This window comes from Acinonyx jubatus, chromosome C2, assembly GCF_027475565.1.
Source record: "Acinonyx jubatus isolate Ajub_Pintada_27869175 chromosome C2, VMU_Ajub_asm_v1.0, whole genome shotgun sequence".
Classification (NCBI taxonomy): Eukaryota; Metazoa; Chordata; class Mammalia; order Carnivora; family Felidae; genus Acinonyx; species Acinonyx jubatus.
In genome coordinates, this window is record NC_069384.1 from 117754130 (window position 1) to 118907562 (window position 1153433).

Below are 1153433 nucleotides of genomic sequence, written 5' to 3' on the forward strand. Positions count from 1 at the left end.
TGTGTGTGTTGTAAAAATAGAAACATATTCCAATTAGCCTTCGAGAAGAAAGGCTTGAATACTACTTATGATTTTCAAGCTACAGAAACCTAACTCAATCTGACTCAGGTAAAATGGAGAATTCACTTAACTCACGAGTCCAGTGGCAAAGGGTGAGGAATCTGGAAAATTTAGGCATGACTGGATCCAGGAGCTCAAATTATGCTATCAGTTATCTACCTTTTTCTATCCCTGTCCTTCTTTTACTATGTTGGTGTCTTTTCAGACCCTGCAAGATTATTTGAGAGGCAACTGTATGAGGAGTAGGATTATAGGATTGTCTGCCATGTCCATTGTAAAAACCTCTCCTATTCTGGCAGATTCCACCCTTGAGTCTGTGTCTCCTTGTAGCTATCACAGTATCCCTTGCCACACTTTTTGGAAGCTGCATCTATATTCATTTTCCTTCTTCCTCACCTCAAAACCACCCCTTGGTTCTCTGCAATCTGGATTCTGCTGCCATGGCTCCATGGAAACTGCTTTTACAAAAGTGACCAATGTTACATCCTTATTGAGAAAGCTGTGAAGACTTTCACTTCTTATCATACTGGTCCTCTATGCAGCATTTGACTCTGCTGGCCACTTGCTTCTTTTCTTACTTTATATTCTCCCTCTAGCAGATCCTGAGATAGGAATTGAGTTCAAGTAGTTTATCCAAAAGATGATGTCAAGGAGCACAAGTGGGGAAGTAGAAAAAACTGAGACAGAGAAGAGAAAAAGGGCAATAAAAAGGCATTAATAAAAAAGGCCTTCATCAGTTTTCTTCTGAACTGTGACAACAATCTCCTAATCGGTCACCTGGCCTGGGTTTTGCCTGTCTAAATCTATCCCTCAAAATGCATTCAGGGAAATTTACACAAATATGACACCCCTCTCCCTGCTCCAAGTCTCTTCCTCTTTCCAGCCCCCACCAAATAAATCCAGACTACTTGGCATTCAGCACAAAGCCTCCCACCACTTAACCCTTATTTGCCTTTGTTGTTAATTCTTGCTCTGGTCTCCACCTGTAGTTTTGGATACCAGTACTCAAGGACTGTAGGACACCTGACAGGACATGCTCTTTCATACTCTCTTATATCTGCCAAGGTTACGTCCCTCTGCCTAGAGTGCTCTTCCTACTCTCCATGCCTAAAACGTCTTTACACAACCTTCATGACTGACCAGGCAGCCTTCCTCCAGGTCTCATTGCATCTTGAGCAAACATGTACATTGGCACCAATAATGTTATTGTATCAATGTAGTCTGTTCCCTTTTTCCATCTCCCCTACTAGACCATAAGAATCTCAAGGATTAAGGTCATTTATTATTCAGTAGGCTCTTAATAAATAATGAGCTGAACTGTAAAATTACTAATAGTACCATTACTGACATCTCTCAATTCAAGCATATAAAATTGATTGGAATTTCTTTTTGGACAGTTACAAGAGCTATTTCCTGAGGGAGTGAGAGAGTGAAAAGCAAGGAGGTCTGTTTCACTCTGCATACTGGTGTGTTGGAACTAGCCAAACGCCTATGGAGGAAGTTGATGGAACTGGTGAAGGGGAGAGGCTAATAATCCCACTCTGTCCTCCTTCACGCTCTCTGGTGAATTTGCTAGGGTTTCCAAGATCTGAAATTGACTTCAGCCCCTAGGCTGAAGATTTGTTTTTATAGATAGGTACCAAGAATTTAAGCTGCCATTCATCTTACCTACTTTAACTGGATGTAAACCTCTAGCATAAAAATGGGTGATTTGATTGTATTTGTTGAGATTCCCAGAAGAGTTTGTTAGTAGAGAAGTTTTTAGTCAACTTTCATCATTCATCCATTCAACTAATATTTTGTTTTATTTTGTTTTAATTCACTTTTTGAAAAATAAATATAAATAGTAAATGGTAAACAAAAGGATATAAGGCAGTGCTATCCAAAACATTATTCTGCGGTGATGGAAATATTCTTTATCTGTGCTGCCCAGTATTGTAGCCACTATACATATGTGCCTTTCAAGAAACATGGCTACTACAACTGAGAAACTGAATTTTTTAATTGTAGTTAATTTTAGTTGAGTTAAATTTAAACAGCCACATGGGACTAGTGGCCAATACAGCAGTGCAAAATAGATAGTAAAACCTCTTTTCCTTTGTTTCTGTTCAACCATCAAGTTCTTCTCAGAGGCATCCATTATTATCATATTCTTTAGCATATTTCCCGGGATACTCTGTATATCTGTAAAATATGTGTGTGCACAAATAGCCGCATACAAGTTACACAAACCACTTTGAATTCTGGTTTTTCCCTGAAAACCCTGGGTCATAATTTCCATTTCAGAATAGAAGATTGCCTCACACAGAAGTACTGCAGAGCATTCCTTAGTGTGTGTGTGTGTGTGTGTGTGTGCCACAACTAGTCCTCTATCCAAGCACATTTTGCTTGCCTTAATATTTTTCTGTGAAGAAAATTCATAATGAGTGTTTCACAGATTCCCAAGACCATTCATATATTTCATGTATTTCATTAGAAGAAGTTTCAGTTTTCAGAATATAGCTGTGCTCACTGCTAAGGTTTATTACAGTAAAAGGCTATGCAAGAGGGTCAGCAAGCGGAAGAGACACAAGTAGAGCCTGAAGAAATCCAAACATAGGCTTCCTATGTTCTTTCCCTCCAGTGAGAGGATGCAGCCTGTGTACTTTCCTTCAGCAGCAAAACATGCAGTAACATGTGTTCGATATTTCTGCCCAGGGAAACCCATTAGAGACATACTGCTAAGGTTTTCCTTGGGGACTGGTCACATAGATACCCCCTGCTTAGCAACTATCAAAGCCCCAAATTTCCATTATAAAAGTAGTTGTTTAGTGCTCCAATTGGGTAAAACAGCCTTATCACTTTGGCAACATTTCAGATCAGTACAGGGAACTGTTTACCAGCCAAGTTATCAGAAGCCAACCAAGAGCCAATCATGTAAGCAAGCCCTTCTAAGACAGCAGCCCCAGACTTGCTATGTTAACCCTTTTCTGCATAATGAATATCTTAGCACGTACCTGTTTGCACATACATATGCAAGTATACCTGTAGGGTAAATACTTAGACACAGAAATGCATCAAAAAAATATGAGCATTTCCAATATTAGTAGATATTGCTGGACTGTAGCAATTTACACTTGTACTTGCATAGCATCAGAGTATTCTCCTAAATCCCCACAAACACAGTGAAATAAATGTTTAAAAATATTTACTATGTACAAGGCAACATTCTAGGTACTGGGAATACAGCATTAAAGAAGGCAGAGGTTCTGGCTTACATTTCACAGGAAAAAGGCAGAAATAAACAAGTAAATGAGTAAGTGAATAGAATAATTTCAAATAATAGTAAATCATATGAAAAAGTAGAGTTAGATCACATAATATATTTGGACAAAAGGAAGTGCTTTGGATTCAGTAGTCTAGGAAATTCTCTCTGATAAAATGATCCTTGAGATAAGATCTCAATTCCATAAAAAGAAACAAAAAAGAGAGAGAGAGATAATTATTCCAAAACTGGAGGCAGAGATCTACCAGACAAGCCTGGGGGGGAACTGTCCATATGCCACAAGGTGGGAACAGAAGAAAGGTCCCTAAGACCACAACACAGTCCGGACCAAAGGAGAGAATATTTCAAGTTAAAGTCAGAGAGGACAGCAGAGGCTTTCTGTCAATGTCAGAACCTTTGGCTTCACTCTGAGTGCTGCTGGGGAAAGTAATTTCATTCATGCAGTCTTTTGATCCCCTTTTGGCTACACAAAAATGGGTCTTGGGCCTTCCGTACCAAAAGCTAAAGAGCACTCACAGCCTCACAGTCTGTGCTGGACTTATCACCTTGTGTGGGTTTATCTTTCCCTGTTTCAGACTCAGTGTGTACTCTCTCGGTCGGCTTAAGTGTGTGGGCCATATGGCAGCTGGTCAACCCCACTACTATATCTGTCCCATGCAGTGAGGGGACAAGAAGCACAAGAAGGGCACATGTAGGCCAACTGCCCTGCATCAGCTGTGATGGAGGGACCCATTGTCCATGGGGGACTGACACCTACCACTGAAGCTCATCTTACCGGTTTCTTCCCTGTGTGAGTAAAAGCATTGCTCCATTCAGTGCTTGACTGCATTGTGCTTTCCTTGGCAACTCTGATACTAAGAGGCACTGGGCAGAAGTGTTTAGACTTGACTTCTGCTGGTAGTTAACAGATGCCACTTGCTCGGCAAGTACAATGTAAAACTTTTGAAAGATTTTAAGCAGGGGACAAAAGTGTTCAGTTAGCAACTGTGTAGAGAATGGATTTTAGAACAATAAAAAGAAAAGCAGAAGGAATTTGAAATTTGTTGAGGCATTCCAGGTGAGAAATGATGATGTTTAAGCTGCAGTCTTAGCAGGAGGGTTGAAGGAAATGAAGCCAGCAAGAGTTGCTGAGAGTTTGAATGTGTATATACTGGGGACTAAAACCAACATGATCTCTGTCCCTGACTTGGGACTGTGCATATTTTCTTTTCTCTATGTTAAACACTAATGAGCACAAGCATAAAATAGCTAATTGCTTGAGAAAACACTTGCTCCTCAAACACAAGATTGTAGAACCAGCTAAATAGCTTACCCAACAAGACTAACAGCATAAAGCACTGCCTTGATGTATCTACCTATCCAAAGCTATTATGTCATAAACTCTATCAAATCTCAACCAGTTTCTTGCTTTGTAAGACTCACTGTAAAAATCACCCAGCCCAGGCCCTAGAACCATGAAGTGTTCCTCCCTGAAGGTCCAGAATGTGTTGGGAGAAAAGGAGAAAGAAGTAAAGAGAATCTTCTGGAAGGTTATTATCATACCTCTATTATTGTAGTTTCAGAATCTTAGTATGAGATCCTGGTAGAATGAGTCCTTGGTTAACATTCAAAATGCTTGGTCTATGGCTGACCCATTGACTTAAAACATCTCAATCCCCCAAGCTCTTCTACATAATGTAAAGATACAAAGTTAAACCCTGGTCCACCTTCAAAAAATGTGAAATAATATATGTAAAACAGGGAGTAGTTTGAGGGGAAAATTGAACTTTATGAAATAAAGAAACTGTGCTATTTTCTGATTGAGTGTAACTTTTAACTCACATTCAACCATCTTCTATCTCTTTGAAGTACAAAATGAGATTTTCTGATTCCTTAGGAAGTGCCTTAAAGCCAACCTAATTATGTTTTATATGAATATAGATTCTATCAAAATAGGTGACAAAACTAGCATCTGGGTGTGAATTTTCCTTCATGTACTAGGAAATAGGTAATAATCCCAGGGCCAGCAGGGCCTTAAAAACAGACATAATCCTAAATTACACAGAATAATGATCTATAAAACAAGGAATACAAATATTGGCAGGTAAACCATACAAGGCTTTATTCAGGTTATGCGAAGTTCAATTTGAAAATATTACTTTTCTCGTGATGCCTGGGTGGCTCAGTCAGCTAAGTGTCCGACTTCAGCGTGGGTCAGAATCTCACTGTTCATGGGTTTGAGGCCTGCATTGGGCTCTGTGCTGGCAGCTCAGAGCCTGGAGCCTGCTTGGGATTCCTTGCCTCCCTCCCTCTCTGACCATACCCTGCTCATGCTCGCTCTCTCTCTCTCTCTCTCTCAAAAACAAACATTTTCTAAAAATTAAAATACTACTTTTTTTAAAGAACTATGCTTATTATTGTAAATATATTAAAGTTTTGGGCTACTTTGAAATGCTTAGAAATCTGTGTTCAAAAGGAGAGAAAATAAGTACACTTCTCTGGGGTTCAAAAAAATTTTTTTTTCAGCGAGCATTTCTCGTCAACTATGCGTGCCTTCCTTATACATTGCATGGGCCAGATGCTACAAGAAAGCAGTGTACATCTTTTCAATGAAAACACAATAGTTACTCAGAAAGATGAAGGCCTCCAAACAGTGTGTTGCGGTATACCATCTTGCAAAATCTAAATATAGTGCTGGGTCAACTCCTTTAGGTCACTAAACAGAACTGCTGGCAATTCCAGACAATGACTTTTTGTATTTTTTTTTTTCCCTGAACATTTTCACCACCTGTCTTCATGTCTGACCTCTCCAGTCATTTCACGCAGTTCACAAAAGGAAGAAGGAAAAAAAAAAAAAAAAACCTGGCAAGCCCATATGCCAAACTAAATCATATCCAGGAGACCAAATGCCTGCTGCATGCGAGAAATGGTTATTTATAGACCTGTAATTAGTGATTAAAACCCCAGGGAGTATTTTGTTTTCCTTTTAACCTTAAACTCCTCTCAGCTTCTATGTATTCTCATACTAAATGTGATGCTGTACAGCTCAGCCATTTATTAGAAAACAACCTAGTAATTATTGTGGGAAATGTGCTCTTCACAGTAGGTCTAGTTTGCCTCATGTTTTTAGTGGCCAATTATTTTTCAAAATAAGATCAGAGCCTAATCTGCCCCGGTTGGCCATCAGAAAACTCAGCAATGTTTCACCATGTAGAAATTAGTAGCTATATTAAAAATAAAAAGCAACTTTTAATTAGTAGTGATATTTCAATAGATTTAAGCTGAAATAGTGTTATTTAAGAAACAGGTATTCAAATAGGAAAAACAGAACAAGGCTCACTATGTTATCACAGATTTAATAACTGAGACATGAGTAATGTGGGACTGAGAGTATGCCTATCTATTATCAATTCTGAATATTTAGCAAGTCCAAGAGCATATATTTGCCCAATATAAACAGGCATTTCATTTCCACCAATGTGAAATGGATATCAGAAAGCAAAACCAAAAAAATGATTAAAGATCCCATGCAAAGAATTTCAAATAATTCATGTAGATACTCTGACTTTAAGGAGGGAGAAACTAATACCTGCTTAAATATGGGCTGAGCATAGGAACTCTCTTCCAAAGAAACAGCACAGAAGTGGGGGGACAAGAAAGTAACTTTGCAGTGGAGAAACCCTACCACCACCTCAGTCAGGTGATCAAGGTCAATACCAACAGTGATAACTCATAATGACAGTATGAACTTCTAATATGTGATGAGAATGACACCTCACCTGTGGATATTACCCCCAAAAAAGTCATAACTCCATTCTAAACATGAGAAAAACACCAATTCCATTAGAGGGGCACCCTACAAAACACCTGACCAGTGTTCCTCAAAACATTTAAGGTCATCAAAAACAATGACAGTCTGAGAAACTGTCATAGTCAAGAGGAGCCTAAGGACACATGACGACTAAAGGTAATATAGTATCCTAGATATAATTCTGGGACAGAAAGAGGACATTAAGAAAGTTTGGACTTTACTTAATAACGAATCAATATTGGGGTACCTGGGTGGCTCAGTCAGTTAAGAGTCTGACTTCAGCTCAGGTCATGATCTCACACTCCATGGGTTTGAGCCCCAGGTGGGGCTCTGTGCTGACAGCATGGAGCCTGGAGCCTGATTCGGATTCTGTGTCTCCCTCTCTCTCTCTGCCCCCTCCCCTGCTCACATTCTGTCTCTGTCTCTCAAAAATAAGTAAGCATTAAAAAAATTCTTTTAAATAATAATGTATCAATATTGGTTCATTAACTGTAATAAACATACCATAGTAATACAATACATTAACAATAGAGGAAACGAGTATATGGGTACTTTTTGAACTACCTTTCCAATTTTTTTTCTGTAAATCTAAAACTCGTGTAAGAAATAAAATGTATTTAAAGGGATAGTAATACATGTGAGTACATCTAGCACCCAGATCTTGGTTTCTAAAAACAAAGGCTCCTTGGAGAAATGGCTGATTCTTGGACTAGGGCAAGAAATAAAACCTGGAGCATCTTGTAACATCAGAAAGAAAGAAAGTGGTCACACACACACACACACACACACACACACCAACTAATAGTGCTCCTAACAGCTGAAGCTGAAAAAATGAATCATTTAGCTTTTACCACTGATATAAGGAGGAAAAAAATGAATATTGATTGCAAGCTGTTTGTGAACCAGGCACTGTGTCAATGCTGAGCATTCATGCTGCATTTAATCCGAGGATGACTCTGTGAGGTAGACGTGATTACCTCAACTTTATAAATGAGGAAGCTGAAGGTCAACACGTTTAGTTAACTTGCCCAAGATCACACAGGTCTCAAGGAAGAAACCAGGTTTTAAATTATAGGATTGCCTAGCTCCTACATCCACACTTTTTTCACTCTTATGTGCTGCCTCTAATTCAAATTCAATCTTCTTCTGGTCATGAAAGTTAGTCTTAAATCACCTAAAGTTTTTTGCTAAATTTCCATTAAAGAGTTTTAAAAAATGGAGGGGGGAGGGGAACCTTACTTTAGAAGTTATTATTATTATTATTATTATTATTCTATTAGTGATCATGATGGACAAATTATAAACAAACAAGCTGCAGAGTGGAGGAAATGATAAAGCCATCCACCCCAATCAAGGTACCCACGACTTAACTGTTCTTGGAACTGTAATTTACATCCCAGCAGTGACATCTAATACTTAGTCTGTCCCTTAAAAAGCAGAATGTTTCTGCTTCATTTCTGTTTATATGGCCTCCAGGAGAACCCGTTTGCATTACAAATTCATGAGCGAACAGCTAGTAGAACCTTGGTGTGACCTCATCAGAAGAAAGAACCCAACGTATCTCGTCAGGCTGCTCCCATCAAGCCGTCACCCTAGAAAGGCTAAAAGGGATCGAGTTAAATAGAGCATCGCCAGGGAGTGGCATGAGGCACAGTAAAAACACAACCCAGCATAGCATATACACTGCCCGTGTTGGGATTACATTACCCACTACACGTTGCCACCCCACCTCTCCTGCCTGTCCCCAGCCACATCATGTGTTTCTGGGTTACTGTGTCACCCACAGGTCTTAGCATCTGGGCACTGACCCAGTGACTTGCCACCTTTGTGTTTCATCAATATTCTTCCACATCACTTTTGTTGAAGCTGTTTCTTCTTTATAGATAAGTAATTCACATTTTTTATAGTTTTTGAACTATAGGAGTTGTATTTAAATATTTTCTTCTTTTGGCCTCTATACCTAAAGGCCCATTCTAACTACATTTTCAAGTTCTAACCTAAACATTGTGTTGGAAATTGTGTGGACTGGAAAGTTTAAGCCCTAGAGGGTGGTCAGGTCTGTGATGTATCCCATAACATATTTTTCTCACTTTGGGAGTGCATCCTTTCAGACCTCCTTTTTTGCTTCCAAATCACATTCATTATTATTACTTAGTCAGTTTTATATGTAGACAATTTCCATTATGTCTTTGTACACAAGCACTTCATAGCATATGAAACAACTTTTTAAATCTTCTTAGAGCTGGACCATGTTATTTCCTTATTTTCTTGGAATATAGAAACTCTAATCATAGAAGAATAGGGTAAGAGATTGAAAAATATTGGGCACCAATATAGGCAGATACAACCTTACTACACTGGGAAGGCATCTGAGGCCTTCCAAACTGGGCTTACAGATACCAGGAAACTTTTATGAGGCCACAGCTCAAGTCCAAAAGGCTTAATGTACAATAAGCCAATTCAAGTTTCTATGTCAAAGAAAAAGACTTGTCATTCAGGATGATTTCTTGGGGGTGGGAGAGAGCATTAACTAATAAAGATTACTAATCATTCTGCAAACAAATTATGGAACAATTTTAAACAATTCATTTTTCTTTCTTTAAAAAATGTGACTAACTTCCAAATAAAATGCATATTTTTCTCATCTTACAAAAATTAGCAAAAATATAGGTGACAAAATTTTATAACAGAGTTTGAAAAATATTATTTTTAATATTTTCCCACAGTAACAGTCTGGGGAATATTTGTTCTTATGAGATAACCAGGAAGGCTAACTCTGTATAATGTTCTGGCAACCTGACTCTCTGGACAAGGGTGGGAAAAGCAAGTATTCAAACTCTGGGAAAAGCCATCTCCAAGGTAACCCCCATGTTTACCCTTCTTTGGGGAAATTATGTGAGTGCAAGACTCTCTGTGTCTAGGCAGATGACTGGCGGAAAGAGCTTTCAGAGAGGGGGTCAACAAAGCCCCTTCCCAGCAAATGCCTCAGGCAGTCATTAGCTTATTAGACTTCTTTGGTAATTAAATATCTGTGTAACAGCCCAAAGTCACATGCTAACACACACACACAAAAAAATGAAGCTATGGGAATTTAGCCTCTGCATTTAATGGAGGACAGAGAAATGGCCAGAAAGAGACATGGGGTTGAGGCAAGGTTGGAACTAGTTGCAGAACAAATGGGACAGAGCTTCTCTCTCTCTCTCTCTCTCTCTCTCTCTCTCTCTCTCTCTCTCTCTTTCTCTCTCTCTTTTTCTCTCTCTCACCCCTCCCCACCACCATACACACAAGCATCCAGTGTTTCTAATTAAATTTGGATTATTTGAGAGTCATTCCCTTTCCTGTCACAGACTGTTTTAGAAAGGATTAAACACAAAGCTAAAGAAGAGATTTGGGGTTCACAAACCCCTGAACAAACAGAACCCTTTTAATATAATAGGTCAAATACAAGCCTGGCTCCCAGTATGGAAAAATGTGGGAAATGTACATACTGGGTCTTGCTATAGTTCATATTAGATTTTATACAACAAGGGTAGAAGAAATAGCCAAAACATACCATAGATATAATTGTATGCTACTTGAATCCCACTTAAGAGATCTGCTAAATTAGAAAAACAATTTAAAAGGATTTTTCAAAAGATTAAAATTCTGTCCTTTTTCATCAAGGAGTATTGTATCTGGCAGAGTGATAAAGAAAGCATATTCTATAATCAGAGCAGTAATGGGGGCTCAGGGAAGGATAGAACCCATATGTTTAAAGGAGGGGTAGGATCTTTATGGATGAAGCATATAGGAAATACGCTACAAAGGGAAGGAACATTAAATCTTGATGGGTGGAGGTAGGAGAAAAAGTATTGACAGAAAGGGGCAATGGCTAAAAATTAATAATAGTAATAATAATAATATCATTATTGTTGTTGTTGTTGTTGTTGTTATTTTAGGTACACAGAATTGACAATTTGTTTAGAGCAGTGGTTATCAAAGTATGGTTCCTGGCGATACCAGCATCATATGGAAACATGTGAGAAATGTAAATTCTTCTAAAGAAGACGTTAAAATGGCCAGCAGGTACATTAAAAGGAGCTCAACATCAATAATCATTAGGGAAATACAAAGCAAAACCACAATGAGATATCATCTCACATCTGTTAAACTGGCAATCATCAAAAAGACAGGAGATAACAAGTGTTAGCAAGGATGTAGAGAAATGGGAAGCCATGTACACTGTTAGCAGAATTGTAAATCGGTACAGCCATGAGGGGAAACAGTATGGGAGCTCCTCAAAAAATTAAAAATAGGACTACCATATGATCCAGCAATTCCACTTCTGAGTATGTATTTAAAGAAAAAAAAAACAATCTCAAAGAGATAGCTGCACCATTATATTCATTGCAGCATTATTTACCATAGGCAAGACATGAAAACAACCTTTGTCCATTGACAGATGAATGGATTAATATTGTATATATAATGAAATGTTATTCAGCCATAAAAGGGAAGGAAATCTCGCCATTTGTGACAAAGTGGATGGATCTTGAAGGCATTATACTAAGTGAAAGGAGACCGAGAAAGACAAATACTGCATGATCTAACATATATGTGGAATCTAAAAAAACTGAATGATAGAAGCAAAGAATAGATTTGTAGTTGCCAGAGGCTCAGGGCAGGGATGGAAAGAGGGGAATGATACATTTATTCTCCTCTTGTAATGATTTCTATTCCTACATTCTTATTAACTCTTATTAACTCTCTTATTTCATATGTTATAGGGACACTGTATTTCTTTTTTGAGGTGGCTAGAATTAAGCATGTAAATAAATATCGTAAATATTTCTAAGTCTGGGAAACGAGATGAAAAGCTGATTATTTCATAGCAAACTGCGTCATAATTAAGGGATGTTAGTACTCAGAGAATAACTTTTAGTTGTTTTTAAAATAATTTAATGTATATAAATGAAGAACAAGCAAGAATAAACATTGACATGAGCCAAAAATTTGATACTCTGATATACTGATATTCAGTGTCTAGGTACAGTAATCTACCCAGGTGTTCTGGGATGGAAGTCAATAAAAGCTCTCAGTGGTGAGAAACCTCCCTTAGCTAACAAATGGATAGTAGAAGAGTACATCACCTTTGTAGAGAATTTGTTACACTTGGAAAGAAGAGGGCACTATGAAGTAGGTGGTAAGAGTTTTTGGCTTTGAGCTTGAAGGGGTTCCCGCTGATCTCTCCTGGGATAGTTTGAGTCTCTAAATAAATAATAAAAGGAATGGATAATAGTCAATTAAATAAAATAGGAATCCATGAGTCTAAACTTACATAAATGAACGAGTAAATGAATAAACGAATGAATGAAGACTTTGATAAGAGACAGTTACCACAAATCACCTTTGCAAAAACTGCTTACTAATCACAAGAGAGAAAGAGTGATTTCATGGTAGAGAAACCTCTCAGGCACCACCTTAATCAAGTGATCAAAATGAATATCATCAGATATGGAAAATATCGCAATCAGGTGCCACTTGATGGGATTGCAATGAGGAGAGTGCCCATCACTTCTGAGACAGGACTGACAAAGATGCCTGAATCTTATCATTTAAAAAAACAAACAAACAAAACAAAAACAAAAACAAACCCATATGAGAGGCATTTTACAAAATAACTGGCGTGTAATCTTCAAACAGTAGTCATGAAACTCAAGGAAAGACTGAGAAACTGTGACAGACATGACAATTAAATGCAACACGTGATTCTGGACTGGATACTTTGCTATAGCTATATTACTAAAAAAATAAAAACAAAAAACAAAACTAAATTAAAAAAAACCTAAGGAAACTTGAATGGGATCTCAGAATTAAATGTTAACAATGTGCCGACGTTAACTTCTTGATTTTTATGGTTGTATTACGACTCTCTCTGAGAATGTTCTTGCCTCTAGGAATTATACACTAACATATGCAAAGGTAACAGAACATCATGTTAGCAATTTACCCTAAAGTAGTTCCATAAAAACAAGTTTCTTTTACTGTACTTGCACCTTTTTGGAAAGTTTGAGAATGTTTCAAAATAAAAACCACTAATAAAAAATTAAAAAGTTTGGCCTTGGAAAGGACTGTACTCATTGCCAGTGCTGGAAATCCAACATAAGATCACAAAGCCAGTGAATATCCCAGACTTCTGGTGATGCTAGGGAGCTGGGAGAGAGGTTCCAGTAGTGGGGGTGGGACAGAGCCCCAAGAAGCTAATCTGAGTCATTAAACAAGGCCAAGTGCCTGGAGGGCTAGTAGTCAGTCCCAGGGCAAGTCAGGCAAGAATGAAAACTCTATTCCTGTGTGGAGTTCAGCAAAGACTCCATGGAGCTGAAGGAAAACTCAGGCACAGAAACAACACAGAAGCCCAGGTAGCCAACAAGAAAAAGACCAGCACACAAAAGTCATGCTCAAAAGAGAAGCAGAAAGAGTGAGAATCTGAGTTCCACAGCATTCCTTAATCTCTTCCCCTCTATTCATTGCGAGATTCTTTTTTAATAGCAAAAAACTGGGGGAAAACACTTAAAGGTCTATCAATAGGTGACTGGTTAAATAAATTGTGATAACAGCCATAAAATGTAACACACTTCACAACTATTTAAAAGATGTGGCTTACCTATATTCTGACTGTAAATCCAAGGAGCAAGCAATTTGTCTACACCATCATGCCCTGCTCTATCCCTGGTGCCTAAAAAGAGCATGGCATGTAGTTGTTGTTCAATAGATATTTGTTGAGTATATGAAGGATAAATATTATATTTTTTAAAAAAGGGTGCAAAATAGTATGAATAGTCCAATCTCATCTAAATTTTACCTAGCTATTCCAAGTTTTCCAGTTTTTATCCTTTCCTTTAAGTATTCAAGGAATCACTTTTAACTTTTTTTGTACAGGGGCACATTTCTAGGGAGGAAGCTTACCCTCTCTTAGACGCTGCCCCTGTCAACTCTCATTCCAATTTCCTGGTCAGCCCTTGGCCAGCCGTCCCTCCAGCATATTCTGTCCTATTCCCCACCACAGGGCACAAGGAGGGACTATATATCCCCTTTTTCATTCCCTCTATACCCAGTAAGAAAAGGCTGTTTTGTGTAGTGCACTTCCACTGAAGATCTGTGAATAATGGAAGGTCATTGCAACTTAGTACAGAGAACAACTTGAAAAACAGCGCTGGGCGTCACTCACTAAAAGCACAGGGAGGGCTTTCTGGTACTTGCAGTCTTCCTAATTCCCAGCATCCCCGTGAAACTCCCTCACCAGCTTTTTACTGATGGGCCTGAGCTCCCATCTCCCATTTTCCCATATCCGTGGCTCTCTTTATCACATATACCCCACGCTCATGCTCATGTAGCTCTAACAAGAAAACAACACCTACTTCATAACACACAACAATTCTGGTTTCTTCTGGGTCTTAAGTGCTCTCATTCAACTAATCCCTGAATCTTTACTTTTCATGGCCATTAAACCAACCCACTGTTGTCTTCTTCCACTAATATGCAGGTATCTCCCTAAAACAGTTTCTGCCCTCCTAGATTAATCTACTCAAAGTGAAGGCTATTTTGGAAATAGTAAATGTCCTCACCTCATTTTACAGAGATATAATCAGAAAGAATATCTACCAAACTATTAACAGTAGTTGTGTCAGGCAAATGAAGCATCAGGGTTCAAAATCATAAATACCTACAGGGCGAGGCAGGCAACAAAACCAAGTGAATCAGGCTGATGTAAGAAATTTCTTTGAGAGAAGCAACAAAGTTTGCAGGAGCATTGCTTTGCCAGACATGTGCCTAATTTACTTTAAAAAGCTATGAATATTAGTATAATGCATTCAGATTGCCTCAATTCACATAAGCTTCCCTAAAATTAATGTATAGATATTTGCTTCAAATTTTCATAGTTAAAGAATACTCTACCCACATCCTTAATTACAGCCCAGAAGAACCAGATCTGGAAATTTTTATCACAGACATCTGAGATTCAGGTATGTATATAAACTCTTCTGGCCTTGAAGTGATAGCTCATTTTTCAAAAAATACTGAAATGACAAATCAACCAATTTTAAAAATGGCCAGATAATCTAAACAAACATTTCTCCAAAAAGACATACAGATGGCCTTGAACAACATGAAGAGATATCATTAACCATCAGGGAAAAATGAATTAAAACCACAAATTGATAGAAGACACTGCTTTACACTCACTAGAATAACTAAAATCAAAAAGTCAAGTGATAAGTGTTGGGGAGGATGTGGAGAAATTGGGACCCTCACACACTGCAACTGCTTTGGAAAATAGTCTGGAAGTTTCTAAAGTGGTTAAACATTTAGAGTTACCAGATGATCCAGCAATTCTACTCCTAGGTATATGCCTAAGAGATAAGAAAACCAACATCCTCAAAAAATATTATATATATAAATATACTTGCAATAGTCAAAAAAGTAGAAAATTCCCAAATGTCCATCAACTGATTAGTGAAAAAACAAAATGGGGTATACGCATACAATGGAATATTATTTGGCAATAAAACAGAATGAAGTACTGTTACACACAACAACATGGATGAACCTTGAAAACGTTATACTAAATGAAAGAAGTCAGTCTCAAAAGACCACATATTATATGATTCTACTTTAATTAAATCCCCAGAATAGGCCTATAGAGACAGAAAGAAGATTAGTGGTTGCCAGGGGTTGGAGGGGAGGGGGGAATGAGGAGAAAGGTGAGGTAACTACTAACGGGTTCACAGTTTCTTTCTGACATAATGAAAATGTTCTACAATTGATTGTGATGATGGATGTACAACATTGTGAATATACTAAAAGCCACTGAATTGCTCATTATAAATGGATGAATTGTATGGTATGTAAATTATATCTCAACAAAACTGTTTAAAAAATACCAAGTGAGCCAAACAAAATACATCTTCAGGTCTAATGTTACCTCTAGACCCTTAAGTCTGTGATCTTAACTTTATACTTTCTTATTTGTTGCATGTGTTATAGTGAGCATTTGTATTAGTAAGCTCTTGCTGCCATAACAAAAACCATAGAGTTGGTGCCTTAACAGAAATTTATTTCTTATCTTTCTGGAGGTTGGAAAGTCCAGATAAAAGTGTTGGAAAGATTTCTTTCTGAAGCCTCTTCTTTTGGCTTGTAGTGGCCAACATTCTCTGTGTGCTCATATGACCTCTGTGCATGTAAGGGGAGGGAGAGGGAACAAGCTCTTGAGTGGGGTGGGGGGGGTGTTCTCCTCTTATAAGGATACTAATCCCATCATGGAGTCCCCACCCTCATGACCTCATCTAACCCTGATTTGCCAAAAGCACCATCTTATCTCTAAATACTATCTCACTGGCCACGAGAACTTCAATTTGGGAGGACACAAACATTCAGTCTATAACAAGCATGAATTACTCTATAATTTTAAAACCATACTTAAAAGTTTTTTTTTAATAAAAATAATGAAATCTCTACTTTCTACAGTCTGATTTTATCTTAAATATTGGAATGTAAACTTCATGAGGATGGGGATTTAGTCATTGGTGAATCCTGGCTATCTGATATGGAGTTGGTACTCAGAAATATTTGGGAAGAAAGAAAGGGAAGGAGGGAGGAAGGGAGGGAGGGAGGGAGGGAGGGAGGGAGAGAGGAAAGAAGGACATACTAACATGCATGGGCCTAGGGCTGAACTTGCAGGTGGGGATTAAGAACACAAAACTATAGGGGCACCTGGGTGGCTCAGTCATTTAACCATCTGACTTCAGCTCAGGTCTCATAGTTCATGAGTTTGAGCCCCGCATTGGGCTCTCTGCTGTCAGCACAGAGCATGCTTCAGATCCTCTGTACCCCCCTCTCTCTCTGCCCCTCCCCCACTTGCACTCCCTCTCTCAAAAACAAACATTAAAAAAAAAAGCACACAAAGTTATAGAACGTACAGGCCTGCAGAGGCTAGGAGTCAGACACTCTGGGACCTTCATCCCTTAAATTTCACCTTCTTCCTTCAAGTGCCAATGTTTGCCTAAGCCTAACCTCAATTTTAATTATAGGCAGTGAACTGAGGTATAAGTAATTCACCACAAACAAGGACATAGTTGTGCCCTGCTTTAAACAATTTCAAATGACACAGAGGTAGCAAGGCCACCTACACATCGACATGGATCAGCACATTGAATTAGAAGTGGCAGAGAACCAGAACAAGCCTCTTTGTGAAATGAGATGACAGGGTCCCATACATGTGTGGGGCACTCTCCTGGTGGCCCCTGACAGCTTGTGCAAACACAGGCAGTGATGTCAAGGGTGGCATGTACCACTGAAAGCAGCGTGGGATTTTGTCTGCAACTGGGTAGTGCCTGTAACTTGTATCACTCAGCTACCAGAAAACTCAAGAGTTTCACAGCAGTTTTATGACAGGAGCATTCATGTACACCAGGCAGTTGGCCACATCTCAGTTTGCTCCTTCAATAACTTCCCCCTCACCATGGCTCCCTTCATAGTCTCACTTCCTTTCTTTCCCTCACACTCTGCCTTGTTCCTTGAATTAACTTTTAGAAGTATGGTCTGACATCTTTTACTTAACAACAGTGTCTGAAGTAATAGCCAACATGATTCTGCTTTCAAATCACATAAGCAAAGAACTCATCAATTTGGGAGAAATTTCCAAGAAAAAGCAAAGAAATCAATACTATGTTTAAAGGTGGCCCTTTGAAAGAACTAATGCCTTGTATTTGTGTAGTTCTTTATACAGAGCAAAGCACTTTTGCATATTTACCTCATCTAATCTTTTGAATCCTACAGGTTTTATCATCTGGGATCTGAAGCTCAGAGAAAGGAGATAATGCAGAAATATTTAAGACTAAATTGAGTATTTACACTGTACTGGCACTGCTCTTGGTGTTGAGATGTGTGAACCCACTTAATGTTCACAAGAACCCTGGCAGGAAGGTAGTTATGATCCAATGAGGGAAGAGGGCTCTCAGAGTTTAGTCAAGATCTCACAAGCAGACACAAGAGGCAGTAGAAAAGCAGGAATGCAAATTAAGCCCAGTCAGCTCCTGAGCACATGTCCTTGTCCTCCGCACTCACCTGTGTGTGTGGCAGAAGCAAAAGTTAAAAAACCATCCCCTCAATTCCAGGACTTTCCTACCATCCATTAGTCCAGGTCATTACTGCTGGACGTGATAGTGCTGAAGTGGTGAGAGTATTCGATATGAGTTTTAATAAAGGTAGATGATTTATGATCTTATCTTTCTGGACTTACGTATCCTAAGACTAAGTGTATGTATGCATGCATGCACACCCCACCCACACATTTTACTCGTATGGACTCATGATAGAGTTGTCTTCTTATTTTGGTAACTGAAATAAGAGGCATTCTAATTACTCTTTGGAGAAAAGGGCACCGTGTGTCTTCCCAACTCCCCTTCCTGAAGAAGAGGAAGGAGATGGAGTCTGAACACGGTGGCTGTGCAGGTGTATGGTGAAGGGGTGGGATGGCTGGAAAAATACATGCAACAAGACATGCTTATTTTGCTTCTAGTGGTATGTGTCAAATTCTGGCAGCTCTAAAGATGTTCTTTTTGAGGACTGGCCCTTAAGAACTTTGCCTTGTCATGGAGACAAGCCTTACGGATATAAAATAATTAGAGAACACCACTAACACAAGTACTAAAGTGTGTGGTGTAGACAAATGAGTTTCATCCTGAGCATGAGGATCTAGGGCCACGTACAGTTTATTGTGTACAAGCTATACAGTTGTACGTGACAGCCCTGTGAGGATCCTTGTGTGTGTGTGTGTGTGTGTGTGTGTGTGTGTGTGTGTGTGTGTGTATGTGTGTGTAGGGCAAGGGAACGTATATGACTGTATGACTGTGATTATACTTTCCACCTCTACTGGTTGTGCAAATATTTGTAAGTGTAGATGGATTCTAGAACACCTTGGAATAATAAAGCAGCTCCCCCTGAATGTAGGACCTACATGCTTTAAATTAAAAAAGCAAAATGAGTCAGAAAAGATAAGAGATTGTGGGAATTAGGATAGACAAAGAAGAACTAGTAAAATGTGGATTGAAAAAGGAGCCTGAAATCATCCAAAGCAGAGGGAAAATGAAGCTACAACTCAGATGTAGGCATGAATTTTGAACTTGGGGGTCTTGCACAGAGTAATGCCATTTTTCACCTCTATTATTATGGATTTCTCTTGTCATAATCTAATACAGTCATGCAAGGACCTACGTGGAATGAAATGGTTCCTCATAATTTCTTGGACAAAGGTACCATAGAAGTTACTTGTGTTGCCATTTGTTCCATCACAACGTTTCAAGGCCACTTAGGTAATTCACAGTGGAGAGGTATGGACCAGGCTAGGTCATCTTTAACACATTGTTTTACTCTTACTAGTTAGGAAATTCTGAAGTGAAAACTATAAAATGCCACATACTGATTTCGATAGCTACTCAAAGATAAAAATGTATGTATAGCTAAGATTCTTTTTAGCAAGATCTAGCTAAATGGATCCTGCCACATCTGAAGTATTTGGCCCTCTGGAGGGGAAAGGCAGCACTCCGTTTTACCACTAAGCAATCCGCCTATTCATTGTACAATTGTCCTGAGATGTACCAGTGATTATTTCTGATTTTCCAAAGAACATGAAACAATTGTGGAAGGAATGATTAAATTCTTCTCAGAGCACAGGGCAAACTTTTTAGCTTTATAGCCTGACAGCTGAGATTACACACAGACAACACTCAGTTTCCTATAACCTCAGGCTCACACTATTTTATATCCAAAAAAAGACTGTGTTGTTTCCCAGCTTCAACACAGAGTTCCAAAAGAGAAAAAGAGACATTAGACTTTTGTGCCCCAATGATCCAGAGAAATGGAGGCAGAGCCAGGGGTGCAGGAATTGTGTTGTTTCACAAGAGAAAGTAGAATGGAGAAAGAAGGATGATGTATCAGTCAGCTCCTGCCATAATAATGCAGCATAAGAAAATATCCCCAAACTCGGGGGACTACAACATAAGCATCAATCTTTCTTGGACATGCCATTTAGCTTGGCAAGCATGACAGCTCCAGACTGCAAGTTGGCTCCAGAATGCACTTTGGGACCAGATCCACCCCAGATGTCTTTCATCTTCCTTGGAAAACGACTACCTAGAGCAAGTTCTTCCTGACACTCAGCAGTTAATTATATAAGACTAAGAATCAAATGTGAGAAAAAGCTGGAACCTAAGATTCTCTGGAGACATAAGAAGAAGAAAAAAAAAGATACCATTCATGACTGGGGAAGCATGGTTCTCTCCAAACAGGGTTCCTGACCTCACACACTTGCTCCCATCTTCCACATTTACTTTTATGATGGGCTTCTGAATTTTCTCCACTCCTTAAAATCTAGTGATACTTGACCAAATTCATAGGCCCTAAAATGTTTGTTTGATATTTAAAAACAAACAAACAAACAAAGAGAAAGGCCACACTTTGACAATACATAGCAGAGCCCTCTTTGTAAGTTACTCATTTTCTGTGAGCCTCGGTCTCGGCAAAATGGGATTTTTTAGTGTAGACAATATTGGCACCCTAAAAGCTGTAAAGCAACTCAGAAGGGAATGGAATTCCAAAGTCTTGAGCATCTTGCTGAGAGAAATGCTAGAATTATATAAATTTAGCAACACCTTTTCCATAAATAAAAATCACAACTAAGAGTTTCTAAAGGCCTACTCTGAACCCAAAATAAATATGTTAAGAGATACTTACTGGGACAATTGCCCTAAGAAAGAGGCTTCGCTCTGCAGCTGAATTTATGTTCTCCGAGGGCGGGTGTCAGGGTTGGCAGAGATCTCAGGGACAGGAATGAGGAAGGCCAAGAATGATATATAGGATGCATGATTTTTCCCCTTGATGTAGGCACAGGGGCTGCTAGAAGTCGATCCCCATCCCCCTCGAGCTCAGTCTCTTCCCCACCCTCCATGGGTTGAGGCTCCATGCAGATGAGTGAAGATGGGGATCAGAGGGAGTGAACCAGCAAAGCCCACTCAGAGGGTGCTGGGTGCACTGGTCTACTTGGGCTATGCTGCATTTAGCTCTCTACAGAACGATTTCACTTGCTGAACAAACAAGCTGCCGTGAGCTTCTTCCTACAACCGCTTACCTCAGGTGATGAACAGCAGAGCACGGTGGTGAAACCACCCAGGCCTTGTCACTTCTGCTTGTGCTGTTGAGTTCTGGAGGTGTTGTGATTGCCCTTAGCCTCCAGGCTCAGGGCAAATGCCTGAACCTACAGGAACAGCACATTCTTGCATTAACCACCTGAGTCTTGTCAGCTGCTAGAGGAAGAGGAGGCTCCTAGGACTGGAAGATCAACGTAGCAGCAGGCCCAGCTCTCTGAGATCAGGACAAACTGAGTGAGGAAGGAGCGGCCTCACGTGATGGAGGGAAGCAAGGTGCCAGCTGAAGCTGGAAAACTGGCTCCCTGATAAGGTGAGCAAAGCTACGTCCCAGTCCTTTGGGACCACCTTCCAGGATGGGGACAGACCTCTAGCCCGGAGAGGAACCAGGCAAGAATAGGATCATCAAACTGCCAGCTGGATGATTTCTACGCTCTGGGTGTTTTCTTGGTTTACTTTCCTCAAGTTCTCCCTCAGCAGTGACTAAAGTAATTGTGTCTTTTCATGCCAGTCTATCTCAGTGGTGAAACTTTCCGGAGGAAACAGGGCTCCACCAACCCAGAGCCGCACGTAGGGGCGGGGTCACTGCATGGGTGCCTCGGAGGTGATGGACTTGGAGCTGCTCTACGGGGCGGTTTCCCCCAGTGGGACTCTGCCAACTTTTCATTTTAAGAGAAGGGTTCCCGTCTCACAAGGGATAACATGTTATTAGTTGTATTCATGGCCAAGAATGTGGTCTCTGGAATCAGACCTATTACTCAATTTGGTCCCATCACTTACAGCTGTGTGATCTTGGATAAGCTTCTTAATCAGCTAAACCAGTTTCGCCGTCCATAAAATGGAGGTAATTATTGTAACTTACAAGGTTGTTGTAAGAATTAAATAAAGTAATGCATGTAAAGTCCTTGGCACAAGGCCTGGAAGAACTGAACACATATTTATCATCATTACTATTATTATCATTTGTCCTTACGCTTTCTGGAAATTCAGAAAACAGAGATGATTTTCTCAGAGCGATGTAGGCTGAAAGGAATTGCTAATTGTTCCATCTCCCTCTCCTACTTCTTTCTCCCCATCATAAGTGAACTGCTGATTCCAAATAATTTTAATAAAGGTCACACTTTCCAGGGTGGGAGACAACGGTCACTAAAAGTTAGTGAAGCTCTTTTCCTAAGACCAGCCAGCCCCTGAGATGAGCGAGCAGGAAAGAAAACAGGTGTTCCTTGTGTCTCCTGGTGCAGAACGAGGGCCTTAATATTAATCAAATTCTCAGGAAAAACAAAAAGGAAAAAAAAACGACTCTTTCACTAACATTAAAATTTTACTAAAATTCCGTTATTAGGCATACAGTTTATAAGTCCATGACTCACAGCACATAAAGGAAAACTTAAATTGGAACTGAAACCTCTCCTCTCCCATATGCAAAACAGCGAAGTTCACTAAATAAGAAAAGGGAGAAATGATGCAAGAGGCCAGATCTTTTACTCTGAGGAAGGTATTTTTAGACAATGAGAAGAGGACAGGGGTGGCTGGGGCATGGGAGTGGAGAATCTGAGTCAGGTCAGAAGCAAAAGGAAGTGTCACCAGAGACACCCCCCAATATGTTGGATACAGTACCTCAGACTTCATCGGGCTTGCCCTGTGAGAACCAGCAGAAAAGCAAACATAATGGCGCTAGTCTTCCAGTAAAGAAATTACTTATGTTGGCAGAGTATAGGATGCCAGTTGTGGTAAGACTGATGATACCGGGTGGAAAAGAGGAAGGAAGGGGGTCTGCTTGCTCCTATCTCTTCAAGCACAGCAGGGAGGCAGCAGCAAACTATCAAGTGAATTCCATCGTGAAATTCTAGGTGATCAGTGGTACAGGTTCATGAAGTCAGCAAATATAGGGAAGGCAGGAAGACTCAATGGGTCAGAGAAACACTGGAGGTGAGGAGTGGGAGAAGGTAGATATTAAAAACAGGAGGAGGGGCGCCTGGGTGGCTCAGTCGGTTAAGTACCCGACTTCAGTTCAGGTCATGATCTCACAGTTTGTGGCTTTGAGCCTCGCGTCAGGCTCTGTGCTGACAGCTCAGAGCCTGGAGCCTGCTTCGGATTCTGTGCCTCCCTCTCTCTGCCCCTCCCCCACTTGTGCTCTGTCTCTCTCAAAAATAAATCAACATTTTAAAAAATGAGGGAAACTGAAAACAATAGCCAATGCAGAAACAATAGTGAGCCAAAGTTTGCTCAACCAAAAGAAATCAGGCTAAGAAAATTATGTAGGCAGTTTTACAAAAACTTCAAGTAACTGATATTAATCTTACAGAAACTGTTTCAGTGATCAGAAAATGTAAGAAGTCTACTTACCTCATTTCAGAATGCCAATATAACCGCAATACCACCACAGAATAGTAACAGTATAATAAAAGAAAACTTATATCTGTCTCATGAACATAGATTCAAAAATACTAAGTAAATAATGGCACATCAAATTCAGTATGTTTTTTTTTTCGGCACAGTTTTTAAAAAATTAATGAGAAGCGTTAATTCAGTCTTAAAGTTTCAGGTTTTTGCCAAAGGAAACAACTCTAAATTTTCAAAAATCAGGGAACTTCCCGTTTTTGCCAACTTGACCACAAACTCCATTCCATAGTAAGATCCAGGGAATATATTAAGTGCACGTAAACAGGTCCTTAAACCACTTGCCTAATGCTTCAGTCACCAGGTTCTTATACCACCAACGGGAAGGGCAAGAGGAGCATGACCCCTCCTTTAAGTACACTTCCTCAACACCTCACAGAACATGTTCACTTGCATACCATTAGTGAAACAGCCACCCCCAACTTCAAATGTAGCTGAGAAATGTGGTCTTTGTTTCAGGCAACCCTATTACCAGTTAAGTCAGCAGATCCCCTACTTAGATAGATAGATAGATAGATAGATAGATAGATAGATAGATATAGGCAGAAAATGGATAGAAACACGATAGTAAAACTGTAATTAAAAAAAGTTTCCACTGATAATAAATAAATACAAAAATACAAAATAAATACAAAAATCAGCCACAAAAAGTCTTTGGGCAAAGATAGAGATTATCAAGAAATAAAATAGAAAGTTTGAATAAGTAGAGAGATATACCATAGCCATGGATAAAATGACTCAGTAACACAATTTATTCTCACCATATTAATCAATAAATTTGAAGCAACTTCAAGAAAATTTGAGCTGGTTTTTAAAGAAATCGTCAAGCGAGTCATAAAAGAAGTATCCAGATATTAAATAATAATTAAGTTGAAAAGAAGTAGAAAAATAGACAATATAGTGGCAGAAAAAGATCTGAGCATACACAGAAACTTGGTATCTGGCAGTGAGGAAATAACATAGCATACAAATCAGTGACTGTGTTAGGTTTCTCCAGAGAAACAGAAGCAATAGGATCCATGTGCACACATATGTCTGTAGATCTATACACCTATATATCTACATGTGCATTTCTATTGAGAAAGAGAGAGATTGACTTTGAGGAATTAGCTCACATGGTTGTGGAGGCAGGCAAGTCCAAACCTTAGTAAGTAGGTAGGCCAGTGGGCTGGAGACCCATGGAAGAGTTGATGCTGCAGTTTAAGTCTGATGGCAATCTGCTAACAAAATTCCCTCCTCTTCTGGGGAAGTCAGTCTTTTTCTGTTAAGGCCTTCAACTGATTTGATGAGGCCCACCCACCTGCATTATGGAAGGTAATCAACTTTACTCAAATTCTACTGATTTAAATACTAATTTCAGATTTAAAAAGTACCTTCTCAGAAACATCTAGAATACTGTTTGGCCAAATTTCTGGGTACTTTAGCCAAGTTGACATATAAAATTAACCATCACAGTGGAATAAGAGCTATTGTGAATGTGATATTGGAAAAAATAATTATCTATATGAAAAAAAATTAGATCCCCACTTACTTCACTCCAAGAAATAATACTAGATGAATTAAACAGTTAAATGTAAAGCAGTAAAAATTTCAAACATTGAGAAAAAATATAAAATATTTTTGTTGCCCCAGAGTAGAAAAGAGTAGAAAAACACTAATTTGTGAAAATTTGAAACAACCTCTTACCTATCAAGGGGAATGGACTCTGAGCATGTCATATATTCAGTATTCATTTAATAGTTTATTACATAACAGCTATAATGAATGACCTCTAGAGCATGTATTACATAACAAGTACCAAAATAGATAAACCTCAGAAATAATGTGTAGTCTGATCCTATTTACACAAACTTTGAAAACATGCAACACAGTGTTATATACTACTCATGAGTTGTGTGGATATATGTATATGTAAGTGGAGTTAAGAATAAAAATGTGGATGACAATGGTAAACACCAATTTCATGACAGAGGTCATCCTTAATACATGAGGGAACGGAATGGGATCTGGGAGTGTGACAAGAAGTGCTTCACCTATATCTGTGATACTTTAAGAAACAATATGAGGGGCACCTGGGTGGTCCAGTGGGTTAAGTGTCTGACTTCAGCTCAGGTCATGATCTCACAGTTCATGAGTTTGAACCCCACATTGGGCTCTGTGCTGATAGCTCAGAGCCTGGAGCCTGCTTTAGATTCTGTGTCTCTGTCTTTCTCTGCCCCTTCCCCACTCACAATCCCTCTCTCTTTCTCTCTCTCTCTCTCTCTCTCTCTCTCTCTCTCTCTCAAAAATAAGTAAACATTTTTTTTTGTTTTTAAAAAAGAAACAGTGTGAAGCAAGGGGGGGCATAACAATATAAGGGGGACACAGGTGTTCTTTTGGCTATTCACTGCACTTGTTTGTTACACTTTGAATTTTCAAAATAAAAAATTAAGAATTTGCTAGTAATCTAATAATGCTGTCACAAAAAGGCCAATATCTGTTCCTAAAACATATTTTGGGCATCTTATACATGTAAAGTGGTTTCCTGACTTGGTAAAATGACTTCCATTTAGCTCACTCTGAATATCTTTAATTTCCGTTAAGTACAAATTCTAACACCACACACTTGTAGGTTCTTTTTTTTTTTTAAGAACATGATAGTTGTCTTTTTTCTTTTAATGTTTATTTATTTTTGAAAGCATGAGAAAGAGAGCACAAGCAGGGGAGGGGCAGAGAGAGAGAAGACACAGAATCTGAAACAGCTCCAGGCTCTAAGCTGTCAGCACCGAGCCTGATGTAGGGCTCAAACCCAGGAACAGCAAGATCATGACCTGAGCCGAAGTCAGACGCTTAACCAACTGAGCCACCCAGGCACTCCTGTAGACTCTTAAGAAATGCTTTTGTTGATATGAATTTAGAAACCTGTCGGTGAACAAAAATATAGGAAAGTGGTAAGGAAGAGATAAATAGCCATAATGTTTAGCCAACTGGAAGAAAAAAATATAGCTAGTGCTTTTCACAAAAATTTGTAGTATGTATTCATTTCATTTGTGCACACATGAACTGCTATAATTGGCATGTAATAAAATCTTGCTAATATTCTCCAGTTAAATTGTATGTGCTATGAATTAAAGCGATTGCCATTTTCACCTTTCAAATATTTGAATTAATACAGTGATATAATAAAAGAAAATTCAGCAAAACTTAGTTTCCTCCTATCTTCTTGCACAGACCTTGAGATTAACTTGTGCATATAATTGTTTGTGTGAAAACTATCAAGCGAGGCATCCTAGCAAGTAGAAAACCAACAGGCTGAGAAGTGAGAGACTCTTGGGTTCCATTCCAAGCCCTGCCACTTTCTCAATGTGTGACCTCACTTGGGAGATCTCCCCTATTGAGCTTCAACTTCCTTGTCTATAAAACGTAGATAATCACACCTTCCTTACAAGGTGAAGGATCAATATGTACACTCATGTGTGAAGTGTAAACACAGTCACAGCATGACATGACAGCAAGTTGGAGCAGTTACCACTAGCTTTAACATATGGCTGTGTATATTTCCACCCATATTTAAATTTAGCCATAGCTTTAATCCAAGGCAAATTAAGCACTGTCCAAGTGAAAAACATGATTTAGTCATTCAGAGTCCATGATTTCTAAGCAAACTTTAAAGGCACTTGGAAATATTGGAAAAAATGCAGCCACAGCTTATGCTAATTCTCCAATTTTGAGTAATAACTTTCACAGAAAGACTTGCTCATCTACAAATGGGCCATAGTGTGTGCATTGTTAGAAGCACTGAAGAAAACTAAATACTTTCAATTTATACACTCGTTTTCTTAAAGTTCTGCTCTCTACCAGTCTATATGTTTTATCACGTTCAGTGTGGCACTAAACATGGAGGAAGTCCCTGAGCTTTTCCTTCAAGGGAGAATTTGCTGCAAAACGTGCCAGTAGCTGAAAGCACCCAAGTGTGCCACCCTGTCCGTCAACTACAGTTTTCAATTCCAGCTGACGACGGAGCATGGAGGATGTGAGGGCCCAACTATTTCTGCCCAACGTGGTCCTTCTCTGTGGTCCGTCATTGCACCAGAGCTCTCTGTTGGTCTGGCCAAGACTTTCTTGGGGCTGCACCAGTGTGAGGCTCTGACCATACCTCCCTCCATCCTACTCCCAAGTCACAGGACTCACTGTGTGAGTACTATACTCCCATCCAAAGGCTTTCCCTGCCTACATCTGCTCTCTCTCACCTTTATCTTTCACCCCAGTAAGTCTCCTGTACTTCTTACTGTTTTAGTTTCTGCTTCCTGGAGGACCTGCACTGACATAAAGAGAAAATATTGTCCCCCCATAAGGAATTTATAATCTAGAATATAACACAAATTAGAAGATAATATAAATCTATATTATATATACATAATCTGTAATATAAATTATATTACTATGGAAACATGTAAAATTTAAAAGCACATTATGATCAGTCCACTGCAAAACAATTATAGCTCAATACCCACCGCCGAAAAAGCTAATAAAGTTTAATGACTTAATAGATACATTTCTTAGAGTCTTTCTGTCCTGCTTTCTGTTCTATATGTTCTAGGGACAATGGGAGAAGGTGGGGCAGTAATTCAGAGAAAAAATCCAACCTTTAATTATTAGATCCTACCATGGCTAGCAAGAACTGTAGCTATGGTTACTCTGACCAACAGTACCTGACACTATCCAGATCCTTTCCTTTTTGAAGAATTATAGGGTGTAATTGACTCTTCAATGCCAAGAGACCATTCTTGAGATTTATTGATGGCTAGTTGAATTGATACAAGTACACATAAGCAAGCTATAAAAGTAGTATTTGAGAAAAATATGGCAAGATATCCAACATATTTATTTATTTTACAAATATTTGCTGCACCTTGTAGGCAAGGCTCAGTGTTAGTGCTATGCTATTGGAGAGTTATAAAAATGAAGCAAATATGTATTTCCTCAAGGAGCTTAGGCTCCAGCTGGGTTATTCAAAATTATTTAGAGATTTCCTTTTTAAAGTCATACTTGCAAATTTGGAAATATTCAAAAAGCAAGGAAAAGTAGCCAGAAGAAAAATACAGAAAAAAAAAAATAAAGATAAATACAAGGCATTAATTTATTTAAAAAGGCAAAGATAAAATGCTCTGGGAATTCAGAATCAAAGGCAATATTTCCACCAGGGTTGAGAGCAGAGAAAGGGAGTATCATAGAAAATTTCACAGGGAAGGTGGGATTGAAGATGGGAGGGACAGGATTTGGACATCCAGCATAGACATAAAGCCATGCCCTGAAAAGAGAGGGAAACAACAATGTGAGGTAAACACAGCAGCAAGGACATGAGGAGCTCACTGGGGAGGTGGAGGGGGTACGGGGGGGGGGTGAGGAGGACATTAATTCAGGTTTTCTGGCACAAAGGATAAATTAAGACATATGGTGAAAAGTTGGGTTGGAGAGATAAGCTGAAGATGGAATTGGAAGGCCTTGAGTGATACACAGAGGCTCTTATTTTATATTTTACACCCCACTGTCAAGAAACAGAATGCTAAAACAAATGCACAAGTGTGATCTTTTACAGTAAGAATCAGCTCTGACTTTAGTGTCACAAAGAAACAAAACTTTCCACCCGTTTGGAAAAATAATTGCAATAAAGAACAAGTGACTTCGCCTGACTGAAGAGAAATAATGGTAAAGACCTATGCATTTCATTTAGTTAGGTTTGTAAATATGTATTCTACACCTGCTTTTATCCTAGAAAAAAAGTGTTTCAATATATTTCTCCATAAAAATTATAAAATTTTCATATCTGATGTCTGTGTGCACAAAACATAACATACTCGAAACTTCACTTAGCTTGGAGTAGGAGATTTAGGTTCTGTATTGTATCAGTTAGAAAACTTTGAGCTCCCAGTGAAGAAAGAAAGAAAGAAAGAAAGAAAGAAAAGGAAAGGGAGAAGAGGGGAGGGGAGGGGAGGGGAGGGAGGGGAGGGAAGGGAAGGGAAGGGAAGGAAGGGAAGGAAAGAGAAGGAAAGGGAAGGAAAGGGAGGAAAGAGGGAGGGAAGAAGGAAGGAAAGAGGGAGGAAAGAGGAAGGAAGGAAGGAAGGAAGGAAGGAAGGAAGGAAGGAAGGAAGGAAGGAAGGAAAAAGAGAACACAACTCAATTAGCTTAAGCAATTAAGATTACTGTTTTGTTTAACTAGGAATCCACGGCAGAAAGTTTCTGAAACCAGTTAATTCTGCAGCTCAACAACATCATCCATCACCCACTCTCACATGCACGTGCACATGCACTAGATTTCCATTCTTCTTTGCCATCTTCAGCATGCAGTTCCCTTTTAGGCTAGTGCCCTTCATGGTGACAAAATGGCTGCCTCAGTTCTAGGCATCAAATATCATTCAGCAATGTGTAGCTAAAGAAAGGAAGGTATGTGTTTACTTGCATGAGCCAGAGAAAAATTTTTTTAATGTTTATTTACTTTGAGAGTGAGAGAGAGAGAGAGAGCATGAGCTGGGGATGGGCAGAGAGAGAGAGGGAGAGAGAGAATCCCAAGCAGGCTCCTTGCTAACAGCACCCTGCCGTGGGTCTGGGTCCCACAAACCATGAGATCATGACCTGGGCCAAAATCCAGAGGCAGCACTTAACCAACTGAGCCACCCAGATGCCCTGAGCCAAAGAAGTTATACTGGAAGCCCTTCAACAATTCTTTGGCCAGTTACCAGTATGAGTTGACAAGACCCCTCTTAAGGCTGAGACCAATCAGGATTAGCTCTGGGGCAGTGACACAATGGTGGACACTTGAAAAATCAGAATCAGCTACCAAGAATGAAAGGTCTTAGGTTGGTGGCACCTGGGTAGCTCAGTAGCATCTGACTTTGGCTCAGGTCATGATCTCGTGGTTCGTGAGTTCAAGCCCCATATTAGGCCTTGTGCTGACAGCCCAGAGCCTAGAGCCTACTTCAGATTCTTTGTCTTCCTCTCTCTCTCTCTGCCCCAACGCCACTCAGGCTCTGTCTCTCTCTGCCTCTCAAAACTAAATAAACATCAAAAAAAATTTTTTTAGTAAATAAATAAATCTTTTTTAAGAAAAGAAAGGTCTTAGGTTGACAACCAACAATGCTTACTGTATAGTCTACCATTATGTTACTATATGACTGTGTATGGCAGTTAACATCTCTGAGCCACAATATCTTCATTTGAAAAGAAGGAATTTTGTAAGTTCCACATGTTACTTTTTTTCCTTTTTAATTTTTTTTGTTACTCTAGTTGACACACTATGTTATGTTAGTTTTAGGTGTACAACATAGAGATTTGAAAACCCTATACACACTACTAGGAATTTACCCAAGGGATACAGGAGTACTGATGCATAGGGGCACTTGTACCCCAATGTTTATAGCAGCACTCTCAACAATAGCCAAATTATGGAAGGAGCCTAAATGTCTATCAACCGATGAATGGATAAAGAAATTGTGGTTTATATACACAATGGAGTACTACGTGGCAATGAGAAAGAATGAAATATGGCCCTTTGTAGCGACGTGGATGGAACTGGAGAGTGTTATGCTAAGTGAAATAAGCCATACAGAGAAAGACAGATACCATATGGTTTCACTCTTATGTGGATCCTGAGAAACTTAACAGAAACTCGTGGGGGAGGGGAAGGAAAAAAAAAAAAAGGAGGTTAGAGTGGAAGAGAGCTAAAGCATAAGAGACTCTTAAAAACTGAGAATAAACTGAGGGTTGACGGGGGGGTGGGAGGGAGGGGAGAGTGGGTGATGGGTATTGAGGAGGGCACCTACTGGGATGAGCACTGGGTGTTGTATGGAAACCAATTTGACCATAAACTTCATATATTGAAAAAAAAACCCTATACATTATTCTCTGCTCACCATAAGTGTAACTACAATCTGTTACCATACAACGCTACTACATTCCCTATGCTCACCTTTCATCCCTGTGACTTATTCATTCCATGACTGGAAAGCTGGACCTCCTACTCTCCTCCACCTATTCTGTTTACCAACCCCCCCCCCCCCCACTCATCTCCTATCTGGAAACCACCAGTTTGTTCTTTGTGTTTTATGGATCTGTTTCTGCTTTTGTTTGTTTCTTCAGCTAAGTGGAATTAGCCACATGTTACTTTGAAATTTACTGTTAATTATCCCACATTAAAATTTATTTTTCTCTTCAAAACTTTTCTGTTTAGTTGTATTTCTTGTTTTTATTCTGACTGAAATTCAGTAAATTAGTGATTTAATGTTGCAAAGGATTTCAGAGAAAATTGTGATGAACAGCAAACAAACTAGTAAAAAAAAAAAAAGCATTTGCAATCCACACACAGAGAAGGGGCTGATTTCATATATATGTGCAAAAAATAGAAAAAGAACTCCTTCAAATGGAAAGAAAAAAAAGTTTAAAAATGGGCAAATTAGAGTGCCTAGGTAGCTCAGTTGGTTAAGCAACAAACTCTTGATTTTGGCTCAGGCCATGATCCCAAGGTCATGAGATTAAGCCCCGTGTCTGGCTCTGCACCAAGAGTGGAGCTTGCTTGGGATTCTCTCTCTTCCTGTTTGCCCCTCCCCCCGCCTCATGCTCGCTCTCTCTCTCTCTCTAAATAAATAAATAAATAAACATTCTTTAAAAATGTGCAATGTTCATGAAAAGACAGATCCTAAAAGAAGAAATACAAATGATTCTTTTTTAAAAAATTTATTTATTTATCTATTTATTTATTGAAAGAGAGAGAGAGAGAGGAAGGGGGTGAGAGAAAGGGAGGGAGAGAATCCCAAGCAGGCTCCACACTTCAAGCCCAGAGCCTGATAGGGGGTTTGATCTCACAACCATGAGATCATGACCTGAGCTGAAATTAAGAGTCACAGTCAGATGCTTAACCAACTGAGCTACCCAGTAGTACAAATGATTTTTAAGTACAAGAAAATGATGCACCCTTAGTCACAATGAGAGCAATGGTCATTAGAGCTACATTGTGATGCCATTTTTTACCCATTGGATTGGCAATGTTCCAAAAGTTTGGTAATGCCTTCTATGGGCAAAACTTCAAACACCAGGAACCACATGTATTGCTAACAGGACTGGAGACTGGGTTGACTCCTAGTGAGGATAAGTTGCCTGTAGCTTTCCAAATCACAAATGAACATGCCCTGACCCAGAAAGGCCAATTTTAGGGAATTATCCTGCAGATGTACCTTTGGTAATAAGATCATTCATCACAAATTTATGTTTTTTAAATATTGAAAAATCTAAGTGTTCATCAATAGGGGATTGGTTAAAAAAATATAAACTTGGCTGCATATGTACAGAAATGGTATAAATCTGAGGAAACCCAAAGAAAAAAGAAAGACTGAGGTGATGATACATACACTAAGGTGAAAATATCTCCAAGAAGCACAGGAAAAGAATGCCTGTAGTGTACTATTTCCTCAAGAAAGGGAGAAATAGCTTAGAAACAAGTTACACTGATTACCAATGTGGAAAGGAACTTGACAACTGGGGGCCAGAGTTGGGAGAAAGGTCTTTCTCACTGTAAATTATTTTCTATTTTTTGAGTATTTATATGTATGTACTGCCTATTCAAAGGTAAATAAAACACTTTTAATTTGTTATGATAGATGCTTTATAAATCTTAAAAGGTTGCTTCATACCTATCTTACCAAATGTTCCCAGTATTCATTAAGTTAAAAAAAGTAACCCAGAATATACATTTCTATCCAGGAAAGATACATTTTTTTTGCATTTAAAAAGTATAAAAATATGGGTCACCTAGTTGGTTCAGTCAGTTGAGCGTCCAACTCTTGATTTTGGCTCAGGTCATGATGTCACAGTTTGTGAGGCTCTGAGCTGGCAGTGTGGATTCTGCTTGGGATTTTCTCTCTCTCTCTCTCTCTCTCTCTCTGCACCTTTCCCTCTCTCTTTCTCTAAATAAATAAATAAACTTTAAATATATATATATAAATAAACCTCTGACTTAAAAAACAGTCTTTTGCTCACAAATTATTGATTGTTCCTAGGAACAATACATATGGGGTAGTTGATATTGGTTCATAAAACTATACATCTGGAAATCGATAATGTGTAGACATCCAAACTTCAGTATCCTGCAGTCAGCTGCTGTGGCAGCCATGTAGTCCACTCACAAAGAGAACCTTCAGGTCAGGAAAGTTGCCAATACATTTCCCTATCCACTAGTTCATCTACCAAAAGCCAGAAAAATATGACTTGACCCTCAATAAAGATCAACCCTAAGCTTCACTTGTATCACTAAGGAGACTGGAACTTTCTTAGACATGGGAATCAAGACTACAATGTAGGTGAGCATGAATAACATTTATTTTGAATACTAGGCAAAGAGAAACTCCCCTGACTTTCGTTATAGCAAGCTATTTGGAGAAACTCTAAAGCAGTGGGTGGCTTGTCCAGAACAGTCTTGTCAGCCACTGCCAGAAATGGAACTCTCATTCATACATTTCTGGTTGCACGCCAGCAGTGTAAGTTTTTTACTTCATATCCTTCATATCCTCCTATTTACAAATGAATTCATTTGTAAATTATCTGCATGTATTTCTTTAGTTATCAATTATATACATTATAAAACTTGCACAAGAAATAGCAATTTTTAAAAGATAAAGAGAAAAGTTCTAATATTTTCATCTCATACTCCAATATCATGCACCCCCTTTGGTGTGAACACTCTAACATAGGACATCAAAAATTAAGTAATTTGGCTATTTTGTCAAAATTTTCATACTATTAGACATCTTCTTTGTGAGTATAATTATAATTAATACCTGTACCTAAACAGATAAGATGACTTATTTGTCTAAAAATATTTCATGATCCTGAACTGCACAAAGAGCTGCATTCTACATGCTTTGAGTGAAATAAAGATTAAGAATTCCTTTTCCCTGCGCTTAACAAGCATAGAATTTGTAGGAATGTCGAAATCTACACTTTTATGTAAAATCCGTATTACTATGAAGTGATAACAACAGTCCATTCAAATGCTTTAAAGTTTAGAGGGCAGACAGAAGATCATCTCAACAGGTATCTACAAGAAAGACTCGACTAAATAGACTAAGTTACCTCTTGGCTCTGAATCATAAGAAGCTTTTCTTTTTTTTTTTTTTCTTTTTTTTTTTTTAAGTTTATTTGTTTTAAGAGACAGAGAGAGCATGTGAGCCTGAGTGGAGGAGGGGAAGAAAGACAGGGAGAGAGGGGGAATCCCAATCAGGGTCTGTACTGTCAGCTTGGAGCCCAACTTGGGGTCCACGCAGGGCTCAAACTCATGAACCATGAGATCATGACCTGAGCCAAAATCAACAGTCTGATGCTTAACCGACTGAGCCACCCAGGCACCTCCATAAGAATATTTTCAACTGATAAAGGATGGAGGCACAGAGGTTATTACACAGAGGATGGCAGGAGCAAAAGGGTATAATGTTGGGAAGTCTCCAAAGAACAAGGAGAGGTAAGGTGGAAGTGTGAACTGGGAGTCAGTTTGTAGAGGACCTCGAATCATTGACTAAGGATTTTTGGTGTTTGCAGGACACACATTAAGAAAGCTCTAGAAAGGATGTGAGGGAATTGAAGAATTCTAGAGTAAGAATTAGGACACCTGGTTCTAGTGCCACTTATATTTATTTAACATCAAGGACATTTCTCAATTTCTCCAAACATCATTTCCCTTCCTAGATGAAAGCTTCCTTCATCCCTGATATTCTATAATTCCTCAAGGACTTTTGAGCCTGCTTTGGCTTAGGCTGCTCTCCGGTTAAAAGTGTATCATAATAATCCAGAGGAAGGTCACCACTAATCCAGAGGTGGCCTACACTACAGAGGTGGCAATAGAAGAAGACAGTGGTGTCCACAGTAAGGGGGCACACACTTCTGTGCTACAGGCTTTACTCACAGAATTGTTCAAATGGGATTAGGAAGGAAGGAAGAATATGAATGATGTTGCCAAGATGTCAGTGGGTCATACTGAGTGATTGGAAACAGGGGGATGGGAGAGAGAAAAATGCAAGAGGATTAAAAGATTGTTATCTTATATTACCAATAGAATTTTAGCACCATTCACTAAGAGACTGGGAAATATATATATATATATTTTTGAAGGATATATATATATATATATATAATATATTAACTATATATATATTAACTATATATATTAACTATATATATTAACTATATATATATATATAAACTATATATATTAACTATATATATTAACTATATATATATATATATTTTGAAAGAGGAAGTGAGGACAGTTTGGGGCTTATTGAGTTTTTTTCTTAAGTTAATTTTTATTTATTTGGAGAGAGAAAGAGAGAGATCATGAGCAAGGGAGGGACAGAGAGAGAGAGAGAGGGAGAGAGAGATTCCCAAGCAGGCTCCACACTCAGCACAGAGCCCAGGGCTCAATCTCAGGGCTGTGAGATCATGACCTGAGCTGATACCAAGAGTCAGATGCTTAACAGACTGAACCACCCAGGCACCCCAGGGCTTATTGTGTTGAAGTGGGAGGAAGTTTGTCCAGGTCAAAATGTCCAGCAAGGAGTTTCCCCTAAGAAGGGAAAATTGAAAATAAAAAAATAATAAATAAATGTTTTCAAAGACATAGGAAAATTCTCAGAAAATGTTTTTAAGTAATATATATATATGTATATGTGTATATGTGTATATATACATATATAATATATATTTATAATATACATTTATATTTATTATACATATATATTTGGTGGCAATGAATGTTAATATGTGTTCACAGAAAAGTTATAAAACAGTCAAATTATTATCAGTTATTCAGTCCATATTATTACTATATGAGCAATTTTTATTCTTTATACCATTTTGGTATTCTTCCAGGTTTCCATGATAAACATATATTACTCTTAAAAACAGAAAGGGGAAATAGCTAAAAATTCAAAAATAAAATGATGATAAAGCCACTATTAAATCTAGATAAGACATTTTAAACATAAAGGCACCTGGGTGGCTCAGTCAGTTAAGCATCCAACTCTTGATTTCAGTTCAGATCATGATCTCACAGTTGTGGGATCAAGCCCTGCATCAGGCTCCATGCTGAGCATGGAGGCTGCTTGGGAGTCTCTCTCTCTCTCTCTCTCTCTCTCTCTGCCCCTCCCCTGCCCACACTTTCTCTCTCAAAATGAATAAACAAACACTTTAAAAAAAGACATTTAAACATAAATGTCTTTGAAAAAGCAGGTGTGTTTCATAAGTACTCATACTGACTAAAAATCACACTCAAAAAAAGTCCAATGGGGCATAATGTAAGAATCAATTATCTCAAGTCTTCAGAGTTCCAGTTACAAAGAATGAGCTATTTATTCTTACATTCCTGGTACAATCAAGCATATTCTGTCTTCTTCCATAACAGGTTTCTGTATACTTACAGGAGATAGAGAAACATATCCAGACATGGAGAAGACCTCTGAGGGAGAAAAGGTAACACTAAGTTTCAAGATAGAAAACCTGTGTTTAAAAATTACCGCCCCATTAAATTAACTCTATTATCAAGCATTAAAACTGAAACTTCAGGAGCACCTGGGTGGCTCAGTTGGTCAAGAGTCTGACTTTGGCTCAGGTCATGATCTCATGGCTGGTGGGTTTGAGTCCCATGTCCGGCTCTGTGCTGGCAGCTCAGAGTCTGGAGCCTGCTTCGGATTCTGTGTCTCCCTCTCTTTCTGCCCTTCCCCTGCACATGCTCACTCGCTCTCTTTCTCTCTCTCAAAAATGAATAAACAGTAAAAAAAATTTTAACTGAAATTCAATTTTAATTTTATGGTTAAAATATGTTAGAAACATCTTGTCCCATAACTCCTGACAAAAAAAAAAAAAAAAAGCTGTAACAAGTATAGGTGAAGTCTTAAGCTCTGAAGGAGACTCTTACTAAATTTAGAATTAAGCAATCTAATTTGTTAGGTCAAATGTAACGAAAGTATATAAAAAACAAATAAGTAAACTGGTTTTGTCTATTTAGACTCACATTGATGCTGACATTAACTATAATTAGGCTAGAGTAGAATTCAATAGATAGTCAACAAGACACAAAATTCTTGGATTCCTCTGAAATTGGTTAGTATTTTCCCTTCCTAGCTATTTGAAAGGAAGCCATGTGGGTTACAACAACTTGTCTGTGACATTCGTTTCTCCTAATGACAACTCTCCCACAGCCACTTGTATATAGGTAAAGACATAAATGACCCATGTGATATAATGAATAAAGAAAATAGTGACAGAAACAGTAGTCATTCCTTGTGTAATATTCAGGTAGGAAGTAGCTCAAGAGCTAGGTGCTCATCTAGAATTTCTTAGCCCAATGGAAGTGATCACTGGGTCAGCCTAGACTACTGGTTCTATATCTGGAGCACCAGAGTGATGTCCAGCTTGATAGTGAACCTAGCCTAAAATAATTTCTCAAAAAGAACCACTGCACCATAGTTGACTTTCTAATATCCTCTGCTTGTTATCCCTTTTGAGTTTTTCAAAACAACCATAGCACATTACAAGGAACATCAGTTTTGGAACTAAAGAGACCTGGATTTAAATCTCAGTGCTATCATATGTAATCACCTTACCGTATGATACTATACTAGTCATTTAATCACTTGGAACCTGAGTTTTTTCATCTATGAAAGAGGGGGTGAAATTCTACCACAGGGGATAATCATGAGAATTAAGTAAGATAGCAACTTACAAATGTTATAAATGTATCAACTTAATGCTAATGAAGCAAATGGTCATATATATATATATATATATACACACACACACATATATATATTCTTATACATACACACACATGTGCACACATACATATATACATATAAATATATATACAATATATTGTATTTTTTTAATATTTCAAATTGAATGCAACTTTTTCTTTTCAATACAAATCTAGAAAAGCCACAATTCCTCTCAAAGAGAGAGGTTTATTATAAGGAATTAGCTTACATGATAATGGAAGCTGAGAAGTCCCAAGATCTGAAGTGAACAAGTTGGAGACCCAGAAGTGCGGATCATGTAAGTCCCACTCCAAAAGCTGACAGACTCCAGACCCTAGGAGAGCTGATGTTTCAGTTGAGTTGGAGGCAAGAAGAGACTGATGTTCTAGCTCAAGCAGTCAGGGAGGAAGAGATTCCTCTTACTCACTGGAGGGGTAGCCTTTGTGTTTGATTCAGGCCTTCAACTGATTGCATGAACCCCACCCACATTAGAAAGGGCAATTTCTTTCACTCAGTCTTTGGATTCAAATGTTTGCCTCATCCAAAAACACCCTCACAGACACCCGGAATAATGGGCACCTTGTGACCCAGTCAAGTTGACACATGAAGTTACCCATCACTACAAAGTTCTAATGATTTACCAGGAACATTCATTCTCCTTAGACCACTGGCTCTCCCAGATATCATCTCCAGCAATGGCAGAAACACATGAGAACGTCCATTGCATGCAAAAGCACATTTGAGCATCTGTTCGTATCATGTCTGCTGACATTTGATTAACTAAAACAAGCCTCGTGGAAAGCTCAATGTTAATGGGCCATGGAAATATATCTACCTCTGGTAGGGGAAAAGTGCAAAGTCATGGAGCAAAGGGCTTAGATACAGACAATGGCAAAAATTGAGGAAAATAATGCAATTTACTATGGCACCCCAGTTCCTGGTACCTATTGGATATTCAACAAATGTTATTTGTGTGCTTTTCCTTTCCCTCCACTCCAGTTCTACTTGCTGTTTTCCAAGAATCTTCCCATTCCTTTTTGCAATGTTCTACATTGAATACAAATACACTTGACCTTGAACAATGCAGGGATTAGGGGTGCTGACTGCTCCCACCTCCACATAGTCAAAGATTTACATATGACTTTTGACTCCCCCAAAACTTAAGTACTAATAGCCTACTGGATACCAGAAGCCTACCATAAACAGTTGATTAACATGTTTTGTGTGTTTCATGTATTATATACTGTATTCTTACAGTAAAATAAACTACAGAAAGATAACGTTATTAAGAAAATCAAAAGGAAGAGCAAATACATTTATAACATTGTACTGTATTTATTGCAAAAAAATTCGCATGTATGTGGAGCCACACAGTTCAAACCCATGTTGTTTAAGGGTCAACTGTATAATATTTTTGAGAACTAAGATAAGGCCATTAATAAGAAAATGCTCTTTCACCCTATGATACGTTTCAGGTGCCAGGCAAGTTGCTTCTTTAACCCACAATGCCTGTTGATTCTTTTCCACAGGTGTTTCACAATCAGTTAGGAATGTACACTGTGTGTAGGTAATTTACATCCTATTCTTCAGCGTGCCCTACTTCACATTTGCTTATGTTGAATTTCACCTGCTCTTATTTTGCTCAATTAACTATGTTTGTTCCACAATTATCTAATCTATTTAGTATGTTCTGGAAGTCTTTAAAGCTCCTTTCTCATCTTTTCTTTGACTAAATAATTTATCTTCTGTTAACTGTCTTAACCATTCAGCCCTGCTTGTCAGAGAGGTCTTTGAAAATATGAACATTTCAAGTCCCAGTGTAGGAAGGCGAGGAGTTGTACAATTAATTTCTTTTCATGCTGTGACTTGCCTTTTTCACTTCCTTGTTTTACTAATCTCTCAACTTGTTTTTAAATCCATAATAGAATTTTAAGTCTCACTACAATTCTGCCAGTTGCTTCGTGTACTTCTTTATGGAACAAATATGAAGATCTTATCAAGATGTCAACAGTCACAGTTAATAACTCGAGACAATGTGAAAATCACTTATAAACAACTGAAGGGTTCATATGGAATGCTAACCTTTAGAAGCTAATGTTTAACATTAATGTGTATTTAACCCTTAAGATCTCTTATTTCAAAGGAAGAGCATTAATATCTATTGCTTTGTCTAACATCTATCAGGCACTGTATGGACATGGCCAGATACTTTATTTCAATTTAATTATCACCGCAATCTTACCAAATTGTTACTATTATATTCACTTTACCAATGAAGAAACCGAGTTAGTCTCAGTTTAAAGGATTTGACCAGGGTTGCCAGCAAAGGTGTGAATGTCCTAATGATTGATTCCAATGTCCACATTTTTTCTTCTAAACTTCCCTTAAAATCTCTTTCTCGGGGTGCCTGCGTGGCTCTGTAGGTCAAGCATCCGACTTTGGCTCAGGTCATGATCTCAAGGTTTTGAATTCAAGCCCCACATCAGGTTCTGCGCTGACAGCTCAGAGCCTGGAGCCTGCTTCAGATTCTGCGTCTCCCTCTCTTTATGCCCTTCCCCTGCTCGTACTCTGTTTCTCTCTCAAAAATAAACAAACATTAAAAAAATTAATAGTTCTATCTCATTCTTTCTTGTTCTATGACTCTTCATGATAAACAAAAATTCTCACTGTCCCATAGCAAAATTGAAAATTAAGTATTTCATTCCAAAAATAAATTGAAGCTATAGGACAATGCATCACTTTTTTCAAACTATGCTCTTCCTTTTAAAAATTATGATATGTATTACTGGGGGATATCCCCCCTTTCCATTTGAGAATCAATCCTTCATAATATAAAAACCAGTTATAAAAACTACTTCCCCCACACCTATCTGCAAATTCACTAGGCTTACCTATTGCTCTCCTTATACAGAATCTGCAAACATTGTGGTCATACATCCCTATTAGCAAAAAATTTAGCATATTCATCTCCAACATAAGTATATTGATTTATAAATCAGTAGCATGGGCTACTTTGATCTGTATGCTATATTTTTCAAAAGGTTTTTCTTATTTTTTAGAAACATTTTAATATCTCTTCCTCCACCTCAATGTGGGAGGAAGATAGTTAGGGCCCAGTGTTGAATTATAAGCTCCTCAAGGTCCTCAACAATATCTCATTTGCCTTTACCTGACTCTTCAAGAGCTGAACCATATTAGGCGTGGAATTGAAGCTTTTAAGATGAACAATGAATGACAGAGCTGACTTTTTTACATAAGATCAGAGCCAAGTCTTTATTGTGCTTCTCTAACTCCAAAATAATATCTTTAACCAAGGACACATCAGACCTTACACTCTTTCCCTAAATAATATGATTTTTTCCCCATGAAATGAGTCTGCCTTGACACCATGGCACTCGAATCTCCACTCAAGACGGAATGGCTCATAGGAAAAAGCACTGAAGCGAGACTTTCAGATTTGAGTTTCAGCTCTGTCACTGACTAACTTCATGCCTTTGTACACGTCACTCCAGCCCTTTGAGCTCCCGCCCTTTTTTTATTAGAAAAGCTTAAAATAATCATTATGAGTAACTCTGCAGCTGTACCAATTTAAATAGGAGAATGCTTGTGACTTTTGTCTAAGAGAAAAGTTATATTGTATATGCTTGAATATTTCTATGACTCCTTGAAAGGTTACTTGAACTAGTGTAATAATGAAAAGACAAATCCAAAAGCTATTCTTCCTTCTTCATAATCCTCGGTAAATAAGCAAATGATGTCTAGAGGTGAGTAAGGATGTGACTTGGTTTGATGTTCTGCTAGATCTAAACATACTAAGTGTTGCAAAAGATACCATCCTTCAGTGACTCCCACATAAACCCAATGTCTATAAATTCCATACTGTCCCCCTATGAAGCCTATCCATTTGGTGGACTCTAAGGAGAGATAAACACAATCAAATTAAAACTAATGAGTGATGCAATAAGAACCAAGTCATAAATTTATTTGTGCTGGTCTGTTCCTTTCTGGTCAAGGAATGGATGCAACTTGATTAAATTACAGAAATGCTATTATAGGGAAAGACAAATAAAAGAGAGTGGGGGTCAGGGAAGGAGAGAGTCTTAGAATAGCTGAAAATTTCCATTTCAGAAGAAATAACATTTATTTATATAATTAAATATATCATATATAAATCATTCTACTGGACACACATCTTATCTAGAAATTGCCTCTTGGAATTTTATCAGACTGATGTTTCAAAAACCACACTAATATGAAAGACTGAAATAAGTTACACTGTATAAATGGAAAATGCTTCCATCAAATGGCAATTTTCTGTCAGAGATCTGCCCTTTATCTCTTGAATTAGATCTAGTTGCCTTTCAAGCATTCTTATCAGAGACTGAAGCAATCACAATACAAAAGAGAAAGTTTAAATACTCTAGAGTTTCACAAAGCAGGCCTCTGACTTCCCCATGTTTATTACTTTGACAGAACGTAAAGTCACATGCAGAATATAGGTAAAATAAAAGAGGGTAAATATTAATGTGTATTCACAGGCACAACAATAGAATCCTTAATTTTTTCTCTTACTCAAGGAACTCCACAATCAAATGTTCTCTGTGAGAAAGGCTGCTCACTGCACAAACTCTTGGAAAAGCAGATGGGGAAAGTCTTTTCCTAAATTCTTGCATTTTTCACAGAAATAGTTCAATTGCTTTTCTTCTATTCTGTTAAAGTGCCTCCTACCGCAGATGTAAGAGTACCACTGCCCAAAGCCAACATTCGGTACCTACTAACAGCCAAGAACTTTCAGTACATCACTTGAGCATGGATAAGTCAGTATTGTTCTCTTTCTACAGCTGAGTAAGTTGAGGCTCAGAGGAATTCAATAACTTGACCAAACCCAAACAGCCAGCAAATGTCCAAGGTCTGTTTATCCCAAAGCTCACTCTATCATGCTAGTATGTGGACAGCCTGCTGATATTCTGGATGCTCCAGTTTTGTTTTCACCTAAGCAATGGTGGAATAAAACAGAAATTCTTCCAAGTATCCCTGTTGTCTCATACAAGATTAATCCTTATTCTCGATTTGACTCTATGTTGTGGATATTTTTTAACATTTCAAATTGAACACAACTTTTTTCTTCTAAAAACAAATCTAACCAAGCCACAATCCCATAATTAATCATGGACATACATAAAGTTTAAAACCAGAAAAAAATGTATTACCCAGATGTTTAACGAAGACTATTGTGAATAGTAACACTTCTTACTATAGTAATAACTTTCTCCTTAGGAACTTACAGTGTATCCATATCTATCATCGCACTGCTTACAACATCTTTCTACAAAATCTACTTACCACATCTCACGGTTAGTCATAGTTTCCAAAGACTGCTTTATCTAAGCTACTTCATTCAAAGATGCAGGAGGAAAGAAAGACTTATCTCATTATCTTAGCCTTAGAAAGGGATTTTCCTAAGTAAAAACAGAACTGAAGGATGAACAGTGTATGCTCTAGTTGAATATAACTCTAACCATCCCTATAGCCCTGTGGCTTTTCACTAAGGAGTGCTTCTTTCCTTTCTGATTCTGCTGCCTCCTCACCCTTTTCCTTAAAGAAAATTAGGGCTGAATGCAGAATCACAATCAAATGAGCTTCTCCATCTTTCTCACAGCATGCAACATACTACACACAGGTGCATACACACGCACATGCTCACTCATTTTATTTTCTTATTTGTGTATTAGAAAAGCTGCAATATGTCTTTCCTTACTAAAACTGGGTGAAGATGCAAGCCCAGGCAAATAGAGCTTATCATTTTCTCTGGGATTCCTTAAGTTTTGAATTTCTCACAATTTTATTTTTTTTTTAAACTAGTGAGTAAAGCAACACTTACAATTATACAGAAAAAAAGCAGGGTAGAGGGGTGGGTGGCAGTGCTTATATCTATGCCTTTAAACAGAATCAAACTAGTCATCAGACGCTGAACTTGATAATGAAATTCGCCTCAGGAAGTTTCATATGTACTCATTCAACATGCCCTTAGCCAGCTTAAACGTAAATTTCCATGGCATATAATAGATATTCGCTGCAAAAAGGGTTAGAATAAGATATCTTCAGTCTCAAACATAAGTAAAATAACACTAAGATCTACTCCAAATGCACAGTGTGGCCCAACTGTTATGGTTCAGAGTTACCTGGCTAAGAGGCTGTGTTGCTCTCCCCAAGCTGGTTAACAGGTTCCCACATGAATTAATGCTGGATTTTCACCACTCATTATGTTATTATCATGCAGAATAACACTGATGCAAATTACCTACCCTGATACCAACTCATCAAGGAATGTTTGCTCTTAGGAAGAAACATGTAATTCATCCATGTGCTAAAAAGCTGTCCCTGTGCTTGAAAAAGATTCTTACAGAAAGGAATGCAATCCATTCCAAAACTGGAAATAAGACTCATAACTCGGTCTCCAATTTTTCTCTGGAGAAAGATATGAGTTTAGAAGTATCTTTATTACTTCTCTTCCAGATACGTATCAAACAGGATTATCAGAAAGAAGGTGGCATACAGGCCTCATAAGAGGGCTGCAGAATTTCCCTGATTTGTATTTGTCATTGTCATTATTGCAGATGAGTTCACTGACAATACACAACTCCTCTCTACAAGATACAAATGACGCTGGGCAGAGCCACGCCCATTTCCCCAAGACTTGTGTTAGTAGGCTAGGACCGCATGACGAAGTACTACAGACTGGGTGGCTTAAACACCAAAGATGTATTTTGTCACACTTACAGAGGCTAGAAATCCAAAACTCAAGGTGTCATCAGGCTCTGTTCCTTCCGAGGACTGTGAGGGAAGGGTCTGTTCCAGGCCTCTCTCCCTGGCTTATCGATGGCTGACTCTCCCTGTCTCTCTTCACCTTGTCGTACCTCTGTGTGCATCTCTGTGTCCAAATTTTCCTTTTTTATTGGGACACTAGTCATATTGGCTTAGGGCCCACCCTAATGACCTCATTTTAATTTGATTACTTCTGTAAAGATTTGATCTTCAAATAAGGTTGCATTCTGAGATACTGGAGTTAGGACTTCAACATATGAATTTGGAGTGGATGCAATTCCACCAGTAACAAGACATTACCACCTAAATGTTGTGCACATTTTAAGAGGACCAGTGCACATTTTATGCAGTAAGTTACTGATCTTGATTATCACCAAATATTAAGAAGAGGCTGATGTAGATGCAAAAGATTCAAATAGCATGAGGGCCCAAAGTCTGCCCTCAAAAACTAACCAATCTAATTTAGGAACTGGATATACACACAAGATAAGTAATAATACAATATGCTTGTGATGAACACTAAAATTTTACAAACTGAATGGCATTCTTGCATTTCCTTTTGATTTTAATCATGCATTTACCAGTACAACCAAATGTGACTTGTTTGAGCAACCATGGCAGCAGCTGCAGCCATGACTTAATCAGAGTGAGTAGAAGCCAAATACAACCAGAAAAAGCACCTGGAAATTGCTTATAGGTGTAATAGGCTAGTATCAGAGCTCAGTGTACCATAATTTAGCAGCAGAACCCTATTACTTGTTTAACTGTTCTGGATGCTAGTTGCTATACATCAGCTAACAGATAATGCCACCTGTTACCTAGGTCATTTTAGTTAATTTCCCAACACTGAGAGATGTATTATAAATTTACAAATGAGGACACCGAAATGTAGGATCTCTTAGCTGACCCAGCCAAGGTTGTACCAAAACTTGGCAGTAAGGGTAAGTCTAGATCTTGGGTTCTTTCTGCTTCTTCACACTGGTCTGCTCCACATTAAGTGAAGGTAGAGGATGCAAACTTTATTGGATCAGTTTATTTTGTGCAGGTTTTCAGCTCATCTGTACCTGATCCGGGCAGCTGTCTCATACATGTGTTTTGTGGGCCACAAGGCCTATCAGTGAAAGGCTGTGGGTGAGTGAATAAAAACAACTCAAAATTAATGCTCTTCCATTTGGGGTCTATCTTCTCACATGAAAAATGTATTTACAAATTATATTATAGATAGCCAACTCAAAAACTGTCATTCTTTAGGACTCCTTCTGTTCCCACAGCCTCGATACAGAGTTTACAAATCTGTTGCTATAGTTTCATGCATTCACACAAGAGATACCTACTTTTCTGTGTCTTATTCCTCCTGACTGTAAGGAATAAATGTAGGATCAGAGTATTTGCAGAGTAGAAGAAAGAGAACAATACAATAGAGCAGTCATTGAAGTAGTTGAGTTTACATACACGTGATTCTCGAACTAGAGGAGTCATGTTCCTGGGGAGACCTCAGAATCACCTGGTGTGATAGACTATGTCCCAAAATGATGGCACGATCCCTCACATCCCCCATGACCTTTCACAAATGTGATTGTACCCTCCTCTTATCAAAATGTGTTGTCTATTTTCCCTCCACTTGAAGTTTGGACTGGCCTGTGACTTACTTTGACTTTGGTGCTTTGTGAGTTTTGGACCTATGTCTTAACAGAACTTACAACTTCTGTTTTAACATTCTTGGAACCAGTACACTATGTAAAGAAGCTAGGGCTAGACTACTGACTGACAAATGGCCGTAAGAATATTCTCAGCCTTGGGGGGTCTGGTGGCTCAGTCGGTTAAGCATCTGACTTTGGCTCCGGTCATGATGTCGCAGTTTGTGAGTTCGAGCCCTGCGTGGGGCTCTGTGTTGACAGCTCAGAACCTGGAGCCTGCTTCCAATTCTGTGTCTCCCCTTCTCTCTGCCCCTCCCCTGCTCGTGCTCTCTCTCTGTTTCTCAATAATAAATAAACATTAAAAAAAATCTTCTCAGCCTTCTAGACATCCTTCCTCATCAAGGCCCCCAAACTGATAGTGTGGGTGAGGCCATCTTGGACCTTCCCATCCAGCCCAGATGCCAGTTGAACGCAGTGACCTGAGAGGCCCAGAGAAGACTAGTAGAAGAACCACTATACAAACCCACAAAATCATAAGAAATATAAGAAATTAAATAGTTCACTTTTTTTAAAACCACTCAGCTGTGGGGTAGTTTGTTATACAGAAATAGAAACCTGAAAAACTTGAGAGTTTTCCTGAAATATCCATGCACCCTAACTCACTCTCTTGGACTTGATTCACTACCCAATTTCATAGGAACTTAAGACTTATCAGGTGAGAATCAATAACATTTCTTGTCCTCCAGCTGTTCAAGTGAAGATAATTAGTCATAGTACAAACCAGCTTGTGCTAAGTGCCATAATTAAGGAACATAAGAATTTTGTACTTTATTAGAAGTGCACCTCACTCTGATTATCAAAATAAAAATTGAGAATGTCTGTTTTAAAGAACCATTAAAAATGATTCTCATTCAACAATAAAAAAGCAAACAACCTGATTTTTTAAAAATAATAAGCATTTGGTGATAATGTGGAGGAAGAGGAACTCACATGCACTGTTGGTGGGAATGCAAGCTGGTGCAGCAACTGTGGAGAACAGAATGGATGTTCCTCAGAAAATTAAAATGCAACTACCATACGATCCAGTAATTCCACTACTGGGTTTTACCTAAAGAAAACAAAAACTCTAGGGGCACCTGGGTGGCTCAGTCTGTTAAGTGTCTGACTTCAGCACAGGTCATGATCTCACAGTTCCTGAGTTGCAGCCCCGCGTTGGGCTCTGTACTGACAGCTCAGAGCCTGGAGGCAGCTTCGGATTCTGTGTCTCCCTCTCTCTCTGCCCCTTCCCCACTCACTCTCTGTCTCTCTCTCTCTCTCTCAAAAATTAACAAGTGTCTTTTAAAATTTTTAAAAAGAAAGAAAAGAAAAAGAAAAACTCTAATTTGAGAAGATATATGCACCCTATATTTTATTGCAGCATTATTTACAGTAGCTAAGATATAGAAACAACCTAAGTGTTCATGGATAGATGAATGGATAAGGAAGATGTGTTTTATATATCTACAATGAAATTTTACTCATCCATAAAAAAGAATGATATCTTGCTATTTGCAACCATACAAATGGACCTACTGGGTATTATGCTAAGTGAAATAAGTCAGAGAGAGAAAGATAAATACCATATGATTTCACCTATATGTAGAATCCAAAAAGCAAACCAAATGAACAAACAAAAACACACAAAGCAGATTCTTAAATACACAGAACAAACTGGTGGTTGCCAGAGGAGAGGTGTGCAGGAGGATAGGTGAAATAGATAAAGGGGATTAAGGAGTACAAACTTCCAGTTATAAAATAAACCATGGAGATTAAAAGTACAGCATAGGGGATATAGTCAATAATATTGTAATAACATTATTGGTGATAGATGGTGACTACACCTATCAAAAAAAAAAAAAAAGACAAAGAACGTGAATAAACATTTCTCCAAAGAAGATATACAAATTTCCAACAAGCACATGGCAAGATGCTTAACATCACTAATTATAAGGGAAATGCATGGCTTTCACCCATTAATATGGCTATTATCCAAGAAAACCAGAAAATAACAAGTGTTTACAAGGATGTGAAAAAATTGGAACCCTTGTGCACTACTGGTGGGAATGTAAAATGGTACAGTCACTATGTAAATCAGTATGGTGGTTTCTCAAAAAATTGAAAAACTACTATATGATCCAGAAATTTCACTCTTAGGTATATAACCAAAATAACTGAAAGCAGGGACTCAAAATGGATTTTGTATACCCATGTTCATAGCAGCATGTTCACAACAGCTAAAAGGTAGAAACAATCCAAATGTCCATTAACAGATGAACGGTTGTGGTATATACATGCAATGGAATATTATTCAGCCTTAAAAATGAAGTAAATTTTATACATTATATGACATGAGTGAACCTTGAAGACATTGTGCTAAGTGAATTGTTGAGAATTGCTACATTAAAATACTGGAAATATCACCATTATAATATGGAGAGGATCACTGTAATTACAAAATCATATTTTCATTCCTAAAGACCTTTTCAAGTTACTAATGTAATCATTTCATTGAAGCTATATACAGATGCTGTTGAAAACTAAAGCCTACCTATTCATTTATTCATTCTGGGGTTGGTATAATTTTAGGAATAAAGTCTAGGGGCACCTAGGTGGCTCAGCTGGTTAAGCGTCTGACTTTAGCTCAGATCACGATCTCACAGTTTGTGAGTTCAAACCCCACGTTGGGCTCTGTGCTGACAGCTAGCTCAGAGCCTGGAGCCTGCTTCACAGTCTGTGTCTCCCTCAATTCTCTGTCCCTCTCTGCTTGCACTGTCTCTCTCTCTCTCTCTCAAAAATAAATTGAAAAAAATTTTTAAGTCTTACATAAATTGGGTACCATCACACAGTCTTTTATATCATGTATAATTAATGTCACCCTTACATTCTTTCCTACAGTCAGTTCCCAGTTCTGAATTGGTTTCTGTCTCCCATGAGCTTTGTCCAAACTGGATCCAGCAGAACTGCCTAAATATACTAGACTCTGGAAAAAGAGGGGTTGATATCATGTCCACTCCTGAGCCATTCATTTGGCCTTTGTCTTTCCTCATCAAGATCTTATCTCTATCACTCTCCAATCTGATCCATAGTTTGCTGGTGACCTTTAGAGTACCTGGGTACTAATCCCCCTCAAAGACAAGCACAGTCTCTGTGTGGGTATCCATGGTGAGCTGAACCAGGTACAGGCCATATTTCCCAATATTTTCATGTACCTCATCGTTCTCCACCATGTAGGGCTGAATAGGCATATCATAAATAACTGAGAATTGGGGAAGCTAAATGAAATAACATTGCAGCACTGAAAACAACCAGAAAGAGGATGATAGACATTCCTAGTCTCAAAAACCTCCAATGATGTGGAGTAATTAGAACTCTAGTAGGAGAGCAAAATGATACAGCTACTTTTGAAAAACATTTGGTAGCTTCATATAAGATTAAGCAAACATTTCCAACGAAACCCCTAAATTCACTCTTACATATTTACCCAAGAGAAATGAAAGCCTATCTTGAAACAAAACTCTATTCACAGCTATTCATAATTTCCAAAAACTCTAATGCCCTTCACTTGTAAATGGATGAACAAACTATAGTATATCCTTAGCATGGAACACTACTCAGCAATTAAAAGGATCAATCTGTTGATACATACAATAACATGGATGAATCTCAAAAGTATTATGCTAGGCAAAAGAGGTCAGGCTAAAAAGTCTACACATTCTAATTCCATTTACATGACACTTTGAAAAAGGCAAACTCTAGAGACAGATCAATAGTTTTCAGGGGCTGGGGATGGAGGAGAAATAGACTATAGGGAGGTACTAGGAAATGTTAGGGTGGGGTGATAGAATTGCTCTGTATCTTGATTGTAGTGTTGATTACATGACTGTTGCACTTAAAAAATTCTTTTAACTATCCATTAAAATGAATGAACTTTATCTTATATAAATTATACCTGAATACTTAAAAAAAATAAAAACTTTCCAGACATGGCAGTGACAATGGGCTTTATATCCCCAATATGTATCACCATGACTAAAATACAGCCAGTATTCAAATAAAATAAACATCTTCTGGCAATACACCAGGATTTCTTACTGACTACCCATTTCAGCTGGCTCAAGCTGCCTGTCATGTCTGCTCTCTTCTCTCTGCTTTCTCTTCTTGCACTCTTCTTTTTCCCTACTTCCCCAAATTCCTATTTTTTTCTTATATTCAAGTGTTTACCTATTTCATTTTTAAGATTTAATTATTATCCCCATTACCCTGAATAGTGCCTTAGAGCAAGAGGTCAATAAATATTTTTGAGAAAGGGAGGGAGGAATGAAGGGAGGGCAGAGAGAAGAAGGAGAAAAGGAAGAAAAGAAGGAAGGAAGAGGAGGGGAAGAGGTCTTCCAACCTTCACCCTCAGGACCTTAGTTTCTATCTTCAATAAGCTTATAGAGAGTTTTTTTTTTCCCTCCAAACAAATTTCCATTCCAAAGAACATTTGTGCAACTGTTAAAATAACCTTTCCACTCTTACAAACACAAAGATGCACACACACATACATTTGAATTTTACTTTATTTTTTAATTGAACATTCATTTGTAACTTTTATTTTATTTTGATTTTTTAATGTTTATTTATTTTATTTTTAATTTTTTTAACGTTTTATTTATTTTTGAGACAGAGAGAGACAGAGCATGAACGGGGCAGGGGCAGAGAGAGAGGGAGACACAGAATCGGAAGCAGGCTCCAGGCTCTGAGCCATCAGCCCAGAGCCCGACGCGGGGCTCGAACTCATGGACCGCGAGATCATGACCTGAGCTGAAGTCCGACGCTTAACCGACTGAGCCACCCAGGCTCCCCTTTAATGTTTATTTTTGAGACATACAGAGAGACAGAGAGACAGAGCACGAGCAAGGGAGAGGCAGAGAGAGAGAGAGAGAAACAGAACTTGAAGCAGGCTCCAGACTCTGAGCTGTCAGCACAGAGCCCGACGCGGGGCTCGAACTCACAAACTGCGAGATCATGACCTGAGCTGAAGTTGGATGCTTAACTAACTGAGCCACCCAGGTGCCCCTGAATTCTTACTTTAAACATGTATGTTTGTGAATATAATTTTGATATATCATGTATTCATTAAAGAGCCTATAGGAGAGACCAGAAGTAATAAGTTTTTACCTTCAAAAGTTAGAAAGATGGGATATAGGATCTTGAAAGATAGTAGCAGAATGGCCAACAAGGTATTTCATCAATATATACACATCTAAGAGGACCTCTTTTGTTTTCTAGAAGTACTAAATATAATAATTTTATTGGATGAATAATAGATTAAGATAATGTGGTAAGAGAATAAAGAAGTAATTCTGGTAAACTGCCTCAATTTCCCACATGCAGATGGAGTCATACAAGGAGAATAGTTCTGAGAAGACTCAGATAGAAGCACATAGAAGATATTAACTTTGTGCAGAATGCCTTTCTAACATATATCCCATCACACACCATGACTAGGGAACTTCCTGGCAGAAATGAAAAGGACACATCTATGCCATAAAGATAATGGGTAATATAAAGGATATATTCTTATATAGTTTGTTATCAGTCTATTCTTAATCACAGTGGAGAAATGAGATCTAGGTTGAAATGAAAAATGAACAAATGACCAATCTCTGTCCTTGGAGCTGAAAGTTTAGGAAGGAATTGCACAACAACAAATAGTGACTGTCCAATATACTTGGGGTAATAGTGACATGTATGGAGAACCACGAGAATATAAGAAACGGGGGTGATCCAGGCAATCAAAGAAGGCCTAAGAGCAAAGATATCTGGGGTGGGGGGAGGGCACACCTGGCTTATCATTTAAGCATTCAACTCTTGATTTTGGTTCAAGTCATGATCTCACAATAGTGAGATCAAACCCCATGTTGAGGTCTGTGCTGGGCATGGAGCCTCCTGGGGATTCTCTCTCCCTCTCCCTCTGACCCTCCCCTACTCACTTTCTGTCTGTGTGTCTCTCTCTGTTTCTCAAAAAAGAAAAAAAAATAGGAGAAGAGATATTCAGGTTTTTTATTTGGTTGGTTGGTTTATCTTGTATGTGATAATAACTTTTAAAATTTGCTCTCAGTAACTTTCAAATATGCAATACAATATTATAAAGAGTTTTATTTTTAACAAAAATCTTAGGCCATAAAGCAAATGTAACTTGAAGACATGTGATACCACTTCACACCCACTAGGATGACTAGAATAAAAAACACATATTATAACAAGTGTTGATGAGGATGTGGAGAAATTGAAATCGTCATACACTGCTGGTGGGAATTTAAAATTTTAAATGTTTTTGAAAACAGTTTGGCAGTTCTTCAGAAAGTTAAACATGAAGTTACCATATGACCCAGTGATTTCACTTAACAGTATATAAAGAGAAATGAAAACATATGTCCACACAAAAACTCATACACAAATATTAATAAAAGCCAAAAAATGAGAACAATCCAAATGGTCATCAATTGATGACTGGATAAATAAAATATGGTATGTCCATGCAAAGGAATATTATTTGGCAATAAAATGAGGTTTTCATAAAATATGGATGAACCTTTAAAATATTATGCAGAATGAAAGAAGCCAGGAGCTGCTGGAAGGGAGGAATGGAGAATAACTGCTAATGAGCATAGGATTTCTTCTGGAGTGACAAAAATATCCTAAAATTAATTAAGAATGTAAATAAAAAACCATTGAATACTTTAATGAGTGTATTTTGTGTTATGTGAATTATATCTCAATAAAGCTACAAAAATTTCTGAAGAAAATAAGACAAAATCAACGTTTCTTAATCCTTGGTGGGGAAAGGGGAGGTGGTGAGAGGAGAGCAAGGTATCAATTTAAGTTCATCAAAGGAAAACATAGGAAGGGAACTCCAGGATAGAGAAGAGCGTGATCCAAGGCATGGGAGCATTAAAAAGCATGTTGTACTGAGGGATTCGCAAGAAATCCGGTATGGTTCTAGATGAGTATACAAAGTGTGGAGTGATAAGGGCTAAGGCTGGGAAGGGCTTTGTCTATTTGGTAAATGAATTCCAAATTTGTCTTGAAGGTAGCTGAGAACAACGCAAATGAAGTGTTTGTAAGCAAGAGAGCAAGTCATGTTTTAGGAATAGTTTTCTGGCATGTGAAGTACACTGTTGAGGCAGTGACTAGAGGCACAGAAACCAGTGGAGGGCAGCTATAATAACCTGCATGACAATTGTCAACAACTTGACACTGTGATAGTGGTTGAACGGAACAAGGAGGGAAGTTTGTGAAAGTTGGTAATGAAAAAGTCAAAAAGACTTGAAAAGTCACTTATGATGCTTAGACTTCTAGGTTGACAGAATAGGTAGATGCTGATATCAGTTTTAACCTTTATAGTAAAAACCAATAAAAAACGAATTTAGGATGTAGTGTCCATGAAAGTGCAGTAGGGAGATCTCCTGCTTCAGGGAGAGGAATGACTGAGGACTCCAGGGGCTCTGAATCCCCCACTGCGTGAGCACCAAGGCTGTGCTTTCCCCCAGACTCAGCCAATAACTGATGTGGTAGGAATACTAAGGCAGGCCCCTCCTTGCAATATGTGAAACTCCTCTGACAGGCAAATTTGACTTAAGAACTTCTTGCTGCAGCTTTCTTAGAAGTGTGCTGCAACCTGAGGTTCAGCCTGTCCAGTCCTTTTCCTGCCATCTCTCCTTCACAGAGGTTAGACCTGCATTGGGCTGGTAGCTCTTTCAGCCTCTTCTAGCCTCTTCCAGCTCTCTCCCAGCTCTCCCTCACTGGTTGCTAATGACTGAATGTTTATGTCCACCCCACCCCCCAAATTCACATGTTGAAATTGGAACCCCTAATGTGATGGTGTTAGGAGGTAGGGCCTTTAGAGGGTGATTACATCAGAAGGTGGAGCCTCATGAATGAAATTAGTGCCTGTATGAAAACCCCCCCGAGACCTCCCCCACCCCTTCTTCCATATGACAATACAATGAAAGGTGGACATCTGCAACCCAGAAGAAGCCCCTTACCAGAAGCCAACCTGCTGACAACCTGATCTCAGACTTCCAGCCACCAGAATTATAAGAAATAAGTCTCTGTTGTTCGTAAGCCACCCCACCTATGGTATTCTGTTACAGCAGTCCATGCTAAGAAAGAAGTCAGTACTGAGAACTGGAGATGCTGCTGTAACAAATACCCAAATGTGGAGGTGGATTTGGAACTGGGTAACAGGTAGAGCCTGGAAGAGCTTGCAGGTGCATGCTAGAAAAAGTCTACATTGCTATGAATAGACTGTTAAAGGTGATTGTGGTGACAGCTCCCAAAGAAAAGAGGACAGCTGGACAGACAACATCCACTCTCTTAGGGAATATCTAACTAATCATGAACAGAATGTTGGCAGAAATGGGGACAGTAAAGGCCATTCTGATGAGGTCTCAGACAGAAATAAGGAACATATGGATGGATAAAAGGGAATCCTTTTTTATTTTTCTTTTAAAATTTTTATTTCAATTCTAGTTAGTTAATGGGGGATCTGGGTGACCCAGTTGGTTAAGTGTCCAACTTCAGCTCTGGTCATAATATCACGGTTCGTGAGTTCAAGCCCCATATCAAGCTATGAGCTGACAGCATGGAGCCTGCCAGGAATTCTCTCTCTCTCTCTCTCTCTCTCTCTCTCAATAAATAAACAAACTTAAAAAATATTCTAGTTAACATACAGTGCAATATTGGTTTCAGGTATAGAATTTAGTGATTTATCACTTATATATAACACCCATTGCTCATCACAACAAGTGCCCTCCTTAATCCCCATCATCCATCTAGCCCATCCTCCACCCATCTCCCTCCATCAACCCTCCATTTGTTCTCTCTCTTAAATAAAAGGTAATCATTGTCATAAAGTGGTAAAGACCTTGGCTGAATTGTGTTCGTGTTCCAGTATTTGGGGGAAGGTAGAATTTGTGAGCAATGAAATTGGATATTTAGCTGTAGCAATTTCTTAAGCAAAGTGTTGAAGGTACAGCTTGGCTCCCCCTGACTGCTTATAGTAAAATGTGAGAAAGGAGAAATGACTTAAAAATGGAATTGGTAACCAAAAAGGAACTAAAACTTAAAGATTTGGAAAATTCTCAGCCAATGGATATTGCAAACACTTGCGATAGCATGACAGAAAGAGAAAACTAAGGGTGTGGCCAAGTAACCACTTTTGATAAGTATGAACCACAGATCTAGTCCCCTATCTCAACAGAAGCCAAGTGCTATTCTACAAATGGAAAAATGATTCCAAAGGCAATTCAGAGAGCATCAGAGTTTCCAAAGCCACCATGGTCCCAGAGTGTAAGAGTGGGGATGAGAGGTGGGGGGACAGGAGGAGCTGAGTAATTTCAAAATCAAAAGACTGATGCCTGTGGGACCTCAATGTGCATGAGTTGCCCAGTGCTGCCTCACATCACAGCCTCCACTCTCTGCATTCCAATGGCACAGATCTGGAGGCCCTGGTGCAGCACAGGCTACTTTGGCCACCTCCATAGAGGGTGTAGGCAGCACACTCTGGCAACCTCCATGTAAGCCTGGGAAGCAGGCCTTCACCTGGATTTCAAGGGACAAGGCTTTCCAACAGAGCTTCTGGCTTAGGACCCCAACCCAGGAGAGCCCCAGGCCCAGGCAGGAAGCTGCTTCAGGGCTGTCCCATTGAGCCCTAGGAGTGACATTGCCTTCTCAATTGGGCCTGAAGAGGAGAATCAAAGAGGATTGTTTACAAGGCTTTAAGCTTTCATAGAGTTTGCATGTATTTGAACTTGCTTGGGATCTGTTAATTCCTTTCTTCTTCCCTATTTCTCCCTTTTGGAATGGAAATGTCTATTCTATGCCTATTCTACCATTGTATCTTGGAAGCACATAATTTGTTTGGTTTCACAGGCTCACAGCTGGAGAAGAGTTTGCCTCAGGATGAGTTGTACTTTGAGTCTCACCCATATCTAATTTAGATGGTATTTAGATGAGACTTTGAACTTTATACTTTTGAGTTGATGCTGGACTGTCGGGGCTGCTGAGATGGAATGAATGTATTTTGCATGTAATATGGATATGAACTAGAGGGAGGACAATGGTGGAAAGCTATTGATGGAATGTTTATATCTCCCCAAAATTTATATGTTGAAATCTTAATTGCCAGTATGATGTATCAGGAGGCAGATACTTTGGAAGATGATTAGGTCATGAAGATGGAACGTTCATGAATGGGATTAGGCCCCAGAGAGCTCCCTTGTCCCTTTAGCCCTGTTAGGACACAGCAAGAAGACAGCTATCTATGAACCAAAAAGCAGGTTCTCACCAGACATGGTATCTGTAGCACCTTGATCTAAGACTTCCCAGCCCCAGGACTTTGAGAATTAAATTTTCATTGTTTATAAAGCTTCTTATCTATGATGCTCTGTTTTAACCCAAATGGACTAAAACACAGGTGTTTTCTCCAATCAATTTCGTGCAGTCTAATCTCATCTTGGTGTCTGCTTTTCCAAGAACTGAAAATAATAAATAGGGAAAAAGAGGTAAAAATAATGCTCCTTTTTCCTTTAGCTTATTTTCATTGAAATTCAACATCCATTCAACTAATTCAACTAATGTATGTTTTGAGCACCTATACATACAAAGATCCATAGAAAAACTGAAAGAATACTACAAAGAATTTCTTGGTTATAGTTGTTTTCCAAGGTTCTGTGGCTTTATATTACATATTGATGACTTGGTCTTGGTCCAGTACACTTTTTATATTGTAGAGGAATATTTGTTATTATATAAAAGAAACACTGTATAGTACAAACAGAAAGAAAACAAAGTTAAAATTTTCAGGTTGCTCCAAATATTTTAAATGGTTTTTTGTTGGTTTGTTTATTTGTTTATTTTTTACAAAGAAGACCAAAAGAAAACAACAACAAAAAAGAATGTTGATTTCTGAGTGGTAGAATTTTGGGTTACTTTCTATGTTTACTCTCTTCATTACATTTTTGTAAATTATCCAATTTATGCAATAAACATTTTGGTAATGAGCAAGATTTCTATTTTTTTAATTTATATTTATTTATTTTTTATATAATTTATTGTCAAGTTAGCCAACCTAAAGTGTATACAGTGTGCTCTTGGCATCATGAGTAGATTCCTGTGGTTCATCACTTACATACAACATCCAGTGCTCATCCTAACAAATGCCCTCCTCAATGCCCATCACCCATTTTCCCTGCCCCCACCCCTGCTCCCCACCCCCCTCAAGATTTCTATTTTTTGAAGTTAGGTAACAGATAGATAGAAAGAGATAAACTCTTAGAAGCAGATAAGAAAAGATTATTTTCTAGTTTCAGAGACCTTGGCTAGACTCTTTTAGTGTGTTGCCATGGGAATGAAAATAAAAATAAGAATCACTATTTTTTTTAAAAAATCAAGAAAGATCCATATATAGTGTTGAATCTCCTAGATTATCTGAATCATCCTTCTACAGTTCTATGTAAATGTTTTCATAAGTCTCCTTATTAAAACCAGGTTTGAAAACTTACCCCTACAAATTGTGCTATGAACTATGAGAAACTACCCTTTTAAATAAAAGAATAAATACACTTCCAATGCTCATTAATGCTGGAGGGATGTTTAAGTTCAATCCAACTCAATTGAATATTTAAATTCAATTCAAAAGAGAAAGTTTAGGGGCAGTGATATCTGTGCCCCAGGTGTATTTCAGTTCCCTTTCTACCATACCCCTACTTTCTTTTTTCCTTTTGATCTTTTTCATGAGAACCTGCCCCCTCACCCTGGCTCCATTTTGCCCACAGCAAGAAAGTAAGATATGGCACAAGCCTGTACCTAAAAGATAAAAAGTAAAGGACATTACACTTTTATCCTTGGGAGATTTCATTTTGCTTGCTTCATTATGTCCACAGCAAGCTAGTCTTTCAACATTTGTGCCATTCGATTTCTCAACCAGAATCCAGTCAAGAATAAAATATAAATGCTTTATAACTCTTGCCAACACCCTGAACAACCATTCAAATAGAACTCCAGTTTAAAAGATTCACTAGATACAGAAAAATGAAGGTTACCATTCAAGAACTTTGGAGCAAAAATGCCATTAAAGTGTAAGAAATAATAGCATTATTAGAAATATAAAATCATTTTCCTTTCTTTGAGAAGACTAATTTATTTGTTTGAAAGACTACATTCAGTTTGAAGTACAGATTTCTGGGCCAAAATCTCAAGCTTTAACCTCTTGCTAGACTTTGAGCCAAGATCAGCGGGTCCAGGTAGCTCTTGGTGAATGGTGAGAGCCATCTGATTTTGTTATAATGCTAAGGGAAATAAATTTGGAAAATATTGAGTCTATTCTGGAGGAACCAGAGTCATTTTTACACATTGCTACAAATTTAACTAGTGCTCTCAATCTCAAATTAGCATCATTTTTTAAAAGTAAATGTTTCAATTATGCAAGATTAACAGGACTTGAAATGTAAGCAATTTCATTTCACAATACACAGCAACAACAACAGCAAAAATAAAGCAGGTTGTTATTACAAGGTTCTATCTTAATCACAAGTAATATAATAATATTGGACTGAGAATTAAAGAAAGCCAAATTCTAATCTGAGACACACCCTCTACTAGTCATGCTAATTAAAGTAAAATGAACTCTCGTATCTCTTCATCTACAAAATGGGTTTAATAATACCTGTTCTGTCAACCTCAAGGACTTATTTGAGATTTTAATAAGAAAATGGCATAAAAGTGTTTTGACCATTATGAAGCATTACCCAAAATAAAGATTATTACCTCCAGCTACAGTAAATTTTTAATATACAGCAAATAGGAAGAGTGGAAATGTGAATTCATACTCCATAAACAAGGTCAAATCAATGGTAAAGGACTTAGGACAGAAAGAATTAGAATGCTCTCTCTCTCTTACACACATGCGCACACACTCACACACACACACACACACACACACACACACACACCCCATCCCTAATCAATCAACATTAGCTATGAACATATATTGGGTGATAAAAGAAAAAGTAACACTTTAGAGCAAATTAAAGACCTTTAGGGACAGCTGGGTGGCTCAGTTGATTAACGACAGACTCTTGATTTTGGCTCCAGTCATGATCCCAGAGTTGTGGGACCGAGCCTCACATTGGGCTTAAGATTCTGTCTCTTTCTCTATCTCCCTCTGGAAATGGACTTGAGATCTATTTTGGACATAGAATTCAACTTGTTCTTGTCAAGAACAAGTCCCTAGCATGAGCAAGGGACCAAGAGGCACCTGGGTAGACAGTGGCTCAGTCATTAATAGGGGCAAACCTCAGAGATGGAACAGGCTGGGAAGGGGAGAAGGAGATGGGGTCTGAAGATGCTAGATGCACCATGCCTATGAGACACTGAAAGTGAAGACGGGTCAGGAAAAAGACCTAATGGGAAATAGAGATTAGTGAATTGTCAACACGCAGTTTACATTTAAAGCCATGGGAGTAGACAAAATAGGCTAAGAAAAGAGTAGAGGGAGAAAAGGATGTTGCTAATGAAATTGCTGAATTATGGATGAAAAAAAAAAGTGTTGCAGGTACACTTCTGAGAAGTCAGAATAATACAAAGAAAAAAGTGTCCTTGAGATTTTGAAACCTGGAGGTCATTGGTGTTTTAGTGAAACAGTTTCAATCACTCTACTTCTAGAAAGTTATTCAAAGGAAATAATTAAAGGACCACAGAAAGCATTTAAGTAAAAAGATGTCACAGAATCATTTATATGAAATTATTGGAAATGATGTAAATGAGTGAAAATAAGTACTTAATTAAATTAGGTTCCTTCTATAAATAGAATACTATTCAGCTATTCAAAATATTTTTGGGGGGTGCCTGGGTGGCTCACTTGGTTAAATGTCAATTCTTGATTTCATCTCAGGTCATGATTTCACAGTTCCTGAGTTCAAGCCCCAAGTTGGGTCCTGGCAGAGTGTGGAGCCTGCTTGGGATTCTCTCTCTGTCCCTCTCTCTCTATCCCTCCCCCTCCCTTAAAATAAATGTATAAACTTTAAAAAACAAAGAAAACAAAATGATTTTGAAGAATGTAAAAGTATACAGGGAAATTTTCATGATAAAATGTTATTTTTTTTAATTAAAAAAAATTTTTTTTAACATTTATTCATTTTTGAGCAGAAGAGAGAGACAGCTCAAGAAGGGGAGGGTCAGAGAGACAGGGAGACACAGAATCCAAAGTAGGTTCCAGGCTCCAAACTCTCAACACAGAGCCCAACCTGGGGCTGGAATTCATTAAGAGATCATGACCTGAGCCAAAGTCAGACGCTTAACTGACTGAGCCACCCAGGTGCCCCAAAAATGTTAATTTTTAAAAATCAGAATACAAAAATACATAGCATGACTTTAAATTTTGTAACAAAAAATGCAAATGTAAAATAACACATAAAATATATTTGAAGCAAATAGATCAGATTCTTCTCCGTGTAAAGTTATGGATGATTTCTATTTCCTTAATGTTTTTTAAAGTTTTCTCCAATATCTCTATTGTGACTTTGTGTTACTTTAATAGGGAAGAAACTATAAGTTACATACATATTTTAATAAGAGGCTGCCCATATACTTCTGAGCTCCCTAGAGTTGTTAGTGATATCAGAGCCAATTTTCACAATTCAAACATAAGCTTCAAATGATGTGTCTGAAAAATTCAGTTCTTTTTATAACAAATGTGGAAAATATTGATACAAAATTTTTTTGTGTGTGTAGTAAATCCAGAAATAGCAAAGTTAAAACCACCAAGTCAATAAATAATATTTAGAAAGAGTTTATTGCACATGTAAGAACAGTTCATGAACTGTGAGCTTTCAAATTCAAAGACTGGTATGAGACTCAGGGACATGAAGTTACAGGATGCCTTATACAGGGAAAATGAGGAAGCTGTTAACCCTTTACAATGATCAGTCATTGCAACTCAAGGTTTTGGAAGGCAGGGGATTGGTTAAAAGTGATCATCTCATACTATTTTTAGGAAGGTGACATAAATTTTATGATTGTCAGAGGCATTTACAACTTAAGGTTAGCTTGTGTCATGGAATAAGCTACTTTGTTTTGCTTATGTGGCTTAAATGGTTTTGTCTGCTTCAGGGAATTAATTCTCAAGTCTGGTCTCCATTTCGTATTTAATTTTAACACTTAAAATAAACCTATGCTTTAGGAAAGATAGGGGAGACAATGAATGACCCAGGGGACAAAGACAAATTGTAATATTAAATAACAAAAATGCAACTGAGTAAATTTAAAGATCAAATTGGCTTTCTTCAACAATTCATGAATCAGGCAACACCCCATCTAGCAACATAAAGGAACTCTACCAAGGTGTGGAAAAAGAAAGCTGTTTAAAGGTGGAAAGGGTACATGAAAAGGATATTACAGGTTGTTTCAGACTCAGTCCCCTTTCTAAGGGGAATGGAAGTGGCCTATGGAATAAAGTATCTCACTAGTGCTGACCAAGCAATTCCATGTTGATTGATTTAAGGTTATATTCCTTCGGTTTTGAAACTGCACTTAGGTTAGGTATTAAGTCTTGGTTTAGTGACCTGGGGTTTAGCACTATCTCTCCTTTTAACATAACAAAAGAAATGATCTCCTAGGTTTCTTACAAGTACCAAACCCTAAGCTCAGGAAGGCCAGCCCCTTGTACATCTCCGAATGCCTTGGGAAAAATTATAGAGATGCAGAGTGAATAAGCAATCCTCATGTCTCAAATACAGGACCCCTGTATTTCTATTTCTTTAGCTGATTCTGCTGCCCAAACTGTTAACTGAATGAAAAAGAAATCAGAAACTCCCAATCAAGAGTTAAATTTCTATATCTCTTTCTAACAGTATAAATTAAACTAATAAACAACTACAGAAAGAAAAGGACAATAATTGATCTAGGCTTCTGGCTTCAAAACCCAATGTTCAAATCCATTGCCTATCAAAATGACATTTTGGGGAGGAGGCTTAGACATTTAGATAATAGCTTCCAGCTAAAAAACAAAAGAGCAATAGAGAAGGTTTTGAACGGGTCATTGAGTTTCCGGCCTAGAGCAAAGTCACTCCGCTTTTCAAAAAAAAAGTCCATTTCTCACAAGGTTGATGTGTTTCAAAATCAGAATTGGAAGTTTGTAATAAAGGCAATACCTACTCACAAAACAAACAAACACACAACAATGACAAAACCCTCAAAACCTGTATAATAAAACAATTATAGAAAATAGGCAAAAATCTTCATTGCATCCTCCCACACACAACCACACATACACCCCTCAAAGAGATATATATGCCTGCCTCTTCATTCCTCAACTGAAGAAACATTGAAAACCTGTGGCAAAATCTACTGCAAGTATATAAAAACAAACTTTGAGATGAGAAAACCCAATTATTTTGCTTCTGCGATTCAGAAGGATTTACACACACCACACTTTCTGAGCACCTGCATAAGCACTTTTCTCTTCCACCCCACCATATGCACTCAAAAGTTCTCCAGCACTACTTAGTAAGCTAGAAAATCCTTGGTTCTACTTCAATCTACTTTAAACTAAGGTTATCTTTTATTATCTGCTTTACTTGCTTCAAAAGAACTTCTGCACTGAAGCAAAGAACTTAAAATTCAGTTATAAGTTCACCTGTTTTGTAATAACTTCAATCATAAAGGCTAATAAGCAAAATCATTTTTTAAATGGAAAGCATACATTAGCACAGCTAAGTTGGTAATGTGTTAGAATATCTTGCTTAGTAATTTTATTGCCTTTCCTAGTAAAAGCCTATCATTTTTTAGTTATACTTAACTTTCTGCCTTAATTCTTAAGAGAAATTAAATATCCACCTTTCATTTTGACAGACTTTCAACTTTTAGGTTTTCCAAAGTTTTCATCAAAGTAGACTATTAGCAGAAGCTTTGTTGAGATTTACTCGGCGTCTCCTTTTCCTCTTATTACTATGGGCTCAGTTACCAATAGGCCCCTAAAATATATCGGCAAAGTACGTAATCCTCTCAATAGACAAAATTGTTTATTTTCTGCATAATGCTTAATTTTGACCGTAGTAATACAAGAACTTACCTGTGATTTTAAAAGATTTAGCCAACTTACTAAATCTAAAAGAATTTTTTTCTGAGGTGCCTGGGTGGCTCAGTTAAGCGTCCGACTTCTGCTCAGGTCACGATCTCGCGGTTCATAGGTTTGAACTCTGCATGGGCTCTGTGCTGGCAGCTCAGAGCCTGGAGGCTGCTTCAGATTCTGTGTCTCCCTCTCTCCCTGCCCCTCTCCCCTGATTGTGCTCTCTCTCCCTCAAAAATAAATAAGCATTAAAAAAATGTTTTTAGGGGTGCCTGTGTGGCTCAGTCGGTTGAGCCTCCGACTTCGGCTCAGGTCGTGATCTCACGGCTTGTGAGTTCGAGCCGCATCGGGCTCTGGGCTGACAGCTCAGATCCTGGAGCCTGCTTCATATTCTGGGTCTCCCTCACTCTCTCTGCCCCTCCCCCACTCACACTCTGTCTCTGTCTCTCTCTCCCTCTCAAAAATAAAAAAAGGAAGGAAGAAAGAAAGAAAGAAAGAAATCTCAAAAATAAATAAGCATTAAAAAAATTTTTTTTAATGTTTTTAAAAAGAATTTTTTTTTTATTATTCAAGAGCTGGTTGATATTTAAACTTCAGTTTGATGTCAAAGCAGAATATTTAATTTATTAGTTAGTCTTACTTGCTCCCTAAATCTAAGGACAGGCACATACACAGACCAACTGGACCAGGATTTCCAAACACAAATTCCAGGCAGGGTCAAGAAGGTAAAGAATATGAGAAAAGTAGAACTGTACTTCTCAGTAAGAGGGCAGGACCCACTCACAGGAGGCAGCTGCCACTCAGCACCAGCTAACTTTTGCCAGGACAGAATATGGACCAGGTGGAACCACAACTTCAGATTCACCAAGAGAAGCTAGAAATTCACATTTATATATATTCGCTACTAATGGTTAAAAAAATACCCCAAGACACTGAAGGCTAAACCAACCAAACAAACAAACAAAAAAATGTTTGTGGCCCCTATCCAACCACCATTTTGCTTCTTCTGGTGAATAAAAAAGAAAAAAAAAAGAAACCCACACATGAAGTAACTTGCTGAAAGCTTTTCTCAAGCAGTATCTGAATTCCCACTGTACTTCCTCCTTTAGGATATAAATGATATAAAAGGCATACATGATAGTTAAATGTAATAATCCTATCTGAAAGAAAAAAGATTAATAATCGCAGTTATCATACTACCTTAGCTTATAAAGTCAGAAAAAAATTAGTCTGAAACTGACAGAAATGAAACACAAAACAGCTAGGCTTTGATGATGGAGATGAGAACAAGAGCCTGGTTAAGAAGGCTGCTGTGGATTGTAGCATAAGAAAGTCTAGATGTACATGAAGCAAGGGTCAGGGATTCTTCATAAAAATGGAGTACCTGAGCTTAGGGGGCTTTGCGGATCTAGAGGCTCTGCATGAGTCCCAAGGAATAGGGATGAGGCTATAAAGTTTCACTGATTTCTAAAAGTTGTCACAGGTCAGCTCTGCTCTCAAACAACTATTTCTATTGGCAACTTAGAGTAGTGAACCCCAAAACAATTAATCAACTAAGTACAGTATAGAGGGAGAGTTGCTCATTTTTATTTTCATCGATCATGTTAAAATTAAACATTATGCAAAGCATTCCAACATTTAAGAATCGTATTATTAAACCACCACTAAGTCTTGGCAACTAACACACAACAAGGAATCAAAGCAAAAGAGGAATTTTGATAGTACAGCAGCTGGTGTTTTTTGCAAGCCAGTTTGTTTATAGGTATTGGGTAGCTAACTAGAAAGTTCTTGTAGCGCTCGAAAAGGGGTCAAATACTGAGATAAATCTACATTACATATCCCAAGTACCATGAGGCCAACCCCTCCAACCCCCACTTCAATTACTTCTACTCTGCTTTCACTCCTTTGTTTCTTCTGATAAAGCACAAAATTTTCATTATCTTCCATTATAGCACTTACCATAAGCCGGCTTGTGGTAACAGGTATTGACTCTTCCTCCTGGCAGCTCAAAGACACCTTCATCCATAGCAACAGATACGTTTTAATTTCTTTTCTCTCTGCTAAACTAGCTGCTAAGAGAAATGACATTGCTGAAAAGTGAATCCAATTCTTCACTTGGCCGGTGAATCCATGTGCTTGAAAGGGCATCCTGAAGGTCTGCCAGTGACCTCAGAGGAACACAGAACCCCATTTTGCTTGAACAGACCCTTGACAAAAGAAGCATGCAGACAAGTACTTCCCAAACTTTAGTGTACTTATGACTTACTTGGGGATCTGGTTAAATACCCATTCTGAGTCAGCAGATCTGGGTCTTGCATTTCTAATTTGCACCTGGGTGCTTCTGTTGCTGCTGGCCCACACACATTACACTTCAAGCACCAAGAGTACAGACAGTGTGCCTTTTGAACTCTTCCCCTGATGCTTTTTCCATATTTCTTTTCTCCAAAGCACCAACACTGCACCCACTACTGCAGTAACCTGCCCAAGCTGCCTGCCATCAACTGCCCCACTCCAGCCCCTTCTTGCTCTTTACCCATCCTTTGTATTGTTGTTATAGGCACCTGTCCTTAGTATGTTGCAACATGGCAAGAGAAAGCTAGTCAACTGACTCACGTAAAATGTTAATAGTTGTTTTTTGACCTATGCTTTATTTTAGAAATATCTGATCCAGGGGCAATGAGAGACAGATTCTAGAGCTAGGATATGGGGCTTTTTCTGGACTCCTTAAACACCAACCCATTGAAACTACCTAAATTCACCTGTGTCAGCTGATTCACTTTTGCTCTTCTGTGACATTAAACTGGAAATTTCCATTATTTGGCACCTCTCAAGTTCACCCGGCTGGACTGACTATGATTCTCCTTATTTTCTCCTAACCTCTGGGTTGAGATGCCATGACAGCTTACTCAGGAACTGAGACTGTTAGAAAGGTTGAAGAGCTTCTGAAATCCTATCAGACTTGGCAATATTACAGGGATAAATCAGACACAGAAGAATGTTCAACTTTTGGCTGAAATGAGAATGTCTTTATCTAAATTCCATTAAGCCTGGCACCTTTCAGAGAGTTCTCCGACAGGAACAAAACTCAAACACAGTGTCTGCAAGCCTGCCAATTTCCCCTTATCTGAATAACCTTCAATTTAGGGCTGGTCTATATCATTGACTTTAGAAAATTACCTGTCATTCCATTTTTGCTTCTTGTGTAATTTAGGTTTTGTTATTGTCAAGTTCAAGTATCATTTACAGCATAACATTAAAATTCCTTTATGGTCATTATTTTAACCTCCATAAACATACGTGTCCATGAACGAGACAAAGAAGAGATTTTAAAATTGAAAAATTCAAAGACTGCGAGATTAACTGTTTATGTACAACACAGAAGAAGCCCCAATTTTGGATATATTTGTTCCTGAGTAATGTTTTGAAGCAGAGTTGAAAGTTGAGTCCTCCGTGAACTAGATGAAGGTGCCCTGTCTTTTTCATAGGTTAGCCATTAGTAGACACAAAGGACTGATCAAGTTGACAATAAGCGAGCCATATCATTAGGCAATGAAAAGTAAAAGGATTACCAGAATGCGAATCAGAGAAAGGAGAATATTTGTCTCAGGTTTCCCCCCTTCACCCACTAGCATGATTCCGATTACAGCTCCTGTATTTGCTTCTTTAAACAAAGATTATCTTAATTATCCTAATGATTTTTTCAACAATTACTTAGAAAAGCATTGCCTCAATTCCCAATTAGGCCAACAAAAATAGGATCTGATTTTACAGAAATCAGGCAGGATGAACTCAGCTACGTCCCAGGGGCAGCAGAACAGAGCATTGACAGGCACAGATCAAAATATCCTCTTGTGAACTTCTAAAGGCACATGAGGTGTCTCCTGCACTTCCAGTTTGGGGACTCCCCAGTTCCTTCTCCCTGAGGACAGAGAAGTTGAAACTACAAGTGTCTGTCTAAAATGGCATACACTGGGCAAGGGAGAGCAATGTGAGGATCCTCCTGTACCTCTGAGTATGTCTGAAGACAAACAGCCTTAAAAAGCTGGCATGCTCAAATCTCACAAAATCCATCACCTATGTGATTGAATTATCAAGAAAACTCCCAGCTAACTTCAGGGCTCTGGCTTGGAAGGAATAAGCAAGAAATCATTAGTTGTGGAGCACATGCAGCAAGCATGTGCTGGGACGTTATATAAATCCAACCAACTCTGTAAATCTCAGATTTTAGAGCTAGCATCTGAGATGGCCTCTTAGCTTCCCAACAGCAGCCTCTGTGGGGTATGAAAAAAACAGTGAATCTAACAGAAGTTAGAAATCCATTGTGATGGATTCCTTGGTGACCTCAGAGGGTAGAGAGATAGTGCCGTGGTGGAGAGCCCTGGAAGCCTGCAGCCACCGTGATTGCCTAGCAGCTGGGAAACACAATCCCAGAGTCAGGAGCAGCCTCTCAGGAGCAAGAGGTGCTGGCAGGTGCCCTTTGTCATCCTTAATAAATGCACGTTAGGTGTCTATCAGGGTCAGGGGTCCGGTCAGACAGAAAGACGAGTACATCAAGGTCCTTTCCCTGTTATCCTCTTGTTTACTTTATAAACACCACTCAACCCCCATGGCCCCCAGGAAACCCTTGTTGAGCATCTGTTGAAAGGCACATAGCCCAGAATTGAGAATGGGAACATTTCAATAGATCGAAAGACAAGAGCCAATGGATCCACTTATAAATTAAAAAAAAAAAATAAAAAAAAAAAAATTGGAAGAAAGAATTACAGGCAGAAGTTGGCTAAGTGGGTTTGGAAATTAATCAAGGTACCATCAGTATTATCTGGATTTCAAAGACATGGTATTTTCAGAAATTGCCTTCTCTTAATTATGGAATGCCTAAAGTTTTTTGCTTTCTGAAAATTACCAACTCATGGAATAAAAAATGTTCTCTATGCAATATAGGAAAACGTGTTTCCTCTATTCTTGTACTAACATGAAGTTTGGTCTCTTCTGTTTGAAAACACACTTACCAAAATGCAGTTTTACAAATATTACCAAAACTTTATTATTTTATATCACTTCATCAGGAAGTAGGCCAAGAATAAAATGACAGAAATATTCTTTACTCCTCACTCAGCAAAGGCCATTATATGCCTCAGGCAAGCAATTATTTGCCAGACTGAACTATTAAAATATTTTATGACTCAGAACCAATTGTCAACAGTATAACGCAAATATTTTAGAAAGCTTGATTACATAGGACTAGCTCATGAATGAGAAGTTCAAAGTATATTTATTTAATAAATATAATAAATATGTATGTTGATCAATAAAATATTAGAGGTAGATTAGGTTTTTTTAAAGTATTTCCATTGCAAAACAGAAAAACAGCTGTTGCTGTTATAGGGCATTTTCCTGTTCAATGTCCTCTATGTTAGTAAAGTAGTAACATTACTCAAATATATGGGAAGCCATACCCTAGAACAGGTAAAGCCCAGGGCCGACAAATTTTTTTCTGTTAGAAGCAAGACAGTAAATATTTTAGGTTTCACATGCCACATAGTCTCTGATGCAACTACCCAGCTCTGCAGTTGTAGCAAAAAAGCAGCCAAACACAATACAAAGAAAAATGAATGTGGCTGTGAGCCAATAAAACTTTATTAACTAAACAAGTGACAGGCCAGCTCTGACTCCTAGACCATAGTATGCTAACCCCTGAGTAAAGCCAAACCCCAGTGTAAAAATCAAATCCAACAATGCTATCAAGATTTACCTAATGATTTTAGCATTTGGAATTTATTCCAACTGCATTTTCTAATTATACTAAACCCATATTTTCACAAATAGGTAAGGAATAAAAAATTCTTATTAAGTATATAATCAGGTTAACAGTTTTTCAATGAATAAGTGTCCATTAAACAAGAATGTGTCACATAATATTGTGCTATTAGGTTATATAGAAAATTGCATTAGAAGCAAATAATATTCTGCCAAAGCATCATAATCATAACACATTTCAGGATCTTAAAGTAGTGCTGATAATTTAATGAGAAAACTGGTAAGATGCCAAAACTGGTCCAAAGAGCATTTGAAAAGGTGTAGGTAGACAATTTAATGAGAAAATGTTAGGATAAGATTACCAGGTTAGATTTAAACCTGGTTACTGATCAACAACAGAGGTTATCTGTTCCACTGTACAGAAATTATTTGCATATCTACTTGACAAAAATCTACAAGTTAACCTCTGTCCTACAGAGTTGTAAATGGCTTAGTCAGTAGAAGCCCAGCACCACATGGAAAGAATATTCAATAATCCTTTTTTTTTTACCTATTTCAATGTTTCAAATAATTTTCCTGACAATATTGGAGATTAGCCTATATCTTCTCTGCATCTTTGAAATATCTTGAAATGTATTACATACATTCTACCATATGGTCTTATATTTTTTCCCCATTAAGAGAATAGAATTAGGAAATAGGTGACCTTCTCTGCATCATGGCATTATAAAGACTCAAAAAATTAATGACAACAAACAGTCTTCTCCCAAGTTGCTCTGCACACCCATGTCCTTGGGATTTACTATTCTGAGAGTCTACTTACACAGCCAACAGTGGACAGCTGAATGGATGATGGTATATTAGCACCATGGAATAACTGCAGCTGTTGCCATCATGTTGTGGAAACATTTATTGGCATGAAAATATGTTCACAATATATTCACAGGTGAAAAAAGTAAGCTACTGAAGGATGCATATGGGCATTTGTTTTCTGCATTACTCTTATAGTTTTAAAAGTGTAAGATTCTCTCCCCACTCCTTAAATGTAGGTTGTGCTTAATAACTTCCTTGCAAACAGTCAAAATGAAAAGGGGGAAAAAGGGTAAGTTTGCAGTAGAGAAACATGACAAATAGGACCTCAGACCAGTGAATAAGGTCGGTACCGACAGTGATAACCCATGTTGGTTGCAGTTACCCTTGTCATGATATGATGAAATGGCACTTTATCTCTGTGGTCTTCCTCCCCAAAACCCACAGTCCCAGTCTCGTAATGAGAAGAATTTCAGACTAATCCAAATTGAAGGATAGTCTACAAAATACCTGAATTGTGCTACTCAGAACTGTCACTGTCACCAAAAACAATAAAAGTCTTAGAAATTGTTACATCCTAAAGGAGACATGATGGCTAAATGTAATGTAGTATCCTAGAGCAGACAAAAGGACATTAGGTTAAAAACTATGGAAATCTGAATACAGTATGGGCTTTAATTAATAATAAAGTATCAAAACTGGTTCATTATTCATAACAAATGTACCATACTAATGTAAGATGTTAATAATAGGGGAAATTGGGTGTGGGATACATTGGAACTCTCTCTACTGTCTTCACATTTTTTCCATAAATCTAAAACTGTTTTAAAATTTAAGTTTATTAATTTTTTTTAGGTTTAAGAATCTCTATTTTTTGCATCATTATTTTTTCACTTGAATTTCTTAAAAATTTTTTATTTATGTTTAACCTTTAAAGTATTTTAAAACAAGGGAGGCATTTTCTGTGAATTTATACTTCTGTATTTTCAAAGCTGCCTTCTCAAGTCTCAAAGTCCCTTTTCTGAAAAAAAGAATATTTCTATATGTGTCACACCACAACTTCCTTTAATCTTCACTTAATCATTCCATTTAAGAGAATTTTCCACACAAATATGAAAAATTGTAATTTTGTTATAATGAGATTTAGATTTCTTCATAAGGCTCACATGGTTGATTTCCTATCACACAAACTATCTTCTGTCATAATATTTTACTTTATGAATATTACCCTGATACCTAAGTTGAATCAATGCAGCTTTATTGGTAAGATGAAAAATGGTAAAAATATTAAATGCAGGTTTTGCTTTATAAACATTCCTGTACAGTCATATGTGACAGAGGAATCTAAAAAGTAAAAGGTCAGAGTTGATTTGTGTCTTAAAACTTAAACTTCACTCCATACTTACTGAGAGGTCAAATTATCTGTGTGGTAATTTACTTTAAGTATAAACAGTATGATATATGTATAACTTAATTTTGTATCCCCACAGTGGCTTGTTAGTGGTTGGAAGACCCCCATTCAGAAATCTACATGACAGAGGAGTCCACTTCAAATGCCATTGTCGAAATCTATATCAGAATATTTTTAGTTAAGATAGTATGTCTAGAAAATAATTTTTATGGGTGAACTAGAAGATGTTCAATGGTGTTTAACCTGACCATACCTGATTGTACCTGATTTTACCTGATCGTACCACCAGTGATGAAGTACGTATAAAAAGCCAGGAAACTCAACACTCTAAGCCAATTGCTCCATTGGGTTCTGGGTCTTCCCCACTTCCCAGATGACCTTGTAGCCTGACCACATCAGAGCACTCGTTGGTCCCCTAGACTGGCAGATCATCATTTGTATCTATGTCAGAGTGCATCTTCAAAACAGTAAAAGCTAACATTTGTTGATCACATACTGTGTGTCAGACACTGCTCTAAACCTTATACATGTAGAAACTCATTCAATCTGTCTACACTTTCTAAGATATGCAGTGCTATATATCACAAATAAAGAAACAGAGGCACAGAGAGTTTACACAACTTTCTGAAGGTCTCACTGCCAGTAAGTAATGTGAATGAAAGAAGCTCTCCTAACCCATAGAACTTTATTATGTCCTGTATAAAGTTAGAAACTCTAATAATAAAAATATCTTTAAAAGGCTGACTGCCTTGAATATATTACATGACATGACATGACCCCTTCAAGGTCATACTGTTCTCTGTTCTTCTGAAGCAATATTTGAATCCCTTTTATTTCAAATGTTTGTTTACTGTCATGCTCCTTCTTATTAAAATGTTGTCCGAATATCTTTTTCAAATGTGTATTTGACATTTTTACCTGGATCTCTGAAGTTGGCAAAATGAATACTCTAATTGTTTTTAAAGTGCTGGTTTAAAAACAATTGTGTGATAATCAATTGACTCTGGACAAAATGATTGACCATTTCATCCTCCAAAGTGACAAATACCATTCTTGGTCTTTCCACACCACACTTTGGTGTAGTCTTGACCCGGCCTGGCAGAACAGATCCTAACAAAGAAGTGGTTGGCTACAGGAAAAATCTCATGAAAAAATCTCACTGAAAAATCTCATGAAAAAATACCACTTCCAAATACTGCTTCCTTGAGCAGTTTTCAGTTCAAAAGACTTTTATCATTTCAAGTAGGGCTCATAATGAGCCCTTCCTCTGTGTTTGCTTGTTCTGTCTCTCCTCTGTTATTGCTTCCCACCACTTAACACATTTTTGTAGATTTCATAAATCATTTTTTCTAGTTAGCCTATTTTCATGTGTAGGCAAGACCCACTTTTTATGGGCACTCTTCTCTCTAAGAGTCAGAAAACTGAAACCCCACCCTTGCTCAGTTATTTTCAACCAAATGGACTCTATTCTGCATAATTTGGTATGCAAAGATGCAGAGATATCAGAGATGACCCAAAGTATTCCCTTGATGACTTCCGAACCATCATGACATGAATCACCTAAGAGAAAACAAAATTGTTTTTCTAATAGAAAAATTTCATCCTGGCCAGATCAAGTCTGGTATCTATGGGACAAAGAAGCATACAAAAGAAAACTAAAATTTAGTTGACTCTTCATACATCCAGGAAAGTCTGGAAACTTTACTGAGTACAGAGAGAGAAATGCAGAGAGACAGAGAGGGACAGAGGCAGAGAGGAATTTGGGGACAAGCTTTGTAAAACTATCTGCTGAAAGGCCCCAGGAGCAAAAGTCCTGTTCTCTATTTCTTAAAAGGGGTACGGGCCCAGGTTCCTCTACCAGACTATGTTAAGGAATATGGATCCCTGTGAAACACCTGGTATTGATGAAAGAGTACCTGATAACCCCAATAACCTTTATACTTTGTTCCTAGACTTACAACAACCCATGCAGTGGGCCCCTACCAGCTTCCAGATTTCCTTCTTCAGAGATGCCAGAAAAGTTTCTATACAGTTATTTCAACATAAGATTAAATATTCAAAACATTATTATTGAAGTTGCTTAGCCCTGAGGAGGTCACACCTTAGAAATAATGGCCAGCGGTGGCCACTCTGCTTCACGGTGAATGGAACAAAGACTGATCCCCAGAAAAAGTCTATTTTTTAGAAACTAATTCTTTTGCTGTCTACTCCTTAACTTTTAAATAATAGGAAGTAGATCAAAATAACCATTCTCCTCAAGTAAGCCTGAATTACAAAGGACTGTGAAATAGAAAATTATTAGTCTAGCAGCAAACAGTGCATAGACGTTGACATCCAAACAGCTATATCTGCAAGTAACTCTGCTTTATATTGTAATGTAATCTCTCTTTTATAGATGAAAGAATATGTTACCCTGAAAATAATTAATTAATTTATTAAGAATTTTTTTTTTAAGAATCTTAAGAACTGTTTGGGAAGGAGTGCTCCAAATACATTACCATATAAAATTTCTATTTTTAAATATATATGGTTAAAAAGTATAAAATATGTTGATATATATTAGGTTATTTTGATTGAACATCACAGTTGATTTTTTAACCAGAAAGTCAGGATGTCACATAAAGTGAGTGTATAAAAAAATAAATTATCTTAAGCTCCAAAATAAAAAGTTATCTTTGGCCTGGTAAAGACCAGCAACAAGGGGCACTTGGGTGGCTCAGTCCATTAAGCACTCAAATCCTGATTTTGGCTCAGGTCAAGATCTCACAGTTAATGAGAATGCGTATCTCACTGGGCTCTGCACTGACAGTGCTTAAGATTCTGTCTTTTTCTGTCCCTTCCCCTTTCTTTCTCTCTCTCTCTCAAAATAATATATAAACTTAAAAGAAAAAAAAAAAAAAAGACCAGCAACATTCCAGTAATTGATAATAGGCTTGTGCCTGAGGTTAGCCTCTGAAAGTAAATAAAAAGAGAGGGAGAGGTACCTGGGTAGCTCAGTCATTTAAGCCTCTGACTCTAGGTTTCAGCTCAGGTCATGATCTCTGGGCGGTTTCATGAGTTCAAGCCCCACGTCGGGCTCTGTGCTGATAGTGTGGAGCCTGCTGGGATTCTCTCTCTCCTTCTCCCTCTCTCTCTGTCCCTTCCCTGCTCACACTGTCTCTGTCTCTTTCAAAAATAAATAAAGAGACTAAAAAAAAAAAAAAAAAGAGAGAGAGAGAGAGAAAGAGAGAGAGGAAAAGGGAGAAAAGATATCAGTTTACAATCTGCAAACAGGGAACACTTGTTCTAGAAAACTGGGGAAGGGGTTGACCTAATTACCTCTCTTTTCTTTAATAAAATATTCATATTTTATCTCACTTTTATTTCTAAAACATTCATTACAAGTTTGAGGATGTTTTTGTTGTTGCTGGTGTTTTAAATACCTCTGGTTAGGAAAAATTTATCCAATATATGGAAATAAGGCAAAAGGATGGCTGTGTCCTTTCACTGACATACTGGGGCATTGGCTAATAAGTCAGCTGCCTAGGGGATTATATTTTTAACTTACTATTTACCATTGATTAAAGTTCAGACTCATGAAGTTAGGTTTTAACTTGTAGAAAATTGATAAGTTGCAAATGATTTTGGTCTGGTAGAGATGTAAATAATTTCTATCCTGTAGAAAATACAACCCCAGAGATTAAAGCTTTATTGTCCTATTTTGCACCTAATTTAGTACTCTTACTTCAGCATTCTGTTTTTAATTCTCCTTTGATCCAACTTTACCATCCTGCTCGGTCCCTCTTTAATGAGTTAAACATATATTTGGCTCACTTTAAGTCTAAAATTCTAATTTTAGGGGTGCCTGGGTGGCTCAGTCTATTGAGCATCTGACTCTTGATTTCGGCTCAGGTCATGATCTCACATTTCATGGAGCCTACCTAAAATTCTCTCTCTTCTTTTCCCTCTGCCCTTCCCCTGCTCATGTGCACTTGCATGCTCTCTATCTTTCCCTCAAAAAATAAAATAAAATAAAATAATAATAATAATAATATAACTAAACTAATATAACTAAATAAAATATAACTAAACTAAATATAACTAAATAAAATAATAATATAACTAAAATAAAATTCTAACTTTAAAAAATATTGCATAATAAAAATGAAATTTCTATTGGTTTACATAAAGTTTTAAGAAATACAATTTTACATTGTATACTATAGCTACAAGTGCAATTACCATAAGATATGAAATTGGAAATCTTGGGCACAGCATATTTGTTTCTATTTAAGAATTTGAATTTCTGCACTACAACTAAAGAGCTAACATTTTATGTAAAACATGATATTTCTTTCATTTGAAATGAAGTGCAACTGAAATGTGTTGTAGTTGTAAACCTGCACGTTCTTTACAAATACAATTCTAACGGGACCCGGATGATCTGAAAATTATATGAAACCATAGAAAAGTTTCGACGTGAGCATAAAATCTTCCACATTTTCCACTTATTTTTTAAATTGACTGCATTTTATTTTGATACACTCTTGATATTTTTATAGCATTCTTAGTTGGATTTTAGAATTCTGAATTTTTAGGTCTTAAGAAAATATCTATTTGTACTTATCTAGAGACTTCTGAAAAATAACTGTGTTTATTAGACCTGTTTTTAAACCAAGGACACCAATAATATGTACAAAGTGTTTTTGACCCATTACTTTGACTCGTTGTGACCCATATGTAAAAGCCCATGTATCCATGCTTTGTTCTCTGATAATCACAAGAGTTGTAAATATGAGTTTTTGCCTTGATATTCCTGAAGCAAAATTAAAGACTTTGACTGTACTAGGTTAATATGATCCTAATTGGAAGATTTAGATTGATACACTTTAAACTTGGTATAACAATGTAAGTCATGAGATGCTGGGTTTTTAAAGGGATGTTACAGATTATAAAATAAAAAAGAATTTGTAGCTCAGAAAAAGAAGCAAAATAAATTTAAAAACTTGAAAGATCAGAAGATGATTTAGTAAAGTTTAAAATATATATAACCAGGGGAGGGTCAATTAAGTGTCCGATTCTTGATCTCTGCTCAGGTCACGATCTCAAGGGTTCACGGGTTTAAGCCCCACATTGAGACCCATGTTGGGCTCTGCATTGACAGCATGGGGCTTGCTGGGATTCTCTCTCTCCTTCACTCTCTGCCCCATCCTCTACTCACACTCTGTCACTCAAAATAAATAAATAAATTTTTAAAAATAATTTAAAAATAATAAAATAAAAAATATGTAAGTACATAAAATATATAGATTCTGATATTCTAGAAATTCAATATAGTTTAACAATATGTTTTTATTAGGGATGATGGTGTTACAGATGATGTACAGAATTTCAAAGATTGAGCTATTTGCGTTTCACTTAATCTCAAGTAGAACAGACTCTTCTCTCTCCTCATTGAGAGTAGCCACCAAGAAAAAACTAGCAGCTAAAAGTTTCCACTGTTTTAAGCATTTGGATTTTCAGCTGATAATATGCCAAAGCCTTCAAAAGGAAAGCTAATGGAAACAATTGAACCAAACTATCAATCACTTAGTAATTATATAGCCACCCAAAAACTACATAATTTCTAGAACAAAGCAATTACCTGCAAATCCTTAGAGTAATGCAGTTTAAAATTTAAAGGAAATACATAGAAATGTTTAGACTTTAGTCTAGTCTTTTTATGGTTTGTATTAATGTTGTATTTTTACCGTGGAACTCTAATATTGTTAGTAAATAACTAATTATGTTGATTGTGCTGGGAATCTAGAATTCAATAAGATATATATAAAAGTGTAGTATATATTGTATAGTGTAAAAGAAAGAATGTAATATTTTAAAATCAAGAATTAAGGTAGGAACACCCTACTGACAGAATGGGATTGAAAATTTCCCATGGGAAATGAGGCAAAATTATCTTATATCTTTACACAATTTAAAAAACAAAACAAATGAAACCCCCCCACAACTTTCTTCCCTAGTTCTATAATGTCACTTCTAAAATGTTACTTTCAAAACCAGCACAAGGTTTTATGGCCTCCAATGCTATTTTTTTCCAGGTTTCCTAGAAAAATGACATGCCATGTCTGGGGCAGGAAGGTACAAGGCAAATGAAGATCTTCCTATTGGCCAACAAGCAAGAAAGCTTTCAAAGTTTATGGAGTCATGTCAAAATTACACCAGAGGCAATCAAATTGGGAGTCCCACTGGCCAAAGTTATGATAATCTGAGCATCAAACAGAAAAAGTTGGCTCAAGTTGACTGTCATACTTTAAATCTGAAAAGCCATAAATCCACAATGATACATGGAAAAGAAAAGGCTAACAAAAAATAATCAAACAAGCAAAGTTTCTATTCAGTTTTGTATTCAATCAAGCAGATCTTACTGAATCATTTATTATATCCATGAAGAATATAGTAACATATAAATATAAATACATCATGAAAAGACATTTTCTGATTCATGGAAAATATTAGTTGAAAGACTCCATAAGGCATGACCTGGAATCAGACAAAACCACATAAAATATATACTTTTAACTAAAATAATATTAGGTATTTTTAAGAATTGTATGTTCTGAAGAATATAAAAGAATGCAACGTTCCATCAGATCCCAAGACTCTATTTTCCAGGGTACCAGAGCGAGAAGGAGATTGACCTGGGAGGGAGCTACAGAATTCTATGGCTACAAAGAAGAATTAGGCAATCAGAATAAATGGAATTCAGAGGAGTGGGCTATTGGATCACCACTCTCTTGAAGTTGTAAGAAAAATTGAAATAGCAATCATAAATGGGGCTCAGTATATCCCTGGAAAGACCACATATACTTGTGACAGTTTTATGTGTCAACTTGACTGAGCCACAGAGTACCTAGATATCTGGTAAACATTATTTCTAGATGTGTATGTGAGGGCATTTCCAAGAGAAAGTAAAGCAGATGGCCCTCTTCAATGTAGGTGGGCATCATCCAATTGGTTGAGGACCTGAATACAACAAAAAGATAGAGGAGGGAAGAATTTCTTCTCCCTGCCTGAATGTTTGAGCTGAAACCAGTCTTCCCCTGCCCTTAGACTTGGACTTACACTCTGGGCACTCCAGTCCTCAACCTTCAGACTGGCTCCTACACCACTGGTCCTTCTGGTTTCAGGCCTTTGTACTCAGACCACACTGCTGGTTTTCCTGGGTCTCCAGCTTGCAGATGACAAACTGTGGGACTTCTCAGCCTCCATAATTGTGTGAGTCAATTCCATATAATTGGCAATACAACACTACAACAAGGAAGTCTGGAAGTAAGTGCATGGAGACACAGGACAAATAGCCACAACAGTACTATGAATTTGAAAAGCCATTCTCTAATAGTGGCTATAAGGATTCATTCTGCCTTTACCTCCTTTACAGTTGTAGTTCGCTGCTGCCTACCAAGAGGTTCCTTCTAACCCACTTCTTACACTTCTTCACCTTCCTCAAGTGTTTCTTACAGTGAACAATATGAGTGATTAAAAAGGCAGAGTTGAGGCTAAAACATATATAGGTATAAATGTGTGGACTTTTATGTCCAAAAGGGAGAGAATATGATGACAAAAACAGTCCCTATATAATCAACAGAAATATATATTAAATGTTCTAGAATTTATAATCTCAATTTATTTTAAAAAACCCTTAAATTTTACTCTCTGGAACCAATTTCATGGGCCCTTCGATGTCATACTGCTTTTTCTTCTTCCAAAATAATACCATGACTCTCATTCTTGTCAATGTATATCTGAATTTCTTTTCAAATCTATATGTACTTTATTTACTGTGTCTCCCTTGTATATTTTAATTTCCTAATTCAATTTTGATCTAATTTACTGTTATTATTCCAATTTTTGAAATATAAACTTGAGTCATTTTTAATGCCCTGAGGATTGAAGTGTCTGATTTCTAACTAAAAGATGCTCTCTTGTTTCTTCCTGCAAGTAAATCTTACACCAATAACAAAAGCTTTCTTTTCAAAAGCTTGAGTCTATAATTACTTTTCCTATATCCATGGTAGAACCTGAGAATAAAACCTAATATCTCATTGATTAATTGTCTGATGACAGGGGGTAGGGTGTTGAAGGTTCATGAATAGGTTATATGGTACCTCTTTACTGATAAGTAATGGTTTCCTTGATAGAATTTGCCTAAGACTTACTCTGATTCTAATATATCCCTGGTACCTGGTGGTGGGATCTTGAATCACCAGAAATTCCTAATACTTATTGAAAGAACCTAACAATTGCTGAACAGCTCTGGTCATAAACACAGGCTATTTTACTATATTAAATATTGACATTTTTATTGACAATATCAAAATAAATCAATAATCAGGATTCAGAATTTTGTACGATAATGTTGGACAAAGTGATTTTTCAATTATCTTTATAAACATTTAAAAAATAAACAGGCTAAAGTTTGTCATTTTGTCAATAAAAAAATTTTAAACATAATGTATATTGATTTCTAATCAGTCCAATTTTGTAAAAATGCATATGCCCCTAGAAAGCCAAGAGATTCTACTTGCACCTCTCTTCCTGCCATTGATTCTCTGGATTACCTAGGGCAAGCCATTCAGATGTTAATACCTTATGTATCATTCCTTTTTCCCAGGGTATTGTGGTAAAGATCAAATAAGATAATACATGGGACAGTGCTTCAAAAGTTAAAAACAAATAAGTAAAGCTATAGTTCTCAATCTTTTTTTTCCTACCAAAGTGCACAACTTAACAGACAACACTAACATACATTATTAACTCTTAGGAGAATATTTATATATTTTCAAACACTATATTGCCCTTGCTATATTCTAGACATCATTCTAAGCAATGTGTAAGCAACATTTTGTTTAATCCACAACTCCCAAAGAAGTAGATAGCTTTATAATTTCTATTTTACAGATGAGGAAACTTAGGCACAGAGAGGCCATGTAACTTACCCAAGATCACACAGGTAGTTGAAACACAGCATTAAAATATAAACTTAGCACCATAACTCCTTAACAACCACAGGAAGCTATTTCTCATGAAAAAAAGTTAATCATGGTGTAGTTTCTGTTTGTTGTTTTCTTTTGAGTTTTTAGTAGTTATACAAGAAAAGTCACATGATAAAGTCAGCTATTTGAAGACCAAATTTTAATTTTACATGAAAAAATAAAATAAAAGGCCAATTTTTTCAAAAAGTAAACCTTTTTTAAATGCCAGTTTTTTGGGGCGCCTGGGTGGCTCAGTCGGTTAAGCATCCGACTTCGGCTCGGGTCATGATCTCACGGTCCATGAGTTCGAGCGCTGCATCGGGCTCTGTGCTGACAGCTCAGAGCCTGGAGCCTGCTTCAGATTCTGTGTCTCCCTCTCTCTCTGACCCTCCCCCATTCATGCTCTGTCTCTCTCTGTTTCAAAAATAAATAAACATTAAAAAAAATTTTTTTTAAATAAAATGCCAATTTTTAAAATCAACTCCCCTCTTCCCACCTCAGGGTAATCATGAGACAATCACGTGAGGGGCATATGGCATGGGCGTAGAAAAGAAAGGCTCTGGAAGTAGACTTCAGAATAACTTAGCATCGGAATGCTTGAAAGATCTGGTCATTGTGGGACATGAGTATTTTAGGTCAAAGAATAATTCTTTTGATTCTCCTCATTCAAGACCTGCTGCTGAATCATTTCCCACAGATTCAGGACCCCCAGGGACTCTCTTTTATCTGTTCTACATGAGAGCAAAAGATATGGACAGAAAGCAGAATGATGCTTTTCAGACAATAATATAACATTCCTATGCACTTTCTAATCAGAAAGATAACTTTTACTCATAAAAAAACAAAACAAAACAAAAAGTGATCTTTCTTCCCAAGCAGAAGTTCTAGTGATAGCTGCTGGTAAGGTAATTAGTGAAGTTTAGTAACAATAGATTTCCTTTTTAGCTAGAGTTGTCACTAGCAGCAACTTCATTTTGCGCATATTTCAGGAAGATAATGTTTCACAAATGATGCCTTAACAATTTTGTGTCCTTAATATAAACAAAGAGCTGTAAACACTAGAGCAAGAAGAATAATTTCATGGCTATTATTATACAATAACCACTTTTGCTAGTCAATGCCTACTGTGTGTCAGGTCTTGCACTCATCAGGGGTCAGCAGGATAAATCATAGAACATGTCCTAAAAGAGTCCCCACAGCAATGGTAGAAATAGTCGTGGGAGTAAATAACCACAGGATGATGTGATTCGTGTTCTGACACAAGCATATAAAATATTGCGGAAACACCGCAGGTGAATAGCTCCATCATCCTGGGGAATCATTGATGAAATGACCTTTAGTTTTGCCTTGAAGGGCAGTAGAATTTTAATAGGCGCAGAAGGGAGGCAGAAGGTGTCGATATTTCAAGGAGGAGGAATAGCACGAGAAAGGGCATAGAGGAATAATAAGCAATAATTTGTTTGTGGTACTGATGATAATTCTTAGTGGCTGGAGAACAGTGCCCATGGGAGGATGCTGGTGGGAAATGAAGCTGGAGAGGAGTATGGGGATGACTGGTGAAGAACCTTGTAGGGCATTTTAGGAAGTTTATATTTTATGCCATAGACAATAAGGCATTTTTTTTAAGTTTAAAAGCAAGTCAAATACCACTTTTGAAAAATTGTAGTTTTCAAAGATCACTCTGGTGATAATGTGGAGGTTAGAGCAAAGGAAGAAATTAGAGATGGGAAGACCCACCAGAGTGCTATAATAATCCTAATGGAAGATAATAAGGGAGTAGCCAAGGAGATCAAGATCATCTGGGAGCACTTCATGATGTAGAATCAGTGGTAGCTGGTGACCATTTGGCTAGTGAAGATGAGATAAAGGAAGACTCCCAGGTTCATGGTTTGGATCATTGATTCCACTAACTAAGCTAGGGAGTATACAAAAAGATAAATATAACCAGACAGTAAAAACTAAAAACATACCTGGTACTCGTGCTCTGCAAGAAAAGGACAATGGGGAGGAACTGACTCAGAGTCTCCCAAAGTAGTGTGTAAATGCAAAACACAGACAAATAGGAGGGAGTAGTAGAATCAGAGGTGGAGAGACACCCAGAATGAATGAAGGAAGAAGAAGGTATTAACCTATCTGCAAAAGTTATGAGGTGGTAAAAGCCATAGAGCATCAAAAAAAAAAAACCCATGCCTCTGAGAGAAGGAAAATGGAGACAAGTCAATAGAGGCAAGAGGAATAGAAGCAGAGATGATGCCCTGTGGGTCATTGTCATATGGAGCCCTTCCAGAGTTAGGTTACTGGCTTTGAAGAGAATAGCTTTTAGAGCTTCCACTGGGTCTCACGGAGTGCTGCAGGCCAACTGAAGGACCGCTGCTGTGCCCAGTGATTTCTGACCAGATGGCAGCTCCAGGTCTTCCACTCTTTCCCAAGCATCCTGACAACAAATGCGTCTCACCTGAGTCAGCTTGAGTGTGTCTTTGTTTCTTGAAAAACAAACAAACAAAAGACCAAGAATACAATGTCCAAGACCTTTGAGAGTTTGACAATTACATTTTTCTAATACTTTCAATTATACTTTCAAAATACTTATGTTCTTTTTAGTGTTTTTTTATACTGCTTTGTTTTGTCTTAATACAATGTTACCACACACAAAAAGACAATAAACTATGTTTATTATTGACTTTAAACTCATGGCATTAGATTTTCTTAGCAAGCACCTCTAAGGGTTTTGATACAGTAGTATATGGAATGCTATGCAAGGACTAGACACTTTTTAGAAATTAATTTCTGAAAAAGCTCATGCTTTTGAGTTTGAAATTTCATGATCATATGGATATGATTTTAATGCCAATGAAACGTCAGGACACAAAAGCTATCCTTCAGACACCATACATGGCTTGCTAATTATATCTTCTGGTAAATTCTAATTCCTTTCCCTCTCATGGTAGACCAAGGGTAGCTATAAACTCTGAGGTTTTATTTGAATAAAAATTAATAGAGAAATTGTTGTAGGAAGGTACAGGCTAAATGATGTGGTTGCTTCACCAAATAAATCACAAGGGAAAAAAGAGAGAAAAGGTATGAAACGCATAGACTGAGAGGCTTAAAATCATGTTAATCATATGTGGGCCTGATTTTAAATAATTTAAATAAATTCAGGTAAAAATGCAAATAAAGACAGAAACTATGACATTTTGGAGACATTTGGAAATTTGAATGCTAACTGGATTTTGACGGTAAGAAGGAACATTGTTAGTTATATTTGTGATAATGCTTTGTGGTTATGCTTTAAAAAAAAAAGAATCCTTATCTTTTAGAAACACATACTAGTATCTGGGATTTCTTCCAAAATAATACAGGAGGCAGAAAAATGTGTGAGGGCATAGATGCAACAAGATCGGTTATGAGATAATTACTGAGGCTGAGGATGGAGATTTATACAATTTTATGAATACTTTTATGTATATTTTTACATTTTTCATAATAAAAAAACTTTTAAAAAATCAATAATGACCTTGAGCATCTGCCCTTTCTGAGCCTTGATATTAAATAAGTGAGAGTTTTTCCTCCCTCCAAATGTGTGTTTATGTGTGTTGTGTGTGTGTGTTATATATGTGTATGTAAAAATATGATTGGAAATAAAATGCCAAAATATTAATAGTGACTATATGTCAATGCTACATTCTTTAGACTGAATGTATTCCCCCCTCCCCCTCCAAATTCATATGCTGAAACCTAATCCCCAATGTGATGGTATTTGGAAGTAGGGCCTTTGGAAGTGACCAGGTCATGAGGGTGGAGCACTCATGAATGGGATTAGTGCCCTTATAAAAAAGGACCCCAGAGAGCTCCCCTGCTCCTTCAGCCATGTGAGGACACAGTGAGAAGATGGAGATATATATATATATATATATATATATATATATATATATATATGTGTGTGTGTGTGTGTGTGTGTATACACACACACACATATATATGCACTTGTGAGAATTAAGACAGAAACACAAGCAACTATAAATATAAGGCAAATATAGTGGGGGAGAGATTACTTCTGATGAGATGATGTTGGAATCTTCATGGAGTCGGTGACATTTGAGCTGGGTCTTCAAATGTGGGTGGCATGTAAAGAGCAGAAGTGCATAGAAGGATATTTCTCCATTGTCCAGGAAAAGCACTTCTGTGTTTCCCTTTACGCATACACTTAATACTTCTGATGCCAGATATGTGGGTTTTTCTACACATCAAGCAATTCTCTACAATACCAGATGGTTGCTCTGTAACTCAATTCAATTCTGAAACTATCTATTTGAAGTTAGCATCACATCCCATAAGTTTTCAGTCCCACAAGACTGCCTCCATTTTAGACACCAATTGCAGTCACCTGTCCTTTGACCTATTTATCATCTAAAATTTGGAGTTCCCACAACCCCATCTTTGGGCTCAATAATTTGTTAGAATTTGCTAGAAGTCAGGAAAACAATTACATTTACTGGTATGATAGTTAAAGATAGGATTCAGTGGGTAGAGAGAGAAAGATTAGGACCTGAGGTACCTGGGTGGGCAAAAACACATATTCTGGAACAATGCTGGGAGTATCTGATCACAGAAAACCCCCTCAGGCGTAAGGTTCCTCAAGAATGTAACAGACGCCACCTATTCCCCCTCAGGTTTTCCTCAGGAATTTGACAACAGACCTAACTAAAAATAACTGGTAGACCATAAAACATATGCCCCCCAAGGAATGGTATGGCCATAGACCACCCTTCATACAATGGAACAGAGCCAATCAGAAATGGACAACCCAGTATCTAGAGCTATCAAGCCAAGAAGGGTAGGACCTGAGAAGGAACAAAGGGGAAGGAAGGGATGAGGTGACCAGACCCTTATAAAACAAAGACCCTTGCCTATTGTCATGGGCTTTCACTTTCAAGTGTCCCCTCTCTGTAAAGAGAACTTTCCTAGTATTCTTACCTTCTGATCATATACTCTAATAAACTTTTGCCTGCTGCTTGTTTTGTGTCCGCCTCTTCATTCTTCGAAGCAGTAAGACAATGAACCCTGAGTATTGAGGTAAAAAATCCTGTAACACTGGTTTATTATAAAGGATACTATAGAGGGTATGAATGATCAGTCAAATGAAAAGACATATGGAATGAGGTCTGGAAGGGTCCCAAGTACAGGAGTTTCTCTCCCTGTGGAGGTGGGATTTGCCACCCTCCAGGCATGTAGATCCAAAATGTCTTCAAACCCAAAATTATTGAGATTTTTTATGAAGGCTTCATCATGTAGGCATGATTGATCATTAACTCAGTCTCCAGCTCCTCTTCCCTTTCCAGAGGATGGGCGGGAGAGGTGGGGGGCGGGGGGAGCAATGTCACTGGAGACAGTGCTGAAAGTTCCAAACTTCTTAATCACAGCTTGGTCTTTCCAGTGACCAGCCCCCATTCAGCTAATCAAAGGTCACCTCATTAGAACAAAAGACACTCCTATCACCCAGGAAATTCCAAGGGATTTAGGAACCTTGTGTCAAGAACAAGGGTCAAAGACAAAATATTAGAACAAAAGATGCTCCTACTGCTCTTATCACTTAGGAAATTACAAAGGTTTTGGGAGTTCCAATAACCAGCGACAGAGACCAATAAATATTTTCTATTATTTCATACTCTTTCATCAAGGGAAAGGACTAGAAGCAGCAGTTCAATGTCACACAGCATTCAAATATCACAAGAGACAAGTCTGAAAAGATGAACTACAGTCACATCATAGGCATTTCTTCAACTACACTGAGGTGTCTATAGTCACTGAGCACAGAAGTCCTAGCTTGACTCTGAACATGCCACATTGAGACCTCTCTGCAGTTTTAAAAAATGCAACTTAAAAATTAAATTTTACTCAAATGCAATTCTATTGGTGTCATAATGATCCTCAAATATAATTGTCTAGTTAATGACCATAACCAATACTGTTGAAAATTTTACTCAAATGGGTCCCTCAGAACTCTTGGACCCAATGCCTTGACTGGACCAACTTAGTTTTCCACTGACCGGCACACTCTTGGGAATGTCTACTTATCTAGGAAGTCAGTAAAATGGGAGGGAAAAGCAGACTGATTAAAGAAATATCCCTCAAACTTCCTTTGAGATTTTTGATTAAAGCTCATGCTATTCCTCTCTTCCCTGTCACATGTCCTTTCTCTCTGGTGTCTCACACATGCTTTTCCCTGATCTCCCAGTTCATATTCCTTCAACTACACTGAGGTCTCTATAGCCACTGAGCACAGAAGTCCTAGCTTGACTCTGAACATGCTATATTCTGTCATGCTTCGATAACTAAGCCTTTGTATCTAAGCTCATATGAGAAAGGAATATTCTCTGTCTAAGGATATTATTTTAATACTACCAGTGCCCCTGACAAATATTTTATTACTAAAATCCCACCACCACACATCCCAGGTAGATAGAATAGAAAGCATTGTACATGATCCCTTCTTGAGTAGACTTGCAGGAATGTACTCAGGCTGGTCTGTCTACATTTATTGAGCACACTCAACTTAGGGCAGAACAGAAAAGCCCAAAATTAGGTTTTTATGATCAACAGGTTTCTAAAACAAGCAATTTTACAAAGCAGCCTTAGGCGGCAGTGTTTACAACTGTATGTGAAAACAATGGGCAGTATTAAAGTAAAACCCAAATGTCAGGCATAAAAATGCATTTCCTTACCTTATTCTGAAAGAATGCACCAGGGAGAAATTCAGCAAATAAAACCTGTTGAAAATATGAGCACTCCTGCAGGCTTATTTCCAGTGGGACATTAACATAGGCTTGCAGTAATACCTCTATTAATGAAGAGAATGTGTTCCAATGACACACTTATTCATCAGATATTTCATAAGCAAGACAGAAAATAAAAATACCAAAGATCGAGGTGTTAGCTTCAGAACTCCATACAGGAGGGTAAAAGTATGATATACACAAATATGACAAAATACTAAAGAAAATAGCATCAATTCTGCTGGAAAACACGAAATAGGCCTCCTATGATTTAGGATAGAAGTAAATGAGGAGAAATCATGCTACTGGATTTTAGTAAATAAACCCAATAGTAACCCCGTTGTCAAGACAGGTGGAAGGTTTGGGGAAAGGTTGATTGGAAAAGGTGCGCGGAGTGACCTGCTGAAGGGCAGGGCAGTGTAGGTTTCAGCAGGTCACGGTGATGAAGGACACAATTTCATCTAGATGCAGCCATCTCTGTAACTGCCACTGGTGACCCAGGGCGGGTAGAAAGAAAGGGAGAGACTGGAAGAAAGGGGTATTCTAAGGAAAACAAAACAAAAAAAAAACCAAGTATCTGATAGGAATAACTCAACTTTACTTTCATGACCTAGACACCTCATGACTTGAGTCTCACATACTTGCTCCCCAAGGTCAGACAGTCTTAAGATAGTCTTTCCCTTGATAATTTGAATGACTAGGTATAAAACTTACATTCATAAAACATAAGTGCTGGTTAGGATAAAACTGTCGTTAAATACAAGAGTCAAAACAAACGCCCACAAGGGACAGCAAGTGAAGCAGTTGAGGTGGGGGGAGGGGATACTAAAAGCAGAAGACACGCCCTGTCAACAGTGAACAGTTGTCATCCAGCTTCAACTGAAGGTGGCCAAGGGAAAGCCTGGGTGGTTACAAATATTTCAAGAGCTTCTTATATTTCAAGAGAGATGCTGATCCCTATATTTCTGTAAAACTGTTTGTATCTTCAAACATTGGTAACTAACTCATAAAAGCCAACAAAACAAAACACTGTGGACGGGGGGGGGGGGGGGGGGGGGGGGGGGAGCAGTTGTGCCTGACAAACTCAGGACACAGATTGCCATTTTACAAGTGCTCATCAAAAAGTATTTAGTCAACTAGGCAAGCTGGTAGAAGTGAAAGTTATAAATGCTTCCTCTTTGGGCAAAGCTCAGAGTAAAGACAGCAGGAAGCCAGTGGTTTAAGGGGGTAGAGTAAAAAGGAGGCGAAACATATTTTGAAAGCCTCACAATTTTGCTCATTGTAGCCCTGTCTGCCTGTATTTAGATGGAACAATTGGAAACTGTGCAGTGTCATTTGTCAAGCCTTACCACATACAAAGCTTCACTTCCCACAGTTTTAATACTGCCAATTTCATTATAAAGGAGATCAGTTCCCAGAGTTTTCACTAATCAAGGTATCACACTATACATTTTTTGGCACACAGCATATTTATGAATAACATTAAGTTCCATCTACAAGGATGGTTTTTCCAAGATGCCACAGGCTGAGTGTGGTTTTAGATTCTGCAGCCCAAACAAGGATCTGAGAATATAGGCTTTTTTTTTTTTTTTAAGGAATTAAATTGTAATCTGCAATGCAGCAATAATTTACTACAGAGCTTTGGGCAAAAAGCCTGCTGCAAATCGTCTGTCTGAAATGTTATTAACACATCAGCTATCAAGGTCAGCAAAAGACACTATAGAAGTTTCTTTTACTGTTCTTAGATGGTGAAATATATAAATCACTTAACTGGGGCACAGAACTTGCTTTAAGCAAATAAATTCAACATTTGCTATCAATCGATTTCAAGGAGCAGCAAGCTGATGAATAGCTCTTGGGATAGAAGAATCCTAAAGCTTAAATTAGAGAGTAAGAATCCCCCACAATGACACCTCAAGGTACACATATACCTTTGAGTAAAAGGAAAGTATATATGTTTATAGGTATGTCCATGAGGTATCTGTAGTATATGTGTGAGGAAAGTGTTTTCCTGGAGAAACTAGAAACATCCATATGGTTTTACTATAAATTTCTTAAAGCTGGTACTGCTTACTTACATGCTTTTTTGCACTCTATTATAAATTTATTTTCTATATAAATAAATATTATCTTATTACCAACTATCTCCATTAGAATCCAGCAGACCATGAAATAGGCTTTGCAAGATCAAGCAATGCACTTAGGCCCCCCAAAACATTGTTTTGGCTTCTAGCTTAAGAACTCATGGAGAAATAAAATTTTACATAACAGTTTGGAGAACATACAATATATAATCCCTCCCAGTCAAAGGCATTTCTAAAAAGGAAAGCAGATTATTGATAACTGTGAAAAATAAATGTTTCTATTTCTACCTACTTCTTCTTTGTCTACCTTTCTAGTATTTCTAACTTTTACATTGTTTCCAACAACCCATATTTAAACAGGTATATTTTTGCTAATGCAAAAACAACCTAAGGACAAAGCATCGTAAGATTTAAATCTGCTAAGTTAAACACTAAGTTAAGTGATCAATCCCTACTCATTTTAAGCACATGGCTTCCAAGGAAAATGCTACTAAGAATAATATAAAATTGAAGAGCAAGTTAGGTGCCGCATTCTAGATGCCATTCTGAAATGTTGCTAAAATATCAACAAATCTAGTCCATATTCCATTAATTAAGAAAATGATGTCTTAGGGACCATCACAACAAATATACACAGTTGATCATGGTTATAGGCATTCATTTATTTTTTTAAATTTTTTTCAATGTTTATTTATTTTTAAGAAAGAGACAGAGCATGAGCGGGATAGGGACAGAGAGAGAGCTAGATGCAGAATCCAAAGCAAGCTCCAGGCTCTGAGCTGTCAGCACATATCCCCATGTGGGTCTCAAACCCATGAACTGAGAGGTCATGACCTGAGCCGAAGTTGGACCCTTAAAGGTGTGCCCTTATAGGTGTTCATTTAAATCTTTATTTAAATTGCATAAATTTTAGCACCTTTCATATAGTGCATGTGCCCAGAGTTCAAAGTTAAAAAGGAAGATTTAAGTACCCTCCCAAAGAAAAAGAGTTTATTTTTGCCCAGAATTTAAAGTGAGTAGGAAATGTAGAAACACAAATTTTTGCAGCATAAGTTCTATTGCCAGGTTTAGGAACTGGCAAAAACCCAGGAACCATGCAAAAGGCTGGCACAGAGGGAACGGTCAGTTTTGATTGGCAGACGGCAAGCCACAAAGCACACAAAAGCACATTTGTGTTCTGTGTTCTGAGAGCACCAGAAAAGAAGCAATGTTAGGGCCCCTGGATACTTATACAGCAAAAACCATAAGTTCTGCCATATGAATGAAACATATCAAAATTTTTATTTAGTATAACACACAGGAAAGTTTTAAAGGAATTGAGCTTATAGCTGAAGAAAAATTACATCATTTGGTCTAATACAATGGTTTTATTGCTCACTATAGGACATTGCTTTTGTGTGGTCATATTTCAAAGTCAAAAACAGTTTTCATATAATCCAAGGGCTTTCTAAAATTAAGTATATTTAAGTATGAACTTATATGGAGGACTCTATTTTTTTAAAAAAGTAATCAATCTTAAAATCCAGCTACGTGGTAGTAAGCATCAATGTAGGTTGGATGGGAGAAATATGGCTTTGTGGAAAGGAATCTACCTGGGGCCTCTTTGACTCAGAGATCAGTCTTGGCATGATGATGGAGGGGCAACCATATATCATGCATTTCCTAATGGGATGTGTTAGGAACTAGGTGGCTTCGCTCATAAAATATTTGTGCCTAAAATGTTCAACCTGAATGTCATCACTCCTAAAGATTGAACCTCTAGTTTATAGTAAAACAGGAGCTGGAAGAACAAGCTAACACAGCACCACCACAAAGCAATTAAACACATTTAAAAAGCAGGTTGTTCTACAAGACAACTGGCCCAGTCTCATCAACAAGTTAATATCATGGAGAGGAAGGAAGTAAAGGAGGGAATGAGGAAAAAGCAGGTGTTGTAGATAAAAACAGTCAAAATACATCACAAATCAATGTACTATGTGTCCCTCCATTAGGATCCTGGTTTCAATAACTGGCTATAAAAGATATGTTGGGGACAGGACAGAATATTTAAAATTTAAATATGGGCTCAGTACTAGATAGTGTAAGGTAATTATGTTATATTTTTAGTTGTGATAACAGATTTGTAGTTATGTGGGAAACTGCTTTCATTTTCTAAGAAATCCATGAAGTATTTAGGAATAAAATGTCATGATGTCGATATTTTATCTTAAAAGACTTTATAAAAAATAGATGAAGCAAATACAGAAAAAGTTTTAACAATTTTAAAATCCAAGTAGTAGATATATGGATTATTTTATATATAGTATTCTCTCTACTTTTGGGTATGTTTAAAATTTTTTATAATAATAAATATAAATAAACAAAACAAAACAAAGCTATTTATTTTTTAAGTTGCTTCTGTTACATCCTTTCTTACTGTAAATATTCAAAACAATATTGCATTTAACTATCTTCCTGTCCCATAAGTTCTAACAAATAATATTTGACCTCCTATTTATTCATATTTTTTAATGCTTTTAAAAAAAAAAGCAACAAGTTTCTAGGCCTTAATTTGTTAACTTTTACAGAACACTTAGGAGTAGACCTTATTCCACTATTCTACAACACAAATTAAAATACATTCATCTTTTAAAAAATAGCAAGTCACTCAATGCTATCATCTCCAAATGACCACTGTTAATATTAATATTCCAGTATTTTTTAGAATAGAAATATTTTGATATACTCAAGATGTTATGTACAAGTTTTTATTCTGCCTTTTTCTGTATTGTGATAGAGCCCAGGGATTACAGTCTTTTTCTAAATATTTTAAATTGTTTTAATGGATTCTCTAACCACAGGGTAGATTTTACAACCACAGTGCACTTAAGCATAAGAAAGAATTTTGCCTAGCCACAGCAATCAGACAACAAAAAGAAGCAAAAGGCATCTAAATTGGAAAGGAAGAGGTAAAACTTTCACCCTTTGCAGATGACATGATAGTATATATAGAAAACTTGAAAGACTCTACCAGAAAACTACTAGAACTGATAAACAAATTCAGTAAAGTCACAAGATACAAAATGAATATAAAGAACTCTGTTGCATTTCGATACATCAATAATGAGGTAGCAGAAAGAGAGATTAAGAAAATAATCCCATATATAATTGGGATTAATATATAATTATATATATATATTACATAATTAGGTATATATTAGGTATATTAGGTATAATTAGGTATATATATATAATATATATAATTAGGTATAATAAGATAGCTAAAAATAAACCTAACCAAAGAGGTAAAAGACCTGTACTATGAAAACTACAAAACATTGATTAAAGAAATCGAAGAAGACACAAAGAAATAGAAAGATGTTCCATGCTCATCGATTGGAAGAACAAACGTTGTTAAAATGTCTATACTACCCAAAGCAATCTCCACATTTAATGCAATCACTATCAGTATATCAACATTTTTCACAGAACTAGAGCAAAGAATCCTAAAATTTGTATGAAACCACAAAAGACCCTGAATAGCCAAAGCAATTTTGAAAATAAAAAGCAAAGGTGGAGATATCACAGGTCTAAACTTCAAATTATAGTACAAAGCTGTAGTAATCAAAACATTATGGTACTTGCATAAACATAGACACATAGAACAAAGAACAGAATAGAAAACCCAAAGGTAAACCCACAATTACATGGTCATTCATCTTTAACAAAGCAGGCAAGAATATCCAATGTGAAAAAGACAGTCAGTGTCTTCAACAAATGGTACTGGGAAAACTAGACAGCAACATGCAAAAAAATGAAATTGGACCACTTTCTTTCACCATTCACAAAAATAAATTCAAAATGGATTAAATACTGGAGCACCTGGGTGGCTCAGTCTGTTAAGTCACTCTTGATTAAGTCACTCTTTATTTCAGCTCAGATCATGATGTCAGTGTTCTTGGGATCCAGCCCTGTGTTGGGCTCTGCCCTAACAGCGTGGGGCCTGCTTGGGATTCTCTCTCTCCCTGTCTCTCTTCCCCTCCCCCACTCATGCATGTGTATGCTCTCTCAAAATAAAGAAATAAAAATTTTAAAAAATGGATTAAAGTCCTAAATGTGAGATATGAAACCATAAAAATCCTAGAAAAGAGCATAAGCAGTAATTTCTCCTACATAGTCTGTGGCAATTTTTTTCTAGACAGGTCCCCTGAAGCAGGGGGGAACAAAAGCAAACAAACAAACAAAACAAAATAAAATAAAATTATTGGGACTACATCAAAATAAAAAGCTTCTGCACAGTGAAGGAAACAATGAACTAAACTAAAAGGCAATGTAGGGAATGGGGAAAATATGAAATATTCAGTAAAAATGAATGGGGAAAAATGACATATTCAATAAAAGGTTAGTATCCAAAATACACAAAGAACTGATAAAACTCAACACCCAATAAAAACAAATAATCCAATTTAAAATGGGCCGAAGACATGAACAGACATTTCTCCAAAGGAGACAAACAGATGGCCAACAGACACATGAAAAGATGCTCACCATCACCTATCTTCAGGGAAATGCAAATCAAAACTACAATGAGTTATCACCTCACACCTGTCAGAATGACTAAAATCAGCAACACAAGAAACAACAGGTGTTGGTAAGGATGTGGAAAAAAAAAGAACTCATATACCCTTGGTGGGAGTGCAAACTGTTGCAGCCACTCTAGAAAACAGTATAGAGTTTCCTCAAAAAGTTAAAAATAGAACTATTATCCAGTAATGGCCCTACTGGTCATATACCCAAGAATACAAAAACACTAATTCAAAGGGATACATCCATCCCTGTGTTTATAGCAGCATGATTTACAATAGCGAAATTACGGAAGCAACCTAAGTGTCCATTAATATATGAATTGATAAATAAGATGTGATATGGAACATTATTCAGCCATAAAAAGAACGAAATCTCACCATTTGCAATGACATGGATGGAGCTAGAGAGTATAATGCTAAGTGAAATAAGTCAGAGAAAGGAAAATTGCCATATGATTTCACTCATATATGGAATCTAAGAAAGGAAACAAAAGAGCAAAGGGGAAAAAAAGAGAGAGAGAGAGGCAAAGCGAGAAACAGATTGTTAACTATAGAGAACAGATTGTTACCAGAGAGGAGGTGGGTGGGGGGATGGGTGAAATAGGTGATGAGACTTAAGGAGTGCACTTGTGATGAGCAAAGGGTGATTAAAATGTAAATTAAAAAGAAAAATGCCATTGTGAAAAAAAAGAAATAATTCCTTTTTTTTTAATGTTTATTTATTTTTGAGAGAGAGAGAAAGAGAGAAACAGAGACAGAGCACAAACTGGGTAGGGGCAGAGAAAGAGGGAGACACAGAATCTGAAGCAGGCTCCAGGCTCTGAGCTGTCAGCACAGAGACTGACGTGGGGCTTGAACTCAGGAGCTGTGGGATTATGACCTGAGCCGAAGTCAGAAGCCCAACCAACTCAGCCACCTAGGAGCCCCAAGAAAGAATTTTTTTTTAAGTAAGGATTTAATTGTCATTTTCCATTACAGAGATTTGTAATAGGGAAGCCATGATGAGGAAGACCACGGTTAGCAGATAAACACCAGGCTACATTATGACTAGTATCATAATCCTAGTGCTCTTGTTTGGGTCCAGCCAGAGATGGGATCAAAGGCTCATTCCCTTCAAAGCTGCATAATACAGACATCCAGTTGCGTAACTTTACACAACTTAAAGCAATTTACCCTGGGGGGATGCTCCTTCAGAAAGGAATAACTGTGAACTGAGATAGTGAAAAATATTTACATAGATAAGACTTAGCTGAACAGGAAGAAAACCTGGCATGGATACTTGCATTGAGAGTCAAGGTGAAAGTAAGAAAGCAAGGGAAAGGATTGAGTTGGAGAAGGATTTGAAAATGGGCACGTCTGGCGGAGACAAAACAAGCAAAGGCAAGGCTTTGGGAAATGCACCTAGTACATGCCAGAAACCAATTTATAGCAAAGAGTATAGTGTGAGGAGATTTAAAAGACAATTTTGTAAGTAATCTTAGACCAATGATAAAAGACCTGGAATGACAGTCAAGTTCAACTGGATTTCAAACTTCAAGCAATATACAGTTACTGTGAGCTCTCAAGCCAAAGAAAGCCACAATAAAAGCAATGTTTTAGATAGATTAATCTGGCAGAAGTGTGTGGTGTGATTTGAATTGGGGGTAAATAAAACCTGGGAAAGTAGTGACATGTCTATAACAACAATGAGTCAGTTGAGGTTTTGTAACCATTGGATTAAGAAACCAGAGACACTTTAAAGAAGAGTAAACAAGACTCCAGGGCTAATTCAGTAAGAGAGATAATGGAGAGGAAGAAAATGAATAGTGACTTGATGCATCCCTTAGTAACTGGGAGAAAGGTGTGCCCCCAAATACAGGGAAAGTGGGAGGATGGGGAAAAGCTCCAGATGAGACAGAAGCTTGATTTGGGATATCCAAATTTGAGCTGATAGTGGGACATACATGTGAAAGTATTCTATAGGCATCTGGAAAGATGAATCTGGACCCAGAGTGTACAGTGAAACCAACAGTTAAGTAAGGTGAAGAGTTTCATGAGTGGTTTGTGGAATTCATCATCTTAACAGTATAGAACTCCTTATATAGGCCAGTAGTTTAAGTGGTCATTGAAATAAATTGCTTCCTCCCTCCCTTCCTCCCTTCCTCCCTTCTTTCCTTTCTTCCACAAATAAACATTTTCTTTCATCATGAATGACCTGTTACATTTACTCTGAATCAATGACATTCTAATCCCATCCCGATTAAGAAGGTTGACAAGTGAGAGTCACTTCAGAATATCTAGGGAATGTGTGCTCTCCTCTTCTATGTTAGAAATTATATGTCGAAAAGTCAAGGGATTTTTCATATCATGGGAAATATCAGTGTGAGTCTATCTCCACAGTTTGATTGCACATTCCAACCTTTTGAAAATACCTGTTATCAAACCTAGTCTTAAAATGCTATTGCATCTAGATTCAATGTTGCATTAAACCCCCTTATAAAAAATTCCCTGCCATCATCTTTGTTATAACTGTCAATATTACTCAGCTTCCATTATCCATGATATGATTAAGTTCCATTGAGTCTATTCCAACTCTCTTACATAGTTATTCATGGTGTTTCTGCTAAGTGTCAAACTCAGATAAGTATGAGACCACGTAACAATTCAAAACGCTGTCAAAAAAAAGTGAATCGAAAAGACATTAACGTAATGTCTTAATCGTTCAAAAATGAGTGGTGGTAGCTTCAGATAGGCAAGTCAACTGCCTTTTTAGTATTCTTTCCCACAGTATCAAATAACTCATTTTCTTTATCCTGTGCCATGATCTAAAGATCTTACCATAGCTTTGTTAACTTTGTTTGTGCCTGTGTAATAAAATAACTATTTTTTATACCTCATTAGTTGGCTGATATTAGCTAGAATGCTTTCAGCTGCAAATAAACATCTAATTAAGCTAGTTCAGATAAAGATATGTATTGGTCCATATACCTGGAATTCCAGGGGAAGGCATAGTATAGTTTTAGAACAAGCCAATAACTCCGGTCCTTTTTCTCCATAATTCCCTCCACCGAGTCCTCCACTGTGAATTAATTTCATCCTAAGATTACCTTCTGCATGACCAAAAAGGAGCTGTGTCAATTCTGAGCTTTTTATCTGCATCACCCTGATGACCAGAGAAAGACACACTATCTTTTTTGATTGGCTCTTTTTTAACCGCAAGGAAATTTCTTTCCCCGAAACCCTCAGCAAACCTGTCTTCACATCTCACCAGCACAAACTGTCACATCACATTCCCATTTCTAAAGCCATCACTGGCCAAAGAAGAGGGATTATCTTAGGTCAATGACACCAATCCCTAGAGCTGGGAAAAAATGTCTTTTTACCTGAAGCCCATTGGTTGGAAGGGGCAAAGAGATATAGCAACAAAAAAAATGAGGGGAACTGTTAGAAAGGAAAAAGGAAGAAATGAGTGCTTTGGTAGAGTTTGTTGGTTTGCCACTAGACACTACTTTGGTTTTTTAAGTGAGGGTTTTTGGGATGGGGTAAAGGAGAAAATGGAAAAGAGCCCATTTGACAGTTCTTGTGGTTATCCACTCTTCCCAATTGCCTTAATTTTTCTCTTTTCATATTTCTCAAGATACTTTGCCTGTCATTGCTCTCCATTTATGTGCTTAATTACAAGTTTAATTTCTCAATGAGATTAGTGACTAGGATCCATTATACGGGGACTACTTCTTCCTAGTAATTTTTTCATGTAGGTATTTTTCTTTCTTCAGAAAGAATAATATTTGGAAATATTTTTGGAAATATTAGTCAAATTCCTAATATTTGGAGGGAAAATTAATCAAGACATGAAAGCTTTTTGAGTATCATTTCTAATTCTTTTTCAGGGATGGGAGTATGTGTGGTATTTTAAAAATAGCATCAGTTTATCTAAGGAGATCTCACATTATCACAGCAAGAGTAAAAGGAAAAACTTAAAAACACAATATACTTGAGACTGGTTGGATTTACTCTTTCCTCTGTCTCCCGTATATTGCTCCTGAAAAGGGTGTAGTTTCATCTATTGCCTTCTAAGGGCCTCCAGGCCCTGGGAACATGACACCAATGGGCATTCCTCCTTATTCTGCCGCTGGTGGGAAGAATAAATCCCTTGGCCCCAGTAGGAAGGTACGGCAATTACTCCCCATATCAATCCTGCAAAATAAATATTATTCATTTAACTTATTCCCAAGAAAACCAAGGCCCTGAGAAGTTAAATCTCACCAAGTTACCACAAAATGATTGGTAGAGTCAAATTCAAATAGTGTTTTCTGATTCCAGGACTATGTTACTTCCAATGTGTCAAATGACTTCTCAATTCTAAATGCCATCCAACATTCTTTTTAAATTAATAAACTTCATTTTTTACAATTTTAGATTCATAGCAAAGCTGAGCAGAAGCTGAATGAAAAGTACAGAGTTCCCATATGCACCCTACATGCATAGCCTTCCTCACTATCAGTACCCCCAATCAGAGTGCTATACTTGTTGCAAGCGATTCACTCTTGGTGTTGTACATTCTAGGAGTTTAGACACTGATGTAATATAAGTACCCACCCTTGTAGTATCATACAGAATAGTTTCATTACTCTAAAAATCCCCTGTGCCCTACCTATTCATCCTTACTGCCCCCCTACCCCGGCAATCACTGATTGTTTTGTTGTCTCCATAATTTTGCCTTTTCCAGAATGTCAGATAGCTGGAATAGTACCATATGTAGCCTTTTCAAATTGTCTTCTTTCACTTAGCAATATGCTTTTTTAGGTTCCTTGGTGGCTTTTCATTGCTTTATAGCTCATTTCTTTTTAGTACTAGATGATATTCCATTGCCTGGATGTACCACAGTTTATGTATTCATTCACCTACTGAAAGACATCTTGGTCGCTTCCAAGTTTTGGCAAATGTGAATAAAGTTACTATAAACATCCATGTGCAGGCTTTTATGTGGATGTAAATTTTCGATCCAACCTCACCACACAAATCCCGTAGAAGTACAATTGTCACAAAGATTTACTGCAGCCTTGTCCTCTGAGTGGAGTTTCCCAGGGACATTAAGAATTCTCTAAATAAAACAATTTTTTTTTAGAAATTTAGCAGTTAGTATTTTATGAGAATTTATATATCCTGGTATTGTAAAAATTCCATTTGAAGAATGTTAGATTAATTTCAATTAATTTCTATCAATCTTCAATTGATAGAATGAAAGTCTCAATGCCAAATAAAAATGACAAAGAGGAATTATTTACTGGGAAGTACATATTTGTATACCAACCATGCTTGGTGTATATTTTAGAGTAAACATATAGAAAAAGGAGAAGGCTGTATAAGCAAACACAGAACCTTATCCTCAGAGGCCTCAGATCCTGTGCTTTCATGCAGCAAGTGAAGGGTGTGATGTCTGTAGCACTAGAGAGCAAAATAATTAATTCCATATCATAAATTACACTGAGGGCTTAATGCCCAGTAGGGGCTGCGACAATCATGTTAAAACAGGGACACATAGAATAAATTCCATTTTCAGTACAATTTTAGGATTTCAAATCAATTTGAATTTGATGAATTATGTTTAATGCAAATTTTTATTTATAGAGTTCATGCTATTTTAGATCATTCTTTTTATTATAACTGTTAAAGATAGAGAGAAGAATGGTTTACAGGAAAAGAAGTAATTAATCAAGTCCTTACAACCAATAATTTCAAAGTCGTCGTGGAGACTGTGTAGCTTTGCAAGCCAACCGAGAGGGATCCAGTGTGAAAGTTGAGTCTGGGGGAAAAGCAAGTAGGGGGGGAAGAGAATTGCCTCTACTTTAATGTGAAACACAAACTTGACAATGACAGAAGTAACCTCACTTAGAACAGAGATCAATCAGGTAACTCATGTTCCTGCAAGGACCAGGAAGGTAACAGGTAGGGACTGAAGAAAACCAGAAAACCAGTGCCCAATCTAAGGTAGCAACTACTACTCAGCTCCAGACGATTGTTGCCATGTACGAATCAGGAGCCAGTGTGGTTACATTTTATTACTTGGTGAATTGTCTTTTCAACTCCTTTGCCCATTTTTAAATTCAGAGGCTTGTTTTCTTATGAACTATTGAGAACTTTATATATATGTTCTGGGTGTCAGTACTTTATCAGATGTGTGCTGTGCAGATATTTCCTCCAAGCTTATGGCTTGTCTTTTCACTTTCTTGACATGACTTTTGAAGACAAAAATTTTTGCATTTGATGAAGTGCAGTTTATCAGTCTGCTCTTTCAGGGACCATACTCCTATGTTATATAGGAGTTCTCCCTTATCCACAGGGGCTATGTTCCAAGACCCCCATGAGATGCCTGAAACGGGGATTGCATCAAACCCTATATATATACCCATGTTTTTTCCTATGTATACATACATACCTAGGATAAAGTTTAATAAGTAAATTAGGCACAGTAAGAGATTAACAACAATAATAAAATAGAACAATTATAACAATTTATTTTTAACCTACGTTATGTGAATCTGGTCTACCTCTCTAAATATCTTAATGTGCTATATTCACTCTTCTTCTTGTGATGATGTGAGATGATAAAATGCCTAACTGATGAGACAAAGTGGGGTGAATGATGCAGGTATTGTGACCTACTATTGACTTTCTGATGATGTATCAGAAAGAGGAGTATCTGCTTCTGGACCATGGTTGACAGTGGGTAACTGAAATCTCAGAAAGCAAAACCACAGATGGGGTGGGGGGCACTACTGTATCTAGAAGCCCTTTCCCTAACCTAAGATGAGAAAGATTTTTTTTATGCATTCTTCTAGAAGTTTTAGAGTTTTAAAGTTTATTCTTAAAACTCTATTTAAGGTTAATTTTATTATATTGTATGGTTATGAATCAAGTCTTTTTTTCTGCGTGTAGTTTCTAACTATTCCAGTAACATTTGTTGAAAAGACTATTTTTTTCTCCACTGAATCACCTTGGCAATTTGTGAGCAATCAGTTGTCCAGACTTTTGCTACCAAGAAAATAGCTAATGTACTTTTCCTATTTCTCCCATGAAGTACAACTAAAATTTCTGAACATTATATATAAAATAAACATAAGAAGATTCTGAAAGATGGAGAGAAAAAGGCAGACTGGCTGGGGAATTTGGGACCTGAAGGATGGCCAAGTATTGGGTTCTGTGGGTTTTATTTTTGTCTCAGATATCCCAGACTTGGAGCTGAAGAAGCCAATGATCCATAAATGCCAATGGATGCAGACAATAAAAAGGCCCAACAAAAGTCTGCTCCCTCTAGCCAAAGGACCAGGAAAAGAAGAACTTCGAAAACAGGACCCTTTAGACAATTATTATACTCTCGCCAAACATCACAGAAAAAAGCAAGGCCCTATCCACATCCATGCCAGCCAAGGATGAGTGGGAAGCCTAGAAGTCTAGCCTTGTGAGGATATAATGAGGTGTTCCAACTCTCTCTGGCCATAGTGTCAAAGAAGGCAAAGTAGGAAGCAAAAACCTCCATACTAGAACAAATATCCATGTCTTGCATTGTTTCTAGCAAATCTGCTGTCAACCTTATCTTTATTCATCTATAGTGTGTTTTTGTATTTTTTTTTCTTTTCTCCATCTGCTTTTAAGATTATCCTTTTGTCATTCTTTCTAGGTAATTTAATTATAATGTACCTTTGTATAGTTTTCTTCATGTTTCTTGTGCATGGAGTCCATTGCTTCTTGAATCTGTGGAGTTTAAAATTTCAACAAGTCTGAAATTTTTTCAGCCATTATTTATTCAAGTATTTTTTCTACCTGCCTTCATTCATAGACTCCAATTACAAACATTCTAGGATGCTTGAAGTTTTCCCAGACCTCAATGATGCTCTTTTCTATTCCTTTCTCCCATGATGGTTCATTTTGGATAAATTGTACTTGTGTCTTCAAGTGTACTCATCTTTTTTTTTTTTCCCCCTTCAGTGTCTTATCTTCTGTTTAACCTATTCAGTATATTTTAAGGTCTCAGTCATTCTGGCTCTCAACTTCAAAAGTTTAATTTGGGTCTCTTAAAATTATTCTTTTTAGATTTTTGAACATATGGAATGTAGTTTAATAACTGTATTAATGTACTTATCTTAACCCAATTCTGAGTCAGCTTTCTTTGATTTTTTCTTCATCATTATGAGTCCTATATTCCAGCCTCTTTGAATGCCTGGTAATCCTTTTATATCAGACATTGTTGATTTTATATTATTGAGGGCTGCATATTTTTGTATAAATATTCTTAAGCTTTCCTTTTCAATACAGCTAAGTTACTTGGGAAAAATTTAATCTTTTTGAATTTTTTTTTAAGATTTGCTATATAGAACTAGAGTAGCATTTAGTTTAGAGCTAATTAACTATTGTCCACTACCATGACCCTTTTGAGCCCTCTACTCAACGCCCTGTGAATTGTGAGATTCTTCCAGTGTGGTTGATGCAATCAGGCCTTGTTGGCACTGTATGAATGTTCTATTACCTCTAATCATTTTTTGGATAGTTCTTTCCTTGAACTCATACATAGTTTCCTCACATGCATGGATTTATTAAGACTCTCTTGAATCCTAGAAGGGGACCCTCTGCAGATTTCCGAGGTTTTCTCATTGTGTAGGTCTCTCTTTTCAGCACTCATCCTTGTGAACCCTACTTGTTATCATAATCTCTTTGGACACCTGGAAGCATCTCCTTCACTCAGGGAGCCCATTGTCCTCTGCCTTAGTTTCTCTTCCCAGCACTACAGCCTGGAGACTCTATCAGGCACTAAAACAGGCAATAATAGGGCTAACTTCATGTGTTCTCTGTTTTCCCATCTTTTAAGTATCACTATCTTTCATTGCCTGATGTCCAGGGCCTTAAAGATTATTTTATCATATATTTTGTCTTGTTTCCTTGTTCGTTTCCTGAAAAAGAATAAATTCAATATCTGTTATTCTCTCATGGCCAAAAGAAGAAGTCTGGTGAGAACCTGAAGAAAACTAGATTTGGAAATTATACAGTCAGAAGAGAAAGGAATTTTTCTGTGGGATTTGGCCTTCCATTAGACACCACTAAGTTTCCTGGTCTCCCTAACACCTACCTTCACTGACTCCCAGAATGCCTCAGCCTTAGGGAAATGTACCATTAGGGAAAAAGTGATAGATAATGGACCTGGATCCTATGCTTCTGTATAAGAACTGAGTTTTTCTGAAAAGTCAGTGGAGATTCAACCAGCACAGTTTCAAGAGAAGCTTGGAACTAAGGATAGAGACTTGAGATTATAACCTGACATTGCTCTCTGAAGATTTGAGTTTTTTTTTTTAATTTTTTAATGTTTATTCATTTTGAGAGAGACAGCAAGCAGGAGAGGGGCAGAGAGAGAGAGAGGGAGACAGAGAGTCTCAAGCAGGACTGCACTGTCAGTGCAGAGCCAGATGTAGGACTCGAACTCACAAACCATGAGAACATGACCTGAGACAGTATCAAAAGTCAGATGTTTAACCAGATATGCCACCCAGGCATCCCAAGACCTGGGTTTTTTAATGTATTTTCACACCAGATCTGAGAAGTGCATGTGATCTGAAGGTGCAAATTCTTCTAAGGGGAGAACTCAAGAGGAACATATGCCCAAGTCTCCCCTTTCCTTACATATTGTAGAATAAGCACTCTTAATTGCATTATTTAATTCCCTCCAGAATAGGGTATACATACTAAATTCATAAATATCAGGAGAAAAAACTGTAGTGAAAGCCACAAGTTACCAAAGTTAGACTTATTTGTTTAGTCTGAGATTGCTGAAACTTGACCTTTAGAGTGCAATGTTTTCTGGCTGGGCAAAAGCAAGTTTGCTCTTAGAGCAAAACAATTCAAGAAATGACCATTGCAGAAAAAATGATTTTCAGGGTATAATATAGGCCAACTTACAGCACATTTTTAATGCTGTGTTACCAAAACCTGACATTCAAGTTGAAGTTCTAGTGCAAAAGTTAATGTTCGTGATGGACCAGTTTCTCTGCCTTCTTCCAAACATTACCCCAGCTTCTCTTTCAGAGAAACTCCTCCTGTTTAAGTGAACAAATATCTTATATCTTCATGAAGTTCATTCCTCAGGAAGACAGCCAAAAATGAAGAGAAAAGAAGGAAAACTGTATACTTACATTACCTTGACTCCCATGATGTGAAAGACAGCAGTAAACTTCATTAGAAAACCATGATGTCCTGGGACCCCTGGATGGCTCAGTCGGTTAAGCGTCCGACTTTGGCTTGGGTCATGATCTTGCTGTTTGTGAGCTTGAGCCCCACGTCAGACTCTGTGCTGACAGCTCAGAGCCTGGAGCCTACTTCAGATTCTGTGTCTCCCTCTCTTTATGCCCCTCCCCCACTCTGTCTCTGTCTCTGTCTCTGTCTCCATCTCTCTCTGTCTCAAGAATAAATAAACATTAAAAAAAAAAATAAGGAAAAGAAAACAATGAGGTCCTAACACTAATATTCAGGCTTAACTGCAGATATCTTATTTTTTCATATAATGTACTTTAAGTCTTTCAAATGTATAGAGACGATTTAAAATAATTCTTCCTTCATTAACCAAAAAAAAAAAAATCTCTGTTAGAAATCTGGTGTAATAAATAGCTGCAAGTCACTTCTTTCCTTCTCAAAAACTCTATTCATCTCCCTTTAAATCTGGGAGATTGGCAACAGCTGTGAAACAATTATCTGTAACAGATGGCTGAACACTTTCTCAGAGAGCATAAAGGTGTCTGACATGCCCCAGGACCCTTTACGTTTTGAGCACATAATCCCCTGTCCCGTACTAATATTGGACCCCAAACTAGATGATAAGTCTTGATTTCCTAACCTCACTGAAACATAGATATAATAAGTAAGTACTTTAAGCCCCCACTTACAAGGGGTGGGTAGATCCTGCTTCTGATAGGACTAGAAAGACCTTCAGTCTGCTCCAGAACAAGGCACCGTATATAATCTCCTCGCTTCTAGAACCACATACTGCTCTTAGCTCCAATTCTACAGTTGCAGTCTATGCTCCTAGTCATTTATCCAACAGATATTTATTGTGCATCTGCTATGTGCTAGGCATTGTGTTAGATGACAGAGACACAAAGGAGAAGGAGTCAGAAAAGGTCTGTGAAGGGAGTGAATCCAGGGACTGGAAAACAGAAACAGCAGAAGGTACGAACAAACAAATAGGTAAGTATAGAAATAAGATAATTTCGGAAAAATAAGCCCTTCAAAGGAGACAAAACAGTTATAAAAGAGTGATCTGAGTGTCGTGTGGAGGTTTCTTTAAGTAGAGTGGTAAGGGAAAGCCTCTGTGTGGTGACATTTGGGCTGAGATAGAATGCAAGCCATACAAGGAGCCCAGGTAAGACCACTCTCCCTATTAAAAGAGCAGGAAGGGCAAAGTAAGGCCCTAGAAGACCCAAGCCAAGCCCTGAATCCTTTTCTGGATCTTTGTCTCCTGGACGTCAAGTCTTATGAACACTGACTTTCTGACCTGCCCTACTATGACACACCTGTTCTACCCCCAAACTCCTCCCATGGCAATGCAAGCCCTGAGGAGTCCCAGCTCTAACAGAAAAGTCACCATCCCAGGCCAACCTTCTGCTACTGACCAACACTTTATCAAACACATTAGCTTTATCTTACAAGTCTATGTAGAAAAGATCTTTGTATGTCTTCCCAGCCAGGAGTTAGACCTGTACTCAAAGCACACTTACAGGAAGAAGAGACAAAAAATGGGGAAAAACTGATGTTTTCCAGTCCCTGGATTCACTCCCTTCCTAAAGCCTGGCCACATTCATGTTGTTGGACTATGAGACACTAATATATCATATCATATCATATCATATCATATCATATCATATCATAATAAAATAGAATATGATATAACATAAATCTATTTTTACATAAGGTAGCTTGAGTTACTCTGTTACTTATAGTCAAAGAATACTAACCATAACACTCTCTCCACTTTCCCTCTATCCTGCAAGTGTTTCTCTTTAATGCCAGCTACGACCTATGTACCCAGTGATTTAATATAATGGTAAGTGACCACATTTGGTCAGCTTTCCCATGCACTTTCTTCCTGATGGTAGAGAAGTTTCAATAGACACTCTGTTATTTCTTAAATGCTAGTGGTTTGTACTGTTTTCAAGTATCTAACCTTCAAATTGCCCAGCTGGTGTTTATATCATATTTTTCACCTGATGGCTGTACCCTTTGATAATATAATGTGTTCATTTTCCTAGTCCTGTCATGTTTTCATGTTTTTCTTAATATTCACTTTGACATTAGAGTCTTATTTTTCCCCCTATAAATATTTTAACAAGCATTCTTATAATATTTGCCTTCATATCATTGAAAGTTTCTAAGTGAGTTCTATTGGAGCAAAATACCCATGCTATATTCTTTGATCAGTAATAATATGTAAAAGAAATGTCACAGCTTCCTTCCCACTTGTTAATTTAAGTTCAGTATATTTGGTAGGTATTATAGCCTATGTCAATTTTAATCTCATGTGTAAATATAGTGAAAACAAAATTAGGAATAGATGATAAAACTGCAGGAAAAGAGATACTAGAAACTATTAAAAAAAAAAAACTTAGAATCTGTTTCTGGTAAGGCCAAGGTCTGTTAAGGACACAGATTCTCTTTTTATGTTAGCCATTATCATTCCTCCTCATAATGAACAATTTCAACAGAAGAAGAAGTTGTTGGAAACAAACAATTGTTAGAAAGATTCAGATTTTTAAGTCACTTCCAATCTTAGTATAAACGAATGATTCTTACCCTTTCTAAGATGATTTTAGTAATCCATCTACAATCACTTAATTATGCCAATACATATTCTTAATTAAAAAAATTAACCTTATTTAAACAAGTGATATCTAATGGAAACTCCAATGTCAAGTGTATAAAGAAAGACATTGAAGATGTGATGTGTTTATATTTTAGGGTTTGGAGCTCATAATAGGTGTGTAATGGAATAATCTAGTAATCTAATATATATATCTAAGTGGGATTGTGTAGACCAGCTCATTAGTCATTTATTTTATTCTCTTTCAAATGTCCCTCAACAGACTGAGCTGAGATCTTGGCAGTCATTTATGCAAGTGGGAATGAAAAAATGAATGACTGAAATGTATAGTACCTAGATGATAAAAAGCGCCAGGGAGAAAAATAAACCAAGGAAAGGGCATAGTCATATTCTATGAATCATTTCCACAGGGAAACATTAATGCTGTATTTCAAATGTGAATATAATTTTATTTTACAAATATTTGAGATAAATTTGATGAGAACCTTAGTGAGTTTAGGATCTAATAGAATAAACAGCTATTTAGAGACTTAGAATAATGTGCAAAGGAAACACTATTTTATAATGCTTTAAAAACACTTCCTATAAATAAAAAAGACTTACAAATTCTGGAGAATTGAACTTATTTAGCAACAAGATCATCCTCCGCATCATCTGCATCATCACCACGTTCCCCCTCAACAAAGAACACATCACACATATACACAAATGTGTATGAAAGCAAATACTTTTCACTTAGGCACTAAAATCAATCACAGGAAAGTATGGAAAAATATGTCTAAGAAGAACTTTATCCCTTGGTCTTACTTTCTGCACCAACATGCTTCTCACACAAAGTTTGCTTTGACCCACCACAGTTTACAGAATACATCTATCCTCCAGCAAGCTTTTAATACAAGTCACCTTGCTTCACACTATAGTTATAAAGGTTCACTTCCTGAAATTTAAAAAAACAAAACAGATGAACATAGGGGAAGGGAAGGAAAAATAAGATAAAAACAGAGAGGGAGGCAAACCATAAAATATTCTCTTTTTTTTTAATTTATTTTTGAGAGAGAGAGCATGAGCTGGGGGGTGGGGGTAGGTGCAAGGAAAGAGAGGAAGAGAGAGAGAATCCCAAACAGCCTCTATGTGAGAGTAGAGCTCATGTGGGGCTTGAACTCATGAACTGTAAGATCATGACCTAAGCTGAAACCAAGAGTCAGATGCTTCACTGAGCCACTCAGGCATTCCCATAAGAGACTCTCAAGGCAGAGAACAAACAAGGTGGCTGGAGGGGTGTTGGGTGGGGGGATGGGCTAAATGAGTGATGGGTATAAGGGGGCCACTTGTTGGGATAAGCACTGGGTGTTATAGGTAAGTGATGAATCACTAAATTCTACTCTTAAAACTGGTATTACACTATATGTTAACTAACTTGGATTAAAAAAAAAATTCACTTCTCATTGTCCTGACAGACCTACAGTTCCTTAAAGGCTTAGATATCTATTAAAAGAATACTTTAAAATATTTAACAACTCTTTAGTAACTTGTTAAATATGACTTACCCAATGATATAGTATTTATTATTTTAGAATATAGTTATTATGTTAGAATATCAATTTTTGAGAATTCTTAAAATAGGGTGTTTAAGTGTATTCTAAAGACCACAATAAATTTGTATGAACTTGAAACTATAGGAAACTGCAGCTGAAAATGTCATTAGGAATAATTTAATCCTACTTCCTTTTAAAAAGAGAAAGTTGACAACCAAAGAAACAAAGTGATTTTCCCAAGATTATTCAGCTCACTGGTGGTAAAGACAATCATGAATATCCTGGCATCTAAATTATGTCTCCTTTCTCTAAAACTTAGTAAATTCTCTCGATCTTAAATTTTAATACTCTGAATTATTTAGCAAACTGAATCTTTTTAAAGAATTGTATAAAATATCCTTAAAATGCTTAAATATACTGAGAATGCATGTCCTTAAATTTATCCATAGGCACCACTAGTTTTATCATAACAAAATAGCAGCATTTAAATCTCTGCCAAATCATGTTTAACAGAAGTAAACATAGCCTCTGCCTTGAGGTTGCAGCTATCCTCACCTTGCCGCACCATTGTCTAAGATGAAAATGTTTAGGTAGACATTGTAATAGCTCTCAGCAAAGAACATCTATTCTGAAATCCAAAGAGCTAATTCAACCTTAAGGATGAGGTGCTTTCTCATGTTATCCTTCAGGCTTGACCCAGCCTCAAAGACGAAGAGAGATTATTCATGGTGACTCAGCTCTGGGGTGGCAGCAAAGGAGCTAAAAGGTGGGTATAGATGGAATTTAAATCTGGAACATTATAAGACAGAAGACTAGAGAGAGTTCTTTTAAGACCTTGGAGTCCATATGGAAATCACATTGGACAATGTCATCAAGGACTGCCTCCTTGTATCTTGCAGAGTAAAGCATACAACTGGAATTTTTTGTTTCTGAGTAGAGATCAAAGAAATGTCCTAAATGTTCTCTTTCCTTCAGCCAAACCTTCTACTGACCAGGCAAGCACATTTATTTACAAGGCAGTTGCTCAGAGGAATAAGGGGGGAAACCCAGAATTTCCCGAAACTTTTAACATACAGTATACTAATGGCCTAATGATTAAATGTGATAAGACAGCCCAAAGTGATATAATTTTAACTCATTTAAAGTATAAAAATAAACTTGCTCAGGGCTTTTGAGTGGCTCAGTTGGTTGAGCATCCGACTCTTCATTTTGGCTCCGTTCATGATCCCAGGGTCATGGGATTGAGTGCTGCATCAGACTCTGCACTAAGCATGGAGCCTGCTTAAGATGATTCTCTCTCTCTCTCTCTCTCTCTCTCTCTCTCTCTCTCTCTCTCTCAAAAACCTAAAAGTAAAAATGAAATTGCTTTCCTAAAGGCTTCAAATCAAAATTGACAGAAAAAAATTAATGAATGTGTCTCACTTTTTTAGATTAGGCCTTTCCCTCCTTTAAGAATGATTTTTCAATAGTCTCTTGTTTGGAAACAGTTGAAAACTGTTAGAGCATTTCTTGTTAGTCTTGCTGGAGATAGGAGGCAAATGGATGAAGGATAAGTTCCTGTGGCCACAACTCTTCTTCTTTTTCTAGTATCTCATTTTTGTAACTCCAAGTACATTCATCCACAAATAGAAATGCCCTCCAAAGAAAGGACTACCTCTCAAAATGTGGCAACACGTATGAGCATATATTTTGTTCAGCTCAAGGCCTGGTACAAACTAACTTTTTAGTGTCAAAAAATAAAATGGTGCAAGGGAAGTATTGAAGATCACATCACAAACATATATTTTTAAAAGCATCAAGTTGTCAGAAACTTGCCAAAAGGAAACAAATATCACACACAGTGAAAAATCTTGCCAAAACCTTGAACAAAGTTGAAAGATCTGCAGACCCATAAAATTTTTTGCCAGTAGCACTAAATATAACTTGAGGTGGCATGTAACTTAAAAGCTAATCTCATCTGATGGGTCATTTCCTAACATGTACTTAAGAGTATCTTAAAAAGAAACACAAAACAGATATGAAAATTACTTTTAGCAGCTGTCAATACTCAGATTTAGAAATTTTATTGAAACCATACATGAAGGGTAAATAAAAACCTGATGGCATGAATTAATTCATGGTTTTTAAAATCACTCTTTTTATCCCTATAGAATGCACAAGAAAGGCAGTAAGTAAATGCTTCTTAATTAAAATAGCTAATGCTAGTTTAGTAAAAACTCTTATGGAGTAAGAATTTCACATGGGATCCAAACTATTGAATTGTTTATTTTTAAAGGTTTCTTCATGCAAACTTATGACATAAATAAATACTTCTTCAAGTTCCAAATTACCTAGATATGTTTCTGACAGGCTGGAAAACATGTCAGAATAACAAAAGTGTTGCTAAAGATCTGAAGTACTTAACATTTTTCACCCCATTTGCCAAGATTCATCTAGATTTTTAAGATGGTAACAGCATACTTATAATTCAGAATTTAGTTAACTCAGTTAAGAGTGAACAAATCATTTTCTCAGAATCAAAACTGAAAAATCTGTACTTGAGAAAAGTATGCATCACAAGAAGAAATTTGAAATCAAATGAGAAATTACAAGATGCTTCTTAGAGATCAGAAACTACCAGGGCCTGAAAAAAGGGGAAATGGAGACTTACTACTTAATGGATAGAGTTTTGTTTGAGGTGATGAAACATTTTGGAAATGATAGTGGTGATATTTGCACAACATTGTGCATGTAATTAATACTACTGAGTTGTACATGTAAAAATAGTGAAATGATAAATTTTGTTGTATATGATTTACCACATAACATGAAAAGGAAAAAAAAAAAACAATCAATGGTGTCTTACATTTGCTGTCTTTCAGGCAGTAGTTGTGAGGTGGAGCCATTGCCCACACAGGTTCAAATTTGGTTGGTTATTCAGATTATTATTAGAAAAGCACAAACCCTGAACACTTCACCCAACACAGTATTCAAGAACCGTTTCAGGAGGAAAATATGAATCCTAGGTTTTTTTTTTTTCTTTTTGTCTTGTTTTTGTAAGTTCAAGAAAATGCCAGCATCAAGAAAGTGCCAGCCACAGAATTGGTGGCTATGGCTTGAAAAAAAATTCTAAAGACAGTAATGAAGAAATAATGGCTCTGAGAAATATGGCTGCACCAATGCATTTGATGACATAGAGGATGATATATAGTGTGGAAAACCATGTTACAGCAAGGGCTCTGAATAGAAAACTGAGTTAAGAGGGTGGGTGAACTCTGAATATAAAACGTTCTGTGAATACCTTAGTCAATCTATCTTGCTTATATTTTCTCTTTTAGTATACACACATACAAAAAAAGTCTAAGCAAGCTGTTTTAATTAATACAAAAATTCTGAGTGAGAAGACTCACTGTGAGACAGCTTACTTAACTGTTTTTTTTTAACCTCCCCTCCCCCTTAGAAGTACATAAAATAAAAGTGTCTTCTAAGCAACGGCATCTTAGATTTCAATAAATACAGTAATTTCAACGAATAACCGAAGACTAATATCTTTAATAAGAACGGAGTACTCCTACAAAGCTATAGAGAAATGTGAAAAAGTCAGGGTTTAAAAATGGGCAAGGAATAAGAATAAGCAGTTCACAAAAAACTAAATAGCCATCAAATTCATTGGAAAGATGGTCAGCCTAAGGCTGGAGTGTTGGGGGAAAACATTGACTTCCTATTCATTTTTCCTGATGGAAGGACTGCCTAAAAGTGGCACTCCTGATCTGTCTTTGTCCCTTTCCCAGTGACTCTTCTAACTGGTAAGTTTGGGAAAGGGAACTTGTCATGTGCAGTTCAGCCACTTTCTCTCTTTCCTTCTAGGATATGACTATCCTATGAATCACAAATTCTGTTTCTTCATGTATTTTTTTCCAAGGAGAGACTGCTAATGGCAGAAGGTCTGTTGTTTTCTTATTCTTCCTGTGATAAAAGTGGGGAAGATTAATTCTAGGATATTGTATTTGGAAAACTATAGTTATCACAGATATAGGCCAAGCTGTCCAACAGCTTTATCAATAGCATAGGTGATAGTCTATATCTTGACTCCTACATATGCCTCTTAATTTATTCTAAATCATGCAGGAAGGTAAAGGGGTGTTACTGGTTCTCTCAAGCTTCATCAAATTATTAAGCAGTTGCAAATAAAAACAAGGAAATAGTATTTTGCACATAATATTGGTAAAAATTTTAAAAATAATAGTGTTGGGAGGCAGTAAGAAGCCCATTCTTATATAGTTTTCGGAAGTATAAGCTAGTAAAGGCCTTTGGAGAATTTAGAAGCTTTATTTATACTTAAATACACACATCTTTGACCTGTGAATTTCACTTCCTACAAAGTACTCACACATGTACAGGATTATTTGTATAAGGATATTCATAACGGTAATGTTTCATAGTGAAAAACTGAATATGGTTAACTAGAGAACCTATGTTTTTTTAAATATTTATTTAATTATTTTGAGAGGGAGAGAGAGAGCATGAGTTGGGAGGGTCAGAGAGAAAGGGACAAATGGAATACCAAGCAGGCTCAGCTCTCTGCTCTGTCAGCGCAGAGCCTTACATGGGGGCTCTAACTCACAAACCCTGAGATCATGACCTGAGCCAAGATCAAGAGTCGGAAGCTTAATCGACTGAGCCATCCAGGGGCCCCAAAGTATGACTATTTTTATGCAGAAATACGATGTAATAATTTAGGATGGGTTGGTAAACTGAAACTATGAGCCAAACTTGTCTTGTTTTTACAAATAAAGCTTTATTGAAACAACCATGCTTATGAATTTATGTACTGTCTGTGGCTGCTTTTGTGGTATACAATGGTAGAATTTAGTAACTGCAACAAAGACTACATAGCCTGTAAAGTCTAAAATATTTACTATCTGATATTTATTTTTTTTAATTTTTTTAACGTTTTATTTATTTTTGAGATAGTGAGAGACAGAGCATGAACAGGGGAGGATCAGAGAGAGGGAGACACAGAATCTGAAACAGGCTCCAGGCTCTGAGCTGTCAGCACAGAGCCCAACGCGGGGCTCGAACTCACAGACCGAGAGATCATGACCTGAGCTGAAGTCGGACACTTAACCACCCAGGCGCCCCTACTATCTGATATTTAAAGAAAATGTTTGCCACCCTGGTTTAGAAGAATGAAATAAATTTAGACTGATCGAGGCTGATCATGAAAAAAAATTAGAACAAAAACAGCTGAAGACTCACATGATCCCTATTATACAGTATGATCTCCACTATATAAATTATATGTATGTAATGCAATCTAACACAAACAGCATTAAGCAGTTACTTATTGAGGAAAAGAAGGGCTAAGGTACAGGAACAGGGTGGGTGTGGGGAGGCGGCAAAGAAAGTATGTTTCTATCCAGGAATGTCTCTTGCCTCCTCGCACTCCCTGTCCCTTCACTAAATCCTTGCCTAAGACTCCTGTTCTGCCAAGCCGAGAGGAAAACTCTTCATTTGATCCTACCATTTTTACTGGTACTGCAACCTTCCAATGAAGAAGGTTGAGATGAGGTAGTTTATTATCAGTGGTAAGCTTGCATATTTTGCCATGTCTTTTTCCACTGTGTTTCCTCTTTTGAGAATTTTAAGACTTAAGTTATAGAAACTGGTTCCTTTTAAATTTGATCAGATAAACTAAAGAAAATTCTAAATGAAACCATGAGCTGAAGACAAGTAGACATACCTAAAGTATCATGGTAACTGACATTTTTTTCTTACTTTTGATATTTCAACAGAAGATGAAAAAAATGAAGCTTCAAGAATGAGAACAACCCTCCTTCCCCAAAAGATTGTGAATTTTTTTTTCTTGATTATAAATTATTATCCCATTAAGCACAAGAAACTGGAACCCCTTAAAATTATCATGCTGAATCACATCTTTGGCAATTTCAGCTAAACCACGAGAAGTTTTCTGAAAATATCTGCTGCCTGTCCCACTGCTAAAACTATTTAATCTTAGTTATAAAGAGGTAAAAGCCATGGTGGCTGTTCACTGATAGCTAGCAAAAAGCCAATTATTTAGTTCTTGAATGAAGCTCCTTCTTTCTCTGGGCAAGCAATCTATATTTATTACAATATACTTGTAATAGCACTTTGCAGCTATAAAGTGTTTTCCTATACATTACCCCATCTGTCCAGTAAACTTGTCAGAGTCAAACAGGAAATTCTGAGTTTCTTTAATGTGAATACTATCTCAGAGATGTTAAATAATTTGTCTAGGCTAAAAACTGGCAACTGTCAAAGGACAGATTCAGAGTGCCTCTCAGAAACATCTAAGTATACACTTTTAACAGTTCAAAGATGACTGTATTTCCTCTTTTTAATGGCCTTTTCTCAAATGACTTAAGAGAAACATTATTTTTCCATGGGAGACAAGTGTTAAGTGTTAGAGATTCCTATTTATGTCTTTAACAACAGCAAGAGACTTTTTAAAGAATACAGGTAGAGGAAGATAGGGAAGAACAATCCTCAAAACTTCATCATATCTAAGAGTGCACCAAATATCATTAACTAGTTTCATTAAGACCAAAATCTGCCTAGGATTCAATTCTTACCTTATCCTACTTTCCTAAACATTTGAAAATTGTCTGAAAATCATTACATAAAAGGACCACAAAAGATTAGTGTCCGAATAAAAGTGAGTAAATCAAAGAAACCCAACCCATGATGGTATTACTATAAAAATATAGGCATTGATTAAAAAACAAATCCAAAAGGTTGACTTTTAGAATTGTTGATAAGACAGTTAAAAAAACACACATTTTAAAGCAAATCTCAGAAAATAATTTGGGCTGGTGTATTTTCCTCACCACTCCCTTCCCACGAACCCAATATTACTGATTATTCAAAAAATGGAAAGATAACCTCCATAAAAGTCCTTAGGAGACTGCAAGTATAATGAAGTAATTTAGGTAGCTAAAAAAATGGATGAAAACATTACAGGAAACTAAAATCAGTAACAAGATCTTTAACTACAAAAAGGAAAAAAGAAAATTAAAGAGACTATTTAATGGCATTGGAGGGCCATTGACTTTGTTTCAGGATTAAAATGAAATGCTGAAAGATCATTGCTTTCACCAGCTCTACCTTCATCTAACAGCCTATAAGAGATTTCTTTCAGTATTTAATCACCTAAACATAGGACATATACATAGGAAAAATAAAATAGCAAAAAAACCATGCTTGACTGAACTCAACCTGCTGAATTTTAAATGGTCTGTCACCTCACAAGGTAGACTATCTTACAAGGCCATATTCTTAGAACTTAGGGTACAAGACATAGCATACAGTTAAACAGTATCTGTAGGATACAGAAGGTGAAAGTAAAAAAAAAAAAAAAAAAAAAGGCTAGTAGACCCCTAGAGATAGTATACTAGTAAATTCATGATGGGAATAGCAATCTAAGTCAATATCGATATAGGAGAAGCCTTAAGATTTTACCCTTTTGAGATTTTCTTTCTCGTTTTCAAACCCTTTTCCTCATCTCTCTTAACCCTGACTTCCTCTTCTTTTTTACCTCATCTGTATCTCACTCAGGATCTACCTCTCCTTGCCCTCACAAATCTTCCCCTCTCCTAATTTATAATAATTGAGGAAATGCATATGTTTTTTACATTTACATAATCTTTCCTTCAACTATATATATGCTTCTGGTTCTCAAGAGTTGCAATATGGTATAGTAGGAAGAATGTTGGAAGTCAATCAGAAAATCATTGTTGAGTTCCAGTTCTGCCACTATCTATTTTTGAGATCACGGGCAAATAATTTTTCAAAAGAAAAAGCAAAATATTCTTATCCAAGATTTAGACAACTTAGTATAGACTGAGTTATAGTCTATACTATAACTCAGTCTAAAATAAGGACTTTTATGGTTTTTCCACATATTAGAGCAAGTGCAAAATTAAAGTAGGTAAGGTTACCCAAGACCTTATGGTTCAGTTGTCTAAATTTGTTTCCAGTTTTAAAGTTGTTTTGTTCAAGTCAGGATTCAAAGGTGGCATTTGCATTTACTCTATGTGTTAAGATTCTTTAACGTAAAGGGTCCCTCTCTTTTTCCTTGCAATTTGTTAAACAAAACCAAGTCAGTTACCCTGTAGAATTGCCCGTTATAGATTTTGTTGACTGCTTGCCCATGGTAGCTTTTAACATGTTTCCTTGTGTCATGTACTTCCTATTAATAGAACTAGGGGCTTGATCAGTTTTTTTTTTTTTTCTTTTGAGTCATAGTATAAGGGATATTAAAATAGACCAGTGAGTTCAAGTCTTGTCATCTTGATGTACCCACACAAAGTTCCTCCTCAGCTTTTCAATTAATGGCTTCATGAGTGATTGATGGCCATTGCCTAACTCTGATTAGGAGTTGTGAAATGGTGATATTCTAACACTCCTGCATTTATTAACTGGAATAATTCTACATATTTTATAAATTCTTCCACTCAATTATTTGATTACCCTAGGATAAGGCAGGATGAATGCTTCTTTGTCTCCAAGTAATCAGTTTCCAGAATAACTCCTTAATACTCCTCCAAAGGTGACTGAATTGGTTTATCTTTGTTTGCTATTAACATTTGGAATGCATAATTTACATATTTAAATTGTTCTGGTCCATTGTAGTTATTATCCATAATCTCTTATCCATACAGAGATTATCAAATTACTTTTGAGAAAAGATGGTGGTATTTGAGAGCTTTCCTGCTTTGGTGAGAACTGATAGGTATTACTGTTAATTTTTAGATGTCAAATGGTACCATGATTTTGTTGGAAGAGAAATGTGTTATGTCAAATCAAATAACATCTCTCAGATTTGCTCAAAATAACCTGGGGGCAAGTAGGTTGGGATAGAGATAAAATAAGTTTGGCCATAGGTTGCTAACTTTTGAAGTTAGTATAAAACTATAGTCAACTACTGTTCATTATGTTATTCTGTTGTATACAGTTGAAAAAATCCATAATGAAGTTTTAAAACTCCCATTTCAAGAGTAAAAGTTACCTATTATTAAAAAAGTTTATAACAGAAAACCAGGAGAAAACACACAAACTTACGTTCAGCTCATATCCAACCAGATAGTTTCTGAAAATGATATCATGCAAGAGGAAAAAATATACATGCAAGAGGAAAAAAACTGATTTATTACACAACCTCACTTTCCATTAAAAAAATTTTGGATATTTGAAGTTAAGAGATAGTATGAAAAGTGTGATTCTTAAAGTATTCTTTATTAAGATCATTAAAAGTTGTAGAAACAACTTTATTATTATAAAGGCACAGGGAGACAGTTCTGATAAAATATTCAAATTAAACAGTAACTTACAGTACAAAAGACAATTTTAATGCACATACAAACCCCAAATGTCTGATTCAAAAATATTTTACTGTGTCTATTAATGGGCAATGATTAAAAATATAAATTGCTGCTGTATAATAAATATCTGATAGTGAACATCTTGATAGCAAAGTGAACAAAATATTTATTGCTTTTCACATACATATTTTTCCCTGTAATTTAAAATTCCTAATTCTTTTACTATCTTCTCAATCTTTCCACATAATCTCATGGGGGAAATGGTAGTTGTAACAACTACCTCCAGTAACAATCACTGCTGGCAGTGTTTTCTCACTTCCTGTTTTGCAATCACAATCACTTTTCCAAAGTAACATGAATGTTTGCTAAGCCACATGAAGACAACCCTCTGTGACTGGCATTCTAAAGTTTGTAATGAACACTTATCAAATATAAAAGGTGCTGTTTTGAAAATGTGTACTTTATTTGAAGTTCTAAGTGGAGAATGACAAATCATTTTACCGACTCCCCTCAAAAGTTTCCTGAAGTTGTAAAAAGTCAGCTTAGTAAAATTTCTAGCACTTAAATGTTTCTTTGAGGGCCAGTTGATACCTGTAATATATGGATGTATAAAAATTAACATAATGCAATCTATTTTATAATGGAGAGACCTTACCCTTCTCCCAGTTTTTATACTGAGATTAACATTATTGATTTCATCATGCTTTTTTGTAGCAACCCAGTTATAGATGGTACAAGCAGAATTTCTATCACAACAGTAAAATAACATGAATGCACCATCTTATCTCAATGCTATTTCAACTTAAATATCTACATTAAAGTATTTGATAATCATTGTAAAGTTACTTAACCGTATGTCATGTTCAGACAGTGTGTAGCAGCTAGTAATGTGCCTGGCACAGAGTTGATGGTCAATAAATAGTTGCCGAATGAATGAAAAAGAAAAGAAAAACTTGGCTTTGGTTGTGCACATTTTAATCACTTTCTGATTTAGAATAAGGTCAGTCTAGAACTAAATACTACTGCACACTACACCAAACTTTGCTGTAAGCTAAAGCAATAATTCTAAACAAATAAACAAAAAAAGGATCACCTAGGTCAGTGATAGTCAATTTACATATTGTAACTTTTTAGATTAGCCCACAAATTTCACACATTCATTTTTTATCCACATACTTAAATTTGATTAACAATGGGGTAATGGAGACCAAGTTGGGCAGACTGGCTAAACTATGCTTTTCAATAAAAATTACTAGTCCATCAGTAAATAATGTTATAATGCCCAATTAAACTAAGATGATGACTACCATGTTAATGTCTGCGAAACTACCAATGAATATAAGGTAGGATATCTTTTAAGTCACATATGCTTGGAAGCAGTAGCTTAACTTCTGAACATAAAAGAATAACCAGGGAGATCTGAATGTAACAGTGACAGAGTTCTATTATTGAAAGTGTGATAAGAAGTAGTAGTAGGTGACCAATTTTAAAATCTAACCATGATACTAGATCTAACATTTCTTTGGCATATGCATTACTATCTTGGACTAGTTAGCATTTAAAAAATACTGTGTTGTTTTTTCCCTCAATCAAAATTAATGTTAAGGTGAAGATTGCTAGCATACTCTTCTTAAAGCCTTTTAAAGGACAAGATGACATTTTGCAACATATGCCAAACTTCATGTTTAGTGTACACTTATAGGCATAGAGGGATGTAACTGTTAAATAATCTTAAATGATTTCATGCAATGGTGAAACCACAGAATGTGGAGAGAAAAGTATTTACACAATAAAATATTCAGCTCTGAAAAAACAGTAAACTTGGGAATCTTGCCCTAACAGTAAATGTGTACCGCATAGCACTGAACAAAAACTAGTTCAAATTTAAATAAACTAGAGTAACCTGAATGTGTAAAATTTAATAAAAGACATAAAAATGGGGGTGGGGAACACCTACACATCAGAAGGAAAAAGCGGCCTATAAAACAGGCCAATCTAACTTGACATTCAAAGTAAATGCAAGAGATTCACAAAATCATGATAGTAATGCAAACTAAGTCAAATACCAAGTACCCTTTGATACACAAGCCAAAGTAACTATCAGACTCATTTCCAATAGCTTCACGATATTCATTAATCCACTCAGGCATTCAGGGGAGCGAAGCAGTCAATGATAGCTCAAGTCTCCAAAGTGTAAGAACAAACTTATTTGCAGAAGCGTCATGTAATTTTTGAAGTAATGTCTTATTTTGATGTTAACATAAGATCAGTGCAACTTTATCATCTTCTGAATGTATTACTTCCAAATTTCATTTTGCCATATAGTTTTTGGTGGTTTAGTTTCAGCCAGTGCTATTTAAATGGAAAAAAGGAAAGTTCAGCATAGACTACCTCACATTGTTACTTAATTGTGCTAGATATTCACGCAGCTCTTTTGCAGCTTGGAATCTGCCATAGCGTTTCTTTGGGTTGGCACACTCATCCAGCAAGGCCTCTAGTCGGCCATCTTTGGCAATTTCACTTGGTGGATCATGAAGGAGTCCTCCAGAAGTGCCACGCCAGGTGGCATGTCTGGATAAGAGGTTCTGACAAACAGCATAATAATTGTGGTCCACAGTCGCACGAGCACAAAGAATTTCTTTCGAAAATGATAAGCAAGCCTCCTTATCACAGTCATCAAATTTGCTTTCATACCATACATCCCAATTTTCAGGTTTATCTGTGAAAGGGGGAAAAGCAGAAAGAGAAAAATACATTTTAAAAATGTTTTCATTGCTTCCCAAAATACACTTCACTAATTACCACAGTAGTATTTCTTGCTCCAATTGTATTATAATTTTAAACATTTAAATATATTAACTTATATAGAAACATTTATCAGGAGTTAGCCAACGTCAGGCCGAAAGATCAGATAAGGCCCCTACTACTTAAAGATTTTAGTCTGGATAGAAACTTTCCACCATACAGAGGAAGTACCACACAGAGAAGTAGGACACAATGCTACAACAGTACACAGGAAGCAGTACTCCTGCCTGGGGCTACAGAAGGCTGCAGGGAGAGTATCTGATTTAGGTCTTAAAACAAAAGGCTAAGTCTGAAAAGAAATGAAGGAAAACAGTAGTGTAGGCTCAGTATAGTGTGTGCAAAGGCAAGGACTTAAGGGATTGTTCCAGCTGATTCAGGAGATAAGTAGTTCACTGAGGCTAGAATGTGAGACAGCTCCTGGAGAGAAAGTATAGAAGAGCCTAGAGAAATAGGTTGAAACTTGGGTGGTCATGAACATGATTTCTTTTACAGGAAGGTAACTCTGCGGGCTCGCGAGTGGCTCAGTGGGTTCAGCATCGGACTCTTGATTTCTGCTTAGGTCATGATCTCACAATTCGTGAGTTTGAGCCTGGCATCGGGCTCTGCACTGACAGTATGGAGACTGTTTCAGATTCTCTCTCTCTCTCTCAAAATAAATACACTTAAAAGAAAAAGAAAAGGTGACTCTAGAATGAAGACGGGAGGGATTAAGATGATGAGAGCAACTAATAGTCCAGATAAAAAAGCCACATTGTAGAAACGTAGGAGACAAAAATTAACAGTTAAGTTTAAGTTGAAGGTTCTAAATGGATGACAAGGTCAACAGTATTTACATAACAGGGTTAACATTTCATATGGAGAGAATAAATATAAAGTACCTATGAGGTATTCAGGTAGGCATATCATATGTGCAATTAGAAATTGACTTGAAACTTAGTACTTTAACTTTTTAATGTTTATTTATTTTTGAGAGAGAGAGAGAGAGAGAGAGAGCGTGAGCCGGGGAGGGGCAGAAAAGAGGGAGACACAGAATCTGAACCAGGTTCCAGGCTCTGAGCTGTCAGCACAGAGGCCGACTCAGGGCCCGACCTCACAAACCATGAGATCTGAGCCGAAGTCAGACACTCAGCCGACTGAGCCACCTAGGTGCCCCGAAACTTAGTACTTTGAAGTCAGAGGTACAGTACACATATTTAGAATGCATCAACATAAGAATGCTTGATGGAGCCAAGAGAAGAACTGAATTATATTGGAAAGTGTGTTGAAAGCAAAGAAAGAAACAAAGGGCAGAACCTTTGGGACTTAAGGGGTTGGTAGAGGAGAAATTAGTGAAAAAAATTCATTCAGCAAATCATTATTTGAGTGCCTATTCTATGGCAGGCAAGGGTATATACTGGCAAACAAAATAATAGATGGTTCCTGCCTTCACTGGCTTACAATCAAGTATGTGAAATGGTCATTAAATAAACATTATCATAAACAGTGGAAAATGCTATGAAGGAAACAAACATTTTTAACAGTAGAAAGGTTTAAGAAAGAAACAACCCTCCCTACCATTAGATACGGTGGTCAAGTATAACATTTAAGCTAAGCTTCAAAGGACAAGTAGCTACCTATTTATGGGAAAGAGGTGAGGTTAGGCATTTTAGGCAGAGGTCACTGCATTATGGGAAAGCCCAGAAGTAAAAGGTTCATTCAAGAAACCAAAAGGCCACTGTAGCTGAAGCATCAAAGGCAGTAGACAGAGGGATATTAAAAGTGATGCAGATTGTGCCCCGGTAAGAAGTTTGATTTTATTTTTTCTTTAGGTCTGTTTAACATTTCTTTTGTACACAGAGAACATAACTCAATCTTTCACTTGAAACGTTTACAAATATGTTACAAAATTTAAATAAAACATTGGTTCACCTTAAGCGCTTACATTATTTTGTAAATTGAAGTATAATTAATATACATTGTTTTATTAGTTTCAGGTACAAAACATATTGACTCTTCTATATATTATCCAAAGCTCACTATGGTATGTGGTCACCAACTGTCACCATGTTATTACAATATTATTGACTATATTCCTTATGCTATACTTTTCATCCTTGTGACTTATAACTGGAAGTTTGTATTTCTTAATCCTCTTTATCAATTCTGCCCCATCCCCTCTGACAACCATCAGTTTGTTCCCTGTATTTAAGAGTCTGGTTTTATTTTGTTTTTTACATTCCACATGTGAAATCATGGTATTTGTCTCTTTCTTCCCGAATTATTTCATTTAGCATAATGCCTTCTAAGTCCATCTTGCAAATGATAAGATCTCATCCTTTTTTATGGTTAATATTCCCTTATATACACACACACACACACAACACTTCCTCTTTATCCATTCACCTTAAGTTGCTTCCATATCTTGGCTATTGTAAATAATGCTACCATAAACATAGGGGTGCATACATCTTTTCAAATTGATGTTTTTGTTTTCTTTGGAAAATACCCAGTAGTGAAATTACTGGATCATATGGTGTTTCTATTTTTAACTTTCTAAGGAACCTCCATATTGTCTTCCACAATGGTTGCACTAATTTACATTTCCACCAGTAGTCCATGATGGTTTCCTTTTCTCCACATCCTCACCAACACTTGTTACTTCTTCTCTTTTTGTTACTAGGTATTCTGACTGGTGTGAGGTGATATCTCATTGTAGTTCTGATTTGCAATTCCCTTATGATCAGTGATGTTGAGCATCTTTTCAGATGTCTGTTGGCCATCTGTATGTCTTCTCTGGAAAAATGTCTATTCAGGTTTTCTGCTTATTTTTTAATAGGATTGTTTTTTGGTGTTGATATTTAAGTAGGAGTTTGAATTTTACCTAAAGAACAATGGGAAGTCATTAAAAATATTGAACAAGGGAGTGATAAGATCAGCTTTATGTTTTAAGAAAGAAACTATGTGAGTAGAAGGAAACCAAAGGACGGAAGAATTGCAGGAAGTTGTTACTTATCAGTCACTTCACGAATTTGGCAATTAGGTGGTTGCTAATGGTAATACAGGATTTTAAGTCAGGTTCTAATGGGTGGAGGCATGAATGGAGGCTGAGGGAGTAGAAACAGGAAGAGTAAACAATGTATTTAAAAATAGGTGAAAAACGCAGGGCCTTGGAAAAGTCTTAGACATATTTGTTTATGGGGAGGGAAGAGAAATTGGATTTTAAGGAAGGAGTGGGAAGCTGAAGATAAATAACGCAACAAGTTCTCAGAGAAGGATCTACTCTGAAATAGAGAAATTAATGTGTATGGTTTTTACTAGTTTAGATAATAAAGGAAAGGACACTGCGGGAGTTGCCACAGAGAAACCTCAGTGTCCTTGTGAAAGAAAAAATAAAGATCATTTCCCAGAAAGAGGTCAGAAAAGAAGGTAAATAAATAAATATGAAATTTTGTAAAGTAGATATTTAAACAGCTTTCCTGGGTGGCTCAGTCAGTTAAGTATCCAATTTCAGTTCAGGTCATGATATTAGGGTTCGTGAGTTCAACCCCTGCGTTGGGCTCTGTGCTGACAGCTCAGAGCCTGGAGCCTGCTTCGGATTCTGTGTCTCCCTCTCTCTGACCCTCCCCTGCTCGTGCTCTCTCTCTCTCAACAATAAACGTTAAAAAAAAAAAAATTAAACAGCCCTTCAATGAGACATTTCAAAAGTGGCCAGAGCTAAAGTAGCACTGGAGCAATGCTCACTATATGAATACACTTGTGTAGTTGTATTTATCCAAGCTTAGGAATTAGTTGGTATAAAACTGTGACACGTATTCCAAGAATGTCTGGATAAAAAAATAACAAGAAATTATTTTTACAAACACTGAAATGAAAATTTTGAAAGTTGAGGTAAGTTGCACAACTTTGTGAATATACTAAAAGCCACAGAACCGTACACTTTATTTTTCAATTTAATGTTTATTTTTGAGAGAGAGATGGAGTGTGAGCCAGGGAGGGGCAGAGGGAAGAAGACACAGAATCTGAAGCAGGCTCCAGGCTCTGAGCTTGAACTCAAACCAGAGATCGTGACCTGAGCCAAAGTCAGATGCTTAACCGACTGAGCCACCCAGGCACCCCTGAACTATACATTTAAAAAAGAAAAGCATGATGGAATCCGATGCGACACTCACAAATGCAGGAAGAAGTAAGTGGGGAATAAAGCACTCTAGCAGGCTGTCTATTCCCTGTGGGAGGATCTACATAGCAAGTCAAGAAATAATCAGAAAACAGTTTGGTGAGTATAGAATCAGAACAAGGTACTGGGAAAAACCAAGTATTTAACAGGATCAAGAGAAGATCGTGCAAAACCTAAGAGTCAAACTAATAAATTTTTGTTAATTTCCTGCATTTCCCAGATGCCATACATTTTTGGTCTGAGTTCATCAAAAAATCTTCCTAAGACAGGAGAAGAGGGGATTAAAAATATAAGACATTCACCATAGAGCAACAATCTTTCAATTTCTTTTACTAAGTAGATTAATTGCAGAGTTACAGGCTTTGTCTCTGACACTTTAAAATTCCTGTGGCATTTAATTTTCAAAACACTTCAGACAGTCTGCCCACCTATCCTATGAAAAGCTCACAAATAAATGGAGAGGAAAGTTTTGGGTAAGATGTAATAATGTCAAACCGAAGTTAGGGATCTGCAGTGCTAGAAATCATCTAACGGTTAAACAAAAAAAAAAAAAAAATCACCGTTGGAACCCCACAGAACAATGGAACACAGAACATCACTGTAAGAGATCCCACAGGAAAATAAGACCTCCATGTTTACTCTGGTAGTCTGTCACTATATAAAAACTTAATTCTGCATTACACTCCTAAACCACAAACTGTAGCAGACTACATGAAAAATACACACACACACACACACACACACACACACACACACACACACACACAGTATACCTGGACATTTGAACTCAAAGGATATTTTACTAAATATGGAGAAACTCTGACTAAAAGTACAAGTATAATAAACTAGTATGTGTTTACTGACACTGGTCAAAAAAAACAAAGAGGCAAGGCTGCCATCTAAGAAGGAAACTAAAGGTTTTTTTCATATAAATGTAAACTTTATTTTATCATAGAAAAAATCTGTACAAAAAGCAAATCTAAAATTTATATACTTACTTTGTCTAATTAACCTTTTGTCGGCAACCAAAACATTTTCAGCATCCACAATGATTACCTTCCCATCTCTAGGACCAACTGCAAAATTGTCAAAGCTGACGTCCAGGAGGTAGAGTGCAAATTCAAAGTCATTGTTTGTAAGCTGCTCAGCTATTTCCATCAATTGCCAAGCGAGGTCAACTCGTTTCTCCCATGGTGCATTAAAGTAACTCCACAGTTCTTCTCCAACGTAATTTACAGCCACCATTCTTCCACAAGCTCCAAGATATTTTGCAAATGGCCAACCTTCATCAGATGGAAAACTCTACAAAAGAATTATCTTCATATTACAAAAGATCCTGATGAAGATATCCTAGGTCTACCCCACCTCCCCCGATCCTCTTAGCAGAGACTGTTACTAGGCATGCACTTGATATTTCTTATTATATTCAGGAGTTGAAGAGAAATAAAGTTGATTTCTTTTCTAATTCATAACATTACTATGGACCTAAAATCTTTAAAAAAAATTTTTTTTTCAACGTTTATTTATTTTTTGGGGGGACAGAGAGAGACAAAGCATGAACGGGGGAGGGGCAGAGAGAGAGGGAGACACAGAATTGGAAACAGGTTCCAGGCTCTGAGCCATCAGCCCAGAGGCTGATGCGGGGCTCGAACTCACGGATCGAGAGATCGTGACCTGGCTGAAGTCGGACGCTTAACCGACTGCGCCACCCAGGCGCCCCTGGACCTAAAATCTTTTTAAATAGGTAACTTTGCATTATAAAGCTAAAACAGAGTAAGTCTTGCTTATCAAAATTTCAGAACCACACTGATCAACAAAACATAAGCCACCTTCCTTATTACCAAATCTAGAAGTATTTACATTTTCCTTTATCTTTCTAATTTGTTTAAGTACATTCAACCATCCTTTCCTTTGAATGAACAGCACTACAGGCCTATTAGCCAGCAAGTATTTACCAGGCAGCACACACTGTGCTGTACTGGCAAGAAGAGTGAATGAACTAAACAGAATCTTTAAAAATAAAAATTTTAGAGGAGAAGACAGATAGCAAGCAAGTAATTTTGAGTATAACAAATGTCAGTTATTAAGAAGTAGTGTAGGTCCTAAGGGAGCATTTAATAGAGGCTATACCTAGTCCACAAGCGGGCAGGGGTAGAATTTAGCAGGGGATTCACAGAAGTGTCTCTTACCCCAAGATTGGTAAAAAGCAGTCTGATATCCTATTGATGCAACCTGCACTCCAGGTACCTTTGGTCCCAAGTCAGTTGTCTCCCTTCCTACTCCCACTGTATTTTCTGTTCACCTTTAGCTCAACTTCAAAATTACTTATTATCTTAATCTTCGCAAGGTTTTCTAGGTTTTGTAATCACTGGGAAAATTAACTGGCTAAAACAAAAGTCTTCCATATTGATGAACAAGTCACTGTCAACTCAAATGTCAGGCTTTATCTAAGATACTTCCCAGTGCTAAAATGCCCAACTACAAAAATGAGCATTGTAGTGCAAAAGGATGGGAAGTAATGTTTTAAACAACTCCTTGGAAGATAACATGACTAGAGGAAGTTATGTTATGTGCCATTCCTTCAGCCTAGCATCTTTCCTTGAATTGGGGGAAAAATTGTAAGATGGTATTTACACAAACACTGCAGGGGAAACAAAGGAAAACACTGCAGAATATAAATACAGCTTACTTCTATTGCTAAAAATTGAACAATCTATGTACATTTAGAGAGCTGGAGATGAGGCCTTTCTTGTTGGACCCCTTATAAAAATAATATTAACTTAACTCTGAACTTTCATAAGTGAAAAAATTCAATAATATCCTTAACATTAAAATGTTTGTCAACTTAAAAGCAAAAGGTTCTTAGAACTAAACTTCATCCATAATTACCTGTTTTCATTTGTGATTTCTTTCAACTGTAACTATTAATGAACAGTAACTGTACTTGTTCTTTGTGTATGTAACTTTAAGTTTTAGTATCTGCAGTTTTGTGATAAAACACTAATTATGTAAATTAAAGATATGATAGTATGAATCTTTACATATAGTAAATGAATTGATTCAATTTTAATTCAGATCCAACATCTACTCTGATTCTTTAGCAATTAGAGGGAAGCACCCTTCTCCTCTTGTATCTGAGAATTTTTTATTACTTATGGATACTGGGAAAAGTGACAGACTGCTCATGTCCAAAGTGAACTGCTAAATCCGGTTTGCTAACCATGTGTTTGTTATTTTCAACTTTTTCTTCTCAATTTCAAAATACCTCCATGACTCTGAAAATTTACACAAATGATTACAAAAGATTTAACTGTTTCCCAGAAGTATTCATGTACAAAGTACCTGACATTAACAAAAAAAAGGAAAGCACTAAAAATTGGTAAATGGGAGATTATATACTTTTGTCCTGCAAAAAGTAAAACAAAAAAATTCCCTCATACACTATTGGTATATTATTCACATGCCATACTGTAAAACAGATACAAACATATCTTTGTGAAAATAAAATGGTCTTTGACAACAGGAGAAAAGGGAACCCTGCCAACATCTGCACATGTACAAATGCCTCCTTGTTTTTGGAGACTTTCCAACTGGCAAACGACAGTTAAATATACACTTCATTACCCAAGGCCCTCATAGAAGAGGATAAAATATATGAACAAATGTCACAGTGAGCAATTTTATATTCATACAATGATTTTTGACAATGTTAACTAAAATCCTGTTATGCCTCATTTTAAGAAGTGCACTGCAATTCTTTCACATAGCTTGCTATCTAATCTTTTGGAAGAACTTTAATAAATGAATTCACGCTACTAGTTCAGATGACATTTTTTCATTGTATAATCAAAATAGTCAGATTTCATTAATGAGAAAAGAATTCTATTGAACACACTACAGTACAAAGAAAATGCTCAAAGGAAGCCGAAATATAATTTTTATTTAAAACAATTCTGGCTTAGCATCAAGTTTCCATGGTCAGAGTTTGAGAGACAAAATTTTAAGATGTTACAGAGTGGACTTGGACTTGTTAAATATTTCAAGCAATGAGAAACACAAGTTCTTACTCTCTGATTCCCAAACTCCCACAGGGCAAAAACAAACACACACACACACACACACACACACACACACACACACACACACAGAGCAGCTAGAATAAGAAGTTTATTGCTGAGGTCTACAGGTTTTATTTTAAAACAAACCTTAAAATCAGATTTTCAAATTGCCTAGAACAACAGACACATAGTTTAAAGTAACCTGACATAAAGTGTGTGTATTTTAATAAGTTATTTACAATTAAAAAAATATGTACAAATACTTTTCATTTGAAGGAAGGAGTCTTTAAACTTGGAATGATTTAAATTCTAACTGGACTGGAGGCACTCCAATTAATTGTTTATGGTTTTTTATCAGGTCTTAACCTACATCAAAGTGTAATATGTAAAGTCTTTAAAACTAAATATTAGTTCAAAAGTGTACAAAGTTACAAAATAGTTATAAAACTATGTATTTCCATTACTGTATTTTTTTTAAATTAAGTTGGTGAGAACCCAAGAAAACTTCTAGGAGTATTATTAGCAATGTAGAAATTAAAAATGGATATTCAAGTATTAAGATACACATGACTGATAAGATTTAAATAAATATTAAATGCCATCACTGTTAATTTATAAAATATAAAGTATTTTGAGTATGAAACCTAAGATAAATCTCTCTCTCTCTCTCTCTCTCTCTGGTAACAGAAAACTACAAGTTACCTCTTGGATACCTGATAAAACCCAAATACTACTAATAACAATATTACATGCATCGACAGTAGCTTAAAGCCAAAGTTACAGAAATAAGTAAACAAAACCACTGGTGACATTATATGTACATATTTGATATTAAAGATCAGAAAATGTAGATATCTTATGCTCTTTATGGTATATAACATTTTATAAAACTTGTATACTTAAAAGACAATATAATATACAAGTAGAAAAATGGAATTGAAATCATAAGAGTAGCTTTAAGGTCCACCTTCACTCTGCATCTCACTAAGAGTGACTGTGGCAAAGCCAAAACTTCTTAGAGCTTTAGCCTATTCCTCTGTAAAACTGGAATAATATTTGTACTACCACATATATTCATCAAGGCAACCCAAGGACCAAAAGAAAAATAGTATAAAATATACTTTGCAGATTTAATATTACTTTATGAAGAAATGCTTACCAAAACATTTTATTTTTCCTATTTATTTTATACTTCCTAAATAAATCTGCTAAATAAGAAGTCCAGATATTCATCAAGAGTTACCCTTATTTTCATATCACTTACTGAAAGGCATCTAGGAATAATGAACATCTTCCAAATACAGTCAAGAACTACCAAACTAGAAAAGCATTGTTACTGTCCTCTAGTAGTTTCTAATTTACAATGAAATATATTAATTAGTCACCAAACTTTAAGTAATGAAAAATGTGTAGGGCATCTAAAAAAACACCAAAAATACAAAAAAAATTAAAACTTGGTAACATATATACACATAAACTCAACCCTGTAATTCACTTTTCATTTACAATAGTTAAGTACCACATAATAAATTCTAAGTGCTGAAGTAATCCATCACCTATTTATTGATCAAAATCAACCATCATGATGGTTTATATGATTTATATAGAAGACGTGAAATCTAAGAATTCTAGAGTTGGAATGTATGTGAGTTGTAAATCCAGTTTAATCTTATTAGCACAGTTTAAATGATTTGCCCAAAGTCACACAGATAAAAGGCTGATACAACCCCTCAATCCAATATCCTCCTGTTTCAGAAGTTTCCAAATTTTGGAAAGGTTGCATATATTACATACACCTATTATGCAGAGTCTGGGACATATTATGCTGAGAAAATAACGTAAGCTTATACATTCTAAGTGGGATAAATTACATAAATTATCTCATGTGCTTTCATATATATGTTTTTAATTTGACAAAACCTTTGTCAAGTTTTTAAACTGGAATTGCAGGTAAGGGACTGTAGGTTAACTCACATTCCACTGACTACTCAAGCAGCTGGAGTAAAAGAGAGTTAGGAGATTCAGTGTGGAATGAAGAGAATATAAATTTTGTATTAAAAAATTCTAGATCTAGCCTAACACCATCATGAAATGCTAAGTAAACAGCTGTAAATAAAACATAATCCCTATTCGCAGGAAGCTTTTTCAGCCAGAGTTGGGAGGATGGTTGTTAAATACACATAAATTATAAACTACACAATTTGTTACAAATTACAAAGTAAGAGTAGCTGAGAAAGAGTAGAGACCTATTTCAGACTGTGTGGTAAAGAAAGGGCAGCCTCTCTAAGGAAGTGCTACTTACGCTGAAATCTAAGAATGAAAATAGTATTAGATAGACTGGGGAGGGGGCAGTCAGAAAGTTCGAGGCACACAGTACAGACAGAAACCATCTTCTCAGAACTGAAAAAAAGGCCAAATCACCTTCAGAAAAATAAATGAGGAGGAAATGGCTTCAGGTAATAGTCTGGAGAGGAAGGAAGGGATCAAATTATGTTGGGACTTACACAATAAAACACAAACTCCTCAACATGGTCTATATGCTTTGGAAAACAACAACAACAACAACAAACAAAAAAAGGCTTAACATTCAGAAACATTGTACATACTGGAATTAAATATCCTGTGACATGTTATTCTTAACAACAACAAAAAGTTTTTACAATTAAACAAAAAAACACAAGTTTTTACAATTATCACAATACCCTTTAACAACCACTGTCCTACCAGATTACTAAGGTCATTTTATAATGTCAGAACAGTTATTTTAAAAACACATACAACATACAAATAAAACAGATTAAAATAAAGTTAACTCTAGCACTTGTGATCTATAATCTTTTTCTTTCTCCTTACATGACCAAAAGTAGGGTTTGCATACTAAATTTAAAAGACTATACTTCCTTTAATACAGGAAATAAATTATTTTAATGACATTTACTAACTCACAACATTCCATTAAAAGAAATGTAACTTTGAAGTTTACCTAAAGAGGAGATGTATTACAAGATTCACTTTGTAAAGAAGAGAATCCCTAGTACAAAGAAACTGACTTGAAAACAAATCTATTATCAAAACATACAATCTAAAATCTATAGGTTTTCTACAGGACTGGCATTTCGGCACACACACAAATTTAAACTTGGGAATGCTTATAGAAAATGAATGTTACCAAAAGAATAGATTCAATTTGTTTCGAATTATTTTTAAAAGCCCAAATCTGAACAAAATCCCACTGTAGTAATGCATGTTATAACAGCTGTTCACAGAGATTAGTCAACTGTACTGGTGACAGACTAATGTGTTCACAGTTTTGTGAACTGTCTGGAGGGGGAACATAGTAAAATTACTGGGATAATTTAATGGTTACCTAATTTTTGCTAAAACTTCTCTGAGACTTTAGCTTCTTAATTTTATACTGCCAAATAGTGGCCTAACTCCATTGTAAATAGTATAGAATCTTAATAATCTCAAGATTTTCAAGTTAAGAATATGTTCTATTTACTTCATTAAGTAACTTTTCCTTAAGTTTTTATTTACTAATTTTGAGAGAGAGAGAAAGAGAGCATGTGGCGGGGAGAGGGGCAGAGTGAGAGGGTGAGAGAGGACCCTAAGCAGGCTCCACGATCTCAGCACAGAGTCTAATGCAGGGATCAAACCCATGAACCATGAGATCATTAACTACCTGAGTCAAAATCAACAGTCGGACCCTTTACTGACTGAACCACCCAAGCACCCCTAAATAATTTTCTGAATGCCATCTTCTACCCACCTCGAATTCCAACAATATTAAGCAATGCCTTTAAAATACCAAAGTTATGTTATTTCACTGAATATCATGTCAACAGCTATTTCCAAAATTGGAAACTAATGTCAAAATGCATCAACAAAAAATTTGTGTAAGTTTAATAGAAATTAATAGTCTAAGATGAATAAATACACTCTCTGTACCAAAACAAAAAAAAACAAACCCACTTGGCCACATATTTTAAATACGCGTAAATTTACTAGTTTCAACTGATGTTTTCTTAATTACTGTCACAATCAGAAAGTGTGATTCACATTTCTAAGTTGAAATACGTATCTATAAACACCATACTCAAACACTGACTTCTAATAAGACAAAATTTCCAAGAAAGAAAAAATATAATAAGCTTCTTTTGGACCCACTAACCTAAGAATGCTACCTTGCTTTCTTCAGTCAAGACTGGATTTCTTTAAAGAGTCTGCCAAGTAGAACAGTAAGTAGTAACTTACTTCCCTGGTTCCTTAAAAATGTAAGCAGAATTAACATCACCCTTCCAAAAAAGCCTCAAATATCCTCTGGTTGCAAAGTATCTGTTAGACCTAATGCCTGATTTTAGATTTGTGTTTCTGTTGTTGCTTTAAACTCAATAAAGAAAACAAAACTCTTGGTTCCCCTACCCCAAAGCCTGGGGTTCCTCATCATCATAAAGAATTACTCTCTAGTTAGTTGCTCAGACCAAAATCCCAGGAGATAGACTTTATTTTTCTGTTCCATCACACCTTACCCATCAGGAAGTCATTTGAGCTACTTCTCCAAAATATATCGGTTCTGTCATTTTTATAACCTTCATCGCAACCATCTTAATCCAAACCACCATGCTCTCCCCCAAACTTGTGCAAAAGCTTTTCAGATTTCTCTTACCCCATACACCCCATTCTCCACAAACCAAGCCCTACTCAAAACACTTCTATTGTTTCACATTGCTCTGAAATAAAATCCTAAACTCATTTAGCAAGGTTACAAGGCTGTATAGGATATGATCCTTGTCTCCCTCTATGATCTTCTATTCTACCATGCTTTCCTACTCCCATGCTCTTTACTCCTCTGGATTTGCAATATCTCTTGTTCAAAAACACAGCACTCAGATCTTTGCACCACTGACTTTTTCTCCCATTATTCACACCTCAGCTAACCTGTCATTTTTCCTGACCACCCAATTTAGAATATTCTATCCCCAATCCAATTCTCCATCACAAGAGTCTGCTTTATTTTTGTAGTATGTAAAATCTGAAATTACCTTGTTTTTTGTTTGCTGTCTATACCTAGTGCCCCAGAACACAAAGGCTGCACAAACTGTGACCTGGCCTGCCATCTTCACTGTACCCTAAGTGTATATAGATCAGTTCCTGGAACTACTGAGCAATGCCACAGAATTCCTGCCAGATCTTTTCACCTCATAGTTAAAACTCCAAGTGTGCATGAGAAAGGCAAAATATGGAGACCCTGAGGCAACATACCTACCTCAAATAATAGATCTTTTTTTTTTTTTTAAATCTGTTTTAATGTTTATTTTTGAGAGAGACAGAGCACAAGCTGGGGAGGAGCAGGCAAAGAGGGAGACACAATACAAAGCAGGCTGCAGGCTCTGAGCTGTCAGCACAGAGCCCTACACAGGGCTCTAACTCATGAACCCGAAGATCATGACCTGAGCCAAAGTCAGAAGCTTAACTGACTGAGCCACCCAGGCACCCCCATGATGATAGATGGATCTTTTAAGATTCTGTCTCAGAGTCTAAGAAATTAGACCAGACCTAACCTTTATTTCTAAAATTATCATTTAGTTTCTGTACTATTTAGAATTATTAACCTGTAATAACTTACAGAGAACAAGTGAACTTTTGCTTTATATTACTGAATCTTTATCTAAACCCTATTTCTTACAACAGTCTTTCTGTTTCATGGGGGACAAATCCCTAACCCTCCTTTTAATTACTACTCAAAAAAAACCTATACCCTAAAGCTGCTACAGAGGTATTTAAGATGTGTATATATGCAAATAAGGTAACATTTTGAAGGTTTGTCAAAGGAAGAGTAAAATGTGTATTTCTAAGATATCAACATAACGTACTAAAGAACTTTTCAACTACTACACCTATCTAAAAATGAAACGAGTTGATTTGCAAAGTAGTAACATATTGTAAAAAACTTTACAGTTAAAGACATTTTGTGTATTTTGCTGAATAGTTGCATCTCCTTTAATCTTTAAAACAATCTTGTTAGATAACTGTTATAATTCCTATTTTTTTGATTAAAAAACCGAGGCTCTAAAACTTTAAGTGACCATTCAATAGCTTTGAGGTAGTAGAGAATGCTATCACAATACTGCCCCTACCGCTCCTCTCATCCCCCCTGACCCCACACAGGCTAAATCCCATTTATCCTTTAAAACTCAATTCCTCTGTGAAATTTTTCCTGGTATCCACTCCTATAAAGATACGTTAAGATGTCCCTCCCTAAACGAGTCATTTGACAGAGTGCAGGCACCTTTTTTTTTTTTTTTTTTTGGTAGGGCTTATAATGCTATAGCGATTGTAATATTCATTTATATACGTACCTCCTACATAGTAAGTTACCTGCTGCCTAGACAGATCCTTTGAATCCAGGTATCTTATAACTGACTATTTACCAAATGAACAAATAAAATCCAGCTCTACAAGTCCAAAGAGCTTCCAGGCATTTCATAGATAACTCCCTATCAAGAATCAATTTTAGTAAGGACATACAAATTGGATAAGAGATTTGATTACATAATTTCAAACCTTTCAGGGTCTATGACTGGGATGTGTAACCATCCACATCTTACAGTAGTAATTTACAATTATTTACTAACGTTCATTATAAGTGCAGGGAAAATGCAGGGCTTATATTCTAAGGTAGTAGTAGTTTTATACATAATGAATGGAAAGTTAAGAAAGAAAAAATGTCAGCATTCTGTGAAGTTAGCAGTAATGACTGCAACACAGGAAGTAGGCCAGAGACCATAAACCAGAAAAACAAAATAAAAACCAGTCTGATGATCCGCTAAGAAACTAACTACCCATGCCTAGAAAGCAGACCCCAAAAAGTAAGCTTATCTATTCCCTAACATGTGAGGAGTATGTGCTGATCCATGTGGTGGAAATATGAAGGGAAGTAGTTGGAAGATCAGACAAAAGAACAGAAAGGACCTCAGAATTAATAATGGTGAGAAGATATGAATAAATTCAGAAAATAGGCCAGTGGAGCAAAATTATTTTGCTCCACTGATCTGGAAGTGGTGCTTTCCTAAGAGTGACTTGCCTGTTTCTATGGGCTTTCCAAAATAAAAGTCTCTTTTTGGATAAGAGGTAGACAGAATTATTTTATTATTTCAGTTTTTTCATCAAGTGTTGATGCAACCTCTGAGAAAAAAAAAGCAGAAAAACAATAAAACCTCTAGATTTAAGGTTATGAATTAGATAAAAAAGTGCTCTATTTAGAACTACCTAGTCAGAAACATCTCTGAACACTAAATCTGGGAATGCAGTTACCACAATTGTATCTAGTGGGAGAGAAGTAGGTGGCTCCCTAAGCTATTACTTGGCAAAGAAACTCCCGAGACAGTCTGGAACATCCTTTCAAAACTTTGCTACTGCCCCACAAGACACTAGGCTACATTTAGCTCCGTATTTTTTCCCTTTAAAGGCAATCTTTGTTTTTGTTCATTTTGTTTGAAACTGATTGTGGCTATGTAAAAATTGGGGAGGAAGGCAAGCTTGAAACAGGGTTCTCCAACCTGGTCTTCTCATACCCTCTTACCAGGAAGGGACCAAGCACCAAAACCCCCAATCCTCTTTTAGAAGTTTAAAATTACCAGTTAAAGTCAAGCTTAGAAAAGAAGTAGAAAAAGAATAATTTTTCAAGTCAAGAGTGTGACACTCACAGTTATTGAGGCTAAAAAGGAAAAGGACCTACTCCAATAGCCTCATTTTGTAGGTAAGCGAGTCCCATAAAGAAGTTTATCAATTTGTCCAAAGTAAGACAGTTGGTTAAATGACCATAATCTTTTGTTTACTTCAAAAACTGTATATTAGGCAGTACACATTAAAAATATTTTTCCTTTAAGAAGGATTTGTTAAGGACAAAATAACATTCACTCAAAGTTTTCTGTAAAAATTCATCCTGTAATATAGGAATGGACTAAATTAATATAAATAAGTAATGGCTTATAGTCTAATAACTACCTTTAAAGTGATCCATATTCCAACCAAACTTCAAACCAACTGGTCAAATACACTAGATACAGTTACTTTTACCTTATTTAATGTCTAATATTTATTGAGTGCTTACTAGGCATGTGGCACTATATAATGTGTTTCACATGTATTATGTCATGTACAAGAATTGAAATAAAAGTTAAAAACCCACACTGTAAGTGACAGTTACATACTGTAAAAATTAAGGAACTCCTATTAAACCCATGATGCAGGAAATTTAGGAAAAAGTTCTACAAATGCAGTGAAACAAATTTCCATTTCCTTCATACTACACAAACATGAGCTTTCTTTATTTCTGTAAGTAAGACTATCATCACTATCTCTAGGTCAAGTCAGATATACAGTTTGGGCTTCAGGAAATCCAGACAGCATTTTTCTTTAACAAACACACAGCTTCTATAAACTCAAGAATAGGGAACTACAAATATTGGTAGAAAATTTACCAAGAAAATAACAGAAAACATCTTGCCATCTTGCCAAACACTTTTAACATCTTGATTTTCCAATATTCCAAGAATGCTATTAACAATATAGAATAAACTGGGGCGCCTGGGTGGCCGACTTCAGCTCAGGTCATGATCTCACAGCTTGAAGGCTCGTGGGTTCCAGCCCTGCGTCAGGCTCTGTGCTGACAGCTCAGACCCTAGAGCCTGGAGCCTGCTTCTGATTCTGTGTCTCCCTCTCTCTCTGCCCCTCCCCTGCTCATGCTCTGTCTCTTTCTCTCTCAAAAATAAATAAACATTAAAAAAAATTAATAAAAAAATATAGAATAAATAATTCCCTTTCTCCATTTTTTTTCCACTCTCCATTTTTCCTCTCTCCATTCTTTTCTGTGAAAAGAAAAAGTATCAGAGTAGAAGATAAAGGTTCTAGCATTTTGTTACTTGATGTTCACAAAATTTTTTTAGAAGATGATAATCCTATGGCTGAAAACCTTCCTTTGAACTAGATAAGCTGCTGTAAGGGCTAGTAAAGCTATCCAACAATAAGAAGGGAGTTGTACTTTCATACTATTTCATACTGGGAAGGCTGTGTTACAAATCTATATAGCCTTACATACATAAGGTATGAGTGTAATAAGTCTTACAGACTTTTAATACCTTTCATGTCTTCTTTCAAGGCATAATAGAAAATTCAATTTGTTGTTTCTTAACATCAGAAGAGGCGATTTTTAATGGGCTAAATTTACATACATGTTTTGGTTCAAATATTTATTTTGGAAGCATGTTTACCACACTGGAACTTTTCTTAAGAGCAGTTTGATGAAGTCAGTTCAAAATACTTGTTTTTCTCCAAAGTAGTTTTTGGACAATATAAGAAAAATCTGATTTGTGACCAACTGTCCAAAAATTCAATAAGTAGCTCCCTCTCCTGGAAAAAAAAAAAAAAATGTGAGCTCCTCTTCATGCTGTAAAATACATGCTTGGATCTTTAAAAATATTTTTTAAAATACATGAACCAAAAAGTACATCTATACAGCCAAATTTTCTATCATTATTAATACCACATACTATCATAAATGGCTATTAAGTTTTATAGAAACTATATAAATACTAAAATTGTACTTGTTTGTCTAGTTAACAGAAAGTAATTAAACATCATTGACTTAGTGTGTAACAATCTTTGTACCTAATCACAGAATTTAAAGACTCCTTTCACTGTAGTGGTTTTATACCATTATCAAACCTTAATTACATTGTTCATACTTCTTAACTCACTATTTTTTTCCAAAAGAGGAAAGGGTTCTATAAAGAAAGCAGCTCTAGGAAAATTTCTTATTTAAAAATAAATCTTATTCAACTTGCTTGTCATCGTGTTAAAAAAAAAATATGAATGACTGGTATTAAGGACCTCAAATTTATATTTCTCATATCACTCAATAGTTAGAGAGCTAGGTTGCCTGAATTTAAAATGCAAATACAAAAGTCAAAATTAACAATGTTGATAAGTACATGTCCTCACATACTAAAACCAAACTCTTATCCCATAACCTATCTCTCACCCACCCACCAGATCAGAGCAATTGTGTCACTAAGTTTAAATTACAAGAACACAACTGATTTTTTTAAAGTTGTTTATCGCTAAAGATGAAAACAGAGAAAGAGTTAAGTCTGAGGGAAGAGTTAATCAGAAAACAAGATACAAGCACACTTGGCTATCTCAACTATAAAGTAAACTGAAAATGTCAAGACAACTTCAAAATTCAAAAAATATAAAAGCTTCTCATATAAAGCAGACTTACCGTAGCGCAAAATGAATGCCAAGATATTTTTATAAAGCAGTGGATAATGTTATTAAAACATTAGTCCTAGTATTTGTTGATTCTAATACATCAATACTCATAATTACCTGATAAAAATCTTTCAACAGGCACCCTCTATTACAAGTGAGAAAATGTGTACTAAGATAGCTCCTTACTAAATCTTGACAGACTATCTGCAAATACACTGCTGAAGCTTTCTACAAGGACCAACATTCCTAATATAAACATCTCCTTCCTAATATAAACATCTATTTCTCAAAGAAAAAAGATAAATGAAAAAAAAGTTTCAAATCAAATGTATATAAATGAGGACTTAAGCTTCACAGGCTAACTGCTTTTATTGAAATTATTTGGTAAAATAATTTCTTGTAGGGAAATTTACCCTCTAAATTTTATATACCATTCATTGTTAAAGAGAGCAGTGTTTAATATACAATCTGTACTTTCTATGTGATTCGTTACATACATCCTATGACAGCTTAAAATTTACGAACACTCACACTAAAGTCTTGAGGCAAAGTATTTACTTCGTGTTAAAATTACTTGGCTGAACTAATTAAACGAAGCTGGTTTCTCTTAGCTAAGTTGGGTGATGGAGAACTTGAGAAAAGAAATATAAATGAATACCATATATTCCTATTCACGCGCTTCAGATTAAAAAAACAAAAGAAAACCAAGAATCCTGTACAACCACACCCCCCACTAGTGACATTCTCAGCAGAACAGAAAGAGAATGAAGCATACCAGTTACTTGTGATTAATTTTAAGTTATCCTCCCCACCCTGTATTAAACAGCAAAACAGGCATGGAAAAGGAGCAAGGTAACTTTCCTGCAATTACAGGAGGGATCACAATCCCACATTAGTCACCACTATCCAAGGACACCGCACTGAAGCTGGGTGGGAATGTGTAGAAACTCAGGAACTACTCCAATGGTCAACAGTTTTTCGGGTTTTGTTTTCTCTTTTTGCGGTCACCAGTAAGAAGATGCCAACCTACTCGCCCCTAAAATGTACGTTTGTTTTCAAAATAAAGTCGCGTGAGAGCCAATAACTCAACTGGACCAGAGGTGAGAATCTCCTTCCCCTGTTTCTCACCCTGGCCTAACATGTCATCTTCTTCCTGCAGTCAAATTACTACATGAATACGGCAGGTCACAGAATCAGGATGAAAATGTCGGTCTTGGCCTCAAACCCTCCCAGTCCAAGTCCAAAAATGCCTTACTTTCTCCCCTTCCTAGTCCCACTCAAAGCACGATTTATGGATTAACCTCATCCCTGACCGCAGTCTCCATTCCCCAGCTTTTCCTCAAATTAGCTGCCACATAAATGAGTTAAAGAATAAAACAAAGACTTTGGGGGCGAAGTTAGACCAGCCACAAAGAGTACTGAAGGGGAGAGCAAACGCGGTACAGAAACACTTGAGAAGAACTAAGAAAGATCCAAGGGCTCATGAACAGACTGCGCCGTGGAAGCGCAAACCCCGGCTGATAAAAGCAGAAAGGCTGGGAGAAGAGCCCAAGGAAACTCACAAGAGAGACATTTTGGGAACGTACAAGACGCGCTCCCTCTGGTGTTTAAAGGATCCGCAGTCAAATCCAAGATGCGCTCGAGTCTAGGTGCCAAGAACAGACTCTCCACCAGCCAGGTCGCCCTCCGCAATCCGACACAGTGCCCAAGGGTCCCCCAGGGCCGCCCCCTTCCCACGCCCGCAGGCTGGCCCAGCCGGGCCGGGTCCAAACTGGGCAACGAGCGCGGGTGTAGCCACTTCTCCGACTCCAGTTCGCCCGCGCGGCCCTTCCCGGCAGGACGCCCCCCACCCGGGCTCCGCGCCTACCTGTAGCACCAGCGGCTCGGGGTTGAAGGCCAGGGTCAGCAGCAGTTGCATACGCTCCGAGTCCTTGAGGTTGCGCAGCAGGAAGCTGCCCGAGTCCTTGGTCTCCGCGTAGCGGCGCACCAGGCGATCGAGCAGGCGCTGCGAGGGGCAGTGCACCAGGTCGGACCAGCCCTCCACCGCCTCCGGCGTGAGCAGCCGCACGTCGCCGTTGAGGCGCGCGAACTCGGTGCGGGGCATGGCCTGGAGCAGGTCGCAGCGGGGTCGGCCGGTGGCCCGTTTGCAGATGCTCTGGTCGAGCTGCGCCAGCTCGCGCTGCGAGCCGAGGCGCTTGAGCACCACTCGGCGGCGGCCGCCCTCGCGGGGCTCGCCGTACTGCGCGAAGTAGACGTTCTTCACGTTGAGGAAGTCCAGCAGGCGCAAGCGGCCCCACGCCTCGAACACCACCTGTCCGTTGAGGAAGCGGCGGCACCAGCTCGTGCCGAAGCACGCCGGGCACTTATTGAGCTGCAGGAAGCGCCGGTCGGCCAGCTCGTTGCGCTGCCAGGAGGCGAGCAGCGACGGCGAGTGCAGCACCATCAGCACCAACAGGCTGCCCAGCGCCGCCAGCTTCAGCGAGCGGGACAGGCGGCCCAGCTTCGGGGGCACCAGGCGCCACATCCCGCCCGCCGCCCGTCCACACGCACCCGGAGGGCGAGGGCACCCCGTGGGCGCCCCCGCCGCGCCGAAACCCGAGGAGCGACCGGCTGGGGCCCCCGGGCGAGAGAAGGAGCGAGGTCGCGGGCTGGGGCAGGAGGCGGAGTAGGTGTGTAAGAGAGAAAGAAGGGGAGCGGGAAGGAGCCGACCAAAGCAGGCTGCGACTTCTTCCCGTCACTAGACTCCACAACTCTCGAGCTCCCTCCTCCGAGCTCCCCGCCCTCCGACTCCGGCGGCGCCTCCTTCACGCCAACCAAGTTATAGAGGAGCGGGAGGGGGAGGGAGCGCGGGGACCCGACGGCCGCGCGTCCGCGCGCGCGCACGCGCACTGTTCGCTCGGGGGCGCGAGAGCTGCGGCGGCGGCCGCCTGTGGGGCGAGCGGGGTCTCTGAGGAGAGGGAAGAAGGGACTCACGGAAGGGGATGAGAAGCTGGAATGTCTCACAGCGAAAAGTAGCAACAGTGTAGGAAGGTGGGAAGGATGAGGTGCCCGCGCGTCCCTGACGCCTCACGCCCCGATTCGTACGCGCCGGCTCTCCAGAGAGGGAGAGGGGGCCAGGGGGCGGGGCTGGTGGGGCGGAGCGAGCGCGTCGCGCGCCGCCCGGAAAGCGTAAGCGCGAGCCCGCGGGGGTGGCTTTGGGGGCCGGCTCCTTGGGGGCGGAGCTCGAGCTTTTGGAGGAGGGATAGCTGGTGAGATCTGGTAAAATGACTTTTAGTTAACGGTTAACCTCTTGTGATTGTTGAGTTTTATTGGGGCCTCTCTTTTGCCATCATGGAAACGGTCCTATAAGAGGGGCCAAAAGACAAAACGAATTGCAGAATTGCCACCCCCTCACTCACCGGACTGCTCACGCCCGGCGGAGGCAGAGGGGGCGGGGCAACGTGCTCCTCGCCTCTGACAAGGGTGGGTAGCGCGCCTGGGGGCGGGGCGAGACAAGGCACGCCTGGCGGGAGATCGCGTCTCTTAAGGCCAGCGCGCTCTAGGTCGGGGGCGGGCCTGCGGTGAAAACGTGGGAAAGGTATGAGTTGTTGGCTGACGGTTTGGGGACCGCATCTTTGGCGTCTGTTATTATCTGCGGAGGCATCTTAAATTTCCTAAGCGGGTACGGAAAAAACGAAGTTAAACAAAGTGTGATGGAGGGGGAACCGACGCGGCCTGGTGTCGCCGGGAGTTCTGCCCTAACTACTGCGAAGAATCGGGAGTGAGCAGTTGGCATGTTTGCCTTGCTGCCTGCCTGTTTTCACAGCCCGGCCCTAAAGCCGTTTTTTCCGTCTCAGAAGTGAATTTCCCGGCGCCGTCCGTGAGGAGCGGGCTGGTGCTTCAGGCCCACCCATCCCCCCCGGCTCCGCCCCGCCGCGTCCCCGGGCCCAGGCCTGCCCCGCGGTCTACGACGCGTTGCTGTGGCGGTAGCCATGGGGACTCGGGGCTGTCTGGCGCTCCATACAGGCGCTTTGGCTCAGATTCACGCCACGACTGCAAAACTAACTCGGAAATGCTGAACTATAGCGCCTTGTTTTGGTATAAGTTTTAGGGGACCCGGGCTCTTTAGCAGTAGCTGAAAATACAGAACCCTTTTTAGCTTAAGCGCTCGAATAGTTAACATGGGGAGTAGTTCTGAGAAAAAGGTGGCTCCTGATACGGTATTAACAATCTGAGGCTTTACTGAATTCACTTCAGGGATTGAACAATGATTTTTAGAAGACACTGGTAACTGGCATGTATAGATAAACTCTACAAGGGCTTAATAAAAAACCTCTGTTCTGGATTATCAAATTTACTTCACTGTATCGTCCTCAACAGTTACTTGATTGCAAAAAAAGAAGCCATCCTCTTGCAAAGTACTGTTGAGTTTAGTGTATTGTCCTTCCTGATATAAGAATTCAATATTCAACATAGAAGGGATTTTTAAATGATACTACATTGAATACAGACAACTTGGAAGATTTAGTCTTCAGAGCCTTGTATAAAATGACTAAGAAATTTGGCTTCTACAGCTAAGGACTTTCTGCCACCTCTGGCAGTAATTTTATTTAATTTGCCTTCAAGCATCCCAGAACTCCATACAATGTGAAGTTATGAGCAAAATCTCAAATGAGGATTTCCTAAGAAAAGCATTTGGTGTCATTAGTCTGGAGATGTCAACTCTGCTGCTGCTACTGCCACTGCTGAATTGTAAACTAGGCAAGTCATTTACTAAACTAAAAATTTCCTATCCCTAATATCTTTCTTACCTGTCCTGGAGATGTGTTTGATTAATACCAGATAATTTATGTGAAAATTCTTTAAAACAAAAACACTCCATACATTTTTATGTTTATAGCTAGAATGAATCCGTTAGCATCCTTGACAGTAAACTGATTAAGCTGAGAGAATTGGACCATACTTAGAGACTAGTTAGGTGACTAGTAACAGGATTTAAGAATTGCTTCTGTGTGTGGACAAGATCTTGGGAGTTCTTAAACTATTCTCAGCCTCCAAATCCTTGGATTTCTCTAGGCATCATTTGAAGAGTGGAAATACAAAAGATTACCAGTCTACACAAATTGAATGTAAAAATACTTGCTTTGTCTCTAAATATTTTACATTTGTGTAAAAGCCTTGATACCTTCAGTTAAGTTTTCTAGACATTTATCAAGATAGATAGTGTTCAAAAATTTAATACATTTCTCAAGGTAAAAAACAAAAAGGCTTAGAGCTATAAGAGAGAAACTCAAGAGTGTTCTAAGTACTATATTAGGGTTTGAAGAAAGATCAGTAAGTGAGTGATACAGTACATTACCCACCTATCCTATAAATTACAGGATGCTTTTGACTAATGGAATATAAGCTAACATCCAAAGCTCTTCCCCATAAGTTTAAATAATGGCCAATAATGTAATTTCCAGTGCATTGTAAAATGGCATTTTACGGTAGCAGTCACTCCTTTAACTATATGCAATGGAATTAAATATAGTATTTTGATACTCATCATCCATTTTTAAAAAGTGAACTAACACTTTGCTTGAATAAGTATTACATTGTATTGCTGTTCTGTCCTTTACATTCACAGCAATAGTTCTCAGGGACTATTGCCTCCCTCCCATGGTATATTTGGCAATATCTGGAGACATTTTTGGTATCATAACTAGGGAGTGGGGGCTACTGGGTATCTAGTGGGAGGAGGCCAGGGATATTGTGAAACATTCTGCATTACACAAAGCAACTCTCAACAAAGAATTAACTAGCCCAAAATGTCAGTAGTGGTATGCTACTAAGAAACCCAGACCTACAGAATTCTATTCTTATATAGAATGGTTTTAGGCATAAAAGTCTTACTGGTTATCATTGCTGCAGCAAAAAAAAAATGTGTATATTAATATTTATTCCATATCTTGTGGTCCTAATGTTCTAAAAGTAAGTCAATCCAGGAAAATTTTTTTAATCATTGTGACTGTTACTAATATACAGATGATCAACATATAAATATCATAATTTTGAATAATTATAGAAAGTAATACTTTATCGAAATGTATTTCTTAGTGAGATTGGGATTTTTATCATTTAGTTTAAGTTTTCATGGGTGAATATTATTTATTTATTGCTAGAATCTTACCTAGCCATTAATTTTCTCAATATTGACTTTTAGGTGCCCTGGCAGTTATGTCCTGGAACAACGCACTGTAGTGAGATTCAGGATAGGTAAGAAGTTTATTTCTTTTGTAAAGGCCAAAAGGGCCATTCTCTGTGTACTGAAGTACCTCAAACATTATTTTTTTAAGAAGTTGTTTACTAGTAGTTACTGGATAGGTGGATGGGTGATAGCAAGGACACTGGTGGGAACACTCTGGATATATTCTGAATACAGACCTAACATAATTTACTCAAGATTTGGATGTGAAAGAAGGGGAAGCAACAGCTCTCACTGTGTGAGATAAATAACCCACTAGATTTATTATTTGCTGAGATGGGGATACTGAGAAGAAAAGAATGAGGCAGATACAAATACAATTCCCTCTGTCCATTTTCTTTAGTGCCACATTTGTGTTTCTAAGTTTAAGTTAGCTGTTGAATCTTACAGTTATCTTATAGTTATCTATCAAAATGTAAATAATATATTACTCTCAGTGTAGTTAAAAGACTTACACAGTCATTTTCCCACAAATGACAGGATCTTTTCCTTGGTTTCTAACTCCATTGCCTACAGTTCAAACACTTGACAGAGTTAGTTGTAACTCTTTACCAAGTAATGTTAATAATCTAATTGGTATATATTTGATTACTTTAAGGACAGGTTGTGTACAGTGTTTTAATGGTATTTTAAACACATTTTATTGTATTTGAAATCAAAAACTAGATGTAGGTAATTTTTAGGACAGGTTCACTATCATCAAACAGTTGACTCCATTGGATGTATAAAACTCATAAACACCAGAGGACTTTGCTTGTTATAATTGAATTATAGTAGTTTTCTGACTTGTGCAAAACAATGCAATTTAGCTCAAATGCAACTGGAACCTTTAATTCATGATTTATATTAATTCAAATTAATGTTCATTGTTATTGGCTAGGCTGATCCGGAGAGGCATGTTTTTCTCGTAGTAAATTTTGAATACTTCTGTTTTTTTCCCACATGGTTTCAGCAAAGGAAATAATATGTGAAAATACAGAAAGATTAACACCATTTCAATGAGAGGTTACTTTCATACCCAGTTATTAAGATCTTTTGAAAAGTTAACCCAAAACGTGTACACCTTTGTAAGTTAACATTATTATTACCTATTTTATGGATTGGCATACATACGGAAAGTTCCTTTATTCAGGTCCACCCCAAGTTCAAGAATCTGAGGGTATGGGTTCTCCAAGTCCAGTGGATGAGACAGAGATATATACCAGCTTTATTATATATCTGTGATATATAGCGAGGTCTAAGCAATATTGAAGGAGCATAAACAAGTTAGAAATTCCTGAAGTTACCAACATTATATTTGCATTGAACTCCTTTTGGGAGAGTAAGTTGTGTGCACTAAAATAATTTTGCTTCTTTCTCCTTTAACAGCCTGTTTTCTTAAGCCTTACATCCTATGTCTCTTACCTCTCTGCATCTACTGGCTTGTAGATGGTGAATGAATCTACTGGCCACCGCTGGTGAATGAAAGCAGCTATAGCCCACTGCTGTGGCTAAGCAAGTCTGCCAGAAAGCTTGAAGAGGAGCCTCAGCTGCCCTTTACAGAGCAAAAGCATCCTCTGAGTAGCTAAAGCTTGGACTTCTAAGTAAGGTATCTTTACCGGATCCCTTAATGGAAATCACATGTATAGGTAAAAGACCTGCCATGCCATAGTCTTTAGCTTAATGGCTGTGCCAGTTGTAAAGATGATCCACAGCTGAAGAAGGCTATTTATGTTTTGTACTTGGGTATCAAACATAATATGTATTTAGTATTCAAAATTATATAGTTGAGATATGTTTTTTTGTTTTTCCTTACAAAAGGGCTTATAAACCCTGTAGGTAATTAATTAAGAATTCCCATTTGGAACACTAAAGATTGTGGCCACCAATTCTAACATATGGGATATGTGTGTGTGTGTATGTGTGTGTGTTGGGGGGGTTCCCCATATCAACAAGCAATTCTCCCAACACCAAGTGGGTGTCCTACAATTTAACTCAATTCTGACACTGTCTACCTGGTAGACCAGGTAGTTACCTGTGCTTCTGAATGACCAGCTATAAATCAGAGATTCCCATGACCCCTTCTTTGCATCACAGGTTAAGAGTTCAGTCCTACAAGACTGTCTGTGCTTCTGCTTCAGATGCCAGTAGCAAGTCCAGGTTATCACCTATCTTCTCTCACATACCCTCTCCTTGGTTTTGATTAATTTGCTAGAGTGGCTCACAAAACTCAGAGTAACATTTTATTCATTAGATTACTGATGAATTACAAAAAGATGTAACTCGGGGCACCTGGGTAGCTCAGTTGGTTAAGCGTTCAACTTTGGCTCAGGTCATAATCTCACGGTTCATGGGTTCAAGCCTTGCGTAGGGCTCTGTGCTGATAGCTCAGAGCCTGAAGCCTGCTTTGTATTGTGTCTCCCTCTCTCCCTGCTCCTCCCCCACTTGTGCTTTGTCTCTCTCTAAAATAAATAAACATTAGAAAAAAATTTTTTTTAAAAAGATGTAACTCAGGAACAGTCAGATGGAAGAGATGCATACAGCAAGGTATGGGAAAAGGACTAGGAGCTTCCATGACGTTCCCAAGTGTGCCACTTTCCCTGACCATGTGTTCACCAACTTGGAAGTTCTCAAAACATCAATTTGGGGTTTTATAGAGGCTTTATTACATAGGTATGATTGATTAAATCACCATCCGCTAGTGACTGATCAGCCTCTAGCTCCTCCCTTCCCTCTTCTCTGTTCTTATCAAGGGGTGAGACTAAAAGTTCTAACCCTCTATTCCTGGTTAGTTCACCTGGCAACCAGCCCCCATCCTTCAGTGCTCTTCAAAAGTGACCCATTAACGTAAACCTAGTTGTGGTGGAAAGAGGCATGTTATGAATAACAAGACACTCATTTTACCTTTATGGCTCTGAAGTTCTTTCAGGAACTGAAGACAGAAAAAATATAACAATCGATGTTTCCATTGCTCTTATGCTCAGGAAATTCCAAGGTTGTCATAAATCATATTATCACAGGAACTAACTGTAGAGATGTCATATCATCCAATGTAATCTAATTCCAGAGTGTGGCCCATTGAACTATTAGTCCACAACAGATTTACCTTCTTTGAAATGTAACTGATTCACTGATCTTTCTGATTTGACAGACCATCTTCTACTTTCTGTCCTTGTGCTACCTTGTACTTACTAAAGAAAGTGGATTGATATGCAGGACTTTTTCCTCTTTTTTTCCCCCTTAGGAAATAGTAGAGTTCTAGTTATTTTTTTGAGAAGCCAGGAATTAATCACAAAATAGTACATATTTATTTATTATAATTAAGCTTCCTTGAAGATTAGCCTGATACTTAGAACTTAAATAATTATATATAAATATATGGTGTGCTGATCTAATCACAAGGTAACAAGACCATTATTAGAACTTGTTGACAAATTAAAAATAGCAACTTAGTAGATTAAACTGGAATGTCATAATTAATTTGTCTTTTTATAGATAATATATCATTCTAAAATAAAATAGAATCTAATTGCAGTTATAAGTTTGCCGACTTAGTGGTAAATACAGTAATCGAAGTCCTAGGATTTGTTTAAAAGCAAGCTTTAAACTCTAAATAAGAGCAGATTTTAGTTTTTGTTACTAAGTTTTGATTTGTAAGTCTTTAAGATACTACTCAATTTTTGAACTGTATGTAATGAAAGACATTGAAGCAAAGTAATGTAATCAGCATAAAAAAAGAAAAAGTTCAGTGTTTGTCTCAAATACCAAAGAGATAACCAACAGTAAATAGTAAAAAACTTTCCTATAAAAATCATTAAATTATAATATGAATGTTTATTCATTTATTGGAATATATGTTTTTACCAAGATGACTACCAATGACTTACATTTCTTACATTGTTTTTTCTCTTAAAACTGGAAATAATTGCAAAGGAAATTTCAGGGACAGTATTTTAAAAGTTCTATTTTAAAAATTACTCTCTTGGGGCACCTGGGTGGCTCAGTCAGTTAAGCGTCCCACTTTGACTCAGTCGTGATTTCACAGTTCGTGAGTTTGAGCCCCTCATTGGGCTCTGTGCTGACAGCTCAGAGCCTGGAGCCTGCTTTGGATTCTGTGTCTCCCTGTCTCTGCCTCTCCCCTGCTCATGCTCTCTCTCTATCTCTCTCAAAGAATGAATAAACATTAAAAAATTTAAAAATAAAATAAAAATTATTCTCAAATTCCTCTTAAGTTTGTAAAAGCCATAAAGAGAAATATTTTTCTCTAATAAAACATTAGCCTATCTTTTTTATATTTTGTTTTCTATTTGTTGCTTATATGTAGAACTAAAGTATTTTTATTATAATATTTTATTATATCATAACAACAATAATTCTACATTTCTTTCTTTTTTGGGGGGGAAGAGAGAGAGAGGGAGAGAGCACACATGTGAGAGGGGCACAGAGAGAGAGAATCCTAAGCAGGCTCCACACTCAGTGCCTAGTGTGACACTGGGATCATGACCTGAGCTGAAACCAAGAGTCTGACACGCTCAACTAAGTCACCCAGAAGGCCCTATATTTCTCGTTAATTCTTATAGTTTGTAGATTCTCTGGGTTTTTTATACATACCAAATATATAAGTTACAGCATCATTTAAAATATTATGTTTTTTAGGAATAAATCTAAAGATAGGAATAATGCTAAAGAAAGAAAGATGGACACCAACTCTACACTGGAAATTACAAATCATTGAAAGACAAAGGTCTAAATAAATGGAGACAGTGATATACCATGTTGAAGGATTAGTAGATTTAATATTATAAAGATGTTAATTTATAATTCAGCATAACCCCCATCAAAATCCCAAGTTGTGTGTGTTTTTTTTTTTTTTTTTTATTAAATTGACAAGCTGAAAACTCAGACATACCTACAAAGAATGAGGAATGACCGAGTTATTCTTAAAGAACAAAACACTGGAGTACTTAGTAAATACAAACAGTAAAAACACACAGGTGGTCAGCTGACTTACAACAAAAGTGATTAAACAGTGTAGTTCCCAAGGTGGTCTTTATAATAAATGATACAAGATCAAGTGAATATTATGAAAAAACATGTACATCTTGATCTGTCTTCACATGCCAAATACCAGAATCAATTTTCTTTAGGAATTACAAACTAAATGTGAATGATAAAATACTAAAGCTTTTCAAAGGTAACAGGAGAACTTCTGTCTGACTTATAATAGGTTGTGACTCAGGAAATACCTAAGATCACCCCCAGGGAAGAACAGAGCTCAGCAAAGCTGGTATACTCATGGTTGCAGTTTATACCATGGTAAATGCAGATTAAAATCAGCAACAGGAAAAGGTACATAGGGCAGGGTACAGGAGAGACCTGGTATAGAGAGCTTCTAGTTGTTTGCTCCCAGTGGCATTGTGTGAACAGTGCTTGCTTCTCCCAACAGTGATATGTGGTGATGCAGACAGAGTGTTGTCAACCAGGGAAGCTCAACCAAACCTTGGTGCCCAGTGTTTTTTGGGGGGTAAGTTACATAGTCATGGCTCTCTTCCCATATTGCTGATCTTAGTCTTCTGCTCCTCCAGAGGTCAGTGTGATACCACATGGGACAAGGTCCTCACCATAAATCACATTGTTAGTATAGACTACTTGGCATGGTTTAAAGCCCCCAGGTAAACAAAGACACTCCTTTGAGGCAGGACATTCCAAGGGCTTACAGTTACCTCCCAGTAACTAAGTTACTGGGATGAGGGCCATACCTTTCTTTGGACAAGATTAATCTTGTTACACATCAGTAAAGAGTTCTTAATAAATACCAAAAGCTCTAAACATAAAGGTAAAATGATAAATCCGTCTGTATTAAGAACTTGTATTCATTAAGAGAATGATTAACTCAGAGTAGGAGAAAGTATTTTCAATACACATATTTGACAAAGACTGGTATCTAGATTATGTGAAGAACTCCTAGAAATCAATCAGAAAAAAACCCAATGATGGTTGGTGGGGGAGGGAGACAACAAGCAGAAGACTTAAGAAGGCATTTAAAAACAATAAATCTCACCTTTAATACTAGACTTGGCAAAAATGTGGAGAAATCCTACCTCTTATACAATACTGGTTGGAATGTCAATTGGTACTTTGGAGAACTGTTTGGCTGTGTCTACTAAAGGTGAACATATGCATACCCTGTGACCTAACAGTTTTGTTTCTAAGATTATACCCAAGAGAAAACTCATGGATTCATTCACCAACAGACATATTTATTGCCATACTGAAATAGCAGAAAACTGAAGAATATTCCAATGTCCATTAACAAAGAATAAATTATGGTATATTCACACCATGGAATATGATATAGCAATATATATGATAAAACCATTTACAACTGTGTTAAACAACATGGACAAATTTCACAAAATGAGGAAAAACCAGACAAGATGGTACATTCTGTATTATTCCATTTATATAAAGTACAAAATAATTAGGCATCACATTAGCAGTTATTCTTAGGCAATAAATACAAAAGCCATGTAGTGACTGGAAGGTGCAAAAGAAAGGTTCCAACAAGTTCAAGGAAAAACAGCAACAATAATACATACGGCAATCCAAATCCAAAGAGAAAAAAACACTTCTTTCAAGGAAGCCAAAAATGCTGCAGAAACCAAACACCTAGATACATTCAGTTTACAAAACAAAATGCTTAGCTTCTCTGAGATACTTACATTGAAGATACCTGAAGTTTTCCCAGGAGTAAGAGTAAATTGATTTGCATTCACTTTACAGGCCATTCTTGAAGAGAAAGTCTGCTTTAAGGGTAAATTTAATCTCTTAAAAGGTAGACCTACAGCTTTTAAATGACTTTTTTATGGTCTGTATTCATCAAGGGTTTAAAAGCAGTGTGTCACCTTTTTGCACAAATACGCTATAATAAAATATTTTTCTTTGTCCCTGGTTCCTGACACAAAGCTCCTAAAACCTTTGGAATTTCCTCAGTGATAAGACAGGCCTCTAGTAGCTTCAGGATGGGGGCTGCTCACCAGAAAGACCAATCCATGATTAAAAGCTTGGAACTTTCAGTCTCACCCCAAACTTCCAGGGAGGGGAGAGGGGCTGGAGATTGAGTTAATCACCAATGAGAAACAATTTAATCACTCATGCCTATGTAATAATATCTTTATAAAAACCCCTAATTGATGGGATTCAGAGAATTTCCCAGTTGAACTCATTAAGGTGCAAGGTAGGTAGTGCACTTCTTCCATTTGGCTGTTCCTGAGTTGTGTCTTTAATATTATACTGGTAATCACAAGGAAAATGCTTTCCTGAGTTCTGTGACTTGTTCTAGTGAGTTATCAAACCTAGGGAGGCAGTCACAGGAACTCAAGAATGTTTAGTTTGCTGAGCAGAACTGTAAGTATCCTTGGCACCCTATTTGCATAGCTTCTGAAGTGGGTGCAATCTTGAGGGACTAAATTCTTAAACTGGTAGAGCTTGATGCTAAGAATTGAGCTGAATTGTTACACATCAGTTGGTATGAGAATTATTTAATGTGTATTGTCAACAAATAATCTCTTCTTACAATGACAGTTGTTATGATTGATTTGTAACCCCCGCCCCCCCGCCCCACACACACATTCATATGTTGAAATCCTAACCCCCAGCACCTCAGAATGTAACCATATTTGGAGGCAAGTTCTTTAGAGAACTTGATTAAGTTAGATGAGGCCATTAGGATGGGTCCTAATCCAATCTGACTGATGTCTTCATAAAAAGAGGAAATTTTGGGGCGCCTGGGTGGTGCAGTCGGTTAAGCGTCCGACTTCAGCCAGGTCACGATCTCGCAGTCCTTGAGTTCGAGCCCCGCGTCAGGCTCTGCGCTGATGGCTCAGAGCCTGGAGCCTGTTTCTGATTCTGTGTCTCCCCTCTCTCTGCCCCTCCCCCATTCATGCTCTGTCTCTCTCTGTCCCCAAAATAGATAAACGTTGGAAAAAAAAAAAAAGAGGAAATTTGGATACATAAACACTTACCAGAGGTGTATACACACAGGGAAAAGACCATGTGAACAGGCAGCAAATGTACAGCCATCTACAAGCCAAGGAAAGAGACTTCAGAGGAAATCAACACTGCTGGCACATTAATCTTAGATTTTCAGCCTCTAGAACTTTAAGAAAATAAACTTCTGCTGTTTAAGCCACCCAGTCTGTGGTATTTTGTTATGGCAGCCCTAGCAAACTAACAGAATTTATTATTTGATTTTACATGCTTATTTCAGACCAGATTCATTTCCACTGATGTTATATGCTTATTTGAGACCAGAGTTTTTAGCCTGGAAATTTTAGGGAACAGTAAGTAGTATCCACATCTCATGCTATCCCAACCCAAGGATTTGAATCATGATTTTCATACTTGAAAACTAGCACATGAATCACACATCAGGAACATGAAAGATCAAGTGGAAGAATATCTCAAAGCACAGAACAAAATTATAAACAGACAGGAAGTACGAAAGAAAAGATCAGAGAACTGAAGGACGCATACAGAAGACCCAATAGTGAATAATACAGGAGTTCCAAAAGGTGGAAGAATAACGATAAGTAGCATCAATAATTAAGTATTTTATAGTAAAAAAATGTCTTGAACTTGAGAAAGCTCTTTGTCCACAGAATAAAAGAGCTCACACTGGCAGGATTGATGAAGAAAAACACTACTTTGGAAAAGAAGACCATAGGCTCAAAACTTAAAAAAAGACTTAGTTATTTACTAAAAACGACATTGCAGAAAAGGAAGAGTTCCTATCAGCTATTGCAGAGCAATCATAACCGATTTCTTTTTCTTTTCTTTTAAAGATTTTTTTAATGTTTATTTATTTTACAGAAAGAGTGTGAGCAGAGGAGGAGCAGAGAGGGAGACAGAATCCGAAGCAGGCTGCAGGCTCTGAGCTGTCAGCAGAGTCAAACAAGGGGCACGGACTCACAAGCCGTGAGATCATGACCTGAGCCGAAGTCCGACATTTAACCTTCTGAGCCACCCAGGCACCCCAAAAACTGATTTCTTAATACAACAAAATTATCATAGTATATTTGTACACAATGGTGCAATCAAACCCCAATTCCAAGATTTGCATTATAGTCTCTAGACAAATAGGACCTCAGTAACAGTTAATGAAAAAGGAAATACCAGTAGTCACAAATTAGCAAACAAAATGGTTACCCAAAGGAGATGCTAATATCATACAATTAGAAATGGTCATGGAATCTATCATTAATATCTCAAGGAGCTGTCATTTTGTTGAGATTTCATTTTTTTCCACACACTGACCTAATGCGATCTTGTTATAGACATGTTAGAAATAATCTAGTTAAATTTCTGAGTCCCAAGGATAAAGAAAAAATAGTCTAATTAGCTAATGGAGGAAGAATAATTATGAAAGAAAAGAATCAGATGAACCAACACTTTATTTACAATATTAGAAGCTAGTAAATTTAGTATAATTTATATCTAGGGAAAGGACTATATGATCCATTGATTCTAATACAATCAAGGTATCATTTAATTGTCAATTTCAAAGAAAGTTGTTTATAAACATGTGAAGATTGATAGAATATATCACTCAGCAGCACAACTGAGGAAGTAGTAAAGGAAAGGACTATAATCAAACAACAAAGAAAATACAGATCTACAGACATGGGAAAATAGAGTAAATGAAAGAATGAGGAGCTCTGACACAATTGTTACCTTAAAGAGATATCTAAACAGATGCAGAGTGAATGAGTGTGTGTAATATAAATACTAACTGATGCTTCTTGAAATAAAAGTGGCATACTGCAAAGGCACCCTGATAATAGACTCTAAAGGCAATTAAAATATATCAACAAATCGTAGGAGTTTGGGGCCAGGGAGAGGGGAAATAAAAGTGTTCCAAAGGGCTCATCCAGTGAAGGAACAGAGCACCTAGTAAACGAATAGTTGGTATCTCATTTCCATTTAACCCTTACTTTCATATGGATTTAATTTTGAATGTTTGAAAATATAATCACTAGTTGCATGAAAAAGTGCAATAGAATTTCATAATTAAAACAAGGAAAAGAGACTAGTAATGATCAAACAGGAAAACTAAGAGAAATAGTTAAAGGAAAATAAGGAAATATTTTTTAAAATGCAAACAAAGTAGGATGAAAGGAAGAAAACATGAATGATTAACTTCTCCAGTGTATAAAACAGCTTCTCAGATTGGGTTGAAAAAAAACAAAACAAAACCGAAACCTATCAATATATTCTTTTAAAAAAAGTGTTTAAACAGAGCAGTGAATAAATGTTGAAAATAAAACAATGGCCTAAAAGAAAAGCAATTGCATATACAAAATCAGATAAAATGTATTAAGATGAAAAGTTCTAAATAAAATAAAGACTATACAATGACAAAAGGCACAGTTTACAAAGAGCATATAACAGAAGCCAGTTTTTAAGGTATTATCTCTCAGCTTCAAATTTATTGTTTTATCTCTCAGCTTCAAATTTACTGTTCTATATTTTGCTTTGTAATGCTGGAATTAGAACTCTGAAAATTGAATTTCTCAGTGGTCAGTTTACTCCCTTTTAAGTTCTGGCAATAGGGGGCAATAAAGGATTGTCACAAGACAAAGAAGAAAGAAACTGTTCTTTTTGTTACCATTTGTATCTTATTTCTATTAGCATCACCCTAATAAAGTTTTACTATGGCAGCTTCAGAATACATGAAAGTAGGGAGAAGCCATTGTATCTTGTCAGTGTCTATTCAGGGAAAAGCAGAGAGAGGTAATGGAGTATCTGAATGACCTGAGAACTGAAGAACCCCACATAAAGTAAAAGTTATTCACTGGAAATCATAGCAATTTAATTGGAGAATAGTAGCTAAAACTGGAAGAGGTTTAACATTTTCCAATAACCAGTAAGTTGGCTAGTTCCTATAAGTTTTCATAACTGACCCACAGGGCTTCCTCCATGTACAAGGCTTCATACTGAACAGAAACTGCTGGGATGAAACAAAATTGTTTAGATTAGGAACAACTGAAATGAAGGAAAAAGGTGGTCCAGATAAAAGGGAAAAGGAAGCAGCTAGAATCTGCCCCAAGCAAGCCATTGTAGTTTTACTAATATATGAAAATAATATAAAAAGAATCTAAGCAGAGAAGCTATCTGAACTAAATCTTCTAAGAAGTTATGAAAACTAAATCAACATAGAAATGAACATTAGAAAACTATTGAAATAAAATACCAGACAAATAACTATAAGAAAACATGACAATAATAGAATAAACCTATAGGCAAAGAAAACATGCTAGAAAGATATATTTCAACATATATGCAAATTGAAACATACCACTTCAAAATGAGATAAAAAATTAGGAAAAGATACAAGATATGAAAAAACAGTCAGAACTAGGAAAACTCAGAAATTAGTTGATACAGCTCAAAAAATAATTGAAAACTATACCAGATCTGATAAATAAACTAGAGAAAATATACACCCCAAACTCAAGTAATCTCTTGTTAGAAATAGTAGATCAAAAGAAGAGAATTAAAACAAAAATCAAACAAAATGAAGAGATAAAAGGGATATGAGAGAAAATGACAAATACTGAAGATACAAAAAGAAAATTCAACATATGAAATAACAGTGCCTTAAAAAAAATACTAAAAACTTGCTGAAAGTATTATTATAAAGTATATGTTAATAGAGCACTCTATTACCTGATAATATCAACCAAAAAAAATCAAGACCAAGACATATTCTAATAAAATGACTGGACTTTAAAGAAACAAAAAAATCCTCTGGGAATCTAGGGAAAAGAGCACATGTTTAATAAAGGCATCAAAGTGATATTATCACGGGATTTTTTTTAACATCAATGCTTTATGCCAAAAAATAGAATAACACATTTAAAATATTTAAATGCGACAAGGCATAAATGGGACAAAACAAATGACTAATTATATATTCTAAATCTATTTGTGTGACCTTGAGAAGCAGATTATCAGTATGGAAGAAAAGAGTGAAAAAACTGAAAAGGCTGTATAAAAACCCTGAATTTGTAAAATCCTAGAAAAAACAAATTACCAACCAGAAGCAAATAGTGGCCCTGGTTTCCAGATTATCATTTTGACATTTCCCCCTGCCTCCCACTGCCTTTTTTAAGGAAACCATGGCTGCTTCAAGAAATGACTGACTCCAGGTTTATGCAAAAAAAAACGTGCTAGAACATCTTGAAATACTGCATATCAGAGAAATAATCAAAAGAATTCAGAAGTCAGATTGAGGCCCTCATTGGCCATAGATTATATAAAGATCACAATGGATTTAAACTAATCAAATACGTTAAAATTTGTGATTTCATAACAATATTAAACAGTTTTTGAAGACTTCATTGGTCACTGTGACAGGCCTCTAAAGATGCTCAGTTGTTAGAAATTTTACTATATGTGGAAAAAGGATCTTCATAGATGTGATTAAGTTACAGATATTGAGATAGGGACTCTCTCTCTCTTTCTCTCTCTCACCCTCTGACTTTTAAATATAATAACAAGTACTATTATAAGGGAGGCAGTGGGAGATTTGACTACAGACAAAAAAGAATGTCATGTGATAGAAATAGAGGAAGAAGATGGAGGAAGGGAGGAAAGGAATGCAAGGGCATACAGCACTGGTCTCTGGAAAGTATTCTCCCCTAGAATGTTTGTAGTGATTGTGGTCCTGCTGAAACCTTGATTTTAGCTGCAAAAGATTTATTTCAGGCTTATGGCCTTTAGAACTATCAAAGAATAAATAGATGTTGTTTTAAGGCACCAAGTTTGTGGTGGTTACAGCAACTGAAAAAAACTAATACAGTCAGAAATCATTATCTTAAAAAAAAAAAAACAATAAAAAGAGAAGGAAGCATTCATTTCTCTTTCCTAAATGAACTATACCACTTGGTAAGTATCAAATGAGGAATTGTCTTCTTATTAACTTATTCTAGCTAATCAATAAAAATATTAGCATATCATAGGTACTTTATAAATACCAATGAACTGGAATTTAGACATTGAGCACAAATGGCTGCTGCATCAAAATTGAGAGAAAACAAATTATGTGTACCTTCAGATGAAAGATTGTAGTCTTACCAAGGGGATAAAAATGTAATTTTATCAAACTTCTAGATCCTGAAGACAGTTTGCAGGAAATAGAATAAAATAGAACATGTTGAATCACATCACAAGTATGTAATAAAAAAAATCCAGACTATGAGAAACCAGACTGGACAAACATCTCATTTCTTCAACAAATAAATAGTAAGGAAAAGAAGGGATACCAGGAACACCTGTATGTAAAAGGAGTCTTAAAAGACAATTCAAGTTAAGAAAAATGAGTAAGACTAAACTATAATGTCTAAGGATGTCCACTTGGATCATTAAAAGCCATAAAAACAACAAGGAAATGAGTGTCATAAAAGTTGCAATAGTGTATATGGGTGGGAGGGGGCTATCTGTGCAAAAGGGCACACAGGGAGGCTTCTGGGATGGTTAACCAATTTCTGTTTCTTGACCAGGATGGTGGTTATAAGGGTATTCTCTTAGACCATTCGTGTAGTTATAACAAAATACCACAGACTGGGTAGCTTATAAACAACATAAATTTATTTCTCACAGTACTGAAGACTGGAAGTCTAAGATCATAGCACTGGCACGCTTGGGTAGGGCCCTCTTCTTAGTCACAGACTTCTTGTATTATCAGTAGGCAGAAAGGGCCAGGGAGTTCTCTGGAACCTCTTATAAGAGAACTAACCCAAAGTCTCCACCTACTAATACCATCACCTTTGGGGATTAGGGTTCCAATTTAAGAATTTTGAAGGAGGGGGATACAAACATTTAAAACAAAGCAGGTATTTACCCTTATAGTAATTCACTAAGCTACATTTTCTTTTGTGTGTTTTTCTGTGATTTTATCTTATAATAAAAAGACAATAAATAAAACAAGTAAAAAATACTACACTAGTGCTTCCACCATAAACAACTAAAAAATTGGACAAAATGTGGGGAAGAACTGTGTTCAGATTTTGAAAAACAGGCAGTAGAAGAGTGTGATCCTAAAGAGAAGGGAAACAAATGAAGTAAGTTATTCAATCCTTCCACTTTCTTTTTTTTTTTAATGTTTATTTCTGAGACAGAGAGAGACAGAGCATGAGTGGGGGAGGGGCAGAGAGAGAGGGAGACACAGAGTCAGAAGCAGGCTCCAGGCTCTGAGCTGTCAGTACAGAGCCCCACGTGGGGCTCAAACTCACAAACTGTGGGATCATGACCTGAGCCGAAGTCGGTTGCCCAACCAACTGAACCACCTAGGCGCCTCTCAATCATTCCACTTTCTAACTGGAGGCAGTTTACAGACTGCAGAGCAGGAAAGCAGAGCATGAACACACCTGGGAAATATTTGAATTTAGAGCAGCCAGACTGGAGAAACATTGTTGAGCAATCAAGGCATTCGTAGAGATCCCAAAATGGTCCCGTTTTAGTAATAGGGCTAAATTTGGCCATATTAAGAATATTCTGTCATCACCTGAAGAAACCTTTTTAAAAAACCTTGAATGGATGAAATAACAATGCCACAGCAAAACTCAGCATTTTTTTTCATTTTTTATTTTTATTTTATTTTTTTAATGTTTATTCTTTTTTTTTAATGGGAAATTTATTGTCAAATTGATTTCCACACAACACCCAGTGCTCATCCCAGTAGGTGCCCTCCTCAATGCCCATCACCACTTTCCCCTCTCTCCCATGCCCCACCAACCCTCAGTTTATTCTCAGTTTTTAAGGGTCTCTTATGGTTTGGTTCCCTCCCTCTCTAACTTTTTTTTTTCCTTCCCCTCCCCCATGGTCTTCTGTTAAGTTTCTCAGGATCCACATAAGAGTGAAAACATATGGTATCTGTCTTTCTTTGTATGACTTATTTCGTTTAGCATAACACTCTCCACTTCCATCCATGTTGCTACAAAAGGCCATATTTCATTCTTTCTCATTGCCAAGTAATATTCCATTGTGTATGTAAACCACAATTTCTTTATCCATTCATCAGTTGATGGACATTAGGCTCTTTCCATAATTTGGCTATTGTTGAAAGTGCTGCTATAAACATTGGGGTACAAGTTCCCCTATGCATCAGCACTCCTGTATCCCTTGGGTAAATTCCTAGCAATGCTATTGCTGGGTCATAGGGTAGGTCTATTTTTAATTTTCTGAGGAACCTCCACACTGTTTTCCAGAATGGCTGCACCAGTTTGCATTCCCACCAACAGTGCAAGAGGGTTCCTGTTTCTCCACATCCTCTCCAGCATCTATAGTCTCCTGATTTGTTCATTTTGGCCACTCTGACTGGCATGAGTTGATATCTGAGTGTGGTTTTGATTTGTATTTCCCTGATGAAGAGCGACATTGAGAATCTTTTCATGTGCCTGTTGGCCATCTGAATGTCTCCTTTGGAGAAGTGTCTATTCATGTTTTCTGCCCATTTCTTCACTGGATTATTTGTTTTTTGGGTGTGGAGTTTGGTGAGTTCTTTATAGATTTTGGATACTAGCCCTTTGTCTGATTGTCATTTGCAAATATCTTTTCCCGTTCCGTTGGTTGCCTTTTAGTTTTGTTCATTGTTTCCTTTGCTATGCAGAAGCTTTTTATCTTCATGAGGTCCTAATAGTTCAAAAAACTCAGCATTCTTTAAAGAAAGACTAAAATCCAGACTCTGCAACATAAAACTCATATTCAGTATTCAATAAAAAATTACTATACATGCAGGAAAAAGCAACTAATAACTAGGAATGCAATTAATTAATAGAAATAAATATAATAGATGATGAAATTAGCAGACACATTCTTTAAAATACTAATTATAAATATTTTGAAAGAGAGGAAACATGAAAGTGAGACAAATGAAAGATATGAAAAAAGAACTAAAATGAAACATTTAGATGTAAAAAATGTATCCAAAATGAAGAAAAACAAAACCCAAAAACAATAGTGAGCTTAATAGCTGACTGTACACTAAAATAAAAGATTAATGAACTGGGACACCTTAGTGGCTCAGTTTGTTAAGTGTCCGACTCTTGATCTCAGCTCAGGTCATGATCTCACAGTTCATGAGTTTGAGCCCTGCACTGGGCTCTGCACTGACAGTGTGGAGCCTGCTTAGGATTCTCTCTCTCTCTCTGCTCCTCCCCTGCTCTCTCTCTCTCTCTCAAAATAAATAAATAAACTTAAAAAGATAACTGAAGATGTAGCAAACAACCACAAACTGTTTACAGAACAAAGAACAAAAGGGCCAAAAGTAAATGAACACATTGACTCTGTGAGTGTGGACAATATCGAGTGATCTAACATAAGTACAGATAGTGTCCCAGAAGGAAGGGGGAATGGAAAATTTTTTGATGATACAGCAGTCAAATATTTTTCAAATTTGAAGAAAATCATATATTCCCAACAGCCTGAAGTCTAGTTAGTTCCCAACAGAGTAAACACCAGGAAAATCATACCAACAGACTTAAATTGTTGAAAATTAATGACAAAAAAATTTTTTAAATGTACCCAAGACAAAAAAAAGCATTTTACTTGTAGTGCAATTAATAAGATAAGAATTAATATTGACTTTTCATTAGAAACAATATAAGCTGGAGGGTGATGGAAAAAACATCTGACAGAGTACTGACAAAAGTACTGACAGAAAGAAAAAAAAATCTATAATCAGATTCTATATCTAGTTAAAATATCCTTCAAAAATGAAGGCAAAGTAGGGGCGCCTGGGTGGCGCAGTCGGTTAAGCGTCTGACTTCAGCCAGGTCATGATCTCACGGTCCGTGAGTTCGAGCCCCGCGTCAGGCTCTGGGCTGATGTAAAAAAAAAAAAAAATGAAGGCAAAGTAAAGACATTTTCAGACAAAGCTAAGAAAATGTATCACAATCCAGCACTATCAGAAATGATTAAGGAAGTTATTTTAGACTGAATAAAAATAATGCCAGATAGAAATTTGGTTCTACACAACTGTTCTAATAATCCAATTAAAGACAGATTTTCAGGCTAGATGAAAAAGCAAAGCAAACTTGATGGTGTGCATATAATCACTTTGAATATAAAGACAATGAATATAAAGACAAAAAGTCTTTAGTTGTAAAAAAGCTAAAGTGGTTGTATTAATATCAGACAAAATAAATTTAAAGTGAAATGATATTACCAAAGAATGTCATCTTATAATAATTAAAGGATCAATTCATTGAGAGGGCATAAAAATCCTAAACCTGTATTCACCTAATAACTGAGTTTCAAAATGCGTGAAACCAAAACTAAGAGAACTGAAAGGAAAATTAAATTAATCTGTAATTGTGGTTGAAGATTTCAACACAATTCAGTAACTGATAAAGGAAATTTACAGAAAATCACTAAGTTTATAGAAGACATGAACAACAATATCATCATGTTTGACCTAAATTGAAATATAGAAAACCACATTTAACAAAAAATACATACTTGTTTTGAGTGCATGGGAAATAGTCATCAAATAGATTTTACGTTGAGCCACAAAAAATTCTAATAAACGTAAAATAACCAAAATCATACAGCATTATTCTCTGACCATAATAAAATAAAATTTAAAAAAAAAATAAAATTTATCTGTAAATAAATACCTAAATGTTTGAAAATTAAACTATACAGTTTTAAATAACCCAGATTCAATGAATAAATAACATAGTGAATTAGAAAACAAATATTGAAATGAAATGAAATGAAATGAAATTATTTTTGAATTAAAGTGAGAGTAACACATTAAAATTTGTAGGGGCAGCTAAAGTGATGCCTACATGGAAATTTATAGCTTTTAAGTGCAAATATTTTTTAAATGATATTAATATCTATTATTATTGATATTTTTAAAAAATAATTTAAAAAATCAATGATCTAAGCTTCTATTTATTTTTTTTTATTTAAAAAAATTTTTTTAACGTTTATTTATTTTTGAGACAGAGAGAGACAGAGCATGAACAGGGGAGGAGCAGAGAGAGAGTGAGACACAGAACCTGAAACAGGCTCCAGGCTCTGAGCTGTCAGCACAGAGCCCGACGCGGGGCTCAAACTCAGGGACCGTGAGATCATGACCTGAGCCGAAGTCGGACGCTTAACCGACCAAGCCACCAAGGCGCCCCTAAGTTTCTATTTAAAAAGGTAAAAAAAATTAAGCCCAACATAAGTAGAAGGAATGAAATAAGGAATAGAATAATGAATCAAAATAATAAGTTAAAAAAATCAGTTGAACAAAGATCAGTAAAATCGATAAACCCCTTGCTAGGCTGATCAGAAAAAAATGAAGACAAAAATTGCCGAAGAAAGGAATGTAAAAGGAGAAAACTCTATAGAGCTTATATACATTAAAAGAATAAACGGACATATTTCATGGGAAAATGGATTACTTAAAATTGATAAAATTGAAAATGTCTAAGAGATCAGTTGAACAAAATTGACACAGGGAAAAAAAATATATGAAAAATTCTCCTATTAAAAAAATGAAATTTATTATTTAAAAACTCCCCACCTCTAAAACAAAAAAAAAAAATCACTCCCACGTGGAAGGACTAGTAAATTTAAGAAAATATTAAAAGAAAAATGACATTAATGTTATATAGTTTTGAGGAACCAGTGGGAATGAAATACTTCCGACTCATTTTAGGAGGCCAACATTGTCCTAATACCTAAAAACCAGACAGAGACATTGCAAGGAAACAAAACTACAGATCAATATCCCTCATGAACATAGATGAAAAAATTTTTATCAAAATATTATAAATCTAACCCAGCAAAACATAAAAATAATATATCATTACCAAGTAGTACTTATTCTAGAAATGTAAAATTGATTTAAGTTTCAAAAAAAATACAGATATTTAACTTGAAATGGATCAGAGATCTGAACATAAAGGCAAAAACTTTGTGACACTTCTAGAAGAAAACCAAGGCAAAATTATTACAGAACTGGGATAGAGAAAGATTTTTGAGATAACATGCCAAAAGCTCCCATCATAAATGCAAAAAATGTTAAATTTACTTATCAAAAACTCTTTAATTTTTAAAATGTTTTTTGTAAATTTTATAGTTTAATAAGTTATTTAATAAAATAAGGAAATAAAGTGACTGGGGCACTGGTTATAAAGTTATTGAGAGAGGGGCGCCTGGGTGGCTCAGTCAGTTGAGCATCTGATTTTTGATTTCGGCTCTGGTCATGATCCCATGGTTCTGAGATCAAACCTCGAGTCAGGCCATGTGCTGAGCATGAAACCTGTTTGTGATTCTCTCTCTCCCTCTGCCCCTCTCCCTTACTCATGCTTGCTCTCTAAAATTAAAAAAAAAAGTTAAGATTATTGAGTGAACATGTGGGATTTGAGATATAATTGTTTGAATACATAAATTTCAGGCATCGATGTGGAGATCATCCTGATTCTGTTGACATCCTGAAGTGATGCTCAATGCCAGGAAATCTCTTCAGTCTTTAAATTTATCTGTCAAGGTAAGGCCACACTTCATCCCAAGGTAGGATGCGAAAAACAGCTATATGTCTTAGGACTAACGTAAAATCTCATATTCTTTTGTAAAAATCCTTTACTGATTCTGACTTTCCTACTCCTTTTCTCCTTTTCAGTTTCTTCTTAATTATCAGCTGTTGTTGGTTTACAGTGCTCATCCAGCTTATCCTTACTGAATTGTTGTTTTTCATTGCTTGATGCTATAGAGGTGCTGAAAGATCCCATAGTGATAACTGCCTTTCTTCTTTTCTTCCATGTTTCCCACTCAGGATTGTTTTATTATCCATTCCCTATGTGTAAATCTGTATTATAGAGTTTTTGTTCTGACACAGGTACAGTCTTAGTTCCTTTTGGAGTGGATTTAATAAATGTTATTGTTATCACTTTAGGTTTTAAAACAGTATCTTTGTTTTATTTTTCCCAAGTATTGAGATATAATTGACATACAATATTGTATAAATTTAAGGTGTACAGCATGGTTTGACTTACATATTTGTGAAGAGATTACCACAATGAGTTTAATGTTTATCACCTCATATAGATACAAAAAAAATGAAAAAGAAAATGTCTTATTCTGTGTGATGAGAACTCCTAGAATTTATTCTCTTAACAACTTCCAAACATACCATACAGCAGTGTTAACTATAGTCATCATGTACATTGCATCTGTAGTACTATTTATCTTATAATTGAAAGTTTGTAACTTTTGATCACCTTCATCAGATTCCACCCTCCTCCACCGACTGCCTCTGGTAACCACACATCTGATCTTTTTTTTTTTTTTTTTTATGAGTTTGGAGGGTTTTTTTGTTTGTTTGTTTGTTTTGGTTTTGGTTTTTTAATTTTTTTTTTTTAACGTGTATTTATTTTTGAGACGGAGAGAGACAGAGCATGAGCCGGGGAGGGGCAGAGAGAGAGGGAGACACAGAATCGGAAGCAGCCTCCAGGCTCTGAGCCATCAGCCCAGAGCCCGACGCGGGGCTCGAACTCAGGGACCGTGAGATCATGACGTGAGCTGAAGTCGGACACTTAACCGACTGAGCCACCCAGGCGCCCCTAATTTTTTTTCAATGTTTATTTTTGAGAGAGAGAGAGAGGGTGTGTGTGTGTGTGTGTGTGTGTGTGTGTGTGTGTGTGTGTGAGCAGGGGAAGGGCAGAGAGAGAGAGTGAGACACAGAATCTGAAGCAGGCTCGAACTCATGAACCACAAGATCATGACATGAGCCGAAGTCAGACACTTAACTGACTGAATCACTCAGGCACCCTATTTGTTTTGTTTTTTGTTTCTTTGGATTCCACATATAAGTGAGATCATACAGTATTTGTCTTTATTTCACTTAACATAATGTCCTCAAGGTCGATTGGTGTTTTCCCAAATGGCAAGATTTTGTTCTTTTTTATTTTGAATAATATTCCATTGTATATGTGTGTGTGTATGTGTTTATATGTATGCATGTATGTATGTATATACTACAACTTTTTTAAAAAAACTTTATTCTTTATTTTTTTTTAATTTACATCCAAATTCGCATATAGTGCAACAATGATTTCAGGAGTAGATTCCTTAGTGCCCCTTACCCATTTAGCCCATCCCCTCTCCCACAACCCTTCCAGTAACCCTCAGTTTGTTCTCCATATTTATGAGTCTCTTCTGTTTTGTCCCCCTTCCTGTTTTTATATTATTTTTGTTTCTCTTCCCTTATGTTCATCTGTTTTGTCTCTTAAAGTCCTCATATGAGTGAAGTCATATGATTTTTGTCTTTCTCTAACTTCACTTAGCATAATACCCTCCAGTTCCATCCATGTAGTTGCAATATATCACAACTTTTGTATCTATTCATCCATGTATGGAGACTTAGGTTGTTTCCATGTCTTAGCTATTGTAAATAATGTTATCATTAATTAGCATAGGGGTGCAGATTATCTTTTTCACATAGTGTTTTCATTTCCTTCAGATATATGGTAGTTCTAATTTTAAGTTTTGGAGGAACCTCCTTACTGTTTTCCATAGTAGCTGTACCAATTTACCATCCTACCAACCATGCACAAGTGTTTCCTTTTCTCCACATCCTTATGAGCATTTGTTATCTCTTATCTCTTTTATTATGGCCATTCTAATAGATGTGAGGTGATATTGTGGTTTTAATTTGCATTTCCCTGATGATTAGTGATGTTGAACACCTTTTCATGTACTTGTTGGTCATTTGTATATCTTCTTTGGAAAAAGTCTATTCAGATCCTTTGCCCATTTTTTTAATTGTATTATTTGGGGGGCTCTGCTATTGAGTTGTATGAATTGTTTTTTTATATTTTTGGATATTAGCTCCTTATCAGATATATAGTTTACAAGTATTTTTTTCCTATTTTGAAGTTTGCAAGTATTTTCCCCCATTTTAACTTTAGTCAATTTTTTTGTTGTTTTTGTTTTCTGTGTAGAGCTTGTTAGTATGATGTAGACTCACTTCTTTATTCTCGACTTTGTTAATTGTGCTTTAGGTAGGTGTCATATTAAAAAAATTGCCAAGACCATTTCAAACTTTGTTTCTGTGTTTTCTTCTAGGAGTTATTTGACTTCCAACCTTAATACTTAAGTCTTTAATCCATTTTGAGTTCATTTTCGTGAGAGGTATAAAACAGGTGTTTAGTTTAATTATTTTATATGGGAATATCTACAATTTTTCCAGCACCATTTATTGAATAGAGTGTCTTTTGTCCATTGACTATTCTTGGCCCTCTTGTCAAATATTTGTTGGCTATATAAGCATGGGTTTGTTTCTGGTTCTTGATTCTGCTCCATTGGTCAATATGTTTTAATGCCAGTATCATATTATTTTGATTACCATACTTTTATAATATAGCTTGAAATCAGGAAGGGTGTGATGCCTCCTACTTTGTTCTTTTCTCAAGATAACTTCTCTTTTAAATATCCCATTGAGAAAATGAAAAAGCAACCCATAGATTGGGAAAAAAATTATGTACATATATCTATTAAATTATATATGTATATAATTATATAATTTACGTAATATATAATATATTTATATTGTAATTATATTTTATAAAAATCATATGTAAATAACATGTAAGTGGTAAATAAATACTGAAAAAATGTTCATTATCAATACCCATCAGAAAAATGCAAACTGAAAGTCAAAAGAACAAATGACTGTATACCCTTAATATGGCCAAGATGAAAAGGATTAGAAATACCAAGTATGGATAAGGATGTGAAACAACAGAAACTCAAACAATGCTGGTGGGATTGAAAAATTGTATAACACTTTAGAAAATGAATTAGCAGTTTCACAACATCTTATTTTAGAAGGAATTTACACAAATAAGTCAATGTCAAGAAATAACACAACAATTTACCTTTTTCCAAAAATGAAGAGAAAAATATATAGAAATTCATCCCAGAAACAATCAGTGCTAGAAGGCTATGAAACAGTATTTACATTTCCTCAGGAAAAGTAAGAACATCCTAAGAATTTGATACTAAACCAATTATTGCACAAGTTTAAGCTAACAGATGTTTCAAACCTATAAAAATTAGAGGATATATTATATTGCTTTTAGAAAGGAAACCACTTAAATTATTATAAAGAAAATAAAGAATCCTAAAATTAAACCAAAGAAAAACCAAAAACTTGTAGTAAACATTTAAAAAGTAAAAGAAGAAAACATAAAATAATTTGACAGAACTAAGTCAAATATATCTCTCAGATCAATAAATTTATATGGAATAAACTTACCTAGTAAAGAAAACTCTTAGATTGAATCACAGTGCAAAACCCAAGTATAAATTGTAGATTAATGAGATCCAATCTAATCCAGAAAGGTTAAAAATTAATAGTTGGGTATAGACATAGCTGCAAGTGCCCACAAAATGAAAATAGGGGATATTTGTGCATGTTTCCCCCCCCCCAGTTGTATTAAGAAATAATTGACATATATCACTGCATAAGTTTAAGGTGTACAGCATGATGGTTTGATTTACATGTTATAAAATTATTGCCATAGTAGTTAACATCCACCATCTCATATATATACAAGAAAAAGAAAAAGAAAAAAACAATGTCTCCTTGTGATGAGAACTCCTAGGCTCTACTCTCTTAACAACTTTCCTACATACCATACAGCAGTGTTAACTATAGTCATTATGCTGTATATTACATCCATATTATTACTTTATATGGTAAAGATAAATATAAGATATAAGGTAAATATAAGATAACTAGAAGTTTGTACCTTTTTGATCACCTTCTTCCAATTCCCCTCTCCTCACCCCTGTCTCTGGTATCCACCATTATGATCTCTTCTATGAATTTGGTGTTCTTTGTTTTTAGATTCCACATATAAGTGAGATAATACAGTATTTGTCTTTGTCTGACTTACCTCTCTTAATATAGTGCATTTAGGTCCATTTATGTTGTTGCAGATGGCACGATTTCCTCTTTTTTATGGCTGAATAATATTCCATTGTATATATACACCACAACTTCTTTATCCATTCATCTATCAATGGACACTTAGGTTTGTTTCTATGTCTTGGCTGTTGTCACTAATGCTGCTTTGAATAAGGGGAAATAGATGTTTTTTCAACTTATGTGTATGTTTATAAGGGGAAATAGATGTTTTTTCAACTTATGTGTATGTTTATATGTATCAGTTTTTTCACACTAATTCCTAGATGCTTATCAATTCCATTTCCTCTTCCACATGGGGTCACTATCTTTCCCAGCCCAGACTGCAATATGGATATGGTCTTGTGACAGGATTCTAGCCAAAGTAACTTGATGGACAAGATACACCCACTTCCAGGCCTGATAATAAAATGTTTCATGCAGTCTTATCACTTTTTCTTAAGTCGAAAGACTTAACATAAAATCTGAGGGGGCTATAGAAGATGGCCTGAACTAAGTTGCTCTTTTCAAAATATCAATATATAGTTGATAGATTATACTTATTCCTCTAGAGAGTATGGCCCTGCACAGCAGAAGGTGACATCTTGAGTGGTGATTTCCTCATTCCAGGGCCCATATCTACTTAAATACCAACTACCAGACATCCTGAAGCTTCAGGTGAGAGGTAATGTTGAAATATTCCTGGGTAAGGCAATAATAAAATCCATTTTCATTAACCTACTTTATTTCATGTAGAGGTTATGAATCATCAAAGCCTTGTACAACTATTAATATTTTCAGGTCAGTCCAACCATTTAATGAGAATGATCTCATTCCTATCACATCCTTTTGTCTAGATAATTTCTTTTTCTGTACTGTGTACTAACTCTTGACATAAGATTATGATTTGGGGTCCTTCTGGAAGCTGATCTTTTAACTATAAACTAGTTGCCAACTTTTAGTTACCACTTTCATCAGTAAATATATCTTGTTACTATCTCCTGGAACCACTTTTGAAATCTCCCCTTTAACCCATCTGCAATTCCATGATTTTCTTGCACACAAAGTGGAATTTTCTGGTTGTTCTCTTCAAGATCTAAATAATTTCTGGCTATGACATAGATATTTTTTGCAGATTATCTGGTGATTATAACTAGTGATAAAGTGTTGAATTGTATCAATGTATTAAAATGTATTTGAGCAGTAAAATAACACATTTTAGATTTCAAAGTCCTGTTGAACTTCTAAAATCTCAGCCTTACCCAATCACTGTTGACAAAATGATGGATGTTATACTCCTTTAAATGTTTCCTTATGAGATAATTTAAATTCCCCCTGCTTCCCCTCCCCTATCTGTCTGTAGTGTTGTACTTCCTTGGCTGAAATCAAATATTACTTTAGAAGTTTGGGCAACATAATGGCCTCCCTTGTCTTTTAGACCCTTGATTCTGGTGAAGTTTAAAAGTACATCAATGAATGTTAATTCATCCTCTGTTACACTTATAAAACTGGCTCATATTCTCCAAGTCTACTTGCCAATGTTATTCCCATGTCTAAAATACCCTATTGTTCTCCGAAAGTGAAAATAAAAAGGTGCTTTATTATGAAGAGCATAAACATTTTTTTCACTTAAAGATTGTGCTACATCTTGACAATTATCCTTCTTGTTTCTCCTTAACTGCTTCTGAAAAACAGGAGACACAGTCCATTAGCTAATAGTTCCTAGAAAATAGTAAATCCCTAAACAAATACTGGGCCTTGTTAAATGCAGAGGATTTATTAAAATAGTAGTTGTATTACTTTTCTCAAGCTTAGGTGGCTTAAAAAAAGGACGCTAAAATCTATTGTCTCAAGTTCTGGAGGCTAAAAGTCTAAAATCAGGTGTCTACAGGCCTATGCTCCTCTGAGGCCTGTAGGGCAATACTCCCTATTACATCATTCTAGCTTTTGGTAGTTTGCCAACAAATTTTGGCATTCTTTGGCTTGTAGATGCATTACTCTGTCTTCACGTGGTATTCTCCCTGTGTCTCCTAGAAGCATTCTTCCTTTTGAAACTCAAACATCTGGACCAACAGAGTGTAAGGTTGTGGGTACAGAAAGGAAAAAAAAATATTGTTGGTGGACACTAAGAGTAACAATGAGTGATGTCACTCCCATATCATCCAGGAGGCTATTTATGTTTACATTAGCATCCAGTATATAGTGTTGGTTCTCCCATAACCAAGATTCACAGGTCCAGGAATCAAGGGTAGAACTAGGGAAATGGTAGTGAATCCTATTACTATTTAATACAACTCTTTTCTGTACTCCAAAGGCTGACTGATAATGGCGTTTTACTGGTTGGTTAAAATTCACTCTCTAAAAGAAGAAAAAAAACTTTCAGCAGTAAATAATTACTAATATAAGTGCATAATTATATATTGATTACCCTGTAATTTTTTTAATTTTTAAATTTTATTTAAATCCAAGTTAGTTAACATACAGTGTAATAAAGATTTCAGGAGTAGAATTCAGTGATTCATCACTTACATATAACACCCAGGGCTCATCCCAACAAGTGCCCTCCTTAATCACTCATTTAGTCCATCCACCTCCACCCAACATCGCTCCAGCAACCCTCAGTTTGTTCTATGTATTTAAGAGTCTCTTATGGTTTGCCTCCCTCTCTGTATTTTTTTTAAATTTTTTTAAATGTTTGTTTATCTTTGAGAGAGAGAGAGACAGAGCGCAAGTGTGGAAGGGGCAGAGAGAGAGGGAGACACAGAATCTGAAGCAGGCCCCAGGCTCCGAGCTGTCAGCACAGAGCCCTACCAGGGCCAAACTCAAAAACTGGGAGATCATGCCCTAAGCCAAAGTCGGATGCTTAATTGACTGAGCCACAGAGGCGCCCCTGCCTCCATCTCTGTTTTTGTCTTATTTTTACTTTCCTTCCCTGTGCTCATCTGTTTTGTTTCTAAAATTCCACATATGAGGGAAATCATATGATATTTGTTTCTCTGACTGACTTATTTCACTTAGCAGAATGTACTCTAGTTCCATCCATGTTGTCGCAAATGGCAAGATTTCATTCTTTTTGATTGCCAAGTAATAATTCCATTGTGTGTGTGTGTGTGTGTGTGTGTGTGTGTGTGTGTGTGTATACCATGTCTTTATCCATTTGTCAGTTGTTGGACATTTGGCCTCCTTCCATAATTTGGCTATTGTTGACACTACTGTATACTGTAAATTTTAGAGGAGAGTTGAGTTGCTGTTTATTTGTGCTTTATCTGAATGCTTTATAGTTCTCTTTTTTTTCCATCTGTCAGTGGTTACTCCTTATTCTTACCATGTCACATATCTCATTTATCTTCATCTAAGACAGAGAGAAAAGGATAAACCCAATCACCTTAATAGCTCAAGAAAAAATAAACAAATATCACCAGAGAAACAAGTCAAAAAAATAATAAAGAGACAAGAATTTTGACTCTATGTTCTTGAGGTTGAAATACTTTTTCACTAGTTTATTGTAGTGAGGTTAACATCATTGCCATTTGCTTTGAATTCTTGAGTACAGGATATATATTTACCAATAGAAGAGTATGTGGACACTATGCCATGACTTATTTACCTCTTATTGGTGTGTAATTTTATTTATGAAATACTTTTACATATATTATTTATACAAAAGACCTTTGAAGTAGATTTAAAGCTTTTTTACCAATAAGAAAACTAAGGTTCAAGGCAGTTAAACAGTTTATGTTCAACCATATAACTGGTTTAGTGGCAATATGAAGCTCCAAATCTTTTTTTTTTCCTAGTACAACTCAGGTTTGAAAAAACTTTACAAATGGAATACTCTAGCAAATATTGAAATAGAGATTATTTAATGTATTAAAATTCTCCTTTTAACCTTTTGAAACTAATGCTACTTGTATTAACCTCATTCTAAAAAATACAGTAGATTAAAAATCTACTTTTCATTCATCATTTACCTTCATTCTTTTTACATTGGTTTTCTTATTTTTGAGAGAGAGAGAGAGAAAGGGGCAGAGAGAGTGGGACAGAGATTCCCAAGCAGGCTTTGTTGTACAGAACCTGATCAGGATTCAAACTCATGAACCATGAGGTCATGACCTGAGCTGAAATCAAGAGTCGGTCACTGAACTGAATGAGTCACCCAGGTGCCCCTCATTCATCATTTACCTTTAAAAAATACTTCTGGATTGTTTTAATATTAAATTATATGATAGAACAATTTTAAAAAATCTTTTAATTTTATCTAAATCCAAATTAGTTAACATATAGTGCAATAATGGGTTCAGGAATGGACTTTAACAATTCATCACTTACATATAACCCACAGTGCTCATCCCAACATTAAGGAATGCTCATCTCCCATTCAACCATCCCCCCACCAAACACCCCTCCAGCAACCCTGTTTGTTCTCTGTATTTAAGAGTCTCTTATGGTTCGCCTCCCTCTGTTTTTATCTTATTCTTCCTTCCCTTCCTTCCCTTATGTCCATCTGTTTTGTTTCTAAAATTCCACATATGAGTGAAATCACATGATATTTGTCTTTTCTCTGACTTATTTCACTTAGCATAATATACTCTAGTTCCATCCACATTGTTGGAAATGGCAAGATTTCATTCTTTTTGATTGCTGAGAAGTATTCCATTATATATATACACCACATCTTCTTTTTCCATTCATCAGTCGATGGACATTTGGGCTCTTTCCATAATTTGCCTATTGTTGGTAGTGCTACTATAAACATTGGGGTTCATGTGCCCCTTTGAATCCATTTTTGTATCCTTTGGATAAATACCTAGGTATGATTTCTGCGTCATAGGGTAGTGCTATTTTTAATTTTTTGAGGAACCTCCATACTACTTTCCAGGGTGGCTATACCATTTTGCATTCCCACCAACGGTGCAAAAGTGTTCCCCTTTCTCTGCATCCTTGCCGACATATGATTAAACAATTTTAAGAATAAAAGTTATAGCTGAAAATTATCATTTCTTTTTTTAAATGTTTATTTATTTAATTTGAGAGAAAGTTTGTGCACACAAGTGAGTGGGAGAGGGCAGAGAGAGACAGACAGAATCCCAAGCAGGCTCCACACTCAGCATGGAGCTGAACACAGGGCTTGATTTCATGATTGTGAGATTGTGACCTGAGCCAAAATCAAGAGTTGGACACTTAACTGACTGATCCCCCAGGAGCCCTGAAAATTATTTCTTGATCATGAGAAGTTCTTTTTAGCCATAGCCTAAAAAGACATCATGCATCATCAAAATAATTTTCATAATTATTTCGTGTATCAATCCTAAGGACATTTAAAAAGTTGTAGGGGCAATATTTCCTTTTATATATGTTTTCTGTAGTAAAGGATTATAATTCATCAGTGCCAGTGTTTAGGTCATAGGTAGAACTCCCAAAGGAAGTAATTCATTTTGAAAGGAAATGACTGCCCCACTTTGTTTAAACCAGTCCAATGTATTAAACTTAATAGAGGAAAAAAGTACATCTTTACATATAGATGATAATCTAAATTTATATCTGCAGCTCTGAGATCCAGATATACATATCTACCATAATGACCCTATCCACTGGGATAATGATTATGCACCTCAAACTTAACCTGGTCCTTCCAGAACTCTTGTGTCAGTCCTTTATCTCCGTCTTAGTAGAAGCTGAATTCCAAGATATTCTTATTTCCTCTTTCCTTCACACCCTATATCCAACCTATCTGAAACAACTGTTGGATTTACTTTCAAATTATATCCCAACCACTTCTTAAAAACTCTACTGCTACTGCCCTAGTCCAAGTCACCATCATCTCTCACCCTAACTACTACAGTAATCTGCCTCTTTTATGGCACCATCACCCTACCAGCAAGTCTCCATAAGGAAGCCAGGGTGATATTTTTAACAATGTAAATTAAACCATATCTCTTACTCTGCAGCCCAGAATATGGTCCCATGTCCTTATATTGGTTTAAGGAGCTACCTATACTTCTGTATGGCCTCATCTTGTATCACTGTCCTCCTACCACTGCTGTAGTCACACTGTCTTTTCAGCTCTTCCTGTGAACACACCAAACTTGTTCAGACCTCCTTGGTATTTCTTTTACCTTTCACTGGAGATATTTGCATAATTTCTGTCCTCACATCATTCAGGTGTCTGGTCAGATGTTCCTTGAGAAAATTTTCCTGATTGCTCTAAAATGCACCCCTCCCCACTACTTAATTCCTTTGACTCCTTGATTCATTTTCTTCATAGGAAGTGTTTAATTTTTGCTTTCACACTAATTGTCCCTCTTGCATGAATAGGAGTTTTACCTTTTTCATGGCTCCATCTCTAGTGCCTGGTTCAGTGCCCAGTGCTTGGACAGAAATTTAGGTATTTTTGAATGAATCGATGAATGCATTCATTTAAATATTCATAGTTCTAAAATTGAAGCAAAATGGTTTAATTTAATAATGTATAATGCTAGCTTAATAGTTACATTGCTTTAGAAAAATCTCAGTTAAAATTATTTGCAATTTGCTTCTCTGAAGAGTTGATCTGCTGAGTGACTCAACCATTAATAGGCATGCCTTATGGCAGATGCAGGGATTGCAAAAAAAAAATGGCTAAGAATATATAATTTGTCTCCATCTACAGCAGTGGTTCTCAACCTTGGTCATATATTCGAATCATCTGGGGAGGTTGTAAAAGTCTGATAACCAGGCCAGATCCCAGAACAAGTAATTCAGAATCTTTGAGGGTTGTATCTAGGACTCCATTAATTAAAAAAAAAAAATCTACCCAGCTGATCATAATGGACAACCAAGATTGAGGACCACTGATCCATGAGGCAGGGGGTTTTGCAAAACTATTCCTGATACTGACAACAGTAAAGGAGGTATTCCAATACTTGTTAAATTAATTAATGAGTGAGTTAGTGAATGAATGGGTGAATGTAAAGGATGTTGATAGCCAACTGAACTCCTGATCACTGCTTGAAAACCATTCAGAGGGTTGGGCCTACCAATAAAGTTGCTAGATTTAGCAAATAAACATATAGGATCCCTAGTTACACTTGAAATTTAGATGAAGAAGGATCTTTTTTTAAAGCAATGTATGTCCCAAATATTTCAGGGAATATATACATACGAAAAAATGGATTCATTACTTGCCTGAAATTTAAATTTAAGTGGGCATCCTATATTTTAGGTGGCAACTCTACTTGTTACTAATGAAAGAACAGTTAAGGTTGTTCTCTTGTAAAATTCAGCATGTTATTAAAATATTTAAAATAATTCACTGTTGAAGTGGTAATTTAATCCTCTATCTTCAGCTGTACAAAGGTACCATAAAACAGTCTATTATCCTTAGGAATGAATTTAATTTTGTCTTTTTAAGCTATTAATAGAGCAGTCATAAAAATGAGGTGAGTTCTTATGCATTATAGATTTTCCAAATGAGCTTAGAATTTAGATTCTTCAGTATCTGTTTTTGAACTATCAAATCTTATACCTAGAGTAAAAAAATAAAATTGTAAGTGTTTTTAGGACCTGTGAAGTACACTTTCAGCATAACCTCTGAATCAGGGACTATATTTTGCATTCTCTTTCTACTCCTATGAAGTGTGAGAAAGACAGGTATTCTTCAGGCCATAGACCTTTATTTCTTCCTAGCTATATAATACTGACCAGCTAAAACTAAGATTAAATGGTGATAGTGAATAAAACTTGACCTTAATGATGGAAAAACAGCATAATTGAAACAAATCAGTTGAATAATTGGTCATTCAAGCAGAAGTCTCAAAGATACTACCATTTTCTTAAAGGATCCATAGAAGTTCTCACCTTTTGCAAATGTAGATTAATACCCTTCCACCAGTGGGTGGCATACTCATGTGTTCAGAAATTCTCCATTGGGTGGGTGACCCAAAGAAGTATTAATTATGGTATTAGAATGAATTCCATTCATTATAAGTATGGAAAGAATAGAATGGTGAAAAGGCAAAACAGGAAAAGCTATTCGCATTTCTAACATTTTCATTCTCCTTTGGGGTTACACAGTATGGACTAATTCTATGCTTCCTGCAGAATTTGCTGGAAGTGACTTGCTGAGAATTAGATGGTCAAAAAAAAATTGATTTTCTGTGAACAATGTCTTTTATTGTTTTAAGACCTCTTCTTCAAAACTTGCCCAAATGTTGTAACAAAAATCATACTTTTGCAGCAATTTTTCTGGTTATATACCATTTCTTTCTAGACATTTAAGCAACCATCCCTAAATCTAATGATGGACAAAAAAAAAAAAAAAACCCAAAAGCTCAGAAGAGAAAAAGGTCTATTCAAGTATAAATTCTAATTCATCTATCCCATAATTCTGAGACTATTATAATAAGGGTACCATCAGGCAAGCTATATATTTTCTGCATATTGCTCTGGCTGACAATCTGCAGTGAGGGTACAAGAGCATTATAACTCAAATAGATTTTTCTGACATGGGGTATATCTGGCACCCTGCTCTTTCATAAACGTTACTGCCTGTTTTTCAGAGCTTGAGATGACATAATTGTAGGTTTTGTAAATTTTCAGCAAGGCACACTATTTAAGATATCTGATGTAGGCATTACATAACTTTGAAATACAAAATTTCAAATTTTGTTTTTAGAAAGACTGTCTTGGGGCAGTGAATCCAGGTGGGAAGTACTTAGCTTTATTTTGACTTTCAGTAATCCTCATATTTATTTTGCAATTCAGTACAAAGGTGAATACTCTCAATTTGAGAAATTATACATAGAGCTATTTGATTCCCTCTGTTTGTCAAGTTTCATACATATATATGCATACATGTGTTTTTTTAGTGTACTGATTTTATGGTTTAAAAAAAATTTTTTTTAACATTTACTTATGTTTTGAGAGACAGAGACAGAGCATGAGCAGGGGAAGTGCAGAGGGAGACACAGAATCGGAAGCAGGCTCCATGTTCTGAGCTGTCAGCACAGAGCCCAACGCGGGGCTTGAACTCACGAACTGTGAGATCATGACCTGGGCTGAACTCATCACCTAACCGACTGAGCCACCCAGACACCCCTATGGGTTTTTTTTAAACAGGATACCTATGGTGGTGGTAATAATAATAATAATAATAATAACAACAACAACAACAACAATAATAATAGCTATTTGCTGAGGTAGTATAGTTAAGGTTAAAGGCACAGGCCTTGGGAGTTTTTCTTCCTGTGTTCTGACCCCAGCTCTGCCTAATAGCTATGTAGCTATGGCAAAACTAACCTCTCTAAACCTTAATTTCCTCATTTGAAAATGAGATAATGAAAACAGCTACCTGTTAGCACTGTGTACTAATTGAGAAAATATATGTGAAGTCTCGGGCATGTAGTTGGCACTAGATGATTGGTAGCTGCTCTTCTAAGGGTAGAATTTGTAAACTGGAAGTAAACACTTTAGTGAACTCATCTCTGAATTAGAGCTAATAACAGTTGACTACCTTTAAGGCTTTTGTGAAGATTAAGTGATGTAAGGTGTATATGATACACTGAGCTTAGTGGCTGGCACACAGTAAGCATGTCAATCAATGGGAGCCATTGTTTTATTATTATTTTTTTCAAGTACCATATATACTGCATTTCCAATAAAAATATCATCCTCATTATATTGAGAAGAAACTTGGGCCAAAATAGGCTAGAAGGTAATTGGGCCAACAGTCGAACCCTAGTCTGGCTCCAATGCCCCACATCCTTTCATGACAATCTACTTAGCTCTAACCAAAGGTCATTCCAACATTAAGAGAGAGGACACTGAGAGACCAAGAAACATGTTTTATTTCAATTCAATTGCTCAGAGATGGGACATGCTTCCTACTATTTTGCTGATTCTCTACCATAGAGTAACTGAAAAATACATTGTTTACTCTAAGTTTTGAGGCCTTTTAAAAAAATCATAATGATGCTATTTTTTATCATTCAGACAATGAGAATAGAGATTGCATAACCAAATAAAGAATGAAAGAAAGCAGTATCATGTTCTTTAAATTCTCCAAAATGTCTGATAAAATTACAGACTTTGTTGTACTTTTTGGTGCATTTTAAATGAGCAATAAAGCTGATATTTAAAATTAGAAGTATTTTGAACAAAGATGTTACATGAAATTATTATTTTTACTTCTAATGTTTAGTTTTTACCTCAAGTGTTTACAAAATGCACGTGGCTAAATATAAATAAGTCAATCAGTTGGTGTTCCAGATGTCTTGGGAAATATCCAGATGTTTGTGATCTTAAAAAGGGATATTTTCAAAACAACCATTTTATTTCCCTACTTTTCAGCTGCATGTGCTAGCTTAGCTATTATACTGACTTAGCTATAATTTGCTCTTAGTGTAAAATAACCTGAGTCTTTTCATAGGGAAAATCTGATTCCAAAAATATAAACTTTAAGTCACTTTGAAAATATTTTAGAAAATTAGAATGGAAAGGAAAAGAAGGACTGTTTAAATCAGGGGTTGACAAAGCTTTTCTGTCAAAAACCAGGTTGTAAATATTTTAGGCTTTGTCAGTCACGTGGTCACTCTTGAAAGTACACAACTCTACCTTTGCTAGACTTGATAGGCATGGCTGGATTTCAGTAAAATTTTATTTACAAAGCAAGCAGTAGTGGGCTGCATTTGATTGGCCTGGGTGTAACCATGCTGAAGATACCAGATATATTCTATTTTGCATAATAAGTAAAAATTTGCCAACATAAGTTAGGGAGAAGAAATTTTTAAATAGTAGCATCTATCACTATCCAGTTGCTCTTGGAGATGTAATGGTTATACTTCATTTGCTCCCACCTTCTTACTCCCCCTTCTCTGACCTCCTTTGTCTCATAGGAGGTTGACCTTAACAGACTGAATCACCCTCAGACTTTTGAGTGACATATGCTAAAAGAGAAAAATTCTTATAACTCTGGAGTGACTCACTCAGACATAGATATTTCACTGCCTTCCCAACCTGAACTGCCGGGTCCTAAGGGAAATCCACACTGGGCACAAATCTTTCCTCTCTCTCAAACTAAAGTGTATTGCTTCTCTGTTCTCTCAGGGTAAGCTTCCTGCTGATTCTCACTTAGAAAATACCTGATCAATCTGCTGAGTATAAACTAACCCTCAGGGAGGGACTTCTCTTTATTAGAGGATTTCAAGATATGCCTTAAAAAGTAAATAAGGAATTTATGAAGATGGGGCTGACAGCTACCCTGGGGAACACGGTGAGGCTAAAAAGCCATTCTGGTAACTGCTACCTTAGAGAAAATTCATTATCCATAAGGTCAACCTTGATACTAGTAACAAACCAAGATTTGGGGACCCAGGTATTTTTGAATCACCTCACCAAATACCCATTAGGTCTTTTAAAACAAGTGGTGTAATGTTTATTCATCTTTGATACCACTTTAATATTCTGTATATATTTTTTAATTAGTCTAAATTGTCAGGTGTTATGCTACCATGATATAATTGAGAGATGATGAAATAGAACTCAAGTGGTAATTTTTTTTATGTTATCTTAATGACAATTAGAAATGTTACTGGTTTGACTAGGTATGTGTATGCAAAGAATCTGCTGTTGAAAAAAAAATCACTTTAAAACTCCGTTAATGAACCATTTGTTCATTAACAAATGTATTTCCTGAAATGCACTTCTTGGAGCACTAATCTTATGAGTCTCTGTAAAGAAGTGTTCAAAGGCTAACTATAGCCTGCTCTTAAAGGATGGCAATGCACAGGAGCAGATTAAAGGCTCTGGGAGGTATTACAGTAACTAACCTGTTTAAGTTTCTTCACAAAATATTTCCCCAGCCTACTTAACCATGAAACCTTTTTTGAATGTGATTTATTAACACTTTATAGACTTTATTTTGAGAAATGCTGGTAAAAGTATTAAAATATCTGGTTTTAGTCACTAGGAAAACTGCCACTATTTCATTCAATTATTTTTGGCATCTATTAGTTGATTTGAGCATTTGTTATTTAAAATTATCATCTTTGAAAAGATTTAAAAAGAAAATATAATAAGATATTTCCTTAAATGTCTGGTAAACACAGCTTTTGCCTGCCTCCAAGTATTAGGATTTGTAATTGTATGTGGTGGGATTAATGTCCTAAACAGGCTTTGTGTTTTGAGCAGTGGGCAAAGTAGGGTGGTCATGGGAGTGTCTAAAAGGAATGAAAAATATAAGGAAATATTTTGAGTTGGGGTGCCATGTTGGCTCAATCGGTTAAGCATTCTGACTCTTGATTTTTGGCTCTGGTCATTATCTCACTCTTGGGGAGTTCAAAACCCACATCAGGTTCTGGGCTGAGTACGGAGCCTGCCTGGGATTCCCTCTCTCTCCTTCTCTCTGTCCCTTCCCCACTTGTACTAACTCACTCTCTCTCTCTCTCTCTCTCTCTCTCTCTCTCTCAAAATAAATAAACTTGAAGAAAAAGAAAAAGAAAAAATATTTTGAGTTGATCCTAACCCTGAATTTTGTGTTTAGAGCTTTGGCTATACCATATATTATTTTTTCTTTCCAATTTTATATTTATTCTCAAATTTTAAATATAGTGAAAGTTATATTGAAACCAGTGATATAATCATAGCCACAAATTATAATTTCAGGGGTATAGGATTTTGTGGTGGTTGGACTACAGACAAAGACATACTTACACTGCCACAAAACTACAGCAAAATTAGCTGGAGTAGCAGAATTTCATTAATTTCCCATTTAAAAAATTTGTCTTAAAAGGCCATTAATTTCCAGAGATATTATCGAACTTCATGAATAATTTATTATGTAGAATGTGATGAGAATTTCAATACAAGTTTTTGACCACCCATGAAGAAAATACTGCCTGCACATGTGGTACTTATCATTTATGTTCATGTTGTTATAAATGAAATAATTCTTTGAAGACAAAGGCATCTAAATCTAGAATTTTACCTAAGCAAAATGCATATTTTGAAAATATTTTAAATAAAGATATATTTTACATATAGTAATATACACAGATGTTAAGAGTAAAGTTGGATGAATTTTTATATACATATAAAATCTCTATAACCATCAACAGATCAAGATCAACCTTGCCAGAAAGTTCTCTTCTACTCCTTCCCCATTGATACCCATCCATCCCATAGCATTATTTTGCCTTCTACCACCATAAATTAATTTTGCCTGTAAAATACATATTTTTAACAATGTGTTTTTATTGTTAACAAATGTATAAAAAGGAAAAATTACTGCTTGCGTACTAGTTTGGGGCAAATGAATATAAAAAAGAGAATAGTGGTTATATATTTAATAACAATAATGATTAGGTTGTACTTACAGGCACCCAGGCATACTTTATCAAAGTGATCTAAAATATTTGCCAAGACTTTAGGAGTTGTCAGTAGCTACCGATTTTATGTATGCTTTGCCTGCAGTTCAGTTAAACTCATGACTGTTTCTGTATGAATAAATTTTTTATGTTCTTTGAGTCCATTATTAGAGGACTAAGAGTACAGGTGAGACAAATGTACTTCTGTCAAGAATTTTATAATCTAATATCTGTAGATCTTACATGCCTTTCATCATTCACCCTTATTTGTTTTATTAGGCTTTCTCTCCTAACTGGTATGTTTAAAGCCAGTCTAGGATTGGAATCTGGTTCTCCACAACTCTTACCCTATGGTTACATCAGCCTAGTAAAAAGAAAAATAAAAGATCTTTCCTTTGGCGATGGACCACAGAGATGTGGCCACAAAGCCAGATGCTCTTGCTCAAATGGAACTTTGCAGGCCCTGAACACATGGTTTCTGGGAAAAACCTAAAGGGCGTGATTTTCCACAATGTGTCTGCATAGACAAGATGGACTTCAGAGGCTGGAATGATAATAATTATACTTTGTATGGTCTTGAGTTTTCCTGCTTCCCAAGTTGGTTTTGAGAAGGAGCACAATGTGAATGAAATAAGCTCCTCAAGACAGAATTCTTTGGGTGCTGCTTTTCTGGCCTGCTGCCCAACTCTGAACACTAGAATTCTGTCTATAATTATCAGCTGGGGTTCAGGCTAAAGATCGAGTAGACCCTCTATAGTTTTAATCTCTTCATGCAATATTCTGTGCTGGTTGCTGCTATTTCTGGTCAATATCCCAACCCCACCTTACTCCTCTATTTCCCTGATTGAGTGTAACAAAAGCCTTATAAAAGAAATGATAATGATTTCTGTATCTTCCCTTTAATTTTTTAAATTATTACTCCATCTAAAAAAATTCTGTTTTTTTCAAAGATATTTGATTCAATCTAGTTCCCTCAATATCCCAAACTTAAAATTCAAGTTAAAAATGTACACCTAGAATTTTGCTTAGATATGATTTTTTTCTCTTAAGTATTCTTTTTAAACTTAATTTAAATGAATTCACTTAAAAAAATTTCTTTTGGCTTCTGTTATATGCTTGACACATATCCTAAGTCCTGGGGAAGCAACAACAAATAAGATCACAGTTTGTAAGGCAGACGTTCTCAGAGGAGCTGACGTCAGAGAGAAGGGGTAGATCTGGGAACATTTTTTCCTTTCTTTAAAAAATTTTTTTAATGTTTATTCATTTTTTTGAGAGAGAGACAGAGAGACAGAGAGAGAGAGAGAGACAGAGTGCTAGTGGGGGAGGGGCAGAGAGTGAGGGAGACACTGAATCCGATGCAGGCTGCAGGCTCTGAGCTGTCAGCACAGAGCTCGATGTGGGGCTCCAGCTCACAAACCGTGAGATCATGACCTTAGCCAAAGTCAGACCTTAACCAACTTAGCCACTCAGGTGCCCCTTCTTTTCTTTAAAAAAAAAAAATCCCACTGTACTAGGAATGTTGAGAAACACATGTAAATATTGTGGTGTGGCTGTTTCCCCAGCATCTATTTGTCTCTTCTTAGAAACCTTCCTGAACTTTCATTTTGGTAGCCACAACTACTTTATGCACCTCTGGCTCTAGGGTAGGGGAGGAAGCTTAGGTCTAAGATAGAAAACATATTATCATGTTCTGATCTCAATGATTGGTTAATGGCTGCACCACCATAATAAGTAAGCCAGGTTAATACATAGAGGACAAGAGACCTGGAAAGGAATGAGTCTTTGATCAAACCAATCATGAAGCCCACTGAAGACCTAGACTTTCCAGTTACATTAGTCAATAAATCTCTTTTGTTTTTAAATTTGTTTTATTTTACAGTAGATGTTAAGCTGCTTAACAAAGAAACAACATAAACTGATTGCTAAAATAAGATGATAGTTTATTTCTGGCGTAATAGTTTGACTTCACTATCTAAGCCTAAAGGAGCAGCTTTGTTAAATGAAGTAATCCAGGGAGTTAGAGTCATCCATATTATTACTCTGCTGCCACTAGGATGATCTCCTTTTGGGGATGGTTGAAGCTGGGTCACTGCCTTGTCTATAGCCCACCCTATAGGAAAAGAAGAAAGAGGGGTTAGGGAATTGTATCCCCAATATTTTAAGGCCAAAGCCTAGAAATGGGAAACATTACTTCTATTCACATATCATTGGTTCTAAGTTTCATTACCTGGCCATACCAAACTACAAAGCTGACAGGGAAATGGAGTCTCTACCTGCATGCCTTTCTAAAACTTGATTACTCAGTAAGAAGGGGAAAATAGACTTAGGAGATAGCTTTAGCAACCTGTCACACAGCTTAAGTTTTTTCTGTTCCTTATAACATCAAAAGTTCTGAGACATAAGAGGAGACATTCATGTTAACATTTGTATATAATGAGATAAGTACTATAGAAACCAAAAAAATGAAGCATTTCCCCCCCATATCTTTCCTTAAGGGTAAAAATTGCAATTAAAAGGAACTGTTTCTTCCAACATTATTAGTAAGGCAGATTTAAATCATTAGAAGTTTCCTGGGGAAGTTCAGTAATTTTCCTTTGACCTGTTGTCTCACAATTGTCTCTATCCTGATCTATTAATTGCTTTTCATTCAATCCCCTGCTTTACTTCAAAGTATAGTCTCCAGAATGGGAATCATTGTCTTTCTGAGCACATGCAAAACTAAAAATGTTTTCCAATTAATCATTACTTTTACCTGTTTAAATGAGCCTACAGAAATAGTCAATGGCATTTATATAAAAGTACTTCAACCAACCAAAACTTGGTCAATATTTATTATACTCATTGGGCCATCTATGTGTAAATGGCTCATTTTAGTCATATAATTTCCCTGTAAAATTGCATAATGGAATGTGTTAGTTAAAAACCTAAAGAAATGATGTTACAATTTTATTTGAAAAAATATTTACTTATTAAAAATAGCAGCATACCAGAGCATATAGGCTTTTTAATATACTTTTTTTCTTAAAATTTTTTAATGTTTATTTATTTTTGAGAGAGACAGAGACAGAGCGTGAGTGGGGGAGGGGCAGAGAGAGAGGGAGACAGAGAATCTGAAACAGGCTCCAGGCTCTGAGCTGTCAGCACAGAGCCTGACACGGGGCTCGAATTCACAGACTGTGAGATCATGACCTGAGCAGAAGTCGGACACCCAACTGACTGAACCACCCATGCACCCCAAATAGACTGTTTTTTAAAGCAGTATTAGATTCACAGCAAAATTGAGAGGAAAGTACAGAGAGTTCTTCTATGCTTCCTTGCTCCCACACATGCTCAGCCACTTTCATTATCAACATTCCCATCAGAGTGGTACACTTGTTACAATTGATGAACCTGCATTGACACATCATAATCACCCAGACTCCATATTTATATTAGGGTTCACTCTTGGTGTTGTACATCCTATGGGTTTTGACAAATGTGTAATGACACGTATTCACCAATATTATACAGTACTGTATGATCCACAGTATCATACAGAATAGTTTCACTGCCCTAAAATCATCCTATTCCTGGCAACCATTGATCTTTTCACTCTCTACATAGCTTTGCCTTTTCCAGAATGTCATATAGCTGGAATCATACAGTGTATAACTTTTCAGGTAAGCTTGTTTCACTTAGTAATATCTATTTAAGTTTCCTTGAGATCAAGATATCTCAAATATAGCCATCCCCTTTTTTATAATAGTCCAGCTGATAATTTTCACTTAAAGTCTTTTTTTTTCCATTTAAAATATTCTGATTCCACATTAGATCTAAATTGAGGCTTTTAAAACTTTGGAAATCATTACTGAAGTTTCCCAAGAAGCTATTTTCTCCCCTTTTGACCACCAATATTTTATTTTCATCCTTAATCTCAAAAGTTTGCTCTCCTATGAAGGGAATTTTCATTATAGTATTACTTCTTTTCAGACCCTATGGTTTATAGATAGACACACACACACAAGCTCATTTATTTATAAATATGTATATGTTTTTAAATTTTAAGATTTTAGTATCTTTAAAAATGACAGACCCTAGAAACCAGGTCTGTCAATGGCTGTTGCCTTTTTCATTCATCTTCCAAAGAGCTCTCTTAAAGAATTGTTTGTATAGTAATAAGATGAATTATAATAATAAACAGTACCTTCATTATTCATTAAAGAAAAATTCACTAAAGAATGATAACTATTAATCAATGTTTTATCAATTACATAATAGACCCTATGTAATGACTATCTTGTATATTGACATGGCATTAAATTTAATTCATATTGATTAGTGCAAAGATAAAGAAATAGAACTGTAAAATGAAATATTTATAGTCTCTGTCAGAATTTCAAGCTTGAGTATTTATTTCATGTCATATATTGTGTAAGTTACCAATCTAAGATCATAACATAATTTGGTGTCTGGGAAATTGCATAAGTTTAACAAAAAAATATACATATTCTTAAGTTGTTTTCCTACACTGACATGTAATTCTTGAATTCACATTACATTTTTAAAGAGGTGTATTCATCTGTGAAATAGTTCAATGAATACACTTGCACTTTACAAATTCACTATTTAAATATCAACGACAGATGCATTAAACATTGGACAACAGATTCAGTGGTCTTCAAAGTGAGACACGCACACACATTAGTTGCTATGCAAATTGAACCAGGGGGTATGTGGCAAGAAAACATTAGAACACATATTTCTTGTTAACTTTTGAAAATCTCATCTATTTAAAAGTTTTTTTTAATGAATTTCCATAATCTATAAAATATCAGTAATGGGAACACATACATGTGATTTATAAATAATTTTTTTTAATGAGTGTAGTGCCTTTTTTTTTAAGAGCATGGATCAAAATAAAAAGGTTGTAGACACTGACTCTAGATATAAAGCTCATTGTTCTCTGTTGTATGGCTCATACCTAATATAGTCCTTGACACAAAGTAGTTATGCTCAATAAATATTTGTGAATGAATAATTAATCAGAATGGGTAGGGAAGGGCTCCATGCATTATTTAAATCTTGGAATGCCATGGAAATAGGCCCAATATATAAATAGGCCAAGTAACATTTTCCAGACCTGTTTTTATTTTTTTTTTTTAGGACACTTAGACTTTTAGTGGTTGCTATGATACTAGATGGTCCCAGAAAGCACAAAGCCCTCTGAAATGCATTCCAGAATTGTTGTTGTTTTTGTTGTTGTTGCTTTAGCTTTACTGAAGAACACAAAATTAAAAACAAACAAGTAAACCACATAAGTAGTTGATATACTAGAATTCCATTTCGACTTAATGATGAAGAGGCAATTAGGTAAGAATTTGCTATTGAATCTAAACATGTTGAAAGGGAGCAAAATGAGGTGCTGACAAGGATACTTAACAAGACACATCTTCTAATATTCAAAATCTAAACCTTTAAAAAATCCTTGCAAGACTTTATACCTTTAAGTTTCTACAGGTTTCTTAGAGTCTTTAGAATTAAGTAAAAAAGGAGAAATAGATATTTAGAGAACAATTCTTTTTAAAAAGGAATGAGTGACAGTATGGTTTCTTATACAGAAATGATAGCCCTGTTATTTTGGAGAGAATGGTAGTATTTTCTCAGAAACCTGCAGTGTGGGCTTCAGCAAGAAATGAAAAAAATAAGATTTCTTATTGACAGTTAAACTTGAAGGTCAAAACAGAGAAGATAATTGCATAGGTATGCAAAGTCACTGGAAAGACAGTCTGAGCTGTCCCCAGATTGAATGAGTCATTATGTCGAAAGAAAGACTGTTGTTAATAAGGTGAGGGCTACTCAGTCAAGCAGCACAGTTTTCCTAGCTGCTAAGACTTCAGAGTATTTGACCTCAGATGAGTTCTAGTGTAGTTATGGATCCAGGGGGTATTCCCAATGGACTTTTGAGAGTGTTTGTTTTATTTTGTTTTGTTTTCAAATAAGACTTTCCTCATTCTGAGTTTCAGTGTAGTGTTTTTGCTTGCTCTGATTTCATCCCACCAAAGGGCCTTCTGAGCACGGGGCCTTCTCCTGATTTGGTTGCTCAGTTGTGTTCACCTACAAGAAGAAAAATATACTGATTATATGAATTTGGGTCCTTTGTAATTCCCGAGGTACCGAGGTAGTGGTTTCTTACAGTGAACTAATTAGATGGTTTCTGATGATGTTTGGAGTTCAAGCTGAGGAGGTGACCATGGTAAAGATGTAGGCACTCCAATCTATGAGACAGAGTTTTTGTTATGCATGAACTGATGTCTTCTTTCAGTTTGGATTCATTTTAGGAACCATGAAAATTGCTCAGGTCTTATGTTTCCTGAATGAGGACAAAAGCAAAGTATTTGGCATAGAAATGTTAAAAGGTTGGTCTGAATGCAGAATTTAGCAGTCCCGGGTCCTGGGCTCCACTCAGCCTCTGTTTAAAGAATTTAGCTTGGCTACCTCTTCTTTGTGCTCTCTCGTTTACCCCGAAAGGGATTTGTACACAAAGCACAAAGTACTTTTGTGTCTATATGAAAGAGCAAAGAAACTTGGACTTTGCTATGTTTTTTATAGGGGTGGCACAGCCATTTCACATTGTACATTGTACAGCAAAGCTCCCGTAGATCTAGCAGCAGCTCTCCTCAATGTTTTCATCCTTGGAGTAGCTGTTTAAAAATCAACCTGTCTCCCCACCCCCTTTTCTTTGCAGTGGTGCTCTTTCTTACACACACACACCCTAAATTTCACAGTCCTCAGCCCAAACCCTACCCCTTTCAAAGTCCTGCCTACCATCAGGCCTGTTCTCCCCTGAGAAGAGCAGTCTTATCTCTGAATGCCCTCCTCCTGTTGAATTGTCCCCGAGATTCTTAAGAAAAAAAAAATCCATTACATCAGTATAGCAATGAGAACAAAAACTTCCTTGGAAAGACTGAAATAATGTGTCATTTTAGTTTTAAAAATAAACAAGTATCAGTTGGATGATTTCTTATTTAACATAGTCACAAATTCTTTAAAAAATGTGAAAATTAAAGCAAAAGAAAATAATTATTTAAACCTTTGAATTCGGTAATAAATGATCCAATTACAGGTAAAACCAGAAAGGCCTTGAAAAGAATTCCAAGGGATGTTTTAAAATATCAGGCAATGAAAGAATACATAAAGAATTATATTTATTTTTTAGATTACAAAGTCAATTGCTGGAAAAGCATTCCTCTTCATCACAGACCATTATCCAGGTTATTGCATTATTATTTTTTTAATCATTAATTTGGTGGTCTTTCATTTTTCTATTATTATTACAACAGTACTATGAGGTCATTATACACATTTTCTCCCCCAGCTTTAATGAGATGTAATTGACATACAACATCATGTATGTTAAAGTGTACAATATGTTGATTTTATGCACTTATATATTGCAAAATGATCATCCCAGAACATTAGCTACCACTGCCATCACTTCACATAATTAGTTTCTTTTTTGTGGTGATAGCATTTAAGATTTACTGTCTTAGCAACTTTGAAAGGTTATTATGTTTTGTTTTTATTTTATTCTAAGGAAAACCACTTGACTAGTCTTCACCCACTGTTAAGTGATCTGACACTAGGCAAGTCATTATGTTTCTTTGAACTTCAGTTTCTTCATCTGTAACATAGGATTAATATTTGCCCTGTTACAAATATTAAATGATATAGTTAGTGTATGGATAATAAGGAAAATTTTAACAATTGGCCCCACAGTCCTTTTAGGGAAGAAGTTAAGGGACAGTTGCCTATGTGCTAGGTTATAAGGTGAGAGTTTGCAGTTTTTTCCCCCTCAAAATTATCCCTCCAAAAAAGAGAGCAACCTTAAATTCAAGTCTCATACATCATTCTTTCAATAGTTGGGCAACAAATAACTAGGGAGTATATGTCCGAAACAGCTTCAATCAGTGTTAATTTCAGTTATTTATAAAGGTCACCTGAGATTCTTGGTTATTTAAAAAAAAAAAAAAAGGCAAAGAAATTTAACCCCGCTACTATAATCATTATTCCCTAGGGTGACCTCTGAATTGTAAGTGTTGAATGTCATTGTAAATAAGGCTTAAGTGTCACTTTAAAAAGCAATAAATTAAATGGTTACATTATGGAGGACATAAACAACAAGTTGATTCTTACGACTTGGGATACAATTTCAGTTTAAGCAGTCTGGCAGGATTAAAAATGCTGTACTTCCAACTAGTTAGAAAGAAACGAACTTGATGTGTTTGGAGGAACTGTATCAGATGACTTAACAGTGGCTCTATTGATGGCAAAGACACTCATGTCAGTTGTGAAGAATTTTCATGAACTGTGAGAATGAGGATAAAATCCCAGTATTTTATAAAGCAGTATAGGTTCATGTGTGTTTTTAAATATGATTGTGTGATTCAGTTGATAAACTCAATACCGTAAGAAGACATTTGACTATTTCTCCTATGTCAATCATTTAATGTTGGCCAGAAATTTTTTAAAGGGGATCTTCTCTTTTGGAAAATACATTCTTGGATCTCTTATATTCAGGCACAGATGGTATCCTGATGGGTATTTTGTTGGAGAATTTGTGGCTCTAGACGAAAAGAGGAGTTTGTTTGCTCCTAAGAGTAGGGGGCAAGAAGTGAGGGAGGCAGGGAGGCTATAGTCACCCATAAGTATAGGGAGATGGGCAGGTGTACATTCCCAGTGTTGAAGAAACTGAACCACAGGAAAAGAATAGAGATGAATCTGTTCATCTGAGATTACCTATGTGCTGCAATATAAACCCCTTCCAAGTCTCTCATGACATCCTAGATCTTCAGAAATTCTGCATACTTTCACAAGCTTTGTGAGAGTAGAATTTTTGTGGAACTCAAGAAAGGGGATGTCTTGCATCTGAGTTAACACTGGAATTGGGCAGAAATAGCCTGGAAGCCAAAATGACCTTAAGAGTATGGAATATTCTCTGTTCTCTCACCTTGTACCTGTGGGAAATTTGAGGAAAGCTCAGAGCTTTCTTTCACCAAGCAGAGGTCAGGTCAGTCTCCCCCAGACCAAGCAGGAAGGGGGCACCAATGACATGTGTGAATTGGGAGCACTAACGCACTTAACAAAGTTAAGATATTATTATTACTTTCTGTCCAATAACTTGTATCAAAAAGTTAACTACTTCTGATACAAACCCAATGGAGTATTTTAAGTGTCCAATTCTATGACTTTAAGAAAATGTATTGTTTGAGGCCTTTGTGTATTTTTAGAACTCAGGTTTATTTTCTCTTGCCTCATTTGAGCCCTATTTTCAAAGAAAGAGTATTTGAGTAATTGATTATTAATTTGAAAATAAGTACTTTGTGAAATAAGAAGAGTGTCTCATTTTTCTGAAATCAAACCTGTCACTAAGTGGGTTTAGATCTTCTTCCTTAGTTTTTACATGAAATTTAAGTGCTTTTGCTAGGGCTTCACACTTTCTCAATTTTTCTGTGTACCAATTTTATAATTTACTTTTATTTTACAAAAAGAGAGGAAGTTTGACTTCATTATTTATGTTACCAGTGAGCTTTTCTCAGGAACATAAATACTAGGAGTAGAGAACATCTAGGTCATAGAACCCAAGTTGTGGAAGGCTCCAATAAAACCTTTAGGAGTATTACTTTTCAAAATTAATGGAAAAAGCTTTATCTTCAAGAATCAGAAGTTATTCTTAAAAAATCAACAAGATGGAATTAAAACAGGTTCTAATTTTTTTCTAAGATCTTCTTTATATATCTCTAGTTTCCATAATAAAAACAGCTTTTATCAGTTTTGGTCAATGAAAGTGGCATTTGATAATATTTGGTAAGAAAAGTAGTTATATGAAGTTGCTTCTGTTATTAAGTATTGATAAATTAGTCTTATTTGAGCCATTTTATTTCTTAAATAATTTTAAGCATGTATCTGTTTTGAAAGCATGCATCTAGCTTATGCAGGACTGAATAATTAGGGGGAAAATAAGCTGGACATGCTTTGTAGTTTACTGTCATATACAGTAAGGATTTATTTCTGAAAATATTTAAGATTTGAAGAATGGGGAGAGGCAAGATGCCACTTTTTTAGTCTCAAAGGGCTTTTACTGTGATCTTTATGTTTCTTGTTATCTTGAATCTATTTCTGTAAAAGTTGTAGTAGCTATTTTCCAAAAGAATTTGAGGCACAACTGCTGATATATAATTACAGCCATATTATTATGTCTCTTGGTATAATCCACTATAATCAAAGTTGTTTACTCCCTGATTATATATCCAATTGTTCTACCAACCATGAAACAGTTGCTATGAATGTTCTTGAGAACCAATTTTTTCCTCCTTCTCAGTCCTTCATGAAATCTGCTTCTGTGTTTATTGTAAAATCTTGAAGAACTTGTCTCTTAGACACTAGTTATCTCCTACATAAAATTTCATGTAAGAAATTTATTTTGAAATTTAGTTTCAAGGCCCCAACTTCCGATTCTGACAGAGAAGAATGAAAATTGAGGGAGAAGCAATCAGGGAGACGTAACTCAAAAAATAATTCTAAGAAAAAAAATTATCCTAGTAATGGCTTTCTCTCTGGCTCATAGACAGCTCTCTTCTCACTGTACCTTCACAGGGGAGAGAGTGAAAGCTCTGGTATGTTTCTTACAAGTACACTAATCCTATTGGATTAGTACCCTACCCTAATGACCTAATTTAACCTTAATTATTTCTATAAAAGCCCTATTCCCAAATATAATCACATTAGGGGATAGGGCTTTAATATATCAATTTTGTGGGGACACAAACATTCAGTTGATTACATCTGTATATCTTGAACTCTTGACCCAAGAAGGGCTGACAGTCACATCAGCAAATCTGAACCTAGACACAGGGAAGCCATATCTATTTTTACTATGCCAGGGAAATCCAGGAGGGCCAACTTGATAAGTGTAGTTCTTATAATACTATTCTGAGCCAAGTAATACCAAGAAACTGGAGTTCTGTTAAGGGCTCAAAAGAAAGAAGTCAGATCCACCTTTGGATTTTGGCTGAGAATTCCTGGGGATCAGGCACTACTTGCTCACCTTTTCACAAGGTCCTTCTAAGGAATCACATAGTGAAAGGCTACAGGCCTAGAGAGACCCATGCCAAGGATAATGAAGCCCTAGGATATAGCAGTCATCATGAGATCCTATGCAAGGGGTAGGTATGCTGTTATCTGCTCATTATCTAGACAGAACTGAAGTTAAACAGACCACTCACCCCTAACAGGCAAGAGAAGCAGGTTAGTCCATTAGATCCAAAGAGCTGGAAATTTTCCCTTCCTTCCTCTTCCCTACGCCTCCCTTTCCTTGTTTCCTTCTTCCTCATCTCTCCCTAGTTCTTACTTTTCTTCTAGAATACTTTAGGTGAATATTTGGCTAAAAGTAGGGAAGTCTCCCTTATATCTGTCAGGCCTCAAATAAATTAATAAACTCTTTTATACATCACTGAATAAAAGGTTCAAAATGCCAAGAGTTAAACATTAGTCAAGTTTTGAAATAAAGTTACTTCATTGTCTACTCAAGAAAAGGTGAAGTAAAGATGGATCTGCAGAGTCCTATTCTGGCTGACTCTGACCATAGTAGGACCAAACAGGAGCATTAGAGCTTTCATCTTGCCAGTGGGGGGACAGTGAGAGGTAGAGTGGAGTACAGTTTCAGTTTCAGTATTTAGCAAGCCTTGGGGCCCTGTATATTAAAAACTCAGGAGTTCCATGCTGATAAGTACCTGCCCCAAGAGATTGATGAAAGCCAGTACTGTTTCTGCCTCAATTTTCTGTTCAGCACTCCAGTTCTCTAGGGAACTATAAAGCCTAGTACAGCCCTTAAGTCTGGGAAGAAACGGCTGTTGCCCAAGCCTTGGGTTTTGGGCAGCTTGCATATCACAGATATCAAATTTCAAAGACTTGAGAATATTTTTTTGGGAAGTTTGGTAACTGATAGAAAAAATGAGATTTGTAAGAGAGGGATTTATGAGCTGAACTGGGTATCCATCAAGGCCAGAAGATGCAGGGCTGAGAACCCTCACCTGTGATAGTGGTAGGAGAGTGGGGAAGAGTAGGTGGAGAAAATCACAGACTCTGCCCCGGGAAACCAGAAAGAGGGAGTAGTTGTTTTATTTGAAGCTGGCTCCTATTCATTTAAAGTGACATCTAAGCAAACTGGATTCCATAGATAATTGTGCTCCCTTTCTCTCCTTTGGGAGGAAATTCTGAGAAGGAAAAATTCATCATGAGGAGGAGAATTGGCCCCCTTCAGCATTCTGGGGAGCTTGTCTGGGTCACCAGGCATGGGCCCAGTTTCTGCTCTGCTCTCCCTTACCCCAGCAGATCCATGTTGGACCAGAAGAGGGGCCTAATAACTTAGTCATCAAGGCTTCAGTGCAATATATGGAAAATTGGTGGGAGAGAGGGTGACTTGGGGACCCTTACTACACTTTTTCCAATTCCCCGTGCTGGGTTACATGACAGGGCCTGGATCCTGCATCTGAGATTCTGGTCATCGTCTGAGGTCTGATTTAATAAACTGATTACCTGAAGGAAAAATGCTATTTCTAGCTCTTCTGGGCTTGAGTTATTACTGCCCTTCCTCCCTAGAACTCCCAACATCACCACATTTACCACCACAACCCCCACATTGGGCCATCTTGGGTAATTTGGTTACCTTGAGCTAAACCCTAGTTTGCCTTGGCACATTGAATATTAAGTAAAATTAATTCTCCCTTAACCCCATTTTCTCCCAGACCTGATTCTCTGGTGAAAAATGATGATTTCAGGAAAATTGCAAATCAGATGGAAATTCTGGGTTGGCTGCTATAGGACTGTCATTACAAGGTAACATACACTGGGTGGCTTAAACAATAGAAATTAATTTTCTCATAATTCTGGAGGCTAGAAGTCCAAGATTGAGGAGTTGGCTAGGTCAGTTTCTCCTCAGGCCTCTCTGCTTGGCTTGTAGATGATTGCTTTCTCAGTGTCCTCACATGGTCTTTCCACTACGGATGCATATTTCTAATGTCTCTCTCTTCTTATAAGGACCACAATCATATTGAATTAGGGTCCATACTAATGACTTCATTTTAACCTAATTATTTCTTAAATACCATATCTCCAAATACATTCTCAGGTACTGAAGGGTAGGACTTCAACATATGAATTTTGTAAGGGACACAATTCAGCCCATACATGTCACTTATACACTGTGTGACCTTGGGAAAGTTATTTAACCCTTCTGAGTCTCAATTTCTACATTGTAAAGTGGGGAGAGGAATATCCACCCTATGAGGTTCTTATGAGAATTATATATATACTATATGTAAACAATCAAAATGATCTTTGGCACAGAGTAGACCCAGAGACCCTGGGATGCCAACTTGACTATTATGGAGTAGATGAATGTGTGATCAATAGCTTGTCTTATACAAATTGCTCATACTACAGTCTCTGTGTGCGTATGTGAATGTGGGTAGAAAACACATAATTTCCAGATAACTACTCATGCTTTTTAGTGTCTGATAAGAGTATGTATAATTTAGTTTGAGGAAATAGCCCTGTACAATTTCAAATTTCAGAACTGAAAGTTATAATCAAATTCAAGTGTTAAAAAATGAAGGGAGACCTGTTTTTATTTCACTGTAGTTTCTTTTTTTAACTCTCAACACTTTAACTTTGGAATGAAGCAGTTCAAATTATATTCTCTAATAGTCTTTGGTGTGCATTTTACAAATGGGAGAAACAGAGCAAAACAGAAGAAAGGAATGTACTATTGGTATAATGGAGTTCATTTTTCTTCTTTCTTTTTCAATATATTGTTTTTGAAGTGGTTTCCCACAGGAATAGAATTTCCTTCATGAAAGTTGAAATGAAACTGAAGAGCTCTTCACACAGAGAACACCATGTGATTCCAAATGTGCTTCCTATCCCTTTCCATGTTGAGACTGGATTTTCTGTGACATCATTCTGAGGAATGTGTGCACCATGGCTGGGGTTATCGTATGGGGCAAGGTCCATCTCAGGGAACAACAGCAACAAAGAGAAGATAAGCTAAAGAGAATTTGCTTTTCCTTAGTGTCCCTTGCCATGTACATCTGGTAATTTCCAGAGGCTCTGGTCAAGGGCTCATCTGGGGACAGGGCTGAGCTGAGCCCATTCTAATTTAGGTCATCAGAGAGGTTCAGGAGAAGTGCTCAGGCCTATAGTTACTCCTGTAGTTTGATTCAGGGGGCAAGGTGCTTTGGCCTGAAAAAGGGCATTCTACTCCATGGGCATGAGCACATCAAGGAGGAAAGGAAGGGAGGCCTTGCACTGATAGTTTGATGTCTTCTTCTGAACACTCTGGGGGCATTTTCAGGACTTTGCACTCATTTTTGGTAGTCTTTTCCCATCCTGTCTAATGAGATAGTTCTTTCGCCCTGGCAGCTAGTTTAAGTGCAGATAACTTTCCCTTATGCCTTCCATCTACTTCTCCCATCTCCCTGAAAGCCCCAGACCCAGGCCTCATCTCTGGGCAGTGGTTATGTCTTCTCACTGGTTTCTCCAGCCTTTCTCAAACCCATGTTCCACACTGGAACCAAAGTGTCCTACTGATAAAGCTCCAAATCGTTTTTAGATCCCATAGCAATGCCAGATACAATACAAGACACCCAGTAAATTTAATTTAGATAAACAATATTTTTTAGTATAACTATGCCCAATTCATACTTATTTTAAAAAGTTATTTGTTGTTTATCTGAAATTAAAGTTTAACTGGGCATCGTGATTTTTATCTGCTGAATATGGCAAATCAGGGCCTTACATACTCTAGCCCAACCTCGCTTTTACCATTTTGCATATCACAAGTTCTCTCTGTTGCTTAACTGCTTGCAATTACCCCAAACAGGCTGTTCAGTCTGAATTCCCCAGAACAGACCCTATGACAAGGCCTGGTGTGCAAAGCACTTTATTTGGGAAGCTCAGAACATACTGGTGGGGAGTTGGGGCAGTGACACAGGAAAAGGAACCCAGTGCCCACAGTTGGACTGGCGCCAAATCCCTGGGGAAATTCTGGGAAACACTGTGAAACATATTTAGAATTATCCCATCCAAGGGGAGAATAAATGGGGGAATTTACGTATCAGCTACACCACTCTGTCATTGGTTGAGGACAACCCTTGGGGATGTTATATTCCTTCCAGGTTTTTTACCAGCATTTCCCAAAAAAGGGAAGAATGCCCCTCTGCTTCCTGAGGGAAATCTCAGGTTTAGATGCAGATACAGGCAAGGTGAATGTGCGCTGGAGAACAGGACATTTTCAAGCCCAATGTACATGGGCAGGGTAGCCACCTGCTACACAGATAATACTTTTTCCCTTCTAGGTCTTTTTCTTAGCTACTGTCTCAGACTCCTCCCATCTCTCTACTGCCCTTTGTTCTACTCATTTTGTAGTATTCAATTTAGATGTCACTTCTGAATGAATGCCTTCCTCCTCCACCCCCACCCACTCATACATCCAAAATTCAAGTGCTCCCCACATCCTTGTGATAACTTCTATTACAACTCTGACTAATTTTCTATTACAATGTTAAATAAAGCTTTTCAGGCAATTTAGTTATGAGCATGTGTCGAGGTTTATTAGAACTTTGCTGCAAGGAAAAGACCTGTAAGAGTGTATATTAGCCAACTGAAAGATGATTTCTTGTAAGAAATTTTGTAGTTAGAAGAATGATTACATAATTGTTGTTGAATCAGATATAAAAAAGAAGAAAGAATGTTTGGTTAAAGATCACCAGATTCTAGGGGTAACTGAGTGGTTCAGTCGGTTAAGTGTCCAACTCTTAGGTCTTGGCTCAGGTCGTGATCTCATGGTTCATGGGATTAAGCCCCATGTCAGGCTCCATGCCAAGTGTGGAGCTTACTTGGGATTCTTTCTCTGCCCCTCTCTCTGCCCCTTCCCCACATCCAACCCCTACCCCCTGCTCATGCATGCAATCTCTCAAAATAATTAAATAAGCTTAGAAAATTTTTTAAAAAAAGATCATCAGATTCTTGATTGGCAGTCATCAGGGTAACCAGTCACTTGATTCCCCAGAGCAAATTTTCATCTATTAAAATCTGTAGGGAAATTGTTTAAAAATTAATTAGGAGTAACGCTTTCTCCCAAAAGAACATAATAAATTATATCACTCAAAACATGTTGTTGTTTTTTTTTTCTCAGACTGGGATAGCTTTTTCTTTTCTAAAAATGTGATTACATGTTTCCTTCTCTTTTGCCTCCCCCTAACTCCTTGAGGTTGATAACTATAACTAGTTATTATTATACATGCCCTGTAACTAGTACAGTTGCAGAGCCCTCAGTACACACTTTAATGGGGACTAAGTAAAAGTCAATCAATTTCTTATATACCAGCATTTAATAAGTAAATTTAAAATTAAACACATATTACCATTTACATTAGTACCCCCCAAATTTAAATATGTAGGTGTAAATTTAACAAAATATGCACAAGATCTATGTAAAGAGAACTACAAATCTCTGATGAAAGATATCAAATACATGCATACATACATACACATTCCATGTTCATGGATAGAAAGTCTCAATATTGTCAAGATATTAGTTCTTCCCACTTTATCTATAGAGAATCAATGCAATCCCAATCAAAATCTTGGCAACTTACCTTGTGGATATCAACAAATTGATTCTAAAGTTTACATGGAGACGCAAAAGACCCAGAATAGTTAACTCAATATTGAGGGACAAGAACAAATTCAGAGAACTATACTACCCAGCTTCAAAACTTACTATAAAGCTACAGTATTCAAAAAACTGTGGTATTGCTGAAAGAATAGAAAAGTAGTTCATTGGAATAGAATAGAGAATTCAGAAATAGACCAGCATAAGTAAAGTCAACTTATCTTTAACACAAGAGCAAAGACAATAAAATGAAGCAAAGATAGTCTTTTGAGGAAATGGTGCTGGAAAAAATGGATACCACATGCAAAAATATAAATCTAGACATAGACCATTCCTTACAAAAGTTAATTCAAAATGAATCAGAGTTCCAAATACAAAACAAAAGGCTATAAAACTCATAGGAAGTAACAGGAGAAATCTGGGTGCTCTTGGATATGATGACTACTTTTAGATACAACAACAAAGGTATTGTTCATGAAAGAGGCAGTTGATAAGCTGGACTTCATTAAAACTAGACTTCACCAAGATGGTAACGTAGATCATTCCTGACTTTGCTCCCCATCACAAAGAAGGAGAGCTAGCAACTATTCAAGATGAGAACTTCACTGAAAGAATTCTAGAACATGAGGGTGAGTCTAAATCACCCCCTACACCACAGAGACAAGACAGATTGCATTAGAAGGGTAAGAGAAGTGACTACCTAATGACTTTTTTTCACTTCCCTCAGGCCAGTGCAACACTATATGGAGGGGTTTTCCTTGAGCTATTAGGTCCTCCAGTAAGACAGAAAGAGAACCCAGGGGAAGACAACCAGTCTTCCCCACTGACCATTGGGGTTGCTTTGTGGGAACCTCTACTCTCATCTCACTCCATGGGGATTTCAGGGGAACCTTGGGGGCTTGACCACTGGGAATCTGACTTATGATGGAGAAGCAGGGAGGATCTTATAACAACAAGCACATGGATCTTGGCAGATCAAGTTTATACCTGCAATGATAAAGTAGTAATCCCAACCAATGGTTTTGCTCATCTGAAGAAACATATTGGTAATGCAGTCTGACTAGGGAACTCATTGGGGTGCAGATCTGCCTGATTTGAATTTTTAAATGAAGGGTATTGCTAGCCCTAGAGCCTTGTTTGCCCGTGCTCAGGCAAGGAGCTGAATAATGGCCCTGCCCACTATGGTGAGTATCTCCTGGTCACATCTACTGGACAGAGGAACACCTACAAGCTGTGTAGAACAGTAGTGCTCAAACTGAGAGGTGGGTAGGTAGAGCTTATCACCTCCAGAGCAAAGCCAGTACCAGGCACAGGAAAGTTTCTGTGCTATACATAGGCAGAAGGATTAATTCATAGCCAAAGCTGAGGGTAGCTCCCAACCCCTCCCAGCTAGATAGTCTGGGAAATTGAGAGTTGCCTGGAGTGACCCTTCCCCTTTCCTTGTTCCAGACAAGGGAGCTGGAACATAGGCCTACCTGCTGTGGCTCCCTGTCCCACCTGACTGGAAGAGCTGGCAAGGATGCCTGGCAGCTGTGTGCTGCAGTAGTGCTTAAGCTGAGACACAGGTAGGCAGAACCAATAGTTTTCAGAGCAAAGCCAGTGGCCCTTTCCAGCCAGGGAATTTGGGGCACAGGTTGGCTTGAGTTAAGACAACAAAGAGCTTTGTCAGTTTTACACCTGCTTCTCCCACTATGCCCATATAGAGAAACTAAATTGTAGCCTCACTTATCGCTGCATATAGCCTCAAGCCTGCCTAACCAAGGAACCCAACCAGAGCACATGGTAAGCTGTAGAGTCTATCCAATAGCCCTGCTTACAGTGACACTTGAACAGAGAGCCATCTGTGACTTTCCCTGTCTGCAAAGAAGAATTGGTGGCCTCAGCTGACAAGCAAATTTAGTGCACACTTTTGCCCGATTTGGGTCCCCAAACAATGAGCTGTACAAGCCCTAAGTCCCATACTGCTGACCAGTCAGGGAAGGAAAGATAATTCATAGCCTCATCTATTAATGAATATAGTACCCAAACCTAACCATCTAGTAAGTGTGAACAGAGAATCTAGACAGTCATGGAACCCATCCTACAGCCTCACTTGGGTAGTGAACCAAAAAAGCAGCCCTATTCAACTGTTCTCACCCAGTGGCACCACCATCTCCATCCCTGGCCTCAGAACTTGCACAGTTGCCTCACCCCAAAATAAACCATAATCGCAGGCCCTGTCTACCCAAGAACATTACCAGTATACATGTCCAGAAACTCAAACTGTTGACTGTTTGAATTTGACTGTTTGGAGACCTGTCTCTGCCAAAACAAACCTGTAAAGTCTGGAAGAGGAACCTGATTACTTAAATACACAGATAGCAACATAAGGAATCAAGGATCACAAAAAGTAGGTAAATATGACACCAACAAAAGAAACTAATAAAGCTCTAATAGATGATTTTAAAGAAATGGAGATATATGGACTATAAGACAAAGAATTCCGAATACTTTTCTTAAAGAAGTCTAGTGAATTCCAAGAACACACAGACAACTAAACAAAATTAGGAAAACAAAGCATGAACAAAATGAAAAGTTTGACTAAGCAATAGAATTGAAAGAAAGAAGGAAAGCAAGAAAAAAGAAAGAAAGAAAGAAAGAAAGAAAGAAAGAAAGAAAGAAAGAAAGAAAAAACATTCTAGAGCTGAAAAATATAATACTGGTGCATGGGAAGATGGCTGAGCAGGTATCCAAGTCTATGCTCTTTGTGTCTGGGTAACATGTCAGTCACCCATTGCAGAATAAGTTTTCAGAAAACTTGTAACTGATCAAAAGCTTTCAAATAATTGGAGGATAGAAAATGTAGTGACATCTACATATGAAATAGCAAACCCTCCCAATTATGGAGGGCACAATTAAATAAAAAAGCATATTATTCCCATCAGTCTGTGGGGTTAACATTGCCTGGCAGGTTACCAAAGAAGACTTTGCTACATCTGATTATATACTACATATGGATGAAAGCAATCTGAGATACTTGAATAGGAAAAGAAATGCAAATCTAAAATTGAACTACTTGAGAGTTATCCACAAAAACAATTTATTATTGAAACAATTTATTATTTATTATGGGAATGAGTCTGACTTTGAGACTATCTACTAGCAGTGTGTGAGGTGCTGCAGAGCCTTCTTGGAGAAAGCCTGCTAATGTCATTACCATTTCTCCCTACAGCCTCATGGTGAGCGCCATAGTCTTCACAGTTAGGCCACAGTTGTTTCTTCAGTTGACTCACTGTTTCTTTTCTTAAAAAAATAATTATAGATAGAAATCAGCTTTTGTGTTTGGCAGACAAATAAATAAAAATGTTTGATCCAGAACAACAACAACAAAAAAATTTTAAAGCATCAATAGAAAGGAGAAGTATCTACAAGGGAATCCCCATAAAGCTATTAGTAAATTTTTCTACGGAAATATTTGAGGCCAGGAGAGAATGGGATGACATATTCAAAATGTTAAAAGAAAAAAAAAACCCTGTCAACCAAGAATACTATACCCAGTGAAGCTATTCTACAGAAATGAAGGAGGGATAAAGACTTTCCCAGAAAACCAAAAGCTGACGGAGTTCATTACCACTAGACCTGCCATACAAGAAATGCTAAAGGGAGTTCTTTGAATGGAAATAAAAAGAGCCTAGCTAACATCATAAAAACGTAAAAAATTAGTGTAAAGGTCACTGGTTATGGAATATATAGTCAAGGGTAGATTCTGTAATTTGTAATTGTGGTATGTAATTTACTTACAACAATGGTTTAAAGTTAAAATAAATATAATAAAAATGTCCATAACTGGAATAATCCCTTGTTAATTATACACTACGAAAATATGTAAGTTGTAACAGCAATAGCCTAAAATGTGAGAGGGAGAAGTAAAAGTATAAAGTATGCAATGAAGTATTATAATTTTAAGATATTTTATGTAAGCCTCATGGTCATCACAAGGGAAAAACCTATAACAATGATAGATTTTTAAAAAGAAGGAAGAAAAAGATGGAGAAAGAGAAGGAGAAGAAATCAAAGCATATGGATACCAAAGGACATCAAAACATGAACAAAGATAGCAGGATAAGGAACATTGAACAATGGATGTACAAAACAACCAGAAAACAATTAACAAAATGGCAGTAGTAGTCCTTACCTATCAATAATTATTTTAAATGTAAATAGATTAAATTCTCTAATCAAAAGACGTAGAATGGGTGAATGGACAAAAAACAAGACCCAATGAAATACTACTTACAAGAGATTCACTTTATTTTCATTATTATTTTTTAATATATTTTTTTTTACTTTTAAGTGATTCTAGGTTTACAGAGAAGTTGCAGAGATGGTGCAGAGGGCTCCTGTACTCCTTGTTCAGTTCCTGCTGAAGCCAGCATCTCAGGTTTCCACAGTACTTTTGTCCAAACCATGGAAGTAGCATTGGTCTATTGCCTGATGCAAGGCTTTATCTCCCAGGCATCCTTCTCAGGTCTGGTCCAACCAGTCCTACCTTACATGTCGCAGTTCTGAACCTGCTCAGGGCTGTCAGATTTTGTCAGTGAGCCTCATTCAAGGTCTATTTGATGTAAGATAAGGTTCTGGGCTTTCAGGTAGAAGACCACAGGGATGACTGCTCTCATCAAATCATAGTGGGAGCATGCAATGTCTTGTCTAGAATTCTGGCCTGTGGCACGTTTGCAGCCATAGTGGATCCATTATTTCTCCAAAAGGTGTGAGCTTTCTTGAGAGAGTGGTGATCTTGTGTCTCCTGTATTTTTCTCTTTGGAAGGAAATGAGGGCCCTGCAGGTGAGGTGGTTGGTATTGTTTGCAGTTGGAGGGAAGGTTGGTATGTGACAGCTTTCAGTGGTGCCAGCTGTCATTGCATCCTGTTCTTATTCTTGGGACCCTGGGTGTTGCTTCACTTTAGCCTTAAATACAGACATAGACTGAGAGTGAAGGAATGAGAAAAGTTGTTCAAGCAAATGGTAACCAAAAAAAAAAAAAAAGGCAGGGGTAGTTACATCAGATAAAATAGATTTTAAACTAAAAATAGTAAAGAGAGCCAAGATCATTACATGATAATAAAGTGGTCAGTTCATCAAGAGGATATAACAATTGTAAATATATATGTGCCCAAAACCTGAACACCTAAGTATATAAAGCAAAACTAACCAAAAAGAGAAATGATAATAGTAGAGTACTTTAATTCTTCACACTATACAATGGATAGACCATCCAGACAGAATCAATGAAGAAAGAGCAGATTTGAACAAATTATTGACCAAGTGGATTTAACAGACATACATAATATTCTACCTAACAGCAGCGGAATATGCCTTCTTCTCAAGTGTACATGGAAAAATTTCTAAGATAACCATATATTAGACCAGAAGACATGTCTTAGAAAATTCAAGAAGATTGAAATCATACCAAATATCCTCTCTGACCATAATAGCATAAAACTATAAATTGGTAACAGGAAGAAAACCGGACAATTCATAAATACATGGGAATTAAACACTCCCCTTAAAAACCAATGGATCAAAGAAATTAAAGAGGGATAAACAAGTTTCTAGAAACAAATGAAAATGGAAACATAATATACCAGAACTCATGGGATGCACCAAAGGTATTTTAAGGAGAGAAGGTCATAACAATAAACATCTATATTAAGAAGCAATAAAAATTTCAAATAAGCAACCTAGCTCTATGCCTTAAGGAACTAAAAAAAGAAGAAAAGGCTGAACCTGAAGTTAGTAGGAGAAAGGAAATAGTAAAGATTAGCACAGAAATAAGTGAAGTCAAGAACAGAAAATCAATAGAAAAGATTAACCAAACTAAGAGTTGTTTTTTGAAAAGGTGAACAAAACTGACAAATCCTTACCTAGACTAATGAAAAAACAGGATCCAAATCAACAAAATTATAAATGAAAAAGGAGACATTACAAGCCGATACCCCAGAAATACAAAGAATCATAAAAATGCACTATGAACAACTGTATACCAACATATTAGACACCTAGGAGAAATGAAAAATTCTTATAAATATATAACTTACCAAGACTGAACTGGGAAAAAGTAGAAAATCTGAATAGATCAGTTAGTAGTAAGGTTATCAAATTGCTAATCAAAAATTTCCCAACAAAGAAAAGGCCAGGAATTCAAAGCTTCACTGGTGAATTTTACCAAACAATTAAAGAAGAATTAACACCAGTCTTTGTCAAAATCTTCAGAAAAAAAGAAATCAAAAAGGAGGGAACATTCCCAAATTTATTTTAAGAGGCCAGTGTTATCCAAAGCCAGAAAAGGTATCCCTGATGAATATAGATGAAAAAACTCCCAATAAAATACTAGCAAACCAAATTCAGAAGCACTTCAAAAAAGGTTCATTCACCATAATCAAATAGGATTATTTCCTGGGATGTAAGGATGGTTCAACATACACAAATCAATTCATGTGATACATCACATTAATTGAAGAAAAAAAAAAAAAACCCTAAGTATGATCATCTCAATGGATTCAGAAAAAGCATTTTTAGAAAATTTAACATACATTCATGATAAAAACTCTTAACAAATTACACATAGAAGGAACATATCTCAGCATAAAGTCCATATATGACAAGCCCACAACTAACATCATATTCAATGGTGAAAGTTTAAAAGCTTTTCCTCTGAGATCAGGAACAAGACAAGGATGCTCACTGTCACCATTTCTAGTCAAAATAGTACTGGCATTCCTAGCTAGAGCAATCAGGCAAGAAAAATAAATAAAACAATCATAATGGGAAATGAAGAAGTAAAATTATCTTTATTTGCAGATGACATACTGCGTATAGAAAATCCTAAAGCCTCAACCGTTAGATTTAATCAATGAATTCAGTAAAGTTGCAAGATAAAAAATAACATACAAAAATCTGAAAAAGAATTAAATTGATCCTCTTTACAGTAGCCATCAAAACAGTTAAAAAATCAGGAAAAAAAATAATCAAGGAGGTGACAGTTCTCTACTCTGAAAACTATAAGACACTTATGAAAGAAATCAAAGAACACAAATAAATGGAAAGGTATCTCATGTTCATGGATTGGAAGAATTGATATTAATTAATTAATATTGTTAAAATGTTAATACTGACCAAAGCCATTTGTAGATTCAATGAAATCTCTGTTAGGATTCCAATGGCATTTTTTACAGAGTAGAGGAAATTCACACTAAAATTTTTATGGAACTTATAGATCCCAAATAGCCAAAGAAATCCTGAGAAAGAACAATGCAGGAGGCATAACACTTTTTATTTCAAGCTATACTATAAAGCTATAATATAACAACAACAACAACAACAATAACAAAACAATTATACTGGCATATAAACAGACACATAGACCAGTGGAATAGAATAAAAAACCCAGAAATAAACCAGAGCATATATAGTCAACTAATATTTGACATGGGAACCAAGAATACTCAATGGAGAAAAGACAGTCTCTTCAATAAATAGTGTAGGGATAATTGGATATTCAAAAGAATGAAACTGGACCCCAATCTTACGCTACTCACAAAAGTTATCTTGAAATGGATTAAGAACTTAAATATAATACCTGAAACTATGAAAGTCCTAGAAGAAAACATAGGAATAAAACTTCTTGACCTGGATCTTGGTAATGATATTTTGTTTTTGAATTTAATTTAATTTAAAATTCCAGTATAGTTAAAATACAGTGTTATATTATTTTCAGGTGCATAAATAGCAATTCACCAGTCCCATACATCACCCAGTGCTCATCACAGCAAGTGCACTTCTTAATCCCCATCACCTATTTCACCCATCCCCTTTACCCCCCCTCTGGTAACTATGAGTTTGTTCTTTATAGTTAAGAGTCTGTTTATTGGTTTCTCTCTCTCTTTTTTTTCTTTGCTCATTTGTTTTGTTTCTCAAATTCCACATATAAGTGAAATCATATGGTGTTGTCTTTCTCTGACTTATTTCACTTAGCATTATACTCTCACTCCATTGATGTCATTGCAAATGGTGTATTTCATTCTTTTTTATGGCTAAATAATATCCCATTGTGCATATGTGTATATGTGGGTATATAATGTGGGTGGGCATATATATATATATGTGTGTGTGTATATGTATATATATGCATACGTATATATGTATATATATATGCATAGGTATATATGCATATATATATACCACATCTTTTTTATTCATTCATCTACCGATGGACACTTAGATTCCTTCCATAATTTGGCTATTACAAGTCATGCTGCTATAAAGATAGGAGTGCATGTATCCCTTTGAATCAGTGTTTTTGTATACTTGGGTAAATACCAGTAGGGAGATTACTGGATCATAAGGTAGTTCTATTTTTAACTTTTTGAAGAACCTCTATACTGTTTTCCAGAGTGGCTGCACCAGTTTGCATTCCCACCAACACTGCATGAGAGTTCCTTTTTCTCCACATCCTTACCAATACATGTTGTTTCTTATATTGTTGATTTTACCCATTCTGACAGGTGTGAGGTGATATCTCAGTGTAGTTTTGATTTACATTTCCCTGATGGATATGACGCCTAAATCACAATCAACTAAATAAAAAAATAATAATAATAAATGAGTGGGACTACATCAAACTAAAAAAGCTTCAGTACAGCAAAATAAACCATCAACAAAGTGAAAAGACAACATATGGAATAAGAAAAAAATATTTGCAAAATCCTGTATCTAATAGGGGGTTATTATTCAAAGTATATAAAGAACTCCTACAACTCAATGGCAAAAACAAAAACAAAAACAAAAAATCCCCTCAAATAGCTTACTTTAAAAATAGGTACAGGGGGCGCCTGGGTGGCTCAGTCGGTTAAGCGTCCGACTTCAGCTCAGGTCATGATCTCACCTTCCGTGAGTTCGAGCCCCGCATCGGACTCTGGGCTGATGGCTCAGAGCCTGAAGCCTGCTTCTGGTTCTGTGTCTCCCTCTCTCTCTGCCCCTCCCCCATTCATGCTCTGTCTCTCTCTGTCTCAAAAATAAATAAACGTTTCAAAAAGAAAAAAAAATAAAATAAAAATAGGTACAGGACCTGAATAGACATTTTTTCAAAGAAGATATATGAAAGGCCAAGAAGTACATCAAACATGCTCAACATTACTAGTCATTATGGAAATTCAGATTGCAACCACAATGAGATATCACTTCATACCTGTTAGAATGACCATTATCAAAAAGTCAAGCAATAATAAATGTTGATGTGGATGTGGAGAAAAGGGAAATTTTGTGTACTCATGGTGGGATTGTAAATTGGTGTAGCCACTATAGAAAACAATATAGAGAAGCCTCAAGAAATTAAAAATAAAACTACCATATGATTCAGCAATCCCACCTCTGGGAAATGAGAAGGAAATGAAAGCACTAAATTGAAAAGGTGTCTGCACCCTCAGGTTCCTAGCAGTATTATGTACAATGGCCAAGATATGGAAACAACCTAAGTGTCTATTGATGTATCCATCAAAATGGATACAAAAATGATGATACACACACACACACACACACACACACACACACACACACACATTGGAGTATTATTCAGCCATAAAAAATGAGGAAATCCTACCATTTGCAGCAACATGGATGGATCCTGAAGTCCACTTAGCATTATGCTAAGTGAAATAAATCAAACAAAAACTGTATGCTCTCACTTATATGTGGAATCTAAAAGAAAAAAGAACCGTATAGAGAGATTAGATTACCAGAAGTGGAGGATGGGGGAAGGGGAAATTGGAGGAAGGTGGTCAAAAGTTATAAACTTCCAGTTATAAGCTAAAGAAAACGTAGGCATGTAATATACAACATGATGACCATAGTTAGTACTGCTGTTCGATATATAGGAAAGTTAAGAGAGTAGCTAAGAGTTCTCATCAGATGACAAGCAACAATTTTTTCTCTTTTTTTTTTTTACTTTTTTCTTTTTTTGTGTTTATATGAGATGATGAATGATAGCTGAACCTATTGTAGTAATCCTTTCATGATATATGTAAGGCCAACCATTTTCCTGTATGCCTTAAACTTACACAGTGATTATATCAATTATTTCTCAATCAAACTGGAAAAAAAAAGTAAAGTACAGAGGAGAAGAAAAAAACCCAAGACTTCTGACCTGTGAAAGACAATGTCTAGAAAATAAGACAAATCAGGACTGGGTTAAAAAAATATTTGCAAAAGACACATCTTTTTTTTCTTTTTTCTAAAAACACGTCTGATACAGGATTATTATCCAAAATATACAAAGAACTCCTAAATATTCAGCGATAAACAAACAAACCAATTAAAAACGGGCAGAAGATTTGAACAGATACCTCACCAAAGAAAATATACAGATGGCAAATAAGCATATGAAAATATCTCATTAGGGAATTGCACATTAAAACAACAATAATGTATCACTACATACCTATTATAATGGCCAAAATCCAAAACCCTGACAACACAAAATACTGGTGAGGATATGAAGCAACAGCGCTCTCATTCATTGCTGGTAGGAATGCAAAATGAAACAGCCACTTTGGAAGACAGGTTGGCAGTTTATTTTAAAACTAAATACACTCTTACCATATGATCTAGCAATTACACTCCTTGGTATTTATTCAAAGGAGTTGAAAACTTATGTCCATACAAAAATCTGCATATGGATGCTTATAACAGTTTTATTCATAATTGCCAAAACTTAGAAGACACCAAGATGTTCTTCAGTAGGCGAATTGATAAATATACTGGTATATCCAGACAATGGAATATTATTCAGTGCTAAAAAAGAAATGATCAAGCCATGAAAAGACATGGAAGAACCTTAAATGCATATCATTAAATGAAAGAAGTCACTCTAAAAAAGCTACATACAGTATGATTCCAACTATGTAACTCTCTGAAAATGACAAAACTATGGGAACAGTAAAATGATCTGTAATTTTTAGGAGTTGGGGATGAGGGGTGGGGAATTTATTGGTAGAACACAGAGGATTTTTAGGATAGTGTAACCATTCTGTAAGATACTACATTGGTGGATACACGTCATTATACATTTGTCAAATCCATAGAATGTACAACAGCAGGAGTGAACCTTAATGTAAACTGTAGACTTTGATTGCTACATATGTCAGTGTAGGTTTATGGGTTGTAACAAATGTACCACTCTGGTGGGGGATATTTATAATTAGGGAGATTATATGTGTAGGGGGACAGGAAGTACATGGGAGCTCTCTGAACTTTCCATTCACTTTTGCTGTGAACTTAAAACTGCTCTAAAAAATGAGGTTTATTAATTTTAAAAAATCAGTTTTTAAAAAGGTTTTATTTCCCTCCCTGTGCCTTCCTCATCCTCCTCGGACCTAGTCACTTCCTGAGGTGAGGATGATAAAGCTGGTTGAAAGGCCTACCAAAAAAGATCTTAAACAGGTAGTGTGATTACCTTGCATATACCTCCTAATATAACATTAGAAGCTCTTCCCATCCCTCACCTTGTCTAGCTTAGAAATAATCTAGCACAAAAGGCTGAACCAGAGGAAGAAGAGAGTGGACTCTAAAATACAGTGAAGACAAAATTATATGATTGCATTTATATGTAGTGTCCGGAACAGGCAAATCTATAGAGACCAGAAAATAAATTAATGGTAGCCAGAGACTGGGAGGAAGGGCCACAGGTAATGACAACTGAGGAGTAAGGGTTTTTCTTTGGAGTGTCTTAAGTTGATTGTGGTTATGGTCATACTGGTCTGTGAATATACTAAAAACTATAGAAGTATGTTCTTTGAACTTGCTGGTTTGTAAATGTATCTCAGTAAAGTTGTTTCTAAAAAAAAATAGGGTGAGGCAAACCAAGAATTAAAATGATGGAGGGGTGGAAGGAGGAGAGGAGGCAGAGAAGATTGAAAGGGGAGGAGTTTCCTGGCCATCCTCCAACCTCCAACCTCAGAGGAAAATTCACATAGGGGTACCTTCATAGTTTAAGCTTCAAGTTTCTAAGGAACTATAGACAAATGAAAGTCAAGAAGCCAATCCTGAATCTCAGTCTTCCTGTGAATTATGTAGGAATTGGAATAATCATTTTGAATAAAAGGAAGAGACAATTTTGCACATGCTTCTGGACTTTCTCCATTATGCTTTTCTAACAGACAGTGAGGTTGTTTGGGACCAGCTTCCATTCACTTTAAAGGGAAACACAATAGGGAGTTACCTATTTTTAATCCCTCTTGATGTTTAAAATTTTAACATTGTATATCAGACATAGATTTTGGAGAGAGCTATGTACCCAGACTATATTTTTTGGTCCTCATAAAATTACTTTTATTTAATTGTGCTTTGTCATTATGCCACCTGCCTCTATTGAAGAATGTATTGAGAAAACAGTACTTGAAACTCACCATTATCCTCATTGCAGGGGTGGATCTTTAAAGCATGTTTGTAGACCTGACTAGATCAAAAGCACTTGAAGCTCTTGTCAAATGCATAGATGCAAAGATAATCATAAATCTGAGACTGAGTCCCAGGGATATGATTCTATATGTTAACATATAATTGCATATGTTAATAAAGGTCCTCTTCTGTTGCATATCCCAGCTGAAAATCACTATAGTACATCACATATTCTTCCTTTATAAGGAACCATGAAAAACATCTCTCTTACTTCAGTTCTAGGAACAACTGTTCTGAGCAAATCACCCCATTTCTATCTACCCTCCAACTACCAGCAACATAGGACTTAAAAGACAGTGAATTTTAGAAATGACCATATTTTTCTCTTTAATTCGCCTATCAGAATAGTCAAAAACAAATTGTCCAAATTTTCTGTTTCTATGTGATGTGCTTGTATTAGACTAAACTTGTTTTTCTTTTACTCCAACTTTACCTCATCAGTTTATTTTATTCTGCTTGTCATGTATCTTTATAGGTCACCTCGAATACTTTTTGTAACAAGGGGGATAAATTTGTCAATATTGCAGGATCTTAGCCCAAAGCACCAGAGGCTTATTTCATCTAGTCCTCTACCTTTCCTCCCTTGAATGTGTTATGGCATCATTGTTCCCAGGGAACAATTGTACATCATTCTTGTCTGAAGAGCTGAAATGCATACAGGTTATTCCTCAGTTTATTAGCTATAGTATTAATTATGGAGATACCATAATACCCCTAAATTTTTAGAAGAAACTGAGGCCAGAAATAATAACTGGCCCAAAGTTACTCAGGGAGTGAGAAGGCTAAGATAAAAAGGCAAAACTCTTAATTACTTTCTTACTGCACTTACCAATTTGCTAATTTCTAGGGATTAATCAAGGAGGACCCTTACTTCTCATTACAAGTTATTTATATTCTAAATACTTCTAAACCTGGAGGATGTGTTCAGGATGACCCAAGACTTAAAAACTAATAATACCCTACTCTTTGGGGTTAGCACAGGAAAGGGAGTTGAGAGCTCAGAGACTAGAGAGATCAGAAGTCCAGAAGTCCACAGGCCTTTGCTTCACTGCCCACAGTGTTGGTCTGTCCTCCTCCAGGCTATCCTTTTAATTCCAGTCTCTCTTCTCCTTTCAGTGGGAACATCTCTCAGAAATAAAATCCTCATATTTTTGTCGAGCAGCTCAGTATAATATGAACATTTTCAAAAAGAAGACAGTTCTTTGAAGACATTTTATTGATGGGATTCTTTCCCCCTTAAGAAACCAGAAAGGTTTGGACTGAGCATCTGGATATTAGATGGAATCATTCATACTTTGGGGTTTCCAGGGACTAAAGTGTGTGCAAAACTACAACACTCTGAAGGGTAATTTATTTATATTGTATGTCAATTAGTAATATATAGGTGTCCTAAAATTGGTTGTGGTTACATATTGCAACAATTTCTAATCTATTGCTCTTAAAGTGACCAATGAAATTACAAAATATAGTGACAGATGTGATTCCTTTTGAGTCAGTCCACTCCCATTCTGGCTCACACGTTCACTGTTTCTCTACACACACACACACACACACACACACACACACACACACACACACACACAGAACCACTCAATCACTGAAAGCTGGAGCAATTTGGAGATCAAATTCTACATTTCCAGGTTTGAAGGTCTCTTGAATAATTAAACCCATTCTGAAGCCACTTAAGTTTTCATAAATCTCATTTGCTTTTTTCAAGCTATATTCCACTGGTTCATCAAGGCAGAGTGGTGAGGAAAAGCAATTGGAGTTAATGTCTAGAGAGTTCAATAAATAAACCAGGTGGCATTAAAGGTAATATACATGTATAGCGATTATCCAGCCAATTTGATGCAGTTGTGATTCCAGAATTTATGCAACTGAATATAGGGCTAACCTTGGGGTTCCTGGTATGGTCCTTTGACTGATCATGTTTTGGCCTGTGGTGTTAGTTTAAATTCTTGAACCTTAAGGGAAATATTGGAACCGTGACCAAGTTAGATAAGTTATCTTACTTCCCACTACCTGTTTTTCCATGTATTAGTTTCTCACCTTTCAAGTTTGTAATGAAAAGTAGAAATAATGGATGTGAATCACTTAGAATAGTGCCTGGCACATAATAGGAAGTTACTGTTATTCTTTTAAATTTTTTTTAATGTTGATTTATTTTTGAGAGAGACAGAGACAAAGACAGAGTGGGAGCCAAGAAGGGGCAGAGAGAGAGGGAAACACAGACTCCAAAGCAGGCTCCAGGCTCTGAGCTGTCAGCACAGAGCTGGATGTGGGGCTCGAATCCAGGAACGCGAGATCATGACCTTAGCTGAAGTCAGATGCTTAACCAACTGAGCCACCCAGACGCCCTTTTATTTATTCTTATTACTGATAATAGCGCAGAGGATCTTATTCTACCATAATAAGAAAAATCAGGTAGTTTTATAATACAATTAGAACAATTATACAGATCTTCCTCAATTTTTGGAGTTATAGGGTTGTGTCCCAATAACACCATCATAGGTTGAAAATATTTTAAGTACAAATTGCTTTTAATACTCCTTACCTACTAGACACTATAGCTTAGCCTAACCTACCTTAAATGTGCTTAGAACACTTAGCCTACAGTTGGGCAAAATTATCACAAAGCCTATTTTATAATAAAGTGTTGACTTTCTCATGTTATTTGTTGAATATTGTAGCAAAAGTGGAAAACAGAATGGTTGTGTAGGCAGAGAATTGTTTTAAGTGTTATCGTTTGTTTATCTTCATGATCACGTGGCCGACTAGAAGCTGCAGCTTGATGCTGCTGCCCAGAATCATGGAAGAGTATGGTACTGCATAGCACTAGCCCAGGAAAAGATCAAAATTCAGAATTTGAAGTACAGTTTCTCCTGAATGCCTATCACTTTCACACCACTGTAAAGTTGAAAAATTGTAAGTTAAACCATCATAAGTTGGGGACTGTCTGTGTAACTGGAAACTACTTTCAGTATAATTGTATAAGGATAACCTTCATTTTCCTTAAAATTCCCTAGGAATTCTCAAACGATTTCAGTGTGTTTACACTTCAAAATTATCTGTAAACTTATGCACTGAAAATACAGCATATTGACACTTTTTTTCAACATGATGAAGTCTTACATCTACTCAGATAAATTAATGTCATGTTGATTAACATCTTTGGTAGAAGTAAATGTAGGAGCCATTGAATAAGCCAATTCATAATATCTTCTCTAGCAAAACTCTGTATTCTGATGTTCCTTACTTTAACACTCTTTGAGATGTACCAAGTTTTTCTTCTTCCTTTCTGGTTGTGCATGGTTGCTTTTAACTTTCTTCTGACATTTTGTAATACTAGAACTGTGTCACTAGACAGATACTTTAAAAAAAATTGACTTTATTTAAATTTTTTTATGTTTATTTATTTTTGAGAGAGAGAGAGAGACAGACAGACAGACAGACCGTGAGTGTGGGAGGGGCAGAGAGAGAGGGAAACACAGAATCTGAAGCAGGCTCCAGGTTCTGCGCTGTCAGCCCAGAGCCCAATGCAGGGCTCCAACTCATGGACTGTGAGATCCTGACCTGAGCTGAAGTTAGATGCTTAATCAACTGAGCCACCCAGGTGCCCCTAGTCTTTATTTTTTAAAAGCAGTTTTAGGTCTTCTGACATCAGTCCTAAGCAAGATTTGATCATCTAGCTGCTCCCTTCCTCCATGTGAGTTGGCACAAAGGAGACCAGTACCAGCGGTTGCAAACTGCTTAGATTTACATCCTAGGGAGGTGACACAATTGCAACAAACTAAAAGTTTTGTCTATCTTTTGATGAGTGAGTTCTAGTAACTATAAAGATGAAGATAATTACACATTTCTTTATATTTTCTTGAGAATAAGACAGCTGTAACAAGAACACAAAGGACACAAAAATATCAATGAATGTTTTCATCTTTTTCTCTTAGTTCATCTAGTACTCAATGATGAAATATTGATAATGAACATTGCAATATTTTATAATTACCTTATTTGGGTACATTTCCAGAAATTGATATTTTGAAAATCAAAAGCACTTAACAAAATCCAGCAATATTAATATTAAGGTATTGTATTAGCTCAAGCTTCCATAAGCTTGATAATATGCATAATATAATAATATGGATAATTCCATAAGCTTGCATGACTTAAACAATAGAAATTTATTTTCCCACGGTTCTGGAGACTGGGAAGTCCAAGGTCAAGGTGCAGATAGATTCAGTTCCTGTTAAGGGCTCTCTTCCTGAATTGTAGATGCCTATCTTGCTGTGTTCTCATATGGTTGAGAGAGACAAGGTATCTCTACCTCTCTTCCTTTTTTCCTGGGGCTACCAATCCGATCAGATTTGGGCCCAACCCTTATAACCTCATTTAAACTTAGTTACCTCCCAAAAGCCCTGTATCGAAATACAGTCATACTGAAGGTTAGAATTCAATATATGAATTTTGGAGGGACACAATTCAGTCTACATCAGGTATGTTTTTAATATAAAAATAAATAAAATAGGAAGGGAGTCAAACAAAGACAGGGAAGGGAGAATTTTCTAGGGTATAAAGAGGTAAAATAATGGTGTTTCAGTTTTTTAGTTATTGAAGTATGGGCTGCCCTTAAGTTAATGGACTCAAGTTTTACTGGTACAAACAATCATTAACTAAGAAGCATTTTCTGGCAGACTGTCCCACAAAAAGGTGTGAACTAGCATCCTTCTCACAAGTTTCCACAGAATTTTCAGCTAACTGGCATTGTTATAGCAACTGGAGTGCCAGAGGAAGCAGTCATGGTCTTTATCATCGTCATGTGTCACTATGGCAACAGGCGCCTCTGGAAAGTAAAAGAAAAAATCTTAAACTGTCAACTAGAATCAAAGACGTTTGTGAAGGGAAAAAAGGTGGAGGCTGAAATGAACATGAGGCTGGAGCAAAGGCCAGAGCAAAGAGAAATGATTGTACAGAGCTGAACAAACAAGAGAGAAAGGAAACAATAAGCAAAACAGAGGGCAGAGACGTGGCTTGCATAGGAAAGAGGAAGGCAGGAAGAAACATGTAAACATAAAATAGTGAAAAAATGTTTCCAGTGAGAAGGATTTGTAATATTTATTGATTTGAATAGCTCTGAGATCCAGAGATAAATGAGCATAGGATGTTAAGGTCTATGCTGTTGGAACAATCCAGTATGCTATTATTAATATTAAAGAAATATTGAGAATGAGGCAACAGGATAGTAAAAAGGAGTAAACCAATCTGTGGAGTGCTTTTGGCATAGCATCCTGCTGACTAAGAATTCTTGTAATATTTGGTGTTCAGAGGCACCACATTTAAATGTGGATCTTCCTTTATTGGGCAGTATGATTGCTTTAGACAAAGGCATGTTGCCATTTGGTCCATTATAAATATATATTTCCTTCATTAAAGGATCTTAATGGATTTTTCTTTCCAAGAGAGAATTAAGATGATTATTCTCTAATACTATTAAAAAGTAGGTGGCAATGTCATTTGGAATAAAACACTTTCACTTAATATTTTCTGTTGTATTAGTGGTCAGATGGGTCAAAAGTTTTTATGGCCCAATATTAATTTTTGTGAAGAGAAATGTGTACTTTATTAAAAGGTGTTACTAAAATGTTGATACTTTTTTTAAGAAATTATTTTCAGAAATGAGAGATTGCAGGGGCACCTAGGTGGCTCAGTCGGTTAAGCATCCGACTTCAGCTCAGGTCGTGATCTCGCAGTTCATGAGTTCTAACCCCGCATTGGGCTCTGTGCTGACAGCTCTGGAGCCTGCTTTGGATTCTGTGTCTCCCTCTCTCTCTGCCCCTCCCCTGTTCACACTCTGTCTCTCTCTCTCTCTCTCAAATATAAATAAATGTTAAAAAAATTTAAAAAAAAAGAAATGAGAGATTGCAGAGGGAATAGAAAGAGAGGCAAAGAAAGAAGTGATAGTTGTAGTCTTAACTAAAGCAAAATAAAAAGAATGAAGCTTGAGATTAAACCGCAAAAATAAAACCAACAGTCTGGGTGGTTTGTAGAAATTTGGTCCCAAGGATTTTAACAGGATTTAATTTCTTACCCTAGTTTAAAAATTTTTAATGCAAGCATTTCTCTCAAGCACTGTATTTTAGGTGTCATTTACTAACTTGCAAAGGGGTGGTTTGTGGCCATTTCTGTTCTGTTCAGGATAAGTCAACTGGTTGACAGTAAGGATGAACAAACCTCTTTAAGAAGGCCCAAATTTTCAGTGTCCAGAGGCCCTTTGCTGACCTGCTCCCCCCAGAAGTAAAAGCTCCAGAGATATCACAGCACAAATATCCATCTTCTCTTTGGATCCATCCCCAAGACTTGGATACCAATAATGATACCTCCTTCTGAAAGTTCATGGTTTGGAAACCATGCAAAGCTTTGTAGTGTATAATCCTCACAAACAAGTTTCATTTTTCTTTTGAATATTGCAGTTATGTTTTAATTTTTTCCTTTTTTTCTGCCAACACACACAAAAATGTCATTATTTATAAAATATGTATAAAACTGAATGCAATATGTAAATAAAATTGTCAATTCCTGATGTTCTAGTTACTTGAAACATGAAACAAAGAAGTGAGGAAACATGCAAACAGACGTCAAATTGAGGATTATACTTTCAAAAAAGTAAACTTGTTTTGAAGTATAATATATAAACAAAAAAGTGACTAAAGATTATAAATGTGTTGCTTGACGCATTATGTTGTAGTGAACACACTAGTTTAATCATCACCCAAACCATGATATGAAACATTATATTATAGCTTTCCCATGGTTTTCTAATAGTGTAAGAAAAGAGCCTGACATATTTTACAGCCACATCCATTTACATTGTAAGATGGATAAGCAAAACAAAAATGTTCCATTGCAACTTCTAAGAATTTTTTGTACCATGTGCAAAGAGAGACCCCTGCTGGAACATTTTTTTTTTAAGAGAACCTCTAAACCAACCCATAGAAACTACAGAGAAAAAGTAATAGCTATGACTCTTACTGGCTTTAAGATGAAATTTCTGAATGCATTTTATTCCAAGAAATAGAAAATGTTTAACCTCTACTAAGGTAAAGGAGGCTTTGGGGTTTTCCTTGATATATACTTCTCTGATTTTCTTTAGATTTCCAAGATTGGGTAAAAATAGGGTCTAACTTTTTCTGCATGTCTCGAGATCCCTATTTCTTTGCTCTCTGCTGGGCTGATCGCCCCATACAACCAGGGTGCTCCTGGAGACCTGCACGCAGTGGGGTGCATGGCCACTCCTGATGCTCTCTTTGGCATGATCACCTACTATTTAAGATGTGCTGTCTGTGGAGGTAGCAATTGATTCTAGAGCATAAACCGTAGTTTCATAGTCAGATGGATACATATCACACCTTACTAACTAATTTAATTTATTCCAAGTTAGGTACTGTGTACTTGCTCTTTATTGGGTGTCTGCTGGTGGTATATCTGGAGTCTCTGATTGCACATCATGAGACAGAATGTCCAGTGAGTGCCCTGATGAGGAGTACCAGCTGAGATGGGAAGCCAAGAGAATCCAGACTTGACGTGATAAATGCATTAGCATGTTGCTCATCCTGAAGTAGGAAAGTGAAGGCTGGAGCAATTCCCTGCTCCAACTGCCTGCACTTGGGAAGATTTGATCGAGTTCCTTAGGCAGAGAATAGGGCATATCCAGAGGGATTCAGGTGCACAAAATATGGGCATGATGATAATTTTAGAACCTGCACTGCTTTAATTTTATTTAAATTTCCCTTCCCCCTGAAGTCCATACTTACCTCCTTCTTTGTTTTGTGCCTCAGCAAAATACTATAAAACACCTTCTTCCTCACCCCAAAATGCAGTATGCCAACAGACTCATCTCTTTCTCACCTTTACCTGGACAACTCTTAAAAAATTACAAAGTTCAACTGAATTCCAATTCCTGACACGTTCCATATCCATTCATTTCAGCTGCTGGAATGCTCTGGGGTTGCCAGGTGATGGTCATCATGATCGTTCACCTGGACCACCATGACACTAACAATTGGTGTCTCCAACTAATCAATTCCCCAAATGGCTGCACTAAAATCATAGCTCTCTAATCATTAAAACATTTATAATGTATACAAATATTGAATCACAATGATGTACACCTGAAACTAATAGGATATTACATGTAAATTATACCTCATTTAAAAAAGAGAAAAAAATAGAAAACCTATTCTACCTCAGTCTTAGGTGTTTTTGAGGTCAAAATTTCCTAGTACGGCATAAAGGGCCCTCCATCATCTACATGCTTTTTGGATTTTTAGTTCTGTCTCTTGGTAGGGATTTCCTCATATCCCTACACTCTGACATTCTTACTTGCTTCAGGTTTTCTAAAAACATCTTTGCATATGCTACCCTAATAGGAACGTCTTTTTCATCCCTTATTTACCATGCCCACAGTTTGTGACTATCTCCTTTTTGAAACTTTTGTAATCCTTCCCCTCCCACTTCAGTTGAAAAGAGCCATTTCCTCTTTCATGCTGCTGTTTGAACCTGAACATTTTTTTATGGTCACTCCTTTGCCAATTTCTTGAACCTATTTATTTACCTGCCAATTTCTCCAAGCTGGAATATAACCACACCTGATTGATATTCTTACTGCTTAGTCCAGGGTCTGGCTTCTAAAAAAGAGCTCCTTAAATATTTCATTGTGTAGTAAGATGCTTCAGTGCTGAACCCTAAGGATTCTGAAGGAGTGATTGCAGGAAATGTAGGTAATTTGTTATTTTAGCTAAGGGGCATATGGAATTTATTTTAAGAAAATCTATTAATGGGTAGGGGCCCCCGGGTGGCTCAGTCGGTTAAGCGTCCAACTTCAGCTCAGGTCACTATCTGAGTGGTATGAGCCCCGCGTCAGGCTCTGTGCTGACTGCTCAGAGCCTGGAGCCTGCTTCAGAGCCTCTGTCTCCCTCTCTCTGCCCCTCTCCTGCTCACACTCTGTCTCTCTCTCTCTCTCAAAGTTAACATTCAAAAATTTAAAAAAAATAGATTTTCTTTTTTTAATTTTTATTTTATTTTTGAAAGAGAGAGAGAGCGAGCGAACGAGCATGGCAGGGGCAGAGAGAGGGGGAGACACAGAATCCAAAGCAGGCTCCAGGGTCCTAACTGTTAGAACAGAACCCAACACAGGGCTCAAACCATGAACCGTGAGATCATGACCCGAGCAGAAGTTGGACACTAAATCGACTGAGCCATCCAGCCATCCCAAGAAAGAAAATCTATTAATGGGCCTTTTGTTATGTAAAGGTAAAGAAAAATTCAGTTCCCGAATGTCCCAGGCAGGACATAGAGAAAGTAAAATGAGCTGCATTAGCACACACAGTAGATTGTCTTCACTTTGGTCAGAGTGGGGGTTTTTTTGTTTGTTTGTTTGGTTGGTTGTTTTTTTGTTTTTAATTTTTTTTTACTATTTATTTTTGAGAGAGAGAGAGAGAGCATGAGTGGGGGAGAGGCAGAGAGTTTGAGAGAGAGGGACAGAATCAGAAGCAGGCTCCAGGCTCTGAGCTGTCAGCCCAGAGCCCGACACGGTGCTCAAACTCACGAACCGCAAGATCATGACCTGAGCCGAAGTCAGATGCTTAACTGACTGAACCACCCAGGCGCCCCCATGTTGTTGTTGTTTTTTATGGAGATTATCATAACATTGAATGGACATCAGGCTGAAGATAGGTTGGTGGAAAGAAATAATATTTCTCAACCCTTGTGACATTGTCAAAGGCACTTCTATGTCTGGGCAGTAGGCTGGCTATAAAACATGGGATCTATCTGGGGGCTAAAGAGATAGTTGGGTAGCAGATAAGCCCAAGGTACGGTAAAAACATTGACAGAGCTTTACTTTCTCTTGTTTCTATTTTAATTTCCTCTGTAAACTCCTAGCCTCCAATTATATTAAACACTCTAGCCTAGATTCAGTTGAACTTTGGCTATTGAATGGTAGTGAATGGTGGTATCCACTCAGGACAAAGCAACGTAGTTAGGAGCAGTAGGGGCACCTTCCAATGTGCCCAATGAAGTTCTGAGTTCAGAGAAACTGGCTGGATAGAGCTGCTGCTAATTCTTCTGGCACCCTTGTAAAAATTAAAAAGTACCCATTCTTCGGTACCCCTTACTTACTTCTGCCAGGAAATTGGTCTAATATACTTAAGTTACGATTTTGTTAAATTAACATTTGTTAGGTCGAGCACAAGGTGCCAGATGGTGATCTGCAGTTCAACAACAGACCACAAGAGAAAATGAAATAGAGACATTTATTATTCACAACCCTGGAGGAAGTATCTGGTATTTCCAACACTGTCATTACAACAACTGTCTCCATGCTAGTGAAAAATGGAAACAGGCAATCATTTTTGAGCTTTCTATGGATTCTGTAAGCTACTGAATTTCTTTCCAATAAATCAGCTTTCAGCAAAAATAGAGTGGAATTTTCTTGCTTGTATCTGAAACCCCTGATCTTCATTATAGCCAATTATCCTTTGGTTTACAAAATGCAGTACTCTTTACATGCTCTGGATGAAGGGTATGTGTGAGCACATACGTACATGTGGGACTTGGGATGGGCAAATATAATTTTTATGGCTTTAGAACAAATTACCAATGAAATATTTTGAATTTTTTTTTTCAAATTTTAAGACACTATACTACAATGTATGAAGAAAAGAACTAGCATTTTCTGGGGGTCACTGAATAAACCATGTGCTTTATGTATGTTATTTTATTTAAGCTCTAGAATAACTTTTGTCATAGGCATCAAATAGAGACACTACAGAAAGTTTCAACATAGTCAGAACTGTTTAGATATCCTTTAATTACCATTTCTTAGAAACTCAAACCTCTGCTTTATGTAACACTCTCTCCCTTCAATATCTTTATGCCTGTTTTTGTTATCTTTGAATTTTTCACTGTGTCTAATACTTGTCACATAGTAGACCCTCAAAAATGTTTAGCAAATGGCATTAGAGTCATATACCATATGCTACCCCAAACTGCTTTTTACAGGGTAAATAAAAAGCTACTTTGTATTCACTTTAAATATTGTAGCAATGGATTTTCATTTTCTTACAGACCATGTACAGCATAGCAAGCTTGATGTCTCATCAAGCTTGTTAAAAGAAGAATTTACCTGTCTGTATATGTCTGTGCATGTATAGGTCTTTTGTTTTGGAAAATGACAGTGACTGTGATTACTATCTGCAAATCATTTAAATGACTGCTGTATAATTAACAATCATTTCTACATCGTACACACAAAGATTCCCATTTGATTTTAACCCATTGTTGCTATTTGTGTGCTGTTAACTTTTCTCATTGTAGATTGCAACACACCACTTAGATTTACGTTCAGGCAGATTATTTTACGAGACAACTGGGAATCCCTTACTTCCTAATGTATCCCAATCCTTCCTAATGTTGTTGCACCCCTTCATTTAATAACTATTTATAAAGCACCTGCTGTGTGCCAGGTGCTGTGGGAGCTTTGGTGCTATTTGGACTCCAGTGAATTGTAAGCATTGCCTTGATCTTTCAGATGTTCCTTTTGTTTTTAGATTAGTAACATGAAAATCTAAGTTGTATAACAAAGAACCCAACAAACCAGTGGATTAAGAAATGTAATTCCTCTCATGTAGTGGTCCAGGATGTGTAGCTTCTCTCTTGCTTCTGCTGTAGGTTGGTACCCTTATGTCAAGGGTAAAAGGTGGGTCACAAGCACTTCTCTGTTTCAGTTCACAGAAAGGAAAAGTAGGATGGAAGCTGCATGTACATTTTTTTAAAGCCCAAGTCTAGAGTGACACACAACACTTCTGTTCACACTCCATTGCCCCACCTAGATGTAAAGGGGCCTGGGGCCTCGCAGTCCCTAGCTAAGTGCCTACGTGTGCAGGTCGTTCTACATTTGCACACAAGAAGGGAAGATGGAAATTGTCTTTCACAGCCTCAGGACACTCAGGACTCCTTAGCACTTTGTCTTTTGAGCAGTTTAAGTCATTGCCTTTTTTTCAATCATCACCTTAAAGCCATTCTGAAGCCTCACTTTTTTTCCCCTATTTTTTTAAATTGAAGTATAATTGACATACAATATCCTATTAGCTTCAGGTATACATTGTAGCGATTCAATATTTTTTTAAAGTTTTTTATTTGGAGAGAGAGAAAGAGTGCAAGTGGAGAAGGGACAGAGAGAGAGAGGGAGAGCGAGAAAATCCCAAGCCAGCTCTGTGCCATCAGCATAGAGCCTGATGCGGGACTCGAACTCACGAACCCCGAGATCGCGACCCGAGCTGGAATCAAGAGTTGGACACTTAACTGGCTGAACCACCCAGGGACCCAGATATTTTTATGTAATATAAAATGACCCCCAAATAAGTCTGGTTACCATCTGTCACAAAGTTACTATAGTATTATAGTATTATTGACTATATTCCCTATGCTGTACATTACATCTCCATGACTAATTTAGACTTCTTAATGCCCTTTACCTATTTGGCCTGTCCCCCAACTCCTCCCCACTCCTCCCCACTCATAAAAAACAGTTTCCTGTAACTATGAATCTGTTTCTGTTTTTTTGTTGGTTCATTTGTTTTATTTTTTAGATTTCACATATAAGTGAAATCATACAGTATTTGTCTTTTTTATGTCTGACTTATTTCACTTAGCATAATATCCTCTAGGTTCATCCATGTTGCCACAAATGGCAAGATTTCATTATTTGCTATGGCTGAGTAATATTCCATTGTGTATATATACAAAACATTTTCTTTATCCATTCGTCCATTGATGGACACATAGGTTGTTTCCATATCTTGGCTATTGTAAATAGTGTTGCAAATGAACATAAGGGTACATATATCTCTTTGAATTGGTGTTTTTGTTTTTGTTTTGCTTTTTGGATAAATACTCAGAAGTGGAATTTCTGGTAGTTTTGTTTTTAATTTTTTGGGGAACTCCATATCATTTTTCATAGTAGCTCTTCCAATGAACATTCCCACCAACAGTGCAGAAAAGTTTCCTTTCTCTACATCCTTACAACACCTGTTATTTCTTGTCTTTTTTTTTTTTTATTATAGCCAGTCTGAGATATGTGAGGTGCTATCTCATTGTGGTTTTGATTGGCATTTCCCTGATGATTAGTGATGTTGAGCATATTTCCATATATATGTTGGCTATCTGTATGTCTTCTTTGGAGAAATATCTGTTCAGATCCTTTGCTGTGTGAGATGCTTATGTTTTGCATTTTGTGTTTATTTTCTGATTATGTAGCCAGGGCTCTTCCTTCCCTTGCATTGAATTAAGATAAGGGAGCTATACTGGAGCCTGGAAAACAGAAGTTGACTGATGCTCTTGCTTTCAAAAACATGAGTTAATTGAATGGAATGTATTAGGTCAGTCTTTCTCAAAATTAGCCTTGCATCAGAGTCACATGGAGGGTTTGTTAAAACAAACCCTGCTGGGTCCCTAACTCGGAGATTCAGTTCAGTAGGTAGGGCCTGATAATCTGCATTTATCAGGACTGAACTCCTCACTGCTTCTCACCCTTCCAAGTGTTTTCCTCTGTGGAAGGCCCCCAGGGCCTTCCTGTAACCCTCATGAGCAAGCCTAATAATCCTGAAGTTCAATTTCCCAATAGCTCTGGACAATCGAGACATAGACTGAGATTGAATTTGATTTGAGTAAGGAAACATGACTTTCTTGCACATCTGGATCTGTAGGGTAAAATTATTATATGCTTCATTGACTAGTTTGCTAGTCAGGAATTTGCTTAAAGCACTAACCCTTCTCTTTATGCAGGACATCATACAACCCATAGGACAACCTCCAGCAATGGTGATCTAAGTTATCCAGCCCAGAGTGTCAAGAGTAGTGAGGTCAAGAAACCTATACTAGAGCATTGTCTTCCAAACCTGATTAAGAGTCAGCTGATGCTCTAGCAGACTGCAGGTTTGACTTTCTACTTACTATTGATTATTTTTCCACATTGTAAAGTTGTATGTCAACTTCTAGAAGATTGATAAGCTGCCAATGATTTCTATCTAGTACAAAAGTTTTATCGTACTACTAATGGTAGTCATTGACCAGTTTTTTTAAATCTAACTTTGCAATTCTATTCCAGAATTCTTTTCTTCTCTGAATTTATATATAGTTGATGCTCAGTGTTTGTGGCAGTACATTCTATCAAGTCACTGTGAACACTGAATTAGTGAATAATGAACCATTAGGTTTCTGCTCGGTAAAGTTGGATGTTACCTTCTAGAAAATTGATAAGCTACACAAGATTTCTGTCTAGTACAAAACTTTTACTGAGGAAAGGCATGGTTAGATTCCTTCAAGCTTCTCATCACATTTTCATCAGTTAATCAACACATAACCTTGACTTTTATGTGTTTCTTTTAAAGACACCTTATTTACTATATATTGTTGATTCATTAATGTTGAACTCCCAGCCAACTGCACTATAACTCATGTCTGAAGGAAGCTTATCTAATACACATATTTTCTCTGTAAGGCATATCACAACTTTCTTGAGCTTAAAAACAATAGATGGCATCCCAACACTTTGTGTGGGAGTCATTTTGAACAGTAGATTCACCAAGAAAAATACAAAAATTTTGTAAAATGTGGCAATAAATAGACGTCAAAAAGGATACTCATTTACAGCATGAGAGCTGAAGTAAGAAGGCAGAGCTCCTTCCTCTTTGCTGGCAGCTGGCAACTTAGATGTTGGGAAATTCAATTTTTTTACTTCTCTGCACCACACCTCTGCACAAAGCCTTCGTGAATGAGTGCAAAAGTGCCACGAGTATTGATTTGGGGTTACAATTAAATTTTAGTGAGTAGACAAGTTTACAAATACAAATCTGTGAATAATTGTTTCTTATATTCTTTTTTAAACCAGACTCTGTTAGTTCCTTCATTACTGAATTAAATAAATATTTGATACGTGCTCACTATATTTGTGTGAAAGTTATGTTTTTAACTTTTTGAAAATTAAAATAGTTCAATACTGTTTGAATGTCAAAATTTGTTATGTAGGTAGACAAATGCTTGATGTCTTAAAGGTGTTTTTAGGGCAGTAGTTCTCCCAGGTTTATTTTAGGGACATGAGTCCCAGCACAGTAGGGACTAGACCCAGAGACGAATGTACATATCAGACAATTTACTATGTTCACAGTCTTCTCTCCCTTCAGATGTTTCTGGGCTAAGTCCCCTGTGCTTGGCACCTATTTCCCTCAGGATGAATTTTCCCTTAGGAGGTTCTTGGGAAAACAAGCTGCTACTGAGCTCACTGCACAATTCCTAGAAATGTCAGACATGTCTGAATCCCAGGCTAAACTCAAACTGGGACTTCTAGAGACTGGTGAGAAGCCGGTCTTCGGAGTCATGGCAAGAGTAAAGTCAAGGAGACTGAGGTCAGAAAATGTTCAACAAGATCAAACAAACAAAAAAAAATTGCGAGGGGAAAACTTCCCTCCCCAGAGTGAATCTTCTGGGAACTAAGGAAATTCTCTTTTATCAGAGAACTTTCTGGAACCTAAAGAAATAAGTCCCACAGCCTGTAGCAAACTAAATGTATAGATAGCATCTTTAGCATACAATTAAGAGTTTATCAGAAAATTAACATGTAAGGAATCCTTGCAAGTAGGAGGTGCTACATTACATTATGCTGCTAAGAGGAAGACTGATGTCTTAAGAACCAAAAGTAACTTCATGTTCCCTACATACCTAGGATCCATGTGAATTGCAGTTTTTGATACCATCATATACTTTATACTTGGGAGTTTTTTTTTTTTAAGTTTATTTATTTATTTTGAGGCAGGGAGAGAGAGAGAGAATCCCAGGCAGGCTGTCCACTGGCAGCACAGAGCCAGACATGGGGCTCACACTCATGACCCATGAGATCATGACCTGAGCTGAAAGCAAGAGTGGGACACTCAACTGACTAAGTCACCCAGGTGCCCCCTGGGGAGTTTTAAAATTACATATAAATAGTATTTGTAGCATTTTCTTTTCCTTTCCTTTCCTCTTTCTTACCTTTCAGCAACCTGGATTGTCCTTAGGTCCTTGTGAAGATTGCAGGGGTGCTATTCTCATCATCTGGAACTGTGGTTCTCAATCTGGAGACATTTTTGTTAAGGGTGGATGGGAAGTGGTCCAAAATATCAATAGTGCCAAGGTTTTCAAACTGGTCTACCTAGGGGTGAGCAATTGTTTCTGCAAAGGAATGGATAGTAAGCATTTAGGTCATACTCCTTTGCAACAACTCTACTCAGGTTGTAATGTGAAACTAGCTGTGGACAATGTGTCAACAAATGAGCATGTATGTGTTTCAATAAAATTTTCTTGATGGACCCTGTTAAATTAATTAAACCAGGAGGCCATTAGGTTGAGGTAGCTCTGTTGCAATGGTGGACTACATTAGCAAACTAAAATCCTAGCCTATAAATGACTCAGATTTATGAAAATGAAACCTAAGGACAACCAATCACAAATAGCCAACTAGGCTTTAAGTTATAGCCAATTAATAATTTCCTTACTTTGTTTCCCCCTTTTCTGTGTGAAAGTCTCTCCCTGAGCTCCTTGTCAGTGGAGCTCTGCCATCACTTCCAATTTGGTGATGCTCCATTGCAGTAGATTTATGCTCAAATAAATTAAAAAACATTTTTAATATGCCTCAGTTTACCTTTTAGCAGCATTTAAATTTAACCTTCATGTAATTTCAATATATTACAAAATATATTCATTTGATGTTTTTCAAAAATTAAAAATATAAAAGAAAAGTCATTACTTAGCCTGCAGCTCATATAATAGAGGTTGTGGGCATGATTTGGTGCATGCTTGCAGTGAACAGAAAGCTTTTTGCTTCCATCTGTTTCAGAAGAAGCATGGTATTTTCATTTAGCAAAAGCATTTATTCTTTTTTTTAAAACTTACAACATTTTAAAGTATGATTTGTGTTGGATAATACCAGTGATTCAGCTAAGAAGAGCTGTGGATGAAGAATAGTCCTTTTTATGTAAGCAATCATGTTATGTTCTGGTCATTAAGAACTGAATATTTAATAGGCTCATGGACTGAGGAAAATTATTCTTTTTCTAAAGTGTTTATGATTTGCTTATTTAATCTTTGTCCCTCTTTTCAGGCTTCTTGGCTTTTTTTGGCTTAGTACTAGATTTTCAGAGTAAAGCAGACCCAATTTTCTGTGGGGCTGATATTTCACCAGTGATGAGTTGTTTCAGATTCTGGGTCATTTACATTTCAAGCCTGCAATTTGATCTGATTATCACTGGCTGAAAAGAAACACTAAGAGCTTTATTATGTGGATTGAACTGGATAACCCATCCTAAGGGCTGCAGTAAAATTGGAAGAAATTGGGAGTCTGGAGGATAGTTGCTTTCCATTTATTTCTTAGCAGTGGAATATCATGGAAGAGTTTCACAAACACTATTTTCCAAAGAACAACTGAAAGAAGCTTGAAATTTCTGCTCAAGAACTAAGGAAGACTACCCTTTACCAGGGTGAAAGGAAGAATGGAGGAGAACAAAAACGGTTATTATTCGATAGGCTGAGACATGCCTAAAAAGAAGGAAAGTAACAGTATTGTGCTCCCAATACTTTCTCCTTTCCTAAGTGATATAAAGGGTACCTGTAAAAACTTCTAGAACTGATAAGGGAGTTTGCTATAGTGCCCAGAATACAGTATAAAATATACAAAAATGAGTAGTTTCTCTAAATTTACCTATTAGAAGACATGGTAAGGGAAACACAGTATCCCATTCTCAATGTCAGCCAAAGACATAAAATAGAATAAGAATTGAGCCTATTAAGAAATGTACAAAACATACATGGTGAAAATTACATTTACTGACAAGTACAAATAAAATAGATGAATAAATGGAGAGAAATTGTATTAGGGTTCTATCAGTGAAGCAAAACCATCATGAGTGATGGAGAGTAAGGGATTTATTAAAGAATTAGACCTTACAACTGTGGGAACAAGTTGAGAAATCAATGTAAGGCAGTTGTTTGTGGGTTTTTTTTATGTTTTTCTGTCTTTCTTTTTTTCTTTCTTTCTTTCTTTCTTTCTTTCTTTCTTTCTTTCTTTCTTTTCTTCCTTCCTTCCTTCCTCCCTTCCTTTTTTTATTTTTGAGAGGGAGAGAGAGACAGAGACAGAGTGTGGGTGAGGGAGGGTCAGAGAGAGAGGGAGACAGAATGTGAAGCAGGCTTCAGGCTCTGAGCTGTCAGCAAAGAGCCCGACATGGGGCTTGAACCCACAAACCGTGAGATCATGACCTGAGCTGAAGCTAGACGTTTAACTGACTGAGCCACCCAGGTGCCCCTATTTTTTATTATTATTATTTTTAAGGCAGTTGTTTTTGCATCTAGTGCTGGCCTTGTGTCAACAGAGTTGGCAAATGGGAAAAAAAGATGGTCTTAAGTGGGGGAGAGCAGGGAAAGACTGGAAATTGTGTTTTTCTTTCATCACCTCCAACTCCAATGATGCAGGTCTCTTGCAGGACAAGCTGACACCCTTACCCAGTGTGAGCCTGGAGCATAAACTTGACTCAGATTTAGAGAGCTGAAGAAGGAAGTCTGACATTAACTGGAGGAGCTGTAGGCCCAATTAGTCCTTCATTTCCTCCCTTAACTCTTGTCTACATTTCTTCTGTGGCCAACCCTAACCGGAACCACATAGGAGAGGAAAGTGTAAAGAGCATAGTTCCAGATTTGCTATGTTCACCCTGTATAAAGCAACCATACATACCATGTCTCTCGATAATAATAATAGTATAATAGCAAACACATAGCATGTGCTACATGTTAGACACCTTTCTAAGTATTTTTCATTTGTTAACTCATTCTACACCTGACTACAACTATCTGAAGTAAATATGATTATTTGCCTCATTTTATAAATGAGGAAACTTGCCCATGACCACAGAGCTCACAAGTGGCAAAGTCATCATTCAAACACAGACGGTCTAGAAAGACTACACTTTTTAAAATGTTAAGGCTTGCCAGATTAATATATTTTATTATAATCTAAATTAAAATCCTGATGTGCTGAGTATTGAGAATTTGTGAGATTTTTCTCAAAGTGTATCTTGAAAAGTGAATGACTACATACTGTAAAACTCTAATAACTGAAATATAGAAATTGTATTTTATAATATGTAAATATGGAAATACCATATTTTTATAAGAACCAACAAAGAATCAAAGATAGCCTTAAACAGAGTTTAACATATAAACCTAGTGAAAAAGAGATAGAACTTGACAAATGTACCCTTGGAAAACTGGCTTCTGGGTAAGAATCCAGTGATACCCTCATCTCCCTTCATGACACTGTGACTGACATTGAAAGAGGGCAGGCAACATCAGTTAGTTTCATACTTTCTCACTGCCATCCTTGTGAATCTGCCACGTCAGCATCTTTCTTCCCTTGTACCTGGGTACTGCCCTGTGCACATAGGTCCCATCATTTATCCAACCCTTTTAGGTATTAAGTCTCTCAAGTTACATTCAGTCATAAAAGTAGGAGTGGTGAGGAGCAGAAAGTTCTGACAGCTAGTAAGGTACTCTGAGCCTGCTCTCCCTGACTGTCACAGATGTTTAAAACTGACTCTTTATCATGCAGGGGTTTTCTGGGGGGACTACTGGAAGAGTCCCCTGCTAGCTCCTACCGCAGAGCTTTTCATGGGCTAATTCTTGCCTCTGTGCCCACTGAGCCTCTATCTCCCTTTTTTCATGACTTTTTGGTTAAGGTGTAGGATGACCAACTACCCTGATTTACCTGAGATGGAAGAGTTTCCCAGAATGTGAGACTTTTAGCACTAACACTGGGACGGTCCTAGACAAATCAGAGGGTTAGTCACTGTAGAAGTTTCCTATTAAATAATACCTCTGCACCACCATGCTTGTTCACATCTGCCTCCAGAGAAATAAGCACTTTGACCCACTATCACTACCTAAATGCAGCCTTCTGCTGCCATGGGTCACTTTGGCTAATATGTCCCTGGAGACTGGCAAGTGGCTTGAGTCACTCTAGTCCCGTGAGTCCCCAAATGCCAGGGAACCACATACCATGCTCCAAGGATGGCCTCCTAGAAGCCCCCAACTGGGCTTGAGATGAAGAGGAAAAGTTTCTAATTGTCCTCTCAGGGTAGGTATGAAACCTACACCAAGTATTCTCTCTAAAAAGCCACCCTCGGGGCGCCTGGGTGGCTCAGTCGGTTGAGCGACCGACTTCGGCTCAGGTCATGATCTCACGGTTTGTGAGTTTAAGCCCCGTGTCGGGCTCTGTGCTGACAGCTCAGAGTCTGGACCCTGCTTCTGATTCTGTGTCTCCCTCTCTCTCTGCCCCTCTGCCACTCATGCTCTGTCTCTCTCTGTCTCAAAAATAAATAAACATAAAAAAAATTAAGAAATTAAAATAAAATAAAATAAAATAAAATAAAATAAAATAAAAAGCCACCCTCCTTTGGCTTTTTAATTGTCAGTCCTTTTAGGCCGTTTTCTATGGTTTGGCTGATGTTTGTTACTCATTTGCTAGTGATGTTGAGACATTTGGGAATGTGGGAGCACCTGCCACCCATTTGTTTTTGTCACAACCTTTTTAGGCCTCCGACAAAAATGTGACAGAAAGAATTAGAGTTTAATATCATGTTTCGTAAACCCATTAACCACAAAAAATAAATTTCAGGGCAAAAGAGGATGAAAAGAACTGATTTGATACATAGAAATGTTAAGTCAAAAATCATATGTCAAAAAGCATATACAAATTTAAAAGTTAAATGATAACCAGCAATATATTTTCAACAAAATAACAAATAAAAGGCAGATTACCATAATTATGTAAAAAAATCTTTTATAAATAATCATCTAGATTCCATATTTCACCACCTGCACCCTACCTCCCTGTCCTAGCCCTCTTACCAATTTCCTGGCCTGGAAGAATAGGAATTCAGGGTAATGGATGCCTCTCATACCTCCTTATGTTCTTTTCACCACCAACAGTCAGAATGATCCTTTAAACATGTAAACAAGATCATGTCATTGCTCTATCTGAACTTTCTTTATGGCTTTCCGTTACATATAAAATTTAATTCAAAGTCCTTACATACTGTGGCACAGAAGGCGCTAGGCCATCGGGTGCTGGCTGCATTTCTGACCTTATTTACAACCTACCCCTTTGTGAGAGCAGGGATTTTGTTTATGGCTATTACTCAGCACTTAGAACTATATTTAGCACAGGGCAGGCATTCACTAAATTTTTGTTGAATAAATGAGTTAATGGATGGATGACTAGAAGAAAAACACTAGTGAAATATAGAGTTTATTTAAACAAAGGATTCATCACCGACTAGTTGATAAGGGCACTCTCATATACTGCTTAAAGAAATATAAATTTAGACATTTTTGGGAAAAAATTTGGAAATAAGAATGTAAAGTATATGAAGTTGATAACATTTTACGGATTTAGTGGTTTCTTTTCTAGAAATCCAGAATATGACCTACCAATTAATTTAGGTAAAAGGATTTCAATATAGCATTATTAATCATAATGAAAAATTGGAAACAATTTAAATGTCAAACAATAAAGGAAAAATTTAACACATTTTTATTTACTCACATGATGGAATATTATATAGATATTAAAATGATTTCCAAACAAATTTTACTTCTGGGTAATTCCAGTAAAATGTACACGATATAATGCTCAGTAAAAAAAAAATACAAAATTTTAGATATCATATAACTGTAATTTTAAAAATTTATGCATAAATGAAAAATTGGAGAAAATTCTTCAGTGTTCACTATAGTTCATTCTGGTTTGTGTAATAACTAGTGATTGAAATTTTCTTCTTTATGCTTTGTTTAAATTTCAAATTTTATTATGTTTAGAATCAAGTATATAAAATTTATGTTAAAAATTATTCAATTGCCAGAGAAACTACTGATCAATGAATGCTGGCAGTCCTTAGCACTTCCCTAGACAGGTGTAGGCCAGTATGAACATGAATCAAATGAGCATGAATCAAATGTGCATGAAATTAAATTAACTTCCTTAAAAACAAGGCCAGAGAACCATATGACAGAATTTAATGTACTCTTATAAAATGTGCATGAAAAGGAACTGCCTTTATTTTTTTCATATCTGTTCCCGTATTCCTCTACCTTCTTACAAGCCTCTTGACCACAGAAAATATTTGAGGGCACCTGGGTGGTTCAGTAAGTTGAACATCTGACTTTGGCTAGGGTCATGATCTTGTAGTTTGTGAGTTCAGGCCACACATCGGATTGGTTGCTGTCAGTGCAGAGCCTGCTTCAGATCCTCTGTCCCCTCTCTCTGCCCCTCCCCTGCTTGCACTCTCTTAAAAATAAATAAATGTTTAAAAAAATATATTTGATTTGTCGAGTGAATTGTTTCCATCTCATCCAGTTTAAAATAGTGTATTGTGAGTAATTGGTCTGTGTTATTCCATCTTTTCCTTATCTGATTGATGTAAATCTGGGGGCATGGTTCATGAGTTGTTGACCCTGGTTACAATATCTCACTTTATTTTGCCACTTGCCACATCTGTCACAATGTCTTTTGCCTCTTAATGACTAGGGTCTTGCTTTGTCAACCATAGGAGCGAAGCTGGTCTCACTTGGTGTTAGGAGCCGTGTTTACAACTGATGTTGATGACAACAAGCCTCTATTGAGCACATACCATGTGAAAGGGCATTGTTCTATGAACTTAAAGTGTATTAGCATGTGTAATTCCCACCTCAGCTCTGTGAGATGTATACAGATAAGGAAACTGAGGCTCAGAGAGACTGAATGCCTTGCCCAGAGCCTGTAAGGTCAAATTTAGCATGTTCATGAACCTTGCTACTGCCCTCAATTGTCAGCTCTTCTCACAATGTAGCCTTCTCAATTGACTGCAGGTCTTCTTGGGACCCCTTCCTCAAGGTTTCAAGAACACCTGACTGCTTTTCCAAAGGCTAGTGGAATGGTTGGGATCTATGAAGCTGTTCTGAGATGACTGTATCTTAATTCCCCAACTACTGCTCCCTTACCTTGCCCAGGCTGGACTGGAGGCAGGATTGGCAGGCTGGAAGTTTCTCACAGGGAAAGAAGATAATTTGTCCCACTGACTTCAATTTTCCAGAGCCTGCTCTTCTGCAGACTTCCAGGAGACTTGCTTTATTACTAGTTCTCTTCCTCTAGACTCTGGATGAGATTTTTCCTTCTGAACTTTGTCCTTTCCCCTCCTTATCTGATCTTCAAGCGTTAGATCTTGATGTGTGAAAACTCAGTTATGGGATATTTAAGAAAACCATTGAAAAGTTAGGTTATCAGGAGAAAAAAAGAGTCTCACTAGAAAAAAAGTTCAAACAAGTTTTCTTTAGATATTACTTCAGTTTGTTGCTTTCATCAATTGGTCTTTATAGTGAAAAGCTAAAAAGGGGCGGGGGGGAACCCACCTGCATTGCACAGAAAAGATATTGGGTGGTATTTGAAAACATTACTCTGCTCCTTATACTCATTAGCCCTGACAGATCCATACTAGCCTGGCCATCCCCACCTTCCTGTCTTAGTGGTCCTGCCTCCATCCTTCTGCCAACCCACATGCAAGAGCTATTAGTATCTAAGTTCAGCTGTTCACATCCACATTTGGAAAACTCTTGGGCTTCAAAGGACCCTTACTTAAATGTCACGGTTGTGAAAGTCAAACCTTAAACTTTGAAACTGACATCTTAGCTACAATTAGCTTGTGTGTGTGACAAGTGAGAGTGGGAAAAAGGACTCAGAGAGGAAGCCCACAGAGAGCATCAGCATTTTGCCCAGGCTACCCTCTTCTTTCTATTATGACTGTTCTCATTGCACAAAGGGAATGTTTAGTTTGTCTATTGGAGTCACAAGGCTAATGATAACGAGTCTTAATTGGTATCTTTCATTTTGTCCACACATCTAGATTCCAGGTGATGTTTACCTCATGCAGGGGAAATAATCAACACTCCCTTTTTATATCAAAACATTCGGACTCACATTATCACTGTGTTCTACTTCCAGAACTCAAGGCTGCTATTTCTACTTTGAGATTAAGATATATACAGTAAGTTTGGTTCACACCCCCACCACCTATTGGACTGGAAAGATTATAAGACACAACGAATGTAGACTACCAGTTCGAGGTTTATCTGGGTCCCTACTCCCTTGTAAGACTCCCCAAGAGTATGGCAAAGCAAGGAAGGAGGGAATCCAGTTATTCATCTGCGTTACTTATAAGGTATCTGGGAAAGGCTTGAGGTAATGGAAAAATGCTCTTTTGTCCTCTTTGTATTTGCCATGATGTCCACTTCCTATTCTCTCCTCCTAACCTCGGTACCGTAGAAAATCCAAAGTTTGGCATGTCCAGACCAGTTGCATCACAGCCTGGTGAAGAGACTGCCTTATCAGCCCTTCCATTTCGGTGGACTGTCAACTTACCCTTCTCCTCCCATGTTAACTGCCACAAAGCACCCCCAAACTGCAGCTGAACAGGATCCTCATCCTCAGTTACATTTTTAGTTGATAATAAGAAACCCAGAGAATCCTATTCTATAGCTAAATGTATATTTTCCAGCTTGGAAATGCAATTAGGTGAGTAAAAAGGAACAAACAAGCAAACAAAACCCACAGATTGTGCTTATAGTGGAAGAAAAATAAACAGAAGAACCACTTTTCACTCAGGTATTGTTACCATGATAATTTTAATCAAAACAATCTTGCCTGAAAATTTAGTTAACAGTCCACACTCCTGTGAAATTCATTTCTTTCTTGTTTTAAAAGGCTCAACTAAGGGGAGGAACGACCTTTCAGGAAATCTTGTCCTTCCCTAGAGACAAAGTTCTAGAAGTTGGAAGTTCACCTAAGTTAGTATTTAATGGTCTTCTCCCTTCTTCCTCCCTTGGATATTGTCATGTACTTGATTCCTTAAGTTACTGAAAATAAAGAAAGTTACCCTGTTTGCTCAGAGATACTTTAAGATGGTCATGATCTCATGGTTGTGGGATGGAGCCCCGTGTCAGCCTCTGTGCTGAGTGTGGAGTCTGCTTGGGATTCTCTCTCTGCCTGTCTCTGCTCCTCTCCCACTCGTGCATGCATGTACTCTCTCTAACAATAAATAAATAAACATTTTTAAAAATATATGTAAGTCATGAAATTAAAAAAGAAAACCCTTTTTGAAAAGATATTTCTTCTCTGATGTACATAGTTTTGAGATTCTCCCCGTCTTAGGTCCTATCTCTGTCCTGGCTTTAAACCTCTGCGTTGGCAGAGGCATTTAGGCAATGGTTGCAGATATCTGCCAGGCTTGTTAAAATAGTCCTTCGGGAACAAAGGATATGAAAAGACAGTTCAAAGAAAATCATAACCAGATGCTCACCACCATTCATAGAGAGAAACACATATTACTCAGGTATACTATTTTTCACCCGATAGATTGACAAAGATCAGAAATTCTGATAATATCTTGTGTTAGGGAACATGTTGGAAATGAGTATTCAGAGTTAGTACTGGGATTTGGCAAAATCTAACAAAATTGCCAAGGCTTGTAATTGTTAACTCATAAGTCATATTTCCAGTAAATTTATCCTATAAATATACTCATATACATGCAAAGGGAGAGATATAGAAGGTTGTTTATTGCAGAGTTGTTTGTAAAAGCTTTATTGGAAACAACCTTAAATGTTTATTAATAAGTTACTGGTTACATGAATTATAGTACATCCTTATATTGGCATACTAAGTACCCTTTAAAAGGCTGAGAAAAAATATACATATACATAGTAATCTCTATAACTGAAAAAATGAAGTGCTGAAAGGGGATACCATTTGCATGGAATAGTTGAAGGAGAGGTCTATGTATATTATAGCAGCAAAAAATAACTCTTGAAAGACTTACAGGAAACTGATAACATGTCTTGCCCCTACAGAAGGAAACTGGAGGGCTGGGAGGTAGGGAGGGAGTGACAGTTTTCATTATATTTCTATCTATATACATACACACACAAATTATTTTTTGTGTACCCTACAAATATATAATCTATTTAAAACTTAAACACACTTGTTTGTAAGTAGAAAACACTTTTAAATAATTTTGTGCTGTTTCTACTCACAACACTTCTGATACCAAATGTGTGGTGTTTTCCCAATACCAACAAATTTTCCAACTCTTCAACCATCAACTGGGGGTGGGTGTTCTACAGTTCAATTCAATTCTGACACTAACTACCCAGAGTTAGCACAGACCCCATAGATTAAGGGCTTATTCCCACAAGACTGCCACCACTTCAGATACAATTTCAACTCCCAGGCCTCCATAAACTGAGGATTCCCATGACTCCCTCCTCAGTTTTGATAATTTGCTAGAACATCTTACAGAACTCAGGAAAACACTTTACTTAACAATTTCATGTTCATTATAAAGGGTTCAACTCAGTAACAACCAAATGGAGGAGATGCATAGGTCAAGGTATGGGGAGGGAGGGTGTGTAGAGCTTTCATGTCCTCTCTGGGCCTGCCAGCCTCTCTGCACCTCATTGTGTTTATCAACCTGGAGGCTGATGAAACTCTACTGTCGTTCAGGGGTTAGAATGGAAGTTTCATTATGCAAGCATTACTGATTAAATCATTGACCATTGGTGATTAACTCTATCACTGGCTCTTCTCCTGTAGGTCAGGGGGTGAGGTTCAAAGTTCCAACCCTCTATTCATGCCATGGTTTTTCTGGCAACCAGCCCCCATCCTGAAGCTGCCTAGGGATCCTCAGCCAGCAGTCATCTCATTAGAATATAAGAGACACTGTCACTCCAGAGATTCCAAGGGTTTTAGGAGTTATGTGCCAGAAGTCAGGGACAAGACTAACACACACACACACACACACACACACACACACACACACACACACACATTTGATTATATTATACATACATAGATAATAAATAAATATCATCACAATAGCACTATATCACCTTACAGAGGATGTGGCAGATCATATTTTCCAAAGATATCCACATCAATGTAGTACACACCACAAGCTCTTGTTACAATATGATGCTGACATTCCACATAAATCTGGGTGGGCCTGTGACTATGTGGAGGTGACCATTTTTTAATTTCATGGTTATATGAAAGCTGATATACTTGCCCCAACTCTCTTCCTCTCCAGGGATGCTTGCCTTTGGAATCTAGCTACCTTGTAAGGAAGTCAGGTAGCCCCTCTGACTGAAGAATTTCGTGAAGGTGTTCCCACCCCAGGTCCAAGTGAGGTCCCCGTTGACAGCCAGTATCAGCTGCCAGGCTTGGGAGTGAATGAGCCGGCCTTCAGACTCCTGTAGTCCTCAACCTACAAGGCATCCTAGCTGGTGCTGACTGGAGCAGAGGCAAACTGCTGCCTCCCAGCTCTGCCCAAACTGCAGATTTATAAGCAAAATAAATGATAACGTTGTTTGGGGCCACAAAGTTTTGGGATGGTTTGTTGTTATATAGGAATGAATGAGTAAAATAGAGGGGAAATTAGTGGAAGTTTTTGAGAAGACCTCTGGGGTACTGTCGTGAAATAAAGACAGGGGATGCAGCTTGATGTCAGTCAGGCACAGCTATAATCAGATTGATTGCTTCCACAATTAACCCTCTCTATATTAGTTTCCCCCTATCTGTTGGTCGTTGGTACTTCTCTTTTCCCATGTATCATTTTTTCAGGTCATCTGGTTCATTTTCATGGTATGTGTTTCTAATTCCCAGTTGACAGCTTGGCCCCCTAAGAAGAATTAAGGCTCTTTTCTTAGTTACAGTTTTCACTATCCTGTGAAAAACCTTAGACTAATCATGTGTGCCTAAGGGGAGAGTCCTATAACATTTGGCCCCCCAAGCCTCCTCTGAAGAATTAAGGCCTTTTTTTCTGATATGAGAAAAGTGTAAAATGAGTGGTCCTTCCTTTTGATTTTGGGGGAACTCTTAGGAAAATGATAAATTTCTTTCAATGTGAGTTTAAATCTCAGAAAAAATCTCAAGCAAAATACAGATCTAATTTTATGATAGATACCAGTGGCAAATAGGATTAGCTGAACAGGAATGCTTATAACTGTACCATCTTGGATTATTTCTATAAAAGTCATCAAAATTGATTGATCAGGGAACCAGCAGAATCCTAATGGTAAATCAAAAGGGAGATCGTGAAGGGCAAATTCCTCCAGTATAGCTGTATATTAAACTAATTTTATGGAGCAGCGATACATTATAGTTATTTGGAACCTGGACTCTGGAGTCAGACTGCTCTGCTAAATGTGGCTCCACCACTGGTATCTCTACAATATTCAGGACTCTGTTCCTCAATTTCATCATCTGAACATTGGCTCTAATAACGTTTCCTACCATACAGAGTTATTGTGAGTTTTAATAAATTATATGTAAGCGTTAATAATACTGTCTGGCACAAAATAAGTCCTCAGTAAATAATGACTGTTGCTTTTTATATACCAGACAGCAGATCTGATATCCTGTGGAATTTATGCTAAATTAAGCCTTTGTCACTGGAACTTATGACCAAGTTAAATTCATACATCATGAGCAAGTCCTGGCCAAAAGGTAGACACTAATGGAAAACTCTTTTCTACTGTTAACCCTTTGGTCCCTGTCTTCCATCTGTGTTTGAAAGGGGCAGCAGTGTTATGGACATGACGGCGCTCAGCATCAGTTCTAACTTCCGTGTGTGTAGAATCATGCAGAGACTGGCGTACTAAATCCTACCTTTCCTAAACTCCCACAAGGCTGGTGTTCTGGATGCAAATTAGACTCTAATTGAATGCACTTATGCAGAGCCTTTAAGGTAGATATGAGATGGGTGCCATCTTGCTTTGGGTCTTTCTACTGGCAAACATAATTGTGAAGACTTTGGGGTTTTTTTGGAGCAAAAGTCTAGTGTGTTGATAACCAGATAGGTGTGTCAAGGAGCAGCTGTGATGGGAAGGGAGGTGACTGCAGCTTCCTGGACCCTGCATCACAGAATTGGCAATGAATTTTGAGGTCACCCAACCCAAAAGTCACCTTCTGAAGTCCCACATCTCTGAATATGTCAGAGGTAGCAGTTCTCCTGACAAGCATGTTGTATGATGTTGACCGGGAGTCATTTCTGTACCTTACTCCTCTATTGTCTCCAACACACCTAAGCACACAATTCCCTGCATTGTATTTTTAAGCTCTTTTTCTTGCACACAAACTATGACTGATTCAGACAGGGAGACACAAAAGTTGTCTTCCCTGTTGCTGTCCTCTTTAAAATGATTACTTTTTCCAACTTATTCAGTATGGCCTTGCTGAATTTCCCTTTATAATGGAGAACAAGAAAAGGAGAGCAGGCTGTATGTTGGACTGCTGGTAAAAGGTGATTCCTCAAAAACTAACAAGTTGATCATGTGCACAGGAGGAAAGTCATTCTTCTGCTTCAGCACTGGTATGGAGGTACCTGGGGTCATATATGTATGAGTATATGTCAGTAAGAGTAGCTGAAGTAGGCCTCAGCATGGTCACCCCTTAAAAAATTTCAGTTGACTTTATAATTTATTGTTAGATATTTCCACTTAAGCAGAAAAATTCAGATCTGTTTTAATCTTCTTTGCTGTGCCATCTGGAAAAAATTACTTTTTAATGCTTCTCATTCTTCATCAATACTGGCATTGGGTTCTCAGAGTTGTTCTCAGCCCCCTTATTCCTTCCCTTCTGTCTTTCTCTACAGAGCATAAAAACCATACACTCACTTCCTTCCCTTTTCTCGCCCTGGCAAGGGTCATATGATCTAGTTTTAGAGTAATTCTGCCAGGGGTAGCTTCTAGAAAAGCTTTTGTTTTACTTGTAAAGGAACAGATGTGGTTAGTGTGGTGTCCTTCTACCTTGAAAACAAATTTTTTCGGGAGCCATAGCAGCCATTTTGTGAACATGAAGTGAAGAGCCAACTCAGCAAAGATAGCAGAGGGAAAAGGCAAAAGGCTAAATCTTTGATGACACCACTGAGTCTCTTGATCTGCCCTGAACTTCTTAACCCTGGTCTTTTCCTCAAAGCAAGGATAATAAACGCTATTTGTTTAAAAGAATATTTTTAGGATATTCTATTTCTTGCAGCCTCATTCCTACATAATATGTTATTTATACCTCCTGGGGTTTTTGTGAGGTTCCAATAAGGTAACTGGTATGAAAGTACTTTGAAAAACTATAAAAAGAGAACCAGTTTTAAAGTCCCATTTTAAAAAGAATCAGGTGTTTTCTGAGTAGCTCAAGGTAGAGGAAATTTCAGTGAAATGATAAATGATTGAAATAAATATGCCACATATTTCTTTCAACAACTCAGATGAAGGCTTGCTTCTCTCTTAAATTATTAATAATCCCATTTAGTACTTTCAAAGTGCTTTGCCATCATTTGATATGTAATCCTCAGAATTTCTCTAGCAGATTGTAAAATCTCATTTTATAAGGAAAGAAGTGAAAACACGGTTTTTCAAAGACTTTCTCAGAGACATATGCCTGTGGCAGACTCAGAATTAAAAATCAAAGAATCTAACAGTCCAGTGTGTAATTGGCTTTCTCATGTAAGTTTGATATGCAGGGTGTGACACAGCCCATGAAAGGAAGCCCTAAGCATTTAAAGTTATATCTTATATGTATATTCAAAATAAAGTCCAGCTAACCTATGAGACTGCTTGTACTTGAGAATAAACTGCCCTTATGTAAAACATTGGAAGAGGGCAAGGAAAGAATATATTTTACCAGTAATGAACTTAAGTCTACTTGTTGTACTACTATAAATTGTGTAATAGTTTTGTGTCTCCCCCCACCAAATTCATATGTTGAAACCTAATCCCCAATGTAATGGTATTATAAGGTAGAGCCTTTAGGGGGTAATTAGGTCATTAGTGCTCCACCCAATGGGAGTAGTACCTTTATAAGAGAGATCCCAGTGTGTGTAAGAATGTTTGCTTTTCTTCTTTCTTGCCAACACTGATCTGAACATGAATAAACTCTTTAAATTTTGCTAATTGGATGGATGAAAAATATCTCATTTTAATTTGCATTTTCTTGTTATTAAATGAACCCCATTTTACTTGACTATAGTTTGTATATACACAGATCTGTAAATTATTTATTCATATTTTATAGAATTTTTTCCTGTATTTTCTTTTTCACACTGATTTGTAGTTCTCTGTGTATTTAAAACTCTAATCACCTGGGGCACCTGGGTGGCTCAGTCAGTTAAGTGTCTGACTCTTGGTTTTGGCTCAGGTCAGGATCTCATGGTTTGTGAGTTCAAGACCCTCATCAGGCTCTGAGCTGACAATGTGGAGCCTGCTTGGGATGCTCTCTCACCTCTTTCTCTGTCCCTCCCCTGGTTGCATTCTCTCTCTGTCTCTCAAAATAAATAAACATTAAAAAGAGAGAGAGAGAGATCCCTGAGAGCTTCCTTGTCCCTTCCACCATGTGAAGACAGCTAGAAGACAGCTGTCTGTGAAACAGGAAGTGGGCTTCCCACCTTGTGAGAAATAAATTTCTGTTGTTTATAAGTCACCCAATCTGTGGTAATTTGTGATAGCTGCTCAAATTGACTAAGACACACACCAAGAGCCTTATCCAATCCTGACATAAAATAAATGAGGCATTATTTTCTTGATGTACGTCATTATAAGCAGTAAAACAATTCTTTTCAATATTACATGTTGAAAAAAAAACAGGGGCAAAATAAAGTCAGATATCTAACTGCCTAAGCATGAAGTGGTTTCATGTTCACCCTTAAAAATGGAAGCAATGAATAGTAATTAAAAGCTCCTTCAGAAGTGTGGTGGTCAGAATCCTCATCCACTTTCAACCCAAGAAAATGTTCTGGCAATTTTAATCATGTTTTTTCTGATGAAACAGAAATTTCGCTTTTAATTAATGGTGTTATTTTTCAGAACAAATTTATGCATTTCAAGGCCTTTTATCCAAATTCTGACTTAGGAGGATTTGTGTGATATGAGATCAAAAATGGGAAAAAGAAGAAAGAACTCAAATAGAAATACAAAAGGGTCTTAATTAAGTCTATATTTTCACTATCATTATTTTCAAATCCAAAGATGAATGATAAAGTGATGTCCTATCCCAGCTGTACTACTTCCTAGCTGTAGGACTTTGGACAAGTGCCTTTCCTCTGCATTTAGTTTCCTCTTATTGTAAATGAGCATAGTGATAGTACCTATTTCATTGGGTGATTGAGCTGATTGTATGAATTCCTATGGTAACAGTAATGTTAGCTATTATTACTATCTGTAAAAACCCAAACTATGGCAAAACTAAGAAATGGGAACGTAAGACAAATACTATAAAAGTTGTCTAAACTTCTAGCCTGGTTGGAGTGGCAGTGAAGGTAGATTTGACTTCCAGGGTAGCACTGCTGCATCTCTGCATTTTGGGAGTTTAAATGATTATTATTTAGATCTGTTCTCTCGACTCGTTAACATGCCTCTTGCAGGACCTGTGTCAAATACTAAAGAGCAGATTGTTGAGAGGTGACACAGAGCGCACATTGGTTTGGTTCTGCCATCCTTAAAGGCAACAATAGTTACTGGACATTGAGGCAGGGGAGGGGGGACACATTTGAATTTGAGAGATGTAGAGGGTGGTGTTCAACAAGAAATCAGAGGTGTTCCTGAATAGAAATCCACTGTTAACAGAAGAAAATTATCAAAAATTATTGAAGAATTATTGCTTGTCACAGCAAGGAGCAAATGGCTGCCCAGAAATGTGCTTTCCAGAAAGCCAGACCAGTAGAACTCTAACATGCCCTCTGGATTTCTTGTTAAAACTTAGGAATTTATGACTTTGTGTATCTTGAGAAACTTATTAGAAGACCATGGGGGAGGGGAAGGGGAAAAAAAAGTTACAGAGAGGGAGGGACTCAAACCGTAAGAGACTCTTAAACACTGAGAACAACTGAGGGTGGATGGGGGAGTGGGGAAGAGGGGAAAGTGGGTGATGGGCATTGAGGAGGGCACCTTTTGGGATGAGCACTTGGTGTTGTATGGAAGCTAATTTGGCAATAAATTATATTTTTAAAAAAATAGAAAAAAACTTAGGAGTTTATAGGAATAGTACACACCTTGGGAGAATGAGAATTCCGTGAGATGTTTAAATCTCTGTTACCTTGTGATTTAATGGCATATATACATTTTGTTTGTTAACTACCTCTTCCGCAATAGTTTTATACTAATAAGAACAGGGTAGTAAGAAAACATTCTTGCCTATTTTTTATAACAGATATTCCCAAGGTGTAGTGAAGTTGGAATTGGGGGAGAGAGATAGGAAACTGAGGCCAAAGAAAGTAAGTACTTGAAACTGGAATAATTTAGTAGGGTGAACTTCAGGGGGAAAATGTGCGTAGAATGTAAATGCCACGCCAATCCTGGCTTCTAGATATTGTTATGGCCAGGGACACCCAGCACAGGACTGGACCCTTCACCCTCAGAGCATCAAGTGTTCTCAGTGTCCCCAAAGTACCTTGCATGTTTCCTGTTTGCCTCCCAGTTGGCTCAGTGTCTCCTAAGTTGGGCTGAAAGGGGAAATAAGATGAAAGAACGGTGAGGGAGAGAAGACAGAGGAATACAGAAGGAGTAGGGGAAATTAGAGAGAAAGGAAAGAGAATGCAAAAGAAGGAAGAAAATGAGATAATATAAAAGGAAGAAAGAAAAGAAAGCATGACGGGACAAGCATAGACTCACAAAGATGTCACTAGACAGCTGGGACTGCAGTGTGGAGCTAGCACCCAATGCATAAAAGGAGGAAAGGGACATCGTATCTGGAGGAGCTTCCTTAGAGTAGAGGAGTTAGAGAGATAGGAGAAAAAAAGGGACAAAGGATAAGAAAACACCATTTGTTATCCTAGATGTCTGCATAATCATCATCTTTGTGTCTACTGTGTCAACACTCTTAGTGGCAATGTAGGCAGAACCACGTCGAATATTATTTCAAAACAGCAATATACCTTTTTATGGAGGCAAAACGTATAACAAGGAAGGGGAATCAGATAAATGATGAAGGAGGAGAGAGGAGGCCAAGCCTGTGGGACACTGCAGACAGGGGCTGATGCTGACCCCTTGGGAATGGAAGTGATGCAATGCCTGGGAGAAGGAACAGGATGTTTACTGTCCTTTCGTACACTTAAAAAAGAAAAAGAAAAAAATATATAGCACTGGTCACATACAACTGTTCCTTAAATAACAGTGCATTGGCATTCAATTTATCTGTGAGTGGGATAATTGGTATCACCTTGAGGTTTTGCATGTGAGGTATTATTTACATGTGATTTTATACAATAATTATTTCAATCTGTATTTTTTTATAAAGTTTATTTTGAGAGAGATAGAGACAGTGCAAGCAGAGGAGGGGCAGAGAGACAGAGGGAGAGAGAGAATCCCAAGCAGCCTCCACACTTTCCGTGCAGAGCCCAATGCAGAGCTCGGAACCCACGAACCATGAGAGCATGACCAGAGCTGAAATCAAGACTCAGAAGCTTAACCAACTGAGCCACCCAGACACTTCTCAATCTGTATTTTTAAACCAGACCTGAGCACTTTTTCATTTGTGTATTAGATCCTTTCACTTTTTGACATGAGTCATTTATTGCTCCACTGAAGCATCTGTCTATCAAGGCTTGTCTTGGACCAGTAGTTCCCAAACATTAGTGAGCATTGGAATCATCTGAAGGGCTTGTTAAACACAGGTTTCTGGGTTTCACCCCACCAGGGTTTCATATGTAGTGAGCTGAGGTGGAATAATCTGCATTTCTAACAAGTTTCCAGGTGATGCTAATGCTGCTGGTCCAGACCTTGCTTTGAGAACCACGATATTTGACCAATAATAGAGTGTTCCTCCTGAGTGAAGTTACTATTACTGAAGAGATATTGAAATACAAGGTTGTATTTCAAGGGTGGAATTTTTAGAGTTTAGAAAAACTTTGTTAGAAGCATTACAATACAAAGTTATCAATTATATTATCATATGAATACTAAAATCAGAGTTCTGTGATGTCTCATAGGGAAAGCTTCTGAATTTGTGACTTTCTCTGATTAGATGACTCATCTGAAGGTCTGGCCTCCCCCATTGTGGTCTCTTCAATTTTAAAAACTAAAACTTAGAAGAATTATGGTGGAAAATTTCTCTCCTTCACATGAGTCCATCTTGGCCCAGAAGGAAAGACACATTCACCAACTCTTCTGTCCTTCTGGAATAGTCCTGGCTAAGAGGCTTGTGCCCCTCCTCCCACCCTCCTCAGGCAGAGTGATACTTAAGCTATATTTAACCCTGGAGGATTATGCTTGTAACAGAGGAAGAGACCACTTTTCTCTCTTTCTGTGACCCCCTGAGCTCTCAGATGCAAACAGGCTCACCTCCACTTCTGTGGCAATGCAGTAGCCCACCAGGGTCATGTCCTTCTACAGGCAGCAGTACCTATTTGAGACCGAGCCCAATGTAGGCTTGTCCCTGAAGCTGGCTCGGTAAGTGGCTACACAGTCTTGTCTGCAGCTTGGACACAGCCCCATTGTGATGTGCAGATTCTAAGATCCAAGCTCCATTCTCCAATATGCTTCAGCAGAAGCACTGCTAAGGCATTAATACAGTTGGCTATCTATTTTTTAAGTATTCACTTCATCAGTCAACACCCTGGAGGTGAGCAAGAGAAAATTTTAACCTAAAATACCTCAAAAATATGGGCTGGGAAACAAGTAGATACGCAAGATGGGCATTTGGTCACTATAAGGAAATCTAAGGAGACTGAGAATCTTAGGGTAGGACTTGGTGGCTAGCTTAGGCTGGGACAGCTCATAGTGGCTTATAGCATGTCCACAGCTGGTGCATCAGACACAAGGATGCTCAGAAGCAGAGTTCCAGTTATAGAGCTCCACCTCAAAGCAGGTGATCTTCACTATTTGAGGCCTTTTTAGACATTTGTGGAAAGAGTGATTATCATTTTCATGGCATCTTTTTTGTCCCCCCACATAGTGCTTCTCAGCCAGGTCTGTAAGTTAAGTTTCCCATGGGGCACTGGGTACTACTGTGTTCATTTCATCCTCTAGTTTTTCAGCATCAGGCCTCAGTAGCAACTCTAGAGCACTTGTTCCAAATTCTGACTTCTTTACTTTGTTTTAAACTACATCAAGAGACAAATAATTTCTAGGGCTCATGAGGCTACTGCAGAGGGTTCTGGAAATACCCCGACCTGTACCTCCAGTTATAAATTGGCTCTGAATTGGATATGTTTAGAATTCTGCTCATGGGTGTAGATTTCAGAAACTGCAACTAGTTTTAACCACATAAGGGTAGTGGAAGAAAGAAAGAGGAATGTTGGCCTTCTCCTATAGTGGCTATATCACATTTTTAAGTGGAAGTAGAGGGCAAAACAAAACCATCCTTATTATGAACCAAAGGCTAAAGAGGAACAATTCTAAGATTTTTACCCAGAACACTCTGACATTAGGAATTTGGTTTGTTTAGTGATATATCAAGGACAGAAAACTCTTTGGAAAGAGGTTTGATCTTGCAATCAGAGCATCAATGAGGAAAACTGAAAGTAAAATGAAGTCATATGTTTTGAAATAGAGGTGAAATAAGATTGAATTCTTGAAAAAAGATGGGACTAGCAAAAAGGGAAATATTTTATTGTTACCCAATCAAGGACTTTGGAGAGCTCAAGAGAACAAATAAAAACAGTAAGATGGAGAAAGCTAACTGGGTTAACTCCCCCAGTGAAAGCCCAGGTAGAGAACACATGGAAGAACATTAAATACATGTTACTAAGGGAAAGAAAATAATATGAAAAGGCTACATTACTATTATTTGATCCCAACTATATGACATTCTGGTAAAAGCAAAACTATGGAGATGAGAAGATCAGTCATTGCCAGGGGTAGGTGGAGACAGTGGGGAGATGAATTGGCAGAGCACGGAAGTTTTTTTAGAGCAGTGAAAATATTCTGTATGATATTATAATGATGGGCATATGTCATTATACATTTTTCCAAACCCGTAGAATGTACAACACCACAAGAGAACTTTATGAACTTTGGGCAATTATGATATATTAATGTAAGTTTGTTCTTGGTAAAAAAACTGTGCCATTCTTATGAATGATTCTGGTAATGAGGAGGCTATACATGTGTGGGCAAAGGATATGAGGGAAATCTCTGTATCTGTCTCTTAATTTTTTGTAAACCTGAAAATACTCCCCTTATGTATCTGCATATGCATATAAATTTTGTGGAAATGTTGCATGGTGTTTTCAGAAAAGAATGGAAAATATTTGATAAAAGTACTGGAAGATTAGCAGAGAATACATTAAACATTGTTTGATAAGTTTTAAGGTGACACCATCACTTTAGTTTCCAAAACTCATATGGCCATGGTTTGGGGGAAGATGTCCAGGAAATTCATAGAGTTAGGACTCTGAACAAGGGTTTAGGGACGATAAGTCACTGTAAAAGTAGCCCAATAATTCAAAAGAGATAATTTACAAGCCAGGGTTAGCTGCTGGGCAGATGGAAGATAACTTATGGGTAGAATTATACAATTTAGGATGAAGAAGGCGACTGGATATTTTTAAACAGTGAACACATTTGATTGCTCTGGAACTCATTAATTTTGTATGGGGGACCCTAGAATAACTGTCTTGTCTTAAAGAAAGAAGACGTCAGGCATTCTAATCCAGCTATCAGTGCTACCCAGGAGGAAAAAACATTCAAGGCCCTGCTGATCTTGTAGGATTCATGGAAGAACAGAAGGGAATGGAATATTAGGGGATTATCAAACTGCTGTAAGAAAAGATGTATCTGAAGGAATAGTTGCATCACTGATTATGCGGGAAAAATGTATTCAAGGGTTGGTAAGTCCAAAAGCCAAGGAACGTCAAGGTTTTAGGGAAAATCACATGAAAAAACATAATGCAGCAATCAAGAGAGACATAAAAATTCATTTAAAAAAAAAAAGGTTATTATGGAGATTTTCAGCTCACATGAAAGTAGAGGAGATAAAACAATATTCATCATGCAGCCCCAACAAACCATAAAACTGTTGCCATTCATATCGTAGCAATTCCCTCACATGATTTTATAGTGGAGTATGTTAAAGGTCTAGATGTTTGTCATTTCATTAATAATTAAGAGGTTTTCAACATGCAGGACAAACACAGGGCGGCCAATAAATTTAAATTTATTGGAGAACTGGATTAGAAGGTGTCATCACTGCACATTTTATGGTTTTAAAAGAAGATAGTATTGAGGCACCTGGGTGGCTCGGTGGGTTAAGCATCCAACTCTTGATTTCAGCTCAGGTCATGATCTCATGGTTTGTCATTTGGAGCCCTGCATCGGCTCTGCACTGTCAGTGCAGATTCTGACGCTTGGGAATTCTCTTTCTCCCTCTCTCTCTGCACCTCCCCCACTCTCACCCTCTCACTCTCTCAAAATAAACTTTTTTTAAAAAAAGAAGATAGTATTTTGAATGTTTCTCTCTAATGGCGAGACAGTGCAGTATGTAGCCAAGTGAATTTCCCCATTAGTGGAGGAAACACAATGTGCCAGTGAATGGGTACTTCCTCCCTTGTGGGTTTAAATTCCTCTGGCCCACATGCCCATATGGACGTTTGTGTTGGTCATCCTGATACCAAAATATTTTACCTGTAACTTTATGTTTTCTTCACATGCCTGCAGTTCCCAGTGGTAAAAACTCTCAGCAATGTTCCATGAATGATGACAAAAATATAGACCTGGGTTGTACTAATTACAAAAATGGGGACATATAATTTTGATTGGGATGATGCTCTAAGTGGCATGGGAATTGCTTGCTTGTGTTTTCTTAACTTATTAGAGTAAGTCTGGTGCTGTGATTCTCAGGTGTCCTTTTCTTTAGCACACCAGAATGAATATTTGTGGCTGGATTAATTCAACTTTGTAGTTGCTGAAGAAGCTATAGTCATCTCAGTGCTTCAGAGATGGTCTAAAGTACTACAGCTGCTGAAGGAAATCTGGCCCCATCAGAATGAGACCAATCCAACAAAATCAGAAAGTATACAGAAAAAAATGAATTTAGTTTACAAGGGGAAAAGGAATTTGATTTAGAATTTTAGTGCTTACTCTTTCAACTTAATAATCAAATAATCAGTGTTCAAATTTGGGATGTTTGTTGTTTTATTTTTTGAGCATTTTTATGCTAGCACATGGAGCTTGTTTACTTTTTAAAAAAAACTGGTTGCACAATATGGATCAACACAATTTACACACAAAAAAGTTGAATAGGAATAATTCTTCGTCCTTTGGTGTGAGGTGGAGTTAAGGCAAATTTATAAATGTTTATCCTTTCTCGCAGGGAGCAACAGTTAGATCACTCAACACACTGGTCTCAGGAGGATTCAAAAGAAGCATCCTCTTGAATACAGGAGAATTGCTTACACACATTGCTGGTTTCCTCTCTGGAGTGGGTCAGCCTGACAGCCTAACAGGCTTGACAGTTAAATGCAACAGGTTTAAAGCACAAATACCTGAGGAGACTTAATGGGCAATCCTTCTGCTACTATCCCCACATTTTGCAGTGGTCCATGCAGGAGGAAACTTCTACCTATACATCTAACCTTTTGGAGGTGCCACCAGGGAGCTTCTGCCTCTCTCTTGATCCCTTGGAACAGGAATGTTCAGTGGGTGATCCCACTCTCATATCAGTTGGGCTACACCTTACTGGAGGTGAGTTTCCAGTGCTTGGGAGCAGAGAAGGTTGAACATTTTATCTCCTTTGATCATTGCAGTTGAAGTGAGCCCTGAAGGTTGAGGGGTGGGTAGAGCGCTAACATTCTTTTTTTTTTTTTTTCTTTCTCTTTCCTGCTGTCTCTGCAGGAGACCTCCCTTCTTAAAACAGGCTAAGTGCATGGATGTGGAGTCTGCCCTGCAGATCTGGTCTTACCTCAGGAGGTGTGTCTCTGAATGTGTTCTCCTTACTTTCCCATGTAGAGTTTGGGTGAGGTGGGAGGCCTCTGGTCTAAGCCAGATTCTCAAACATAGTTCACCAAAAGCCTTATACTTCGGGTATAACTGTGTTCTTGCTCAGTTTTTATTTTGTGTATATTCTTCTTTTGTTAAGATAGTGAAAGGGAGGAACTGAGTTTAAAGTGCTGAATCCTAATAGAACAATTCCATTTTTCACATGGATATAAATTAGTTGTAAGAGTAAGTTTTGGTGGAATTCAGCACTGTTTCAATCTTAAATTTCTGACAATCAATTCATTCTGCTTTTTCTAAATTTAACATTTCTCAAGATTATAGTGCATTAACAGACAAGGTTCAAAGTATGTTCAAAGTAGAGACAGGAAGACATTTTTGTTTTTTAAAAAAAGATTCTTCACTTAACATTTACAAACTGTATATTGTTTATAGTCCCTCAGTTGTGGAGCCCAAATGTGCTATAGAAAAACTATTTTTGTAGAGAGAATATGAAGAGTGAGTAAATGTTCATAATTGTCTTATCTTTTCAAGAATTTTGTTAAGGAATCTGAGAAACTTGAAGAGCCTTTCTGACAGCTCTATAATACAATGTTCTCTGTTACAGCTTTAATTGAGATTTATATGTCCTGATAGTATTTTGAGGAATATTCTTTCCCCTACCTAGTGTCTTAGTCTGTCTGGGCTGTTATATCAAAATTACCATAATCTGAGTGGCTTATACAACATCTATTTCTCACAGTTCTGGAGGCTGGGGAGCCCAAAATCAAGATGCTAGCAGATTTAGAGTCTGTTGAGAATCCATTTCCTGGTTCATATATAGACAGTTATATTCCAGCTGTGTCCTCACATGATAGAAGGGCCAAGGGGATTCTCTGGGGTCCTTTTTATAAGGGCACTAGTCCCTAATTATATCCCAAAAGACCAACTCCAAATATTATCATAGTAAGGATTAGGTTTCAACATATGAATGGGAGGGAGCATATACATTCAACTAGAGCTTAGAAATGAGAATGGATTACTTACTTATATCTTCTAACTGAATAATATAATTGTTATTTGCATATCCATACTTAGTCTAGGTAATGAAGAAACATTCTTGGATCTAATATCTAATGTAATAAGAACACACAAAAGAAATGCCATTGAAAAGCTTTGTGAATTTGTCGTTTTCTTCCACAGTAATGTAGGACATTTTTATAGAACTATAATCACACTTTCCTATGAAATCCCTTAAAACTTTCAATGCTGGATTAAAATGAATATTTAACCACCTATTGTTAATTTAAACTTTATTTGGAGTACAATCCTGGGGTTGTATGTAATGTATGTTTATATGTGCATACACCAAGTTACATAGTCTTCAAAGAGTCCCAGGGTAGTTTTGAACTTTTAATTTAAAGCATAAACTTTAGATATGACATAACCATCATAAAATAACATTTCAAAGCATATAGAATTTCGTCTCCACAGGTGATATGGGACTTTAACTCCGCTGGCCATAGGGCATGATTTCCCTTCTTATCCAAGAGACCCATGTTGTTTGTCATGGAATTTATTATGTAATTTAGTTGCCTCAAGCATAAATAAAATTAATCTTAGGTGCTGCTTAAGGAATGTTTTCAACATACCTATAAATTAAAGTTTCAAAGTACACAGACCCTGTAAAGATATGGATGAAATGGGGAATGGCTCCAATGAGGCTTATAATTTTATTTCTGAATAATGGTATTTCCTGGTCTTTATGCACACTTCCTCACTTGTGATTCCTGGGATTATCTAAATAAACTAGCTGCACCTAAGTCTTGTCTTAGGCTCTGCTTTTGAGGTAACCCACATTGAGACATCATCCAACAAAGCCTGCCTCAAAGGCTGGATTTTTAATAGATTTAAGAGACACTAGAGGTATTTCTGTCAAAACCTGCTTGCCATTTACATACTTCATTTCAGAAAAATATTTTTAAGATTATTCAGTGTCACCTTTTTGAAAATTCTGCTTTCCCTTCTCTTTTGTCCCTTTCTCTCACTGGAAAAAAGTGTAGAAATTAGGGAGAGATGAAGGGTATGGGGCCTTTCTTCTTAGTTCATATAAACATTTTATAACTTAACAGAAGTGATAGGGCAAAATGTCTTTTAGCTAATGAGGTCAGACTTACTAGCTTTTAAGGCATAGAATAGAAGTTATATCCTAAGAAGAATGTTAATTTATCATGTGGACAGTTAATAGGAAATCAAAGAAATGCATTTTCTCAGGTCTTTGATTGCAGGAAATTTTCATTAAAATAAGCTGTAGCTTCCAGTGGCAGTTTTCCATTTTGTCCTCCCTGTCCTTGGCTCCGGAGCTCATACTTCCCTTCATCTCTGAAACTTCCTTCCTGGGTTGGGGGAAGCCACTGTGGCCAGCTTGCATTTACCTTACCTTGTGAAAAGCTGACAGAGATTAAATACAATAAAAAGCCAATGAGTTTCTCATGCCTGACTCTTCAATATGTGCAAGACAGAAGAGGGGATCAATGGACCAAAGCTTTTATTTCTTTTTTCTTAACCTTTTCAAATTGAGATATAATTAGTATGTAACATTTATTGTTTCTCTCTACAAAAGAAAAGTGGTGATGTGTTGCTAGGACAAAGCTGGAGACAAAAGGAGAGAAGAAGCTGAATTAAGAATCCAGGGCTATCCATCTGGGACCCTCCTCACTCTTGAGGCTTTAGCTGTGAAGCCACTGCCCTTTAATGGCATAGGGCCGATGTGGCTAGATTACAAGCACAATGCCAAATTTGCTTTTCTTCCACTCTGTACAGCTTTGGGAATTCTTCAATGAATAAATGCCTAAATAAAAAGTGGAATCTCGTATATGTTTTCTGGGGCAAGGCCAGTAAGTGGCATCCAGTGCAAGTGGAAGGGGATTCACTTTCTTTCTGGTTATCCCTGAATAGGGAAACTTCTTATGTACTCCTGGCCATCAAAGATCAACAATCCAGAGATAAATTGTTACTCTGGGAAAAAAACTGGGAAAAAAACAGTGAGGTCTATATCCCGGTTTTCCCACTTCAGAGCACTGAAGGAACACACCTTGTAGGGTAGAAGAAAGAAGAGATCCTCATTTATGCCAAACATGTTTCTGTACCTGAGTTGTTGAATAGAAATGTTGCAGGATTTTTTACCTCCGTACTGGGGATTTGTTGTCTTGCTGCTTCGAAGAATGAAGAACTGGACACAAAATGAGCAGCAGGCAAAAGTTTATTAGAGTATAAGATTAGAAAATAAGAGTAGTATGAAAGCTTTCTTTACAGAGAGGGGGCGCTTGAGGGTGAATACCCATGACTATAGGCAAGGGTCTTTGTTTCATAAGGTTCTGTTCAGTACCCTCTTCCCTTCCCCCTCATTCCTTCTCAGGTTCTACCCTTACTGGCTGGATAACTCTAGATGCTGGGTTGTCCATTTCTGATTGGCTCCATTCCATTGTGTGAGGAGTCAGACATGGCCTTACTGTCCCTCAGATAACATAAGTTTTATAGTTTACTTAGTTTCCTTAGGTATTTTGATTGTCCAATTCCTGAGGGGAACCTGAGGGGGAGTAGGTGGTATCTGTTACATTCTTAAGAGAGGGACATTATGCCCGAGGGGGTTTGCTGTGGTCAGAGGCTCCAGCATTGTTCCAAAATGTGTTTTTCCCCCACTGAGGGTTTTTGGCCCTGGGTTCCAGAGACCCAAGACTCTACAGAGGCAGACAAAGAAAAACCAGGTATTGGGTAGTAAGTTTTGGGGAAGTTAATATTGTTTAAGTGTTTATTGCAATTTAACTTCCTTGTGAAATTTTTGAACTCTTATTTTTCTGTAGAGTCTATTAATGGGAGGGGTACATATTCTTCAAATTTGGGACATTTTTGTGCTAATGTGACTTTTTTGGAGGGTAGGGAAGCTGAGATGTGTTAAAAGGTAAACTAAGGCACATTAAAATTTGTAAAAGTTTATTTGGGAGTATATATCCATTTAAACTGGGGCAGCATTAAACTGAAAGTGTTTAGGAGTACTCTACCAACAGGAGCTAAGAGAGAAGTATTTATAGAAAAGATGTGGAAGTGAGTCTCAGAAATTATTTGATTGGGTATCACTTAAGTGATTGCCTTATTTGGGAGAGTCTAGGTGGCTGTTTGTAATTGATTGTTCTTAAGTTTCACTCTTAGATTTGAGTGCATTGACTGTGGCTTAGATTTGGTTTGTCTGCATAGGCTACCAAGGCATTAGAGCCACCCCAGCCTAATAGTCTCCTTATTTCATTACTTTAATGGATGGATTTATGATGAATTTGACAATAGAATGGGGGGTGGGGCATGAATTTTTGGTTCAGGACATGGTATGCTCCTTAAGTAAACTTAATTACAGTCCTGTCCTGGCCCATTTCAGAAATTTTGGGGGCAAAATATATAGCCCCACTTCACCGGTCTCAGAGAGGGATGAATATTGGGAGATAGGCCAAGTGAATGAAGCACTGGGTTGGCTTAAGTATTTTCTGTTAAACACAGTGGTTGAGGGAGAAGTTGGCAGGGTGGGACTCTAGTGATTGAGGAAAGGGAACTCTTAGCATCTCTCCTCATCCCTAGGAAAATCTCCCTTCTTGATCCTCTGAGCCCACAATCTCCACTGTCCTCTCCAAGAATAAGGAATCTCAAATGATTGGTTAGATTCTGAAACTCAGTCTATGCATTCTAACTGGTGATGTTCACTAGTGGTGGTATTACCATGCAATACAAGGTTACTGGGCCTGGGAGGCTCCTCTCTTCAAGTCTTTCCTTCCATGGTGCTGGATAGGCAAGCTAAGGCAGGGCATACTCACTGAAATGGGCTGTGCCATCTTGTTTTTCTCTTTACTTCCTCTCACCTGCATGTTGCATCTTGCAGCAAGAACTTTTGACTCACTGGCCAGCAGGTTCTAAGAGTGGGATTAAGGAACAATCAAGAATGTTTCTTTGAGCCTTGTGCCTAAATTTTGGGTTCCATTCCAACTTCATCAGAGAACCTGGCACTAAGGATTATTGTCACCAGCTAATAAAACAGTGCCTTAATTTTTAACTGATATTCTTCTTTGTGTGAATTATCCCTCAGGAATGTCAGAAAGAATAGTTATTATTGACAGAAGAGGATTTTCACATTTTGGAAACCTTGGCTGTTAGGATGATTGGTTTGCCTGTGACTAAGGAGTTTCCTGGGATACAGGACTTTCAGTACTAAAACCAGGAAAGTCCCTGACAAACCAAGATGAGTTAATCACCGTAGAAATGTCATCTTAAGGCCATTAAACCCCAGACAGAAATTTAACTTCCACTAGTTATACACCCTTGCATATGTTGTCAACTCTAAGCCTTAAATCCCTCAGCTGTAGAAAGAAGAGTTTTTATGAACATTAATTTAGACTAAATTAAATTTCCTAAAATATTTCCTGTCCATGGTAGGTGCCATATTAATATGTTTTTCTATTTCATTTTTTTGTACTTTTATTGGTGCAACAGAAAATAAAATGATATTGAACAGCAGAACAGTGAATATATTCCATTCGTAGAGTGAACCAGGAGCCACACTTCCAAATGACTGCAGGGGCCACACAGGGAACATGAATGAGTGAAATGGGATGAATGGGATTTGTGGCAAACAGGCACTAACAGATTGTGGCCATATGGGAAGGAGAGCCCAGTGGGCCAGATCTTACCAGTTTTGTTTGTTTGTTTGTTTGGTTTTTTCTAGAGAAGCCATATATATAGTTTTCAATGTGAAATATACTTATTTGAGTATGTTGACATCAAATTTAGGACTTTTAAAAACAGTGTATTAGCCAATCAAAACATTTCAGGGACTTTAATCCTCTCATTGAGCTGTGTTATTGGGTAAGAGAATGCAATTGGATGTCATAATAAGACAACCAAAGAAAGTTTATTCTATCCAGATGGAGTAATTACCATTATTAAAAGGAAACCAAAGTAATTAAATGATGATCAAAACAGAAAAAAAGAAAAGGGAATTGCTAGACTTTGAATTTGGGTTATCTTGTAAATCTAACAACTCAAGACTAAACCTGTGGGATTGCAAAATTGTAAAGGTAGAACCTGCTAACTAAGGCTTCATGAAATTCTCACAAGCGTTAGCTGACAGATTTCAAAACAGTGCGAATATTAGTCATCACATACATGCCTGCCAAAAAGGGTAGTGTGTTAAAAGAACATCTGCAGCCCACATAAATACCCCCCACTGAGTTAAACTCAGAGAGGAAATCAGCTTCAAAAGTTGCAGAAGGCAAAGAAGCTGAAACAGCAGTTTTACAGTAAGTGGTTGAGAGATTTTCCTGTGGGTGAAACTGTTATTGGGGAGCTAGTTAGTTTCCAATATATTATATGTTTGACCTCTAGCTTTTGGTGACAAGAGCTTTGGAGGATATATTTGGACTTTCTCTACTCAAGAAATCATTTACACTCTACACACTGAATGCCAATTCTGTTGAATGTGGGCATACTAAATGATTTATACTCCTAAGTTACAATAGTACCATAAATGATAAAAAACTCACTTAACCCATGAAATGAGAAAAAAACTAACTGAACCCTTGGATGTATCTAATTGCACTGAACCCTTGGATGTATCTAATCTATAGAACCAATAAGGCCAACAAATCATAGCAGTTGCTGAAAAATCAGCAGAGCCCCTGGTAGTAATATTGTCTTGAACTTTTTCAAAAAGCATAAAAATATGAATTCAAACAGAAACGGCCTGCCAAATGGAAGGTGAGCTGAAGAATCATCACTGTTATGGTCTAAGTCTTGTGATTTTTTGAGCCTTTGTTGCTGGTGGCAGACTATTCCTCAGTGACCTCACCACATTGTTTTGCCACAGGACAGAGGAAGTTTGTGATCTATGGCAGATTTCTGTGGGTCCTGGATGTCTGGACCAGAAGCTCTATAAAGAGAAATCCATGTACGTAGTATTGCTGAGGATGGCTATATGGTTTCTTCCTTCAAAGATATGTGTTTAGTGTCTTTTCTTTTTTGACTTAACATATCCAAACAGCACAGCTGTAGAGATGGGGACAGGATTTTCTTTGTGTCTTTTGCTTTCATTTATTCTTGGTAAAAGGGAGCAGTTTAAATGCTGCACTTGTGACTACCAGTTATATAAAGCCATAGAGAGGGAGGAGGAGTCATATACTAAATTCTTTTTTCATTCTCACCTTAAAACAAAATTCCTGTGAAATCATCTTAGGTCAAATCAGAGCCATCAATTAAACCCTGTCACATTGGTAGACTTTGGTTGGAGAGGTGAAATCTGGCGTGTGAGTGAGGTTATGATTCGGAATTAGCTTTTTGAACTTAGAAAATGTTGCTGATGAAAGGTGATCTGTTTTATTCTTAATCTACAGTTCACCAGTTATGCAGTTTAAGGAGCTTGTTTAAAACAATAAGAATAATGACTCAAGATCTCAGAATGATTGCTTGCAGGTTTGTCCAACATGAGAGATAATTTCGTGGAATGGATTGTTTCAAGACCGTAAGAGTCCATGATGAAACTACACTCTGGAGTTTGAAAAGAGACAGGGCTGCTTTAAGAGAAACAGGAAGTTGTAACGAGAAGCCATCTGAATACTAAGGCAGAACGCTCATGAAGTAGCAACTTAAGTGGCAGTGTTTATTCTGAAATCTTCAGGCAGCTAGACTGTTTCAGGCAAATCTGGATAAAATAGTCCTTATCCAGGTTTTTGTCTAAGGAATTACGAGAAGACCAGAGAATGGAGAGACAGCAAAGGTTTATGTCAGAGAAGGATGAGTATCAGTTTCAACATCAGGGAGCAGTGGAGCTGCTTGTCTTTAATTTTTTGCTCATCCTTACCATTTTGACAATCTGGTTATTTAAAAATCATCGATTTCGCTTCTTGCATGAAACCGGAGGAGCAATGGTGTATGGTGAGTGCAGAAATTGTAGGATTGATGTGAAACTTGTTGCTTGGGCGTAATTAGAGACTTGTGCTCAGATGGCAAAGTATTGAAACTGGAGAAAATGTGCTGATTGAAATGTCATTAGCTTGATGAAAGGTGCTGCAGCATAATGAATGCTCATCTCTTTCCAGATGAGCTGCTGAAATTTGCCCTGTCACAAGAGTAAATGTCATAGACGTGTTCTCAGGCGGCACATAATGCGAGTCTGTTGACAGATGCGGGTCCATTGTCATGTGGGGAGTCCAACCGAGCAAACTGTTTGTTTTTGTAATGATAGATATTGGGAAGTCAGGACTCTGCAGTCACAAAGAGCAGCAATCTTTCACAGGAGGGACTGATGAGTTTTATAACGTTCTGGAAATAGCATTATTTAAAACTGTATGGATTGAATCGTCTTATGTCAACTAGTTTCAAGAAGGAAACTGGCAGAAACATATCCCACCCATGCTATTGGAAAAACTGTATCCAAACCCATTTTAATTATATGGGCAATGTTTTATTTTCTTATACAAAAGTTTCCTTATGCAATACTTTTCATTTCTTAGCCTGATTTTACACTTTCTAATTTATAATTACTGTCATTTTTAATATTATATGCTATGTGCCTTTGGCGGGGAGTAGGGGGAAAGATCTGAAAAAGCATTTAATATTTTAAACTCCTGAAGTATTGCTCTTTCTGTACAATTTACCGTGTCATTCCTTTCAGAAAGTTTAGTAAAATGTGCAGAGATTATCCATGCTGTACTCTCGTCTTTGAAAGTACAATGCAAGACACCAGTAGTTCTAAAACTTGCTATACTATTCTTATCTCAGCTTGGTAATGGATAGGAACTTTGAACACAATGCAAACAAGTGAAGCATTGCTATAATTCATAGCAAAAAATGTACTTTTGTATTTTTCTTCCCTCATTTTGGAAGTCTTAAAGCCTTTTATATCCCTGAGGTTCAGGGCACAGGATCAATTTTATATGCTAACCATGTGATGTTGTGATGATAATAATGTACAGTCATGATTTGAGACTGTAAGAAATTCTATGCCTAAACTAGATTCCATGGTGAGATACTTGAGCTAGGAACTAAAAGTTATAGGCTAAGCAGTATATTTTCTTTCAGGAGACTGATGTGCTGATCCCTTCCGAGCACAGAGTTAAATTCTTTTGTACTGAGGGTCTTAAAGCAAAAAACAAAACTTTCATTTGAGGGGAAAACACAATCAGGTTGAAGAAAATGTCAAACAGAAAGGAAGTGGTTCTGTCAGGTGTAAAGCCCGAGGTACCAGTCATTTGCTTTTCTCCATCAACAGTGAACCATGATCTTTCTCTTGACTTGGCTAATAAATAATCAAAGAGGATATGGGATGTAATCTGAGAAGCCAGAAACAATGTAATTCTTGGCATTAAATTAAAGGGCTATATATGGTTTTGTATAACAACACAGATTTTTAAATTATAAACCTTTATTAGAAGATTTCTTCACGGCACTGAATACAGTTAAACTATGACTCATTTTACCAATTTCAGCTAATCCATGATGGATACATTCTTTTGTAAACATTTGATTAAATTTTGATGATTTATTAAAATTCAACCATAGTTTGTACTCATAATATATAAGTGCAACTTTTACTTTTGAGCCTGAAAAAAGTCCCAGATTACCTTTACTTCTTAAAAACTTCATGAAATACTTTCAAGTTGAGGTTGAAATCATAAAATATTAGTGTATTGCAGAATGGTTCAGATAGCATTTCTTTAAACTGCTATTCTTAAGGCTTGTGGTTTATAAGAGTGGGATTAAGTTGTCTGATTTCCATTCCTCTGAATTTTTTATATGTAAGTTATTGAAAGTGAATTCTGAAACAATGCAAAGTAAAATGATTATAAAAATTATGAAAACATGCATATGTATGCATAACTATTCCTTTACTAAAATTTTGAGTATCCTTGAGTTATCTTAAACTATATAAATGAATGAAAATACTTTTATTTTAGTGTTATTTTTTTGTTGTTGGTAAAGAATTATAATTGTTGAAACTTAAGCGGATCATAGAGGTTATCTTCTCCAGCCCCCTCATTATACAGAGGAAGAAACTAAATCTCAGAGCAGTGAACTAACTTCCCCAAAACTAAACAGTCATTCATGGCAAGGTCCATTTGCTTTTATACATACATATGTCTATAAAGTTGGCTCCTGTTCATCATTGTATCTAAACTGTTTATTGGGGACTTTCTATCAGTGATAAAATAGTCTGAAACTACAACAGAGGAACAAGATTGGACATTCTAATAAACACGTTTAAATGAGAAGGGGAAAGGAAATGCCAAGTGAATGAAGTGCCCAGTGCCTATAAATGAAATTCACAAATTGGGAAGGAGTCTTAGAGATCATAATTACAATATCTTAATTTCACAGGCAAGGAAAGGAAAACTTAGCTAGGTGAAGGTCATGTAATTAGCTGCTGAGTTGGGATTCAACCTCCATCTCTACTAAGACATTCTGCCTTTCTGCTGGTTATTCTGCTGAAATGTGTCAAATATCCTTTAGAAGAAAGATTAGATGTTAATGCATTTTATCAGTAGATCAGGAATCCAACTTAAAAATTCTAAGGAGCAGGGACTTAGGAAATGAGCAGTTCAAGAAAAATGAGGGGGAAAGTTATCAAATAGAACATTTAATTGCTCTCTTATAGTTATTGATAGAAACAATTTCCAAGTTGTTAACCTTAAAATATCCTATGAGGGGTTGTGGAGGCCAAGAAAAATCATGTGTAGTGTTCAGTTTGATTCTGTGTTCATTGGAGATCAGTCTGATACTCCCAACTACAAATAATCTATTATATGAAAAATATCTTCTTTTTTGACATTAAGGGTCCTAGGATGCTTTTAAAAATCAGTAACAGCATTATAACCATATTTTTGCTTCATGAGGAACAGTAGTGGGTAATTGTGTTTCATGACATTCTGCGGCTCTCATGATTTCAAAATTTAAGGATTGAAATCTATAACTGGTTTATATCTTAAGCCATGATGATAGTCATTTAAATTGGACTAATAGCTTAAATGACTATTAATGGCCAAAATATTGACTGACAGCAGCTGGTGCACTTAGTGCTGCTCACTTAGGGCCCTGTATCCCATGCTCATAGTTCGTAAAAGAAAAATCTCTCCTTATTTCCCGATAGCATTAAGAATTTCATTACACATCACTGGAGGCTCTCATACTTTATAGGACATTCATAATGCCATACCTTTGAGGGTTGGGATCTAAGCTTAGGGACAGAACAATTCAAACCTCTTAGAAGTCTATCTTTGATTTATGGCCTTCCAATATAAGGGACAGTCTCTGAACTCATGTGGAAATTTGCTCACTATTTGGCGGACAGAAAAGAAATTCCAAGAAATTCCAAGCCACAAAGTTTAGATTTTGATTTCATCAAACTATGCCATATTAAACTATGTAAACTATGTCTTGTCATCTAACAGTATACTTAGCAATACAATAAGGTTAAATAATTCACTCAATAGCTTTTTTGTTTGTTTGAAATTTAAAGATAATGCAGTTACATGTGAATCACTAAGGTTTTAAAAGCTATCTTTCTTAAAAAATCATAGGGCACTAGTTGGAAGTTCCTCAGGATAAAATTGTGCTGCTGAACATGATGGGGCTCCACCCTACTGATCCATTTTGCTCTGCTCCTGTCCAGCACTGACTCCTTGACTGCCAGGCCCATAGGAGTTGTTTACTGCCACTTTGCCCACTTTGCCCTCCTCCCCCTGCCTGGAAGGCTCTTCTGAGGCTTTGTACTTATTCAAATGTGGTATGCTTTAATGGAGAAAGCATTTGATTCTCTCTTGGGGATTTGGGTTTTTCAATCTTGATGACTTTTTTTTTTTCCCCAATAGCTAGATGCATTACTTTGGCCAAGTGACTTAATCTCTGGCCTTGTTTTTCTTATCTGCAAAAAGAGGGAAAAATGAAAGCTCCCTTCCAGCTTCAAAAGTCCTTCAAAATTTAGGCAGAGACTAACTTCAGCTGTCAGGCATCTCTCAGTCACTCCAACCAAACCAGTAGCTTTCTTTCCAGAACCCTACCAGCCTATAATGATATTCAGGCCTTTCTTCCAGACAGCATTTTAATTAGTGTTATTTTACCACTCTTAGTTCTTTTAGTCCTGCTCTGATTTTGTAAGGAGTGCTCAGTAAATGCTATTGAATTCCCGTCAGAAAGGTAAGGAGAGCAAGTTTTACCATCAGAACAGGGAGAGCAGGTTGAGATTCAGGGGCTTATGGATGCATGTCATGTGAAAATCAGAGTGGTTCTGGTTTAATTTGAAGGGATCTGTAGGAAAGGTAATTAGGGTCAAGAGCCCAGTGAACTAAACTTGTTTTCCCTTTACTGTAAAAAGTTTGACTTTAAGAAGCTTCAGAGATCAGGGCAAGATTTTCTGTGCGGTAAAGTGTTAGCCAAATAAATGTTGAAAAAATGAAAAAATTCAAGGCATATTGCTCTCTGTAGGTTTTCAAAAGTTGATTTTAAGAAAATAACCTCCTATACATTCTGTTGTGCTTCTGGATCTTTAAGGAGCTACAGAGGAAGCCCTGAGTACAAACTATTATGATTCCTCAAAAGATTCCCCTCTCAGTGTATTAAAAGGTAATGAGTGTACACATCAAGAAAATGAATCTATGATTCAAACTGTTTACGGAGATATTATTATAGTCTAAACTGAATGAAAATTATATGGTTAAAGAAGTGGAAATATCAAGAACCAACATTTGTTAAACATCTATTACATCAAAATATAATAGTGAAAATAGCTAACACAAATAGCATTTACTATGTGAACTATTTTGTCATAAGGGCTTTACATGTGTTTACTCATTTAATCCTCACAACAGCCTTTTTCTAGATGCAGAAACTGAGACAACAAAAATCAAATAACTTGTCAAAGATCACATACCTATGATATGCCATAGCCAGGACTCAAACCTTGGTAGTTTGGCTCCATGCGACCACTGGGTATCACAAACCTGGGTGTGTTTGTATGTGCATGTGTGTGTGTGTTGGGGAGGAGGTATAACATTTTCATGTTACAAATGAGGAAACTGAAGTTCCTGGATGTCTCAGGCAATTAAGCCTCTGACTCTTGATTTCGGCTCAGGTCATGATCTCAGGGTCATGGGATTGAGCCCCATGTCGGGTCCCATGCTCAGCTTGAGATTCTCTCTCTCTCACACTGTTCCTTTCCCTGCTCATGCTCTCTCTTGAAAAAGAAAGAAAGAAAGAAAGAAAGAAAGAAAGAAAGAAAGAAAGAAAGAAAGAAAGAAAGAAGGAAGGAAGGAAGAAGGAAAGAAGGAAGGAAAGAAAAGAAGGAAAGGAGAGAAGAGAAGAGAAAAGGAAAGAAAAGAAAAGCAAAGAAAAAAGAAAAGAACATATAAGGAAACTGGCACATAGAGACATGAAGTGACTTGGTGGGAACCAACAGCAAGCTGAGCTTCTTTAAGCCCAGGACCATAGAACCCATACTCTTTCACACATTTAGCTCTAGAAGGCTTCCTTATTTATTTATTTATTTATTTATTTATTTATTTATTTATTTATTTATTTATTCATTCATTCATTCATTCATTCATTCATTCTTTCTTTCTTTCTTTTTTATTTGAATTTCATTTTAATTTTTTTTTAATTTACATACAAATTAGTTAGTATATAGTGCAACAATGATTTCAGGAGTAGATTCTTTAGTGCCTCTTATCTATTGATCCCATCCCCCTTTCCACAATCCCTCCAGTAACCCTCAGTTTGTCTCCATATTTATGAGTCTTTTATGTTTTGTCCCCCTCCGTTTTTATATTATTTTTGTTTCCCTTCCCTTATGTTCATCTGTTTTGTGTCTTAATGTCCTAATATGAATGAAGTCATATGATATTTGTCTTTCTGTGACTAATTTCACTTAGCATAATACCCTCCAGTTCCATCCATGTAGTTCCAAATGGCAACATTTCATTCTTTTTGACTGCCGAGTAATATTCCATTGTATATATATATACCACATCTTCTTTATCCATTCATCCATTGGTGGACATTTGGGCTCTTTCCATACTTTGGCTATTGTTGAGAGTGCTACTATAAACATTGGGGGATTCATGTGTCCCTTCAAAACAGCATACCTGTATCCCTTGGATAAATGCTTAGTAGTGCAATTGCTGGGTCGTAGGGTACTTTATTTTTAGTTTTTTGAGGAACCTCCATACTGTTTTCCAGAGTGGCTGCACCAGCTTGCATTCCCACCAACAATGCAAAAGAGATCCTCTTTCTCCACATCCTCACCAACATTTGTTGTTGCCTGAATTGTTAATGTTAGTCATTCTAACAGGTGTAAGATGGTATCTCATTGTGGTTTTGATTTGTATTTCCTGGATGATGAGTGATGTTGAGCATTTTTTCATGTGTCCGTTGGCCATCTGGATGTCTTCTTTGGAGAAGTGTCTATTCATGTCTATTGCCTGTTTCTTCACTGGATTGCTTTTTGGGTGTAAAGTTTGATAAGTTCTTTATAGATTTTTGATACTAACCCTTTATCTGATACATCATTTGCAGATATCTTCTCCCATTCCATTGGTTGCCTTTTGGTTTTGCTGATTGTTTCCTTTGATGTGCAGAAGCTTTTTATTTTGATGAGGTCCCAGTATTTCATTTTTGTTTTTGTTTCCCTTGCCTCTGGAGATGTGTTGAGTAAGAAGTTGCTGTGGCCAAGATCAAAGAGGTTTTTGCCTGCTTTCTCCTCGAGGATTTTGATGGCTTCCTGTCTTACATTTAGGTGTTTCATCCATTTTGAATTTATTTTTGTGTCTGGTGTAAGAAAGTAGTCCACGTTCATTCTTCTGCATGTTACTGTCCAGTTTTCCCAGCACCACCTGCTGAAGAGACTATGTTTATTCCATTGGATATTCTTTCCTGCTTTGTCAAAGATTAGGTGGCCATACATTTGTGGGTCCATTTCTGGGTTCTCTATTCTGTTCCATTGAGCTAAGTGTCTGTTCTTGTGCCAGTACCATAGTGCCTTGATGATTACAACTTTGTAGTACAGCTTGAAGTCCAGAATTGTGGTTTTCTTTTGGTTTTCATTTTGGTTTTCTTTTTCCAGATTGCTTTGGCTATTCGGGGTCTTTTCTGGTTCCATACAAATTTTAGGATTATTTGTTCTAGCTCTGTGAAGAATGCTGGTGTTATTTTGATAGGGATTGCATTGAATATGTAGATTGCTTTGGGTAGTATCGACATTTTAACAATATGTGTTCTTCCTATCCAGGAGCATGGAATCTTTATCCATTTTTTGTGTGTGTGTCTTCTTCAATTTCTTTCATAAGCTTTCTATAGTTTTCAACATATATATTTTTCACCTCTTTGGTTAGATTTATTCCTAGGCATTTTATGGGTTTTGGTGCAACTGTAAACGGGATCGATTCCTTGAATTCTCTTTCTGTGGGTTCATTATTAGTGTATGGGAATGCAACCTATTTCTGTGCATTGATTTTATATCCTACAACTTTGCTGAATTCATGAATCAATTCTAGCAGTTTTTTGGTGGAATCTTTTGGGTTTTCCATATAGAATATTATGCCATCTGCAAAGAGTGAAAGTTTGACCTCCTCCTGGCTGATTTGGATGCCTTTTATTTCTTTGTGTTGCCTGATTGCAGAGGCTAAGACTTCCAATATTATGTTGAATAACAGTGGTGAGAGTAGACATCCCTCTCTTGTTCCCGACCTTAAGGGGAAAGCTGTCAGTTTTTCCCCATTGAGGATGATATTAACATTGGGTCATTCATATATGGCTTTTATGATCTCGAAGTATGCTCCCTCTATCCCTACTTTCTTGAGGGTTTTTATCAAGAAAGGATGCTGTATTTTGTCAAATGCTTCCTCTGCATCTATTGAGAGGATCATATGGTTCTTGTCCTTTCTTTTATTGATGTGATGGATCACGTTAATTGTTTTGCGGATATTGAACCAGCCCTGCATCCCAGGTATAAATCCCACTTGGTCGTGGTGAATAATTTTTATAATGTATTGTTAGAGCCGGTTGGCTAATATCTTGTTGAGTATTTTTGCATCCATGTTCATCAAGGAAATTGGTCTATAGTTCTTGTTTCTAGCGGGGTCTCTGTCTAGTTTTGGAATCAAGGTAATGCTGGTTTCATAGAGTTTGGAAGTTTTCCTTACATTTTTATTTTTTGGAACAGCTTCAAGAGAATAGGTGTTAACTCTTCCTTAAATGTTTGGTAGAATTCCCCTGGAAAGCCATATGGCCCTGGACTGTTGTTTTTTGGGAGATTTTTGATTACTAATTTCATTTCCTTACTGGTTCTGGGTCTGTTAAAATTTTCTATGTCTTCTTGTTTCAGTTTTGGTAGTGTATATGTTTCTAGGAATTTGTCCATTTCTTCCAGACTGCCCATTTTATTGGCATACTATTCTCTTATTATTGTTTTCATTTCTGTTGTGTTGGTTGTGATCTCTCCTCTTTCACTCTTGATTTTATTTATTTGGGTCCTTTCCTTTTTCTTTTGGATAAAACTGGCTAGTGGTTTATCAATTTTGTTAATTCTTTCTAAGAACCAGCTTCTGGTTTCATTGATCTGCTCTGTGTTTTGTTTTTGTTTTTGTTTTTGTTTTTTTGGTTTTGATAGCATTAATTTCTGCCCTAATCTTTATTATTTCCTGTCTCTTCTGTTTTTTGGCTTTTATTTACTGTTCTTTTTCCAGCTCCTTAAGGTATAAGGTTAGGTTGTGTATCTGGGATATTTCTTCCTTCTTTAGGAATGCCTGGATTGCTATATACTTCCTCTTATGACCGCCTTTCCTTCATCCCAGAGGTTTTGGGTTGTGGTGTTATCATTTTCATTGGCTTCCATATACTTTTTAATTGCCTCTTTAACTTCTTGGTTAGCCCATTCATTCTTTAGTAGGATGTTCTTTAGTCTCCAAGTATTTGTTACCTTTCCAAATTTTTTCTTGTGGTTGATTTTGAATTTCACAGTGTTGTGGTCTGAAAATATGCACAGTATGATCTCGATCATTTTGTACTTGCTGAGGGCTGCTTTGTGTCCCAGTATGTGGTCTATTCTGGAGAATGTTCCATGTGCACTGGAGAAGAATGTATATCCTGCTGCTTTAGGATGAAATGTTCTGAATATATCTCTTAAGTCCCTCTGGTCCAGTGTGTCATTCACAGCCATTGTTTCCTTTTTAATTTGTTGATTAGATGATCTGTCCATTGCTGTGAGTGGGGTGTTGAAGTCTCCTACTATTATGGTATTACTATCAATGAGTTTCTTTATGTTTGTGATTAATTGATTTATATATTTGGGTGCTGCCAGATTTGGCTCATAAATGTTTCCAATTGTTAGGTCTTCTTGGTGGATAGACCCCTTGATTATGATATAATGCCCTTCTACATCTCTTGAAACAGTCTTTATTTTAAAGTCTAGATTGTCTGGTATAAGTATGGCTACTCCGGCTTTCTTTTGTTGACCATTAGCATGATAGATGGTTTTCCATCCCCTTACTTTCAATCTGAAGGTGTCTTTAGGTCTCAAGTGGGTCTCTTGTAAACAGAATATAGATGGATCTTGTTTTCTTATCCATTCTGTTACCCTATGTCTTTTGATTGAAGCATTGAGTCCATTGATGTTTACAGTGAATACTGAAAGATATGAATTTTTTGCCTTTATGATGCTTGTAGAGTTGGAGTTTCTGGTGGTGTTCTCTGGTCCTTTCTAATCTTTGTTGCTTTTGGTGTTTGTTTGTTTGTTTGTTTATATTTTCATCTCTTCTCCCCTCAGAGAGCCACCCCCTCCCCCCCCCCCCCCCCCGCTTAAAATTTCTTGCAGAGCTGGTTTAGTGGTCACAAACTCCTTTAATTTCTGTTTGGAAAACTTTTTATCTCTCCTTCTATTTTGAATGACAGCCTTGCTGGATAAAGAATTCTTGGCTGCATATTTTTCTGATTCAACACACTGAAAATATCCTGCCACTCCTTTCTGGCCTGCCAAGTTTCTGTGGATAGGTCTACTGCAAACCTGATCTGTCTTCCCTTGTAGGTTAGGGACTTTTTTTCCCTTGCTGCTTTCATGATTCTCTCCTTGCCTGAGTATTTTGTGAATTTGACTATGATATGCCTTGTTGATGGTCAGTTTTTGTTGACTCTCATGGGGGTCCTCTGTGGTTCTTGGATTTTGATGTCTGTGTCTTTCCCCAGGTTAGGAATGTTTTCCACTATGATTTGTTCACATAACCCTTCTACCCCTATTTCTCTCTCTTCGTCTTCTGGGACCCCTATGATTCTGATATTGTTCCGTTTTAATGAGTCACTGATTTCTCTAATTCTTAAATCATGCTCTTTTGCCTTAATCTCCCTCTTTTTTTCTGCTTCATTATTTTCCATAAGTTTGTCCTCTATATTGCTGATTCTCTGTTCTGCCTCATCTATCCTTCCCACTGCAGCATCCACCTGTAATTGCAGCTCAGTTATAGCATTTTTTATTTCATCCTGACTAGTTTTTTTTCTTTTATCTCTGCAGAAAGGGATTCTAATCTATTTTTGACACCAGCTAGTATTCTTATTATCGTGATTCTAAATTCTGGTTCAGACATTTTGCTTGTGTCTATGTTGGTTAAATCCCTGGCTGTCGTTTCTTTGTGCTCTTTCTTTTGGGGTGAATTCATTCGTTTTGTCATTTTTAAGGGAGAAAATGAATTAATGAGTTAGAAAAATTAAAAGTAAAAAAAATTAAATTTTAAAAAATATTAAAATTAAAAAATTAAAAACACATACAGAAAAATATCGAGTAAATGATGCTAGATCCTAGGTGTGTTTTGGTCTGGGTGTTGAAAGTGGTTTGATAGATAGAGAAAAAAAGGGGAAAAAGAAAACGAATGAAAATAAAAGGAAATCGTTTGAGACTTTGAAAAAATGAATACACTGACATAGACAAAAATGAAATGATGGAAGTAAATAGAATTTGAAAAAATTTACACAAAAGTAAAGAATATAGTAGAAAAGTGCAAAGAAAAATATTTTTAATAAAAATTAAAAATAAAAATGAATTTTTTCTCTCTGTGTTCAAGAAAAAGAAAAGAAATGAAAAAAAGAAAAAGAAAAAAAGAAAATCATTTGAAAATTTGAAAAAGTGAATACACTGAAGGAGACTAAAATAAAATGAAGGAAGTAAAATAGAATTCGCAAGATTTACAAAAAAGTTTAAAATATGGTAAAACATTAAAGAAAAATATTTTTAATAAAAATTGAAAATAAAAATGAATTTTTTCTGTTTCTGTATTCAAGAAAAAGAAGTGAAAAACAGAAAAAAAGTGAATGGATAGATCTGCTAACAGATTGAAATAGGATTGAAATTACTTCGTTTTCCCCTGAAGTTAGACTATGAAGTGCTTTATAGTCCATAAACTAAGTAGGCAGTGAGACTTGTTTTCTTGAAGCACCAGGTTGGCCCAGTTGGGCGGGGCTTAGTAAAATGGCTCCATTCTCCACTAGATGGCGCTGCTAGCCTGCTGAGGTGGATTGTTGTGGTGCAGGTAGGTGCGTATGCGCATGCTCGGGAGTGGTGAAAATGACGTCACCCAGCTGCCCAGTCTCCAGTATTGGAACTCTGTTTACCCCGTCAACAATCGTGCACCCATCCTCTGTCTTCAGCTGTCCTCCACTCCCCGCTTTTTCACTGTCCGTGACCAGGCCCCAGGCAGTACCTCTCTCCCGAGTTTTGTCTCAGATGCGGCTATTTTCCCCAGCCCCTTACTTCTGAAAGACTACAGCTTTGACCCCATCGACCCCTCTGTGGGAGGGTCTCACCCATCAAGGGCCAAATGAGCAATGGCTGAGTGCTGGCTGCACCCAGGAACGCCTGCTGGACCCTGCTGCTGCCGGTGCCCGGGTCTGCGGCCAGGTGCCAGCCCGCCCCAGAAAAAGTTCGCGAGATAGTGTAGCAGCAGTGTTTCAGGATTATGGAAACTCACAACACACATCTGGCACCAGGCTTCACCCTTAATGACCTTGTTCCAGCACCATCGAATGTGGCCATTTTCTGGGGTCTGCTGGGCCCAGGTTGCCTCACAGCCTCTACCAAATGTACTTCCTGCAGTGGAATTGCTTTTCCCCATGTGGCCCCAGAACTTCCCAGACCCCACTCTGTTCCTGGGGATTCGCCCTTCCCACCAGAGCACTGCCAGGTATCGAGCTGCAGAGTTGCGTGACTTTGCGCTCCCCTTGTTTACAGTCTTAATGGAATTTAAACCCTCTCCTTTCTCCCTTTTTAGTTTAGTCCCTGTGGCTGTTTCCAATTTTCCACTTTCTCTCCAGCTGCTTTGGGGGAGGGGTGCTTTTCACATATTCTCTCCCCACCCCCCATCTCCATTCTCTCTCCGCCCCCAAAAGTGGCTCCCTCCCCACCGTGGCTTCTCACTCCCCAAGTTCACCTCTCTGTGCCGCATACCTGCTGAATTCTGTGGTTCAGGTTGTGCAGATTGTTGTGTTAATCCTCCAATCAGTTTTCTAGGCGTGTAGGATGGTTTAGTGTTGGTCTGGCTGTATTTCATGGATAGGAGACACACAAAAAACTTCCATGCTGTTCCATCGTCTTGCCCCCCGCCCCAGAGTTTCTATTATTTAATAAATGTCTACTCTGTGCCAGGTGATGGTATCTTAGAAAGTTTACAGAAGAAAGATAGAGACTGAGGTATCTTAAGTATAAATATTATTGCTAATCCTCAGGACATCCATACAAAATACAATGATCTTCATTCAGTTTGCATATAAGGGAAAAGAAATTCCAAAAATTTACAACTTTGGCTAAGGCTGCACAGAATAATTGGCAAAAACACCACCTTGAAAGCTTCTGCTGTTGATAGGTAGTCAGGAGTGGGGAAATGAGGCAAGTAGTTAAGTTTTTCTTTTACCTTAAGGCCTCAGAAATGTTATCCTGTCATAGCTTAAAGCCCAGCATGGGAAATTCAGTGGGAGCAATATTGTGAAAGTACATCCATGCCAAGAAGCTGGGTTAAACTGTCCCACAGAGAGTGATGAGGCTGACTTGGAAACACCTGCCCCAGCATCAGGAAAAGCAGTGTTGCAAGTCCACACTTATGCTTGTTTTAAATATCTGTGGTTGTCAGAATGGGTGGGGGAAGTTTCTGTAAGTGCCTTATTCATATGAATCATACAAAATGGCTTTCATCATATGTTAGTTTAATTGACTTGAATATTTGGAAGAGACTGAAGGTAGAATCTTTAATTATGCCTCTGGGCTCTCTATGCTCTATGAAACCTGTGTGCATGAGCATGAGGTGTTTTGGACTTTGACAGAGTTCTAGGACTGTGATGGCACTCATAATGGTGGGAATTATTTGTTGTCTTATACGACAGTGCTTCTCACAGCATCACCTGAGAACTTTTTAGAAATGCAAGAATGTGGGCCCCAACCCAGACCCACTACTGAGTAGGAAACTTGAGGCAGAGTCCAGCAGTCTGTGTTTAACAAAGCTTCCAGAGACTTCTGATACACTAAAGTTTCAGAACTAGGAAAATAAAGTTCAATATGTGGTTCCTAGTTTTGTATCCTTTACTTTCTTCTCTTTTCTCTTCCTCACTACATTACTATCCTGTGATGAAAAGGAGGGCTGGGAGAAAATCTTCACTTATTAGAGAGTTCCCCCCCCCTCTCCTTTTTCACTATTTATATTTGTTTATAATGTTTCCCCTTCTGGTTTTACAGAAAACAAAAATAAAACAAAAAATAGACTGTTTTGTGTAAACATTATAAATAATTTTGTTTTAGTATGTGGCTAGTTACATATCTATATTTCTTCTGTAAATCTCCTAAGATGCTTGCAGCAAAGGGTTTGAGCTATATATAAGCTGGTGGCTGAGATAGTTTCTAGAGAAAAGTTTTCTATAATCCTATGTTGAGAACCCCAGAGTGCTGTGAAATATGTAGTGTGTATCTCTGTGTATGTTGTGTGCATGTGTGTGTGCCTATGTGCATTATTGGTATAAACCAAGGATGGAGAAAAACATTGGACACTTTGCTGTGGTAGAAGATCTGGTGGTTGTGTCTTTTTGTCATTTCCCATGTGACTCTAACCTGTGAGAAGACAGAACTTTGAATGAGGCTTCCTAAGGTAGGACAGTTCATGGACCCCTCCCACCTTGAAACATCATGGGGTACTCTTATTGGGTACTCTTACTTTTACTCTTGCCTCAGACCTGTTCTGAAACCCTTATAGGATTTTTTTTCTTCACCAAAGTAAGTTGATAGTGAACCAGCACAAAGCAATAAATTGTGTCCCTTTTAGCAACACCCACACTTTCCTTAAGTCCTTTGAATTTAGAAGATTGGTGGGAGGGCAGAGAAGGAATGAAATCCCTAAATAATCAGAAGGCATTACATATTTTTACTTTTGGTTCTATCTATGATTAATCTCAGGGTAAAACTAAACTGCTAAAAGGAAATGCATGCAGTATTTTTTCAACGTTTTTTTTTATTTTTTTATTTTTTTATTTTTTTTATTTATTTTTGGGACAGAGAGAGACAGAGCATGAATGGGGGAGGGGCAGAGAGAGAGGGAGACACAGAATCGGAAACAGGCTCCAGGCTCCGAGCCATCAGCCCAGAGCCTGACGCGGGGCTCGAACCCACGGACCGCGAGATCGTGACCTGGCTGAAGTCGGACGCTTAACCGACTGCGCCACCCAGGCGCCCCTATGCATGCAGTATTTGATATGCAAACCCATATCATTTCTCTAAATCAGTGTTCTGATAACAATTTTGATAAGACTGAGTAGGGGTGAGATACATAACTATCAAGTAAAAATGTAAAAGTTGTGGAGGTGACACTTTAATATATGTGAATACTATCTTGCACACAGTTAAATGGCGTCCACTGATTTGGCTTCCTTAGAATATTTGTCAGACCCTTTTCTTCTTTATTTCCACATTTTGAATCCCTAGTTCATATTTTTTGAATCTGGGTGACTGAAATAGTATCCCAGATTTCCTGCCTTAAAGAGTCTCACACTATAATAAAAAGTACTAATAATGGTAAACAATACTCTTCCTTGGGCTTAATTTTATTACCGTCATCTTGACATTCCTGTACTCAAATTTCTTTGCTAAATTCTTCCTCACAGAAATATAAGACAAATTCTGATGTTAACTTCCTCTCCCTGTCCCTAGCATATCTTAATTTTCTTTTCTCCCTTAAGATGATTGTCTCCAAAGCTGTTACCTCTTCTGGAAACCACAGCAAATCTCTCTTCCAACAAGAATCTCTCATGGTTCTTTCTCAAGACCTTTTTGCCAATCATCTCTCTCTCTTGAACACCCTCTGTTATTTCTCAGGTGTGCTACAGCCCCTGATTTCAGTTGCCCTAGTCAGCCTTCCCAAACTGCTTGATATACCTGGTTAGCACTGTGGTCACTGATTTATGAATTCCTCTTTCTAGAAAGTCCTTGTCCTCTACTCTACCTGGAGATTTCCTATAAATCCTTAAGAATCTCCTAGGGGCACCTGGGTGGCTCAGTCGGTTAAGCATCTGACTTCGGCTCAGGTCTTGATCTTGTGGTTCGTGAGTTCAAGCCCCACACTGGGCTCTGTGCTGACAGCTCAGAGCCTGGAGCCTGCTTCGGATTCAGTGTCTCCCTCCCTTTCGGAGGGAGACATTATTAATGTTTTAATAATAAACATTAAAAAATAATTTAAAAAAAGAATCTCCTATGTAAATCTTTCCCTAATACTTTGGGGAAAGGAGTTAGTTGGTCTCTCCTTTAGGATTCCTTAGAACTTTGTTAGAATTTGTTTAAAAGAAAAGTTTATATATATTAAGATGCATGCAGTTGCTAATAACAGAAACCTTGACTGAAACAGACTTAAGCAATAAGGACATTTATTGCTCCCATGACTAGAACTCCAGAGAACAGTCTGCAAGGCCGGTGATTCAGCAGCCCATTATTGTTATCAAGGACCCAGGTTCTTTTCCTTTGCTCTGCTCTGTTATTTCCACTCTGACTTAAACATCAGGTGAGGAGTAACGTGGGTATGGAAGTTCCTGGTATCTTAACCAGGCCCAATAATATTCTGAGGAATAAAAGAGCTCATTGCTCTTCTGTTTCTCTCTTAGGATATCAAAGCTTTTCTAAGAAGTTCCCTAGCTAGCTTCCCTCCACTTTTTATTGACCAGAATAGAGTCACATGGCCATTGTAGTACCGATTATCAGCAAGGGGAAAGGGAACTCCCTTGGAGCTGAGGGAAAGGTCAACTTATCCTGAGTAGATAGCTGTGGGAGGAGGGGTGGCTAGCTGTACAAATCAGGGCTTTTTTGGGAAAGAAGCAGGATGGATGCTGGGTTGGCAATCAACAGTATCTGATACACTAATCAAGTTGATATATAATATTATATAGTTTAATGATTTATCTTCTTGTTTTAGTAAGGGGCAATACCTCATTTATCTAGATTATTCTTGGTAGCCATTCAATGCATACAGAATGAAAGAACTTACAAAAGTCAGTTCTTCTACAATCTTCATATAGTAACTATGTACCTTTGCTTTAGGCTCCTAAATTCTCTCCAGTATCATGTAGCATTTAAATATATACCTATGAACTAGTCTGATTAGACACGTGTATAGATGGGCTTGTTGCATTGTGTGATGTCAGGGGAGCACCACTCCTCCAGAAAAAGACTCTGAAGGGAGCCTCCTACGGTGTGCTGCCATGCAGTGTGGCAGTGTGTGTGTGATAGTGTATAAACACAACCATAGGTCTGATCACAGAGAGATTTTAGTACTATTTTCAAAACCATTCTGTAATCTGTTCCATTGTACATAAATATAATCATTATATATGCAAGTAAATTCCCATCCATGCTCCTCTTAAAAAAGCCCCTTTGGGAAATGCTTCAGCATCATGTAGAATGATCATCAACAAGATGCCTGCAGATTGTCTATGAAATACAGGCTTAATATGAGAAGAGCCTTAGAAAACATTTGTACTTTATTCTCACTGGAAATCAGGATCACAATATTGGACAAGAGGAAAAGGCCCTGTAAGATTAAAATATTTTAATATTTTAGGGTCAGGGCCATATCTTATTCATTTTATAATTCAAGTCTCAGAGCAATACCTTGTGTGTCTGTGGCATGAAAGCAGAATGAGGAAGGAAGGAGTGGGGTTTTCTTATATTTTCAATGTGGAGAATGAAGTGAAAGCCAGTCCAGAAAGACAAGGCTCATATTTCTAAATGTTTCTCATTTTGAGTGCCCATGAGCCTCTTTCCTCCTTACTTCTTCCTTCCTTCCTTCTCTTGCAAACATCATTGTGTCACTTGCCTTTCACGCATCTGCTATGGGAGGTATATTGCAAGCTCAGCCAGGACAGGAACATCACAGCATTTGGTGTGATGTTCTTTACATTTTAAGATGTTGGTCACTGACCAATTACATAAACTTGGAGGATCATTTTCTTCTTGACTCCAAGGGAGTTTGTGGACTTAGGGAAAGTTGGGTTACAATTCTGCCTAAAGTGTAGCTTTTTAAAGGAAAAAGAGATGAAAAATAGCACAGAGTCTCTGTCGTAAACAGTCTCATTGTCTAGTGGGGGAGACAAAGCCAAGGTCTACAAAGCAATGCTGAACAATGTAAGCCTTTATTAAATTGGCCCACAAAGGGTGTGGTTTAAACTATGAATGCTATAAGAACTCAAAGATGAGGGAACTCATTGAGCACAGGCTGCATCAGAGCATGGTCCCCCATAGGTGGGACTTGAGATAGAATTTGTAGGACTGTGAGTGCCTTAGAGATAAAATATGTTGTCCAAGCTTCAACCTAGGGCTTGTATGCTGTTCGGGAGAAGTCAGGGTTCCCTGGAGAGCACATATATACAACGTTTGCCTTAGTTGCCCAAATGCCTAAACTTGTAGGGGCAGGGGATGCATCTGGACTGGAGTTTTTACTTGGAGAAGGTGATACCATCAGCTGGCTAGGGGGCAAAGCTTAGGGAAGTGTCACGCTTGTGAGGATATAATCTGGAACCAGGCCTGTGCACACACGTGCTGCATGGTATTGCTTTGCTGGGACAAGCTGGCTCTTTTTCTCCTGGTGAGGGTAAGGTCGTAGTTCATGGGTTACCAACGAGAATAGTGGTTTGTGTCCATGGAACTATAGCAGACAGTCTCTTGTTTCCCTCTGTGCACAGGTGGTTGTTGCTTTCTTTATCCTTTGTCTTTGTGGGGTATACAAACAACCCCTTTCATTAGCATTTTCTTCCTACCAGATATCATACTTTATCTCTCACCTGCTTTCAAACAATACTGTGCTGGAAGTGCATTAATTCAACACTCCATATTTATTTCAACATATAGCTAAAGCACTGAGTGGACGTTTGGCTGTCAGATGCATTATCAGGCTCTATAGGCAGGTGTCTGGCCTCGGATATTAAGGATTTTCCAGCTGCTGCTCCTGCAGTGGGGGTGTACAAATGGGTGTATGTGTTTGTTAACTGAGCACACTTTCAGCTGCAGTATCCCCACTGGCCTTTACACTGTGTCAAGATGTTGCTTCCTCTCAAGACTTGGGGTTGAAGAGAAGCAGGGCTAGAGCCTTTTGTCAAGTGTATTAATTTGGGTCCTCCAAGAAGGAGAATCTAGGAAGAGATTAGTTGTGTGAAAGATCTATTGGAAAAACTTTTTTGATGGAAAATGGGGAGGGAGTTTTGAATTCTGGGACAACTGCCAGACCCTGGTGCAGCTGCATACCCTGTGGAGGTGGGGAAGGAAGGAAGGCTATGTAGTAAAATGTTTAGGCTATGGCACAATTCTTTATTTTTTTAATTTTTAAAAAATGTTTATTTTTGAGAGAGAGAGAGAGAGAGAGAGAGCACAAGTGGGGGAGGGGAAGACAGAGAGGGAGACACAGAATCTGAAGCAGACTCCATGCTCTGAGCTGTCAGCACAGAGCCTGACCCAGGACTAGAACCCATGCGCTGCGAAATCATGACCTGAGCCAAAGTTGGATGCTTACCCGACTAAGCCACCCAGGTGCCCCAGGCTATGGCACAATTCTAAGAAAGGTTTAGTGAGGCTCATGGGGCATCCTTAAGCCATAGTGACCCTTCAGAGGAGCCCCGCCTCCCTGCCTTAGTACCCCTACTGAACTCAGTCATTGTCTGGCCTCAGTGAATTTGGTCATGGATTCCAGAGCACAGTAGCTGAGACCATTGGTCAACTGCAGTCCTCGTAGTAGGATTTCTGTCTGAGAGATGCACTGTCATGGCCATTATGTCTGATCACCTCTGGTGGCAAGCACCTTACTCTATTTACTCCAACGTGCCTCTTGTTGAAAGCTGGGACTAGAGCTGGTGCAAAGGTTCAGGCAGGGCCGTTTAGGTTTTGGGGACGTTGTATGAATTTAACCACAGGGACCCAAGTACTAGGCATTCACTATAACAAATAATTGAGTTCCCTGCTTGGGGAAAAACAGTGGACACTTCATGTTTACTTCTTGTTATTGCACTGAAAGCATATTGCAAAAATAATTGGCTCACCTTCTGGGAACTTTAAATGGTATTAATACAGGTTCTCTCTATTCAGGCCCCATGAAGTTAGTGTCTTGTGCTTTCCTTATTTATATCCCACTTGAATAGCAAGCAGAGGTCATAGTATCACTCATGGTACCTGCTGAATAACTTAGAAAATGAATCCTTCCTAGTCAAAGAGTGTTGGAAAAATGATGTTCTTCACAGGTACCCTAAACTACTGGCAGTGTGCATAGTGTCTTCCCTTCTCTTTCCTGACTAGTTTTATTGTAATCAATTGGCATGGAACATGAAAGGCTGCCAACTGTTCTATGGTGGATCAAGCATTCATAGTGGTTACATATCCATCACTTACTTTCTCTTGCTAACAAAGGTTAGGATACAGTGTTTCTCACTGTTATTGGAGGAGTGGGCCAAACACTGAAGCTGGAATGAGGTAAAAATATTCTTGAAAGAAATATGTTTTTATTCTCCCCCATCATACTGTTTAATTCTCCACACTGTTGTCAAAGTGATAGCTCTTACATAGAAATGTTATTGTTTTATACTCCTGCCTAAAACCTTTCAATAGTTTTACATTACAATTGGGTTAAAAATAAAAACTTTTTTAGCATACCCAGGAACTTCTTTATGACTTGGCCTCTGCCTATGGTCTGCTGTCCTAGAGTTCTCTCCTTCTCTCTCTCTCTCTCTCTCTCTCTCTCTCTCTCTCTCTCTCTCTCTCCCTCTCCCTCTCCCTCTGCCTCTCCCTCTCTCTCATCTCTCATCTCTCATCTCTCATCTCTTATCTCTCTTTCCCTCCATTTATTTTATTCTTACACCACTACTAACTCTCTAAATCCACCAGATTTCTTAAGTCATGTATTTATACATAATCTTCAGTAGGTTATCCTGTTGGCAGTTAACACAAAAATACTACAATTTTAGTGACTACACAACAGAAGTTAACTTTTCATTCACATAGCAGTCCAATGTAGGTGTTCCTGGTTGGCAGATGGCTTTCTCCCTCCTGGTATCTTGGGGACCCAGGCTTCTTCAGTCTGGTGGCTTTGTCTACCTATAGGGCCTTTGTTTCCATCTATCAGATATATGGGAAAGAGAAGGGGAAAACTCACCTACCCATTCAAAGCTGTGTTCCAGAAGTGGCACATATTATTTTTGCTTGTATTCTGTTGGTGAGGACCCAACCAGAGACCGGATAGCCAAGAAACACAATCTCTGGCTGAGCACCAACTTTCCCAACAACTATGCTACACATTGGTAAACATAAATCCTGAGGAACTTTTATTCATTTATTCACTTATTCATTCATTCATTCATTCATTTTAAAAAGTTAAATCTAGATTAGTTAACATATAGTGTAATAATGATTCAAGAATAGAATTTAGTGATTCATCACTTACATATAACACCCAGGGCTCATCCCAACAAGTGTCCTCCTTAAGGCCCCTTGCTCATTTAGCCCATCCCCCCACTGAACACTCCTCCAGCAACCCTCAATTTTTTCTCTGTGTTTAAGAGTCTGTTATAGTTTATCTCCCTCTCTGTTTTTATATTATTTTTGCTTCTCTTCCCTTATGTTCATCTGTTTTGTGTCTTAAATTCCACATATGAGTGAAGTCATATGGCTTGGTCTCTGCCTATGGTCTGCAGCCCCAGTGTTCTCTTGTTCTCTCTCTTTCCCTAATTTTGCTTAGCATAATACACTCTAGTTTCATCAGTGTTGTTGCAAATGGCAAGATTTTATTCTTTTTGGTCACTGAATAATATTCCATTGTATATATATACCACATCTTTTTTACCCATTCATCAGTCGATTGACATTTGGGCTCTTTCCATACTTTGGCTATTGTTGATAGTGCTGCTATAAATATTGGGGTGCATGTGTCCTTTCTAATCAGCACTCCTCTATTCTTTGAATAAATACCTAGTAGTGCGATTGCTGGGTCATAAGGTAGCTCTATTTTTAATTTTTTGAGGAAACTCCATACCATTTTCCAGAGTGGCTGTACCTGTTTACATTCCCACCAGCAGTGCAAAAGGGCTCTCCTTCCTCCACATCCTTGCCAATATCTGTTGTTTCCTGAGTTGTTAATTTTAGCCATTCTGAAAGATGTGAGGTGGTATCTCATTGTGGTATTGATTTGTATTTCCCTGATGATGAGTGATGTTAAGCATCTATTCATGTATCTGTTAACCATCTGGATGTCTTTGGAAAAGTGTCTATTCAAGTCTTTTGCCCATTTCTTCTCTGGATTATTTGATAAGTTCTTTATAGATTTTGGATACTAACCCTTTATCTGTTATGTCATTTGCAAATATCTTCTCCCATTCCATCAGTTGCCTTTTAGCTTTGCTGATTGTTTCCTTCGCTATACAGAAGTTTTTATCTTGATGAGGTCTTGATAGTTCATTTTTGCTTTTGTTTCCCTTGCCTCTGGAGACATGTCAAGTAAGAGATTGCTGTGGCTGAGGTCAAAGAGGTTGTTGCCTATTTTCTTCTCTAGGATTTTGATGTCTTCTTGTCTTATGTTTAGGTCTTTCATCCATTTTGAGTTTATTTTGTATGGTGTAAGAAAGTGGTCCAGGTTCATTCTTCTGCATGTCGCTGTCCAGTTTTCCCAACACCATTTACTGAAGAGACGGTCTTTTTTCCATTGGATATTCTTTCCTTGCTTTGTCACAGATTAATTGGCCGTGCATTTCTGAGTCCATTTCTGGGTTCTCTATTCTGTTCCATTGACCTATGTGTCTGTTTTTGTGCCAGTACCATACTGTCTTGATGATTACAGCTTTGTAGTAGAGGCTAAATCTGGGATTGTGATGCCTCCCACTTTGGTTTTCTTTTTCAAGATTGCTTTGGCTATTCAGGGTCTTTTGTGGTTCCAAACAAATTTTAGGATTGTTTGTTCTAGCTCTGTGAAGAGTGCTGGTGTTATTTTGATAGAGATTTCACTGAATATGTAGATTTCTTTGGGCAGTATAGACATTTTAACAATGTTTGTTCTTCCAATCCATGAGCATGGAATGTTTTTCGATTTTTTTGTGTGTCTTCTTCAATTTCTTTCATAAATTTTCTATAGTTTTCAGTCTATAGATTTTTCAAGCTCTGGTTATGTTTATCCCTAGATATTTTATGGTTTTTGGTGCAATTGTAAATTGGATCAATTCCTTGATTTCCCTTTCCATTGCTTCATTATTGGTGTATAGAAATGCTACTGATTCCTGCACATTGGTTTTATATCCTGCAATGTTGCTGAACTCATGTATTAGTTCTAGCAGCTTTTTGGTGGGGTCTTTTGGGTTTTACACATAGAGTAGTATCATGTCATCTGCAAAGAGTGAAAGTTTGACTTCCTCCTTGCCAATTTGGATGCCTTTTATTTCTTTATGTTGTCTGATCACTGAGGCTAGGACTTCCAACACTATGTTGAATAACATTGGTGGGAGTGGACATCCTTGTCATGTTCCTGGCCTTAGGGGGAAAGGTCTCAGTTGTTCCCACTGAGGATGATATTAGTGGTGGGTGTTTTTATATGGCTTTCATGATCTTAAGGTATGGTCCTTTTATCCCTAATTTCTTGAGGGCTTGTATCAAGAAAGGATGCTATATTTTGTCACATGCTTTCTCTGGTTCTATTGAGAGGATCATGTGGTTCTTATCCTTTCTTTTATTAATGTGATGTATCACTTTGATTGATTTTACAGATATTGAACCAGCCCTGTATCCCAGGAATAAATCCCACTTGGTCATGGTGAATAATTCTTTAAATTTATTGTTGGTTGCGGTTTGCTAGTATCTAGTTGATAATTTTTACTTCCATGTTCATCAGGGAAATAGGTCTGTAGTTCTCCCTTTTAGTGGGGTCTTTGTCTGGTCTTGGAATCAAGATAATTCTGGCCTTGTAGACTGAGTTTGGAAGTTTTCTGTCCATTTCTATTTTTTGGAACAACTTCGAAAGAATAGGCTATAATTCTTTTTTAAATGTTTGATAGAATTCCCCTGGAAAGCCATCTGGCCTTGGACTCTTGTTTCTTGGGAGATTTTTGATTACTGATTCAATTTCTTTAGTGATTATAGTCTTTTCAAATTTTCTATTTCTTCCTGTTTCAGTTTTGGTAGTTTATATATTTGTAGGAATTTGTCCATTTCCTCAAGATTGCCCAATTTATTGGCAATAATTGCTCATAATATTCTCCTATTATTGTTTGTATTTCTTGTGTTTATTTATTTTTGAAAGAGAGAGGCAGAGAATGAGCAGAGGAGGGGCAGAGAGAGTGGGAGACACAGAATCTGAAGCAGGCTCCAGCCTCTGAGCTGTCAGCACAGAGCCCGCTGCAGGACTCTAACCCACAAACCATGAGATCATGACCTGAGCTGAAGTCAGAGGCTTAACCACCTGAGTCACCCAGGCGCCCCTATTGTTTGTGTTTGTGCCAATGTTGGTTGTGATCTCCTCTTTCATTTGTGATTTTACTTATTTGGCTCCTTTCCTTTCTGTTTTTGATCAATCTGGCTAGTGGTTTATCAATACTGTTAATTCTTTTGAAGAACCAGCTCCTGGTTTCATTGATCTGTTCAACTGTTTTTTTTTTTTCAATATCATTGATTTCTTTTCTAATCTTTATTATTTCCTTCTTCTACTGGTATTGGGCTTTATTTGCTGTTCTTTTTCCAGCTTTTCTGGGTGTAAGGTTAGGTTGTATATTTGAGACTTTTCTTCCTTCTTTAGGAATTCAGGAAGCAATTCAGGAAGGCCTGAATTGCTATATAATTCCCTCTTATGACCACTTTTGCTGCACCCCAAGATTTTGGGTTGTCATGTTTCCATTTTCATTGACGTCCATGTACTTTTTAATTGCCTCCTTAATTTCTTGGTTAACCCATTCATTGTTTAGTAGGATGTTCATCTAATCTCCAAGTATTCATGGTCTTTCCAAATTTATTTCTTATGATTAATTTGGAGTTTCATAGTGTTGTGGTCTCAAAATACACAAGGTATGATCTTGATCTTTGTACTTGTTGAGGGCAGGTTTGTGTCTGGAGAATGTTCCATGTGCACTCAAGAAGAAGTGTATTCTGATGCTTTAGGATGAAATGTTCTGAATATATCTGTTAAGTCCATCTGGTCCAGTGTATCATTAAAAGCCATTGTTTCCTTGTTGATTTTCTGCTTAGATGATATGCCCATTGTTGTAAGTGGGTGTTAAAGTCCTCTACTATTATGGTATTATTATCAATGAGTTTCTTTATGTTTGTGATTAATCAATTTATATATTTTGGCGCTTTCACATTGGGGGCATAAATATTTACAATTGTTAGATCTTGGTGAGTAGACTCCTTAATTATGATATAATGCCCTTCTTCATCTCTTGTTACAGTCTTTATTTTAAAATCTAGTTTGTCTGATATAAGTATGGCTACTCCAGCTTTCTTTTAATGATAATTAGCATGATAGATGGTTCTCCATCCCCTTAGTTTCAATCTGTAAATATCTTTAGGTCTAAAATGGGTCTCTTGTAAGCAGCATATAGATGGGTCTTGTTTTCTTATCCATTTTGATACCCTATGTCTTTTGGTTGGAGCTTTTAGTCCATTGGCATTTTGAGTGAGTACTGAAAGGTATGAATTTATTACCATTGTCTTGCCTATAGAGTTAGAGTTTCTGGTGATGTTCTCTGTCCTTTCTAGTCTTTGTTGTTTTTGGTCTTTTTCGTTTTGTTTCATCTTTTCTCCACTCAAAGTATCCATCTCCCTTATAATTGCTTGCAGGGCTGGTTTAGTGGTCATGAATTCCTTTAGTTTTTGTTTGCCTAGGAAACAATTTATTTCTCCTTCTATTTTGAATGATAGCCTTGCTGGATAAAGAATTCTGGGCTGCATATTTTTCTGATTCAACACATTGAATATATCCTTCCAATTCCTGGGGAAGTTTTAGCTAGCTCTGCTGTTATGTACTGCCACCCACATGTGCAACCTGGATCCCAACTTATTCCCTGATTCAGCTTATCTGAAAAATCTTACATGACCTTTTAAGATTCATCTAAAGCTTTGCATCATTCAAAGTGCTTTAGAGCATTTTCTCTCTATACTCATATAACATAGAGGGCTTACTGTCATAGCACATGTCACATTGTATTATGATTGTTTGCTTAAGGGTTTGCATTTTACAAACTTGAGCTATAGGACCAGGACTGTTTTTATTTTAAATCTAGAAATGTCTTGTACAAAATACATACCCAACAAAGTATTAATAAATAAATGAAAGTCCATTAGATGACTGGATTCACAAGAGTTGTAAAACCTCCCACATTTGATGTTTAAAGAGTAAATTGTGGATTTACCCTAAAACGCATGTATCAGTCCTAATTTTAAATTGAGGAATGTAAAAGCCTCTGAAGTTTCTTTGCTATTTGTTAATATATCCATAATATTAGGAAAGCTTACAGTTACCAGATTACCGTGAGCATCCTAACAGAGTATGTAAACTTAAAAGTCAAGGATTATTACTTGAGTTCAACCTTCACTCAAAGGAATGTTGTATCTTTAGAATGCATTTGCTACAGATAAACAGAAAATTGATTCAAATTTTTTTGAAAAATTAAAGAATATATTATGTCTAGCAGTAGGGTAGCTCCAGGGTAGGTTGATCCATTTGTTCAGTGAAGTCATCAGGAACTGAGTTCTGTCTGTACCATGGCACTACCATTCTCAGTATATTGCCTATGTCCTTGGACTGGATCCCCTTAAGGTCACAAAATATCTTTCAGCAAAATATGGAGAAATAAATTGTCTTGGTCATGTCCCAAGGGAGAAAACAAGAACACCGCTCTCCCAACCATGGTATATAAGTGCTTCCTTTTAGTTTGATGAGTCTATCTTATACATGTGCTAATTTGTGAACCAAAAACTTTCTGGGAAATTTTATCTCCTGACTGATTATTAGATTACTCAATATTTTACAGGGCAAAGGTTTTCTTGAATCACTTTGGTGGATTGAAGAAGCGGTAGCTTTTCCCTCCAAAATTTGTGGCTCCATTAGGGAAGAAAGAAGGGGGGAAATATGTGCTGGATATTCGAACAATAGTGTCCACACCACAAATATCTTAGTACAGTCAATCTATTGAACCAGTATCTATGGAATAGTGAGCAATTTCTAAACCAGGCAATGTATAACCTTTTCTTCTGCCACTTCTACAAGTTTAAAATCATATATTTAAAAGCACCCAGTAGTGAACATTTTAGATTCAGTTCCTCCAGTGCAATTGTTTATTCTTTATTTTAGGGCTAATAATGGGATTGATCATACGATATGCTACAGCACCAACTGATATTGAAAGTGGAACTGTGTATGATTGTGGAAAACTGGCCTTCAGTCCATCAACTCTGCTGATTAATATCACTAACCAAGTTTATGAATATAAATACAAGAGAGAAATAAGCCAACATAACATCAATCCTCACCAAGGCAATGCTATACTTGAAAAGGTAAGGATTCCAGCTGGTGATATATTTTTGTTTTCAAGTATAAAAAAATTGAACCATCATATGTAATACATTAATACACGTGTATAAGTTCTTTTTAAACAGCACACTGTTGGGCCAATTTAGTTGACTGAGGGGTTAATGCCATGATACATTCTTATTGTAAGTTTAGTTGTTTGTATTTTTTCCTAGAAGTTGCAAAAGAATGGTTTTTAATACAATTGCTTTGCAAAGCACGGATGCATTCGATAAACAGATAATTCTGACTCTGCCTGTCATGATACTTGTTTCAAATATTTACACACGTGTTCATGTGTCATTATATATATTGACAGCTGGCTACTCAGATCAAATATTCCTTAAGTCAAAAGGAAAATGAAGGGAATAAAAAATTTTGCGCTTGTAAATCTTTATTTAAGGTGACTAGCTTTTGGCTGCCAACACAGAACACTGGCCACTTGGCTGTTTATAAATATACTGACACACAGTCAATCTCAAGAGACCTTGATTCCACCAGTTTAGTTAGAAATCTTAGGTAGAAAAAAGAAAAATTGTAAAGTAACCCATCTTTGTTTCTTTGTTTCAAGTTTTTATTTAAATTCCAGTTGGTTAACATATAGTATAATATTAGCTTCAGGAGTAGAATTCAGTGATTCATCACTTATATACAATATCCAGTGCTCATCACAATAAATGTCCTTCCTTAGTCCCTGTCACCCATTTAACCTATCCTTCCTCCCATTTCTCCTCCAGCAACCTTCAGTTTTTTCCCTATAGTTAAGAATCTGTTTTATGTTTTGCCTCTCTCTCCTTTTTCTCCCCATGTTCATCTGTTTCGTTTCTTAAATTCCACATATACATCAAATCATATGGTATTTGTCTTTCTCTGACTGACTTATTTTACTTGGCATAATACTCTCTAGCTCCATCCACGTCATTGCAAATGGAAAGATTTCATTTTTTTTGATGACTGAGTAATATTCCATTGTGTGTGTGTGTATGTACATGTGTATGTACATACATATGTACATGTGTACATGCACACACACATATATACATACATATATACACACACATATACATACATATATACACACACACACACCACATCTGTCTTATACATTCATCAGTCAATGGACATTTGAGCTTTTCCATAATTTGGCTATTGTTGACAATGCTGCTATAAACATTGGGGTACATGTATCCCATCAAATCAGTATTTTTGTATCCAGCAATTGCTGGATAGTTCTATTTTTGACTTTTTGAGAAAACTCCATACTATTTTTCAAAGTGACTGTACTAGTTTGCATTCCCACCAACAGTGTAAGAGTGCCCCCGTAGTGACCCATCTTTTAAAAATGGTCTTATTATTGCAAATTTGTGAACTGCTTCAGTTATTGAAAGGAAACTTCCTTCTGTTCTCAGGACTCTGGGTCAGAAAATAGGTAAGATTACCTCTTGTAGTGTATTATGAATTCTGGATTAGTCTTTGGAATAAAGAATAAGTGAATTTGTGTTTAATATTATAAGTACACACTAAGAACCAGGATCTTTTTCTTTAATGTTTATTTATTTTTGAGAGAGAGAAAGATAGAGTGCAAGCAGGGGTGGGGCACAGAAAGAGGGAGACAGAATCTGAAGCAGGCTACAGGCTCTGAGCTGTCAGCACAGAGCCTGACATGGGGTTCAAACTCACCAACAGTGAGATCATGACCCAAGTCAAAGTCGGATGCTTAACCCACTGAGCCACCCAGGTGCCCCAGGAACCAGGATCTTACGTGACTCATGACAGAACTTTCTGAGTTAGACCTGAGAGTTTCCTTGATGGAAATTTATTTTATCACTTTCACCCGTACGGATTTAGTTTTCTTTTAATACACACACACACACACACACACACACACACACACACACACACACATTTGTTTCTATTTTGAGAGATTTGGGGTAAGAAGGGACATACTTGGTCTGTCATTTTTCCTCACTCAAGATGGATAATTTTTAGTGGTTTTTTTTCACATTATTTTCCACTAGCACATTTCTAAAATATTTTTTTTTCAACGTTTATTTATTTTTGGGACAGAGAGAGACAGAGCATGAACGGGGAAGGGGCAGAGAGAGAAGGAGACACAGAATCGGAAACAGGCTCCAGGCTCTGAGCCATCAGCCCAGAGCCTGACGCGGGGCTCGAACTCCCGGACCGCGAGATCTTGACCTGGCTGAAGTCGGACGCTTAACCGACTGCGCCACCCAGGCGCCCCTCCACTAGCACATTTCTAGATTAACTTCCTCCTAGCACTTGGTGAGGGCTCAGGAAAGTAAAACTAATTATAATATGAGCCTAAATCAAACTTAGAAAAGTAAATTGAAGCATGCAAAACACAACTTGAATAATGTATTTCTGAAATAAATAGGAACAACTTCTAAATCTTGTTTTTTTTAAATTGATTATAATTTTGTATTTTCAGAAGTTCATAGAAGAGCTGAATTTATGCTAATAGTCTTGATGAAGATCAAGAATTTAAAATATATTTAAAAGCTGAAAGGACAATGCCATTATGCCATTGTCATACTTGAGACAATTAACAATAACTCAATAGCATCTAATATAATCTATTTGTATGAGATAAATTTCCCCTAATGTCCCAGAATGTCTTTTTAAACTGTGTCCTCATCTAGGACATAATTTAAATATAGATCCAGGATCTAATCAAGGTTTTTGCCCACATTTTAATCTGGAAAAGTCCTTTTCTCCCACAACATTGAACTTTTTGAAGTGTCCAAGTCATTTGTACAATGTCCCATATCCTGGATTTTTTTCTGGTTTTCTTAGTAGATTTATATTACTGTTTTTTACATATTTTATTTCTTCAAAATGTTGTTTAAATTCTAGTTAGCTAATGTAGTGTAATATTTGTTTTAGGAGTAGAATTTAATGATTCATCACTTACATGTAATACCCAGTGCTCATCATAACAAGTACCCTCCTTAATACCCATCACCCATTTAGCCCATCCCCCACCACCTCCCTCCATCAACCTTCAGTTTGCTCTCTATTGTTAAGAGTCTCTTACGGTTTGCTTCCCTCTCTCTCTTGTTTTTCTCCCTTCCCATATGTTCATCTGTTTTGTTTCTTAAATTCCACCTATGAGTGAAATCATAGGGTATTTGTCTTTCTCTGACTGACTTATTTTGTTTAGCATAAGACACTATAGCTCCATCCACATTGTTGACAATGGCAAGATTTTATGTATTTTGATGGCTGAATAATATTCCATCATATATATATGCCACATCTTCTTTATCCATTCATCAGTGGAGAGACATTTGGGCTCTTTCCATAATTTAGCTATTGTTGATAATGCTGCTATAAATATCATGGTGCATGTACCCCTTTTGAATCTGTATTTTTTTATTCTTTGGGTACATACCTAGTACTGCAATTGCTGGATCATTAAGTAGTTATATTTTCAGCTTTTCGAGAAACCTCCATACTATTTTCCAGAGTGACTGTACCAGTTTGCATTCCCACCAACAGTATAAGAGGGTTCTCCTTTCTCAGCATCCTCCCCAACATGTGTTGTTTCCTATGTTGTTAATCATAGCCATTCTGAATGGCCCGAGGTGCTATCTCATTGTGGCTTTGACTTGCGTTTCCCTGATGATGAGTGATGTTGAGCAGCTTTTCATGTGTCTGTTAGCCATATGTATATTCTCTTTTGAAAAATGTCTCTTCATGTCTTCTGCCTATTTCTTCACTGGATTATTTAATTTTTTGGTTTGAATTTGATAACTTCTTTATAGATTTTGGATACTAACCCTGTATCCAATAGGTCATTTGCAAATATCTTTTCCCATTCCATAGGCTGCCTTTTAGTTTTGTTGATTGTTTCCTTGGCTGTGCAGAAGCTTTTTATCTTGAGGAAGTCCCAATAGTTCATTTTTGCTGTCGTTTCCTTTGCCTCCAGGTATGTGTCTTGTAAGAAGTTGCTATGGCCAAGGTCAAAGAAGATGTTGCCTATTTTCTCCTCTAGGATTTTTATGGTTTCCTATGTCACATTTAAGTCTTTCATATATTTTGAATTTACTTATATGTAAGGTGTAAAAAAGTGATCCAGTTTTATTCTTCTGTGTGTTGCTGTCCAGTTTTTCCAACACCATTTGCTAAAGAGACTGTCTTGTTTTCATTGGATATTCTTTCCTGCTTTCTCAAAGATGAGTTGACCATATAGTTATGTGTCCATTTCTGGGTTCTCTATTCCACTGATCTATGTGTCTGTTTCTGTGCCATTACCATACTGTCTTGATGACTACAGCTTTGTAATATAGCTTGAAGTCCAGAATTATGATGCCTCTTGCTTTGCTTTTCTTTTTCAGGATTGCTTTGGTTATTCGGTGTCTGTTGTGGTTCCATACAAATTTTAGGATTGTTTATTCTAACTCTGTGAAAATTCTGGTGGCATTTTGGTAGGAATTGCATGAAATGTGCTGATAGCTTTGGGTAGTATAGACATTTTAACATTGTTTGTTCTTCCAATCCATGAGCATGGAATGCTTTTCCATTTCTTTGTGTCCTCTTCAATTTCTTTCACAAGTGTTCTTTAGTTTTCAGAATACAGATATTTTACCTCTTTGGTTAGGTTTAATCCTAGATATCTTATGGTTTTTGGTGCAATTGTAAATGGGAACAACTCCTTGATTTTTTTTCTGCTGCCTCATTATTGGTGTATAGAGATGCAACAGATTTCTGTATATTGATTTTATATCCTGAGACTTTGATGAATTCATGTATTAGTTCTAGAAATTTTTTGCTGGAGTCTTTCAGGTTTTCTACAGAGTATCTATACAGGTTTCTATAGAGTATCATGTCATCTGCAAATAGTGTAAGTTTGACTTCTTCCTTGCCGGTTGGATGCCTTTTATTTCTTTTTGTTGTTTGACTGCTGAGGCTAAGACTTCCAGTTCTATGTTGAATAGTAATGGTGAGAGTGGATATCTCTGTCTTGTACCCAACAGTAGAGGAAAAGCTCTCAGATTTCCCCCATTGAGGACAATATTATCTGTGAGTCTTTCATATATGGCCTTAATGATATTGAGGTATGTTCCATGTATCCCTACTTTGTTCAGAGTTTTTATCAATAATGGATTCTGTATTTTATCAAACACTTTTTTTGCATCTATTGACAGGATCATATGATGCTTATCCTTTCTTTTATTAATGTAGTATATCACATTGATTGATTTGTGAATATTGAATCAGCCCTGCAGCCCAGGAATAAATCCCACTTGATCATGGTGAATATTTCTTCGAATGTACTATTGAATTGGATTTGCTAGTATCTTGTTGAAAATTTTTACATCCATGTCCATCAGAGATACTGGCCTATAACTCTCCTTTTTAGTGGGGTCTTTCTCTGGTTTTTGAATCAAGATAATGCTAGCTTTATAGAATGAATTTGGAAGTTTTCCTTCCATTTCTATTTTTTGCAACAGTTAGAGGATAGGTATTCACTCTACTTTAAATGTCCAGTAGAATCCCCCTGGGATGTCATCTGACCCTGCACTATTGTTGGGAGATTTTTGATTACTGATTCAATTTCTTTCCTGCTATGGGTCTGTTTAAATTTTCTATACCTTCCTGTTTCAGTTTTGGTAGTTTGTATGTTTCTAGGAATTTATCTATCACTTTCTTCTGGTTGCCCAATTTGTTGGCATATTTTTTTTTAATTTTTTTTTCAAGGTTATTTATTTTTGGGACAGAGAGAGACAGAGCATGAACGGGGGAGGGGCAGAGAGAGAGGGAGACACAGAATCAGAAACAGGCTCCAGGCTCTGAGCCATCAGCCCAGAGCCTGACGCGGGGCTCAAACTCACGGACCGCGAGATCGTGACCTGGCTGAAGTCGGACGCTTAACCAACTGCGCCACCCAGGCGCCCCGGCATAATTTTTAATAATACTCTATTATAATAGTTTGTATTTCTGTGGTAATGGTTGTGATTTCTCCTCTTTCATTCATGACTTTATTTATTTGGTTCCTTTCTCTTTTCTTTTTGATAAGCCTGGCTAGGGGTTTATCAATGTTATTAATTCTTTTGAAGAACCAGCTCTTAGTTTTTTTGATCTCTTCTATTTGTTTGTTGTTTGTTTGTTTTGTTTTGTTTTGTTTCTGTATAATTTATTTCTGCTTTAATCTTTATTATTTCCCTTCTTTTGCTGGCTTAAGTCTTTATTTGCTGTTCCTTTTCTAGCTCTTTAGGTGTAAGGTTATGTTGTGTATTTGAGACCTTTCTTGCTTGTGTTGCAGTATACTTCCTCTTATGGCCACCTTTGCTGCCTCAAATGTTTGGATTGTCATGTTTTCATTTTCATTTGCTTCCGTATCTTTTTACATTTCTTCTTTAATTTCCTGTTAACTCATTAATTCTTTAGTAGGACGTTCTTTAACCTCCATGTATTTGTGGTCTTTCCAAATTTTTTCTTGTGGTTCACTTCAAGTTTCATAAGGTTGTGGTCTGAAAATATGTATAGCATAATCTCAGTCTTTTTATACTGGTTGTGGCCTGATTTGTGACCCAGTGTGTGATCTATTCTGGAGAATGTTCCATGTGCACTTGAAAAGAATGTATATTTTGCTACTTTAGAATGGAATGTTCTGAATATGTTAAGTCCATCTGGTCCATTCTTAAGGCCATTGGTCCAGTGTGTCACTCAAAGCCCTTGTTTCCTTGTTGATTTTCTGCTTAGATGATCCATCCATTGCTTTAAAATCCCCCACTATTATTGTATTATTATCAGTTTCTTTATGTTTATTATTAATTGATTTATATATTTGGGTTCTTCCAAGTTTGGGGCATAACTATTTACAATTGTTACAACTTCTTGATGGATAGACCCCTTAATTATGATATAATGCCCTTCTTGATCTCTTGTTACAGTCTTTGGTTTAAAATCTAACTTGGGGGCACCTAAGTGGCTCAGTCAGTTAAGTGTCTGGCTTCAGCTGAGGTCATAATCTCATAGTTCATGAGTTCAAGCCCGTGTCAGGCTCTCTGGTGTCAGCATGGAGCTTGCTTCAGATCCTCTCTCCTCTTCCCTCTTTTCCCCTCCCCCCCACTCTCTCTCTTTCTCAAAAATAAATATTTATACATACATGCATACATACATACATACATAAAATCTAGTTTGTCTGGGGGTGCCTGGGTGGCTCAGTCAGTTAAACATCTGACTCTTGATTTCAGCTCGGGTCATGATCTTGCAGTTTGTAGGATCAAGCCCCATATTGGATTCTGTGTCCTGACAGCATGGAGCCTGCTTGGTATCTCTCCCTCCTTTTCTCTGCCCTCCTCTGCTCATGCTGCACTCTCTCTCTTTCTAAAAATAAATAAATAAACTTAAAAAAATAAAAAATATAAAATATAGTTTGATATAAGTATGGCTATTTCAGCTTTCTTTTGATGTCCATTAGCATGATATATAGTTCTTCATCCCCTCACTTTCAATCTGCAGATGTCTTTAGGTCTAAAATGAATCTCTTGTAGGCAGCATATACATGAGTTTTGTTTTGTTTTGTTTTTTTTAATCCATTCTGATACCCGATGTCTTTTGATTGGATCATTTTGTCCATTTACATTCAGAATGATTATTGATAGATATGAATTTATTTATTTATTTTTTTAATATATGAAATTTATTGTCAAATTGGTTTCCATACAACACCCAGTGCTCATCCCAAAAGGTGCCCTCCTCAATACCCATCACCCACCCTCCCCTCCCTCCCACCCCCCATCAACCCTCAGTTTGTTCTCAGTTTTTAACAGTCTCTTATGCTTTGGCTCTCTCCCACTCTAACCTCTTTTTTTTTTTTTTCTTCCCCTCCCCCATGGGTTTCTGTTAAGTTTCTCAGGATCCACATAAGAGTGAAACCATGTGGTATCTGTCTTTCTCTGTATGGCTTATTTCACTTAGCATCACACTCTCCAGTTCCATCCACGTTGCTACAAAAGGCCATATTTCATTTTTTCTCATTGCCACGTAGTATTCCATTGTGTATAGAAACCACAATTTCTTTATCCATTCATCAGTGGATGGACATTTAGGCTCTTTCCATAATTTGGCTATTGTTGAGAGTGCTGCTATAAACATTGGGGTACAAGTGCCCCTATGCATCAGTACTCCTGTATCCCTTGGATAAATTCCTAGCAGTGCTATTGCTGGGTCATAGGGTAGGTCTATTTTTAATTTTCTGAGGAACCTCCACACTGCTTTCCAGAGCGGCTGCACCAATTTGCATTCCCACCAACAGTGCAAGAGGGTTCCCGTTTCTCCACATCCTCTCCAGCATCTATAGTCTCCTGATTTGTTCATTTTGGCCACTCTGACGGGCATGAGGTGATATCTTAGTGTGGTTTTGATTTGTATTTCCCTGATAAGGAGCGACATTGAACATCTTTTCATGTGCCTGTTGGCCATCCGGATGTCTTCTTTAGAGAAGTGTCTATTCATGTTTTCTGCCCATTTCTTCACTGGGTTATTTGTTTTTCGGGTGTGGAGTTTGGTGAGCTCTTTATACATTTTGGATACTAGCCCTTTGTCTGATATGTCATTTGCAAATATCTTTTCCCATTCCGTTGGTTGCCTTTTGCCTTTTAGTTTTGTTTGTTGTTTCCTTTGCTGTGCAGAAGCTTTTTATCTTCATAAGGTCCCAGTAATTCACTTTTGCTTTTAATTCCCTTGCCTTTGGGGATGTGTCGAGTAAGAGATTGCTATGGCTGAGGTCAGAGAGGTCTTTTCCTGCTTTCTCCTCTAAGGTTTTGATGGTTTCCTGTCTCACATTCAGGTCCTTTATCCATTTTGAGTTTATTTTTGTGAATGGTGTGAGAAAGTGGTCTAGTTTCAACCTTCTGCATGTTGCTGTCCAGTTCTCCCAGCACCATTTGTTAAAGAGACTGTCTTTTTTCCATTGGATGTTCTTTCCTGCTTTGTCAAAGATGAGTTGGCCATACGGTTGTGGGTCTAGTTCTGGGGTTTCTATTCTATTCCATTGGTCTATGTGTCTGTTTTTGTGCCAATACCATGCTGTCTTGATGATGACAGCTTTGTAGTAGAGGCTAAAGTCTGGGATTGTGATGCCTCCTGCTTTGGTCTTCTTCTTCAAAATTACTTTGGCTATTCAGGGCCTTTTGTGGTTCCATATGAATTTTAGGATTGCTTGTTCTAGTTTTGAGAAGAATGCTGGTGCAATTTTGATTGGGATTGCATTGAATGTGTAGATAGCTTTGGGTAGTATTGACATTTTGACAATATTTATTCTTCCAATCCATGAGCAGGGAATGTCTTTCCATTTCTTTAAATCTTCTTCAGTTACCTTCATAAGCTTTCTATAGTTTTCAGCATACAGATCCTTTACATCTTTGTTTAGATTTATTCCTAGGTATTTTATACTTCTTGGTGCAATTGTGAATGGGATCAGTTTCTTTATTTGTCTTTCTGTTGCTTCATTGTTAGTGTATAAGAATGCAACTGATTTCTGTACATTGATTTTGTATCCTGCAACTTTGCTGAATTCATGTATCAGTTCTAGCCTACTTTTGGTGGAGTCTATCGGATTTTCCATGTATAATATCATGTCATCTGCAAAAAGCGAAAGCTTGACTTCATCTTTGCCAATTTGGATGCCTTTGATTTCCTTTTGTTGTCTGATTGCTGATGCTAGAACTTCCAGCACTATGTTAAACAACAGCGGTGAGAGTGGGCATCCCCGTCGTGTTCCTGATCTCAGGGAAAAAGCTCTCAGTTTTTCCCCGTTGAGGATGATGTTAGCTGTGGGCTTTTCATAAATGGCTTTTATGATCTTTAAGTATGTTCCTTCTATCCCGACTTTCTCAAGGGTTTTTATTAAGAAAGGGTGCTGGATTTTGTCAAAGGCCTTTTCTGCATCGATTGACAGGATCATATGGTTCTTCTCTTTTTTTTTGTTAATGTGATGTATCACGTTGATTGATTTGCGAATGTTGAACCAGCCCTGCATCCCAGGAATGAATCCCACTTGGTCATGGTGAATAATTCTTTTTATATGCCGTTGAATTCGATTTGCTAGTATCTTATTGAGAATTTTTGCATCCATATTCATCAGGGATATTGGCCTGTAGTTCTCTTTTTTTACTGGGTCTCTGTCTGGTTTAGGAATCAAAGTAATACTGGCTTCATAGAATGAGTCTGGAAGTTTTCCTTCCCTTTCTATTTCTTGGAATAGCTTGAGAAGGATAGGTATTATCTCTGCTTTAAATGTCTGGTAGAACTCCCCTGGGAAGCCATCTGGTCCTGGACTCTTATTTGTTGGGAGATTTTTGATAACCGATTCAATTTCTTCGCTGGTTATGGGTCTGTTCAAGCTTTCTCTTTCCTCCTGATTGAGTTTTGGAAGAGTGTGGGTGTTCAGGAATTTGTCCATTTCTTCCAGGTTGTCCAATTTGTTGGCATATAATTTTTCATAGTATTCCCTGATAATTGTTTGTATCTCTGAGGGATTGGTTGTAATAATTCCATTTTCATTCATGATTTTATCTATTTGGGTCATCTCCCTTTTCTTTTTGAGAAGCCTGGCTAGAAGTTTGGCAATTTTGTTTATTTTTTCAAAAAACCAACTCTTGGTTTCATTGATCTGCTCTACAGTTTTTTTAGATTCTATATTGTTTATTTCTGCTCTGATCTTTATTATTGCTCTTCTTCTGCTGGGTTTAGGCTGCCTTTGCTGTTCTGCTTCTATTTCCTTTAGGTGTGCTGTTAGATTTTGTATTTGGGATTTTTCTTGTTTCTTGAGATAGGCCTGGATTGCAATGTATTTTCCTCTCAGGACTGCCTTCGCTGCGTCCCAAAGCGTTTGGATTGTTGTATTTTCATTTTCGTTTGTTTCCATATATTTTTTAATTTCTTCTCTAATTGCCTGGTTGACCCACTCATTCGTTAGTAGGGTGTTCTTTAACCTCCATGCTTTTGGAGGTTTTCCAGACTTTTTCCTGTGGTTGATTTCAAGCTTCATAGCATTGTGGTCTGAAAGTATGCATGGTATAATTTCAAGTCTTGTAAACTTATGAAGGGCTGTTTTGTGACCCAGTATATGATCTATCTTGGAGAATGTTCCATGTGCACTCGAGAAGAAAGTATATTCTGTTGCTTTGGGATGCAGAGTTCTAAATATATCTGTCAAGTCCATCTGATCCAATGTCTCATTCAGGGCCCTTGTTTCTTTATTGACCGTGTGTCTAGATGATCTATCCATTTCTGTAAGTGAGGTGTTAAAGTCCCCTGCAATCACCACATTCTTCTCAATAAGGTTGCTTATGTTTATGAGTAATTGTTTTATATATTTGGGGGCTCCGGTATTCGGCGCATAGACATTTATAATTGTTAGCTCTTCCTGATGGATAGACCCTGTAACTATTATATAATGCCCTTCTTCATCTCTTGTTACAGCCTTTAATTTAAAGTCTAGTTTGTCTGATATAAGTATGGCTACTCCAGCTTTCTTTTGGCTTCCAGTAGCATGATAAATAGTTCTCCATCCCCTCAGTCTCAATCTAAAGGTGTCCTCAGGTCTAAAATGAGTCTCTTGTAGACAGCAAATAGATGGGTCTTGTTTTTTTATCCATTCTGATACCCTATGTCTTTTGGTTGGCGCATTTAATCCATTTACATTCAGTGTTATTATAGAAAGATACGGGTTTAGAGTCATTGTGATGTCTGTATGTTTTATGCTTGTAGTGATGTCTCTGGTACTTTGTCTCACAGGGTCCCCCTTAGGATCTCTTGTAGGGCTGGTTTAGTGGTGACAAATTCCTTCAGTTTTTGTTTCTTTGGGAAGACCTTTATCTCTCCTTCTATTCTAAATGACAGACTTGCTGGATAAAGGATTCTCGGCTGCATATTTTTTCTGTCTAGCACACTGAAAATCTCGTGCCAATTCTTTCTGGCCTGCCAAGTTTCAAAAGAGAGATCAGTCACGAGTCTTATAGGTCTCCCTTTATATGTGAGGGCACGTTTACCCCTTGCTGCTTTCAGAATTTTCTCTTTATCCTTGTATTTTTCCAGTTTCACTATGATATGTCATGCAGAAGATCGATTCAAGTTACATCTGAAGGGAGTTCTCTGTGCCTCTTGGATTTCAATGCCTTTTTCCTTCCCCAGTTCAGGGAAGTTCTCAGCTATAATTTCTTCAAGTACCCCTTCAGCACCTTTCCCTCTCTCTTCCTCCTCTGGGATACCAATTATGCGTATATTATTTCTTTTTAGTGTATCACTTAGTTCTCTAATTTTCCCCTCATACACCTGGATTTTTTTTATCTCTCTTTCTCTCAGCTTCCTCTTTTTCCATAACATTATCTTCTAGTTCACCTATTCTCTCCTCTGCCTCTTCAATCCGAGCTGTCGTCGTTTCCATTTTGTTTTGCATTTCGTTTAAAGCGCTTTTCAGCTCCTCGTGACTGTTCCTTAGTCCCTTGATCTCTGTAGCAAGAGATTCTCTGCTGTCCTCTATACTGTTTTCAAGCCCAGCGATTAATTTTATGACTATTATTCTAAATTCACTTTCTGTTATATTATTTAAATCCTTTTTGATCAGTTCATTAGCTGTTGTTATTTCCTGGAGATTCTTCTGAGGGGAATTCTTCCGCTTGGTCATTTTGGATAGTCCCTGGCGTGGTGAGGACCTGCAGGGCACTTCCCCTGTGCTGTGGTGTATAACTGGAGTTGGTGGGCGGGGCCGCAGTCCGAGCTGATGTCTGCCCCCAGCCCACCGCTGGGGCCACAGTCAGACTGGTGTGTGCCTTCTGTTCCCCTCTCCTAGGGGCGGGATTCACTGTGGGGTGGCGTGGCCCGTCTGGGCTACTTGCACACTGCCAGGCTTGTGATGCTGGGGGTCTGGCATATTAGCTGGGGTGGGTAGGCAAGGTGCACGGGGGCAGGAGGGGTAGGCTTAGCTCGCTTCTCCTTAGGTGATCCACTTCAGGAGGGGCCCCTCTTCCGTGGGCCTTTCGTCTGCGCTTGGCTCCGGAGACTCCGTTCTGCTCATCCTCTGGCCGTTTTCTGGGTTATTTAGGCAGGTGTAGGTGGAATCTAAGTGATCAGCAGGACACGAGGTGAGCCCAGCGTCCTCCTACGCCGCCATCTTCCCTCTCTCCTCGCCAAAATAATTTCATTGAAACGAGGATTATTTTCACTTCCCCATATAGGGCGATCTGGAGAGGAGAGCTTGATCCAGCGAGACCAGATAGAATGTTCTAACAAAACCTCCAGAGTAATTAACAGGCGTTATCTACCCAAGGAATGGAACAAATAAGAAGTTCAGGTTCTAAGGAGCTGCCTTGTTTGTGCCAGTGGCCCCATGCTAGCTCTTTATTAATTGCACCACCTGGGATGCTGATAGCGAACTGAGCTTTGGAACATTTCAGGCCTGGCATGGAATGCAGTTTTTACACAAGCTGCCACAGGGCACTGCTCTCCATGTGCTTTCTTTCCTGACCACTCTTCAATTAAGAAGTGTGTTATTCCCCTTCAGCCGGAAAATTCTGTGATCTCTTGTCTTGTGGTTCAGAAATCCGATTTCACAGCTTATCTTCCATTAGATGAAAGTGTTTATGGTGTGTCTGGAGCTGGAGTAAGTTCCTGCGGGTGCCCAAGAGCAGGGGCCTCCTCTCTCCTCTCATTAATTTGCTGATGCCTAACTGCACTGACGCAGTGGTGAGATACCGGGGAGAGAGCAATAGATATGAATTTAAAGCCATTGTATTACCCGGAACGTTGGTGTTTCTTATGATGTTCTCTGTTCCTTTCTAGTCTTTGTTGCTTTTGGTCTATTTTTTCCCCACTCAAAGAGTCCCCTTTAATATTTAATATTCCTTGCAGGGCTCATTTAGTGGTCATGAGTTTCTTTAGTTTTTATTTTTCCCGAAGCTCTTCATCTCTCCTCCTATTCTGAATGACAGCCTTGCCAGATAGAGTTTTCTTGGCTGCATATTTTTCCCATTCAGCACATTGAATACATCATTCCATTCCCTTATGGCCTGCCAAGTTTCTGTGGGCAGATCTGTGAACCTGATTTGTCTTCCCTTATAGGTTAAGGATTTTTTTTCCCTTGTTGCTTTCAGGATTCTTTCCTGTCTGTATTTCATGAATTTGACTATGAAATGTATAGGCCAGCTTTTGTTGAATTTAATGGGAGTTATCTGTGCCTCTTGGATTTTGATGTCTGTTTCATTCTCCAGATTAGGGAAGTTTTCAGCTATAATTTGATAAAGTAAACTCTGCCCCTTTCTCCTTCTCTTCTTCTTGGGGGAGAATGATACGATATGAATGTTATTACACTTTATGGAGTTGCTGAGTTCACTAAACCTACATGTGTGATCCAATACTTTTCAGCTACATTATTTTCCATAATTTTATCTTCTGTATCACTGATTCATTTCTTTGTTTCATCCATCCTTATTGTCATTGCATCTAGTCAGTTTGGCATCTGTTATAGCATTTTTTTTTTATTTTCACCTGTCTAGATTTAGTTCTTTTATCTCTGCAGGAAGGGTTCTTTGGTGTCTTCTACGCTTTTCTCAAGCCCAGCTCATATCCTTATGATTGTTATTTTAAGTTCTGCTTGAGGCATATTACTTATATCTATTTTTATTAAATCCCTGGCTGTTACTTCTTCCCATTCTTTTGTGGTGAATTTCCTTCTTGTCATTTTGTCTAGGTCACTGTGTGTATGTGTGTGTGTGTGTGTGTGTGTGTGTGTGTGTGTGTGATTGTTAGGAAAGCCTGTAATATTCCTGTTCCTGAGAGTAATGGCTATATTAAGGAGAGGTTCTATACTGTCTTGAGCTTGGTGCTTCAGGAAGTATTTCAGAGTGTGAATTCTACTGTTGTGTTTTGGTGATTCCTTCCCTCAAGTCAGTCCTCTGCAGAGTTTCTCCTTGCCTTCAGTGGCGGGTGTCTGGACCTTGCCTATTCTGTGGCAAATTTTAAGTAAGCGTGTTTTGGTCTGCTTGTTGAAAAAAGCTAGATCCTATTTCCTCTAGAGCTGACGCTTTGCAGTACTCTATGATCAGTAGACTTGGTGCATATGAGGGGTTTGTGCTGGTCTTCTGCCTGCTGTTCTGATTCTCAGGCTGACTTGCCCTAGTGAAGATGCACCTGCAGGACACAGGGGCATGGGGCTTAGTGTAAGAGGCTCCAGCCTCCACTTGGGGGGCATTGTGTTGCTCACTGAAGTCATTAGTGCTGATGGGCTGGGAGGAAAAGGCATCACCTCACTCTTTCATCCCCAAAGTGGGGAGTTTGCACTTGCCACTCTTCACAAAGCCCTCACAGAAGAGTTAGCAGTCTTCCCTCTTGTGTCCCCCAGTTTCCATCAGATCCCTGCCTTCAGCCTGTCTTTGTCCATTCTGTCTGCCTGCCAGGAAGCACAGTACTCCTGTGTTTTATCCCAGGCACATGTCAGGGCTTCAGAACTACAAATTTTAAAAACCCGGCATGGGGGAATCAGTGCTGATCCTTTAGGGAGGGTCTCATTACACTGTGGTCATTTGTCCCAGAAAAGCAGTCACATGACCACACAGTGGTTTGAATTTTATTTTATGGTAAAGCACAGCAAAAAGCTGGCACCAAGGTTTGCTGCCCTCAGCAAGTGTCTCTGTTCCTATGCTAATAAACAGGGCAGCACATGGGCACCTGCGAGCGCTTTTGTACCTGGAGAGGCCATGCCACCTATCCCAAATGCACTTGAAGAAGGGGAACTCTGTCTCCTGTGTGACCCAGGGAATCCTCAGACTGTACTGTCTGCTCCTAGGGCTTCACTCTCTTTCCCCACAGGAGCAGCACTAAGCCCATTAAACATGACCCTTGCAATGGTGCAGACTTCTTAAACTTCCGCCTTGAGCCCCACTGCTTATAAAAGCTTGTGGTAGTCAGCCCCTCTCCTTTTCCCAGCCAGTGTTTTTGGGGAAGAGTTTTTCTTGTGCAATCCCCCTTTGTGCTGTCTTCACTCTTTCTGTCTCTCTCTTTTTCTCTCGCTCCTTTCTCTGTGATCAGAGGTCCCTCACCTCAGTTCTTTTGTCCCCCAAATCATCTCTCTGCAGCTTCTACTTTCCATGATGTGGCCAGTTTTCTACCTCTAGGTATGCAGTTTGTTCTTTCAGTCTTCAGATCAATTATTTAGGTGTTCAGAACGTTTGATATTTATCCATCTGTGTTGAAGGCAAACTTAGGGTCCCCTTACTCCTTCACCATCTTAACTCTTTTCTTAATCTTCTGTTGTTTTGGATGATCTCTTCCATATGATTCTTTCTATTCATGTGGATAATAGAAAATTATCTACCCTGAAATAAAAAATAATTCAAATGACTTTGTTGGCAGCATAGGGTTTTATTTAAAACACATTCTTCATTTTTACCTCTAGTTAGCACCTGGACATAAATTATTTATCTCTTCACTCTCTACTTATTTTTATCTTCATTTCTTAGCAGCACTATTTCACCAAACAGGTTGACCCCCCCAAATGCTGATAGTTACCTGTTACTATAACAATTTTTTTTCTAGCAGGATTGCCAGTAATTGATCAGAAATTTTGTTACTGTATTGTTGACATGTTGATTCCTTTATCATCAACCAGTTCCAGTGTTTGCTTTTGAAAAACTAAGGCAAGACTTGGAGAAAATGTCCAAATCACTGGGGTTTTCTTGGATTTTTAATTGGATGGATTATGAATTCTGTATATAAAAAGTTTAATTCACCTTGAATAGCTCAAGTATTTCCTAGATTAATGTCTAAATTATGTGAATTGTTTGTCATGATTAGTATTTGTTCCTCCAGGCATCCAAAGTTGGCAGTAGGCAATTCAGTATCCAGAGTAAGTCCTCCCCTCATTGCTGGTGGAGAAAGAGGCATCCACCGGTATACTTACCATATTAGATGACTTTAAGTGGAAAGGACCTTGTTATAAATGGCCAGACCGTATTTTAATGCACATTTGTTTCTTGTGTGCCAATGCTAGCAGGGGGCATAGTTAGTGAAAATAAAAAATCCACAGTAATAAAAAATCCACAACTATGCATTATCAATCAATTATTCAATCAATGTTTGTCAGAAGCAACAGGATTCCATTCATTGGATGACTGGTAAGGATGTAACATTGGAGTACTGGGGGAAAAAATTCAAGACCCTCAAAAATTCAGCACCAGATAGATCTTCCATATATCCTTAATAAGTTCCTTTAACTCCAACTTTCTTATTTGTGAAATGAGGAGATTAGAGCTATTTTGTAGAGTTGTTTTAATGTTTAAATGAGATGATGTATCTAATGTGTCTGGCTACTATGAGGCCCTTTACATTGCACTCCTATTACTGTCTTTTCTGCTATTACCACTACCACTCTTTTTTTTAAACCACTTTATCGACAATTGATTGACATACAAAAAGCTATATGTATTTAGTGTGCACAACTTGGTGAGTTTAAGATGCAGCTGTTTTTTGTTTTGTTTTGTTTTGTTTTTTTTTTTTAATTTACATCCAAGTTAGCATATAGTGCAACAATGATTTCGGGAATAGATTCCTTAGTGCCCCTTACCAGTTTAACCCATCCCCCCCCCCACAACCCCTCCAGCAACCCTCTGTTTGTTCTTCATATTTAAAAGTCTCATATATTTTGTCCCCCTCCCTGTTTTTATATTACTTTTTGTTTCCCTTCCCTCATGGTCATCTGTTTTGTATCTTAGAGTCCTCATATGAGTGAAGTCATAAAATATCATATGAGCACTATCACTTCTAATACCACCACCAGTATCGTCACCACTGTACTACCTCTAACACCAATGCTATCATTGCTGCTACAAGATAACGTTGGAATGCTTAATAAATGCCAGGGATTAAGGACATGTGTGTGCATGCTTTTTTCACTCATTTAACATTTGTTGGGGAGAAAAGATCAATATATAATACATAGCGGTGCCTGGGTGGCTCAGTCAGTTGGGCATCCAACTCTTGATTGTGGCTCAGGTCATGATCCCAAGGTCATAGGATTGAGCCCCATGTTGGGCTCTGCACTGAGCTTGGAGTGTGCTTAAGATTCTCTCTCTCTCTCTCTCTCTCTTTCTCTCTCTCCTTCTCCCCACCCCGCCCTTCTCCCCTCTTCATGGGCGCCCCCCCTCATGTATATATAATCTTTAACTAGTTTTAGCTGAGTGAGGCCTATATTCTGTTACGTGATGATTTTATATTAATTTGTTATATAATATTTAAACTACCAAATGTCTACTAAAAATTTCTGAATTTCATATCAATAGAGAGTTTAAAGCTTGCTTTTGAAAAGCCAATTATAAAGGAACTTTCTCTATCACTCATTTATTCATTCTTTCAATACAGGTGAACTGAGTGAGTCCATCAGCTTCAATTCTAAAGTAATGAATGCTCTCAAGGAGTTTATTAATAAATCAGGGGAAAACACAGTAAATAAATAAATGAATAAATATACCACAAAGCTTGGTATTATTAAGGGAGTAGGCCAAGTACCACAGGCACTCGGGAAAAACAATATTATTTCTTACTAAGGTAATAGGAAAGCTTTCAAAGAAAGAAAAGTTAACTAACTTTGGTAGTGGTGGTGTATATAATGTATGGAAGTGGGGGTGTCATTATAAGCAAAGGCAGAAACATGATATGGAAGTGGAAAAAAAGAGAATATTCTAAGAAAAACAATTTCAATTTGTTGGTATATGAAAGACCAATAAAATGTAGGGTTAGAAATAATGGCAGAGCTTGATTACAGAAGCCCTTGAATGCCAAGCTGAGTAATGCACTCTCTATTTGTAGTCAGTGGAAGGGTGTTATGTTGATAAAATCAAAGGGATAGTTTGCCTGTCATGTAGAGGGTAGAGAGTGAAAGCAAGCTGACAAATGAGGCCTAAACTTGGATGGTAATCAAGGGGTGAATGGAAGAGAAGCAAGGAAGGAAGATGCTGCAGAACTTGGACCCATTGGACATGAGAAGAGAGAATGGCTTACTCTGTTACCTAGGTCTTATGGGTTCATAGAGGTGGTACAGCAGAAATGGGGAAGTTAGAAGTTAGGGGAAAGAGCAGGTTAGGGGAACTTCACATGTATGGTTTAAAATTAATGAATGAATTAATCCATTTCATAACTAACTTATTTATTATTGATTTAACACATTATGTTTTTGCCATATTGAGTTGGAGGGGTCAGGAGACCATTTGGCTGGAAAGGTCTTGCAGATCTAGTACACTTCCAAAGAGTTGTCAGCACAGTTAAATTTATACTTCCTATTATTCGTAAATCAGTTGACTGTAATGTGAAAAGTCAAAGGAAACTACCCAGAGAAAATTCTGCCAAGTCTTCACTTCCTGTGTGACAAGTGACACTATCAATTTTGTCAAGGAAGTTATTTTAGAGAAGGTTACCCTGCTGAGTAATCAGTTCTCTCTGTTGTTTTAATAAGGAAAATTGCGAGGCTGCAAATAGGTCACACTGAAGCTATTATCAATTGTGTTGGTAATACTGTATATTTTTGAGATATTTTAAGGAAGCCTTTATAGCAACAGCTAATCATGTGACTTTTATAAATAATTTTGTATTTGCATCATTAAAACATCAGTGGCTTGTTTTTATTCTCACTGTCTAACTTTTTCTAATGGTAATTTAGACTTTTTGTGGTTCATTCTTAATTCTTATATATTTACTTGTGAACGATTTTTGTTTTTTCCAGTCTTTCTCTTTGCTTGATTATTCTGGTTCCAGAGGCCAGAGAGCAAACCTCTTCTGGTAACAGGAAAAGCTTGACCAGAAAGAGTCACTGGACCATGAGATAAATATGTCCAGTTAATGCTAGGACACTTTTGGAAAGAATAAGAAAAGACAGGAAAGAAATCTCCTCTAAAATTGTTCTCGGCACACTGAGAGAAGCAAGCATCATGATAAATCAGCACTTGGAGTTTGGAGAAACATTTGTAGGATATTATCAATTATTCCTCCATCCTGTAGAGAACAGGGATTCATGATTTATGTTTTGCTATCATGACAAGTCTTGGATAATACAACATGAGAAGTACTAAGGGGGATACTCAAACTTGGCAGTGAGTGGAATAGACTTAGCTACTGTCATCCTAAACCTCAGTTAAGGATGGATAGTTAATATCTCTATTGTTATTAAAAAACTTAACAGTTCTTTTTTTTTTTCATTTTAGCTGTTTTCTTCCACCTTTGTCCAATTTTCTTTGCAAAAAGTTAGCCTGAGAGATGATTTCAGAAATGTCTCAAGATTCTAAGATTTTTCCATTTGGGTTTGTTTTTATTTTTGTCTTATTTTTTGTTTTTATTTTTTTTTGCTGTGAAAGTATTTTTATTTATTTAATTCTTATTTTTTCTAGTTTTATTGAGATATAATCAACATATAAGAATGTGTTAGTTTAAGATATATAATGATTTGACATATGTAGGTATTATGAAATGATCATCACAATAAGTTTAGTTACCATCCATTACTTCACATAGTTATAATTTTTTTGTATGATAAAACTTTTAAGTTCTACTTCTTTAGCAACTTTCAAATATACAATCCAATACTATTAACTATAGTCACCATGCTGTACATTACATCCCCAGGACTTATTTATCTTATAACTGTAAGTTTGTATCTTGTAACCACCTTCACCCATTTCCCTGACCCTTCACCTGTCACCTCTCGCAACCACCAATCTGTTCTGTTCCAAGTTCATTTTTTTAGATTTGACATAAGTGAGGTATTACAGTATTTGTATTTTTTTTTACCTTATTTCACTTAGCATAGTGTCCACAAGGTCAATCCTGTTGTTGCAAATGGCAGGATTTCCTTCTTTTTTATGGCTGAATAATAACCGTGTGTGTGTGTGTGTGTGTGTGTGTGTGTGTGTGTGTACCACATTACTTTATCTATTCATTCATTTATGGACACTTTGTTTTCATATCTTAGCTCTTGTAAATAATTATAAATAATAATATCGTAAATAATACTGTCATGAACATGAGAGGGCAGATATCTTGTGGGGATCTTAATTTCAATTCTGGTCCTGAGTCAGTCTCATAATTTCAGTTTTATTTAATTTTAATTTTAATTAATTTTAATTTTTTGAGGAACCTCCATACTATTTTCCATAGTGGCTGCACCAGTTTACATTCCCACCAACAGTGCACAAGTATTCCTTTTCTTCACATTTCTCACCAACACTTATATCTTGTCTTATTGATAATAGTTGTTCTAACAGGTAGGACATGGTATCTCATTGTAGTTTTGGTTTATATTTCCCTGAGGATTAGTTTCATTTGGTTTTAATTTAGTAATTGAATAGATTTTCTTCATTTATTTAGTCATTGAACAAATATTTATTTGTTGGACACTCATCATATGCCAGGCCTTGCTTTCGTGGAGCCTAGATTCCAGGGTAGAGATAGACAAAGGACAGTTTAGCACAATCATTTATAATGTAATGTCAGGTAGAGACATGTGCTATGTAGAAAAGTTAGCAAAATAAGAGGATGGGGAGCGAAGTATATTTAAGTGTGTCCTGCAGGGAAGGCCTCACTGAGGAGGTGAAGTTGGAGCTAAGATCTGAATGAAGTTGGGAGTGAGCCATGCAGAGATCTGGAAGAAGAGAATTTCAAAGCAGGGGGCAAAACTAAATAACATTAAATGCCTTAGCTTTCTGGAAGTCATGTTTTCCCTTACCAGGGTTTTGCTATATTTTTCATCAATATTCAAGACCATTTTGTCTATACCAAAAATCCTTGAAAAATTATATTTGTTGGGGTAAAGAAGGGTGGAGGAGAAAAAAGACATCAACTTGGGATGGGGAGTGAAAATGAACAAAATGCAGAATTAACAGGAAGCCTGGCAGTCTCTGCATGGCACTCTAGCCAGGCTTCCCTTTAGAATGCAGAACGTAAACACCAAAGGAGTTGTTTTACTACACTTTGTAGCTGAGAACACCCCAAATTGCAGGATTAAGAAGTATCCTAGACAGCATTCCTTACCAGATATGTTTGGGAGAGTTTGGGGTAAGCCCTTGCCACCTGGAATATAGCTTAGATTTCTGATACAGGGCTATGGATAAGGCACTCAGGAACTCTTCTGACCTCTAGATAGAGGACTTTTTTCTTCTTCTCAAATCATCACTCAGCACTTACGTTCTTTATGTTCTTTTTTTTAAGTATTATTTTTTTTAATTTATTTATTTTTGAGAGAGAGAGACAGAGGCAGGGACAGAGAGAGACAGAGAGAACAAGCATGAATAGGGGAGGGGCAGAGAGAGAGGGAGAGAGAGAATCCCAAGCAGGCTCCACAGTGTCAGCACAGAGCCTGAAGTGGGGCTCAAACTTGTGAACCGTGAGATCATGACCTGAGCTGAAATCAAGAGACAGATGCTTAACCAACTGAGCCACCCAGGCACCCCCACTCAGGACTTATGTTCTGAGGAAACTAACCACTGAAACATTTATTTGGAGACAGGGAGTACATTCCAAATAGCTGTTCAATTTTATCTCAACAAAAATCCTAGCTACTCAAAATAATGTAAAGGCTGTTGGTGCCAGTGAGCCCTTGGAGTGCCATGTGATTCGAGCACAAAGTCTCACACTCAGTCCTAGTTGTGAAAAGAAAGCATTTATGTGAAAGTGTATGGGTATCTTTATCACTGGGGTTAGTGTTCTTTCTAACATGATACAATTTGGTAAGAGGTGAGTGTCTAGAAGTCAACGGCTTCTCAAATTTCTGGCTTCAAGCCCTAGAAAATATTCCAGACCACAATGGGAAGAAACAAGTGGGATCCCCACTCATCTCCCAATCATCTCTGCCTTCTGACCTTTGGCTGGTTGTGGGCCATCTTAAGTCACCAAGGACATGATAGTAGTCCTTGGGCCTCTGCAGCTTTGGCCGTGAAAAGAAACCCCGGGTTTCATCCATCTGAGCATCTATTTGTCTAGTGCCAGAAATGACTTACAGTGGTAGCACAGACACATCTTCTAGGAGCTATGGTAGCTAGCATAGCAGAACATGCCCTAGACCAATCCTTTGGGATGCTGAGTAGCTGCTACCCACTTAGGTACTAAAGGACAGGTTTTCACACTGTTTTGGGGTAGAGTGGGTGGCTGGGGGCTTTGAAGCTCTCCTCCCCATTTCCCTATCCTACTCAGTTAAAGATCATGGTGAATTACCTTCCATGAGACACTGATATTTAAAAAATATGACTCATAACTTGTTATTTGATACTATTTTCTGTACTTATTGATGAGCCCTGTATGTATTATGTGTCATTTCCAAAATATCCCTAAGTAACCTTCCCAAAAAACTCCAAAATATTATTGTTTTAAACATCAACACATAATGTGTTAGGAATCTGGCATGTATAAGGCCACACAATATCATAGTTGGAATCCCACTCCACTCAGAATACCTGGGTTCAAACACCATGTCTACCTTTAATCAGCTGGGTGATCTTCAGCATGTAACCTAACCCTCAGTGCATTAGTTTTATCAAGTGAGGCAATACTAGTTCCAACCTCAAAATGTTATTATGAGGGATAAATGAAATTATTCATATAAAAGGCTAATATGCCAGGCATGTAGTAAATTCTTGGTAAATAATAATAATTATTATTATGTGCCAGCTAACTGCTAAGTACTTTTAAAACACTGTTTTCAAAACTTTTGATTGTGTACCCCATCAGTAAAACACTCTTGACTGTATGTATCTAATATATGCCAATTTATACATATGAAATGCAAGTAGTAATATATTATGTACATTATTACTATACCAACATATTATGTACATTATAAAGCAGTATCAAATTAGAACTTGTATTTTTTATTTTTTAAAGTGATTTTATTAATTTTTTTAATGTTTGTTTTTGAGAGATTAGAGTGCAAGTGGCAGAATGGCAGAGAGAGAGGGAGACACAGAATCCGAAGCAGGCTTCAGGCTCTGAGCTGTCAGTGCAGAGCCCGACACGGGGCTTGAATTCATGAACCGCAAGATCATGGCCTGTGTTGAAGTTGGATGCTTAACTGACTGAGCCATCCAGGTGTCCCTCAAATTAGAACTTTTAAAAGGATGCGATAAAAATAAAATATGAAAGGTTCTTTTCACACCCAAAGGGATCATTTTGTTCACTCGCTAGCATATGCACACTGCAACTTAGAGATATTAGGTCATATTTTATTAATTTTTTTTATTTTAGCTGTTTTGGATATCTTTCTTCAAAAATTCTGCTATTTTCTGAACTCTTAAATACTATATTACAAGTCTCATCAGCATCAATATATACATTAGGCTCTTGGCCTGAGATAAGGGTGTTCTTAGGGATTGACCAGCTTTGTGGAAATACTTGTCCTCACTCTAAGTGACTCCATGCTGTTTTACACCAGTATCCAATTCTTTTGTTTCATAGTTCCACCTATTGTTCTCCCACTAGTATCTTAGCTGAGTTATAAATTAATATTTATATATGTGATGTTTACATTGATGTCTATCTCTTCATTAGACTATAAAACTTCAAGAGGGCAGGGACAAGGCCTATCTGTGGTTATACTGTATTCCCAGTTCAAGGCAGGATGCCTGGCACATGGTAGATGCTTTGTGTGTCCTGAGTCGTTGAGATAATAATGTATCATTCTCCTGTGGTCAATGGCTATTTTTCATTCTACTCTGCACTGTCTTACTTGCTAGCCATTTTACACCCAATATGTATCATGGATTTCCTCTCAGAGTGAAGAACCAGGGCTCTCTGATTGGTTGTTTGTTACTCAGATAGTGGAATTGTCACAAATCTCATCTTCAAATAATCAAGTTGGAATGGAGGGAGACAGAGAAAAGGAGGCTGGTCACAGGATAAACAGAGGGGAGGGAGGGAGGGAGGGAGAAAGAGAGATTTCCCATCAGACTTTTAGTCTGAGTAGATAAAACTTAAAATGGATCTTCCAATTCTTTCCCCCTTTGCTTTGTTCCTTTTAAAACATTAAACTGTGGAAAGAATGCACACTTATCATCGCTGGCCTCCAGTGAGTAGTTAAATAAGGTTCCATCCCACTGTATTTCCTGGTTTTTTTCCCTAAGGTCCGTAAGAAGCTGCTCATTAGTGGCTTATACAGTCTGAGGGTAGGAACTATATCTGTCAGCACAGGAGGGGTGGAAACCATCAAGAAGGATGGGAACCATAAGGAAACTCTGCATTTAAATGGCTTGTCTCCTGTTGATATTTAAGCAAGAGTCAGGGGTCTCAGCTGCTCCCATTTCTGATTACAAGACTAACTGGACACTGTCTGGTTTAGGGAGGTCTGCCTCAGGTGAGGGTGTGTGGAGCAAAAATGTCCAGCATGTTTAGGTGATCTTCACCTTTATTTCTCACTGTTGCACATTGGGTTCCCAAAGAAGTAGACTCTGAGGTGGAGTTTATAAGTGGGATGGTTAAATGCCCTTGAGATCAACACCTTATGAATGGAAAAATAAATAAGCCTGAGTGGGCCAAGGGAGAAGTTAAGCTATGATGCAAGCCCAACAAGTTTAGCTAACCCCATGGGAAGCTCTGGAGTTAGGATGGCTCTTCAGCCTTATACCCAGTTGGACTGAGATGGCCTGGGCTCTAAAATACCAAATCATTCTATCTTTGGATACAGGCTACTCTGAAAAAGGGCTGACCTTGGATGAGGTGGCTTTTTGCAGTCTTGACAATCCCTGAAGGGGCTAACAGCTCTTCTAGCAGCAGGGACAAGTCCTTCACTGAAGGAGAATCCCAGTATCCCACATACTGACCCACATAGGGGAGGAAAAAATCTTTTCTTCTATTTGTCTAAGTTCTTGACTAGGGACACTTAGGGCTTAGAATTCAGGCTAAAGTGCCATTTTTGGCTAAAAAAAAAGAAGAAAGAAGGCAAGTTTTAAGAAGGTGACCAGGAAAATTAATATAAACAAGAGTAAGGTTGTTATGCAGATTTAAGTCTATGCCTTCTCCATTGATATATTTCTCATGAGTTAGAGTCATACTTCTCTTCTTGGTACTAAGAAGGAGACAGGCTTCCTTACAAATGGAGATTTCCTTAGTGTAAATTTTCCTTATAAAAGGATAACTTCTAGTCTGTCTTCAGAGCTTCAGAGCTTCTCTTCAAAATAATCAGTACAAAATAATTCTTATGCTCAAAGGACTTTTTTTCTGGAGGAGGGGGCAGGTAGGGGGGAGCATATCCTGATTTCCTATACTTCCCATAGGCTAGGATCTTATATAGATGTTGTGCTCAAGAATGGTACTTAAAGAGTTAACATATAGCTGGAATAAAATGACACAGTAGAGTACTAGAGTAGGGTTGTCCAGGATTTTGACAGCTGATTATTTATTAAATATCCAAGTATTTTATATGCCAGTTGCTCAAACATTTGTAGATTGAAATGGGCCATGGTAGGAATATTTGTTTACATGACAGAAATTGTCAAGGCTTGGGCTTATTTTTTTTTTTCATCCATAGAGATGGTTTACCAGCACACCATTGACTATATTCCTATATAATTTCATTTTTAGGAGAATTAGAAATATCCAAACACCTCATTTTTTACCTCACCAAAAAGTCCTTTCCCACAAGGTGATTGTCACAAAATTCTACTATTTGAGCTTTATATTGTCAGCTTAAACTCTGACGGCTTTCAAAGTGATATAGGGAAGTGCATAAGATTTTTTGTCTTAGTCTGCCTGCACAGCTGTAACAAAAATGCTATAGCCTGGGGGACTTAAACAATAAACTTGTTTTCTTACAGTTCTAAAGTCTGGAAACTCTAAAATTGAGGCACCAGCAGATTCTGTGTTTGGTGAGGGCAAGCTTTTTGTTTCCTACATGGCTGTCGTTCCATTGGGTCCTTACATGGTAGAAACTGAAAACTCTCTTGTATCTCTTTTGTAAGGGCATTAGTCCCATTCACAAGGGTTCTACCTTCATGACTTAATCACCCCTGAAGGCCCCACCTCTTTTTTTTAAATTATTTTTTCTTTATTTTATTTTATTTATTTATTTTTTTAAATTTACATCCAAATTCATTAGCATATGGTGCAACAATGATTTCAGGACTAGGTTCATTAGTGTCCCTTAACCATTGAGCCCATCTGCCCTCCCACAACCCCTCCGGTAACCCTCAGTTTGTTCTCCATATTTATGAGTCTCTTATGTTTTGTCCCCCTCCCTGTTTTTATATTATTTTGTTTCCCTTCCCTTATGTTCATCTGTTTTGTCTTTTAACGTCCTCATATGAGTGAAATCATTATTTCACTTAGCATAATACCCTCCAGTTCCATCCATGTAGTTGCAAATGGCAAGATTTCATTCTTTTTGATTGCCGAGTAATACTCTATTGTATATATATACCACCTCTTCTTTATCCATTCATCCATTGATGGACATCTGGGCTCTTTCCATACTTTGGCTATTGTTGATAGTGCTGCTGTAAACATGGGGGTGCATGTGTCTCTTCAAAACAGCACACCTGTATCCCGTGGATAAATGCTTAGTAGTGCAATTGCTGGGTCATAGGGTACTTCTATTTTTAGTTTTTTGAGGAACCTCCATACTGTTTTCCAGAGTGGCTGCACCAGCTTGCATTCCCACCAACAATGCAAAAGAGATCCTCTTTCTCCACATCCTTGCCAACATCTGTTGTTGCCTGAATTGTTAATGTTAGCCATTCAGACAGGTGTAAGGTGGTACCTCATGGTGGTTTGGATTTGTGTTTCCCTGATGATGAGTGATGTTGAACATTTTTTCGTGTGTCAGTTGGTCATCTGGGTGTCTTCTTTGAAGAATTGTCTATTCATTTCTTTTGCCCATTTCTTCACTGGATAACTTGTTTTTTGGGTGTTGAGTTTGATAAGTTCTTTATAGATTTTGGATTACTAACCCTTTGTCTGATACATCATTTGCAAATGTTCTCACATTCTGTTGGTTGCCTTTTAGTTTTACTGATTGTTTCCTTCACTGTGCAGAAGCTTTTTATTTTGATGAAGTACCAGTACTTCATTTTTGCTTTTGTTTCCCTTGCCTCTGGAGATGTGTTGAGTAAGAAGTTGCTGCGGCCAAGATCAAAGAGGTTCTTGCCTGCTTTCTCCTCGAGGATTTTGATGGCTTCCTGTCTTACATTTAGGTCTTTTATCCATTTTGAATTTATTTTTGTAAGGAAGTGGTCCAGGTTCATTCTTCTGCATGTCGCTGTCCAGTTTTCCCAGCACCACTTGCTGAAGACACTATGTTTGTTCCATTGGATATTCTTTCCTGGTTTGTCAAAGATTAGTTGGCCATATGTTTGTGGGTCCATTTCTGGGTTCTCTATTCTGTTCCATTGATCTGAGTGTCTGTTCTTGTGCCAGTACCATAGTGCCTTGATGATTACAACTTTGTAGTATAGCTTGAAGTCCAGAATTATGATGCCTCCAACCATGGTTTTCTTTTTCAAGATTGCTTTGGCTATTTGGGGACTTTTCTGGTTCCATACAAATTTTAGGATTATTCGTTCTAGCTCTGTGAAGAATGCTGGTGTTATTTTGATAGGGATTGCATTGAATATGTAGATTGCTTTGGGTAGTATCGACATTTTAACAATATGTGTTCTTCCTATCCAGGAGCATGGAATCTTTTTCCACTTTTTTTTGTCTTCTTCAGTTTCTTTCATCAGTTTTCTATAGTTTTCAGCATATAGATTTTTCACATCTTTGGTTAGATTTATTCCTAGGTATTTTATGGGTTTTTGTGCAACTGTAAGTGGGATTGATTTCTTGATTTCTCTTTCTGTTGCTTCAGTGTGGGTGTATAGGAATGCAACTGATTTCTTTGCATTGATTTTATATCCTGCAACTTTACTGAATTCATGAATCAGTTCTAGCAGTTCTTTTGGTGGAATCTTTTGGGTTTTCCATATAGAGTATCATGTCACCTGCAAAGAGTGAAAGTTTGACCTCCTCCTGGCTGATTTGGATGCCTTTTATTTCTTTGTGTTGTCTGATTGCAGAGGTTACGACTTCCAATACTATGTTGAATAACAGTGGCGAGAGTGGACATCCCTGTCTTTTTACTGACCTTAGGGGAAAGCTCTCATTTTTTCCCCATTGAGGATGATATTAGTGTTGGGTTGTTCATCAATGGCTTTTATGATCTTGAGGTATGCTCCCTCTATCCCTACTTTCTTGAGGGTTTTTATCAAGAAACAATGCTGTATTTTATCAAATGCTTTCTCTGCATCTATTGAGAGGATCATATGGTTCTTGTCCTTTCTTGTATTGATGTGATGGATCACGTTAATTGTTTTGCGGATATTGAACCAGCCCTGCATCCCAGGTATAAATCCCACTTGGTCATGGTGAATAATTTTTGTAATGTATTGTTGGAGCCAGTTGGCTAATATCTTGTTGAGGAATTTGCATCCATGTCCATCAGGGAAATTGGTCTATAGTTCTCCTTTTTACTGGGGTCTCTGGTTTTGGAATCAGGGTAATGCTGGCTTCATAGAAAGAGTTTGGAAGTTTTCCTTCCATTTTTATTTTTTGGAACAGCTTCAAGACAATAGGTGTTAACTCTTCCTTAAATGTTTGGTAGAATTCCCCTGGAAAGCCACCTGGCCCTGGACTCTTGATTTTTTGGGAGCTTTTTGATTACTAATTCAATTTCCTTATTGGTTATGGTCCTGTTCAAATTTTCTATGTCTTCTTGTTTCAGTTTTGGTAGTGTATATGTTTCTAGGAATTTGTCCATTTCTTCCAGACTGCCCATTTTATTGGCATACTATTCTCTTATTATTGTTTTCATTTCTGTTGTGTTGGTTGTGATCTCTCCTCTTTCACTCTTGATTTTATTTATTTGGGTCCTTTCCTTTTTCTTTTGGATAAAACTGGCTAGTGGTTTATCAATTTTGTTAATTCTTTCTAAGAACCAGCTTCTGGTTTCATTGATCTTTTCTACTGTTTTTTTGGTTTTGGTAGCATTAATTTATGCTCTAATCTTTATTTTTTCCTGTCTTCTGCTGGTTTGGGGTTGTATTTGCTGTTCTTTTTCCAGCTCTTTAAGGCGTAAGGTTAGGTTGTATATCTGAGATCTTTCTTCCTTCTTTGGGAAGGCCTGGATTGCTATATACTTTCCTCTTATGACCGCCTTTGCTGCATCCCAAAGGTTTTGGGTTGTGGTGTTATCATTTTCATTGACTTCCATATACTTTTTAATTGCCTCTTTAACTTCTTGGTTAGCCCATTCATTCTTTAGTAGGATGTTCTTCAGTCTCCAAGCATTTGTTACCTTCCTTTCCAAATTTTTTCTTGTGGTTGATTTCGAGTTTTACAGTGTTGTGGTCTGAAAATATGCACAGTATGATCTCGATCATTTTGTACTTGCTGAGGGCTGCTTTGTGTCCCAGTATGTGGTCTATTCTGGAGAATGTTCCATGTGCACTGGAGAAGAATGTATATCCTGCTGCTTTAGGATGAAATGTTCTGAATATATCTCTTAAGTCCCTCTGGTCCAGTGTGTCATTCATAGCCATTGTTTCCTTTTTAATTTGTTGATTAGATGATCTGTCCATTGCTGTGAGTGGGGTGTTGAAGTCTCCTACTATTATGGTATTACTATCAATGAGTTTCTTTATGTTTGTGATTAATTGATTTATATATTTGGGTGCTGCCAGATTTGGCTCATAAATGTTTCCGATTGTTAGGTCTTCTTGGTGGATAGACCCCTTGATTATGATATAATGCCCTTCTACATCTCTTGAAACAGTCTTTATTTTAAAGTCTAGATTGTCTGGTATAAGTATGGCTACTCCGGCTTTCTTTTGTTGACCATTAGCATGATAGATGGTTTTCCATCCCCTTACTTTCAATCTGAAGGTGTCTTTAGGTCTCAAGTGGGTCTCTTGTAAACAGAATATAGATGGATCTTGTTTTCTTATCCATTCTGTTACCCTATGTCTTTTGATTGAAGCATTGAGTCCATTGATGTTTACAGTGAATACTGAAAGATATGAATTTTTTGCCTTTATGATGCTTGTAGAGTTGGAGTTTCTGGTGGTGTTCTCTGGTCCTTTCTAATCTTTGTTGCTTTTGGTATGTATGTATGTATGTATGTATGTATGTATTTTTTCATCTTTTCTCCCCTCAGAGCCCCCCCCCCTTAAAATTTCTTGCAGGGCTGGTTCACTGGTCACAAACTCCTTTAATTTCTGCTTGTCTGGGAAACTTTTTATCTCTCCTTCTATTTTGAATGACAGCCTTGCTGGAGAAAGAATTCTTGGCTGCATATTTTTCTGATTCAGCACACTGAATATATCCTGCCTCTCCTTTATGGCCTGCCAAGTTTCTGTGCATGGGTCTGCTGCAAACCTGATCTGTCTTCCCTTGCAGGTTAGGGGCTTTTTTTTCCCTTGCTGCTTTCATGACTCTCTCCTTGCCTGAGTGTTTTGTGAATTTGACTATGATATGCCTTGTTGATGGTTGGTTTTTGTTGAACCTAATGGGGGTCCTCTGTGCTTCCTGGATTTTGATGTCTGTGTCTTCCCCCTTGTTAGGAAATTTTTCCGCTATGATTTGTTCACCCCTTCTACCCCTATTTCTCTCTCTTCGTCTTCTGGGACCCCTATGATTCTGATGTTGTTCCCTTTTAATGAGTCACTGATTTCTCTAATTCTTAAATTGTGCTCTTTTGCCTCATCTCCCTCTTTTTTTCTGCTTCATTATTCTCTATAAGTTTGTCCTCTATATCGCTAATTCTCTGTTCTGCCTCATCCATCTTTGCTGCTGTGGCATCCATCCATGATTGCAGCTCCGTTATAACATTTTTAATTTCATTCTGGCTATTTTTTACTTCTTTTATGTCTGCAGACAGGAATTCTAATCTATTTCGACTCCAGCTAGTATTCTTATTATCGCAATTCTGAATTCTGGTTCAGACATCTTGCTTGTATCTGTGTTGGTTAAATCCCTGGCTGTAATTTATTTGTGCTCTTTCTTTCGGGGTAAATTCCTTCATTTTGTCATTTTGAAGGGAGAAAAGGAATTAATGAAGTAGAAAAAATTGAAATTAACAAAATCAAAATTAAAATATTATTAAAATTAAACACACACACAAATAGAATAAATGATGCTAGATCCTAGGTGTGTTGGTCTGGGCATTGAAAGTGGCTTGACAGATTAGAGGAAAAAAAGGGGGGGAAGGAAAAAAAAAGTAAGTTGTTTGAGAATTTGAAAAAATGAATACACTGAAGTAGACTAACATGAGATGATGGGAGTAAAATAGAATTTGAAAAAATTTACACAAAAGTAAAGAATATAATAGGAAAAAATTAAAGAAAACTATTTTTAATAAAAGTTAAAAATAAATATGAATTTTTCTTTTTATGTATTCAAGAAAAAGAAACCAAAAAGAATAAAGATTTAAAAAAGAAAAAAAAAAGGAAATCATTTGAATATTTGAAAAAGTGAATACGTTGTAGTACACTAAAATAAAATGATGGTAGTAAAATAGAATTTGAATACATTTACATAAAAGCAAAAAATATAGTAATAATATGAAAGAAAACTTTTTAATAGAAATTGAAAGTAAAAATGAAGTTTTTCTCTTTCTGCATTCAAGAAAAAGAAAAGAAACAAAAAAGACGAATAAGAAAAAGGAAATTGTTTGAAAATTTGAAAAGGTGAATACACTGATGTAGACTAAAATAAAATGGTGGAAGTAAAATAGAATTTGAAAAAAATTACACAGAAGTACAAAATACAGTAATAAAAATTAAAGAAAAATATTTTTAATAAAAATTGGAAATAAATATGAAAAATGAATTATTTTAAATAAAGATAAAATGAATTATATCTCTTTCTGTATTCAAGAAAAAGAAAAGAAAGGTAAAAGGAAAAGAAAAGAAAGAAAATTGAATAGACTGACCTGCTAACAGATTGAAGTAGGACTGAAATTACTTCGTTTTCCCCTAGAGGTCAGTCTATCTGGTGCTTTATAGTCCATAAACTAAGTAGGCGGTGACTTGTGTTTTGAAGTGGAAGTTGGCCCTGTTGGGCAGGGCTCAGTGTAACGGCTCCGCTCTCCACTAGATGGCGCTGCTAGCCTATTGGGGTGGATTGCTGCAGTGCATGGTAGGTGCATATGCGCATGGGTGGGAGCGGTGAAAATGGCGCCACCCGGCTACCCAGTCTGATCTCCTGGATCAGCAATCGCGCACCCGTCCTCTGTCTTCAGCTTTTCGTCCACTCCCTGCTTTTTTGCTCTCCGTGCCCCAGGCAGTACCTCTCTCCTGAGTTTTGTCTCAGATGCATCTCTTTTCCCTGGCCCCTTACTTCTGAAGTACTGCGGCTCTGACCCATTCCGCCCCTCTGTGGGAGGATCTCACCGAGCAATGGCCGAATGTCAGCTGCACCCAGGAACGCTTGCTGGACCCTGCTGCTGCCGGTGCCCAAGACTGCAGCCAGGTGCCAGCCGACCCAGGAAAAGTTCATGAGATAGTGCAGCAGCAGCATTTCAGGGATTATGGAAAATCACAACACACATCTGGCACCAGGCTTCACCCTTAACGACCTTGTTCCAGCAGCAGCGAATGTGGCCGTTTTCTGGGGTCTGCTGGGACCAGGCGGCTTCAACAGTCTCTACCAAATGTCCTTCCAGCAGTGGAACCGCTTCTCCCCATGTAGCCTGAGAACCTCCCGGACCCCACTCTGTTCCTGGGGATTCGCCCTTCCCACCTGAGCACCGCCAGGTATCGAGCTGCAGAGTTGGGTGACCCTGTGCTCCCCTTGTTTACAGTCTTAATGGAATTTAAACCTTCTCCTTTCTCCTTTCTCCTTTCTCCCTTTTTAGTTTAGTCTCTGTGGCTTTTTCCAATTTTCCTCTTTCTCTCCAGCTGCTTTGAGGGAGGGGTACTTTTCCCATATTCTCTCCCTCTCCCCAGTCTCTGTCCTCTCTCCACCTGCAAAAGTGGCTCCCTACCCTCCGTGGCTTCTCGCTCCCCAAATTAACCTCTCTGTGGCATGTACCTGCTGAATTCTGTGGTTCAGATTGTGCAGATTGTTGTGTTAATCCTCCAATCAGTTTTCTAGGCATGTAGGATGGTTTAGTGTTGGCCTGGTTGTATTTCATGGGTGCGAGACACACAAAAAACTTCCATGCTGTTCTGCCATCTTGGCTCCTCTCTTTTTTATTTTTGAGAGACAGGGGACAAGTGGGGGAGGGGCAGAGAGGGAGACAGAATCTAAAGCAGGCTCCAGGCTACAAGCCATCAGCACAGGCCTGATGCGGGACTCAAACCCACAAACTGTGAGATCACGACCTGAGCTGAAGTTGGATGCTCAACCGACTGAACCACCCATGTGCCCCCTGAAGTCCGTACCTCTTAAAACCAACTACTTGGGGGTTGAATTTCAACATATGAATTTTGAGGAAACACAAATATTCAGTCCATTGTGGTTTTGCTATTAAACTTAGGCTGAATCTTATCTCTGCCACTTGTGGCATTGAAACCTTGGACAAGTTAACTTCTCATATTTTTGTTTATCTATAAAATCTATAAAACAGGGATTAATGGGGCACCTGGGTGGCTCTGTCATTTGAGTGCCTGAATCTTGATTTTGGCTCAGGTCATGATTCCAGGGTCATGGGATCGATTCCTGCATCAGGCTTCATGCTGAGCTTGGAGTCTACTTAGGATATTCTCTCCCTCTCTTTCTTTCTCTCTCTCCCTCCATCTTTCTCCCCTACTCGTGTTCTCTCTCTCTCTCTAATAAAAAAAAAATTCTTAAAAAACCAACAGGGATTAGTGATACCCACTTTATAGGGTTGCTTTTCAAAAAATGAAAAAAAATTTAGTGTTAGGCATGCTGTAAATATTACTCTGCTTTCTTAACATCTTCCCTTGATGGGCAGGCATGGGTTTCCTCCTTGGGATGAAGTTTGAGGTGGGCATGATGGAGGAAGTTTAATGTTGTTTTTTAATACACCATTTTTAAGATGAATGCACCATTTGAGAAACACATTATTTTAATTTTAAATCAAGCTGTTTCGCATCTACTTTCTGCTGATTTCAGCGCCTCCACCTCTCCCCATACCTTCTCAAGCATGCCTACTACGACTGGTCCTTGCTGACTCAGCCCTTCCCTGTCTAGCTTCCCCAGGCCAGTTGTTCCCTGGTGAGGTCTTGTGATAGGGAAGCTGTAAACACACTTTAAAGCAAAGGCCTAAAAAGATTATTCACACTGAGAAAAATTATAGGGCAAAAATGAAAACTCTGTGAGACTGCAATGCTCCTATGTATTCAGAGGATTAAAAAGCATAATTTCTTTTGCGTATAAATAAAGATTGGCCAAGATTAGGATCAGTTCCAGGGGTGGGAGGAATCAATCTTGATGTGTAAATTTTCAGTTCTGTTGGATATCTTTTCTTTTGTAATTCTCACCTGGGTACTAAGGAATGAATACTTGAGATGGAATACCAGGCCCTTCTCACACCCACCTATTATTTTTCCTCCCCCTGCTGTTATCAAGTCAGTCTTAGAATGGAGTTCCACTGTCATGTCAGTGTCACAGCTAGTTGGGGAGATAGGCAACCAACACAATGAAGAACAGGCCCAGAAGGGACCAGCAGGCAATCCAAGTTATGTGTAGTTTGTGAAAGGCCAGGAATCTGGGCATCTGGGATCGGGAGTAGGAAACCATAATTTGTCTTTCAAACTGAAACTTGTGAGAGTGAAGTGGGGGCACAATGAGTAATTAGGCCAGGACAACAGGCATTACCTGGAAGTGTTCTGGTCAAACCAGAATGAATGGTTACCTTAGTAAAGAGAGAGGTAACAGAGGTAAGTTTATGTGTTAAGAATCTTATGCAGAAACAGGGGCACCTGGGTGGGTGGGTCAGTTCCTTGAGCATCCAACTTCGGCTCAGGTCATGAATTTACTGATCGTGGGTTCGAGCCCTGCGTCAGGCTCTGTGCTGACAGCTCAGAGCCTGGAGCCTGCTTTGGATCCTGTGTCTCCTTCTCTCTCTCAAAAATAAATAAAGATTAAAAAAATTTTTTTAAAAAGAACCTTATGCAGAAACATATGAGACTTTCTGATCATCTGTGACTAGGTGCTATGGCAATAATCTGGAAAACCTAGGTAGGCTTTATGTATTTGCAGCTAATGAGGACATATCCAACAGTGGAGTGGGTAACCCGAACCTAGGAGGATGGTAAATGGAATATTGTAGTTAAGAGAGTAGCTTCTAGAACCATGTTACTTGGTTTAAATGCCACTTACCAGTGTGTGACGTTGGGTGAGATAACTAATGTCCCTATGCTCCAACTTACCTATTTATAAAATGGGACAATCCTAACGACTCTATAGGGTCATTGTGAGTTGCAAACAAGAAAGTACATGTAAAGCACTTAGAATAGTGCCTGGCTAAATATACTACAGAAAAAAGAAAACTACAGGCCAATATCCCTAATGAACATATATGTAAAATCCTCAACAAAATATTAGCAAAATGAATTCAACAATATGTTAAAAGGATTATTCATAATGATCAAGTGGGATTTATTCTGGGGATGCATGGATGGCTTAATATTTTCAAATAAATCTACAAATAAATCTACAAATAATGTGGTGTGATACACCACATTAACAAAATGAAGGATAAAAATTATATGATCATTTCAATAGATGCCAGAAAAGCATCTATTTGTACATTTGACAAAGTACAATATCGATTAATGATTAAAAAACTTTTAACAAGGTTAGGATTAGAGGAAACATATCTCAACATAATAAAGGTCATATATGACAAAGCCACATCATACTCAATAATAAAAAATGTGGAACTTTTCCTCGAAGATTAGGAAAAAGACCAGGATGTCCACACTTGCCAATCTTATTCAAAATAGTGCTGGAAATCCTAGCCACAACAATCAGATAAGAAAAAGAAATAAAAGGCATCCAAATATATAAGGAAGAAGTAAAACTGTCACTGTTTGTAGATGACAAGATACTGTACATAGAAAACCCTAAAGATTCCACCAAAAATCTATTAGAAGTAATAAATGAATTCAGTAAAGTTGCAGTATACAAAATTAATATACAGAAATCTTCTGCATTTCTATACACAAAAAATGTAGCATAAAGAGAAATTAAGAAAAAAATTTACATTTGCACCAAGAAGAATAAATTATCTAGGAATAAACTTAACCAAGGAGGTAAAAGACCTGTACTCTGAAAACTATAGAACATTGATGAAAAAAATTGAAGATGACACAAACAAATGGAAAGACATACTATGCTCATGGATTGGCAGAAGTAATACTGTTAAAATGCTCATGCTACCCAAAACAATCTACAGATTCAATGAAATTCCTACCAAAACACCAACAGCATTTTTCACAAAATTGTAACAAATAATTCTGTAATTTTTATGGAACCACAAAAGATCCTGAATAGTCAAAGCAGCCTTGAGAAGGAAGAACTAAGCTGTAGGTATCATAATTTCAGATTTCAGGATATACTACAAAGCTATAATAATTAAAACAGTGTGGTTCTGGCACAAAAATAGACACATAGATCAATAGAACAGAATAGAGAGCCCAGAAATAAATCCACAGTTAAATGGTCAATTAATCCATGACAAAGTAGGCAGGAATAGGCAATGAGGAAGACAGTCTCTTCAGTAAATGGTGCTGGGGAAATTGGCCAGCTACCTGCAAAAGACTGAAACTGGACCATTTTCTTACACTATATACAAAATTTTTTAAATGGATTAAAGACCTAAGTGTGAGACCTGAAACCATAAAACTACTAGAAGAAAATATAGACAGTAATCTCTTTGACATTAGCCTTAGCAACATTTTTCTAGATATGTCTCTTCAGGTAAGGGAAATTAAAGCAAAGATCAACTATTAGGAAAAGCTTTTGCACTTTGAAGAAAACAGTCAACAAAATTTAAAAGCAATCTACTGGGTGGAAGAAGGTATTTGCAAATGATATATGTGATAAGTGGTTAATATCCAAAATATGTAAAGAACTTATACAACTCAAAACCAAAAACCCAATAACCTAATGAACAAATGGGCAGTAGACTTGAATAGACAATTTTTCCAAAGAAGACATATGAATGACTAACAGACACATGAAAACATGCTCAATATCACTAATCATCAGGGAAATGCAGACCAAAACCACCAGGAGATAATCACCTTATAGTTGCCAGAATCAAAAAGACAAGAAATAGCACGTGTTGGCAAGGATGTGGAGAAAAAGCAACCCTCATACACTGTTGGTGGGAATGTCAACTGGTACAACTGCTGTGGAAAATAGTATGGAGGTTCCTCAAAAAATTAAAAACATAAATACCATATGATCCAGCAATTACATTGGTGGATATTTACCCAAATAAACCAAAAACACTAATTCACAAAGATATATGCATCCGTATATTCATTGCAGCATTATTTATAATAGCTAAGATATGGAAGCAATCTAAGTGTTCGTTGATAGATGAGTGGATGAAGATGTGATGTGGTATCTATAGAGATAGGATGGAATACTACTCAGCCATAAAAAGAGTGAGATCTTGCTATTCATGACAACATAAATGGATCTAGAGGGTATATGCTAAGTGAAATAAGTCAGACAGAAAAAAACAAATACCATATTCCACTTTTATGTGAAATCTAAAAAACAAAGCTAATGAACAAATAAACATGTAGAAACAGATCCATAAATATAGTGAAAAATTGATGGTTGCCAGAGGGGAGGTTAGTGGGGAGCTGGGAAAAATTGGTGAAAGGGAGTGGGAGGTACAGGCTTCCAGTTATGGAATGAGTAAGTCATTGGGATGAAAGGTACAGCATAGGGAATATAGTCAATGAAATTGTCGTCGTGTTGTATGGTGACAGATGGTAGCTACACTGGTAGTGAGCACAGCATAGTGTATAGAGTTGTCCAGTCACTATGTTGTACACCTGAAACTAATGTAATATTGCATCTACTATACTTCAATTAAAAAAAAGAATAATGCTTGGCTCATAGTAAGTATTCAAAGTATAATAACTATTAGTTTTGTTGTCAGCATTGTTATCAGTAAAACAATGGGCTCATTATTAGAAAGTAGGATTTGAGTCAGTCTTGCTACTTACAAGGTATATGACTTTGGATAAGTTACTTAACTATCTCTTTGAGACTTGTTTTCACCTCTGTAAAAAATGGGGTGTTTACCATACTTTCAAAGGGTTGCTGTGAAGAAAAAAAAATGAGATACTATGTATGAAGGCACTTTCTCAACCTGTAATGGCATTATGGAAATGTGAGTTGTTATTTTTATTATTAATTATTAGGACTAATAAGTGATAATGAACCAGTCTATGAGGAAAGCAGACTCTGAACTTTAGCCCTGGCTAAATTATAATGACCATGCATTACCTCTTCCAAGGAGTTGATTTGCTTTTCTTATTGTTATTTCAATCTCGATGTTATTCCATGAGGTGGACAGGTATTGCCCCCATGCTTCATAGTAGGAAACTGAGGTTCTGAAAGCTTATGTGACTTGATCAAGATTGATCTGTTGCAGAACTGTTTTTAGGACTCAGAGTTCAATGTTCTTTGCAAAACTCCCTGCTGCTAACTTAAATATTTAGAATTATAAAAATGTTTTGTTCCCAATTTTCCACCTAATTTTGCCTGGAGTTGTAGACATTACCTACTTCCAATGAAATACCAGCATCGAAGCACCTGAGTGGCTCAGTTGGTTAAGCATCCCATGCCTGATTTCAGCTCAGGTCATGATCTCACAGTTTATTGAGTTTGAGTCCCACATCGAGCCCTGCGTCAGGCCCAACTCTGGTAGCATGGAGCCTGCCTGGGATTCTCTGTCTCTCACCCTCTCTGCCCCTCCCCTGCTCATGCACTGAATGAATGAATGAATGAATGAATGAATGAATAAATAAATAAATACATAAATAAATAAATAAATAACATTTAAAAAAAAGAGAAATACCAGTGTTTATATCTGTCATTTTTACATGTGTAATGTTCATAGTGTATTTCTAACTTCTAGAATTTTACTTACTTCAAAAGTGAATGTAGTTTTGTGGTATAATAGTCTCATAATTTGTCAATTACAATTTATGATTATTAAAATTCTCTTCTGTTAGAAGTTCTCCTTTTGCCATTTCTCTGTAATTTAGTTCTGCTTCTACAAATTGCATTGCAGAATGCTTATATTTCAGTGGTCCACCATTTTTAAACATTCATATTAGGTGTTCTATGGGAGGGAACTATTCTTATCCTTCCAGTAAGTTTTGAAAAGAATGAAAATAACTCAATAAATTTGGACATCATATGGGTTAACTATTTAATGAGCACTTATTGCTCATTTGCCTGATTCTATATTAGGCCCTTTGAGATATTTTATCCCCCTGAAAATCCTAACAAATCTGGGTCAATTCTTAATTTTCTTTTATATATTATTTATCACCTTTTATCATCCCTTAATATTTTTAAAGGTTCAGGTCTATTTCAAATATTCATAATTCTAAATGATAACTTTATAAGATGTTCATTTGGTTAAGACTGTAAAGGTGTTTTTTTTTTCCTTAAGGAAAATCCAAATAATCCTACAACATTATGCAGCCACTGTAAATTTTGCTAAATAGTTTTCTATCCAGTATTTTTACATACATTTTTTCCTATGCGGTTTAAGTCAGATGGTTTCTAAAACTTTGTTAACTTGCTTTATTTATTATCATAACCTAACACTTTTAAAAATTCAGGCTTTTAAAAATTCAGGGTAATGGAAGTAAATGTGCTTGATTTTTGAATTGCTTCTAAATTTTCACTACTGTAAATAATGCTTCAGTGAATACCTATGTGTATAAAGCTGTTCTTATATTTCAACTATTAAATAAGCTACTGGATAATAGATATCAAGTATTTATTAGAATGAATGTCTTATGGATCTTTGAAAAGCACTGGACAGAAAGCCAACCAAAATCAGTGAGAAAAGGATGAACTATCAAACACCTATGCATAATCCCGAGATGATTAGTTATCCATATAGAAGAAAATAAAAGTGGATTCCTATTTCACATCATATAATAAATAAACTTGGGATGCATTAAAGACTTAATTATTAACAGCCAATTATTAAACTTTAGGAGAAAATATATGACATTAGGACAGGGAAAGATTTTTTTAAAAAATAAGTTACCAAAAGCAGAAATCACAGGTAAAAATGGAGTAAATTTTGCTACATTAAAATAAAAAAATTTCTGCTTGAAAAAGACCCCAATAAACACAGTTAAAAGACAAAGGTGAAAAGTTTAAGGAGATAACAGAAGAATATATTTGAAATATAAGTAACCAAAACAAAATAGTAACAAAATTGTATGATGAACTAATCAGCAAGAAAAAATCATACTGGGTAAAAGATATGATCAACAATTCACTAAAGAGGTATCACAGAAGGTCAATAAACAAGAAAATTATGCTCATTTCATTAGTAAAGGGAAATGCAAAGTAAACGATAATGTGATAACAGCTCATACTTATCCAAATAGCAAAAATTAGAAATTTGTCAATACTAAGTGTTTACTAGAATGTGGGAAAAAACTTTTATACTCTTACGTGGGAATGTAAATTGGTATAACCACTTTAAAGTATTTGCCGATACATGTTAAAAGATGAAGATTTATACACTTTATCATCCAGCCCATTTGTAGGTATTTTCCACTTGTAGAGAATCTTTCACATGTGTGCACTTAAGTACAATAATATTCATTGCATTATTTTTAGTAATAGCAAAAAATAAGAAACAATTTAATTGCCCTAACTCTCTTGTTAGAGAAGGGAAAAACAATGATGATATATTTATTCAATAGAACACTATACAGCAGTTTAAGTGACTGGACAAAATCCACATGTATTAATAATATAGATAAATCTTTAAAAATAATATTGAATGTAAAAAGAATACAAAAGAATATTTATGGTTAAATTTCTATAAAATTTTAAAATACACCAAATGCAATATGCTAGTTATATGTATATTAAGTTTCTGCAAAATTAAAAAAAAATTTTTTTTAACGTTTATTTATTTTTGAGACAGAGACAGACAGAGCATGAATGGGGGAGGGGCAGAGAGAGAGGGAGACGCAGAATCCGAAGCAGGCTCCAGGCTCTGAGCCATCAGCCAGAGCCCGACGCAGGGCTCGAACTCACGGACTGCGAGATTGTGACCTGAGTTGAAGTCAGACACTTAACCGACTGAGCCACCCAGGCGCCCCTGTAAAATTTTAAAATACACTGATTACATATAATATTCTATAGTAAAAATAATATTAATTATTGCTTACAGACACATATATGTTAAGTACATGAACATACTCATGGAAAGAAAAACACTTTCTAACTTCAGGGTATTAGTTACCTCCAGGGAGGGGTGGAAGGAGAGATTTTAATTCTGAGACATCATTTAAGACATTTGAAGCAAAATTAACGATATGAATGTCATAAAAGGGAAACAACTGTGGTTTAGGATTTTTAAGCTCACTGCTGCCTCTCACTGGCCCATTGACCTTCCACATGTTTCTTGAACTTTCTGGGGGACAGTATTAGGTCAGGGCTTCAAACATTTTTTAGTAGCGGAACGCTACATTCAAAGAAAATCTGAGGCTGCTTCACAGTGTGTAAAAAACCAAAACTGCTCAGGCAGAAACGAGAGGGCAGATCCAGGACAGATGCCAGAGCAGTTGTCCCCATTTCCCATCAACCTGCCCCCTCCACGCAGCCCCGAGATTGGCAGAGATTGCAGACCCCGAGATTGGGTGACCTCTAAGGCAGCTTCTCTTTCCTAGTCTCACTGGAGACAACCAATAGTTTATGTGTGTGTATGCATATATATGTATGTAAATATTCTGCATCCCCTTGAATAAACAAAATGCTTTAACCAGCTACCCCCAAATCTCCATGATTTAAGGCAATAATGGTTTACTTCTTGCTCATGTCCCAATCCAGTTTGGCCTTTGGGCCAGTAAAGGGAGTACTAGTCTTCTCCAGTAGCAATTAATCATCCCAACTTCCTTTAATCTAGTGGCTCTGCCAGTCCCTAGGGATTTGGGACCTCTGCCAAATGCTCTTTATGATGAACTAACAAAGAAAGGAATAGAGCATGGAAGATCTAGGGGGTTTTTAGGGACCAGGCTTGGAAATAATTTATATTACTTTTGTCCATATTTATTTGGCTAGATCTCTGTCATATGGCCCCACCTGACTACAAGGAAATGAAGTCAGGTGTCTGACCAGGACAAAAATGAAATGGGTTTGGTGAGCCCATAGCAATTTTTTTATATACACCAGACATGCTCTTACACCTTGCTCTTTTGACTTGACAACAAATTATAGAAAGTAACCATTTCAATGCATATACAGTTTCCTCGGCCTTTAAAAAAGTTATATAGTATTCAATTTTATGGATTACACCATAATTTATTTAACCAGTTCATGGTTTAATCATCCCCAACATTTTTTTTTCCAATTCTTTCATCTGCAATGAATGCTCCTGTCCTTGGGGCCATTCCATACATGTATAGGCATATCTGCAGGATGAATTCTTGGATGAGATATTGCTGAATCAAATGGTACGGACATTTAACATTTGAATATCTATTGCCAAATTACCCTATTAAGAGGATATACAAATTTATACTCCCACTGGCCATTTTATTGTTTAATCTTACTTGTGTAAAACATTTCTACTTTTCTCCATGGTTGAATGAATGTAGTTTAAATCCATCTCTACGTGGTCAAAGAGAGAAAGTGGTGGCAGAAAAGAAAGGTGGAAGTTGGAAGAAGGATTTTCTATAGACTTAGTGAGGAGGTGATTATCTTTATCCTGGCTTCATATCTATAACTACAGAGATAACCTTTGCTTAAAGAAGTGCATGCCAGCATTATCCCCATCATGACACAGAAAATGATTGTATCGGGTCAATGGGGGTAAACTGTAGGAAAATTAGGGTCCTGATGAGACTACTCAGGGCTGAAAGGATTAGACTTGGGCCTCTGACCATCCCTTAGCCCAAAGATGAAGGGACTGATATGTCATGGCACGCCTGCAACCCATCAACACAGCACCTGCATTAACCTCCTTCTCCATCCCTCAGGAGCCCTGCATTATCTATTGTTATTTCCCAAGTGTGTCTGGTGCCTTCTATCTAAAGCATAACTTAGAGCAGAGGAAAGGAAATGGACACCCTTGAGGTGTCTCTAGGTATGCCCCAAAGCTTCCTGCCCTGAGTGAGCCAAGTTTTCTTTGAAGTATCCTATTTATAGGAAAAGTTCATACAGATTTTTTTGAGATTTTTAATAAATCTTCATTTATTTTAATACTTGAAATGTTTCAAATCACTTGCTATTAAGTATAACCGAAACTCCAGGAAGCTGCCAATTTGCTCTGTGGCTTGGTGAACCCTGGCCCACTGCCCCCAGGGTAGACAAAGGAGCATGTTCTACATGGTGGTGCCCCATGGATAGGCTCCTATCCATCCTTTAAAGCCCAGCTTATATGCTGCTTGAACATCAAGCCTCCCTGCAGGGTCAGCCAGCCCAGAATGGTGTTTTGGTGTTTCTGTCCTAGAGAACTCTGAATTACAGCCTAGCCCCGTTCCTTTTACTGTGCTGGAATATCATCTTTCCTTCCTTTGACTATAGCCTTCATGGGTTCAGTATATCTATCAGTATATCTTTAAGTACTTTGTAGCAGAGACTTGTTAAAATTTTAATGAAAAAAAATCATTGAAAATGATTGAACACATTATTGTGTTAACCACTTCCACTTTTCCAAAGGAATCGGGAATTACCAAAATAGTAAAATCATATCTGAGTCCCAACTCTTCTTAAACATTCCTAAATCTTGCCCTAAGTAATTATGTTAGCCTGATGTTCCCTCAAAAACTACACATTTAGTTTGCCCATGCATATATGCCCAATTCTTAGTGATATCCCTGTCACACTGATTAACACTGAGTATGCCATTCATTTCTTCTCCTGTCTCTGGAAAATGAGGATAATTGCCTTTGCCAGCTACTACTCAGGAGATGTGAAAATAAAAAATTCAGTCCCTCAGTTGTGCTAGCCTGAAATTCATTTGCTTAATAGCTCATGTGGGTAGTGGCTACCATATTGGACAGTACAATTGTAGTCTATTTCCATTATCACAGGAAGTTCTGTTGGATGGGGCTGGCCTTTCTGCTTTATATCGTAAAAGACTAATGTCTTTAGCTGAAATATTTTTAGCTTTCTGTTTTTCCCACTCACTTGTCTTAGATGTTTTCCCCCTCACTATATATTGAAAAAATTTAATTGTTTGGGCCTTAGAAACAGTCTCACCTCTAAGGCCATGATTTGAACACAAAATCTGAGGAAAATGAAATGTGGAATCGCCATCTGGAGATTGGTGCAGCAGCAGATCTAGCCATTTCTGAGAAATTGTCTGGGTTTGGAGTTACTCCCAGAACTCTGATTTAGCAGTTCCTAAGCTTATAGCAAGTCTGAAAGGAACACAAATCTGTTTTGTATATACAAATAAATCCTCATATGCTGCATGCCATTCTCAGCCTGCCAGTTTCATCTGGCTGCTCCAGAAAATATAATTCAATAGTACATTAGTTAACCTGCATGCAGGGAATGGGGCATTCTGATTATTGAAATGTTCTGGTTGAGTGATTAACCTGATTTTTTCAGAAAAACTGCTGAGGCAAGGGATTTGCTGTCCAAAATGTTTGTGCCACTGTGTTTTTTTCTTCCAGATGATCACAGCTGCATTGCTTCCTTCCCCCAGCACTCAGAAATACATCTCTTTGCTAAAAACTTTCAAATATGCAATTGATATACTTTCAAAGAAGCCTCATAAAAATAGATCAATAATGGTGTATCAGATAATATTTGAAAAAAGAGCAAACTTAGAAGGATTCATAATTTCTTTGCCCAGATTTTACACAGCTGTAACCTTCAAGAGTTCCTAACAGCAGAGCAGTTTCTTCAAATAGTATAACCGGAAAATATGTATTCATATATTTTATTTTCTTTAGGGATAAGTACTTACAAGTGCTTACTAGATGTTAGGTAATGCTGCAAAGGCTTTACAAATTTTAATTGATTTAATTTTTATAACCACCTTAGAATTAGCTATCATCTTATTATCTTCCTTATATTTTATTTTTTTTATTATAAATGTTTATTTGTTTATTTTGAAAGTGAGCAAGCCTGGTAGGGGCAAAGAGAGAGGGAGCCAGAGAATCCCAAGCAGGTTCCAAGCTCAGCATAGAGACTGATGCAGGGCTCCATCCATGACTGTGAGATCATGACCTGAGCTGAAACCAAGAGTTGGATGCTTAACCGACTGAGCCACCCAAGCTTCCTATTATCTTCATTCTAAAGATGAAGAAACTGAGGCACAGAGAGCTATGAATGGCCCATAGTTGATCTACCTGAATGTTCATTGATACAAGATGTTATAACATCAATGGATGAATTAAGTTTCTGAGACCCGGCTGAGTCCCACCTACCCCTTCCCAAATGTTACATGAGTAGAATTGAGGGGCTATTATGGAAAAGGAGGAGGATCCAAAGTGCTAAAAGAACACAGAAGAGAGGCACCTGGGTGGCTCAGTCGATTAAGGTCAAGCGTCCGACTTGGGCTCAGATCATGATCTCACAGTTTGTGAGCTCCAGTCCTGCCTCGGGCCCTGTGCTGACAGCTCAGAGCCTGGAGCCTGCTTCATATTCTGTGTCTTTCCCTCTCTCCACCCCTCCCATGCTCATGCTCTGTCTCTCTCTGTCTCTCAATAATAAATAAACGTTAAAAATTTTTTTTTAAATAAAGGAAAAAAACACCTAAGAAACTAGGGAAATCAAAGTGGACTTCAGAGAAGAGTAGCTTCTGAGATCCAGCTCTAGAGATGAGTTAGAATTAAGGCAAAAAAAGGGAGGGGAAATTGGATATTATAATTGTGAAAACTATATGTGAAAGATTTTGATGAATATTGTAATGGTAAAAGGCCTTAGTGGTAAATAATGAACGACCTTGTGTATTTGGGGAATGGGGTAGAGAAAGAAGAAAATAAGTCTAAGTAAGACTTTAAAGATTAAAAGAGTTTCATCTTCAGATTTCCCAACAAATAGTAGGTTTAGATTCAAGAGTCTCTTTATTTCATTTCATTGTATTTGACACCAAATAAGTTTTTTTTTTTCTGGCCAACTTTATGTTAACACTTAAGTAAAAGCCAATAAACAAACACTAGAAAAATCCATTTTCACTTTCAAATATATTTTTATATAAAGTTTGGAAAATATTTTAAACTCTGGAATGGGATAAAGTAGGATAAACTAAGAGCAAACTTTTAAAAAATGTTTTATTTGGGGAAAGTTCAAATAAGTCCTTGTCAGAAGCTAAAATGCTTGAGCATTACCAGAAAATTTCTTTGACCAGAAAATAAATAAATATATATGTATAATAAAGATATTTATATATGAAGAATGGATAACTAATCAAAATCAATGGTAAGAGTTTTCTTTGCCTAGAAGGGTTTTATTGAATTGTTGTTGTTATTATTGCTAGCTATAGAATGGAGTATAGGTTGTACATTGAAAATGTTACTTCGTAGTTATATTGCATTTATGAGTTTCTGTTTGCATTTTTTCCAACTTTCATCTGTGCTAATTTAATAGCATGTTAATATATCTCATACAACCTTACCAAAGGTGACTATAACTGTATTTTTAAAGCACATTTTTAGTGACCCAAAGGATCATCTTTGTAATTATACTTTTATCTTTTCTGGCAGATGACATTTGATCCAGAAATCTTCTTCAATGTTTTACTGCCACCAATTATATTTCATGCAGGATATAGCCTGAAGAAGGTAAATATACAGTGGTTGTTTTCTTCTTTTATCATTTAGCAGAGAATTTTACCAGTGCTAATGAAAAAGCAATTATTTTATGGGTTTATTTATTTTGTAAGGATATCATTATCTTAGATACCTGTGATACAGATTCAAATCTGACATGCTTATAATTCTTCTAAATCTGATCTATACAATACACTAGCCATTGGGCACATGCAGCTATTAAGCCTTGAAATGTGGCTAGTCTGAATGAAGATATGCTTTAAGTATAAAATGGACATTGGATTTCAATGAACTTAAAAAAAGAACAAAAAATACCTCCATTATGTTTGATATTGATTTCATGTAGAAATGATAATGTTTCAGATATATTGGGTTAAATAAGACATATATTATCAAAATTCATTTTGCCTTTTTAAAAATTATTATAATGTGCCTACTAGAAAAATTTTAAATGACATGCATGGTTTGTATCATATTTCTATTGAACAATATCATTCTAGATGATTGTAACCAGAGTTAGCTATTAATTGGGATAGACGTTGGGCTTATCAATTAGGGTAAAAACTCAAGATACCTTGCTAATACTCAGCTGTTGATGCTCATAGAGAGGAAATCCAGTTTTGTTGCTTCTGTGCTTTCGCCTGACATTATTTAAGTATCACCTGAATGTGCACATTTCACAGGTTAGTAATTCCCTTGATAGTTTAAGTGCTAGCATCTCCTGTGCCGCAGATTGAGGCTCTGGCCTGTGTGGGTTTCAAGATGCAGAGGTAGTGCAGCTGCTTTTCTGCTCCCTGCTCCCCACCCCAGAGACTCCAGGGGCCTTCCTCCCTTTGGCCTGTCAGTGCCTGCAGCCAGGCGGCTTTTGCAGTACAGACCCTATTTTCTTGTGTACTCCAGGCTCCCTCTTGCTGTCACTTCTAACTGCTCAGCTCCCAACTACACAGCTGGAAGGGAGTTTTCCCAAGCCAACCTTTGAGAAGACTTAGAAGGCTGGTTTTACTCACCTCATCCTTCCTTATCCCCAGTCCTAATACTAGGCATCATTTGTGTGACTCATTAAAATAAATTGTTGTAGATGATTAAGGTTTTGTTTCATTGCATTCAGAAGAAATAGAAGTCAGATATCCAGTAAGTCAAAAGGCAATTAAAATATTTCAGGATAGTATTTTTAAAATATTAAAGGGGTTTCACTGGCAACAACATTTCCTAAAAACTTCATTTTCTGTTAATCATGCCAGAGTTCTACATGGACATTGGCCCAATCCTTTACTCTCTCTCTCAGGTCCAGCCAGTTCTGGCAGTCGTTTCTCTCATCTCTACCCTGTCATTTTCTAGATGCATTTTTCCTCCTTTCTTTGAGAAACCTCTGTCCTTTGCAGTGTAAATCAGTTCAACCTTATTTGTGCAATAAGGCCAGGAATTAAGGTTCCAAAACCAGAATTTGCCTAAACAGTGAGGGAAGAGAGGGCCTGTAAAAATGCATACATTTATTTTTATTTACTGTTACACTAAGAAAAAATATGTACATACTATATGAAATCTATTCTTTTCTCCCCAGAGACACTTTTTTCAAAACTTAGGATCTATTTTAACATATGCCTTCTTGGGAACTGCCATCTCCTGTATCGTCATAGGGTAAGTGACTTTTGGAGCTCAAGTTACAGGTGGCCGTGGGGCCAGTCATCTGTGGGAGGAATCTCACACTTCTGGACTCACATTGACAGGGTGAATTGTCTACCTTTTTCTGTATATCACATCTTTACACATTTTTCTGATTCCATTCCAAGGTGTATATATTTTCTGATTCCATTCCAAGCTTACAAGGCTACAAATCAAAGCAAACTGTAATCAGATTGCTGAATTTTCTCTGTGAGTATTGGACCTCTGATTTAGGGAATGTAGAGATCTTGGCTTGAGTTAAGTGAAGCACATTGCATTCCTTTATTTTTGCCTGAATAATTCAGGTAAGCACACTGCATTCTTTTTTCATCTTCTTTGCAGGACCCTACCTGTATTTGACAGAGTACAGTAGTAGCTATATGGCAAGGGTGTGCTTTCTAAGGGAAAATTTATAAGAGAGCAGTCTGAGACAGACATCTCCAAATATCAGCAGAATTTTTAATGCTGGGATGGCTTTTCATTTGATATACTCTAGAATGCTGCCTTGTTTTTTCCTCACTATATTTTATTGGTTATGTTACTAAGCCCCCAAGTCTAACTATATAGACTCTGGCTTACAGCTCATCATAAAGCAAAATATGATACAAAATGGTGAAGCCAATCCAATTCACTCATAATCCTATCCAATACATTAAATCTCCACTGCAAAAAACATGTCAGCTGCTATGACCGTGATGGTGTAGATGTCTGAAATTGTCTGATGGAGCCAACTCTACCCTTTAACTTTACTGCATACAGATGTTATAACCCTAATGCAAGAAACTGGAGCTAAAACACACACACTAATTACTTATCCAGCTCTTTCCTTGTGAAGTATTTAGTGTGTGTCACTGGAAGACTATGGAGGTATCATTACTTGGACCTGAAAGCAGGGGGCGTGGGTTATGTTGAGTCCTCTGTTAAATTTTTATTGATTCAAGCCTAGAACAATTCAGGCTACATTATATGAAAATGTCCAGCATAGTTAGAGAGATGAAGAAGCTAAAGATTTTAGCACCTGAAGGTGGAGATTTACAGGAATATAGATTGAGGAACTTCATTAAGTCTGGACACCTAAGAGATCTTTAAACTGTGACTAAGGGGCAAATATAGATTTTATCCTTCTCAAAGCATGTTTAGAGGAGAGTTGTTCTATTCTGTGGATAAGTCATAGCAGCTAATATTCAAATTTCAAAGCTGACAAGGGCCTTAGAGATTTGTGCAATTAAAGCCCCTATTCTGAAGATGAAAAAAGTAATATCTTAAAAGTCTAATTAGTTGTCTTATGAAGTAGGGCCATAGACAGGACAGAATCCAGACTTTGGCTTCTGACTCAGCAGGTCTTACTATCATCCCCTCCTTCTTTAGCAATTTCTCTTGGAATTCCTATACATTCCTCTACATTGTTCATATACATTGACAGAAGGCTCTGATATGTGTGGACTCTTAACAGTGTTCATCACTTTCTAGCAAAGATTGATGGTTAGCAGTTCTATAAAATGAGGATCTACAATGTATAATACATCTAAATCTAAGCTTATGGAAAATGTTGTTAAATTATGGAGTAGTCAGTTTTCATTATTACCCCATTTTCTTTGTCTAAGTGATTTTAAGTATATTTAAGTGTATGTATTTATATTATATGCTTTCACCATCATGAAAACTCTATAATCTCTTTTTCAAAAAGAACAACAATGTACTGTGTGTGTGTATATATATAATTGACTTTTCTAAAAAATTTCAGTTTAGGAGATCTGGTAAAATTCATTTATTGGAATTTATAACCTCTTCTGATTTTAAGGCTGCAATCAATGATTTGTGCTGGAAAGTGATTTGAATAAAAAAATACAGCTCCAGGGAAACTTTTAGAACCATGGGCTTTTGTTTGAACGAGGCATAATCTGAACAACAATTAGGGTTCCTTCTTAATTTTTTTTTAATGTTTACTTATTTTGAGAGAGAGAGAGAGAGTCAAAGTACAAATGGGGGAAAGGCAGAGAGAGAGGGAGACACAGAATCGGAAGTAGGCTCCAGGCTCTGAACTGTCAGCACAGAGCCCAACGCAGGGCTTGAACTCACGAACTGTGAGATCATGCCCTGAACCAAAGTTGGATGTTTAACCAACTGAGCTACCCAGGTGCCCCCAATTAGGGTTCCTTCTTAAGGTCTTATCCAGCAAGGGAAAGGAGCTTTAGCTTGAGGAGGACAAAGTCAAATTACATTTCAGGAAGGTCATTCTGGTGGTTATGTGAAGGAGAAATCTTAAAGCAGGGAAAAGATGGCAGCCAGGAGGCCATTTAAGAGGCAATTTTCATAAGTTAAATTGGAAGCGATGAGGGCCTGGCCTCAGACAGTGGCAGTACAGATGGACATGGAGTCATCAATATGTTGAAATCTTGAGAGATAATGGGGTAATCCAAGGCAAGTGTTAGGAGTGAGAAAGGAGGTTACCTGGGCAACAAAATTATCTGAAGAAAGGGAAGAGAAAACCACAAAGGACTAAGAAGTATTGGGAAGATATAGGAAGAAAACAAGCAGGACATGTGTCTGGAAGTCAAAGGAATAGGGAAAGGGAGGGTAGACAGTGTCTAATAATAGGAAGTCAGATGGGACAGCAATTGGAGTATCTAATGGATTAAACCTCTAGGAGGTGATAGATGACTTCACACTTGTCCTAAGGGCAGAAATAAAGAGAGTATTGGCAAGTCCAATTGTTTTGGGTGCTGTATGATAAGAAACAATTTATTTTTATGCTGTTGATCACCAGATACAATTTCAAAACTTCTGAAGGAAAGGCACAAACTTGAATTAAGACTTAACTGACACTTATATAATTTAGTGACTCTCATTATATGAGTGATTCAAATGTACACTCAAACCTTAGAAAATGACTGGTTATACTTTCCTGATAATCTAATAAGAACAACACAACAAACATTCATCAAGTACTTGATATGTAGTATGCCCTTTTTAAAAGTACTTTACATGGATTATTTAATTTAATCCTTAAAATAATCCTATTAAGTGGGTACTATTATTGCCCTCATTTAACATTTGAAACAGCTGAGGTTTAGAGAGCACACAGTGTAAGTAATAGAGCTGGCATTAGTAAGGAAATAGTTTGGTTCCAGAGTAAAATTCTTAATGCCAAAAATGTGCTTTACTTCTATTTATTATCATTAGTCAAAAATAAAATTTAAAATATTAAACTAAAAATAAAATTAAATGAACTAGTCAATATTCACTAACATGCCACCTGTTTCTTCATTAGTCCCACAGGAGTTCTCACAGATATGACAGATTTTTAGTTGGGAATCCCATTCAAAAGGAATTCACATTTTTAAGAGGAAGGAAGAATGCCTAGGTTTATGCATATATACAGACTTGCATGAAATGGGCAGAAAGAGAGATTTAGGACAGTCATAGATTGGACTCTGAGAATAATTTCATAGAAGAGATAGATTCTGAGGAGTCATTTAATGGTGAGGGATGAGGTACCTGGCTTCTCCATGCCATCAAATACATTAGTCCTGGTGGGTGTAGGGAGTAAGTATTACATAAGATTCAAAGTTGGAGGGCATATTTCATAGAGTTGTGCAAGAGAGGGTGGGAACTGAAATGCTAGAGAGTCAGCTGCCACAGGACAATGAAGTCTGGGATCAGAAATTTATGAGAATGTAAATTCTATGAAGAGTGATTATGGGCCATGAATGAAAACTGAGCTGTTGGACCATGGTCTTATGTAGATAATGACTGGATCTAATCAAACTACAGGTTGGTTTTAGATGGACTCAGATGCTTTATGGGAATTGGTATCACTGAATCCATGTGAGTGAGAAGAATTCTTAATTAAGTTTATTAATTCATGTTTCAGAAATTAGATGTAAACCATCTTTTATATTTATGAGAAAGTTTAATACATCTATTCTGCAGTAAAATCAGAGAAACTTAAAAAAATAATTTTAATTTTTTTAATGTTCTTAAAGAATTGAACCACCTTTTATAGTCCTTTCCTCATCTTATCATATAAGAAAAATCTTAAATACACCTCTGTTTTTGAATAAACCCCATGTATTTGGAATCATTCTCTGTTCATCTCCTTCATTTTTAGAGACTATTCCTTTGTCTTTGGCCCTATGTCTCTACCCTTATGTATGATACAGATGTATCATCACAATGACAACCTACCTAATGCTTTCTGTCAGCACATACATTTTGTCCTTAGAATTCTTTGGTTTCCATGAAGTGCTTCCTTAAGAATAATAAAAGTAATACTCTTTTAGTTTTTCTGTTAGTGAGGAATTAAAACAAATTCCATAATTTCAAAAATATTGGGAGAAAGGGACATGGATCTAAATGTGAAGAATGGGGTGTTAATTTTAAAAATAGCTTACTTTTTAAAATCTCATCCCGTGTGCCTTTGCTTTCTATAGACACTGTCTCATTTTATTCCCATAGTGCTCCTGTGAGATAGGTACTGTTATTATTCTTATTTTACATAGAAGGATGCTGAAGTTGAGATTTGCACAAGATTGCCCGATAAGTAAATGGTAGTAAATGGCGGAGTCAGTCTGACTTCAAAACACTCTTAGAATCTTATCCTGCTCTTTTTCCTAATATGATACTTTATATTTCTCTAGTGTTTTGCAATTAATAACTATATCTGTCAGACAAACCAGGCCCTCAATAATTTCACATTCTTACATTTATCACAATAGCTAACAATTATGAAAAATCTGAATATTTAAGAATAAGCTATAAATGCAAAGTAGAAATGATACCTGTGTTTTCCTAATGCAAGTGGTTGAAGGGATGATATTATTCATTTAACTTGTTTAGAATTCCTGGACTCTGGGTAACTCACTCTAGAAAACCTGTATTCATAAATGTGAGGATGTGTCTATTATTCTTATCAACATTCCTCTGAAGTATTGGTTTTCTTGTTGGGCTTCTTATATGCACACCACAGAAGCTGTGCCTGACACTCTGTCCACCTGCCCATCAGGCATATGGGTGAAGGGGCCTTGTGGAAGGTCTTGCTCCACCTTCTGGTGTCATCATGCCTGCTGACCTGGGGATCTTTAGGCCTAAGTGCCCTTAGCACTGGTTCTGGAATTGCTGCTCTTTTCTTTTCTTTTTCTTTCTTTCTTTCTTTTTTTTTTTTTTTTTTTTTTTTGTTTAAGTTTATTTATTTTGGGAAGGGGGGTAGGGGCAGAGAGAGAAGGAGAGAGAGAATCCCAAGCAGGCTCTACATTCAGCATAGAGCTCAAAACCAGGCTTGATCTCATGACTGTGAGATCATGACTTGATCTGAAATCAAGAGTCAGATGCTTAACCAACTGAGCCACCCAGGCCCCCCACTGCTACTCTTTTCTTGACTAGGATAAATTATGATGAGTGAGTATTCTCAAAATGCTGACTCCTAAATCTGGAAGATGGAACACATTTATTAGTCTCAAATCAAAACCTGAAGAAGTGTAGTTCCTAGATGGAGGCCAAGCCATACCTCAGTTCCTTGAAGTCTAGCCCTGGAAAGAGAATGACTCAGAGGAGAGTTCTTAATCCAGAAAACACAGCTCCTGAAATGGTGTAGAAGGACTTTAGGGAGGCAATGAACCCCTTTAAACTCTCCACAAATTTTTCATGCAAGAGAGTCCACATAGATTTCACTGTTTTCTCAGATTTCCTAGGGAACTGCAATCTACAAATACAAAAAACTAGTATGTTTTTCAAGAGCCTGAGCAGAGATAGTTGGGACAGGAAGGATTTTATATATATCCATATTTAATTAGAGCTGAAGAAGCCTCTAGGCTGCATTCAGGGTGGTCATAAAGTCTAGAAATATGCACGCTATTATTTTATCATTATAATAACAGTAAACCAGTTATTATGTGTTTGTGTGTGTTCCTAGACTTGGTATATATATACACACACACACCTAAGAGTGGAAGTGCCAGATGATAGAGTCTACAAATGAACATTCATTTTTACAAAATAATTTAGATCATTTTCCAAAGTGGTTGTGCATTTTTTCCGGTTAATTTTTGAGCAATCTAATAGTAGTAAAATTATATTGTATTTATACCTCCCTGATTCTTAGTGAAGTTGATTATAGTTTCATATGATACCTATTCAAGTTTTTTCTCCATTTTCCTGCTGAGTTGTTTTGTCATATTTCATTAAGTTACCACATTTCTTTATATGTTTAATATTTCATTGATTTGCCCTGTTTATATGTTAATCCATATTCAGCTATATATGTTGCATATATCTTCTCCTGGTTTTTGTTGTCTTGTGCTTTTACTTTGCTCATGATGTATTTTTTTTAATGTTTATTTTTGAGAGACAGAGTATGAGTGGGAGTGGAGCAGAGTGGGGGTGGAGACACAGAATCTGAAGCAGGCTTCAGGCTCTGAGCTGTCAGCACAGAGCCCGATGTAGGGGTTCGAACCCACAAACTGTGACATCATGACCTGAGCTGAAGTTGGACGCTTAACCAACTGAGCCACCCACGTGACCCTGTTCATGATGTCTTTTATTGAACAGCAGTTCTGTGGGCACCTGGGTGGCTCAGTTGGTTGAGCATCTGACTCTTGATTTCAGCTCAGGTCATGATTCCAGGGTCATGGATCAAGACCTGCATCAGGCTCCATGCTTAGCTTAAGATTCTCTCTCTTTCTCTCTCTCTCCACCCCCCGCCGCTTCCCCACTTGTTTGTTCTCTCTTTCTCTAAAATAAACATTAAAAAAAGAGGTTCTTAAATTTAATATAGTCAAATTTATTATTTTTTTCTTTTATGGTTAGCATTTTGTGTTTTTGTGTTTTGTTTAATAAATCTTTCCTACTCCAGAATCAGAAACCTATTTTCTTCTAAAGTGTTTTAAGTTTTGCCTTTTACTGTAAGTTCATTTTCTAGAACTGATTTTTTGTATATGCTACAAAATAGACAACCAACTTTTCTCCCTCAGATGCATAACGAATTATTCTCACATCACTTATTGTCTAGTTCTACTGTTCCCCAGGATCTACTATGTTTTCTGTACTATGTACTGGGGTTTCTGTTTCTACACCCTTAATTCTATTTTATTGGTCTATAATCCATCTCTGCCCCAATATATCACTTTCTTAATTGCTACAGCTTCATTATAAGTCTTTGTATCTTAACAGGATAAGGCAATAAAGATACTCTTCTTCAGGATTACCTGTTATTACTTTTTAACTTTTATAAGTTTACTCCAATGTATATGAGTATATAATTTTAAAATTTATTATTATATTCTTATATACTTTGTACATGTTGGTATGCCTTATAACTCTGTTTCTTAGTATTTTCCTTAGGGACCCACTTGCATATGTATACTAGGAGACATGTATAAAAATATTTGTAGCAGCATTGTTCACATTAGCAAAAACTTGGGAACAACTTACTTTTCATTAAAAGAAGAATGGGTAGGTTCCTGGGTGATTCAGTCGATTGAGTGTCTTTCTTTGGCTCAGGTCATGATCTCCTGGTTTGTGAGTTCGAGCCCCACATCAGGCTCTCTGCTGTCAGCACAGAGCCTGCTTCAGATTCTCTGTCTCCCTCTCTCTGCCCCTCCCCTGCTTGTGCTCTCTCTCAAAAATAAATAAAAAAAAAACATTAAAAAAAAAAGGAGAGTGGGCAAGTAAATTTGTATAACGTGATATTACCCAGCTGTAAAAAAACTATGAAATAGGGGTGCCTGGTTGGCTCAGTAGGTTAAGCATCTGACTTTGGCTCAGGTCATTATCTCACAGTTTGTGAGTTCGAGGCCTACATCAGTTTCTGTGCTGACAGCTGGAGCCTGCTTTGGATTCTGTGTCTCCCTCTGTCTCTCTGCCCCTCTCCCACTCACGGTCTATCTCTCTCTGTCTCTCTAAAATGAATAAACATTAAGAAATTTAAAAAAAAGGATGAAACAAAGTTGCTTATGACAGTGTGGATGAACTCAGAAACTTCATGTAAGATCAATAAATCAAGTCCCAAGACTTTATGTAGCATGACAACATTTATAAATGACCAAGATTAATCAGTATTGTTTAAGCATGCATGATTCTGTGTGAGAAGGCATATATGCATATGTGTAGTAAGGAGGGGGAATTAAAAGACATAATTCAGGGAAGTGGTAATTTCTGGGGGAGAGGGAAAAGAATGAGATAGAAAGAAACACATAGAAGAGATAGGTTATGGGTAATATTCTGGCTCTTGGAGTGGAGTGTGTTTGCAGGTATTCAATATAACTTGCATATATTTTCAATATATTCTCTTGCATGTATCAATTATGTTAAAAAGAAAATAAAAGAGTGAACAAGTGGAAAACTCTGCTTGATTATACTGCTTACTTCCATTTCTGGGAAACTCTGATTCTTTTATTGTTTCTCTTTGTGTATTTTAATAAGAACAACTCAGTTTGGCAGGCAGTAGCAGGGAGGCAAAAGTGCCAAGAGTGTATCTGCCAGTATCCCCCTGGTTAATGCTTATCAACCACAAAGTCCTATGTTTCTCCTCTCTTCTCTCTTCTGTACTCCACCTCTCTCTTCCTTCTCCTCTGTCTCTTCTCCTGCCTCCCAAACATGTTTTTCTCACCATCCCATGAGACAGTGTCTGGGCTGCTGCTCTCTGAGACTCCATTTGCAGTAGGCTGCAAAACAGCAGAGCTCGGGGAGGCTGTGTTGAGTCAGACTGGAAGGCCCCATGCCTCCTCTGTGCATTCATTTATTCTCTGGATTTGGAGCTGGCACAGTAATAGCTGTCACTGGTGTCAAAGAGAAAAATAAATATACTGCTGCCCTGACACAGCCAAATAGGAAAAAATAATCTCTAATCTGTCAAGTATAGCCTGAGCTGCTTAGCAGTGTGGTTTCTCATATCCATATCACAGCATGCATAGGCTGTATTTCTGGCAGCAGAGAGGAGAGTGAAGTTTTTGACGAAAAGAAACAAAAGGTAGGACAGAAGGACTGTGGAGAACATCAGAAAAGTAGCTTGGAGGTAAAGGAGTTAGTTGTCAGAGCCATATGGATCTTTGTGTTAGTCACCAATCCAGTTCTTCTATTACACCCTTAGAAGATGTCAAGGATAAGAATGACAGAACAGGCCAGAGAAAAATAAACTGTGAAAGAATCAAAGAGGAAAGAAAATAAAACCTAACTCCAAATTAGGAAGAGAAATGTTGAATGCCATGTAGAAGGAAAAAAAAACCCAACATGTTAGTTGTTGGTGTGAAATAAGAAATGGCTACTGACGAAAGAAAAATGTATAATAGTGGAAATATATTCTTTCTGAAAAAGAATATATCTGAGAAGTCTCATTATTAAGCAATCCATACTAAAAGATTCTGCCTATAGGATTCCTTTTAAATGAAATATTCAAGTCTTGGAATTACCCAGTTTACAGTCATTCTTCAATGACTCAAGCACAGATTCAAACATTTTCCTTAATATGTCCAAACTCTGATCAAAGAGCTCAGCTTTTATACACACACCACCACCACCCACCACCACTACCACCACACCTCATTTGGATAAAAGATAAAAAAAATAAGGGAAGTATATCTGTTGCCTATTGCTTTGTAACAAACCACTCCCCAAACTTAGTGGCTCAATACAACCATTTTATTCATAATTTTGTGGCTCAACCGTTTAGGTTGGATTCAGCTGGGCACTTCTGTGGTTCTCATCTGGGGTCTTTCATGTGATCACAGTCATCTAGGGCTTGACTAGAATTGGTTGGTCTAAGATGGGTTCATTCAAATGTCTGGTGGCTGATTCTGACTATTGGCTGGTTGGTCTGGTGACTCACCTCTGTTCTGTGTACCCTCTCATCTCCCAGTAGGCTAGCCCTGGCTTTTTCCCATGATGGTCTCAGGGAAGCATTTCAAGATGATAGGAACAGAAATGCAAGACTTCTTAAGGCCCAGACCCAGAAGTCACACAATATCACTTTCACCATGTTGTATTGGTCAGATTATCACAAGAGCAGGCGAGATTCAAGACATGTGGAAATAGGCTTCAGCTCTTGATGGAAGGTCTGATGAAGTCACATCACAAAGGTGTATGCATATAGGGATGGGAAGAATTATTGTGGTCATATTTGCAAATAAAGTGCCACAGGAAGTAATTATAAAATATCTTCAGAGATTTCAAAGCAAGAGATTATACTAGCAAATGGGATTCAGAACCTGGAATAAAACCTGTGGCTACAAAAGGAAAACATGATGGAAAATCAAGTCAACTATAGAAGTCCTAACTTATTGGCTTCCTCTATTTATTAGACTTCCTGATATTCCAGAACCAGTAAGAATGAATTCCTAGCCTGATGACTTAAATGACTTACTAAGAAGTATCTTATAATACTCTATGTTTGGATATAATTTTTTTATGGAAAGATATATGTATAAATCTCACAAAAGAGGGGCGCCTGGGTGGCTCAGTCGGTTAAGCGGACGACTTCGGCTCAGGTTATGATCTCGCGGTCCGTGAGTTCGAGACCCGCATCGGGCTCTGTGCTGACAGCTCAGAGCCTGGAGCCTGTTTCAGATTCTGTGTCTCCCTCTCTCTGACCCTCCCCCATTAATGCTCTGTCTCTCTGTCTCAAAAATAAATAAACGTTAAAAAAATTAAAAAAAAAATAAATCTCACAAAAGATAAGGTAGAGAGCATGGCTCACTAAGATTTTATGTTATTAAAGCAGAGGACATTCCTGGAAAATTGGCCCTTGATCAGCTAAAGCTGGCAATTATGGAGAAGTTTTATTTAATTTGAGAACTTCAGTTGCTCTTTTTACCACCAGTGATGCAGAGAATGTGGAGGTGGAAGTGTGGCCATATCAGCTATAAATGCAACGGCATCTCTGCTGAGGGGTTTTCTTCCATAGCTACACTTCCCTTGTCAAAGGCTGTCAGGGTCAAGTCAGGTTTACATCTACATTCATCTGGCTGACGATGGTGCTTTGGGAATGGAGATAGCTTTGGAGATGGCAAAAGCTTGGTCTTGGCAGCTTATTCACTTTGCTTGAACAGTTTAAGAAGAAATAAGGTTAAGGAAGTATGCCACATGGATTTTATTGTGTGGAGGGGGGATTTATTCCAGGGTCTTGAAGAGTTTCTTAAAAATGGAAGCCCCATGAATTCTTCACCAAGCTATAGACTACATTACCCAAACTGTTGAACTTATCTGTATGTTCTTCCATATTCTCCACTCTATCCCATCCCCAGGGGTAAATCTTATCCTGAATTTTATTTATAGTTTTCCCATGTTATATATTTTTTATAAAAAATAGTACCATACTCTCTGTTGTCATGGTTTTTCTAAACTTTGATTCTTTGTGCACTCATGTTTTTTCTAAAATTCACCAATGTTATGGTTTTCAGCAATAATTCATTCACTTTTATTGATCATATGCAAATACGTGAATTTTCCACACTGTACCTATTCTCCTATGAACAGAATTGCTTGTCCAAGAACCCTGGGGCCCATGTAAAAGATTCTTTAAGCAGTGAACCTGGAGTGGGATGTGCAATATCAAATTGTTTTTCCAAGTGGTATCCCCACCAGTAGGTGTGTTTCCATCGCACCACATCCTCATTAATGCTTACCATTGTCAGATTTCTTCATGATCAGTTTCTCTAGTGCTGTGACAATACCACACTATTTTAATTATTAATGCCTTTTAGCAATTAACTCTTGATATCTAATAGGATAAATATTACCACCTCCCCTACATTATTCTTTATAAGTATCATAACTATTTGGATCTTTTTCTTTTATTGTAAAAAATTTAGAACCATCTTATCTAAGTTTTTGACTCACTGTGTTTGTATTTTGATTAGAACTACATCAAATCCAGAGATGAGTTTAGGGAAAACTAACATATATATGATACTGTTTTTTTGTTCTTAAATCTGATACGTCTTTTTTATGTTTTCTTTAAGTCTTTCAATAAAGATTGAAGTCTTCACTCTAAGAATCAGGCACAACTTTTATTCAATTTAGTCCTAAGAATGTTGTATTATATTATAAGTAGTTTCATTTTCAACATTTTATTTTCTGAGTGTTGCAATTTAGCAGTCTTTTTTTTAAATTTTTTTTTAACGTTTTATTTATTTTTGAGACAGTGAGAGACAGAACATGAACAGGGGAGGGTCAGAGAGAGGGAGACACAGAATCTGAAACAGGCTCCAGGCTCTGAGCTGTCAGCACAGAGCCCGACGCGGGGCTCGAACTCACGGACCGAGAGATCATGACCTGAGCCGAAGTCGGCCGCTTAACCAACTGAGCCACCCAGGCGCCCCTAGCAGTCTTGATGAGTAAGAAAATGGCCCAGTTCCAGCTAGCCTAGAGCTTATAGTCTATGAGGGAGGCAAACATTCATGAAGGAGTCACACAAACACACAGAAAAGCACAACTTCAGTGAGTATGAACAAGAAGTAAATGGTACAAAGAGATCATAATAGATGTGGAGCATCTGCTTGAGGGTTGAGTCTGGTGTGATAAGAACTATGATGAGGTAGGTGGAAGAGGCTGTGGGAGCACACTGAGGGGGTCAGAAGAGGCTTCTGAAGAAATGATTGCTAACCTGAGATCTTATATTGATTTCAAAGGAGGTAGCTAGGCAAAAATCTGGGAGAAACCATTTCAGGCAGAGAGGATAGAATGTGCCTCTTGTCTAGGGAGGCCAGAGCATGGACAGGTAATAGTAGGAGATAAAGATGGTGGAGGGGGAAGTCAGCCCAGGGACTTGAAACCTTTATTCAGGAATTTGGACATCATTCTATAGGCTGTGGAGTGCTAAATGGGGGAGATATACTTTTAAAAGGTCACTCTTACTAGAATATAAAAATGGATGAGAGGGGGTCAAGGCAAGATGCAACAGAGCAGTTAGGAGGAGATATTAGTTTAAAACCAGAGACTGTTTGGTTGGATCTGAGAGAAGATTGGGAGATGGAACTGACAAAGCATGGATGTTGAACAGATTAGAGAAATAAAGGCCAGTCTAAGTGGCTATCAATTTTTTTTTTTTGCTTTAACCATAAGCTCACTGTGCATTTGACTGTCAAATCTAGTATAGTTTGGACTTCATGTGCTATTGCCTTCCATCCTTGTCTTATGTTCCCTAGTAGATTTAACCTCTTAGTTATCATGCCCTCACCTTTAGTAAGAGTCAATAAGAGTTAATGTGTTGCTAAGTGAATCAATGAATTAATGAAAAGATTTAAGAAATATATATCTTTTCACTGACAAGTGGTTAATAGAAACAACAAAAGTTACAACAAGAGCTAGCATTTTAAAATCTATTTTCTATGTTCCTGGCCTTGAACTTACTATCCTGCATTTATTATATCATGTAATCTTCACAACAAAGAATAGAAATAGATACTTCTATTATTCCCTTCATTTAACTGAGAAGTCTGAAGCTCAGATTGCTTAAGTAACTTCCAGGGTGTGACAGACTCCAGAGCTTGTGTGCTATACTCAGCATTGCAACTTAAATTGCATCCTTGGACATGCATGCAGGAGCATCAGTAGCACCTGGAGAAATGTAGAAATTGTTAGAAATGTAGTCTTAGGTCTCACCCCAGACCTCTTGAATCCTAATCTGCATATTAACAAAACCCCTAGGTGAATTTGCTATGCTACACTCCCAAACTGGTAGAGAGATTTAATACTTTACTTAGGATTTAGTAAGGACAGACTTACTTACAAGAATCAAGATAACTTTAAATTGCATTTAGTCCATATTATTCAAGCATCTTTGAAACTAAACCACATCAATTAATTTTACAGTTTATATCCACCAGATTTATATGGTAATCTGTGCCTGTGCACATGTCTGGGTCAAATATTGTATGTGTATTATGTAGAAGATAGTTAGTAGAATACTGTTAGGCACACAGAGCCATCACAGTGAGAAATTCCCAATGTTCTGGTCTAAGGATTTTAGCACTACCAGTGTGGGAGGTGCTCAAACTGATTTAGCAATTACACTCTGGTGTCATTAAAATGAAATGGCCCCAATAAAAGGAATAGAAGTCAATCTTAACTACAGTTCTGAGATGCTTTATTGCTCTATTTCTCCCTTACTTACTAATTCCCACTGCATGAGAGGTAGCTATAAAGGTTTCCAAAAGGCAAGCTACATTATCAACAGAATCATGAATATGAATGATGACATCATGGTTTGAGCTTCAGTGAGCAAGTGTAATCTTGAAGGTCATTGCTACTGGATGATAGTACCTACAATCTTTATATTCATATGATTCTTGACTATTTTTCCTGTGGTTGCATTTCCTTTCACCAATTTGTAAGTGTGATTTTAACATCTATATGAATTTGACCTGATTTTGACTGGATTTTTTTTTTTTTGGAACCTCTGTTCCAGTACTTTGTGAAGTAGATTACGCAAACTTTTCCTTATATCACTTGGTCCCCTCTTTAAAAAAGTTCTACAATTACAAGAAGTATTGACTATAGTGATGACAATTCCTTGCATTTATTGAGTTTTTACTTTGTGCCATTCATTACCATGTGCTTTATTTTGCATTAAGCTCATTCATTAGCCCAACTCCTCATTAAAATTTTTCTTATCATAATAATATATTCATATGCATAATAAAATTTACCACATTTTCTTTATTAAAACCATTTCTTATTTTTCTTTAGAATGCTAAAGAGTTTAGCAAAACATTTTCATAAGTATTCTTATTTATAGCATCAACTCTTACTGAATATTTTGTTAATTTATAGTAGAAGCTTAGGGTTCTTAAGAAAGAATGTCCACAAAGACAAAGAGTGAATCCTAATGTAAACTATGGGCTTTAATTAATAATGATGTATCAATATTGGCTAACAATTGGAGAAACTGGGGGTTGGGAGTGAGGAATTATATGGGTACGTATTTTGAGATTTTGAGAACTTTCCACTTAATCTTTATGTGAATTGAATCTACTCAAAAAATAAAATCTGTTATTAAAAAAAAAAAAGAAAAGAATGCCTACATGATAAGTCTTTAACACAACCTCTTTCTTTGATGGCAAATAGACTGTACCAGATATTTTCTATATCCCCAGTGGTCTAATACTGGGTGAAAACTAGAGATTTTTAGTTCTTCCTTAAACCTAGGATTCTCCTGAATTCCCAAAGTCCACCGGGCCTATATCAGTGGTAGTACCTTGGTTGACCAGTTTGGCAATGGCTCTACTACACTTCATCTCTATAACTGTATCAGGGGTCTGAAGAATAGCACGAGGAGCTGGACTCTTATGGCTAGAGGGAAACTTCCTCTGGTTAGCCTTACCTGTATGGTGGCCTCCTTCTTAATCCCTTAACATAGGTGTTGTGAGACCAAAACTTTCTTAGTTGCCCAAGTTAAACTTTATTTCTTCTATTTTACAGAATAGATATTAGCCCTCTTGAAGGCCTTGCCTGTTCTCTTTAATTGTCCAAACTATCCTATTGACAAAGTCATGATTGAATAAGAGCTTTTCTTGAAAAGATCATAATGTATTGTCAAATTAGTTGACCATGATTCAATAATCACATTTCTCACAATCGTTTTCTCCATTGCCATGATAATAATGGCTTCTAGCATATGTAGATAAATTGCTTACATGATTATCAAAGTGGTGCTTTTAATTTGTAACAAAAAGGGTATTTATTCTAGATTACAAATTTAAGGCCTCTACAGAAATCAATACCCTGATTACTTGATAAGTTACCCACTGTGCTTCACAGGGCTAAATACAATTACAATCTTATCCCAGCAGAGAGAAATTAAGAATGTAGGAAAAGGTAAACATGATCCTCTAAGAGTGGAAAGTAAATGGAGACTCATTTTGAAGAATGAAAGTGGTTACTATGGATGTCCCATGCTTTAGGAAAGAATTTCAGAATGGCCTGTTTATATAAGAAGGATACTCTAGTGTTAGAAATATAGGCAAAATATACTATTTTCACAGTTCTTCCTCCTCAGCACAAAGTGTTTTCATTTGCATTTCATTAAGTATATAAGGTAGGTAACCACAGAAATTATCCTATTTAATGGATAAGAAAACTGAGTGTTGAAGAAGTTAAATTACTTTCTCATGTACTGTTCATTAGTATTTGTCAAAACTGGGCATGGTATCTATTTTTTTCTACTTCCTAGATCTCTGCAAATGCTTTTCATAATCATCCTTTGAAACCTATAGTCTTTTTAAGCACTCAATACAACAAGTGATGTTTGAGACTTATGATAAATGAGATAAATAATAACGATAAATGAGATAAATAAATAAATAAATAATAATAAATAAATAATAATAAATAATAAATGAATAAATAAATAGGTATGTTACCTATACTGTATATATACACCTAAACATACCAACACACACACATAAACATACCACTTTCAATTTTTAATGAACTGTTTTTCTACATCTATTATTTCAGTTGCACATCAAGTCAGCTGCAATATGAGATTTCCCCCAAACACATCCCTGAGCCAGATCTACTAGAAATGAATATAAATCCAGTGAAATTGTTTAGGGACACTGGAAGTATAGCTTGATGTCACTGTAAGAGCACTACACTGGTAATAGTGCTATGTTCACAGAAGTTTGGAAAACTGTATTTAGGTAATCTGTAGAGGAAATTACATACACAGAGCCTGCAAGTCAACCAGCATTAACTCACTCAATTGCAGCCCAAATTATACTTTTTGGGAGTTGTGTCTCTAATCTTTTCTTAGACTCAACTGATCTATTACTTCGATTGATGTGCAGTTCAGCCTGGCTACTTCCAAAGAATAACTTTTTGTAAGGAAATTGGTTTTCCTGTTGGACAAAAAAAAAGTACAGAAGTCTCCCCAAAGATTTTTCTCTTTTGCCTTCTAAACTTAACTAACTTTCCATATATCCGATTAGGAAAATATAGCTATTTTTAAAGATATTTTCTTATGTACATTTCTAAGCCTCCTTTTTCTCTTCTTTTCTGCCCCCCAAATGGATAAGTTTACAAGGGACATACTTAGGCATTAATATATAGTTCCAAAAGTCTTTTCTTATTCCATTTCTCCCATATTGAAGAATTTCAGTATTCAGTGACAGTTATGAGATCTTTGTTTTAAAGTTTCACAAGATGATAGGGACTTTACATAAACCTTGAGTTGTTCATATCTATTTAGATGATACTTTGAAACATGGTTTAAATAGTGTTAGTACTCTTCAGACAATGTAATTAGGACACATCAAGTGTTTTACAACTTTGCTATAAGAGGAAAGGCCATTAAAATAATCCTATTGGAAGTGCTGTCTACAGACCTGAGATGCTCTATACATTAAGCACTACAAGATAGGGAGGAATATGTACAAAAACTCGAAATAAGCATTTAGCCATGTCCTCAGTGCTTTAAGAGAATCCTTTTGTATCTGCTTAATTTAATTATAAAATATCTGGGCTTGTATTTTACATAATGTAAAAATACCATTTATCCAGCATTTCATTTTTATTATATTTTATAAAAGTATCAGTGACAATAGTTTGGAAATAATAGTAGTATAAATTAGTTAATTACTGTTTCTTCATCACAGGGAGTTTGAGAAGTAGTACTCAGGGAGGTCAATTCAAAGATATTTTTCATTGTAGGGGCATTTCATACAGAAAAAGAAAATGGTTAGAAAATCGTTTTTAAGTTGTGGTTTTTTAAAAAAATGGTTTTTAAGTTGTGGTTAAAGTTCACTAGGTAGATAATTAGTTTCTCAGAACAAATCCTGATTTCATTAAAGTTCATCAGAAAATTAAGCATTTTTAAGGGATGGCGTTTTTGAGTTTTTTTCTAGAAGATGCTTTATTTAAAAAAAACTTCTGACTCAAATAACTTTGCTTCAGATTTTCTTTTATTGGAGCCAGGGAGAAGAAGGAAGCAATTCAGTTGGATACTTGAAATCTGGGTTAACTACATTCTTTCCTGTCTTGAGTTTTCCATATGGAGTACGTTGGTTTGAGGCAGCTGAGCTTCAAGTAACTCTGATTGTCCAGTTTTCAGTGAAAATAGATGTTTTCCAGGAAGGCCCCAATAGAGTTGAGCTTCAGGCATGATCTCTGTGATGGGTGCACCAACACCAGCCTGGCATGTCTGAGAGATAGCCAGGGAAAAGACGACAAAAATGCCCGTTAGTGGCATCCTCGGTACCTGCAAAAAACTAAATTAATTTTTCACCAGATAGATATTAAGTTCCTAAACGTGGTGAGTTGCTTTCCCAAAAGATAATTTTTATATCGAGGACATATTTTAATACTCCTTAAGTGATTTTATAAAATTCTTATAATGGGAGGTGTTCACAGTTGGCAATATTTCTAAAATAACAAACTTATGTGGGATAGATTTTCCTTAGTTGAGGCAGCATTCCTACCATGGTGTGAAATTCATTCATTTTGAAAGGGAAATAAAATGTTGCTTTCAGAGATTTCTTACGATTGAAAAGAATTCTGATCTAGAAAAATACCCCCCCCCCACTTTATAGATTCTCTCAGAGTTTTTTTATTTTTTATTTATTTTTTTGTCTTTTTTTTTAATGTTTATTCATTTTTGGGAGAGAGAGAGAGACACAGAGTGTGAGTGGGGAGGTTCAGAGAGAGAGGGAGACACAGAATCTGAAGCAGGCTCCACGTTCCATGCACTTAGCCCAGAGCCCGATGCGGGACTCCAACCCATGAACTATGAGATCATGACCTGAGCTGAAGTCAGACACTTAACCGACTGAGCCACCCAGGCGCCCCTCAGAGTTTTTTATTTTAATATCTAACAATATTTATGATACCTTTTGTTTTATTAATTTGAATTTTAGTCTTTTTTGCTCTTTTTACATAGTTTATAAAAATCCATGAGTCTGTAGATGTTATAGTTATGAAAAATAGCTCTTATATATTATAATTATATAATATATAAATATTATATATATTTTAAATGACATATTGCCTGTTCTATCCCTTTTAAAAGGTGGGGGGAGAAAATATAACAAATTATATTCCTTAGAATAGAAAAGTTGACTTTATAATGCTTTAGGGTTCATTTTCAACACCTTCCTTACTGTTCAGATTTCACGCTTTGTCACTAGTCTACAGCTCCACTGTGTAAGTCCATTAAATCACTATAAAGAGCATTTCATACTAGGGGGAAAATGCCCCTAACAAAATTTGGTATGAATAGAGAGAGGGAAAATTCCACTGGCACAAAGACTAAAAGGACTTTTAATAATTGTCTTTATACCCATTTCCTTCAAAGGATGGGAATAATACATAGTCTGCTGTAATATACATTAAAACCATTTCAAACTGACAGTATTTTAAATAAAAACATTTGAGAAAGCAGAAGTGAATAGTAAATTAAATAATGTGGTGTTTTAGATTTAAAGAACACACATTAAAAGTTTGAAGGTGATACATTTTCTTAGAACATCGTAAGGGCATGCACATTTCTTCAGTGTACCAAGGATTTGCATATAAACTAGACTTAGAGCAAAAAAAAAAAATTGGTAAAACTACACCCATACTTTTTAACCACTAACACCCACATAAAGTCAAAGTTTGATTTTAAGCAGTGTTTAAAAGCACCACCGTGTGTTATTGTAAGTTTAGATTTCAAGATCACTTCAAAGTTACAATCTCTTGCCTATTGGAAAGAAAAATGGGAAGTTTAAAAAAGGTCTGTTTCAGTAAGCAGATGTGAATAGCCATTTTGGTAAAATTATTTGCAGATTTCAGACTCAGGCAAACCCTAAACATGCGAAGAATGGATTGTGGATTATATTAAAATGGATGTTAAACAGGAGGGGGCAACTATCACCACCTACGAAGCTGAAACTCTATTCCAAAATCAACAGAATGAAATAATTATAGACAGTAAAATGCTGCACCAGCTGTAACTCAGCAGCCATTGGCTTTTATATTGTGCCCTCTGGTGGCAAAATTTATAAATCACAATTTTATGGGTTTTGAATTGACTCAACAAGGCTTGTTGTGTCTTATCCCTGGGCTTTAAGTGTAATCAAACGTTAGCCTGGGGGGAAATATGTAATGACTTTTTGAGGCAGACTTGCTTTAAGTATCAACTAATCGAACCTCCCAATTTTACCTGGAGGTGATAAATGATTTAGTCAGGCTTGAAAGAAGTGAGTTATTTATTATTCAGTTCTCATGTGTCCCAGGGAAGGTATTAATTATTGAATACCTCTTAAGTGCCAGACACTGTATAAGCATCATTTCATTTGACCTCATTAACTCTGAATTTAGTCCAATGCTTTTCCTCTTCGTTTCCCTGTTACCTTAAGGTCTTCCCAGGGCTAAAATTACATCTCCAGCCTATTCATACTTGCAGATACAGGCTTTAAGTGTTATTTGATTCCTGTCCCCCTTCAGGTAGGGTCAAGACTGGTAGGGCTGGGTTCTAGGAGGTGCTGCTAATCTCTCAGGCTAGTGAGACCTGGGGTCCTTCACACAAATCATAGTGAGAATGAGAAATTTACTTCTAGGCCACCTATTCTAGGCCAGGTAGGGACAAAGGTCCTGGTGAAGAGCTACAGTGGGTTTTGTAAAGCCAGGAAAGCTGAGAAGAAAATGAACCAAGAAGGCAAGTGACAGGAGACTGACTAGGTCCTAGAAGGGGATGGGAACACACTGGAGGATTTTCATTTAGCCTTGGGGTGGGCTTGTCCATAGGTACTAGATCAATTTGAAAGTCTCAGAATGAGCAAATGAGGGTAGAATTTTTTTAATTAGAAAATGCTGCAAAAATATGTAGTTTAACTTCTGTTTTTTTAAAAATTGTCTTTTATTTTTCTTCTTCATAATACAACACATGATTCACATAATAATATGATAGTTAACACTTAGAGGCTACCTTTTCTGTATTTGTTCTAAGCACTTCTTATATCTTAATGTATTCAGTCCTCACACATATCCCATGAAGCAGGTACTGTTGTCCTCAACTTGCTGATAAGGAGACTGCAGACCAGAGGGAATAAGTACCATGGCAGATGTCACATGGACAGTAAGTATAAGGAACTGAGATCTGAACCTAAGTCATCTGGCCTCAACCTGTGCTCCCAACAAATACTCTATGCCTATCTGATGTTCTGAAAGCATAATAAAAAATCAAACATTAATAAACCTTTAATTCAACTTATGAAATAAAAGACATCGCTGTTACTAGTGAAGGCCCCCAGATAACATGCTTTTTCCAGAAAGACTAAATGACGGGGCCACAATTGGTTACTATCTTACCAAGTTTAAAATCCAACTGTTAAGTTATATGAATGCTATGTAGTAACAAAGGTAGAAGTTTACTAGTTGATTTATTATTTATTGAGGCCAAGAAAACAAAATTTTGCCTTATACATCATTTTGCTTTACTTGTAGGGATTACTCCTTACATGATTTTAAACAAACTTTGGTCTTTTTTTTAAATTTTTTTAACGTTTATTCATTTTTGAGAGACAGAGAGAGAGCATGAGTGGGGAAGGGGCAGAGAGAGGGAGACACAGAATCCAAAGCAGGCTCCAGGTTCTGAGCTGTCAGCACAGAGCCCAACGCGGGGCTCGAACTCACGAACTGCAAGATCATGATCTGAGCCAAAGTGAGTCGCTCAACCGACTGAGCCACCCAGATGCCCCCAAACTTTGGTCTTATATTGCATTTGCATTTGGAAAACTTTTTTGGGCTCTGATACTTACTCATTAACTAATGAACTAATTCAGTCACACAACATATGTAAAACACCTACTAGGTGGCAATCACCATGCCAGGGATAGGGTAACAATCAGTGGTACACTGGTGTAGCTTATACTGGGCTAATGAGAGCCAACAGTTAATGTTTCAGGATTTTTGTGAGCCAGTTGTCATATACAACTATTATGAAAAAATAAATAAAAATATACAAATACATAAATTATATTATAAACAAAGTAAAGACTAAAAACTTTGCACTTTCTAATTTTTTGCTATATTATTCATGTTCTTGAGGTTATTTACAAGTATATCTGTTTCGTGGAAATACAGTGGAAGTATGTACTAGGGATGATTGTGCATTTCTTCCCAACTCTACTTCAAAGACCTCCCATTGGTAGCCTGAAATTGGTCACTGTGCACTTACACAAATCAGGGATTTACCCCCAAAGAGCCATTTGTTAAACATTTAGCAGCACACCATTAATTACAGTGAAGGTTCAGTACAATCTATACTCAAAAAAAAAAAAAAATTCTTGGTCTAATATAACTAGTGATTCGAGCAGTATATACACTCAAAAATTAAAAAAAAAAAACTGAACAAAACAGACACCCAAACTCACCATGATCTCTAACAATTGTAATTTTAAAGTATAGCCCTTTAGCATCATTAAAATCAACTCTATTTCCATAAGTCTCTGGAATTTTTAGATGGAAATACAGAGCTGATGCCATGCCTCTGAAATTGGAATCAGTTGGGTGGGACCTCTTGGAGACGACAGTTGGATCCACTGTTTCCAGCCACAGTTTGATGATCTGGCAGTTTTCTACAAACCGGCCTTTGGAGCAACCAGTCAGCTTGCTAATTACCATGTCACAATAGTGGTGAATACTATCATATTGAGTTGAAAAAGCCTTTTGAAGTATTTAACTAGTAGGGTTTAAAGTGCTGCGATTCTTTCCAGGACCTGCTTTTCACTTCAGATAACAACTAGGCAGAGAAAATGCTCAGAAATAACCACAGAGCCTCCAGACTTATAGAATAAACTACATGTCACTTAACCTGGAATTTGAGGCCCTTTTAACTAGAACCTTCCTTCTCAAATATCTATACTTGATTGTACTGACTGTTTTTTAATCTATAAGCTTTAGTGTGCCAGAAATAAAATTGTCTTTTCTTTTTTTTTTTTTCAACGTTTATTTATTTTTTTTTTTGGGACAGAGAGAGACAGAGCATGAACGGGGGAGGGGCAGAGAGACAGGGAGACACAGAATCGGAAACAGGCTCCAGGCTCTGAGCCATCAGCCCAGAGCCCGACGCGGGGCTCGAACTCACGGACCGCGAGATCGTGACCTGGCTGAAGTCGGACGCTTAACCGACTGCGCCACCCAGGCGCCCCTTTTTTTAATTTTTTTTTTTAATTTTCTTTTCTATAACTAAAATTGTTTTCTGTTTTGAGGCCCCAGTATTCTGGGTGGCGAAACTAAATTTGTCTCCGTGGGATTGTGTCCAATACTAGAAGATTTTAGAGCACCGGGGTCTCGGGGGCAGGCGCTTCCTGGATGTTATCTGGTCATGCTGACATTCCCAGAGACGCCATAGTCTGGACTTCAGGCATTGGTCCAACATGTTCCATTTCTTATACCCTTCCTTGTCCTGGCAGCAAAATCTCATCAGGGCTGCCAGCAGCATGAGTCATGCGTGTGCCATTCCATTCTGGGACCCATGGGAAACATGCTATCCCCCACCCCCCAATACCACACACACACACACACACACACACACACACACACACACACTCCCAGGTTCCTCCTCCCAGGCTGCCTTGGGCCCATCTGCTTAGGTTGGAGGCCCAGCTGTGGCTCAGCAGACCATCTGGCCATCCTTGAACATTTCTTCTTCCATTTCTGCTGCCCAGCCTGGAGGGTAGTCTGGAAAGGAAGCTGTTTCTTCCTTTCTATCAATTCAGGAATGAGATGTAGTCACTTCTCTCTCCCCTGGTAAAGTGAAAAGAAGTGAAGTCCTTTGCTGGCTGACTCCAAGTAAGGACAAAAGGAGAAAAAAGTCTGAGTTGTTTCTACTTTCACAGCAAAAAATACAAGGACTGGCAGCTGGAGTAGAAAGGAAATCATAATGTCTTATTAACTGCTTCCACCCCAATGTCAATACAATTCCTGGCTATGATTAAGGATTTTCCTAAAGTTCCAATTACAAATTAGGCCTAAATGGGACAATTCAGTGTAAAAAATAAATTCTGATTTAGTATCTTTAGCTGTCCTTGAGCTTGAGATCCCAGCCTTTCCCCACAGCATCTATTCTCTGCAAGTTCAGGGTGTGTGCCTCTGTGATGTGTGTGTGACTAATAAGGATATTATTAATCTGGAAAGGCAAGCTTCACTCAGTCTAGTCTCTCCATTACTTCCCTTCTTTTGTACACACCATGCACTACACATAATTGAATCAGAATCCTACCCAAAATGTCACAAAAACAAAATAAATATCACAAAGAATAATGCTGTCTTCACATGGTTGGCATTCAGTGAGTATTGGTTCTGTATAGAGAACACTCCTCTTCCTGTTCCCTATGGTTACTCTTATCAGCCATTGTAATTCAGGCCTGTTAGAAGATTCCCTTGCTTCTTGCATTGTTATATTGTTATGGACTGAATGTCTGTGTCCTCCCCAGCCCCCCAGTTGATAATGTTGAAGCCCTAACCCCTAGTATGATGGCATTTGGAGGTTGGGCCTTTGGGGAGGTAATAAATTTACATGAGGTCCTGTAGGTGAGGTCCCCATGATGGGGATTAATGTCTTTACAAGAAAAGAAAGAGTGATCAGAGCTTTCTCTTTACTTTGTGAGGACACAGTGAGGAAGCAACTATCTGCAAGCCAGGAAGAAGGCTCTCAACCAGGAACAGGATTGGCTAGCACCTTGATCTTAGACTTTCCAGCCTCCAGAACTATGAGAAATAAATGTCTGCTCTTTAGGCCCCCCCAGTCTGTGGTATTTTATCATGGCAGCCGAAGCTGGAATATAATATAATGTGTACTTGCAATCAAGGATCCAAGTAGAGTATTATAGAAGTATAGTATTATAGGAGAAGCATTTTTTTTTCTACAAACCTTTTGGTCTGATCTTTGTCATTTTGATAGGTGTAAAATAATAACTTAGAGTTTTCATTTTCATTTCTTTTATTGTAAAGCTGATCATCTTTAAGTTTATTTAAGAGCCATTTATACTTCCTTTTGGTGAATAACCTTCATATCTTTTGTCTATTTTATTGTCTTTTTCTTTATGAGTTGTAGAACTTTTTACATATCAGTGAGATTAGTCCATTCTGAAGTGAGTTGCAAATATTTTTTTCCAATTTGTCATTTGCTTATGATGAAGGTTTATTTTCCTCCCAGGAATATCCTTTTGTATAAAATTGGTGTTAGGTACCAGTATTTGATTTTGTGGAGTTTAGGGTCATTCTTACAAAGATATTTTCCAGTCTAAATTTTACTAAAGGATTTTTCCCTTGTTTTCTTTAAGTGCTTTCATGTCTGTTGGTTTGTGCTTGGATTAATTATTTAGTCTATCTCCAATTTCTGGTACAAATATTGTGATGTAAGGTTCTAACTTTATCCATCCTCCTTCCAGCCTCACACACAAGATATTTATTCATTTGTTCCTATAGCATTTGTTCAACAATGCATCTTTTACACATCTATTTGAGATATGATTTTTGTCCTATACCATACTCACAAATATATTTGGGTCTATTCCTAAACAATACATTTTATTTATTGTCTTTACTTTTAAGCATCATTACCTCACTGTCTTTATTATGGCTATACAATAGGTTTTAATATGTGATAGACCTACTGTCTTCTTTTTTTCACAGAATTTTTCTGACTATTTTTGCTTGCTTATTTTTTTTATTATTTTTTTTTTAGTGTTTATTTTATTTTTGAGACAGAGAGAGACAGAGCATGAGCAGGGAAGGGGCAGAGAGAGAGGGAGACACAGACTCCGAAGCAAGCTCCAGGCTCTGAGCTGTCAGCACAGAACCAGACACGGGGCTCGAACTCATGAACTGTGAGATCATGACCTGAGCCGAAGTCGCACACTTAACCAACTGAGCCACCCAGGCGCCCCTTGCTTGCTTATTTTTAATATTAACTTACAAATTACCTGTTTGATCTCGATTCAAAATCTAGAACTAGATGCTTTTACTGGGATAACATTACATTTATAGAATAGCATGTTATAGATAACATGTATCCATGAGGTTGAATCCTCCTCTTCAAGATATATGACGTGTTGCAAGTAATTTATTATGAATGATAATCATTATCAATGAGAGATAAACATTTATATTCTTCATATAGTTAGAATGAATTTTACCCTACCACCCTATAATACTTACTTGCATTTATATACACCTTCTCTTGAATTGGAGAAAAAGGGACCACAGTTGCAGCTAGCTCCCCAGGGATTCCACACAGCTCTTGGCATATCTTATCTCTGCACTCAAAGGAGTGTATTCTGCATGTAAACACCATCCATCTCTATGTCATATTGGGGGGGAAAGGTTTTGAATTGCAGCCAGAGCATATGCTCTTATTTATCTAACACAGATTGCTGTGTTTTATTGACCTTTTCCTGGAGTACTACCTTTTCATTTCACTGTTGGCCTAACTTGCTGCTGTATTTTTTTACATTTTTATATGCTTGTATGTACTTTTTATTCTTTAGCTAACACAGAATTACAAGTTAGCATAGCTTCCTGGAGGTTTGGGGGCCACAAGACTATTCTTGGAAAATAGCAAAAGAGACTATTTGTTATATAGTGTGGAAAAGAAACAGTTCTCATGTTTTCTAGTTTTTCAACTGGTTTTGCTTTTGTTTCAGAATACCTTTGGGACTGAAGAATAAAACATTAAATAGACTAGGCTGGTATCAGCAACTGAATTCAACATGGGCTTGTTTTCACTAATGTTAACATGGGTAAGGATTATATAAATCCATGCAAGGGAGTAAAGAGACGCTTGGGTCTCTGAGTGTAGAAAAAGCATGATGCTGTGCAGTGTCCAAAGCAAGTTCAGGCCATCAGAGCTGAAGATACCACTTCTGTATTTTTAAGATTATAAAGCACAATTTTGTTTTCATTTACTTTGGCAACTCCTTGTTTCATCTCTAATTGCTAGTAGTAACAATATTTATTATCCACTACTTGTCCGTTGCTAAGTATTTTACATATATTTTCTCCTTTAATCTGATAACTCTATCATGTTGTTTCTTCCTTCTCTACAGATGAGGAGATCAAGGTTTAAAAAAGTTAAGTAATTTGACCAAAGTCACACAGACAGCAAATGGGGGAAACTGAATGGATACTTAAACTCTTTAACCAGTAAGCTAGGCTTAACATTTTATAACAACTAAAAGACCTTATTTTTTAAAACTCATCAAATTTAATCTGAAACATTTTTTCAAAGTGATAACCTATATACATTTATATTAAGTTTTGCACAGAGGTACGAATCTAATCTTGTTTTGAGTAAAATAGCATTAGTATGTTAGAATTGGAAACTTTACTAAGAAATTCGACTTCTCTTCATTAGCTTCCACATTTTGCTGAATGAAAACATGTTCATAGAGTATTGATATGGTGTGCCATTCATTCAACAATTACTTTTAAAGCACCTATCATGTACATAGCATTGCACATCTCAATGTAATACAGCTACACTATATAGAATCTATGTGTCTTTTTATTTGTCTGAGTAGGAGTTCTTTTTACATAAAGCCCTTTCATATCTTAAACCAGTTCCCCCTATGTTTAGATGAGATGCACTCCATCCAGGTCCAATACCTTTTACACAGTGTTCTATAAACATGCTCAGGGGAATGTGGTACATCTGATTCTAAGAGAACAATCTTTCATTTTCTTAAAAAAAAATTGAACAACCTTTTTCAACATCTATAACTTGAGGATAAAATACAGCACAGGTTGTAGTGAAGATTAAATGATTAATATATGTGAAATTCTTGGGAAAAATCCAAACATAGTAGTATTCTGATTGCTTATTACCACAGTCATCACTATTATTTATGGGTAGAAATGTTTATGTGTTTTTTTCTCTTCTAACAGAGAATCATTGAGAGAAGAGCCCTTCATGTGTGTATAATCAGCCAGTGAATGTTGTATGAAAGCAGTGTATGAATGTTGTGTGAAAGTTGGATGCAGAGGAAGTGGTATGAAGAATAAGAAGGGAATGGAAATGAAGATGGAAAAGCCCAGTTAGAGGGACAAATGGGATGGTTATGGAGCATATCTCTATCGCTGTTATCTATTTATGTTTAATTGCCTGGTACAAACTTTGCAACAAACAGAGCACACATTAGAATTCATAACAGCTCTCTTCAAGTGAATATACTGTGATCATTAAAAAATTCTGAGGGAGTGAAAGACTGGAAACATATAATTACTGTCTGTATAGTTAATTCTAAATCATTAGACTTCCCCTTTATCCTCTTTAGTTATAAGATGGAGAAGTGTCATAGAAACACATGAAATGATAAAGATAATTGGGAAACTAGACATCTATCTACAAGGCCATTTCATTAAGGAAATAGGTTGTTATTTCTAAACCTTCATTGAATTTTTTAAAATTCATACTATAAAGGATGAAGGAAGAGTCGAATCATACTTACTGTTGAAGAAATTCTAAGCCCTCTCACCTCTATAAAAGCAAGGCTGCACTAAAAGTTCTATACCACAAAAGAGGAGAAACAATACAACGTATTTGCTGAGGGTCTACAGTGTTCATTACAATGGGCTTGTATGCTACAGGTGTATAAAAATGAGATGGGGCACCTGGGTGGCTCAGTCAGTTAAGTGTCCAACTTTGGCTCAGGTCATGATCTCACAGCTCGTGGGTTTGAGCCCCATGTCAGGGTTCTGTTCTGACAGCTCAGAGCCTGGCCTGCTTCAGATTCTGTGTCTCCCTTTCTCTGTGTCCCTCCCCCACTCGTGCTCTGTCTCTCTCCCTAAAAGATAAACAAACATTAAAAAAATTTTTTTTTTAATGAGATGGGTCCCCAGCCACAGGGAGCTTTCTAGTTGAGACTAATGAGAGATTTCCCATGAAACTATCCTTCTTCACCCAAAACACAATAGTCAGTTAATGCAGCCCTTGAAATTAATTTGTTTTTCCACTTTACACATGCACACACATACGCACACACATATACATGCTTTTTACTCCAGTAACCAAATCATCTTAAGGGCAGTGCCATTTCATATGTGTATATCATGGGGAAGAAGTAAATAAATTTACTCAGTATGGGAAATTACATGTAGGTGAGAGATCATTCACCTATTGAAAGCTCTTGTTACCCAGACCTGTCTGAAGATACCCTACATGAATAGCAGGCATGAAGTTTGCCCATGTTATTCTAGACAAACCTTGGTTCTTTCATTCTGTCCCCTGCAGAAATATCTGGAGATCCAATTAAGAGGCATGCCTCCTAAATGAGACCCATGTTCTAAACTCCCTAACCATATTATTGGCATAATTCTCATGAGGTTTTCTTCAGCTTAGGCACACTGGATCCTAGTGGTCTTAATGCTATAAATACTACTATCTGATTGCATACAGCAATTGTGGGGTGACTACAATGCTTTTTAAGGATTGTTTCGCAAAACAATGAATAGGTTTACTAAAGTAATAAAATTATGGGACATGTGGAAGGAACTTTGGAACTCTTCTAGTATATCCCCCCATTTACAGCTAAAAAAAACCCAAGACTCAGTTGTAGAAATGATCAATTTGCAATTTTTAAAATAAACACATTACTTTTAAATCTGTGATGAGGGTAAATCTGGTGTGGTAGCCACCCTCCTCCATCAGAATCCCTTTCTTCCATACATATTAGCTAAGTATGGTTATATTGATTCTGGCCCTGTCTGATATTATGTCCTTTTCAACTTTCTTAAAATGTCAATTATCCTCCCCATGAAGAACTTTCTCACTTTTGCCCCTCTGGCACTCATCTTTCAGTGTCCCAAACTATAATTCTTCTTTGCTCGCAGATTACTGTCTTCCAATAAGAAGTTCCTCTGGTTAACTCGTAAGCCATTCCCAAACTTAGTGTGCATCCTCGATCACTTATCTATTGCCTCAGTAATGCTGCATAACAAACCACCACAAAACTCATTGGCTTAAGGTATTAATAGCTCAAGAGTTTGCAGGTCCCCAATTCAGGCTTTGCTCTGCTGGCTGGTTCTTCCTGTGTCAAGTGGTCTTACTCACATGTCTGATATTTGGCTGAAGTGACAAAAGTAATTTGGCCACCTGCCTCTCATCTTGCAGCAGGCCAACCTGGACATGTTTTCATGGTGATGACAGAGGTGTGAGAGAGGAAGCAGAAATGTGCAAGTGCCTTGTCAGGCCTCTCTTTGAGCCAAGTCTGCTAATATCCCACTGGCCAACAAGCCATATGGCTGAGGCCACAGGCAGAGTGAGAAGGCACTGAAGAGGGATAGCAAAGGGATGGAAGGATGAAGAAGTTTTAGCCATTAGTGCAGTTATCCCACCATTCATCCTAAATAAAAACTCAAATCTAACTTGAAAGTAATATTGGATTTGGCTAAATAGAGCCCAGGGTGACTATGAAGCACAGCTTTATATCAATGATTTATATCAGTGATTACAGATTTACACCTTTTATAGACAGCAATCTTTAGTACCAACTAACAACTGACACTTTTTTTTTTTGGTAGTAAAGAACAATTATCATGTACATTAAATGCTATTTAATTGAATTTAATAAGCATTTGTTTACCAAATATGATATACTAGTCATAAATAAATAATTAGTCTACTGAACGGTATAATTATAACTAGATGCTTATTGAACCCTAATGCCCCTCATCTTTCTAGGCAGCATATAGACAGTGCGATGACAGACTCATAGAGTCTGATCCTGAGGAGTTAGAAAACAGGGATTTCTCTTTAGTGATCTCTTGGGGATCATTGGTGATGGACTCAGGTGCCTAAAACAGAATTCCAACATAATAAAAAGAAGATGGAAGATTTAGCAAGGAAATCCTTAGCTTTTCCATATCTCTGGACTGGCCACATGAGGTGGCTATGCACCTTAAGCATCTTCAGAAATTAGTCTGAGGGCAGCAGTTAGTGTGACTTGAATTGCATATGTTTTACCTTTCATGGGGAAAAAGGACCAGAAGTTGTCTGTCTGGAAAATGACATGCTATCGTTGAAACTTCTTCAGTTGGCTGCACAGACAGAGTCTGTATTCACCCTCAAAGTAAATGAAAGCCCCATGATTTATTATATCTTTTTAACCTGCTGAGACCACTTATATCACTTATTAGCTACTATTAGTGACTTCCTCCATCAAACTTTTTTTTTTTTAGATTTTTTAAAATTTTGGTTCTTTATTTTTTTTTAATATGAAATTTATTGTCAAATTCCTCCATCAAACTTTTGATGACAATAATTAGGATAAAAATGACCTTTCCTGAGCAATAGTTCCTTTCCCTATCAAGCCAGAATGAAATTTTTTAAAAGTAGTGGAATCCTTTAATATGGACCTGGCAAAGGAAAGGAGGAAGAACCCAGGTCTCCTGCCTGCAATGACAAAAGATAGCTCTCAAGAGTCAGAGATCTTAGTGGAGATCTCTTAATAATAACCTAGGAAATGTGAACCATCCCAGTTAAAAAGGAGCAATATTGGCTTATGATATCAGACTTTCAATAAATACATGTTATATAGAAAAAAAAGAAAAAAGAAAATCACTCATCTGAATTAATGGCCCCATTCCCGTTTCTTGTTTTAGTGGTTTAGCAAGTTATCCCCTTAAAGATTCCACTAGGTGGAGATCCTGAGCCATATTTCTATGTGCTTTATAAAAAATAAATATGAAAAAAATTATTTTGCTTTTTACTACATTTTTCATGGCATTATTGTCTTTTTTTGGCAATTTTTTTTTCTTTTGAAAGATTGCAGAGTAGAATTATTTATCAGTTAGCATATTAAAAAAAAATCTGGCATGTACAAACAAGCACTTCAAAGGTTTTTAGTAACACCTATCATAGAAGGCTGAATTGATACCAGAAACCAGGAGTATAAAATCCATGATGGTATTTTATTATACAAGAGACATACAGAGGTTTGTACATTTCTTTAGAACCACAATGACCAAATCACACATCAGTTATTTGAACTGATCTATTTATACTCAGATGACTGGATTCTTTCAACTCAAAATTTTGTTGTTTAGAGTCTAGTAAGCTAAAGTCAAGATGAAAAAAAGAAGATTATAAATTTCCAAGTCTTGTGAACTACCTGACTCTTATTTTAGTGACTAACACAGATAGCTGAATATTACTGTGGGTTGATTGTATCCCATGTACCTTACCTGGGTTCTGAAGGAAGGGGGAAGGGGGAACTCCCTTGGCTTACAAGAAGAGCATGTGTGTTTCTGGTTCTGCCCACTCTTTAGGAAAGCCAGTAGAAGCTGCAGCCGAGTCCCAGAGGAGGACTAGCCAGCTCTTCAAGAGGCATCTAAGGATTCTCCAGGATGTCAAGAAGCCCTTGGAACCAATAATTCCTCTTTTTTTTACAAATAGAACCAAAAAGTACAACTCTGTAAAAGGCAGAGCCTGGAACTCCCAGTTCCCAGTGTCCAGCATTATGCTGGCTGCTTCTCACCTGAATTGATCTTGAGTTCCTCAACTCTGAAGGTTATGAAATTCTAAAAGTCATCCCTAAAGCCTTCTCAGAGAGGTGAAATGTAAAGAGCTTTAAGTCAGGAATATCAGCAGACTCAGGATCTAGTGCTAACCTGGCTACTAAATTGTATGACCTTGCTCTTTAGGCCTTAGCATCCTTATCTGTAAAATGAGAAAGATGGAGAAGACAATCTCCTTATTCTATCTGTGTTCATCCACAAGCATATTAATTGCTCAGACTGGTTCCGGTCAACTTGAGAAAATAATCACAGGTATTATCCTTGCCTCCATGTCCCTAATAAAAACATAGTTCGTGTGGGAAAGTTGCTTTGAGGATCATCACACTAATAAAACAACCAACTGCAAATTTTTATTTGGGAAGATAGAAGTTGAGCTTCCATCAGGGGCTATTTTAATTATTTCTTAAGGACTGCAATAGAATTTCATTTTAATGAAATCAGTAGGCTATCAAAATAGCTCATTAAAATTAAAATACCAAAATATCAAAATACTATTAAAATTAAAATCCACTTTACAAATAAAAATAGCATTGATGACCGTAGATGTGATGGTGGTGGTAGTTATTATTATTATTATTTTTAAACCATTTCCATGATGCAAATGTGTACTGTCCTCTCTGTATTTACAACATCAAACTCATCAGGAGATAATGTCTAAAGAGGGCTATTTGGGGAATTTCAAAGAAAGGCATGTTAGAGTATGAGTCTGCGTATATCTGTTTGCCCAGTTGCTATGTAGGCATTCTACGAATGTCCATAATAAAATGTGGGAGATTTGGGCATGGCGATCCAAGCCACCAGGTTTGATTGGGTTACTTTGTTTCCAGTCTTTCCAGTAGGAGATGGAGGTCCTCTTGTTGCCACGATATTATTTTACTAAGACTAAAACCCAGTGGGACTTAGGAAAGGACCCCCTCATCTGAAAGAATACGCTATTGATAAAAGGGAGGAGTGCTTAAGACAGTAAAATACATAAGAGGAAATAGAAACCACAGATTTCAGTTTTCTCTATGTCGCTTTAGTTGTAACTCTTTGGTTTAAGTGACAGAAATCAATTCAGGACAAGCTAAGCAAAAAACTAGTATTTATAATGAAAACAGAGGGCATATCATTGAATCTGATGGCAGGAAAGGAGTTGGCCCCAGGAAGGGCCTGAAATAAGGAGATGGACACCCACTAAGAACTGAGGAAGTGCTCACTTTCTACTTCTTTTCTGTGTTGTGCCACTTTCCCCTCCTTCTGCCTCTCAGTGGAGCTGGAGGGAGAAAGGTAGACATCCCATAGCCCCTACATTGATGGTTTCCTCAGCAAATAAGACCAATCCACGCTGACTGGTTATTTCTATTCTAAATCCAAATTATTTAAGGGCGGGGGGGGTGGGGATGGTGGGTAGAATCTGAGATGAAGCCAGGTGTCCACCTTGATTTGAGCAATTCTGTACTGGGGAGGGGATGGTGCACACAGGTTTCTGGGGCCCACTATAGGGATGTAACCATAGTTCTCGGATTTGTCGTCCAGAGAATAGCAGTGTCATACATGAAAGGAGGCAGTGTCAAAGGTTAAGAGAAGGGATTTGAAACCTTAGTACCCATGCGACTAAGTTGGGGGAGTTATTTAATCCTCTCCACCTTAGTTTCTTCAACTTTAAATTGAGGTTACCAATAGTGTTGAGATGAAAAGAGTTAATCCATGTAAAGTGGATAGCACATTGCCTACATCATAACTAATGAATATTAGTTGTGGATATTTTTATAATTATTAAAATGTATAGATGCTTTAAAAAATGTCTGGGGTTATTTTGAATCAGTTTCTGAGGCTGTAGAAACTTGTTCATAACCTCTTATTTTGTAACCTTCCCTTCGTTGTCAATAAATAGACATTATATTTAAGAGCTCAGTTTTATGCAGTCTTAGCTGGCCCCTTCATCTTCCCCCTGCCCCTGTTTCTTCTGTCTATCCCCTCAACTGCCTAGGTCTGCTAGTTTCTGCTAGAATCAAGCTTAGTGTCATTTATACTTCCTGAACTTTTCTTGCCCTGGATCTTATACTCTGTTTTATCTTTCTCTGACTATTTGAACTTTTGAAATTGTCTGACACCAATATTCCCACCCCTTACCTTGGTTCATTACTGTTTTCTATTAACAGCTTTATTCCAAACATCTTCAGGTCTTCATATCCCTAAGACCTTCTTACTTTCTTTAAAAATGTGAGGGTCATTACTCTACCAGGGGAAACCCTACAGCCATTAAGTCCCCATAGGTTACAACATTCTCCACTCAAAGGAAGTAAAAGAACCCTACTTTGAGAAATCTGTAAATCTGATGCCAGATTTACAAAGGATATAACATGCAATCATCCAAAAGTAATTTCTAGTTTTGAATGTAACACTGTATCTCAATAGATTATTAACTAGATTGACTGGTAAATGAACAATGACTTGAGAATACATCTGTTCTACATGAGTTTTCCATTTAAGGAAGCTAATTATATCCATAACAGCAACCTTCAGTTAGTGTGGCTGTTGACCATGAGTTGGCAATGGCCTCATTATGTAGAACTGGATGTTATAAATGGTACTCATTAGACAGGATTCTACCTTTATTTAGGGGCCAAAGATACAAATGCAAAGTTTCTCAAATTGAATATTCTGGGGACGTTCCAAGATGATGGAAGAGGATGAAAGAGAGCAGCTTTGAAAAACTGTGTAGTGGTAGCAATAATAAAAAATCACTAGTCCAGCCTCCATCCCCACATACTTTCCCTGCTGTTTCCTTTGCCTAGTGACTGCATTGATTCGTCCTTTGATCATTTCCTCCTCCTCATCTCATTATCTTCATATTTCCTGCCAACCCCTTCACCGTATCCTTTCTAATTTGATGTAAGACAAAGGAAAGGGTTTGCCATTATACTGTTCCTCTTCAGTCCTGAAAATCATGTTATACCTTTATTGTGACGGAGGAAAAATACAAGGTGAGATATGAAAATGTCAAGAGATAGAATAGGGTAGACATAAAACTAGACACTGTGGTTCTTACCTTGAGGGGCAGGAGACACATATTTGAAATGTGTAGGGTTGGGGGGAACACTTTTAATTGTTTGGTTCTTGGGAGACTCGGATGTTCATTGATTTACAATGCACAGCAAAGTCCCATTCAGTGAAAAATTGTTCCATTCCAAGTGCCAGTGGTTCTGCTGTTGAGATACTTTAGTGGAATGAAGTTCATTGATTATTTAGATCACTCGTCACAAAATGAGCCAACAAATGTGGTCAAGAGATGTGTTTTTTCTTGAAGCATGTTTTATAAAAACTTAAACTTGAATGGTGGGGTGTATTCTCCATTTACCCATAAGACCCAGCTCCCTGTAATTTTCATCACTTTGTGCATTTATACTATCTACTTGGAACTTGAAGGCCTTTGAATCTGTCCATTGATTTTTATTTAGGTGCACAAATCTATATTATTGAAAAGAAAAGAAAGTATTGAATTCTCCTTTTTATTGGCTTGGTGTTTCTTCTCTTGGGATTTGGAAACTGTTTGGCCCTGTCGAGCATTGTTTCCAAGGGACAGTTCCTGTTATATCAAAAGTGAGAGCATTTATTCTCTTACCTCTCTTGTGCCCTGATCTAGGGTTCATCCTACAATTTACCTCAGCCCCTGTACAAAGTATTTTTATTTTCATATATTTATTTATACATGATTTATTGCTTTTTAAAAAGGCTTTAAGGCAGCTTATAGTAACAGGACAATTAAAAATACAAACAGAACCATTTAAGATATCAATTAAAAGAATCAAACTACCAGTATTAATTTGTTACCTCAAACATTTAATTTAACTCTGTGCTTCCTTAGACAAACCAAAAAATGGATTATGTAATACTCATTGCCCAGTTAAGGGAAGCATACACCTTTGTTGAGAGAGACAGATTTTTTAAATCTTCTTTTGAAGTCTGAAAATATTTCAATGTACAATTTTTTTTTATGTTTATTTACTTATTTTGAGACAGAGAGAGAGAGAGAGAGAGACAGAGACAGAGAGAGAGAGATTGCACACGCAAATATGCAGGGGAGGAGTAGAGAGGGAGGGAGAGAGAATCCCAAGTAGGCTCCATGCTGGCAGTGTGGAGCCTGACACAGGGCTCAATCCCACGAACAGTGAGCTCATGACCTAAGCCAAAATCAAGAGTCTAACAGTCAACTGACTGAGCCACCCAGACACCCCTTAATTCACAAATTCTTATAATGTTACTATTCCTATTAGTATTTTCAGGCTATCTGTATTTACTGCTATAAAAATGGCTTATCCATCTAACAAACCAACACTCTCTTGAGTGCCATGGTTTCTGATGTGCAAATGTTTGGAGATCCAATAAATGCTTTTGAAAATAATTCCTTTGAAAAATCTGTGGGTGCTTAATATTTAACATTGGGCAAAGATTATAAGGCAAATGGATGTTTGTGTTAAAGTTTGTCAGGCAATTTGAAGCACAGATGTTATTAAGTAAGCACACTAAAAATATGGTACTAGAATTTAGTATCGTGTGGAAATGATAATAGGTAACTTTTTTCATAGTGTGGCCCTTGCCTGGTGCATCAATGGCTTAATTACTTAATTCCAAGGTTTTATAAGTCCTTAGGACTGCAAGTGTTCTTGGAAAAGAGCTTTTCTTTCCTGAATTTTGAGGTCTAATTATGGGATTGTGTCCTTCTTGTTTTGTGATGACAGACACTGAAAGGCCTCTAGATATTTTCACTTTATGAGACAGTGTGATGGATGAAAAGTGATTTGTTTGACTTTGTGTGGGTACAGAGACTGTGTGTAGGTATAGGAAGAAGACCTGATTGCTAAGAAATGCCATGGTAATAACTACTATGGTGTTCACAGAGACTTGGTCCCTGGAGCTGCCACTGCATTACCTAAGACATGCCACTGAGCAAGTTTCTTACCAGAACCTCAATTTCCCCAACAGTTATATGGTGTCCATCATCTTTTCTTTTTTCTTTCCTTCCCTTTTCATTTATTTTCTTCTTCTATGAACCTCAAAGAGAAATTTAGAGTCAAGCAACTTTAACTTAATTCTTGATATCCAACATAATTCTCTTGCATTCTTCCCCTGATACATTTTTAAAATTACACATACACACAAACATACATATTTGCAAGTATATATTAAAATATTTGACATAGTCTATGACACTTATTTTAAGTGACTTCAGACTCTCTTTGGAAGTTGGAGGGGTACCTATTACAAATAAATTAGACAAATAATGAATCATGATATTTGTTCTTAGTGTTTCTTTATCAATACTGCCATGTTTCTCTTTATCTTCCACCTGACTGCTTAACAAGACATTTCTATATGGCTACATAAGAGCCTCACAATAAATAGCTTTTAAAATATGTTGAGCCTTATTGCTTTTAATAGGGGTTTAACATGTTTTAAAACCAGAATTATACATTTTAATATTAAATTACCTTGACCAAGATTCCATAATGATTTAGGGACTCCCTCTTTCCCCATGCCCTTGGATGTAATGTGTAAAACTCTTCTTTGCTCTGAGATGGCTGTGAACATGACAAACACTTGAAAACACACCTGTCATTTTGGAAGTCACTATTTTGGGAGATCACTAAGTCTTACAGATGAGTATACCAGTGCAGATCCAAATATGTTCACCTTGGAGAAGCTAAGTCAGTGAGCCTTGGCATCCTCCTGAGAGGGAAGTGTCTTTCCATTCTGAGGCGGCTTGGGGACAGCTGGGGAGAGTCACCAGCCCCATGTGCTCTCTGACAACATCTGAAGGCTCCTAATACCACCCATTGTGCAAATCCACCTATTCACTTTATGAGATTATATATCCATACCAAGGTTTGATGGTGCTGTAAAACGAGTCAAACCCACCTTTTATAACTTATTGAAACATCAGCTTCCCTCAAGGGAATTATAAGCTGAAAATTACCATTTGTCCAAGTACCATAAACCAAGTTGAGCAACTTTGGTTTTCTCTATGGCAGAATGAAATGCGATATTTTAAGGGGAAGGGGAGAGACTGTTTATTAAGACTAAACAGCTTAACAGACAGAAACCATGCCACCCAGATGGGGCACTTTTAATACACATACTCTCATCTTTCCTCAACACCTACCTTTGTCTTAATCCCTGAATATTCTTTTTTTGGAGATACTTCTATGATGACCAGCTTTCCTTTTGAATATCTCAAGATTTTCTTTTTTCTTTTCTTTTCTTTTCTTTTATTTCATTTCATTTTATATTTATTTAGTTTTTGAGAGAGAGAGGATGAACTGCGGCGGGGGGGGGAGCTGCAGAGAGAGAAGAAGAGAGAGAACCCCGTGTAGGCTCTGCACTGTCGGCACGGAACACAATGCAGGACTCGAACCCATGAACCATGAGATCATAACCTGAGCTGAAACCAAGATTCGAACACTTAACTGCCTCAGCTACCCAGGCGCCCCAAGAAGATTTTATTTTCATCAAGGGGTTTGTCTCCGGACTTCTGGCTCAGCTTCTACCCTTCTGTATTCCCACTGTCACTTTCCTCTCCTGGTGTCTGCCTCTTTCTGACTCTGCCTTTTCAGTGGCTCAGCCTTTTCAGTAACTGGCTCACATGGGGAAAAGTCTATTCTGCTCAGGGACCCACTGAGGCTTCCATGTCAATAAAACAAATTGATGGCAGGTTTAACACATTTCCCAATTATTGTCTGCAGATGCTTTTCAGAACAAACAATCCCTGAAACCCTTCATACACAAGAAAATGCTCTGTTGGCAAAATGATCTTGTTGGGAGCTTGAAAAGGAAAACCCTGACAAAAGAAGAATAGAAAATATTCCCTGGCAGGAGCTTCCTGGCCAGACTGCTTACTTCTGTTCAGAGGGATAAGAACAGGAAAAAGTCCCAAAGCATCATAACCTGACTCTGAAGTTACCATTTTGGAACTAACTTTTACAGAGAGAGAGGCTATAAGAACACTTCCCCTTATTTTGTCATCTCAGTGTTTATGTGTTTGTTTTTCTATTCCTTTGGTCTCACTCTTCCACTGTTGTGAATTCAGGTGATTAATTCTGCCAGCTGGTTGTCAAATCTTCATATTTTTGTCTAGAGACTCTCTGACATGATCTCTGTCTGAAAGGGGGTCAAACTATGGAGGCTGGTTGGACTTTAAGCCCAACTCTTGACTACTAGGAGGGGAAATCCTGATACAACCAGACATGCCCAATTATAGGGGAAGATTCAGCACATGTGTAGAATTCTGTCTCTTGTCAACAGGAAATTTCTGGAAATTTATCTATTTACTTTGTTGACTTCACTGTTTTTCTCTTTATTAAAAAGTTTTATTCTTTTACATCTCCTTTTCCTTCTTCTTTCCACATAAAGAATTAGGAAATAAGTTTCAAGACCTTTTCTTATATCTGTTATTATACACCCTCTGGGCAGTGTTGGTGTGCAAGTGACCCCAACAAGGCTGGGGATGACTGAGCTGAAGGCATGGGAGGACTAAAACCCTCTCCACCCAGGCATGTCTGTCTATAGTGAGGGGCCATCATAGTCTCACAAAGCTCCAGGAATTACTACAGGAGAGGACAGCATCCACCCCCTGGAAACCGTCTGAGGTTGCCATGGGTAATCCCCATTCTGAAACTCAATTTGTGATAACCAGTGAGGGTCCTGAAGGATACCAGGAAAGAACAAAAGTCTGGTGCTGCATCAGGCCCCAGGGGACAGACCTTGTTGGCTTCCTTTCCTTTCCTTTCTTGGAGGAAAAATGCTACCTTGTTCTCTCACTCATCCAAAGAAGGGGCTGGAACTCTCTGTGGCTGCAATCAACAGGAGACCGGGGAAAAAGAAAGTAGAGATTTCAGTCAATGTTTGGTGTCGTGCTTCAAGATTGAGCTAGTCTGCTGCTCCCCAACTTGCATGCATTTGGAATGAGCAAAGTGATACATCTCTACTTTTTTTCACATAGACCAAATCCTAGTTTCAAGGAAGCAGAAAAGCCTTCCAAATGTGGCAAAATACAAGGCAAAGCTACAGCCTAGGGGAAGATGTGAGCTTTCTAAAAGCAGAGAAAACTTCTTAAGTGTCATTTTGCTAAGGGGAGTGGGATAAGAAAAGGAACAAAGGTCTGAACTTCAAAGAAATGTAAATAAAACATTCCTTCTGCTCTGATTTTAATCTTTTTGTTGACTGCTTTCTGTGAGGGGGTACCTAAGTGAGTGGATTTGCCTAACCCTTCAATAAATCAAAGCTTTTTAGAACAGTCATTGGTGGGGACTCTTTACCCCAGGAAACTGTAATTGGAGGTAAATATTAATTCCAGAGGAAGGCCTCTGAGCCCACGAAGTGCAGCAACAATGTGCCTCCAAGGAGCCACTTTTTTTTTTTTTTTCTGTATCCTTTGGAAGCAGATTGTGGGAGCAAAGCTTATCTCCCATTTTTATCCGTTTTAACAATGCTCTGCCTACTGCTAGTTAAACTGAGCTGCCTTAAGCTCAACACAAAGAGCTCTTTTCAGAGCATCTAGCAGATAACTTTTAAAAAAAGAAAAGGAACCTTTTCACACAGCTCTCCTGGTGCCCTTTTATGAGCTGGGGCTGTGTGCAGACAGCAGGCCTGAAATGGCTTTTGGGGACAAAGACATCACCAAGTATTAGGTCTACACTTATTCTTTAAAGTTGCCACCACACTTTTGCCTTTATCTTCTGCCTTTCTTAGAATACCTACCCCCACGCCCCTTAGATGGGCAGGCCTACACTGTCAGCTGTGATGGTTTTTTCTTTGCCTGTTTGTCAGTAAAGCCCGGTGAAGATCTCCTGTATTAAATCATGTCTCACCTTCATCAGGCAGTGGTATCTAAAATTTATGGTCTCATCTGGAGATCCACCAGACCTCCTGTGGTGAAAGTGATAAAAAGAATTCAGAATGGACAGGATGGTGGCCAGATTCTGCTAGAACTCTGTGAATAGCTTGTTTCCATATGGGCAGTGCTAAAGATGGGCTGCTATTCTCTCTGCTAATGAGATAGATCCCCAGAATGCCATTTTCCTTCCACAATAAGAGCAGGGGTGGTGCCCACTCTGCTGCTGCTGCTGAGGAGATTTCTGAGAACTCTGGAGTTTATTTTAAAATCTCTGAGCATCACTTTGAAGTAAGGCTTCTTTGAAGTAACTCTGAAGCTGTTTTCTGAAGAGTTTGATGAGTGTCTAGGAGGTGATTAAAAAGGTTGGATGGAATAATAGCCCCCTCCTCCCAACCCCGGTTGTCCTTTCCTCTTGATAGCAGGCCATATTGGAGAGAATGGATTTTTTGACAGTCAGACTCATTGAGGATGCCCCAGTCTCTGGTCCAGAAACTGCTTGACTCAACACAGTCTGAGGAGAAGGGAAACATTACCTACTTCGTTTTAGTATTCAGTGCGTCCTAGTTCTCCCCCTGTTAGTATTTGCCTATTGATGCCATGCCCATCTTGTTACTCTGATCTTGATCAGTATCACAGTATTTACTTCTTCTGGAATGGAACGTCCTGTCATCTCTGTCATGGGTCAGTGCCCCAGGAAGTCTGCTCTGAAGCAGAGGTTAATGTGCAGAGATTGGGAGGTGCTCTTGTGATGAAGGCTTGTAGAAGGAGGTAGAATGGGGCAGAGGAAGAAGTAGAGCTACAATGTAGTCCCAACAAAGGCCCAGCTGACCCCAGGGGAATGGAGACCCTGGAGCCAGGATGGCTGTTCAGAGTTGTCCTAAATTGACATAAGAAGGCCAAATCTTTATCCTTTTAAATCATTGCATGCAGGCTGTCCTTGAAAGGAAGTATGCCCTTGAACAAGGTGAGTCTCTTCAACCAAGGCAATCACATTGCAGATTGCAACCAAGGCAATCTGTATAGGGGCTGACAGCTGAGGGTTTTCTTTTAGCCTCAGGGAAATAATTCTTGCATTTCTGAAGAGAGATTAAGGCCATGCATTGTATCATCTACAATGGTCTCCATGTAGGGGCCTTCTTGGAATATCTTACTATGAATTTAAGGTGATAGATTCTTTGGAGGATGCCCTCCAAGAGTGTGCAATCTCCTTTCTACACAGCTTGAACCTGATAGAGTAGTGGTAAGAACAGCAACATTGCCTCACCCTGCAATGCCAAACAAGGTCCCCATTAGCCTGGCTTCAAAAACAGAACTGCCCATTAATGATGACTTTCTTTCTCATCAAGGCAGCATCTGATGTGAATCCTCTCCAGCAGGCCTGGAAACTGATTCTGCCAACTGGAGGGGAGAGAGCCAGCATTTAGACTCAACAGGAAGCCTGGATTTCAACAGAGAAAAAATATATAAATATTTATCTAATCACATAATTAAAGGAAATCCACTGTCCCTGTACAGTTGCAATCTAAATTGCCCACTTCATTAAAATGCAAAAGTTTTTGTAAAATACTTTAAACTGTTCCCTCAAAAGGCTCTTTTCTCCATAGATTATTTTTTCAAAGAGGAAACATATTTAGATTTATATATAATATAAATTTAGAGGGGCGCCTGGGTGTCTCAGCTGGTTAAGTGTCCGACTTCAGCTCAGGTCATAATCTCTCAGTTTGTGAGTTTGAGCCCCACATCAGGCTCTGTGCTGACAGCTCAGAGCCTAGAGCCTGCTTCAGATTCTGTGTGTGTATGTCTCTCTCTGCCCCTCCCCAGCTCATATTCTAGCTCCATCCCTCTCACAAAAATAAACATTAAAAATTTTTTTTGAAAAGAAATCTTTATAATATAGTTTATATGTTTCATATTTTTGTATTCTTTATAATATGTAGGGAATATATATTTAATTATATATATGTATATAATTGCATTTTGATTTTCTCCTATACCTTTCTTCTCATTTTCCCATAGAATGGTTATGAGTTCCTGATATTTAATAAAGATATTATCAAATAGCATCATGAAACATTTCTTCAACATTACCCCCACTGGATAGTGGGTGGATTTGTCTACACAGGTGAGGGAAGTAGAAAGCTGAATTATTCAATGACTTTGATTAATGTTTATGTCAGAGCAGGAACTAATGTATCAGTAGTAGGGAAGTTCAATTAGTTCTTTAATTAATTAGACTTCTGTTTTTAGCTCTATTGTGAACAATAATTATTTGTTAGCTTTGCCTAGGACCTCGGTTAAAGCCTTGATTACAGGTATTATAAAAAATATAATGCCACGAAGGTTGGGCCTCTTTGAAGAAATGTGGTTTGTGAGAATAGAAAATTCAGTAAAAATTCAAGCACATTGTAATTTACTAAAGCTCTTAAAGCCTCCATTGAAAGTTAGAACAAAGTTCAAAATAAATGATTATAACTGAAGATTAGGATTGTAAGTAATACTCTTTCGATGCATCAGTTGTCTTCCATTTGAATTTTGGGCCACTTTTAACTGCAATAACAAGACAATATGGTATCATGCATTCAACTAAGATGCTGACTTGAGAGTCTCTCTCTCTACAATGAAATTTTATGCTTATGATGATAAGTCTACTAACTAGATGATAAGTCTACTACTAACAAATATTAAGATCATGGAGGCTTAATATTATAGGAAAGCCTGCATAATTTAGATTTCTTACCCTACTCATTGCTAGGGTTTAATCACATCTGAAAGGCAGAGTAATTTAAATGCATAAACATCTGCATATAGATGTTCCTTACTTTAGTCTATCTAGTGTTTCTCAAACATTAATGGTTTGCTCAAAGATTACTGTGCAGGAATATGCTCTTGAAACCAGTATAGTTGTACCTCATGGACCAATTAAGGGATCTTCAAGGGCAATTTTGACTGAGAATTGTAATAAGAAGTAAATCAACTCTTGAACCATTTAGGCCTGGAAATTAAAGAGCAAAAGTGTTAGCCTAACTAGCCTTTCTCCTCAACTCTACTTGTAAGATGTGACACAAATATTAGGCTACTGCTAAAATGTTGAATTTTATGAATGATTTGCTTTTTTCTTTTGAATGAAGTAGAAAGCATTTAACATTAGTCTTATAAAGTAGCATGCTTAATCTTTGGCATCTGGGGATGTTTTCCAGCGTGGGAGAGAAGGAATGCCATCTAACTCTTCACACATGGAATTCTTAGCCTAGCTCTTTGATGCTGTAGCATTTTGCTGTGGGTTGTGACTCTTTCAAATTGCTGTAGTGTTTCTGAAATGTGATTTTACAGCTAACTTTCTTCTTAACTTTAAACATAGATATATTTTTTTCAGAAAGGAAGAAAACAAAGAATAAATGAAGAAAACATGTTGATTGTGTATGCTAAAGAAGGACACCATAACTATCTGTTTTCAATGTCACAAGAGTGGCAGTGACCCCGTAAGGGACAAAAACTTTTCCCTTCTTCCCTTCTAGGTTATTTGTCTGATCTAATTATTTTTTAAGTTTATTTATTTATTTTGAGAGAGAGAGCGAGAGCACAAGCAGGTGAGGGGCAGAGAGAAGGAGAGACAGAATCCCAAGCATGCTCCATGCCATCAGCACAGAGTCTGATGCGGGGCTTGAACTCACAAACTGTGAGATCATGACCTGAGCCGAGATCAAGAGTTGGATGCTTAGCTGACTGAGCCACTCAGGTGCCCCTTGGCTTGTCTAATTATTAAATTAACATAAGACAGACTAACAGGAGGATAAAAACAAATTTAATTTTATACATACAGAAAACCTGAAGACATGAGACTCCTCAACAGTCAGGCAATTGAGGCTTGTATGCCATTCTGAGCTAAGAATGGAGTAGTGGGAGATTCAAAGGGAAGGAAGACAGTTGACAGGAAGATGGGAAAAACAAATGTTTTGTAAATTTTTTCTGTGCCATGCACATAAGTCTTTCTGATGTGAAAAGTTATTTCTGGTGGTAGCTCCATTCCTGGCCCCCTATCTAAATTCTTTCAGGCAATTAAGGGAGAGGTAAAAAGCATTTCTCAACTCTCTTGGGCCTCGTTTGTTTTCAGCTTGAAGTAATCCACATGCCAAATCTACATTCTGGAGCAGTGTATCCTGAACCCTATCACCCCCAAATAAGGTAAACAGATATGTGTAGTATTTATGAAAATTAATTTAAAATAACAAATAAATAAAACTATGTGTTTACAGTATTTATAATAACTGAGTGCTTTAAAATTTCTTTAATAGGGGTGCCTATTAAACCCTTAGGGGTTTGGGAATCCAACTCTTGATTTCAGCTCAGGTCATGATCTCACGGTTGTGAGATCCAGCCCCTTTTGGGCTCCATGCTGAGAGTGGAGCTTGCTTGAGATTCTCTCTCTCCTTCTGCCCCTTCCCTACTCATGTGTGCATGCACACACCTCACTCACTGTCTGTCAAAAAAAAATTTCTTTAATAGTCTACATTTGTATTCATGAAGTGAATGTAGGTCTACAAAAACAAGACTTAAAAAAATTAACTTCAGTTAGAAAATCAATATGCCATATTTAACTATTTTCTGTTAAAAATAATACTTTTATTACTCATTTACTTATAAAATGTTATTATGTTCACCTTTATTATGTTTGAGGCTTTTTTTGCTCTGCAATTTTAGCTTTATTCCTGTCTTCAGTTAGTACTATCCTTATTCTTATATCTTCTTTTACCCCAATTTCAACTATTTTATATAGTTTAAAGAAATCTTTTGTTTTTTACATTTCCCCTTTAAGACTTCTGAAATCTTTTTCTGTGAATTAAGCATGTGTATGTATGTGTGTGTGCATGTATGTGTGTTTGGGAAGAAGGATAGTGCTAGCAAGCAAGCAAGTAAATAAACAAAGACATTTTTAAAACTATATAGACATATATGACCCTGCACCTCTTATACAGCTGTACTTGAATGAATAAATAAAATCAGGAAGAAATCTCTTGTTAGATTTTATATGTATTAAATGTATTATTGAACATACACATTCATTGGGGTTATTGGATGTATTTCTCACTTGTGAGAAAGAAATGATTGTTAAGATGTGACCCCTGATTTTTATGAGGGGAAAAAGAAGTGTTGCAGTATCAGATAAAGCATGAACATTCCTGTAGCAAGAGGTAGTGAGGCCGGAAGGCCATGACTCACACATCCTATCAGAGGGAGGGGGTAAGGAGGACCAGCATTTATTAAAGGCCTCGTGTGAGATGGGTAACCCACTCATTTAACCCTCAGAGCAACCCTATGACAAGTGTTCATTCAGGCAATAGTTATAGAGCAAGAGCTATGCTCGGTACTGAGAATACAGTAGGGAACCAGTCAGCAAATTCCTGCCCACACGGGGGCTTCCACTCAACTAGGAGAGAGAGACAGTCAATAAGTAAGCAAACAAGTAAATACAGTGGTTCCAGTGGGAAGTGATGTGATGGAGTGAGCCAGGCAGTGGGGCATCAGGAAGTAATAGTTGAACTGGGAGGTACTTGGAAGAAGGCATCCAGTCCTGAGGAGATCTAAGGGTAGATCATTCCAACTAGATTGAAAGGACCCCCAAATGGAAATGAACATTATGTCTTCAAGGAACAAAAGGAAGGAAGGTGGATCTAGAGAAAGGTAAGCAGGGAAGAAGCAGGAAGGAGAGGAAGTCAGAGAGAAGCCAGACTCAGACCCTGGGCTGTGGTGGAGAGTTTGGTTCTTCTTCTACGTGTGATGGGAAGTACTTGGATAATTTTCTGCAGAGAAATTATGTCAAAGAGAAACCAGAGCGGGGCGCCTGGGTGGCTCAGTCGGTTAAGCGTCCGACTTCAGCTCAGGTCACGATCTCGGGGTCCATGAGTTCGAGCCCGGCGTCGGGCTCTGGGCTGATGGCTCAGAGCCTGGAGCCTGCTTCCGATTCTGTGTCTCCCTCTCTCTCTGTCCCTCCCCCATTCATGATCTGTCTCTCTCTGTATCAAAAATAAATAAACGTTAAAAAAAATTAAAAAAAAAAAGAGAAACCAGAGCTGCACAGTAGTTAAAGTGGTCAAAACCAATATGAATTGGAAACTATTGCAATAGGGATAAAGAGACCTCAGTATAGAACTGGATGCAATTCTGAATACAAAGAAAAGAGGATTTATAGCCAAGGAGCAGGGTGTGAGGTCAGTGGATGGAAAATTTTTAGAGGAGACATCAGGGATGAGGGTGGATTCTGGCTAAGCTAATTCAACAGATTTCTTGCTGAAGGCAGGTCAAGGTGATTAGATATTGAGCGTAGAGATTCTTAATAAACTGATGTACGATTCTTGCTCTTAAGGACAATACCCAAGGACAGGACCTAGTCAAAACCTGACTAAAGTTTGGTCAAGGTGAGAGTCTTTGTCAGTGACAAGATCAGATTATCTTGTTAAAAAGATTACTTTCAGCTGCTGGGTGGGAAAGGGATTGAGTGTGGAGTAGGTAAGAGTAGAGACTCAAGTTATCGCAGTGAGGCAGGTAACAGGCAGCTGAGGTTCCATGAACTTAAAGAATGGGCCACCAGTAGTGAAGCACAGATTTAATGCCAACTCTTATTCCAAAGCCCCATTCTTCTTTTTTTCTTTTTTCTTTTCTTTTTTTAAATTTACATCCAAATTAGTTAGCATATAGTGCAACAATGATTTCAGGAGTAGATTCCTTAGTGCTCCTTAACCATTGATCCCATCCCCCCCTCCCAAAACCCTTCCAGTAACCCTCTGTCTGTTCTCCATATTTATGAGTCTCTTCTGTTTTGTCCCCCTCCCTGTTTTTATATTATTTTTGTTTCCCTTCCCTTATGTTCATCTGTTTTGTCTTTTAACGTCCTCATATGAGTGAAGTCATTATTTCACTTAGCATAATACCCTCCAGTTCCATCCATGTAGTTGCAAATGGCAAGATTTCATTCTTTTTGATTGCCGAGTAATACTCTATTGTATATATATACCACCTCTTCTTTATCCGTTCACCCATTGATGGACATCTGGGCTCTTTCCATACTTTGGCTATTGTTGATAGTGCTGCTATACACATGGGGGTGCATGTGTCCCTTCAAAACAGCACACCTGTATCCCATGGATAAATGCTTAGTAGTGCAATTGCTGGGTCATAGGGTACTTCTATTTTTAGTTTTTTGAGGAACCTCCATACTGTTTTCCAGAGTAGCTGCACCAGCTTGCATTCCCACCAACAATGCAAAAGAGATTCTCTTTCTCTGCATCCTCGCCAACATCTATTGGTGCCTGAGTTATTAATGTTAGCCATTCTGACAGGTGTAAGGTGGTATCTCACAGTGGTTTGGATTTGTATTTCCTTGATGATAGTGATGTTGAGCATTTTTTCATGTGTCGGTTGGCCATCTGGGTGTCTTCTTTGGAGAAGTGTCTATTCATGTCTTTTTCCCATTTCTTCACTGGATAATTTGTTTTTTGGGTGTTGAGTTTGATAAGTTCTTTATAGATTTTGGATACTAATCCTTTATCTGATATGTCATTTGCAAATATCTTCTCCCATTCTGTCAGTTGCCTTTTAGATTTGCTGATTGTTTCCTTCACTGTGCAGAAGCTTTTTATTTTGATGAAGTACCAGTAGTTCATTTTTGCTTTTGTTTCCCTTGCCTCTGGAAACGTGTTGAGTAAGAAGTTGCTGCGGCCAAGATCAAAGAGGTTTTTGCCTGCTTCCTCCTTGAGGATTTCGATGGCTTCCTGTCTTACATTTAGGTCTTTCATCCATTTTGAGTTTATTTTTGCAAGAAAGTGGTCCAGGTTCATTCTTCTGCATGTCACTATCCAGTTTTCCCAGCACCACCTGCTGAAGAGACCGTCTTTACTCCATTGGATAGTCTTTCCTGCTTTGTCAAAGATTAGTTGGCCATATGTTTGTGGGTCCATTTCTGGGTTCTCTATTCTGTTCCATTGATCTGAGTGTCTGTTCTTGTGCCAGTACCATAGTGCCTTGATGATTACAGCTTTGTAGTATAGCTTGAAGTCCAGAATTGTGATGGCTCCCGCTTTGGTTTTCTTTTTCAAGATTGCTTTGGCTATTTGGGGACTTTTCTGGTTCCATACAAATTTTAGGATTATTCGTTCTAGCTCTGTGAAGAATGCTGGTGTTATTTTGATAGGGATTGCATTGAATATGTAGATTGCTTTGGGTAGTATCGACATTTTAACAATATGTGTTCTTCCTATCCAGGAGCATGGAATCTTTTTCCACTTTTTTTTGTCTTCTTCAGTTTCTTTCATAAGTTTTCTATAGTTTTCAGCATATAGATTTTTCACATCTTTGGTTAGATTTATTCCTAGGTATTTTATGGGTTTTTGTGCAACTGTAAGTGGGATTGATTTCTTGATTTCTCTTTCTGTTGCTTCATTGTTGGTGTATAGGAATGCAACTGATTTCTTTGCATTGATTTTATATCCTGCAACTTTGCTGAATTCATGAATCAGTTCTAGCAGTTTTTTGGTGGAATCTTTAGGGTTTTCCATATAGAGTATCATGTCATCTGCGAAGAGTGAAAGTTTGACCTCCTCCTGGCTGATGTGGATGCCTTTTATTTCTTTGTGTTGTCTGATTGCAGAGGCTACGACTTCCAATACTATGTTGAGTAACAGTGGTGAGAGTGGACATCTCTGTCTTTTTCCTGACCTTAGGGGGAAAGCTCTCAGTTTTTCCCCATTGAGGATGATATTAGTGTTGGGTTGTTCATTTATGGCTTTTATGATCTTGGTGTATGTTCCTTCTATCCCTACTTTCTTGAGGGTTTTTATCAAGAAAGGATGCTGTATTTTGTCAAATGCTTTCTCTGCATCTATTGAGAGGATCATATGGTTCTTGTCCTTTCTTTTACTGATGTGATGGATCACGTTAATTGTTTTGCAGATATTGAACCAGCCCTGCATCCCAGGTATAAATCTCACTTGGTCATGGCGAATAATTTTTTTAATGTATTGTTGGATCCAGTTGGCTAATAATTTGTTGAGGATTTTTGCATCCATGTTCATCAGCCAAAGCCCTATTCTTCTTATTATTGGGTCCCATTCCCTGTTGGTTACAGTAATGTGCAAGAAACTTATATAAAAAGTCTGATCAAGTAGTTTTGGAACATGGAATGCTCTTCAAACTAGCTATCAGACACCAGGTCAGAGGAAGTCACATAATGTCATCTTGGTAAGGCCAGTCCTATCCATGAGTCTTTAACATTCATGAGGCTCAAGACCAGAGCATTGATGGACATCTACATACCATGTGCCTAAATATTTAAAGTTAAAAGTCAAGCTGGAAGACTACTAAATAAATATGTTCATACTTCTACTTTGACTAAAATACCTTAATAATTACCTGGAAGGCCTGTTCCAATTTGGAATTCCCAAGACTCCAGGTTCACTGCCAGAACATAGAGGCAGTGAGATAATGGGACTCTGATCTCTGGCTGCCAGCCTACTATGGCTCCATCTCAGACTAAGGAAGAGGATCCATAGAGTCTCAGGAGGAAGCATTAATGGCAGGGGACCCCAGAATGTCAGACACTAGAATGTGGCTTGGACAGAAGGGTTGTAGGTTTATAGGGTAACCCCATGTCCTTGGTTCCATACACTCTTCACCCTGTGGGGAGGGCACCTCTGGGCAAGGTCAGTAGTTGGGTTTCTAAAGCACAGGACCTTGGACTGATGGTCATTTCACCAGATCTCAGAGCAATGCTGCTTCCAGTAAGTTGAGATGTGAACCGGCAAGCTACCGAGGATAGAAGGCAAACCAAATCCCTAAGATGAAGTTTTAAAAAATAAAATAAAGCATAGCATTGCTGTATTACTTTCCCATGGCTGCTGTAACAAATTATCACAATCATGGAAGCATAAAACAACAGAAATGTATTCTCTCACACTTCTGGGGGCCAAAATCTGAAATCAGTATCACTGGGCAGAAATCAAGGTTTCAGCAGGGTTGCTTTTCCTCCAGAGGTTCTAGTTGGTTCCTCCAGTTGGTTCTTTGCTTCTACCAGCTTCTGGTGCTTCTGGAATTCTTTGGCTTGTGGCTGCATCACTCCAGCCTTCAAGGCCAAAATTTTCAAATCTCTCTGTGTTCCATCTTCACATCCCCTTCTCTCTGTGTGTTCAAATCTCTCTCTTCCTCTGTCTTACAAGGATATATGTAGTTGCATTTATGGCCCATTTGAATAATCCAGGATAAATTTTCTGCCTCGATATTTTTAATTGAATCATACCTACCAAGTCCCTGTTTTCGTACAAGGCAACATTTATAGGTTCTAGGGATTAGGAGTTAATATTTTGTGGGCCAGTTGTTCAGCTTGCCACAGTATTGTCATTATCTGATGATTCACATTGTAACATCTGATCAAAACGGGATTTAAAAAAATAGTACTTTGAAAGAAAAAGCAATTAGACTTGGCACATAGTTTAATATGGAGAGAGAAATATTTTCATCTTGGATATTGTAAAGACCATCACCATTGATGACAAAAATTTTCTATTTGGTTGTCTTTTTCTATGGTAAGGGAGGAAAACTGAGAGCAGATGACTGAGAAAGCAAGGGTTTCTAGCCAACGGTTTTCTAATTTTGTTTACATTAATCGGTGCTACTTTTGGATTGGGCAGGTGGCAAACCACACCATGTTGGAAAGGAATTATTTGAGCACTTTAAAAAAGACGAATGTACACAAATAGGCAGGACTGATGACAAGCTTTTTTTTTCCTGAGAATTTGAGATGGGAGTCTTGAATTCAATTCAACATTTCAATTAAACTCAAAAACATTTATTGAGAGACCACTGGATGCCAAACACTGAGCTTTGGGAATAGAAAAATTGTATCCCAGACATGGTCTCTAAGATCTCGCAATTTTTCATGTGAGAGAGTCACAAACACAAACAAGAAAATAAAAATACAAGGTGTTAAGTGTTGTGAGAGGGGTATGATTGAAGTGCTGGGGATGAAGTTCCAAAAGGAGAAAAAAAGAGAATCTAGGAAAATATCTGACACTCAAGGAGCACTCGATAAATATTTGAATGAATGGACCACTTCCCTTTCCTCCCTAACACCTCCCCCATCCCACTGTGAGTTTGAGCTATCATCTTCTCTTGCCTGAGCCACTCTAATAGCCTCCAAACTCGTCCCCTGTTGCCACTGTCATTCTCCAAATCTATTCTCCATATAGGAAATCCATGTCTTCTCTGACCAAAATCCTTTAATTGTTTCCTACCATATTGGAAATAAGATTCCATCTACTTGCCATGGCCTACTAGGTAACATGATGTATCCCCTGTTCATCTTTTGACTGTTGTTTATGTTCAAGGCCACACAGGCCTTCTTTCTCTTGCTAGAGTCTCTGAGCTCATTCCTGCCTCAGGGCCTTTGTTCTTTCCTTTTCCTCAGTTCTACCTTAGTTCCTTCTTTTTATCCAGTCTCTGCTCAGGTCTTCCACTTGCAGAGGAACTCATCTGACTAGGGATCTAATGTGTTTTTTTTTTTCCATAGTAGGTATCAATTTCCAAAAGTGATCCCTGTGTTTATTTATTTTCTTCCTTTTCAACTGAAATATAATTTCCTTGAGGCAGGGACCTTGTCAATCTTCTACAACATCTTATCTCCATTGCTTGTCACATAATAGATAGAAATTTTAGCACTTGCCGTTGATATAAAAATTCAAAATGTATACTGCCCAAATTCAGGGCCCTGATGAAAAGAACTCCCAGAAAAATATACAGCAGCTATAGTGTTCTAGGCATCAGTGATGTTATTACTGCAAGCCTATAAGTAGGCTTATGAGTCAATCCCATAAAGGCTGCAGTGGACAGCTGTCAAGTTTTCATGAAGGATGATTTTAGTGTTCTTTCTAGACTCCTATGCTAGTCATTGAGCTAGAATTATGATAAGGAGTAAGACAACTTTAAAAAATACAGTATTGCTTTAAAATGAGAATAGTTCAAGAGATAAAACTGTGGTAATTTGAATTAGTTATTTGAAAATCTCTTTCTCTGGGGTCTTCTTTCCTGTACTTCAACAATAAAAATATTTGTAAGTGGTTTGCAACCAGAGAAGCTTATTATAAAAATGTATTTTGGTTGCTTAAAAATGCTCATTGGTTAGTATTTTTCACTTGTCAGTTGCTGTGGTGTGTGTTGTCTGGAAGCCTCATCTCTTTTTCCTTTGGGTTATTGCCTGAGCATCAAGCTAGTATATTTTGTTTGCCAGTCTTATTACATTAGAAGTTAAACGGAAAAAGCTCCTTTGTGTAAAGGTCAAGCTTTCTTTAAAAAGCTTCTGGCATTCAAAGTTGAAGCAGTAAACAGCAAAAGAGGATGGTGAGGTTGAACAAATGGGCCTTAATTGGCCATTAGACTTGGACTGATTAAAAAAAATGAATGTTTAACTCTGCGTTCTGGGTATCCACCATATGTAAGGTAGTTCCCCCTTAGTGGGCTCACTTTAGATAAGTATCATCTAAATCCTTTCTCATTAAAAACTTCCTTTGGACGTTGCCGTGGTAAATACCTGGTATAAAAAGCTACCTCTGGCTCACCCCCCTTTCCTCTGATTCTTCACTTAATCAGGCTTAATCATTATTCATTTGCCTAATTCAGGAAACATTTAAAGTTGTTTTTCACTTAATCATTTTGACTAAAAAAGCTACTAGACCAGTAGAGATTTTTGAAGTCTGTTAAAACCATTAGACTATAAAATGGTGAATTCTAATTATTATCTAAATAAGACAGGGGAGAAAGAAAGAATCAGGAAGTACTTTTAATGGTTAGAGGAACACATGCAGAACCTGGGCAGACTGGTGAATGAGTGGAGATGAGGCCCTGGGGAGAAGGAGGACAAGTTATCTATTATTGTGGCTCAGCTCTGAAGGGGTTTTAAGTTAGGGACACCTATGTGAGAATAGACTATGCAGGTAACTGTCATCTCCAATTAACACTTTCTGGAGACCCATGATGAGGGAGCCACATACTGAGCCTGTTAAAGAGTTGGTTTCTCCAGTCAAGAGGTGCCATGAGGGATGTCTTTGATGGGTGGGAAGCAGAGTGGGGATTGGATTTTAGCTTTAAAATCACCCTACTAAACTGGCATAAATTGACACAACCCTACAGAGCAGTGCAATTAGAGGGGCTGATGATAACTTCCTGGAAACAGGCAGCAGGTTCCCTTAGAGAGGTGCAATATATTTATTTTAATTTTTAAAAAATAATAGGCTATATTTAGAACAGTTATAGATTTACCAGAAAAATCAAGCAAATAGTACAGAGTTCCTGAGACATCTCTTCCCACCCCCACACCATGTAGTTACTCTTATAATTAACACTTTACATTAGTTTGGTATGTTTGTTATAACTAATGAACCAATACCAATATGTTATTATTAATTCAAATTCATGCTCTATTTAACTCAAGTTTTACACTAGTTTTTACCTGGTGTCCTTTTTCTGTTCCAGGATCCCATCCAGAATATCACATTACATTTAGTTACCATATCTCCTTAGGCAATTCTTGATTGTTTCTCAGACTTCCCTTGTTTTTGATGACTGACAGTTTTGAGCACTGATCAAATATATGATAGAATGTCCTTTTACTGGAATTTGTCTGATATTTTTCTCATGATTAAGACTGGAGTATCTTCTCAGCCTTTTGGCTAAGATCAAGTGAAGACTGGAGTTATGGGTTTGGAGAAAGAAAATCAAGAAGTAAAGGGCCATTTTCATCACATCATATCAGGATACAAACTTTCAACATGATCTATGACTATTAATGTTGACTTTGATCACCTGGCTGATTTAGTGTTTATTTTTCAGGTTTCTCCATTATAAAGTTACTCCTCTCCATCCCCTTCCTTATTGTGGTTTTTGGAAGGAAGTCACTATGGGAAGCCCACACTTAAGGGGTAGAGAGTTATGTTCCCCTTCCTTTCAGTAAAGCATCTCCATAATTTGTTTTGGAATTCATCTACATGAAGAGATTTGTCTCTTCTCCCCATTTATTAATTTATTCAATTATTATTTATTTTAATATGGACTCACATATTTATTTTACACCTTGGTCTATAATATGATACTACTTTATTTTGTTGCTCAAATTATTGAAATAATTTGATGATTGGCTTTGGCCACTGGGAACTCTTTCATTTGGTTCCTATGTTCTATTGACATACCTTCATCACTGTGAAGTTTTTATGGAGGTGGGTCACTTCCTTATTTTCTGCCACTACAAGATGCTCCAGACTCATGTTATGTATTTCTTGATCAGTGCTAGAATTAACCATTTTCCCAAGGAGTACTGGTTCCTTCTACTGAGAATGATTAGATTATCAGAAACCAAGATCTGAGTGCTGGGCATACTCATTACTACTGGAGTCAGTTCTTTTAGGCAGTGTCAGCTGACAGCAAAGAAATGTATGTAGGTATGCAATAGATAGATAGATAGGTAGATAGATAGATAGATAGATGTATATACATATACATATACACACATATATCTATAAGTATCTCTATATGTAACCATCTGTAACATTATTAACTTAAACATAAGTTCTTACCAATAATGTCACAAACTCTGGTCCATTACCACATGGATCTTGCTAACCTCCTCCCCTTGCTGATCTATAAATTTTCTCCCCAATAGGAAGAAACCATTTATTTGATTATTTAATTCTAGAATACATATATATCAGCATCAGAATTTTTAAGCCATATCCCTATGGAGAACAGTATTTATGTGCAGTTCTTTTACCTCTAGTTTTAGGACAGTCCTTTTCCCATACCCCTTTAGTGAGGTTGTTTTATATATTTGTAATATAGCTAGATTCTCTTGTCACAGTTTTCATTCTTAACTGGGATTCCTTAATGAAGAGATGTGATATTTTAATAAATAATTTAACGTTTGCCAAATATATCTTAATGGTAAGCAAGATGCTTTCTTTTTAAAATGTTTATTTATTCATTTTGAGAGAGAGAAAGAGAAAAAGAAAGTGAGCACAAGTGAAAGGGGTAGAGAGAGAGGGAGAGAGAGAATCCCAAGCAGAATCTGTGCTGTCAGCACAGAGTCCTACATGGGCTCAATCCCACAAACGGTGATATCATGACCTGAGCCGAAATCAAAAGTCAGGTGTTCAACCAACTGAGCCACCCAGGTACCTCACAAAATGCTCGCTTTTTATTTATTATGTATTTATTTATTTAAAGTCAAGTTAGTTAACATATAGTGTAGTATTGGTTTCAGGAGCAGAACTCAGTGATTCATCACTTACCATATAACACCCGGTTCTCATCCCAGCAAACGCCCTCCTTAATGCCCATCACCCATTTAGCCCATCCCCCCCCTCAACTCCAGCAACTCTCAGTTTGTTCTCTGTATTTAAGTCTCATGTGGAGAAAAATCATATAGAGGGCTTTTGCAGAAGATGGCGGCATAGGAGGACGCTGGGCTCACCGCGCGTCCTGCTGATCACTTAGATTCCACCTACACCTGCCTAAATAACCCAGAAAACCGCTAGAGGATTAGCAGAATGGAGTCTCCAGAGCCAAGCGCAGACGAGAGGCCCACGGAAGAGGGTAGGAAGGGCGGCGAGGCGGTGCGCACTCCACAGACTGGCGGGAGGGAGCCGGGGCGGAGGGGAGGCTCGCCCGCCAAGCAGAGCCCCGGAGTCTGGCTTGCAAAAGCGGAGAGGCCTGACGGACTGTGTTCCCACAGCAAGCGTGACTTAGCGTCTGGGAGGTCATAAGTTAACAGCTCTACTCAGAAAGCAGGAAGGCTGGAGGACAAAGGGAGGGAGAGCTGCTGAGCCCCCAACGACAGAGCTCAGTTTGGTGGGGGACAAAGGCGCTCGCCAGCGCCATCTCCCCCGCCCATCCCCCAGCCAAAATCCCAAAGAGAACCAGTTCCTGCCAGGGAACTTGCTCGCTCCGCGCAAACACCCAGCTCTGTGCTTCTGCGGAGCCAAACCTCCGGCAGCGGATCTGACTCCCTCTCGCTGCCACAGGGCCCCTCCTAAAGTGGATCACCTAAGGAGAAGCGAGCTAAGCCTGCCCCTCCTGCCCCCGTGCACCTTGCCCACCCACCCCAGCTAATATGCCAGATCCCCAGCATCACAAGCCTGGCAGTGTGCAAGTAGCCCAGATGGGCCACGCCACCCCACAGTGAATCCCGCCCCTAGGAGAGGGGAACAGAAGGCACACACCAGTCTGACTGTGGCCCCAGCGGTGCGCTGGGGGCAGACATCAGCTCGGACTGCGGCCCCGCCCACCAACTCCAGTTATACACCACAGCACAGGGGAAGTGCCCTGCAGGTCCTCACCATGCCAGAGACTATCCAAAATGACCAAGCGGAAGAATTCCCCTCAGAAGAATCTCCAGGAAATAACAACAGATAATGAGCTGATCAAAAAGGATTTAAATAATATAACAGAAAGTGAATTTAGAATAATAGTCATAAAATTAATCGCTGGGCTTGAAAACAGTATAGAGGACAGCAGAGAATCTCTTGCTACAGAGATCAAGGGACTAAGGAACAGTCACTAGGAGCTGAAAAACGCTTTAAACGAAATGCAAAACAAAATGGAAACCACCATGGCTCGGATTGAAGAGGCAGAGGAGAGAATAGGTGAACTAGAAGATAAAGGTATGGAAAAAGAGGAAGCTGAGAAAAAGAGAGATAAAAAAATCCAGGAGTATGAGGGGAAAATTAGAGAACTAAGTGATACACTAAAAAGAAATAATATATGCATAATTGGTATCCCAGAGGAGGAAGAGAGAGGGAAAGGTGCTGAAGGGGTACTTGAAGAAATAATAGCTGAAAACTTCCCTGAACTGGGGAAGGAAAAAGGCATTGAAATCCAAGAGGCACAGAGAACTCCCTTCAGACGTAACTTGAATCGATCTTCTGCATGACATATCATAGTGAAACTGGAAAAATACAAGGATAAAGAGAAAATTCTGAAAGCAGCAAGGGGTAAAGGTGCCCTCACATATAAAGGGAGACCTATAAGACTCGTGACTGATCTCTCTTTTGAAACTTGGCAGGCCAGAAAGAATTGGCACGAGATTTTCAGTGTGCTAGACAGAAAAAATATGCAGCCGAGAATCCTTTATCCAGCAAGTCTGTCATTTAGAATAGAAGGAGAGATAAAGGTCTTCCCAAAGAAACAAAAACTGAAGGAATTTGTCACCACTAAACCAGCCCTACAAGAGATCCTAAGGGGGACCCTGTGAGACAAAGTACCAGAGACATCACTACAAGCATAAAACATACAGACATCACAATGACTCTAAACCCGTATCTTTCTATAATAACACTGAATGTAAATGGATTAAATGCGCCAACCAAAAGACATAGGGTATCAGAATGGATAAAAAAACAAGACCCATCTATTTGCTGTCTACAAGAGACTCATTTTAGACCTGAGGACACCTTTAGATTGAGAGTGAGGGGATGGAGAACCATTTATCATGCTACTGGAAGCCAAAAGAAAGCTGGAGTAGCCATACTTATATCAGACAAACTAGACTTTAAATTAAAGGCTGTAACAAGAGATGAAGAAGGGCATTATATAATAGTTACAGGGTCTATCCATCAGGAAGAGCTAACAATTATAAATGTCTATGCGCCGAATACCGGAGCCCCCAAATATATAAAACAATTACTCATAAACATAAGCAACCTTATTGAGAAGAATGTGGTGATTGCAGGGGACTTTAACACCTCACTTACAGAAATGGATAGATCATCTAGACACATGGTCAATAAAGAAACAAGGGCCCTGAATGAGACATTGGATCAGATGGACTTGACAGATATATTTAGAACTCTGCATCCCAAAGCAACAGAATATACTTTCTTCTCGAGTGCACATGGAACATTCTCCAAGATAGATCATATACTGGGTCACAAAACAGCCCTTCATAAGTTTACAAGACTTGAAATTATACCATGCATACTTTCAGACCACAATGCTATGAAGCTTGAAATCAACCACAGGAAAAAGTCTGGAAAACCTCCAAAAGCATGGAGGTTAAAGAACACCCTACTAACGAATGAGTGGGTCAACCAGGCAATTAGAGAAGAAATTAAAAAATATATGGAAACAAACGAAAATGAAAATACAACAATCCAAACGCTTTGGGACGCAGCGAAGGCAGTCCTGAGAGGAAAATACATTGCAATCCAGGCCTATCTCAAGAAACAAGAAAAATCCCAAATACAAAATCTAACAGCACACCTAAAGGAAATAGAAGCAGAACAGCAAAGGCAGCCTAAACCCAGCAGAAGAAGAGCAATAATAAAGATCAGAGCAGAAATAAACAATATAGAATCTAAAAAAACTGTAGAGCAGATCAATGAAACCAAGAGTTGGTTTTTTGAAAAAATAAACAAAATTGCCAAACTTCTAGCCAGGCTTCTCAAAAAGAAAAGGGAGATGACCCAAATAGATAAAATCATGAATGAAAATGGAATTATTACAACCAATCCCTCAGAGATACAAACAATTATCAGGGAATACTATGAAAAATTATATGCCAACAAATTGGACAACCTGGAAGAAATGGACAAATTCCTGAACACCCACACTCTTCCAAAACTCAATCAGGAGGAAAGAGAAAGCTTGAACAGACCCATAACCAGCGAAGAAATTGAATCGGTTATCAAAAATCTCCCAACAAATAAGAGTCCAGGACCAGATGGCTTCCCAGGGGAGTTCTACCAGACGTTTAAAGCAGAGATAATACCTATCCTTCTCAAGCTATTCCAAGAAATAGAAGGGGAAGGAAAACTTCCAGACTCATTCCATGAGGCCAGTATTACTTTGATTCCTAAACCAGACAGAGACCCAGTAGAAAAAGAGAACTACAGGCCAATATCCCTGATGAATATGGATGCAAAAATTCTCAATAAGATACTAGCAAATCGAATTCAACGGCATATAAAAAGAATTATTCACCATGACCAAGTGGGATTCATTCCTGGGATGCAGGGCTGGTTCAACATTCGCAAATCAATCAACGTGATACATCACATTAACAAAAAAAAAGAGAAGAACCATATGATCCTGTCAATCGATGCAGAAAAGGCCTTTGACAAAATCCAGCACCCTTTCTTAATAAAAACCCTTGAGAAAGTCGGGATAGAAGGAACATACTTAAAGATCATAAAAGCCATTTATGAAAAGCCCACAGCTAACATCATCCTCAACGGGGAAAAACTGAGAGCTTTTTCCCTGAGATCAGGAACACGACGGGGATGCCCACTCTCACCGCTGTTGTTTAACATAGTGCTGGAAGTTCTAGCATCAGCAATCAGACAACAAAAGGAAATCAAAGGCATCAAAAATGGCAAAGATGAAGTCAACCTTTCGCTTTTTGCAGATGACATGATATTATACATGGAAAATCCGACAGACTCCACCAAAAGTCTGCTAGAACTGATACATGAATTCAGCAAAGTTGCAGGATACAAAATCAATGTACAGAAATCAGTTGCATTCTTATACACTAACAATGAAGCAACAGAAAGACAAATAAAGAAACTGATCCCATTCACAATTGCATCAAGAAGCATAAAATACCTAGGAATAAATCTAACCAAAGATGTAAAAGATCTGTATGCTGAAAAGTATAGAAAGCTTATGAAGGTAATTGAAGAAGATTTAAAGAAATGGAAAGACATTCCCTGCTCATGGATTGGAAGAATAAATATTGTCAAAATGTCAATACTACCCAAAGCTATCTACACATTCAATGCAATCCCAATCAAAATTGCACCAGCATTCTTCTCAAAACTAGAACAAGCAATCCTAAAATTCATATGGAACCACAAAAGGCCCTGAATAGCCAAAGTAATTTTGAAGAAGAAGACCAAAGCAGGAGGCATCACAATCCCAGACTTTAGCCTCTACTACAAAGCTGTCATCATCAAGACAGCATGGTATTGGCACAAAAACAGACACATAGACCAATGGAATAGAATAGAAACCCCAGAACTAGACCCACAACCGTATGGCCAACTCATCTTTGACAAAGCAGGAAAGAACATCCAATGGAAAAAAGACAGTCTCTTTAACAAATGGTGCTGGGAGAACTGGACAGCAACATGCAGAAGGTTGAAACTAGACCACTTTCTCACACCATTCACAAAAATAAACTCAAAATGGATAAAGGACCTGAATGTGAGACAGGAAACCATCAAAACCTTAGAGAAGAAAGCAGGAAAAGACCTCTCTGACCTCAGCCATAGCAATCTCTTACTCGACACATCCCCAAAGGCAAGGGAATTAAAAGCAAAAGTGAATTACTGGGACCTTATGAAGATAAAAAGCTTCTGCACAGCAAAGGAAACAACAAACAAAACTAAAAGGCAAAAGGCAACCAACGGAATGGGAAAAGATATTTGCCAATGACATATCAGACAAAGGGCTAGTATCCAAAATCTATAAAGAGCTCACCAAACTCCACACCCGAAAAACAAATAACCCAGTGAAGAAATGGGCAGAAAACATGAATAGACACTTCTCTAAAGAAGACATCCGGATGGCCAACAGGCACATGAAAAGATGTTCAATGTCGCTCCTTATCAGGGAAATACAAATCAAAACCACACTAAGATATCACCTCATGCCCGTCAGAGTGGCCAAAATGAACAAATCAGGAGACTATAGATGCTGGAGAGGATGTGGAGAAACGGGAACCCTCTTGCACTGTTGGTGGGAATGCAAATTGGTGCAGCCGCTCTGGAAAGCAGTGTGGAGGTTCCTCAGAAAATTAAAAATAGACCTACCCTATGACCCAGCAATAGCACTGCTAGGAATTTATCCAAGGGATACAGGAGTACTGATGCATAGGGGCACTTGTACCCCAATGTTTATAGCAGCACTCTCAACAATAGCCAAATTATGGAAAGAGCCTAAATGTCCATCCACTGATGAATGGATAAAGAAATTGTGGTTTCTATACACAATGGAATACTACGTGGCAATGAGAAAAAATGAAATATGGCCTTTTGTAGCAACGTGGATGGAACTGGAGAGTGTGATGCTAAGTGAAATAAGCCATACAGAGAAAGACAGATACCATATGGTTTCACTCTTATGTGGATCCTCTTATGAGAAACTTAACAGGAACCCATGGGGGAGGGGAAGGAAAGAAAAAAAAAAAAGAGGTTAGAGTGGGAGAGAGCCAAAGCATAAGAGACTGTTAAAAACTGAGAACAAACTGAGGGTTGATGGGGGGTGGGAGGGAGGGGAGGGTTGGTGATGGGTATTGAGGAGGGCACCTTTTGGGATGAGCACTGGGTGTTGTATGGAAACCAATTTGACAATAAATTTCATATATTAAAAAAAAAAAGAAAAATCATGTAGATGTTTTTTGGTTGCTATATTGGAAAAAAAAAAAAGAGTCTCATGTGGTTTGCCTCCCTCTGTTTTTATCTTATTTTTCCTTCCCTTCCCTATGTTAATCTGTTTTGTTTCTTTTTTTTAATGTTCTTATTTTTGAGAGAGAGAGAGCGAGTGTGGAAGGGGCAGAGAGAGAGAGGGAGACACGGAATCAGAAGCAGGCTCCACGCTCTGAGCTGTCAGCCCAGAGCCCAATGCAGGGCTTGAACTCCCAAGCTGTGAGATCATGACTGAGCTGAAGTGGGACACTTAATTGACTGAGCCACCCAGGCACCCCCATTTGTTTTGTTTCTTAAATTCCACATATGAGTGAAATCGTATAATATCCTATAATATTTGTCTTTCTCCAACTGACTTATTTCCCTTAGCATAATTCACTCTAGTTCCATTCACGTTGTTACAAAAGGCAAGATTTCATTCTTTTTCATCACTGAGTGTATGTATGCATGTGTGTGTGTATGTCTATATATACATATATATATATATATGTATATGTATATATGTGTGTGTGTGTCTATATATATATATATGTGTGTCTATATAAGTGTGTGTGTCTATATATATATATATATGTGTGTGTGTCTATATATATATATATATGTGTGTGTGTCTATATAAGTGTGTGTGTCTATATATATATATATATGTGTGTGTGTCTATATATATATATATGTGTGTCTATATATGTGTGTGTGTCTATATATATATATATATATATATATATATATATATATATACACACCACATCTTCTTTATCCATTCATCAGTCAATGAACATTTGGGCTCTTTCCATAATTTGGCTGTTGTTAATAGTACTACTATAAACATTAGGGTGCATGTGCCCCTTCAAATCAGCATTTTGTATCATTTGGATAAATACCTGGTAGTGCAGTCACTGGGTCATAGGGTCATTCTATTTAATTTTTTGAGGGACTTTCATAGTGTTTTCTAGAGTGGCTACACCAGTTTGCATTCCCAGCAATAGTGCAGAAGGGTTCCCCTTTCTCCACATCCTCACCAACATCTGTTATTTCCTGCTGCAAGATGCTGTTTAAATAGATTTCTTTATTTTAACAGATATGTATTTATTTTAATTTGTACTGGAAAAAAGTATATGACTTCTAAAGAAACTATAATTTTACAACTATTATTGATTAAGATGGAAATAAATATATTTAATTTTAAAACTGAATCATATTAATGAAAATTGATAGTGACAGGGAATGACTGAAGTTTGGGGAAAACTAATTTATGCACAAGACCCATCTACATCATGGTACATCTTATCCATATCTGGGAGGAGATAAGAGTCGGGCTCCATTTTTATTAGGATCAGAGGCTTACAAACGTGGTGATGGACATGCACAAAGAGACAATGAATCATGAGGATTAACTCATGGGCATGGGGCGGGGGGGTGGGTCAATACAAAACAAAATCCTGGCGCTGGGTGGAAGGTTGTTTACAACAGACATGAGGCCATACCTCTGTTTACCTAAATTGGTCTAGGGGACAAGAAACACAGAACATGCTACTTCAGAGTCAACAAGGCACCTTTCTTTTGCTAATTAGCTCCACTCTGGGCAACTTGGCCCCATTGTGAACTATAGCCCTATTTACCTGTTTACCTAATTTGGTCCTTCCTTCCTATGAAAGCAGCTTTCTGCTACTGTACTAAGTTGGGGGGCACTTTTGCCCTGCATACCTAATCTTGTTTACTTCATCCTGGATGTTTTCATCCTGAAATTCCCTATTCCTATACCTTTGTCCTATACTGGGAGCCTTTGCCCAATTTGTCCTATACCGGGGGCTTTTGCCCCATTTACCTGATCTTTTTTTACCTAATCTTGTTTACCCAAACTTGGGTGTGTACATCCTATGGCTTTCTATTTTTTTTTTTTTATGTTTATTTTTTGAGAGACATAGAGAGAGAACAAGTTGGGGAAGGGCAGAGAGAGAAGGAGACACAGAATCTGAAGCAGGCTCCAGGCTCCGAGCCGTCAGCACAGAGCCCAATGTGGGGCTCAAACCCACAAACCGCAAGCTCGTAACCTGAGCTAAAGTGGGACACTCAACTGACTGAGCCACCCAGGCACCACTCTAATTCTTTATGCCTTGTTAACCCATCGGTGTAAGCTCAGGAAATTCCTAAGCTTATTCCCCACATAGCTTCAGATTCCCCAACCTATGACATTCTTGATAGTTCAAAACAGCAATCTGGTATACAGATAATAATATTCTAATATACATGATCTATCTCTTAATTTTTTTTGTCTAAAGTAGCAATGCTGTTCTTTCTGATCTAGTCTCATATAATTTTATACTACCTGAGGTAACAGTCATTCTGTAAATTTGGCCGGCTTCTCACTGAGTTGGCAGCTTCTTCAAATAGCATAATCTGGAGAATTCTTGGATCTCCAAGTTGAAGAAAGATGGACTTTATCAGAATCCTAAATAAGATAGTCCTGTTGGCAACGCTAATGCTCTGAGTCACCAAATAAAAACCTAATTGAAAGAAATAGCATCTTGAATGACACATAGATGGGACCAAGATACCTTGACGTGGATGAAGATAAAGATTAAAAAAAAAAAAAGACAAAAATAAATCTTGGAGGATTTATAAAAATACAGATTGCTGGGCTGCTTCTCCAGAATTTCTAATTCAGTAGGTCTAGGTAGGGCTCAGGAATTTGCACTTCTAAGAAATTCCTAGGAGATACTGAAGTTTTGGGGATAGGGAGAGACCATACTGTGACAACCATTAGTCTAGTTGTTCAGGCAGTGACTTAAAGAAAGCAAAAGGACAGATTAACCCTGCCTATGTTATTATAGAAAAAATATCATTGCTTGAAGGCAAAATCTTCAAATGAAATTTTAGTTATCTAAATGAAATTAAATGTGAACCTTGGAGTTTCCTTAATTTTATTGTGATTATTAATCATAAGATCAATAATCTTAGTAAGGAAATATCAACCTGTTAATTTAACAAAAGTGACAATTATCAACATCATCAGCTTTATCATAATTCTTTCCCTTTCATAGCAAAAAGCCTCAGATTTTTAGTAAATATTAAATAAAAACTCTATTTGGGTTTGACTTTTTTAAAATCAGGGACTTTTTGTTTTTTTAGGAATAGTGGTTGATAGGAATAAGTAGTTGGGGCAAGAAGAACATTTTTTCAATTATATTTTACTTTGTTAGTTTTAAAACATACCTTAAATTTGTTTCATTTTTCATTTGCTCATTTAAGTGTATCTTAAAATATAAGTATAAAAATCTTAAATTCATAACCTGAGATCTAGTAACCCAGTTTTAAAAAATCTCTCTTTATGGTACATTATGAAATGTAAGCAAAGCTTGGGAACAAAGATAATCATTTTGGCATTATTTAAGAATTAAAATTAGAATTCACCCCACTGTCCAATATTAAGGGACTGTTTAAATATGTTGTTAAATAAAATTGAATGTTGTGTAGTTCTCTATTAGTCAAATGTGCAAATGACAAAGAAATTCTTGACATCATGTAAAAACTTGCAAATTGATATATTTTATAAATGGCATGGGTCACAAATGGGTTAAATACATAAAAATTACCCTGATGTAAAACATGTCAAAATGATATATAGTTTATCATAAGGGTCAAAAGTGCTGCCTCTGAATACAGACGCAATGGACATAAACCTAAGTCCTAATACTTTCTTCCATGTGACCTTAAATGAATTTATTAATTTCTTTTTGTTCTCCACTGTGAGATGTCAGTTGTGGTACAGTGGGATATACATATTTGGCCTTTGTCCTGGGTTCCTGACACTGTGTAAGACTTTTGGACTTTTTGGAGTGATAGGAGTGTCTTTCATTATTTATAACAAGTTCCTTTCAACCATATACCCAAGTTCATTCTTATAAGGTGACTCTTTTGGATCTCTACATAGCTTCAGGATGGGGGCTGGTGACCAGAAAGCCCAAAACATGGTTACACTCAGCCCCACTCTCCAACTTCCAGGGAGGAGAGAGGGGCTGGAGATTAAGTTTAGTAACCAATGGCCAATGATTTAATCAATCATGCCTATGTAATAGAACTTCCATAAAAAAAAACAAACAAACAAAAACAAAAACCCTAAATGATGGGGTTCAAAGAGCTTCCAGGTTGGTGAAGACATCAAGGTCATGGGAGGATGATGTGCCTAGAGAGGACTTGGAAACTCTGTGCCTCCCACTCAGCCCCATGCTTTGCTTTGCACTTCTCTTCCATCTGGATGTTCTTAATTTGTATCTTTTATAATAAATTGGTAATAGTAAACAGTTTTCCAGTATTCTCTGAACCATTCTAGCTAATTATTGAACTGAGAGATGGTTTGGGGAAATCCTAATATATAGGTGGTTGGTCAGAACTACAGGGGGCCCAAGGACTTGCAACTGGCATCTGAATTGGGGCAGTCCTGTGGGACTAAACCTTTTATCTTAGGAGATCTGATGTTAACTCCAGGTAGATAGTGTCAGAATTGAATTAAATTGTTGGACACCTAGTTGGTGTCTGGAGAATTGGAGAATTTGTTCTTGGTATTGTAAAATATCCTAAGAGTCATATTATTATTTAGCTGTAACATTAACAGTTCAGTTGGGAAAGCAGGTATTTCATTCCAGGTATTTCAACCAAAAAGGAAGTAATAATATTTGGGGGCTTAAAAAACTGTTGGAAGGGCTGGAGAGGAAAGTCAAGAAAGTGGTCATTAGATTTTACAGCTGTGTTTCAGAGACGGGGGAATTACAGAGACCATCCAGTCTTAAGGACTATAGAAGACTATATACATTGTTCTAGTTATGCCTAAGCCCCATAGTATGTAGCTGGAAGGGGACTCAGAGACCATTGAAAGAGTAATTTCTGCTGAAGCCTACATGTCTGCTAGAAGAAGAATGGATTCTGGTTGTCTCCCAAATCTAATGCTAGAGTATTTTACTAACTGGCAAAATGTAAATTGCATGCAGAACCTAAGTGGGTCTAGGACATGTAATTATCCATCTTCCAACTTCCATGATAAAGGGAAAAGCACACACACACACACAAATAGGAATAAAAGCTAATCCTTCAAAAATGATGTTAAAAATCCACCATACTATTTCATAGGGCTTTTATGAGGTTTAAGTAAGAGATGCATCTAAAGTACTAACAGAACATATGGACACATTTTATGTATTTATTTACTGTAAGCATTTTTGATGATGATGATGATGATGATGGTAAGGTCTTAATGGGTAATGGACACCATGGATAATCTGTCTTGCTGTATATTTTTCCCACACTTTTAAATTTTCTACAGTAAAACTTCTTTATGTACTTAGAAGAAAATTAAGTAAATACCAACATGAATGCTAGGAAATCATGTTTTCTGTAGGTGCATGTAAAACATTAGTATATAATAGGATATTAGAAGAAATTGTAATATCAACTCAGAAGCAAAATACATTTTCTGCACAAGCCAAGTATGTAGACCTTCATTCTGCACATGTTAGAAACTTGAGATTGATATGTATCATCAGCACAGTTCTTGCTAGCTTTGCCATTCATGAGAGTTTTAAAAAACTTTTTAGTAGGGTTCTTATTTTAGATATTGAGTGAATTCTGATTCAAGCCTTACTTCTGTGATTCAAACTTAATTATTCTACCTGCTGTCTTCCAAAAATAAAAATGCTTCCAATTTTGTGAGAACATCTTGGGAAAAATTGGAAAAGGCAAATGACTAACAGGAAGAACATTCAGTATACCTAGAACATAAAGAGTAATAGGAAAATGAAAAGAGCTAATTTTTCAGTGAACCTGTGGAGACAATTCCAGTTAAAAGACTAATTAAAATATTGAGGCAGATAATGTTGTTTTCATCATGAAATGATATAAAAGACCCAAAAAGCATTATCCTTCCAGAACAAATGTTAAAATGCGACACACTGCCTTGACATTTTTAATGTGGCATGAAATCTATTGAGTTATTATTACCATAAATTTTTAATAATATAAAATATTATAACTTGGTATTTTAATCAAAGAATATTAGTAGAGTGACTCAGTATCTGAGCTTTGCTCTAAGTGTATTAAAATAATTCTTTCAAAAGCACCAATTATGATTGTCAGAGTAAGTGGAAAATAATTTATTTAGGAAGTAACCGCATTCTTAATGTTCCCTACCCACTGACTCAGAGCTGATTAATACTTTACAAACCAGATGTGATTAGCCAGTAGCCTGGCTTGGACGAGTTGTTTCATTACTGGCCCATTATTGTGTTAGCCCTTTGCTCAAGAACTGATTAGTGAGCCAATTAACTACCCTCTCCTTAGTGTGCAGGAACACAGAATTGTGTTTTTATCTTTTAACAGATGTCACCTACCATAGTTATTTATTCTGAATATCATGAGAACTAAGAGAAAATAGAGTAAAGATGTCTCAGTGTTCAAGCTTCTCACTGTTGGGTTTAAAAATATCCCAGAAATTTAGGTAGAAATTGAAAGAGGGAGTAAATAGTTACTTTTATAGAGCCCTCTATTTAGGGTGAGCTCTGTGTTTGTGCAACATTTCATTAGAACATAAATGCTAACAAGGCAGGATTTTGTTTTGTTTACCTTGGAATCAAAATGCTGAGAATGGTGCCTGGCATGTAGTAGATGCTAAATAAACATGTCTATTTAATGATCAAATGAATACTTGACATGATGCTTGTGTATAATGGCAAAGAGAACATGGTTCTTGCCTATAGGGAACTCTCAGGCCAGAAAATAAGCAGACACACAAATAGATATAGGTGAATTATTATAATACACATAAAATAATAATAATGAACTATTATAATACAGGTATAAGGAAGAATATGAGACAAGGAGGGACTAAATTTGGTATTGGGAGGAGGTGGAGGGTTGGGATAGGGGCAGAGCAAAATTCCCAGGGATGGAGACACATAGATTTTAAAGAATTGTTGGTAACTCAGCAAGCCAAATAGAAGGTCCAGAAAAGGAACACAACATATATAAAGGTATAGATTCATGGAAGAGCACCGCCTATTAAAAATATAAGAAGGGAAGTTGTTTGCATAACTCAAAAATGTTTTAGGTTTTATAGTTATGATTTCCAAAAAAAGAAATGACAGCACATGGTAAAGAACAGGGTTGAAAAGAAAATCTGAAAGTGGTACATTAAAATCATTATTGAAAACACTAAATACAGCTTAAGGAGGCTAAGTAACTTGCTCAATGTAGCACAAGTAGCAAATGGGAAAGCAGAGATTTGAACTCATGTCTTTCTTACTCTATAACCCATAATTTTACACACTAACACTGTAATGTTGGCAGGATTTGTGAGGCATCTACTCAGTTTATTCTTTCTTGAGTCATTAAACCTGAGAAATCAAATTATTTATTCAAAAACTTATATAGTGTCCATGAAATCTGACAAAAAGGAGGCTTATAGTTTGAATGCTTTTATATAATCCTACTTTTCCTTTAGCTTCCCTTAGATTTATTGATTCATTCTTTTAGTCAGCAGTTCCTATTTCATGAAGCCAGGCACTGTGTTGAGTATTGATTCACAACATTCCTTGCCCTGAGATTGTTGGGCAGACAATAAGAAAAGTCTTAATCTCCAACTTTTGTTTCCCAGACTCACTGGGGTGTTAATGCAAATCTAATTTTACAAATAGCATATGTTTTGGGGGCACCTGGGTGGTTCAGTCGGTTGGGCGTCCAACTTTGGCTCAGTTCATGATCTCATGGTTCGTGAGTTCAAGCCCCGCATCAGGCTCTGTGCTGACAGCTCAGAGCCTGGAGCCTGCTTTGGATTCTGTGTCTCCCTCTCTCTCTCTATCCCTCCACTGCTCACGCTCTGCCTTTCTCTCTCTCAAAAATAAACATTAAAAAAAATTAAGAACGAAACAAAACAAATAGCATATGTTTTTAAGTCTAGGATTCCATGGCTGAATAAAATATTACTTGAGTTCCCCAAAAGGCAAGAGTCCTTTTATTTGAGGACTTTAGGGGTCTATTGTATATTTTCTGCTTTACATTATTGAAGAAGCTTTAATCATTATTAAGATTTTCATTTAGGCAGTCGGTTCTCAAAAGCTATCCCAATGATTGCTTTCTCTTTGGAGAATAGGGAAAAAGAGGAGAATTTAATTTTTATTTTACCAACAGGACAAGAAGTGTGGCTCTCATATGTATGAACACTGATTTTGTCATTAATTTCATTTTGTGTCCTAGTGAATAGACTCTTCCTTCTACCCAAAGCAAATGTTTGATTCTGCGTATGCTAGTTACTGTCATTTGTTAAATGGATATGATTGGGCTGTAACCAGATTAAATAGTGCACCTTGACCGAAGTCCAGGAAACAACACAATTCACAATCTGATCATCTTTATTATGAGTTAGCCATAAGATACTTTATGTTAGCCATAAATCCATCTAGAGAATGAGAGTGCAGAAAAGTGCATGGCCATTATTTGACCTTAGTTCACCACCCACCCACCCAACTCTGTCACATTTGTGACTTTGAACACATTAGATCCCTCCGTAACTTATCCATGTGCCTCTGAAACAGGCTATTTATGGGGATTAGGGACAGTACCTGTATGTACAGTAACCACACATCAGAAGTCCTCAGTAACTGCTAAGTGTTGATATTATTATCTAGGAGCCATAGATACTGTATTCATTAGTGTATTAGCAAATATGCATAGGAGGACATGAGAACATTGGAAAAAAAGAGAAGATTAATTAGAATGTTGAAGAATGAGTTTTGGATGTAAGATTATAGAGACTAAAAGTTCATGATTTAGAGATGAGAAGGAGAAAAATCATTTATCAGAGGTGTTGAGCAAGATGAAGGTTGTTATAAAGATGGCAACCAGCTGTTTGCTATTTAACTGAATACAAATCAGGAAAATTGGAACCTACAATATAGAATGGGGAGTAGGGGTTAGGTAAGCTGTTCTCATAATGCTTGCACACACTAGATTCTTGATGTAGTAGTTGAATGAAAGCATAAATGAATTTATGAGCAAATGTAGACTAATTTCCTAATATTTATGTTTCTAAAACATTGATTTATTACAAAGACGGTTGAAAAACTCTTCCATCTGGTGAAATAAAGAGATTAGAGATGGGATTGAAGAGGGGACTCCAACTATCTTGATAACATTTTATATCCAAGTTGGAGAGGTATGTGTTTATCATAGTTCCGTAATAACTTATACCTTATGTCTCTTTGGTATCTGGCTTATTTTGCTTAATATAATGTTTTCAAATCTCATCTATGTTGTATGTATCATATGTGAAAACTTCACTCCTCTTTACGGTTAGCTACTTTTTGTTCAGCATAAGTCCATTGAGTATCTACATTTTCACAGCCCTGGGTTAGCTATACACTCATAAACAAATAACACATGTTCTGTGCTCTCAAGAAGTTCATGATGCAGAGCAGGATGAAAGAAGGACTCGTGGAAGGTGGGTAGCAAACAAGTAAATCAGTCATCATTGATTGTACCATATGCTAAGTGTGTATACTGTGTAGCAATGCTACAAGTAAAAAACAAACAAGAACAATTCAAAATGCTTTGAACAGTAAGTAGATTTACTGTCTCAAATAACCAGACAGCTGGAGGTCTCACAGTTGGTTAGCCGAGCAACTTAAATTCAGGCCAGTTTCCTCTCATCTTTTTGCTTTGCTGTCTCCAGTCTCTTCCCATCAAGTTAACTCCCCTCCTCACAGTTGGACAGGAACTGACACATTTCCTGGCAGCTATTTCTTACAGACATCCAGAAGCTGAAAGGGTTATCTTTATCTTGAGTCTCCTTTTAAGAGCTAAGAAACATTTTCCACAATACCCTATTCTTTAGCATATTTCCTCTGATGTTTCATTGGCTTAGATTGTCATGCTTCACTCCTGAGCCAGGCATGGGTCTTCTCTCACCTGGAGTGTACTGAGGGTGGCTACCTGAACAAACTCAAAGTTGTGCCGACCAGAAAGAAGGAAAGGAAAGGGCCTAGGATGAGCAACCAAAAATTCCTGCTACATCCTGCCACAGAAGTGCTCACATCAGCCTGCAGAATAGGAAGGGCTTAGATAAGATCTTCTCTTATTGATGTTTCATTTCTCTGAGGCACACAAACTGGTTACTTACATTGAATTCGTCTTCCTTTAGTAGCTAATAGTTTTATTTCTAATATTAAAGTCCACATACCTCTTGGAAAATGGTGAAAAATTTATAAGTATATAAAGAAGAAATAAAGATATAATTCTGAGGTTTTTATATATTTATTTCCTTTTTCCATAAATTATACATATGTGTATACACACACCTACACACATAATCTGTCAACAAAAACAAACTTGGGTATATAAGCCATGTAACTTGATTTTTTATAATTCAAATCACCATTATACCTAGGGGCAAAAACAAAATTTTGACTAGTTACACTAACCTCAATCAATTCAAGGTTTCAATAGTTGATCCAAGTTATCTTCAGTCAGCTCACGGTGTTCTCTTTCTTTTTTCTTGGGGACTCTCTAGGAGTCATAGTGTTGATTGAAAGTGGGGACATCTGGTATTTCATTGTCCTCTGTCCACAATCTATGACAGATCTGCATCCTGGGTAGTTTCTCATATTTGGTCCAAGTAGATGACCACTGTGTCCTCCTTGTTTTATGACAAGGCTTCTTGGGTCTGCTGGGCTGTCTTACCTATCTCTGTACCAGGAATCACAGCAAGGTATTTGGGGAAAGTCGCCATAGGTTCATTTACATGGGCACCTAAGATCCATTTCTACTCAACTCCACCATTGACCCAGGTAAGGTGGGCACCCTCACTGGGGCCTAGCTAGGGGGAAAAAAATGCGTAAATCCCATGCCCTCAAATTGCTCCAAGTCTCTCTGAAGAGTGGTATCTATCCCTCCATCCCTACTTCCAACCTGCAACCCAGGGACACACCAATGTGTAAAATCTGTCTTCGCCTTCGTTCCATCCCTTCCGTTTCTTCTCTCTCCTAGCCTGGAAAGCTGTTTCTTATCTGGATTTGGTGCTGATGGTAGAGGGACTGGAAAACCTAACTATGACCAAAATCTTATTCTTCCATATATATTCACTATGACCTGAGTCCTTCAAGGCCTTTGCTTTTGACATTCAAAACCTAAGTTTTTGAGAAAAACCCAAAGCCATTTTCTCTCCAACCTTTGTATATTTTAAAGTTCAAAACCTGAGAATTTTAAAGCCAAAAGCTGAGCTGAGCTAAAACCAAAAAGAAGTAATGATAGTTCATGGAACAGACTATTTGGGAGAAAAGTCAAATATCCAGTTGATGTAGAGAATAAGGCAAAATAGTCTTTACTCACTGATATGCAGGTCAGGTGATGTTTTTGACATTTTTTGGCCTAAGTTTGACCATTCTAAGTGTTAGTTATTATTCACCATATTCAGTCTGAGACCGCCGTGGGTTCTGGTTAAACTTGTTCTAGTGATAATCATGTTGTATTTTACCACTTTTTGTTTCTCTGACCCAAATACCCTTTCTCTGGAGTTCATAAACTGGTCACTGTTATTTCTGTAAGTAAGGAAAGTGCCTTTAGAGAAGATAGCTCAGCAGTAACTTGGATTCCCAGGAGGTATCACTGGGGAAGAGGTTAATGAAGTATTTAGATGGAGTCTACTGAAGCGTGGATTTGTCTATTGTAAAATTGGACATTAAACATTTAAGTGATGGTTTTGTTAATGAGAAGTTAAAGTCAAAGTGGTCAGAGGCTGTCCTCAAATCCTCATTCACAATTCCCATAGGTCTCTTTGAGACATTCACACATGCAGCTAAAGGCTATGTTGTATAAAGCTCTTTCTTTGAGGTTAACAGCATAAACACACACTTTCATGTATGATAAAAAGGGTTATTAATGTTGCTTGAGGTATCTCTGCCACATGGGGACAAACCAATAAAGAGTTGCTCCGACTTTTCCTGGTAGAATCTCTACTTTGTCCATGACCAGATCACAGATTAAATACAAACTAAGATGTTTACAGATGGAAATACAAAATAGGACTTAGCAGGCTAAGTTAGGGGATTGTGTATTTTTGACAGAGGCATAAACTGCCACCAAATTTTAGACAAAGTGAAATATTTTAAAGTCATGGCATAGTGTGCTTATCTTTTGACGTGTGAGATCTGGGCCTTCTGTTGTCATCAAGTTCATCTTCTGAATCAATGACACATGCTCCAATAAACATCAAGTGACAGCTCCTAGTCACTAACCAGCACAGGGTTCTTGGAGCAGATCCAATCCACAGGAACAGAAGCCATGTAAATAAACTCTGTTGGGTAGGTCATGCACTGAAAACGAACCAGACAAAGACATCAAGGCAATTCCTGGACATATTGCTGTAGCTGAACAGATGGCAGGCAAGAGAAGTGCTTAAAGGAGCCACTGGAGCACAATTTCAAGTGATGTCTCACATCCTTTGACAGTTGGAAAGTGATAGAAACAAACAGATCATGGGGATATATTACTACTTGGAAAGGAATGATTTGGTTCAAATATAACTTTGGCAAAAGATATAGTGGGATCTGCTCATAAAATGGCAGTGAATTTGGAGGTGTGACTACAATTAGGGTACCAAAGACATATTCTGGGTCATAAATGTAGCAAGGATGACTTTGTCACATCTTAAGAGTCACATGTTTATCGTGGGGCATTGTACCCAAGATTGTCTTAACAGTAACAATATTTGATATTAGAGGAGGACAGGTGTCTTTCTAGCTCAGAGGTATGGCTGAGGAGACCTTATAAGGTTGAGCCCACAGGTGGGAAGACAAATGCAAACAAGCTATGGAAAAGGAGAATTAAGAGATAGAGGTAATGAAGTGAGGCTGGTAACAAGCAGGAGGAATATCCTCATCCCTTTATTGACCCTGTACAGGCCCAGGAAGGAGCAGTAGAACTCAAACCCAACCTTATTTGGATATTTACAATGAATAAGAGAATCAGTTGAGAATTTAGACCTGAGGAACAGATACTTACCCAGCATCCTCTCTTCCTCCCCCTTGCTACCAGAATTCCTATTTTGTTTAGGCATCCACCCATTATCCACATGACTATGAGAATGGTGATTTCTTCCCTAGTTCAAGAGTAAATCCCTATAGGTATGATTAGGTTCCCTGCCAGAGATTAGTTGGGCTAGTTCTGACCAATGAAGTTTGGGGTTGGGGGAGTCTCTGGGAGGCCTCTGGGAAAGGTTTCCTCTCTCCTAAGGGGAGATAGCCTTTCATTTTTAAAGGTTGTTGTGTCTACATATCATGGCTGGAACAAGAGTTGCAGCCATTTTATGACCACAAAGGAACCAGTCTATGTTGATCAGGTGAAAATGGCAGAGCTGGAAATTACCAATATGAGCCAAGGATATTTTTGTCACTTGAAGCCTATAGCATCTTAACTGGTTATATTAAAAAAAAAAAAAAAGTCACGCTGACTTCAGAAAGCTTAATAAACATGGGGGAAAGGAGGTGGGTTAGTTCACAAGGCATTATCTTTTGCTTTTGTCCATCCACCTATCTATCCATCATTTATTATGTGCTTACAGTATTCCAGGCATTTAGATGAGCATTAAAGATATGAATATGAATTGGAAATAGTTCCTGGTCTTGTAGTACTCACAACTCTGTTAACAGATGATAATATGATAGGAGCATAGGAATGTACAAAATGTCTTGTTAGTTGAGAGTAGTGAGCGATGAGTTCTTATCTCCAGGTCAGATGCAGAGAAGGACATACAGAGAACTTGCCCAGCAGAAAGTATGTTCTGAGGAATAGGGACTATAGAAGCAAACAGAAGCGGTACAGGAATCCCAATTGTTTCATCCCTTAATGTAAATCCTTGAAGAAAAGCAGGCTATATGGAAATAGACAGTCCGCATCATAAGGGAAATCCAAAGAATGGTGAACAATAACAGAAAAGAGGTCAGTTTGTTTTAATACTGCAAGAGGGAGAAAGTAGGTTTGAGGAAGTAGGGGAGATGGGTTATAAGATGAATACTTGCGCTTGAGTTACCCAGTCATGCCAAAGTCTCCAAAATACTTCCTTTCAAAGGGGGGGTCTGAGAAGAGAGCACGCTCTTTTTTTTTTTTTTTGACATTTATTGTCAAATTGGTTTCCATACAACACCCAGTGCTCATCCCAAAAGGTGCCCTCCTCAATATCCATCACCCACCCTCCACGAGCACGCTCTTTGAAGTCTTCATGAGCCCCTTTCTGGTTCTGATTGCCAGAATCATATAAGTATTTCTTTCTACCCCACTTGGCCTTGATATGGGCACTTCAGTTCCTCAAACATTTATGTAATAAACTACAACCAAATACCTACTATATATGATACAATTTAGAGAATAAGATACAGGGATAAAATACCAGACATTGTACCTGAGGAACTCACAGGATAAAAGAGAAAACACATGGGGTGCCTGGGTGGCTTGGTCGGTTAAGCGTCCGACTTCAGCTCAGGTCATGATCTCACGGTCCATGAGTTCGAGCCCCGCGTCGGGCTCTGTGCTGACCACTCAGAGCCTACAGCCTGTTTCAGATTCTGTGTCTCCCTCTCTCTCTGCCCCTCCCCTGTTCATGCTCTGTCTCTCTCTGTCTCAAAAATAAATAAACGTTAAAAAAAAAAACAGAAAACACATAACTAGTACCTACCATACAATAGGAAACATTATAATAAAATAAGTACACAGGTGAACTCCTTGATGGATACAGTGCGGGGAAATTGGCCAGGTACAGAGAGTAGATTATATTTTCATTGATTCTGATTGATAAGTAACAGTAGGAGTTTTCAGACTAGGGAAGGCCTTCCAGATAGAAGAAACAACACAAACAAGGAACCAACAAAAACAGGGAAGAGATTTTCATATTGGATGCCAAAAAAGAGGGCACCCAAGGTCAAAATCCAAGGGCAAGAAGTCACAATGAGGTGAGTTGGGAGAGAGGTTGGCACAGAGGAGTGGATGGAGAAGAGACTGAGGTGACAGGATGGGAGGGGGTTTGTGGATCAAAGCATTATATGCCATCCTGAGGAATCTGGATTTCATTTATTATGTATGTATGTGTTAAATATTTCCCATGTGCCAAGAACTGTTTCAATTCACAGATACAAACACAAGGCATAATCCCTGCTCTCAAGGAGGCCTAGACCAGCAGAGGAGACAGACACCTGGATAGGAGTAAGAAGAGCTAAAATTTATAGAGCCCTGACCTTGTGCCAGCACTCTGTCTAGATTATATCGTGTATTCCTTGCAACATCCCATGAAGTAGATACTATTATGCTGTTTTTACAGATGAGGAACTGAGGTGTAGAGAGGTCAAGTAACTTTTCCAAGACCTCACAACTAAAATATCAGAGTTTTAATTCAAACCCAGGTCCATCAGATTCCAGGGCCAACAGAATAATGTGAAAGTTTGGAAACTCAGTGAAGTGATACTTATCTCAGCCTGGGGGTCAAGGAAGCCTTCCTTAGGGAGATTACCCATAATCTAATTTTTAAAAATGAGAATGAGTTGGCCAGGTAATGGAGGGAGGGCATTCTAGGTAGAAGGAATAGCATGTGCAGGAATGTGGTGATAGGGAACTGCCTGATGGTAGAGGGAATTAGGTGTTGATATACAGCATACATCATGAGGCAAGAAGGCAAGGAGGTGAGTCTAAATATGTAAACTAGTACGAGATTACAGATGGCTCTGCTAGTATAAGGGGATGATCAGACTTTGTCAGTCCTAACTTACCAAAAGGCATTTCAACAATTTAATTGTTACCAGGTCCCTGCAAAATATCTCCACCATCATCAGTTATCAGAACCAAAAGTTGTTAAAACTAGACCTTCCTTGAGAGTCACCCTTGATTTTTCCATGCCCCACTCCCTTAATCAATGAATCAAGATTTATTTCAGTAAGGTTATTTTTTCATTCTAAATATATCTTTAATATGCTCCTCCCTCTATCCTCACTGTTACTCTCCAAGTCCAAGCAAATTATTCTCCCCCTGAATACAAGTAAGAGCCTCCTTTGTGACTTCTGAACTTTTACTTGAAGGCAGCTATAAAAATCTTCTAAAAATATAACTCAGAATATATATATATATATATATATATATATATATATATATCAGGCTACATACCTCCCCATCCATGCTTGAAATCCTTCTGTGGCCTCTCTTATATTTCAGATGAAATCCAAATACTTTACATGGCTAGCATGGCTCTACCTTCCTCTCCAAGCTCACCTCACCCATCTCTCCCTTCCATCCATTTTGTTCTACTTCCTTATGGAAGCTTGAATATACTATACTTCTTGCCTTGAGGTCTTTGTCCATGCTTCTATCCCTGCCTGCAATGATCCTCTTCCAGATCTTCACTTGACTTTATCCTTTCCATCCTGCAGATTTCAGTTTAAATGATGCTTTGCTTGCTTCTTCCTTCTAGTTCTCTCCATCCCACTCCAATTTGTTATCTATCACTGATATTGTCATTTTCTTAGAATCTTTACCATAAGTAGTCACCATGTGTTTGCTCATTAAGTGTCTGTCTCTTCTGTTGGTCTATAAATTCCCAAGAGAGCAGCACCATGTTGTTTTGTTCACACTCTACCCTCAGTGTCTAGCCCACAATAGCCACAGTCCCTAGAAATGTGGTTGTCTTTTGTTAATTGTTTAATAACAAATTAAAGTAGCTCCACCTACTGACAACTGGAGGCTTAAAAACAACTTTAAGGGACAATATAAGATGGAGAAGAAATAAAATCTGTGCAGGAAGTGGAAACATGGTGATAACTTTGATTAGCAGGCATGAGGACATGGTGACCACTCTGGATAGTGCCTGGCACAAAATAGGCATCAACTAATATTTATCACATAAACTAATGTTAGCTAAATGATTGAATCTGTTGACATAGACAAATAATTCAATAGTAACAGATTCCATAGTGACAAGCAAAAGTAATAGCCCAAGATGGGTCATTGTCAAAAGAATTTTCTGCATCTATGAAGGGAGAGCACTCAGTGAGTTAATATGTTTTATTTGCTTAGCTGTCTTTTTTTCTTTACTATACATATTTAAAGCCAAGATGCCCTGTGTTGTCAAAGTTGAGCCCTGCTAGCCATACAGTTCTGGCAGGATAGAGGCAGAAGTCTTTCCCTTAGTAGTAAATAGAATATGATTCACTGAAGAGTAATCTAATAATAGTGAGAGAAAGAAGTGTCAAGCCTAAAGATGGCCGGGAATTTTTGGTCCCCATAAGACTAATGCAGTGTAGATAGGGATATATTTTAATTCTAAATGTTTATAATTCAAATGTTTATAAATCAAATGGCATAATACATAAGGTCATTTGAGTTGATTTTTAAAAGGTAACAATGGTTTCACCGATGCCCCAAGTAGCATTTTTAGAGAAAGTATTTATTAATGCAGATTTTCTTTATCGTTCACCTTTTATAGTTGGAAGTATAATCTTATACGTGAGCTACTTGGTTAGAAATAATGATAAGATTTTAGACAGTTGTATCCTCTTCTTCTCAAAGCACTCGGAAACTTCTTTTTATTTCTACTTACCAGTCAACAAATATTTATTGAATATCTGTTGTGTGCCAGACAGTGTGAATTAAAGTTTGTTTCTTCTTTGTCAATGTTAAAACTTTAGGCCTTTATTGTTTGTTTATCCTATAATTAGGAAGACAGCTTCTTTTCTTACTATTCATTTTGTTTTTTTCCAATTACTCATGATTTTTGTGGGGTTGGGGATCTCTTACTTTCAAAATCTTTTATGATTCATCTCAATCCTCAAGTGATTATTAAGAAATCCCACAGATGCAGTAAATACAATCTTAGAGGCACTGGGATGAATCTTTTAAACTTTATGCTGCGTGCTTTTGCAATGACGGATTTCTCAAGAATTAAGAAAAGATAATTACTATCTTGGTTACTATATTTCCAATCACCCATATCCTCCCAGAGTATTTCCCTCAGGCATTTGAGAAAGGAGATGGACTTTTTTCCCAGTATATGAAGACATTATTTAATTAACTGGGTCAATACTTTTTAAAACCCTGACCATGAAATGCACATGTACCTCTCCATTCCTCTTAATATGAACATATTTATATTATAGCTTATTCATAGAGAAATATTATCCACTGAAGAGATGTATCACAGACTCTATGTAGAATGTTCAGGGGCAAGCAGAAATCTAATGATGTGTTAGGAGACAAAAACTTAACAATATACGTGGTAATTATTTTATATACCTGTTAATATAAATTTTATCAGCATATAATTTTCATAGAATAAAAGGCATTCATTTTAAGTATAGTTAGATGAGTTTTAACAAATACATGCACCATTTAAATACCATCTCAGTTGATACAGAGAGAATTTCCATCATCCCCAAAGTCTCCTTGTTGCCCCAGTTGCCCTCATCCTCACCATAGGCAACCACTGATTGGAATTGTGTTCCTAACTTTATCATAGTCACTGGGCAGAATAAAGGGTGAGACACATCTCATGACTTCAAAGCCTTTATACAATACTAGGAGAGGGGAAAATGAACACCAAAAAAATTTATCAGCAAAATAGTGATATGCTCAATTATGAAGATCAAATCATGGGAGTTCAGTCACAACCTCCCTGGGGTGGGAGGACACCTGGATTCACCAAGACAAAGACTGGGCTTTGATTTCATATCATCTATTTCTAACTCCCTATCTTGATTTTTCCACTTATAACACAAGGACCTCGAGCCATCTGACCTCTAATGGACTTTTTTGCATTGTACCTCTGTGTTTTACCTGTGAGGAGTGAATGCTCTGGTCCCTAGGAATACCATTGGTGTGGAAGTCTTTAATTACTCTGTGGTAGGTAAAATAGCTGTCTTCACTCACCAGATACATTTTCATAAAAGTTAATTTTTTAAATGCTTTTTATATTAGGCTCTTCTCATCAGAAGCAATCAATGGAGTTTTATTTGTCTATTTACATAATTTGAAATAATTTGAAGGAGCTATTTTTTTGGTTCAGTTTTGAGAAATATGTTAAATGCTGTTCTCTAGCTAGGAATTAGGTGCAAGAGACTGTCCTCGACTGTCTATCATCTCCCCTGTTGGTCAGTCTTCTTCATCCAAAGGTGGTTTTCCACAAAGGGAATGAGATAGGGATTGAAGACATAGAAAAAGAGGTCTCCACAATGGGCTTTAATCCCAGTAATGGCAAAACTTCCATCTCCAGAAGTCAAATCAATAATTTGGCAATTATCTACACATTGTTCTAGCATCTCTGTCCATTGTTTTTTTTTTTTTTTGTTTGTTTTGTTTTTTGTTTTTCAGTAGGCAATGCTTCTCAAAGTTAACTTCTGAAACTCTCTTCACTTGGGAATCTTGTTAAAATGCAGATTCCAGGTCAGTGAGTCTGGGGTGGTTCCTGAGATTCTGCATTTCTAGCACACTCCTAGGTGATACAGATGGTCCTAGACCAGGTACACACTTGGAATGGTGATTGGAGTGGTGAGGTGTTAGACAACTTGCCTTATCTGGATCACTAATCTACTGACCACTCACCTTCAAATTCTTATCTTATAAAAAGTGCATAGTTAGGAAATGTCAGGTTATTGGGAAATATGTTTCCTGTGTGTTGAGTCCAGTAGAGTCAACACTCTGACAGTATTGAAGTGTCATTTGAGCTAGCCTAGCCTGCTCACTAGACATTGTTTCATCCTTTGGATTAACATGAAAAGTATGAAAATAATTTCCTGCCTCAAATCCCCAGACACTGGTATACCAGATATAGAAGTCTCATCCATCACCATCCTGGCCTCCTGATGGACTTACACTTGAAGCAATGACAGATTTGGGTACCTTCTACCCAGAACACCTGGTTTTGGAGTTTAGCATCTAACTCTATGTATGTAGGAAACTGATAAAATTTTTGTCTTGATCTTGCTTTTCAGGAACACAGTTTTGTTTTTTGTTTTTTGTTTTTTTCTTTTCTGCTTATTGGTCTGTTGATTTCTAAAAGCAATCATTGTTCCATCAATCACATACCCAGGAAGACATATTATTTTTATCACCTGAAGAAGGCAGATGCTGAAACTCAGAGCAGATTTATATGTTGCTGGGTTTGTTTATCTGTAGGGGTACCAGAGCTCAATCAGCCAGTTGGGTTGACTTAGGGAAGACTGAAGTGGAGAGTAATCATCAAGCTATAGTTAGGGACTGAGGGGAAAAATTACAATTTGAAAGTTGTACACAAAGAATAGGTGGCATCAGCACTAGCTAGAACTGATGATATGGGATAGGGATTACATGGGAATTCAGTTTTAAATGAAATAGACAGTTAAGAGATAGCCAAGGTATTGTTGTTCTGAGTCCTTTTTGTACTCGGCAAATATTAAAGTACTAATTATTTAAAATAATTGACTCTTAGAAATAAAAAATGGGTAAGTTAACAGAAATTGGTCCTGGAAAATGTAGCACAGAGAGTAATTAGTGGCCACTGAAACCAAATTGACTAAAACTCAGAAGAAAATTCAAAAGTCTGGGAGTGAAAAGAAATTGCTTTTCCCAGAAAAGAAAGTTAAGGCCAGAGGATTTTTGACTAAGCATAGAAGGAGGGAAGCCTGAGTCGTATGTGATTCTGCAGTTTGTGTGGGACTCAGGGAAAGCAGAGCTTTGGTACACTGACTTGACCATAGTGTGTGCCATCAATTTTTATTAATAATGATGAGTCATTTTAGCTTGCCAGAAAACTGTTGAATGTAGGAGGAAGGAGACTACTACCAGATTTACATCTGTCGAAAAGCAGTTTATTTCCTCCTCTTAACCCCACCCCTTCATTCATCAAATTCCTTAAAACTTAACATCATACTGCTGCCTTTCATTCACTTAAAATAATTGTTTTGGCTTACAACAATCTTCTTAAAGGCTATCTTTTCAATAATACTTTTATTTTAGATAAGGACAGTCAGATTGCTGAGATATAAAAGAAAAACCTCCTGTTTAAAAAAAAAATAATGCTTTGGTAGACTCTTGGTCATTTGCTTTTGTCTGATGTCCATCCAACCTGCCTTATTAAAGGTCACTTCAGAAAAGGCCCCCACTTTCTCTCCTTGTGCTTAGCTGCTACTTTGTGAGGATATCTCTCCCTCCTCCTCTGTCCTCTGTTTGCACCACTGCCTATAATCACTGCCTTTCTGATTCTGTGCTTTACTTCTGCCCAAGATAGTTGTAAGGGATTCTGTAAAGCCCAGGCTGCTGGAAGGAAGTTAGGGGGATGGGGTTATGGGGAAGTTACCTACCTCCCCAGCCCTTATATTAGTTCTCCTCCCTGGGAGCCAGATGGATTATTGTGGCATACTTCTAGCTCTTCCCCTTCACTCCCTTTTTATTAATTACCTCTTTTCCAGATATTCCATCTCTGAACCTTCAAGGTATCCCAGGTTTAGGGAGTGGAAACTCATCACGTCTAAGTGTTGCTTTATATCATGCCACAAAATGGGCTAAGAAATCCCAGCATTCCTCCTCCTCTGTCTGCCTAAGGGGGAGTGGGGGGGTGGGGGGGGTTCAGACTTGGTCCTCTCATATAACTCTCTCCCACACACTCTGAGGATGTGGCATGTGATTGCAGTAGGTAGGAGATATAAGGGGGTATTTTAAGGAGTTTTGAACCTTTCTAGGGTACAAAAATTATATCCAATGACCTGGACTTTGTTCTTTTAATTAAGATAAGGCTTAAGGAAAATACTTAAGGACTGAACTATACATAGGTTATAGCTTCAGAACATTAAATTGGCTCTCCTGTACCTAGACAGCCAACATTTTCATTTATCCATTCTTTTGCTTTTCTCATCTGGTCCTAGAAAAGAGATTTGAACATAAAAACCTAAGAAGGTACTTTTCAATGCTTTGTCTATTTTCCTGTTGAAGGCTACATATATTCCTCAGGGACAGGTAGATGGAGGGTAGAAAGTAGCGGGAAGCTGAGGGACTGTTCGAAGCCACAGAGGGTGGAAGTGGAAAGGAATGCTGGCTCTTTGCAGTTATAAAGTGTGTGTCAGAACACCTACAGGCCTAGGAGACATTTTGAGGAGGCTTTTACTGGCAGGAGAGCCTGCTTCCTAACACCTCTTTATGTCTGGTTTGAATAAAAATAATAAAACTCTGCACGTCCTCATTTGTTCTTTCCTCTGCAAGTGAGGTCCAAAGGCATTGGCAACCAAATGTGTCCTCCTCAGGTGGCCTTGAGCCCTACAGCGAGTCCTGATTTTGATTGCCAAGAAAAGAACAGTAAAGAAAAACTGTGGGCCTAGGTAGAAATCTGTCTTGTTGGGTTTTTTTCCCAAGTTATTTGTCATGTGTATAGCTATATAGATAGAACTCTTGAAATATTTGCCTCAAAATTCCAGTAAAGAACCCAAGCGTAGTGTGTGTGTGTGTGTGTGTGTGTGTGTGTGTGTGTATCAAAATCTTTACAAATATCAACTGGGCTTAATTTAGAACGTTCATTTGGAAGCTTTTTGAAAAGTGCTGCCAGCTATTAGGGTTAGGAATTACAGCCAAGTATGAGAGAACAAGTAGATTAGTTATTTAATTGAATAATTATTAGGCATGTACTCAATAGTAGGAGCAATAGTAGAAGCAGTGTTTCAGGAGGAATCTTTAAAGAGTGTTCATATAGGAGGGCTTCTGATTTTCTGATTGAAAAGTTGGCCTACAAAAAGTATTACCATGTTCAACCTACATACATCTGTGTTGATGAGTGAAAAATGGACTGAGAAGAATGAGAAGAATTCCAGAATGAGAAGAAGACCTACACAGGAGCAGGAGTAGGGATAATCCACTACTACTACCATAATATTGCTTTTTTAAAATTAATCATAACTGTTTTCAACAAGTAATTGTTCAGCATCCCTTAAATTCCAGGCACTGTGCTAGGTGTTGAAGATGAGAAGAATAACATACAGTACCTGTCCTGGGGCACCTACAGCTTAGTTACAGCAAGTAAGCAAATGTTACAAAACAACATGATAAGCTATATCTACTGTGGAATTATGGATAGGAGAAGGAAGGAGACAATACATACTACTATCTTGGAAGATTCAGGGCAAATAGTGAGCAGATCAAGATGGCTTCCCAAAGATAGCACCCTCTGAATTGAGACTTGAAATTTGAGTAGGACTATTTCAGGTAGATATCAAAAGGTAAGAGTAGTAGAGGCAAAAGGTATTCCACTTGAAGACAACAGCAGGTACCAAGGTGTGGTTTTATTAGCCCTACATGATTTTACAACAAGGAACATCACACATATATTTGCATGTATTTTATTTTCAGATAAAAATATGGACTCTGGTATTTTTCCAGACCACCATCTCCCATATTGTTAAGACTCGTACCATCTCCCTGTTTGAAAAAACAAAGGAATATTCAAATAAAATAGTGACTAGATTAATTAATTAATTAAAAGCTGAATACCCAAAGCTCTATTTTTTTAAAACTAATTTCTCCCATTCCTGAAAGAGCTTACTTGGATGCTAAAGATTATGTTGTGGTTGCATGGCTTCATACGGTTGTGTTTTTTTGTTTGTTTGTTTGTTTGTTTGTTTGTTTTTTATTAAAGACACAAGAAAAGGAGACTTTTCTCCCCAAGTGAAAACGGTTTAAATTTATAATTTACTTTATCATTAAGCATCATGCCTGTGCCGTCCGGTGCCCATGGACTGCTATAGCCCAGATGTCTCCCCATAAGAATGGAGGGGCCTTGAGGGAGTTACAAGTCTTGTCCCAAAGATCTTATATATTAGAAAATGGTAAGTCACCTGCCTGCATGAGGAAATTCTGAGCTCTTTATCTGCAGTGGAATACAAATGCCCACAGTTATAGCCTCTCAGTAATGGTGAGTTGAGTTCTGTAAAGAAGCAAATGTGAACTGAAAGAACACATTAAGAAATTAATGTCCATGAACACATTAGCATGAATTTTTAAAATTTTGTTTAATGTTTATTTATTTTTCAGAGAGAGAGAGACAGAGAGAGACAGAGCATGAGTGGGAGAGGGGCAGAGATAGGGAGACATAGAATTTGAAGCATGTTCCAGGCTCTGAGCCATCAGCACAGAGCCCATTGTGGGGCTCAAACCCACCAGCTGTCACATCATGACCTGAACTGAAGTTGGATGCCCAACTGACTGAGCCACCCTGGCACCCCAGCATGAATTTTTAAAATCCGTTTAAGATTCAATAGTCATTTTTTGACCTATTTACTGCGTGTTATCCTAATAGTCTTCCAGGTAAGTATTGTTATCCTCATTGTACAGAGAAGGAGATTGATAATCTGTGAAGCTAAATTGTCCTATTAAATAACTACAAATATCAGTGCTTGGAGGTGAACCCAGAATTTCTGACTGTAAATGTTCTTTGCACTGTATTCAGTTGTCACTTTAAAATTCAGAAAGCAGGGGCGCCTGGGTGGTTCAGTCGGTTGGGCGTCCGACTTCGGCTCAGGTCATGATCTCGTGGTCTGTGGGTTCGAGCCCCGCGTCGGGCTCTGTGCTGACAGCTCAGAGCCTGGAGCCTGTTTCAGATTCTGTGTCTCCCTCTTTCTCTGACCCTCCCCTGTTCATGCTCTCTCTCTGTCTCAAAAATAAATAAATGTTAAAAAAAAAAAGATTAAAAAAAAGTTCAGAAAGCAGAGTCCTAAAGGAATGGAAGTCATAATTAATAATTTTTTAATGTTTTTTCTATTATTTTTTAAACTTAAATCCAAACTAGTTAACAGATAATGTAATAATAACTTTAGAAATAAAATTTAGTGATTCATCACTTACCTAAAACACTCAGTGCTCATCCCAACAAATGTCCTTCTTAATGCCTCCCACCCTTTAAGCCCCCTCCAAACACTCCAGTAGTAACTCTCAGTTTGTTCTCAGTATTTAAGAGTCTCTTATGGTTTGTCTCCCTCTCTGTTTTTATATTATTTTTGCTTCCCTTCCCTTATCTGTTCATCTGCTTTGTATCTTAAATTCCACATATGAGTGAAATCATATGATATTTATCTTTAGCTTAGCGACTTACTGACTTATTTCGCTTAGCGTAATATACTCTAGTTCCATCCACAGTGTTGCAAATGGCAAGATTTAATTCTTTTTGATTACCAAGTAACATTCCATTGTATATACACACCACATCTTCTTTATCCATTCATCAGGCAGTGGATATTTCATAATAATTTTTGACAAAAAGGATTGAGGAAAAGGAAATTTTCTATCCATGAGATACCATCTGGGTAGGCTATTCCAGGTGAGCTGCTGCAGAACGGGGCTGAGCTACCTGTAGGGGTGCTATGAAGAGATCAAGGGAACAGCAGAACCTGCCTGTCCAGGTGGTTGTAGAAATGGGCAGGAAAGGTGTTAGAACCCAGGTATTTCACTCCAGAAGGGGTTCAGCTCCAGATAAGAGGCGCTGGCAGAGCACATCACTAAGCCTGATCCAGCACATTGCTGCTTATACTTTTCATTCAAACCTTGGTTCCATAGCAAGGGCAAAAATATTCACTCTGCAAGGACTCTGTTGGTGTTTCAATGAAAACATTAAAAAAATATGCCAGGAAAACATTTCCCCCTGAGTTTCTTCACAAATCTTGTGAGTGGGGGAGAGAAATATGTAAGAAGAAAAGAAAAATGTAAGTAAACAGTGCAAATCAAACCAGTAGGCGAGCTTGCATATCCAGACTGCAGGAAGAAAAAGGAGTTATTTCAGCTTTATGTTGTTTTCCCTGAATATTTCTTTTTTGTTCTCAATGTTTTCAACATTAAACACTTCATGATGTTGCATCCACATTATAAAGTGTAGACCTACTAACCCTACCAGTGTCTGTTCAACTGGTCACTTTTTCTTTCCTTATCTGCAAATATATAAGGCCCAACCTGCAACAGTAAATGTGTTATTTGTGGACTGTTTCCATCCACAATACCAGTGACATAGCTCTTCAAAAGTTGTGTGGACAACTGAAAAGGCTTTATTAGAAGCAAAATGCTCTTATAACAAATGGGGTGCATCTTGGTTCAAACTAGTATATCAGAATTCACAAACACAAATGCAAAGAGGGATAAAGTAGGGGATGCAAAAGATTGAAGCCACCTAGATGTAAGAGCAGTTCAGACTGTTGCAAGGTAGAAAGTAAACACCTCATCTTAAACAGGAAGCCACCACTCAGCTCCAATGGGTCATTTCCATGAGGAAAAAATGGTCTAACATTGCTAGATCTTGTTTTACAAGAGTAAATTTTTTTTTTACCAGAGTCTGAATTCTTATGTATAATTTTTTACTGTTAGCTAGCAATCCTAACACTTTTGAAAGCAGTCAATTGCTGCTGGCAGCAGATTACAAGCTCTGTGGTAGGTGAGGAATGCAAGAGAGAAGCCATGCTCAGATAGCGCCATTTATTGGAAAATGAGTACCTTCTATGTTGTTAGGACTTTGCTACTTAAATTGACCAGTAATATTTATATCACAAGAGGATGACTTAGAATTCAGAATATAGGCCCCTCCTCAGACCTACTGATTCTCCATTTTAACAAGATCCCTAAGTGATTGGTCTGCATCTCAGAATTTGAGAAGCACTGATACTTGTATAAGGTCATGCTTAGTGTTAAGGACATTCCTGATGCTCTGGAGGGAAGCTTCACCATGGTATGCTCACCCTAGGAGGCACCAAAGAATGATTTATCTCTAGGAGCTACAGATTATAAAGCAGCTGAAGGCTATGGTTCATTTGTAGTCTTCTGTCTATCCTCTCTTGCTTGTTCCCTTCTGCCCATTCTTGGTCTCACCATTTGTAGTCAATGAAAATATTACTGTTGCCTTCCATGGACTTCCCAGACATCCAAGCCAACAGCAAAAGAACCACATAAAGGGCTGTAGAAATTTCCTAGATTTTCACCCTAGAATTATCTCTCCCCCATCTCCTCTCACCATCTCCCCCTTGATCATCATCTTGCTTATTTTTGTTTGTTTAACCTTTTTGTTTTGTTTTATCTCAGCCCTGTGCATCACCATGTGAACTGGCAACCCATTATGGACTTATTTTCTGACTTTGACCTTGTCCTCCCTTAGGATGTTTTTTCTGAGTGTTCTTCCTCCTCTTGATTCTTACAACTTCATAACAACTTCTTACGACTTACCTGAGTCCTGCCCTGCACAGGCTCCCAAGCCAATGGTGGCCACTCTTTTCTACCTGTCAGGAGTCTGGAATGAGATACTTTAATCTCCCCTTTGATGTGAACAGATAATTAACAGATAATACTTAATTAGAAATTAAGTATGTATCTTTTCTAAAAAATATTGACATTTGAGTCTTGAGGGAAATAAAATACCATTCTTCTTTTGAAAATAGCTCAAGGTAACACTAATGTGAAACCTAGCAAAGTTGCTATGGACTGTGGTAACTTAGTAAGATAGAAAATTACTTACTCACCAAAACCCATAAAATACCTAGGAATAAACCTAACCAAAGAGGTAAAAGATCTGTATACTAAAAACTATAGAAAGCTTATGAAAGAAATTGAAGAAGACACAAAGAAATGGAAAAACATTTCATGCTTATGGATCCAGAGAACAAATATTGTTACAATGTTAATACTACCCAAAACAATCTACACATTCAATGCAGTCCCTACCAAATTAACAGCAGCATTCTTCACAGAGCTAGAACAAACAATCCTAAAATTTGTGTGGAACCAGAAAAGACTCTGAATAGCCAAAGCAATAATGAAAAAAAAAAAAAAAACCACAAAGCTGGAGGCATCACATTTCTGGACTTCAAGCTGTATTACAAAGGTGCAATCATTAAGACAGTATGGTACTGGCACAAAAACAGACACATAGATCAATGGAAAATAATAGAATCCAGGAGCACTTGGATGGCTCTGTAGGTTGAGTGTTCTCATGATCTCATGGCTTGTGGGTTCAATCCCCAACTTGGGCTCTGTGCTTATATCTCAGAGCCTGGAGCCTGCCTCATATTTTGTGTCTCCAATTCTCTCTCTCTCTCCCCCCCACCCCCGCTTGTGCTCTGTCTCTAGCTCTCAAAAATAAATAAATATTAAAAAAAAAAAGGATAGAGAACCCAGAAATGGACCCACAAATGTATGGCCAACTAATCTTAAACAAAGCAAGAAAGAATATCCATTGGAAAAAAAGACAGTATCTTCAGCAAATTAATGGTGTTGCAAAAACTGGACAGTGACATACAGAAGAATGAACCTAGACCACTTTCTTACACAATACACAAAAATAAACTCAAAATGGATGAAAGACCTAAATGTAAGACAGGAAACCATCAAAATCCTGTAGGAGAGAATACAGGGAGCAACCTCTTTGACCTCAACTATAGTAGCTTACTAGACATGTCTTTTGAGGCAAGGAAAACTAAAGCAAAAATGAACTATCAGGACCTCATCAAGATAAAAAGCTTCTGCAATGTGAAGGAAACAATCAGCAAAACTAAAAGACAATTGATGGAATGGGAGAAGATATTTGCAAATGACATATCGGATAAAGGGTTAGTATCCAAAATCTATAAAGAACTTATCAAACTCAACACCCAAAAACCAAATAATCCAGTGAAGAAATGGGCAAAAGACATGAACAGACATTTTTCAAAAGAAGACATCCCGAAGGCTAACAGACACATGAAAAGATGCTCCATATCACTCATTATCAGGGAAATACAGATCAAAAACACAATGAGATACCACTTCACACTTGTCAGAATGGCTAAAATTAACAACTAAAGAAGCAAAAGATGATGGCAAGGATGCAGAGAAAGGGGAACCCTCTTACACTGTTGGTGAGAAGGCAGACTGGTGCAGCCACTCTGGAAAGCAGTATGGAGGGTCCTCAAAAAATTAAAAATAGAGCCTACCCTACGACCCAGTAATTGAACCACTGGGTATTTATCCAAAGCATCCAGAAATGTTGATTTGAAGAGACATATGCACCCCAATGTTTATAGCAGTACCACCCATAGTAGCTCAATTATGGAAAAAGCCCAAATGTCCATCAACTGGAGAATGGATATGGTAAAGAAGATATGATATAGAATGATAAAGAAGATATGACATAGAATGGTAAAGAAGATGTGATACACACACACACACACACACATACACACACACACACACACACACACACACACACACATATATATATAGAATGGAATACTACTCAGCAATGAAAAAGAATGAAATCTTGCCATTTGCAACAACATGGATGGAACTACAATGTATTATGCTAAGCTAAATAAATCAGAGAAAGATAAATATTGTATGACTTCACTCATGTGGAATTTAAGAAATAAAACAAATGAACATAGGGGAAGGGAAGGAAAAATATAAAAACAGAGAGGGAGGCAAACCATAAGAGACTCTTAAATACAGAGAGAAAACTGAGGGTTGCTGGAGGGGAGGTTGGCAGGGGGTAAATGGGTGATGGGCATTAAGGAGGACACTTGGGATGAGCACTGGCTGTTATATGTAAGTGATGAATTGTTAAATTCTATTCCTGAAACCATTATTGCACTATATGTTAACTAACTTGGATTTAAATAAAATTAAAAAAAAAAAAAAAGAAAATCTGGCCACAGAGAAGTCCTCAGAGGACGTTTATTCTGAGGTTCCATAATGAAAATTTGGTAGAAAGGGAATTACAAATTGTCAGAGGCTACTTTCTTCAAGGCCAATCTTCCTTCCAGCTATTCAGGTATTTGCCGCAGCCTGTCTCAAACTGAGGCAGTCATCTAAGAATTTCCTGGATGTAAATCCATCTGTACAGGTTAATAAATGACTCACAGTCTGTCAGGTACTAGGTACACTGTACAGAATAGTAAAGTAGTGACACCAGAATCATTAAATCATCTCTTAGCCTCATTTAAGTAATAGTCAATTTATTATTCCTCACTGTCTAATTGTCCATTTGGAAAAAAATTATACTTTCTTTTTTTACAGTGGGGAGTCCACTTGTCACTGAAGACACTTTAATCCTAAGGGGAAAAATGTGCCTTTAAATTATAAGTAATCAACAAAAACACTTAAAAAACATTTACACCATCTCACCCATATAAGTTTCCAAGCATAAATATTCTAGCAATGATCATGCAGCTTAAAACACTAGACCACATTATAAAAATAAGTCAAAAAAGAAAAATCCTTAGTTTGGTTTAGTAAGTCATATTCTGAAAAACTTCTGAGAATTTACCTCTGAAAACCAAGGAGTTTGGATAAAGTAAATTAATACTTAGTATAATTGGCATATACAAATAAAAATACTTTCATTTTGAGGCAAAAAAAAAAAGAAAATGACTTACTCTTTTGGATATAAACCTCTCACATTTTGAAAATGCATTTAATTGAAGATACCCTCTTTGATAGATGATCCCCTTGTAAGATGTATCCTGCCAAACAATTTTTTGATGTCATGACTTCCCCAGATTTTCTGTGACAGTGAGGGGACAGTCTATACTTCCCTTACTTCTTGACCTTGCAGTGTGGGAGTCCTTGGTTTGTGATGATTCTGGTCATTCCGACCAGGGCCCTTTCACTCTTGCCCTGGTTTCCCTATCTTTTCTTGTCTTCACTCTCACCATCCCTTTTATTTGATAAATAGCTATTGAGCACCTATGTGTAAGTGCTCTAGGGACTTGGGGATAGGTTAAGACAGAAATGGCCCCTGCCTTCATCCGGGCAGGAAATATAGACATTAGATAATCAATTATACAACTAATTCATTAATTCTGTAGTAAGTGCTATGAGGAAGTATAGCCATTACAAAAGATTCTACTGAACAAATACGACTTTTGCAGGAATAGTTTTTGCAGAATAGTTTCCTTGAAAGAGTGATGTGTGAAGACTAGTTAAAAGATATGGGCAGGACAAAGAAAAACCATAAAGGGTCATCCATTTCCCCATGGTTAGTAACAGTGGGGCACCATTATGTGAAGGGGAAAGGGATGAAGTGGTACTAAAACCTGAAAAGAGAGCTGTGTGTACAGGACCAACTTAATGGAGCTGTGACCTTTGACGGAAGGACATCTAGAGCCCATATAGACCCTGAAAGGAGGGAACTTAAATAATAAAAAAATACATACCCCAAACTTAATCTTATCACCCACTCTTGATCTCCAGTCAGTGTCTTTTCACCTACATTGTCAAATTTAACCAAAAACCAGGGAATAAGGGAGCCCATTGAAGCAGTCCATACAAATCAGCCTCTTGAGACACAGAGCAGGGTGGAAAGGATGGAGAATGGATCTGGAAAAGAATAATCACCCATAAGGATTTTGGCAATAATCTAAGAGAAATTGGGAAGTCGTGAAAAAGTTTGGAGCATGGAAATACATGGTCAGATTTGTATTTTTAAGTTACTCTGGCTACACTTTGGTGGAAAGTGAAGGGGTACAATGACACAATTTTAGCAGACATAGAAATATCTAGAGGAGATGTGCTGTTAGCCTGGACTAGATAGTGGATGTATTTGAAACCATTTCAAGAGATAAAATAGTTTAGTGATGGACCGCATATGGGGAAGAGGGCAGTGAGAAGGTAGAGATGTGTCCATGATGACCTACAGTTTTCTGAGTGGGAATTGATGCCTTAGCTAAGAAAAGAGACACTGGAATAACATCTGGATTCTGGATAAGATCCTATGTTCGGGCTCAGAGCTGGTGATTTTTGAGGTGCCTATGGGCCAGAATAGGAGTCTAGGTATTATATATGATAGAGAGGCTGCTAGACATCATGTTTAGTGTTATCTGGGGAGCAAAATGAGTTGTTTCCCAGTCTTGAGGAGTTTAAAGGAGTTTTATGAATTCCTCTTCCTATCTCCTGAGAAGGTTGAGGTATTTGACATAGGCAGGGATAGCTTCATCTGTTCTCACTCTAATCCCAAACCAAGCATTTGTGAAGAAACTACTGTCAAGTTAGGAAAGGAGTGCTGGTTAATATAATCAGTTCCTGGTACCAGTTTTAGGTCCTGTCAAACTGTCTTTATTTTTACTTTGATAACTGATTAAATTGTAGAAAATATTGTCAATTACAAAGTTTCTCATCTTGTCTCTTGGTCTTTGCTTTGATTTTGTCCTTCAGATTTTTACAAAATCATAAAGTTTGAAAGTTTGAAATCACCTTAAAAGTCATTTAGTTCCATTCCCCCAAGTTCAGTCCCTCAAGTATACCTGTATTTTTTTAATAGCGTAAACCATTATTCTTTTTATAGAACACTTAAGGGATGATTAAATTCCTCCAGGGAAGGAAACTAACCACCTCCAATAGTGCATTTCCAACTATTCTTTGGACAGTTTTTCAGTAGGCTGATCTAACTCTTTGTAATGTCCACTCTCCACTCCCTCCTTTTTTTCCCTCTGGCTTTCTGGGGGAGCATATTAAGTCCTCTTTCTCCCTTATGACCACCTTCCAGTTATTTTTTTAATGTTTATTTATTTATTTTGAAGGATAGATACAGAGCGAGTGGGGGAGGGATAGAGAGAGGGGGAGACAGAATCCCAAGCAGGCTCTGCACCGTCTGATGTGGGGCTTGAACCCATGAACCACGAGATCATGACCTGAGCCTAAATCAAGAGTCAGACATTTAACCAACTGAGCCATTCAGGTGCCCTGACCACCTTCCAGTTCTGAACTCTGGGTGCCATGTTGCTTGTTGGCCTTCTGTCAGGTACCAAACCCAGCTCTACACCTCTAATCCATCTAACATATTTCTAACCCCTTAGTATGATAGGAGGCATTTTCCAAATGGTTGTTTTTTTTGTTTGTTTGGTTGGTTGGTTGGTTTTTGTTTTGTTTTTGTTTTTGTTTTTCCAAATGGTTGTTTTGAACAAGAAACTATTTTAGCTGAGATCTGTCCAATGTTGAATAGAGTGGAATTAGTATGTCTCAAAGTCTGCAAAATATGCTTCCATTGATCCAGGTCTCTTATCTCTACTACTTATTTTGCCATAGATCTGTCTTTTTATTATTTTCTCTTTTCACTTCACTGGGTCGGGAATTTAGTAATATTTGTTTGAATATTTTTAGTATGCGGGTGACTACACCAAGTAAGCTATTTGTGACTTCCTGGAAAATTTGCCTTCACCACCTTCTGCTTGGTTCCTTGACTACTTTCTTCAAGGAGACCTGAGATTAGATGTTGTAGTATTAGAAAAATTGGTGTTATTGGGTTTTTTTTTTGTCTTTTGGGGTGTTTTTTGTTTTTGTCTTTTTCTTTCTTGCTTTTGTTTTGCTGCCGTCTTCTGTCTTCTTTTACTGAGGTATAATTAACATATAATATTAATTTCATTACAACATAATGATTCAATATTTGCATATATTGTAAAATTATTACCACAATAAGTCTACTTAACATTCATCACCATACATGGATACCAACTTTTTTTCTTGTGATGAAAATTTTTAAGATCTACTCTCTTAGCAACTTTCAAATGGGCAGTACACCTTCATTAACCATAGTTGCCATGAAGGTGGTCTCTTTGATGCCTGCCACAATAGATCAAGTATCAAGAATTATTTAAAGGATAATCTCTTTCCAATTATGTTGCATCAACTTTCTATAGTGAACTAGATGAAAACATATGTTTCTGTGTTGAAAACAATTTATTAAAGGCTTCTCTTGAAAGCTCCAAATTCGAGCCTTTCTCAATTCACTGGTTCTCTGAAACAGAGGTTAATACTAAATGGCCTTTTGTGTTTACCAACAAAAATGATAGCTGGAAGAACTAAGGAACCCCTTGGATCATTCAGCAGTGGTAATAACACAATGACTATTGTTATGCTCACTTTATGGACAAGGAAACTGAGGAAATGATGAAATAGGGAACTTGCCTCTGGTCAAAGAGCTAGAAATTGGCAGAGGCACTTACCATGCTAGATTTTAACAGTCTGTTTTATGTCTACATAACCTGAGCAGGCTTCCCATTACCTGTTTTTCCATTTTATACACAGAACCCTATCAGGTGCTGGGCATATAGTAGGCACTAATTAAAAATATATTGTATGGCTGACTAAATCAACTTGATTACATCCTCTTCCTCTGAACCTCATTTTTAAAAACAAGAAGACACATATTCCTTCTGTGTTATGTCCTTAAAGATGAAATCATACTTGGTAATAACAGGTGCTTTGTTGTCCAGAGGAATAAAGTTGTTAAGAAATGAAATCATTAACTATTGGCCAATTTACCTGGCCCTCATCTACAGATGGTTCACTCCACCAGCTTCTGTCTTACAGCTAAATTCAAAGTCCATTCAACTCAAATCACATGGGGACATGAAGAACTGTCTACATTTCAGTTTAATATATAGTAGTGTAAAGCCAGTCCATAGGTCAAGTGGATGGGGATTAGTAGGTAGGAAGTAAGGGCACAGGTGAAGAGTAAGTTATATTAATTTTCTGGTGTTGTGTAGATCAGATGACTGAGTGATTGTCAGAAATGTTTGCATAGATTGGTAAGGATGACCCCATGTACATATAGCCCTGGAGTATCGTCAGTTAATATTATGTCAGGGACACTCGAGAGTAATAAGATTTAATAAACCAAATGACCTTCTTTAGCAGATACTTGTGTTGCTGGGTGGTGTTGCTGGAGTAATGGTCTCAAATCTCAGGATCTATGAGGGAATAACTACGGTAGTAAATATTTTATTATTTTGGTCTCTAAAGAGAATTTTGGTAATTTCTTCTATATTTAAATAGTGGGTAAACCCTGTTATTGGAAGAGAAGCCCATAAGAACAGTCTGTCTGCTCTGAAAAGTTATTCGAAATGTTACAAAAGAAGTTCACTTTACAACTACAAAGGAATTTCAAGTAATAAATTGTATTACATGCATCATAAGCAAAACAGACCATTTTAAATTTCCATTCTAGATCAAAAATTATTGAAAATGTATTGAAATGATTGAAAAAGAAGAATCAGAGCAAGGAATTAATATTTGATTTTCATCACTCAGAAGATAAGTTCTTCGTTCTGTCTTGTCATCAATAATGATAATATATCTTAAAGTCATCAAACAGTAAATAGTGTAACATCTTAATTTGAGCTAAATATGTTTTAAACATCTGCATTATTGGGGCACCTGGGTGGTGCAGTCGGTTAAGCGTCCGACTTCAGCCAGGTCACCATCTCGCAGTCTGGGAGTTCGAGCCCCGCGTCGGGCTCTGGGCTGATGGCTCAGAGCCTGGAGCCTGTTTCCGATTCTGTGTCTCCCTCTCTCTCTGCCCCTCCCCCGTTCATGCTCTGTCTTTCTCTGTCCCAAAAATAAATAAACGTTGAAAAAAAAATTTTAAAAAAAATAAACATCTGCATTATTTATGAGCTTTCTACTTGCTGGAAAATTGATCTGAATGGGGAAAAATCCAGAAAGTTGCATTTTCTTGTTATTTACATTTTATTGCAACCAACCATTGGCTTTAGGGTTCCAAATGGTAGAATTGAAGAACATAAACATGCTTTAGGGAGTATGAAAAGGGATGGGAAATTTTCTGGGAATTATAGATTAGCAAGTTACATTCGAATCACAAGTTTTATTCCCTTTGCTAAAATTCCAGGCAGCAGAGAATCTGTGAAAATTACCAGTTTTGGCAAAATCTCTTTAGAAGAAAATTGGCATTCCAGTCCTGTCTTGCTACCAGCCAAGTTCAATATAATTTTTACCAAGTCATTAACTTGGATGGATCATGGTTTGCGTATTTTTAATGACTTTTTTTTCAATTTTATATATTTATTTTGAGGTGGGGAGGGTGAGAGAGAGAGAGAGAGAGAGAGAGAGAGAGAGAGAGAATCCCAAGCAGGCTCTATTCTGTCAGTTCAGAGCTTGACATGGGACTCAAACTCACAAACAATGAGATCATGACCTGCGCCAAAATCAAAAAGTTGGTCACTTAACCAACTAAGCCACCCAGGTGCCCCTTGGTTTCTAGATTTTTAAATAGGTATTCTGTGTTAAATAATTTTTAAGTTTTCTTCCCCCTGATTTAAACAACTGATTCCAACCAGCGTTTCAGTTTCACTCTTGAGGAAAAACAACAGAGCAAAGGCTATAAGGTGGTAGGTAGGCCTCTAAGGTCCTTGTGGCAGTTCTTCATCTGTGAAAGGAGAATAATGGACCTTGATTTTATCCACCTTTCAGGAAAGGTGAGAGCAAGTGAGGTAACAATTGTACTTGTGTCTTTCAAGTGAAAAGTAGTGGCCAAGAGCCCACATGTGCAGGGCAACAAGTGCCTCTCTTGCTACTTCAGACTGGATGAATTTTATACTTTGAGATATTTTGTGCAAGCTTCTTGTTAATAAAAATTATATGTATGTATGTGTGTATATACACACCTTTGTACTGCCAGTCAGAACTTCTGACTTGATATAGTTCATCCCAAAGCAAAGAAACCTGTTGTTTTATATAACCAGCAAAATAACTGCTCATAACAAATATGCAATTTATGCTAGAATTTTTAAAAAATATTTAAAAAGAAAAGGTTGAGTATTCCCTTCACCACTTTTGAAAACTTGGTAGGACTTTTCAGTTACCAGCCTCAGATGATACCAAAACAATCATGGCACTTTCCCTGTGGCAGGGAAAGGTGGATCTCTGTACCTAGGGAAAAAAGTCTCTGTGGAGCTACAGATCACAGGCATAATAAAGATCTGTTAAATTTTACATTTTAGTGGTTAAAACATCCTTTCACTCTCTGGCCCCTATCCCATTTTCATTTTCTTCTACAAGGAGTTCCAAACTGGAGCCGAGAACTAATAGTCCCTGGAATCCTCACATGCTATCCAGTAATCCTTGTCTTTCATCCATACATAACAGGGATACCAAGCCACCAAGCAGTAGGTATTATGTGCTTTCTGTATGTGGACCTGTAATCTAACTGCATCTCAGATAAACTCTATTGATGAATTCAAAGTGCTGCCATATTAAGGAGTTTACCATCAGAGCCAGAATGCACAGAGATGGCTGAGATATTTTACTTAGTTAACAGGGTTCTCATTTAGAGCTGCCTACTCAAAGCATAGCCTGGGACCAGCAGCATTGACTCCATCTAGGAGCTCATTAAAAATGCAGAATCCCAGATCCTACTGCAGACCTGCTGATCCCCGGATGATTGGTCTGGACATTAGAGACAAGATGTAGTGATTTAGAATACTTGTTCTCGATCCTAGCTACTTATCAGAACAATGGAAGAACTTTTAAAAATATGGATGCATGAGCTCCATCCACAGAGATTCTGATATGCTTGGTCTGGGATATATCCTGGGCATCATGATTTTCAAAGCTTTCTATGTAATTCTGATATGTAGCAACATTTGAGAACGATTGAATTAGACCATATAACAATACATAGTGGAAGAATTCATCACATTGAATTATCCAACCTTCACTGTGAATACCTCGTGTGTTACTACTTGTTTTGTTGGCCCATGTTACCTTTTCCTGTGGTGACTATCCCTCTTTCTTCTACCACAACTCAGGTCTGACCCCATCTGCCTTTCAAGAAATATTTATCTCCAATACCTTCTTCCCCCAGACCATCTTCTCCCTTCTTCCTTTGAAATCCATTTCACTGTACCTTTAGCTTTCTTACTGAATCTGCAGTTTTTCACATAGTAGTCCAGTCATTTATACACGTGACTTATTCCTCCTCCTGAGCTGTGAGCTCCTAGAGGGCAGAAGCCACATCTGATTCATCTTTGTAACTTTTGGGATCTAGCAAGGCTGGGTAATGTGTGTGTAGAATGGAGCTTGGAACAGAGAGGGAAAAAGGCAGAACAGCCTGGATGTATTCTCTTCAAATTATTCAAGTAAGGTGGACACACAAAGAATGCATGGCTAGAATTTAAGACCTTAATGAAATAAAGGAGAGAGCCTGGTAAATCACACCAGAGGAACAGTGGGGATACAAGTTGATAGAAGAATAGAGGAAAGAGAGCAGTGATTATATCCAGGGGGCACTAATCATGGTTTTCTGAAAGGAGAAGGCTGGATGACCTGGGAGTAGAGAGAAGTGAGGAACTCAAGTTGCTCAGAGAATTCTACTGCATATCCCAGATTGCTGGTGCAGGCTGTCATTGAGTAAGTGTGGCTAAGTTCTGCACAGTCCTCATTGCTCCTTTCAGATTTTCTCAAAAGTGATCCCCTTTCACCCCTGAATGAGCCAGCATACTCCCAGATAGTAGATATGAGTAGATACACAATCAGGATGCACAGTTAAGCTCTCACCTGTGTTTCGTTCATCTTTCAGTAGATTTCTACCTGTTAGTACAGATCAACATTGCAATTTATGCCCATTCCACATTCAAGTTTGGGATTTATATCACACTTCTTCTGTGAATCTTGAAGTACTTTACAGAAGGGGGAATTGATTCTCTGCAGGTAATTGCATAAGTTGCTATGGGAGCAGAAATTGTCACAAAAATTCATGGGTGAGTGAATCCTCCAGGAAAGGCCCAGTAAGGTGGCAAGTTGACAGGCAGATGGACAGTGGAGTATTGGGGAAATGAACTCACTTGATTTTGCTTCAAGGGACCCAAGATCCAATATCCTTAGCCATGGTTAAAGAGCAGTGTAGTTCATCACAACCTCTTCTCTGCGGTCTTTCCATTCTTGAAAAAATGTGGTGGCCACTTCAGGCTCACAGGAAGCCAGATATAGAACTGGATTTAAAGGAAAAATCACGGAAAGCACATGCTTTCCATACCCTTTTACAGCCTGACTAAATGCCTAAAAGGAAGGTCTCCTGGGCCACTCCTAACTCTTAAAGAGCTACTCCCAATATAATATTATGTCAAAGGCATTCTATCAGGAGCAAAGAATATATAGTAACTGACTTGTTAAATTTGTGAAGCCAAGGCAAATATATCTTAAATTTTCTACTTAGTATCCAATAGTAAAAAGTAGAAAGGAACCAGTATTTAAATTTCACTTCTATTACTTGTTGGGTTTTCTTGTTTATAAAATAAGAATCATGATGGCTGCCTAGCTGGTGTGTGTGTGTGTGTGTGTGTGTGTGTGTGTGTGTGTGTGTTGAAAAATACATAAAATGCACTAACATGGGGCCTGGCATAGAGTAGGTACTCAACAAGTATTCAGATATTTGTTCCCTCTTTCCTTCTCCACTTTGTATTCCTACCAAAGTCTTATTAAAATCTCAGGGCCAGAGAGCCCACTATTCAATGGCAAATAGGTGACTTGAGAAAAGTCAAGTTTTCATGGGGTGTGTGGCAGCTAAGAAGAGAATAGAGGCCAGAGATAGGAAAAAAACTGTAGGAGTGTGGTTGTTCTGGTGATGGCTGTTGCAAACAAAATTTTTGAGTGGCCAGATGTCCTAAGTATAGAATTTCCCAACCTCAACACACACACTTATGCTCCTGACAATGAGCCCTCCGCTCATTGCTCTCCTTCCCTCAATCACCATCCCATTACCTAACCAGCTTCCTCTTTCCACTTAGGCACAGAAAAATTGAATGCAGGCTTCCTCTTCCTCTAAAACCTGTCTCCTTCCAACCCTTTGAGAGAAGAAGGGATTAAGGGCAAGCACTTTTAATATGCCCACAAGCCACTGAAGTTACTTTTTCATTTCTTCTTCTCCCCAACCTTCAGTGAAACAGAAGGAACAAAGTCTTGAGATTGGTGGGGAAAGTGGAATGGGCCAAAGGGGCCATATAGCACTGTGAGATCTGAGTACCTGCTTCAGTTACAACAGAGCTGCAGGTTTCAAGGGCTTCTTGAAGCAGAGCAGCCTGTACTGAATTCTAAAGTGAAAACCAGAGGTGGAGTCACAGCTTAGTCAGGACAGGCCTTTTCCACTCTTTTCTACAGTGAGTGACAGATGGCAGATGGTTCCCTGGATTTCCAAAGGAAGGGCTTCATTTGTTTGCACATTGCATTCTGTACTGATTAAAGAACAAACCACCTTCAGTGGTAAATGTTTTGCATTCTGGGGAAAAAAAATAAGTAGTCGGGGCATCCCACATATTGATGAAACACTGCTCGTAGTTTCGTTACTTGAATGTATATTTCAGGTTCAGCAGATATGCTACTTTCCTCTCAAAGCCTATCCTGAGTCCCCAAGTAAAGACAGCTTCTTCTCCTCTATGAACTCAATGCACTTGATCTGCATCTCTTTCAGGAACTCTGTGCTCTGCTTATGCAGGTGACCTGTGTCTTTTTCCTGAGGATGGAAATCATGTCTGGCTTATCTTTGCATTTCTCATAGGACTTGGTAAAATGACAAAACAGTGACAGAAGAGGAGAATCATCTGTTTGACACCTATAGGAGCCTACCGTCCTACAGACTCTCTAAAGCCCATATAATTCCACCCAAAGTCAGGCTCATCACCTCATGCCAATAATCTTGACAAAGCAGAATTGCTGTTTTGTGTCCCCTGTTTGTGAGCCACCATGAGATGTGAGCTTCTTCACAACTTCTTCCTCACCTGTTTATGATCAAGTCTCACTGCAAACCCCTTCTCTGTCTGGAGACAGACCTGGCTTCACTTGTAGTCAAACTTCTCAGAAGAGTGGAGTATGTTGCCTGTCTTAATTGATCATTTTCCATAGGCTTTTCAACCCATTCAAATCTCACATGAGCTTCCACACTCCTAATGACACTAAATAAATGGTCCTGTTGGCAACATTCAACCCTATTTATCAATGCTCTTCTTAAAACACTTTCTTCTCTTGACTCCTATGACACTCTACTAGATTTCCATTCACATCTCTGACTTATCCTTGTCCTCTGCTGGCTGCTTCATTGTCTCTATCTCATCTTCAAAGGCTGGACCCACACATCCATCATATACCTCTTCCACTTTATGTTCTCTTTGGACTTTCATGCACACCCACGGCTGCAGTAACATACACCACACAGTGTCTGCTCTCAAATCTGTGTCCTGAGCCAATCCCTTGTTGAGATCCAAACCTGTGTACCAGTCTCACTGGCTGCTTAATTTCAACATTTCTAAAGTTGAACCTGTGATCTCTTCCATAAAACAACATCCCCCTGTTATGTTCCGCAGCTACAGAAATGTGCACATGTGCAAACTATACTTCTTCCCATAAGACTTAGTCACAATACTAATAAAATAATTATAAATTAGCTATTAAATGTCTGGCTCTTCTAATAAAATATAAGCTCCCTCAGAGGAGGAATTATATCTTTGGATAATTTTTTTGTTTTATGAATGAGTCAATGCGCAAATTAATGAATGCATGGGTGAATGAATAAATGAATTTGGCTAGAATATCCTCCCAACCCCATGTAGCCTAGCATTAAGAAATTATTCATTCTCTTCATAGAAACAGAGAGCAGATTGGTGGTTGCCAGGAGCAGGGAGTCGGGGGTGGAAGAAGTGAGTGGAGATGATTAAAAGGTACAAACTTCCAGTTATAAGATGAGTAAGTTCTGGGGATGTAATGCACAGCATGGTGACTATAGTTGATAATACCATATTGAATATTCGAAAGCTAGTAAGAGAGTAGATCTTAAAATTTATCACCACACACAAATAATATACTTGTGAGGTGATGGATATGTTATCTAACTTTATTGGCTAATCATTTTGCAATATATACATACATTGAATCATGACATTGTATACCTTAAGCTTATACATTCTTATATCTTAACTATATTTCAATAAAGCCCCCCTCCAAAAAAAGAAATTATGAGTTCTCCAATGGGATATTGCTTTTGAATGCATACTCTGGAAAAAAAAAGAAAATGTGACATACAAAGCATCCATAAAATGTGAAAAGATAGCTAGGGAAAGATACTTATCTAAAGGAAAGTGTGTGGGTATAGAAATCAGAAATGTAGATGGTAGATTGTAACCTTCATATAGCTTCCATAGCTGTTGGTTCTGGGTTTTCCCACTGCCAGAGTGAGCTTCATGCAGTGGCCTGTTTCACACGCTTTCACCAGCAGGGATGTGACTCTTCCAGCACCTAATGAGAGTGGTCCACACAGCTGCATCTCCAAACTGACAACTCTCCCAGTTTATCTCTAGCAGTTCAAAAAACTGCCTTTTCCAGTTGATCTATTCGTTGCTTGATCAATACTTTTTTTTTTTTTTTTGTAAAAAGAAGAAGATATATTCTTTCTTTAAAATACTGGGAGAGATAAAGATGGCATACTTAAAAGTCATCACAGCACTTGAGCCTTCTGGAACTTTTTGTTCTGAAACATTTTCACACATCTATAGGTGTGGAAATTTAATAGTATAAAATAGGCTTATTAAATGTTAAACCAATACACACATCATAAATAATAAAGTGAGTGTGTGGGGTATTATGCTGGGCATTTCTCCAAATTTTCTTTTGCCCAATGCTTTCTATGAGTATCAGTGACATGGCTGCCATCCTGTAATACTCTACTCTTTGAGAGCAGATTATGGACTTCTACCATTGTATCCTTCATAGCACAAGCACTTTGCATTTCAAAGAATAGTAGCGCTAAGTGGATTATTTGTTAAAATCAAATTATCAACATTTCTGGTTTTTATGAGGCACTTCTGCTTCTGCCCATCCCTGTAACCCAGGCTGTCACTAACCACAGATTGACCCCTGGGGAACATCTTACTCAGGTCTCCCATCTTCACAGCACTGTATGCATTGGACTTTAACAGATTCTCTCTTCCCATCAAACCACATCTCTCCTGTATCCTGAGCCATCTGAAATACTTCCTGTGAAGTGCTGATAGAATACACCATCCTGTGAGAACATGGTGGTTGCTAATGGTTTCATTTTTTTTTAGCTTCCCAATTAATATAGTTGTAACTAGTTTTTATTAATAATAATGTAGCAACAATGACAATAGCTCCCATTTATAAAGGAGGGTGTGGCAATAGTATATGCACACTAGTTATTGGATTGTTATAATTACCAGCGATGATGACCATTGTTATTAGTATCGAGCTTGTACTGAACTGGACTTTATTTCTCTCCTTTTTTGGTGTTATCTCAAGTAAGCTATTAGAATTATAGTTACTTTATGTCCCAGAATTGATTTGGAGTAAATAAACGAATCATGTGTGTAAGGGTGTGCGTGGAGGTGGGGAGGGTGGGTGTGTGAACAGTTATGTGTGTCTCTCCTGATTTCAAAGCAATTCAAAAGCTTTATAAAGACGGTAGCTAAGGATGTAGACTTTGGCATCCAACTGCCTGGGTTCAAATCCAGGTCTCTCGAGAGCTAACTTCTGTGAACTTAGGCAAGCTTTTTAACTTCTCTGACCTAATTTTCTCATTTGTAAAAAAGAATAACCACAGCACCTAATTCATAAAATTTTGAGGATTAAATGACAGATGAATGTCTATTATGTTATATAATAGCACTCACTAATGTATGTTGCTATTTTTTTTTAATTTTTTTTAACGTTTATTTAGTTTTGAGACAGAGAGAGACAGAGCATGAATGGGGGAGGGTCAGAGAGAGAGGGAGACACAAAATCTGAAACAGGCTCCAGGCTCTGAGCTGTCAGCACAGAGCCCGACGCGGGGCTCAAACTCACGGACCGAGAGATCATGACCTGAGCCGAAGTCGGACACCTAACCGACTGAGCCACCCAGGCGCCCCTGTTGCTATTTATTTTTATTATTACTATTTTTTAAAAGAACTGGAAGAATACAGAAAAGCAAAAAGAAAAGTAGTCACATTTAATTCCATTATATAACTACTATTAACATTCTAGTCTATATAATTCTGGTTTTTTTTTGTTTATATGTATGCCTAAGTATGTTCAATTTTTATAAAATTAGAAATTATTTATTACCACTTTATAATTTACTTTATCAATTTGCTTTTCTATGTCAATATTTAGTCTTGTACATAGTATTATCATTCGCATGTTAACTCAAATATATGTGTTTTGTAATTTAGTGACTGGACAGTTAGGATGCTTTGAAGTTTTTACTCTTACAAATAACAGAAATCTGAAATAATCTGAATATACACCTTTGGTATATATTTGATTAATTTGGGCATAAATCTGTAGGAAACAATTTAATAAGCTATAGAATATAAAAAATTAATACTTTAGTTAAGACTTTTATTCATTTCAATCAATAGTATATGAGGCTTCTAGTTTCTGTGTAATATTGCCAAGTCTGTGTAGCAAATATTTTTTATTTTACCTAATCTAATGGCTTCTATGCAATATGAGACAAGTTATTTTAATTCTAAACCTAGATTTCCAACCTGTAAAATTAACTAATGGGCACAGGATTTAGAAATATAGTCACAGGTCATGAAGTTTACAGTATTCTAGAGCTTTTTGATGCTCAATATTTGAAGTATAGCTCCAATGAGAAAGGGTGGTGAAGTTGGGTGAACACCAGAAGAGGTTGAAGGGATGACTACTGAAGAGCATTCCCATGAATGTTGTAACTGTCCAGAATGTCCCAGGTTGATCACACTTGTAGATTCCAATTCAGAGAGTGATATAATTAACAAATATAATTTGAATTTATTATTATTTTTTTATTACTGTCTATCCTGCTAAAATGTATGCTTCATAAGGGCAGGGATGTTTGTTTCATTCACTGATGTATCTTAAGCACCTAGCATGAAACCTGACACATAGTAGGGGGTAAATAATAAATGTCTATTAAACGAACAAACTGAATGAAGCTACCCTATATGTTAAGAGACTGCATGCCCTAGTAACTGGCAGAATACCCTTCCCAGCATAAGTGTGAGTAAGCTGCCATGATTGAGACCTCTTGGATTTGCTTCTTCCCAGCAACCATTGCTACGTCCCATGACATAGCCTGTCTCAGATATGTTAATGCCTTCAGCCTTCCCTACTGCAGTCCACACTCTTCACAGTAATATTGGCCCTCTCTGTTCAAACCCATTATGAGTTGTCTTACTAGTTCAACTTATTTTCAAGTTCTTAGGGATATTCCATTGTTGTGCCTTCATACAACCTAGAACAACCACCTAATAGGGTAATTGTGAATATATTATATGGGATAATATATAAAGTAAAATATATATCTGTTCATTTAACCAATATTATTATAGACTCAGGAGCCAATTCCACACAGTTCGCTTCTAGGTTGCAAAACTTAATTCCTGTGTCACTTTGGGCAAGTTACCTGATGATACTGTGTTCAGTTTTCTTATCTGTAAAATGCAAATAGTATGTGCCTTCCTTATAGGACTAATGTGTGGATTAAATTAGTTAAAGCATGTGAAAAAATAGAAATAGTAAGTAAATATTATATATTTTGATAAATATTATTGGCAGTAATAATAACCTCATTGGGAATTTGCTCTGTGCCAGAAACCAAATGTATATTATGTCAGGTAATTCTTAAAACAATTCTATGGGCCAACTATTATTGTTACCACAAATTCATTAGTAAGGATATTAAGGCTCAGAAGGTTTTATTAATGTCCTAAAACCATACAGCTAGTGAGTGGTTGAACCTGGATCCAAATGCAGATGTGTCTGAAATATTTTCTAATGAAGAATTTTTTTCTTAAAATATTTTGAAACATCTGCATTCTCATTAACATTATAATTTCTGATATCTGATTTCTAGGCTTTTTAGCCATGCTCACAACCTTAGAACGTTTTTCAAGAAATTAACTTTCAGTGCATGTGAATATTTAAACATCCATCTGTTAGTGTAAGGGTATATAGTTTCTAAGGACACTCAGAGTCACTTACTGTGATTTTACTGTGGCCCAGTTCACCAATCTCTGTATTTCCTCTAGTATGATGTTGGCAAAAATCAGTCAGTTAAGTAATTAAATACAATTTAAAAATTATGGGGTGGCAAATGATGACCAATATAGACAATCTCTGTTCCATGGTATGGGTTTGGTAAACTTATAAACCTTTTATAATCTCATGAAAAGAATGGCTATCCTTGGAAGATGAAAACATAAACCTTTCAGGATTCATTTTTCAGCAGTGTATTGAAGTTACAAGAGCTCTAACCTAACAGTGATTTTCTACCCAGTGTGGAAGTGTCCTGACACTAGCACTAGTAGAGACCCATATATTATAGAGTAACTGGCTGGACTGAGTGTGCTGTGTGTGACCAATATCCTTCTCATTCCAGTGACAGACTTGAAATTTGAACACTTTTCAGACACCCCTACCACATAAAACAATGAAAACTGAAAAGCAATCCATGTACAGATGTTAATCCAGCTGCTGTATTTGTGGGCATAATTTGCTATGACATATTTGACAGATTATTTTTTATATTCTTGAGATTTATTTATTTTCATTGAAATATACTAGAAAATATTGTTACCTTTTGCCAGGTGAATGAGTGGGGATATTTGGTAAAAGTGTCTTTCATAGTCAAGAAATCTCAGCAATGTACTGAGAGCTAGCATGACCATGAATTGGCAGAATGGTAGTAATTTGTGAATGATGTTCATTCAGGAAGCACATTAGAAGGTTAGCAATGATAGCGTGGGTTTGCACAGGATTCAGCTTGATGTTTGAAGATCTTATTTTTCTCTTCAACAGGTTAATTATGTATGGCTTTGTGAAAGCTATGGTATATGCTGGCCAGTTGAAAAATGGAGACTTCCATTTCACCGACTGTTTGTTTTTTGGTTCACTGATGTCTGCTACAGATCCAGGTAATTGCTCAAATCGTATGTTGTGTGTGTGTGTGTGTGTTTCTTTTTATGAATCAAACATTTATATTAAATGTTTCTCTAAAGTCCTTCACCTGAGTCTACATCATAATAATAACTATTCCTTTTCAATTGTAGTTGACATATCTGTAAGTCATTAAAAAAAAAAGAAGAAGAAAAAGAAAGAAAAGAAACAGGCGAATATTCTAATAGCTTTCAAAAAATGGATCTGAAAGCAATTTCAGTAGTAGGAATTTCAGAATTTAAAATTCATTATAGCTTATTTTTCTAGGATATATAGCCATTTTGAGCTATAGGAGTTATTTTTTTCTCCAACTTGTCTTCTTTCAAAAATGACCTATTGAATTTAAAAGTAAAAAATATTTTCAAAAAAATTGTTTACTATGGAACTTTTCAAACATATTAAGAGTAGGGAGAATAATAAAAAGAACTGTCATATACCCTTCAGCAGTTACCAATATGGTCAATATTGTTGTCTACACCCCCCCTACACTCCCTCTCATAATGACTGGATTATGTTAAAGCAAACCTCAGATATTGTATCATTTATTTGTAAATATTTGTAATGGTATTGTCATTATGAAACCTAAAAATATTTATAATTATTGTTTTTTTTAAATATTATTTTAATGTTTATTTATTTTTGACAGAGAGAGAGAGAGAGACAAAGCATGCGTGGGGGAGGGGCAGAGAGAGAGGGAGACACAGAATCTGAAGCAGGCTCCAGGCTCTGAGCTGTCAGCACAGAGCCCGAAGCAGGGCTCGAACTCACAGACCGTGAGATCATGACCTGAGCCAAAGTCAAACACTCAACCGACTGAGGCACACAGGTGCCCCTATAATTATTTTTTAATTTTATCAAAGAGCTAGTCTCTCTTCAAATATCCCCAATTGCTTTTTTGTAATTATCATTATTAGTTTGTATAATAGTTTATACAAATTAGGGCCAAATAAGGGCTACATGTTACAAGTGATTAGTGTTGAGTATCAAGTCTCTTAATTTGTATGTTCTTCTTCCATCTTTTATTTTCATCAGTTATTTGTTGGGGGGAAAATAGGCAATTTGTCTTGTGGTTGGATTGAATATGGCTCCTTAAAATATACCTCTATAGCACATGTTTCTTGTAAATCTGATGGTTAAATCTAGAGGCTTAATGAGATTCACGTTCATCTTTTTTGGCAAGATTACTTTGTAGGTGGTGTCGCGAGTTTCTATAGCAAAATATCACGTAGTGATAGTGACTCAGCTGTCAACTTGACTCATCACACTGTTGTACAGCTATTCCAACAAAACCCACCAGAGCACACCTGTAGCTAAAAAGATGTGTTTATTACATGTTATAATGAGAGAAAATTCACACCAGAGGAAACATAGGACCTCTCAGTGGGTATTAGAAAAGACTTGTTATAGGCTCAGGCATAATACGTTTGGTGATTTGAGGGAGGGCTTAAGGAATTGGAGCTTTGCTATGGATAAGATGCTGTCAGGAAGCAAGAGCGCATTTTAATAAGTCTTATCTAAAATCAGGAAAGATTGGATTGAGCCTAAAGTTAAAATTGGTAAAGAAGTAGTGGTCATTTAGAATAGCTAAGATAGGAAGATGTTTGGTCAGTTTTTTAGTTTGGACAGTGTTCATTATTTCTGTTGAGACATGATTATAAATTATTGTTTTGTTGTCGTTGGATTGTTTTGTTTTATTTATTCATTTACTTTTGTTTTGGGGTTTTGTTTTAGAGAGAGAATGCACATATATGAGTGGGGGAGAGGAGCAGAGGGAGAGAGAGAGAGAGAAAAAGAGAGAATCTTAAGCTCAGCATGGAGCCCACCACAGGCTTGATCTAATGACCCTGGGATCATGGTCTGACCCAAAATCAAGAGTTGGATGCTCAACCAACTGAGCCACCCAGGTGGCTCTGTTCTGCAATATTTCTGTTTTTGTCTTGATTCATTGTGGTCACAGAGTGACCTTGTCTGATGTTGTTCTGTGAAATTCTTTACGTTCCGCAGGAGAACACCAAAGCCCCGATAATAATAGTAGGCCAGCTCCTGAATGTCAGGGGCTGTTTTGTCTTTTTTGAGAATAGCCATCTGACCAGTGGTATTGGCACCATGTGTTTGCTTATTACAAATGCAGAACCTCAGGCTCAACCTCAGATCTACTGAATTGGATTCTAGAATTTAACAGTATCCTAAAGTGATTCATATGCACATTAAGATTTGAGAAGCATTACCTTTTAGCATTCCCCATTTTGGCTAATGCCTTTAGTATCCATTGATGGTTACTGCTTAATTAGTCCAATATTAATTAGGGGTTACAAACTGGTGGTATGCTAATTGTATCCTACCTTTTGTATTTATTAGCTGGTACTCTCTTATAAATAAGCAGCTTTCCAGATCAACTATATAGTACCCCATGATATCATTTGAACAAGGAAGCAGGATAAATGATTTGTTCTTTTCCTTTATTTACTAATTTTCAAAATAATAACTTGTTTCCTTAGCATCCTCCACATATGACCGCAGAGATTTTTCTTTTTTAAAGTATTATATCAACACATGGATTTTAATATGGTTGATGTGTTTTAATCTATTGCTGTCATTCTCTTTGATGTTCAGAATACTCCTACTTGACAACTGGTTGCTTCTTCAAGTTTCTCCTATATCCTTTTGTCATGACCCCAATGGTCTTACATCGGTTTCCTGTCTTTGAGTAGGACTAGATGTTCCAACCTTATTTTGTGTGTTTCTTGTACCCTGACTTGGAACCAGCCATTTCCCCAAGAAGCCTCGGTTCTTTATAAGAGAGAAATTTACTGGGGCACCTGTCTGGCTTCGGCTCAGGTCACAGTCTCACAGTTCATGAGTTTGAGCCCGGCATTGGGCTTTATTCTGACAGCTCAGAGCCTGGAGCCTGCTTTGAATTCTGTGTCTCTGTTTCTCTCTGCCCCTTCCCTGCCCATGCTCTGTCTTTCTCTCTCTCTCTCTCAAAAATAAGTAAACATTTAAAAAAATTTAAAAAAGAAAAGAGGGAAATTTATTTATAGACCAAAATTTTGGGCACTAGGGGGTTTCATTGCTACTGGATTGGTCATTATTTCTAAATATTTTTATTTGTTTTAAAGGAGAAACAATATCACAAACTTATATTAATATTTTCAGCCCAAATTTAGGATTACAGAAATTTTAATTAACTACCTTAAATTTTATTTTTTTCTTCTGCCTACTTTTTCTTATTATTACATTAATATAATTTATTTCCTTAAAATAAATATTTTCAAAATTTTAGTATACATTATTAAAAATATGATTATTGAAAACTGCTTAAGATTTCACTGTGGTTCTTTTTAACTTTTGAGTATCTCACTAGTGATGAACAGTTAAAAATTACTGTTTTAAGAGCCTTGAAATAATTCCTCTGTAGATTGTATACTGTGAATATGCAATACTGTTCATTTGTTTTATTTTAGTTAAAAACTGTTTTATAATTTTGTTATGAAATTAGATTAAATAGCTAGAGAATTCCAAAATGAAAACCATGGGAACAAAGAAGAGACATCTAGTTTCTATCCCTGTCCCCTCTACCTTAATTTTCCAACCATTTTGGTTAGTTTTTCATTTATCCTTCTATTTTTAATCTAAGTAAATACACAAATATACACATACTCTACTATATGCTACTATACACATGGTTCTTCACCTTACTCTTCTTTAACAATGTTTTGGTGAGTCCTCCATTGCAATATGTAAAGATCTCTTTCTCTTTTATAACTGCAGAGTACTCCACAGATGATTCAACCCATTGTCTATTTGTGGACATTTAGTTTTTTCTTGTCCTTTGCAATTATGAATGGTGTTGCAACTAATAATATTAAAATAAATACCCTGTCACTTTTTGCTAGTGTTTCTTTGGCATAGGTTTTAGAAACCGGTTAAAAGGTAAATGCATTTGTAATTTTCTTAGATGCCAAATTCCTCTCCATAAAGTTTGCACTATTTTCCATTCACACCAGATACATATGACAGTATGTATTCTTCACCACTTTGTCAATGCAGAATTCTATCACAGTTTTGGTTATTTACTTATAGTAGGTAAAGATTTGTGTCTCCCTCTGGTTTGACTTAGTACTTCTTTTATTATGAGTAAGGTTAAAAATTTGTTCATATGTTTAAGGGACATCTGTATTTTTTTCCTGAAAATGATCTGTTTATAAGATTTTTTTTCCAGTAGGGTTGTTAGTCTTTATTTTTCAAGTTTTAGAAGCCCTTAATGTATTAGGGATATTAACCTTTGTCTATAATATAAGGTATGAATATTTTTCCAACTTTTTTACATGCTTTATTTTGTTTATGGTATGAGGTAGGAAAAATAATTTTTTAATGCATGATATTGATTTACTTCCTGGAAGAAGATGAAATAAAAGGAGGTCTCAGATTAGGAACTCTTGGTGTAGATTACAGCACCAGAGTGCCAGAGCAGTATATAGGGACAGACTGCTCCACCTCCATGGTTGAAGATGACCTAGCCACTAGTCATTGTTGGAAGATTTCATGCTATACTCTCACAGCCCCAAGGAAATGGAGGAGTTCCTTGGTAGCCATGGGAAGCATGAACTCAGGATGAAATATTTTCAACCCATCAGTGATTTCTAGCTACTTAGGGCTGTTCTCTTTCGTCTATATATGGACATTTTGCTTTTAACAGTCAGGTCCCATTTCATGTCATTTTTGCACAAATCTGCATGCTTAAAAGCAGTGCATCCATTGTTCCCTGGTCCCAACACTAAAGGCCAAGTTTGTTGCATTCTGTTGAGTGATTCAGCCAGCTCCAAGCACAATTGTGTTGTGCTAACGCTTTGCTCCTTCTGTGGCTGGTGATATCCCAGGACACAGGAAAACTGACTAAAATAGAAAAATAAACCAACTTGGTAAGATGGATATTTATCTGCATTGTGTCAAACAGTTGGGCTGACTAAACTTTTTAAAATACAGAATTGGGGGTGCCTGGATGGTGTCCAGTCGATTAAGCGTCCAACTTCAGCTCAGGTCATGATCTCGCGGTTTGTGAGTTTGAGCCCCGCGTCAGACTCTGTGCTGAAAGCTCAGAGCCTGGAGGCAGCTTCGGATTCTGTGTCTCCCTCTCTCTCTGCCCCTCCCCCACTCATGCTCTGTCTCTATCAAAAAATAAAAAAATTTTTTTTTAAACATAAATAAATAAATAAAATACAGAATTGACTCACAGCCATAAAGAGAATCCCAGGAGCCAAATCTACTTTCCAAGTCTGGCACAGACCAGCTGTGCAACTTTGGGCACCATTTAGCCTTTCTAGATTTTATGCGTTCTTGGATGTGGAAGATATTCAATCTCATTTCTCCCAAACCTTTCATTTTACAGATGAAGAAACTGACTTTCCATCTGTAAAATGAAAAGTTTCGACTAGAATTCTTTGCAGCTTTAACATTCCCTGTTTCTTATTTCTGTAAGATTGGTTTTCATTTTTAAACAAGCTTTTGTTTTGAAGAAAGTTAAAAGTCAACCCAAAATCCCCCCACCTAGACATTCTTGGACTCAAACCCTGATTCAGCAAATGTTAGAGATCTTACATAGTAGAGATCCACATGTGAAAAGGAATACTTAAGCTTTCTTCTTTTACTGGGAACTAATTGTTATATTAAAACATACTGAACCTACTCTGCTAAATTGGTGCAATTTAAGATCTTCAACAACCTTAAAACACCTAGTTAATCTTACCTTACAATTATTCATTTATTGCCTAAATTATTGTGACTCCCTCATTTATGAAAAAGAACCTATGTTCTCCAGGTTTGGCTCTTCTTGGCCTTCTTTAAATTAATTCTTTTCCATTTAGCCTTAGTTATATCTTAGGCAGGTGTTATTAACTATTCATATTTTTCTTTATAGATACATATTTAGACTTAAATCTAATTCTTCCTGAATGTTTCTGACTCTCCTTGGCCAATTTTCAGTTTACCTCCAGTTAAGACAATTTGACTATTGTTTGATTTAATTTCCTCTTTTTCTCTCTAAGATCCTGCTGATGATGTAAAGGTTAGCAGCAACACTTAACAGAAAGTGGATGATTAAAGACAGAGCCCCCAAAGAGATCATGTATGGTAAATGGCAGGATAGGGGAGGAGAGACATACTTAGAGGACTTGATCAATCAGCCAGCTTATCTTCAGGTGTGTTTAGATAAGGCAAAGTAGGGAGATGGAAGAGAGGAAAGATAAATGACAACAACTGGAAAGACAATATGACAACAACTGGAAATAGATGCTTTAGTTAATATCCCTCAATTTACAAATGTCCAAAGCCCGTAAGGGAACTCTCTGACCTCATACTATCCTCCTGTCTCGTTCATCATTGACTTGGGTCCCAGTTTAGTAAATTTGACTATTTAGTATAGTGGATTTTTATTAATAAGTATGAAATGTCCCTTTACATGGAGTGAGTGACACAGAGAGGTCTTTAAGGTGCTTAAAGACACTTGGGAGTCCCAGTGTACCCATGTGCTGTTCCTGAACACATCAGTATTGTTACTGCCTCAGCACATTTGCATTTGTTGTTTCTCCCTCCTTGCCTTCTTCTGGTCTTTGCTCAAATATCACCTCAATGAGACCTTCCCTAATCATCCTATCAAAAATTGAACCCCATCTCCCCTGCCACATAGTTTCCCACAAATCATGATGCTCATCAACCCCCTTCCTTGCCTTACATTCTTGTATAGCACTAATCACTATTAATCTACTATTTATTTCCTTATGTTTTTTGTCCCCTATGAGGAAGGATTTTTTTTCTGGTTTCCCCCATTTTCCGTTTTAGTATGTAGTTTTTAATTTATACTTATTAAATTAATGAATTAATATATTGGTAAAAGAAACTGCTAGAGCACAGTGTGGAGCTTGAAAGAGGATCTCTTCTTAAACATGGAATGTGAAGCAGTTGATCTGGCTTTCCAGATCACTCTCAGAGATAAGGAGTCTCATGACCACAAGAGGGACAGTGACTTAAGATAAGGGTGGAACTCCCAGCACATAGCTAAACTTCCACCTGAGTGGCAATATTGGTTTCTGTCCTCCAAAAAGGATATATTCAACTAACACAAAAATATGTGTCTTTATTCTTGTCCAGTATTACAGCCAATATTTCTTTCTCCCTGTTCACCTGTTGGTCAGTAGCTTAAAATTTTCCAGAAAGCACCAGGCCATAGATTGTAGACTTGCAGAAGCACTTATAGTAGTGTAGGTCCTTGTTGTTGTTGTTGTTGTTGTTGTTGTTGTTGTTGTTGTTGTTATTGTTACTGTTTAGGTTGGAAGATGTCCACAATAGGAGCTTCCTTTAGGAAAAGGAAAAATTCAGCACATTACATTAAGTATTAATCACTCAGAAGATGCCAGAAACTCATCCTGGTATTTACAGGACTGACATTTTTTTCAAGGTCTGCAGGAAGCCACTCATTCAAGTGCATTTGGGCTGTGCATTTTCTCACTTCATCAATTTCTCTGTTTCCTATTTGGAATAAAATGTCTTCATTTTATATAATGCAGCTGCATTGAGACTCAAATACAGCTGTACTATTTTGAACTCCAGAAGTATTAGTCCAGTATTTAAAACTAGAAAATAATTCTTACTCATATACTTGTCCTGTTTTTTTCCAAGAAAATTATTTCGGGTTGTCCTGATTTACGTAACTTCAGATAGGGCTTACTCAAGAATTGCTCTGTCCATTATAAGGGCTACAAGCCACATATTGCTACCTTAAATGTGGCTAGACCAAATTGATGGGCTCTACATGTAAAATACACCCTAGATTCAAAGACATATGAAAAAAAGCACAATCTCCCATTGATAACTTTTATATTGATTACATTTTGAAATTACAAGATTCATTTAAAATTTAGTTAAATAAAAATGTACTATCAAAATTAATTTTATCCATTTCTATTTTTTTAATGTGGTTACTAGAAAATTTTAAATTACATATGTGGTTTATGTTATGTTTTTGTGGGGCAGCACTATTTTAGAGCAATATAGATATGGAAGTGGTGAAACCAAAAAGTATAATCCTTTTTTCCAGCTTTATTGGGATGTTTTTGACATATAACATATGTACATTTAAGGTGTACAATGTGATCATTTGATAATCATATATATCGTAAAATGATTACCACAATAAAGTTAGTCAACATCTCTATCCCCACATATAATTCCCTTTCTGTGTGTGTGTGTGTGTGTGTGTGTGTGTGTGTGTGTGCGCGTGTGAGTGGGTGTGTGGTGGTGGTAACATTCATGTTCTACTCTTTTAACAACTTTCAAGTATACATTATAGTTTTGTTAACTGTATTAATATTCTGTATTGTGGAGCTCTAAACTTATTCATCTTATAGTTGGAAGTTGATATTCTTTAACCAACATCTCCCCATTGCCCCCACTCCCAGCCCCTGGCCACCAACATTCTAGTCTCTATTACAATGAGTTCAGCATTTTATGACTCCACACAAAAATATGATCCTTAATAAAAATAACACAGAAATATTTTAAATCAAGTAGAAGAATTAAGTGTAGATACAGTGCACTGCACAGATTATGGCATTTTGGTGAAATACAGGCACTTTATTCCTATGATTTTGAACTAATATGTCTGAATTTTTTTTTCTAAAGTCTCTTTTTCCAGTCTTATTTTTATGCTTCAATACATAAGAACCTGTAAACTAGTTTCATCCGTACTTCAGAAAAAAAGCAAAGAGAAACAAGAGTGAAGCTCTGTATGATTTTCATATCATGTATGTGCCATTCAGAACTATAAATACTGCAACCTCTGGCTTGAGAGAAACAGATTAAATAGATTCCTGTCAAATGTCTCAACTTGTTTTTTTTTTCCTTAGTAGAAACATAAATCACATATTCCTAAAGTCTGACATTCTGAGTTGTTTTTTTAATGTCCGTTATTGTTTTGTTTTATGTAGATTATTACAGTTCCAAGAAACTTGACACTTATATTATGTTACCCCTGTTCCAAAGTATGTTGACACATTTGATGGCCCTAAATTGGGAAGACTGGATATGAGAAATAAATATTTACCTCAAAGGAGTAAATAGAAACTACCTGTTTAGCTATGTGGGAAAATACAGTTTATAATTCTTTTCATTAAGTTTAGAATTTAAAAATCTAGTTAATGTAAATTATTAGTTTAATTCACCAATTAAGCAAGTCAAAATACATATAGTACTTAATAGGATCCATTTTTTTGTCTTTATCATCATCAGCATTAAATAACATTTAATGACCAGATCTTTAAGAAAGCATTTACAGATCTCAAAATACAAGAATCCTGTTGAGGTTTGCACAGGGCATAGTAAATATTTACTGAATAAATAGAACAGTCATTGACTATTGATTAAGAATATTGTCCATGGAGTGGGATAGGCCTGTGTTTAAATTCATATTCTGTCGGACCTATTTGAGCCTCAGTTTCTCCATATATAAAATGAAGATAGTAAGACTTATTTTAAATGTTATTTGTGAGGATTAAATGAGATATTTATTATTATTATTATTATTATATTGTTATTTTTATGATATACTAAAATGAGGATGGTATTTTACTATCAGCAAGTACGACATGCACATTTTTGCCTATTTTCCTGGTAATAGTAATGGATTTCCATGAATCTACCTAGTTGGTTAGTAGAATGCTCCCTTGACCAACTAAATTCATTTGTGAATTGCTTGGTTAAAGTTAGGAGCATAATATGTGTAATGTAGTAATTTTACTTTTATAAAACACAAATATACTTTATATTTAACTTCATAGGCAGGAGATAGGAATGTGTGAAAGCAAATATCAGGTTTTGTTATTTTATCCACATGTATTTTGATATACATCTCTACAGTTATGGACATTGTTCTTATGTAACCATGAAGCCATTATCAAACCTACAAAATTTTCCTTAGTCCTTTGGTATCATCTAATACCTAGTCCACATTCAAATTTCTCTAATTTTCTTTTTATTAAAGTATAGTTGACACACAATGTTACATTCATTTTAGATGTACACATAGTGATTCAACAATTCTATACATTATGCTATGCTCACCACAGGTGTAACTACCATCTGTTACCATTCAATGCTATTACAGTGCTATTGACTATATCCCTATGGTGTACCTTTCATCTCCATGACTTATTCATTCCACATGGAATCCTGTACTGCCCCCTTTCCTTCACCCATTTTGCCCATCACTTCACCATCTCACCTCTAGCAACCACCGGTTTTTCCTCTGTATTTGTGGGTCTGTTTCTGCATTTTTTTTGTTCATTTGTCTTGTTTTTGAGATTGCACATATAAGTGAAATCATATGGTTTTTGTGTTTCTCTGTCTGACTTGCTTCACTTATCATAATACCTCTCGGTCCATCCATGTTTTCACAAATGGCAGGATTTCATTCTTTTTTATGGCTGAATAATATTCCAGTGTGTGTGTGTGTGTGTGTGTGTGTGTGTGTGTGTGTGTGCGCGCGCAACTTTTCCAAATTGTCTCATAATTTTTTAACTTATTTTTAATGTTTGTTTATTTTTGAGAGAGAGAGAGTGTGTGAGTGGGGAAGAATCAGAAAGACAGGGAGACGCAGAATCTGAAGCAGGCTCCAGGCTCTGAGCCATTAGCACAGAGCCCAATGCAGGGCTCCAACCCATGAACCATAAAATCATGACCTGAGCCAAAGTTGGACACTTAACTGACTGAGCCACCCAGGTGCCCCTATAAAATTGTTATAGCCATCTTGTTTAGCCACGGATCCAATTTTCTACACATTGCTTTAGATGACATAAGGAGTGATTTTAAATAATAAAATGGTAGGATATTTTTGCAGAAAGAGACTTTAGGAATTAATCTAACACCCTTATTTTACAAAAGAGTAAACTAAGGTTTAGAGATGAATCATTTGGTCCTAATGCAAACATTATGGTCACTAAAAAATTCATGAAGGTTAACAGTAGCTTCCAGGGAAGGGGTGACCTTAACTTGGCTTCTTTGCCTTTTATTACCCTCTCCAATGTACCTGATTTTGCTAAAAACATAGAGTCCAATTATCTGATTTTGCTAAAGTCAGATGAGTTGTAGGAATATGTGGATTTTGGTAATGGAAAAGGGTGACCTGCTTGACTGAACTTGGTGTCTCTGTTAAGGGGGTGGCTTCCTCCAAGTGCCTGAAGCGTTTCTATACAACTGGTCTACTTGATGGTACTTCCAGGACTGCTATCCTGGAAGATAGTCCAACAAACAGTCTTAACATAATACTCAATTAGCCAACACAGAAAAATAAAAATGCAACATGACTTTTCAGCAGCTTGAGAGAGGAAGATCAGTCAGAACAAACAGAACATACACACATGGAATAAATTCCTGAAGTTGTCAGAAGACAATTTGAACAAAAACCTGGTAATAAATCTTAGGATGGTCAAGGGCAGATAAAATTCATGATTTTCCAAGTAAAGAACTGAATAGATAAATTAAAGACAATGGAGCAATCTGCCCTCCACAGCAGATAATCATATGGCCCAAAATGTCAGTAGTGCCAAGATTGAGAAACCTGCATTACCCAATTGTTCACGTTAGGGTTAATTAAGACCTTTAGGGAGAAATTATAATGGTAATCCACCAGCCCCAGGATTTGTAGGGAAAGAGAATGCCACAGTTTCATCAACTTCTTACCCCAGGAGATCTTTTGTAATGCCCTGTTATTACCACCCCCCCCCACCCCCATGAACACCTGTCTTAGTGTCTAGCCAATTATGTGTGCCTTGTGTGGTAAGGAGCTGAGCAATAATTACTTCATGGAAATGCAAGTTGAGCCTAAAGGGTGGATCTTAAACTTTTTTTTTTTTAATTTGTCTTTTCACTGCTGTGAATAGCTGCCCTTTGAAAGTTGCACCTTTCCACTTCCCTCACCTTCCTTCTACTAGCCAGCAATCCAAAACAGCCTTACTTCTCCCTGGCAATTTCCGGGCTTTTTTTGGTATTATTATTGTGATTTGTTAATCTCAATTCCATTTTTCTCTGTGTACTTTCTCTATCTTTGATTTTGGGGAGGAAGCCAGTAGCCTGTGTTAGTTCGATGTCTTGGTAATGAGAAGAATGATGTAATAAAAATGCCACTTGTCTCTAAATTAAATAAAAATTCAATGCTACACTCATGAAAATATAACACTTTAAAAATATGAACTGAATAAAATTATATTAATATTTATGAATTAAAATAAGAGCATTAAGGGAACTGCCTAACCAGATATAAGAATCTACTACAAAACTATTATAATCAGATCAATATGGTATTGGCCTAGGATTACACAGACCAGTGGAAAAGAATAGAGGATCCAGAAACACATCTCAGTATAAATGAGAGTTTGACAAACATATTCAGTTAACAGGTATTTCAATCCAGTGGGAAAGAATGATTTATTTAACAAATGGTACCTGCACAATTTACTGGCTAGCCATTTAGAAGATAATAAAATAGGGATTATCTAACCATTTATAAAAATATGCTTAGAAGAATTAAAATGTAAATGACAAAATGAAGTAAAAGAACTGTAAGAAAATATGTATATCTTTATTTGCCAATTATAAATAGGAAAATTCTTCTTAACAAAGAATGGAAACCCAGAATCTATAAATAAAGAATAGATGTATTTTACTATATAAAAACATATTTAAATAACAAAAGATACCATTAAAAAGTCAACAAATAGACAACATTTTGGGGGAAAAGCATTTAAATGTAGAGGACAGATATTACTATTTCTCTAAAGTGTAAAGAAATACACTTTAAAATGACAATCTAGCAATAAATAACAGAAAAATGGAGAAAGACTATGAAGAAGTGATTCATAGAAGAGCAAATTCACTTGGGGTTCAAATGTGAAAAGTTGTGCACTCACCAGAAGTCATAGAAATGTAAAATAAAGTAACAGCATATCATTTTACCTGTAGCAGTTTGGCAACAATTGTAATGCCAAATAACAGTCATTGCTGACAGGGAGGCAGCAAAAAGTAGACTGCTATATACTGCTAGTGAAAGTTTAAATCATTAACAGACCTTTGGGAAGCAATTTGGCAAAAAGTATTAGAATTGAAAGTATATAGTTCCTTCTGGCCTATAATCTGACTTCTGGGAGTCTGTCCCACAGAAGTAAAAATACTGGGTTCCTAAGGATATATGGACAAAAGATGTTTATTGCAACACCTTTTTTAAGTAGAGAAAAAAAAAACAATAAGGAGCAAAGTGAATCCTATCAACAAGGGAAATTATTGGAAGGTCGTAGAACATCTACACCATATCATGTAACCATTAAAGAGGTTAAATTAGTGGTCTTCCAGCTGACTTGAGAGTTTTCCAGGAGGCATTATTGACTATGTAAAGCAAGATGTAGAAAAGTGTACATAAAAAATGATCCCAATATTTAATACATATATACAAGCGTATACATATATATAAAGCAAGGCTTTTTTTCTCCCACTGCTTCTTTATTTTTAATTTTTTAATTTTTAAAAATTTTTAAAAATTTCCCAGTAAAACTAACATACACTGATATATTAGTTTCAGGTGTACGATATAGTGATTCATCAATTCCATACATTACTTAAGGCTCATCACAGTAAGTGTACACTTAATCCCCTCCACTTATTTCACCCATCTCTCTATCCACCTCCCCTGTGGTAACCATCAGTTTTTCTCTATAGTTAAGAATCTGGTGGGTTTTTGTTTGTTTTTTTGTTTGTTTGTTTGTTGTTTGTTTGGTTTTGGTTTGTCTCATTTTTCTTTGTTTTGTTTCTTAAATTCCACATGTGTGAAATCAAATGATATTTCTCTTTCTCTGACTGATGTATTTTATTCAGCATTATTGCCTGTAGATCCATCCATGTTGTTGCAAATGGCAAAAATCTCATTATTTTTTACGGCTAAGTAATATTCCACTGTGTATCTACCCATTCATCTATTGATGGACCCTTGGGTTCTTCATTCATCTATCAATGGACACTTGGATTGTTTCCGTAATTTGGCTATTGTAAGTAATGCTGCAACAAGCATAGGGGTGAATATATCTTCAAGTCGGTGTTTTTGTATTCTTTGGGTAAATACCCAATAGTGGAGTTACTGGATCATTTAATTTTTTGAGGAACTTCCATACTGTTTTCCACAGTGGATGTACCAATTTGCCTTCCTACCCACAGTGCACAAGGGTTCATTTTTCTCCACATCCTCACCAACACTTGTTTCTTGTGTTTTTGATTCAGCCATTCTGGCAGATATAAGGTGATATCTCATTGCGGTTTTGATTTGCATTTCCCTGATGATGAATGATACTGAGCATCTTTTCCTGTGTGTATTGGTCATCTGTATGTCTTCTTTGGGAAATGTCTGTTCATGTCTTCTGCCCATTTTTAATAGAGTTATTGGTGGTCTTTGTGTTGAGTTGTGTAAGTTCTTTAAATATTTGGGATGCCAGCCCCTTATTGGATATGTCATTTGCAAGTATCTTCTCCCATTCAGTAGATTGTCTTTTTGTTTTATTGATTTTTTTCCCTTTGTTGTGAAGAAGCTTTTTATTTTGATGTAGTCCCAATACTTTAATTTTGCTTTTGTTGCCCTTGCCCAAGGAGATATGTCTAGAAAAATGTTTCTATGGATGATGTCAGAAATTGCTGCCTGTGTTTCCTTCTAGGAGTTTTATGGTTTCAGGTCTCATGTTTAGGTCCTTAATCCTAAAAGAAATCCTTTACTTTTGTGTATCATGTAAGAAGGTGGTCCCATTTCCTTGTTTTGCATGTTGCTGTGCAGTTTTCCCAGCACTGTTTGTTGAAGAGACTGTATTTTCCCCATTGCATATCCCCATCTCCTTTGTCATAGACTAATTGATCATATAATCATGGGTTTATTTCTGGGCTCTATTCTATTCCAGTGTCTCCCACGCTCCTTTAAAAGTATTCAGTGAGGTTAAATTGTTTTTCCACCCGCTGGATAAAAACCTATTTAAGTTGCAATTGGAGTCTCAATTCAGCAGTGAACATGTCCAATCCTGTGTAATATCCCAAGTTTTCAACTTAATTTAAGACTTCACGCTATCTGCCCTAGCCTGTTGAAGGTAGGTTGCCTACCTTTTGGAGAACAGGTGTGTCTGGGTTCTTTATTCTTTCCCATATGTCACATCTACCCTTTACTGGATGCAGTTTCTACAAGGTAGAGCCACAGATGTGGTAAGGAAATGTTTTATTTGATTGATAATTAGCTACCATCAGAGCAACTGGATAGCCATAGCCCATTAGATTTCTTATTTGAGAATCATAGAGCGTTTCACCGTGTCCCCAAACTCTAGTCACATCGTAAGCTGTCTGATGGCCTCGCCAAAGTCCCTTCCCCTAGGCTTGAGATGAGGGTCAAACACCCCTGTGTGATATTCACAGCTCACATGCAGGAAAACAACTCTCTTCACAAATCTTCACCTCTAGGTTAGAGTCTAGAGGGAGAGATTTTCTCATTTTTTTAGATATATATTTTAAAATTGTGCATCTCACTTCAGGACATGTTATTTTTTTCTTTGTTCCTTAAACTTCTGATTTAACATCTGTTACAAATGTGTGTATGTGATTATTACAAAGATAATTTTAATATAAAGATATTTGGTGGACATCTATTAGAGTATAAATAGGGTTATTTAGGAGGAGGAAAGATACACGTTTAGGCAAGGAAGAGATGGGAAAAGGGGAGACGTGTTAAAAAGAAAAAAAGATAATTAAAACAAAGTAAACAAATAAACAGCATATGTACAATGTGATCACATTTATGCATTTATGTTGAAACAGATCTATGTACGTAAAAAAGAACTCTTCAAAATTTCATAGAAGTGAGAAAATTAACCAATCATTTTTTATATCATGTTAGTAAATTACTGTGAAATGTGATGAGGAGATCTTAAGGGAAAATCTTCCAACTCAATATGGTATTACTGCACATGCCATGAAGTAAAAAAAAAAATTCAGTGACTTTGTGTATTACATGTATGTCACACATCTTGACTTGCTCTGGCAGCTAACGTGTGCTAAGAATCCCAAGTGCTTGATGAAGCCCTGAGTACTGGATGTTGGCTTTCATAAGGAGACTACTGGCTCTTGTTAATTGAATTTAGAAAATTCACTCTGGCATTATCCTGTCTGGAACTTAAATTAAATGCATGGATGATAATTCATTTATTGAAATTAGAAGCCAAGAGGAATATAGATACAGAGTCAAAGTCTCTGCTTTGCTAATGTTGAGCCCAACCAGCCTCTACTTGACAAGTGTCATAGCACCATGCTATTTTTATTACTGGGAGTTGGGAGTTGGGAGATCTGAGGTCTAGTTTAGTGCCTGCTACTGACTCACAGAGCAAATCAGGTGGCCACTTTACCTTTTTAGGTTTAATTTCCTCATAAATTCCAAGAGGACGTAGATAATTGCTGAGATAATTCTTGCTCTACTTAGTGGTTCTCCAACCTGAGTGTACTTAAAACTCACTAGGAGAATTTGTTAATATGCAGATTACTGGGCTCTGTCTCCAGATACTCTTATTCAGTAGGTCTGAGGTGGGTTCAAAAACTGCAATTCTAAGTGTCCATTTGTTGCTAATGATGCCAGTCCAGAGACCTAATGAATATAGGAATTGATGAGTGAAATATTTGTATTTCTGAGTAAACTGGTGAGTTATAGAGTGAAGTGGGCTGAGTACTGATCTCTGAGACATCCACCTCTCAGATTAGTGACCTCCCTTCTGAGATGCCACCAGCCAAGCTGTCTCCTGGCAGTGTCCATTACCCAACATTCCCAGTATGTGCTACCTAAAATCACAGGTAGGTGTCGCTGTAATTCTGGTGCAAATTGGTCCCAAGGGGAGGTGTGAGCTAGGGCCCTGAGGAATATGGTGCAAGCTCCTCTGTCTGTGGGTTAAAGATCTAAGAGAGCTCCTAGAAAATTATCTGCATAAAATGATCACAGTTAGGGATGGATCATAAACTTTCAATCCCAAGAGAAACGAACTGCCACTAAAAATAAAATAGACATGTGATGGGGTAGGAGAGTTACCTAAAAATGAAGTAAGAATAGGGTCTTCTAGTGGCTGAATTATCCTGGATATTGAAAGTGTCTGTTCATTAAGGCAAGATTAGTGTCATGGGTGGATGGAGCACTATGTTTTAGTGCTTTAACTTCTCTGAACCTCACTTCCCATGCTTAAAATAAATACTATAAAAGCAAAACAAAACAGAATTTACCTCCAGTTTCTTCACAGAATTACTATAAGATCAAATGAAATGCTTTATGGAAAATTATTTGCAAATTGGTAACTTATTAAATAAATGTTTATTAGCAGTGAGTTCTTCTAAGGCATTTTATTGGCTTTTTAGATAATACTATCATAGCATTCTTATTTGTTTACAATTGAACATAAAATTGCCAGATAACCATTCTTTTCTTAAGTAGCCATGATGAAATAATTATTTTCTTATATTTCATTACTTGTTCACCCACTTTCATAGTCTATCTCCAATATAAAGAGGTTTAAAGAAGAAAAATAATTGAATTATATTTATCTTCATGTGGATTCTCTACTTTTTGTAATATCTGCTATACATTTGGGTACTTAAAATTCCAAGTAGTTTCCCTGTGTTTCCAGATGCTGCTCCTGTGGTTATATAAGGCATTACAAAATGTTGTATAAAGGCTTGTATACTAACTTGCCTACTAGCTAGCCTCTATTTGAATTATATAAATCATAGTTCCTCTGATAAAATAACTGATCATGGGTACTCTACCTTTTTATTCCCTGCTCTGTCCCCACTCCATCCTGTCCCAACCACAAATTATAAAGCCACATTCAGGTCTGTTTTTGGGTTGGTATTACACTGCTTTTTAAAACCGGTTCCACTGTTTCTCTAATGAAAAGCTCCTTTTCCTCATAAGTGGACTGCCAGTCCACACCCTGCATCACCGTATATAGCTTATCCCATGTGCCCTACAGTCACCACTGACCATAGCCATCCTCCAAACACATGGACACAAAATATGGCTTCTCATCCTTCAGGACAGTTGAGGGTGAGGTTTTCCCTCTAGCAAATTCTCCAGCTCGACAAAATGACTATTATTGTGTCCTTGGCATAATCAGGAAGAAGCACGGGACAAATGCATAGCACTGAGTTTTCATCTTTTCTATTAACACTTTGAGGAAATAAGAGTCTTCTAAAATGAGAGATGTTTTTATACACTGTACTTGCAAGTCACTATTTTCATTCAACATTTAGGGTATGGGGTTGGGGGAGGAGGAAATCCATCTTTATCCTTTAAAGTTTGCCGCAGTGTAACTATTCCAGAGGCACATGAACCATCTTACCTTTGATCGTGTTGATAATCTGAAGACCCTTTCTACTTGGGGTTACTATGGTTACGGCTGCACCGGCGATGTGTGAGCTGCACTGCTGTTTTGATAAAAATAGGTATTAACTACCAGTCATAGTGCTTCTCATTTCACAGCAGTTCTTGCAGAAGAACAGCATATTTAAAAAAAAAAAGAAAGAAAGAAAAAGAAAAGAAAAAGCCTTTCCAAAGAACCATGAAGGAACATCTGCATAAATAATGGTGATTGGTCATGTGTTTAAAAATATTTTTAATTAAATTCTTTTTAATTAAACAGGGCATTTTGCTGAATCCTTGTCTGTTATTTGCACCGAGCTTAGCCTTGAGGAAGATGGCTGATTAACAAACCCAAGAACCTATAATTAAAAGTAGAACTGTTATTTTTGGAGAAATGCCTTTCCAGTAAGGGTGACTTAATGGGGCTGTCTGATATTTTTTTCATTCGTCATTGAATTTTCTGGTTAGAATTTTGGGTTCATTTTCTTAACGTAGGAGAAGTGATTACCAACTGCCATAACCAGAAGAGTTTTTATTTTTTAGCTTTATTTTCCTTCAGTCCCTTTAGTCGACACTCTCCTTTCACTGTTGTTTTTCAATATTTAATTGCGGTCTTCATTTATTTCTTTTGTTTGGATCATGTCTTCTTTTTAAAGTCGTATATATTGTTCTTTTTTCACCTCTGGCCCACTCTGCCTATGCATTTCAGAGTTTTAGACTACCGTAAGTTTGTGGTTTCTCATCACTGGTGTTATCAATATTCTACACAGGAATTCAAGAGAAAGCTGAATAACTTTCTACTTGTAGTCAAAAATAAGATGAAATGTACAAAGTAGTTCCTTCACTTCCAGGCTGGCTTAGAGAACAGAGGCGACATTCATTTAATATCTTCTAAGCAGCATCTAGGAGACTGAGATGGTTTTATGCCTACATTCTGAAAAAAAAAAAAACAAAAAACAAAACACTCACATACAGTTTAAGGTTCATGTCCTTGAACCATTTGCCCAATTCTTTGGGGAGAAACTTGGGTGACTCTACTTTTAGTATCTAATATTTGGTAGAGAAGTATTGTATTGTTATTGCTGTGGGAGAAGGCAAACAGTGAGGGAGTATTCAGGGCCCTTTCTTATGCTTTCATTGAATTCCAGGGGGAAAAAATTACACCTCTGAGGAAGTCAGAGGATATTAAACCAGTGTACTTCCCACGGAAGGCAGCAGGCTTCTGGAGAATGCAGAGAGACCAGCCATTTTCACTATGCATTGTGTTTCAAACCTGCATATGGTGTCATTTAACAGTACTCTATTGCATTTTCTGTGTCTATCCAATTCCATATTAAACACACTGGGATAGTATCAGTTTAAAAGCCTCTACATAAACCTAGGTCTATAAAACACCATCATATAAACTCAGATTCTATTCTTGAACAAATTTACTCAGAAATAAAAATAACAGCTTAGATTTATATTGTGTATCTTTTTCAAAGAACTCAAATAGCTTCATACCCAGCACTTCAGTTATTCTCACATAGTTTTCCTGGGTAGGGAGGATGTGTGCATTTAAGTGAAATAATTGGGTGCAGAGGATTTTTTAAAATTTTCTCAAGATTTTACAGTAAGTGAAGAAAGATTGATACAAAAACCAGAACTTCTATTTCCTTAGATAAGTAGACTATGTTTTTGTAAGTTACTAACAGCCATGTGATCAAAATATTTTATTGACTTTAGCTAATTTTCAGCTAGTTCTAAAATCAGTAACATCTTTATTCTACCCATCAAAGCAATGGTGCACTTGAGTCAATATTTAGAAGCAACCCAAAGCTACCAATTGGCAGCAAATGAAAAGCTCCATCTGAATTTTTTGCTTCGGAGTATGTCATCTAGTGATAATAACCATTAACTGAGTGTGTACACATATATCATCTAATTTGATCATCACCACAGTTAATTATCTCCATTCTAATAAACTGAGGTTCTAAATGCATAAGTGGTTTATTTAAATTTACAAGGCTCATAAGTGCCAGAGATGAGAGACAAAGCATGTCCAATATTCTTTGTTCTATACCACTGCTACTTCTCAAAATAGAACAGTGATGTGCCAATTAGGCTTAGCACAAAATGAAACCCGACAGTCAAGTTCTCCTTTTATGATTAATTTCACTTAGCAAACATTTATGCAGCACCTGCTATGTAGTAGGCACTGTAGAAGTGGTTGAGGGAAGGGGTAATAAACCAGACACAGCTCCTGCCCTCAAGAAGCTCCTCTCTAAAGGGGGATGTAGATACAAGTTTGGTACCAACAAGTTGGTAGTCCAGGCAGCTTTGTAAGCACAGAAGAAGGGGATATGGACCCCTGTACCACTCCTGTGGGGAGGGGATCTGGGAAGGCTTAAAGCTTCCCTCACCTCAACCCAATATTTTGCTTGATTGAGGAAGATAACATTCATTTGAAATAAACATGAACCATGTTTCTCTCCTATAAGAGATGGCCCTATGGATAGAGGTTTTTCATTCCCATATAGGGCCACAGACAACATGACCTGCTCAAACTTAGTAAGATCTCCCTGGGCTCAGACACCTTTGGGGGTGTCCTGAGTTGATAATCCTGGGGTCAGGGTCAAGGAGGGCATATGCACTTGCTATTATAACTCTCTCCTCACTCATGCAGACAAGAATCAAATTTACAGTCATTTGCCCAGGACACTATTATATAGTTGCTGTTTAATTCCTGATTTCAATGCTGCACCCAGGCTCCATCAGCATAATTAGGAAAACATGTATACTCTACATGTGGAGACTTTGGCTTGGAGTTTGAGTCTGAGAGCCACAGAATTTTAGCTCTGGAAGGACCTTAAAGACAACCTCACTCAACTGCATTTTTAGACAGTACCTGAGGCTCTGAGAGAGAAAGTAAATGCCCACTGAACAAGAATTAGGTACTCTTTCCAAGTGCAGAAATGTAAGGGGTAATTTGTGAGAGAGGGAAGTAGAGGAGAGTTTCCATTGCTTCTCTGCTTGACAATATCATTTTTTTCCCTTGAAGTAATTTTTGAGTGTCAAAGGAGAAACACATAGGTAGAAGGTATCATTCCATTTTATAATGGACAAACCCCCTCTGATGGTTTTGATGACATGAATAATAACAGTAATCACACCCATCCTTAACTGAGCTACAATATACCAGATACTTTACATGAATTATCCCATATAACTGTTATCCAAAACACTTACAAGAGAGGGAATATTTTTATCTCCACTGTACTGACAAAGGTTACTGAAAGCTTAGTGAGGTTAAGTAACTGGCTCAAGATCACCAAGTTTATTTGCATCACAGCTAGTATCTGATTGCAGGTTGGTTTTAGTTTGGAGCCAAGTTCCCAATCATTATCTCTATATTGGGACAGAGTGGTAAATAGCAAGGTCTTGGCACAAAGGTCTCTCTTCGGATATTAGAAACCCAGGTATGGAAAATCAGCTCCACAGAACATAACTGGAGAAGATAATAGATGACAACCAACTATATAAATGCTTCAGGATATTGAAAGCAGATAAAGCAAGACTCCAGGTGTTCTGAGGATGGGATTCCAAGAACACACTGAAAAACCGTTTGAAGCAATTCAACAGCTCTGTGGACAGCTGGGAAACAGCTGTGGCTGACAGACCTCTCTGGCTCACTGCTTTGGGGAACAGAATGGCTCTGTTTAAATGAAAGCAGTTCATTCTCAGCGATACTCAAAGGCAGACCTGCAGGACAGAAGTTTTGAAAGTCAGCATCCAGCCCACACATTCCATTTAGGTGTGAAAGAAGATATTGCACATTGTGGCAAATTGGATGGAAATTTCTTAAAGAGTATTTCCTTGGATAAGAGGCTGTTTGGCTCCCTCTAGGGCTCAGCTTGGCTGCCTAAGGTCAAAACCATGGAGCAGTAAGGCAATTGAAGAGTCAAGTTGAAGATGGCACTTACTCTCAGGCTGCTGTAAGTGCAGAGCCCACACCTACACAACCCTGAAAGTGAGTGCCTCCTTAAAAATGAGTTGCCTAGAGGAGCCAGGAGAGCACCCACTAGTAGCAAACTGGGATTGGATCCTCTTGCCCTGCGTTGCCTGTCAGAGGCCCCTTGCTTTAGAATTCCTTGCAAAGCAACTTCCCTCCTAGAACACAGCCAAGAAAGGACAGAGGCTGACCTCTTACCTGGATACTACAGATAAAAAGCATTGTGTTGTTCAATGTATTATTTTGAACTGAAATGGAGACAGCTTTTTGTAACAAGTGCTGCCAGGTCAGAGAGTGGGCAATGAAGTGACTGATCACAGTGGGAAAATACAAGAGAGGCTGGGGCTGGTCTGCTCAAGGAGTTAGCTACACGGTGCATGACCTTCAAGAGTCATTCATTCATTCACTCATTTAATCAACAGAATTAATTGTCTACTGCACTCCAGAAACTATAAAAGGCATTGGTGAATATGTAGATGAACAATTGATAACCAGTGGTGATGAACTTTTTATCCAAGAGGACCAATTCAAAGAGAAGTTAAAATGCTTGTAAGCTATTTCTCAGGAGGTTATTTGTTTTAAGTGCTGCTTTCACATAAGAAAATGCATTTATCTATAGTTGAACTTCTGCATTCTTATATTATTTTCCAGTCCAGGAAGGATTACCATAGAGGGCTAAATTTTCAGATATGACAAAGCTAGTTCATGCTGCAGTATCTGATGTAGTATAGCACCTCTGGAACTGTTTTCTTTTTCTTTCCTTGATTGACCTTGTAAACTACTGAACTGCAAAGTGTGGCTTGCTTCTTGATATCATATCCTCTAAAGTCCAGAGATCTTCCCATTTCAAACAAGATAACTCACAACATTTTTTTAACACAAACAAACAGCTTCTTGGTGATGATGCCATTTCTGAGTCATTCAGGAGCAAGAGCAGCAGATTGACTGGGGCTGGCTTGGGGGTGGGGAACACCCACACCCAGGGTCAGATACACAGTTGGTACTTACTAAGTTTTTATTCCAGTAGAAGGACTCCAGGTGGAGTTGTCTTGGCAGTGGTTAGATACTGGAGTCTGTAGTTGACAGAGAAGGGGATGGGCTGGAAGTTAAGATGACTGGGTATGGATGAGATTTCCCAGGATGAGTTGGTAAAGTGAGAAGGGAACGGAGGAGGTATTCCTGGGGAGCATTTGTATTAAAGGAACAGGTTCACAAAGGAGAGAAAGAGAGGCTGGATGAGCTGAAGGGAAGCTAAGGGAGGCTAGTCTCCCCAGTATAAAGAAAGAGAGCACTTGGAGAGACAGTAATCTACAGTGCCATGATACACAGAGAGCTTGGCAGTTTGGAAGCCCAGGGAGGAAGTCCTGAGAAGGAGTGGGGAGGGTAGGGGTCCTCATGTATGGTATCCTGGGATGTGGGAAGTGACTCCCGAGTTCCATGTTTTATCTCCTCATTAAGTTTTGTCAGTTTTTAAAATGACTTTTGTCCTTTCTGATCTAAAAGTAGCTTATTATAGTAAATTTATAAAATTTATAAAACAAAGTTCAAAGAAGAAAAATTAAAATGGCCATTGCTTGCTTTTATCATGAGAGATGCTTTCTAACTTTTGGCTTGCTCTCCTCGGGTTTGGTTTGCCCAGTTGTGCTGACCTTCCATCCTGGTTTAGACTTTGTTATTCCCACCTCAGCACCAATTCCTCATACTGACTTTGCGTGACAGTATATTCCAGACAGGATATACACTGGAAAATAAAATGATTTGATGAACTATAAAAGAATACATTCTGAGTAAATGAGTGATATGTTGTGCATGATGATCATACTGAGGGTGACACACATGGATAATTAAGCAGCACAAAGGGCCCCATAGGCACACATCTACAAACCCACAACCTTCTCATTGGTCTGGGTTTTTCTTTGCTAAGCATGATCTAAAACATAGATGTGTCTAAGTGACTTCTTTTCTACCAGTGGTGGGCTTGGGGCAGGAAGGACTGTGCTTATGAGAGGTCGTTCCAGCCATATCCTTATTCAGTAATTCATGTATTAAAAAGTCAAATGCCTGGGTGCTTAATCTGCCCATCATTTTGTACTTCCTCTTGTGAGAGGGGGTCAGAGTGTACTGGTTTGCTAGGATGCCATAACAAATTACCACAAACAGCTTAGGACAATGCAAATTTATTATCTTACACTTATATAGATCAGTAGTCCAGGTTGACTCAACTGGGTTCTCTACTCTGGGTCTCACAAGGCCAAAATCAAAGTGTTGATTGGCTGGGCTCTTACAGGAAAGCTGTGGGAAGAATCCACTTCGAGGATCATTCAGGTGGTTAGCAGAATCTGTTCCTTGCAGTTGTGGGACTGGAGTCCCTGTTCCCTTGCTGACTGAAAACTGGGGACACCCTTGCCTCCTAGATCTCTCTTTGGCCCTTTCAGGTGATCTCCTCCACCTCAGAGTCAGCAATAGTGTATGCTATCTTTCTCACATGTGAAATCTTCCTGATATCCTTGGGTTTTTGTTTTTGTTTTTGTTTTTGTTTTTGTTTTTTTGAGTCTCCTTTCTGCCTTCTCTTAGGCCGCATCTCTCTGACTCCAGGCAAAGAAGTTTCTCTGCATTTAAGGTCTTATGTGACTAGTTTGGATCCAACCATATAATCCAATGTAATCTACCTGTTTTAAGGTAACCTTAATTACACCTGCACAGACCCTTTTGCCATATAAAGTAATCAATGCACAGCTTCCAGACATTAGTGTATGGACATCTTTGGGGGGCATTATTCAGCCTACCACACAAAGTGATGACAGGAATGAGTGGATTCATGATATGATTTCTCTCCTCATATCTTTTTTTTCCCTTTCTGTCACACATTGAGTGTTGACTCTTCTCAATATTACTTTTGTTCACTCTTAACAGTTTTGCTAATCTTCTTAGAAAACAGGAATATTCATCTGTCATTTTAAAACCTTCCTCTGCTCGCCTTAGGGTCTTGAGCCACAGGTTGAGACATGATAATATAAGACACTATTTGTTTTTATAACTTTTTGTATCAAGAGAAACATTTGTTTGTGAGGCTCACTTATTTTATGTGTACTGTGATCATGACTAACACAATTACCTCTTTCCTTACAATAGTTGCATTTAATAGGCCACAATGATATCTTTACCTCCAAGTGTTGATTTCTTGGGACCCATCCAAATTTTGGCTGCTTTATGGCTCCACTGAGCTTTTCTCTGAATTTATTTCATGATTTGTAGGTAAAACCTTGCCTACCATGCTCATTTTTAAAATGGCAAAATGCTTAAGTAATAATTCTGATTGGAGAATCCTTGTACAACAGGATGAGTCATCCTCACTCAGATATTGGGCATACTGCAAAGATTCCCCATTAAACTGCACCATGGCTCATTAAACACCATTGGTGAGAAAATTGGGTCTTTGTTAAATGTTTATGTTCTGTGCTAATGTTAAATATAGAATATTCCCATTTTAGGTACCTTTGGGAAAAATTTTAAAGTACTAGCTAAAGTGCCAGCATATTTCAGCCCATAAATTCCCAAATACAGGATCTAAAAAACACCACCCCCAACCCCAGATTTATTCTCATGTTTCTGTCTTTTCAATTTTTATGTGTCTTATTTATTTTTCTCTCCTTAATGTCAAACCTCATGATCTTCAGATTACCCTCTTATACTCTTAGTGACTTCTAAGGACCATATTTTTGGCTTTTAAGCACAAGAGGAAGTAGATTATTCTGGAACACCATTCAGCCATGTTTGAAGTCCAGGAAAAGATGTGTGATTATCAGTGTTTTTATTATGCATCTACATATTGAAGAAACAATCTCTGTCCACAAAGCACATACATTCCAAAAAAAGCACTTAAACAAATACAAATAATAATGACAGAAATGTGATTCCAGAAGTGTGCTAGTGGAGTTAATGTGAAAAGAATAATTTTCCTCATTTAAGAGTTATTGGAGGGATGCCTGGGTGGCTCAGTAAGGTAAGCATCCGACTCTTGATTTTGGCTCAGGTCATGATCTCAGGGTCTTGAGATTAAGTCCTACCTCTGGCTCTGTGCTGAGCATGGAGCCTGCTTAGGAGTCTCTTTCTCTCTCCCTCTGCCCTTCCCCTGCAAAAAAGTTATTAGAAATCCTTTTCATGTATGCTGAAAGAATTAGCTCATTATTGCATGACAAAAGATACTAAGATCTAGGGAGCCTTGCTCAACAGGAATCCAAGAAGAGAATTAAGCTCTATAGAAAATGATTTGCGGACTTTTTTTTTTCATTTCTTTACAAGGTGATGCTTAGCTAGTATCACCCTTAATGCATAGAATATAAGCTAGTCCATTAAATAAACAAATGGCTTAAGACAATGCTTCTCAAGCTTTTTGTTGTCACAACCCCTATATAACTCTTCAAAATTAGGGAAGACCTCAAGGAGTTTATGTGTATTATATCTATCAATATGTACCATATTAGAATGTAAAAAATTTTAAACATATTTTGTTAATTTAAAATTATAATAATAAACTATTTACATCTTAAATAACATATTTTTATGAAAAATAAATTTCCAAAACAAAAACAATTTACTAAGAAGAGTAACATTGTTTTATATTTTTAAATATGTGTTGTAATAGAAGACAGCTGGATTCTCACATCTGCCTCTGCATTCACTTGCACTATCCCACATCATCTAGCCCCTGGAAAATTCCACTGTACACAGATGAAAGACTAAGAATGAAAAATGCAAGTGACATTTTCATATTATTCTGAAAATGGTTTTGACCTTGGGGATCTTCCTGTGTAGGTCTCAGGAAGCTCCAGGAGTCCCTAGATGATACTTTGAAGACATTGCCTTCAGGCAATAGAGCTTATTTCTCCTAAGGATCCCTGATGAAGAAGACTATAATAGTGTGGTTGCATATAGTATTTTCTCCACTACTAACTCTGTACCAAAATGATATATCATACTGATGGCCAAAATAAGATTACAATGTTTTAAGGCTAAATCATTCATGGTGTTTTGTATAACTTCTAATTTAGAATTACTTCAGTGAAGTAACTTCTAGTGATTAACTTTCTAGATCTAGTATCACTTTTCTGTCCTATTTCAGAAGGGTGAGGTTTTCTAGTTGTATTTCTGGGTTATGATTAGCAGAGCTTGACTGGCAAAACCAATCTGTGTACTGATTCTGCTGCTGATTCTCCACTGAGAAGGATTAGACTCAAAGAGTTCCAGTATTTCATACCTCAATTTTTCTGGAAGCTTCTCCTTGTAATCTCACTATGTACAGTATTTCAGAAAAGTGGGGAAAGTTACAGGAAAATTTCTTCCTCCATCATCCCTCTGAGAAAAAGAAAACGCATTTTCACAATACTCACTTTTAGAAAGGAAAAATGCTACCTTGTTTATGAGAATTCCAGGGTTCTCCACCTGTCAGGCCTGACGCAATTCAGCTGCACAAGCCTGAGATATTTGATTCTCCATGTGTCGGGGACAAGTGTCATACATACTGATTTGCACAGACAACCAGAGAGATCACTCTCCAGGGAAAGCCAGCATTTTGACAAGGCTGAGTGATGACTTAGAACAACAGGGGTAGGAACTATTGTGTGGAATTGCCCATAGACCCAGGCAGATCTTGTGCCAGGTCGTTGAGAGCTGCCACATTAAAATATAATTTGAAATTTAAATTCCTTGTAAAACAACAAAAAAATATGGGTCAGAAAGCTACTAATGGAGATCCTAGGGAAAGGACTGTCACTAAATTACCCTGAAGACTTCGAAGTGACTGAAAGAGCAAGAGCATTAGAAAAGAGGTTAGTTAAAATGCTAGAAGTAAAAAAAAAAAAGGCAAAAAAGCAAAACATCTTTTAAGAGTCAGCACATGGAGGCATTGATGGGGTCAGGCAGTCACCATCTGTATTTTTATTCCCAGGTATGTTTATTATATTTGAGATGATAAAATACTAGTTTTGATGATCTAATAAGGTAATAAGGTTGTAGTAGGAGACAAGACTCTTGGTATGATGAAGAAATTAATCTAAATATCATATTACTTCACCGTTAGAGCTTTTCTCTTGAAGAATGAGAATTATATATGACCTTAACAGTTTTTCATAAAACTTGAATCATCCCGCCCCCAACCAGCAGACATTTTCAACCCTCTTTTAGCCTCTAATTTATACCTTTGTCTCCTTGCTCTTAGCAAGATCTTGCTTTCCTGAGAAGACAACACTATTTCAACCCCTCAATTGTTCTCTGCCTTCTCTAGACCTTGATCCAGCCATTTCCCTTCTTTTTCCTCTGTCTTCAGCCTCTTTCCTCTGGCTTATTCTGCACAGCCTATGAATTAGAAATCTAAGAGAAATCTTCACTTGGCTTTATACTCCATAGGCTACTATTTTTTTCTCTTTCCATCCCTTATCACCAGCTTCTGAGAAGTGCAGTCCACACCACTCCTCATCATTCATGCCCCCTGCTACTACTTGGTGTTTGACTGCTACAATTATTTTCTCAGATATCTCTAATTATTCAATGGCATTTCTTAATCATCCACTACTCTTACCTGGAATAGGGGTGTGTGTGTGTGTGTGTGTGTGTGTGTGTGTGTGTGTGATCTATTTACACATGAGGTTATATGTGCTTACTTGTGTGATATCTATTATTTGTGTCCCTTACTTGACAGACAAAGTGGGTTTTTCCTCTAGCTAAAAGGTCAGGTAGGGAGAAGGTGGCCCCAAACCCCAACAGGGGTGCTGGAACTTGCCACTAAGATATAAGTGGAACTAAAGTGTGACCAAGGTAAATATGACCAAAGTCAGAGGTTTAAGAAATTGGATTGTGTCTCCTTCCCTTGCTATCTACATGGTGTCTGTCCAGTGTGTTCTTCTCATACTATCACGAGAAGGCTCATCTAAATAGGCATTGGTTTTTGGCCAGCCTTGAGCCCAGGTTGTCCTTACAAACCCAGCCAGGTATGGGCAGAGCTGGTGTGAGTGTGTCCTCCATTGTTGCAGGAGATGGTCTCCTGGGAAGGTACATACGAGTCTTGGACGTTCTGTGTAAGATTGAGCCCTGCCAGCAAGCTAATTAAATGAGTTGTTGAAGAGCTCCAAGCTTAGCAGCAAGAGTGGGTTGCTAATTTCCTGACTCACCTATTCAACTCACTTGTGGTCCCAGCAAATATTCCCTCTTGTAGGACACACTGCCTGGCTTTATTTCGAAGCTATTCCATTTCTTCACAGGGTAGATAGGAATGTGCAAAGTAATAGCTTTTCTCTTTTGTGTGGGATATCGCTTATGAAGTAGAGTTCAGTTCTTTGTGCAAAAGGAATTGTGGGAATGTCAGAACAGTTTTGAACAAAACTGCATATTCAGTTAAAATCCTTTCCCTTCAAATGCCCTAAGTTCTCACTGGAAAGATGAGGCGTCCCTGTTAGCACAGAGGAGACCCTATACCTGGGGAGGTGGGGGGTGGAATCCCCACCTTCGTCCCTATTTGTGAGCCTAGGAAATGCTGTGGGAGTGTAGATGAGCTGCAAGTCATCTTCAGAGCTTAGAAATACAAATAACTACAGAGACTAAAGTCAACAACAGAGCTGCCATGATAGAATTTTGTAGTTTAGGAGTAAATTTACTTTTGTTCCACAAGATCCTAGCAAAAGGAAAATGTTCTTATTTAAACCCCCTAACTGAAGCCTCTTTGTTTTGATGAGGGTCTTTACCCAAAAAGAAGAAAGAGGTACTTTTTCTTAGCAGAGGTAATTGCTACCTCTCCTTACTACCACTACCTGCAAAGGCTAAGGGCTGTAGCAAATGTGAATAGCTACCAACTACTAGAGAATACATCTCTGCCTTTTACCTGTCATAATTAAGGACCTATGCAGCTAGAATAATGAAATTGACTATATGCCTGGTAAAATGGAATCTGGCTAATTGTCATGCCAATTCATGACATTTTATTTCTCTTGTCTCTTCTACCTCAAAGCTGGTTGTTGAGTTCAATACTCCTTCCTCTAGGATAATTTTTAGTAAATAAAAATCTATTTACAGAAATTCATGATGGATAGTTTCTAGCTGATTTGTTCATGCTTAGAGTTATGTTTGGCAAATATACCATGTGTTTTTTATGTTTCTTTTTCTCCACTCATCCCTTAACTGTAAATGTCCCCCAAGAATCTCCTATGAACTCTCTTCTTTGTCTATATACTTTGCCCAGGGACTCGGTCATTCTTATGGCTTTATGTTTCATCTATGTGTTTATTAACCCCCAAATTCTTTCTTCTGCCTCAACTCTGTAGAGTTCAAACCTTTTATTTCCAGATTTCTTATTAAAATTGCCACTTGAAATTCCACCTGACTATTTAAGTCAGCATGTCCAAAACCAAACTTAGTGGATTCCCCTGTCTACAAACTAATTTCTCTTATGCAACCTCATCTACTAATTGTCCAGGATTAAAACCCAGAATCACTCCCTGCTGCCTCTCAAACACCAAGACTCACCAATTCTCTATCCCAAATATCTTGGACATACAGTCTCTTCTGCTGTGTCCCCTCTGCCATTGCCTTTTACTTATTCACTCATTAAAGGCTTACTATATTGTAGCACTGTCCTAAGGGCTACTGACATTCAGAGAAGATGAGAATCAATGAATAAGTGAAATACAAAGCACTGTGGTCATTGACCTATCAGAACCCAGAATGGTGGACGTATAGAGTGGAACAGGATGTTCAGGAGTTTATGAGTCTGAATCTAGGACTCTTCTAGTACAACCATCTCTTGCTAGAACATTTGGGAAAGCCTCCAGCCATATGTCCATTCTGCCCTCTGCCCTTCTGCCTGTGCTTTATTTTCAGAACTGAAATCAGATTGTCACTCTTCTGACTAAATTCCTTTCCTGGCTCCCTACTGCAGCAGAACAAGTGCCAAATTTCTTCACTCTACTTACAAAACCTTCCAACTCAGCTTTTGTTCCCCATAGCACTATTCTTTTATACAACATAGTTACTAACCTCACAGTCCATGAAATAGGAAAGGAAAGAACAGAAATGAAAATGCCCACTCTGCCTTAAAAATTTACCATCAGTAGCATTCCCAACCATCCTCTTTACCCCTTTGGCAATCAACTCAGCGGATCATTTTCCTAATGATTGCTGTTCACACTTTGCAAAACTGTTTAAAGTATCAAGACACTGAATGGTTTTGGTGAACACAGATAATCAGTATGTGATTATTTACTGTTCTGATGTACTCTGAGAGCTTCTGTATGATATGTGGCATATAGTAGCCATGCAGCAGTCTGCCAGAAACAAGTCCTTAGGTCTTGCTCTTAGAAACATCGGGTTCATCTTTATAGATAAGTATAATCTCAAGAGAGAATGAGCCAGGTGCTGACCACCTCTCCCTTCACAGGAGTGGGCCATGAAACAACATTCATACATTAATGTATTCATTCACTCATTCATGCATCAAACACTTATTGAGAGTTTGCCAAGTACCCTGTGTTGCAAAGATGTGCCCTATCCCCAGGGAGCTCACAGTGTTTTCTCTGATAGGTTTTGTGATTTCATTCAAATGCTGGGATCAAAAAGGAGTGAGCCAGATTTCTGCTGAGGGATCAGGGTCCTGGGGAACACTTGAGAGGTTTTTAAAGATTGAAGAAAGTTTTATGTTGGAGTAAGAAGGTGTGTGTGTGTGTGTGTGTGTGTGTGTGTGTGTGTGTGTGTGTTTAAAGAAGGGGGGAATGGTAGCTCATGGATGGGAAAGAAATCTCTGCCTTGGTAAAGTGAACCAAAATGCAAAGTTAATTTTAAAAACTACATGATCTGGGGAGATTGTAGCAAGTTCAATATGGCTTGAGGCAGGCAGCAAAGGGTTGACAGGGGATACAGGGGGAGATGCTGGAAGGTAAACAAGGTGCAGATTATAGAAGACTTGTACCAAGGAGCTCAAACTTTCTCTATAAGCAGTGAGAAGCCCTGAGAAATCTCTAACGGGGGAATGACTCATTAGTTGTTTTTTTTTTTTTTTTAATAAAGATCTAGTGTGGGTACAGAGGATTGATTTGAGAAAATGAGCATTTAATGAATTCTTTTCAGAGGTGACCACACCCAAGGATAAATACATGGCTATGCTTCAGCTAACCCTGTATATTTGTGTGTGTTTCCTCCTAGTGACTGTGCTGGCCATTTTCCATGAACTGCACGTCGACCCTGACCTATACACACTCCTGTTTGGGGAGAGTGTGTTGAATGATGCAGTGGCCATTGTCCTTACATAGTAAGTACCAGAACTGGGCCTCTGTTTTTTTGATCATGTGAAATATGCTTCTGCTTGGTGATAATTCCCAGTGGCTTTAATAGTATCTTTTCTCTTATGTCAAAGAGGTGTGGCAATTTCTAGTTTTTAAGGAATTGTTACCACAGAAGATCTCTAATAATGGGTACAATTCATTAGGTACCTAATTTTTAACACTATTAATGAGTTTCATGTTTCTAACCTATTACAAGGTACCGCCCAGAGGGTAACTGTTTTTTCCCCAGGTGCCTATATTTAGCTGATTCACTTAGAGTTCCTAAAATGCATGTAAATGAGCTTCCTTCATTTCAAATCAACATCATTTACTTTTTTTCTTTATACATGCCATTTTCCAGATAATGGACTAATGCTAACTATTGTATTTATAGTAAGTTTGACAAATTGGAGATAGAACTTGAGAGTCAGAATACTCTTTATTTCTCAATGCAAATGTAATGTGTTATAGGAGTACACACATCTTGAAATCATCGTGTCACATGTGAAACTAATGGAGCTTCAGCTAAGCGCTAACATAATTTTCCCTTGATCGTGGAAGAATTTTCCTTTTGAGATGAAAACTAGTGCTCTTTCCTCACCTTCCCTTTAGACACTTAACATTTATATTTAGTAAATGCCACGTCGGTGGCTTTCACTATGTCAAAGGTCTCTTCTTGGTTTTCGATTAAGACCAACATTTTGGGCAACTGTCAAATAACCCAAAGGAAAACAGCTATCTGATAATTAAATGTGACAGCAGGATTCAATTCAGGGTGTTAATTACTTCAAATGCATTTGAAAATGTATTGTGAAGTAACAAAGGATTTTTAAAAATCAGATCTCACGGAGGGAAGCAGGAAATCACAGAGCAGAACAACTCTTCTGCCAGCTGACATTTCTTAAGGCTACCACCCAAAGTTGTCACTGAGCTCAGCAAATTTTAAGCAAGTGTCTCCAGATAAACTGTTATTTCACCTGGCCATTGAGAGTGCCTCTCCTGCATTAAAGGAAAATACCAGTGAGTGCAAATTAAGAGCAAAAGCCATGGCAGATTCACAAATGCTAAATTAGGATGCTTTTAAAGAAACACTGAGAACAATTAATTAGGACATCAGGAATCTCTGTCCAAGAAATACTAGTATTAAAGGAACATTTGGAATAATTTTTTTTTAATCTGCTGAGTTTCTCATTTTTGTGTCCTGGGCTGCCAAGTTGTAAAAGGCCAAGTGAAGCGAAACCACCAAAGCACAAATGCGCTTGGGAAAGAACCATGCAGCTACAACCAAAGGAAGGTTTGGCCTTTCCACTTTCAGCCCTACCATTCACAGTAGTTTTCCATTTAAAATGCAGACTCCAGGGATGAATGTTGATGCTGTTGTGCACAAGCCCAGGGGCATTTGAAACAATCTATATATTATCTCTTTAGGTCAATACATGGTTATTACTGGCACTGCCTTTTCTACTCATCTACCCATGTGTTGCATGTCTTCTAAAGTGTTTCCCACTGTGGCAAGATCTCTTTCCTTTTTTTTTTTTCTAGGCACGGGACACTTGCCATTCTAGCCACAATCTTAGGTTTCACAGGTTTGGCAATTTAGGTGTCATGCAGAGTGAACCCAATGAGTTCCACCTTTAAAGTAAAAGTAAAACTAAATTAGGAATACTTGACATGGAAACCTCCACACTTTCAGACCTGCAGGCTCTTTCTTCTACCTGGTGCACCTGGACCCCACTGACCTCTTTCTGAGCTCTACTGAGTAGAATGCCCCTACGCTGCCTGGGATCCAAACTGTTTGGCCACCAGTGCCATCTGTTGCTGACCACACCCTCCACTCTGTGCAATTTTCCACAGTGGTGTCCTCTTCACTTTGCTCACTTGCTTTACTTGCTTTTTACACTTACATCACAGCACATATGACCATCTCTTTTTATATACCTACTTACACACACATATTCCCTTTCCTTTTAATGCCTCATCCCCACACTGTCTCTTCCAACTATCTTCTTGCTCCCTATTTAAAAGTTTTGCATGACTTTCAGACCAGAAGTTCAAACATTTGTTTCTTCACTTTTCTCTTCCTTCACATTAAACCATGCACAGCACCCTGACACAACTCTCTGGCTGGTAACTCATGCCTTTACATGCACAGAGTTCACTCCTTCCCAGCTTCTGTTACTTCCTAATCAAGTCTTTCAGCACTTACCTCAGTCTCCTTCGGGAACCACTAGCCCACATGCTAAGCTCCTACTCCAGCCCTGCATGAACCTTGGTCAATTCCCTTCTAGCACAGCAGGGCAATCTTGGGTTTGAACTTATATTTGCCTTTTTAGATAGTGACTTTTGGAAGAGCGAATCTATGTGCTTGAAATGCATATTAAAAGAACAAATAAAACTTCTTTTGTGTTTTCCTCTTCTTAGTTCCATCTTTGTGTAGTTTTGAAGTTTAAGAATAGTGATACAGCTCTTCTTGTGCCATGGAAAAGAGAAGTTACACATTTTGATGTGAAGTCCAGTATAATAAAGAACTCAAATCATTGACCACTTTGGCCCTTGGCACTACCTCCAGAGCTCCTTTGGAATGGCCACATACTTTCATTTACTTTCCCATCTCCCACCACCAAATGTCCTTGTTTAAGAACTATCCTTTCCAGTTTTAGTATTTTTTAAATTTTAATTTAAAATTTTAAATTTTTAAAATTTACAGTTCTGTGCTCTAGCACTTCATTCAAATATATAGTAATTTAGCCACATTTTAGATTAAGTCAGCTTTTCTGTGCTAGTCTAAGAAGCACGTGGCAAATTATAATACTGTTTCTTAGGTTAAATGTGCTCTGAATTTCAGACAACTAATGTATAATTAAATTTGATGACCACAACTATTGTACACAGCAGCAGGTGGTGGATGGTGTCCCGAGAGCTTAAAAAGAGGTTGTCCAGAAGTGTTCATCTTAAAATAAAAGTAACTTTATTTAACAAAAATTTTTGAAATTAGCCTCTCTCTTACCCATACTGTCATATTAAGTATGTACAGAGTGTCGTGCCCAAAAGTGTAGTACGTGGACTGGTTCATAAATGAATGAATTCCACATGATGGTTCTGCACTTCTAAAGATTGTGTAATAGTCTATGAAGAAAGGCAAAAGACATACTGAAGAGGGACGTGTGTTTTTGAATCTTGAACAAAGACATTACTTTCAGAGGCAATATGGTAGAATAGAAAGTCAAAAGAGCTGATGTCAGGCTTGCCATGAATTAGCGGTGCAGTTATTACAGTTGACAGGAAACCAACCCAAATTGGAGTAAGCAAAAAGGGAATTTGTGTTGGCTGTGTTGACTGAACGGCAGGAGTAGAAATGGCAGCAAAGGAGCCAGTGAAATGAGCAGGACTCCTTTTTTTTTCCCCTCACTCAGCTTCTTCAGGGTTAGCTCCCTCACCTGGTCCCAAGTTGGCTGCCAGCATCTCCTAGGACTATATCTTTCTTCAGGAGAATAGAGCAAGAATCTCTGTCCCATTAGTCCCAGTCCAAATCTTAGTACACCTGACAGATTGTGATGCCATTTCAGACCCTCTTGTGGCCAAGGAAATGTCCTGCGTTTATTGGCTCAGCTCTAAGGCATATGTGTCAGGAGCTTAAAACTGTGCTCATTTTCACCAGGAAGTACATAAACTAAGACTGGGAAAAGGTAGGATTATTGCTCAGAGTGATATTGCCACAAAAAAGAAGTGGATGGTGCACAGAAACTAAAGAAAACCAAAACTAGAAGCCATGACAGTGACTCCATACAGCTGTGAGCTCTTCATGCTTGTTTCCTTGCCTATATCTATATACTTTACAAAATTGTTCTGAGCGATAAATAAAGCAATATAGTTGGAAAGACTATAATTCTATATAATTGACGCTATATAAAGATATATACTTATAATTTATATAACCATTTATATCAAGATCTTTCATTCTACTTACACAGATCTCTTTCATTTCATTAAAATGACTAAGGATAGACCTGCTTCGAGTGAAGCATTCCTTCATAAATACAACATTTTATGATCCAAGGAATATAGAGAATAACCATTTTCACATGTGGTTTACCCCATTAAGAGTGAGCCACTTTTAAAGCATGCCATCTAAAGTTGATAAATCAAGAAATAGAGGTTGAAGTATATTACTTAAAGTTATAAAGGCACTCACAGCGAAATTGATATTACTCATGGGAGTTAGTTGGAGGAGGGGAGAGGGGAAGGAAGGAATAAGTTAACGAAAATGTCACATCTCTCATAGTAATTAATGTACACTGTGTAGAGTTGACAAATCAAGAAATGGATGTATCTGCCTATCACTTAGAGTCACAGGGCAACCATCAGAAGAACTAAAACCATAAATGGTTAAAAGGAGATACTTTTGCTATGTAGAACTATGATTTATGCAAAGGGGACAAATGTAATTTAACTCTTTATTTTGCATCTTTTTATACTGAGTGTTTGTATTTGTTTGAATTATATTTATTTAAAATATTCTTTAGGTGATCAAGGTATCAAAAGCAGAAACTAGGAAAGAAAAGCAATCTATTTGATGGCAATACAGTCGAACAATTCTAGGAGGCAAGAGTCACCACAAATAAAATTAAATGATGAAGGATAAACCATGAAAGCAGTTTCAACACACAATAGGTTGGTGGTCTTCATAACATAGATGATAAATTGTAAATCTCCTTAATGTACCAAATGTATTAGTTATGTGACTTTAGGTAAACTACTTAACTTTTCTGTGCCTCAGATGCCTTGTTATAAAACAAGGCTGGTAATACCACTCACCTCATTAGATGAGATTAAACATAGAATACCAGAACACAGCCTGGCTTATAACACTCAATAAACATTATATATTAGCTGCTGATATTACTACTGTTGTCAAACACCAATAAGGAAAAGGTAAACATGATAGAAAAATGGGCAAATACACAAGTAGGTAATGAACAGAAGAAACATAAATGGCTGATAACACTATGAAATAAGATCTGCTTCACTAATAACAAAGCAAATTAAACCAATAATAAGTATCATTTTTTGACAAGCAAATCTTCAGATCCTCAGATCTCATGAAAGAACAATTATACTTTGGGTAAATTGAAGTTTGAGGAAGTGAAAATCCTTCTACGTTGTTGGTAAAAGAGAAAAGTGATAGAACTTTTACAAAGGCAATTGGCATTATTTATTAAGAATCATTACAATTTGTTAATCCTTTGATCCACCTATTTCATTTCTAGAAATTTATCTTAACAAGTAAGGGACTGTGTAACAATTTCTCCATGGAAATGAGTGCATTGATTTGAGCAAGAAGTTGTACAGAAGTTACTAGTTGGTTGAATAAATTATAATATATTAATATCATGGAATCCTTATGCAGTCATTAGAAAAATGATATATAGAGAGAATGTATTGATGTGAAAAGATGTTCACAATACATTTTTAAACAAAATAAGAAACTGTTTAAATGGAATATACAGTAAGATCTATTTTGGTTAAAAAGCCAGATTTGTGTGTGTGTGCATGTATAATTATAACGTAAAAATAATTTATAGATAAAATCGAGGTGTAAGGTAGGATCAAAGGTGATTTTCATTTTCTTCTTTTGGCTAAATACATATTTATTGGAAATAGATTAAGCTACTCATGATCAGCTCTGGTCCAAAGAATCCCCCATGAACATGCTTAATAATAGGCAATCTTCATTTTTATTTTTTTAAGTTTATTTATTTATTTTTGAGAGAGAGATTGAAAGAGCATGAGCTGGGGAGAGGCAAAGAGAGAGGGAGACATAGAATCCCAAGCAGGCTCTGAGCTGTCAATGCAGACAGAGCCCAGTGCGGGGTTAGAACCCAGGAACCTTGAGATCACAACTTGATCTGACACTCAACCAGCTGAGCCACCCAGGCGCTCCAGCAATCTTCATTTAAATACAAATTCTACCAGAGCGCCTGAGTGGCTTAGTTGGTTGAGCTTCCAGCTTAGGCTCAGGTCCTATTCTCATGGTTCCTGAATTCCAGCCCTGCGTAGGACTCTGTGCTGACAGCTCAGAGCCTGGAGCCTGCTTCAGATTCTGCATCTCCCTTTCCCCCACTCCTGCGCACGCTCTCTCTCTCTCTGAAAAGTAAAGAAACATTAGGAAAATTTTTTTAAAAAAATACAAATTCCATAAAGGTTAAAGTCTAAATTTTTTTTCCACCCATGAAAGAGCAGAAAGAGGTTGTTGAGTGTTCTCAGTCATTTATCTGGAAAACAGACATACTGCCGGTATTGTAGTGAAACATCTACTTTTGAAATAATTCCACAGTGTGCAAATGCCTCCAGCTTTTCTTAGAGATAAAATAAGAACCCCATTAAACAGCTGGCTCTTAGATGACAATAAATACGTACTAGGTGCCTTTTTTCCCTATTAAGCAAATGCTTCTAAGGAAATTCAATGTAGATGATTTAAAAAAAGGGAGAAATGGAATACTAATTTTCCTTTTTTAAGTAAGAGTGTTATGCTACTTAGAGGTTCTTACTAGAAAATATCATTTAAAGAGTGATACCGGTGATTGCTTGGCACTTAGATTGAGTGACATTTTGAAAAACCACACTCTTTGTATTCCATGCACCTTAAGGAAAAGTTAACATGGGAGTTAATGGGATGGCAGTGAGACTCAAAGAACCATGTGACTAAGGAAATGAGATATCCATTCATGCAACAAAAATGTACTGAGGATCTACATGTGCCAAACGTTACACTGTACATTGGTGATATAGATGGAAAGGTACAGTCACCCATCCCTGTCCTCAACAACTCCTCACTGAAATAGGCAAATAATAGCTATAATGGGATTTAATATGTGCACAAACATTGCTCTAAAAATTATCCCAGAAAGTAGCTGTGTAGGTTTGGTTATAAACATATATCACTAAGGATATTCATTATTTCTCTTGGTACCATTATCTCTAAGTAGATTGCAAGCTCTTTGAAAGCAAGTTCTACATTTCTCTGTCCCCCACAACACACAGTTAATTATTTGGAAGGTTTTCAAATAATTACTGAAGGAGCCATTTAATATAGCCTTTCAGATGAAGGCAGAGACATTTTACTAATTCTCTCATTAAAATCTATCCCAGAGGATGAGGTTGAATATTCTTCATACCACTTCTTCTGAATATTTGAAAAGCTTGTTAGTTATCTTCATTAGCTCAACTTCCTCTCTCATTTGACCCATAGTTGTAAACATAGGGGTGATGAGGTGTCTCCTTTTGATAAGAATTAACCAAAACTATTATTACAACCAGAAAGTATATTTCTCACAAATCTTTTTAACTTAAAAACAAGGTTCTTATATCTTGACATTTTTCTGAAGGTAATTCACTTTGATATTTGCCTTGGAAGCTGATAATCAGCATGAAATGCATTTATTTTGATGCCTTTCTACATACTGCTGTGATATATAATTTAAGAAAAGAAGTTATAGGCCTTTTTGCTTAAAAACTCCTTGTCCTGGCAGTCAATTCCATGCCAACTTCATTTTTTGGACACCAGGTGGCATCACCTAGCAGGAATGGGAAGGCATCCTGGCATCTTTAAGAAGTGGCTAGGAGGCAGAGCTCAGATGACCTCCAGTTTTAAGTCAGAACTCCCAGTGCTTGCTGCCCACACCCCTGCCTGCTGCTGTGGCTGTGTTTGTTTTTTCTTATTCATGATCCCTGGTTCCTGTTTCCTGGCTATGACTCTGACATCTCCCTACCCTAGCTCTTAATGTCTCTGTTCAGATTACTGGAAAGTGACCTTGGCTTATCCTGTGACTCTGTCCCTGGTCTCTCAGATTAGATCTGATGTTCACTCACTGGTTCTCCAGAACTCAGCCCCATGACTTAGAACTTCCTTTTCTCCATGTCAAGCCATGCATGACAAATGGACCTACCAAAAATAAATAAATGAAAGAAGTCCATACTGATGCTTTCTTATCTTAATTCTGTTGTATTTTCATTTATTGGTGTATCAGTCAGATGTAAGTGAAGGAAACCTAAATCAAATTAGCTTAGGCAAAAAGAATTCATTGGCCTTTTTAGCAGGGCTAAACTTTGGGCTAACTTAGATGGGCTAACTCTGGGCATGGCAGGACTCAGAGATTCACACATGTCTATTTTTTCTTTTTTATTGTCTGCTCTTTCCTTGTTCTTCCTTGGCTCTGATTTCCTCTTAGGGCTAGCTTCATTCTTTCCCGTACAGATACATGACTTACTCTAACAAGCAGAAGAGGGTGGCTAATGCAATCTCCAAGCTTGTACTGTTGTTCTAACTCAAAGTGACATTTCATTCTCCCAATATTTATATATCAGACACAGAGAAGGACTCAGATTGGCTATGCTTGTATCAGAAGGTCACCCCTAGGTCAATCACATTGTATTTTAAAGGAATTAAACATGATGATTGGCCAGATCTGAATCATTTCCCCATCCCTGTGGCCAGTAGCATGGAATCTTATTATCAGAAGAAATTGAGTGGAGGGGCATGAGGGTGGCCTAGTCAGTTAAGTGACAGACTCTAGATTTCAGCTTAGGTCAAGATCTCATGGTTGTAAGATCGAGCCCCTCATTGGTCTCTGCACTGAGTATGGAGGCTGCTTGGGATTCCCTCTGTCCCTCTCTTTCTCTGCCCTTCCCCCCTCAAAATAAATAAACATTGATTTTTTTAAAAGAAGAAAATAAGTGGAGGGCAAGTATAATAGGCATCCCAGAACTACCATATTTCATGATAATAAAATATTCAGAACATGGTAGATTAAAATGAAACAGATAGGCTCTATGCCATTACAAACTGAAAGAAATGCTTTGTTTGAAAAGGCAAAAATTCTTCTTTAAATGTAGAGTTGATTCTGAATAAAAGAAAAGGAAATTCACCAGGTGTGAGAAACAAGAGAGAAATCACAATCAGTGGCCACAGGATTTTGTGAAGGATATAGACCCAGAGGTTTTGGGGCTGGACTCCTATTTCCATGTGGAAGTCAGAGTCCTATCTATAGATAGATTCATTCATGGTAATGGAACTTGAGCAAATCTTTTTGAATAAAGCCTAATCCAAAGTGCTCCCTCAGTCACATAGACTCTTTCACCAGCCTTTAAGGAATGGTGAGGAGACTTGCCATCTATCTGGGATTTGAATCAAATCCCTGCTCTGGGCAGTTGTGATAAAGGAAATGGAAGCCAATAAATTACTATAAAAGTTTTCATTACTATTGAATTGCCTGCCTTAGCCTCATTTCTCTTTCCTTATTTCCAAATATGCTAAACTACTCTGAACTGATCTTTTCTTAACCCAGGCACATAGAAATCCCACAGGAAAAAAATATATAATTTTTCTTGAAAATGAGCTCACAGTAAAAGTTTATAGGCCACAAAGGGGGAAAAAAATCCATCATGAAGAAAAGCCAGGAGATAAACAACAACAAAAAAGCGAATCAGAAGAACAAGGACCCTAAAGAACTAAACAAAAATTACAAAAATCTGAGAATAATTATAAAATGGGCATATTAAAAATTACTGAAGGGATAAATGGAGGAGCAAGGAAAATAGGGATAGTAAAATAAGTGAAATAGAAAACAGAAGAACTTTTCAAAAAGAAAAATGCAGATACTGGCTTTAAAACTGAATGAGACAAATGTCATATTAAATCCAGCTGGTGGGCCAGAAGATAAAGTTGGCAAATGACCCAGAATGCAGCACAGATTAGAAAAATATAAAAAGTTGGCTAAGAGACATGGAGGATAGCATGAAACAATTCAGAATACATCAATAAGAATTTTTAAAGGGGGCACTAAAGAAAATCAATCTGTGGCAATATTTAATGATATAATGGATGATAATTTTTCAGAATTGAAGAGAGAAATTGAAACATCACATTATAACCTGAGCTGGATAAATTAAAACTAATTCCCATCCAAATACATTGTAGAGAGACATGAGATCATCAAAGACAAAGTGGCAATTTTAAAAGCAACCAGAGAGGAAACATGGATTACTTACAGTGGAAAACAATTTAGATGGCACCAGTTTTCTCATTAATGATAATAGCTGCCAGAGGACAGTGAAGTAATATGTACAAATTGCCAAAAGAAAATAACCAAAAACCTAAACTCTAAATTCAACTGAAATATCATTCAAGGGTAAGAATTAAATAAAGATATGTTCAAGTAGGCAGAATTTACCACTCATAGATAATCAGTGATAGAAATAGGAAACAGCTCAGAAAGAAGTGGGAGACAAGGAGTGGTGAGCAAAAAAATGTTGAAACAACCATAAATTTAATCAGGAATGCCTGTGACAATAACAATAATGATTATTAATGAAGAAATGTAAAAGAAGGCAAAACCAAGCACTCTGTTATCATCTACAATATTCGAAAACAGTGAACACCAAATGATACAGGAGGGAGAGATTATATCATGTAGAGAAAGTGGAGATGGCAAAAGACCTACTTATTAACACAATCCAGTTTTCACTCAAGTAGCCATGTTCATCAAAATATTTCTCAAAATGGTGCACAAGAGTCTGAAAACAGATTTCAATTTGGCTTAGAAATGTTGAAATCAATTCATATGAAATTCTAGATAATTTTCAATAATTTCAAACCATGCAAAGGATTCCTATCTGGTAAAGTATCTTCCCTAGGGTCACTGCATTTTTCTTCAAGATTTTAGGCTCTCGCCTATGTAGCTGTAGTGTTTCCAGCTGTGGAACTCATAACATTCTCTCTCTGGAGGCTGTCCTTTATCTTTACCATATCTTCCTAGTTTCTCTTACTCTCTATCTGCTTACCTCATGTTTTCTTATTGTCAGATTTATGATCCACATTAGGAAGCCATCTCTTCAGTTCTCTCCAATTTCTTGGAAAAGGTTACCTCCATGGGTGGACAGCAGGAGATATTTTCTGCCGTACTGGTTGTTGATGTGCTGTAAGATGTAGATGTTTTAAAAATTGTCCTTTACATGCCCAGGTAACTTTGAACTGATGTTCTAGGCAACAAACCAGTTTTGAGAGTTGAAGTTATTTCTGTCTTCTGCTGTACAGTGTCACTAAGTCATGGGTAGCTTCTTAATCCTTTTAGACTCTATTTGAATTTTAGCTGTTTACATTGAAGAACTTGGTAATGTTCTCTAGTCTGGGCCCAGGATGACCACCCATGGAGTAAGACAGTGACTTATACTAAGAAAAGTACATCTGAGGCAGATGTGGACAGGGTGCTGATATAATAAACACCAAGAAATGACTGACCCAATGACTGGAATATAGATGCTGGCATGATCAGCTCATTTTCTTTCCATAGTCAAGCTACTTAGGAAACAGAATCATAATAAGCATCTGCTTTATTAATTCACCACAGGAAATTACTTTCACCAGAATTTCAAGTACCCCAAATCATATGATAAAAGCAGTCTTTCCCATAGGCAAACCTGCATATAAAGCAAATAATATCCAGAGGGTTGTATGGTGATCATGGAAAAAGATGACAGATAGATGCATCCTTCACCCAAAAGTTTTTTTTTTACCATGGAACCTGAAATTTTGAAATGCTTGGAAACCACCCACTGAATCCATACCAACAGTTAGGATAACTTAAAACTACTCATAGTTTGTGAGGATAACTGAAATTTTCTCTTTCCTCTTTACATAAATCTGGAATGGTCACGTACAGTGTTTGATTCTACAGTTCTTCCAGATTCTTCCATGACTAACCAGTCCTTCTGATTGACACATTACACTTTTATCTCTATGCATAAATGTCATTTGTCTCTATTCTAATGTCCTTTAATATCTGGTGGGGGATTGATGGTGATTCCCTCTTCTTCTCTATGTTGTGACCAGTGGCATACATCCCTAAGACAGTAGCCTAGTGACAGAGAATAATTTGTAACTAGATATCAGAGCCATCTGTGAGAAGCCGTCTATGACATGAACCAATCATGACTTCAGCCTCATGTGAGGTTAAATTTCCAAAGGTTGTTAAACTGGCTTCTGTAAATAATATGATTTAACACTGCACATTAAATTTTAGTGGGGTGGTCGTAAACTTCCTTTAGTGTCTGAAGAAGCCTATGGTTCTCACCTAAGGGATTGGAGGGAAGTGCATCTAAACAAAAAGACAACTTATAAATAGTTTCAGGAGCTCTGGGTTGAGACTTTTCTTTTGTCCTAAGGTATATTTTCTTTCCAATGTGTTCAATCCTGGCTTCATTCTGAGCAACCAAAAAAATACCGTTTATTTCAGGTGATTATTTCTGAATTTTTTCCTAGAAAAAATTTTCCAGAGAACAATGGGCCAAATCAATATGCAATCATAATTTTGGTCTAAATTAAAAGTGCTCTCTTGGCCTGAAGAACATAATCTGTTTATATTACTTGAGCTCCATAATGAATTTACATGGCAGGCTTATTGCAAGTTTTATGTGGGCTCTGCCTTACTGGGGCATGTAATGCTCAGGGAATCTGATTAAAACTTTGGGAAGGAGCAGCTGTTCAGCTATAGAGGGTGAGCTCAGGGCCCATTTTTCAGAGCCTGACTGCAAGGCCTGACACCCTAGCCAGCTATTGGATGATAAATGAACTGTCTTTGAATGCCCAGCTCCTGTGTTAATAGCTTTAAAATATCGGTTGTTTATGAGAAAGAAGTTGGGAGCTCTTATCAATTTTCCTGACCCAGAGGTCCTCAAATACATCATTTTTTTTCATTGCCAGAATGACATGCAGTGTTGAGAGGAAAAGGGAGAAATTTTTTCACCATTTAGTTTGTTTTTCATGGGTTAACAGTACGAGTTTCTCATTTCAAAAGATAGTGGAATGAGTGCCAGGGAATTCTTATATGAAATCAAACACATAAAATCCAGAGTATATACTCTCTGGCATCATCCCGTAGTGTCAGAATTATAATGTAGTTAAATCTGATTTTTCTCAAGGTGCTTAATTCAAATTGGATATATGGAAGTCAAATTCAAAGCCTGTGCCAAATAGCCTACTGTCAGAATGGCAGTTAAATGGTAAAATTTGATTTAATGTTTAACTCTAATATGTTTGGAAATTTATACTTTTTTATCTTTAACCTCATCCCCATCTTTACCTGCTAATTTTGTTTTTATGGACATCAGAATATCTTTTTAAGTGAGTGAATTCATACTTATGTGACTATTGTCATTTAGATTTTCAGGCATTGTCTATTGTTCTTATAGCTTTTGACTTTTAGTCTTTTCATTAGCATGTCTATAAGAAAAAGTGATGAAAAGTAGAAAAATATATATATGTATTATTCAATTTTCTTTTTATTAGTAATTCTGGTAAATATTTTAGTGGAAAACTTTAATCTAGAACATATCTCGTGTGGATAGTGTGTTTTACTTTTCTATGGGGGAGTGAAAGCTGGTGTGAGAGTCTAGATGATGACTCTGTCATCATACCGTTGAGCAAGTCAGTCACCTTTAAGTCCACTTTCTGATTTTATCAAGATGGCTGCTTTAGTATACCTATCTATCCTAATCTTAAAAAATAAAAATTTGTTGGGATTTTAGAAGTGAGATTGCACAGAAAACATGGATTATAAAAGCAGATAAGACCAATGTTATAAAGAAATAAAACTGTAGAAAACCAAAACCTACATGTTAATTATTTACTAAGATGAATATGAGACTATTTATATCCATAAAACATGAAATTTAAAAAGTAAAATCAGAGAAATTGAAAATATGAAAATCAAAATAAAATTTTCAATAGATGAGCTATTATGATTGTCTACTTAAAAGCATGAGACTCAAATTGCAAAATATTAGAGAGCTCAGAAATTTGGCTGGACAGAAGACTGACACACAAAAACCAACAGCTTTCCTAGACATCAGCAATAACTGATGATAAAATGAAATGGGAAAATTATTTTGTTCACAATAGCATTTTTAAATCTAAACCCATTAGAATAGCCCTAAATAAATAAACCTACAAGATATCTGAGAAGACAAATAGTAACTTCAGTGAAGGACAAAAAAGACCACCTCAATAAATGAGGAGACCTACTATGAATAGGATTGGAAGATTCAATATTGTAGAGTAGTCAACTCTCCCGCCAAGTAATCTATACCTTCAGTTTAATCTCCCTCTTAAAATCCCAACAGATATTTTTAGGGTCATTCTAAAGTTCATATGGAGCTTTTGCTTAAGATAGCAGGGTAAAATATTTTACAAGTCTGCCTCAAAGCAAATTAAAACCATGAAGAACATTGAAAAATAGAAGTTTTTCATAGCCCATGAAATGGAAATAGCCACAATTCCAAATCATAAACTGTGTAAGATTTAAGTATGAGATATTGCTGTCAATAATGTGAAATCTTGAATGAGAGATGGAAATATGCCAAGTCAAGTTGGTTTTTCTCAGATCTGACAGCAGATCACTTACTGAAAGGACCAGCCAATATTCCGTTGTTTAGAGAACAGATAAGATCAGGTAGGTGGGCCAAGGGAGAAATGGGGGAAATAGTCTGACCTTTCAAAATGAAAGATGAGTAGAAGTCATGCTGACCCACAGTCTAGTTTCCTAGCTTGGACATTGAAGAGACTATTTTCATTGGAGTGGGGGGCAGTGATTTCTAAATCAAAACAAATCTATCTGCAACTTGTGGGTCTTTTCTCTATACCACCTCAATTTGAATGCCATGGACTGCAAAAAGATGTATTCCTAAGAGAAAGGGAACAAATTTGGTGACAGATACTTGAAACAAGTTACTTATGGCAGTTTTAAAACATGGCCCCCACATTCTTTGACTCCCCTCTCATGGAGAGTTGAAGTCTATGTTCCTTTGCCTTGGATTCATAGAAGGCAGAGGAAGAGATGCTGTGCCAGTTTCCAAACCCAGACCTTAAGAAACGATCAGCTTCCACTTCCTGTCCCTTGGGACACTCCCTCTTGGAACCCAGCCACCTTGCTGTGAGATGGTCAAGACGGTCTGCAGAGAGTACTATCTGAAGAGGGACTGACAGCCAAGAAGACTAGCCAGATGGGTGGGTGATCCATCCTTGAAGTTGACCCTCCAACCCCATTCCAGCTGCCCCAGCTGATATCAGGCGCAGCAGAATTAAACTGAACCTACTGAGTTCTGTGCAATTTGCAAATTTGTGAACAAAATAACTGATTGTTGGCTTAAGCCACTAAGGTATGGGGTGATTTGTTACACAACAATAGATAGAACAAAACCCAAATTAAAACTGCAGTCAGCCTCAGCTTATTCAACTTTATTTCATCCCTTACTTTGTATCATTGTACTATTCTTTAACAAACACCCAGTCTCTTTTCAAGATGAGTAATAACTAAAAAGGAGGCCGTGTTCATTAGAACTACAAAATATTTTTTTTTAATTTAAGCCAAAGAAGAGCCCACAATCCCCAAATATATTTACCAAAGAATTACAGAAAAGTTTAGACAAAAGAATTCTCCATTATCATAAAGGCCAATATAGATTCTCTCTGTATCTATTATATAATTTAAGATTTAAAAGAAGAGACATAAAATAATCAAGAGAGATTAAAAGTGTGCTGGCAGAGCTCAGGAGAAAAGCTGGAGAGATAAATAAAATCACTTAAGAAATAAAAGACACTCTACAAGCAACAAAAATAGAATGAACTTCTCTGAAAACATGTCAAAACCATAAAAAACAGACTTGAAATAACACAAAACAAAGTAGAATAGAACAAAGATGTAGTAATGACTATAAAGAATATGATAGAAATGGATGGCAGACATTTGGGTGTTTTTGAAGAAGAAAACACATGGAAAATATTTTAAAACATGATAAAACAATATTCTCCCGAAATGATATAATATGTGGACTAAAAGACTTAAAGAACTCACTGGATGCCAGGAAAATTTCATTTGGAATCATCAACACCATGAAATAATTTGGCAGAGTTACTGAATTTCAAGGTTAAAGAAAGAATTATGGGGGCATCTAGGCAGAAAATCCAAGTCTCTTATAAGAGCAGAAATAATCAGGTTGGCCTTGGACTTGACCACAGTGACACTCAATTTCAGAAGATGGAAAAGCAGCACATTTTCACTTATGAGGGAAAGAATGTGAAACCCAAGCCAAATTATCCTTCCAATATAAAGGCAACAGATTGGATGTTTTTATAAATAGTATGGGGCAATGGGCTATTCCTTTGGGAGAAAAAGTTAAATGCCTAATTCACATCATTCCTAAAAAGAAATTGTATATGGATTTTGGAGTTAAATGTTAGGAAAAAAAACATGAAAATATTAGGAGCAATTTCTATAGTTTTGGATGTCAATGATCTTCCTAAAGCCAAAATCAAGAGTAATACACTCAACCAACTGAGCCACCCAGGCACCTCAGATGATTAGAGTTTTAAATACAGAGAACTACAGATAGGTGTGAAAAAGAAAATACAGTAGAAAATTTGATAAAATATGAAAAAATAATTTACAGATCTCTCTCTGTGTGTATATACATATGCAAAATATATAGCCAAGTAAAATGGTGTTTATTTATAAATAAGAAAATGCAAATTAAAATGAGATATTTTTCATCCATCCAATTAGCAAGATTTAAAGAGTTTATGTTCAGATCAGTGTTGGCAAGAATGAAGAAAATCAAGCATTCTTACACACTTTTTGTCACTATCACCTAAAATTTTAAATATACCCAGAAAAACTACTTCTAGTAATATACCTCAATAAACAATTGTTTATGCAGAGAAAGATACCTAGACAGTGCATCAGTAGAATGACAAAAATGTAAACAGCCAAAATGCCTATTGATAGGGAAGAGATTAAATGTATTATACTATATACAAACTAGGGAAAACTTTGGAGCCTTTAAAAAGTAGAAGACATAGAAAAATCTGTAAGACAAATTAATTTACAAAATAATGTGTCTGGGCCTGTCTGTGTGGCTCAGTTGGTTGAGCTTCTGACTTCAGCTCAGGTCATGATCTCAGGGTTCATGGGTTTGAGCACTGCTTGGGGCTCTGTGCTGACAGCTCAGAGCCTGGAGCCTGCTTCAGATTCTGCGTCTCCCTCTCTCTCTCTGCCCCTCCCCCACTCACCTCTGTCTCTCTCTTTCTCTCTCTCTCTCTTTCTCTCTATCTCAAAAAATAAATAAACATTGAAAATCAAAATAATGTTTCTGAAAAATACATATTGTATACTAGCATTTATGCAAAAAATAACATTTGTATATAATTGCATGTAAGGGAATGTCTTTTGCATTTTACTCTATATATTTTTGCATTGCCTTAATCTTTAATGCAGAGAGTATATTTTTGTTTTACTTCTGTAATAAAAATAATTTAAGTAATAAAGACCTTTTTAATAGAAATAAAAGTATCTCCTCTGCTTACCCAATAGAGATTTTAAGTTGTGTTTACCACTAGATTTCTGAGCACCTACCACTGGCATAATAGCTGTCCTTCTTTTGTTAGTAGGTCTCTGTCTAATGAGTGAATGAATAGGTATGCAGTGAGGATCCATTGGGAGGATGTTCATAAAAGGCATATATAATCACAGGTATTTGTGTCACAGCAAAGCCTGATTTTAAATTATGAGAGTAAACCTTAAATTATGAGACAGACCTTAGTGTGTGTCTCTGATGCCAGAGCAATTCATTGAAAATTGAAATCTTTGTCCAACCAACCAGCCACTTGACTGATCATTAGAGACTTGATCTACTGTTTCAGAACAGAATAGGCCCAGCCAGACCTGATAGAGCCCTAATACTGAGAGTTGTGTCCAGGTTTGTGGAAGAGGTGTACCAGGTTCCCAAACCATGGGGACAACTTATCAAACCAGCTAAATATAAGATATGTTATCCAATGTTTGGACTTCCAAAAATAAAAATGAAATTTTCCTCCACCTTCAAATCAAACCCTCTATATTCCATTTAGATTTTTTATTTGAATTTCCAAATTCCTAACCATATAATAATTTTTAAGAAGTATTAGATTTATGCACCATGTATTTGACTCAGGAAAATATATTTACAAAATTCACAAGTTATCGCTGGAGGAAGAGAGGTGGGGGAGATCTAACTACTTTGGGGACAGGACAGGTAATGTGAATTTGTGATAGACCAGGATATAAGACAACAAGAAATGGAGGGACCAGTGGCTAAGTGGAGGGTGCCTTCCAAAAGTACTTTTGGTTCAATTTTAATTTTAAACAATGTGATGGCCAAACATAACTGAAGGCAGTTGGTTTGAGACACCAGGTTTAATTGCCATAGACCAACTATTCCATTAGAATCTTATCATTACCACCCCCATCTGAGGCCACCCTCATTTCCACCTTTACTCTTTTGTGTTTATTGTTTTATCAGTCAGGACTTCTTTCCCAAGACTTCTGTCTCTGAATGGTAATCATTTTGCAAAATGGAGATCACATCGTACCTTTCCAATACATTCTCAGGAATCTTCCAACTGTAGATTCCCTTCCCTGAACCCCAGGTAAAGCTTTATTTGAAACCATGGATTCTCAGAGTGAGGCAGGCATTAAGACTCAATCAGGAGCACCTGGGTGGCTCAATCTGCTAAGACCCAACTCTTGGTTTCAGCTTGGGTCAAGATTTCATGGTTTCATGAGATCGAGCCCTGCATCAGGTTCCATGCTGACAGTGCAGAGCCTGCTTGGAATTCTCTTTCCCTCTCTCTCTGCCCATCCCTGACCATGCTGTCGCTATCTCTCTCAAAATAAAGAAATAAACTTTAAAAAAAACTAAAGATCAATCAATTCAGTAGCAGTAGAACTAACTGCCTTCCAGCATGACCAGCAGGAAGTCAATCCACCCAGATGTGGTGATCTGTTGGGAAATCAGGACAACTCTGAGGAACAGTGAGTTCTTACTTCTACTTATCTCTTACCTGATTCCCTATATCTTTAAGCCCATGGTCCTGGTCTAATCTCTAGGAATCATACAGTACACAGCAGACTGGTTTTGTTGGACTTCCCCAGTGTTGACTGGCAAGGGTTTGTGTGTGTGTGTGTGTGTGGTTTTTTTTTTTTTTAGAAAAATCTGAATTTATTGCCCAGATTTAAAAATCAAGAGAGGTAACAGAAAAACCTAGACTTCTGGTTTCTTTTGAAAAAGCTGTAAGATGTGCTAATATCAGGGAACATAGATAACATCTCCCCAGGCAACAATTAGCTAGCATTAAGATGGCTGCCCCTCCCCTTTAACCCAGACATGACACTTGCAGTTAGTCATAGTTCCTAACACTCCATATTGCCTCTAAACTGAGCGCAGGGATCACTGATCATGGGTTACTGAATTTGCACAGTAGCCATTTATAGGAGAATTAAGAAGAAAAGCATTATTTCTTGCACTTATGTCTCTATCAGAGGAGGAAAAGTAGAAGAGTAAGGCTGTTCTCACTCACATTGCCTGACCAACCTCTGTGGAAATTTGCCACCCTTAGTATTGAGGAAGAGCACTCTTCATTTATATGTTAGAAAAAATAAAGCCATTTATATATCAGAAAAAAATGAAAATATCAGATGGAATTTGTTTTCTCCTCTGCAAATCCCTACTTCTGTTCGTAGAAGACCTAGTTCTGATTCCATTCGTCATCCTAGTTTCTCTCCTGTGAATGAGTTTACTTCTATGTTTTCAAAAGTGCATTAGAATTTTTGACCCAAATGTGGAGATTATTTTTAATCCCTACCAAATTTTGTTAGGATTTATGCAAGGCACTTGGCCTCTCATCAGAAACTTGGGACTAATATGGAGAACTTAGATGTAAGCAAAATTAAATAATTAGGTATTGATTTGAGTAGCAATAAAAGTCAATATTTCTAGTAGCTTGGCAAAGAGGCCTATTTATGAGCTTATTTTGTTTAATACTTTTATTAATGACTGAGATCTAGGGACAGATTGCAGGCTTGTCAGATTTGCAATTGATAGGAATCAGAGAGGTATAACAAATACACTGAATAAAATATTCAGAATCTAGCAACAGGCTGTAGAAATAGACTACCACATGTAGTTAAGGTTAGTTTGATACCACTAGACTCTGAATTATTAATTATCATATCATAATCATCCTATCAGATTTTGTTTTAGGCTATTAACTGATGAATAACCTAGGTAAGAGCATTTCCAAAGAAATATACTTAAAGCAAAGTCTGTATTCAGAAAATACATTGGAATGTGAATTTATTTTTAAAATGTGTTCCAACGACCAAATTAAAAATTGAGCTGTAAATCAGAATTTCATTGTTTCCTCTAAGATTTTCATATAATGAACTCAACTTATGGCCTGAAAGCTAATCTCAGATCATTTGTCCCCATGAGCTGTGTTATAATTAATACAATGAATGTTATCTGAAAATTTTCATGGTAATTATAAAGATAGAATTTATCTTAACTTCTGTGATAACAGGAATGCTCTATGCTCTTATCCATAAGAATAACTACCTTTCCCTAAATTAACTGATGTTCAGAGCAAAAAGACAATTCCCTGGAGAATAAGGTATTTGTGGTTATCCAGGACCTTTATGAAGATGGCTACATTTCTAGAATTTATTCTTTTTTTGTTGTTCCTTTCTCACATACAAAGCATCTCTGCTATTCTTCAGGCACCCTGGATCAATTAAGTGGTTGTTTTGTGTTGTTTTGTGCATTTTGCCTTTTCTCCCCACTTGAATTGATTGGTTTAGGGAGTTATTTACATGAGTCTGATATCTTCCTAAAGAGTTTATTTTAGTTCTCATTGACTGTGAGACATCTTATTGATGAGTAACCTGAAGACAGTTATTATAAAGAATAACAAAAGTTGTTTACCAATTTCTTTTTTTTTCTTTTTTTCCCCTGGCCAAGTTGAAGGTAAAAGGTGGTTTAATTTAATAAAAATACATGGTTTTGTTTTTTCAGGAGCCACATATTAGCAGCTAAGGGAATAACAATGACATAGTTGGATTATCTTTCCTCCCCTTGTGAAATATGATTTTTCTGTTGCTGTGTCCTAGCATCCTCAGCTGGTTCCTCAGACTTACAGGTCTATGAAGGTAGAGAATGCTTCTGTCCTGTTCGCCATTGTATTCTCAGTGCCTGGTGCCTGGCTTATAATAGACACTGTGTGAATATTTGTTGAATGAATGAACATCTTAGGGCCTTTGCACATGTTATTATTTTTGTCTGGAATTCTTTACCTCCACCTCCACCTGCAACAACATCCCAGCATGCCTTCTTCCTTTCCTGGCTGGCTCCCTCTCATCTGGCCAATCTCAACTTAAACAGAGTATCTGAAGTGAGCTTTGCCTGACTATCCTAGTTAGTATATCTCTCGCCTTCCCCCCATAACACACACACACACACACACACACACACACACACACAGAGTTATCTTCTATACTGGTATACTGGTAGGGTAGCCAGATTTAGCAAATAAAAATGTAGGATACCCAGTTAAATCTGAGCGTTAGATCAATAAGAATATTTAACTTGAAAGAATATTTCAGTTTAATACTGGCAGTTCTTAATATTATACCCCCACTTATCATACTTTGCAATTATATATTCACTTATTTACTCATTCATTGTCTATTATCTTTTACTATTATGTAAACTCCATAGGGACAGGGACCATGTATGTTTTCCTCATCAACACATTGTCACCATTCAGCACAGTTCCTTGCACTAGTAGATGCTAAATATATATGTATTGAGTAGTTTCAAGATCAGATGAGCTACCATGCTTGATTAATGATTGTCCATTAATTGATGAGGAGAGTGGACAGATCATTTATTTCTTAGTGTTTTCCCCCGTGTAGTAACTGATTGCAGTCAGTTACATGTAAAGAATATTACCTTTTCCTTTTATGATATCTCTAAAAAAGTGACCTCTTTACATGCAGATGATCCAGAGGAAAACAGAAATAGTCATGAATTTACTCAAAAGATATTTAGTTAGTAAAATATTTATAGTGCATCTCCTGTGGTGGTGCTATTTGTGTCTGTTTTAACTTGTTTGGCAAAAGAAATACATTTAACTGAGCTTTATTTATTTATTTATTTATTGCACAGAAGAAATTTTTAATATAATAATCTTGGGGAAAATAATAAAATAGTTTGACGATGACATTTCAACAACATATTTGAACATAGTCTCTGGGCCTGATTAATGCCATCTGTAAAATTAGTGTTGACTAAATGCCTCCTATTTTATGTCATGTAACTGTTACCTCCAAAGTATAGTTCAGAAAATAATTTCACTGTTCAGAAAATGATTGGACTAACAGAAATAATCAATTTAAGTGACTCAAATAGCTCTCTACAGTTCATCTCACTAACAATGAGTATTAAAGAGTGAATTATTATGGTATTCTCTCTATCCTTTTATCATTTCAACCTTCCATCCTCATCCATCTTTTTAGGGAAACATCTTCTTCCTAGTTTCTCACATTGTGAACAAGAGCATGCTACTTCTAAGGTATCATAAACAGTGAGAAAATAGTGTTTTCCTGAGAAAGTAATGTGTAGAAGTGATTAACCTATATTACGAGGGAGTCCCAGGGTAGAATACAGACTACATTAAATAAAATAAATAAAATATATTAAGTACAAATACATTAAATAAATAATGGCCTGCTCTCCTGATAGCTCACTTTAACTGGAGGGGTAAATGTTCTTCACCTGAGCTTGTGCATTATCACTTTCAACTAATTTCTTTTTAAATTTGAATATCTATTGAGTGTTTACTATGTTATGTACTAAGTGATTTACATACACCATTACATTTAATTCCACCAACAATACTATTTAATAGACAATTCTTATCCCCATTTAATAGATAAGAAAACTAATGCTCAGAAAGATATGCTAGCCCAAGACTCTTCAACTAGAAAGTGGCAGTACTTACTAAAAGAGCCACTGCTCAGATATTTGGTAAATTTGAAGTGAGATGGATAGAATAAATGTCTAAAGAAAGAGACTTTACAAGAGAAGGATCCCTGTGCAAATGAACCAAAGGATTATGTCATGACTTCCAGATTCTAGACCCAGGAACCACTGAGAAGAAGGGTTTCACAGCTATGACAGGGGGTTCTGTGGGATGAGCATAAGGTGGCCCAAAGACTTCCTGGGTTGAAGCCCCACCACTGCCCCTCCCTAATGATCCTAGACAAGTTACTTGACTTATTTGGCCTGCATTGCTGTCATCCACAAAATATAGGTGCAACTTTTGTGAAAACTTAATGAGATGGGCTCCTTGTTAACAGTAAAATACCATGAAAATGCTATTTATTATTTGGCTTCTTCTATTAATGGGACCAGAGGTTGCTGAGATACTGGGAAAGAGAAGATCATTCTTAGAAGTGTTTCACCTCAGTTCTTCCCCAAGCCTCTGGCCATGGGTGTAGCCCCTGGAGTCAGCTGGAGGGTGGTAGAGATTAAGGAGAAGTAGTTTATCCTCTTACCCAAAGCTATTGTCCTGGTAAAATAAGGATTTGTATGCCTTTCCTCGGGATTGACACAGCATGACACCACGAGATGAATTTTTATCTGGGGCAATGCAAAATATTGTATACATGCATTACACTAAATAAAAGATTCTGTAAAAGTTTTAATATTTGAATACTGTGCATGGAAAATGTGTGTGCATTATGTATAAAATGCAAATTTTTGCTAATTTGAAAATCCCGTTTTCATCAGACCAAGCATAATGGTTCCGGTTTGCTTCAAGTAAGCTTCCTTTCCAAATATTAGTTACTGTTTGGAAATGTGTTTTCTTTCTTTTTTCTTCATACACAAACAAAATTACTCTCCTGAGAGCATTTATCACAAGTTCTCTCAAATACTGAGTATTGTCTGAGACTTTGCTTCAGAAACCATAATCTTTAGTGACAACATTTTCTAGGTTTCCTTTTTAATTTCCTTACTTTTTCTCTTGTCTTTCAGTTACTCCTTGTGGGCATTCTTCAACATCTCTCTCTAATATTAATAAAATATAGGGCTTAGAAAATTGCCTCAACAACTCTGATGAATGAACTAGATAGAGGTTTGTGGGTTGTTGAAGAAAAATCCTTTCCCTCCTGTAAAGATTCTTTTCACTGTTACGATGGACTTCATCGGAGAAGCTATCATACTTTTCAAAATGCAGGGTAGTGTGGTATGAGTCCCTTTGAAAACTGCCATTTCTCTTTTCATCAGAGAAATGGCCTAAAACCTCCATGTCTTTCATTCTCCATTTAAAGAACATTAGTCCAAAATCTCTAGGAAATTCGATTTGTTTTTTTTTTCTGTCACATAATTGTTTTGAGATTATCTTTCCATATATAAGTGATAATAGCATTTCAGTTCTTATAGTGATACTCCTTACTATTATATGGGAATAGATCTTTATTGGAAGGCTCATAAGGGTCTTTCCAGCAGACAAGAAGTGATTCAGGGAGGCTGTTAAGATGGGTATGTCTCCTGTTACAGTGCCAGGTTGGTCCTGAGGCAGCCTCTCTCCCACCATCAGAAACACCAATATGGAGACAGATTTATGAAAGAGTGGGAGGAGGCATGTGGATTCAGTACTGTCTTTGAGCCCTTGTGAGCTTTATATATCGATATACCAGACCTTCCAAATCCGGGATGCACATTGGATCCCAAGGCTCTCAACAAAGTTATTTCTCCCTACAATCACCCTGATGTTCTGCCTCTACCTATTATGCAAGGCCATGGCCATTGACCTCATGCTTTTTATAGTCTCTTCCAGAGCTTCTCTGCCCCACTTCAACATTTATCATTCCTAAAGTTGCATAAGCTGTCTTGATACAGATTGATCAGTAGGCCACACAAAGTAGGCCCTACATCTTCCTGACTTTAAGACTCTGTTGGAAATATCCAAGTGGTTCAGGAAATGGTATTTAATGTTTTTCCCCCACACCATTCCAGCAAGAACAAAAGTAGCTAGCTTTTGTCAATCTAATATCTACTACTTGTATTTCAGTCCTAGTTGTGCTCTTGGCTGCCATGCAAATATTCCTATTCATTTATTCATTTATTCATTTATTCTTTACCTTCCCTCTGACACTAAGTTAAGTCCTTCCTCCATCTTTTCCTAGACTTCTTAAAGCCTCTAAACTCCTCACTGTCTTGGATCTCTCTATTAGTCCATTTCTCCTGCTTCTATCAGAGTCTTGTTCTTTAAAAGCCCAATCTTGTGAGATCACTGGGCTATTTCAAACCCTTCAGTGATTCCCTGACACATCAGGATCAAGTCCAAACTCTACAACAAAGCATTCCTAGATCTTCATTAAATCACCTCTACCTTTATCTCTAGCTTCTTCTGGACTTTGTCAACTTAGATTGCTAAGGGCTGAGGTAGACAGATGAGTGCGGTAGGCTGGGAGTAAAAGGACAATGGGAAAATGAGGAGCTCAGGCCATCTGAATGGAGCTGCTCCTACTCAGCTCTAATTCTTGTCATGCAGACAAGTAGGTCCAGAATTGTTAGCATTTCTGATTTTTCAAGAGAAGCAAGGAATCTGGATTTTTATGTGAAATTTCTTAATTTTTAAATGTTGACATCATTTCATGTTTTCTTTTAAATAAACAAAAGGACAGTGTTCAGACCAAATAAAACATGGCAATCAGATGAAGCCCATGGGCCATCAGGATATAATCTGCCACTCTGCTTCCATGTACTGTAATCCAAGGTTCTGCAATTTTTTCCTATAAATCATCAGATGATAAATATTTTAGGTTTTACAAGCCCATATGGTCTCTGCAGCAACTATTTAACTCTGTCATTGTAGTACAAAAGTAGCCAAACGCACCATGTAAACAAATGAACATATCTGTCTTCCAATAAAACTTTATTTAAAAACAATAGTAGGCTGGATTAGATAGGCTGTCTGTAGTTTGTTGACTACTACCTAATAAATGAAGCTATCTGATATTTCTCTACAGACTCCATGTGATGATAGATTACATTTCTTTGCCTGAAATGGAATGCCATTTCCTCCTTCATCTGCCAGGCTGGCTCCCAGGGGTCCATTAAGACTGAACTCAAGAACACCTATCTTGGAAACTATGCTGGATTATTTCTAAATCCCAACTACATTAGAGGTCTTCTGGGTTCCCATTTTACTTTGAACATTTTTTCTACCATACTTGACTTTCTCTGTTGTCTTATTTCTTTGTCTAAGGAGACCATGATCATCTTTTAAGCAAGCATTTGTCTAATATCTGATTTATTGTACAAAAAGGAGGGATTGAGGGGCACCTGGGTGGCTCAGTCGGTTAAGCTTCTGACTCTTGATTTTGGCTCAGGTCATGATACCATGTTCATAGGATCAAGCCCCACATTGGGTTCTGAGCTGAGCGTGGAGCCTGCTTGGGACTCTCTCTCTCTCACTCTCCCTTTGCCCCTCCCCGGCTTGTGCTTTATCTCTCAAAATAAATAAACTTAAAAAAAGTAGTAATTTATATAATAAATAAGAAAAAGCTAGACATCTACTTTAACAATGTCAAACAAAGAGATTTATTTTCTTTATCCATATTTAGGAGAGGCTTCCTAGGAAATGTTACAAAGTGTTCTTAGGAGCAGGAGCAAGGAGGAATTGTCAGCCTCCTGAGCCATGAGTTAGGAAAACTGAGGTCTTTGCTTAGCTCTGCCAGTGACCAGGACTTGTCAAAGTCAACTCTAAAACCTCATGGACTTCAATTATTTATATCTGTAAAGTCAGCTTGACATCATGATCCATAAATGTCCCTTCTATCTCTAAAATTCTCTGGGAAATTTTCTCAACACTTTTACAGAATAGAATGAATATAACTTAACCCTATGTAATAACATAATCCAGTAATAACTTCAGAAATTATTCAGGGACATACAGAATTATTTTTGTCTTCATCAAATTTCCCCAGATTATTCATTTGGTGGGGGGCAGGAGTTTTTTGTTGTTGTTATTTTCTGTTGTTGTTTGTTTGTTTTTGTTTTTGAGAGAGAGAGAGAGAGACAGAGAGAGGCAGAGAGAGACAGAGAGCAAGGAGAGCAGGGGAGGGGCAAAGAAAGAGGGAGAGAGAATTTTTTTAATAGTTTTCTATTCTCCTAAATTTTCAATTCTAAGTTTTTGCACTCTAGAAGTCTCTCAGCTCTTTCGATTTTGCCATTTCTAATATGTTTTACATTATAAAACCAGGTAATCAATTTCTCTAAACTTCTTAGATTTCTATAGAAGGTAAGGGTTGATGGAGGCAGAATACTGTACTGAAAAGAAAACAAACTTTAGTCAGATAAAGATTCAATTTCTACTTCTGTCAAGTACAATGTGCACCCTTGGGAAAGGTACCTAATAGCTCTGAGTACCTGTTTTCCTCATCTATACAATGGGGATATTTATACATACCTCATGCAGTTGTTGTAAAGGTCAACAATCATAAATTGTTTACAGCGCCTAATACATAAAAACGCAGCAAATGATGCCTGCTACATTTATTTTATTATTGGTTCTGAATGGTTTCCTATGATAATTTTAATACATGGACTTAAGCTTTCATAGCTTTTTTTTTAATTTCAAATTCCTGGGTTCATAGCTGTTCTTTGAAAAACTGAGATTGCTATATAGTCAGATAGTATCTGTGAGAACACCAAGTACCCCAACTGACATGTAAAAGGATCCCATAAATGTGGAATCTGAATTGATAGTTCTACCACTCATCGCAGGAGTGGCAAGTTTCCAATGTCCTAACTATGGTTTATATCTTTTTCATTCTAATAAAGAGACAGAAAAACTTAAATCGCCCTGGATCCCTATTGAATGCCATGTGAGCAAAGACATGATCCAATTATAGCACATTCAGAGAGCAATTTCTCCTCGTATTATTAGGCAATCAGTAAGATGTACTCTATTGTCTGTTGGAGGACTATGAATTAAAGTGCCTGGAATCGGAAGAGAGCTCTGTACAGTCTATTTTCTCCCAGGCTGGAAGTATCTCTGAATATGCTTTGTGGCTCATTAGAAAAGAGAGGCAGAAATGATTGAGAGCCAGAAAGACTGATCAAAGAACTAAATATACAGCTTACCAAACAATGCGTAGCAAGGGTGAGAGGGGAAAATGGGATCAGAAATTGATACAGGCATACCACAAATGAGTAAAGGAACTTGTTTAGAGAGCTAACCAGAAGCAGGACCATGAAACTGAACCCAGGAAACACTAATCTTAACTCTCAGAGATGGTGTACTCATCACATGGCTTGTTGAAGACTCCCATAGGAAACAAAGGAAGAACCCAGACTCATTCAAGCAACTGATTGTTGCTCTGGAGCAGGTGGGCAACTGAAAACACACACACAGGTACTGCTCAGAACCTGTAGGAAAGGAAATATAAAATTTTAATAGGGGAGAGATATACTATATTCTTGCATAGGCAAGCTCAATACTAAAAATGCTACTTCTCCACAAATAAATTTTAAAATGTAATGCAATTATCCAAAATAATAGGACCACTGTTTTTCTAAAATTGGACAAAATTATTAACATTTCATATGGAAGAATAAGAGAGTTACAATAATGTCTAAAGCAATTCTGAAAAAAAAAGAATAATAGAATGATACAATTACTATAATTATTGCAGGGTGGCAGCAGTACAGGAATAGACAGGTCAAATGAATAAAATAGAACACCCAGAAATAAATAGCTGTGTGTCAGTGGGCATGCATGCATGTGTGTTATATGTTTACACTAGCATCACAGTTTAGTGAAAAACGAGAAAGGAGATGAAGTGGGGCCAGTTAGCTGGCCAATTAGAAAAAGACAAAATAGAAAGTATGTTTTAACTCCACCATCATGACTTATGTGAAAACAAATACCAGACGATATTTTTAAATGTAAAAAATTCATAAATCACCAAAAAAATTAGGGTTACTACTACTACTTAATACTACCTGGTAGCACTTAATAAATATTTGTGAAAGATTTAGTGGTCATTAGATGTGATCAAAAAAAGAAAAAAAAAGATTTAACTGCAAAATTTGAGAAGTTTTGATATATATTCTGAAAACTGGTTGCCAGGGCTTCAAACATATTAGAATTACAGAACATTGCACAAATTCTACATGATTCTATAGTTAATTTTCTTTTCAGTATGGTCGATAACTGCCAGAAAATTAATCATTTTCTATTGATACTTGGAATTCCTTTTCTACACTTTTCAACTCTAAGATGGTTTTTGAAAAGAAAAAGCAACCAAATATACCTCAGACCCCCTGAGTTAGACATTAATCATGTGACTCTCAACTACAGCACAGCGTACAGGAGGAAGGTAATTGATCACAGTAAAAGCAGCTTGCCATAAGAAAATGTTTTGTATCTTTTCAGTAGTTCCTGGAGTCAAGGAATCAAACTGAGAAGAGAATACAAGCAGTATATTATTGGGAGACTATTGCAATCAGCACAGCTGTTTCCAAATTGTTTGTCACATATTTCAGCCCCTGCTGTTTTCTTTCTGGTTTTTTTTTCCCTACATTAGGAGGGAAAATCCATATTGCTCTGATTTAGCTTTCTTAAAGTGCTTCGGGTTTCTAAGGCAGTTCTTTAAGTAAGTTGCTATTGAGGTAATTCCTTTTGTTTATGTGTAATATGCAAATTGAAATAACAGTACTCCCCTCTATGTGGCAGGCTGGAACATTTCAGTGAGAGGTGTCATAGAGTTTGCCCTCAGGGATGTATGAAAACGTAACTTGGTACAAATCAGCTGGGACTTCCCATGCGTGTCATTTCAAATCAGCTCAGACTTGTAGGTATTTTTGTCTGTTTGGCTACAAACAAACGGATACTATGAAATAGAGGTTTGATAAATACACAGTTCTGTTGGGGAACCTTGAAATCACCTCAAAGAAGCAATTATTTACCTCTGCTTTCAACTGGGCATCCATGTTGGCAGTCTGGCATCCTGACTCAGGTTCTTCTTGCAAATCTGTCAGAGCACAAGGGCACCACCCTGAAGGTCGATTATGACTGGAAGTGAAGTCACCTCCTTGCTTACTCACGAAATATTATCCCATGAGTTACAGGGATTGTCTGAAGGCAATAGGATCACACAGAGCATGGTTCTACTTTGAAGACAATATCCCATTTAAATGGGCTGCATGTGTACAATTTCATGTGTATTCAGGATTTGAGACTCTGAAACAGGCTGAAAGTACAAAGTTTAACTGTTGTTCTGTCATGTATAGTGATATCTACTTCTCTGCAAGCTTGATGCTACCAACGGCAGTTACTGCCTACATGGAGACAAGGCCAGTGCAACTCTGAAGTGACCCACCCCCTGTGGGGCAAGCTGGGATGCTGTCTTGGAGAAAGGCCAGCACTGTCTTTTGGATGCTTCTAACATTAATGATTGACCCAAACTTTCAACTTAAAAGTATCCCCTGCTTTGATCTCTAATTGCTTCACACTGACCTCTACAATATCATTGTCCTTGACCTCTTGACTTTCCATTGAAGATCCATTCTAAGTTAATTTGCTGTGTGATTTTTCACTCATGCTCTCGGGCCCTAGAATAGTTCTTAGTCACCTTACAGGAAAGAATATAATTTAAAACAACTTTGGAGACCAATTGGCTGCAAAGTGATCCCTCAAAATTTTTTCCATTTTTTTCATGCATCATTTTGATTTTTGAAGTGCCACAGATCAGGTTTATACTACTTTGTTTTCTTTCTTATGTCTTTTTTGTTTGTTTGTTTTTTGCTGTTTCCTCCACCCACTCACATCTCTGTCTCCAGAATACAAGGGAAACTAAATGTTCAAAAAATGTATTCATTTGAAAAAACCTAAATAATCAACATTTGGAGCTATGCCTGCTATAATTTTTTGGAAAAGTTTTTAACAGATTGAGAGTAAAAATTGGTTAAAAATGATTGTTTCCCTTCACTGTGTCATGATTTGATAACTTTTCATATAAAGGATATGAAGTGGTATAAAAGGAGCACACAGAACAAACCTAATAGCTGAAGAGACATACTTAACTAAGTAACTTAACTAAGGACTAACATAAACTTTATAAATTAAAGAGAAAAGGGGCACCTGGGTGGCTCAGTCAGTTAACCATCCAAGAAGCAATTATTTACCTCTGCTTTCAGTTGGGCATTCATGTTGGCAGTCTAACATCTTAACTCCCAGGTTCCTCCTGCAAACCTGTCCAACTCTGTTTCGGCTCAAGTCATGATCTCACAATCATGAAATCGAGCCCTGTATGGGGCTCCACACTGGGCATGGAGTCTGCTTAAGATTGCCTCTCTTCCTCTCCTTCAGCCCCTCCCCACCTCATGCTTGCTCTCTCTCTCTCTCTCTCTCTCTCTCTCTCTCTCTCTCTCAAAAGTAAGTTAGTTAATTAATTAAAGAAAAAATCTGAAAACCCAAGTCTGAAAAATTTTAGTATTTGTCTTTTTTGTGTGTTTTTATTGGTTTCCCATCTTTAAATTAAATTAGATACTTCAGAAAAAAGTAACAAATTGTAGGCAAGCAAAAATAAGTACATTAGAACCCCTGCCATAATCCAACCTACTTAAAGACAACCATCATTATATATATACCATTTCTTTGCTTATACATATACATAATATACACATATGTACAGGCATACCTCAGAGATATTGTGCATTTGGTTCCAGACTGTGCAATAAAGCGAATATTGCAATAGAGTGAATATCACAATAAAGTTAAGTCAAATAAATTTTTTTTGGTTTCCCAAAACCAAAGGATATGACCAGTGGGTATAAGAGTTATGTTTATTTATACTATATGGTAGCCTATTAAGTGTACAATAGCATTATGTCTAAAATAATGTACATATCTTAATTTTTAAAAATACTATATTGTTAAAAAATGCTAACCAGCAAGTGAGCTTTCAAGAAGTCATAATGTTTTTGCTGATCAGGGGGTCATGCCTCGATGTTGGTGGCTGCTGGCTGATCAGGATGGTTGGTTGCTTGATGGTCAGGTGGCTGTGCAATTTTTTAAGACAACAATGAAGTTTGCTGAAGCAGTTGACTCTTCCTTTCATTAACATTTTGTTTCTAGCACATGATGTGATGCTGCTTGAGAGCATTTTACCCACAGTAGAACTTCTTTCAAAATTGGAGTCAATGCTTTCAAACCCTGCTGCTACTTTATCAAGCAAGTTTATGTAATAATTCACATCCTTGTTGTCATTTCAACAATCGTCATGGCATCTTCACCAGGAGTAGATTTCATCTCAAGAAACTGCTTCTTTGCTCATCCATAGAAGCAATTCCTCATTCATTAAACTTTTATCATGAAATTGTAGCAATTCAGTCACATCTTCAGGCTTCACTTCTAATTCTCGTTCTCTTGCTATTTCCACATCTATATTTATCTCCTCCACTGAAGAAGTCTTGAACCCCTCTGAGTTATCAGTGAGGGTTGGAGTCAACTTCTTCCAAATTCCTGTTAATATTGTATTTTAACCTCTCCCCATGAATCATGAATATTCTTAAAAGCATCTAGAATGATGAATCTTTGACGTGCCTGGGTGGCTCAGTCAGTTAAGCATCCAACTTCGGCTCAGGTCATGATCTCACAATTTGTGGTCTCGAGCCCCACATGGGGCTCTGTGCTGACCACTCAGAGCCTGGAGCCTGCTTCAGATTCTGTGTCCCCCTCTCTCTCTGTCCCTCCCCTGCTCACACTCTGTCTCTCAAAAATAAATAAACATTAAAAATATCTATAGAATGATGAATCCTTTCCAGAAAGTTTTCAACTTACTTTGCCCAAATCCATCAGAGGAATCACACTGTCTGTGGCAGCTATAACCTTATGAAATGTATTTCTTAAATAATAAGACTTGAAAACTGAAATTACTCCTTGATCCATGGGCTGCAAAATGGATGTTGTGTTAGCAGTCATTAAAATAATATTAATCTTCTTTTACATCTCCATCAGAGCTCTTGGGTGACCAGGTGCATTGCCAATGAGCAGTAATATTTTGAAAGGAATCTTTTTTCTGAGCAATAGGTCTCAACAGTGGGCTTAAAATATTCAGTAAGCCATGTTGTAAACAGATGTGCTGTCATCCTGGCTTTGTTGTTGCACTTATAGAACACAGGCAGAGTAGATACAGCATCATTCTTAAGAACCCTAAGATTTTTTGAATGGAAGTGAATATTAGGTTCAAGTTAAAGTTACCAGTTGCATTAACCCTTGACAAGAAGGTAAGCCTGTCTTTTGAAGCTTTGAGGCCAAGCGTTGACTTCTTCTCTCTAGCTATGAAAGCCCTAGATGGCATCTTCCAATTAAGGCTGTTTTGTCTGCATTGAAAATCAGCTGTTTGGTGTAGCCACCTTCATTAGTTATCTTAGCTAGATCCTCTGCATAGTTTGCTGAAGCTACTACATCATCACTTGTTGCTTCACTTTGTACTTCTATGTGATGGAGATGGCTTCTTTCCTCAAATCTCATGAACGAACCTCTGCTGGCTTCAAACTTTTCTTTTGAAAATAGCATCCTCACTTCTCTCAGTCCTCATAGAATTAAGGAGAGTCAGGGCCTTGCTCTGGATTAGGTTTGGCTTAAGGGAATGTTGTGGCTGGTTTGATCTTCTCTCCAGGCCACTCAAACTTTCTCCATATCAGCAATGAGACTATTTTGTGCTCTTATCATTCATGTGTTCACTGGAGTAGCTCTTTTAATTTCCTTCAAGAACTTTTCCTTTACATTCACAACTTGGCTAACTATTTGGCACAAGACGCATACCTTTCAGCCTATCTCAGCTTTCAACATGCCTTCTTCACTAAGGTTAATAATTTCTAGCTTTTGATTTAAAGTGAGAGACATGCACTCTTCCTTTCACGTCAACACTTAGAGGCCACTGCAGGGTTATTAATTGTCCTAATTCCAATATGGTTGTGTCTCTGAGAATAGGGAGGCCCAAGGAGAGGGTAAGAAATGGGAAAGGCTAGTCGGTGGAGAAGTCAGAACACACACAATATTTATCGATTAATTTCTCTCTTTTATATGGGTGTGGCTCATGGTACCCCCAAACAATTACAAAAGTAACATCAAAGACCACTGATCACAGACCACCATAACAAATATAATAATGATGAAAAAGTTTGAATTATTGGAAGAATTACCAAAACGTGACACAAAGACGCAGAGTAAGCAAATGCTATTGGAAAAATGGTGCCAACAGACTTGCTGGGCACAGGGTTACCACAAACCTTCACTTTGTAAAAAAAAAAAAATACAATATCTACAAAGCATAATAAAGTAAAACACAATAAAACAAGTATGCCTATACCATATTTAGAAATTGTATGATGCCACATGAAGTGTTTGAGAACATTTAACCCATCATCTATTGTTGAATATTAGTTTTATTTTACTGTGTGTATGTGTGTTGGCAATTTTTTACTATTACAAAAAGGTATAATAATAATTAGTGAAAATAGAAATTGAAAATTTAAGAGAGGAAAGTACAGAAAATATTGACAAAAAGATCTAAAAGCTAAACAGCAGACTGAGCACCCAAGTTACCTATTCATGAAAAAAATGTTGATAATTATTTTAAGCAACTTATTCTTCCGACTAAATAATGTTATCCAACAAATTTCTTGTGAACTAATTATGATCTACTACCAAGTCCCTTTATTGGATCCCATTAAAGATTTTGCTTCAAGCATATGGCTCTCGTGAGAAAGAACCACTTTCTGAGCCCCAGGTGTTCTATCCATTTAACATTTTTCAGATCTATTTCTTGCCCCTTCAACCTGCTGTTCTTCTACTATCCTTCTAAGTTTCTCCTAAAGGTTTTGATTTACAGGAATACCCAAATCATTGCTTATAAATTGACTCTTACACAATCAATCAGACCTTAGCATAACACAAATTGTTTCTACCTTTATCTCCTTAATCTTTTCACTATTTTCAGATAAATTATACTTCTTTCTTGTTATAGTGAATCCCTTCACTTAGATCCTCATCCCTTTGTGTCAATTTTAAGATTTTATTTCTAAATTAATCTCTGCCTCTATTACATTGTGTGTTTTCTTCTGTATCATCACCTTTATTTCTTTTCAGATATGCTCCTATTTTCCCCTTCTTAAGCGGTACTTCTGCTTGCCGCTACTATCTACTTTTACTATTAATGTATTGTTCTTCCATCACCAAAATTAGTGAATGAGTTTTACTACTCTGCTTTCTTATCTCCCCCCTTAAGCCCTGTAAATTGGCTTTCTTCCCATTGACTCAACCAAACCTGCTTCTCCATTTCTTTTATTCTATTCAAAGTGCCCTTTCCAAGAACTCATGCTTTTTTCTTCTCTGAACTGTCAAAAACTGTTCAACTACCTGCCTTTGAGTACTCGCCCCGTGTCCATCCATTCCCTACACTGCACTAACCTGGCTCTCTAGCTGTCTTTCCCTGGAGCCACTGCTGTTTTGTCTTAACTGCATCTCTCTCCTGATCACTATAGTTAATGAGCCTTAAGAATCTGTCCTCGCGTGTGTTTCTCTCTTGGCACTTATGCCCTTCAACAACTTGTCTATTCTCATAATTTCAAGCCACTCCTTATTTCACCTAGCCCCTATATTTTCATGAATATAGGTTTCCACAAAGAGAACATAAAGATCAGTTCTTTTGAGATACTGGATGGTGAACATGGCTTTGTTCTCCTCTCGTGCTTAGAATGATACTTTGGCTATAGAACTTTAGGTTAGAAATCGGGGTACCTCAAAAATTTCAAGACATGTTTCCTTGTCTTCCAGCTTCCAGTGCTACTTTCAGAAGTCCAGTGCTGTATGACTTTCATCCCTTTGTGATTTATTTTTTATATCTCAAGGAATTATTTAAATTTTTTTTCTCTTTATTTTTTTTTTGTTTCAAACAGCACAATAATGTGCCTGGTATAATGTTCTTTTCCATTCGCTGTGCTTCATATTTGGTGAGCCCTACAATTTAGAAATTTATATCATGCAGTCTGGGAGATTTTCTCATACCATTTGTCTGATAATTTCATCTACTCTTTTCTCTCTTCTCTTTTTATAGAATCCATTTAATAAGATGTTGAACCCACTGACCTGATCATCTCGTTTTCTCATCTTTTCTACTTTTCAATTCTTCACCTTATATCTATTTAAACATCTTCCCATCTATTAATATAAACATTTTCTAGGTGATTTACTCAAATTTTGTTCCAATTTTGAAATTTTCATTTCAACTCTTGTATTTTTTTTATTTAGAAAATCCTCTTTTTATTTTTAGATTGTTTCTTAATCTAGACCCCTGTTCTCATTTCATGAATGCAATATCTTCTCTTGCCTCAGAATATTGATAATAGATTTCAGGATATTTTTTTCAGTGCCTTAAATTTGGTCCGCTTTTTACAAATTCTTTTTTTCTGCCTTTTCATTCTGTTCTGTTTTTCCTCACCACTTTAGACAGGCTTAACTGAATACCCATATTTAAGAGAAAGGGGAGAGAGGAGGCCTAAGAAGACACTGGAAATGAGCTACAGGCAAGTTCTGAGCTTGTCAACCAGTGAGCCTCATTGAAAGGTAATTGAGGAAACTGGTGTTTACTCGAGGGCCCCTCCAAATCTAAGTATCTGTGAACCAGTTTCTCTAAATAATTCCTCTAACAGGAGGTATAAGTCAATTGCCAACATCCTGGGAGCCCAGTATGGAAAAGGGTCTGAGGGTTCTTACAGGTCATTATGTGGACTTTTGCTTAACCCACCTCTGTTCAGTTCTTCATGCCACTCTTCCTCCTCTGTGCCTGTTGTCCCCAATCCAGAGCATTCCTGGTTCAGTCTCTGAAGAAAGAAAATCCTCATGAAGTGGGGTATGTGATAATGACAGGCTGCTCAGAGAAAGAGATTGGATATTCTAAACTTAACAAAACAATGTTAAAATTTACCTGGAAACAAAAACATTCAAGAATAACAGGTAAAAATCTGGAAGTCCTGAGTAATGCTGAGGAACGAGCTCTACCAGATACTAAAATGTATTCTGAAACTCAGCCATCAAAGTTTGGTGCTTGTGAGGGAAAATACTGGCAGCTTTGTGGAAGACTGAGTCAGAAAAAAATTTCAGATAAACACGTGGGTATTTTGAATATGATAAAAGTGGACTTTTATATCTTGTAGGGAAAAGATGAATTATAACAGGATATTCATTGCAATGTTGTTTATGAAAGCAAAAAAATTAAAAACAACCTAAGTGTTCACCAATATGGAACTTATTTAATAAACATGATAACTTCTATGCAACATTTGCAACTGTTCAAAAGAATGAAATAATTCTGTGTGGCTGCTTTGGAAGACATCTAATACATGACTTAAGAAGTAATTTGCTGAGTAATGTTTATATTATCTCATATTTGTTCTGGAAAAGAGAGGATATCTGTTTGCTAATCTATGCATAAAAAAGGTCTAGAAGCATAAGAAATATTAATAGTACTCCTGGAAGTGGGAATTGGGGACTGGGAAGGGGGAGAAAGACTCTTACATTTCATTTTATGCCCTCTTTACTCTTTGATTTTTTTTTCATTTTTTCCCATGAGAATACATATCTCATGTAGCTAAACTTTTGTTAAAAATTAATAACTACAACATTGCTAGCTTGCTGTCCAAATACTAGATTGTGAAATAGTTTTTAAATGTAATTGAAAAAATATTGATTCTGGGCTGGCCTCCCCCATAGCAAATTGGCCCATGAGCTGGGATTTATTTCTTCAGGCTTGTCATCATACCATATCTTTGCCCTCACCAACTCCAACTGCCTATCATCATGTTTTCCTGCTTGCTTGCTTTAGAGCCAGTCATCTAAAGTTCTTAGATCACTGTCTCCAGAATTTTTATTTACTTACCTTGCTGAACAGATATCTGTTCTCCCAGGTCATTTGCTATAGTTGCAGCAGATCTGTGCCTAGAACAGTCTGACCCAGAAAAGACTCATCTTCACCCCTGCTTAACTCACTGGAGTGGGGACATAGATCATGTAATGGAGTCATAGAACACTACCCACAAAGGACACAACAGACCATGACCCATCATAGATACCTAGAGAATTTACATAATTTCACATTTCTTTTCTTCTAGAGAAAACTTTTTAAATGATTCAGCTATATACAAATATACAGCCAAAAAAAATGTACTCATTACCCAGAATTTTTAAAAAGAATGATATTATTTCAGAATTCTTTTTACAGGAATAAAAATACAGCTACTGTTGTAGCCCTCTTCCTATTATCTTTCTTTCCCTAACTCCCTTCCCCTTGAGGGTAACCATTACCCTGAAGTCAGTGTGTATTCTTCCTGACAATTTTTATATGCCCTATGTCTATATGTAGCTATAAACAACATATAACACCTTTCTTTCTTCTAAAAAATTTACATAAATGGTAGTGTGTTGTACTTACTTGTTTCAATTAGATTGCATTCAGCTACAAGTAACAGAAAACTCCTCTACAAAGTATTAAATAACAAAAAATCTAGGGAAAGGTGGTTCAATGGTGATTCAGTGGCTTAGCCGTGTCATCAGAGACAATAGTGACATTATCTATCATCCTGTTGCACTATCCTGGTGTGTGGCTTTTTACCTGCGGCCTACAAAACCTCAGGAGTTCACATTCCAGGAAGGAAAAAGAGGGGAGTAAATGGCCAAAAGCCTTTTTCCTTAAGTTTTGTCTTTTTATTTGGGAAGGAAAAGATACCCAAAGATATTACTACATCTCATTTGCTACAACTGATACACCACTTGCTGCAAGACAGGGCAAGATATTGAATATTTTAGTTTTTCTGCTTCCTTAGTAGAAAAAATCACTATGAAAATGGGGCTATTAATGACTTTTAGGTTATTGGTCATGATATATTCTGTTATTCTTTTACAACTTCCTTTCTCCATTTGCCATTATATTTTTTGCAACTTAACCATATTGAAAATTCAAGATATAATCCACTAATATTAATTGCTGTGTAATATTCTGTTATATAAATATATCCATTTATTTGTGCATTTTCCTGTTGATGAACCTATAAGTTGTTGCTACATTTTCATTGTTACAAAAATGCCATGTGAATATCCTTGTATATGTGTCTTTGTGAGAATTTTATATATATAATACATATACGTTGCATAGTAGTATAACATACAATGCATTTATTTTATAGTATCATATATATATATTATATATAGTGTGTGGGTGTGTATGTATATATATATATATATATATATATATGTATGTGTGTGTGTGTGTGTATATATATATATATATATGGTAGAATAGGATGAGAGATATATGCATATATGTGGTAGAATAGGATGAGAGGTAACATCATTTTCATCCCTGATCACATATTCACATGCACACATACCTTATTTTGTGCTTTCAGTGTAAATGCTTTTTGTATGCTTCCTGTTTTTACTTTTTCTGCTTTCATTTAGACTATTGAGTTCTTTGTTCATGTTGTTTTACCACTGTGAAGTGATTCATTTTAGTTCCTTTTATTATTTTAGTCATTATCCAAATGCATAATTCACAATAACATACATTATCAACAAAGTCTGAAATAAATAAATGTCTCTGGCATCATCCCTTCACTCTTTCCATCACTCATGTAATTAATTGCCTAGCATTTTATTCCACCTTATTTTTAACTATTCAATAATCATGGTTATTTTTACAATCAGTGCTTATTTTGGTTTATCTATAGGTTTAATAGTTTCTTTGCTTCACATTGCATAATGTACATATTCTTCCTCTGGGTCCAGTTTTCTTCTTTCTGAAGCTGTTCCTTTAGTGATTCTTTCACTAAAGATATGTGATTAGTGACTTATCTCAGTAGTAGGAATTTAGCAGTAAATTACTATGTTCAATTTTTTTAATTTATTGTGCATGGCTCTCAATATTCTTTTATATTTTTGCCCTCTTTATTTGCCTGTGTCCTGGACAATTTCCTCAGATCCTCTTCTAATTCTCTTTTAAGCTGTGCCAATTGACTTTTTAATTTTATTGCCCATGGTTTTCTTTTTAAATTTTTGTCTGTTTCTTTTTCAAATTGGCTATATTCTTTCATAATGTTTTATACTTATTTTTAAGATATCATTAATCATTATCATTTTATTTATTCTTAAGGTATCATAATCATTAATCATTTTCAATCTTTTAAATTATGCAGTTGTTTTCATTTCTTATGGTAGTAGCTCTTTCCTTTAATTTTTTTTTCTGCCTTCCTCTCATTGTGGTATTTCTATATTACGCATATATATTTTTTTACTTTTATTTTTTGTGAAACAAGGTTTTAATGAAAAGAGAGAGATTGGTTTATATTGTTCTTCAGTTCAGCTAAAGAAAGCACACAAACTCATCTTCTGTGAGTTTTTTCTTTTAAAAACATCACATAGGGTTTATCATTCTTGCTTTGAGTTTTACTTTGTTTCTTACTCCTGGCGATTCCCATTTCTTTATTTTGAGTTCAGCTAAGTGTTTAAAATGTTGTTATAATTTACATATAAACTTATGTACACTAATACAGGAGGGAATTCTGCATTAGTTTAGTTCTACTGGTTGCTAGAACAACCTATTAATGTCTTTCCGAAGACACTTAACTTGCTTAACACTGCTCTCTACTCCTGTCAACACTCAGTGATGTCATGAGGTCATTGAAAACAAATAGAGGTCTTAAAAATGGTTTCTGTTAAATTCCTTTAATATGTGCCAAAGATAATATCTGCTAATATAATTGTCTTAAGCTGAAGTTATAAACATGTAGTCCTCCAGCCAGATTCCATCTGTTGTTTTGTCCACGCCATGTTTAAATATTTTATGTTAGTTTCCAATATTTAAAAATTGGCGAATTATGCATAATAGTTAAGGTTTTTAGTGTCTCTTAAAAACAAACAAGCAAACAAAAATAACCAGGAAAACACAGTTTTTCCTGCATCCCTGTGCCAGTACTAATAGCCACTGGCTCAAGTGTTAGTGTTCTCACCACTTTCCTTTGTTCCTTTACATTGTAGGCATGGCCTGGCAAGCACCTGAGTTTGCAATTTCTGGTCTAAAGAAGCTAAAGAGTTCATGCATTGCCATCAAATAAACCACCATTTAGATCCTAATAAATGTGTAAAGGGCTAATTAAGCTAGCTCACTGCTGAGTGCTTTAGTGTGTAGACACTCCTTTAACTCATTAAAGTCAGAACTCTGATCCTGCTTTTTTTGATATGCTCCAATGGAAGCGTATTTATTTTGGGGAGAAATCCAAGGTCTTGTAAAGGAAATATATACATTAACTGCAGTAATAGGAACATAATGGCTTCTGGTGTGGTTTAGACAAGAGGAAAAGAGGCTTTCATTTATGCTTTGTATTGGTGCATTTGTATCTTTGTGGGGTTTAGAGGTTTCTTTGGAAGCAGAGACTCCAGTACTCTCTCTAATTCTTGTCTCAACCAGGGGGCCCCTTGTTGGAAACTTGACAGAATCTGTGGGTAATTAAGAAGAATTGGACGTGCTTCCAATTCTAAATTATTTCTTCTTTCTAGTCCTACAAGAACTCAGCAGTATCACAGCTGAGTGGGAGTACTGTAAATTGTTATTAAATAGCTTTATTATTCCTTGGTAGGTTAGCTATTTATTAATTTGGTCCATACTAATGTGGAAAAAATAGCCTTTATTATGTTGCAATCTCTTCCATATAAATTGTGTTCCCAGATACTCAGAAGCACATTAATTGCTTTTGATTTGTACCCCATGCACTTCTACCTCCATTCCATCCCTTGCTTTAGCCATACTAAACTTCTAGATGTCCTAAATGTCCTAAATGACTCTTATTCTCCCTGAGACATAATGTCAGCCTCTTCTTCCTCAGAGCCAGTACTGGTTGCTCTCTCAAATCAGAAGTTATTTCTCTCACTGACACCTTCATCCTGCTTTATTCACTCCGTGAAGAGCATGGCTGTCACCTGGTTTTATGCTTGGTTCCTCACATAACTGTTTATCACTAGGTTTTGACCTATTTATTTATTTATTTATTTACTCATTCACTCATTCATTCATGTATTTAGCTTTTGACCTTCTTAAGAGGAAGCCCTACCTCTTGTCTTGTTCATCTTTGCATTTCTAGATCCTAGCACTCTGCTTATCACCTAACAAACACTCAACAAACTTACAATATTTTGAATTCAACTTAATTTTCACAAAGGACTTGAGTTAGTTTATAGGGCTAAGGAATGTTTATTTTCAAAAAGGATAAGTAAATGTAAAAGATGATAAGACATCTCTTAAAAGAAACAAGAACACGGGTATCTGGCACAAATCAAGTTCTTAATTAGCACTAAATTTCATTCAGAGACTCCTGGCAACAAAGTGGAAAGGGAAATACTTAAGTTTTATGTAGTTCTCTAAGTCAGTTAAATAGCACACATATCATTCACCAGTGTAGTTTTGTTATTAAACTCTATGAAAAATAGGGCATAGAGTGGCATATTAGGCAATGTCCTTGATTAGTCTTATAAAAGTCTTATAAAAAGTCTTTATAAAAAAAAAAGAGGTATTTTTCAAGTTGGTCTTCTAAAATCCACCCTCTATAAAGGCTAAAAGTAAAGCAACAATCCATAGCTGAATAAAACTGCTACTATAATAGTTCTTTAAAGTTGTTTACTGATGATCTGATGTGAAACAAAGTTAGAACCTAAGTAACTATTAGTTGCATATTTCTGTATAACTACCTCAAACTTTGCTGTTTAATATGGCAAACATGTATCTCACAGTTTCTGAAGGTCTATTTAGGCTGAGTTGTCCTGCAGGGTCTCTCATGAGGTTACAGCCAATCTGTTAGCCAGCTCTGCAGTCTCTGAAAACTCAACTGGGACTGAAGGATACACTTCGAAGCTCATTCACATAGCTGTTGGCAGAATGCTCTATTTCCCTGCCACACAGACTGCTCTGTAGGGCTGGGCGTAACTTGGCATACTCTGGAGAGAGCAGTCCAAGAGAAAAATCGTGATATAGCGCATATGAGAGAATGAGAAAGCAACCAAAATGGAAGCCACAGTGACATTTTAAATCTACTCCTGGATGTGAAATACGATCACTTCAACTACATTCTGTTGGTCACACATACCAATGCTGGTACAGTGTGAGAGGGACCACACATGGGTGCAGATAGCAAGTGTCAGGGATCATTGGGGGCCATCTCAAAGGATGGTTGCCATAGTAACCAGAAAACTGTTTGGTACTCATATACTTTAGATGGTCTTCCTTGAATCTCAGACATGAGAGCACTTTTCAGTATTGCATGAACACTATTCAGCATTTATGTCTATGGCTAGAAGTCAATGTTTATGTTATTGATTAATGACAGATGTGTATATACTTCTAGTCCCAGAAGACAAATGTACTTGGTACAGTGTGAAAATGTGCAGGCCTAATGTGCATATTTTTTTCCCATCTCTGCAGGGATAAAGTCAACATTTTTCTCAAAAGAAATCTGAATGTGCTCAAGGACTTAAATAGATTTCTGCACATAGAATATAGAAGAGAAGCTCTTGTGTTTAAAACCTTTACACTCACATGTGGTCAGAGGCATTCTCAGCCACAAGTCTGGGGAATGCCATTTCAAATGCCTTTTAGTAGTTGCTGCATTTTACATGGTCCTCAGGGACAGAGCTAAAATTGAAAGAAGGAAATAGTTTTACAATATTGGGGGGACTCTTTGGAGAAAGTCAGATACTACCATCATCTATATTGTACAGTTGGATTAAGTAATTTACCCAGTATCACAGAGCTAAGCATAAGATATCATATTCAACGTGGAAAAACACTTTAGGCTCTCTCATCTTAGACTACATGCAGAATTACCCCACTCATTTCTGTATTTCCTGTAGCCTTTTAAAAGGAAATATTAGAACATTAAAAATGAATGAACTATTAATTAAAAGAAGCACAAAACTACTATTAAGTAAAGTAATGTATTTAAGTATTAAGAATTTCTAGAGGGTAAAAGCATTGCTAAAATTTAACTAAGTCCCTTTATAGGCCTCTAGTAAATGTTTGGAGCAACTGACCTCATACAGCTGCCTTTCCTCACTTGGGCAGAACTTCTGAAAGAGCGGACTCTAGCTAAGATCTCACTGTTGAGATCTTGAGCCATGTTGACCTAGAGTCCTTGGATCTGAGCCAGAGTGTCCAGCTTGGGTCAGGAGCACGCACAGGAAGGAGGCTGGTGGCTGTGGGCCGGCTACGTGCTGCTGGTCCCATAGTGAGCAAGCCAGAGATTTGTCAAAGCAAAATGGTCCAATAGACCTCCTCTCTCCCCTGACTGTTGGCTGCTTTGAAACATTAAGTAATACAACCCCAAAGTTAATTTTTTATATGATAGTGTTAATGACAAGTCAAACCTGTAGGAGTAATAAGTTTTTAAAAGTTGAAGAAAGGCATTACCTAAGAATTTAAAACAAATAGGGAAGAGGACAAGGGAAGACCATGGCACATAAACTGAAAATGCAAAACAGCAGGGCTTTCAGTCTTAGTCAAGGCAGAGTGAAGGCAGGGAGGGATGGTGGGGGCTTGGCAGGCACAGAGCACTGGAGGAGGGATGGGCTTGGGGTAGTGAGGGAGAGCTGACACAGAAAGGGGGAAAAACATGGATGCAGGGAAGGGAAGACTGAGAGGGTCTTGGGCCCGGCAAAGGTGTTTCCTCCAGAAGAGTCTGAAAGGGAGCAGAATTCTTGCGTAAACATATGGACATATCCCATGTGATATAGGCACTTATTAAAATATATGGAACTGGACCTTCCTTCTGAGTGGTTCTACAAAACAGCTACAAAATGGGCTCAATAAATAGCCCCCTAACAGTGTGCTTCATAGGCCTCTGGGCACAAGAACCTAGGAAGTGGACCACCTGATCTGTTAGCTAAAGGTCTGCTGACACCATGGCAATGACCCCAAATTGCAGCAGAATACTTGGGCTCTCTTTGTGAGTGAAATGAGAAGCCTAGTCTACCTATGTGTCTTCCATCAAGCATCTGTTTTAGAGGACTCTTTTAGTAATAATTTTACTTCACCATTCACAGTGTCTTCTCACATCTGTTCTTATGACAACTCTAAGAGATAAATAAGATAAACTAACATTATTTTTGTTCCTTCTTTACCAGTTGGGCAACAGAGGCAAAGTAATGATTCCTCAGGGTTGCATATGTGGCCATCCTATTGGGTATGCTCTACCTTGCCACTTGCCCACTGAATCTTTATAGCAGCCATGGAAGTTACCACACTTAGAGAGATTGAGTGACTTGCCCAGTACATTGCTGCTTCCCTGGGTGACAGAACTCTTTCAGATCCAAAGGGTCTAACACCAGCTCTCCTACCTCTCCACAGTGAAATTCAAACACAGTGGTTAAATCTGAATTCTGCAGTACTCTAAATTAGCAGTAAGGGTGGAAGGGTTAAATAACGTGAATCTGGAGACTTGTTTAATGCTGGATCTGGAAACTTACCTAGGTACACACATTTTAAAAACAATCTATGAAGGCAATATGATATGGTGAAGAGCAGAGATTTTGAAGAAAGATGTCCTGAATTTAAATCCTGGCTCCCCCGTTTACTGTTGAGATGGATTTGGCCAAATCACTTAACTTTGCTGAAATTCAGTTCCCAAATCTACAAAATGGAGCTCACCACAAAATTTATTTCATTAGAATATGATGAAACTCAGATATTGTCTATGAAGTCACTTTCTAATTTTTAAACCTAAATTATTTTAAATCTTTGTGGGGGGAGGATCACAGCTCATTCCCCATCTCAAAAGACTGATTGTTGGTTTACATATCTGTTGACTGTCTCTGCCTTTCCACCTCCCATATTCACCTAGATATCCCCAGAATCTATAGTAGTGCTAGATACTTAATAGGTACTCGGTAAATAGTCATTGAATGAATAAATATGAATCCTAATAGAAGTAATCATATCGGAATTTCATCAAAGAGAAGATATTTCTTTTAATATAATTTATTGTCAAACTGGCTTCCATACAACGCCCAGTGCTCATCCCAATAAGTGCCCTCCTTAATGCCCATTACCCACTTTCCCCTCTCCCCCACACCCCATCAACCCTCAGCTTGTGCTCTATATTTAAGAGTAAGAGAAGATATTTTGGAAAAATAACTCCCCTACTGTCATTATTCAGACTGTTTCCCCCTCAGCTTCCTGTGTTTAAGGGAAATGAAATGTGTGCTTAAATACACTTGCAGCATTTCTGCTTACATTCTCTTTTGCCACTTTCTTATGATCAGTTAAAATAAATCACACAGAGCTTCCTTCCCACATTGTTTTCTGATCTTTAGCAAGCCCTGCCAAGAAGGAGAGAGGCAGGCAGCCCAGTGGGTCTCTCCTCTCAGCCTTGGGGCACAGTGAAAAAGAGGATTTGAAATAGTCTAAAGCATTTGTGGAGAAAATATTTCAGCTTTATGGTCTTTTTAACAATCTGTATCTCCTATATTTCATTATCTTAGCTCCTCTCTAAGGAGAGAATTTCCCAATTCTTTCCTTAGCCATGGTTGCTGACCAACACGGCTGTTTTCATACTGATCACTTTTTCTGATTACTGTGAGTTGGGTTTCAGGAGGGTGATATCAAACCCATTGGAGGAACAAGAATGTCACTAATCTTTGTACATCATTAATATTAAAAAAATAATAGAGTTATTAGCTTTAAGGGTTGACCTAGCCGTGTTAATATTTAAATCTGATAAATTATTGAGTACTACTCTTGAATATTTTTCACACACTTATAGTCCACCCAGAGGGAATTTCTCAGTTTTTGCTGCCTTTCAGGATAACAGAATATCTGGAAGCAACAATGGGCTGGTAGGGAAGAGGCCAGAAAATAATAGAACAGTTATTGATTAGCTGTGTGACTTCAGACGAGCGACATCATCCTCCATATTTCCTTTGGTTTCTGAGTTTAAAAAAAAAATATGGGAAGAGCCATTGATTGATTTCTTACTTTGAGAGATGACAAGAGACAGATGAAATATTTTGATACACTGATTTCTTATGGAGGGATCCATAAGGTGTTTGTTTCTTTTAATTATTTCCATTTCATCATATACTTTATTATGTATGACATTTTAACACCTAAGGCACTGTGAAGGAATTTGGATTCTTTGTTTCTCCTGTAGTGCCATTTGCATTGCAATAGCATGAGGGAGAGAAGTCGTATTTTGCTGGGTCACAGAGAGTGTCCGTGGCAAGTTAGGATCAAACACAGGCCAGGCCGTTGTTTAGCTCATGAAGCCCACAGTTTCCTGAGGATTATTTGTAGGTCACATCTCAAGCTTACCTTTAATAGCAACAACCACCACAAAGATTGCTGATTACTCAAATGTTAAGAACAGCCATATTTCTTTGCAAACAAAGGCCCTCCTCGTGGAATAAAAGAACCACTTATGCCTTCCAAGTAAAGTCCTTTTATTATTAGATTCCTGGGCATTTGGTGATTTATACTGTTCATATTTCAATGCTCATAATAACAACAAAAGAGCTGGAACTGACTGTTTAATAAACTGTGGAGAAATCCAGAAACATAATTATGTTTTTTTGAGAGTTAAATAGTAATATGAGCTGGGGAGGAAGAATGACAGGGAATATAATTTCTTTTCAAACCTTTCCCCATGAAGCACATCCTAGACTTTCTTTTCCAACTTAATCTGCTGTCACAGTCCCACTGCACCTGTGTGACAGCAAGAACTATCGCCCCAGGTCAATGGGAGGGTAGCTAGTTTGAATCTTGTTCAAAATAAAGGATTGAGGCCACCAACATTTTGAAGCTGTGAGTTCTCCTCACATAATTTTCAGCATCAGATTTGCCAAGCAAATCAAGACCCTGAAAACAAAAAAACAAAACAAACAAAAGATTCCTGCTCCCTAAGAGAATGCCATTGTTCAAGAAATGGCAGCTCCACAGGTATCTTTTTGTCTTTGTATTATTGGTGCCTACAGGACCCCACACAGAGAAAACCAAATGCCTTCCCTATTGAGGAGCAAGGACAACAGCAGGCAGCCCACCTTCCTAACAGGAAAATGGAAAATGATTTTAAACATGCTGTGTTGACTTTCTGGTAGCATTTTCATAGCGTGTAGGTAGGGGGGCATGGAACTTCAGATAAACAAGTCCTGGGCTAGTGCTGTCAGTAGAGCTTGCTTCTGGAATGTTCTGGGGTAGCATGTGGAGATTTAGGGGATGAGGGTGTCTTTTTCAAAGACAGCTATTGGAGCAAGTTATGTAAACAGCATAACCAGTGATGACCTCATGCTAAATATCTGCCTGAGAAAAATGGATAGAAGCTGAACTCTCATCAGCTCTAAGTGACCCTCCAAGAAGACCCTATCAGAGCAGAGCCACAGCCCCATCTTTGGTTCTGCTTGGATTTACAGACATGTTCCCTTCATTCTGGCAAAAGGCACGAGCGTCATTACATCTGGGGTTGTTTTATGATGCCTCATGGAAGCAGCTGCGTTGCTTGTCTTTGTGTGGATACAGTTTTTTAAAAATGAAAATTGCCATGGCAACAGCTGCAGCCACTTATTACAGAGCAGTGGAAGTGACGCTGATATTTGTGAGGGAAGCTATGCTCTCAGAATAATGTGTCCCTTACAATTAAGTGGATTTTTCCCACTAACATTTCCATTAAAAAAAAAAAAAGGTATGAGAATATGTTCAAAAGAAATTTCCTAGGGGACTGGAAAGCTCAGGGAATTGATAGGCAGAAATGGAGCCTTTTATCTGTGGCCCCTGAGTTAAAATCCAACTGTTTGTTACTAGCTCTCAATACTAGGATTCTAGGGAGGACAGCACTCATTTTTTAGCCCCCTAAATGTGGCTAATATGCCACTCTGAATAGAATTGCTTCATAGCAATAACAGTTATGATTAGAATTCATCAAAGCTGCGTTTTTCTTCTGCTTCTTTCAGTACCACACCTTTCTCTGAGCTTTGAGGAACCTCTAAATTTGCTTCTATCTCAGTCAGTAAGTGTGAAATAGTTTAAGAGTAAGCTTCAGTTTCCTTTTAACTCAGTTCTGAGATTAATCATGTCTTTCATGGGCTCATGCTAAAAGTTCTGGCACTTTCTTTTTGCTGAGATTTAAGAAGGAAAGTAAATACGAAGACAAGCGAAGAAAGATTTTGCCGTGACATGTGCTCAAAACTTTATGCATTGTTGGGGAGTTTCTGTACGCTGAGTTTTGAATGAGTTCTTCATATTCCCTTAGCAGGATGTCACATCATTTTATTGATCTCATAAACCATGTCCTTGATGGAAACAGCCAGATAACTCAACAAGAAGTACCTAACTATGAGGTACTTTAATTATAAATTATATATATATATTAAACATATATATATAACTTATAAATTATATTTATATATTATATGAAATTAAATTATATTGCATCCCAACTTTGCTGAACCATTTTGTGCCCTGGTTTGTTCTCCTCCCATCACTCAGAAGAAGCAGAGAAGCCCATGGAGAAAGTTTTTGATCTGGGCTACAGTGAAGGTATTGCAGAAGGCTCCATCTCATCCTACTCCAGAAAATGACTGAAAAAACAAAAAACAAAAAACCTTCTCCCTTTAAGCTCAGCCACAAGGGATTGCTTTACTTTTACTAAAGGACAAGGTAGCATATTAGAATCTATTGTACAGTGAGCAGTATATCCCATCTCTCTCCTTTCCGCCGCCAGGTTTGTTTCCCATTTAAGCCAACCGAGAAATTGTTACACACAAATAAGCCAGAATTTGGGATTAGAATACCACTTGATGGAATTTTTCCAGAGAAGTCTTCATTGCCCACATTTATTCCACATGTCGCTTGCCTTGGCAATCAGGGCAAGTATGAGTTTCAGTTCAGTGCTCATAAGACATGTCTGTCTGTCTGTCTGTCTCTCTCTCATTTCTTTTTCTTTTTAAAAAATTTTTTTTAATGTTTATTCATTTTTGAGAGACAGAGAACGCCAGCAGAGGAGGGGCAGAGAGAGAGGAAGATATAGAATCCAAAGCAGGCTCCAGGCTCTGAGCTGTCAGCACAGAGCCAAATGCTGGGCCTGAACCCATGAACCATGAGATCATGACCTGAGCCAAAGTCAGATGCTTAACTGACTGAGCCACCCAGGCACCCCTATCTCTCTCATTTCTACATGTTAGCCACACCACCATATTCAATTTATTCATGGTATGGCATTGCATCTTAGTTGAGAGACTCAAAAGGAAAGTAATTCTAACAATTTTATTCTCACTAAACTAGGCAAGAATGAAGGATGTGCTGATTTAAATTCTGAAGCAGGAAGGGAAGCTTCTAAAAGAATGCAGCAATGAAGAAAGGAGATAATCAGTCTCTTCAGAAGAAGTCAGTAGTACCTTTTCCTGGCTATGGTAGCCTTAGGCAGATGTTTGATAAGAGTTGTTGGTAGAGAAGAGATCATCATCTGGTATAGGATGCATCTCAGTATAATTAATTTCTCATTTAAAAAATGTTTCCATTTTTGCTGAACCACCTCTGAAGCCAAAGGAATATGGTTCTTTGGGGAGGATCTTGGATTTGTAAGAACCATCAGGTCTACCAGCTCCATTTTAAACTTTTGTTGGTATGCCTACATCGCAAGGGACTACTGCACCAAACCCTTGTGTATTTTGAAGAACAAATAAGCTCAGAGAGAACTTATTGAGGCTCCCATTTCTTGGTGACATCCAGTCCAGATGTCTCCAAGTTTGCTTTTGTGGTGTAGGTTTCCATCATGTTGCCCCAAGAGGAGTCTCCATTTGGTAATACATTCCACTGTGATAGAAAAATAATGTTTTAATCATTTGTAAAATTTAGTAGCAGCCAAGAACAGATATGTGACTTCTTGCCAGATCACAAACAAAACATCCTACCTTTCAAACATAAACATTTTGTTAAGCCTGGGGGAAAGTCTGGAGTAGAGCAACCCTATTCTATTTCAGTTTCAGTAGCTCTTGGGGCCAGTTTTTTTTTTTTTTTCTGGTTTACTATTAAATACATGAAGAAAGAACTAAGGAAATACACAGATACAAGTTAAAGTAGATAATTTAAAGACCTCACCAGTAGAGACTACCTCAAGAAAGCACTTACCCATTGAAACCACTACATATAACTAACCTTTTGTTGATACACGAACTTGCCAACATACAGTTTATTGGTAGCAGAGAGGGAGAGGGCAACATAGAAGGCTTGGAACTGGGTTCTAATGCCAGTCCTACCACTTACTCACCACATGACTTTGGTCACGTAGCTTAACCTTCCTCAATTTCCTCAATTCTTCCTTGTAATACATAGATACTGTTATGTCTCCTATGGGATTATTGTGAAGATTACAAATAGTATATACAAAATGCATGTTTGGCTTACAAGAGACCCTCAATAACTGGCAGCTATTAACATTGCAATGTAGAAAGCACAAAGTCCAAGAGAATTTTAACATGGAACATATGGCAGAAACAGACCATACAGGCTCTCCAAATTCAGGATTTAAGACTCTAAAATTAAGCTGGCATTGCACAGACTGATCACTCAATTTACCAACAAACTGTCTTTTTATATCTTACTAGTTAATTCTATTATGGTTTGAAAGCCAGAAATCATTTTTTCTCTATCTCATCATTTTGGTAACTTACAGCTGAAGTTCTTTTTTTTTTTAACCCAGAATTTTAAAGCCTGAACATTTTCAGTGTAAATAATTTAACAGAACCAATGCCCTCCTTCCTTTCCACTGCCACCTACACAGACTGTTCGGTCTCAGAGCCAAGAATTGTCATGCAATTCCAAGTCAGTAGGCAAAATGGCAGAAGCACTTGTCCGGTTTTCCTACCCTTCCATTTCATTATAGACCCCAAATGCTGGCATTAGGCTTGCAGGGATTATCATACTTTTCCTGTAATGAAGTTACCTAGGCCTTCTCCATCACATTTCATAAGAATTTACAGTGCTATAATCTCTAATTGTGCACTGACCTCCTCCTGATAAAGTTTCATTAGCATTAAGTGCTAAAGCAGACTTTTCACACACAAAAACAGGGATTTTGCTATTTCTTAGCATAAGATTTTTTGTGGCGCTTCTCTCTCTCTCTTTCACTCACACACACACACACACACATGCACGCACACATACGCATGCACAGTTAATGAATATGAAAGCAGCCACAATCCTTTATTATTTTCAACTAAATGGCATTCTCCTATCACTGGCTCACCTCTGTTTTCATTTGGATACTTTCTAACAATGGCCCTGAGGCATTTTTTAAAAACTGGAATTTACCAAGAAGGTGGTAATACGTTTGAATAAAAAACTAATGAATACACTTAATCCAGAGGAGACAGTGTGGTACAATCATTGAATTCTGCCCTGTCTCTCAAAGAGTTTGCAATCTCTATATAACCTTAGTCCCAAGAAGTAAAGTTCAACACTAGTTAGTAGCATACCCATTAAATGGATAGAAGAATAATTCTATTCTCCTTCAGACCCACCCTGGCCACTTCTTCCCTCACAAATTATAGGAAAAATTCACTAGTTTTAACCCATTTTAGAAATAGACGTCTGCATCCCTAATGATATTACCATTGTGCTATTTATTTCATAATGTAACCCTCAAGGGACATTTCCCTCCAAATTTCGGGGGGAGCATCAGCCTATTTTTTCTCATAACGTATAAACAAAGACAAGATCCTTTGAATATCACGTCATGGGCGCAATGAATCAAGCCTGGGAGCTGCTGTGTCTCACATGTTCTGGTTGGCCTACAGAAAGCCAAGGCCAATAGTGGTGATGATAGTAAGTCTTGACATGGGTCTTTGGATGTGTTGTATCAATAGAGTTGACATAAGCTAAACCATGTATAGAGAGTAGGATTGACCCAGGCCACACGTTAATGTATGCTTCATGGTGTTACCTGCTATATACTTCCTAACTCTGTCATGTACTTCTGTGCAAATATAACTCTCAAAACCTCAACTTTCTATCCAGATATACTTAAATGTCAGGAATTGCCACTCTTTCTAACCTGTCACTATTCACTTATGTTCCTGTGTACATTGTCTGCTCTCCCAGATCAGCCACATACAATCCCTGCCCCAGCAGGATGTGTGTGAAAAAAGGTCATGACTTAGGCACAAGTTTTCCTCCATTACCAAGGTGCTCCTGTTTCCTGTGCCTTGCAGTGGTTATCTGATTCTACCTCTTGTCTCGCCTTCTGCAGATCACTGTTTGCCGCAGCTTTTAACCACTCCCTCCTTGTTCTATTATCAGTATACTTGTACCCATGCTTCAGCGGTTTTTAATCTTTTTGAGGTCATGAACTAAATGGAAAAGGTGATGAAAGTTAAGGAATCCCCTTCCCAGAAACGTGCATGTGTAGATTTATGTTGGGTTCACATCCATCCCTGGACTCCTTGAATCATTGATTTCCTGGCCCCCTCACTGGTTATTTACATACTCATTTTGGTTTGCTAGCCTGGTTCTGATGTAAAGCCTTCCACTGACCTCCTTCCACCCCAGTCCCCAACTGAGACATCCAACTTGCATGTTCCCCCAGCCTCTGAGCTACTGCCTACCTAGATGTGCAAAATCCATTCTCTACTGCTTCATGGCCCAGGGCTCTAGCTCCTGGCACCCAGTGGTAGCTTGTACTCCTCCAAAGCTCAGCAATGGCCTTAGTAAATGAAGTGTTCATCTTTGTGCTTGGCTTCTGCCTCCATATCTTAGTAACTGTCTTTACTGCATGGGGTAGGAAAGGCCTATTAATTGCTTGAGTGAGGAATCTCATAATTCTTACAAGATGTATTGGCTTGAGATTCAAATATACCTCAAAGTCCACATTTTTATCCCAGATGAAGTTGTGTCTTCAAGACCTACTATCAGAGATGACTCTTCTGTGAAACTTAAGCATTCTACAATATCCACTTGATAACAACTGCTAGACACATATAATGTAATATAAAAACATCATGTAGAAGCAAAACTCTGTTTGGTATAATTTGTTGGTCTGTAAGTCCCATGCTTCAAGCACAAAATTGAAATCTGTGGCAGTGAGGCAACTATCTTGGTAAAATACATTAACTTAAGAAGATAACTGTGTGCTTTGCCCCCAAAGATAACCTTGAACTCAAGCGAAATTATCTTTAACTCTAAAAAGATGGATGCAGATTCTTAATTAAATTAATTTGTGATTTGGGGCCCAGATACTCACTTAATTGTTCATAAATGGAAGAGTAGGGAAAGGGTCTGGGGGAATGAGCTGATCAGTGCAGATATTTTCCAGGAACTTGCTTGTCATCAGGTAAAACTCAGGCTGTCTCAGGAATCTCTTATAATGAGAGTGGTATTTGTCTAATATGGGAATGAAAGGCATTTACATTAGGAAGGCAGCCCATTGTCTATGAAAAGTCCTTTGACCAGCCAGAGGAAACTAGCATTTCATTCAGCCACTCATCTCTGTCCTCAGCACACAGCATGTCTGAAACATTGCAGGCCCCAATGCAAGCAAATGCCTGTTTTTAGATTCTTCTTTATCTCTATGTAGCATGTGGTAAGCTGTGAATTGGTGATCTCCATAAAAGCAAACTCCATTGGTTTCATGATTTTTCCTTGATTGTTGCTAATCAGCAGTCCCACACAACTTCATTAGACACCCTCTGTTCACGAACATTTTTTGCCTTAGGTAAAGCAACAGGATTTCTGTGGTATGTTTACCTTTGTGTCCCCTTCTCCGGCAAAGCTGCTAGAAGTTCAGCTCCATTGGATTTGCAAGACAACCATGGATCTTTTGTGCTTGGGTATTGTTAACAATTTATATGCATCTCCTTGTTTGATACTATCCCAGTAGCCTTCTGCTCTACAGGCCTCATTAAGAAAAAGATGAATTCAGTATTTGATCTAACTCTAAACATACTGCCCATTTCACCCCCAGAAGATTCTTATAATATTCTGACACATTAATTGAAATTCCTAAATGCCTCCATATTCTTAGAAATAGAGCTCAGTTTTTGTTGATTTCTTTTGAGCAAATGGTGAAAGATATAGCAATCATTCCAATAATATCCATACAAATAACAGTAACAACAATAACAGCTAACATTTATGGAGTGCTTTCTGTGTCCCAGGGAGGAGCACTGTACACGTTGATACAGCTAATCCCTACTCTAAGTACTCTAAGTAGGAGGCATAATTGTTATCATCACCATTTTTCAGATGAGGATCCTGAGACACAGATAAGTAATTACCATAAAGAGATAGAAATCACCATGTGGAAGCACAGGCTGAACAGCCACATAGAATGAACAATGTGGGTTGATGTTGGTATGAACGCCAAGATATTAAAACCATTCAATATGGAAAAGAGGTCTCCATGAGGAAATCCTGGCCTATAAGCAACACTAGGTTGTCAGCAAAACTCCTCATATTGAGATGGATATATTAACTAATGCAACGCTTTTTCTTACAAATCACAACTAGATGTCCTAAAACCTTAAACTCCCAGAGTGGTCTTTTCTTCGTTCCTATGAAGGTGAAGCATTTGTTGAGTTATCTGTGATCACACTCAGGTGCCAGATCCCGATGCTACCTCTTTCTAGTCTGCATTGTACACAGGCTTTCAATTGGTGAGATCTGAGTTAAATACCTCCTGTTCGATTTACTAGTAAGTTGCTATGAGCAAATGATTTACCTTCCCTGAGTCTGTTTATCTCTAAAATGCAGTGCTTTCTTCATTAGATTGTTGGAAGGATTGAATGAGGTGAAATATATGAAGTTACTTAATCTCTCTAAGCCATAATTTCCTCATCTGTAAAATGGAAATCACAATGGCACCTACTTCAGGGGGTCCTGTGATGGCTGAGTGGGATAATGTTTATAAAAATGCTTACCATAGTGCTTGATCCATGCTGAATGATCCATGGTATGAATACAAGAAATAGTATTTTGAGTGCTGAATAAATGTTGAAGCACCTGACCCCCTTCTCCATTTCAACCTTGGGGATTAATACTTGGTCCTGCTTCAACCTGTTAGTGATTATATTTTAATTTTAACTAGATTTCCATCTTTAGTGGCTATTAACCTACTTTTCTATATCTTTTAATATCTATTATGACTAAAAGTTTCACATACCACAGTACTCTTTGGAGCTAAGATTTCATTAGTGAGGATTAAAGGAAGTGAAAAGTAGGAGAAAGGGTTGAAATTCCCATTAGATGGTAAGAATTAGTCCCTCTCTCTCTTTTTTAAATAGGCTCACAGTAGTGGGATTCAAACTCCTGTTTCTGCCTCATAAAAGGAATAAAGAAAACAAAATAAAAGAAGAGTATTTGCAAGTTACTTTTATCTTAAAGACTATCTCAAATTCACTTTCCTCTCAATATTAGGTGTAAGAGAAAATTTCTCAAAGCCCACAGACTAATAATTCAATTCTGACAAGACTTTTCAGACTAAATTGCAAAGTAATTTAAGATCTCCTTTCAAAGAAAATGCACACATAATTCATAACAAACCTCCTTTAACTCTTCTTCCCTTTTAACCAATTTTAAACTCAGGGCTCTCTTTGTCACCTTAAAGTTGGAACTTAATGGAGCAGAGCCACTTAGGAATCTGTCAAAGGCTTTATTCCATGTTGAAATTTGTAACTGTTCTTGATGTCATTATCAACCCATCTCCAGCCTAAATCATTGGTGTCTTCACTGCATCCCTGTTGCAGTACAGTGCTCAGCCATTTCCAACAGCGGGATTGGGGTTAGCACAGAAAGCCAAGCACCCTACATCCCTCTCCTAGTATTCCTGGAAGAAGCTTGAAAATAGATAGTGAATCAATAACTCTGGGGGTGAGAGTTTCCTAGAGGCCACATTATCCCACATCTAGTGCATGAATTTTGCTCCATACCACCCTACAAGTAACTCTTCCATTCTGTGTTTAAGTATCTGCAACAACAGAGAACTCACTATCCTTTTATAGAGCCCATTTCCTTTTGCATCAGATATAAGAATTAGGAAATTTGGGAATAGAATATAAAGCTAAAATCTTTCTCCCTTTGACATTTTTACTTTTGGACTGTATCTTGCCTCTTGAAACCCAAAGAATGAGTCCAGTCCTTCCTCTGCATGACCACATTTCAGATGTTCACTGAAGCTGTTGCTACTAAATTCATCTATCCTTTAAGCTCTCCTCCTTCCTTCCATCTTCCTCTTCACCACCTTACTCCTTCTCCTGTGGTCTGCTGTGGTTTGTTGGGTCTCATTCAGATGATGGCAGCATCTGCACTGATGAAGAGAGGCCTGGTGTGCTCCAGCCATTGAGGAGTAAAATGGGACCAACTTCTTCTGATATTGACATAGCCTTCATCTGAAATATTCCATACTGTAGCTCTCTCTGACCCCAAACCCTCCAGTGGCTGCCCTTTAATCCCTAGAAGACTATCCTAAGACCTAAAAATGGCCTGAAAGTTTCCACAAGGCCTGGCCCCAGCCCCATCTCCACCTGGTCTCCCACCACTCTCCCCTCACTCATTTCCTTCCAGCCACATGGCCTCCTTGTGGCAACTCAGACCCACTGAGCAAGCTCTGCTTCAGGGACTTAGAAAGGTCTCTCTCTCCACTTCTTTTTATTCAGGACTCCACTTAATAATCTTTCTCAGAAAAGTCTTTCCTTACCACCCTAACTAAAGCAGTTTCCCTATCACTCTATCCCATCCTCTCATGCTACTTTATTTTGCTCTTCAGCCTCTGTCATTAAATCATATGTTTATCTGCTTAGCTACTTTTTATGTTGTTTTCTCCACTAGAATGTAAGAAACATGAGGTCAGAAGCTTTGTTGTGTTCCCTGCTAGATCTTTAGTGCCTAGAACAATATCTGCACAAAGTAAGTGATTAATAAATATTTATGGATGGAATGAATCAGTTGATATAGCTTGAGACTGTATTATTCTGGGGGCAGCTATGACACATTAACTCATACTTCCCACAGAATTCCCCTCATCTTTTTCTCTTGTGCCAGATGTCAAAATGGCAAAATGATATTTGTCAAGGATTTGGAAAATCACACCTTGGTATGAATTTGGGTTCTCAGGAAACAGTCATTAACTAAATGGTCCTCCAGAAGCTGAAACAGTTATTAATGTGCCCTCGGCAAATATGACTCTCCACCCTACAGGGTTGTTGGCCCTTGGGAAGGTGAAACCCAGTGGTTCTAACTCAAGCTCAGCAAACTTCTGGCTAGAGCCTCTTATTATTAACAGGCAGCTCTTCTAACCTCCCAGGGTGCCTGGAATGCCCCCAATTCCTGAAGTCATTATGTTTTACAGCAGGTCCTCTTGACAGAGCTTCATTGGCCTTTGGCAAAACATAAGCCAGAATAATGGGCAGGCAGATGCCAGAATGAATTCCAATGTGTACACACAATTCTTGGCCCCATAAAAATCAATTCCTTATTCATAATTAAGCAACTTCTTGAGAAAGGGCAGGTTGGTACAGTTATTAAAAGATAAATAATAGATAAGGATCCACTTGTTTCTTTTTTTTTAAGGACAAAAAATTTAACCACAACATAGCACTGTAATTAGTTTTTCTTCTACTTTGTTTCTTACCTGTGACACTTAGGGCCAACTAAACAGAGGAGCTTTTACAAATTTTCATTGCCCCTCTATGTTGTGTTTCTCCTTAACATGAATCTTTAAGAGCAGAATGACAAAAGCAACTATAGATAGTGAGAAAAGAAACTAGGCGCACCCTGAAATAAAGGTCACAACTTTATCCTCCTGTGGGCCTTTTCCCGTTTTCCAAATTGCATTTAGGGAGCAAAGATGAAAACAAAAGCTAATAAATGGCTCCATACTAAAAAAAAAACAGCAGCTCTCCCCAGCAGTTAAGGCCACAGGCCTCCCAACTGGTTTAATTGGCAACAGAATCAGTCTCATTTCCTTCAACCTCCCCACCATCTCCTTTGCTTCAAATTGGTGTATGAAGGGTTAGGGAAGGATGGGGTCATCCTTGGAGAGACTGCAGTGTCTGAGATGTGAAGCTGTTAGCTCTGTCCATGGGGGTGCTTCCTCCATCCTAAGTCAAGTGGAAGGGCCTCCACTGGAAGGAATCATCCAATAGATTGAGGCTACCTGCAAGAAGAGGCCTTGCCAGCTCATTCCCCATTGGAGAAAACTGCAAAAGGTCTAAGGCTCTCTCAAAATAGAACAAAGAAAGGGGTTTCTTTGATATGGTTTCATGGAATGGGAGTACACAAAAACATGGGGACTGACCTAGAGATTTCTAAAAGGAGTTAGCATGAACAGTCCATGTCAGCAGGACCTGAAGGCTCCCTGGTTTGGGGTGTTTAGGGAGTGGGCAAGGTGAGCCCACTTGGCACAGCAGTCCATGGCCCACTAAAGGGGATTGGAGGTCAAACGAAAGGTGAGAGGCACCAAGCTGTCCAAATGGTCCCTGATCCAAGCCATAGAAAAGGGCTGGGAATATACATAGCTGGCAGGACAGATGGAAGATCAAGTGGTGCCTGTGAGGAGATTCTCAGCAAAATGGAGTTGCTACCATGTCAGCAGAGGCCTCTAAGAGAGGGATCAAGCAGGAACAAGTTTGGCTCCCCATCCCTCCTCTGTGCCTCCAACAGCAGGGAACATTGGTGCCTAGAAGAGAATTGGAGGAACACCTCTTCTGCCTCTCCTTGCTTCCAAGTCATCTTGCTTGCTGCTGTAGAACATTCTGTAGGGAGGAGAAGAATACTGCTTTGACAATTTAGGTTTTAAGCTAGACTGTACCAAGTCTTAATAACTAAAACAAACTGAATAGTGGAATTTGGCTAAGGCATCATTAATGGAACTACATACCCACACAAAGAAGGATTTGATATAGTACAGTTGGAATAAATAATAGAAAAAAAATAATAAACCACTTCGTGTGTGTGTGTGTGTGTGTGTGTGTGTGTGTGTGTGTCTGTGTGCACACACATAGATATATGTATCCCAACCAATCAGGAACTCTATAATAAACTAGTGTCAGCAGTTAGAAATATTTTTGTTAGGGATTAAAGATTTTTCAGAGAAAATGGTAAGTCCTTTGTATATCTTTGGGTATAGCAATGATTTTCTCATTTTTTCCTTTAATGATTATGTTCATAAAAATTCTGGCAGGGATACAATGTGTTTTTTTAATATTTTACTTTTGAAGGTCTTTGAGTGACATTGATCTCATGTTAATAGACTAGACTTAGGGCTAGGAGAAGTAGGTTTTCCCCATCAGGCACCCAGGACCATGAGTAGACTGTGGGAGCTGGGAGGGCCAGTCAGAGGACAGTATCATAATGAAAGAATAACTGCCCAGGAGCTTGGCATTGTTGAGTAGTTTAAGCAAGCCAATGTGAGGCAAAATATTTTAGCAGTAGCAGTGAAAATTAACAAAGTGGATGGTATTAGAAACCAGGTGATCTTAAGAAAGATTGTAAAAACCAAGAGAGAGAAGATTCAATAGGATCCAGAATGGTAAGGAGACCAGAGTCACAGAGGGGATAGCACTGGTGGTAGTGATGGTGGTACCATTTATAGATTACTTTCCCTACATTTTATCATTTTCACTTCCAGCATAATTGTAGTACCTTCTTCTCTTCTTTCTCCTTTTCTTCTTACTTTTTGCTCTCTCCTTCTTCTTCTTTATCACTAGCATTTATTGAGCATACATATCATACACCATTCCACAAAAAACAATTTCTAAGATCAAATGATCCCTGACACCCAGAGATCCTAGACCAGGGACCAGTGAGTCAGAGTGTAAGAGAGACATGTGATGACATCTCAGTTCTGTTTCAGTTGAAGTGCTAATTGGACACCTAATTTGAGATACTTTTTTTTAGAAGTAAAGCAAATTCTCAGTTCAAAAGAGAGAAAAAGAGAGAGAAAGGAAGGAGGAGGAGCAGGAGGAGGAATGGGTTATTTGAAGAAGTAAGATTTACTTAAGAAATACTTGTCCAGTTCTTCCTGTGATCCAGGTACCATATCAAGTGCCTTATAAACATTAATTCATTGAATTCTTGTAGCAACTTATATGATAGTTACTACTCTTATCATCCTCATTTTATAGGAAACTGAGGTGCATGTAATTTAAGTAACTTGCTCAAGGTCACACATGAAGTAAGTGGTAGAGCTGAGACTTGAACCCAGATGCCAGATTCAGTTTCTGTGCTGTTAACACTACCTAAGCTGCCAGGTGAGTTCCCTGAAGAAACATCATAAAGATGGGGGAAAAAATGGGTCGTTGGAGTTGTGATCCTGTCTGTGAATCTTAAATGATACAGTGAGCAACATGATCCTTATTCATGTTGCTTTCATCAAAGGAATTTAGGATATCTCATCCATTTCAAAAATTTGTGAATAAAAGATGCTGCACACATTTATTTCTGAGAACAGATACAATATACTATCATCAAACTAGTTTTTGCTGAATAATCTGTTCCTGAACAGAATGAATCAATAACCTGGACTTATTTCCAATTTATGAGATGAATATTTAAACACCACTATGTGTTTCTGCTCATATCATTTTCAAGGATATTGGTTTCATCTAACTTAAATATTCTTTCCAGAAATGTGGGGATTGTAGATCTATCTTCACCAGGTTGTGCTATAAACAGTGCCTCTTCAGAGTAGTGCCCCCAGAGAGCAAGCACACACAGGTTAACAGAAAGTCTAATTCCTCTTCTCCTCCTCTCTCCATTCCAATATTTGCATTGGCGAATTGTCCAAGCAGCCCCCTCAGTATGGGGGAGGAAATGGTTTTCTTTTTAAGTCCAAAGGGCTGAAACTGCTGGAACACGGTATTTCTTCCTCTCTTGGGTGGAAGTTGGAATATGCTACCCAAACCCTTGTTTGTTTCCAGAATGCACCTTCTGCAGCTGTTGCTCTACAATCCATAGGCTTAGTGTTGCAGCTGAAAACCAGAGCCCAAAGAGATGCCTCCTTCACCAGGATTTAGAGCCTGGGGGAACAGCTTCCTAAAATCCTGGCAGTCAAGAGAGATGCATCCTCCCTTACTTTTCTTTGCATTACTCCTCACCAGAAGCCAGAGGGCCTGCAGAATGTCTACTAGGAATCCACTAGCAGTGCCACTTACCTAGGGGTGACCCAACTCAAGCTCAGTTTCCTCGCCTGTTCTTATCCTGAGACAGATCCCTGCCCAGACTGCTGAGGATGCTCCCTTCATTTTGGATCCATGGAATGAAAAGCTGTGCAACAAACATGACAGTTTCTTAGCCTCACTTCTACTGCCATTTCTTCCCCCCAGAGACCTGTCTATTCCCATGTAAAAGTGCCTAGTTCCTTGCAACAACCTGGAAGCCCAGCATGCCAGGAGGGGAGCCTCACCCCATCTCCCTGCAGTAGGAGCTGAGGCCAGGTTCAGCCACAGCACTCTCTTCTCTGTCATTGTCAGGCTTATGGAAGTTCTTGGCAGAATGATGATGATGATGGTGATGATGATAGTCAACATTCATTGAGTGTTTATTTCTCATGAACATAATCAGCACCCAGTGAATGGCCCTGCAATCAACAAGATAAATATACAGGATTTAAATGTACCTCATATCTTCATGCATTTCTGGGAGATAATATAATTAAACTTCCATTATACAGACTTTGAAACTGAGTCTGAGCATGATGAAATAACTTGCCCCAAACCATATAGCCAATAAGGGTCAGACCTTTAAGGCTTAAGAGTCTCAAGTGTCATCTTCAGTTTGGGTTAATGAATCTAAAATACCCGCAATGTAACTATATAAAGTCATTGCTTAATAAAAACAAATCTCATAGATGATGATTCATTTCAAGACTAGCTTCTATAAACCTGCTTCTTTCCTGTATTTCTTCTTTCTTTCGTTTCTACTTTCCAATCATCCTACCTTTATTCTGTTAGCCTTTTTTTGGCCTGCCATGTGCCAGGCACCAGTCTGTGTCCTGGGCATAGAAAGAGGAAAAAGATCCAGGCCAGGCCCAGCAAAGCTTAGGTCCAGGAGCCAAGCCTGAAAGCAGGTTCCCATGAGAAGCCCCGAGTCTTGTCATCTAATTAGATGGGGAAGAGGGTACTATTGTCCCATACAGTGCACTCTGATCTGTCCTTGCATATAGGAAAGGGCTGCCCATGTTCCATACAGGGATGAAATTAAAGGTTCTAGTACTTGAACTTCTACTGTATTTATAGTCAGTGCAGCACTCATTCAACTATACTGATGTGATTTCATGTTTTCCTCCCAAAATCACTTTTTTAAGGGAGAAACCAAAAAAATCTACATTTTGAACACAATAGCTCTATGGTCTTAATTTCTCTGACTTAGTTTCTTTGCTTTATAAAAAAAAAAGAAGAAAAGAAAGAAAAGGAGGGATAACAATGTCTGCCATGTTTACTTGGCAGGAATGCTATAGGATCAGATGAAGTTGTAATTAAGGCATAAGGGGGACAAAATGTTATGTAAACGTGAGGGCTTTTGTATATTTTTAACGTGAAATTTAAAGCTGAGTGACACCATCTACCTATCTGTCCCTCTCCGTAGGTGCCCACATACATGGTCCCTATGTTCCAGCCATAACTATATGGTTCTGCTTTGAAATGCCCTCATCTCATCTGCCTTCCTGCCTTTGCTTACACTTTTTCTTTGGCCTCAAGTGCCCTCTTCCCATCACTGTCTGTTGACTTGCTTCCTTGATCAAATGCCATCTCCTCTAATCTGAAATAGTGACTCTTGCCTCATCTGCACCATTAAATGTTGTGTGTCTCTCACAAAATCACACTTAGGACCATGACTAGAGCTAAGGTCATCTACATCTTAGCCTCTCCGCCTCCATATATATGCCTTGTATATCTTCAATAAAATGTTTTTTGACTCAAATTCTGCTTCTCTTCTCTATGCCCTTTCCTGCCTGTCCCCTGACACCCTGCACCTAATGCACCACCTGGCATTTAGTAGGTACCCAATGTATACATCCTGTGGAGCTTTAGGGGCAGCAAATTCAACATACAAGTCTTCATAAGTCAAGGGGAGTTAGCCTTTACCTTTAAGTTAAATCAAACATCACAAGGAAGTATATGAAATTTGCCTGTACTGGGTGGAGCATCAGGGCCCAGGAAGATAATGTCTCCCAAAATGCAGACTGAGAACACTGGGGTTACCCAGATGATTTTAGGTGACACAAAGGTGAACTTTTTATCAAATGTAATAGTTACATAATCTCGTATATAGTAAGAAGAGATAAAATTAGCACATCAAACCTATGACTTCGTAAACATTCTTTAATAAATGCTCTTGCATGTGAATAAAAATGAGTTGATTTAAAGAAAAACATTACATAAATAATGGTAGAGGATATGGCCAAAAGATGTGATGATGGTGCTCCAAGGTTAGGAAGCATAAGGACAGACAAATACTTTTAGGAGTGCAGAGCTGGAGATGAGGGTGAAGAGGTACCTGTTTATGGACCAGGTCTATTGGTAGCCCCAGGAATTAACAGAATTATTTACACAACTGTATTACTATGCAAAGCTCTTTGTTGAAAGGGCAGAATGCAAATAGAATGTTTTCTCATCACTATTGTTCCTTCGTTGGAATGAAGAAATATGGTGAATGTCAACTCACACATCAAGCTTTGCAGCATTGGCCACCAAGTTTCATAATGGTCATGGGGTTTTACACCCATTCTCTAGACAGTCAGATACAAAGGACCTTAATATGGGTTTGCTTTTCCATTTTTTTTTTCCTGCAAAGCACAACACTTTACAAAAAGAAAACACATCAAAGGCAATCCTTTTCTTGCATACATTTCAGGGTTCCATTTGAGATCCACACTCATCTTCCTTATCCAATTACATGATCAAAGTAGAAGTGTTTGGCCTACTTTAATGCTTTAAAGACGTCCAGGGAAAAAAGTAAGAACATTTAAAACTACCTTTTTTAAGCTACACATCTTCCTGTAGAAGAAATGGAATCCATTCCCCCCTCCCCACACACCTCCCACCCCCCACCCCCACTTAGCTAGTCTCTAGATACAAAAAGTCAAATCAGAAAGTTAACATGTTCTAATCATCCAAACCATAAAACATCAGTTACATCTCTGTAAAATCCAATCTAATCTCAAGTCAGCATGTCTAGTGTACTTTTTGCTTTCTATACTGCTACAAAATCCCTAACAGTACCTATTGCAAAACTCTTGATTTTCCTGATTAGTTTTAAAGACCTCATAATTAAAATAAAAACTGTAAAAAAAATCCTGAAATACTACTTTATTTGTCTCCCCAAAACTGGTTCTAGCATGTCTGTTCATTTTAATGCTACAATACAGAGTTCATATTTCCTAAAATAGGATGCACCTTGTCCTTCATATTAACACTCTGGGATTTGAGGCCCTGGTTAAAAAAAAAATAGCAAATGCAGCGTCCTCAAAAATATTTAAGTGAGCAGACTGCCTATTGGCGGATTGATTTTTCTCTATGGAAATAAATCTGTCGGCAGCCACCAGAATTGGGGTCTAAAAGATGACCTCGGGCAGCTGCTGCCATTTGTTTCAGTGGGAAAATGAGGGTTTTGTCTCTCCCCAGGGGTTAATACTGTGATGCTCTAAGCATCGTCTGGGCTCTGTTTCTGAAGGGTTACACTGGAGAGGAGGAATGCTTTGTGGTTTATGACAAGATCACAGCAGAATATTTTGTGCACGCTGTGATTTGTATTGCCCATTTGTGCACAGGCCATAAAAGTGCACTTTTTATCAGGAGCATTTGTGAATATATAACAGCACTGAAGACATATGGCCACTAAATAATTCACAGTTATCTATCTCCTCAGCAGATTCCTTATACACCTACCATGTTTTAATGCCTAGTTTGCTCAAAAACAATATTCTTTATGACCCTTCCAATATAAAAATGTTTACTGACTGGCAACAATATATTGATACCATGGGATTGGGCTGTAAGGAAAAGGAAAGCTTTCTACTTTCTCCACCTCTCCCTGTTCTCATTTGTTTCTTCTGAACTCTTCCAGCCATCACCTAACCTCACAGAAGAAGGTGCCCTCCTCAAATGTGGGTGATAACTTCTGACTTCTGGTATTTGGGCTATAAGAGGGAAGTCACTGACTAACCTTCACCCTCTTTTCTTTTCAGTTCTATATCCATTTACAGTCCCAAGGAGAATCCAAATGCGTTTGATGCTGCAGCATTCTTCCAGTCCGTGGGGAATTTCCTGGGGATCTTCGCTGGCTCGTTTGCAATGGGGTCTGCATATGCTGTTGTCACAGCACTGATATCCTTTGTGTGTGTGTGTGCAAAGCTGGGGACTGTTAAGAGCTGTCAGTGTCCCTGGAATGTTTCTGAGGATGGCCAATCTCTAGGCTATGAATGGCTAGATAGTCTGGTTCAAGTGTGATACAATTCCACTGGGGCCATCTTAGTTCTGAGTCATCCTTGAGGCACAGTTTGGTACCAGCAGCACAGAGGCCCAGGCTCTTTTCCTGTCCAAGGCCTGTTCTAGCACCGCTGATACTGTCTGACCCTAGGATAGCAACAGTCCTAAAAAACTGCCACCTAGGAAAATAGTTGGACATGATCTGGATTGGCTATATTAGGGCCAAGAGAAAGAGCTGAAAATTCGAAGTCAAGAACAAGACAGGATTGACCAGGGGTGATTAACTGGGTATCTTCTTCTTCCTTTTCAAATTTCTGTCAATCAGTAGATCACAGGGCTGGCCAAGGCAAAGATCACTGTATATTTAAAGAAGCATTTCTGGCTATTTTACAGAAGAAGACCTGCAAGGAAGGCGGCAATGACATGTTTGCCATATATGGGCAATTGTGTCATGTCTCGTTCCCTCTTATGCAGTAGTAGGGTAGGAGAATGGGTAGAGTTCCTAGAGGACTTGAGCCAGAGATTGAAGCTGGTCTAGTGAGAGGTTCAGTCAGAGCAGTTGGATGGGACAAAAGTAAGTTAGAGTTGAGGAAGAAAGCCAGAAAGCTGATGTCAAGTATGAGGGCCTAGCAGAAGCCATCCAAAGAGGCAGGACAAAGGATCAAAGACCAAAGATGTTGGGGAAAAGAAAAAGAAGAAGGGTGCAAGAAGGGTCAAGTCTCTAGCTAAGAAAGCAAAATGTTAGGTTCTTTTTTATGGGGACTGACCCAGAGCAGAGTTTCACTGAGCAGCTGCTGAAAGGTTAGGTCCTACTAAGGGTTTCTAACATAAGTCAGAAGGTGAATAAAATACAGACTCTGCCTTCAATTAGTAACAAACTTGGAAGGACAAGGGCTGCAATAAGAGTTGTTTAGAAGGTGAGTTGCAAAGCCACAGCCAACTTATTAGGATGCTAAAAATACAGATGTGGATGGGTCCATTGTTTCTTGAATAGTCCAAAAGACTCTTGGCCAACCTTATAATTCTGAAAAATAATTTTAAAAGCAGTATTTACATGCAGATAGCAGTGTAGGCTGAGCCTGAAATATAGGTAGGATATAAACAAGGCTATGTGATAAGTGATTCAGGAGAAAACCAGCATTCATTAAGGTATGGGGATGGGGCTAATGTGGTACATGCAGATGTGCCTGAGAGGACCACAGGGCTCAGGCTGGTGAGCAGTGGAAGATGATACATAAATGGGTTGGAATCACCTTGTGAAGTATCTTGGAGTATTATTCAGAGAAATCTGAGCTTCATTCTATAGTCTACAGTTAGCTACTGAAGGTTTCTGCTCAGGAGAGTGATGTATTGAAAGTCCCATTTTTAAACAATAAGTAAGAAACAGGTTCACAGGACAAATCAGAAAAAGAAGATTAGAATCATCAAGAAGGAGACTTATGTTTAAAAGAATCTCTAGGACTTAATGATTGGAAGAGGAGAGACTCAAAGGCCACTCCCAAGTTTTATCCCAGAAATCCTAGAGAGTATCAATTCCATTGACAAAGAAATAAAGTAACTCAGAAAAAGTAGGGCTGATTCCTAATAAAAATAATGATAATAATCTAATGATTAATATCAGTACTTATGATATGTAAAGCCTTTATTTGTTTTACACACTATACCTCCTTTACCCTGACAATGATGATATCATGCAGATATTTTAATTTTATTGGACACTGAAGCTTAGAAAGGTCAAGGTAATACCCAGTGTCCTGCTGCTTGTAAGAATTGGAGCCAAAATTCAAACCCAAGATTGAAACCAAGAGACAGACCCAGAGACAGACCATGCTCTTTATCACTAATCCCTATTGCCTCTTGATTATTAAGTGGAATTATGATGGAGGCCACATGTTGTTTTGAATAAGCAATGGCAATGGTGATAGCAACATTTAATGAATGTCTAGCATGTGCCAAGGACTTTATATATATATATCTCTTCATTTGAATCAACCCTGTAAGATAGGCTGTTATTATCCTCATTTTACACATGAGGAAACTGAGGCTCAAGGAGGTTAAGTAGCTCCTCTGGGTCACATATCAATAATAGTGGACACAATTATCATTATTATTATTATTATTATTATTGTAACATTTGTTGAGAACTTTGCCATTTGCCAGCCATTGTCATTAGCATTTTGCTAATGGATTTTCTCATATAGCTTTTATAATAACACTGGGAAGGAGATACAGTTATTATCTCAATTTTACAGCTAAAGAAACTGACACATAAAGGTTAAACAACTTGTCTGAAGCTAGGAGATTTCAGGACCAGGATTTAAACCCATGTCTGTTGGCTCCAGAGGTGGAAGAGCTGAAATTGGAACTCTTCTCCACCTGGCATGAAGGCAATGTATGGACACATAAGTAAATAAGGTGGTAAGGGAAGGGAAAAAATTCCTGGAGTTTGGAAGTCTTCCATGAGATTGGATCAGATCTGGAAAAAATGGTGGAGAGATGGAAGGGACAGGGGCTCAGTCTCAGTGGGAGAATCTGTCACGCAGCATTAATGACCTTGCCTCTCACAAATTCAGGCTGCAGAGGAGACAGGTGTGCAACCATCCCCTCCATCATCATAACCTTGATACATTGTCCATAATGAGGCAATGCTCCTCAGGGCATAGGTCCCTGGGCTCTATGCAAGCTGGGGTCTTGACCCAGAACTGAATTACTTTCTGGACAAGGTTGAAAGAGAAGAATATCCTATGTCCATTTGATATACCGTTACTCAAAGTGGCCTAAGCCTTCTCTACGATAATGTAAAAGAGGGAATTCAGAAGAACAAACCCCATTAAAAACAAAGCCTGCCCTCCAAGTCACAAGAAAGATTGCTGGAAAAGGGTCCAGCCCATGTTTTCTTCCAGATAAAGAATTGCTCCTAGGTGTTTACTGAATCTGATTCCAGGAAAGATGTTTTACAGAATGAATTAATTTAAATCACACTAATAGAAAAATTTATATATTCCTTGTTGCATACCAAGCACTCTTAACACATAATGACTTGTTTATATACCTAGGAGGTAGGTTACATGATTATCCCCATTTTCAGACAGGGAAACCAAGATACAAAATGGCTATGGAGCATGGCGAAGAAGCTGATACAGTGAAGTGGAGTTGGCTTCCAGAGGCTACACTCCCAACCATGGTGTTATTTTGCTTATTCTTGGCATTTTGTGCTTTCTAAAACTTTGCAAAAATGTTTTAAATATTCATCTCATTTTACTCTGCACACTTGGTGCAGATAATTCACATAGGATAGATATGAGGCTCAGAGAGGTTAATATATTGCTCAGAAATCACACAGCCAGCAACTAGCAAAGCCAAGACTCAGACCTTGATCTTCTGCCCCAGGGGTCATGCTTTTCGCTTCCCTGCCCTACTGCTAAACATCTCTTAATGTGGAATCTCTTTAGATTTTTTTTTTCTTGAAGCATAAAAATGCCACATAACATATCCTTATTTGTGAGGGCTCTTTTTTTTTTTTTTTTTTTGCCTAACTGTAGGCATAGTTGCGATGTGACCCTTTTCCATCGATCACCTATTCCTAATCGTCTTCCTATAATCCCTTCCCTGCATGATTTGGGTCACTATGCCTTTGCTCTATATGTAATTTATAGGCTATTTATTGACCAAGTGTCATCTCAGCCAGAATGAACCATCACCTGCCAAAGGGCTTCTTGCCTGACCTAGAAATGATATACTTTTTCCCCTAGCCTACTTATACTAAGATGGCATGGGTATCTTCCCTATCACTGAATGTGAATGTTGCTCTGATCCTATTTCCATCCCCAGGAGAGGAATCTTTAAGGTGATCTGTCCACGGCTTATGGCTCTCCAGGGAGCAGTGACCTCCTTTGGTGCTGACGTATTTGAAGCACCTCACCCTGCTTTACTCTCCATGGCTTTGTTTTGCCTCATCTGCTGCAGGCTCCCGAGAGGCACACCCCAAGGACCAAGGCCAAATTCAGGAGGTTTTGTACCCACAGTTAGGTGATTTTATCTTCTTAGTAAGACACCTTTTTTTAAATTGGAACACAGGTTTGCATTTTTACTGGAGTGTTCAGCCCCCAGTGAGGCATGAAACTCATGCTGTCCTTCAAAGCAGTCCCAGTGAGACCTACAGCCTCCCAGTCAGGTCTGAAAATCAGTGCTCTTCTTCGAAACCGATCACAACGAGATTAGTTTTCCTCAGCCAAGGAGGAGATTTCGCTTTCAAAGCATTTGTTGTTTCCCTTAACGTGTCTTTGTCACTTGACCAAATTTACCAAGCTGTGTGAGTTCCCTATGCTGGAAACAGGCCTGTTTTTCCTCCTGTCTTGGAGCGCCTTCCTGTCTGCTGAGGCTGCCGGCCTGACAGGTCAGTGCTGCATTCTGCACAGCAAATTGGATGCGTGATATGTGTATGTGCTCCCATGCGTATGCCTGCCTGACCCAGCAGGAGGTGCGATGGACTCTCTCCAAGATGGGTTTGTGTCTGAATCAGCCTTTGCTCGGTACCCTGGGGGAAGGAGGAGGATAATAATTCATCCATTTTGTATGCAAAAACTTAACGGAAAGCCTCCAAAATGCTATTTCCTCTTCTCTGTCACTGGTCAGGAGGGTATGTTAAAATCTACAAATGACTGATTTATAGAGGTGATGGACAACTTTACAAATGGAAGTCTACTCACAACGTGAAGGGGTGCACAAGTGCTTTATAGAAAAGGGTGGTGGTTTTCCATTGGCTGCTAACAGCAAGTAGGCAGTAGAGGCAGCCGGCCCAGGGCATGCACATTTCCACCCACACCAGTGTTGAGAATCTTTGCATACAGAAAACAAAGAGCTAACGTGGCGGTTCTACAATTTAATATCTCTTACCATAGAAAGTTTATATATAGAATCCTCTGAGGCAGAGCAGTTAATAGAGAAAGGGGCAGTCCCTAATGTCCCAAGGGCCATGGATCCTGTGATATGGATTCGGCAATTAGATTGCCTTTCTGCAACAGCAAGGATTTGCGCTTGGATAGCTGCAACGATTGGGTGCCTTTCCGTGTAGAAGAATCACTGTGGCTCTGAGTAAAATGTCAAAGCTGTTTCTCTCCTTTGGCCTAGTTCCCTGCTTCTCCCAGGTTTCAGCCCTTGATCCCTTGCTGTTCCCTACTGTTGTCATCTTAATTGACATTCAAGTGGTGAGATTCTTCACCCCACTCCAAGTATTCACTGGTAACAAGGTATGCCTCTCTGGCTATTTGCATTTTATTAGGTGGTACTTTAAGTCTAAATAATAATAAAAGTTGACATATACTGAAGGTGTACCATGAGCCAAGTGCTAGCTAACCGCCTTTCATGCACATCCTTGCTCATTCACAGGACTCAAAGTTAGGGCCTACACCCAGGCCACTCAGCCAACAGTAAGTGATGGAGCTGAGATTTAAAACTAGGAGATTTGATTCCACAGTTAGGCTCTTGGGCATGAAGCGTTGCTATCTTGAATGAAATTCCATCTGTGGAATATCAGGCAAGCCCTCATGAGAAGGAAGATATTTGGTGTCTCAGGAGCCTGCCTGGTCCACTTGGTCATAGATTGGTTTTGGCTCTCCTGTGAAATGCATGGCACATCTTTCTTGTAATGATAACCTGTTGTTCTGGACAGCTGACCCAACTTACTGCAGAGTCACAGGGGCCAAGCTATTCCCCACAACTTTGAAGGTGTCTGTTGCTGATGCAGATAGCCACCCTGCCAGTTCTTAGGGTAGTGTATACCAAGGCTACATTACCAGAGTCCACCCTACCGGCCCTTATATCCAAATCATCACAACACAATGTTATGTTAGTGCCTTCCACTGTTGGTAGGGCGGTTGCTAAAGAGCTTATTCATTCCAGAGAAAAAGATCAATTGTGTCCCTTAAAATAATGAAGGTAAAAAATTTACATCAGCCATTCAAAATAATTCTGGTTCCCTTTTCTCCAGATTCTATGCCCTTTTCACTACTCAACATGTTGTAAAAGGTAAGCAAGGTTAACAATAAGAATACATATTTGACCTTCTAGAAAGGTAAAGAAATCTCTTAACTCACCTGCTATTTTGAAGTCTACTTTTGAACATTGTAATAAACACACACACCAATACCTAAAAATTGTTTGTTTTTATGTGTGAAAATTGTCTTTCTAGTTTCTGATCCATTTCAGCAAGATCTTGTTCTAGTAACTACTTAAAAGATTATAGTCCTTGTACAGATTGCTGGTTTACATGTCCATTTCTCTTTTGCCACCCTTTTCTACGTGATATCCTTATTGGATGCCACACAGACCACCTCATGGGATGGGTGAATGTATGTGTGGGCCATGGTAGTGAAAAGACCCAAATGTCCACAGCTGCACCCAAGAACACACTCACGTCAGAGAAGTACTCCAGATTAAGCAATGTGCCTAACAAATATTTGATAGAAACCAAACTCTAGGTGTAAGCATTTTCTACTGCCAAATACCAAGCCCAGTTAGTCTAAATTACTAATGTGTCTGTCTGTCTGTTTGTTTGTTTGTTTGTTTATTATTTAATCCTTGCCTATTTCCAGATTGAATTTGAGACAGTTCATAACATGAGCCATGCATATCATGGGACCATTTAGTTGAGAATAAATACTCAAGTGCTTTGGGATAGAGTTTTTCTGCAAAATTAGACAGCTGTTCATTGCTGTGGTTTGGCAATAAATAATAACTCTGGGCTTTCTGGCAGCCAAAGCCAAAAGGGAAAGATGATGAGTTATACAGGAATAATACAACATTATAAAAGGAAATCATACTTATTTGTAAAAATGGGCAAACTTTTTTCCAGTACTAAAATCTTAGGAGAATTTATCACATGTATCCCTGTATAAGGGACCTTTGAACACCATAGGGGACAATATTTTTAATAATAGTTTAGGGAAGATGAACATGTATTCTTTATGTAGTAATTTCTCAGATCAACTTCAAAGAAAATCTGAGAGAGTGGCATCAAATTATAATTATCTAAGGGTGGGCACCGGGTGGCTCAATCAGTTAGGTGTCTGACTTTGGCTCAGGTCATGATCTCATAGTTCATGAGTTCGAGCCCACTCCAGGCTCTGTGCTGACAGCTTGGAGCCTGAAGCCTGCTTCAGATTCTGTGTCTCCTCTCTCTACCTCTCCCCTGCTCATGCTTTGTCTCTCTCTCTCTCTCTCTCTCAAAAATAAATAAACATTAAAATAATAATAATAAAAACATAATTATCTAATGTTACTTCTGGTAATGATACAATCCTTTTAGTTCTAATCCACAAGTAAACTAAGATATTGCAAAGCTAAAATCTAGAAAACTTTCTAAAAAGTGTATAACAAATGAATATGTGACAACAAATATAAGGAACTAAGTGGAATAAGCTATTATAAACAGTTGATGAGTAACCATGGAGGTAACCAGCAATCCTGGGGCCTTGTCTGCATTCATGAACAACCCATCATGTAGGTCCTAGGGATGGTGCTTACATGCACTGGTTTCTCAGCAGAATACCCCCAACCCTGACATTTCAAAGTGGTGCTCCAGGATACCCACCAAGTGAGCAGGGTGCTAGGCTTGTCATCCCTACACTATCCCTTTTATTGGTTCCATCAATTGGGTTTTCACCTAAGATTTCATTTGAAAAAAGGATTTCTGTTACTTTAAACAAAGTATGTCTGTTTTTCTACCAAATTAATACATAAACATTATAGAAAATTTAGAAAGTATAGATTCACAGAAGGACATGATATTTGAATTACCTGTTTTCTTACTCAATAACTATTGTTAATATACATCTAATTATATGTATGTAATTATATGCATATACATACATTTAATTAAATATATACATTCATGCATAATATAATTATACTTTTTAAGTTTGAAGTAACTTGCTTTTTACACTCAAGAATTTATAGTGACTATTTTTCATGACATTCTTCTCTATTATTTAATGGATGCTTAATAGGATATCCTATCAACTTGCCATAATTATTCTCCCCTCCTTTTGATTGTTTATACTTTTCAGTATTATACATATGATTGCCATGATCATCCTTATAGACTGATGTATTCATTTCTATTACTGGGTTAAAAGGAAGGCCAAAATCTTAATGTCTTGGAAAAATTCATCCAAATTATCTTCCAGAAAATTTGTAACCCTTTATACTTCCACAAACAATGAAAGAGACCTCATTTACTTACATCTTTACCATACGAAATCTTACCCATCCTTGCTAATTTGATAATCAGCCTCCATTTCATTGTGATTTACGTTTATTATGTTTGTACAAAAGAAAGCATTTTAGTTTCATGTCATGGGCAATTTATATTTCTCCTTTGGTGAACTACCTATTTCTGCCCTTAGTCCTTTTTCCTACTGAGATGCTTATGGTTGTCACATTGAATTTTAGAAGCTTTTTATTTCTTTAAAAAATTAACCTTTTGACTGTCACATAAGCTATAAATATTCTCCAACTTGTGGTTTTATCTTTTAAATATGTTATATTTTGTGTGCTTAGTAAAGGAAAAAGATAGTATGGACATTTTTAAGTTTATGTGGTTAATTTTATCTCCTCCTTAAAAAGCCCAAGATTTTATTAATTTTTGCATGGAAAGCCCAAGTGTTTACTAATGATAATATGTACTTTCTTTTAATAATTTTATTTTTGCATTGGAATCCAACTGAAATTTGTTTTGATATGTAGTACAGGATATAGTAGGGACTTGATCATCTTCCTAGAAGGTTATCCATTCACCCTAACACCCTTCAAGTGTAACCTATGTATTTATGATATAATGTCCATGTCTGTAGGTACATAAATGTGTATGCAGGTTCTGGGCTTTCTATTGTACCACTGAGATTTTGGTCTTCACTGTTTTGATAATTTCAGGGGTGCCTGGGTGACTCAGTCAGGTAAGTGTCCAACTCTAGATCTTGGCTCAGGTTATTATCTCACAGTTCATGAGTTCAAGCCCTGAATTGGGCTCTGTGCTGATGGCCTGAAGCCTGCTTGGGATTTTGTGTCTCCTTCTCTCTGCCCCTCCCCCAGTGGTGCAAGCTCTCTCTCTCTCTCTTTCTGTCTCTCTCTCTCTCTCTCTCTCTCTCGCACATGCACACTCTCTCAAAATAAACGTAAAAACAGAAACTTAAAAAATTTACCCTTTACAGCTTCATTGTTCATTTCACTATCTAGTAGCTCCATCCCTCACCCCCTTTCCTCATTTCTGAGAGCTTCTTTGCTATACTCACATCTTTATTATTCCAGATGGACTTGAAAGTAACTGTTAAGTTTCAAGCAGAAAATAACTTTGGGATTATGATTATGGTTGCATTAAATTTTTAGATTAATTTGAGAAGTGGTGTTTTTACAATGCTGAGTCTTCCCACCCAGGAATATGTTACATCTCTCCATTTATTCAAGTCATCTTTTATGATCCTTAGTAAATTTTTATAGTTGTCGTCACACTCCAACTACAAATTTCTTAAGTACTTTTTAAACTATCTTATATTGGAGGGTATGCGGATGAATCAAAACTTCTTCCGTTATAGTTTTTAACTGACTACTGTTTGTTTATGTGCATCTAGACTTCACTAGGCTATTCAATCTATTCCCTGTAGTTCTGAAATCTAGAACTAGAGCTGATGGGTAGAATTAGGATTGATAGGCCAAAGTTACATCAGACTGTCAGATCTGTGAGGGCTGTATTAGCACCAAGAGTATGACTGAAGCCTTCTGGGCACTCACTATCTTTTCAGCAATTGAATGAATGATTTTAGCTCAACAAGAGGAAAAATTTCCAAAATCTGAATAACAGATTGCTTTATAAGGTAATGAGTGACCTGTGCCTGATAACATTCTTAAAGATTGTATATGTCCACTGGTCAGTATATTCCAGAGCAGATTTATACATCAACTAAAGAATATATCAGAAATCACACTAATCAGAAATTTCATTTGCTTTACTATTAAGTTAAAATACAGATATATAGACCTGAGGAAACAAGAGCCTAGTTGAGAGGAATATAATAGACATACATTGATTTGGGCTACCATCACCCATTCTCCTCTTCACTGGTAATAGCATCCTGTTGTTGCTTAGAAAACTACCCCTCCTTCATCAGATACTATCTTGTTGATCAGTGTCCCAGCCTCCCCTGCCAAAGAGAATAGGGACATCTGAAGCAAGGTCAATCAGACACTCTTTGCCTAGGATGTGATCCTTTAAGGGAGATAGAAGGATGTATGATTGTTGGCACCTGTTCTTTCCAACAGCAAAGCCCTGTTGAAACCCCCTATTTATTCCTGACAAAGATTCCTGGGGCTGCCTTTGTACATTTTTTCTCAGAGCTATCACTCTTCCCTCCAATAAATTCTTTTCTGATGACAGTAGCCAGAATCAGTGTTTATTGCTTGCAAACAAAGAAACCTAAATGGTACAAGGGAAGGAATTATCCATGATGTATTTCCACAAAAGAAACTGAATAACTTGGTGACAGATCAGAAGGGAAAGAGGCTCAAAGACAGCACAGCCTCTAGGCTAGGACACTTGGGACCGTCTTATGCCAGATGCACAGTCATAGGCAAACAAAAAGGATCAAGCTTTTAAAGAGAGTTTGCACAGTGTTCATTATCATTTTCGATTCAGCTTCTTATAAGATTCATTATGAACACTCCAGTGTGAGGGGAGCTTGCTCATTACCACATCTTCTGCTTTCACTTTCAGTTGTTACTAATTTGATGATGATCATTTGATTTATTTTGATTATCTTTTACTTCAAGGGCCACATTTGCAGCCGCCTCATCTCAGTCACTTGGAAATTGCACCTGCAAATGTTCAATAGTCATATAGAAGAACTTAGTTTTATAGAAACAAGTGGCTTTTAGACATGCAAATGAATGTTCTGATTTCTATTAGCCAGAAGTTTGGTTCTCTGCTGTTGGAAATATACAAGTGTAGTTTGAGAAAACTTTTATTTGGGAAGACTGGGCAAAATGTCAAATGCAAGGAAGAAGTCTTTCTAGAGAATGGGAGTATGTAGATAGAAATGGACTTTAGGGAGTTCTTTCAAGCCAGGAGAGCATAGAAAGAAGAGAATGTATATGGATGTGCCCACTCAACTTACAAAATCAGCCACTTAGGGATATGTCTCTGGTTTCTGGCTCTTTGGCTCACTTGCTGAAGGATTGGGATAAGTCATCCTATCCACTGGTATCTCAATTTTCTTTACTGCTAAGGTAAAAGGATTTTATTATTTTGTAATGGAAAGACATTGTACAGGTACAAAATGTGGCTTTTGAGTAAATACATGACCCCAAGGTGTTCTCTCTATGAGGTACCCGATACACATGCATACCTAATTTCTGATCAGGTAGAATTTTTCTTGTGCAGAGTTCTATTTTCTAAAAGTCATTAGGTTACTGAGCCATTATTTTAAATTGAATATTGAAAATAATTTGGCAGTATTATTTATAGCATAATCTCTAATGGAATTGAATCCTGTGATAGAAGCTGCTTTTCAGTTTATAAAGATAACCAAAAAGCACAGCTGGACAGGTTGTTTGAGAATTCATTTTTATAATCTGTTTCCCAGCTGAGACTTTGGGGGTCAGGTTTTTGCCAGAAGCAAACTTACAGGGACTGTCATTAAACACATGAAGAGTATGATTTCTAATGGCAACATTGACACCCTGTCTAATGATTTCTCTGCTTCCGGGCACTGCTGTAATAAAAGCAGGTTCCATTTTTAGATTCCTAAGGCATATTTTATATCCACTGAAGGCAAAGGAGGGGGAGGAAGGCCACTGGCACACCTCATTTTCTCATACAAAAAGTTAAACGGTATAGTTTGCTGTTTACTCACCTTAGAATCATCTCCATCTACAAAAAAAAAAAAAACATGTAAAAATCTGAAAGAAAAAAAAACAACTCCTGATTACTAAGTAATGCTATTGGGCTTTGCAGTCTGATTCTAGAGAGTAAGAAACTCTGAAAAACTTTTTAAATGTAGAAGGGTGAAAACAAATGATGCTCTGGCACATTTACAAAGGAATTAACCAGGATGTCTGAAGGCAGCACTCAACACACAAAAACATCAGGCACAACATAAACAGTTAATTCATCTCAAGCCCATCACCCAGTCATGTTCTCTTGTTGGTCTCAAATGACAAGGGCCTAATTACATCGTCATCATAAGGAAAAGTTGAAGCTTGGAAGCTAAGGTTCTGCTTATCTGTCAGGTCAGTTCTTGAAAGGCTTTTATAGGGTAAGTAGTCAGGAAAAGGAGAACTTGGGAAAGTCTTTCTCATTTACAATAGACAAGGAAGAAAGATTACCAAATGAAGTGACTGTTAATGGACATGTTGAGACTTTACTTGATCTAAGTAAGTTGGCTCATTACTTACCTCCATCCTCTCTCAGCTTGGCAAAAATTTTTCTGAAACTCTTAAGAAGGCTTTAGCTTAGAGGTAGACGTGTTCCATTTGGCTTGCCAGTGATGCATTGCATGAATTGGTGGAAAATATATTTCTGGATCTCAGTAAATAAAACAAATCACTGGGAGGGGACTTGGTGTGAATTGTTTCTTAAAACATATCTGGCCAGTTTTTGCTTCTAAGGACATGTCATTAGCTGACATCTCTTTGCTTAAAACTGCTCATGCTTTCATATTGACAGAACCACATGAATCCATTTAATTAGCCAACAATTCACTAACACATGAAGTGCACTAAAAACAAATGAGTGTTTTCCAAGCCAAAAAATAAAACCTGGAGGCTCAGAATATTAGGCATTCAAACTGTAGTAATAGGCACCCAAAATTCTCAAGGGGCTTAGTTAACCACACTGAACCAAGGGCAAACACGCAATGTTGCCATCTCAATAAACACAGGTGTAAAGTGCATCTCCTCGCATAATAACTCATTAACTCACAGCTGCACTTTCTTGAACTGAATAGCTCATCATTTCAATATTCAAACAACCTTACACATGTAACTTGAGTAGTGGACAAATTTACCCCTGCTTTCTTCACTGTAAATGTTTTCAGTCAATGTTTAATGTCTCCTCATGACCCCAGTAGGCATAGGGGAAAAAAAAGAAAGTTCTTTTACAAAACCCATTTTCTTCATAGGCATGTAGAAAATTGTCACAAAATAGATGGTACAAATATGTAACATGTAGGTGAGGGAGAAAGAAGAGTCAAGGATAACTCCAAGTCCCTATATCAACTGGATCAATGGTTTATTTCACCAAAATGGGGAATATACATGCAACAGAAAGAGACAAACAAAAATTACTTCATTCAAAAGTCTCCTAGATGCTACAGAAATGTGGAAACTACATAGAAGGGTATAGTGGGCAATTGGACATGGAAATCTTGAGTGACATTGTTCATTAGAGATTTAAGTGACTTTGGTGCAAATGTGCTAGCTGATTCCAAGGAAATGAAAACTGAAAAGAGGGTAAGCTTGATGAACACCAATGCTTGAGATGGAATGCCAGAGATATAAGTGAAAAAGTGTTTTTCTTCTTCTCCAGACCTCAGTTTAATTTGCATAAATACCCTCTGCTACATTTTGAAGGATATTTTTGTTTTAAATGGAAATTTATAAAACCTTGCAACATAGACAGGAAGTAACTCTTAAATGCATGCCTATACTGCATTGGAAAAAAACAGAAATAAGAACATAGATTCATGCTGTTTTCTGTATTGATGTCCTTGTATTCCACAGACTCATGATTAATCTGCCAACTGTGGTGTTGCCAAATATGGTGAACTAGACAGTAATCGTACTCTTTGGAAACTTGGAATCTTTCATATTCCCTGAAGGAGTTTTCCATTTCGTTATATCTTTGACTTCTCAGTTCCAGGTTCACGTTCAGCAGTGGTGGTAGGAAACCTGTCAGAAATGTCTCTTTTTACTAGATCAAAAACAAATAAAAGTATGGCATGGAAAAATAACCCATCAACTTTAAAACCCCTCAGAGTACCATCTGAGAGCAAGACACATTTTTTTCTCTCTCTCACTCTCTTTCTGTGTTCTGATAATATAATCAATATTTCCTGTCCAAAAATGCAATATTCTTCACTCTTAGAAACCCCTCAAGTCTGCATTTAATGTCAAAGAAAATCGTGCTCCTTGTGACAGACGTTTGTTTTTCCGCTTTTGTATCTGAGGGCTTCATCAACTTTTAATGAAAAAAGAACTACTGAATAATGTTATCAGTAACAGAGACTATAGGTGAAGATACTCTTGAATAAGAAAATTTAAATAGTAGAAGAAAATGGACCTGCCACTAATAAGTCTAGAAAAACATCTATTTGTATGTGAGAATCAAAAACTAATTTCTCTTGATTCTCTTTTCAAAGCAGATAAATGTTTTTTGAAACAGAGATTCTTTCTTCTGACCAACCTACATTTCTGTGCCTGATGTCTGTAGACACTGTTATGGGACTTCGGGGGTGATACAAAGAGGGAGTGTAGACCGAGTCCTTGAGATCTAGGGAGACACCCAGTAATCTAGTTGACAGTCACAGTGAAGCTCTGGAGCCCCATGTAGTTCTTCAATCCGTATACACAGACCTTGAAGCAAATGTAAAAGCTGAACCACTCAGATCACAGATATTTAAGACCAGAAAGTGCTTAGAGGTCATCTAGAGCAGTGTTTGTCAGCGTTTCTTGACACTTATTGGCAAAAAAATAAAATAAAATAGCTTTATCATGCACCTGTCTGCACACAAGCATAATTGTTTGCCCACAAAGGTACTTACATACTTGAGAATACACAAAAATTCTAATTAAAAACTATGAAGTTTTTATATTTTCTTCCATATTTCAATGTGTTTTCTTATATACTCCAATTTGGTGAATACCATCTTTTTGAATTCATTGAGAAGACAATGGACCAGGCAATGAATTTAAATTGCACAAGTCAGCCATCTAGTTAAGTGGATGAACTGTGACCACATCCCAGGTCTCTTGATGTCCAACCCAGTACATTTTTCCTTATATGATTTACAACCACACACTGAATCTTGCTCAGGTAAGCATATATTTTATGTGTACATGTATACATATACATATACAATATTTAGTAGGACTAATGCTCTCTGAAAGGGTCCAAGAGTGGGAATCAAGGGGAACAGTGTACACGTCACTTCATTAACCAGAAAGTGTTAATTGTCCTATGAAAACTGATCTCAATGGAAAGAATTTACTTGCCAGCAGAATCATTATTTTTCCCAGAGAATTACAGACCTCCTCATGCTGTTCCCTAAATTTCTTTGCTTGCCAATTAATTTGAATTTAACTGTGTACCTCTTTGTGGTTTCTCAAACAGCTCTTTTAGCTAGTGTCATAAAGTATTGGTTCTAGTTCTTGTTTAAAATTGCATAAATGAGCCCCTGCAGCCAGCCCTTTAGGGATCTTGTACACCACTGTAGTCTCACCGTGCAGACAGTGAAAGGCAATCTTGTGTATACACATGAGTCAGAAAGTATTATTATTTTCTCTAGGCCACTTCTTGATTTCTTTCAGCATTCCTTTTTATTTTAGATCCCAGATATTTTTTGAGCATGTTCCACCCCCTGTGGACCCAGATATATGTACTTGATTCCATTCGTCATTGCAACAGGACCCCGTAAATAGAACTTGAATCCAAGATCTTAGGCATGCAACATAGCAGTTGCATTTAGTGACTGCTTGTTTTTGCAGCAGAGATGGAAATAGAATGACCAGTTTTTACTTTTGTTGCAAAGGAAAATGAAATAATACTTGCCTGCACAGGATGGGCATACTGGAGGCTTCACATTTTTATGGATGCCAGGACTAATGAAACATGTAAATTAAATGCTTTTATGCTTATAGTAATTAGTTTGACCATTTTAAGAATACAGTGTAATAACGGTTTCTTTTATTGTATTTTTTATTTAGAAAAATATAATTAATAAACTCAATTTGTATTTATTTCCTAACCTATGATGGAGTAAAACCTAAGTGTGCAGGTAAGCTGCATGCTTCTCATACATGCTCCACAGTCTCCTACCTCGCCCTCTTCACTCACTTGATTTCTTTACTTCTGACCCTGCATCATCAAACTCTTTCTGTCTTTCAAAGCCCTAATGCCTCTGCATCTTTTAGGAAAATTTTCCCCATGTCTCTTCCACCTACCACAGCCCAAAAGAAATCATACCGTCTCAGGATTTCTGTTTTCCTGTCTCCTACTACATTATACCTGCTATTAGATGTCTTTGTGTACATGCTGTCTCTGTTAGGAGATAAAAAGCTGCTTGGGATGTCAGACCAGGTTTATTCATCCTTGTGTCCCCCATAGCCATAACCTGTGCTTTGCTCATTGAATGACCTCAGTAGACTAATAGAATTTGAGTAGATGATAGCAGACACCCAAGGTAACTTGCAAAAATCTGGTACCTTCACTGTAGTATTACTGAGAATTGTCTAAGTTTGGATTACTAGGAATAAGGAGTACATTTTCACTTGTTTTTCCTTGATGCAGGAGTTACTGTGGAAGAGATGGTAATAAATAATGATTAAGGGCATAGAATATGCAAGACATGTACTAGAGGCTTTGTACTTCTTTCCCCAGCAGTTTATTAAACCAGAAGTATTGTTGTGTCTATCCATGGAATGAGCTTCTCTAAGTTATTCCTTCTTTTCATGTCTTCTTCCTTTCATCTACTTCTAGTAATTGTAGTAAAACCTTACATGTACTTACTTATTAATGTTTAATTTATGAAGCATGTTAATATCCATCATATGGCTTTATACTCAGAACAGACATGTAAGACAGATGGGTGCTATCCAAATAAGAAAAATTGTCTCTTAGATGAGTGAAGCCATTGGCCAACATTACTCTTTTTCTATCTGCAGCCATGAACAGAGAGTGAGTGGTACCTGGGCAGGATAAAGCCCTGATGGACCCCAAGCCCTGAGGGGCATGAACCATACAGTTACTTTAAAAATCCTTTTTTTTAAGTTTATTTATTTATTTTGAGAGAGAGAGCACAAGTAGGGGAGAGGCAGAGAGAGAGAGGGAGAGAGAGAATCCCAAGCAGGCTCTGCACCATCAGCATAGAGACTGATGCTGGGCTCAAACTCACAAAACTTTGAGATCATGACCTGAGCCAAAATCGAGAGTCAGACACTTAACTGACTGAGCCACCCAGGCACCCATAGAACTCTTAATTTTACTGACCAAATCTAGTTTTTGTATGTTCTCTTTGACTATTTCTTTTTTCCTTTTTTTTTCTTTTTTTTTTTTTTTAGGTTTTTAATTCTACTTTCTTTGGGTCCATTGTTATGTCTCTTATCTAGCTTCTTATCTTTTCTCTTTTTCTTTTCTTTTCTTTTCTTTTCTTTTCCTTTCTTTCCTTTCCTTTCCTTTCCTTTCCTTTTCTTTTTCCTAATGGAAAGCATGTAAGACTGTAAACTTTCCTCTGAGTAATCTGATTTTATCTCATTGGTGTTGATAAAGAATTTACTCTACACTTATTGCTGTTTATTTTACATGAGCTAAAATTTCAAATTTGATTTCATCTTCAATTTCATCTAGGAGAATATAGTTAAAAAGTCCTAATGGATACATTTTTTAAGGTATGGTTTTGTTAACTTCCAATTTTATAACATTGTGATCAAAGAATTTGATTTGTTTGCTTTTTCTTTGAGGGGGAAAGATTTATTGAACTATTGATAGTAAAATATACTATCAATTTTATTCCATGCAAGTAATTTCTTTTCACATTCTAGTATTGCTGGGATTAAAAATAAATAATCCCAAAATGAAAAAATTTTAAACTCCTCAAATGTCCATGAAACTGAAATTACTTCATAGAATCATGTCAATTCTAGAAAGTTACATGAATAAAAATGGAGACTAAAATACAGATATAGAATTTTAAAACTTTTTTTATAGTTAGCAAAAGACATTTTGGACGGTACAAGGTCAAAACCAAGCCACAACAAAAGTGAATTAATTGATACTTAGTGCCAAAGGGTTGGTCAGAGATTTGCTTCTCAAAATGCAATGCTAGGACCAGTAGCACAGATAGCCCTGGTAGTATAAAATGAAGAATCATGGGCTCCACTCCCAGCCTATTGAAGCAGCATTTGCATTTTTTAAATGTTTATTTATTAATTTTGAGAAAGAGTGTGCACACAAGTGAGGGAGTAGCAGAGAGGGTGGGGGGGGGGGGGCGGAGAGAATCCCAAGCAGGCTTCACACTGTCAGCTCAGAGCCTGATGTGCAGCTGGATCTCAGACACAGTGAGATCCTGACCTGAGCTGAAATCTAGAATCAGACACTTAAGGACTGAGCCACACAGGCACACCCATAATCTGCATTTCAACAAGATTTCCAGGTGATTCAAATGTAGATTAACATTCCAGAGGCATCAGGTAAAGTTCTGAAATCTCTCTTGCCAAATTCAGATGCTTCAGGCCACAGATGCTCAGGCCACCTGAGCTTTCAGGTGGGATCAAGAAGCTCCTTTTTTCTTTTTCCTTTTCTTTTCTTTTCTTTTCTTTTCTTTTCTTTTCTTTTCTTTTCTTTCTTTTTTTCTTTTTTTTCTTTCTTTTTTTTTTTTTTTTGAGAGAGCAAGAGACAGGGTGAGTAGGGGAAAGGAGCTTAGGGAGAGAGAGACAGAGAAAGAGAGGGAATCTTAAGTAGGCTCCACATTGCCAGCAGAGTCCGACTTGGAGCTCCATCCATGACCCTGGGATCATGATCTGAGCTGAAATTAGGAGTCAGAAACTCAACCAAGGGAGCCACACAGGCTCCCCCAAGAAGCTTCTGATATACGGAAAGGATAGTAGGGTCGCTGTAAATTAAGCACAGGCTGGGAATGAGAGGGACAAGCAAAACAGAGGGGTAAGAAACAGCAGTAAGAGAAAAGAAAGGAAGTGGGTTCCTCTGAGGTGAGCTGTGTCTGTCACTTAGACACAGACATTGGAATTCACCATTTTCAGTGTCCTTTGACCTGAAAGTTTGTGGTCTAAAGATTTAGAAACACTTTTTTTTTTCTATACCCAGGAGACTTCCTGAGTTTATCTTTAAACCTCATAGCTCTTGAAAAAATTTTTATGCTTAGAAGGTATGATAATGATATGTTTTAAAATTTTACTTTAGAAGAATTGCCTGTGTAAACTTAAAAGGATATTTGAAAATCTATAAATTTATCTTGTCTTTACCTTTTGAGAAAGTTGGGCTGCCTCTACTAAAAATGTCTGATTCATTTGGAATCAGTATTAGTTCCTTGTCCTAAACTTTAAAAAAGGGTCAGGGGGGCACCTGGGTGGCTCAATAGGTTCAGTGTCTGACTTTTGGTTTTGGCTAAGGTCATGATCTCATGGTTCATGGCATGGAGCCCCATATCAGGATCTGTGCTGGCAGTGCAGAGCCTGCTTGGGATTCTCTCTGTCTCCTTTTCTCTGCTCCTCTCCCACTTGTGCACCCCTCCCCACACTCTCTCAAAACAAATAAAAATTCAAAAACAAAAAAAGACTAAATTGAGGTGTTAATCCTAGTGAATTAATAAAGTAATATATAGGAAAATGACAGACCCACACAATTGGAGGATATCCAAACTTTAGGAAAAGAAATTTTTTCCACAGCAGCTCTGGCAGATAATCATTCAACCCAAACATTTCAGATCATAGGAAACTTCTCACACTTCAAGGCAGTCACTTCTTTGTAGGATAGTGCTTATATTTTGGAAAGATCATGTGACTGGAAATCAGAAGACACAAGTCCAAGTATAGCCCATGCCTCTCTAGTAGTTCTAGGCCTAACTTACTCCCTTCCCCCAAGCCTCTTGTTCTAATCTACTGGCTCAAACTCCCATCACTTTTTAAAAATGTCAATTCCTTCCATAAGTAGGAATGGAACTTGGCATGGCATCACAGCTGCCATTGACATCCCCTGTTGTCCCAGACATAACAGGAGGATACAGGTTGGATCTTATTTCCAGATGACATGGCTTCAGTAGTTTCAGAGAACCATCAAAGTTTACAATGAGAAGGGACCCACAAGTGAGGACTTGTCAGGATTCATCAGGAAAAGAGAAACCAACTAGCTATGCCCAGAGTTTAATGCAGGAGATTGAGTATACAGATGATAGAGACCTGAAAAAACAGAACAGGGGCACTGAGGCAACACAGGTAGTAATTACAGGAAGCAAGTGTAAACCCTGGGCCAGGAGAAGCAAAGGGAAGAGAATCCCTTAGAATTTCCTAAGAGGTAACTGCTGAAGCTGGGAACCAGACTTCTGAGTGGGGCCTATGAGGCTGGAACCAATTTCAAAAAGCTATGGAGAAGAACCATGGCTGAGATGCAACTGACAGGAGAAGCAAGCAAACAGGAAGGGAGCAAGGCCTTTCCCCTTCTCACATCCTAGCCTCCCTCTGGGACTCATATTAGCAGAGCTCAACAGGCTGTGGCAAAGGAAGATGTGGTCTGCATGGTCCCAGGCCCATATCACAGGGCAAGCACAAGAGGCTGGGTTTGGAGCTGAGACACTAGTTTACTGACCCGCACAAAGAGCACTTGGTGCCCCTCCCTCTCCTCGTACAGCTGAGAATCTGAGTTGCAGAACATGTAAGAGAGTTGTCTAGGGCCCCACACAACAGTAGTACAACTAGTACTAACAGGCAGAGGTATGCAAAAATATAATGACAATTAAAATATACTTCTGTAAGGTAGAAAACTCTTAACTCTGAATTTGCTTACATGGCAGAGAATTTATAGATAATAGGTTTATTTAGATGAGACATTTTCAAAATATGTTTTGGCTTGTAAAAGTCATACTAATTACAGTAATTTGTGTGAGTTAATTAATTACTAAGGTATAGAATTATGATTATGTAGCTAATACTAAGGGTTAGATCAACTTAGTTGTTTTAATTACAACACCAAGCATCTGGTCAGATAGGTACACTTTTCATTGTTTGTGTGACGTATCTATACACAGAGCTAAAAACAAAACAAAACAAAACAAAAAAAAGGATTAGCAGAAACACTGCCTGTTAGTAGTCTAATGGAGGCAAAGAAAGGAAAACCAATGAAGCTACTAGGGAAAACAAGATATCCAGCCACCTCAGATATGTAATCCTCATATCTCTATTTCCCTGGGACATCAGAAATGATATTTTTTCAGATGGTTTAAGATTACCTTAAAACATTCACAGATAGTCTAATATAGGCAGAAAAGCACAGGGAGTTTGTGAAATTGTGAATCTCAGCTCTGCCACTTTCAAGGTGACCTTGAGTAAATTACTTTTGTTTCTTACTTGTTACATGGGAATAGGGATATTCATTAACTTATTCAACCACTCGCTGAATGCCTACCATGTGCCTGGCTTTGCTCAAAGGGTTAGGGACCAATGAATCCCTGTGTACTCCATGAGCTTTCCTTTGCAATGCTGGAAAGCAGAAAATAAACACATGAATATAGAAAATGTTAGGTGGCAGTGAATAATATACAAAAATAAAGCAAGATAGGCAAGTAGAGAATGATGAGAAGGACCATTTTTATAGAATGCATAGAGAAGGCCTGTCTGATAATGTAACATCTTAAAGGAGGGAGGGAACCATGTGGATATATGAAGAACAGCTTTCCAAACAGTGGGAACCAGAAGCTCAAGATACTGCAGTAGAACGTGCTTAGCAAGGATATAGTGTACAGCAAGGGGTGAGGATAGTGGGAGATGAGCTCAGAGATCTGTAGGAAGGGGAGAAGGAGGCAGGACTAGATCCTACAGGGCCTTTTCATCATGGAGATCCATTACAAAGTTTAGAACAGAGGACTGACATGATCTGAATTGTCCAAAGAATCACTCTGGCTGTATGGAAGCTAGACTGTGAGAGTCCAACAGTGGACACAGGGGGACCAATCAGGAATCTGTAATCTAGGGGGGAAAAAAGTGATGGTGGCCTGGAAAAGAGTGTTAGGGGAGGAAGCGTTGAGAAGTGGCTGGATTCAGGTAAGTTTCAAAGGACCAGCCAACAAAATCACTGACTTACAGAGAGAGGAAAAGTAAAGGGTGATCCCAGAGTTTTGGCCTGAACAGCAAGAAGGATGGAGATGCTGTTACTGGAAAGGGGAAGACAGTAGGAAGAGCTGGTTAATAGTGCTAAGCCTGTTGTGAGGTAATAAATCAATGCAATAAATAAGATGATTTTTACAAAATGGTGCATTCTTGGTTCACTGTAGGCATTCAGCAGATCTTAAATCCCCTCCCTATCCTTTATAACACTTCTTTGTTACCACTTGTTCTCAGAATACATTTAGGTACTACCCACACGTACTCCCACCCTTTTTATTCACCACTTCTCCACAAATCAATATATATAATCAAAACATTTCCACATCAGTGGGAGGGTCAGCTAAACCTCACCCAGAAAAATCTCCAACAGACTACAGAATCAGCAGAGAGAGATAAATTATGTTTTTAAATAAAGAAAGAAAAATATTTGATAACAAAATAACATGCATGGCAATCTTCCTAGTGCCTCGAGTACCTAAAGTGCTTCAGTACCCTAAAAGTTTCTCTGGTATTGGTTGTTTTTTAATAGAATATTTGTGAAGAGTGACATATAATATTTTGTAAGCATCCTTTTCTTAGTATTTCTGAGAAGAGGCTAAGAAACTGAAAAGTTACCCAAAAATCTATAGAGTCCTTACTGCATATATATTTCTTGGCAAAACTTCCTAGTCATTTTTATCCTTTTGCCTAAAATTTTGAAGCATATTAAAAGAAAATAAGTAATACAAATGTTTGTGCACTTGTACTAGGTAAATGTGCCATAGCAATATTTTATCCAAAGCCAATCCAAGAAATAACCGACGTATAAATAGAAGCATCCAGTCTAAACATTTTAAAAAATGCTTGGTTCTTTAAAATTCTTTATTGCAGATTCATTTGCGATGTCAGTATTCAGTTCACATATCTCTATACTCTTAAGAATCATCAGCATTTAATTTATGAGTGTTTTTAGTTGGAAAGATTCTGCTGCTTGAAATTCAATTCAATCCCCTTGGTCTGACTTGAGGAATACTTACATCTTGTGTTTTTCCCAAAGCCCTCCTCTATGCTCAATTTCCCATAATTAATAGAATATTTAATCCAAAGTAGAATGCCACCCCCACCACTTCCATACCCCAGCTCAGGAGGGATAACAGAGAATAACAGCCCAGAGACAAATGACACATCTGTCTCAGGGTTGCTACTCCTCTGTCCCCAGGAAACATCTAATGTATGTATGGTTTCATGTATCATTTAAAGCTAGGTATACTGGGGGCGACTGGGTCATTCAGTCAGTTGAACAGCTGACTTTGGCTCAGGTCATGATCTCATGGTTCATGAGTTCGAACCCTGCCTTGGGCTCTGTGCTGACAGCTCAGAGCCTGGGGCCTGCTTTAGATCCTGTGTCTCCCTCTTTCTCTGCCCCTACCCTGCTTGTGCTCAGTCAGTCTCTCTCTCTCTCTCTCAAAAATAAATTTTAAAAACTTAAAAAAAAAAAAAGCTGGGTATACTTATGGCTTAAGAAATAAATTCTGCAGCTAACCTAGAAGCAGCTGAGAGCCCACTGTGGGTTGGAAACACACAAGAACAGACCAGCTTACCTGCAAGGAGTGTGCGCCTTGGATGTGCTCATGTGATTCTTCAGCAGCATTAACAGAACTCCCAGCTCTGTCAAGGAGGCATAGGGGCAAACAAGGGCCTTTCTCTTGTGCTTGGCAAGTAGAGGCATCAGCATGAGCAACAAAACCCTTGTGGATTTCTTAGGTCTGTGATTCATGGTTTTTAATACTGTGTATGATAAGAACCTCTTCAGGTTCATCAGGGTACACAGTGAAAAGCCAATGTTTGAGCGAATATGCCAGCATTTAGTATAAAATGCAAAAAAAGCAGTTGGCACTGGCTAGGAGAAGCCCAGAGTTGATTATATAGTCTTTTGTTCGTGTTTCTCCAAGCATAACTTTTTTAACTCTTGACAAGAGAAGAAGGTACTTCTTAATACTTTTCTTTAGGTTAATCCTGTAAGACCCACGTTTAAAATAAGTAGCAAGGTATACCCCAATATAGGGGTAGAGACTATTACGTCATGGTAATTGTTAGAAGTAGCTCTACTGACACCTAGTTCATCTTCGTCTAGCTGAGGTGGCCCTACCCTTTGGCTTAGATGGCAGAGAAAATTGGTTTTGACCAGTATGTTTTTGAATTTCAGGAATAGTCGCTGTTCTTTTCTGTGGAGTCACCCAGGCACATTATACCTACAACAATCTGTCATTGGATTCCAAAACGAGGACTAAACAGGTAAAAGAAAAAATTCACTACAGGCTTTGTCTCTTTTCACAGTGTAATGGTTATGTAGCAAGTCTGCCAATGCACTTGGAAAGAATTTCATTAGTGAAGGAAGAAAGTACGCTTAAGGCTTCATTATAGGTTGGATATTTATAGATTTTTTTTTCCTCCAGGATAACCATTAACAATTCTCTTGGTAAGCAAAAATATAGTTATAATAGTCTCTCCCTCCTGAGAAATGTGGAACATAGACTGTCAGTCTTGAAGATGAAAGGCCCACAGTCGGTAATAATTCACAGTCACTTACATCTAAAAGCATTATAAAGCATGTGAGATTGGGTAGTTATACAGAGAGAAGGAAATGAAGAAGAATAAGGAAGTGATGTTTGGTCTTTAATTGGGTGCTTTCGCTACTCCGTAAACTCAGCTGCCAGTTGTCACACTAGCGGAATGTAGCTTCCATATGCCAAAAACACATGTGTTTGGATATAGATTCCTTACACAAATATGTGCTGCACAGCCCCTCTGTGCCAAGCACTATGCTAGGTACTAGGAATAAAAGGACATGGGATATGACCTTGTCTTTAAGATGTTCATTATCAAGTCTGTTGATGAGGGTAAGGACGTGTAATGAACAACTAATTATCCACAGTGTGATATGGACTGTGATAGAAATATCTGTATAGTGTGTTTAGGGAGCATTCAATAGGGCATCGTCTTGTAGCTAGAATTGGGAAGGTGAAGAGAAAGTTTCCAGAGATGATATCTGATCTTAAGCTTGAAATACAAATAGAAGTTAATTAGGTAATCATGTGGAACCTAGTAGGGGGTGGGAAGGCAGTATGAAGGGCATTTGAAACCAAAGTTGAGGGTGGACAAAATCTCTGAAGCAGTTGATCAAAGCACTGTCACTAGTTCTGTGTGGCTAGGGAATGGGGTAAGGCTACAGAGAGGGTTGAAACCGTAGATAAAGCCAGAGACCAGTTTATGAAAGGACTTTCATACCTTGTGAAAGAGTGTTTTGACTTTATCCTAGAGGTAATGGGGAGTGGCTTAAACAACAGAAAAGTATTGTCTGAGAAATGTAGAAGTCTAAGATCAAGGTGCCAGCAGGATTATTTCCTTCTAAGGGCCATAAAGGAGAATCTGTTCTATTCCTCTCTCTTAGCTTCTGGTGGTTTTCTGGCAATCTTTGTTATTCTTCAACTTGTAGACACATCATCTTGATCCCTACCTTCATGTTCATGTGACATATTTCCTAAGAGTGTGTCTGTCCCCAAATTTCCCCTTTTTATAAGGACACCAGTCACATTAGATTAGAGGCCCACTTTATTCTGGTATAACCTCATTTTAACTCAACTAATTATATTTTAAATGACCCTATTTCCAAATCAGGTCATTTTCTGAGATATTGGGGGTTAGGACTTCAACATATGAATTTGACAAAGGGTAGGGAGTTGGTGTTGGGGGGGGGGTGGGATTCAGCCCATAACAAGAAGTCACTAATGTATCTTAAGCAAAGTAATTTTAGGATAAGTGGTGTTCCATTTTAGAAACATCACTCTGGCAAAGAAGAGGAGCATGGATCAAATGGCATTTGTATTAGTTACCTTTTGCTGTGTAACAAACAACCATACAACCTAACTTCAGTGGCATTCAAAAAGAAACATTTATTTTGCACACATCTGCAGGATTTAAGTCTAAGGTAGGCTTGGCTGGGGCATGTGCCAGTGCCACCTGTCTGTCATTCTTCTCCTAGCAGAAGAACAAGCCCCAATTTGCAAGTTCATTTCAAGCCTCTGCTTGCATCACATTTCCACATCCTACTGGCCAAAGAAAATCACATGCCTGAGCCCAAGGTCAAGAGACTGAGCAGGTCACCAGCCCACAGTGGGAAAGCACTACAAGGTTATATGGTAAGGAGTATGGATATAAAGAATAATGAAGAATTGGACCAAAATATAATCTACCCCAAAATGCAAATGGAGGCAGAGAATCTTCTATAATAAGCTCATCAGTGCTGAAGATACCTGATGTGATATTGGGGCAGTGGGAGTGGGGGAAGCCAAAGTGATATCTTAGCAAAACCTAAATAGGAGTTTTTGAAGACTTACCTTAAAGCTCTCTAAAATAGTTAATTGTTTTCTTCTCTTTCTCTTTTCATGTCCCAAGCTCAGCTGGACCTGACCCTATCTCCTGCCTCCCCAGGGACTCTGCAAGGTCACCCTTCCCCCTCTTACAATCAGAGGAATCATAAAGATACAATTAGAGACATTTTAAGGACCCACAGTTTTTAAAAATGAAAAAAAAATGATACCAATACTTAGAAACTTCCAGTATAGGAATCCTTTTAATTATAGAGACTACTGCATTCCCTAGGGTTTAAAGGGAAATGCCTTGGGCTGGTTTTTCCTGACCTTGTCTGGTTCTCTGAGCATTTGTATTCTAGGGAACTGAACTCTGGTTAGGGACTCGCACTTTTAAGTCATGCTATCTAGACTGCTCAGCAGAACTTCAAAGTTAACTCATCCCATGGCGAGACAGCAACCCAGCACCTAGGGGAGACAAAGCCAAAATCAGTGCCCCACAGACTTCTGTTCTCCTCTGAATGACTTGACAAGCACTCCCTGATGGACTGCCAACATCCTTTCTTACAGTACTCTTCTCTAAGAAAGGGGATTTTTACAAGTTCATTCTTTAACATCCAGGTAATTGCATCCCTCCATCTTTGTTTCCCCCTTTACCTCCTTGCCTGGGTGCCTGATTCAAAGTAGAAACTTAATGAATGCCTTCCTTTCCCTTCTCATACCTTTCTTCATTGCTTTTCTCTCAGGATTTGTCATTTTCTATTTATTTTTCTTTCATAATATATGCATATCTAGCATATGTACATATTTTGAACACACATGCATGCACACGCGCACATATTCTCCACCCTAGTGTACAGTCTGAGGTCACCACTTTGAAAGAAATGAGATCCAGCCCTTTAATTAACTTCACAGATAAGAAGTTCTTGGCCACATCTGTAGCAGTGTAGCAAGCGAAGTTCAAACTCCATGTGGGAAACCAATTACAAATTGTAAAGAAAGGCTGAGGCAGGTATTATAGAGGTTACCAGTATTTCCTTTCTGCAACAGGGAAAAATTTGTAAAATATTATATGATAATACATGGTTACAGAGAATAATATCTCTTTTACCTCCCCACACTATTCTCACTGTCAGTGGGAAAAATATAAGTTGCACAGGCTCTGTGCCTCTGTCCCCAGGACTGTTTAATGGAAACAAGGGAAGTTAAATAGTAAAGTCTAGGGACAATCTGTGAAAATCAACTTTTTATTATAAAATGCAAAGGTGATATGATTTATAAAGGAATTGTATTCATGGACTGTGGCTGTATCAGCTAATCAAATAGCTATATCTGGATACAAAGACTTTTAAGAATTATATATCCTTTATAGCTTCAAAAATTACAGTGCCTTTTTAAAATTGCATTTTCACTTTATTTTTTTTCATTTTCTTTCTTATTTTTCAATATATGGAATTTATTGTCAAATTGGTTTCCATACAACAACCAGTGCTCATCCCAAAAGGTGTCCTCCTCAATACCCATCACCCACCCTCCCCTCCCTCCCACCCCCCATCAACCCTCAGTTTGTTCTCAGTTTTTAAGCATTTTCACTTTAAAATATGTTTTGCAAATTAATTTTCACTCCAACCTATGAAAACCACATGTAACATCTCTATGTGTTAGGCACAAAGCAGCATATTAGAGACATCGTTGCTGTTACCCACCATAAAGATTTATATTTCCATAGCAAAACACTTCCTTTAGGGTATGCACACCTAGCCCTAGAAATAGACAAATACTATAAGCCTGGACTCTTGCCCTAGAAACTGAAAACTGCTAGAGATGCTCAAGATGGACATGAGCACATAGAAGTCTGTGAGCCTCGAGGTCTCACCCTGAACCATCCAGAAGACTGCGTACAGACCCTATGACACTACCCATACAAATCCCAGCCTGCCTCCCAGCCCTTTCCTCTTTCATGTCCTCACTTGCTAAGCAGACCTGGGAGCTGGTGATCTGGGCCAAACTCCAGGGTGTTTCCAAAGCTCTCTTTACTTTGCCTGAGGCTAACTTGCAAAACCACATACTTCCATACCACTCCCTTTTAACTAGAATTTCTCCTTCCCTTCTTGCAGTTCCCACATAAAAATTATTTTCAACAGATACACAAGAGATATAGTATTAATTGGAATAATTAACATGCATTATGCATTAACATGTATGACATACTTTCCTCATTTACTACTTACCTTTTTACCTAAAAGGTAGCTTATTTTATTATCACTGACTACCTTCATTCATTCAAGTAATATTTTCTGAGGGCCTATTTTGTGCCAGCCCCTGTTCAAGGTGATGGGGTACAAGAGTGAACAAAAAAGAATTTCTAGTAAAGGAGATTTTGTTATAATCAGAATAAACAAGCTAAATGTATAGTGTGCTTATGACAAGTCATAGGCCAATAATAAAGCAGACAAGGGAGTTAGGAGTGTGTGTATGGGAAAGCAGGGTTGCAATTTTAGATAGGGTGGTCAGGGAAGGTTGCAATAAGAAAGCGAAACCTGAAAGAAGAAAAAGAGAGAGTAACATGGACATTTGGAATGGAGCTGTCCAGGAACTGAGAACAACAGATACAAAGGCCACCTGGGTCAAATTGACCAATGTGGCTGAGGTAAAGTGGACCAGGGGAAAATATGAAAGACAGTAGCAAAGCAGTGACAAGGAACAGGTCATGGACAGCCTATACAAGGCAAGGAAACACTGGAGGTTGTTAAGTAAAGGCATGGCATGATAATATTTAAATTTTAAAAGAATGGAGGTGTCATTTATTAGCCAAGGAGCACTGCAAGATAGCAGGTTTGAGAGACAACTGGTTGTTGACTTGTTACATTTGCGATGTATATTGGTCAATAAAATGGAGCTGTTGAGTACCTTGTTGGACCTAGAATTCTGGAGTTTGGGAGAGAGGTCTGGGTGAGAAGTATAATTTTTGATGTCATCAGTATAGAGATGATATTAAAAACATGAGACTGGTTATAACTCTTAGATGAGATGTCTAAGAGAGAAATAGAGGAAAGATCAGAAACCAAGTCTTGAGGCACTCCAATGGTAAGATATTGGGAACCAGTAAAGGAGAGTGAGAGATAGTAGCCAGTATGGAGAAGGAAAAATCAAGAAAAGTATGGTGTCCTGGAAATCAAATGAAGAGAGTGTCTCAAAAAGGAGCATGATGAATTCAGCCAAATTTTGCTGAATGGCCAATTAAGATGAAGAGAATGAATGTCATTGATGACATTGATAAGAGTCATATTGGTAGAGTGTCAGCGTGAAAGCCTAATTATAATAGGTTCAAAAGAGGATGGAAGGAAAGAAATTGGAAACTGCATGTACAGACTTGTTTTTCAAAGGAGTTTTGCTGTGAAAGGGAACAGAGAAATGAGATGATACCTGAAGAGAGACATGATGCCAAAAGAAAATTCTTTTTATTTTTAAGGTGGAAAAATACAGTACTTTTATATGCTGATAGGAATAACACAGAAGGGGCACCTGGGTGGCTCAGTTGGTTAAGCCTCTGACTTCAGCTCAGGTCATGATCTCACAGTTTGTCAGTTCAAGCCCCACACTGGGCTCTGGGCTGACAGCTCAGAGCCTGGAGTCTTCCTCTCTCTCTGTTCCTCCCCAGCTCACACTCTGTCTCTCTCTCAAAAATAAATAAGCATTTAAAAGAATTAAGGAATAACACAGAAAAGACTGAGTGGAAGAGGCAAACTTTGAACTTATATCTTTTGACTTGTAGTTCAAACTATTTTGCCTATTACTAAATATTCTTTGAATAATAGCTGTGATAGCAGCAACTGTGGGGCTTAGTATCATTTATTCAGTAAACCTTGAATGGATGGATAGATGAATGAATGAATGAATGAATGAATGAATGTTTGGTGATCTTTATTACACTTTCAGCTAATTCAGGTAATGAGTCATTTATATTTAATTCTTTTTTTATTTTTTTAAAGTTTATTTATTTTTGAGAGAGACAGAGACAGCATGAGTGGGGTAGGGGCAGAGAGAAAGAGGGAGAGAGAAAATCCCAAGCAGCCTCCACACCGCCAGCACAGAGCCTGATGCAGGGCTCAAACTCACAAAACTGTGAGATAATGACCTGAGCCATAACCAAGAATTGGACGCCTAACCAACTGAGCCACCCAGGTGCTCCAGTCTTATATTTAATTCTATAATCTTTGTAAATCTAGCAATTTTAGTGTATGTTTGTTTGTTTATTTATTTATTTATTTATTTATTTATTTATTTCTTACTAAAGTACAGGTTGGGGTTGATATAGATTTTCCCATGCGTTTATTTTTGAAAACCAGATTCTTTGTCTAGCATTTATGAGCAAACAATGACATATTCATTATAGCACATTCTTTCCAGATGCTTATTTTATTTCCATTCCCCCCAGATGATCTTTTGAGTGTTTATCACCATTGAATGGAAAGGCAGCAATGCAAATCCAAATTTAAATTTCCAATTAAAAAAAAAGAACAATGATGCCAAATTGGATGTGCTGTGTATGACTTTGTAAGAAAACTCAAGAAAAAGGTTTAGAATGTGGGAGAAGCCAGATGATATGGTAGAAAGGAGACTGAGAGTCCAGAATGCTGGAGTTTGCCCCTCATCTCTATGACTAATGGTGGAGGCTTTGGGTAATTAATTGAATACCTGTGAGCTTCAGTTTTCTCATTTGTAAAATGGATGGTTGAACTATATGACTAGGGTTTTTTTTTTAATTTTTTTTTAACATTTATTCATTTTTGAGACAGACAGAGACAGAGCATGAATGGGGGAAGGTCAGAAAGAGAGGGAGACACAGAATCTGAAATAGGCTCCAGGCTCTGAGCTGTCAGCACAGAGCCCAACACAGGGCTCGAACTCACGGACCGCTAGATCATGACCTGAGCCGAAGTCGGACGCTTAATCGACTGAGCCACCCAGGCGCCCCAGACTGGGTTTTAAGGATCATGCTCTAAACCTAATATTCTGTGACTTTACCTAGAACGTAAGATATGCATCTTGTTCCTTCTCTCTAAGATTGGGCAGAGATCACTTGCTTACAGACTGCAATGCAGTTGAGATGAGAGGAGAGATCAGAGTTTGCCATTGATCTTGAGGACAAATCATTGGGTAGACCATGTTTAATAAATTGTTGAATCAAATTCAAGGATGAAGTGATCAAAAACTGAAGTCCCTGGTTCATACTGGAGTGAAAAGTTTCATGGAGGGCTGTGTATCTTTTCCTGGAAAGTGATTGTAATGGGTTTTTTAAGGCTGTCTATACCCCTGAGGTGGAGAGTACAGAGTTTACCTTGCTACTGCTGAGTCTCAAGATCTTACTGAAGGGCTTTCCGGCTTTTCAATTCAAGCATGGACTGACAGTGAACTATGCACCACATGATTGTGTGGCAGACACCATGCTAGACACCAGAGAGACAAAGGCAGATAAGACCCAATTCTCATCCTTAGGGGTTCCTAATATTGCAGGGACACACACATGCACACGTACACATGTGTGTGTACACATGCTAGCAAACACATGCACAAACAACAACTCCATGTGACAAATGTTAACACAGAGGGATGTGCAACATGTCATGGGAACCAGAGGACGGAATTGTTTCCTGGAGGCAAGGTGTTCATGGGAAGCTGAGTGTGGGTTGGATGTTTGGGTAATTAGAAGATTATCATGCAGATTTCATGGGGGATGAAAGCAAAGAGAAAAGAGTAGGCAAAACCGTAAACTTAAGGAAGAGCTTGACAAGTCCCAGAAACAAAGAGGGAGTGCACTGTGACTGGAGTTCCCTTGGGGAAGTAGGTAGAAGTGTGTTGAGGCCGCTGGTATAAGGCAGGGAGCAGAAAGGAAAGGTTATGAGAGAGAACTGAGAATTAAAATGGAGAGGTGATTTCAGGCAGACCTTTTAGTGTCTGTGCTACATTTAAGAGAACTGTATCCTATAAGGCAAATAATTGCTCAAGGCTTTTAGGCATGGAGATGATGATAAAAATCAGATCTGTGCCTTACAAAGATAATGAAGGTAGCATCATGGAGGACATGACATCAATCTATGACATCCATCTCACTGCTCACCACACTTCCTTTTGATAAACTGCATATATATATAACATCTAAATTTATCTTAACCTTCTGTAGCTCTAGACATATTTTTGTCCTGTCTAACCTCTTCGGATGTTGTGGTCTATATGAAACATTATGGAAATTTACCATTTGATTTTTGCTTTGAACTTAGAAGTTCATTAAATTCTTGCCGAATTAATAAATGAATGAATGAATGAATTATGACCATTAACATTCCAAGATAAAAAATAAAGAGGGGAAACAATATATGCTAATTAATGGTTTTATTTAATTCTGATATGATGCATTAATTTAAATGTAATGAGTTGGAGGCATAAAGCAAATGTCTAGGGTAATCCTGAGATATTGAAAGAAAGATCAAGTACAATTCCATTGCTTGTGTGAATTTCATGGAGTGTGCCTCCACCTTTTTGATTTGCATTACAGTGGTTTTTGATTATGGTTTTATGCAATTTTTCTCCGTCACTTTTAACAAAAGCAGGCACGTTCCATCCCAGTTACCTGTTCCAAGTCACAGTGGAGAGAGAGGGAGAGAGAGAATGTCATAGGCAACAATGCCCCTGCTTCCCTGGCTTCTGAGAAGTAAGATCAAAGATATCTTCATAAAGCATAGAATTGCCTTTTTTATTTTTTTACTCTAATTACATTTCTTTTGTCAAGATTTCTACCACTTTTCTTCTTCCCTTCATTCAAAGTACCTTTAAAAATACCATCCTAGAAGGGTTGAATTTATAAATGATGGCAAAGTGTTTAAATTTCTCCTTAGCTAAGCTGGTGATTCTTTTCAATGAAACTCATTATATTGTATAAAGGACACTTAGTAGTTCAGCTAATAAATGTTCTTTTTTAAATGCTAATGAGAGTGGAGCTCCTACATCATGGCAAGAACACGCTGTACTTTGAGTGCCCACAAAGAATTATTATCTGTGAACCCCTAGTTAAGAAGCCTTACTCCACATCAATGTGCATTATAGTAGAGGTCACAAATGACCATTTGGCACCTTTAGTAGTGGGTACCTTCTGTATGCCAGGTACTGAGGCTCAGGGAGAAATAAAGCTAAGTAAGACATGAACTGTGCTTTCCCTTGAAAATGTTTCATGTAATTTTTTTCTTTGATAAAGCTATAATTGTACTGTAACTTCTCAATTAAATCTTACCAACTCTTTTAACCACATATCTGTGTTTGTTTATCATGGTATATAATTGCAGTTGAATTTTTTAAGTCATAAAATCCAAGAAGTTCGCAGTGAGGTGAGACTATAAAGATAAGCCTTTAAACCCAGAATTTTATTAGAGGAAACTTAATCCCAAGAAAGTTCTATGACTTGGAGAGGTAGAGTCAGTTCTCCAACCCAGGAGCCAACCTGGACATGAATCTGAGCTCAAGGGACATGCACTGCAAGCTAAAAATACCTAGCACCTACCTCTAAAAGCAACTTTTGGTGTATTAGTTGTCTACTGCTGTGTAACAAATCACCCTAAAATTTAGAAACTTAGGACAACAAACTTTTATTATTTCATGTAGTTTTTGAGGGTTCTGAGTCCAGGAGCATCCATCTACCTGGGTAGTTGTAGCTACCAGTCTCTCATGAGGTTGTAGACAAGCTGTTGGCCAAAACTGAAGCATCTAACAGTTGACTGGGCTTGGAGGACCCACTATGAGATGGCTTGCTCACATGGCTGTTGGTAAAAGGTTTCAGTTCTTCACTGTGTCATCCAGAAGGCTATTTGGGTGTCCTCCATGGTATAGAAGCTTACTTTTCCCTGACAGAGAGAGGGGGAGAGAGGGGAAGAGAGAGAACAAAAAGTAGAAATGACTTTGATTAACTATCCTCCGAAGTCACACACTGTCACTTTTACCATAATCTGTTTGTTAGAAACAAGTCACTAAGACCAGTACACACTCAATGGAAGGGGAATTAAGCTCCACCTCTTGAAGGGAGGTGTATGAACGCATTGTGGACATATTTTAAAACTACCATGGTGCCTGATGACATTTTTGGAAGCCATATTTTGATAATGGTTTCAATTTCTTATGTGGCTGAATTTTTCTACTTCTTCAGTCAACTTTACTTTCCTAATAAACCATTTGTCCTCTCCAGATTTTCAAAATTGTTAATAACAGTTCTTGAACTCTATTGTGCAAGGTACTATAAATACATTTCTCATATCAATTATCCCAATTAATATTCACTGAAAGATCCATGGGGTAAATACCACTCTTAGTCAGATTTTGCACAGAATAGAGTTGTGCATCATAGCCCATTATTTTTTAATATTGTTTTAATACATCTGATCATGTACCTTTCCTATAGAAAATGACGTGTATGTATTTTCCTCCTTTTTTAATTTATGAAACTGCATATTATACCAATCATTTTAAGAAACAGCTCTTGGATTTACTTATCCATTCCACTACTGTTTCCTCTAATTCATTCTTTTCTCCTTTATCACTATCATTGTCTTGCCTCTCCTTGGGCTTCTCTTCTTCCCTCTTTCCTTTAATAGAGGACTATGAACCTAAGTAAACTTTTTCCTGCTGACCCACCATTCCTCTCATTGCTCTTCTTTTCCTTTCTCAGCTTTAACACTGGCTTGAGAGGGTCTTAATAGGTAGAACCAAGAAAGTTTTTTCATTTTCCACCAAAGTGTTGGTGCTATCACTTCTTCTATCCTATTCTACTCTTTATCTTGTGACAGATATTTTATGCCATTTTGCTACTGTTGGTTTTCTCTTTTTTCAAGATTCATCAGGGGGCACCTGGGTGGCTCAGTCAGTTGAGTGTCCGACTTGGGCTCAGGTCATGATCTGGCAGTTCGTGACTTCGAGCCCTGTGTCGGACTCTGTGCTGACAGCTCAGAGCCTGGAGCCTGTTTCAGATTCTGTGTCTCCCTCTCTCTGCTCATGCTCTGTCTCTCTCTGTCTCTCATAAATGAATAAAAATTTTTAAAAAAAGATTCATCAGTACTCCATGTAGCTAAGAGTAATTGGGTATTGTTAGTTATTTTCTTCTGCTTCTTCATCATCATTGTGAAAGGCTCTGTATTAGATTCATCTACCAGGACTATCTTTATCTTTACCCAACAGGCAGTATCTTTGTGGCCATATTAATTTGCCTTTAAATTTCTTGCCAACAAGATTTCAAAGCTTTCTTACACTTTGTCTTTCTCAACTTCCAAAACTCCAAGAAAATATATTTATTTCATTCAGCTTTTTCCTAAAATTTAACTTTCTTTATTACATTTTCTCCAAACTAATGGCTTTGTATTATTTTTCATTATGTGAAGGCTTAGCTCCTCAGAGAGATAATCCTCTCTCCCTCTCTCTCGTTCTCATTCTTGCTCTTTGTCTCACTCTTTTTTTTCTCTCTCATTCTTTCACCTTTAGAAAACAAAACCAAATACCATCATTATTACTCAAATATCAACATATAAATATATATGATCCATTATGATCCATGTCCTTCTATGTATGGGTCTGATTCAATGCATCATGGAAAAATTTATCCGAATAGGATTTAAAAGATCAGCTGGCTTGGTCCTTGCTTTAGTGACATTCAAGACAGATGGTTGCTCATTATTACCTTAAAATTTCTAAGGATTGCAATGGCATTACCCCCTTGAATAGCCCATTATAGTTTTATTACCTTGCTTGATAGGTACAGGTATGAAGGGCTTCAGTCTCATAATGGCATTTTGGGATGATAAATGGAAATTACTGTAATTTTTCTACTCATTTTAATTAAATTTTATTGATGCAGCACAGAAAACATCAAGGCTGAATATGTGTGCTGGAGTGTGTGTTTGCTAAAGAATGTTGCCAAATTTAAGGATGCCATTTCCTTGATGGTCTTGAAAGATGCAGCAAATGGATTTAATAAAATGTTAAGTCTTTGTGCAATTCCTTCAGAAGAGAAATTGAATTGCTTCTGGAGGCACAGCTCAAAAATCCAAAAAAATTCCATCAGTGGATATATGATATAGAACCTTGATTAAGGTACCTGAAAGGGAAACCTAATAAATGATAATAAGAATTTGGTTTTAGGAAAGTCACTTAACACAATTGTTCTGGGTTATATTGAGAAAGAACTTGATTGGAATCAGCAGTGACCAATCTGTTCTTAAGGAAGAAGAGAATGTCCCTTATAATGGACCTGCTTTAGCAGTGAACATCCAGATAACAAGTTATTTCTGCTGTGTTTGTCCATTGGTTCCAGGCAGTTAAAAAATTATGCTTTATAACATATTTATTTTCCCTTTTTGTATGTGCTTTGCTCCATTCAAATTAAAATTTCAAGGGCAAATTTGAGGGACAAAGATATCGATCAAAACTAAAGGAATTATTCTGTTGGGAGAGAATGTCTAATCTTTTCTCAGTCTTTGCAGGTAACTGCATTTGCACAACTCTTCTCTTTCCCAGAGATCTGTGAAAATGTGGTCGTTGGGACTCAGATCTGGAGACAATGTTATTTTTGGTTTCTAGGACTATGGCTTCATACCTCAGCACTTATCATCCTGCATCTTATGTTTCCATTCTGAAGATGTTATTCTGATGGTAACATAGGGCCAGCCAAGGTAGAAGATTTCTTGGGCCAACCAGAAACAGAGAGACAGAGAGGGGCTCGCAGCTAGTGCGAGTGGGACAAGAACCAGAACCAGGGAGTTTCAGAATTCTGACTTCTGACACAGCAGGTTTCTGGATGGTTAATGTAAAGTTCTGTGAGTAGCCCCCCAGGGTCTTCCCTAGGGCCACAAAGCAAACTTATAGCTTAACTTTTTATGTCCTTATGCAGGTGTTCTCAAATGGTGGTCTGCAGGCTGGTGTTATAATAATTCAGTTTTATGACAGTGCCTGTACTCATTTCTAGCATAAATTAATAATTTATACTGCCCTCTTAGGGAAAACACCACTATTATTCCCTTTGTGCTGATTTATTCTTTGGTTTGGGGCTTGCTTTTATAGTACCAAGTTGGGACAGGTGGTGTACAGGAGTCTTTTGTTTCATCCAAGTATTTTAAGAGAGTTTTAGGTCATCTAACCTTCCAGGGAAAAGTAGTCTGATTTTAAAGGGAACCTTTCTTCCCCATTTGGCCTTACTGAATGTTTCATGTAATGGTTGGACTATTGCCAGGACTTAGATACATGGGCCTGTGGAATAAGGCAAAAACATTCATGGAGGGTGTTCCCTATTTTCCCGGAAGAAAACAGTTTATTAAAGGCTCTAGAATGTTTTTAGGCACTAACACACGTGTTTAGCCCTGGTTTTGATTTGCCCAAGATCCAGGCAATCCAAGGGAAGGAGCTTGAACTTTATCTGTAATTGGAATTTAGGCATGTAGTGATATATATGTGAGGAAAAGGATAAAGAAAGAAGTTAAACATAGAGAGAAGTAAGTAAACCTTTAATAAAGAAGGCATCTAGTATATCCTGAGGGTCAGCATCTTCTTATGGAACCCTGTAGAAATAAACGTGGCCCTCCAAAGCCACTCACTCACCTGCTGGCATGCCTGCACTCTGAGGGGGAGAGCACTAATTGTAAAATGGGGGTGGCAACATTGTTTTACTGCTGGGATCCTCCTCTTTGTTCAGAATGTTGAGTAGCAAACTTGAAATAATTTAAGCAGGTATCCAAGCAACTCTACTAGACCATCTCTAGAAGAAGTAGGCATAGGAAAATGAAGTCCTCTTCTACTGATTGGAGAGAGAAGTAAGTGGCAGAGACTAGGAATCAGGCAGGAATAGAGCTTAAGGTGTACCAGTGTCAGGTGCCGCAAGGAGTGAGGCAGTCCTAGACTTGCAGACTACAGGTGGTGCAATGTGGGCAGCAGTGGAGAGAATGGTCAGCAGCTTGGAATAAAGCAAGAATAGGTCAGTGTAAGTAGTGTCTGGATGGCTGAGTAGAAAAACCATATGGGCAGCCAGAGCTGAGGCATGGTAAGCTCTAGACTCTGATCCTATGAACCACCCCTGCTCCCTCCTGTTAGAAGCTCCCAGAGAAGTAATTCTCAATTCTGGTGCCCATCAGAATCACTAAAGAGATTTCAAAAATCCCAGATGCCTGATCCCCATGCCCAAGAGTTCTGACTTACTTACCCTGTGGTGGGGCCTGAGTTGCAATATTTTTAAAATTCTACCTAAGTGATTTTAATGAATGGCCAAAATTAAGAGCCTGGAAAGATACTGGATACAGTAGGACTGAGGTTCTGTCATTTGACAGGTGAGGGTTTTGATCCAGCAGATTGGAGCTGCCCAAGTGGCGACATGTGTGAACCACATGCTGCTGGGCCTGGGGCACTGATTCTCCAACCAGGCTGCACACTAGAATCACCCAGGGAGTTGTCAAAATCATGATGCCTCCCCCAGGGATAATGACTTAATTGGCATGGGGTGCAGCCTGGGCAGCCAAAATGTTCAAACCTCCTTGGCTGCTTCTAATTTGCAGCCATACTTAAGAACCCGTGACCTAGGGGACATTGAAGTCACCCATGAAACTCCTGTTTGGGATTCCCATAAATATTTAAGAGAAAAGCAAACTCTGGAAGGGATTTTATATTCTGTGTGAGGATGTAGAGGCTTAGGGACATCAAAATTTGTATGTCTGTATAAATAACTTCATATTTGCAAGTAGGACGTTTTGGAGATGTCACCCAAATAAGTGTTTCCACAGTTCATAGATCTCAGTAGACAGTCACACTGCCCAAATTAAAAAGACCAACTGACAGATTCTCTGATAGGGTGACTTGCTCACCCATCTGAAGCAAACAAATGGAGGTTTCACTTTAAGATTCAGACTCATTATAGCAATCACAGCATATAAAACTGTTATACTGCATAAAAAATGGAACTCCAACCGGAATGAGTTAAGGGTTTCTACTTCCACTTATTCAATCCTTAACTTAGTAGAATGCAGATTTAATTAGTACTTATTGAATATCTAATAGCTGCCAATGTAAAGCAGTTTGGTGAAAATTATTATATTTAATCTTCATGACAACAACCAGTGAGTTAGGTCTTATTAGCAGCTATTTTACTGAGCAGGAAACTAGGACACAGAGGGGGTAAGTAACATACGTGAGATCACAGAGCAAATAGGTAGGGATGGGGAAAATGAGAGTGGTACACACTTCAAACCTAGTTCCTTTCTCACCTCTCCAAACTTCCTTTCTTCCATCTCTAGTTACTGACTTAAAAGTATCTCACAACTTAGTTCTCATTTACCAGTTTCAGTTTCACATGACAATTATTATAGGATGAATTTCATAAAATACATTTGGAAAGTTTCTAAGTATAGGATCTCTATGAATCTGGACTTATCTATACTATCCTCTACTACAGGTAATTCTAGGAAAGAGAAATTTTTCCCACTTTTTCTCCACCTAAAATTGTTTGGAGCCCCAATAAAAAAACATCTTCTTAGACTCAATGCTCTTGAGTCTAAGAGTCTAAGAGTCTAAAATCAATCTCTAACTTCATCAGCTGAGGAGGTGGTGTTTCTTAACTGTCAATGATTCTAATTAATGTACACTATTGAGTATAAATTAGAAGAACACTTACCATGTCTGTTTCCCAGAGTTATGGCTAAGGCACTCTGACAATTTTTCAGAATTGTGCAAAAGAAAAGTGAAATGTTTCTACATAATAAATGTGTAGAGAAGAATCAAATATGTGTGTAAAGTTATAATCTATGTGTAAATGTTACACATGTTTGTATTAGAAATTTCAGATTCTTTTACATTCTCAAGAGCTTTCAACTTAGAACACCTTATTCTATTCACTGAATCCCTCCCCAAAGAACACATTTGCATCATAAGTCATAAGTGCTTCAAAAGCTCACATCACCATGAGGAACATATTCAACTACTTAGAAAAACAGAAAATCCTGTATCCAAAAGCATATGTTAATACTTAATTTTAAGCAAGTAATGCAATGTTTTTCAGAGTTAAACAGAAAAATAGATGTAAATTCACTGACAGTGTTCAACTGGACATGAAAATATACCACCCGGAATCAATGGCAGGAAGTGATAGAATTGAACCAGACTCCAGGTTTCTGCTTTTAACATGAATCTTTTTGTTCAGAAACAATATGTACTCATGGATTTTGTGATGTAGAAAGTATCCCAATTTCCATAACAAAATGCTGAAGTGTTTTCAACTGTCTAAGAAATGCTCCAGTCTGTATGTTCATCAATAGCTTAATTTTACTTTGACTTGAATGTATATATATATATATATATATATATATATATATATATATGCCTTCTCAGCACTTTAAGTGCTTTTAAGTTATTCTTTTCTAAATATTTTCCTTGCTTATGATTTATTATTACGATTTAAGTGGTAACCTTCAGGATTTAGGCTTCAGATCTGCTTTGAAAAGAGACACAGTTTCATTTCTATTGTTCACCCAAATATTCTAATGATTTATGTGATCAAAGGTACTTTTTTATCACTATTTTAAAAGGCCTCAACCTAGGAATTCTATTTGAAAAGAAAATGCTTGATTTTAAATTACATCAGAAGCTTCAGCTTATGCTACAGGACACAAAAAATGACTGATTTATAAACTTTTTTTTTTTTAAGTAAAATGTTAGTATACTGTTAGTTTCTCAGTGAAACGGGTTGCAATTCAAAGAGAACCATAAGCCAAATATGTTTTTCTGATCCCACTGTCCATCATTCAAACTCTTCTACCAATTTCCAAATGTCAAGCCAAGCAACTGCTAGGGTCGATAAAAAAACACTTATATATACTATGTTGGTCAGCACACAAGACTTAGGAGGGTGCCAGGCCCCCCAGCTCTGCCCTGCCACCATCTTGTGAGTATAAACCCAAGCTTTGTGGACCAAAAGAGTCTGGGGCCTCTGAATGCCCTGAAGCTTAACATGAGCCAATGGTCTGCCTATTAAATCAGGCCCACCACTTGCATTCAAAAGCATCAATGCCTGACCCTGGGGAGGAGCATTTCCATGGTTCTGTAAGAAGTGCCTAATGCAGTAGGCTCTGGGAGAGAGTGATTGCCACAGGAATATGAGACTTCATGGTGGCCGTGCTGAGAAAACCAGTATATACAATTCACACTTTTATAGTCAAAGTTCATAAAGTCACACTTTACCTTTCAAATTTTGACCTTGATGAACATAGAGATGATTTGATTTGTGGCTCTGCTGGACAGAAGTTACACACCATTTAAAAATCATTTGAGGGGGTGCCTAGGTGGCTCAGTCTGTTAAATGTCCAATTCTGGGTTTCGGCTCAGAGTTGGTGCGTTGGTAGGTTTGAGACCCACATCAGGCTCTGTGCTGACAGCAAGGAGCCTGCTTGGGATTCTTTCTTTGTCCTTCTCTGTGTACCTTCCCTGCTGGCTCACTCTCTCTCTCAAAATAAATAAATAAACTTTTTTTAAAAAAAAATAATTTTAGAATTTAAAAACTTGAAAAGCACCAATAGTAATTTTTGTGTTCCTTTGACTTCCAGATTTACCTGATTCTTGAAATATTACCATCTTTTAATTACTATGAGCTTTGGTGTTGTGTTTCAAAAATTATCTGATAGCTGATTTAATTTTCAATGTGTAAAATATGGACTTTTTTCCCCATGAACAGAATTGTTTTGTTTGTTTTTTTCAGGTGAAATCTTGGCAAGGCAATTATTACACTCACTTTTTACTGTGTGAAATCTTTAATAACAAAAGCTTTTGCCACAGCTTTGAGAATTGTTACAACTAGCAGTATATGACTCACTTTCTTCATAGCTGCTTATGCTAGGAATTGCATTATATTTTAGACAATAGGTTAGGTGGACTAAACCCAGACATTTATTGCATTGCAGGAGAGATCTACATTATTATTTTTGAAAAATATGCATAATAGCTCTTCATACATGTTCACCTCATTAACAAAGAAATGTCATTTCCCGTTAGCTACAAAGACCTTTCCCTGACAGAAGCGCATTTGCTGCAAATGGTCTGTTTGAATTCTTTTTCTCCCTCTCTTGGATACATTTTTAAAATGCCTCTACCTCCAAAAGATTCAAAGATATATGGTATTTAAAGATGCAAGGTTTTTTCTTCATGGTTATGCATCAGTAACACAACAAAGGTCAGCTTTGCTATGTTTTGCATATGGTATGCTCATACATCTACTTCTATCTGATTAGCCTCACTCACTGCCTTTTCCCAGATTTCAGTGTATTTGTCCTTTTCAAAGCATCTTCTTCTGGGTTGGATCCCTGACTTTTTTGAATTATTAACACCTGGCACAATGCTGCCCAGAAGTGAGAAAATAAAAGTGCCAAATTATCCTGTGTATCTGGAGGTCAGTCTATACACAACCTTGGCACCTGGGAAGTAAGGGCAGGTAGAGGACAAGAACGGGACATGGGCTCTCAGCTTCGGTCTGCTTCTGCACCTGTGCTATTTCCCTACACAAAAGATTCTTCTCTCCTACTTTTTACTATTTTAAAGCTTTTTTTAAATTTTATTAAAAAAACTTTTTAATGTTTATTTTTTTGAGACAGAGACAGACAGAGAGAGAGAGAGAAAGAGAGAGCATGAGTAGGGGAGGGGCAGACACAGAATCCAAAACAGGCTTCAGGCTCAGAGCTGTCAACAGAGCCTGACACGGGGCTTGAACTCAGGAACCTTGAGATCATGACCTGAGCCAAAGTCAGACGCTCAACTGCCTGAGCCACCCCGTCGCCCCTTTAAAGCTTTTTTTTAAAATTTACTATGTCATAGGTGATTTTCCAAGCCATCATATAGATATACTGCATTAAAATGAAACTCTTTGGTATATGCTAACAACAACCTACATCATTTGGTCTTGTTTTTCCTACCATTTCTCATCATTTACACCCACACACTGTATTTTATAGAGTTAGGCTATAAAGAGGAGATGAGAAGGACTCAGTAAAGAAAGGTTTGTGTAGACTGCCTCTTTTCTAAAGATTTTGAAGACAAGCTTCCCACATATGATGTCTTCCCTGGTTTAGTGCGCCTTCCAGCAAGAGGATGGACTGTGGACTGTTCGTGGTTTCAGCTCCTGCATATCCTCATCTGAGTCCCTGTCCCCAAAGGCATGAACAGGTGCTCTTAGTACTCTTTTGAGGATAACTCAAATAAATAAAACTCAGCGGAATTCACTACAGGCTCTAGAGTGTTACGGGCAGAGACCAGGAAAGAAGTTTGGGGATTGTGGTTTGCTTTCTTGCCAAGAGAGCATTCAAAATCTCAAGAGCTGAGTGGGACCAGGATGCCCAAGGGGAGGCATGAGGGTCAGGTGAATCAAGTTCATTCGTGAATGGAGGTAATTTTAGCTTCTACTTCACAACACCGGGATAATAGTACTCATACCATAACAGTACTCACCAAATAGCTGTTGATGAATGAATAGGGTTGTTGTGAGGATCAAATTAGCTTGTACCCATTTGTTTTTACAGGGTGTTTGTGGCACTATATGCATGTTAGGTTTTGTTTTGGTTATCTTGTTTTGTTTTGTTTTTGAATGCTAGAATTGGGGCTTATAATTACATCTTGCAGTTTAAGCTTCTGGTCTACAATGGGATTATCTTATTCCATTAAATCAAATTTAAAATGCTAAAAGAAGACAGGTTGACCTAGGCAAATCCTGAATCACGTTATGGTAATTTTTCAATGAATTTAGTTAGAGTAGCTACCAAACTGAAGCTGGTTAGATGAGAAAACATATAGTGAATAACACTCTTCTTAATGGAGTAATGAGAAGCCAGCTCTGCCCTTTAGACAGCTATCTGGTCTGATTCTTCTGTCTCTTTTTTATGCATTGCAACAACTATTTGGATAGCGTTTTTGAGATTTTTGGTGGACTTGAGGAAATGTGTGAGTACTTTTTCATCTGGTCATTAAGGAGAAGGCTTGACTAGATAATATAACTTGAATATTTTACTAATCATGATAATTCACTAGCTTATTCACCACTTGTAGTTTATAAACCTCAACTTTCTCAATTCCTTGAAGGCAGGTATTTATTCCCTTCCACTCACACGGTTCATGTTACCAACTCAATAAACACAGACTGCAATGCACCATAAATCTGAAGTGCAGCTGCCTTTCTGAGTTCTAAGATTAGGTGATGTTCCAGTTAGACTGCAGGCGAGCATGACTCCAGGTTTGCACTCCTCTATCCTGGACTTGGGCGATGGGCAGTCATCTTTTCCCCTTATTAGCAAGTCAAAACAAAGTAGGGCACACCTTGGACAGACTTTTCTTTTGCCAAATTTCCTAGAAATACAGCATCAGGTATAGTTTACAATCTTTCTAGTCTCCTGCTTATGAAGTCTTCACTTTTTAATGTACATATCAACAACTTTATGTAGTGTAGTACTTTATAAATACCATACAATTTTATCTGAATATAAAGTGCTTTATAAAATACTATGATTTTTCAGTCTCTCCCTAGAAACCAGTAACATTCGTAGGTCTCAGAGTCCTTGGAATTGAAGGCTATGACTTCTGTCTTCTTCTCTTCGTTAAAGTTTACTTTAACTTTTCTTAAGAGTTAAATATCCCTGCTCTAATGTGTTCATCTCACCCAAATATAAAAGTATCCAACAACAGCATTGGATACTAACAAAATCCATTCACAGATCTTGTCATAGGATGATACTCCCTAAACAAAACAAACAAAAGGTCATAATGCCCTTGTTTTGTCTAAACCTCTGAGGAGGCTGACATGTCAAAAACAATTAAAACTTCTTTTTACTAGAAATGGGGCCAAAATGCTTCAGATGAATTAAGAAATTCTCTATGTCTTTTTCAAAAGCCAAGATGAATTTGGACTGCATCTCCTTCTTGTGTTTTTATACAATAAAAATTTTTCATTTATGTTATGTGTGTGTGTGTGTGTGTGTGTGTGTGTATTTGTTTGTTTTTTAACTATCTCAGTGTTGTGGTTCAGGCCATAAGATGCTAACTTCCTTCCAGAAAGGCATTTGCCACCCTAAAATAAGATGCTGTGATTCCTGCTCAAGAAGCTTGGCTGAGTCTCTGAACCTCAATGAGTTAGATTATCCAGGAGTCTGTGCACCTCGTTTCCAAAGTCTGTCTCCTCCCTCCATGGTCTTGGCTTGCTCCTTCTCATCTTTAGGACGCATATGTTCTCCTTTGGGCTTTTTTTCTTTCTTTCGTTTTCTTTAGAGTTAAGGTTCTTGCTGGCTTCATATTTCTGTCTTGTTGATTCTCCTGACTTATGAGTCATAAAGATCAACCAAAGTAAAGTTAATAAACTCCTTATTTATGAAATAGTCCAATGCGTGGTACACAGTCTGTTTAAGAAATATTTGTTTTCTTTTCTTTCTTTTGATCTGGAGGGACAAAAAAAAAATCTAGAGGGAAGTTAAAGTATAGAAGTCCCCTTACACTACTTAGCCCCTTTATAGCCATTTAGGACTTTCTACAAAGTTAGATCGTATGAAATTGCTACTAGTTGATGGTTTGGGCCTACAAAAATGGCCAATTTATATGATTAAATCAATATTGTGCTGCTAAGCAGTGGATATTCTATTTGTAAAGAGTTCTCACACTCGTTAGTAGGGTAATCAGCCAACAGTTTTCCCAGTAATAAGGGGATCCTAGGATATGGGACTTTCAGTGCTAAAACAGAAAAAGATCCCAGAAAAGTGATACTAGTTGGTCACCCTCTTAATTACATGGTAGTAAAATTCTGCTTTCTATGCTTTATTATTTCTTAAATGCATAAAGAAAAAATGTCTTAAACATCATAATAATATAATAACTAGTAAGATTTATAGAAGACCTACCATGTGCAGACACCTGAATTAATTTGTTTAATTCTTCCAATAATTAATTCTATGAGGTAGGTACTAATCTGTCTCCATTTTACCAGTGGAGATTAAAAGGAGCAAGAAAAGCAAAGTAAACTGTGACCAAGGTCACAGAGCCTGCAGCACAGAGAAGGAAGATGAACAAAAGGAACCTGGGTCTAAATTAGTGGTCAAAAGAGGAATACTAACTCTCCCCTTCCTTGAGTGTCTATATTTAGACACTATTTAGAAAATATAGACAAAGCCTGCCCATGGACATGATCCTGGAGGAAAAGAAATGGAAATAGTTTTCTCCATCTCTCTCTGGCTTTAGTCTTCTTCCTTCTCCTCCTGCTCCCATGCCCTGAGTATCTAGCTTTGTTGTAGCCAGTTAGCCTTGGCCATGCCTCAGCCTGGCCCCAGCCTGGTGACATTCCTCTCCCCTTGTTCCAGGTACACACTGCCCAGCTCTTGACATGAGGTGCCATTCTCTTTCCTGCTAAGCCTGTCTCACAGGCTAGACCTATGGTGCCTGGACCACAACTCCCCACAAAACAATTTCATCTATGGCCCCCTCCATTCCTTGGTTCTGCCCTCACTGGAGGTCCAGAGGGGCAAAAAGTTAAGAATTGGGAGGTGGGCATGTTGCTAGTTCTTAGAAGGTCTTGAGTCTTGAATGTCACGCAAAGGAAGCAATTTGGTTTTTATTTGATAGACAGTAAGAACCCAGCTAAGGTTCATAAGCTGTGACATGACTACATCTGTGTTTTAGAAAGATAAGATGGAAGATGGACTGACGCAGGGAGTCCTTGGGATTGTCTTTATTACATGAGAGCTTATATTTGTCAATTCTGAGTCAGTACTGCTAAACACATACTGTGTGGCACCAAGACATCTACTCAAATTAAGTGGAAAAAAATCAACCTAATCTAGTTACTTCAGCTTTGTGATGTTTTCTGATTTTTACTTTTATGAACCAATAGAAAATTCTAGACACACACACACACACACACACACACATACACACACACACACACACACAGTCACCCATCAATTAAACATTTTGGTCATGTGTTGGAGCTTACTATACTCCAATACAGCAAATGTGTTTAGTTAAAATGATAGTTTATTAATCTAATGGTAAAGACTAGAAAGAAGCAGCTGGAACACATTACATGTTATCTGTGAAAAAATGGTTTAAAAAAATAGCAATATTAAATCTATGAAAGAGAAATACAGGTGCTGAAATTTGTTATCAAGCTATACTGTTCACTATATGCTTGTGGATTTGTATAAAATCTCATGGACATAGTTTCAGAACTAGACATATAAAAACCTACTTCAGGGGTGCCTGGGTGGCTCAGTTGGTTAAGCGTCCGACTCCGGCTCAGATCATGATCTCACAGTTCGTAAGTTCGAGCCCCGCCTCAGGCTCTGTGCTGACAGCTCAGAGCCTGGAGCCTGCTTTGGATTCTGTCTGTCTCTCTCTCTGCCCCTCCCCCACTCGCACTGTCTCTGTCTGTCTCTCAAAAATGAATAAACATTAAAAAAAATTTTAAGAAAACCCACTTTAAAATAAGAAAATATTGCCTCAAATAATCCTGATCCTTATTACCAGGAAGATTTGTATTTAAGTGAATACAACAGTTATCTATGCATATGTCCATGCTACCCCAGGGGTGACCAAGCCCCTCCCTGACCAGAAGCTTGATATATATTTCAACACATAAAATAACATATACTTTGCCCTCAGACTTCCTTTTATGCCTTGATAAGTTCAAGATCCTTACAATGGCTGCCAAGTCCTAATATTTCAAAGACTGTCTACATTAATATCTTTCAAAGCCCCAAACCCTGGCAAGGAAGAAAAATTGTTTTTGAATCTGCTTCAAGAATTAATATTAGAGAATAGGAGGTTTTCCTCTCAGCAAATTGAAGCTGAATAAATTGTTCTCTGTCTCCTTAGAAATGGAATTGATTGCTGGAGGGGAGCGCTGCTGTGAGGAGGCAGGGTGCAATGCTGGGGAGGGGGATGTGCGAGCTGAGAGGGGCCTTTGTTCTCTTAAAATTATTGGCAGGTCTGTTTCTCTAAACCTGGTGTGGATGCTAAAATACAGGAAGTAAGTATATTAGCTTGGAGTTACATTAAAGACAACTGGAATTGCTGGGCAATTACTGCCTCTTTTCTTTTATTACCGCATGCCCACAGAGCAGCCTGCTCCTGAGCCTTCCTGGGCGGCCACTCCTCGCTGCTATGACACAAGTGAATTGAAACAATCCTGTGCAGAGGTGCATTTCAGTTTTTCCCTTGAAATGAGAGAACAAACCCAAGAGACTTTTCCTTGTGGTGTTTCTGGCAACTGCTTTGCCTACTTACTCCCTGCCCCAAACAAGCAGGGATTTGTGTTTGGAGGGCTTGGTGTAGTCCCCCCCCCACCCCCCACCCCCACCACCGTGGGTTTAAAACAACCATCAAAGCTACCTGCCGAAAGGTTTCAGTGATGGCTATGACTTCATTATTTTTTTTCTATTTATAAAAACAGCATAAGTTTTGTAGTAAATTGGTAAATATGAAACAGAATAATGAGCTAATAGAAAACCCTGCTGCCTAAAAGCAACCAGTGTAATTACTAATATTTTGGCATTTTTCCTTCCATTTTTCTGAGCTATTTTAATTTTGTCAAGGATAAAACTGTGTGTGGACAAATTTGCATCCTGCACTGTTTGCTTGAAAGTTGTAACCCCAACATTTCCCTTCAGTTCTAATTCTTCTTTCTTTTGTCATGACTGGCCAAACAGATATATCTAGATACCATCTACTTTACTTCTCTTACAACCCGTGGATTTTTATCGTTTCATTCTATCTTATTTATGCATCATTTTAAATCTGGTTCCACAACAGCTCATCTGTACAATCTAAGTGAAAAAGTACATTTTAAAGGCGTACACTATTCCTCAGTAGTCACAGGCACAGAAATATGCTGTAAGGATGTGTTGATATTTGAATTCTAATTCCTAGAGTAAATGAAGAAACGTTTCCCTAGGAGACTCACAGGGCAAAGAGAAGATTGTGGGAAGATTTAGAAGATAAGACTTATATGCTACTTCAGCACTCTAGAGAAAGCATCTATCAATAAGCTGATAGAGCCAGAGTCCTCGCCTGTCACTTGTTCGCTGTGGCATCTTGAGTATGTGAACCTCCCCGAGCCACAGAGGCCTCATCTGCAAAATGGGAGAAATAATATTTAGCTCACACAGGGACACTGTTTAGCGTATCATTGATGCTTGCTAGAACTCTGTCCTTATGATTCAAGAAGAGGTCTTTTCAAAATGAATCTGTGTTCATCTAAATGATAGTTTATAAAAAAAAAATTATATTTCCAAAAGCCTTACAAATGTGAGAACCAGTTCCTTAATTAACTGCATCCTCTTTTGGCTAGCACTTTATAAAGTAAGTAGCCCGTATTTTGCCCAGGCTGACAATTTCTTCTGACATCTGTATGGTATTCAGCATACGTGTTCATCTCTGTCAAGTACAGAGGTAGATTCTTAAGAGATCTAATTCCATGAAGTGGTCATAATGGTAGGCACTCTGGAAAGTCCATGCAGTTGGTGTAGATACAATTTGTGGGACTTAGTTCAAAATATATGTGCATAAACTGTTTCTAGTCCTCTCAAGCATTTTCAAAACAACTATTTACGTATAAAGAAACTACATGGTCACTGCATGTTCTTCCCTGCTTATTAAAGCTGATCCCTTTTTCCTCTTTCTGTGTGTTCTGCAATCTCACCCTCCCTGCCTTAAGCTTGACTGAAACAGTGAGGCCATCAGTTGGATGGGGACTCTGTTAACCTTGACCCCCCATTCATTTCAGCCTCTATCCTTTTCCTCTCCTGTGTTAGCAAGGACTTGGGTCATCTTCTCTCCCCTTTGTATCTTCAACCTCTCAGTCCCTTCCACAGCCCAGTTTTTCACTGTAGACAATGGATACATTCTTCAAACCTCCTCTTCACTTGGTTTCTCTGAGACAGTCAGTCCCTTCCTGATCTCCCTCCTACTTTCTGGTCTTCCCTTCTCAGTCTTCCATCTGTTCTGCTACAGCATTAAAATTTACATTCAAAAAGGACACCAAAATCATGTCCTTTCAGCATAGCGAAAAAATAAAACATTACCATTGGATTTCATTGCTTGACTTGGGTAAAAGACATTCAAGTCTTTCTTCTTTTTATATAGCTTATGGGGCAGAAGTAAAAATAAACATGTATGCCACCAAAATTTCATTCCTATCTCCTTACCTGCTTACCTTCAGTATACACAATGTTATCATAATTCATTGTCTTTCAACAATTAACAATTGAGAATATGCTAGACATCGAGGGGATTATAGACAAATATAATGATAAGAGTTATCCTTCATTGAGCCCTTCATGTTTGCCAGAAGGTTTAAATATTACAAAGAGGGGTAATTACTGGGGTTAGCTTTGAGTTTTGATAAAATCAATTATATAGCTTTTTAAATCTGTTCATTTGTTTTTCTAAAAACTAAAAAATATGAAGTTCTTCAAAGTTTAGAAGTTTTATAAAAGGTAAAAATAAGACACTCTTATCTATATTTTTCATTTCAATTTACAAGTCATTTTTTCCTACCTCACAAAATCATGCACCTTGAAAGCAAAGATGAGCATTATTTTGTGAAAATATATTTAGAAAACTAAAATACTGGCTTTTTGCTAGTCATTCCTAAGACCTGTGGACTAGGGATTTCTACATGATTCAGGAGGTGCTGAAGATGTGTCTCCTTGATAGCTCATTAATGATTGCCATCTTCTCTTTTACTCTCCATGGAATTCTGGGACTGGAAGAGAACCTGTTATGTAGCCCTCATATAAAATAAGCAATGACATGAAAACTAAATGAAATCTGAGGAGGCCTAATGAGAATCAGGAGGTGTGTGTAATGAGGGTCAGGCAATATTCCCAATGAGAAGTTAAACAGACTCTTCCTCTTCTTTCTTTTACCTTTTTTTCCATTTTTCAGGACAATGTTTAAGGGTGTTTTACTGAAATTTTAAGCATATTTCCACTTACACTTTCTTATATTCTTACATCCTTTCTTATATCCTTATAGGTTTCTAATATGGTGAATATAATGGTGTGAAGTGGCAAGATTGTATCATAGTATAGGTAGATCCATGAGACAGGGTTAAAGTAGCACAGAGAAATCCTTGGTAGATCTGGTTGTTTCTGGCCCAGATTGTTTTATAGGTGAGTTCTATCTGATTTTCAAGAAATGGATCACTCGATTTTATACAAACCTGTCAAGAAAAAAGACAGAGGAATGGTCCCTCAAATCATTTCATGAAACTACTATAATATTCCTGAAATCAAAACTTGTCAGTGGCAGTAATAAAAAATGAAACATACATGCCAGTCTTACTTATAAACATAGATATGAAGGTTATGAACAAAATATTATCAAGTCAAATTCATCAGTGTGGGAAAAAAATACATTCTGACTGAACTGGGTTTATCCTAGCAATTCAAGGATACTCTTAATATTACAATATTGTAAGTATAATTTAACACGTTAACCAAAGGAAAAAATCTCAGTAGATATAGAAAAAACATTGAATATAAAAGATTCAACACTTATTAATTATAAAAATTCTTGGCAAAGTATAGAAGGGAAGGACTTCCTTTATCTGATAGAACATATCTTGTAAAAACCTGTAGACAACATCATACATGGTGGTGAAACTTTAGATGTGTCATCCCTTTTATATCATTTAAGATTCTCCTTTTAGAGAATATATGTTTTGGTCGTTTTCCATATTTTTTATTTTAAGCAGTGAACATCCTGATATAAATCTATGTATACTTGTCATGTTAGTTCTTTAGGATAAATTCCCAGAAGTGGAATTGCTCCAATCAAGGTTTTATGAACCATAAATTTTATTATACTTTACTAAATTTTCATGTAGAAAAAAAATGTGCAAACTTACAGTGACACAAAGCACTGGGAATTCCCCCCCTTTTATCTATTTTATTCATTCCACAGGTATTTATTAAGCATTATGATATGCTAAAGTCTATGCTGGGAGTTGGTGTTCAGTGACAAACACCACAAATGTGGTCAGTATCCTTCCAGACCTTACAGATGAGTTTTGGGGTCATCTGTGCATCTTCTTTAAGAAATTTCCTGTGCATGACTTTACTCACTTTTCTAAGTAATTGGTTTGGCTGACTGGAAGACAAGATTCTAGGATATTCAGAATCTGGAGGATAAAGAGTTCAAGGAATTAAATCTTTTTCATAGAGTAACTGTTTTCCAAATCAAAAATAGAACACATGGTGGAAAAGCACAATTGTACTTAGATGGGACAAAAGAAAAAGCATGTGAATATAGGTCAGTCCCAAAAACTTTGAAACGTATGACTTCTTCACCCATGGAAAGTGGAGGAAATGATATATACAGAGAGACTGAAGGGCGTAAGCCACAGACTACATCATTTCCCTAGTTATTCCTTGAGCAGACCCTGCAGTAATTTTGATCTGGGCTATAAATGGACTCAAATTAAACTCAGAAACCCCTATAGAGGAGAACCCTCAATACCATTTATCATTCTCAACCAGCAACTTTAACTTTAAAAAATAATACAAAACTCAATGCTAGTAAGATAGCAAACTAGCTTCAACTGCTGGCTCCTTCGTCCCAAGTCAAATCTGGAGAAATTACATAATAGAGAGGAAACATAGACCTGAGCAAGTTACAAAAATTTTAAGAATACCTGGAGAGGCCAGAGGTGGTCATGAAATGGTATGGAGGATGATCACACCTGGACAAGAGCCAGAAGCAGGAGTGGGAAGAAAGATCAGTTAGAGATTTATAACTTGTACATTCAACTCTTCTCTTGAAGAGTTGCCTCATTGCAACCATCTAGAGCATCCTCTGTAGTGTCAGGGGTAGCATGTAGGCAGTAAAGAAGTTGATGCAGGTGCAGGATGACTAGGTGCTCTGCTCTTGGGCATCCTTTCATCTCCTGTGTCTCCAAATCCCCAGGTTGATTGAAGATAACCTAGAGAGATCACCTCTTCCCAGTGTTGCTTCATTCTAAAGATTTAGGGGTAAATCCCTGACAAAGAAATAGCCAGAGGAGTGAACCCAAATCAATTTTGGGGGGAGATTAAAATTTGATGATGCTGAGGGTGTTCTCGACCCAGGAACTCATCTCCTCTCATCTCCTCCCATCTCCTAAAAATCACTGGACATTCTAGTGTGCATATGGGCCTTACTTTTTAATGTTGGCAAATAAGATTGACCCTGAGAAGATATGAGATTATAGGCTAAAATAACAAGATACCCTATGAATGCAACTACTATAAAACAGAGACCAAAATCTGGATGACATAGGCCACATGAAGCAAAATTATTGGGACAGACCAAGAATTTTAAAAAGGCATAATTAGTATCCTTAAAGAGATAAAGGATATTAGTAACATGAAGCAAGCACAGGAAGTTGTAGGAAGAACAAAATGGAAATACCAAATAAAAAAAAAAAAAAGTTGAGTGTTGCCTGGATGGCTCAGTCGGTTAAGCGTCCAACTTGAGCTTAGGTCATGATCTTGCAGTCTATGAATTTGAGCCCTGTGTCAGGGCTCTGTGCTGACAGCTCGGAGCCTGGAGCATGCTTCAGATTCTATGTCTCCTTCTCTCTCTGCCCCTCTGCACTCATGCTCTGTCTCTGTCTCTCAAAAATGAATAAATGGTAACAAAGGTTTTTTTAAATAAAAAAAGAAGTTGAAATAGAGAAGGAAAAGACACTACTTTGATCCAACATCACTTAATGGAAAAGTCAAAGAAAGGAATCATATAAAAAAATGACACAAATACCTCCAGCATTTAATTATCACTGATATAAATGCATGTTTGCCAATCTTTTGGTAAAGTCAATGTGTTTTCTTTGAATCTGAGAGTTCTAGGTTGTCTTTCTTGCACACACACACACACACACACACACACACACCTAAAATGTACCTACCAGAACTTCTAGTTTCTATTTCTGTGTCTTTAGTTCAGAGCAAGAATTCAAAAACATTGGCAAGGCAATATAAGCTAAGAACCCTTCTATATTTAGATATATATTTTTGCAACATTTTACAGTTGTCCTGCTCCCTACTCAGTTAGTAAGGTTTTCTAAGCAACTAAATTTTACCAAGTCTTTTCTACACATTTAACTTAGTTTTTTTGAAAAATATCAACTCTTTCATATTCATACTTAATGAATCTATATAGTTAAATTATATATACTTTATATATATATATATATTACATATATACAAATACACATTTAAAGCAGAGATAAATTGACTTTGAAATAAGTGGGATTGACCCTTGTTAACCCTAAAATTCACCTGGTGGGGATAGAAGTGACCTGGGCATCCTGAAGAGTAACTCAGTAGCCATCAGCACTTAGTGTGCAGAAGGCATAGATCATTGTGCTTTACAGAAGGAATGGAGCGTTAAACTACAGAGTGGCAACTGATGAAGAGCTTTTAGTGCACATCTATAATAGAGTCTTTCCCTCTATATATGTATATTTTTTTTTGCATAGCAACTCATCCCGAACATCATCAAAAATACATATATAGCCCAAGAAAACTTTCTGAGGGATCTTTGTGGGTTACTTTGAAGTACCTAAACAGTTCGGAACAAGAATAAACTTAGCTCCAAACCACCAAAATAAGTCAAAGCTAAAGCTCTCATTCAGATTGATTTATGCATGCATGGTTTTTATGTGAAAATATAAGTGTCTTCCTTGAAGCAAAGAGAAATGCATTCTTGTACTGTGATAATTCATAATTTTTGACGTTACCTATATTGTCAAGGATGTGCGATAGTTTCAATACAAAGAGGCTTTAAGGAGAAGGGCTTTATAAATCTTACTGAAAAAGAAAACTCAACGAAGTTTATCAGTGTACAATAAGAGTTTTCTCGAGTTCAGTGTAAGTACTGACAATCTATATCCACTATATTTTAACTGTCTATTACAAAGAAGCAAGTCAAGCAAACTTAATTTTCATCAAATAATGATTTATTGATATTCGTGCCTTCATAAAAATCATTTGATAGCTGTTATCCAATTGAATGGCATTATTCAAATGTCATATGCTTTTTGTCTTTCGTTTTCATTGATTTCTCTGATTTATAAAGACCCTTTCACACTCCAATTTCTCATCATGTTCAGCAGAATCAATATTCTACTCTAAACTTCATTGAATGCTTTTCATTCAGTGAAAGCCTTCTATTGAATGCCTTTCCATATTCTACTCCACCATAGTTCAAAAATTGAATTCAAACTCTTTTGCATAATGAAAATGATTTTTAACCCTTAGTTTTTATGCATTAGACTTAAAATCATATTGAAACACACAAGTAAAAAATCCGTACCTCTTTACCTTCTAAATTAATAAAATATCTACTCCCATGCATTGTTCCAAAAAAAAGAAATTAGTGTTCAAGTTATTTTCCCTCAAAAATATGAAATGGGGGAAGGATGGTAAAAGAAATTTTTCTGAAAACTTCTGATTACTGCTATACCCTTACATACAGTAGTATATTCAAAATTAGCTAATTTAGAAAGTTTGTCAAAGGAATTTGAATGTGGTCAATGCACTAGTATAAATGACAGTGCTTATTAGGAAAAATGTAACATGAAGCAAAGAGGCTCTTGAAACTTTCAAGCTAGTGATACTAAGTGTTATTCCAAACGCACGTTTCTACTTCTGACTCTAAAATAGTGAAGGAAAGCCTTTTTCAATGAATACTTATTTGATTCTAGCTTTTTGCATTTGTCCTGATGTTCTTCTTTTTTTTAATTAATTTATTTAAATTCAACTTAGTTAACATACAGTGTGGTATTGGTTTCAGAAGTAGAACTCAGTGATTCATCATTTACATAAAACACCCAGTGCTCATCCCAACAAGTACCCTCCTTAATACCTACCTCCCATTTAGCCCATCCCCCCACCCCCCTCCCTTCTAACAACCCCCAGTTTTTTCTCTGTATTTAAGAGTCTTTTATGACTTGCCTCCCTCTCTGTTTTTATCTTATTTTTCCTTCCCTTCCCCTCTGTTCATCTGTTTTGTTTCTTAAATTCACATATGAGTGAAACCATATATTTCTCCTTTCTCTGCTTAACTTATTTCACTTAGCATAATACACTCTAATTCCATCCATGTTGTTGCAAATGGCAAGATTTCATTCTTTTTGATTGCTGAGTAGGATTCCATTGCATGCATATGTATGTATGTATATATATATATATATATATATATATATATATACACACACACATATACACACACACGTATATATGTATGTATATATGTATATATATGTATACACACATACACACACACACACACACTCCACATCCTCTCTATCCATTCATCAGTCAATGGACATTTGGGCTCTTTCCATAACTTGGCTATTGATAGCACTGCCAAAAACATTGGGGTCCATATGCTCCTTCAAATCAGCATTTTTTGTATCTTTTGGATAAATATCTAGTAGTATTTTAATGCATTTTTCTCTGAAATAGCTGATAAAAAGCAGCACTTAATAATGTCCTTGATCCTAAGTATTTTTGTTTGCAACACTTTCATCAAGAAAATGGAGTGGCATGGAAAAATCAAACACAGCTCATGACATTTGGGGCTCAGTATTCCTTCTGTATGCTTCCAGTGGTAAATCTTCATATAGTAAGAGCACATTGTTCTCATGGTGGATGCAGAGGTGTATCCACAGCCATGTCGTGGGAGGCTATCGCTTAGATCACTAGCAAGACCTGGGAAATTGGTACACCACTCAGAGACCTAAAAAAATGACATTATTAGAAATCTTCCCTTTTTGTGTGTACATTCTTCATACTCCCACTCAAGAAAAAAATTAGCATTGGCTAATTACAAACGATAAAAAGACACACAAGATGAATAAGAAAGGAAATTCATCATAGCTAAATGAAAAAAGTTAAAGAAATGGAAATTAACCTTTAAAAATTTTTGATAATGTGTGAATTTTTCATACCAGTACCTAATATTAATAGCAATGTTTCTCTTGGTTTATTCATTAAGAGAATTTTTTCAGCGTGGTTTTAATTTCTGCCCAGAAAATATATTGTTTCAGCTAGTTTTCTTTAGCTAGTATTTATTGGCAAAACAACAGAGAAACTAATTATGTTATGCCACGATTTTAATTTTTTTTCCTAAGGGCCAGTACTGTTAGATTTCCTGAGATGATCCTTCTAGAGAACACTCCTTTGTTCCTTTGAACATAATTCTGGTTATGTAGCCCCCCCAGCCCAGTCTTTGCAGTTATTCTACACTTGGGGTCCTATATGCCAACCACAAACTCCCAGCAAAATGTTTATTTTCAAGACTAACAAGACTGTGGAATGAAAACTGGCAGTTGCTGCCTAAACTGTAGAATTGCCTACCACTGCAACAATTCTGATAGAAATCCCCTTTCTGCTGCTAGAGCAAAACAGTATGCAATAAATAATACTGTATTTGACTTTTTTTCTATGAACCCAAGAAGTAGGAGTGGAAGAAGTAGTTGAAGGTGATAGAGAACCACATTTCAGCTCAACGTAAGGAAGGATTTTCTAACAGTTATAGATGTCTAAAAATGCCATTTGCTTCCTTGGAAAGTAGTGAGGTTTCTGCTTTTGGCAGTATTCAGTTACATGCTGAGCAGCCCCTTGACAAGAATGTTGGAGCAATCAAGCATTGGCCAGATGTCTGCACATATATTATAAGGTGACTTTATCCTTGAAATCTTGTAATCCTATATTGTGGGGTGTGTGTGTGTGTGTGTGTGTGTGTGTGTGTGCACGTGCACGCGCGTGTGCACAATTCATCAAAATAGGTCTAAGCCCCATCTTATTTGGGGGCCAGTATTTCTGATCAATATCATGATAATCACTCCGCGAAGTTGCATACTAGAGGAGCTATTCTTAACTTAGTAGTGTATTGACTTAAATAAAACCTTACAAACTCAGTACTTTCACTTTAATTACCATCCCCCACAAAAAAGAAAAAGAATCAAAAATGGAAAACCTCCAGAAATAAGAATACTATTATCAGTATTTACTGGATAAAGTAATTTAACAAGTTCATAGAAAATAACCTTCCCCTTAAGTTATAAGCTCAAGGATTTCAAGAAAATCTGGCTACAGTATTTATTCAGTTTAATGAAGCTGAATTCTTTGTAGCCGTAACTACATTTATTTCCTATATTAACTTTACTTACTTAAAGATGCCTATTCATCTTCCTAAAATGTGTTTTGTTGTGTTTTTATAGGCTGTGCTTCTGAAATTCTCATGTTTTTAAAAAGTCAAATTAAGTTTAAAAGAAGAATGAAATTCAGGGTATGGGAGAGGGCTGGGTACCAGCCCAGAGTGCATAGGGAGCCCAAGAATTCTCAAAGAAATTTATGACAAATTAGAAACTCTCTGAACACTTAAGTGGTATACCTCCTCCACTTCAGAGACTTTATAGTCCTAAACTTAAAGAATCTGATCTTGGAGGGGCACCTGAGTGGCTCAGTTGGTTAAGCGTCTGACTTCAGCTCACATCATGATCTCATGGTTCATGAGTTTGAGCCCTATATCAGGCTCTGCACGGACAATATGGAGCCTGCTTGGGGTTCTCTCTTTCCCTCTCTCTCTCTCTCTCTCTCTGCCCCTACCCCACTTAAGTGCTCTCTCTCTATCTCTATCAAAAATAAACTTAAAAAAAACACACATATATATATATATATATATATATATATATATATATATATAATCATTACATGCAAATTTCTCTAGGATTGGAAAGGAGTTTTGCCTTAACATTACAACTGCAGGGCAAAAGTTTTGTTTTCACTTTTTGATTTTTTTGGTGGGATTGGTTCAGGTGACCGGGTGGTAGTAGACATTGGGAGAGGATAAGTATCCACCACCTCAAGTTACCCCCTATTGTTTCCACTAGTTGGATACAAAGAAATTTACCTTTCAGGTTTCTTTACTTAAAAAAATGTGGTCAGAGTCACAGATACCTTCCTTGCCAACCCCCAGAGTTGCTCTGATGATCCAACAAAAAAGTATATATTAAATATGCTTTGAAAACTCTAAGGTGTTATAAATGTTCACCAATACTATTGTTAACAAACATCTTGCTGCCCCCAAACCTGAAACTCACATAATGGAGAGACAGCCTAGTCTGGCAAAAATGGTGTGGGCCTTGAACAAAACTTAAGATAGCTCAATTGTTCCCTTTGTTGTGTTTTATGTGGGCAAGTACATTAATGCCATTGAGTACAGCTTCCCCAACTGTGAAATGGAAATAAGATTATCACTTTATGAGTTTTGTTGTCATTATAAAAAAACTGTTAAAACATTTTAAAGTACATAAAAGTCTTTAACACATTCCCTAGCATAATTTAAATCCTAAAAAAATTAGTCCCTTAGTATTATTACTATTTTAGAAGTAGTAAAACTGCTTTTATTACAGTGTCCTAAATTTAGAAGAACCTCAAAGGTTTGCAGTTGTACTTATATGTAATTATAAGTCTTTAGCTTCATAAGAGAGGCTACACTCTGGGAACCAAGACCATGACTGGAAGTAAAGCCTTTAGATCGTTTACATCCTAGTGGTAAAGATCACAGGTCTTCAGTATCATTCAACTCCTATGCTACCTCTAAAAGCCCATAGGAATTATTGGGTTTACCATTAACAAATTTCCTCAGGATTGGAGCTAAGCAAATATTAGAATCTCAGGAGCAAAAGTTTATAATTCCAGTAAAATATATTATAATGTTTGCTTTCAAATCCTCCAATGCAGGAATAAAAATTATTCGCTTATACTCCAGCTTGTTCAAAATATAGGTATACCCAATAGTATATAAAAAATGAAATCTGAGATATTCTCTAACGAAAGGTCCCAGTTAGGAAGAAAGACAAATTTTAAAACAAACAAACAAAAAATTAATCCTGGGACAAAATTATGGAGAAAATAAAGGGACATTTTTAGTTCTTCCTTCTCTTTCATTTTTATTAGTTTTGTAGCTTCTTTCACATCCCAAATAAAATGGATTTCAGCATATTACGTGGAGAAGTAGAGGCAAGTCAGTAAATGGTGTCAAACTATACTATGCCAAATAAAAGTTGTGTTGAGGAATCCATGTGAATTTAATTGGTATTAGGTAAGCAGAATGCGGTACAGTGCACCACTGTAATATTTCTCTGTATGAACCAGGGTAATATGGTAAAGTTTCATTCTTTTACCAATAGGAGAAAAATGCCCATCAGAATTAGTGATGTGATTTTATAAAATAAGTATGACTTTTTTTTTTTACTTTCTAAGTATAGTATCTCATACTAAAAAATTTAACATCTAGGAAGCCTTCAGAGAACATCATTTGCTAAATTGTTTAAGTTGTTTAATTAACATATGAATGGTTACCATGAACCTTCAGAGTTTTTAAACACTGATTGCCCTCTTATGTAGTTTCAATATTTCCCTAGTCTTTGTGGTATTAACTTGCTTTTTATTTTCCTGAAGAAAAGCTTTCCTAAGCAAAGCTAACTTAAGTTGGATCCTCTCCAAAAGCACACAACTGAGAATTAATGGAAATAAAACAAATGTTGTTTACTGTACTGGATAAATAAAATGTTGAGATAAGGTTTGTTTGTTTTGTTTTTTCATTGACCCTGAGTGAGGACAAAGTACATTTGAGGTTATTCATAGTGAATACTGAATCATGAATTGACTAGGTTGACTGTTGTTGCTGTTGTTGTTGTTGTTGTTGTTAGTTTGGAAATGGAGTTTGGGTTTTGGTTTTTGGGGTTTTTTTTTCCCCTCCAAAATTGACCAATAAATCTATTCCCTCAATAATTAACTACTCCATCCAGACTCAGGCAATGATGTCCTAATGGTCAAATTGGTTGCTTCTGTCAGCATGGTCTTACCATAGATTCTCCTTTTGAAATGCCTTCAGGAGATTTTTCGTGTGAAATAAAATTGAATTCACCCACACGTTTTCATTAAGTGCCCCAAGAAGGAAATTATGAAGCCTGTTCATTCAGAGGAATGTTGCCACATGATATAAATAGACAAAGGAGTGCTAATCAATGTTGCTACACTGCTATGAAAGGAATCTTTTTTAAAATGCTAATAACTATCTACAATTTAAAATAAGTGAGTCTATCAGATTGTCAAGGTTTTTTTTAAATTGATAAAAACTACTTTTGGCAAGTATGTGGGGAAAGGGCACCCTCTGCATCATTATTAGAGATGCAAACTGGTATATTCTTTCTGAAGAGCAGACTGGTAATACGTTGAAAAAGAAAAATTAACGTATACCCTTCAACAGAAGTAGCTCATGTCTAGGAATTACCAAAGGAGTAATCACTCAACTGGGGAGAGCTATTGTACAAAGGTACTCAATGCAGCATTGTCTAAAGGGGAACAATCTGGAAACAACCAAATGTCCAATAATGGGTACAGTGAAATAAAATTTGGTAGGAAAATACAAAGGGATATTGTGCTGCCATTAGTACAATCCAAATCCATATCCAATCCATATCCCAAAGGGATATTGTGCTGCTTCAGATTCTCTGTCTCCCTCTTCTACCCTTCCCCCTTTCACACACTCTCTCTCTGTCTCAGAATAAATAAATAAACATTAAAAAATGAAAAAAATACTGTATGATCATCTTAATAGATGAAGAAAAAGCATTTGATTTTTTTTAATATCTATTCCTAATAGACTAGGAATAGAAGGAATTTATTTAATCTGTTTAAAGGGTTTCTATGAATTTAGTAGAAAAATCTTGAAAGTTTTTCCTTTAAGACGGAATAAGACAAAGATGCTCCATCACCACTTTTATTCTGCACTGAACTGGATGTCCTGACAAGTATAATCAGACAAGAAAAAAGATGCAAAATGTATAACAAATGGAAAGGAGAAAAACAAAATATCCTTATTTGAAAACAACATAATTGTGGAAATCCAAAAGAATCTACCAAAAAGCTATGGGAATTATTGAATAAATTTAGTAAGGCCCTGAATACAAGATTGGTAAAAAATTAATTGTATACATGTATCTAGCAACCAACAGTTAGAAAATGAACTTTGAAAGGGGTATCATTTACAACAGTAACAAAAAAAATCTAGGAATAAATCTAACCAATAATATGTAAAAATCTTTATGCAGAAATTACCGAGAGAAATGAAAGAAAAACAAAATCCTTATAAGGATATGTGATGTTCATGGATTTAGGTTTCAATATTCTAAACATGTGCATTCTCTCCAAATTTCTCTATACCGTTAATCCAATTGCAACTAAAATGCCAGTGGGTTATGGTTGTGGAAATGGACAAGTTGATCCCCAATAAGTTCAGATGGCAATGTGAGCAGGCAAAAGTATTAATTCAAAAACAAAGCAACAAAAGCCAGGTGTTGACAAGAACGTGAGCCAACAAGGACTGCTGATGGGAGGTGCAAATTGGAACTACCAACCTGGAAAACTGCTTGGTGCTGTGTCCTGACAATCCCATAAGAATGCAAACATGGATGTACAACAGCAAAATTCATCATAGCCGGAAACGGAACACAACCCACATGTCTATCAGTAGTAGAATGAATAAATCAACTGTGGCATGTTCATATAATTAAAAAAATGAGCTACTTCTATATGCAACAACATGAAGAGTCTCACAGTCGTGATGTGGAGTAAAAGAGGACAAATACAAAAGAATATATATTGTCTGATTCCATTCACATGAAACTGAAGGAAAGGTCATGTGCAATGACAGAAGTGCTGATAGCAGTGCATTGGGGTGTGGAGTATAAGTGGGAAGGGAATTGAGTAATTCTGGGGTGCTGGTAATATTCTCTTCTTTAATCTTAAATTGTAAATATGTGATTTATACACTTCTAAGTGATTAAGCATAAAAAACATTTTTTAACATGCAAAAATAATCAGGAAGATTCTGAAGAAGGTAAAATATGGGAAAAATCTAGATCTATAAAATATTACAATGTATTACGGATCTACATTAATTAAAAAGAGATGGTATTAGTAGAGGAATAGATAACAATAGAAACAAAGAGCAGACCTAGAAATGGACCTACATGGAAAATGGAACTTCTGTATAATGTGTATATAAACAGTTACTTCTAATTTTGGTCAGTGCTAGATTTCAATAAACTGAGTGACTAAATCAAGTTAAAATCCTGAGTTTTCCAACAGAAGCAAATCTCCAAAACAATTAATACCATGAGTCTCCATGTAAAATGTACAGGGCAAATTCCCATTATGTCTCAACAACCAACAGAAAAAGAAAAAAACTGACTTACCAAATACTTTTTTTCCTTTACATGTGAGAAATAGATTAAAGCTGGGGGTGGGAGCAGGGAGGAGGGGTGGGCAGGGATAACTGATTTTGTTGCTATCTGAAAAAAATCAAAAAGTTGATCACACCCTTTACTTTGTAATCTATATTGAGTCAGAGAGGTGTTTTGTTAAACTGGTACGGGATTGTAAAGGAATATATATATATATCCTTTTAAGTGATAGAAACCTTACCTCAAACCAAAAAGTGATTTCTTGGTCTTTTTTTTAAGTTTATTTCTTTATTTTTGAGAATGAAAGAGCATGCACAAGTTGGGGAAGGGCAGAGAGAGAGAGAGAGAGAGAATCCCAAGCAGGCTCAGCACTGTCAACACAGAGCCTGATGTGAGGGTTGAACTCATAAACCTTGAGATCATGCATCACCTGAGCTGAAATCAAGAGTTGGATGCTTAACGAACTGAGTCACCCAGGCATCCCTTGTTTTTTTTTTGTTTGTTTGTTTGTTTTTTGTTTTTTGGTTTTTTTTTTTTTACCATCAGTACTTCATTATGATGTATGTTCTAGCCAGTAAAATTTGAAAGAGTAAAAGAAACAACATATAGGAACTGGAAAGAAAGAAACAAATTCTCATTGTTTATATGTATATGTTATCTCTGTCTACTTAGAAAACCTTAAAATTGTCTACTTCAGGTACTGAGAATACAGGGAAAAAATCATGTTTAAACTGGCATGTTGCAGAAAATTGGTAATAAATTTTTATCTTTTTGTTTCATTAAACATTGATCTACAAATTAATTTGTCGTATCTTTTTTTAAATTTAAGTGCTAGTTGACATGTAGTGTAATAATGATTTGAGGAGTAGAATTTAGTGATCCATCACTTGCATATAACAGCCAGTGCTCATCCCAACAAATGTCCTCCATAGTGCCCATCACCCATTTAGCCCATTCCCCCACCCAACACCTCTCCAGCCACCCTCAGTTTGTTCTCTGTCTTTAAGAGTCTCTTACGGTTTGACTCCCTCTCTGTTTTTATCTTATTTTTCTTTCTGTTCCCCTATGTTCATCTGTCTTTTTAATTCAAAAGTCCAAGGGTAGATTTTGCTTTGGGAGAGGTTGAACACAGATTAAGCAGTGTCATCAGGACATGGCTTCTCTTTCAGAGAGCTATTTCCCCTTAATCACAAGGTGACTAACAGCAGCTCCTGGCCTGCATCCTACTTTCTCACACAGTGAAAAGGTGGGGGTGTTTGTCCAGCATTTCCTGCCAAGATCTCACTGTACTTCTTTGGCTCTGAATGCACCACACCTATTTCTGCACCAAACATGCTGACTAGAGAAATGCGTTGATTTGAGTGATTTAGTCCTAAATCATATATTCTGTATCTGAGTATGGAAGTGTCAGCATGTGATCTGAGAGTGGGGAAGAAGAGGGATCCCAGGGAAATCGGGGTGTGACCACCAAGAAGAAGCCAAATGGATGCTAGATGGTGAAATGTCCTCTCTACAGTACTTGGGATGGGGACAGGAGAAGAGGCTCTATGAATTTAATCTTGCATGTGTTTATTAATGTTAGAAACTGGATAGCTGCTATAAACTGAATGTTTGTGCCCCCCATCCAAATTCATATGTTGAAGTCCTACCCCCTAGTGTGGTGGTATGTACTGGTGGGGCTTTGGGAGCTGATTAGGTCATGAGGGTGGAACCTTCATGAATGAGATTCATGCATGCCCTTACAAGAAGAGACATGAGAGAGATGATCTCTTTTTCTACCATGTGAAGACACAGCAAGCAGGCTGCTATTTGCAAACCAGAGAGAGTTCTCACCAGAACCTAATTGGCTGGCACTTTGATCTTGGACTTTTCAACCTCCAGAACTGTGAGAAATAAATTTCTGTTGTTTTAACCACCTAGTATTGTATTTTGCTATGACAGACTGAGCAAATGACGACAGTGGCCAAATCTCGGTTTCTGCAAAAGTAAAGATATGATGAGGTAGCAAAGTGCTCCCCATCCCCTTTATTTTCTCCCATGGTTTTAAGTTTTTGGTGGTTATTTGGGTGACAGTGTTTATTAAGATGAGCAGGCCTAGAATGTGAAACGAGTCCTCAGGATAATTGATGATCACTGCCACTGAAGAAAGACCATCTTGTACCACAGGAGCTGTGTCTTTTTTAATCCTTTATTTCTATTACTGGCTTTAAATAATGTTTCTGACAAGATTCTGCTTTTCTTTCTGTCAACTCTCAGTAAGCAGGTATTGGGCATTATTTGTGGGGCCATAAATACATTACATGAAAAAATAATGAGTCCTTAAAAAGTCAAGAGAAATGCCTCCAGAGACATTTACCTAACACGGTGATTTATGTAGGTCTGAGAATGAAGTTTCAGAAACTTCCAAATGAAAATTCTGGAACATAAACTAAAGTCTCTTCCAAATATGTGTTTGTTGTAGCCTCTGGACACATTTCCCTTTTACTTCTAATGTGGAAGCTGGAGAACGTTTTTCATGTTCAACTTAAATTGTTTAGTTAATGATCTAAGAATAACTCTTGGGAGCATCCTTCTGCATAGCATGTTATTACTCCATTCCTCTGACTGAATTTGATGTATCTATTGTGTTCTCATTGCATAAACTGATCCTTGGGATTAATCATTTTCTTTTTACCAGCTAGAAATTGTAGACATTTAATGGATATACCTACATCAGTCAATTTAATGAGTCTCATTGTCTCGGGTTTGAAATATACTGATCATTCTGATATTGAAATATAACTGACATTCATTCTTATTCCAAGTTTTCAAGTTTTCCAAGTTTGTCCCTCCTGCCTACCTGAGGAAGGCAATCTAGCTAAAACTTTTTTTGAACAGTTTTCAGGGCCTAGGAACTCAAGTGCATCTACTGAGTAATGTCAGAAGCAGCCACACCATCTTTGCAACCTTTCCTAAAGTACACCTTAAGCAGTCACTGAGTTTCAGTTTTAGAGAAAGGAATAGTCTTTCATCCTTGTAGGAACTGTTCTATGAAGGATCATGATGGTTAATATACCCAGGTATATCTCTGGCTGCCTTGTAGCTGGAAAGGAAGATGGGATGTTGACATGGCTGCCACATCTGTCCCTGGGTAGAGAGCCAGGGTAGAGTTAGAGGGCCTGACAGGGTAGTCAGGGGGCCTGCACCCACCCCTCCAGAAGCTGCACACACAGATAAAAGAGAACCATCCACTCACCAAAACAGTCACAAGATATTAAGTGGATTCAAACCTGAGTCATAATTAATGGTTTTTGGTTTCTGTTTTGTTTTCAGCTGTTTGAATTTATGAACTTCTTGGCTGAGAATGTCATCTTCTGTTACATGGGCCTGGCGCTGTTCACGTTCCAGAATCATATCTTTAATGCTCTTTTTATACTCGGAGCCTTTGTATCCTTTGAAATACAGAACATGGAGTGATGAGGGAAAAGAATAAACTACTTACTTTTACTCATTCTGTTAAATTGTTAAAGTAATTTCCTCAAGTTTACTGCAAGCCTCAAATTCCTGGCAGATACGTAATTTCTAGTTAGGAGAGAAAAGATGCTAAGAAATTCAGACCTTTATTAAGTGCTTATGGTTCAAGATAAGAAGTTTGGAAAATACTGAGAGAAATAAACAAGGAAAACTAAAGGAGAATAGAATACTTGAAAATAAATATTCAAAAGATATTGATTTTCTGAATATTCAGAGTATGTTTTTAAATTATAAATCATTTACATAAAAATATGTCAATCCATTCTTTACAGAGAAATATACTTAATCTGCAGTAGAATGTGTCAGAATATAGCCAAGATTACTAAGCTTTAGAAATATTTTCATTAGAAGATGGTAAAATCTTTTCTCCAGTGAAGACTTTGAAAATAGGATACACAGAGTAAAAATCAGATGAAATTGGCATTATGGATGTGCTTTCAATGTCTTAATCATTGTGTACATGTAAGTCTATTTTAATAAGATAGCCCTTTCCTATAAGTAAAATAACATAAAATGTAGGCCTTACTTTTAATGCAGAGGACTTTGGGAGCTCTAGGCCTGGGGTATAAGCATTCCCCAGTAGGAATGGATGTCTGTCTGAAAGGATAGTGAGGTGCTGGGGATGTCTCCAAGAACAGTCAGCAACTGTTGTCCTTCTTTCCACTTAGGAACTAGGCAGATGTCCTATCAGATCACAGGCAGGTGATCTTGACAGCCAGGAGAGCTGACCGCACTTCTGTAAGCCCTGCTCCAGCTAAGCACCTGCGTTTGCCTCTTGTCCTCTTTTCACTGAACATTCAGCTGAACTATCCAATCTCATCAACCCTACATCATGGACGGTAGCTCCCAAATAACTGCATCCTATTTAAGGACAAACTGGGATAGACAGACTATCAGGGCAGGAGTCCTGGGTGACAAAAGGGGAGAGATGACTCCCACCAATATTTTCCTAGATTTTAACCTACAAGGCTTGGACTTCAGCACAATACCTCCTAAAGCAGCAGCTGTATTATACATCTATACAAGCAATTCCTCTTAAAGTCAAATCAACTAAAAGAAAAACGGAAGTGAAGCTTGCTAGATACAGGGAGTATAAACTGATGGAAAGTAAGATGGCAATCATGAGCAGAAGTACATTTATCCTTTCTAAAGTGCTGCTTGAGAAGATAATGCCACAGCCTCTGAACGGTCTCTGCCTCACATTTGGTGGCAGAGTTGAGCAAAGAGTCAGTCATCAGCAACATAAATGTGATGAGAAAATTTCCAGTGATTGAAATGGTATGGGGCTAACAATTCTAAACGAAGTAGATATTAAAAGAAAAACAGAGTTCTCTATTATTTCTGGAAAGGAGTTGACATTTAAAGATGAGTTTTGGCAGCAAGTTGGACATACACGTATTGACATATTTGTCCCTGTTTTCTGGGTCATAAAGTAGAGAAGCTTAAGAACGTAACAGTGACAGCTCAAGGACTGGCACCCTCAATTGTAGCATTTTCCTCAATGTTTTTCCTTGCTTATCTATAGCTGGCAATTTTTCTGGCCAGAGCCTGCAACATATACCCCCTCTCCTTCCTCCTGAATCTGGGCCGAAAACAGAAGATCCCCTGGAATTTTCAGCACATGATGATGTTTTCAGGTATGTGAACTGTTGTGTGTTAGCACTACTGTTTTCTCATACTTTTGCAGCACCTGGAAAGCAGGAGACGTAGAGACCTCCTGATTCTCTTACCCCCATGGCATCTACTACTCTTTACCCCATCATTACCTAGTGCCATGCTGGTACTCCATAAGTTCTGAGCAACAGGGGGATTTCTCTTTCCAGAAGGAAAATAAAACTGAAGTATCTGCCAGAAACTGGCCTAGAATGGTTATTAGACGTTCCCCTAACTTATTTCAGATCAATTTTCATATCAGAGAATTTGCATAGTCATTTCACAAATTGCATACTTGAAGGTACACAGTATGTAAATGGTGCCACATCTGTCCAGTGTTAAGACTTCTCCTTAGAGGGTCGCTGGGTGGCTCAGTAGGTTAAGTGTCTGACGTCGGCTCAGGTCATGATCTCACAGTTTGTGCGTTCAAGCTCCTCATTGGGCTCTGTGCTGACAGCTCAGAGCCTGGCACCTGCTTTGGATTCTGTGTCTCCCTGTGTCTCTTTCCCTCCCCTGCTCTCTTGCTCTCTCTCTCTCTCTCTCAAAAATAAATAAACATTAAAAAAAAAAGACTTCTCCTTAAAATCCCTGTTCCTTCCCTATGCAAAAACTCCAGGAACTTCCCATAGTTAATACACAAGTAACGCATATCTAAGTATGTTCAGTTATTAGTTGAGAAAACAGGTATTAATTGTGCACTTACCTATTGCCCAGAGCAGTTCTAAACACGGGTGTATTAACTGACAAGCTCTCTGCTCTCAAAAAGCTACGTTCTACTTATTTAAACCATACCTGAAGGTACCTTATTCCAAAAGAAAATAAACCAAATGAATTTTCTGACCCTGAACTACTCTGGGAATGGTGATTTCTTTCTGTTCAATCAATTTTCCTACCAGCAGTCTTTCCTTATTCAGAAAGCTTTTTCCTTACATGCCTTCTATGTGTGAATACACTTACATTACCCTCAGAGGCAGTTCGTGGGAATATATGTGAGAGTATAATAAACACTCTCAGAATAGAGCAAACAAATAGAATTTGGGGCATACAAGGGGATATGGAAAAACTGAGGGAAACTATCATTTATTGAATATCTACTATCTGCCACTCACTGTAGATCAGTTCTATGAAGTATATATTAAACCACTTTGTAGATGGAGAAACTGAAGTTCAGAACCTCACACAGGTTGTGTAACTTGGCCAAGGAACAAAGCATTCCTAAATCCAGGTCTGTGAGACTCCACTTTGAACCCACCCAAGTGTCTCAAAATCCACATTTTCAGAAGTAGTACTAGGAATAAAAGGCTTGTTTCACCTTCAGTTCCCTTGTAGCCTGTTCCACACAGTAAGGGGTGGGTAGTTCCCAGGTTGAGAAGGAGTTATTTAATCAAGTATGGAAAAAAAATGAAGACCCAGAGTTTAAAATTGCCCTTGTGTGGGCCTCTGACCATGCTTCCCTCCATTTCCAGATATGCCGAAGTGAAAGAGTCATAAAAAGAATAAGTTCAACTGACAGGTGATCTTTGACTTAGAACAGCAATGAACTTTGGAAATGAGTTGACTTCTATTATGGGTAAACAAAGGCAAGTTTGATCATTTGTAAATAGGAAGTCAGCACTGAGCTGCACTTTTGCAACCCAATTCTGGAGCTGGAAAGCACTTTTCCTTCCTTCCCATCAAAACATCCGTAGTTTTACTCCAGAGAATAACTACTTTGGCTTATTTTTAAAACTCAAGTGTTATATTTTAAACAATGCTTTATTTTACAAAGATCACTTCTGAGAAAGGTGTGAGGTTTGGGATAGCCATGTCAGGGTGTGAAGCGCCTGCCCAAATGGCCACCTGGCTTGATGGTTCCTCCAGGGTTTGGCACCTTCTGTGTTTGCTTAGCTTTAGGAGTAAAGCTGTGCTAAAAACTGAGGCCAGCAGTATGTATGACCCAGGGATGTGGGTGGGCCCAGAATTTTTTTTAAAACTCTTTTGTTTTAATTTTTTTAATGCTTATTTTTGAGAGAGAGAGAGATACCCTGAAAGAGCATGAGCAGGGGAGGGGCAGAGAGAGAGGGAGACACAGAATCCAAAGCAAAATCCAGGCTCTGTTCTGTCAGCACAGAGCCTGATGCAGGGCTTGAACCCGTGGACCTTGAGATCATGACCTAAGCCAAAGTCGGACACTTAACCGACTGAGCCACCCAGGCCCTCCTAGGAGGCCCAGAATTTGATGGTATCTTTATGATATTCTAAGGCCAGGAGTCAGCAAACTTTGACCTTTGAACCAAAGCTAGCCCACACCAATTTTGTAAATAAAGTTGAAACACAGCTACACTTTTTTGTTTATAAACTGTCTTGTCTGTTTTTGCATTATAAAGGCAGAGTTGACTGGTTGCCACAGAAACCGCATGGCCCACAAAACATAAAATATTTACTATCTGGCCTTGTTCTAAAGCATCTTCACCCTCTAGGGGGACAACAATAACCCCCATGACATAAAGGGAGTTGATATTATTAGTTTAATTCAGGAGAATGCCAATCAGCTAGTTCCAATTACCAAAAAGACTATCATGCCAAATTTTTAGGACACCTACTGTACATGATTATAATCCAGAGACTGACACCCATTGTCTTCCACACTGAGCATCTGTGTCATCTGCTGGGCATCTGTCACTCACTGTTATCAGTTCAGCAGCTTGACCTCAAAGTCAAAGTGGGCTTCTTTTTATAAATTTGACTACATTTTTGTTTTGTATGCTGTTCACATTGAAGTGAATCCGAACAACGAGATTGGGTTACTTATTCTATTTTTAATGCCATTTTAATTACAAGTTAATAATATTGATGATATTCCCAATATGATGGGAAAAACATTGGATTTTCCACTAAAAAGCTATCTTCCTAGCTTTAAAATGAAGAAATTGCAATGTTATATGGTTACATAATGGAATCATAGATACTCAACTCAAAAGTCACTGTAAGGGTGCCTGGATGGCTTAGTCGGTCTGACTTTGGTTCAGGTCATGACCTCACAAGTTTGTGAGTTCGAGCCTCACATTGGGCTCTCTGCTGTCAGTGCATAACTCACTTCGGATCCTCTGCCTCCATCTTTCTCCACCCCTCCCCCACTCATGTGCTGTCTTTCTCTCTCTTCTCTCACTCTCTTTCTCTCTCAAAAATAAATACAAACATTTTTTAAAAAGTCACTCTAACCTTTCTAAGACCTTTTAGGAGCAATGAGTTGAGACTCAGATATAGACCAAGGTAGGCTAGGCATTATTAGTCTCTTGCAGATTAAAAAGACAGAGAGACAGAGTGAGTGAGACATAGAGAGATTGGTTATCTTGCCCACAATCTCACAACCAATTAGAGATGAAAATGAGACTTGAACCCAAGCCTCTTGACTTCAAATTTAGAGCCTTCTCACCCGCATGACACTACTTCAGATTTACCCTCAAGTTCAAGAGAATTAAAACCAGGCCCTTCCTAACATAGGCCAATCCCAACATGTCTAACATGTCTCTCAAGCAAACCCAGTCATTGACCATTTTACAACAAATCAAACATTTGGGTGACACCCTTCCCAACCATCAGTTCAAGTTGTACACTGTGCCTACTGACCCCTGTTGGAGTGTAGGAAGCATCAGGTGAGTTCACCATGTGCAGGGCAGTATTTGTCTTCAGAAAAGAGTGTTCCAGACTCAGCTTTGATTTTCTGTGTGAATTTTGACATGTTCTACCTTCACTCAGGATCTAACATTTTAAATGTATTTGCCAGGAAATAAATAATTTAAGAGGTCAACTTAAGGTAACATAAGCCAGAGGAGGAGGTAAAGAAGCAGATCACGTAGCACACTGTCTAGCATTTTGGGGGCGTATGACAACAACACCCAGAAACCAGAAGAGAAAGCCAGTCCCTTTAAAGAATATTTGCTTTAGGGGAGCCTGGATGGCTCAGTCAGTTAAGCATCTGACTCTTGATTTCAGCTCAGATCATGATCTCAAGGTTTGTGAGACTGAGCCCCACATCAGGCTCTGCACACTGATTGTGGAGCCTGCTTGGGAATCTCTCGCTCCCTCTCTCTCTTGCCCCTCCCCTGCTCTCTCTCTCTCTCAAAAAATAAATAAAATAATAAAAAAATGTAAAAATATTTGCTTTATAATATAGCCTAATGTTCTTAACTATGCCTAGAGTAGTTTGAGTTACCCAATAAGAAGTATGGCTTTAGTAGCCCTCTGGCAGAATCCAGTTGTCCATACTCCAAAAATACATTTATTTGGAGCCTTTCTTTACATAGTTCAAAACACTTTTCAGAGTCCTGTAGAGATTGTAAACAATGACCCTTTATCTAAAATGGTGTGTGGACTTATTTATACATTTACTCATTCACAGTCTCCAACTATTCATTCAGCAGACATTCAATGACACACTCTTGGGTAGGTATTTAGGAACAAACACAGAGATATGGACCCTGCCCTTAAGAGACTTGCAGCCTAGAGAGAGCTTGGCTTTGTGTGGACTAAATTTGGTTCACTAAGACAGTGCACCTCAGGTGGTTCAAAACTCAGTCAAGGGGCACCTGGGTGGCTCAGTCAATTAAGTATCCGACTCTTGATTTTGCCTCAGGTCATGATCTCACAGGTTGTGAGTTCAAGTCCCATATCGAGCTCTGTGCTGACGGCGCAGAGCCTGCTTGGGATTCTCTCTCTCTTACTCTCTCTCTCTCTGCCCCTACCCCTGCTCCTGCTCTCTCTCTCTCCAAATAAATAAATAAACTTAAAATATATTCAAAACCCAGTCAGATCAGAACAAGAACTTTGTCTTAATCGATTACACCTATCATCTAATAAATCCTCTTCTATCATCTTTACCCTCACCCTCTGCATACCCTTTTGGCACTGGGCAGGAGGATAGCTGGCAATGCCTGCCTAACAGAAGTGGATTCACTTGTAAAGCCAAAGAAGCTTATGCCTCAGGCTTCCTCATTCACAGGGGTCCCTTCCAAGATCCTGAAGGGGCCCTGGAAGTATGTCTGATGGTATATAAAGTTGGTAAAAGATTTTTTTTGTATTATTTTTCTTAAAGAGGGTGCCCCAGATATATAAATTTCCCCTGGAGGTGAAAGTTTACAAAGGGATCCCGCTATTTATCACCCATCTCCTGGCAGTGAGTGGGGCCTGCGGTGAGCATTGAAACAAGGGCTTGGTGCCGAGTAGATTGCAGTGTTTTTGAGTAAAGCTCACATTGTTCATGGGTGACAGTGCTACTGCCGTCTCCACCCCAGCCTCCACCTTTTGCCACTACAGCCAGTGAAACTGAGTGAAGCAACTGTCAGAACCCAGATTGAATTCCTCACCTGGCACAGACTAGTAATCTACACACACAAAGACTTGGAACCTGAAAATGAGGAATAGCCTCAAGTTCAGTAGTGGTCTCTCTGCCTTGGAAAGCTTTCAGTGATGCAGATTCTCTTTCTGGTAGCTAGGTTGCAGTTTAGAGTCAATTGGAGGAAGTTTACCCTGAGACATTTTTAAGGCCTTCTTTAAATTCAAGGCCAGGAGTTCGGAACTGCTTTGGTGTATCGTGTGACACCCAGCACAAAGGGCTTAAGAGGAACACTAAGCTCTCCTGAAACTGTTCCTGGTGCCCTGGAGCACAGCCCTAGTTAATGCCAGGAGTGAGCTGCCCGCCCCAGCTCTCAGTTCCCTTGAAACCAAAGAGGCAGAGTTCTGTGGTTTAAATTAAAGGAGGAGATGTGCTTCGCACAAATTAGCTTTCCTATTGATGTGGTGCATATTACAAAGATCAGGCCTCTTGTTTTAATTCAAATCCATGTGCTACAATTTTTATTTAATTTAAAACTAAATAAGAGCCGGGAGTTGCTGGAAGGAGGGGAAATGCCAAGCCCAAGTGAGCCCTGGCAGCCCTCCTGAAACCACTGACTTGGAGACTGTGGCCTGCTGGGCTGCAGAGCCTCTGTGCAGAGCCGCTGTGCTCATCTGAAGCAGGGAGGGAGGCCTGAAGTGCCTGAGCAGGGCGAAGGAGCCTGACAACATGTCAGAGAACATGCTTCTCCAGTTTGTCCATTTCTGCTCCTCTTGGGAGAGACATTGGAACCCTGATGTGCGTTACTGCATAAACTAGGAAGAGTTTTAACCAGGACAGTGTGGCCAGAGTGTACCGATATAATACAAAACCTCATCCATAAGCTCATACTGCCATGAAGAGAGCAGCACTAGCATCCCCAGGCTCTGCTGCTTAATGTTGTTGTTGCTCATTTGGTTGTCCACCAGCACTCTTTATTAGCCTCCGAATGGCTGCCAGCATCAAAGGATTAAGAGAAAATCATGGAAGAAAAACTTAAATTAAGAAAATTTTTCCATTAGCATTCATCTTTTCCCCTCAATGGTAAAAAGACCGCCACTGTTATTCAAGTGTTAGAGAACACTATGGCCAGCAGCTCACAGAACAGCAGTATTCTACAGAAGGACAACTTAAGAACCACTGTCAAGGTGGAGAAGACCACCTTTCCCCATGTCGTTTGGTGAGCCATTAGTCAGTCATGCCACGGTCAGAGCCAATTTGAGACTGACTCAGAAGTGGCCTTACCCAGCTGACATATCAACCGCAGCCAGGAAGAAAACAAGAGGAATTCATGAAAGTAAAGAGCAAAAGTCATTGTCTCAGCAATGCTTAGGAATCTGTGTCTGTTACTACCCGAGCTAATGGAACTCCATTAAGCTACCAGGACTGCCTCACGACAATTAACAGCCACCATGTAAAGGGACACTCCCATGTTCTTGATCCTTGATAACCAAAAGTGCAGTCCTCAGACCAGCGTTAACATCACTAGAGAGTTCCTTAGAAATACTGAGGCCAAACCTGCCTTCTAATAAGATCTCCAGGTAGGTCATGTGCATGTGAAAGTTTGAGTAGCACATCCCAGAACATAATCACAATTCATGGTTTTCTGTTCTGAACCTCTTTCTTTGATCTATTCCTTCTACCTTATTATGTTTTGCCTTAGACCCTCCTAGATACCAGTCTTCTTGTTCTCCCTTTTGCCGTCTGATCAGCATTAACAATGTTTACCCAGTTACTGAGTTTCTTCCACTTCCTTGAGCTTGCTGAAGTCTTTCCCCCTACTCACTCAGGCTTTCCCTCTGCTCAAAACCCTTGCCATACCCACGCACCTTCACTCTTTTATTCAACTAATTTCTTTTTTTCTTCAGATTTTGACTTAGACGTCACTTGCTATAGGAAGCCTCGATAACTCCATCTGGGTTGGTCCCTCTCATCTGTTTCCAGAGCACCCAATACTTCTCCTCTCCTGGTACCCTTCACATTCTACCATGAATTTTTGCTTGCCTGTTTGCAATCCCTTCTATGCTAGAAGGTTTATAAACCCACATCAGCACTCAGCACATTAGATGAAACGGAGTACCCCTCCACAAATAATTGGTAGATAAATAAGCAAATAAATGAACAACCTACAACATGTTCTACCCAACTAAAATTGTACATTACACTAAAATGACCACTTAAGGACTATCCATTCCTGTTCTGTCAGCCGTAGGAACTCCTAATTCCAGAATTGGTCCATAGGAACCTCTCAGACCAAGCTTACCTGGTTCCACAGGTAGGAGCCAAGCAACGATAATTTTAAGGAAAGAGATCAACAACTAAAACGTTTCGTTTTTTAAATGAAAGAAAATATTTTCACCCTTCACTGAGTGTTGATAACAGTAAACATTGTTAATATTTCACAAAAGTACCATTTGGATCTGAGAGTATTTTTCAAATCTTTGCCTGCTTTATGTTGGAGGGATGTGTTTGTTTTTCCATTAAAAAACTAAGATCTTTCAGGGCACCTGGGTGGCTCAGCTAGTTGAGAGTCCGACTTTGGCTCACGTCATGATCTTGCAGTTCAAGAGTTCAAGCCCCACATCAGGCTCTGTGCCGACAGCTCAGAGCCTGGAGCCCGCTTCTGATTCTGTGTCTCCCTCTCTCTGTGCCCTTCCCCCGCTCATGCTCTATCTCTCTCTCAAAAATAAACATTTTTTAAAGAGAATTGTTTTAAATGAAAAATAAAACAAAATAAAAAAACTAAGATCTCATTAAAAACCCTGAGACTTACATGAGCCAGGTGATTTGAATCAAGATCAGGCTGACTCTAACTTCAGCTTGGGAAAAGATTTCTTTAAATGTATGTACAAGGATTATTTGAGAGTCTGAGCCATCTAAGCAACAGGCTCTTTCTTACCTTGCCTCTTCCCTTCTTCCTAATTCCAGAGAGACAGACTGGATGTGGTCACGCATTCCTTGCCAGGCCTACCTCTTTGCAGTCCCCTCACTCAGAGTCCAGTGTTCTCTCACTGTCCCATGCTATATATCCTTCCTTCCCTGGCCATTTCTTGTGCAATTAATTAGGCCACTATTTCTCCCTTACCAGTGTATGGGAACTAACTATCTGCAGCATAGGCTCAGAACTTTTTCTTCATTAGAGGAGATGAACTTCCACTGAGCCCTCATCTCTCACTGTGGCCTGGGGTAGGCATTAGTGAGCAAAGTAGACAACTGACATAGGTCTTCTGAGGTCTTCAAATGGGACAGAATTAACCAGCTTATGCAGGAAATGAGACACGAAAAGTGTTTTAACTGGTGTATCAAGCAGTCACAGAAAAAGTCACCTTGAATAAGAAATAACCATGAGGACCATTGCTGTGACAGAGTAGACAGATATAGTAGGCCCATATGAATTTCAGATGCCATTAAATCCTCATAGCTTCAAAGGCTCAGAAACGTTTATTTTGGTTATGATAAATTCAGAACATCTGAGAACTAGTTTAGACCTGTGGCCGGCCCCATAGAGTTGTTTTCTCCTATTATTAGGTCAAAACGTTATCATTCTTCACTTAGCTCCAAAATAAGTTTATAATAAAAATTAACAGCTCTTGAATTTTTAAGCAACAAATTAGATTCTGCCATTTGGCACACCACAATATTTTCTGAATATAAACTGCTGTTTTGGTGAAGTGCACTGAGCTCAGGCTTTCAAGCAGGCTCAGCCACACAGAGCTATATGATTAACCCTCTCCAAATTTTGACTCCCTTCGCTGTAAAATAGGATAATAATACTTACCTTAGATGTTCAATGTTGAAAATAGAACTAGAAAATATATTTAAAATGCCTGGCATGGAACTGCCACCTAGGAAATACTCAACGGGTGGGAGTTTCTATCACTTTCTTTAACTACCACAGATGAGACAGCCATTAGTGCTTTACAGAGACATGATTCATATAAACTCACAACTGCTCTCTGGAAAACCTCCTATCAGAGACTGAGGTTTTCATTCCAGAAAATAGGCTTGGCTATCATATCGCTGCCAGAGATACCATCTCAGGCCAGTGTGAAGTGTTAGTGACACACTCATGGAAGACAAGGACTCCTCTTTCCTTCCTTCCCTTCATTTAAGGACAGTTGTTGACATTCTGCCTTTCTTTCTAGCAGTGACTCACTCCTGGCACTAAATACATAAGTCAAAATGCTATAACTCCATGTACCAGTTTTTATGAGAAAAATGTGGTGTAGCCCACCCTGGGACAAACTGACCCATGCATAATGTCACAGTCTACTTAGACATTTATTGAGTGTGCGAAAGAGGCAAGATCTTGTAGGTAACCCAGTCATCCTATCTAGTGAGAGAGTGCAGCCAACAGGAGCATGCCAGCCCCTGAAACCACTGAGTGATGAAAGGAGACAATCCAGAGTGCCTGTCACCTCTCCCTGTTTCAAGGATAAGATTCTAGGATACAGAAAAAGAAATAATTTTGTCATTTAATTCAGGAAATTTCTGTGTACGTTTCAGTTTTTCAGGATGTCCAGAATTCAGAAATATCACCAATATCTGATAATTTTAACCAAATTAACCTGTCCATTGAGGCAAACAAATAATCTACTTTATTTCCCCCCATTTTCTGCCTGAATTTGCTTACTAACTGCTTGCTTGTTTGGTTATAATGTAGACATAACCTTAGAAAACTATCAACACACATGAACTGAGTTCAAAAAGTATGTCTGTCTGTGGCAAGCACCAATCCCTCTAATTCTGCCCTCAGGTTCTATGGATAGAGTTTGAAAGAAGTCACTTAAGATTGACTCAAGTTATATGCACAAATGAGAAAGAAACAGTTACTTTCAATAATGCCGGTGCTAAATGTCCATAGAGCCATTAAGTAATTTGGGAATTTTTAGCGTTAGCTCTGATATATTAGAAGGATTCAAATGCTATTTGGGCAACCAAGTCTTTCACAGATAGACCAAACCTCTGTGACTAGGGCTGGGTCTCAGGCCCACTGCCCAGTCTTCCTCTGCTTTTGCCTAGAAATCTTTCTTCCTAAAGCACCAGGAACTACTTTAGAAACCCATGGTTCCACATGAGGAAAGAAACAGACACCAAGGCAGGTGCCCTGCCTGTGAATGACAGCCTTGCCCTCCCTTTATAGGATCCTCATCCCACTCACCACCCACTTCCCTTAGTGTCTGAAAAGTGTCACTGTGGACTTTCCTGAAGCTGTTTTTTAAATTCCACAAGTAAACGTGAAAGTATGCATGTTAACAAGTATTTTTAAATGCATGCCATTCAGGAGGATTGTGTGCTATCCTTCCTCAACAGATTTCTTCCTTCTTATTGTTTTCAATTGTTTTTTTTTTCCTGGCAGGAAGCTAATTTTGGCTGCAAAAGGAAATGGGGGTTTTGACAGGAGAGTCTAAAATGGGTCATTCTGGATTGGGGGAGACTGATGCTGAGAATAGGAGAAAGAGAAAGAAAGAGAGTAAGAAGTCGTGCAGAAACAGTAGGGGAGGAGGAGCAAAAGGGAAAATAGCTGTTTTAAAATGTTGCCTCAGATTGATCTGCTTAGGAGAGGGGAAGAAAATTTTCTTTTTTGCATTTTTCCTTAAAACTCAAATTTAAGATAACCATGATTCTTTTATCTTTGTTGTGAGTTAAATATTCAAAAGGGGGGATGAAACAGATTGATAACCAGCCAAACATTTATTATGTAACCTTGGCCACTCCTAGCCCCTATTTTCTCACCTGTTGAAAAAGTATTCTGTGATGCTACAGGGACATGTAGGAGAAAGAGAGAGTTAAGGTAGAGAGCTTTAGGATAAGCTAAGCTGCTGGAATTCAGAGACTCTCAAAATTCACTTGTTGAACCATAGTAGTAAATCCTCTCTGGTTCGTGTTACAGGCCAGGGTTGATATTGACATGGAAGCAGGGAAAATGATGCCTCTCCTCTAGATGGTGACTCAAACATCACCAGGCTCTTTCCATATTGTAGCATCATAATTACCTAAGTCAAGAATTCTAAAAGCGTGGTCCCTGGACCAGCAGTATCAACACCACCTGGGAACTTATTTGAAATATACATCCTTGGGCCCCACCATAGACCCACAGAATTAGATACTCTGGGGCTGAATGTCAGCAATCTGAGGTTGAACAAGTCTTCCAGGTGATTCTGATGTAGCTAAAGTGTGGGAATCACTGCTACAGGGACTCCCTGTGATTTATAACTGGCCAATGGAAGAGAAAAGAGAGACTGGAGTAGGAACATCCACTTCATAGAAGCCTTGGCCCGGTAGTGACATCTGTCACTTTTGCTCTTGTTTCACTGTAAGAACCTCCCATCTGTCTATACCTAGCTGCAAGAGATGCTAGGAAATGTGGTTTATGCAGTTACAGCAGCATACCATGAAGGATAAGAATAGGTTAAATAGCCATCTTTGCCAAAATAGCCCTCCACAGTAGGAACATTATCACCATTTATAACATTGCTCCTATGGGAAAAAGCAATCCAGTGTCTACACTAGGATTTCTCAACCCCAGCAAACTATTGACATTTGGGGCCAGATCATTCTTTTCTGTGGGGGCTGTCTTGTACATTATAGGATGTTAAGCAGTACCCCTGGTCTCTACCTACAAGATTAACAGTAGTGTCCTCTGCCCCCTAGTTGTAGACAATCACGAATGTCTCCAGACATTGCCAAATATTCCCTGAGGGGACAAAAATCACCGAAGTTGAGAACCACTTGTTTGAACAGAAAACTTATAAGTTGACTTTTGAAATGCAACCTGGGCATAAGTTGGGTACTACTTACCAAATATTGGCTTTCTTCTGATCTGTTAGCCTTTCTTTTGAAACTCTGTTGAAGATTTCAGCTAGTGGCAAGGATTATTCCACAGTTTACTACCACATCCACCTTACTTACATAAAAATAAACTTCCAAAGCCAGAGGCATCTATGCATGTTGACTCAGAGCGGTGACAGAGCTAATCCTATTTACAGTACCCTTCCTGGCTGCTCAAGGCATCCAAAAACAAACTTCATTTTATGCAAAAATATACCAAAGTTATGTTGCATTCCTTCTCAGTGACCTTAAGTTTAAATGATTCAAGTTCAGGAAGAGAGATGAAGGAAAGAAAGTTCTGCTTGTCTAATACAGATTTAGTTTAAAAAAAAACTCCATTTATTTTGAATTCTGTGGAAGGCTTTTCCACTGAAACAATCTGTTGGTATCGCTTCCATGTGATAAAATGATGTTGAACTGAAAATGGAACTGTGTAGCAAGGTTGTACTATCCTGGAAAATGTATTTTGAAACCAGACTGACATTTTTGCTGAAAGTGGTTACTTACCCTTTGCAAGGTCATGGGACTTCCACAAGGGTAAAAGCAATACATAATTCAATTGTAGGTCCACTGCAGGGTTTGATTTATCAGATTAATGATAAGAAAGTGTAAAATCTTTGAAATCAACCCCCTAACAGTACTCTAAATGAAAGGGAAAAAAGGATCGCAATTGATTATATCCCAAATGGAAAGAAAATCAGCAAAATAACTCATCTTAGAGATCTTTCTTTTAAGGGATGGGTCAATTTCTGTGTCCATCTACTGCTCATTTTCTTTTGGGTTCCAGCGTGTTCCAAATGCAAATATGACCTTTCCCTCCTCCATTCATTCATGGATTCATCCAGTAGCACTAGATATGCTTTCACCATGCTTGCTTTCTTGTGAAGGGACACAGATCTGAAAGATTGAAAAATAAGCATGATAATTTATTTCAGATGTTGGTAAGTGCAATAAAAGACAGGCAAAGAAGACCTGGGTGAAAGTGGAGGATACTTGGATGGCATGGTCAGAGCAGCCTTTCTGAGGACTGAGATGAGGAAGAACAGCCAAGGGGCAGTCTGGGAGGAGGTAGAGGCAGGAGGAGCAGCAAGTACAAAGGCCTTGAGGCAAGAACAGAGTTGGTTTAAAATAAACTGTATCTTCCTACACTTTTCAAGCTCCAAACTTCCCTCCCATCTTCCCACTCTCCCCAGTAAAAAGACTAACCTCTCCTTTGAACTCCAGACTCTTAGATCCAACTACCCACTCAGTGTCTTCATTTGGATGACCAACAGGCTTCTTGGATTTCAAATAGCCAGATCAGTATCCTTGATATCCCTCCTAAACCAACATGCATTTCCCACAGTTTTCCCCAATTCTTCTAGTGGCTCAGGCCTTAAGTTCTTGGAGTTCTGTCTTCTTCTCATACCGTGCATCCAACCCATCAGCAAATATTGTCAACCTTTGAATTAGTCAGGCATCTGCCATGCTTCCACTCTAGTCTGATTCTCTTTCATTTCTTACCCAGACTAATGCAGCAGCCTCCTGACTGACCTCCTACCTCCAGTCTTGATATCAGTTTGGTTTTTTTTTAATGTTTATTTATTTGGGGGAAACAGAGAGACAGAGTGCAAGCAGTTCAGGGGCAGAGAGAGAGGGAGACACAGAATCTGAATCAGGCTCCAGGCTCCAAGCTGTCAGCACAGAGCCCGACACGGGACTTGAACCCACGAAGCGCAGGATCATGACCTGGGGTGAAGTCGAACGCTCAACCAACTGAGCCACCCAGGTGCCCCAATATCAGTTTTTGATAGCAGGGCCACAGTGATGCTTTTAAGTAGAATAGATCATATCATTACTCTGCCATAAACCTTCCTGAAATTTTCCATCTCAAAAAAAAAAAAAAATTCAGTCAGTGTGCTGGGTGTCGCAGTCAGTTAAGTGTCAGACTTTTGACTTCAGCCCATGTCATGATCTTGCAGTTTGTGGAATCCATCCCTGCAATTGGTATCTGCTCTGGCAGCACAGAGCTTGCCTGGGATTCTCTCTCTCCCTTACTCTCTCTGCCCCTCCCCTGCTCACACTCCCTCTCTCTCTCTCAAAATAAATAAAATAAATTTTAAGAAAATAAAAATTTCAAAAACCTTGCTATTCAAGAGCCCAGAATGATCTGGCTCTGTTACCTCTTTGGCATTATCTCTTTCCACTCTCTACCCCCTGCCACATTCATTCCATTCCAGCCATGCCAGCCCCTTTGCTGCTACTTGAACATACCAGACATAACCTTACCTCAAGGACTTTGCATCTACTGTTCCAGTAGCATGGAATGCTTTTTTTCCCAGATACCCACATGATCTCTCCTCATTCTATTTTTTTTTCTCCTCATTCTATTACAGTCTCTGCTCAAAAATCACCCAGCCAGAGTGGCTTTCCTAACCACCCTAAACACAGTTATTCAATTTATAAGTATATACTGAGTTTCATGTTTTGAGTACTGTGAGCATAAGGAAATGTAATTCCAGCCTTTAAAAGATTAAGAGTTGAGAGTAAATGACAAATTAAACCACTGATTCATTTCAGAATGTCATTTACTAATACAAGTGGCATGACAATATGTTTTATTTCTAAGAAAGAGAGAGGATTTCTAAGGATTTCTAGGAAAGAGAGAACAATGTGGACTGGAGTATTCTGGGGAAATTTCATGGGGTAGAATATATGCAGAAAGAAGTGAAAGGGATTGACAGTGGGGGCATGGCACAGAGGTAAGGACAGCAACTGTTTATGGGAAGAGATGAAGAGCATCTTGTTGGTATGAAAATTCTCACTAGGAGAAGAGGAGGGAAAAGTGGGGTAAGGTTCTGATTCAAAGGTTTCTGTGGGCTGTGGGAAGCCACTTACCGTTGCTGGGTCTGATCAGAACCTGATAAAGCTAGGTTTTAAAGAAACTGTTCAGAGGAATATAGTCTGGAAAGAGGAGAGGATGGAGGCTGTGAGGCCAAGGTACCAGAGTGTTGGCCAGCAGCATAGTCAGGGTCTAAGGTAATGGGCCTTGGACCTAGGTGGTACAGTGAGAAGTGAGAGGAGCCTGAGATATCATGTAACCCATTCTCCACTGAATCCAAATCTCTAGAGTCAGGACACTAGCATCAATAGCTACATATATTTTTAAGTTCCAAGCTGATTCTGATGGGTACTACTACTTAAAGACCATAAGTTTCATCTTAAAACCTCCATTTAGATATGAGACAATACAGATCCCAATAACGCAACCTGCCTATGACCAAACAATGTATTAGGAGCAGGCCTGAGAACAGATCCCAGGTCTCTTGATTCTCAATATAAGGTTTTAAGAGTCTCAATAAATAATAAAAGGGCAGAAGCTGAACTTGCAGAAACAATTACTCAACCATTTCATTAAACTAGAAGGTATCAATTGTTTTTCTATATGTAATCTGGAATCAAAAACAGAACATTCATGCATTCATTGATCAATAAATATTTATTGAGCACCTATTATGTGCTTGGCATTGCTATAAGTGTTGTGGATAAACAACAACTAGCCAATTGCAATGTAATGTCATAAGTCCCCTGATAAGGGAAGCACAGGTTGTACTAGGCACATAAATTAGTCCAACCCAGGCCCAGACCTCTGAGGAGGCTTCATAGAGAAATTAGTGGCTCATTTGAGCTCTGAAGATTAGTTGGAATTAGGTGAAGTCTAGGTGAGAGTTATAAAAAGAAAGAAGTGGAGAGAATTTGGATGGGAGAAAATGACTCAGGTATAGAAAACCATGTATGCAAAGACTTCTTGTGTCCCACCATTGATTATAGCTCCTTAAACATTACATATCTGTTGACAATGGTTTTGATTTGGACCCTCATGAGGTTTAGAAATCTTATCTTTTTCTTCATCAGACTATACATGCAAATATACACTTTACACCTCTAATGTACCTTATCTCCATTTACCTGTTAAGAGAGTCATATTTGAAGGATCATGGGCCCTGCAAGAGAGGAGCCCCAACTTCCTCACTATTGCATATACCCACTGTGTCTTGGGTAATGTATAGCACATAGTGAATGCTCAGTAATTTAGTTTTTGACTGTTGTTTTGTACCTTTAGTAAAAGTGCCTTAGGGAGTACTTATATTCCTGTGATTTAAATGTAGCTGTATCTGACCTTCAACCATTCAGAACGCATTTGCAAATTTATAGCAGATTAAGTTTCAGTTTTGCTCTTTAAAGATAAACAGGAAGCTGCATATTTTCTGCAGCAGGGGTCCTTGCTAGGAAGCTTTCCTTAGTTCAATAGTCTTCTATTGTTATGAATAGAACATCAATATAATTAACATAAGAATCCCTTAGAGGCCAATTTTAAATGAAACCACATTTAATTGCAGGTAATTCTTTTATTCCCCAAGATGAGGCTAACTTTCCAACTGAGTATGTGAAATATGTCATATCTCTGCAAAGTAAACCCATCTAAAATGTAATAGTATAGTCTATCAACCCCCAAAGGTATAGAATCATTTCCATTAGTTGATGAAAGCAAAGAGAAAAAGAAAGGTAAGTCCAAAGGGTCAGTGTACCCATAAAACAAAACAAAACACAAGTTTTGACAATGAATTCTGGATTTTCTGAGTTTCCAAGCAAAGTGGACATATTCTTTAGAAATAGTGTTTTGCTAAAAGAAACTCCTAAGTCAAAATTAATTTTTCATTTCTAGTATTTTGCTGATAGGTGAAGTAATTTATTTCAATCCTAAAGCCCTCTGTTTCCCAAATCCATGGTAAGTAGATAGGATAGGTGTACACAGAATCTCCACAAAGCAAATGGACTGAATTGTGTCCCCTCAAATTCGTATGTTGAAGTCCTAATCCAACATGATGGTATTTGGGGATGGAGTTTGTGGGAGATAATTAGGTTTAGATGATGTTATGAGGGTGGGGCTCCTGTGATGGCATTACTGCCCTTATAAGAAGAGACACCATACAGAGCTTGCTTTTGCACAAGAAGGTAGCCTTCTGAAAGCCAGGAAGAGAACTCTCGCCAGAATCCACCATGCTGGCACCCTGATCTTGGCCATCCCCACCTCCAGAACTGTGAAAAATAAATTTCTGCTATTGCAGCTACGCAGTCCATGGTATTTTGCTACGGCAGCCCATCTGGTATTTTGTTATGGCAAACTAAGACACATGTATATTGAATGAAGCAATGAATGGCCATTGGTTTGGCAATAGTCTAGGCTGAAAATGTGTGATAAGTAACTTCAGAATCATAAAGGATGAGTGGAATATAGGCACTAGTTTTTATCTGGAGTTCTAAAATAGCCTACCTTTGTCCACTTATAACCTCACCTGTCTCAGTTCCATGCTTCCCATGGTGCCAGGCTGTCTCACAAGTGGCATGTGCCATATGTGGCACATTTGACCATGGCTACAGACAGATGATCCCCTGTCTAAAAATATCCTGTTTCTGTGGTTTGTCAGATGATCATCACATGGAGAAAGCATCCTCTTGTCAACATTTTGGAGTTTGGCTCTTTTAGCAATGTATCTCAAACCTGCCAGAAGTAAAAGGCAGTGGCTGAACTTTTCCTTTTTTTATTTCTTCAAAGATCTTTACACTGAATCTCCTGTAAATAGAAAGTTTTATATAAAGGATATGTCTCTTATGAAGTCAGATAACAGCTATCTTTTGAGTATAGTTTTAAACCAAGAACTGCTCATGTATAGATAATTTAGATTTAAGAGCATAGTTACACTAGTTTAACATAACACATTATTAAACAAATTCAGGAAAAGAAATGATTGTATACTTTCTTGCCCTTGGTATCTAACTTGAAAGAGTTTACAATAAGCATGATGTAACAACTTTTTTCTGTTATTCCAGTCTTTACTCTCTTCTTTCTCACAAAAATTCAAAGTTGAAACACACACACACATATTCAGTAAAATAAGAAATACTTAAAGTGTCATCACTTAATATTTCTAATTCTCACCACCTAATTGGGGAAATGCTGCTTTGTTTCTAGCAATGCGAGCTTGAAGAGAAGAGAAAATGAAAAGATTACTTTCTATCTCTAATCTTGTACTGTGATTAAACACTGTGAGGAGCTTTACCTTGACCTATAAATTCTCTCCTCTGATACAGAAGTCTGTTGCAAGAGTTTCTTTTAGTTTTTGTTCCCTAATGACACCATTTGTATTTCCTGGAGAGGACATTATGAAAATATTCCCCAGTATTAAGGGTTATTAATATCCCTACTCTTTTGTTCCCAGCTGGGTCTGAGTGCAGGAACATCTCTAATGGAGGACTTTTCTTCTCAAGTACAGGCATCTCAAGTGTTCAGAATTTCTAATGTATAAGAATTTTTTATATTAATATCTACTTCAAATGTTATCACCCTTATCTTCAGGCAATTTCCTTGTCTACATGGAAATTTAGAATAATTTCCTTCCTCCATTACATTTTGTTCCTTGAAGGTATTTTATAATCGGAGTACATGTTCCTCTCTCTTTTGAGGTTTCCTTGTTTCAGGCAAAATATGTTAAGTCTCTCTAGCCTAACCCTCTGAATCTTATGTTATGCCACTTGTCTCTTGTATATTCGTGGTGTGGAGATAAGAAAGGAACATCATATCTAAGTTGGAAAGCCAGGGATATAAACCAGGCTATAGTTTTCTTCATTCTATCCTGTGTCCAGTTTCTTTTTCTTTTTTTTTTAAGTTTATTTATTTATTTTGAGAGACACAGGGACAGCGTGAACAGAGGAGGAATATAGAGAAAGGGAAAGAGAATCTCAAGCAGACTCCATGCTGTCAGCACAGAGCCCAATGCAGGACTCAAACTCATGAACTGTTTGATCATTACCTAAGCCAAAACCTGAGTCAGACACTTAACCACCTGAGCCACCCAGGCACCCCCACTGCATCTAACTTCTAAAATTCTTTTAATGTATGAATAAAAATTTGGAAATTTAGATGCAGTAAATGTTATAATAAATAGACCATTGAAATCTATGTATGTGATTCAAACCTTCGTATAAAAACAGCCAAATCCCTACCTGTTAGACTTATTCTTGTTGTCCTTATAAATGTTTATTTGACCTGTTACTTGATATAACAAGGCCCATAAATGTCTCACAAGTCTTGTGTTACCCAAGAGAGATCTTCCATTTTAACTTTTTTACTTTACTATGTGTGCTTTTACTTCTTTTTCAAAGCCTCCATCTCTGTTTTTACTTGTATCATCACACTCCGATTTGAAATTTTAACATACCTCTTGGAAATATGTTTAATGTGGATTCATAAAAATTCACTTATTATTATTAAAGAAGAAAAAAACAAGAAAAAGCAGGTTTATTAGGTTGTTTAGATTATAGACAGTATAATAGTATGTACTCAGGCTAATGTAATTCTTAAACAGTTTTTAATTATTTATTAATTTCAGTGGTCCATAGGCTTGGTTTTTCTTATTATCTCACACATTTGATTTTTTAAAAGTAATTGTGCCTAGAAAGATTTTTTTGTAGATATAGGCAATATTATTCTAAAACTTTATGGAAAAGCAAAAAACTTAGAATAGTTAAAACAGTTGCAGAAACAAAATATAAGAATCATTATACCCAATATTAAGGCCTACTATATATTTACAGTAATCAAGTTGGAGTGCTATTAGATAACGGAAAGATATAGAGATAAATGGGACAGAATAGAGAATCCAGGAATTGATCCACACAAAATACCCAACTGATTTTTAACAAAATTGCAAAAGCAATTCAATGAAAAAATTAAACATTCACAGGCAAAAAATAATAATAATAATAAAACCTCAACCTAAATTTCATACCTTATACAAAAATTGATTCAAATGATCATGGACTTAAGTGTAATATGTAAAGCTATACAACTTTTGCAAACAAATTTTAAAAACATAAGGAAAAATCTTTGGGACCTAGAGTTAAGCAAAGAAGTCTTAGACTTGACTCCAAACACATGATTCCTAAAAGGAAAATCTACAGATTAGACTTAATCAGTAAAAAGCTACAAAGTGGGAGGAAATATTTGCAAAATATACACCCAACAAAGGATAGTATCTAGAATATATAGGGGCACCTGAGTGGCTCAGTGGGTTAAGTGGCCAACTTCAGCTCAGGTCACGATCTTGCGGTTCGTGGGTTCAAGCCCTGAGTCAGGCTCTGTGGGGATAGCTCAAAGCCTGGAACCTGCTTCAGATTCTGTGTCTCCCACTCTCTCTCTGCCCCTCCCTCACTTGCATTCTGTCTCTCTCTCAAAAATAAACATTAAAAGAACTTTTTTTAAAAAACTGGAATATATAAAGAACTCTCAAAACTCAACAATCAAAAATCCAACAACTCAATTAGAAAATGAGATAAAGACATGAAGAGCCATTTCATCTGAGAGGGTATAAAGATAACAACTAGGCACATTAAAAAATATTCAACACCATTAGTTATTAGCAAAATGCAAATTATTGGGGCACCTGGGTGGCTCAGTCGGTTGAGCATCCTACTTCAGCTCAGATCATGATCTCGCCGTTCGTGAGTTCAAGCCCCACAGCAGCCTCACTGCTTCAAGCCCCACAGCAGTCTCACTGCTGTCAGCATGTCAGCACAGAGCTCACTTCAGATCCCCTGTCCCCCTCTCTCTGCCTCTCCCCCACTTGTACCCTCCAAAAAAATAAATAAATAATTTTTAAAGAAGAAAACTGCAAATTATAAACTCAGTAAAGCTACTACCACTCACCTATTAGAATGACTAAAGTTAAAAAATGGTGACAACATTAAATGCTGGTTAGGATGCAGAGAAACTGCATGACCTATATATTTCTGGTGGGAATATAAATGGTATGTAGCCATTCTGGCAAGCATTTTAGTAATTTCTTTTAAAACTATGCAGTCAGTGATTATACTCCTGGGCATTTACCTCAGAGCAATGAACACTTGTTATATATACAGCAGCCTTTTTTGGAATAGCCATAAAACTGGAAACAGCCCAGATGTCCTTCACCAGATAGAAGACTAAACAAACTATGGCACATCCATACCATGGAATACTACTCAACAATAAAAAGGAACAAACTTCTGATATGTTCAGAAACCTGGAGGAATATCCAGAGAATTATTCTGAGTGAAAAAGGCCAATTCCAAAAAAACTACACACTTCATGATTCCATTTGATTCTTGAAATGGCAAAGTTATAGAAATGGGGATTTGATTACTGGTTGCCAGAAGTTTAGGAGGGAGTGTGTGGGAGGGAAGTAGATGTGGTCATAAAAGGGCAACATGAGGGATGTTAGTGTGCTGGGAATGTGCCTTATCTTGACCCGAATCAACATCAAAATTCTGGTTGTGATATTGTACTTGTTTAGCAAGATGTTTTCATTGGGGAGAAAGTGGGAGAGAGCACACGATAAGCGTCTATTCTCAGGACAGCATGTGAATCTATAGTTATCTCAAAAAGTTTAATTTAGGGGCGCCTGGGTGGCGCAGTCGGTTAAGCGTCTGACTTCAGCCAGGTCACGATCTCGCGGTCCGTGAGTTCGAGCCCGGCGTCGGGCTCTGGGCTGATGGCTCAGAGCCTGGAGCCTGTTTCCGATTCTGTGTCTCCCTCTCTCTCTGCCCCTCCCCCGTTCATGCTCTGTCTCTCTCTGTCCCAAAAATAAATAAACGTTGAAAAAAAAAATAAAAAAAAAAAAAGTTTAATTTAAAAAAGTAATTGTGTTTGTTAGAAAATCAAAAAGATAAATTTAGTAAAATGAGAATGAGTTTCATGCAGATGTTCATTTTCTCTTATGCTTTCTTGGTTCCTCCCATAAGGTTTGAGAGGAGCAATAGCATTTGCCTTAGCTATTCGGGACACAGAATCTCAGCCCAAACAAATGATGTTTACCACCACGCTGCTCCTTGTGTTCTTCACAGTCTGGGTATTTGGAGGAGGAACAACCCCCATGCTGACTTGGCTTCAGATCAGGTGAGTGGCTCCATTCAGCAAAGGATGTCACTACGAGGCATGGCTTCACTGTCTCATTTGTGGTGTTGCTGATTTGGTCAGGAGTACAATGGCAGGTCTGTATGTTAACTTTCCCTAGGGTAAAGTTGACTTTCATTCACAAGGTGAAACAGTCTGTCCTCTCCTAGACCTATTACCAACTGAACTGACTTTTCTAAGAGTCCTAGAATTCTCAGGGTGATGTCTGCTTACAGTCTGTCTCTAGAAAGGAATTTATTTATCTATGAATTCTTCCATTCAGCAGTATTTATTGAAGACAATGTAGTATTCTCTGGAGTACAAAAATGAGAAATACACAGGTCTTGTTCTCAAGATATTCACAATTCAATAGGATTTATACAGAAAAACTGTAATACCAAGGAGAAAGTATATTTGTTTTGTTTTTAATTCTTCAAAGCACTTAGGATAGAATTGGGGACACAGGAAATACTTAAATATATTTGATTAGTGAACCATATGTTTAGTCAGAGGGATCCTATGTAGACACAAATTAGATGGTTTCTCAAAGGAAAAGGCAATGAAGCTTCAGTCACAGACCCTCCAAGAAGTGCCTGGAAGAAGATCGCTATAAACCTAAAGTATATAGATAGTGGATGGGTAGTGGCATCCACTGATTTGTTGATAGTAGATAGTGGCATCCATTGATAGGTGAGGAGTCTGGAGGTCAGCTTAGGCCCATCATCATTATGGCCTCCTGGGTGGCACAGCATGGGGTTGTCAGATCATGGAGATGACCCAGAGGGAATTAACTACAACTGATTCCAGGCCAGACTTGGCCACCATGAGGCGAGGGTTGGTTAAAGGCAGGGCTGTGATGTATTTAGGGAGCTGACAGGGCTCTGGTATAGTAGACAAGGTTGAAATTTGATTAAAATGAATAGCTTGTGCCAATTGTAAAAATGATACATCTATTTTAAAATGTTATTGTCTTTATTTAAGTATATATTTGACCTAGGTTCTGTTATATCCTGTCATATCCCAGGATATAACAGTGCTTTAGGTAAATCACATTTTATTTCTCGATGCTGTATATCTTGATGATCATGCAAACCCTCCCTGGTCCTTACCCAGTCTCTATAAGGCAATCCATACAGTCACATCTAATAGGAAAAGATCCATCTGACTATCAAATGACTTCCAAGAAGATTCTTTCAAAGATTCTTATTCTAGCACCAATACAGTATTAAATAAATAATTGCTACATGAAACATTAAATGAATATAACCACAATGTAAATTACCTTTTGTTAAGCACTTACTGATAATTTTCTATCCATTTGACAAAGAGGAAGCAGAAACAGGACTCAGAGTTTTAGTACAAGAGAGCTTAGGCTTAAACTGGGCCAAGTGGCCATGCATTAAAACAAATTCAAGGAAATAAAAAACTTCTTGAAGTAAGTATTGTGACTATTGCTAAACACATAAAAGGGCTTTGACCAAAGGTGAATGGAGAGTGTTTTGAAATGCTTGTTGAATTATTTTCTAGGCATATAAATGTGACCTGCAATTTCCTTCACAGTAGTAGCTACCTGTAGGCTCCTATGGATGAGCACACATATTGCATTAAACTCTACAGCACTGGGTCCCCTGTGAACTGTTAGCAAGATAGTGGTGTGTTCAGGTTTCTAGAAAATAAATTTAAGTAGGTGGATCCAGGCATGGAAATATTAGGGCTTGGAAAAGAAAAGTTAGAGGATACTAATCTCCACAAGATAAAAGTATTAACTACCCCATCAGGTAAATTAGAATAATTAGAACATGAAGTAGTGATATCAACATTTTCCTAAAGTAATTCAAATGTAACTTATTTTCTAATGTTGTCTTTCTTTACCCTGAAGAAATCATCCCTAAATCAGGAGCATGTTTTATCCCTAAAGTGTTTACCTAACTCTCCTATAGTGTTTTCCAAAGGTATCCATTGATTTTGAATAGATGTCATAGCTTATGCACTCTCTTGATATCCAGAACATCAGGGAGAGGGGAGTTTAATAATGGGTCTTTAGGCAGGTTAGAATGGTTACCGAGGTTATATACAACAGAGCCTCATAAGGAAGGATCGTGATGTCAACCATAGCATCCACAGGTGAGGGGTCTGGAGGTCAGCTTAAGCCAGCATTATTATGGCCTGCTGGGGGGCACAGCATGCGGTCAGATCATGGAGAAGCCCCAGAGGGAATTAGCTCCAAACGGCCCAATTCAAGGCCAGATTTGGCCACCGGCCAGGTGGAGAGGGTTATAGGGAGGGCTGTGATGTATTTAGGGAAAGAAACTGGCAGGGCTTCAGTATAATAGGAAAGGTGGAAATCTCAGCTGGGAACTAGACTGTTAAATCTGGAATTGGCAGAAATCCAGCCAGAGAGATCAGAGATGCAGTCATGAGGAAATCAAAGAAGGAAAACCGAAATTCATACATATGTGAGTACCCAGGAAGTCAACCCAGGGACAGGATACAACAAGACCAAGATGAGACTGTCAAATTTGAGTGAGTATCAGAATCACCCAGAGGACTCATTAACCCCCAGATTTCTGACCTAATATGTCTGGACCAGGGCCTAAGAATTTGCATTTTACCATATTCTAGGCAATGCTAATGCTGCTGGTTCCAAGGTCACATCTTGAGAACCACTGGTTTAGACTTCCTAACCCCAAGTGAAGATGAGGCTGATAATAAATATTGCCAGATTTGACTGGGGTTGCCCAGGGCCAGGCACACCTAAGCCTTCGGTTTAAACTCTTTACACCTGTACTGGAGGAAGGCCGGGGATAACTTGAGAAGGAAGAGTCATAGTGCATTGATTAGTGGGAGGGAAATAGAATATAATAGAATAAACATTAAAGAATAGGAACATAAGTTAATGCGTGTACAAATGGACACACAAGTATAACATAGATTTGGTTCAGTCATGTGTTAGTGATACCATCATCATACGCTTCACTTCCCTGTCATGATTTACAATGTTATCAAAGAAATCTTCAGTTCCATCATAGCTTTTAAATGATAGTGGTCCATTATTTAGACTGTATTTTTCAAAGCTTTGCTTGTTTACAGAGCAACGTCTCATTAACCAACTTTCGTGTCAGACTTTTTCCATAAAATACCAGAATGTAAGTAAATTGGAGCTTTAATAAAATGACAAGAATGGAAAGCCCAAGAAGCAGGAATGCAAATGTGATATTGAATACACTCAGACATCCTCATTTGGTATATAATGTATTTATACACTTCACATTACCTTTCTCTCTTGATTTCCTTTAATTCTACATCTTTTCTTTTAAATTATTAGGTATGTACTTGAGTTAGTTTTTACCCCTATAAAATTTTCCATTTAGCCTCAAACTACCACAGTAGGATGCAGATAAAATGTTTTATATCAGGTAACAATTGATAGTATTAATATGAATTGCACTTTGATGGAAATGACTTCAAAACAGCAAGGATCCTGTGCTTAGAGAAATTCAGAATGATCTTTATATATGAAACAAATTCTTCATAAAGTCTTGTCTTAAGCACATTCAAACTTCTTGTCCTAAAGCTATTTTATTTTCCGTTAAAAAACAATAAAATATTCTTAATGCAGTATTTGAAATAAATCACAGAACTTTGTTTCTCAAAATTCTAAGAAAAAGAATAGATTCCTGCAGGATTATTTTGGAGGTTTCCATGTAAAAGAAAGAAGAATGGTTTCTTGACTAGAATCCAGATCTCCTCCTTTTTGCAGAATACATTAATATTGGTGGTGAGGAAAACCCAACCCTCAGACTCCAAGGATTAGCTTTGCTGTTAGCCAGGAAACAAAAGAGATCAAACGTATCAGGCTTTGCCCTACAGAAGCCAGTAAACAGGATTATCCACCAAATGACCACACATGTAGCTTACAAATAAAACCTCGGAGACCAACAGGGCAGAACTCTCTGGCAGTAGTAACTGTTTTGGGTTGGTAGCCCCATCCTAGGTTTAGGGTATGGCACTAACAAAGCACATGATAATGGAACCTATACCCCAGTGCAAACCTTTCCTGGGCTCCCCCCATATAGGAATGCTTCAAAATATCTCAACCACAGTACAGAAAGCTTTACACACCAGAGCAATACAGAACTTGTATTCCAGACAGCATTAGAAAGTGCCCTCAGCAAGGTGATTTCTACAGCTTCCAGATTTTGGCTGCTAACATTCCAAACAATAATAGTCAGCTTTTATTGAGTACTTAATCTGTGCCAGATACTATTTAACAAAATGCAAGTCATATAACCTCCCTGTGGCTCAGTTTTTGATGTATAAAATGGGATAATAATAGTAGCTACCTCCGAGGGTGAGTAAGTCCTGGCAAACTGGCCTAGGGTTGGGCTGTTGGGTTGCAGAGCCAGACGCCAGGCCAGGCAGCCTAAGCCCAAGGCCTGTATGCTCAAGTAGCATAGTCTTCTCTGGCCCTAAATAAATTAGCTTATTCCTGATGCCTGCAATCTGCCTTGATTAACAGGTCCTCTGGGGAAAAAGAGATGTGCTTTTATAACCAAGACAGGCCTGTTAAAAACAAACACAGGAAATCTTCATCCATCATGAGTGTGTTGACTTGCTTATGCAGCACAGAAATTTCTTGGTGCAGATTTTCTCTTTGACCTAGAACAGTTAAAGGTAAACAAGGTTAAACCCTGGTCCAAAGTAGCCAAGTGAGGAAGCTTGTCTTCCTCAACTATAGGAATTTGGAATTGTAGGAATTTGTCACCTATCTCCCAACCCCATCCAGGATCCCAAGTCAGCCTTTTGTCAGCCTCTTCCACATATCACACAAAAAATTAACACACTAACCTGTGTCCCTTGCAGAGTAAATAACAGCACAATGTCTCCACTATTATTATTTTTGTTAAAATTTTAACTTATATTTTTGGTTTATGACCCATCCCATTTTATGCCATGCTAGAATGCTTTCTTTATCATTTATACCCGCTAACTATAAAATTTTTAATAACAACTATCAAAGGAATACACACAGATATAATGAGAGAACTGTCCTTAGGAGCATTTTTTAAATTTTAAACAATAACAGAGTTAAATACACCTACTCACAGACGTTCTTTATTACTGAGTTAAGAAAATGTCCATATAATATAATGGAGGAATTCAGATAATTAAGTCTCCTCAGTACCTAGTTGTGTTCTGTTGGGTTTCCTTTCTAGTATCCAAAGTCTCATGCATGTTTACCAATTTGCGTCACTGATATACTAATGTAGTAAGTCAGTTCACATAAACTGGAGATAAGACAGTGTGGGTACCAACCTTGCCTCCTTCTCTTACTAGCTGTGGGATTCTGAGCAATAGAGTCAGCCTCTCTATGCCTCAATTTTATCTGTAAAAGTGGAATAAGAATACCTACCTCTGTGGATTGTTATAAGGATTAAATGATGCAGGTATAAAGAATTTAGGGCACACAGTAAGTGCTCAACAAATGTTCCTATAGCAATACCCACATGACCAACTATGAGCCTTTTACTATCCAAACATTCTTTTACTGCTTGTGGCATATGTATACACACACATACATACATATAAATATTATTAATTAATTGTATTTGTGAAAGCATAGTTTATATGGGAAACAAAAAAAAATAGTCTCTGGAGAACTTAGTTCATTTTTTAAAAAAAAATTTTTAATGTTTACTTATTTTTTTGTGAGAGTGACACAGAGTGCAACCAGGGAAGGGGCAGAGAGAGAGGGAGACACAGAATCCAAAGCAGGCTCTAGTCTCCCAGCTGTCAGCATAGAGAACACGGGGCTCGAACTCACAAACTGTGAGATCATGACCTGGGCCGAAGATGGATGCTTAATTGACTGAGCCACCCAGGCACCCCAGGACCTTAGTTCATTCTAAGTAGTAACTAGAGTAATCAATTTTGTAGGCAGCTCCTATTTATGCATTCAAAATGATAAAGAAAAATGCTCACAAAAATCATTACCATTATCCAACAGCTCAGAAAGTTTATTTCTAGAGCATGCTTCTATTTTCTTCTTAACATAAGCTTTGCTTACAATCTTACCTGATACTTAATTTGTACTGTCTTATCAATTTGTATAAAATTTATTATTTTACATTGATTTTTTACTAATTTAAATATTTTATATTAATTTGTATCAATTAACAGACCTCAGAAATACCTTCCATCGTGAAACATGGAAAACCAATTTACTCATTTGAATGTAGACTTATACTTTATATTTATGACCCTTAACCCCCATTTAAAATTATGTTCTATTTTCTGTAGTTTCTTCTAAAAACTGTTCCACAACTCCAGATATTTATTGCTCAAATCAATCTAGTTTGACATATTCTATTAAAGATATTGGATAACAGTCACAACCTATTGTTGTTGATCTAAAAATATCCTAGGTTTCTAACAAGTATATGAACTAGAAGCTCCTAAATTTGCTTTCAATGCTGTCAGGGTTCTTTATAATTTTTTAAAATTTTTTAATGTTCATTTATTTTTGAGAGAGAGAGAGACAGAGCATGAGTGGGGAGAGTCAGAGAGAGAGGGAGACACAGAATCCAAAGAAGGCTCCAGGCTCTGACTTGTCAACACAAAGCCTGAGGTGGGGCTCAAAGCCACAAACCATGGATCATGCCCTGAGCCAAAGTCAGATGCTTAACCAACTGAGCCACCCAGGTGCCCCATCATCTGGGTTCTTTAATATGCTTTCTTTCTGTGTATAGAATCTTCCTGCTTCCAGAGATAACAGCTTTATCGTCACACTGCCAGCTATCCTCCATTAGACACGTGCTTGTTTATCTTTTCCAAATGCTCTTGAGAACATCAGTATCAATAAACTTCACCTATTTATTAAGTTTACCAAACAATGAACATTCTGCTCTATTGGAAAGAATTTATTAGCCTGATATCATAAAGTATGATCCAATAAAGTTATCTTACTTTAAGTAAGTCTGAAAAAAAGTGATTTTAAATTTAATAGATGAATCTTGCTATTCAAAAGTCTGTGGAGGGGGTCCCAGTTCTGGTCAAGATTGAGTAATAATATTTACTCCCTCATGTGTCTTTCACTAAATGTACTAAAAGCCCTGAACAGAATGCATGTAGCAGTTATCTAAGGGCTCTTAAAAGTAAATAGTAGCAGACAGATTGAGGAAGGCAAACAGAATTCAGAGTATGTACTATCAAACCAGCAGCGAATTTCCTATTTTTTTTTCTTCTCTGGAATATCTTGACCTAGACTCAAAAGCAGTACAAAGACCAGAATTATGCAACAAGGAAGAAGAACTGCAAGAGAAATGCTCTTTTCTGGACACAAGGAACAGAGAAGGAACCCCTGTGGGTCAGAAGAATGGGGGAAATCCCATGGGTTTGTTTTTGTTGTTTATTTCATTCTGTTTCACCCCAATGCCAAGCAATTCTGAAGCAGCAGTGGTGGTGATGACAGTAGCGGTTGGACAGACCTCTAAAATTCCAAATAGAAAAACTGAGGTACTGAGACCTTGGGAAGAATTCCCATTGAATTTTTTTCTCTCTTAATCCTCTTACTGCTTGAGCTCCGATGTAGGCACAATATTATGGGAAAAATTATGGGAAACATGTAATATAGGGAAATTAAAGCCCTGTGGAAGAAATTGTAGAGTGGAGAGAGTACAAGAAAGCGATCCAATAAAATCATGTGTAAATTTTAGAGCTTATCTCCAAGTTGTGTATGCATATATCTGACCCTAAATAGCACACCAAAGGCTTTGAGAAATGAGCTACAACGTAGAGAATCACTCAAATTCCAGACTGGACACTGGATGGCACAGATCCAGTGCCTAGCACATGCAGGACAGATCTGATTACACTGCAAAGACTTTGAAACAACTGACATTGAAAGCACCAGCAACAGAAGGCTGGTAAGGCTTGTGTCTCGGACCTAATGTGGTTCATTGACTGGTAAAACACAATATCAACATTCTCCATAGGAGAATCCTATGTCACATAACATATCTAGATCCAGGGTCACTTAACATAATATTCAAAACTTCCAGGATAAATCCAAAATTACTCAACATATGTAAACAGAAAAATAATAATATCTCACAAGGGAAAAGACAATCAACAGATACTAATCCCAAGATCACACAGAATTTGGAATGAACGGATCAAGACTTTAAAGCAGCTACTCTACCAGGCTCCAGGAAGAGCAAACACAATGGAAACAAATGGAAAAATGGAAAAAAAAATCAGCAGAGAAATAGAAGGTATAGGAAAGAGAGAAATGTAAACTTTAGACCTGAAAACACAATAACAAAATGAAACATTCACTGGATTAGATTAACAGCAAAATAAAGGATGACAGATGAAAGAGTCTGTGAACTTGTAGATTATTAGAAATCATCCAATTTGTACAAAAATGAGAATAAAATTTTTCACCACCAGACTTGCTCTTACAAAAAAAGCCAAAGAAATTGCTTCAGATGGAAGGGAAATTATATTAGAGGGAAACTTTGAACAATAGAAATGAAGAAAGAGCAACAAAAATGGTAAATATCTGTTTAATATAATAGAAAATATTTTTCCTCTTAATATATTTCAAATATACATGATTGTTATAAGAAAAATTTTAACATTGTCTTATGGAGTTTTAAAAAAGGGGAGTGGGTAAAGGGACCTGAAAGGTGGTAAGTTTTTTATATTCCACCTCAAATAATAAAATATTAGTTCAAAGTAGACTGTGAAAGATTTTATATTATAATTTCTAGATCAACCACTAAAAAAAATCTAAACAAAGAGATACAGTAAAAAATTAAATATATGATGTGGAGTACACAACAAATTCAAATTTGTTTGAGTTGCTCCAAAGAAAGCAGGAGAACAAGAAGGAAAAAAGGAACAAACAGAAAACTAGTAATAAGATGGTAGATCTAAATCTTCACATATCAATAATTATATTCAATTTAAATGGTATGAAGACATCAATTAAAAAAAAGAGATCATCAAAGTAGATAAAAATTAGGCTCAACTATATGCTGATATGCTGTCTATAGGAAACACACTTTAAGTATAAAAATATAAGTAGGTTAAATATTTAAAAAGTGGAAAATATGTTAAAAAATATGTACTAGGCAAACATTAAACTACAGCTGGAATGGTCATATTAATCTCAGACAAAATTGTCTTCAGAACAAGAAAATTTCTCAAGGATAAAGAAGACATTACAAAATGGTAAAAGAGTCAACTTACCAAGAAGACAACTATATAAAATGTGTATGCACCTAATAACATAGCCTTAAAATACATGAAGCAAAAGCAAGTACCTCCAAAAGGAAAAATAGGCAAATCCACACTTAGTTGAAAACTGCAATACTCCTCCCTAAGTAATTGGTATAACAAGTAGATAATCAACAATAAAATAGAAGAACTGAACAATACCATTAACCACTGAATTTAACTGACATTTACAGAACACTCCACCCAACAGCAGAACAATACATATTCTTTTCAAGTGCACAGCACTTGACACATGGTGCGGAGCCTGCTTGGGATTCTCTGTCTCCCTCTGTCTCTGCCCCTCTCCCTCTCGTTCTCTCTCTCTCTCTCTCTCTCAAAATAAAGAAATAAACATTAATTTAAAAAAAAATAACTGGACGTTTTCAAATACTTAGAAATTAACACAATTCTAAACAATCTATGGTTCAAAGACAAAAACTCAAGGGAAATTAAAAAATATCTTGAAGTAAAGGAAAATAAAAATACAACATACCAAAACTTGTGGGATGCAGCTAAAATAGTGCTCAAAAATAAATTCGTTGCACTAAATGCTGATATTAGAAGACAAGGAAGTTCTCAAATCAACAATTTAATCTCTCATAATTAGAAGATTAAGAGAGCAAACTAAACCCAAAGCAAAGAAAAGGAAGGATAATAAAAGATTTGTGCAGAAATCAAGAAATTGATAACAGAAGAATAGAGAAAAATCAGTAACCAAAATCTAGTTCTTTAAAAAGATAAATAACATTGATAAATTTTTAGTCAGTCTAACAAAAAGAAAGAGAAAAGATGCAAATCACCAATATCAAAAACGAAAGGAGGATATCATGACAGATCTTAAAGAATATTTAGAGAATACTATGAACAACTCTATGAACATAAATTCAACAAAATAGGTGAAATGTAACAATCATTGATAACCTGCCAAAAACCATTCTGGAAGAAATACACTGATCTATCCTATATCCATTAAAGAAATAGAATTCATAGTTTAAAACCTTCTAAAAAAGAACACTACAGGCCCAGATGGTTTCACTGGCAAATTCTTCTTTGGAAGAGGATATAACACTAATTCTAAATAATCTCTTCCAAGATAGAAGAGGAAGAAACTTTTTCCAATTTATTTTAAGAGGGCAGGATTACTCAAATATCAAAGCCAGGCAATAACATCACAAGAAAGTTAAATTATAGACCAAAATCTTACATGACCATAGATGCAAAAGTTTGCAACAAAATATTAGCAAATCAAATCCAGCAATATGTGAAAAAAAAAAAAAAACCTAAACATCTCAACTATATAAGATTGACCCTAGGAATGAAAAACGGGTCCAAAATTCTAATGTCAATCAATGAAACCTATCATATTAATAGGTTAAAGAAAAACATGATCATATCAATTGATGCAGGCAAAGCATTTAGCAAAAACAATTTTCACTCATGTTAAAAAAAAAAAACAATTCCTAGACAACTATGAATAGAAGGAAACATCCTTAAACTGGTAAAGATTCATCTACAAAAACCCATAGCTAACATCATATTTAATAATGAAAGACTGAATACTTTCTTCTGAATATCAGGAATGTGTCAAGAACATCCACTCACCACTTCTGTTCAACATTATACTGGTAATCCTAGTTGATGAAATAAGGCAATAAAAATCAGCAAGATTCATAAAGATTGGAAAGGAAGACATATAACCACCCAGTTGCAGACAGTATAATCATCTATGAAGAATGAAAGAATTTGCAAAAAAAAAAACTTTTAGAAATAATAAATGAGTACGTATCAAGGTTCTAGGATACAAGATCAATACCCAAAAACCCTGTATCAATATATATATATGTGTGTATATGCATGTGTATGTGCATATATATATATGTGCATATATATATATGCACATATATATATATACACATACATATATATGTGTGTGTGTGTGTGTGTGTGTGTGTGTGTGAGCAATTGGAAACAGAAATTTTTTAAATACTAACAATAGCTCTAAAAATTTTAAATATTTAGTAAAAAGAGCTAACAAGCCACATCCAGGATCTGTATACTGAAAACTACAAAATGCCAAGGAAAGAAATCAAGAAAGACCTAAATAAATGGAGAGCCATACTATGTTCATGGATTGAAGGACTCAATACAGTTATGAATTCCCCATAAATTGGTCCATAAATTTAATGCAAACCTAATCAAAATTCCAGGTGACTACTTTGTAGATACAGATAAATTATTTTTGAGTTTAGAAAGAAAGGCAAAGAGACTAGAATAACTAAACCAAATTTGAAAAAGAAGAATTAAGATGTAAACTCCCACTGCTTGATTTTAAGACTTACTATAAAACTGCTGTAACCAAGTAATGTGGTATTGATGAAAGAAACAAGCAAGTCAACTACACAGAAAAACGTCCAAAAATAGACTCACACGAATATGACTCATTGATTTAGCAAAGTACAAAGGCAATTCAATGAAGTAGGGATAGTATTTTCAACACATGGTATGGGAATAATTGGGTATTTGTGGTAGGAAGAATTCTAAAATGCCTCCCAACATTTCCTGTCCCTTCTCACTCTGATGTACATGCCTCGCATAATTACTGGAACTGCAAATATGATAGATTTTATTCCTAGGCTTAGTTTATATTATATGGTACAGTTGACTTTAAAATAGGTAGATTATCTGGGGAGTGTTTACATGAGACTTTCTACATGTACAGCATGTTCTCTGGTCACAGAAGAGGAATTCAGAGAGTTAGAAGACAAGAAGGATTTGATGCACTGCTGCTGCTTGAAGATGGTAGTAAGGAATGCAAGGCATGTGGGCAGCCTCTAAGTTCTGAGCATATTGCTGACAAAAAAGACGGCCATATGCATACAACCACAAAGTACTGAATTCCACCACCACCAAGAATGAACTTGGAAGCAGAGTTTACTCCAGAGCTTCCAGACAAGAATTCCGCCCAGCTCATATGTTGATTTTAGTCTTATGATACCCTGAGCAAAAGATCCAGTCACACCGTGCCAGACATCTGATCTACAGAACTGTGAACTAATAAATAGGTGTTATTTTCGGCCTCTAAGGTTGTGGTAATTTGTTACACAGCAATAGAAACTTAATATAATATCCAAACACTAAAAAAATGAATCTTGACTTAAACTTCAAACTTTGCACAAAAATTAACTCAAAATGGACGATAGATCAAAATGTAAAATATAAAACTTCTAGAAGGTGTAATAGAAAATCTTCATGATCTTGAATGAGGCAAAGGATTCTTAGCTATAATACTAACATCATGCATAAAAGAAAAAGATAAATTTGACTTCATTGAATTGAAATATATTTTGCTTTGCAAAAGACATTGTTAAGAGAATGAAAATACAAGTTACAGATTTGAAAAGAATTGCTGGTGGGACATTGCTAGAACATTACTTGGAACACTGCTGGTGGGAATGCAAAATGGTATGGCCAACTTGTAAATCACTGCAGCAGATTCTTATAAAGTTAAATATACAATCACCATATGACTCAGGATCCCCCTTCTAGACATTTGCCCTAGAGAATAAAATGGGGACAACAGCATCTGCCTCCGAAGATTAAATATGTGAACTTTAAATAACAAAATAGATGCTAATATCCTTTGAGCAGAACCTAGCACTCATTGAATAACCCTGCTCTACTCACAGCTTTTATTAAAAATGTCAGATGAATTTTAATAGCATTTTTAGCATATGTTGAAATAATCACAAAGGCTTTTCTTTGGTTTTTTTTGTTTTTGTTTTTTTTTTGGGGGGGGATGAGACAACTGAGTTTCAATTCTGACTTCTGCCAATTAGCTTTTGGGGGGGGCTTTAAAGAGTTTTTTGTTTTTTGTTTTTTAAATTACATCCAAATTAGTTAGCATATAGTGCAACAATGATTTCAGGAGTAGATTCCTTACTGCCCCTTACCCATTTAGCCCATCCCCCCTTCCCAGAACCCCTCCAGTAACCCTGTTTGCCCTCCATATTTATGAGTCTCTAATGTTTTGTCCCCCTCCCTGTTTTTATGTTATTTTTGCTTCCATTCCCTTATGTTCATCTGTTTTGTCTCTTAAAGTCCTCATGTGAGTGAAGTAATGTGGTATTTGTCTTTCTCTGGCTAATTTCACTTAGCATAATACCCTCTAGTTCCATCCACGTAGTTGCAAATGGCAAGATTTCATTCTTTTTGATTGCCGAGTAATACTCCATTGTATATATATACCACTCCTTTATCCATTCATCCATCGATGGCCGTTTGGGCTCTTTCCATACTTTGGCTATTGTTAATAGTGCTGCTATAAACATGGGGGTGCATGTGTCCCTTTGAAACAGCACACCTGTATCCCTTGGATAAATACCTAGTAGTGGCATTGCTGGGTTGTAGGGTAGTTCTATTTTTAGTTTTTTGAGGAACCTCCATACTATTTTCCAGAGTGACTGCACCAGCTTGCATTGCCACCAACAATGCAAGAGAGATCCTCTTTCTCCGCATCCTCACCAACATCTGTTGTTGCCTGAGTTGTTAATGTTAGCCGTTCTGACAGGTGTAAGGTGGTATCTCGTTGTGGTTTTGATTTGTATTTCCCTGATGATGAGTGATGTGGAGCATTTTTTCATGTGTCGGTTGGCCATCTGGATGTCTTCTTTGGAAAAGTGTCTATTCCTGTCTTTTGCCCATTTGTTCACTGGATTATTTGTTTTTTGGGTGTTGAGTTTGAGAAGTTCTTTATAGATTTTGGATACTAACCCTTTATCTGATAGGTCATTTGCAAATATCTTCTCCCATTCTGTCGGTTGCCTTTTAGTTTTGCTGATTGTTTCCTTCGCTGTGCAGAAGCTTTTTATTTTGATGAGGTCCCAGTAGTTCATTTTTGCTTTTTTCCCCTTGCCTCCAGAGACGTGTTGAGTAAGAAGTTGCTGTGGCCAAGATCAAAGAGATTTTTGCCTGCTTTCTCCTCAAGGATTTTGATGGCTTCCTGTCTTACATTGAAGTCTTTCAGACATTTTGAGTTTATTTTTGTGTCTGGTGTAAGAAAGTGGTCCAGGTTCATTCTTCTGCATGTCGCTGTCCAGTTTTTCCAGCACCACTTGTTGAAGAGACTGTCTTTATTCCACTGGATATTCTTTCCTGCTGTGTTTGTGGATCCATTTCTGGCTTCTCTATTCTGTTCCATTGATCTGAGTGTCTGTTCTTGTGCCAGTACCATTCTGTCTTGATGATTACAGCTTTGTAGTATAGCTTGAAGTCTGGGATTGTCATGCCTCCAACTTTGGTTTTCTTTTTCAAGATTACTTTGGCTATTCAGGGTCTCTTCTGGTTCCATACAAATTTTAGGATTATTTGTTCTAGTTCTGTGAAGAATGCTGGTGTTATTTTGATAGGGATTGCATTGAATATGTAGATTTCTTTGGGTAGTATTGACATTTTAACAATATTTGTTCTTCCTATCCAGGAGCAGGGAATCTTCTTCCATTTTCTGTGTCTCCTTCAATTTCTTTCATAAGCTTTCTATAGTTTTCAATGTATAGATTTTTCACCTCTTTGGTTAGATTTATTCCTAGGTATATTACGGTTTTTGGTGCAACTGTAAACGGGATCGATTCCTTGATTTCTCTTGCTGTCGCTTCATCGTTGGTTTATAGGAATGCAACCGATTTCTCTGCGTTGATTTTATATCCTACAACTTTGCTGAATTCATGAATCAATTCTAGCAGTTTTTTGGTGAAATCTTTTGGGTTTTCCATACAGAGTATCATGTCATCTGTGAAGAGTGAAAGTTTGACCTCCTCCTGGCCGATTTGGATGCTTTTTATTTCTTTGTGTTGTCTGATTGCAGAGGCTAAGACGTCAAATACTATGGTGAATAACAGTGGTGAGAGTGGACATCCCTGTCTTGTTCCTGACCTTAGGGGGAGGAGTTTTTCCCCATTGAGGATGATATTAGTGTTGGGTCCTTCATATATGGCTTTTATGATCTCGAGGTAATCGCTTCTCGGCCTTTTGGCTAAGATCAAGTGTATGATCTCGAGGTATGCTCCTTCTATCCTTACTTTCTTGAGGCTTTTTATCAAGAAAGGATGGTGTATTTTGTCAAATGCTTTCTCCGCATCTATTGAGAGGATCATATGTTTCTTATCCTTTCTTTTATTGATGGGATGAATCACATTAATTCTTTGTGGATATTGAACCAGCCCTGCATCCCAGGTATAAATCCCATTTGATTGTGGTGAATAATTTTTTTAATATATTGTTGTAGCTGGTTGGCTAATATCTTGTTGAAGATTTTTGCATCCATGGTCATAAGGGAAATTGGTCTATAGTTCTCCTTTTTAGTGGGGTCTCTGTCTGGTTTTGGAATCAGGGTAATGCTGGCTTCATAGACAGAGTTTGGAAGTTGTCCTTCCATTTCTATTTTTTGGAACAAGCTTCAAGAGAATTAGTGTTAACTCTTCCTTAAGTGTTTGGTAGAATTCCCCTGGAAAGCCATCTGACCCTGGACGCTTGTTTTTTTGGCAGATGTTTGATTACTAATTCAATTTCCTTACTGGTTATGGGTCTGTTCAAATTTTCTATTTCTTCCTGTTTCAGTTTTGGTAGTGTATGTTTCTAGGAATTTGTCCATTTCTTCCAGATTGCCCATTTTATTGGCATATAATTGCTGAGAATATTCTCTTATTATTGTTTTTATTTCTGCTGTGTTGGTTGTGATCTCTCCTCTTTCATTCTTGATTTTATTTATTTGGGTCCTTTCCTTTTTCTTTTTGATCACACTGGCTAGTGGCTTATCAATTTTGTTAATTCTTTCAAAGAACCAGCTTCTGGTTTCATTGATCTGTTCTGTGTTTTTTTTGTTTGTTTTGATAGCATTAATTTCTGCCCTAATCTTTATTATTTCCTGTCTTCTTGTGTTTTGGGGTTGTATTTGCTGTTCTTTTTCCAGCTCTTTAAGGCATAAGGTTAGGTTGTGTACCTGAGATCTTTCTTCCTTCTTTAGGAAGGCCTGGATTGCTATATACTTTCCTCTTATGACCACGTTTGCTGCATTCCAGAGGTTTTGGATTGTGGAGTTATCATTTTCATTGACTTCCATATACTTTTTAATTTCCTCTTTAACTGCTTGGTTAGCTCATTCATTCTTTAGTAGGATGTTCTTCAGTCTCCAAGTATTTGTTACCTTACCAAATTTTTTCTTGTGGCTGATTCCAAGTTTCATAGCGTTGTGGTATGACAATATGCACGGTATGATCTCGACCTTTTTGTACTCATTGAGGGCTGATTTGTGTCCCAGTATGTGGTCTGTTCTGGAGAACGTACCATGTGCACTGGAGAAGAATGTATATTCTGCTGCTTTAGGATGAAATGTTCTGAATATATCTGTTAAGTCCATCTGGTCCAGTGTGTCATTCAAAGCCATTGTTTCCTTGTTGATTTGTTGATTAGATGATCTGTCCATTGCTGTGAGTGGGGTGTTGAAGTCTCCCACTATTATGGTATTACTATCAATGAGTTTCTTCATGCTTGTGATTAATTGATTTATATATTTGGGTGCTTTCACATTTGGTGCATAAATGTTTCCCATTGTTAGGTCTTCTTGATGGATAGACCCCTTGATTATGATATAATGCCCTTCTGCATCTCTTGATACAGCCTTTATTTTAAAGTCTAGATTGTCTGGTATAAGTATGGCTACTCCGGCTTTCTTTTGTTGGCCGTTAGCATGATAGAGGGTTCTCCATCCCCTTATTTTCAATCTGAAGGTCACTTTAGGTCTCAAGTGGGTCTCTTGTAAACAGCATATAGATGGATCTTGTTTTCTTATCCATTCTGTTACCCTATGTCTTTTGATTGGAGCATTGAGTCCACTGACATTTAGAGTGAGTACTGAAAGATATGAAATCATTGCCTTAATGATTTGTGTAGAGGTGGAGTTTCTGGTGGTGTTCTCTGGTCCTTTCTAATCTTTGTTGCTTTTGGTATTTATTTGTTTGTTTGTTTAGTTAGTTATTTATATTTTCATCTTTTCTCCCCTCAGAGAGCCCCCCCTTAAAATTTCTTGCAGGGCTGGTTCACTGGTCACAAACTCCTTTAATTTCTGTTTGTCTGGGAAACTTTTTATCTCTCCTATTTTGAATGACAGCCTTGCTGGATAAAGAATTCTTGGCTGCATATTTTTCTGATTCAGCACATTGAATATATCCCGCCACTCCTTTCTGGCCTGCCAAGTTTCTGTGCATGGGTCTGCTGCAAACCTGATCTGTCTTCCTTGTAGGTTAGGGACTTTTTTTCCCTTGCTACTTTCATGATTCTCTCCTTGCCTGAGTATTTTGTGAATTTGAGTATGATATGCCTTGTTGATGGTCAGTTTTGTTGAACCTAATGGGGGTCCTCTGTGGTTCTTGGATTTTGATGTCTGTGTCTTTCCTCGGGTTAGGAAAGTTTTCCACTATGATTTGCCCACATAACCCTTCTACCCCTATTTCTCTCTCTTCTGGGACCCCTATGATTCAGATGTTGTTCTTTTTAACAAGTCACGATTTTTTAAATTCTTAAATCATGCTCTTTTGCCTTCATCTCCCTCTTTTTTTCTGCTTCATTATTCTCTATAAGTTTGTCCTCTATATTGCTGATTCTCTGTTCTGCCTCATCCATCCTTGCCGCCATGGCATCCATCCGTGATTGCATCTCTGTTATAGGATTTTTAATTTCATTCTGGCTATTTTTTTACTTCTTTTATCTCTGCAGAAAGGGATTCTAATCTATTTTTTACTCTAGCTAGTATTCTTATGTCGTGATTCTAAATTCTGGTTCAGACATCTTGCTTGTATCTGTGTTGGTTAAATCCCTGGCTGTTGTTTCTTGTGCTCTTTCTTTTGGAGTGAATTCCTTAGTTTTGTAATTTTGAAGGGAGAAAGGGAATTAATGAGGTAGAAAAATTAAAATTAAAAAAAATTAAAATTTAAAAAATATTAAAATGAAAAATACACACACACACACAAAATCAAATAAACAATGCTAGATCCTAGGTGTGTTTTGGTCTGGGTGTTGAAAGTGGTTTGACAGAGGAAAAAAAGGGGGAGGGAGAAAAAAAAGGAAATTGTTTGAAAATTTCAAAAAATGAATACACTGAAGTAGACTAAAATGAGGTGATGGGAGTAAAATAGAGTTTGAAAGAAATTATACAAAAGTAAAGAATATAGTAGAAAAAAATTAAAGAAAAATATTTTTAATAAAAATTAAAACTAAAAATGAATTTTTCTGTATTCAAGAAAAAGAAAAGAAAAAGAAAAAAGAGGAAAAAAGGAAGTAAATCATTTGAAAATTTGTATAAGTGAATACACTGTCATAGACTAAAATATAAAATGATGGACATGAAATAGAATTTGAGAAAATTTACATAAAAGCAAAATATGTAGTAAAAAAATTAAATATATTTTTAATAGAAATGGAAAGTAAAAATGAAGTTTTTCTCTTTCTGCATTCAAGAAAAAGAACTAAGAAGAGAAAAAATAAAAAGGAAAAAAAGGAAATGGTTTTAAAATTTGAAAAAGTGAATACACTAAGTAGACTAAAATAAAGTGATGGAAGTATATTTGAAAAAGTTACACCAAAGTAAAAAATATAGTAAAAAATTAAATAAAAATTTTTAATAAAAATTGAAAATAAAAATGATTTTTTTCTCTTCTGTGTTCAAGAAAAAAGAAGTGAAAGAGAAAAAAAGGAAAATTGAATAGATGGACTTGCTATCAGATTGAAATAGGACTGAAATTACTTCGTTTTCCCCTAGAAGTCAGGCTATGAAGCGCTTCATAGTCCATAAACTAAGTAGGCGGTGAGATTTGTGTTCTTGAAGAGGGAGGTTGGCCCAGGTGGGCGGGGCTCAGTGTAACGGCCCCGCTCTCCACTAGATGGCGCTGCTAGCCTACTGAGGTGGATTGGGGTGGTGCTTGTAGTTGTGTGTGCGCGTGCGCATGCGCAGGGAAGGTGAAAATGGCGTCACTCATCTACCTGATCAGCAATCGCAGTTCTCCACGATCAGCAATCCTGCACCCGTCCTCTGTCTTCAGGTTTCATCCACTACCCGCTTTTTCACTCTCCGTAACTAGGCCCCAGGCAGTACCTCTCTCCCGAGTCTTGCCTCAGATGCGGCTATTTTCCCTGGCCCCTTACTTTTAAAGGACTGCATCTTTGACCCGTTCTGCCCCTCTGTGGGAGGGTCTTACCGAGCAATGGCCAAATGAGCAATGGCTGAATGTCAGCTGCACCCAGGAGTTCTTGCTGGACCTTGCTGCTATCGGTGCCCCGAGACTGCAGTCAGGTGCCTGCCCGCCCCAGAAAAAGTTCGCGAGATAGTGTAGCAGCAGCTTTTCAGGGATTACGGAAAATCACAACACACATCTGGCACCAGGCTTCACCCTTAAGGACCTTGTTCCAGCACCAGTGAATGTGGCCGCTTTCTGGGGTCTGCTGGGCCCAGGTTGCCTCACAGCCTCTACCAAATGTCCTTCCAGCAGTGGAACCGCTTTCCCCATGTGGCCAAGAAACTCCTGGACCCCACTCTTCCTGGGGATTCACCCTTCCCACCAGAGCACCGCCAGGTATTGAGCTGCGGAGTTGCAGACTTTGCACTCCCCTTGTTTACCGTCTTAATGGAATTTAAACCCTCTCCTTTCTCCTTTCTCCCTTTTTAGTTTAGTCCCTGCGGCTGTTTCCAATTTTCCACTTTCTCTCCAGCTGCTTTTGGTGAGGGGTGCTTTTCCCATATTCTTCCCCCCGCTGCTGTCTCCGTCCTCTCTCTGCCTGCAAAAGCACCTCCCTTCCCGCAGCTTCCTCTCGCTCCCCAAGTTCACCTCTCCGCACCGCATAACTGCCGAATTCTGTCCAAAGTTTTTTCTTCTATTTTATTGATGTGATGAAACATATTGATAGATATTCTGATAATTAAAAATCCTTATATTCTCAGAAAAGCCGTTTTTTCTACAATTTTATATCTATAATAATTACTGAAATTAATCTATAGTTTTTCTCTTTGGGGGAGAGAAGACTGTCTTTATTAGGTTTAGATATTAATAAGACTGGTATATTCATGACATTAACTGAAGACTTTTCTATTTTTTATGGTCTAAAATAACATAAAAATGATCAAATCTTAAAAAAAATTTTTTTTAATGTTTGTTTCTTTTTGAGAGAAAGAGACAGGGCATGAGCAGGGGAGGGGCAGAGAGAGAGGGAGACACAGAATCCAAAGTAGACTCCAGGCTCTGAGCTGTCAGCACAGAGCCTGATGCAGGGCTGAAAATCACAAACAGTGAGATCATGACCTGAGCCAAAGTCGGAGGCTTAAACAACTGAGCCACCCAGGCACCCCAAAAATGGTCAAGTCGTTAAAGACTAGTTAGGAGTCAGCTGTAAAACCATCTGGTTCCTGGAGTCATTTTAATAGTAGGTCTATAATCACGTTTCCAGGGTCTCCTCTGGTAATTGGTATATTCAAATGTAAAATTATCATTTTGTAGTTCAAAAATGGTAAAGTATTGGTGATTTTACATGGTTCAACGAATAGTAAAATAAATATCCATATATCTTTCAGCTAGTTTTACACATTAATAATTTTTCCATCTTGTTTTTTCATACTTCTCTGCATGTACATATAGATCACATATATTAAATATGTAAGTGCTTTTTATTTATTCTTTTATTTTTTCACTGAATCGGATGTAAGGACAGCCATCATACACCTCTTACCCAAATACTGAAGCATACATCTTTGACATTCTCTTAACAAAAATACCATTACTATGCTTAAAAATACTTATTAAAAAATACGATGAATAGTTTTTATCATGTCAGTATATATTCAGATATCCCCAGTTATTGCAAGAAAATAAATACTGCATAGATATTTTTAAATTCAAGATCCAATCAAAGTTATACACTGCATTTGGTTAAAAAAATGTTTGTAGTTTCTTTAAATCAGCTTCTTTTTTATTTTTCATGACATTGATTTTTAGAAGAAACCAGGTCAATTGTTATGTACATTATTCCACATTCTGGACTTGTTTGTTTCTACATAGCATCAGTTAATGTATTTTTCTCTCTGCTACATTTACTGTAAACTGGAAATTATGTTCAGGCCTGAAATTCAGGTTGAACATTTTTGGCAAGAATATTCATGGATGACGTTATATGCTCAATAGTGTGTATTTCATGTCAGCAGACATATAAGGTCAGACTGTCCCACTATTGATGATACCAAGTTTGTTCATATGATTATGGTGGTAACGTCTACTGTAAAGGTACAGTTTTACCTTGGTAACTAGTTTTTAACCTACGGGGTAATACTTGACCACTGTGTGAATATCTTGTTTCCAGCAATCTTTTACCTACTGTTTTTAACATCTGTCAATGATCCTTGCCCGAATCAGTGATTATATTTGAGGTGATTCATTTTTTGTTTCTCTTTGATAGATAATTTTTTGAAAGTTTCTTAGTTTACCCAACAATTACAATTTTTGGTTACCTTTTTATTATTTATTCCTAATTTATCAAATTATGAGGCTGTGAACTGTAGTGATTCTACTTTTGAAATATAAGATTTTCTTTGTGATCAAGTACATAACTGATTAGGGTGTATGTTCCATGGACATGAAAAAAATGTATATTTGCTACTTTTGAGGAAAAAATTTATGTGTGTGTGTGTATTAACTTGAGTTTATTGATTATGTTACTCAAATTCTCTATATCCTTACCTATACTTTTAATAGATGTCATATTCCAAATAAGGTACGTTAGATTTCCCAGTATAATTTTGTGTGTCTATTAAATTGAGTTTATTGATTATGTTGCTCAAATTCTCTATAATCTTACCTATATTTTTACTAGATGTCAGATTCTGAATAAGGTAAATTAGATTTCCCACTATAATTTTATTTGTAATCAAGGTCTTGCATTCTTATTTTCTCTAGTCTTTTATGTGTATCTGATGTGTGTGATATATCATTTTATGACAGTTAAAAAATCTTCAAATTGTCTGCTATATTTTTCTCATCCCAGAAATAAAACTTAGAATCCTCATATTCTTCTTAACATGTTCATGCTCCTTTTCTTTCTTCTAGTCCTGGTAATGTAGAATCCTAAAATAAAGAGTGAAAGCAATATATAAAAGTCATTTTTATAAGCACTGAACAGTGGGACTTCCTCTCTTTCCCCCCATTTTATTTTGGTTATAAGTGAGCAGTGAGCTAGTGTTGCTTGAAATAGATTTCCATGTTTTAATCAACATAATTTAATTCCCCGGGGTCCTTAACTTCTCTTCAGAAAATAAAGTCTTAGTTTTTTTTTTAAATCTATTATAATCTTTTACCTGCTAGTATGCATTTTAAACCTTAATGAAATGGTTTAAGAAAAATTACTGTGTACAATCCAGAGTTGCAATAAAACTCCCATTTTGCATCCACCATAAAGATCAGTTGCATAGCCAAAATATGGGATTTTAGCTGGAGATTTTAAAAATAATTGCCAGATTGTATCATACAGAATCACTCTGAAGAAATTGCTTAAGACAGGGAATTGCCCATTAGAGGCAAAATATGCTTTAATGCAGGTTTCATTGTACTGAGTACAAGGAATGTTTGGAAAAACATTAGCTTTTTTTTTTTTTTTTTTTTTTTCTTTAGTGGGTAGAGTGTTCCACCCAACCTAGTGCTGGGTTTGTAAAGTAAAATATAATTGGCCTGTAGTGAGGCAGCACCCATATTTGGAGATGATGGTACAAAAGCATCTCAACAGCTGGCTTTTCAGTGACACTGGCTACTTTTTTCTTATATTTTCCAAGCTTCAATTTGTACATTAAGGGTCACCTGATGTCCCCTTGAGCCTCTTTATCTCTATTTCTCCTCAAGCACAGCACCCACACATGAGTTCCCACCAAGCAAACTATCCCTTAGTTTGGAAAACTGCAGCTGAAATGCTGGAAATGGATATGTTCAGCCCATTCTGGGGCCACCTGCCCCTCTGGTGTGGCCCTCCCAAAGTTCTGCCACAGAGTAGCGTGGCCTGCAGTATTTGTCCATGCAGGTTGTAGTTTATTACAGTCTAGTCATCAAAATAATCTCATCCTTTTGTTTCTTTAATATATTGTCTTTATGGGTCTATTTATGTTTGTACGGCAGTCTTGTTATTTCAGTGGGATTCTCAAAGAAAGGGAGAAAGTGCAGTAAAACTTTCAATTATGAGTAACTTGTTCTGAGAGTGTTTTGCAAGGCAAGCAGACATTTCTAATAAATTTTAACTTGATAAATGATCGATGTCTTGCAATACGAGTAGTACATGATGCCAAATGTCACATGATCACAACTGAGCCAATGGTAAATGAAATTCGCTTTGATAAACAAGTACTTTGGATTACAAGCATGTTTCCAGAACAAATTATGCTCTCAAACCAAGGTTTTATTCTAAATGTGTTCGAAACAGTAATTTTATTTTTCATTAGCCAATACCAGAAATTTAAACAGGTGTTTAATTTTATGAGTATAAACTAATATGTGCTTACTATATAAAATTTAAAAACTAAAAAATTGTTTAAAAAATAAAATTCACTTGGTGTCTTTTTACAGAGATGATTACTGTTAACATTTTAGTACATTTCCAAAGACATTTTTGGCAATCAATCTTTTTTACAAAATTCAGGTCTGTTACTTTTTAACTCAAAAATACAGCATGATAGCTTTCTAATTTTATTAGATATCTGTTGAAATTTTATTTTAAATGACTGAATAATAAAATCATATGAATATACCACAATTATTTATCTAAATTGGTTTTAGAATATATTAAATTAGAATTAAATTAGAATTATCTTAAACTATCATAAATTATACTATGATTATTACATACATATATACCTGTTTGTGTTTCTGATTATTTTCTTAGAGTAGATCCTTAAAAATGGGATTAAAGAGTCAAGGGGTAGAATATTTTTCAAAGTTTAAAATGTGTTTTGCCTAATTGCTTTCTAGTAAGAGTGAGTTAAACACTGGCAACGTAATTTGTTCTTTTCTTGGTGACTTTCTGTCCTGTTTCTTATAGTCCAGAATTATTGGATGTTTTTGAAGATGCCTAACAGATTTCTAAAACTTTGTTGTAATTCCAGAAACTCCTTTCTTCTAGGTCTTCAGGAAGATGTTTCTTTTTCTTTATTGTATAGAATATCTTGATAAACTCTGTGCTACTTTTCTTGTCTTTGCTAGTATTTTAATAAGGAGAAATCTCTCTAGACTCAATATTTGCCAACAGACAGGTGTGTGAATTGCCCTTGGCTCCCACAATGTCCATCTGGTTGTTCATCACATTCTTTTCTTGGAGCCATAGCTAGCAAGTCAATTTGCAACATTTATAACCCAGGCCCTAGGATCAAGCAAATATTCATCTTTGAAGCTATGCCATATGTGTGAGGAATTCTCTGTTGTCCTCACTGTTGGTTTTCAGGCCCTTTGAGCCAATGTAGCATACTGTATTCCTGGCATCTCTTTACCTTCATTCTTGGCTACAACTCTACATATGGGACATATACTCTCCACAGAATGCAATGTGCTATTGGAAATTCCGACTTCTCTCCCCCATCTTTTCCTTCATTCATTCACATTCATTCAACAAATATTTATTGAGCTTCTACTCTGTGCCAGCAACCAGTAAGACATAGAACAGAAGAGACAAAAGTCCCTACCTTTGTGTAGCTGACACAACAGTCTCAACTCCCACCTTCTACTACTGCCCTATGACGCTTTGCCATAGGTTTTTTGGGGGACTAAGAACAAAGTATATTTCTGCTGTCTTCCAGGCAAGCAAGGATGTGATATTCCATGAAGTGGGGATAGGATGCTGGTTGTTTTTCACAAAATAGCTCTATAAGCCTTATGATTATTAAAAACTCTTAGGATATTGTAACACTCACTTGCCCATTATTTTGGGTTTTCAATGGTATTGGAATTGTTTGCCTTTTCTGGGCATTTAAAAGCATTTGAGTAGGAATTTAGCAGAGGCACCATTAGGGACTACTAATTGGAAACCATTTTAAACAGAAGTCACACAGGGCATTTGTAAACTATGACTTTTGCTGTTTCCTGTTTCAAGGTAAACTTTGAGGTGATGGTTTTTGGAGAATTTTTTTGTTGGCAACAAAAAAACACAAAGCTGTAGGAGTAAATGTATTTTGTAAAGTATTGATGTATGTTGATAGTATAGTTTTGATTTTTTTGTTTTACTTAATATTTCTATGTCCAATCCTCAACACAAACATTTGGCTAGGATTGTGTTTTGTTTTGTTTTGTTTTGTTTCAGTCACTGAGCCGAATCCCTAGTCTGTGTAACTCAGGACACCAAGGTGAAATGGAAATCTGGCCTATATTTATATCTTACAACGAACTTCTCATTGCATTGTTCATTGTGTCCTATTACTTCTAATACATGCTATAAAAATAAAAAACATCATCATAATTTTGGCTTCTTCCAAGAGTATTTGCAATAATAGGTGGGGTTTGGGGGGAGATACTTTCAAGTGACACACATCAAATGGAAATAGGAAGGCAGACTGTTGCTGATCATGACATTCAACACATGTATCTCTAGGAGTCACTTGGTCACAAATACACCCCTCCTCCAAACATACATGCATGTGAGTCCATACACCAATGTACTTGTGCACATTCATACACACACACACACACACACACACACACACACACACAGAGTTCAGCCATATTGAAATACTTCTATTTCCCCCAAACAGGCCACACTACCTCCTCTCTACAGGGCTTCTCTCTCTACCAGGACAGCCTTCCCCTCTCATTACCTAGATGAGTACTATGTGCCTTTCATGCCTTAGACTAAGAATCAGTCATCCCCTCTGAGAATGATCAGAACGTCTCATCAGCAGCATCCTACCACCCAGGTAAAATAGGTTCTTCCCTGCTTTGTGCTCCCACCGCAGTCGCCATACTTCCTTTCCTAATAGACCATACCTCGCAGAAGTAACTCATGATTCACTGATATATCTGAATGACAGCTCTCTACCTTAGAGTGTGAGACCACTGAGGGCAATGTCTGGGTCTCTTCTTCCCTTTGTCTCACAGCTCTGAGCATAACACTTCATATGCAGTAGGCTTTCAGGGACTTTGGGGGCTGCCCAGCAATTATCCTAAAATTCCCTAGCCCATCAACATTCCAATTCTACCAGATAATTTCATTCTCACCTTGTCTCCTCCCCTTCTGTCAAGCACCTGTTACCTTTCCCCAGCTTTCTCTTTCAGCTGATGATCTCCCCCATTCACTAAGAGAATAGAAGCAATAAAAAGATAGCTTCCACAAGTTCTCCATAAACCTACCTTCCAGCATCAGTGTCCTTAAGTTCCACCTTCCATTATGTCAAGAGGAACAAACTGACCTTACTCCAGTTAAGGCCCATCCTTCTATTCATGTGGTAGTCACATCCTCCCTCACTTGTTGGAAGACATCACTCCAATGTTGTCTCTCTTCTCTCTCATATCATCATTTTGTCCTCTTCACTGAACAATTTTAAAACCTAGTTTAATTACTTTCATCTTTAATAATAAAAATAAAAAACCTTTCTTGCTTGCACATCCCTCTCCAGCCACAGCCTCATTCCTTGCTGTCCTTTAAGGCAAAACCTCTCAAAATAGTTTCAGCTCACAGTGTCTACAACTCCTCTCCTTTCAATCTCTCTTGAACCTACTATGAATAGGTAGTAGCCCCATCATTCTGCCCCCAAAACTATTCTTATTAGTCTTGATGCCCCCCATGTTGCTAAATGCAATGGTCAAGCCTCATTTTTAATTTTTATTGGACTGTCAACAATATTGAATTCAATTGCCCCTCCATCTTACTTGAAACCTCAGTCTTCACTTGGACTCCAGGACATATTCCAATTTCCCTAATACCTCCCTGGCCAATACTTGGCTAGTGTGTAAGTCAAGTTTTCACTGCAAAAATAATAGCCCAAATATCTAAATGATTTGCATTCACAAAGATATGTTTCTTTTTCAAATTATGTAAAGGCTAGGGGTCAGCTAGAGGGATGCTTATCTCTACTGGGCTCTCATCTGTGGCGCAGGTTGGCTCAACTCCTCTTGACTGCAGGTTGGCTGGGGCTCTGCCATCTGTTTTCTCATTCTAAGACCCAGACTAAGGGAGCAGCCCTACCTGGAACATGCTGTTCTCTCGTGGAAAAGGAAAGGAGCAAGGAGCTGAAACTCCCAAAGTTTCTAAAAACTTCTACTTGCTCATGGTGTGTATCATATCTACTCACATGCCATTGGCCAAGGTAAATCTGTGAGTCCCATTTCCTGTGAGAAAGGAATAACACAGAGAAGGTTTGTCCCTCATCATAAGCCCATGAGATGGAGTTCAGTGAGACCATCGGCAAGACTGCTGCATGTCCCCAGAAGACTGAAAGATTCAAGGGGCAGACCTGGGTCTGAGAAATTCAGAAGCTGGCTAAAGTAGCCTGGAACAGAGTGAGATCCACAGTTTGGGAATTTGATACATTCCCACCAAAAACATACCTAAGGAGTACGTTTCTTATTAATTGTGTGATGTAATAGAGAAAGCCTATATGGAGTTTTCTCTTAGACCCTGCCCTAGAATGTCACCTGGAGAGGTGAGGAAGTCACAGCAGAAGAAAGCCAGGTCAGGTCTGTACAGTCAGATGTTCAGGGCCAAGGAAGAAGTGGATGAAACACAATCCATGTCAGGAACTTACAAATTAGTCCCAGCCATGGATGGGCCTCTGAAGAGCCCTAACAAACGTTTCTAATATCTGCCATAACCAAAGGGAAACAATGCCATAGTTATGCCACACAGACATAACCTTTCTTCCCCATTTGCCCCTCCTTCTTCTCCTGTTCCTTATCCTTGGAGAGAGAGACCAGCCTGTAAGTAGGAGTAGGGTGGGAAATAAAAGGAGGATAGAAAGAAGGACTTGACCCTTGCAGCAGGCCCAAACTGGGGTCTCACTCTGAGAATTTCATATTCACATTCTGGTGTTATTCATGTAACTAAACATATTTATTACTGAACTGAGACCACTTCTGTGATTACAAGTGACCAGAGAACTCTTGTAAGCTGTCTGAGATTAATAAAAAGTCATAGGAGTCTGTAGAAGCAAGTGTGTACATATGTGTATATTGGGGCCAAGGGGAGGTGTGATAAAGTTCTTTTCTTTTGCACTCCATGAGCCACATTTACTCCGTGAGTAATGGCCTACTCCATGTAGGCCTCCGGGCTAGGCCCTGGGCCGACTGCATCCATCTGCCTGGTTTCTCCATCCTAAGAAGTTGCATCACAGTTTTGTGGAAACTAGACAACTTCATTAGCATCCTTGCCCATGAGGATCTGGGAGTTTACAAATGGTTGGCCTCACATTTGACCCTGTTTACGTAAAGGAAATCTAGACATCTGGCCAATTCAAGACCAAAGAATTTTGTGGCTGGGGTGTTGTGCTTCATTTCCTTTTTCATTTATAAACGCAGTTGGAGCTGATTCCAAAGTGTTTTTAGGAAGTTAGTAAAAACATCTAGGCGTAACTACTACTGTTTTATGAAATTTCATCTATTGTTTTGACCTTGCCTGTGCTTTAAATACGGAAATAAAAAGCTCAGTGTGGCTGTGGGGGTTTAGAGGGGAGTTATGTCATTACAGCACCTACTTCAAGTCAGGAAACTCCAAGCCAGCAGTCCATTTCCTACTTTATTAAGCCAAGGAATGCTATCGAGTGTGTGACTAAGGGTAACATGACTCAGGTTAAGAACTGGGTCTATGGAATTTGTTTCCTGGCCAAGAGAACTACAATTCAATTGCTGCTGGAGTTAAGTGGAAAATATATACTTTTGCCTTCATTAGAGCTATTGTTACTCATAAAGACTTGCTGAGAACATAAGATCAAACTTAAACATGATAGCATGAATTCTAGTTATTGGAAACTAAACGAACCCTTGGGAATCTTGCCTTCCATTCCCAGTTTTATCCATGCTCTGTGTCTGACCTTGGACATCACAGCTCAGTCCTTATGCTTGAAAGAGAGACTCCTGCTTATTAACACTCCGTATCAGGCAAATAACAAATGCTCTTTTAGACACAGGTTTGACTAATGTGATTTCTCACCTGTGAAGTTATTTATTTAATTTTTCATTTCTTAAAATGGTACCATTCACAGAAAGCACCTCAGGGTACAAGCAGTACATTAAGACAGTAATTAAGATAGATAAAGCATTACAAAGCAGCAATTAAAAGAGCAGCAAATGAGGTCATGTCTTAAAATACTATTATGCTTAAAACCTTAAAACAATGCCCATCTCATCAGTATAGCAGGTGCATGTATAAGTAGTGCAGCAGACTCTGTGGTAGCTTTGAGAAATCCTAAATGGAAAAGCATGATGTGACACAAATTACTGTAAACCTTGCCTCAAAAATATAATTTTCCAACCTTCCCTACCTCTGCCCTGCTCTGCTAATCTCTAGAGATGGCTTGTTGTATACCATGCTTTCCTGTGTTTGTTTAGTCAGAAAGGGTTACAGAGGATTCAAAAACCTCTCTCTTTCCCGGAGGTTGTAAACTAGAGTCCTTAGTCATACTTTATATGGCTTAAATGGCCGTCAGTCATATTGAAGTACTGGAAACAGTCAATGGATCATAACGCTGGAGAACATTCTTCCAAATGAAGTAGGAAAATCCTTGTCTTTCATCCCCAGATCCAGCCAGACCAGGCCCATGGACCCACATAGTTTCTTTATACTACATGTGTACCCTTCCGTCCTGTAGCAAACCTAAACGTGCCTCTGTTAGTCTCTCCTAACTGGCCTCACCAGCTCTGTTTCACTTTATCATGTTAAAAAAATTACTTGAAACCTGTGGGTTTTAAAAATTCAAATTTATACGGGTAGCAAGCAATTTACAGAAGCTGATAGCACTGGTTTTTCAATGTTTATTTACTTATTTGGGACAGAGAGAGACAGAGCATGAACGGGGGAGGGGCAGAGAGAGAGGGAGACACAGAATCGGAAACAGGCTCCAGGCTCTGAGCCGTCAGCCCAGAGGCCGACGCGGGGCTCGAACTCACGGACCGCGAGATCGTGACCTGGCTGAAGTCGGACGCTTAACCAACTGTGCCACCAAGGCGCCCCAGCACTGGTTTTTAAGCATAGAGAGCTTGGTGAGCCTTCTGAACTGGGTGGCTGAAACTATATTCTCTGTTGTATGAAATGGGGGCATATCTTTCTGAGATGCTGCTCTGTAACAATATACTGAGTCCTTTCAGAAAGTATCCTTTAAGAAAGTATGGGACACCCATGTTTTTGTTTGTATAAAATTGTCCCTGTACGCTCATTTTGGTCAATATGTACATCTGCATGTATGTGTTGCCATCAGACTTACAGGGTAGAATTCGCCAGTACCTGCCTGTGAAGCCCTGGTTCACTCCACCTTCTCACTCTCTACCACTCCAGCAAGGCCAGACGGCACCCCCACCCCCCAACACTTCAAGTCTCAGTGCTTTTGCAACATGTTGCTTTTCCTACCAATAATGACCTCTCCCTTTTGACTAGCAAATATTTTCCATTCCAACTAGATTTGTATGGAGTTAAACATTTCCCTTTCTGTGCCTTATCCAGGTAGTCACTCTTCCTTAATGTAATCTATTTCTGTCTGTTACTATTACCTGTGAATTCGCAGAAGGCAATAATTATGTCCCATTTGTCTCTGGGGATCCAACAAATAGTATGGCAATAGCATACAGTTGAGTTTAGGGGTTAAAGAGAATTGGACCTGGATTTAAAACTAGATTTGGATCCTAGATCCACCACTTCCTGTGTGTCACCTAAGTCTCAATTGCCCCACCTTAAAAAGGGGATAACGTAGTACTTACCTCAGACAATCATTCGTTTATTCAATGAATACGTATGGACTGCCAACTATTGTTAAGTGTTTCTCTAGTGTCTTGGTATAGAGCAAAGAGGAGAAAAGACTAAAATCCTTCTCTCCTGGAGCTTATATTGTAGGAAGAGTGACAAGTAGAAAACAAATAAGTATCTGTGATCTTATATGATGATAATCTTAAGTAAGTGTTGGGATAAAAACTAAAGCAGGGAAAGGGGACGCTATGGGGTCAAGGGTCTCTATTGTAGAAAGGAAAACCTTTTGAGAAAGTAACTTTTGATCAGAGACCTGAATGGTGTTAAGTGTCTCAGTGAAGCAGGTTCTGAGCAGAAGGAATAGTGACCAAAAAGGCCTTCAAGGAACATGAGGAAGTCTGTATTGCTTGTGAAGGGAGAAATGTGCAGTCATAGGAAGGATAGGCAAGGGGTGGGTAGCCATGGCAAGGAGTCAGATTTATCATGAGGGTGATGGCAAACTATTGAAAAATGTTGAGCAAGGGAATGACAAGTGACCTGATTCAATAAAAGGATGGGTGGGTTTGGTGGGTGGGTGGGTGGATGGATGGATGGATGGATGGATGGATAGATGGATGGATGGATAGATGGATGGATAAATAAATGACCTGCTGCCTACAGGATATTTTAAAGAACACTTTATATGTAGCTAAACATAGGGTATAGGAATTCTGGGAAGGCCAAAGTAAGGAATTCTGGGAAAAGGACCCATAAAAAAGCTGGCATAGAAAAGACTTTCTTTCTGCACAGGCCATCTTGGACACACAAAGCCCACTTCAATATAACTCTTTACATTGAAAGATGAAGGGTTTTCTTTTAAAAATAAAATGTACAGATATTGGTTCACATGAAATTAGCAATTGCAGTGTTGGGTTGTCCTAAATGCTTGAGAGATATACCTGTTTACCTGCCAGGATGCCTTTGACTAACTTGTGGGTTCTTTAGGAAAGTTAGAGAAACCGATGGCTACAAGAAAGTGGCTGTGAGTATATGCTAAGGTATCTGACACAGTAGGAATGGACTCATAGTTTGATGCTAAAATTTTTCATCCAAGGTTTTCTGTGAGGGTACCATCTTATGTACAAATACACCTTTCAATTTCCCTAGCATAGCTCCACACTTTTTCATGTGGACTGCAATACTCTTTAAAGCCCCAAAGAGCACTTATTAAACAGGTATTCTACCACAGAGTGGAGAAAGGGGTTAAGAGAAGAATTTAGAGGGATTCTAGTATATCCCATTTACTCATGAATACAGATGAGATTATCAGTTACTGTTTACCACTTGGGCAAACAGAAAGTAGACTCTGGAGAAAATGAGACTTAGCATATGTGAGTTTTGATGTAAGGGAGGGAATAGAAAAATGAAAAGATAAAAAGAAAACACTGTATGAGCAAGAATATCTATTATCAGCAGAGTAAGATCTTGGAGAAGAGTAAGCCTGTCTGGAAGGGTACAGCCCAAGAATGGACAGACTTCTGACAGCACGGAATGGAGGCAACTCCAGTTCAGTAACTAGAATTCCCAAGAAGAGCATCTTTAAATCTAGACCAAGCTCTGTAGAACAGCAACTCACAAAATTTATGCCAGGCGTAGGGTGCCTGGGTGGCTCAGTTGGTTAAGCATCCGACTCTTGGTTTCGGCTCAGGTCATGATCTCACAGTTGTGAGTTTGAGCCCCACATCAGGCAATGCACTGACAGTGCAGAGCCTGCTTGGGATTCTCTCTCCCTCTCTTGCTGTCCCTCCCTGCACCTCCCTCTCTCTCTTTCTATAAACTTAAAAATAAACTTAAAAAAAAGTTATGCCAGGCTTGTCTTAAAGCCTCTTCTATATGAACATACTTACACAGCTTCAATTTTGCCAGCCAAAATCATTTTGAGGGTGCACTGTTCAAGTGATTTGCTACCACAAAGCCCCCTGGAATTTCACATCAGAAAGAAAGAATCACTATGTTCAGTAAAGACCCTGCCTTGAGAAGTAAAGCCTTGCTAAGGCCCTCAGAGAACTCCTCCAGGTTCCTACGGCTCATTTCATAAATATCTTCATGTACCCAATGGGGTGTGTTCCCACTCTGCTAACAATAAACAATGGGGAAAACTCCCAGAATTCAAGCAGCATGAGCTTAGTGGCAATTAAAGAAATCATTAGAATGCCTTAAAGGCCCTTTTGATTTCCTACAGGAAACATTATGAAATTCCGTGTTTTCAGAGCTTGTAAAATCCTGAGGTGGGTCTCCCCTGCAGAGGAAAGTGGCAAATGAAAGTCAAATACATTCTCAGCTGTCATCAGCATGTGTTTCCCTTGTTTCCTGCACCATTCACTCCATCTTAACTGTCCCTTTCCTGCTGTAAACACAGTATGAATGTGGCTTAAGTGAGCATGAAGACAATGCAACTTGCATTGGCTAATTCTGCTGCCCTGGAAAGCCCACAATGTCAAAGCACACTGAATCTGGCACCACGGTAGCCTCTGAACTCCTTAACTAGAGCCAATGTGGGCTTAACTTTTTTTTCAGTTTGTCTGTTTGTTTGTTTGTTTGTTTATTGAGAGAGAAGAGAGAGAGAGAGAGAGAGAGAATACTAAGCAGGCTTCACACTGTCAGAGCCTGATGTGGGGCTCAAACTCACAACTATGAAATCATGACCTGAGCCAAAACCAAGAGTCAGATGCTTAACTGCCTGAGCCACACAGGCATCCCTAAAACCCAGACTTAGGTGCCAGAACTTTAGAAAAGCCACCTCTGCCCCCAGCATAACCAGCGTCAGCTTTGTGCTGTGCTTGCGGCCACATCCCCCTGAACTGCCGCCCCTCCACCTACCAGGGCCATAATAGACCACTCAGCCTCCTCTCAGAGCCCAAGTCTCTGTGTTCTCTGCCCCACACTTTCTTTTCCATTCACCTCATATTTATCGGGAGCTCTGGGGAAGGGAATGGGGGACACAGAAAAGAATGGCATGATCCCAAAATTTGGCCCTTGACTAGGGGACAAAGTGAAAGCTACATGACTCCACAAGCCACGGTGTGACAGGTAACCTATTGTGAGGTCCCTCCAGCCTTTGCCTCTGAAACCCCCATGGCTCAGGCCGCCTTTCTTGCCACAATTCTCCTTCTTACTCATCTTCCACCTGGTGCTGCATCATAGCTACTTCTCTTCTATGAACATTTCCTGATCCCACAGACAAATGACCCCTTGCTCCCTGTGCCCCCACTGAACTCTGAAGGTATGGCAGTCTTAGCAGGAAGCAGCTGGAGGTAGTGTACAGGAAGGTGGGTTCAGAGGCCCACCTACTGGAGTACTAATCTGGATCTCTTTAGCTGTGTGACTTGAGGCAAGTTATTTTGCCTTTTCTGCGTCTCTGTTTCATCATCTGCAGAATGGGAACAAGAGCACTTACCACTTGGGGTTATTGTGGGGAATTAACTAATAGAAAAGGCTTAGAATGGTGCCTATCATGTGATCAGTTTCTATGAGTGTTATGTGTTATTACTGCTGTTAGGCTGTGTGATTCCCCAAGGTACAGACACTGCTCATTTATCTTTATATCCCCATCACCTGCAGCTGTGAGTAGCACAGAGTGGGCAATCACACAAGTTTCATGCTATACAAATCGAGCAATTGCACAAATGCCCTAACAAATGAATGCACTTTAGTAAGGACATAGGAAGCAGCCTCTTATTGTAGCAACAGCCCTGGGCAGACCAAGAGGCCTGAGTTCAGCAGCTTGGGCCACTGGACTGTCCTTTTTTTGTACAACTCCCTGCACTCACACATGCACGTACACCGGGGGCATATTCCATAGAACCCATTTCTACCCTGCTCCTTAAACACAGAACCCTGGGCACTGCCAACCCCCCACAAATCTCTGCTCCATGAGGGAGCGAGTTGCTCAGAAGCTACCACTCTGAGGAGACTGGGCCTCTCTGCCCCTCCCCCTTCCCCAGCACACATGTGACGTGTAATGGAATGAATTGCCACCTGCGATTGATCCATGCTAGTTATAAACTGTTATGAACCTGGTTAATTGTTTTGCCTGTATAAGCACATTTTGCTTCATCCATTTGTCAAGCTGAAGGAAGGTTGTTTTATAAAAGGGGATTTAATTAAATGTTTTGTCCCAGCCTGGCCTTTCCTTTCCGCATCTGCATTATGCTTGTGTCATATTTTCCCTGGAGGGCAGGAAAACAATTTAGTGAAAATGAAGGATCCATTGATTTACTATTGAAAAAGGAAATGCCAAGCTAACAACTCCCCTCTATAATTTCATAGTGACCATAAGAGAGAACTCAGCCATTTAACTTAAAGACAGTGTGTTTTCTGGTGCACCTGGCTCTTTATATCTTTCTGTACCATTCATGCTGTTATGTTTATAGCTTTGCTCTTGATTGCAATTATTTCATGAATACTCTTAAGAGCTATTTTTCTTCCCTGAACAGAATAGATGTTTCTGGTAAGTAAAGTCCTTTAATTGTTTCTACCTCCAGTTGGGGGGATGGGGGTGGGAAATCTTTCTTTCCCCAAGACCCTGTCAGTGGGATCACAACATGCCCCCCATCATTTAACCAGGGATTTCCCCTGCTTATACAATTTAACTTGACCTACTTTTCTGCCTACTGAGCTGCCTCAGGCCTCAAATGTTCTTCTAGTAGAGATCAGCTGTTTTCTGGGTTAAGTCTTAGATCTTGAACTCAATACAATGTCCCAGTGCCTCAAAGGAAGCAGGATACATTAACAGTCTGAGGGAGCTGGATATGATACGGCTGTCACCGGGTGTCCCTTCCCTCCAACCACCCTGTATCCACTGATCACCATTCTGGAATCTGAGCTGAGGCCACCGACCAGAGTGGTTCTGGAGTGACTGTTTCATTCTGAGGGGAGGGGACTCACAAGTGACTGTAGAAAGGAATGTGGGACTAAGAATCAGGAAAATATGATTTGCTGCAAGGAGCAGTGTGTCTTTGGGCAAATTGTGTCATGTCTGGTGGCTTCAGTGTCCCTTCCAGTGCTAATGGTCTATGATTCTTTCATTCAAAACGTAGTGAGCAGCTGCTAAGTGGAAGACACTGTGGCTGGAGCAGTAGTGGGGAACTGAGGCAGACCTAATCCTGCCATTGTGGACCTTATGAGTCTAGTGGGAGAAACAGGTTGAATCAATTGTGAGATGATAATATTCTGGCAAGAGCTATGCATGAATGGCACATAGTACCATGAAACATCACAGGGAGATCTAGCTCCAGCCTGGCTATGTATAATCCAGGGAGTGGGGGAAAGCCTTTAGAAGGGAATAATGTTTAAGTGTTCTCATTAAAGATGCGTTAACTAGAAGGAAGATGGCCCCCAGGCAGACTCCCTCCAGACAGAGAACCAATGCTCACACAGATATGGTCAGCACATCTCAGCTGAGGATGCTCATTTCCCTGTGATGAGCATTTGCCTTCTCTCTTGTTGATCCATTAGGAAACACACCAGCTGACCTCTGGATCAGAGATGGTAAGCCAGAATGCATTTATACCTAATTAGCCACAAATTACAGTCCGTGAAGAGGAAATGTCTTATTTTGCTGCATTAGACCAAGAACCAGGGCAGCTGTACTTTTACTGTTTCCTCTTCCATCTGCACCATGAAGAAAGCAAGGGAGAGGAGAGGACCTTGCTTCTGCTGTGATTTTCACAAATCATCATCCACAAAGTGGAAGGGACTCATTGGAACAGGACAGTTACTCACCTATCATTTGCTGATGGACTGAACAAGACCTAGCTGAAGCTGTTTTGCATTTATAGCACTTTCCACCTGAAGGCCTCAAAATGTTTTTTGAGCAGTGATGGGCAACAGGGCCTCATGCTAATACTAAATGCTCTCATAATAAATTTTCACAGACCAGGCTCTGCTCATTAGCCAGCTGGAGTGAGGGAGGGGCACACCGGGAAGGCAGCCGGGCGCTGAACCTGACAACAGGGCTCTCCCCACAGACACCAAGCCAGAGCCTCAGGCAGGCTGGAACCCACCTCTCCCCATGCCAGGGGTAGCCCCCACAGTCCTGGTACTTGGAGAGGTACTGTGAGGGCTGACTGACAGGAATTTAGCACAAGAGAAGGGCAGAGAGAGAGACTGGAGGTAAACACGAAGGTGCTGTCCTGAGGAGCAGGGGAAGTACACGTGGGTTGGGACTTGGATACTGGTTAGTTAGAGATAAAAGCTGGTGCAGGGGACCTGGGTTGCTCATTCAGTTAAGCATCAGACTTCAGCTCAGGTCATGATCTCAACCGTTCATGGGTTTGAGCCCCACATCGGGCTCTGTGCTGACAGCTCAGAGCCTGGGCCCTGCTTCGGGTTCTGTGTCTCCCTGTCTTTCTGCCTCTCTCCCACTTATGCTCTGTCTCCATCTCAAAATTAAATAAACATTAAAAAAAAGAAAAAAGAAAGAAAAGGTGTGCAATCATCTTAAAGGTTTGTTGCCAATGTCTATCACTTCCCTTTTTATCAAAAAAGGATGCTGTATTTTGTCAAATGCTTTCTCTGCATCTGTTGAGAGGATCATATGGTTCTTGTCCTTTCTTTTTTGATGTGATGAATCATGTTAATTGTTGTGCAGATATTGAACCAGCCCTGCATCCCAGGTATAAATCCCACTTGGTCGTGGTGAATAATTTTTTTAATGTATTGTTGGAGCCGGTTGGCTAATATCTTGAGGATTTTTGCATCCATGTTAATCAGGGAAAATGGTCTATAGTTCTCCTTTTTAGTGGGGTCTCTGTCTGGTTTTGGAATCAAGGTAATGCTGGCTTCATAGACAGAGTTTGAAAGTTTTCCTTCCATTTCTATTTTTTGGAACAGCTTCAAGAGAATAGGTGTTAACTCTTCCTTAAATGTTTGGTAGAATTCCCCTGGAAAGCCATCTGGCCCTGGAATCTTGTTTTTTGGGAGATTTTTTATGACTAATTTGATTTCCTTACTGGTTCTGGGTCTGTTCAAATTTTCCATTTCTTCCTGTTTCAGTTTTGGTAGTGTGTATGTTTCTAGGAATTTGTCCATTTCTTCCAGATTGCCCATTTCATTGGCATATAATTGCTCATAATATATCACTTCCCTTTCTACACGAGTTCTCCTGGTCCTACCTCTGGCCCAAGTAGGTCCTTCCAAAGAGGAAAGGGTGTAAAAAGTGCCAAGTAGTCCTATTTTGTGTATAATTGTGTTTGCCCTCCAGGTCTATTAGTGGTTTGAGAGGAACAGAGAGAAGTATTCTCATGTGCCATTTTGGACTGAGTGACATTCAAGCAGGGAACCTTTGGGAAAGACCTAAATGGGGCTTCCTTTCCCCCCTCAAATCCTGCCACTCTACAAGCTGCTCTGGACACCTGTCCCAGACTTACATGGCCCTGATCTTCATTCCAAAGTCTCATATCTTCTGAAAAGCTTTATTTCATTGATTTGTTCCTTCAAGATAATTAATTTAGAGAAAGTCTAATGTACTAGGCAATGTGTTAGACTCAAGGTGAAGACCTCCTCCCTTGCTCCAACGTCTGAATTTTCCAAATATTTTGTAGTCGGCAAATGTTTTTAGACAATAGAGTTTTCTATAAAACCATATTTGGAAGTGGAAATAAATAAGCTAAGCATTGTTAATAGTATTAGAGAAATAAGAGCACCTGGGCACCCCAGTCAGTTAAGCATCTGGCTCTTGATTTTTGGCTCAAGTCATGATCTCACAGTTCATGGGTTGGAGCCCTGGGTCCCACTCCACATTGACAGTGCCAGAGCCTGCTTGGGATTCTCTCTCCCTCTCTCTCTGCCCCTCCCCTGCTAGTGCTCTCTCTTTGTCTCTTTCTCTCTCTCTCTCAAAAATAAATAAATTTTTTTTCAAAAATAGTATTAGTTTTTTAAGAAGTTTTCTTGAAATTCTCACATTAAAACCTTGACTTTGCTATCTTCTTCACCAAGAAAACACAAGGCTATTGGACTCAAGCTCTCTCACTATCTATCTACAAATGCCTTTCCTCCAACTCAGAGAAGTAAGGTGCATTGTATTTATAATGGGAAAACAAAAAAACTTCTTTAAAAAGCAAAGACATATCAGTCATGCATTCTCTCTTCAAAATGCTTACAAGAAAATCAAATAGAGAAAAGACATCCAAAACTAGAAATTTTTGTAATACAAAATATATTATTAAATATAAGACAGGATTGAGAGGAATAAATGTTTTATAGGGGTCTTCATAGGGTCCAAGGGATTCCAGGAGAAGGGGTTTACTCTAGCTGAGGGATGGGAAAGCTTGATGACAGACAGGCACAGGTACCATGCCTAAAAAAACAAAACAAGACAAAACAAAAAACAGGGATCCAGAGCTATAGACAAGGGCAGCATTGGGTGGCCAGGGAAAGATTAACAAGTAGTAACAGAGAGATCAGAAAGGGCTCATGGGATGGACCACATGAGCGTGGTTAGAATGAAGCCCAGAGGACATGAAGAAATGGAAGAGCTAAGTGTGGAGAGGTCATGGAGGATGCTGGGGATGGGGCTGAGGGATTTGATTCTGTGAGTAGGGCCACTGAGATGGTAGGAGCTCTACCTGAGTCAAATTGGCCCCACAGCAGAGGTTATGGATCGAACAGGGGAAGATGGAAATTGATAGAACTGAATCCAGGTGAGAGAAGAAGAGCACCTGACCTAGGGCAAGAGCCATAGGGATGGGGAGACCGGGCAGGCACAGGAAGCATTTCAAGGGGAAAATCAGCAGTTTCTGGAGAAGTAAGCACTAGAGAGGACTTTTCTTTTGACCTGTGCCCTCAAACTGGACAGGGCCTACAAAAAGAGGTTAAGGTGGTTAGCAGTTGCAATAGAACGCTGGAAAGGAAAATTACAGCACAATGCAGAGGCTGGAAAGGAAACTTACAGGATTTTCTTTCCTGAAGACGTCTTCAGCTCTGAGGAGCTGCAGGAGATGTCAGCACACAGAAAACTAAACATGAGATTTCTACATAAGCAAAAAAAGATAACCCTTTCTCTTTTTCCTTTCCTCTTTCTTTCTTTCTTTCTTTCTTTCTTTCTTTCTTGTGATCAGTCACTAACATCTATGAAGCAGTTACACTGTGTAGGAAACGAGGAGAACACAGTTCAATACCTAATCCCTGTCTTCAAATGCCTCTCAATGTATTTATGGAGATAGAACTGCATCCACGTATATATGGCATCATATACCACAGTTCACAATGAAGGCTACCTTGAAAAAGGTGCTAGGACTTGAAGTGAGTTTGAGTCATTGCTTAAATTAGGGGAAATGATGTGTGTAGGGGAGGAAGATGGAGATTATAGTATCATGCTTTTATGTGTCGTATACTTGACTTCTTATCTTGTTTTTGTGCCCATTTTAAAGATAAGAAAATGAAGCCAAGAGAGATTAAGTGACTTGTTCAAAGTCACACAGCCAGTTAGTGGCAGACCTGGGAAAGTCTAACCCAAAGGTCATCTGCGGCACATCACGCTTTAGTGAGATAGCAGGTAGAAAGGCATCTTAGATGAAAACTTGACGTGCAAAGATACAGAACATGTAGACTATCGAAATTCTAAAGGTTTGATATGTACCTCCCACTTTCTTTACTTTCCAGTTGATTTTAACAAAGGTTTCCAAGAGATCCTTTCTGCTGCCAAGAATCTGTTCATTTCCTCCAGATTTGGGACAGGGTAGGACAAGATAGAAACACATGAGTAAATAGAGTATAGATTCTTTTACTTTCTAGAATGTGTTTGAGAGTCAAACAGATTTATCCTTTGTATTGTTCTCTGTGCCTGCCTCCTGAGGTTTGTAGAGTTAAGAGACGCCCAAACTTTTATAATATCAGCAGATCTTGATTAATCTGGCAAATGCTATAAATCAAGGGACAGTGTGAAATTGGACACTAAATGTATTGGACGTTATTATAAAAGAGAGAAATTGGATAATTTTTACTCATTTCTATCTGAAAATGAAAACCGCCAGGGTAATGAATCTCCTTGATCTGCTAAAATGCCTATCAGTTATAAAGTACTTTTCTATCAAAGGAATAAGGAGAGTTGAAACACACAATAAAAATTATTCACCACAATTTTTTTGAATAAAGTAAATAAATCTCCATGCTGCTTGTGGATGACTCCTCAAAAAGCCCAAGTGACCATCCCTTTAAACAAAAAGCCAAAAAAGTTAAAATCAAGAGGAGCCCTTATTGCCCTAACATATTTGACCAAAGGGAAGAAATCTCTGCAGCTACTACATCAATCGTCCATTTTTACATAAAATCGAGAGCAAACTTATCAAGTTTAAATCTTATGATCGAGTCTGGTGAGATTTTCATGAAAAGGAATGCTGGCCCAAGGGCTGTATTTAATTTTTTTTTTTTTTACTGTTTATTTTTGAGAGGGTGGGGGGAATGTGTGTGAGTGGGGCAGGGGCAGAGAGAGGGAGACACAGAATCTGAAGCAGGATCCAGATTCTGAGCTGTTAGCACAGAACCCAACCTGGGGCTCAAACCCACGAGCCATGAGACCATGACCTGAGCTGAAGTTAGACCTTTAAGCGACTGAGACACCCAGGTTCCCTCAAGAGCTCTATTTAAGTTCTCCCTGCTGTTAGGTTCAAAGAAAGTTACTAGAGCCATAACTTAATATCCAGGGGAGTTGGTTGATATTGTTGGTCCAGTCAGGTCATGTCTTGGATTCTGATTCCTCAGCCATAGTCAAAAAAGTGAGAAGTGACTTCAGTTGGGATACAATGTGGGCAAGATCAGCCTGCTGGCCTCCATTCTCAGGGGAAGAGAACCCTTTAAATACTGATTCCTGGGTAGCTGGCTCACTGTAGCATCTTTCATTATAAAGTTCTCCAAAATCTGGAGTCATCTGTTTCCCTTTTCTGTATGAATTATAGATGTGGCTGTAATCAAGTACCCCTCCAGAAATCAGTGTTTAAATTCCTCTTTTTCCTTTATATGCTAAATATAATCTGCTTATTAACAAGACTAGTCTAGGTGGGGTAACTGCAGACTTTTGGGGGCCAGGATAACATCTCATTCCCACCGCATCCCCAGGAGCTGAGAGGGTTTGGTGCATAGTAGGTTCTCAGTGCCATGGTGATCTTACATGAATCAGTTTTTTCATACACTCAAATATTTCTGTGTCAAGCACTATTCTAGGCATTTAAAATAAATTAGCTAACAAAAAGACAAAAATTCCTGCCCTCAAGGAGTTTGTATTCTGGTAAGAGGAAATAAACCATAAGCAATTAACATAATAAATAAGTAAGTCATACAGTATATTAGAAGGTGATAAGTGCTATAGGAAAATTAGAGTGGAATAAAGGGGGAGTGGAAGCCTGGGTATAGAGAAGCGGGTTGGATTGCAGGTTGAATTAGACTATCCAGGGAGGCCTAATAAGAAGGAATCTCTTAAACAAAGACTTGAAGGTGGGGAAGGAGGAAAAGCATATTAACAGAGGGAACAGCTTATGCCAAAACCGGAAGATGAGAGTGTGCCTGGCACACTGGAGGAAGATAAAGTGGGCCAGTGTGGCCAAAGAGCTAGAGAGTAGGAAACTGGCAGGAGCGGAGGTTGGAGAATTAATGGGGACAAAAAGATCGTACGGGCCCTTAGAGGCCATTATAAGGATTTCACCTTTTACTTTGAAAAAAATGAGGAGGCAGTGGACAGTTTTGCAAAGAGGAGGGTTGGAGTCTGACTGGTGTTTTAAAGGAGCCCCTCCATCTGCTGTTTGAGAATACACTGTAGGAGGCAAAGATGGAGGCTGGGCATCAAATTCAGAGACAATGGAAAGAATCTTAGCAAATCAATGAATAATACATGGTTTTCCATGCTGTCATTAGTGGTGTGTACAAGGCAAGAACACAGGGGAGAGTGTGCGAGCAGTTCTCCCAGGGGAGACTTCTCAGGGCTACAACTTTTGAATTGCAGAAAAGTGGTTTGGAGAAGGGAGAAAGGTGGCGGGAGGTGAGACAGGAGAGGTTTTGTGGTATCAGATTGTGAAAGGTCTTAAGTCTCAGGATCATTGCTTGTTATGAAACCAGGAAAATATTCAACTATACAGCTTAAACAAATACGGCCTTATTTGTCTCACACATTAAGATATGTGGAAGAAGCAGTCCAGAACGAGTACAGAAAATCAATGATGACAGTGATAACAGGCTCTTTCCATCATCCTTGTTGTGTTAGTTTGTCATGGTCATAAGAGTCTGACACAGATCCGTGTTCCAGGAAGAAGAAGAAGGAAGAGAGCATGCATAACCCACAAGTCTGTCACCCTTTTTTTAATCAGGAAAGCAAATCTCCTAAAAACCCTACCCAACAGAATTGTGCGTCCTTATCTTTGGCCCAGCTGGGTCACGTGATCATCCCGACCTGAAAGATGGCTGGACAGAAGGGCTGGTGGACCAGGTATGTCAGTGACTGACAGTGACTGACTGCCATGAGTTCTTAATGCAGCTGATGCAAGTAAACAGGATGCTTCCCCAGAAGGCCACATGCAGTTGCATGGCCTCCCCACCTCTTGGAGCTTGGCTGCGGTTGCCATGCTTCCTCCACACGGGCCCTGGGTGGGCCAGCTGGGGTGTCCGTATCCTGCCTTATGTGCATGTGTGTGAGTATCACGGATTCAACAGTGGGGTTGGCCCCTGCACCATCTTTGGAATCTGCCTCTGTGGAGAAAAAGGATGGAGGAGTGTACATGACATTCAGCACTTCCCTGAGACTGCAGGGCTCACTTTTGTTATAAGAGGTTTCTGTCTTGTCAGCCTAAATGATAAAATATGAAGGCACATGTGTGGGAAGACCCATGGCTGTGTGATTGAGCCTCATTGTGAGTCAGCGAAGCTTGATTTGGTGGCCTCAATCTGCTCTCCTTCACCTGAGGTGCCTACTCCCATCTCGCATCACCCTCTTCCCAAATCCATTCTCCAAAAGGCTCTGATGAAGTCATTAACCCTGAAGTGCAAATGACTCATAAGACTGAAAATGCCCCCTCCCCTAGGTGTGTCCTCATTTTAATAGCTGCCAAGGCCCTGTGGCGCAGGCCTAAGTGTGGCATGAGAGTACTTGGTTTCTGTGCCTAGCTCTGCTTCTCACTGCCTCATGAATCAGCACATCTTTGGGCTTTAATTTCCTTATCTGTAAAATAACAGATTTGGAAGAGATTACCTCTAAGGTCTATACATTCTGGCATGAACATAGGATACTCTGTGACTCTGGCCTTGGCTGGCAGTTAGCTGCCATCATGGGTGTAACTAATACAGAGGCTTTGTCCTACACACTCTGTGACGACCAGGACGCCACGCACTCTGCTTCTCCCCCTGTGGAGGCGATCTCTTTCCAGGTGTCTCATCCTTCCTCCCAGACCTTTGCCTGACTTTCTAAAAGTGGGTGTCTGGGTTTGGACAGTCATGGAGAGGATCTGCCTGTTGGTGTCATTCACTGGGCCATCAGCTAATTGAGGGTAGGGACATGTCTGGGTCACCATGGTACTTTATCTGGCGTCTAGCACAGTGATGGCACATGGCAGGCAGTCAAGAAATGTTTGTAAAGGTGAAGTGCTCTCACTGTGTTTAGAATGGTAGCAAGGGGAGACCTCTCCTCTCCTCTCCTCTCCTCTCCTCTCCCTCCTCTCCTCTCCTCTCCTCTCCTTCCCCCCCTCCTCTCCTCTCCTCTCCTCTCCTCTCCTCTCCTTCCCCCCCCCTCCTCTCCTCTCCTCTCCTCTCTTCTCCTCTCCTCTCCTCTCCCCTCCCCTCCCCTCCCCTCCCCTCCCCTTGCCTCTCTCCTGGCAAATAGACTCAGTGGGGCTTTGCCTTCTACCTTCACCTGCTTTCTCCCTTCCTCTCTCCCTCATACAAGGCAAAGTCTTTACACACAGTCATATTATGAGTCCCAAGTTGGGCCCCTCACCTCAAACATCATCCAAACATCTTCACAATCTACATAACTGCCTAAGTTATCATTTGATTCAGTTTCATAGTTTAAAGGTATTACTGTTTCAAATGTCCCATTAATAATAACAATAAATACTTGTAACACCTTTTCAAGTTTTCCAAGTCCTCTCATCTATTCTACCCCAGCTCTCCTGGGAGAGGTAGTTTCTCAAGCCTATATCAAGCTGTGGCTTCTAAGAGATGAGCTGACAGCCAGCTAAGAGACCCTGGGGGGAAGGAGCCGCAGGAGACATGCCTGAGAGAAATATCAGCATTAAGTGCCAGCAGCCGGGCAGGGGACAAGGATAAAAGATGAAATCTCAGAAGCCAAAACACATTTCACTGTTCCACTGTTGCCTTGTGCTGGGCTCAGTTGTAATAACTACATCTAAGCCCTAAATTTTCTGAAACCAGCGTTTCTACCCACCCCTCACACCACCCCATTCCCTTTTCATCACATAGCACCTGTCCCTGTTCAGCTACTTGACCTCCTATCCTAAGTTGCCTCTAGCCCTATTTTCTAACAGGTTAGGGTACAAGTAAGAAGTACCTTACTTGATAATTGTTAAAGGCCATTTACTCCTCTACACAAGGTGCCCTGATGCAAGAGGAAGAAGATCCAAGAATAGCTTGTTTTATTTTAAAGGGGTTTACTTTATTTTTTTAAGTTTATTTTTTCTTTATTTTTTTTAATTTTTTTTAACGTTTACTTATTTTTGAAGGAGAGAGAGACAGAGTGTGAGCAGGGGAGGGGCAGAGAGAGAGGGCGACGCAGAATCTGAGGCAGGTTCAGGCTCCAAGCTGTCAGCACAGAGCCCGATGAGGGGCTCGAACCCACGAACTGTGACATCATGACCTGAGCTAAAGTCGGATGCTCAACCGACTGAGCCACACAGGCGTCCCTTATTTTTTATTTAATAATCTCTACAGCCAACCCATGACCCCAAGATCAAGAGTCATATGCTCTTCCAACTGAGCCAGCCAGGAGCCCTCTAAGTATAATTTTAAATACTTAAAAAGTAGCCTAAATATCTAAATAATAATAATAGTTTTAATTATGTGGCAAAATATGGCAGTTTCTTTTCTTAGATTTAGTGTCTGAGGCCACATAAGGAGGTATATAGGCAACTTCAATAATCTGTTATATGCATGAATGCATTACACAGGCATAAGTTTTGCCATTATTTCCATGGATATTTTCTGGGCATTTAACCCATTTCATGCCTTAGGAATCTCATCAGCATTGATTGTCAATCAGGATATGAAGAAATTGCTTTTCAAGCCTCTTTTACTTCATTTCTATGGATTTTTCTTTAAATCAAAAATTGACTTGACCTTGCTTAAAAGTCATCATGTTTTGTAGATACAAGTAGACTATTGTGATAAAAGCACAGGCTCTGGGGTCACCTGCCTGGATTTGAATTCCAGCACCATCACTTTCAAGTTCTGTAGCCATGGCCTAAGAGACTGAGTACAGTCTCTTGGCTGAGTTAAATGAGTTTCTATGTGGACAGTATAGGCAGTACTTAAAAAAGGGCCTAGTACCTAATAAGTACCTTACAAATGTTAGCTCTTATAACTATGAACAGTCATCTATTGTTAAAACTTAATAATTTCCATTTCTAGTGCCTTTTTCCAACAAGGCATTGCTTATTATCCAAATTATTAGCTTCCTTCGAATAGGTTGTCCACATAAGGGTGATCACAAAAAGTCTAGCTGACCTTGAGTGAAAATAGTTTCTTATGCATACTACATGTGTGTGTGTTTGCAAAATATTAAGAATATGAGCCTACACTGAGATAAAATAATTTATTTAGGGATGAATAAGAGCAACAAGGGTGGTTGGAATGGGGGGTATGCAAGAATATTGCTGCCACATTTCCCAGAAATGGAGAATCAATGAACTATGAGCAGGTTATTTTAAGAAAGGAAACTGATAGGTTTCCACAAGATGCTTCTTATAAACCCAGATCAGCTTGGAAATTTCCAGTGGCTTAATTGGGAGGGGCCAAAGTGGTTCCACACTAGTGAGTGAATATAAAAGGGTTGATTAAAATACTTTTTTAGTAGTTGATATCCTTGAAAGTAAAGTCTCCACTACGACCTGAGCCAGTAATAGTCAGTAAACAGCTAATTACATTATAATGTGTGTTTTTTAATTGTTAATTATAATAAAAGAAGCAACAACCCAACAATTATTTGCCAGTCCGTACATCTGTGAAGTTTAAATGGGAAAATTGCCTCTTGTCTCAGCAAGGATGTAATTGATTCTTGGGCACTTAACAATACAATACCCATTGCTGCCTGTTCTTTCTTCCTTCAAAGAGCTGACACCATTATGTCACTGATATAAATGGAATCTTGAAGGTGCATCAAAAATGCTCTGCCTTTTTCGGGGGAAAAAAAATCCAGTGTGGCTGTTTAGTTAGGACCAGGGGCATATTCAAGTGGGAATCCCAGGGTCAAAGTTAGAGTTCAGCCCCGTTGGAGTTTTTCACTCTTTTCTGTGAGGTGGAGTAGAGCCCATCTTGTCATATTAGCAATGGTCATTGTGAACCTCTAAAGCATTTTAAAGTAACATTTTGAAAGACTACTAAATGAGAAATCAAAGAGGCTTTGTCAGAGGCCATCTGCTCTCGTGTCAACCAAAGTTGACAGGAAAAGAACTCAGGGCTCTTAAACTGAATTTCATTAGTGGAGATGAACCAAAAAATATACACCGAAAGAGACTTGCAAAATACTAGCCTTACTCCCCATCCCCAAATTCAACTCTTTGTATTGCACTATTATGGCTTGAAATTAAATATCCAAAAGGCAGAAAAGAAATAAGTTCAAAGAATCAACATTAAAACGCTATCTATATTTCCTTTCCAACCAGAACATTGTTTTCATTTCGGTTTTTAAATTTGCATTTTTAATTGAATTAGCCATTTTTAGTAGTGGATATACTTTAATCCTTTGTAATAGCAATGCTTGTATATGTTTAAATTGCTTAAGAGACACCTTGTCAATGTGATAATCACTTTGTCTTCATACTAATGCCTATATTATTCCCAACACAATATTTGGGCCTGATACAATGATTATGTATAGACAAAAAAAAAACCAAACAAACAAACCCTAATCCCCATTAGGCCCCACATCAAAACTAAGTGTATATTCAAAGATTATAAACATATTGGTGTTATTTTAAATTTCCTCAGTCTATAAAACCTCTAGCCATCTGCCTGAATAATACAATTGACCATATAGCAAATGTTTTCTAGCTGAATTATATTTGTAGCTGAAGAAGTCAGAAGGGACACATCAGATCTTTCTCCCTGGCATGTGTCCTGAGGGGAAAATGGATCCCAGAGAATCATGTTGTTGCCAATATGTAATAAAAACAACAAACAGTATTAAGCCCTGATATTAAGTACTTTTCAGTTCCCAATGCATGTAAATCCACAAGGATCCAATACTGGTGCTTTTATTATCCCCATTTTACACACCAAGAAAGTAAGTCACAAATAACTGAAGTTCACATAGCTAGTAAGTAGCAAAGCTTATTCAAATCTGGAAGCTGTGTTTTTAACCACTTTACTATAAACCCTGCATGCAGCACCCGTGTTCCTTTTTTATTATTGTTTTTGTTTTGAGGTTTTTATTGTTTCAGAAGATAACTTTTTTTAAAAAATGCCAAACTTAAAACCAGTTGCAAGTACAATACATATACCTTTTTTTACCGAACCATTTGAGAGTAAATTGTTCACCGGATATATCATCACCTTGAAATACATTAGCATATAGTTCCAACAAACCAAATATTCTCCTACATAACCACAATACAAACACCGAGATCAGGAATTTAACATTCAAAACATTTCTTCCATCTATTTCTCACACCCCACTCAAGTTTTACCAATTCTCCTAGTAATGCCCTTTGAAGCAGAAGGCTGCAGTTCAAACTCATGTGTTGTGTTTACTTGTCACGTCCCACTGGTCCCTTTTAATTGGGAGCAGTTCCTCAATCTTTTAGCTTTAATGACCTTGATACTTTTGAAGATTTCAAACCAAATATTTTGTAGGGATCTTTCATTTGGGGGTATCCGATAGTCCCTCATGATTAGATTCAGGTGTTGCATGTTTAGCATGAATATCTCAGAAGTGATCCTGAGTTCTTCTCATTACATGCTCTCAAGGGGCACATGATTTAGGCTTGTCACATTGTTGGTGATACTCACTTTGATCACTTAATAGAAATGATGTCAACTAGGTTTCTCCACTGTGAAGTTACTCTTTTTGCCCTCCATAATTAATAAGTGTTCTGTGGGAAGGCACTTTGAAGCTACGTAAATATTCCAGACCTTACAAACTTTGAAGTCATTTATTTATATCAGCGAATGACTTGTGCTTTTCTATTTTATTCAATGGATTATAATGTGTTACTACTATTATTTATTTCTGTGCTCAGATTGTTTCCAGTTTGCCTATTGGGAATCCCTTCAACCTGTCTGCTCTGGCTTTTTGATATTTTTCCATCATTTTTAGAGCACTTCCTTGTGATTTGGCACAATGAGATGTATCAGGCTTATCTTGCACCCTCTCTACTCCAACCTCCACTCCTCCAAGGACTCTTCAATCCTTTTAGTGAACAATGGTATTTAGAAACCAAGATCTGGTGTTTGGTGTGCTCATTGCTGCTTCAAGGCTGGCTCTATAGGTGGAAAGGATTAGGAACTTATATGTGTGTGAAAAAAGAGACACACAATGTTCATTTCGATATATGTTCATTTGTGCACAGAGAGTTCACACCAATACCTTCAGTTCTAGTCCAACACCATTTTAGTTTTTCTCTTTCCATATTTTTGACAGTAAGAAACCTAATAGTCCATGTTCTCAAACATTCTATGTTATCTACCCCGAGACACTCAAGGAAAAAGAGGAAAACTGGACTAAAGATGAGAAAAACTGGGACTCAGTCTTGTGTCTCCTCTTCAATAGCTGTATGTCCTTGAACAAGTCACTTAACTGCTACCATCAAACAACTATGACCATAAGTATCCATTTCAGGAAGTCACACAGGATGGAGGTCAGAGCAGGGAGGCTGGGGCCAAACTGTCTCTGACACTCGCTAGCTGTGTGACTTTGCAAAAAGTGACTCAACTTCTCTGAGCCTTGTTTTTTTTATCTTTAATGTAAATAATGCTGCCACTAAATTTCCCAAGCTGTTGTGATATTTAAATGTATGCAGAACAACTTGGCACAGTGCCTGGTCAATAGAAACAATCAATAAATAATTCTTTCACCTTTCTCCTCACCACAGTGTTAAGTAATAATAATAACAATAATAAATACCATAATTATATATATACAGTAATAGAAAGCCCAACACAAGTTAAAATGATCACGTAATTTCTTAAGTGCCATCTAGTGAAAACTTTCTAAAATAACAAATGAGTATAATAAGTTGCATTTTTATGCCTTTTCACCCTCTCTGAATATCCCCAAGGTGACATAGAACTAGGAGGAATAGGTGACTGCTCAGGCAATGAAGGATATATTTAAGAAAATTCTTCTAGAGAGTTTTAACTGCCATGTTTAACTCTGTGTAATAATAAATAATGATGGCTTTAGTTAATTGAATGTATATTATACTAGGAAGTTTACAAGCTGATTGCTAATCCCTACAACATCCCTGCAAGGAAGGTATTACTTCCTCCTTTTGTAAATTAGAAAACTGCAGTTTGGAAAGCTTAAATGTCCTCCCTGAGGCAGCACCACCAGTAAACAACTGGGTCCAGACTAGGTCCTATGTATTAGGGGCTCCAAACTTGCTTTCTCTCCATTCAGCCAACTGTCGCCTTAACCATCATGAGAAACACTACTAGGATGTGACCTTGTCTGGTTGATGCTTGGAGCTCCAGCCATATCCCATTTGGTCAAAGAGACAAATTAAAGTTGCTAACACTGAACTCAGAACATCACCTCTAGTTCCTAGCATTCTATACTCGGAAATTCAAGAGCTCAGTGACTAGAGTCCTTGGCATCTTGTTGCCAGAGCAATTCTCCAACACAACCAGACCAGTTGGCATCTGCTCAGGAGCTAAAAAGGCTCCCACTGAGGTTAAAATAAATTCAACATCATTGACCTGTTCTTTTTCTTTACATAGCTTGTTTTTCTTTCAATCAGCTCTTGTGTCTACGGGTGCTTTGGTCATCTTTATCTCATTTGCACTAAAATGGGGTAGGCCTTTCATAAACATATATTGGCCAGCTTGACAGATGATACTCATAACTTTATCCTTAATGAGTGGGGAGTGGGAAGATAAATACAGCATGATAGGAAGCTAAGGAAATGGTACAGTTAGAGGCAGGTAGATCTACTATAAATTTTTCAGAAAGTCAATCTTTTAGAAAGACACAAATATTTAATTTTCTAACTTATTTTCAAGGGTGCATTAGAGAAGTGCAGAGCATGGACTCCAGAGCAAGGCTGCCTGGATTGAACACTACCTCTGATACATACTCACTGTGTGACCCCATGCAAGTTATTTATGCCCTATCTGTAAAATGGGACTGTTGTGAAAAATGAGTGAGTTCATATATGCAGAGTGCTTAGAACAGTGGCTGGTACCTAGTAAGGGCTTTATAAATAGGAGCCTTTGTTATTGCCCTATGCCTTTGTTGCTTTGGCAGAAATTAAGCTCCAAAAGGATAATGAAAAGAAAATATAGGACCCAAAGCCACATAAACTAACAAAATGAGTTCTTTGTCCAAAGCATTCCACAAATTAAATTACCATAAACTGGTAATTTAAACATGTAGTCTCAGGGGAAAGGAACAAGGGAATAAAAATGAAGTTGCACCAAGGTGAGAAGACTCTAATATATTGCCCTTTATCATTAACACAATGTGTTACAGAAAAAAAATTGGCACAATTGTTGTCTATAAAAGCATACTTTAGTGGACAGTGGACACACCCCCCCCCCCCCCACAAATGAGGGCAATCGATCAGAAAGCAACTCCCTACTTTCTCCGTGCTTTCTCCCTGCCAACACCCGGGCTGCTGGATGTTGGAAGAAATTCACACAATCAAGCCTCTGTTTTCACTTTAAATTCATGATCTCAAGACTCAAATTGGCACTCAATATTGCTTAGCAAGCTTACTAGATTTCTCTAGAAGGTTCATTTTCCCCCTCCTTTAGATATCTAATTCATTCCTTCTCCATCTCGCACAAACACAACACAGCCCTTCCTCCCTGCACTTATCAACTGATGACCTTGGTTCACACTTCATTGAGAAAACAGAAGCCAACAGGCATGAACCCCTCCACCTTCAACTACCAAACCTGCCATCCCAACTTCGCTTGCGCCCATCTTCTTCTCCTGATACAATCAACAGCATTTTCCTTTAGAAGTATGTGCCTAGGCCTGAGCTGCCCATGCATCTGCTGCAGGAACTTCCACAAGTCCTGTGCTGAATTTGAGGAAGAGGGTTGGCAAAAGATAGTAAAAGCCAACATTGAGTCTTTACCACATGCTAAGATTTTTTTTTTAATGCATACATTAACTTTCTTGATCCTCCACAGCAAGGCTACAAGGTAGATGGATTAGATAACAAAGGCACAGAGTGGTTAAGCAACCTGCCCTAGGTCACAATACCAGTAAGTGAAGAATTCAGACACTGAATTCTTAACCCAGTACAGGCTTACCAAGAAGACTGGGTAGCAGATATGGGAAGAAGAGATAATAAATCATGAATTTTTATGACCCTTTGATGCTCAGAACAGAACCTCCTGCTGGGTCAGCTTCCTTCTTGGGGGAACTGAGTAGGAATTAGCCAAATAGAATGTCATGGTAGAGACGCACAAGAAATGCATGTAATGAAGCTCCTTTGACTGAGAAGAGACTACAGAATCCCAACACCCCTTCTTCTGAAGGCCACCCATTGTCCCAGCCTCTGCGACTATCACATCAAGCAAGGATGTGCTTTTCCCAAAGTTAGAGTCCCTCTGGGCCTTGGAGGCTACTCTCCCACAGGTTAGTGGCTGCACATGCAGAGTTCTTGAGGGGTGTCTTAGTCCGCCTGGGCTCCTGTAACAAAATACCACAGACTGGATGGCCTAAACCCCAGAAATTTATTTCTCACAATTCTGGAAGCTGGGAAGTCCCAGCAGATTCAGTTCCTGGTGAGGACTGCCTTGCAGATGACCTTCTTCTGACTATATCATCACATGGCTTTTCCTCAGTGTATGCAAGTGGAGAGGTCACTTCCACCACTACTCCTCCCCCTGCTGCCCCTCCTCCCCTCCTCCTCCTCCTCCTCCTCCTCCTCCTCCTTCTTCTTCTTCTTCTTCTTCTTCTTCTTCTTCTTCTTCTTCTTCTTCTTCTTCCTCTTCCTCTTCTTCCTCTCCCTCTCCCTCCCCCTCTCCCTCTCCCTCCCCCTCTCCCTCTCCCTCTCCCTCTCCCTCTCCCTCTCCCTCTCCCTCTCCCTCTCCTTCTCCTCCTCCTCCTCCTTCTTCTTCCTCTCCCTCTCCCTCTCCCTCTCCTTCTCCTTCTCCTTCTCCTTCTCCTTCTCCTTCTCCTTTTCCTTCTCCTTCTCCTTCTCCTTCCACCAATGCTATAGGATTAAGTCCTCATTCTTATGTCCTCCATAGTCTTAATTACCTCCTAAAAGTCTTATTTCCAAATACAATCATATGGGGGGTTAGGACTTCAATATATGAATGTTAGGGGAACACAATCCAGTCCATAGCAAGGAGTATTTCAAGTCTGCTGTCATCATTGCTTCTTCCCTGAGAGCAGTGAAACAAGGTCACCTGGTTTGGAAAGAGCTTCCTAACCCAGTAAAAGACTTGTCCCTTCTCTTTTCTATGGTAACCCTTCCCTGAGCTCTGTATTCCATCCTCTGTCATTTCTCAGATTTTTCCTCCCTCAGCTCTCCCCTCCCCATCTCCTGCACCATCAATATCTCTCTTTAGATTGGATGGCTAATGTCAACATCCCAAAGTGTTCTCCCACGCCCCATTCCACTAAAGTAACTCTGTCTTCATTACCTTTCCCCATCCTGCTCAGGTAATGCTACAAGACTCAGAGAATGAACCCAAGCAAAATGGCATTTAGACTCTTTTCAACTAGTTTCTATGAAGAAATTACTTTATCACTAGGCTGTAGTGGGTGTCTAATATATACACATAAAATTTATACATGCACACATATACACACATACCCACACACATAATGCATATATATGGAGTTATACACACATATACAAGTATATATACATATACATACATATGGGTATACACACGTAAGCAGACATGGCTACACATGTACACGCAATTAATAGATACAAACACACTTATTGACAGATATACACACAAATATACTCACACATATACAGATGTCTATAAAGATATACACATATACACACAAGTATAAAGACATACACGCTTCACACAAAAGCACATATATACATACACATACAAACACATGCAAAAATACACAGATATTCTTGGGTTGTGAAGAGGAAAAAAAGAACTGGAATACAATTGTAAAAATAAATGGTATGAAGTTCCAAAAGGAAGAAAATATCAGACTGAATCTCTGCCTTTTCACTGAATACTGACTATTCAATTTCAGCACATTTTTCAAGAGGCTGCTATGTGTCTGGCCCTGGGTAAGGCACTGGCCCTTAACTCTAAATGGTCTATTTAAAGCAACAGCATACTTTAATGGAATTCTTAAAGGGGACAATAGGCTCCTCTCCAGGAAGAGCTGCAGTATATTCTCACCCAAGGAAAGCTGCTTGGAGCATGCTAACACATCTTTACAATAAACACACACAGACACACAGTTAATAATACTGGTCTCTGTATTTTAATGCCTTCAACATGGCTTCCAGAGCAACAGCAAAAAAATGGCACCAGAGATTAGCTACTTCAAGGAGCCCCGAAGCAGAGAAATGGTTAGACTAGGTCAAGATTAGACTGTTGCTCATCCAACAGCCTTTTCTTTGCTCATTCCCAAGTCACACAGAGGTCTGGTAAGTTCCTGTTCTTCTCTCCTTCCATAGCACACCCTCCTTCTGCACAGGGGCTCCTACTCAGGAGACTGTCCAGCTTCTGTCTGAGTGGGAGTTTGCCACTGGGACGAGTAGGGCGAGTCTTGCTTCATTGTAATGAGTCACCTTTGAAAATGCCTTTGATAAGAAAAGTCTTTTCTTGTGCATTTCATAGGACTACCCCTTACTTGCTTGTCTAATCTTTCTACTTCTTTACACGATGCATGTTTTCAAACTTCCTGCAGTATCAGAGGCATTTCCCCTTCAAAGTTCATCTCTTTAATGGTTCATATACAACATGCCTTCTGAAAAGCACAAACTTCTAGGATGTGCTGCTAAAGCCAGCCATCTTTTACGTGACTAACCTTCATGCTTGAGGATAAGGCTCTGCATGAAATTCAGTGGCTATGACTGACCATGGTCCCTGTTACTCCACATCCCATTGCTCTTTGTACAGTAATGCCTCATTGGGATGGAATAAAATAATTGGAAGTCCTTTGTGGGATTCAGAGGGCTTTTATGAAGTTGGAAGCCTGTAAACTGCTGCTCAGGCTTCATTTCTTCCATTAAACTTCAGCAGATCTTTATAGCTGTATCTCTCACCTATGGTAAGAAAAGGTCAGGATTGATCTACCAATTTCCAGTTTAAATGTTTTCCATTATCAATTCAACCCTACAAAGATTGGGCACTCATTTCATGTAAGACACTACAGATAGAGATAGAATGTAATAGACCTGGAACTTGCCTTCACGTTGTTTAGGGTTTGGGGTGGGAGAGGGAGAAAAGTACACAGGTTATCTAAGAAAGGCAAACTGTGTTAAGGGCTGTCACTGAGGAACAAATAGGAGAAACAGGAGCACTGGGGAGTAAGGAATAGATTCCAACTGAAGCTTCTTGTAAAAGATGGTACCTGAATTAGAGAATGAGAAGGATGCCAAAAGTCAAAGATAGGGAAAGTGGAAGGACTTCCAGATGAAGAGAATAGGTACATCAACACAGAAGGGAGAATACATGGCATGGGTTTGGAGAACGTGAAGTCTAGTATGACAGAAAACATAGAATATAGGATACATGGCCTGGTTCAATGCATCCAGCTTGAGGAGGGCTCAAAGGATTTAGGGTTTGGACATTGTGCTACAGGAAATGGGGAGGCTCTGGATGTACTGGGATTATCATGCCTGCACTTTAAAAAGATAACTTGGAATCAGAGAAAGTGGCTGCCAGAGAAAAAGCATGGTCCTTGTTCCCTGCCCTTTTCAATCCCTTCTCTGGAGTCAAAAGTGAGATTAGAGGCAGAGTCCAGAGGACACTTCAAGGGGAGAGCATATTGGGAACTTCTGGTTCCATGGTGTTCAGCAAGACCTGCTGCCCAACAGCAGAGAAGGAGCCTGAAAACGAAGGCCTTGCATTTTGTGGCTCCTGGAAGAAGCCCATGTGGCAGATGTCTGTCTCTTAGAAGAGGGGCTATGTTGCTCCTGACCACAGGTATGGAATGCAAAGAGATCACCAGATCATACCACACTCTTGGACCTACCATGGGGTTTCTCTGATGAGCCAGACTGATCTGTGTGTTATGTTGAAAAAGGATTCAATCAGCACCTCAGCAAAAGTTATCAGTTTGCTTTGTTGCTGGCTACCAGGCCACAAAAATGGACACTGGCATGCCTCCTGCCCCCTCTTCTGCCATCACTGATAGAACACCCTAACAGTCTGGTCGGTACAGATATTGAGAGAGCACACAAAATGAGTAGGTAATGAAAAATTACAGCCCACTTAAGGGGATTCTGTAACTAGAGGGAAAAAGACTACACTGAGCAAGTAGAGCTGGCAGCTTCATTTATAGTAGAACTAATAGAAGAGAGAGAGAGAGAGAGGACATTAATAAAAGTAATTAGAACAAAGATGTAATTGGAGCACAGAAAAGCCTTTCCGGAACTAAGAACGATATTTCTGAATTTTAAAAGTTCACTAGACAATTTGAAAAAATGAATGTTCACTGCTGAGAATAGAATTTGTGTTCTGGAAGATCAAGTTAAAGAAACATTTCAAGACACAAAGAACTACTCCCCAAAGTAAAAATACGTAGAACAAGAAAAGAAACTCAGAAGACCAATCCAGAGGATTTACCATGTTAACAATGGAAATGCCAGAGGATATGAAGTAACAAGTGCATGGGAAGTACTAAATGCATGGAAAGTACTAAGCAAATAATGGAAGAAAATATTCCCTAACTGAAAAAATACTGGGTTCTTCAGATTACAGTCCCTGCTGAATCCTAGAGAGGATGAATTAAGAGGGAAAGCAACAACAAAATCCTAAGACTTACCCTGGTGAGATTTCTACATTTCAAAGGTAGGAAGCAAATCTTACAGACCTTCTGACAGAAAGAACAGATTATACATCATCTGGAGTACTAGAATCTAAAGAATACTGAATTAACACATATAGAAAGAAAGAAGGATTATTTATAGAAACAGATCATGATCCTAAAATCCTATCCAGCCAAAGTATCATTCATCCAAAAGAGAAAAGAAAGAGTAATATGATAGACTCCATTCTCTAATTATAATCCAGTAACATTGTAAATCAACAATAAATTATTACCAAAAATTTTTGATTTGTTGCAAATTAAGAAACATTCTTTTGAATTATCTTTGGTATAATAGGCAAGCTCTAGCTAAAATTTATCATTATCTAGAGACTAATAAAAAATAAAATACTTCATACCAAAGAGGATAGGACACAGCTAAAGCTGTGTTCAAAGGAAAATGTATAGCTTTAAGTGCTTTCAGTATATTAGAAAAATTAAAACAAAAATAGTGAAAATAAATAAAATATGCCTATTTAGCTTTAAAAAATTAGAAAAGGAATAGAGTGCAAAAGAAGACAATTCCAGCAGCAATGCCCTGGGATAAAGGGTGAAAATAATTCTACAGTAAAGTGATAAAAGCCTAAAATACAGATGCAGCAGGATCAAAAAGAAGAGCCAAATTGAGAAGCCGTTCTGGAAGTAGAAAGATGCTGGCATCTGGAAGTGGAGAATAGGAAGTGAGAAGAGTTAAAGATGAGTAAGAGTTTGAGATTGGGTAACTAGGTGAAGGTAATAAATACTACTAGCAAGGCAGAAAATGGAGAAGGAAGAATAAGTTTGAAAGGAAAGACACAAACTTCCATTTCAAATATATAAAGTTTGAGGTGCCTGAAATGGTCAAGGCACTGTATGACGCACCATACTCATTACAAATCTGCATATACCCCCTGCTCACCCCAGATTCCTTTGTCACCAGTCCAGGGCTGCAGTTAACATATTAATGTGACAAATAAGCCAAAAAGTATATGTTTAATAAAGGCTGATCTTAGAAATGTCCAGCCCAGGCTCTGAAGTGAGGGAGAAGAAGGCTCCACCCTCTCCAACACTCTCTTCTGCTGCAGGTCAAAGGGACTGCCTTGGAGATAGAAAATGAAGGGTGGGAGACAGCATTTCCTCAATTGGACCCCATTATTCAACTTAAACACACTATTAAGGAAACAAGTGAGCTTCTTAAAAGACTTGTCCCTAAAGTAATTAAACACAACCTCACACTGTAAACTCAATGATTATTAGATACAACTTTAGCACTTTAGGTCTATTTATGGTTTTTGTCTTTCTTCCCTCCACCCCTTGCAGCCCAGAACACCAGCAACATATCACCGAAAAATTTAGATCTGGGGAATCAAATAAAAGAATTGCTGGTAAAGATCTTTTAATATTCAGATAACTCTTTCAAACAAATCTGTTAATATTCTGGATTCCATCTGAATCAGTCTTCATGCCTGGCTTCAAGGAAAAGCAGCAGGTCAATCAAGATTTTCACTTGGAAAAAAAAGAGCCAAGCAGAGAGCCTCCTAGAAAAACTCTCTTCCATCCTGTGCCTCCACTTAGGCCAGCTTGACTTGATTCTTTGATGCAGAGGGATAGCTTCAGGCAAAGTATATTTGCTTAATCCTTTGCCACTGATTTCTGCCATGTTAACTTAGTCCTTGGTGAGAAGGTTTAAACTGTGAATGAAATGGGAATGTTGAATACTGTCAGCTGATTTTAATCAGACCTTTCTGTTGCTCTGTTCAAGGCTGTGCAAAAAAAAAAAAAAAAAAAAAAAAAAAGGACTGAGAGGTTAAACCACTATTCTAGGCTTCCAGGGATGCTCACAGCGTTGGTCCTTGTGCCATGAACCAGAGTCTGAAATGTCCAGTATCCCAAAAAAGCGTTCTTCCAAAGTCAGGCCATGGAAGGTCAGATAATTATTTTTTATGCTTGTCACTTTTCAGTCAAAAGAAATAGAAGGACATCACATCATTTACAATTGAAGCTTCCAAAGTTTTACTTTCAGTTAATACCAGTAACTGAACATGGGTACAGTGGCCTGACCTCACATCCAAATGAGCCCACTTCATGCTCAAGAAAAAGAATGACACAAATATCCAAAATAGTTCTGAGAACCACCAACATATCACTAGAGAAAACTGGTATTCCTGAGCCCAGAATTAACTAGCCTCATTTGTAGGAAATTGTCAAAATACATCTGGGAAGGCATTCTCTTTTTCTTTTTCTTTTTATCAGATCTTTTGTAAAGTCAGTCCTCATTTCTCCTGGCCAGTGATGTACAAATTGGAGGTCCAAATAAAATTATGGCAAAATGGCCTCTTACTTCATCTTCCTTCAAGCTGCACCTATCTCTGCAGAGTGAATAGAAGTATGAGTTTGGAAACTAAGACAGGGTTTTCTTTCCTCTTTATATGCTAAGATTATTTTTCTCATATGGCACTCTTTTTCTCATCTCTTCACATTAATTGAGAATGAACTTTTAATAATGTTTCAGAGACGCAGTCTTTGGTAAGACTTTTAGATTTAGAGGCATGAAGCTTTTGATCTGGAGAATTTCACATGTCTTAGGAAAAGTCCAGAAATCTCAAAGATACCGTTCAAGACAATTCTAATTGGAGTCATTTGTTGAAGACTAGGCCGTCATTCTTCATGCATCTCTTCATGTCTTGTGCTTTCTTTGATGACATCTTACATACAAACAGGATGCAGTGCTGTTATTGTCATCAGCATCATTCCTGAACAAACCTTATTAATATGATTAACTATATGTCATCTCATTCATCATTGATCACCCTCACTCTTTCCTAAAGCAGGACTTGGGACCTTAGACTTTCATTCCTTGATACCCAAAATGTGGTCCAAAGGCCAGCAGCCTCCACATCACCTGAGAAGTTATTAGAAATGCAGAATCTCAGGTGCCACACTCACCTACTGATACAGATTGCTTTGTGTCCTCCCCCTCAAATTCATATGTTGAAGCTCTAACTCCCAATATGACTGTATTTGGAGATAGAGGCTATTTGGAGGTAATTAAGGTTAAATGAGGTCACAAGGGTGGGATCCAGTAGGATTAGTGTCCTTATAAGAAGATGTACCAGAGAGTTAGTGCTCTGTCTTTCTCCAGACACACACAAAGAAGAGATCATGTGAGCACACAGTGAGAAGGCAGCCATCTGCAATCTGAGAGCTCTCACTAGTAAGCAAATTAGCCAGCACTCTGATCTTGGACTTCCCAGCCTCCAGTACTGGAAGAAATAAATGTCTGTTGTTTGAACCACCCAGTCTATGGTATTTTGTCCTGGAAGCCCAAGCTGACTAAGACATCTGCTGAATCAGATTCTTCATGCTAACAAAATCCTTGGGTGATAAATATGCATATTATAAGAAACACACTGCTTTAGTTAACCTTGATCATGACATTATTTAAATTCATTTAATTTGTCATTTTTCTGTGGAAAGAACTTGAACTATGGATTGGGATGGACTTTTAAATGAGCCTTAGGCTTGGTTGGGTCCTGACTCTGTGATTCAAAAGATCCTGGTCAGCCTCAATTTGCCAACCAGTCTCTGAAATGGAGAGAACCCATAGGCTGTGGTTATGGGGGGAGAGATGCTCCTTGAAAAACCCTATGCATCTATAAGCCTAGAAAGTTACACTCCTTTTTCAGGAGTATTCTATAAGAGTCACTAGGGATTGAATGGTTCAAAACTAAACCAGTTGCACATTTACTTTTATCTGTGGCATTGGCCTGCTCTTCAATCTGCTCTTCAATCTATTTGGTGTTCCATCAAGTTTACAAGACAATGTTGTTTGGAACATCATTACTCCCTTTCCGAAAACCTATGTTTTTTCACCATAGAAGGTGATCAATAAATACTTGTTTCTTGTTTCCTTTCTCCTTGGTATCAATAATATTTGGTGAGGTAGGATGCATAACCACAACACGATTAATGGAAAACTGTGTCTTAAAAAGAACATTACAAATAGGGATTGGCATCCAAGGTGACAAATAGAGAAGAAATATACATTTTCTATGGGCTGATACTATAAAAATCCAGACCCAATTGTGGAGTGAGAGGGAAGAAAGGTCCTAAGAACATCCTAAGTCAAGTTTGCCACCTGGTTTTGTATGGTATGTGAACTAATAATGATTTTTACATTTTTTAAAAGTTATTTATTTATTTTGAGAGAGAGGGGGTGAGCACAAGCAGGGGAGGGGCAGAGGGAGAGGGAGAGAGAATCACAAGCAAGCTCCAAGCTCATTGCAGAGCCCAATGCAGGGCTCGATCTCACAACCATAAGCAATCATTATCTGAGCCAAAATCAAGAGTCAGAGGCTCAACCAACTGAGCCAGCCAGGTGCCCCATGATTTTTATATTTTTAATGGGTGAAGCAACATTTTTCAGATAACTTTTTTAGAGAATAATATTTCTTGATATGTAAACATTGTAGGAAATTTAGATTTCAAAGTTCACAATAAAATATTAGAACATAACCATGCTCATTTGTTTACATATTGTCTGTGGATGGTTTTGTGCTACAACCACAGAGCTGAGTAGTTGCAATAGAGTATGGCCCCAAATAGTTACTACTGGCCCTTTATATCAAACATTTCCTGACTACTATTCTAGGGTAATTGGAATGGAGGTGAGGAGACAAAATATCCTAATTGTTTCAGATGGGTTTTTGGACCGTAGATACACATGATGCTTGTAATTTGGGTTTTACTTTAATTGCCAGTTGGATGGCTTAATTTCAGAATTATTTCCCAGAAATAGACTTTTGGTGCCAAATAGTGTATGACTTTTATATATTGCCTAATTTTTTCTCCAAAAGAGATGTAGTGATTCCTAATATCACTGACAGTTTTGCCATATTTTTCCTAAATATTATGAAGTATGCCTTCCTAATGCCAAAGAATATACCTGACTGAGCCTACTATTTCTGTTTCTCACATTAATAAATCCCAAGATGACATGGCAACCTCCCATTCCTTCTTTGTTATCGCTGTTCTGCTTTCTTGGTCAATAATGAAAGCAATATCAATCCCTTTTGTTGCTTCCATTTTCTTCTGAATAATAGTAATGAAATTGTCAACAGGGAAAACTAAGAAACAATCATTCACTTCGTTTAAAAAAGAGAGAGAGAAGGGTGCCTGGGTGGCTCAGTCAGTTAAGTGTGTGACTTCAGCTCAGGTCATGATCTCACAGTTTGTGAGTTCAAGCCCCACGTCGGGCTCTGTACCCACAGCTCAGAGGCTGGAGTCTGCTTCAGATTCTGTGTCTCCCCCTCTCTCTGCCTCTCCCATGCTCATGCTCTGTCTCTTTGTGTCTCTCAATAATAAATGAATGTTAAAAAATTTTTTTAAAGAGAGAGAGACTTACATTTCAAAAGATATCTGGAGCACTGAAGACCTAAGAATAGGTGCTCTTGCTTTCTCTCTCTTGGTGTGTACATAACATTAAGAGAGCACATCAAGGTCTCTATCAGGCCTGGAAATTTGTATAATACTCCCCTAATATAATCCTTCCACTTCTCTTTCATTCATGTATAAACACTCTTCATCTCATTTTTCCACTAAGATTTGTTTATTTTCACTTAATTGTATGCCTTTAAACACATGTTCATGCATATATGCACACATACCTACACACACACACACACAAAGTGCCATTCCTCTATTTGTAATGTTTATTTTGAGCCAGACCTATTTTTCTATTAGTCATAATCTAGTCATGCATCTGCCTCAACAAAAATTATCAATACTAAAGAGAAAAAAAATGAGGAAGCAAACATTTATTGAGCACCTGCTGTTTCCTACTAAGTATGCTGGGTGCCTTGTCTTCATCACTGAATATGATGCTAATTCTGCAAAGCAAGCTCTATTACCCTCTTCTTATAAGTTAATAAATGAGGATTCACAGAAGGGAGGATTCTTGTCCATGGTTACCCAGCCAAAATATGTGGGACCAAAATTAAAACTGAGTCATTTTGGTTCCAAACCTATTAGGTATTCTAGAACATCCCTGTGCCTAAAGTGTCATTTACATGAATGCAGTATTTTAGGTGGTAGAAGATGAACTTTAAATATTTTTAATTGTACATTTATGATTAACCACTAGTATCATAGGAGAAATATTCACCATCATTTGCCATCCAATGCACTTTATTGTTTACATTTTAAGACATTTTACAAATAATTTTTAGAAGAATAAAAGGATAGTGAAAAACAACTTTATTGGAAATTTTGGTAAAGAATATAAACACATCAAACAGTTTTTTGTGAAAGAGAGGAAGAGAAATCTGAAATGGACAACATCCTCTGAGTACAACTATTTGCTCATCAACTGTCATACATGCACCTGGAAAATATTTAATTTGTGAATACTTATTACAGATTTCAAATACATAACTAAGAAGTTGTAGTTTATCATTATTTATGGATCTTTTTCTTGTACTTAACATTATCAAAGTGAAAAAATTAAAGATTTGAGTGGAACTTTTGGTTAATCATAATTTTGTTGAAGAGAAGAAGGCCATATTTTAAATTCCACACTACAAAACATGTCCATTTTAGATTTACAAACAGCAATTAGAATAATGAATCTATTAAATTATTTTAATTTCCTTCCACTCATCTTTGTATACATTCCTGATTCAGCATTTGTCCACTTACAAATCATGTCGAGTAATTTTGGCATAAAAACATAAAAGATGAAAGAGTAATGGATATGTCCTTTTGAAACATGGGATAATCTGAGTTCTTGTTGTAAAATATTACACGATAAAGTTTTTATGTTCAATGACTGAATGAGAATGTCATATTTCCTTTGTGCTCTTAGAATTACATTCATCATTAATGAATTCTTGAGTTTAAAACAATTCATGTAGGATATTGTTATCTGAAGACTTATGTGTAAGATTTTGCTAATACAGTCAATTCAACCATCATACTTAGAGTATAGAGTTTGGGTAGCCCTTTGCATTTGACTTCTCATTTGTCTAAGAGCTGTAAAATACCTTTCATTGTAATTTTTTTTGTCATTATGGGTGAAAAAAATTGAAAAGTTCTCAATTCTCAGTTGCATCCAGTGAAAGCTAAAAGAAGATGACAAAATTTCTCCAGTCTTCTTTTTTTAATATCTATTTATTTTTTTAATTTTTTAAATTTTAATTCCAATATAATTAACATACAGTGTTATATTCGTTTCTGGTGTACAATATAGCAAGTCAACAATTCTATACATTACTCAGGACTCATCAATATAAGTGTAATTTTAATCCCCTTCACCTATTTCACCCATTTCCTCCCCACCACCCCTCTGGTAACCATCAGTTTATTCTCTATAATTAAGAGTCTGTTTCTTGGTTTATCTCTTTTTTTCTTTATTCATTGTCTTGTTTCTTAAGCTTAACTTCTACTTTTAAATTTTTGTGGAATTTCCATACTATTTTCCACAGTGGCTGAACCAGTTTACATTCCCACCAGCAGAGCACCAAGGTTCCTTTTTCTTGACATCCTCACCAACACTTGTTGTTTCTTGTGTTTTGATTTTAGCCATTCTGACAGGTGTGAGGTGATATCTCATTGTGGTTTTGATATGCATTTCCCTGATGGTTAGTGATGCTGAGCATCTTTTCATATGTCTGTGGCTATCTGCATGTCTTCTTTAGAGAAATGTCTGTTCATATCTTCTGCCCATTTTTAATTGGATTATCTGTTTACTTGGTATTGAGTTGTATACATTCTTTTTTTTCCAATTTTTTTATGTTAGCTGACTTGACAATAAATTATGTATATAAATGTATACATTTTTTATATATTTTGGATACTAACCTTTCATCAGATATATCATTTGCAAGTATCTTTTTCCCGTTCAATATGTTGTCTTTTAGGTTTGTCGAGTGTTTCCTTTACTATACAGAAGGTTTTATTTTGATGTAGTCCCAATAGTTTGTTTTTGCTTTTGTTTCCCTTGCCTTGGGAGACATATGTAGAAAAAGATTGCTACATCCAATGTCAGAGAAATTACTGCCTGTGTTCTCTTCTAGGACTTTTATGGTTTCAAGTCTCACATTTAATGTCCTTTAAGGTCCTTAATCCATTTTGAATTTATTTTTATATATGGTGTAAGAAGGTGGTCCAGTTTCTTTCTTTTGCATGTAGCTGTCCAGTTTTCCCAGCACCATTTGCTGAAAGACTATCTTTTCCCCATCGCATATTCTTTCCTGCTTTTTCAAAGATTAATTGACAATTTAGGCATGCATTTATTTCTGGGATTTCCATTCTGTTCCATTGATCTATATGTCTATTTTTGTGCTGATGTCATACCGTTTTGATCATGACAGCTTTGTAGTATACCTTGAAATCTGGGATTGAGGGGCGCCTGGGTGGCGCAGTCGGTTAAGCATCCGACTTTAGCCAGGTCACGATCTCGCGGTCCAGGAGTTCGAGCCCCGCGTCAGGCTCTGGGCTGATGGCTCAGAGCCTGGAGCCTGTTTCCGATTCTGTGTCTCCCTCTCTCTCTGCCCCTCCCCCATTCATGCTCTGTCTCTCTCTGTCGCAAAAATAAATAAACGTTGAAAAAAAAATGTAAAAAAAAGAAATCTGGGATTGTGATGCCTCCTCTAGTTTTGTTCTTCTTTCTCAAGATTGCTTTGGCTATTTGGGGTCTTTCATGAGTCCACACAAATTTCAGTATTATTTGTTCTAGTTCTGTGAAAAGTGCTGTTAGTGTTTTGATAGGGATTGCATTCAACCTGTAAATTGCTTTTGGTATTATGAATATTTTAACAATATTTTTTCTTCCAATCCATGAGCATGGAATATCTTTCTATTTCTTTGTGTTATCTTAAACTTCTTTCAACAATGTTTCACAGTTTTTAGATTACAAGTCTTTTACCTCCTTGGTTAAGTTTATTCCTAGGTGTTTTATTATTTTTGGTGCAATCATAATTGTTCTGTTAACTTCTCTTTCTGTTGCCTCATTATCTTGTATCCTGTGACCTTATGAAATATATTTATCAGTTCTAGTAGCTTTTTGGTGGAATATGTAGAGTTTTCTATATATAATATCATGTCATCTATATATTTTTTATTCCTCTGCTCTTCCTTTACTGCTTTCTTTCATATTAGATATTTTCTATGTTCTTTTTTAATTCCTCTAATGCCTTCTAAATTATATTTTTTGACTTCTTTTCTGAGTGGTTGTTGAAGGGATTACACTATATATCTTAACTTATCAGATGCTGTTTCAGATTTATACTATATTAATTCCTGCTAGTATCCTTATAATTGTTGTATTAAATTCTAGTTCAGACTTCTTACTACTTATATCTGTATTGATTAAATCTCTATCATTTCTTCCTGTTCTTTCTTTCTTTATTTCTTTAAATAAAATTTTTTTCATTTAAGAAAATTAAATAAAGGAAGCTAGGTACCAGGGGTGCTTTGCTCTTCTTGTAAGGAGAGTCTCGACAGAAAAAAGAAAAAGAGAATTAAAAATTTTTAAAAAATAATAATAAAATTAAATTAAATTAAAAAATTTGCTCTTTCTGTATCCAAAAAGAAAAAACAACAAAATCAGAAGCAAAAAACAAAACAAAACAAAACAAAACAACAACAGCAACAACAAAACCAAACAAATTAATAAATGAAGTTAGATCGAGTTTCCCCTAACCCTGAAAATTTGCAGCACTCTATGAGCAGTAGATTAAGTGCATGGAAGGGATTTGTGCTGGTCTTCTGTGGGAGGGGCTTATTGCTCTGATTCTCAGGCTGACTTGCCCTAGTGGAGATGTGCCTAGAAGGTACAGGGGGGCCGGGATTGGTGTAAACTCTCCATTTTCCACTTGGTGACGCTGGTTAGCTCGCTGGGGTCCATGAGTGTTGGTGGGCTAATGGTGAAAATGGCATCACCCTGCTGTCTAGTTGGAGCAGGAAGTTTGTACCTTCACAAACACATGATCAATCACCCCTCCTGTGTCTCAGGCTTCAGTCAGTCCCCCACCTTCACTCTGTTTCCCAGCTGTCCAACTGCCAGGTGGCACCCCCCTCCAGAGTTTTATTTCAGACATGGCTGTGTTTCAGAACCCCACACTTCAGAGACCCCTGTGGCTCAGACCCAGGCTGATTCTCTGGGGAAGGGTCTTGTCTGTGGTCAGGGTACTGGCTGTGGAGAGTGTTCTGCTAATCTTCAGGTCATTTTCTGGGTTATTTACACTAATGTGAGTGTTAACTAGTTGTATCTGTGGGATAAGATGAGCTTAGGATCTTCCTACTCTGCCATTTTCCCCAGAACTTGTCTCCTGTCTTCTTTTACACCTTTTTGACAGATGTAACATAATAAGATAATTGAAAGATAATAAAATAATGATGACTCATTTCACTATTATATCTAGGTATCCTATCAGTCTTCTTGTCTTCTTATTAATCTAGTATTGCTTAGCATCACTGAGAATAATGAATAATGCTGACATAATTTTTTGGATGATAAAACAGAAAAAAATTTTTCAAGAGATGGGAAATAAGATCATTATCAGTTTATAATATATCTTAGATTTTTAAAAGAATCCAGTGGACCTATGTAGTAATTATAAGGAAAAAATAGTATTTTATTTGCCTAAATAACTAAGACCTCTCTTTGTATTTTGGAAGGTTTATAAGAAATAATTTTAAAAGACATGAAAAATCAATACTTATAAATAGAATTCAAAAAATAAACTCAAAAACTAAAATTAGGTCCAATGAGTCCTGATGCTATACTGAGGATTAAAGAATATTAAATATACAGCTATCATAGCAAACCATGATTTCATAAATATTATTTAAGATAAATTAAACTTGTAAAACATCAGTTGATCAGGACTTCCAAAATGGAAATAGGCTTCACATACTTTGTCCAGGCAAGCCACTAAAAAACTAAACTAACCAAAACTGGCAACATCGACTTGCCCTGGGGGTGGGAGAGGGGGCTAATCAGAATCCAGAATTGTTACAATATATATGCATAATGTCCAGTGTTGACAAAATATTATGAAACATGGACAGAAACAGGATAGTATGACCCTTGTACAGAAAAACAACAACAACCACAACCAAGTAATAAAACTACATTTAGATGGCCTAGATGAAGGCAACAAAGACTTCAAAGCAGTTATTATAAATATCTTCAAACAACTAACTTAACCATGCTTACTAATTAAAGGAAAGTATGATGACAATGACTCATCAAATAAGGAATATAAATAAGGGGATAAAAATTATATTAAAAATGGAAATTCTGAAGTTGAAAAGTACAATAGATAAAATGGAAAATTCACTAGAGGGGCTCATCTATAGATTTGAGAAGAAGAAAGAATCAATGAACTTGATGATAAGTCATTAAAAATTATTCAATCTGAAGAACTAATGAAAAAAAAGGAAAAATAAACAGATCTTCTGAGACACTATTAAGCACACCAACATGCATATAATGAGAGCACCAGAAGGAGAGGAAAGAAAGGGGAAAAAGTGTTCAAGAAATAAAGACTGAAATTTCCCAAATATGGAAAATATTAATCTATATCTCCGAAGTTCAATGAACTCCAAGTAGGAAAACCAAAATAGAGTTGTATCTAAATATATCACAGTAAAACTGCTGAAAGTCAAAGAGAAAATCTTAAAAGTAATGAATAAAAATGATTTATCACATAGAAGAGAGTTCCAATAACATGAACAACTAACTTCTTATCAGAAAGAGTGGAGTTCAAATGATAGTAGATAACATATTTAAAGTGCTTCAAAAAAATTTGTTAGCCAAGAACACTCTAACCAGCAAAACTATCTTTCAAAAATGAAGAGCACATAAAGATACTCTAACATAAAGAAAGACAGAGAATGTGTAGCTAGCAGACCTACCTTAAAAAAAATTCTAAAAGAATTCTTTAAGGTGCAAGGAAATGACACTAAATTGTAATTTAATCCATATGAAAAAAAAAAACAAAAAATGCTGGCAAAGAAAATTAAGCGTTAACTATAAAAGACAGCATAATTACGTACGTCTTTTCCCTTCTTTTTGAAATTAATTTTAAAACAACAGGATAAAGCAACACTTATAAAATTGAATTGTGGGTCCTACAGCATATAGAGACATATATTTGACAATAATAATACAAAGAGGAAAGGAGCAAGCAAGGAAGTGACATGAGATGGTAACTTGAGTCTACAGGAAGAAATGAAAAGTACCAAAAATGATATAAGAAGATTAATACAAAAACTTTGTATAGTTTTCTGGTTTCTTCTTAGTTTCTTAAAAAGGTGTAAAATTATGTAAATCAACAATTACAACACTATAGTGGTTATATCTGTAATGTACATAAATGTGATATATATAACACTAAACGTACAAAGGAAGGGGGAGAGAATAGAATGGAGCAAATTTTGTATATCTCACTGGAATTAACATAGAATAAATCTGAAATAGAATTTGATAAGTTAAGATATATAGTGTAATCCCTTAAGCAACCACTCAGAAAAGAAGTCAAAAAATATAACTTGGAAGCCGTTAGAGGAATTAAAAAAGAACATAGAAAATATCTAATATGAAAGAAAGCAGTAAAGGAAGAGCAGAGGAATAAAAAATACATGAGACATATAGAAAACCACTAGTAAAATGGCAGAAGTAAATCTGACTATATTAATAGAAACATTAAGTGTGAATCAACTAAACAATCTAATCAAAGGCAAAGATTATCAGACTAGATTTAAAAATACAAAAATAAACAAGATACAACTAGATTCAAAGAAACAAACAGGCTAAAAGGCAAAAGTTGGAAAAAGATATACCATGAAAACAGTAACTGTAGAAGAACCAGAATAGTATGCTAATAGCAGACAAAATGGACTGTGACACACATACATGTTACTAAGGACCCTTTTACAATGATAATATGTTATGACAGTGCATCAGAAATGTATAACAATTATAAACACATGTTCATAGCAAGAAGACCCAAAATTACATGAAGCAAACTGGCAGAATAGAAAAAAGAAAAGTTAAAAATATTGAAGAAATAAGGATAGAAATAGTTTTAAATTACATAAAAAATCACAAACTTGCTACGTGAATTATTAGAGTTTGAGAAATACCACATCATAACACGCTACAGCCATATGTCTTTCAAATTTCAAATTCACTCAGTATTGTTGTATGCTGACATTTGGGACATAAGTCTCTTCCACTAATTTACACATTTTAATCTTTCCCTCTCCTAATAGTTCATTCTCACTGAAGTGTTTAAAAAAGGTTTCATATTCTCCTTCATCCTTATTCATTTGTTTATTTCAGGTAGGCAGCACACAAAGTTGAAAGGAAACAACCTAAATTTAAAAACCGGTTAAAGCCTTACTTCTGTTACTTACTACCTCACAACTTTTGCCAAGTGTTCTGTGTGGATCTTAGCATTTTTATCTTTAAAATGTGGTAGGATGAGGGGCGCCTGGGTGGCTCAGTCGGTTAAATGTCCAACTTTGGCTCAGGTCATGATCTCGTGGTTCACGAGCCCCGCATCAGACCCTGTGCTGACAACTCAGAGCCTGGAACCTGCTTTGTGGATTCTGTGTCCCTCTCTGCCTCTCCCCTGCTCGTACTCTGTCTCTTTCTCTCTCAAAAATAAATAAAATGTTAAAAACAATTTTTTTAATGTGGTAGGATGAGATGATCTGAGGTTCCTTACGCTTGTAATTCTGAGCCTGATGGGAACTGTTTTCACCAAGCTCACCATTAGGAAGGTCAGCAGGATCCAGATTGCTCAGTCTGAGCTAGAGAGCTCTACCTCACTCTTCACTAGGGTACAATTTCAGTTTCTAGAAAGACTTCTGAGAGTGCTTAACATTTCTACAGAATTCAGTAGTTTAAGTTGGAACATTTAATAAAGCACATTCACCATTGGGTATAATAAGTGGATTCTGTTCTGGAACATTTTCAGCGCTCCTGTTTAGGTCCTACTGTGCCTTATGGTATGATCTGCACTCCTCACATCTGCAACTGGCAGATGCCACAACTTATATATAAATTCCCTGTGAAAACCTGATCCTGCCTAGGTTTTGGATCAGTGTATATCAAATTGGGCATGACTATTCAGGCACCCTAGAGAAACAGTTAAAAACCACCATTGTAACTTTAAGGCTAGAAACAAAACTCTGTTTAAATTTATAATATTCAAGAGTTTCTTAAGAAATGTCAAACTTAAAAGCTCCCAGTTCAAGTGAGACCTTTCATGTAGCTGCATGCTTATGGAAGTGAAATTTTCTATATACGGGAAGGAAACAAGTAGTACGTTCAAACTGCGTCATTTAAAGAAAATTCATAAAGGGAACATTTACAAAGACACAGGCTGGTTTTAGGAAACCATTAAGGGTTAGTGCAGTACTCCAGAGCTGGAATCTGTGGAGGGTAGTTACCACTGTATACTGAAAAGGACAGGAAGGAGTATTGACCAGAACCATAGAGAGTAGCTGTATAAAAAAGGCTGCCAATTAGGAGCTGAAGCTTTGGGAGAGGGACACAGACAACCATGGTGACCTGGCAGAGAGGTAGCCTGAGGAATAAATATCCTGTCTTTGTTCTCCTCCCTCCTTCCAATATCCTGCCATTGCTCCCCTTCTGCCCAAACCAATCCAAAGTTTGAAGGACAAGAGAATGCAGTAAATGCTATCCACATCCCTGAGCATCTTGGAGCCCAGAACAGTGTAGTGAAGGAGGGAGAGTAGATCTAGAGGAACAAATGGAAAAAGTCCTACAACTCCTAAAGATGCAGGGTGGGGGGCAGGTGGGCAATCCAAACAATTGTGAGGTTACTTCACCCAAGGTCAGGATGAGGGTGAGGCAAACATAGTACCTAAGATGCAAAATCTACACTCTCAGGATCAGACAAATGCTCAGTCAGCCCTTGCATAGCCCATGGAGAGAGGGTGCCTCATGTCACCTAGTCCCGGCTCTGATTTCACCTAGAGACTTGGAGTTGTTTGCCATAGAATTAAGAACGGGAATGTATTATCTTTTAATCTGTAAGCAGATAAAAACATTTTGTTAAAAGATTTAAAAATACCTGTTTGGGCCTTTTCCAAGGAAGGGGCAGATAACATCCTACTCATACATGAATGCCCAGAGGCTGATGTGCTTAATGGTCTGGCACTGTTATTGAGTGATGGATTTTTTAAATTATTTTGTGCAGGTGTGTCATTGATTCCAACAGTACATTTTTTCACGTCTTAACATATCTAAAGTCAAGATGTGTCTTGTAGTCAATGGTGTCAGAAATACAATTAGCAGCATGTTTCTTCTTAGAAACACATAAAGTAATAGTGTGCTTTATAATTGATGGTACCTTTGATTCGATGAAATTCAGTGTAAGTACTTTGAGGATGTATCCAGTTTAACACATTTTTTATATCTATCACAATATCTAGCATGTAATAATGGTCATGATATATCTTCAACCATGATTTCATGAATGAATGAAAGAAGTCAGGGAAGAAAGGAATTAATGAAAGAGTTCACCCATCCTAGTTGATACATACTTTTAGGGCTTAGAGAGTGTGGTGTCAAGAAAAATATCAGTTCATATGCAATAGTTGTTTAAGCTGTCATCATGATCTTGCAGAATGATAGACTGGAAAGGCCTGAATGTTGCATTGGCCATGAGCATTCACTTAACTCTCATTATTTCATTTTCTGCCAAATTGATGCTAATTCTGTTCCCATGCTGTGCACTTTCTGCAATCTTCATGGTAATTTGAAAACCAGTTTTATAGCAGATCTTTACCCATTCCTTTCATCTTCCTCTTTCTCATCTGCTCTAAGACAACTTCTTCCCAATGGCACTTTCATTAATTCTTCCCTCACACCCCTGATTTTAACCTTTTCATTGTGAAATAAAAGTGCAATTTTTCGATGCATAGCAATAACCATGAATTCTTTTCCTTTTTAAACATTTAATTTCATTTTAACACAGGCCTGAATGCAAGCCTGTGCCTCAGCCTCATTGTTAATAGCAGCTGGTTTGGTCAGAAAAGAACATTATTTTTCTAGTGATGTACTTTAATCCCTCTCAGCAAGAAACTAAAATTATTTTCTTCTCTTTTGATGAGTCATGCAATATCAGCTTCCTAGCTTACCCATTATCTCTCCCTGTCAATTTCCCTTTTGAAAATAAGATATTTATTCATTTTTAGCAAAAAGCAAGATAATGCAACATTAAAACTAGTGTTTCTGGTTTAACTTTTCTTGGAATAAACAAAAGATGTTTTTATTTAAAAAGTAAATAGGTGTCTATGACAAAGTTGGGCACTAACTGTTAACAGCATCACATGTTAACCTTCCAAAGGCCATCACATGGCCTTCCAAAGTGATAAGTAAGCACCCCAAAGGAGAGTAAGATTTCAGTTGTTTGTAGAGGTTATGGATCACAATCTATTTCCAAATATGGGCTAAAGTAATGGTGTGGGCAACCATTATTTATCCCAAAGCTATTTCAATTTCTATTTTAATTATTTATTAGTGTTGGTGAAACAATCTTCTTTGGCTATTTTTTCATGTTTTAAGTATACATGGTTAATAATTCTCTACCATCTGTAGGATGTTGGTGATAGATAGCCAGAAGCAACAGACTTACTGGTAAAAAATTATTGCAGAACCCAGTTGCAAGTGCTTTTTAATGACTAACTTACACAAATACATTTAATATAATATATTTTTTATTTTTTTTAATTTTATTTATTTATTTTATATTGTTTATTTTAATATAATATATTTTTTATTTTTAATTACTAAAATGTATAGTGTTACATTGACAACTTCAGATCTTCTTCCCAACTTCCATATGCTTTAGATAATACATGAATATTACCTACTGTATATTATAACACTCCATAAGCATTCGATACATGTTGGCTGCTACTATTATAATTTTACATCTCCAGCTGCCTTTTTACCTTCTGCCTCCCTAACTTCCATGCTCCATGGTGCCTTCTCTCAAACTCTTGGTGCCCTTTTGCCATTGGGATTTTGTTCTCACCTCTTTCTGTTCTCAGGAATAAATCTGATCTACTCCCTTGCACCTTGTATGAATATAACCCTGAATATTACATCTCCCAAGTTTTTTGCCCTTAGGTCTAATCTTCGATGGGGAATGAAGAACTTTATCCAGTGCTAAGGAAATTTAGGCATTAGAAATTATAGAAGGTCATGATGTGGGGAAGTAGCCTTCTCAAAACAACTTGTAGATTACCTGCCCTACTAACAAGTAAAGTCATTTGGGGATGAAAAGTTCAGAACCAACTATTGGAATTGTACCTTTCTCATCACTTATGCTGTGAATAAACATCCATAAGTTTTGCAAAGTTTTGTTACCCTTTTAGGATTACCTCTAGGACATTATTCCACCTAAATGTCTCCTAGTCATTATTCACTTTGGCTGAGTCGCCTTTGCTCCTCCTGAATGATTGCATAGAGAATTTTATGTTTCCTTAAATGTACGTTCCATGTGTTTACTTTCATTATCAAAGTTCATTCTTGGTTTTTCTAGATGATGTCTCATGGAGAGAATACCTTCATTGCATCCAGATAACACATTCCCATCCAGGCCCCTTCCTGCTGAAGCCAGAACATGTGAAAAACTAGATACCATATGTTTTCACTCTTATGTGGATCCTGAGAAACTTAACAGAAGACCATGGGGGAGGGGAAGGGGAAAAAAATTTAGGGAGAGAGCCAAACCATAAGAGACTCTTAAAAACTGATGGGGCGCCTGGGTGGCTCAGTCGGTTGGGCCTCCGACTTTGGCTCAGGTCATAATCTCCTGGTCCGTGAGTTCAAGCCCCGCGTCCGGCTCTGTGCTGACAGCTCAGAGCCTGGAACCTGTTTCGGATTCTGTGTCTCCCTCTCTCTCTGACCCTCCCCCATTCATGCTCTGTCTCTCTCTGTCTCAAAAATAAATAAACGTTAAAAAAAATTTTTTTAAAAAACAAACAGAATAAACTGAGGATTGATGGGGGGTGGGAGGGAGGTGAGGGTGGGTGATGGGCATTGAGGAGGGCACCTGTTGGGATGAGCACTGGGTGTTGTATGGAAACCAGTTTGACAATAAATTTCATATTAAAAACAAATGACGGCACTTCAGATCAACATTGCACACCAGGGACGCTCTTTAATGGAGAGCTGGGATCAGGCCACCATTACACCTGGAGTTCTTTTTTTTTTTTTTTAATTCAATTTTTTATTTTTTTAAATTTACATCCAAATTAGTTAGCATATAGTGCAACAATGATTTCAGGAGTAGATTCCTTAGTGCCCCTACCCATTTAGCCCATCCCTCCTCCGACAACCCCTCCAGTAACCCTTAGTTTGTTCTCCATATGTATGAGTCTCTTCTGTTTTGTCTTCCACCCTGTTTTTATATTATTTTTGTTTCCCTTCCCTTATGTTCATCTGTTTTGTCTCTTAAAGTCCTCATATGAGTGAAGTCATATGATTTTTGTCTTTCTCTGACTAATTTCACTTAGCATAATGCCTTCCAGTTCCATCCACATAGTTACAAATGGCAAGATTTCATTCTTTTTCATTGCCGAGTAATACTCCATTGTACATATATACCACATCTTCATTATCCATTCATCCATCGATGGACGTTTGGGCTCTTTCCATACTTTGGCTATTGTTGATAGTGCTGCTATAAACATGGGGGTGCATGTGTCCCTTGGAAACAGCACACCTGTATCCCTTGGATAAATGCCTAGTAGTGCAATTGCTGGGTCATAGGGTAGTTCTATTTTTAGTTTTTTGAGGAACCTCCCTACTGTTTTCCAGAGTGGCTGCACCAGCTTGCATTGCCACCAACAATGCAAAAAAGATCCTCTTTCTCCCCATCCTGACCAACATCTGTTGTTGCCTGAGTTGTTAATGTTAGCCATTCTGACAGGTGTAAGGTGGTATCTTATTGTGGTTTTGAGTTGTATTTCCCTGATGATGAGTGATGTTGAGCATTTTCTGATGTGTCGGTTGGTCATCTGGATGTCTTCTTTGGAGAGGTGTCTATGCATGTCTGTTTCCCATTTCTTCACTGGGTTATTTGTTTTTTGGGTATTGAGTTTTATCAGTTCTTTATAGATTTTGGATACTAACCCTTTGTCTGATATGTCATTTGCAAATATCTTCTCCTGTCGGTTGCCTTTTAGTTTTGCTGATTGTTTCCTTCGCTGTGCAGAAGCTTTTTATTTTGATGAGGTCCCAATAGTTCATTTTTGCTTTTTTTTCCCCTTGTCTCCGGAGACATGTTGAGTAAGAAGTTGCTGCGGCCAAGATCAAAGAGGTTTTTGCCTGCTTTCTCCTCGAGGATTTTGATGGCTTCCTGTCTTACATTTAGGTCTTTCATCCATTTTGAGTTTATCTTTGTGTCTGGTGTAAGAAAGTGGTCCAGGTTCATTCTTCTGCATGTCTCTGTCTAGTTTTCCCAGCACTACTTGCTGAAGAGTCTGTCTTTATTCCATTAGATAGTCTTTCCTGCTTTGTCAAAGATCAGTTGGCCATACATTCATGCATCCATTTCTGGGTTCTCTATTCTGTTCCATTGAACTGAGTGTCTGTTCTTGTGCCAGTACCATACTGTCTTGATGATTACAGCTTTGTAGTATAGCTTGAAGTCTGGGATTGTGATGCCTCCTGCTTTGGTTTTCTTTTTCAAGATTGCTTTGGCTATTCCGGGTCTTTTCTGGTTCCATACAAATTTTAGGATTATTTGTTCTAGCTCTGTGAAGAATGCTGGTGTTATTTTGATAGGGAACACCTGGAGTTCTTAATAGCTTGGAATGGTGTTGAGTGAGACAAGGAGATGCACTTTTGATACTGTCATATGAGCCGTTTGAGAAGTAACCACAACAGTTTATGATGTGGGCAACAGAGGCACAAGGAGATGGCAGATAAAATTAAATTTCCTTATAACCTGCAGCCCACTGACAAATACTTGAGGCTGGCTGAGTATAACATTTCTCCAGGAAAACTTCCTACTTTCTTCATGTTAATGCTTTGCTAGGTGGAAAAACAACCTTCTGCTTGAGACTAGCTAGGCCTCCAGTATCCTTGAGTCTTCTTTAGCATATGAAAGTCCCTTTGGAAACTTCCCTTTGACTACCATTCCCAGCTCCCAAGTATATGATCAGTCTCTCTTCACAGTCCAGGGGCAGCTCTTCCTGCCCACAGGTCCTGTCCCATGCTTTAATAAAATCACCTTTTTTTGCACCAAAAGATGTCTCAAGAATTCTTTCTTGACCCTCAGCTCCGAATCCCCATCACTCCAAAACCACATCAGTTTCTAGGTTTTAAGTTTTCTGCTTTTCATTCAGACCCTTAACAGTCTGGGATTTATTTTCAACCACTTTTAGTTTCACACCAACGTAGAAAGGAGACTCCTGTAACAACCTCATATTCAGTAATAACATGTCTTGTTTTCCCCATAGTCTTCAGTTTGACATCGAGAAGATGCTCCACCGGGTAACATATGAGAATTTAAACAAGCTAATCCACTTGAAAGGATAGCTTTTCTGGGGAATGTGCCCTTGGCTCTGATAAATCCCTAATTGCCCAAGCAGGGCACCCTGAGTGAAGCCTTAGGGCAGAAAGTCCAGATGACTTGATAAGCTATTGTATCTATCTTCCCACCAAAGGATGTCAGTGTGCTTGTGGTTTAGGTCAAAAGAAATTAGTCTGAGGATTCAGTCTCAATCCAGGTTATGGTTGACTGTTATCTGTAGCCTGAAATTAGCTTACATCTTGACAGAACTAAGTACTCCAAGCTCAGAGGAAGTTTTGCCAAACTTAAAGAACAGGACGTAGATCTGCATTTGCGTCTGTGACATGTACTTGTTTATTGGTGTTTATTTCTCAAAGAACATAATTTTTCCAGCATACTTACACATTCCCAAATGTATTTCTAAATTGTCAGACATTACAAACACTGGCCCCACAGCTCATCCACACATCCAGAGCACACCTACTCTAATCTGTCTTTACGCTGTAAATAAGCCTTCACTGGAACCCGAATCACAAGGAAAACCTACTTTAAGCTTAGGTGAGGAAAGGTAAAACATAACTGTGATGCTGGAGTTATTCAGTTACATCTTCATCCAGAGGGCCTAAGTAGCAATGACGACAACATCAACAATTACCTCAACATCAGTAGCAGCTACTGCTCCTGAGTACTTTCTAGTTATAGTCCTGTGCTGAGCCCCTTGAGTGCATTTTCTCACAAGCTCCCTGGAATAGTTACTATTCATATTCCATTTTATGGAAAAGGAAACTGAGGCATAGCTTCTTGGCTACAGTCACAGAGTAAATGGTGGAACTAGCTAGTCAGGGCATCTAACTCCTGGTGATTATGCTATATGCCTCTAGTTAGCTGTTCCCTAGTATTTTCAGTAAACTATGTCAGCAAAAAGTTAAAGAGAGACCAGACCTTTCTTTACTCTGGTCAGCCTGATAAAGACCCATCCATAATCTCTGGGAGAAAATAAAAGTCATGTGGACAACCTCTGGACACCAAGACAGCACATGAACCCTTGATCTAGCCATTTTCAATTTGGTAATCAGACATGTCCCAGGTGTGGGAAAGTGCAACCTAGGAGAACATACAGGGAACCAACAGATGACAGAGTGTCCATGCACTGGTGGAAACCCAGAGGGGCAGCTCTGCTCTCAGCAGCATCCCCAGGCTTGAAACTTACTCTTCAATAGGGGTTCACAGCCATATCACATGCTTCGTGTCCCCAAACTGGGGAACTTCCTTTTCTTCCTTCACTTCACTGGCAGATATGTCATCTTGTCACTTCCCAAATTTGAAATTCCAGTTGCCTCCCAGTACACATTAACCTTTGTATTCTAAAACCAGTCTTCTGATATATAAAATCATCTACCCAGTCTTTGGCCAAGAGAGTCTCTATTACACCTCTGATATAATTCCTCATCCTTTGTCTGAAAGCAAACAAGGAGTGAAGGGCTGTTATTTTTCCTGATACTGAGCCCGCATTGACTACATTTGGGCATCTCCCATATGGGACTGTCCCATGTAGTGCATATTAATCCACACCGAAATTTTCTACATCTATTGCCACAAACTTCATTCAGAAAGTGTTCACTTCTTTCCGAGGTTATGATAAATTACTCTCCTGAGCCTCTTTCCTACCAGCCTCTCTGTAAATAAGATGCCCAAACTGTCTGCAGATACCAAACGTGACACACCCTTCTCCAGCTTCCATTCACATTCCTAGTCCACTGATCTTGACCTTGAAACCCGTTATACCTCCTTTATTCCTTGGACTTTACTGTTTGGTCTCAACCTCTACTTCAGACAGCAAACAGCCAAAACTCTTCAAGGGGAGGGGCTATTTTTTGTTTTGTTTTGTTTTTTGAGCTGATAACAATATATAGAGCTAACCTTGCTTCACTCACAATAGATCTGCTCAGGCCCTACTGACTCTGAGCTTGTTTCAACTTTCTAACAGGGTGCACCTCAGGGAAAATTCCCTCTCCTACTTCTCCCGTAATATGGTTAACGTTAGGGGTAAACAATTCTGGTGTCCTGAGAGGAAACTCAGAAACATTTCAATACTTTCCTCTCCTTCACTACACAGTTTTTCACGTGCTACCACCACCCCTCCAAGTACACATCTGTCAAATCTACCTCTTCTCCACCACACTCTCTCCCTTTAGACTCTAATGGACTCTTAGGTGGACTATTTCAGTAGTCTACTACTAAATGACCTTCATGCCTCCAGTTTCTTAATATCACAATTTTCCCACTAGTGATTTTTCTAGAACATGAATCTATTTCAACCTCTACTGCCTATAGGAAACAAAAACAAAAGCAAAAACAACAACAACAACAAACCACTTTCTTAGCATAGCATTCAAGGCCCTTTTTAATTGTCCGGAAATTACTTTCTGATCTCACCTGCTCACCTCATCACAGGTAACGCTTGTAGTGTAGCCATACAGTGCTATTTACCATGTCTCAAACCTACTTGGTACTTTTAAACTTCTATGCCTTTGTCCTTCTATGCTGTGCCCTCAGCCTGGAGTGCCCTCTCCCAAATTCCTTTTCACTTACCATTAAACTTATCCTTTCTGTTGTGTTGGTCCAAGCCTATTGATAGTGATGCTATGGGCTAGGAATGCCTGAGGCACACACCTGGCTGTATTACTCATAGAGAAGATCCCACAGACATTTTCTCCACCAGGGCCAATGTTGTGGCTGGACCAGCCCTTGTGGTTTTCATCATGATTACAAGATGCCTACACTTCAGCAAAAACCATCAGGGAACTTTGAGGAATGAGATTTATTATCATGAGTCCTGGACAGTATATACTTGGCATGCTTGAGGCCATGCAGCAAGGTTGTGGGCACACAGAGAGAAAGAGCATGGACCTGGACCTCTGCCTTTATTAAGGTCCAAGGGTGGGGTATCTAGGTGTTCACTTGTTCACTCTTTAGTGGCTAATGTAAAGCAAAGAGCAGGAATTAGGGTGTGGGAAATCAGAAGTGGGATCACTCAAGTGGTCAGTCATCTAGGTTACCCAGGGCTTTTCTGAAAGAGGAAATTTTATGAGTGGGACAGCTGAATTCCCTATCTCGTTGTTTAGCTAGTAGCTGTATCATACAGCTGGCAGTATGTTTATTCAAGATGGATGTACTTTGAAATGGATGCCTCAGCAAACAAAAGCTTGATGTCAGTCACACTACAGTCAAAAAGCTTAGTGTCAGGCACTTATACAGCATTCACTTTTCAATACCCTACTCCTCTGTGAAATGTACCCAACCTCTCTATATCCCGTCTTGGTTGGGCTATTTGTTGTGTGTTCAAATAACTCTGTGTACAATGCTTATTTCACTGTACCATAGTTCTTTGTTTCCAGTGTCTGTCTCCCTATTAGATCTTGGACCGCTGATGGCAGGAATCCTGTCATTCACCCTTATATCCTAGCATATGTCATTTATAGGATATCTATTCTCAACCCTAACCTATATTATATTTATCATTCAATGTAGGATACATCAATTTTTTTCCTATTAATAACAAGAACAATAAGAACATTAGCTAATGTTTCATGAGAGCTTTGTAGGTAGCAGTCAATATTTTACAAACTTTATATGTATTAACTCATTTTATCCTTATATTAGTCCATAGTGTAGATATATACTTATCTCCATTCATAACGAAGAAAACTGAGATTTAGAGGGGTTAAGTTATTTGTCCCTAAGTTATAAATTAGTAAATGATAGAAATGAGATTTGAACTCATATAGCCTGGCTCCACACTCCCAACTCCTAACTATTGTGCCACATTGAAATAGCAAAATGAACCAAGGTGAGTTTTTTCATTTACTTTAGTTCATTTTCTTATTTCCCCAAAACAAATATAAAATGTATGAGTGATTAATTAGATTAATTTGGGTCATACACAAGCTCCACTAATATTTACTCAAGTGATATAGGATGGGGGTGGTGATTCTGGGTGGTACCAGATTTTGGCCCCTGTGTGATGTTCTTCCAGCTACATAATAGTCCCCAAACCTCTGGGGGTGTCTTGAAGACTCCTCCATTGTCCCAGTCACTCTTCCCTTACTGAAAATGTCATTTTTTACACTTAGTCATCAAATACAATTCTTAGAGAAAATCGTATCTCCTCCCCCACCACCCAGCCCCTGTCAGCAGGAGGTTCAAAAGAACCAAAATTGCACCTAGGACCATTGGGATTCACACAATAAGACTAAGCCCTAGTAATATTTCACTGCCTTTCTGGAGGTGCTAAGTGATAAGGATCAGAATGGATTTTGTTGACTTTAATGGGAAAGTGAGCCTTTTGTTAGTTACTCACCTTGCTTCCCCTCCAAGAAAAACCCAACTTTGGAGCATTCTTTTGGACCATGATTGGATATGGGAGCATCCTGAGATTTCAATATGTCTAATAAAATTCGCCAAAGAATGGAGGCGCGATAGGAGGGGAAGTGCATTATGGTAGTACAGAGATGTGTTTTGCTCTGAAAATGGAGCTGGATGCTCATTGTAAATGAGGAACCCAGAGTGAGATGTTTGAGAGCACAGCTGGGAATATGTGCAAAGCTCACTTTCATTTTCATTTGAATACCATAGAGGCAGCACTCAACTTGCTTAAAATTAAAAGGTACATCAAGAATGCAAAACATTGTATAAAATTTTAACCAGTCAGTCTTTTTAGTTGCTTTTTAATCTCTTATTGGTTGTTTATTTTTCTATACTGTATTTTCATAAATGTTTTGGGGGCTGTGTGGTTGTTCATCATCCACCCTTGGCTTCCCTTTTCTACAATTGCATGCACCTTTACAGTTAGGTATCCACCACCTGTACCTAATCTTTGTAATCACATTGTGCTTCCTTTTCACCTTGTTTCTCTCTGCTCTTTCTGCTTGGCTCTACGCATACCCTCTCTTCTCATTGCTCTTCAGACACCTTCCTTTCCTTCTTTGACCTCTGACTCCAACAGCCTACCAGTAAATTTGAAACAAATTCCAATCTGGGAAGTTTGGCCCCCCCTTAAATGAAAATAATATTTTCCTCTGAAATCTCTGTGGCTCAACCGTAGGTATTACTCTAATATATTCAAGGTTGTCCATTGCAGAGCTGGAGACTAGAAGGTTTGATCTTGAAATTAGTGAGCAGTGAGCATGGCAGTGAGCATTGGCCTCAGGGATTTTTTTAAGTACTGATAATAATAAAAACAATAACATGGACAATAGCTGCTAACATTTCTTGAGAGCAGGTACCAGGTACCAGGTCCTAAGGTACCAGGTCCTAAGCTAACCACTTTTATAAATATTTTCTCATTGAATCCTCACCAGAAGTCTGGGGAGCATGTTCTGTTATTATCCCTATTGTAATGAGGAAACCAGAGCACAGTGAGTGATGCAGGTCACACAGCAGTGAGAGGCTCTTAATAGCTGGGCTTCAGTGACACCTCAGCAACCACAGGGTAGTTGTGAGTCCTGGGATTCCAGCTAGGGCTGATATATCATGAAGAGCACTGGCAGGTAGAACCAGACAGGTGAACACAAGGTGGGCCAGGGTTGCAGTAGCCAGAGCAAGATGATCACAGGTGCTACAGAAAGGGTTCAGTCTGCGAGCAGAGATCAGAGTTGGAGGTACAAAGCTACTTACAGTCCAAGTCAATGAAAGCAGACAGTAATGGGGAATCTGAAACAAGGTAGGGCAACAAGATGGATGGTTCATGGTGGTGATCAGAAGATTAGGGACTGTAGTGGAACGTTCAGGAAAGGAGGTAGTGCATGACAGGTACCCAGTGGTTGCCACGCTGGAGTTTAGAGGGAGGGGATTCAATCGATGGGAGACGCACTGGCAGATCTGGTGGGGCCACAGCTCAGGGACCATTTTGGGTAATGCTCAGAAATAAGGACAGGTCCGGTTACCAACCCTGGGGCACTGTATCTGGATCAGATGAACAGAAAGGGGGCTTGATACCACAGGAAAGATACGTGCCATACACCTGTGATCTCTCACCTGGGGACCTGCTATAAACACACATAGCACTACAAGCTGTGTGCCATGGTGTCTTCTTTCTATTAGTTTCTCAAACCCATAGTGTGTAAATGATCTTTTATACCTAAAAGTGAGTGGATTCAAGGTTAACCCTAACAGAATGTCACTTTCACACTCTGACTTGCTCTCTTGAACAAGAGAGTAAGAGACACAGATGCAGCTGGCATGTTTGCGTAACCCTGGGGATGCTGTGTGAACGTGCCACACGTGCTGATATCAGTATATTTATCTCAGTAGAGAAAAGGTGGAAAATTGCCCTCAGAGGCAATGGGGACTTGGTCTGTGGAAGTAGGGCAGAGAGTGGGGCAGGGAACAACTGTGTTTTACTGTAATCGCTTCTATAACATTTCAGTTTTATTGTTTTGTTGTGTATGTGTGCATATCTGTGTGTTGTAAACTTGAAAAAATGTATTAAATTTGACTATCAAGCAATCAGTCCCATACTAAATTAAAAGGTAGAAGGGAGCACAGAGACCATCTGCTAATATATTGTTGCAGGCAGGAAATCTAGGCAATCTAACTGGCAGATATAAGAATTTTTAAAACAGAAAGAATAGTAGCCAGAGACCATTTAATGTGGGCATAAAGAGGTTCATATAGTGCTTGGAAATCATTATAACACAGCGAGTATTACACTTTATGGGGCCGGTGGTGGTGCTGGGACTTCCAGGAAAGATCCAAGTATCCCCATCACATTCTGTTTAAGGAGGCAGGGAGCCAGGTAATGTATTTTAGCAGGGTTTTTATCAAATGAGGTAAAATAAAGAGAGGAAGATACTGTTCTTATGTGACTTCCCTTCATAACACATAAATTACAGTAAATGTTTTAGATTTTTCTAATTAAACTTGCCAAACTGCACACTCTCTGAGGACAGGGCCACAGCTGCCCCAAGAGGGAAGAAAGAACTTACATAGAGTTTCTCTTTCCTCAAGCCACAGGAGATGTTTAGTCTGCTCAAGGCCAAGAAGGGCCACAGGCCTGGCCCCAGGAGCAGACTTTGGCCTTCCATGAAATGGGAGGAGGGAGGAAGCATTGTTCTTGCTCCCAGTAGAACAGCATTTCTCAGGCCTCTGAGATGCTTCTCACTGAGTCTCACATAAAACCAAAGAACTTAATCTGCTGCCATCATTCCTCAGCTCCATCTGGCTGCTGGAATAATTGAAACTAGAAACGTCTGCTTTGATTGCTGCTGGAAAGGAAAACTTAAGTTTTCGTGGAAAACCTTAGTACTGCCTCAAACAAGAAACCTTATTGGGTTTCTTGTGAAATTTGATTTCTGTCCTCTTGAGTTTTCTAGACAGGGAACCAGAAAAAGGCCCTAAATAGATGCAGCAATGGGAACTTTGGGACCCCCAGTTCAATTCATAGCCTAGATAGGTGCCAGGTAGTCCATTGAGGAGGGGGACAGGGAGAAGGGGGGTCTAGGCTTACCCAGAAATAAAGCCTCCTAGGGGTCCTCAGCATCAGCCAGGGAGCTCAGAGCCATCAGAGCTTTGAATGTGGCCCGGCATCATGAGGCGGGGGGCCAGGGTGTCTCCACACCTGTCCCTCACTGTTCACAGAGGTTGGACCCAGGCCATCTACACCACAGCGTCACTGCCTGGACCCACCTTGGAAGGCCAGGCCCTAGTTCCCCCTTCCCTCTTTCTCCCTACCCCTTCCTCATTTCCTCCCTGTCTCTCACCTCTCCTAGGCTTCCACCCTCCTTGCCCCTTCTCCTGTTCCTCTCCTCCCCAAGACTTCTCTCCCCCTGCCTCCCTCCCCATGCACTGCCTCCTTCCTCCCTTCTTTCTTTGGGAAGCCAATGCCTTACCCATTAGGCCACAGGGTGACTCTCCCTCTCCTCTTTCCTCATCCCTACTCGTCTCTCCTCCCTGACCCCTTTCCCTCCCTCCTTTCTCATTCCCTCTTTTCTCATTCCTTCTCTCCATCTGACTTCAAATAGATAAAAGAGATCTTTCTACTCTAAGAAAATCAAAGGTTAGTCCCTACCAGAGGCTCTTCTCAGTTCCACATACAATAAATAGCTACCCATTTCGCTCCCTGGTTTAGAAAGAAGAGGCTATTCATTGCCAGAGGACAGTGATTTTTTTGAAGCATCAGAAGTATTTTAAATAAGCTATCTCTGCGCTGCTTTCCTTTCACTGGACAGCACACCTGCCAGCTGCTGGCTCCTCACCCTGCTTTCCCCTCCTCCACCTGGAGAACAGAATGGCAAGGGGCTTAAAGAAGTGTTTTCAGGGGTAGGAGTTAAAGGGAAGACCCCCAAAGCTCTAGGAATTGAGGCATTCACAGGACAGGTGCTGGTGGAGCTTGGGTGGGATGTCTGAGGCCCTGAGCTGCTCCCCCTAGTCCTCCCCTAGTCTTCCCAGCCTGCCTCCAGACAGACAGAGGCCCACTCTGGAGCAGAGGAAGTTCAAACTCCAGGACCCTCAACTGCTCTGGCCCTTTCGAGGCCCTGGGAAGAAACCCAGCATTGTGTTCCCATGGTCCTATGTTTTTGCAAGATTTGCAAAAGGAATATATTTTAACCACAGTGGGGTTTGATGACTCTTTCCACTACAGTTTCCCCTCAGTCATACCTCTCCTCTGGTCTGTTGGCCCTGGAGTGGGCATTTGGGGGATCCGACTCAGGGGAAGCTGAGTTGGGAATGCATTTAGTTTATATTTAGTAGGATATGTTTGTGTGGTCTGCAGTCACTTCTGTGCATGGGCAAGTCATGGCTGGCCATCCCAGTGCAGGAATGGCTTATAAGAATAGTGCCACAAGGCTGAATCAAAGTTGAATATGTCCTACAGCGCCAGGCTTCAGAAGTCTGTTGGCAGTTGTAGAAAAACAAGGCTTGAAATGTCCTGAGCCTGAAGCTAGTCTGTGGAAAATTCTTCCAATCATGAGATGTGTAAAATTCCAAGTGGAGGATTCCGTTCTCATTGGTGCCCCCATCAAAACAGAATTCAGGAATATATTCGATGACGCAGTATATACACTGACAAGCCCACTGTGCTTTGTTTATGGGAATTGCACAAAATGAAATTTACCAGAAATCTTGTGTTTTCAGGGCATTAATATGTAGCAGCACTGCACACAGCTGGCATGTCTGTAAGCAGGCATGCTTTAGTGCCTCCCAATTATCAATAATTTCGATCGATCTTGTTAGAGGAAAGCCTACCTTATCTTCCTATTCTCTCTTGTACAAAATCATTGCCATGTAAAGAAAGTATCAAAGTATGGAGGCAAAACTTACAGAGGAAAAAGTTATTTTAAAAGTGTGTTAGGCAGTTAATTCGAGTATTAATTATTTTATGGATTTTGAAACGTCTGTTGCATTTGCCAGATTTTTAAATCATGAAACGTTTTGTAATTTACTTTTTCTTTCCCAAAAGTCATTTCCATACCCAATTTTGTGGTCATATTTTTGTATTAATTTTTTTTCCTTTTTCTTTTTTTACTGTTTATCTATTTTGAGAGACAGAAAGAGCATGAGCAGGGGAGGGGCAGAGAGAAGGGGAGACACAGAATCCAAAGTAGGCTCTAGGCTCCAAGCTGTCAGCACAGAGCCCATCATGGGGCTCGAACCCACAAACCATGAAATCTTGACCTGAGCCGAAATCAGATGCTCAACTGACTGAGCCACCCAGACACACCGTATTACAGGCTCTTTTAAAAAGAGGCCCCCACGTCAAATTGTTTAAGCCTCAGGCCCCAGAACCCTGAATCCTCTCTACTGGCAGCTTTGGTGAGCATCTGGACAAAGGCCTGTTCTTTTCTGTCTCCAGGAGCCTGCTCCAACCCAGCCCCCACATTCCAGGAGCAGTTTGGTCAATGAGTCCTGCAGGGATAGCAGGTGGCCTTTCCTCCAGGATCTCTATTTTCAGGGCTGTGGACATTCTCAGGCTCCTACTGTTATTGAGAGACAGCAGTGAGGAACAGGAGTTGGTGCTCAATCTCACTAGCTGTGCTGAGGCCCAGCTGTACAAGTTCTTATTTTGACACGAATGCATTTGAGGTTCTTTTGATTCAGGGAGAGGTAGGATGGTTTTCTGCCAAACCTTTCCTTTGATCTGTATCATATTTGGTTCCAGTGATCTGCCACACAAAACTGTTGCGTCTCATCTGCAGCAAGGCTCTTACCAGTTTTCTCATTTCTTTAACAGAGTTGGTGTGGATCTGGATGAAGATCTGAAGGAGCCCACCTCACACCAGGCAAGTCAAAGAGGCCAATTCATAGAGTATAGAAATATAAAATGTTCTGTTCCATGGAATCTTCCATGCTTGTCCAGCATGTGGCCAAGGGGCTCAACCTAAAGGGCACTGCCTCCACTGATAAAACACATCCAATGGCTATAAAATACCTGGGAATACAGGGTATCAATAACCTTTGTATAACCTTTAGAATGCTTAGAACTAGAATGCACTTGCACCCTCTCTGTGGCAACAAGAAGCTGGAAACTCTACAGTATAGAAGCAAGAGCATGGTTCTTGGAATGAGGTAGCCTGGAGTTCAAATCCTCTGCCCAGGGACTTGCTAGCTAGGTAATCTCAGTGAAATTTATTCAGTGCATGTCCAATGCATGTTGGGCACACATGCCCAAATGGACCTGTTTCTCCTGCACAGCTTCTCATTAATCAGGTCTACGTGTATAGAAATATTGAAACATTGAAAATTTGCAAAAGCACAGCAAAACTGTCTAGGTGATCCATTCCTAACTTAACCACACAACCATTCTCTGCAGAGACCTGAAAATCCTTAGGGAAATTTGTTCAAAATAATGTGCTGTTCCCTCAAGTACAGGAAATGTATTCCCCAAACTCTGAACTTGAACCTGACATCGCAGTAGAATCTGCCATTGGCAATTTTGCATTAGCCATTTCTAATTCAGTACTTAAAACAATTGTGTAGGAATGTTGCACCTTTTGTTGAAATTGTAAGCAGATAGACACAGTAGTATAATATAAATAAGTGATGTAGCTTAATGACTCGTGTTATGATCATACCTGGATTTAAAGAGGATCCATCTCTTTTATTTTGTGATTTTTTTTTCTATAATGCCATCAGTGAGGCACAGCTGGTTAGTGCTCCTGGGCAAAATGTTGCTACTTTCCTGGTTTACATAGACATAAAGAAGGAAGGATCCTGTGCTCTATAAAAAGGCCTGGAAAATTAAGTTGGTGATGATCCTGGCTTATTGTACTTTCAATTTTTTTTTGTACATGTGTTTCAAGGCCAGGCTGGTGCTGTTTTCTCAGACTCCATAGCCCAGGAAACACACCTCACTGCAGGAGTGAGCACAGCAGGTGTGCCAGCACACTGGGATTGGGGCCAGCTTGGTGACCTGAGAAGGGAGAATAAAGCCCATCTCCTTACACTCATGGGCTGTAATGAGTAGTTAGTAAGGTGCCATGGTGGCTGATTTTTGAAAAGCATTTTCATCTCATATAGGTCAACTAATCCATCCTCCTACCTTCAAGCAAAACTTTTATCTAAATTCTATCTTTCTCTTCTATCTTTTTCTTTAAAAGAGATAGAATAAGAAAATGCATCAAAGCAAATTCTTCATCTTTCTCTAGCTGCCTAATATTTTGAAATCACATATAATTATTAGGAAGATTACCTAGGAGCCTAACTCCTTCCTTTTACAATTTAAACATTTTATTTTAGCTCATTCACACCATTGCTAATTCAGTAATAACTCCTACCTGAAGATACTTAAACCAGTAGAAAGTAGTAGTTGTTGTTGTTGTTGTTGTTGTTGTTGTTGTTGTTGTTAGAGACATGAGATAGGGCAACTAGGTCCAGTGAAAACTGCATTGTATTTGAATCTCCAACAGTTGTTTTACCTCTTTGAGTCTCAGTTTCCCTATGTGTAAAATGTGGTTGATAATAATGTCTACTTCTCCAGATTGGTATAACGATCAAGTGAAATTATATTTATGAAAACTACGAAACTTAATTTAGTTAAACTCATCTCATCTTATGAAGGATTTGTGGCAGCTTACCCATAGAATAAAATAATAGTAAAATATTTTAAGAGAATTTTAAAATTCAATAAATAATATTACTAACAGCAGAAAGTCAAAACCAAAGGGATAAAGAGAATCAAGAATAAGCAGATCATAAGGTCCTATATACTTGCTTAGTCAAGCCACAAGTGAGCTTTGGTAGCCAAGGCGGGGAAAGAGGAAAAAATAATCACTAATATACTAAATTATTATCATTAGAGGGAAAAAGTGTACTCTCTCCTCAAGCAGTACAAAACTTCACAGGCCACCGTTTTGAAAGATATTTCTCACTTGGGGCTTCCTGTACAGGACACATAAAGAGCTGTACAAATGTTAGCTAACTAATCTTATTACAAATTACATGGTTTCTACTGAACTTCTGCTCCTTCAAATAATTTTGTTCTTAAGAGGTGTCCTGGAAGTGTTCCTATTCATAATAATATTTGACTACCAAGGTAGCTACATTTCAGAAAGAGATTTTCTCCAAACCTTGGAATAATTCTTATCTTCCGTGTCAAGTATAGGAAACAGTGGCATTGAGCTAGAAATTAAAAAAACAAAACAAACAAACAAACAAACAAAAAAACAGTGTCCATGCCGCTGCCAACTGACCTGGACAGTTTTTTTGTTTTTGCTTTTGGTGGGTGTTTTGGTACTTTCCAAACCATGTGTCAAGAACCTCTTTGCCCTCATTTTGCCTGACATCTCTTTGCTTATTATCAGCATCTGTTGCTCTGGAGGACTGAAGAGCATAAACCCTCATTCTTAGGAGGATTGCATGTTTCCACTTGGTTTGCATGTATTCAATTGGGCTTGTGTTAACAAATAAGATGATTTTCGCACCAACTTCTAAAAATAGAAGAAAAAGAGGAAGACTATTTTTACCAAAAGCTAAAAATTTTACAGTTATGGCAACTACTGATTGTATACTCTCAAAATCAGTAACAAACACACGTTATTATATTTTTTAAGGAACTTCTTTCTCAGTTGGTGGACAGTAAAACAGCCTTTGGGAAATGCGAACTTCTGTCACTAACCAGCAATGTCACCATTTTCCTTTTTGCTTTGCAACAGCTTTAGAGTGTGAATGGTATTATACTTTTGCTTGTACCAGACCCAAAAGCTTTAGAAAGCATGTTCTACATACAGGTATTAAAGTTTAAATATGTACTCTATGCAAATGTGCTTCTTTGAGAAATGGGAGATAGTACAGTTGTGAATTTTATGTCTCTTAAATTTAAAAGCAAAAACAAAAGAACTCTGAGACTCCCACCCCCTCCCCTACTCCCACCATAAGAGGTTTTCCTTGTAATTGATGCTGAGTTTTTGAAAACACAGCACTGCACAGAAGTTGAGAATCACTGGAGCATCACACTTGCCTTAATATATTAATAGAAATTCCTGCTGCCCAAGAAGGCTCACCACTGTTGCTTCTTTTTCCCTTTTTGCCATTTTTCTCATAATCATTCTAACATTTGTTGAGTACAGACTATTGTTAACACTTCTAAGCACCCTGTCTGTATTAATTCAATTTCCAAGATAACCCTATCCCTATGAGCGGATACCATTGTTATCCCCATATTACAAATGAGGAAACTCTATACAAATAAGTTAAATAGCTGGTCCAAGGGTACATAGCAAGAAGAGGTGGAATGTTAATCTAGACAATCTGGTTCCAGAACTTCCACTCTGAAATGGTATGCTCTCATGCACTCATTCATTCATCCATACAATCCACCATGTCAGAGACTAGTCTACATGTGAAGAGGATGCAGCAGTTACCAGTTCAAAGTTTTCACTCACAGAGCTTTTGTTCTAATGGACGATGCTGATGAGAAAAAAGGTAAATGATGTGAGTACAGCAGATAAGAGGATGGTGAACAATGGAGGAGAGGGTATTGCCTCATCAGGGCGGGCCTTTGTTTTTATTTTTTATTTTTTAATGTTTATTTATTTTTGGGAGAGACAGAGAGACAGAGAGACAGAGAGAGCACAAGCGAGGGAGGGGCCAAGAAAGACAGAGAATCCAAAGCAGGCTCCAGGCTCTGAGCACAGAGGCCAATACAGGGCTTGAACTCACAAGCCATGAGATCATGACCTGAGCAGAAGTCGGACACCTAACCAATTGAGCCACCCAGATGCCCCAGGGTAGACCTTTCTAAGGAAGTGGCATTTGATCAGAGGTCTGAATGATGTGCAGAAGTGAGCTGTGTGGGATCTGGAGAAAAAACAGCCCAGAAAAAGGGTACCGCAAGGATGAAAGCTGTAGAGTCACAATGGGTTATGGTGTGCTCCATGAGTAGCAGGAAGGCCAGTGTGGCTGTGAATTGGTGAACAAGTTAGGAGAGATGGACATGAACTGGGAGAAACAGAGAGCAGCCAAATCATTGGCCAAGGTGATAAGTGTGGTTTTATTCTACGTGTGATGGAGGGAAAACCCTTAAAGGTTTGGAGCTTGGAAGTAATGGAATCAACCCTTTTTAAGAACTCATTTTTCTCCCATCTGTACTCTTCCAACTATTACAATGAGGTTAATTTTCATCTTTTCTAATATAATTTTTATTTTTTTTTAACACTGTGCTTCTCTATGTGCTCTCTTAATGCTCACTTCCAATTTTTTTTTTTTTTTGTTCCCATAGTTTCTTCATTGAAATTCTGGTTTTGGTTGTCACTTATGCTTCTGTGTAACCTGTGTGGATCAGTTCTGGTCACTGCAGCTCAAGAAAGTCAGAGCAGAGCTGAGAAAGGTCCAGAGAAGGGCAACTTCAATAACTTAGCAGAGGGCGATTAAAAGGATTACTATTTCTCCTGCAGAAAGATTAGCACTAAGAAGGAATACAATAAAGTATCTATAAAAATGTGAAGAGTGTGAGTAAGGTGAATGAAGTCTTGTTTGCCAATTCCCAGAAAACCATAACCTGGAATACCCCTAAAATCTGAAAGCGCTCATTTGAGGAAGAATAAAAGGATTTGTTCTTCTGCAATTGATACTTATTTCTCATGGTCATCTAGAGTTGCAAGGGCTGGAAATATAAGTAGGTTCAAGAGGAGAAGAGATTAATTAGCAGATGCTGGTATCATCTCATCTTTAAATAAAAATTAATTTTTCCCTGTGAATTCTCAAATCTAATATCCTAATTAACATATAGGAAACAGAATAAATATTCATATATATATGAAAAATATATATGAAAAAATTAATTTTTCCCTGTGAATATTTTCAAATGTCCTAAGAAACTTATAGAAAACAGAATAAATATTTCCATGTGTGTATATACACACACACACACACACACACACACACACCCCAGATTTAACAATTAACATTTTTCCAAACTTGCTCCTATACTGTTGGAATTGACCTCATAAGAATATAAATTCCATACTATACCTCCACAAATATTTCAGAAATAGAATACTAAGTTCTATAAAATTGACCTGACCCAGATGAGGGGTTTTTATGTTGCATTTTAACTAGTAGAATTTTGAGAAAAATAAAAGGGATTTTTCACAGCAAATATCCTAGGTTTTCCCTTGGTAATACTGACTTTATTTGGGTTATAATTACTTTTGTTTTATACATCCAAAAGTGTGTTTCCTCCAACTAATTTTTACTGCATAGGACTAAATTCCATATATTTCTCTTACCTATACATTCAATCATTGCATATTCTAGAAAGCAGGAATGATAATGAGAAAGAGGAAGTGGAAGAAGATGGCAACTACCATTTAGTGAGCACTTTTTATATATTAGGTGCCATGTGTATACCCACTTTTCTTTACCGTGGCCAATCAAAACACCTGTTATCACCCCTAGTTTATAAATTACGAAATTGAAATTCAAAGAATTAAAAGAACTTTCCCAAGACTACCACCACAACAACAAATTCCAGACACTTCAGCAACACCCAAACTCTAGTCCCTAGTTCCTTGATTCAGTGAGATGGCAGCTCTCTGCTTGGATTGTTCTCAGCGTGGACTCTACCTTCTTGCAGTGCAGTGGGAATAGGGCCTCCAGGCAGGGTCCAGGAGAATATAGGCTCACCTCATCCGTTGTCCTTCTCTTGAGAATCACAAGCTTTTGCTGCCTGTCATCTAATACCTAAATTCTAACATATTCTTATGAAACCAGTTATTCTATGATTGTCAACCATTACATATTTTAGAAGTAGGTTTATAAGGGAATACATTGTTTTGTTTTATTTTCAAATATATAATACTATATATTCCAATCACAAGTCTCAATATGAGACTCTTATCTTTGCTTTGGTGTTTGTGGTTTGGGACACCATCACTAGGGGACATTATGAGTAAGATACTCCAAGGTGCATTTTCCATTATGATGTGTGTACATGGATGTAAGTGTGTGTGTGTGTGTGTGTGTGTGTGTGTGTACATGCATATAAAAGAGCACACCAACTAAATTGCGATATAAATCAGGCATTAGTTAAGAATACTATGAAGTATAGTGAAATGATGTGAATCTCCTCCTGCCTGTAAATTGGTCCATCATTTTATGCCTTATATTCAGTCCTAAATCCCTAACATGGTATACTAGATCTAGGATAAGTTTTGATATAGTCTTAAGGGGGAAATATATCTTCTATACCCCAAATATGTTACCTTTGTGAATGCACTTTGTAAACTAGAGTTGTGACGTATCATCTTATTATCTCTTCACAATTCCCACTCCAATGCCTTTTACACTGGGAACTGATGATTCTAGTATATAGTTGTATTAGCTTTCTATTGATGCATAACAAATTATCCCAAAAATTAGTGGCTTAAAACAGCAAATATTTATTATCTCACAGTTTCTATGGGTCAGGAATTTGAAAGCAACTTAGCTGAATGTTTCTAACTTGAGGTCTCTCATGAAGTTGCAATCAGAATGTCAGCTAGAACTACAGTCATCTGCAGGCTTCACTGGGGCTGGGGGATCTACTTCCATGATGGCAGAAGGCCACCAGTTTACTGCTGACTATCGTCAAGAAGACTCATTTCCTTACCACATGTATCTCTCCCTCCATAGAGCTACTTGAGTGTCCTCACAATATGGCCCCTGACTTCCCTCACATGGTCTAACACCAGATAGCACGGAGGAAGCCACAATGTCTTTTTATGACCTAGTCTTAGATATGGCACACCATCACTTCTGCTCCATTCTAATGATTAAAAATGAGTCACTAAGTACAATCCACATTCAGTAGGAAGGGAAATCAATCTCCATCTTTTAAAGGAAAAAGTGCCAAAGAATTTATGGGTATATATTTTTAAACCACTGCAATATTATATTATATTTATCTGAACCAAATAATTTATTTTCCCCTGGATTAACTTGGATGTCCTATACAGAAAGGCTATTTGAACAAGCCCTTTCTTTGTAGCTAAACCATGAGTGTAGCCCATCTGGTAGCTTATCTTTGTCTACATGTCACCGTAACAGTTTTATCCATCCTTGACTAGCTCTTTCCTTCATTTTTTCTTCCCTAAGCATGTATTTTCTGACTATACCTTCTAGAGAATATTTATGAATTCATCACGGCATGGGGATGGTGAGAAGATTTGTATAAAGTAGTTTCTATGTGGAAGCTAAGAATTAATGATATACATTTTAAAATGTAAATTTGGAAAAATTTCCTATTGACCTTCAATTGTATTATGCTCCTTCCTCAAAATCCAGAATTTTTTCTCCTTAGGGGCACAGAATCTGGCCCTCTCCTTGGAAATTAGAAAATCAAGGCAATAAACTTGAAATTATTACATAAATACATTTCAAATTGTGGGGAAATGGCAGATCAAAAGTACTGCTATCAAATTTTATTCAAAGGTACAACTTGTAAAAATGCTCTGGAACCCATAAGGAGCTCTACGGGCTTGTTATGATAATTATTTGTCTTTATTATAATTCTGTGCAACTTCCACTGACATTAATATTGGATATGAAATCTCAAAAAATAGAAAGGAAAATCTCTGTCTCCTAATCCATGGAATCCCCCTGAAATGAGGAGCAATCCCACATGATTATCCCAGAGCAGAGTTCATCCAGTTCACTTAACAAAGGCCCCACATTTGAATATTGATAGAGGAATGTATTTGCATTTGCTTAGTTCTTTTTCATTAAGGTTAATATAACAAACAGTCCCTTCTTGCTTCACTGTCTGGATTTCACAGATTTCTGGCCTGAGCCTTTTGTTTTCTCCCAGAGGTCTAAATAAGCATAAAACAGAGAACACCTTCACAATTTTCCTATTGCTTCCTCTCTGGGGTGGTGCTAAGGGTGAGGGCATCACTTAAAAGGTAAGGACTCACTCCCTTCTGTGCTCAGTCACTTCCCAACCTCTGGTTTATTCCTTTGTCTAAGGAGGAAAAAGAAAGATATCTAATGTCCCAGTCGCTTTTACCTTTTCCCAGAAATAGAAGATAATAAAGGAACCAGAAATTGCACATATATCAAGCACTCTGCTTCTTAGAAGTATCAAGGGCAAATAAAAGTTAGGATTCAATGCTCTTGAATCTCTGGTTTCCATTTACAACCGTGAAACATGAGGCTCAGAGTTGATAAGTGTATTGTTATTAAATGGTAAACGGTAGAGAGTCAGAACTCAAATCTTGGTTTTCAGTTTCTGTATCCTCTGTGTGTTCCAACATGCACACCACTTCCCCTCTGAGACAAGGAACTCAGAAGAAAAGAAATACTGCTAGTGATAAAGAAAATACCATCAAATTCCAGATTCTACTTCTAATGACTGGTCACATCCATTGTCCTTGGGTGTGAGTTGATCTCTGCTTCAGAGTAATCTAGGTAAATTAATGCTACCTGCTGTCCTCTGCCCATCTGGACCCTCCCAGAGGCTTGCCCTCGGTGCTGCCTCATCAGATACCTTTCCTGTTCCAGGGTGACTGCAAAGGCTGGCCTTCCCTGGGCACATTTATCTTCAACCCCCAGTGAACAAGCAGAGCACAGAGTAGACTAACTCATTTATTTCTACTCATTTATTGATGGCCTTTCATAACCGAGTTATTAAGTCATCAATAACTTCAGAAAAATAAATGAATGGATCCAGAACTGGGCCAACAGATATTTAAGATACCCACTGAAAATTTTATCTATGATCAGCAGAAAAGTCAATGCTGGGTCATCAGTGGCATTTCCCTCACCTGGGAAAATATGGTCTATGTTTTATTCTAATTAGAACCCAGTCAATTTCTTTACAAACTAGTAAAATAAATAACGTCTCCAATCTCTCAAGTAAAATAAAGTTGAAAAAAATTTACATTTGTTAACATTTGTTAACATATGTGCCACCTAATATGTGCTGCTCTTATCAACTGTCAAAAAAATATCTCTGAAAGTCTTGCCAGAAATAGAGTATAAGATATTTCACTAGTGCTTGTGAGTTCTAGTATATTCCCCTCAGGAAATAAAATAAAAAGGATAGGGAAGGAGGAAAGAAAGCCAGAAAAGGTTTTTCTAAGACCTTGAAAAACCCTTGAAACCAGTATCTAGGAGTCTAGAGAAATTCCTAACAATGATGTTAAGTTTCTATAGGGACACTTTCAAAGCCTTCAGCACTTTACCCAGCTGATGGGAGCCATGCATTTTCATTATGTTTGGGGATGTAGGTAGCAGCTCTGTCTTAACTTACATGATCACCCCAGAATCCTGACCTCATCACCCTATTCAAATATTCTTTTTTTTTTTAATGTTTATTTATTTTTGAGAGACAGAGGGACAGAGTGCAAGCCGGAAGGGGCAGAGAGAGAGGGAGACACAGAATCTGAAGCAGGCTCTAGGCTCTGAGCTGTCAGCACGGAGCCTGATGCAGGACTCGAACCTACAAATTGTGAAATCATGACCTGAGCCAAAGTCAGATGCTTAACTGACTGAGCCACCCAGGTGCCCCCCCATTCAAATATTCTTTTGCCCTAGTTTACTCCCCACTTATAACTTGGGGCCTCACCTGGATGAGAGGAATCTTGGCTGTTGAGAGGTCCCAAGTGTGTTTGGAAGCCTCTCTGTGCCCCAGTTGCCTCAGTTTCCTCATCAGTAGAATAGGAATGATAATAGAACATACTTCAGCTGCTATAATAATTAAAAGAGTTAATCTATGAAGAGCACTTAGAATACTGTCTGGCACATGGTAAGTTTTCAAGAAGTATCAGCTGTGATTGTTGTTGTTGTCATTTATATATAAATATAATATTTTCCATATGATTAGGACCTTGGAGACCAGCCAATCCAATTTCTTCAATTAGTTTTTCAGGATAGGAAACTGCAGCCCAATAACTTATTTAATGTTTGTACTTTCTAAAGCTTAAAGACTAAGTGAGATACTGGCAAAAAGAACATCACCTTTGGAGTCCAGCAGTCCTACAGTCAAATTCCAGATCTGTTGCTTGCGCTTGCTGTGTGACTTTGGGCTCATCTCTTCCCTTCTCTGGGCTTCTCTAGGTCCTCACCTATACAATGGGTGTAAACACAACTACCCTGATAGATAGAGTGTTTTGAAAGCTGAAAACTAATGACTAAAAAAAAAGTTAATGACTGAATAATGGGACTAGCATGCTGCCAAGGAATTAGTGAGCATTCAGTGTCGTTGTTGCAAACGTCATTCAGTGGGACTGCTGCAGAGAGGGTGCTAGAGGCTGGGAGAGCTCACCACCACACAGACCACCTATACTTAAAAACGAACAGTCAAACCCAAACTGTGATTTGCTTACACTAATTTCTATCAGTTTTCTTCAATGACTATCTTGTCATCAGTAGATGTTAGAGCTAACAAAAATTTCCTGTGCCTGCTGATGGATAAGATTTTGTAAGTCCTTTATTGTTCTTAAAGAAAAGGAAAATGGAGAGATAGACAGACAGATAGACAACTCTCTACTGTTGGCCCCCAATTTTTCTAACTAGTTTGCTTTAGGGTGAGTAGTTTTACTCTGCCAGCTGAACTCCAAAAGCTGTGCCTGTTGGAGAAATGGTGACTCAGAAACAGTTTGCAGATGTTACAAAATAATAAAGAAAACACTATGTGCAGCTGTGATTTTGCAAATCTGACACCTTTGTTGAGATAGAAACGGCTATAGAAAGACTCAGGGGAAGGACAGAAATTAAATTGACATTGGTTTCCTTTTGAGGGGGATATGATGAATAAAGTCGAACTCTAGATAACAAGGCATGGAACTCAGGTTTATAAGAAAACAGATTTTTTAAACCTAATGTCCCTGAAAAAGTCATAGATGTCTCACCGTGGGGCTTGGGAATGATGAATGGGTTCTATGGTTCCAAGTTTGAGAAACACTTCCCTCTTGAAGATTTTACAATGCTCATTTATAAATGAAAGCCTCTGAGAAGTCCGTATATAAGAGACCTTTCCAACACTATCAGACCTGTCTTTTCCTAAACAATTAACATAAAATTTCCATCAGCACCATGTAGGACAGTGGCATTCTAGGGAACACCATTCAAGAATTTATACAAGGTTTGCTGCCAGATTGGGTTTTAATTTTATTGTGAGTCTCTGCTTCAACCATTTTAGACAAAAGATATGAACTAGAAATGGACCACATTTTGCTTTCTTGTATTCCCATTTTATTTGTGGGGGTGGAACTATAGCATCTGCTGCTACACATGTTTCAGAGAGCAGAACACAGCTCTTTATCATTCACTATCAGTGGAACTGTGTGGGAATGGGGAAAAAGTAAATAAAATAAATGAAAGCAAATCTACTTGGGTTCATCTATGGGCTGGCTTTGGAACAGCCCGTGGGTTGCAATTGTCTTCCACACATCATCATTTCTTGAGAATGTTCACATCGTTACTGGACTGTGAACAAATGTTACAATTTGGGGATTAAAACTGTGGGTCCAAACAAAGCAATGGAACAAAGCAATAAAGTCCATGTCAAGATATATAAATGCTTTTATTGATGGAGAAAGTTACAACAGATTGAAGCCTAGAAATAAATCTCTTTTCTTAATATGCAAAATCGGATACACAAAAGCAGTAAAAATGCCACTGAATCTCCTTCCTACCACACTGCAATATTCATTATCATCTGTCTCTAAGGTTCACATTTTTTACCTTCTTTCCTTTTTCTCACACTTCATCCTCTAGTCTCACATAAACACCCATCAAATGCTTTTCTCTTCTTTTTTTCTTTTTTGTTGTTTAGTTTTTATTTCATAATCATAAACTTACCTCTGCAATTGAGCTAGACTTGGAGGAGAGTAAGGAAAGTATGGAACTCATGAACTTCAGTGAGAGCACAAAGATTATAGGATATTTTGAGCAAATGGGGGTAAAGGGGGGCCCTCCTGAGCCTCAGAAGGAAGAGTCTGGTAATTAAGATAAAACACAAGTCAAATTTATTTGTCCATAGTCAGCAATGGTGATCTTGCTGGTCTTGCTGTTCCTGAACCCAAAGCAATCCAGACTTCCACAATATTCATGCCTTCTTTCACTTTGCCAAAGACCACATGCCGAACATCCAACCACTCAGTCTTGGCAGTGCAGATGAAAAACTGGGAACTGTTTGTGTTGGGTCCAGCATTTGCCATGGACAAAATGCCAGGACCCACGTGCTGCAGGATGAAATTCTCATCATCAAATTTCTCCCCATAGATGGACTTGCCATTATGGATTATGAAGTCAGGTCACCTGGCACATAAATCCTGAAAGAATCCTGTAGAAGCAGGAACATTTATAAACAAATCCTTTCTCCCCAATTCCTTTCTCCCCAGAGCATGCAAGTTTTCTACTGTCTTTGGAACTTTGTCTGTAAACAACTAGAAGGAGATGCTAATGTCGACGGCAATATCGAAGAACCTGGTGGGGTTGACCATGGCTGTCTGAAAGGCCAAATGCTTTCCCTTTTTAATTCCTTATCTTCTTCCCTCCCACTTTGACCATTTTGAAAAAAAAAAATAGACAAGCACATTCGATTATTACAGGCTTTCTATAAGGAATATGTACTTCAAAACTCTTAAAATCAAAATAGAAAGATATCAAAAATTAACCATAGCATTTGGTAATGATCAAAAAGAAAATGAATGAAAACTAGCTTAACAATTATTAGATTGTTATCATCCCTTTAGACTTGACCTTTTGGTAAGTCATAAATAAATACCATCCAAATTTGACAGAAGTAAACTGGAAAAATCACACAACAGCAATCTGACAGAAATATGACTTTTATTGATGTCAAAAAAGTGGCATTTCTTAGATGTTTAATAAAGTAGGGATTACGAGGAAAAGTAAATGTTGAATTATGCCACAAGAGTCTCATCCACATGGCAAGATCTATGAGCTCATTTGCTTGGCAGCTGTTTCACCATTTAGATAAAAACGCCTACAGCCCAGGGGCCCCTGGGTGGCTCAGTTGGTTGAGTATCTGACTTCAGCTCAGGTCATGATCTCACATTCCTGTGTTCAAGCCCCGCATCAGAATCTGTGTTGACAGCTCAGATTGTGGAGCTTGCTTTCGATTCTGTGTCTCACTCTCTCTCTGCCCCTCCCCTGCTTGTGCTCTCTCAAAAAATAAAATTAAAAATATTTTTAAAAAATGCTCACAACCCAGAAAAAAAATTTTAATGTGGTTAAATTTGTTTGACATGTATTTTTATAGTGAAAATATATGAATATATTCTATATTAATGTTGATCATATATGTCAATATTTTATATTGATTATTTATCCTATACCTTTTTCTATTGTCTTTCTCCAGGAAGCAAATAACTTAGATAAAAACACAACCAAAACAGAGAGTGCTTGGCTCTTCAGAATGTGGTACAGCTTTGACCACAAGTATCCTTTGATAATGATGATCTCCCAGATCCTGCTGCCTGCCAGACATTAACTTCAAGCACTTAGTCATTGAGATATATGTTCCTGCTCTTCAAGAAACACAGAAAGGTAAAGTGAATTCACGACCAAATTTATCTAAAAGTGAAAAGCTGAATTAGTCTATACTCAAGTGTTACAAAGAGCTGAAGTGAAATCTCTCAGAGTCAAACGAATTTAGTGTATTCGTGGCAACCTAATATTTCCCTAAATGCCAGATGATAAAATCGTATAGTCCTGAGGACTGATCTGTTGAACTAATTTTACTGTTCTTCCCTTTGCAAAGATCTTACTTCTTGTCAGTTGGCCAGAGTAACAACAAAAATCCTTCACCCTTCTCCCAGAAACCCATTTGTGTGCTCTTGTTTCATGAGGCAAAAACATGGAGTGGGGCAGGGGGCAAAGAGAACGAGTGGTCTGAGAGGAAGAATGAGTCTGATCACCACATCATAAAATAATGGAAAAGTTTGTTTTCCAGGCAGATTTGAGTAAGCTTTTCTTCATGAAGGCCAATTTTAACATTCTACCAATCAGTGTAAGCATAGTGGCTCCAATACACCTTGCCTTGTGACTGACAGGGCTGAGAAGTGAGGCCTGAAGGGCTTTGCCATTGTGAATTGCAGTAAGTGGTCCATCTCTAATCCCAAGCAAAAGCACCACGGAAGAAAGGAAAGAACTGCACTGAAAATTGAATGTGTTGGGTCTTTGAAGTTAGTTTTCCACAGTCACAAATCCTTCTCCTTTCAGGGAGAAAATGTCAGTCACTGGGTGATTTTAAAGTGCCTAAGCAATGATTAAAACCACAACAGATCAGTGGGAGAGGAGGAAGAATTAAGAACAGCCAAAAGAAATTCAAAGAGTAAGGTGCAAAAGAGGTAAAATGGAAATGGGAGAGGAGGCAAGAGAAATACAGGAAATTCACAGCAGGGAGGGAAGGAAGGCAAATTGGAGGAATGGCTATGTAAGAAAAAATTATGTAAGAATGAAGAGAAGCCAATTGAAGATTGCAGATATAAGCAAAAGTAAAACAGGTGAGATTTTAAAAAGCAATTCTGCAAAAGTAGAACATTCCAAGAATTACAAAATGGACATGTGCAAAGTAGAGGTTTTTTGAGCCTACAGTTTTGTTTTCCCACAGCCCTTCTCTCTCGGGACAGATACCTTGCCTTGATCAATCTTGAGCCTTTATGGACACTGTAGGTTTCCACCACTTTAAAAGCACTCGTCTTGGCCATTAACGTCCTCTTGGAGGTTCTGGAATCTCATTACGTAAAGCCTTCCTGGTCTCTCTAAGGCAAGCTGGTTCTTAGCAAGTTATGCGGGTTTATGTTCCAGGTTGATTTCTCATCTGGAAATACAGTTTTCCCCTGCCATTGCTTACAGTATCTGATAACCAAATTTTTAGGAAGTTATAAAAATTTGACTAAAGAATACACAAAAGGCTGCTTGATTATGAAACGTATAAAGTAAGAAAATGTCTTTTTGGGTTCCTGGACCCAATTTTCAAGTCATGCCTCTCACTGGCTACAGATTGGAGGTTCCCATGACCTCCTCCTTGGGTTCAACTAATTTGCTGGAGTGGCTCATGGAACTTAGAGAAACATTTTACTAGCTAGTAAGTATCACCAGTTTATTATAAAAGGATAAGAGATGCAGAGGGCAAGGTATGTGGGAAAGGTTACCTAGCTTTCATGCCCTCTCAAAGTGCACCACTTTCCCCAAATACCCACATGTTCACCAACCCAGAAGCTCTCTGAACCCTGTCCTTTGGGTGTTTATGGAGGCTTCATTATATAGGCACGACTGATCAAATCACTGGCCATTGGTGATTGAACTCCATTTCTAGCCCCTCTCCCCGCCCCCCAGAGGTGAAGGAGAGGGAAACTGAAATATCCAGCCCTCAGATCACAGATTGGTTCTCCTGGCAAGCAGCCCCCATCCTTATGTGGGGTCCAAATGCCACCTCATTAACATAACAAAGGATACCATTGTTGCTGTAATCACTTAGGAAATTCTTAAAGGCCAAAGACCATATATATATATCTTATTATAAATCATAATAACACAAAATGACAAATTGGAAATGAGATATAAGATGTTTTTGTTCAAATTCTGACAGTGCTGTGAGGAATGCTTTATAATGAAGAAAAGGAGTAAAGTGGGAAAAATAACTTGGAGACCAGAAATGAAAGCGGAGACTCACCCAAAATTTTAGCTTAGAGCGGTGACACTGAATTCAGATGACGTCACAGTTTTTATCTCGCTTTTCACCAGGGGTTTATTTCCATATGATTGCGGACAGACTTGCAAAAACCGAAAGCAGATTTACCCTGTCAGTAGCATCTCTTCTCATGGTAATATGTCCCCCTGTGCATTCATTCTACAAATTGCACTGCTACCACCACTGCACAAATGTATTTTCACTTAGACAACAAAGTTTTTATATCCTACTTACGCTCTGAATTCATACCCAGAGAGTAGCAAACCAACCAGTTTCCACCTCGTGACCTCTTGAGACATCTGTATTTCCGAAACAAATCATCCACCTGGCATTTATGTTTTCTCTGCTTTTCACCTAGAACACAGGTGATGTGCCCTTTAAATCTCATAGGTAGGCTGTGCTAGCCACCATCAGTGTAGGGATGATCCCCCACCCCAGGGTCAAGTGGCCTGGCCTAGGCCAAAAAGAAATTGTTGACAGGCTGAAAGAAACTGACTATGCCATTTAGAGTTGCTCGAGTTTCATTTCAGTAAAATTGCATCATGCAAATTAGGCATCATAAAGAATTACTGATAAAAGGAAAAGAAGAATAAATAAGACTTCATATGCACCTGTATCAGGACTCTCCAGAGAGACAGAAACAGAACCGATAGGAGTATACACACATGTGCGCACACACACACACACACGCATAGATATATATGTACATACACATACATATAAATATATACAAACATATACATACACACATACACATCCATACACACACACACACACACACACACACACACACATATACATAGATTTATGTCAAGGAATTGGCTAATGTGAATGTGGGGGATGCAAGTCTAAAATTTGTAGGGCAGGCTCTCAGTCTGGAAACTCTCGGGTGGGAGCTAATGGTGCGGTCTTGAGGCAGAATTCTTTGTTCCTTAAGGAAGCCTCAGTTTTGCTCTTATGGTCATCCAACTGTCTACATGAGGCTCACTCACATTACTGAGGATTATCTCCTTAAAGTCAACTGATCGGTGACTGAGATAGTGACCCATACCCATTGAATAATTGGGTAGTAGAAAAACCAATTTTGGGGTAGTAAATAAAACCAAGCATCGCAGTACTCAATTCACATTCAATTTATACCCATAATTCAGACCCTAGAAAAACCCTCTTAATGTACTATTGGTATCAGTAAAACAAGCCCCAGTTGCTCATGGTTTTGTTTTCTTTTTTTACTTTTTCATAGCATAATTCATACACATATACATTTCCATAACATTTTCCCAAAAAAACTACAGGGGAATAAAAATAATAAAAATTAACATTGAGTGAGGACAAATAATGGCCAAACACTGTGTTGGGTGCCTTACATTTATAATACCATTCCACCTCCACAGCTCTGTAGGAGGTTGGAAGGGTCTAGAGAGTATGGTGCAAACCAAATAGATTGCTGATTGTGTTGGCCTTCACTGAAACAACCTGGGCTCCTTTGTTCAAGAGTGTTATTGGAAGCCTATGGTGCCAAAATTGATGCGTAATTAAGATTTCCTTGTGATTCAAGGTGGGCAGCAATTCTGAATCACGCAGTGCAAAGGAGAATTTGAGAAGGGGGAGATGAAAAAGGAAACGATGTTACTGACCACAGATGATTTGCCAGTGGGTACATTATTTCATTTAATCCTCCTAACCACCCATTTCATTTTATTTCATTCTTACAACCACCCTTTTGGAGGTGGAAAAAACAAAGTCTCAGAGAACTTAAAAAAACTTTGTTAAGCTTCCATAGGTAGTGTTGGTTCCATGATTCAAGCCCAGATCTCTCACCATCAGGTCCATCAATATACTTATGTGAACTTTCTCATTGACAACTCTGTATCCATTATATCCCTCACTTTACATGTAAAACCCCATCTAAATATGTTCATTAAGTCACTATTAAAGTGATGAATACATGATGTAGTACAGAGCTCACATCTCAAATACCTGTTGAAGATACATGCGATGATAAAGTTAGGAATCTTGATTGGTCACCCTAAGAACAGCACCATAAAGGAGTCCCCCGGTTTCTGGGTCAGGTCTTCAACTTTTCAGGGGCAGAACGTTAAATATGCCAAAAACTCCAAGAATGGTTTAGGTTCATAGAAATGGATGCACCTTAGCCAGGTTCAAAGGAGGTACAAGAGCCAGACACCAAATTGCTAAGTCATGATCTGTATCCTCATGGGGAGAAATGTCCTTTCCCAGCTGTGGGAAGGTTCAAGTCACAATCTGGTTTCTAGTGGCCCTCTGGACCCACCTCTTACTCTTGCTCCCTGGCTCACTATGCTCCAGCCACTCTGGCCTTCCTGAGATGCATCTAGCACATTCCTGCTTCCAGGCCTTTGCACTGACTCTTCCCTCAGACATTCATATGCTTCCCTCCTTCACTCTTTCATTCAAATTGTCAGTGAGACTTTCTGGCTCCATATTTAAATTAGCGATCCCAACAGGAGCGCTCCGTCATCCCTTATTTGTTTCATTCTTCACCGTAACACTTATCACCATCTGACACAGTATGTATTTTATTCATTTGTTTCAATAGTCTCCTCCAACCAGGTTATGTGCTTTCTTCAAACAGGTATTTGGGTCTGTTCTTACTCACTAGTGTGTTCTCAGGGCATAGAACAGTGGCTAGCACATAGTGGACACTCAGTAAATATTTGTGGAATGAATGAATAAATGAATGAATGAATAAAGCAAGCAAGCAAGCAGTATTTTCTATTCAGGGCATCTTCATTCTAGACAGACATTGATGTAGCAGGAAAATCCAAATAATTATTATTTTTTTAATATTTATTTATTTTTGAGAGAGAGACAGAGAGACAGAGTGTGAGTGGGGGAGGAGTAGAGAGAAAGGGAGACACAGAATCCAAAGCAGGCTCCAGGCTCCAAGCTGTCAGCACAGAGCCCGACATGGGGTTCAAACCCATGGACCACAAGATCATGACCTGAGCCAAAGTCAGACACTTAACCAACTGAGCCACCCAGGTGCCCCCAAATAGTTATTTATAGGTTGCTAACTGAGTTTGAAACCAGGGCAAGGCAGAATAGATAATTTTGGGTTTTCACCCAGACTGCCATTTGGTCTCCAAACAACATCTACACCCCCAAGACTCAGTGTCCCTCTCCCCAAGCAGGGACAGCCACCACAGCAGACATGGATCTCTGTTTCCTCACTGACCTCCTTCCTATCGTTGGTTCATCCTTCCTTAGGCTTAATTAGTACACCTCATCTGCTACATGCAAGCCTGGATCAAGCTTAGAACCCACTTTCTGTCTGGGTGACTTTGAATACATCTTATCTCACCTATTGTGTGTGGATTTTAGTATTAGATTACAGAGCTCAAAATTTTAGAGCCACCTATCATCCTCACTAACAATCTCTTATAACAAGGAGGTTAGAAACAAAGTAATACCCCCTTATTCATATCTTTAAGGCATCGGGTAAAATGATTTGCTCAGATCCACAGTGTTACAGCCGGAGTGAATCTTAGGTTGCCTTATTCATAGGTGACTAATGATCCTGTTCAACTGTCTGCTTCCTACAGTCTCTTTCCATTCTATCATTTATCATGTCTCTCCTTAAGAGATATGTGTATTTTAGCGCTTAAGCATGTGTATATATTAGTTTTACAATTGTGAATGACACAGGATAAGAATGACCTTTTCCAAAGTAAAAAGGGCAGCCAAAATCATTTTTAGCACTTCCTGTATATCGACATCAGCTGAAAATAAGGAGTTATTATGTAGTTGCAACCTTTTACATAAATGTAAGAAAGTGCAAAGATAACAATGGATTGGCAAGTTGACACAGTAACAGAATGACAGAAAACAACATGGATGGAGACTTCCTTCCCATCACTGGTTTGGAATGAAGAGTGCACTGAGGTATTACCAACAAAATGAAAGGCCCACGGCAGACGTGTGGAAGCTGCAGCTCTTGAGTTTCCCATTAAAGAGTCTGGCAAGAGAAGTGGCAGATACCAGACCCCCTCCTCTACTGAAGTGTGACAGGCTGGGGCTGCATTCCAGGAAAGTAAAGGCAAACCTCAGGATCATCCAAAATGACACTTGGAACCAAGTATTTAATGGATTTAAATGTAATTGCATTATAGTCTTAACAAAAAAAAGGAGGGAGAAAAAAACCCTTCCCCTCCTAAAACCTGACAGGATTCATTATATCCCACACAGTCGTACTTATTTTAAATCGTAGGTATGAATATTGTGAGCAGCAATTTCCATTTTAAATGATGATCACTGCATTGCGGTTTTACTTATTCTGACTAGCAGAAGCATCCATGAATTATTTATTGGTGTAGTACTGTGGCCTTGTGAATGACTTGAGTTTACTTCACAAAAAATTCTCAGAGGAGCAAGGAATGTTAGCTCTATGATCCCCATTTTATAAATGAGGCAACAGAGCCCAAAGGAGAGAAAAAGCATATCCAAGGTTACTGACGGACTTGGAGCCAGCATTCATAATCAACAAAGAGCAGGCTGTGTCCACCTAAGGAATCCAAGGGTCCTGGCTCTGGTGGTCCATCCACTGAGTTTTGGTAGCGTAAATATATGTGTGACATTATTGTTTGCAAGTGTGCCTGGCATACAATTGGCAGTTGTATATGATAGCCTCTTTGGTGGCTCATCAAAAGCTTCACTAGTTTGCAGGCAGAGGATGTAAGGAAGATATCTTTCATTTCATTTTATTTAGTGCCTACTATGCACCAGGCAATATGCTAGGTTCTGAGGACCCTTTCAAATGGCAGGTAGTCCTTAGCATAGGAAAGAGAGACCCTGGCATCTCCAGAGTTTAATGGAGGAGTGGGGAAGGAGAGACCTCTCTGGAAAAGCCATAAATTAAAATTATTTATAACCCTAACTTTGCAAAATGGAAACAGGTGACTCCATAAGTGGTTTCAGAAAGCAGATTTTGAAATATTGGAAATATAAGTAATCAGCTTTCTAAAGACTCTCTCTGCATATGGTACACGGGACACTGTAACTGTTTGCCCCTGAGAAGCTGGATGTAGGGAGGAGCTAAGCTTGCACCAGGCAGCAGGGCAGCTACCACTCTTATCCAGGTGGGTAATTCATTGGGTATTCAGCTTGACTTTGGTCAACCTTGTCCTCATAGGTGCTGGTGTAGAAAGATCTTATAGATAGCCCTTGATATAGCACCTAAGTGAAATGAAATTAAAATTTACTAAAAAATAGATAAAAAATAAATAAATAAAAACCCGCTAGGTTACTGGGCCCTGGTGTTCCCACAACTTGTTGGTAAGAACCAATGTAGGGGAATGTTAATGGTACCTGGATGGAAACACAGACTGTCTTTTGTTCAGGTCCTGACTTAGGGCTTCCATGATTTCTTATTCCATATAATGGGTATTCCCATTACTGTCCTCTATTTTGGCTAAATCTATGAGAAAAGTTGGTGAGTTATTAGTTTTGATTTTGGTTTTTTTTCTTTACTACTGGAAACTTTTTCATTTACCTCTCAGAGCCAAAACATGATTAAGACAGTTAAGTGGGTGCAGGTTTCTCAAGATTCTATAGCCTAAATACGTTGCAGTATTCCATAGTTGGACTAAAAACTCTTCTGGAGGCCTGAGAAGTGACTACAAGTATGACTTTGTGAATTGTTGCCCGAAAATGTTGGATCTCCCACCGTGAATGTGAAAAGTTATAGGTCCTGAGATGATAACTGAGCTTTCTACAATAATCTTAGGACTCTACAAGAATTTTGACATCCTTGATTTTTTTTTGCCTTTTCTTCTATAAAAATTTTAAGAATATTCTATTAAATGAAAATGCTTTCCCATTTCATCTTTACTTTAAGCAAATGATATGAAAATCTGGATTTATGCATATAAAAAATCAGAAAGTGACTCCTCTTCTAGAATGAATTCATAAAGTAAATTCCTTTAAATCCCATTAAAAACAAATCTATTGAACACTTTCTCATTGCAAAGTACCCTATTAGATTCTCCTCATTTCGCTGTTTATTCACTTACTTGTTACATGTTTACCAAGAGCCTACCATGACTCAGGCACTATCCTGGCACTAGCAACACAGCCACTGACAAATTCTCACAAAGCTTACATTCTACTCTGGCTCTGTTTTTAAATTTCTGATTTACAGATGTCTTTGCAGGAACATGACTGTGGTATAAAGAAAGATACACTTAGACATTCCACTCTTGGTTTTTATCAAATTGAGGAAAGTCTGGCTCACAGATCAGGATATATTGATTTGCTATTGTAACCTGTCTGCTTACTAGCTGTGTAAATTTGGGAAAGACTGGGCACCATCTCCGTGCCCAGTCTCTAAATTGCAAAATGGAAATACTGGAAGTTCCCACCTCCAAGGATTGTTTTGGGAATTAAATGAGTTAACACAAAGCACTTAGATAAGTACTTAATAATGTTAGCTTCATTATATTATCATGACTACCTGTTGATGGCTACATCCCTTAAATGGAGACGTCATGTAATTGCTTCATATTCACCATCATTTATTATCTCTGAGTGACCAAAGTATCCATTATTTTCTATGCTTGCAAGTTTCAGTTGCAACAGCCATATTTTACTACCATAGGAAAGTCTTCAGTTGCCACATAAACGAAAGCTTCCACTTACACTACAAATCATATAAAATTCTTCTTATTTGATCTTGAGTCAATGGATATAGTGGTGTTAGGCAGTTTCCTTGTGTCCTCTGTTCTGCACATGCAATTGCTTCATTTATGATTTTTCTAAGTTATAGTCCATCGTCCCATAGTTATTTTTCTGGAAATTACACCATAGATAACAATTTTGACTTGATAGAGAAGGGCAGCAATTTTGCTGTTCCACAATGAAAGCAATACAAGCCTTTGATGATAATTATTCCTCTTGTACCTTCTCATGATAAAGAAAATCTTTCAATTGCACCTTTCAGGTGGTGTTTTGTCATTAGCTATAAGATGTTATATTTGAAGATTTCTGGGTCAGCATTGAATCATTTTATTTGGAGAAAAAAAGAAGAAGAAAAAATGTTGAGAAGGAAAAGAATATATGTATTACCTTAATGTTGCCAGATTTGAATTTAGGTTTAATATTTCTTCCCTATGGGAAAGAGTATTTTGCTTAAATTTTCTTCAATTGTTACTTGCTCATGCCTTCTCAACTGTAGGAGCCAACGCATTTACAGGTTGCCAACACATTCATGAGCTACCAGAAACACATTATTAGCATGAGCCATTGCCACCAGCCTCACATATTCTCACCTGACAGGGAGACAGAGACCGGGTCTGTTCTGGGGACCACACTATTCAGCCCTTGTCTGCGTGTGAAGTTGTGATAGACACAACACAACGCATGTGGGCAGACATGGCCCTGCCTAATTAAAGTTCACTTCCCCAGGTAGATGATGATGACAGATTGTCGACATACGTCAAATCAACTCATAAATAAAAGTGGGCAAAGAGATCAGTGTCCTGGTGGTTAGAGGATGAAGAGATTGTTGGAGAAACAAATACTGTTCTTTTAATCATGTGGCAAGGAGTCTGTGGGGAATTGGGATTTCCTAACATGAAATGAAACAATGGGAAGGGAGGAAGAGCATACTGGGCAAAGGGAGTGCTGTGGAGAACCCGTGTAGGTGTGGCATGCGTAGCCGAAAGGAGCCTGAATGGATCTGCCTGCAAGGCACAGAATTGGAAGAAAGACGAGAAAGGAGGTAGTCTCCAGAGAACAGTGCTTTCAGCCTTTGAAGTAGAGGATGATACTCTTATACCCTACACTTTGTATTATCAGAATTCTCTCTTATTAGTATTAATTTTATATTTTTGTTTAATAAATCAGGTAGCTAAGGGTAGAGCAATGTATCATAGGCTGAAGGGCCTTGAAGCTTCCTTTCTGTCACAAATCTGATTCATCTGTGTGACAGTCATTGATAGGGTACCTACACATTTAATGCTTCCAGAATTAGATTTGGTTTTAATATTTATTCCTCCTGAAAAAAAAAATAAGTATTTTGTTTAAATATTCTTCCATTGTCTTAACTGAATTTAGTTTTAATGCTTCTTCTCTAAGAACAAATGTAAGTATGTCTTCGAGCTTCTTTTGAGGTCACGAAATAAGAAATGGTGAGATAGTAAGAAATACTGGTTGCCCTCAAGATACCAGCATCCTAATGAGGTGGAGACAGCAGCAATGAGTAAGAACTATATTAAAGTTATGAGCAAAGTGTTGTGGAAACCAGCGGCTGGTATAGCCAACTAACCAGCTGTGGAGAATCAGGGAAGCCACACAGAGTAACTTTCGAACTGGGTGGGGGAAAAAAGTAAGACTGTAAGGAGCTGGGCTGAGGGTGTGAGGCACTTCCTGGAAATGGAAGCAGCTCAGGCAAAGACACAAACAGGGTGTGAGGTGTTTGGAAAATGGTGAGAGTTTCAGTGTGACTGGATCAATGGGAAGCAAAACTGGAGAGTTACCGTGTGGACAGATGGGGCAGAACCACCTGTGTGATGGTCAAGAAAATGGATTTTATCCTATTGAGTGCAGGAAACCAATGCAGCACCTTAAGCACAGAGTCACACAGTCCAATCTGTTATAATGAAGAGAACTCGTGGCCATCTGGAAAGTGGTGCAATGGGGAGAGCAGAAAAATTAAAATGATTCTGGATAGTTGCTAATGAAAACACCCACCAGTTTCCTATGTGGGTAAAAATGAGGACAGGAATGTTTTCATTCTTCTTTGAAAGATGCTTTGGAACACTGAGGATGTGTTTCAAAATACAAATGTATTTAAAGATAAACATTATTTCAGTAAGAGATTGGTTTTTAAGTTTCACTAACAAAAATGATCCAGTGGTATAATTGTTAGAGTCTACCAAAATATTTTCTGGTTTACTTTTTAAATTATTAACAAGCTATTGATTTGTATGTAAGGGGAAATAATAGACTTATTTCCTCTAACAAAGGCAAAAAAAAAAAATCAAACAGGATTTAAATATGAGAGAGAGAGAAGTAGAGCAGGCAAAAGAAAAGTCATTTGGGAACACAAATTTTGATTTTCATACTTGGGGTACAATGCTGAGTACCTGGCAGCCAGCAAAAAAGTTGATCAGGGGATTCTGCCCTTGAGCAGCCAAGTGGCTCATCAGAGGAAGCCATTTCAGTTGTTTGTTTATTCTCCAGAAGACCCAAGGGGTTTAACTTGAATGCTTACAGAACAGTCTCTGCATTCTGCATTATGTCCATCAGCGTATTCTTTGTCAGCACCTCCAGCCCTATGTAGGCCAGGTCCTCACGGTTTCCTTATTCAAATTGTCCACTGGTCATCAAAAAGGTAAATTAAAGAAGCCAAGGCAATCCAGTTTTAGATAAAAGTGCAAAGCAAAAAAAAAAAAACACAAAAAAACAAAAAACATTTCCATTGTGGTAAGTGCAAGAAGTCTTGATTGGGCCTGCTTTGCCATCTGAAGACTGCCTCGCTACGCACTACCTCACCTTGTCCTCCACCAGTAGCAATCTTGCCATCTTGTCTTTCTTGAAGATGTGCCTTTGCTAGCTACTGTTAAGGTGACCAACTTTTTCTCTGGTTTCCTGTTTTGGCACTGAAAGTCCTGCTTCCTGAGAAGCCCCTCCGTCCTAGGCACAACGGGACAGTTGGTCATCTCAGTACTTTCCCCTGGGGATTGTAAGAATTAACTCCATGCTGCAATGGTAATAAGATATGTGAATGCTGCACCTTAAAGAGGTTCCTGGAAGCATCGTGCATTTTCTATCAAGTTCTTTCAGCAATTTTTTTATTGTGGCGAAATACACACTACATAAAATGTGCCATTTTAACCATTTTTATTTATTTCTCTTTCTTATTGAAGTATAACTAACATACAGTGTTATATTAGTTTCAGGTGTATTATATAATGATTCAACAATTTGATATATTACTCAATGCTCATCAAGATAAGTGTACTCTTGATCCCATTTATCTATTTCACCTATCCTCCCACCCACCTCCCCTCTGGCAACCACCAGTTTGTTAGTTTGTTCTATGTATTTAAGAGTCTGGTTTTTTTGTCTCTAAATGTTTCCTAATTTAAAAAGCCAACCCAGTCTTTCATCTCAGCTTCTCATATTTCAGTTACCAATCCATGGTCAGAAATGGGAGAATTTCTGACAGAAGTTTTTTGGGACAGCTACTTGCCAGTGGTAGCCAATGCTATGGGCTTTTAAATGTAGGAGAAGCAGCAGGGGAGAGCTAACCTTTTTCCAAAGGAAACAGACACATCCCCAAACGATTACTTTTTATATTTCTTGAAACCATTTTTTTGGAATTTCTTGAAATCCACCAGTGTGTTGGGTTTCACTGACCTGTTCACTGTAAACATAGCCAGAGCTTATTTCCAGCTTGTATGTATGTACAGGCTCCTAAGCAAGTCTACCTCTAATCATTTATTATGTGGTTAATACAAGGAACAGGAAAGAGGGTAACTGCTTCTCCCTTTCCTCACTGCTCTTTCCCAGAAAGCAAGCACCCCTCTCCCCACATCCTGCACTGGTGCCTAGTACTGGGATTGCAGGTGCCAAGTGCTTTGCCTTTCCATCCCCTGCTTCATGTGGACACAGACCATGCTTGGAGCTCCCAAAAGCAGCGTGCCAGTGTCTGTCAGGAGGAGTGGCTGCCCCAGGCTAGCTGCATGCACTGAAGACTCCAGGTGCCAAAAGGAAGAGGGGACCCCAATTCAGAAGCAGGTGCCCCACATTGAAACAGCTTCAGCAGCACAAGCTTAGAAGCCTAGGTTTTAGCTTGACCAATTATTTTTCCGTTTTTTTTTTTTAATTATTAGATTGAAGTCTTCAGGCCTTCTCTGAACTAAAATGTTTAAAATATGAACATTATGATAATTGGTAATTGTACAAGCACTTTGCAAACATCAAGTGCTTCATAAAGTTGAAATGATACTAAATTCAATGACAGGTTTATAGGCCTGAAGGCCCTCAGACCCACTATGCAGATATAAACAATTTTATTACATTTTTATTATTTTTAAATTCTAGCTAACTTCCTATGATAGTCAAGATTATGATGAGCACATAAGTCTCCTCTCAGTCTGCAGATATGTCTTATTAAGAAATCTTCCTCCCCAACTCTCTGGCACCCACAAATCCCTTGAAGATGACACACTGTGTAATCTATGTACCCCATGCCTCCATTAATTAGCCCATTAAGAATCTCTATCCTTTAAATTCCTAGAAGCAAACTCAATCATGAAGACGTAGAAAAATTTGAACAAAACAGTTATTAGTAACAAAATTGAATCAGTAATCAAAAAACTCCCAACAAAGAAAAGTCCAGGACCAGACAGCTTCACAGGTGAATTCTACCAATTATTTAAAGAAGAATTAATACCTATTCTTCTCAAACTATTCCAATAAATACAAGAAGAAGGAAAACTTCTCAAATTCATTCTATGAGGTCAGCAATACCCTGATACCAGAACCAGAAAAAGACATTACAAAAAAAAGAAAACTACAGGACAATATCCTTGATGAATATAGGTGCAAAAATCCTCACCAAATATTAGCAATCAAATCCAACAATATATTAAAAGAATCATTTGCCATGATCAAGAGGGATTTATTCTAGGGATGTAATGGTAGTTCAATATTTACAAATCAATCAGTGTGATACATCACATTAAAAAGAGGAAAGATAGGGGCACCTGGGTGGCTCAGTCGGTTAAGCGTCCAACTTTGGCTCAGGTCACGATCTCGCAGTCCATGAGTTCGAGCCCCGCGTCAGGCTCTGTGCTGACTGCTCAGAGCCTGGAGCCTGTTTCAGATTCTGTGTCTCCCTGTCTCTCTGACCCTCCCCCATTCATGCTCTGTCTCTCTCTGTCTCAAAAATAAATAAACATTAAAAAAAATTTTTTTAATAAAAAAAAGAGGAAAGATAAAAACCATATGACCATCTCAGTAGATGCAGAAAAAACATTTGACAAAATACAACATGATAAAAACTCTCAACAAAGTGCATTTAGAAGAAACAAATAACATAATAAAGGCCATGTATGAAAACCTCACAGCTAACATCATACTCAATAGTGAAAAACTGAAAGCATTCCCTATAAGGTCAGGAACAAGACAAGGATGTCCACTCTCACCCCTTTTATTCAACATAGTACTGGAAGTCCTAGCCATAGCCATAAGACAAGAAATGGAAATAAAAGGCATCCAAATTGGTAAGAAATAAGTAAAACTGTCATTATTTGCAGATGACATGATACTGTATAGAGAATACTCTGAAGACTCCAACAAAAAACTATCAGAACTAATGAAGAATTCAGTAAAGTTGCAGGATACAAAATTAATATACAGAAATCTGTTGTGTTTATACACACTAATAATAAATAGTAGAAGGAAAAATTAAGAAAATAATTCCATTTACAATTGTACCAAAAAGAGTAACACATCTAGAAATAAATTTAATCAAGGAGGTGAATTACCTATACTCTGAAAACTTTAAGACACTAATGATAGAAATTGAAGATGACACAAACAAATGGAAAGATACACCATGCTCATGGACCAGAGGAATTGATATTGTTTAAATGTCCATATTACCCAAAGCAATCTATAGATTCAATGTAATCCCTATGAAAATACCAATAGCATTTTTCACAGAACTAGAATAAACAATCCTAAAATTTGTATGGAACCACAAAAGACCTCAAATATCCAAAGCAATCTTGAGAAAGAAGAACAAAGCTGGAGCTATATAATTTGGGATTAGAAGATGTTCTACAAAGCTGTAGTAATAAACAATAGTATGGTACTGGCACAAAACTAGACACATAGATCAATGGAAAAGGATAGAGAGTCCAGAAACAAGCCCATGCCTGTATTGTCAATGAATGTATAACACCAGGGGTAAGAATATACAATGGGGAAAAGATTGCTTCTTCAATAAATGATGTTGGGAAAACATGACAGCTCCATGCAAAAGAATGAAACAAGACCACTTTTTTACACCATATACAAAAATAAACTCAAAATGAACTAAAGCCCTAAATGTGAAACCTGAAACCATAAAATTCCTAACAGAAAACATAGGCAGTAATCTCTTGGATATTGGCCTCAGCAACATATTTATGGATACGTCTCCTCAGGCAAAGAAAACAAAAGCAAAAATAAACTATTGGGACTATATCAAAATGAAAAGCTTTTGCGCAACAAAGGAAACTATCAACAAAACAAAAAAGCAACTTACGGAATGGAAGAAAATATTTGCAAATAATATATCCAATAAGGGGTTAATATTCAAAATATATAAAGAGCTTATACAACTCAACACCAAAAAAAAAAATCTAATTAAAAAATGAGCAGAGGACCTGAATAGACATTTTTCCAAAGAACACATGTAGATTGCCAACAGACACATGAAAAGATGCTCAACATCACTAATCACCAAGGAAATGTAAATCAAAACCACAATGAGATATCACCTCATATCTGTCAGAATGTCTAGAATCAAAAAGACAAGAAATAACAAGTGTTGGTGAGGATGTGGAAGAAAGGGAATCCTCATGTACTGTTGGAGGGAACATATATTAGTACAACCTCTGTGGAAAACAATATAGAGGTCCCTCAAAAAATTGAAAATAGAAATACTGGGGCACCTTGGTGGCTCGGTCAATTAAGCAACCAACTCTTGATCTTGGCTCAGATCATGGTCTCACGGTTCATGAGATTGAGCCCTGCATCGGGCTCTGTGCTGACAGCACGGAGCATGCTTGGGATTCTCTCTCTCCTCTGTCTGCATCTCTCTCTCTCTCTCTCAAAATAAATAAATTAATAAACTTTTTAAAAAAAGGAAATAGAAATACCATATGATCCATTAATTCCACTACTGGGTAATTACCTTCAGAAAGTGAAAACACTAATTTGGAAAGATATATGCACCCCAATGTTTACTGCAGCATTATCTCCAATAGCCAAGATATGGAAGCAATCCAAGTGTCCATCAATAGATAAGTGGATAAGGAAGATGTGGTATATATATACAGTGGAATATTACTCAGCCATAAAAAAGAATGAAATTTTGCCATTTGTGATGACATGGATAGACCTAGAGGGTATTATGTGATAAGTGAAATAAGTCAGAGAAAGACAAATGCTACAGGATTTCACTTAAATGTGGAATCTAAAAAACAAAGCAAATGAGCAAACAAAAAACCCACTCTTAAATACAGAGAAAAAAAAATTGTGGTTGCCAGAGGGAAGGTGGGTGATGAGATGGGTAAAATAGGTAAAGGGTATTAAGAGGTACAAACTAACAGAGATGAAAAGTACAGCACAGGGAATATAGTCAATACTATTGTAGTAATGTTGTATGGTGACTACATTTATTGTAGTGAGCATTGAGTAATAAATAGAAATGTTGAATCACTACACTATATGCCTGAAATTTATATAAAATTGTATGTCAACTACAATTTAAAAAAAGAATCCCTAATCTTGCAAACCTCACTTACATGTGAAACCTAAAAAGTTCAAGCTCATGAAAGTAGAAAGTATAATGGTGGTTACCAGGGGCTGAGGTTTAGGGAAAATAGGAAGATGTTGGTCAAAGGTTATTAAGTTTCACTTATGCAGGATGAGTCAGTTATGAAAATCTAATGTGCAGCATGGTGACTATAGTTAATAATACTAAATCATATACTTAAAATGTTCTAATAAGATAGTTGGCCTTATATATTCTCACCGTACACACACACACACACACACACACACACACACACACACACACACACACAAATAGTAACTATCCAAGGTGATGGATTTGTTAATTAGCTTGATGTGGTAATCATTTCATAATGTATTCATACATCTAAACATCATTTTGTACATCTTAAATGTATACAATTTTTATTTGTCAACTGTACCTCAGTAAAGCTGGGGGGGGGGGGTTGGAAATAATCCCTATCCTTGACCTTCCAGCAAGTAGAAGCTAGTGCTCTTCCTTCCTGGCTTGGCCATTGTGAGAGCTGTTTGTGTTCCTGTTAGGAATTACTGATTAAATCCCTGATGAACATAGCTCTCTTGCTTGCTCAGTCTCTTGCAAATCTTTGAAAATGCTGTCTAGACCATTTGGAAGAAACAGATTAGATTTAAACCAGAGTTTCCCAAACTACTGATCAGAACTCACTAATGGTTCTCAAAATCAATTTGGCAGGTTCCTAACCAGCACTTTTAATAAACAAAAGCACACTAGAGAAAATCTGAGGGTGTATTGCAAAATTAGAAGTTAATACTATTTCATGAAATTTGTTTCAGAGGTGTGTGTGTGTGTGTGTGTGTGTGTGTGTATGCTCACACACGCATGATGTACGCACTGCTTTGTGATATATAATGTGTTTCTTAACTGAAGTCATGATCAAAAAGTTTTAATACTTGATCTAAGCTGACCTCAGGCCCTTATCCAGGAACTCCCAGGCCTCCTCACCTAATTGCTTTAAGTGCCAGGCAAGGTTGGAGGAGCTGTGAAGAGCTCAGAGGAGAGAGAGCCATAACTCTCCTGGATTACTTTGGAAGAGTTCATGGAGTCAGTGGGTCTGAGCTGGACTTTGAGGAAATGGTAGAATTGACAAGTAGCAGTTGGAGGGAGGCAGAGGAAAGGCCAGATGCAGGAGAGAGAAAAGCATCACAGAACTATAAAATAGAGCGAATTTGAAGATCTGGCCCCTAGACCTGCCTTGGACCCTCAGCTATGGAACCTCAAGTTCTAGACCTGCTCAGAACCAACATTTTCTAATCTGTGAAATGAGTATAATTGTATCTACCCCACTCAGCAACCATAATTTTTAAATGGAAAAAGGTTAAGTGAAACCATTTTGAAAACTATGAAGTATCAAATAAACACTAGCTAATGCTTATAAGTTTTTTAAGCAAAGCAAAGGTGAGAATGTGGGGAAGTATTATGTATGCTTGGGATAAAGTGAGGATGACAGCGTGGTACACTTAGCGTTGGGTATTAGAGAAGGGACTAAAAAGCCATGTTTATGGAACTCTGTAAAGATTTTGAGTATCAGATGAAGGTGTCTGGATTTGATTCCATAGATAAGGGGGAATCTGATGATTTGTAGACATAGGAGTGACACAGAGTCTTGTTTTAGAAAGACTGATCTAACAGCATTGATTAGGGAGAAGTCACAAAGGCCTAAGTGATGGTTGTTGTGATAAGAATAGAGAGGAAAGAGATAGATTCTAGAAAATTCTAGCCCCAAATTCACAGAACCCAATGCTGTGTTACTAAGGGTATCGAGGCTGCAGAGAGAAGGGCCAGAGAGGTGTAGTTACAAGGAGGTGGGGGGCTCTGAGTGCCTGGGGCGGGGGGAGTAGTCCAGCCCTCCTCACTGTACATTTGCTTCTGCCAGTCACAGAGTGAAGGCAGGCAGACTACTCGAATGGAGAAGACAAGCAGTTCGTTCGCCCCAGGTGGAAACTTATTTATATGAGCCTGCTCTGTCTTCTTGCTGAGCCTATTCTTTGGGATAAACAAGCCACTCACCCAGCCTTGCCTCATAAATGGAGTTCTCTAGACCTCTGAGTGAACTCATTTTTTCTTCTGAGCTACTCCCCCTTAGTGAGATGCTCTGCCATTAATATCCTACTCAAAAAGAGGCAGAATGCTTATTTTAGTATTTCATAAAAATTCAGTCACATCAACCTGTCTTCTGTTTGTAGACTTTGCTTAAATTAACCTTCAGGTTAACTTATGTTATGAATACATCACTGATACTACATCCAACCAAGTGAAGTTCAAACTTATTGGTCTGGAGCAGCATGGAGTCAAATAAGTAGGTTTAAATCTTTGCCAATTACTAGCTGTGTGATACTGAGGAAGTTATTGAACTCTCTGAACTTTGATTTCCTAATCTTTAAAATGGGGATGGTGATCATGATAATACCTATCTTTCAGGATTGTTGTAAGATTCGTGACATCAGACTTAGTAATTATACCTAACACAGAGCTTAGAAAAAAAATAGGCCCTCAATAAAGGGCTGCTATCATTATTATTACTTAATGGAATCAATTAATGTGTTCCACCCTCCTTCATGATCATACACTATGGCTTTTCCCTAGTTCCAGGGGATGAGGCTTGCCCAGGTTCTGCCCAAGGAGAGGAGCTTCCAGGGCTGACCTTGAAACTCCTGCCTCTGTAGGAGCAAAAAGGCTCTCACAGCTCCTCTCTTCTCAAGTAAACACCTTTAAGCCCACCTACAGGCTTTTCAGGCAAAACAACTTTGTTCCAGCTCAACGGTGGTTGGTCTGAATATGCCACGTGTCCCCCACTGGGAGTAAACACATGGAGGTAGGACTACTGCATGTGTTTTCACCCTGGTCCCCCAGTAGCCAGGAGCAAGGCATTCAGAGCAGGGGAAGATGGAGTCCCTTGGCTGCAGTGAGCTGAGACCCGGGGCAGCTGGCTTCCTCCTGCCCCATGGTCAAGAGGATGGTTGGAGATCCCATCCGGCCATGAAATTGCCTGTTTTTCCATCGTAAAATATGATGGCAAGCATTACACTCAAGCATCACTTTCAGTGAATAGAGTATTCCTTGTGAGAAAAGTCAGGTATTCTCTAGCTAAGCCAGAAACCATATTCAGTGAGCATGCCGTCAGGCCCCAGGGGTCACAAAGTAGCAAGATTATGAGTCAGAAATCCTGGTTTTGGACCCTGGTTTTGCTGGGTTTTTTTAACAAACCACACCAAGACTCAGTTTCCCCATCTGTACAGTACATGGAATGTACTTCCTATGCTTTAACAGTGAGAAAAACTCCCCTAATACATAGCAGTCTGCACACAAGTTCAGGAATCCCTGAGGCCTTGACCACTCATAATTCCCACAGAGTATCCTCCACGTTTTTTAATGGGCTTGGAAATTAGAGCTCGCTTTTCAGTCTTGTATGTCTATTTATGCTTTCAACCATATTGCACAATGCAAGTGCTTAAAACAATCCTTCATTGAGAATTTGGCCTAACAAAAGCCACTTTTATGAAAAGGAGTGTATATTCTTTCGTGGTATTGTGTGAAGAAAGGAAAGAGATGCCTGGCTCTCTGATGCACACTTGGAATCTGTTTTCCAGAAATAGGGCATACTCGTCATGTTTTTTTTCTTACAAACTCAACAGAATGTAATAGCCCATTTTGATGGCATATGGTTAATAAAGGTACTTTCTTAGACTCTGAGGAAGTAAATAATAGACATATTAACTTCCTATGATTCAATCACAGGAAGCATACATGAAAATGGAAGAGATAAATGGAATAAAATCCAATATGCCACCGCCAATAGCTGCTTACCCTCTCATCTAGCTTCCAGAATGGCCTGATTTTACCTCATTTCTGACAGAAACAAAGAAAGCAATCTTACATTGCTCCTGACAAGCCATGAACGCATCTTTTTTAAATGGCTCCTTAAATTGTCACTTTACAAATATTTTTTTCTAACTGGATCTTCTTCATCATGCTGGTTTTGGAGTAATCCTTTCAATTAGAAATAGCTGCTCACTCACAGGTTATCTATAAAATACATCCCAAGTGTTGGGAAGAAGTGTTGAAAAGCCAGCTCTCCTCAGTTAAATAAGGTGGCTATAGATAAGGGTGTCAGGTGACAACTCTGGTGGCCTTTTTTGTTTTAGCACAGACCAGGAGACATTTTTCTCTCTTTTCAGGTGGGGAAACTGAGGCTCAGCAAAGTTGAGGGCATGGGAAATCCCCATCCAGGGGCTCCTTCCCTATCTTGTGCTTTATAACTCTAGACCTCAATTGGAAGTAGTTTCCATTTGATTTTGGATTAGCCAAAAAAGCCTACAATTTCTTATAACAAATTTTCTTTGGAGGAATTTCATTTTGACTCCTTCACTTATCTGAGCGATCTTCTTGATTTCCCCTTTTCGATTTCTCACACCTCCATTTGTTAACACAGACAAAACTATTCCTGCTCCTTTCGCACATTACCATCTGATTAAACCATACATAAAACCCCTTTTCCATCAAAACTCTAAACTGTTGGTTGCCATGCTTGTGAAAGTTCCTAAGCCAGTACATGACCAAAGTCAATGACAGAATATACCTTTGGTGTGCCTTGCTGAGATAAATCTTATCCATCATCTCTTAGGCTCACAGATTGGCACATTCTGGACTTCTAGCAATTACTTCAGTATAGGTCTTCTACGAGGTCCAAGTTCAGGTCCTTGAACTGTTCGATGCTTTTTGTTTATTTGAGGTTTATTTGAGGTGAGGAAAAATTCCATTTCCTTTCATTTGCTTTTCCGGAATAACTAGTCATTTTCCTTTCTGGAAAAAACGAAAAGTTAGACTTGCCCTTGGCTGTGATATCACCTATTATGTAGTGAAGGAAATTGACAACAGTCATCTGAACATTTTTGTGGAGTTTGAATATAAAGTTCTTTCTCACTGTGTTTCTCGTGTTCTAATAGCTAGTGTTTTATTTCTTTCCCTTTCATCTAAAGGTTTTAATAAAAACAATATATTTTAAAAAGCCACATAGTACAGAAAAAAATGAGGCTTTGGATGATTATTTTTAAGTATATTTTTTACAACACCACGTATCAGTTTTCTCTAGCAATTAGCTCAGCATTCATTTTACTGAAAATAATGGGAAAATTAAATGAGGTTCGCCTTTGAGTAAAGTTCTGGTTTTTATCTTCTCTCTCCATTTTTTTTTCTTCATCTGGACTACAATTTTGTGTACACGATATTGTTCCTTTAACTTTAACAAATGAAGAGAGTATTTTTCCCACAAATTTATTATGCAGAGAGAGTTTTAACTGCCAGATAGGGAGAAATCTATATTCAGATAAGAATATATACAAGCCTGTGCTTGTCTTTGAAATTTGTTTTGTCTGTGCTTGGGCCCTCCTACAAATTTGAGGGGAGGGGAAGCAGTTAAATTAGACTTAGTTCTCTTTTGCCTTCTGGTATAATCAAAAAGAAATTCTTTATAATCAGTGACTTTAAAGATATATAACTTTAAACAAGACATTTTTTCTTCTTCTATAGACAAACTATTAAGGGGACATATGAATAGATAATCTCCTTCTTCAACATGATAGAGATTCCAGTTCACTAAGATCTCCCTTTTCTCCATATTTCCTACATTGGAATCCATGCTCCATCACTTCAGTAACACCTTTGCAAGCACTTCTAGATTCCCCTGCCCATTCTTTTTGGTATATCCATCTGACAAAACCCCAAGCAGTGATGAACCCAACTCTCTGCTTCTGGGGGGACCACATATGAGTAGCTGAGCCCTGTTATAGTTACACACCTGGGAGGACTGTTTCCCTTATAAATTACTGATCACCTACCTCAAACAGACCCGTACTGCCCAACTATTTTACCTCACGTCTGTCATAATTTTTATCTAATTATTTTTCATACCTAATCTGCTCTCCTCAAACTTCAACTCTCCAACTTCCCATCTCTCAACAAATGAGCTCACCCCCTACTTCACAGAGAATATAGACGCCTTAGGTGAGAACTCTCATCCATCTATCAAACATTAAAACTAACCTACTTCTATACTTTCTCTTTTCTTATAACATCAACCAATTCCTTCTCAACTAAAGCCTTTGAACTGGCTTTTAGGCATGCTTACATCTTAATCATTTAACAGCAACATAAATAAAAGCTTCCAGTAACCCCATAACCCCTATGTCAATCATCTTCTATCACCTTCCCTTTCATAGTCAAACTTCTCAGAAAAGTTGACTATACCCAGTGTCTCCTTTGCGCTCCTTCTGTTCACACCTCAGACCACTTAGATCTGGCTTTCACCTCATCCGCTTTACTAAAGCAGCTTGTTACATAAACAACGACCAGCATATCCCTAAATTAGATGGATATTTTTCAGTTTTCTTTTGACATGTCTTCTTAGCAGCATGTGATACCATTGGTTGCTCCCTTCCTATTGTAATACTCTTTCTTTGCCTTGTCTTCCCTGACTCAACACTCTCTTTGAGTTTTTTTCCTACTTCTCTGGCCAGTTATTTCTAGACTCATCTTTCTCTATTCATTAATACTGGAGTTAATCAAGATTCCATCCAAGGCCCTCTTCTCTATCCCTAAATGATTCCATCTACAAGCTTAATTTAAAATAACATGAAAACAGAGGTGAGTCACAGATTTATAACCGTCAAACTCTAGACACATAAATTCAATTTACTTGATATCTCCATTTGTATGCCTTAAAGACTCATCACTGTCAGTATACCCAAAACCAAACTCAAGAATCCTCTCCAAACCTAATCCCCATCCAGTGTCTCCTCTATTCTGTTATGGAAACAAAAAACTCAAGTGTTTTCCTGAATACTCTCTCTTTCATCCAGCTATTATGTAAATCATCCTTCACCAGTTTTACTACTTTCAGAATTTACGTTCAAGATAAACCCTTTAGACTGTTCTGATTGTTATTGTTTGGTTGAATTTTTTAAGAACTACATAACACCTTTTTTTTTCCCTCCGACACACTGAAACAAGAAAGAATTATAAATGGGAAATGATCTAAGTACAATACTGCAGAGTCAACTATTTTTTGAAAAAACAATCACATGCTAGGAAACATTTTGTTTTTTAAAAGAGAAACATTAACAGTGGGCATCATTCTTGTTACTTTCTCAAGGTTAGAGTCACTAAACTCATAGAACTGAGACACATAAAGGACTGCAAGCTACACCAAGAATTTCAAAGGGTCTAAATGGATTAGTGACTTACCCTCTTAGATACATATATTGCTTACATTTGGAAGAGTTATAAAACAGCTTTAAAATGAATTTTCTGATCATAAAATCTTGTAAATGGGCATCATCATCTTATTGGATTTTTCAGGAGATCTGTAACTTGGCCTATAAAATAGATGTCTCTTAATATATCTTAAAATTATTCTAAGTAGAAAACACTAAGAGTTCGAATGAGCATTTTATCCTATTCTAGATTATATACTAGTAAAGAGAGAGATTCTTCTGTAAAGCCTTGTAAGGATACAGAATGCATCAGGATAAATGCATCAGGATAGTGAATTATTGGGGAAAATATACGAGTTGCATTTTTGCAAATAAATGTTGCACCTATATTGAAAGCTTAATATCCATAGATTTCCCAGATAATATGCCTCCTTCTGCCAAAATACAAAACAACCTCCATCAGTTAATAATGAGCATGACTAATTATGAACCTGAACAACAGTTGACATCAGAGAAAACTGGCATAAATTATCCCAAAATGAACTGTGAGTGAATCTGTCCATTTAATGAATCTAATTTACATGATTCTTCTCCCTGCTGTTCCTTTTGTAAATACTCTTTCATTTAAATAATTTTCAGCCCAAAAGCTAGAATCATAATTATTCTGGGAGTTATTGGTTTTGATGGGTAAGCCATTCTTTTAGCCATAACTTGCAAGCTGTTCAGATCATTGATCACTACACCTGGCTGTTAGTTTAGATATAATATTGCTCAGGTATTTGGCTCAGGACCTTGCTCAGAGCTCAGATCATAGACAAACTCCTTAAATGGGAACTCATAGGACGTAGAACCATGCTTCCAAGCCAGCACTGTTGGGTAAATGACCTTGGTGAAAATACAGACAAAAGTGCTTTCTTTTATACATAAGCATGAATCACCTTTGATACCATCTTAGTAGACATGCCACCTTCACAGCCCTCCAACTTCCAGAAGACCCTCTAAATTCATGCTGGGGGACACAATAGGGACTCCTGCATTTTCTTGCTGACTCTGAGACCACATTATGAAGCCATGTCACTGATTTGATCAACTACCACCTGTGGCAGCTCTCTCCTAGCTTTCGAAAATTACTTTTCATTCTTTACATCTTGCTAGAATATCTCATTCTGAGAACTGACTTACTCTTGCTGTCTATTCCCCCACTTTGCCTAGAAAAAAAAAAAGAATTTTAAAAGAATACCCTTCTGTTCCTATCACCACAAAAGGAAAAATCAAAAGGTGGGGCTCCTGGGTGGCTCAGTCCGTTAAGTGTCCAACTTTGTCTCAGATCACAATCTCACAGTTCGTAAGTTTGAGCCCCACATCCGCTGCGCTGACAGCTCAGAGCCTGCTTTGGATTCTCTGTCTCTCTCTCTGTCTCTCTCTCTCTGCCCCTCCTCTCCCTGATCATGTGCTCTCTCTCTCTCTCTCTCTCTCTCTCAAAAATAAGTAAACTTTTTAAAAACTTAAAATCAAAAGGAATTTAATATTTCCTGTCACACATGTGCTCATGATCACACAATTAGTCTGCTTCATAATAAAGAGGAAAAGAGCCAAGTGGGGGGAAAAAAATCCATAACTTCTTTTAGTATTAAGTCCAAGGGATACTCTGCACAGTCAAACCATCTATTAAGGTCAAAATCATAATCTCCTCCTCTGGGTGTCTAAACTACCCATATCAGTCATTTCAGTGACTAAATGAATAAAAACTAGAAAATAGGGTAGTTGCAGATTTGAGAAATAGTAGAAGTGCCAGTGCTATGGATGGCAATAGTACCACTTTATTATTACAGTCATTTTTATATTACTAGCATTTGAAGATTACATTAGCTAATATTTGAAGATTGTTTTTACAATTTGTTCAAAGAGAGATAAAATAGAAAGAAGAAATTATCTTTTCACAAAGAAAAAACGTGTGTGCGTGTGCGCAAGTGTGTGTGTGTGCACGCATGTGTGCTTGAACATGCGCTAGATACACCCTACCCAGCCTGAGAGATTAAATAGATCACCCAGTAGGTAGGAAAGGAAGCTAATTTTCAGTTTGCTTGCTTTTATGAAATAAGGTGATGTGTTACGATATTTACAAGAATTGCCTGATTTTAACAACTTTTTTGAGTTAATCTTGACAAATCTAGGTCCTAGCACTTGTTTGGCCTTGAAAATTATTTTATTTGTAGATATTGCTCTGGTTGCTACATAGGCAGTAACATTGGGTGGGGTATTTTAAATCTAATAAACAGAAATACATCAGCAATAACTTTGTAAATGGCCTCATGAGAAGAAATCCAGTAAATACTGGATCAGGGCCCACTGGTCATAAGGAAGTAGAAGTCCTGGTGTTTGTTTCATTGAGCAGTCCCTTCCAAAGGGGTCAACAGCAGCTTCAAAGATGATCAGCAAAGCACTCAAATGTACTAAGTGTGAACCTTGGAAACATAGTTTTCATATTTACCTTTGCCTGCCTTCTTCCGAGATGACAGGAGAGCTAGGCCCTGCCCATGACATAGGTTCCCATAACATAGCTCTAAACATTCAGAAGTAGATTCACCAGGAATTAATATCACTGAGCTTTCAGGGTCCTTCACTTAAAGGAGCCCCTTTTTAAAAGATTTGTCCTGATTTTATTTTTGGAAGTTTATATCCTTTATATTAAGAAGGGGTGGGTATCCTTCAGGCTACACAAAATCTGGATCCAGTCCTGTCTATGTGGATAAGCATGCTAAAGAAAACATGATGAATATATGGTCTCACAGTAATATTAAGTATTACAATATATTATATCACTGTGAAAGATTTCAATCTCTAGCATTCATATGGCACCATTTTCTGCATTTGCTTATTGGATTAGTTCTAGTAAAAGAATATATTGTCAATTTACTTGACCAGGATTCAAAAATTCCTCAAGAAGTTTAATTTTCAATTTGGTACCCGAAGATGTTATTCCTCTCCACATCTCTTCCCAACCATTTTGCACCATTTTTCCTGCTCATAATACCATGGCAAGCAACTTGCCACCTCCTAAAAAGTGTGTTTAATTCACAGATGCCCAATAATGGTTTTTATAGGATATCCTCCAATACCTTTAATTCTTCAATACAAATTTGTATTACACAGCTAAGACTGACCTAGAATGATTCTCTTGCCCTCCTTTGCAACACAGTGCAGTTATGAATTAATGATTGCTTTTAAACCCTATTCTGCAGCCACCAAACCACCGTTTAAAGTCTTTAACTTTAGGCATTGAAGGCTCCCAAACTGGTCACATCTCAGATGTACATTCTCATAACCAAGTTCATGGGAACTAGACACCTGTGAGCCCTCAGCTCCAAAAGGCCTGCACAACAGAAGGACAAAAGAACAGTGAAAAAAATTCTAATTAATCCTAATTAAGGAAAATCCCCTCCCAATGATACCAAATTAATGCTACCCTGAGATAAACTCAGAGAAAAGAACTGATTGTATTCAATGTAAGTTCCAAAAGACATTTGGACAGATTTTATTCAGCCTAAAGGAAGATGATGGGAGGGTTAGTTTGTAGAATTTTTTTAGGGATTTCTTAAAGAATTTCCCTAGAATTAAGTACCCTTTTCAGCTGTAATTATGATTCTGCTACCAGCAAGAATGATAACATTCAAATGAACTTAACTGCACAAAACATATAGAAATTAACACAAACTTTTGTGCTGATGACTAACAAGTTACAATAAACTTTCCATCTCTTTTTTACTTTCCTCATACTGATCCATTCATAGTACCATCTAGGAAAGAAGAAACGAAAGGATGCCTGCTAACAGGTTTTTGGACCTTAGAATCTTTAGTGAATGAAGGAAGGTCTGAGCAGAAGACCTTTTCTGAGTATATTCTGAAACATAAACAGATGAATACATTAATCGTCAAGTCAATAATTATTATAAATTGCATCTGAGAAAGCATCGATGCCCCCTTTCCTGCAGAAATCTTGAAGGTGCAAACAGGGAGCACTGGGAAAGCTGCCAAAGACACAAACCAAAACCCTTTTGAGAGAGTCTCTTTGAAGACTTGACTAGCTAGAGAGTAGTTGAGATGGGTTCTCCTCTGGCTTTCCATTGAAAAATTCCGACCACCCAAGGCTTACCACAGCACCTGGCACATAGCAGGTGTTCTAGTATATGTCTAGTAAATGTTGAATCATCAGGTAATCAAAAAGTCCCTTTAGTTAAATGATAGTAAAAACACTGATGTATTCCACTGAGAAGTTTGTTCTATTTCAGGTTGGTGTTCAGCACTGTCTTTTGATTTCTGCCCACTCTTTTATTTATTGATTTGCTTTTCACTTAATTTTTGTGGCTCGCTGTGGTTGTGCACAGAATCTGGAACCTAAGACCGTATTAGGCTAGTCAAGCATGAAATTATAGTTTGTGGCTGACAATGCGCAAGGATGCCCAAGAGACTAAGCATGATACGATAGTACTGAGGGCTTCTAACATGAATTTAATCAACCATGATTCCAGGTCACTTATTATTTTGTTTACAATGTCATGATGCAAAAGTTTTCATGTTGTATCCTTAATGCTTTTGAGATTTCTCCTATGTATTAGTCTTTGACATGGTTGGGTTTTTTTCCATGTCAGTTAACACCTTTTTGGGAGCTATAATTGTATGTAGCACAGTCCCTAATTCAGGCAGCACATCCCTTGACAGAAGAAGTTGTCAGTCCCGGATTCATAATCATAATTGTAAGAACAGTGAATTGAGCAACAGTTGTTAACCCGAACCTAACGATCAGAACTGAATACACTGAAGATCAGCTTTGGAACAGGAATAGAAATCATCAGAGTAGATGTGATTGCTGAGAACTCCAGAGTGCACCTCAACAATCTGCACTTTTACTAATAACTATTGTTCACCAGGCACAGCAACAGCTTTCAACAATGTGGCAATATCATGTGATGGAAAGTCTTAAGACATCAGTAAAAAGGATCTGAAGAGTAATTTATTCATGTTAGAAACAGAGTCCTATGTCAGTGTAGAAGGGGGGAGTGGACATAAAGAAAGACGAAAAAGGGAAACGTGTGCATTGAGCAAGAATTAACCAACTGGGGACTCAAACAGAAGACCCTCACCCAGGGCTTGAACTGAATAGGTGAGCAAGAGAGCTAGAAACTGCATTTCTTTCCCCCAAACGCTCTGCTCATATGCAGCTGTGCTAATTGTAATTAATCACAGAGAGATGGCAGGCAATACATACGAACAGTGAAGGAGGCTGAGGGCACCTGTCCAAGGAGCCTCGTGATGAACCTTCACACCAGGAGGGAGCCCTGAGAAGACTGTGAGATAGAGCAAGGTGGAATTCCAAGTGACTCACAAATGATTATTGATGATGATTAACACTGAAACCACTGGTGGCAGATAGTGGCATGGGGAAGCCAAAATTCCATCCCTTCAGCTGTCTCATGTGGGAGGCATCAGTAAGACTCAAATCATGGAGTCTGAAGGTTTCCAGCATTCTCAACCACTCCTTGGCTATAATTCCAGCCAAGAATTGAGAAGAGAGGTGAGGACATTTTCAGATCACATGGCCTTATTTTATGGTATAAGGTAGAGGTGGTGTAACATTGCAGAACTTAGGTCTTTGGATTTAAAACAATGGGTTCAGACCCCTGTCTCTTTCACTTACAACTGAGTCACCTGGGCAAGTCACTTAACTTTTTCAAATCTCTGCTTCCTAATCTTCAAAATTGGAAGAAGTTGTTGTTATAATGGTAAAGTGCCAAGCACCATGCCCTCATTCGTGATTATTTTCATAACTTGGAAGACTAGACATGCAATCCTCAGACTGTTTTTTTTTTAAAACATAAAGGTGACTGATTGCCCTGGGCCATTCTAATTCTTGTCTTCTACCCCGTGGTTGCTGTGAGTGGAAGCAGGCACCTGTAAAGCCATCATCTGGTTTTGGGGTGTAGTCTGGTGTATCATTATTTTTAAAGACCTCTTTAAAAATATATGTATGTATGTCCCAAGATTTACACACACAATTCAGGCTGGAAATGAGTTAAACCAAAAAGAAACGATTAAACAGAGTTGACTGGCTCCTACTTGCTTCCTTTCTCCCTCTCTCTATGGGTTTCACAAAAGTGTTTGTTAAATATGACACTGCCCTGTCTGCCAGTCAGGATTTTCAGTCTGATGCAGAAAAACACACAGGCCAAATGGGGTCACAAATGTTTACAATAGCCTTCTCTATGCCACATGCCTTGTGCAAACAGAAATATTACAGAAAACAGGATTCAGTTTTATTTATAATGAAGCCTCTTAAAATTATTCAGGCATAACTGGGTTGACAGCCATAACACTTTGACACTGCAATCAAAATGAGAGCTCTTTTCTTCTTTGAAGCCCTCCAAGACCACTAAGATAACGTAGCCCCTTTTCAGCCTGGTGCAAGAAGTACACAATCACTCATCTTCAAATACACATGAGTGTACATTTTAATAAAACTATTTATTTAAAGGGACATCCATGCTGGTCTCTTAGATATAAAAGTCAATTAATTGGCATTCAATTGCTTCTTTTAGCCTTTCCCTTAAGTATGGAAAGAAAAAAAAAAAAAAAACCATGTGACTCACCTTCACAGGGTTTTGACTGGTTGCACTCTGGCCCTGACAAGAAGCAGTAATGAGTTGTGACTTTCAAAGCACCAAGGAAGATGCTCCTCTACCAATAGAGAGGACACAGGTTTAGGAAGAAAAGGACATGGGGCCAGGGTCACCATAGGCTGGGAATTCCCCATTCTTTAGTTCCCCAGGAACCTTTATTGGGGTTTATCAAGCTACCTCTAAAGTGGGGCAGCTCAGAATCCCCTGGGGCTTTGGTTATATGGTCATATTACTGGCCCTTCCCCTGATGATTCAGATTCGGGCAGCCTGGGGGTAGAAGGATCTATATGTTTAACCACCAGCCAAGGGGATTCTTCTGTAGCAGGCTGACAGGAAAGCTCTGGGAAGGTCCAGAAGTTCTGTGAAAGAGCTGTCCTGTCAGATTCAAGTACAGCTTGACTACTATGCCCATTTTACAGACAATAACAATGAGACTCAAAGTCATAAAGCAAGTAAGGGGCCAGACTCGGTCATGAACCCAAACCTGTCAGAGTCTAGACTCCATATTTCACCCCACTATAAGATAGTCCTTCCAGTGCAGCAGGTGACTAAGTCTTAACACAGTTCCTCTGCCGTGGCATCTATGACTTTGCAGCATGTCAGCTTCCAATAGCTCTCTGCTGATATATGCTGTTGAAATCTAGTAACCAGGATTGTTAAATCAGAAACCTTATCTTTAAAGCCATTTGAAGTCCACTGGCCATCGAGTAAGGACCTGCAGGTAGATCCAGACCTCTCCTGAGAATCGAGTTCATGGGCTTTGTGACAACTCTTTTCAGCTATGTTCAGGCCACTTTTTCCAAACATGTGCAGGATCAAAATTGGATTTCCGGTTGATTAAAACTGAAAGTAGTCCAAATGATTGACATATGCAAATGTTTTACCCAGAGATTCCTTAGATCTAGTGCTCTTCACACCAATTATAGCCTTTATTTTTCAAATGAAATTAATAAAAGCAAAACTTCTCTGGTTGAAAATGGAATGAATATCCTAAAGTCTAAAGTCCAATTCCCTCTTCCATCTTCGTCTCCTCCTCATGACCTCCACTTAGGTCCCCTCTTACCCACCAAGGAATCTGGGTGATCCACAGAACATCGCTGAGAAGTCAAGGTCCTAGGGTCTCCTTCTAATGATAAAAAAGCAAATGTTAATGAAATGTATAAGATTTTGCCAACAGAATAAATCATAACACATACATAAAATACCCCTTCCTTGGCTCTGTCGCTATGAATTAGTATGATCTGACAGATGAAGGCATTAGACTTGGAGTTAGGAATTCTGCACTCTGTCATACGTTCCACTGCTGGCATCTATACTATCAGGGCAAGCCATGGGCCTGGCTGAGTGACATGCCCCTCTCTGAGCCCAACCTTCATGGCTTATCACCCAAGCCAGGAAGTAGCCTGCCGACTTGTAGATGAGATACAGATTGTTTAATTAGACACACATCATGGGTGCTGGCTATATAGCTGCATTGGTTTTGTAGAGAATCTAGAATTGAAGTTTCAAACCAAGTAAGAACTTAATGTTTACCATGAATACCACCACTAGTTTCCTGCTTCTTAGTACTGAAATGACCGAAATAATTAGGCAGACATTGAGCATTATTTGGTTGCTAAATAACAATTGGTAAAACCCAAATTTTATAGATACTTGTGAAAGGACATTTAAAATGGGTGGGTATATCTCTTAATTTTAGATGTGTCTTTGTACTGTTTGTACACAGGAATCACAACCACACAAATGCACCTAGTCAGGCCTATGACGTGATGTGTATACAAGTAGAATTTGAGCCAAATAGAACACAAAGTGAAAGCACTTTTCCTGATGGGTGGGAATAACCCTATCCTGACCCAGAGAGAAATGCTTATGTTCTTAACAGTCTTCCCCCCAAGACTTCAGTAGGTGTAAAATCACCTATTTCCTGGGCCAAAGGGCCAGCCCAGCCTGCTTCACAGCAAAAGTACTCAAGTTTTAGTTTCTGAACATGAATTTGATCATACCCAAAAATAACAACACACTCCCCAACTGCTATTATTTCTTCTAATATATTTGCTGTGTTTTGTATGTGATTTAAATAAAAGACCTGATAGTAATAAGAAGGAGTAAAAAGAATATAACTTTTGGCATCAGATTGCCTTATGATCTTAAGTTACTTAAAGTCTCTGAGACTTGGTTACCTCAGCTGTAAATTGAGGATAATAAACACATACTGAGAGGATTAATGTGGGGATTAAAGGAAATGATATATCTATATATAAGTCAATAGACAGAAGACACCAAGAAAGCACAGTTTTTATTAGTAGTATTTGAGTAAAGACCAAACAATGGCAAATCCTTTCCTATCTTCCCCAAATCATCTTCTCTCCTATCTAAGCTCATACTGAAAGAGAATAAAACCTCTTTTGTTTAATAAATATTCTCATTAACTAATACCCAGACAAGATATGTTAACCCTTGGGCACACATGAATCACTTGGATTCATTGGTTTAGGGTGGGACCTAAGTATCAGATATTTTATTAATTTTTAAATTTTTTTTTTTATTTTTTAGAGAGAGAGCATGAGTGGGGGAGGGGGCAGAGGGAGAGAGAGAATTTTTTACCTTTTTTTCAACAAATATCTTTTTTTAATATAAATTTATTTTTTTTAATTCAAGTTAGTTAACATACAGTGTAGTATTGGTATCAGGAATTGAACCCAGTGATTCATCATTTACATATAACACCTAGTGCTCATCCCACCAAGTGCTCTCCTTAATGCCCAACACCCATTTAGCCCATCCCCCCTCCCACCTCTCCTCTAGCAGCCCCCAGTTAGTTCTCTGTAATTCAAGAGTCTCTTATGGTTTGCTTCCCCATCTATGTTTTTATTTAAATTCAAGTGAGTTAAGCATACAGTGTAGTCTTGGCTTCAGGAGTAGAACCCAGTGATTCATCTCTTACATATGACACCGAGTGCTCATCCTGAAAAGTGCCCTCCTTAATGCCCATCACCCATTTAACCCATCCCTTTACCCACCCCCGTTCCAGAAGCCCTCATTTTGTTCTCTGCATTTAAGAGTCTCTTACGGTTTACCTCCCTCTCTGTTTTTATCTTATTTTTCCTTTCCTTCCCCTCTGTTCATCTGTTGAGTTTCTCAAATTCCACATATGAGTGAAATCACATATCTGCCTTTCTCTGACTGACTTAAAGCAAAATAAGTAGAAGATATTTTTAACAAGCACGTGAGTATTTCAATGTGCATCTGGGTTGAAAACCAATGGCTTAAACTATTAAATAGCTTACTATTAGTTTTCCTGATTCAAGAGTCTCCCCACTCCAATTTATGCTCTAGTGTACTTAGTAAAAGAGTCTCTCCAACAATCAAATCCAACCTGGTCATTCCTATATTTAAAACCCTTAGTTAGCTTCCTTTGCCTGTAGCAAAGATGGTGAATATATTTTTTCTCTTATGGACCAGTTCCAGTAGGTTGGTGGTGGCTTCCACAGTCTTTTGTAGAGAAGGATTGTATGGGTTGTCCTGGGCTCAGCAGAAAAGAACACCATTCATGGCAGATTGAGAACATCTGTCATGAGGATAGAAAATGCAGAATTCTGGGATTTGCCATCCCCAATGTATGGAATACAGCTACAACTCTAACATGGCATAGGAGATCTTGCACATGTTATTTCTCTAGCTCCATTTCCTGCCTATGAGGCCACAAGCTATATTCACAGTTGATTTCTTATTTTTCCTCCCAAACACGAATCCTTAACTCCATGACTTGGCTCACACTATTGCTTTGCTAGGAATGGCCTTGTCCTTCTTTCCTCCTCACTTAATCCCCTAATCCTTCTTCAAGATTCAGGCTGAATGTCACCTTTTCTGGGAGAATTTCTATGAATATGCCAGATATAATTAGTCTCTCTCTCCATCTCCATGCTTGTGAAGCATTTTCCTCCTATCTTCATAACTGACTTTGTCATAATACCATATGGTGATTTACTCTATGTTTACATATTCAAGTCCCTGAATATATGATGCACATTGTTAATGTTCAGTAAATGTTGATGAATGAATGAATGAATGAACGAATGGACTCCTTTACTGCACATACTATCACTTACTCATGTTTGTTTCCTGGTGCCCTGCTAGTAACTGACACATAGTAGGAATTCAGGGGTTGCTGAGTGACTTCACTGAGTCAGTGTCTACAGGCTCTGCTGCCACCCATATGGCACAGTGATCTGGGCTCATTCTGAGTCACAAATCACAATCTGCCAGAAAACTTCCATCTGGAGAGATCGCTCCCTGCAGCAGCCTTTCCTTTCAGTCTTTAGGCCTGTTTTGTTCCTTATTCAACAGGAAATAATTGAATGCTAGCACTGACTCAAAAATAACTCGGGAAGCTATAAAAATTGTAAAAGGTCTATTAGTAATATTGTGCAGGATACTTCATGGCAGCCCTGCAGAGGGCCATGCACCTAGTTCCCAGGGTTTCTGTTTGCATTTATGTTGTGCTTGCTCTACTTATCCAAGTGGTCAAGGCAGCCCACCAGCCCTCACAAGTCTCTCATGTGCAACTCGGTCTTGTGGACTGCTCAGTGCATCTAAACCTATCAGCTGGCTATGTGTGGAATAAAGGGAAAATGCTCAGGGTATGCTCAGAATTATCCCTGATCAGGTAATGTTGTGCAGAAGAAATGTTACATCCGTTCTTTCTCGCCCCATCCCACCTGAAGCAGAAGTGTTATACTCTCTCTACTGAAGGTGAAATTCTGCCCTTAAAGATTTCTTCTGTAAGCATAATGCTGAGATGCACAAAGAGTTAAGCTTTCTCCATTCCGTGTGGTTTACTCATTTAAATCGGCATCGCTACAGAGCAGAAACTATTTTAGCTCTATGCATAAGTGGAATATCTAATATAGAATTACATTATAATGAAATATGCATTAATGCAAGCCTCATAAAATGCTTTTCATGTTCTGCAGGCATCCAAAAGCTGAAAATGCCTATAATCTTATTTTACTTGCTGCTCAAATGATGATACATCAGGTTAATACACTTAATTAAAAGTCACTTTTGAAACATTCGAAGGGATAGTTAATTCACTATTGACATTTGCTGTAACACAGTTAAGCATTGTGGAAACAAGACAATGGGATATGTGCCTCCCGCTAGGAACAAAAGGACAATATTTTATGATTTTCAGGAAACAGCATGTGCTTGACACCCAAGAAGGTGCAACTAACCATGTCCTAAAATATTTGCCATTAATAATAAATTTTTGCTTAAAGAGACATTCTCAAAATAATACCCAACCACTTCTCTACTTATAAATGAAAATTAATGAGAAAGAGATATTTCCCGGTGCCATTTATTCCACATTTTGGATCTTACTACTTGGCTGTTGGGCACATTCCTCAGAAATGGCCAAAGACTGCCTGAAGCCTGTCCCTCTTAGCTTCTGATGAGCTAGCTGTCCCCAGTGTTGAATGTGAGATTTGAAGCTAATAAAGTCCCCTCCCTGCCACTTGGCACTGAATTTAAAATAAAAGACTGAGCGTATTCCATTCACAAACGGCTTGACTTCCCATTTATGAAGCTTTATCTTTTTATTCTCCTGCTCTAAAGTCCACGTTGGTTTAAAATGCAGCTGGGCGGTTCCCAGCACATCAGCGCTCTTGCGGGTGATTCTGGCCGGTCCAAAGGCTTGCCGTGTCTCACTTTACTGTCTCTGTCTCCCACACCCTGGAGTTCAAAGCCTGGCCACATTCTGCTTCCCACAAATTGCACCTACAGCGTTTCACAAGTATTTCGAAGGCTCTTTCTTGGGATTTTCTCTTAATTACCCTCCCCCTGTATTCTGGAGAAAAAACACAGAGCCAGGCCTGCGGGCAGTGTAGGTGCGGAAGAAAAGCTGGGGGACCAGTGAGCCTCTGAGACCTGGCAGGTACCAAGCCCAGGGACCAAGACCGGAGCCCCGAGGCCCTGCCAATGAGGACCCTAATGTCCCTGCCGAAGAGAAGGGCATTTCCAAGAGGGGGGACGGCTGGGCGCTCAGAAATGGGGATGGAACGGGAATGGGGCTCCTTCCTAGGGGCAAGCGAGTTGACCCCGAGGCGAGAGGAGCCGCCTGCCAGGCCAGTGAGTCCACGGAGCGGAGTGAGATGGACGCACAGGTGTCCAGCACGCCTGCAGTGTGAGCGCCATGGGTAGCTGCGAGCCAGATTCACCTATATCATCCACACACACATGCCAAGAACTTGATGGGAAATCAAAATTGCTTTTGCTAATCAGTGATTTCAAATTTCCTGTCAATAGAGATCTGTGCCACCAACACCCATAAAGGAAACCCCCTTTACGTCTTCTACAAGTTACTTATTTTTCATTTTGGCTATTTTATTCCTCGTGGCTCTACCGAGTTCCCTGTTCTGGCCCTGGTATCAGGTTCTCACCTTTCTTTATTCACCCATCAACTTCCTTACTACCATTTCCACCCCAAGCGCGCGCGCGCGCGCGCGCACACACACACACACACACACACACACACACACACACACATTTTCAAGGGACAGTAAATTACCAGATCTGTAAGGCTGTCCTAAATAGGGAACATTCCTCATATCACAGAATTTACTCTATTATAGAGCAATGTGTCCGTTTGGGTTATGGCTGCACTGAGGCTCAGAAACCGCTCCCTGTTCTTAAGTGGTTGGATACTTGAAAGTCAGCTGTTTGTCTATCTGACCCTTTTAGAACAAATGCCACATGCAAAGGTCAACTTCAGTGGAAAGTTTGGAGCCTACATGAGGCAATAAGGTTATATTTTCAAGGCTCCTTAACAATATCCTTAAAGGGTCAAATGTGGTCAAGCAAAATTGATGCAGATATGGAACAGCATGAAACAGGCCTACATACTGTCAGGCAGGCAAGAACAGCGTCACCAAGAGGAGAAACCCATGTAGTGTTGTAGCAATCCTTGGGGTCCATAGCAGATAGGAGAATGGATCAAGTTAATCAGGGACAACAACCCAAAAATGCTCCAGCAGCTAAAGATAACTTGTGATTTCAAAACAAAACAAGAATAACACCAACAAAAAATGGAGAGGTCTTATGTATAACATCCGGAAGCTAGGAAAGTTCAAGCAAATTACCTCCAGGTTCAAGAATGATAAAATTATTTCCAGGTGGAGAGTTGGAAGTTCTGATAAGGAGATCACAGGGAACTGGGTTTTGAATACTGTGTAGGGCTTTGAATCAAGGAGCTGGAGGAAGGGGAATGTGTCAAGCATGATCAGGGGCATCTAGACTCCGGTGTTATATCGGCATCCCATTAAGATGGCAGGAGAATTTCTCCTGTTTCTTTATCGTTCACTGTTGCAATTTTTTCAGGCTGTTCAGAATAATTAAGCAGAATAATCTTCAATATCAGCAAATATCTTAAGACCATAGGGATGATAAACTACTTTGTATTTTTTTTAATTTACCAGACTTTATTTTTTTAATGTTTATTTATTTTTGACAGAGAAAGAAAGCACTAGTGGGACAGGGGCAGAGAGACAGGGAGAGAGAGGATCTGAAGTGGGCTCTGCACCAGAGATCCCAACATGAGGCTCAAACTCACAAACCATGTGATCATGACCTGAGCCGAAGTTGGATGCTTAACCAACTGAGCCACCCAGGTGCCCCTAGACTTTATTTTTCAGAGAAGTTTTAGGTTTACAGATTTTTGAGCAGAAAGTACAGAGTTCCCATATACTGCATCTCTGCACCGTTTCACCTATTGTTAACATTTTGTGTTAGTGTGGTACATTTGTTACTGTTCATGAGCCAATATTGGTATGCTATTATTAACTAAAGCTTACAGTTTACATTGGGTTCATTCTCTGTGTTGTACAAAGGCAAATGAGGGGATCAGAGGAAAATACTTCTAAGTTCAAATGATAGGAAACAGGAAAAGCCTCAGGGCACAAAAAATCGAGTCTTTGGGTTTTATTCTACGGGTTTAGACTAATATATAATGACATGGATCCACCATGTCATAGTACCATATGCAATAGTTTATTTTTTAACAAAAACTCAGATTTCTTGGTATCTATCTACTCTTGGTTAATTAAGATCCATGTAGGCAGGGAAAATAGTACTTGTACATACAGCAGAAATATTCAAATAGAAAAACTCACCCTGTTGACATGCATTCCACGAGAAGAGAGGAGGCTTTCAGAACCCATGTTTTCTCAGTAAGAATAGCTTACCCAGGTTTGCAACTTTTAGTGGAACATGTAAGTTGGGGACAGGGCTAGGTAGCACTCAAAGAGTTTAGAACAAATTTAGAAGAATTGACATGGCTACCCACAAAAGTTACTGTGTGTGCTTGATTTTTTCCCTAGGTAGTCTGGGAAATCTAGTCACTACCACATTGCAGAACGGTGTGGGAACACCAAACTTTTGGGGTCAGAATGTTTTGTTCATCCTAATTTACAATCAGAGTATTATCCCCAAGTACACTGAACAGGAAAGATGTTAGAGGGTATTTCTATATCTTGAGTAGCTGGCCATAGATGGAAGATGTTTGTGGAAGAACTAAGAATAGTGAAGGGGAGAGGGGGCACAGGAGGGGGGGGCAGAGAAAATACTTCTAAGTTCAAATGATAGGAAACAATAAAAGCCTCAAGGCACAAAAAATAGAATCAATCTACTAGTAGTAATAAGAGGAGATGGGAAAATAAAACAGACAAAAGCTATGTCTCCTTATCCTCTTGAATTAAAATTCATATTTATCCCACATGGCACCATGCTAAAAGTCTTCTTGTGCACTGTCTGATCTAGTGTCTAGGTTGGCTTTTTCCCCCACATTTTAAAAGTTTTCTCACCCTCCTTTACTACCATTGCCCAAGTCTGCTTTTATGAATTTTTTTCTTTAACTGTAGGAGGCAGTGATTTTTTAAGAGAGGAATTTTAGCACTCATTTGGATTTATCATCTGCCATTTCTGGAGAATTTAAACTTCCTTCTTTCTGTTCTGTCTGAAAGAGCCTCCACAAGTTGAGTTCTGGTTGAAATTCTAGGGGAATATGTTTCCAGTTCCCCACTGAACTCTCAGAATACTTGCAAGGACCATTTCTGAGCTTTTTCAACTGGAATTATCCTAAGACTTATTTCTGAATGTGTGTCTGCTGACAGATTCAAGAAGATCGTTACTGCTGAGGAAAAAAAATTTTATTTTACTGCAAGATAGATGAGTGCCTCTATCACCATTTGTAAGAGCTATGAGCACAAAACAAGAGAAAATGGGCCCCTGAAGGAGAGACACGTGACCATTGATTTTAAGTGCACCAAGATATACTACCTCATTGACCCTACAATATTTATTTAGTACCTACTAAGTGCCAGGCACTGTACTAGGTGTGAGGATAGAACACATGGCCCCTGTTGTCACATAGCTTACAGCCTAAAATCTAGCAAGGTGAAAAACAAAAATCAAATCAAGCAGGTGGAATAATTACACAATTGGTCATTGTTTGCCATGTCAGGGAAAGGCTTTCTGAAACTGAAAATGAGCTCGCTTGAACTGATAGAAGAGGGTTCCAGGCAGAAGGAACACCATATGCGAAAGCAGGGAAAGCCAGTGAGGGAAGATAGATCATGCAGGTCCTGTCGGCCAGACCAAGTTGTATATATTTTATTCTAAGTGAAGTAGGCATCCATCAAAGGGTTTTAAGCAGGGAAGCAATGTGATCTAATTTGCTTTTGTACAGCTCACTCCTGTTGTGCTATGGAGAATTGTAGGACAGTGAGCATAGCATCTGAAGGTCAGAAGGCTGTTTACACTGGTGCAGCAAGAGACAAGGGTGGCCTAGACACAAGGAATTGTGATGCTTTGAGATGTAGCCTGGAAGTAGAATCACAGGACTTTCATGCATTTGGTATGGGGAGCAGGGTGAGGGAAAAGGAAAAGGTTGACTTCTGTGTTTCTGACCTGAGCAACCACGTGGTGATCCCAGTTACAGAGATAGGAAGGACTGGCTGGCGGCAGGGAAGACTTGAGAATTCATTTCAGACACGTTAAGTTTGAGATTAGCCAATGGAGATGGTAGGTAGCCTGTTGGATATATAAGTCTAGAGCTCAGAAAAAAATATGAAAATATATGGATATGTATCTATACACATACATATGATTTTTTAACCTCTAGGTACTATTGAAAGCCATGGATGAGATCAGCTAGAGAGATGGTGTTTGGGGGAAGAGAGAAGTTCTCAGGACAGACCCTCCAGGGACACCACTATTTAGACCTAGAGAGAGGGATGGGATTCAGCAAAGAAGATTGCAAAGGAGAGGCCCATGAGTAGGGAGGTGGAAGCAAGGTCCTGAGAGTCAGGTAGGGGAGTGTGTGGAGAAGAATGTACAGTGTGCTGGTAGGGCTGAGGGACACAGAGAGGAGTCCTTTGGACTTGGCAACACAGATGTCATTGATCTTCACAAAATCAGTGGAGTGGCAGGTGCAACAGATAGTGGGGGTAGATTGAGGAGTGAATAAAAATGAGGAAAAAGAGACAATAAACATAAATTAACTTTTTGAGGGAGCTCTAAAAGGAAGTAAATAGATGGGGCAAGGTGTAGAGGGAAGTGAAATACGGGAGATACTAGATCATGTTTGTATGTAGCTGATGGAAATGATTCAGTAGGAAGGAAGATAACAGTGATAAAGAGTGAATAAAAAAGGAATTCCCTGAAAATGTGTCAGAGGATACAATCCAGATCCCATGAGGAGTTACTGGCTTTTGTGGGGGGTGTTGTCAAACACATGGAAGAAAGACAAATAGAGCTTGCAGCCCAGACAGGTAGGAGTATGATAGGGGGTTGGGGAGGGGGAGATGAGGTGGTTCCCTTCTGTTACAGCTGATGGCTCCCCTTTTTTTGCAATAGAGTATGCGGTGAGGTCATTGGCTGACAACAAGGATAGAACAGGACAGAGGAGAGAAAAGCAAGTCATTTTAAGGGAGGAAAAACAAGTCTTCTAAACACACACACACACACACACACACACACAGATAATTGGGTATCTGGCAGGGTTAAGTACCCAGTTGAGGTTTGTTACCATGACTCAGTTGAACAATTTTCTCCAATGCTGTCCAGAAGAGGATCATTCTTGCTTCTTCCAGGAAAAGTCCTTTTACTTGCCAGAAAATGTGTCCCTGTTCAGGCGCTAACATTAGGTGGCTTCAGCAATGCCTACCAGGACTAGAATCTCTCCCTGAAATGAAACCCAAACACTACACAGGTGCCTGGGAATAAGAGATAGCCAGCAAGTGCTGACAGAATATGAAACACATGTAGGGAGGGATTTCTTCTTTTTTTCCCTATACCCTTCAAAGTAGTCATTTCTCCAATAATTGAGTCCAAACATAGTCAAAATCTCCTTTCACTACACATCCAAGATTTATACATTTTTTCTTTCCATTATTGCTAAAAACTTTTTATTGAATTTTTGTGAATATTCACATACACATACATAAAGCCACACAGAGAAGTTGCACACGCGAATAGAAAAACCAATACCAAGTGGTATCAGGGCTTCAACCATAAGAAAACAGATTATTCCTTCTTAAAGCAATACATTAAACCAAAATGCATTTTGACTCCTAAGAACCAATTGAGGGCATATCTGTACATTCCAGAACATGCACAAGTGATGGCTGATATGTCCTGTGTTTGTTTGCCCCAAGGTGATCCTATAGGCAGAGATCAGGTCTGCAGGATTCACTTTAAACAGTTACTGACAAGGCACCAATAGATCTTCTGCAGCTGTCCCTTTTAGTGCTGCCACAGATGGTACTAACTGCCATTAGGCTGTGGGCTTCCAAAGGTTTGAAACCACCACGGAGCCCAAGGGCATGTTGTGTCTTATGGAACTGGCCAGACCTTCCAGGAGTGTCTGTGCTGCTCCATTTCTCCTGCCCACAGCATCTCTGCCCTTAGAAAAGTTAAGGAAGACTTTTATGCTGACTTGCATATGTGACATGTAAGACAGGGTCCAGCCTTGGGAGCCTGCGGTCTGAGACAGAAGATCAAAAGGACAGCCAGGTTGACCTTGCCAGAGGAAAACCTGACCTGACAGTAAGCTCTGCCTGAACTGAGGCCAAGGACAAGGTTTTGGGTTATAGAGGGTGAGGAAATCAGAGACATGGTTGACTATGTTCCACATATCTATTAACAAATACCTACCAAAGCCAGTATTTCAGGTATTTTCTGGAACTCAAAGCTCTGATTACTTAAGCGCTGTGTTAGTTATTTCACATGTATTTTCCCATTTAATCCTCACACAAAGTACTTCTTATAGGTGAGGAGAATCTGGAGTTGGGGCAGGTTAATTGACACAATGACATGACCAATGAGGACAAATTTAACCAAAGCCGATGGAGAGCAGGCTCAGAACTGTTCTCACCATTGTGGAAAAAATGGAGGCTTGTTTTTTATTTCTTTTACTGGTCAGTGAGAAGAGACAGAAATACACAAGAAAGAAAATAGCAAGTCGCCTATAATCTGACCAACCAGAGTAAAAGATCTGGGGAATTTTTGCTTATTTTCCAAAGAAGGTTTTTAATGAAAGAAGTGACATTAGTTTAAGATTAAGCTGACAGTAGTGGACGAGGTGGGAAAAACAGCCTTTCAGAGGCTACAGTGAGAGCCTTAATGCAGACTAACAGAGATGCAGCTACCATTTACTGAGCATCCACACTGTATCATCACAGCCCTAGTCCTTTTACATCTATGCACTCCTCGAAACCGTGATATGCAGGTATTGCTTCCAGAAGTGGAGGAACCCACCCAATGGGAGTCACACACCAGTAAGAGGAAGGCCCCTGAATACAGCTGGAGCCCAGGTTGGTCTGCCTGGATAGTGCTTTCTCAGGGACGGTGTTGTTGGAGCTTCAAGGACCCAAGCAGGCCATGAGGATGGGGAGGAAGATTTAGACCAGGTTTACATGTTGCCTGAGAAGCAGTGCAGTGAACCTATGGTGCTCCCACTTGTTTGTTAAGTCTTATTCAAGGAAGACTGATGCTGTTCTCCTGCCCTCATCTCTGCCCCCACCCAGGAGAGCAGGAGTTTTAAGTTGAGCAAGGGAGAAAGGTGATGATAACAACAAAGGACAGCAAAGGGAAGTAGCTTTCACCTGGATTGTCACCTCTACCAGCAAGAGCAGACTGATAAATGTAATGCAAAGAAAAATGGAAGTATATTTTCTAATTAAATAATTAGAAAATTAGGTAACCATTCATTTACTTAGCCTGACAAACTGAAGACTGACATAAGCCAACTTCAAGAAACCATTTTTAAAATATTCATATGCTCAAGGTGCATATATGTATTACAAATGGAGCCATATGCCAGAAACAAAGCAAATGTAACCATCTTTTATGATTACCATTGTATACAACATGCCAGACACTGGTCTGATAGACTTTTTTCTTTTAATCTATAGGTATCCTATTTTGTCCTAATAAACACCTTAAAAGTAACCCTTAGAATTTCTGGCTTGAAGACACACACAAAAAGGAAGGCCTAGATCCACTGAGGAAGAACTAGTTCACAGGCAAAAAGAGGTACAGGTCTTGCCTCCTCTTTCCCTGGCTGTATTAGTCAAGGATCTTCAGAGAAACAGAATAAATAGACTATATATAAAAAGATTTATTTTAAGGAATTGGCTCACATGGTTATGGAGGTTGAGAAGTCTCAAAATCCACAGTCAGCATGCTGGAGACCCAGGAGAGATGATGGTATAAATTCCAGTCTGGAGGCCACTAGGATCAAGACGCAGGAAGAGTCAATGTTTCAGGTGAAGTCCAAAGTCACCAAAAGGCCAGCTCAAAGCCAGCCAGGCAGGAGGAATTCCCTCTTATTTCTGGGAGGTTCAGCTTTTTGTCCTATTTAGGCTTTCAACTGGTTGGTTGGAGCCCATCCACATTGGGTAGGGCATTCTACTTTATTCATTCTACATATTCAAATGTTAATGTCATCCCGAAACACTCTCACGGACATACCCAATATAATGTTTGACCAGATAACTCAACACGTTATAGCCCAGTCAAGTTGACATATAAAATTAACCATCACACTGGTAAACTATGTAAATTAAGGAAAAAGAGTCAGATGAGATCCACCAAAAGGTCAGATCTACTGTGTTCCCAAAAGCTGGAGGCCAGGACTCCTTTGCACCCTCTTTCTCTTCTGAGAAGTCAGTGGAAGGATCAAGTGGATTCCCCTTTTGACAGCTGGGATGGGGGAGAAGATGATCCACCTAGAGCAGAGCATAGTTTCCTAATGTGGAATCCAGGGCCTAAAGGCATCATCAAGATGTTGTGTGGATGTTCACCTGCCTGGGGAGAGACTCCATAACATCATCAGACCATCAAAGGATCTGTCACCTAAACAAGTCTAAGAATAACTGCTCCAGAGTGAGTAGAGTCTTATTAAGGATCTAAAATTCAGAATCAAGAACCATTGACATCCCAAAAATATTTGAATTGAATTTGTAAATATTCCTTACAAGAAGAAATATACTTCAGAACAATGTATGTACTATTTCAGCTGACTCTTTGGGCCTTAGTGATTAAAATTAATGTGAGGGGAATTGTCCTAACACATACCTGACACACAGACCACAGTACCTCTGGCAGACCCCTTTGTCTCTCTGGAAACAGAAAATCTAGGGCACACAAAGTAAGAACTTAAAGCTCCAAAGTGAAGGGCAACCAAAGAACAAAGAGTTAGACCTGCTGAGTGAAGCTAACCGTGGGATGTGAAGGACTTTGGGTGGCCATATTCGAAGACCAGATAGACAGACAAGGATCAGGAGGCTCTTTGGCACAAAGGGAAAGCCTCTGTAGATTGCACACGCTTCCCTCTCTTTCCATCTTTATCCGTTACCTCTCTGACAAATCTGCTATGATTAAAAACATACTGCTTTGCTCTTCTGTGGATGCCATAAGTAAACTAAACTTTTAAGCAAAGGTAAGAAGTCTTCTCATCTCATTCCCCAAAGGGTCTCTTTGATCTGTAATAACATTCACACATTAGCTTCCTAGGGTTTTTGTAACAAAGTACCACAAACTGGGTGGCTTAAAACAACAAAAGTGTATTCTTTCACAGTTCTGAAAGCCCAGTGTTTGAAAACAAGGCATCAGCAGGGTCATGCTCCCTCCAAAGGCTCCAAGGAAAAATCCTTCCTTGCCTCTTCTAGCTTCTGGTGGTTACTGTCAGATAATCTTTGGTATTCTTTGACTTGCAGATGCTTCACTCCAGTCTCTGTCTTTGTCTTCACGTCATCTTTGCCCTGTTTGCCTGTGTCTCTGTGTACAAACATCCCTCTTCTTACAGACATGTCAGTCGTCATAATTAGGGCCCACCCTAATCCAGTATGACCTCATCTTAACTTGATGACATCTGCAAAGAACCTATTTCCAGATAAGGTCACATTCACATGTACCAGGGGTTAGAACTTGAATGTATCTTTTGGGGGGAGACACAATTAAACCCACAACAATTCAGGTTGTGAATTGTGAAACTTCCTCTTCTTCCAAGCAGGTGTTTGTTGCCATTGGAGTGGTAGTGTATAGAGGATGGGCAATAATTCGCTCAAGCAATATTCACTGAGCAACTACTGTGCACCAGGCCAGTCCCAGGCACTGAGGATACCGCACTGAATAAGGGGAACAACGTGCCTGGCTGGCCTCCTGGAGCTCACAGTGCAGTGGAGAGAAGCAGAGTATGAACTAACAAAGAAGCAGAATAAATTTGGAGAGTGATGAGAACCGTCATCCCAGCTGCTCCAATGTGGCCATCCGGGTAGCAGAGAACTAAGTGGACCTCCAATAGACAAATAGCTCATGTGTATAGGGCATGCTGTGGTAAAAATCTTGAAGCACTGGACCCAGGTGACAGCACCAGCCCATACAATATGCCAGAAAAGCAAAGGAATAGCCAAGGACTTCCAACCCATTTCCGAGTCAGGAAAATAGAATCACAAAATGGGAAGGCATTTGCCCATAGTCCCTCTAGGCCTACACTCTCTCTGCTACCATTTTGCCCTGAGAATCTTGCAGATGTTTCTTGCAAGTTTTCAAATTTGGATTTCAGCAGAAATCCTTAGTGGCTTGTCACCATTGCCACTTAGCTTTCTCTCCACTACGTCCATCCTTTAGGAATTTGTGACTTGCAACAGGCTGCAAATGTCAGCTGGGGGGGAAAGATAAGTGATAATAATACACTGGGAGTTGTAGCCTCTTTGCGAATTCACAGAAGCTGTTTCCAGAAAAGCATTGCCTGCTAATTAAACAAACTCCTTTCTTCTGACAGATAAAAACATGGGGGAAGATCTTATCCCATCAGTTAGAGGGCAGCCACTGCCCTGTGAAATGGCCTCTTTTTCTAAGGGATTAGACTTCTCAGGACAAGCAGGAAAAAGCTTTTACAATAGGCAGAGCTCTGATCTTCAAGGTACTTGGCAAACATTAACTAATTAATCTACCTACAACCTGTGGGTAGGTATCATTCATTAGCTACTGTTTGTAGATGGGAAACATGAGGCAACAGCCAAAGTGGTTTTGACAAGGTCAAAAAGAGAATTTGTGGGACACCCGAAGTGAGATCCAAGGAAGCCTCTGCCCTGGGCTGCCCAGAACCCACCCTGGGGACCAGAGCCTCTGTTTTGCATACATTCTCAAACTGCTATTAAACTGCCCCTCGTCTTCTCCATCAATTCATGTACAAGGCACGTGAGTTCCAGCATGCCTAGCCATCGATCGGGTCTGCAATGAGTAAGCTCACGTTTTATCAGGTGCCATTTCAGGAGGACCAATTTATGACAATTTCCATTACCTTTACATAGTGGATACTTTATTTTAGTTTGACAATTATAAGAAATCAAATTTATGTATTATAAGAAACTGAGGTCAAGATAAGAGACCTTCCCAGAGACCCAGAGCAAGTGACATATGAAACCAGAAGACAACTGAAAACCAGCCTTACTGTACTAACTCCTTTATTTAGTGGCATCACAATCTATGCCTTCTCCCCCACCTTCCCACTCCCTTCTCTAGCTTGCCAGTCCCTCTCTAGCAAGGTCAAAATCATGTCCCTCTCTCCCAAAAAGACTTCAATTCACATTAGCATCTCCCCGTGTCTCTAACTCCCTTTGTCCTGCCTCTGTCCTATGCAACTAGTTTCAAGAATCCTGGCCAAGAATAGGGGTGCCTGGATGGCTCAGTTGGTTAAGTGTCCAACTCTTGATCTCGGCTCAGGTCATGATCTTTGGTTCATGAGTTCAAGCTCTGCATTGGGCTCTGCGCTAACAGTGGGCCTGCTTGGAATTCTCTCTCCCTATCTCTCTGCTCCTCTCTCTCTCAAAGTAAATAAACTTTAAAAACAATTATGGTGACAACTGCACTTGGGTAGATGGGGCGTCTTATACCTTATCCTCAGGCAGATGGCATAACTGAGTATCGCAGGCTGAATAAAGACAGGAATGACAACTGAGATGCTACCCCATTTCAGGGAGAACTGGCAGGGACTCTGGCAAGTCCAGAGTTTGTACCCCATGAAGGGTGCACTGTGAATTCTGAACAAGCAAACTGCTTTTCCTCTCCATGTTTGTTTTCTCATGAGAAAAATGTACCTAATCACATTTCTCTCATACTTACTTCACAGGGTTAATTGATTGTTACTTTGAGTTCCTCAAAGAAATAACACAAAATTGCTTGCTTATCTTATTCTAAAAATTACAGTGATGACAGCTTCTTCCTAATACAGTTTTAATTTATTTCTCATGTTCCCTTTGAAAAACCCAGTCTTGATTTGTTGAAAGAAGGGTGAAATTCATTAGGAGCATTTATTAGTTAATGGCAAAACAACCTTAGGTATAGTTTTTGAAAGTAGATTGAGAAAAAGTAAAAAAACAAAAATAAAAACAAAAACAAAAAAACCAGGCAACTATATATCAACATCTCACTGCACTGCTGATGGTTGTAACAATCTTACAAATCCCTTTGGGTGGCAAAGACCTACAAAGATACTGGGATGGAGCAAGAAGGAAGAAAATGGAACACAGAACATTTCAAATCTCTAGAAATAATAAATTTTGTACATACTGCTTTCTTTCAAAGAAGGAAAATAGATGTCTGTTTTCTCCAGTTCCCAGAGTGTTATATCTTGGAAAAAAACTGGTGGGAAGTGTGGTTCAGCAAATCTCATCTATCAACCCCCTAAAAGACCTCACACCCTCCTGCTGGTATGGGAATCAGGAGGATTGTGACTAAGGAAAGTCTTTTGATCTGGGTAACACTGAGATATCCAATCTGAGAGAAAAGCAAAAGGCAAATGGGGTAGGAGTTCTCCCTGCCACGGGCTCAGGAAGAGCCTCACTGACATGTGCATGGGCAGCAAGCCCCTCAGGCGGGAGCCCAGCTCTGAGAAGGGCTGCCCGAGCAATGCACACCGTGTTCTCATCTCACTGCGTGCCCGATATCTGACTGGACAGAGGGAGTGGGCAAATTCCTGCCTTATTTCTTTTCTCCTTCAGAGGCAGATAATTAGTGACTTTAATCACTGAGGGATCTGCATTAGGTTGGTAATTTGAAGGGAGATCATTTGTTTTTCTCTTGGAAGAAATCTGCAGGAGAGATTTATCTGCATTAGTTATAATGGTGAATGCTTATTGAATGTTGGCTCTGTTTCAGGCCCTGTTGCTGGCACTTTGCAAGTATTAACTTATTTAGTCCTCACAACAATCCTAGGATCAGAACTAAGATTGAATCCTGTGCCCACCACTTGGTATTTCTGTGTTACTGTGCCCATGCAAGCTACTTAACCTCTCTGAGCCTCAGTTTGCTCATCTGTGAAATGGATATAATGATAGCTCCTTCCTGGGAGGGTTGTTGGGGGAATCACATGAAGTAACACTTGCAAACAGTTTTAAGTGCTCAACATGAATTTTGTCTTAATATTGTCAATATCATCCTTCTCTACTCCTTCCCTGGTGTGTCCATTCTATGTTGCTGATTCCAGCAGAACTGATTTTCCTCAACTCTTCTATTTTTGATCTTTATGAGATAGTCAGGATTTTAGCAAATGTCTGGAATGCATCACTATATATTTATAAGCCTGATATGGGGTCAACCAGTTATTTTCTTTTTTCTTTTTTCTTTTTTTTTTTTGGAAAAGAAATCTATTTTATTCCTCTTTGCACGGAGCGGTACATGAAGGTGGCTATCTCCTGACTCCATATATCTCTGATAAAAAATGCCCCCTCGAATATGCCCCATTATTTGCCCTACTCCAGTCTTGGAGAAGTGGCAATTAGTGGGTGGGGCAGAAGGCTTAAGTCTCAGGAAAGCTTTTTTGAGACATTTTTCTGGGAAGTTTTGGGTCAAGGGGAAGGATTAGACCCAAGAGTGGGTGTTCATTCCTCCATCTTCCTGAGAAAATCCAAATCCCAAAGGTTTTCTGAAGAAAGACACCTCTCTCAGCGACCCAGGGAGGGAACCCAGACCTACTGCCTGGATATAAGGCTGAGGCAGAGAGAAGACAGGGTTATGTGGGCAGAGAAGGGAAACCAAGTATTTTCTTAGCACTGTGCCTACCAGTGTCAGTGCAGTTTAAAAGTACACCTCCAAGGCAGTCACTGCATGGATATTGTCTGCTTGGCACTTTGTTGCAGACCAGCTCTTCTCAGAAGTCCCGCAATGTAGGCGAGGTCCTTTTGCCACCAAGTTTGGTAATAACTGCCCATCCCATACACTCCCAGAGATTCTCATTAGCCCCCCTCAGAGCACCGAACACAAGGGGCTCTGAACAAGGTGAACAAAGTTGCCTGTTTACTTTCTGTCTCCCACACTAGAATAGGAGCAAGTTTGAAGGCAAAGACTATGTTATAATTAAGGTTATATCCCCATTGGCTAACAGACTTCTTGACATGTAGTAATTGCACATCATAAATGTTGGGTGGTTGAAACAATGAAACAAAATAAAATTTTCCCGTGTGGTCAAATTTGCCATCTTGTGGGTGGCAAGTGGTTTTCAATATCTAAAGATTGGGGGTTGGGGGAGGGATGTTTTCACCTGTGTGATTTCATCATTTCCTCCTCCTGTCTTAACTGTAAACCCTCCAACTCCCCAAACCCAATACCCCTCTATCTTGACTTCCTCAGCCAAGAATAATCCAACCTTGTCTACTCAGAAACTCAAATACATATTTTAGAACCCTCTAGATGAAGCTTTGGGCAAGGGTACATCTCGGTGTTATCTTCCCCTTTCTGCCTCCTGATTTCTTTTCACCAGCCGAAGACCCTTCCTGGCTACTATTTGGAGGTCTTTTCTCTCTGTCTAGATCCCACACTCCATCTTTTCCAGTACCTTCCACAAAGCAGGGCCAAGGGATCACGTTCATTCTACCAGTGCACAATTAATGTATACTTTAGCATTACCCCGGGGAAGCATTAAACACTCAGTTTAACTCTGCTCAAGTGGGAATTCTTCCAATTAAAAAAGATAATGTAAAAGCCTAAACTTGGTATAGACAATAAGTAAGTGTCATGATGTCTCCTTGGCCAAAGGACAGGCAACCCCTAGGTCTTTTTTATCTTACGGTTCCCAAACCATGATTCTTACACATGGTTTTAAACAAAACTAGGTAGGAAAGTGACCAAGTGGCATCTTCCAATTCTTGTCAGGGAGTGACATGGATGTTTGGCTAGGGCCAGCCATGTACTTACTCTGTGTGCTAAGCAGCAGTGGAAAGACAACGGGCCACTAAGGTTTGTTTTGTGCCATGTAGCAATCCATCAACTCTTGAAACACAAAGATGCTTTATAGAGCTGAACAGAACAGAATCTTCCCAGATGGAGTGTGTTGCTGCTAGAGGCTCTCACCACCCATCAGCCCTGTCAGGATGAGCCAACTATATCTTTGCAAAGATCTAATTTTAGAGAGATCAGAGCTTGGTAATATGTGCCCAGTATAATGGGAATAAAATGTGACTTCCATTAGTTAGATGACCAGAAGATGTACTATAACTTGTATTTGCTGAGGCCTATAGCTGACGCATTTTAAATTTAATTTATTCTCAGAAATTGATTTTCTTTATTTGATTTGCCTCCCCTATCAGGCTTTCTACTAAGACTACTCATTGTATGGTCATTAATAACCACAGGACTCTCTGAAATTTCCTTGAGTATCACACCTTGGGGTTATTTGTTTCTGCGAATTAAACTCTTAATTCTCTAATGAGAACATTTTGGAAAACCAAACAGTATTTTATGTTTAACTTTCCAGGTGCTTTAGCACCTTTTAAGGCTAATGGAAATAGCACTGTCCACGAGCCTATCAGCTACTCACTTTTGACTGTCATAATAGACCACTTCTGAGAGCCCCCAGGGCTGCTCTGAGAATGTGGCTCCTGCCCGAAAGCAGGGGAAAGCTAGCCTGGCTGCCTCTGTCTCGGGCGGCATTTTACTTCCAGTTTTGCAGACAGTGCCAGGGCATTTGCTCGAGGCCAGTTAAAACTAGTGACAAGCAGCCAGCAGGAAAGAATTGGTATGCATTTCATCTCAGTGATGTGGGGGACTGTAGCTTCCAGGAGGGCTGGCCAGTGGGGAAAAGCAGAACTAAAGGAGATCTTTTTGGTCTTCAGCTGGAGAAAGTCTTTCCTTCAACCAGTTTAGAATGATTTAGAATGATTCATTTCCATGGTGTTTTGTTTTAAATTCTGAGTTCATTTGTAGTGATACTTGCTAATCAATTTTAAGTGGAAACAGCTGCTGTGTGTCACTCACACAGTCCCCACTTCCAGCCCCGGAAAACTATAATTCAAACCAGTCTCTCCCCACCCCCAAACTAACTCATAATGCTCATTCATATGGCTCCGTCTGCCAGGTTCCTTATTTCTATTCCCTGGGGTCAGCCCTGTGTGGGGACAGGCCAGAGGGAGAAGGGCCAGCACAATGTGAGGAGAGGCTGGTGAGCAGAAGGGAGCATGGGATCCCAACATATAGTGAAATAGAGCAATTCATGATCTCAGCAGCAGGGGAAAGAAGGGTGATCTTCATATGATAGCCACGTTTCTCCCTCCATTTGTCCAATATATTCTTACTGAAAAGTTACTCTGTGCTAACAAACTATGCTGCCTGCTAAGGGTGGAAATGGGAAGAGGCAGACCCTGTTCTCAAGAAGCTCATGGTCCAGTGGGGAGACAGAGACTTTCAAAGTCATAACTGAGGGAATTAATTGCTATGATGGAGGTGGGCATAAGGACAAGGTGACTGAATTCCCTCTCCACTCCACCCATGCACACCCCCCGTTCTTGGTCCCACAAAGAGGCAGGTCCTGGCAGCATTGTCAGCTCCACACCTGGGCCTGGCCTGGTCACCCCCTGGGGATGGGCTCCGCCCATGTGGAATCAAGGGGGAATGTGCTCCCCTCTGCCCCCCTGCTCTGTGTTGTAGCACTTCCCACTTTGAAAGCCAGCATAGCAGCCAAGGCCTTTCTGTAGGACAGTCTAGGGGAAGAGAGACATGCTGTCTTGCCCCTCTACCCAGAAGGGAACAAGAAGAAAGACCCACGTGTTCCCTAAAAGCCAAGCAGTCAAAAAATTGTGAACTTGCACCACTTCATTGCTCTCAGGACGAGGGTTTCTCTATCTATAGAATGGGAATAACACTTGGAACATTTTGGGAGAATCCAGGGAGAAAATAGAACTATTGACATGCTGGTGAGACAGCCTGAAGAAATCTTATGGTTTCTGGCCATTGTTGTTGTGTTTGTTTGTTTTCATTCATTCATTCGTTCATTTATTTGAGAGAGAGAGAGAAAGAGTGCAAGTTAGAGAGGGGCAGAGAAAGAGGGAGACACAGAATCCCAGGCAGGCTCCAGGCTCCGAGCCATCAGCACAGAGCCTGATGCGAGGCTAGAACCTATGAGCTGTGACCTGAGCCGAAGTCCGATGCTCAACTGACTGAGCCACGCAGGTGCTCCTGATTTCTGATCATTGTGGCTGCCAGGATTGTGCAGGGCTATGGCTTAGGTGACTTTTTCAATCTCAAACCAGCTGCTTACTGAGTGTGTTCTGTGAATCACATGTGGAGCTATTTTCCTATGGCTGTAGGGGGAGCAACAAACATTAAAAGAAAAAAAAGAAGTACAGATAGGATTTAAGCTTTGGGTTGGAACCCTTCACCATCAATGAGCCCCTGCCCTCCGTGAGAAGCTGTGTGGCCTTAGAATCAACAAGACACTGAACCGCAGTTCTTCCATTCACAATGGATCCAAGGCTCCATTTCCTCAACTACAAAAGCAGCAACACCCAAACCTACCTTGAAGGGCCTTCCTGAGGCTCACCTGTGAGGATTCATGTAGAAGACTTTGGTATGGTGCTTGGTCCACAGTAGAAGCTTAATTAATTATAGCTTTTTAGTTTTTTTAACCTCCTTGGCCTTTGTTCTGTTTCTTGGGTAATATCACTAGCTTCATCAAAGAATAAGATGAATTAGTTAGCTCTCTTGCCCAGAGAATGACCCAAAGGAGGGTATTTGAAGAGAGCATGTTCTCTGGGACAGAAGATTGGGGAAGTCTTTGAGTCAGCATCATACAGCAGGGGTTATCACAGAGTGTGAGCTGCCATCTTGGTCTGAGCAATGGTCAGAGGTATGAGGAGGAGGATGTCAGTCTCCAAATGCCTGATATTATTAGAAAGTAGTGACCAGCTACACTGAAGTAAGATGCAATATGAAGGACTCAGTTTCAAGACAGAAAAATTTCTAGGAACCTGGGGTTGCTATTCCAAAGAATGAATTGTCCAAAGGAAGGTGTAGAATATTACTTCTCTGTCAGCTGTGTAAGACAGGATGGGTTTTCACCTACTAGAAAGAAAAGCAGGATGAGGGAACAAATGATTTCTTTGGGCTGGTGAGCTAGTGTCCAATTTGGAAAGGCCACGCTTACTGTACTGGTGTGACATCAAGCATCTTACCTGCTTCTTGTCTTTGGGACAGATTCAGAGATAATCACATGGAGACTGGAGCAAAGATTTAAGAAGAGCCTCTTTCCAGACAAGTGCTCACATTGCTGGAAACGGTGAGGCCAGACCTTTTGTAGGAGTGCTTTGGTGACATTACAACTGAGGGTCAACTTTTTGGCAACCACTTCAGTTTTCCTCCAAAGTTTATTCCTGCTCCTTTGATTTGCTACTTGATGGAGCCTTGCTACACTGCATTTTCAACCATCCACCATCCCCATACCCACGCATCCACACATCACTTCTTGTTCAGCAAACAACAGAAGTAGATTACATCATATCCTCTGACATTGTGAGAGGGCAATTGAGTATTTTCCTGGGGTGTGATTCTCTGTAACTTAAAAAAGATTTAACAGACCAAATTGTCAGTATTCAGACTTTGTTCCCCCCTGAAGATTGGAGCTTAAAAAAAGAAAGATTGGAACTTAATACTTTGTTTCACCTTCCGGTAGACAAATAGAATATGTCTCATCCCTCAAAAGTACTAGCTCATTTAGTTTTTCCCCATCAGGTAAAGAAATGTGATATATTTTCAACATATTTTCAAAATATATCAAACTTGGAAAGAGCTCAAAGAAATGAAAATATGGAATGGCGATCGTCACTTTTCAGTCTCACAATGTTCAGGGATGGTATTCAGTACACGGGGGAGCAAACTCATCCAGAGCCATAGGTAGAGACAAAAGAACATTCAGAACATTGTTTCTTTCCCCGACATTGTCAACACAATCAGAAAAGACATTTTTCCCAATATTTTTATTTTATGTAATCAGATCTGCCATGTCACCTGCTTCTAATACAACTTTACTTAGTCCTAATCCTCCTCATTACTGTTGTTTAGTTCTGCAAGGTAACATGTGTAGTTATCGGTACAAGAAGCACTTAACCTGCCCGGGAGTAAAGTCTGCTTTCACCTGAGTCCTACAGAAGAATTTATCACCACCTGAAAAAATTTAATTATGATATGGTAGAAAGAGAATTTTGAATCAGAATAAGAAGTCCCAGGGTAAAGCCCTTACATCTGCCACTTCTTTGTCTGCCCTTGAGAAGGTCATTCTTCCCAGTGCTTTTAATTTTTCTATCTGTAAAAATAAGAACACATGCCTCACACAGCAGACATTTGGGATAGATGAGGTGATGTGTTCTCAGTAACTAAGTGCTACACAAATGTATGATAAAGCATGATATTTCAATGGTTTTATTCCATTAAAGTTCCAGGCTAACCAAAACAGAAGGTCATAACCACTAGGAAACGCAAACACATTAGTTTATTAATGCAGAATATATTTGATCCCATGCCAAAAATAATATGCCGTGTCATTTCACCAGTCATGTAAGGTCTTCCCTAGATGGACCCAAATTATCAAAACATGGACTGTCAAGGCATATTCATTTTGGTTTCTGGCTATCAGGGGTACTTCACTGTCTTTTCTGCTCACTGAGACATTCTTCCCTTTCTGGAGAAAGTATAAACCCTCCTACACAAGACAAAGATGCTGGGCAGCTAAGAAGAGAGACTTGTTTTTAAAGAAAAGACCACCATTTCCCACTGACTTTGTGGGGCAGGTAAGAAGCCACTTTCAGTCTTGGCTGAACTGGATGGGAAAGGTTCTCTGGATATCAAGTTGTTTATACAGAGAGTCTTCCCTTTTACAACCTCGGCAGCTCACTTAACCTTTCTGGGCACCCATTTCCTGATCTCTAAAATAAGAGGCCTAAGGACATCCGACATCCTCCCGAATAAACAATCCAGTTTGACTTAAGGATGTTTTTAGCCCTGAAGAATTTTAGGCCCAGAAAATTTTCTCTAGAACTTAAATTTTCATTCTGATTTTCTATCCATGAAAATTATGGTCACCTGTGTTATTAGTGTTCACACAATCTCATGAGCATATGAGGGTCACCATGGCACAAATTCTTCTGGGTATACCAATTCTCATCACTGCCCTCTCTGCACACACAGGATTATGCCCACTAGCTTTCTTGGCCCTCTAAGGAATGTTCCATCCACCTACACAACTACAACTCCATCTCTGCAACTCTACAGTCTCTGCAGTCTCTAGGAAGCATCCCCGTGCCAGGATAGTGGGCAGGAAGCAGAAAGTATCCAATTCTGAAGTAGATGCAAACCCAGATTCTAAACTGAGATTTTTTTTTGAAGCGTAAGACTTTCTGGTTTTATTTGTAAAGGCCTCTCCACCCCTGCATTTCACTCCAAGCTTCTTGAAGCTCTCATGTTGACCTGATACCTATTGAAAATTCATAGCAACCCCAGATATATGTGAATTTCTTCTAGAAAAGAGATTATTACACAACCTTATGGAAAAGGAAGAAAGTACTCACTGGAAATTGTTCTTAGTTTACAAACATTATTCTCAGGCATTGGTTGGCAAATCATAGTTCCTTAGAATTTGAGCCTTTGGACTTCCTTTCTAAGCTGTTTGAAATGGAGAAAATGGCATATTGCCCTAAATCTTAATGAATGCCAAGGGTGGCACCAAAAAACTCCTTCCAGTTGACTTGGAACATCTGTCAGTTCAGTAACATTGCAGCAGAAGTTTGGATTAAACTAAGAGAAGAACATAAAATTACAGTCTTCACTCCCATTAAAACAATACATGTTTTGTCTGGCCCTCAGCCAATTTGTGTGAGAAGTACAACTTTATATTAAAAAATAAATTACTCAAAAAGCAAGCTGGATCCATTGTCCAGCTGAGGATCCTTGGTGAAAGGACCAGCACAGACAAGGGTAGGCATGATTTTAGGAAGCAACAGGATTTTCAGAGACAGAGACTTTTTTTTAATTCTTATCCTTGGGAAAAGCTCAAAAATTTCCAACTACCAGGCACATGACCAGATGCCCATGGAGAGGTCTAGTAGGAGTTCACATGGACCAGGCCCAAGAAATGGCTGAGAACATTCTTTCCCTCTGTCCAACCTTTTCTTTTATGGGAATTAGATATCCCCTAGAGACCAGTTGTGATAGGAGGTAACAAAAGGTTAAGAAGATGTGCCATTAAAGGAACATCTGCTAATTCTCTCTAGAGCACAGAAACATGCTGAGAGGGTCTGAGAATCCTACACTCAAATGGGAAGAGAGGAAACCCTTGTCCTTACTAAATAGAAAATACTAGAGAAATCATGAACTAGGTCAGATGTCCTAGGGTTTGAGGAAAATGGGGACATACTTGAAAAAAAAAATTCATTGAGTGAGCCCAAATGGAAAGCTTTTTTTTTTCTTTTCTACTTCCTCTTTATTTTTATAAGAAAATTTTTAGGAAAGAATAATTGCAAAGTACAATTATAAAGGTACTCTCTGGTGTTTCCTGAGGCAAGATAGAAACAGTATATTACTGTGGAGGATCTGGGTTTGATTCCCACACTTCTCCAACTCATTATGGCTTCAAGTGAGGTGTTCAGCTGCCCCAAGCCTTAGACTGCTCAGGTATAAAATGGGTTGACTTTTGAATTAAAAGAACTTTAGAAATATTCTAAGAACGCTTGATTTATTCAGGGTTGGAGGGAGAGAGATTCTTTGATAAGAATGGAACTTGAAGGCCAAATAGAATCTCAGAAAACCCAGGGAGGAAGAAACTGCTTTCCAAAGAACATTAAGACCTTGCTCATATGTATAAATGTCACGGAGTTGGCCGAAACAAATTTAGAGCTGGTAAGCTCTTTAGAGATTTCCCGCAATCCCCATGTTTTATAGAGGGAAAACTCTGAGCCTAGAGAAGCTGAAGTGACTTACAAAAGATTACTGAATTCACGTTACTGTCAAGGTAAGAATTCAGGTGTCTGTTCTGGGAGAGGCTGAGCAAGTGAGGGGGAAACAGGATCAGACCTCAGAAACAATTACGACCATCTTCTGAACATTATCCCTGAAACAGGCATCGTGCCCAGTGCTGTTGATGCTTTGGGCCACTGAATCCTCACAACTTTGAATGAGAGGTGTGATCATCTACTTCCAGGCCCAGCTTCATAGGCTTGAGAGGATTGGAGCCACAGAGAGCCTCATTCAGAAGGGCTCCGTGCTCTGTGGACACCATCTTGAAATTCTTAGTAATTTTTGAACAAGGGACCCCACATTTTCATTTTATACTGAGTCCCACAAATTATGTAGCTAGTCTTCATTATCTCTATGTTGTAGATACATCAACCAACAGAGGCTTAGAGAAATTAAATGACTTGCTCTTGGTGCTAGTCACTCTCAAAGATGGGGATGCAGACACATAAAGTCAGCAGGCAGTATGAAGGTGGACCTAAGGAAGTCTATATGGATGCTGTGCTTTCAGAACTCTTTTGGGATTTCCCTTCCTCTAATGGCCTCAGATCTCTCTGTGCTCTGAGTAGGGTGACCAACCATACCAGCTGGGGGATTTCCAGGACGTGGGATTTTCAGTGCTAAAATTGGGAAAGTTTTGGGTAAACCAGGATGAGTTGATTACCCTACTGCTGAGTCCCAGGCATGGGGCTCCAGAAGCTTCCCAGCCTTCATCTGTTATGCCATGTCCTGTGCCTTCTGGGCCACATGCAGGTGTCCAAAGGCAGGGCCCATCCGGAGGACAGACTAGAGACCTTGATCAGGCAGAGTGTGGGCAGTCAACTGGCTATGATTGTGAGACTGGGACCAGGCAAATGAATACACAAGACAAGTCCGCCCAGGAAAAGACAAGCTGCAGTTTGTATTTAGAGACCCAAGCCAGGCTGAAGACAGCATGGGTACAGACAGCCAAGAGCAGAAGGCAATGGGCTGGAGCAATGCCCCAGGGTGCAGGCTCAAGGGATCGTCAGCTAACTCACTCTATGACAATGGGCACATCACTTACTTTGCTGAATCTAAATGTCCTCATTCAAAACATAAGGGACGCAATACTAGCTTCATGAGATCATTGTCAAGATGAGAGATTTTATATATATGTATGTATATATATATATATATATATATATATACACACACACACATATATATTTATATATATTTATAAAATACAATTCAGTATGGCCACACTGAAAGTCTCAATTTATGTTTGTTTAATTTCATAAATATTTATAGAACCCTATTATGAGCCAGGCTCTGTGGGCAGAACTGGGATACCTTCAGTTCTTATGGGAATAACCAGTGGTGTGCTCATAAATGTTTAACAACCAGCTCTCTGGGAGAAAAGTTAAAAACTGCTTTATAGCATATGCTAATTTATAAGGTAAAAATCCTCCCACCGTTGGTTGATGTCAGTCTACTAACGTGAGGTCACTGAATACAGAGTTGGGAAGAGTGCTTAATCTGCTCTAGGGAGCCTGTCCCAGCAGAGCCCTGAGTTACTTGTTATTATAAAGAACAAACTACCCGTAATTATTATAGAAGAGGAAAGGGGGAAACAGGTCAACATAACTTTGGATAGAGAGTAGGGAGGACCCCCTTGAGGAAGTAAGATTCCTTCTGAGATATAACCAGGGGAAGGAGTCAGCATGCTTGCAGGTCAGGAGAAAAGAGAGGAAGAAAGAGGCAAGCATATTTGAGAAAGGTCTGGAACAGGGAAAGACAAGGTGGGGAGGAGCAGAGACCAGACAGTGTAGGAGCCAAGTTCACCAGGTTCCAGTGCTGGGTTTTATGCTAAGGAAGCCATACTTTAGAATCATCACTCTGACTGAAGTGTAGGGAATGTGTTGAGGGACAAAGGGCAAGCAGGGAGAGCAGGCCATGGCAATACCCCAAGCAGAAGATGCTGGTGTCCTGAGGTTTTTTAGCTGGAAGCAGGTGGATGCTGACGTGATGGCAAAAGGGGGCCAGGTCCTCTGGGGAGCCCTCAGCCTTCTGCCAACAAACCACTGCTTTCCTGTTCAGCGCTCCTACTATGACCCCACAACCCCCCCGTGGTGCTTCCGAGGTGCATTTGAATCTTTCAGGAAGAAAGTGAGGCTAGAGTGAGACAGTAAGGAAAACAATGTCCATATTTCTCATGGTCACATTTTAGGTTGTTATTCTAAGGAATTCCATTTTTATGATTTTTTGATCATATGCACAAAGAGAAAAAAAACAAATGTTCATAATCTGATTAAATTGCTGATTAGAATATAGCACAAAAGGAGGTTTTCTGAGACTGCTTTGTCCATTCTCAGATAAATATGAATTTGACAAACAGCAAATACTCTTCTCCAGCACTTGACAGCTGAGAAAGTGAGACAGGCCAGGAAAAGAGATGAGGAGGCACTTGTGTGACTTGAACTGTGACTCCTGCCAGCCCACTTCTGGTTAAAGACATACTTTTTATCTTCGCATATTTATTTTTTAATGAGGTGATGGGCAGTTAGTTTTGATCAGGGGCTTTAAAACAGAATTGACCTTCACTAACTAGTTGTGTCAAATTTGCCAAAGCATTTCCTTGAGAGCTTTCTACCCTATGTAGAGTATTTGTATTTTCATTGGCTGCCTCTTCCCTAGACTTTCTCTTCCTATCAGTTTGCTCTCCCCCAGCACCCCTGTTGTAAAGAGAGTGAAACCCAAGCAGTTGTGAACTTTTACCAAAGCAACAAAAATTGCCTTCAGTACTTTAAGATCACATAGACCTGGTTCATATTCTCGTTTCACCACTTATGAGATATACTTAACTTCTCTGAACCTCAGTTTCTCAGCTGTAAAATGGTGTTGCCTACCTCATATGGTTGTCAAGAGGAATACATGAGGTAAAGAATATAAAGTGCTTAGCACTCAGTACTTCTAGTGTTGTCATCATCACCACCAGTCGCTGCTGCAGCCTCACGAAATAATTGTGATTCAATAAGAGGTTTAGGAGAAGGACCAGACACCACCTTCTAGAACATGGTGAGAAGCAGCAGGAGAAATGCCTCATGGAGCTTCTCAAACAATTGCCCTCAGATCTCTCCCTTTCCCACCCTACCCAAAAGGCATACATCAGTTGGCACTTAGGAATCGCAAGCACGTGGATATTGATATAAAAGCTGTGATTTTGCCTGGTCACTGCCTGTGCAAAGGAAAGGGGAATCTTTTTCCTAATCCCCAGATTTTAATTTTGACATCTGGTCCAGGATCAGATATCAAAATATAAAATATTCTTGAAAGTTATTATTCATAGACATAAATCAATTAGTTGACCCAGTTATAAAGTTAAAAGCAGAGCTGAGCAGTCACCAGCAGGAGGAGCTAGAAGGCCAGTGTGTGTGTGTGTGTGTGTGTGTGTGTGTGTGTGTGTGTTTAAGGGGGAATTTGTGGGGCTGGAATTGTGACCTAAGGGTGGGGATAATTTTCACTTTGGCTTGCAGGTACACAGTCAACTTTTGGAAAGATCTGTGTGTTAAAACTAAGGTGTTTAAAGCCACCAGACTTAAAGAAGGGGAGGATATTAAACCAACGTTTTTAAAAATTACTAATAGACAATGGATTTTAAATGTCTCAGGGAACATTTGGGGAAGAGTCATTATTATTCACATTTTCTTTATTGAGAGAAGCCTCAAAGAGTCTCAGCCTTATCAGCAGTGATAAGAGTAATTTATTGGCTTCTCTGAAGACAGACGTTGGATATCTCATTATGAGACAGCCTTGGCTGGACTTTTATCAAGTCTATCAACTTGAAACCAAGTTCTTGACTGAGGCCTGCATGTCTTCAAATTGAAGCCAAGTGCAAAAGGCACCAACATCCCCTTATCCCAAGTGCCTCTCTTATAAAACTCCAGATGATTAGCAGACTTTGGGTTCCTCTCAGTTTTGTGGCTTAGACTCATGGTACATCCCCTGTTCACCCAAGTGTTTCTTGCTGCTGGAGTTAAAACAAAGTCACTTCCCAGGTATGGGCATTAAAAGGGGGATGGGGAAGCTGTTTCCTTGAATGGCTCCAGCAACCAGAGATTCACAAGATCAACCTCATCAAAGGGATTTTCAAGGCCCTTTCTCTTTTCTCCCTGAGGCCATCTCAGTTTAGTAGAATTTTCACTTGTGTATGAGAGACAAGAAAAGGATAAAAACATTGAAGAATGTCGATTTTGTTATCATAAACAAACCTGGTATGAAGTTATGTTGAAGGAACAGACCAAAACAAGTGGATGCAACTTGGCTTCCAAGTCTGCCATAGCAGTGGGCCACTAAGAATTGACATGGCTACGGTCTTCCCATAGGGATCTTAGAGACAGTTGAGCCCTCTTCCCCCCCGATTTTCCCCCTTTCCTTCTTTCAGCTGACAATAGACATGTTTTCTGGAACTCAGTGCCAATAAATGCCCAATGGAGCATTTTGGTTTAGCTTTCTAAAGACTAATCTGACATGAATAAAGTCCTTCCGCTAAGAAATGAAAGAACTAGGTTTTTTTAAATCATATTTTTGGAAGCCCAAAGAGCACTATCAAGGCTAGCCTTGAATCTAGTCCTTTTTGGCTTCTGAGTGAGGTGAGATGAGCCTCGCAAGTTCTGTAAGGGAAATCTCACGGAGGTCACTCAGACCTGAGGTGTGGTTTAACACAACAAAATGGAGTCAAATTCTGGTTCTGTCATTAACTGTGGGACACAGAACAGTTCACTTATAAATACACCTTTGAGGATGAGTTTGCTCATATATAAAAAGCAATGAATCATACCTTTCCAGAGTAATCATTCTCAAATGCAGAGCTCATGTCTTATCCCTGCTTAACACCAGACACTCCCTATTTCATAGAACATCTGGTTCTGAGCCTGGCATTCAAGTTCCTTCATAACATGGCCCTTCTTACCTGTTCTAACCTTATTTCCATCACTCAGCCCCTCTTGACTGCCTTTTACATGAGCATTCCAAAAATACTGTGTATCTTAACTTTGCCCACCTCTGCTCCTTTGCACCTGCTATTCCCGTCCCTGCAGAAGGCCTCTCCCTTCATTCCACTTTTCCCCGCCTAAAAAGAACACCTGGAACAGGGAAAATTTTGCTCATCTTTGGAAAGTCAGTTCCAATATCACTTTCTATGAAAAACTTTCCCCAAACACTGCTCTACCCACACACCCACCCCCAGCACACACAGAGAGCTTCTCCTTGGAATCTCGGGCTCTGTGATACTAGTCTTGTTTGCTCTTACCTGTACCCTTCTCTAATTCATCTGCCCATGACCCTCATGGGCCCCTTTTTCTAATCTGCACAAAGGCTGTGAATGGGCTGGCAGAGGCCCTGGAGGAACAGGAAGGTAGCCTAGATGGCCGTGCGCAGAAGTCAGGAAGGGAAATGCCTGGATATGCAGTTGTGGCTCTGTGGGGGAAGGGCAGGATATGGTAGAAAGGAAGGGCAGGAAAGGCTGCCAAGGGGTTGTCTGTGGTGTTAGTAGTGGCTGTCTGGGGCTCAGCTGAGGTGCGTTTGTACCACGGGAGGGACTCTGCTCTCTTGTGGAGGATAATTGAGAACAAGGAGTATTATGCAATTTGAACATCCAATTCCAGAAAACGTGATAATCCCTGATAGTGACCCACTTCACTTGTACCAGTTTGGCTTTTCCCTCCAGGCCTCTCTCAGGCCAGAGCCACAGTGGGCTGTCCTCGGTACAGAGAAAGAGTCCTGTCCCCTGGAGGTCCTGTCCCCTGTGACAGCCCTCCCTTTCTCCCCACCCCTTCTTCCCAGCTTCTGCTCCTCTCCCTCTACCTTCAGCTTCCCTTAGGCCCTCCTCTCACTATCCTTATTTCTTTCTCTCTGTCATTTTTTACTCTTTCTCTGGCTGTTTCAGGGGCCTTCTTACTCTCCTCACTCCACACACACCTCCCTCAGACATCCAGGCCTCTCCCACATCTCCTTCATTGGGCTTTTTCAGCCCTTTACTTCATTCCCTTTACTCTTTATTAGTATCAATTCCTTATTTTCTCCTTTTTGCCTTTAATATTGTTTCCTTCCTGTTTTCTGGAAGCCGTTGGCTCTTCTGTACTATCTTATTTTCTTTCTTTCTACCGCCTCATTCACTTGTCCAAAAGGCACCTCTTAAGCACGTAAGGGCAGTGCACTAAGTGCTGATGAAACAACAATTCATGAGCCCATTTCATTAAGCTGGAGTTCAGACAATCATCCAGAAGCATGGGCTGGGCCACCAGGTGGACTACACAGACAAGTGAGGGACGTTTCCGCTGGGGGATTGAGAAGAACACTAACTGGGTACAGTCAGCATTCTCAGCACAGCTTTAAAAAACCATTTCTGCTTTCTTGCTAATTTCTATGAATTTCTGGGTTATGTTAAGCCTAAACCTTGTGTGAATAGAACAGGAAGTAGTTGGTACCATTAAAAGAGGGAACACATAGAAAACTATAGTTCAAATGGGACAGATTTTCAAGACTCACAAATGTGCATTTGCATAAATGTCCAAACTTAGTCAGCAAATCACAACAATTTAGGAGACGTGCAGCAGGAATGTTTTTGAAGTCACATCTGACCATAAACCAGTCCTGTGGTCACTGTGTGGGATTAGCCAGGTTTTGCAAAGGAGGAAATATGGAAAATGAACATGAAAAGATTTCCCAAGGTCACACTGAAGGCAGTGGTGAAAGGGATTAGGAGCTGAATGCTCTCTCGGGCCTATTTCTGAGCTACTAGACAACACAGCTTCCTGAATGCAGATGTTAAACAGGTTTTTGCCTTTAAAATAAGAGTAAAACATGTTCTTATTTTGGCCATATTTCAGTGCAAATCTCCTAGGGAAGAGGGGGGTCCATGTGAAGGGAAATTAATTATTTGAAGCTTCTGGAATATGAATCACTCCAATTTCTCCCTGTGCCTTACTAAAGAGTGCTTTAGACTTCAGAGAGAGGTTCTCAAACTTTGCTGCTTATTAGATGAGAGCTTTTAAAAACCCTAATGCTCAGACTTCATCCAGACCAAGTCAGAATCTCTGGAAGCAGGACCCAAACATCATTTTTTTTTAATTCTCCAATACACAGCCAACTTTGAGAAGCTGCACCTTGGGATCACCTGGGAAGCCTCAACCATTGTACCCTGTCCCCAGAGACTGTGGTTTAATTGCTTTGGAGAATGGCCTGGGGTTGTTGAAAGATCACCGAATGATTCCAATATGCAAACCAGTTCGGGAACGGCTGTTCAAGAGTCCTGCTACTCAGAGTGTAGCTCTGTGGACCAGGTATCATTTGAGAGCTGTCTAGAAATGGAAAATCTCGGGGGTGGCTCAGTCGGTTACATATACAACTTCAGCTCACGAGTCCAGGCTCTGCATTGGGCTCTGTGCTGTCAGCACAGCACCAGTTTAGACACTTTCTCTCCCTCTTTCTCTGCCCTCTCCCCACACTGCACATGCACACACATGCTCTCTCTCTCAAAAATAAATAAACATTAAAAAATTAAAAAGAAAAGAAATGCAGAATCTCAGGCCCCACCCCAGACCAGAGGAAATAGAGCCTGCATTTTAACAAGGTCCTCCCTCAGGTGATCTGGATGCATATTAGATTGAGAAGCATGCTTTTAGAGTACTCCCCACTTCAAAAAAAAATTTTTTTAACTTTTTACATTTCTAAACAGGGAAGGTTTATCCCCTTCTTCCAATAAGGTACAGGATAGGCCCAAAGAGTGAATCGCAGAATTTCAGAGATGGAAATAATAATGCATTCATTTGATATCCACCACAAAACTATGATACAGGTACAAGCCCTGTGCCAATTTCACAGCTGACCAAACTGAGGCTGACTCCTTAGTGAACAGCTGCAAGACCACATGGAAAGGCAGAAGGAGTACTTAACCTAAGATTTCCAGAACACGAAAGCACATGCTCTTAACCACTTGGTCAGACTTTCCCAGCCTGTATGCCAAACACTCTGGATATGTTACAGATGTACCATGATATTGATCCTCTCAGCGGCCCCTATAAGCCCAGCAGGGCCTGGGGTGGCCACCCCCTAGAGAAAAAAAGATTAGGAAACTCTGCTCTGAATTACACTTTTTCCAAATTATACTTTTTGTGTCTTGTCCAACAAAGAAGCTGTGTCTCCTAGGGCTCAAGTAACTGACTTGCCTACGGTCATGCAGCTACTTAAAAACACTACAGGCCCAGAGCCCAGGAGTCTCCACTGCCTGCGTGCCTCCTCCCACTAAGTGGTGTTTCTTCTTCAGCTGTGGTACCCAGACCAGGAACTTCACCATCTTCTGGGAATCATAAGAAATGCAAATGTTCAGGTCCCACACAGCAAGCTGTCTTAGCAAGCCCTCCAGGCGATCCTGCTGTCTGCTTGTTTGAGAACCAGCGTGCTAAGGCAAGCAGCCCCGATGGCCTTGCCAGTGCGCGGGCTTGCAGCCCCTGTGCTTGAGTCCCTGCTACAGCTGCAGCTTCTCTGCAAAATAAAGGTTTCTTAAGGGGCTTAGCTTTGAACGAAGCTGAAATTTACATGCTGATTTAATCTTCTTAGGGCCTTCTTTACCTCTCAGAAAAGAGCTGTAATGCTTTAGAAAAGAGAAAGTAAATGATGGATAACAGATAAAATATTAAACACTCTTTCCATGCCTTCAACCCACTTTCTGCTAGGACAGCAAATACATGGCCATCGGAAACGGAGAATGAAACTGACATTCCTTGAACACGTACTGTGTGCTAAGCATCAGGCATACAGTGATGCAAGCATGCATCATCTCAATGAATGCAGTGATCCCTGTCTAAAAAATAGGGAAACTGAGGCTCAGAGAGATGAAGTGATTTGCCTAAGATTATAAAGTAGCAATGGCAGCCCCAGGGTTTGTCTCACCGCCCATGCTCCTGTATTCCTTGCCCTCCAGCAAGAAAGGTAAAGAGTTTAGGACACACGCATTACCTGCAACGATTGGTTTCCAAATTTCTCAGAGCAAGCTCCCAAAACGGATCCATCTACTCAGAGCCCCCAGGATGCCTAACTTAACAGCATTTTCCTGCATTCTGTGTTTTCACTGCACTATGGAAGCTGCTCTCAAAGTGTAAGAATAAACCAGCCAAGGAATTCATTCAGCCGTGCTTGAGCACCCTGAAACACTTAGAAATTTATTCCTCAGGACACCTGGGTGGCTCAGTCATTGAGCCTCCTACTTCGGCTCAGGTCACGATCTCACGGTTTGTGGGTTCAAGCCCCACTTCGGGCTCTGTAATGATACTTCAGAACCTGGAGCCTGCTTAGGATTCTGTCTCCCTCTCTCTGCCCTTCCCCTACTTGTGTTTTCTCTCTCTTTCTCTCTCTCTGTCTCTCTCTCAAAAATAAATAAACATTAAATTTTTTTTAAAAAGAAAAGAAATTTATTCCTAACTGGCAGTATCTGTCCCAAGGCAGCAGGTCCTCTGTTGCCAATGCCCTGCTAGCAGCCTTGAGTTTGGCTCTTCAGAAGACCAGGGAAGCTCTATGCCACATCCTGAACTTGGGAAATGAATCCCCAAGAGAAAGAAACACACCAAGATAGTGCTAGTGAGCCACATCCTCTCCACCTCCCCAGTAAGAGCTCATGTTCCTGCTACGAAATGCAGCAAGGCTCAGAGCTATAATCCAATAAGTAGAGCAAAAAGGACACTGACTAACTCAAGCACAGAAGCAAACAGACACCTGGGGAAGGACCAGCGTTGGGCTGTAAATCCATACAGACTCCCTTCCCTGTTTGCCCAGCACCTGCCCAGCACAAGCTCTAAACACCCACTTTCTAGTCCTGTTCATCCACAAGGTGGACACACAGTGGTTAACCTGAACCCTGCGATGAGGCTTCAACACTTGGTCCAAACAGATAAACCCTGCAGAGAACTCAGCAGGCAAAACAAAAGTTGTGTCTCACCTTTCTCATTCATGCAAGGAGAAAGCCATTCTCCACTCTGAGTAATTTTGATTGAACTTCATGCTTTTGCCGAAATGCAGGTTACTTCTGTAAAGGCCCCCACAGACCGCGTTCCCTCTTGTTTGAGGCTGAGTCAGGCCCGGGACTCTTTGAAAACCAAAGGTTTTCAAAGCCCAAAGGTTACTATTTACTTGCCACTATTGGGACTCCAGGATCCACTCCTCATTCCCCATTCCAAGTGCATGTACCGCCACCATAGCTGACACTCGATTAAAATCAAGAAAAAAGTGATTCAGACATGATGGGCAATGCCATATTATTTCAGGCTCTTGAAACCGGAGTGACAATGGAACGACCCACAATAGTAGCCAAATGCCTGAAAGCGCAGGGGCCTCACTTCTCAGTAGGGAAAGAAAGGTGCCAACAGCAGCTGCGTGAAGGAGTGTTGGGGGTGGAGGACAGGAGCCCTTGCAAATTTTGCTCAATTGTTCCTCTTCACATTATGAAAAGACGTTGCTATGTAATTATAATAGTGTTGGAAATGGTCTGAAGCACAATCAAAAGTCGCTTGGCTAAAGAAAGCATGAAAGGGAGGGGGAAATGGTCTAGAAAAGGGTATAGGTGGCTAAGCTGTGAAGATGGGTATGAGAGGTTGTGGCTACATTGTCTGTTATAGCATCCTCTGTGGAGTGGTAGGGGGAAGCAGAATTTCTTTAAAGAAGGTTTTCAAGACTGCCTTAGGGTCAGTCAACATATATAGAGCATAATAGCATGGACTATTTTATTTAACCTTCCCCAAATCATTCACCATTCCCACACAACAGAAGAGGAATCTGAGGTTCAGAATGGTTAATGGGCTAGCCGGAGATCAAAGCACCGATCAGTGACACGGTAGTTTCTTGAATGCAAGTCTGTACTCTTCGAGCCGCTACTGTTCTCTGTATCATGAAACCCACCTAAAGGTGCCTACAGGGACAAGGCGGGCAGTACAGATAAGGGGAGCTACCAGATTTGAGGGGGGGAAAAAAAGTAAAAGCAATCGACATGTGGCTTCATCGGGTTGGTGGGGGCTATGGCAAAGTGGAGAATTACAGACAACATCTAAAGTGAACAGCTGGGACTCAGAGGCAAGGGATTGTTACCTTTCAGGAGTGCAGACTCAACTGCCAGATCTGCTGCTTGTTCAAGAAAAGCTGGGAGTCAGATTTTTAGATAAGCTTTTGTTTGTTTTAATGTTAGCTCAAAAAAATCTTAAACATCAGACGTTTGCCTGTTCCATCAACAGGAAAAACAAAACCTATCTGCAAACCAAATTCAGCTCCTGGACTGCCAGAGGTAATCTCAAGCTTTTTCTAAACCAATAATATCAAATCATTACATTTTGGCATACGTAGGACCTCAGTGATCTTCTGGTCAGCTCCTCTACCGTGCAGATGAAAATGTTACAAGTCATAAGCACAAACTGAAATTGTAAATAATAATCTTAATGATAATGTTATTTTAGACGTAATTCCATTTCCCACATGGGCCATGTGCAGAAAGAGCATAGCGTGTTGTCCCACAAAGGCTGGAATCCAGTCCTGCTAAATAGGAGCTGTGTGACCTTACACAAGTAACTTAACTGCTCTGAGCACCCAATTTCTTCATGTGCAAAATGGAAACATTGCATGTAAATTACAAATCCATAAGAATTAATTAAGGCAATTATTAGGGGTGCCTGGGTGGCTCAGTGGGTTGAGCATTCAACTCTTGATTTTGGCTCAGGTCATGATCCCAAGGTAGTAGGATTGAACCCCCCACGTAGAGCTCCACCCTGAGTGTGGAGCCTGCTTGAGATTCTCTCTCCCTCTGCCCCTCTCCCCTGCTCACGTTCTCTCTCTCTCTCTCTCTCTCTCTCTCTCTGCCTCTCAAATAAAACTTAAAAATAATAAAATAAGGCAGTTATTAGAAGTTATAGTATATAAGGCCTGTTGGTCAAGGCCTTCACAATTGCTACTGCCCATCCTTCTCCCCTCCACCCAGCCTTGTCTCTGAATTTCTTTTCTTTTAGTATTTAGACAGCCCATTTAGAATCCAGCCAATTTCCTTATAAAGTTCATGTAAAATAGAAGCTGGAATTTCTAATTTTATCTGATGCAGACTCCTCCACTAGATTTCTCTGCTTCCTTGTCACACACTTACTAAGTACCTTGTTGGGCAATAGTCTTGCCTTGTCAAGATTGGAAAATGCACTGTAAGGATGTGAGGCTTACCTGACTCTAGAGGAAAAACCCAGATTGTTTTCTTTCCTGAGTGGGAAAAACCCAGTTCTTCCCTACTGTGTTTCATTCTTGTGAGCCCCTTTTACTACTCACATAGCACACCACTTCTCATACTTCTGGTCACCACATGTGTGGTGGTTTTTCCACAACAACAAGCAAGTCTCAGACACCAGCTGGATATCCATAGTTAAAATGACACTATGTACCCAGAGATAGCATCAGATCCCACAGGGAAGGGCTCAGTCCCACAAGACTGCCCCCCACCTTCAGACACCAGTCACAAGTCCAAGCAGTCACCCGCGTTTCTAACCAACCAGCTACAGATCAGAGATTCCAATGACCCCCTCCTCAGGTTCAATGCATTTGCTAGAAAGGTTCACAGAACTCAGGAAAACACTTTACCAGTTTGTTAAAGGTTTTGGTAAAGGATACAGATGAATAGACAGATGAAAGGTACATAGGGCGAGTTCTTGGGGCACAGAACCCGAGCACAGAAGCTTTTGTTCCCGTGGAGCTGGGGTATGTCACCCTCCCCTTGTGGATGTGTTCACCAACTTGGAAGCTCTCCAAACCCCCTGCTATTGGGATTTTATGGAGGCTACCTCACGTAGACATGACCAATTATTAGCTCCATTTTGAGCCCCTCTCCCCACTCTGGAGAGTGAAGGGTGGAGCTGAAAATTCCAAGCTTCTAATCATGGCTTGGTCTTTCTGGTGACCAGCCCCCATCAGGGAGCCTACCCAGAGTTGCCTCATTAGAACAAGAAATGTTCCTAGCGCTCTTATCACTTAGGAATTTACAAGAGTTTTAGGAGCCCTGGGTCAGGGCCAGGACAAAGACAAATATTAGGACAAGTGGTACTCCTAGAACTCTGATCACTTAGGAAGATACCAAGTATCAGGAGCCCTGGGTCAGGAGCCCGGTGGGGAGTGGGGAGGAGACAGAGACCAATGTACATATTTTCTATTATCTCACACCTACTATAGGCATTTGCCAGTTGAAAGCAGGCAGAAAACCAAACTCCTACATTCTCTCCCCCTTCCTCCATCAGTTGCCTACATTCAGCGTGTTCTTTCCCACTGTAAACACCAACAATTACAAGAGAAGGTAGGCAATTTGGGTTTAGTTTTTTTTTAGTTTTACCTGAGGTTAAGTGAATCCCACAGCAATGAAAAATCAATACTGTATTTGGCCAAATAGACATTATTAAAGCATCTAGATTAAATGAAATATAAATAATAGTCCATTGATTTTTTTATCCAACTTTGTGATTTAGTTTACAAGAAACAATTATTCTCAATACACCAAGAACTTGACTTGGCTGAGTGTATTCTACAATATTTTATAGGAATTTATGTTTTATCATCCCATCTTATTTGTTCTGTTTGTTTTTACACATGTGTATAAGCAAATAAGTTTATAAAATTTTTTTCTTTTTTTTTACTCTGGTCCCAGTTGAGTGCTTGATGTGAACAATAAATACCTTCTGCAAGGGTAACAGAGAAATTTAAGACATTGACTTTTGCTAAAAGATAAAATTCTTCAGTATGAGTAAATACTGTAGGAATCATATTTTAAAATCTGATCATGGGGATTAAACCAACTTCCAATTCTGAGACTGCCCAGTGCTCGAGTGTCACATTGTTCAGGAATTTACAATTCCAGCCAAATATGACTCAGATAAGCTCTCGTGATTGACACTAACCTACTAAAATTCACAACCACCAACCTCGGTCTCAGATCACATTCAACAACAGAAAGCGAACTTGCACGATGCCCAGTCCTCAGGTGGATTCCATCTTGAAGATCCTTTTTCCCATAAGCACTGAGGATACTGAAGGCAATTATCAGGAAAATGTCAATTATGCCAATAACAGAACAGCCATAGAATGATAAACAGCATGAATTAGCCTCCCCTTCTCAGCCATTTCTAAAAATATCTATTCATGACCGTTTTCCTATCTAAAGGTGTGATGGCAAAGCTAACTTTATGCACATACTATTGATTTTTGGCAGAATGAAGTCAAATAATACTAAAACAACTATAAGAATGAGGAATACGTGCAGATACACATATCTGCCAGGCCACTTGTTAAACTCTGCCTGAACCAGTGCATACAAGTAGGTCATTGAAAGTCAATGCAAACCGGGGCAGCTCCCCTGGCAGGAGACATTAACCTGCAGGAGGAATCTTGCAGACAAGTGATACATTTTAGCCAAGCAGCTATATATTTTATTTATGAATTGATATAAGCATAGAGATATATGGGGAGAGGAATGCACATAATATGTATCCTTAAACACACTCCAAAATAAAGAAAGATGAGAAGAGAAATGCATACCCACACATTCACCAATTTAATGGGGGGGGGGGGTCCTCCATCTCCAACCCCTCCAAAAAAAAAAAACCATAAAGGAAAGAAAGAAATCAGAGCTCTAATTACAGCTCTGGGGCCTATAATGTGGTTAGTGGCTTCTATTTTGTCCCCCAGGAGATGTAACATTAACCAGCCCCAGGCTCCTGTCTCAGTTAAGATCACCTTTGCTGTAGCCAGAGCAGTGACCTCAAGCACAGAGGGATCTGGGGACTCACATATGCCACTTGGTCCAAAAGGCACCAGGGTCTTGCAATTTGGGAAAAGGATCCTGAAGGGGACAGATTTCTCTTCCTAGGTGTTTACTTCGGTGCAAACCCCATTTGAGACAGTGGAACATACATTTGCTTCGTCACAAAATGTGAGGTCAGGAAGAACCTTCAAGATCATCTAATCCACACCCCTCATCTTACAGCTCTAGGATGTCCTCCAGCTACAAGGGCTGCTCCACAAACACAGGAAAGCACAAACAGAGGATCTTCGTGTGGCCAGGAGGAGGCAGGATACAGCAGAAAGCACATGGGCTCTGGAACTAGGCCAAGTTGGGTTCCAGTCACAGATGAAGGCATTAAGCCAAATTCCCTAACTTTTCTGATCTGGTTTACTCAGCTATACATGGAAATGACAGTGTAAGTCTACCAGTTGTCACCAGTAGTTCAGAAATCCAAACTGCCCTGAAATCCAAAGTGCTTCCTAATCCATGTGATAGCAAAGTCAGCCGAGACTGAACTTAATCAGAGGTAAAATCTAACCTAAAGTGACAAGGCTACATATCATCCTTATTTATTCCATGGCAGCCAAGCACCATGCCAGGGCCTGGTACAGGGGATTCTAAGCCAAACAGAAGGCCTCTGGCTTTGTGTTCTCCGTGTGCTCAATGGAGGGGCTTCTGCTGCTATGAAACTCCTGGCTCTTGCCTGCTGTTCCAGTTGGAGTAGCAGGTTAGGCCAGGAAGGAGCCCAGAGGATGACCCTTGTTTGTGAGAGCAAAGGAACCTATGTGAGAGTCCCCTCAAGCCCTACCCTCCCTGGCTCAGAGCAGAGGTGAGGGTGACAGTCTCTTCAGCTGGACTCGCTTTGCCAGCTCATATTGGCTCAACTACAAAATTTCACTGTGGCATTTCTTGATTTTTTTTTCCCCCCTTTCAGAAAGGAAAGTGGAAAAGGAGGCTTGTAGCTTCATGGAATTTTTTCATTCTGTAATAAATAATAAATTTGAAAGAAGGAATAGTATCTCAAAAGAAAAAAAAAATCAAAGTTACACTGCAAAAAAACCTCTTCAAGAGAGACTTTTTTAAACCTGTGCTGCGGGAGCTGGGTTGCACTTGTGAACTTGTGATTGCTTTATTTTTCTCTCCATTACTGGGTAGTTTTAAGTTAGTTTGTGCTTTTCTTTCCTGATGTCTCAAAGCCAAGATCCTCAGCCTTTTCCTTTCTGAATGCTGACCCATAAGGTTTCCTTCCAGTGCTGGAGAGAACACCTGGCTTTGGTACACCATCGAGGACAGCCTCACAAGTGAGAGTCCAGTGAGAAATATAATGTGTAGTAGAGGGGGCGAGGTCCTGCTCAATGTAAGCCCTGCCACCTGGGCTTCTGCCACACAAGCTGCATCGCTTTGAGACCAGGAGAGTGTTAGTCAGCAGGAACCATCTAAGCAAACATCACCAAGTAAGACTAAGCCTCATCAACTTAGCATTTTGGTGAACAGACACTGACAGTCAAATCCTGTGGGAGTGGACGCTGGGAGGGTGTGATGGAAACAGGGTGTGAGGCCAAGGAGGGCACTGCTCAAAAGGAGGGTGACAGGGAGTGAAAGATAAGCTCCACCAGCCTCACTGGTCATCTTTGGGCAAGTCAGCACCCTCCCTATTGCTAAGGTACCTGTGATGCTGCAGGGCAGGGTTACCCAGATTCCCTCAACCCCAAGCTCTTGTGTCCTCAGTTGAATCCATGGCATTCTAGTCCACATGCAACAAACATTTTTTGAGCATTGATTATGTGTCAGGTCCCAGTCTAGGCAATGGGAAGACATAAATAAAGCACAGCCCTTACCCTGAGGGACTCAAAGCTTTCACCTGCCTAAAGATGTGTGGGCAATATGATTTTATTAATTCCCAAAGTGGGTCTAGGAGTCTAGGAGACAGAAGTCTAGGAGAGAGAAGAGGTAAGGAGGATAGGTCCTATCTAAATTTGAGAAACACTGCTTACTTTACAGTGTAGAAGGGTCTCAGCCATAAAGAGATGTGCTTAATTTCGTGACTTATTTAGACCCAGAATCCATTTATCATGTAATGTGTCTTAACATCATAAGGTGCTTAATCTGCCATGAAACATACTTTGGGACCCAACCCATCTGCTTCGTTTCAGCTAGATGTGCCTTAGAATTCAGAATTTGGGGGGTGTTATCAAGGTAAACTAGTACACCCCCTCTCTATGCAATTTGTGATGGCTGAAGCCTTCTTCAGAGAGGAAACAGAGAATACCTAGCTCCATTAGACATCCATGCCTGCCAGCAGGGTTTGAGGACTTATGTTTTCCCATCTGACTCTGGAGACTGGGACCAGGTGACTAGACTCCAACTTGTTTCAGCCATATTTGTCCCTTCGCTCATTTGTTTAACAAAAAATTTTTGTACTGAGAACCTTTTATGGAAGTAACTACATTGAAACTGGGTATTCTCTGTCATCTGACAACTTGCAGACTACCTGGTAGCGGGAGGGGAGGACTGACCAGTTGACAGGCAATTTGAAGGTGTGATAAATGCCATAATCAGGGTGACCATACATCCTGGTTTGCCTGGATCAGTCCCAATTTACACCTGTTGTCCATGCATAATATGTACAGGTGCCCCCTTTTACTCCCATGAGTGTCCTAGCTTTGACAATAGATTACACAGCCCCCCTAGTTATAGTGGGTTCAGGATGTAGAAGTTCAGAGGAGGGAGAGTCACAGTGAGCTTCTCAGAGGCCTTGACACCTGAGTTGAGTCCTGAGTAACTGAGGAGGAAGAACTAGCCAGGGACAGTGGAAGACTCAGCACCCAGGTGGAGGAAGCAGAAGTGCAAAGAATAAGAGAAGACAGGACTCAGTACATGCGATTACATTTCAAGAGGCAGGAGATGGGTCTCAAAGGGTCCAGTTTAGACTCCTCAGGGCCACAGGAAGCTTTCAGTAGGGTTGTAGGTAGGGAAGTACCATAATCTAGTCAACATTGCAGAAGAACCACTCTGGCTGCGAATGGAGGCAGGCAGTGAGCTGGGCCTGCTCAGCAGAACCCCAATACCAGTGAGGAGACTGTTGCAGCCACTGAGAAGAGAGGTGCTGGCAGCCTGGGTGACAGCAGCAAGTTGTGGGCTAGAGAGAAGTGGATGGATGGATGGATGGACGGACGGACGGACGGACGGACGGACGGACAGGGAAGTCTTTGGCAGGTGGAATAGACAGAACTTGGTAACTGATTGATCAATTGTGATGTAGAAGTGAGAAAACAGAGTTGAAGGTCAGACCCATGCTTGAGCTTGAGCATGACAGTGCATGATGGAGATTTTAATGAGACAGGGAGCATGGAGGGAAGAACAGGTCTTGGGGAGATGGAGACAAGGAAGTCAATTTCGGTCAGAGCAAATGTGAGGTGCCCTTGCTGTGTCTTGGCCTTTTTTTCCAGAGCTTCAGAGCTGATAGGGTGAAGACAAAGGAACGTTTTTTAAAACTATTCAGAAACATTCTTGAAACTGAATAAAACAAAAAGCCAAGTCAAAGGGTACCAGAGCAGCCTTGTTACTGGCACGACATATCACTGGCTGCTGTTGTTTGGGAGGCAGTAAAATTAAGCCTCCAACACCAAGCTCTTCTGTTTGGCCCTACAACAGAGCAGGTGTAGAAGCATCCCTCCACCCACCCTTCACACAGAACCCTCTGCCTCCAGCCTGTGCTACCACTAACAACCCAGCTGAGCAGACCAGCAGCTATCAAGTGGCCCTAGTCCTTCTTCAGGCTCACATTCTGACAATGGAACGCTCTCCAAGCCATTTACCAGACCTCTGAGCCTTCCACCAGCAGTGGCAGTTCTCTTGCAACCACATCCTCGCCATCTCTGGGAGCATGATGCAAGTTGGATGAGGGCAGAAGCAAGGGTATTTGGTTTGCTTTTGGCCAGAAAGGATCAGAGCTTTAAATTGCCATGACAGCCCTTGGATCTTCCAAAGTCATTTAAAATTCTCTACTTGATTGTCTGGCCATTGTGGCTTTAGGCTCTTGGCTCAAAGTGTATTGGTATTAGTCATGTGGGTTATGGTCTGAGAAGTTAAAATGACTGCATGTGTGTAATGATTCTACTCTTTCCACACAAAGAACAAGAATTGTTTCATGGAACGTCACTGGCAACAGGACTCTGCTCAGCAGTGACGCAGTAGCAGGAGGCATCCCGTCTAGAGCAGTGATGAAATCATCTCACTCAAAACTGTCTGGTTCACGGACTGGAATGAGCTTATTGTCTGGAACCCTGAGCCATCTGCAGATGTATTACTCACCCCCCACCCCCACCCCAGAGGCTTCCTGTCGGAATCCAGAGGGCCGACCTTTGCATGCAAGCAAGAAAATTTCAAATTCAGGTCTCATTTCTTAAGTTGTTACAGTGACCCAGGGCCAAGGAACATCTTTTAAAGGACACCTGGAAAGAATTCCTGGCCCTGAAAATGCACATCAGTAGGACCTGAACTGTGTATTTCTATTTCACTCAGCAGACCCAGGAAACCTGTGGGCATTTGGATTTTATAAAGTGTGATGTGTTCTTTGGGTTTTGTCATAATGGGAGTCTAGGCTTAGCTTTTTAGTCCATGCTCTCTCTGTGTATAGCTGGAATTACAATCATCATAATCAAGCATTTAAGCAAACAAAAATAATCATTTGAAAGCTATTTTCCATAAGCTCTTTAGTTCTCAATTCACTACAATTCTCTTCAGAAGGCAATGTTCCTTTTTTTCCTATTGTAGTACTGTCCACAGTAGAAGCAATGACCAGTTCTCCACACATAAAATTAATTCCTTTTCAGATTTTCTGAATAAAAACAAATCGATCAAAAGCCTAAATTTGTTTTTCTTCCAAGAAGGCATTTTTTTGGTACAGGCAAAAATCTACTTGTGAACACCATCCTAGTTATACTTAAAAGTAAGCACTTCATATAATTTTGAGCCCTCCTGGAAAACCCAAATTGTTTTCTCTTGGAATGTTTTAATCTCTAAAATCCCCTTTGGGGTCCACGTCATGCAATTCTCTTAACCCAGGCCATTTCTAATTAAAGTGCAAAGGTCCATAAATGCAATGATTCTATAAACTCACTATTATTCCATTACCACTGAGGGACAAGGTGCTGAGCAGAAAATGAGGAAATGATTGTACTCGCCTGTAGGAATAGCAGCAATGGGAATTATTCCAAACCCTGAGGGAATAGCTATAGAGTCAGTTCCTTCATTGTGTAGGCCAAGAGAGAAAATTTGCAAGGATAACTCAAAACAATGGACAATCTGCTCCAGGTTCTTTCAACTTCAGGAACCTGTGAATAATAAAAATGAAACACAAAACTCACACCAGAAGCTAGCAATGGGAAGCACAGGAAAAGAACTCCCAGAGTATAAAGAAGGGGTGAAAGAATTTTTCCTCTCAATCTGTAGCACCCTTTGATGTCTGCCCCTTGAAAGGCTATTTTTTGAGTCCTCCAATAAATCAGTTTGCTTTATTAGCAGTCTCCTAAATTGGCAAAGAAAAATTTTGTGCCCGAAGTATGAGCTGGCCAAGTCAAAGGTCAAGCACCGAAGAAGAAATGTCAGCCTTGCCACCTCTTCCGAGTCAACACCAACTGCCCATTGAGAGCTACCTTGCTGTGAGTTCTAGGGCCTTCCCTGCTTGCCAGCAATTATCCCCATCTCACGCCAGCCCAGCTATCAGGACAGAGAAGGACCTGAGAGATGGAGATGGTGACCCACACCTTGTGAGGTCCAGAAATAGGGGAGCCACATTTTGCTTTAAGACTTCTAATGATGTGGGTTATAATGACTCAAAGATGACCTGCACTGGCCCCGGCTTTCACAGTCTGTCAGACACTATGCAGTTTGATTCTGAAGAGTTTGGAGTTAATCTGAGTTATTTGCTTCCTGATGGGGGGGGCAGGGGGACACCAGAAGATACCATTCTGATGGTTATATGCAGTCACTGAAATCTGCTGCGGTAGCTTTCCAGCTCCACTTAAATCTAGAACTGCATCCCTAAACTGGGAAATTCCAATGGGAGATAAAGAATATCACTCCACACTGCAAAACAATATAAACTTACCCTGAGCAAGAACACTCTGTGAGTCCCCAGCTGAAAGGAAGTTTGGGAGCTGGAGGGGATGTTACCAAGTGGTAAACTTCAGTGATCAGTGGGGACCTTGGGCATGGCCTGTACTGACAATGCCTTAGCTTCCTTTCAAAATTTTAGATTTACTCGGAGGGCTCTGAATGGTGTCAGGAGTCCCGCAGCCCCACAGAAATCAACAGAAAGAGTCCTGGAACGCTTGGCTTGGCTTCCTCCAAATTCTCAAGAAGGTCACAGAGCTTCTATGTCTAGCGGTGCCGTGCACACGGGCCCAGGGCCTTGCCTTGGCTCTCAGGCAGGTGCTAGGAAGGTTTATTGAGACCCTCACGCCTTCTCTACCACGACCACCGCCAGAGTACACACACACCTTTCTTTGCAAACACTCTTAAAATTGGCAACAAAAAAAGAAATTCAATTAGGAGAAAATTATAACTGTTATTCTGTCAGCAGATGGCATGTGTAATGTGAAAATTCTCCAAGCTTCCACAGTCACCAATTTTTGAAAGCCCTTGACCTCTCTTTTGTTGGATGAAAGAGAAAAGAATCTTTCAGTTCTGCTTGCATTACTAACCTCTATATTCAAAACTCTCCTGGGTTCTGGGCTACAAGCCACATCTCATACTCTCTCAACTGTGTATCCAATTCCTAAAATGCTTGAAACACTACTGCTTATGAATGGAAACTCAAAACTTAAGAGAAACTGGGGATGGTGAGAGACCTCAGTTCCTCTTCTACAGCATCCCTATTTTCCTTTCCTTTTCCTCAAACAACCAGTGATACATGGGACAAAATGTTAAAAATCCAACCTTTGCAAATGGAAATCTCCAGGAAATTCTCTCATGGCAAATACCAAATGGTGGGCAATTCTCCCAACCCAAGCCCGTGAGTCTTGGCACAAAGTTTCTGGGCTACAGTCACCTATTGGCGTGATGGCCTCAGGTGCGAATGGTGCCAAAGAAGCCTCAGAGAATTCAGAAAAGTGCAGATCTTTTCTAAGACCTCCTACGAGTCACCTCTCATGACTCTTTTCAAGTCCATTGAGCTCCAGAATCAAAGAGATAGAGAGTCAATCTGGCAGTACAGCAGCCTGAGTTCACCTCCTGGCTTTACCACTACCTAGCTGTGTGGCCATGGGATGGCTCCTTTGTCTCCCTGTGCCTCAGTTTCCTCACCCATAAAATGGGAATAATGAAAGAGGTACCCCCTAGGATTAAAGGAGATCATTCATGTAAAGTGCTTAACACAGAACTTTCAACGTACTTAGTGTTTAATAAATGCTAGACACCATTAACACTGCAATTCTGAGCCAGAGGGTCAAAGAGGGGTAAATTTACTGCTTTTTATTCTAGCTCAGGCCAGAAACTCAACTACGTTACATAGAATTTGAAATCAGGAGGTAAGAATAGCAGGAACTCCTCTATACTATAGAAAGGCCCATTGAGGAGCACCTGAGTGGCTCAATCAGTTGAGCGTCCGACTCTTGGTTTCAGCTCAGGTCATGATCTCAGTTTCATGCCCTGCATCAGGCCCTGTGCTGGCAGCGTGGGGCCTGCTTGGGATTCTCTGTCTCCTTCTGTCTTCACCCCTCCCGCATTCGCACGCTCTGTCTCTCTCAAAAATAAATAAAAGCTTGAAAAAAAAGAAAGGCCCATTAATATCAGCATATATTTATTTTCCTATCCCTTTTTGTAGTTAATCAGCAGGGATTGCAAGGATATTTGAAACCTCACATACAGCCAAAGGATGTGACTGTCTGTATCTCACTCATGTGATCAACAGAAAGTTTTAGTAGGTTTGGCAGCTCACCCACAAATGATCACTTCAGTGTGGGGTGGGGGGAAGCCCTGAAAGCAAGGACCCGTCCACCATTGCAGAGTGGTTTTCATGGGCTTCAAATTTTTGTCTAAACACTAAGATGGAAATCTCCAAAGACCTAGTTTCCTTACCAGATTCTGATTCCTAAGATTCAGGTTGAGCTGGAAATGCCCTCAAAGTAATCGCATTTCTGAGAAACGGCCAATACTTCCTACCCATGACCACTACTGAGTAGCAGAGGAATGTAAATGAGGGAAAACTCTCCATACTGCTAAAATATTTAGAGAGGAATTCTGACTGAAGGTCACAATCAATTCAGCCTTCCCAGTTCCTCGGGGTGATTTCAAATTGGGTTTCAAAAAGAGGCCAAGGGCCAAATCCCACAGAAATTTCTGGAGCTGGCATTAAATGAATCTTGCACAGAACTCCTAGCAGCGGTTAGATATTAACAAGGAGAAAAGAACAATTATCGTTTGGGACTCCAAGTGCCACTTTATGTCACTTTAAAGAATGAATACACTTCCAGCTCCACTCAGCTGTCTGCTCACAATTACAAAGCAATGGTAAATAATCATGGCAAATGGAAGGTTTGATTTAGGAGAGTGAGATTGTATAACGACTCAGTGCTTTCTCTTCCTTTTCTGTGGCAAGCGGGACAGCTCCTGCCACCGGTTTGGCATACATCCAGATCTGTGACTTACAAAGAAAAAGGGGGGGGGGGCCTGGAACTGTTTGTTAAAGCAGACACACAAACACACAGAACAAACCTACCAAAACATTTTTTATTATTTTTACAAGGGGAGAATAACCATATTATGAGACATGGTTTAACTTGCTCTCCAGTGGGTTTTCCTAGCCAAAGGATCATATTTGTCCAGGCCAATAAAATTTCTGAGTGGTTTTAATAGAAAGTACGTCTTTCCATTTTCTCAGTACATTGGTTTCTGAGTACGCCATCTGAGCTCTGCTCCTGAGAAGATGTATTGATATGGCAGATATGGGCAGTACTTCTTTCCTTTTGCACCCATAATTCACTAGAAGGGGAAGGCAGGTTTTATACTTGCTCTGAAAGAGGTCTAGACCCTGAACAGTGAAGACTTTGATCTAGGGCCCAAAAGCATCTTATCCAAACATGCATTCATTTAATCTTGCAACTCAAGAGTGACGGACCCTTCCAAAGTGGTTCAGGAGGACCAAAGGGACAGGGTTGGGGCACACAGAAGGGACTTGCAAGTATGCCCAAGGAGCCAGTTATCTGTGATACCCAGTCTCAGGAGAGAAGCTTTGCCTTTCAGAGAGGCAGGAGGGGTAATGTAAAGCATTCCTAAGGCAGGCTGTCTCCTCTCAGGGCTTTCCAGGGGAGTGAGGTTTTGTATACTGGAAAACGTAACAGCAAAGGAGAGCCGCCTTGGGAGATCCAGGCAGACTGGAATCTCTGGCTGCAGTTTTTCCCACCTTTCCTTCCAGGGGCCAGTCCAACCCTACTCATCTCTCTCACCCCATCCCTAGGACTCCCATCCAGTGTCATTTCCCATGACTTTATTTCTTGCCAACTAAATCCCAAATAAAGTTTAGGCTTTAGATAATACCTTTCCCAAAATAATTTACATGTTAACGGAAAACCTTAAAGGCTTTTCAAATCTCAGTAAAATTCAGTAAACATCGATTAGGAAGGCTCATTTCTGCTTATGGGGCATTAATCACTGCAGATACAAAAAGGAATGAGAAAATGTTCCTCCCTCAAGGAGCTCACAGTCTAACAGGAGAGGAGATGTATAGTCAAAAAATCCTGATATATTATCATCAATGTAATCAGAGAGGTCTGAGTGAAAGCCTGTGGGAGCCCCAGTGAAAAAATCCTCTAGTTAGAATACAGGGATAGACACAAAGAGGAACTATTTGCATTGAGCTGTATGCCCATTAGGACTGTGTTTGGCTGCATATAACAGAAAAATCTAAATAACCATGGCTTAATCAAAATAGAAGTTTTCATCTCATGTAAAAGAAGCATTAGACAATATAAAGCTGGTAATAGATTTCCATGATGTCATCAGTATTTCTCTGGTCCTTCTGTCTTTCTCCTTTATAGTCCTGAGTATACAGCTTCTGCCCTCAAGTGTACCTTATAGATTCTATATGGCTGCAGGAACTCCAGACAGCTCATTTAAGCTCCAGGCAAGAATGGAGAAACATCAAATTTGATGTTGTCTTTAAGGAGCTTCTCTAGAAATTCTACCCAACAAACTTTTTCCATTTCACTTGCCATTCAATCTGCTGAGGAAATAGAACCTCCTTCTGTCGTAAGGAGGAAAGGGAGACTGGATATTGGCTAGGCAAATACTGGCAATCTATTCCACAGGATTTAAAGAATAAACAGGTCTCCCTGAAAGACAAAGTAAGGAAGGACATCCTCAGTAGTGGAAGTAGAACATTCAAAGATAAAAATCTGTAAAGTATTTGGTGGATATGGGAACTGTGGCAGCCTAGAAAGGCCTTCCATGTCAACCTTAGTAAATCAACCTTGTTTTGTTGTTGTTGTTTTTTTAAGTCAGTGGATTTTCTAATTTTGGGTATGTACTGTGGTTACTGTTCATAGGAAACCTTTTATCTGGATGGACTTTTGTGAAAAAACTAAAAGAGAAGCAGCTTAGCTCAAGATGAGATTGGAGGAGAACGATAATAACCATAGGGGAGGGAATGGTAAATGCTAGAAGGGACGTAAATAAAAGATAAATGGGATTTCAGAGGCAGTGACAGTTGAGCTGTGTCAGAACGGATTTAAGATTTCCAAGTGCCAGCTGAAAAGAAAAGTTGTTCAAATGGAGGGAACAGCATATGCAAAGGCCCAGAAACATAGTGATACATAAATGGGAATTGTTGCTTTATTTTATTTATCAGGAGCTAAGGTTTGTGAAAGAGTGTGGGGAATAAGGTTGGAAAAGTAAGTAGGATGAGATCAACAGAGGGCAATGAAGTTCAAGTGTCAAGAATATGAGACCTGAGTCTGGAGTCATGTACATCTCAAAGGCAAAATCACACAGAAAAGGTAAGTCCATTACTCAGTCACCTTCGGACCTAGTCTCTGGTGCGTCCCCCACCGAAGCAACTGTAACCTAACTCTCTAGGACCCTAGTCACACAACCACTTAGCCCTTATTCCTGAAGTCCACCAACTCCAGAAATTAGGACCCTGAGGACAGACAGTGGTCGTCTATGTTCTCCCTCCACTATGGAGAGTCCTCTCTCCGTCTCTATTTTGGGGTTATCGATGTGGCAGATGCTTTGGGAAAATGATTTGCAAACTGTATGAGGCTACCCATAACGGGTTGGAACCAGCATTTCTAAACAACAAATGAAATGGAAGAGAAGCAGTGTATTAGTCAGAACAGGATAGACTATACCATGGTAACAAACATTTCCCAAATCTCAGTGGCCCATCAAGCAGTTTATTTCTCTCTCACTTAAAGGCCACAAAGGATGTGGATGACTCTTTACAGCCACTATCCTCCACATGACAATTCAGTGATCCAAGCAGCTTTGATCTGTGGCTCCACTATCTCAGCCTGAGGCCTCCTTGGGTCATGGTAGCAGGGAAGAAGTCAACAAGGTTGCATGCAGGCCCTACAGAATTATGGCTTAATCGAAATAGAGGTCTTCAGTCTATGTTTCCATGTAAAAGTGACACTAGTCACTTAGAACCATACACACTGGCTAAAATTAGTCATATAGCTACCCCCACCCCTCCTTCAAGGAAGCTGATATACCTACTTCAGGTACCTGAAAAAGGAGGAGGATTGGATATTGGTGCACACTAGCCTTATCTAGTATAAGCATAACAGAAGACAGGTGGAATGGAATGGGGTAAGATAGAATAGGGTAGGGGATAGGATTGGATAGGGAATAGGAATAGATCCAAGTGCATCGTAGAAGTATTTTTAGTGTTATATATGTATGATTGAGCAGATGTTAGGGCATGTACTGAGTGGCAATTGTAAAATGTATTTCCAGGTAGGGGGTGGAGGTAAAGAAAAAAAAAATTGAAAGTGATTGCATCTGAGAGAAAAATGTGCCTGGAGAGGGGAATGAGATTATTTATGACACGTGACCCTGTAACAACAAAGAGCTCTCCTCTTGTATCTCCTCAGTCAAAGGAAATAAAGCTTCTAATGTCTCCTGAACGGGCTTCATTTTATAGCTCAAAAATAACCTAATGTCACATACCCTGATGCCCATACCTATAACAAACTCAGTGGGTTACAGCAGCCAGCATTTCTGGGGTAGGGATGGGAGAAGGAGGGAGAGAGAAAGAAAAGGTTTTGTCTTCCTCAAAGAGCCATAGGGCATGCATTCTACTGAGTTTGCTAAAAGGTCAGAGAAGGTGTCCTTAGAGTATTGGAAGGTTAGAATGGCCTCAAGGACAACCATGGCCCAGAGAAACAAATGTGATGATGAGAAAGAGGTGCTCTAAGGTGATCTTAAAGCAAACACATTCTGAGCAAGCGCCTCGTTCTTACAGACAGGTCATTCCTGTCCTGTTAGGGTCCTATGAGGACCTTCACAATGTAAATGCTCCACAGAAATCCTGCTGTCAGGAAACAACGAGCAATGCCTCCCTGGGCACCCTGTGTGGGGGCACTGCTCCAAGAATAGAAGGGAATCTTCTGAGAGAAAGTTTGCAATATTTGTCTCAGGGCTCCAGCAACCAGCACAAGAAATATTATGAACTCTGCAGGATATGTGGTGGGTGTTTCATGAGTAAATTGACTTGGGGATGTTTGAAATATATTTCTAATACTCACAAAACTCCTTAAGGGATACAGTGAAAGAATAATAATAATGTTAACTAATATTTATTGAGTGCTTATTATGTGCCCTAAACTGTGCTAAAAATTGTATCTATTTTCATCTCACTTAATCTTCTTCCCTGTGAGGTCACTATTGTAAGCTATTTTCATTTTAGGGATGACAAAAATGAGGCTCAAAGAGTTTAGGAAATTTTTCCACTCATAGATAATAAGTAGCAAAGCTATGATTCACATCCAGCCTGTCTTTTTAACTACTATGAAAAAAATTAAAAATGAACCGAAGACTTGGGATTTTTCAGAAGAAGCAGGATGTTATGGGCCAAATTACTCCAAAAAAAAAAAGATATATTGAAGTCCTAACCCCTAGTACCTTGAAATGTAACCTAATTTGGAAATAGGTTCATTGTAGATGTAATTAATTAAGGTGAAGTCATACTGGAATGGGATGGGTCCAGTTTGCTTATAAGAAAACTTCAATCATGCGAAGTGACAGGGAAAACAATATGGGAAGATGAAGTTAGAGATGGGAGTAACACAGCTACAAGCCAACAAGCACCAAGAATTGCTGGCCCTAACCAGGGAGAAAGGCATGGGACAGAGCCCTCAGACAGCACCAAGCCTGCCAATACCTTGATCTCAGACTTCCAGCCTCCAGAACTGTGAAACAATACATTTCTGTTGTTTAAGCCACGTGGTTTGTGGTATTTTGCTATGGCAGTCCTGGGAAACTAATACACAAGGTAATTGCAATCGCTAAATAGTTACCCAACCAACACCTAACATAGCACCATGTGTCTTACTAGAAATGAGAAAATCAAGGCATAAAGAGTTGGAGACTTTTGCTCGAATTGAGAAACAATCACAGCAGCCAGAACCTCAGCCATCTGTATTTGGTGTCTGCTATCTCCCTTTCCATGAAAGTATTGAAGGTAGTTTTTACTTTAACTTCATGCTCTGAGAGTCCTGACCCATAGGCTCCACTTGCCGATACAGAATGGACTGTTCCTATTTCCCCAGGGGTAGAAGATGAGAACAGTTATGCATTCCCAAGGAATCCCTGTCCATGCTTACATGGAGACCAGTCCCCCTCAGACACACACTCTTCTGGGACTTGAGAGAGGGCTAGGGCGGGGCTGGCCACCTATGTCTTAAATGTGAATACTGGGGTAGCCAGCTGAGGCTCCAGCATTCATAAAACCATATGCAATCAATGCTGGAGGAAGAAATCAAGTAGAAATTTCCCTCCAAACCAGAGTGAAGACTTGGAATGCTGGAGTAGAATTACTTCCCAAAGCCCAGTTCTCTGACACACCGCCAGGGAGGTGACCCATAAAGGTCTGTTGTCAAATCATTGTGAGCTGACAGAGGGGGTCTGGATCTGGGTGGCAGTTCCTTTAACCAGAGGCCACTAAAAGCCAAGACCTATTCCGTGTGAATAGCAGCAACATTTTACTCCAGAACTCTTTTCTCTCAAAACAACTTGAGCCAAATGTAGCGTTCCGTGTGGCACAGTGAATTTCAAATGCATGTGATAGTCAGGAAAAATCACTGGAAATCTGTTGATCTCCTGTGTCCAAAGAGAAAATTCTTGAGGACACAATAGTAGGAGAAAAAAACAATAATAAAGGTGATATAAATATTATTATTATTATACTATGCAGTTCATAAATGTGGCACCTCCACATCCAGAGTCCTTCATGAGACCAGATGCCATTCTTCTCTGCATCACTTAGACCGGTGGTTTTTAGGGGATTGGTAAAATGCAGATTAGTAGAACTCCCACCCAAGCAGGTCATAGTCAAGGACCTGGGAATCTGCATTTTAACAAGCAAAATAGGAAATTCCAGTGCAAATGGTCAAGTAACCACACTTGGAGAAAACCCCAGGTTTAGACTTTCTTTTCTATTAAGAACTAAGACTGTGGATCAAATGAGCTCTCAGGTTTATCTCCAGCCTCATGATTCCAACATTCCCCTTGTTTATCTGATGTCCACTTGCCCTACTTATGTTGGTTGCTTCGGCATCCTACCACTCTGGTCTTTCCTTTAAACTTTCCACAAACTCCACTGCCCTTTTTCTGTCTCTGGATTGTCTGTCTGGAACCAAAGAACCAAATAGAATTATCTTAACATTTGATAGGTAGATCTTAGAGATATCACTGAGAAAACCAACTTCCAATACAAATAGTGTAAAAAGTACCCCACTTTATCAGCCTTTAGTCTGTCCTCATTCTTAATACTTAATTGATCCTGACCAGAGTTTCCTAGCTCAGGACCTCTAGAGGAGCATGGATGCATTTCAAGACCTCTGGGAACACTTTGAAACGTCATGTGAAATTGTATGCAAATGATGAGCACGTGGGCAAATTTTCAAAGCTCTCAGTCCAAGGCCAGGAAGGTGAAGAACCACTTCTCCATTCTGGGAAGCATCAACAGCAGTCTTTCAATCCCTCCAAATGCCTACATAAAAATAGGCAGAATAATTAGATAATAAAACCAAAAATCCATGGACACATTCAAATCAAAACTAGTTTTGAGAAAACAAGTTTTCTCACAAAGCCCAAGTTACAAGTGAGTAGAGACAAACCACCATTAACACAAGTGTCTGTGAAGGGGGGAAAAGGAAGCAATTAGGGTAGTATGTGATGGACCTGAAAACAGAAGAACTCCTAAATAGTCAATAGTATTTCCTGAAGAGGGTAGTTGGGCTAATTTGATAAACATCTCTGAAACTGGAGTGGGAGTGGGGTTGGGGGTATTGCCCTCTCTACCAGGAGTAAATGAAAGGTCCCAGTAAGAAGGACTTAAGGGCTGGAGCAGTCAGGAGCTCTCAAAATGGATCCACCAGGGTGCCCTTCAAGATCAGGGTCCTGCACTCAAGAGTAGCTACCCGGAGTAAAATCAAAATTGAGCTGGACAAAGACAATAGTGACGAAGGAAAGACAAGGTCCAGATCAGCTGAGGAGGAAAACAGATGAGAAAATCTCATGCTTACCACTATATAAAAACAACAGAGGAGAGAGCCCTATGAAGTTGAAAAAGCTTTCCTGAATAGTGCCTCCTTCTATAAGTTAAGGAAAACTAATTTTAGATTAAAAAAAACAACAACAGAAAAGTACAGAAGTCAAATCCCATAGAGAGTTATTGTAAGAAAAAAAGGAGATAACAGAATAATATCCCTATTGACAGTCAAAGCATGCCAGAGGGACATGCCACAACTAGGTCAACACTATAATATCCTATAATAAAACAAGTTAAAACAGTAAGAAAATGATGACATAAAGGAACAACATGAATCAGAATTAGAAAAAAACCCTGAAAATAATTTAAAATGAAGAAAAAGCTCATATCAGAAATGAATAGTAAATTAGAAGAAATAAAAAAGTAAATAAACACAACAGATAATACCTTAATAGTAGGTTAAAGGAAAGAAAAAAATTTTACATCAAACAGAAATGAAGAAAAAGATAAAAAGGATTCAAGGGAAAGTGACAAATATTGAAGATAGCCAAAGATTAAACATCCAGAAAATAGGAGTCTCTGAGGAAAAAAAAGCAAAGCAAAGAAACAGAACAAGTATTAATGCAGGAGAACTTTGCTGAAATACAACACATTTAAAACATTTGGAACTACCCATTTTAAAGATCACACCATGTACCTGAGACTATCAACCTAGAACAACCAACATCAGAAAAAATTTACTAAAATTAATGAACTTTAAATAAAATGTCTTTTTGGCATCTAGAAAAAAAGCCCATGTGGTTTATAAAGAAAAGAAAATTGTATTTGCATTATGTTTTTCAGTAGCAACTACTTATGTCAAAAAAAAAAAAAAAACTAGAAACATATGTAAGATAATCAAATAAGGAAAGTGATAAGCCAATCATTTTGTTTCCAGAAAAACAGAGTTTCAAAATATACAAGGCACAATTTGGTATCAGTATTCAAGAACTCAAGAATTTTTCCATGAGTTCTTCCTGAGGAATCTAATAAAAAACAAGCTTCAAACAATCAAAATGACTAGAAAAACATTGACATAAGGCAGGAAGGTGAGCATTAAGTATATAGTTACCCAGGGAGCTAGGACTAAACAAGAGCTAAGAGAGAGGGTGTAGGATGTAATGGCTATATGATCTGACAATGTAGATATAGTATAACTACATATAGTTGCACAATAGGGTTTTTTTTTTAAATGAGAGGTTAGAATATAGGGAGGATATGCAGAAGTTTTTTAAAGTATCATGTAATTTTTATGGTGGTTCTATCAGTATTATTATTATTCTGAGACTACTATATATTTAATAAAGGATAAAACAAATGAGTAATTATGGACTATTCTAATTCTACCATTCCTTATGTCCTTGAGAATCAGAACTTGAATCTTGAACTTGAATTGGACGTATCCATAGTAACTCATGAGATATATAACCAGTGGCATGTTGAAGCTGGTCTGCACTAACTGGTGAGAACAGATTGTACAAATCTTGTCCCAACTCCACGTTCAGGGACTTCATGTTGACATATTGAAATCAGCCATAATGGGAGTGTTTATACCATGGAAACTGGGAAATGCTACAAATCTAGCTTTAAAAAAAAAAAAAAAAAAGAGTCAGTTGTTGAACACTTAACAGTACCTCACTATAAACTGTAACCCTTGGCACCCAGATTTTGCTGTTAAAATACCATTTCTCACTAAAAGAAATCAGAGAATTTTGGAGAAATGGTTGGTTTGAGGTCAGAAACAAGCAATGTTCAAGATGAGCCTAGAACAAGTTGTCATACAGATGAGAAAGAAGCTATCAAAGATACTGGCATCATGTCAATAGGACTCAGGAGTCAGTTTGAAAAGACTCCCATTGACCAACTATGGGTCAGTTTGCATTTCAACAATGATAATAATTGCAATCAAATTCATTTAAATTCATTACTTTATAATGATATTTAAACAAAGAATCAGTCCTTTTCAGAGGATGATAACCAAACATCTGGAAAACTGATAAATAGATGGAATAAATCAGGCATTTATCTTGTCTTTCCTATTTTGACTATTCACTGAATATCTCAATAGAATAAATGAAAAATGTCTCTTTATAAAAGGATTCTACTAATAAAATAATAAAAAATATATAATTAGAATTTCACTATTTGCAATCCCCAGTGAGCAAATAGATATAGGCATTACACATTAGAGGCTGCTCAAATCACACCAAGAGGCACAACCAGATATGAGGTGCCTTTCTCACTCTTGCCAACGGGATGGAAGAGAATCTGAATCCAATCTCTGGATCCAGCTAGGAACTTACAGGAAGTACCAATGGCAGAGGAACATGCTGGGCAGCACCTGAGTTTGCAATCAGCAAAATTCAGACTATGGGAAGTCCACAGGTCAAATTGCCTAGGTTCTTCAGCAGATAAATTTTAAAGAAGTTAAAAGGGTGGAGGAGGAATCTACAGATTAAAAGAAATAACACATTTAATGGGGCACCTGGGTGGCTCAGTCGGCTGAGTGTCTGACTTCAGCTCAGGTCATGATCTCGCGGTTCGTGAGTTCGAGTCCCGCATCGGGCTCTGTGCTGACAGCTCAGAGCCTGGAGCCTACTTTGGATTCTGTGTCTCCCTCTCTCTCTGCCCCTCCCCTGCTCATGCTCTGTCTCTCCCTCTCTGTCAAAAATAAATAAACATTAAAGGGGAAAAAAAGCTCAAGGAAGTGATTAGTGTACAAATCAGGATTGTAGTTCTTTGTGGGGAAAGAATGGAGTTTGCATTAGGATGAGATACCTGGAAGGGGCCTCAGGTCTGGGTAACAAAATTCTGTTTCCTGGTCTGGGTGATTTCCTTGCTTTATAATGATCCATTAGGCTATATATTGGATTGGTGAGGTTTGATGTATCCCTTTTCCATTCTACAATATAAATATTTTGTTAAATAATAATAAAGTTCCTGCCCTCAAGGAGCTTAGAGGAAGATGGAGATGTAAACAATTAGCTTCCAGACAATGTGATAAATGCTACCAGAGAGATAGATACACATTGCTACAGAACAGCCATGGAACTGAAGCAGCTCAGCATGGCATGTCTGAGAAAGTTGCTGGGAGAAAGGGACATACCAGCTTGGCCTTGAAAGGAGAGCCATTCACCGATTAGACATATGAGTAGCAGAGCTCAGAGACCAGGCCGAAGGGGGATACGGTCACTCCTTGCTGGCTTACTGCAGGCAATTCTGCTTATGCATCAGGTGTTTATTCTAGCATTTGCTGTTTTCTTTCTGCCCCAGCAGTTGTCTAGAGCAATTTCCTTTAAGATAGTAAAGGTTAGAATTGTCAACCAAAGAAGTATACGTTCATCTGTGTAGAGAAAGAGGGTTTCTGCCTTTTCCTTATTTTAAAACCATAACTTCATGAATAGCCTAGTAGAAGGTGCCATCTTGATAGCTTGTTCTTGAAATAGAGTGACTGCTGCAAAGACAGGATCTTACTCCTATGTTCTCTGAAAGTGCCTGGTACAAAATTGGAAGTCCTCCCTCGAGGTAGAGAGAACGGAGAGATGAAATAGCTCAAAGAAGAAGGCTTCTTTTTTGGGCTCTTAGAGCCTTCCTCCATCCTGAACCTCCAGCCAGCTCTCTGCAGAATGGCTCATCGCAGACTCACCCAAAATGGCAAGACAGTGAGTGTTCAATTGTGAAATGTGATATATGCAAAGGAAAGAAGGAAAACACAGTCAATTTGTTAGGCCATATTTCCTGGGAAACAAAGCAGAAGGGGTGTAATTTGTATATTAGAAGCAAAGAGTGATAGGATATGTAAAATTTTGTGTATCCTTTACTGGCTTTGTTCATGGATGCTGTGTGGGACTCAAATAACAGTGTGGGACTCAGAAAGTCAATAGTAAGTGGGACCTGGTTTTCTGCCGGCATGTATGGGCTTAGAGGGCAAGGTTGGTTTCCACTACAGGATGTACTTATCTTTCCCCACCCACCTGTCATTGATCCCTGACTATCTGATGGCAAGCCAGAACTGGAAGCTAAATGCACCCTGGAAAAGGAGGTAAGAATAGATTAGAAGAGAATTGAAAAACCATCTGTTTATACATTTCTTGATCTGTAAAATGGGACTATAGCTCCTACCTACAGTTGTAAGGAGAAAATAAGACATATGAAAATGTTTTATAAATGAAAGAGCACAGAGTATATTCCTGAAAAGCCTATAGAGAGCTAAATGCGCTTTTGTTCTTGACACAGCTGTGCAGTGATGAGTATTTTATTCAGATAGCAAGACCATTTGTCAAACTTATACATACAAGCACATGCAAATGCTCCCAATATACACAAAGTCTTCCTACACAAGCTCAGACATGACACTTCATTAATTCAATCTCAAGTGTAACATCATCAAGGCTTCATCTTTTTGAGCCAACTATCCGACCCATCCCCCAGACAAGATGGAACAAATGGCAAAGGTCATTACATTAGATAGGCCTGGGTTCTGGGCCAAATGGGCTTACCTCATAACTATCTTCACCCTAAAAATGATGGCTTTGTAGATGTAAGACACTATGTTCTTTTTCTTCCTATTTAAAATTTGAATCTCCTATGGAGGGTAACACTCCAGAGAGAATCGTGTTCCAACCTTGCCTAATCACCAGTCATCTGGGGCACTTAAAATATAGACTATCTGTAAAATACAGAGTCCCAGGCCACTTCCTAGACCTGCCAAATCAGAATCTCCAGGGCAGGACTTGGAAACCTGAACTCTTAAATTTTTTTTAATGTTTATTTATTTTTGAGAGAGAGAGAGAGAGGGAGAGAGAGAGAGAGAGAGAGAGAGAGAGAGAGAGAGAGAATGAGTTGGGGAGGAGCAGAAAGAGAGGGAGACACAGAATCTAAAGCAGACTCTAGGCTCTGAGCTGTCAGCACAAAGCCTGATGCAGGGGTCAAACTCACAAACTGTGAGATCATGACCTGAACCAAAGTCGGACGCTTAACCGAATGAGCCATCCAGGTGCCCCTGGGATATCTGAATTCTTAACAAGTGTCCAAGATGATCTTCAGAATGAGGCAAGTTTAGAGAAAGCCAGGATAGAACATAGGTCTTCAGGACTCTCAGAGATTTTTAAAGAGGTCCAGAGAGAGGGAGTGTGTTAGTCTGCCCAGGCTGTCATAACAACATACCATAGACTGGGTGGCTTACACAACAGACATTTATTTTCTTACAGTTCTAGAGGCTAGAAGTCTGACATCATGGTGCCAGCATGATTAGGTTCTGGTAAGAACTCTCTTCTGGGCTTGCAGATGGTCACCATCTCACTTATGCTCACATGACCTCTTCTTTGTGGACATTTAGAGTGAGAGCAAATAAACGCTGGTATTTCTTCTTATAAGGGCAGTAATCCCATCATGGAGGCCACCCTCATGACCTCATCTAACCCTAATTACTTCCCAAAGAACATCTCCAAAAACAATCACATTGAAGGTTAGGACTTCAACATATGGATTTGGGAAGAATGCAGACATTCAGTCCATGGTAGGGGGCAACGGGGCTTAGTCTCCTCAAAGGGGCAGATACTAATTTGTAGAGCTGCATCTTTGCTTGGGGTTTTGCATCTCACTAGTCTAGGTAAGACCATGTCATATGAAGCATATGAGCAGGCTGTACACTCATTAGTTTTGGCAACTAATGGGTAAAACATGAGGATTTAAAATAATTAAAAACAAACAAACAAAAAAGACAAAGAAATCAGTGTTGCCGGGTATTTTAGATGTTAGTTCAGTTAAGCATTAAATTTAGCTCTGGACCTTCTGATAGCTCAGGTCAAAAAAGAAAAGGGCATCTGTTAATTGTCTTCCTTATTGCACATGTGTTAACTCTGGATGGAATTCCAGCTTTTACTTACATCTCCTGAACCAAACTGCTATTCCCAAACCTAGGCCCTTTAGATGGGAAAAGTCATTGTTTTCTTCCCCCCAGAGCTTCACATTTCATCTCGATACATTTCTAGCTTATTAGAGAAGCAAAACTAGCTGTACCAAAAATACCCAACAGGGAATCTCCCTCCCCAAACATATACTAGAACTTGATGAAAAAAATAACACATTTTGCGAAATCAGCAGCATGGGTTTTTTTGTAGATCAGAAGAGTTTTCTTACTCTTTAATAATTAAGGTAACCCTGGAGATCCAGCCACTTTCCAGACAGTGCTCAGCAATAAAGAACTCGGAAAATCATGGATTCCTCAATTCCAAATCAGCTGTCCAATCAGATGAGACCTGTCATTCAGTGTCTCTGTAGCAGAAGAAAGATGCCCTGTGTGATGGAAATGTCCTTGATCACAGGCCCAGTGCTGCCATTAACTATCTGGCCGGGTTCCATTGAGCAATTCTTTTCCTCTCTCTGAGCCTGTTGTCTTCATTAATTCAACAGCTATTTCTTGAACATCTAAAATGTGCGAAGCACTGTATCCAGGTGAACAGAACAGGCCTGCCCTCAAGGAAACCACAGTGTGGACACCAGGGAGCTTTCCATTTTATAATGCAATTAATTGTCCATGTCCTTGTGTGGATGCCTCACCAGTTTGGCACATAAAACAAAAACATGTGAGCGTATGAAGGAGCAAATGAATAAGAAACCAGATTATTTTTTAACCACTTCAGTTCATGCCATTACCAGTCTTTTTTCATGGTCCCCTCAGTCTAATAACTCAGGCCCAAGAGGTCCATCTTCAACGTAACCTTTCTTAGCCTCTTATCCTCAGAAAAACCTCGTTCGTTGGCTATTATCTGCCCCCTTCATCTTCTCTTGTCACAGTTACCCAGGATCTACTTCCATCACTCATACCACCCTAGAGTAGTTTCCTATATCAGAAATTCAACAAACATCCACTGAGCACAGGATATATGACAAGCACTGGGCAAACCGAGATGTTTGACATAGATTCTGCTGCACATGCACCATGGCTAGGGGTGGTGCTTTGCACATTCCGCTCACTGCCACACAGGGTATGCCTCATTCCTTTGAACTCACAGCTACTGAGACATCAGAGCAGCAAAAACAACATCATCAGTTTCCTAGAAGAGTCATACATCAATAAATTCTGCCCACCTGTCACCTACCACCTCACACTAGCTGCCTATACAACAAAATTTGACCCAAATAGCCATTTTTGATGTAGGGGTACCTTAAATGTCCCACCTGCTAACTAGTCTGTGACCCCCAAGGCCACACCAAATGCCTGGAGTGCCATTTTCTCCTCTCTACCCTCAGTTCCATCTCCCCACTATTATCTGAACAATGATCAAGACAAAAGTTTCTCAGAAGCATTGCTTAGAAAATAATTATTTAAAACAAAATAAATAGCATGTGAATAGCACATAGAGTTTAAAAACATTTTTGCATAATGTTGTTTCCCATTAATATTCACAACAATACTTGAGGCTCACAGAGGTAAATAACTAGACCACAGTTCACACAGTCAGAAAGTGGCAGAGACGACAGTTATGCCAAGGCGTTGAGAGTCAAAAATCCCAGAACCTATCCAAAAGAGGCCAAATGGTACCCCCTGGGGTCCAGGCCTCACATTCAAAAAAACTAAAATTTCGCCTCTAAGTGTTAGCTCCAGTAACATTACACGTAGACTTAAAGAGATACCTCATCAGGATTAAAACAAGAAAATGTCCATTACACAATTCTAAATTTGTGCCTTACTTTTGTAACATTATTTTGGTGTTATATAATTTAATTTTTCAATATTCTGAGAACCTCAAATAGAGAAAGTTGCCCAGGCCTCTCTGAAACAATTAAAGCCTTGACAAATCTCTTCAGGTTTGTTTTTGTGTTTAAATTTTTTTTTTAATTTTTTTTTCTTTTTTTTTTCAACGTTTTTATTTATTTTTGGGACAGAGAGAGACAGAGCATGAATGGGGAAGGGGCAGAGAGAGAGAGGGAGACACAGAATCGGAAACAGGCTCCAGGCTCCGAGCCATCAGCCCAGAGCCTGACGCAGGGCTCGAACTCACGGACCGCGAGATCGTGACCTGGCTGAAGTCGGACGCTTAACCGACTGCGCCACCCAGGCGCCCCTTAAATTTTTTTTTTAATGTTTATTTATTTTTGAGACAGAGAGAGACAGAGCATGAACGGGGGAGGGTCAAGAGAGGGAGACACAGAATCCGAAACAGGCTCCAGGCTCCAAGCTGTCAGCACAGAGCCCGACGCAGGGCTCAAACTCACGGACCATGAGATCATGACCTGAGCCGAAGTCAGCTGCTCAACCGACTGAGCCACCCAGGCGCCCCTTTGTTTTTGTTTTTAATATGACATCTCTAAAAATGTTGCATACTTACTGTCACTTTTCCATCTTGAAAAAAAATTGGCTGGATTTTCCCTGATTCACATTACAGTTATACATCTATCTTACCCATCTCACCTCCCTACAAAAGTATTTTTTGCTCACCTGTTCACACCATAAACCCTAATAAGACCATGTATCCTCACATGCCCCTATGTGAGAAGGTCTACAGCTCGTCAGCAGGGATAAGGTCTGCAAACGTTTCTCTCTAGAGAACCAGCTGGTCACATGCATGATTCTGCCCTGCTCATTTATCTTTTGGTAGTGATGATGGTGGCAGATTCAAATAGCAATGGGAGCTTTTGGATTACTTAATATCATTATGTCTCTAGGCTTCCATTCATTCATCCATACAATGAAGGAAATAACAATTTTAATGAAAATTAATGGAAGACCATCACAGGCTTTCCAGAGTCACAGACATACTCAAAAAATGTCACAGGGAATGCCAGGCTCTGAACTTTGACATCTTCCCTGGTCCTTCACTGAGCACAACAGCTGCCCGTGTGAAAGGAATTGCCAAGTTTTCCATTTTCAGTTGGAATTATAGATGCTCTTAAGCAGCTCTCCTTGCATCATAACTAGACTGTGTTCATGAGTATCTCCTGTTTCACCACTTTGATGGGGAAGGATTTGAAGCCAGAGGCAACAAGATTCCTGGCCCCTGTAGGCTGCATCTCCCTCTGCTGTCACATGCTCGGGCATCACAGGAAGGACAGAGTGGTGTCCAGATATAGATGGGTTCCAGGAGAGCCATCTCCAAGGTCCTCTCACATCCTTAGTGCCTGGGGATGACTTCAGATTTTCACAAGCCAAACGAAGTTAACCGCTTTCCATTTTTTCCTTTTCTCTATTTATTATAGCTTTTCATAAAGTTGATGAGGTGAAATATTCTCCAGCAGAGGAACTAATATAAAGCTTAAAAGTTGTGTCTGATGGAATGGGGAAATAATTCCACTACTTTCCTTTGATCAAAAAAAAGAAATAATAAGGCAACCTGAGGCAGCCTCTAGGGGTTTCACTATTGCTAGATTGGAGGAAAATATAACAGCTTTAGATGAACAGGGTTTTCTTTTAACTTGTTAGAGCACTTTGGGATGAAGTGATAAGAAAGACAGGTGCTAGACAATAGAATGAACTTGGCACCAGCTTATTTACATAATTTTGTATAGAAGCGCATTGATGTATGAAGTATAAAGTGCCTGTGTTGAATAGTGAAAATAAAGTATTTTGGAAAACAATCAATGTTCACTACCCAGTCCTAAAGTGACTGAACATTTTATGAAATACCTCTTGCTTCTTTGTGAAAATTACTGGAGGTTTAAGCTATGTGTGCAGTTTTAAGAAAACACAATCTTTTATGCTATTGTTTTAAGATAATTCTTAAGAATGCATTCTCTAAGCAGATGAGACATTGGTGGGGGGAGGGGAGGAGAAGAGGAACATTCACCCCTCTCTCTGATGTTGGCTGGCCCAGTCCCCATTTCTTCATGATTAAAGACCTCCAGGAGGGCTGGAAAAGTGTGTGGAGCAAAGATTATAAACAGCAATTTTTGCAGGCCAAATTGCCTCCTAAATGAGGGAGTAGGGGATTTAAAGGTGAACATAACTGTCTCTTTCACTGCATGCAAAGGTTTGTGCTGTGTGTGAAACTAAATTCTAACTTCCTTTTGGCAAGTATTCCTTAACAGGCCTTACAGATATCTGAAACCAATTTTAACCCACTCTGGTCCTCCGTTGACCACCACGTTACCTGAATGGTGCGGGCCAATTTCCCGGCTGCTCACCAGTCCTCAGGCCTATGGGGTGAGTAACTGCCCGGAGTGGGCCGGGCTTGGTGAATACCGATGAGCCCAGGAACCTCAGGGCTATTACTTCCCAGCTTGAGGAGGAAGCGTTTTAAAATTCACTGCACCAAGAAGCATTTCTCTTTTCCTTTCAGATGTTGCTTATGTGGGCTCATTCTTCTTTTAAGAATACAATTTTTTTAATCAATATTTTTAACCATAAAATGAATTTAGAAAACATAAAAGAAGTAACATGTCCTCACAAACTGCTGTGTTTTGAGGTTTTGAATATTAGGCCTGTGCTTTATAGCTCAAGGGAGTGGAATAAAAAATGCTGAAAAGCAATTAGAATCATTACAAACAAACCAGCATCAGGGATTGGAGAGGAGCAAAGCCTTGGAGTGTGTGGCGCCCCTGGAGGTTGTCCAGCTGGAGGTTTATGCACTCCCTTGCATAAACAGAGAAAAATGTGTCTCAGATGTGCTCAGGACACAATGGCCTAAGGCAGTGGTTCTCAAAGTGTGTCCCCAGACCAGCAGCCTCAGTATCACTTGGGAACTTGCTAGAAATACAAATTATCAGCACCCCCCCCCCCCCACCTCAGAACTCTGAGCTTGGGGCCCAGTATCTGTGCTTCCATGAGCCTTCCAAGGGATTCAACGGCCTAACGTTGGAAACCACTGACCTCAGTCACCTAGCCAGGGCTCATTCTATGAGTGATTTTGTATGGTCTTCCCAAAGCCAATGAAGGAAGAGTTGAAATCTTAATTCTTTCCTTCAAGGAAAGCTCTGTCTGAGGAAAACTACGTTGGTCAGATCTAGTTAGTTTCTGCCATTATCTACTATGGTGACTTCCAACCATTTTTAGCTTTGTGATACCCATCCCAAGAAGCATGCTGTGAGGACACACTTTTCAAATAAAATGTAACAGAAACTGCCTTTTGAGAATTTCGTGATAGGCAGGAGTGTTCCAAAACCAACACTGAGAATCATTCCGTACTCTGAGGTGCCAAGATTCTCCTAACTCCTGACTCCTCTCAACCTAGTTATGTACCAGTTCAAGAAATCCACTGAATTTTATTTTAACTCCCTTAACCCAAGGAGGCACTCGGTTAGCACGCGCTCTCTACCAATTCTCACCTTAGGCCTGGAGGCCCCATATGGCTGTGTTATGCCTCCAGGTCTTCCAGGGGAAATGCTCCACCATGCCCACGGACATGGAAACGCGACACCTGCCTGCAGCAGGTACCTCAGCCAAGGCAAGACAGGGCCATTAAGAAAGGAAAACAAACACCCTACTTTCTAACACTGTCAGACTGCTCTTGCTTTCTTCATCATGAAGTGACTTCTCTCTCTTCCCAAAATCCAGGAGCAGCTAAAAGAGGAAGATGTAGAATGCATTGTGAATCAGGACGAACTGGCCATGAGTTACCAGGAGCAAGCTACCTCGCCCTGCAGTCCTCCTGCAGGGCTGGGTCTGGACCAGAAAGCTTCACCGCAGACTCCAAGCAAAGACAACATTTACGAGGGGGATCTCGGCCTAGGAGGCTACGAACTCAAGCTTGAGCAGACTCCGGGTCAGTCCCAGCTGAATTAGTGGTGAACAGTGCAGACGTAATCACAAGTAATGCCAGGCTCACTGAGAGATACAAGCCAAGCTGGGGAGGCAGCATGGGGAATAGAAGCTGGAAAATGCAGTAAGAGCACAAATTGAAGAGAATCAAAACCTTGTCACAAGTATCCTCTGGTGCCTAAAGAAATGAGAATTTATTATCACCCCTCTCTATTATGCAACTGAATTTAAGTTTTTGACAGCAGCCATTTTTATTAGCGACTTGGGTGGGGTGGGAAGGGCAGAGAAGCGAGAGTCAGGAGTCTCGCTGCTGTTAAGGGAGGAACAGATACCCTTGTGTCTGAGGGGTTTCCGTTCAGTAGGCAGCTCTCCAGGCCTTCGCTTCAATTTTGGATTTCATTCCCTTCATTAGGGAGAGTTTAAAAATAAGGAAAAAAGTTTCTGAGCATAAACATCTGGCTTCTAAGCTGGAGGTTATGCCAAGTTATTTAGTACCTGATTATTTGTATATTAATAAAGACCTAGACTCCCACCTGCCCTTAATGACCTCAGGGCTATTTGCAAAGCCCAGACAAGGGATCGATACCACTGCTGATGGCCTCACAGAAGCCGTGCCGTGTGGCGACCCACTGTTCTCATGGGCATTCTTGTCAAGCTGCTTCTCCCATGGAATGAATCAAAGGGTTAGTTCCAGCTGGGTGTACCCTGCGCTAAATGCAGCTCCGTTTTCCAACTTGGTAGGACCCTTCCAGGAAGAGCAGTTTTCTTTTCTCCATACTATATTTTACCTGAAGAACAAGGCTCCCCGTCCTTGCTTGCATTTGAGTCACTCCTTAGCCCTGTGGCAGGTCCCCTCTGTACGCTGAGTAATGAGATTCCACAGCACAGGTTGTTCTCCACGTGGCAGGAGACAGTGCAGGAGTCCCAACCCGTCTTCCAGACCCAACACCCACAGCTGATTAGCAAGAGCAGAAGCTAGAGGAGCAGAGCCGATGATGCATAGACCATACTGAAGACTCAAGGATGCAGCCTGGGGACTCCTCTTACAAGATATGGCTCATAGCCCATGACAGACAGACCGACACAATAGCTTTTAATTCAGCTGCATGATCTGTGCCTTTTAAGCCATAAAGATACCTCAAGCCTAGCTTCTCTTGAAATACAGATGTTAATATTAGACTCCGAAAAAGCAGGCTCTAGTCTTAGGTGCCCAGGCTATGATGGGTCTGTTTCTGAAGGAGGTAGGGAATGTCTTCCTCAGGCCCAAAGCTTGAAAATAACATATGCTTTGCTAACCAGTTGTTAGGCTATTAACCATGGTGGTGTCAGACACACTGCTACATATATTGATTTTCTTCCAAACAGTTGAATCCAGGGGCACAAACTGTTTTATACTCAGCTAAGTATAATCTGGTCATTCCGGGTAAATATGTAAATGGCAAAGCATGAAGTTTTCTATTTGACCTAATCCTAATAAACTTTTGTCATAAAGTATGATTGTGTTGGCCAATGCTTTATTTATTTTTTTTTAATTTTTTTTTCAACATTTATTTATTTTTGGGACAGAGAGAGACAGAGCATGAACGGGGGAGGGGCAGAGAGAGAGGGAGACACAGAATCGGAAACAGGCTCCAGGCTCTGAGCCATCAGCCCAGAGCCTGACACGGGGCTCGAACTCACAGACCGCGAGATTGTGACCTGGCTGAAGTCGGACGCTTAACCGACTGCGCCACCCAGGCGCCCCAACCAATGCTTTATTTAAAGACATTTTCGGGCACCTGGTGGCTCAGTCAGCTTAGCTTCTGACTCTTGATTTTGGCTCAGGTCATGATCCCAGGGTCATGGGATTGAGCCCTCTAACAGGCTTGAGATTCTGTCTCTCTTCCTCTGCCCCTCTCCCACTCACATGCTCACTTTCTAGCGTTCTTTCTCTTTCTCTCTCTCTCTCTCTCTCTCTCTCCCCCTAAAATAGATAGATTATAGATGGTAGATAGATGATAGATAGATAGATACATGATAGATAAAGACATTTTCTCTGCTCATGCTAATTGGCAGTTCTAAGCCTTTATACTTGAAATGCCAGGTGAAGTAGGCACTGAAAGGTAATGTAAGAGAGATACAAGGGTCCTGTGGCCCAGGAAAAGCCATAGAGACTGGCACACAAGCCACTGAAAGAAAGAGAACACTGGTGGGCTGGGAGGGTGTGCCAGCCAGAGAAGGGAGAGCTAAGGCAGGCAGAGTGGAACAGCCTCCTCCTTTCACACTTTCATACACACACAATCATGGAAAGCCTCAAAAATGGGGGGAGGAATAAAAAGGCAAGTCAGAAGATAAGGATTCATCTTCTTTCTGTCCTCATCCTGCGAAAAGAAGAGATAAGAACCTGGTGTTTTGCTGCTTCGTGTGGAGAAAGACACACCAGGGAAAGAGAAGTTCCTCTCAAAACAGACTAACATTAGTGGAGGCAGGAGTAGAGAGAAAAATGACATATGAGATGGAAATGAGAAGGAGTGGGGAGAGGAAGGCATGCAATCTAAACCCAGCACCAACTCCCCAAGAGGGCACAGCAAAAACAGCCTCCTGCCCACAGGAAAGCCTTCTTCCTGCTTAGAAAAATACCCTTTCCAGCTGACCATCATGAACCACGGCCAACAAGGAGAATAAGCGGCTGTTTAATCTGGGTCGGACCACTTGTCCCCCTGACTCCAGGTAAGTAAAATATCATGAGTTTGAGGAAATTGTGCCCCACCTGATCTATAAGACAGTGTTCCAGTTTCAAGATGTGATTACCAGCCTCCTTCCCTCTGAATCAGCCCAAGACCCAGAGAGAGGCTAGCCAGTGTCCCAGTTAGCAATTCATAAAACCAAATTTCCTTTATTGTCCTGTTGTGAGGGATAATAATTTATGATCTTAAGATCTCTGTGCTTTGATTAGCAGCATGAGGACTGTGAAATTCAAACCTATTATTTACTGCCAGTTTCTAATGAATAATAAAGGCAAAGGAGCTTTATTCAAACCACTAATGCTTGCACTCATTATTAGAGCTTTAAACAGGACTCTAATTAATTAATTAATTGATTTATGGTTTTTCCTTGAGCTTCTTACCAAGTATACATCACACACACACACACACACACACACACAGAGTTCCACTCACTGTCAGTCTCCCAGCTAGACCCTCTGTAGTGTCCCCGTGGTACTCAGTACATGCCTGAGCAAGTCAGAAGCCTGATGGGAAGTGCCATTAAGGTCTTCATTCATGAAGTTTCTAGAAACTGTTTGGAGAGCAATTTAATGGTATAAATCAAAGCTGAAAATTCAAATACCATTCGACCCACCGATTTCATGTGCAAAACTTCTAGATATTTGAGACTATTATACATACAAAGGATATTTATTGGAACAACTGAATTGCTGGTTAAATAAAACACAGCACAGCCATCTCATGAGACAATATCACATGTACTGGTATGGAATGATCTCTAGGATGTATTGTTAAATGAAAATAGCAAAGTGCAGAACAGAGTAGATGGTATGCTGCCATTTTGGAAGGTTAAAGATGAAATTGGTAGTATAATTTCCTCTTAAGAACTGAGGGGAGACTTAATTTATCACTTTTGTGCCTTTGGGGTTTTGTACACTATGGACGAATTATTTATTCAAAAACAAATTAAATAATAATAAGAGTCCTATGAATAACTCATCGAAGTACTGAACTATAATAGGAAGTGGAATAAAAACTAAAAAATTTGTTATTTTTCACAATGATCTTTGAGACCTTGAGAATATAAAGTGTAGCATCAATAGTACCAATAGCTTCTGGGTTTATTCATTTGCACCATCCAACAAACATGGATGAAAACTACATAAAAGGTCCTTAAAATTCAAAGACAAATATGACTCCGTCCCATCCATCAAACATCTGGTAGGAGAAGACAGACTGCTAAAAAATGATAGGTTCCTTATAAGATACCAAAACATACAATAAAGCTACGGTAGCCAAAACTGTGTGGTAATGACCTAGAAATAAGGAAAGAGGTCAAGAAAATCTACTACAAAGTACAGAAGCAGCTTCATGAATATAGTTAGAAATTTAGTTACTAAAAAATGGCATTTAAATTTGGGCTGAGAATAAATGGGCTATTACACAGTAAGTAATGCAGACAAATTGACTTTCAATTTGGAAAAAGAAAAATATCAGGTAATACCCTACAACATAAAAAACTAAATTGCAAGTAATTTAAACAGCTAAGTGTTAAAAAAAAAACCTATAGGATAACAAAATTAAAAAAGAATATGTAAACAACCTTGGCATATGAACAGTTTTCATGAGAAAGACACAAACCCAAAACAAAAAGTGATAAATTTGCATAAAAACACAAAATTTCTTACGACAAAGACAATAAGCAAAATTTGAAACAAACTTGGAGAAATACACACACACACATGCGCACATACTTCCATTTGTGTGTGCATCTATGTGTATATCAGACTAAGGATTATTGTTCAAAATACACAAAGAACTCTTACCAATGCATGAAAAATTAAAACATTCAACCAGACATAAAAATATGGAAAGAATATGCAGAATCAAATATGTATACCTTCTATCCAGACTTCTACTTTTAGGTATCTGTGTAGAAAACAAATACTTAGCATTTATGCATAAAGAAGCAGACAAAATGATATTCACTGTGGCACTGTTATTGCAAAATATTGGGGAGGAGAATATCCATCAATAGCATAAGGGAACCACAATATTCTCATACTAGGGAATTCTCTGCAGCAATTACACTCTGTGTAGAATGGGTCCATATGCATGCACTCACATGGAAATATTTCCAAGATAAATTGTTAGTGAAAAACAGTCTGGAAAGATCCATGAAAGACTGAGAACCAAGAGGGGAGTGCAATTACAAGGGCTGAATCAAGAGAGCCTTTGGTTTATCCACCTTATTTTTAATTTTTATAATGATACCATATTCATGTATGGTCAGTTCTGAAAGTGGCTTCAAGATGGGGGTGTGGGAGGGGGCATGGTCAAGAAAGGCTTTAAAGAAGAAGTTACATGTGAGATCTTGAAAGATGAGAGGGTTTCGCCAAGCAGATATGATTGGTGCTGGTCTGTGGGGCAGGAGGTAAGACTGATCACTAGAATATGGGAAGAACCTGCCAGTTAAAAGGAACAGCATGGACGAAGGGGTGTGAGGCAGCCTGGCACATTAGAGGAACTACATATAATTTAGTCCACATGGCTACCATATAGGTTGTTTTTGTTTGCAGGTAGGAATGGGAGTATAAGAGATAATTCTGGAGGTATGGATCAAACTAAGGAGTCTGAGCCATGATCCTGTGAGAATGGGGAGCTATTGAAATATTTTAAACAGGAAAGATAATTACATAGATTGTGGGGAGATGGAGTACAAGTAAGCCTAGAGAAGGCATAATAGCCCAGTCAAGAGGCTATTTCAATAGCCCAGGAGAGAGATGATGAGAAACTTAAATAAGGCAGAATCGGGAAGAATGGACTAAAGGAGAGGTTCCAGGTAAGTTTCAGAGCTAGAATCTACAATGTTGGTAACTGATTGGACATGGAAAGTGAGGAAGCTGGAAGAGCCCAGAATGACCCCAAGTTTAAGGCTTACATGACGGCAGGTGGATGGTTCCAGTCATTGAGGGTATTGGGAAGAGGAACAGATTTGGGGAAAAGCCAACAGATTCAACTCTGGACATGTTGAGCCTGAGGTTCTTAGGGAGAGCTGCATGGAAATGTCCAGATGTTGTTTACACAGATCTGAAGTTTAAGGAAAAGGTCTAGCCTAAAGATGTGTATTTGGAAGGATGAGGTTTGCATCACAGCTTTACCAAAGAGTTTTTCAAATGCCACAACTTCCTCACCTTTCTCTAACTCCTGCAAAGAAATTCCAGTATGCCCTCCCCACGAAAAGACGATGCCAGAATCTCTGCGTGGATGAGCATATTTTTCTTCAAAAGGCATCACAGATTATTTTCATTCAAACCCTGGGTAAACCACTGACAAGAAGAAGAAAGAGGGAACAGAATGGAGAACTGAGGAGTGCAAAATCCAGTGGGTGGACAGAGTATGCACCTGTGAAATAAACCTTGGAGAATCCCTTATAGGGAGATCTGGCATTCCCATGGGACAAGGGTTAGATGCAGAAAAAATGTTGATTTCTACTGTTACTGTATTTTTGGCCTTATACAACTGCCCAACCTCTCCTCAACTGTAATGGCCAATTTCACCTGTCTACTTGGCTGGCATATAATCCCCAATTATTCAATCAAATACTAATCTAGGTGTTGCTATGCATGTGTGTGTTGTAGGTGTAATTAACATTCATAATCGGTTGACTTTAAGTAAAGGAGATTATGTTAGATAATCTGGGTGTGCCTGATTGAATCCACTAAAAGGCTGTAAGAGCAGAATTGAGGCTTCTGGGAAGAAGGAGAAATTCTGCCTTTGAACTGTAGTTTCAGCTCATACCAGAGACCTCCAGACTGCCCATTCTGAAGGTCTGCCCTGAGTTGAGATTTTACTTCCCTCATCTAATCTCCCTCCCCTCCCTCTCCATCTCCCTCTTGACTGGAACAGAAGGACAAAGGTTGTAAGAGGAATGCTCACACAAAATTAAGGAAACAGGTAGATTATTTGCTGAATTCAAATGTGTTTGAAAGGAGCACTTTAGGGATTTGTTTCTAAAATATACATTACCTGCTATATTCTGATTTACTCAGAGTGTTGATCTGGTCTCCTACCCCTTCTCCATCTGTACCACAGTTCAAGGATAACTAATGTCATAAGATGGCCCTGAAGCAAAATCTTAAAGTACTTGTGAGATTAGCAAAGAAGCTTTCAGATGTTTGTTATTCAGAGCAGGGCAGCTGTTAGACTAGGTGTGGGGGAGGTTGCAAGGAGTAAGAAACTTACCTGCGGAAGGTTCCATGTATCTCCCAAATATTGTCCATCAACCTGTCATTCATTCAGTTTGACAAACATTTATTAAACCCTTACAATGTACTGCTGATAATCAAGGTTAGGAATTGCCAATGTCAGCATCATTAATGGGATAAATAAAGATGGAACAGATGAGCAATGATAGAGTCCAGGAAGCACATCAATTCAGAGACATCTTGGCTCACCTCATCACACAGATTGATTAGTTTTAGCAATGAATGGGGAGGAGAGGGGAGCTCCAACAAGCCAGCCTGTAGGTGAAGGAGGGGAATGAACCATCTGAACCACACCACAGGGATCAGCTTCTCTGAATGCCAGCATCCTCCCTAATACTCCCCATCCTGGTCAGTGGGAGGGGAGTGCTTCAGCAAGGATTTAGTGCAAGAGATCAGATTCATAACGTGGCCTAAGGCAATGCGATCATACGGTGAAACTCAGCCCTCAGTTAAGCAAAATTACCAGGTCACTCTTCTGAAACCTCATTGTCCACTCATCATCTTGCAGATGCAAGCATTCAGGATATGCTAATTTAACAGAACTGAACTGAATTAAATCCTGGCTAGGTAGGGCTCTATTGTACCTGGCACTATGTCTAGAAGGAAAAAAGAAAAAAATGGCCCTTTGATATGGGCCTCACTTTTCCCTGTGTGATATCTCATTTCATCCTCATGAGAGCCCTGGGAACATCACATTTCAAGCCCTGCTTTATGTGCAGGGACCTTGGAGACAGAGATGGTAAGCCCTTGGCCTAAGATCACACAGTTGATTAAGGGCAGATGGGAGTTTTGAATCCAGAACTGTATAGCTTCAAAGATCATGATTATTTCCCATATACCAGGCTGCAGAAGGAATTAGCACAAGTCTGTTGGTATGCACTAGGAACCTTTGATGCCCCAACACTGGAGACAAGAGACTACACAAATACACCTCAGCTTCCTGGGGTTTACAGTGGAAAGACCAGGGGCACCTGGGTGGCTCAGTTGGTTAAACATCTGACTTCAGCCCAGGTCATGATCTCACCATTCATGAGTTTGAGTCCTGCATCCGGCTCTGTGCTGACAGCTCAGAGCCTGGAGCCTGCTTCGGATTCTGTGTCTCTCCCTCTTTCTCTGCCCCTCCCCCACTCATGCTCTGTCTCTCTCTGTCTCTCTCTCTCTCTCTCTCTCTCTCAAAAATAAATAAAATATTTAATAATTTAAAAAAAGCAGTAGAGAGACCAGAAACTGGAGAATGACCACATAAAGGGCAGAGTGAACCAGAACAAGCTGGGAGGCCCCAGGCTTCCAGACCCTGGATTAGTCAGAACTGATTTGGTACCAAGAGGTCACAATCTAGGTCAATCTAGCTGAAGAAAAAATGTCTTCACGTGTATAACTTAGAAGCCCAGGAGAGGACGTTAGCTAAATATTGGGGCACAAACCAGGCCATCAACATGCTTCCTTTCTCTCTCTCTCCTTACTCTGGTCTTCTCCATTTTTGCCTTGTTCTCACCAGGACCAACAGCTGCAAAGATGTCTGCCAGCAGCTCCAAACCAAGAGGACATCTTCTCTCTCAAATGCTCTAGCAAAATCCTAGGAATGACAGTGGTTGGCCTAGTTTGTGTCTACACATGCCCACATTTACACCAAAAATATTCACCCAAGGGATAGAGTTATCCAGTTGGCCAGCCTACATCATATGCTCATCCTATCACCCAAGGGACAGAGTTATCCAGTTGGCCAGCCTACATCATATGCTCATCCTATACAGGATCAAGCAGAATCATTTAAATGACTGCTCCTGCCTAAAGAAAAAGCAAAGTCCTTTGTGTTGTCCCCACCCACATTGACCTGTATATCCAATATGATATTGTGGACATAATAGTACATAATTAAAGGAGACATTTCAGCTTACGCCTTGTTCTCTTGGAACACTCTCAGGGGAAATAAATTACCATGTTCTAAAGACACTCAAGTAGTCCTGTGGAGAACATGTGGCAAGGAATTGAGGCCTCTTGCCAACAATCAGCACCAACTTGTCAGTCATATGCATGAGCCACCTTAGAAGTGAATCCTTCACCCCTTTCGGGCCTTCATATGACCAAAGCTCTAGTTGACAACTTTACTGCAACTTCATGAGAAACCCTAAGCCAGAACCCCGCCCCAATTAAGCCACTCTCAGATTCCTGGTCCACAGAGACTATGTAAGACAGTAAATGTTTACTGTGGTTTTAAGCCACTAGTTTGTTATGCTGCAAAGATGACTCAAATGAGCATCTCAGAGATGACTCTGAGCAGACAGAAAGAAGTCTAGTCATCTACACCTTTAAGCACATTTTTTTCTAGCAGAATATAATTCTTTGTTTAATGGATAAAGGTCCTGGAATACCAGAACTTTTGGCATATCTCAGCACACACATATCTGACTTCCCCACCTCCAATCCTTGAATCCAGAAATGGACGTGATGATGACCACAGGAACCACAGTACCCACACCCTCTCTGATCGGGGTCAGTGGTCACCCAAGGCAGGGTGAATGACTAGCAGGAGAAACAATATGCAAGTTCACTGAGCTATGTGCTAGATGCTATAAAGGGACACAGAGATGAGAAAACTCTGCCCCTGATTTCTGGAAGCTTCTAATCTGGGCACAGGAACAAAGTGAAGACAGTGGTCTCTTGTATGATCCATAGCAGAATGAGGTTTAAGAAGAACCTTAAAGGGGGGAGAGGGAGTGCCTAAGTGGCTCAGTCAGTTAAGCATCTGACTCTATTTGTTTTTATCTTTTTAATTTATTTTTTTAATTCACATCTAAGTAAGTTAGCATATAGTGCAACAATGATTTCAGGAGTCGATTCTTTAGTGCCCCTTCCCCTTTTAGCCCATCCCCCCTCCGACAACTCCTCCAGTAACCCTCTGTTTGTCCTCCATATTTAAGAGTCTCTTATGTTTTGTCCCCCTCCCTGTTTTTATATTGTTTTTGCTTCCCTTATGTTCATCTGTTTTGTCTCGTAAAGTCCTCATATGAGTGAAGTCATATGATTTTTGCCTTTCTCTGACTGAGAAATTTCACTTAGCATAACACCCTCTAGTTCCATCTATGTAGTTATAAATGGCAAGATTTCATTCTTTTTGATTGCTGAGTAACACTCCATTGTATATATGTATATACCACATCTCTTTATCCATTCATCCGTCAATGGACATTTGGGCTCTTTCCATACTTTGGTTATTGTGGATAGCGCCGCTATAAACATTGGGGTGCATGTGTCCCTTTGACACAGCACACCTGTAAAGCATCTGACTCTTGATCTAAGCTCAGGCCTTGATCTCAGAGTCGTGATTTCAAGCCCTGTGTTAGGCTCTGTGTTGGTGTGAAGCCTACTTTAAAAAAGTTAAATAAAAATTTAAAGAGGAACTTTAAAGGAAAAAGAATTATGGTCCTGCTCCTCCACTCTAGCTTCACACTGGACTGACTGGGAGAGATTTACAATCTACTGGTGCCTGAGTCTCAAGCCCAGTGGTTCTGACTTCATTGGTCTGGGCTTTGGCCTGAACAACGAGAGTTCGTGAAGCTTCCAAGATGACTCAAATTTGCAGCCAAGGTTGAGAACCACTAGATTACAAGGACTTTCTAGGAAGGAGAGACATGATCCAGTTGCAGAAAGTCATCAAAGGCTTTCTAGAGGAAGTGGTGGTTAGAATGGGCTGCAAAAGCTAGGAACGTGGTGAGGACAATCTAACGAAAAAGAAGGATGGGAGGAAGCTGTGTCAGGAGGGGCAGAGGGCCTGTCCAGTGGTATCATATTTCCTTGAGCAAGAAGGAGCTCATTGGCTAGAAAGTAACTGAGAGGTGCTGAGGATGCCAATTCTCAACCCTCAGACTATAACTACATGTATTTCTGAGACCACTGTCCAGCTACAAAAGCACCAACTCACAAAACCTGTGAATCATCAAGTTCTAAATCCCTGGCATACAACACATTTGGGATATCATTTATAGGGAGCCACAGCTGCTGCCTGAACAAAAGAGGAAAAAATAACTGCTCCCTCCAAGCCCCCGTGACCATGCAACATCATCTGCCAAATCACTTCAAATTGCTCCTTTTCATAACACTGGCTCCAAAGATGAGAACTGCATCAGAATTTGGCCCAACCTTGGCTCAGTCAACTTTGGCTATGGGTCTCCAAGTGCATCCTTTCCCTGGTGAAACCTTGACCAAGAGCCACCCATGCACCCCCCCTCACCCCACAGTATGCACCAGCCAGAAATGAAGAGATGATTATTGGGTCAGTCAGGGATTGCATAGAGGCGAAAAACATTTTCATTCTTCCCTTCAAGGTTCTTGGATGATCTAATAATTAAATTGACATAAGACAGATTAACAAGAGAAAAACAAATTCTGTACATACAGGAGCCCCATAAAAATATGAGACTCCCTGGCAGTCAGGTCATTGAGGCTGATACACCATCCTGAGCTAAGGAGAAGGGGGTAGTGTCTCTGGGGCTTCAAAGGGAAGGAAGACAATTCACAGCAAGATGGGAAGAGCAAATGTTGATAAACTTTTCTATGCCATACAGAAATGTCCTTGTGATGTAAAAAGTTATCTCTGGTGGTAGTTCTCTTGGGGGGGGGGGGTGGGGAGCAAGAGGAGGCTATGTCAATTCTTTTAGGCAGTTAAGAGGGAGGTAAAAAGCTCTTCTTGAGTCTGACGAGCCCAGAGTTTTCCACTCAAAATGATCCATATGGCCAAAGTGGCACATTCTGGGGGTGGCATATTCTGCTCCTCTTCAATTGACAATTCAGTGGGTGTGGATTGACATCCTTAAAGGCTGCGATGCTGCCGTTCTTTATTAAGAGGGTAAATATACCCTCCTGACATCCACCTTAGAAAGAGAGGTCTAGAATAGCTTCTCAGACTTTAATGTGCATTTGAATGCCATGAGGACCTTATTAAAACACAGATTCTGATTCCGAAGGTCTGGGTCAGGACCCAAGCTTCTGCATTTCTAGCCAGCTCTCGGGTGATGCTGACCTACTGGTCCCTGGACCACACTTTGAGTAGCTGAAGCCAGAGCTGTGTTTCTCAGGCTTGGGACTTGGTTAACAGGTGGTCTTTAACTATCTTTCAAGGGGTGTACAGGCAGGTTGGCAGTTTTAAAAATAAAGGGACAGAACCATTTATTTCACAGCCAGATCACTCACTTTAAATGTAATATTAACTGTGATCTTTCACAAAAATCCTTCTACTTTTGAAGTCGGTCCATGACAGATGAGCATCGTATTGGGTAGTTTGCCCCAGCAGCTCTCCAGTTAGCTAGTCTTCAGTTAACAGGATGCAGCTTATCTGGAATAACATGTTTACTCCTTATTTGGGCATAAGTCTCTACATTAGGCAAATATGCATTTTGGTTGTTAGTATCATGTCATCACAATTCATAAAAATGGATCAGTGATTCAAAAGGAGTTCAATGGAGTGTTAAAGCAGAGACAGAAACAGTAATGGAAATACTATGATTCAAAATGGTATGCACATAGGTAGCAAACAAGACTCGAGTGAGAACATGGGCTGTGGCTCAGCAGCGATCACCTCGCCGCTGACCCCTTGCAGGACATCATTTGGTACGAAACTTGTCAGAGGAGGGTAAAAAGCTTTCCCTTCATCCTTAGAGCTCAAAGAGCTCTTCTTTTCTGTAATAAGACCCTTGAATCTGTCCAAAACAAGTACAAAATAATACATTCCTGTACAAAATTGATAGATCTGGCCCAAAGTTGAAGAAGAGTCATAAGCCACAGGCACCTCATTCAAAGTTGAATGCCTAACAGCAAAATGGGTCAGGCTATGCTTTTGTCAAAATGTTTGTTAAACCAGTTTCATTATAAATATGCTTACAGGGGAAACAAAAGTAAACTTTAGCCCACAATTTTCAAGGTGAAAAGCCTTTATGATCATGTATGTTTGTTAGTTGGTATTTCACGTTTCAGGTGGACAATACCACCTACGAATCAAGTATAAATCAACTCTTGGCTTATGTGAGATAAATAAATGAAATGCCCTATAACTTTTCGTTTCCTTTGTTACTTAAAGCCCTTGCTACAGAAAAGACTTTCCATTTTGACAATGATTGTTTCATGCCTCATCAGGTAGACTAGAAAAGTGTGTTAGGGTCATACTGACAAAATACTGTTAGGGTACCCAGGGAGCCCTTTGAGAGGCAAATAAAAATGTCCATCCACACACTGCATTATTCAGAGAGAACCTCAGTGGTCACCAATATACCTCTTGACCTTTATTTATTCAACAAATATTTAATAAGTACTCTAAAAGCCATATCTAAATGCTACAAAAGAATATGGAGAAGACTTACAAATACAGCCAAAAAATAAATAACGTCTCCACTCACTATCATCTTCCTTGTTGAAACATTTCTATTTCCACAGTCAGACATGCTAATTGAAAGAGGGGCTTCTGGGCACCAAGACAATAACGAGAAAGCACTCAGTAATTTGGGGTTTATATTCAGATACCCAGAACTATCTGACAGAGACACCCTACATGTCCCTCCATTACCGAAGACATATTATGAATTCAGATTTTTAAAATTTGGGAGAAATGCAAACTAAAAAGCAATAGGCTAGATAGAGAAATTCATCTGTGGCTCAGACTCTCCACCACCGGACTGAGATTATAGGGTCTGTATACACATATGGATTCATTAGTGAAGGATGGTAAACTCTATCATGTCTCTCACAGAAACAAAACTGTTGTTTTCAATTCTGAATGCAGTTTTCATTTTACTTTGTTAAATTTGTGTTACATCTTTTTTTTTCCTATGAAAATGGTGGCCCGTAGGTGTATCAAATGCCTGCTAGTATCATCATATGCTAACGTTTTGAGAAACACATGCCAAGAAGCTGCAAGCAAATCCGATTCAGTCACCTACCACAAGTCAGGTTATACTAAGTACTTTTGACAGATAACCTAGGAAGAGGTAAAGAAGCCTTTCCATTTGAAGGGAAAAGTAATTACTCCTAATAATTTTCAGTCCACAACACCTAGCTGTGCCAATAAAGCCAAGCCAGTTATAAGAAAGATGAAACAAGTGCAGCCCTAAAAACTGTGACCCATCCACATTAAAAAGGAAAAAATACACACAACTCCATTTAGCAGCTCAATTAAGACGACCTCTAGCCATCACACTTGTTACAGTGACACATCCTCCCTCCAGTACCCACTAGGCTTGGCTTTCTCGGGTGGCCTGGAACCACATGGCAATTATGAGCTCTTTCTCTCCAGGCATCAGCACTTTCACAAGCATTTATGGTGGCTTAAACCTCAAAAGAGTTCCTGCTCTGAGGGATACACTTTTATCCATCGCATGTAATTATCTCAGTGATGCATCTCCCACACTGTGTGGATCCCCTGGAGAGAGGCATTAGTGGGTCAAGTTCAAGTGATGAAGACACATAGCACAGCTGTGTAACATGAGAAAGCCCTCTGTGGAGATGAGGTGGGGCCTGAGGGTCTCTGAACAAAAATATTGATGCCCCTGGAGACAGGACAATAGTTGAACCATATGGCTGGCATGTGACGGAAGTGTTGGGGGTGGAGAGGACAGGAAGCATATGATTGGTATGCGCCAGGGTCATCGTCCCCCCTCTTCCAACTTTCACAGAAATTCAGAGCTGGGTGACGGCTGAGTTGGCAGCAGTGAGAGAAAGCTAGAGCAGAGAGGAAGACCAGAAGCTCCTATATAAGCCGCTGAAGGATGCGGGGTGGGGGGGGGGGGGGGGAGAAAGCTATTGTTTTGACTTCGATGTTAATTAGACACAATTATAAGAAAGAAGTCACAACCAACCTTAACTGAGATACTAATTCATTAAAGGAGAGTAAAGCTATGAGTCCTAAACCAAGCAGAGCTGAGTTAGCACAGTCTCAGTGAAGATAGGGATGCTGGGACTGAAGTGTCATTATCAGCCAAGTTGTTTCTGCCTGATTGTTCAAACTGTCATTCTGTTCTAGACTGGTGACAAACACAGGCATTTTGCATTATTGTAGAACAAAGAGAACCATGACTTGAGGTTCTCAAGCTTTAAAGCTGAGTTTATACACTTTTGACAGTTCTAATCCAACTTCCACACTTAGGATACCCTCCCCATTCAGAAATTTGGGGGGAAAGAAGGAAACATGTTCTCTGTCCAACCCCCTCATGGGCATTCTTTGCCGCGCTAGTGAGCGGGCTTCCAATGAGGAGACTAGACAGCTCCGCTCAAACTGAGACCATCACCACCTATGTGGCACACAGAGTGACCATAATACCCAACAAATATTCAGGAATAAATTTGCCCTCTGAGACACCACCTGTAAAACCCATACATAATGCATGAATTTAGCCATCTGTAGAAATAAGCCAAAAGATTGTAAATGTACGACTGAAGAGATTGGGAACATTCAAAACACCAATCAAGGGAACCAGGGTGTTATTTCAAAAAAACAAAACTGAACTGTAACTGTAATTTAGAAAAATAAATCCTAATCAATTGTATTGTACCCAGTTTAAGAACAGACTCTGGCACACAAGGGGGTGTGGTTGGCCTAGAGCACACAGGGGGAAGCTCGGAGACCCCATCATGGAGCATTTGTCCTGCCCCATCAGTCTGGATGGGAGAGATTCCACAGCTGGCACCAACAAGGTGTATTCTGCCATGACACAGGGCTGATGTACCAGGCCTCTCCCTGGCAGGAACACGGTGGCTCTCCAAGGACCTTCAGGGGCCACCACAGAGGAGGAACTCCCACCCCGACGCACCCAGAATAGCTCTCCCTTGATACTTTCACATATTAGACTTCACCAAGCATTTTTTTTAATTCCCTGCTTTTAAACAGCTCTCCTGAATTAAATATCCTCAAAACTTTCATATATTAACACTTCCCTTTGCGGTGACTTCGTAGATGCTAAGCAAACTTCTGATAATCATTGTTCCCTACTAAAGGGAAGATGGATGGATAAAAACAAGTTTAGTCCCCAGTATCTTCTGAATTTAACTGGCTCACACAGCCCATAAGTTGAGTCATCCTCCTATCCAGCTGAGTCCAGTCCAGGGATGCAGTCACCATCCTCAAGTCCCTCAGTAACCCAGTGGAAACTGGCATTCCACTGCAGTCTTCAAATTACAACATCAAAGTGTGAATTAAATGGTTAACTTTGTATTAGTTAACTGACAAGCACTGTTCTATCACAGTAAAACCCAGTGACAGAGCAAGTAGACAGTTTTTACTGGCTGCTGCTGTGGCAAAGGGACCGATTGCTAGTGGGACACAGGAAGTAAGTGGAGAATAAGGGCCTTGCCAAGGAAGGGGAATGTTTTTCAGGATGCACACAAATCAGAAGTTACTCTTTTCCCTCTTAAAGCCAGAGGAACCCACGAAACCCATCTAGAAGGATCAGGGGAAGTCATGTGTACACCTTCATAAGCACATCACTAAAGTACCATGTGGCAGATATTGGCAGAAGGCATTTGCTGGAGGGAAAAAAAAAAATCCTTCCAACATCTAAGCTTTGGTCTGGAGCATTGCTGCTGTCACAAATCACCACAAATTTAGTTGCTTAAGACAACACACATTTATTATCTTGCAGTGCTAGAGGTCAGAAATTCAAATCAGGCCCAATGGTCTAAAGTCCAGGTGTCAGGAGAGAAGCTCCTCCTGGAGGCTCATGGGGAGAGGCCGCTTGCCTTTTTCTGCTTCTGGAGGCTGCTGCAGAGCAGGGCTCATCACCACTTCCTTGCTTCCGCTATGGTATTTCCTTCTACTGACGCTGAGCCGCCTGATCCTCCTGATCCTCCCTCTTATAAAGACCTTGTAATTACATTGGGTCCACTTGGATAATCCGGATAATCTCCCCCTCTCAAAATCCTGAACTTAATCACATCTGCAAAGTACCTTTCACCATGTTAGGTGACATATTCACAGGTTTCAGGGACTAGAACATGAACATCTCTGGCAGCCATTTTCAGTGTACCATAAGCATACAGCCATATTTTAGCATACAGCTAAAAGATAAACTGTGACATATTAAATTTTATTTTATTTGAATAAAAATGTATTCTACTGAGCCACCCCAAACCAGGAGTGGTTAAGAGCACTCTGCTGATAAGTGCTAAGAGAAAAGACCTATAAGGAGAAGGTATGAAAACCAAGAAAGTATTTGATTGGCTACAGCTTAAAGCCTAGTTGGCTGTGATTGGTCATCTTTAGCATTTCGATTTTATAATCTTGAAGCATTTACAGGCTTAGATTTTGGTTTGCTTACATAGGCAGCCATAGCATTAGAGACACCTCAGTCTAATGACCTTTTTGTTTAATAAATTTAACAATTGGAACAGAAGTACATGGCACAACCAAAATGCAATTGATCAACCTTTAACACTGTGCTCCAAGGGGGTGCGTTCTAAAAAAGAACACTTTGTAACTTGGATCTCGACTCTGACCCAAAAAGAAGAGTACACATCTGAAGTGGGCTGGCATGGACCAATGTGGGACACAAATCACCACAGGACATTAGCACAGATCAACAGGACTGGCACAACATAAGGGAAGAATACTAATAGGCCCTGGCAAACAACCCCTAATCCCAGCCAGCTCCACATTTTATCAACTAGTGATTAACACCAGATGCTCAAATATAAGGAGCATCCAGTATGTGTTGGATCTGTGTGGGTTTATTTTACAACATATAGGCTGGATGAGAGCTGTGATCTACATTGTGGTCTTAATTATTCCTTCTTGTTGTCTTTCTAAAGTCCTGGGTAAAGAACTCCCTTTATTTTTCTTTAATGTTTATTTATTTATCTTAAGAGAGAGCATGCACACGCATGCAGGCAAGATGCAGAGAGAGAGGGAGAAAGAGAATCCCAAGCAGGCTTTGCCATGTCAACACAGAGCCCAACGCAGGACTCGAACCCATGAATTATGAGATCATGACCTGAGCCGAAATCGAGAGTCAGACACTTAACTGACTGAGCCATGCAGGCACTCCCCATTTTTTTTCGTTTTTATTGGAGATCTCCTTTAGATCTTGTTAAGCAAGTAACCTGACCAGAGGTCCCAACTAAAACTGGTGGTCACTATGCCAGGGCCCAAGGTGGGCAGCACCATATGTGATTTATTCCTATTGACTGTTCTTCCCTTCCAATATCAGGCATGCTGAGAGGCCCTCCTTAGTCCTAAATATATACCTGATCAGACCCATCACAAACCTATTAATGAAGATCTGTTTCACAACAAGCTTGGCTTTCAAATTAGGTCTGCCTGAATGCAGATTTCTCCTCATTTAGCTGCATAATGGTGAACTTAACCTTTCTGAACCTTGGTTTCATCATCTATAAAATATAGATTATAATCTCTACCTTGCAAGTTATTATGATTCTAATGGATAGAGTAGAATTGTAGTCAACATTAGAACATAGCACTCGAGGAGCCAAGATGGCGGAACAGCATGGAAGTTTTTTGTGCGTCTCGCGTCCGTGAAATACAGTCAGACCAACACTAAACCATCCTGCACATCTAGAAAACTGATTGGAGGATTAACACGACAATCTGCACAACCTGAACCACGAATTCAGCAGGTATGCGGCGCGGAGAGGCGAACTTGGGGAGCAAGAAGCCACAGGAAGGGAGGTGCTTTTGCGGGCGGAGAGAGGACGGAGACAGATGGTGGGGGGAGAATACGGGAAAGGCATCCCTCCCCTGAAGCAGTTGGAGAGAAAGCAGAAAATTGGAAACCGCCGCAGGGACTAAACTAAAAAGGGAGAAAGGAGAGGGTTTAAATTCCATTAAGACTGTAAACAAGGGGAGCGCAAAGGCTGCAACTCCGCAGCTCCATACCTCACGGTGCTCTGGTGGGAAGGGCGAATCCCCAGAAACAGAGTGGGGTCTGGGAGGTTCTCAGGCCACACAGGGAAAAGCGGTTTCACTGCTGGAAGGACATTTGGTAGAGACTGTTGAAGCCACCTGGTCCCCGCAGACCCCAGAAAGCGGCCACATTCGCTGGTGCTGGAACAAGGTCCTTAAGGGTGAAGCCTCCTGCCAGATGTGTGTTGTGATTTTCCATAATCCCTGAAAAGCTGCTGCTACACTATCTCACGAACTTTTTCTGGGGCGGGCAGGCACCTGGCCGCAGTCTCGGGGCACCGACAGCAGCAAGGTCCAGCAAGAACTCCTGGGTGCAGCCGACGTTCCGCCATTGCTCATTCGGCCATTGCTCGGTGAGACCCTCCCGCAGAGGGGTGGAACAGGTCAAAGCCGCAGTCCTTCAGAAGTAAGTGGCCGGGGAAAGTAGCCGCATCTGAGACAAAACTCAGGAGAGAGGTACTGCCTGGGGTCTGGTCACAAAGAGTGAAAACGCGAGGAGTGGACAAAAGCTGAAGACAGAGGACAGGCGCATGATTGCTGATTGGGGAAAACAGACTGGGTAGCTGGGTGGCGCATTTTCACCGCTCCTGCGCAGGCGCATATGGACCTACGAGCGCTGCAACAATCCACCCCAATGGCTAGCAGCGCCATCTAGTGGAGAGGAGGGCCATTACACGGAGCCCCGCCCACCTGAGCCAACCTCGCTCTTCAAGAACACAAGTCTCACCGCCTACTTAGTTTACAGACTATGAAGCGCTTCATAACCTGACTTCTAGGGGAAACGAAGTAATTTCAGTCCTACTTCAATCAGTTAGCAGGCCAGCTATTCAATTTTCTTTCTTTTTTTTCCTCTTTTACATTTCTTTCTTTTTCTTGAATACAGCAAGAGAAAAAATTCATTTTATTTTTATTTAAATTAATTCATTTTTCATATATACTTTCAATTTTTATTAAAAATATTTTTATTTAATTTTTATTACTATATTTTTTACTCTTGTGTAAATTTTTTCAAATTCTATTTTACTTCCATAATTTTAAGTCTACTTCAGTGTATTCACCTTTTCAAATTTTAAAACAATTTCCATTTTTTCCTTTCTTTTTTCTTTTTTTCTCTTTTTCGTTTCTTTTCTTTTTCTTGAATGCAGAAAGAGAAAAACTTCATTTTTACTTTCAATTTTACTTTCAATTTCTATTGAAAATGTTTTTCTTTAAATTTTTTACTATATTTTTTGGTTTTATGTAAATTTTTTCAAATTCTGTTTTAGTTGCATCATTTTATTTTAGTCTACTACACTGTATTCACTTTTTCAAATTTTCAAACGATTTCCTTTTTTTATCTTTTTTCTCTTTTTCATTTCTTCTCTTTTTCTTGAATACAGAAAAATTCATATTTATTTTTAATTTTTATTAAAAATATTTTTCTTTAATATTTTTCTACTATATACTTTACTTTTATGTATATTTTTTCAAATTCTATTTTACTCCCATCATCTCATTTAAGTCTACTTCAGTGTATTCATTTTTTCAAATTCTCAAACGTTTCCTTTTTTTTTTCCTTCCCCCCTTTTTTTCTCTAATCTGTCAAACCACTTTCAACATCCAGACCAAAACACATCTAGGATCTAGCATCATTTATTTGATGTGTGTGTGTGTTTAATTTTTTAACTTTAATATTTTTTTAATTTTAATTTTTTTAATTTCAATTTTTCTACTTCATTAATTCCTTTTCTCCCTTCAAAATGACAGAATGAAGGAATTCACCCAAAAAAAAAACGAGCACGAAGAAATGACAGCCAGGGATTTAACCAACACAGATACAAGCAAGATGTCTGAACCAGAATTCAGAATCATGATAATAAGAATACTAGCTGGAGTTGGAAATAGATTAGAATCCCTTTCTGCAGAGATAAAAGAAGTAAAAAATAACCAGAATGATATTAAAAATGCTATGACTGAGATGCAATCGCGGATGGATGCAGCAGCGGCAAGGATGGATGAGGCAGAACAATCAGCAATATAGAGGACAAACTTATGGAGAATAATGAAGCACAAAAAAAGAGGGAGATGAAGGCAAAAGAGCATGATTTAAGAATTACAGAAATCAAAATTCATTAAAAAGGAACAACATCAGAATCATAGAGGTCCCAGAAAAGGAAGAGAGAGAAATAGAGGTAGAAGGGTTATGTGAACAAATCATAACAGAAAACTTTCCTAACCTGGGGAAAGACACAGACATCAAAATCCAAGAACCACAGAGGACCCCCATTAGGTTCAACAAAAACTGACCATCAACAAGGCATATCATAGTCAAATTCACAAAATACTCAGGCAAGGAGAGAATCATGAAAGCAGCAAGGGAAAAAAAGTCCCTAACCTACAAGGGAAGACAGATCAGGTTTGCAGCAGACCCATCCACAGAACCTTGGCAGGCCAGAAAGGAGTGGCAGGATATATTCAATATGCTGAATCAGAAAAATATGCAGCCAAGAATTCTTTACCCAGCAAGGCTGTCATTCAAAATAGAAAGAGAGATAAAAAGTTTCCCAGATAAACAAAAATTAAAGGAGTTTGTGACCACTAAACCAGCCCTGCAAGAAATTTTGAGGGGGACTCTCTGAGGGGAGAAAAGATTAAAATATAAATAAATAAATAAATAAATAAATAAATAAACAAACAAACAAACAAATACCAAAAGCAACAAAGATTAGAAAGGACCAGAGACTGCCAGAAATTCCAACTCTACAAGAATAGAATCATAATGGCAATAAATTCATATCTTTCAGTACTCACTCTAAACATCAATGGACTCAATGCTCCAATCAAAAGACATGGGGTAACAGAATGGATAAGAAAACGAGATCCATCAATATGCTATTTACAAGAGACCCACTTGAGACCTAAAGACACCTTCAGGTTGAAAGTAAGGGGATGGAGAACCATCTATCGTGCTAATGGTCAACAAAAGAAAACCAGAGCAGCCATACTCTGACATTAGAAAGTCAGACAATCTAGACTTTAACATAAAGGCTGTATCAAGAGATGCAGAAGGGCATTATATCATAATCAAAGGGTCTATCCACCAACAATTGGAAACATTTATGCACCAAATGTGACAGCACCCAAATATGTAAATCAATTAATCACAAACATAAAGAAACTCATCAATAGTAATGCCATAATAGTAGGAGACTTCAACACCCCACTCACAGCAATGGAGAGATCATGTAATCAAAAAACCAACAAGGAAACAATGGCTTTGAATGACACATTGGACCAGATGGACTTAACAGATATATTCAGAACATTTCATCCTAAAGCAGCAGAATATACATTCTTATCCAGTGCACATGGAACGTTCTCCAGAATAGACCATACACTGGGACACAAATCAGCCCTTAATGAGTACAAAAAGGTCGAAATCATACCATGCATATTTTCAGATCACAACGCTATGAAACTCAAAATCAACCACAAGAAAAAATTTGGAAAGGTAACAAATACTTGGAGACTGAAGAACATCCTACTAAAGAATGAATGGGCTAACCAAGAAGTTAAAGAGGAAATTAAAAAGTATATGGAAACCAATGAAAATGATAACACCACAACCCAAAACCTCTGGGACATAGGAAAGGCGGTCATAAGAGGAAAGTATATAGCAATCCAGGCCTCCCTAAAGAAGGAAGAAAGATCTCACATACACAACCTAACCTTATGCCTTGAGGAGCTGGAAAAATAACAGCAAATAAAACCAAAAGAAGACAGGAAATAATAAAGATTAGAGCAGAAATTAAAGCTATCAAAACCAAAAACAAACAAACAAACAAACCGGTAGAACAGGTCAATGAAACCAGAAGCTGGTTCTTTGAAAGAGTTAACAGTTTGATCAAAAGGAAAAAGGGAAGGACCCAAGTAAATAAAATCAAGAATGAAAGAGGAGAGATCACAACCAACACAGCAGAAGTAAAAGCAAAAATAAGAGAATATTATGAGCAATTATATGCCAATAAAATGGGCAATCTGGAAGAAATTGACAAATTCCTAGAAACACATACACTACCAAAACTGAAACAGGAAGAAATAGAAATTTTGAACCATAACCAGTAAGTAAATTGAATTAATAATCAAAAATCTCCCAAAAAACAAGAGTCCAGGCCCAGATGGCTTTCCAGGGGAATTCTACCAAATATTTAAGGAAGAGTTAACACCCATTCTCTTGAAGGTGTTCCAAAATATACAAATGGAAGGAAAACTTCCAAACTCTTTCTGTGAAGCCAGCATTACTTTGATTCCAAAACCAGGCAGAGACCCCACTAAAAAGGAGAACTATAGACCAATTTCCCTGATGAACATAGATGCAAATATCCTCAACAAGGTATTAGCCAACCGGATCCAACAATACATTAAAAAAATTATTCACCACAACTAAGTGGGGTTTATACCTGGGATGCGGGGCTGCTTCAATATCCACAAAACAATTAACATGATCCATCACATCAATAAAAGAAAGGACAAGAACCATATGATCTTCGCAATAGATGCAGAGAAAGAATTTGACAAAATACACCATCCTTTCTTGATAAAAAGCCTCAAAAAAGTAGGGATAGAAGGAGCATACCTCACGAACATAAAAGCCATATATGAACAACCCAACACCAATATCATCCTCAATGGGGAAAAACTGAGAGCTTTCCCCTAAGGTCAGGAACAAGACAGGGATGTCCACTCTCACCACTGTTATTCAACATAGTATTGGAAGTCTTAGCCTCTGCAATCAGATAACACAAAGAAATAAAAGGCATCCAAAATGGCCAGGAGGTGGTCAAACTTTCACTCTTCACAGATGACATAATACTCTATATGGAAAACCCAAAAGATTCCACAAAAAACTGCTAGAATTGATTCATGAATTAAACAAAGTTGCAGGATATAAAATCAATGCACAGAAATTGTTTGCATTCCTATAAACCAACAATGAAGCGACAGAAAGAGAAATCATGAAATTGATCCCATTTACAGTTGCACAAAAAAACCATACAATACCTAGGAATAACTCTAACCAAAGAGGTGAGAATTCTATACACTGAAAACTATAGAAAGCTTATGAAAGAAATTGAAGAAGACACAAAAAAAAATGGAAAAAGATTCCATGCTCCTGGGTAGGAAGAACAAATATTGTTAAAATGTCAATACTACCCAAAGCAATCTACATATTCAATGCAATCCCTATCAAAATAACACCAGCATTCTTCACAGAGCTAGAATAATCCTAAAATTTGTATGGAACCAGAAAAGACCCTGAATAGCCAAAGCAATCTTGAAAAAGGAAACCAAAGCAGGAGGCATCACAATCTGACTTCAAGCTATACTACAAAGCTATAATCATCAAGACAGTATGGTACTGGCACAAGAACAGACACTCAGATCAATGAAACAGACTAGAGAACTCAGAAATGGACCCACAAATGTATGGCCAACTAATCTTTGACAAAGCAGGAAAGAATATCCAATGGAATAAAGACAGTCTCTTCAGCAAGTGGTGCTGGGAAAACTAGACAGAGACATGCAGAAGAATGAACCTGGACCACTTTCTTACACCAGACACAAAGATAAACTCAAAATGGATTAAAGACCTAAATGTAAGATAGGAAGCCATCAAAATCCTCGAGGAGAAAGCAGGCAAAAACTTCTTTGATCTTGGCCACAGCAACTTCTTATTCAACACATCTCCAGAGGCAAGGGAAACAAAGGCAAAAATCAACTATTGGGACCTCATCAAAATAAAAATCTTCTGCACAACGAAGGAAACAATCAGCAAAACTAAAAGGCAACCGACAGAATGGGAGAAGATATTTGCAAATGACATATCAGACAAAGGGTTAGCATCCAAAATCTATAAAGAACTTATCAAACTCAACACCCAAAAAACAAATAACCCAGTGAAGAAATGGGCAAAAGACATGAATAGACACTTCTCCAAAGAAGGCATCCAGATGGCCAACCGACACATGAGAAAATGCTCAACATCACTCATCATCAGGGAAATACAAATCAAAACCATAATAAGATACCACCTTAAACCTGTCAGAATGGCTAACATTAACAATTCAGGCAACAATAGATGTTGGCAGGGATGCAGAGAAAGAGGGTCTCTTTTGCACTGTTGGTGGGAATGCAAGCTGGTGCAGCCACTCTGGAAAACAGTATGGAGGTTCCTCAAAAAACTACAAATAGAACCACCCTATGACCCAGCAATTGCACTACTAGGCATTTATCCAAGGGATACAGGTATGCTGTTTCAAAGGGACACATGCACCCCCATGTTTATAGCAGCACTATCAACAGTAGCCAAAGTATGGAAAGAGCCCAAATGTCCATCAATGGATGAATGGATAAAGAAGATGTGGCATATATATACAATGGAGTATTACTTGGCAATCAAAAAGAATGAAATCTTGCCATTTGCAACTATGTGGATGGAACTAGAGGGTATTATGCTAAGTGAAATTAGTCAGAGAAAGACAACTATTATATGACTTCACCCATATGAGGACTTTAAGAGACAAAACAGATGAACATAAGGGAAGGGAAGCAAAAATAATATAAAAATGGGGAGGGGGACAAAACATAAGAGGCTCTTAAATATGGAGAACAAACAGGGGGTTACTGGAGGGGTTGTGGGTGATGGGATGGGCTAAATGGGTAAGGGGCACTAAGGAATCTATCCCTGAAATCATTGTTGCACTATATGCTAACTAATTTGGATGTAAATTTTTTTAAATTAAAAATAAAATTAAAAAAAGAACATAGCACTCAATAAATAGTAGCTATTATTGCTATTGATATTATTTTCTGATCTGTAAAACAGGGATACTAATATACATAAGATCTGTATAAGAATTGAGGTAATGTGTGTGAAGCGGCTGACACCATACCCAGCACAGAGAACTCAATCAGTAACGATTCATTCCTAACCCCTCCTTCCTCATATCTATTCTGTTGGGTTCACCAAAAAAGAAGAACTGTTGGCTCCAGAAAACTGGAGAATATCAACTTTTTCCTGAGACAACCCCCTCCCCCGACATCCCCTTCCCAATGGCTCAGGAGCACAGACTCATTTCTTAGGTGAGCTCACCATGCACGACTGCCCCAAGGAGATGAGACAGACTCATTTTAATTGGATGGGACACTAGTGTGTATAGGAAAGTATTCACTAGGAACCTCTAAGGAAAGAATTGTATGAATGAAAGAGACACAGCTTTAACCAGCTGGAGGAAAGACACATTGGAGGGGGTATTTGTTGACTAATATAACAGAAAAGTCCAGTGGGCATATCTGGTAAATATGACTGGATCCAGATACTCAAAAGACATTGTCAGGAAATGTGTCATGTTCCATCTCTTGGCTCTTCATGGTGACCCTTGGTAACCAGCTTCACAAATGCAACAGACAGAAGGAACTTCTTTCTTAAAAGCTCCCAAGAAAATCCCTTGGCCAGAGTTCATTAGACCAACTTGAGCAAGGTGAGCAACACTCAGTCGCTGAGGACAAAGGGATGGAGGGTGCTAACTGGCCAGGCCAAGGGGACATATCCACCTTGGAGCTAAGATATATGGATGTTAGGCAGGCAGGTCAGTAACAGGTCCCACCTGAATTCCATGAATTGAGTGAGTGATAAGTAGTTTAACAACAACAACAACAACAACAAAAACACAGTGCTAAGATTTTTGAAAAGGCAGGAGTAGATGGTAGAGAAGCAAAATCTTCCACAGGATCCAAGATAGGAAGGCCTCGTTTACCTGGGCAACAGGAGGTCTCCAGGCCAGTGTAGCAGGCCCTAAAAATGGGAGGAACTGGTGTGTAAAGTCTAAGTAACTCACCCTCTTAGAGCTCTAGCCCTATCTGCTTATCATCAAGTGATTACCACAACCCATTACATTAGCCTTTCAAGACAGTCTCTAGAATGACTATGATTCATTTTCTTTACAACATTTTAGAAGATCTTACATTTTCATAATATAAACCAAGAACTGAGGTTAAAGCCAGGCAAATAGCCACCCAACCTTGCTGCTCTGTTTTGGACAAGCCATCATGGACAAGAAGGAGGGCAGAAAGCTGGTTTATTAACCCCATTTGCTTAAGGAGCCTTGTTTCTCAAAGGGTTCTATGAAATTGGGTAATGAAAACAAAAAAGAACCGTAAAACTCACAAGGTTTGTTGATCAGATCACCGTGCAGGTTCCTGCCAAAGTTGGCTACACTGAAAAACGGCCATTTGTTCCTAATTTGGGCTGTCTCATCTCCTGATCAGTCCTCAATCCCTGGCAGTTTTCTAGTTTCCTCCCCAGTTACAAGCTCCCCAGTTACCAGAACAAGCTGTAAGTTCTTCTTATGAAGAACTTATCAAAGGCTTCTGAAAAAAAAAAAAACTAAATAAATTATAGCCACTGGTCCCTTTTATCCACTGCTTTATTTCAAGAACTTCTGACAGGTTCAAGAGACACAATTTTCCTCACTCCAAAGGCATGCCAGCCTGTTCCATTCACGCTCTACCCATCCAGCTGCTTTAGAAGATGAGAGATTGAGTTTGCTTCATTTGTCTGGGTCGCCTTACAGAGAAGTTATATCATTAGCCTGTGACTCGCTAGGATAAGCCAGCTTTCTTCAGCATCTGCAGAGTACAGTAAATGTGGCTTAAATTAAAAATAGAGTGAAGTTCTGACCTGTTTGGCCATGGCTCTACAAAGCCTGCTTTTAAGGATGAAGTGATTCTGCACCATATCAGCAAGGTAGACAAGAATATTGGTTCTTAACCCTGGTCATACATTAAAATCATTCAAAGAGATTTCTTTTTTAAATAACCATGCCTGAGCCTCATCCCAAACCAATTAAATACAAATCTCTGAGGTTGGGGCCTACGTTCTGGGATTGTCTTTTAAACGTGCAGCCAAGAACTACACAGCAGGGAGGATGCTGGGATTCTCAGGGCATCAGTCCAGGACATCATTTCTGATTCGTCCGCAGGCTGGTGTCACCTGGGAAAAGACGTCTGCAAGCCTCCTAGGAACTGTGTGTCCCATTCATTGTGTCTTGAGTACCTGAGGATGACAAGCTTGTGAATTAAAGGATCCTGAGGACAGCTTTAAAGGAGGCCAAATCTCCTGGGCTTATGAGAAAAAAAAAAAGAAAAAAAAAACTGTCTAGTCACAAAGGAAGACAGTGACTGATAAAGGAAATTTGTCACCTAAGCTATAAAATATCAGACCATTAGGGTACACTTGGCAAAATTTTGCAGTGACAGCATGTCAGGGCCTGGGTGTTTATTCTTCCCAGACTCTGACACTTAACTTGCTGTATGACCTTGGATCAATCTAGTAACCTCCCTTGTCAAGTTTACCCACTTGAGGAATGGGCATGGCCTTCTTGGCATTTCAAAGATCCTTTATATAGAAATAAAAGGCATTAGCCCTCATCTGAAATCAGCTTTTCATCTATAATGGCTGAACAACAACAACAAAAAAAACAGGAAGTTTTTCGTTTAATGACTTCTTTTTCATAGAAGTTGTTAATGATCTAGAGAGGGGCAAGTCCTCCTAATAAATTCCAACTTTGCCGGCTCCCTAGTCCTTTAGTCCACTATTCCCAGAAATAAGGGACAAAAGTACCAAAAGTGCACAGACCAGTAAAGGAACTGTTCAAACCCCTTCCGTGTGTGGAAGACAAACGCTTTGAAAATTAAGTTGATCAGAGCCGCTCAGAACAGGCATACATTCAGGGTAAATTAGAGATTCAGAAGTCTCAACAATCTGATGAAAAACATAAAAACCCACAAGCTTTGAAAGAGCACCCCAGATCTACAGATATATTCATGTGTTGTCAAAATCTCTCTTTTGTTACAGAGAAACAGGAAATAATGATAGAAAGTGAGATGGAAGAGAGGTTATTAACCATTAGAAGTCCGCTTGAAAATAAAAACTGAACAGTATCCAATGAGAAAGGCCGGAATCAGGACTGATATACTGATGCATCTTGGCATTTATTCTCTCAGAGTCTTCAGTACTCCTAGGTCAAGTGGCTGAGAAGGTGGACTTAAACTCTTTATGTGACCTCCATTGTCAGAAGGACAGAACTTGCAAGCCGGCTGATTCATTCCTCCCACGCCCGGAACCTGGCCCTAGAAGGTAATGGTATTTGATTCTGGAGAGCACAGTGGGGTTCTGTTCATGTGCAGACAACTGAGAGGGAACACAGGCAATTTATATCCCAATATAAAGTCTGCTGTGGCAAGTACTGAGATGTTGCATCGAGTCTCAGAGGACCGTGTACTTTCTAGATTTATTACCATCAAAATGATCTATTCCTTCCTTCCTTCTTCTATTCACTCTTTCAGAAAACATACTGTATTTCTATCATGTGCTAGGCTTAATGCTAAGTATGGTGGATACAGAGCTTAAAAATAAATTCCCTTCATTTAAGGAGTGTGGTAAGAGTTACGATTAAGGAATGCATAAGGAATGAAGTGCAATGGAAGGGAACCTAACCCATATTTGAGAGTACAGTCAGGAAGGGCTTTATGGGAGTCAACTGAGCTGAAATGAATCACCCAATGAAATTAATAACCCAAAGAAAAAATTAGGAAGATTGCATTCCAGACTGAGGGAAGAATTTATGCAAAGTTCAGGAGATTCCCATTGATCAGAAAAAGTATTCAAGGGGTGCCTGGGTGGCTGAGTCTAAGTGTCCGATTCTTAGTTTCAGCTCAGGTCATGATCTCAGGGTTCATGGGGTCAAGCCCCATGTCGGGCTCTGTGCTGGGCTTGGATGGAGCCTGCTTAAGATTCTCTCTCCCTCTGGCTCTCCCCCGCTCTCAGGCAAGCATGCACACACAGTCTCTGTCTCTCTCTCAAAATAAATAAATAAACTTAAAAAAAAAAAAAAAAAAAGGAAGAGTGTTCCAAGCATTCCCATATGGCTGGAGTGTGAGGAATTTGAAAACAAAGGGAAAAGTCCCTTTGTAGGAACAAGAGGGGTGGATCAAATCAGGAAGGGTTTTGCAGGCCCTGTTAAGGAGTTTGGATTTTACACTGAGGATGACGTGGAACCACAAAAGGTTTTTAAAGAGGAATGTAAATAGATAAGAGCAACAGAGGGAAGGATGGATTGGTAGATGGAGAAAATGGAAACAAGGCCTGTTAGGAATGCTTATTACAGTAAAACTACAGAAGTCCACGGGCACTGGGACAGGAATGAGGGGACGGAGCATAGGGGGCAGAGGAGTGTTGGTGAATCCCTGGAAGTGAAGAGTCAGAGAGAAAGTGGGGCTGGGATGAGCTGCAGTTCCGTGTGGGGCGCCTGGGAGCCAGTGTGAGAGAGAAACCTCAGAGGAAAAGCACATTTGGGGAGAAGACACTGAGTCCAGTTTCAGTATTAGTTGCAAGCTGGGTCTTGCCAGCCGGAGACTGGGGACATCTGGGGCTGGGAAGAGAGGCTTGACCAACAGGAGAAACACAGAACTAGAAGACACAAGATGGAGGGAGGTGCAATCAATCGCCTACAGAAAGAGTGTTGTGAGAACCAAACAAGGTCAGGGGCCAGATCCTCCCTTTGGGAACATAGGGGTTGACAGTAATGGATTTGGTAAAGGCTAATAATGAACTTAAACCCCTCAAAATGCATAAACAGAACATAGCAGTGTTGGCTACCATTTCTCGGACGCTTAGCAGGTGCCAGGCAGCCATGACTGTGCATGAGGGATCTCATTTCATCCTCAAACAATCAGGGAGGTGTTTCGCATTATGACCTTCATTTTTCAGATAAGCAGGCCTGGATTTATAGAGGTTAACAATCTCACCCTGGGTAATACATCAGTATGTGAAGGAGCCAGGTTTTGAACCTCGTTCTATCAGATTCGAACCTCTCACTAATGTGTGGTAGTCTAATACCACACACTATTCGCAAAAAAGAAAGAAGTTTTCTTTTCCTCCACTCTACCAAGGCAAGAGGTAAAATTTATTTTTTTTCTAGAAATTTTATTTTATTTTATTTTATTTTCAATATATGAAATTTATTGTCAAATTGGTTTCCATACAACACCCAGTGCTCATCCCAAAAGGTGCCCTCCTCAATACCCATCACCCACCCTCCCCTCCCTCCCACCCCCCATCAACCCTCAGTTTGTTCTCAGTTTTTAACAGTCTCTTATGCTTTGGCTCTCTCCCACTCTAACCTCTTTTTTTTTTTTCCTTCCCCTCCCCTCCATGGGTTTCTGTTAAGTTTCTCAAGATCCACATAAGAGTGAAACCATATGGTATCTGTCTTTCTCTGTATGGCTTATTTCACTTAGCATCACACTCTCCAGTTCCATCCACATTGCTACAAAGGGCCATATTTCATTCTTTCTCATTGCCACGTAGTATTCCATTGTGTATATAAACCACAATTTCTTTATCCATTCATCAGTTGATGGACATTTAGGCTGCAAGAGGTAAAATTTAAAAAGCACAAACGTTAGAAGAATAAGCAATGATTTCAGGGCTAGGAGAAGCATGAAGAAAGATGGGGTTTACTAAAATCACATCACCAACTGCCTCAGCCTCAACTTGCCTGTGCTGGGGACACAAGGGGACCATGGGGATCAGAGAGATGTTTGTGACTCCAGTCCTCCCTTCCTGCATCTGACAAGCACATGCTGCCATTTTAGTATAGTTCGTGCAACGCAGCAAATAGTCATGCAGGGTGGGTGGGCCAGGGACCAGGATTCTGAAGAACAGCCAACTTCAAGGCAGAGTGGAGTTTTGCCAAAAAAGTGTTCTTTTCTGCAGCAAACCATCAAAAAAGAAAGTGCTGTTCACTTGTTTGACATCAGATAAGATGGTTCTCACACTTTTTTTTTTCTTCTTTGTTTTTCTCTGGAAACCTGTATCTGCACGCAGGGCAGTCTGGTCTTGAACCTGGTTTTGTTTTCCAGGATTTGCAGCGTTCGGATGCAGGCACAGCAGGACCCCCACACTCATCTCGAGAGAGGGCCCTTGAGGGAGACTATGCCCAGAAGCCCCATCCACAGAGTCCCACTAAGGGCTGTGGTTTCTCTCTGATTTCACATGGCTGACTGGATCTCAGCATTTCAGGAACCAACCGTTTACAGAGAGTGATTTTCTTCACTAAACTCAAGACTGGCAAGCTCCTCTCTCTGTCTCTTTCTCTGCCTCTCTCGTCTGTCTCTGTCACTCTTGTGTGTGTGTGTGTGTGTGTGTGTGTGTGTGTGTCCGTGCACACATACTCCTCTTCATTTCTAGCAGTATCTTATTGCCTTAGTGAAGAGTGCAGTGAAGCAGAAAACAGATTCAGGAAGTGACAGACGAAACAAGCATTTGTCCAATTAGCAATGAGAAAATCATAAGCACCGGTGGTGACCACTCATGTTGAACAGCCAGCTCAGCAAAGAGCCTTGCTCCACATCTCTCCGATGTAATTAGAACCATTCAAGCCACGACTGACCAGCTTTTCCCTGCATTTTTAGTATATTGCAGAGCCTGCACTCTCTTGGACGTTAATGAGGAACATGAAGCCATCAATAGTTTTGATTAAGCCAAAGACTATTGCACTATTTAGATGTACCATATTTCATCCATTCTAAGACATGCCTTTTTCCTCCCACGTTTTAACATCTTTCAAATCAAAATGTGCCTCAGAATCAAGGCAATCATGGTATAGTTGTCATTGCCTCTGCATGGCAAACTTGGTCACAGCTGTTTATATTGTCATCTGAATTTCAGCTGAGTTCAATATGCGGTTGCAAGGACGGGTGTTGAGGTTCAATGCCATTTAAAAGTCTCTCAAAAGATTATCCTACATTTTGGCATTCAAATAATGAGCTATTGTGTGTGCATAAAGAAACAGAGGAGTGGGGTGTAAATTGACATTTGTGAAGCAAATATTTGTTGTTATAGGAACAACTGCAATTCCATACTTTCTCCCAAAGCAACAACCAACTGCTTTCAAGACCTAAAAAAAGAAGAAATCCACGAGAAATGAAGCAGTTATATTTGCCCCACACCAACAATGCAACTGAAAGCAGTAGTAACAGCAGAATCCCTTGGAAGAGACGAAAGAAATTTCAGAGTAGCAAAGGGCTAGTGTTACAGATGCAAGGGCCACATACAACTACTTCTAGGACATTATGTCAGAGTTTAAAACCACTTTTTTAATCTTAGAAGTTCATAAAATAATGGTGAATCTTATACTGTGTGGTTTCTTAGGTCTGATGAAATCTAGTATGTCCAGAATCACTTTCAACCAATAAAACCCACAGCTACCCGTTAAAGTGCTTGAGAATTTGTAAAGGGTCAGTCTACATCCAAGAAATGGTAGCCACTTTCAGACTTGGATTTGAAACAGAGCTAGGCCTCACTACCCAAAGGCATTACCCACCCTATCGCAGATGTCATCAGTTGCCATCTCATACCCTATTTCCCCTGCTAACAGAACCCTGAGTTGATTCAAGGATTAGGGAGACTTGTACTTCAGAGGACACCTGGTTCTCCTCTACCCCAGAGAATTTTCATTAACCAATCACAACATGATGGTCTCTTTTCTTTCCCATTGGTTATTTTAGGGGTGGCATGTAATACAGTTTTGGCCAATGAGATATGAAGGAAGGGAAGAGGGAGGGTGGGATCTTAAAAACAAAGATGCATGAGAAGGAAAAAATAAGGTGTCTTTTCCATCGCTGGGCTTGGTGATGCCTGGAACTACTGCAGCCATCTTACAACCATGAGGAAGCAACTGAGAGACAAAGACACACACTGAAGATGACAGAGACAGAAGATGGAGACAGCATAAATCCTTGATGACATCACTGAACTACTTTCTTAAGCAAGCCTAAAGACTGGTTTCTGTCTAGTTTCACTGTTTATATGGGATATTAAACATCTTTATTATTCAATCCACTGTCAGTAGTTGAATCTTCTATCACTTGCACCCAAAGTCACATAATTGATCCACCCCTACTTCCCTACTACTGCCATGATACCTCCCTCCCTTCTACACTTCTTGAAATATGAATAACAGCTTAAAGCAACACATATTTATTATTGCACAGCTTCTGAGACTCAAGAGGCCAAGAAAGCCTACTGGGTCCACTGCAAAGCTGAAATCAAGGTGTCAGAGGTGGGTTCTCATCTAGAGGCTCGACTGGAGAAGTTTCCCCTTCCAATTTCCCTCAGGCTGATGACAGAATTTGTTTCCTTGTGGCTATAAAATTAATGACAGCTTGCTTCTTCAAAGCCAGCATTGGAGATAGCAAGACAGTCTGTTAGGGACATGGAATCTTATATAATTGTGGGAGTGACATCACCTTTGCCACATAGTGTAATTCTATTGTATTCTATTGGCTAGAACTAAGTCACAGGACTCACCTATACTCAAGGGAAGAGAATTACACAGGGACATGAACACCAGAAGGCAGAGGTCACAAAGTCATCTTAGAGTCTGTCCAACTTACACGGTTAGTTAGTGGCTCTCATGGAACTGGAGACCAGTTCTATCTTATCCCAATATCCATTCTCTTTTAGTTTAACTATGAAGTGTCAAAAGTATAAGAATACGTTTCTAAAAATGTAGAGTCTTCTGAAAATAGAATATACTGATGCGGAGGTCCTAAATTCTCTGTTACTAGAGATGGCTATGCTTAAGCTGGACCATCACTTGAGGCAGATGTGGCTGAGGGGTTTACCTTTAGCAAGAGTATCATGGGGCAAGATAGGGAAAGGAAGTTGTTGAGTTAGGTGACTTTCAAGGTGCTTCAACCTCGCACTTCTGATTCTTTTAGGCACATCATGGAAGCACAGAATGTTAGGGTTGAAGGACTCCTTGAGATGAAGACCCTGCACTTTACAGATGAGGAAACTGAGGTATAGAGAAGTCAATGCTTGCTTCAGTCTCACTGAAAGTTGCTGGTGATAGAAACTGAATAGACTTAATACCTGTCTTCAAGAAGCTTATAATATAACAGGGAGAATGCAGTAAAAATAAAACGTAATACACAATACACAAGTCCTATGATGAAATTATATTTAAGATACCCCATAAAGCCAGATAAAGAAAGAAACGTCAGGAGCAAGACAAGTTGTGGGGGCAGATGAGCGGGTTCGATTCATACTAGTGGACACTGAGTACTTAAGGGACATCCAGGTGATGATGTCTGGTACAGGGCTTCTCAAACCTTAATGTTCACACAAACTTACCTAGAGACTGTTCAAATGCAGCTCCTGACTCAGCAGGACTGTGGTGGAGCCTGGGGTTCTGTATTTCAAACAAGCCCCCAGGTGATACAGATGCTACTTATCCTCAAAGCATAATCTGAGTGGCAAGACTGAAAAGGCAGTTGTATAATCAGATCTCAGATGTGTGATCTTCATTCCTCTCCCCCTCATTCCATTGTCCACTCTCTGAATAGGGACAAGACTGGAGGAGAGACACTGAAGGAATTTCCACACAGGAGCACCTTCACCAGAAGGCCTTGTAACTAGCCACGTTACCTGGGAAGGGAAGATGCCTTCTAGTTACTGCAAAGAACCCATCCACCATTTCTTACCTTCAACTCACATTTGCTAACCCTCCTTTGTGAAGGAGTACAAAAATGAATGACTTAGCCCAGCACTGCAACTATTTAATAATGCAGACCATAGGGGCACCTGGGTGGCTCAGTTGGTTAAGCGGCCGACTTCTGCTCAGGTCATGATCTCGCGGTCCGTGAGTTCGAGCCCCGTGTCGGGCTCTGTGCTGACAGCTCTGAGCCTGGAGCCTGTTTCAGATTCTGTGTCTCCCTCTCTCTGACTCTCCCCTGTTCATGCTCTGTCTCTCCCTGTCTCAAAAATAAATTAAAAAAAAAAAAAGTTAAAAAAAATAATGCAGATCATTGTGCCCAATTAGCCAGGAATTGTGGCCTTGAGGGCAGGTGATGCAACTGACAGGTTTCAATGAGTGCAGAGAGTGAAAACCAAAAGAAGATGGGGCGGGTAGGGGGGATGAGACATTAAAAGGAGAATCAGGGCTGAATGGAGTGGAGGCCAGAGCTAAAAGACAATCTCCTAAAATGTCCTTTTCCTCTTTCAGACAGCTCCTAGACCCACTCCTGATAAGTTACAAATGTGCAGAGTCTATGATCCTATGACACCATCTTCTCCATCAGGCACTCTAAGTCCAGGGCCTGTGTCCTGTAAGTTCTTCAGAGATCTACAAAAATGTTTGAGGCCAGAATGTAAAATCACGGGCTCCCAAATATGAAAAGAAACCAGCAAAATATAAATAAATAAATGTTTATTGCCAAAATACAATATTATTTTAACCTCATTAATTGTTGAGTCTAGCATTCATAAAAATTTCATCACATCAAAAAACCACTTGTAAGTGAGTTTTGCTCACCTTGCAAAAACTCCTGAGTAGGCATAATGATTGCAAAGAAATCCTAGTAAATTAAGTATGTTTCCAGTAGCCAGTAGTTTCTAAAACATCAGGCAGAAATCTTTTTATTAATATACCAGTAAAATATTTATTTTTTAATGCAGACTTTGGTTGGGGTATATATTAATACATATAATGTTTTGTGAGATCTGAGACCTGGTACTGACCATAGAAAGTGTCAGTTCTGGGGTGCCTGGGTGGCTCAGTCAACTGAGCATCCATTAGCTCAGGTCATGATCTCACAGTTCATAAGTTTGAGCCCCGCATTGGGCTTGCTCCTGTCAGCACAGAGCCCACTTCGTATCCTCTGTCTCTTTCTTTCTCTCTCCCTCTCTCTCTCTCTCTCTCTCGTCTCTCCCTGCTCCTCCCCTGCTTGTGGTCTCTCGCTCTCTCTCAAAAATAAATAAAACATTTTTTAAAAAAGAAAGTGTCAGTTCTTTGTGAAAAACTAACTGAAAGGAAGATAGATCCCGGGTGACAAAAATGGTCTGGGTGAAAATTATGGTATTTCTAGGGTTTCATTCAAAGTAGCCTAATGATAAAAGAAACAAATTAATTCGCCTACTGAACACTTGTATTGACCATCCACCATGTGCCAGGCACTATTCTAGACAAAGGGATGCAATAGCAAACAAGTTAGATAAACCAGCAGATAACAATATACCTTGAAACAGCTCACTAAACCACACTCACCCCACCCTTCTGAGGCAGGGCCAGGCGACCTGACTAAAGAGAGGCCTCCATCATACCATGGGAGGCCATGATTGCTTCCTCAGAGAGAATGAAGAAAATTCTTATTAAGTGCCTACTTTATGGCAGACTATGCAAAGTGCTATCTAATTCATTTCTGTTGAACCTCCTGACAGCCCCATCGTGTCCCTTAGTTCTCATGTTAACAGCAATGAAACCAAGGCTCAGAGTACCTGGCCACCTGCCCATGACCAGATAGCCAGTTAGAGAGCAGGTCACTTGGGATTCAAGCCCAAAACCATACTCCTTCCTTCTGATACCATTTCTGGGGGCCTCTAGCCCTGACCACTTCATATTTGGGAAGTTCTCCAAGCTGGCATGGTAGGTGAGAGCCAGAGACAAGGGGCTGTGCTGTTCATGCTCTGCCTCTCTGTCACTACCTGGGGACAGGGGCCCCACCCAGGCACTGGCTTTGGCAGAGAACCCCAACAGTGCTAAATGTGCTTTGTCTCTGTGTTCACGTACCAGCCCTTACATAAACACCTCTCTGGCCTAGGGTAGAGTTATCTGGAATCTGGGGGCCCCTCCTATCCCTGTACCCCCAACCCCTCCAAGTCCTTCAGACGATAGCTGTGGCTACAACAGTGCTTCACCTTGGGCTCCAAGCTTAAATGTCCTTCACATCCCTGGCCAGCGCAGCAGAGAACTCCTTCCCTCCCTCTTGTCATCAGCGGCCACAACCGGCCTCTCCCTGGCGGTGTTGTTCAGGCAGCCTCTTGTCCTCTCTCCTCCCTAAGCCCACTGCTTTTCTAAGGTGACCTCTGTGCCTGGCTGTCTCTCAGGCCAGGATGCCAGAAGCACTAGGAATAGGATTTCCTTCAAGAGCAATTATCCACTGGGCCTTAAATGCTCACTTCCAAGCACCCCTACCCAAGGGTCCTCCTCTGCAGGCTGCTGGGGAAATGCTGAATGACCCCCACACCTGTCTTTGGTGTCCCTTAAAAATGAGTGAAGAGGGGTGCCTCGGTGGCTCAGTCGGTTAAGCGTGCAACTTTTGGTTTCGGCTCAGGTCATGATCTCACAGTTGTTGAGTTCGAGTCCCACACCAAGCTGTGTGCTAACAGCTCAGAGCCTGGAGCCTGCTTCAGATTCTGTGTCTCCCTCTCTCTCCTCCCCACCCCTCTGTCACTCTCCTTCAAAAATAAACATTAAAAAAAAAATTTTTTTTTTAATGAGTGAAGAAAGCAGTCAGCCTTCTGCTTACTTTTCTGGCTTTCATTCCTTATTTTTTCCAAAGTACTTAAGTATGAAGAAAGAGGCAGCAGTAATTACATTTTTTTTCTTCCTGTGTAAAAGCTATTCTAGAAAGCTCGGAGGGTTACACACACCAACATAAACTAACACTCTCTTGCACTCTCTCTCTCTCTCCTCCGCGAGCTCTCTCTCTCTCTCTCCTCCCCCACCCCCAACTGGCTTTCTTAAGTGGACAGACACACTAGCTCCAACTCAATATCTGTTCTCCTTGTCTTCCTGCATCGTGTCTAAAGCCTCACCTCCAAGCTCCCTCGCAGCAAGGCAGCTGCAACAGAGGCCCCACCTCAGCCCCCAGCTTCCCTTCATCCTGAGAGGATTTTGGACAGGGCGACAGAGATGGGGTAGCCAAAGCATGATTTCCAACAGTGAGATCCATCAGTTTAAAGAGACCCTACAAACCTCATTCCTTTAACCTATTTGGAATTTATTTTTATAAATGATACTAGATGAGAGTCCTCTTTAATTTTCTTCCAGACAGATAGCCTGTTGTGCTCATGTTATTTATTAAATAAATCTCTCTTCTTCCACTATGTTGAAATACCACATTTTCATATATAAAATTCTCATTTAAAATAGGATCTATTTCTGAATTGTCCATCTGTGCTCTGATCTATACAGCTGTCCCGTTGCTTGTATCATATTGATTTATTATGGTGGCTTTTTCGTGTTTTAATACCTAGTAAAATAGATGCTGCCTTGCTCTGCTTCCCTTTACACTTTTACTGGCTATTCATAGGCACTTCTTTCCTCCATATGAAATTTAAGATCATTGTAATCAATTTTCCTCCCAAAAGCCTTCATTGGAATTCTAATTCGAATTGCACTGATATATTAATAGTGACATAATTGATTTTATATGATACTAACTCTTCCATCCAAGAACATGATGTGTTTTTTCATTTATTCAGCTAATTTATATCCTTCCATCTCACATTGTCATTTATTCCATGTACATAGATTCTGTCCTTCTCTTATCCATATTTTAAATTTTTTGTTAGTGTTATAAACAGAATGTTTTCTCATTTCCATTTCTAGGTTCTTATTTCTGGAATAAAAAAAAAAGCTTGTGTCCAGCATTACCAAATGCTCTTATTTGTTCTAGAAATTTTTAAAACTAGAATTTCTTGGTTTTTTAGGTTTGAAATAATATGATCAATTTAGTTCTTTTTTCTCCAATATTTAAACATATTGTTTTATCTTAGTACATCCAATACAACTTCCAAAATAATATTCAATAATAAAGGTAAGATTTGGCATCTTGTTTCTGAATTTCATTGACTTGCCTTTATCATTTCGGGACTTAGAACGATGTTTTCTGTTTTGTTTTTGTTTTGTTTTGTTTTGTTTCTGTTTTTTAGAAATATAATTCTAAATGTTTATTTTGTTTGTTTGTTTTCAGAGAGTCCAAGCATGGGGAGGGGTAGAGAGAGGGAGAGAGAGCATCCCAAGCAGGCTCCACACTCAGCAGTCAGCCCCACACAGGGCTTGATCTCTTGAACCCTGAGGTCATGACCTGAGCTGAAATCAAGAGTCAGACGTTTAACCAACTGAGCCACCCAGGTGCCCCATTTCCTATTTTGGTTTGAAAAATAGTCTTAATCATAACTAAATGATAAAAGCCTCCTTTTATTGCCATTTATTTAGACTGTTTTTGTAGGAATAACTGCTGGTTTGTTTTGTTTTTTTTGGTTTTTGGTGGGTTTTTTTTCTTGTTTTTGAAACCCTTTTAAAATACTCTTTAGAAAATGTTCTTTTAGCATCTATTGCTCTGATCACATGATTTTTCTCTTAATTTGTTGATCTGATAAATTATACTGATAGATTTCCTGATATCTAACTACCCTTGCCTTTCCTACTTGGTTGAAATATGCCATTCATTTGATACTTTGCTGTATTCTTTTGGTAATATTTCATTGTTGATTTTCTCAGCTATATCTGTAAGTACTGTTTGTCTATATGTTTTGCATACTAGCTGCGCAACAACTGAGTTTGTGGGTGCCTGGGTGGCTCACTTGGTTAAGCATCACACTTCGGCTCAGGTCATGATCTCACGGTTCATAGGTTGGAGTCCTGCATGGGGCTCTGTGCTGACAACTCAGAGCCTGGAACCTGCTTCAGATTCTGTGTCTCCCTCTCTCTCTCTGCCCCTCCCTAACTCACGCTCTCTCTTTCCCTCTCTGAAAAGTAAATAAACATTAAAAAAATTTTTTAAATAAAAAATAAATAAAATTTTTAAAAAACTGAGTTTGATATTACCACTATGGTGACTTCACTAAATGAATTTGGGAGATTTCCATCTCTTTTCTATGTATGATCTGTAACAGTTTTCTATGGTCAGAAATAACCTTGGCATTATTGTTCTTTAAAGGTTAAATATTTTTCAACTGTTGAAATCATCCGACCCTGGTGTCTTTTATATTAGTAGATCTTTAAGTGTTGTTCTAATTTCTTCCACAATAATTGTTCTGTTCAAATTACCCAATCTTTTTTGGGTCGTATTTGGAAATTGTATTTGTCTGGGAAATCATCATTTTCTTCTAGTTCAGGTCAGCAAATAATGTTCATGGGCCAAATCTGGCCCGCCATCTATTTTTCTACAGTCATTGAGCTAAGAATGGTTTATAAATTTTTAAATGGTTATTTAAATACCTACATAATACCCTTGATTTACCTCTTCACTTGGAAAGCCTAAAATATTTACTGCCTAGCCTTCTGTAGAAAAAGTTCACCAGCCCCTTTTCTTGATTTTCACATTGTTTGCTGATGAGTTGCATATGCCATTCTCTTACCGTTTTAATCTGCATTGTCTGTAACCCTGTCTCTTTTCTTACTCCTGATCTTATATATTTTTGCTCTCACACTTTTTTTCTTAATCAGGCTCATGAAGAGTTTATGTAGACATTATTAATCTTTTCAAAAATCTAGTCTTTTTAATTTTTTTTTAATGTTTATTATTCTTGAGAGAGAGAGACAGCGCATGAGTGAGGGAGGGGCAGAGAGAGAGAGGGAGACACAGAATCCAAAGCAGGCTCTAGGCACTGAGCTGTCAGCACAGAGCCCAATGCAGGACTCAAACTCACAAACCATTGAGATCATGACTGAGCCAAAGTCTGACACTTAACTGACTGAGCCACCCAGGCACCCAAAAATCTAGTTTTTATATTTATTTGTACATTCCACTCTTTTCATTTTCTATTGGCTGTGTTACCGCATTTCATCATTATTTTGGACACCACTAAGAAAAATAAAACACTTTCACATAATTTAGGACATAAGGCCTTCTTATCACTTAGAATATTATTTCGTACTTATTGGAAGAGTTTTTGAAACTCATGAGGCATAAATTTTAATCATATTTCTCTTGTGTATCCATAAAAGGAAAATACAGAATTGCTTAAGAGATTTCTAAGATGTCTTCTCCCCGGGAACCCAACTCTTTTAAATCACTATCCACTCACTCATTAATGTTACCATTTTCCCATACAATACTGTCCTCTGTGCTGATGACACTGCATTTTTTAAGAGTGATCTCCCAAATTGCTGATACTTGTTCTACAAGTTTTGCTGTAGTTCTCTGTTACTAGAAGTGTCATTCAAAATATTTCAGTCATGAAACAGTATTCATATCCCTTCCTCAAATAGTGTTTAAATGGTTTTTTGACTGACACACCAAGGAAGGGATTGCCATCATGCTACCAGAAAGAACAGCCAAGTTCTTACATGCACGAGCAATAACAAGGTCACCCTGCTACATGGTCAACAGAAATTGAGGACGCACTCTGATTTCCGAGATGTCAAAAGAAAAAATAAAATGGGTCTTAGAAACCATGAAATATGGTAATCCTCACTTACTGGTTTATTTAGGTTAATGGGGGGGGGGCTCCCCCTTTTTAAAGAGAGGTACCATGTTTATTTTTAGTCCTTCTGTATTAATGAAGACACTTGAGGCTGTGACTTTTTCTATGAGAACAGCTTTTGAAATGAGGTCTAAGTCTAAAGCTATTTTTTTTTTGCTTTTACTTAGATTGTAAATTACAGTTTTTACTTTTGATTGCACCAAGTATTTTCTGTTTATTCTTATTCTCCACGTAGCAATATTTTGGTTACTCTCCAGTATTTGCTTTCTTGTGTTGTTTTGTTTTCACCAGTATTTATTTTTAATTATACTGGATTATGACTATACAACTTGTATTGTAAAATCTCTTTTAAAATATAATAAGGAAGGGTGCTTAGGTGGCTCAGTCGGTTGAGCGTCTGACTTTGGCTCAGGTCAGGATCCCATGGTTCATGGGTTCGAGCCCCACATCAGACTCTGTGCTGACAATGTGGAGCCTGCTTTGGATTCTCTGTATCCCTCTTTCTCTGTCCCTCCCCTACTCACACTCACTCTCTCAAAAAATAAATAAGCATTTAAAAAATAAGAAGAAGAAATAAAATGTAAAAAGGTATCCTTTTTGTAACATATGTAGCTAATTTTTTAAGTTTGTATGGACATACAAAAATGTATAATACTCATTTGAAGAAAATTAAACTGATATTAATTAAACTAAAGTCCACCAAGAATTAAAATCAGTTTGATAATTTTTTCATTCAATTCCCCATTGTCTTTATTTTTTTTCTAGTAGTTATGAAAACTAGAAAAATAAGAAATTTCAAGAAGCCTAGTTTCTGGGTAATATGGAAACTTAAGTAGGCTGAGGCAGGGAGATCCTTTTCAGGTCACATGGTAAAGTGGAGGTCAAGGTGCAGCCACAGCATTAAAGGTCAGGCCTGCAGGTGCTCCTGCGAGCTTGTGACTGAGAAGGTCCAGGAGGAAAGCTTCTGGGATCCTGGTAATGCTCTGGATGTTTGGGGTTGTTTGTATTCACATGCCAGGCACATTCAGTTTGCGAAAACTGTATGATGTTTATACATTTCTGTATATATTTTAAGTTTTCTTAATGCAACCACGAGATAGAGCTATTTTGTGTCATTTTTTCTTTCCTTATTCCCTGTTCTCTTCAACAAATATTGATCTAAAAGAAATATTGATTCCACCTTTAGACCTCTGTCTGTGAAAACTGCTTCACGTATCCGCTCCTTCCTTTCTTCACAGTTCTTTTCCCATGTATTAGTCACGATAATTTAACCTATGGTTTAACCCAACATTTCTATGGCTGAACTTGCTCCCACAAAGCCCTGAACAGGTCAGGAAAACTTCCTCTGTCCTGTCTCCATCTAGAAAGCATTACCTTTAAACATCACAGCAGCGGAGAAAGAGAAATCTGGAGCATCCACTTGGTTTTTAAGAGCCAGGTCTGCAAGTGGTATACCACTTCTGCCCTCATCAGATGACCAGAATCCAGTCACGGAACCCAATCAAACCAACCCCGAGGCAGGGAAGGGGGGAAGGCAGGGAAAAGGCACTTTCATTTTGCTTCTGGTCACATGCCTTAACAGCCTAGAAGAGCAGTTTCACACACCAACCCTGCAACCTTCCCAGCTGTTCCAGATATCTCTTAATCCTGCAAACCAAGCTCTTAAACTCAAAACTGGTACCTTAATCCCTTTATCTTCATCACAAAACCAAATGATGTAAGTAAACCTTATGCTTCATAAGGAAAGCAAAAAGACTCCACTCCTTGTCTCTAGTTGGGTTTGGAGTGGGAAATGCGTATCTATTTGATTATTTATTTTTCTTGGACATTCCTTAGCACTTGTCCAATTTTACCTTTGATATTCCCATATTTTTTAAAAAACTTTTTAATGTTTACTTATTTTTGAGACAATGCAAGAGACAGAGTGCAAGCAGCAGAGGGGCAGACAGAGGGAGACACAGAATCCGAAGCGGGATCCAGGCTCTGAGCTGTCAGCCCAGAGCCCGATGTGGGGCTCGAACTCACGAACCGTGAGATCATGACCTGAGCCAAAGTTGGAGGCTTAACCGACTGAGCCACTCAGGCACCCCTGATATTCCCATATAACCAATATGTTAAAAGAACCAAACTCATGTGATATAATAACAAATGGCTTGATCATTTTCTCCTCCTACTTATTCAAACCCATTCTGAGGGGCTAATTTTTTCCCCTGCCCACAAGATGAAATTTAAGGCAAGTCTCATGGGTTTATGGTCAATCGTCACCAATTTTAAAAAAAAAAGCGTTTTAGGTACTTGTAGTCATGAAAGTGTTCTCAGTTCAATAATTAAAATATCTAGTCCTAGGTAATAGTTGTAATATTCAACTCCATTTAGAATGAACTCTTTTACCTGTCCCTTAGACAGACATGCTTTGAGAAGGAAATAGGTGTGATCAACTCTTTCTATTTCTTCATCTTGGGCTTCTGTTCTCCTCCACTATTCTCTACCTCTTCTAGGCTTAGCATGCGGGGAGAGATGAGCAGTGGAAACATTCTTACTACACAGGGACTGTCATGAGTTGGTGCACTACAAAGATTAATTCCAGCAAGCCTGGAATACACCTGAGCTGTTTTACTCAAAAAAGAAATATACACCAGCATGGCATTGAATCCTGGTCAAGGCACAGTTAATAGTCACTTTATAGCCATGTGTCCAAGTTTTGGGCTGGTTGGTACCAACTTGTCAGCATTGTTTAATAAGAATGAGGTTGATGATTTGCACCTGGTCTTAGTGAGACCCCCAAAAGTCTCAGCCATTGGAGCTGGTTGCATACCAAAAATATACCTACATGACCAGCAGAGTATAAGAAACTGTGGCCGACCGAATAGCCAAAGCAATCTTGAAAAAGAAAACCAAAGCAGGAGGCATCACAATCCCAGACTTCAAGCTATACTACAAAGCTGTAATCATCAAGACAGTATGGTACTGGCACAAGAACAGACACTCAGTGCAGTGGAACAGAATAGAGAACCCAGAAATGGACGCATGAATGTATGGCCAACTGATCTTTGACAAAGCAGGAAAGACTATCTAATGGAATAAAGACAGTCTCTTCAGCAAGTAGTGCTGGGAAAACTAGACAGAGACATGCAGAAGAATGAACCTGGACCACTTTCTTACACCAGACACAAAGATAAACTCAAAATGGATTAAAGACCTAAATGTAAGACAGGAAGCCATCAAAATCCTCGAGGAGAAAGCAGGCAAAAACTTCTTTGATCTTGGCCACAGCAACTTCTTACTCAACACATCTCCAGAGGCAAGGGAAACAAAAGAAAAAATCAACTATTGGGACCTCATCAAAATAAAAATCTTCTGCACAACGAAGGAAACAATCAGCAAAACTAAAAGGCAACCGACAGAATGGGAGAAGATATTTGCAAATGACATATCAGATAAAGGGTTAGTATCCAAAATCTATAAAGAACTTATCAAACTCAACACCCAAAAAACAAATAATCTGGTGAAGAAACGGGCAACAGACATGAATAGACACTTCTCCAAAGAAGACATTCAGATGGCCAACCAACACATGAAAAAATGCACAGCATCACTCATCATCAGGGAAATACAAATCAAAACCATAATGAGCTACCATCTCACACCAGTCAGAATGGCTAACATTAACAATTCAGGCAACAACAGATGTTGGCAAGGATGCAGAGAAAGAGGATCTCTTCTGCATTGTTGGTGGGAATGTAAGCTGGTGCAGCCACTCTGGAAAACAGTATGGAAGTTCCTCAAAAAATTAAAAATAGAACCACCCTACGACCCAGCAATTGCACTACTAGGCATTTATCCAAGGGATACAGGTATGCTGTTTTGAAGGGGCACATGCACCACCATGTTTATAGCAGCACTATCCACAATAGCCAAAGTATGGAAAGAGCCCAAATGTCCATCGATGGATGAATGGATAAAGAAGATGTGGTATGTATATATACAATGGAGTATTACTCAGCAATCAAAAAGAATGAAATCTTGCCATTTGCAACTATGTGGATGGAACTAGAGGGTATTATGCTAAGCGAAATTAGTCAGAGAAAGACAACTATTATATGACTTCACCCATATGAGGACTTTAAGATACAAAACAGGTGAACATAGGGAAGAGAAGCAGAAATAATATAAAAACAGGGAAGGGGACAAAACATAAGAGGCTCTTAAATATGGAGAACAAACAGAGGGTTACTGGAGAGGTTGAGGGAGGGAGGATGGGCTAAATGGGTAAGGCGCACTAAGGAATCTACTCCTGAAATCATTGTTGCACTATATGCTAACTGATGTAAATTTTAAAAAGTGAAAATAAAAAAAACACACAAAAAAGAAAAGAAACTCTGGTTGAGACTACTTTGGGCTCCCCGATTCCTATGTATCCTATTGCATACAACAGCGGTTCCTCTCTGAAAGAGCTAGCGCATCTTGCATGGCCTTTACAGAAGGAAGACAGTTAGAGCTTGCTCCTGGTCTCTCCTGATTCCTTACTGTGACACAACCTGTGGCTGAAATGTATATATCTGCTTTAATGCTGGTGCTATATTTTATCCTCTCTTGCAATAAACTATAGATTTGTCAGCACTGACATTGGTGACCTTGAGTCTTCTTTAGTAATTATACCCCACCTGCCACCATTAGTGCACCTGACACCAGTGCTTCCTAGGACTGGTAGCTGTATACAACTGACTCTTTCTTCTGAGGAGCACTTTTGTGGGTTCTTCAGAGGACCCCCCCCCCCCACCGCCAACCCTGGTTTCTCCCATCAAACTTGGTCCGGTGATACCCAACAGCACTCTCTGTTCGGGTCACCTTGCCCTTCAAGGCAGTCTTCTTGATTGGTATCGAAGACAACCCTCCCCAGTCTTCCAATAGCCCTGAACAATACCTGGTGAAAAGAAAACATATATTCTTTGCCCCAGACAACTTGGGAGTGAAATTCCCCTTCTTTGCAGCAATATCTTTTCACTCCTCTCTCAGCAAAGCAAAGCCACAGCAGTCTACCTTTCTGCTGTCTCAGGCATGACTCAGACATTGGTTCATTGGGACAAACATCGAACTCACTGGTGGTTCCATTTAAGACCTTCTCCCCAGGCTTGAGGTAAAAGAAAAGTGCTCCACCCTTCCAAACAAAAATCTTTTTTAAATCTCTATTCAACCTTTTTAAACCCTTGATGGCTGAGGGGATAAGGGACCCAAAACTGGTTTCAAACACTTTATTGCAGGTCATCACAATGGTCTCCTTACTTTGAAATATAAGTTAATCCCATGGTCTTGAAGCTTCACCAAAAGTGTTTTATTTTAATATCTCATGACACTGATATAAGTGTAAAATCAATGATTTGAATACACACCTACCTAATTCCAAAGTCCATGTTCTTCCTACTATGCCAGGCAACCTTCACCTATGTCTAATTAAGAATTTTATGCCTTTTAAGTTTATGCCATTTGGAATTTGTTTAGTACTTTTTTGATAGTCTTCATTTTCGTCCTGGAAAAGATGCCTTTCCAAATGTATGTACATCACACCCTTCTGTTTTCACTGATTTTTTTTTCCACTTTACCAACGGATGAAAAACCCTTGGTTTCTCTGTCCTTGGTCAAATGGAAAAAAAAATTTTTTTTAATGTTTATTTATTTTTGAGAAAGAGAGAGTGGAGAGAGGCAAGAGAGAGAGAAGAACAGAGGATCCAAAGCAGGCTCCAGACTGACAGCAGAGAGCCCAATGTGGGGCTTACACTCATGAACCATGAGATCAAGACTCGAGCTGAAGTTAGCCACTTAACCGACTGAGGCACCTAGGTCCCCCAAGTGGAAAAATTTAATTAGCTCCTATGCTCAATAAATAGCAGAGTTTCAACCTTTGTCAAACTGTATGTAGTCTTGTGGCATTCACACTTAGAGAAATAGGGAGGTTTGGTGGAATACAAAAAAAAACCAATTCTTTTTTTTAAACAAATGCTCGGAAAAGGTATTTGAAAGCTTTTGCTGTTGGTTACTGACTCTGAAGCGTGTGATTTCCCAATTTTCATTTCCAACTGAGCCCATATCAGCAAATGTATAAATCTCACTACTTGTTGTAGGTACGTTGTAGGCAGTAACTCAGGGCTATCTGACTCCCCTTCTCACCCTGAGCTTTGACCATGTGGTCAGCTGGTTAGAAGTTACTAGGAACATGACTTTCCACAGCTTAATTATTTTCCTCATTCATTCTGTCCATCTCTTCCTCTAAGTGCTCCACAGTGGCAGCAAATCGAGAGACAACTGTATACAAAACACAACATGTCCCCTTTTCGAATACATAAAAAGAGCTGGCAGCACCTCTACCTAGAAACAAGTTTGTAAGAATGACCCACAACCATAAATCTCTCACTCAGATAGAGTGCCCTACCATGGCAGAAGGACAGGCTGGGCTTCTGACCCTGAGCTTTTACCACAAAAGCCTTCAACTGCATGGTTTAAATAAATACTTCTGCATTAGCTATGCTAATTTCAGGAAAACTTGAAATAATTTCTTCTGTAGATTAAAAAAAAATTTTTTGTTGTAAGTCAAAAAAAAAAAAAGATGTTAAAGAAAAGTTTAAATACTTTCTCCCCACCCCACCTCTTAGGAAATCAAAGTTAGAAGCTTGGCCACTTACTTTCCCACCTTTCTTTATAATCATTTAAACATTTACAAGCATATATGCATCTGTGTACAAGGTAGAGTCTTTCACTCACACTTTTAAATGACATCATGCTGTGCACATTATAATTGAATTTCTTTTCCTACTTAGATAAGATATTAATTGGGCTATAAGTCTGGCTGCAGATAACAGATCCAAATTAAGAAGGCAGACATTTCTTCCTGCCTTCAGAGTCCCTAGGTAGATGGTCCAGGGGCCTTCTGGAACTCTGCTGCACACATGAGCCAGGCATTCAAGCCTTTTCTATCTTGTTGTCTGTCCTCCCCAAGCAGAATCATTCATCCACATGGCCTGTTAACCACATTCCAGGAAATAGCCACATTCCAGGAAATAGCCACATTCCAGAAAATGGCCACATTCCAGGAAATACGGTGGAGGAAAGAGGGGAAAAAAGGATCTTTCCCACCCCCTTCCTTCTTTTCAGAACAACACAGAAGTTGGCCACCTAACACCCCCTCAGTTCTTATTAACCAGGACTTGGTCACACGGCTATACTTTGCTGCAAGGGAAGCCGGGAAGTGTAGTCTTCCCCTGGGCAACTATGTGTCCAAGCTAAAAAGTCTCAGAAAGGGGTAGACTTATTTGGAGGATGGTGGTAGGAACTAGCAGCCTTTGCCCCAGATAGAGCTCTTACTATTATACATGCTGCTCTGAATCATTTTTTTAAAATAAATACTCAATTTTCTGAAAGGTGGCTATGTTATAGTTATCCAACCACTCTCCTATTTCTGAAAATCATTGTTATTTCTAGGTTTTTGTTGTTTTCCCTCTGCCACACAAGCAAGAGTACTTGAATTTGGAGGAAACTTATCAAATATATTTAAACAAATGAGTCACATTTTGATTTTCCTTGACTGACAGGTGAAGGGACTATGAAGTCTCTCTTCTTTTATATTAAACAATCATAAAGAAAGATGAAAAAACTCATGTAAAAGGCCACAACACCCTCTTGTCTTCCCTTGTCTGCTGGGTGCCTGTTATTCCTTCTCACTGAAAGGAGCTGTTGGTGATCACGCAAACAGAAACAGACATAGGTACTTAACCAGGAGGAGGCTGCCTTTAGGGAAGACAATGACCTTGCAAATTTTCTTTAGATAAGAGATTGTGAACTATATTCTGAGAGGTATACCCTTCAGCTTAATTTACCCTTCAAAGCTGACGGTTTGTAGCTCTGGGATTCCTGGCAAGAAAATGGCTTTGGGTTGGAACAGGGATCCTCTGTAACCTTAATTTACAATCATAATGCAGTGTTGGGGGGAAGAACTAAAAGCAAAAACAAAAAGAGGTGAAGGCAGGATGGAGAGAGAGAGGAAGAAGGAGACAGGAAGAGCTGTGCAGCAATGTGCAGGCACCAGCAGAATGTTCAGGCAAAAGGGCCTCTGTTGATTAAGTCTCTTCGGTTGTAAGTAACAGAATATAACTCAAGTTAGCTTAAAGGGAGGAGGAGGCTTTATAAAGAGATAGGAGTATCTCAGAAGGCAAAAGAAAGGTAGGATCAGAAAAGGGTGGAAGCCCCAAAAGAAGAAAGCTCTCTGGAGCTGTTAACATCTGTTTCTCTTTTCCCTCTGAAGACAAGCCTTTGATGCTTCCCCATGCACGTGTGAGCAGAAGGTGAGTGTGCCCCAGCTCCCGAGATTCTGTCCTCTCTCAGCAAAAGACCAGCACAAACTGCCTGGGCCATACTCTCAATTCCAAGTCCCCAGGAGAAAAGTCTGGCTGGTTCAACTTGGGTCAGGTGCCCACCTCTGGTCCAAACCACTGTGACCAGAGAGGCAGGCGTCAGGTAGCACAAACCTGGCTTCCAGAACCGCATCCGTGGGAATGAAGGTGTACTTCTCTAAGAAAGCATGTTATTGTGGACTGGGAAGACAGCCAAGTACCTAATCCAGTTAAAAACAACATCAAGTACCTACTCAAGTCTCTTAATAAAGGAAGGATAAGATATTCTACCTCAAATAATACGAACTGCCGTGGCCATCTCTGGATATGTTTCCTAGATTAAAGGTTCAGATTTCACAGTTAAGGATTGATTATAATGGCTGCAGCAGTCTTGTCAACAATATGTGCAAACCTTAGCATTCGAACCAATACATCAGAAAATGTATTGCGTAATCATCTGAACACTACCCCAGCCCATAGGAAGGGAGGTTTGGGGTTTTCTCACCACACTCAGACCCGCTACCAGGAAAGTCATTTCCATCTTAGACATAAATGGTTTACCTGCTCCTAGGAAGGTATAAGCCAGGACAAAAACAAGCTCAGGAAATGAGAGCAACATTAAATTTAAGAATGGTACTTCCCACATACAGCATGGAGGTGAACCAGTGAGAACAGGGGAATAAAATGTTCTCCAGTATTCACAGGATACACTTTGTGGCCACTCCCATAGATCCATCCACATGTCTCTTTCCCAGGCCTTCCTACCCCCAGCATTCTGATCTTTCTCCTGCCAGGCCTCTGACCAACCAGTCAACCCATTCACTAGCGCCTAGAGTTCATTCATATTCTTACCTTGAACCACTTGTCCTCCCATGAGAGTATGCAAGTAAATGCACCACTCAGAATTCTGCACTTTGAGAGGCTTTAGGTCTTTATCAGTTATACTAACCTCCGCCATTCCCCATTATATTCTTTATGTTTACTTGTTGCTGAGTAACAAATTACCACAAAATGTGGTGGCTTAATACAACAACTATTTTATTATTTAGCATGATTCAGGGGCTTAATTGGATCATTTTTCTGTTGTTCTTGCTTGGAGCCTCTCATGCAAATGCAGTCAGATGGCAGCTGGAACTGGAATGTCAAGATAGCCACACTCACATGGCTGGCACCTTGGCAGAGATGGCTGGCAGGCTGGAGCCTCTCTTCCCATGTAGTCTCGTCATGCAGCTACCTAGAGCTTCTCCATATGGCAGCCGAATTCTAAGAGCAAGCATTCCAGGACAAGCCCCTCTGTGCAACCTCTTATTAAGCCTTTGCTTGTACCATGCCTACTCATATCCATTTTCCCAAGTTCAGAGTCAATGTTGGAGGGGACTACACAAAGGTGTAAACATTGGGAGGCATAGTTCATTGAGGGTCACCAGAGTTACTGTCTATTTGGTCATTTGGAGGACAGCAGCTCCAAAGGCTTCCACTTGGCTTTTTCCACCGCACTATCTCTTAGCTTAGAGGCTAAGGAACAAGTATGACACTTCTGCAAACTACCAAGTATGTCTGTTCCAGGAAAATGACCTCTGGATGAGCCCAGTGTATACTGTGAGTTGGGCCTGGACTGTCTAAGAGGGAGGGATCCCAGGTATTAACATCAATTCAGACTCTGCGGCCAACAGTATCTGAAATGTTTGGGTATGCCCCCTTATCCAGTGCACAGTTGGCTGAGAAAACCACTGGAGGCCCTTGGATGAATTATTATCCAGAGGAATTATCACCGTATTCACCTGCCATGGTGTTGCAGATTTCTTTCTCCTGATTACTCTGCCTCTCCTTCAGTAAACAGGTTTCGAGTCCAAAACTGTCTCAGGTCTGGAAACTGGACCCGAGACATCATGAATTTTTATCGGAGTAGTTCCCTCAAACTCCTGATAATCTATCCTCGATACCTTTTGGTTGCGTGGATGGAACAATCCTTTGATGGCTACCACTCTCTCTCACCTGTAGGGATACTGTATTTTACTAACCATCTCTCCAGCTCTCGGTGGGTCAAGGTTTCCAGCTGCCACCTTGACCTTGCCATTAATTATGAAGATGGTGCTCCACTTTTTCCTGATAGTTGAGTGCCAGCACCTGAATCCTAGCAGCCTCATTGCTGAACTCATTGCTCTAACAGCATTGTCTGCTGTCAGCCCTGGCACCTGCAGAACACCAACACCTCCAAACTTCTCAATGATGTGAACGTCCTTCTTGCCAGCTCATTGCCGTGTGTGTGTGTGTGTGTGTGTGTGTGTGTGTGTGTGAAGTGGATGATTCTTCTGGCTTTCCCTTGGAATGCAGTTGGTTGTTTGGTGGGGGGGGGGGGGTGTTGTTTTGTTTTGTTTTACCCTTACTTAGTATATTATCTCTAGCACATTCACTTCTCTGACTCTTTGATCCCTCTACCATCTGCTACACAGTTGTGGCATTTCTCCTTCAGTTAGCATAGACCATTACTTTCTTCAAACTTATAAGAGCAATGTGCCAGCAGCATATCGGCACCATCCCCCAAGGTTCTTTCCAAGGTGTCAGATTATGTGTCCTGTGAGAGTGTCCCTATATCAGTAAACTCTCCTTTAGGCAACTTTCTATTTCCCTTCACCCTCACCCCCACTCGATCCGGCATCCCACCCAGCTCTTCCCCATCAGGATACCACATATTCACTAAGGACTGCTACTTCCTTTTTTCCCTTACAGGCCCAGCACTTCTCTGGCCAGGTTACATCGTGACTCAACTCTAGTCGTTGGTCTCAGGAAGAGATACAGATAGATCTTGGAGGGGGCCAGGATGAGTACCTCTGTCTTGTCTTCAAGAAAACGGTGAAGTAGCCTTTATTAGTGAGAACTATGGCCATTCCACAGGCCTAGAGGGTTCAGGGGACTGTAGGAATTAAAATTTTCAAGTACATTAACCCAGATGACCCCATCTCAAGTCTCAGAGTCCCACACCTTTCTCATCAGGACCCTGACCTTGGGGTAGCAGACTTACCAGGTTTGAGAATTCAACCTCTTCTGGAGGTCCATCACCCTTATAATTAAGCCCTAAACCTAATGCTGAGCATTTTCTGCCCTTTGGCTACAGGAAATGAGAGTCTCTTTATGTGCTGCCAAGGAGGCCCTCTGCGTTTCACACTTCACCTTAAATTGGTGATTAATCACCCTCAGTCTTTCATTTTCTCAGTGCCTTGGTACCCCCAACCAACTACCATCCAATTTCATAATGCTAAAAATGTTTACTTTTCCTGACCTCTCAAATACTGAAATATTTCATCTGCTGGTAAATTCCACTCTGCCAGTATCCCATCTCAGTCCACCATATTTTAGCAATTGCACCATATCGCACACCAGGGGGCCACAACCGGTGATGGGGTCCTCACTGCCACTTGGTTGGTGGCATCATCACCCAGATCTATTCCTATAGATTCCTAGACTATTTCCTAGGACTACACCTGGCACCAACCTTCACAGATGGGCTTCACGGAAACAAACTTTGAGATGGAAGTTTATTGGGGTGTCCTGTTGGGAACAACTGCTGAAAGCAAGTGGGCAGGAAGGGGCACAGGGGAGTGTTGAAATGTGATGCAGTGGCAGCCAAAGTCTAAGCCGATCCCGTGGGGAGCTCTCAAACTGGAATGGCTTTTCAGACATATCCCATACTGAGGCAAGGGGCTCAGACATTTGCACCACCACGTCAACCTGTCCTTGGAGAAAGGCAGCTGCCTTTGTCTAAGGTCAGTTTCTGAGGGTGGACCTTGCTATGAGCCATCAGCAGGCAACATGCCTGCCCTCTGGGGGAATGAGTGCCTGAGTCCTCAGGGAGGGACCTAGAAGGTATATATCTCAGCATCCACCTTGTAGCCCAAAGAGGAGAACGTACAACATGAAGCTAACCATCTCCATGCACTTATTAATAATAATGAGATGTTAGGAAATTGTAACTATATTTCCATGTTTGCTTAAAGACTTGGCCAGGCCAATATACACCACGACAGTGGAAAAAACAGCATACATCAAAAGTCTGAAAGCCTTAAAATCCTACAATCTCATGATTAGTGAGAGAAACAAATTAAAAAGCAGATGCAGGGGCGCCTGGGTGGCTCAGTCAGTTGAGCGTCCAACTTCGGCTCAGGGCATGACCTCACAGTTCGTGAGTTCGAACCCCACATCAGGCTCTGTGCTGACAGCGTGGAGCCTGGAGCCTGCTTCAGATTCTGTGTCTCCCTCTCTCTCTGCTCCTCCCCCACTCCTGCTCTGTCTCTCTCTCTCTCAAAACTTTTTTAACAATTAAAAAAAAAAAGCAGACACAGTCAGGGCCACTGACCAGACTCTGGTTTAAAGCATCCTGAACTTGGAAAATGGGTACCATGCCCAGACCCAAAATTCTGCTGGTTTATTCTGCCATGTAAGTTTCTCTGGTAAAATTACTGCTACCTTGGGAAGGCATAAGAAATTAGAGTGATAATGAGGGTACAGGTATGGATAGAAACAATAAAACATTGGAATCTGTACTGTAATTGCAAGAATAAGGTCTGCAATCTTCATAGTATTCCACATGTTTTATCTCCTTCTTAAGGTTTTTAGAGCATTTAAAAGACTCTGATACCTTGGACTTGGGAAAGTTAACTATTTAAAATAGTTTAATCAAATAAGTTTCTGAGTTTGAGAGGGAAAATATCAAACTCATAAATTTTGACTGATTAGTCATGGTAAGTAGGTACAAATATTCTGAGGAGTACTAACTGTTTAATTATTAAAGAGCTGTCTACTGTTTCATAAAATCTAAAAAATTAACAAATTGAGCATCAGTAAAAAGATAGATAGTAGTGAATGTTCCTCTCCAAGGAAAAGAGCCCCTCAGACAGTAAATCATAGAGTCAATAGAGAGGCTATCCCCAGTGTGAAATCTCTTTACCCCAGGTTTGGCACAGAATATATACTTGGTATAGGTGGGTATTGTTTCAACCATAAAATCCCTCATATTCAGAAGACAGTACCAAACAAAAGACATTTCAAAGCTAAATATAGTTAATTGGGTATTGACCACAGCTTTTACCTGTTTATATCCATCACATCCCACTCACCAGGCAACTGTGGGCTGACTCGACGTGCAAATATTCTTGAAATTCTCTTGACTGGCCGCAATCTACAAGGAGCTCTTTGCCTGGTTCTCAATCAATTTCTTCTATCCTATATTCTTTCAAGAAGGTAGCAGATAAAAGCATGCTCCAGGGTCCCACCAAGTGTCAGCTGGAATTGGTAACTATTTGAGACTTTACCCCATGTCATTTCCAAGAGAAGTCTGCTCTACTTCCAGGATGGAAGAAAATCAGACAAGTCAAAACAAATGCAGATGCATTTGTGTATGCTACAATCAACAGAAAACACTGAAGTGCCACTAGGCCCTTCAGGGAAGCCAAGAACTAGGCAAAGTTTCAGATTTTAAAATCAGTCTCTTCACAAGTGTGTTTTTAAGTACCTGGGCTTCCAAAATTCATGCTGTACAGTCAAGACAACTCTCCTGGAAGTTTTCAAACAAATCCCGATGAGTTTATTTTCTTTTCTTTGCAAAGCATTTAAGCCGTGCACCTGCAAGGGGAGACCTCTGTCCCTGGACTAGTAACCTCTCTTGGAAGTTTTTAATCCTCAAGCAAAATGTAGGTGTGAGGGCTTCCTGGTCTGATTCAAAGCCACTTTAATGTTGAGAAAAAGTGTACACACAATGCCCACTCCATCCTCATGGATTTATTTGTGTTTGGGGTTTTTTGGTTTTTGTTTTTTTCAGGATTCTTGATTTCCTTTTCATTCTATGGTGAGTTAGTATTAACTTTTCAAATCATTTTCCTGAGCCAGCCTGTCAGCAAACATCAGCCAAATTGCCCTCCCTCTGCCCTGGCAAGAGAGTCCCTGGGGGCTGTTGCCACGCCTGACCACTACCCTTCAGCCTCTCCTCCTTCCCAACAGAGCCACAAAACATGGAGACCATCCCTGGACAAAGGATTCTCTTGTCCTCCAAGGTAGCTTTCCAAGAGGAGCCGTGAAACAGAAGGGAAAACATCTCTGGTCTCCCCAGTGACAGCACTGCCACTAGCTGGCTGTGTGACATCAGGCAAGTCACCTCCCCTTTCTACGTCTGAGTCTTCACTGGTAAAATGAGGGTGCAGGATTAGCTAATGGCTCGTTTATTATCAGCACTTGGAACTGACACTTTTGACCTTCCCCTTTCATCTTCCCTTTCTGTCCCACATCTGGGAAAGCTGCGTGGGGGGGGGGGGGGGGGCGGGAATCCCAGGTGTTCCCTTGAGGGAGTTTTAGGTCAGATAAATCTCTGGGGGTGGGAACGCTCACCTCAGTCCCATCCTCTAACCAGTCTCCTTTCCCTCCTCTCTCCAGCCATCTTTGGACCTGCCTGGGATCCACTCCACCCTCCCCTAAAAAGCATCATTATGTGATAATAAGCCTTTTCCTATCCTTTTGATATATGCTATAATCTGAACCAAATTTGGGGCTATAGTCCATCCAGCGTCTATAGGGTGGTCACAACAGACAATGTCTGATCTTTTTCCAAAGTAATGCTGTCCAGGAGAAATGTAATGCGAGCCGCACGTGGGAATTTAAACTTTCTAGTAGCCGCTTTAAAAAAATAAAAAGATGAGAGGTGCCTGGGTGGCTCAGTCATTTAAGCACCAACTTCCACTCAGGCCATGATCTCAAAGATTTGTAAGTCTGAGCCACGTGTCAGGCTCTGTGCTGACAGCTCAGAGCCTGGAGCCTGCCTCAGATTCTGTGTCTCCCTCTCTCTCTGCCCCTCCCCCGCTCATGCTCTGTCTCTCTCTCTCTCTCTCTCTCTCTCTCTCCCTCTCTCTCTCTCTCTCCCCCTCCCTCTCTCAAAAATGAGTAAACATTTTTAAAAATTTCATTTAAAAAAGTAAAAAGATGAAATCAATTTTAGTCATGTAGTTTAGTTAACCCACTATATCCAAAGTATAATTATTTTGACATGTAATCAGTAAAAAAAAGTGTTCAGGAGATATTTTAGCATTATTTTTTTCCATACTACATCTTCAGAATCTGGTAAGTGTTTTGCACTACACCATGTCACGGTGGGGGAACTCACCACATTTCAAGTTCTGAAAATCCACATGGTGATAGTGGCTACTTTGTCTGGAGGCACAGTTCTAAGAGATCCCAGTGAAAGCCCCAGATCCCTGGCACTATTGTTGTTTACAAAAAGTATTACCACAATCATCAAAACTAAGATGTCTTCAATTATAGCTTACTTCAAGTATCATTTAAAAAGTTGTAATTATAAATGCCACAAACTGTCAGATGAATTCAAAATTCAGAGATGTTAAACTGTGAAAAAAGTATATACCTTAGAACTAATTAAAAAAAAAAAAAAAAATATATATATATATATATATATATATGTCATTTCCCCTAAAAGGCCCAACTCCAGGGAAAGCCGCAAGGTGAGAAAATCAATGTCTTTGGTACTATCACCCATTTCCTACGAGATTCTGTCTCTCTCCTTTGACCCTCTCTACTTAACTCCTGTCGATCCTTGCTTTAATTATCATTAAGTGATGAGGGAGTGCTCATTGATAAGCACTTATTGTATTATAGGAATCCTCGATGTGCACTTGTGTTTTCAAAGAGGACATCGAAAATGAGACATTTCTTGAGCACTACGCTAGGCATAGTGAGCTCATCTAATCCTTCCAACAACCCTATGAGTTAAGCATTATCTTTTTTCAAAAAAAAAAAAAAAAAAACGGACTCAGAGAGGTTAAGTAACTTACCTAAGAACAAACAGTGTCTAATCAGCAAGTTCAGCTTTCAAATCTAGATCTGTCTGACTTAAAAGGCGAGGTGTTTTCTCTATAACCAAAAGAAGGAGGTATAAAAGTCAGGATGAGAGGTAGGACCCCAAAAGGCAACTACTTGCCTGCTCCCTTCCTAATGAGACCACCACACCCCCTCACAAATCCATAAGGATTGAACGGCCAGTGGCTTCCTCCTCAGAAACCCCGACAAATGCCAGTTCTGGCCACAGTATTTGGCCACCCGTGGTGATTCAGCAGGTTTTCTTTGCAAGACTGCAAGAAGCACTTGGAACTGACAAGCCCTTAAAAACCCTAAAAACCATGCAGCATCCTGAGCTCCAGGGAGATGCCTCAGTGAGCAGATGCAAGTGCACAGAAAAAGGAAAGGGACGCATGTGCATTTTTGGAGGGGAGGTTCTGCACAGCTGAGAGGTCATGGCCTATCACTCATGACACGATGGCTCTACGGCTGCAGTTCTCCAGGGCCCAGTAGCCCAGAGCCAGGCTGGGCGGACGTGACTTGTTTCTCTCCCCCAGGGGCTTGACAACAGCACTTGAAGACCTCACTCAGGGTTGAAGGGCTGCCTAGGCAGCCAGGCAGACAGAATTCCAACCAGGCCCAGAGAGCTAAAATGTGAGACAGGGCAATTCCTCGGGATAAACAGGGGCAAGGCAGCACGTAGCATGTGTGATGCTTCCAGCCACACAGGAAAGAACCCCTCAACCACGTCTCTCAGCTGCAGGTGTGAGTGGACATCAAGACCGCTCTTAAGCACGATCTTCATTGACAGGCCATGAATATTAGGGAGGAAGAAAACAAGAAAAGAGTAGTTGGATGTGTTCATAGAGAAATAAAAGACAGTGCAAAAAAAAAAAAAAGGCGACGAGGCTCTGTCGATGAGGGAGGGGGATTCGAAGCAGGCCGTCTTTGGAAAGAATTTCTCTGCCTCTTTGATCTGGGAGTCAGGCACTCGATAAGTATTTACTGAGTGAATCATTATATCTTCATAAAAATTCAGTGATGAAAACGTGTTTATCCTCATTTTACAGATGAAGAAACAGAGTTAGAACAACTGAAAGTTTCATAGCAAGTAAGTGACAGAGTTGAGATTTGAACCTAGAGCTTTAGGACCAAAACCTATGCTCTGAAATATCAGGGAGCCACTAGGAAGCTTTGGCTGAGGGTCTCAGAAGGCCCAACACATACAAGCTTAAACAATGAGGAAATGGTGGTGGTGGTGGTGGTTCCAGGATCGAGCATCACCAATGTGGTGCTTAACCAAGGACATAGCTTCTCCATCCTTGTCTCTTTGACCTATCACCTTCAGCGTGTGGCTCATCCTCGTGGGCTCTCGGCTCTCCTCCTAGTCCCAGGATGGGTAGCACAGGAGTAGGCATCATGTACAGACAACAGCACCCAAAGGTAGCACTGAGAACCACTCTGCCCTGCAAATCTCATTGAGAAGAAGGGGAAATGTCCTGAGAGCAGAGTCCCAGCAAACTTCTCCACTCTCCTTATTGGCCAGGATTGAATCTCTGGGCCATACTCAATCTAAACATGTAGTAAAAGAAATGAAATGACCATAATTCTCTTAGACAAATAAATATTCATCCTCAGCGGTTGAGAAAGGGCCACAGCCTCTCCTCCAGAACACAAATATGCAGAGGAGGGTGAACCACTGGGGTTTTGTTAGTGTTCTAGTTATTGTTGCTAGTCAAGAAATGTCCTTAAACTGAAACCAACACATTAACAAATGCTTTACCATCCTACCCTGAGGAAACACTGGCTGATCTGACTGATTTACGAGATTGTCTTGCAGAAGCCTACGGACCACCAATGAGACTAGTTAAGACTAGATCAGGCTGGGAAGAATTCTTGCAGACGCACAGAAGAGGAAACGAAAGTAACCTCTGTGAGGACACACCTGGGATGTTCCCCTGTTTGTCATGTGTATGCTGCCATTTAATGAACACATGTCCCATGAAGAGACAGGATTCCTGACTGCTCATGCTCAGAAAGGAGGACACACTCCTTTGTCCCTATATCTAATAAGCATATTGCATTCAGCCTACATCCCCCGTGACATCCTGAGCAGTCACCCTTAAATAAATACAACCCTGACCCTTGGGGAGGTGGATTTGAGGCTTGCCTTGCCCTGTTGGTTGGCTATCTCTCAAACCCTTTCCTTGACGCATACTCGATGTCTCAGTGACTGACCGCACCACACATTGGGCGTACAAATGGGTTTGGTTACAAAACTTAGTGGCATCAAACAACGATTTAATGATTCTTGCAGATAATTTGGAAAATGGCACAGAAAGGATAGCTAGTATCTGTTTCATGATGTTGGAGGATTCAGGTGGGACCTTTAGAATGAATGGGCGGTGGGCGGGAGGCAGAATGATTATCTAGAGACTTCTTCACTCACATGTCTGGTGCCTGGGTGGGAATGACTCAAAGGCTGAGCTCAGCTGGGATGGTTAACTAGAGTACCTACACATAGCCTGACAGTGCTTTGGATTTCTACACAGCGTGCCAGCCTCAAGGTAGTCAGACTCCTTACATGGCCTCCTGGGGCTCCCAATGTCAGTGAATAAGGAAGAAACTGTATTACCTTATAGGATTCAGCCTAGGAAGCTATATAACATAACTTCTACAATACTCTGTTGGTTGGATCAGTCATAAACCCACCCAGACTCAGGGGAGATTACAAAGACCCTATCTCTCACTGGAAGGAATATCAAAAAATTTGTAGCGATGTTTTTCAAACCACCATTGCTAAAAAAAAGAAGGCAGAGACAAACAACAGTATCTGCCTTCAGATCAGAAATGAACTACATCTTGAGAAAACAATCATGGTATAATCACATTTTTAGAAAACTAACCATGTCTTGCAAACTTTTCCTAGAGCTGATTCTCTATTCAACAGGGTGTCTGTAAGACCACCTACCCATTGATTTCATCTATAATTTAGCAATCAGTAAAGCTGAGACTTTTCAAAATATATGACCAACATATTCTCTGCTCCATAGGAGTTGTAAAGTTTAATGAGAAAAAATGGGCTGGTTTACAGCTCCTTTTCTTCAGTTTTTTTCTATTGGTTAGAAGTCCTTTCTGTAGGATGCCCAGCTAGTTCTCCCACTCATGTGAAATGGACCTCCGTGCTCTGTTTGCCCTGGCTTAGCCATCTGTAAAATGGAGCTAGCCATCCCAGGAGGAGCAAGTTCCTGGGACTCTTTTTCTCTATTCACAACAGATTTTAAGATCCTTGGAGACAGTGCAGTTTAAATGCAAAATGTTGTGACTATCATTTCATTATTTGAAAAGCTGAACAGCATGAGGATGCTTTTGTTGCCACGTTGCTAGGTTACTGACAGATCTGCCTGCCTGCATGAGATGTTGAGCCTTTCTAGAGCTTTGCACCAGGGCAGCCTTTCCCGGGCTGAGCTGCAGGTGAGAGAAAGAGGCAGTTGACCTGAGTCAAACTGTCGTGGACACCTCTGGGCAGGGAGGGTGTTTACCTTTCAGGTAACATGGCTGGGTCTGCTTGCTCTTTGAATCCAACGACTCAGCTAGAGATGGCTCAGCACCCAACTGATGGGCTTAATCCTTACAAAGTTCAGATTGCTTCTCTAAAGGAGCCAAGCCCATGTGTCCTTTATTTTCCAGAGAGTAAGGAGTGAGATGATCAAATGTGGCAAGTAGGCACTACTACCTGGAACACGTGTCATATTCTCATGTCTCAAGGCATGACATCGCCCTTCTGACACAGTTGCCCACATTGCTTTTATAAGAGGAGGGGTGGGAAATTTCAGGCCATTAATATTGTACTATTAAAAATATTCTTTCCAGGGACGCCTCAGTGGCTTAGTCGGTTGAGCGACCGACTTCAGCGCAGGTCATGATCTCATGGTTCATGCATTCGAGCCCCACAGCGGGCTCTGCTGACAGCTTGGAGCCTGGAGCCTGCTTTGGATTCTGTGTCTTCCTCTCTCTCTGCCCCTCCCCTGCTCATGCTCTGTCTCACTCTGTCTCTCAAAAATAAATAAATGCAAAAAAAAAATTTTTTTTTAAATATTCTTTCCAGGGGCACCTCAGTGTCTCAGTCGGTTGAGCGTCCGACCATGGCTCAGGTCATGATCTCACAGTTCATGGGTTCAAGCCCTGCGGTGGGCTCTGTGCTGACAGCTTGGAACCTGGAGCCTGTTTGGGATTCTGTGTCTCCCTCTCTCTTTGCCCCTCCCCTGATTGCACTCTGCCTCTCTCTCTCTCTCTCTCTCTCTCTCTCTCTCTCTCTCTCTCTCCCTCTCCTTCTCTCTCTCAAACATAAACATTAAAAATTTTTTTAAAAATTCTTTCCAGGGCCAAGCCATCTCCTATTGGTAGTCCCAGGGTGGATGCTATCTTAAAGTTCTAAAGAAAAGTAAGCTCCCCCCAGATGTGGCATTTAGGTACAGTAACAAGTAACTATATACATACACACAAAAGAAGGAGCTCTCACCCAGCACACCTCCAGGTGAGTGGTATTTACTGAATATACTCTACTGCTGAAGAAAACTTTCTAGCAGCTTTATCCTGGTGAGCCTTTATCTCTTTAATAATGATTTAAACCTGGCAGCAGCAGCATCCTGACTCTCAAAAACCCAGGGATATTTTCTCCCCGGCCATGGAACCATGAAGAATAATTTTAGAATATTCTGAAATGATCTCATCAATGGGGATGTGATATTCAGTATTCATCTGAAATCCTCTACCCATCTGCTTCCTTCTAGAGAAACACGGGAGAAAAAAACAAGGAAACCAATAAAGTTGTTACAAATGAACAGGGGGAAGGGGGGGAGGACAGAGAAAAGGAAAGAGAAAGTGAAAAAGGAAACAGATGGAAATCAAGCTGTTGGAGAATTTTGCCTGGACAAGGCAGGAGAATGGACACCAGTCGCCCTCAGAAAACCACAAATCTCCCACGTTTGCCACCAAGGTTTACTGGGCACCTTTTCTACAGGTGCAGGGGAGCAGCAGAGAGCCCTGACCACAGCCTGGCTGGAGGAACCGGTAAGCACACAATTGAATGAGCATTTACAGATGACAGTGGGAGCCATGAAGGAACACCACAGGAGGCCATGAGTGTCTGTGACTGTGAGATGTAACTTAAATGGGCAGGTCATGGAAGGCCAACCTGAGTTGGTGACATTTGCTCTTGAGAAGACCCTGGAGCCAGTGGAGGGTGGCTGGGAAAGAGGTGGGCCAGCAGAGCTCGTGACATGCACTGGGACCTGACCCCTGAAGGTAACCAAACAGAACGTGGAGGCTATCTATTTTCACCATTGCATCTGGGCTGAGAAGTCCATGATGAGCTACAATCTGTGGCACTCACTGTGCCCCTCCTTGTCTCTGCCAGGGCCCCAAGGAAACCGGTCCTGTTGGCAGGATGATTGCCTTACATTACCTGTTTCTCACATCTGGAATGGAGTCAAAGAAAATTGTCTGTTGCGTTTTGTAATTTGGTGAATGATCCTCTCTTTCAGTGGTGTCACTTTTCATAGCCTTTTCATCACTTTTTATCCACATGAAGTGCCCCTCCCTTGGTAGGTAAATAAATGCTTCCCCAGAATCTGGCGGTAAAGGAGGCTTTGCAGTAAGCTCTCTTCCATGATGAAATGCAAAAGGATGTCAGTGTGTACAAACAGGGTGAATTCATGTTACACCATTGAAAAAAAGAAGAGAAGAGAAGAGAAGAGAAAAAGGAAGGGAGAGGGGAGGGGAAGGGAGGGGAAGAGAGGAGAGGAGAGGAGAAGAGAGGAGAGGAGAGGAGGAGAGGAGAGAGAGGAGGGGAGGGGAGGGGAGGGAAGAAAAGGAAAGGAAAGGAAAGGAAAGGAAAGGAAAGGAAAGGAAAGGAAAGGAAAGGAAGAAAAGAAAAGAGAAAAGAAAGAAAAGAAAAGAAAAGAAAAGAAAAGAAAAGAAAAGAAAAGAAAAGAAAAGAAAAGAAAAGAAAAGAAAAGAAAAGAAAAGACAAAAGTTTTTGGGACTGGGAGAAAAATATTTATTTCTCTTGCTGTTGAAAGAGTTCCTTAAGTTGCTCACTTCACAGAAACCTCTAATAGTACTACATCAGTTAGCTGCAAATTCAGTTAAAATCATATAAACTTTGTGGGGAAGACCTAATATTGTCTCTCAATCCCTGTAATCATTTTTCTTAATGCAGCATGGCCACAAATTTCCAGATGCTGGTAGCCTGGACAAAGATGGGAGGCAACATTCACAGGAACTGGCTCCATTTATTCAGTCACATCTGCCATAAACATTCTATATGCAAATTGCCTCAAGTGACTCTCCAGAAATTGACTAGTTTCTTACGCTGTATCTTAACACCAAAAGAAATTGAAAACATTTTTATGGCTTATGTCCATAATACATTCCTTCAGTGTGTGCTGTGTTTTTATCTGCCAATATATTAAGCTCTTTCTTAATGCTAGCATATGCATCACCAGTTCATTTTTTGTGACGAGAAAAAAAGAGTTTTCAGAATTATTCATCAAACAAGAGCTATTAATGGCCACGACCAAAGTGGGTTCGAGCTTCCATTGTTCTTGAAATTGAATTATTTCAAAAGCAGTAGTAAATTTATGCAGACTAAAACCACGTATGATGTAGAAATTAAGCCCCATGTTTCTAGGGATGAAAAGTCTTGGGTACCTGAAGATCTGCTCTGAGTTATCCTGTGCTGGCCATAAAGCTTTGGCCACTTTGTTGCAAAAAAAAAAAAAAAAAAAAAATTCCATCTAAGGTTTATAATGCATTTAAGGAGATCAGCAAAGCCACTGTCCTTCGTGATTTCTTTCTAATTGTGAGATGAAGATGATTGTGTTTTTGTTTTGTGGGTTCCGAGGGGGTATTAAATGTTTAGTCATGCTCTTAGAAGCCTCATTTTCCTCCTAATCCTGTTGCTCTAAAGAGTTTGGCAGGGACCTTCAAAGCTGCCCTATTTCTTTTGTTTTGCTTCCCTGGAGCTTTGCAAAATGGTAACAGCGCTGAAGGCTCTGTGGGCTCTGTGCCTCCGAGAGGAGGCCCAACCCTTCCATGGAGGGCTCACATCTCACCCCTGCTTTAGAAACGCAACAATAGCAAGATTTAAATAAACAATATTTAAGTAAATTGTTTGATTTTGTAGATATAGATATGCATACGTCCATATAAATGTGTGAAAATTCTTAATTTATAAAAGGCTTACAAATAAATTAATAAAAGAGAAGCACACTAGCACAATAAAAGGCAAAAGATCTGAAAGGAAAAATTGCTAAAGAAGAAATGCAAATGGGATACCAGACATATTTAATCTCACTAAGGATTTTTTAAAAATGCAAGAGAAAAAAACGCCTAAAAATATTTTCTCCTATCATACTGATAGAAAATCTTTGTTTCCCCAGTCTCTCTCTTTTTTAAAACGATATCAAGTTTAGATGTTAGTTCAGTCAAAAGGGAATTTTTACATACTAACAAAAAGTATAGCCATTTTTCACCATCAGATGGACAATTGGGCAGTATGTAACAAAAGCTCTAGAATGTTTTGAAACACTTTTGCCTATTATCTGCATTCTAAGAATTAATCCAAGGAACTAAGAAATGTGTGAAAACAAAACAAAGCAAAACTTTATGAATGAGTTTATTTCTCATAGTAGCATTCATGATTAAAAAAAAAAAAAAAAAAAAAAAAACAAACTAGAAATATCCCAAACTTCAAAAGTAGAGAAAAATTGAACTGTAGTATACCCATGTGATAAATACCATGCAACAATCAGGGATCATGTTTTGAAGAATGTTTAAAAACACGAGCTATAGGGGCGCCTGAATGACTCAGTTGGTTAGGGATCCGACTTTTGGTTTCAGCTCAGGTCATGATCTCACAATTTCATCAGTTTGAGCCCTGCATCCAGCTCTGTGCTGACCGCACGGAGCCTGCTTGGGATTCCCGCTCGCTCTCTCTCTCTCTCTCTCTCTCTCTGCCCCTCCCCCCACTCACACTGTCTCTGTCTCTCTCAAAAATAAATAAACTTACCAAAAAAACACGAGCTATAAAATTTTTTAAGTCAACTGAAAACTGTATACATCATGTGCTACTTACCTTTTCACCTGTTTACTGAGTGGTATTGAAAGGGCGGCCTACCCCGGCCGACTCCATCTTGTTCTGTGTCCTTCACCTAGACCATGCCTCCTCCCCTTGAGTAACCTCCCGCTCACCCATTCAAACTTCCTGATCAAAACACGCCCCTTCCCCAGCCAATCGGCCGAGGCCACGCCCCTTCCCCAGCCAATCGGCTGCCCTAGACCCCTATAAAACCTTTGTGCTTTTGAAACTCGCTCTCTCTCCCTGGTATCTCACCGCTGCGTCGGTGCAGGTAGGGGATTGAGCTCGAGCCAGCTCGAATAAAGGCTCTTTTGCTTTTGCATCGGACTCGGCTCCCTGGTGGTCTTTGGGGATCACGAATTCTGGGCATAACAGTATAATTTTGAGTGATAGTTAATATTCCAACTTCAGAACTTTTCGAATTTTCACAATGATCTCATATTCATGAGGGAAAAAAAGATATATTCGTGGTAAAATAAGCACGAAATAAGAAGTTAGGAAGAGGCCAGGGCTGTCCCAAGGGTAACCTGCCGAGCCCCTTCTTAGACAACAGAGATTTAAACAGTTGCTCTATATTCTGAGTCCTGGAAGTTGGCTGTGTTGCCAGTGGTTACAGCGGGGCAGTGACTTTGTAAGATAATGCGGGGCTGGAGGAGATAGTTCTGATCAATGGGTTTTGAGACAAGGACAAAAAACTCACCACCATTAAAAAACACTTTAAATTGGAAGCAACCAAGATGTCCTTCAGTAGATGAATGGATAAATAAACTGTGGTCCATCCAGACAAAGGAATATTATTTAGCAATAAAAAGAAGTGAACTATCAGGACTTGGAGAGAAAACTTAAATGCATATTACTAAGTGAAAGAAGCAAATCTGAAAAGGCTGCATACTATATGATTCCAATAATATGACATTCTGGATATGACATTTTAGAAAAGGCAAAACTATGGAGACAATAAAAAGATCCATGGTTGCCAGGGGTTGGGGGCAGGGGGAGGGAAGGGGCAACAGGAAGTGCACAGAGGACTTTTTGAGCAGTGAAAATGCTTTGCATAATATAGTAATGGATACATATCATCATACGTTTGTACATCAAGAGTGAACCTTAATGTAAACTATAGACTTGGGGTAATCAGGATGTGTCAGTGTAGGTTCATCAGTTGTAACAAATGTACCCCTCTGTTGTGGAATATCCATTGTGGGGGAGGCTATGCGTGTGTGGAAGAAGGGGGTATAAGGAGGCTCCACACTGGGCATGGAGCTTGCTTAAGATTCTCTCTCTCCTCTGCCCCCTCCCCTGCTCTTGCTAAAAAAAATAAAATAAAATAATAACAATAACAATAATAATAAAAAAAAAACAAAAACCTTCTAGGGTTCCATTGTACACAATCAGCCACTTAAAATACTAACCCGTGGCAGAACCACCACCTATAAGACAGACTCCCCTTCTTTCTCCCTAAGCCTTCCCATGGCACTCACTTTATTCTGGTTTAAGTTGGATAAAAATATACCAGGTTATATATGGGGAGCAAGCAGTGTGAACTGCCCCCAGAGTATGAATAGCCCAGAGACATCTTTTTGGAAAAGAAGGCTGGTGATATCTGCTGTAAAAAGAGATCTCCTCGGCTCCAAAAGGAATTTACCTTAGTGGCCCACATTTAAAAATCTAATCTTTCTATTACAAACAGGAACAAGCCACCAAGTCTCAGCAAACATTTTAAGAAAACCAACAGCATGAAAGAATCTCGAAGGTAAACAAAGGAACTGATTACTAAAGTGCATGTACAGGTTTGAAAAGAGACTGTATCCATCAAAATTGAACAGGATACTTGAACATAGTACAGAGAACAACTGCAATGCTTTGGAAATTAAGTACATAATTGTCAAAAGAAAAATCAATAGAAGGGCCGGAAGAAAAAGTCACAGAAAAGATTGAGATTTAAAAGAAGGAAGAAAGAAGAAAGGAAAGGAGGAAATTTTTAAAGGAAAAGAGGAGAAAAACTTAAGCAAAATGGTAGCTCTAACTTCCATCTAGGAATTCCACCACCAATCCCACAGGAGTTCCAGGAGAGAAAAAAATAAGAACTGGAAGGAAGAAAATTAAATAAATCATTGAAGAAAATTTCCTAGAGCAGAAGCAAACACAAGTCTGGGATGCACCAATTACTGAACAAAAAGGCCCACACCTAAACATATTACTATGAAATTTTGAAACATCAAAGTTAAGGAGAAGAACAAAAACCTTAAGGGGCGGATGGGGGAAATATCTACAAAAGAATGGGCATCAGACTTCTCATCAATTATTCTGGATCCTGGGAGATAGTGGCACAATCCCAGCAAAGTTCTGGTAGATTATTTTCAACCTAAATTCTATAGCTAAGCAAACCATCAATCAAGTTCGAGAACTTTTTAAACATGCAAGGATTCAGAAATTTGGCTTTCTAGTTACACTTTCTGAAAGACTTATATGTATGCCAGCAAAAATTTAAATGAAACGAAAGAAACAGGAAGATGTGTGGATCAAACCAGAAGTGCAACAAAAAAAATGTCAAGATGATGGCTATGCAGCAATACTAAAACCTAAAACTCACACTGAAACAGGAAGTTGGGAATGCCCCCTGTACCCCGTAAAGGCCATCAATTTAAAAAATCGATTTATTTCGACAACAGTGTAATTATAGAAGCTTGATATACCTACTAATTAGATAAATAAATCACGTGATTAAAATCTCCATCTCCAAAATCAGACTGCTTGGTTCAAATTACAAACTAAGTATGTGACCTTGAGCAATTACTTAAATTCCCCTTGGCTCACTTTTCTGGTTTAAAAATGGGTATAAAAATAATTTCTACTTCCTAGGGTCATTGTGGGTATTAAATGAAATAATGCATGCACAGTATTTAGTGCCTGACCTTGAGTAACTGTTATAAAAGATTTATTTTATTATTATAATATTCATATCAACAAGAAAAAAAGAGGCAATTAGAGATTTTAGAAAAGATAAAGAAAGCTGTCAAGAAATGTCAAATGTCAAATCAAAACAAATTAAACTGCAGCATGATTTTAGCAAGTAAAGTAATATGAAGTGGAAAACAGAGAACTCATTTGACCTTGAAGATTGGGTCTTTTCTCCTTTGAGTGCCATAAGTTTGGTAATTCAGGATTATTTTTCTTTCTCTACAACTCTAATCAAACTACTTGGTTCTCCACTGAATAATATTTACATAATTATAATTTCCAATTGCCATTTAATGGTTTTTGATTTTAAGAAACTAACCTATCGTAAAAGCACAGAAGACGTAATTATAGTTACAGATCAGAATATAAATGTAATAAACCTTGATCATGTAACAGTAATAACCCATGTTGAGGGGAGAGGGGATAGAGACTAGGGGAAGGGAGAGGCTATGGTACATTTTCTCTTATTACATAAAGGGGACCCAAGAAATAGTGATAAAGTATAACCAAAAGAAGGTATATAGTTATAAAGGGAAACAAAAGAAGACATTCTAAACAACAATATAACTTTCAAAAAAAAAGAGGAGAGAGAGGGATGATGCTCATGTGCTAAATTCCACAACTTCCCAAACCAACTTACTTTTTAGGAGCAGAACCTGGAGAAGGCAGAAGGATAATTTTACTTTTTATTTTATGCCTTGATGTTATTTGAAATTTTTCTCATATGCTTGAATTACTTATATGATTCAGTAAATCAAAAAGCATTGGTTCAGCGAGTTAATAAATATCCACAGAGAACATACTCTGTGCTAGGTCTTGTCTAGACTCTATGAATCACAAGATAAAGTCTTGCCCTCAAAAAGCTAGCATTCTGGTGAGGAAATTAACAGTAAACACAGAAACCATTTGATGAATAAGCAAATTTTAGAGGGTGACTGCTATGAAGAAAATGAAGTAATGTGATATGGGGTGTCTACAAGAGGGCAAGTGAAATCTTCCTGATTAAGGTGTTCAGAGGCCTCTGGGAGGAGATGAGATGTGAATGGTTGACAACAGCCATGCAAATGTTTGGGGGAGTGTCACATTCAGGGGCCAGAGACTGGAAGGAGCATGGCATGCAAATTTGAAAGAAGGCCAGCTGGTTGGAAGCAAAGTTAGAAAGTTAGAACGTTTCTATTAAAAATTCAGAAAGTTGCATGATTTTTCTCCAGAAACATTCATCTACTCAAATGCAAGCATGGAGTGGATTGATAGTTGGGTTTGACCAGGTCAGGAATATTGTCAGGCAAGGAGGAAAGGGGAGAGGATGAGACAGATAATAGGAAATTGAAGTGCTATGTCACGGTTAAAATGTATTTCCAAAGACGGCTACAACAATACCCCCATGCACATGCTCTTTTGCGGTATGATCCTGCCACTCACCCACCAAGAGGTGGAGTCTATTTCCCCTCCCTTTGGATTGGGGCTCACTGTATATTTTGTTTTGACTAAGAGAATGCAGCCAAAGTGCTGTGTGCTGTGTGCAAAGTTTCTGCAGCTTCGAGCTTTGCCAATTAAAATACTCACTCTTGCCATCCAGCTGTCATGTAAGGAAGCCCAAGACAGACCCTGGAGGCAGCCCTGCATGAACTGAAAGTGAGTGAGAGAGAGCAAGAGAGAGATCCCAGCCATCACCACCGAGGTTCCAGACCTGAGATAGGCCGTCGTGGACACTCCAATCTCAGCTGTCATCTGACTCCAGCCTCATGAGGATCTCCAGCTGAAGCCACATGGAACAGAAGAGCCATCCAGTCAAGTGTTGCTCAAATTTCTGGCCTGCAGAATTGTGAGCAAATAAAGTTTGCTGTCTTGAGCCACTAAGCTCTATGGTGATTTGTTATACAGCCTTAGATAAATCAGGAAGTGCTCCCTCAACTTGTTGCCATACTCCACTGAAAGGATATGAAGATTTGGGGCAGGGGGTACAGGATATATTAATACCATTTGTTGGAATTGAGGCTTTCCCAAGGTTGAGGGATTTCTGAATTGGGACTACTACTGTAGAGGGTTAGGAAGACACAAAGAGTGCAAAACTCAAAATCAACATTTTGAGGTAACGCTGTTATCACTGATGACAAGGCCATGGATGTGACTGTAGGTGTGGGTAGTTGTGGTAGAGTAGAGGAACCAAGGAGATCAAGGAACAGAGAGGCCAGGGTGTCAAACGGGTCATCTGCATAGCTGTTAAGTTTGCCAAGAACATTGACAAGGAAACAGCTTAATATAGTGTTTAAGTGCTCACGCTCAGGAGCCAGACTGCATTTCCAGTTCTGACTCTGTTACTAACTGTGTGTGATGTTAGGCAAAGTGTATTACTCTCTGCACCTCAATTTGCTCATCTATACAATGAGGGTGGTAACAATACCTATCTCATAGCATTAAAGGAATTAAATAAGATAAAGCTTTTGGGGTGTTTAGAAGAGTTCCAGGAGAAGAGAGAAAACTCAGTGAGCGCTGTCACTATCATTGTCGTTGGCAGTAGAGATAAAGACAGCAAAGCAGGTGCTGGAGGCACAAGGACTACGGTCAGTGAATGACAACAAGGTGGGGTAGCAGGTGGTAACATCAGATGATGTGCTTCAAAGGGGCTGAGAGCTTTGAAGTTGGAAGCAAGAGCAATGATTAATTAGAAGTAGCAAAGGCAAGTCAGGAAGAGACTTGCCCTTTTTTCCAGGCTTTAAGGTCCATGGGGTATGAAATCAAAAGTCTCTCCTTGAGAAGACTGCAGAAGAAGCAGTGTCCTTAGGGAGAGTCAGGGTCCAGCTGGAGTGAGAGGGTAAAGGGCACATCCAGGGAAGAGGATGAGAATGTGTGTGCTGATGACAGAATGACAACCAAGAGCTCCAAAGGGCATAGAGGCAGGGTTGGACAGATGAAGAGAAATGGAAGAAGGGTCAGATTTCAGCATGTACAGAGTAGCGTGGGAATAGGGGAACATTCAGGGAGGGCTTATCAGATGGTGATTAAGGATTAAAGAAAATATATTCACGACATATTCAGCATGGAGTTGGCCCAGGAAATCTCTCAGGAAGAAATGTGGGAAAACCCGAAGCCATTTGTCCATTCTTGTGACTCAACGTGGTATGTAGGTCTAGAGGGTGGCAGGGGCCTCCTCAGAGTTGTTCTGCTGGGCAACTCACTTCCCCATGCAAGTTTCAAAAAGCACAGAGATGGTGAAGGTGAAAGGGGTATTGTTCTCCTCTATACCTAGCTGGAAGAGTGAAGAATTACAGCATCCATCTGTGATCCATTCATGGAACCCCAAAGGGTGACTATCCTCTCCTGGGGCATAGAGGCTGGGCCTCCTGACTCTGGGCAATTAAAGAGTACCAGGGGCTTGACATCTCCCACGGCAAAAGGAAGAACCCTTACTAGCCTTTATAGTGTGAATTAGCCCATTCGAGCTCCTCTAACAAAAATACCATAGACTGGGTGGCTTAAAAACATTTATTTCTCTGGGGATCCTGGGTAGCTCAGTCGGTTAAGTGTCCAACTTCAGCTCAGGTCATGATCTCATGGTTCGTGAGTTCGAGCCCCACATCAGGCTCTGTACTAACAGCTCAGAGCCTGAAGCCTGCTTCAGATTCTGTCTCTGTCTCTCTGCCCCTCCCCCGCTCAAGTTCTCTCTCTTTCTCTCTCTCTCTCATATAAATAAACATTAAAAAATTAAAATTAAAAAAAAAAACTTTCTCGCAGTCCTGGAGGCTGGGAAATCCCAGATGAAGGCACCAATAGATTCAGTGTCTGATGAAAGATTACTTCCTGGTTTGTAGATAGCCACAGTCCTCACTGTGTACTCACATGGCAAAAGAGGCGAGGAAGCTCTCGGAGGTCTCTTTGATAAGGGCATTTACCCTCATTTCTTACCCCTGCCCCTCCCCCTTTCTGTTCCAGTCACATTGATCTCCTGTCCTTGCCCACGCCAAGCACATTTTCATCACAGGGCCCTTGCTCCTACTGTTTCCTGGTCTCTGAAGTATGTACGTGACTCACTTCTGCCTTCCTTTCAATTCTACTTAAATGTCACCTTATCAGAGACAACTTCCTTGACCCCTGCTCACATAAAATAGAACAGTCATCCACAAAAAGGCTTTCCATCTCCTTACCCTGCTTTATTTTTCTCCATTACACTTTTCATTGTCTAATATACTATATTCTCATTTGGGGGGTTTGTTGCCTGCTATATCCCTGGCACCCAGAAGGGTCTCTGTAACATAAATATTTGTTGAATGAGTGAATGAATTTGTACTCTCATGATAACACATTCTATGTGCCTGACCTTAATATGAGGCTTAAATTCTCTAAAGTCTCATTTCCGTGAAACAGCGATATCAAAATACCTATCTCTTACTGTTTTTGCTAAATTAAATGACATAATATGTGTGAAGTATCTTCCACTGTGCCAGAGTTTGACAGGAGCTAAGTAAACACTTGTTGCCATTGTTGTTGTTTCCATTAGTCAATGTTACTGCCACAAACTGCAGTGAAGAATTAGTTTTAGTGTCCCCAGAAAACCCTCCTGACCCACTTCTAGAAGTGTTAGGGACCAAACTCTATCGCCATGCTTGCCCTGTCCTGCCAGACCCCCCTCCCACTGTCCCCCCGACCAGACTCATCACACACCTGCCAGAGCCCTTTATGGAAGTATACTTTTTCTCAGGGAGAAAATAGCTCACCCATGTGACACCAATTCCATCTTCCAGGACACCAGGGTGGTATTCTGTACAATGAAAGTAATTTACTAAATGGTCCTCTGGTGCCATCGAAAAGTGAATTCATTTTGCACAGGTCACAAGTTTACTTCCAGAGAGCAGTTTTCTCCCTGCCAGCGCAGGCCCAAGACTAATGGAAAATAGAAGCGCAGCGTTGAGGGTCCACACAACAGTGGTTCCCGATAGTCCTGGGCCTTGGGAGCCAGTTGATGGGGAGAAACAGGAGAAGCAATGATGACTGAAAGAAAGCAAAGTTGTTCTCCATCTTGCCCTGGGGAGGGTTGACTTGTCCAGAGGGACCAAAAGATGGGGGGGAGGGGTCACTGCCATGGTGAAGACACGGGAAGAGAGGACAAAGCCAGAGTCAGAACGAGTTGTCCAAAAATACAATAAGCCCAAACCTGACTGGTGTTGAGAAATCGACAGAAAGCGAGAGTGAGAGAGAGAGAGAGTTACAGTACAGAGAATACAATGTTCTTAACCATATTCTTAGAATGTGGCTGGGAATCCCAGCCCAAATGAAGAGAAATTACAGCATGAGGTGCCTACCATAACTGCAGGGCCTTCAGTAATATCAAATTCCTACATCAAGTTCTTCTCTATCTCTCTCCTCTCTTATTTCTGTTTTAAAAAGATCTCCTTTCACATCTGTGTGTGCACTCCATTGCTGCTCTTCTCAGATAAGTAACAGCATTTCTCACCAGATCTGGATTTAGAATCTGCCCTTTTTGAACATTCAGAAATCACTCTAAAATGTCAAACAAAGCAAGGCTATTTGAGGAGATATCTACAGCACACACAGGAAAGGCAAGTGAGATTCACCGCTACTCTTCCCAAATTTGCAAGAGCTGCCTCAGATCAGAAAGAAATCCAACAGACGACGCTATTCAGTGATAGGAAATACCCTTTTAGCAGATTGTTGTAGACCTTAACAGGAGAATTTGGACAGTGCAGACACAAAGATGCCAGCCTGAATCATTTTGCTTGCTAGTCATTTTCTTCAGCCCCTCCCCACTTTTTGTTTGCCTTCAAGAAATCTCAGAGCCAAGGCTTTAATTTTAAGGGACAAGCTCAAAATTGTACAACACTGGCCCTTCGGTCTGATAATAAGTGTTTTGTGAAAAAATAATTTTTGTCAACTTGGTAAATTCCGGGCTAAAAAAAAGTTAAACAGGTGTCTTTAGTGAGGACTTCATTGAACTTTTACTATGTGGGTCGTGAATCTCAAATACATGGATATAACACATGATGTTCTCCAAACTTACTCGTTGAGAGAAACCTTTCTACGGGGGACATCCTATAGTGGCATTCCTGCAGTGAATTTTAAGGAATGCTTGTTAAATCTTTTCCTTTTATTGGCCCAAAGAAACATTAATGGATTCTATTTTGGTAATATCCTTTTTTTTTTAATTTATTTATTTAAATTCAAGTTTGTTAACATACAGCATGGTATTGCTTTCAGGAGGAGAACCCAGTGATTCATCACTTATATATTAACACCCAGTGCTCATCTCAACAAGTGCCCTTCTTAATATCCCTCACCCACTCAGCCCATCTCCCTACCCACCTCCCCTCCAGAAACCCTCAGTTTGTTCTCTGTATTTAAATGCTATGGTAATATTCTAATTAGCAATATTTTTAATGTGAGGGCTCATGTACTGGGTGCTTTTGAAAATGTTGGTTTAAATGTTTGGTACACACTTCGATTCATAATATGGAAATCTCAACCCTACAATAGTGGAATTATCATAAAACTCAAGCCACCGTTGAATGCAGACAGCCTGGCATAGCAGTGCAGGCCACAGACTGTGGAGCCAGATTTCCTGTTTAAATCTCAGTTTTAATTCCATTTATTAACCGTGCAGCCTTGTGTTAGGTACTTAACCCCTCCATGCCACCATTCTCAGCTCCCGCATAGTGTAATGAGCATCATCATAATAATAGTACCTACTTCACAGAAATGCTTGAAATTTAATGAGTTAACAATTTATAAAATAGTTAGAATGGTAAATACTAAGCTTTTGGAAGGGAATATGTGACATAAATCATTTCAAGTGCTCAAGAACAAAACGGTATGCATACCCTTTGATCCAATAAGATATATCCCATGCCCTTCCCCATCTAGGAACTGTTCTATTTTCCACGTGAAAGAGAAACAATGGAAATCTAAGTTCGACATTAACAAAAAATTATTGACTGAAATATTACACAATATTTGGATGTAGAATAAGAGGTTGTTCAGTTCAGGAAGTTTTAGACAAAATATCAGATGTGGTCTAACTATGACTTAGCCTAAATCCACCAAGTATCTGAGCCTGGGAGCATTGATATTTTATGTAGGAGAGTACATAGACAAGTATGCACGGGAGTTTTGTATATGTCGAGCAATGACAGTTGAAGATTTTGGCTACTTTAAATTGCTGAATTGAAAATGTAAGTATTTGTGCGTCATAAAACCATGCTCGTATCAATGTCAAGAACCTTTCATTAGCAAACACATTTTCAGCATATGATTAGATTTCAAGAATTTCTGGGGGTATCAATGATTATACATTGAGAAATCCATGTCGGCCACAGGGCTCTTCTTCCCAGACCCCCAATCCTGCACCTTCATACCTACTCTTTCCTGGTCTATCCCTTTCTCCCACAAGCACAAACACAAGACTTGGCCTTAAAACAAGCCTTAAAAACTCCACTACGAATTCCATTCTCAGAGTCCCCCGAGCTAATTTCAACTTCTTTTCAAATAATTTCCTATGCTTAAAGACATGACTGAAAACCCCTCAGGTTCTCTATCCTTAGCTGGAGAAAGGCACTTTGTATCACACAGGTCCTAGTGAGGCTGGAGCTCCAAAAGAAACCTACAAACTCTCTTCAGACCTATTATTGCTTGTTATTTCAAAAGTGAGGATGTGTGCATTGTGGCTTACTTTCTTCCTCGCCCTGGGTCCATCCTTGGCCTTTGTCCATGCAGCTCTGAGCTCTGGGGACCAACTCCTGCGGGCCGCATTGCATCAACCAGGCTCCACTGCCAGCTGGCTCTTGGGTGGGTTTGGCCAAAGGAGGCACCTCAAGATGAGGCAGAAGGAAAGAGAAGACAGGGCATTTCTTTCCTGCTCCTTTCCTGCTCTGGGCCATATTTTTTGAGCTGCACCCTTCCCTGACTTCAGCTTGCACTGGACTGAAGTAATGGACTTTGTAACACCCCTTGTCCCTCAGGCCTAGGACAGTATTGGCTCCCACCATTGCTAATCCCTCACCATCCCTGCTTGTTCCCTTCACCCTGTTTACACCCCTGTAAGCAGCCTCTTATTTGCAGTCTCTTGAACTATAAGAATCGGAATTTGTTGGTTGCTAAGCTCCTGACTGATACAGAGCCCTGATGAAAATATAATTGTTTTATGTAAATAATTATTTTTTTTAACGTTTATTTATTTTTGAGACAGAGAGAGACAGAGCAGGAATGGGGGAGGGTCAGAGAGAGAGGGAGACACAGAATCTGAAACAGGCTCCAGGCTCTGAGAGGTCAGCACAGAGCCCAACGCGGGGCTCGAACTCACGGACTGCGAGATCATGACCTGAGCCGAAGTCGGACGCTTAACCGACTGAGCCACCCAGGCGCCCCATATATAAATAATTATTAATATGATTGTTAAACAAAAATAGCATATTTCAAATTCAGATAGCCTCAAAGATAAGGAAAAATCAGTTATTGTTTCCACTCAGCTTTGCCACCCTGGTGGGCAAGGGACCCTCCTGCAGTGAAGTATGCCTGTTATAGATGTCTTAGTTCTTCCAGGAGCCATAAGTAATATTCAAGATTCCTAAATGACTGAAGTACCTCAGATACATTTACAACTTATAATTAGAAGCCATTTCAAGACGTATAATGTTCTCTTAAGAAAAAAAAAAAAGCTTACATTGACATTTTGAATTTAGAATCTCACACATTAATCCACTTTAGCAAACACCCCAGGTCCCTTGCCATTGTTCCTCCCTATACCTGGATCTACTCCAGGGCTCTTCATGCCTGATTTTTTTTTTTTTTTTTTTTGTCATTTAGACCTCAACCTAATGATGACCCATGTAGAGAGTGCTTTAAGTGGCCACCCGCCTTCCATTCCAGCATTCTAATTTAATATTACACTAACACATGTTACTATTTGGTATTTTTGCATTTTCTTTGTTCATGTGCCTTCTCTCCCACTAGCAAATAAGCTCCACTACAAGGACTACAGGCTGAGACGTTGTCTGTTTTATTCACTGATGAATCTTTCCACACTTAGCCCATAGTGGGTGCTCAAAAAATACTATCGAATGAATTAATGAATGAATTGGCATTTTACCAGAGATAAATGGAATAAGATGTGGTTGCTGCTCTCAAGTAACTTATAAATGAGGGAAAGAAACACACCTAGAAATTTATAGTAGAAGAAAGTGCTGTAATAGAACATAGAGTCCTGCTTTCAGCTATAGCAGACTATCATATAGCAGAGCAATCATCCCACTGAACAAGCTACAAAAGTGTGATACATCTGTCTGAAGACACTGGGAATTTTCAGGAAAGTCAGGCTTTGTATGGCCAGGAGCCCAGAGAAAAGAGAAACTCACTGAGGTAAGCCCAGCATTCCATACCTCGTATCTCCTCAGGGCATGGCACATACAGAAAGGCGGAGAAGCCAAGCAGAAAGCAACTGCTAAGGGGCAAAAGAGCTAAGCAGCACTTTCATCTTCTCACAGAAATATGGAGACAAAACTTGGAGTTCAGGGCCAGCAAGATAACCAGGAATTAAAGGGCTGAGCAGAGCTGCCCGCAGCATCTCGGTGCTGGAGGAAGAAAGTACCATCTATAACCTCTGTGGTTTTTCATATACCTGTCCAGAATTTAATAAAATGTTACCAGATATCCAAAAGAGATGAAAAAGAGGCACAAAAAAAAAAAGACAATAGAAACAGACCCTCCAGAGATTTAAGGAGTTATTTAAATACTTTAAAACCCCTATGATGTATAGATTAATGAAAATAAAAAGTAAGATAATTATAATCTATAAAAAAGAATCACAAATAAATTATAAAACTCATATCAGAAATTGAGAACTCAACAAATAGATTTGATAGAAGATTAGACACAGCTGGAAAAGGGACTAGGAATCTGGAAGATAGAAGAGTGGGAATTATCCAGAGTGAAGCACTGAGAAGGGGGTTGTAAAATACAGAAAGGAACACAGGAGGCCCAGCAGAATTATGTGGACGTAGAGTCCCAAAGAGAAGCAGGAAAAAAAGGGAGGCAGACCAATATTTGAAGAAATAATGACCAAGAATTTTCCAAAGCTGACAGAATACGCCAAGCCACAGATTCAGAAAGTCCCTCAAGCCCCAAGCAGGATAAATACAAAGAAAAACATACTAACCCACATCATTAAAAACCAGATGCAAAGAGAAAAACCTTGGAGGTATATACAAATTAGTATAGTTACATAAAGAAGAGAATAATCTTGCTTCCAGGGATCAGATAAAGATTCATAAAGAGGGCAACAATTCATTTATCAACAAGAAGAATTCACTGAGCACTTAATAACATAACTAAGTTGAATCTTAAAAATAATAATAATAATAATAATAATAATAATAATGATGATGATTTTTTAAAAATAAAATAAAATAAAACACAGTCCCTACTTTCCAGGAGCTCAAGTTGATGTGCAGAAGAGACAGAATGTAAACATGGTCTCCATAAAACCTACCAGGAAAGATTGTGTTTCTCAACCTAAAAAGAAGAGTAATGCTTGGGACAGGCAGGGGTGAGGGACTAGGGGAAGTTGCAGGACAGTGTATGTTGTCTTGCTGGAGGATCTAGGGGTGAAAACAACCCAAGCAAAGAACAGGGGTTGAACGTGAGTAAGTATCTCGTTGAACAATAGTGAGCTGTTTGCTTGCAGTTCAGAGCAGGGAGATGGGAGGGAGTTACAGAAAATGAAGCTGGAAAGTTAGATTAGGAACAGATTCAGTCAGGGTGTCTGGGTGGCTCAGTTGGTGAAGCGTCGGACTTCCACTCAGGTCATGATCTCATGGTTTGTGGGTTCAAGACCTACATTGGGTTCTGTGCTGACAGCTCTGAGCCTGGAGCCTGCTTCAGATTCTGTGTCTCCCTCTCTCTCTGCTCCTCCCCTGCTCATGCTCTATCTCTCTCTTTCAAAAATAAATTTAAAAATCATTAAAAGGAAAAAAAAAGAGGCAGATTCAGTCGGCAGTGGGGATCCACCACAAGGCTTGTAGCAGGAGAAGGGCATCATCTAAGTAATTCCTTAAGAAGAGCACTGTGGGGGTAACATGAAGTGTGTTTTTGAGAGAGAATCACAGTAGCTCATGAGATCAATTAGACCATCATTAGTTGCCATGACCTAGGCAAGCACAAGAGGATGTGACCTGAACTAGGACAGCAGAAATAGAAACAGAAACCTGAGAAAGTGCTCTCTAAATATTTTAAAGTCTGAATCAACAGGAATTGGCTGCCACTGATTACAGGAAACCAAAAAAATAAGTCGAAGGTGATTCAGGTGTGCAGAGAGATGTCAATGCCATAAATGCAAATATTGCTAGGGGATATATTGTAAGGTTACCTTAGCCTGTTTAGTTACAAATATCAACCAGACTTCTCTCAAATGTTTATCAGGGAGTTGGAAAGTCCAGCCTGGAGCCCAGAAGCAAGATCAGGAGCTGACACCAAGCTGTGAGGGCCCAGAAGGGGAAGTCTGGCAGAGCAAGAGCTGAGTAAAGACCAATGACTCCAAAGTGCACACATCTTGGTAAATACAGATTATCCTAACAAAATATTCTTGGGTTTCTCATCTTGAGATAAATGAAAATATATTAATTGAAAAACATCATTAGGCTGCTCATTGCACAGGAAAACTATTTGAGAAACAGATCTATTACCCGTCTTCTTTTATGTTTTCCTCAGCCTTTGCTAAGCTGCATCCCAATTTTTTCTGCTTAGACAGCAAAAACACTAATGATGTGAGTTGTAGTTGAAAGTTCTTTCCAAGTTGGCTGGTTGAAAGCTTCAGTATGAATAATGTCAGAGGCATGGGATGGGGGGTGGTTTAAAAGCTATGTCTGTATCGTATTTTTAAAATAATACACATCAAATTCAGAAAAACACCACTTAAAACTGAAATAATATTTTCATAATAGTAATCAATTACACTTATTTAAATACATATATATATACACACACATACATTGTCTACTGTCACTGGGGAAATTTTTCTCTATCAGTCAGTCAGTTCCTCTAATTCCAGATATGATTTATGGATAAGAACATAACTTTGTCAGTGAGATTAGAAGCATTTTTGCAGCCCCAATAGTATCATAGAATACTAAGGTTCAGGTCAAGAACAACAAACTTCCTTCTGCTGCAGAAACTCTCTCACAGACTTACACCGGATGCAGTTTGAACTTTGGTGTTTTTCAGCTACTTGTGGTTTATTTCTTGAAAAGTCTGTTGATCTGCTTCAAGTCCCCTGAGGACTAGAGAGAGGCAAACTCAGTTAATATTTACACATTTGGTCTTTAGAAATGACTGTCCCAAATTACTTTCCTACACCCCTAAAAACCAATACCCTGTAGTATCTACTCCATAGTGGGTCTAATTAGAGAGTAAAACAATTAACAATCACCGACTTCTTCCTACGTGTTCAACTGCCTCATGTGACAAGAAGCAAGGAAGCAATGGTAGAGATGAGCTCTGAAGCAAATAAAAAACAAGTTATTAAAGAAACTAAGTAAAAATAGCAAGACAATATAGTTAAGGACTTTGTGTACAGACAACACTATAGGATGATGTAAACAATAAATCTACAGATACAGAAAATTTTTAATGTTTACTTATTTACTTTGAGAAAGAGAGCAAGTGGGGGAGGGCCAGAGAGAGAGAGAATCCCAAGCAAGGTCTGTGCTGTCACTGCAGAGCCACACGTGGGGGTTCCATCCCAAGAACCCTGAGATCATCACTTAAGCCAACCTCAAGAGTTGGATGCTTAACTGACTGAGCCACCCAAGTGCCCCTGGATACAGAAAACTTTTTAAAGATTTGTCCTCCACTAAGAGCTGCATGGTAGATAGGAGGGGAGTATCCATCAGTCAGTTCCTTAACACATAGAATTTACAAGGAACTCCTCTGAGAATTGCCATGTGATCAGCAGGGGAAGGAACCTGGATGACTCTTGAGGGAGAGGAGGTCTCATTAGATTCAATATGAGATTGGGATGAGCACTGGGTGTTGTATGGAAGCGATGAATCAAGGGAATCTACCCCCAAAACCAAGAGCACACTGTATACACTGTATGTTAGTCAATTTGACAATAAATTATATTTAAAATAAAAGATTCAATATGAGAGAGAAGAGTAAACCTTAGAGCTGTAAAAAAATTAAAAATAAATCTAAAAAGAAGGAGGGGTACTGATGACATATGCTTGAAGGAAGAAGTCCCAGTGTCTGCCCAATAAAGTTACCATAAGTTCTCATTTTGCTGAAACTGTAGCTCTCTTTCTCTAACTCCTGATGTGTAACATCCTCTTATCAAAGCAGGGGCTGGTTTCTGCATTAAGGGTCACTAAGGGAGAGAGAAATCAATTGAGAGGTAAGAGGAGGTCTTTATATAGAAGGTGGCCTCTTGACCCAGCCAGGTAGGTAGACTTTTTAAAGACAATGATGGAGAGAATTATTCCCTATGATGGGAATAAGGGAGAAAAGGGAGTAGCATGTTCAAGAGGAGGCATGGAATCCAGTAGAGTTATATCAACCTGTGGGAAAAGATGGGAGGATTTAGGAATCCAATCCAGAAGAGCAGTCTGAAACCAGTTCCTGGAGGGACTGTGTGCCAGGCTAGAATGTTCAGGCTCAATTACACAGGCCTTGGGGAGCCACTGAAGGTTCCTGAGCAGGGATGGGGACTTGATCCCATCAGACATTCCACCAAAGTCACTGACTAATACTACTTCAGGTGCTGCCCTCCTAGAGATATTTATATTTTTTTAAGTTTATTTATTTATTTTGAAAGACACAGAGAGAGCACCAGTGGGATAGGGGCAGAGAGAGAGGGAAAAAGAGAATCCCAAGCAGGCTCTGCACTGTCAGCACAGAGCCTGACGTGGGGCTCAAACTCACAAACTGTGAGATCATACCTGAGCCGAAATCAAGAGTTGGACACTTAACCAACTGAGCCACCCAGAAATATTGTGCTGACTGTGCCACCTGAAATATTTATATTTCAATTAAAAACTTTTTAAAGGCAAAAAAAAGTGTTTGTTAATCCAAAGAAATAGAAGCCAAATGAGATAATATCTACAAGGAATGCAGCATGGGACAGGACCTCACCCCTTGAGCACCAGGATGGTATTTCTTGAGGCTAAAATATAAAGAATAACTCAAAGGTTCTCTACCCTTTCTTCCCTGAAACACCCAGGACAGACGATGATCACTGACATGATGTACTCCCTTGGGTGCACCCAGGCTTATGTGAAACACCGGCTTTGACTGGCCTGGATCAAGTGGGGTTCAAATAGGAAACAGCTTATGAGTCACTAAATTCGACTTCTGAAACCATTATTATACTCTATGTTAACTAACTTGGATTTAAATAAAATTTAAATAAATAAATAAATAACTTTTTAAAAATTAAAAAAGAAAAGGGAAGCAGCTTTGTTTTCCTCAGCCACTGCCTTCACACCTGCCCTGTCAGATCTCCCTTTTCTATCCCTTGACCACACTTGACAGATCTCATAACTTTGCAATCACTGCCATGTCTAAGAACAAGCCTCATTTTGATAATCAAGGCTCTCTCTGGCTTGATCCAATCTCAATCAAAATATTGATCTTAACCACCTCTCCCTGAACAACTTGATCACCCTCTCTTCCACCTTAGTCCTGATCTGCATGTGGGTGGAGAGTGGTCTGTACTTCCCTGCCCTTCCACACCTTCTCCATCTCTACCCATCTCTCTTCCAGTGTAAGAGCAGGGAAAAAGGAGACGGTACAAAGTGGACTTACGTTCTCCCTCATTGATGCTTTTGTGATACATTGTTGGTGCCCTGGAGGACCCACCCCTGCCCCAGGCTTGTAAGGAAAAGCCAAAGACCCGTGATTCATTTCCTTAATGATCCCCTTGAACTTCGAGTGTTCTCCTCATGTAGGCTGCAGGTGGTTATTAGGCTGAAGATCACTGGGCTGGTGTGGCCACTTCATTAAAGGTGCTGCAGGAACATGTCTAGCAGCAACTCCTTAGGAATTATTATCCAATTATTGGCTTTGGGACTTTAGCTAAATTTTTCAAGATAGCAGAAGTGCCATTCAATATCTGATGTGTATGCGACTTACCACTCACTAATTGTAACAAAACATTCTTCTTCCACTCACAAAATCATATCAATGCAAATCAGTGAGAATTAAATCATTAAACAGTAACTCCTTAATACATCCTAATTTATTTTTCATATATTCTATGAACAAACTTGGATGCTTTAAGCATAGCCAATAAAAAATTTGTTTTGACACACAGCATGACTGATGTTTTGCAACATGAATGGAACCCTTCCTTTACTGGGGCAACTACAAGCTTATTCCAAGGTGAGGAACTCAGTAGAAAAAGGTGCGTTTATGCAGATGTATAAGTTCTGAGATGTCACTTGGCATCCCTGATTCACCTCTCTGACTGAGGCAAGGAGGAAAGTGATGGAGAATCAAGAATGGAGAAGGAACATGGCAGACAGCATGTGGCATAGATGTCCATACATGCAGCCTCCACAGCATACTTTGTAGAGTTTTCTAGCCACTGGTTTGTGAATACCTTTGGTCTCTGTGGCCTGATGTGAAGTGAACCAGCATTATAGGAGCTGTCTGAAAACCTGAGCAAATGCAACCAGTACATGGACACCAATGCCCATCATCATCCCTAATTTTGCAGAGTAGGGCCATCATCTTCCCGGTAATTTCTGAAACCAATGCAGTGTGCATTAGCCTCTGCTTTTGATGGGCAGAGAGATGTTGATAAATTTTTCTGTTGATCTTTTCTCCTCAGTTATCAAAAATATTTAGAATCACAGGCCAATCAAGCAACAAACATCTAAGAAGGACCGACTAGGTGCGAGGCCCTGCAGGACCCCCAGTTCTGAGAAAAAAGTACAAACCAGTCTACCCCTGAGACCAGAGAGCCTAGACCTTTATCCAGTGACACTACAGCTCACAACATATTTTCTTTAGGTATGAACTTCAGAGTGTGATGTGGGTCAGGAGGTGAAGGAAGAAAGAAGAAACTCACCAAGAGGTGGAAGAGATAATAAATTTCTAACAGAAGATGCTCAACTGATAAAAATTAGGAACTATGAAGAATTAGGATTCTTAAAAGAAAGCATGTCTAGCAATATAGCCAGTTCTAATGTTAGGAAGTATGTTTCATACACAAGTCAGATTTGTCCATTCAACAGATCAGGTTTAAATGACTTCTAAGTCCTCGATACTCAAAGCATGTTCCCCAGACTAACAGTATCAGTATCACCTGAGAACTCATTCAAAATGCAGACTTTCATGCCCCATCCAACAAATACTGAATCAGAACCTGCATTTTAACAAGATGTCCAGGGGACTCACAAGCATGGTTTTTTAAAAATTTTTTTTTAACATTTATTTATTTTTGAGACAGAGAGAGACAGAGCATGAACGGGGGAGGGTCAGAGAGAGGGAGACACAGAATCCAAAAGAGGCTCCAGGCTCTGAGCTGTCAGCACAGAGCCCGATGCGGGGCTTGAACTCACAGACCACGAGATCATGACCTGAGCTAAGTCAGACACTTAACCAACTGAGCCACCCAGGCGCCCCTCACAAGCATGTTAAAGTATGAGAAAAATATTCTGAGTATCAAGCACTGACTATATGTAAATGTGCAAATGGGGACCAGGAAGGAGATCTGCTTGAGCAGACCCTTTTAAGAGCTGCTGAGAAAGAACTGGCCTGAGGCTTGTCCTGTTCCTCCACCAATCTAGAGAATTCTCAAGTGGTCAGTGCCTCACACCTGGTACTTAATTTCTTCAGTGGTGGCCATTGGCTGTTAGAGCTGCTTTAGAATTCAAGACAGGCTGCTCTTCAACCACTAAGACTGGAGGAAAGATGTTGAATTAGAACTCAGAATGCATTTTTCTCATAGAACAGTGTTTGTTAGGTGTTGTTATGTATTGGCATTATTTATACTTCCAAATTAATTTATATAAATTATTTCTAATTCCAAAAAAGATCTGCAACAACTTGCACCAGCAGAGAGATATTCAGTAAGACTATTCAAATGCAAAAGAAAAATAAGACATCAGGTAAGAAAAAGAGGAAGCAAAAGGAAATGGCTCAAGCACATTGGATATCATGGTTATTTAGATTAAGCAATAATTGTAGTCTTGAGGTTCCTGGTAGCCAAAGCAATAAGAGAAACATGATGCATTATGAAACTCTCATTATCTGAAACATACCTCTCAAGAGAAGTAAGAGATATTCTTGTGATACCTAAATATCAATGTCAGGAGGAAGAAGTTAAGTATTTAAAGAAAGAAACAAGTCTGGCCCCAAAATCTTCAGACAAAAAAAAAAAAAAAAGACTTCAGACAGAGTTTCAAGAGTAAATGGTTTGCATTTTATGTACATTCTTCAAACTCTAAAACTCTTCAGGACAGGAAATATGCTTCCTAATTCTTTTGTCCTCCTGCCAAGGCGCTGAATACAACCTGCAAATTCAATCCTGGTGAAAATATATTTCCTTCTTTTCCTCTCCCTTACAGACTGAGAATTTTTTTAATTTAATTTTTTTTTACATTTTTTTATTTTTGAGAGACAGAGCACTAGTGGGGGAGGGGCAGAGAGACAGAGAGAGACAGACCGACAGAATCCAAAGCAAACTCCAGGCTCTGAGTTGTCAGCACAGAGCCCAACGCAGGGCTCGAACTCACAAACCGTGAGATCATGACCTGAGCCAAAGTTGGATGCTTAACCAGTACATTAGAGCCACCCAGGCACCCCCAGACTGAGAATTTAAAACACTCAGACTTTCAAAGCACTTTCAAGAGTTATATCTTACTTGACCTTTAGAACAACTTTCTGAGCCTATTTCCTCCACTGCACTTTGAGGAAAGCAGCTCTGGAAAGGTTATGTCACCTGCCTAACATCAGCCCCAGAAGTTAACCTAAAATCTATATCCCCCAACACCCAGTCTGGTGGCTTGACACTTACAAGCTCCCCATTCTTGGAAATCAAGATTTAAGTCCAGAGGCCAGCCTGAAAATCTCATTTCAAGCTACCAAATGGCAGATTCTTAGGGGTAGTAACATTTTAGGACAAGAGGAAGATGGATTGTACTCTATTGCAAGACCAATGACTGCCTCCACTTAGGAAGTTCATTCTTAAGAGGGTCAATGAAGAGTGCTCTCCATCTAAAAAATGCCTGTATCCATGCACTTGATAGCTCCAGCCAAAGCCCTAAGAGGTTTTAAAGTCTAAAATGACTCTGAGAAGGGGAAGGAAAAATAGAAGTCTACCGTAATCAAAGAAACACAGCCAAGATGAATGAAAGGGACCACTGCTGGGATGCACCATTCAGCAACAAGTTTGTCTTGCCAGAATTTAACTCGAGAAAAGGTGTCAACATCAAAACTGAAATCACAGAAAAACAGCGTGAGGATGAACTGTGCAGTGAGGACAGGCTGAGCACACAGACGATGACCACAGAGACTAGGAATACAAATCATGCTGTCTCCACTGCAGGAAGTGCCCCAGCTCCACTCACTTCCAAAAGGAAACTCTGAGCGTCTCCCTGCCAGCAAAATCGAGCCAAGAGTGAAAAACTCTCTGGTTCCTTCTCCCCTCACCACTAATCCACCACTCAGGCAAACAAACTGGAAACCTGGGGCTCTGAACAACAGACCTCAGCCCAAGACACTGCTTTATGATCAAGTTAATCTGCTCTGCGGGCTGTTTAGTAACTAATCATGTTTCTCTTCTTGTTGTTCTGACTAGGAAGCTCAGAGTCAAATCTATCTGTAACCTGCTTCTAGCAGGGGTTCAGGACCAAATGGTGTCTATTTCTTTGTGGCTTTGGTTTTACATTTATTTCCTACACCATTTATCCAGTGGCTGACATGTATTTTTAAATTTTTTTTTAACGTTTATTTATTTTTGACAGAGAGAGACAGAGACACACAGCACGAGTGGGGGAGGGGCAGAGAGAAAGAGGGAGACACAGAATCTGAAGCAGGCTCCGGGCTCTGAGCTGTCAGCACAGAGCCCCACGCAGGGCTCAAACTCACAGATCGTGAGATCATGACCTGAGGCAAAGTTGGACGCTCAACCGACTGAGTCATCCAGGTGCACCTGACATGTATTTTATAATCCACATTCAAGTGACTTTGGAATGAGGTGGCATAAAGATGATAGATGATAGGAGGGAAGGAAGGAAGGAAGGAAGGAAGGAAGGAAGGAAGGAAGGAAGGAAGGAGGAAGGGAAGGTAAGAAAGAAGGAAGGAAGGAAGGAAGGAAGGAAGGAAGGAAGGAAGGAAGGAAGGAAGAAGGAAGGGAAGGAAGGAAAGAAAGAAGGAAGGAAAGAAGGAAGGAAGGAAGGAAGGAAGGAAGGAAGGAAGGAAGGAAGAAAGAAGAAAGGAAGGGAAGGGAGGGAAGGAAGGAAGGAAGGAAGAAAGGAAGGAAAGAAGGAAGGAAGGTCTATAATTTTGTGTTTGTGAGAGAGAGAGAGAGAGAATTGAGGAGAGAGAAGGAGTATCTGTGTTCACACAGAATTCAGGTGCATTTTTATGGGTACAGTAAGAACATTCTAGCATCTGCCAAGAGTTTCATCTGAGTCCCACAAGACCCTGCTGGCAAAGCAGATGGCTGACCAAGCCACTGGCTTATTGGGCAGGAGATAAAAACTAAAACCCCTGATATTGTTGTCCACACCTGTAATACTCATAGCCACCATTCCTGAGAATTACCACATACTGAGCACTTTACCATGCCGTCCTTTTGTATTTAGGAATAATTTGCATACAGTAAAATGCACAGGTCTTATATGTTCAGCTCAATGAGGGTATTTTAATGTTTATTTTTCATTGAAGTATAACTAACATAAAATGTTGTATTGGTTTCAAGTATACAATATAATGATTCAACAATTCCATACATTAGAGTTTTGATGATTATACAATGAGTTTTGACAATTATACACATTTGTGTAACCATGAGTCCAGTAGAGATAGAGATCATGTCCATCATCCTACAACATTCCTTTGTGCCACTTTCCATTCAGTTCCCTCCCACAAAAATAACAATTGTTTGATTTCTATTACTATAGATTCATCTTGTCTGTTATAGAATTTAGCATAAGTGGAATCATGCTGTAAATACTCCTTTGTGTCTGATTTCTTTCACTCAGCATAATGAGGTTTACCCATGTTGTTACGTGTTAGTCATTGTTCTTATTGCTGAGTAGTATTCAATTACAATGGATATCCCCTAGTTTTGTTATCTTTTCATAGTGATGAACATGTAGGTTTCTAATTTCTGGCTGTTATGAATGCGACTGCTCTGAACATTCTTGCACAAATCTTTTTTTTGTATGTGTGGACATAAGTTTCGACATCTCTTGGATAAATAGCTATATGTTTAATTGCTAAGTCATAGCATACATGTACGTTTAACTTTGTAAGAAACTGGCAAACATTCTCCGTGGTGTTATGCACTTAAATTCCTCAGCAGAGTGTGAATGTTGCAGTTCTTCTACAACTTGGTATGATACTTGTTTTAATTTTACTCATTTTAATAGATATCTAGTGGTATCTTATTCTGGCTTTACACTGCTTCTTCTGAATGGGTAAAAATATTGATTATCTTCTTCATGTATTTATTACCTATATATCTTCTTTTTTGAATGTTCTGTTCAAATCTTTTGCCCATGTTTTTATTGAGTTGTCTTCTTATTGTTGAGTTGTAAGAGTGCTTGGTATTTTCTGGATATGTATTTTGTCAGGTATATGTATTATAAATATTTTCTCCCAGTCTGTGTCTTGTCTTTATTTTCTTAACAATATCTTTCAAAAAGTAGAAATTCTTAATTCTGATATAGTCTAATTTATGAATTTATCTTTTATGGTAAGTGCTCTCCATGTCCTGACATAGAAATCTTTGCCTACCCTCAAGGTGACTAAGATAGTCTCCTATGCTTTCTTTTAGATTTGTGGATCTGATTTTATGTATTGCATTTATCAACCATCTCAAATTAACTTTTATACATGAATCATTGTAGGGGCCTAAGCTCATTTTCTCTCCATATGGATATCCATTTTTCCAGCACCATTTGTTGAAAAGTTTTTCTTTTCTCCCATTGAAACAACTTTGCCCCTCCATCAATTACCATGTTATCATATATAATCTTCATAACACTGTGATGTGTTTTCTGTATTTTACAGGTTAGGAAACTGAAGCTCAGAAAGATGAGATAACTTACCCAATGTCACACAACCTCTGAACTGAGGCATGTGATTCATACCCATTTCTGCCTGTCTATAAGGCAACATATCTGGACACCAGCAGATATAGCCTCCTTCCTTTAAAGACCCACTCAAAGCCCACTTCCCCCAGGAAGACCTCCCAACAGTTGTAATCTTCTTCTCTCTCACGTTTGTAAACTCCAGTTGCACTTAGCGTATGAATTTAATTACACTCATGGTGGTTGTTCTACTGATGTGCACCATTTTCTAATTGATAACTATGTCAGTTCCCAAAATCTGTACCTCTTTTTCCAACAATATTGTTTAAGTTTATTTATTGAGAGAGAGAGAGAGAGAGAGACAGAGAGAGACAGAGAGAGTGGGGGAGGGGTAGAGGAAGAGGGAGAGAGAGAGAGAACCCCAAGCAGGCTCTGCACTGTTAGCAAGGAGCCCGACACAGAGCTCGATCCCACAAACCAGGAAATCATGACCTGAGCCGAGATCAAGAGTTGGATGCTTAACTGACCGAGCCACCCAGGTGCCCCTCTTTCCACCAATAGTGTTTTGAAGTTAGCAGAAGCCAGTTCTTTAATTCGATTATGCCTCCTATATTGCCAAGCACGATGTTGGGTATATAGTAAGTGCTCAATAAATACTTTCCCAAAGTGGAAAAATGACTTCATTTGAAAAGTGGAGCCCTGTGCCCATCCTACTTTGTTCAAGACACTTTGAATTTCATATGATGTCACCAGATCCTGCTTCAGTTCACCCAGACACAAATGGTGTCGCTGCCCTCACACCTCACATGCAGAGATTCAGAAGAGGCAGCAGGGAAGAATCCTCATTGGCTCACTCCCCAAGTCTCCCTCCCGAGTTATTTATGCCTCCAGTTAAGTAAGCGGGTGATGATGCTACAGATTAGCAAAAGAATGATGGGCTTTGAAATTAAACACGAATTCATTTCGAAAGTTTTCTGAATGCCCCAAAAAATTCATAAGCAAAACTAAGGTTCTTAATATTTTGATGAATACAATGACTTTTCACCACAACACATTTCTTTCCCAAAGCCCATTCACAGTTTACTATTCAGAGAAATCCCAGATAGAAGTCTAACCCTGAACTTATCTTGCAAAATTCACAGTTGTAGTGGGAGAACTCACCTATGTAGAACTTGGAAATTAATAAATGGGAAATTAGCAATTAAATAAAGGGAGACTTTGAAAGTAATAGTGCAACCCCCTTCAAAGTCCCCCCAAAACCATAGCTTTGTCATAAATGTGACTCTTGTCTGTGTTACTAGATGCAAAGGAATCACAAAAGGGATTGAAGACTGAATCATGGTCACTGTGGGATGGAGGGGCTTGGGAGCCAACCTGAGAAAGTTGTTTTGAAGAATTTAAAAGGCACATCTCACAAGAAGATGGCAGGTTATTGAGCGGAGCTGTAGTCCCCAGAGGCCCATGCTGGAAACTCAAAGGGCACCAAGAAACCCAACTAAAAAGCAGCCCCCTCATAGGCAGGGGTGTCTGGGAGTCAGAGAAGCCACGGGTCTGGGGCTGATTCAGGGGTGATGTGGTTACTGAGAAGTTAAGTTAATTTTTCAGAACAGCCTGTCCCTTAGAGGAGTTGATGGAGTGGTTTCCATCCCAAGAACATTGTCAGCATGAAATCACGGGATGACTGTGACAGACACTGAGGTCTCCAGGGAAGAAATCGGGCAGCCTCTAGAGAAACAGAGAGGTGATAAATCATGAAGACAGAAGGGCAGTGTCCAAGAATTCAAAAGGAATGGAAAAGCAGAATAGGAGAACTCATGATAAAGATATGAAATCTAGGTCGTAGAAAGGAAAACACTCTTCATGCAGAAGCCAGCAAGAAATTTAGCTTTAAAGCCCCTTCCATGGGATCTGTGGGCCTCCCCTAATATTGGGACACAGTCAGACATTTCAGTCTCCACAAAGTTAAGTAGAGAACTCAGCAAATCTCCAGGAAACTGGGGACAAAGAATTCAGACTTTTTGAAATAGGACTGCCTGTTGTTTTCTTCATCTATATTTGACTACATTTAGAATATATTTTCAGCTCTACCTTTAGAGCTCTACAAATAGAAACTTGCAGTTAAGGATGAGTCTCACCACCTCAGTAACTCAAGAGGAAGTTAGAGTGTTGAGTCAAATCAGTTTATTAAACAGTTTTCCAAAGCCTCCTCGGGTCTTTGCAATCTTTTAGAATTCTCTGAAGATAAAAACAGCAACAGCAAGTCTCTCACCAGATATAAGGCAATTTGCTGAAAATATAGGTACATACACAGAAACTCAATTACCCACACAAATAGAAGGAAGCACATAAAATTCACAAACAGCCGCTAACACACGCAGTATCAATGGTCACCATTATTGAAGGTTTACCACGGTAGGGCAGGCCCTACACCACGGACCTCACCTACAGGAATTTAATCTTCAAGAAAACTCTGTGCCAGTAATAACATTGGTGACTTCTGTAAATTATTTCATTTAGTTCTCAGATCAAGCCTTGGAGGGAAGCACTACCATTATTTCTATTTTACAGATAAGAAAAGATGTGAAAGACATCAAGTGACTTTCCCATGGTCATGCAGCTATTGAGTGTGGACTGGAGAATCAACTCAAGGGTCTCATCCCATTGCTTGTATCTTTACCATCTAGACTCTTTGTACATTTTACAGAAGGGGAAACTGAGCCCTAAGGAAGTTGATACCACCAAAGAACACACAGAAGATGAGCAGTCACATCAGAATTTGAATTCCAGTCTTTCTTTAAAAAAAACAACAACATTTATTGAAAGAGAGAGAGAGAGAGCAGGGGAAGGGCAGAGAGAGATGGAGAGAGAGAATCCCAAGCAGACTCCATGCTGTCAGTGCAGAGCCTGATGCGGGGCTTGAACTCATGAACCCTGAGATCATGACCTGAGCCGAAACCAAGAGTGGGACATTTAACTGACTGAGCCACCCAGGCGCCCCAGAATTCCAGTCTTTCTAATTCCAAATTTCCATGCTTTTAAACTTGATGTTGTATTAAATTGACTTGCACACCCAACGTAACTTCTTTTTGGATTTTATTTGAGGATTTCATACAATGTGAAATCAGGGAAACTCCAAGGGCTTCAAACCAATACCCAAACTCCACAGTAAAGGGCTGTCTCAAAAGAAGCTGGATAGAAGTCCGAGTGACCTGCCCTGACCATGAACTTCGCACTGACCTGAAGGATGGCCTAGAACACTAACCACTTGGACAATAGCAGAGCCAACCACATGTCACAGCCTAATTCACACCTGCCCTGGCAGTGGGGATGTAACTATTTAAATTTAAGTAAATACATGTAGGGAATGTGCAGAAAAGGAGCTTATTTCTTTGATTTTTTTTTTATTGGTAAATTAACTTAGAGCTCACAACAGATGGAAGGAAGATGCGTACATCCCAGAAAGTAGTGGACATCTGTTGCCTGCCATCTACCACCTTGTCCCCATTAGTGGGTCTCTATGCAAGGTTCTCTGTCTTCCCTCAAGCCAGGAGTGGGCATGTGACCCAGGCTAGATCCATGGAACCCTCCCCTAAATCGAGTCTTGAGTGGAAAGACGCAGAGAGAATTCTGCAATTGGTTCATTCTGGCAGCCATGACCTGGGCACACTGACAATTGGCTCCTGCCACCAAGCTTCCCAGAGTTTCTGAGTCCCTGTTGTTCTGAAACAAGGTCCAGCAGGTTTCTCTTCAGTCCTGTCATCCACCATATATCCTCCCACACATTCCTGTTCTGCTCAAGTTAGCTGGTTCCTGTTGCCTGCAACTATAAAATCCTGACTTCATCTCCAGCTGACCAAGGGGAGACTGGAATCTCTGAGATTCCTCTGCCGAGATAAAGAGGTGACTGGCCGATATGGAAAAGGGAATGAGAGGTGAAATGAGGGCTGTTTTGAGACATTCTGTTGTGTTTCTGTATAGTTTTACACTTGTGGAGTCTTCTATCCCTTGCATGATTCACACCTTTCACTGTTACTCATCATTTAAACCTACAGACTTACCGTCCTGGGAGAAGCAGCTCAGCCGTGTAAAGCATGATGTTAACGAGGGCAGCTCTTCTGACTCAATTTTTGTGGGCTGGTTTCCCTGGTTCTGAGTCACAGACAAGAATGGCCCTTGAAACCTGATGCAAGCTCTTTTGACATTTCGTAGGGCTGGAGTAATGAAGCTGATGGACAACACTAATCACTGCCACAAATTCAGGTTCAGCTCATATTTCTCAAGACTCTGTTTCATGCCAGGTAGTGCATTAGGCACTTTGCATGCATTATCTCATTGGCCATCAAGCAAGCACTTGTGACAAATGAATCCAAGTGTATTACAAATGAGTGACATGACCAGATCGAAGAGGGTGAGGAGGAAAGGAACTGAGCTAAGTAACTTTGGAAAACAGTATCTTGACTGGGTACTCTAAGGCTAGGGACAAAAAAGAAAGTACATAAACACTGTACTCTAGTTGGTAAATTTATTTCTCACAAGGGTATTGGTTAACAATTCTGAAATTACTTTATATGTATGCCAGTATGGAACATATAAGAAAATATATTGTGGGTAATGAGAACCAAGTTTCTTACTGTTAGAGAAAGAAGTTACAAATAAGGCAAGAGGAAAGCTAGTAGAAACCCTGCAGGGCTTTATGGGTATGGGAGGGAGCAGCGTGAACTTATGGCTACTTTTTTTTTATTGTGATCAAATATATGTAACATAAAATCTTAATATTTTAACCCTTTTTAGATGGGTAAGTCAGTGTCCTTAAATACATTCACATTGTGGTGCAACCATTGCCACTATCCATCTCCACAACTTTTCCATTGTCCCAAACTGAAATTCTGTACCCATTAAACAATAACTCCTCATTGTCCCACTGTTCTGATATCATAGTCTTTGGCTTTGATATCAAGTCTCATGGTTATTTTAGGCAATAGGTAGATGATGATAGATAATAGATAAACAGATGATAGATAGATAGATAGATAGATAGATGGATAGATATGTAAAGATACACACATGTGTGTTCTAACTCAGTCTGTCCACTGAGAGAGCCTAGAAGTAGTAATAGCCCAGTAGCAATGAATACACCTAGTGTCCTGATCTTGGTTTCTAATACCACACTCCAATGAAAGGAACCAGTGCTCCTTGGAGAAATAGTTGACCCCACGGCTGGAGCAGGAAAAATCCAAGAGGAATTGGAAGTGTTTCATGGTGGTAAAAAGTAAAAAGACAACTATAAAAAAGAAGACATTATTAAAAATAAGAAAAAAGAAACATGTTAAAAGGCACAGGGTTCAACCTGAAAGAGCTCCCAATGACTGAAGCTACAGCAATCTGGGCAATAAAATAAATAGCAATCCTATTGGATTATAACCCAAAAAATAAAGTAAATATCCCTGAGTCCACAGTGGGTAAACAAACAATTGAATACATACATACATACATACATACATACATACATACATAGGAGAAAAAGTACAACACTTCCTTACATAAGAATTCCAATTTATAAATGTGGATGGAATGATAAAAATAGAAAATCACTATTAGAACACCACAGTAACAACTTTTGGAGGCATAACCCACAGAGAGATATTGAAATTAGTGGAGAAAATGTAGGAAGAAACAAGATATTTCCATAATCTCAAACTATTATCCTCCCCCCAAATAAGTATTTATTCATTTAAGGGTAAGAAATGGTTATTTTACAGCAGAGAAATCACCCATGCCAACTGATGAGGGCCAACATTGCTAGTGATGTTATGATGGCACGTACCACCTGACCTGATCCACTGAGAAGGGCAGACGAGTCACTTCTGTGGTATTCCTCCCCCAAATCCATAACTCATATAATCCTGAGAAATCCAGACAAACCCAAATTGAAGAGCATTCTACAAAATACCTGATCAGTATTCTTCAAAACTATCAAAGTCATGAAAAGCAAGGAAAGACTGAGGAACTGTCCTAGAACAGAGGGGGCCGAGGAGACATGATGTTTATATGCAATGTGGCTTCCTGGATTGGATTCTGGAACAGAACATCGGCAGGAAAACTGGAAAAATTCTACCATCATCCGTAATTACTAACACTGGGCCAATGTTAATTTCTTAGTTATTGTAATTATATTTATATAAGTGTTTAACATTAGGGAGAGCTTTGTAAAGGGTATACTGGAGAATTCCCTGTGCTGTTTAGGCAACTTCCTTGTAAGTAAATTATCTCAAAATAAAAAGTTTTTTAAATATCTGGAAGAAAATAAAAGCACACAGAGTAAATACTTTGAAAATCCTGAAACACTATCTAGACAAAGAAGGCCCATTTTCATGTTCCATGAATTGGTTACTCATAGTAGGAGTCACCATCCCTCCCCCTCCCCAGGAGTATAAAAAACTAAGGGGCACTTGGTCAGGCAACAGATTTAGGAGCACTATGGCGCTGTGGTGAGACAGATCTAAATTTAAATTTGGGGAATTTGCCTGGGGAAAGTTGCTTCATATCTCCAAAAGGTAAAAATATCTTTCCAGGGTTATTGTGGAAATTGAATGAGGTCATGCAAAGAAAGCATTTTATCCATAATTGGTAGTCAGTAAAAATCCTTTCTTTTCTCTTGTTTTGAACATTTTGGAATACAAAAGGAAAACAAGATGCGGTAGCTGTTACATGGAGGCCTTACCATCTAAACTGAGACAAAACATACACATGTGTGCACCAATTACCAAAGAACAGCTTTACACCCTAATACAATCGAATATTGAGTTCAATTGGTGGGGGGGGGGGGGCGGTTATGCCCCAGAGCAGAACCCACACAAAAGCAAGCATCATCCCCCTGGCAGTTTTCAAGAGGATGGGATTGTCCTGAGTGGTGTGCACAGATAAGGGAAAGCTGGGAACGACAATTGAGCCTAGAGGGAAAAAGCAAAAGCCTAAAGACAGGAGTCCCTCTGAGTGGGCGCCAGGTATTTATTTCCACCTTGCAGATTAAAGCAGACCAGTAGGAGATACACTCATTCAAAACATCGAGAGCACAGGGTGAGTTGTAGGAAAACAGCAAAACCATATTGACTAATGAGGGAATGGAGTCGGATTCTGGGGAACCTGAAAGGCGGGCTGAGCTGTTCTTGATGCCAGAGGCAAGAGAAGCTGTGACTGGGCCATGAGTAAAAGTGGGGCTCAAGGGAAGCATATAATGTTTTAGTTTGAACTGTATTTGGTAGCCACAGAAGTGTTTAAAGCAGAGGAGACGTGTGATCATAGCATGGGATCTCAGGCAGGATTCTGTTGCAGGAAATCAAAACCACTGTGGCAATGTTAAGTGGAGAGAGAATTAAGCGCCTATAGAATCTGAAAGAGCTAGAGGACTGAGCTCTGGGCTGTTCTATAAGAGGCACCGCAAATCAGTGGAGCCTTTTTGGAAAGCTGTTGGATGGCACCTATCAAAACTAAATATATATAATGTTTGAGCCAGGAATGCCATTGTAGAAAAAATTCAGTTCCAGAAAAATCTATTCTGGAAAAGATATTTACATATGAACACAAAGATAAATACACAAGACTGTTCATGGGAGCATTTTTTTTCTACTAGTGAAAAATTAGAAACTCCTAAATGGGAAAGGGTAAATAAAGTATGATATAGAATATTGTGTGTGTGTGTGTATGTGTGTGTGTGTGTGTGTGTGTGTTAAGAGAATATATGGAAACTTTATAAAAAGATATCCCAGGGGCTCCTGGGTGGCTCAGTTGGTTAAGCATCTGACTCTTGGTTTCGGCTCAGGCCATGATCTCATGGTTCGTGAGTTCAAGCCCCACATCAGGCTTGGGATTCTCTGTCTCCCTCTCTCTCTCTCTCTCTCTCTCTCTGCCCCTCCCTCTCTCTCTCTCTCTCTGTCTCTCTGTCTCTCTCTCTCAAAAGTAAACAAATAAACATTTTTTTTAAAAAGATATCCCAGACAAGTTATTATCTGAAAAAACAAGTAACAAAGCAAAACTCATAGTATGTCCCAATTCTGTGTTTTAAGGTATATGGACCAAACAAATGCAAAGCAGTGTTCACCATTCCTGCCATGTGGGACAGGAGGAGGCAAGAGCGATTGGGGCACCGGCCGAGAAGGCTATGGTGTTTTCCTCTAAATATTCTGGCATTCTTTGAACCTTTTATGAAAAGCACGCATTGGTGCACTACCTGTGTGCTAAAAACACCAGTCATTGGTCACCTTCTCTGAACTTCTCCCTAAAATGCAATAAAGCAAACAAGCCTGGCCTTAATTCAGATCATGATAGGGGTGGGTGAGTAGGGTCATTCCTCTTGGATAAAAAATGAACTGTGGTCCATCTCCAGTAAAAACGATGACCGAAATGGAAGGTCAAGCCAGTGTCTCCTGAGTTTTCTCTAGTGGCTTGTGAGGTGGGCAGAGGGGTGGGAGAGTTCATGTTTCCGTTGGATGCCAGTTAGGCTGTAGAAAAGCAACATATTGAAAGAAGAGGGGCATGCTGAGTCATTGGGAAGACTGGAGATCTAGGCTTGGAAAATAGAAGAGGGGAAGCCGGGCATCCCAGGAACACAGACAAGCTCCGATCCAGGCAGGGTGCTGTCAGGCCGGCCCCAACCAGAGCCAAGGCCACCCCACTCCACCTGCCACAACTTATCTCCAATGGCCTCTTCATCCTCTGCATCACTCCCTGAAAATTCCAAGTTCAGAGGAAGTGTCTTATTTGCCAAGCAATCAAGGAGTATCTGTCACCCTCGTTGGTTTTATTGAGGGCATCTGGGTCCTCCCCCTCTCTAAGACCCCTCAAGGAAAGATGAGTCTCCAGTAAGAAGGATGCTCTGATGCTGAGAAGGCCGACAGTGATAGGTGTCAGCCACACTTGACTGAAAATTTTGCCTGATTATTGATCTGAGACCCCATCTGCCTATTCAAGTGCCTAGGTCTAGCAAATTCATTTGCTTCTGACTTCTGAGCACTTCGAGTTAGCTTAGCACTTTACAAACCGCATGAAGGAAGAAGGTTCCACAGAGAAAAGGGAGCCTCACTTCTGAAAAGGGCATCAGTTAACAGCATCCATGAGACGTCTATTTATTGAGCCGAGGAGCAGGGGAGGTGACTGATGGCCTGTCCCACAGGCCACAGCTGAAGCTGTGTGCCCCATTTCAGGTGCCCCGTCGCATCAGGAAATGAAGCAAATGATTGGAAAGAGTCTAGGCTGGCTGGCTGGGAAGGTTCGGGGCGGCACCGGGCGGGGGGAGGGGCATTGTACTCATTGCCTTTAGCAGGCTGATAGGTTATATTCCAGAAAGAAGTTATTCAGCCTAGACATGGAGACAAAAAAGCAAATCCAATTGAGGTTCATAAAACTTATGAAGCATATGCTGAAAAGTGCCTCAGCAACTCACTCCTCAGCCTTGTCCCATAAATAACACAAGGACAAAGGGGTAAGGGAAATGAAATTAGACAGTAGGACAAAACGAAACAAAACAAGACACCTCTTTTGCACAACAAGGAGTTTGGATGAGGAGCCAGCCTGCAGCAGGTGGTAGTTGCCAGAGCACACAGGAGAGCAAAGCCTCTTTGGAGACGCCCATTTCATTTTAATCTTTTTTACCAGTTTTGGCATTCGCAGGTATGTGGTATTGGCACTTCTCGATTTGGGATGCAATTATATGTTTGCTGGAAAAGGAAGAGCTCAGAGGGTGATTATTTCCCACATGTAAGAACAGTCCATAAATGCCATGCTCACTTCTGCTTTTCACCCCAGGCTCTCTACATGACCCTCAGCACTCTGAGAAAGGAAGTGTGTGAATTTTTTTCTCTCTGGGAAATCCCTGGGCAGATGTGGACACAAACAAAGAAGGGTCTGGAGGCTAGGCCACATCTTGGCATGCATCAGAGTCCCCTGTGTGCCGATGGCTTGAAGGAACGTGCAAATGTTGTTTCCAGCACTCTCTTGCTTTTACTAAGCCACACGGAGGAGTGAGGGGGAGCACCAGACTCCAAACTGTAACTGCACACCGGAAGCCCCTTGCCTAAAACCACATTCCTCTTTCTCATCCAGTGGACCAGGGGCCAAAATAAAAGGGAGAGAAGATACAACTAACTAGGAATGTGGTTGAATTTTTTTCTAAAGGGCCAAGAAGAGCAAATGGGACCAAGGCTGGTGTCTCCCTGGCCCTTCTTTTGGCTCTACATCAAGTCACTCCTGGTCAACATGAAAGGGCAAGAACTCTGAAATCACAACTGCAGGGAGATCAGTATTTGTGCCATAAATGGAGCCAAGAAGAAAAGAGCCAGGACAAGAAATCAGGCTAAACAGGAACAGAACGAAGCCCAGCCAGATCTGGAAACCCAGTGGCCTGTCAGTGTCTTCACAAAGGAATGCTTCCATTTAAAATTTTTTTAAGGAACAAAAGACATAGGAGGCCAGATGCCATAATTTAATACAAAGCAATGGCTAGATAGGCCAATTCTCCTGCAGAGAACTAGACTATTTATTGTTTCCATTATCCATTCATATGCCCTCTGTTTTCACACGAAATCTAGTGCCCATTTCAGAAAGGGGAAATTTATTCATGTCTGCTAGCCCATTGTTATGGAAGCTATTTGTGCCAGTTAGAAATGTGGACAGCTGCAAACAACAGAAAACCTGACTACCAAGGACTTAAATAGATAAGGATTTATAGGTCTTCTTCGAGAAGCAGTCCGGGGGGTCAGCAGCCTAGCAATAGCTCAGAAAGGTAACACCGGCATCAGGATCCCAGGCTCTGTTCTTCTTTCTGCCCCACAAGCCTTCTATCCCTCATGCTTGTTGCCTCATGGTTCCAAAATAGCTGCAGTACCTTCAATCATCACATCTACATTCCGGCAGGAAGGAGATAAAGAAATAGAAACGGGAAGAATTTGCATCCGGAAAGCACGTTTTCCCAAAAATCACTTAGCAGCATGCTGCTTACAACTCAGTGTAAGCAATGAGTGTCATCATGACATTCGCATAGCCACTCATAGCAGCAAGGGAGTCTGAGAGGTGTGCATTTTACTGGACATATCACCAGCCCCTATCAAAATTACCATCCTGGTAAAAATGAAAGTATACGTTGGATAGGCAACCAGCAGGGCCACCGCAACAGTTGGGCTAAGTGTATCTTGCACAACCACAAGCACGAGCCCAGATAATTAGCAGGTCTGTCATTTAGTGCAAGTATTGTAATCTGCTGAGTTCAGATGTGAAGAACACTTGCGTTTTATATTAATGTACAAATGTATAATGCTGAGAAGTTTGGATATGGAGTAGTCTTAATAGCTCGCTTTTCCACATCTATAAAGTGGGTCTAAGCACGTTGGAATTACCTGGTGTGAAACGTGCATTTGATTTAGTTTTCTGCTCAGCTGCATAGAATCTTCCATTTGTGATTATCTGTTTTCATAATTACCCAATTTCCAATTCCATTAAAAGCCCCTAAGCTGCTTAATGAAAGTCTGCCTTTATAATTGCTGCTGTTAAGAGAGGGGGCATGGATCACGTGGATCTTCGGGTCATATTGTCAGAATTCTGAATCCCCACCTATACTGCTGCCAGCTCTGGGCATTTCCAGGCAGAGGTGGAGGGAAGAGAGGACAGCGAGGGCAGAGGGTGGGTAATGGAGAGAGGAGACAGAAGTCTCTCTGAGCCCAGGTCCCGCAGCCAGGGCTCCCCAGAGGCTCTTGGTCGCTAGGGGGCGACACCAGGCCGGAGGGCTGCTCACGTTGGAACTGTTATCAGCTATGGAGTGACCTGGAGAGTCAAAGTCTCTCAGCCATGGTCTCTCTCTGGGTGCCACTTCCTCCATCTACACCTCCCGAAGACAATGAGCCCTCTGACGGGGAGGGCATGGGCTGCCACTGTGCATTGTGGCATCTTCCGGAGAATTCCTGGTTGAATGCACTCCACATGTGTGGATGACCCTGCTGTGAGGCCACTGCCGGCTCATGGGGTTATGGAACAACGTAATATCTCTCAGGGAGTTCCTGACCACAGGACCACGTCACAGCTCTGAAACCCTCTTGAAAGTTAGTGTTTCTCTACCTTCAACTCTTCATATAGGCTCTAAACTCACCAGGCATCCATCATCTTCATGTCAAATGTCTTCCTCTCAGAGAGGCCTTCCCTGGCCACCCTCCCTAACTCATGAGGTATTTCCTTGCTCTCCTTCACTTTCCCTCACAGTGCTTCTAGTCTACCTATGTTGCTTACTTGTCTAAGAGCTCCATGAGGGCACGCACTCTGCCCATACTCTCTCCTGCACCTAGAGCCGTGCCTGGCATAGAGGAGGGGCTCAATAAGTGTCAGTGCAATAATCTGGAAGCAAACATTTATTGAGTATGGCTAGCCATGATTTTAAGTGTTCTACATATGGTAATTCATTTAAACTTTATACAACCCTATAAAGTAAATGCTGTCATCCCATTTTTCAGATGAGAACACTGCAGCTCAGAGAGGTTAAGGTTGCACAGTAAATGGCAGAACTGAGATTGAAAGCCAAATGGTGACTGCAGAGCCATGATGTTAGCCACTACCCTATTCTGCCTCCATATCGTGGCTCCACAACATAGCAGGCTGGGCTATAGCAGCACCTGTCCACCGTGGCCAACACAGTAACATGAGGACTTCATTCAGTTCTGCAGGTTATTTTCTCCCTTCTCTGTTGTCGCTTTCCCCACACTTGAGGTGACCCCAGATCTCCATTAATACTTCATTAATTGGGCATAAACATAGGCACTGGTAAATGTGTATTAAAACCAGTATTAAGGTCCTTAAATACTTGGGAGAGCCATAGTTTGTTGGAAGTAACATACATTTTAAAGCCAGCTGTGAATATGATTATCCTTTTCTGCTCAAGGAATTTCAGTGATGGCACATATAATTTATTGAGTACCTACTTCACACCAGCAGTGTGCTAATGCTTTTCATACATTATTTCTAATCCTTTCAACAATCCTGCAAAGACACAACAATGTCCCATTTTTGAGTTGAGAAACAGAAGCTTCAAGAGTTTCAATTAATTGTCTAAGTTTGTGTCATAAAGAATAAGTGGAAGATGGCTATTCCCACTCACCAGGTTTCACCATTTTGTGAAAGAATTAAGTACCTACCCAGGCCTGAGGTCCTCGCAAAGAAAATTTATGAAGCGGTAAACATTCAACCATGGTCTCTAAGGAAATAAAGACCCATAAGTCATCATATGATCCACAAGTGAGTTTAGCAAACTGAACTTTTCCATCCCAACGGGAGGAAGGTGCTACTCTTCTTCCCACAATTGTGCCAAGAGGACGCCATTTCTGAAATTACCTCAGAATCAGTTCACAGGTCACATGAGGAAAGGAGCATCATGGCAGGGCAGTCTCATCTTCTCTGCACAGCTACTCCCAGAGAGCCCACCTATTCACAGCTCCTTCCTGCAAAGGTTTTTTTTTTTTTGGCTTTATTCCAAAGATCAAACCAATACTCAAAGGATAAAGACTGGTGCATCCCTGGAGATGATGATGAGGTTGTAATTATCTCCATTTTACAAAGGAGGAAGTCAAGAGTCAAGAGTTTGAGTAAATTGAGTAAATTGAGGTCATTTATTTTGTTGTCAGTGCAGCCCAGGCTTGAACTTCCAATGGATGACACTAAACCCTGTGCTTTTCCTCCATTTCTAAGAGAAGCTTCATTGTCCAGCACAGGATATAGAGGACAAGGAGAAAGAGGAACAGAACATGTTGGAATAAGCATCTTTGGAATAAGCCAATCTGGCTTAGATTTTGACTTTGGAGGACATTGTATCTACATGTGTTGAGTCCCAACTCACAAGATCTCATTATGTGAAGCCTTGGTGGTACTTGTCCCCACAGAGACAACAGCATCAGGCTCTCTGTGTAAAATGTATTCCCCTAGACATTGGGGCTTGGAGATTTCTAGAATTTCTGCTCATTTCCTCAGTCAAGCAAATGGTATGATTGAAGGACTTCTGGGCCCTTTAGATGGCAGGCCACCTGTTGTGATGGTTTAGAGCCTTCCAAGGGCTCTGGAGTCTGACTCCTGGATCCAACTCCCATCTCTGCCACCTCCCAGGTGAATAACTTCAGTTTCTCCCACCAATAAAATGGGGTTAGATGGTACATTCTCCAGGGGTGGGCGTGAGGGCTAGAGAAGTTCATGGATGCCAAGCCTTGACCGTAATGCTGATAAATGTTGGCACTGAACAAGTTCCGCTATTTTTTTCTGTCCCTTCCGGCAGGAAGTAGAGGGGCCCAGAGGAGCCACTTCTGTGGCCAGCTGTGGGAGGTTAACAGGGCAGAGGAGGCAAAAAGCAAAAACTACTCTTTCTTCAAAGGTCAACAGGACATTGCCTAAGGGGACTCAGACTTCAGACTGAACCACACTGGCTCCCCCAAATGAATCACTCAGCATGCGTGAGCCAGGAAGCATCCCCACCCCATGTCATGGCAGTCCGTGGGCAATGTTTGCCAAGGAACACCATCGCTCATGGAGAAAAGCAAGGCGAAGGAAAATACCCAGGAGCAGCTTGTTTGCAAAGCAATCATCCAGAATCTAAGTACACTTTTTCAATAAAAATGCATGAAAATACTGTTTTTCTTTGTTTATACCATTTCTAGCAACGAAACGTTGTCTAAGAGACACATTACCATAACTGCGGTCACCCTCTGTGCACATAACCTGCTTCTTTCACAAAATATAATTACTCCCGCTCTCCATGCTTTTAGCCAAAGATTAACTTGTAGCAATTTAAAAGGTCAAAGCTGGGATCAAACTGAGTGTGTTTTAATCTCCAAAAAAATGTAAATTGGGCAAAAATTTCAAAAATAACAAGCCCTGCAGGTAGACTATATATTCACAAAAAGTTTCCAATGACATATGAACTGGTCTTCCGATAACCAGTTTTGCCTCTGAGCAGCAGATGTAACTTCTGATGAGGTATTAGCCATGGTACAATCAATGTTGATGCTTTATCGAAAAGGAACAAGCAAACAATAGAAATATCATGGCCTCCAAAACATTCCATGGTTGAAATGAAGGTTGTCTCCAGTGCAGTGGCCACAATGTTTTATTCAGCCAAATGTTTAAAATAAATGCCTTGGTAGGTTTGTATGAACTGTGCTTATTTTCACTGACAGAAATCGTATCTGCCAACTCTATGTCCAGATAGAGGGGTTGGGTCTGGGGAGATGAATTCCACCAACGGGCACCATAAACCCTCCTGAAAAAATGAGCTCCACTTTGCACAGAAACAAAATGCATTCCTTTCCACATGGTTGTTCTTCAACAAGAAATAATGAAGGAAAACAGTGCCGAAATGTGCTGTGCAATTCTTAATGGCATTTTAATAGTTTAAATTAGGAGCAAAAGGCCTCTCGGCATGTGGTTTTGCATAAACATTGCCCTTTCGTAATATTAATTGGCGTGGGGAGAGGCGAGCTAGGGGAGAGACATCAGACGACACGGTCAGGTGGCCTGGTGGCACAGTCTCCCCTCGGCCCCTCAGAAGCAGCAGCCAGCCCCAAATGTCATGGCGAAGCAAATCCTATCTGCACCCCTGCTTATGAAATGACTTACAGTGTGAACTATACTCCACACACAGTTGACAGCTCGCTGGCTTGGACACCACAACCGCTTAATTTATGTAATTTTCATCTGGGGAAGAAGGCTTGGAAGTAAGTAAGAGGCAAATGACTCCTCACTTGCCACCAAAATCCATCTTTTCTAATCTCTACAAAGAAGGCAATCATAATCATGAAATTCCAAGAGACAGACAGCTACGGGAGCAGGCGGAGTTACAATTTGGTGATATACCTGAGACACAGCATACCAATGAAGGAGGTGCAAGGACTTGTTTCTTCTGGGTGACGTTGATAGCTCTACCTATGAGCTGACACAGGTGTCCCGGACCTGTTATAAGAGAGATTTCACCTTGCCTGTTCTAAACTCTGGGGATACGCTCACAACCAGAACAGACAAGGTCACTGCTTTCAAGGGGTTCCCATTCTAGCCCCTGGGTGTCAAGTAAACAATCAACCAACAAAATGATATCAGATGATAAGTGCTATGAAGAAAATAAAACTGGAAGACAGGAAAGAGAGTGCCTGTGTGGTAAGGGGAGTCTCTCTGAGGAAAGCATATTTAAGCTGAGACCTGAATGGCAAGAGAGGAACAGCCATGCAAAGATCTCAGGAAATAACATTCCAAACTGAAGGTACTGCGAGTGCAAAGACCCTGGGGTGAGTCTGCACTATGTTCTCTTTCTTTCACCATCAAAGCAAGTCATGTTAGGTCAAATCTTCTCACTGCAGAATTTCTTAAACAGATTGGCCTATCTCTCCAAGGTAGAACAGGTAGAACATTCTCATACAGAAAATGACCACCTTATTGAAGGAATGAATGTAGTAATAGGGGTTCAATGCAGAATCCCAAGAGAGTAGGAAAATATAATTGCTGTTTTCTGGGTGCAAGAACTAGTTTACAGAACTCCCTCTGAACCCTCTATGGCAATTACCAGCAGCGACAACACACAGAATCAAAAGGCCTGGGATAGAGTGGGGAGAATGGGGATGCTGAAAAGGTGTTTGGCAAACACCAGGAAGTTTGTTAGGTTTTTAACAAATACTGAGGGATAACATACTCTGTTGCCAAGTTGGCTGATCTGGGTCAGTCATGAGTTTTCCTCTGTCCCACAGTTATCATGATGACAACAATACCTGCTGTTAGGGATAGTCTGCGAAGGAGAATTGAAATCGAGGATTATCAGCTGGGCAGCAGGAAGATGAGTCTCTGTGTGCTGAGAAGAGAGACATTGACTATTTCTACATCAGGAGTTCTGGATGAAGAAATGATGCTCCCAAGTGGCTTCAAAATGGTGTCATATTATGTCTTGAGAGGCTAGGATGGAGGTTGAATGGACCTTAGTTTTTCAGAAAACAATGATAAGGGAAGAACTACTCAGATGAAACACCTTCTGTTGAACTAGTCTCTTGAGGCACCTAGGAAGTAGTAGAGATATCTGGATGACCTTTCCAAGATGGTTGGGGATCTTCTTCTCTTTGCAAGGACAGTGCCATCATCAAGTCTGGTAAACATCGTATACTCAGATGCATATCTTGAACAGCGATGACTTTTACAATGACAACCCATGTGTGATCATACCAGGAACTGCTCAAGTTTTGGGGGGACTGGCTCTGGCAACAGCAACAACAAAAATGCATTTTTATAAAAAGAATATATAGAATCCCTTCTAACTTCTCTCTTCAAATCTTGCATCTTTCCTTCTTAATCTATCATTTGGCACCAGATACATCAAATACAATGTAGAAAAGTCTTTGACTTTCTAGAGAAGAATCAGGTGTTTTGATTTATATGATTGCTCTAACTGCATTACCCATGTGGGAAATTGTGGACTAAATCAACATGATTAAATCATGTTCTGAGGGTTTGCTTGCTGCACTCTTGTTTGACCGACAGAGTGAATTTGATGAGGAATCCATAGCAAATGAAATAGAGACATCCTTCACCAAAACAGAATAGATTAGCTTTTGCACTGGGATATTTGGCCTTGGAGTTCATAAATTACCTGTTGACTACGTATATAATTCTCTGATATCCTTCAGGGAAATAGGTGTTCCAGCATATCAGCTATGCTGAGGTTTGATATGATTCAACCATTTTGACAAATGCATTACAAACTGGGAAATTGAATTTCTAGCCAACGTCATATCTACACCACAGCACAATTGTTTTAAAAAAATGAAAAATGTGTTAGTTAATTAGTATCTAACAATGCCAAACAGCTAGTCAAGATGACTTTGCTCCACTAAATTGAACAGTAGCTTGAGCAAATGGTTCGAGTTAACCAACTGATAAGGAGTTAAATAGATACAATCTATTCACACCAAAGCATAAGTATATGATCAGACTTAGATTATCCGTAATCTGCTCTCTTTTTGGCTATAGTAGCCATAAATTTTGGTGCTCACAAGTAAAAAGATGAATTGTTAGAATAGTAAGTGTTCCATAAATATTTGCTGAAACATAGTAAATAAAAATAAATACCTACACTGATATTTCTGTAACTATCAGAACAATAGCTTATATTATGACACCTCACAGGTCAAAAATAAGTGGATGATAAAGAAGTGACTGAGCAGGAAAGAATGAAAAATGGCAACACACAGCCAAGCCCCTTTGCATTGAGGCTTAAATTATTCTGGTTTATGACCAGATCTAGCACCCAGATCTTAATTTCTAAACAGCATTCTTCAATAAAGAGGAACCTTGGAGACATGGCTGATTCCAGCCCAGGGAAGAAAAAATAAAAGGTGAGGCTAGGTCATCTTATGATGCCAAAAAGTAAGACATGCTCAGAGGTGCCTGGCTGGCTCAGTCAGTAGAGTATGTGACTCTTGATCTTGGGGTCGTGAGTTCAAGCTCTACATTTAGAGCAAAAGTAAGACATGCTCAAAAAATGATGGGGATGTGTCAAAATGACACAGAAACCAATTGAGCAAATGTGGGACAATTATAGCAATAAGATAAACAGTGGTAGTAATAGGTAATTGCCCATAGAATAAAACAAAATTCATTAACCCATACCAATGTAAATAATTGACTAAACAAATAAATGAGAGGGAATGGAAAGCTCCTATCTGAATTACCATTTGACATATGCCATAAGAAACAAGGTATTTACGCAGGTCTCAGAGTATCTTCCATAAAGTCCTTATTAATTGCAAAGGGGAAAATAGTAACTGCCCATTGGAAAGATCGGTGAGTTGTCACCTTAGCCAAGCTATCAAAGTTAATGTCACCAGTTATGGAACAGGTCGATCTCATGTGCCTCCTGATATGTTGCACAAGAACACAATATCATTTCTGTGGCGTTTGTCAAAAAAGCATAATGTGAACTTAATCATCATGAAAACTGGACAAACCCTATTTAAGGGACATTCCACAAAATAACTGGCCAATACTCTTAAAAACCATCAAGGTCATGAAGTACAAAGACTGAGGAGCAAGTTGTCACAAATTAAAGGAAATTAAGGAGCCGTAACAACTAAATGCAACGTGTTAACCTCAGGATCCTGGACCAGAAAAGGGATGTTAGATGGACAATGGGAGAAATGTGAATAAGGTCTCTAGGTTATACAACAGTGTCACATCAATGTTCAATTTCTGATTTTTATCATTTCACTGCAGCTGTGTGTGTGTGAGATTCGTTAACATGTGAGGAATCTGGGTGAAGGGGCTCCGAATGTCTTCTGTACTATTCCTGTGATATTTTGTAAATCTGAAATTATTTCAAAATCAAGCATTAAAAAAATAAAACGTTTCTGATGGTTCTGGTTGGGGAGTGGCTGGAGTTAGCAAGGAGGGGGCAGGGTGTGATTAGAACCAGCTTTGTGGAAACCAGACTGTGTGGTCTGTCAGAGAACTAAGAAGTCAGCCAACAACAGGTGGCAGCAGTGACCTGAAAGTGCAAAAGTTCAAACAAACCCTACACTAACCTTAGCCCATTTTTTGGCCACGCCTACCTACTTATACCCACAGGTGTTTTCGACCCCACCCTGCTTCCAGCTGCTGCAAAAATGGAGAACAAACTTCTTGGGTGGCCTCGGTGGCTCGGTGGGTTAAGTGTCCAACTCTTGATTTCAGCTCAGGTCATGATCTCACGGTTCATGAGCTGACAGCACAGAGCCTGCTTGGTTGAGATTCTCTCCCTCCCTCTCTCTGTCTCTCTGTCTCTCTCTCTCTCAAAATAAATTAAGAAATAATATAATAAAATAAAAATGAAGAATAAACTTCTTCATGGGACTTGAGACGAATTACTTAATCTCTTCATTCTTCTTCTATAAAGTGGGGACACAAAAGTAGTTAAGTCACTGGGCTGCTGTAAGTACTACATGAAGTAATGTGACAAGTACTCCACATGATGTGTAGCCAAGAGAAAGCTCTTGATAAATGTCAGCTGCTCTAATCATCATCATCTTTTTCATCATCATTATTATTATTCTTTTGCTTACAAAGCCCTACACACTGGCCCACTAGACTCTAGCTGCATGGGAGTGGGCACTCCACCAGCCTGGTCACCACTATAACCCCAGCCTGTCACACAGTCCTCCAGAGAAGAGGCACTCGGTGAGCATGCTATTCAGATGGAGGAAAGAAACATCTGGCCCCTTACCTCTTGAATTGTTATGAACATAAATATAGCTGCTATAAGAGAAACCCCAATTACCAGTGACTTAAATAAGACAGAAGTTTATTTTTCTTTCATATACCCATCTGAGCATGAGCAGTCCATGACTGTAAGGTCCCAGACCCTTTCTTAGGGTAGAGCCATCCCCAGAACATTTCTGATCTCATCCACATTCCAGCCCTCAGGAAGCAGGAAAGGCAAGGAGGAAGGGCACACTCTTTAAGGGCACAGCCAAGAGGATATACACATCACTCTATTTCCTCCTCACAGAACTTAGACAGGGACCACACCCCTGCAAAGGGGGCAGGGAAATGTCGTCTTTATATTGGGAGCTTCCATAAAACGTGGTGGTTCTGGTGAAGAGGATAGGTGGAGGGATAATGCTGTTGGGAAGCAACCAGCAGTCCTGCCTGTCTCTCCAGCTCATCATTCACATTCTCCGACGCTGACCCCACCACTCTTCTCCCAGGCTCTGCTCCCTCTGCCAGATACCCTAACCTGGCCTTAACCCCACCCCTCCAGAGAATTCCTATTTCGCCTCCCAGACCCTTGGAGAGGCATTACTTCCTCTTTGAAACCTTCCCGAGCAACACCACCACCACCACCCAGTATGGATTAGCTCTTCCTCCATCCAAGGAAGCTTTCCTTCCTCCCTGCACTTGTCCTACACTGGCAGTGTCTGTCTCTCCTACTCCAGGATACACTCCATGAGGAGAGAGAATATGACCACCTGTGTCCCTTGCACCTTACAATTCTTTAAATTTCTGCTGAATTATTAAGTACATACTTTTGAGAATCGACATGGCAATTTTCAAGCTACTGTTGTTTTGCCCCATGGAAAAATATTCTTGGCATAAATATGACCAACCCACCCCAGACCCAGGCAGGTTGTAGAGAACGTATGAGTGAAATCAGACCCACTGCTTAAGAGAGAAGGGAATCCAGATGCTGTGGGCTCCACAGGACCCTGGGGATGCCTGTCATATTCCTCACTTATGTTTACATCCGACTGAGCTGGAGTAGGACAGAGACCCGTCGCCAATGCCTCCCTAAGTGAAATCAGCTGGACTGGGGGCTGTCTTTGGACTCGAGACAGCACATGCTCACTTCCTGGGCAAGGAGACTTAGTGTGGCAACATCGAGACTATGCTGGTTGAAGTCACAGCACAGATGGCTTATGAACATGAAAAGGCTGTTTAATGTTAAAAGCCTTTGATTTTTTTTTCCAGATGAATTCTTTCAGAGCCCTGCAAGCTGTAAGCAAAAGTATATGAGCCAAGGAGAAGGGGCATTTCAACCAAAACACTAAATTTCCTTGCTTAATACCATTTCCGTGAGTTCCAAGTCAGAGTCTTAAATATATGTTTGTGGATCCTGGGTTAGTTTTGTTTGTTTGAGGAAGGGAGGCAAAGGAGTGGTTTTAGGCTGTTTTGTTGCCCAAGTTTTCAATAAAGGGGAAGAGAGAAAAATACCAAGCTCAGATGGAAGAACAAAGAGAAGTTACCATTGCTAAAGATGCCATATCAACGACACCTAATTTTTTTTTATATCTATTTATTTTTAAGAGAGAGAGACAGGGAGCACAAGCAGGAGAGAGGCAGAGAGAGAGGGAGACACAGAATCCGAAGCAGGCTCCAGGCTCTGAGCGGTCAGCACAGAGCCTGAAGCAGGGCTTGAACTCACAAACCGGGAGATCATGACTGAGCCGAAGTCAGACGCTTAACTGACTGAGCCACTCAGTTGCCCCTCAATGAAACCTAATTTTAAACTTAATCCTAACTCACTATTACTGTGTTTAGAATTCCTGCCTCACCCTTCCCTCACTTCCAAGTCATAGTTTTAAACATAACTGTCAAGATTGAAGGTTTGCTTTTGTTTAAGGAAGCATTCCTTCAATATCAGACCATCAAGCACTCAAAGTGTTGTGCTCTGCTAGGAGTTTCATCTCACCTAACTTTCTTGCCAACTATATAAAATCAGTAATAAAACAGGGTTTATCATGGTCCCCAGACAATGAAAGGACAGTATCTTTTTATCAGAGACCACCACCTGGAAAAAGAAAGCAAAGATACAATGTTTCTCTGAATATTCAGGGAAAGTTAAGGGGAATCCAAGAACTCTTTCATGACAAAGTAAAAAAGCATGTATCATTCTGGGTCCTTTGCCCAAACTAGTCTGTGATGTTATCAGTTGATAACATCACTTTTAGTCAATCCCTGACTTTTTGCCTCTTACTGGTTGTTTACTGGTCCAGAATGATTTGTGTGTATTTTCTGGATAACTAAATCTGTGCTCTGCAGCTGCCTCCTGTGTCAGCGAGCACAGAGCTACGACATGAAACAATAGTGGTTGTCACACACACACACACATACACATATACACACAGACACACACACACATATACACACAAACACACACACACCTACACATATACACACATACGTGCACATACACACACATACATACACATACATACATACACACATAATGTCTTTATCCTTATTTTTAAGCACACAATACTGTGGATTTTCTTTCCTGTTCTTTTTTTTTTTAATGTTTATTTAGTCTTAAGAGAGAGACAGAGTGTGAGTAGAGGGAGGGACAGGGAGATAGGGAGACATAGAATCTGAAGCAGGCTCCAGGCTCTGAGCTGTCAGCACTGAACTCAAACTCACGAACCATGAGATCATGACCTGAGCTGAAGTCGGACACTTAACCAACTGAGCCGCCCAGGCACCCCATGGATTTTGTTTTCAGCCTACTCAGAACATCATACGATATCTTCATAATGCCTTGAGGACCCAATCCCGAAAAAACCAATATCCACGTGTGACTATGTTTTACATGTGCATCTTTATTAACAGTGAGGTCACTAAGGTCCCCTGCTTGCAATTCTGATTAAGAAAACACATAAATAAGTCCTCCTAAATCATTTCATGTTGGCTGACTCTATATAACACCAAAACAGAAATAATTGCTCTCCTCGTGCACCCAGATTGGACTTCGCATTAAAACCATTCATTCAATTCAAAATATGGGTAATACATGATGATGATTCAAATCAGAATTTGGATCCTAATTGGGACTCTGGATTAGATAGTTTTATATAAAATTTAAAAGTTTTCTTAAAAAAATAAAAACCTGAAAAAATGAAAAACAAAAATTCCTCAGTCATTACGCCTAGGTGAGGAAGGAGTTGTGTGATGTTTTCCTCTTGTTGGCAAACAGTCAGGCCTAGTCTAGGGTTTTAACTTGACAGAAGGTAGCCATGTTAGTCTGAGATGAGAACAATTGCAAACACTTTAACGGGGGGGGGGGGGGGTGCTCTGGGCTGAGACCAATGGCCCTGTGATTATAAATGTGCAACACCCGGCAGGTCACTCCACCTCTTTTAAGCACGCAAGCCAGTTGGAGGAGGGGCAGAGAGAGGCTCCATGCTGTCAGCACAGGGCCCGATGTGGGGCTCGAACTCATGAACCGCAGGATCATGACCTGAGCTGAAATCAAGAGTCACCCAGGCGCCCCATCTCCACCTCTTTCAGCCACATCTGTAAACGGATACGAGTAGTGGCTGCCTCAGAGGGTCACAGTGAGGATTAAATATATTCACAGCACAGTGGCTAGAACAGTACCCTCAATCAAGGTAGGCAAATGGTTATCATCCTCTGATAGTAATTCCTGAAGTCAAAGGAAGAAGAATCTTTTGTACCCATTCTTTGCAAATATAAACTGCTTTTGAAAAGTTAACCAACCACTAGCTTGGCGAATCTAACAGGGCTGGCATCTGTTCTGGAGGAAGAAGGCATTATCTGCACCAGCTGGCTGTTAGGTTAGGGACCTGTTAGATTAGATACCACCTGTTAGGTGCACTCAAGCCCAAAGTGGGGTGTTTAGCCCCACCTTTTTCAGCTCTGATATGTTAAAACGCTATTTGTCTATGAAATCGTTTCCTTTAAAATCCATACTATCTACACAGATAGAGGGATACAATGTATACAGAACCATGTATTGCCACCCTCTTGATTTTACTCTACACTCAGGGCTGTTCTGAGCCTTTGCTGGTGAGAGTCAGCTTGGCTGGCTGTACAGAGCTCTTGCCCAAGGAGTGCTCCTCCAGGCTACCCCTAGTCGAATGTGCTCCACTATGTGTCTTGTTTCGTCAGTGTGGTTTTGCTTTCTCCCACTTACTGGAATTGCAAACTATGTTGGTTGTCAAAACTTGTGTACATGAAGGCACTTAGAAACAAAGGATGAGTAACATACTGGATATTAAAATGCAAGTATCCCACACTGGGATATTTTTATCAGAGTGGTAAGGTCACAACCTATTAACAATTAAGAGCTCACAGAAGTCCTCTGACAGTATCATCAGAAAATGACTGCAACCCACAGAGCTGATCCACAACTGACCCACAGTTGTGGACTGGAGGCTGGAAGAAATGATGGCCAAAGTTCTGAATTACTTCAGGTGTTTTGAGAAGCCTGGAAGAGCAATTGCCAATGGCCACGCCAGAACCACGTCCCCGTGGGGACAATGCTGAGTCAGTCCAAGTCCCACTTGCAGGACAGCAAACCGCAGTTAGAGGACGTGAGTGTGTTCCTCTTCTGCCCCCAGCTTCAAGTCTCCTAAGAGTCATTTTTAAACAAATTCTTAAGTTACAGAAGAGAAATGACTCATTCCTTCTGCCCTGTGTTATTCAAACATCGTGCAGATCATTTAGGTCACATGTACATATGTATAAATACATGCAAATATGATCCTTCCATGAGACTCTGTTTTTCTAAACTGGTTCAGACTTCATGTGTTACGGCTGGGTGTAAAACTCCTATGGTAAAATGTATTCGCAAATGGAGTGAGCAGAAGTCAGGGTGGGGGCAGGAATCAACATTGTCCTTTATGGCAAACGTTCGATTTTTAGGGGTGTGGCAACTAAACTTTCCCACCACCTGAAGATAAGAAATGAGAGTGATCCTCGTCTTTCCTATTTACATGATGCTCGTTTGCCTTTACCTCTCCTGATAATGTATGCTCAAAAAGACTCCTAAAAATCACATTCTTGAGTCAGCCTCATGGCTAAAATGCTGCAGGATGGGAGCCCAGAATTCATTTTAATGTGTGGTATTCCCTAGACTGTGACAGAATTCAGGTTTCAATTAGCCTTCTCCAGGCTCCCCAAACCAAAAAGAATCTAGTGGGTTGTTAACATATTCATAAATAAACAAATGCTCAGTCTCTTGGCAGGCTGCCAGGACGTGGTGCCAGGGAGGGATCCAGGCATCTATGGGGAAGCCATGAGGGTCGTTCACTTCCCTCACCCTGTGGGACTGGACCAGCTGCGGATGCCACTGCTGGCTTTCTGAGCATCTTTATCTATACGTTTATGGAGCCCCGTGGGCAAGATGCCCACTGAAGAGGCCTGAAATGCAGCCAGAATTGGCAGAGGTGCTGCTTCGTGTGTACAGCTACTCCGAGCTGGATGTTTGCAAACCGAAGTTGTCTATAGGTCTGCAGGGCAGCCCTTCCCAAACCTTAACATGCACATTGATTGCGTGGGGATCCTATTAAAATGCAGACTCCATATGGCAGGATAATGAGGCACTGGTGCTGCTGGTCTGAGGACCCCACTTTGAGCAGCAAAGTTGTAAAGTGAGCTCAAGATCATTCCATTCACAATTAAATAAACATAATTTGGAGGCATCCCAGGTGCCAAGCACTGTGCCTTCTACAGAAAACACAAAGATGATAAGACAAGGGCCCTGCCTTAGAGGGATGGGCCATGTAATAGGAGAGACAGCTTATAACACCCCGGATAAATTCAGTATTCATTGAGATTCTTTGTATTACAAGAAAGAAAAAGCTCATCCAAAATGGCTCAAGTCAAAAAGGGAATGTAATTGACTCCTGTATTTGCAAAATCCTGGTAAGGCCAACTTCAGGTCCACTTCAAAGCAGGGCTAAAATGATGTCACCAATACCTAGTTCCCCTTTCTCCTCCAATATGTAGTTTCTCTCTCTCCATCTCTTTGCTCTGCTTTCTGTGGTTTGACTTCTTTCTCCTGGAGGCAACATGGGTTGGCCAGTCCATATGTCCTCTCTCTCTCTCTCTCTTTTTTAATTAATTAATTTTTTAATGTTTATTTTTGAGAGAGAGAGCCAGGGTAGGGGACAGAGAGAGAGAAAAAGAGACAGAAAGACAGAGAATCTGAAGCAAGCTCTGAGCTGTCAGCACAGAGCCAGATACGGGGCTCACCTCACCAACAGTGACATCATGACCTGAGCTGAAGTCCCACACTTAACCGACTGAACCTCCCATATGCCCTCTCTTAATAAGAGTGCCTGCCAACCCCAGATGTCTCAGGAAAAATTCAAGGTATCTTATTGGTCCTAATTGGGTCACGTGTTCAGCCCTTAACCAATCACTGTGTCCTAAGAAGTCAGACTTTGCTCCTGGCAAACCCTGGAGTTTGGGGTAGAGTCAGCTCCAGCAGAACCCCGTGTACCAAGAGAGCAGGACACATGGATTCCCAAAAGAAAATCAAGGGTTGGATGCTGAGGAGCCAAAAGCCCACAGTCACCACTCCAAATACATGATAGAAGCACATGCAGGGGACAGTGAAAGCATGGAGAAAAGCACTGACACTTGATAAATACTATCAACAACCATGTGGAGGGAGGCAGATGGACCAGCCACAGTGCAAAGCACACAAAGTTTGGAAAGGACTGGGCACTGATTGGCTTTGGAGGCCTTTGACACAATACTGCCCCACCTCTGCCTCAGCTGTGGTGTGATTCAGTCACTCCAGAAATATTTCATTATACTACTTTCTGTGCAGGGGACAAGAAACAAAAAGTGTGGTTAAATTGCTCCTGAGATTAGGATTAAGTTGGACTGTAGACTAGATTGAAACACATCATATTTTAAAGCCAGTATAAATATTATGCAGATGAGTGCTAATTTGTGATCAAAGGAAAAAGGCATTTGTGTGAACCAGAACAGAAGTTTCCACAAGGCACAAACATGCAGATGCTGGTTTGTGCATTGGAATGTGATGAGACCAAACAAGCAGTGGGCAAAGACAGTGTCATCTTCAGAAACCAGGTATACCTGCTATCAAACTCAGCACCCAAAAAACAAGTAATCCAGTGAAGAAATGGGCAAAAGACATGAATAGACACTTTTCCAAAGAAGACATCCAGATGGCCAACCGACACATGAAAAAATGCTCAACATCACTCATCATCAGGGAAATACAAATCAAAACCACAATGAGATACCACCTCACACCTGTCAGAATGGCTAACCTTAACCACTCAGGCAACAACAGATGTTGGCGAGGATGCGGAGAAAGAGGATCTCTTTTGCACTGCTGGTGGCAATGAAAGCTGGTGCAGACACTCTGGAAAACAGTATGGAGGTTCCTCAAAAAATTAAAAGTAGAACTACCCTCCAACCCAGCAATTGCCCTACTAGGTATTTATCCAAGGGATACAGGTGTGCTGTTTCGAAGGGACACATGCACCCCAATGTTTATAGCAGTGTTATCAACAATAGCCAAAGTATGGAAAGAGCCCAAATGTCCATCGATGGATGAGTGGACTATTCAAGCAATGGACTATTACTTGGCAATCAAAAGAATGAAATCTAAGCCATTTGCCACTATGTGGATGGAACTGGAAGTTATTATGCTAAGCAAAATTAGTCAGTCAAAGAAAGACAAAAATCATATGACTTCACTCATATGAGGAATTTAAGATACAAAACAGATGAGCATAAGGGAAGGGGAACAAAAATAATATAAAAACAGGGAGGGAGACAAAACATAAGAGATTCTTAAATATGGAGAATAGAGGGTTGCTGGAGGGGATGTGGGAAGGGGGATGGGCTAAATGGGTAAGGGGCATTAAGGAATACACTCCTGAAATCATTGTTGCACTATACACAAACTTGGATATAAATTAAAAACTAAACTAATTAATTAATTTAAAAAAAGAAAGAAAGAAACCAGAGATACCTGCAAGATTTGAGCACCCAGATCCATGACCTCCTGTCCATCATGGTCTCCACCACCATTATCCGTGACTTCAGTATTTGTGTTGGAAACCCATCTGACATCTCAGCCCTTCAGCTTCTCGACATCTCCCCCTCCAATCCAACACAACTACCAAATACCTTAGCCCTTGACTAGTAACAACTGCAGACATGTAGTTTTCAAGAATTCCTGACCAATGTTCTATATTTTATTCTGCCGGAATTATTTATATCATTTGATTTTATTTTTATTTACAGAAAATCTCAAATCTTTGATCTCATTGACAGTCTCAAGCCAGTATTTCTCCTATTTTTCCCTATCCATTACCCATCGTCCAGTCAGCGATCTTCTCCACATCTCACCTAAAACAGCAGAATGTAGCCAGAGAAACATGCAACTTTTAAATTCATGATAGCCACAAATCCCAGAATAGCAATGATAATGATGCTATGACAATAGTGATATCATTATCATTTAACATTTATTGAATATCATTATGAACCAGCCTTATTCTTGATTTTGAGTCAGTAAGTACATAATTCTCTTTGGCTTAATTTAGCTCAGTGTTTTTCAATGGAACCACTCGGCATTTCTAGCAGAACAATTGTTCATTACATAGGCCTGTCCTGTGCATAGCAAAACATTCAGCATTACTCCCCAGTCATGGCAAAACACACACACACACACACACACACACACACACACACACACACACACACGGCTCCCAATCCACACCCCCCCTCCCCCCCTGCCCCCAGCCAGATTGCAGGAACAGTTCCACACCCAGCTGAGTGCCCCTGGCTGAGTGAAAAGAGCACTAATTTGAACATCAAAATTGTCACTTCCTACACTTTGAGACCTTGAGCAAACAACTCAGCCTGACTACCAGGTTCTTCTCCTGTAAAAGTGGATCGTAATCTTATATCTGCCTTAGTGAAAGTATTTGGCATATTCATTAAGATTATGCCAATTAAAATTGGCAGCAATAGTTTAAACAATTAGGTGTTTATTTTTCCCACATCACAGGACATTTTGAAGGCTGGTTGTCCAAGGCTATGCAGTGGCTCCACAATGTCATCCGTATCCCCAGCTTCAGTGTCCCCAGCTTCTGTCTTTCTGCAAGCTGCTTTTACCTTCGTGGCTGCCTTTCAGTTCTGAAATAGAGGCCCCACTTCCAGACTCAATCTGCAGGAAAGATAGAAAGAAGGGGAGGGAGGGAAGGAGAGAGGAAGAAAACAAAACTGGCAAGAAAAACAAAAAACAAAAAACAAAAAACTGTCTCTCTCAGAAACGTAACACTTGCCCCAAAACCCCTAGCAGATTTCCATTTACAACTCATTGACTATCACATGATCATTCCTACCTACCAAGGAGACTGGGAAATATTTTTAGCTGAGCATACTGCCCCCTTGAACAAAAGTAAGGTTCTGGGAGTAAGACACAAGAATGGTTAGTGGGTGGGAAACCGGTAATATCTGCCATCCTTGGCAGATTACAAAGCATTATGGCAGTATAGGGTGGCATTACTATTAAAACCTGAAGGAAAACACGTCACAAAATATGGCATTTACATGAATTTCACCACACTCATTCCATCTGGAGTCTCTCTCATCCACATTACTTAAGGGTAAATAAGTGGATGATCTTCTTTATGTCCAACAGGCATGGTGGCCCAATTAACTAATGAGGCACATCTCTGCCTCATTTTAACATAACAATGCGGAGTTAACCACCTTGTGTGCAGTGGACTCTAAATAGCCTCCAATTATTCAAGATAACAGGAGAATAATAAGTGTGTAAATGAATATAAAAGATATTTATTAGTTTAAGGCCACCTGGCATTCATCCCCCTACTTTTGATAATTGCATTCTGATTTTGTTACGGGGAAACTACTTCCCCACATCGATGCTGGTGGGTGGGACTGGTGGCACCCACTGGTGGCAAGGTGTTCTGCTCAGGTGCCAAGGAACAGATACCTGACCCAACCTCAGCCAATGCAACTCTCTCATCCAGCACTTTTAATTTTGAATGTGTGAAGCAAGGCAAAGAAAGGAGGGAAGGAGGGAGGGATGAAGAGAGAGAGGGAGAGAAAGATGGCAGGAGGAAGAGAGGAAAAAAGGAAGGAAGGAAGGAAGGAAGGAAGGAAGGAAGGAAGGAAGGAAGGAAGGAAGCAGGGAGGGAGAGAAGGGAAGGGAAGGGAAGGGAAGGGAAGGGAAGGGAAGGGAAGAGAAGAGAAGAGAAGAGAAGAGAAGAGAAGAGAAGAGAAGAGAAGAGAAGAGAAGGAGAGTTCGAGAAAAAGAGAGGGGAGGGGAAGGTAAAGGGAGAGAGGGGAAGGGAGGGCAGGGCTGGGGAGAGAAGAAAGCAAGGTGTCCAGCGTTGCTCCTTAGCTATTCTTCAATTCTGTGGCTCCCCCACAACCTTTCCAGTTCATTACTTATTTTTCTCATTGTAATTGAGTCAGATTTGCAACCAAAAAACCTTGACAGATGCCCAACAGAATGACATTTTCAGACCACCCAGAACAGAAACTCAGCTGTCTGCTTTGGTTTCAACCTCATCGCTTACTAAAGCTTAACCAGAATCCCAAAGGGCACTCTTCTGATCCCCAGACATAGTATAGAGACATTGAGCAATACTGGAGTGGCCAAAAGACTGGTAGGAACCAAGAAAATAAAAAGTCCTAGGATGAGAAAATGTCAGAGACTCCAACAGGGAATCAGGAGCTGGGATTTCTAGTTTGTGCTCCTCCTCTAAACTAGGGACACAGAGTACATCTCACAGCCTTTCTGCACCTCACTTGACACTTGCAAATGCCTGAGCTGACTCTGTCACTTCAGTTTTTATGACATACCAACACTTCCTGACTTTGCTAGGTCTCCACTTGCCCAGTGAGTTCCTAACCCTGGAACAAATATAAGCCTGCTGACAAGCCCCCTCCTTGAGCTTCGCTCAGGCTACCTTGTCCTTTATAATTCAAATAAGATTGCCTGGAAGCCCCAGCTCACAGTAGGAGAGAAATTCCTCTCCCTCTCAAACTCCCCCAGGGACTCAAGAGCTAAGCCAACAGTTCCAAGGTCAACTACAGAATTTGCATTTGCTTCAATGCATTTCACCTCTCCTGGTTTCTTGTTCCATGTCTTCCTGGCTGATACTACTCTGATCCCTTCCACCTGCAAAGCACCACCCACCCAATGTGAGGCATGTAACAGCCTTTACTGGAGGTTTGGGCAACAAAGGCAACTATAGTGCAGCTCAGTAGGGCAAACAATGCCCAGCTGAACATCAGTCTTCCTGCCACTGGCCATTCTCTTCTGGGGAGCACCATGTCAGTGTCCCCTCCTTGGGCCCCAGCATCCTGAGCCCCCTGTCCTATTACTTGTCCCCTATTATTCCTCCCTTTACCACTCCCCTCTCCTTTCACTCTCTTTCTCCCAACTCCCAAATTTCCTGTCCAGGTGTCACAAAGAGCTTCTTCCCACCACCCAAATGGCCCATGACTTGTTTGGCTAACAGGGGTCATTCCAAGAGGAATTTCATCCAACAGCACTCAAACCAACAGTGACCTTTTTCTTCCTGCTGCTTAAAAATGCATCTCTAAAGATATAGGTAACACCTCCTCTTTGGCTGAAGGCATCATGCCTCAAGCATTCAGAAACAAGCATTCAAGAATTTCTCAGAAAGCACTTGGCTGGGACAAAAAGATTTGCTGCCTTGTTGGTATCCCTTAATGGAAACAGTGTGATCTCTGATCTACCAAGCAAAAAGAAAGAGGCTTTGCCACGTCCTAGCTATGGGATCTTCGGAAAATTACCCATCTAAACCTAAATTGTTCTTTTGTAAAATGGGGACAATAATAATACTTATCCATAGGATTGTTGCGAGAATAAAATAGGATCATAATTCAAAGTGCTTTGCACAGTGACCAGCACAAAACAAATGATTTACAAAGGGTAAATGATAGTATTATGATTATTACCATCATTACTGCCACTTAGGGCACTTGAAAGTGAAATTAAAACGGTGATAGCAAGTTATAAAGAGCACAGCACATCAAGAAGTCACTTGGGAAATGTGGAAATACAAATGAAAAACTATGTGCAACTGAGACTTACCCTAAATAAAGTGCACTTGGAACTCACGTCCTGGGAAGGTTACTGGTCTCACCAGCAAGTAGGGCTGGTTAAATAACAGGACTAAAAACTATAAATGTGAGGGTCATTATTTCAGAAAGAAAACGTGTTTCATTTATATTTTTCTTTTAAAAAAGAGTAACGTAATACCGCCCTTCATCTAAAGATACTGAGCACCAATATAAGAACATCAAATATTTTAATTCCTCCCAGGAGCTCATTCAGCCCTAGAGAGAAGAGTTTGCCAGAGTAACTGGGACACCTGAAAATGGAAATGTAATATTTAGACCTCCGTGTTGCTTCTTGAAAATTTCTAGTCCCCAGAGAGGTTGAAAGAGAATCACAGTGGAGGTGAGATCCATGTGTGAAAAACAAATACACAGCCTCTGCCTCCTTTACAATAATACATTTTCCTACTGGGCTCTTAAAAACTTGCATCATTTCTGTTTGACTGAAGTTCATTTGTTACTTTTCTTGCGGGGGGGGGTGCGGGCATTAATATGGAAGGCATTATTTGGTATTCCTTTCATCCACATTCATTCGCCTTCTTTCTCAGCTCCTGTCTGCCACACGTACAAAGCCCAAGACACTATGGAATGTAGCATACTAACTCTAAAGGCTCTTCAGCAAATGTCTTCTTGGGCTACATCTTTTATTTATCACTCACTTATTAAAGACCTGTGAGCGAGACACTGCTTCAGCGTGGGGGAGATACACACACACATGGATCCAGTCCCACCCCTCCTGAAGCGCCCAGACTAGGAAAGGAAGGAGGCTGTGAACAAAGAAGCTCAATCTGCAGTGACTGACACCAGTAGATCAATGCAAAAGGAACAAGGGGAAGTAGGGAACAGAAAGTTCTGCATCTTGGAGCAGGGCCAATAAATGAAACCTTCCGAAGGATCCAGGATCTTCACTAATGAGTAGGAATCCACAAAGCAGAGAAGAAATGGGAGGCAGGAGACAGGGAAAGAGGGTGGAGAACCGCTACCTGGAGGAAAATGGGACATATCACACCTGCAATAAAAATAGGCTGAGCCAACTATACTTAGCACAATGAAGAGACACACCAGTCGGCTTAGTACATCTTGCACCTTTACTCCTTGAGTTTATTGTCACTTGACCTTTTGCTCTTCCATACATAGACTTTCCCTCTCTATTACACAAGAAGCAAACGCAGAGCCCCACAGTAGTTCCAGAAGGAAGGTAACTTTATCATCAGCGGCACGCACCAGGATCCACTTGCTGAGGACAAGGAGAGTGTGCTCTCCGTCCTCCTGGAAGACGTCTATCCTGTTCTTGTGAGGATTCCTGCAACAGCATAGGCTGTCTCTGTCCGACCAGTCCTCAGAACACTCAGTCCCAAGTGCCCTCAAGCCCAACTGATGACTCAGAAGGCCTTGTCAATCACTGGCTGCAATTACTAAGGATTATTTGTCATGTGCACATCCACCTCCTTAGAATTCCATCATGCAAAGTACATTTGTCTCACTGGTATGTCTTTGCTTTAATTATAGTTGCACACAATAGCTTCTACCTTTGCACTGATTTCCCAGGAACTTGAATGCCACCATTATTTGCTCTCTCCTATAGTCAGGCATTTCAGCCCCTGCATCCGATGCAGGACTGCCTCCACGGAACACAGCCTGTGCAGTTTGCAGGCCCCGCAGGCATAAGGACACCACGCTTGGTTTAACTCTTTGCTGTTGCTCAACTGAAATGCTTCATAATTTTTTTTAACAAGGGGTTCCACACTTTCATTCTGTACTGCGCTCCACAAATTATTTAGCTGGTCCTGTCTAGAGGATTAACTGCTTCAAGGTGAATTTCTGCCAAGCCCTGCCTATGCACTTTGGGGTGGGAGCCACTTTGGTGATCATTTTCACCGCCCTTCACTTGGCAGGGTGACTATCACAAACCTGCAAGTTCAAGCAGTCCCCAAACACTTTTTGATCTCTGATTACAAGTAACTGGTTCAACCAAAAGTTAAGCTTTGGCCTTAGCCACACTTGATCATCCTTTACCATCTTGCCAAGTATAGGATAGGCTCCTACTCCCTCAAGGCCCCTTCAAGTTTACAAACAATACCACATCCAAGCACTGGTTCATAAAGTTTCCCATTCTATAAGCTTAATGTGTTATTCAGAATTTAACAATTTCCTCAGCATACTTTGATTAAGGGTGTGCAGAATTGCATCAGATGTAATAAAAGTCAAGCCCTGTAATTTAAATTATTAAACACTCGTATGAGAGCCTGTACCCGAGCCGGCTCAGTGGCATGCATTTGAACCGCAAAAGTAGCAGCTCAAGTCCAGAAAGGGGGGGAAGGACATGAACAAATTATGTTCTTCGCCGTGACAGATTTGAAGGGGCCCTCCTCAAGGTGAATGACAAGAGGGGTCTGTAACGTGTGCATTTACCTCAAGACAGCCCATTACACAGTTCCATCCATTCCTCACTTTGCAGTTGTCATTTTCTACGTGTCCACACTGGATCCTGACACAGAACAGTCATAGGTTCTGATAGAATCATTGGCCACTCACTCTCCCAATTTTGCCTGAAATCGAAAGTACCCCTCCCCACATACCTGTTAGCTGGTGTCAAAACGTTCTCTTTTCCAGACTGAAGACAACACAGGAACTCAAATGCATGTGCAGACGTGCATGGGTGTCATGTATGGGGAGGGAAGAAAGTTGGGGGAGGGTGGTAAAGTGACACCTCATCCTTATTCGCGACTACAGATAAGACATGCCTTTTTATTTCCCTCTTGGTCTTTCTGAAGTCATCTCTAGAGACGAGGTTTCAAACATGATCTTTATTTCATTGCTCAGACCCAGGGAATGTTAATTAACAGCCTCACTCAGATTCACATTAATTTCAAACCGACAGCATAATCCAGCCTCAACTATACTGTGTGCAACAGAAATCCTGGACAGAACTGGCCACGGCCAGGCAGAGATGCATGGGAACAGGCAGCCATTGTCTCATTCAGCATCCACAATAGGCCAAACTTCCTGAAAGTAACTATTCCTATGCCTGGGTGAAATCCACCTCAAAGTCCTTTAAACTGCACATCCAAAGCACTCAAAATAATAAATAAATATTACATGGCTTCTGCAATAATGAACAACCTCATAGCTCTCCCTCAGAGAGTTCATTTCTTCTGCAGGGATGTTTTGAGCTCTGCCTTTATCTTGTTAATGCAATTGGGAAAACAAAGAATAAACATCAAATTCCTCATTTGGAAATTTTTACTTGTCCACATTCAGAAATTCTGAGTTTTTGTTTCTATTTCATCTGTGGGAAATACTAGCCTATGCACAGTCACCCTGGAAATCCTGAAGATGTCCCTATTGCCCATTCCCCACATCAACATAGGAGCCTAAGGCCCCCCCTCCTTCAGCAAACTTTGGTGAACAGCTTGGCAGTTTCTCCAAACAGGTAACACATTCTTCCCCTCTTGCCCTTCTGAGGACTTTCAAATTTTGATAGTTCTAGATTTCGTGGAGGTACTTAGCAAGTGTTTGTCAAGTACTCACTCTATGGACACTGAAGGGTACAGGATTTACCCCAGTCCCTGCCTGCAAGGTGCCCACAGGTCAGCCTGAATGAGGCCTTTGAGTGCCTCTGAGCTCCCTGAAATTCAAGCACCCAGCTAGTGCCGCTGCCTTGTTCTAAACTCATATTTGTTGACTAAATGCACTGGGTAGACTACATTTTCTAAATAGAGCTTTCTAATTAACAAAGGCATTCCAAAGTCAAAGGAGTAAGTCAGGCGTGCTATCAGCTAAGCAGAATCTGAAAATAAAAATCACTCAGATAACCTGCTCTGAAGAATATTTCCTCCTGCTGATGGATATCCTGCCAGGTTGGGAAATGTGAAAGGATCTCTTTTACGTTTGCTGCCTCAGAAATCGTCACAGGTTCTGTTGCAATTTGTTGGGACACAGGTCTGCTTGCACCAGGGGCTGACAGAAGCTTATTAACACCAAAAAATGCATCTCTCCTTCTCAAACCCGTGGAAGCTGGATGCCACTGATATGACTATGTCGGCCGTTAGTGGGAACTACACTTGTCTTGCTTTCCTAGAATGCAGCTAGGAACAAATCTCCAGGAGCGACAATTCACCTTTCAAATTACAGAGTGGCAGAGTGGAGAGAATGCATCGCTACAAAACAAGGGTATTTCGGGCGGAAACCACGTTCAGAGACAGCACAGGGGACAAATGTTCTGTGTTTACACTTAAAATTTCATCTGAGCAGAGGCCACAATGCTCTGCAGGCTGCAAAGGCTCTACACAGCATCTAATATTTTTTTTAATACAAAATCCAAAAACAGCATATTTCCACTTCAACACAAAGTCCTTAGATATACTGAGAGGAGAATGAATTCAACTGTTTAAAACTCCTTCACTCAAAAACCAAGCATGAATTCTACTGTGATTAAGCGATAGCTGATTCTCATGTCGTATGACATTTGTTTTTAAGTGGTTATTTTATTCAGAATGCTTGCTTTTTAATGATGCTGTCTTGATTTCCTGTTAAACCTGTGTCATCTATAGTCATCCCACATTCATATTAATTTTGTTCATCTAATTGTAAAGTCTTCTTAAATTAAAGCTATTGCAAATATTCCACTATTGGCCATGATACTTCAGCATAGGCGCTACCATGAAAACACCATAGAAAACAGGATCGATATGTTATAGCTACAATCTGGTTTAATAAACACAACACTATAAACTATTTTAGTAAGTCAGGAACTAATCATTCTAGAATGTGTTATAAAATCCACTGCTAAATACAACTTTTCTTTTTAACTTCTGTGCTTCTTTATCTTGAATGCTTAACAGCATGGTGAGATTTCACCTTGTAATGAAAATTATACTTAAGAATCATCTTGTGTTGAATATTTCCCATGTATGTATTATTTTTCATCATATTTTCCTTAAAATCCTCAGCATTTAACCAACACAGCTTGGCCTGCAGAGATTTCACAATAAATTATAGAAAATAAAGTCATGATGATATTGAACTTGTACCGTATTTAATGAAACATAGAACTACACTGTCTCTTGTTCCTATTCAGGCTTCATAACTTCTTATTGTAATATGACATTCTGCAGAATGTTTCAGTATAAATGGGCTCAGAACAGCAGCAACACCATTACCATTGCAGGAAAATTGGAATGGTTTTCTCCCTGGAAAATACCAAATCTCAAAATCCAACACACTTACTCATAATTCATTTCATTTCCTCTTTCCCATAATTCATTTTCATATCTAAAAGAAGCTCTTGGCTGAAGCCTTATACTGTCTGCAACATGTTATAGCTTCTTTGCAATTTTACTTTTAGGAAACACAGTAAGGAAAAGCAATGTAGCCTCATGGGCATCCCAAGTAAGCCATTATAAATTCATATTGTTTGCACTAATTTAAATAGGAAGCAAGAAAGAAAAGGAAAAGCCTGTGCGTACCCTTATGGTTCTCAGATAAAAACTTCCCCTTTTCAAATGCCTCCATGTACTATGTCACAGGCAGAAAAACACTCTAGACACATATACTTCTTTCATTTTTTAAAGAAGTTGCTACCATTGTCAACACTGTGTTCACACTAATTTTCGAGGTCTATGTTTTAATCCTCAGAAAATTTAATTACACACTTTTCGTCAAAAAACAAAATCCTTTTTCTGAACTAACCTCAGCACCAAAACACGTCTCTGCGTCAAGTTTCCCCAGTCTTAACCCAACAATAATCAAAAACGAATGCCGTCAAATCCTCACGGGGTTGCTTCTTCCTTTCTGTGCCCACAGTGGAACAGGAAAGTAGAGTGGGCCCTCTCCTCCAGTGCCTTGCTTGGTTTTTGCCTTTAGACTTTCAAGGTTTGTTCCCATTCCTGGGCACCTGACAGGCTGTGCTTCACGTGTGAGAAAACAACTCCAAGGTTCTTATCAAGGAGTCAGAAGCTGCTGCCACCCGTCCTAGCAGTTTTCTAGGAAACAGACTGGGAAAATGGGGTGGGGGGAGGGGAAGCAAATTCCGCCCGAAGCTACACAGGAGAAGTAGCACAGGTAAATCCAAAGTAATGGAGGCAGATATTAAAAAGAATATTATTTATTACCTTTTTTTATTAATACTCACTTTATAACCTTTGCCTTTTACACAAGTCTACTTTTAGAAGAATGCCTCCTTGGTTTGTCCAACGGAGCTTTGTGCTCCTGGACAACTTCCCCTTTCTCCACCCCACCCCACCCCACATCCAAATGACTCTTTTACGTGTTCACAGATGCGACGAAAATTTTGTAAACAAGATTTAAGTTACTGGACCTTGATTTAATCAACATCCCACTTCAAAACACAAGGCAGGTAGGAGAGAGGGTAAGAACTGGGAGAAAAAGGAAGGGAGAAAAAAGGTAGGGGAGAGGAGAGTAGGGGAGCTGGTCAGAGCTTTCAAGTCTTGCCTTTTCTGAGATGTGTGTGTATTGTGGCTGTTCCTTGAAATTCAATGACTCAAAACATTGACAGCAAGTGCCTGTGTGGTTATTTATATTATATATCTATAATAGAATACGTGGGCTTCCTCAGTTTGGGTCTGGGCTGTTTTTGTTTAAATACACCACAATCCTCCCGTGGGTGTCTCTACAAGGAATCAAGTCTCCCAGGAAACCCTCTCAGAGCCGGGGCTTCCGGAGCAGGGTCTTACTGAGGTCTTTGACCTCTTCGGGGCTATTGACCCGCTCATAGCCCAGCACGGCCATGGGCTGGTAGCAAAACTCCTCCACCTGTTTGATCTGCTGGAAGGTGAGGGCCGTCCGCCAGGCGTTGGCGGCCTGCGTGGCGTTGCGAGCGGACACCACAAAAGGCTTAGAGGAGGAGCCTGAGCCACTGGTCATGTTGAGGGCAAACTGTTCCATTTCGGGGCTCACTAGCAGCCCCACAAAGTCGTACACCCTCCGTAGGGTCTTGACGGGGTCTCCCACCAGGTCCTCGTACCGCACCACCAGGTAGTGGCCTTGCAGCCAGTCCGGGGGCTGCAGGGCCGTCTGCAGTGTCTTGGCCATGCTGTTGCAGATGACCTCCATAGCGCCAAGCGCGTGGTAGTCTGCCGGGCCGCCCACACCCTCCTTCTTGACACCAAGCTTGTGGCCAGCGGCCTCCAGGAACGGCATGCGGTGGGCTCTCGGGTCCCGGCTGCGCACCACCTGCAGGCTCTCGCGGATGAGACCGTGGCGCGAGCGGATGCGTGAGCTGGCCACAGCACGAGGATCGCGTACTAGGTGGATGACCTTGAGGTCCAGGGCAGGGTCGCGCAGCAGCGGTGCCAACACGGCCACGTCGAAGACACGCACGCCCTTGATGACCAGCGTGCGATACTTGCGGCACTCCTCCTCAAAGCGCGCCAGGCGCTGCGGTGGGCACTTCTTGCACACACGATCGTCCACCAGCCCCACGACCTCCTTGCGGTAGGCGGGGCAGAGTGGCGAGGAGCACACCACTTTGTTGGTGGCCGCACCAAAAATGCCCAGCGTGGTGAGGTTGCGCCCCCCGCTGCCCGCGGGGCTGTACAGCTGGAAGACGGAGAGGTCGCAGCGATACAGAGCGCTCAGCATGTCCCGCGCAGCCCCTTGCAGGGAAACAGCGTCCCCTGGGTACAGTTTTTGCCACACGTGCCACACTGGCTCATACAGAAAGAACACCTCGGGGTTCTGGTTGAAGAGCTCACCGAAGAAAGATGAGCCCGAGCGCCACGTGGTGAACACATACACCAACTGCCGCTTCTCTCCGCTACCCCCGGGGCCCAGACTGCCATTGCGGGGAGGAGCTACGGCCCCCGCCGCCCCTGCTGCGGCGGCGGGGGCCGCCCCAACGACGGCGGCGGCGGCGGCGGCGGCGGCGGCGGCGGGAGGGCGGTACGGCGTACGGGGGTCCAGGCGGGTGTGTACGCGGGGCGGCACTGCTGGCGGCGGCCCCGGGCGCCCCCAGCCGCCGCTAGCCGCCCCCGCCGCGGCACCCAGCTGCCCGTCGGGGCTGCACTGCTGCAGCGGCTCCTTGTGCCACTTGTAGTCCAGGAGGTTGAGCATAGTGAGCACCAGCAGCAGCGCGTAGCCCGCGCACAGCACCAGCGCCTTCCTGCGGAACACCTTCATTCCGAGCGGGGACGCGGGCCAACGACGGCCCGGGCGCCGGGGCCACGGCGGGAGCAGGGCGCGCGGCGCGGCGGCAGGCGCGGCCGGGAGCAACCGGGGGAGCGCGCCCGGGGGCAGGGCTCGCAGCGGGCTGCGGCTCATCACAGGCACAGCCGGGGCCGGCGGCGCGGCGGAGGCGGCCCTGCAACCCGAGAGGGGGACGCAGCGGGCCGACTTCGGGCGCGGGGACTGGGGCCGCGGCTCCGAGGCAGGCGCGGCAGCAGCGGCGGCTGGTCCCCGACGCCCAAAGCTGGCTCTCCCATGGCAGCGGCTCCGAGAAAGACCTGCGAGGGGAAGCAGAGTAAGCCGATGCGCCCCAATCCTCCTCCCCATCCGCCTCCTCCACCTAAGTAACGCCCACCCTCGGGTCTGCCAGGCTCCCCCGCTCACCTGGAGCCGCGGGCGCACCCCAGAGCCGCCCGGGTTCACGGCCGGGTGGTCTGTCCTGCTGTCACTCGTTCCTCGGTTTCTCTGTCTTCTCCGGGAGTCCCCGCGCCTCAGAGGAGTCCGCGGGACTCAGCCGCGCAAGCCCTGGGCAGTTTCCGGGCGGCAGGCGCCCTGCGGCTTGGGAAGGGAAACTTTCACCGGGCCTGGAACCCTGCTCTGCGCTCCGCTGAGCCCGGCGTGCCCAGCTCCAGCGGCGTCTCCGCCGCCCTCTCGAGACCGCAGCTTCCTTCCTCGCTTTGGGGGGCGAAGCCGGCTGGGGGAGGGGGCTTATACAGGACCCAGCTCCCGGCAAAGCGGCTCCGCCTTTCTCGCTCTCGGCCTCCGCGCCTCGAACCTTCCCATCTCTCTGGCGGCGGTGGATGGGGCGCAGCGCGACCCTGCAGCGGCAGCAGCTGCTTCTTCCATCACTCGGAGGATGCCCGGGCCGGCATTGCCGGCAGCGCCCGCCGCTCCGCAGCCTCCGACTGGCCGGGGAGGACCCTACACACACAACAATCGGCCAAGGGGCCCGAGTCTGCAGCGCTCCCTTGTCGGCCCGCCCCCGGGCACCGACCAGTTCTGGCCAAAGAGGTATCCGGGCAGAGAAAGCCCCCGCCGCTGCCGCCGCCGCCGCCGCCGCCGCGCGAAAGCGGCGCCCGGGAGGATGCTGCTACCCGACTCCCCCTACGCGGAGCGGCTGCAACACGCTCGGGCCAGCCTCTGCGCGGCTCCTGCCAGCCGGCGCCGGGTTGGTGCGCGCCGCCGTCTGTCGCTGCGGCTCCTCCCCTTCGCCGCGCTGCCCTCCTCCTCCGCCCGTCCCGCGCCCGCCCCGCGCCCGCCCTCCTCCCAGAGTCGGGCTCCAGCCGCCGCCGCCTTGGGGGCTGGAGATGCGGGACTCGATTCACGGCGACGCAGCCCGGGCCGCCAGCCGCACGGCAGACGCCGTAACAATCCGTGCGCATAAAGCCTGGGCGCGAGCGCGGGGTTCGGAGCGATCGGGCGTCGGGGGCTCTGAGAAACTTGGGAGTCTCCTTGCCGCTGCCAGGCTCAGCCGCATATTTTTGCTCTCAGAAAGAGTTGGTGATAAAGTTTGAACAGAAATCCCTCAGCGGCCGCCCACTCTGCTCTTCCCTCGGCGTCTGCACCGCCCGGCTCCTCCGGGAACCGGGGACACAGCCGCTCCCGGGAGCGCTCCGAGGACGCCGAGCGCCGCTTGCAGGCTTTCTACTCCCGGCTCACGCGTTCCAGCTGGTCTGGGGTTTCTCCCTCTCTGAGGAAGTAATAAATCTTTCTGACCCCCGGGTCAAAGAAGACGCATCAGTTTTCGGGAGGAGTGTGCAGGCGGGGCGTCTTGCCTCCCGCTTTACTCCACCTACGGACAGGGCCGCTCGGGACGCCCCCCGAAAATGCTCTCCCAACCTCCGCTCTTGGTGACGCTTCCAGGGTGACTGACATCCTCGGGAACCGGGGTGGTGGAGGGTCGGGGAATAGTGCCTCTTTGTTGTTGTAGTTTGCAGTTAAAAAAAACACACACACAAAACAACTTGCCTTGCTTCTTTTACAGAGGAGCTCAAATGATTCGACTAAAGGAAACACGGTCGTTGGAAGTAAGAAGTCATTTTGAGTTGCTTTCTTTTCAAAAAGATGAAAAATCGCTCGCTCCTGCGAGTAAGAGAGACGACTAAGCCATACCCTCAATTGCATCCGTAAAATGGGGACACTTATTATAGCCTCCAGTAATTCAGCGGTGATTGGGTGTTAGATGCCCAGATGATCGAACCCTACTGGAGGCCTTGCCTGAGCAGCAGCGAATCACTAGGAGTCTTGAAGCTCACGGGCTGCGGGTAAACAGAGCGCGGATCTGCTGGAGGTGTTCTGTTACCTCCTGCCCGATGAAGTTTTTGGAAGTTTGACAGTTACTGCAAAATTACATTTGTGCTATTTTGGGTAGCCTCTCTCAGCCAAAGGACTCTTCTAAATTTAAAATGTTGCTGTTTGCGCCATTATTCTTCAGTGAGTTTTATAGAATCTCAGGAGTGCAAGGACTCTTGAAAAGTGACCTAATTCACGTGGGTTTTCAGGATAGGAAAATGTTCAAAGAACTTGACTTTCCCCGTTTTCCAGAAAAATCCATAACGCCCTGAGTGAGTTCAAATAACTTTTCCCCCTGTCGTTCTGATAAAGTGTAAGGATGAGGCGTTTCTAGGACAGAGTAGAGTTTTGTGTGCAGCTTTCTCAAGTAGCAAGCATCCCCTCTAGGAACGGGTCAGGACAGACGCCCTTAATCCCTGTTTACAGAGAAAGGCGGTAGAGTTTAATTGTGTGACTTCTCATCTCTCCATTTCTGGACCCACCCACTTCTCTTCCGCTGCTGTCTCAAAAGTCCCTGTCCCTTCTTCCCTCTACCTTTTCCCCATAAAAATAAATAAGTTATATTGGCTCACTGAAAGCCTGATTAAAGAGAGAGGGCGTTGTGGAGGAAAGAAAATCTCCATTTTCATATTCAGCATGATTCCAAGAAAAATAATTTCTAGTATTTTTAATTTAGTCTCTGGGTTTGTGGTTACTCAGAAAGCACCATGAATTGCAGTTATTTGAGGGAAGACCCTTTTTTAAACAATTGTTTGCATAGGAAAAATTTTGTTGCAATTTTCTAACACTTTACTAGAGTCGGCAAAATAGTAAATCCATTTGCCACACGCCCCCACGGCCAGTGCTCAGCTGGCATAAATTTACAGGTTCCGGCATCTCCACCCTCTCCTTGCTGGCAAAAATTTTACCATTTTGCATGGTGTCATTATTAATTCCAAACTTTGTCACAAGTCATGACATCCAAAGACTTGCTAACAATGCCTTTCTTCCCACGTTTGTTCAGAAATTCTTTTCATTTGAATCCACTTATTCTGCTAGCATGGTAATGACCCAGACATATAATAAGTCACCTAATAATTTCACTGGCAGAGGAGCCAGTCATGCCATAAGCTGTCCTTAATTTCGGCTCACTGTTTAGTTCATTGCAATTCAGAGTCTTTTCCAGGATGCTCCTTCAGTATCTCTTCTTGGACCCCTGTGATGGGGAAAAGGAACGCTGTTGGACATTGGCTGTGACCTCTGCCTAATCCCTGACAAATAGGGGCCTAACATTCTGGGGTGCTGTCAGCCCAGTACCCCAGCCCATGGCATCAAAATCTTCCAAGACCTTCCTCCATGATCAGGATTTGGAAAAAAATGTAAGTCAAGGGTATCTGGACAATTTCCAGCCAAGCTTGTCAGTGTCACTGGGGGCCTGCCAGATTCACCCCTGGACACCAAGATAGATTGGCTCACTCATATTTGCAACAAATACGCATTTTCAGTGGAACTTAAATGCACAGAATTGGATTAATCATAATCCTTGATTTAAAACACACCATCATCAGTCCAAGGGTGGCTCTCTTCTATTTCGTATGATTTAAATAAGATAATGAATACTCACGAGCCCTTTACAGAGCCCAAAAACCTCCAGAGATAAACGCTCTACTTAATTTACTTAAAATTTTTTAATGAAATGGTTGTTCCAAGAAGAAGAAAAAAAAAACTTGCCTTAATTGTCAAACAAAGAAATAGCCTGTACAGTCTTATGATTATAAGGAAATGAAGCAGTCATTTAAAATCTTTCCATAAGAAAAACAACAGGCCCAGAGGGCTTTATCAGGCTTTCTACCAGACTTTCAAGGGGTAAATAATTCCTATCTTATACAAACTCTTCCAGAGAACAGAAGAAGAGTGAATACTTACCCCAACTCATTCTAAGGGGATAATAACTAGAGGAGGATTTCAGAGGAGGAAATAGGTCCTTTGCGTTGGTTAATATACACACAAAACTCTTAAATAAATACTAGCAAGACACACCTAACTGAGTGTGGGAATAAAGACAGAAGATTGGGAACAACGCCTTGGAGTCTCTTTGCACAGTTTTTCCTACCAGATATTAGGGACAAGCTAACTGGACAAGGAGATGTCCCCCTGCCACAACTAGTCCACCAGCCATTTCTCTGCTGCCTGCATCAGGCATCCTTCTGGGGTTGGCCTGCCCTTCCGTTCTTCCTCTCTTCAGGCACAGTGTCTGAACCACCCCGCCCCATTGACTGTGGCTTTGATGGGAACTTTGGCCAAAGTACTCCTCTTCTCCTCCCAAGGGGCATATGTGGGACCCAGACTTAGCAAGTTAAGTGTTCTCTTCATGAAAGTTCCATTCATTCATTCAATCTATGTGTATTGAACTCCTTGTACGTGCCAGACAGTCTGAATCTTCATCAGACAGACTGAAAAACAGAAAACAGTTGCAGCCTCCTCCTCCCATCAGTGGGGCCCTAGAGAGATGCTCCATTAACCTTTCAGAGGGGCCCTGTCTTTAAGCCTATTAACCTGGGGGATTTATTTTTTAGATCCTGTGAGCTACTCCAAATGCATCCACAAATTCTCCCTCCTCCCCATTAAGTTTGTCAGAGTCCATTTTTGTTACTTACAACCAAAAACTCCTAATCAACGTGATGGCTTACTGCCTAATTGCAGCTTTGGTTTCATTCATGCTTCATCTTTGTGCCTTATTCTCCACCTGCCCTTAAAGCAGTGCTTTCTCTTCTGAGTTCCCACCTTTACATTCCAGTATCTAGGCAGGCAGTGATCATAGGACCTCCATGCAGCCCAGCCCCCACATGGGCATCAGTGACCTCACCACTCACACCTTCCCCTGGCCTTATTTATCACCAACACTGGCTGGGCTGCGCACTTGTAATCCCTGCCCCCCTCAGCCACACAGCCAGGACTGCTATCACACTAATTAGCATGCCTTTTTAGTCAGATTTACTCCCAGAAACCACATCTAATCATCAGTATTTCCTGACCTCTGCTTCCAAGGACCTGCTGGGCTCTTTGATTATTATTTAATTACAGCCCCCTATAAAAAAGAGAGAGAGAGAGAGAGATAGTAGGGATATGAGATTGCCCACAAAGATAAATACAAGAAAAGTGATCAAATGGAAAATAACATGAAGCCAAGGGTGTGCTTCTATATAGCGATTCATTCCATGAGGTCTTATTCAATTATTAGAGGTGAGCCAAAAAAAAAAAAAAATTGGTTCTGAGCTTCCCAGTAGCCAGTGTAAAAAAAGAAAATTGGTCAGGAGACCAACAGCCCTACCTGACACAGAAAACTAAGAAAAAATTTTTTATCTTCCTTCTATTGTAAGCCTCATTTATGTGATTTCTTTGTTTACTACTCTTTTCCCAATACTAGCATAGTATCTGGCAGTGTTCAGTAAATACTTATTGGTCGATTTGCTGTGGGTCCTCATAAAAGAATTATGCAGTATAGAAAGTAGACTAAGTCCTTAAATGTGTCTCTGTAATCTACAATAAAAACAACTATAGAGTTGGGGCAGAAAGTGCTGGTTCTTATAAGACCAGTCAATGCAATCCAATGGCATAATGTCAATGCTCAGTTCACTAAAGGCAATTTAGTGTGGGCTACATCTACCCCTCTGATGCGCTAGGCTGCTGGGTCATCTCAGCGTGCTGAATGAAGCTATTTATCATGCTGAAGCATGTAAGGATGAATAACTTCTAGGACAAGGCTTCTTGGAGAAACTATTACCTGGAAACAAGAGACCCGGCTTCTGTCATCTCTTTCCACATCTCCATGCCAAACATCGCCCAGTGGCAGTAAATTTGTGTCTTCTGCTATCCTCAGCTAGACAGTGGTCTTGAAGCGCTTTGAAAATCATTTCATTTCCCTGGCTTTCTCCCTCAGTTGGTCAGGACTTGTGAGTTATGAACACACTGAATAGGGTTGAAGCTGGGAGTGTGCAGAGTGCTTTGCTCTGATTATTGCCCCTCATCCCCAGTGTGGAGCTCCAGTTCACAGGAATTCCTCCTTGGAGTAAGCCTGTTCTCTCCACAGAAGGTCTGTACCCTAACAGATGCTCAGAGGCCAGGCCTCCCTGTATCTGCTGAGAGGCAGCCATCCCCCTCTCTGTGGACCATCTAGGCCCATCTCTGCCCCCCCCCCCGCCCCCATCCATCCTGATCAGTCAGGAGAGATAACTCTCAAGAGTATTTTGAAATATGACATTTGAAAAGATGAGAAGCTTTGACACTGAAGTTTCAGTCCCTGATCAGAAATGCTTTAAAAACAATTAACCACCCAAATCAACAGTCATGAGGATGAAGAGATAACATCACATTGGCAGAAATTCCATGGGACATCCACACGCCTCTGCACTAATAGAATTCTGTTTAAAACAAATAAAGGGATGTCTGCTGTAACACCCTCATGCCTTCAATGTGACTTCTACCTCATGTACCACAGTATCTGATAATAGGCGGTCAATTGGAAAACCATCTCTTTATTAACAGAAAGAATTAAGTTCTTTGAGATTTAAAAACAGATAGTGGCCCATGTACAGAATTTGGAATCAGCTCTGGATTTAATTCCCTACAAGTTTACTTACAAGTTCAATGTTCTTAGACAAGATATGAAATCTCTTTGAGCTTCAGTTTCCCATCTGTAAATAGGATAATAATATCTGTCTCCTAGAATAGACAGAAAAGGCCAGGGAGGGTTCAGAGGTAAAGGACACAGCATGGCATGGAGCCCTTAGTAATTCCTGCCCCCACCCCACATGAAGGGTCTTTTCTCTTAAGGGAGGAATGAAGCAAGTTGAAAGAACTTAGGATCTACAAGAAAGAAGGATGTCCTATCACTTTCTTTCCTCCTCTTTTGTTAGGGATATTTGGGGATTTGGTTTGGTGAGGGCTTCTTTTCAGGCAGGAAGGGTTCTGGTTGACATTGGAAGGGTGCAGAAAGATGGGGAGAAGTATTCAAACAGCAGGGAGGATGGAGCCCATCACAGCTGGAGTTGACCTGTGTGTCTTGATGGCCTTGATGTCCCCTGGGCCTTGCTACCCAAAGTGTGGTCAGTGGATCAGCTGAACGAGGTCACTTGAGAGCTTGTTAGAATGCAAAATCTCAGGCCCAAGACATCTTGCATCAGTGTCTGCAGTTTAGCAAGATTCCTGTGTGACTGGTCCACACATTAGAGTGTAGGAAGCAAAGTAGCAGCCACTTTGATGTTTAATGATGGGTAAACACCTACAATAAATTACTCAGGGCCATGCAGGTGGGTGGACTGGTCCCCTCCATTCCCGCCTCTGGGCTACATAAGATTACCAGGTGGTTCATAGAGGATTCTCCTGGAGCAGTGCAAATTAAAAAGAGATGCCTCCCTACCCCCTTCCCTGCCCCAGGTACAGCCCCTCATCAGGGTTCACAGCTAATGAGCAGATGCTGGAGCCTTTGTGCAGTACACAACTTGCACAACCATATGAGAATATTTTGTTCTTAGCACAAAAATAAGTAAAATAATGCTCACAATTCCCAGAACTAGTCCATTACTCTCAACTTTTGTATTTGCCGAAAGCAACAGAAATACCTCCTTTGCTTGCATTAAACAGAAAGAAAAAGAAATCGTGGCAGCACTTAATTACAATAGCAACATACTGTGACATCGGTTCTTTCTGCAGAAGAATGAGTGTTTGGGGCATGTCATGAGTCTCACGGTACACGGTGCCACACACAAAAGCAGATTCCATTCTAGGCAATGCTCTCTCTCTATTCTTGTAACTTATAGACAAAGTGTTTGCAGAAACAGCAACTTTCCTTAGGTGACCTCTGTGCTTAATGTATACTGCATAATTTCTAAGATGTATTGGTGAACAAAGTGGAATGTACGGTCTCATACATGCATTGTTTTGGCAGTCACAAGATAGCAAATCCCTCAGAGGGAAAAATTGGAGATAGAAAGTAGTTCTCAGCCTGGATTGTTCCATTCTGCATCTTCTCAGCTCTATAGATTGTCCTTTCCCCCTTTCCTTTTCTGTGGTAGTGTCTGAGTTCTGAATCCCCAAAGTTTTATGTCAACTCTTTATCCTCTGGCTCAGATCTTGCCTAGTTACATGCTAAAAAGTTGGATGCAACTTTGGCTCAAAATGTAACATCTCATTAGTTTTCAGATGATATATCCTTGTCCTTCTTCAGATTCCTCTTTTCTCAGTCACGACACAACATGTGGTTTGACTCACTTCAAAGGAGCAACCTTTCGGCTTGAGCTCAGTTTCTGTCACACTCATTTCTAGAGCACAAAATGTTTTGTTGATTTGTTGAACTGTTTCTTTTCCTTTGCCTTGTTAGCTGTCTATTTTTATGCAAGATTTCATTGTTAGGACACAACTTATTATGCAAAAAAGTCTCATCTGCAGGTCTGTGTCCCACTTACAGTTTTTGGGAGACAATCTGCATTTTAATGCCATAGGTCAAATTCCAATCCAATACATATCTAAACTCCTAGCCTTTATATGAAAATGCATTGCTTTCTTCATTTCCAGCCAATGCCCCATTTGTCATTTATTTCAGGATCTAATCGACTTGATGAAATTTCAGGAAAACATAAGAAATTAGGAATTTATTGTACTGAGATATTTGCTGTGATTTTTATGACAAACACCTGGGTTCATTCAAATTTATTTTTCCACTGTTATTTTAATGGTGGATATTTTGGGTTTTTTCCCCCAAATCTCCTCTGCACAGAACATAAGAGACTGTTGGGCTTTAGCCCTACTGGTTCAGTTCATCCCTTAACACCTATTATGGAAAACCAATGTTCAGCCATTGCCATGGCCTGGACTCTGAACCTAGAGAATGAAGATTGGATGTGCAGCATCATAACACATAATATCGGGTTTGACAGAATAGCAGTGCCGACAAAGTGGGAATAACAGTCACTAATGACAGAAAGAAGGCCTCTCCAGTGAAAATTAATTGTTCTCAATTAATATGCATGGCACTGCTCTGGAGGCTTTTGGATCCCTGGCTTGTTTAATTCTGTCCATAATGATGTGAATGCCATGACATCTTCACATGTTTGCAGCATTTTTGCTGGTGTCACCAGGTCAGAACGCTTGGGCATCCATCTCTCAGATTTTACCCTTCTGCTTGGCATGGCATGTTGGAAAAGAACCCATGAAAGATGGTGCCATTTGGTATGCTTTGGCTGAATGGCCTTGTTTCTGTAAACAGCTGGATTTGTCCAACCATGTTGGCCATCAGCTTGGGTGTTTATGGCCCTTATGAAACTCCCATATCACTCAGGCAGGCAATTGTTTACTTATGTTTTGCTGGAAACCCTTAGAAATATGTGTACAATCGCTGCAGATGAGCCCACAGCTTGCATACAGTCCCAGTCTGGGTCAGCAATCTTTTATATCCTTTTAAATAACCCACACAGAATATCCCCTAACAGATTATTATCCATCTGGTAGTTCAAGGCAAAGTGCTGAATATGCACTGTGTGCATTTGGGGCTCACATTTAGTTTAATCCCATGATTCCTCCTGATTCAAAAAGTCTTTATTTACCTACAAGACTCCCCACATTGCTGTTTCTTGCCATCAAGAGAAGGTAGATAATGTCATCTCCTGGCACAACCATGGTTCACTTTCAAAGCGATTTACAGATGCTCATCCTTATAATCGCTCACCAGAGAAGGATAGATATTTCAAGAGGACTGGAAATGAGGCACTAATTTTGCCCATGAATAACTAGGTCCAGTAGAATTTTAGCTTCCTGACTTCATGGTGTCCCCCAAGGATTACTGAAAGCCTAACCCTGTACTCAGCTTCGATACAAAGCAAGAACAGAGAATCCAGATCAGAAGATCTCTCCGTCCTCCCACATCCAAGCATTCTCCTCCCAATCTCTCCCACAAAAGTGCCACCCAACTGGGGCTAATATGCAAGGAGGTCTCCTGGGCAACGGGAGAGATACATAAATGTGCTAAAAGAGTTTAGTCACTGACTGCCGTGAAGAACTGAGGAAACAGAAGCACCTGGTGGTACTGCAAGTCCATAACCACAAAAGGATGCACACTCCAAGCTCAGCGGCCAGACCGCCAGTTCTGTGTTTATTCTCCAGATTCACAGGCCTTCTCACATGGCCTTCAACAACCTTCTCCAGGTGAGGTTTAAACACTCCCCTTCCCCCAGTCACTGGATATTACCTCCAGCATTTCCAACAGTACCTGCAAAAGCCCTCCTGCTGATTCTGATGCATACTTCAGTTGGGGCACCACCGTCAACTGTAGCACACACCTTGACTCTCAGGCTTCCACAGTCATTTCCCCACTTGGAAGGCCCCTTGCTCCAATGTCAGTCTCCATCCACAGAAAGACAGGCAGAAAAGCCTCCTTCTGGGAGCTTCCATAATTACCACAGAAGGAAGAGGCAGCCAATGCCTAGTGTGTTCTGCGGCTCCTGCTTGAACCACTGAGTTAGCTGAGCAAAGCACGCCTCGCTTCTCCTCGTAAGGTTCCCAAATTTCGCTCTTTCCACTGCTACTTCCCCTCTTTCTTGCCACATGCACATATTGTTCTATTATTTATCCACTATTTTCTTTCATCTGACTCCTTGCTCCAGACCTGACCTGTGTTTATTTTAAATAAAAATTATATAAATAAAAATGGTATGGAAAACCATCATGTTCCAAAACTGAAAGGTAACCAAAAACCAAAAGAAAGTTATTAAATTTTAGTTAGATTATCACCTATAAAAGGTTTAGATGTGATCTCTGCTTTGTTTTGTTTTTAAAGGAGAGGAAGATTAGCAAGTATTAAAAAGTGTTAAAGACAGACCAATCCCAGACTAAAATTAAAAATCATCCTTCATTCTTCTGAAAACTATTGGGCACCGACTCTTGATTTTGGCTCAGGTCATGATCCCAGGGTCATGGAATCAAGCCCCATATTGGGCTCTGCGCTGAGTGTGGAGCCTGCTTAAGATTCTCTTTTTCCTCTGCCCCTCTCCCTCCCTGCATCTCTCTCTTTCTCTCTCTCTCTCTCCCTCTCTCTCTCTCTCTCTCTCAAATGAAACAAAATAAAGAAAACTATCTGACATACCATGAATGTAGGGTTCCAGTCTTTCAGAAACGTCCCAGAAAATAAGTTTCTTAAGACAAAGACCATAATTTGTGGGAAACATAACAACTCAAAGGCAGACATGTTGCCACTTAAAGAAATCAGTGTGAACGTTTTATACTACTGTCATGCCCATCTTTAAAACTGCTTTAGGACTTAGTATGAGTGCTTTGCATATGGAGTACACTGAGCACACTGAGCAAATATTTGTTGAGTGAATGAATGAAAGAATGTACAAACATCCTGGCTGTAAAATTGATTTTGCAACTTTCCTCAGCTTAACTGCTCCATTAACCTTTAGTGGTTCAGTTCAGTGTCTCCCTAGTACAATCCAAATTCTACCCTATGAATTTCTTCCCCCATGTGATGAGTTCCAATTACACAATTCAAATAGACAGCTCCCAATTTGCATGTGATTTGATCGTGGTCAGAATGCTCATTAACGGAGGCTTTTTTGCTTGTGTGTTTGTTTGTTTATTACACTTTCCATCTTGTGTGCCCCATCACCCCTTTCATCTATGTTAGGTCATGAACCACACAGTTTATTGGAGCCATGGGTTGGTTTTTATGTTTGGATTTTGGTTCAGGAGTGGGTGTCTAATATTAACCCTTTAGTTGCCAGCTTTCCTGTTGCTAAGGGTTTATGATTATGCCCGTGCACCTAAAGCGGTCTCACTCAACCTGCAGCCTTGGTGAGCTGTCACTGAACAACTTCGTCATGCTATTTTCTGATTAACTCAATGGTAAATATTTTCATTGCTGGCTCAAGAGCACTGCAAAGGTGCTAGCCAATTCCATGCACCCAAGATCTGCGATGTCCTCTGAATGCTTCTGTAAACTATATACATACACATAGTTTGCTCTTGCCGTTAAGATTATTAGGTAACAAAGTTTTTTAAAACACTCACTTTGCCTGTAAGTGTCTCTAGGCCTTCTTTTCAGGATAGTATATAATCAATCATTTTCAAACATGGGTACCACACATGGAGTTACAATGATAAGGGAAAACCCATACTGCTTGTCTTTACACCTGGCATTTTTATCATCCAAAAGATTCATATATTCAGCACAGACTTTTTGAGCAGCTACAAGAGGCATGATGTCAACACTATATCCCCACCCAAATTAAATCTCAAACCTTATAGATAGCATTTGTTTCATTCCAAATCTTGTTATGACCCACTTGTGGGAGTGTACATTAGTATCTCACCTTTTGCAGAGTGACGTATCTCTGTGACATATCTAAATCCAAATTCAAATGTTCTACCCAGAAAGTACTGCTTCTGCTAATAACAATTGTGGTTATTCAGATCAACACCCCCGCTAACTACAAAAATTGATGGATATATAATGTGGAGGGTCAAGAAAAAGCCAACGAAAGCTCAGAGGAGAACAAATAGGAAGACTTCCTCTTACAGATATTAAAAACTTGGTAGAAATCTCTCATTATGAAGACAGTATGATATTAGTACAGGGACAGAAAAATAGACCATGGACCAGAATAGACCATCACAGACTCCATCACAGACTCATGCATTTATGGACCCTGAGCTGTGACAAGCTGCCATTGCAAAAGGATAAGACAGAGATAGTCTTTCAATAAATGATGCTTGGACAAGTGGATGTTCATATGGGGAAAAAATGACAATGGAAAGACACCTACCTCATACTATATATAAAACTCAAGTCCAGCTCAATTACAATTCTGAATGTTAAAGGTAAACACAATAATGCTTTTGGAAATAATGTAGAACAGCTTAATGATCTCAGTGTGGGGGGGGGGGGTGGTGGTGGAATGTAACACAAAAGCCCTAACCATGAAAGAAAAAAAAATATATGTATGTAACTACATTAAAAATAGGGGCTTCTGTGAGTGCCTGGGTGGCTCAGTTGGTTAAGCATATGACTTTGGCTCAGGTCATGAACTCACGGTACATGAGTTCAAGCCCCACACTGGGCTCTGCACTGACAGCTCAGTGCCTGGATGCTGTTTTGGATCCTGTTTTGGATTCTGTGCCTCCCTCTCTCTCTCTGCCCTTCCCCCATTCACTCTCTGTGTCTCTCAAAAATGAATAAACATTAAATATTTTTAAAAAAAAATAAGGGCTTCTGTTCATCAAAAAAGAACATAAAGTAAAAGCCAAATGGAATGGGAGAAGATATGGCAACACACATAAGTGACAAAGGACTTCTAACCACATGACAAAGACTTTCTACAGATCAGTAAGAAAAAGGCAGGTAACCTAATAGAAAAAAACTCCAGAAGATTTTATTTAGGCTCTTCACAAAGGAATAAATTGAAATTACTAATATACATGAAAAGGTGCTCGGTCTCATTAGTAATCAAGGAGATGCGATTAAAAACCACAATGAAACTGATCTCATGGTTTGTGAGTTCAAGCCCCGTGTCAGGATCTATACCGACAGCTTGGAGCCAGAACTGCTTCAGATTCTGTGTCTCCCAGTCTCTCTGCCCCTCCCCAGCTCACGCTCTGTCTCTCTCTCCTCTCTCTCTCTCAAAAATAAATAAACATTAAAAAAAATTTTTTAAACCACAAACCACAATGAAACACAACACCAAATTGCTAAAGAAATAAAAAATTCTGGCAACATCAACTGTTGGTAAGGAGGGGAACTCTCATCTACTGCTAGTGAAAATCACTAATTATTGATACTGTATGAAAAAGGTCTTGGCATTATCTACTAAACTTGAAATGCTCAACCTTGTGACCCAGCAATTCTACTCATAGGGCCTATGTGCTGAAGAATCTGTGGACATGGGCACCAGGAGACCAGAGTCTTCAAAACAACACTGTTTATAAAATCCAAAACACCAAAAGAGACAAATAAGTTTCATTGTCAAACAATGGAATATTAAATGAAAAGAGATGAACCAGAGTATATATAAAAACATGATGAATCTTATATACACTTCTGAGTAAAAGGAGCAAGGCCTACATTATTTGTAATACTATACCATATAATACTATAATACCTGTCAAAGAGCAGGTGAAATTACACCATAGTATATACATAGGTGACAAAATTATGTTATTTAAAAATCAAGGAACTGCCTTCCACAAAAGTCAGATGGGGTCCTCTGTGGAGAAGGCATATGGAAGTGCTTTAGGGAGACTCGTGACATTATATTTCTTGACTTGGTGGTATGAGTATTCGTCTTTTCCATATTAATTATAATGTACATCTATGTACTTTCCTTAGGTGTGGTGTACTTTATAAGATAAAAGTAAATAAAAGGAGAATGAAGGAAGACAAATCCAGGAAAGAACAAAGGAAAGAAGAAAGGAAAGTAGGAGTGAGGGAGGGAGGAAATGAGATCGGAGGCAGAAAGATCAATACACACTCTCTGACTGACATCTTACTTTAGAAACTCGGGCATTAAAAATAATGAGGATGTGTCTAAAGTTTTAGTTAAGAATGTTCATTATGACATTGTTTCTAATTTCAAATATGGGAAACAGTCTAAAAGTCCCAAAATGAGGAATCAGATGTGTGTGTCCCCATATGATACAATATATTGGCATTATCAAAGTCCATGTAACTTAACAAATAGTGTTACAGAAATACATTCACTGCCATGGTGGATCATGGCATGTGGTAAATATGGAGACGCTCTGCCCAAATACCTGTTTGTGGAAGGACTTGCCACCCAGCTATAGGGAGTGTGGCTGGCAGACTTCCCCCAGCCGCCAGCTACTCTGAGGTTGGCCTCAGCTGCAAATAGCCGCTGAAGCAGGGACAAGCCTGTGACCCAGCATACAATACTGTAAAGCGGGGCAGCACAAGATGGAGGGAGCGTTGGTCCCTCAGTGACCAGGTGGAGCACAGCTGGCCCCCCCAAACCAACCACGGTCCATCTTCTTAAAGGCACCGCATCTTGAAGTGTATTTGTTAGAGCAGTCTTGCCTTTTAGTTACCTACATTACAATTCAGGAGTTTCACATAAAAATTCAGATTTCTGGGGGTGCCTGGGTGGCTCAGTCAGTTAAGCATCTGACTTCGGGTTAAGTGTCCAGCTTCAGCTCAGGTCATGGTCTCACAGTTTGTGGGTCTGAGCCCCTCCTCAGGCTTTGTGCAGACTGCACGGAGCCTGCTTAGGATTCTCCCTGTCTCTCTCTCTCTCTCTCTCTCTCTCTCTCTCTCTCTCTCTCTCTGTCCCTCCCCTGCTCACATTCCCTCTGTCTCTCTCCAAATAAATAAATAATTTTAAAAATTCAGATTTCTGTTGAAAAATCTGAATTTTAGCAACACTGGACCTGAATCTTGTAAGATGATCTTCCAGAGATCATTGGTGGCTGCCCCCTCAGAGGGGCCATGAGATGGATAGCTCCCGAGTCCCCACCTGGTCCACTGCATTCTCTCATGGGATCTGACTGGCATCTGAGGAATTTGCAACTCCAGAATTCAATGTACTTGTATCAACCCATTCTTCTGACCCAAAGATTTCATTCACTCCCCACGGCCAACAAGACCTTGCCCAGCCTCTTCAGCCCAGCATGGGAAGTGCTGCATTCCCACCCCACCTGCGAGTTACCCCTCTACTCCTGTACCCCTGGAGTCCACTTCCATGCTTTTGCTCAGGCTGGTCCCCCTGCCCAGAAACACCAGCCTCCTCTCTCCATTTAGGCGACAACATCCCCATGAAACTCCTCAGTGCCAGCAACCTTGTCATCCCCTAAATTCCTAGGACACAAATTGTCTGTGCTTCTCAAACAATCATTGAATTTCAGAGCTGGAAAGAACCATGAGGAAAGGAGATCAGGATGTAAAGAGGGTGTTTAAAATGACAAAACCAGGTCATGGTCGATTTCTGGAGGGAAAAGCCTAGGCTCCCCAAAGCAGAGCCCTTCTCACTCCCTCTCATTCATTAAGTTCTCCAAGCCAGAGTTTTAGAACTATTTCTTATCACAACACAGGAAACTGATTTTATGTTATAACCATGTACACACTCATACACAATTCACAAAACATGAGATGTAATTGATACTCTCTAGTCTGTTCTGTTTTCTTCATGCTGTTCGTAAACCCTGATTTCACACTGATTTTCATACCCCATTAATGGTTTACAACCCACAGTCCAAAAAGCAGTCTGCTCCATGATTCTTCCTTGTCTGGCCATGTGGCAGGGAGCTCTGCTTATCTCCAGTCCTGGATCAGCCACTTAAGGAGCTCTGAGGCCCTAGGCAAATTACTTAACCACTTGGGTCTCAGTGTTCTCATCTGTAATATGGGAGAATAATGTTTACTTTACTAGACTGTTGTAAGGATTCAAGACAATTATTTAGGGATTTTGCACAATGCCTTATACAGAGCAAGTAGTTAATAAACTGATTTTTATGTCAGGTTTTCCTTACATCTTTGTGTCATACTCTTCATCTACATGACGCTTTCTTTAGAATGCTGTGGCACCTAGAAAGCTGCTGTGCAAGTGCTAGGATCTCAGTATGTGCATCAGGGACAGTGTCCTGTCACCTTCTGGATTCCTGCCTTGAGGACCCGACCTCAGGGGTCAGCTAATAAGAGTCCATAGAGGGGGTGAGGAAGTGTGGGAAGATGGAAGGAAAGAAATGGCAGAGTCTTCCCTCCTCTGAAGCCTGTGAGCACAGACCATCCCATTCTCCTGAGCACAGATTCAGAAGCTGTCAGAACTACAGTCTCAAAGTGATCAGAACAAAATTCTTAATGTGGGGCCCAAAGGGAACATTACCTGGCAGCAGCAGGAAGCTTGGATTAGAACAGTGGCACTCAATTTGGAGAGGGGCCATTTTTTGGAGGGCAGTTTTTAAAAATCTCACACACAGGCTTGCACCAACACGCATATGCGCATGCATGCACGCGCGCGCGTGCACACACACACACACACACACACACACACACACACTGAATTGGTTGGTGAGAGCAATAGTAATATATGGCATGACAGCCTCATTTTACAGATGAGGAAGCTGAAGTCCACGAAGTAACGAGCTGAAGGTCACAAGTTAACCCAGATCTGGGCCAGGAACAGAGTTCTTTTCTCAGCCAATACCTTTTTCTCTGTGCACCTGCCAGCTACGTACTTCCAAAACCTGCCCCCAGATTCCCATTCTGCCTCACTCTCCCTGGATATAGTCAGGTCACATATTGGTTTTGGGAAGCTATCTGTTCCTATTTTTGTAAGAACCAAGGTTGGTTTTTTTTGATAATTTTTGTTTTTTAAAAATCAGGTAACACTGATTACATGTGATGCTGGAAGTATATAGCCATTCTACTGGCCTTGGCCTCTGCATTACCAGCTCCAAACCATCAACAGTAAAAATGTCTCCATGGGTGATCTTTTCTGAAGGCACTACGCTGGCCATGTAAAAAGTGTCTCTCTTCTCATCATCACATTTGCCGCATCTGATTCTGGAAATCAGAAAATAACCACTGAACCATTAAAATGCTGTTGAATCACTGATTGATGAGAAACCAAGTAATTTCATTGGCAGCTTGCACTCCTGGCTCCCCACCCAGCCTGGGGAAATGCGGAATGTTTAGGTGATAAAGCACGGGACCATGCCCAATCCACTGTCTGCCTAATGTAGGAATTTCCCATATACAGGAGGCCGAACAACAGCTCAGGCTCTAAGTTTCTAAGCCTTTGTCAGTTTAAGTTAGTACTTTAATGCAATTTTAATAGGTAGTGATTTTATTTTGTATCTAATGAAATCAACGGAGCGTGAAAATAGACAGCGTAGCTGAGCGAGGTACAGTACTTAACGTACGAAGAATAGACTGCTTCAGAAGAGGCTTTTATTAGCTTCATTAGGGTGGTCATCAAATGAGTGATTTCATAGCCAATCTAATTAACCAAAGAATGTGCAGGAACTCATCTTCTTGTTGCTAATTGGGCATACAGACGCAAGGCATATTAGCTACCTCAGAAATCTAGCATACAGATAAACTTGATAGATTCTTTGTGCATTCCATGTGGGGGGCTTTTAGAGCAGAATTTTGAACAACTCAAGATAAAAACTGCAGCTTCTGGCTCCTGGTGTTGCCTGGGCTGAGGGCCCAGGGCTATCTCATCTCCCTCCCCAGCCACCAGGAAAGGTGGCATCAGCAGACGGAAGTCTTAAGGAATCCCTGACAAATGGCCTGGGACTGAGGGAGACAGAGCAGAGAAAAAGGCACCGCCAGATAGTAGACAAAAGTGTAGGGTGCAGGTCTGTCCAAGGGAGGCCTGGAGAGGTAGCAGGTTCCACCAGACACAAAGGACTGTCCTGGAGCAAATCACGGGGTTGCAGAGAAGGAAGGCACTGAGGATACGGAGCCACAGCAAGCCCGCCACACTGAAGCACTCCACCCAAAGAGGAGACCTCCTGATGCGGGCAAGTGTGCGTGTCCCAGGGCCACCCGCCAACTTGACTTGGCAACATACATACACGGTGGGCCTTTCAACGTTCCCCACCCACTTAGACAAAAGCACCAGGCTCCTGCTCCGGGAAAACTCAGACCCACACACCTCCAAAGGAAATTCATGTCAGCTGCTGGGGGCTATGGAAAATGGTCAATTTGAAAAAAAAAAAAAATGCAAAGATTTTGATTAATTAAAAAATGTAATCATCGATATAAAAAATGAAGGAAGAGAGGGAAAGATAGAAGAATGAGTTGATGATTTTAAAGGCAAAGTCAGACTCTCCCAGAATATACAGAGTAAAAAGGCAAAGAAATAGAAAATACGACAGAAGAGTGGAGAAGGAGAATATATTCAGGCAGTTTGATTTACATCTAACAGTAATTCCAGTAAGAGTGTACACTCATAGCTGAAGAGAATAAATAACCAAAATTATATTAAAAGAAGATGACTCTGGGATGTCTGGGTGGCTCAGCCAGTTAAGCATCTGACTTTAGTTCAGGTCATGAATCACGGTTTGTGAGTTCGAACCCTGCATCAGGCTCTGTGCTGGCAGCTTGGAGCCTGGAGCCTGCTTCAGATTCTGTGTCTCCCCCTCTCTCTGCCCTTCCCCCACTCATGTTCTGTCTCTCTCTCTCTCTCTTTCTCTCTCTCTCTTTCAAAAATAAACATTAAAAAAAAGATGTCCCTGAACTGAAGAAAGATGTGACTTTTCAGACCAAAAGGGCTCACCAAGTTCCAAACAAGATTAAAGAAAATGATCCTCATCAAGACATATTCTGCTAACATCTCCTGACCCCAAGGATAAAGAGAAAAATCTTAAAAGCTTCCAGGAAAAAAAAATGAGATTACCAGAAAGGAACAAAAATCAAACTTTCCTTAAGCAACATTGGATTCTGAGGATAGTCGTGCAATATATTTAATAGTCGAAAAATCAGTTTCCCTAACATTAACAACTCAGGCAACAACAGATGTTGGCAAGGATGCGAAGAAAGAGGATCTCTTTTGCATTGTTGGTGGGAATGCAAGCTGGTGCAGCCACTCTGGAAAACAGTATGGAGGTTCCTCAAAAAACTAAAAACAGAACTACCCTACAACCCAGCAATTGCACTACTAGGCATTCATCCAAGGGATACAGATGTGCTCTTTCAAAGAGACACATGCACCCCCATGTTTATAGCAGCACTATCAACAATAGCCACAGTATGGAAAGAGCCCAAATGTCCATAGATGGATGAATGGATAAAGAAGATGTGGTGTGTATATACACACACACACACACACACACACACACACACACACACACACATACACAGTGGAGTATTACTCAGCAATCAAAAAGAATGAAATCTTGCCATTTGCAACTATGTGGATGGAACTGAAGGGGATTATGCTATGTGAAATTAGTCAGAGAAAGACAAAAATCATGTGACTTCACTCATATGAGGACTTTAAGAGACAAAACAGATAAACATAAAGGAAGGGAAACAAAAGCAATATAAAAACAGAGAGGGGGACAAAAACATAAGAGAGTCTTAAATATGGAGAACAAATGGAGGGTTACTGGAGGGGTTGTGGGAGGGCGGATGGGCTCAATGGGTAAGGGGCACTGAGGAATCTACCCCTGAAATCATTGTTGCACTATATGCTAACTAACTTGGATGTAAATTTTAAAAAATAAAAAATTAAATTAAAAAAAGTCAGTTTCTACGAAGAATTTTATGCCCTCACAAATTGAATCAAACATTAGAGTAAAAGAAAAATATTCCCAATCAAAAAAAAAATATTTCCAGTAAAGTAAGTACCAAACAATTATTAAAAGATTTATCACACACATACCCTATAGGAAAAAACTAAAGCAAGATTAGATGAAGCAAAATAAATCTATATTAGGCAATACTGATCTCATAGAAGTGAAGGAAAGTAGGAAAATTTAAGGGAAAATCCACTGGGATGAGATGCTTACAAAATTTTTCGATGAGCAAAGATTTAAAAAAAAAAAAAAGGATTACAGGGCACTTGAGTGACTCAGTTGATTGACCAACTCTTGATTTCAGCTCAGGTCATGATCTCATGGTTTGTGACTTCGAGACACACCAATAATGCAGAGCCTGGGGATTCTCTGTCTCCCCCTCTCTCTAACCCTTCCCTGCTGCATGCTCTCTCTCTCTCTCTCTCTCTTAAAATAAATAAATAAACAAACCTTAAAAAAAGGATTACAGGGGCGCCTGGGTGGCTCAGTCGGTTAGGCGGCCGACTTCGGCTCAGGTCATGATCTCGCGGTCCGTGAGTTCGAGCCCCGCATCGGGCTCTGTGCTGACAGCTCAGAGCCTGGAGCCTGTTTCAGATTCTGTGTCTCCCTCTCTCTGACCCTCCCCCGTTCATGCTCTGTCTCTCTCTGTCTCAAAAATAAATAAATAAACATTAAAAAAAAAAGGATTACAATTTCAACTATATGGCTCAAATCATAGTTGGCTCTACAATGACCAACACCTACCTACTGACATTATTGTAAATGCTGTTAATAGGCTTTCAGTTTTTAGAATTAACCTAAAGACAGGATGGGAGCCTTAGTTATATAGAGATGGTCCAGACTCACAATGGTTCAACTTAGGACCTTTTGACTTTATGATGGTGTGAAAATGATACACTTTTCAGTAGAAACCATACTTCAGATTTTGAATTTGGATCTCCTCCCAGGCCAGCAATATGTGGTGCGGTCCCCTCTCGTGTTGCTGAGCAGCAGCCACAGCTCCCAGGCAGCCATGCAATCTCAAGAGTGATCAACTGATACACAAACAACCATTGTGTTCCCCAACAACCACCCTGTTTCTCACTTTCAGTACAGTATTCAATAAATTAGTGAGATGTTCAACACTGTATTATAAAATAGGCTTTGTGTTAGATGATTTTGCCCAATGGTACGCTGACACAAGGGTTCTGAGCACGTTTAGGGTCGGCTAGGCTAAGCTATGATATTTGGTAGATTAGGAGTATTAAATGCATTTTCTACTTAATGGTATTTGCAATTTGCCCTGGGCTTATCGGGATGTAACCCCATCCTGAGTGGAGGAAGATCTGTACTGATATGAACAGAATGCAGAAGGTGTCAAACAGTGACATTGTAACTGTAACAAGCATACGATGGGAGGTAGTGAAAGAGGTCAGAGAGAGACAAGAAAAGATGGAAGGAGGAGTAAGTGGGTCATCTGTAGGGATTCTCTTGGCTGATGTAGGCAACCACTAGAAGAAGTAGTTAAAATTATAGGCAGCAGGTAGCCAGTGTGGAGAGCAGGAGGTGGACAGAAACACGAATGAGCTAAAGCCTTCTTTCCAGATGGCAGGAAGTTAAAAGATTCCTTTTAAAAATAATAAATCAAGAAATAGGGGGATGAGCATATTACATAAAGTGATGACAGTAAGTGCCAGAAGAATTTATGATAGAAACTATTGACGATGGTTACCTCTGGGGATGGGCCCTGGTGGTTGAGGGAGATTTTTAATTCCATTTTTTTGCTCTTCATGCAGTTAGTAAGAACATACTGAATTGAATAGCTTCATGGCTTTCACCAGATTTCAAAATCCACTTATCTTTAAAGAACTTTATCTAGCTGAATGTTAAAGATACTTTTTTCTTTTTTTCTCTTAAGAGAAAAATGAGTAGCTGTCTGTATGAGAACTCTAAACATGCACACACACACACACACACACACACACACACACACACACACTTTTAGACTAATTTATAAACCTATAGCTCCAAAACTATTGCCCCCAAATATTTCATGCCAATATTAAGGAAAAATGTGCAATGTTTCCTCTTTCTATCCTTCTGAATGGTAAGTTCTTCAAAAGCTTGACGATGGTGATGATGACAATGACATATATATACATGTATATATATATTTACATATATATGTATATATATTTACATATATATGTGTATATATATCCTTATATATGTGTGTATATATATACATATGTGTGTGTGTGTGTGTGTGTGTGTGTGTGTATATACTTAATGGGGTTGGATGAGAGAGCTGGAGACTAAGGAGAAGCCCTAAGGAAATCTGAAACCCCTGTGACTTCTAGGATCTTAGCAAACAAAATCAGAAGTCCCTTTTCCATGTTTTTTTTGCTAAAATCATTAGAAACTGTTTCTCTCTTCAGATCACCATTAAACCCTCGGCATCTTTGTAAAACAGCAATAAAAATGTATTGTCTTGCTACATTATAAGCAAGGTTCTTTCTCTCTCTGGTGTCAGACAGTTTCAAGGCCTTTAAAATCTCAGCCCTAGAACAGAAGTCCTGGCCCAAACGCTGAAGGTATACCCGTTGCTCCCCAACCCAGACTTATGGTATCAGAAGGTAGCTGCAACCTGGAGCTGGGGAGAAAGTCATATGGTTCAGATCATCCATCGGAAAATTTTTTAAAAATCTCAGTAACTCCCTTGACAGTGGGTCTACATGTGGTGAGAGAACAAATTCAATGTTAGAATTGCTATTAGAGGGGTGCCTGGGTGGCTTGCTCAGTTAAGCGTCCAACTCTTGAATTCGGCTCAGGTCATGATCTCATGGTTCATGAGATCAAGTCCTACATCGGGCTCTGCATTGACAGCATGGAGCCTGCTTGGGATTCTCTCTCTCCCTCTCTCTCTCTACCCCTCTCCCCACTGTGTTCTCTCTCTCTCTCTCTCAAAATAAACAAACTTAAAAAAAAAGAATTTTTGGTAGAAAAATACAGTGTTGTCTTTTAGTTGGGAGTGAGGGTAAACATCTGAGTGTCCTCTGTAGTTATTGTAAGACAGAAAGTGTTCCCAGTGGTGGTTCTGGATTTCCAAGTACTACTGTCTAAATGGACACTAGAAATCTTCATGGGAATACCTAACATGTATGGCACACTTACTCTGCAACTGTCTAAATATTCTCAATGAATGTGTTACTCAATATCCATCTGATCCTATGAAGTAGGTGTTATTATTAGCATCCCTATTTTTGAGATGAGATAACTGAGATGCTGGCAGTTTTCCCACCTTAATCGTGGAGCCTAAGCTTAGAGAGTGGCAAACGGGAGAAACAGCAGAAAGCATCTAGGGGCCCCTCCTGATGACCTGAGCCTCAGCTGAGAGGTTGCAGAATTGGAGTTACGATCTACCTTCATCCCTTTGTTGAAGACAAGCAGCCCTGGAAGACAGACAGGTCTGAGGTGGGGATGGGGGTGGTTAGGGCACACCGAAATGACAAGGGGAGGAAAAAAGGGGGGAAAGAGAGGTCTGTCTCAGCTGACCTCTCTACCTGCAACCAGGAAGAGGGGAGATGAAGGATCACATGGTGATCTCAAAGTGTTTCTCAGCCCCTCCTCTCCAACCCCACTTGGCCATGTGTGCTGCTACCCCTGGGGCCCTCTCCCTGGACCCTTGATACAAGACTTCTTGCTGTCTCTGGCCTCTCCTCTCTCTGCCACCACAATGGCACAGAGGGAACTTTTCAAAACACAGATCTGGTGTCCCCTTTCCTGAAAAAATGTGACAGGTCCCATGGCCTCCACCAGCGATTCAGACACCACCTTTGAGAATTTTGTTTCCCATAGCCATGGACACCTATGCTATCACTTAGTGCTTGTCTTTAGAACAACTCACTTCCTGACCTAAATAATTGTATCCTCACTCTAAGCAGTAATACCCATAACATTGTGGGTTTGATGTGCCGTTTACCATTTTCCCCAATATGCAATAAAATAATTACATAACTGAAAATTCTAAATGCTCCTTGGTACCACCTCAAATGATCCCACTGACTGTATTTCACTCTGGAGCCATATTGACAGTATGTCAGAATACTTGGGTTGCAAGAAACAGGAACTGAGTCTGCCCACCATAAATTAAAATATATTTTATTGGAATCTTTGGGGGCATCAGAGGGAGGGGATGTGAAGAGTCTCACAAAGGACTGGACCAGTAGGTCTCGTCAGGGGTGGGATATCCAGGAAACTGGGCTCAAGCCCCATCCAGACACCCCCATCAGAGTGAATGACAACAAAGCATCTTCAGCCTCTAAGTCATGCTGTGAGTCAAATCCCCAGGAAGGGAATTCCCATGGGCCTACTTGGGTCTTTTGCTCACCTCATAGCTATTGGCTCAGGTGCAACTATACAGTGGATGCTGCCACACCCAAAGACCGCTCTCTGCTCATTTCCTTCTTCACTGAAAACTGACTCTGCCACATTATTCGTGGGCAGAGTATTTTCCCAGCTTCTCACTGAAGGTAGAAATAATGTTGTGTCTTTTAATCAGATTTGGTTCCTTTCAGGGATTTTTATCTCATTAACTTGTTTGATGTTGGAGATTTTTAGGAGGAAGGGTAGGCAAAGGATATTGATAGCACTAAAACTGTCTAGCTTTTATTTTCATTTATTTATTTTTTTAGAGAAAGAGAGCATGAGTGGGGGAGAGGGACAAAGAGAGAGGAGAGAGAGAGAGAATGCCAAGTAGGCTCCATGCTCAGCCCAACTCGGGACTTGATCCCATGACCCTGGGATCATGACCTGAGCAGAAATCAAGATGCCCAACCAACTGAGCCACCTAGCCACCCCCAAACTGTCTGGCTTTTAAAAGTAAATCTGATTTAAATGGATTAAAAGTACTTTAATCATTGTTATCTACTGATTAACTTGGCCCAAAAGAAATTCCTTCTGGCTCGTAATCTAAGACCAGCTGGGCTTCTCCTAGATCGACTAGAAAGCTCTAAACCAACTGCTGGCCCACTGATAGTAAAATGTGTGGTTTTTAGCCACCCTCCATATTTATACTTATTTTTCTTTTTCCATCACCCCTTCTCAGCTCCACCTACTTTCTTTTATGAGTATTGGGGTTTTAATTTTTTTAATGTTTTTTTTTTTGAGAGAGAGAGGGAGAGAGACAGCACGAGTGGGGGAGGGGCAGAGAGAGAGGGAGATACAGAATCCAAAGCAGGCTTCAGGCTCCAAGCTGTCAGCACAGAGCCCAACACAGGGCTAGAAATCACAAACCATGAGATCAGGACCTGAGCCTAAGTCGAATGCTTAACCAACTGAGCCACCCAGGCGTGCCAGTTTTGTTTGTTTTTTATATCCATGAAAGAGACCTTAAATATGATGGATAACAAGTTGGGAGATGTAATGATGAGGAGGAAGAACACACACACACACACACACACACACACACACACACACACACACCAGGCTGTTAAGGTGAGCCTCTTTCAGGCTCTGTTGTGGTCAAAGCTCCACATGGCCACAAACAAATCAATAGGTGTCAGGTATTCCCACATGTCACACATTAGTACTACGCCATCCACATAGACTCAAAAGAGGGGCTCCAAAATTGCAGTCCTTGGCTCCATACCATCTCAAAGGTTTTAAGGATTGAGGTGAAGAGGTTCTAGAAAAAGCCTTTAGCAAAATGAGAACATTTTCCTCCCCCCTCCCCCTTCTACGGGGAGAAGTGAAGGGAGAGAGAGGACCAAAGACAAGAGGGGAGAGTAAGTGTTTCTTGTGAGTCCTCAGGACTCCTAGTCTTGGAACACATCAGTTCCATAAACTCAGTCTTAACACTCAGACTTTAGATCATAGGGATCAATTCTTTACACAGTGTTAGTCCTGGATCCCTGCATGCCAGTCTACATGATTTCCACAAGAAACCTTATCACCAAAGTAAATGAAAGCTTCTACCTGCTATTGGACCATAGAACTGTTCTAAATCTAGCAGAACGCCACTCTACCCAGATGCCTCAACTCTCCCTAAGAGTCTTTGGATTTTGTTTTCTTCATCTAGGAGCTCTCCAAGATTTCCCTTGTTTTGCATTGGTCTGTGGAGGTAAGGTCTGGAGAACTCCTTCCCCTTTCTCATAAAATTTGCTGACAGAGGCCACTGCTCTGTGACTGGCAGGTATGTGTTACAGGTATGTGTCAAGTATGTGTACCTCTGGAAAGGATCTAGATAGAGGAGAAAATGGAGCCCCAGAAAGGTGTGGACCCAGGCAGCAGGGAGATCCCAAGATGCAAATCTTAGCAAGGCCTGGAAATATCCTGACCATCAAGATCATCAAGTCAGAAATCAGGTGGTGAAGTGTCCTTGCCTGACTTCCCCGGAGGTTGGGAGGTTAAGCAGCCCTGCTCCTTCACGAAATGTAGTAGCTAAATGCAGTGCTCTCACAGGGAACAGACCCACTTCTCCTAATTGGTAAATGCTTCAAGATTAGGTCTTTCTACATCTCCTAAATGATAGGTTGTATTGAGTGTTCAATACATGTTAATAGATGTGGTAGGAAGAATGGATTGTACAATTTAAAGCAAGTGGTATGAAATTCTAGCAGATCAATGCACTCTGGGTTAAATGTCTTATTATAGTTATGGAAGAACTAAGATATTCAAATAATGGGCTCAAAATAAATTGTTCCTAGGTTTTCTGAGGTTATGGCTTTAGGGAATTACCTTTTCTGATAATCAAAAACACAACAAATACGCTTTTTTTCTTCACTTGTTTAATTATTTTAAACATTCAGCTCTGGTCATATGCCTGATAGCTATAAAAATGAGAGATCAAAGCATCCCAGGGCTCCTTATTAATTCTGCCCACCAAACATTCCCAAATAACCCTATATAATACACTGCTAACAATAAGTATTTTAGTCTGAGAAATAAATACATTTAATTTTAAATTTATGGTTTGGGGATAAGCCAGTTCTCAGCTTCTAAGCGTTTTATTGTTTCCCAGACTTTTCCCAAATACAGATGTTAAAGAAGGGCTTTTCAGAAAGAATGTTTTAATTTTTTTTAACTTATTTTAATTTAATTTAATTCAATTCTTGAGACAGAGTGCATAAGCCAGGGAGAGAGGCAGAGAGAGAGAGAGAGAGAGAGAGGATCATAAGCAGGCTCCACACTCAGCACGGAGCCCAACAGGGGGCTCGATCCCACGGCCCTGGAATCATGACCTGAGCTGAAATCAAGAGTTGGATGCTCAACCAACTGAGCCACGCAGGTGTCCCAGAAAGAATGTTTTGATGAGTTATCACCTCAATAAAGAAATGAGCAAAAGATATGAACAGACACTTCACTGGCAATCAAATCCCTTTCCTAAATTTGGAAACTTCCCCAGCATGACTCCATCCCCATAGAGAAGCCAAAAGGGCTAACACATGCATTCCCAGACTCTACATGAAGCATCCAGGCTTGTGACCTCATGCAGCTAAGAACCCTGACTCTTTCAGTACCAAATCAGGAATGTGGGGACACTGTGGTTGCACAAGGTGCCAGACCTCAAATGTGCCTCAGTTTCTCACCTAAAATAGGGAGCTGCCAACACCAGCTTCTGTTTCACTGAATTCTTAACAAGAAAAGCTTGTAAAATTCCGAATTTCTTAGGGATTAAGTGGCATGGACAAACAAGTATGTGTACATGTTTTGGAACCAACGAATTTTACTAAAAGGAATGCAAATTTCAAAGCCAGAAGAGAGAGAGAGAGAGAGAGAGAGAAGACTGTGCGGAAATGCTGTTCCATATACAAATTCCAGTTCCTTCAGGCAATGAGTGGAAATCCAGCCTGCACGGTGGCCTGACTGGATTTCAGAATTTATGGAGCCTCCCAGGAGAAGAGTTTCTTCACGGACCTAACAATGTCATCTAACGCTTTGAAAAGCATTCCATGTAGCTATAATTCCACCTTTGTGTCACAGCTTCTGTGTGTTTCCCTACTCTGTATCTTTTTCAAGCAACGAGATAAATACAAGACCTTGGTCTCCTAAGAATTCATCTATTTGAGCCTTTTTCTTCTCACCAGTGTAACCTCCAATCGTAGCATCCAACATAGAGGCTAGGGACATGGTAATCATGTCACGAAGAAGGAGCCCAGAAAGAGAAAAAGCAGCCAACACAAGGAAACCCTGCTAGTCAGAAGCCCATTCTTAGAACAAAAGGTCACTTACAAGGGAAAAGAAAAAAGAAAATTGAATGCAGAGCACCTGATGAATATTCCTGCATTAAGACTTACTTTTTAATCCTATAAAGTCAGGGCGCCACACCCTTTAGAGAATATCACACACTCTTGTTTGCAAATCCAGCCAACAGCATCGTGTCCCCTCTCACTGCAAACATGCTGGAGAAGATGAACAACAGTCAGCCCCTGGGCGGCCACCAGGGGAAAGAGCAGAGCCTCCGGGGACTCCGGGGTATCAGACCAGAACAAGCGGCTTGGACGAGTTAACATTTTCCTGCCGGTGTCAATGACTTGGAAAGTCAATTCTATTCCACTGAGCCTTTTCATCAGTTATGACACCCTAAACCCATCTTCTTTTCACACCTGCAGCTTAGAGAAAATTCTATGAATCAGTCTGTCACCAGGCCGCCCTCGGCATGTCTCCAACAGGCACAGCTCCGGCTGCAGCCAGCTGGCCTAAGGCAAACACAGAGATTCCTTTTAGGGGAAGGTGCTACCAAGAGAATGTCAAAGTCTGGGTGCACATAAGGGAGACCTGCAGCCTTCTGCTGTCTCCACAGAACCAAATGCCGCTTATATGGCCCCAGAGGGCAGGTAGAGGATGACTGCTCTCCAGCTCTTGAGGCTGAGTTCGTTCATCCTTTCGCCTTCCCAAAGGGCAAGCCCAAATACAGAGGCACTCACAAATACCAGCTCTGATCCCTCCCTACAGCACAGAAGTGACCAGACAGATCTGGGTCCCACAGGTTAGGTTCAGGATTGGGGGGGGGGGGGCGGGGAAGGGCTGGGATGCTCCATCCATCTCCCAGGGTAGGGGACATTGGGCACCCCAGGTTTGCCCTCAGGCTGCCATGCCCCTCATCCAGGACACTCAATCAGAGATGGGCATTTCCTTTGCATAGTTCCAAAGTGTATGCACTTTGAGTTTCAGCCACTGCAAGTTCAAGTGGCTTCGTCCCTTTCTAGCCCCAGACTGCAGGGAAGTGGAGGACAGTGGTGTAGACCTGGACTCAACCACAGTGCCCAACAGGTCCCTGTAATATCCATTCTACAGTGTATCCACAACCCATTTTACTGGCCACAGCACAAAGAACTGACTCTTCAGGGTGTTTAAACAATTTGTTAGCATTTTTCAATATTATTGCTAGATAAGATACAGCTTTATTACCATCTCTAGCTGCCCTTTCCAATTCTAATATTCTCATATTCTGTGCATCCCAAGAGGGCCCTTCCCTGACAAAGATGTTTACCTTAGATATGTGTGACTTCCAGGAGTCCAAACTATGATCATAAAGCATTTGCTAACACGGTGACTTTTAGCTTCTTGAAAACAGAACTCACATCATTAATAAGTCTTTTAGGATATCCATCTTTGCCAAGCTTTCTTTTATCCCCCAAGGTGAGGAGGACTTATTATAGATTATATGCTGGATCCACCAGGGGACCACAGAAATGAAGCCTGCATGACATTTTATTAGCCCAATAGATTATATTCATGATGGAGAGGGAGAAAAAGCAAGTTAACACCCCCAAGAGACTTATAATGGTCCAAAGCATTTCTGTCAAGCTGAAACGGGAGGAAGAAGCCCCAGCCTGGGCAAGGAAACCAGCAGGCTCCAGGGTCTTCTCTCATAGGGCTCACTTCTGCCCTCGAGAGGCCAGATGGTGTACACTCTTCTGGAAAACAACTCTGAGAGGTCTCCTGTGGATTCAGAGTTGGTTTAGACAGCCGTTCTCAGACTTGAGCACCTGTCAGAATCACCTGGAAGACTGGCTGAAGCACAGATTGCTGGGCCCCACCAGAATTTCTGGCTGTGCTGATGTTTGGGGCTCGGGGGGAGAGGGGGGCCAAGAATCTGCATTTCTAACCAGTTCCCAGAGCTGCTGCTGCTGCTATGGGGACCACACTCTAGGATCACTGGAGATACAAGATGGGGCACTGCTTTAGGACACTCTAAGGGAGCCAGTGAACACAGGCTCTCATGGATGCCCCAATCCAGCTGCTCTTCAGGCCCCTGGCTTTCAGGCCCCTGTGACCCCTCTCCTCAGAGGTCCAGATCTCCCTGGACTGGCGCCAGGCCTGTTCCCTTCGATTTCAGGGCCAAGTGCTACCCACGCAGCAACTCCCTCACCACAAGGACAAGTTTTCCTCCTGTGGGAACCGGCTACATAATTTGTGGGGTCTAATGGAAAATGGAAATTTGGGGCCCTTTGCTGAAATAGTAGTAAGACTTAATAATAATAGTATTAATACACTGACAAGAGAGCATTAAGCTCAGCATGTGCCTTTCTTCCCAAGGCCTTGTCTTTGGCCCCGCACTATTGAGACCAGAGAGTTACGACTCTTGCTCACCCCACCCTCCTGTCCTCATCATGTCTTCACACAAGAATCCATCCTTCCTCTGCACCAGACCCCACCTCCTTGACGCCATAGCTTCAGTCCCTCAAAACGAGGGCATTGGTATATGTTTGGAGGGAAATTTAAATCCCTGTCAAGATTATGAAAGATTCCTGGGGCACCTGGGTGGCTCAGTTGCTTAAGCATCTGGCTCTTGACCTCAACCCAGCTCATGATCTCACGGTTTGTGGGTTCAAGCCCCACATGGGGGTCTGCACTGCCAGCGTGGAGCCTGCTTGGGATCCTCTCTCCTTCTCTCCCTCTGCCCCTCCTTTACTTGTGCTCTCTCTTTCAAAAACAAATAAATAAACTTTTAAAAAATTATAAAATATTCTTACTCATTAATACAGCAATTCCACTCCCAGGAATTTATTTGTCCTCCAGTGGATAGACTCTGTAAAGTGCTCTTAAAGTGCTCAAAGGATGTTCACTGAGACAGTATTTGTCATCAGAAAAAAATGGAAACAACTTAATGTCTATCAATAATAGTTACAGCATAAGGAATATTTATAGGCAATGATTAGGAAGTCTATTCAAGATATACCAAGTATAAAAAGGAAGTTGAAAGTGTGTGTGTGTGTGTGTGTGTGTGTGTGTGTTAGCGCATGAATAGAGAAACACCCAGGTAATCTAAGCAAGTTGTTAGCCATTACCACTGGAAATGTTCACTTTATAGCATATTCACTTTAAATTTTAAAATGTTTTATTATTTCTTTTATTACTTCTAAGTATACGTAGAACAAAAAAAATGCTTAAGACTTCCATCAAAACTGGTCTCAGCCAGAAACCTTGACCACCGGTCAGGGCTGCTATCTCTTCCCCAGCCCCTTGTCCTTCCAGCCCTGTCCCTCCTGCACTGGGACATGGCCCATTCCTGTAACTCTCCATCCCTGTTGCTATGAAGCCTCTCAGGTATCTGATCAAAGCAAGACCACAAATGAATCTCCTCATCTAAATATATTCAGTCCTCCCCAGAACGGGCTCCTGTGAAAGCCTAATAAAAATATAGAAAAGAGAAGCATTTATGAAACATCTTTAGATCTATTGCCTTACTTCGTTTTTACTCTGAGGTAATGGATTCTTATTTATTCTTATTTCCAAGTTGAATTTGTATCTTGACTAATAGCCTCCAGCCTGCCCACTTCCTGAGGCTCTAAACCATTCTGTTCCTCACTCTCGGTCTCAAACAATAATCAGTTTAGTTGAGATACTAGGGTAAGCAATACTAGCTAACAACAAACTCCCAAGTTTGGTGGCTTAACACAGAGGTTTATTTTTCACTCCGCTCATTATGGATGTTCCAGTGGCAGACAGCATTCTGGTTCATCCTCGAGGGTCCCAGGTGCTTCCACCTTCTGACTCTGCCCTCCTTTGTGTCCCCAGTGCAGGGAAAGGGACAGAGCATGAGGACTACAAGGGAGATTTTATGGGCTAGGCCTGGGAGGGAAGAGTAAAAATCATATTTCTCTGGTCACATTCCATTGGCCAGAATTTGGCTTCATAACTCTTTTAACCGTGTGGGAGACCAGCATGAGCAGTGTGGCAGACAGAAGAATGGCCCCCAAAGATGTCCCTAGAACTTGTGTTATATGTTCCTAGCCAAAAAGGACTTTGCAGATGTCATTAAGAATCCTGAGATGAGGAGGCTGTCCTGGATTATGTGGGTGGGACCAATGTAATCCCAGTGTCCTTATAAGAGAGAGGCAGAGGGCCAAAGTCGGAAAAGGGGCTGCAAGGGTGCAAGCAGCTTGGAGTGATGTCCTTAAGATTGAGGGAGGAGCCCAAGCCAAGGAACACAGGTGGCCTCTAGGAGCTGGAAAAGGCAAGTAAATACATTCTCCCCAGAAACCCGCAGATGGAACAAAGCCCTGCCAATACCCTTCTGACATCCCGGATTACAAGAGAACCAGTTTGTATTGTTTTAAGCCACTAGTTTGTGGCAATTCGTTACAGTGGCAATGGGACAAATACAAGTGTGCTGTGTGCTAAGGAGGAAAAGGCAACAGAATCTTTTTCATGGGTAGGTAAATCCATCCTTCCTGCCGCTGCCACCTCTGTTCAAGCTCCTGTGGCCTTTCTTCACCTGACCTGTGTGGTTTTGGCTGCCCTCCCAAAGATTTTACCTCATGCCAACCTCTCCTACGCAGCCGCCAGAGTGGTTCTCTTGAATTATAGGTCAGATGGCGTCACTCCCTTGCTCAAAAACCCCTGTAATTTCTAAAGGAGAAAATCTAAATTTCTCAGCCCAGCCCTCCAAGTCCTCTGTAATGTGGCTCCTACCTGCCTTTCCACCTTCTCCCTCACAAGGTCTCCTCTCCCAGGCGGGGGAAGTACTGATAAGTGCCCCTGAGTAGATGTCAAGAGATGGGGGTGAAAGAAGCCTGGTTAGCCGGTGCTTATTCGCTTCCTCACCCTCAGCTTCCACCTCCTGTCAAGAGAGAAAGCCAGCGCAGGACCTTCCAGGTGCTGGGGAGGTAGGAGTCGAGAAAATATGCCTCACCTATCAATACATACAACCTAAAGGAGCTTGTCAGAAGGCCAAGCAATGAAGAGGGCAAGCCCCAAACAAACTTTGATGGATACTCCCTTGGTTACCTGAATATATTGAAGCCAAATTCCTCAACATGCCAGTCATGTTGGACAGTCATGTTGGACAGACTGTCCAGCCTGTCTGGACAGTCATCCTCACCATCAAGCCACGTTCTTCGAAGCCCTTGGTGTGAAAACTATCCACAGTGCTCTCAATGAGGACATGCCAGAGATGGTCAACAGGGAGACTAAAGAGCTTTTAAAGATTCCTCATGCTCATAGGTGAACCATTTGTGAGCTTAATGAAGACAATGATCAGGTAAGACTAAAGGGGGGGGCACTGTCATGTCCACTGTCACCCCCCAACCCTGGCCCTTCTCAGCCTGGTGCTCATATCTCCCCCACCACTCCCCAGATAATGCCCCAAACTCTGGGTTCTATCTTACGTTTTGTGCTCCTTTTCCCTAAACCTGTTGTTTCTAAATGACAAGGGACTGCATGTCAGTCAATCATGTAATATCACAGACTTGTAGAATTTCCAAATACATGTATAACTAATTTGGGGGAAAAAAATCGGAAAAGGGGGAGGGTAGAGAGAAATCACCCATTAGGTTACTAACCAACTGCTATCATTTTGGCATATTCCATTTTAAACACTTTCATATGCATATTTTAACATAATGTCATAAATACAATTTTGCATCTGGCTGCATAGTCCTCCTAGGCATCATTTAATGGCCTCATGATATCCCTTCCAGTAAATTCTCTGCAATCTACCTAACTACTCTCCTATTTTTGGATGTTTGAGCTATGTCTAACTTTTTACAGTTTGCAAATAAAGCTTTGATGAATGCATTTTCCATTTTTAAAATTATTTCCTTAGATCAGATTTCCAAAAGTGGCATTTCTGGGTCAAAGTGTATGAAGATATTTCAGGAGAGATACATTTGAAAGTGCAGCTAAGAATATCGGCTGTCAAAATATATGTTTATTTCATATAAATATTTAAAAATCATTCCAAATAAATTTTTCCTACTTTAATAAGAAAAAATAAAACAAAGCAGTGTTTTGGAGTTGAAAGGAAACTCAGATTTAGCCCAGTGGTTCCCAAACTTGGCTGCCCATCAGAATTAACTGAAGAGTCTTAACAATATGAATTCCACTAAAGCTTGAGCAATATTTTAAGTCTGGAGTAAATAATGTACAAGATGAGCCTGGAGAACTTGTCATTTTCAGAAAACAAGGAAACTATCAAAGACCAATGCCATGTGTCCAAAGAACTCAAGAGAAAACTTGAAGAAGCTGCCACTGGCCAAAGAGAGGAATTCTAAGAATAAGAATTGCAGTAGACCAGAGCACATCAAATATGTTAAAAATCCACGAGGTTAGAACGATACTAAAAATAATAATGAAACTTCAATGCTCACTTTGGAGGATCATAGTAATATCTCAGCATCAAAATGACTTTGAAAACTGGAAAATGAAAGAATTTAGGGTGTGTTTCCTACTGAACTGTACTGCGAAATCAGTAAGTAGTAGATGAGGGCAAGTTTCTCTGTATTATTCCACCTAATAAGTGAAAAAGGAATGCTGGGGTTAGGATATCATCATTTGCAACCATAATGAATTGATGGACACAGGCAATGACCATAAATGGCTGCTAATGTTACAAAGAGAGACACAACCAGACATTATGTGACCCTAATGTAAATGCACAGTACCTCTTATGAAGTATTCTTGCCAAAACTTTTGAACCTAAGTCAGATCAAACCTCTAGGTCAAATTTCTGTTTTACAGAAAATAAACATGGGAGGTAAGGATGCAATCAGCAAAATCCAGACTATGGGAAAGTCTTCAGCACAAACAACCCAGTTTTTTTTTCAACAAAAGGTTTAAAGGAGAAAAAAATTAAATTGAGGAACACCAATGGATTAAAAGTTACTTAAGAGGTATATGAACCAATGATATTGTACGATCCTTATTTGGATTTCAATTCAAACAAACAAAAAGAAACCATTTTTCATCAGACAATTGTGGATTTGTGGACATTGACAAGAGTTTTGATAATATTAAAAGACTACTGTTATTTTTTCTGGTGTAAAATGGTATTGTGAATATTTTAAAGTCTGTATCTTGTGGAGAAACCTACTAAAACACATATAATTAATTAAAGGATAATTGTTAAAGCTGGGTGATATATTCAAGAGGGTTCATTATACTACCTTCTCTACTTTTGCATAGGTTTGAACTTACCATAATTAAAAAAAAGTACATATATATCAGGTCCTAGGCCCTACCCCAGACTTGCTGAACCAGGATCTCAGATACAAGAACCTGGCATCTGAGTTCTGAGAGCCCCCATGTGATTCTGACGTAGCTGGTCTGTGGACTAGTGTCTAGGAAACAGTGATTTAACTCATAAGGAAACTGAGGCACAATGACAGTACATTTCTTGCCCAAGTTCACATAACTAGTTCATGGAAGAACCCAAGTTTCTTAAATCTTGCCCAAGATCCTTTCCAAGATGATAGGTAGCCTCTTGAATACAAATACCCTAGATCCAGAATGTGCTCCCCTCTTGGGCAGCATGATGTTTTGGCCTGGTTTGAACACATTGTGTTCAGAAGGCACTCTGGGAGTTGTCTAGGATCTTTTATCTCTTTGAAATCATAGTCCCATGGGGTTATCCATGAGATCTCAGTGTCTATCACAAAAATGGAGGGGGGACTTTTGAGCCACACCTGCACATAGGAACACAAACTTAAGATCTCCAATGTTATTTCCGAATGAGATTATACATGGAGATCACAAATTTTCCCTTGCTGTCCTTCAGGATTCGCGGTCCAGTAGTTGCAAAATCCCCTCTATCTTCAACCTCTTTTCTAAATGGAAACCAGATGGCAACAGAACATTCAGAATGGAGGTTGAGGACATAGGGAATATTGCTTCTGTTGGACTGTGAATCCTGAACAGAAAGGGACATATTCAGCCTGACAGGTATTAAATGTTAGAGGTGGCATAGGAGTCTGGGGCTTCTCAGGATAGCTGACCTAACCAGGGATAAGGAATTGGATAAATTCAGTCTTGGCAGGTTAAGGAAAAATAATGGTAGGAGTGGTTGTGAGAAGTTGTGAGGAGGGAAAGGAGAGGTGTCTGTGGTCTTCTCCTGACCACTGTTTAATATGAGGACTTCTTTTTTTTAATGTATATTTATTTATTTTGAGAGAGAAAGAGAGAGTGTTCAGAAGAGGGTCAAGGAGAGAGGGAGACAGAGAATCCCAAGCAGGCTCCATGCTGTCAGCACAGAGCCCAACTTGGGGCTCGATCTCACCAACCATGAGACCATGACTTGAGCCAAGATCAAGAGTCAGACACTTAACCAACTGACCCCAAAATGAGGACTTCTTCTTGACCTTTGCTGTTGGGGGACAGAGGCTTAAGGGAGGGTCACTCCTAATCTGACCTCTGTTGTTAAAGGGGCAAACCCACACCAAAAGTGCTGGGTTCTCGCTGGTGCAGAAGCTGGAGACGTCTCATCACCCCTGATGATGTAGGGTAGGAAGTTTAGGGGAGATATGTCTCACTCCCCTACCTTGCTACCATAATGGATGTTCAATATTGCTACTGTTCTAATCAAACACAAGATAAGATTTGGAGAATAAGAACATGCAGGTCCAATTTTTTAACTCTTAGTGCAGGAAGACTTTACAGCATTCCATCTCAAAAATCATCAGGGAGGAGAAGGTTTCCCCCAACTAAATATATCAAGATATAGTAGGGAAAAAAAAGATACCCATCTAGGTGTCCCTTGTTTGGGGGGTGGGGGAGGGCGGGTGGAAGGAGACAGCATTGCTTGGCTTGATCTTTTAATGTACCAAAAATATACTCCTCTCTATCACCCCCAATCCTCATCACGCAACACAGGACCACACTCATACACTTACACACGTGAAAAACTAACCTGAAAAATCACATGTAAAAAAATGAAAACAGCTAACATCACCCAAAAAACTTACATTTGAGTTATTAAATAATTTCTCTCTTCTAAACATAGTATAAAAATAGTGATTTTTTTAAAAAACTAAGTTATAATCGATAGATTCATATTGGGAGTCTTTGGCCTTTTGCCTGACCTGTCAGAGGAAATCAGTGTGGATCTAAGGACATAGCTATCACTCAGTATGGTTGATGCAAGTAGGATTGCTTTAGACCCACACATTTCTTCAGATGACTAGACTAGTTACCTCACTCATCTATATAGCCTGCCAAAATCACCCTCTGTTTTATAGATTCCAGAAATCTCCCCAGCTGGGAGCAAGTAATTTCATCCAATTTGAATTTCTTTTTAAAGTAGTATGTCACAAACTCCCAGTGTTGGCAAAGGTGTGGTGACATACCCATCCCCCACATCACAGAAACTCTATAATGGTACATTTTTGGAAAGACAGTTGGCAATATGAGCTTTAAAGTGTTTATGTTCTCTGACCCAATAATTCCATATCTGAGAATAATCCAAAAAAATTTTGAAGGAATGAAAACAAAAGTATTATGCATAGTGATATTCATCACAGCATTACTGAGAAAAGAAAAAGCAACAACTCAAGTTTCTAACAACAGGGCCTTGGCAAACTACAGTAAAGGATTGTTTGTGGCCACTAAAGTCATATTTTCTAAAAGTTGATAACCTGCAAAGCAAGGTCCATGTGGTGCTCCCTTCCTGGAATGTACACCTCCAACCGAAAGACCAAGCAGCTGCAGAACACTGGAGCTGTGATCGTCTGGGTGGGTAGCCTGGCCAGATTGCCCACCGCTGATTTCTGGCTCCCTCAGCCCACTGCTTTCTCCTGTCCTGCTGATTCCCACATTTGGCTCACCAGCTACACTGTCAATTCTCAGAGATTCCATAGGCTTCCACTGAATTCCTTTTTGCTTAACTTCGCTAGAGATGTCCTCTGTTGTTTGTGCCAAAGGACACTGACACATCTAACTAACCCATTAATCAGATCATCAGACTCTGAAAAATAGTTGCCCAATTACAGCTTGAAAGTGTTTTCCAGAGTCTTTCCAGTAGAACTTTAGCCTTCTGAGGTCAGATAAGTTGGGGAAATATGACATAATGTCTCCTGCCTGGGGATACAGAGTACATAGTCTCAGTCCTTTATGAGAAGTTCTGCTGAAAAAGCCTATTAGCCTAGTGTTTCCAATTTACTTGACCACATGACTCTTTTTTTTTAAGTAACACCTAGTTTCACTGTGCAGGGCAGTAGGTAGCAGGAGCAGTGGCCGGCAGCACACCGAATATATGAAGGAATGCTTATGCAGTCTTCACAATTTATCAGTTCCTCATCTACCAGCCCGAGAGCGACAGGGATGCTCTGTCGTGATGTAGCCAGCTTGGTTTAAGAGAGGCCAAGTGAAGTTAATCTTACGGTGAATACTGAGCCTCTGTTGGGGGAAAAGAAATCACAAGATCCAAGAACATGATGAGAGGAGAGGCTGAATTATTTATCAGGGAGCTGCTGTTTGCTTGGGGCGATGCTGGATACTTTACTTATAAGACCATTTAATCTCCACAGCCAAGAACCTCCTAACTGGTCTCCCTGCTTCTCCCCTTGCTCCTCTCCCATTCTCCCTGCTCAGTGACCAGAGTGAGCTTCTGAAACGACATCAGGTCACCCCCTTGCTTAAACTGTCAAATTCCACTGAACCTCATCTCATGCCACACCTTCCTTTCCTCACTGCCCTCAAGCCACGCTGACTGCTTTCCTCAAGTGCTTTTCCATTCCTCAACACACCAACATTGTTCCCGCTTAAAAGTTCCATACTGGCAGCTCCCTTGGCCCAGAGCACTCAGTGCCTTATGTTCACATAGCTAGCTCCATGTTATTATTCAGCTCAGCTCCCACTGTTAGTGCCATTGGGAGGCCCTCTTTGACTACCCTATCTATGAAAGTACCTCTCACCCACTTTCTATCTCACCACTGTGTTTTTCAGTCCATTTTACCATCTGAAATTATCTTGATTTTTTTTTTTTTTTCTTTTTGGTCTGACTCTCCCACTAGTATGTAAATTCCAAAAGACTTTGTCTGTGCTATTCATCACTCAGTGTGTTGATGACCCCTGTAACCTGGATGGCATACTCATGCTGCAGATGAGGAAATGGGCTCAAAATGCCCTGGTTAAGCATCTTGACCAAGGCCACACAGCTGGAAAGTGATCAGAACCCATGCTTTGCAATGACGGTAGCCTGAAAGGAGTCTTTGGAGTCCAGTTATTATGTTGTATGGCTGGCCAAGTCCTGCTGGGTCACACAATACAAAGAACTAGGTTTTCCAGGAAGCACTCACCTTCTGTGAACTTTGTGCCTGTCAAGCCCTATAGGAAATAATCTAGATTTATTAAATATGATCAAGGTTAGGGGCGCCTGGGTGGCTCAATTGGTTGAGCGTCCGACTTCAGCTCGGGTCATGGTCTCATGGTTTGTGGGTTCAAGCCCCACATGGGGCTATGTGCTGACAGCTCAGAGCCTGGAGCCTGCTTCAGATTCTGTGTCTTACCCTCAGACTGTCCCTCCCCTGCTCATCCACTGTCTCTGTCTGTCCCTCAAAAATAAATAAACATAAAAAAATTAAAAAAATTAAAAAAAAAAAAGATGATCAAAGTTAGAAATTCATTTTTAGAAATCATATTCTACCCAAAATATCCAAAGAGCTCTAAGGTCCTAAGGTTTGACAACTGGACACATTCATACAGGAGATTATGGAAGTGATTACATCTAATATTTCATGCCCTTGCTCCAGTCTTTCTTCTTGCATTGGGCAGTGGTTTGGTCAAAGGTAAGGATCTGTACAAATTAATCAGAGAGAAGTCACTTTAGCCCAAATCAGGCATGTTATCATATTTACTTTGTTGTCTGCAACACATTCTGCAAGGAAAGAACTAAAAGCTTCAGAGAAAGTGGGGAGGTCAATCAGAGGAGGTAAGGAGGGCAGGGGAAGTCCTCTATTTCTGCCAAAAGCATATTATATTCTCCTCAATTTTCATCAAAATGTTCTGTTTCTGGGGCCCCTAGGCGGCTCAGTTGGTTAAGCATTTTACTCTTGACTTTTTCTCAGGTCATGATCTCACAGCTCATGAGTTCAAGCCCTAAGGAGCCTGCTTGGGATTCTCTCTCTCCTCTGTCCCTCCCCTGCTAGCGCTCTCTCTCTCTCAAAGTGTTGTGTTTTTTTTTTTTTTAAATGGGGGGGTGGGTTCCTGTTTCAATAGAGGTAAACCATCTGCCACACAGACACAAGAAGCTTTGCAAAGTCAAGGACCTTTGGACCCCCAATGGGTGCATGTAAGGACACAAAGAGGTGTAGGCATTAGTGTACTCAGGCACTAAAAATAGCTTGAAGGTTTTTTTTTTCTACAATCCAAGTTATATAAGGATGTATGAGGTTCAAGCAAAGCTATGAGGAGGTGGTGATCTGTGTAGCTCAGTACTTTGAATTCCACTGTGATAGGCTACGGCACTTAAAGAGAATCATTTGCACTCTTCACTGGATAGGACAATTATCAATGTATGTGCCATATAAGATGATAAACTGTTCTAAACAGATCTAGATAGGTGAATTCTGCGCCTTACCACTAATAGTATTATAAGCTCTGAAATATATAGTAGACAGAGTAATTATTTATCTCAGCACCAAAACTTTCTCTCCTTCATACGTTGTTAGTCATGGCTTTATTATACAACAAAGTTAAGAATATACTAGGTTTCATTACAAAGTATATGCAAATAAAGGATATTCTGAGAGGTTTTGACAATTTCTACATTGAGTCAGGAGAACAAACAGGTAAACAGATCATTCCCTGCTTAAAGACTTTCTCTAACGTACACCTGCTATTTAAGTAAAATAAAACATGCTTTTAGAGAGATCAATGCAGAATTAAACCAGTATTTTTAGAAGTTGATGCCTCTTAAGAAGTACTTGATGAGTGATATTTCTGCTTGGTGGCACTTACACATATACAGTACTTGGCACAGAGCTGAACATGCTGTAGATTTTTCTAGGGAGGACACATTCTTTTTTTTTTTCAACGTTTATATATTTTTGGGACAGAGAGAGACAGAGCATGAACGGGGGAGGGGCAGAGAGAGAGGGAGACACAGAATCGGAAACAGGCTCCAGGCTCTGAGCCATCAGCCCAGAGCCTGACGCAGGGCTCGAACTCCCAGACCGCGAGATCGTGCCCTGGCTGAAGTCGGACGCTTAACCGACTGCGCCACCCAGGCGCCCCAGGGAGGACACATTCTTAAAATAAGATGGGATGTATAAGAAATTGTGGCTAAGCACCCGATGAAATAGCACCTGAGGGTACACATAATATGTGATTTTGAAATTTAGAGTTGACATTCACATTAGCTGAATGTTGTGATTGGAGAATATAGATAAAAAATCTGCTTAGATCACCATTTGAGTTTTGATACCTCACTATACCCTGTGAGGAAGACCTATATTAGACCCAAATAGTTTACTTTTCCAGAAGTAAGTGAACAGTTTGACAGATCTTTTACTACAATGCTAGCATGGCCAAAAACCATCTGAAACTCATTTTCCTAAATGCTCTTAATAAACCGCTCACACCCGTTGGCTATTGCAATGCCATAAAACAAAATATGCTGAAACAAGAAAAATCATCTAATAGCACTTCATGGAATAGGACTATTTAGCTGCTAAGGTAGCCAACATATAGTGAGGTGCTTATTCTTTTCAATTTCAATGTTTCCGCTTTATGGAGGATCAAATAGTGTTGTGAATCAAAGTTTTGCTCTTCCGGCTTCATGTTTGTGTAAGTCGCAAGAACTCTGAAGAGTTTTACAAATGTCCTGAGGACATTACTACAAAGCCATTATTTCTGAGCAGAATTTAAAGTGTCATTTCCTTTTCAAATTCTTTATCATTTCAGCTCTCCAGTCTAAAGGGTATTTTTAGGGTACATTACTTATTTCTGCATAATCTGAAAATACCAACTGTAACATACACATATACACAAAATACAAGAGTTCAATTCTCCTCACATCACTAACCTTAGTCTTTTCTCAGGATACTCTTCTCTGTCCATTCATCTTGTGAAAATTCCCACATTGCAGCTCAGTTCTGTTAATGTGATTTTTTTTTTTTACTTTGAACTTGGGCAAAAATTCTAGTGCTTCATCATATTTCATACTGTTCTCTATGTTCCTTCACCATATACCCTATTTAAGTTGTTCACAATTAAATGTTCCTTTATGGGCTTTCTCTCAGAAACTTTTGTCATGGAACTCTACAATAATAAATGACAACTAATAAAAACTATTTTTAAAAATCTAGTTAATAAAAATATTAAGGTGGGAGGAGCCAACATGGCAGAACAGCATGGAAGTTTTTTGTGTCTCCCATCCATGAAATACAGCCAGACCAACACTAAACCATCCTGTACACCTAGAAAACTGATCTGAGGATTAACACAACAATCTGCACCACCTGAATCACACAATTCAGCAGGTACTCGGCACGGAGATGTGAACTGGGGGAGAGAGAAGCCACAGAGGGCAAGGAGCTGTTTTTGCGTGCAGAGAGAGGACTGAGATGGGGGGAAGTGGGGAAATGGGAAAAGCACCCCCCCCCCCAAAAGCAGCTGAGAGAAAGTGGAAAAGCGGAAACAGCCGCAGGGCCTGAACAAAAAAGGGAGAAAGGAGAAAGAAGAGGGTTTAAATTCCATTAAGACTCTATAAATAGGGGATCACAGAGTCTGAAACTCCATAGCTCGATACCTGGCGGTGCTCTGGTGACAAGGGTGAATCCCCAGGAGCAGAGTGAAGTCTGGAGGTCTTGGGGCCACGGGGAGAGCCAGTTCCCCTGCTGGGAGGACAGCTGGTAGAGGCTGTGTGATTCCCCCAAAGACAAAGGCCCCAGCGGACCCGGGAGAACAACCACATGCACTGGTGCTGGAACAAGGTCGTTAAGGGTGAAGCCTGGTGCCAGATGCGTGTTGTGATTTTCCATAATCCCTGAAACGCTGCTGCTACATGACCGCGTAAACTTCTTCTGGGGCGGGCTGGCACCCAGCCTCAGGCTCTGGACATCAGCAGCAGCATAGTCTTGCAAACCTTCCTGGGCGCAGCCAGCACCCGGTCATTTCCAGCAGAGGGACAGAACGGGTCAAAGCCATAGTCCCTCAGAAATAAGGGGTCAGGAAAAACAGCCACATCTGAGATAAAACTCAGGAGGGAGGTTCTGCCTGGCGCTTGGTCACAGACAGTGTAAAAGCGGGGAGTGGACGGAAGCCGAAGACAAAGGACTGGTACGCGATTGCTGATTGGGAAGAACAGAGTTCCGATATTAGAGTTTGAACAGCTGGGTGACTCCATTTTCGCCGTACACGCACACGCGCGTGCGCACACACACCGACGAGCACCACAATAATCCACCCCAATAAACTAGGCAGCGCCATCTAGTGGAGAATGGAGCCATTACACTAAGCCCCACCCAACTGGGCTAACCTCGCTCTTCAGGAACACAAGTCTCTCCACCTGCTTAGTTTATGGACTATAAAGCGTTTCACAGTTTGACTTCTAGGGGAAAACGAAGTAATTTCAGTCATATTTCAATCTGTTTGCCAGTCCATATATTCAGTTTTTTTTTTCTTTTTTCTCTTTTTTGTTTTTGTTTTCATGAATACAGAAAGATAAATTCATTTTTATTTTCAATTTGTATTAAAAATATTTTTAAATATTTTTCTACTATATATTTTTTTTACTTTTGTGCAAATTTTTTCAAATACTATTTTACTTCCATCATTTCATTTTATTCTACTTCGGTGTACTCATTTTTTCAAATTTTCAGACAATTTCCTTTTTTTCTTTCCTCTTTTTTCTCTAATCTATCAAGCCCCTTTCAACACCCAGACCAAAACACACCTAGGATCTAGCATCATTTATGTGTGTATGTTTTTAATTTTTTAATTTTAGTATTTTTTTTAATTTTAATTTTAATTTTTTTACCTCATTAATTCCTTCTCTCCCTTCAAAATGATGAAATGAAGGAATTCACCCCAAAAGAAAGAGCAGGAAGAAATGACAGCCAGGGACGTAACCAACACAGATACAAGCAAGATGTCTGAACCAGAATTTAGAATCACGATAATAAGAATACTAGCTGGAGTCGAAAACAGATTAGAATCCCTTTCTGCAGAGATAAAAGAAGTAAAAAATAGAATGAAATTAAAAATGCTATAACTGAGCTGCAATCACGGATGGATGCCGCGGCAGCAAGGATGGATGAGGCAGAACAGACAATCAGCAATATAGAGGACAAACTTATAGAGAATAATGAAGCACAAAAAAAGAGGGAGATGAAGGCAAAAGAGCACGATTTAAGAATTAGAGAAATCAGTGACTCATTAAAAAGGAACATCAGAATCATAGGAGTCCCAGAAGAGGAAGAGAGAGAAATAGGGGTAGAGGGTTATGTGAATAAATCATAGCAGAAAACTTTCCTAACCTGGGGAAAGACACAGACATCAAAATCCAAGAACCACAGAGGACCCCCATTAGGTTCAACAAAAACTGACCATCAACAAGGCATATCATACTCAAATTCACAAAATACTCAGGCAAGGAGAGAATCATGAAAGCAGCAAGGGAAAAAAAGTCCCTAACCTACAAGGGAAGACAGATCAGGTTTGCAGCAGACCTATCCACAGAACCTTGGCAGGCCAGAAAGGAGTGGCGGGATATATTCAATATGCTGAATCAGAAAAATATGCAGTCAAGAATTCTTTATCCAGTAGGCTGTCATTCAAAATAGGAGAGAGAAAAAGTTTCCCAGACAAACAAAAATTAAAGGAGTTTCTGATCACTAAACCAACCCTGCAAGAAATTTTAAGGGGGACTCTCTGAGGGGAGAAAAGATGAAAGAAAAAAAACAAACAAATAAAGACCAAAAGCAACAAAGACTAGAAAGGAAGAGAAATACCACCAGAAACTCCAACTCTGCAAGCAACATAATGGCAATAAATTCATATCTTTTAGTACTTACTTTAATCGTCAATGGACTCACTGCTCCTATCAAAAGACCTAGGGCAACAGAATGGATAAGAAAACGAGATCCATCTATATGCTGTTTACAAGAGACCCACTTTAGACCTAAAGACACCTTCAGATTGAAAGTAAGGGGATGGAGAACCATCCATCTATCATGCTAACGGCCAACAAAAAAAGCCAAGTAGCCATACTTATATCTGACAATCTAGACTTTAAAATAAAGACTGTTAACGAGATGAAGAAGGGCATTGTATCATAATTAAGGGGTCTATCTACCAAGAAGACCTAACAATTGTAAACATTTATGCACCAAATGTGACAGCACCCAAATATGTAAATCAATCACAAACATAAAGAAACTCATCAATAGTAATACCATAATAGTAGGGGACTTCAACACCCCACTCACAGCAATGGACAGATCATCTAATCAACTAATCAACAAGGAAACAATGGCTTTGAAGACACACTGGACCAGATGGACTTAACAGATATATTCAGAACATTTCACCCTAAAGCAGCAGAATATACATTCTTCTCCAGTGCACATGGTACATTCTCCAGAACAGGCCACATACTGGGACACAAATCAGCCCTCAATGAGTACTCAATGAGTACTCAATGAGAGCTCAATGAGTACAAAAAGGTCGAGATCTTACCGTGCATATTTTCAGACCACAACGCTATGAAACTCAAAATCAACCACAAGAAAAAATTTGGAAAGGTAACAAATACTTGGAGACTGAAGAACATCCTACTAAAGAATGAATGGGCTAACCAAAAAGTTAAAGAGGAAATTTAAAAGTTCATGGAAGCCAATGAAAATGATAACACCACAACCCAAAACCTCTGGGACGCAGCAAAGGAGGTCTTAAGAGGAAAGTATATACCAATTCAGGCCTTCCTGAAGAAGGAAGAAAGATCTGATACACAACCTAACCTTATGCCTTAAGGAGCTGGTAAAAGAATAGCAAATAAAACCCAAAACCAGAAGACAAAAAGTAATAGAGTAGAGCAGAAATTAATGCTATTGAAATCATAAAAAAAAAAAAAAAAAAAAAAAAACAGAACAGATCAATGAAACCAGAAGCTGGTTCTTTGAAAGAATTAACAAAATTGGTAAGTCACTAGTCAGTGTGATCAAAAAGAAAAAGGAAAGGACCCAAATAATAAAATCAAGAATGAAAGAGAAGAGATCACAACCAACATAGCAGAAGTAAAAACAATAATAAGAGAATATTATGAGCAATTATATGCCAACAAAATGGGCAATCTGGAAGAAATGGAAAAATTCCTAGAAACACATACACTACCAAAACTGAAACAGGAAGAAATAGAAAATTTGAACAGACCCATAACCAGTAAGGAAATTGAATTAGTAATCAAAAATCTCCCAAAAAGCAAGAGTCCAGGGCCAGGTGGCTTTTCAGGGGAATTCTACCAAACATTTCAGGAAGACTTAACACCTATTCTCTTGAAGCTGTTCCAAAAAATAGAAATGGAAGGAAAACTTCCAAACTCTATGAAGCCAGCATTACCTTGATTCCAAAACCAGACAGAGACCCTACTAAAAAGGAGAACTATAGACCAATTTCCCTGATGAACATGGATGCAAAAATCCTCAATAAGATATTAACCAACCGGATCCAACGATACATTAAAAAAATTATTCACCACAACGAAGTGGGATTTATACCTGGGATGCAGGGCTGCTTCAATATCTGCAAAACAATCAGTGTGATTCACCACATCAATAAAAGAAAGGACAAGAACCATATGATCCTCTCAGTAGATGCAGAGAAAGCACTTGACAAAACACAGCATCCTTTCTTGATAAAAACCCTCAAGAAAGTAGGGATAGAAGGAGCATACCTCAAGATCATAAAAGCCATATATGAATGACCCAACACCAATATCATCCTCAATGGGGAAAAACTGAGAGCTTTCCCCTAAGGTCAGGAACAAGACAGGGATGTCCACTCTTGCCACATTATTCAACATAGTATTGGACGTCTTAGCCTCTGCAATCTGACAACACAAAGAAATAAAAGGCATCCAAATCAGCCAGGATGAGGTCAAACTTCCACTCTTCGCAGATGACACGATAAGTCAGTCTATATGGAAACTCCAAAAGATTCCACAAAAAAAACTGCTAGAACTGACTCATGAATTCAGCAAAGCTGTAGGACATAAAATCAATGCACAGAAATCAGTTGCATTCCTATACACCAACAATGAAGCCACAGAAAGAGAAATCAAGTAATCGATCCCATTTACAATTGCACCAAAAACCGTAAGATACCCAGGAATAAATCTAACCAAAGAGGTGAAAAATCTATACACTGAAAACTTTAGAAAGCTTATAAAAGAAATTGAAGACACAAAAAAGTGGAAAAATATTCCATGCACCTGGATAGGAAGAACAAATATTGTTAAAATGTCAATAGTATCCAAAGCAATCTACATATTCAATGCAATCCCTATCAAAGTAACACCAGCATTCTTCACAGAGCTAGAACAAACAATCCTAAAATTTGTATGGAACCAGAAAAGACCCCGAATAGCCAAAGCAATCTTGAAAAAAGAAAACCAAAGCGGAACGCATCACAATCCCGGACTTCAAACTGTACTACAAAGCTGTAATCTGGGGCGCCTGGGTGGCTCAGTCGGTTAAGCGTCCAACTTTGGCTCAGGTTGTGATCTCATGGTCAGTGAGTTCCAGCCCCGCGTCGGGCTCTGTGCTGATAGCTCAGAGCCTGGAGCCTGTTTCAGATTCTGTGTCTCCCTCTCTCTGACCCTCCCCCGTTCATGTTCTGTCTCTCTCTGTCTCAAAAATAAATAAACGTTAAAAAAAAAAATTTTTTTTAATTTAAAAAATTAAAAAAAAAAAAAAAAGCTGTAATCAGCAAGACAATATGGTACTGGCACAAAAACAGATACTCAGATCAATGGAACATTAGAGAGAACCCAGAAATGGACCCGCAAACATATGGCCAACTAATCTTTGACAAAGCAGGAAAGACTACCCAATGGAATGAAGAGTCTCTTCAGCAAGGGGTGCTGGGAAAACTGGACAGCAACATGCAGAAGAATGAAACTGGACCACTTTCTTACACCATACACAAAAATAAACTCAAAATGGATTAACACCTCAATGTAAGACAGGAAGCCATCAAAATCCTCGAGGAGAAAGCAGGCAAAAAACTCTTTGATCTTGGCCGCAGCAACTTCTTACTCAACACATCTCCAGAGGCAAGGGAAACAAAAGCAAAAATGAACTATTGGGACCTCATCAAAATAAAAAGCTTCTGCACAGCGAAGGAAACAATCAGGAAAACTAAAAGGCAACTGACATAATGGGAGAAGATATTTGTAAACGACAAATTAGATAAAGGGTTAGTATCCAAAATCTGTAAAGAACTTATCAAACTCAACACCCAAAAAACAAGTAATCCAGTGAAAAAATGGGCAAAAGACACGAATAGACACTTCTCCAAAGGAGACATCCAGATGGCCAACTGACACATGAAAAAATGTGCAGCAACACTCATCAGGGAAATACAAATCAAAACCACAAAGAGATACCACCTCACACCTGTCAGAATAGCTAACATTAACAACTCAGGCAACAACAGGTGTTGGTGAGGATGTGGACAAAGAGGATCTCTTTTGCATTGCTGGTGGGAATGCAAGCTGGTGCAGTCACTGTGGAAAACAGTATGGAGCTTCCTCAAAAAATTAAAAATAGAACTACCCTATGACCCAGCAATTGCACTACTAGGCATTTATCCAAGAGATACAGGTATGCTGTTTTGAAGGGGCACATGCACCCCAATGTTTATAGCAGCACTATCAACAGTAGCCAAAGTATGCAAAGAGCCCAAATGTCCATTGATGGATGAATGGATAAAGAGATGTGGTATATATACCTAATGGAGTAGTACTGGGCAATCAAAAAGAATGAAATCTTACCATTTGCAACTAGGTGGATGGAACTAGAGGGTATTATGCTATGAAAAATTAGTCAGAGAAAGACAAATATCCTGTGACTTTGCTCATATGAGGACTTTAAGACACAGAACAGGTGAGCATAAGGACAGGGAAGCAAAAATAATATAAAAACAGGGAGGCGGACAAAACATAAGATATTCTTAAACACGAAGAAAAAACAAAGGGTTACTGGAGGGGTTGTAGGAGGGGGAATTGGCTTAATGGGTAAGGGGCATTAAGAAATCTACTGAAATCATTGTGCACCATGTGCTAGCTAACTAACTTGGATGTAAATTTAAAAAGTTAAATTAAACTAAAAAAAAAAGCTGCTGTAACAGAGAAAAATAAAAATAAAAATATTAAGAATTAAATGCCACCTGTAAGACTGGGACAGAATATATACGGATATTCAGTGTGCAATAAAACAATGTATATCCCCAATGTAAGTTTATAAAACGTATTACAGTGCTATGGAATTACAGTATAACTCTATTTTTAGTTAAAAGATGTTCCCATCATTAGTTTTCAAATACGGTTATTAATTTTAAATACCACCGTATAACTATGTGTCAGTGATTTACATGTGATTTCACGTTTACAATAAACACCCAAGGTCAGTACCCATTTTGTGAGAAAATTAGATTCCGAAATATCACACAGCTAGTAATGGTGAATAGCTGGGAATTCCAGTCCAAATAGGACTCCACAGCCCAGGCTCTTCCTCCCCTTCCACACTAGGCCTTGCCACATCTCATTTAAAAACCAAAAAGCAAGTTCCTTACTGTAAACAGTTTGAAGCTCTGCATTTTCTTAGGGCCAAATAAACGAAACGAGAATAGAGTTTTTCTTCTTTCCTTTGTGGCAAATGAATATCCAATCCAAAAACTGCGTTTACTACATGCCAAAGTTTTAGTTTCCTTTTCAGCAGGCAGTAAGAAAAAGAAAAAAAAAAAGCATTTGAGTATGGTAATTACTATTAATACACTACAATTTCAAAATCACATGGCTTGCTTTGAAAGCATACTTTGTACCCCATGCTATGAAATGTTGATGTGAAATTATACATAACCATTAAAGAGAACACAGCACAAAAAGTGGTAAAAATGGTAAAGAAAGTGATATGGAAATAGCTGGCATATATACTTGGTATTACTTGTTTTCTTTTGAAGTTTTTACTCAAAATAGAAAATGCTAATGTGCCATTTGGGGAAAATCCTTTTCAAATTCTGTAAGGAAACAGAGAAACTTTAAAGAAAAAGTAGGTTTTAAAAAAAGAACCAATGCACAAGCTACCACATGGATGAACCTTGAGGACATTATACTAAGTGAATTATGCCAGTCACAGAAAGACAAATACTGTATGATTCCACTTATTTGAGGTATCTGGAGTAGTTAGTGATACTCCCAGAAATAAAAAGAAAATAGGGGATGGGGAGGACATGAGGAGTTAATTGTTCGATTTTCAATTTTGTAAAATGAAGTTATGGAGACTGCTTGCACAATGTGAATACACTGAACACGACTGGATTATACACCTAAAAATAGTTAAGATGGTAAATTTTGTTATGAGTATTTTACCACAATTAAAACATTTTTAAGTCTTAAAAGAAACCAATGGATTATTTTTAGTGTAATAATGATATTGTGACTACATTGTTTTAAAAACAAAACATTCAGTCAGAGATACATACTAACAAGGTGATACTTGGGATGTTCATTCTACAATTTTGTGTTTGAAACCTTTCCCCCGTGAAATAAAATGAACAAAATAACTCTTCAAAGCAAGGGGAACAATAAAATTTCCTAATCAAGAGAATCATCTATCATAAAAATATTTTATTATAGTTTAAACATGTAAGATGTAACATTTTAGCTACAACTGATAAATGTGACACATCACTTATTTCACTTGAAAGAAAGCTGCTGAAAACCAGCTATGGTTTACTGAGCTTGCATTAGAAAAACTACATGGAGAAAATTACATGAACAGGCTAAAGTTTGCTATGAAAACAATGTTTTTTTATTAAAGTAATTAAAAGTCAAAAAACAACAACAAAGGGAAATTCCACAACCTTTGCAACTATATAATCTTTATGTAGAAAAACTATAAAGTGACAGTCTGGAAAGCAGCTCCACAATAAACTTAATCCTTACATCAAGAGTAACTAAATTATGGAATCAGTTCACCCAAAAGAAAAGGTCTTGCTATAAAATATTTCAGCTGAGCTGATTTCAACTAGATTATTCTCACTCCTGAAAAATTGTCTTTCCTGATATTTCAAATCAGCAGAGATGTAACGTACAAGAGCCTGTTGAAGTAAAAGGATAAAACAAATATTCCAAGCACAATTACATGTGAAAATGAATGAGGGCATTTTATCTATAGATCTACAAAACTATATAAATAATCAGTTATACACATAACCCATTTACACTGAAGCTCCATGAGGTGGTACTGAATAAACACTGAGGCGTTGAATTTTCAACAATGGAACATGGCTCACTCTGAACAGCAGCACATTCCCACCTTTTAGTCTAGCATCACAACACTTCCCCTGGGATTTGTATTTGTGTATTTTCTGAGTCCTGGGAAGCTGACAACAAAAATAAAGAAAAAAAGCAAAATGACAAGAAATGAAATACCCCCTAAAATTTGCCTAAAATCTACACGTGAAATATGAAGAAATCAAGCACTTTGTGAGTTTTTAGTCACGTGTTCTTTTAAACTTGTACTAGTGTCTTCATTAGTATCTGTGCTGAACTTCCTGTAATTAGTTTTTCCATTAAAGTGAAAGAGGAAAACAACAAAGAAAAAAAGCTCTTATTTTGTAAATGTACAGTCTTAGAATATCGTTACTATTTATTTTTAAAACAACCTTCTCTGTTGAAGAAATCACACTGATGTGGTCATCAGAATAGCCGAAGTCACTTTGGCAATACAGCGATTTATTTGCTCTCATTTTTTAATAATCATAATGATAGACTATTATGGCCATAAAACTTTTCACAATCTATATGATCATGAAGGCAAATGTGTAGAGAACATGTCTAATACACTTAAATCGATTGGAACTTCTTAAAAATATTTTCAAGAATATTAAATTTTGGGGATAAAATACAGAAGTCATAAGCAAGTATTTCTTCTAAGATTCTTTAATTGGGATAAAAATCTCAGGGTTAGCTCACGAATGGTCTGTAACAAAGAAAAATTAGGTCAGCGTCATCTCTGCAAACTTCAGCAGAAAAGCCAAAAACATTCTAAGCATCATAAAAGAGCTTTTTGTTGTTTTAGTCTTTAATCTCTAACTTCTCAACATTTATAGTTTAGAAATGCCCATATGCTTGCTAATGGTAATAAGGAAATACAATGTCAAAGAAAAGATTCACAAACATGATCCTTTTCAATCATAGGTCTCTCTTTGGTAAGAAACAGACCACCATTTATTTGTGTGTTTTCTCTCAGGGTAGGAGAAGGAGATTAAATGGTATTAAACTGGTAAGAAATCCCCGTGTATAAATGTTATTAGGATCGAAGGTAAAGAGATTAAGCCTTTATAAGAAGAGTAGGATCTTCTTTATAAAAAGAGTAGGTAACTCTTACTTGTAGCTATGACAGAGCATCATAACCATCTATTACAGAGTGGGAACAGTGTATTTCCTGTAACTTGTATAGAAAGCCACCCTACAAACATTTTAGTTAACCTGTGGAAATTTTGCTGTCTAATGAAGAGTGTTCTTTAGATAGGAAACAGATGAATAATATGCTATTTTAAAAATGGTAAACTATCTCCCCCGCTAAGAATTTACCAATTTATGATCCTATTAAACTTTCATAGAATCCATGAAGAATTAAACAGGCTTACTCTAGATATTTTCTCATTAAGTAAAATTGGAAATAACCTATGTAACAATACCATTTGCAATTCCAGGAAAAAAAAAATCCAATCCAATCTAATACACACATTTAGCAAACTTACAGAATACATATTCTATCAAGCCTAAGCAATCCCCTCCTCCAACACACCCAAAAGAATATTTGCTGTATCTGGATCCAAATTAAAGGGACTGCAAACTTCCATTGCAGTAGGAAAACTACTACAAATAAGCACCCAAAACTGACGTAACAATTTCTACTCACTCCTCCTTCCCCAGGGTATTTTTTTTTTAAAGAGAAAAAAATAAACACTCCTTGTAACTTGGCTGGGAAAATCACAACCTGACCAATTACTTATAAAACTATACTAGATACCAACTAATAATGGAATGCCCAAATCACTAGCAACTCAACATTATTGTTATATTTGCAGAAAAAAGCAATATATAAATTTCCCTTCTCCCAGGCAATGAACAGAGGAGAAAAAATGTGTTGCTTTTAAAATGGCTATATTTGTAGGTTTTTAAAAACCAGCACCAAATGTTCATGTTTAATTATTCTGAGCAACATTTAGGAATTAACATTCCCTAACATTATGGACAAACAAAAGAGTGAAGTGAACAGTAAGGGAGTAACTTCCAAGCAATATTGCATGTTGACAAGAACCATTAAGTAAAACAATCTGATTGGCTCTTTTCTAAAGCTGTATTTTAAGGTTGCCCAGTTTGGAAACAGCATACCTCACTGCTCAGCTAATATACCTACTCCTCAAACCATTGGTATAGCTTATTTTATAATTAGGCAACAGTAAGTAAAACAACTGGAAAATACAGTTTTAAAATCTAACTCAAAACAATCCATTATTAGAACAGTTTTCTACTCTATGAAGGGGGGAAAATATCAAACCACTGCATAAAGTGTCTAAATAAAAAACTGAAAAATTCACAAATTGTAGTAGTGTCAGTTCAAGTCTACATAACCCTTTATTACATATTTATAGCAATATTATGATCAACATTACACAAGTTTCCTTATTTCTTCCTCATACTGCAGCAATTATTCCCATTGTATATAGATTTTAACTCTGCAAATTGCTTAAATCAACTTTGCACAATGAATTTACAAACTATTGGATGTTAAGTTTCCTGAAAACTATTTTAAGTTTTACCTAAAGCTAAACCTAAAATTCAATTCTTAAAAAAACAAAACAAAAAACTAAGGTGCTTTAAACAGAACTTTGTAGAAATACATGAATACAAGCGTTTGAAAGGTAATCTACAGAGGGCTATATAAAAGGGCATTTATCATACAAAAAACTTCGACGGCCAACTCTTGTTAGAAAATTTCTTTTATAAATAAACTTCTTTCATGATAGAAGATGAGTCAAAAGATGGAGATTTAATTTTCCCCTAAAAATAAGTAGTTGCTCAGGACATAGGCTGAGTATACTGAAATCGTATTGCTTCTTTGAAAAAAGAAAAAATATTGTAGCCAGGCATTCCATTAACAAAAAAGACCATGCCACCTTTACCTAGTCTTTTGATCTCTGGGTACTAGTATTATCCAAGATAACCTCATCGAAGTTGGTTGGCAAGCCTACCAAATAGGAGTCTCAGGTCCCTTAATTTTCATAGTCATCTTAGTAAATATAAAACTTTAGCTACTTGAACAATGGAGCTTATAAAGTGCATTAAGTATAAGAAACACAACAGAAGTGCTAAACTCAGTAGGACTTTAAGGGACTTGATGTCACCAATGGGGCAAAAAAACAACATTATAGTTTTCTGTTCAGATTTTATTTGAAATCTAATTCAAATTGTCAAAGCTACAAAAGGGGGGGAAGACATCTGTATTATTTTTGCTAAGTCACAACATCCTAAAACAAAATACTACTACTGCCAGCAGATCCATTATACACATTTCTGATGAAATTCATTAGCACAATAAAAATTTCATCTTGAGAAACAGCCACAATGAAAGTAATTTATACAATATAAAACAATGACAGGTCTACAGATGTAGTTACTCATGAGTTTACACATGCATTCACAAACAAATAAACAAAAAATCCAGGAATGCTCTTTCATTTGATTTTTTGTTTTTTTTTTTTTAAAAAAACAGACCATTCAGGCACAAAACAAAATTGCATTTCCAATAAGTGACAGCATCTTAAAGATTTATGTCAGTGTTTGTTTTTCTTTGACTTTTTATGAGACCTGTGTGGAGATCGGGACTGAGATCTGGATTTCTTCCCTGACTTTTTAGGGGATCTAGACCGTGATCGCCTAGACCTTTTAGGTGTCCTGGAACCAGATGGTGATCTGTGGAAACAAATGAAAACAATTTATCAAAGTACTCATGTGATCAAAATGGACCATCCTTCAATTACCTAAAATGATCTTTAACAGAGCACAAAGTCAGAAATAAAACAGGTTGTAAACTTCCCAAATTTACACTTTGCCTACTTTACAGAAACACACATACACACAAGTTTGCACCTCCGGTGTGCAGCACCCATGATTATCAGTGGTGCGCTTGCTTACGAAGACAAAATCTTGAGCCCCACCACTGTTCTATTTAATCAAAATCCCAAGAGGTAAGGACTGGGAATTTGCATTTTTAACAAGCTCCCCAGGTTACTAATATACCCCCAAAGTCTGAACCTCTAAATCTACAAGATAAAGTTCAAAATGGCATCTAAAATCATTCACACAATTTTTAAAGCACAGCAGCTCTGCAGCCTATCTTCTTGAAGGAAAAGCACCAACTACTGCATATCGTTAAGGAAATCATTTAAGACACCATAATTCTGTACGCGCAGTTCATGAAGATTACCAAAACTAATAAATGTACTTTATATATATATATATATATATATATATATATATATATATGCAAGTACCACTTAGAAAAGGAGAAACATATCTCTTTTATAAAGAATTTACTAAAAATGGTTACCATAATAAAGTTTTAGGACATAAAGCAGTTTTAGTTCACAGGAAAATTCCACTATGTAACACCAGATGAATAAAACATTTCTTAACCATTTTTCTAGAACTACAAGGAAAAGAAGTATGTAACACACTAAAACTACACACTGAAGAATGGTATTTAATTCCAGAAGTCTCTACCTAAGAACTTGCTAATAAGATGCAGGGGCAGGAGGAAGGGGGTAATGTATTTTTCTTTCAGCCTTGACCAAATCAAAGAATATTCTATAGAAACTGAAGAACAAAATGAAAAGTAAAGCAGCTATCCCTAGTCCACAGAGAACACTGGATGTAATGTTTAAAATGCTTGGCTGGTCTTTACTTGTTGGAAGCTTTCTTATGCTTTAAGTCATTATGAGACTGGGGTGGGGAGGTGGGAAGGAATAATCTAAAATGAAAGTATACTTCTCTGGTTTTCTAACACCCTTTAAAAAAATGGCTGCCAGCCAAATTATTTTCAAAAGCTGGTAAAATGACAAGGAAACCGGCATTTGAAATATTACCAAAAAATTAACTGCATTTACCTTTTGGCCTTTTTGCTAACATCTCTAGGAGAATCTTTGTGAGATGACCTGGACCGTGAGCTCTCTTTATGAGATCTTTCTGAACGCTCTGATCGCTCCGATTTGGGTGAAGGGGATTTCACTCGTCTACCACTGCTACTTCGAGATGGGCTAGGGGATGTGCTGTGTCGCCTCTTCCTATGGAACAAAGCCCCCAAAACATTACATAAGTGAGCAAAGGATCAAGTATTCATTTTCCTTCTACTGAATTAGCGATTTATTTCTATCAGTTTATACTAACTTTATTTTCACTTAACCTTATTAATGTTATTTTCCAACAACATTCAAAGCCCTTTATAAAGAATATCTTAAAGATAGGTTCATCAACATGGATGGAACTAGGGTGTATTATGCTAAGCAAAATAAGTCAGTCAGAGAAAGATAAATGTCATGTGATTTCACTCATGTGGAATTTAAGAAACAAAACAGATGAACATTGGGGAAAGGAAGGAAAAACAAGATAAAAACAGAGAGGGAGGCAAATCATAAGAGACTCTTAAATACAGAGAACTGAGGGTTGCTAGAGGGGAGGTGGGGGCGGATGGGCTAAAATGGGTGATGAGCATTAAGGAGGGCACTTGTTGGGATGAACCCTGGGTGTTAGATATAAGTGATGAATCACTAAATTCTGCTCCTGAAACCATTATTGCACTATATGTTAATTAGCGTGGATTTAAATAAAATTATAAATTAATTAAATATAGGTTGATCAAAACAAATACTGAACTCAACTAAGTTCAATTGTCTTTTTCTATGAGACACTGGAACAATGGATAAAATTTCATTAAGGTCTCTGATGAGGTGTTTTTTAAACACTTTACTTATTTATTCATTCATTCATTTTTAAAGTTTATTTATTTTGAGCAGGGCTTGAACCCACAAACCATGAGATCATTACCTGAGCCAAAACTAAGAATCAGACACTTAACCGAATGAGCCACCAGGTGCCCCAAATAACAGTGTTTTTTTTTTTTTTTAAATGTTAGTTCTCCAATCTTGAAACTTATTGTGGTTATGTAAGAAAATGGGGCATCATGTTGGCAAGTTACTCTTTTTTTTTTTTTAAATGTTAATTTATTTTTGAGAGAGAGAGACAGAGAGACAGAGACAGAGCATGAGCTGGGGAAGGGGCAGACAGAGGGAGACACAGAATCCAAAGCAAGCTCCAGGCTCTGAGCTGTCAGCACAGAGACGGATGTGGGGCTCGAACTCACAAGCCGCAAGATCATGACCTGAGCCGAAGTCGGATGCTCAACCGACTGAGCCATCCAGGAACCCCAGCAAGTTACTCTTAAATGGTTGGGAGGAGGGGAAAGGAAGGGGAAAAAAAATAAAGCAAAAGTAGAAATATTTCAACATTTGGAGAGTGTGCATGAAGGATATCTGGGAATTCTTTATACTATCCTTGCAACTTTTCTATGAATCAAAAAATGTATCAAAAAAATAAATACAAGACAAACAAATGGTAAATTTAGCATTTAACCAATTAGTATACCTATGTTATTTGTAACTATCTGTAGAGTAACTAAGCCAGAATTTTTTAAATTTGCATTCACTTGGTTTTTATTAGGAAAATCTCAGTTCTGTTACTAAAGCAATTTTCTCTATTAAATGAGACATTTAGGAACTGAAAGTAAAATAAAAACTAAAAAAGAAGTGATTTTGATTAGAATGAAGACTTAAAATGAGGAGCAAGTCCCTACGGTCCATGTACACAAACTCCTTTTAGAGAGGATTGGGAGATTCAAGTTTTCAAAGGCAGCAGCCTCAACTCAGAAGAAATGCTTATACCAGAGACAAGCAAGATATAGCAAGCTGTTTAGTTATTTAAGCCTTAGGTCTGATACCTAATACAGCAACTGAATTCTTGCACTTAACTAAGGCTAAGGTACCATACGACCCACATAGAGGGATGATGTCCCAGTTAGCTAAGCCAAGTGCCAGCTAACTGCCCCATTTCTCAGCTAATTCCGCCTCCTGCAGGCAGGAGCCAAACACATTTATCATGAAAAAATACTTTTCTAGTTTGTTGGCATTGGTGATGAAAACATTACAAAATGAAACATCATTTCAAAACTTGAAACCAGCATAGGAACTGAGTGAGAAATGTTATACCTTTCTTTCCTTGTTGGAGTACATTCATCTTTCTCCTTCTTGTCTTTGGATCGAGATTCCAATTTTTCTTTATCCTTTTTATCTCTTTCTCGTTCTCTTTCTAATTCTTTCTCTTTCTCCTGTTTTATTTTTTTTAAAGAAAGAACAGTTAGTCATTAAAAAATACCAATCTGGGTTAATCTCATTTATGCAACAATATTTTAACCACTTTTTAAAATCACTACTGAAGGTACAATGCCATTTTTTAAAAAATACCTACTCTTCCAGGAAAAGTAGTCATTTCTTCTTACACTGAGTGAAAATACTAATACCAGTGACAGCAGCTAAACGGCTGAATTCCTACCACAGACCAATTACTAAACAACTTGCCATATACCATTTCATGTAACACTTCAAAACAGAAAATAGAAATTTGCTATTACCCTCATTCTAAAGATGAAAAATGACACTCAGAAAGGTTAAGTACCATGCTCATAGTCATAATGGATGGATAAGTCAGGATCTGAGTCTAAGCTCTACAGCCAGTGCTCTTAACTACTCCCTCTGTCCCTCCACTTTAAAAAAAAAAAAAAAAAAAAAAAAAAAAAACAAAAAAAAAAACAAGGAAAAAGCTAAGAGACTGGGCTTTCTATCTTAGACTACAATAGCAGCATTCCTACAGCAAGTTGATTTAATCAAAGGAGAGCTCTTTCCAAGCAAAAGGCTTAAAAGGAAATATAGCTATTCACAATAATCATCCATCAGAAAATCTTAATTAGTAACAAGTACCATTTGTATTGGAAATTTTAAATCCTAACTTCTACAAGTACAAAATGACTATGACTTTATATAAACCAGAAAGATGACCTATCTGCTTATCCCCACTGCTACTACTGCCACTTCTCACTTGAAATTATGACTTCTGTTGATAAAATAATTAAAGGAGTGGCTACAATGAACCGACAAAGCCAACTTAGGTCTTCATTACCAGGAATTGAATCTCTCTACGATTTGTATGCATCAAGAAAGCTACCTGGTAACTGATAAAATGCCTATACCAGATGTTGCAAACATTTTCTGCAAAGAGTCATAGAGTAAGTATTTTCTGCTCTATGGGCCACACAGGATCTCTGTCCTAAGTATTCAACTTTGTCATGATAGTCCAAAAGCTTGAAGGGGCATGGATGTGTTCCAACAAGCTGATTTATGATGAGGTGATGAGTCTGCTGACCCTCAGTATATACCTTCAAGAAACACATCCTTCTCTCCAATTACAATCATAGAATGCAGAGAGTAAAATGGTAATATAGGTATTACTACCATCAGGACCAGTGAGTATCTCAAAGTATAGTCTTAAATGCAGATCAAATCCCTGCCACCAACTCCAAAGGGACTCTTGGGGTACAGATACATCTTTTTAAAAATCTCATTTTTCTTTTTTCGAAATACAACTAGAGTACAGATTTAAAAAGTGATGCTGAGGGGGCGCCTGGATGGCTCAGTTGATAAAGCATCCACCTTCAGCTCAGATCATGAACTCATAGTTCATGGGTTTGAGCCCCACGTCGGGCTCTGTGTTGACAGCTCAGACCTGGAGCCTGCTTTGGATTCTGTGTCTCTCTCTCTCGCACTCTGTTCCTCCCCCACCTGTACTCTGTCTCTGTCTCTCTCTCTCTCAAAAATAAATAAAGATTTTTAAAAATTAGAAAATGAATAAATAGATAGATAGATAGATATTGATGCTGAGGACACTGTCTTTGTCTGGTAATCTGTAGGATATATTTTCCTGATTGAAATACTTAAAATATTTTGAACAATTTAATCCAATAAAAAAGTAATTAAAATCCAATTTAAAAAGTAGCGATTATCTCACAGTCCTGCAAAATTGGGACTATCAACCTAGTTTCACAGAGAAAAGCAGGCCTCTGGGACTTGCCTGGGAGCACACAGCAAAAGGCGGCCCCAGGAGTGCACAGGTCTGTGTGGCACCGAAGCTACTTTACCATAGTGCTGCTCCTCTCACTGGTTCTACACCATTAATAGTTTTAGTGAGTCTAAGTTCTAGTGTTCTAGTCTAGCCTTTTCTTTTCTTTCTCTCTGTATAGTCTTTTCTACAATGACAATCAAGGTAAAACTTAATAGCAGTCCCAATAAAATTCCTGGGTTCTTTCAACAATTAACAAATGGGCTTTCTTGTTCTAAATTCTCTGTATATCGCCACAAATTTATGTACTCGAGTTCACCAATGAAGTATGTTACCCCTTGGTGTCCTTCTTTGTAAACAATGGAAAAGGAGTCCTAAATGAACGTCCCAAATTCTAAGTCCATCTTTATCTCTGTGCCACTTCTCAGGGGGTTGTTGGTGTTTTACTGTCACAAATGTTGGCACTTCATATAAGGTCTTCCAGCTTTGAAAGCATGGAATTTCTAGTCCACAGGTAGTATATCCAGAATAAAATGGTGCGCTATTGCTTTCAGACCCTTTCCCAAGTTGAAATGATTGCAAAACATCAAATTTCTAATGTTCCTGTCTACCAGTATTCAGCATTTGCACATCAAAGGATATAATTTGAGATATACTTTTCCTTTAGTGTACTAGGTAGCCAAACAAATTACTTCAGAAAATACGCATTACTGAGTACACTTATTCCTTACTCGTTGAAGAAGTTTATCTCTGTAGTGTTCTACTTGCTCCTGAAAGCTCTGGCCTGGTTTTTTAGGTCTTTTTCCAGATTCCAATTCATCCTGAAACTTCATAACTTTGAGCTGTGAAATAAGACATTTTAAAAATAAATCTTTTCATCATTATAGCTTTCAAGCAGTGCTTTGGTCCTTTAAAAAATTCCTTTTTTCTTTGAAATAAATGTGTAAAAAGGAAAAATATAAACACAGCAAAACAATATCTGATTGGGACTCAGTCAAAATATAATATCAACCATGCAGGATTCAAGCAATCAGGCATGGGCCCACAGGCTCTCTGCACAGCCACATGAGAGGACTCAAAAACCATGAACTATATATAGTTCAGACCCTTAAGAACCTACTTATTATCTCAACACAACGATAATGAATTTACTATCTGGCTCCCCAAATGTGAGAGGCAAGGGTGGTATACAGGCAAGCATACTTCCAACAAGATATGACAGCCAGCAGGACACAAGATATTTTTTTTAAAGCATTCTTTACAGTTCATGTAGGACCAAACACAGAACTACAGAATTTGAATGTTTCACTCTATTCATAGTACAATGTAATCACTGAATATCAAGACATCAAGGAAAGGTTAAATCATATCAGAATATACTTAAGATAGTAAGAATATGTACTAATAAAAAAAATCAGAAACACTTCCATTTCTTGTAATTTATACACAAGCAGAAAACCATTTGTATAAAACATCCAATACAGCATTGTGTGTATGTATAATATATATTCACTTTAATTATGTTAATACAGTTATACAGTAATACATATATATTTGTATGTACACATATATAAAAATGTTTTATTACATAAAGATATCTATATATAACCTTATTAAACGAAGGGAGAACAAGTAAGATGAAATACATAAGGACTCAGGCTGTTGGAGGTGGAAATGGAAAGCACATGGATCCACCGGTTGCAGCGTCAAACCTGCCCACCCTATGTCATCCGAAGAGGGGAAGAAAACACTCTGGCCTGACAGGATTATTGTATATGCAAACATCTTAACCTATTTTACTGAGCACTGATAGGTCCTTTAAATGAACTAAATACTACTATAAATATTATGAGGCTTTCCCATAGAATGGGAACAAACTACAAAAACTTTCTTCCATTCAAAGTATTATTTTCACTATTTTTGACTTCATGAACATTTCTCATAAATTCCCCAATTTTTGCCCTTTTTCTATCAGGGTAAATAGAACATCTTAAAACTATCCAGTAGTCTGTTTTGGCATTTAAACGGTATAACTTCATTATCAAGAAAATATATTTTTATTTAACTCCAGAAAGGCAGAGCTCAGTAAGCTTGGGAGGAGTTCTGAGAGTTAAGAAGGGGCATGTGCAACTTGGAAAAAAGAAATCCACAGGTCGAGTGAGGTCACTGATATAGTCCCCTAAAAAATTTGTCAACAAGGGCGCCCTAGCTGACTCAATTGGTTAAACATCCAATTCTTCATTTCGGCTCACAGTTCATGAGTTCAAGCCCCACACTGGGCTCCACAATGACAGTGCAGTGCCTGCTTGGGATTCTCTCCCTTCCTCTGTCTCTCCCCTGCTTGAGCTCCCCACCATCCCCTGAGTAAAAGAAATAATTTTAATTGGTAAAGATTGTATATAAAAAAATATATCCAACACGTTAACTCTGAAAATCCCTCCTCTTCACTTATTACAGACAGTATACTGATTCTGTGTAAGGTTAAAATGAAATACTTTCCCTGTTAACAGTTACTTTGGCTTAATGATATCTGAGAAAGAGTTGGGCAAAAACTTGTACCAGCCCAACAGTAATTAGAGAACTGGAAGTAAGGTAATTACTATGGTGGGAATTATAAATTAGTAAGAGGAACAGTGCTGATACATAGCAGACATCCAAAATACTGTTAAATCAATGGACAAAGTATTAAAATACACTCTCAGATATACTTCTGAGACTCTGGACTGACTGCTACGCTAACATTTACTACTGGGAATGTTTCATCACCTTGAAACAAGGAATAAGGAAGGTTCCCATTACAATACCCTTCCCTCTGATAGGTCTCCTTTTGGTAATTAAAAAAAAAAAAGGGGGGCATTAAAAAGGACAGGGGACTGAGGGAGGGAAAAGTCAGGTTGAGATAGTTTGGACTCATTCCCATAAGTTTTTCCCCCTTCTTACTGCTACGTCTCACTTAATGTCTACTCTCCCCACTGAAATAAAATGCAGATATAACCTAAAGGTGCCAGAAAATAGCTCACTTTTCCTTGTTACATACTATGTACACTCAAATGTAATAATTTTATAATGCCAGTGTAATCTATTCTTAAAATCAATATCTTCAAAAGATCTCCCATGTGCCAGGCACTGGATTTATGATGATGAACAGACAACAGACATGGTTCTTTCCCCTCATGTAAATCAGCACCTAGTAGGGACTAGAAACATTAAACAAGCAAGCTAAAGCAAAATAAAACACACACCACAGTACATGTAAAATAACGAGAGAGATAAATAGGGAGAAGTAAGCAAATGCACAAGTGTAACAAAAGGATAGCAGGAGAGAAGAAATGCTTGAACTAAGAGGTCTGTAGGAAGTCAGCTGGTATGAAGGTTTCTAGGCACCGAGAAAATGCACAAAGGAATGATGCCAAGAGGGAGCCTAGGTCAGTGGAAAAGTGAAAGAAGGCCAGTGAAATAGTTTCAACTTCACTGAAATACTGACCTCAATTTCACGAAGTTTAGCTCGTTTTTCCTCACTCATTTCAGAGTACTTAGAAAACTTAGACTCCGTCATTTCTTCTTTGATTGGATTAGAGTACAAATGATGTTCTTCTGATTTGGAACTCTGAGTATCTTCTTCATCCTCACTTTCTTCTTCTTGACTTTGGAAATAAGCAGAATATATCGTATGTCAAGACAGAAAAAAATGTTACATTTTACAGTTTGGCTTTTTTTATTTTTCACTGTCTTAGTCTGTAAATAGTGTTAAAAAAACAGGACAATTCATCACTAAAACGTTTTTATAAAATATTTTATCAAATAGACAATTCTATAAAACTCTTCTGTTTCTTCCACATAAAAAGTTTGAGCTTCAACATAATCATTTAAAAACAACTTCTATGTTATCTACAACATTCTACAACTTTCCTTGCAGTGTTAAGTCAAATGAATAATCAATGATTCCCCATACTTTCCAGTTCAGAGTGATTTCAGAACACTTCATGTTAAAAAGGCCAAATGTTTACCCTTTTTTCAGCAGAGCCTATACACTATAAAATACATCAGTCTGTGTCATACATAGTTAACTAAGAAACAAGGTAGTAGGTAAAGACCTTATCTGATTAGTACATAATCCCAGGAATAAATGTGTAAATTTTAAATATTATCACATATTAGTACTCAATATCATAGTTGATTCTGAAAATTATACTGTTAGAATCTATGTCAGATAAGAAGAAAATGAAAAACTAAGGGACTACCATGGTAAGGATACAAAGAGGAAAAATTCTCCTATCCTTCCAGAGCAATACAGTGCAAAGAGGCAGGCAACTATTGTAAAGTTGGTCTTGTTTATATGTTTTCTATATAGAGAGAAAGGATCTAGATGACTAGATACCAAACATTAACCATATTATTTAATTTTAATATAAGTTATACTTGATAATTTAAGATACATATTTATTTTATGATTTCTATTTTAATTTTGCAGTCCCTGAGCAGTCCATTCTAACTGGTTTTGATTTTGGCTCTTAGTTACCAGTTCTAGGTAACCAGGACTTATTCTTTTAAAGAAATGGAAATTCAAGTCTATAAAACCATACAGAATTCATCATAAATGAAATTAAATTACTATTTGGAAGTTTTCTACAAAGAGTAGTGCTATGTATTTTTTTAATCACTTTTCTGCCATAAAAAATAATTACTAGTTTCAAAAAAGCATTTTGGATTCAGCCACTAGAGAGCAGTAGTGAGGCATAAAAAAATTTCAAGGACCAGAAAGTTGTATGTGAAAATTATCTTTGCCTTGCTTTATACTTCCATAAAGTTATTTTTATGTTACCGTGATTTATTTAGAGCTCTTAAGGAAAATAAAAATTACATTTCCAGTGATCCATACCTCACTGTATTCTACTGACTCTATTCTCACTGATTATTTTACTTTCAACACTGAAATGCAGTCATAATCCAAACATTAACACTAATATCAAATTTACGCAAAAAAAGTTAATACCTATAGAAACAAAACAAACTGAAGAAACATTTGAGTTCTGCAATGGCCTTTTATACCCTTCCTTTCCCCTAAATTAATTATCTCATGAATTAACACATGTATTTTAAGCCAGTGATGCTACAATAGTCAGAGATGTTAATAATGTGGTACTGTAGACATTAAAAAGGTTAAAGCACTATTTTAAAGCAAACTGGACTCTCCCAATTCCTGTATTCTTCAACAGCCTTGGAGAGGTATTTCCATCAGCAAACCACATCTATATTTTGTTAATATTCCATCATCATCATTGCTGACTTGTTCTGATCACACCAATGTTTCTGGAAAGACATCACTGATGCGAAGTTTTCCTCAGTATATCAAACTGTGTTCCCACAATCACATTTCTTTAACAACAATCTAAATGCTACTAATATCCATTTACTGAATCCATACAATGCCCAAACTGTGCTGGGACACAAAAGGGACTTTTTCCCTTTGTTCACTCTTCCATTTGAGAAGGATAAAAGAACAAAGATTTTTTCTTTCTTTTTTGTTTTTTTAAGCAGAAACCTCTGCTTTGTGTTCTTGAGGTCATCTGTTCTCCTATTTAAAAAAAATTAATTTCCTTTGCAATGATTTAAAAAGCTGTCAGTTTCTACCTAAAATCTACCAATACAAACTTGCTGGAGAATCTGGGAGCAAGATTCCTATAATTGCATTCAGTATGCAAAAACAATCTTGAGGTGATTACCAAAAAGCAAACTTTGAAATTATAATTTCTCTACATGTTAAAGGAAAGCTTTTTTTAATTCATTCTTAGTTCTTCTGAGATGTTTACATTTTTTTTTTATGTTTATTTATTTTAAGAGAGAGAACGAGAAAGCTCATGCAACCAGGGGAGGGGCAGAGAGAAAAGAAGAGAATCCCAAGCAGGCTCCACACCCAGTGCAGAGCCAACACAGGACTCGGGGCTTGATCTCAGGACAGTGAGATCACGACCTGAGCCAAAACCAAGAGTGCAACTTTTAACCAAATAAGCCACCCAGGCACCCCTGTTTACATTTAAATAACATAACAGAATAGCCATAATGCACTGCTTTTCTTAGCAATGTACAATCCAAATAAAAAGCAGCATAATTTCCCATTCACATTTTAAAAATCACTTTCTGTAAAGCCAAAACAGTATTTCATGACAAAGATTTGAAATAAATGCAGTTGACCATTTAGTAACTACCAAGTGAGAATATATAAACCTAGCATTGAAAAATCAACTCAGAAGCAAAGGGAAACGAGGTACATCAGACCAGAAACCAAAAGCTCTTTATTCACTGGAAAAACAATGAAGAACTAAAAATGATCCTCCCAACAAGGTTTTAAAGAGTGAAGTTTTCCTCTTCACTATTATTTCAAGCATACCTCTTAATGAAAAAGGGAGCTTATATATAATAAGAAACTGAGTAAGTTCAAAACTTAGATTCTTACTTTTGATTTTCTTCTTCTTCTGATTCTTCATGCTGGTCAAATAACTCCCATTTAGAAGTTGTTACAGCTAAAGGGAAGGAAAAGGATGTAATTCCATTAAGGTAAATTAGCATTTTGCAGTAGTATAGTAGAAGCCCAGCTCTAGAATTCGAAGTTTATATTACAGAAATTATCTGCCAATTATCTCTTCTTTGAAAACCATTTCTATGTGCTATAGTTCTTTCCTCACACCTATGCTATAATTTTATTCAAATTCATGAAGTGACAAATAATGTTACCATTTTTATTTGTGTGCTGAATGGTTAAGATTTATTCATTAGAACCTACAAATATTAACAATTACATACTATAAGCACTTAAGGACACGAATCCAAGTAAGTATGAAAGGCAGGTCTAAACTGCATCTAAAAAGTCAAGCATTATGGGAGGATCAAAGCCTGGTTTCTCTGAAAGTGACCTCTAAGTAGATTTCCAAATAGGTGTAACTTCCATCTACATTTTCTACTGAAATGCCTTACCCTGAAAGGTATTGGTGATTTCTTTGATTACTCGCAAAGCATCCAAACTGAAAGATGTACGAAAATTGTAACAACAACCATAATGAAAACTTAGCCACTAGACATAAAATATAGTAACTCCGGGTCTTAAAGTTGAAATGTTGTAAAACATAAAAACATACACACACACACACACACCAATAATTGATTTTAAGTACTCAATTTTCTAAAGCTTAATATTTATTGTACTTTCACTCACCCTGTGCTTCTAATTCAGATTCATCTACAGCTTCCCATTTTGATGGGGCAACTTTAAATATGGGCTCATTCTTCTTGGAGTCTTCAGTTGCATCCACTAATGAGGAAGGATAAGCCATTAACCCCTACTACTAGATGACTTAAAGAGTTCATGGGTATTCATTCTATTATTAAAAAGTAAAATAAGGCCACACATGGACTAATAATGCTAGTGTCAAGAACAAGGATTATGACTAATCTAATTCTCTACACCTGAGGTCTGACGTTTAAACACAAATACATCAATACAAAATATGCGAGTTATTATGATTTCAAGCAAATGGAGAAGTTGGGGCAGTAAAAAAATCTTTAAGGTCTTTACCTAATCACTATTTAAACTATACAATTCTTATACTGTTTAATATTTTCATGCAATTCAAACATACTACAGATTCTGTATACATCCTATGGCCAAAAGTGACTTTAGGCATCTAAGAAACATGAACCCATAAATTATGAATAAAAACAGAACTGACAAAACAAGGCATCTAGGATTATGAGTATAACTGAGAACAAGATTGTGCCTATAGTTTTCATGACAATTAAGACAAAAAGAGAAACTTACTTATACGAGGCTATCCCAACAAAGATATGTGACTAGAAAGAAAACCTTTTTCTTGGCAGAGTCAAATGTATTACTGGGTATTTGAATTTTGAAAAGTCAGAAATAAAAGACAAATTAAAGACTGATACCTTAAACTTTTTTCCATATCCACATGTGTGGAAATTAAAGAGTTTTGGAATCAAACTTATTAGCTCATCAGTTTGAAATTTGAACTTACAAGGCACTCCATCAAGATCATCATCAAGACTCTTTATAGGGACTCCGTCAAGATCATCAATGGGAGTAGCATCAATAGGAATTCCATCCACATCTTCTAGAGGTGCACCATCAAGCTCTTCCTCAATGGGGGCACCATCGAGGTCATCTGGTACATCCTACAGAAACATACATACTTGCTGTAACATTTTCCTTTACTAAAGTCATATTGCTATAACTAGGATATACTTCATCCTCCTGACAAAGAAGCAGTCATTCTTTCATTATTTAAGAAATATCTACCAAGTATTTCTTGATGCCAGGTACCATGTAAGGCACTGAGGATACAATAATAAACAAAAACAAGTTTGTTCCTTTGGTCCCTCATGTAATAGGTCTTACTAGAATTTTCTGGGAGACCAGGGGGTAGGAGGAAGCAGGCAATCATAAAATCACAATATTCAAAGAACTGTGACTATAATGACTGCTACAACAAAGAGGCATATCATACTATTCCAATGTATAAGTAGGTTTCACCTAAAGCGGTCTGAGAAGGCTCAATGATACTGAGTCTTAAATTGACATCTGAAGGATCTCAGGTAAACAGGAGATGTTTCAGAGAGAGGCAAGAATATTTACAAAGGTTTATGGTAGAAGGAAACATATACTTAAGAAACTGAAATGAGGACCATGTGCTTGGAACAGGGGGGCTAATTAGAATCTCATAGGAATGAAAGTGAAAAGATAACTGGATGAGGATGGTAGAACTGAAGACAAAGGATTCATGAAACAATGATGAGGTGAAAAGCAACAGAATCGTGATGAACAGAATCTGCTACCATTGTGGTGCATCTCTTCATGTACATATTTACTTATATAGCTACATATTGCTTTATTAGTTCCTTTTTTCAACTAATGCATCATGTATCTTTTCATGTCATCAAATTAAAAAAAAAAAAAAACAGTTATCAGGGGGCACCTAGGTGGCTCAGTTAAGCGTCTAACTATTGATTTTGGCTCAGGTCATGATCTCATAGTTCATGATATCAAACCCCGCGTTGGGCTCTGCGCTGACAGCACGGAGCCCACTTGGGATTCCCTCTCTCTCTCTCTCTCTCTCTCTCTGCCCCTCCCTGTGGTTTCTCTCTTTCAAAATAAATAAATAAGCATTTTAAAAAAGTCATCAGAAATCAAAAACTACATGGAGACAAAGAAAATGGAAAAAAAAAAAAAAAACAAGTCCAAAATCTTTGGGACATAGCAAAAGCAGTTCTAAGAGGGAAGTTTATATCAATATAGGCCTACCTCAAGAAACAAGAAAAATATCAAATCAACACTCTAACCTTACATGTAAAGGAATTAAAAAAAGAAGAACAAAGGCCAAAGCTAGTAGGACTAAAACAGATGAGCAGACACAAACAAAATAGAAACTAAAAAAAATTTTTTTTAAAAAATCAATGAAACCAAGTGCTGGTTCTTTGAAAAGATAAATAAAATTGATAAACCTTTAGCCAGACTCATCTAGAAAAAAGAAGATTCAAATAAATAAAATAAAAATGAATGAGAAATAACAACCAATACCCCAGAAATACAAAGAATTATAAGAAAATAGTATGAAAAAATCATATGCCAACAAACTGAACAACATAGAAGAAATGGATAACTTCCCAAAAACATTCAATCTCCAAAACTGGAATCAGTAGTCAAAATAAAAATCCAAATTAAAATCCAGGACCAGATGGCTTTCCAGGTGAATTCTACCAAACAATTAAAAGAGTCAAAACCTATTCTTCTCAAACTATCCCAAAAAATAGAAGAAGGAAAACTTTCAAATTCATTCTGTAAGACCAGCATTATTCTGACACCAAAATCAGATAAAGACATTAAAAAAAGAAAACTACAGGCCAATATCCCTGTTGAACACAGATGCAAACAACCTCAACAAAATATTAGCAAACCAAATCCAACAATACATTAAAACAATCATTCACCGTAATCAAGTGGGATTTACTCCTGGGATGTCAGGGTTGTTCAACACTCATCAATCAATGTGATTCATCACATTCAAAAAAGGACAAAAACCACATGATCATCTCAGCGGGGGCAGAAGAAGCATCTAACAAAATACTACATTCATTCGTGATAAAAACTCAGCAAAATGGGTTTTAGAGAGAACATACCTTAACATAATGAAGGACATATATGAAAACCCACAGGCTAACATCATATTCAATAGTGAAAAACTGAAAGCTTTTCCTCTAAGAACAGGAATAAGACAAGGATGTTCACTCTCAACACTTCTATTCAACATAGCACTGGAAGTCCTAGCCACAGCAATGAGGTAAGAAATAAAAGGCATCTCAATAGGTAGGGAAAAATAAAACTATTTGCAGATGACACAATACTATACATAGAAAACCTTAAAGACTCCACCAAAGAAACTATTAGAATAAATGAATGCAGTAAAGTTGTAGGATATAAAATATACAGAAATCTGTTACATGTCTATACACTAATTACAAAGTAGTAGAAAGAGCGCTTACAAAAACATTCCCAATTACAACTGCACCAAAAGCAAAAACTACCTAGGAATAAATTTAACCAAGGAGGTAAAATACTTATATTCTGGAATCTATAAAAACTGATGGAAAAAACCAAAGATGACAAAAACCAATGAAAAGATATTCCATACTCACGGACTAGAAGAATACTGTTAAAATATCCATACTACCCAAAGCAGTCTATGGATTCAATGCAATCCCTATCAAAATAACCAATAGCATTTTTCATAGAACTAGAACAAATAATCCTAAAATTTGTATGGAACCACGAAAGACCTCAAACAGCCAAATAAAATAAGAACAAGACAGAGGTAGGACGATCCCAAATTTCAAGATACCTACAAAGCTACAGTAATCAAAACCATGGTACTGGTCCAAAAATAAACACATGATCAACAGAACAGAATATCCAAAAATAAACCCACACCTATAGAGTTAATCTACAACAAAGGAGGCAAGAATATTTAATGAAGAAAAGACGGTCTCTTCAATAAATGCTGGAAAAACTGAACAGCTACATGAAAAAACCAAAATGGACCACTTTGTTACATCATACACAAAATCAATTCAAGATGGATGAGAGATCTAAATATGAGACCCAAAATCATAAAACTCCATAAAACAGGCAGTAATCTCTTGGGCACTGGCCTTAGCAACGTATTTACAGATAGGTCTCCTCAGGCAAGGAAAACAAAAGCAAAAATCAACTACTGGAACTACACTAAAACAAAAAGCTTTTGCACAGAAAAGGAAACTCAACAAATCAAACAGGCAACCTACCAGAGGGAGGTGGTGTTTGCACATGATATACTCAATAAGGTGTTAATATCCAAAATATATAAAGAACTTATACAACTCAACACCAAAATGAAACAATCCGATAAGTGGGCAAAAAAGAACCTGACATACACTTAAAAAAAAAAAAAAAAAAGATATACAAATTGCTCAACAGACACATGAAAGTAGGCTCAACATGAAAGTAGATGATTAAGCATCAGGGAAATGCAAATCAAAACCACAAGGACACACACCACCTCACACCAGTAAGAATGGCTGGTATCAAAAGGACAAGAAATAACAAGTGTTGGCAAGGATGTGGAGAAAAGCGAACCATCATGTACTACTGGTAGGAATGTAAACTGGTGAAACTACTGTAGAAAACAGTATGAAGATTCCCCAAAAATTTAAAAACAGAAATACCATATGATCCAGTAACTCCACTGCTGGGTATTTGCCCAAAAAAACCCAAAAACACTAATTCAAAAACATATATGCACCCCTATTTTTATTTCAGCATTATTTACAATAGCCAAGATATGGAAATAACCAAAGTATCTACTGACAAATGAATGGATGTGGTATACACACGTACACACACACTACTCACTCATAAAAAGAATGGATTCTTGCCATTTGTGACAACAGAGATAGACCTAGAGAGTATTATGCTAAGTGAAATAATTCAGAGAAACACAAATACCATACGATTTCAATTATATACGGAATGTAAAAAACAAAAACAAAATAGACTCTTAAACACAGAGAACTGGTAGTTGCAAAAAGGAAGCAAAAAGAGATTAAGATGTACAAACTTCCAATTATAAAATAACTAAGTCACAGAGATGAAAAGTATAGCATGAGGAACATAATAACATCGTAATAACATTGTATGGTAACTACACTTATCATGGTGAGCATCAAGTAATGTATAGAATTGCTGAATCACTACACTGTACACCTGAAACTAATATAACATTGTATGTCAACTATACTCAATAATTAGCAAAAAAAAAAAAAAAAAAAATTGTGGAGGTACCCAGTTACCCAATTGTCACATAAGGAAACAAAACAGAGAATTACTATTATACATAATTTCCTCTCCTGGGCTCCAGCAATTCCAGGAACAAAAATCCACAAGTTAGTGGTAAATACTAGGTATTTTTCACAAAGAAATACTATTCACATCTGTAACATACAGCATCCCCAGAAATCAATTCTAAAATAATCAGACAAATACATTGAGTACCTACCTCTGTTTCCTTTTCTTCAATAATATTTACAAGTCCTAAGAAAATATTTTGTAGTTTGATCAAAAATGGTTCTGGATAAATTGCCCAATCCTCCCATGCTCTGAAACAGGTCATTACCCGTTGCTAAATAAACAGGAAAAAGACAACAAATTATTATTTTAGGGCAATGTCTCAAACTTCATCTCATGAAAATGACCATCACGATTTGCTGTATTTCCTTTAAACCAAGATTCTTGATAAAAAACAATTTAACTATCATTATATTTTTAAAAAATCAATGTCACCTTCTAACTAAAAGGGAATTAGAAATAAAAATAATGAAAAAGAAACAGTAACTATTTTGTTCTTGACCATCTAAGATCAGTGCCCCATACCACAAGTGGTACACGAGGCCACAATCTGGGAATAACTTAGAAATTTATGACAGTTGGATACCAGGGTAGCCAAGTTTTGACCCGAATTCCTTTATGGTCCAATGAAGTACTTTCTTGATTCTGGATATACTTTTCTCTTCCCATCCCTACACCTTTCTACAAGCTCTAATTTATAGTCAAAATTTTTAAATGTAGTTGTTTAAATTCCCTAATAGGTGGGATCACTGGGCATCTATCTTCCCAAGTTAAAAATTTCCTAAAAAAAAAAAAAAAGGAAAGAAAAAAAAAAGTTGTGTTTTTTTTTTAAGTTCATTTATTTTGAGAGAGAGCACCAGGGAGGGGCAGAGAGAGAAGGAGAGAAAGAATTCCAAGCAGGCTCCAAACTGTCAGCGCAGAGCCCAACATGGGGCTGGAATCCACACACCTGTGAGATCATGACCTGAGCTGAAATCAAGAGTCAGACACTTAACCTACTGAGCCACACCCAGGCACCCTCCCATAGCTAAAAATTTCATTCCATGAAAAGTCTTCCTCCCATGAAAGTAATATCTATTTATTCCATTATAAGCAAGATTTTTTTGTTTGGCTTTCTTAACACTGATTTACAAAGAAAGAGGTTATAAAAAGTAACTGAATACATTTTCTAAGCATGAATAACCAAAATTATGTTCCTATTCCAGCCAAATTATATATACCATTCTAAAACAAGTGATATTCTGAATTTTTTGTGGAAAGACTAATATTTAAAACATTTAAATAAAATACTTCAAACTTAACACCGAACAACACTATATAAAATATTTCAAAATTTCAGATATTTCTGATACTGAAGATAAAATGGCAGTAAATCTTAAAACAATAATTTCTGAAAGATGCACATTATGTCCTATACTTGTCCTATGTACTTCTCTAGCCCTCCAATGTGCTTGCCAGCCCCTACCCCCTGCTTAACACTAGAGAAAAAAATAAAATAAACATACCTTAAAGTTTTCAGACTGTAAATGGCCTTGAATTGTACGATAGGTAGCATTGAGGTCTGAAAATATCTGACATAACTTTGTTTCAAAACTGAAATTCAAAGAATATAGATTTATGATAGAATTTATTTAAAAACCCCCATTCTACTTCAGCATGCTAGCAAATGAAAAAAACTCTTAAACTCAAAAAAAGAAAAAAAAAAACCTCATAGATTAATCAAGTAACTCTTCAAAAATCAATAACTAGATGTCTAAACTCTTAACACTGAACTCCTTATTCTGTATGGTTATGCCAAGAATTAGTTTCCTTGATTAACAAGGAACTTTACATTTATGATACATTAAGTTACCTAAACTGACCTCTGTTTTATATTAGGAAAAGTTAAGTGACTTGTCCAAGGCAAAAAAAACTAGTTAGATTGAACAGCTAGATTAAAACAGTTCATGTTCTGTCTTTGGTCTCTTCCTTTATGCCTCCTATTATTTCTATTGTTTCTGTTTATTTACTACACAACTGGCTAAATATGCAATAGAAATATAAAGTTATTTTTTAACGCTTATTTGTTCTAGTGTAATTTATCAAAAAACTAATATGAAAACTTTGAAAACATTTAGCTTAAAGTGGATTAATGAATGCAACCTGATTTTTTAGAAAATTCTATGAACTATAAAGAAATTCAAATTAATTAACATTAACAAAATAATTCTCTCTTCTGAATTCCTTACCCTTAAATATTATTTCAGGAATATCAGCTTACAACATTATACTTACAATTTTCTATAATATGAAGCATTGGCAACTTTGGCTGAAGAGTTATACAAAACATCAGAAACCAAATATAATCTGGCAATCTAGAATACCAAAAGATAACATAAATGAGATTAAAAATAAAAACGAGCAGCAAATAATATAGCTAGAAAAAAATCCGTATTGAAATTTTTTGCAATTAGTGGCATAAGGCTAATGTTTAACTATAACACTCACAGCTAATTAGAAGGGTTATAAGAAATTCAACATTCCTGAAGCCACTACTTTGGCAGGGATAAAATATGTAACTCATTTCTATTTCAACCGGTTGATAATCTGCACATCAATTAACATAACAAGTTTCCCAGACAGAAGGAAAATAAGACTGCATAGGAAAGATTTCTTCAGTCAAGTTCTTCATGTAAAAAGGAAACCAATTTCAATCCAAAATGAAGTCAACTATTATTTCTTTTACTTAATTAATGTTCCATAAAGAGAAATTATGCCCATACCTTTTTAGGGAGGGGTGTTTTTAAGATGGACAATGACTCAGTAATGCAATCCACTATTTCTTCAGCAGCTTCAGCATTATTAAGACAAAAAACCATTGCATCTCCAATATCATTTTTCCTTGGAGTTAACCCCCTCAGGATTTCTTCTAATTTGTCCCTCTGTCTGAATACAAATGTTTTTAACATAAATATTTATAGACATAAATTTCAAATGCCATTATAGTTTCTGCTCACAAACTAATTTCTTTAAAACCCACTCAGATAAAATTCTGAAGACTAAATTGTGTTAAGTCTGATTTGAGTCCCCCAAATACATTACATTTCTTTGAAGAACTTACATGGGGGAAGAATACTTTCTCATAAATAAATAATTCAGTGATTTTTAGTTTTCAAATAAAGTAAATTTTAAATTATGGGCATTTTTTTGCAAGAAGTGTTTGTGAGTGTCCCAGTCCTATTATCCCATTACAATGGAAAAAAGCCTTCATGTTCTTTACTTTCTTTTGAAGGAAGTCAGTTACTTTAGCACTTCTGCATCAGATCACAACAGGCTAAAAGCAGGGGATGACAAACTGTCTGTAAAGGATCAGATAATAAATATTTCAGGCAATGCAGATCATACAGTCTCTCTTGTAGTTACTCGACTCCACTGCTATTAACACCAAAGCAGCCACAGACAACAAGTTAAAATGAAATATAAAGAAAAAAAAAGGAGGGGAGAGGGCATGATTGTGTTCTAATAAAACTTTATTTACAAAAACAGGAGGCAGCCAGATTTAGCCTATAGGCAGAGTTTGCAGATCCCTGGAAAAAATGATGAAAATACATCATAAGAAGCAAATAGGCTTCAAAAATATATAGTTCTCCATTAGCAAATGCTTTCACAAACAATGAATCAATGCAGCTAGCATTAAGATTTACTCTACACAGTTGAGTATATACTCCTATATGCCATAACCTCTTAGCCAATTTTCTTCCATGAGGACCTCCTCTTAATATTTAATAGCTGTATTTGTTTCTGCTTCTTAAACCAGTCTAACTTCACTGTACCCATAATGACTGGGCACTGATAAATATGTTTCCATGGTGGCCACACATTGTAAACTCTTGTGGAAAGGCTTTGAATAGTCAACCATATGATTTCACAAAGCTCTACAGTAATTTTTCCTCTTTAATGTTGCATTCAGAGAGGCAAGAATTCTAAGGGTCCCAATATAATTTCTCTAAAAACCACAAGTATTCCATTGCTAGAGAATCATTGCTTAAGAGACCATCACTACTCTTCATCAGTAGGAAGAGACAAAGGTCAATAGAATACATACTTATACTTACCAAGATATTTAAAATTACAAAGCGATACAATGTTGGTATTCTAAACATTCACAAGTAAAAGAAACAATTCACATTTTAGAGTTAACATCTTAATAAGATATTAATTAAAGCAATTATTAAAGTGACTTTTCTGAATATGTTAACAGAAAAGGAAAAAAATTCTTACTCTTCCTTAAGTGCTCCCTTTTTACTAGGCTCCTCTACAAAAGCTTCTGTTTCTTGTTCTTCTGACATCCCATGCAGGTATGGATTTAATGGTGGTGGCCTCCAAAAAGATCCATTTTTGAACATACGAAAATCTTCCGTCCGCCACTTAGTCGGAGAATCTCCCTAATAAATGTACAGAATGTTATTAGAACGGTGAAATACTCAGAGTCAAAATTAACAAAGCAATTGATTCCACTTGCCTGCAGAATAGAATAAAGCTTCCACCTATAGTAAACATGGGCTGGTGTCTGGTTTTCAAATAAGAATCTAAAACAAAACAAACCCAAAAAACAAAAATTAATCATATTAAGTGTCTTCAAGTAAATATAAACAAATCAGAAATACTACTTGCCTATTTCATTTAAAATAAAAACCAAAAGCAAAGATCCCTGAAGAAAAATACTTACCCATTGCCTTCTGCCATCTATCCCCTTTCTCACCCTAGCCCCCAGACAGCCTTTGTGACTAATGTTAGTACTCAGAAGGTATGTATGCATCTTACAATCAACTTTATTGAACGCTTACATGTAGGCTATTGTATCTGGCAGTGGAGAGATTTTCCAAAGATAGAAATTTCAAAAGCAGTGTATTTTAAAGACTTAAGAGTGTTAAATGAATGCCTTAGATACCACAGCTATTCAGAAGATAAGCAATTTTCTATAAATCTCCATTATTCTACTATATCTCACTTATGAAGGACTTTCATTGAAAAGCACAGAGTATTTTCCTCCTAGAGACTGCTAAAAACAATGTGATGCAGTTAACTAAATCAAAATCAGATGGAAAACTGATCCAAGTGCATCCTATTTACTAAAACTGTCTTCTCATTCCTACGACAAAAATAACCCCAAACTTCTAGAACTTTATTCTTGGAAATATTTTTAATTCCAAAAAACAAAGGTTTTTTTTTTTTTTAATGTTTATTTTTGAGAGAGAGGGAGAGAGAGAGAGAGCATGAGCAGGAGAAGGGCAGAGAGAGAGGGAGACACAGAATCTGAAGTAGGCTCCAGGCTCTCAGCTGTCAGTACATAGCCCGATGCGGGGCTCAAACTCACAGACTGCGATATCATGACCTGAACTGAAGTCAGCCGCTTAACTGACTGAGCCACCCAGGTGCCCCTAAAAGTTTTTTTTAAACGCACACCTGAGGACAAACAAAATGTGATTTATGCAGGCAATGGACTATTATTCAGCTTTAAAGGTAAGGAAATTCTGACACATGCTACAACATGGATGAACCTTGAAGACATTATGCTAAATGAAATAAGCAAGTCTCAACATACAAATACTGAATGATTCCACTTATACGAGGTAGTCTGCACAATAATATGAATGTATTTAATGCCATTCAACTATACACGTAAAAATGGCAAAAATGATACATTTTGTTATATGTATATTTTACCACAGTAAAAAAAAATTTAAAAGAAAAAAAGCATACCTGAACATAGGATTATTGATTTCTCTGTTCATAATCATAGCTTCAAACATTGGCCCTTCACGTACAACAAACTCTATCATTCGATGTATCAGGGCGAGTAAATTCCTACAACAACAACACAGTTAAAGAAAATGGATTCAGACCTACCACTACATAAAACTATACTTGTCCTAAGTTACTATAATTGTGCAGAAAAAGATTATTCTGCTGACTAATACAAAATTTTATACCAAAAAAATAACCTGGAGCATATGTTAATGCCTTCCTTGTGCATTAAGAGGGAGCGGGATAATGGGGACAGGGGAGTTGGAGGGGAAGGAAAGGAGAAGGGAGGGTGGGAAACCACAACAAAGCTTCTTAGCAATAAAGTTTTAATTTTTTAAATGCCACTTAATTTTATTTTCAAAATGCAAAACATTAAATTATGAATCACAACTAATTGGAAAGCTGCAAATATATAAAATCAGTAAACTCAGAGCTTACATGTTATCATAGCCATCTAAAAACTTACATACTATCTCAGTTTTAAAAGAAAATATTCCTAAACCAAGCACTTTTGTGGTGGTATTGAAACGTTATATACATAACTATAATTTATAAAAAAGCAGAACTATTTAACAAGTTTAAGGCCTGATTTAATAAAAAATCCATCCAACTCCTGTGCTTTTCTGGTACACATATAGCAGATGGAGTTTTTATTGAATCTGACCTTTAATGAGGCAACATCCCTTTGGATCACACTTCAAACTAGTTCACACCACTCATGACATGTATAATTCTGCCTGCATATTATGACTCAATAAAGCAATTATATTGCCAAAGACTTAAATGGAGTCCGCTTTCCAAAATATTCCAAAAACAGGGACATGGTGAGATGCTTTTCCCACTTTTCAAAACAATTACTTTCCAATATCTAAGCCAAAAAGAAACTTGTAACTTTTTAGTACATTTTATTGGTTGGGCTCATAGAAAATCTTTATTTTCAAACTCTAGGTCCTAAAATCATGTGATATATAACACTATTTTAGACATTGATTACAGCATCAAGCAAAAATGACTCAGCTTATTATAAGCTGCTTTTGATTTCTCACTTCACCAGTCCCCCAACATACAGAGTTGGCAAATAATAATTGGGAAAAGCAAAAGGATATTGGCTCTTGGTACAAGGCACACACTCAATTACACCTTTAGCATTCCCAGCTCAAATTAAGTTCATATAATTGCTAGAATATGAATAGAGTTATAGAATAAGACAGATTTTTTTGGCTCTATAAAGCACTGCTTCAGAGTACATAAACAGTAAAATAATTTATCTCATGGTCATTATAATTATTTTCTTACAGTTTTCAAACAAAACTACTTAAATGGACACTAAAATTTCAACATAGTGAAAAAAATTAATTTTTTTGACCTCTTTAGATCAAAAAAATTATATGGAAGTTTAAATCTTTAATAAAGGGGAAACTATATTTAAAACTATTCATTCAACCTCAAAACTGTTAAAACAAAAAACCAAAAGCATCAATTTTAAATCTAAAAACTAGTATTAATAGTTCTGCAAATAGGCAGTTCTTGATATCCAAATAAGAATGTATTCTTGGCATCCATACAGCTAATGATATCATTTTGAGGGAAGGGAGATAATGTAAAGTTATGATTCAGTTCCAAAACTCCCACTGGTATGTGCCAAATCGAAGTGAAGGGAAATTTTATGTGAATATCATAATATATAAAATCAATTACTAGGGGGACAAATGCTATACATACAGAAACTTATACGAATTAAGTCAAATGCAACTTGACTTGAATATTATAGATGAAAAATGGTTTAGCAAGTTTAAAACAAAGGATTCACTGTAATGGTGAGTTAAGACTTTTCAACAAAATATTTACTCAAAATTTAGTTTTGAAATAAGCTGAGCCACATGTAAAGCTACTACTGGATATATGCTTTTTAAATGCTACAAAAATACTTTCCTGTGAGTGCTTTTTTATCAGTGGAAAAAAAACCCACTATAGTTTTAAATAGGCTTGTAAACTGATAAAATCTATTTTAGAAAATTTAAAGTTTAAAAATATTTAAACGTTTCATGTGATTATTTAAAATCAAAATCTGACAATTAGTTTGTTGCTAACCCAAATTCAAGATTATTAAAGAATTGTAATCACACAGCTTTTTCCTTAAAGATTGTGTATTTAACATCATTTTTAAAAGGGTGACTTTTCTATCAGAATGAAACAGTGTAGTACAAAAAGAGGATATATTTTAAAGTGCATTATTTTATTTTAAAATGGCAATTATCTTACTCTGGGCAATAACAACCAAAAAAAAAAAAAAAAAAAACCAAAAAATTGTCTCTCAGTTATAATAAAACCACATTTATTGGAGTCGATCGTACCAATGTCTGGTCAAAAACTGTATACTTTCCCAATCCATCCCATGATGTTTTCCTGGTCCCCCGCTGCCGCAGACAGTTCAGCTGGTGTTGCTCACCAAGGCCAATGTCAAAGAGAATTTGGTATTCTTTTGTGTTCATTTATTATTCAACCAGTGTTGTGTTCCTGTGTTTGGGAAAAGGCTTAGCTTGACTGAGCAAGAGCATACCTAGAGCATGAACTCTTCTGCTTTATCATTATGTTGAAAACGAAAAAAAAGAAGAAAGGAAAATAAAAGAATTCCAAATACCTTTGTTACCATGAAAAAAAGTTTCTAGTATGTTCAGTGTTCATGAAATGAATTGGTAGTAATTCCTAATCAATTAGAAAAAAACCAAAGCTATGCCCTTCAGTAAGGAGAACTCAAACTAAAGTTGCATAAACACAGATCATTCAGGAACAAAGAGAAAAAAAACAGATGGGTCAAAATGTAACATTATACACAATTTAAGATACATTTAAAATACTATTTTCCCATCACAATAGTCTAATATTATTAGACTAACAACTCCATATTAAATCTATTAAACACCTTCTAACTACTAAAGCTATAAAATCCCCTACATTGGTAACAATAAAAACAAAAAGATAAGGACATAAAATTGCAAAGTACACTAAAGTTAGTCACATATCCCCCCCAAAAAGTACTGGGAAGGAACCATTGCTCAGTCAAGATATTACCTTTTCCTCAACACCATTTTTTTTTAATTCAGAAGGGGATATTGTCTATATTTAGATCAGTAATAATAAAGAAAAACATGTACCTTTCTGTTGGGATAACCACTTTGACTATGGCTTGCGACAGAGTCTGTATATGAAGTCACATCAGATAATAAACATAGAATATGTGAGTATTGTTAACAAGTAACAAGCAAAAATATACATAATGCATTGAAAACACTACACATCTAATCACAAGTTTTGCAGGCAATGACTGCATTTGAAGTAATTATACACTAAGCAATTACATAAATGCAAATGGATGTGTTCAGTGAACAATAAATGTTCACCAAATGCAAAGAATCAGAACATTCCTGCCAGAATGCACATCAATGCACTGAAATAGGTACTACACTGAGAATTATCAGATAAAGATTTTAATTTGTGAAATAATTAACTGTTTGCCTCTGACCATACAGTTTGCTACTTTGTTCCCAAGCCTTTAAAACCAGCCCTGTCATTTTAAGTGTAATTATTTCATAATAGAACCAACAAATTCTTATAAACTTGAAATTAAGTTGGTTTTATGTTTAATAAAAAGAAAATACTCACCCTTTGCTTTTACTAGAGTAGTTAACTGTTTTTTTTTTTTAAAAAAACCACATATGCTCTCAAATACTCTAATGCCTCAGACCTTGAGAATTAAATTAGCTAGCAGCCATCCAAACAGTTTAACTATTTAGGTCTTTCTAATTGAAAAGTCACTTAACCAAATACAAAGTATCACTTTCTCAGAACAAAGTTAATTTAGATATTGCACTTAAGCAAACCTGGATACAATAGTGGACAAAGGAAAAAAAACTTAAGTGGTCAAAAAAGGAATGGTAGCCACAAATAAAAATATGACCTAGTATTTCAATACAGGGTTTCCACGGGCTAAGGCAGGGAACACATCTACTTATTTCTTTAAGAGTTGCCAAACAAAATTACACACACATTTTCTATAAAATTATTGAAAAGAAATACTACCACAGATTTAGTATTTACAAATTAGATGCGGCCCTATGTACATTTTTTAAATTACCTTCTCAAAATCCTCCTTGTTTTTAGGTGGCGGTAACATTGGAGCATTGGGGTTTTTTAACCTCTCTCTAGGCTGCGCATTAAAAGGCAGTCCTGATGGAGGTGGGGGAAGCGTATGTTCCATCATAGAAGGCGGAATGTATATTGGATGTGGAGGAATAGGCACAGCTTTACCCCAACCTAGCTTCATTTCAAAAGACATAATCATCTTTCCTACAAAAAAAGAAAAGAAAGGTCACCCTGGTAACTCTCAAAAGAAAATAAAAGATGACTGATAATTTGAATTAATTTTAACCTTTCCATTTCTGGTCTATTTTTCCCCTAGAGTTTTCTTAAGTATTTCCAGAACGAGAAAAAGTCTGAATTCTATTAAGAGACAATAAAAACTTTCTTACCATTTAAATTTTTTAAAGCTCTTTCAGCATCTCTTCTATTCATAAAGGCCACAAAGCCACAGTTTCTCTCTCTTGCTCTTTCTTCATCAGTTCTAGGCCACATAATTTTCACACTGGCTAATGGTCCAAATCTTCCAAATTCTTGACAAAGCATTTCTTCATTCATCTATTAAAAAGATTGAGAGTTTTTTGGTATGCGAAAAAAGGGAAATTCTATGCAACAGAAAGCAAAGTAATTGTTGCAAACTTAACAAAAAGACATTTTAATGCTACAATTTTCCATTCAAGTACTAGGACCTCTATCTATACAGGTAAAATCTTGCCCTCATGGGACATTCACAAATCTTTTCATACCAGAAACACAAATAAGTGGTCAGGGTGAAGAGGCCGATGGCTAAAGAAATCAGAAGTACACCTCTATATCCCCTCTTGCTCCTTTTAAGATCCTGCATCTAAAATAAGCTCTTTTAAAATTTAAAAAAAAAGTGGGGGTGGGGGGAGCCTGGGTGGCTCAGTCAGTTAAGCGTCCGACTTCGGCTTAGGTCATGATCTTGCGGTTCGTGGGTTCGAGCCCCGTGTCGGCCTCTGTGCTGACAGCTCAGAGCTTAGGGCCTGTTTCAGATTCTGTGTCTCCCTCTCTCTCTCTGACCCTCCCCGGTTCATGCTCTGTCTCTGTCTCAAAAAATAAATAAACGTTAAAAAATAAATAAAAAAATACAATAAGCTGTTTTTCGGCAGTGATTTATTTAGGCATTTAGCAATGTTTTTCAGGCAGCAGTGATTATCACATTTAAGAAAAGGAGAAAATATATGCTGGTGATAAAAGAAAAAAAAAATCTAATCACTTTTTCTTTTTCCAGCACCCTATGTAATCGAGAGAGAAAAGAGAAAATGGTAAATACACAATGAGGTCCAAACAGATGTAACTTTTAAAAAGAGCATGTTATTTATTACAACCACTACATTCCTCATAACACAAGTAACACTAAAATGAGGAAAAGAATTAAAATATAAAAGACAGGCACAAATCACTAGTTTGCTATTATGAAGAAAGAAAAAGGAAATACATTATTAAGGAAGCAAGCTATGCATCAGAAGGGGGTAGTCTCAAAAGAACATTGACTAGCACTGGTCATATTCTATTTTGATAAATAATAAAATCAGCACATAGTAAGACATTTCAAATTCAGATAGTCCAGTTACAGAAAGAAGAGATAAACCCTTAAGAACTGCAGCAAGATAATTCAGCCCATACCAGTTAAGACTTAATTTTATAAGGTAATTTTAGAGGCTTCAATAGTCCCTAAGTTCCATCAAATTTTATTTTAGATTCTTGACTTTATTGATAAAGCAGTTTTCTTCCATAATTATAAAGAATATAAGTCAACATTCATCTAACTTTTCTAATATTACCTGTGGATTAATGTTTCCAAGGTATAAATTAGTAGTGCTTGGATCTCCTACATCATGTGAGCCAGGTGCATAATCATCAAGAACTAGGACAAAGAGGAAAAAAAAATTATAACCTGCAAAATACAAAGTATGGACAATTTTTATTAGTTAAAAAAAGCAAAAAACTGTATTACCACCAGATGATCTATTTCTTCTTGAAGGCGCATCCACTTTAAAAGGGGAAAAGAAAACAATTCTTAGTTTTTAGAATAGTTAATCACAACTATAAACATTAAAAAAAATGCCACTTACTAGAACGACGCTGACCATCAGAATCTGACTGAGGAGGCTCAAATCGGCTTAACCTGCCTTTTGTTTTATGTCTCTCATCACGCTCTTCCTGAATTCTGTTGAAAACATTTATAATCACTAACAATGAGCCAAAATTTGTTCGTTCACATCTGTTAAGAATACAACTTACCCAGGTACCATGTTCACAGAACTTGAAATATTTGTGAATAATTAAATGCCAGTACTAACAACTGAGATCAGTGAGTCCCATAGCTATAAGTCATGAGCAAATTTCTGCTATGTCAAACAAGCATTAGAATACAAAGCCCACTTCCAAGGTGGAAATTCAACATCAAGACCACAGAATTTGTTCTTTCTTGGTTAAGTTTGCTCACTCCTCACCCATATCTCAGTGACTACATTGTTTCCACTGCAAACAGGACTCTGGACATTAAATACTTAGATACTATCAATTGAACTGCATCTACATGATGTAACCAACCCAGGTGCTGGATGAAATGCTAATTCACTTTCAAACATATCCTAAAAAAAATCACTATAATATCTAAAACAACCTCATAGTAGGTAAGCCAGTTTAGTGGTAACTAATCAGTAAACTACATTCTTCATACCTGCATCTCTAAGCCAATAATGCAAAATACCTATGATAGCTGTTCTCCACACTATAAAACTTACTGTTTCAATTCTTCTTTGAAGAGTTCCAAATTGCTTTTTTTCTTTTCTTTCTCCCCTTTCTTCAGTGGCTATGAAGGATATAACAAGTTATACTTCATACAAAACAAGATTAAACAAAACGAATGGTTCAATAATCAGATCGTTTTAAATAATTTTTATTTTAGTGCCAATTATGTTCTAATTATTTAAATTACTTCTGTTTTCACTGCACTTCCTTCCTGTTCTCTTGAACTAAGAATTTAACAATTCAATTATTAAAGCAATTAAAGAAAATAACAAACTACAGTCTTAAAGTAAAGGACTCGCTAACTTTATCCCCTAAAAGCCTGGGATAATTAGCCCTGAATATTGTTAGAGAATTACAGGAAGTAAAACTAATGAACACAAAGTAACTGAACTGCCAACTAAAGTACCATGAACAACTACCAAAAATATGCCCTTCTTCAAAACAATCACTGTAGGAGGACTATGAATTAGTAAAACAATCAGTAACATCTTTGGGATTCCTCTTTTAAAACTGCTTTTGAAATCCCTCTCTTAAAAGTGCCAAAATAACGCAATGGAGAAAAATAGCCTTTTTTCACAAATAGTGCTAGAATATCCACATGCAAGAAAAAGTGAAGTTGAACTTCTTCATGCCATACACAAAAATTCACTCAAATGACTCACAGAAACTAAACTGAAGCACTAAAACTATAAAACTCTAAGAGAAAAACATAGGAATAAATCTTCATGACTTCATGACTTTGAATAAGGCAATGATTTCTTAGATATGACATCAAAAGCAAAATCAACATACAAAAAAAACAGATAAACTAAACTTCATCAAAATTAAAAACTTTGGGCTTCAAGGGACACTATCAATAAAATGCAAAGACAACTCACAGAATGGGAGAAAACATGTGCAATTCAAATAGCTGATAAGAGACTTGACTCCAGGAAGTGTAAAATACTCTTACAACTTAACAGTAAAAAGACAACAAGAAGCCCAATTACAAAATGGGCCAAGGAGCTGAAAAGACATTTCTCCACAGAAGACTACAAATGGATGATAAACACATAAAAAGATGTTCATCATCAGGGAAGTGAAAATCAAAATCACATTAGATACAACTTCACACCCACTAAGATGACTAAAATAAATTTTAAAAACAGACAATTTTAACAAGCGTTGGTAAAGATGTGGAAAAATTAGAACCCTCATACATTGCTGATGGGATTATAAAATGATACAGCTAATCTGGAAAACAGTTTTGGCAGTTTCTCAAAAGATTAAACAAATAGTTACCATACAACCCAGAATTCCATTCCTACGTGTATGTGTATGTAGGGATATAAAATACATATATCATATATTTGAGAACTGAATATGTAAGTCCACAAAAAAAGCCTACCCACAAATGTTTATAGCAACATTATTCATAATAACCAAAAAGTGGAGACAACCCAAATGTCAAGTGATAGATGGATAAACAGTATGTGCAATATCCATAAAATATTATTCAACCATAAAAAGGAATAAGGTACTAACATGTGCCAGAATATACAGATGAACCTTGAAATATTATGCTAAGAAGCCAGAAACAAAAGGCTACATGTTGTATGATTCCATCTGCATGAAATGTCTTAAACAGGCAAATCCAAACAGATAAAAAGGAGATTAGTAATTGCCAGGGGTTGGGGATGACTAAAATAGGTATAAGGTTTCTTTCTGGGATAATAAAAATGTTCTGCAATTAGAAATTAGTGATTTTTGCACAACTGTGAATATAATTTAAAAAACAACTGAATAATTTAAAAGGGTAAATTTTATGGTATGTGAATTATATCTCAATTAAACTGCTTTTTTTCCTTTGCATCCAGAGCTATTTTAATCATGCAAGGTCAGTGTCACCTTTCAATGTAATCATATTTCTTCACCAAGTATGGTTCCAAATGACGTGACCCATATCTATATACCAACTACCATGAAAAATCCATCGAAAAATAAAAATTTTTCTAATACCAAGAATACTTAAAAGAAAGTGCCGCTAGGTTGACAGTATTTCCAAATAAATACCAAAAATGTTCTAGGCAAAAGATACATTATTGGAATACGTAAAGTTTTCCAAAGTTAAGTGCCACTACACATGCTGGTATTTAAATACCTCAGTTTAGAACTGTTTAAAAACAAAAATCCCATTACTTCTTATTTAAAATACAGTCAACTTTTGGGGCGCCTGGGTGGCTCAGTCGGTTGAGCGTCTGACTTCAGCTCAGGTCATGATCTCTCACTCCGTGAGTTCGAGCCCCGCATCGGGCTCTGTGCTGACAGCTCAGAGCCTGGAGCCTGTTTCAGATTCTGTGTCTCCCTCTCTCTCTGCCCCTCCCCCACTCATGCTCTGTCTCTATCAAAAATAAATAAACATAAAAAAAATTTTAAAAATAAATAAAATACAGTCAACTTTTTACTTGCAGTATGCAATGAGTACAGTAACACCAAATGTTTATCGCTCAAAGAACATAAGAATACCGTCTAAATGTCCTACTCTAATTTATTATCTCTTCTCTAGAAAGATTAAGCAACAAAACTCCACATCTATTGCAAAAATAATTATAAACAAGAAACCAAAGTCCTGCTTACAATGGAAGTACTGAAATATCATTGGCAGTGTCATCTCTGAACATACAAAGCCACTTAATTTGATTATGACTTACAGGTTTTTTGGTTTCTATGACAAGAAGAGATGGTGGTCTTTCATTGGATGACTGATTTGGAGGATTTTTTTGATCTGCAAATCTTGAAGACGGCTTATAGATTTTACCTCTCTTTTCATCTGTTTCATGTTCTTCTGAAATTTAAAATACTAAGCTTCAAAACTAATTTTCAAAAATAATTTCATATTATTTGATCTTTTATTATTTTTAGTTAAAAATAAACAAAAATTAGGAAAATGTGTTTAGCACTAAGATATACTAGTGACAAAATATGAAGTTAAGTTCTTATTACCACCTTACTCTCCAACAAAATACTAATTTAATCATTTTATAGTGAAACTATGAAATACATTAAAATTTTTGCAAAGTGCACTGCTGTCTTCAACCTTGAAAGGCACTAAACATTTTTAAAACTTCTCTGGCTCCAATTTCTCTAACCCATATCTGGCCATTTATTTTGCTAATTAACGATTAATATCAACACTAGAGGGTGCTGATAGAAAGAAAATGTCAAATTCTAAAGACAACAAACATCTTTCATAATTACCTACAGTCATTCTACTAGGACATTTTGGATTTGCTCAAGGACTGTAATATTCATACTAACCTTTAGCTGCATTAACAACACCTCCACGCACAAACGTCTTCACTTTATTACCATCACTTCCTTCAAAAGCAGCAAGAAATTCCTCATAAATCTCAGCTGCTGCCTTTTCATCTTCCTAAATATACATGAAAATAATATCACTTAATATGAAAATTATTGTACACAGGGTGAGACTCATCAAGTAATAATGTAAACAAAACCTTTCCCTTCACTGGGAAAAGCAGGTTAGGCAGTGCCAGTAAGTAATAACACCTAATTTTTAGTAGGTATTAGATATTAACATTGAAACTGAAAGAGACTTTGATCCTTTACTGGCAATTTGTGGAACCAGAAAAAGATCCCCTAAGTAAATCTGTTTAGAGACAGCAGGAGTCAGGGGCGCCTGGGAGGTTCGGTCGGTTAAGCGTCCGACTTCAGCTCAGGTCATGATCTCACGGTCCGTGAGTTTGAGCCCCGCGTTGGGCTCTGTGCTGACAGCTCAGAGCCTGGAGCCAGTTTCAGATTCTGTGTCTCCCTCTCTCTCTGCCCCTCCCCTATTCATGCTCTGTCTCTCTGTCTCAAAAATAAATAAATGTTAAAAAAAAAAAAATTAAAAAAGAGACAGGAGTCAAACTGTATGACAACTATATAAAATATATTATTCTATTAATGTTTTTAACATTTCCAAAGCACGATGATTTAATTCAGTGATTATAAAGATTTCCTTTACAAACCACCAAAGACATGAGTATTACAAGCTGAAGCAGCAATATCTCCATAGCTGGCATTTAAAAAAAAAAATCTCAAAAGAACCTTAAAATTGGAGTTATTACTCTTCACAATGTCCCCAAAATATGTATGCATCAAAGGCCAATGGAAGAGAATAGAAAACAAAGAAATAAATCCAATAACAGTCGGAAATTTAGTATTCAATAAAAGGAATAGCTCAACTCAAGGGAGAACAGATGAGACTTTTCAATGAATGATATTGGGATAACTTGATAACTATCTGAAAAAGAAAGGTAAAAATGAGCCAATTCTTCACAACACATACTAGGAGAAACTGCAAATGAATCAGATTTAGTGAGAACAATAATGGAATACTAGAAATCGTAAGGGAAGATTGATAAATCTGATTACCTAACAATAAACAGTTTCTACACCGAAAAACACCAGAAACAAAATAAAGAGACAATTGACTGGGAAAAAAAACACTGCACCTGTGTCACGAAGTGTTAATATAGTCAGTATGTGAAGTTTCTAAAACAGAGATGACCTACAAATCTCTGGAAAGACTGGTTGAGATACATGCAGATAGTTCACAGATACAAACACAAAAGCTGTTCAACCTTACTTATACAAGAGAAATAAAAATTTAAAACTACACTGAGATAACATTTTTCACCTAGCAGATTGGCAAAATTTCAAAAACATCCTCTGTTGGCAAGGCTATAGGGACACAAGCTCTCATACATTATGGACAGAGATGCAAAATGGCTCTGCCCTTATAGAGAGCAATCTGACAATACCCAACAGAGCTACATTTAGGCATTTACCATTCAACCCAGTAACCTCACTTATAGAAATATATCCCAATGGGGCGCCTGGGTGGCTCAGCTGGTTACGTGTTGGACACTTGATTTTGGCTCAGGTCATGATGTCATGGTTCATGAGATCAAGCCCCACAGAGTCCATGCTGACAACACAGAGCCTGCTTGGGATTCTCTCTCCCTCTCTCTCTTCCCCTTCCCATTCAGTGTGCATGCGTGCGCTCGCTCCCTCTCTCTCTCTCAATATATATGAACTTTAAACGTATATACCCCAAAGATAAACTAGGAAAAAAAACCCACATGCATAACAGTATCCATTAACAGCACTATTTGTAATGGCAAAAGACCAAAATAAAAATACCCTCAACAGAATTTTAATGAATAAACTAATGTATGTCTACACAGGTTATTATTTAAAAAAAGGGGGGGCGGGGGGCGTGTACCTGGATGGCTCAGTCAGGTCATGATCTCACAGCTTTTGAGTTTGAGCCCCGCATCGGGCTCTGTGCTGAAAGCTCGGAGCCTGGAGCCTGCTTCGGATTCTGTGCCTCCCTCTCTTTCTATGCCCTCCCCCACTCACACTCTGTCTCTCTCTCTCTCTCAAAAAATAAATAAAAACATTAAAAACAATTTTTTTTAAAAAGGATATTTCAATATACCTGCAGTAATCTCTGAGATATGTTAAGTGAAAAAAGCAAAATACAGAAAGTACACTGTATATAGCATATTATTGATCATCTAGGAAAGAGGAGTACAGTATATATTTATACAGAGTTACTTATACAAAAAGAACAGACCAGAGAATAACCAAAACTTACATATAAGAAATGGTGGAGGGGACAGGGATACAAACTAGACTCCTCTGAATGTACCCTGTGTTACAGACTTGACTTGGTGGTGGGAACTGAGAATACCCTGAGGTCAAGAAACTTTCAAAAGCATTTCTCTATTTGTACATGCACTTACTTAGACACATTTCCAAGGATAACTCAAAATGCAATTTAAACATTACCTTTTTCTTTAATTCTTCTTGCTCCTTCTTACTTAAAGTTCTCTTAGCTGTACTCATTTTTCCAATACTGAATGCTTTAAGTTTGTTTTCTAGAAGAGGCTGTGAAAAGAAGTAAAAAGCATACATTTACTACATACACATTCTTAATGCTACCTATAACTCAACTGATAAGCTTTCAAGTGGTAATCAAGTCTTCAGATTAGATGACTTTTAAAAAAGAAATTTCACTGTAAAGCAGAAAAGCTGAGGCTACTCTTAAGCATCAAGTGCCTCCATTGGGCTTGATTCTGATGTAAAGTATTCCTTAACGTAGGTCTTCATTGGCTAACTCAAGGTCAGTAACACACAAAAGCCATTTTCTTTTAAAAAGGTAAAAATAAAGCAGAGAGGGAGACGCCAAGGCTTACGACTCAGTCAGCCTACTTGCTGGAAAAGCACTTGAGAAAAAGTACAGATGATTCTGAGGAAAAGAAGTAGTGATGGAAAACAGACACTCAAATAGGGAGAAGGCAGCATGTATTTCCAAAGTTCAGCAGCAAGAATCTAAATACCATCTGTAACCCCCATTTCAGGTACTACATCACATCACTTCCTTTTATAATTCAGTAAATTAACTCATTCTTCATCAACAACACTGTTTTTATAAACATAATCACAGAATTTCAGATTTCAGAAGTAAAACTGTTGTTGACCTTTAGCTGTTCAGTTATTCATTTGAATGTTAGACTTCGATTCATAAACTTAAGAGGAATGTCTATTAAATACAACCTAAAATATCAATCTGTAACTAAAATCCAAACGTTTCACTCTTGCCTACCAAAATGACAAGTTAACCAATAACAAATTAGACTTTATCAAATTCCTGATTATTAAATAGGCTTGACCTTGAGAGAAGCAAAATGGAAGAGTAAAATGCTATAAACTATTTTAAAGTTACATTAAAGTCACTGAAAAAAATAAAACCGTTTATAACCCCAAAGTCAAAATGAGGTTTCAGTAAATAGATTCAAACTAAATTTTTTCCCCAAAGTAGAAAGAAAAACGTTTGCTCATCATTCAACATCTCTGGATTTGTTTGGGGACTCTTTTTTGGCACTTTTTAAAAATTTATTAATTTTTTGGCAGGGGGAAGAGAGAGAGAGGGAGAGGGAGAGACAAGGAGAGACAGGGAAGAAAGAGGGAGGGAGGGAGGGAGAGAGAGAGAATCCATAGCAGGCTCCATGCTCAGTGTGGAGCCTGATGCAGGGCTTGATCCCAGGACCCTAGCATCATGATCTGGGCCAAAATCAGGAGCTGGATGCTCAACCAACTGAGCCACCCAGGTACCCCAGCATCTATGGTTTTAACTTCAGAAGTTTACACAAATGGTTAGGTGCATGGGTGGCTCAGTCAGTTAAGTGTGTCCAACTCTTGATTTCAGCTCAGGTCATGATCTCATAGTTCATGACCCACATCAGACTCTGCACTGACAATAGTGAGCCTGCTTGGGATTCTCTATCTCCTTCTCTCTCTGCCCCTCCCCTGCTCACGCTCTCTCACTCCCCTCAAAATAAATAAACATTTAAAAACAAGTTCAAACAGCAAAATTACATACAAATTCAATGAAAACCATAATTTTCCAAAAAAAAATTGGAAGGGTTCCAATTTTATTTATATCCTAAGAGCTAAATTTACACACTTAACAGAAAAACAGTTAAGGAAACTATGGAATGTTTACACAAAGAAATACAATCATCCATGAAAATATATTTATGCTTAGAAACATTAAACAAGAAAAATTAAGTGTTACGAATTTTAATATTGGCTGGTGATAACTGTCTTATTATATTTCCAAATTTTATTTTTATTAATATATTAGCATCCCAAATTTAATCACAAGAAAAACTATTTGAAATAGAAAAGACTAAGAGCGTGAGAACACTTTGCAGATACATATAGTAAAGAAGTTCCTTCTCTGGGTTCTCATATTGCCCTGGGCACTACACTAGCCAGAGTGAACAGTACCTGTTCCTGTTTACTTCCCAGGGCAAGACTATATGCTCTCCAAGAGCAAGAACTGTGTTTTAGTCATCTGTTTATTTCCAGTGACTGTCATGTGGCACTTGGTTCAGTAAATGTTATAAGGGAGGAACAATAAATCTGACTATTAACCATTTTATATCAAAAACACTCCTTGGTTTTTTCAATAAAATTTTAAATTTTAAGTGAAATCTAGCTCACATATTAGCTACAAAAAACATTTCCTTACATGAACTTGTTTATCATTAACCCAAATACAACAAAGAATGCTATTTCCAAATAGTGCAAGATGAAACAACCAGTACCAAAATATTCAACTACCAAATTTGATCAAGACAGATTAAAATCATTAATCTTTTCTCATCTTTATCAACACTTACTCTTGAGAGATTCTGATGAGGAGAATCACAAAGGCTTTCACGGGCACTCTCATTCCTATAATTATGTTTTCTTGGACTCTTAGGTCGTGTCCGACTTGGCATGTCACTATCTGAGGGTCCTGATGCATCCATCTTCGGGAAAAGTAAAACAAGTTTTTAAAAATCACATATGCAGTACTAAAAGTACAAATAACCCAAATGTCCAAATAGTGACAAATTTCACTATACACTATCAAAACTCTCATCCCTTAATATCACCACTGATTTTATCAGAAAAGTCCTTAAAAGTTTCCAAAAATTCTAACTTAGACCCAAAAGCTCAAATTTTGTATCAGTAACAAATAATTATTTTCTTTGAAGTAACAGATCTGTTCCCTTAAGTTTTGAAGAAAATATCTGCCAAACCCCCAAGTCTGATTAACCAGTTTGTCAGTTGTTCCTTCAAGTAAAAACGGTATTCCATGAAAAAAGGAGCCAGTTTTCATTTCTCAACTTAAATAATCTGGCAATTATCTTTTCCTCAAGACAAACATCACACTTTGATAAGCAGTAGTGCCTTATATGTACTTCCCATTTCATCATACAGAACATTACAGACACCCATACACAAGGACAAAATATTAATAATTTTTACTGCTTCATCAAGAACATTCTTAAGTGAAACTAGCATATTTCTACTTTTACTGTGCCAGGTGGGGAAGAATACAATGACTACTGGTCCACTTTGACAAAACTGGCTTGATTCATGCTAAGATGCCAACAGTTTATCCATCAATTGCTTTTGCACCATTAATGCAAATGTCAACACGATGAAAAAGGCAAATATTATCTTTGTATTATTTAAATTTTTTTTTTCAACATTTATTTATTTTTGGGACAGAGAGAGAGCATGAACGGGGGAGGGGCAGAGAGAGAGGGAGACACAGAATCGGAAACAGGCTCCAGGCTCTGAGCCATCAGCCCAGAGCCTGACGCGGGGCTCGAACTCCCGGACCGCGAGATCGTGACCTGGCTGAAGTCGGACGCTTAACCGACTGCGCCACCCAGGCGCCCCTATCTTTGTATTATTTAAAATAGTTGAACTCACAAAGCCCCTGGAAAATTCTCAGTAACCCCCAAGGGTCTGAAACCAGACTTTGAGCACTGCTGTAATAACATGTAAAGGAATGTTTACTGAGGAATTATTCAAAATATCAAAAAGCTTTTCAACAGGTATATGCTCATCAATAGAGAAACAGCTTAATAATTTGTACCTTCCCCTATGGAATGATGCCAGCAGATTAGAGCTGTGACTGCTGACTTGCGGGGATTTCCAATAGGTATATTTATTGTACAGTGAGAAAAGAACAAGTGTGTATAATGCAAACCATAGTAAATGTACAAGTACACACATTTGTACATGTACAGAACTTTATAAGCACATATATATACTTGTGCAATATATACTTGGTTTCTAACATGGTCTGTGGGGGCCAACTTGTGCAAATAGAACACACAAAAAAAGAGTGCACCTAGCTAAAAACATGATAGAAAAGGACACATAGAATATAATTGTTATCTATTTATCAAGCAAAATCATAAACGTAGGAATATACACAGAGAGAAACTAAATGTTAAAGAAAAAGACAAGGGGCACCTGGCTAGCTCAGCTGGTGGAGCATGTACCTCTTAATCTGGGGGTCATGAGTTTGAGCCCCACACTGGGTATAGAGCTGGAAGGAAGGAAGAAAGGAGGAAGAGAAAAAAAGGAGGGAGGAAGGAAGGAAGGAAGGGAAAAGAGAAAGAAGACAAAGATCACCTTTTACACTTACGTGTGCATCTGAAGATCCAGATGAATGAACATCTGATGATCTGGTCTGCAATTATTACAAAAGGAAGTCAGTATTTAAATGATCCTAAAATATATTATGCTAACAAAACAAGGGTGTCTCAGGTTATACAGACTTAATCTTCCCAAACTTGTAGCAATTTCTCCTCAGCTAATAAAACCAAAGGCAACCTATGACTTATAAAAAGGTTGTGACCAAATAAATGTGCAAGTCAATTCTTTAAAACTGAGGAAGCATATGGGCCAAAATATGTAAATGACAGTGGGATATCTCTGAAGCATAGTTAAACCTTTTAAACTGTAGACTGGAAAACTAACCACTATTTTACAACAGAATTTTTGTGTAAAAGCTCTTCCCAAGTCATAAGATACACTGTTTACTGCCACAACACTGACAGAACAGCAACATCTTGCTATACAGCAAAGAAACTTCCCCTCCTTCCAACTACCCGGTCATTTAAGGAGCAGATTCTAATAACAAGAAAATCCACACATAAACCCTGAATGTAAAAGGTACAAATGCTACTGCACAAATAGTTCAAGAAAAAGAAAACCCTATTATCAAATCCACAATTGGCCACCATTTACAACTTGTTTTATGGGGGCTGCTCCTAATTTGGCATGCCACTGTTGCTGATTGTTGCACAGAAGGAATTCAGTCTTCAAATAATGGCACTTCCTGACAATGGCAACTGGTAAAATTTCATATTTTTCCTAACTGACCTACAGATCAAATTATATACGGCATACAATATTATTTTTTTCCACTATGCATCTAAAGACAAAAAAGCCAAGCTGCAAGACTATTAACTAAATAACATGTGGTATCTGTCTGAAATTTTTACTAGGAGTCCCAGAATTTAACTCTGTCACTGAGCTGTTTTTATTTTGCGAGGTATTAGGTAATGAGATTTGACTTATTTCTATATATATTTAAATGTTTAAAGTGAAACCAAGAGGGGCACCTGGGTGGCTCAGTCAGTTAAGCATCTGACTCTTGATTTTGGCTCAGGTCACGATCTCATGGTCATGAGATCACACCCCACATCAGGCTCTGTGCTGAGAAGGAGACTGTCTGGGATTCCTTCTCCCTCTCTGGCCCTTCCAGAGTCAGACGGGTATGTGAGAGCATGCATGTTAGTTCTCTCTCTCTCTCTCTCTCTCTCTCTCGCTCTCTCTCTCTCTCTCGCTCTCTCTCTCTCTCTCAAAATAAATAAACATTTAAAAAAAAATTAACTGCTTGCCAATATACTATATTAACCTAGTAGATAACAAAAATAGTATCCTAATCACAATAGTAACAATAAGCAGTAAACGCCTAGAAACCAACTAAAGAAATGTACACAACCCAGGTGAAGAAAACACAAACTTTATAGAAGGCTTCAATTATTCAAGTTACCTTTTGAAAAGACTCATTATATTCCTGGATGGGAATAAACATTATTAAGACAATGTCAATTATAACCAAATTTATTTATATATTTAATGCAATTTCAACAGCTCAATACCCCAAAGAGAAATCTTTGCATTGGGACAAAGTTACCAAAAATAATTCTAAAGTTCACCCACATAAGTAAACACTCAAGACCTTATAAGACAGCGCTATTTAAACTTCTATGCCACCATATTCAAATCATTTCTAGGACTTAAAAATAACAGCATGGCTAAGGAAGATGCATTAGCTGATTTCAATTAACCTAAGATGGCATTGGTCACATTTACTGCAAACCAGGTATTTCCCACTGATACGGAGCTATAACTACACTGCATTCAGAATGGAACTTCTTTAGACTTAAGAAGAGTTAGATATACAAATAGTACTTACTAAGATTTTAAAAAGAATAACCAACTTCTAAAGCTAATGGTCCTAGTAAACAGTAAATGTAATGCTACTACAGAAGCTGACCTTCCCTCTTCCTAACCTAGAACTGACTACCATTTGTCCTGAGTTTGGTTTTTATGTTTTTTAACTGAAGAACAACAAATTAATGATACCTCAAGATCTTCCGAGGTCTACAGCACAATTTTTCATCCAAATGAAAAAGACCCAAAAGCAAGAAATCAAAGGGTATAATAAGGGAAGCTTGAGACAATAAAGAAGCAGACACAGGAGAAATTTATCTCAGGATAGAGAAAGCAGATAGTACAGATGTGATGAAAGACAGCAAGAACACCCAAAAGTAGAAAAGATCATTTGTTCTCATGATTGCTAAGGAGTTAAAGGTGAAACCAACTATTCTATATCATATGGCACTACATCCTAGTGGCTGAGAATAAAAACTTGGTTCAACTCAGCAGGCTAGCCACAGCAACACTCCTCCAACACTGCCATTCTGCTCCTTGAGCTTTCCATTCCCTTTACTGACTCCTAAAATGTCTTTTCTCCTCTCATCTTCTAAAGCAACAACTTGCATCTCCACAAGTTTAACAATCTCTCCATAGGCGGCATATCAACACCTTTATTGCACTGAGATGACTTCTAACTCCTTATTTTTGACCTTAGTACCTCGGGTGGATTCCAATCTGTTCTCAAACTACCTCCTGGTTATTTTCACCTGAATGTCTGCAAGCTCCTCAAACCCAATATATTTAAAATTCTTTCCAAACTAGCTTCTCCTATCAGCCTTATTTCTGATACTGGATTGTATCTCTCAATCACTCACAATATGGAAGTAGTAAAATGTTTTTTTAAGAGCAGTTTCTGGAATAAGACTTCCTGGTTTTAACACTTACCAGTTTTGTAACCTTGGCCCTACTTCCTTCATCTGTAAAATGAGGAGCACCCTGCCTCACAGGATTGTTGTGAAGGACAAAAACAGGTAAAGTACATACTTAGAACAGTGTCTGGTGCATAACTGTTCAATAAGTGTTGGCCAGCAACAGCCCTATAACAGAATCATCCTGGACTCCTTTATCCCCTCATAATCACATGAGTCAAATTCTGTTCATCCCACTTCTAATACAGCTCTCCCATGGGGACTCTTCCTTTCTAAACACACCATTATGGTCTAGATCTTCCCTTAATTCAACTATCTACTGGTACTATGTCTTACAGTAGAGATACTATAAAGTAAAATAAGACATACTTCCTGTCTTCAGGAGCTAATAAAAGAGTCAAGTAAAACAATGGCCACAAAAGCACAGAAGGCAAGGTAAATCTTAATGGGAGTGGCGAAGTTGTTAGGAAAAGCTTCCCAGAGAAGATCTGAGGTGAGATTTCTGAAACAATCCTCAAAATTTATCAGGAGCACTGCAATAATCTTTAAACTGGTCCTCCTCACTCCCAGATCCTTGTTAAAATATGTCCCAATAATCTCTTTCCTGCCTCAAATTTTCCATGGCTTTCCAATTTTACTCATAGCATTCAAAATCTCCACTATTTATCTCAAACCTACCTTTGCATCTCAGCAACTTTTATTCCCTATGCAAGAGCCCTATGCACTGGCTAAATAAGAGACCATTTACGAATCTATTTCCTGGATTTTTCTTTACCTTACCCATCTCTTTATAACCTCTGCTTATTGTTCAAAAGAACACAAATTCTTCTATTCTTCAAGTCTCCTCCTTGCCACCCTCCATTTAACCAGTGGTCACTTCTGTCTCTAAACTTTTAGGTACCTCTGCTTTGTACTATTATGTGTTGACTTTTTTTCACTAAACAGCATGCTCCCCAGTTTGTATAGTCTTACTTAAAGTTTTCTTCCTCAAAGTCAAGCACAAGATCTGCCAAGTGACAGAGCCTCAATATACCTGTTGACCTAACCTGCAGGAACAAGTACGTACCCAACAAAATTAAGTTACACTCCACTGTCAACATACTATGCTATCCACTCACTAACAAGTGTAGCAACTACCTACTTTAATATCACTCTCCCAAGGCTAACTAAACTAAGGTCTACCTCTCAAAAAACACTTTATAAGATCACTGAGACATGTACCACATATGATAAAGTTAAATAACAAACCTGAAATTATCTTTATTTAAAAAAAACAATTTTTTTAATATTTATTTACTTTTGAGAGAGACAGAGCGCAAGTGGGGGAGGGACAGAGAGACAGGGAGACCCAGAATCAGAAGCAGGCTCTAGGCTCTGAGCTGTCAGCACAGAGCCCGACACAGGGCTTGAACCCACAAACCGTGATATCATGACCTGAGCTGAAGTCAGAGGCTTAACGGATTAGATCACTTAGGTACCCCATGAAATGATCTTTAAAATTACATCCAAAACCATATCAATACATGAAAAGTTTTAAGAACATTTTGAATGTCCTGTAATTAGGCCAAACTGAGGAAAGGCCAGTAAAAAATTTTAACTCCTCAAGGAAGAGACATCTAACAGGACCAAACAGCATCAAATGCTACTGGCAAATACCATCTTCCTTTTTGAAAAGTTATTTCAGCAAAATATCTAACACATGGCTGGTCTGCAATAAAATGCTAAAGCTTAATGATAGTATAAGAGACAAGTTATCTATAACATTAGTGTTTTCGAGTTTAATATCCCGTAGCAAGTTTTTGTTTTTATTTTTAAAAAATGATGCTCTTTGTAAAAAAGTGGTAGAGAGGCAGGAGTCTTCAACTTGCATACCAAATGAGCCTCTCTTTCTAAGGCAAATGAGTATCTTCCATAAGTTTACATTCCAGGAAGAATAAAGCTTCAGGAATAAAAACCAAAAGAAAATTAAAACTGGACTTTCAGAAAACAATCAATCCGATGAGAATTTTTAAAAACCGTATCGAGTCATATTCAAGCACCAGAGCTGCAAATACTCAAGTTTCTAAAGAACACCAACCAAGAAAATGGAAGTTCATAATTCCACTCTCCCCCCAAAAAGACAACCTTCCACTCATTAAACTATCCACCTTATATTTTAAGATAAAGTTACAATCATAACATAATAAAGTTTCACTCTAAAAATGGCAAACCATGAAGAACATAATTTTCAAGGTTTGTGTTTTGTTTGGAATGTTTTACCATATTGAAACCTTACATATTTTCAGATACCATCAAAAGAATGTACACATGGGGCGCCCCAGTCAGTTAAGCATCCGACTTTGGCTCAGGTCATGATCTCACCCTTCACAAGTTCAAGCCCCATGTAGGGCTCTGTGCTGACAGCTCAGAGCCTGGAGCCTCCTTGGGATTCTGTCTCCCTCTCTCTCTGCCCCTCCCTGGCTCGCATGTGTACTCTCTCTCTCAAAAAGAGTGTTAAAAAAAAAAAAAAAAGGAACACAGACAGTAATAAATATCTAAGGGCCACAAGCCTTGAATGTAACCTCATTTTACTCATTTCTTAGAAGCAAAATACGTTTGGGGCACCTGGGAGGCTCAGTTGGTTAAGTGTCGAACTCTTGATTTCGGCTCAGGTCATGACTTCACTGTTTTGTGAGTTGTGAGTTCGAGCCTACATCAGGCTCTGCTCTGACAGTGTGGACACTTGCTTGGGACTCTCTCTCCCCATCTCTCTCTCTCTAGCCCTCCACCACTCATGTGGTCTCTGTCTCTCTCAAAATAAATAAATAAATTTTTTAAAAAATTAAAGAAAAAAAAGAAGTTTAAAAAAAAAGAAGTAAAATACTTTTGTTAATCAGCAATTCTAACAGTTTTCTAAACAATTCAGCAGTAAACGTCGAAGGAAGCCAAGGAAGTCCAAGGAAGTATGCTCTACCTGCTCAATTTACCTAAGCCAATTTTTTACACTATGGAAAAAAAAAAAAAAAAAAAAACCTGTCAAGAGGAAAATAAAAGGGTGCATAATTGCACTATATTAGCAAGTGTAACCAGCACAGGAAATGCAGAAGGAAAGAAAATACCGCATTCTCCGCCTATCCTCATTTTGCTGAACAAGCAAACAAAATCCTTAAAATCAAAATAATACACTAATTTTTGTAAAGTCCAAGGAAATGCGTCTAACAATTTTTCTAAGGAAACGATTATGGTCTCTCCTCCCAAAATCAAGCTACAACATGGCACCAACACCCCTCTCCTTTAAAGCAGTATTTTCATCTGGTGATAAACAGAAATAAATGCATAGGAAACAATTAAGATACATCAAAAAATTTGCCATCAAAATCCTGCATATCGTACATTTTAATTTATTTATTGAAGTACAATTGACATGCATCATGTTATTTTCAGATATACAACTTAATAACCACAATAAGCCTAGTTAACATGTTACCATGCATAATTTTTCTTGTAATGAGAACTTTCAAGATCTAGTCTCTTAGAAACTTTCAAATATGCAATACAGTATTATTAACCATAGTCACCATGCTGTACATTCTGTTCCCTTGTACATATTTGAATTAACACTCTCCTCGATGTGTAGAAACATGATTAACAGGCATCCTGAACTATATCAATGGGAATTTAACTACCAAAGAATGAGCAAGAAACAGAAGAAGCTGTACGTTCCATCTGTACTATAGAATGGGTCACTCATCTGCTCTGCCAGAGGAAGGAAAACCAAACCACAGAGATCAAGACTAGAAATTCCAAATACTATAGTATTAGCCAAAATGATCTGATACTCTCTCCAATAAATTCAGCACTTGTGTGAGAAATAGAAAGCAGCAATCTGGGCATCATTATATGATAGTTGATGACTTAGATTCTAAAATCTTAGGATTCGAATTTATACGACATTTTGAAAAGCAAGTACTTTCTATTTCCTCTAAGGACAAAAAGGAGAGGGAAAAAAGGAACTAAGGTTTATTATGTACTTTATTGACAGTAATTCACTTAATCCTTACATCAACACCGTAAAAAATAGATTTACATCCATATTACAAATGAGAAAAATGAAGTGCAAGAGTTTAAGCAATTTGCCTTAATAAGACAAATACAATTAATTACCAAGTCATGATTTGAACCCAAAGGTCTTTTGCTTGTCATCAAAATCCATAATCTTTAACTGCATCGTACAGCCCTCCATACTAATGGGAAAAATTACACCGATATCCTTTGAGTCCTGAGATACCCTGATTCCTTTCACAGACATTGGTAGAGAATCTCGTAATAGCATGAACTGATGATAACCTAAAGCAACATATAAACTGAAAAGATATTACTGGAAGATCCAACAATTTACTTATAGAAACAGCTACTCCCTCACAATCATGAGAAGTACTATTTTAGGAGGAAGCCTGAACATACACATTAAAATGTTTTCAATGTATCCAAAACCTCAAATAGAAGATACTTAAAATATGACTTTGAAAACAAACTAAAATCATGAAGCTTATGCTCGAACTATCCCAATAGTTCCCTAACAGCAGGCCTGTTTTTGTGAATCTGTTAGGTGGCCCAGTGATGTACCCAACTATTCCCCTCCACACCGACAGGAAACGTACAGGGGAAGGAAGAAACCGACAAGGAGTAAAAGTGGGATGTAAAACAGCCAAAACTGGTCCTCTAACCATAGTTTCTACAAAATTAAAGGCTGACTGTTAAAGCCATTACTAGTTACGAGCTAATTACAAAACATATCCACAAAATGGCACAAAGATTCTATTTATCAGAAACTGATAAAGCAGGTATAAAATGTGCTGGTTATGTTTCTCAGAACTAAGGCTCGCCCCGTCTACCGTAAATTTAATTTCCTAACAACCAACTTATAATCATACACGTCTGCAAGATAGAACAGTCCCTAGAACCTTTAAGTGTTGTTACACAACTTATTGCATTGGCATCAAAAGCTTAAGAACTACTTCAGGCAGTACTTACTACTTTTAATATCGTGTTAGACTTGAGAAACTCAAAGCAAAAAAAACAATCAGTGATCGGCCCAAGACGGGAACTAAGACCTGATGCTAACCACCACCTAACTGCTGCTAAACTACTTGTACAGCTCAATGGTTTCACAGTATGTGCACACGTTTCCCTGTTAACTCAAAATCAAGTTAATAGTCTAAAGTGGCTTCCAAGTCTATGGAAGGGGGAACACACAACATGGAGATGCAGGGGATCCCGAGCTCTTGAAAGTGAACCCTCAAAAGGAGCGCTCATTTTATACTTCCTCGTAAGCGATACAAGACCACGTGTAGAGCGTAGCATTAACCTTGGTGAGGCAGCTCTGCAAAGGAGAACTGCTCCCGCCTCTGCACTTCCCACCCCGCGTCCTTCCACCATTGGTCCTCCCCTCACAACTTGCAGCCCTAGATGTTATTTATTCCCTGGAGAGGGTTTGAGGTAAACTGAAGGAAGCCGGAAGCGTGTGAAATCTAGGACCAAAGAACCGAGGACAGAGAGGAAAACACTTAAGCACCGGGAAGAGATTCCCGCCTCTCCCAGGTGCTGTCCGGTGGCCTTAGAGCGCCACAAACAGGGATACAGGGGCGCTTTTTCACGGCTTCAGACCTCAGTTTAAATCCCGGATTTCCCTCCAGTGCCAAACGCAGGCCGAACTACTCACGCCACCCGCCGTGGGCCCGCCAGCCTCCAACCAAATCCAGGCTAGGACTAAGAGGAGACACCAGGCCTCTCAACCTGCGCACCACAGTGCGTCGGCGCCCGGGCCTACCGTAGTGACCAGAACGCGGACTCCCACCCCAATCTCCTCCCGCTGGCCAGAAGAGTCTGTAGGCCCCAGATGACAGTGATAAACTCACTGACTTATGAAGTCCTCTAAGAAATTACCTTCGAACTGGCCTTCTGAGATCCGCCTGGCGTTTTGTCCGCCATCTTGAGTTTTGCCCCTCCTTCGGCGGCCGCAGCAGCACGGGCGAGTCGAACGCCGAAACAGCGGATCTCAGCGGAGCCCGCCAGAGGCGCCTTCAAGGCTGAATAGTCGACTGCCGAGATAGGGAATTCGGGCGGAGCTGTGCCACCTGACTTCCGGTGTCAGTAATTTCCCCGGCCCCGTCCACCCCGCTGAATTTTGTGAGTTTCGGTTGCCTGTTGTATATCGCGGTCCAGGAATTTAGAGAATCTCCTTTTTTTAACTTTCAGGGCTGGCTGATACTTCATTTGTCTTACAGGCGCCAGCCCTTAGTAGGTGCGAGCCAGTTGAATTTCGTGGGTGAGGAGGGAACGGCTCCTTAAAGAAGATGTGCACTGGTCAGCTAGGGAGCTAACTGGGGGGCCAGGGGGATCTCGCATTCCTTGGCCAAAGACGGTGTTTGCGCCACCTCTGGAGTTTACACCACAGTGCGAAAGGCAAACTTGGAATTTGCACGTTACTTTCAGATAGAACGGTACCTGGAAAGCGAAGAAAAAGAGCATTTAACTCAAACTGAGAATCTGGCAGTGGAGTTATCCCATAGACTGTTGGAGGGATCTACAATTGGGTACATGCAGAGAAAGGCGAAGTGAGAGAAAAGCATAAGTAGACAGAATTCTAAATCTAGCATACAAGTAAGCTGTGTGTCATTTAAAATTACATTTCATGGGGGCGCCTGGGTGGTTCAGTCCGTTAAGCACACGACTTGGTTTCTTTGGCTCAGGTCATGATTTGGGGGTTTTGCAAGTTCAAGCCCGAGTAGCTCTGCGCTGACAGCGAGAGCCTGCTTGGGATTCTCTGTCTCCCACTCTCTCTGCCCCCCTCAAAATAAATAAACTTCAAAAAAAATTAAAAATAAAATATTTCATGGTTTAGTATTCTTTTCCTTTTTAATCACAAATGGATGGAGAGGAGACCATAAACTTTTCTGTACTTAATATCTTTTTAAAGTTCTTTTTTTTTTTAAGTTTATTTACTTTGAAAGAGCGTGTGTGCACAAGTGGAGGAGGGGGAGAGAGAGAGAAAGAGAAAGAGAGAATCCCAAGCAGGCTCTACACCATTAGCACGGAAGCTGATGCGGGCCTCAAACTCACAAACCGTGAGATCATGACCTGAACAGAAATCAAGAGTAGGATGCTTAACGGACTCCACCACCCACGTGCCTCCTTTCTTTAAGTTCTTAATAGGATCTGTATTCAAAGAAGGAAAACTTGCTTGAGAAGGTCATGCCTGAACCCAGCCAGTCAAGAAAAATGGAAAGGGCATTCCAGGCAGAGGGAGTAGTTGAAATAAAACCCTGGTGACATGAATCAGTACAGCCCGTTGTGTAGCCACCATAAGCAGTCAAGTTTTATTAGAAGAGGTATAGAGAGGGTTGTGGCTGGAGAGATGAGTGGGAGCAATTTCACATAGGTCCCTGAAGCGAGCAGCATGCTTAGGAGTTAGAATTCTAGTCTGAAGATGAAGAGTGGGCTTCAGTAGGGTTAGGTAGGGCTGTGGTGTCAGATTTTAAGTTTTAAAAAATTGCTCTTAGGACTGCAGGAAGGGAAGAAGGAGTCATCACTTTCTCTCCTTAATTCATTTACTTGAAATACTTTTGAGCCCCATTTTGTGTACAAAATCCTGCCCAAAGTTTCGAGAGGTTTACAGAGACAAGTAAAAATCACTGTCTTCATATGATTTTAAAACTTAATTAATGACGAATGGGAGAGAGAAAGAGCAGAATTAAACTGATGCCACAAGGAAGGATCAATAGTTGTGGGAACTTTGAAAGCAGTAATTCTGAGAGTAAGGGTGCTGTAAAGAGATGGGGAGGTTTCACAAAGAAGGTAACATTTGAGCCAACTCTGAAGAAGTAAAATTTTGTCTGCTGGTTGGTGTTGGGGGGAGAGGGAAGGGAGGTTGGTAGGGTGCATGAGGGAAGCACTGAGAACAGGATCTGACCCATGGCAGGCCTCAAGAAAGATTAACTGTCATATAGCTGGGCACTAAGGGATCAGCAGGCTAGAGCTCCTGTTCTGGGTGGGCGAATGGGGGTGGCAGAACACACAGTAAATAAATGAGCAAACAAGACATGATCAGAAAGTGAAAAGTGCTTTGCCTTGAAATTAAATTGGAATGATTTGCAACCTCCAGTCCAATTGAATTTATTTCCAGTCTCGGGTTTTGTCACACTTTTTTAATTCTGGGCTTCTACTTCCCCCACCCTCACCCTGGCCTCTAATTGAAAGTGAATCAATTTTACACTCTTACTGAAGATGTCACTTCCTCCAGGAAGTCTCACAGACCTCCCTTCCCCATCAAGCCTAAGATAGAGACTCTGCTTCTGTTTCCGTAAGAATCTATACTTTCCCACCCCAAATGCTCATCACACTTAATTGGTTACAGTCTAGGGTTAGAAAGTGAAATCAGCTGAAATGAAAGAAGGATTGGAATTGGCTGTAGCTCATCATGTTCTGACATGCTGCAGGCTGACTTTATCACTATAAAGTGAATAACTGCATGCTGTTCATTAAAATCCTCAAAGTTCTTCTCACAAAAATAATTTTTGCCAAATTTCTACTCCTAAAGAGTTAGAAGTAAGGGAACACAGACCTCCTCCTTCTCTTCTTTTTCATACAGTAAGATCCCAGAAGAAGCCAGACAAATGTGACCTGACAGGAAGTAATACATAGGCCTTTATTAAGGCCTAATTACACTTTAAAAAACTCACAATCATGGTTATGAGCAAAGTTGTCCTCCACACATATATGTCATGAAATTGACCCTATTACTCAAACCACAAATTAAAGAGGATGACAGCATGAATCATACAAATGGAATTTTACAGAATCTGAAATTTTTAGATTCACAATTACTATTGCCAAGGGACAACACATAACTGGTAAGAAAATCATAGAATTTACTACAATTAGTACTACTTTTTTACAATCTCACTAAAACCAGGCTCTTTGTCTCTGGCTGTTGTGTTGGGTCTCTAGTCCCACACCTGTCATCTGTTCTCCCTGCAGCTGTGTTCAACAGAGATTCCAAAATAGTGCCAGATGCCGTCCACAGAGGTGTTTTATTTGGTTCAACCAAGGAGATTTTTTCTTTGAAATTTGAGCTAGCATTTTCAAATTGGGAGATTTTATTCTTTTATACTCAGGGTTTCCGGCTTTTCTTGAAAAATGGGAGTCTGGCAACAATTCAGTGGAGGTGAGCCACAAGGGCCTTCTGGAAAGGGAGCCGCACACTGTAATTCACCATGCCTTCACCACACACACATACACACGCACACACACACACTGTAGACAAATGCCCCACACCTGACCTGCTTGTAGGCATTTGAGTTTTCTAATCCTCACGCACAATTTCCGTCTTACTATTGGTAATAAACAAAACGTTTACTACTCCCTCCCCCAGCACCAATGAGAATGACTTATCCATTAAGTACAAAAGGCTTAGTGCCTAGGACCTCCCAAATGTTAAATTTCTTTTAAAACAAGGCGGGGGGGGGGGGGGCGGGTAGTAGATTGGAGAGGCTGAAACAAAAGCAGCATTTACCACTGCACACAATGAAAGAGATCTTACAAACGATTGCCCCAAAGCCAAAATCTGCCGCAGGGTGCCAGTGGACTGCTCCTACTTAGTGGCACTTTCATTCTCCGGAATTTTTCAAGCAGCTTCTCCCTCCTGTCTAGACTTCAGGATAGAGTCAGATGAAAGCACAATCCCATCCATTTGTTTATTTGGCAGTTATTGAATTTCTAGCATGTGCCAGGCTTTGAAAAAAGAAGAGGGAGAAAAGAACAGCTAAAATCAGACTTAGCTCTTCTGTTAAGAGACATCCCAGCTGCTTCTAGGAATAGTCAGGGAATAGCCTTCAAGGAGGGTGTGTTCTGTGTGAAATTAAAGATTCTTTCTGTTAAACTTGATTGTCTGCCCCACTTGAGCATGCTAGCCTGACAAGATTTCAGTGGTAATAGCAGGTTCTCCCTTTTCTACCCTCCCCCACCAACTTACTTAGTGATGGTATCTAGAATTCTTTTGACAATAGTAATTAGCAGTGGCTTTTTTTTTTTTTTTTTAGCAGTGGCATGTTTTTTTAAACTAAAAATGCCTGGGGCGCCTGAGTGAGTTTGTGAGTTTGAGCCCTGCATCAGGTTCTGCTGACAGCTCAGAGCTTGAAGCCTGTTCAGATTCTGTGTCTCCATCTCTCTCTGCCCCCTTGCTCATGCACTCTCTTTCTCTCAAAAATAAATAAACATCAAAAAAAATTTTTTTTAACTAAAAATGCCTAAGAAATAAAAGATATGTATAAATGGTGTCAACAAGCATATAGCCCAAGAATGGGCTCGTGACACTTACAAGATAATAAAAATTGCTATTTTAGCTATGATCCTGGTGAGAAGATTACCATTAGCATGCTACCATGTAGCAATTGTTTTATCAACAAGAAAACCTATGATGATTTAGATGGGGTATCCTAGAAATGGTGTTCCTCAGTGAGTGACTGCATATGTGTGTACATGGGTGTTTGTGGCAAAACTGTACTGACGGTGCCCATGGCAAGTTGAGACAACTAGCAAAGGGCAACATCTCCAGGGAGTCCTCACTGACTATGACCTGGTAGTCTAAAGGTGGTGTTGGCTTGGAACACAAGGAGATCAGGCTTCAACTTATGACCTGCCTTCTGCTGGGGGGAAGCCTACATATCCCCACGAAGACTGAAATCCTAAAGACAACACCAAGTAATATAAAGATTGAGTGAAGAATGAAGTTATGAAGAGAAAATGAAACAAGATTATTTCCCTTATCAATTTCACTTGGTTGCCAATAACAGAAGTCCAACTGTAGTGGTCTTAAACACGAAAGGTTTTATTGTTACCATGGTAAGTCTTCTATCAAAGAATATGGCATACTTTTCTTCTTTTTCAAATTTTGTTCTGTTTCCTTCATATCTGCTTTGTATATTTCTTATTATTTTATTCTAATTTGTTTTATCTTTTCTGTTGTTACCGCAAATAGATTGTTTTTCCATTATGTATATATGTCCTAAGTAATCGTTATTCATATGGTGATTACCATACATAAATGTTGTGTCCAGTCACTTTGCTGAATTCCTTTATTATTTGTATAGTTTTTCTGTCTTAGTCTTTTAGGTATACAATCATATCATTTGTAAATAATTGCAAGTTTACCTCCTCTTGTCCCTTCCCTCCCCCATCTTTTTGTTTTTCTCTTGTGTAATAACAGCCAGTACCTCCAGAATAATAAGGTAAGAGTGGCGCTAATGGATATCCTTGTCTGGTTCCTGACTTTAATGAGAATGCTTTTAGTGTTCTTATCAGGAAGAGGCTAACTTTTGGGTTGTGAGTTGAATTCTATACAATTTTTTTAGCTAACCATGGAACTGAAAATACAGAATTTTAAATTCTCATAGAAAAGCTGAGGACTCTGAGGATATGCTAAACAATGCCAATGGTGAGACAAGATGGTTAGAGAAACACTTATAGGCTTGTGTTAAGAAAACCCAGCACATCTCAATGACTTAGAAAAATAAGGGAACAAAGTAGAAATGTTCTGCTCTGTGCAGCAGAAAGAATGGGCAGCCAGGAAGGGCAAACTGGAGGGAGGACATGTAGAAATCTATGTTAGTTTCCTGCTGCTGATGTAACAAATTACCATAAATTTAGTGGCTTATAGCAGCAACACAAATGTATTATCTTATGGTTCTGGAGGTCAGAAGTCTAAAATGTGCCTGCAGGCCTGTGTTCATTTGGAGACTCTAGAGAATCCTTTTCCTTGCCTTTTCCAGCTTCTAGACTTCACCTACATTCCCTGGCCTTCTTCTCCATCTTCACAGCCAGCAGCATAACATCTTTTCTCCTCTCTGACCTCTGCTTCCATCATTGTTATCTTCTGTCTGACTCTAATTCTACTGCCTCCCTGTTATAAGGTCCCTTGTGATTACTCTGGGCCCACGATGACAATCCAGTATAATCTCCCCATCTCAACAGCCTTAACTTGATCACATCCACAAGTCCGTTTACCATGTAAATTAACATGCTTGCAGATTCTGGGAATTATATGCAACCCTCTTTGGAGGGTTATTATTCAGTCCACCACAGGATCTAAAGTGAACTTTCTGCTTCTGTATTTTGTCCCCTGGCTGGCAGGCACAGCTTTGATTCCATCAGATCCCATGGGAAGGGTCATAATAAATACAGTCATCTCAAACCAACCGAGTTCTGAAATTGTTACTGGGGAATTCAGTGGGTATGGTTCCAGCGAAGAAGGGTAAGACAGGTCTCTATTGTCAAGGACTTAACAGGGCATAAAGGGGACAAATGTGTCACAATAGGAGTGTCATAAGTGAGGACTGAAATTTTACCCTGTTGTATTTGCTGCTATATCTGCAGTGCCTAGAACAGAGTAAGCACCATGCAGGTACTCACTGAGTATTTGTTAATGAATGAAATCTTTATCAGAGGTGGTTTAGGAGAGCTTAGAAGATTGGCACTGCAGAAAAGGAGAGGGAAGACCTCATGAAGGGTGCTGTACACTTTTGGGCGCATCTGTCTCAATTTCAAGACTTCAACTCTGGGACAAACTCCCAGGAGTTAACTAGAAGTTGCTCAGAGAGGAGAATGAGGACCTTAACAAAATGTTGTCTTATTTTTTTTTTAATTTTTTTTAACGTTTATTTATTTTTGAGACAGAGAGAGACAGAGCATGAGTGGGGGAGGGGCAGAGAGAGAGGGAGACACAGAATCTGAAACAGGCTCCAGGCTCTGAGCTGTCAGCACAGAGCCCGACGTGGGGCTCGAACTCACGGACCGTGAGATCATGACCTGAGCCGAAGTTGGCCGCTTAACCGACTGAGCCACCTAGGCGCCCCAATGTTGTCTTATTTTAAGAAAATGAAAATTTTATTATTTGATCAGACTTAAAAGTCTCCCTTCATGTACAAATTTTGAAATAATACAACTCTCCTCTCATCCCCAATTAAAAACCAATTTTCAAGAATTGTGTGATTTCTACACAGGCAGTCTCAATGGACTATGAACATCATTTACTGTTTTGCCACCTGGTGGCGCTGCTGCAGCCGATAAACAAAATACCCACCATCCTTTGTAGGTATCCTGTGAACATATAGGGAACCTCTGTAATATTGGTGTTCTTGTCACATTTGCTGTTACAATGAAAAATCTTTCTAATACCCTGTTGTGGTCCACCAAGCTTTCACTGAACAATTGTGCTAGTGCTGTTGCTAAAAAATGTGCTAAAAAATAATTTAGAAGGGGAAGTTAAATGTGATAAAACCATGGTATACTGTGTTATTTGGGGGAGAACAGTTCACTAATATTAGAGATAACAAAAATATTAGAGACAACATTAGAGATAATATCTTTACAGTGAGGTTTGCTCTGCTTCTCTAGGAAGGCAGGAGCAGGGCTGAATCCCAACACCTATTTTCATGCTTGGCACACAGTAGGCAAACAATATATATTTGTCGAATAAATAATAAATAAACATGACAGATGGCCACCTTATATAGCTCCCAACCAAATATCCATCCTCTCAGTTTTACCCCTACATGGATACCAACAAAAAGTTCCTGAAACCAAATTCTAAAATCACAGCAATGAGTTTCTGAATAGTTCAGCTCAGGTTAGCTGCTCATTTTGGTTAATCAACTATGCTAAGGAAAATAATGCCACAAAAGACAAATGGCTCCCAGAGACTTACCATGGGATGAATGAAGATTTGGAGGAGAGAGGAGCACCTGGATGGCTCAGTCAGTTGAGCATCCTGACGTTTTTTTTTAATTATTTTTTTTTAATGTTTATTTTTGAGAGAGATAAAGAGAGACAGAACGTGAGCAGGGAAGGGGCAGAGAGAGAGAGACAGAATCCGAAGCAGGCTCCAGGCTCCAAGCTGTCAGCACAGAGCTCAATGCTGGGCTCAAAATCACGATCTGTGAGATCATGACCTGAGTGAAGTCGGTCACCCAACTGACTGAGCCACCCAGGTGCCCCGCATCCTGAATCTTTATTTCAGCTCAGGTCATGATCTCACAGTTGGTGAGATCAAGCCCTGCATCGGGCTCTAGACTGACAGCACAGAGCTTGCTTTGGATTCTCACTCTCCTCTCTCTCTGCCCCTTCCCTTTGAATGCATGCTATCTCTCTTGAAATAAATAAATAAATAAATAAATAAATAAATAATTAATTAATTAATTAAAAAAAAAAGATCTGGAGGTTGGTGGGGGGGTGGGGGTGGGATGTGTGAGCCAAAGTTTACTGTGTATGAATAATAGGTGTCAAATAAATATACAATTATTTTTCAAGTGTGTGGAGATGCTGCTGTAATTGACAGGACACAATTTGCTTTACTGTGGTCAAATACACATAACATAAAACTTGCCATTTTAACCATTTTTAAGTGTACAATTTAGTGGCATTAAGTACATTCACAGTGGGCAAACTATCACCACCATCCATCTTCAGAACGTTTTCATCTTCCCAAACTGAAACTCTGTATCCATTAAATAATAACTCCACAATCATTCCTCCCCTTGACTACTCTAGGTACCTCATAGAAGTGAAATCATACAGTATTGGTCCTTTTGTGACAGGCTTATTTCACTTAGCACAATGTCTTCAAGTTTCATCTGTGATGTAGCATGTGTCAGAAGTTCCTTCCTTCTCAAGGCTGAATAATATTCCATTATATGTCTAGACAACAATTTGTTTGGCCGTTCATCCGTTGAGGGACATTTGGATTGTTTCCAGTGTTTGGGTATCGTGTATAATGCTGCTATAAAGATTGTCAAAGCATTCTTAAATTTACAACAGCTCTTTGTCATTATGCTTACTTTCAATCACTGGTCCTAAAAGTACATGGACTACCATGTGGGGATCAGCAGAAAAACTGGCACTGTGAGTATCTTCATGCTTGATAACTTTAGAGTCTTAGAACAGGAGTATGTAAAGAGGAGAGGAATCACTGTGGTGGTACATCTGAAAATCAACTGCAGAGAAGAAGGAATGATGCAAAATAGTCACCAGCCAGGAGAAGAGCAGACTTAAGGAAGCTATCAGAACTGTTTACAATGAACAAAGACTTTTCCCCTTTGCTCCTTAAGGCAGATGAGGAGGCACTGAACAGAGAGGCATAGACAAAAGATTTCTGACTTCAACTCCGTGTTCAAAATAATCTTTAATTTCTATAACTGTTGAACAATGGAACAATCTACTTTAATGAAATAAGCATTTCTCTGTGAAAATACACAGACAGAAGCTGATTGATTGTAGAAAGGAGGAGGAGGTTGAAGGAGAGTTATATCTGGGCTCTAAGGCATCTTAATACCCCTACATTCTCTGTCTTTCTAATGCTTGAAACATCGGCAAAAAAGACGAAAGTGACCAAAGCTATAGAGTTGCCAAAGTAAATAATTATTCATTGTATACTTGGTTTGGTAGTTATTGGTGTCATGTCCTCCAGATGAAGTTTGAATCTGATAAGCTAACTGTTGAGTGCTTTCAGAAATCCACATAATCTTAGAGGAAGACATTATCTGGGATTATAGTGACAGGAGCCAGAACAGATTATCAGGGACACTGAGACCTAAACCAGGAGTCCCTGCCCTTTTTGTATAATATACTGGGAAAATACCCTGGTAAATCCAGATCAAATTAAACAAATAGCAGAGCCTTGTTACATTTTCATTCAATAAAAATCAGTGACTCCAATTTGTTCTGTTCATTAAACATCGGTTTTTAGTTTTTCTTCCATGATTTCTCTTTTTGTTTTTCATTAAAACTTGTGGGGGGGGTGGGCACCTGGGTGTCTCAGTTTGTTGGGCGTCCGACTTCTGCTCAGGTCATGATCTCAAGGTTTGTGAGTTCGAGCCCCACGTTGGGCTCACTGCTGTCAGTGCAGAGCCCACTTCAGATCCTCTGTCTGCCTCTCTCTGCCCCTCCCCCGCTTTCACTCTCTCAAAAATAAATAAAACATTAACAAAAAAAAACTTGTGGGAAAAATGCCTCAAGAAGCTGTGGAGAAGTAGACAATTCTCATACTTCGGGGCTGGAAAATAAATAGGTACAAGCTCCCCTGGAGGGCAATTTGGCCATAGTTAGCGACGTGAAATGTACATCCCCTTTGACCCAGCAATTCCACTTCTAGGAATTTACCTTCCAGATGCATTCTCACACTGGTAAAGAATGTGTGCAGCAAAAGATCAAAGACAGCCCGTCAATAAAGGGTTGTTTAATAAAAGTATGGCACATCCAAAATATATTCAGTATAGAGTCGGGACTGAAATGCTATGCCATTGCTAGAATGAAGGAGATCTTTATGGAGTGACTTGGAAATTGCTTCAAATACACTATTGCATGACAAAAGCAAGGCAGGAAACATTTTTGTGCTTAAAAACAAAGACTTCTTTAGGTAGAAATATAGTATACACATGTGCCCAAGCAGCTTCTAAGTTGACCCTAATGATCTCCAACCCCCAGTAACAATGACCTCCCTATGTAATCCCCTTCCCATGAGATTGGGTTCAACCTAGTGAGTGATGTGCTTCTAATGAACAGCAAAAGTGAGAGGATGTCACTGCTGATGCTTGGTTATAAACAAAAACTTTGGCTTCTTGTCTTCATAGACTTTACTGCTTCTTAGCTGTTTGCTCTGATCAAGCCAACTGCCATGCTGTGAGGTGCCCTCTGCAGAAGAAGCCCATGAGGCAAGAAATTGAGGGAAGCCTCAGGCCAAAAACTAGTGAAGAAATCAGGCCATCAGCCCAACAGCCTCTGACAAACTCAATCCTGCCAACAACCCCTTGAATGAACTTGAAAGCAGATCCTCCTGAGTGGAGCTATGACATGACTACAGGCCCCCCTGACAGCTCAGCCACGACCTTGTAAGAGACCCTGAGCCAGAGGCCCCACTAAGCCACAGGATTCCTGACCACAGATTATGTGGTATAATAAATGTTCATTGCTTGAATCCACTAAGTTTGAGGGTAATTTGTTGCACAGCAGTAGATAACTAATACAAGATGTAATGTGGGTTCAAGCATATATACAATATATTTCTTTAAAAATTGGCTACTGTGGGAGTGCCTGGGTAGCTCAGTCAATTAAGCCTCCAACTCCTGATTTCAGCTCAGGTCATGATCTCATTGCTCGTGAGTTTGAACCCTGTGTCAGGCTCTGTGCTAATAGTGCAGAGCCTACTTGGGATTCTCTCTCTCTCCCTCTCTCTCTCTCTCTCTCTCTCTCTCCCTCTCTCCCTTTCTCTCTCTCCCTCCCCCACCTCAAAATAAATAACTTAAAAAAAATTGGCCACTGTACTTGCCCCTGAGGAGGAAATGTAAAATTCTGGGGATCAAAGGTAGGAGAAAACTTACTTTTTACCGTATGCCCTTTGGTCTATTTGAATATACTGTTTATTCAACAAACAAACAGAGACAAATAACACTTAATATCCTCCAATAAATGATAATTCCAAAGGCCCATTTCGAAAATTCTCATACAAATTTTTTTTTCCTATATCTACATACATTAGATACTCACAAAGAAGTTGTTCATACTTCTTTAACCTGGGCACATATCACATCACGTCACATTAAAAACAGAGACTCTTTCCTTTCACACTTTTTTTGGAGTCATGGGGAAAATGCCTTCTTTTCAACCTCCTTGTCAGCCCCTCCTGGTCTGACTCCCCTGTGCTCCAGCCACACTAAGATTCTGGTTCCTGCATTAGGCTCTGTTTTTCTCAGTCTCTCTCCCTTAACTCACACCTCCTCTCAATTTGGAATACTTTTCCTCCCAGGCCCCTCCCCTGACTAATTACTATACAAAATACAAGACTCAACTCCAGGCTCCTCCTCTGACACCCACAGCCCACTCCTGTCCCACCCCAGCTCTTGCCAACTCCCTCATCCAGCAATTGTGTTTCTGGCTATGCTCCACAGATGCATTGGTCCCTCACTCCTTTGGCTGTCCCTTATTTTACATAGTCCAAGATAGCTATTCACCCATGTACTGTCATTTTTCTGTCTTGCCTACTAGTTGGTAAGCTCCATGGAGATGGGAAGGCAAGTTATAGAAGGCAGGGATATGGGAACTGTGGTACAACATGCCCTTTTAACTTATCCATTCCCAGTGTATAATCCAAACTAGAGAAGTAGAAGTAGATATGTTTAGCTCACATAGAGGTTGCTTACTTTCCTGACACAAATTCACAAGACATATTTGAAGATGTACACATGCATTTAACCCTTAAGATGCATGTATAGAATACCTTTAGTTGCAGTTGATAGAAGCTTCTTCACTTATGTAGCTTAAACTGTAAGGAGATTTTATTTCACCTATCAAGAAGTTCAGAGGTGAGACTGCCCCAGGATTTATTAGTTTAGCAGCTCAGTCTCATCAAAGACCCAGGTCCTTTCCATCTTTCTGCTCTGCCATCTTCAGTGGGTAAGCCTGCCCCTCAGGCTAATTTCCCTTTTTTCACAGGATGGCTACCACAGCTCCCAACATCACACCAGAAGAAGTGTTCCTTTCTTCCTGAAAGCATGGGTAGCTCTTTTGTTTTAAGACTGAGGGGAAAAAATCCTAGAAGCCACTCCAGCAGACTTTCCCTCCATGTTTCATTGGCCATAAAAGAGTTGACACCCCTGTCTTATCTATCTGATGGCAAGGGGAGTAAGATAGATGATCATGATCAGTTTACATGGAGTAGCTGGCTGACTAGGCCATGCGTTATCTGAATAAAATCTGGGTTCTGCTAAAAAGAAGGAAGGGGGTGGGTAACAACAACACTGTCTTCTATATTGTGAGGACCTGGGCTCTCTGGTTTGTTTTTTTTTTTCACTATTGTGCTAAATTGCATATATTATAATTAGAAAACACTTCATCACGCCCAGCACCTGGAGATCTATTTTTAAAAGTATCACACATATGACCTAAATCCAGCCCAAAATATGGATATTTTAAACTTTAGCATTCGTCCCACTAGTCTTACTGTTTGGGAAAGATACAATGGGGTCTGAGTGAGAAGAGTGGGGCAGTTAAACCTAGGACCATGCTGGTGTTTGCCAAGGGACTGAAATGATGACTTTTTCCCCCTTTCCAAATTGGCCAGAACTCTTCAGAGAGCTTACAGAGCAACCAGACCAGGAGCTGACAAGCTGGGCATGTTATAGAATAGGACACACAGGCTCTCTAGCTGGACTGACTTAGTTTAAATCTTAGCTCCACTACTTAATATCACATGAAATTTAGGTAATGACATTACATTTTCTCTATTCCTCTCTTTCCTTCTGTGTAAAACAGAGATAATAATACAAACCTTGCAGGTTTCTGAAAGGATTAAGTAAATATCTGAAATAAAAAGCCTAGAATGCCTAGAACATAAGAATAAAAATATCAAACCTATTATAGGAAAAACAAAACGAACAAAAAGGATTAAGTAAATATCTGAAATAAAAAGCCTAGAATGCCTAGAACATAAGAATAAAAATATCAAACCTATTATAGGAAAAACAAAACGAACAAAAAACAGTGTTATCATAGCACAAGAACTAACAAATTGGAACTAACAAAATGGAATAGAAGAGAGATCTCTAACATAAACCCATTTGCACAAGGGAAATGAATATACAACAAAGGTGTCACCACAAATCAATGGGGGAAAGGATGAATTGCCCAGCAAATGGTGGTGGGAAAAGTGACTCACTATGAAGAAAAGGAAAATGTGGTCCCCATCTAACACATGCCTCAAAGCAGGTTCATGGGACTGTAGTGCAAAAGTTCCTTTTCACTTTCCAAACTAGCAGTATGGTTTCAAGATGAATAAAGGACCTAATTGTCTAAGGAATAACTCTAATGTTGATGGAAGAAAGTATAGTAGGGTGTCTTTGTAACCCTAGGAGTTGGGAATCACTTCCTAAACAAAATTTCCCAAGCACATACTGTAAGACAAAAAGCTGATGCATTTAAGGGGTGCCTGATTGGCTCAGTTGGTAGAGAATGTGACTCTTGATCTCTATGCTATAAGTTCTAGCCCCATGTTGGGTGTCAAGATCACTTAAAAAAAATAAAATCTTTAAAAGGGGTGCCTGGCTGGCTCAGTTGGTGGAGCATGCAACTCTCAATCTCAGGGTTGTGAGTTCAAGCCCCACAATGGGCATGCAGCCTACTTAAAAAAAAAAAAAAAAAAAAAAAAAAAAGGATGCATTTGATTACATAAAAAAATTAAGGAATTGGAATCAACAAAGGCCATCATAAATAAAAATAATGAAGTACAGAATATTAGAAAATATTTTTATTGCATAAAAATGAAAAGGTATTAATATCTAGAGTATACAAGAACTACCAATCATCAAGAAAAAACACCAACTTCGTAAGAAAAATGGGCAAAGGATACGAACAGGCAATTTAAGAAAAGGAAGCCCAAAGTCTACCAAACGTATAAAGAAGTATTCAATTTTATTAGTAATCCTAAAGAAATCCAAATAAAACAAGATATTTTATATCTATAAGGCAAAAATTAGAAAGCTGAATGATACAAAGTGTCGGTGGGGATGTGAGATGTATCATGCCCTGTGATCAGGAGTTAGCACTTATCTATGTTTTTTCCCACTTATCTATTAAGTGCATAACAAAATATCCAAAACTTAGTGGCTTAAAACAACAACTACTTTATTTAGCTAGCAAATCTATGGGTTTTCAATTTGGACCGGGTTCTACTAGGTAGCCAAGTCTTCTGGTCCAAATGTTCTCCATCACTTACATGTCTGGGGCCTCAGCTAAGGTGGCTGAGGACCTGGGTGCTCTCTCCACATGGTCTCATCCTCCAGCAGGCTAGCCTGGGCTTGATGTCATGATGATTGAAAGGCTCTCAGCTCAACAACAGGATTTGTGGGATCTCTTGAGGTCTAGGGCCAGAACACAAAACATTTTCTGCCACCTTCCACTAAGCAAATCACAAGGTCAAACCAGATTCAAGGGAGAGGGAAGTAGGTTCTACCTTTTGATGGGAGTTGGTAAAAAGAATGTGTGAAGGTTTGTTGTTTGTTTGTTTGTTTGTTTTGCCCTCTCGTATAGGATGTGTGCATTAGTTCATACATTCTGGAGAACAATCTGGTGTTACAGTCAAATTAAATATTTATATTCTTTTTTTTAAGTTTATTTATTTATTTTGAGAGAGAGAGGGGAAGGGGTATGAGAGAGGGAGAGAGAAACCCCCACACTGACAGTATAGACCCCCATGCAGGGCTCAAGCCCATAAACCATGACATCATGACCTGAGCCGAAATCAGGAGTCAGACACTAGGGCCTCTGGGTGGCTCCACTGGGTGAGCGTCCGACTTCAGCTCAAGTCATGATCCCTCAGTCTGTGAGTTCGAGCCCCACATTGGGCTCTGTGCTGACAGCTCCGAGCCTGGAGCCTGCTTCCGATTCTGTGTCTCCCTCTCTCTGCCTTTCCCCTGCTCACACCTCTGTCTCTCCCTCTCTTTCTCTCAAAAGTAAATAAACATTAAAAAAAAAAAGAGTTGGACACTTAACCAACTGAGCTACCCAGGCACCCCTAAATACATTTATATTCTATAGCCCGGCAATTTCCTCCCTGAATACATATTCCAAAGATATATTCTCACTCAAGTTCATTAAAAGACTACATTAATTGTGGTAGCAGGGAGTTAGAGATAATCAGATATACATCACTTGGCGAGTAGATTGTTAAAGTGGTGGATATACACCAAGGAGTATTACGCAACAATTAAAAACAATACATTAAAAGTATACATAGCAATATACAGAGATCTCAAAGATATATGCTAAAGGAAAAGAAAAGAAACAGAATGAGATATATAGTACAGTACCATTCAACTAAAAATACATGTACACAAAACAATATACATTTTGCAAGAAACATGCAGATACACATTAAACACATTATAATGGTTGCCTTTGGGGGAAGTCTTAAAGGGAAGCAGATAAGGGAAAGGAAGATAATAAATTATTTAATTAATAAATCAATGACAAGAGGAGCCCTGCCCAGCAGACCAACAATGACAATTGTACCCTGAAATTTGAAACCTCTGCATAGGAGGTCCAGGAAGGAAAAGAGCAGATAGCTGCTTCATCTCTTCCATCCCTTCTTGCACAAGAGTTCCTTTTCATCATAAAACATTAAAGAATTGTCAACCTCAGAAATAACAAGAGCCAAGGAAGGGGAAGGGCTGGCCCAGGGACAAAGTCCTACGTAAGGGTTACATCTCTGTGTAAGGGCCACTTTCACAGGTGGTAAATTCAAGAAAATGTGGCCTGGTAATATCCTGGGCATTTTTGCTAGAGTCCGAGGGCAACAGGCACAGAAACTGGATGTTCTTCCTTGAAAAGTACTCAGTGCCTATTCTGTTTTCCTACCACTGACCTGAGGGGAATTATCGGTCACCTTCATCAGGATGGCCACAACTACTCTGAGATGAACTCCCTGTTGGAAAAAAGTACTTTCAGAAAACCAAATGCCAACTCTCCAAAGGCTTCCAGGCCTCTTCAAAGAGGTCCTGGTTTACTATGACCAGGCCCAAGGGCACTTTGCAAACAAAGGACATTGACCATCACACTCTTAAAAATGTCTATGAATTTTGTTTTTAGATCATTCACTAGAAGTCAAACATTCTTTCATTTACCAATTCCAGTGACTATTTACTTAATGCTGCATCCTTTGTTTCTTTCATGGGTAAATTTTTTTATTATTATATGAAATTTATTGTCAAATTAGTTTGCATACAACACCCAGTGCTCATCCCAAAAGATGCCCTCTTCAATGCCCATCACCTACCCTCCCCTCCCTCCCACCCCCCATCAACCCTCAGTTTGTTCTCAGTTTTTAAGAGTCTCTTATGCTTTGGCTCTCTCTCCCACTCTAACCTCTTTTTTTTCTTTTTTTTCCTTCCCCTCCCCCATGGGTTCCTGTTAAGTTTCTCAGGATCCACATAAGAGTGAAAACATATGGTATCTGTCTTTCTCTGTATGGCTTATTTCACTTAGCATAACACTCTCCAGTTCCATCCACGTTGCTACAAAGCATATTTCATTCTTTCTCATTGCCAAGTAGTATTCCATTGTGTATATAAACCACAATTTCTTTATCCATTCATCAGTTGATGGACATTTAGGCTTTTTCCACAATTTGGCTATTGTTGAGAGTGCTGCTATAAACATTGGGGTACAAGTGCCTTTCATCGGTAAATTAAAGCTATGGTCAGTTTAGTTTTTTACTTCCAATTCAATTATCCATATAACTAAATCTAGACTTGGAAAGTCACATTTGAGCTGTGTATTTGGCTTCAGAAAATTGGATATTAAAGCAAATTAAATACGTTTTCAATCATTCTCTTTGTTAGTGACTATTTCTGGCTTAAGAAAGGTATCCGTTGTAATGGGCTGAATGTTTGTGCTCCCCCCACCCAACCCCCACCCTGGCCCAAATTCATATGGTGAAATCCCAACTCTCAGTGCAATGGTATCAGGAAGTGGGGCCTTTGGGAGATGATTAGGGCATGAGTGTGAAGCCCTCATGAATGGGATTAGCGCCCTTATAGAAGAGGCCCCAGAGATCTCTCTTACCCCTTCTGCCATATGAGGACACAGTGACAAAACAGCCATCTATGAACCAGGAAGCAAGTTTTCACCAGACACCAAATCTGCCAGCACCCTGATCTTGCTTTGTAATGCCCCCAATTTTGAATCCGAGAGACCACCAAGGAGCCGATACCGATGCAAACGCACGAGGGTTTATTTGCAAGCTCGAGCTTGGGCCCAAGTATACCCGACACAGCCGAGCAGGGACTTGGACCCCTAGGTTAAGAGGCGTAGCAGTTTTATAGGGGCCAGTGGCCAATGAGATTGTAACACACACAGAAAGTTGCAAAGTCATGTCAGTCCACACACAGGTGGCCAATTGAATTACAATTTACCCTATAGTAACTGTTAGAACTAGCCTATCACTCTGGTCAGAATTGGCGCACAAGTTTGGCGGGCAAAGGGCGGGGTTTAAGAATTGGCGCGCAAGTTTGGGGGGCAAAATGCGGGGTTTGCATTCTTTGACGGTTAGGGGTTCCGCATTCCTATATGAGCCGGTTTCCAGTAAGGATGTGCTCAGCAGCGTGACTAAGGTGGGGGAGTGTCTTAAGCAATAAGTAGGTCATGTGGGGGTTATACATGAGACGGTGGGTGTAGCACGAAATGGAGTTAGTCTTGCTCTGCTTGTCCAGGGGTAGGGGGTTTTTGTTAAATTCCTTGGGTCCCACAGCTTCCCAGCTTCCAAAACTGTGAAGAATAAATGATTTTTGTTTAAGCCGCCCAGTCACTGGTGTTTGTGTTATAGCAGTCTGAATGTTTATGTTTCTCATGGCTTTTTGCTTTTTACATTAGCACTTAGAGTTTTCACTCAGATTTGTAAAACACAGAAGTCCTTGATTTTTTTTAAAAAAGGGGGGGCTGGTAAAAGAATAGTTTGTTTTCTTTAACCACTAGAGGGCACATTGCAACAGATATTTTGGATTTTTTTTTTGTCCCAATTCTATATAATTTGAATGTCTTTTCTTTTTAAGTTTATTTATTTATTTATTTATTTATTTATTTTTGTGAGAGAGAGAGAGAGAGAGAGAGAGAGCATGCGCGCACAAATGAGAGAGGGGCAGAGAGAGGGGGAGACATAGAATCCAAAGCAGGCTCCAGGTGAGCTGAGAGCAGAGAACCTGACACAGGGCTCAAACCGGTTTGTGAAAACCGTGAATCATGACCTGAGCCCAAGCCCAATGCTCAACCAACTGACCACCCAGGCACCGCTTAAATGTGTATTTTAAAAGAATATCAAAGAATAAGAGAAAGGATAAGAGAACTTTGATTTTTCAATGTAAATGATTGTTTAAAAACCTTCATTCACTAAATAATAAATGACTAAGTATGAAGACAGGGACAAAATAGAGGGGAAAAAATCAAAATCCTTAAAACCTAAAAACTGATAAATCCAGATACTATAATTGACAATCAAATGAATAAATACACAAATTGTTCTCTTCAGCTCTTAAGTGAAAAGTGGATAACTCTGGCTCTCTAGGGAGACAAAGAGAGAGTTGCAGCATGAGAGAAGAGCTATGGTATGAAGTGTACACAAAAGATGCCCTATGGGTTGTGAAGAGAGGAAATTCTGTACTTCAACAGAAGTTATCAGATGTTGTATTTAGTATTATTGAATAGGCAATATATGTATATCATTAAAAAATTTAAAGGTACAGAATATGTAGAGTGAAAGAAAAGTCTCCCTTCCCACAATACACAGTTGCCCTCCTTGGAGGCCACCATTACTACTGGCTTTTATATATCCTTCAAAAACAAATGTATACATTTACAAGCATACAACCGAGCAAATATATTGAGTTTTTACCTGCATAGAAATGGCAGTGTGGTACATACATTGTTCTCACTTTGCTTCATTTTTTTTTAATTTTACATTTTTTGAGGCATAATTGATGTATCAGTTTCAGGCATACAACATTACAACATAAGGATTTGATTTTGTATATATTGCAAAATGACCACCAAAATAAGTTTGGTTAACATCCACCACATACATAGTTACAGGGTTTTTTCCTGTGATAAGAACTGTGAGAGAAAGAAAGAAAGAAAGAAAGAAAGAAAGAAAGAAAGAAAGAAAGAAATTAAAAAAAAAAAAAAAGAGGAGCACCTGGGTGGCTTATTTGGTTAAGCGTCCAACTCCTGATTTTGGCTCAGGTCATAATCTCACAGTGAGTGAGTTTGAGCCCTCAATCAGGCTCTGCACTGACAGTGCAGAGCCTGCTTGGGATTCTCTCTCTCTCCATCTCTCTGTCCCTGCCCTGCTCGTGATCTCTCTCTCTCTCAAAATAAATAACAAACAAACAAAAAAGAACTGGGGCACCTGGGTTAAGCATCTGACTTGGGCTCAGGTCGTCATCTCGCAGTTTGTGGGTTCAAGCTCCGGATCGCCTTCTGTGCTGACAGCTCAGAGCCTGGATCCTGCTTCGGATTCTGTCTTTCCCTCTCTCTCTTCCCCTTCCCTGCTCACACTCTGTCTCTCTCTCTCAAAAATAAATAAACGTTAAGAAAATTAAAGGAAAAAGAACTGTCAAGATCCTAGCTACTTTCAAATATGCAATACAGTATTATTAACCATAGTCACCGTTCATTACATCATGATTTTGTTTCCTTTTTTTTTTTTTAACTTATCTCAGGGATACATCTCTGTACATATAGATCTGCCTTATTTCTGTCTTATTTTTAGTGGCTGCCTGCTATTGAAGTTACATTATTACTTTATAATTTTGTTTAAATTATACCCATCATTTATTTAATCACTCTCTGTTAATAGACATTTAGATTCTTTCCTAAATGAACACTAACTACTGCAAAGAATTTTTTAAAATTAACACTACTGCAAGGAATACCCTTTTATGTATGCCATTTTTCATAGTGTATATCTGTTGAATAAATACTAGGATTGAGTCAGAGGATGTGCATAATTAAAGTTTTGGTAGTCACTGTCAGTGTGTCTTCTACGAAGGCAGGCTAGCCAAATTCCCACCACCATCCTGTTTTCCCCTACCTTGCCCACAGAGTTTGTATTTATTTATTTTTTCCTTTCGGCCAATCTGTTAGGTGAGAGACAGTATCTCCTTGTGTTTGGCTTTGTGTTTCTCTTAATATAAGTGAGTTGAGCATCTTTTTGCATATTTAAGAGAAAGGCTGGTCTTAAACAGGGCACTATCTACTATATAAAGGAGTAGCATGTTGGGGTATTATCAGGCAAGTTAAGACCAGAGGGGAGTACATTTTCATAGGGAAAAGAGAATCTGGGAAAGTCCTGAACTGGCCCTAAAAAGAAAACCCTCAGCATCACCCTGCAACCCCCTCTACTCAGGCCTACACTATGCAGGGACCCTAGCCCTTCTGCATATCTCATAGGAGCCCTCCCCATCAAACCGAGATCAGATCAGACACCACTTGGGACCAAAATGTACCAAATGCCTTTCATCTTCATAATCCTCAGTACTGCTCTGGCCTATTCCCCTGCTCAACCTTTTCCCTTGCACTTTTTAGACTAACTGTCCAATTGAAATATAATTCAAACTTCATATATAACTTAAAATTTTTCTAGGAGCTACATTTTAAAAATGTAGAAATAGTTGTAATGGCTTGCACTAATATTTTTATTTAATATAATATATCCAAAGCATTATCATTTCAACATGTATAATCAATATGGAAAACTATTAATATTTTACATTCTTCTTTTTGTACTAAGTCTTTGTAACCCAGCGTGTATTTACACTCACACCACATCTCATTTGGGACTAGCCACATTTCAAGGGCTCAATAGCAGCATGTGGCTTGACCAGCATTGCCGAATAGAACTTTATGCAATAATAGAAATGTTAGATCCTTGTTCGCATAAATACCCTTTACCCTCCTACATAGTCCATTCATTCCCCAGAGAACTTTATTCCTTGTCCAGACTCTCCAAGGTCACTGCACCATCTTGGGCATTTCTAGTGGAGGCCACTTACTCTTCTGTCTCCCAAACCACCAGAACCAGCTCCTCATTCAAGCTTCACTCCAGATCTCTGCTGTCCAATATGATAAACATAAATAAACACGTGGCTATGTAAATTTAAATTAATTTAAATAATTTCAATTTCTCAGTTGTACTAACCACATTTCAAGTGCTCAGTAGCCACATGTGGCCATTGGTCATTGTGTTGCACATCAGAGGCCTAGACTATTTCTCTTCCATCACTGGATAAAGCCCCCTCTCCTTGGAGACTTTTGCCATGCAGCTCTAACCTCCAGCCATGCCCTCGGCGAAGTCACGGAACTGCCTCTCTTGATTAAGACATTTTGAGGGTTCTCATTCTTCATAGCCTTTAGAATGCCCCATGGTGCTCTACCTCAGCTCCCAGTATTACGTAGGCTTCGTAGCATCTGTGTACCTCTAGGTAATAGCTTTGTTGAACAGTTCTTGTACCTTCTTAACTCCAACCTCACCTTCACTCCATTGCAGTCACCTACTCCCAGAACCTGCTTCACCTAGCACTACTCTACCCCAGAAAGATTTTTTGTTCCTTTATTTATAATTAATGAACAAGTGATACATACTACACTTTTCCTGGAAAACAACAACAACTGAACCATACAGCTAAAGGGAAAGTCCCCATTGGTCAGCCCACTCCTGATTTCGGGTTCCTTCTTGAGCCTTTCTCCCAACCTCTTCTCTCTTGTATTTCTAAACTTGGTAAGTGTGTGCATACTGTTCTGCAACTTGCTTGTTTTTCTTAATAATATGTCTTGTGGACCTTTTCATGTCAGAACACATAGATCCATATCTTCCTTGTTATGTGCATATGAGGGCAGGGGAGAGGTACTATATTCACATAGTTAAGGCCCAAGAAGTACAAAAAAGAGGTACAATGAAGTTTCCTTCCCCATTCTTGTCCTTCATCTATACCATTCCTATACCAGTTTAATAAATAACTATGAAACCATCTATTTCATAGATAACTACTTCTGTTAATTTCTTATTACAACTAGCTATTGTTCATGCATAGAAATATGTATATGGAATCTTATTTCCCTCCCATTTTACTCCCATTTGATGCATATTTTATACACTGCTCTGTACCATGAAGTGCCTTTCCATATCAGTACACAGAGAGCACCTTCATTCATTTGTCCATGCTGTGGTATTATTCTATTAAATGGCTATACGATAAGTAAGCAGGTCCCTGTTGATGGGGCCTTGGATTGTCTTCAATGCTTACTATTACAACCAGTGCTACAATAAAGAACTTTGTACTTACGTCACTTTCCATGTGTGGAAATATATCTGTAGGATGAACTGAATTTCCAAAAGGGAAATTGCACAAATGGTATTTGAATTGCTAATTTTGATAAATATTGCCAAATTGCCTTCCACAGACACTATGCCAACTCGTACTCCCATCAGTGCACAGCTCAGAGTTTTTAACTGCTGCATAATATTTCAAAGGCTATATATCATAGTGTTAAGTCCTGCCTACTGATGCAGGACATCAGGTTGTTTTCAATGGTTGTATTACAAAAATGCTGCAATAAACATCCTTGCATGTGCTTCTTTGAACATATATATATATATCTAGGATAATTAAAGAAAAAACAGACCAAAAGAAGCAGTTGTGTCAAGGCTCCAACGTAGAAGGGAGCTCAGAGTGTAAGAAATAGGGAGAGAGCCTGTGTGGCTGGAGCACAAGGGCCACGGTGGAGACCTCAGGGCAGATGCGGGCAGCAGCTGTAATAGGGCCATGGAAGCCATTAGTAAGGCTTTGGATTCTATTCTGAGATCAAGATGATATGATGAACATTTTAAAAGCTCATTCTGGCTGCTGCTTGGAAATGGTTTTGAGGGAAAGAGTAGAAGCAAGAGACCAGGCAATGATGAATGTAAGAATGGGCACCAGAGTCCTGGCCAAGTGAATGGAATAAATCCTTAGCAAGTTGCAACAAACAGGAAGTATATGGAATAGGAAGTGTCCTGCTCACAATAGTGCAATCTCTAAAGTGTGATGAGGGACACAGGGAGCCACAAGGTAGCCACAGCTTCTGCCCTCAAGGAGCTTATTCTTACGGAGATGAAGCAAATAATTTCATGTGTGGACAACAGTCTGATAGAAAATAGAGCAGTGGCTTTGAATGTCAGTTGGCTCGGTATTCAATGGAAATTCTGCTTTCCCACTTATTAGCTCTTACTTTGTTGAAGTCTCTCTCTCTCTCTCTTATCTGATTTCTTCATCTCTAAGGCTTAGTGCGAGGATTGAATGAGATCAGTTTTGAAAAGCACCTAACACTGGAAAAGGAGGTACTTAATTATATTTGGTGAATGAATGGAAAAAAACATTCCCCTTTCTCTGCCATCTGTCTTCCTGTGCCCCTGTCGGCCTTTCCAGGCAATCATCTTGGTTCTAAATTCCTGCCGTCCCTTCCAACTACAGAATGTGCTTACCAGTGGAGTCAATTCAGCTCATTAACTCTTTGCACATGGATTTGTCAGAATCATAAACTGCTAAGTAATGCAAATGAATTGTTTGCACTGCTTTGGGTTTATTCTTTTTCCAAAGTTATCCTGTTTAAAAATAAATAAAATATTTTTCCCTCTACCCACTTTTATTATCAGGGAGTTTAAAATATACTAGAAACAATAGATGGAGGAATTAATTTATTTGGTTAATGGATACCAAATTATTATAGTTAAGTTTATTGTTTTAAACCACAGTTCCATGGGGACATTAATAAATGTGATTGCTTTTACTAGAATATTCGTTAATCCTGTGGTTTAGTGCACTGATAATGGAACATGCTGTTCCAGTGACTTTTAATGAGCATACTCCACTGTCTAGCAGAAAGGCAAAGAAAATAATTTTACAAATGCATACATGTTAAAAAGACTAAGGCAGTTTTTAAATCTCCTTATGCTCTCAGAACATATCACAGAGTTGCTCTTAAATATAATTTCCTGTTCCTATAAGTTTTTCTCTATAGATTTTTTTCAAATTTAAAATAGAAATCTAATGGATATTGCTCTTAAATTCTGAAACAATATGAGTTATTCCTGGCTATTTCTTTGGCTTGGAGGCCTTACTTAAGATGATTTCTTTTGGCAGTTCCTGGGTATTCCTTCTTTATGAGTAAATAATTCTAAACCCACGAAGTAACATGATGATAATAGATATAGTACCTTGTTAATCCAGGTCATAGTCACAGTTTCAAAATGAAATGACGTTGTTTACAAAATCAATGGAGCTTTCCACTCAAGGAAAATAGATTGCCAAGGTTTCAAACCAAATGTTAACTCTTGTGTGTACGTTCTCATGCTTTCCACTGCCCTCATACCAATCTTTACAAATCAATGCATACATATGCAAGGCAGTTCTCCCCCACCCCCATTTCTTGTTTGAAAACATGAAATTAAAGGCCTCTGATTCAAGAGAGTGGACCACACATACACATTTGCCTCCTCTTGTTCCAGAGGCCATCACTGTATACAAAACTTTTAATGGGGTTGGGGGGGGGAAGTAAAATTAAATGGGAGAACAGGTGAGGAAGTCACAAATAGATGATCATCTCTGGAAGACAAATCAGATGAAACAAAGCAGAAAAAGACAAAACCCAACATACAAAATACAACAGGAAGGAGAATGCAGATGAATCCTGAGCGATCCCCTTAGCAATGATGTTTAATGTTTTATCCCATGTAAATGGCTTAGCACATTGTAAGTGATCAATAAATGTTAACTATTATATCATTACTCCAGAACTTGCTTTTGTTAGTCCAGATCAATACATCTACATGTAACTTATTATTTTGTAGAAGTAAATAATATTCTATAACTTATTCATCCGTTTTCTTATTTGAGATACAGGCCTATCTCAAGAAGCAAGAAAGGTCTCAAATATACAACCTAAAGGAGCTAGAAAAGGAATAGCAAATAAAGCCTAAAACCAGAATAAGAAGGGAAATAATAAAGATTAGAGCAGAAATAAATGATATCGAAACAAAAAAAAAAAAAAACAGAACAGATAAATGATACTAAGAGTTGGTTCTTTGAAGAATTAAAAAAAAATTGATAACCCCCTAGCCAAACTTATCAAAAACAAAAGAAAAAGGACCCAAATAGATAAAATTGCAAATGAAAGAGGAGAGATCACAGAAATACAAGGAATATTATGAAAAATTATATGTCAACAAATGGCAATCTGGAAGAAATGAACAAATTCCTAGAAACTTATAAACTACCAAAACTGAAACAGGAAGAAATAGAAAATTTTAACAGATCCATACAGCAAGGAAATTGAATCAGTAATCAAAAATCTCCCAACAAACAAGAGTCCTGGGCCAGATAACTTGCCACAGGAAATCTACTAGACATTTAAAAAAGAGTTAATACTTCTTCTTCTCAAACTGTTCCAAAAAATAGAAATGGAAGGAAAGCTTCCAAACTCATTCTATGAAGCCAGCTTACCTTGATTCCAGCACCAAACACCCCACCAAAAAGGAGAATTACAGGCCAATATCCCTGATGAACATGGATGCAAAAATTCTCAATAAAATACTAGCAAATCAAATTTAACTGTACATTAAAAGTATTATTCACCATGATCAAGTGGAATTCATTCCTGGGCTTGCAGGGCTGGTTCAATATTCGCAAATCAATCAATGTGATACACCACGTTAATAAAAGAAAGGATAAGAACCATATGATCCTGTCAATGGATGCAGAAAAAACATTTGCAAAATATAGCATCCATTCTTGATAAAAATCCTCAACAAAGTAGGGATAGATAGAACACACCTCAACATCGTAAAGGCCATATATGAAAGCCCACAGCTAAAATCCTGCTCAATGGGGAAAAACTGAGAGTCTTTCCCCTACAATTAAGAACAAGACAAGGATGTCCACTCTCACCATTGCTATTTAACATAGTCCTGGAAGTCTTAGCCTCAGCCATTAGGCAACAAAAAGAAATAAAAGGCATCAAAACCAGGAAGGAAGAAGCCAAACTTTCATTATTTGCAGACGACATGATACTCTGTGCATAAAACCTGAAAGACTCCACCAAAAAATTGTTAGAACTAATACATGAATTCAGCAAAGTTGCAGGATATAAAATCAACATGCAGAAATCTGTGACATTTCTATACACCAATAATGAAGCAGCAGAAAGAGAAATCAAGGAATCGATCCCATTTACAATTGCACCAAAAACCATAAAATACCTAGAACAAACCTAACCAAAGAGGTGGAAAAAAATATATATATATATATTTAAATATAATTATTTATTATCAAGTTAGCTAACATACAGTGTATACAGTGTGCTCTTGGCTTTGGGAATAGCCAAAGAATAGAGCTTTCCCATGATTCATTGCTTACATACACACCCAGTGCCCATCCCAACAAGTGCCCTCCTGTTGCTGTGGCTGAGGTCAAAGAAGTTGTTGCCTTTTTTCTCCTCTAGGGTTTTGATGGTTTCCTGTCTCACTTTAGGTCTTTCATCCATTTTGAGTTTATTTTTGCATATGGTGTAAGCAAGTAGTCCAGTTTCATTCTTCTGCGTGCCAGTTCTCCCGGCATCATTTGCTAAAAAGACTGTCTTTTTTCTATTGGATACTCTTTCCTGCTTTGTCAAAGATTAGTTGGCCATACATTTGTGGGTCCAATTCTGCATTCTCTATTCTATTCTATTGGTCTGTGTGCCTGTTTTTGTGAAAACTGGACTACTTTCTTACATCCTACACAAAAATAAATTCAAAATGGATTAAAGACCTAAATGTGAGATGTGAAACCATAAAAATCCTAGAGGAGAACACAGGCAGCAACCTCTCTGACCTCAGCCATAGCAACTTCTTACTAGACACATCACCAGAGGCAAGGGAAATAAAAGCAAAAATAAACTATAGGGACTTCATCAAAATAAAAAGCTTCTGCACAGTGAAGGAAACAATCAATAAAACTAAAAGGCTACCTACAGAATCGGAGAAGACATTTGCAAATGACATATCTGATAAAGAGTATCCAACATCTATAAAGAACTTACCAAACTCAACACCCAAAAAACAAATACCTGGTTAGGAAATAGGCAGAAGACATGAATGGACACTTTTCCAAAGAAGACATCCAGATAGCTAACAGACACATGAAAAGATGCTCAACATCACTCATCCTCAAGGAAATACAAATCAGAACCACAATGGGATACCATTTCACACCTGTCAGAATGGCTAAAATTAACAACAGAAGAAACAGCAGGTATTGGCAAGATGTGGAGAAAGGGGAACCCTCTTGCACTGTTGGGGGAAATGCAAACTGGTGCAGCCACTCTGGAAAACAGTGTGGAGTTTCCTCCAAAAACTAAAAATAGAACTACCTTACAATCTAGCAATTGCACTATAGGTATTGACCCAAAGGTCATTTGCACAAAAGTACAAATTTGAAGGGGTACACACACCCCAATATTTATAGCAGCATTATCAACATAGGCAAACTATGGAGACAGCCCAAATGTCCATTGACTGATGAATGAATAAAAATGTTAGAGATATATATACATATATACACAATGGAATATTACTCAGCCACCAAAAAGAATGAAATCTTGCCATTTGCAATGATGTGGATAGTGCTAGAATGTATTATACTAAAAAAAATATTCCAATCAGAGAATGACAAATACCATATGATTTCACTCATATGTGGAATTTAAGAAACAAACAGATGAACATATGGGAGTTGGGGGAAGAGGAGAGAGGGAAACAAATCACAAGAGACTTTTAACAATAGAGGACAAACTGAGTGGTGATGGAGGGAGGTGGGTGGGGGATGAGCTAGATGGATGATGGGTATTAAGGAGGGCACTTGTGATGAGCACTGGGTGTTGTATGTAAGTGATGAATCACTGAATTCTACTCCTGAATCTAAGATTGCACTGTATGTTAACTAAAATTTACATGAAAATTTAAAAAAAGAAAACAAAAGAAACCTTCAGATTATTTTCAGGTTTTTGTGGGGTTTTTTGATTGAGTGGTCTACCAAAAAATGATGCAAGAAATTTCTTTATACACTTATCCTTTAATTATTGAAGTTTTTATTTCTATATGTTAAATTTTAAAAAATGACTTTGCTGGATGAAAAGGTAAGTGCAAGTTTAATTTTAATTGATTCACCAACTGATTGAAATTTTTAAGGACTGTAGCCGATGAACTCTGACCAGCAATGCTAAGGACCTGCCTATTTCTTTATTCTTCAGCCAAAGTTGGATATTATCACTCTTATAAATCAATAAATTTATAAATTGTTGTCAGTCTGATGAATTAAGAAAAGGATAGTTCACTAATATTGTAATTTGCTTTTCCCTGGCCTAGTATAGTTGAACATCTTGTTATACATCTTTAAGCTATTTGAAGTTCTTCACTTGAAGATAATTATTCATATTCTCTGCCCATTTTTCTTTTTCTGTCTTATCAGATTGTAAGAGTTCTTTGTATTTTAAAGACATTAATTTCTTGTCTGTTGTATACTGACTGTGATTACCATTGTTTGCTAGGCAGAAGTTTCTAATTTTTATGTTGCTGAACTCACCAGATTTTTCTTTTATGGTTGCTGGGTTTCTTTTCTTGCTATAGGCTAGGTCTCCCTCAAACTGAGATTATACAAATAGTCTACTATATTTCCTTATGTTATTTTTACCATTTTAGGTTTCAAATTTAGTTCTTTAATCCATCTGGGAATTATTTTTATTCATTTATTTTTATTTTTTATGACATTCTCATTTTTTTAATTAAAAATTTTTTAAGTTTTTATTTTAATCCCAGTTAGTTAACATACAGACTTATATTAGTTTCAGGCGTACAATATTCAACACTTCCATATGTCACCTTGTGCTTATCACAACAAGTGCACTCCTTAATCCCCATCACCTATTTCCCCATTCCCCCATCCACCTCCCCTCTGGTAACCATCAATTTGCTCTGTTTCTTGATTTCTCTCTCTCTCTCATTTTTTCTCTTGGTTGTTTTGTTTCTTAAATTCCACATATGAGTGAAATCGTATGCTATTTGTCTTTCTCTGACTGACCTATTTTGCTTAGCATTGTACTCTTTAACTCCATCCATGTAGTTGCAAACAGCAAGATTTTATTGATTTTTATGGCTGAATCATATTTATATGTGTATATATATATATATACACACACACACACATACACACACATACACACACACTATCACATCTTTTTAATCCATTCATCTATTGATGAACACTTAGGCTGCTGCCATATCTTGGCTATTGTAAATAATGCTACTATGAACATGGGAGTGAATGTATCTCTTTGAATTAGTGTTCTTGTATTCTTTTGGTAAATATCCAGTAGTGCAATTGCTGGATCATAGGGTAGTTCTATTTTTAACATTTTGAGGAACCTTCATACTGCTTTCCACAGTGGCTGCACAAGTTTGCATTCCCACCAACAGTGCACAAGGGTTCCTTTTTCTCCACATCCTTGCCAACATCTGCTGTTTCTTGTGTTGTTGATTTAGCCACTCTGACAGGTGTGAAGTGATATCTCATTATAGTTTTGATTTGCATTTCCATGATGATCAGTGATATTGAGCATCTTTTCATGTGTTTGCTGGCCATCTATATGTCTTCCTTGGAGAAATGCCTGTTCATGTCTTCAGTCCAGTTGTTTTTTTTTTAATGTTTATTTATTTTTGAGAGAAAGAGACAGACAGACAGCACAAGCAGGGGAGGAGCAGAGAGAGAGGGAGACACAGAATCTGAAACAGGCTCCAGGCTCTGAGCTGTCAGCACAGAGCCCAATGCGGGGCTCGAACTCACAAACCGTGAGATCATGACCTGAGCTGAAGCCGGACACTCAACCAACTGAGCCACCCAGGCACCCCTTCTGTCCAGTTTTTAATTGGACTTTTGTTTTCTGGGTGTTGAGTTGCCTAAGTTCTTTACATATTTTGGATATTAACCCTTTATCAGATATGTGGTTTGCAAATATCTTCTCCCATTCCATCGGTTGCTTTTTAGTTTTGTGGATTGTTTCCTTGTTGTGCAGAAGCTTTTTATTTTGATGTAGTCCCAATAGTTTATTTTTCCTTTTGTTTCCCTTTCTTCAGGAAATATCTATAAAAATGTTGCTATGGCTGATGTCAAAGGAGTTGCTGTGTTCTCTTCTAGAATTTTTATGGTTTCAAATCTCACATTTAGGTCTTTAATCCATTTTGAATTTATTTTTGTGTATGGTGTAAGAAAGTGGTCCAGTTTTATTCTTCTGCATGTTGCTGTCCATTTTTCCCAACACCATTTGTTGAAGAGACTGTCCTTTTTCCATTTGATATTCTTTTCTGCTTTGTCACAGGTTAATTGACCAAATACTTGTGGGTTTATTTCTGGGTTTTCATTTCTATTCCATTGATCTATGTGTCTATTTTTGTGCCAGTCCCATACTGTTTTGATTATTACAGCTTTGTAATATGACTTGAAGTGCAGAATTGTGATGCCTCCAGCTTTACTTTTCTTTTCAAGATAGCTCTGGCTATTTGGGGTCTTTTGTAGTTCCAGACAAATTTTAGGATTCTTTGTTCTATTTCTGTGAAAAGCGCTGTTGGTATTTTGGTAGGAACTGCAATAAATATGTAGAATGCTTTGGGTAGTATAGACATTTTAACAATATTTGTTATTCCAGTCTATGGGCATGGACTGTCTTTCCATTTCTCTGTGTTGTCTTCAATTACTTTCATCAATGTTTTATAGTTTTTAGCATATAAGTCTTTCACCTCTTTGGTTAGTTTTATTGCTAGGTATCTTATTATTTTTGGGTGCAATTATAAATGAGGTTGTTTTCTTAATTTCTTTTTCTGCTGCTTCCTTATTAGTGTATAGATATGTAACAGATTTTTGTACGTTGATTTTATATCCTGCAACTTTATTGATTATGTTTACCAGTTCTAGCAGTTTTTTTGTGAACTTTTTCAGGTTTTCTATATATAGTAACATGTCATCTGCAAATAGTGAAAGTTTTACTCCTTCCTTACTGATTTGGATTTATTTTATTTCTTTTTGTTGTCTAATTGCTTGGGATTTATTTTTGTATAGTGCGAAAAAAATAATAAGAGTAACAATAACAGAATTTAATGAACAATTTCTATATGCCAGATGCTCTGTAAGCATTTTGTGCATTTCACATAGATAAGAAAATTGAGGAGTAGAAAAGTTAAGGAATCAGTCAAGTTTATATGGCTACTAAGACATAAAGCTGGGGCTAGAACTCAAGCAATCTCACTCAGGACCTTATATGCTAAATATCCATATGAACAGCTAAGTATGCCAACCCTATTTAATAAACATACTTTCCCACTTAATAGAAAAAAATTTCATGATACAAGTTTTCAAATACAGTAGATCTATGTCTGGATTCTATTGTAGTTTTATCACAACTATATTGTTTTGAGTTTAGTAGTTTATAGTAAGTTTTTAACTTACTATTAAGTTCTCCCCCTCTGATATAGAGGCAAGTGCTCCCTCACTATTCTTCCAAATTTATCCATAAACTTTAAAATATTTTTACTCCATACAAACATTTAAATCATTTGTCCAATTTCAAAGCAAATATATCTTCACATTTGATTTGGATTGCATTAAATGTGCCTATTAATTTAAGAATTGATATTTATATATTGAATCTCTCTATCCATGAATATGCTATAATGCTCTGTTTATTTAGGTACTTCTATAAAATGTTAGACTTTTTAAAAATATAATTCTTGTACCTTTATTATTGAATCTGTTCTAAGTTATTTTATAATTTTGGTCACTGATGTGAATGGAATATTTTTTTCCCATATCTAACAGGCAGTTGTTAATATGTAAGAAACCAATGATTTGGGCATATTCATCGGGTACTGAGCAATTGAGCTATACTCTCTAATTGTTCTAATTCTTTTTTAATTGAGTTCTTTCACTTTCTAGATATAAAGTCACGCCACTGTAAAATAATGTATTCCTCTTTTCCAATATTTATACCACTTGCTAAATTTATGGAAGAAGAGTCTTATTGCATTAGTTAAAACTTAAAAAAAAAAAATAGGGACTCCTGGGTGACTCAGTCGGTTGAGCACCCAACTCTCAATTTTGGCTCAGGTCGTGATCCCAGGGTCATGGGATCGAGCCCTGAGTCTGGCCCCATGCTGAGTATAGCACCTGATTAAGATTTTCTCTCTCTCTCTCCCTCTGCCCCTCTCCCGACTCATGCTCTCTTTCTCTCTCTAAAACAAAAACAAAAACAAAAACAAACAAACAAACAAAAACCATATTGAATAGTGGTAAGAGTGGATATCCCAGCTTTGTCCCTGATTTTAATGGCTGTAGCTTTAATTTTTCACTCAATAATATGATGTACTGATTGCAATCCTTAGTCTTTAGCAGGTTTAAGTAGTTTCCTTCTGTTCCTATGACATTTGTAATTTTTATTAGAAAACTTAGTTAACGGGGCGCCTAGGTGGCCCCGTTGGTTGAGTCTCCCACTTCAGCTCAGGTCATGATCTCACAGTCAGTGAGTTCGAGCTCTGTGCTGACAGGTCAGAGCCTGGAACCTACTTCACATTCTGTGTCTCCCTCTCTCTCTGCTCCTCCCCCATTCATGCTCTGTCTCTCTCTGAATCAAAAATAAATAAACATTTAAAAAAAATTTTTTTAAAAAAGAAAGAAAACCTACTTAACTTTATCAAATTTTAAAAATGTTTTGCTATATCACATAATTTTTAACCTTCGATGTGCTAACATTATAGACAACATTGATATATTTCCTAATGTTATAAAACATAACAATTCTGGTATAAGCACTACATGATCATTCCTATACTTCTCGGACTATTCCAGACCATGGAAGAAAACAGAAAACACATTAGTTTACTTTAATATGATTTTACCATACCCTTAATACCAAAACCCACTACAAAATATATAACACAAAGCTTACAGAATACTTTCACTTAAAAGATAGAGATAAATAATTCTAAATAACACATTAGCAAATTAAATCTAGTAGTGTGTTAAAAGAATGATAGCAAATGATATGAGGGTATAGTTAGAAGTCCCAAGAGATTCAACAACAACAAAAATACTAAAGGAATTTGAAAAAATGGCTGCACATCACAAACCAATAATATCAAACATTAATAATAGTTTTCCTATACACTCACAACAACCAGTTAGAACTGAAAATGAAAGAAAAATATCCTACTCATACCATAGTTCTATTTTTTAACAGAATTCTTGGAAAAAATTTCCTTTTTTTAATGTTTATTTATTTTTGAGAGAGAGAGAGAGTGCACATGAGCAGGGAAGGGGCAGAGAGAGAGAGGGACAGAAGATCCAAAGCAGGCTCTGCACTGACAGCAGTGAGCCTGATGCAGGGCTCAAACTCACAAACTGCCAGATCATGACCTGCGCTTAAGTCAGAGGCTCAACTGACTGAGCTGCCCAGAGGCCCCGAAAAAAATTATTTTCCATGTTATTTGGGGATTTGTGAAACATAATCTTGAAAATGGAAAGTAAACATGGGTGGAACCCTGCATGGTTTCTAATGATTAATTCATGCCAGACCATTTGGAGATAAAGCACCAAAGGCTTGTCTGACTCATCAGATCTTCATTCCCTCAAAGAGAACAAGTGCACCGACCAAATTCAAAATAATCTTGGAGTTTCCCTGAAAATTACTGTGAGAATTTCTAAAATTAATTTCCTTTTGTTTGGGTTGGTCTTTACATCAAGGGCACAGCTGATGTTCACTTTAAGTCAGCTAAGCATTGTTTTGTCAGTGTTAACTATTAATAAAACGCAAAACTGTCACGTGTAGTGTGGACAGAAAGTCCCTGGAGAGAAAGCACTGGGTTGTCCATTTTATTGGAAGTTTCCTATTTCTAGGAATACATGCACTCATTAACGGCTATCCCAAATATTTACTACATGCCAGGTGCTGTACCAGGTGCTGGGGGTAGAGTGGCAGGCAGCACAACCAGACAGGTCCTTTCCCTCAAGGACCTGACCGATCAGTGGGCTGAGGATGGTGCTCCACAGAAGTTGTGCCTGACCCACCGCTTTCCTCTAGAACAGGAAAATGGAGAGCAATGGGTGAATTAAGAATTGGTTATCTCCACTTCTAACTGAACAAATTGTGTCTTTCATTATGAAAAGACCTGACATCAGTACACCACAGTGACTCTGAATGCCACACTTAGGAAAGCCCTTTGCCAGTGCAGTTCTCTACCCTGCTCCCCTCTCCTGCCCCCCCCCCCCCATGTGCTCTCTCTCTAAGCAGAAGGGGCAACAGCATCTCCTCTCCGGGGCTGAAGTCAGCCTGGGGCAGAGGCCAGCAAAAGTCAGCTTGGACAGCACAGACTTGCACCTCTGCCTCTAGGATGGCCTCGCTAAAACCTTGATACACACATGCAGTGTGTGTATCCAAGGTCCAGGACAAAGGTGGGGCACCTCCCTGTGGAATATGGGGTGTGAGACCCAGGTGGGATTTGGGTTGACAAGGTAGTGAGTGGAAACATCTCTCTTTTTTTTTTAAGTAAGAAATTTGTTGATCATAACAGGAGCCACCAAACTGTCCATATATTTTGATCTCATAATTTTATTTTGGGGAATTTACGGCAAGGAAATGATCTAAGAGAAAAAAAGTCCCAAGATATTCTCATAATTGCAATTGGTAATCATGATAAATTCTTAGCATCCCGAATACTGCCATCAGAGAACTATAATATAATCTGGATGAAACATTACAGAGGCATTAAAAACGGAAAGGATGTATACTAAGTTAATTCATGGAAATATCTACATTTAGAACAGAACATAAGATGGAATTCACACATAGATTATAATTATATGAAACATCTGTATATATATCAGAGAACATTAGAAGAGAATTTTGAATATTGCCAATGGCTTAGAATTTAATTAGTTTTTTCCCTAGAATTCTCTATTTAAAAAACAACAACAACCATTCTTTTATGCAAATTAGAACGAATGGCAACTGAGATATCAATAGACACAAGCTATTCAGGCCAGGCTTAAAGGGGAAGAGCAGAAGCAGTTGTCTGCATGTTAGGATTTGCTCGTTTGTCCCACCTCCAACCTCTCCAGATCCTGAACAGAAGACCAGGTTCTGAGACCCCACCACCTCCTAACAGATCACCCTGATGTCAGCTATTCAGACCTAGAGCATGCATCTCAACTCCTCTGGGTTTCTGGTTGCTGTACTCTGTCCCTCATCAGTCTAATTAGGTAGCATTACCTGCATTTGGCTACCTCCCCTGAGGCTGCCTTCCTGGAACACCATCACGTCTGTCTCCACACCTCTTGTGTCCTCCTCACATGGGCTGCTTCCCAGCATCTTCAGTGGAGCTGTTCCTGTATCACTTATCCAACACACTGCATGTAGCTGCATTGTGCCCAGATGTCCTATTACTGAAGTTCATTGCTATGTATCTCAATGGCTTTTCATTTTCAAGGATCTCTACTAAAAGATAAATATCCTTGAAAGTTGTACTATCTTAAGCCAGTTTTGTGTAATATCGTGGCTGGGTTTGATTTTCTTTTGAGTAAGGCAGGAGGGGATAGGAATAACACTAACAACTACCTTCTATTGGCACATCTGTTTGTATCTAGCACTTTTTACACATCAATCTTCACAACAACCTTGCAGGAAAGCATTATGGTTTCCGTTTGCAAGTCAGAGAGGTTAAACAGCTTGTCCAAGCTCACACTGCTGATCCATGATAAAGTCGGACTTCAAGCTCTTAGGCCCATCTGACTCGAAAGCCAGGGGTCTTTCAACCACCTCACGGTGTGTACCCGAAGTAGTGTCAGAGAAAGCACAGACAGGGCTGAGAGTCCAAAACCTAGCTGTGTGGACTTGCGCAAGACTCCATTTCTCTAGGCTCTGGTTTCCTCATCTGTAAAATGAGGGAGCTGGGCTTAAAAAGCTGCCCAGTAGGAGGGAAAAGAAGGGGCTAGGAAAATGGCCAAAAGGGTCTCCAAAGGCCCGTCTTTCCCATTTCACCCCTGAGACCACTGTAGATTGTCATAGATTCACGATTCCAAGCAGCTATCCAAGCACTGGGGAGAAGAGGAGAAAGGGCCCAGGGTGGTCACCACAGTCGAATTTTCCTCAGCTGTCACATGAAGAAACAAACACAGGACTCCTTACACATTTCGAAAGAGAATCCTTTCTGACAGGGCGCTCTTAGCTGGCAATTTTAAGCCCTGGAATATAAATAGTTTCCCATATAAGTGGGGGAAAGTCCTGGTGGAAATGTTATTGGCACCACCCGGGTGCAGGATTAGCAGTGAGGAAGTCCTCTTGGGACAGACTCTTAAATTGCAGAAAGGGGTTTGGAAGGAAAAAGTATAGGCAGCTGTATTATTTGCACTCAGGGCTAAGTAATAGCATCATCACAGGCTCTGTCATCGAAGAAAACATACAGAATACAAGTGAGAAGAAGCATTACAATAGGAATCCCCCTCCCCCTGAAAATGTCAGGCAATAGGGTACAAAACTGTTCTTTTCCCAGGAGCTATCACCAGGTGCAACCTTCCTGGGCCATCGTATACAAATATATAATCACCCCTCTTGAAAATACAAGGCTATACTTTCCCAAGTTTCCTCAGTGCCTTATTAAGCACATCAGGTGAAATGAAAGCCAACCTCAGTCAAGCTGGAAGGCATTTCAAGTTCAGCTTCAACCCATCAGGGATTAATGTTGAACTCCAATCCTCATCCACCTCTCATGCACTGATGTCCCAGAGTTGTTTTCCTTCTGCAGCCAGCGCTGGGCTGTTAGCCTCAATCTCCGAAGGAGGCTGTCAGGGCACTTGGCCCCTGCAGGAGCTGCCATGTCCAGAAGAGGGCACATGGAGAAGGCGCTCAACAAACCAGACGACAGGCAGCGAAGCTTGACTGCTGCCCCTGTTCTTCCCAAAGGGAGCTGGCTGTGGGGCCATGTGTGTGCCAGTGAGACAGGTCACCTGGGTGCCAGTGCCGGGGCTGGGGATGGGGCTTCGGTGTAAACCTGTTCCTCTCTGCAGCTGCCTGCTTGGCCGTGCTCTCAGTGGTGGGTCAGAAATTCGTGTGTGGCAGTCTCAAAAGCTCTTATGACATTTGCAAAACTCCAAGTATTTTTAAACCAGACTTTCAGGAGGAGGATCCGTTAGGTTCTAAAAGCTTAAGCCGTAGCCAAAGAGGGTGTAAATTTTTTATACCTCTACGGCACTATATCCACACTGACATTTGCTTCGCTCTCAGTTAAGGTGAAACCATGGTGAGACAGAGTCCCAAGCAGTCTCTGTTGAGCTGCAGGGGTGCTAAATGATGCTATTAATAGAAGAGATTTGAGGAATTCTCTTTGATAGAAACTACTTTGTTAGAATTGACCTTTAAAATTCAAAGCATTGTAAATCTTTCCTATCATAATAGCCCATGTTATATGTTGTTTCTTTCCCAATAAATTACTCGTCCACCAAGTCAAACTTCTAGAAGCTCAGCCGAGTGGGGGTGGGGGGGGGCGCTATGTGTCACTTTTTGGTGTTGTTTTGTTGTTTAAGATCCCTGGGTGATTGATTCTGAAGTGCAGAAACCACTGCCCTGGTCACTGAAGTTCACAGCCAACAGCTTTTGTGTTTTCTATTTTTGGTTTAGCTTTTCTAGGTTGTGGAGGCCAGTTAATTGGAGAAGATTCTGCCTGAGCAGGGTCAATACAAATATTCGGAGTTGAGCCTAACGCTGGGCTTAGAAAGCCTTGGGGATGGGTATTTTTTAAACATTCCACAAATGTTTATTAAGTGCCTACTGTGTGCCAGGCACTCTGATAGGACTGGGGATAGAGCAGTGACCAAAGCCCCTGCCCTCACAGAGCTCATATTTCAGTAGGGAAATAAAAAATGAAGAAGTATATATTATGCCATATATTATATAATGTCCAATAGTAAAATATGAAGAAAATAAAGCACGGTGAGGAGGCAGAGAGTGATGGGGAGGGTGTCATTTTAGATACGATGGGTGACAGAGTTTTCTGAGAAGTGGTGATGTTGAACAGAGAACTAAATGGAGAGTGTCAGGGTGGGAAGCATTTGAGGCAGAGGCAGGCAGAAAGAAACAAGTGCAAGGGCCCAGGGGCAGGTGTCAGCCCACCAGTGAATCAGGAAAAGACACCTCTTCTTCTGAGCAACCAGTCCATGCCCAGGCTTAGAACATGGGAGCCAGATCATGGGCTGCTTCTCAGACCTCCCTGCCCACCCCCCCCCCCCCCCCCCAGCCAGGTCATTGTTGTGCAGAGAAGCCACACGGAGCCTCTCCCACTGGTACATGCTTGGGACTTAGAGGAACAGCAGGAAGGCTGGTCAAGTTGGAGAGAAGAAAGGGTATCATAAGGGAGAATGATAACTAGCAACCTCAGTCTTAAAAGATTAATGATTTAGAATAAAAATCCCTTGGTTATGTGAACTAACCACAACTACATGGGATAGGATTTGGGAGCAGCTCTTTCACTGGGCACTTCTTCATCTCCTGTTGCGGTGATGATTTTCTGCCATCAACAATGAGGCTGATGCAGAATTTAAGAACCACATCAGACCTAAAGAAAATACCATTCCAATTTGGAAATTAAAGCTGGCTCTTTCCATGCCCATCTCAGACAGAGAAATTCTCTCCTCACTCCCCTCTTTTTATTCCTGTCCTTACAGCATTTGTATCATTCTTGTCTTCCTTGAGGCAAGACATTTTGCACAGCAAAGTCAAAAGAGCCTTGGCGTAAGTGTAAGTCACGAATATTCTTTAAATTACATAAAAAACAAACAAGTAAAATAGACTTTCTTCACCCCTTCTTCCATCTCTAACTCCCTTATGGGAGACGTTCATTTTCTACTTTATTTCTAAATTGTTTATAAAATGTTTTACAAATCTATTGTTTGACAAGCCCATATCTGATTATACTCGATGTTGTTTTAATTTTTCTTAACTATTTGAGAAAAAAAAGTGCTGTGTTGTATTGTGTTGACATTTGCTAGACCCGGATTAGCCTGTCTCCCCTAAGTGGCTATTACAATGAAGTTTGAGGACAAGACATAAAATGTTTATACATTGCTGAAGGACCTGTTAGAAATGTTAATTTGAGACTCTCCAATGCAGTCTGGAGCTGGGAATATGAGATAGAATTGTAGCCCGCAGAGCCATTCCATTCCCACTCCACTTCCTTCCCAACATAGACCCAATTAAACAAGGTCAGTATAATCAGGAAGCCTTCAAAATACATGAGTAGCCATTCATATAATTTAAAATGGAAAACAAAAGAAGTTTCATTCAATCCAGCACTCAAACCTTTTTGTTAATTAAAAGTAAAAGATCACGGGCATTGTTATGGTAAAGAAGAAACCAGGAAAGTGTGATGCAAGCCAAGGGACAGACAACAAATAATGCAGGATCGACAGTTCTCTTTGAGATGAACAAGTGTGGTTGACCCAAGACTCTTAGTTTTACATGGTTTGCTTGCCAGATGGTGCCTAACCCTCCCTCCAGCCCTGACCTCTGTGGGATGGGGATCAAGGCTGGGGTGCAGGTGTCTGTCTAACGCATTACTCAGAAGTAAAAACACTGAAAGCTTAATGGTGTTTGAAACAGCTTTGAAATGTTCCTTGTTTCAAAATGGCTACATTAAATAAGCAATCACAAAATGGTTGCATTAAAACATTGTAGACATACTTCCCAAGTAACTGAAAGCAGGGATGATTCTGATTTCCCTTTGTTGTGCTCCAACTTGCTCCTCTGCTCTTCCATGCCCTGTGCATCTAGTACCAGCTTTGTACATAGGTGATGTTTATTACTGCTGGTTAAATATATATTCAGGAGTGTCTCCAGAATGCTCACTGTAGATGTATTCAATAATCCTTATGCAGTACTGGGAAGTCTCTCTAGACAGTGAGCTAAGTGTGTGTGAAAATACAGAATTGAGACTCTTGGGAGGAAGGATGGAGGTTGGAGGAGCCAGGCAGGGATCAAGAATAAAACAAAACTAATGCATTTTGACCATGGAACGCTCAGAACACAAGGCTCAAAGGAAACGTGCCAATGGGTGACCATGAGAATAACCATGTTCCTAGAAAATGCTCCTTGTTCACTTTTTAGAAATAAATTAAGTGTGCTGAAAAGAATCTATTGATAACTCCATATTATATATTGTATTCTTACAATAAAGTAAGCTAAAGAAAAGAAAATGTTATTAAGAAAATCGTAAGAGAAATGCATTCACACTTCTGAACTGTATCCAAAAAAACCCACCTATAAGTGGACCCACATAGTTTAATTCTTGTGGTTTTCACATGACTGAGGTACAAGAATGGACATAAGATCACTGAAATTATCTCTCTCTCTCTCTCTGTATATATATGATATATATCTGATATATATCATATATATGATCTCCCTTTCTCCTTCTCTCTCTCTCTCTCTGTATACATATGATATATATCTGATATATATCATATATATGATCTCCCTTTCTCCTTCTCTCTCTCTCTCTCTCTCTCTCTCTCTCTCTCTAGATATATATACCATATATATATATATATATATATATATATATATATATGTGTATGATATCCTTCAATCAGTTTAGTGTTTGGCACCTGGAAAATTATGCTGATAAATATTTTCAGCAAAAAGAAATTATACCTCAAAGAAAATAAAAATCATTACATTAAAAAACTAAATGTACATGTATATGAAAAGATATCAACATCACTCATCATCAGGGAAATGCAAATCAAAACCACAATGAGATATTATCTCACACCTATTATCAAAAAGATAAGAAATAACAAATAATGGTGACGTTGGGAGAAAAAGCAACGCTTACGTTCTGTTGGTGGGAATGTAAATTGGTGCAACCACTATGGAAAACTATATGGAAGTTCCTCAAAAAATTAAAAATAGATGGGAATGCAAGCTGATGCAGCCACTGTGGAAAACAGTATGGGGGTTCCTCAAAAAACTAAAAATAGAACTACACTATGACCCAGCAATTGCACTACTAGGTATTTATTCAAGGGATACAGGTATGCTGTTTCGAAGGGACACATGCACCCCAATGTTTATAGCAGCACTATCCACAATAGCCAAAGTATGGAAAGAGCCCAAATGTCCATCAATGGATGACTGGATAAAGAAGATATGGTATGTATATATATATATATATATATATATATATATATATACACATACATACACACACACACACACACACACACACACACACACAATGGAATACTACTCAGCAATCAAAAAGAATTAAATCTTGCCATTTGCAACTACGTGGATGGAACTAGAGGGTATTATGCTAAGCAAAATTAGTCAGAGAAAGACAAACATCATATAACTTCACTCATATGAGGACTTTAAGACACAGAACAGATGTACATAAGGGAAAAGAAGCAAAAATAATATAAAAACAGGGAGGGGGACAAAATAGAAGAGACTCTTAAACAGGGAGAACAAACAGAGGGTTACAGGTGGGGGTGTAGGAGGGGGAATGGGCTAAATGGGTAAGGGGCATTAAAGAATCTACCCCTGCAATCAGTGTTGCACTATATGCTAACTAATTTGGATGTAAATTAAAATAAATAAATAAATAAACAAACAAACAAATAAATAAAATTTTAAAAAATTAAAAATAGAAATGCCGTATGTTTCAGCAATTCCATTTCTGCATATTTATCTGAAGAAAACAAAAACACTAACTTGAAAAGTTACCTGCACTCCCATATTCATTGCAGCATTATGGACAATAACCAAGACATGTGAATAACCTAAGTGTCCACTGACAGATGAATGGATAAATAAAATGTAGTGTATATATATATATATATATATATATATATATATGAAATACTACTCAGTCATAAAAAAGAATGAAATCTTGCCATTTACAACAAGATGGATAGAACTTAAGGGCATGATGCTGAGTGAAATAAGTCAGACAGAGGAAGGCAAATAGGATAAGCCCTCACTTATATGTGGAATTTGACACCAAAACAAACCAAACAAAAACCAAGCTCACAGATACAAAGAACGAATTGGTGGTTGACAGAGGCAGGAGGTAGAGGGTGGGCAAAATGGGTAAAGAGGGTCCAAGGTACAAACTTTCAGTTATAAAATAAATAAGTCATGGGGATGTAATATGCAGTATGGTAATTATAGTTAATACTGTATTGCATATCTACAAGTTTCTAAGAGAGTCAATCTTAAAAGTCCTCATCACAAGAAAAAAAAATTTTATAACTATATATGATGACAAATGTTAAGAAGATTTATTTCCCAATATGTACAAATAACAAATCATTATATTTTACACCTGAAACTAATGTCAGTTATACCTCAATAAAAATTTTGTTTTAGTTTTTAAGAGGACCAAAACCAAAATGGAACTAATGGCAGGTGAGCTCAAGGCCCAGAGTCCAATGATTGAGATGCATTCTCTTTGATGTTAAGTATGCAGTAATATAGCAGAATATTTTCCTTTCCATATTAATATTTTGCTGTAATCAATAATATTGTGCTAAATGCAGGGATCATCTATGAATCATGGAACTATTTGCCTCTTTGCAGAGATCTAGGGTATGGCAAGCCCCCTGGTAACATCAGATGTTATTTGTTTACAGGAAAATGCTCTTTATATGAAAAGTACCTTCCAGCCATGCCTGATCAATATCCAGCTGTCACACAGTGCATGCACACATGCTTTATTTGGCATCATTCTTTTCAGGGACTTTCTAACCAGATCCAATTGGTAACCACATTCAATAATAATTATGGTTAAGCTTTGAGCCACGATACAACTGTGCTTTATTCTCATCAGTTGTGCTCATTTAATTATTTGCAAAGTTTTCAAACAAGTTAAAAAACTGAAAGTAGAAGGAGAGACTATATGAAATAATAAGTCACCTTTACTGGAGACGTTCAAGCCTAGCTATATAATAACCACTCAGGAAGAGGTGCCCTGTAAAGGAAAGAGTGGGGAGTTTGGAATTAGTAAAGTTTGACTCTGGCTTTGCTACCCAGCTGCTGAACATCTCTGAGCCTCTCGGTTCTTGTCTGAAAATGGAAGTAGTTCATATTCACCTTGCAAAGTGTATTCTGAAAATTTTAAAGATAATCTGAATACTGTATTCAGACTATTATAAATGGGAAGACAGTTGGACTAGATGACTCACAAGGATATGTGACATACCTATTCTAAGATTCTAGGATTCTAAATTCTAACCTTTTAAAGGCTTACAGTACTGACAATAATTTCTCCACCTACAAATATGTGGTGTGTGCTTAGCATGTGCAAAGCACTGTGTTTCAAAGAAAACTGTTCATAAATTATTAGGAGCAGGAACTCAATGATCTATCTTACACACTTGTATAACAGCTTCTAAGGTTAAATTAATGAATGCTACCTAAAAGGCCCTATCAAAAGCAAGCCAACAGCCTATGTTAGTCTCCTACCCAAAGGATAACTCTGAATTTGGATGAATAGAACGTGTAAATATAATGCCTTTATAGAAAGACAAGGAAACAGGAAGGGCAGAATTGGGAGAAATAACCCTCAAATGGAGACTGCCATCCTAGCTTAGGGAAGCTGTGGGAGGGCTGAATGAAGGCTTGGGTAGGTCTATTCACAGCTTAGGGGCTACTGGGTGACAGATGAGGACCTCCAAACACCTTTTCCAGTGACCTGAGAGGCAAGAAAAGGGAGTCCATCCTAGACCTGGGAGAATGGATGGAAGCAAGTTAGACAAACAAGAGGCATGGACTCTACAGTGTGGGGTCAATAGCATGGATGGTGTACCCTTATCGGCCAAAGTGTCTTGACTTGTCCACCTGCCCCAACATGTTATTTACAAATCACTTCCATGTACGACATGGTAAGTATATCATAAACCTTCACAGAGTAGAGACATTGAAAAGGATTTTGAAACAGAAGTTGTAATATTTTATTCTTCACCTTAGTCAGTCTTCTTGGGCATCCCACTTTGGAGACCAGTAATACAGAACAGGTGAACTTGTGGGAGAAAGGGGAATATGGAGTTGTCATTCCCTGCATAGAAGCTCAAAGGGGAAACACACCCTCTACAAGTCTCCCACCGCTTTTCTTCAAAAGAGAACTTTGTCACCATGTCAGTGAATAGGCAGGAATAGTGCCAGATAAGAACTCAGTGTCCCCACCACTCTCACTCTAGCTTCCAGACTTCTGCCTGGCCTGCAGATTGCACTTTTCTTCCAAGGTTGCCATAGTTACATCTGATGCCACTGCCAGAAGGTTTTCCACCATTAGGAAGTTCAGACTCTATAATCTGGTAGTGACTGTATCTGACCTGGATGAGTTTGGATGACAACACTATGACTATTTTCAATTTGAGGGAAGGGAAGCACTTTGTTTAGACTGTATATTATGAGGAGAGGGACTGAACTTTACAGAGTTCTTTTTATACAGAATCCTGGGTACTGGGTCCACAGTGGGTTTTGTTTGGTCAGTTGATTAGTTTGGGTTAAAAATTAGATTAGGAAAAAAAAATTATTTCCTGCAAAAACAGATATATAATTAGCAAATATCATAGCATATGGTTGTTGTTGTTGTTTTTTCTGCAGGCTTTACAAAAAGCTCACTGTCCCTACTAGGGAACATCAAATTTGCTGTGGATTTTTTATATATGCTTCATCTTATGACTGTAGAGAGAAACACAAATAAGCCTATAAATTGGTCTCTAAAAACATCACCAAAGCAACCACATGGGGAAAAAACATTTGCCCAGTTTGCTACAGTTCCCGTATATGATTGCATTCTGCAGTGGGGACCACTCAGCACCCAAATGTACAGAGCCTCTACAGAACTACAAAAAAACATTTGTGGTCTTGGTTTGACAAGCTTTCAGTTGGGAGAACTGGCTGGGTTCTGCCTCTAAACGCTGGCACTGGCATTCCAATGTAATACTTGGTGATTCCTCTCATCAAGAACTTGGTAGTCAGTTCTGGTTACCGTAGAGATGCCTTATCTCCCAGTGAAACTTTAGGGAATGGCAGTCAGCCGGCTGCTTCTATCTGTTTAGCCAAGCCCATGAGGTGTGAGAGTGGTTTTCACTGACAAGAGGCAGTTAGCTGACTGGAGTTAAACCACAAAACCTAGCCTGGGTAGGGTTTGGGGTACACATTTTGATATCTCAAAAAAAACTTATGGAAAATTATTTCTAAAGATTGGTAGTAATTACGGAAAAGTCATTATACTGGGTTTGGTTCGGTTTGTTTTTTTAGTAAGTTAGGTCAGTTTTGCTGACTCCTTATTTCTTTTTTACTTGACTTTGTCAAGGTATAGCAAAGACAGATGTCTGGGTTGGCACCAAAGAGCTTTGATGACACCAGTACATGGCATCAGTTGATCTTGTGCCTCATGTGGAGTGGAAGACGGAAGAGAAAAGAGAAAAGCAGAAATCATAAAGGCTTTCTGAAAGTTAGGTTTCAGACGTTTTGACTTTGTAAAACTGAGTGTTTTAGTGAATATCATAGTTTATTATAGTCAGTCTCACCACTCTCAGTCATAAAATAAATATGATTTTCTCTAACTAGAGTTTTCACACATTCATTTATAGTCAATTCCATTATTTCACTCAGTGTGAACTATTATATTTTCCCCAATTAAGTGAGCTGATTATGCAACTAAAAGATTGGTAACAGCTTAGGTTGTTTGTGGAGTACAAAGAAAGTATGAAATTATTTTTCCTACTCTGCCCCAGATTCAAGTTATTCATTCCCAGGATTGAATTATAATCCCAGGATTGATTTATAAATGTCTAAATCTTAATCCCTTTTACAAATTAGCATGGGTCTTTAGTCCAGATGTTAAAGGAAATTTGCTTTAAATTGTTTTAAATTTAAATTTGCTTTAAAACAATAAGACTACAGACAGTGGAAAAATAAAAAATACTAAAACAAAACACTAGTTGAGTAACTACAGCAAAATCTCATTTATTTGAAATTCATTAATCAGGAATTGGTGATTGTTCAATAAAGGTACAAGACCAAAATGTACCTTTAGCCTAGTTGTGTAAGAGTTTGCTAAGTCAGTTACTAGCAGAAAACATTTTTTTTAAAAAGAGAGAAGGCTGAAATTTCTATAGAGAATGTTCTAATACCTTTAAGTAATTTTAGAAATTTAAAGCATTGAATGATATCTCAGTTATAAATAATTCTTATCAATAATTTAAGTTCTTCTTGAGCCACTAAGTAAATCTTCTTTGACCTACTTAAAGGATTTGCTGTAACCATGAAGGTAGCCTTTCATTTATAAAATGAAAATGAAAGCCTTTTCCTAAATCAAACTGTCCTTCCCTCCTAGTTTTCTTTGCGCAAAGCAAGTCGTTGGATGTTCTGGTTTAAGTGCATGAGATCTAGAAGCAGCTTGCCTGGGTTCAAATCTCCCTTTTACCAATTGGGCATGTTATTTACGGTCGTGGTGCCTCCATTTCCCAGGCTGCAAAGGGGGGAAAAATAACACCTAAAAGATTTGAAAACCGTAAAGCACTTAGAACAGTGGGTGGTCCCTTTAAAATTAGCTCTTGTTGCCATAACACTATATTGCAGGTCAGTGATTCAAGTTAGACTCAGTCACACCCCCAGGGCATCACTAAGAGAAACTTCTGTGAAATGGTAAACATTTTACAGCAGAGAGGCTTTAAAGCCCCTTTTTACAAAACTCAAGGGCAAATTTTCTTTCACACCGCAGTGCATCACAACCGTCTTTCGATTCTTCAGACTTCCTTTCTTCTGGCCTCCATCCACCCAACCTAGCCTGCCAGGTACTTCTGGTTAATTATGCATCAGCTTTTTCCAAGCCACCCCCTGCCAGTCTCTACGAATTCGTCTTAGTTCTCTTTCCATTTCGTGCTAGAACGCACCTCCTCTCTTAAGTCCTGCCTCATCAACACCCTCCGCTATGCTATTATCAGCCCTTGACTCGGGCACAGCTCTGCTTGGGAACCCTGGTTCAATAAATGCTTCAGATGGTTAGAGGCTTTCTGAATCGGCCGGTCTTCATCTGAAATTTTTCAATAAAACGTGGAGTTTGAGCAGCCCGCCCTGAGTTGTTGGACTTTGGCTCCAAACCAGACTCCCAGTTAAAGACACAAGAACACGAGGTTGGGTGAGCCACGGCCCTGGAGGGTTGGTGAGCGCGACCGGAGGACGGTTTAGGAACGGTTCGTTTGGACAGGATGCGGACGAAGGAAAGGAGGTTAGTGACGCACCTGAATAAGTCCGCTAGACGAAAAGGAATAAACTAAGGCTTTTATCGTGTAGATTAAGGGACCCGCGCGCCCGCGCGCAAGCGCGCGCGCACACACGCCACATGCAAGAAAAGAGAGGGGCAGTCTCAGGTATCTGACAATGACACGGCTCTGATCGAGATACGGTCTCAAAGGCCCCCGATTTCCGGAGCTCCCTACCCCCGCCACCTCCGAAGATTACTGTTAGCGCATCTCTCCGCCCACCCCAGGCTCTGGAACTCCAGGCACCCTCCCCCCAACCCGGTGGCCCCAGCTCCCCGCCCCCCCTCCCCCCGAGAACACTGCTCCCCAGTGTCCTCTGGAACGCCGGAGTGGCTGTCGGGTTTCGAACCCGGGCGTCGACCCTGGCCCTTGGTGCGCTCAGCCGAGTCGCTGGCGCTGCCTTTGCCCCCACATCAATCATTTAGGGGCTCGCTCGGGCTACTGCGGCCCGAGGAAGGGGGATGGTACGGAACTCGAGACAGGGGACAACTCTATCCCCCGAGGCGGCTGCGAAACACTAGCCGGGGAGGCCCCCGCCCTCCCTCGGTGCGCCTGTCCCTCCCTCCTTCCAGCGCCTCGGCTCCCACATCCCCGCCTCCCGCTCCGGGGGCGGCGGCGGCCGCGGCGGCGGCGGCTGCGCCCGCGCCCGCACCGCGCGATGCCCAGTCACCGCAGCAGCGCCGCCGCTGCCGCAGCAGTCCGCCGCCGCCGCCGCCGCTGCCGCAGCGCGGGCGACCGCGAGCCCGTAGCAGGGAGCCTGGCGAAGGCGCCGCCGAGCCCGCGGGCTCCTGCCAGTCGCTGCGCTGCTTATAACCTGATTATTGTTTCTATTTATTTTTTTAGGAAGGGCTGCTCAGAATAAGGTCTTCTCTTGAATCGGCAGCGACGCCCCCGGCGCGTGCACAAAGGCTCCGACGGCGGCCGGCGGGGACTGCCGAGCGCGCGGGAGCCGGCGCCAGAGGTCGCCTCTGCGCGACCTAGCCAAGCCCCAGGCACCATGCCGCGGCGCCTGCAGCCCCGGGGAGCAGGCACAAAGGGCCCGCCGGCCACAACCTTGGCGGCTTCGGAGGCCGCCTCGCGTCCCCATCCCTCCGCCTCCGGGGACCCCCCAGCATCGGCCAAGCCGCTGCTGCGCTGGGACGAGGTGCCCGACGACTTCGTGGAGTGCTTCATCCTGTCGGGCTACCGGCGGCTGCCTTGTACGGCGCAGGAGTGCCTAGCCTCGGTACTGAAGCCTACCAACGAGACGCTCAACTTCTGGACGCACTTCATCCCGCTACTGCTGTTCCTGAGCAAGTTCTGCCGCCTGTTTTTCCTGAGCGGCCAGGACGTGCCCTTCCATCACCCATGGCTGCTGCCGCTGTGGTGCTACGCGTCGGGCGTGCTGCTGACCTTCGCCATGAGCTGCACGGCGCACGTGTTCAGCTGCCTGTCGCTGCGCCTGCGCGCTGCCTTCTTCTACCTGGACTACGCGTCCATCAGCTACTACGGTTTTGGCAGCACGGTGGCCTACTACTACTACCTGCTGCCGGGCCTGAGCTTGTTGGACGCCAGAGTGATGACACCATATGTGCAGCAGCGCCTGGGCTGGCACGTGGACTGCACACGCCTCATTGCTGCCTACCGCGCGCTCGTGCTGCCCGTGGCCTTCGTGCTGGCTGTGGCCTGCACGGTGGCCTGCTGCAAGAGCCGCACAGACTGGTGCTCTTACCCGTTCGCGCTTCGCACTTTTGTCTTCGTCATGCCGCTCAGCATGGCCTGCCCCATCATGCTCGAGAGCTGGCTCTTTGACCTGCGCGGTGAGAACCCCACGCTCTTCGTGCACTTCTATCGTCGCTACTTCTGGCTAGTGGTGGCCGCCTTCTTCAATGTGAGCAAGATCCCTGAGCGCATCCAGCCAGGCCTCTTTGACATCATTGGCCACAGCCACCAGCTCTTCCACATATTCACTTTTCTCAGCATCTATGACCAGGTGTACTATGTGGAGGAGGGCCTGCGCCAATTCCTCAAGGCGCCGCCTGCTGCACCCACCTTTTCTGGCACAGTGGGTTACATGCTGCTGCTGGTGGTCTGTCTGGGGCTGGTCATCAAGAAGTTCCTAAACAACTCGGAATTCTGCAGTAAAAAGTGAACCTTCGCCTTGGAGGAGGCCGCTGGTTTGCTCACCTATTTGTTTGGAGTTTCTGTTGTTGCTACTGTTGGTTTGTTTTCAAGTTTTGTTGTGTTTCCTTCTTTGCTCGAGGAAGGTGCTGCAAAACCACAGGAAAAAAATCCAATGCAACAAGGGGGTCTCAGTGCACTTGGGGCTTTTGAAGAGGGAGGTGGTTCCAGCAGGAGGGAGAGGGTACCTGGTTCTTGCCCCTGGAAAAATTCTGGTGGTGTCTCTGACATCCAGAGGCAGTGAGGAAGATCCCAAATAAAACCCCAAACAGTTCGGTTTTCCGGTCACTTTCTGTGCCAGTGGTAATGACAAGTAGCCCTTGTGAGGTCAAGTATGCAGTAAAGAGGGTAAGTAGACAAAATCGTTGGGTACTTCCATTTCAGTCTGAGGAATGCTTGGATTTGTCAAAAGAATGGAGCTTTGTAGGAAACGGGCACAAAGACACAAACCCAGGGCTTAACCTACTAGAAAATGCATGGAATGTGAACACAAGTTAATTATCTCAAAATGTTTCTCAGATGTTATTTAAATAGTAATATATACAATGATTTTTCATGATTTATCAAAGCCTGTGATATGCACTGAATTGTCTTTGTTACATAGTTTTGAATTTTGCAGCCCTTCTGCATTGCATACACTTGAACTGGACATCAGGGCAAGCTGCTTGAGAATTCTCAACTACTTTTTTAAACAGTGTTTTCTGAAGGTGTATGTGTGTCATGATACAACTGTGAATTATTATACCTTAGGGACTCTGGTTAAACTATTGTTGAGGAGCTCAGTGGTTTGTATACATCCCAGATTCCAATTTACTTTAATGTATTCCACAAAACCTTTCTTATTTTTTGTTTTGTTTTTGATTTTATTGTTTCCTTCTCTAATTATTTAAATTGCCACTAGAATAATGTGCCTTTTGAAGGAATGCCCAAAGGACGGGTCCTCAAACATAGTTTCATGCATGGGGAGAGCAGTAAGAATAAGCGTTTCTTACTTTACTGCAAATCAGGGTCTAACATTCCACCCAGAAGAGAAGGAAGATGGTGTTGATTTTAAGTTTTTGGTAGGACTGGAAGTAGCTTACCGGGACCTGCAGAGCATTTGACTTCTCTAAGAGAAGGAGTCAACCCGCTAAAGTGGCTGTGGTTCTTAATGCAGCCATTGGGGAAGGTGAGAGGAAACTGTTCTACACCGATGCCATTTATCCTTGCTTAAAATTCAAAACATAATATGCAGGAATAACTGAGGCAGTTAAATTATGGAAGTCGGGAGCATATTACTTGAGTTGTAATTGAAAATGTTGAGTTAAATAACATTAACTTTGCATAGTTAAAACCCTGAAGTCTCATTTGGATCCCCACTATGGAAATGAATGGCAGTGGCCCTAAGTCGTTGAAAAATTAGTGAATGTGCTCCTGCGATCCTTCCTAACAACAACATCGGCCGATGTTATTTAAGACATTTCTCATAAACAATAACCTGTACTTGAGATAACAACTCTAGGTTAACACAAAACCACTGAGGTGGCTTATTGAAATACTTATCACACTTCCTGATAAATTCTTTTGGTTAAGAGCCAAATAAGTCATTGAATGGGGAGTCTTGACTTCATAGTATAATTTAGATCAAGCACATAAGGTAGATGAACACTTACCTCAGCACTGGTAGGCTGGATCTCCTTAAAAGATCTGTTTTTGTTTATGCTTTTAATCTCTACTGTATTTGTAAACAGAGAGGCTTGGCACAATTCCCTGGAATAACCAGTATTCTTGTGTGTTAATCTGCACACAGAAGTTAACTTTACATATGTCTATATTTAATTTAGAACCTCTTAATGGGATTGTAAATACACTTTGCACATTTGCTGATGGGTGTCTGTCCAATCTTACGCAAAGTGCAAGGAGGTTCCCCTTAGGTGATAGAGGCTGAGAATTTGTGCCTAGCACAGATGTTTTTCCTCAGCTATAACTTAACTCAGTGCATGTATTCAAGGACAGTTGTGGAAATCAGGATATTTCCACATGCAAACTTATTTGCATGTCATTGCTGTCTCTTCTAGAGCTCCAAAGAATGTTAGTGTGGAAGCTAGAGAAACAGGTCGAAGACTGTTTGGTAGCTTCCTTGTAAAATGGGACCTCCCCTTTCAGATGGAACTTTCAAGGGACAGATTCTAAAAAGGGTCCATGAGTTTGAGAACAAGAAATAAACCCCATATTTGTCATTTTAAACTTTTGTAGGAGATGTTCTGGGTCTACAAATAGAATTATCTTCTTGCCCTGTGTCTTTGTCCTTAAACAGAGGCCACTTAAGGATAAATTTATACCCATATCATTTTCAAGTGATTATGATGCATGAGCCCAGTAAGGTGACACAGTTTTCCCCTGAAAGTTTTCAGCACCCCGTATGTCCCAGAGTGAATGAGGACTCACTTTCCTTCCCTTTGCCTTTTCCTTCCTCCACTTTGCTTTCCCTCATTCCATCTCAGTTTTTATGTACCACATATAACATTGATAAAAGGACATTCTGGTGGAAAACAATGGTTTGACTTCACTTCATATTTGCAAATAGATACCATATATGCTATAAAGGACCAGGGATGATTTGTGAAACTATGTATGTTATTTGCTAAATTATATCAGATTTCTGTCCAGATGAATGATGATATTTTAGAAGCAGCAAATATTTACTGAGTTTCCATTTGCATGGAACTAGCCAGGTATATTATTACATATTTCAGGGGTAACACAGCAGTCAGAATAAAATATCTTTAAAAAATATCTTTGACATTCTCCATTTTGCCATACCCATTAGAATTCAGTTTTGCTTTATTGTGTTCAGCTGTTTGAAATGTAGAACAAATGATAAATAAGAATGTACTCCATTATCTCTGCAAAACCTATTTTGCCAGTGGAATTTTGAAGCAGATTATGTAATACATTTTATTTTTACTTGTTAGTCATGATCTCGATGACATCTCAAGGAGCAGCGTCATAAAGTCATGCCTGGGAAATAAGGGGGTCTGACTTCAGAGCCTGTCACCTTGGGGGCTGGTCTCAGGCTGACTCAGCTGAGTGGGTTGGCTAAAGGGGGTTCCTTTCTTCCATGTCCTTGCAGCTACACCCTCAGGTGAAAGGGATGACCTTCCCAGAGAGAAGTGAGTTTTTTGGTCATGTCATGACTGGCTTGTAAAAATAAACGTGATCTTTTCCACTGGCCATACACTTTCTATAAATAGCCCGGGAAGAAAGTATGGGGCTTCAGAGCTGGCCAGAGTGGCCTTCACATGTTTCCATTCATAAATCCTACCCTTAAGTGCTTGCAGTTAAAAACCATTTAGCCTAATTCATCATGCCACTTCAGGGGAATCATTTCTAAGAATGCAGAATTGGGGGGATGGAGGTGATTTTTATTTTTTCTGATTTGGTGCTGAATCTGAGGGCTCCCAGCAATAAAGAACAGGGATTGTTACCTTCAAATCTCTTCTCAGTTTTATTTGGTTAATCTGCTCAAAGCTATAGTAGGAGACAGGTACAGTAGGAATTATCTCCATTTCGAGGTTCTACCAAGGCACAGAATGAAGTTTTCAAACTGGCATTAGAATGTGGGGATGGCTGTGTGCTCAGCTGAGTGTTTCTTGCTAGTTTGCATGGCTATGATGCCTGGCCAAGCACACAGACACTAATTGGAGATGTATGTGGATACAGGTATATAATTTATAATTGTAAAACAGTGAAGTGAGATGTGGTTATCCTTGAATTTAGATTATAAAAATCTTAAACAGAATGTTACCAGGTAAATAGTTTTTATCATCTTGGATTGTTCTTCATCTATTAACATCTACCATGCTGACTTTACCCTGTCAGTATCTTTTGAGTTGATTTCCACATTTGTTCATGTAATCCTTTTAATAATCATTGAGCACCTACTGCATAGAAGACATTGGTGAAGGATCCATCCATATTATTACAGTTTGGTTCTTTTCTCCTTTCGGTTAGCGTAAGAGCAATGCATAGAATCTTATTTCAATTAACATGCTAACTTGCCCAGAATCAATTTCTTTCCTTTCTCTCTCTCTTTTTTTTTTCTGTCTGCTCCTAGGCCTATGTGAATTTTATTATTAAAAATAATTTAAAAATTTAATTACATTGAGGGTGAAGGGATAGCAGGCATATGTACATAGAAAGGGTTGGAAATTTTATCATCACTACTAATAGAGATACTAATCACAACCACTTTTGGGGTGGTTAATAGTATTCATGTCATTATGAAGCAAGTTTCATCCAAAGTGCCTAGAGTGTGATGTCATTAAGTGTCTGAATTTCATAGATAACATACTTAAGTTTTAAAAGTATGAGCTTAAATCTCCAAAGATTAACTGACGTTCTTTAACCTTTTCTTCTTTTAAGGTCATTGTGTTGTAATCTATAAAACAAGTCTTAGAAAAAAAATTGATCTAGAGTAAATTATAAAGAAAGAGTATGAGATGTGGAAAAGACAGGAAGAAGGCATGAGATGGGGAGAACAAGGAGGATTAGACTCAAAGAGTTACAATGGGACAGCAAGTTCAACTATGGACAATTTCTCCTGAGTTTTAAGTTTTGTCCCTAGAAAAGCATGTGAACTCACATGGGGTTAGCACTCAAATGGACAGGCAAGGAATTCTATTTGGCAGCCTAATCACATCCTGTAGCTTTTGACCTAAGCACCAGTGCCAAGGTACATTTCGAGTAGTACACTTACCCCTAGCTTAATGTCCTTAATTTGTTTCCATAAAAATTAGGACGTAAGGCAAAAAGGCATTAGGGGATAGCACCAGCCAATTGTAAATCACCTTTCAAATCATCTCTTTAAAGGATTGCCAATATCCTCTGACATAAATTGCCTGACGAAAAGCAAACAAGCCTAGACAAACTGAAAAAAGAAGGCTTTCACTGGTTTAAGCTGAGCACTACTATATTCCATTGTGATAGGCCACACACCTTCCTGGTGAAGATTTTATTCCTTCTTCAATACTATGAATAGTTCTCTCTTAATTGTGAAAATGGATGTCAGTTCTCCTTAGTTACTATTCTAAAAATTGAATGCAAATTTTTGTTGTTGTTTTAAAAGGACAAATGTATTGTGTTTCTGGTTTGCAGATTTCTAACCAGTTTGTGGGCTTTTTTCTTTTAGAAGAGCTTCTTAAGAGTCTGTGAGCAAGTTGCAGAATTAGAGTATTTATTTATAGGTCAGAGACCAAGAATGCTCATTTGGCTGTTAACTCTGGCAGGATGTGAAAGCTTTGAATACATATGCAACAAAATGATCACTTATTTACTATTTAACTCAATGGAAAATAGCCTTTCATTTGAACTTTGGAAAACGTTCCCCAATGTATTGTGCATCTAAATGTTATACATGATCCTTAATATTTTTTGTTCTTAACCTATCTCTGAAAGCTATTCCAAACATGGCATTCCTCAAGGATTATTTCTTGAATGTGCAAAATTATTCTTGAATGTGTAACAGGGGCAGGCCACCTTTCTCATGCCTTACAGCTCCACCTAAAATATGCAATAAGCACTCAAGGAGGAGTGGAGGGGTCTGCAGATGGTTATTTAACCATGCTGGAGAAATGGCCCTACTCCTCCTCACAGCTCACCACAACATTGAGAAAGGACACCATGTAAATAAACCTTTGTTTCTAGATGAGGGGAGTACAGGGACACATTAATTTCATTTTTTTCTTTTAGTTCCACATCCAGTTAGAAAGCATAATCTGTTTTTAATACGCTGGATGCAAAAAAAAAAAAAAAAGAAAATTAATAGGAAAGCATTTTAAAGAAGTATTCTAATTTTATATTTTAAAAGTTTATAATAGCAATTTGTTTGTAAAAACAGGCCTTAGCACATAGATGAGAACCAGCGCTTTTTGGAAAGCCTCATTTTTGTCTTGGGAGTTTAATCACCTTGAGCTCTTACCCAAATGATAAAGACCTAGTAGGTCTTTAAAAATGTAAATAATGTATAGTTTAAAGAAAGGTAAAAAAAAAAAATTTTTTTTTAAAAAGAAGGAAACAGGTCAGATATGTTATAGGTGTGTAACAAGTCTAAATTAAAAGTCTTTTAAAAATTCTAGTTAGAAACTTCATTAAATTCACTCTCCCAGCAAGGCTTAACACAGAACGTCTACTTTTCTACCAGGTTGATTTTCTTTTTTGGAGGCTATGAGCAAAATTATTGTAAGCCACTGAGTACCCAGGCAGTAAAGGAATGAAGCACAGTTCACTTTGATGAGGGTATAACCACAGCTAATGATGCAGCCAGGAAAACGTACAGCCCTGACACGCTCCTCATTTCTTTGGAGTGGAAAAGGAGCGTAGAGCCCCCTGCCATCGTTACACACATCAGGCAAGGGCTGTCTGCATTGCAGGGCTGGGGACGACCCCGTGGCTGCTCTTTTATCTGCATAAAGCATGTGGTAGCTCTGAACTCATTTCAGCCCTCTCCCAGGCCATTCCCACCACCCTGGAAGCCTTTGCGTTCCACAACCTCAACCTTGAAGACAAAAGGTTTCTAAAAGGATTCCGTGTGTATTTAGGCCTTGTCAAACCATCTGCCTTACTAGGTTCATCCATTTCCAAACCAAGGATTTAAACAGGATTACTGTGCTCGGATTTACAAGAATGTACAACCAACAGGTTCCCTTTGGCAGTAAAGGGCATTAATTGAAGGCCATACTCCTTTTTTCCCTCAGGTCAGAGGTAGAGGGTAGATTTCACAGTGACCAAATAGAGACATTCTTATGTCAGTATTTTTTTTTTAAGTTCATTTAATGGTGATAATGGAGGGAGAAAGGAGTAAAAGATAATGCAGGTATGAAGAAACTGAAAGATCCCACTGCTTGCTAAATTAATTCTTCTTAGGCTACCTGACTCCAGCCATCACCTACATCCTAAACATCTGTATTTAGCCAGGTAGAGAGGCTTCTCAGGATGTGTGAACTTCCACACAGGGACTGCAGTGTGGTTTGAAATCATTAATGTACTCTACCAGAGAAGCATTATTTAATCATAATTCCACATTATCTGATAAAATAATCTATAAAAGTAGATATCACTTTGGTCAATTCTGTGCATGTAGCTAACAAAATTGTGATTCATTTCTCTTGTATAGTTTGCTATGATTTGGGTTTTCTGAGACAATTGTTCCTTTATGATCTTGAACATGGAATTCTGTAAAATAATATAACTATGTATTTTTTGCTGAAAAACAAATGTATGAAATAAGAATAAATTATTTGTAAGCATAATGTTGAGGACTGTATTTATATGCCTTCCGCAAACAAATAATTCTTAAATTAATAGTAAGTGTGTATAATATTAATACACATAACAGGAAAAAACATCCTTTTTATAAAAATCAGCAGGTAGAGGGAAAGAATTTAAGTTTCTAATGTAAGCCCTGAAGAAGCACCCTTACCATATTGTTACAATTTTAGTTAAATGAAAAGAGAAAATTCATGAGTTACTTTGAAACTGTATCGTCTAAGAAAATGCTTATACAACACAGATAATGAAGCTTTTCCTTTCTTCCCTATATTTCAAGGCACACATGGTCCATGGACTTCTGGGCAATGCGGCCTGTCCCAGAACCCTGGTGATGTGTGTGAATTTCTGGTATCTCTGTCCCAAATAACCCTAGCAAAGGAGATCTACCTTCAGTTATTAAGGTCTGTGATATAACCTCAGGGAAGCCCAAATGTAACCCTGAGTGGACAGATGGAGTGGAGCTGAATAGAGTAAATCACAAAGGGAGGATTGGTCAATCTGTGCCTGAAGCCTACCTGCTTTTGGGTTTTTCCTCATGTGAGCCAGTAAATTTCCTTCGTTTTACAATCTAGTTTAAGTATTTATTGCTTATAGTCAGAAATATCTTAACTGATCTACAAGTTATGGCTGGTAACTCTCAGCCATCTATAACAGGATTTGCATAGCCCCTATCCCACCTTCACTCAGCCAGTCCCACATTTTAGGATCTGCATACTAGAAATTTGAAATACCTCATTTTTTTAAAAAGTTATTTATTTATTATGAGAGAGAGAAAGAGAGAGAATGCACAAGCAGGGCAGGGGGGAGGGGAGAGAGAGAGAGAATCCCAAGCAGATTCCACACTATCAGTGCAGAGCCCATTGTGGGGCTTGAACTCATGAACCATGAGATCATGACCTGAGCCAAAACCAAGAGTCAGATGCTTAACCAACAGAGCCACCCAGGCACTCCTGAAATACCTCATTTTTAAAGTACAGGTTTCTGTATCAGGACTTCATGCTGCCCAGGGGCCCTCCTGTGTTGCCTAAACTGCTTTCTCTCCTGTTCTCCACTGCAAGTATCTCATATCTCTGACCTTCTCACTCCCTCCCATTCCTAAAATTTCTTCCTACCCCTTCCCTTCAGGAACCACACTATTATTACACATTGTTCTCCTGCATGTTCAGCTGCTTCTACTCAATAGGGTTCTTCCTACGAACATTTAAAAATGGACCACTAGTATCTCCCATCTTCTAAATAAAGAAGTCACCCTCTCTCCGCTATGTCACACTCTTAACAACCACCACCCTCTCTTCTCCTTCACAGCCAGGCTTTTTGCAAGAGTGGTATACACTCTCTTTGTTTTCATACCTCCCACTCACTCCTCACCCACTGCATTCTGGCTTCATTAATCTCATGAGAATGGTTCTTATATGATTTCCGGCAACCTCCTTCTTACTGATGGACAGTTTTTAGACCCTATTTTCCATTCCCTTCCCCTGAAACTCTTCCCATGGTCTCTGTGCCCCCATATTCCCTGGATTCCTTCCTACCTCTTGGGCTACTCTTTCACAATTTCCTTTGCTGAATTCTCTTCCCCTGTTCATGCCTGAAGTCAGTTTTCTCAAAGTGTGAGCCAGACCATCTATGTTAGTATACTTTAATGATTTGGTCAGCAGCTTGATTCTTCCACTTCCTGTCAGCTCTGACTCACAGCAGAGGTATTGTAATTCATGTTCTAGGAAGCTCAACCTTGAGCCCACTCCTCCAATCCCTCCAGTGAATTTGTAAGCCAACCAATGCCTGTTAATAAATCTCCTTCAGCTGAACCAGGTTGAGTGGTTCTGTTGTCTGCAGCTGAACCTTAGCTGATGCAGCAGGTAAGCAGAAAAAGATGGTGATCAAAAGTGCTGGCAATGGGAAGCCATAGTTCTTTTGACAGATAGTCTGTTGGGCTTCTGGGGTTTTTTTACCTTTAATTTTCCTTGGAAGACAAAGCAGGTTCTGGATCAGGCAACTTCTTCAGAGGGTTTGGTTCTATTTAAAAGCAAAAGAGAAACATTAGGAAGAGAATTACCTTGAATTTTTTTTTTGTCCTTAATGTTGACTTAAAATAGACTTAAATTGACTTAAAAGAGAAACACAACATGAACATTTAGAATTTATGTCAGGTGAAAGAAATCTAAAATAAATCTCAATAATAAGTGGCATTCCCGTATCAGTGAAGTTTAATTTTCATATAGAGATTAAGCCCCTAATAACTAAAAAACCACCAATATAAACATACAGAATTGTAACATTGGATAGGAATTCTAGGTGACTGAGCCAGAACTTCAGGAGCTTGGTTTCCTCTTTCCCTGGACAAAGGTGCTTATTCTTATAATGCATCCCTCTGTTTCTTCTAGCAGTAACCTAAACTTCCTTTTAGGAAGGACCTCTCCCACTAAACCTTGGTGGGACTGCTCTCCCTGCTGGGGGTGGGTATATGACCCACAGTAGGCTTGTAAGCCCGGAGCTTCTCTAGGTTCTGAACTTTCCATATCTTGCCTGTATATGTCTTCATGCAATTTTGAGAACTATCCCATAGCCTTCAATAAAGGGTTTTCTTATTATTTTTTCCCTTTAAGTTAACCAGAAGGTTTCTATTTCCTGAAGGAAATCCTCAAAAGAGTATTGTCTAAGGACTTCCAGCTTCTGGTCTGGCATATAAGGAGCTTAGAAGTTATCACTCTATTTTAACAACAATTAAAAAGCTGAATAAGCTGAAAAATCAACAATTCTCCTTAGATCCGTCAGAGAAGTGAGGTCATAGTGCTGTCCTCAAAATTGGAGAGACACACAGGTGGAAACACAGAGTTACAACTTACCACATTAGGAACCCACAATCAGAAACCTCTGCAGGAACCAGTACTGGGTTCCTGATACCTCATGTCTGCCTTTTAATAATAATAAAAAAAAGTTACAAGGCTCCAAAAAACAAACAAACAAACAAACCACATGGTTTAAAGAGACACAGCAAACATCAAAACTAGACTCGGTTAAAGCAGGGATGTTGGAATTATCAGACTGGAAATTTTAAACAATGATGCTAGCAGCTCTAATGGAAAAAGGAGACAACATGTGAGACCAGATGGGTAATTGTAGGCAAAGAGATGGAAATTCTAAGAATAAAACATAAATGCTAGAAATCAAAACCATTGTGACAGAAATGAAAAATGCCTTTGATGGGCTTATTAGGAGACTAGACGCAGCTGAGGAATCAATGAGCTTGAGGATACATCAATAGATGCTTCCAAAACTGAAAGACAAAGAGAAAGAAGACTGGAAAAGAAAAAAAAACATACTATCCAAGAGCTGTGGGACAACTACAAAAGGTGTAAAATATGCATAATAGGAACAACAAGGAAAAGAAAAAGGTACAGAGTATATTGACAGACACAACACCCACTCAAAATTTATAACTTCAAAGGAAAGTAATTCTGCATACAGATAGGACATGACTTTTGAATCATTTGTAAATAATTTCTTTCCTCCTGTCTCAGAAGACCCCCATCAGCTTCTGACTGTCAAAATTTATTTTCTCAAGAGCAGAAGGAATTCCTTAAGAAAGGTGGGAATTTAAGATATCTGATTAGCTTTGCAATTTATAAGTAGTTTTTAAAATGATAGGTTTAACAGGGGCACCTGGGTGGCTCAGTTGGTTAATCATCCAACTCCTGACTTAGGCTCAGGTCATGATCTCACAGTTCATGAGTTCAAGCCCTGCATTGGACTCTGCACTGATAGCGTGGAGCCTGCTTGGGATTCCCTCTCTCTCTCTCTCTCTCTCTCTCTCTTTCAAAATATATTAAAAAATTTTAAAAATCATAGGCTTAACAAAAGAGATCCCATATCCTGCCTGCTTGCATAATTTCTATCCTTTTCATTTTGCTTGAACCTATGTAACTGTAAAAATATAGGTGGAAAACTGAGAAGGTAAGGAGAAAGCATGTGAACATTTATCATACAAAATGTAATTTTCTAAGAGCTGCCTTATTAATTCAAGATGACTCTAGTGGATTTTTACTCCAGCTCTTAATTTAATGGTTCACTATATTAGCTCATCCTTACTCACTATGAATCTGTTTTGATGGTAATCTGTAAATATCAATTTAGGGTTCTCTCATATTCTAACTTTAGTTACATAGAAATGTCATCAAGTACAAAAAGAAATGAGTTTAAGGAAAATTTTTTCTATAGATATACACATATAATACACCAAGTATAAGTAAATGATGCTTATAGCTTACATATAAGGCAAGAAAAGGATGGATGTCCTCATTTTCGTTGTTTTGGTTTGATTTTTTGGCTTTCATTTGTGTTTTTTTTGTTTTTATTTTATTTTATTTTTATTTGTTTTCATGTTTATTTTTGAGAGAGAGATAGAGTCGAGCAGGGAAGAGGTAGAGAGATGGAGACACAGAGTCTGAAGCAGGCTCTAGGCTCTGAGCTGTCAGCACAGAGCCCAACGTGTGGGCTCAAACCCACGAACCTTGATATCATGACCTGAGCCTAAGTTGGACACTTAACCAACTGAGCCACCCAGGTGCTTCATTTTTTTGTTTGTTTTGATTTTGGTGTTTACTTTTTGTCCTTTTTAGCTCCTAGAGGAAGGGTCAAATATAAAAGATGGACCGTGTGAAATCCTGACAGAAGTCCCTCATTTTGATCTCTAGTGTTACTATTTCTTGCCAAATGTAAAATTTGTTAATTTATAGGTGCCAATTTATCACAGAAACACATGAAGTGATCCACAACAAGTTGTATCCATGGTGCATCCCTTCAATTTTATTAGATGTTATCTGGCTAACACAAATTTAAAAATAATAGTTAAAAGAACAAGTTAGGGGCTTTTCTTAGCAATAGGTGGCAATTCTACATTGTCTCCCCATCCTACTGCTTCATAGAATCATTTTAGTCCTGGGGCTATCATTTGCTTGGTTGTGGCAGAGGGGGCTGTCCCCACAGGATGAGTCACAGTTGTTCTGTAAGTCAGATTCAAGTCTTCCTGAGCACAACAAAACTGGGCTTAGTATATGAATACCAGTGTACCTTTAAAAAAAATAAACCTTTTACTCCCTGTCCTTGCTGTCCAGTCCCATAAATAGTTCTAACAAGACATATGTCAAGCCACAGTGCCACTTAGCTCCCTCCACAAGGGCTGATGACTACTCACAACCCCTCCTAAAAAATCCCAAAGAGGAAACAAGTGCCATCCTGAAAACTAGGGGCCACATCAGGAATCGCTGCCTAAGAATTTAGGACATTTTAGCTTCCAGCCTGGTTCTTGGGTCTGGCCCTCTGTCCCCACTGTCCACGCAGTGGCCATGGATCTGCATGACTGCAGTCAGGCAACCTCCCGGAAGCACAGCCTGAAGATCCTGAAGTTCCTTACAACTGGGAAGAAAATGCTGGACCCTCCATTTCGGGGGTGAGGGCAGTGGGGATTCTGCCCACCACCTCCAGAGAGTGGTATCTTAAGATGGGCACACAATACTCCCTCCTTCTCCCTCTCTCTCTCTCTCTCTCTCTCTCTCTCCCTCTCTCTCTCTCTCTCTCTCTCTCACACACACACACACACACACACACGCACACAGACATGCACACACACACACATACACATGCCCAAACTCAAACTCCCTGGTCACTGCGAGATGGTGAGATGACCCCCATGCCTTAAAGGTTCCCAGAAAGACCTCTTCCAGAACCCTGGAAGACAGATGGGAAAGGATTTCTGCAGGGCTCTGGAATACACTGAGCAGCCAGAGGGATTCGGCTGTTTTCCGGGCGCGCCCGGCCCCTAGCTCGAAAGGAGAGGGGCCTGGGTGGCACGTGGGAAAAGGCGGCAGTGGCGCCAAAGGGCAGCGCAGGGGCTCCTCGGACGCGCGGGGCTGGAGGATGTCAACGCTGGGGTTGGCGGTGCGCTCGGCCTGCGGGAGCGCTTTGTGCTCTATGCTCAGAGCATGGCACGGGTGGCAAGGCTGTGGGCCCCAGGGTGGGACCCAGGGAACTGGAGTACTGAAGGCGGAGGCAGGAGACACCACAACGTGGTCCTATCGTGGGCCTATCGGTGCTCCAACTCTGGCCTCCTTCCGTGACTGCAGCTACTTGCCTCTTGCATCATCAGACTTCTGCTGGGTTTGGCTTCTCCCGCCAGTATTCCGCAGCCTTGTCATGTTAGGATGTGACTTGGCCCCTCTGGACCTCCATTTCGTCATCTGTAAAATGGGGTTGGAAATATCTTTTACTTACAGTAGCATGAGAAGTCAGTGAGTGAATGAAAGTGCCTGGCACAGGGTAACTGTTCAGTACATTTTAGCTAGTGTTACATTAGCTAAACATTTAAGTACCCGTAACATACTCAATCCACGAGAACCCTGGGGGCATATGTGCGCTCTGGAAAAAAGTGGAATTGAATTAACTTTCTAGATCAGTGAGATCCAATAGAAATATAATGCAAACCTCACATGTAGGCGCGCCTGGGTAGCTCAGTCAGTTAAGCCTCTGACTTCAGCTCAGGTCCTGATCTCACGGTTGGTGAGTTCCGTTGGTGAGTTCCAGCCTGCATTGGGTTCTGTGCTGACAGGTCAGAGCCTGCAGACTGCTTCAGATTCTGTGTCTCCCTCTCTCTCTGTGTCCCTCCCCCACTGGTGTCTGTCTCTCTCTTGCAAGAATAAAGAAAACAAAAAGAATTTTTTTTCTAGTAGCCACGTTAAAATGGTTAAAAAAAATCAGGTGAAATTAATTTTAGTAGTACATTTTAGTTAGCCCAATATATCCTAAATATTATCACTTTACCAGCCACATTTCAAAACCTTCAATTTTTTAGATGCTGGATAGCATGGCTCAGACTGCTTGTCGCCACATGGATCTCAGCTCAAATGTCACCACCACCTTTGAGTATCTAAGTAGCCCGCTTGGCCTCCCCTTCCCCTGCCCACACACATTCACCACAGCTTCACCCTGTTTTATTTCACACACATCATTTATCACCATGTGAAATTACCTTGTTCATTGTTTCTTTCTCTCCACTAAAGTCTAAGCTCTAAGACTGCAGAGATAGAACCTCAGCACCTGGCATGGTGCCTTGCATATTGCCGGCACCCATTTAATACTTGTTGAATGTACGAATCAATGAATTAACAAATTAATAAATGACTGGATGTGGTAGTACCTACCTACTCTACAGACAGAACTACCCAATTTTGAGTAAGATGATCTCCCTGCAATGCTAAAATAATATTATATTTGAGGAATTCAAAGGATGCACAATACTCACAGGGATATAAAACCAGAATTCTACCATTTTGACAATTACTGTTTATTGTGGCAATGGCAAGTGACTCAGCTACTACCTTTATACTTAGGTTTATAAACTATCTCTCTCAATATCAGATGTTCTTCAATAGCCATGTTTAGTTTATGGATTATCTAAAATGTATGTTAACATACGTTTAAGATATTTAAAAAGTTTTAAAAATAAACATTAATATATAAAAATATTAAACAGTCCAAATAGTGAAGAGCCAGTCAACCATGGATAGGTTAACCTTCACTAAAAAGAGAGGAGATGGCCTAGCATAAGAGTATGTATATATCTCTGTTGAAACAATTCTACAACAGAGCTTTCCTGATAAAACTAAGCATTTGGGCAATGGGTCAATAACAATAGTTAAAACTTATTGACAGACGGGCTACTCAATTAAGGCAACAAATGTGTTGGTGGTCGCAGTCCTAATGGACTCATTTGCTATTATAAAATGGTTAGGGAAATAGTGTTTTCCAAACCTGGCTGCATAGTAGAATTACCTAGAGAGCTTTACAAGACAGCTGATTCCCAGGCTTTATCCTCAGAGATTCTAATTCAAACAATCTGTTGGGGCTTTGGAAACTGTCTTTAGAAAAGCTCTCTTGGTGTCTCCAATAATGAGCTGGTTTGGGAACCTTTGCAGCAGAATTGTCCAATTATCACCAGAGGCAGATTAACCAGGACAGCAAAGAGGCTCAATTTTCAAAGACAAGTCATCTGCACGAGTCCCTCCCAAAGCCCTGTATCTAATTCTGTGTTTGTAATTTTGCACTTTTTTTCTTAAAGAAGGCCCCCAAATTATAAAATGTTCATGCCCCACAAAACCTGGATCTCCTCCTGACCATAAACTATACTGTACTCAGAAAACTACAGCCACAGAGCAAATCTAGCTGTCTATTTTTGTAGAGCTCATAGCTAGGAATGGTTTTTACATTTTTTAATGGTTGGAAAAAATGAAAAAAAAAAGCCCTCATGTTATGTGAAAGTTATATGAAATTCAAATTTTTATTTCTATAGATAAACTTACATTGGCTCATAGCCTTGCATGCTCATTCATTTACAAATTTCCTGTGACAGTTGCAATGGCAGAGTTGAGCAGTTGCTACAGAGATTGCATGGCCTGCAAAACTTAAAATATTTATTATTTGGCCTTCTACAGAAAAAGTTGGCCAATGCTAACCTATACCATCAAATGATAACATCATAGACACAACAGAAAATTGATTTAAAAGTGTTACTTTATTCAATATGAAAAGCATCATGGGGGAATTGTTTAACATAAACAATTTATAAACACTCCCAGTTGTAGAAGTGAGAGGTCTGTTTTATGAAAATCTGTAAGTGACTAAATTCAGATGTGAATATGAAGGAACCATAGCATCTTATTCATCACTTAGAGTAAGCTATGTTTGGTCTATGGGTTTGGAGCAACGATTGGTGAGACCAAAGGATTTGTGAGGTGATTAAGGAAAGAATGATTGTAAGTAAAAACCTCCCAGGTAGAAAATACAGGAAAAATCTTGCAGGATAGTTGCAAAGATGTATGCAGTTAGATTAAACACTAAATATAAAAATAGTATGTGTTTGAGTTGTGGGAAAGTATAGTAAAATGTTGTTAACGTTACACTTCAAAGTTTAACTCTGAAGTGGGTCACTAGCCCAGTTAACCCAATACTTGAAACAGAGATAAAAACATTTGAACAGTAATGATTAGGTGAATTGGGCAAGAGCTGTGACAGATCATTGAATTCTGACAGCAAAGCAGATAAAAACTATTGATTTAACTGTTCACCTTCATAGAAGTATGACAAGAAACTTAGGGAGAGCTTTGAAAGTCACTCTGAAGATATGAGATGGAAGAGGAAAGTCTGTCAAAGGACAGCCAGTGTAGAACCTCAGTTGTTGTGAATGCTGACTGTCGGGGAACCATGGATGGAACAGATTTCTCAATCAGGCAAACACCAAGTAGAAAATTAGACCAAAGGGCAAATCAATTGGGAAGATTAGTCAATGAGGATGTAATCAGGTTGGGGGGTCAATGATGAAGGCACAGTTTTTATTAGTCAGTTGACTTCAGAGATCTCATGATTGGGATTATACAAAAAAGAACAAGAGATCTCCCTTAACTGACTCAGAGGCCCAGGACTTTGAAGATCCAAGGGATCTGTCACTCCAGGTTCTGATGGAATCTTAGCTGTTTGAAGGCAATTGGTTCTGTGTCTTTTGGAGACATCACAGACCTCTGTTCCAAAGATCCCAACCATAGTCCAACATTTCCATTTTCGTAAGAGAAGAGTCTTGAGAGCTGGAAGGTAAGAGAATTGTTGAGTCAATCTGAAGGATGAGTGATTTACCAGGCACAGACATAGGGAAAAAGAAGTAAAGGAACATCTTGGAGCATCTGCTATGTGCTGGCTGCTTTGCATACATTACTTAGTTAACTCCACATCCCCTCAGTTAAATATCATTGATTCCACTTAACATCTGAGCAAACAGAGATGGTAAGTTTTGTAACAGGGAAAAACTTGGCATGTCTGACTCTATGTTGCTTCTCTTTCCCTCACTGCTGTGACCTATAGCTTAGAATCTTCTGCTTACAGCTCAGATTTGCATAAACTGCTTTTAACTCCAAATCTACCTCAACCAAGGAGATAAGGAAGCATGTACAGAAATGACTATCAGGGGCTCCTGGGTGCCTCAGTTGGTTGAGCCGACTTCGACTCAGGTCATGATCTCATGGTTCGTGGGTTTGACCCCCCATGTCGGGCTCTGTGCTGACAGCTCAGAGCCTGGAGTCTGCTTCGGATTCTGTGTCTCCCTCTCTTTCTGCCCCTTCCCTGCTTGTGCTCTTCCTTTCTCTCTCTCAAAAATAAATAAACATTAAAAAAAATGAAATAAGAAAGAAATGACTATGATATGTTTAAGATTTACAGGACCAATATGACCAGATTGCTGTATGCAAAGATCACCTGACCAAGGACAAAGAAGTTACCTGACCTTCCTGGGACAGTTACAGGTATCAGTCACCTTTTGACTCCAACCCCATTCTGCTTCCCCCTTTTGCTAACATAAAAGAAGCCTGAATTTCTTGCCAAGGGAGATGGTTCTTTAGGACAATAGTCCACCATCTCCTTGGTTTGCTGGCTTTCTGAATAAAGTCACTTTCCTTACCCCAACAACTTGTCTCTTGATTTGTTGGCCTGTGGTGCGGCAAGCAGAATGAGCTTGGACCCAATGACAGTTTCATGCTTACGATCATCCAGCCAGTAACAGTAGACTTGAAATTCGAACACAAGTGTGACTGTCTGCCTGGCCCTGAGTCCATATTCTTTCCCACTCACCATCCTGCTCCTGGCAGGCTCTCCAAGCAGAAAAGAAGCAACAGGCAGAAAAGCAGAACATCATAAATATGTTTTTCCACTTTCAGTGACCACCAAGACATTTCTTTAAGTTTACCAGAGTTATAAAAATAAAACTAAACTAATACCCTTAATCAATGAATAATACTGTCTCTAAGGTGGAAGGCCACATTACCCAGTGACCTTTCTTAAAACAATGTCAAATTTTAAATCTAGGAAATGTCCTCTCTTAGGTCCCTTTGAGACTTTACAGTATTTAAACATGCAAGTGGGCTCTAAAAATGGCCTCATATGCTAATGCAAAGTCTTGCTGACTACAGATCGCCCCAGACAGGCAGGCAGTTCTTTTGACTCCTTGCTCCATCTGTGACTAGTTTCTTTGTCACCATATTCCAATTAGAAATGAGGTTGTAATTCTAAGTCTTCCCTCCCTAAGGGGTTTCTTTACATAGGCCATTATAGTAATGAGTTATCTGGTCTTCCCTTAGGTGATGGTCAGTGGTGAAAACACATTCAGTAGATCGTTGGAGCAATTATTACAAGCTTCTTTAAAATTCGGTTAAAGAACATATGCTACCATTTAGAAGTCCTTTAGTAAATCATTGGATCAATTTGTAGATATTTCTATTCCTTCTAAAACTGCATCCTCAAATTTGTTAGAGCTTCAAGTATTTACATACCCCTCACCCCCCAAATTACAAACCACTCAAAAGAGGCTATAGGAGGAAACTACTATCATGTACATAATGCTATCTAAAGAATTCTGGCCAGTCTAAATTTAGTAGATTTCTTTTGTAAACCTAGGCCTAATCTCAGATTAAACAGAACAAATGGTAGCTAAATAGACGGCCTCTTTAAATCTGTTTGCTTTACCACAGATGAACAAGCCAAGGCTTGCTTAATTTGTAGTTGAGAGATCTCTTCCCAACTTAGAAGCAGAAGGAAAAGGAAGACCAACCACCAACCTAAACAGAAATTCTGTAATTATAGGATTTTAGGTTTGGAGTCACTTCACTTAATCTTTGCATGACCCAGAATTCAACCCAGAAGATTAAAAGAACAGCATTTTCAATTCTATTCATGAAAATGAAGGACTTGGCTAGAGTTAATAAAGCTGAGAAAAAAAAAATACGTATAAGTTGTGAGCCAAAGCAACATAATCCTTACTCCAATGCAAAGTGAAAAAAAAAAATTTAGTCACCCATGATTTCCGTTTCAAGAGGTAATACTTTTGCACATAGACTTGGAAAAAAGGACATAATATCCTGAAGGTGAATTGCTCCTGTGTGAGAGAACCATATTAAGATTCCACTGTTAGAGCAATCCCTGAAGCTTATCAGATCTAAATAAAAGATTGATGGTGATTCTGAGTTTAAAATTTAATGCCCAGCCTAGCTACTAAATTTTACATTATAAGAATGTTGGTGCGGCAGTACTGTAAATCAATAAGATCAATTATGCCCTCTTAGGGGATGGACTTTATAACATAAAAATTATTTACATATTGTGCTTCTTCAGAGAGCATTGTTTACTTATTTCACTCACTGTCACTTGTCATCATTTTCATTTTGATGTATTTAATGGGTAATATTTCATACATGCTGCATTAGAAATCCTATTCTTCCAACAATGCCCTTTTTTCCCCTATAAATTCCTGATGGACATCATTTCGACCTATAAACATGATATACTGGATTTGCAGATACAATCTAATAACCTGATATACCCAAATTCAAGAAAACACTTCCTAGCTTTTAATTGTGTTTAATCGGATCCTCTTTCTGGAAAAAGGATACGAGACTGCTTTGTAAATAAATGGTGTCTGTTTATCCAACACCTTAGTTACTATGTAAGTCTTTTCCCAAACCCAGGTTACCAATTCACAGGAGCTTTATCTTTGGCTAAGACCATCTCTCAAGTGAGTTAAAGGCTTGTGAGAGAAGGTAAATGACCTTTCATGGGTTTAAAATGGGCTGTGAGAGTAGGACCTGTGTGTGCATGTCACTCAGAGGCAAGCGTTGCAGTGTTTTCCTTCGCAAGATGTCATTAATGTTCCCACCGATCTCCCTTCCCCAACCTCCGGGAGGGAAAAAGGCATGTTACTAAATAATGCAAATGTAAGCATTGTAACAACATATGCCTCCAAATCATGTTTTTGTAAAATAATGACGTCAAGATTTTGATCATTTAGGCTGATCAGATACTTGGTGATATTATCAAGAAATGAGAGATAACAGTGTGGAAAAGCGTCACACTGTCTTAAGTAATTTAAAACACATTTCAAAATAAATGATGATAAGAACTTCTGGTTTATTAACCCAGAATTACAATTTGAGAAATACAAATTTCTAGGTCAACAGTGAAATAATTTATCATTTTGTTTACTTGACATGGAGAGTGGGATATATTTTAATCATTAGGAAGAAATTCTAATGATTTCCTGTTCCTAAATATATTGGATTAATGTCATAAATGCATCAGATTAGTTAGGAAGAAGGCCATTTGAAAGAATGTTAATCATTTTTATTCAAGATAAAGATATAAAGAGCACCAAGCAATTTTATTTAAGTTCTGAAATCAAGAATTTACTCAGAAAAGCTTTTCTGGGTTTTCATCAACTAATATGATTATTCAATGTTTCTAGTATCAAGGTTAAGTTGTTTTTCTTTTCTCAGGCCATTTGTATCATTATCCCCTGTATAAAATCCCATATTTGCAAAATATATGACATATATGACATCTTTTTTTTTAATTTATAGGGTTTTAAACATTACAAAAGAGGTCAAAAGGAGCCCGAGGGGGGATCAAAGCAATACCCCGAATTCCAACTGACCTTATACAGAGAAGTTTTTGACTACCAAGTTGTCTTCCCAGCCATTGGTAATAGAAGCACACATTTATTCTAGTATACGATTATTATCTTTTAATTAGTTAATATAATATAATATATTGATTTACACCAATGTATTTCCTAAGATTCAATCATCTTTGCATGTGGTCACAGGTCATTATTATCCAAATCCACTTTTAGATTCAGTTTCCAATTATTTTATTTTGGATCTTTCTCTATAGAGAGGGATATATTGTTTTCCTTTGTTTATATAGTTTATTCTTAAGCTTTCTTTCTACACATAAACATTTGTCAAAATCCTGAAATGTAATAAGGTTTTGCATCTTTTTGCTCCCCTTCTTGCTTTGCTATTTTCCACCTTCTTTATCCTCATTACCCACATCAACTTTCCCTTTACCTCCATGCCTACATGACCATGTTAAAAATATATTGCACATCCTTCCATATTTTTTCTTCAAGTTGATCTAATCTTATAAATATAGATGTGTGTATATGTATGTTTTCAGTTTGTCCTCCTAAGCATTTTTCTTTTTTGAGGGGGGAGTAGTGGGAGTGGGGTAGGATTCTTTTTAAATCTATGGGGGTTTTTTCATCACGTTTGGAAATTCACACACATACAAGTTCCAAGGAATAAAGAGCCCTCTGGCAAAAACTTTAAGCATACTAGGAAATAAGGCACCATGAATAAGACTCAGCAAAACAGGTACATATCAATAAAGGACTCCAAAGACCTCAGATATGAACATATCAGACACCAAATATAACTAATTTTGACAATTTTAAAGAAATACAAGACAAGCTGGATATATTTATATATATAGACAGACAATAAGAAATCATTTTAAACTAACAAAGAGATTTAAGGACCATTTAAAACTTATAAGAATGAAAACTGTAATGACGAAATTAAAAACTCAATGGAAGGTTTCCATTTCTTTGTTTTTTTAATGTTTATTTATTTACTTTTGAGAGAGAGAGAGAGAGAGAGAAAGAGAATGCACACAAGCAGGGGAGGGGCAGAGAGAGAGACAGAATCTGAAACAGAGAATCTGAAGCAGGCTCCAAGCTCCAGGTTCTGAGCTGTCAGCGCAGAGCCTGATGCAGGGCTCAAACCTATGAACCTGGAGATCATGACCTGAGCCAAAGTTGGACACTTAACCAACCAAGCCACCCAGGTGCCCCAAGATTTCCATTTCTGACAATAGTGGTTACCGACATATTTTAACCACTCTCCCACTGAAAATAACTAAAACTCCTGGTTAGATTAGGAAAAATATCTTAAAGGGCCTCAAGGAGCTAACAAAACAGTAAGATACAGCTAAGCCAAAATCTAAGTGTAAGTGGAAATATGAAAAATAAGCATAGTTATGAAGTCAGTATTTATTTATTCAAAATAATTTCTAAACGTACTTTAACTTTGTGCGGGAACATTGCCTCATAACCTCATGTCTTGGTTACCCTACAAACAAGGCCTCAACACTGAATGGCTGTCACCTATGCCATGGGGATACTCAACAAGTGGGCTGGTCTGGACAGGTGTCAATTGGGAGGCACTTTCCTGCACATTGCAGAATGAGATCTGTCCCTCAAAAGTCTAGACCACAGACAGCCAACTCTGCTGGACCAGCACAATGATGGGCTTGCAAACCCTTGGCTAATAATATCAAAGTAGGATTGGGTTGGGACGAGGACAGCAAATAATAATTGGAAAGGATAAGCTTAGCCTGTCATTCTTCCTATATGCCTTACCTACAACAAAGAGGGTGGGGGAGAGGGCATGATGCTCACCCTCAGTTCCAGGGGGGAGCCAGGCTGCTGAAGTGAATTCAGACCTGTTGTCCTCCCTGTACTGCAGTTACCGTTTGACTGTTCTCTGTGCAACCTCCTTGTCTGAAGTTGATCGATGCACTGGGCTAAGTTCAATTACACACACATGGCCTAGTCTAACAATCTGTTATTGCTCAGGGCTTTGATAACACTTATTGCTGGTACTCCGGCATCAGTTAGGACGCTTCTAGCTTCAAGGAACAGGAAGTCCAGCTCAGGAGGACTTAACAGTAAGAGAGGATGTTTGGCTAAAAGTTCTAGAGAGGGTTCTCAGCTTAGGCACTAAAAATTGATTCTGACTGATGTAGGAAATAACACATTTGTTGAAAGGGTATTGGGTAAGTCAAAGGCTAGGTGGAACCACGGCCAAAATTACGCCACCGAACCAGTTTGATAAAGACAGTGCACTACCCTCTGACCCTGCATTCAGGACACTAAGTCCCCCTTCTGAAACTGTTGCCATAGGACACTGGATGTTACTACTGTCACCACAATTGCTGCTGACAGGATGAATTATCCAGCTTCTTCATATTGCTACCTTGTGATTCACAGCACCACACAGCACACTCTGATGGCCAAACAGAGAACAGAAGCCTGTGCCTCAGCCATGAAGTTGCCTGGAACTATGAATATCTGGCCATGAGTGTTCTTACACTGGGAAGCACCTCTGTCCACCTCTGTTCGGGGGAGAGAGATGCATGTGGTGGGAATATCCCCAAACATGGCTATTTGTTGAGAAGAAGGTCCAGGCCTCACAGCTAGATACCATATTCATTCAGAAGGAGGGAGAGCATGTGAACCCTAGAAATCCCACAAAAGTCCTGAGCTTCCAGCTAACTGAGTTCCCTTGTCCAGTCCCCATGGCCATAAGAATTCCATGAATTGCCAGAACCCACCACTTGGCTCCAGAGGTTGGGATTACTTTGACCGATTTAGGCCAGTTGGGGATCATCCTTGGAGCTGGGGGTGAGGGTAATCCCACATAAATAACATGATTTTTTCCAAAATAGGTTGCAGCTTAATGTATGTTGGGAAGAAAACACTACTCCCTCTCCAATTCCCCTCACTGGCCTTGCAGAACTTATATTTTATGCCTTCTCTTATTAATTAAAAAAATTTATGTGTTAATTACCTCCCCAAATAGACAACAGGATCATGTGAACAACGATTAGTTCTATAATGTTAGAGTTCCCTCAGTGCCTACATCTTATAGGCACTCAGTAAGTGATAATAAATTAAAGATTGGTTCTTCATTGATCCATTGTTGTTGATCAATTTATCAGGACCATTAAAGTAAAGCTGGATTGAATCAAATAATTAAATAACTAGACACTTCACCAGTTGTTTTAGTTTTTCACAGCTGGTCATTAAAATTTTACAAAAAATGAGAATAAAATATTTATCTTTCACTAACAGAGGCTATAGGGATTCCTTTTAATTTTTTTTTTCAACGTTTTTTATTTATTTTTGGGACAGAGAGAGACAGAGCATGAACGGGGGAGGGGCAGAGAGAGAGGGAGACACAGAATTGGAAACCGGCTCCAGGCTCCGAGCCATCAGCCCAGAGCCTGACGCGGGGCTCAAACTCACGGACCGTGAGATCGTGACCTGGCTGAAGTCGGACGCTTAACCGACTGTGCCACCCAGGCGCCCCTAGGGATTCCTTTTAAAGAGTTTTGAACTAGTTGGGAGAAAAGCATCATCTAAATATTAGCATTGTTCTTATTTCTCTTACAGACATAAAATTGTCATAAAGGATATCATTTATGAGGTAGATATTTATTGTGTTGCTTCTCAGTTTATGTTTTTGATTAATTTCTTTACCCCTTTCTTCATCCCTACCCCAGGCTACAAGACAGTTAGTAACGGTTGATTATTAGAAGAAATGTGTTTCTTCAAAAGTGTGCCTTGCCCTGTTTAGTGACAAAATGAATCCCCTTTGGGTGAACTGATATAGTAATATACTTTATAATTACTATTCTTACTCTATTAACTATTCAGTAAATCTAAGTGCAAGAAAATCTTTCAAGACCAACCTTGTCTAACTCCCTCATCATTTGCAAATGAGCACTTTAAAGAAATTGTTTTTGGAGTTTTTTGAACATCCATTGGGAGTTAAATAAGTAACTGACTTAACATAACTAACTTGGAAATTTGGCAAAAGCAAAGTTTTATGGATTGAGTGTCCATTTACATAAGGAGTTTATGGTGAATTAAAAAAAAAAAAGTGTCTCAGAGACTTCTTCCTAAGTTTCCAGGGATCTGAGTAAGGACAACAGTTCCATGCCTCTAATGTTAAGCAACAGTAACTAGAAAGTTGGACCCGCCATCTTAATTTTACACGATTGGTGTGGTGGAGTGCCTTGACACCCCTATCCTTCACTCCTCCTGTACCTGCTGTCTTGACAATAGGACAGATAAAGTCCTTGCTCACAATACAATGACAGTCCTACAGTTAGGGTAACAGACAATGAACAGGTAAACAAATAAACAAAGATGCTAATTTAAGGTTTCAGTTAGAGTTCTGAAGAATGTGAGGCTCCCCATAAAATTCAAACCTGATGTTGCCTCAGAAGCAAGAGGGAAGCAAGAGGCAAGGATATGAATCTCCAAATGTGTATAAATCTAGGCAAGACCCATGAGGAACCCTGGGCAGAGAGAAGGGATGGCTGTGACCCACTATGGGCAGACAAAAGGTAAAGCAGAAGAGGTCACTGTTGGGGCACAGGGGGGACAGAGCTGGGGGCTGTTTTCTCTCCCCTTCCACTGTTCTTGGCAAAGGATTGCCGGGCATGGTACCACCTTGAGGCAAGTATCAGCTAGACACGGGTGGCAGGATGACATGAGGACAGTGCCAGAGCCTGGCCAGGGTGAGGAAGAGAACAATGGGCCATCCATTGTTTCCACAGCATGAGGGCTAGGGGATTACCAGCCAATCTAGGTAAAGGGCAGGACGGTGGTGGTTGTTCTCTGAGGGGCACTTGTGTAAAGCATATGGGAATGGGATAAGGGGTAGGAAAGCCCAGCCTGTGTCACTGGGGGCTCTTCTTATACTCACCTGGAGGGAGTCACCTCCAAGTTTAAAGCCCAGCTTTGTTACTAAACACCTTGAGCAGGTCATTAACCACTTAGTTTCTTTACTGGTAAAATGGGGATAATAATAACACTTACCTCCAAGGTTATTATGAGGATTGAATGATTTAATATATGTAAAGCATTTAGAATTTATATGTATATAAGTATGTACATATATATGGCCCTGCAATCCCTTTCCAGATAGATATCCAAATCAGTTCTCACCCAGGTCCATAAAGGGGCAAAAATGAAGATATTCACTGTAAAGTTTTCATGGAAATTGGGAGCTGGGTGCATTCTGAGGGAGAATAAATGCACACTACAGAATGCTAGGAATCACTTGGAAGCAATGAACCAGAGGTATATATAGCAAATACATATGGATCTTTAAAACCCACTGTTGGTTGCAAAACATAAATAGAACAAGGTCTATTGCACAATACTATCGATACAAATTTAAAACATATACCAAACAACACCTGACATTTTACAATATTGCATTAAAATGGATGCCTATGTAGAAGGGAATGGAATGAAAATGGAAACCAGGGCTGAATGGGAGACATACCCATGAAAGAAAGGTAATAGTAGTGTACCATGAACTAAGGTATATGATTGACTCACTGTTTTTTACCTGACACATAAACAAATGAAGAAAGAACAGAAGGGAGGGAGGGAGAGAGAGCAGAAGGAAAGAATAAGATAATTAGATAATGTCTGAGCTGCAAATGAGGTGGTTGCCACTAAATAGGGTGGTCAGGGAAGGCCTCTCTGAACAGGTGACATTTAGGCCAAAGCCTGAAAAGTGTGAAGCCTGTCATATGATGGCCTGAGAATATGAATTACAAGCAGAGAACATGTGCTAAGACCCTGAAACAGAAATATAACATATTTGAAATATAGGGGGAAAAAGACAAGCGTCGTTGGAGCATAGTGAGCAAATAAAGGTGAGCTTTAATTTTAAAAGATGGTCTGGTGAAGACTTTTCTTCATACACTTGTCTATATATAGAGATAGTTTAGGACTATTAGTTTCACAGAATTGGTAATTCCCAAGGAGAAGGGAAGTCCTCTGTGGTCTTATGGTGATCTGGCTTGTGACAGGGAGGTAAGAGGTGAGCATCAGGCAACCAGAGAGGAGCAGAACCAAACTTTGCTATGACAGGTGTAGAGGAGTCAAATCCCACCCCTGGGAAGGCAGAAATTTTAGTGGGGCCTAAAACCGAAGTCCTCCCCACCAAAGGCTGGACTGCT

The 1153433-nt window shown here is 38.7% G+C and overlaps 5 protein-coding genes, 4 long non-coding RNA genes and 2 pseudogenes across 30 annotated transcripts; 5 read left to right on the plus strand and 6 right to left on the minus strand.

Moving 5' to 3' along the window:
- Positions 1-118103: 118103 nt before the first annotated feature.
- Positions 118104-142596, minus strand: DIPK2A (divergent protein kinase domain 2A). The gene is made up of 3 exons (XM_027061669.2): positions 141364-142596; positions 126165-126468; positions 118104-120927 (listed from the first exon to the last, which is right to left on the minus strand). Exons 1-3 carry the CDS (start codon positions 142018-142020, stop codon positions 120596-120598), a joined length of 1293 nt encoding a protein of 430 aa, XP_026917470.1. The 5' UTR covers positions 142021-142596; the 3' UTR covers positions 118104-120595.
- A 154-nt stretch (positions 142597-142750) lies between these two features.
- SLC9A9 (solute carrier family 9 member A9) lies at positions 142751-841200 on the plus strand. 17 transcript variants are annotated; one of them, XM_053221339.1, is made up of 21 exons: positions 142986-143157; positions 145681-145733; positions 147091-147310; positions 151148-151225; positions 165158-165250; positions 170242-170347; positions 287164-287366; positions 335268-335345; positions 336895-336971; positions 446406-446521; positions 479177-479282; positions 545503-545646; positions 550039-550139; positions 570027-570115; positions 612833-612946; positions 614559-614670; positions 636690-636843; positions 725234-725286; positions 738810-738885; positions 838047-838152; positions 839503-841200. In XM_053221339.1, the coding sequence occupies exons 7-21, from the start codon at positions 287172-287174 to the stop codon at positions 839728-839730; spliced, it is 1749 nt and encodes a 582-aa protein (XP_053077314.1). In that variant the 5' UTR covers positions 142986-143157; positions 145681-145733; positions 147091-147310; positions 151148-151225; positions 165158-165250; positions 170242-170347; positions 287164-287171; the 3' UTR covers positions 839731-841200. The 17 variants fall into 17 exon arrangements, 16 of the variants coding, with proteins under 16 accessions (XP_053077312.1, XP_053077314.1, XP_053077311.1 ...); XM_053221336.1 differs by lacking the exon at positions 151148-151225 and adding an exon at positions 245574-245637 and having other exon boundaries at positions 170242-170354; XM_053221334.1 differs by lacking the exon at positions 151148-151225 and adding an exon at positions 245574-245637.
- Positions 184929-228742, minus strand: LOC128315290 (uncharacterized). The gene is made up of 2 exons (XR_008297957.1): positions 228296-228742; positions 184929-185122 (listed from the first exon to the last, which is right to left on the minus strand). It is a non-coding gene; the product is annotated as an uncharacterized LOC128315290 (long non-coding RNA).
- LOC128315287 (low molecular weight phosphotyrosine protein phosphatase-like) lies at positions 202437-207853 on the plus strand (annotated as a pseudogene).
- LOC128315288 (uncharacterized) lies at positions 232993-247882 on the minus strand. The gene is made up of 4 exons (XR_008297955.1): positions 247703-247882; positions 246298-246433; positions 235328-237407; positions 232993-233289 (listed from the first exon to the last, which is right to left on the minus strand). It is a non-coding gene; the product is annotated as an uncharacterized LOC128315288 (long non-coding RNA).
- On the plus strand, positions 652131-652339 carry LOC113600051 (uncharacterized; annotated as a pseudogene).
- On the minus strand, positions 768904-808311 carry LOC128315289 (uncharacterized). The gene is made up of 3 exons (XR_008297956.1): positions 806428-808311; positions 783312-783402; positions 768904-770737 (listed from the first exon to the last, which is right to left on the minus strand). It is a non-coding gene; the product is annotated as an uncharacterized LOC128315289 (long non-coding RNA).
- A 61484-nt stretch (positions 841201-902684) lies between the features above and the next one.
- On the plus strand, positions 902685-911071 carry LOC106986082 (uncharacterized). The gene is made up of 2 exons (XR_001432031.3): positions 902685-903188; positions 910799-911071. It is a non-coding gene; the product is annotated as an uncharacterized LOC106986082 (long non-coding RNA).
- A 54636-nt stretch (positions 911072-965707) lies between these two features.
- Positions 965708-971623, minus strand: CHST2 (carbohydrate sulfotransferase 2). Its single transcript, XM_027061670.2, has 2 exons — positions 971484-971623; positions 965708-971377 (listed from the first exon to the last, which is right to left on the minus strand). Exon 2 carries the CDS (start codon positions 971193-971195, stop codon positions 969579-969581), a length of 1617 nt encoding a protein of 538 aa, XP_026917471.2. The 5' UTR covers positions 971196-971377; positions 971484-971623; the 3' UTR covers positions 965708-969578.
- A 51078-nt stretch (positions 971624-1022701) lies between these two features.
- Positions 1022702-1076392, minus strand: U2SURP (U2 snRNP associated SURP domain containing). 4 transcript variants are annotated; one of them, XM_015084271.3, is made up of 28 exons: positions 1076188-1076392; positions 1067529-1067573; positions 1065718-1065849; positions 1063319-1063417; positions 1060778-1060892; positions 1060171-1060304; positions 1057474-1057541; positions 1056799-1056893; positions 1056684-1056716; positions 1056508-1056590; positions 1055095-1055260; positions 1054701-1054912; positions 1053721-1053764; positions 1050521-1050625; positions 1049280-1049346; positions 1049039-1049202; positions 1047541-1047703; positions 1047053-1047132; positions 1046284-1046371; positions 1044930-1045052; positions 1040361-1040517; positions 1039541-1039636; positions 1038785-1038851; positions 1035815-1035974; positions 1033062-1033172; positions 1030428-1030546; positions 1028274-1028450; positions 1022702-1027080 (listed from the first exon to the last, which is right to left on the minus strand). In XM_015084271.3, exons 1-28 carry the CDS (start codon positions 1076230-1076232, stop codon positions 1026942-1026944), a joined length of 3087 nt encoding a protein of 1028 aa, XP_014939757.2. In that variant the 5' UTR covers positions 1076233-1076392; the 3' UTR covers positions 1022702-1026941. The 4 variants fall into 4 exon arrangements, with proteins under 4 accessions (XP_014939757.2, XP_014939758.2, XP_053077325.1 ...); XM_015084272.3 differs by having other exon boundaries at positions 1056681-1056716; positions 1076188-1076391; XM_053221350.1 differs by having other exon boundaries at positions 1049039-1049198; positions 1049276-1049346; positions 1056681-1056716; positions 1076188-1076386.
- A 47592-nt stretch (positions 1076393-1123984) lies between these two features.
- On the plus strand, positions 1123985-1130632 carry PAQR9 (progestin and adipoQ receptor family member 9). Of its 3 annotated transcripts, none has more exons than XM_027061674.2 (2): positions 1123985-1124239; positions 1125117-1130632. In XM_027061674.2, the coding sequence occupies exon 2, from the start codon at positions 1125271-1125273 to the stop codon at positions 1126402-1126404; it is 1134 nt and encodes a 377-aa protein (XP_026917475.1). In that variant the 5' UTR covers positions 1123985-1124239; positions 1125117-1125270; the 3' UTR covers positions 1126405-1130632. The 3 variants fall into 3 exon arrangements, with proteins under 3 accessions (XP_026917475.1, XP_026917474.1, XP_026917473.1); XM_027061673.2 differs by lacking the exon at positions 1123985-1124239 and adding an exon at positions 1124609-1124737; XM_027061672.2 differs by lacking the exon at positions 1123985-1124239 and adding an exon at positions 1124610-1124819.
- Positions 1130633-1153433: the final 22801 nt, after the last annotated feature.

Excerpts from the sequence above, each read along its gene's own strand:
- DIPK2A (XM_027061669.2), bottom strand. The coding sequence starts at position 142,020 with ATGTGGCGCCTGGTGCCCCCGAAGCTGGGCCGCCTGTCCCGCTCGCTG. Across the intron at positions 126,469-141,363 it reads CCGAGCCGCTGGTGCTACAG|AGTTTTCCATCTGATGAAGG; the intron begins GTAGGCGCGGAG and ends ATTCTTTTGTAG. Across the intron at positions 120,928-126,164 it reads CAAAAGGTTAATTAGACAAA|ATAAACCTGAAAATTGGGAT; the intron begins GTAAGTATATAA and ends CCCCTTTCACAG.
- SLC9A9 (XM_053221331.1), top strand. The coding sequence starts at position 260,068 with ATGGAGAGACAGCAAAGGTTTATGTCAGAGAAGGATGAGTATCAGTTT. Across the intron at positions 287,367-335,267 it reads GCAATGCTATACTTGAAAAG|ATGACATTTGATCCAGAAAT; the intron begins GTAAGGATTCCA and ends CTTTTCTGGCAG. Across the intron at positions 479,283-545,502 it reads GTGGCCATTGTCCTTACATA|TTCTATATCCATTTACAGTC; the intron begins GTAAGTACCAGA and ends TTTTCTTTTCAG.
- CHST2 (XM_027061670.2), bottom strand. The coding sequence starts at position 971,195 with ATGAGCCGCAGCCCGCTGCGAGCCCTGCCCCCGGGCGCGCTCCCCCGG.
- U2SURP (XM_015084272.3), bottom strand. The coding sequence starts at position 1,076,232 with ATGGCGGACAAAACGCCAGGCGGATCTCAGAAGGCCAGTTCGAAG. Across the intron at positions 1,067,574-1,076,187 it reads CTCAGAAGGCCAGTTCGAAG|ACCAGATCATCAGATGTTCA; the intron begins GTAATTTCTTAG and ends TAATAATTGCAG. Across the intron at positions 1,053,765-1,054,700 it reads ACAAGGAGGATTTTGAGAAG|ACTCTGTCGCAAGCCATAGT; the intron begins GTAATTTAAAAA and ends CTTCATATACAG.
- PAQR9 (XM_027061674.2), top strand. The coding sequence starts at position 1,125,271 with ATGCCGCGGCGCCTGCAGCCCCGGGGAGCAGGCACAAAGGGCCCGCCG.